Source organism: Stenella coeruleoalba (assembly GCF_951394435.1).
Source record: "Stenella coeruleoalba genome assembly, chromosome: 3".
In the NCBI taxonomy this organism is placed as follows: Eukaryota; Metazoa; Chordata; class Mammalia; order Artiodactyla; family Delphinidae; genus Stenella; species Stenella coeruleoalba.
Window position 1 is genome coordinate 71,898,210 of NC_137148.1, and position 1,153,433 is coordinate 73,051,642.

The 1,153,433-nt window shown below is 37.3% G+C and overlaps 6 protein-coding genes, 1 long non-coding RNA gene and 1 pseudogene across 22 annotated transcripts; 3 read left to right on the forward strand and 5 right to left on the reverse strand.

Moving 5' to 3' along the window:
* Positions 1–127,909: 127,909 nt before the first annotated feature.
* On the reverse strand, positions 127,910–143,898 carry CETN3 (centrin 3). The gene is made up of 5 exons (XM_079917980.1): positions 143,786–143,898; positions 141,823–141,958; positions 140,124–140,238; positions 133,785–133,976; positions 127,910–128,430 (listed from the first exon to the last, which is right to left on the reverse strand). Exons 1-5 carry the CDS (start codon positions 143,800–143,802, stop codon positions 128,387–128,389), a joined length of 504 nt encoding a protein of 167 aa, XP_079774106.1. The 5' UTR covers positions 143,803–143,898; the 3' UTR covers positions 127,910–128,386.
* Positions 143,899–179,289: 35,391 nt separating this feature from the next.
* On the reverse strand, positions 179,290–181,293 carry LOC307184855 (phosphatidylinositide phosphatase SAC2-like; annotated as a pseudogene). Its single transcript has 2 exons — positions 181,131–181,293; positions 179,290–180,816 (listed from the first exon to the last, which is right to left on the reverse strand). The product of its transcript is annotated as a phosphatidylinositide phosphatase SAC2-like (transcript).
* A 5,882-nt stretch (positions 181,294–187,175) lies between these two features.
* On the reverse strand, positions 187,176–198,051 carry MBLAC2 (metallo-beta-lactamase domain containing 2). Its single transcript, XM_079916308.1, has 2 exons — positions 197,068–198,051; positions 187,176–190,588 (listed from the first exon to the last, which is right to left on the reverse strand). Exons 1-2 carry the CDS (start codon positions 197,519–197,521, stop codon positions 190,203–190,205), a joined length of 840 nt encoding a protein of 279 aa, XP_079772434.1. The 5' UTR covers positions 197,522–198,051; the 3' UTR covers positions 187,176–190,202.
* A 90-nt stretch (positions 198,052–198,141) lies between these two features.
* On the forward strand, positions 198,142–239,250 carry POLR3G (RNA polymerase III subunit G). The gene is made up of 8 exons (XM_079917981.1): positions 198,142–198,248; positions 205,823–205,944; positions 208,189–208,318; positions 220,467–220,523; positions 223,116–223,166; positions 228,765–228,847; positions 232,763–232,909; positions 236,873–239,250. The coding sequence occupies exons 2-8, from the start codon at positions 205,828–205,830 to the stop codon at positions 236,957–236,959; spliced, it is 672 nt and encodes a 223-aa protein (XP_079774107.1). The 5' UTR covers positions 198,142–198,248; positions 205,823–205,827; the 3' UTR covers positions 236,960–239,250.
* Positions 239,251–239,499: 249 nt separating this feature from the next.
* Positions 239,500–253,249, reverse strand: LYSMD3 (LysM domain containing 3). The gene is made up of 3 exons (XM_079916794.1): positions 252,622–253,249; positions 248,342–248,607; positions 239,500–244,179 (listed from the first exon to the last, which is right to left on the reverse strand). Exons 2-3 carry the CDS (start codon positions 248,594–248,596, stop codon positions 243,514–243,516), a joined length of 921 nt encoding a protein of 306 aa, XP_079772920.1. The 5' UTR covers positions 248,597–248,607; positions 252,622–253,249; the 3' UTR covers positions 239,500–243,513.
* Positions 253,250–281,244: 27,995 nt separating this feature from the next.
* On the forward strand, positions 281,245–846,706 carry ADGRV1 (adhesion G protein-coupled receptor V1). 14 transcript variants are annotated; one of them, XM_079918356.1, is made up of 92 exons: positions 281,245–281,375; positions 321,489–321,673; positions 323,903–324,052; positions 325,140–325,235; positions 327,976–328,080; positions 329,501–329,614; positions 331,904–332,469; positions 332,842–333,112; positions 333,482–333,811; positions 340,244–340,420; positions 342,616–342,839; positions 345,684–345,716; positions 347,490–347,616; positions 348,595–348,780; positions 349,534–349,714; positions 350,432–350,595; positions 351,896–352,019; positions 353,050–353,316; positions 363,485–363,611; positions 364,261–364,478; positions 364,995–365,738; positions 368,178–368,551; positions 384,142–384,318; positions 387,853–388,033; positions 389,018–389,220; positions 396,808–396,937; positions 399,584–399,664; positions 401,074–401,213; positions 404,901–405,510; positions 408,865–409,080; positions 410,533–410,748; positions 411,455–411,699; positions 412,964–413,145; positions 413,969–414,780; positions 417,093–417,302; positions 425,401–425,531; positions 426,597–426,696; positions 427,337–427,516; positions 428,152–428,315; positions 431,843–431,936; positions 432,367–432,399; positions 435,055–435,133; positions 435,238–435,376; positions 436,022–436,163; positions 437,189–437,451; positions 439,565–439,740; positions 440,551–440,675; positions 443,350–443,507; positions 443,598–443,744; positions 444,079–444,186; positions 447,256–447,520; positions 448,268–448,390; positions 454,116–454,338; positions 454,671–454,875; positions 459,849–459,995; positions 462,221–462,476; positions 464,157–464,359; positions 465,428–465,604; positions 465,974–466,156; positions 468,286–468,465; positions 471,597–471,761; positions 474,775–474,892; positions 476,758–476,881; positions 484,230–484,368; positions 484,541–484,726; positions 484,994–485,226; positions 487,396–487,544; positions 489,364–489,565; positions 490,087–490,306; positions 492,363–492,602; positions 494,263–494,412; positions 500,652–501,125; positions 504,104–504,247; positions 506,707–506,881; positions 507,539–507,674; positions 509,120–510,156; positions 513,761–513,878; positions 514,734–514,905; positions 520,006–520,248; positions 524,205–524,612; positions 539,775–539,959; positions 544,987–545,236; positions 545,763–545,902; positions 547,429–547,589; positions 554,841–554,941; positions 674,725–674,841; positions 684,877–685,055; positions 759,921–760,078; positions 786,503–786,624; positions 833,951–834,142; positions 836,531–836,708; positions 846,247–846,706. In XM_079918356.1, the coding sequence occupies exons 1-92, from the start codon at positions 281,354–281,356 to the stop codon at positions 846,363–846,365; spliced, it is 18,924 nt and encodes a 6,307-aa protein (XP_079774482.1). In that variant the 5' UTR covers positions 281,245–281,353; the 3' UTR covers positions 846,366–846,706. The 14 variants fall into 14 exon arrangements, 12 of the variants coding, with proteins under 12 accessions (XP_079774482.1, XP_079774492.1, XP_079774490.1 ...); XM_079918366.1 differs by having other exon boundaries at positions 506,707–506,786; positions 507,543–507,674; XM_079918364.1 differs by having other exon boundaries at positions 444,079–444,111.
* Positions 846,707–864,661: 17,955 nt separating this feature from the next.
* LOC307184013 lies at positions 864,662–1,003,249 on the forward strand. The gene is made up of 6 exons (XR_013827649.1): positions 864,662–865,065; positions 869,612–869,684; positions 929,810–929,876; positions 984,854–984,933; positions 995,840–995,984; positions 1,002,245–1,003,249. It is a non-coding gene; the product is annotated as an uncharacterized lncRNA (long non-coding RNA).
* A 3,552-nt stretch (positions 1,003,250–1,006,801) lies between these two features.
* On the reverse strand, positions 1,006,802–1,021,225 carry ARRDC3 (arrestin domain containing 3). Of its 2 annotated transcripts, none has more exons than XR_013827846.1 (8): positions 1,020,696–1,021,225; positions 1,016,683–1,016,764; positions 1,014,383–1,014,530; positions 1,013,209–1,013,311; positions 1,012,603–1,012,859; positions 1,012,109–1,012,271; positions 1,011,684–1,011,876; positions 1,006,802–1,009,581 (listed from the first exon to the last, which is right to left on the reverse strand). XR_013827846.1 is itself a non-coding variant. In XM_079918782.1 (8 exons), exons 1-8 carry the CDS (start codon positions 1,020,973–1,020,975, stop codon positions 1,009,525–1,009,527), a joined length of 1,245 nt encoding a protein of 414 aa, XP_079774908.1. In that variant the 5' UTR covers positions 1,020,976–1,021,224; the 3' UTR covers positions 1,006,804–1,009,524. The 2 variants fall into 2 exon arrangements, 1 of the variants encoding a protein (XP_079774908.1); XM_079918782.1 differs by having other exon boundaries at positions 1,006,804–1,009,581; positions 1,011,684–1,011,838; positions 1,020,696–1,021,224.
* Positions 1,021,226–1,153,433: the final 132,208 nt, after the last annotated feature.

Below are 1,153,433 nucleotides of genomic sequence, written 5' to 3' on the forward strand. Positions count from 1 at the left end.
GTTTGGTGTTTAAAGGCAATAATTTTAAATATATTTAGTAAAACATTCTACTTCTCACTTAATTAGAAAATTTGCTGATTGTACAAATATAAACATACACTATAAAATTCTTGGGCCCCCCAGGAAACACAGAAGAATCTGGCCTATTTCCAAATGGAATTTGCTTCAATACCAGCAGCCAGTGAGGAGTCGGCAACAGTCTGTAAGCATACATTGTGCTGGTCCTTGTCATTCATTGGGCTTTTGTCCCAACTGAGGCATGGTAAGCCCTCCAATCTGAAGTTCACTCCAGGTTACATGAAGTGAACAACCGTCCACTGAGCTTTCTAGAAGCTTTGTTCTCTTGCAAAAATGACTCAGCATTTAGGCAGTTGTTCTGCACATGCCAAATTACTACAGACTTTAAAGCCCAGAGAAGGTAAGAAATCAGATTAAGGTCTTACCAGCATGAAAATTAATCAGAATTCAATTCTCCCCTCTAGCTCTCAAATCTGTGCTTTAATTAGACTGGCGAGGGAGAACCAGACAATAAACTGAAACCAGTCATGAACTTCATTTTATTAAGCCCCTGGCAAGCTTCCTTATTAATTGCCTACCCAACATCCCGTTCTTGACTGATAAGCTCATCCAGTTGTGCAAATGTCCAAAATAGAATTCTAATTGTATGGTTGAGGTCCCTACATCCCATACAGCACTCCATTCTGAGATTCTCAGAAAAGAGGCAGATGAGTCCCAAGTAGTTGGTTTCAGCATTTAAGATTGGGTGTGAGAAGGAAACATGAGCATTGCAAAAACAACAGGACTTAAATCACCAGGAGAGAGATAGTTTAAGGAGGTGCTGGATCCCATATTCCCACCATGGGCACTGGGAGAATCTTGGCTTTCAGATAAAGATGGGCTGAGGGAGAAGCATAGGCATGGGTTGTAACAATAATAGAGTGGCCAAGAAAGAGATATTGGGGGCCAGACAACAGTCATGGCTTTCAGTAACTGTTAGGAGGAGAAAGATGATTTTCCAAGTCTTTGGAAAGGAAATTCGGGGCTTAGGCAGTGGAACAAAGAAATATAAGGATTCAAAGCACAATGAATAAAAGATTATGTTCTTACACTCTTCCTCTTTCTTTTTCCCCTCAATGTCTCATTCCTTAATGAGATAAAATTGTATTTTTATCTCATTATATAAAATTGTATTTTTGTATGACTTGTATGACTTTGTATGACTTTGTATGACTTTGTATGACTTGTATGACTTTGTATGACTTTGTATGACTTGTATTTTTGTATGACTTATCTCATGATATAAAATTGTATTTTTGTATGACTTGTGAAACTATTTTCATTAGAAAATAGATTAAACTGCTTTGGTTTGGGGGTTTGGGAATTTCTTTTCTTGTTTTGGCTAATGATTATTGGCCCGCCATAGGAAAAAGATAACCTATCACTTTGAGCAGCTACTTTGCTAAAGCAGTAAATTGTATAGCAGAGTAACAAACTTTCTAAAAGTACATTCAATTTATCTGAAGAAGTGAATTACCAACTTGCATGGTTTGAAGAGATGAATTTGTGGTACACATATAATATCTGACTAATGGAATACATAATTAAAAGAAGATCACTCTTTCAGGCATACAAATTATACAAGAGCAACACTTTGGACAGTGAATCATTAAATGCCCCCCTACTTGGAGTAGGCCAATTAGCAAAAGGTGCCCCCCCAAAAAATTGTGCCTGACACAATTCCATGCCAGGTTGTACTTTCCAGTCCTCAGTCAGCCTCTAAGGAGAGCATAATCATACATTGGAGCCCTCAACACAAATAACATCTTATTTTATAATCTTTACAGGCAACAGAGCACATTCAATATTCCACATCCCCAGGGCCATTGCACTGTACAGCTTTAGGGGATACCAAGCACATGAAAACATCATGATGGTCTCCCTGGAGTTGTGCCACATGGCTATCCTGCATAGTACTTCTTCCCAAAGGATGGAATTAGCATGCAATTTTGAGTATAGGGTGGGAAATCTCTGACAAATGAGGCCTCCTCCCAAACCCTTCCCAACTACATATTGTTCAGCAGGCATCTGATCTATCAATTCTACCTATCCATTCAATATCTAGTCAATATCCATAACCTATCAATCAATTCTGTCTTGAGTCCATGTCCTTCTCTCCAACTCCACCTTCTTTTCTGAGGCACCATCCTCCCTCAGCTAGACCACTGTTCTCATGTTTCTGCTATGTTCCCTCATCCAGCACATTTTCCACAAATATTACCATAGTCATATTCTTTAAACAAAACTCTAATCATGTCAATGCTTCTTAAAACTTGTCAATCATTTTCTATTTCTCTTAAAATAAAATCCTAAATCCCATGGTCAGCAAAGTCTCTGCATGGTCTTCTCCTGTCTTCCTCTCTAGTCTCATCTCACATGTGCCTTCTTTCAGTTTCGTCAGAGTGCCAACCTCTTTCCTACCTCAGGACATTTGGATGCCCTGTTACCTTTGCCTAGAATTCTCATCCTCCCCATCTTTCATTAGGTCATTCCTGCTCACTCTTCAGGTTGCAACACAATTGCTTCTTCCTTAGAGGAACTTCAAAATCTAAATCAGTTTCCATCATGAGAGGTGGTAATCTCTCATCATCTTCTGTGCTTTACTGAATACTAATCACAGTTCATAATTAGATATTTATTTGTATCATTTATTGAATGCATCTCCCCAAGTTGTAAGCACTGCCAGGACAGGTGGATCCACTGCATCTAGCTCAGTGTCTGCTATACTTGATGAATAACAAGGTGAGTAATGGGCTTAGAGAGCTGGACTGTATACATAATTTTAGAAATTTCAGCATATATTAGACATAAAAGTGCTACAAAACATTCATAGTAAGAAGAGAAGATGACCAAAGACAGAAATCTGGGGATCTCAAACATCCCTATGTGTGGACAGCCTATTCCCAATCAAGTTAATTCCCAGCTACCCAGATGAGAAAGAAAAATTTATGTGAAGATGATGGTAGTATAGGTGGCAGTTGCAGTGAAGGTAGCATTTGTGTTGCCAACAACGATAAGAAATTTTTTTTTCCTACCCACCATTTTCTGCACAATTTCAGTAACTTATTTTGATGTCAAACTTTATCACAGTTGAGTTCTAACTTCTAAGCACATAAACTACAGAACATAAAATCCTCCTCTGTGAAAACCATAGACAGTTCTGACAATATATTTGAATTCATTAACCTCTTAACTCTGGTACAAGTCCATATTCACAAGTATGACAATGATTAAGTTAATGAGTTAATCATTCCCTTCTAGTTACAGTCTTTCTTAATTAGTTGATTTAAATTGGGGAGTGGGAGGAGGAAGGGGAAGAATATTCTGTGGATTCTATTTTCATAGTGCCAGATAAGATTTCTGAAGACTCTCTTTTTTTTTGAAAGATGCAGAAATGTAGACATCTTTTTAATAATGTTTATGATTTTTTAAGCTACCAAGTCCTACTAAGCCGATTATCATATTTTAGTGAAATAAATCACTTGGCAAGCACTTTCTACATGTGCTATGGTCCTGCCCTGCAGAGACCATACCCTTAAACTGGGCCCTAAGGGAACACAAAGAGGCCAAAGGATGTGACATGGGCCTGACAGGCTTGTGAATTTGAAGTTTTCTAGTCACCTAACCAAAAATTAAGGGCCATGGATCATATTTCCAAGGTCAGCTGCATCCCCTTATAGGGCCTTAGTTCACATGTAACACCCTGTTCTCTGGCTTTAAAAATAAGTGTCAAAATTTACTCTAATGTCCCCACATGAATTGGATGAGGCCCCACAAATACCCTATCGTTACATTATGCAGATATTATTCAAATAATATTCTTGGCATTTTAATTTCTCTTTCTCCTTTATGATTTAAAGAACTCTCTCAAGTGACCTTAAATGAATGCTAGATGACAGTCTCAAATTTCCTCTCTTCAATAATTTCTCTCTTATCAGTGCACTTGTAAGTTTTAAAATATCTTTGCCCCTCCCCCTATATAGTATAAACAATTGGGATGGTGCATACTCGTTCTGTACTTTTGGAGTTCAGGAGTATTTTTCCTTTTACCTCCCAGTGTCTATAGCAGAAAGGTGAGTGATTCAGTAAAAGCAAACCGAGCTAAAGAACTTAGAAGATGATACCAGAGATTCATTGAGGCACCTAAGAGAAGTGATTTACACACAACTTCCCTTTCCACTTCCATTCTCATCTGCTCCCTAAAACATTTCTCACTCTCTGCTTCTATGAGTTTGACTGTTTCACATACCGCATGTAAGTGGAATCATGCAGTACTTGTCCTTCTGTGACTGGTTTATTTCACTTAGCCTAATGTCCTCCAGGTTCATCCATGCTGTCACATATGGCAGGATTTACTTTTTTAAGGCTGAATCATAAAAGCAGAGAGTAGAATGGTGCTGGCTAGGGGCTGCGGGGAGGGGAAAATGGGGAGGCGTTGTTCAACTGGTATGTAGTTTCACTTACATGGGATGAATAATTTCTAGAGAAATTTCTAATTTCCAGGTTGTGCTGTACAACCTGGTATACTTAACATAAAATTACCAGGTTGAATTGATTCTCCTCTTTCCACTACTTTTTAGTCAAACTCAAAACATATTTTAATTTAAATACTTTTAGGTTTTGTTTTTTGTTTTGTTTTGTTTGTTTTACTATGCATTAGTCTCCAGGATCCTGAAGTAATCAAAATTGGAACTCTGTGACACTACCATTTGGAAGTATAGAGAAGAGATTTTTTTTCTTTATGTTTCTTAGGTATCATCTAATTGTTTACAATTTTTACAAATTTATCTTCACTTAACAAATGCGAATATTAAGGCCTCCCTGAGAGTGACTTGATATAATTCTCTTCAGTAAATTTAAGCCATTGTAAAAAAAGAAAGAAAGCTTGTAAGGGCAGGAATTTACTGAAAACTGAATCCTTGCTGAAGAAGGCCAATGATCCCAGGACTTCCACTTGGGTCTGTAGAGAGGTCTCATACTATGTTTTGTTTCTAATTAGCTCAAATATTGGCCATGGGAATGGGGATAGGGTCTCAGCTTAGCCCTGAGGTCCCTAATAGGATGAAGGAGAAGAAAAAGGAGGGAATGGGGGAAAGAAAAGCAAGTTAAGCACTGACCTGGGAAACCATTATGTCATTTTGTTTCTGATTTACATTTTTCCCATGTATTCTGAAAACCAAAGAATATGAAAATTAAATGTAAGAAATCAAAGTTGTTCTAAAAAGTAAATACAACCTAGCACTTTCACTTTAATACAAAAAATAATTTTATATTGTTTATACCTTTTATATATATTTATATTGTTTATATTTGTTTTCATACTATATTATAAGCTTCTTGAAGGCAGGGACCTTGAAGTAGGGCTTGTACATGCCACTCAGGAACCACAGTGCACCAAGTACATACATACTTGAATGCAGAGATGAAACAGAATCTATCGTCACTTAAATTTTTAGTGCCATAAGAAATTAAACGTTTCATGTTGAGTTATGAGGGATTAAATTTATCTGTATTTTAGTAAATAAATTAAAAATGTGTTTGAGAAAATTTTTATAACTTTACAGAAGTGTTTCTTGTTTACCTGTAATTTTAAAAATTAAAAACAACAGAATATAATTCCAGTCTTTGTGTATGTGTGCATATGTGAAGTTATGTGTATATATATTTTATATGCATGTGTGTGTGTGTGTGTGTGTGTGTGTGTATGAGGGAATGTGTATGTGTGTGTATGTGCATAATAAGAGAATGGAGGGAAAGAAGCATCTCTGAGCACCTGAGCAGCCTCTTGACTGAAGAGGACTACAACCAACATGGCGTCTTTTCCTTAAGACCATACACTTAGTCAGCAGCTGCCTTGACACTTGCAAGTCAGATCTCTACTGATTTGCAGCCTCACTGCCTCAGAATGTGCTGTTGGTGAGTAGAGTGTCTGGCAAGTGGGAGAATTCAGAATGCAAAACACTGGGGGAGAGGTTGGCTCCACTGGGAAAGAGGTCACAGTGCTTTCTTCTTCATGGTGCATTCAAGGGAGTACAATCTTTCAGAAAAGCAATAGCAGCAAAACAGAGAAGACTAGTATAATGCATCTAATATGATCAGACAAAGAAAAATAACCCCATGAATAATAATATGTAACTCATGAACCTGACTCTATATAGCACTGGATAAAGAAATAATTTAACTATTATAAGTCCATCAGATCAAAATCAGTAGTCAACATTTAGACTAAAATGGGTATTTTCACACTGGTTTATGCAGTTTGGCCAATTTCACTCTCTAAATCAATCTGTTTAAGCAGATTGATCAATTTCACATGGATGTAGTTTAAGACTGTTACAAGAATGTAAAAAAGTCATACACACAGTCATTTCATAGGTGATTGACCAAAAATGGAATTAACGAATACAATTATATGAATGGTGTTGGAAGTTGTATTTGCAGTTGAAAGACTGCTCTAAAACATACGATACCTTGTAAGTGTGTCCAGTTTTTTAAAGCTTCCCCCAGGCATCCTTGCTGTAGAAGGTTTAGGGGCAGGTTATCAGACACTCATGGAAGTATCTCTGGGCTAAGAAAGGGACTTTCAGGCCACAGCACTCTCATGAGTTCTAAGAAGTCATTCCCAGTGAGAGGGACCACATTCGAAGAGGATTGACAGTTTAGACTGAAAACAGCTTTCAAAGAGACTAATCTTATAAAGTATTGCAAATGAATAAGGGCAACAGGAGTAGGTGTTCACCTGCCAGTCTCCGCCGAGCAAGATGAGAGCCTGTCTGTACTCACACATGCGCTGACTTAAAAAAAAAAAAAAAAAAATCACACAAAAAACAACATCTTTGCTACGGAGACGTTTTTAACAAGTATTACAGAAAGAGCACCAGCTACCAAAAAGAGTTGCCAGGGCCAGAAGGAGCCATCAATCGAAACAGTTTACATTTCAAAGTTTTTCCAAGAAGAGTGAAACCATCTCCCCGCCTTGATAGAAAACGGAGGCACTGTAGTAAAGGTCCTACGTGCTGCCTTCTAAGACAAGTTCCTTTCTCTCCAGTGGTCCTTTAACCCTTAGGCTGGTGCCAACAGGTAGAGACAAACAGAAGTGTTTTCATCTCCTGGGGCTGGTGATCTGAGCAGCTTACTAGGCTGTGGAGTTAGGATAAAAAATCCTCTTCCTTTTATGAGTTTTGTAAGAAAAGATCTTTCTTGCTCCTGGGTACTATTTGAGATTAATAGGTCACTTTTACTTCTATACTCAGTACTTCTTCATATCGCTTAACAAATAATTACACATATCTGCCTTGGAATGTTTTTTTCCCCTGGAAATAATTCAAGAATTGACTCTTACTTAGCTTCTTTAACAATCTAAAAAATGAATGCTAACAGTGCTACATTTTACCAGGGTGTGTATTTATTTGTTGCTTTTAAGAAATGGGGTGTTTTTGTGTGTGTGTTTGTTTGAAAGAAAAAGTTTACATGTTTTTCTTTGGCCTCAGGAAAAAAAGAGCATTTCTTAAATTCAGTAACAATTTTCAAAAGGTCCATAACCTAATGTATACTTTTGGTTTTAGTTTTAATTTTCTGCTTAATTTTTTCATGACATTTCTAAACACCATATCTAATTTCCTGAATCTATTAGAATAAACTCTACATACTTTCATTCTTCATTCTAGAAGCCAGTCAAATAGAAACACTAGTCTAAAACAATCTTTAATTTCATAATTAAGACTTGGGGAAAGAAAATAACAGACACTGCGAACCTTTTTTCACTGACTTGGTCTGGTGAAAATAGTTACTTGTGTGCCTCCCTCCCACACGTTTGTCCCTATGTCAACAATCCCTCCACTAGATCCAATTGTGTCACCACATCTCTTTGACCCACTGGCAATTTGTACAACCATGATAAAGATTCAGGCACCCTGATAACCCAGCAGCATTGCCATAACCATTTTCTTAGATTGCAATAGCATAGATTGGATAGAAAAGGGAAAAACTGAAAGGACCATCCTCTCTTTTTGCACACACATACAAATGCTATTCATTATGATTATAAAAATTACACTTTCTTAGATTGATCTGTTGATATTAATTACACAGTATCACTGAAAAATATTACCAGTTTCCATGCCAACATTCTTTGTAAATACCATTGGTTCTCAATGAACTCATTCTGACCTTCTGGTCTGAGGCTGTCACTGTGTGATGTACATAATTCTCTCAACACTGATCCATTACTTCTGCTCAGTGTTGGGGGTCAGGCCAATAGTGTAAAGTCAAAGATAATTAGCAGCCCTATCAATAACCAGCTACACGATTGCTGCCTAAGTGACAGGCCAGAAAAGCTAAGAAAAGAGGTAGCAATATGAGGTAGAAGGGAAGTGCCGGTACATTCTGTGGTTCGAGCAGCTGCTACGGACTATCAGCATCACCAGGAGACCTCATTGCATTAGCATAAATTCAAATGACAAATGCACAGTGCTATTCAGAGACTCATTAATTTGCAATGGGTGCAGTGCTCATGACATATTAGTGCAAAATTCAAATGTCTTTGTAGCAATGTGAATTTAGTTGTGAGACCAAAGTTGCTAAAATGAAAATGTGTGGTTTTTTTAGCAGTTTATTAAATTATGAACTGTGATGACTATATCCGTGCATCTTTTTAAGCAGATGAGGTCCAGCGTGCTCCAGCGGCAAATCGCATGGTTTATGTTGATATTTTCCTGTCAGACAATTTCCAAGCAGCAGATAAGATACTAGACTGTCTGCTTTGCTCTGCGGCATGTGGACTGAGAGCTCCCCCTTCTGGACAAATGAAACTGCCACTCTAAAAGAGCGCCCGACCATTTATTGTCTTCTTTCTATATTTTTAACAACAGGTTCTGATGAAAAAATGTCGGTGTCCACCGAAAGCCAAAAGAAAGTAATTTGGTATCATTTATTGTAAATGAAAGTATATTATCACCTTCTACAAAATGCAGAAAAGCCACCCTCAATTGAAGTTTGTCTTGTATAATATTATATGAAGCTACTCCAAGACCTCATTTAAAAGTATCTTTTTAAAAAATAATTGCCTGATTTATATATACCAAGAAAGTAAGCAAAATACAAGATAATAATAAAAAATTGTCATATTCATATGCTTTCATGATGCCATAAACAAGCTTACAATTATTAGCATTCAATTGTATAAAGAAAAAAGCATGCATATATAGAGACAGAGCCTTTTAAACAAAGCAACCAAGTGTATATTGTATTCAACTTTGTTGAATGAGATTATGAACATACACAGACAAGAAAAGTCAGATTATACCTGTGCCAAATGTATCTGGTGGACTAAATTTTCTTTTAATATACGGAATCTTCTGCCAAATTATTTAAAAATTAGTCAAAGCAGATTTATCACTGGTGTGCCTTTTAAAAATAAGCATGCCATATATGTATATAAATAATGATTCAGATTAGTATAACAATGGGATAAAAGGGGTTAACTTTGTCTGCAGTACTGAAAAAAACCAAATGTACAAAATGTCAACCCCTGGACTTCTTACTATCCAGGGTTCACAGTCTCTTAGAGGAGACCCAGATCTCAGTTTATATAACTACTCATGTTCGTAACTAATACTTATAAAGACATACATTTAGCATTTTGCAGTAGAAGACATAGCTTTCCAAACCATGAAAACATACCTTTGAATAAACTGAAAAGGAGGTTACCATTTAAAAGTTGCTTTTAGGAGAATAGAAAATCCACAAGTAAAAGTTTATCCTTTGGCCACTTGAACTAACTAGTCTCCACCTGGCTACCAGAAGTGTGCTTTAGCAGAGCCTTATGTAAAACTATGTTTTTCACTTTCTAAACTTTGAATAAATTATATAATGTAAAAAGAGGGTTGTGTCACACTATTATTGCTTCTAAATTATGTACTTTCTGAGTACTCAGTTTATGATGAATTTGGGGAAAGCCATTCCACTAAAAGCTGTGTACTTTAAAATTACATTTTATAATATCATTGATGTTTTGTGTCATCTTCAACAATTAAAAGTAAGATCATTGTCATCTATTCTACCTACTTGCACCTGAATTGGTCTTACGTGACTTAGTAGGCTCATTTTATTTTATAGTCACTGCTACAAGAAAGATACAGAGGTAATGAGGATTGAGCAGGATAACTGTACATTAAACATGTGGAAGGAGCATGTAACTGAGCAATATCAGATTTATCTCTGTACCTGCAGAGATAAATGTATGTACAGGCAGTGCTTTTCCCTACCACATTCTTTTTCACCAAGTAATTAGAATACAAGGCTCACAATATGTTAGGGCTGGAAAGGCCGATGTTGATCATCATTTTACAAACACAAGAACCAGAGACTCAGAAAAGTCCATCAAATTAACCAAGATCTAATGGCTAGAAAGTGGTAGAACTGAAAAAAAGGAACCCTGATCTCTAGACATTCCTTCCCAACTTTATCACACAACAGAATCGCTTGGAGGGCTTGTTACAACAGATTGTTGGGCCCACACCCAGAGTTTCTGATTCCATATGGGGGGGGGGGTTGGAGCAGGAAGGGGGGAATTCTCATTTCTAGCAAGTTCCAGGTGATACTGCTTTTGCTAGTCTAGGGATCACACTTTGAGAACTACTGGTCTCTAAACCAGTTTTTGTAAACAGCTGTTCTCTTATTCCTAATAACTTTTCTCATGATAATGAGCAAAGCAAACTCAAGTTAATACCACATTACTTTGCTATAGTCTCTCTAATAGAGGGCTGGGGTAATACCTACAGTGTGAAAAGTCTGGAAGGGTACAAGAAAAAAAAATTAAAGCAAGATTAAGGACTGTAGGGGCACTAAACACTAAAAAGATTATGGCCACTGAGGTGAATCACTATCCCAACCCAACCCACCTAAATCTTAAGGTAAAAAGCAATATTAAGCCATATCCAGTGTAAAAGAGACAAACGACACCCTAAAATGTTCTCTCTCTCTCCATCCTCAGAAATCTCTATGTCACTTATATCCTAAGAATTTCCTACTGCATTATCAAGTCATACCAAAGGCAGCTCTACTTCTATCATTTCCAAGTTGCCCTTTTTCATTATCTCTTACCATTATCACGTGTCTATTTTGTGAGTGCAAAATAATCTCTGAGCTGCAGTTGTCTTAAATCATAACAGAATCTAGTCAGAAGCCAAACACAGAGAAGATGACCCTATCCTCTGCTGCCTTCCCCCACTAGCTAGCAATATTTACACCAACACAGACGTTTGCCTTCTTTTCAGTCTCTAAAACAGAATAGCAACCATAGACCTAATGAATCAAAGTGCAACTCATCATTGCCTATAAAGTATTAGCAAATTTATCTCAGAAGAACCAGAAAGAAAGAGCCCCTGCATAAGGAAACTTGAAATTGCCGTGCTTGAAGCAACAGCTCAGAGGAGCAGGAGTATATTCAAGAGCAATTTCACTCAGGCATTTGCCGGTTCCTTAGTCTCCTGTACAGAAGTCGACAAACCTGTTCAGCACCATGGTCTCACAGTTGTGATATCATTGCCTTTTCTCCTGGTTTGGAGAATGACTGTGATGAAGGTAATCACCAGAATACCACCAAAAATAAAACAGTTTGTAAAATAGTTTCAGTTTGGAAAGTGAAAGTGACTGATGGTGTAAAAATATTTTAATTATATATATAAACCTTGATATGTTTGTGCTCTCTCTCCCATTTTTATTGGGGTTTAACTACCTCATTTTTCATAAGATTTTTAATTAAATTACCTTCTATCAGTTTTGTTAAAAAATTGATTTCATGGAATAGGTTTGATTCCAATTCATACCATAAATAAGATAGCACTGTTCTGAACATTGATAATCCTCCCCCAAAAAATAACACCCCTATTTCTGGGGCTCTTTAGTAAGTTATTACATTAAAATCTGCTTTAGTATATTACTTAAATGTCTACAGAAAATAATTTTTCCATTTTAGAATAATTTTCAAATATAAATGGTTTATAAGCAGATTTCACTCTTTTTGCCTTATATTCACTTTCTACCACTGTCCCCATTTTTCAGATAAGCCAACCAATGCCAGAAAAATTAACATAGGTTTGCCATAATTACAGGTGCATCCAGGGTGTCTCTGGGCTTACTCCCTGCCTAAACCAACACTTTATGTTCACCATCATTTAACCTCGGCCTTCCTTTAATAGACTCTGAATCCCAAAATCTTTCCCACTCTAGGTGGTTCCTTTCTCATTTCGTCTTCAGGTTTAGATAAAAGAGACCTTCTGTCTACCACAATCCTTGAATGTTTTGAAATTTCTGAATTGTAGCAAAAACTTTATTTCCTTGTCTGAATTAAACTGAATTAGTGTTTCTATCATGAATAATAAATAATAATAATAAAAAAATCATGAGTGGCAAACATGGAATTTGTTCAGAACAAAAGACTATGAGAATATGATTCCTCTTTACAAGGCAATAAGATATGTACTGCTTTGAAAAAAAATTGTCTTTTTTTTAAAAAATGTATTCAGACCAAGTATTGTAACTCAGAGGTTATTTGGCAAAAAGTTTATTAATGTAAATGGCTAAAAGCTAGCCTCATGTGAATACTAAGGCAGAAAAATAGGACTCTATTAATTCAGGTTATCTGCTCTATAACTGCATTTTTATTTATACCTTTTCATTTCAAAATATATGTGCATATACTATTTTTAATCCCTCAGTAAAAATAAAACTAGATGTTTTCTGGTATATTAAGCAAGTCTGTTTTACCTATTTCTAAAATCTTCTCTCTGATATTTTTAAGACAGTTATCTTACACAGACTCTAGAAATGCAAAGGCAATAAAAATGAATATGTTTTGTCTCATAGGGGAATCTTTTTAAATGAATATATGAACATTCTCCATACAATTTAATAATCTGTATCCACCCATAAAATTCTACAAAGAAGTATATTTTTGTGTGTGAGCCAATCGGCAAATTTGATTTTAATATGAAATCAGTAAAATATGCATATTAAAAATTAAGAGAGTTCGGGTCCCTATCTGCCATTTATAGTAAAAGCTTATATTTCAGAGCTTAATAATGAACCTCCCTGGGGAAGATTTAATAAAGCAGGTGCTTTGGTATTGCAGGCAGTTTTGCTTTTCTGTCTCTCTTTTTCCTACCCCCAAAAGGAAAAAAAAATCTAATGACCCTGTTTATCCAGCATAAATCTAGTAAAGTATAGTCTGGACTATAAATCACCTAAGCTGATCCAGATCTCCGACCCAACCCACTGTTCGTTACTGAGTTTATAAAGCACAACATGCCCCATGAAATTATAGGCTGAATCATTCTCTCTCCATCCTTACCACAAGAAGTATAAAACCAGTTTAGAGCAACTGGCAATTGCACAGTGTTTCAAATTTAAAGAAATACATGTTATGAGGGGGTGGAGTAGGGGTAGGAGTCGTTCTTAACTGTTCTTTTCTCCAACAGAACACTGAACATCTAAAACATGTTCAATCCTGATAATGCTTGTCAAATATTTCACAGTTAAGCTTTGTTCATATTTTTTACTATGAAAAATCAATTTGATGGAATTCAGATTCTAGAGATAGAAGAGCTGGAAGAGACCTTAAATAACCTTGTTCTACCAGGTTCTATAGGTGAAAAACTGAGTCCCAAGAAATTAAGTGATCTGTCCAAGCTTTTGCAAAAAGTCCAGCATAAAACTCAAGTCTGCAGACATCCAGTCCAGCATCCTTCTGACTGCTCTTTTCATCTGTTTTTTTTCTTTAATAATTAAACAATTTCAAGGAGCTATACAATCTGATTTCACAATTAAGATAAAGCAGTCATTTTATAACCAGGACTGTGTAAAAATTCACTTGGTGTTTAGTCATTATAGTCAAATAGTATCATTATCTTTCAATTACAGAGATCAATTTTAGTTCATTAGCAAAATAAAATGCTTGCAGAAGGTCCACGCGAATTCTTCAAAGCTGCAATCTTCTAAATGCCAAAAGTGAAATACATTTCATAAAAAAACAAAATTTGACAAAAGCACTTGAGGTTAAACCACAGCTGTGCAAGCCTCACTGCACTGCTTTATCATAGATCTGCTATAAAAGCATGATTCAAAGGTCTGAAAAGGAAAATATGTGCCATGGCCAACTAATAATTGCCATTTCCCCCTATTTCTTAGTTTTAGCGGCTTTTCCAAGAGAGATTTGGGTCACGGGATAGTGTGACATGAATAGAGCATTATGCACACAGATTCAAGCTAAGATGATCTACAGGCTACATAAAAGGAAGACGAGAATAATCTTTAAGCTTTACAAAAGGATTACTGCCTATAGGTAAAAACAGTGGCCCAAACAATATAGCTATTAGGAATGGTGGCAACCTTATTAGACTTTCTGAACTGTGAGCCGTAATTGCTATCCAGGGAAATCCCAGCCAGCTAAGCAGAGCTAAAGCCAGAGGGGTAGCAATATTATCAAGTTTAAATTGATGCTAATATACTCTAAGTAATACTGTATTGGTATATTTTGGAAGAAATCATTTACAAAATATATATAAAGATGTTGCAGGACTTCCCCGGTGGCACAGTGGTTAAGAACCTGCCTGCCAATGCAGAGGGCACGGGTTCGAGCCCTGGTCCGGGAAGATCCCACATGCCGCGGAGCAACTAAGCCATGCGCCACAACTACTGAGCCTGTGTTCTACAGCCCGCAAGCCACAACTACTGAGCTCAAGCACCAGAACTACTGAAGCCCATGCGCCTAGAGCCCATGCTCTGCAACAAGAGAAGCCACCTCAATGAGAAGCCCGTGCACCTCAACGAGCCCCTGCTCGGCTCAACTAGAGAAAGCCTGTGCGCAGCAACAAAGACCCAATGCAGCCAAAAATAAATAAATAAATTTATTTTTTTTAAAAAAAAAGATGTTGCTCCTTAATATGTTCAACTATTGTGAGGTTACATGAAAGTTTCTAAGATGATATGGACATGTGAGTGTTAAATTGTTAGATTGTGTAAACTGAAAATATGGCCTTTGGTATTCCAACATATTTTTAATTGTATGTTTTTCAAAAAGAGGAGGTGGTAGTCCATTCATACTATGATGTGGCCACATTAATGTCACAACTAGTGATGCTCATGGTATTAAGTCAGGCTTCTTTTATACATAAACCCTTTTCAATATAAATCAACTCTTCATAAATTTCGTTATGAAATTTAAACAATACATGATCTCATTCTTCTTAGTGATTATTTGTTTCATGGGACACAATCACTGGAATTCTCAATTACCAGAAATTCAAGATGTTCATCTTGTTAAACAGTTAGTTAATATAATTAAAAGATCTTTTTGTGTCATACTGCACAAAGGGCCGTGGTAGTCAGGGAGCCTGACAGTAAGTTAAGGAGGTAAGCAGGTAAACTGGTTCAGGCCAATCAGGCATGTGGAGGTTTGAGCCAGTCCAAATTTAACCTAGCAGGGGAAAAACTATGTGACTGTCCTTGCATGAAGACTCTGGGAAATGGTTTATCCCAGTTATATAATATTGTGTTGTGTTGCTGTCCCTTCTATTCTAAAACTATCATTACTGGAAGTAACTGCTACATGTGCAGGTGAAAGTGAAAACCCCACTGCACAACTCTTGATCTATTCTGCATTTTTCACCTGCACCCCTAGTCTTTTGGATTATGATATTTACAACTAAATGCCTTATACATAAAATCTAGTATTGTTCCTACTCTTGCTCTTGTACTTTATTTCATAAATAAATCCATGTTCTTAGGGATCCTTCTTGTCAAATTGTCCTAAATGCTGCCATTAATTCTTAGAAATTTTCAGCACTGCCCTATTGTTTCATAATATGTTGCTGAGCATTTTTCACTTATATTTACCTTACAAAGAAAACAGAACTAAAAGAAATACTTTGGTATATTTATGTTCTCTTGATTTAGCTTAGAGATAAAGGAAAAAGTTTCAACCCTAGAGTTTAAAAAAACACTGGAATGATCAGCTCAGTGCTTTGTGACCACCTAGAGGGGTGGGATAGGGAGCGTGGGAGGGACATGCAAGAGGGAGGAGATATGGGGATATATGTATAGGTATAGCTGATTCACTTTGTTATAAAGCAGACACTAACACACCATTGTAAAGCAATTATACTCCAATAAAGATGTTTAAAAAAAACAAGACAAAACACTGGAGTGACTAGAAATGAAGCTCTCCATCAATAAAAATTTTTACATAAAAAGTAACATGCTATCTTAAATAGCTTAGATATTCTGTTTAAGGGCAAGCACCTAGAAAAGATAACTTCTCAAATTATTTCACTTTTTAGTTTCTTAAGTGACACATTTATGCATTTGCATTAAACTACAAACATTACAAGAACTCTGAAGTTCCACTTGATCATCACCCTAATCCAAATCAGCTTCCAAGAGGTAAGCACTGTGACCAGTTACAAGTGTCTTCTACTAAACTCTTTCCTATGCATTTATTTATGTATTTATTTATGTATTTATTTTTGTTTAAGGCCACACCGTGTAGCATGCAGGATCTTAGTTCCCTGACCAGGTGTCAAACCCATGCCCCCTGCATTGGGAGCACGGAGTCTTAACCATTGGACCACCAGGGAAGTCCCTCTTTCCTATGCATTTATAAAGATATATAGAATAAGTGCACAACTGCATATATATATATATATATATATATATATATATATACAGAGAGAGAGAGAGAGAGAGAGAGAGAGAGAATCCGGATATAGTATTTGCTTGGTTTTACATGAACACAGAGAAAATAACTTTTAATTCTTGGATTGCATAATTTGATTAATTGTTCTGGGCAAAATAAAACATTTCCTTAGAACCGTTGGCCTATGAGCTAGCATTGAATTTTGCTCCTGAAATAGCATATAAGCAGGAGAATCCCCTACCTAAGGAAGAAAAATCTGCTTTTGTAGCCCTATCATGTTCTTTGCAGCCCTCCGACAGACAACATGTATTTGGCTTCAGGCTCATCTATAAGCGAGCAATGTACCCATTATAAAAATTTGTACCTGATGAACCTCAAAGTTTCTGGATCACATACCCTTTTGGTCCAGCAACCGACTTTGCTCATCTTTTATTGTCTTGCTTGTTAAATTCGCAACACACACACACACACACACACACACACACGCACACACTCATAAACATAGCCATGGAAAGAATTAAACCCTACACTGTTATTCCCTTAGTGGGGAAAAGGAAAGAAAAACAGGAAAGTCAATATTCAGTATTTGCTGTGGTTATTTAAGTATACATATGTGTGTGTTTCCCCTTGGAGGCTGCTTGATAGAGGATGGGTTTACAGAAAGTTTAAATAAGTGGGTCAATCGCTCTAAGACATACAGAGACAACTCTTTTTCAACTGTATTACTGGGGAGCTGTTCGATTTGATGTTTGATTTGAAATCAAAAGGTTTAAATAAATGCTTGGAAAGTATACTGGATGGCAGTATTTAGCAATCTTGTTTTCTTTATATAATGTAACACACTAATGGACTACATTTTTCTTTGCTTTCTGCCATTAACTCTGAAAATAAGCAAGTTACTGTCCAAAACAGAGCCAAAAACACCACAGGGTTTCTGGCTGTGAAGGGACACTTCATGCATAAATGTGGGAAAGGAAAAAGTTGATAAACAGCCAGTTGGGAAGTGTGAAGAGATTATTTTTATTTCGTGGTGTTTTCAGTGTGTAGTAAGTATCTCAGATGTTCAAAAATATATTACTGTGCCTGAGAGTTTACAATCCCCATAGTAGTTATTATCCAATGTAGTTGATATGAAACACTTATAGCAGGGACATTCCCCCTTAGTCCCTCCCTCTTGCTCTCCCTCTCTCTATTTCTCTACTCCAAATCCAACAGGGTTAAAATGCAACTTAACAGAAATCAAGCATAGGTACCTTGGAATTTTAATGAATGGATCCATGAGATGCAGTTCCTAAAAAAATGAAACAGATGCTGCCCATTTGCTGCTGTGCTCTCTTCCTGGTTATTTTTCTTTCTTTCTCAGTCAAAAGAGTCTGGAACTTCAGGGTGATTTTTCTTTGCTAACCATCTTCTACCCAACATTGAATACCAAAGTATTATGTTCAGACCTCAAGGTTTACAATGATAGTGTTTGAACAAAACTGGGAAAAGAAAAAACTTGAACAAATTACAATCTGCATTCCATGGTTGATCCTGTAGAATTTTTTTTTTAGTTATATATAAATACACACACACACAACATGGCCAACCTGGATCTCTGAAATGTTGAAAATTAATTATCTGACCAGAGTGCCGACCTCCAACATCTTTGCAAGGTGTCCAGGGTATGATACACATTTTCGGTCTACATGAAACATTACCTGTGCTAGTCTTGCTCATTTGTTCATTCCTCTCGTTGTCATTGCCTCTGATCATTCTATTAATCATGATCTTGAATTTTTTATTATTATTTATAGATTGTGACAGTTTTATAACACAGGAAACATTTTAAATTTAATTTAAAAAATTGTAATTGTCTTATTTAATCAATAAAGGTGTGCTGCTTGGGAGTATAAATGGGAAGTTAATTTGTTTTGCAAAATAAATGCCACAATAGTGGAAAGACAAAAATATTCAAAATTCTCTTACTAAAAAGCAGCATGAAGAATATTTTCATTTGATATCTTGGAATAAAGGAGTATTAAAATATAATCAATTGACACATGTATAATCATGATTATAAATATTTCTTATATAGTCACCTCCCCAAAAAGGCTACTTTAAAAGCAAAGAAATTATCACATAAGAGGGCAAAAGGATTCATCTATAATAAATCTGCTGAGTGAACATTCAGAAAGGCAGAGAGTTAGAACTTTTGTGAAGCTAGAAAACAATTTATAAGTACCATCTAATCATAATAGGTAGTGATTGCATGGGTAATTCCTCTAGGTATTCCATCCCAGTTCATTAGATGAAAAACAAGAAACTCCAGAATAAAACTTGTTTCTTGGACCCTCCATCCAAAAGGAACCAAAGTAACTCACAGAATTTCCAATTTAATTTTGGAAGCTAGTCAACCCTCTGTTTAAACTTCTGAAATAATATTGGTAAAATAGAATCACAGACTCCTATCTGTTAGCTTTTCAAAGACATGTGGTTCCTCTGTTCCTATGCAAAGAAAAGTTTTATTTCTAGTAAACAAAACATTTCATGGGAAAAAAACAATAAAAATGATTTTATAAAGATAAAATAATACTTCTGAGGAGAGAAAAAATGGCAGTGTGCTTATATTCTCTATTTTAAGATAGTTTCTTTTTATATCAACAGTTTCTTATCAAAACAAGAAATAAACTGTTCTTAAGATATTGAAAGATCAGCCCCTGAAGGATATTGGTGTTTGACAAATAAAAAACATAGTGATTTTTCCTTTTGTAAAATTTGAAGATTGCTAAACTCAAAATAAACCTCAGAAATAAGAGGGTCTCAGTAGCACCAAGAGAAATGTAGTACACAGAGAAAATTCTTAACCAAAAACTGCCAAATGTCCTACTTAGTTTTATTGAATAAATAAATCCATTGGTAGAGTAAGGGGTTGGGTGTTAAGGCTTCCTTCTTGAGTCTCCCTACCTTAGAAATAACCAGACCAATGTACTCCCGCTAAGTGTTAGAAAGTGATGTACATCTTTGGGCCTCAATCTTTGGAGGAAATGTTCCCATACTTAGATGGCCACCCCCAACTCTCTCTCCTGAGTGACCACTTTGAGAATACTCTTACAGCTGTCCTGCCTATAAAACTAATTCCACAGTTCATCAAAAAGTTTAACATAGAATTACCATGTAATCCAGCAATTCTCCTCCTAGATATATACTCAAAAAAACTGAAAACAGCTGTTCAAACAAAAACTTGTGTATGAATATTCACAGCAGCACTATTCAAAATAACCCAAAGGTGGAAACAACCCAGATTTCCATCAACAGATGAATGGATAAATATCATATACCCATACAATGAAATATTACTCACCCATGAAAAGTAATTGATACGTGAAGTATCAATACATGCTACATGGTTGAACCTTGAAAACATTATGCTAAGTGAAAGAAGTCAGACACAGAATGCCATATGTTATATGATTTCATTTATATGAAAAAACACAGAAAGGCAAATGCATAGAGACAGAAAGTAATTTAGTGGTTGCCAGGCACCGAGGAGAGTGGGGAATGAGGACTGACTCATTAATGGGTATGAGGCTTCCTTTTGGGGTAACGAAAATGTTCTGCAACTACATAATGGTAATCATTGCACACACTGTGTAATAAAAGCCACTAAATTGTAAGTGGTTAAAATGGTGAATTTTAAATTTTATGAATTTTACCTCAATTTAAATAATAATAATTTCAGTGCACGTGACCTGGCCCAGAAAGCCTTCAGGTTTGGTGTGCCTGGCGCAACTGAGTAAGAGACACTGGCAGCCAAGACTCCTCACAGCAATACTGGAGGTGCACTGTTTTCACGTTGGATAAAGTTCCCACAACAACACCTCAGTGCCTAAGCTAACTCTCTTAAAATGTGGCAGTTGTGGTCCTAAAGATAAAACCCTTGGTCTGTTGACTTTTATTAGTCATTTTAACAGTATGCATTTTCAAGAGATCTGGATTTTAGAACATTCTTCTTTCCAAGTTAAGGACTTTCCGCCTTTTAGCTCTTTGGCCATTAGATAAAAGATATTTTGCATAGGAAGTGGTGAATTGGCTTCCTTATAGGGCAACCATACATTCAGTTTCCTGGAAAACTTCTAGTTCACATCTATTGACCTAGTGTAATTATTAGTAGTGTCCCTACCACTTTCAGAAGTGTCCCAGTCTGGATGATAAATTATATGGTCTCCCTACTTCAAGGGGACCACTGTTAAGCTTCCCTTCCTGATCTGTCCAACAGAAGTCTTTTTTGTGCCAGCTTTGATCCAGTTCTCTGGCAAGTTAGATATGATTTGTCTTAATATATGCGTTCTGTTTGCCAAGGCATACATAGCATGTTTGGACAATATGGTCTCATTTTATGATCTTTTGCTCTTATTTATTCTTCATATCCTATGGTAGAGCTAATCGTTTGTGAAAACCAAAATGTTAGGAATGATGCCAACAGCAGACTTTTCTGTAGGATATACTTTCAAAAGTAGGTTAATCCGAAAAGAAAATGTCTTAATATACTCAGTTTGGGTAGACCCTGGTGTTACTGAATAGTAGTGTTGAGCTAAATCTGGAAGAAATTTCATTTACACCTATTTGATGGGACCAAGTGCTACAGATAATTTCATGGTTGTCTTTCAAAGCTTACTAACATTCCTCTAGGTAAAAAGTTGTCATCCTTCCTTTTTCTTTTAATTTATTCATAGTCTTAGAACTTATCTTCATACAAGATTAGATCAGAGAAGTAAGCGGGCTGAAAAGTCTGAAATGGGCTGAGAGGTTTTCAAATTAGATTGCTAGTAAGCATATCAAATTTAATGCATTCCTTTAAATGTCTGCTTAACACATCTAGAAATTTCTTACTTCTAGGAATTTAGTGGAATAATGGTCACATACCTCAGTATTTGCTGTCAAGATTATCCTAAACAAAACTTAATCAGGCAATACTTTAGTTGGGCTCCTTTGACTACAACAGAAGCTCACATAGAACATCTTAAGAGAAGGGAAGTTTATTGTGAGATTATGCACAGTCTTGAAGAATCAGTTACTCTCTGCATCAACCTTCCCTGGGCTAGGTGGTCTTAACTACTGCCTTCCTTTGCTTATTCAAAATGTAAGTTCCCTAAAATCTTCACTTTCCTTATGGCCCACCATGGTGCCAACTTCACTCCATAGCATGCCTTGAGCTCCAGCTCCTAATTCTGTCCACTAATTTAGTTCAAATAACTAAAAGTGAGAATCTAATTGGGCCAACTCATCTTGTATTAGGCCATGCCATAGGTCATTGACTCCCCTATTAAATAGCTGCCCTCGTGTCAGATTCACCACCCACTCTCCTTCCCCCCAACCAAGATAAATTGTTTTGGTCAGAGAAGAAAGGCTGGGTCATGTAGCATAGTTAAAATGCACACCACCTCCCTGTTGGCAGGGATTTTAAGCAAGGGAATCTCCCTCAGAATGGGAGATTTGGTATACCTACCTGGGGCAGATTTTCTTTTGTATTTTCATCACTCTTTTCAGTCCATCTCCATGAAAAGCTAGCCCTGTGAACATGCTTTTTCTCCATCCCTGCTCCAACTACCCTGGACTCTATTCTCATTAACTCCTACTCTTAATTAGATATCAAATATTTCCAACATCAATTGTTAATGACAACTTGATGCTACTCCCAGGACATTATGTTTAAATTAGTGACTCCTCACAGCTAACGGAGACATATTGGGAGCCTATCTGTACTGTTAGAGGAATATTTAGAGACAAGAACTGCTGAGCACCTCCTAGCCCCCAATTATATCATACTTCTATTTACTTGACTAACTTGGGATTTTCTTGCTTTTCTATTTAATTCAAATCAATACCCAAACAAAACATGTTTTGCTTTACATTTCCATAACACTGTTTCAAAGTACAAAATTCATACAATAAAGTCTGATTTTTTAAAGTATTTTTTAGAATTGTAAGCATAAAGTGTATTTGAAAGTCCTTTCTGTGGAAATAAAGGCCAGAAAGCAGGTGATAAAGCATACTGTATTATCTGTGGTCTTTGCTGCACACTCTGCAAAGTGGTTTCTATGAAGTTTAAATAATTGAATAAGATTTACTAAATGCCTATCTAGCATAATATAGTACTGTAAAATAATCTACTTCTTTAATGAAAGCTATCTCCCTGCCCTCAAAGAACCTATATTCAGTTCATGAGTTCCTCCGTATTCCCACCTCGCTCAGTTTCTCAAGTTTTCAAATGAATAACTCATTCAGAGACTTGGGGAAAATAGCAAGTGAACAACCCTGGAAAGCTTCTCTGGGCAGAAAAAAAAAAAATCCCATGGAATTTAATGTGTTAAGAAAATATCTTTCTTATTTCTCTGGTCCCCCAAGCAAGCCTGTCGAATTCCCTTATTTGTCTGCATAGGAGACAATCAGGGACTGTACCAGCAGCCAAGGTTCAGGAGAGTGACGTGTCATAAGCAGAGGGTGGCATGGGAGCAAGCGCAGAAGATAAAGGTACACCTATCTTTAAGGGGTCGTGTGTTTTGACTATCTTTTGTTCTCTTCCTGTGTCCTCAGGAAACATCATTCTGGAAGGTGAGGGTATGAGAAACAGGAGACAAGATGAAAGATATCAGGCAAGAGAAAGGGAGGGGAAGTAGATACACGGCCTGGCATCTCAGAATGTGAGGATTTTCTCTTCTCTGGGAAGCAAAAAAAGAAATGTCTTCTCAAGGAAATTTAACACTTTCATGCATATAATTAATGTATTAACACTTAAAAAAACATAGTGATATCAACTGTAGCTAATTCTATACTGAAGATACTGTTTTCAGGCATAGACCATGCAAAGAGTCTGCAAGCATATAATGAATTACATTCCTGGAAGAGGAGCTATCAATGATATAATTGGGTCTAGATTTTTCAATAGAAGTAATGCCGTAAGGAGGATAGGGGGAGTATGTCCCCAACTAATGCTGATATTAAACATTTTATAGACTAGACAGCAAAAACCTATTTAATCCCCCCAATTAAAATGTTTGTTTTAAACTTGTACAGATTAAAACCTAAAATATGTTGAAATTCAACAGCCCCCAAGTATGAATCCCAGCTCTGTCACATTCTAGCTATACGACTTCAGGTAAGTTTCCCCATCTATAAAATTGAGATAATACCTATCTCATAGGGTGTGAAATTGTGATATAACAAGTGATACATATTTTGCTTTTCTTCCCTGACTCCTGGCCAGAGCTCTTAAAACCCTTGTAATTTCCTAAGTGATAAAGGTAAAAGCAGTGTCTTTTATTATAATGTTTGGCTTTTGTCCCTGGCTCCTGAAGTAGGTCAAGAGTGATAAAGGTGAAAGTAATGTCTTTTATCGTTAATAACAAGCCCCTTTAAACCACACCTGAGTTTATGTTAATGCGGGGACCTAGGCTAGCCCCTAGGGATGGGAGGGCTTGCTGCCAGGGGAACCAACAATGTGATCAGAGACTTGGAACTTTTAGGCCAGCCCCCAACCTCAAGGTGGAGGAAAGAGGATGGAAGTTGAGTTAACCACTATTGGGCGACGATTTAATCAGTCATGCCTACCTAATGAAGCTTCCATAAAAGCTCTACTAACCAAAGGGGTCTTGGAGGTGTTGGTGAACACAAGTTGCTTGGAGTGTGATGCATCCAGAGAAGGCATGGAAACACCCCCACTCCTTCCCACACATCTTGTTTTATGCATCTCTTCCATTTGGCTGCTCCTGAATTGTATTATTGGGCTGTACCCGGCAGGCCTGCAAGCCCTGGACTTGCCCAACTTCAGGACCAAAGAAAGAGCCTGGAGTCAGCAACAGAGCCATCAGTGATTTAATGGATGGGGGATCTACATGTCTGAAGCAAGGTTCTGGAGCAACACAGCATGGTGTGCAGCAGATGGCAGGGTGGACATGGTGGCAGTCTTCACTCCCAGGCAGAGGGGGAGGTTACCAGTTACAGGGAGATTTGATGTTGGATTGGCTCATCAATTACCAGGGAAACCAGCAGAGGGGCATGTCCCTCACCACTCTTTTGATAAACTATCATGGTGGAGATGTTCTAATCTAAAGATTAGGACAATCACTAGCTGAGGCCTGGGACAAGTAAGTGGGACGGTCAGTCAGGTGAGTAGGGAGTAGGTGATGCAGACCCTGGTCAGGCAGGGAATGTACAGAGCAAGAGAACAGCCATCTTGAGTGGCCGACCATTCATGGATCTTTTATAATAAACCAGTAAGTTTAAGTAAAGTGCTTTCCTGAGTTCCGTGAGCCATTCTCGCAAATGATCAAACCTGAAAAGAGGGCTTCAGAAACCCCTGATTTATAGTAGGTCTGTCCGAATTACAGGTGACAACCCGGGACTTTCGATTGGTGTCTGAGGTGGGGGGCACTCTTTTGGAACTGAGCTCTTAACCTGTGTGGTCTGCACTAACTCTAGTCAGTTAGTGTTGGAATTGGATTAATTGTAGGACACCCAGTTGGCATCCACCAAGAAATGGAGACTTGGTGGGAAAGCCCCACGGATTTGGTGTCAGAAGTGTTATGAGAGTAGAGGAAACGAGTTTTTCTGGTATAAGGTATTGAAAGAGTTAAATTAGGTAATCTATATACAGTACTCAGCAATGCCTATCAAACACTATGCACTCAATAAATGTTAGTTGTTATCATTATCACATGTATTGATTAATAAACAGGCTCCTGTCTTTCCACTCATCTTATAAATTGGCCTGGTTCATCAAAGCACTTTGCAACTCACATGACCTAGACAGAAACACCAGCCAAACCTGTAATGTAGAATCTTCCATGGTTATTTCTGGCGTGGTTTTGGTTCAGTCATTTCTCCTCCTGGCTTGAACCATACCTCTGGTTCCCAATATCCACACTGCGCCCTCTTTAGCTCCAGTCCTATTCTGGCCCCCAACACTTAGTTGGGACCTGCCCAAGCTAGCTATTTCCCCTGCACCAACCACTCCCCCAACTTCAGCTGAGTGAAAGGATTTGAATCACCATAATCATCATATATTTAATACAATCCAGTATAAAGATATAAAATATAATGCCCTCATAATTTTCCTTTAATTTAATTGAATCTTGATTCTTCCCTTACTCCTATCCCACTTAAAACTGCTCCTTCTCTTCTCAGTGAAAAGCCCTCCCCTACTTCTCCAAAATTCTAGGTGTTGATTCTTCTCTTTTTCTGCTTCCTAAAATCAACCCGTCAACAAGTTATATCACTCCAATTTTAAAATACATTCTGAATCTCTCCCCTTTTATTTGTATTGTTGACACCTTTGTCCACTGGAGAGTCAGCATCAGCCTCACCTGGGAACTTGCTGGACTGTTGCTCAGGCCCCATCCCAGATGTACTGAATCAGATACCTGACTGAAGGGAGAAGAAAAAGGGCCTCAACCTGTGGTTTAACAGGCCCTCCAGGTGATTCTGTTGAACATTTCAATCTGAGAACCACTGCTTCCATCAAAACCACAATCATCTCTCAGTGTCATTGTGTGGAAATATCTTAACAGCCTTCTGACTCATCTTTCTGCTTCTACACTTGCTCCCCTACCATCCATTTTCCACACGGCAGCCAGAATAATATTTTTTTGAGTTGAAATCCTCCAATGACTTCCTATGTCCATTAAACTAAAATCCATTTTCCTTACTCTGGTTTACAAATCCCTATATGATCTGGCTACATCCTACTTCTCCAACCACGTCTCTCTCCATCTTTCATGTTCTTGCAACACTGTTCTCTTTTCACGACTTGAACATACAATGCGGGTTTCTGCCACAGGGCCTTAGGAAAAACTTGTTCCTCAGCTGGAAGCATTCTTGTTATTTGGGTCTCAGCTTCAATGCTTCCTCCTCACAGTGGGCTTCACATTAATTTTATTTAATAAACAGCTTCTGGGATCCATTAACTAGTCACTATTAGATAACCAACATTTATTCTCTACATATCAATATGATCTCATAGATTTCTTATTTGCTATTTTGAGAGTTTATTATCTTTCTTCTACTATAATAGCCTAAGAGTAAGGACTTTGTCCATTGTGTTCACTTTTGTTCATCCAGAAACCAGAACAATCACGGGCATATAGTAAATGTTTAACAAATATTTATTGAAATAATTAGTTAATTGGAACAAAGCAGCAGAGGAAGAAATACTTTTACCAGTGTCAGGGAACTTGTAAAATCTTTGAGGAGATTGTGTCAAGTGACTTGAAAAGGAGATAGAGTAGGACAATGGATCAAAACTAAGCTTGGAGTTGGATCCAGCAAGGCTCAAATCCCAGCTCTACCTCTCACAGGGTAGAAGACTTGGAGCAAATTTCTATCTTTTTTTTGTAACCTCTTCAGCATCTTCCTCTCAGGGTTGTCATTGGGAACAACGAAAATGATATAACAGGGAACTCAGCACATAGAAAATACACAGTAATTATAACTTAGAACTACAGAAGATTTGGAGTTCCTTAAAAAATATGTTATATATTGCATATGACAATATGAAAGTAAATCAAAATTAAATAAAGGAAAACATTCACCTATAATCTTGTTACTTCAAAAAAAACAATTTCATCTTGTCATTTCCCTTTTATATACATGGAATATTTTTACATAATGAAAATCCTAAAGTAGATTCAATTTTGTAACTTCTTGACTTTTTGAAAACCCAATTCAGAGATGTCTCCTTTCCTTTCTCCTTTTTAAATTTCCCTCAAGAAGACAGAGAGAAGTGTTCAAGTTGCTGGTCTCTCCTGCCTTTGAAGCCAAAAGTTTTACTACCTTCTTGAACTGTAATCTCTACATTAGCAGTTTCATCTTGCACTCCGATATTATGAATGTCATGCCTTTAAAATGTATGAACCAACCCTTATTTGCACTAAAAATTCCCAACCTTTGATCATTTCTCATCCTTTTGTCTCAAAAATAACTATTCCAGGTTTTGACTCGAATAGTGGTCAACTCAAAGGCACACATTTCTGTGTTTGATCATGAATCTACAAAATTAAAAGATTTTGTTCTCACTGGAGGAATGCTAGTAACAGGGAGAGGAGTGAATCCTAGAGGCTGATGGAAGCTGACAGTCACAGTAACATGATGACTGTTATTGTTCAGGAAAAACCCTGAGTGCCATAAATTGTTGGAGTGCCCGTGGTCACTCTTAAGCACTGGGAAAGGATGACGTAGATGTAGTGAGAGAAGCACTGTAAACTGATGGACTCTCAAAAGTGAACAGGGGAAAGTGAAAGTCCCAAGTTCACAATCTATCCAAACAATATTAAACGAATGACTACTATACGCCATACAATGTGCTAAGTGCTGGGAAGATAATAATGATCAAAGATAAATAATGCATAAAACTGAAACCTAGCCATAGTTCCTATGGCCATAAATTTATAATCTAGTGTAAGAAATCACAATGAGCCAAATAAACACACAAATGCACATAAATGTATAACTGAGATTCTTGTTGGAAAGAAAGGTACATAGTGTTATAACATCATGAAATAATTGGATCTCACTGGATTTGGGGGTCAAGAAAGGCCTAAGAAGGGGGCATTGAAACTGAGATCTAAAAGTAAATGTTAACTAGGAAACTGCTTTTGAGTTGGGGGTAGAAGGGAATGGGTAACAGAACATTCTGGACAGTGAGAATAGCATACACAAAGGCCGAGTCAGGAGGAACAAGGCATGTTGATGGAACTGATGGAAAAGCAATATGATGATGACCAAAACTGCTCAGAAGGTGAGCTGGAGCACTCTGGAAGTCAAAGTCATATGTATCTGGATCAGTGATGGAGTTCTGACTCACAAAAATCTGTTGTGAGGATTAAAGAAATTAAATGAGGTAACTCTGGTAGAGCACATAGTACAATGTCTGGCACAAAATAAAGCAGCTTGTGCTTTCTATTATTATTAATGGGAAAAATTAAATAAAATGGAGTCACTTATGTCAAAGCGTTTTTAAATGGAGCCCGGAGCCATTAAGGAAGTGGACCTTATGCCTTCACTGGGTGAAACATGAACTTTAGAACTGGACCAGACTGCAAATATTCCAAGAACTCTGCAAGAACACCTGCAACTTGCTCCAGTAACAGACTTTAGCTTAGTGATAGCCTTAGCAACCAATCATGTTTAGCCAAGACTAACTTTCTGTTGCCAACACCAATGAAAATTCTTTATAAGCAATTTATGAAGACATTTCCTTTATTTTTTATTTTTTTATTTTTTGGCTTTTTTGGTTTTTAAAGCTCACGACTTGTCTCCCCAGGGAGACATTATTTGGGTTGCTACCCAGATCTGTGTAACACAAATTGCAATTCTTTGATCCCAAATAAATGCTTTTGCTTGATTACTGCCTCTTAACATTGTTGGGTTGGCATTAACATTATTTGGTATTACCATGTCTAATGCCTACTGTAGGTCATCCCAAAATATTCCTCAATGGCATATTAATTATTTTGAATTAAAGTTTCTCAGTGAACAGCCAACATAAGAGGGACACTCTGGCTCTCCTTTCTGCCTCCCTGAAAGTAGGAAATAATTCTATCATGTGAAAAGAGCACCTCCTACATCTGGAGGTAGAAGGACACTCAACACCAAAGACAGGGAATTTGGAGACAAGAAGCCTATGTAAACACACCTTGTTACTTCTTTAATTTACTACCCCAAGCCCAAACTCTGTTTAGATTCTTTACCAATTGGGCATGAGAGTTGAGAACGTTTACTTTGTTAATAATATTTATTCATTTTCTGGTCATTAAAAAGTATATTCAATACAGAAAATTTGAAAAAAAATTTAAAAACATGAAGAAGCAAATAGAAAATCAGCTGAAAACATACATAAACCCTTTATTAATATTTTGATGTATTTCCTTACAGTACACTTCTCTCTATGTGTTTATGTATGGGTATGTACACTTTTCTAACAGCTTTATTGAGATATAATTCATACTTCATACAATTCACCCATTTCAAATGTACAATTCATGTTTTTCAGTATGTTCACAGGGTAGTGCAACCATCACCACAATCTAACTTTATAACATTTTCGTCCTCCCCCAACTTCCACTCTCCCCTCCTCCCACCACCATCATTTAATTAGCAACCACTCCCTATTTTCTTCAGTGTCCCAGCCTCCAGCCCCAGGCAACCACTAATCTACTTTCTGTCTTTATGGATTTATGAAATGCCTATTCTGGGCATTTTGTATAAATGGAACCATAGTCTATGAATTTTTTGTGACTTGCTTCTCAGTATAACATTTTCAAAGCTCATCTATGTTGTAGATGTGTCAGTACTTCATTCCTTTTTTATAACTGAATAATATTTCATTGAATAGATATACTGTATTTTATCTATCTATTCATCAGTTGATGGATATTTGAGTTGTTTCCATTTTTTGGCTATTAGAAATAATGCTGCTATAAACATTCATGTACAAGTTTTGTGTAGATGTATGTTTCCATTTATCTTGGGTATATACAGAGGAGTAGAGCTGCTGAGTTAATGGTAACTCAACGTTTAACATTTTGAGCAACTGCTGGACTGTCTTCAAAGTGGCTATACCATTTTATATTCCCACCAGCAACGTATGAGGATTCCAATGTCTCCTATACTCCTTGAATTAAAATCTTAGTGTATTTAGTTTTGTGTAGTGCTTTACAAACTACATGAGTGCTTCTCTCTTTGAAAGAATTACTTTTAATGACTGCATTAGTCTGCTTAGGTGACATAACAAAATACCACAGACTAGGTAGCTTAAACAACAGAAATTTATTTTCTCACGGTTCTGGAAGCTGAAAAGTTCAGGACTAAGGCTCTGGCTGAGTTCAGTTTCTGATAGAAACTCTCTTCCTGGCTTGCAAATGGCCACCTTTTTACTTTATCCTCACATGGCCTTTCCTCAGAGCACATGCAAAGAGAGAGAAAGGTCTCGTTTCTCTCCCTCTTTATAAGTACATCAATCCTATCAGATTAGGGGCCCACACTTACGATCTCATATAGCCTTTATTACGTCCTTATAGGTCCTATCTCTAAATACAACATATGAATTTGGGGGTTAGGACTTCAACATATGAATTTGGGGGGAGTGGAGTAGAGAATTTAGTCCACAGCAAAGGCTAAACAGTAGTCTACTGAAAAATTCTATATGAAAATAATGCTCCAGGAGCAAGATACTAAAGTTAAGAAACTTTTTCCTTAAAATATATTATTTGCAAATTTCCTTTAAAATTCATTTTGTTGTGTTAGCTACATACCCTTCACGTCCAAGTGTGGATAAAAGTGTCTTTCTGAAATTTCTCACCTGCATCTACTTGCAATCTGGAAGAACAGACTTCACACTCTTTCAAAAGATATTTAAATTTTCTGTGTAGCTCAACTGTTGTTGTCTCTAACTCCATTTCTATGCTAGAGAAAATGATGCCTTTTACACTAGTGAGAGCCTGAATAATCTTGAAAGTTTTCATGTGAACTGATGAAAGAAAAGAGGCCATCCTAGACTTAGCCTTATTGGAAGCTTCTACTAAGCAAAAGAAAAACTTCAGAATTCCAAAGAAAACTAATTAGAACCCTGGAGCAGATGGGAAAAGCAGAAATTTCAGAACACCTCTGTGACCTCATTACAAGCATAATGAAGGAGGCAAGATGGAGTTAATTAGAAAAGAGGCGAGAAAAAAGATTAAATGAGAGTACAAAAACAACAAAATGTAACGCAGAGAAAGGGAGGCATTCAGCAAGAAATAGAATAGGCTGATCTCTGCAAAACTATTCAGAATGGAGGGAGATGGGAGCTAGAATCAAACAAAGGGAATATAAGCCAGGTGGCCACTGAGGATGAAAAGTCTGTAGAAAACACAAAGAACAGGCACCTGGGAAAGAACTACCATGTATCAAGCAGAAAATATAGGCCTGGTAGCCAAAGTAATTTAGCTGGTTACACAGGAGGAGTCATTCTTAGCTGAGTGGCACTGTGTGCCGTGTAGGTGATGGATAAAATTCAAGAGTTTTTCAATAGTCACAAATAGACACTAGTCCAAATTTGTCCTTTGCCATTTAAGACCACCTTAAATTTTTGACAGCTTTACCACTTTCTAACTTAAGGGATATTCCTCTATAAACTATGTGTAGAGACTGAATATGACCTCTAAAGATCAATGATTATTTTCACAAGCAATATTTATTCTTCAGATATAGCCTGCAGACAGTAAATTTTAAGACTTGTTCATAAAACAGCATTTAAGACATGCAGTTTGTTCATTTATCTATGGCTCACACTTGTTTTGACAACAATAAAAAGACAATATCATACCCCCAAATTTCACTGTAAAAGTTTGTGACAAAGTATATCATGCTTTCTAATCCAAATATAATTTTGCTACTGTGTAGACTGGTGGTTTAGATTATGAGAAATAAGTGAAAACAGGATCAGGAAATTACTCAGATGATACAAGTCAACTTCTAGCTAGTTCAGCCAAAAATCATGTTTCTGAATTGTATAGATGAGCTAGTTACAATGAGCACACAGATGAGAAATTTTCCACATATTTTCTTTATTTATATTTAAAATAATCCCTGTCTGTATCCTGTGGTTGAATTGAACATGAATGAAACCATAAAACATGACTTACTATGATTCATGTTTATACAAAAATGCTGGTAAATTTAGGGCTCCAGGTTCTCACTCATGTACTGCCCCAGGGATGTCACCAAGCAGGCATCAAATTGGACTGACCAATCATTTTTGCTGTATTCATACAACTCTCTGTGTATCAAGAATGTAAGATTTCTTCTAGCTCATGATTGTCACATGAATAATGTAGAGGATATGTTTCTCACATGTACCATATCTTTAAACCTCTCACAGAGCTACATTACATTATAAAGGTAAATGAAAAGTTAATGCTGCAAACTTCCTTTACAGTATAAAGGAAGAAATGAAAAGTTGAAATAAAACAGAGAGGAGGGTCAAATTACTTTGAATGTGATTTTTGGAGGGTAGATTCCAAATGACAGGAAGGTACTATCTTATTAGAACTTATTTAAGAATTTATACCATGACAGTCTATATCATTTACGCCCCTTGTGAGAATTATTTCCTAGCAATTAGTCTCTCCTAGAAAGTCAGAACCTCATTTTAACAACCATGGTCTTTCTAATCCACTAATCTCTTTAATCTCTCCACCTCAAACCCTTCCAATTGTCTGCCAGGACAATTCCAATTTCTGCCTGAAATTCCTGACTCTTCTCTTCTGCGTCTTCTGAGACTGTAGACCGTTTCTAAAAGAAGTCAGATAGCCATGTGGACTGGCTTCTACAAACTCTTACCACACGTTTTTTTCCCTAATTGTTTTTAACTTACAAGATTGCCATCAATGAATAAACAACAGCAGCTGTCCACTTGTCAGCACTGGAGTCATTCTTTTCCCATCTTTTTACATCCCCTCCCCCTGCCTTCTTCATGATAATCTGTGTTTGTTAATAACCTTGGTTCCTTATATCGATTCCTTCTCTTGCCTGGCCACTTGGATTTGAGCTGTGTTTTGAACTGTAGTTATTTGTACTTAGACTTGCTTTTTATTGATGATCATTCAGTGCAAAATACAACACTACTCTTTTTTTCTGTTAATATTTATTTACTTATTTAGCTGTGTTGGGTCTTAGTTGCAGCACACGGGATCTTTGTTGCTACGTGCAGGATCTTCATTGTGGCATGTGGAGTCTTTTAGTTGTGGTATGTGGGATCTAGTTCACTGACCAGGGTTCAAACCCTGGCCCCCTGCATTGGGAGCGCAGAGTTTTATCCACTGGACCACCAGGGAAGGACTTCAGCACTACTCTTTGAGGATAGGTCTTAATCACCTTTGATTCTCACACACAAAAATACAAGAGCAGCCACTGAAGTAACCTGTTCCCATCACCTACCCCAAAATTACTACCAAATCAGATGCTCCTTCTTCCTGGCTTCTTCCAGATAGGGGGTAAATTCTGAACATTTTTCAAACTTATTTAGGCCTCAACACTGTTTGATAATCTTTTTTTCCAGTTCCTGGTTTAATTTTTATCATATTTCCTTCTGTATTCTTCCCAGCTTCTACAAGTGTCCAGAAGGCTGCCCAACACTCCACCCCTTATTTGCAGTAGATATTTTACTCTATCCGTCACTCCAAAGTCATTCAACAATATTAAGGCCATTGACTTCTTAACATCCCAGGGGGCAAGTACCAGTTTCTCAAGAGCTGAGTTTGGAAATGCCTTTAGTTTGCAATGTCTTTCTGTAGCCTTAATACTTGAGGCCACTGGCAGAATCCTTGCAAATATGGCAGAAACGAGGTGGTCTCCAAACCCAAGCCCCCTATCTGAAGATCTGCTGGTTAAATTGGTTTTATTTGAAGTAGATGGAAAAACTTAATAAAGGAAAGGGTATAAATATCAAAGTCACAATGGAGAAAATGGGTTACTGATACCAAACTGAGCTCATGAGGATCCTGGAAAATGTTTTAAATACTCATCAAGGAAGATGTGAAAGCCAGCATCAGTCACTAGGAAAAGCATCAGAGTAAACAAGCTGCAGCAAGCAGAATGCATATACCAGGATGGCCCGGCAAATAGAGCAGGATGGGAGTGAAAGCACATCTCTCCTTAGATGGAGCTGAGCTGTGAGTGACAGCAGCACAGTATGATGACAAGGGTAGAATGGGGAACTGACCAGCTGAGAACCAAGTGCCAAGGCCTCTGCTCTCACAGAAGATGGGGAGAGAGGAGATAAGACCACATGAACAAATCATGCTCCTCTTTTAAAACAAGTTTAGAATTTAATTGTTATAGATTGACACACACTCTTACGCAATTTGCTCTTATCCTATTTTAAATCAGAACTACATGCAATGCATGGAGCAAGTATATTCTGTACTCTATAGGGAAGCCTTTCAGGGGAAAGGCTTAAGGGTATAATAATAATGCCACTATTATATCTATAGCATTTTATCATAATGCATTTTGACAAAATACTTAATTTTATAATAATGAATAGTATATAATGTATAGTATTTTCTTATTATTATGTAGTATAATAACAAAGATTACATAATATATAGTATAATATAACATAATATTCAATACTATAAAGTGGTATTTGTCTCCAAGCCTTCCACTAAAGCACCGACCTTCTTCTCTCCACTTCTGGCTAGCTCCTAAATTGCTCACACTCCTCCTTATCTGTGATTCGACTGTGAAAATATTTTTCCTTCCACTCAGTGAAGGTCTTGCTTTGTGGTTGCTCTTTGCACTGCCCAGAAAAGAAGCCAGTCCTGTAGCCACTGAGGCTACAGGCTACCTACTGCCTTTCCCTTCTCCAGCCCCATTGTTATCCAAGCATCAGTGTTCAGGGACATATTCTTCTCATTTATCTCATCTTCTCTCAAAGCTTTTCTAATAGAACTGAAGCTTCTATTTCAGAGTCCCCTGGACGTGACCAGGTAAACATCAGTTCACTTTTTCAAATCTCAAAAAGTATGCAAAGGCCAAGTAAACAGAGATCAGAGACCTGCCCACTCCAGCTCCCCCAGAGATCTATAGCAAAAAACACAGGCTGCATCCTAAGCCACTTCATTTAGTACCTAGTAGATAGATCATCACAGAGGGAAATATTGTGAAACAGTTGATGGCAAGCAAAGACCACACAATAGCCTAGTGGGGGTAGCTTACTAAGACCGAACTTTGTGGAAGACAGACAAGTATGAAGACGGAGGAGATGGTGCAGGATAGAAAGGGGCAAAGAGGAGGAGAAGGAAAAAGAAACAGTATTCTTATTCGAAACCACATAAGATACCACCACTTTTACAAGATAAGTATATTTGGAAAATGACCACTGCTCAGTTAGACCCTAGATAACCACTCATCCTGATGGCTTACTTCATTCCCACAGTTGTCACTTTCCTCTGAGCCATGGAGATCTAAGTTGTCAATTAATAGATAGTGTAAGTTTACCTAGATGTCATGTAAGCTTTTAGCCATGTAGAAATACTTACAATGTTGTACTTCTCTTTCAAGGCTATCATGCTTAATTAAACTCTGTTTTTCTGAGGAAAATCAGTGTTTAACAAATGTTCAAAGATTATAGAGTCAGTGACCCTTCGGGATGGGAAGTAATACAATTATTATTTTTTAAATGGCTCTCCACTCCTCTGAGACTACAGAATGTAATATCAGCTCTGAAAAATGTTTATAGTATATATGTATATATACATAGATTATATAAATTTTGAAATATAATTGCATGATATTTAAAATTTCCTAATACTAAGCACGGATTAATTTTAAACAGTTTTGTTTCAGTAAATGCTTTTTCTCTGTTTTTAAAACCTGAGTACCACATAATAAATGCAATTCAAACTGGAAAAGAACTAGATAATGGAATATGATATAATTAGAAAACACTTGTCTCCTAAAGATACAGCATCAATGTCTCTGAAAGAGTTAATATAACTGCCAAAAATACCAAACCAGGGACTATGAGAAAGCAGTGAGAAAACTGGTTCAATATAATATTGATTTTTCAAATTCTTGAGTCCAGAGCGTGAGTTCCCCACTTGGTCTATAGATCCAGTCTAGGTATTCCTGGAACGAATATCTATAGTTCAGGCAGAGAGCTCAAGAGAGATCTAGCAATATAAATAAAGTTTGACCAAATTAATTCTAACATGGTTTAGCTACAGGTCTACAAACAATCATGCCATTGTTCTCCTGTGAACCCTTGGACTTGCCCATATTATCCATCTTGCTGTGAAATGTCCAGATATACTCCAGCAGCCAGGTAAACAATGGATGGCATTTAATAAAAGCAAATCAAAGTTAACATTTTGAATCAATTTCTTTCCCTAATATAGCGGCAGAGATTTAAAGCAAATGCTTTAATTGTGCATTTCTTCTGGGCAATCTTATTCTAGCATTAAAACAGTGCCTCCTACAAATTCGTCACTCCCACCTGCCAGTACTAATGTTGTAGTTGTGTAGGCATAACCCATGTGCATATATTCTGGAAGTTAGTGTTCCTTTTCAGTGTACTTATCTATATACAAACAGGAAGAAGTTAAGTCTAGACAAAAATCTGTATCTCTTAGGACATTTTGTCTTAACCATTTTCCTCACGCTTTTTATTCTTCTCATAAAACTGCTTTGTCAGATAATACTGGTTAAATTCTTAAACAAAAATAGCAGAGAATTGTAAATAAAGAACAGTATAAACAGCTCCTTGCTCCAAATTAATACATTTCCTATTATATTTTGTCAGTGTAGTTACAGCTTAAAAGATATAAAAGGAAGGTCCAAAGCAGCTGTGTAAACAATAAATATTATCTAAAAATGAAACACCCTTTATTAGCTTTTTAGGACTTTCTATTTCTTTTGGCTAATAGAGTGAATAATTCAAATGAAACATTTGAAGCAAAATCATAAATCCATCAAAGAGCTTATTTTCCCTAAATCCCAACTTCCAAAACATATGGAAAATTGCCGTAAGGTAAAGAAAGTTGTTGCTTTTATCACACTGTGCATCTAAATTCCCAAGATGATTGATTTAACGAGGTTCGCACATTAGAAGCCTTTTCCATTGTTACAATAAGAGGAAATCACGAGACAGATTAATGCCCTCTGCATGGTGCCACTGTATTAAAATGTCTTTGAAATGTCTTCACTCCAGGAGCACTTCCTACCCATGCCAGTGCTTAGTAAAGTTGGTCTCTGTGTAAAGAATTTATTAGTTATGGCCGATGAAGCTGTTGTGCTGGAAATAAATACCTGTGACATGCTTACTTTCAAAGGGACATATAAGCCAGTCAGTTTGCAAACAAAATTTGATTTCATGGCTTGGTTACAAGGAAAGCACATCTCTGAGGTGCTTGCAAGTGAGGCCATTCACAGGTCTGCCACGGTATCTAGGATCTTGTCACAACAGGGCAGTGTTAGCAAACTGGAAGCAAAGCCATGCACCCTCCTATCACTTAGAAAACTTCTCACGCTTAGAGGGTTAAGCGTGAGAAGTTTTTCTCTAAAGTGACAGAATGTTTTCTTGCCCTCGCTTTCCCTCTTTTCCACATACACTGGAGAAAAAAAAACATTTCAACCCACTCTTGCAAATCACTGGGATGGTGATATCTACCTGAGTCTGTCCCTTCTTACACCACTCTGGTAATACAAAAGAGGTGACTTTAGAAGAATTTTTTTAAACCTGATTAAGCTCATACCACATGCAATCAACCATCCTACTAATAACATTAACTGGGCACCAATCATATGCCTGGTAATGTGCTGCATGCTGGGATATACACATGAACGATTTATGAACCCAAAATATTATTTATTATTTCATGACCATGAAGTAGATAATAAAGTCCAAAGTATGTAACCTATACAGTAATAAGACAAGTTAGAAATAATAAAAATCACATTGAAAAGCAAGAGAACTATGGCTGACAGATACCAAAATGTATACGGCATAGAAAGACAATTGTTGGCACACATTGAACATTGGACCAACAAGCCTGGAAACAGAAAGATTTCTATCTATCACGTCAGTCTTATTCCCTGGTATTATGCATTTCTGCTTCCTAGCCTTTACTTACGCTCCCCTGGACTGGAGTGTTGTGGCTCCTCTCCATGTATCCAAGGCATGCTCTTCAATAAAGACCCAACTGAAACCCCACTTGCCTCATGGCAACTCCAAACCCCAACAACCTCTCACTTCCATAAATTCTTACAGTTTTTTTAATTTCCACCTCATACTTCAGCAAATACTGTTCTATACTGCTTGCTATTTTTTCCCCTTGGTTAATTTTATAATCCTAGCTAGCTAGCTTACAAGCTTCCTGAGGGCAGGAAACAAGTCTTCCATAACGTCTGCCTCCCCACAATACTGACTATAGGAATGAGCCCATTGTTATTTGCGCTAAATAAATACCTGACAGTTTGCTCGAGGATGTGCTGTTACCAAAAGGGCTTCGTGTGGTTCTAAAAAAGTTGAGAAACGCAGAATACATTTATTTACCACTTTAAAGTAAAAAATGAAACAATTATCAAAATACATAGAAAACAAGAACACTGGGGTACAAATAGTAAAGTTGTAAATGTTTAATTAGGTCATTAGTTGAAAACAGTGAAGATTAGAATCATGAAAAAAATCCATAAGCAAACATAACAGGAACAAACAACGTAAGAAAATGCATAGTCTCTTTGCCTTACTCTGAAAAATTCTAGCATTGCTTCTTGAGCATCCCCCTCGATTTAAAGAGAGGATAGAGAGAAAAGCTGTTGAGGCAGCTACTGGTGAGAGAGGTAGGCATGAAAATACAGACCAGGGTTCCAGTTCTACTCAGATACTAACCAGCAGAAAGATTTGGGAAAGTTATTTAAACTCTTTAAATTACAGACTTCATATCTGTAAAATCAGACTGCTAAAACCTAGCACACTGGGTTGTTGGGAGGATTAAGTGAGTTCTTAGCCTATGTTTGACTCTCAGCAAAGGGAGTAAATGTAACCATGTTGTTATCCATAACAGGCTTTGAAATTTTTACTGATAATTACTTAGAAGAAAAAAAGTATCATTTGTTCCTACTTGAAAGCATGTTTCCTCTTAGAAATTAGCATATCTCTAGGCAAATTTTAAGAACTGGACCCTATAAGAGGAGATCCGTATAGCAGAGATTAAACAGCATGCTGGTAGTGCAGAGAGAAGCCAGGTGAGCATGCCAGAGAACTTTGCACATGTCCTTTCTCTCCATTTCTCACTTCACCTTTCCCATTCTTTTGGCTATTTCTTCAAGCATTCTTGACCTCTTCCTACCCAAATCCTACTTTCACCCTTTCTTCTTTTCCTATATTTTCATGAGTTCCCCTTCATCCATCCTGTTGCCTACACATATTGCTCCTGAGAATGCAGAAATTTTAAAAATGAAAACAAGAGGAAAAGTATTGATTCTCTTTCGTGTGTGTAATAAGTTGAACCACATGAAATTGTCATTTTATAGGTAAAATTTATAGACACAAAAATATACAGTATGTAACAGTATGTCTACCTACAAATATCTTTTAATGCTCTTACTGTTCTGAGTTTGTAAAAAGTGAAGGTAACTTCACTTTGGTAACATTGAAAAGTCATGTTCAAAGTGTGTTGAAATTTCAACTGGTTTTGAATAACCTTAAAACTTCCTTGCATTTGGCCAAGATGTGACTACAGCTTGTAAGTCAAATGCTTTTTCAAAAAATGAGCCATAAAACATGGATCAGTGTGTGTGGGTATGCAGTTAGGGTTCTCTGGTTGCAAGCAATAGAATCCCACTCTGTCTAACTTAAGCATGAAAAGTAACTTAATGAAAGATAAAAGATAATTCATAGAATTTTTAAAAATCTGAACAATCAGGTCTTGGGGAAAAAAGAAGATGGCCAACCATGAGCTCTCAAGAGCAGGAATTAATGTTCAGAATACTTAGGAAGCTCCCAAAGAATGATAAAACTCCATTTAAAAAAAAAAAAATAATAGACTTTATTTTTTAGGGAAGTTTTAAGTTCATGGCAAAATTGAGTGGAAGGTAAAGAGATTTTCCATATACCCCCTGTCCCTACGTATGCATAGCCTCCCCCATTATCACCCAAAGTGTATAGTTTAAATTACGGTTCACCCTTGGTGTTGTACATTCTATGGGTTTTGACAGATGTACGACATGTATCCACCATTATAGTATCATGCAGAGTAGTTTCACTGCCCTAAAACTCCTCTGTGCTCCACCTATTCATCCCTCCCTCCCCATAACCCCTAGCAACCACTGATTTTTTTTTTTACTATCTCCACAGTTTTGCCTTTTTCAGTCACATAGTTGAAATCTACAGTATTTGTCCTAAAACTTATCTGAAAAAAAAAAGTGGCAATAAAGTTCTTATAAGTTAATATATGTAGAGTGCTTAGAACATGGCTTGGGACATCATAATGCTCAATAAAAATTAGCTGGATATTATTCTCCCAACTCTCCTGACATAGGACTGTTATTAATTCTACCATTATAGTCACCCCTCACCCTTTAAGCTTGTATTTATACCTGTGTCTCTGGAATATGGTCTTGGCTTTCCCCCAGACTATATTTCTTTGCCTCATCTCTCAGAAAACCAACAGAGAACACTCCTTTTGGACTGACCTAATTTTTTCCCACCCACATATTGCCCCCATAATCAGTCTCTTAGTCTGATCTCTTATGACTCCAAATATGTCAGCAAACCAATGAAAAAGCTGACCCTAGGTATTCAAGACATCACCTCGGGGCTTCCCTGGTGGCGCAGTGGTTAAAAATCCACCTGCCAATGCAGGTGACGTGGGTTCGAGCCCTGGTTTGGGAAGATCCCACATGCCGCGGAGCAACTAAGCCCGTGTGCCACAGCCACTGAGCCAGCCCTCTAGAGCCTGCGAGCCACAACTACTGAGCCCGCATGCCACAACTACTGAAGCCCGCATGCCTAGAGTCTGTGCTCTGCAACAGAGTAGCCCCCGCTTGCCACAACTACAGAAATCCCGCGCCCACGCACAGCAGCGAAGACCCAGTGCAGCCAAAAATAAATAAATAAATATTTTAAAAAAAAAAGACATCACCCTCATGTTGTTTAGAAAAGATCACAGTAATTAGGAGAGCATCAATTTAGTAGTGAAACCACCATTGAAGTTAGGTAACTTGGGATAAAATCCTATACTCTGGAAATTTCACTCATCTATGCTAAAAATTATCTTTATTCTTCTATGCCTAAACTTCACATAAATGTTTCAAATACTAACAAGGTGGCTTGGACAGCAAGAGCTCAGTGGCACTCAGATTGGTCCCAGGGAAGGAGTCAGGCCATGGGATCATAAAGCAACGGCAAGCCATTGAAAGAGAGGGAAGGAAGTAGATCAGCCATTAAAAGTTGTAGTGGATTTTGTTAAGACGTATAAATAAAGGTTCAAGGAAACTAAAGAGTACTTAGAGTATACAGGTAAAGGATAAGGTTTATTTTAGTAAATTCAGTTAACTTGTTAGTGATCGAAAAATAAGGAGTGACAATGACATACATATAGAAAGTTATGTTCCACCAGGCATTGTAGTTGCCTACCCACTAGCAAGTTCTCTGCCTTTTCATTACTAACAGCACTCAGTTTTTTCAAATATAAAGCAGCATCTTCTCCTCAAAAAACTGGGCTTCTATTCAACCCCAAGAAGGTAAGCTTGTCTAATTCAATTCTATTGTGATAATTCTACTTCCCTTGCAAATGATCACTTCAGGAATAGACATGTGCTACCAAAGTGGCCAATAAGAAGTAAAGAGAAATTTCTGAAGATGGATGGATGTGCAAGTTTTATCACTCTTAAAAAAGGCCAGGAGAAAATTTTAAAAACGGAAAGGAAGTATCAAGCATTTATTCTCTCTTTCCTTTGAGTAACTAAATCGTTTATGAGGAAAAAATCTTCTTTATTCAAGAATTCCAACTAATAAATGCAACCTTCAAGAGAATAATGAATCTAGGCAACAAGTACCAATGCATGCCAAAATACTATGCAAAAGCTGATGTGGAACTTTATAAAGAATGGATCTTATTGACAACTTCTGAATCCACTGATGAACCATAATATCACTAACAGTAGAACAACCAGATATTAACTGTCTTCTGATTTGAACTTTTAGGAAGTACACAGTATCACTTATGAAATATTCCTGCAAAATAAAACAAAAGTGAATCTGAATCTGTTCAACTCTTTATATTTAAATACCTTAAATATGAGGAAGAGGATCAAGTTTAATGCATCACAAGGAAGCAATCAGCCAAACCCAGTATATGGATAGTCTACAGGATAAATGATCCAGTTTCTTCAACAAAATAAATGGAGAGAGACAATTATAGATAAAAATAGATTTAGAAAAATGTAACAACCAAATGCAGTGTGTGGACCTTATCTGGATTCTTTTTTTTTCTTTAGATAGTTGGGGAAAATTGAACATAGATTAGTATGTACATGTTTTTAAGGAATTACTATTACTTTTACATGTGATAAAAGTATATGATCTCATTAAAAGTTCATATTTACTAAATGCATGCTGAACAATTTATGGGTTAAATATATGATATTTGTTGTAATATAGTCAAGGTTAAAAAGTGGAGGAAAGGAATAAATGAAGCAGATCTGCAAAATGTTGATAATTGTCAAAGCTGGGAGGAGGGTATATGCTTGAAATTTTCCAAAATTGAAAGATTTTAGAGACATGGGAAAAATCTGACACAGAAGGATGCACCCTCTTCCTTTTTCCAGATTCTGAACGTTACAATGACCCTGATGGGGCAACTCTTCTTATGGCAGAGCAGAAAAAGGGAAAGAAATTCAGTCACTGATGATATCATTGAGCCACTGGATTAACCAGCTCTGACACCAACCTACTGTGTGATTTTATTAGGTCAAGTAATAAATGTTTTATTATTTCAACTAATTTTAAAATGGGTTTTCTATTACTTGCAGCCAGAATTATCCTAATTGGCACAATGTTATATGAAATTATTTTATTACTGTTTTTTAAACTGTTATTTTTAATTAAACAAGGTAATGCCTGCTCATTGAAAAAATAAACAAACAATAGAGAAGAAAACAGGGCACAAAGTTATTCCTCTTTATGCTCCCCCCACCCCATTTCCCACTCCTTATCAGATGCATCCACTATTAACACATTTTTAATTAACTGGAATATCTGCACCTATGTTTGCCCAGATGATACTGTTTGTGAGTATTCCTTTGTCAATCTGTGTGCCTATATATCTATGTGTATCCTCATATGGGACCTAATCCTTTTGGGACAAAGAACTTGTCTTTTCATTCAGCTATGATTGTCTCCTAAGTGGCTAATGTAGCACTAAAATTTCACCAGGCTCTCAGTAAACATTTGCTTGTAGGTGATCATGATGTTAAAAAGAATAGCTGGGCTCATAAGAATCATTTCCAAACTGCACACAAACTGAACTCCAAGTCTGCAAATGCAATATTGTACCTTCCCCACCCCCACAGAAAAATAACAATAGATCACAACTAAAGATACCAGCAGGTGTGCAACATGCAAATGGCAAGCATAGAAACTGAAGTGACTGACATTCTGAAGACATTTTCCAGCAAGATAAATTGTCAAAGCTGAGAACATTTGAACAGCAGGGCACAGCAAAGAGGCATTACATCTTCACATTTCAAGTCATTTGGCTGTGCACAGCAGAGTTACTTATAAAACTTAGTAAAGAGAAATCTACATTAACTGTTGAGCCATCCATAGGACTGCATTTGGTAAGGAGAGAGGGCATATGTGCCCATCTGTTCCGGATCTAGCTACCTTCCCAACCTTCCCTCTCTTGTCATTTTTAGAATGTAAACATTTTGAATGTAGGGAGGAACTGGGTTCTGTGGTATGTTCTGAACAGTTTCCAGCACTTTGAGCACTTAGAACATTTTTAAGGAATAACAACATTTTGCATTGGACTGGAGGGAATAGAACTTCCCCTTCATTTGCTAAAATGAGAATATCTTTTATTCACCAAAAGCTGTTCTTTGGCTGACCAATTTAGTAAAAGAATAAAGAACTCTTCCTCTCATGCTTAGAAGAGACCTGTTCTTAAACAATGAAATGGTAATTCAAGAAGACATGTAGCATCAGAGAGTTAGTTTGTAAAAGTAGTACTTCTGTGAACAAGAAAGATAGTTTCAGAATGTAAAAGCTCAGCTGAACCCAGCCAGTGGTTCTGCTTTGGCAGGCCCAGTCTCTAGAGCAGATATAGAAGACAAGTGTGCAACGTTAGTCTGGGCACTTATAAAAATGGACAGAAAACTTTTTAATTCCACATGTCCAAGTTGCAAAAGAGGGAAAGGGCTAGTGTCAATCTTGTAGAATCTTTAAGAAATAATAATAACCTGTTTCTTAAAAAGAATATCAAAAAATTTTAAATCCTATTTGGAATTTATCCTACAAATATCATTGCTCAAGTGTGAAGCGGGTGTAAAATTAAAGTGAGTCATTGTGCACCGTAATAGTGAAAGATGGGAAACAATGTGAGCACCCATCAATAGGGGACCATTTGAGTCACTTATAGCACATCAACACAATGGAATACTATGTAGCTATAAAAAAGAATGAAAAAGTGCTCTACATCGTTATGGAAAGATCTGAGTTTAAAAAATACAGAATAGTACGTATAATATAATGTCAGTTTTAGAATAAATGAAAGATAAATATCTATATTAGTAGCAAGTATATGCATAAACAAAACTCTGTAAGGGCACATTTAAAATTTTCACAGTAGCTACCTGGGGAAAGTGGGAACTGGTCATGTGTGAGAAAAGAATTGAAGGACTGCTTTACACTGTGTAGGTTTTCATAGTTTCTTATTTTGAATCACATGACTATTAAAAACATTTTAAATTAAGTTCCTTTTAAACTTTTATTAAAATTTAAAATTAATTAAACAGGTCAAATTTCTTTTTAGGACGATTTTTAAAAATACATTCTTCCAAATATTACAAAAGAAGGTCATGCTTCCTACCCCGATTGCCTCAAAAAATAAAAAAATTAATAAAAAATTGGAGCAGGTAAGAAGGATGTAAGTATACAACACACTATTTTTCCCTAGATAGCTGTTAACCAGAATATATAAATATTTGAAATGGTGAGTTGCTAATGTAAAATGAAAGATGTAACCTCAGGGGGAGAACTGAATGCACAAGGGAATGACTACAATTTAGAGAAAGAAAAATACACAGTCAGACTAATGCTAAAACCTCAATTTTGTCCACAGAGACTGTAAACAAGAAGTCTAGGTGAGTGACAAACATTATAAGATCTTCAACAATGAATGCTGCTTTATATTCTCCACTCCACTTACATCAATAACAGTTATATTTATGGAATATATAGCTGGCATCACCCAAAGGCCCTATTACCATAGAAAATAAAAGTGTGGATAAGGGCAACTCTGCCCATTGCCCCTGGTGAAAATAAATTGTTGAGGATACAATCTAGTCAAAAAATGAATGCCTAAAGGCCTCTGTTAAAAGTTTTAACTTAATTCCAAAAAACTTTTGTTGTATCTTTATTTTCTGTTATTTCTCAATTGTTTTGAAAATAAGCACTTATGGTAGTAGGGGAAATAAATGCTGTATTAGGTCCTCTGCCAAGGCAATATGGGTCCTTCTCCCTCAATAATAACACAAAACAAAACAAAACAAAAAATTCAAGTACTATTGTTGCCTTCATTTTACCCTCTTTTCTTATTAAAAAAAAAAGTTTAAAGAAAATGGCCACTGCTTTTTAATGTTGATTAAATGAGAAATAAGCCAATATTACACTAAAAAATGCAATGAACATAAGTGATAAACCAGCTAACATTATTATATTTGCTATTTAATTTAGAGATATTAATTATAATTATAAATCAATATAATGTAGGCATAATATTCTCTGATAGTGATAAATAATTTCACATTGTAATTCACACAAAAATCTTTCACTGGAAAATGAAGTCACTTTTTTAAATCGGTGAAAATACACTTGAGAAGATTGGAGCCTCTCCAAATAACTCATAGAAGCACAAACATGAGTTGATAATCTGAGTGTCATTTCACCACAGTGTTTGCGAAGTATCAGATGTATGAAAAACTATGGTGAAAAACAAGGGGAAAACATGTCTCAACAAATTATCATTATAAGTTATTTTATTTCTATACATGGTTTTTAGGTTTGTTTTAAATCAGTTATCTTTCCTACAATCCAGACCACAGTATATCATAGATGACATTGTTTCATTTGTCTAACCTCATTAAAATTTATACCCAAGTAGTTATCAGTAGTTGCAACTTAAAACATTTATAAAAGGCCCTGTTTAACAATTTGGGTATGCTATACTGTGACCCAAAATCAATCAATCAATCAAATCAATCCAAATGCAAAAGCAAAAGTGCAGTCGCTCATCTTGATAGTTTGCCTAAGTCACTAAGTATCCAAAAGTAGAAGTGAAAACTCTTAAGGACTGGAAGGCTCTAAGAGGCTTTTAGTAACAGAGGGGACTTCTTCCTCAACACCCCTTGACAGATGATCATTCACACTGGATAAGCACTATCAGAGATGAGGAATTAACAGCGAGCAAGCAGTTCCTTGTTGAATAGTTCTAATTCTTATTGAAAAGCTTTCCTTATTCCAACAACTAGCCTCCATACCTTATAGCAATTATTCCAAATCAAACAAAACAAAGTCTCTTTCCCCTACATGGCAGCGTTTCAATTATTCAAACACTGCTGCCATGTACTGAGGTTCTTTTAGGTTCCAAACCAAATATCCTGAAGCCATTCCAGTGTTTTCTTATAACATACTTTCCAGACTCTCTACCGTCTACCTTCCCCGATTCTCTTTGATACTCACATATGTCAGTGTCCCTCTTGGAGTGTGACACCTAGATCTGAGTGTAATACAAGTTTAGTCTAACCAGCAGACAGTGCCCCAGGAAAAGTCTCTTGATGTGAACAATGCCAAGCTTCAATGAATGCAGCCTGTAATTGTATGCCTTAACAGTCATACCACTTTTTTTGGTCTCATATTGCATTTAGGATTAACCATAATGCTAAGGTCTTTGTAATATTATACTTTCTGATTTCTTTTATATAATTTTAATAATCTTAGGACTTTATATTAATATTGGCAAAATTTTATCGGATTTCATCTTTCCAATGAGTATTGATTCTGTTATCTAGTATATTCACTATACCTCAAAGTTCATATTAGTTGTAATTTTTATAAGCTTGGATACTGTTTCCAAGGCATTAAAAAGAATGTTTAATAAGAAGACTAGCGCATTATGAAACTTCACTAAAGAAAGTCTTAAAAATTGACATCATTGCATTAATTAACCATATTTTTTTTTTGCATTTAGTTCACAGTCATACGCAATTCCAGTTAATTACATTATCACCAATTCTACATTTTATAACCTGTTCAAAAAGTACATGAAGAGGGGCTGTCAAATGACCAAACCACTCTGTACCATGGAATATTGCTGACGCATCAATTTCACAATCCAAAAAAAAAAAAAAAAGGAAATGGCATTACTTAAGAAGGACTTTTTGCTGGTGAATACATGCTGCCACCCAGAGATTACATTTCACATTTCAATATACCATGTACAAGTTTATTTTCTCATCAAAAAATTTTTCTTGTCCACCACAGATGACCTTAGAATTTGGAATTCAACTGTTATGGAGTGTGCAATTTTTAAAACACTAGTGAAATTACTAAGAGTGGTCAAGGGAAAAAAGTAGAAATATGGTATGATTACTCAGTTCCAGTTGAATCTGGATAGGTGAGTTCTATCCAGTTTTATCTCCAATGTGGTAATAACATAAAATAGTCTGGAGAAAAGTCTTCTTTTAAACTATTATCTTATTAATAGTACCCAAAGTTGCATGAGTGTTTGTTTTAAGTGGCTTCTCTTCTGTCAACATTTGTTACCTTCTTGGCAAATAGAGGAAGAGTCTAGGAACAAGATACTCCTCCTTGGTTATGATAGTATCTAGGATGAGCACGTGAATGAACTAATGAATAAAAAATAAGTAGAGAGAAGGAGAGACAGGGAAGGAGGAGTGAGAATTTTGTCTACTAACAAATTGACCTTGAAGCTCTCTTTGTTAGAGTATAAATGCTTTCCTTAAGTGACTTGTGGTGGGAAAGCAAATTCACCAAGGAAAGAAGCACAGAAGCAGTGGGAAAGAGGTACACTAATGACTTGAGACATACCACCCAAATCTTTCACACAAGTTCTTGGATATACTTGATTAACTTATTCTAAAAGATTTTTGATTTTTAGTAGGGAAAGATAAACCCCTCAAAATCCTGTCTGTGGACTAATACAGAAACATAAGCCAGTTGAGAGACCGTGGTCTGGCTACATGCAACATTTTGGAAGGCCTAATTAAAGTTGTAAGAATGATATAAATTATTTCTTCAATTATTTTAAAAATATTCCTTTTATAACAGATGAGTCTAATGCAAAACACTTTTTTCCCCAAGGGAACAAAATAAACTTGAGATGAATAGATTCCTAGAAAAAACTAATTGAGTTGACATAACCTTATAAGAAAACATTAATTATAATACAAGTAGACTATGTAGAGATTAACTGATCTAAAATACTATACATTGTGTAGGTGAAGATGAACTTGGTTTCACAAAGCAATTCTGGTCATTAAAATTTCAGGTTATAGGGCAATCTAAAAGTTTTAAAGAATATTCTCAATTTTTGAAAAGTAGTTTATTCTATAAGATTTCTCATTAATGTGCATTCTTTTCTTGGATCTTTTCCCTTGACATTAAGAAAATCACTTGATTTTTTTTTAACTTGCACTGTTCTGCCAACTACAAATTTGAAAGGCAATATTATTTGCTCTTCCTCCCCCTTATTAAAAATTATAAGCATTAAAAATTTTTATTCCTATTTATGTTTTGTGCCACTTTGCATAAAGTGTGTAGGATGTTAACTGTGTAACAGAGAAGGGTGATTCTTGTTGACTTAACTCTCCCCCAACATCTTCTTAGCATGATACTGTGTTGGTCCAGGGATGGCTAGGAAGAGGAGAGATGCATGGGTATATTGAGCCACACTGGCTCTAAGCTCTTTGGATCCTTGAAGCCGGAAAAACTACCTTTTCAATACTGTGAGCAACTTTATGTCCTCCAAGATGTGAAAACATATACCACTTTTTCCTTTGTCCTTAGAAAAATACCACAATGAGTCCTTTTGTTATATAGATATAAAACAGCGATGTTTGGGAAGCTGTGACTCCTAAGAGCTAAATTGTTCATTGAGATCATGGAAAAGGCTGAGTTCAACTTCCACAGACTCTTTCCTTTAAAGAAAAATTCCTTTTTCATATCTGTTTTCATTGCAGCATACTTCCAAACTGTTGCTTTCCTTGTGGGTGAGGATGTGTGATAAATCTAATTATTGCTCACAGAATAGCTAGAACTAAGATTTAGAGCTACTGCAAAGATATCTGATATTATACTAGTTTCAAGGATAGAAAAGTGAACTCGAGTCAGAATCTCTGGGGATGGAGCCTGCACATGTATATTTTAGAAAGCTCCATGTATGCTTCTGAAGCACAGTCAGGCTTGAAAAGCCTTCTACAATGGATTGTAGGTAACCCTCTCATGGTCTAATTTAAGGTTAAAAAACCGAGATTTTGAAAATAATCTGATGTTGGGCTATTATGTTCTGATGTGACTGGAGCAAAGACACACCAGGAATGTTCTAAGACTGAGGGTTTTCTAAAAAGAAGTGTAAGTGAGAAGATCCAGGGACAAGACTGAGACTGCACGTGTGAGACTGGGATGGTAAAAATTTCTCAGCTCACGTTGGGCCTTATAGTTCAGAGTATAGGACCTTGGAGCGTCAAGTATACTAGACGGTGCTCCTGGAATAAGCTGAACTTCACTCGTGGAAGCAGACCAAAAGCCAGACTAGAAAGCACATGGGAATGGCAAGTGCCAAGGGAATACAGGCAGGGCACTGACAGCTTCACCTACACTCAGGAGCTAGGTTGTACTTGTGCATGAATTATGCACAAGATTGTCGAGTTACCCATCTATTTCTCATTTTTTGTGTGTGTGTTAAAGTTATCTAAATTTGGTTCTGTGCTAAAGTACAAAGATCACTCCATTTAAGATATTACAAATCATCACTAGTTCAAAACATCCTCTGCCTCTGGGACAAACAAATAGAGAAGAAAAGTTTCATCTGGCATTCTTGGCATCCGACTTCTTCTCCATCAGCAGCTCAAGATGAAATCTAAACGCTAGCACATGCTCCAGGCCCTGACAGAGAGAAATATGTTGCAACAACAATTGTTGCTACCATGTTCAGATTCACATGCATAATAGATACGACTTTGCAGGTTGCCTAGCAGTGATGAGACTGTATTTCATGTAAGTGAAAAGTGTATGACGGTAATACCTGCATGTGGGCTCAGAAAACTAACATGTTGCAATGAAACGTGCAGGATTTACAATATTTAATGACTTTTGTGCCATATAATGCACAAGGGTCCTTGGATTCCTTTTTTTGGTAAAAGACTCATCGCTGAATGTGCTGATACTATGATGCAGTGGCTACAGAAAGATTCTAAAATTTCATACATATTTATACATAAGATTCCTATTGCTGGGTAAAAATGGAAAAGTCAACCTGTTATTTTGTTAAATATTGCAAAATTCCTTCCAGAGGAGTTGTACATTTTACACCCTCTTCCCCCAGAAATGTAAGAAAGTGCCTATTTCCACAAACTTACCAACAAGAGTATATTACCAAACTTTTGGGTGATGATAATCTGAGAGATGAGAAATACACCTTGGTGTCATTTTAACCTAACTTCACTTGTTATGAGTTTGGTTGACTATCTTCTCATGTGTCTAGGGATCACATGTACTTTTTTCTGTGTTGTGTATGTTTATGCCCTTTGCTCACTTTTCTATTGAGTTCTGGTCTTTTTCTTCTCAATTTCTAAGATTTGTAAGACTCTCCCTAAATTAGCTTATAGATTTAATATAAGTCCAAGAAAAAATGCCAACAGTTTTTTTTTTTCCTGAAATAAGAAGTGCTGGGTTTTTTTGGATGCTTCTTTCTTGTTTATTTTTCTCTAAAAACTTGAGAACAACTTGGGTTTGCTTTAAATATATAGAACAACTTATAAGATTTGCATATTTCTTGTTAACTTTTCTCTAGGTACCTATTTTATCTTTATGTTGCTATTGTAAATGGGGTCTTGTTTTCGACTATATTTTCTAACTAATTTTTGTGTCTATTAAAGCTATTTTTTGTATATTTTAATTTCATATCCTGTTACCCTTCTGACTTTGTTTGTAATTATTTTTTAACAGATTTTCTTGGAATTTCCCAGTTATCCATTCATAGATTGTCTTTTCCTTTCCTATTCTTAACATTTTAATTTTTTCTCTTATTTAATTGTGCTAGCTAACACTGCCAATACTATTTTAAATAGTAGTGCCAAAAACACGTGTCACTGTCTTATTCCTGACTTCACTGAGAATGTCTCTGATGCTTCCTTTATTATGTAAGATGTTGTTTGGGGGATGATGACACACAAATATGCACATATGTGTGTATATGTATTTCTCCATTTAGATAGATATATAGATATAGTTAATCTACCAATCACCATTTTAGTGTTTTTTTATTAAATCAGAAATGGAGACTGAATTTTGTCAAATACCTTTTCAGCATCTATAGACATAATCATATGATTTTTTTTCCCTAAATCTCCTAACGTTACTAATATCAAACCATCCTTACTTTTATGGGATAAACCCCACTTGGCTAAGAAGTATTATTTTTTACTATACTGATGAATACTGTTTGCTTATATTTTATTTAAAATAGTAATTGCCTCAATATTTAGAAGTGATACTGATTTGTAGGGTTTTTTTGTCTTGTGAAACTTTAGTTGTTTTGGTAACAGTATTATACTCCCTTCATAAATGAATTTGGACATATTCTTATGTTTTCTTTATTAAACTGGAACAGCTTAAATAGCATAGGAAACACCTAACTATTATGATATTTTTAAGGGATAACACTTTGATCAATTTTTCTTTTTTTTCTAAACCCATCTTCCTTTTCCTCCATCATCAAATTTTAGTCAATAATTATTTTTCAGAATACTTATTTTGGGAATCTACCACTTGATTTGTCACCTTAAAGTGATATTACTTTACTTCTGGTTATTACTAAGGAAGCACTATTGAACTTACATTACTTTCTACCATCTGACCTCCTCCTTCTCCCAAATTTTTCTGAGGTGCTCAATTCTTGCATTGTTAAGGCATATAACATTTATATACTATTATTTCACCCCTATCCTTTTGGACGTTTTTTAAAATTCTTGGTGCTATATTTATATCTATGTATTGCTTACTGCTAGTCCTTCTGTCACTGCATCCTGATGGGAAAAATGCATCTTCAAGTTCTTACTTGTTCTACACTTTTTATCTGAAACTTCAATTTCTTTCCTGAATGCTATCAATTCCCATTCTCATTTCATTCCTATTGTCATTTCATTCCTATTGTCTGGCCATCTTTTCTCTGAGTTCCTTTATTTCTATTTCATGATTTTTAAATAGCTGTATGATATATATATAATATATATATAATATATATTATATATATACATATACATATTATATATATTTTATATATATACATATATACACATTTTCCTTTCTAAGAACATCGTTTGCAATTTTCTTCTGATTGTGGTGCTGTTTTCTAGTGAGTTTTCTTCCATTGCCAAGCTCACTTGTAATTCCTTATGTATGTGGATGTAGCACTTTTACTATTTTTATTCATAATTGAATGAGTTTCTTTTTCTTGGCTTACCTATTATCAAGAGAACCTGTTGGATGCGAGAAGAGAAGTAAGGGTGCTTTCCCAGTTTCTTAGATCAAGGAATCTGCCTTCTGTTGTTACTGTGACAGGTATTTTCTTTGCTATCTTCCACTGCATCTTTCCACAATCGTTCTCACTGCTTCCCCAAGCCCTAATGCCTTGTCCTACTTGTTCTCAGTCCTGCCCTCAGCAGTTCTCACTCAGATAGGACCCTCCCTCTTTTGGAGGGTGAATATTTGCTGATTTTGTGTGTGTGTTCTGCTCCTGCTAGAAAAATCTTACTCCAAGTTCTTCCCCACAGCACCTGTCATCCTGCAGCACCTGCCATCCTGCAGCACCCTTTGGCATCCCAAGCTATTCTGGTTTCATATGTTCTTTCCTCAACTTATATTTTATTTAGAGTTGGTGGAGTAGGGTGTGGGGAGTTGTATGTTTTGTTGTGGCTTTTTGTTGTTTTTACTGGAACCCAGGATTCCTCTAGTACAAATTTCAAGTTATTATCTCTGTTGTTCTTACCTTGTGTTATCCAAGAAGCTTTAGTAAATTTTGATAAAACTAATAGCCATGTCTCTGGAAGATTGTGGAACACTCAGAAGCATCTGTGTTCACGTATAGCATCAAACAGAAGGAGTAGAAGAGCTTTTCCAGTCGAAAGATGGTCAGCCATCTAAGACTAGAGAAAGCATGCTGAGCAGAGGGAAGCTAAAAATCAGAGTATATCTGCAGTGTTGAAACAGCCAAAATAACACATGATGTGTTATTTATGAAGCTAGTAGGCACACTCAAGAACCCTCACAACTTCCTGTGGGGGAGAATAATAATAATAACAGCAATAACAGCTAACACAGAGTGCCTCCCATGTGCCAGGCACTGTTCTCAATGCTTTACATTTCTCTCTCACAACACTGTGAGATGGTTACTGCTCTTTTCCCTATTTTACAGGTAAGAAAACTGAGGCACAGAAAGTATGAGTAATTTGCCAAAGGTTACACAGCCAGTGAATAGTAGAGCTGAAATTCAAACCCATTCTGCTCCAAATGCCATGCTCTTGACTGGCATGTGATCTATACCTGTCAATCTTTTTCAAAAAAATTAGGCATCTTCAGAAAAGCTGATTTTTAAGGTGTCCTAAATATAGGACTCTACTTTCTTCAGTTTCTTAGGACATATGCCCAAAGCCGCCATAATTTGAGCAGTAATGTTAATGTGACTACATATGAGCCAATGAATAGATCAGGGAAATTTTGCTTTGCACATATATATTAAGAACAAATATCACTCTGGTACTTTAGAAACCAATGGGTAAAAATTCAAATCTGGAAGATAGTTATTTAAGTGAGAAAGTAAATGATTTACTTCAGATGGCAATGATTTGATGTGCTCCACATTGTAAATAGAAAATGTGATTACAGCAAGTCCCCTACATAGGAACGAGTTCCATTCCAAGATCACGTTCGTACGTCCAACAAAGTTAGCCTAGGTACCCAACTAACACAATCGGCTATACAGTACCAGCTACATCACCGCTGCTTTTAAACTTGCTTCCGACATCCTGGGCTTGAAATAAAGATACTGTACTACTGTACTCTGTACAGTACTGTACAATAAAGTACACAAAAGCACAACCACTTGTAGAGGATACACGCACGTGATGATGTACGCCAGACAAGTGAACTAACATGCAAATGCACATTCACATCTTTGAAAGTTTGCAACTTGAAGGTTCGTATGTAGGGGACTTACTGTAATTTTATTTCATTTTAAAATCAAACTAATATTAAAAAATAAATCCTCTTCAAATTAAAAACCATACTTGCTCTGTTTGCTAAAATGACATCTTTCATTTGTGTTCTATGTATGGCATGCAATCTTGCTTCCTTGAATATGGTCCCATGACTAAAAAAAGAGAACTCTTTTAACAACCACCAGAATGTACCAAACACCACGATGAGTTAGTGTCACAATTATTAGAGAATATAGACATCGCATAGACAATTTGTGTTCTTAATTCCAAACTAAAATCTGACTTTCCAAATTTTTTTTTAAAAAGGTATTTTCAGGAAAGCTGATTTCCCTGAAATATTTTACTCAGAGATGCCTAAAAATGATTACTCTGATTCATATAATAAACTGTCCAAAAAAGTTTTTGAGAAACATTCACAACCTTAAAATTTTAAATTTCTGCTCAAATGGTTTTCAAAAACATCATTAAGAAAATGAACAAGCAAACCAATGACTAGGAAAAAAATAGTTACAGTACATATATCTGAAAAGGACTTGGGGTATATAAAAACTCTTGTACATTAACAATAAAAAGAAAAATAACTTAATAAAAAATGTGCAAAAGATTTCAACACTTCACAGAGGAAGGTATGCAAAGGGTCACTAAAAAAGATTTTTTTAAGTGCACAACACTGTGAATTTTTAGGGAAAAAGAATGAAATCTTGCCATTTGGGACAAAATAGGTACACCTTGAGGGTATTAAGTAAAATGAGTTAGAGAAAGACAAATAACATATGATTTCACTCATATGTGGAATCTAAAGAAAGACAAAACAAACAAACAAAAGAAATGAAAACAAACCCATAGATACAGAGAACAGACTGGTGGTTACCAGAGGGGAAAGGGGTTGGCGGTGGACGAAATGGGTGAAGGGGTCATTTGTATGGTGACAGATGGTAACTAGACCTTTGGTGGTGATCACTTTGTAGTGTATACAGATATCAAATATAATGTTGTACACCTGAAACATATAATGTTACATATCAGTTTTACCTCAATTTTTTAAAAATGGCAATGCAAAATGCAGCAAAGATGTAGAACAACTGGAATGCTTATTCTCTGCCCATAGAGGTATAGATGGTATAACCACCTTGAGAAACGGGTTGATAGTTGCTTGTGAAGGTAAACATACATCTACACTGTCAACCAGTGATTTCACTCCAGCTATTTACTCAAGAGAAAGTAAAACGTATGTCCACAAAAAGACTTATACAGGAATACTCACAGCCCCCAAATTGGAAACAATCCAATATCCATCAACAGGAGAAAAAATAAATAAATTATGCTGTATTCATACAATGGAATACTAATATAGCAATAAAAAAGAATGATTTCTGAAACACACAGCATGGATAAATCTCAAAAACATGACATTGAACAAATGAAACAGAATACATAAGAATATCTGTTGTATGGTTTCTTTTATCTGAAGTCCAAGAATAGGTGATATGTGGTGACAGATATCAGAAAGTGATCCCCTCTTAAGCATTGGGAGAGTGACTGAAAAGGGACATAGGAAACTTTTGGAGATTATGGAAATGTTTTTTATGTTGATTGTGGTGGTGCTTATACACGTGAACCCAAATATCAAACTCATCAAACTGAACACTTAAAATATGTGTATTTTATTGTATGAGAATATCCCTCAATAAATAAAAAGGGAAAAATTAACAATGGTCATTTTCACTTATTTATTCAAAAACATTTCTTGAGTAAAGTTAGTATAATTATATAATTGATTTAAATTTGGACTTAAAGTGATAAATGTCATATATTTCCTGCCATCAGGATCTTAAATTTCATTATTTTTCCTTCTATAAGTAAAGGAAACACAATAGCATCTGAAATGATCCTTAAGTTCTTTGGCTGAAAAAGAACAGACCCTCATTCAAATTACCTCAAATAATAAGGATATTTTGTGAGCATGCACACTGACATAATCTTAAGAAAACCCAGAAACAGCCATGAGGTGGACTTCTGGAATTTGGAACAGGTCAAAAATTGAAGGACTTCATATACCACAATGTTCATTGCAGCTCTATTTACAATAGCCAGGACATGGAAGCAACCTAAGTGTCCATCCACAGATGAATGGATAAAGAATATGTGGCACATATATACAATGGAATATTACTCAGCCATAAAAAGAAATGAAATTGAGTTATTTGTAGTGAGGTGGATGGACCTAGAGTCCGTCATACAGAGTGAAGTAAGTCAGAAAGAGAAAAACAAATACCTTATGTTAACACATATATATGGAATCTAAAAAAAAAAAAAAGGTTCTGAAGAACCTAGGGGCAGGACAGGAATAAAGATGCAGATGTAGAGAATGGACTTGAGGACACAGGAAGGGAGAAGGGTAAGCTGGGACGAAGTGAGAGAGTGGCATGGACTTATATATACTACCACATGTAAAATAGATAGCTAGTGGGAAGCAGCCACATAGCACAGGGAGATCAGCTCAGTGCTTTGTGACCACCTAGGGGGGTGGGATAGGGAGGGTGGGAGGGAGACGCAAGAGGGAGGAGATATGGGGATATATGTATATGTATAGCTGATTCACTTTGTTATAAAGCAGAAACTAACACTCCATTGTAAAGCAATTATACTCCAATAAAGATGTTAAGAAAAAAAAATTGAAGGACTCGAAGCAGGTATGGGAGCTAATTAGCCTATCACCCCCTCAACAGAAGGACTTTGTCGATCTCCCTCTGTTACCAGCTCCTGTGCTTCTGCTCTAGCCACCATCAAGCCAACTATCTCACTCCGTGCTGTAGTATGTCTTTTGCCTTCTGCTTATGAATGATTTCTGCTTGCTCATAGCTTAGTCTCTAAGTAAAGACTGCTTACTCATCACTTCAGCTCACTCAGCCCTACTGCTGCTAATAAAATAACCATTGCTTTCTCCATATATCTTCAGTAAGATGTACCCAAACAGAACATCTAAGTTGGCCTAAATAAACATCCATACTTTGACAGAACTTACTTGCAAAATCACCTTGCAAAATGACCAGGCCATTCAGTAGACAGCTTAAAGACCAGCTGCACTGAGTTTATTGTCCTTCCTTGAGTCAACCACAGTGACATAAGACGGAATAGATGATGTCATCATAGCAAGATATGGGTAAGAAAATACATATGGTTTTACCCTCAACAGGGTGCTGCTTTAAGCAAAGCAATCTCCCTTAGATGGCGCAATAATTGGTAAGAACGTGATTGGCCTGTACTGCATGTTATCACTCCTAAATAATCCAAAAATAAACCTGAAGTCCATGGCGGATTTTTCTGATGGGAGAGGAGAGACTGACTATAGGGTACCAATCCCTAGAGATAATACTTAATTTGCATTGTGTCATAAAGCTCATGGAAGTGAAATGAAGCGTAATCAGTGTGCTCTTGGTGGATCCTTACAAAAAGAATAATAGAAACCAGGCCGGGAGTGAGGCATAAGTCATCCCATTTAAGTGAGGGGTCAGTTAGAGTAACATAATTATAATAACATAATAACAATTACATGGCACTCCCTACACACCAGGAGCTCTTCTCAGCACTTTATGTTATTAACTCTTAATTCTCATACATATTATGAGGTAGAGGAGACCAAGACACTTATGGAAAAAGTCATTTATTCAATGCCAAATATCTCAGAAATAGCAGAGGTGGGATTTGATCATAAACAGCTTAGCTCCAGAGTACATTTTAACCACTATATCATTTGGCTTCTTTGTGGCTATTCACCAATTTACCAAGATAGAATCTAGTTTGAAAATGGAGGACTGATGCCTGTTTTAAAGGAGAGAAAACCTGCTTCCAGTGGGTGACCTGCTTCTATAACTGACTTGATTAAACCGTGTAAGAAACCACTAGAGTAGCTCTCCAATGACGTCATGAGACTTCATTAATGAAGTGATGAGAGTCACTTAAGTGACTCTCTAGATCTAAGGGGAAAGTGCAGGCTCCATTCCTGGTACTATCTGGATATCATTGGTGAAAGGGAGAACCTTCACCCATGAGGTGGAAGATAAGTATGAATCAAGAGCCAAGCTCAGAACCATCCAGCAGTGGCTGCGCAATCACCTGCAACACATGCACCCAGGAGATCATCTCACCTCTCATCTTACCTCACCTTACATTGTTACACAGCATCTAATAATTTTCAAAGCATCTCCATTCCTATTTTGAGCTTACACCAACCCGGTAAGGTAGGTAGAACTTTATCATCCTCATTTCACAGATTATGAGGTTCAAGTTCCAAGATGGTAAGTGATCATGAAAGGCCACATGAAAAGTTAAGTGAAAAGGGGATGAGGACCCAGGGTTTCTGCACCCAGATTCGATGTTCTCCCCATAGCACTTTACCAACATGGACATGTGAGAGACAATCCAAATGCTTTCAAATAATAGAGCAATGAGACAACTTAGCCAGGCTTTCCACATTAGGTCTAAGATCAGCAGTCAGATACCCAAGAATGCCATCCTAAGTATATGGCAGCTCATGACTTCTGACTTCTTGTTCAGTAGAGAGGTTACAAATTCATTTAGTTTTCTGTATATTTGCCTTTGAAGTCATCCATCCAGTCAACAATAACTGGGTATTAAGAGAAGGACTGTCATGTATGTTAATCAAACATATGTCTAAGTTTTCACCGGGGCAAATGAGAAGCTTACATGGGTTAAAACTAGCTGAACTTCCAGGGCTTCCCTGGTGGCTCAGTGGTTGAGAATCTGCCTGCTAATGCAAGGGACACGGGTTCGAGCCCTCTGGGAAGATCCCACATGCCGTGGAGCAACTAGGCCCGTGAGCCACAACTACTGAGCCTGTGCGTCTGGAGCCTGTGCTCTGCAACAAGAGAGGCCACGACAGTGAGAGGCCCACGCACCGTGATGAAGAGTGGCCCCTGCTTGCCACAACTAGAGAAAGCCCTAGCACAGAAAAGAAGACCCAACACAGCCAAAAATAAAAATAAATCAATTAAAAGAAGGCTCAACATTAAAAAAAAAAAAAACTAGCTGAACTTCCATTACAAGTACATTCCAATAGATTAAGATCAGTTGACCTAAACCCACACAAATGATCCACCAACACGATATTTAAGTATACTACATTCTATTAATAGTCTATTTTTACAAAAATTTATTTTAAAAACTAAATAACTCTTTGATTTTAAATTATGAACAACAAAGTTTAAATTTCTCAAGAAATGTACCATTCGTTAGGAAATATTGCATTTGTTTTGAGAGTCAAATTACCTTTGACCAGAACTTTATAGATTCCAGTCAGAAAAGACAACAAAATATACTAATGTGGTAGCACTTGAAAGGTAGCAGAATACGCCACCCCAAAATATGATCGTAGGAGTTCGGGACAGGACACCCCACCCCAAACTATGCTGGTATGGTATATTGATTATTTTGAGCTGTAGGTACTTAAAAAACAGAAAATTCAGGGACAGGCTTTCTCTGAACTCCCCTTACCTGCCTAAAGGCAAATCCTCCAAAAGTAACTCAGTTGTCATAAACCTCCTCCCTCGGGAATTTCTTCAACCAGGAAAGATTGACTCATCATGTGAGATGAGAGTAGAAATGGCACCACATGGGAATGTAAATTGGTGCAGCCACTATGAAGAACAGTATGAAGGTTCCTCAAAAAACTAAAAATAAAGTTGCCATATAAAAAGAAAAAAAGAACTTTATGGATTCAATAATTTATTTCAGGAAATATATCCCCAACATATATGATTTCTTCATATATGATTAACACTTCCTAAAATTCTCATTAATTTATTTATTCATTCAAAAACAGTTACTAAGTACCTACTTTGAGCCATTCTGGACACAAGGGATGCAACAGTGAAAAAAAATAGCAAATTGAAAAAATCTTTGCCTTCACGGAGATAGCACTGGGGGAGGAAGAAAAGCAACCGATAAAAAACAAGTAGGTAAAATGTATAGTATAATAGATGGTGATAAATGCTAAGAGAAACAGTAAAGGAGGGAAGCCAGTTAGAAGGAGCTGTAGTTTAAATAGGGTGACAAAGGCATCTTAGTTTGCCTGGGACTGATCGGGTTTTAAAACTAAAGTCCTACGTCCTAGAAATCTTTAGTCCCAGGCAAAACAGGATACTTATCACTCTAAATCTAGACTGAGTGTCCAGAAAAGACATACCATGAAAATATTATTTGAGTAAAAAGAACATTCCAGATAGAGGAAACAGAAAGTGCAAAGACTGAGGCTGGAACATGCCTGGTTTATTTGAGCAAAAACCAAGGACCAGTGTGGTTGGAGCTGGTGTGAGCAAGGTGTGAGAGAAGTAAAAAATGAGATGGAAGTATGACCCAGTGTGGCGCTTCAGGGAAACGTTCAGTGTCCTCAGCAGGAGGAAGGAATATCGTCAGTACTTCTACTCCTTACTAGGAAGAAACCTGCCCTGGATGCTGGTTGTTCCCAATTCTGACTTCTGGTACTTCAGGGAGACCAAGAAGCAAAAGGGGACAAGAAAAGTAGTTGGGAAAGGGGGGAGAAAGAAATGAGCCCAGTCCTAAGGAAAGGATCTCTCCCATAAATTCATCTTCCTCAAGGAAGTTTGAGGTTAAATCCTCAGATGTGCCTGTGTATTTATCCCATCTCTCCATTTCTTCCTCTCTAATCCTGTTCAGCTAGGCTCCTTCTGTTTGTTGACAACTCAGGGTTTTAAAGTTAGTACTACCACCAGACATTCCTGCTAATGGAAGAAGTCCAAATTCTATTTGGCCACGAATACAATTACACCCACAGAAGTATATTTTTGCTCCCAGCTTCAGTCTTCTTTTTGCCAGGTAGATAATTTATACAGAGCTAGAAAAAGATTGCTTGGGGGCAAATGACACAATACACTTGCCACAGAAAGACACAGCCTCCATTTCTGAGACCGAGACATTGAGCAGTTCACTTCACTTTTCAACTCCCATTTCAGCACCCGTTTTAATTTAAATGGAGACGATATTTCTTTACCATCTACTAGCACCAGAAGGGTGTCATGAGGACACTTTTAAAATGCTTTCAACTACCCAAGATGAAAGATACTTTATGAGCATTATGCGATGCTGTCACTGAATCTTCATTCTCACTAGCCCTCTTTATGTATCTTTCTTTTTTATTTTCAACAAACATAATCATGCAGTACACCCATTGTCTGCATACTTGGCAAATTTGCTAACTAGGCATTCGTGTGCTCCTTCAGGTGTTTCATCCATATTTATTGATATTCATCAAATAAGCAGGAGTAGTGATGTAGCCTGTTTGCTTTCTTTATTTTCTGCTGCTTTATTTGAAGATGAATTAAATTATATTTCACACGTTATCAGCAGCTGTCAAAAAGCATACCTTACTCAAAGACTTATTTTGTATTCAGAAAGCACGGAATCATGCAACCCAGTCACCCCAGAAGCAAACTCAATAGTTATCTATAGCTGTTTACTGAGAGGCAACTATGTGTCAACCATCAAATTCTTAAGGCTGTATCTGGGAGCATTACCAGGAATGGGTAAACCACCATGTGACATATATGATTTCAAAGACTTCTAGCAATAGTCCTTCCCCTGAATGTATTTTCCTAAATAGATGCCTCTAAATAATACGAGAGGGTCCATTAATGGTCTCTAGGCCTTGAGTGGAGGTTTTACAAGTAATTTCAGCCACAAACACGCTGATAAGAGGGGTGAGTTTAGGTTTGGGAGAGCGGGAAGTAAGAGGATAAGAGCATAAGCATAAGAAAAACACTTGAAAGAGATTAAACTGGATATGTGAGACCCCTACCTGATAGAAAAATGAAGAGTAAAAACGAAAATATTGTACTTTAAAGGGTATTTTTATAAGTATTTGAAGTCATTCAATTTCTAGAAATTGACAATTGATACTGTGCTCATAATCTAGCAAAAATTTAGCCTTTAAAAATTATTATGTATATTTAACATAGCAGGGATGGGACTTCCCTGGTTGCGCAGTGGCTAAGAATCCACCTGCCAATGCAGGGGACACAGGTTCAAGCCCTGGTCTGGGAAGATCCCACACATCACTGAACAACTAAACCCGTGCACCACAACTACTGAGCCTGCACTCTAGAGCCCATGCACCACAACTACTGAAGCCCACACGCTAGAGCCTGTGCTCCGCAACAAGAAAAGCCACTGCAATGAGAAGCCCATGCACCACAACAAAGAGTAGTCCCCATTCGCCACAACTAGAGAAAGCCCATGCACAGCAACGAAGACCCAACACAGCCAAAAATTAATTAATTAATTAATTAATTAAAAAAAGATAATTGGAGAATATTAGAAGCAATTAAAAAAAACATAGCAGGAGTTTTTTTGTTCAACTCTTTTTTTTCTTTTGTTTTCCTTGTATTGTTTTGTTTTCTTTCTTGAAAAAAAAAAGAGGGAGGAGTAAAATATTTACTAGAAAATGTACACACACACACACACACACACAGAAAAGAAACAAAAAGTTTAAGTTCATGTACCTCATTCTTAAATCTGAGATTGTTGACAAATTCATTTAACCTTCATATATATTGATTACCTAATTTGCCAGATGCTTATAACATTACCACCCTTCTCTTAACCCAGGATTACTCCATTATGTGAGATAACATGTACAGAAACACTCTGAAAAATATATCACTATTCAAATATTAGATAGAAATCATTATTTTTTTACTTTCAACCTATTAATTTTATTCTCCCTTCTGTCCATCAAAGTTTACCCTGAACAAACTTGCAAAAAAACCCTTTTGTGGGACTTCCCCAGTGGTGCAGTGGTTAAGAATCTGCCTGCCAGTGCAGGGAACACGGGTTTGATCCCTGGTCCAGGAAGATCCCACATGCTGCAGAGCATCTAAGCCTGTGTGCCACAACTACTGAGCCTGCAGTCTAGAGCCTGGGCGCCACAACTACTGAAGCCCACGCGCTCTAGGGCCCTCATGCTGCAATATTGAGCCTGCGGGCTGCAACTACTGAGCCCGCGTGCTGCAACTACTGAAGTCCACACTCCTAGAGCCCATGCTCCACAACAAGAGAAGCCACCACAATGAGAAGCCCACATACCACAAGGATGAGTAGCCCCCACTCGCCGCAACTAGAGAAAGCCCACGCACAGCAACAAAGACTCAACACAGCCAAAACAAAATAAAACAAAAAAAGAAAACAAAAAAAAAAACCTTTGGCATTTTCTTATGCAATTGCACTCTGCCACTTCCATAGGAGACTATGTTTATCTTCGCCCAACCTCTAGCAAGCATATCACTCCACCCTGTTAGCCAAAGTGAAAGAATAGTCCTGAATAAAAAAATAAGTGTCAATCATTCAATAGACAAAAACTACTGTGTTTCAGTCATCTACTTGTCATGATGAGAAGCCACAAAATTATATTTGCATAGGAAGTACAAAAATAAATAAATAAAAAATAAAGGAGGGGGAAAAAAAGAAAAACCTGAGCAATCACCACATATTTTTCCTTTGAGGGAACATTCCTCAGTCTGTGTTTCAAGAAGGTATTTTTGTTAAGGATTTTTTTGTAGATTTCCCAATATGTAACCTTATAATGATGTAACCTGCATCTCTATAAATTATATAGCATGTGTCAGAATCAAATGCTCTTAAAATATTATAAAAGGTTGCTAAATATATTTTGCACATTCCTTCCTAACTCTATGTTATACAGTAATTGATACACAGCCCACAAAACATCTAAAAATACTTTTACAGCAAAATAAGTGTCTGCAATTTCTTTCTACTCTATAGTAAATGTGGACCACAAAAACCAATGTAGAAATTCAAAAGTACAATTCAGGAAGCGAAGGAAAGGAAAGATAAAATAGTGGTCTCCACAACTCAACATTTACTTCATCTCTGCCTAATTACCAATCCATGCATAGTTCAAAGAGTTAGAGTCCATTAGAATCATGCTCTTTTCCCAAACATATAGAAGTATTTTTTTCTCTGGTCAGGAGACTGAATTTAAATTAAGCAAATATGAAGAAGTAGCAAACAACTTGCTTGGACACACTGTTGTTCGTCTATCCCACATCCAGTCTCCCTTCATCCTTCCTAACAGAAAGATGGTTTTCTTTAGGTATCCATGTCTCCCCTCCATGACTCAGGAGAGGAGCTCCTGACTCCTCACCCTCTCTAAGCGTACCTCTCCACTGAGTAAATAGAAAATTGTGTAACTCTCAAAATTGCTTTTGGTCTAAGGTAGGATGTGTCCTAAGGTACACAGATTAGACTGAAGGGAACAACTTGATTCCATATGATTCCATACTTGAGGGCGGCGATCTCACTCTCTCCTGTTGGATGTGAACAAGAAATCACACAGCCCTGACAGTAACCACAAGGGAGAGAAACAGGAATCAGATGAAGCTGATGCTGTGTATGCTAGAGCACAGAGGTAGAAAAAAACCTGGATCCTCAATGACTTCACACCAGCCATTTGATAACAAGAAGCCTGCCTTACTTCTGACTTAACCAGTTATATAAAATAAATGTCATAATTGTTTAACCAATTTAGGTTGGATTTTTGTTGTTGTTGCTACTTGCAGCCAAACACATTGTAACTGTTAGCAGACATATTCCTTCCAAGTGTTCTTTTATTTTGTGCAGCTAATTAATGAGTAGACCTGTTAGGTAGGTACAAGCAAGCTCATACACGTACGTTTGCATTCATTGTATTGTATGCAAGTGATTAGTCCAGCTAGCTGCTGTTACTGGGCTGGAGAGGTGAGGGAACAGTAAAAATGCTTCATGCATCTCCATACAAAGGTATCAGTTTTAGCACTAACACAAAACAAGTAGTGACTCTTCCCTGCTAGGAGTTGTTAAAAACAACATTCTCATCACCACAGTGTACAAAAATTATTTATGAAGAGAAAACTTAGTTTAAAAGCCTGCATGCTATCTCATCTTCCTGAAGGAGTCTTTCCACTCTTCCCCTCTACCTGATCTGGCTGAGTCTTACTCAGTCTTCAGGGTTCAATATCATAGCCTCTTCTCCTGGGAAGCCCTTTTTGACCCATGAACCCCAGACTAGATGCTCTTCTTATTTGTTTCCATAGCATTCTCTTTTTACCCCAATCCCAGCTCTCTACTATATGGCAATTCCTTTTTGTTTGTTTGTACTCACCCCTAGCATGTAGGTTCCCCTGGGGCTGGGATGATGTCCAATTCACTATTGCATCCATAGTATCTAACCCAATGTTTGTTCATCATAGGTGTTCAATAACCATTAACAGAATGAACATAGGCCCAGAATGCTTTGAATAGAACAAGACCTAGAGTTGCAGCATAAAATAGCCATCCTTTTAGAAAATTGAATAGGAATTATTTTGGAAAAAGCAAAATTTCCAAAATAAGACTTTCTTTGAGGTGAATTCTGAGCATTTGTAATTGCATATTTCAAAAAATTTATTAAAGGCCCTGATGCAAAAAGAAAATATATCTTATGCTATAAGAGATAAATATATGTGTGTATATATACATATATATATACTTATATTTTTAAGCTATGTAAACTAGGGAAGAAAAAAAATTGGGGTTTATAGCAGAGACAGTACCCTTAGCTAGATTGTCTAGAGTAATCATCAGTTCCTTAATGAGAAATAATTGAACATGGAGATCAGAATTCTATGTCCTTTATCATTTATTGTTCTTAAGTACAGTTATATACTTCAGTCATTCTCAACAATTTTGTAGTATTCATAAAGGTCCAGATTAAAGGGTCCTTTCAAGTATTTTTGATGTAGGTAAATCCTAATTGACTGTTTTACCCTAAAGATTCTGTTGCCCAGAAATGATGATTTTTATTATGTATGAAGTTTTAATAATTATTAACTTTTTAAATTTTTAATTGGGATTACCCTGGTGGTACAGTGGGTAAGACTCCACAATCCCAATGCAGGGGGCCTGGGTTCGATCCCTGGTCAGGGAAGTAGACCCTGCATGCATGCCATAACTAAGAGTGCGCATGTCGCAACTAAGACCCAGCACAGCCTAAATAAATATTATTTTAAAAATTTCCCATCTCCACCTTTAAGTAAGTAAACAAATAAATAAAATTTTAATCACTGGTCATGTTATTCTGGGTGCATATAATTCTAGAGGTCAATTACTATTTAAAATGGAACAGAGACAACCAAAGTTATTACACCACAATTTTTGGTATCAAATAATTACAAAAACTCAAACTTCACTAGAAGGTGGAAATCTCAAGCACTTTTCTAATATAGGACTTTGTTAAAAATAGAACTTGTTTTATGCCATTAGAAAATGTCAAAATTTTAACAATATAAATTGTAACAGAAGGCTTTCATTTTCCTTAATTAGAGCAAAGAAATTTGTTTTTTTAAAGTAACATCTTTATTCATGAAAACCAACACCCCAAAGAGGTCATAAAGTGTGTAAAGAGCAGATTTTATGGGAGATAAAGCATAATAGTCACACTACATATCTAGAATACTTGCATTTGTTTTTTTATATATATATACAGCAGGTTCTTATACATGTATACATGTCAATACCAATCTCCCAATTCATCCCACCACCCCCACCCCCGCTTTCCCCCCTTGGTGTCCATAGGTTTGTTCTCTCCATCTGAGTCTCTATTTCTGCCTTGCAAACCAATTCATCTGTACCATTTTTCTAGATTCCACGTATATGCGTTAATATACAATATTTGTTTTTCTCTTTCTGACTTACTTCATTCTGTACAACAGTCTCTAGGTCCATCCACATCTCTACAAATGACCCAATTTCGTTCCTTTTCTTGGCTGAGCAATATTCCATTGTGTATATGTACCACATCTTCTTTATCCATTCATCTGTCGATGGGCATTTAGGTTGCTTCCATGACCTGGCTATTGTAAATAGTGCTGCAATGAACATTGGGGTTCATGTGTCTTTTTGAATTATGGTTTTCTCTGGGTATATGCCCAGTAGTGGGATTGCTGAGTCATATGGTAATTCTATTTTCAGTTTTTTAAGTAACCTCCATACTGCTCTCCACAGTGGCTGCATCAATTTACATTCCTACCAACAGTGCAATAGCGTTCGCTTTCATCCACAACCTCTCCAGCATTTGTTGTTTGTAGATTTTCTGATGATGCCCATTCTAACTGGTGTGAGGTGATACCTCACTGTAGTTTTGACTTTCATTTCTTTAATAATTAGTAATGTTGAGCAGCTTTTCATGTGCCTCTTGGCTATCTGTATGTCTTCTTTGAAGAAATGTCTATTTAGGTATTCTGCCCATTTTTGGATTGGGTTGTTTATTTTTTTAATACTGAGCTTCATGAGCTGTTTCTCTTTTGGAGATTAATCCTTTGTCCATTGATTCGTTTTGCAAATATTTTCTCCCATTCTGAGGGTTGTCTTTTCATCTTGTTTATAGTTTCCTTTGCTGTGCAAAAGTTTTTGTTTCATTAGGTCCCATTTGTTTATTTTGGTTTTTATTTCCATTACTCTACGAGATGGATCAAAAAAGATCTTGCTGTGATTTATGTTAAACAGTGTTCTTCCCATATTTTCCTCTAAGATTTTATAGTGTCTGGCCTTACATTTAGGTCTTTAATCCATTTTGAGTTTATTTTTGTGTATGGTATTAGGGAGTGTTCTATGTCATTCTTTTATGTGTAGCTGTCCAGTTTTCCCAGCACCACTTATTGAAGAAACTGTCTTTTCTCCATTATATATCTTTGCCTCCTTTGTTATAGAGTAGTTGACCATAGGTGTGTGGGTTTATCTCTGGGCTTTCTATCCGATACCATTGATCTATATTTCTGTTTTTTTGCCAGTACTATATTTTCTTGATTACTGTAACTTTGTAGTATAGTCTGAAGTCAGGGAGTCTGATTCCTCCAGCTCCATTTTTTTCTCTCAAGACTGCTTTGGCTATTCAGGGTCTTTTGTGTTGCCATTTTAAGATTGGACTTAAAGATTTAAAATTTAAGATTTAAATTTAAGATTTTAAGATTTAAAATGTTAAGATTTTTTGTTCTAGTTCTGTAAAAAATACCATTGGTAATTTGGTAGGGATTGCATTGAATCTGTAGATTGCTTTGGGTAATATAGTCATTTTCACAATATTGATTCTTCCGATCCAAGAACACGGTATATCTCTCCATCTGTTTGTGTCAGTTTTGATTTCTTTCATCAGTGTCTTATAGTTTTCTCAGTACAAGTCTTTTACCTCCTTAGGTAGGTTTCTTCCTAGGTATTTTATTCTTTTTGTTGCAATGGTGAATAAGATTGTTTCCTTAATTTCTCTTTCTGATCTTTCATTGTTGTAGTATACGAATGCAAGAGATTTCTGTGCATTAATTTTGTATCCTGCAACCTTACCAAACTCATTGATTAGCTCTAGTAATTTTCTGGTGGCATCGTTAGGATTATTTATGTGCAGTATCATGTCATCTGCAAACAGTGACAGTTTTACTTCTCTTTTCCAATTTGTATTGCTATTATTTCTTTTTCTTCTCTGATTGCTGAGGCTAGGACTTCCAAAACTATGTTGAATAATAGTGGCAAGAGTGGACATCCTTGTCTTGTTCCTAATCTTAGAGGAAATGCTTTCAGTTTTTCACCATTGAGAATGATATTTGCTGTGCGTTTGTTGTATATGGCCTGTATTATGTTGAGGTAGGTTCCTTCTATACCCACTTTCTGGAGAGTTTTTATCCTGAGTCGTGTTGAATTTTGTCAAGAGCCTTTTCTGCATCTATTGAGATGATCATATGGTTTTTATTCTTCTATTTGTTCATATGGTGTATCACATTGATTGATTTGCATATATTGAAGAATCCTTGCATCCCTCGGATAAATTCCACTTGATCATGGTGTATGATCCTTTTAATGTGTTGTTGGATTCTGTTTGCTAATATTTTGTTGATGGTTTTTGCATCTATATTCATCAGTGATATTGGTCTGTAATTTTCTTTTTTTGTAGTATCTTTGTCTGGTTTTGGTATCAGGGTGATGGTGGCCTCATAGATTGCTTTTGGGTGTGTTCTCTGCAATTTTTTGGAAGAGTTTGAGAAGGATGGGTGTTAGCTCTTCTCTAAATGTTTTATAGAATTCACCTGTGAAGCCATCTGGTCCTGGACATTTGTTTGTTGGAAGATTTTTATTCACAGTTTCAATGTCATTCTTGTGATTGGTCTGTTCACATTTTCTATTTCTTCCTGGTTCAGTTTTGGAAGGTTATACCTTTCTAAGAATTTGCTCATTTCTTCCAGGTTGTCCATTTTATTGGCATAGAGTTGCTTATAGTAGTCTCTTATGATGCTTTGTATTTCTGTGGTGTCTATTGTAACTTCTCGTTTTTCATTTCTAATATTATTGATTTGAGTTCTCTCCCTCTATTTTTTTTTTAGAATGCAAGTTTTATTTTTGAATCCCCATTAAAATAAATATGTTAATCTTTGAAAAATATTTGGTTATATGCCACTAAAATTATTCCTAGAGCCCCCAGTGATAGTCATGCCCCATTCTGGAAAGCAGTACCATAGGGAATTACTGGAGGTACCCTGGGGAAGTAGGATGAGGCCACTGTTTGTTGAGCAAGGGTCATCTGTGTCCCAAGTAAGCTGCTTGTTGCTGTTCAAAATTCTCTGAGTCCTAGACCTACCAGCATATTTGATCCTATCTTTCCTGGCTGGCAACAATTTGGTGGCTCCCTATTCTCTTCTAGAAAGAAGAGTAAATGCCTTAATATAACCTACAAGGTCCTTGGGGATCCTGGGATAGGCCTACCATGGCCCCAGCAGGCTGGTGAAGAGAGGAAGACAGGAGACAGGGAAGATCTCCTGGAGGAAGTGACATTTGAGCTGAAGTCTAACCGAGTTGTGGGAGAGAAGTAGGTGATGTTGGTGAAGGCTTTTTCAGTAGAATCTCCCTCTTTTTCTTGATGAGTCTGCTAAGGGTTTATCAGTTTTGTTTATCTTCTCGAAGAACCAGCTTTTAGTTTTATTGATCTTTGCTATTGTTTTCTTTGTTTCTATTTCATTTATTTCTGCTCTGATCTTTATGATTTATTTCCTTATACTAACTTTGGGTTTTGTTTGTTCTTCTTTCTCTAGTTCCTTTAGGTGTAAGGTTAGATTGTTTATTTGAGATGTTTCTTGTTTCTTCAGGTAGGATTGTATTGCTATAAACTTCCCTCTTAGAACTGCTTTTGCTGCATCCCATAGGTTTTGGGTCATCGTGTTTTTATTGTCATTTATCTCTAAGTATGGTTTGATTTGTTCAGTGATCTCTTGGTTATTTAGTAACGTATTGTTTAGCCTCCATGTGTTTGTGTTTTTTATGGTTTTTTTCCATGCAATTTATTTCTAATCTCATAGTGTTGTGGTTGGAACACATGCGTGATGTGATTTCAATTTTTTAAAATTTACTGAGGCTTGATTTGTGACCCAAGATGTGATCTATCCCGGAGACTGTTCCATGTGCACTTGAGGAGAAAGTGTAATCTGCTGCTTTCGGATGGAATGTCCTAGAAATATCAATTAAATCTATCTGGTCTATTTTGTCCTTTAAAGCTTCTGTTTCCTTATTTATATTCATTTTGGATGATCTGTCCATTAGTGTAAGTGAGGTGTTAAAGTCCTCCACTATTATTGTGTTATTGTCAATTTCCTCTTTTATAGCTATTAGCAGTTGCCGTATGTACTGAGGTGCTCCTATGTTGGGTGCATATATACTTATAATTGTTATATCTTCTTCTTGGATTGATCCCTTGATCATTATGTAGTGTCCTTCCTTGTCTCTTGTAACATTCTTTATTTTAAAGTCTATTTTATCTGATATGAGTATTGCTACTCCAGCTTTCTTTTGAATTCCATTTGCATGGAATATCTTTTACCATCCCCTCACTTTCAGTCTGTATGTGTCCCTAGGTCTGAAGTGGGTCTCTTGTAGACAGCATATATAAGAGTCTTGTTTTTGTAACCATTCAGCAAGCCTGTATCTTCTGGTTGGAGCATTTAATACATTCACATTTAAGGTAATTATCTATATGTATGTTCTTATGACCATTTTCTTAATTGTTTTGGGTTTGTTTTTGTAGGTCCTTTATTTCTCTTGTGTTTCCCACTTAGAGAAGTTCCTTTAGCATCTGTTGATGGTGCTGAATTCTCTTAGCTTTTGCTTGTCTGTAAAGCTTTTGATTTCTCTGTCGAATCTGAATTAGATCCTTGCTGGGTAGAGTAATCTTGGTTGTAGGTCCTTCCCTTTCATCACTTTAAATATATTGTGCCACTCCCATCTGGCTTGTAGAGTTTCTGCTGAGAAATCAGCTGTTAACCTTATGGGACTTCCTTTGTATGTTATTTGTTGTTTTTCCCTTGCTACTTTTAATAATTTTTCTTTGTCTTTAATTTTTGTCAATTTGATTACTATATGTCTCATCATGTTTTTCCTTGGGTTTATCGTGCCTGGGATTCTGTGCACTTCCTGGACTTGGGTGGTTATTTTGTTTCACATATTAGGGAAGTTTTCAGCTATAATCTCTTCAAATATTTTCTCTGGTCCTTTTTCTATCTCGTCTCCTTCTAGGACCCCTATAATGTGAATGTTGGTGCATTTAATGTTGTCCCAGAAGTCTCTTAGGCTGTCTTCATTTCTTTTCGTTCCTTTTTCTTTATTCTGTTCTGCAGCAATGGATTCCACCATTCTGTATTCCAGGTCACTTATCCATTCTTTTGCTTCAGTTATTCTGCTATTGATTCCTTCTAGTGTAGTTTTCATTTCAGTTATTGTACTGTTCATCTCTGTTTGTTTGTTCTTTAATTCTTCTAGGTCTTTGTTAAACATTTCTTGCATCTTCTCGATCTTTGGCTTCATTCTTTTTCTGAGGTTTTGGGTCATTTTCACTATCATTATTATGAATTCTTTTTCTGGAAGGTTTTCTATGTCCACTTCATTTAGTTGTTTTTCTGGGTTTTTATCTTGTTCCTTCATTTGGTACATAGTTCTCTGCCTTTTCATTTGGTCTATCTTTCTGTGATTGTGGTTTTCGTTCCACAGGCTGCAGGATTGTATTTCTTCTTGCTTCTGCTGTCTGCCCTCTGGTGGATGAGGCTATCTAAGAGGCTTGTGCAAGCTTCCTGACGGGATGGACTGATGGTGGGTAGAGCTGGGTGTTGCTCTGTTGGGCAGAACTTAGTAAAACTTTAATCTGCTTGTCTGCTGATGGGTGGAGCTGAGTTCCCTCCCTGTTGGTTGTTTGGCCTGAGGCGACCCAGCACTGGAGTCTACAGGCTCTTTGGTGGGGCTAACAGTGGACTCTGGGACACTCATGCTCAGGAGTACTTCCCAGAACTTCTGCTGCCAGTGTCCTTGTCCCCCGTTGAGTCAGAGCTGTCCCCTGCCTCTGCAGGAGATCCTCCAATGCTGGCAGGTAGGTCTGGTTCAGTCTCCTATGGAGTCACTGCTCTTTCCCTCTGGGTCCCAATGCTCACACTACTTTGTGTGTGCCCTCCAAGCGTAGAGTCTCTGTTTCCCCCAGTCCTGTCAAAGTCCTGCAATCAAATCCTGCTAGCCTTCAAAGTCTGATTATCTGGGAATTGCTCCTCCCATTGCTGGACCCCCAGGAAGCATGACGTGAGGCTCAGAACCTTCACTCCAGTGGGTGGACTTCTGTGGTATAAGTGTTCTCCAGTTTGTGAGTCACCCACACAGCAGTTATGGGATTTTATTTCATTGTGATTTTGCCCTTCCTACCACCTCACTGTGGCTTCTCGTCTGTCTTTGGATGAGGGGTATCCTTTTTGGTGAGTTCCTGTGTCCTCCTGTCAATGATTGTTCAGCAGTTAGTTGTGATTCCAGTGCTCTCGCAAGAGGGAGTGAGAGCACATCCTTCTATTCCACCATCTTCAACCAATCTCCTGCATTTGTTTTTAATTTGATGCCTATTTTCACTTATTTCTAGTTTGCTGGTGATAACAGGGTTTTCCAAGTTTATTTCTGTTGAAAAATAATTATTTTAGCTGCATATCTCAAGAGGACACCTATAGAAGCTTTTAAAAGCCAGCAAAGTTGTCCCTAATAAGAGTTCTCCAAATATAATTTATTAAAGCAAGCAACAAAAAAAAACAAACTAGGTTAACTGAATTTCTTTTGCAAGTTACAATTCCTATCTATAAATGTTTATTGAAAACCCATTGTGGTTATCACTCAGGCCTTTTATGGGTTAGGGGTAGGAGGTTGAAGAACTGTAGTTAAAGACTTTCATCTTGCATTCTAGCAACTGCATCCTTGGCATGTGTCAATAGAAAGAAAGAGCAAGAGATCTAAGGAAAGATGACAGAGTTGGCAACGAAGTTAGCTTAGTAAATTCTTTGAGCCTCTTATAACCACCATGAAGAGTCTTGGTCCACCTTTATTGAGTATCTACCTACTTAAATGCAAACATGTTAATTGGGACAGCTTATTCTGTTATTGCATGGTTGGTTGGTTGACTGGGTGTTTTTTGTTAACAAGGGAGAGAGTAGTTCCCTATACTACTATTGCCTAGACTAGTACATATACTACAGTTTGTTGCTTTACTAATATTTGCTCTTAAATAGTGACTGTCCTTATATGCCACCTTAATGCTCCCCCCAAGATATATTTGTGTCTCTGTCTCATGCTCTAGTTCTCTATCTCTCCTCTTTACCTCACTCCCACTCTCACATAGGTAAGTCTCTTTAGAAAAAACATTGCTAAGAGTATTAAATATGAAATGATGCACCCTATAATTATATGCATCTCATTTTAGAAGTCTAGAAAGGAGAGAAATTCAAAAGCAGCCAATAGATTTTACCTACATAACCTAGTAGGAAGAAGAGTTGTAAGATTATCAAGCTGACCAACTTGAGAGAGAGACAATGTAAGGCTCCAAGAATGATGGCATTTTGGCCCTAAATATTGTGAAACAACATCTCACAGTGCACCACACATACTAAAAACCTCATGTTAAGCAAAGAGAATGGAAAGCTTAGAAACCTGACATTTGAAAGGAGAAAGGTAAAAGTTGGTTACAATCCAGAGATGAACTGTGAAGAAGGTACCATTGAGAAGAGTGGAAAATAGAAAGAAATCAGAAATGCTGCAAATCCCAATCATATCTATGGAAGATGCATAAAGGAGAAGTGGATGGCAAAGTGGGACATTTAAAATAAAAGAACTTAGCTCAGAAAATAAAAATATCATCATCAAAAGTAGAAACAACAATAAAGGGAAAAGCTAAATAGATTGGGAGTAGAAATTATAAATGTAATTGCATGGAATTTTAAATATTTACATACACAGACATATATGAAATGTCTATCTAACAAACTGTAGAACAGTGGAGAAGAGGTTCACCTTGGAGCCCCTTTGTTGAGTGGAAGTGAGTCTTAGGACCACGCCTCCCTATGCTTGCTAAAACATTAATGTCAAAACCTAATATTGATATTAAATAAATCACTAAATCTTTGCTAAAGTATGTAATATGTAACTAGAAATAATTCTCTAAAGATGTGTGGATAAATGTGAATATTCATAATAGTGTGCTGTACTACTATAAGCACTTTTTCCTTTTTTGATATTTCAATATCCAGCAGTGTGTAATTATATAATGTCAACCTGTTATGTTTGAAAATAATACCCCCACAGGGGTTGGCTTATATCACAAGATCTTTGAATATGAATGTGCTTATAAAATTTTTCCTTTTGTTTATACCTATGTTGAGGTAGTTTGTTGCTATAAGTTGTGGTAATAATACTTCACATTTTATAGCCCTTTCATACAAGGATTTGGAGAGATGTTACTAAAAATAGGAGAGTTAAAATCCAATAACTAAAAAACCTAAAGTTGTGGTTCTTTCTCTATTTATTGTGGAGTACTTTAAAGGTAAGATTTTTTTTGGCTATTTCTCAAAATTTTCTGTGGTAATACAGAGGAAGATTATACTAATATAAATGTAGAGGCAATTACAAGAAACATACAATTGCATAATCAACTAGAGTATATGTAATTGAAGAAAAATTTGTATCTAGAGCAAAGAAAAGACAAGCAGTTAAAGATTGCTTTGAACTCCGATGAAAACATGCTATATTTAAAAATAAGATGACATTGGTAAGCTTCTTTTTGAATTGATTTCTTGGGAATATAACTGGACCCATATTTGCAAAACAGCAGACTATGTCTAGTATGCTAGGCTAATTCACCATTTGGAATGGAATCTACAACTAGTTCTTACATAAAAAATAAAAACTACAATGAGAAAAATATTAGTAAAATTGTATTAGATTTTGAAAATTTACAATTCATTATAGCAAAAGTCCCCAACCTTTTTGGCACCAGGGACTGGTTTTGTGGAAGACAATTTTTCCACGGACCAGCAGAGGGAGGGATAGTTTCAGAATGGTTCAAGCACATTACATTTATTGTACACTTTATTTCTATTATTATTACATTGTAATATATAATGAAATAATTATACAACTCACCATAATGCAGAATCAGTGGGAGCCCTGAACTGGTTTTCACTTGCTGATAGGGTTTTGATATGAGTCTGCAAGCAGTTGATTTATTATGGTCTCTGTGCAGTCAAACCTCTCTGCTAATGGTAATTTGTATTTGCAGCCGCTCCCCAGTGTTACCATCACTGCCTCAGCTCCACCTCGGATCATCAGGCATTAGATTCTCATAAGAAGTGTGCAATCAAGATCCCTTGCATGCGCAGTTCACAGAAATGCCGCCACTGAACTGACAGGAGGTGGAGCTCAGGCAGTAATGAGAGTGATGGGGAGAAGCTGTAAATACAGATGAAGCTTCGCTGACTTGCCTGCCACTCACCTCCTGCTGTGTGGCCAGGTTCCTAACAGGCCACAGACTGGTACTGGTCCGTGGCCTGGGGGTTGGGGACCCCTGCATTATAGTGTGATAAGAATATAAGAATTTACTGCTAAATAGAGAAGGTGAACATACGTTGCAAAAAATTCTTATTTCAGGTGAACATATGTTGCAAAAAATTCTTATTTCATGAATCACTTGATTTCGAAAAGGATTGGATTTCTTCATACTTGTGAGTAAAACCTGAATTTCAAAGTAAAAAAAGAAAAACTCATTCTAAAATAAGGGCTTCAGTGACAGACTAAGTTTTAATTCTAACTTTGTCATTTACTATGTTTCTTCAGCATTTTCTTTATATATATTAATACCTGCTGTGGAAATGTGTTATGATGTATATAAAGCACCTAAAACTTCCTGTTAAGTATGATGGATTAAACACACCTGTTCTCTGGTCCTTCCCCAAAGCCCTAGATTAAAAAAGAACAAGACAAGACAAAAAAAAACTTTTAAGTATGAATCCACAAGGACAACAAAAATAAGAGAGAAGAATGTAGGAGACACGATTTGACAAGATAATTTTAATAGTTGGAAAGCAAATGGGTGAAAAGTAAGTGTCTTAACATATCAGAGAAAGCTGAAACCTGTCTACAATCTACTTATGCCACAGAGCCTGGGTAGTCTCAAGAACTCACAGCACCAAGTATTTCTGAAGCTACATGTGGAGTAGGACTGAAAACAAAATTACAGACAAATCTCTCTCTTCCATCTGTGCTGAAGACTGAAGTTTACTATCTGGGGAGAATGAATGAGGGAAGTTCTGGAACTAGGGACAGAAGTTACAAGTGAAGGCATGAGTAAAGTACCAAGTTGAAAACAGGGGCACTGAGTGCAAGGTTACATTTAGAACAACCTTCCTCCTCAACCCCTACTTTGTTCACAGAACACCAGCAGCCATTCTTACCCCATAACCCAAGACAGAAGATTGAAGATTCCTCTCTGAATTAACTGGCCCAAGGGAAAGGACATAGAAATGAAAATAAGAGGGAAGGAAGTAAAGAACTGAGGGATGCATCCAGGAAGTTCAATATGAAAATATCAGGGTTTTCTGGGGGGGGGAAAACAAAAAAAAAGAAAAATGGAAGGACATAAGTTGTTATAGAACTAATACAAGAAAAAACTTCAAATCTTAAAGTCATAAGTTCCAAACTAAAAGCTGGATTAAAATAGATTTTTTTAAAGCACTGGTAACAGCTAAGGCAACCTGGACTTGAAGAGCCAAAATCACAGAGAAAGGGGAATCTCAATGAGGTAAGTGTCACATTCATTGGTGCCTTTTCCCCTCAGAGTATGTGTTGATTTTCATTGTGGGGCATTGAAGTTGAACAAAAAGTGTAGGCCTAGAGTGTGTGTCAGTTTCCATGGTTTGGGGAGACCCAAATTTAAGTTCAGGGATACCCAGGCTTCCAAAATTTGAGGATCCAATATCCTAAAGCAAAGGGGACCACAGGAAGAAGTAAACCTGACATTCCTTGGAACTTTCCCTCCTCAAGGCATTTGCAGATTCTTAAGATGTGCAAGAGTAGAAGCCAAGAAACCAAGCAGAAATCTGTAGTTAGAAGCTAAAAATGAAATAGAGTCTTCAATTGACCACAGCGTCAAAAAGACAAAAATTGGAGTTCAAAGCCTGCCAAGGATAAGAGGTCTTGGTAGACACCTCCAGACTTTTAGCTGAGATTTACAAATGGAAATACTGTAAGAGCAAGAACAGACTGGAAATAACTATCCACAAATATATGGAGGTTGATCCATCCATCTAATTGCCTACCAGAGGGGAAAAAAGAATTCTCTCTGGAAAAAGACAAAACCAGAACCTCTATAATTTTTAATTTACAATGTCTAGCATTAAGTCGAAAATTATGCATGCCAGGAAGACAAGAATGACTAAAAACAAAGAGAAAAAATGAAAACAGAAACACAGGTATTAGAGTTATCAATAAGAACTTCAAAATAACTATAAAAATATATTCAAGAAAATAAATGACAAGATGAAAAAATTCATCAAAACTGCACTCTATATTAAAAAGAATCCAATGAAAATTCTAAAACTGAAAAAGAAAATAACAGTTTAAGAAATCAATAGATGGGTGTAACAAAAGATTAGACAAGCAAAATAAAGGATTAATGAATTGGAAAATATTTCATTAGAAAAAAATCCAAAACAGAAATATAAGGAGACTAAAAGAATGGAAAAATCAGAAACAGCATTAGAGTCAAATGGGACACAGTAAAAAGGTGTAACAGACATATGAGTGGAACTCTCAGGATGACAGCTATGTGGCAGGCCTGAAGAACAACCAGTGCAGATCAGGGCAGGAGAACACAGGCCTCTAGAAGGGATACCTCTCACACATAGTGAACATGATGGTTACCCAAAGTGTTTGGATTTCAGCTCTGTTGCAGAATTGGGATGAATTAATGATAATTACATAGAAAAATAAGGAACAAAAAAAGAATTTTTTTAAATTTCAAAGAAAATATAACTTACATCTGAAAGGAAATGAAATAGAGTAAAATATATGGTTCACTATCTGTGTATAATATTTACATGATGATAACAATGTAAACAAACATTGACTTAAATAAAAAATGGTTATATAATTTTACTGAAAGAATGAGGAAGGGGAGATATGTCTGTCTTGAAGGGATGGGGATATAAGAGAGCTAAACTGCAATCTTCTAGAGCAGGAAGTTGATAAATAATATTTAAAACTGACAAATCAAGAAATAGCAATAAAAGCTATTTATATATATGGAAGCAAATATAAGAATAAATAGTTAAAAATAAAGTAGTTGTGACATTCACAGAAAGACAGACAAGATGAAAAGGCAGAGGGCTATGTACCAGAAGAAGGAACAAGATAAAACCCCAGAAAAACAACTAAATGAAGTGGAGATAGGCAACCCTCCAGAAAAAAAATTCAGAATAATGAGAGTGAAGATGATCCAGGACCTCGGAAAAAGAATGGAGGCAAAGATTGAGAAGACGCAAGAAATGTTTAACAAAGACTTAGAAGAAATAAAGAACAAACAAACAGAGATGAACAATACAATAACTGAAATGAAAACTACACTAGAAGGAATCAATAGCAGAATAACTGAGGCAGAAGAACAGATAAGTGACCTGGAAGACAGAATGGGGGAATCCACAGTTGTGGAACAGAATAAAGAAAAAAGAATGAAAAGAAATGAAGACAGCCTAAGAGACCTCTGGGACAACATTAAACACAACAACATTCGCATTATAGGGGTCCCAGAAGCAGAAGAGAGAAGGAATGGATCAGAGAAAATATTTCAAGATTATAGTCGAAAACTTCTCTAACATGGGAAAGGAAATAGCCACCCAAGTCCAGGAAGCACAGAGAGTCCCATACAGGATAAACCCAAGGAGAAACACGCTAAGACACATAGTAATCAAATTGGCAAAAATAAAAGGCAAAGAAAAATTATTGAAAGCAACAAGGGAAAAATGACAAATAACATACAAGGGAAGTCCCATAAGGTTAACAGCTGATTTCTCAGCAGAAACTCTACAAGCCAGAAGGGAGTGGCATGATATACTTAGAGTGATGAAAGGGAAGAACCTACAACCAAGATTACTCTACCGAGCAAGGATCTCATTCAGATTCGACAGAGAAATCAAAAGCTTTACAGACAAGCAAAAGCTAAGAGAATTCAGCACCACCAAACCAGCTCTATAACAAATGCTAAGGAACTTTGCTAACTGGGAAACAGAAGAGAAAAAAAGGACCTACAAAAACAAACCCAAAACAATTAAGAAAATGGTCATAGGAACATACATATAGATAATTACCTTACACGTGAATGGATTAAATGCTCCAACCAAAAGACACAGGCTTGCTGAATGGATACAAAAACAAGACCCATCTGTATGCTGTCTACAAGAGACCCACTTCAGACCTAGGGACACATACAGACTGAAAGTGAGGGAATGGTAAAAGATATTCCATGCAAATGGAAATCAAAAGAAAGCTGGCGTAGCAATACTCATATCAGATAAAATAGACTTTAAAATAAAGAATGTTACAAGAGAAAAGGAAGGACACTACATAATGATCAAGGGATCAATCCAGGAAGAAGATATACAATTATAAGTATATATGCACCCAACATAGGAGCACCTCAATACATACAGCAACTGCTAATAGCTATAAAAGAGGAAATTGACAGTAACACAATAATAATGGGGGATTTTAACACCTCACTTACACTAATGTACAGATCATCCAAAATGAATATAAATAAGGAAACAGAAGCTTTAAAGGACAAAATAGACCAGATAGATTTAATTGATATTTATAGGACATTCCATCCAAAACCAGCAGATTACACTTTCTTCTTAAGTGTGCACAGAACATTCTCCAGGATAGATCACGTCTTGGTCACAAATCAAGCCTCAGTAAATTTAAGAAAATTGAAATCATATCCAGCATCTTTTCTGACCACAACGCTATGAGATTCGAAAATAATTACAGGGAAAAAAACGTAAAAAACACAAACACATTGAGGCTAAACAATACATTACTAAATAAACAATAGATCACTGAAGAAATCAAAGAGGAAATCAGAAAATACCTAGAGAAAAATGACAATGAAAACATGACAATCCAAAACCTACGGGATGCAGCAAAAGCAGTTCTAAGAGGTAAGTTTATAGCTATACAAGCCTACCTCAAAAAACAAGAAAACTCTCAAATAAACAATCAAACCTTACACCTAAAGGAACTAGAGAAAGAAGAACAGACAAAACCCAAAGTTAGCAGAAGGAAAGAAGATCAGAGCAGAAATAAATGACACAGAAACAAAGAAAACAAAAGCAAAGATCAATAAAACTAAAAGCTGGTTCTTTGAGAAGATAAACAAAATTGATAAACCTTTAGCAGACCCATCAAGAAAAAGAGGGAAAGAACTCAAACCAATAAAATTAGAAATGAAAAAGGAGAAGTTACAACACACACTGCAGAAATACAGAGCATACTAAGAGACTACTATAAGCAGCTCTATGCCAATAAAATGGACAACCTGTAAGAAATGGACAAATTCTAAGAAAGATATAACCTTCCAAGGCTGACACAGGAAGAAATAGAAAATATGAACAGACCAATCACAAGAATGACATTGAAACTGTGAATAAAAATCTTCCAACAAACAAATGTCCAGGACCAGATGTCTTCACAGGTGAATACTATCAAACATTTAGAGGAGAGCTAACACCCATCCTTCTCAAACTCTTCCAAAAAATTGCAGAGAACACACCAAAACTCATTCTATGAGGCCACCATCACCCTGATACCAAAACCAGACAAAGATAATACAAAAAAAGAAAATTACAGACCAATATCACTGATGAATATAGATGCAAAAACCATCAACAAAATACTAGCAAACAGAATCCAACAACACATTAAAAGGATCATACACCATGGTCAAGTGGGATTTATCCCAGGGATGCAAGGATTCTTCAATATACGAAAATCAATCAATGCGATACACCATATTAACAAACTGAAGAATAAAAACCATATGATCATCTCAATAGATGCAGAAAAAGCTTTTGACAAAATTCAACACACATTTATGAAAAAAACCTTCCAAAATGTGGGTATATAGGGAACCTACCTCAACATAATAATGGCCATATACGACAAACCCACAGCAAACATCATTCTCAATGGTGAAAAGCTGAAAGCATTTCCTCTAAGATCAGGAACAAGACAAGTATGTCCACTCTCACCACTATTATTCAACATAGTTTTGGCAGTCCTAGCCACGGCAATCAGAGAAGAAAAAGAAATAAAAGGAATACAAATTGGAAAAGAAGAAGTAAAACTGTCACTGTTTGCAGATGACATGATACTATACATAGAGAATCCTAAAAATGCCACCAGAAAACTATTAGAGCTAATCAATGAATTTGGTAAAGTTGCAGGATACAAAATTAATGCACAGAAATCTGTTGTATTCCTATACACTAATGATGAAAAATCTGAAAGAGAAATTAAGGAAACACTCCCATTTACCATTGCAACAAAAAGAATAAAATACCTAGGAATAAACCTACCTAGGGAGACAAAAGACCTGTATACAGAAAACTATAAGACAATGATGAAAGAAATTAAAGATGATACCAACAGATGGAGAGATATACCATGTTCTTGGATTGGAGGGATCAATACTGTGAAAATAACTATACTACCCAAAGCAATCTACAGATTCAATGCAATCCCTATCAAATTACCAATGGCATTTTTTACGGTACTAGAGCAAAAAATCTTAAAATTTGTATGGAGACACAAAAGACCCCAAATAGCCAAAGCAGTCTTGAGGGAAAAAAACAGAGTGGGAGGAATCAGACTCCCTGACTTCAGGCTATACTACAAAGCTACAGTAATCAAGACAATATGGTACTGGCACAAAAACAGAAACATAGATCAATGGAACAAGATAGAAAGCTCAGAGATAAACCCACGCACCTATGGTCAACTACTCTGACAAAGGAGGCAAGGATACACAATGGAGAAAAGACAGTCTCTTCAATAAGTGGTGCTGGGAAAACTGGACAGCTACATGTAAAAGAATGAAATTAGAACACTCCCTAATACCATACACAAAAATAAACTCAAAATGAATTCAACACCTAAATTTAAAACAGGACACTATAAAACTCTTAGAGGAAAACATAGGAAGAACACTCTTTGACATAAATCACAGCAAGATCTTTTTTGATCCATCTCGTAGAGTAATGGAAATAAAAACAAAAATAAACAAATGGGACCTAATGAAACTTCAAAGCTTTTGCACAGCAAAGGAAACCATAAACAAGACGAAAAGACAACCCTCAGAATGGGAGAAAATATTTGCAAACGAATCAACAGACAAAGGATCAATCTCAAAAATATATAAACAGCTCATGCAGCTCAATATTAAAAGAACAAACAACCCAATCAAAAAGTGGGCAGAAGACCTAAATAGACATTTCTCCAAAGAAGATATACACGTTGAAAACAAACACATGAAAGAATGCTCAACATCACTAATTATTAGAGAAATGCATATCAAAACTACAATGAGGTATCACCTCACACCAGTTAAAATGGGCATCATCCAAAAATCTACAAACAACAAATGCTGGAGAGGGTGTGGTGAAAAGGAACCCTCTTGCACTGTTGGTGGGAATGTAAATTGATACAGCCACTATTGAGAACAGTATGGAGGCTCCTTAAAAAACTAAAAAATAGAATTACCATATGATCCAGCAATTCCACTACTGGGCATATACCCAGAGAAAACCATAATTCAAAAAGACACATGCACCCCAATGTTCATTGCAGCACTATTTACAATAGCCTGGTCATGGAAGCAACCTAAATGCCCATCGACAGATGAACAGATAAAGAAGTTGTGGTATATATATACAATTGAATATTACTCAGCCATATAAAGGGACAAAATTGGGTTATTTGTTGAGACGTGGATGGATCTAGAGACTGTCATACAGAGTGAAGTAAGTCAGAAAGAGAAAAACGAATATCGTATATTAACGCATGTATGTGGAACCTAGAAAAATGTTACAGATGAACCAGTTTGCAGGGCAGAAGTTAAGACACAGATGTAGAGAACAAACATATGGACACCAAGGTGGGGAAGCTTTGGGGGGGTGGGGGTGGGGGTGTGATGAATTGGGCAACTGGGATTGACATGTATACACTGATGTGTATAAAAATGATGACTGATAAGAACCTGCTGTATAAAAAAATAAATAAAATTCAAAGAGAAAAAAAAGATAGACTATCTACTGGACCCATGGAGAGAAAAAAATGGAGCTGGGTTGGAAAAAAAAAAGAAAAAAGAAAGTAGTTGCCTCTGGAGAGAGGGAATCAGAAGAGGAGAAAAATAAAACAGGGGCCAGCTATTTCTCATGAGTCTTGAAGTATTGCTTGGGCTTCCCTTGTGGCGCAGTGGTTAAGAATCTGCCTGCCAATGCAGGGCACACGGGTTCGAACCCTAGTCTGGGAAGATTCCCCCACGTGCCATGCAACAACTAAGCCCGTGCGCCACAACTACTGAGCCTGCGCTCTGGAGCCCTTGAGCCACAACTGCTGAGCCCACGTGCCACAACTACTGAAGCCCGTGTGCCTAGAGCCTGTGCTCCGCAACAAGTGAAGCCACCGAGCACCGCAATGAAGAGTAGCCCCCGCTCGCCACGACTAGAGAAAACCCGCATGCAGCAACAAAGACCAAATGCAGCCAAAAATAATGAATAAATAAATAAATTTATTTTTTTTTAAAAGTTGGAATAATTTATCACTATCCACCCCACACCACCCCAAAAACAAAAAACAAAAAAAATCATTTAACACTCACATTTCACCTCCAAGTAACAATCAGATCTGCTTAGGTGATTATATATTTGAGAAATGGTATTTATAGTGTGGCTATTTACAGCTTCAAATAGCATAGCAAACCTGATAAGTACCTGGAGAAACAAAGTAGTCCAGAGCAGAGGCTCAGTGTTTGTTATTAGGATGGACAGATAATTGGATGGATATAAGGATGAGTACTGACTAAGAGGACAAAACATGATCATAGCACACACCTAATCTTAGACATGCAGTCTGAAAATATGAGAGTGAGGCTGTACCTCATGTATTCCTTCTTTCACAATTTTGGGTTACCTTATACAGTCACAGTTCTCAGAACTGGAAAGGCTATTAGGAGATCATTTCATTCTCTTTATTCTAACAGATGAAGAAACAAAAGATTTAAGAATTCAAGGTAGGGAGAAACTCTGGGAAGACAGTGGTGGCAGTGGGGTAGTTTTGAAGCTCCCTAAATTCTGTCATAAAAACAGAAAACAGTTATAACAGCAAAACCAAAACCCACAGACCAAGACCTAAAACAAAGTAGTGATAAGGTACCCTGTTGAATCCCCAAATCAAGAAGATAGGGACAAAACATTAGCATCTACATGACCTGTGTGGAGTTGGCATTTTTGTATAAGGAGGTGGAGAGGTGTCTGACTGACCTAAGGATGGCAAAACCCCCAAATCACTGGAAAGTGTTTCAGGCTAAGAGTCAAGGCTTCTTCCTAATAAAAATAAAATTGCTGTTTTAGAGGTAAATGTTGATTTAATTGATATCACAAAAGATCGGTGAGCTATTCTTATGCTGTAGACTGCAGGTTGGGTCACAGAAAATTTGAATATTGGAAAGTTATCAGGTTATAACAGTCACATTAGTTGGCAGTTTTTAAAAATTCGTAGTTAAATAAATAGCAGTTTGAAAGACTATTCATGTATGTGTGTGTGACCTTATCTATAACAATCTATCAATATTTTTATATAATCTTTCCTTCAGACTATTAGTTTTGTACTCTTTTTTTGGTACTAAAACAAATATTCTAGAAAATCACTATATCTTGATTTTAAAATTGTTTCAAACTATGAAATTGACCTTTAAAAATACTAATGTTTTAGCTAAGGGCTGAAGTATCCTTTTAGCATCAGGAATACTTACTCTTATTTTGGGGATATCAAATCTGCTATTTTCCCTTAGAATGCATGAGAAGACCCTCCAGTATACATTGATATGGTGCCCTGAGGATGTCTCTATTTATAATGTGGGGTATCTCATGAACAATTCTGGTTCTAGGCAATAGTGCTCCAAGGCAGAAGAGCGTGGTCTGTCCCAGGTGAGTTTCTTAGGTGTCCCCCTACAATGCAAATTGGGCTGCCCTCAAGGCACCCTGTAAATTTATTATAAAAATCTAAAATAAAAAATACACAAAAACCCAAAAAAGTTTGCCTTAATAAAATGAAAACTCTTCCCCTGAACTAAATGTAACTTTAAAATAGAGCAGAGCAACAGCTGCCATAAGAAACAATGGAGGAGGCCTCCAGTACTTCAAAAAGCACTTGTATATAACTCTGAAAGAAGTTTTTAAAAATCCGATTTTAAGTTGCTGAGGTGATTATAGTGTCTTCCGTGCTTTGCAATCATTACATTGCTTTGTGGGTAGACAATGAGCATTGACAATTGTTACAGTTTATTATAACAAATCCAGGATTTGTTTTAATAACCTTCTCACTTTAATGTCTCCAGAAATGGATCCTAGCAAGAATTGCTGAATAAATAGTTAAATCCAAGTCTTAAACTACCTTTTAAACTTTAGTTATTTGCAACATCTGCTTCTGACTGTGATAGAGTAACAGGGAGCTTTCCACCTTAAACAGTTACAAAACTTGACCAAAATATAGGAGAGAGCTGTTTTCAGACATTGAATAATAGGTGGCATAGGAGTATGGTTCCTGAGGAGAGGGAGATGCTGAGCTCTGCAGCCCTCCAGCATTCTGCATGAAGACAGTTAACAGTCCTCAGGGAAGGGGAGGGAGCCCAAAGTGAACCCGGTGATCTTGCTGAGTTGAAGAGACAGAAGTTGAAATTCAGAAAGGCCAAGACAGGTAGACTTTTTGGGGCAAAGTACCAGAGAGGTGGGAGCTACAGAGAGATTTCCAGAGTTCTGTGGAGGGTGTCCCACAGATCTTTGGCTAAGCACTAATTTGTACATGCAAGAGAAGGTAGTACCTCTGACCAAACAAAGAAGCAGCAGAAAGCAGTAAGAGGATCAATTTTCACATCTCCTACATGGATGGAAATAGTCCCATGTTCCCATCAGGCAGAGTGGGAAGACATGTAATACACTAAGCTTGAGGAAGAATCTTCAGAGGGTACTGCCTTAGCCACAGGGCCAAATTAGCCCTAGACTAAAGGCTGTTCTGGATCTGCCTAACAAAGCTTAAAACTCAGCCTCACCCCCATTGTGAATGTGCAAAGTGAGAGAGTGGCATGGACCTATATACACAACCAAATGTAAAATAGATAGCTAGTAGGAAGCAGCCTCATAGCACAGGGAGATCAGCTCGGTGCTTTGTGACCGCCTAGAGGGGTGGGATAGGGAGGGCGGGAGGGAGATTCAAGAGGGAGGAGATTTGGGGATATATGTATACATATAGCTGATTCACTTTGTTATACAGCAGAAACTAACACAACATTGTAAAGCAATTATACTCCAATAAAGATGTTAAAAAAAAATTCACCTAAAAAAACAAAAGCACAATATCCATTATCCAATCAGTATTCACCACACAGGAAAAGAAGAGTACATGACAGAGATGATAGAATTGGCAAACATGAGGTGATGAGGTGAGAAATGGAAGATTTTTTTTTAATGGAACTTTTAGAGATGAAAATTTTGGGACCTGAAATTTTTAAAAAATATATCCTGATATAATTAACAGCAGATTAGACACTACAGGGGGGAAAAAAAGTGGATTTGAAGACATGCAATAGAAACTGCCTGAAATGAAGCATAGAGAGAAATGACTGGGGAAAGAAAGTATCACTGACCTCGGGGACAATGTAAAGTTGTGTAATATATGTGTAATCGAAATCCAGAGGAAAGCCAAGAGAGGGGAGGAGGGAAAAATATATGAATAAATAATAGTTTGAAATCTCCAAAATTTGGTAAATTCTAGTTATTTTTTAAATTCATACTATCTCTAAGAAAATTCCATTCTCCAGTGATTGACGAGCCTAATATTTAACTTGGGGAGATAAAAACGTCAAAAATTCAAAGCTAGTACTGAGAAATTCAACATAACATCTCAACTCTTTTATCAGAAAAAAAGGGACAGAGAGAGAGAAAGAAAAAGAAAATAAATAGTAGCCATAGGAAGTGAATTAAGGTTGAAATGCCATGTGGTATTTTACCCTTAATTCTGAATTTCCTTGTTCTCATCTATCTAAATGAGGCCCTAATGATATTTAAATGAAGCTACTTGTAATTCCCATAATAGGCAAAGAGAAGGGAGGTTAAAATAATTCTATTATTTCACAATGATGAAACAGATTGAATATTTCAATTATTCTACTTATTATAGTACACATAGAACAATGCTCTGTAATCTGCTTCGATATATATAGGTTCTTTACCCACACCACAGTGGGACTAATGCAGTCAATTTGGTTGAGCCTCACTCGCTGATTCAGTGTTGGAATAAAGTACTTCACAGATTAGCTTAGTCTGCAGCACTTAAAGGTCAGGATTTATTGTAATGTAAATCACAAAGCAATTTTATCTTGACAGAGATTACATACTGTTACAATATTTCTCGCTGAATCTAGCGATGCGTTTGCTTTTTCTTTGCAACTGCTGTGCAAATTGGACCGTAGCCCAGAAAAGAAAAAGAGATGGCAGGCTGCTTTGGCTTTTTAGAAACAACTTAATTCTCTTCATTTTTCAAAGTTCCACAAAGAAAAAAAAACTCTGAATATACACATAAAACCATACATAAATACTTGTAAACCTTTACAAATCCTGAGCTTGAGTGCACACAGATATCTTTGAATGACCATCTCGCAAATATTTTGATGTGTTTTAGGAAAGAGTATAATTGCTCATGGCTGACCTCTTATCATTCATACCAAAGTGTCTTGATATATTATCTAAATTGTCTCCATTTGAAACAAACAAACAAAAGCAATAACAAGCATTCATGCTTTCTATTGTCGGAAGTCACAAACAAAAAGAAAACTGAGTGCAAACAAAGGTGAGCATTAGGAAGTCCACTGCTGTCAGATCTTGGTAACATACTGAGAGACAGAATGGTAACACCTTCCTAATTTTTCTGTTTCTTTGGAGACTGCAATTAAAATAGAAGGGATTGAGACTAGATATCAGGAAGACCTTTTTGATTACCAGAGAATTATATGAATTACTCAAAGAGTTTGAAGAGTATTCATTCCTGAAATTCTCAAGACAAGATCAAATAAGTCTCCATCCTAAATCATGTATCTCAAAGAATAAACATGAATAAAATGTTCCCACAAAGTTTAAACCAGTGTATGTATTAAATTTTGCCAAGTTTTATCAATTCTTCATACATAGCTTCCATTAATAACATACAAAATTACTGGTGAGGCCCAGGACTTACCAGGAAATGTAACCAAGGCTTATCTTCAGGTGCAAATACTCCATTTCTATTCCTCTCACCTGAGCCACAATTGGGTAGTTGTCTTTTCTCCAACTCTTGCAAAGCACTTTTCCTGGAATGAAAGGTGATATATTATAATACTGTTTATTCAAACACTGAATAGTTTATTCTTTCATTCTCCTGGCTGTATCCTATCAAGCAGAGCTTCACACATATCAGTCATTCTGTAACCCATTTATAATGATTTATTTGTTTCCTTTAAATCAATTCTAAGTTTGGTCTAAATAAATTTATTTTAAAATTAAAAACTTTACTTCCAAAAATATAGATTTGACATGCTAGTTTAAAAAATTTAATGTTTGCTATATAACAATTGAAATGGTCTCAGGTAACACCTGTTGTCCATGTAGCAAACTTTGGGAAATATAAGCTATACAAGGAGTTGTGAAAATAAAATATAAGTGGTACAGGTTCATCTTGTATGTGGGCAATGAATGATATTCTTACTCATAAAATTCAGGCACCTGTTTCCACAATAATATGTACAATTAGGCATAGACACTTCCCATCTGAATGTTCCCTACGTATGGACTGATCAGACATCCTGGTTTGCTTGGGACAGTCCCAGTTTCTGTCTGTCATTGTCCTGGAGCTCCCTCTTTCACTCTCAGAAAATGTTCTGGTTTGGATGATAGCCAAAAGAGTGGAAAACTGGACACCCTCAGAAAACCGGACAGTCAGATGTTTCTGATTGGCCTTAATCTTATCTGCTGCACAGCTCTGCAGCTCTTCCATACACATTGTCTTATTCAGTCTTCACAACAAACCTGTGACTTAGGTAGTATGTATAAAACACAAATGGGGGGAAGGCTCAGGGAAGTTAAAAACCCAGGGTTCACACAGCTATTCCAGGACACAGCTAGAACTCACATCCAGTCTCTGCTCCATATTGAGAGAGCTTTTCTAGGGAATTGGGAGGTGTGGGGCTCTAGGAAGGAAAAAGGTGGGGTTTAGGAGGCAGAAGCATTCTGAGACACAGCCCATTCCCTTTCACAGTGGATTTGAAGAGATCAGAGCAAGAAATATCACAGCTCGTCTGCAATGTTGCCACATTCTCATGTCATAAGAAGAACTCATTTTCCATTAAAAGTGTAAGTACTGGTTAGATTACCAGGATTATAGTCAACAGGCCTTGTGAGTTAAATGGACTTTTGTGTTCTGCCCTGAAAATCTAAGCAGACTCTTAATCACAGTTAAATTTTATAACTCTGTTTTCATTTTTGATGCTGAAAAGAAAAGAACTAGATGGAGGAAAAGGAGGCACCCCTGTGTGGAGACATGGAGAAAAGGGGAGGACGTGTAACAACATAGTCAGCCTGCCTTTCCCCAAGACCCTCCTTTCCTCCTGTGCCACTGTGCACTGCCAAGCACATCTCCCCTCCCAGTCGCGTCAGAGAGGGCCAAAATCTTTGCGTTACACCAGTGGTTTACACCCTGAGAAACGTCGCGTGAGCTGCAAAATACACTTTGAAGCAACTTTCTAAAAGGCACATCTATATTTACCAATGTGTTCCACATGATTAAACTGTGAAATTTGTCTCCAGTTTGGCAATACCTTAGAGAGATGTTGTGAGGTTTAGAAAGAAAATGTCTGTGAAGTGCCTTAAGTTCCATGGAAAGAAAGTACTATATACATCCAAGGTGCTGTTACATGCCTTGATGCTATATTGGTGCAACAGCAAATAAAATAACGTAAGTTATGATGTCACAATGTTGTCACGCAACATCATCCACAGTGAGAGCAAGAAAAATCTGTTTTTAAAATGTCTCTTTTCCCCCTCCTCTTCAGCATGTTAAAGCATATGGTATCCAAAACTAGTTCGCAGTGAACTTCATTTCTGCCACTGCTGTAAATGAAGTTTCTTCTAAGGCAGATGTCAGTGCTAAAAGTTTGGTGCTCATAAATACCAAATTTACATAAAATCTATATAGCTTTTCTCAAAAGTCTTCCTTGGTTGATTTAGGCTGATTGGATAGAGCTCATAATTCACTTATTTATTCCTGAATCCCTAATACATTTCCAGATTACTAATTTGAAAAACAATAATTATGACTGAACCACAAGTGATATTCCCTGAAGCCTCTCTGACTGTAAATGTCATATATCAAAAGAAAGAGAAAAAACTGGAAAGGTAACGGATTTCTTGAACTGTTACTTTAGGCCTTATGGGTCTAAACTATGAGTCACCCGTTATACAAAAAGCATTTGTAGATGGAATAAGAAATAAATCTTGTATGTACTTTACTCCCTGAAAACACCATCAAAACAACCTCTTAATAAAGCAAACCTGAATTTATTGCTTACCACAGTACGAGAGGCCAATTCTCTTGACAAGAATCATGATGGTGTTTCAGAAGAGGAAAGGCAAAGACATGATACATATAAGATTTGGGGGATCTAGTTTAAGATGGATATACTGGATGGCTTGATTACAATTAGGCAAATTTATGATCTGATAGTTTAGGACTGGTAGACAGAGGGAGGGGAAAGTTTTTTTTTTAAAAAAAGGGTTTCAAAGCACATCTTGAAAAGTAAAAAACTGTTTAATGCTTCTTTAGTTTGAGTTGTCTAACATTGGTTTAAATGGATTCCCAGGAATTTTCTGAAGTGAACAATAAAGTTATTGTCAACTTTATCCTTTTGGGCAAGAATTTTCTGAAATAGTAAGTAAAGTCATGTCAGTGCAAACCATAGGCTGTTGTGGGTAGAGATCGTTTTGTTTCTCAACTGTTATTCAGCTGGAAAAGCCCAGCATACCAAGAGCAGCTCCTTTTCTGAGAAAAGGACTCACTTTAAGCCACAAAAACAGACAATGGTCTCCTCTCAGATGCCACCTCCCTTCAACCTTGTTGTCATTGCTTACCAAATTCAGATTGATCCATTATTTCTTAAAGAAGCTACTTCTTTAAGCTCACAGTTAGTTCTTGGGACCATTCCTTTCCTTTACGTGACTTAACATATCTCTATGTATACAACATAGTTCAACACTTTGAGGACAAACCTCAAGTTCTTTGGAAACATCTCATCATCATTTCCACAATAAAAATCCTGATCATATCTCTACTCTGCTTAAAACTTTTTAGTAAGTCTCCTTTGTCCTCTGGATGAAGACTAAACTTCTCAACATGCCTCTTAAACTGTATTTCCCTCTGCTCCTCTCTCACTTCTCTACATTTATGAGTTCATACATGAATTCTATATGCCAATCACATTAAACTACTTGCAATTCCAGGACACATTTGGCTCTCTCTTCCCTCACTGAAAGTTCTCTTCTGTGCAGAGCTGTGGCTTTCTGGAAAACTCACCAACACTCCTTTACTTCTCTTTCCACTGGTTAATTCTACTCATGTTAAAGATCCACTCAGCTGGATCTTTCTCCAGGAAGCCTCTTGCAAATATAAGGGAAATGCTCCCCTTTAGTGCTCCGTTAATACTTTGTACTTATTTGCATCAGCCAACTCCATCCCCAATAATAAGGTTCTTGTTACATTGTATTGTAATGATCCACTTACTTGCTTACCCCATCCTCCCTGTCAGTAAGCAACTTGAGGGCAAGTACCATGTCTTACCACATTGTCTGGGAAATAGAGGTCACTCAAGATATTTTTTGAATAGGCAGTGAGTGAGTGGATAGATAAAACCTTATGACTGTGACCAAAAAAATTATAAAACTTGACAGGATCTCAAAAAAAAATCATCTGATAGACCCTAAAAAATAAAAAGGAATTCTCAAAGTGTTAGTTCCAAATCAACAGTAAAATTTAAGAGAATTAAAATTAAACTTTACACAAACCAGATTAATAAAACTTTTAAAACATGGGAATGAACTCTGTTGGTGAGGCTGTGGGAAGGCAGGCACTTTTGTACCTTAGGGTACACCCTTTTGGAGGGGAATTTGACAGCAACTAACAAAACTACATACACATGTACATTTTAGCCCAACAATTCCACTTCTGGAATTTAGCCTGAAGATTCACTTACAATAGAAAAAGACATATACACCAAGTTGTTCATTGCAACATTGTTTACAGTTGAAAAATACTAGAAACAACCTAAATGCCCATAAATAGAATAATGATTAATAAATCATGCTACATCCACAAATGAAGAATTATGCAGCTAAAAAAAAGAATAAGGAATATCTCTATGAGCTGATATGGAGTGATTTCCAGGATACTTGGTTAAGAGAAAACAACAAAATGCAAAAGAGTATCTATGGTATTCTGCCATTTGTGTTAGAAAAAGAAAAGGGAAATAAAAGAAGATACACATATAAAGGATAAACCAAAAACTAATAAAATTGACTACCTACAAGAGGTGGGAACAGAATGGAAGGAAGGAAGAATAAGAACAGGATAGAATGGATAAGGGAAAATATCTCTAAGTACATCTTCTTGTATAATTCTGGTTTTTAGAAAAATGACATTGTTTCACATACAAAAGAATATAAATAAATGATTAAAATCAACCAGGACTTGGAGAAAACCCAAAATGGAATATAAATAGCAAAAAGTGAGCCTAACTGTGTTAGAAAGGAATAACATAACCCTATTTAAGAGGACAAAGAAGAAAAGAACTAACCTAAGTAACTTTGGAAAAAAAAATTTTAATATATATTTTAAGTCTAAAGACAATAAAAACTGTACATAAGTATTATACCCTAATTAATAAATTATTCTGAAACTAAATACATTCTAGAACTGAGCAAATAAATATATTATGGATAATAAAATCCAGGTATCTATTTCACTGTTGGAGAAAGGATTTACAAATAATGAAAGAGGGAAGGCTAGAATGAATCCTGTAGTGTAGGATTGGAATTAGAGATATCAGTATGAAATTGTGGTTTTTATCTATACAGAGAAAGAGAGAGAGAGAATGTTTCCTTGCTCTGTCCACTGAAAGGGTCTAGAAGCAATGACACCTCAGTAGTAATGAACACACTTAGCCCCCAGATCTTGATTTCTAAAGGTATCAATACAATGAACCAGGACTCCTTGGAGAAATGACTGATTCAAGGGCTGGAGTTGAGAAAGTTCAATATGAGCCTAGAACATCTCGTGGAACCAGAAAGTATGGAAGTGTTCAAATAGGTAATGTTGATATATAGTCCCTACGCACACACAAATATACAAATCTCACAAAACCTAAATGAAATAAAGAAGGTGGAAAATATATGAAGTTTTTTTTAAAAAAAAAACCCCACTGGTGGCAAAGGAGTGTAGAGAAAAACTATAGGGGCAATATTCAAAATAGGTACCTAAAACTAATTAATTAATTTAACTCTTGTTTAATTTTTTATTTTATTTTGTCTAGGTATCCAACTTTCCCAGCCACTTTTTGAAGAGTATTTAGAATGAAAGCATAAGCAATTATTTTATATCATGTGCTCTAATACCATAAATGGGAAAAAGAAAACATTCCACTTGCTTGATCATTTTAATCCATTTTCTCTTTACCTATTATGGTCATTACAAATAAAGATTAAATACTGCATACTTCAATGGTATTCTCAAGAATAATTTCCAACAGTAAGAATAAAGATCCACTTTTATGTCTCATGGCCCTACAATAGAAGTTGGTAAATAACTATAGACAGTATTTCTTTTACCTCCCTGGGTTACCCCGGAAACAGAAAAGGGAAAAATGTAATTCTGGTTGCCAATATCAACTTCAGATGAATACTTTTATTTCAAATGAAAGTTGACCATTCTTCAGAGAGTTGCATTAGCACATATTTATGCTAATGGTGAGTGTTCGGACAATTACTCAGGTACTACCTGGGTCATCTCTTCTAACGTTGCTTTGAATGTTATTTAAATCTTCTATTTTTATTTACTTTTCCACTTGTTTCTGATGTCTGTCCACTGGTGAATCAAAGATACCTGAGGGCACAGATTATATCTTACAATTCTCTTCTTTACACCCCCTACAGCATGTATCACAGCATTTGCTTAAAGAAGGAGAGGGAGTTTGAGTAAGAGAGTGCATATTACCTTGCAATTTTGATACACGCTTTCTTTACAAAGGAAGATAGATCAATATTACATACTATGAATAGAAAGGACAACCAATTAATAAGAAAAAAATAATTTTAATCATCTTCAAACTGTCTATTAGAAAAACGTAAATACAAATGAGAAGTTGAAAATGATAAATACCTTTAGTCAAGTTAAATTAATCTAAGCAATTTTTTAAATGGCCAAAAGTTATTTTAGAAAAAAAGTAAAGGAGGGACTACCCCGGTGGTGCAGTAGTTAAGAACCCACATGCCAACTCAGGGGACACGGGTTCGAGCCCTGGCCCGGGAAGATCCCACATGCTGCGGAGCAATTAAGCCCATGAACCACAACTACTGAGCCTGCACTCTAGACCCCACGAGCCACAACTACTGAGCCCATGCACTGCAACTACTGAAGCCCACATGCCTAGAGCCTGTGCTCCACAGCAAAAGAAGCTACCACAATGAGAAGCCCATGCACTGCAACGAAGAGTAGCCCCCGCTCACCACAACTAGAGAAAGCCCACACAGCAACGAAGACCCAAAGCAGCCAATAAATAAATAAATAAATAAACAAATAAATCTTATTTTTTTTTAATGGGGGTTTTTCCTGGCACATTCCATTCTTTTCTTTTTAACTTAATTTTATTTATTTTTTTATACAGCAGGTTCTAATTAGTCATCCATTTTTATACACATCAGTGTATACATGTCAATCCCAATCTCCCAATTCATCACACCACCACCCCCACCTGCCACTGCTTTCCCCCCTTGGTGTCCATACGTTTGTTCTCTAAATCTGTGTCTCAATTTCTGCCCTGCAAACCGGTTCATCTGTGACATTTTTCTAGGTTCCACATATATGTGTTACTATGTGATATTTGTTTTTCTCTTTCTGACTTACTTCACTCTGTATGACAGTCTCTAGATTCATCAACGTCTCTACAAATGACCCAATTTTGTTCCTTTTTATGGCTGGGTAATATTCCATTGTATATATGTACCACATATTCTTTATCCATTCATCTGTCAATGGGCATTTAGGTTGCTTCCATGACCTGGCTATTATAAATAGTGCTGCAGTGAACATTGGGGTGCATGTGTCTTCTTGAATTATGGTTTTCTCTGGGTATATGCCCAGTAGTAGGATTGCTGGGTTATATGTTAATTCTATTTTAAGTTTTTTAAGGAACCTCCATACTGTTCTCTATAGTGTATGCATCAATTTACATTCCCACCAACAGTGCAAGAGGGTTCCCTTTTCACCACACCCTCTCCAGCATTTGTTGTTTGTAGATTTTCTGATGATGCCCATTCTAACTGGTGTGAGGTGATACCTCATTGTAGTTTTGATTTGCAGTTCTCTAATAATTAGTGATGTTGAGCAGCTTTTCATGTGCTTCTTGGCCACCTGTATGTCCTCTTTGGAGAAATGTCTGTTTAGGTCTTCTGCCCATTTTTTGATTGGGTTGTTTGTTTTTTTAATATTGAGCTGCATGAATTGTTTATATATTTTTGAGCTTGATCCTTTGTCTGTTGAGTCGTTTGCAAGTATTTTCTCTCATTCTGAGGGTTGTCTTTTCGTCTTGTTTATAGTTTCCTTTGCTTTGAAAAACTTTTAAGTTTCATTAGGTCTCATTTGTTTATTTTTGTTTTTATTTCCATTACTCTAGGAGGTGGATCAAAAAAGATCTTGCTGTGATTTATGTCAAAGAGTGTTCTTCCTATGTTTTCCTCTAAGAGTTTTATAGTGCCTGGTCTTACATTTAGGTCTCTAATCCATTTTTAGTTTATTTTTGTGTATGGTGTTAGGGAGTGTTCTAATTTCATTCTTTTACATATAGCCGACCAGTTTTTCCAGCACCACTTATTGAATAGATTGCCTTTTCTCCATTGTATATCCTTGCCTCCTTTGTCATAGAGTAGTTGACCATAGGTCTGTGTGTTTATCTCTGGACTTTCTATCCTGCTCCATTGATATATATTTCTGTTTATGTGCCAGTACCATATTGTCTTGATTACTGTAGCTTTCTAGTATAGTCTGAAGTCAGGCAGTCTTATTCCTCCTGCTCCGTTTCTTCCCCTCAATACTGCCTTGGCTGTTCTGGGTCTTTTGTGTCTCCACACAAATTTTAAGATTTTTTGTTCTAGTTCCGTAAAAAAGGCCATTGGTAATTTGATAGGGATTGCATTGAATCTGTAGATTGCCTTGTGTAGTATAGTCATTTTCACAGTATTGATTCCTCCAATCCAAGAACATGGTATATCTCTCCATCTGTTGGTATCATCTTTAATTTCTTTCATCATTGTCTTATAGTTTTCTGCAACAGGCCTTTTGTCTCCCTAGGTAGGTTTATTCCTAGATATTTTATTCTTTTTGTTGCAATGGTAAATGGGAGTGTTTCCTTAATTTCTCTTTCAGATTTTTCATCATTAGTGTATAGGAATGCAAGAGATTTCTGTGCATTAATTTTGTATCCTGCAACTTTACCAAATTCATTGATTAGCTCTAGTAGCTGTCTGGTGGCATCTTTAGGATAATCTATGTATAGTATCATGTCATCTGCAAACAGTGACAGTTTTACTTCTTCTTTTCCAATTTGTATTCCTTTTATTTCTTTTTCTTTCTGATTGCCGAGGCTAGGACTTCCAAAACTATGTTGAATAACAGTGGCGAGGGTGGACATCCTTGTCTTGTTCCTGATCTTAGAGGAAATGCTTTCCATTTTTCACCATTGAGAATGATGTTCGCTGTCAGTTTGTCGTATCTGGCCTTTATTATGTTGAGGTAAATTCCCTCTATGCCCACTTCCTGGAGAGTTTTCATCATAAATGGGTGTTGAATTTTGTCAAAAGATTTTTCTGCATCTACTGAGATGATCATATGGTTTTTATTCTTCAGTTTGTTAATATGGGGTATCATTGATTTTCGTACATTGAAGAATCCTTGCATCCCTGGGATAAATCCCACTTGACCATGGTGTATGATCCTTTTAATATGTTTTTGGATTCTCTTTGCTACTATTTTGTTGATGATTTTTGCATCTATATTTATCAGTGATATGGGTCTGTAATATTCTTTTTTTGTAGTATCTTTGTCTGGTTTGGTATCAGGGTGATGGTGGCCTCATAGAATGAGTTGGGAGTGTTTCTTCCTCTGAATTTTTTGGAAGAGTTTGAGAAGGATGGGTGTTAGCTCTCCTCTAAATGTTTGATAGTATTCACCTGTGAAGCCATCTGGTCCTGGACTTTTGTTTGTTGGAAGATTTTTAATCACAGTTTCAATTTCAGTCTTGTGATTGGTCTGTTCATATTTTCTATTTCTTCCTGTTTCAGTCTTGGAAGTTTATACCTTTCTAAGAATTTGTCCATTTCTTCCAGGTTGTCCATTTTATTGGCATAGAGTTGCTTGTAGTAGTCTCTTTGGATGCTTTGTATTTCTGCGGTGTGTGTTGTAACTTCTCCTTTTTCATTTCTAATTTTATTGATTTTAGTCCTCTCTCTTTCTTGATGAGTCTGGCTAATGGTTTATCAATTTTGTTTATCTTCTCAAAGAACCAGCTTTTAGTTTTATTGATCTTTGCTTTTGTTTTCTTTGTTTCTATTTCATTTATTTCTGCTCTGATCTTTATGATTTCTTTCCTTCTGCTAACTTAGGGTTTTGTTTGTTCTTCTTTCTCTAGTTCCTTTAGGTGTAAGGTTAGATTGTTTATTTGAGACTTTTCTTGTTTTGAGGTAGGCCTGTATACCTATAAACTTACCTCTTAGAACTGCTTTTGCTGCATCCTATAGGTTTTGGATCATCGTGTTGTCATTGTCATTTGTCTCTAGGAATTTTTTGATTTCCTCTTTGATTTCTTCAGTGATCTCTTGGTTATTTGATAACGTATTGCCTGGCCTCCATGTGTTTGTGTTTTTTATGCTTTTTTCCCTGTAATTGATTTCAAATCTCAAAGCACTGTGGTCAGAAAAGATGCTTGATATGATTTCAATTTTCTTAGATTTACTGAGGCTTGATTTGTGTCCCAAGGTGTGATCTATCCTGGAGAATGTTCTGTGCACACTTGAGAAGAAAGTGTAATCTGCTAGTTTTGGATGGAATGTCCTATAAATTTCAATTAAATCTATCTGGTCTATTGTGTCATTTGAAGCTTGTATTTCCTTATTAGTTTTCTGTTTGGATGATCTGTCCATTGGTGTAAGCAAGATGTTAAAATCCCCCACTATTATTGTGTTACTGTCGACTTTTATTTTTGTGTTACTGTTACTGGTTTTTGTTCCTCAGGCTGCAGGATTGTTGTTCTTCTTGCTTCTGCTGTCTTTCCTCTGGTGGATGAGGCCATCTAAGAGGCTTGTGCAAGTTTCCTGATGGGAGGGACTGGTGGTGGGTAAAGTTGGCTGTTGCTTTGGTGGGCAAAGATCAGTAAAACTTTAATCCGCTTGCCTGCTGATGGGTGGGGCTGGGTTCCCTCCCTGTTGGTTGTTTGGCCTGAGGTGACCCAACACTGGAGCCTACCTGGGCTCTTTGGTGGGGCTAATTGTGGACTCTGGGAGGGCTCATGCCAAGGAGTACTTCCCAGAACTTCTGCTACCAGTGTCCCTGTCCTCACGGTGAGACACAGACACCCCCCGCCTCTGCAGGAAACCCTCCAACACTAGCAGGTAGGTCTGATTCAGTCTCCTATGTGGTCACTGCTCCTTCCCCTGGGTCCCAATGTGCTCACTACTTTGTGTGTGCCCTCCAAGAGTGGAGTCTCTCTTTCCACCAGTCCTGTCAAAGTCCTGTAATCAAATTCCACTAGCCTTCAAAGTCTGATTCTCTAGGAATTCCTCCTCCCATTGCCAGAACCCCACGTTGGGAAGCCTGACATGGGGCTCAGAACCTTCACTCCGGTGGGTGGTCTTCTGTGGTATAAGTGTTCTCCAGTTTGTGAGTCACCCACTCAGCAGTTATGGGGTTTGATTTTATTGTGATTGAGCCCCTCCTACCGTCTCATTGTGGCTTCTCCTTTGTTTTGGATGTGGGATATCTTTTTTTGATGAGTTCCAGTGTCTTCCTGTCAATGATTGTTCAGCAGTTAGTTGTGATTCTGGTGTTCTCGCAAGAGGGCGTGAGAGCACATCCTTTTACTCTGCCATCTTGAACCAATTCAACAAATAAATATTTTTTTTTAAAAAGTAAAGAAAATAGGATTGTAAGCATCTATTTGTTTCATCCTTACAATAACATTCCTAATACATTCCTACAACATTCTTAATATTGTAGGAATTTGTTTCATTCCTACAATAATAATGTAGGAATTATTATCCTCACTTAATAGATGAGGAAACTGAGGCTCAGAGAACTTATTACATTTGCTCACAGTCATTCAGCTAGTAATTGGCAGAACTAGAATTCACAACTCAATTTGATTTCAAAGCAAATAATCTTTCTACTATATCACAAAAAGAAACATCTCTAATAAAATCTGAAAAAGATAAAATCAAAATAGTCAAATGAAGTTTTAATTATATTAAAACTAATAACAGAGCATGAGAGGCAAAAACAACCTTAGAAATTAAAAGCAACTTAAATAGCACTGGACTAGAAGTAAGGAGACCTGGGTTCTAGATTATTTCTCACTTTACACCTCTTCACTCTTCTAATACCTAGTTCATCAAAACCAGTCATTAAATATTCATTGCCTCATCCACTGACTGCAAGGTACAAATAGAATTCTTAAAATCAATCAACAAACTGTATTATAGTAAAGTTTCAATTAGGAGATTGTTCATTTTAATATAATCCTTGGTTAATTAACCATAAATGAGAAAATCCTTTTTGTAGGTTCAAGGTTGCCATTGGAAATCTTTCCAACTCTATTTTACTAAGCAGAGCAAATTTTATTGTACAGAAGCAGCACCGGAGGACTTGCTACAATGCAGATTCCTAGGTCCCACCTCAAGAGAGTCTTATTTGGTATGTATGTCTGGAGAGATTCTTATTCAGATCTTAAGATGAAACTAAGAAGCATTAAGTAAAGGATACAAAACATAATAAAACCTTTTTTGATGGCAAGACTTGACAGTACCTCAGCCATCATCCTGACCACTAATCATTTTTTCCAAACCTCTGAAATTAGAGGTTGAGGGCACAGAATACTGGACAAGAATCTAAGAATCATTAACCCTGGCTTTTACCTTTGTCCTCTAAGGAAACTATATTTTAGAACTTCAAACTGAGGTTAGTTGCCTTCTAGTAAATTGAGGTTTTGAAATTTTTATTAGATTTATGTGACATGGAATACAAAGTGATATTTGGGATTATTAAAAACAATGTTCATGATACATCATACCTCAGGAATTACTAAGACTATGCCAGTGTGGCACAAATGGTGTACACCAGATCAACTATTTCACACCTTCCTATTTCAGTAGATCATAAGCTTAGTATATTCATGGTTACAACACAAAGTGCATGGTCAATAGCCATGGGTTGCTAATGGATATATTAGGAATTAGTGTATAAGTAGCAGAATTTAAATGATATGTTAAACAGCTGGTACCAATATTCTTCTTAAAGAGAGAAAGAACAGTCTTTGTTTAAGAAAATGTCCTGATGAGCCACTTGGATGGGAAAATATAGATCAGAAGAAAACAGAAGAACAAAGGGAAGATTAAATTGTTCTGGATGAAAAATGCAAGAAATTTGGGAAAGATCTTCCTTGAGAGTGGAGAAAGAATGGAGAAAGATAAAGGTAAGCAGTATGGCAGGAGGTTAGAGTACAAGCTATGAGAAATAGCTAAAATTTTTCATTTTCTTTAAGCACAGCAATGTTCAATACAATTTAAAATTTTCTGTTTTGGCTAAGATATAAACTTTTTCTCTCTCTCCAAACATTCACTGAAGTCCACTACTCTCTAAACTTATACTTTTCATTTTAATCCCTTCTGAATTGTTCTATTTTTAATGTATACATATATATTCATAAAAAGGAGATAATATTCAAGTACTACGCTCTTCAATATTTATTATTTCATTTAATCTTCAGACCAATTCTATAAAGAAGGTACTATTATCAAATCCATTTTACAGATGAGTAAGCTGAGTTTAGAGAGGTTAAATAACTTACTCAAGGTCAGAAAGCTACTAAATGATGTACTGGAATTCAAACCATTACTAGATCAAACTTATGTTCACAGCTAAATAGGTACATACAGACATATACACATATATACATACATACATACATAGAATAAAGAGACATCCTAGTATCTACATTTAAGCAAAATACATTTTTATAAAATAGGAATATTCAAGATATGAGTAATATTCAAAATACTAGCAACAATATTATATTATGATTCTTTTCAAAATCTTTCAAAATCACTAAAAGTGAAAGTATATTAATAATGAATTCTAGCTATTGAATTCTGGCTATTCTGCATTTCTACTTTATTCCTTTATCATATTATCATCTTTGAAGAGCTAATCACTAACTAATTAATTAATTGCTAATATTAGTAAATAACTAATAACTACTTAGTTAAATACTAATTATAGAGTATAATCTGTAAATTGATTTTAAAATATGCCCACGAATTTTTTTGACACTCCTCCCTTCAAAAGTGGATGCTAATTCCCCTTCCCTTAAGTTGGACTGGACTCAGTGACTCACTTTTAATGAATAGCATGTGGCAAAGTGATGGTGTATGACTAGGTCATAAAAGTCTGTAGCTTCCTCATTGCCCTCTATCTTGGATCACTTGCTCTGGGAGAAGCCTGCTGCCATGACATAATGACACTCAAGCAGACCTATGAAGAGATGTAGATAACAAGGAACTGAGTCCTCCTGCCAACAGCCAGTGAGGAATTGAGGCCTCCTGTCAACAGTCAAGTGAGTGGGCCACATAAGAAGTGGATCCTCCAGCCCCAGTCTAGCCTTCAGATGACTGCAGCCCTGGCTGACATTTTGACTGCAACCCTATGAGAGACCTCAAGCCAGAACCAGGTAAAGCACTCCCAGACCTGTGCCCACAGAAACTGTGTAAGATAATAAACATTTGTTTTAAGTCATCTAATTTTGGAATAATTTGTTATACTAGCAATAGTTAACCAATACACTCCCTGCGTCAATGATTCCCAAAATGCGGTCCCAAGACCAGCAGGATCAGCATCTCCTAGGTACTTGTTAGAAATGCACATTCTCACTCTCTACCCAAGACTTACTGAATCAGGAACTCTGGAGTTGCGGGGCAGCAATTTGTGTTTTAACAAGGTCCCTAGGTCATTCTAATGTACACTAAAGTTTGGGAACCACTATGCTAAGCCCTCAATAATTTGGCTAACAGTTAACAAACCTCAAACCTCCTTAATACCAGCCCTCACCTCCAGGGAAACCTGTATTTATTCTTGGAATATGGTATAATATTTCAGCATCAGATTGCGGACACGCTTCATTCTCATGACAAAACATCAGCTCGGAAAGGGCAGAGAATCTTCCTATCTCCACATTATGCCTGGCACATAGTCAATGTTAAATAAATATTACTTGGATAAATACATGAATAACTAAATACACAACCATTGTTTAGTGAAGATTAAAATGAAGTCTTATCTTTTTTCTTTTCCATTTATCATCACTTGAACTTGAACTCTTTTAAATTGACTTCAGCCAATATCATGTTTGTTATGATATCCATGGAAATGAGATGCTCCCAGTATATAAAAGTAGAGATTAAAATGACTAAGCCTGACTTCACACAGACACTCACTTTGGTGGCTTTTGGAGTTGTAGAACACAAAATGAAGTCCATCAATTATCAGTAATGTACAATATGTCCCCTGGTCCTTATTAGGGACCTTATTTGGTGTTTGAACACCAAAAAGAGAGCTTGAGGAACCTGACAAATGCTAACATTTGCCTGACACTTGTTCATATCATTCCTTTCTAAAATATGTATTATTAGAATATGATAACTCCAACTGACTACAAGAGTGTAGGAAAATTAACAGATAGTGATATGAAGCCGTCAAAATCAGCCAACTTGCTGAGCTCATAACACTAATTCTGTAGCATTTTTAATTAATTAAATGATAAAAATCTGTATTCAAACAATTGTGGGTTAAAAGGTAGAACAGCCTTTTTTCCTAATGAACATATCAGAGCCTTTGACATACACTAATGTGAAAATATGGAACCTTTTAAAGGAGCAGCTTGTAAAGCTAACACTTTAGTAAACAACAGTCTATTGTAAACCTTTAACAATTCCTTTACTTTGTTTCTTTTTTTTAATTGGAGTATAATTGCTTTACAATATTGTGTTAGTTTCTGCTGTACAAGGAAGTGAATCAGCTATATGTATACATATATCCCCTCCCTCTTGGACCTCCCTCCCACCCACCCTCATCCCACACATCTAGGTCATCACAGAGCATACAGTTGAGCTCCCTGTGCTATACAGCAGGTTCCCACTAGCTATTTTACACATGGGAATATATATGTCAATCCTAATCTCCCAGTTCATCCCATCCTCCCCTTCCCCTGCTTGTCCACACGTCCGTTCTCTACATCTGCGTCTCTATTCCTGCCCTGCAAATAGGTTCACCTGTGCCATTTTTATAGATTCCACATATACGTGTTATCATACGATATTTGTTTTTCCCTTTCTGACTTACTTCACTCTGTATGACAGACTCTAGGTCCATCCACATCTCTACAAATGACCCAATTTTGTTCCTTTTTATGATGAGTAATATTCCATTGTATATATGTACCACATCTTCTTTATCCATTCATCTGTCGATGGACATTTATTTTAGCTTGCTACCGTGTCCTGGCTATTGTAAATAGTACTGCAATGAACATTGGGGCACATGTGTCTTTTTGAATTGTTGTTTTCTCAGGGTATATGCCCAGTAGTGGGATTGCTGAGTCATACAGTAGCTCTATTTTTAGCTTTTTAAGGAACCTCCATACTGTTCTCAATAGTGGCTGTATCAACTTACATTCCTACCAACAGTGCAAGAGGGTTCTCTTTTCTCCACACCCTCTCCAGCATTTATTGTTTGTCGATTTTTTGATGATGGCCAATCTGACCAGTGTGAGGTGAAACCTCGTTGTAGTTTTGACTTGCATTTCTAAAATAGTTAGTGATGTTGAGCATCTTTTCATGTGCCTCTTGGCCGTCTCTATGTCTTCTTTGGAGAAATGTCTATTTAGGTCTTCTGCCCATTTTTTGATTACATTTTTGGCTTTTTGATATTGAGCTGCATGAGCTGTTTGTAAATTTGGAGATTGATCCTTTTTCAGTTGCTTCATTTGCAAATATTTTCTCCCATTCTGAAGGTTGTCTTTTGGTCTTGTTTATGATCTCCTTTACTGTGCAAAAGCTTTTAAGTTTCATTAGGTCCCGTTTGTTTGTTTTTATTCTCATTACTCTAGGAGGTGGGTCAAGAAAGATCTTGCTGTGATTTATGTCAAGGAGTGTTTTTCCTATGTTTTCCTCTAAGAGTTTTATAGTGTCTAGTCTTACATTTAGGTCTCTAATCCATTTTGAGTTTATTTTTGTGTATGGTGTTAGGGAGTTTTCTAATTTCATCCTTTTACATGTAGCTGTCCAGCTTTCCCAGCACCACTTATTGAAGAAACTGTCTTTTCTTCACTGTATATTCTTGCCTCCTTTGTCATAGATTAGGTGATCATAGGTGTGTGGGTTTATCTCTGGGCTTTCTATCCTGTACTACTGATCTATATTTCTGTTTTTGTTCCAGTACCATACTGTCTCGATTACTGTAGCTTTGTAGTATAGTCTGAAGTCCAGGAGCCTGATTCCTCCAGCTCCGTTTTTCTTTCTCAAGATTGCTTTGGCTATTCGGGGTCTTTTTTCTTTCCATAAAATTGTAAATTTTTTTGTTCTAATTCTGTGAAAAATGCCATTGGTAATTTGATAGGGATTGCATTGTATCTGTAGATTGCTTTGGGTAGTATAGTCATTTTCACAATATTGATTCTTCCAATCCAAGAATATGGTATATCTCTCCATCTGTTTGTGTCATGTTTGATTTCTTTCATCAGTGTTTTATAGTTTTCTGAGTACAGGTCTTTTGCCTCCTTAGGTAGGCTTATTCCTAGGTATTTTATTCTTTTTGTTGCAATGGTAAATGGGATTGTTTCCTTAATTTCTCTTTCTGATCTTTCGTTATTAGAAAGTGTGCATACAGGGAACCTACCTCAACATAATAAAGGCCAAATATGACAGACCCACAGCAAACATCATTCTCCATGGTGAAAACTGAAAGCATTTCCTCTAAGATCAGGAACAAGACAAGGATGTCCACTCTTGCCACTATTATGCAACATAGGTTTAGAAGTCCTAGCCATGGCAATCAGAGAGGAAAAAGAAATAAAAAATACAAATTGGAAAAGAAGAAGTAAAGTTGTCACTGTTTGCAGATGACATGATACTACACATAGAAAATCCTAAAGATGCCACCAGAAAACTACTAGAACTAATCAATGAATTTGGTAAAGTTGCAGGATACAAAATTAATGCACAGAAATCTCTTGCATTCTTATACAATTTCTTTACTTTGAATTTTTAATTTAAAATTTTAAGTAAATTTTTTGTTTTACAAGATATGTCTTCTAGTGATATTTAAATCATTATTTCATATACTTTCTATAAACTTAACTCCATACCCATTCCCAACTCCATAATTATTATATGTTCATTGATATTATTATTATATACAAAGTAATTCTTTTATTATAAAGTACAACTTAGTTTTTAAAATTACATGCCCAAAATCACATCAATATTTTCCCCTTGTGTTATTAATTTAAATAAAAACATATAGAAATATTTTAACAGCTCAAGGAAACAATTTTATAAACTGACTGTGATAGTCAAATCCTTTGAGAGTATACTAATAATCTATATAATTGTACTGATAATACTATAAAACAATGATTTCCAACTATATTGTTTTCCAACTGTTATCTGCAGCATACACATTCTAGGTTGTCAACCTCATTCTCTGAGAACAAATATTCCACCCCATTCAGAGGTGGGTCCTGATACCCATGTGTCCTGGTGCCATAGACCAGAATTAATTGGGCCAGATTTGGATACTCAACTAAAGCTTGTTCAATCAGATTCTCTTTCCAGGAAATTGTATTTAGGAATAAGAAATTCTAGTATGTCTCTGCTGCTGTTAAAAACTGAGTCCATATAAATTGGGGGACATGTGGGATGACTATTAAAATAGAAAAGAAAAATCAATCTGCAAGAAAACCAATAAAACATACACACCAAGGAAAGTGTGTATGACCTTAGAAAGGTGCTTCATAATTTTCTATTTGTAAAAGCATGGCATGTCTTTATAATGGATGCTTTACAGATTTAACAAAGGAAAGTCCCTTCAGTTTGTCACAACCTACATGAAATACACACAATAGAATGGTTATAAAGTAGTAGGTAAATTGCGGTCACAAAACCATACTTAGAAACTTCTACTTTAACATAAATTAAAAAATAAGGAAACAAATAAATAAAAACACTAAGCATTCTCTATTCTCCAAGGTCAAGCTGTCAAAGATCCTTTACCCACATCTAAAGCAGCAGCCCTATTTTTATAAATGGCTTCTGTAGCTGAGCCACAGAACTCAAAGGCTGCTCTCTGTTCTTCTATCAACAGATTTGATTCTAGGTAACGGGCCCTTGTAAGGAAAAACTTACTTCTGTGTGTTTCTCCTTTGCTTTCACACTACTACCACACTCACACTTCTGATACCAGATGTGTGGGGCTTTTTCTCACACCAAGCAATTTTTTTGTGACACCAGCTGGGTGTCCTACAATTCAATTCAATTATGACCAGAGTTAGTGAAGACCCCACAGGTTAAGGACTCAGTCCTACAACACTGTCCCCAAATTTAGATGTCAATTATAAGTAGTAGGACCTTATAAGGTCAATTATAAGTAGTCAATTATAAGATGTCAATTATAAGTAGTAGGACCTTTGGTTACCCACAACTGCTGTCCAACTTAGTATAAATTGGAGGTTCCCATGACCCCCCTCCTTGGATTCAATCATTTGCTGAAACAGCTCACAGAACTTAGGGAAACATTTACTTACATCTACCAGTTTATCATAAAGGATATGATAAAAGATACAGATGAACAGTCAGATGAAGAGATACATAGAGCAAGATCTGGGAGGATCTTAACACAGGAAATTCATTCACCATGGAGTTGAGAAGTATCACCTTCTAGGTACATGGATGTGTTTGCCAACCGAGAAACTCCCTAAACCCTGTACTATGGGGATTTTATTGGCACATGTAGGCAAAATGGAATATTAACTCTGTCTTTTCTCTGGAGAATGGAGATTAGGGCTGAAAGTTTCAAGCTTTTAATCTTGGCTTGGTCTTTCTCGTGATTGACCCCATCCAGAAGCCCACTTAGAGTCACCTCATTAGAACAAAACACATTTCTATCACCCAGGAATTTCAAGGAAGTCTCAAGGATCTCAGTGTCAGGCATTCTTTTCACTCAGGAAATTACAATGGTCTTAGGAGCTTTGTGTCAGGAACCACATAAAAAAAATTTCACAGCCTTGCTGGAACAACTTCCACCATCTTGTGAACTACCTGTGACTGTCATGACCTGCAGAGAAAGCTAAAGGTAAAACTTACAAACACTCCTTGCCCTACAAGGGGTGGATGAAAATACAAGCTATTCGGTGTCTGAGATTTCAACTCTTCCTGACTTACTAGTGTATGATAGCCATCTGGGTTAAAAAGAAAAAAAAACTATTCATTTGAAAAACCAACTATTCAGTGAATAATCTGTGGATGGAAATCTGTGTTGTTAAGATATCAAAAAATTATACTTTTGTTTACTTTTTTATCAATCCAACAAAACTGGATTATGATGTGATAATAAAACACCTCCAAAACATAGCAACTCAATACAACCAGTTTAATTCTTTCCATGCTAAATATTAAAGGTGGATCATAGGAGATTTCAGTCTTGTCACTAAGTCACTAAGAAACCCAGGCTATGGAAATTCCATCTTAACATATAGCTTCAGGATCGTCACAGCAAGGGAATGCCAGACTGCACATGGGTTCTTAATATTCCTACCACTGGTTGACACATATCATTTCTGCTCCAGTTTTATCATCCAAAACATATAATACAGCCCACCTAACTTCAGAGGTGGTGGGAAGTTCACTCCTTTCAAACTCCTAAAAGTAGAGTGTAATAATTGTGAATTCATTATGACATGTTTTGCATTGGAGCACCTGACAGTTCACATTTCTGTGTAAGAAGTAGAAAACACTCCTCCTCACCTCCATAGCCTCTTCTCACTTAAAGTTCAAGTCTGACCCAAACATTTCAATTCATACACAGCACCTCAAACACTTCTGAACTAGCTTCTTATGATATAGAAGAATTTGCTATGGGATTCTGGCACAGGCACTAGCAACCTTTCAGAAATAAGAGGAAGACGATTTGTGTAAGCAAAAGAAATAGTGAAGCCTTGCTTCTCACAAATATCTTCTACCCCCAAAATCTATCAGTTTTACCTCTTTAGGTTAAAAGGACCTAAAATTATTTTAAATTTAAAAAGCAATGTATGCTCAGAAATTTCAGAAAGGGTAGGAAAGAATCAAGACAATTAAACGTACTCCTTTTCACTACCTAGAGATATCTATTTCTTATTATAGAGAACTTCAATACATATTCAAAAGTATCTAAGCATTTGATACATGGCATTATATTGTTGGGCGTTTAAGGAGATTATATTTTTATGCATTACAAATAATGATGCAATAGGAATTTGTGTGCATCAATCTTTGTACAAATCTCTAAGTATCAGATTAGATTAATAAAAATATAATAACTAAATTAAAAAGTGAGGACCTTTTTTAAGTTCTTAATGCATATTGCTCACCTGTAAAATCCATAAGGTCGGGAACTTTGTCTTATTTGCCCCTGGGTCAGCAGAGCCAGAAAAGTGACTGGCACATAGTAGACCTTCACTAAGAATGTGCTAAATGAATGAATGAATATATTGCAAAGAGACTTTCCAAAATAAACTGTACTTTCAAATGTTATTTTTCCCACAGAAAGTTAAGTCTATCACTTGTTGCCATCTTGATCTGATTCGTTGTTTAGCTAAGTTCTTTCTTCCTGATACTCACAAAAGGAATAGGTACATTTAATGAGAGCCATTTCCTGGGAAGTAGTAAATGAGAGGATACAAATTTACTTTTCCCTCTAAGTCCTCCCCCAAATTTCCCTGAGACCTTAGGATTCAACAATTTATTTGACAATTTTTCAGCAAGAAAAAGAAATACACTCCATAGGAAAATATTTATATTTTCCTAAAGCCTGGGTAGGGGATAGATGCTTATAATTGAATGAATATAAATACTATAAATTACTGGTGTGTGTGTGTGTGTGGTGTGTGTGTGTGTGTGTGTACACCACTAATGGACACAATAACACCAATTACATTTTGCCTCAGATGCAAAAATATTTTAAAAAATTGTTCATGTTCTTCAAATTAATCCACGTCCAAAATGCATATATTGTTTTCCATTTCTAAACAGTACTATGATCTCAGCTAGATCAGATTTTAACAAATTCTTTAGCTTGCCTGGCTCATTTTTCTCTAATAATACAAACGAAGTATACATGTAGTAGTTTGATATGTTTCTATATCTCAATTCCTAAACTAAGACCTTTCACAGAGTTTTTAATAATACAGTCCCATGCTCCTGGAATTACAAAGTTAAAAATAATTCCTTCTTTGCCTTTCAACAAATTTCAGTTCTCTCCTCTGTGTGCATGTAAATTCTATTAATGTTAATGGAGGCAATGCATGTGCATACAGAGTGGAATATATCTCTAAACCACACTTTAATCTTTAGCTACATAACTCTGGCACCTGTTCAAATGATGCATGTGCCTCAGATACACACTGTATGTCTGTGGTTTCCGGTCTGGATATTAAAATTTATTCACGTATTTTTAGTAGCTATTACAACATTTTGGCCAACTAATTTTCCTATTATTATTATACATGTGTTGAGTTTTCACTGAGTGCTAAATGTGACTGTAAACATTCATGATTTATTACAATGTAATTAGAATGTAAATGCAATTCCTGACCAGGTTATATTTGTTTTAAAAAATGGAAAATTTCTGTTGTTTTCCACCTGGTTAAACATAGGTAGTAAAGAGAAAACATAATGCAAACAAAATAAATATAAGTAACCTGCTTGCTTGTTTCTGTACTGAATCATGGTTATCCTTACATTAAAAAAAAAAGTTAATGCATGTATTTAAAACCCAGTTAAATGATATCATATTAGGTTTACTAAAAATATTTTATTAACCATATTAACTTTTTGGAGAAAGTGGTTAGCTAAATAATTTTGCACTATTTTTACATAATCCTAATTGTTCTGTAAAACCATGTAGCAATTTCTTGAGAGCCCTACGCATCTCCATCTTTACATTTCTTCTTTCCTTTTCCACTTTTTACAATATTGCCCCAAAAGATTAAAAAAAGAAAAAAAAGAAGATAATACTGAAATATGTAAAACATTGCATGGCCAAAATTTATATACTTTGAGGTGAAGAAAAATGGTAGTTTTTCTCTATAACTTATCTCTTCTTATTCTGAAGCCCTATTCCAGTAGAAAAAAAATTCCCAATTAAATGTAATTCAGTCTATTTGCGTTTTGAAATGTGAATATTCAGTCAATGCAAAGTTCAAAATCTCTGTTAGATCTGTTTTTCCTCTTCCTTCCCCTTTCCCTTCCAGAAACAGTAGAGGGAGTGTGAAGCTTTCATATCCTCAGGCAGTGATGTAGGGAAGCTCTTCTGTGATCCTTGCAGTTTTGTCAGTTCTTTTGGTTGCAGCCCAGTTATTGGCCTCAACCAGTCTTCAGGCATAAAAATCCACCTTCTACAGGAACTTCAAATTATATGGCACTCACATACCCTCTCAGACACCTCTCACTAGCCCCATTCTTCAGTGATCTAATCTCTTACACAGTGGCATGTTGGATGTGGCTTTATTCCAATTTTAGGACTTCTCTAAAAGACTTGCAATGTCCTAAACCATGTTTTAAGAAGCCAAGACTAAAGGTCCCTTCACTAGGAACCTGTGTGTTTCCATCACCCTTAACCTCTGCCTGCAAGGCCCCTTCCCAAGTTTAAACCCTAAGGTGTGAAGTCAAGACATTCATCACTGACCTTTCACTGCCTTTCTCTCTCTCCTCTCAGTGAAAGAATTTTCCACTTTCCCTTCCTATCTCACCAGAAATATTGCTAAAATGTATATTTCTTCTTTTCTATTCCACGGCATTTGCCTTTCTCCTCCCTTATTCCTTGCTAGCATAATCCTGGCTATATTCAGGTATGAGTCAGAGATGTGTTTCAGGGGAGCCTGAGCCCCTTCCCAACTTCAGAGAGCATTATTTGGAGTAAGCCAACCTTGGTAATTCTATTACTCTAGTGACTAGCTTAGGAATGACACGTGATGCAATTATGATCGTTGAGATATGAGAAGAGACACCCTGGGGCTTCTGGCAAAATGTTCAAATGTGAATGTCTTCTTCTCCCATGCTGCCTTTGGATATTTATGAAGACATAAGGCCTGAACTGCTGCAGTCAGTTATTTTGTACCTATGACAAGAGTAGCCACCATGCTAAGAATGGCACACAAAATAAAAACAAAAAATCTGGTCCCTAATAATGTCATTGGGCCATTGAGCTAGACACCCTACCTAGAACCAGTCATCTCAAGATTTCTTTTTATGTGAGAGACTATTTCCTTACGGTTAAACACTACTAGTTGGCTATTATTTGCAGCCAAAAGCATACTGAGTGATTATATCTTCTCTGGGGTAAAAATGTCAGAACGGCCACACAGAGAGAAATCAGAGACCAGACAAGGAAAACTGTATGGAAATATAGTGTAAAAAAATTTATCCCCATAACAAATACGCTGTTGTCAAGTGAGGTGAGAGATATGTAGTATCATTTCACAATTCTCTCTGAGGGGGCTCAGCTATAAAAGAGTTATTGGTGGACTTCCCTGGTGGTGCAGTGGTTAAGAATCTGCCTGCCAATGCAGGGGACACGGGTTCGATCCCTGGTCCAAGAAGATCCCCCATGCCACAGAGCAACTAAGCCCGTGCGCCACAACTACTAAGCCTGCACTCTAGAGCCCGCAAGCCACAACTACTGAACCAGTGCCACAACTACTGAAGCTTGAGCACCCTAGAGCCGGTGCACTGCAACTACCGAGCCCACGTACCACAACTACTGAAGCCCGCGTGCTCTAGGGCCCGCACGCCGCAACTACTGAGCCTGCGTGCTGCAACTACTGAAGCCCGCGCGCCTAGAGCCATGCTCTGCAACAAGAGAAGCCACCGCAATGAGAACCCTGCTCACCGCAACTAGAGAAAGCCCACGCGCAGCAACGCAGACCCAATGCAGCCAAAAAAAAAAAAAAGTTATTGGTGAATTCAGGTTCCTACCCAGGAGTAATGAGTCCCAGTTGGCTACCTGGACATTATAGAGGCTAGATTTAATCTAGCCTGCATTAAAAAAGAGTGCCCAAAGTTATTAGTCCCTATTTAGTGGCATCTTTGATAGAGACCCAGATGTCTACAGTGCTTGAAAGAGAACTCCAAAGTGTTCTTAATGACTCAGATAAAAAAAGACAAGAGATAACTCTGATTTATCAGATGCTGCCTTCCATTTTTTTTTGTTTGTGCTTTTTTTCGGTTATAAATATACATAGTTTATAGAATCAACGAGTTCCACAAAGTTTTCATTAGGAAAAAAAAAAGCCACCTCTCTTCTGTACTGCTTCCCAGAGACAACCACTCTTAGCTCTTTAAGGTAAATCTTCTGGAACTTGATAATGTATTAGTTTGCTAGGGCTGCCATAACAAAATACCATAGATTGTGCCTTAAATAACAAAAATATATTTTCTCACAGTTCTGGAGGCTACAAGTCTAAGATCAAAGTGTCAGCAGGTTTGGTTTCTCCTGAGGCATCTCTCCTTAGCTTGCCTTCTCTGTGTGCCATCTGTGAGAAGGACACACTTCTCACATATCCTTTTCTCTGTGCCAATGCGTCCCTGGTGTCTCTCTGTGTAGGCCCTCATCTTTTCTTATAAGGACACCAGTCAGATTAGATTGAGGCCTACCCTAAAGGCTTCATGTTAACTTAATTACCTCTTTAGAGGCCCTAGCTCCAAATACAGTCTCATTCTAAGGTACTAGAAATTAGGGCTTCAACATATGAATTCGGTGGTGGGGGAGGGCACAGTTCAGTCCATAACAAATAATGTAAATTGAAAATATTTATATTGCAGTTACTACATAGCAGTACAGTGGTGATCTAAGCTCACTTACATATTATCCTCACAATAATTGTGTGTGATGTGCATCATCATATCTCCCTTTTATAGATGAGTATTGATATACAGAGAAGTCAAGTAACATGCCTAAGGTCACACTGCTGGAGAGCAGCAGAGCTATCTTTCAAACCTAGGCAGTCTGAACCCAAAATTCGTGTTCTTAATACTAAAGTATGCTCCATTCTTATATTGCTACTTCTCTCTATAGAAGATGAGCATTTAGTTCTCTAAGACAGCAAATACAGACATATGAACACATGCACATACGCATGTGCACACACACACCCATTCTTCCCTCATCTTCTCAATATTATTTCATTAATTTTGGTTAGATCAATATTCAACATTTACCTTTTATGATTATGTATGTTTTTACAGTTAGGCAGTAAAGACATTATTTCTTTCTCTTTCTTGCATAAGTTTTCATTTCCCTGGAGTTAATAGCAATCTTGTTTTTACATTTACTTAGTTTTATGTGTAGTTATCACCAACTTAACCCCAAACTCTCTGAAAATTATTAAATCTCTTCTCAATTTTTTATTCACGGTAGGTGTTCTAGTGATTTCATCTTGAATAATTTCTGCCAGAGCTTTCGGACTTACTCAAATCTGGATTGGTCATTCCCTAAAGCCTAGGGCACAATCAACATCTTGGTATTTGCTTAATCCACATCATAGAGATTTTGCTTTGCTTCTTCTTTCATGGACAATACATCTTATAGTTTCTTATACTATGTCCTCATTTTACGGGAGTATATCTTCCAGGAGCTTCCAAAGAAGACAAATGGGGAGGTAAATTTTTTGAGAACTTTCAGGTCTTCAAATGTCTATTCTATCTCACACTTAACAGTTTGCCTGGCTGTGGAATATTAGAAGTCATTTTTCTTCACCATTTTGAACCTATTGTTATATAGTCTTTAAGCTTCCAGTGTGCCAAGAAACCATTCTGATACTTAATACTCTGTATATGACCTATCTATTCTCTCTGGAAAGTTACAGAATCTTGTTTTTGCTCCCTAGTATTCTGAAATTTTGCCGTGAGGTGCCCTATATTCACAACTGGGCCAAGCACTCAACCTGGAAGCTCATATCCTTAAGTTCTTAGAAATGTTATTATTTTACTGATGATTGCTTTCCCCTTATTCTCCCCCATGACACCCATTTCCTCTACTGTCTCTTTCTGAAGCTTTTTTTATTCAGATGCCAGATATTTACTCACCTTCAGAACACCTTTCACTGTACTTTCTGAGATTTCCTAAACTTTAAACTTATCTATTGAGTTTTCTACATTTCTACCATCACATTTTTTTTTTTTTAATTTTCAGAAGCTCTTTTTTATTCTTTCAATTTTTCTTCTTACAGTGTCTTGCTTTTGTATCATGGATGTAATATCTTCTCGTATTTATTTGAGGTTATTAATCTTTTTCTTTCCATTTTTTTGGTTTGTTTTAGTTTCTGTAATAGATAGGGTTTCCTGAGGCTGAGATTTAGGGGCAGGTGGTTAATTGGGGAGTGCCTTCAGGAACAATACCTTTAAGTGAGTGAGGAAGGCAGGATTGGGCCGACCCGAGAAGCTGACCTCTGATGCAGTTGCAACAGCCAATCCCACAGGGAATTCTGAAGCCAGAATGGCCCTTTAGAGTTGTTCCCCATTTTTGTCCCCAACTGAGGCAAGGGAACCATGTCTTTGTGACCGCAACTCAATATCTTACCTCTCAACCAGATGTGGGCTGCTCTGAGGAGAGGATGTAACCCTAGGCAAAGTGACACTTTTCAGCCACTCAGCTGAAAGTGAGCCCTCAGTAGGGCTGGAGGAAAACTTGAAGGGCCAATCTGAACAGTGCAACACAGCATCTACTACAGTCTTTATCTTTCAGGTTAAAAACTTTCCTCAGTTAATTAGTGATCTTTGGTTTTTCATATTTAAGAGTGAGGTACTAAAACACTGAAAGCTCTAAGTTCATGTTAGCACTTGTCAACTGTGAGCTTTACTGTACTGTGTTTGGGCCGGTCATTCCATTGGATTCCCCAGATGTCTTTTCTCTTGACTGGTCAGATTTCATCAAGAAGCATCTTCAGCCTAGACTGGACTGTGAACACTCTGCGCACCAAGTGGGAAAAGAGAAATGAGAGAAAGGGTCTTGATATTCAGTATGCAAATGCTCAGTTAATCACTTTGCTTTCAGCAAGTTACTTACCCCTCCCCTACCTCTTCCTGGTACATCTTAATCCAAAGAGTTTTGTGGGATTTTTTCTTTTTTTAACCCAGTCCAGAAACTAAACCAGAAGATTGGGGAAGGGAATTTGCCTGGCTGTGAAACTGGGAACTTAACTGCTTAAACAGGCTTTCAACCATTCTTCCTATTTTTAGCCCCACCTTCAATCGCATTTCCAGAGGTAACTGGAGAAGCCAATTCCTGAACCTTTTGGATATTCTGCAATGTGAAAGCTTCTCAGCTTTTCCCACTGTCAGCGAAGAATTTGGCTTTCTGGGTCTGCTGAGTCAGTACCATTCATTCATCTGCTTTCCAGCTTTCAGAAATTCGCTATTTCTTCCTCTTCCAATCTCTCTGTCCTTGTTGGTGTATGCCTTTTCAAAAATACCTCTTGTCATTTTAGGAAGCAAAAGTATATGTGTCTGCTTAATCTCTGACTTACATATTCTCTTTTTCTTTCCTCTTTCTCACATACATACTTTTAAAATAGGTAGAACATTCTCCTGGTTCTAAAGAAAGTGTCTTTTTTACCCATCTCTCAGCTACCCAGTTGCCTCTTTTGCCTCTAATCCCAAGCAGGTAATCACTTGTATTAATCCTTTGTGTATCCTTCAAGAGTTTATGAATATAAAAGGAAATATGAATATGTATTCTTATTCTTTTCTTTTTAGACAAAACGTAGCTTAAGACTGTTCTGCATCTTGCAGTTTTCATTTAATATTGCTTAAAGCTCTTTGCATATCAGTGTAAAGCTTTCTCATTCTCTTTAACAGCTGTGTAGTATCCTATTTATCCAACCTCCTATCAAGGGACATTTATTTCCAACTTTTGCTATAATAAACCTATGAATAACCTTAAACATAAATAATTTTGCATGTGCACAAGTATATCCACAGGCTAAGTTCCAAGAAACATGTTGCTGGAACAAGTAGTGTCTATCATTTATAGGGCTGATAGATGTTATCCATTGGTGGTTGTACCAATTTTTAATCCCAGCAGTGGAAGAATGTCTAGTTTATTTATTTATTTATCACCCCCCAACACACACACCTTCTAGTGTTTAACAGAGTATATTACAAAAATAACTGAATAGGTGAAAACGGTATCTCACAGTACTTTAACTTGGCATGTCTTTTAGTATGAGTAAAACTTTTCATATGTCTGAAATACGTTTTCATCTCATTTTGCTTGAGTTGCATTCAATTCTTCATAACGTAGAGTTAAAACTTTTCTTTGGGGAGAAAAATGGTGTGTGTGTGTGTGTGTGTGTGTGTGTGTGTGTGTGTCTGTAAACAGAAATTCAAAGGCATCCTTAAAACACTGTTGAGTCAAACGTATTATTATGGTATGAACAAAAAATATCTCTTGCTACAACTAAAACACCATGTGCTGGTATTTTCTAGGGACAATGGAAATTATCCAAATACTTTATCTAGAGCAAGGCATTTCTCATAAAGAAAAACATATCTAGTCAGAAGGTACACTAACTCAAATTATGAGTTCACTAGTCTTGGTTGAGAAATATGCTTGGAAAGATGGTTAGTCCGTATCTGGAATACCTTAAAATCAACTGTGGTATTGTGGAGAAAATACTGGGCTTAGAATCAGAAGGCACAGTATATTACATTAGTCAGGTGATGTAATCATTCTCAGCCTCAGTTTCCTGATCTGAAAAATGGAGATAGTAATATCTGCCCCACAGAATTTGTAAACTGTTCACCACTGAGAACCATTAATGTAAATTACTTCTAATCAGTAAACTCAGGAAGGAGGTAGTAACATGAGTCAGGTAAAAAACACCTAGAATATAGAAACAGAATTACTTGAACCATTAAAAAAATTAAGGAATATTAAGAAATATTAGTATAAACAAATAGAATAGTACCTGATGCTAAGAATGTATGTATAATCTGAAGGCACAAAAGAGAATGTCTTCACTAGAAATGAGGCAAAAGGATTTACCAATTTTGTGATTACATAACTTACCCATTTTATGATTATAAATATTATAGTATAAATAAAAATGTTCCATAAAAACTATAAGCCTTTACATCACAGACAAAAGCCAGTAGAGTAGGGAATAAAATATACTGAATTGGCAAAATTTAGAAACGTGTTTTGTGAAAAAGATTTTTCTCTGTTTTATGTAGGTCATCCTATATATAATTTTAAATACAAATTATTCTCAAATAAAGACTGAATTTATATTTTCATTTTATAATTATTTACTGAAAAAAGTTTGTTAAATCAAGAAAACCTCATCTTATTTCCCTATTTTTATATTTTTACATATAATGTAAAAATAAAATTATGAGAAATATTCATATGGAATATAAAAGCATTTTTTCAAATGTGTGTATACCTCATAAAAAAAAAAAACTAATGTCATGTAACTGTCTGTGAAGTGCATGTTCTTCCTCAGATTCAATTTTTTAGTTGCAGTAATAGGTCCCCCTGGTGGAGGTTGAAAGTATATTTTGTCCTATTTTTCTCTCCGAATACTATTCTAATTTGAACAGATTAAGTACATTTACATTCTTCCTTGAAGAAATGCATAGAGAAAGGTTTAAGAGAAGAACTGGTTGATTAAAATAAGTTAGAAGGCCTGTGAATTAACTGTCAATTGCACCACATGTAAATTTGTTCTTAACACATTCATAATTACAAGAATCAAAATCCCTCCCCCTAAAAAGAACATCCTCAAAACATAAGATTTAGTTAATAGAGATTAACAAAGTTGAATATGTAACAAGATGAAGCTTTAAAAAATCAGACCCATAGATTAGAATCTAGCTAATGACTCCTCTTATTGGTCTACATCTATTAATGTATACAAGGCAAATGGTTCCCTAGAGACAAAAGTGCAATCACTGTTCACTGAAAACTCACAAGAATATTACCAAATTGAAGTACCAAGAGTTATTATACTTCTCACTTTTAGGTTACATGGGATGATACCCTAAGTGATACAAAATGGGAGAAATAAGTGTGCCAACTTCTTCTATGCATGAATGAAACAAGTTTTTGAAATGAAACCAGAACCAGGTGTTCCCATTCAATCCCATCAGTGGATTCCCACCCAGTCACCTTAGAACAGTACGGAACTAAGATTTCATTCTGTGCTCTTTTGAAAACTGAGGTCAAGCAAAGTCAGTCTCAGGACAAAACCAGAAATTTGGATGATATTATTTTCCACACCCTAGAGGTCCTGGAGATCCCAGAACATCCAAGATCAGATTGTAAATGCACAAGCCAATGACTACTGAGCAGTCCTTTGCCATCAGGGTCTCTCGGCCACCCATCCTTTTCCGACAACTCCTTCCAGCTTCTCCCACATCACTCCTAAATCTCTGGCTTCCTTGAGGCTTAGGAACCCCTGAGCAGCTATTGATATGGTTAGCAGCTATTGAATTGGGCATTCCTCAATGCCCAATTTATCAGAATCCTGAGCCATGTTTTAAGATACTGGGCCATACATTACAGCAATCCTAATTTCTTTTAATTTCATGTTTCTAGACTTTCTTTAGAAAGTAGTATATGGGATATGTCGCTGGGCAAACAAAGAGTCTGTGAATTACTCTGCACTTCGGAAACTTCTACATCAACACAGTTAAGTCAGAGTCTAAATCAAGCTTATATATTTTTTACCTCTTAGCCCTCACCTTTTACCTTGGTCTGGAATTCCTGGAACAAATGTCTTGATTATGTAGGAACAGGTTAACTACTCTGTAGATTAACAACACTAAGGTATAGCAGGAATCCAGTATTTTCCCTCCCCTATAGTCTAGGAGTTGGAGGCATGTAGTGGAGGCTGCTGTAGGTTCTCACCCCCACTTCAACCAGAGATGCTTCTCAGTTAACTCAGCACTTCTCCAATCCCAGGGAGACAAAAGGAAGAAGGAGAGGCTAAAAGGGGTAAAAAGCAGCTATTTGTGATGGGGAGATAAGCCTTGTCCCAGGTCTCTGCTAGCCAGTTAATTTGAAAACTCTTTCAAATTAACACTGAATAACTGAAGTTGACTCTGATTTGTCTCTTCCTTCCATCTGGTTTGTAATCTATTACTGTTCATTAAATAATCTTATTGTGGGCTTCCCTGGTGGCGCAGTGGTTAAGAACTCGCCTGCCAATGCAGCGGACATGGGTTTGAGCCCTGATCCAGGAAGATCCCACATGCTGCGGAACAACTAAGCCTGCAAGCCACAACTACTGAAGCCTGCGCGCCTAGAGCCCGTGCTCCACAACAAGAGAAGCCACCGCATTGAGAAGCCCGTGCACCACAACAAAGACCCAATGCAGCCAAAAATAAATAATAAATTAATTAATTTTAAAAAAAAATCTTATTGTATTTGTGCTGGAGACATTTGCTATAAATTTTTCTTTGGAAAAAGATGAGATATAAATTCTCAATAATAGAAACAAAGAACTCTTTAAGGAAAAAAATTTGCCTTTTCTCTTTTTCACATGAATTAGAAATGAAGAAATGAATACCCTTTAGAAATGAAGACCCTAATAGCTGCTAGGAATTAAGATTAGCTTTTTACAATAATTTTTTTAATATCTTTCGATCATAACTTAAGTAGAAATATAAACTGTTATGATTTTAAGCTTATTTCAACCAAATGGAAATAGTTAACATTATTATTGTTTTGACCAAATGTAAACAGTATATGATTTATATAATTCTCTACTTTGAGATACCCCAGGTTCCCTAAGAATATACTTCCTTCAAATGGACTGAACACTGTGCTTGCTCATATGCTTATGAACATTCCAAAGAAGAAACTAATGTGGGTTTAAAATTTTCCTCTAAGCAATCTCGTAGCTACCTGGGTCTGGGTACACCTGAGAGTCCCTTAGGGGCCTTGGAGATCCCAGAATTTCCAGGATCAGACTATAGAACTGTAAGTAACCTGGGCCCATAGATCAATAATTCCAACCAAAGTACATGCCTAATTGTATAAAATTTTGTATTTTAATAAAATTCGCAATTCACAAAACATTTTCACAAGTATAATCTGATTTAATTTTTCCCAAAACCAACTAAGTTAGTTACAACAGATATTACATTTTCTAGTTTTTAAAAATCTTTCCTAGCTATTTTTTTCTTTTAATCTTTGCTATGGCAGTGAAAATAGCCAATTAGATTTGAACACAGTTTTCTTTCGTAAAGAAAATCCTTAGAATCTATATCTTGCTGCTTTTTTTTTCTATGAGGGAGTTATTTTGTTTTTATTGCCAATGCTGAAAAGCATCACATCATCTCTTAGGACTTAGGTTAGCAATAATTCTCTCTCAGCAGGATTGGTATAGAAAAAGTCTCCTGGAAAGTTTAGTTTTGGCCAGCTATTTCACATTTAATTGAATATGTTTACCTTAATAGAAAAAGAAAAATGTAGATTTTGCTTAAAGTATGGTTAAGTTTACCAGCTTGGCAAGGACTTTAAATGCCTGAATTTTCAACACAAGCAAAATGCATGTTTTCTAAGGAAAGACTGCTCCTCAGTAAGCCAAACACAAATCATTAATCTGCTGCTAAATTTAAGGAGGTCATCCATGATACGAAATATGATTTGGAAATATTTTAACCATTTAGCATTTAGCCAATGTATGCTGAATGCTATTTACTCTAAAGAGACAACCATCAGGAGTAGGCTTGTATCAATGAGTCACCAGAATTTATGTTCTACAACAGTACATGTTTCCTAGCTGTCAGGCTTACACAGACCTTTTGGAAGACCTTGGGGATAGACAGTCTATGATGATGCCACACGGAGAAAATAATTGCTCTTTTCAGAGAACACAGTGGTATGTTGGACAAATGTTACAATCATATTAAAATTAGAAATACTGGACCCCAGAAGTCTATTAAGTATCCCTGATTTCTTTTATTATGGAATAAAGAAAACCCATTTAAAAATATTTTTAATTAAGTATAAAATGGAAGTAACCATGCTGATCTTTGATTCTATAAAATGTCAGTAATCTTCCCAAAATTATCATATAATGAAAAAATATTTTACGTATTCTCAGAACAGCACAAGACATACAGCTTTCCCAAGTTCTAAAGAAAAAGACAATATGGATTTTTGTAGACAATTAGATAATACTATTATAATTATACTCAATATTTACAGTACAACTCACAAAGGTAACTCTAACATAAATATATTATCTCAGAAAAAAACAAAGACTTGATTTCACTAGTTTTAGACTGTATTTGGCAATCTTTTGTAGAGTCTTAGATGAAGCTTTCAATGAATGCTGTAACTGTAGAATGACATATGACTTAACACAGAATCAGGATATGTAGGCAAATTACCTATTTCAATTGAATGGGTAAGCCTAGGCTGTTTAATCAAGATCTCCAAGACCCAACTAAGCTGCCATCCAGATGACTGCCTCATTTCATCCCAAGAATTTCTCTTTGCAACCCAAATCCTAAACAAGTCATCATTCTACCATTAAAATAACCTTTACTGACCCTCTTCTCTGACCACTGAGACCGACAAGAGATTTGCTTTAGACTATCAGGTCCATAAAACCTTCCTCCTCTCCAGCTAGGTGCCTCAAAGATCTTCCCACACACCCTTTTACCAAACATACTCCTAAGCCCCAGGTTCCTTCCATTTCCTACCAAGAATTTAAAGAGTTCTTTCTTCATTCAAACAGCCCCTAAAATAAAATCTTCTTCACAAAGGGTAAGTGGAAAAAATGTTTCCTCAAAATGAAAATATTTTATGACTACTCAATAATATGCACTTTATCAATAAGCATTTGCTTAATATTGTATTTTTTTCCCCAAACATCTACTTTTTCAATGTGTTGACTCCATGATTTTAAAAACATTCTATCTAAGCTTATTAGCTTCCAGAGGACTGGCACCAAATGTTAACTCACATGGAATAATACATAATACAACAAATGCCATGCTAGATTATGCATAAATGTTTACTGCTTTTGCTGCTGAGCCTCTGAATTCCAGATTCTATCTCTTAGTTTTGTAGTTTTAAAAGTCTGATCCTTTACACCTTGAGATAGTTTATAAAAGTCACTGTAAGGAGATAATACAATCTAGTGGCTATGAGTGGGCCATGGAGTCAGAAGACTTAGGATCATATTCCAATTCCAATTCCAATGCCTATTACCTTGAACAAGTTACTTAAGCCTAAGCTTTGGTTTTCTTGTGTGTAAAATAAAGAAAACCCAACAGTATCTACCTCAGGTTACTGAGATTAAAATATATAATGTATGTAAATACCTATGTGTGCCTGGAACACACCAGCACTTAAGTTACTAAATTTTTTTTTTTTTTGCGGTATGTGGGCCTCTCACTGTTGTGGCCTCTCCCATTGCGGAGCACAGGCTCCGGACACGCAGGCTCAGCGGCCATGGCTCACGGGCCCAGCCGCTCCGCGGCATGTGGGATCTTCCCGGACCGGGGCACGAACCCGTGTCCCCTGCATCGGCAGGCAGACTCTCAACCACTGCGCCACCAGGGAAGCCCAAGTTACTAAATTTTTAAAGACATTTCCTTTATAAAACTTAGCTGCAGAATGGATAGACTATTCATGTGGAAAAAACTACTTCTATAATTTCATGTAAATACAAAGGAAACAGGTTGAATGAATCTCTAAAATAACAATGGTTACTATTCCTAGAGATCAGGTGACAGTTATGTCCTAGTCTGCCCAGGCTAGTTCTGAATTACACCTGTTGTGCCAAGATTTATAATAGTCTCCCCTAAGCTCCTTCACTCTCAGGTAACCTGGTTTAGATCATAAAATATATGGTCAATTGTGTTGGTCATTAAACTTTTCCCCACAGCTCCAAACCACTATTCTGTATTCAAATGTGTAACAGTAGGGTTGGAACTGTGTAAACTACATTTCCCCTTTGCCAGCTGAATTTTTTTAAGCTCCACTAAAAAGAGGACTAGAAGAATAAAACAGGAAGGCAGGAGGGGAAAAGACTCTTTTGCTGTTTCCAGTTTGCCTGGAGTTCCCGTCAGCATCCCCAGGGCAACAGTTCTTCCTTCCAGGAGCAGCACTTGGTTCCATCCTCCAGCTTTTTCTCAAGATTCCCCAAACCAGCCTCATCATTCCCCATCAACATTAGCACCACCTACCAGTGCCCCCTTCCTCAACCACCTCCGAGTCTCTGCTCCATAGGACCTCTCCTCCCCGCTTCTAGTTTCCAGTAACTACAACTTTTACCCTCAGCTATCCCAGTGTTCCTTTCCTGATTTTTTCTTCTTTTTTTTGTTCTCCAGCACCAATTTAACTTATTCCTATATTACACTCTGTGAAAATATCCAGTTGTGCTCCTCTTGATGTCTGAGGTCTAACTGAAACTGATACTATTCAGAGGAATGGGAGTGGAGCTGGCAGTTTAAAAAAAAAGAATTTTCACTTTTACTTTATATATTACTTATGTAATTTGTTTAACTTCATATTTTAAGTGATTTTTTGAAACTCTTTTGCCTTCTTCACATTGGTCTTCAGAACATTAGAAATTATCTTTAGTGTAGAACACATCACTAGCAATTCCCAAGAGAATTTACATCCAGAGATTAGCATCAGACAGAATGGTTTAGGGAGTTGAGGAAATTAGCAACTCAACTGGATCATCTAACTCATCATGGTGTTTGCTAATGCAAGACCATCAACACTGGCGCATCAACTAAATTTGAAAGTCTTCCATTAGAAGTGCTGTATGAATTTCCTGCAATGAACGATTAAATGAGCCTAGTGCAGTACCCACACCACATATTAACTGCATAACAAATATGTTTTTGATTTCCTCCCCACCCCAACTACCTACCGCCAGACCCTAATCTAGGAGCTGTTAAGAGGCACATAACTTAAAGTAGGCTTTGATGGTTTACATATAAGAAAATATCTTAGCTGACAAATCCCAAACTATGAAAGCTTACCAGGATACCAGAACAGCAGATGCAGTAGGTAAGTTTAGCAAGAAAGTTATTTTCTTACATCATGAAATGCCATTGTATAATAAATATAACTATAATAGTAAATGACTAATACCCACCTCCACTTCCTTCTTGTTTAAAGCAAATTCACTCCTTTCTTCTTATTGCCACCTCTACTAGCCAATTTTATAAGCCTCTGACTCTACGGTTATTAACACTGGAAAAAACTTGAAAATAATTCATACCCTTCTGTAGGAGAAAGCTTTCACAAACATAAAGAACTGAAGTGAGCACTCTTCCCTCAACCCACAGTAAGAAGAAACAAAATGCTGGCATCCCAAGGAGTAACCATTTATATTAAGAATAAAGAAGTTATCTCTGTAAGTGACAAAAAAGTACCTTAGGTTACTTATTCCAATAAAGTGGTAGAAGACTAGCAAGCCTAGATACATGTTTGTGTTTTATTCTTCATTTTCTTTATTCTTCAATTTCCTGGAAATCAACATATTTTGTGATTGAGATATAGAAGGCAAATTCATCAGTAAACGTGATACAATTTTTTAAATTTCACAGTCTATTTGTTGCCCTGGATATTGGTATTACTGTGAACACTGATTTCATATTCAAAACTGAATTTTAATATGGTGAACAATTAACTTGCTTTCTAGATAACTATTTGAAATATCACCACTGTTACATTATTCTCTACTGATTTTTTTGTTAAATTTCTAGTGGATAACTCTTTCTGTAATATTCTAGGAGGCTCACAACATTTAAAGTGCCTCAAATTATTACTATGACCTATCTCCCCTAACCACGTGTTTCCCCCTAACATACACTTCTACAAGGAAGAAGAACCCACCAATATCTGGAAAATCTGTCTCCACTGTTACCTGGTGAATCACAGAACGTTCCTTTATACAGCTAAAACAGAGCCTTAAATGATTTCTGTGGCTTACAGTTTCCTATTTTCATCACTGTGACGTTTAATTGAGTGATAATTATCTTAACAGATCAAAATTCCAAAATTTAAATCTTTCACTTTGTCAAGAAGTTAGATGATTCAAACTATATTCAATTAGTTTAAGAAAGAAATATCCAGATTTAACTGTCATAACTTAAGACACCAAAAGTGTTACAGAACATAATATTGAATACATGAGGATAAATGAGTCTATATGCACAATACTGTTTCCCTCCAAACTGAAAGACATGACTCATGAAAAAGGAATTATGCCTATACGGAGTCATCATTTTGTACTGAAACATCAAATGTCAAACTTGTAATGGAAAAATGTACTCTTCTATTGCAATTTATATTTCAATTTTCGTTTCTGAAACCAACCGTGTATAGAGAAAAGATTTAAGAAAGATACTCTTGAGGGTTAGCAGACATTTGGAATCAAAATAAACAGAAAAGTTACCAAATTTTGAAATACTAAAAAATAAACATTTTATTAAGGAAAGTCTGAAAAACATGTGCACCAAAAGTGACTACTAATGCTAAATAAAAAACCTTCAAAAAATGTGTACCACATGATTCAATTTTTTAAACTTTATATATAAAAGCTATATTATAAATACAAAGCTAAACTATTAGAGTACTAACAATACTGTTCATATAAAGAAACTTAACAGTAGTAAAATATGAATACATAAGATGCTTATTTTTGGTCCTTTTGGAAAAAAGAACTAAGTTGTTTTTTGTTTTAAACACGGCTTCAGGCACAAAAATAGAATATAAGATGATAACTGCAACATTCTTAGTGTTTATCCTTGTAATTCTTTAAATGTCACCAGTCATAATAGCAATGAATTCCTCTTGATTTACTGTGGTAAGAAAGAAAATGTAAGTCAGAAATACAAATTTTTTTCAGAGAACACTATTTTACTAAGTAACTTTAAATTTTATATTATACAAAATTCTTAATAAACCAAAACATAGCTTTTTGCTTCTACTTCTTTGGTAGGAAGTTGAATACGTTAATTAAATTGAACTTCATGAATACAAAAATACATAAAATATAATAATATAAATTAATATGCTATAGTATTAGCTAGGAAAAAGATATAATAGTATATAAATTACAAAAAATCCATCATAATCATAATATTTATACACAAGAAAATAGTTTTAAAAACTTAAAATTTTTAATTTCTTAGATAGTTAAACTCTCTTGATAATCGTTATTGTACTAGTTCATTTAGCAAACCCTTTCTTAATAAATAAGCTTAAATATATCACACACGTAAGTTAGAATTCTGAAGGATAAAAATGTATTAGAATTAGAAAAAAAGTCAAATCATTGTTTTTTGGAACTTTTATATATTTAAAAGCCTATTTTAAAGAAAAACTAATTGAAACATAGTTAAAGAAAAAAATACTGCAAAAAATAAGCTATAAGGAGTTAAGAGGAATGAGCCGTCCAGGAGCTGATAAATAACCAAGAATTCATGCATTCAATATGAAACATCTACAAGACACTATGATAGACACAGAACAGAATACAAAACCTGTAATACAAAACTGAAAATACTTTCAGTGATTTTATAAATTGTAGTACTGATCTTTAACCTTTGCAGTTAAACGAATACATTTCAGTATCTTATGAAAGCTATGACCCCTCTCTCCCTAGTTAAAAAAAAGAAAATCAAAATATATAAAAATTTTAAACAATTTCATCAATATGTACCTTCATTTAAGAACCCCTGATTTAGAAAAATCTAGAGTGAGGCATCTAGACCAAAACAGGAAACAAGGGTATATTTTTAAGAAAAACAACATAAGGAAAGCAGCCTTGGAATGATCTGACTACACATTATTTTAATAGCATAATAAAGCCATGATTAAAATATTCAAAATCTGAAAAGTACTTATGTTTTGTTACTTAAAGATCTAAAACTTTTTTCCCTCAATTTGTAAACTCTCAATACTCAAATTCCAAATTAAGCTTCATATAGTTCTAAAACAAAGCAAATCAATATTTATGTTATTTATATGTAAACACTTTAAAGCACTGTAGCATTTCAAAAGTATTTTAAACTATTCCATAATTTCATACCTAAAAACAAAATACTTAAGTCCAAAAAAGTGAACCTAAAAGCTGAAGGGAAGAAAGTGGCTAAGGAATTTAAACTAGGTCCTTTATCGTCAGTGAGACTTTCACACAATTAGGAGAATCTGTGATGCTTTTATACATTTGGTTTTATAACCTTCTCTATCAATCATACTTATATGAAGTTCCTTGATGTAAGGAACACAATACCTACCTTAAAATAGGCATTTGATAAAATATATATTGAATAAAAAATATGACACTTCATTTTTTTCTACACTGCCTTTTTAAATATTTTCATAAATCAATCATTTCATAGGGTAAATCTTATTACATGCCATTAAAATAAAAAATTTTAGAGAAATTAAGTACCTTAGAGACCATCTGGCTTTGAGGGGAAAAAACAAATTTTAATATCTGAAGTGTCAGTTGAATATTTTACTAACACACTGTTTCCTATAATAGTATGCAATTTTAAAAACTCCATAAACATAGAAACCTAATTAATATTTTACTTTATAGCACAAGAGGCAATACAGTGTTATGGTTAAAAGCATATTGTCATTATGAAGGTATGAGTTTAAGTCTGGCTCTGCCATGTATTAGCTTTGTAATAACCTTGGACAGGTTATTAAACTCTCAGAGCTTTAGTTTCCTCATCTATATATATGCAGGTATCCTATGCATAAATGGGTATAACATTGTATTCACTTCACAAAAGCTATTATGTAAATTAAGCGACATAATCCACAATGTAACATGCTAAGCACAGAATCTAACATATATAAAGTACTAAACAAATGTTAACATTCATCATAATTATTTAGAAGATGGTCCACTTTGGTTTTTTAAATGTTGCTTCCACTTTTCCAAAATGATTTACTATATTTTATTTTATATATCTTGGGAGGGATTCTTTCTATATCATTACCACAGCTGTATTTATATTTTGTATTATGTCTTCTTTTCCTTTAATTCCTCATTCACCATGTTTATTATTCTATACATACAATAAAAAAAAAATTTTTCATTGCTCTCAAATACTGAAGTGTGAAAAACTCGTAAAAACAGAACAATTACTGAAGTCCAAAAAAGGTAGCAAAGTATTACGATCTTTATCAGTTTAACATATACAAAGAAAGCAGGTTAGTTATATCTAAGAAAAATTCTGCCTACAGTCCCCCCCAAAAAAAAAACAGATTAAGTGATCAGATTACTAAATTATTATAAAATCTAACTTGCCACTTTTTCAAAAATGGGCAGATTTTCAGATAGCTACAGAAACCCAATATAAATTAAGGCAGTAACCCAAAGCCACACTAAATAGATTAGGGTTGGAGTTCTCATTGTTTCTGAATATGAAAATGCCTTTCAATAATAATTTTCTGGACTTGCCACAATAACAGCTATCCTTAGTATATCTCGTTTGAGAAGTAGATAATGTCAAATAGCTATATAAACTCTGCAATCAATCACAATAGCATTTAAATATAACTGAAAAAAGCAGTATATGTATGCATGTGCAATGCTATTATTCGTATGGTCTACAGACAATATTTGATGCATACATGAACTCCCAGACCCTGCACAATACCTCAGAAGGCCTCCACCCCTAGATACCCACATCTCAGATTGGAAACTACTGGATTAGACTATTTTAATATGATAAGACCACCCTACTATCCCCCCAAAAAAAGACAAGTCTTAACAATAAAAGATGTGTCAGGTGTATTTTATTTGTAATCAATCACTTGGAAAAAAGAAAAAATAGTGTCATTTGCCTGTTATTTTATTTGTAATCAATCACTTGGAAAAAAGAAAAAAAAAACGCTATTTGCCTGTTAGTCATGTGAATAAATGACAGTAGGATGCCCAAGCAACAGTTGTACAGTGACTTAAAGTGGAATAATGCAAGCAGTGAGGACCAAAGAAATGTTTTAAGGATGTACTAAAATAAATCTCCCAGCAATGGAGCACAGGTGTGAACTCAAATTCAAAAGCAGCAGGTAGAGCAGTCTAGCAAGGTATGCAAGAAATGGACACATTTTCTAAGAAACGTTTCACATGAAGTTTGAATTTAAGAACAGGTTACTAACTGGTATTTTATTCTAATGTCAAATGAAGCTAATAACTAAAACCTAACTTGCATGAGCCTAGTACAGGAAAAAGAAACTGTTTATAACTCTGGTCATTTGACACATATTAAGTAGCTGGAGTATGAAAAAGACACACCAAGATCCTCTCTACCACTGAAGAGAGTACCTTTACATAAAGGAACTCATTTAAAGCTAATTTAGGGTAATAATCAACAGCTAGGGAAGACACAAACATTTTTTAACTGTGAAGACAGCGGATTATAAATCCAAATATTAGAATTACAGCTTAAGAAGTCCTTTAAGTTTTCTCAAGTTTTAATCATCTCTGTTTTAAAATATAACTATATCAATACCCTTCAAAGAGCTAGTACTAAAAATAGAAAAGTTGTATAATGCTTAAATAATAGTCACATAAATATAATAAGAAAGCACAATAATGCGCAATTCTAATGGACAATCTGAGCTGATAACTATTTGCTACTGTCTTATTTCCTTATTGAAGCATCCAGTATTTCCAAGGTTTTAGATATATATATATATATTTTTTTTATGTAAAAATGAATAGTTGGTACTACAGCAACATATATCTACTGTAACGCACACTCCTCGCTGCTTAAGTCAACAAACGTCAGAGTACTCATCATGTTCAAGAAAATGCAGGAGAATATAAAGATGAAGAAGAAAAAGGAAAACAAGCTTACATCTAATGCTAGGCACCTTCAATTATCTTCATTTAATACTCACAACCATCCGGAAAGGTATTACCATTCTGATTTTTATAAATAGGGAAACTGAGACTCAGACAATGTTAAAAACTTGCACAAAATTACAGAGCTACTAAGTAACTGGTAGAGATTCAATTCAAATCCAGGTCTGTATGATTTTAAAGCCTCAGGCCTTTCACACTATATGATTCCAAACTGCTCTTCAATGGCTCACAATATAACTGGAGAGACACACATGTATATAACTAACAGAAGGCAGTGTACAAAGGGTCAAAATAGTTTATTTCTCTAAATGTTATGGGCTCTTAATGGAAATCTCATAATTTATAAACAGAGACCACTGAGGGAGGCTTTTGAGAAAAAGATGGAGTTTAAAATGAACCTGAGAGAACGACTAACATTTTAGCAGACAGCAATTGGCAATTAGAGCATTCTAGGATTAAAGAATAGCATGAGATGAAAGGCACAGCATAAAAAGATAAGACAGAGTATATTTTGTCAAAGTGTGTATACTATATGGGAGGTGAGGGTTAAAGTAGAAAGCAGAAGAATACAGTGGGAAATAAAACTAGGTAGTTATGGTATGACAGATCATAGAAGACTTTGGACTTTACCCCATAGGCACTGAAGAATCATCGTAAGTGTTTGAACAGGAAAATGACATCACCAAACCTGCATTTTAGGAAAAGAATTCTGCTAGAACAAATTAGGAAGAGAAAAGAGGCTTACAGGCATAGAGGGCAATTAGGAAGCTACAAGAGACTGTAGAGTCAGTGAGAGCAGGGACAACATCAGCCTCTTTGATTGGGTAGCACCAGTCAGCACACAGAATACTGTACCCAGCAGGCATTCAAGGAAATAATGAACAAAGCTATGATAACATTCCTACAAAGAAATTAGGGCCTGAATTAGGACAGTAGCAGTAAACAAAGAAATAAAACAGATTAAAAATATTTGGAGGGTAGACTCAACAGAACTTAGACGTGCATGTAGGTTGAGGAAGAAGACATTAAAGGCTGAAACTTTACTGAGTGGCTGAAATTTTGGAGATATTTCACCTCAAAGAAAAGTAAAGCAGTTTCTTGAAGTGTGTGGAAGCTCATACTATAATCTGTACAGTTGGTTTTAAAGGTCTGCTTCATTCTAAACTATGTGAAATATTTATGCAAAAATCCCATTATAGGATGAAAAACATTTACACTAAATAGATAGTTTGCAAAGGGTCTTGAAAATCATTTGGTTTTAGTAAAAATTACTATATGTGTACAGTAGGCATATTTGGAATATATGTTTTACTTAAAACTTACTTTCTCCATCACCATCTTTATCAAATTCTTCTATCATAGCCCGAAGTTCTTCATCACTCATGTTTTCACCCAATTCTCTGGCAACACGTCGCAAATTCCTCAGGCTTATTTTACCTGAATCATCATCATCAAATAGTTTAAATGCCTTCAATATTTCTTCACGTGGATCTCTTTCCAATATCCAGTCTGTCACTATAGTTAAAAAAATATGAAAAGTAAACCTTTATAGTCTCAAAGCCATTCATTTGTGAAATCAACTAATTATTAGATGAGAATTAAAGCTATGAATCTGTCAACATTTAGTTTGACGATAAAAATGCCAAAGTCCAAGAGCCCAAAGAGATAAACAGAAAATTAGAAAAACCAAATCCATATTTTAGAATTTAACCTTTACATTATCAACAATTTATCCTATTATAACTATATCACACATAAGCAAAATTTTGAAAACTACATTTATACCATATTTATTTAAGGTTTACTATTATCAAGAATTGTACTAGGCTCCACTGACATCAAGCACACAAGTCTAGGAGTAACCTAGTTGTAGAGATGATATACCAACAAAACAATTAAAACCAACTAGATAAAAGTTGTTTGCTGGCTAAACTTAATAGTAATACTGATTGTTCTTCAAATTTAATACAACCACAATCTCAGACAGTAGATGAAAATTCCATTCATATCCTCATGATTTAAAAGAACCTCTTGGTTTCTCAAAAGTAGTTATTAAAAGGATTGAATCTGACTGTAGTAAGAAAAAAAAATGGTCTGAAAAGATCTCTCTAAAGTCAAATCCATTTTGTTCATCAAGATAATAACTATCAGACAGCTTAATTAAAATTAAATGTGAGTAAATTCAAGCCTCAATAGTAATAATTATTTTAAAATACTAAATGTAATAATATACAATAAGAGTCAACTTAATACTTTCAATATAACCACAGTCTTTAATCAATAGCCATAATAACAGAAATTTTTTAATCTGTGGTATAAAATTTTTTAAGTTACTAGATAAAATTCTGAAAATATCAAAGGAAATATCTCTGAAGTAATTCTACATGCTAGTCTACCACTACAACAGGACGTATTTATGACCTTCACTGTCCCATTAAAAATAACTCAGTCCTGGGCTTCCCTGGTGGCGCAGTGGTTGAGAGTCCGCCTGCCGATGCAGAGGACACAGGTTCGTGCCCCAGTCCGGGAAGATCCCACATGCCGCAGAGCGGCTGGGCCTGTGAGCCATGGCCACTGAGCCTGCGCATCCGGAGCCGCAACAGGGGAGGCCACAACAGTGAGAGGCCCGCGTACGGCAAAAAAATAAAAATAACTCAGTCCTGTTGACGTTTACAGAATCACTAAAAATTTGCAAATGCTTATAGATGGAAAATACTGGAATATTTAATATACCCAAAAGAAAAATACAATTCAAGACCCCCACAAACAGTTGTTTTGCTGTTTTCATCATATTTGGTTGAATAAGCTTTAGAATAAGCACCTATTCAAGCTAATGTTAAATCATCTGCACATATATTCAATAGTTTTCTTTTATCCATTAATTTTATACAAAAAGTCTTCCAAGTAACTAATTGAAGTATATTACTATAAGTATGCAAATCATCAAAGCTCATAAATATTCAGTTAAAAAGGAGTTGGCATATATACAGCCATAACACCAAAATAAAATACCACACTTAACTCTATGGCTCATACTCAACTTATTTTGAATTTAGTCCCAACAAAAAAGCAGGACAAGGAAAAAAAAAGTGTTAAGAAATTTTCTTCACCAATTAAATAATTTACATGACAGGTGAACCAAAAAAGCAGCTTGCTGAAAATATTAATGTATTTAAAGAAGCAACAGGGTGATCTGGGGAACAGATGGGGCTCCAAGATGTATAAATTCCTATCCCACTGGTGCTTTAATTGTGTTAGTTACTTCAGACTTATGTGTCTATATAATCTTTTATCAATACTTTGCCTTAGAATGCAACTTTTCTTTGGAACTATAAATACCCATCATTCTGGACAGCTAAAACATTGTAACTTTATGGTGACTATCTTCCATGCCTTAATCTTCTATTCTTATTCTACAAAGTAGAATTATAAGAAATACATTTATTTTTCAATGAAAATAAATCGACTGACATACAAGCAGTAAAGATGGGTTCAATCTATTTCACAAATTTCTGTCCATGTAACTCAATTTTCAAATGATTTAATTATACTCTCAAAAATGTACTTACTCAAAATAGTTAGCCCTTATACATTATAACAATCACTTAATAAAGCAAATTCAAAAACATCACATTAAAACTTTAAACCCAGTTACTTATATCCTAGAGTACTGAGGTTACCACCTTTTTTACTCTTGAATATACCCCTTTTCTTTTTATTCTCACCACCCTCAGCATAAAAAGTCTATTACAGTTATCCCTCAGTTTCCATGGTATCCATGGGGGATTGGTTCCAGGACTCCCCTCAGATACCAAAATCTGGGACGGATAGCATTTGCATATAATCTATGTACATCCTCCTGTATACTTTAAATCATCTCTAGATTACTTATAATACCTAATATAATGTAAATGCTATGTAAATAGTTGTAAATATGATGTAAATGCTATGTAAATAATTGCCAGGCACTCAGCAAATTCAAGTTTAGCTCCTTGGAACTTTCTGGATTTTTTTTTTTCCTAATATTTTCAATCCACAGAAGCAGAACCCAGGGATAGGGAGGGCCAACTGTATCTTCTGCCTGCAATCTCTTCCCTCCAACACATCTTTAATAATCTCAACAGTTACCTCTCTAAAACATATTATCTCCTCTTCTTTAAAAACTGACATAGATCCTCTGCTGACTAAAGTCCAAACTCTGTGTTATGCAAGGCTTTACCTAGCTGGCCCAGTCCTACCTTTCCAGTTATTTCCCTATCCTCTAGAGCAGGAGACTAACTGAAGTTTTCTGAACGTGCTACATGTCTGTTATTACTCCTTGTTGTTGCTGTTTTCTCTGCTTAGAATGCCTTTCTATACCCCTCCCACAATTTTCCCCTTGTGATGAAATCTTATTCCTGTTCCCAAAGCCTAAATTAAAAATCCCCTCTGCAAAGTCTTCAATTGCTCTAGATCAGGAATTGACAAACTTTCCTACCAAAGACCAGATAGTAAATAGTTTAGGCTTTTTTATTTTGGTGGGGGGGGGGGGGGGCGAGGGAGCATAAGGTCTCTGTCTCAACCACTCACTCTGTCATGGTACCACAAAAGCAGCATAACAGAATGGATGTGGCAGGGACTTCCCTGGTGGGGCAGTGGTTAAGAACCCACCTGCCAATGCAGGGGACACAGGTTCGAGCCCTGGTCTGGGAAATATCCCACATGCCATGGAGCAACTAAGTTCATGCACCACAACTACTGAAGCCCGCGTGCCTAGAGCCCATGTTCTGCAACAAGGGAAGCCACTGCAAAGAGTAGCTCCCGCTTGCCACACATAGAGAAAAACCGCACGCAGCAATGAAGACCCAACGCAGCCATAAATTAATTAATTAATTAATTAAATTTTTTTAAAAAAAGAATGGATGTGGCAGCATACAGGCAACAGCTGAATTTGGCCCAAGGGCTGCAGTATGCCACTACTGCCCTATACAAAATTATAAGTCACCACAGAGCATCATAGCTTGTTATCACCCGCATTTAAATTGTAAGCTCCTTGAAAGAACCTCTTAGTAACTTGTGATTAATTCCCCTCCCTCACCCCCGCACAGTACTGAATGCCAAAAAATTCAGCAAATGTTTGCTAAGCAAAACAAAAAACAATATAATACTCTATTCTAAATAGGCAATAAAATAATAAATAGTACATGCCAAAAATAGATGAGTACAAACAGCTGACTTATCTTGGTCTTACTTTAAAGCAGCAATTCCTAAAACACCTGTAACTCACAAGCCTCAGGCTGTCTAAATTCTAAACTTACATTAAGTATATTTTAATACTTTTTTCTAGCATTGGAAAGAATATGAAGTGCCAAACTTTATCTAGAAATACCTGTAAATATCTGTGGAACAATATCCTTAAACAGTAATAGATAGTAGATAAAAGTAAGATTCAAATATTCTGATTTAGAGTTATTTGTCCCAAACTATAAAACATATATTCATCTGTGGCCAGTTACTATTTTAAAATGATTTAAAAAATGGGGAAAGTAATAGTTTTTGATTATTTGATTCCCAAATAGTAATAAAATTTTATTTGACAGTTGATATTCTCAATAGGTAACCTTACGATAGTTAAAGTATGTACTAAGCCTGCCAAATGGTTGATCTTTGAAAGTCAGGCTGAAGTTTACTCATGACCATTTATTCTAGAAGGAACCCAGTATTTCTGTTCTGTTAATAACATAGAAGAGATGCAGGGTCAGGAAAGGTAGAGATTACATGGGACTCTGGCTTCAACTGCTAATAAAATCAAAAATTTAAAACTGTATTCACCTAAGATGAAATAATGTGTTTTGTAAAATTACTAGAGGCAAATAGTGCTTAAAATAACCTACAAGTACAGGAAAAAAGTAATGAGAAAAATATAAATACATGGAGCAGAATATTTTTATGTTCCAGTGATATATATATTTTCCGGCCATTGAAACAAAGACTAATTTTTGAAGTAATAATAACAACAAACACTTAATAGAACTTACTACATACTAGGCCCTTTTCTAAATACTTTACATAGTTTTAGCTTAGTTATTCCTCCTAAGAACCCTATGAGATAATACAACTATCCCCATTTTATAGCTGAAAATGAGGCACAGAGAAGTAAAATGACCAAGTTACACAGCTGGTAAGTGGCAAAACCAAGATCTAAACCCAGGCAACCTGGTTCCAAAATGTCCATGCTAAACCACTACACTGTACCAAATGTACCTGAATTATAGCTCTTTCCTAGTAGTATCATTTCTACTGTATCCTGATCCTTGTTTCTATAAACAATCTAAGTTGAAACTTGAACTAAGATCATAAACCCCAGAAAGCTTCAATACTGGGAAAATAAAGATGGCTCTCTACCTCTTCTCAAGTAAATAATTCTATGAACTAGAGAAAAAAAAAAAAGAATATCCTCTCCAAAGGGACAAGCTGCCTCTCTAAATAGTCATCTATTAGTTTATAAATTGGGGATCTTCTGTGCAGTGCTTTTTTTTGTCTTTTAGATTTATTTGTTCTTTAATTTCTTTTTTCCTTCCTTTTGGTTTGAATTTTCAGATTTAAAAGAACTTACTAATGATATGAATCTATTTTTCCACACATACTAACTGCCATTTCTTTTTGTCTCTCATATTACTGCTTATTGAATATTTATTTATTTATTTTTTTTTTTCTGTACGCGGGCCTCTCACTGTTGTGGCCTCTCACGTTGCGGAACACAGGCTCCAGACGCGCAGGCCCAGCGGCCATGGCTCACGGGCCCAGCCGCTCCACGGCATGCGGGATCCTCCCGGACCGGGGCACGAACCCATGTTCCCCGCATCGGCAGGCAGACTCTCAACCACTGCGCCACCAGGGAAGCCCCTTGTAGAATATTTAAAATAAAGGGTTTGTATGTCTGTGTGTAACTGAATTTTCCTAGATTTTTTAAATATCTAAAAATAACTAAATAATATGCTGATATTATAACCCAGTGGGTTGTTCTAAAATGTTTTCTCCTGCTCCCAGTCTGCCAACTGCCTCCCTTACTACAATCTTCTCCCCACCAGCAACTTTAAAGAGATGACTTTATTCATTGAGATCAAGGTCATCCAGAGTAGGTAGCCCCTCATAAGCTTTGTCAACCTGAAGGCATGCACTTCATATACAGCTAAAGATACCAACTGCTACCAATTTCCTCTCCTTCCACTTTGCCAACAAAAATCACATACTAGGATGGTGCTGGGACATATTTTCCAAACAAAAATATACCAAATTTTATCTTTTACTGTGAGAAATAATTTTTTGATCACTCTTTTAGTTTTATCACATAATATAGGTACATATTACATGGAAAGACATCTTCCCAGGAGAAGCTACACAATAGTTCCTTGGTTAAAATCTTCAGAACAAAAGACAAAAAGATAAATCCCATTTACAGTGAAGCTATAAATCTTATTTTTTTCTTTGAAAATTAGCAAAAAAAAAAGAGTACCAAAAAAACCCCAAAATAAGATCCACATTACACAGCAATGTTCAATAGCAAAATTCCATAACCCAGAGACTTCTAAAAATATTGATAGTAACCAGATAATTTCCTAACAAACTACTGATTACAAAGACTATTGTAAAATAGTCTTTACAATATTGTAAAATACACACCAACTTCATTAAAATCTTCAAAGGTGATTTTCCCTGTGGCTTCTCTGTCATAATCTTTAAGAATCTTCAGTACATCTGCTTTTTTTACATCAAACCCCAAGGCTCTCATTGCCACCTTTTGGATTAAAAGGGAAAAGCAAATTATAAACATTTTTTACAAAAGAAGTGAATTCCAATTCTTAAATAAGTTTTTACTACTTAAAAGACGACAACACATCAATAAAACACACACTCTTTTGCATGTTTTATGTCTCTAAAGTAACAGTGATAGTTCTTCTTCATTACTGAAATTAAATAGCAATTTTTTTCATTTATATATCCTTTTTTAATGACAAACTAATCAGTGAGTGTTTATAGAATACATTCTACAATGTACTGACTTCAGTGCACAGATAATTTTAATAAGTTATTTTTTCTCAAAGGATTAACAAATCCAAAAAAAGGCACACCATAAATATTAAAAAGTTATATCACAGAAGAGATTAAAAAAATTAAAATAAGAATTTTCATCAGACTCAACATGATTAGTTATCAAGTAGGTGGTCTAAGAACCTGACCTTAGAGAAAGAAGAGCTCTAGTTACTAGTAACAGGAAGGAGAGATGTTACTGGTTAAAGAAGTCTTATTTGGAGAGATTCGACTTGTTCCTTGAATCGTATATGGATGAAGTAGAGTAGAAGGGCATTTAGAAAAGAATGACTAGTATTAAAACACACACAGAAATAAAAAATAGTCTTAAATTCAATGAACAAAGCAGTTTACCTTACCTGAATGGGAAAAGATCAGGCGGAAGAAAGCAGCTAGCAAATGAGAAAAGTAGGTGGTAGTAAAAGTGTGGAGGGCATTCAATACAAATGAAAAAAATCTGAACTTTATCCAGTGTAAAATGAGGAGCCACTAAGGGTTTATGAGCAATGAATAATATGATGAAAGAATTTTAGAAAGACGAATCTAATGATAGTGTACAGGAAATGGAGAAACCATTTAGGAAGTTCCAGATATAAAATAAGATCCCAAACCAAGATAATAAGAATAGCAACAAATGGAAGAGACATTATAAAGGAAGAATGGATTGAAGCTGGGTAACTAAAAGAAACAGGGGAAAAGTGAGCTAAAGAGATACAAAAATACTATCTTTCGCATTGTGCTGAGTTTAAGACCCAAACTACCTTCAACACCAATTTCCCCTTGGTTCTTTATAAATAATTCTAAAACCTAAAATTGACATTTTTTCCCCATTAGCATTGTGTCAACATCAGACATCACTTATGTTGTTTGCACCAGAGAAAATAGGTTGAGACTGTTAATAACATGTTCAAATTAAAAAACAAATAACACTCCCTCAATCTGAAAAATCAAAACCAAAACAAAACAAAACACAGTGGGAAGAGGAATATAGTTAGAACTGTTTAAAACCTATAGTTTCAAATTTTTTAAGTATGTGAGTAGAAAATAAGTCCCTCCATAGGAATATATTTTTACAGTTAAAATATTATTCATTTTACCATGTGAAAAGGAGTTTCTAAAAAGATATGTTTTGAGTACTATTCAATTTTATTATAGCACTTAACGGTAAATGTTTAAAATGGTTTCATATTTCCAAAACCAGTTTCATTAAAACATTTAAAAATATATTTTTAATCAACTGTCAAAAATGCAAATCATTTTAACAGAAAAAGATATATTTTAAGTATATTACCTTTAATTCATGATAATCTATTGCTTCATCTTTGTCTGTGTCAAAAAGTTCAAAAGCATCTTTAATTTCTTGTTTCTGTTCTTCAGAGAGTTCTCTTCTTTTTTTCCTCTTTGTTTTGTCTACTACAAGCTCATTTCTATGAAATGATAAGAAAAAAGTCTATTTAGTCCACTTTAATCCTATTCTCCTAGGCTTCTAAATAATAAAATACCAAAAATGCAATAAAAATTAGCCAATGAATAATTTTCTAAATTTCGAAAAAGGAAGTATTTTGTAAAAATATAAAGAAATTTTCCCTACGTGAGTCAAAGCCCTACTCATTTTATAGTCTAGGCAGCTATAAATGTGTACTTCCTAAACTGAAAAGTGTTACAGGTTATTAAAAGAAATGAGGACCTAGCTTTCCCTCTTCCTAGCTTTGTATTTATTCCCACTAATATTACTGTGGAAGAAACAAGAACTGTGAATAAGAAACACTAGTTTTATGCCAGAAACCCCAACAAAAAACAAAGCAACCATATTCCCATCATTCTACAATATAGACTGTTAAAAAAAAAAAAAAGAATTCAATTCACAACTGATGATCACTATAGATTAGGTTTACTTTTATAGTGCTTATAATTATCAAAATCATTGTAAAAAACATCTAATTCATCAATTAACTTACTATTTTGGCATTGTGGGTTAAAAATGTTTTTAGATTACACATTTTTAACAGTTTGGCACTTCTTTGTAATTTCTCCCATTAATATTAACAAATCAGCCAAAATAATGAACCTAAGCATACCATGAATACTAAACACCAAAAAAAGTACATAATATTTGTGCTAATTCTATATAATAATGTGAAGAGTCAATAGTCTTGTAAATCTCACTTAACATATACATCTAGACTTAATTTCTCATAAACTCTGAAAAAACTTTAAGAAAGTAATTTACTGTAAAAGCCAGAAATGTGTTCCTTAAGAGGTGCCGATCTAAGTGTTCCAAATTTTCAAATGGGGCTACAAAACTTGTATAAGAACAAGTTTTGTAACGGAAGAATTCTATAAATTTAAAAAATGTAAAACCCAGTGGAGTTTATTTATTTGCATTTGAAGTTGTATTGTTCTCTGAAATCTACCCCCAAAAAGGCAAGAGACGACTAAAAATGACCAAAACAGGTATGATAAAGCTGAGGAAGTTCTTTCACAAGAGACCTGACTTCACACAAACTTGCAACTCCCGGGGGTCATTTTCTTCCCAAGATTCTGAAGGGACAAGTTCGCAACCCACCAACAGCTGACCCCATCCAAGGATACCACGATTATCCCTTATTAGAACTCGGTACCTTTTTAGTGTGACGTAACTACATAGACATTTTTAAGGTAAAACTTCTAGCTCGGGTTGGAGGCGGAGGCAACAAACAGTGCGTTAGAGGTTGGAACTGAAGGAAAGGTAAAGAAGCTGAAGACATTTAGGAAACTAAGAGATTACCAACTATAATCACTAAAATGTGTCTCCGATTATACCGTAAAGCAGGGCCACAGGAGAAGAGCGAGCAGCGGGTTTTGTGCTATTTCCAAAATTTATGGGTAAGTATGTTAACAGGAGGTCTGCGAGCTGGAAGCCGCTGACAAGGAACTGAAATAAGGGACGCTCCAAGGCCTGGTTTCCCGCAAACACCGCGCATAGAAACCTCGCGATATTTCACTGCCTCCTCGAGACTAAGACAGCCCAGCTTTTTGGCGGTCCCAAGCCCAACGCCTTGACAGAAATGACCACCTCAGCAGAAGTGTGCGGAGCTCACCAGAGCCTCCAGGATGAGGGGTCCGGGCCCGGGAAGGTTGGCCAAAGATCTCTCTTCTCGTACCAAACTGCATTCCCTTCCTCACCTCGGCCCCAAGCTGCCTCCCTTCCACACACAGCCGCCCTGGGGCCCGCGGCGGGGTGTGGAGAGCATTGCCGCCAGCTCATTACCGACCTCAGAGCTAAACTCATGTTCTCTTCGGACAGAGACGTTCCTCTCGAGAACGATTTTAACCCCTACCCAAAGCAGCACAACTTCCACAAGCCGTTCAACAGACACCAACGACCTCCGCGGCCTCAAGCACCTCCCACAAGGTAGACGTGTCTGAGCTGGATTGGTTGAAATCGCTAATGTCCTGCCCATTGAGGCGAAAGCGTCACTAGTCCTCTGCTCTCATTGGGGAAATTTCGCGTCAATCAAAGAGCTTTCCCTGCCGGCCTCCCCCGCTACGCCTCCGGCCCTTTAGATTGGCCTATTGCTTTTTCTCTCTAATCCTTTGCGAAGCGAGGATTTGAGTGTCTGTTTGGCTCTTCGGTCGGAAGGTGGCTGAGCTAGGCCTCAGGAGAGAAGGCCTGCGGCTTGTGGGCCAGTGTCCGGAGATGGGGCGGGAAGGGAAGAGAGACGCCGCAGGCTGTCCTCTGGCTAGAAGGAGGGAGAGGCTTACGAAAGAGGTCTGCGAAATTTGACTGCCTTGTGTTCTACATTTTTGGATGGTTTAAGTACATGGGGAGTTTGTTTAAAACGCAGATTTAAATATCCCTCATTTTGATTCTAGTAGGTGTGAATCTTAAGGTTTTCCTTACAAATGCCAAGTGATTCTGAGGCAGGTGCTATGGATTATACTGTGATAAGCACTGGGTTGAATTATTAGGCAATTTACGGTGGAGCTGTACCTAAAGGGCCGTTTGCTCCCCTCTTCCTCCTTTGAACGTTTTTGTCCTTATTTTCAAGATCTGTAAGCTACTTATACACATGATGTTACCTTCACTTACCTAACCAAGTCTCTTGAAGCTCACTTGGGTATTTAATATCTTTACCTGTTCATCTCTCCTACTAATCTTGAAGGCCAGGATTATATCTTTCATTTAACGCTATTCCTAGATGCTCAATAAATATTTGTTGCACTGAATGGAATCTTGCTGTGAAAACTCACAAAGTACTGAGCTAAACTGAAAATCTCATAAAGGAATGAAATTGCCTGAGGGTAGGTGTCGAGCCGGGGAAGGAGGAAGATATATAAACCCTGTGGTATAAATATAAAGGGATACATGTACAGATTTAGAGAAGGGAGAGAACACAGCAGGGTAGAAGAAAGACTTCTTGAAGGAGATGACATATATGTTAGGCCTAGAAGGATGAGCTAAATTTGGTTAAGAAAGATGGTATGATGGAATAAAGCTAAATAAAAATTAATATTTACAGGATAGCCCCCCGAAAAAACAAAAGTAGAAAACTTCAAAGTGTCTTTATAAATCACCTTTGAGTCTAAAAGGACAGTAAAATTGCAATTACATACTTGAACATAATGACAATGAAAAAACTATGTATTAAAATTGTAAGATAGAGACCAAGCTATAGAAGAAAATTATTATTAAATACGAATGAAAATAAACCAAACATTTATTTGAATATTTTAGAAATGAAGAACAAAATTAATTGAAATTAGGAAGAAGATATTACTAAAGATAAAATGACAACAAAAGAATTAGAAAACAGGTTTTAAAAAGAAAATTGTTAGGGCTTCCCCAGTGGCGCAGTGGTTGAGAGTCCGCCTGCTGATGCAGGGGACGCAGGTTCGTGTCCCGGTCTGGGAAGATCCCACATCCTGTGGAGCAGCTGGGCCTGTGAGCCATGGCCGCTGAGCCTGCGCATCCGGAGCCTGTGCTCTGCAATGGGAGAGGCCACAACAGTGAGAGACCCGCATACCACAAAAAAAAAAAAAAAAAAAGTTAAAATAGTAAATTGGTAAGATATTCTCATAATCCAATAATAAACTGTTTTTTGGCAATACCAATAAAACTGACAGAGAAGTGTTTTTGGCAATACCAATAAAATTGACAGAGAAGTGTAACAGGTAAGGGAATATTGTCACTAATAAAGTTGGTAGTTTAAAAGGGAGGTTTAAAAATTATTAAAATACTTTATACAACTTTATTCTGCCAATAAATATTAATACCAAAATGAAATAGTCACTTTTCAAGGAAAACAAAGATAAGGACTCAAAAAAGGTAGAAAACTGATTTAGGTTAATAGCTATAGACAGGACTTAAAAATGATGCCAAAGTTCTGTATCACAAAATAAAAAGGCATCCAGCCTACTCAGATGTATGGGTGAGTTTTAAAAATTCTTGAAGAGCTAATTCTTGTGCTTTAAATCCAAAGCATGATGGAGAGCTTCTTAGCTTAATTTTTGAAACTAGCACAACGCTTAGCATCTTAAAAAGCATTTAAAGTACTGAATGCATGCTCCATGATGAGAGTGTGTGCGTGTTGCTCACCATTGTATGTGTTGGCCTCATATTTGATATTCATTAGTGAACATATGTGCGAAAGTCCTAGACAGTGACAAAATGAATTTGGCATTGTCTTAAGGAACATTTCACTATAACCAAGTAGTGTTTATTTTAAAAATATATAGTTCAAAATGTAAGTCTGTAATAATTAATCATAACTAATTAATCATAATTCTAGGTTAAGGTGATCATCTCAAATGTCAAAAAAACACTGGAAAATACTCAATACCTATTCCTAACAAAATACATATTAATAAACCAAGTATAAAAGATACTTTTTTTTTAACATGACAAGTAATGTACCTAATAAAATGTTAGTGTTTTTCACACCTGGTTTCTGAAACACTAGAATTTTGTGAGATATTTATGGTCATTTCGTGGAGAATGGGTTTTGTGGGCAAATAATTTGGGAAAATAGAATATGGTAATCAGAATGGTAAGTCCAGAGCCGGAGCCAAAAGTAGATAAAACTCCTGATTTAAGAAGATAGTAGCATTAGTATTTGTTTAGTCTTCCTCCTGAAAGCTTAATGAAACAATAGTTGAGAAATTAATTTCTAATACTGAAGTGACCTGGAGAAAAACCATCAGCAGACAAGATATTTCGAAAAATATTTAAAAGATCTAAAGAGACATGGAAGCCTGTTAACAAATGACACAGATCATCAAAGTGGCATCTCAGAATTTGCAGGAGATGACTAAAGGTTCAGAGAGAGTTGATCTGACTGGCAGAGTCCCAGAGAGACCCTAGGATTAGAGTTATACAGTAGAGGGTAGAAATGAGAAGAGGGCTAAATACAAAATGTAAATTTAGAAGCTCTTTAGGAAACCACTGTACTTCAGTTTCTCCAGATTCCCCTCCCCATTATTCTTTCTCTTCACCTCTGTCTAGAACCTCACTCTTAAAAAAATTAATGAAAAATCAAAACCATCAGAGATAGGAAGAAAATCAATGGCATGAAAGATAAAAATACGGAAAACAAACAGCTATCTAGGAAGACTGAGCTTAGGAACCAAAAGAAATTCATAATAAATTAATAATATTAAGCTTTCTAAGAGGTGGTCAAGAAAATACTGTATTGGAGGATGGGATACTTTGAAAAAGGAACATCCTAACAGTAAGAAAAGACTTGAAAATAAATATGATTGCAGAAATTAAAATTTTAATACAATGGTGAGATGGTTTAATTGAGGAAATATTTCAGAACATATAGCATTCAGACAAAAACATGGAAAAATTGAAAAAATGTGGAGGATTAATTCAATAGGTCCATCATATGATTAATAGGAATTCCAGAAAGAGAGAGCAACAACTGGAGAAGAGGCAGAAAACTATCAAAGTAATAAATACTTGAAGAAAAATTTCAAGGTACTGAAGAGTAGCACAAGTCTCCAGATTGATAGATATTCCTAGCGCTGAACAAAATAAATGGTAAAGAAACCACACCTAGCCACATCAATAAGACATTTCATAAATCAAAAAGAAAAGAAAAAGGCCTAAAAGCTTTCAGAGACAAGAATCTGATCTCCTATAAAAGAATAATTATTGAATTAGCATTAGATTTCTTATCAGAAACATTAGATAGATGACAATACTGTCAAAATTGTAAGGGGAAATTATTTGAATTTAGGATTCTATTCCCTGTCAAGACAAAAATCAAATGTGAGAACATAATAAAGATTTCAGAAAATTCAGTCATCATTTACACTCTGAGAGGTATACTCCATAAAAATGAGTGAAATAAAAAAATAAGATAGACATAAAAGACAAGAATTATAACCTAGTATGGGAGGTAGAATGGCTCACCAAAAATGTCCATACCCTAATTCCTGAAATTTGTGAATATGTTATATTACATGGCAAAAGGAACTTTGCAGGTGTAATTAAGGTTACCAACCTTAAGATCGGGAGATTCTCCAGTAGGCTCAGTCTAATCTAATGAGCCCTAAAAAGCAGGGAACTTTCTCCATATTGAGGCAGAAGAGGTCAGAGAGATGTGCATAATGAGAAGGACTCAATCCACCATTGTTGGCTTTAAAAAGAAAAAATGATGTTATGAGTCAAGGAATGTGGGCAGCTTCTAGAAGTTGAGACAACCTCCAGCCAACAACCAGCAAGGAAACAGGGACCTCAGTCCTACAAAAGCATGAAACTGAATCCTGGCAGCAACCTGATTAAGCTTGGAAGCAGATTCATCCTCAGAGCCTTCAGAAAGGAGCACATCACTTCTGACACCTTGATTTAGGCCTTGTGAGACCCTAAGCAGATAACTGAGTTGAACCACACTGTACCTAGACTTCTGACCTATAAAACTGAGACATAGTGAGTGGGTGTTGTTTTAAGCCATTGAATTTGTAGTAATCTTTTATGGCAGCAAGAGAAAACTAATATGTTTCATAATTCAATGAAAAGAGAAAAGGTGAGATACAAAAGGCTTAGAAGGCAATTAGTCTAAAATAAATAGATGGACATCTAGAATGTTTTCAAGAAGAAAAATTGAATGGATTGCAAGCAATAGATAGAAAAAATATATGTGTAAAAGACAAGTATGATAATAAAACCAATAAAACCCCAAAAATACAAAGATTAAAAAATTGAAAGGCAAATAATGAAGTAGGAAAAATATTTGCAAAATACATGAAGGACAAGGAGGTGTTATTTTTTATAATTGAAAACTGTTTACTATGCAATCTGACCTTGACATGTTCCAAACAAGAAAGAAGTTTATTTTCTTGTTCTCCAATACTGCTTTCAAGTATATTTTACCCAATCTCTCCTTCCGGTTGCTTTCTGTCTAAGGCATATCTTATAGCTTTCTTTTCATGGTTGATTATAAGAATAAGTCCCATTTCTATAATTATGATTTCCTTTCTGGTATTAAAACATCCAATCTAGTCTATGGCAAAATCACATCTAGTCCATTGCTTTTCCCTAATAGTTAGATAAGTTGTATTGGAACTGAGCCTTGTGGAAGAAAGATAAAGATGGATTCATACCACAAACTTAACACCAGGATAAATTTCAAATGGTTGAATGATTTAATAATAAAAAATGAAGTCTAAAAAAGTACTACAAGAGAGTGTGAGGAAGTGCTTTTATAATATTAAGAGTGGTGAAGTCCTGCCTAAATGCGACACAAAAGTCAGATGCTATATAAGTGTGTTATAGGCTGAACTGTGTCTCCCCAAAAATGCATATATTGAAGCTCTAACCCCCAATGTAACTACATTTCGTGGTAGGTTCTTTAGAGAGGTAATTAAGGTTAAATGAGGTCACAAGGGTGGAGCCCTAATCCAACAGGACTGATGTCCTTATGAGAAGAGGTTGAGAAACCAGGGATATGTGCACACAGAGAAAAGATCATGTAAGGACACAGCAAGGAGGCAGCCATTTGCAAGCCAGGAGAGAGGCCTCCAGAGAAACCAACCCTGCTGGCACCTAGATCTTAAACATCCAGCCTCCAGAACTGTGAGAAAATAAATTCCTGTTGTTTAAGCCACCCAGTCTGTTGTACAGGGTTGACCAAAAACTTCAAGTTTCTTCGCTACATCTTATGGAAAAACCTGAACGAACTTTTTTGGCCAACCCAATATTTTGTTATGGCAGCCCTAAAAGATTAATACAACACGCAAAGATTGACAGATTCTACTATATGATAATGAAACATTTCTGTACAGCAAAAACTCCATTAAGCAAAGTAAACAAGCAGACAAAAGCATTGAATTCAAGATAAAATAACTGCATTAAAAAAATTGATTTGTGTTGGAGAATTGTATCTTTATATATTTCCAAAGCAATGCCACATAGGTGGCTTTCTGGTCCCAAGGGGGAAAATGTAATTTTACCACAGGGTGTCACCAGTCTAATCTAATGGTTTAAGTTAGCATCAGCAACTTGGAGTATTACCAGATATCAAATATCTGCTAATGTAATTAATATGAAGTACCCAACCCAACCTCTTACATCTTTTAGCCAAGAATGTTTAACTTCAATTTTATTAAATTGTAATGTTTAATCTTCCATTTTATAGGAAATATAGGAGATAAGGAAACCTCTTTTTTAAAAAAAAAAAAGCACCATGAGGTAACGATCAGACAAGTCCAGAAAGTAAAACATTCTACAGGACAAATGGCTATTCTCTTCAACAAGTCAGTGCATGGAAAAAAAGGGGCTGACCTAGATCAAAAGGGTCTTAGAAGAGAGTACAACCAGATAGAATGCCTTGTCCTGAATTAGATACTGGTTTGGACAAAGCAGCTATAAAAGGCATTATGTAGACAATTGAGAAAATTTGAATATGGACAGGGTGATAGATGGACAGGGTGACAGATGATACAAGCAAATTATTTTGTCAGGCATTCTAATAATATTTTGTCAATCTATGAAAATGTTCTCTTGTTTAGAGATACAAACTAAAATGTTTAGAGGTAAAATGTTCAAAATATTTGTAGTTTACTTTAAAATAGCATACCTAAAGCAGTTTAAAAATTTTTTAGTGCAATGATAAATCCTATGACAAAAATAAGACAGGAGAGTGAGATAAGGGGTGAGTTGAATACTCAGAGGTTGAGTACTACAAATTTGGGAAGGTCTCTGAGAAAGTGACATTCATACTGAGATATAAAATGATTGCCAGCTGTGTTACCTCAGGTCCTGTAAAGTCCAGAAGAAAAGATAGAATTGGGTGTGACAGAGACTAGGAAACATCTGTGAGAATAAGGTGTGGCAAGAAGAAGGCAAGAGAGTCTTCAAACAACAATCCAGTTGTGACACATGGGAAAGGAGAGCAGGAAGGAAGGAAAATTAGGTAGGAAGAGCTTCAGAGTGAAATGTAGTTGTGAGAAAATCTTAGGCCAATGAGGAACCCCAAAGCAAGAATTGCCCTTTCAAGGAGTCCTGTGTTAGGCAGAAATAGCCTAACACTAGCTCTGATATCCCTGCAGTACTCACTCATTGGCTAGATCTCAGGGTGAGTGTGGTCTCAGTGTAAGTGGATCTGAAGGTAGAGCAGCTCGAAGGTGTTAACTAATGATCCTCACAGCAGGTTCTTTTAAAGGGAGATCTGACCAGGATGCCTTCATTACTGTTGCACAAACCTTGCAAAGGTCTGGAGGGAGAGTGTATCAAAAAGAGGCAATAGCACAAAGGCCCTAAGATAGGAACGAGATTGGCATGTTCAAGGGAAAAAAAGAATTCAATAAGTTTGAAGCACAATGAGAGTGGCAGAGTGGTATAGAAAGGCAGATTGATAAACAGAGTCCTAATCACATAGAACCTAACAGATTATGATAAGGAGATGAATTTTATTTCAAGTGTAATGGAAACCCATCAGCATGTTTTAAGCAGTGAATTATTATGATCTGATTTAGGTTTTAGAGCCAAACTTCCTGAAACAATCTATACAGCATCCATTTCCTCATATCTCATTTTCTCCGAACCCACAGCAAATCTGGCTTACATCCTTACCTCTCTACTGGAAGAGCTTTTACTAGGTCACCAAAGACTTCTTAATTGCTAAGTTCAATTGCTTCTTTTCAATTTCCATCCTAGTTGTCCCCTGTGTTGCATCTGCACATTGACCACTTACTCCGTAAAATTGCTCTTATGGCTGCTTTTTACTACTCCTTCCTTGTTTCCTTTGATGGCTTTTCTTCACCTACTCCCTAAATGTTTATGTTTTACAGAATTATATCCTTAGTACTTCCATGCTATCTCTAGTCCCTCTCATCTCCTAAATTCCAATAATCACATAACATGCTAACAACTCCAAAATTTCTCAGATTTTTTCCTCTAGCCCTCTACTCTCAGTCTTTCCATTTGCATGTTATGCATGTCCATCTTAATGGAAAATAATATACCAAAACAAAAATATTTTCTCCTAAAAGACTTCTTATGTATTCTCTACATTGGATAATGGCATCGCTAGTCACCCCGTTCACGTAACTCATTGGAATAACATTTAACGCCTCAGTGTTGTCAAAGTATAATTTTCAAAATTTAAAGATATGACTATCGTACAAATGTAGAATGACTATGAATATGTTTCCAAGATCTATTTAACTCTTTAATCAGGAAACCAGCAAGATGATAAAGCTGGTTTATAGAAAAATTAGAGAAACTGAGTGTACGTAGGTCGTCACAAAAGATGCGCTGAAATAAATTTGCTAGGTTACAATGTCCTGCAGGTTAATGTTTTACAGGTCAAAATAAACTGTAGCCTTTGGTGTTACATTCTCTACCAGACAAAAATCATTTACAAAAATCTATAAGTTAACATTTTACTCAGTTTTAGCCCTAATCAATGGCAAATGTATCAGTGGAGTAGGCCTACTCATACAGTCAGTTGATTCACTACAAAGGCACTAATATCATTCAATGAGAAAAAGATCTTGCAATGAATGGTGCTGCAGCAACCAGATGTCACACAAAAGAGAAATGAACCTGATTCTTACAAAAATTGATTTGAGATGGATCATAGACTTATACATGAAAGAAAACATTATAAATCTTATAAAAGAAAATATAGGAGAATATCTCCATGACTTTAGGGCAGATAAGATTTCTCAAATAGGACTTAAAAAGCATTAATCATAAAATTAAAAATTGACAAATTAGATATCATCAAAATTTTACATTCCTCTCATCAAAGACACCATTAAAAAAGTGAAGAGGAAAGCCACAGACTGGGAGAAGACATTTACAGTACATATATCTGACAAAGCATTACAAATCAATTATAAAACTACAAAAACCAAATAAGAACATTGGATAAAATATTTGAATAGGCACTTTGCAAAAGTGGGTATCTAAGTGGCCAATAAACATATAAAGAGGTGTTCAACAGTATTAGTTCTTAGGAAAATACAAGTTAAAACCACAATGAATATTATCACACATGCACCAAAATGACTAACGTTTTAAAAAATGAAAGTTTTTTGAAAGACTAACAATATCACATGCTGGCAAGGATGTGGGCCAACTCTTAAACACTGCTGCTATGAGTGTAAAATAAAGCAGCCACTTTGTAAAATTGTCTGTCTCTACTAATGTCAAGCTCACTTACCTTATGACACAGCAATTTCATTCCTAGGTATATACCCAAGTGAAGTAGTATGTCTCCCTAGAAAGCTTCTTACAAGAATGTTTATTGCAGCTTTATTCATAATAACTCCAAACTGGAAACAACCCCAATTTCCATTAACAGGTTAAAGGACAAAGAAAGTGAGGTGTAGTCATACAATGGGATACTACCAGTGATAAAAATAATAAAGGACTATTCATAGAGTCAACAAAAAGATGGATATTCATGGATATTGTTTTAAGTGAAATAAGTCATATACAAAAGAGTACATGCAGATGAATTTGTAGCACATTATTCCATTTGTATAAAGTTCAACAACAGGCAGAACTAATCAATGTTTGTCTAAATCACAACAGTATTACCTTTGGGTAGGTAGTAGCCGATGGTATGTACTGAAAAGAAGCACAAAGGAACTTTATGGAGTGGTGGAAATCTTCTATATCTTGATTTACATGGTGGTTATAAGAGTGTATGCATATGTAAAAATCTTCTAACTGCACAGTTAAGATTACTGTACTTTATGCATTTTATTAGGTATGTTATCCATTAAAAAATATTAGTTTTTCACAGGGTCTTTGGATGAAAGTCTTGTAGAATTAGGGAATATAGATTGTAAAGGGTTAAAGAATGATGAAGCAGTGATTAACTTCACTTTGAAGAAATTCGGCTATCAAGAGGAGGAGAAGATTAAGGAATTAATAAAGATATCAACAAGTCAAAGGAAGTTTTAAAAATTCCTTTAGAATAGGGAATGCTTTATCAGGGGAGAAGCCAATTGAGAGGTACAGGTCAAAGATAGGCATGAGGTAGGAGAAGAGAAAGTTGATAACACTAGATGCCTTGGAGTCAAAAGTGGAGGATTATCTAAATAAAGAGAAAGAAGATAGAGTGAAAAAAGAGAGGTAGGGTGAAGATACTCAGAGACCGTGAGGTGGAAGATAATTTGAGGACTTTTACTGTACCTGTTCTCAAACTTCTTAGTAAAATAGGAAGTTAGGACATCTACTAAAAGTCAGGAGGTGGGATGAAATGATGACTGGAGGGTTTGATGAAGCCAGTTAGCTATTTCATTAGCTGTGAAGGACTAGTTATTTACTTTTTAAGTTTCCTCTTCCCTGTGATGGAGATTACATTTACTTCACAGAGTTGTTATGAAGATTAAATAAATTAATTAATCTAAAGTATCCATTAAGACAATCAATAAATGTTAGTTTCCCCTTAAAAAAAAAGAACCACAGTTTCAGAAAATCATTCTTCATGAGTAGTTTGAAAAACAAATTGAATAATCTGAAGTCAGGATAAAAGACCCAGTGGAGGACAAGGAACCTAGTCCCCAGCACTTCCTTAACATTTGTGAGGGCTGGTGCAAATGAGACTCCAAATACCTTACATACAAATATTTTAAAGTTATAAATCAGGCTGGCAAGCTGTTAAATAAAATATGTTCTATCCTCCTACTTTGACAAGTATAGCTTCATAATGACCTGAAGTCCAGGTTCAAAGTTAGAATTCTCATTCCTTAGTGTTTCATACTGAATCCTGGTAATGTGGGAAGATCCAGACCAACTCAGCCTTTCCTTCCTTCTTCCAACTCCACCCCACACTGTGAGGGGCCTGTAGTGTACTTGTGTGGATATGCCAGCCTGGAAGCCCAATCTTCATTCTCACCCTTGGCAAATAGCGGCCACTTGGCCACCCATGTGCTTAGGGTTATACACTCCAGTGGCAAGGTCCTTGTTGTGCAAAAACCCTAGAGGCAGGCTCAGAGCCGTTTGCACAGGGAATTCTGTGGTCCCAAGTATCTGGAACTTGGTCGTGAAGTGGGTATGTAGGCTTTGGGTGTGTAGGGGAGGAAAGTAATTTTCCCTCTACCCTTTTGAGTTCTTGCCTGAGATCCCTGTAATAAAACACAGATTAACAAGAGAAAAACAAACAGAAGTTTATTAACATGTTTACCCCTCTGGGCTAATAAGGGTCTGTCTCTAATAAAGGGAGGATTTGTATCCTTTGAAGGGCGTGGGTAGAGAGAGCTTTTCTGCATTTGCTGCTTCTTAATTGCCTTCGGCTCAAAATCCTTTTTTTTTGTCAGAGGCACATTTTAAGGTAGCGTATTCTGCTACTCTTCAGACAGGTATATCTTAGGTCCCTGAGACTCCTCACCTCGTATGAAGTACAGCTGAGGAAGAGCCAGAGTGGGTTCCAAAGTGTGGTGCCCTGAGTAGGGACTTCTTGTGCCCAGAGCTCAGGGCAATATAGCTAGTCACACTTAGGTCTAGGATTAGCCACACTTCCTGCTTCTAGCAGTGAATACACATAGACTTTAATACTATTAACTAGAAAGAACAAAAAACTTAAGATCAAAATATGCTGAAAAATATAGTGAAAGTGAAGTGGAACATATACATCCTTAAGAGGCTGCTTTCCACTTACAAAGTAAGCCATCTAGCCTTTTGAGTTATTGTGATGGATTGAAAGCTTCCCTATGAAGCACTGCATAAAATTGAAAATGACTTATTAATCTCAGATCTCTTCAGATCAGAATATTTAGTCACCAGCAGTGGTCTGGTAACCCGCTTTGGGGAGCCTTGGCTAAAGCAAAAAAAATGTCATGGCTTCTTTGTCTGGCTTTACATTTCTTAAAAACCAGGTAAGCTGTATTTAGGTACTCATGATTGTAGATTCATAGGCTGTCTTTGAACCCAAATTGTGTTCTTATCACAACACTTAGAAACATAGGATTTTGCATTTTTTGGATGAATTCTCTTTAGTAATGAGTCACTAAACATGCTACTAAATACAATATAGAGAAGATTAACAGAGTTATTTTTAGCTACCACCTACATACTATAGGCAGACAATATCAAGAGCAGGAGGGAAACAATGGTTCTTTTAGTTTAATAAATCATAATGCTCCTAAAAAAGTCTTCTCTTTCCTCCCAAACTTGGGGCATCCAGTTATATAAAGTGATTACTGTTGCAACAGCTAAGATATGAAGAGAAAGAAAAAGAGAGAGGGAAAAGAAGGGGAGGTGGGAGAGAGAGAGGGAGGATTGGGCTATTATACAAAAAAAATGATTAAAAGAAAAAAGTGTTTTGACTGAAGAGTAAAGTGTGGTAACTGGTAACTAAAATAGAAATGCAACACTGAAATAATTATGTTTAGGGCTTGAACAACTCAATATCTGAATATCAAAGTAAAGAAAAACTTTCTGAATGTAGATAAAAGAAACACAATAGTAGCTTGCATATGATAGGGTGGGAAATATATTTATATTTCCAAATAAACCCTCAAGTCAAATTCAATAGAATGTAAAATACCATATGAAATGAGATCAAATGTTATATAGTATATTATATGTTGCATGTTATATGTAACATGTTATATGTTATATATATTACATGTTATATAGTATATTATATATTGTTATATATAACATTTAATACGTTTTTATATTAGAACCTAAAATATATGGAAGACAGCTCACATAAAAAGACATATAAATAGCTTTTAAACATGTGACTTGCTCAGCTTTTCTAAAAATAAGTTAAGCGCTCAAATAAATTACACTGAGATATAAATCTTCACCTACTAGATTTGCAAATGTCTAAGTCTGGAATTATAAACTTACTATGGAAAATAGCAGGAAAAGCCTTCCTTATGCATTGTTGACAGGTAATTTGGGGCAACCTCTTTGGAGAGCCTTGGAGTTCATATGTATCAAAATTGTAAATGCGCATACCATTTGAACTAACATTTATACTTCCCTGAAATTATCCTGTAGATGTACTTGTGCAAAAAGTATGTGCAAAACTATTCATTGCCATTTAGAAAAAGATTGGAAAAACACTAAATGTCCATGAACAGAAGGCAGTTAAATATATTAATTTACATCCATAGCATGGAATTATTATGCACCTGTTTAAAAGAATAATTATTATGCACCTGTTTAAAAGAATACATACTAATACGAAATATGTTTGAAATATATCCTTAAGTGAAATAAAAGAAAGTACAAACCAGTGTATATAACATACTATTATTTGAGTTAAAATAATAATAACAACAATAATAAAGAGAGATTAAGCCCACTTCACAATGTCAATGCTCTTCAGCCAAAGACTAAGAGAAATAACTGTAGTTGAACAAGTGAGTTTATTTATTTATTTATTTTTGCTGCAAACACCATGAGGGAACTGTGAGGTGTCTCAGAAAAAAAGAGTGTAAGAAAGGACTTGTCTCTGGTTGAGTAATTTGAGAGGGTCCAAGGAAGCAGGGGGAGCTATAGGATTGGGTGTCTGAACAAATTTCATCTATAGAGAGGACAGCCTATAGGAGGATAAAGATATAATTGGATAAAGTCTCAGCTCCCCACTTGGCCTTTGCTGGCATAGGTGGGGATGGGGCCATAGCTTCTTCTGTGGTAAATTGGTTATTTTCTAACAGTTTTCTGTCTTGCTAGGCTGCCCTTTTCTGGTCATTTGGTTCAAGGGAGCAGGCTTTTGCTGGGCCTTTGTCAGCGCCCATTGTCATTTTCAGGTTGCCGGCTTCTCCGGTATTCGTTCTGGGATGATGTGCATAAAAAAAAAAAAAAAAAAAAAAAAATCCAGGCAACTCACCATGTTGTTTGTTCCTTAGATCCTGAAGTCCTTAGCTACTCTGCTTTCTCTTTACCTATCAGAATCTTCATATGTTTGTTTTATGTGTTATGCCCAGTATTTTTAATTGTAATTGGAAAAGTACAGCTATTCCGTCTTCCGGGAAGTGGAAATCTCCTGGATATATTTTTGCACTGCTTGAATTGTTTCATTCAAAGCGTGACTCATCCATTCATATAAATAAAAACCTACCTAGATACATGCCTTGCTTTTTTAGAACTGATCATTGCTAAATATCTATGAAGAAAATAAAGGAGAACAATAAGATAGAGAGTAAAGTATGTAAAGCTGCATGGATAGGGTGGTCAGGGAAAGCCTCTCTACAACACTTGAACTGGGGTCAGAAGCCAGTCTAGTGAAGAGCTGAAAAAGAGCAGAAGAAGGGTAAATGCAAAAGGAAGAAGCTTGGCATAATCCAGGAACAGAGAGAATTCTAATATTAGTGGCGTACAAGAGCTGGCTAGTGTTGTCTTACTTATCGACATAATGAAAAGAATTAATGAACATTTATATTGGAACTACATTTGTTTTATCAGTTGCAACCACAGTTTGAATACAGATACAAGGTTTTGACAAAAATCAATGAGAGAATTCTGCAATAATTGATATACTATATGGAATTTATAATAAAGAATATTTTCTATTTTTACTAATATTTACAGCTTTGTGCAACATATTCTTTATATCATTAAAATTTATTCTAAAATGTATGAACCTTTGTATAAACACGTGTGTGGGTGTATGATGCTTCAGAAAAAAGTGAAAGCTAGGAATAAATTTGAGTCATCAGTATTTAAATGGTAAAGCTATATAACTAGATAAAATCAACTAGAAAAAGTAGCGTGTGTTAAAAAAAAATAAAGTTCAAGATGAAATCCTGGGCATGTAAAATGGAATGGTCAATATAAGAAAGAAAGAAAACCAGGAGAAAATGTTGTGCTCAAAACCAAATAGGAGGAAGTGGTCAACTCAGTTGGACTTGGCAATATTGGTAACTTCAGCAAGAGCACATTTAGTGAAAGGTTGTTGTTGGAGGCCAGACTGGATTAATTTAAAATGGTCATAGCATTTCTATTGTTGATCAAGATTTATGCAAAATGTATTTTGAAATTTTCTCCTAAGAGAACTATAAGGTAGAAAGAAAACTACTTATATACATAGGTTTACCTGATAATTGGAGAAAGAATTTCTTCCTTTAACCTGACTCTATTATGAGACCATCCCTTCTTGCTTGCCCTTCCCCTCCCTATCATCACTAAGAATCTTCCCACAAGACCACTGTTTTTCATACATTCCTTAGGACACTGTATAAATTTTGAAGTATTTACAAATGAGATGATGTGATGTCTACAGTTGGCTTCAAAATAATCCAGTATGTGTGTAGGGTAGGAGAGTAGGGATTTGATGAGGGTGTGGATGAAACAAAATTGGCCACATGTTGAAAATTGTGAGGATAATCAACTCAGGGGTTGATTATAGTACTATGTTTCTACATTTGTATATGACTGAAATTTTCCAGAATAAAAAGATTTTTTAAGTGTGGGGGAAGAACAAGGATAGTCTTTACCATCAAAAAACTTACACACAACTTGAGAAGGACCTTATTCAAAAGAGTTAAAACTTGGCAGGTGAAGGGGGGAGATTGTGCACTGACAGAGATGGCTATACCGTGTTGATGGAGGAAGCCAGACTGCAGCATGATTCAAGCATAGTAGGAACAAACATTCATGGAATGCTTATTTCTGTGTGCTATGTCTTACAGGTGTTTTCTCATTTACTGCTCATACATCCTGTGAGGTCAGTGCCATACACACACACACAAAATTAATGCTAGGACATGTTAAGTTATTTTTCTTGGGTCACAAAGCTGGTAACTGGTAACTTCTGGGTGAGTAATCTCACTGGAAAAGCCAGAGTGAGGAAGTAATGGGCTAAGGAAGAGATGACCAGAGACCACCTACTAGCTTAATAAGACCTACAGAAGGTATGTTTAAAATGTTTGATTTTGCTACAAATATTTACAAACCAGGAACAAGGAACAAAAATTTGCAATTTCTAGCTTGTCTTAAAGAATTGAAGATTTAGCATTACAGATGCTGCCCCCGCTCACAGCCAAGGTACTGCTGCCCCGTTTCTGTGGGACTTGAGCTCTTTTATGCCGGAATTCCCTTCACTCGTTTTATTGCAAATGAACTGCTTCACTTTGTGCATTATGGCCTGTATAATTATTTGAGTTCATTTATATACTAATTATACTCAACTTGGAGTGTTATGACACACTAGTGTGGGTCTGATCAGTGAGAGAGAAAGGAATATAGTCATAGAAACAATGTGATTTGTCCACCACATGTTGAGAACTACAGTCCAAACCACTCGTCTAGCCATTAATCCTGTACTCTATGCCTATTGTAATGTCTCTTGCAGAGTTTTCTTGTGCTATAAATGTAAAGTGCCATATGAATGAGTGGTATAATAATAAATGCTTGATGATTCAGAGGAGGGCACAATAATTTCTACAATCATTAAGGCAAAGAATTTTAAAGTTGGGTTGAAATTTTATAAGAGAGTCAAAAGCATTTCAGATGGAAGGAAAATCAAAGGAAAAATGCATGAATTTAGGAAAGTACAAAACACGTGGAGGGACTAGGATGGCAGACTAGTATATTTAAAGCTGAGACTCCTTCATTCCAGTAACTCTAGTATTCCATCAGGATTGGATGGAATCACAGAAATGTTAATACTAGAAAGGAACTTACAGGTAATCTGTACTTGAAGGCCTTCTTTCCACAGATAACAACCAAGATTTTGAAAAGCTAGGTGATTTGCTTAATGTCACATTTGCTTAATTGGTGAAGGATCTGAAATTAGATCTTCCGATTTTTGATATTCTTCCTCCATACTTCCCTTCAACGTGAGTTATTTTCATTATAGGCAAGGAGAGGAAAATATGAGTTGAGTTCTGGATATATTATTTTTAATGACCTCAAGTAGCAGCTGCCTTTTCCTTTCATCATTCACTTCCACTTCAAATTTTTAACCAGGAATTAAACCATGAAAGTGCTAGGGGAATCTGAAAGAAGAACGAAGGGTTAAGAATAGTTGATGTATCATACCACTTTCTGCCATTACATTGTTATATTTACCTCATTCAAAAGGGATCGGCTCAGCTTCTAAATTCTACATGACTACCATTCTCAGTAAGAGGAAGAAACTACATAATGAATTTTCAACCTTCTAAAGTGGACATGAAAAGAGGAAACATATGCTGGCAGCCAAGTCTCAGGCTCAACCTTTATAATAATAAGGACCAGAATCTGAAAATAGTAATCAGTCTCAATATTGCTCAAAAGAGACTGACAGGCTGCCTCTGGCTTTCACTCCAAGTTAGTGATGCCTGGTTTACATCTTGGAATTTGAGACTGGCAGTATAGCATAGTATTAAGATCACAGGCTTTGGATTTGAATCCAGGCTCTAGCATTTACCAGCTAAGTGATAAGAACAATTTATTTAACTTCTCCAAGCATTAGATTGCACATATGTAAAACAGTGATAAGAATAATTTCTACCACTCTCATTGAGTTCGTTGAGAATTGAATACCTTGGTTTGGGTTTCCTCCAGAGCGATCTCTTAGACAAGGATTTGGGTTCGAGTAGTTTATTTGGGAGGTGATCCCAGGAAACATGGTGAGGGTGTGATAAAGTGAGACAAGGAAGGGAATCCTGCTGGGGAATCCTCCACTAATGGGCTAGGAAACTTGGAAGGATAGTTATCCATGACCTCTATTCCCCACTGATTGAGGGTTGCCCCTGGGGTATTAACTGTTATACACTTCTGGCTTACCCTGAGCACAGGTCAGGCACACTCCAGGGTCAGAGAAAGCCCTCACAGAGAAAGGTTCAGGGCTTGAAGTAAGAAGCTTTGGATTTTTCCAGGAACTGTCAGTGAAGACTACAGAACCTCTGGAGGGGGCTGAGAGGATATAGGAAGGGCATTGACAGCATCTTCTGTAGGGAGATAATGTGTTTGTCATGGTAGCATTTGGAACATAACCAGCCCTAGCAAATGACATTAGTTACTTAAAGTACAAAATACTAAGATTCCAAAGGGAAAGTCTTCCCAATTAAAAAGAAGAAGCACTCTTACCAAGGAGATGAGATGAATGGACTCAAAACAAAACCTAGAAGTCATCCTTCACTCTACCTTCCTCTCATTCCATCAATCTAATCACTTTAACATGTTCCGCTCCCAGCAACACTCCTTAAAGCAGGCATTTCACGTTTCTTGCTTGAATTATCAGGTAACCTTCTAACTGGCCTTCCTGCCAGGCTCCCTTTCTTTCTCCCACCACTACCCCACTCAACCCCTTCATTCAGGACTATGAGAATGCTTCTTCTAAAACCCAATTCAGAGGGAGTTACCTTCTACTTCAATGATTCACCACTTATTTGTGGGTGAAAGTAAAACTTTTCAGCTTAGGATACAAGACTCTTCATGATCTAGTCCTGCTTACTTCTCCAATCACATTTCCCCTGTGCCTCACTCTTAACTCCTAAATTCCAGATGTAAGAAACTTTCCTTGGTTCCTCATATATGCCACACTTTCTCATAATTCAATGCCATTTTTCATGCTCTTCACCACCTTTCTTCATCTAGAAAACTACTAGTTTTTATTCAGGAATTCAAGTTGGGATCTTTTTATAAAAGCCTATCCCTGACATTTACCCTTCCCTCTTGATCTAGATCAGTGATCCAATAACATTTTTGTATATCTCTTAAAACTTACCACGTGTGTTATAAATGTCTGTTTACTTTCTTACTTACTAATTAGACCAATGTGCTTCATAATCAGATACCGAGCATCTGTATTCTTAACAAGTACCCAGGGTGATTTTTATTCCTACTGAAGTCTAGGAGTCAATTTATTATACTAAGTGCTTCTTAAGGGAAAACATTTTTCTCTGTAATTCTAGTGCCTATTTATAGCACCTGGCATGTAGTTGGTACTCAATAAGCAACTCCTGGTTTAATAAATACTACTGTTTACATATTGAGAATTTCCATTCTTTCACAGAGATTTTATCAGGTTGCCCTCTATGGTAATATGACTCATTAAAAAATTATTCCCTGTACCAATGGTATTATAAAGTGGGAATCTCACTGGTGATCTGCCAGTCCTTCAGCTAAGTGGCTATTAAATTTGACCTGTTGTTCCACTTTTTCACCCTTGATTGCCTTTAAACCTTTTCCATGGAAAGTATTTAGTCTTATTGGTTTTGTTAATGGTGTCTAGAAGAATAGTTCTCAAACTAAGATGTATCATAAAGACCTGGAGAGCTTGTTAAAAATAGATATGGCCCCAATCTCATAGATTCTAACTCAGTAGTATTTGAGAGAGGAGGGGCAAGGCTCTATATTTTTAATAAGATCTTGAAGAAGAAACTATCCCCTATAACAAATAGATCTACATATTATATAGACAGAGAAAAGGCTGACATTTCTACAAACTGACAGACACATGTTTTATTTCTTCTAGACAAATAGTGTGACCTGTTTCAGCAGAGCCTGTCAACACACTTTACAAATAGCACTTGAAGTTTAGCAGTTCTATAATATTTTGCCGTGATTGACTTGCCTGGTAACTTAATGTACCTAAAGAAAATACATTGTCTAATTTTTTTCTTTTGCTTTTAGTAGATATAAATGTAGATTACATACTTAATCTACCAGGATCCTTTGCTTTTATTAAATAGCTCCATGACAGCAAAATTGGAAATGTAGTCAAGGATTAGGAATGTGGTCACCCAGCTTTGGCTTGTGTGTGCTCACATGGCTTCGTTCCTGCATGTAGCCTTCTTACTAGATGCCAGAATCAAATCTTTCTCCAAACCTTGAGTTTGTGCTTTTTTCCATTAGAACCACAACAGGATCTGTAGTTACCTGAACCCTGACAAAAATTGTGTGTGGGTCGGTTGGGGGCCTGCAGGATGAGAAGGAGTATACACAGTAATACTACTTCCTTCTCCTTCTTTTTGTTTGTTTGTTTTTACCATCTACTGTCAGTCATCTTTCTTTTATATATATTTTTTCCTTGAAGTATAGTTGATTTACAATGTTAATTTCTGCTGTACAGCAAAGTGATTCAGTATACATATATATACATTTATTTTTATATTCTTTTCCATTATGGTTTATCATAGGATATTGAATATAGTTCCCTGTGCTATACAGTAGGACCTTGTTGTTTATTCACTGTATATAATAAACTTCTCCTTACTTCTAAACACTACGCAAGGGTTATATGGCAATCTGTGCCCCTGAACCATTTTTGGAATAGAAGGTTTCATCATTTCACACAGGGATCATAAATGGATTCTATCTGTCCCTCTGTCTAGTTTCTGTGTCTCTCCTTTAGATTTTTATGTACCCTAGAAGATGCCATGAAAAGACATCTTTTCTCTTGTTTGTCCCAGGCTGGATGGATTCCATCATGATACTTTCCTGACCAAGGATGAAAAGGCTCTGCTAAGTTCAATGTAAACATTATTGTTCCCAGAGTACAAAGTTTGCTTTAAAAGTGGAATCAGAGTACTCAGAAATTTTTATTTAAAAATTCCCCTTTGAAGAAACCTGGGTACATGATGATCTGAAAATCCAAGGGGAACCTGGAAAAATCCGTATCATAGCCAGATGCAGTCAGAATATCTGCAGGAGCTATTGTCTCTCATGCTGCTATTAGAAATGAAATAGTTCTTGGGACTTCCCTGGTGTCACAGTGGTTAAGAATCAGCCTGCCAATGCAGGGGACACGGGTTCGAGCCCTGGTTAGGGAAGATCCCACATGCTGTGGAGCAACTACACCCATGCACCACAACTACTGAGCCTGCGCTCTAGAGCCTGCAAGCCACAACTACTGAAGCCTGTGCACCTAGAGCCCATGCTCCTCAGCAAGAGAAGCCACCGCAATGAGAAGCCCAAGCACTGCAACGAAAAGTAGCCCTGGCTCACTGCAACTAGAGAAAGCCCATGCACAGCAACGAAGACCCAACACAGCCAAATAAATAAATAAATATTTTTAAAAATTAAAAAATTAAAAAAAGAAATGAAATAGTTCTATAGTACAACAGAGTAATTCTGTTTTACACAGGAGTGTAAAAATTTATACCAATGCAGAAAATAAATGATAATATCTGTGAATTTTCTGTTTACCTCTAAATGAAATTTTGCTGGACTTTTAAGTATAATTTTTATGTTTAAATGTCAAAGTTTGGGGGTTGGAGAGTTTTTTATAGAAATACATTTCTTATAATCAAAATGAATGATAAAATAATATTTATTTAATGGAATACTCTTTTGTAGCCAATTTGCTGTAATGAAGCTATTTAATAAAAGCAAAGGCTCCTGTTATAAGAGCCTAGCTTTAGACCATACTTTAGAGACACGCTATTATAATTGTATGTAATGTACACCTATTTACTTTATATAGTTCCTTTTTAAAATTTGATTTGAGCTATTAATTTTATCATTAATTTGATTTTATGATTTGGTTTAACATTGGTTTGTGGTTTGTGTAACATCTGACAATTTATTCAGTGGAACATTGTCTTTTATTAATATTTTCTTCAAATTATGAAAACATCTTTGCCTGCTCTAATTCATATTCTACAGAGCTTAATAATTAGGGAATATAACATGAAAAAAAAGAGTGACAAAATCTGAAACAGTAATTTTTAAAAGTATATTAATAGTTGCTTTCTAAAAGCAAGTTTTTTGTTGTTGTTTTAACTTAGGGCCACATAAAGAAACTATTAATGTGAACCTTCATGAGAAAAATTTTTACTGAATTTTTTCAATTAAACCACTAGATGGCAATATCTTTGTTTCTTTATGAATCCACTAGACAAACGGCTCTTGAAGAAAACACTCAGTTATCATATTTTTTTAAAGCTCTGACCTCAGCTACCAAATTGCTATTGTTCAATTCTAAGGAAAGAAATATACAGAGGAGAAAACTCCAGTCCAGTTAAAGAGGACTCTATTGTATTTGGGTAGTAAATTAACGTCCTTCCTTAATAACCAGAGGTGTCCCTGGGTCACTGAGGTGAAAACTCACTTTGAAGTTTGGCTTCACTTTGGAGCACACAAACTTCCAAGATGTTAGGCCTGTAAGGATACTCTGTACAGAAAGACAGCTGAAACAGTGGTCTTGAATCTGTCTTCATTCTTACCACTAATTTTTTTGCTTTCTCATCTGATTTCACTATTTCTAAAATTTCTCTTTCCCCTTTATGGATTAAAAAATACAGCCAATTTCTCTTTCCCCTTTATGGATTAAAAAATACTCCTTTGTGGAGGAGATTCCTTTACCACAGAAAAGTTTACATACTGAGTGCCAAAACTATAGTCACTATACCTAAAATATTCTGTACCTAAAATTATCACTACAACTAATTTTTGTATAATTTAGGTTTACATATTTAGCAACCTGTCTGAGTTTCTTTTTCACTTGGAGCTATTGAAATACAATAATCAAAATATCAGGGTGTTTTGTTTTTTTGGGTTTTTTTTGCGGTGCGCAGGCCTCTCACTGTTGTGGCTTCTCCCGTTGCAGAGCACAGGCTCCGGACGCACAGGGTCAGCGGCCATGGCTCACGGGCCCACCCGCTCTGCGCCATGTGGGATCTTCCCGGACCGGGGCATGAACCTGTGCCGCCTGCATCGGCAGGCAGACTCCCAACCACTGCGCCACCAGGGAAGCCCAAAATAGCAGGTATTTAATTGCTAAAGTATTATGTTCAAAAAATATATATATATTTTTACTTTTATGTATATATAAAATGAACACATATGAAAGATTTTATTCAACTTAATAATGGGAGAATCAGTTTAAAATAAAATTTCAAAAACATACATGCATACACACTCAATCAGGAATGCTGAAAAGAACTTGCTAATAGATGCAAAACTGGTTAATTACCAATAAGGCAATAAAATTTAATGTTTGTGGTAATCTTTCCTATGAGGCAGAAATAAATTTTATATCTATGACACAAAATTAATTAATTTTCCTTGGTATGCACAAGCATTATTTGCTTTATGATTAGTTTTGTACAAGTTAATTTCTATGATATTGAGATGTAAAATAGCCTCCTCAGTAGAAAGTCAATCAAAGATGCAAAATGTTATATAATCAGATAATCCCCAGAAGGTCTGCTAAACTCAATTAACTCTTTTGCCTATCTCCAAGTAGTGGACAGTTTTTCCTAACATTACTACTTTTTAAAATAATTATGTTGTTGGGATGAGCAATACGGTTGCAGAAAGAGCCTTATTCCATGTGCTGCAATCTTAGGGCAAACCACAAGGAGGCACTTTTTGCACTAGATTCCCTGCACAGATGGTGACCAGGACCATTGATTAAATCAGGCATACTGTCATTACGTTTTGTAATAAATTAAGCAGACAATGGATTTCCTTAGCTCTGGAAGTAGATGTCAGAGGAGGTAAGCAAAGAATTGTCCCTAAATTAAAAGAATAGAAATTACTTGTCTCTGACTTGGCTTACAATTTTGAGTGTAATGTGGCACCACAAAACATTCTCAAATCTGGAGATGTGTCACAATTTCTCCAGAAGTTAGATTTGGAAAAAAATAAAAGAATACAGTAAATTTCGTGAACTAAGAAAGATCAAGATTTGCAAACACAAATGCCTACAAGGGCAGGGCATTTAAGTAAAATGAGTCAAGCAGGCTGCATATAATACAGGACACAGTAGGGGAACGATGACAAATTGGGAAGCTCATGCCCCATCTAAAGAGGGAGACTACTATGTGGGTCTAGCTGTATGAAAATACAGATCCCCAAAGGCCAGATTTTCAGATTTTTCAAGAGAAACAAGAAAACCATATTGTTATTTGAATTCTCCTGATTTTTTTTTTTTAATGATGCTGGCCACTTAACCAAAGTAAATAAATAAATAAACATCATGTGTCTTCCCCCATAATTTGCCTAAGGGAATTTTCTAGAATCCTTCTCTCACGTGAAGACTGTTGAAGGGGCAAGTTCTGAGAAGTGAGAGTATGATTGCAGTAGTGGCAAGAATTGAGCGTCACGAATGAGCAGGTCAACAATAAGTTTGTGTAGACTACACACCTATGAGCCCATTGGTAATTACCAGAAATGGAGGGTCCTTTAAGGGTTTAGACTTTTCATAACTTAGAAAAACCTAGGACGTCAAAGACCACTTTTATCACTTATTGTCCTCCTCACCTCTCCCACCCCAAGTTGTCCAGTGCTGAGCTCACTGAAGGGAATCAATAAATATTTCCTCATTGAGTTTTCATTCAAATAACAAGTCAAACAGAAGGATCAAAATAACAACCTTAATTTTTTGTCAGCTGTTTGATAATTTAGACTGTGTCTGTGTGTGTGTGTGTGTGTATTATCTTAATTTCTTAAACTCAGTGGGGAAGAAAAGCATGAATGAATTAATGGTAAGATTCCAAAATGGAGCTGGAAATATACTATCGCCATCGGCCTCTTTACCCCTTAAGGGTGTCACAAAACTGTAGATGATGTGTATTTTAACTGGTCACAGCCCCTGTAAGGCCATATACTAAGGCCTCCACACCCTGTTGCTCCACCTGGAGACACCTGACCTAAACTAAACAAATCGGATTCTTTTTCTCGGACTTTTGAATACAGATACTGAGCCAATGAGTCAGAAGATGCTAAATGCTTGAACTGAAAGGTCAGGGCAAAACATGAGAAAGGACAACAAATCAAAGCTAAGAACAAGATAATTTATGGGGGAGCAGAGATGCCACAAGTAAACAGAGACAAACAGAGTCCATAACACTCTGAGGGAGGTGAAAGGAAGTTGTTGGGTTTATAACAGTCTTTTTCCACTTTCCAGGTGACCCAACTGTATTTTATTCTTCAAATGTTTTTCAAATGGCCAGTTTTATCCCTTTGATAAATCCCCTCTTTACTGATGCTGATTTGAGTGTGTATTTGCTATACTTGCAACCACACAATTTTCTGTCTACTAGATGCAGCATTGCCAGATGCAAGGAACTCGTCTTTGGCAGAATGGAGAGACCTCATTAATGTGACCTGAGAACACGGTGTGGTCTCCATGGTGATTCTTACAGTTGATTCTCAAGTACTTTTTATAGTTTTGATTCTGAGGTTAAATTAAATGTTGCTGAAGAGACATGAAATAGAACCTCAGCGTCAAATTGAGTCTTCCTTGGCATTTCCTTTGTAATTCTCTCAACACAATACACTTCTGTTAAAAATATCATGATGACTGCTAGGCTTACATTTAAAGGTTGTAATTTTTGCAGTTTTTGCCATAAGAAATATCATTTAAATATTTAAAATTTAGTACATCTTATTGTCTATTTAATGGCCAGATATTTCTAAAAACTTGAAATAACCTAAATAGTTCAATGGAAACAAATCACCTAAAAACAAATGTATTTCTCCTTGATTCATTGATCAATGGTTCAATTACCTTTTTTCCCCTTTCCCATTGTCTCATTTTTCCCAATACCTTACCAGAATTTCTATGTAGCTTGATAATATAGAACACACTCCCAATATTCTCTATTTGTGTATTCATTTGTCTATTCCCATAGTACAACATATAGTTCAGTACTATGTACCTTGTAAGTGTTAAATAAGCAAGAATTGAAATGAATTATAGAAGATGCATAAAGCATAGTTTTTTAAAACATCTTTTTTCAAGTCTTTTACTGGCAAGTAGCTTTGTAATTATATCTAATTATACCAACTATGTGGACAGTTATGTTATGGATAATTAAATTTCATTATTATTATTTTGCTATGAACTTACAGTATAGCAATAAGAACAAATAGACTCCTCAGCTTCTTTACCTCTAGTAACAAGCTTCATTGTACATTAGTTTTTACCATCAGTAAATAAATATATAAATATTAAATGATACTGAGCTGGAGAGGATCTATTAAAACCAGTCTTTTAGGGAAATTATTCTAATGGTAGTACTCAGGATAAGAGAGAGAGAAATGATGGGAAGCACAGTAGGACGTTTCTGCAGTAAAATCCATGTGTTAGACGATAGAACCTTGAAATAGAGGGACGCAGAAGGGATGAAAAGCAAAAGGCCAGCTTGAGAGACATCACGAAGATGATGGCATTTTTGATAGGGAAGAATCAGGATAATTCTGATAGTTACTGACTACCTATCTGATAGTTACTGACTACCTATCTGATAATTCTGATAGGTAGTCAGTGTTTGAATCTGACTACCTGTTGAGAGAAATGGGGAAATCAAGAGAGTTGGTTTTGTGGCAAGACTGTCTAAGTCAGAGTGATGATACAACTATTCCTTTCATGATCAGTGATAGTTAGATAATAGATAAAATAGATAGATAAAATAGTTATTTTATCAATATTACACATAAGAATCCAATCATTTGGAATAATCAGGTCTACCTACATTGAATAATTCTAGCCTAGGGCAAAAATTGCTCTGAAATAGCCTTCTTTTTTTTTTTCCCTCAGTTATTCATTAGATAAATATATTACTGAGCACCTACCTTGAGCATGTTTGTCACATTCAAAGAACAACAAGGGGGCAGATGGGACAGGAATTATGTGAGCTGGGGTAGAATGGGAAGAGATCAGAGAAGTAAGGGGGTAGATTGGTAGCAACTTATAAAACTACATAAGCCATCATTAGGACTTAACTTTCATTTGAAATGAGAAAAAAAAAAAACTGTTAAAGGTTTGGGGCAGAGGAGTGATGTGATCCACCTTATGAATTTTAAAATGTCACTCTGGACACTTGTTGAGAAAACACCATGGGGAGCCAGGCAGGAGAAGGGAGACCAGTTAGAATTTGTTGTTGCAATAACTCAGGTGAGATTTGATGGGACAAGTGTAACAGTGGTGGAGATAGTGAGAAGTACTCAAACTCTGAATTTGAATTAGATTTTGAAGGCAGAACCAATAGGATTTGTTATAAGTGGAGTGTATCAGTTAGGAATTTAGAAACTGTATTCATCAATTAGGAACAGAACTCTACCTAGACTGTTTTTTTTTTTAATGTAAAATAATCCCAGAAGTAGGCCATTCAAAAAGGTGCAGTGGCTCTCTGTGTCTTCTATCCAGCTAAGTCGGACCTTTTAAACAACCTTTCCAGAAGTCCTACAAAATATTAACATTTTGACTTATAACTCCTTAGCTAGAGCTTAGTCACAAGGCTATGCTTAACTACCAGGAGTGTCTGGGAAATGAAGTCTCTCAAGTGAGAATATTATTGCTCCCTGCCAAAAAACCCTGAGGTTCTGATACTAAGGAAATAGGAAGAATAGATATTGGTGGTACCTAGCAGCTTCTGCTACATGGGTATGAGATAAACTGAGAGGTCAAGGATGACCAGAAGAAAAGGGCTTTTACCCTTCCTATGGCATGGACCCTTTTAGCCCTTGGTGAAGCTTATGAACCACCCTCTTAGAACAATGTTTTAAGTGTATGAAATGAAATGCATAAGATTACAAAGGAAGCCAATTATATTGAAATATTGTTATCAAAATATTAGAAAATATGTGATATATATGCTTCTTCATAATTGCTCCTATAATTCAAAGCAATGATAAGTATTAAAGATATTTTGAAATTTCTGCAACAACTGTATATGATATAAAAATATCTGTGATTTTTATTGGTGACAATGTCACAGATACTACTAACACTACTGTGGTTTATTGCCTGTGATCATAAATGAAGGAAATATTAAATTTTAGTTATAGGTTCATGGTATTATAGGTGTAAATTTTTCCAAGTTTATAGACTCCATCACCCCTTGAGCCTTCATGAACCCAAAGTTAAGGACCCCTTTCCAAAAGGATTTTAGCCTGTGCAACTGGAAGGATATAAGATGCCATTACTGAGGTTTGAGAGAAAAAAATCCAAAGTCCATTTTTGGACATATTAAATTTGTGATGTCTATTTTACTAGTTAGGTTTAGATTCAGTTAAAATAACAGAAAAATTCAAACTATCAGTGGCTTACATAACATTAACACATAAAGGTCTGAGATAGGCAGTCCAGAGTTGGCACGATGGCCCCACTATGTCAGTCACCCAGGATCCTTTCATCTTGTTGCTCCACCATGTTTTTTCATTCCTAAGTTTCCTCTATGGTCCAAGATGGGTTTTGGACCTGAATCATTATATCCATTCTAAATGCGTAGAACAGAATTCTGGCAAAAAGGTAAATATTTGTTGAATGAATACGATAGAGACACAAATATTGTAGTCATCTTCCCAGAAGTAACAGCTCAAGTTTTAAGAGGAGATGAAATTTTTAAGGAAGAGAAATAGTTATGAGTGTGTGTATACATACACACATATATGTATATATAAAAGCATATATATTTGAGATGTTTCCTTAAAAATCTAATTTTTATATAAAAGTTTTGTTTGTGTATATATACATTCACATGAAAAACACACACACACACACACGTGTAGAAGGGTCTGCATTTAGAAGGGTTCTACACTCAGCTTAATGCTCTGCCATTGCCATCTTGAAACTTTTCATGATTTCTGAACAAGGCGCCCCACATTTTCATTTTGCACTGAGTCCCACAAATTAAGTAGCTGGTCCTCTGAACAGACTTTTTGTTTTGGTGATCCAAAACCTTAGATCAGTCTTGAGACTGTACTTTGTCTGCTGGAGAAAACAAAACCATGATAAATCTTGAGCTAATAGTCCTGGAATACAAATGTGAATCACAAGTTTTAACTCCCACATAAAGTCTTAGTTCCCAGCAGATAATACCTATGCTAAGATACACATATAGAATTATTAAGTAGCCAAACACATACCTGAATAAGCACATATAGTGACTTGATGGAATCTAGATTAATACTGCTTTTCTGTAGTCACAATTTGCAATACAGGACAAAGAAATTCAACTTCCTTGCTTGTCAGAAAAGCCTCTTAAGTGGAATTCCAGGTTTTGAATTATTTAATCTTTAATGGATGACACCAAAACATAAAGTTAAAAATAAGTTGGCAGTGAAACAAAAACACTGGTGGCAGATAAGTTTAAAAAAAAAAAAATTCTTGACAGACTATATCACTAGAAATGCAGCTGGTTCTAATCTGCATTCACCAGCTACTTTTTCCTCATTCAAGCATAGGCTGCTCTTCATCCTCTAACCAGCCAAGGTGACTGTCACTGTCAGTCCCAAATATAAAGGAAGCCAGCTTGGAGAAATGTTTTGGGCGTTTTGCCTAGTCTAAGAAAAGAAAAGGAGACGACCAAATCGTCATTTGTCACAACTGGATTTTTTAAATTTAAAAATATGTTGATTACTTCAATCCAAAAGACCGTGGATATCTTGGAAATGGTGGAAAGAAAATATGAGTCAACAGATCTATTGCTTAAAGTTACCTAAACTGACATTCAAAATTTCAGTATAATAATATTTCTAGCAGAGGTTCTTAACCCATTCTCTGAGCGTCAGAATCACCTCTGGAAATTTTAAGCACTCAGATATCCAGGCTTTTAAAATTACAGCCCTTCAGTTATACTTTTTTAATTGGTTTGTGTGCATCCCAGACATTCATATTTTTAACACTCCTACATGATTTATATGTACAGTCAGGCTGAGAATTGTTATTTCTCTCACTTTTATATAAAGATATTAAAATATCTATTTTCCTATCACCCAAATACCTCTGGATTTTTTTTTTCTTTTTCTTTTTTAAATTGTAGGGCAGGTCTGGGATGGTCTGACTTAAACTTTAGAGTTAATAGTAGACTTGCAGTTCACTTTTGGTGAGTCCTGTGATTACCTGAGAAAGATAGGCAGCCATCTGCAAAACAGCTACAGAAATCAGTATGTTTTGAGCTGATTCACACAATTTTAAAGAAGGCTTATGCAGCACAGCATGCTCCAGGGTGAAGAACAGCAGGATTTTATTTAACAATAGTCAATGGACTTCCATGCAGTGCTGGGAAGGCCACTAACTGATGTGATAAAAGTTCAACTACTTGGACACCTTGGGAAATAAAGCATTTTGGGTGGCAATTTTCTGGATAGCTGTTTGTTTCTTCCTTTAAGCTTTAAAACCTACTTTAATCATTTGGGATACAAATAGTTCTCAACTGTGTTACAGACTTACTATTTTCCTAAGAATTTTGTTGAGTATAATTTAATCTTTTCTTTTTAATACAGATTCTTAATCATTATCAACTATTATGGAGTAATCAGTCAAGAAATTGTAAAGAAAGGTAGAAATGGTGAGGTGAGCCAGGGTTATCCAAGGTCAATAGGACCTGCTTTCTAACTTGAAGGCCCAGAGAATCATTCTTATCATAGGTGTTAAAAGATAAACTGAGGCATATTAAAAATGTTAAGAGTTTATTTGAGCAAAATTCAATTTGAATTAGGCCGCATCCAATCTAGCAGATAGAAAGGAGCTCCAGGGAGCTATACAAAATGAAAGACTTTTATAGCCTTAAGGGAGCAGGAACAAAGAAGTTATACTAGGTAAAAAAGCAGGTGGTTATTGCAAAGTTGCTTTTTTTTAGGGGATTACAGGGATCTATCAGGCAGATTACCTAACTAGTGGTGATCAGGCAATTCCTGATTGACTGATTTAAGATTCCATTTCTGGTAGTGCTGAAACTGTAATTAAATTGTCTTAGTTTGGTGACATGGGGCTTAGAATAAGCAACTCCATTTTGGGCCTGTTGTCTTGTTTTTACCATAGCCTAGAGCCATGATCATATAAGATTAAACTCATACTCACTGGGGGAGGGATAGTACAAGAATGCCAAGTTTGTAACTCTAACTCTCTCACACTGGAAATACTGATGTTAACCTAGCACGCTTTTGCTAATCTTCAAGTTCCAAGGGAAGCCAAATCAAAATTAGAAACTAATTTATAGATTCATCTTAAGAAATCTTAGAGGCTCAAGACAGTTTTCTCTATGTATAGGGAGTATAATGTAGTGGTGAAGAGTGTAGACTCTGGAATCAAGCTGCCTGGATTTTAATCCTATTTCATTCATCTGTGAACTTTTGGTCTCAGGTTCCCCATCTGCCACAAAAGAGTGGAGGATGGCAAGCTATCACCAATACTTACTTTATGTACTTTGTTGTGAGGAACAAATAATGTAAGCAAAACAAAACAGAGTTGGGCATATGATAAATTCTGTAAAAAAATAAAATAAATTTTGTATAAGCAGGCAAATATGGGAGTAAGTCATATTAAAAGATAATTTTCAAAAACAGTTAAAAACGGGAATTCCCTGGCGGTCCAGTGTTTAGGACTTCACGCTTCCATTGCAGGCGACATGGGTTCGATCCCTGGTCGGGGAATTAAGAGCCTGCAAGCCACTGGTGCACCCAAATAAATAAATACTTAAAAAAAAAACCAAAAAAAAAAAAAAATTAAAATCAAGCTCTGATATAGCTATAAAGTATACATGTATCAAAGATTCTACTTAACTTATTCCTAATGAGAGAACCAGGAAAATGTCATAACTGATTCAAAGGCAAAGTTAAAGAATGAAGTTTTTTTTTTTTTTTTTTAACATGTTAGTCAGAGTTTATTTTTTTCTGAGGAACAGAAACTCATTGCAGCTCGGCCCCTCCTTTCCCAATGGAAGAAAGCATGTTATTTAAAGCAGTGCTTCTTAAACCATCTGTGGTGAAAAATCAGGTGTTTGTTTTGTTTTGAAAAGCTTTTTTTAAAATTAATTTATTTTATTTTATTTATTTTGGCTGTGTTGGGTCTTCATTGCTGCATGCAGGCTTTCTCTAGTTGCGGCGAGCAGGGGCTACTCTTCATTGTGGTGCACGGGCTTCTCATTGAGGTGGCTTCTCTTGTTGTGGAGCACAGGCTCTAGGCGCGCCTGCTTCAGTAGTTGTGGCTCACGGGCTCTAGAGTGCAGGCTCAGTAGTTGTGGCACACGGGATGTGGGATCTTCCCAGACCCAGACTTGAACCTGTGTCCCCTGCATTGGTAGGTAGATCTTTAACCACTGCGCCACCAGGGAAACCCTTGTTTAGTTTTTAATTTTATTTATTTTTGGCTGTGCTGGGTCTTCATTGCTGCGTGTGGGCTTTCTCTAGTTGCAGCAAGCAGGGATGGAGATATTTATAAATCAGAAATACTGAAATGAATTTGCAGAGGGACTTAAAACTTGCTTTTTGGGGTGAGAGGGTCCCTATTGTCCTTCCACCAGAAAAAAATATATTTACACTTCTATAGACAAGGATTTTATACATTGCTATTTACTCTTCCAAGGCTAGGAAAACAAACCCAAGCAACTCTCTGACCAGGTTTCATAGACAGTACCTATAAATTTGGGGAAATCCCTCATTCTTGAGGTCTCCAAAATATAAGAGTATATCTGGACTGCCAGGAAGGAAAATTCCTTACCATTTGTCAGTCTGGAGCTGTCTTGGTCCCTTCAGCCTTCTATACCAAAAATACCAGAGACTAGGTGGTTTATAGACAACAGAAATTTATTGCTTACAGTTCTGGAGACTGGGAAGTCCAAGATCAAGGGAGATTCCATGTCTGGTGAAGGCCTGCTTCCTCATTCATAGATAGTCATTTTTTCATTGTGTCCTTACATGGCAGAGGGGCAAGGGAACTCTCTGGATACTCTTTTATATGGGCACAAATTCCATTCATGCAGGCCCTGCTCTCATGACCTAATCATCTCCCAAAGGCCCCATGTCCAAATACCAGCACATTCAGTTTCAACATATGAATCTGGGGGGGCAAAAACATTCAGTGTATATTACAGACCCCATAAGGCAGGAACACGCCAACTTTCCTGAAAGGACTCTGTAGGCACCAACTTACAATTTATTTAACTTTGAATTCTTTTGGTATTTATGCCTTTTTGAATGACACTAAATTTATAAATAGCTTAGGAAGTATAGATATCTTTATGATATGGAGTCTCCTTGTCAAAAACTATGATTGCTAATAGGTACAAAGTTTCTTTTTAAGATGATAAAAATGTTCTGGAATTAGATAGCGGTGTTGGTTGCACACTTTAGTGAATATACTTAAAAGTACTGAATTATACACTTTAACATGGTGATTGTTATGGTATGTAAATTATACCTCAATGATAAACATTTTTTAAAAAGTTAGTGTAGAAAAGCACATGCATAGCCTCCCCTGTCATTAACATCCCCCATCAGAGTGGTGCATTTGTTACAGTTGATAAATCTACATTGACACATCATAATCATGCAAAGTTCATAGTTTGCCTTAGGATTCTATCTTGGTGTTGTACATTCTATGGGTTTGAACAGAGGTGCAATGACTTGTATCCATCGTGATAATATTACAGAGAGTATTTTTACAACCCTAAAAATCCTTTCTGCTCCACCTATCCATACCTGCCCCGGACCCCAACCCCTGGCAACCACTGATCTTTTTACTTTATCCATAGTTTTGCCTTTTCCAGAATGTCATACGACTAGAACCATATAGTATGTAGCCTTTTCAGAATGGCTTCTTTCACTAAGTAATATCAGTTTGAGTTTTCTCCATATCTATTCATGGCTTGATAGCTCATTTCTTTTTCTTCTTCAGTTTTATTGAGATATCATTGATATGCAGCACTGTATAAGGTATACAGCATAATGATTTGACTTACATACATCATGAAATGATTATCACAATAAGTTTAGTGAAATCCATCATATCATATAGATACAGAATTAAAGAAATATAAAAAACTTTTTCTTGTGGTGAGAACCCTTAGGACTTACTTTCTTAACAACTTTGCTATATGACATACAGCAGTGTTAATTATATTTATCACGTTGTATATTATATCCCTAGTAATAATTTATCTTATAACTGGGAGTTTGTACCTTCTGACTGTCTTCATCTAATTCCCCCTCTCCCACTCCCTGACTCTGGTAACCACAAATCTGATCTCCTTTTCTATGAGTTAGTTAGTTTGCTTGTTTTTGATGTATAATTGACCAACAACACTACGTTAGTTCCTGTTACACAACAGAGTAATCCGATATTTCTATACATTTCAAAATGATTACCATGATAAGTATAGTTACAATATGTCACCACAAAGATATTACAAAGTTGCTGACTATATTCCCCACAGTGTACATTTCATACCCTTGACTCATTTGTTTTGCAACTGGAAGTTTATACCTATTAATCTTCCTCACCTATTTCTTTCCTCCCTTTCCTCCCCCCACCCCGAACCTCCTGTTTATTCTCTGTAACTATAACACAGTTTGTTTTCTTTTTTCATTTTTTTTCACTTAAATTATAATGATATTTATTTTAAATAGTCACAACATCTGACACTTCAAAAAAAGATACCACTAATAAATAACAAAAGTAGAAATATCAAAGTTACAGCAGACATAATGTTTAGCTGAGAATCACTTCAACAGAGTAAAGCTCTTAAGATATCAGACAGACCAATATTTGTTTGGAAGAAGGTGTGCAACTTTCTTACTGTATAGGCTTACAGACAAGGCCCTGATTCTATGTGGTAAAGGTTACAGTCATAAAACCTAAAATTTTAGCACAATTGTGCTTCAGACTAAATTTTCGATAGTTGTGCTCATCTACACAGGATGTTATGGAATGCATTACCAGTATCCAATATGTATACATTCTTAACATTTCTGAAAATAGAGCAAAATTAATAGGTGCTGCTGTTCACATCTCAGGTTTTATGACTGGCAAGTCTTAATGCTCCTAGACTTTGGGGTGTACAAGGTAGCAGTATTTTAAATTTGTTTAGGTAGAATGTAGGGAAGATCAGGATCAAATGGACCTTCATTTCTTGACTGTAGTGCCATTAGCCCTCAATTAACTCTTTATAGGGAATGGTTAAGCCATCAAAAACTAAACCGATAGTTTTTATATTAAAATGCTTCTCCATACTAGTAACACTTTGAAGTCACTAAAAACTAAGTATTTACCTTGTAGAGGAAACACACAGAAATTAACTGACAAACAGAAAAAAACAAATTATGAAAAATGCTAATCACCTAAATGGATCCATGTCCACCCTTTGTGTCTACTTCATACATTCTACCCACCCACCCCACTCCAAAAAAGGTTCAGGTTATTACGTCCCAAAGCAATGTATTCTTGAATTACTTTAAGAGAGACAAACTGCTCTGTAGTGTATAACCCATTTAGGTCTACACATTCTAGGGTGATGCACTTCCATTGTCCTAGCTCTCAAATTTGGAAATCTGCTCAGGTTCAGTCTCTTTTTAAAACCTTTCCAAATAAACATAATTAGAATTTGGGATCCGTAGATTCTAAGACAGTACAGGTTATATGACTCCTCCTTTTTTTTTGGATTAAATAAAAGCCACATGATTCTGTGTGGCTAAACACTAAATCTGAATCATTCGTGTCTGGCATTGAGTAAACATATTTTTAAGTTCATTCTGCGGGACTTCATTAACTACTTCGGGTTCTGCAGCGTTCTTCTGAACCTTTGCCACTGCAAAGTTTATCCCCTGGGTTAATCCAGCTTGGGTAATATTAGCAACCTGGACCATGCAACTTCGAATCTTTGCAAAGGGAGAGACTGCTCTTGCTGCTACAGCCCTCTGAAGGAGAAGGAGTTACGTGAAGCCTTCTCTCAAGTTCAGGTGTGCCAGATTCGGAGCTGGGGGTCTTTTGAGATACAATTGAATGCACTGGTTCGACTGACAAAAGATGTGGGCCTGCTGCAGAAAAAGACACATCTAATTGAGATGGTCGAGAAGGTATCTGTTCCGTTGATTCAAAGTGAGTTTCTTCGTTAGAAACTCGATTGGTCATTTGATTTCCTTCCTCACTAGCCTGCTAAGAAACAGACCTGGTTTCTGACAGCTGGGTCATCTTGTTTTATGCATCTTGAACAAATCTGTGGCAATAAATATCCACAGGCTAGGTAAAGCCAGTCAATGTGTGTATGTCGTCAGCAGAAGGACTTTTCTTCAAAGAAGACGCATAGCCTTTTCCAAGCCCACTTTCATGAGCAAGCGTAACCTCTGAAGGAACATGAACGCTAATATCAGTGCTGCTAATAGACTGGGATGGACCGCCTAATCGAGGTATTGAAGCAATAATACCACAACTAGGAAGAACATAGTCTACTGGCCCTACATTCTCTAAAGAGTTTGCTAGCTGCCTGTCTTCATCAGACTTGGAATTTGTAAGGAATTCATCAGAGTGGTATGAGTCATTATCTGAACACATTTCCCCGTCTGACTCAGCCTGGGCTTCATTATCCATCACACTAGTGTTTTCCATGGTTTCAAGACTACTATCTGATTTCCAAAGATTTACTTTTAAGTTTGGTTTCAGAAAGTTAACTTTCATTTCAGGTTTTGTAAAGTTTCCTAGCTTTCGTAGAATGACAATATTTACATTGGATTTGGTCTGTTTCACTTTTTGATTTAGAGATGAAAATTTGCTCATTAAAAAATTTTCCCCTGGGCCAAAGAGCCTTGGTTTTGAGATCTGGTGCCAATGATGTCTTCATGAGGTTTACTGCTCTTCCTCTCAAGCTTTTTCTCTATTATAGGTACATCTAATCCCATGGCTTCCTTGGTGATCTGCAGCATCTCTGCAATGCACTGAAGGGTATCTTTTCCATCCTTTTCTGCATTGAGCATTACAGCTCTCAGGGTTAGGGAATAGCCACTTGCTTCTTTATATCTGTAGTGCAGTCGCACGCAGCAGAACTCTGCCTTACCAAAAAGAGTGGGTTCAGGACCTATTTCAATTTTTTTCCAGGTCTTCTAGACTTAGTCGTTGATACTGGTTTACTTTGTCAACTTCATCATCATAATAGGCCACGTAGTAGGCAGAGTTGGAAAGCAGTAACAACACATCCACGTCTCTGCGAGCAGCATCAATGAGGGTGCACCCTTAAAACTGTCGCTCGAGCCAAGCCAGAAAAATTACATCACGACACGTATTTTAATATGAAATAAATTCTAAACCTACTAATTAGTGTTACTTTATCTTAGCTTCTATTCTGACACTAATATTTACATTAGTCAGACATGATCTCGGTCAAAAGCATTATGTCCAGAACGAAAAGCACTTGGCACCTTAACAGGCAGTGGAGAAAAATGTCAGCCCTCCCCGCGCCCGCATTTCTACCAGTGTAAGCTGCAGTAAATACTTAATTTCCCTCCCCTCTTAAACAGAAAAAAAAAAAAAAAAAAAAAAAACCCACACTTTTTCTTTTTAAACACGGACAAGAAAACCCCTTTCAGGACTTCCCGGCCCCCCACGCCTGCAGCTTTGGAAGCAAGGGCTGCGCTGCTCGTTTTTCTCTTCCCGCCATTCAGGCATCCCCTCCTTCCACACGATGAACACGAACCCCGCCAGCACCACATGCAGGCCCACCACCGCGACAATGGTCGCGCAAAAGCCACTGTCCTCAGGGGACATTAACAGGAGGCTTTGGAAAAGCAGTAATTTTCAGGAAGAATACAACCCCACGGGAACTTTAACCAGAAGTCCTGCAAAAAGGAGAAAAATCTTGAAAAGTCATCGCCAGGCGGCCGCCTTCGGGCTTGGGCTCTGCAGCGTTGCCGGCTGCATCGCCCAGGGCGGTCGCCTGCCGCTGGGCGGTCGGAGGAGGCCGGTGGGAGCGCGGCACCTCGTTAGTCCGTCGGTCCGTCCACGAGTGGAAGCTCAGTCAGAGCTGCCTGCACCAGAGCTAACACCTGCAGCGACTGCCTATTTTGTTTTTTAAGATTCCACATATGAGTGAAATAATACAGTATTTGCCTTTCTCTGTTTGACATTCTCTCTCTGATTTTGGTATCAGGGTGATGCTGACCTCGTGGATTGAGTGCAGAAGGGTACCTTCTTCTGCAATTTTTTGGAAAAGTTTGAGAAGGATAGGTGTTAACTTATCTCTAAATGTTTGGTAGAATTCACCTGTGAAGCCATCTGGTGTTGGCATTTGTTTGTTGGGATTTTTTTTTGTTACTAATTCAATTTCATTACTGGTCTGTTCGTATTTTCTATTTCTTCCTGGTTCAATATTGGGAGATTGTACATTTCTTCTAGGTTTTTCATTTTATTGCTGTGTAGCTGTTTGTAGTAATCTCTTATGATCCATTATGTTTCTGTAGTGTCAGTTGTAACTTCTCCTTTTTCATTTCTGATTTTATTGATTTGGGCCCTCTCTCTTTTCTTGTGGATGAGTCTGGCTGAAGATTTGTCAATTTTGTTTATCTCTTCAAGAACTAGATCTTTGTTTCTTTGATCTTTTCTATTTTTTTTTAGTCTCTATTTCATTTATTTCTGCTCTGTTCTTTATGATTTCTTTCTATCTAATAACTTTGGGTTTTGTTTATTCTCCTTCTTTTAGTTCCTTTAGATATAAGGTTAGGTTGTTTACTTGAGATATTTCCTATTTCCTAATGTAGGTTTGCATGGCTATAAACTTTCCTTTTAGAACTGCTTTTTCATTTGTCTCCAGGTATTTTTAAAATTTTTTTATTTTAAGTTTTGGCTGTGTTCGGTCTTCGTGGCTTCACACAGGCTTTCTCTAGTTGCGGCGAGCAGGGGCTACTCTTTGTTGCAGTGTGTGTGCTTCTCATTGCGGTGGCTTCTCTGGTTGTGGAGCACAGTCTCTAGGCACACAGGCTTCAGTAGTTGTGGCACACAGGCGCCATAGTTGTGGCTCGTGGGCTCTAGAGCGCAGGCTCAATAGTTTTGGCACACGGGCTTAGTTGCTCCACGGCACGTGGGAACTTCCTGGACCAGGGCTCAAACCTGTGTCCCCTGCAATGGCAGGTAGATTCTTAACCACGGCACCACCAAGGAAGTCCCTCCAGGTATTATTTGATTTCCTTTTTGATTTCATCACGTGATCCATTAGTTGTTTAGCAGCATATTATTTAGCCTCCACATGTTTGTATTTTTTGCAGTTTTTTTTTTCTTACAGTTGATTTCTAGTCTCACAGCATTGTGGTTGGAAAAAGTGCTTGATATTTCCGTTTTCTTATACTTACTGTGATTTGTTTTGTGGCCTGGCATGTGATCTACCCTGGAGCATGTCCCATGTGCACTTGAAAAGCAGCAGTAGGTGCTGCTGCTTTTGAATGGAATGTTCTATATACATCTATTAAGTTCATCTTGCCAACACATGTGTCCTCGTGGTAGAATGACTCCCCCAAATGGCTGCAGTCAGTGTCTGTCCCAATGGGATCTCCCATTGCCTCCTTTCTCTCCAGGAGGCTCTCCAAGATCAGCAGGGAGGTCTGGACCCAGGCTCCTTTCAAATACTGCTTCTGCCTTGGGTCCCAAAGCATGTGAGATTTTGTGTGTGCCCTTTAAGAGTGGAGTCTCTATTTCCCAAAAGGGTCTCCCAAAAGTAAACTCTGCTGGCCTTCAAAGCCAAATATTCTGAGGGCTTGTCTTCCTAGTGCAGAAGCCCTGGGCTGAGAAGCCCAATGCAGGGCTCAGATCCCTCACTCTTTGAAGAAAAACTCTGCAGTTGTAATTATTCTCCTATTTGTGAATCGCCCACTGGTGGGTACAGGTATTAATTATACGACATTTCTGCCCCTCCTACCTGTCTCACTGTGGTTCCTTCTTTACATTTTTAGTTGTATATTTTTTCTGCTAGTTTGCTGGTCCTTCTCATCAATAGTTGCTCTGTAGATAATCTAGTTGTAATTTTGGTGTGCCTATGGGAGGAGGTGAGCTCAGGATTTACCTACTCTGACATCTTGGCCACTCCCAAATAGCTGATTTCTTTTTTAGCACCAAATAATATGCTATTGTCTAGATGTACCACAGTTTATCCATTCATCTACTGAAGGACATCTTGTTTGATTCCAAGATTTGGCAATTATGAATAAAGCTGCTATAAACATCCATGTGCAGATTTTTGTGTGGCCATGCATCTTTACTTCATTTGGGTAAATACCAAGGAGCACAATCAGATCATTTGGTAAGAATATGTCTTGTAAGAATGTGCCAATATTCTTCCAAAGTGGCTGTATCATTTTGCATTCTCACCAGCAATGAATGAGTTCCTGTTGCTCCACATTCTCACCACAATTTGGTGTTGTCAGTGTCCTGGATTTTGGCCATCCCAGTAGGTCTGTAGTGATATCTCACTTTTATTTGCACTTCCCTGATGACATATGATATGGAGCATCTTTTCATATGCTTATTTGCCATCTGTATATCTTCTTTGGTGAAGACTGTATATTTTTTATGTGAATTTTATATCCTGCTACTTTGTTAAATTCTCTTACTACTTTAAGAGGGCTTTTTTTTCCACTTATTTCTTTTAGTTTTATTCTTTTAGTTTATTCTTTTAGTTTATTCTTTTAGTTTTCCATAAGATGCTGGCTCTTGGTGTATATATTTAAACTTAAGAGTAGAAGACTTTACAGTTCCATGTGTGAAGGTGCTAAGGAAAGGAGGCTCAGCAATTGTGCACTGCATTGTAGGGTAATCTCACAGGAACCTTTGTTTGGGGACTCTAGATTCAGTATCATTAGGTCTTTTCTTTGGGGAGTCAAATTTTTAAGAAACGGCTTTTAAAATCTACTGCCTAGAGGGTAAATCTTGGTTGCCAGCATTCTTTAAACTAGGTTAGAGGAGTCTGGGAATGTGAACTTTTAGTATACAAACTTCACTGTACATAAAGCTTTGCTAAATCCCTCTCTTTTTAGTATAGGACCCTGGCTTAACAATGTCTAGTTTCTTTTGAGTAGAGATCCTATTTTATCCTCCTCACATAATAATCCTCTAGTCAGCAGCAGATCCCAGTTTTGCAGTGTCTGAAACTCATGAAATTTGGGGGCTTTGAGACAGAGAATAAAAAATAACTTAGTTAAAAAAATTAAAACCAAAAAATGACCCATTTGAACACATTTCTTGGGCCCCTCCCAGGGCCTTGGAAGGGACCCATGACAGTGCTAGGCTCTGAACCTAAAGATTACTTAATTTCATGGTAAATCTAAACTAGCCTCCAATCTTCCTTGAGGTGGGGGGAGAGGAAATTGCTTAGTAGTATAGAATTAGGGGGGATTTGATTTAAATTGCAAACAAACTTTGAAGCAAAAAGACTTTCACTCCAAGTCCTAGAGGTACCTGCTACTATCAATTTCTAAGCCTTTTTAGGGGGAGTTGTGTTGGAAAGGATTGCTTCTTTGCTTTCCACATTCCTGTTTTCAGCCTTCTTGTGTTTGCCAAATTAGTTTTTGTTTCTCTATCAGCTTTCCAATGTCCAAAATGTTGATGCTGTTTGGTCCTTTACATTCTTGCTGTTCTTGTTTATGCCGCTTGAAAGAAAAAAAAAAAAGTCTTTCTTGTCATTTTACTGAGTTTCGGAAAGGGGCAAAAGTTAAGGTGTGCTATACCTGCCATTCTTAAACCCAAATCAGAATGTGCCATATCACACTCCAAAATTGCCCCCCAAAATGGCTGGAGGACTTTACACTCCTAGCAGCACAGCATGAAAATACCCACTTACCTTACCCTTGCCAACACTCCATATCCTCCACATTTCTGAATCTGATTAAACTATCTCATTGCTTACATTTGCATTTCCCTGATTACTAGTGAGGTTCAGGATAATTTTATGTTTATTGGCCTTTTGTATTTCCTCTTCTGTGAATAACCTGTTTATATAATTTACCCATTTTTCTAATAGGTAGTGAAGGGTATCAGAACATGCCATCCCAAAATATCACTGTGGCATGCTGGTTAAGCTGAAGGCAATTGAGAAAAAGCAAATACAGGAAAGGCTCTCTGACTTCCCCCTTACTACCCAAAGCAGGGCATAAAATTTCCCTTGAGAAAGATGCCCTCCCTATACGAGGACGAGGAGAACATTCTTATCACTGGAGATAGGGATCCAACATCAAGATTAATCTGTATAAAAAAATCCATTAAAATAACCCTGGGACTTCCCTGGTGGCACAGTGGTTAAGAATCTGCCTGCCAATGCAGGGGACACGGGTTTGATCCCTGGTCCAGGAAAATCCCACATGCTGTGGAGCAACTAAGCCCGTGCGCCACAACTACTGAGCCTGCGCTCTAGAGCCTGCGAGCCACAACTACTGAGCCCACATGCCAGAACTACTGAAGCCCGCACACCTAGAGCCCACGCTCTGCAATGAGAAGCCACCGCAAGGAGAAGCCCTAGCAGTGCAACGAAGAGTAGCCCCCGCTCGCCACAACTAGAGAAAGCCCGCGAGCAGCAAAGACCTGACACAGCCAAAAATTAAAAACAAAAAAAAGTTGTATTTCACTAGTTTCCACAATTTACCAACCCTAGCTCAAGCCCTTTTTCCTGTCTCTTCATTCTCCAGTTTGTCATTCTTTGCTAAAATGGTATACATGCGCTCAAGCCTATCCATTCCTTTGGGTTTATATTTCATATATATTAACCTCTGTGTACATGTAAAAATATTAACGTCAAAAAAAATTTGTATGCTTTGCTCCTGTTAATCTCTTTTGTAAGTTTAATTCTCAGGCCCAGCCTCAGAATCTAAGAGGGTAAAGGAAAGGTTTTTCCTCCCATACATTAGTTTACCTTTTTCTTGTTGATTTGTAGGCATGCTTTGTATTTGTTTTAAATTTTTTTTCTGTTACACAAGTTAGGAATATTTTTAAATTTCTCTCCCTCTTTAACTTTCATTATGACATCCGAGTTCTAAGACATTTTAAATTTTGATATAGTTTTGCTTTTTGTTTCTATATAGAAAAGATCTTCCTTACCCTAATGTCTTAAACATGATTAAAATTTTCTTTCAATACACATGTGATTCTGCTTTTTACATTTAGATGTTTAATCCATTTGGAATTTATTTTTATGATGGCAGGGGCCTTTTTTCCCACATCAACAATTGAAATATATATTAAATAGTCCCTCTTTTATCCATTTATTTGAAATGCTATATTTATTAACTACTTAAGGCTTATACAGGTATTATTCAGTTTCTGGGTTCTCTATCCTTGCCTAGGGATTTACAGCTTATTTATTACAAGCTTTTCAAAACTGCACTTCACATAGAAAATAACCTTGCAAGACATTAAATGGAAATTTGCTAACATTATAAAAAATACCAACTATAGATTGAAATAAAATGTCCACTTTAATAGTTATCACATAAATGTTTACTTACACTTATCTGAAAATTATAAGAGGACAATTTGTGCATGTCACATTCATATTACTATCCATATAAGAACAACGACACATATTCATTTATTCAACTATATCAGGATAACACACAAGGTTTTGTTTGTTTTAGACTTCTCAGTTAAAAGGAAACACCAAATAAGGGAACTGAATTTCCAAAAATTAAGTTATTAACAAAATGAATAATAAAAATTATTTCTAAATGTCTTAGGTTTTGACAACTTTGAATTATACTTACATAATATTATTTCCCCAAACCATAAATTACAACAAGGGTCACTGTCAGGGTGAAAATATGTATTTTCAAAGCTTCTTTAAAATATGCTATTATGCTTTAACATCACTTGATTTATTCTTGGCACATGTGGCATCTTGAGAAGTAAAAATACACTTTGCCAGTTTTATGTTATTGTGCAGGTATAAGAGAAAGAGCTCAGCTTGGGAGGCAGACAGACCTGTGTTCAGTTACCAGCTTTGTCCAAAGTCGTGTTAGGCTGGTCAATTACTTCTTGGCACTGGGGCCAGGATTAAATTAAATAATGCCTATTTTAAAATGCATAGCATGGGCACTAAATGAATGATACATCCTTTCCCTAATTTACCCACATTGAAGCCATAGCAAAATATCACAGTCTTATGTTTTGGTACAATTTGAAAAACCAGGAAAAAAAACTGGGAAATTTAAAAATAAAATCAATGTGCAATGTGCTTTGAAAAAATCGCACTTTTAAGAAATAAGGAAAGCCTTCATCAGGTTTAAATATTTTTCAATAAAACTTAGTGCCTACTATAACCTGATTTTTTTAAAAAGTCCTAAAATATCATAAAATGGTCAATGGTTAAGGACTTTTGGTTTTCTCTTGTGCTATTGATATAAAAATAATGGCTATATTTAAGGCTCATTAAGTGATATAGTTTGTAGTTGCCCTGAACCAAATCTATGTTCTTGATGTTACACTATCAATTAAAACAGACCTACTGCCTTGAATGACTGTCAGAGAGAAATTCCCATGATATTCTTCATTTCAACAACCATGGCTTCCTTGCTGATTTTCAGTAAGTTCATTTTGTGGCATGTGGCAGTACAGTTTGTCTGTCATAAGGATGATTCTTATATATACAATCACAGACCCATCTTTCTCATGCTAAATGCTTGGTGTTTAGAAGATCTAAGACACCGGAAAATTGAATTGACACAAGGAATAGCCTACTCTAGACAGCAATACTTCCATCCCTATTCTTAGCACTGAGGATGCAGAAATAACCCCATTCTTGTTTTCTACCCTCACCACCCAACAAATCATCCTTCCAAATCTGACTCAAAAACTCCTCCTCCAGGAACCTTTCCCTAACCAAACTTCACACCCCTCCATTTATGTCCCTGACACTCATGTGTAATTTGTATTAACTTCAACCTGCATATACTATTATTCAAGTTTTGTTTGTCTTCTACTTCCAGCTAGGATATAGTCTCTGACTTTTTAAGCTTCCACAGTGTTTAGCACAATGTATGCATGTATGTATGTGACTGTGTGTATGCATGTGGGGGGCGTGTGTGTGTGTTGAATGAATAAAAGACTAAAGAACCTGAGTGGGGTGTTGGGTAGGAAAAGTTTCATATTTTTTCAGAAATCAAAATTGCTGGACCTTCTTAATACTAAAAAATCTGATTTCCAAAGCTATCTGAGTTTGGTTTAGGCTATGTCAATAATAAAAAGGCAGTGAAAAAACTGTTTAAAAAACCCTCATGAAATATTCCAAAAGGCTTTTCAATAAATTATTAAGAGTACCAAACTAAAACATTTTACTAAATAGTGGGATAATCTTTCCTATATCTTTATAAATGTAGACTTCTTTTCATTCAAGACAAAGAATACTGAACAGGAATAGGTGTTGTGAATCAGGATAAAAAAGGCAATTCACTCTAAGTCAATATCTAATGCACATTTTGCAATTGATTTGAAAAGACTTCTGTGGCAAATATGTATGTTATGTTAAGTAAAAGAATGGTTTATATTAGGATGTTGTTTGGTACTATAAAATATGACACATATACTAAAGCTGCTATTTAAAAAGAAAAATTTTGTTTATTATAGCTGTTATTATTAAAATAGGATATAATTTTAAAATTACTCTTAATGTGTATATTTTCAAATTTCCCTGACAGTGTCCTTTTGAGAAATCTGACAATTTATAGTTAGATTACAGACATTTGAATTTCACTTTTACAATTGAAAGTATTACACTTACATAATAACAAACAACAATATATAGTAGTTTCTTTTTACTGAAGCACTCTACAATTTATATTTAAAGCTTCACAATAAAACAAAATTCATTGTACTTTTTGTACGTAAAATTACATAACACATAATGTACACTATAATTACATTAAGAATAAATAAAATGAAGCATAAAAATTCTGTACCATAGGGGCTTCCCTGGTGGCGCAGTGGTTGAGAGTCCGCCTGCCGATGCAGGGGACACAGGTTTGTGCCCCGGTCCAGGAGGATCCCACATGCCGCGGAGCGGCTGGGCCTGTAAGCTATGGCCGCTGAGCCTATGCGTCCGGAGCCTGTGCTCCGCAACGGGAGAGGCCACAACAGTGAGAGGCAAAAAAAAAAAAAAAATTCTGTACCGTAACAATGGATTGTTTTAGCTGTCATTCTAAATGTTAGTTTAAGTTTTGAGTTCTAATGTACTTTAAACCCAAAAACCTTTATCTTCAAATAATATATTAAAAATATCAAGTTCAGAGTATAAACATAAAACTCTTTATGCTCTTTTTTCTAGGTCATCTAGGAAATAAAATGAGAGAAATGAGACGCAAGGTAGTTCTTTTTCTTACTGCAAAATGCCTCCTTGCTTCCCCATATACCTCTATATCATTTCTAGAACAAATATTACAGAATGATGGCAAATTACAAGCTTTGGCAAATTATAATCTTATTTAAGTGGTTTCTTATTTGGAAAAAAGAAAAAAATTTAAGAAGTTCCATTTTTGGCTTATTCATTCTCAACCTTTTTTTCTCTAATACATAATAGTAGTAAAAAAGCATTTCTTAAAATGCTCACTATTTTAAACAACACAGAATTAATTGTATTAATTTATAGAATTAAATACTAGGGCGAGGTCCTAGAATTTGTTACACGTAGGGCTAAACTTGCAAGAGATCGCATGGCAAAAGTAGAAACTTTGTGACATATCCCAGCTTTTGAAATATAGTTAGAAGCCAATCGAAAAAGCCTTTCAGCACCAAAGGTATTGAAGTGCCCAGGAAGCACCTTCTCTACCAGACCTCTGTCCACTAATTCTATCAGACGTTCACAGGTTCCAACATAGTCACTTATCCTGCTGTATGGGAGCCAGTCAATCAGTGATCCATCATACACGACGTCTCCACTGAAGAGAATCTTTCGGTCTTTGTCATGTAAGCAAATACTGCCCCTAGAATGACCAGGCATGTGCATAACAGTGAGCTGTCTGTCACCAAGGTTGATCACATCCCCTAAAAATGGAAACAGAATTTACAGATAAACATGTTATATATTTGACTTCAATCGCTTAAAGAATAGAAGAACACAACAGTTTCAAAGATGTTGGGAAGGATGAACTTATTTTAGTTTTATTTTAAAAATACCTACTTCTTATTGATGATTTAAAATAAGTTGCCTATATTTCACTTCTGTTGTTTGCTAGACCAGTGTTTGCCAAAGTAAACAGTGAAACACAATTTCTGCTGGTTGTTATAACATATAAAAGAAAAGAAGAAAAGAAGATTCTGTGGTCAAATAATTTTGAAAATCCTTCAAAGAAAATTAAGCAGCTTTCTTTTCTGCAAGATATGCTAATGTACATTTAATACGCTAATGTACATTGTGGATATACACAAGGGAGATGTGGCTGTATAGTTTCTCAAATTTATTTGACCAAAAACCTCATTTTTCAGAATATCCATTGTACTAGTATCTGGTGACACAATTCATGAATGGTGCTCTAGTGAACAGTATTATATTTTTGCCCTTTGTTTTGTCACTCTGTGGAAATTAAGACCTGAGGAATCGGTACAAATGATGATGCTCTGGCTACTGGTATTGCTGTAATAAACTGTTCTTAGTCTCTGACCCAGGAACCTCATGTCTTCTGTCAGAATCCATGAAACTGGGGCAAGCTAACTTACTAACCTGCAAGTACGGTAAAATCTCACACTCTTCTCAGTTATTTGACAGTGGGGAGGAAACTGAGCTATATGAATACAAATTGCTGTTTTACTGGATTTAAATCAGTACTAACTTAGGTAAATCATAATAAGTTAAAATATTCATATTGTTATCTCTAGTGCAAACATATACAGAAAAAAATCAAAGAAATATAGCTAAAATTAATAGTGAAATTAAAATGGTGTAATAATCAGGAATTGTTAACATAAAAGAAGAAAATAAAGGAAAAACAAAGACATAAACAAGAAATGAGACATAGAAAACAGATAACAAAATGGCAGACCTAAATACAGCCATATCAATAATTATATTAAATATGAAAGGGATAAACACTCTAATCAAAGGCAGAGATTGTCAGTCTAGATTAAAAAGTGAGATATGTATGCAGTCTACAGGAGAGGAACTATAAAATCAAAGACAAAAATAGTTTGAAAAATTATACCATATAAATATTAACAATAAGGGCTTCTCTGGTGGTGCAGTGGTTAAGAATCCGCCTTAACTTAATGCAGGGGACACGGGTTTGAGCCCTGGTCCAGGAAGATCCCACATGCTATGGAGCAACTAAGCCCGTGTGCCACAACTACTGAGCCCACACGCCACAACTACTGAAGCCCGCGTGCCTAGAGCCCAAGCTCTGCAACAAGAGAAGACACCACAATGAAGAAGTGCACTGCAACTAAGAGTAGCCCCTGCTAGCCACAACTAGAGAAAACCCGCGTGCAGCAATGAAGACCCAACGCAGCCAAAAATAAATAAATTAATTTTAAAAAATATATTAACAATAAGAGAACTAGAGTGGCAATACTGTCAGACAAAATGGTTTTTTATATAAGAATATTACTAGAGGAAAGAGGTACATTTTATGAGGCTATACATTAGGTCAATACATGAAAAAAAATTCTAAATGCATATGTACCTAAAATAGAGACTAAAAATTCTTCAAATAAAAACTGACATAATTAAAATAAGAATAAACAGTTCAACAACTGTGCTTAGAGATTTGAATAGTCCTCTCTGAATAATTCATAATACAAGTAGATTGAAAATCAGTAAGGATACAGAAGACCTGAACAACACTATCAACCAGCTTGACCTAACTGACATATATAAAATAGTTTACACCAAAACAGTGAAGTACACATTCTTTTCAATTGCACATGAAAAAGGTGTTTTGTTATATTTGTACACTGAAAACTACAGAAACATTTTCAAGAGAAATTAAAGAGGATCTAAGCAAAAGGAGAAACGTGCCATATCCATTGATTGGAAGACTCAAAGCTGTTAGGATGGTAATTAAATCCAGTTTTTCTTATAACTGCACTGTCTAATAGTACGTTCTAGGATAATGGAACAACATTATCTGTATCAACACTGTCCAATATGGTAGCCACCAGCTATGTGTAGCTAATGGTTCTTGAAATAAAGCTAGTGCAACAAGGAACTAAATTTTTAATTTTAATCAATCTTAATTAATTTAAATTTGTATTAGATAGCTACATGTGGCTAGTGACTACTTTAATGGTCAGTGTAGATCTATAGATTCAAGAATCTCAATCAAAACCTTGACATGCTTTTTTACAGAAATTGAAAATCTGGCTCTGAAATTTATATGGAAATGCAAATGACCTAGAATAGCCAAAACAATTTTGAAATAGAGGTATAAAGTTGGAGGACTTTTCTAATTTCAAGAGTTATAACAAAGTTGCAATAATCAGGAGAGTGTGGTGCTGGCTAAATGATAGACATAATCATTGAAAGAGACTAGAGTCCAGAAGAAAACACTCACATATATGGTCAGTGTTTTTTTGCGGTGCGCGGGCCTCTCACTGTTGTGGCCTCTCCCATTGCAGAGCACAGGCTCCAGACACGCAGGCTCAGCGGCCATGGCTCACGGGCCCAGCCACTCCGCAGCATGTGGGATATTCCCAGACCAGGGCACGAACCCGTGTCCCCTGCATCGGCAGGCGGACTCTCAACCACTGCGCCACCAGGGAAGCCCATGGTCAGTGGATTTTTGACAAAAGTATCAACTAATATAATTCACTGGGTAAAAGGATAGTCTCCTCAACAAATTAGAGTGGAATACTTTGGATATATATATATATGCAAATAAACAATAGGCACCTCTCAACACTTACTTCACAATATTAACAAAAATTAACTCAAAATGGATCATAATCCTAAATGTGAGAGCTTCCAGCAAAAAAAAAAAACAGAAGAAAATCTTTGTGATCTTGGGCTAGTCATAGAGCTCTTAGATATGACACAAAAAGCATAAAACATAAGGAAAATAGACTAATTGGACTTCATCCAAGTTATAAACTTCCCTGCTTAAAAAGATACCATTAAGAAAATGAAAAGGCAGGCCACACACTGGGAGAAAATACTTGCAAAATGTATATCTGATAAAGGACTTGAATTCAGAATATATAAAGAACACTTACAACTCAATAAGAAAACAATTTTTCAATTTTTAAAAAAGAGAAAAGATTTTGATAGACCCTTAAACAAAGAAGATATTTGAATAGCAAATAAGTACCTGAAAAGATGCTCAATGTCATTAGTCATTAGGGAAATGCAAATTATATATACATACACATACACTTATCCCTATTTTCCATCTGAACTCCTGAGCTCATTAGTACTTGGCATCCCTCAATCAAGAAACCCCTTTGCTTGTGACTTCCCTGGTGGTCCAGTGGTTAAGACTCCTCACTTCAACTGCAGGATGGGTTCAATCCCTGGTGAGGGAACTAAGATCTCATATGCTGCATGGCGCAGGCAAAAAAAAAAAAAAAAAAGAAACCCCTTTACTTTATTCTTGCCAGAAAACAAACTAACTCCGGGGAGAGGAGCATTCACTTAGGGAGAAGAGTTCAGAGTTTTAACAGCTTCTTAAATGGCTTTCAACCAATTCTACTTATTTTAGTTTTCTTCCCTTTGCCCCAACTAAGGTACCAGCTACTGCTAATTCCTGAGCCTTTTAAGTCTCCTGCAGTGCAAACTGGATTGGCTCTCAATTTTCTATTGCTGGCATAGGATAAAACTGCTAACTCAGTCATCACATTTACTCTCCAGCATCCAAAACAGAACCTCAATGTGGATTTATACATAAAGCAAATAGACAAACCATGGTGCATCTGCTGTAATCTTAGTGGGATTTTGAGAGGGAGTCAAATTAGACGTGTTCGTTCAATCTGCTACCTTTCTGGAATCATTTTTTGTTTTTAACCTCCCCAAATGATTTTTAAGTTTACCTGAAACAACGGTTCTAATATCTTGATGACTCTAGGAAAATTGTTTAAACATGTACAGTAGGGGCCAAAATGCCTGCCTATTGTGAAAAACAGGCAGAATGATGTGTGCCCATTCAAGAAGAATGTGCTGTATCAGTTTAGGGTTTATTGCTATCTTCTTATAGGAAGATATGATTTCACTATTAGTAGGGTGAGTTGTTTTTCCATCAAAAATGATGCATGCACTGGATGATGACCTCTCCTTGTCTTCCTTGTCCCTTATACACAAGTAAGCTTTTGGGTTAGTGATACACTGCACAGATTTATGCTTCTCCACGACAGGTGGTCATCAATCCACTAAATGAAATGTAATAAGCTAACAAATTCAGCCTCCTTATTTTCTAACCAAAACAATGAAGACTTCATGCTGTTAGGTATGTACGGTTCGTGTGTACGTAACTGTGTATGAGTTTTTAATATAAATATTTTCTATTTCCTTCCAGGTACCTGGATTATGATAATATCAAGTTAGCAGGCCACACCATTCAGAAGAGACAGGAAATTAATATTCCTGAGAAAAGAGGATATTAGATACTACTTGAGAGAGTGAGACATCCAGTTCCTAATGAAAAACAATTTTTAATTTAACACAGTATTACCACCTTCAAAGTTTTTAGTAAATATTAACCTTTCATTTCACACTTTCAAAGGCTTAAAGCACCACAAAGGTAGCTTGCAGGTTCCTTGCAACTCCAAAATCCTGTAATTCCAGCATCAACTGGGATTTAGGAAACCTGGTTTCCAGTCCGAGCTCTTTCCCTAACTATGTGACTTCAGGTATGATATTCAAGCCCATGTGGATTCTTCATCTATAAAACAATAATTCCTATCGTTCTTTCATCATTTCCTATTTCTGGCACAGAAGCAAAAGTAAATAAGTCAAAAGTCATTTATTCATTTAGACAATTTAAATATATTTTAAATACTAATGTAAACTTTTTTGGGGGGGGCTGGGTGTTAATTTAGTCTGAATACCCATCAACTGCATGGAAATCCTATCTCTAAAAGTATCAATTCCATCAAGAAATACAGCAATTAAAAGTACCTTTAATGTAAATTTAGTTTTCTTTCATCTCAAATTGTCAGGTAATGTAAGACTCCCATCTAAACCATTGTTTTTTTTAATCTTTAGATTTAAAATTTTAATGAAAAGACTGTTTAAGTGGGGTGTGAGGTATAGAATCTTGCTTTCTATTTCTTATGCCTCAAGTGATCAAGATCTCATCTGTAAGATAAACTCATTTTTGTAAAGTACTTCATTATTTGTCATACTGGTTGGTCATAAAAGTGAGACTTATTGTACTGCAGCAACTGGATTTTTCTGCCTCGTAGGGGAATGGTTTAATAAACTAATTTGGCAAATAAAAGAGTTTCAAGATAGAAAGGAAAGAGGGTTTCACCTCCTTCTCAGGATTACCATAATATATTTATGGGGTAGGATTTATGTATGATCTGCATGCTTTGATCTATTGTGCCTGGGTTGCAATCCTAGCTTTTATCTGTATCTTGCTCTGTGGACTCTAGACAAGCCATTTAATTGGGGGTCAGTAGCCTCACTTCAAATGTGTTGTGAGGCTAAAATCAACAGAAGCATTCTAAAAACAAAAAAGAAATTAATATACAAATATCACTGCTGTGACCAACTGGCTTAATTATTTAAGTGACTGTGTGAGGTTGGAAGGGCTGGAACCCTACACTATTTTATTCCATTAGTTTCTTTCTGAACCCCATCCTGCTTTTCACAGAGCCAAAGAGGCCCAGGGTTATCTAAGCATTAGTCCACATACTTCACCATTACGGGAAATAGCCTCCTTATTAATCTTTCTCAGGCCTTGCTTTCAACCAGAATAGAGAGCTGTCATAAGACTCAGACACATTCTACTTTTTACGTTCACAATCAAGCTTTTTCTCTTGTGAGGCAACATCAAGAACTGAAAGATAAAGATTCATGAGCAGATTAGAACCACTGCTCTCTAACGGCTTTCTAAGCCTACAGGTGGGAATTGTTCGTACCCGGCCGATGAAGTCAGCAGTTCTCAAAAGCATAGAACATGACATGCACTCTCCATGAGGCACCATTCCTTAAGAGTCTTTTCGCTAGAAAAGTGCCTGGAAATGTCAGACTTGTGTTCGGGAAAAGAATGGGAATCCTAGTCTGAAGTCTCTATAGCGTTACTACATACCGTACGTTACACAGGAAACTGACTAGGGGGTGGGGCCGGCTTTCAGTCGAGTACTCAGCATTACTACAAGGTGCCGGAGCTTGTCCCTGGTAGGGAAGGCTGCAGTGGCCTTCCACAGACTCTATGGTCGAGTGGGCTTTTGACTCAGGGAAGGGAGAAACAGAAGTAGTGTTTCTGCGATATGACACCTTACAGCCAAGCAGGTGTGCAACAAGCACCCCTCGGACAGTTTCTCCCCAGTCCCTTCCCTTAATGAGAGAACGCGCGCCCGTGAGGGACCATTACCATCCTGCAGGATGAGGGTGGGCTGCACCGCTTGCACTCGGAACTGCCTGGCCCTCCAGCCCGGGCTCGGCGCCCGCACCACCTCACTGTCGGAGAGCCAGGTCACGGTCTCAAAGTTGTCCCCGCGAGCCAGCGCCTCGGCCTCGGCGTGGTGCACCGCCACCCGGTCGAACTGGTAGAGGCCGCCTGAGTGGTCGAAGTGCACGTGGGTAGCCACAGCCAACAGTGGCCGGCACGCCGCATCCTCTTTGGCCCTGCGGTCCTGCAAGAGGCCGGAGGAGTACAGGTACTCCGGGAGGCTGCGCAGCCCCAGGCCTGTGTCGATCACCACGTCCTGCTCGGAGCCGCGCACCAGCCAGATGTTGGCGCGGTTGCCAGACTCATAGAAGCGTTCCTGAATCCAGAAGACGCCGTCGCCCAGGGACTTGTGGGCGTACCACTCAAGCGCAGACATGCTGGGCAAGGATGCGGCCAGGAGGAGTGGGTGTGGGCGTGTGTGCCTCCCGCAGGCTGCCCAGACTCGGGCGCTGCAGCTGTATGGAGCGGTCTGCCCGCAGCCCGGGAGAAACCGCAGAGCAAGGAGGGGGCGGGGGATGCGGATGGGGTTGCGGGGAGAACCAGAAGAAGGAAAGACGCGCGGAGACTCTGCCTGCAGCGTCCGCCCGCACCCTCCTGCCAGGTCCGCAGAGAGCAGGAGCTGCTCTCCTCGTACCGGGGCGCTGGAACAATCGCAGCCTCACTGGCCGTAGCACAAGGGAGCGTTAACGCAGGGGCCAATGCAGTAGACGAGAGATCCAGAAAGTGATAACTCTTCCCACCTCTGGGGGTCTGACGGCAGACGCCGAGAGCTAAGCGTGGGAGGGAGCAGGGCAGCCCACCCACCGCGCGCTATGTTGCGCACTTCCAGCTGGCGCAGAAAGAGTCAGGCCAAGGGGGTTGGACGACTACGGCGCCCGCCAAGGGCTAAAAAGCTCTTTGCCAGGAGGGCGGGGCCTAGCTAGGGAGTGGGTGGGGCTAATTGGTTGGGTTTGAACGCGGCTCTGAGGCCGCGTGGAGGGCGGAGCGTGCTTCTCCAGAGGTGGAACCAGCACCGGAGCGTCGGAACGTTCTGTCCGCACCCCTTCCTTGCCGGCCGGCACTTCGGTTGCACAGTTTTCCAAGCCTCGAGACTTAGTGAGCAGGTAACAGAGGAGGCAATTGAGGGCTTGGGAGGAGTTGGAGAGGGTAAGTGGGGAGTTAAAGGGGCACATGGAGAAGGTGGGGGAAGTCAGGAGTGGAGATTAAAGAGCCTCTGGATTGAGGGGCATTGGGAGATAGCTTTACGTCCCCTTCTCCTAATCCCTTCACAATCGTTTAAAATTGTCGCTTCCAATTTTTACCTAGTCTCCACTTCCTAGGACTGTTTGCAGTGAGAATGGAATTTATACTCTTACTGATGGTAGATTTCCAATTCCTTTGGTATGATTGGTTCAAACACGAGTCATTGCCGCAGACTTGCAGCTAAGGACAGACTATTCAGTATGTTTTCTTAACTGTTAGCACTTTACCCTGTATCATGGGGGAGAGGTGTTGTTGATAAGATTTTTCCTGTCTTCTAAAAAATTAAATTATATATTCGTTCCCCTACCCTCCTTTGTTTTGCATTGTTTGTCCGCTCTTGGAAGAGAGCAAACAAAGTTGGGAAAAAGGCTCAAGTGAGGAAAGGTGGAGGCAGCCGCACCTTGAGAGGACGGGAAAAGTGGATAATGCCTGGGCGTGGCCCCAACAGCCACAGAAATCACCCCCACTATTAACACCAGGTTCCTGTCCCCATCCTGCATCTCCCCACTGTTGAAACATCCATTTAGGCTTCAGAAATTCCCTTGAGAACTTGACTAACCTCCTTGCTCAGCCAGGAAAAATTATAAAGAGACCCATGAGACAGCATTATAAAAGATAATTAGGAAAACACTTATTGTGGCAGCTGCTAATAAGCCTTCTTAGAAGGAGAGGTGTGTTCTCCTCCCCTACAATCCTTAAGTCTTCGATGAGGATGTAGCCTTTCTGAATATTTGCCTAACCTAGTTAGAATTTATCCAGACACTCTGTTCAGGGTTATTCTTATGTGCAAGTCCCAAGCTAAAAGATGTGTAAAAAAACAGAATTAAAAAAAAAAAGTCATGATCTGGGTTCCCAACAATTTGAAGGAAGATAATAACTGTACACAAATGTTTGCAATGTAAAGCAAATGAGATATGTACCCCAGAGGAAGTAAAAACTAGGTGCTGTGAGAATATGCATGGAAGGGATTGTTCAGTGGCATTTGAGCTGGCCTTAAAAGACCACTGTTGGTTAGGATGTTCTCAACAGGGAAGTACAGAATTCTCTGCAGTTTTATTTTTCCTCTAGGCAAAGAGAGGTGAATTGGAGTAATATCCTTACTAGGCCATGAACTCAGCAATAATTCTCCCAATTTTTATTGGACTTTTGCCAGGCTCTGGTTGGTAATGGGGCAGGAAAAGGTGAATAAGTCTTCAAATAAAGAGGCCTTCACACTTACAGATCCTTCTGCTTGTATTACACTTTCCCCTATATATCCTTTCCTAGTTCTCAGCCTGGCTTTTTCCTTCTCTTTGTCAGGTTTGTGCTCAAATATTACAAAATACAGGAGAACTTTATTCAACCATTCTTTCCATAATAGCACCCATGTTTCCTGCCTTTATTTTTTCTTGCACTAATCACTATCTGGCACTCTATAAAGTATATTTTTTTCCATTTCCCATAGTAGACTATGAGCACTACGAAACCAGGGATTTTGTTTTGTTCGCTATTATATTCTCATTATGTAGGTGGTCTGACCCAGAGGTTGCTTAACAAATACTAGAAGGATGGATAATTGAAGAAATTACTGGGGAGACAGGCAAGAACTGACAATTACAACATGATTTTTAAAAGGGTAATAAAAGCAGTGTAGTACTTGGGAAACAGAAAAGAGATAGGCCTACCTCCGTTTCGGATGGAGTAAATGGTCAGAAGTGGCATTTGCATAGTATCTTAAATGATGATGGGGGCTTGCTTACGTGGGTGTGGCCTTCCAAGCAGAAGGAACCGTGACATGCAGCAGCTGGTGTAGCAGAGTTGGGAATGGTTAGAGCTGGGGTGGGGAGAAGGGGAGGTGCAAGGTGCAAGAGGCGGAAAGTTAGTCTCCAAAGCTCTGTTAGTCAAGGAGAGTGATACATCAAGTTTTGTGTTCTAGAGAGATGACTGGAGAGTGGATTGAAAGGGGGAGTCTGGCCATGAGAAGTTTATTTGTTCTGTATTAGAGGTCCAGGCAAGAGATGGTAAAGGCCTGAACTAAAGCAGAAGTGAAGAAAGACAAACATATAAGAAGGGACACAGAGCTGATAGTCTTCTACTATTAGATGAGGAGATCAAGGGAGGTGGAGACAAGGTCAGCATGACTGTTAGTTTCTAATTAGGGCAATTTAGGTGCTATTCATCAGGAAAGAAACTATGACCTGGCTTTCAGTGCCTCTCCTAGCTTCCATGCCTGCTTATATCTGTTTGTATGTTTACTGACCAAGGTAATATGTGCAAGAGACTGTGTGAGATGTGGAGGACAATACAGTTAAGCCACAATTATAACTCATAAAATGTTAGAGCTAGGAGGAATTTCAGAGATGAGCTAAATCTCTGCCACAAAGTTGTTTCCACTGTTAATTAGAATAGGCTTTTGCATTTCAGCTCTTGGATACTTGAATTACACTCATCAAACTATCTCAGAACAATTCTGAATAGGAATTTTCAGGAGGCATCCCAAAATGGAAGGGTGGTGCATCTGATTTTACATTCCCTTTTTTTTTTTTTGCGGTACGCGGGCCTCTCACTGTTGTGGCCTCTACCGTTACGGAGCACAGGCTCTGGATGCGCAGCCTCAGCGGCGATGGCTCACGGGCCCAGCCTCTCCGCAGCATGTGGGATCTTCCCGGACCGGGGCACGCACCCGCATCCCCTGCATCAGCAGGCAGACTGTCAACCACTGCGCTACCAGGGAAGCCCTGGAGCAGTGGTTCTTAATGTAGGTTACATATTGGAATCTCCTGGAGTGCTCTCAAAAGTCCTAGTGCCTAAATCCTACCTCCAGAGATTCTGATTTTATTGTTCTGGGGTGATGCTTGAGGGTTTTTTGTTTTGTTTTGTTTTTTTAACTCTCCTGATGATTCCAGTGTACAGCCAGGTCGCAAACTTGTTCTAGAAGTTTAAAAAAAAAAATCCTTAATAGTAGGCTGACTGAATTGTATTTCTGTGGGTAAATTTGCTTATCAAATCATAGTAAGTAAATAAATAAGGAAAGCCTAACACTGATTACAGAGCTGTTGTATAGAGAGTATTCTACTGAACAGTGGGGGATATAAAATCTCTACTGTTAATATAGTTGAAGAAATAAACAAAAAAAATGGAAGTGAAACTCCTTCTCTTTGGAACAGGTCCATTTCCCAAAAGAGGCATTGTCTATATTTCTTTCAGAATTGAAGAATGCTGCTGCATTGTATGTATTACCTCAATCTTTAAAAATCCATTTATTTTAGCAAGAGGATCTTTCCAAGAGCAAGGTGGGATGAAATGACAGTTGTGGATGTTGAGGGACTTAAACTGGATCTTAAGGTAAAAAGGGATGCAGCCAGGCAAGGAGGAAGAGGGTTCCAGTGGAGAGAATGCTAGTCAAGACGTGATTATAGGCAAGTGAGTCAGGAGGATCAGTGCAGCCATCTTAAAAGGGCCCCCAGTACTTGTAATAGGGAGGTGTTTTTTTTTTAATTAATTAATTAATTATATTTAGTTTTGGCCGCGTTGGGTCTTCGTTGCTGTGTGGGCTTTCTCTAGTTGCGGTGAGCGGGGGCTACTCTTCATTGCAGTGTGCAGACTTCTCATTGCGGTGGCTTCTCTTGTTGCGGAGCACGGGCTCTACGCGCGTTGGCTTCAGTAGTTGTGCCACACAGGCTCAGTAGTTGTGGCTCATGGGCTCCGGAGCGCAGGCTTAGTAATTGTGGCTCACGGGCTTAGTTGCTCCATGGCATGTGGGATCTTCCTGGACCAGGGCTCGAACCCGTGTCCCCTGCATTGGCAGGCGGATTCTTAACCACTACGCCGCCAGGGAAGTCCCTGGGATTTTATTAAAACCTAGAGAAGAGACAGTTTCATAAGGATGGAGGCAATAATGAGTGGTATGCTTTGGAAGTTCAAGAGCGTGAACAAGGGAAAAAGGCCTGTGGATTTTGCCATTGAGGACCATTAGGGACCTTGGCATTTCAGCATCTGCCTGAGTATAGTTCCCATCACAAGTAAGATAAAAGCCAAACCCTTTACCATAGCTCACTCAGGGCTCCACAAGATCTGGTCTTAACCAGACTCTCCTTGTTCCTCACCAGCTGCATGAGCTTCATGTTCCTCAGATGCTCCCAGCTTGTGGCTTCCTCCTTTGCCTCTGTTCTTCCTTCTGTCCATAGCCATCTTCACCTCATTCCTTCATCTTGAAGCTCACAGCCCCTCTCCAGCACCCTGCTCTGATTTATCCTCCACAGAAAGACTTCCCTTGTGTGAAAAAGTCAGTACCATACCCCTTTGTTATTCTTTACCCCTTTACCATGATTTATTTTTCTTCAGAGCTGTACTGATTTCCTAGGGCTGCCATAACATATTTCCACAAATTGGGTGGCTTAAAACAACAGAAATTTATTCTCTCACAGTTTTAGAGGCCAGAAGTCTGAAATCAAGGTATTAGCAGAGTTTGTTCCTTCAGGAGGCTCTGAGGAAGAATCTGTTCAGTGCCTCTCTTCCAGCTTCTGTGGTTCCTGGCACTCCTTGGTGTTCCTGGGTTGCTGCTACAGCACTCAGGTCTGTGCCTGCATCTTCACATGATGTTTCCCCTGTGTGTGTCTCTCTCTGTCCAGATTTCCCCCTTATGAAGACACCAGTCATTAGGAGGGGGCTCACCCTTATCTCATATGACCTCATCTTAATTCGATTTCATCTTCAAAGAGTTTATTTCCAAATAAGGAAGGTGACATTCACAGGTCCCCGGGGGGTTAGGACTTCAACACATTTGGGGGTGGGGGGACATAATTCAACACTATAGGAGCACATAATATTATGCTACATACTTATGCTTGTTTGCGTTCTTTCATCCACTGGGATATAAGCCCTGAAGGCAGGGACTTGGTTTTGTTCAGTGCTCTCTGAGTCCTACCACAGTGCCTGGAATGCTCAATATTAGTTGGATGAAATTGGCCCACATGAAGTAGAGGATGATTTGGATAATGAGAAAATGGGAAAAGCTGGTTAAAAAGACTCTTCATTCAAGAAGTTTAGCAGGATGAAAAAGGACCACAGTAATGGTTAAATCAACTTTAAGGATTTCAAACAGTGAAGCTTAGGCCACACTTGTGAGCCACTTTTTCCATGAGATGGTTACCCGAGTCCAGGGATTACCTTTCAGCTCTGCAAGAGAAGAAAATTAATTTAGCAGCTTCCCCAGGTACAGGAGAACTGACTCATGATAACCAAACTAAAAAGAAATGGATTTGTAGGCCAGAATGCCATGTAACTATTAAGAGTGTCTCAATAGTTAGGATTGATTTTTCTGCCAAGGGCAGTACATTCACTAATGGTAATCAGTTTATACACCCGAAGGTTTCTTGATAAATATGAAAGTTTAGAGTCAGCAGAGTTGATATTTCTCAAGGGATATTCCATCAAGCAACGGCAGCTGATATACTCTCTTTTGTAGGGTGGGTTTTCCTTAGAGTGAGGGTGTGAGCTCTTCTGCTCAGCAATTTTTGTACTTGGGAGACCTGCTTTCTATAGGCTCAGCATATGTTTTAGTGACTCCGCAATTGAAGCAAGGCCATTTGGATATTTTCCCTCTCTTAGTGTGGACAAACGGAATGAGCTTGGTAATTAAAGTAAGTATCTTTTCTGTATGAATTGTGTTTCATAGTAACTAAATAGTAGATGAGGGGAATTGATTACTGGTGGGATTCTAGTTAGTAAAGAAAGAATGATAATATTTGTGTATCACCACATTACAATCCGTAATGGAACCGTGAATCTAGGCTATGATCATCAATGGCTGCAATTTTAAAATCATTAAGTGAAAACTGATAGGAACTTCATACTGGACGAAACAGACTGACAGCACCTAAACCCAATGACCAGAGAACATCACTGAGAAAGACTTCATGTGCGTCCTGTGATGCAGTAGGAAAAACAGAGCATCTCTTTTAAGTATTCTTGTACAAAATCAAACCCAAATTTGAGTAAGCCTCTATTCCATCTGTTTATAGAAAATACAGGGAGTAGAGGAATGTATTAAACCACATCTTGTGTAATCAATCATGCAAATCCAGAATATGGGAAATTGTACAGCCTTCCTACTCTCAAAGTGTGGTCTGCAAACCAGTAGCATTGATAGCTTCAGAGAGCTTGTTAGAAATGCAGATTCTCAGGCCTACCCTGGGCCAGCTGGTTCAGATTCTGCCTTTTAACAAGATTCCTAGGTAATTTGCACATGCCTTAAAGTTGGAGAAGCATTGCAAAGGACAATGACCTTGTTTTTTTCAACACATAAATGATTAGGGATAAAAGGGAGGGAACTGTTACAGTGGTATGGAGGGCATATTATTGCTTTCTTGGGCTTACAGAGTTGAATGATACTCAGTAGCATCATTGGGGGAAAGATTTAAAGAATGTGCATTATAATCTTCACTACAGTCCAATACAGAGTTGTAGTGAAAGAGCCCTAGTGTAGGAATCCTGTTTTCGCATTACAGTTGACTCTGAATGACACAAGTTTGAATTACATGGGTCCACTTATATATGGATTTTTTTTTCAATAAATACTAACACTACACAGTCTGAGGTTGGTTGAATTTGAGAATGCAGAACCACAGATTCAAAGGGCTGACTATAAAATTATACATGGATTTTTGACTGCATGGGGGGTCGGTGCCCCTAATCCCATGTTGTTCAAGCATCAACTGTATAGTGTAATCACATTTCAGACAATTCAGAAATTCAGTTCAGGACTTAAGAATGACATTGTCATTATCTCTAAAGTTAAAGAGTACAGGTTTATCTTACCTTTAACTTAACTATTTGAGATGTTTTTTCTCTGAACTTTAAAAATTTTTTTTGCTTGGACAGACCTCTTCAAAGTTTTACTGAGCCCATTCCCATTTCTAAAAGGAGGACATTGGAGGATCTCAAGGATTCTAACACTCAAATTTTAGGATAAAAAATTACTTAAAAATTTAAAGTATACATGACTGCTGATAGTCTTCAAGTTGATTAAAAAAACGAGGTGTCCCCTCTTCATCAGCACAACCTTTCCTTGGCCACATTTTGTAATATCTATCTGAGATCTTGTTGCCAGACCACAGAGAGGTGGAGAGAATTGCATCAGCTGGCTGCACAGCGCTTGGGGCAGCATCGCAAAGGAGCCCCAGGATCAGCCCTCCACCCAGGATCTGGGTGAGGTAGTTGAGCCCATCATCACTTTACTTGCCAAACATGACTAGATGTGACGGGTTCAGGAGTCAGTTTATCACATATTTATTTATTTACAGGTTTTGCTTTCCAGAAGTGTTTTAAATGGGCCATGCTATTTAAGGAGTGGAGTGTATTTTGTTTTAAAATGTTAGTTTCATTTATCATTTGATCCAGTGAATCTTAATCATTAACAGTGTCTTAATTTGCCCACTTTTTCTGATGTAACTAGTTCTGATGGCTGGGAATAAAGGAAGAGGACGTGCTGCTTACACCTTTAATATTGAGGCAGTTGGATTTAGCAGAGGTGAAAAGTTACCTGATGTGGTATTGAAGCCACCCCCACTATTTCCTGTAAGTACATTAACAACAAAATGCTCACAGGGTGTTTTTTCATGTTTCAGAGAAAATTTAAATTCTGTATAAGACTTGAATATATGATATCATTACGATATCCTAACTATAAGAAAGTAAAAGAGAGTGTGTCACTTACCTTTAATGTAAATATTTCCACTGTTCTTTTCTGAAACTTTTCTAATTTTCAAACTGCTTTCTTAAAATACAGAAAACTATATACACCTTTTCCTGAATGTATTCAGTACTTTTTGAACCAAGAAAGAATTTTTTTTCAATCCTTGCATCTTATAATGCTGTTATTGATATATTCCAATATTAAAATAATATTTTTAAAAGTAAAGTCAGGTTTTACAGTGGTCCTCACTTCCCATTGTGCCAGATCTTCACCTAATGATTTTCTTCTCATCTTGTATCTATAGAATTTAATTTTGCTCCCTAGTATACCACTTGACCTTTTACCCACTGAACTTTATTTTTGCTTATTTCCTTATTAAAGTCAATTTTAATTTTGTTACTCTTTCTCAGAATATAAGCGTTTCTACTACATTTAGTGTTGCTTTTAAATTTAATGAGTATGCTGCAGACTTAATTGGTGTAATTTTTAATCTAATGTTTTCGCTTTATATTAAGTTTAAAATGTAAGCTTACATTTCCAGATGCACATGTGCTGTAGTATAAAATATGAAAAAATCATAAATAACCAGATACTCCCTCCAGGAATCTTTTCCCTCTTTTAAAAGGAAACATCCTTTGTTGAAAGATTTATGTAAGTAGAGGACCCTGGATAAATGTATTGGGGATCTAGATGTCTCACATGGGGAGTGTCTACTTTTTGCTCTTGGTATTTTGCCTTTCTGATATTCATTATAGCCTAAAAACAAAGGTAAATATCTCAGGTATAGACATTATGTCACTTTACATTGATTTCTTTTAAAACAAGCTCTTCTTCATGTGTGAGTTTACTTCTAAAGCTTGGGAATATTAGTACATACTGTTTTTTTCTGCATGGAATAAAAATGAAATTCCTTATTACTGGCTGAAAGGCTCTGTCTGATCTGGCCTTACTGATGTCTCTCTGACCCTTTTCCTACCACTGTCCTCATTCCTTAGCCATGCTGATCTCCTTGTTCCCCTAGGCATTTTCCTCTGCTTGTTTCCCTGGCTGGAGCCATTGATTTCCCCATTTCTTTGCATGGATGGCTTCGTAATTTTATCCAGATCTCTGCTCAAAGATGACTTCCCCGAGAGATAATGTGTGCATAACCCTGTCTAGACCAGCCACTTCCAATCTCCACGTACTCCGTTAGTCACTCTTTCCTCTTCCTGGCTTCAGCCCTTCTATTTCACTTATCACTATCTGAAATTATATATTACCTCATTTGTTTACTTATTTTCTCCCCTAGAATGTAAATTCCATGTAGGTAGGAAGTTTGACTAGTTCATCTCCTGTTGTCTAACCCCTTGTGACTTATAGTAGGCACTCAATAAATAGTTGTAGAATGAATAAATTCAGAGTGAAATTTTTAAAATGTACCCTATACTTAGCCTGTGAAACCAGAAATATCTTTTTTATGTACCCTGAGGACCCACATTTTAATGAATATATATATTATAAATATATATACATATGTGGGTGTGCATGTAATTTTTAAAAATTGAAGATACAGATTCAAATTTCTGCTTTGCCACTTTTGTGCTATATGGCCATATAGATTGTTCATTTCTCAGTTTCCTCACTGTGAAAGGGGAGATATTGATACTTTAGATGAGTTCATGGATTTTGAATATTGAGTACATCTAGGTTGTAATATGTAGTAACCAGTTGTTAAATGGTAGCTGCTACTACTTTTTTTTTAATGCTGCTGCTCCCACCAATACCACCTCCACTGACTGAGGTTAATAGGAGACTACAGCAGCTGCTTTTATTTGGGTGCCTTGATTGTTAAAATATAGAATCACAATCAACAGACTATATAGCAAAATGATTATTGGTGTGATCAGTAGAAAAATTAAGGCAGGTAGGAAAACTAAGTATCTTTTCTACTTCTAAAAGAAGAGCAAAATAGGAGATGGGTGAAAGGTTTAATAGATTATAAAAGCTCAAAATCTTTTAAGTTGATGGTAAAACTGAATACCTGTAAAATGTAGTTTTTCAATAAAACTAACATTTTTCAGAATATAGACAAAAAGGATATTAAAATATTTAATTTATTTTTTAAAATTGCCTCTTAATTTAAACAGGATACAGATTATAAACCAGTGCCACTGAAAACAGGAGAGGGTGAAGATTATGTGCTGGCCCTGAAACAGGAGTTGAGAGAAACAGTGAAAAGAATGCCTTATTTTGTAGAAACATCTGAAGAAAAACAAGGTGCGTATTGGACTCTTTATGTGGTTCACTGTCTACAGATGAAATAGCATTTCAGCATAAGATATATGACCTTTAATGCTGATTGATTTGATTCAGTCAGAAATTTCAATCAACTACCTTGAAAAAGCATATTTATGTTGATTTAGCAGAAAATATATTTTAAACTTTTTGATATTTTATTTTTTAAATTATCTTTCAAAATAGAAGTTTTATATGTTCAGTGAAATTTATGAAAAACAGAAGTATTAAGAAAGTAAGAATCACCTGTATTCCTTATGTCTAGAGAACTACTATTAATATTTTATTATATATTCCAGATTTTTCTTCTGTGTGTATATTCCTTTTATAAAATTGGAGTCATATTACTTTGTATCTTCCTTTTTCACTCAATAGCATATTAGCATTGTCACATATTCTTTTTTAGTTAATTTTTATTGGAGTATAGTTGATTTACAATGTTGTGTTAGTTTCAGGTGTACAGCAAAGTGAATCAGTTATACATATACATATATCCCCTCTTTCTTAGATTCTATTCCCATATAGGTCATTACAGAGTATTGAGTAAAGTTCCCTGTGCTATACAGTGGGTTCTTATTAGTTATCTATTTTATCCACATATTCTTAGCATTCTTAGAAAATATGATATTTGATGACTATGTGGTGTTCCATTGTGTGGATATAACATTATTAATTGTAACTAGTTCCCTGCTGTAAGATTTAAGATTGTTTCTAGTTTTTTTTCCTCATATCTATAATACTATGAGTACTATCCTTATACGTAAATCTTTGATCAGGTCTCTGATTATTTAATATTTTGGTTAAAATTTTTGAAAGGCTTGACTGTATTTTGGCTTACCATTTATCAGATATAAAATATAAAATATATATTCACTGGTTATGCCAAGGACAGAGAGGAGAAATTACAGTTGGAGAAGGCTTGACAGTCTCAGACTGGAAGTGCAAAGTGGTTTTAGAGGAAGAGAACACATTCCTGAGTAGTTATTTAGCACAGTAGAACTATATTGATTTTCAGTTTCTGCCCCTGAATGTTGAAATTAGAGAGATCGATATCATCCTTGAGTTCTCAAAACAACATCATTAAAACATGAGAAATTCATATAGTATCATTTCATTCCATTAGTATTAAAAATGCACACCCTTTTCCCTTATTCTAAAAGATTTAGATTGGATAAGAATCAAAAAGGAAGGCTTATATAGTAATACTACACGTGCTTATAATTGTAAGAAACATTTCAGACAAGTTTATTTAATTTTTCAAAACATAGCTTCTTGAAGTTATGTAATAAATGGTTTGATATTTTTACCTCAAACATACTGAATTTTTTTACTTTCATGATTATGTTGCATGCTTTTCTCTATTTGAGTTTAAAAATGAAATTAAATCTCATTTTAAAGATTTAAATAAGTAAGATTAAATGAACTAATAAATATTCAATCTTAGTGAATAGTGTAGGATATACTTTAGGCTTTTTTAAATTAGTTAGGCTTTTTAAAATTAGTCTCTTCTCTAGATTATGGGATGTACTTACTTAAATGTGGTTGTTATTAAAGTACATGTCCAATTTAAAAGTATGTCATACCATGGAAACATTTATTTGAGTCTTTTAAACCAGGAACATAATTTTGTTCATGGTTTCGGAGAGCAGCTGGCTTATACCTGGATCAAGACGGTCTTTACCTTTTTTTTTTTTTTTTTTTTTTTTTTGTGGTACGTGGGCCTCTCACTGTTGTGGCCTCTCCTGTTGCGGAGCACAGGCTCCGGACACGTGGGCTCAGCGGCCATGGCTCACGGGCCCAGGCACTCCGCAGCATGTGGAAGCTTCCTGGACCAGGACACGAACCCGTGTCCCCTGCATCAGCAGGCAGACTCTCAACCACTGCGCCACCTGGGAATCCCGGATCTTTACCTTTGATAACTGCATAATAAAGTATTTAAATATATAAGGAATCTTTTGTTACTGTTCCAGAAGAAACCTCTTGCATAGAATTTTCTAAACTGATACAAGTATATTCTCTTTGAATATACTCATGTTTACCTCTCTTTCCTGATATAATGTGTTATTAAAAAAAACTATGGTTGAAAGTAAAGGCTTTTTGGGTTGGGGCATGACCTCGGCTGACCTGCACTCTGAGCCTCCATTTACCACGTGTAAAAGGCACACAAGGCCCAGGGCACCACCTAGAGGCACATGGAGGAAGAAGGGTTGGTGCAGAGCCGGAAGAGCATGCAGCCGGTGGGGGGGTGGGGGTGTCGCGGCTCCTACAAAGGCACAGAGCATGTCACTAAGCTGAGATTCTGTGGCTGAGACCGCTGTTAAGAGCCTTCTGGCACTACTAATATCAGAGCCCTGTGGCTGACACTGTCTTGGTGCTCTGGCTGGGTGTCAGGCCTGTGCCTCTGAGGTGGGAGAGCCAAGCTCAGGACATTTGTCCACCAGAGACCTCCCGGCTCCAGGTAATATCAAACAGTGAAAGCTCTCCCAGAGATCTCCATCTCAACACTAAGACCCAGCTCTACTCAATGAACAACAAGCTATGGTGCTGGACACCCTATGCCAAACAACTAGCAAAACAGGAACACAACCCCATCCATTAGCAGAGAGGCTGCCTAAAATCATAATAAGGTCACAGACACCCCAAAACACACCACCAGACGCGGTCCTGCCCACCAGAAAGACAAGATCCAGCCTTATCCACCAGAACACAGGCACCAGTCCCCTCACCGGGAAGCCTACACAACCCACTGAACCAACCTTCGCCACTGGGGGCAGACACCAAAAACAACGGGAACTACGAACCTGCAGCCTGTGAAAAGGAGATCCTAAACACAGTAAGTTAAACAAAATGAGAAGACAGAGAAACACACAACAGATGAAGGAGCAAGATAAAAACCCACCAGACCAAACAAATGAGGAAATAAGCAGTCTACCTGAAAAAGAATTCAGAATAATGATAGTAAAGATGATCCAAAATCTTGGAAAAAGAATGGAGAAAATACAAGAAACGTTTAACAAGGACCTAGAAGAACTAAAGAGCAAACAAACAATGATGAAGAACACAATAAATAAAATTAAAAATTCTCTAGAAGGAATCAATAGCACAATAACTGAGGCAGAAGAACAGATAAGAGACCTGGAAGATAGAATAGTGGAAATAACTACCACAGAGCAGAATAAAGAAAAAAGAATGAAAAGAATTGAGGACAGTCTCAGAGACCTCTGGGACAACATTAAACGCACTAACATTCAAATTATAAGGATTCCAGAAGAAGAAGAGAAAAAGAAAGGGACTGAGAAAATATTTGAAGAGATTACAGTTGAAAACTTCCCGAATATAGGAAAGGAAATAGTCAATTAAGTCCAGGAAGCACAGAGAGTCCCATACAAGATAAATCCAAGGAGAAACATGCCAAGACACATATTAATCAAACTATCAAAAATTAAATACAAAGAAAAAATGTTAAAAGCAACAAGGGAAAAGGAACAGATAATATACAAGGGAATCCCCATAAGGTTAACAGCTCATCCTTCAGCAGAAACTCTGAAAGCCAGAAGGGAGTGGCAGGACATATTTAAAGTGATGAAAGGGAAAAACTTACAACCAAGATTACTCTACCCAGCAAGGATCTTATTCAGATTCAACGGAGAAATTAAAAGCTTTACAGACAAGCAAAAGCTAAAAGAATTCAGCACCACCAAACCAGCTGTACAACAAACGCTAAAAGAACTTCTCTAGGCAGGAAACAAAAGAGAAGAAGACCTATAATAACAAACCCAAAACAATTTAGAAAATGGTAATAGGAACATACATATCAATAACTACCCTAAATGTAAATGAATTAAATGCTCCAACCAAAAGACATAGACTGACTGAATGGATACAAAAACAAGACCCATATATATGCTGTCTACAAGAGACCCACTTCACACCTAGGGACACATACAGACTGAAAGTGAGGGGATGGAAAGATATTCCATGCAAATGGAAACCAAAAGAAAGCTGGAGTAGCAATTCTCATATCAGACAAAATAGACTTCAAAATAAAGACTATTACAAGAGACAAAGAAGGACACTACATAATGATCCAGAGATCAACCCAAGAAGATATAACAATCGTAACTATTTACGCACCCAACGTAGGAGCACCTCAATACAAAGGCAAATGCTAACAGCCATAAAAGGGGAAATCGACAGTAACACAATCATAGTAGAGGACTTTAACACCCCACTTTCACCAATGGACAGATCATCCAAGATGAAAATAAATAAGGAAACACAAGCTTTAAATGACACATTAAACAAGATGGACTTAATTGATATTTATAGGACATTCCATCCAAAAACAACAGAATACACTTTCTTCTTAAGTGCTCATGGAACATTCTCCAGGATAGATCATATCTTAGGTCACAAATCAAGCCTTGGTAAGTTTAAGAAAATTGAAATTGTATCAAGTATCTTTTCCGACGACAACACTGTGAGACTAGATATCAGCTACAGGAAAAAATCTGTAAAAACTACAAACACATGGAGACTAAACAATACACTACTTAATAACCAAGAGATCAGTGAAGAAATCAAAGAGGAAGTCAAAAATACCTAGAAACAAATGACAATGAAAACACAATGACCCAAAACCTATGGGATGCAGCAAAAGCAGTTCTAAGAGGGAAGTTTATACCAATACAATCCTACCTCAAGAGACAAGAAAAATCCCAAATAAACAACCTAACCTTTTTCCAAAAGCCATTAAAGAAAGAACAAAAAACCCCAAAGTTAGCAGAAGGAAAGAAGTCATAAAGATCAGATCAGAAATAAATGAAAAAGAAATGACGAAAACAATAGCAAAGATCAATAAAACTAAAATCTGGTTCTTTGAAAAGATAAACAAAATTGATAAACCATTGGCCAGACTCATCAAGAAAAAAAAGGAGAAGACTCAAATCAATAGAATTAGAAATGAAAAGGAGGAGTAACAACTGACACTGCAGAAATACAAAGAATCATGAGATTACTACAAGCAACTATATGCCAATAAAATGGCCAACCTGGAAGAAATGGACAAATTCTTAGAAAAGCACAACCTTCTGAGACTGAAGCAGGACGAAATAGAAAATATAAACAGCAATCACAAGCACTGAAATTGAGACTGTGATTAAAATCTTCCAACAAACAAAAGCCCAGGACCAGATGGCTTCACAGGCGAATTGTATCAAACATTTAGAGAAGAGCTAACACCTATCCTTCTCAAACTCTTCCAAAATATAGCAGAGGGAGGAACAAACTCATTCTATGAGGCCATCATCACCCTGATACTAAAACCAGACAAAGATGTCACAGAGGACGAAAACTATAGGCCAGTATCACTGATGAACATAGATGCAAAAATCCTCAACAAAATACTAGCAAACAGAATCCAACAGCACATTGAAAGGATCATACACCATGGTCAAGTGGGGTTTATCCCAGGAATGCAAGGATTCTTCAATATATGCAAATCATACACCATACTAACCAACTGAAGGAGAAAAACCATATGATCATCTCAATAGATGCAGAAAAGGCTTTTGACAAAATTCAACACCCATTTATGATAAAAACCCTCCAGAAAGTAGGCATAGAGGGAACTTACCTCAACATAATAAAGGCCATATGTGACAAACCCACAGCCAACATCATTCTCAATGGTGAAAAACTGAAACCATTTCCTCTAAGATCAGGAACAAGACAAGGTTTGTCCACTCTCACCACTGCTATTCAACATAGTTTTGGAAGTTTTAGCCACAGCAATCAGAGATGGAAAAGAGATAAAAGGAATCCAAATTGGAAAAGAAGAAGTAAAACTGTCACTGTTAAAAAAAGAAACAAAAACAAAACTGTCACTGTTTGCAGATGACATGATAATATACATGGAGAATCCTAAAGATGCTACCAGAAAACTACAGCTAATCAATGAATTTGTTAAAGTAGCAGGATACAATTTAATGCACAGAAATCTCTTGCATTTGTATATACTAATGATGAAAAATCTGAAAGAGGAATTAAGGAAACACTCCCATTTACCACTGTAACAAAAAGAATAAAATACCTAGCAATAAACCTACCTAAGGAGACAAAAGACCTGTATGCAGAAAACTATAAGACACTGATGAAAGAAATTAAAGATGATACAAAGAGATCGAGAGATATACCATGTTCTTCGATTGAAGAATCAACATTGTGAAAATGACTATACTACCCAAAGCAATCTACAGATTCAATGCAATCCCTATCAAACTTCCAATGGCATTTTTCACAGAACTAGAACAAAAAATTTTACAATTTGTATGGAAACACAGGAGACCCCGGAATAGCCAAAACGATCTTGAGAAAGAAAAATGGAGCTGGAGGAATCAGACTCCCGGACTTCACACTATACTACAGAGCTATAGAAATCAAGACAGTATGGTACTGGCACAAAAACAGAAATATAGATCAGTGGAACAGGATAGAAAGCCCAGAGATTAACCCACACAACTATAGTCACCTTATTTTTGATAAAGGAGGCAAGAGTATACAATGGAGAAAAGACAGCCTCTTCAATAAGTGGTGCTGGGAAAACTAGAAAACTACATGTAAAAGAATGAAATTACAACACTCCCTGATACCATACACAAAAATAAACTCAAAATGGATTAACGACCTAAATGTAAGGCCAGACACTATAAAACTCTTAGAGGAAAACATAGGCAGAACACTGTATGACATAAATCACAGTAAGATCCTTTCTGACCCACCTGCTAGAGAAATGGAAATAAAAACAAAAATAAACAAATGGGACGTAATGAAACATAAAAGCTTTTTCACAGCAAAGGAAAACACAAACAAGACGAAAAGACAGCCCTCAGAATGGGAGAAAATATTTGCAAATGAAGCAACTGACAAAGGATTAATCTCCAGAATTTACAAGCAGCTCATGCAGTTCAATGTCAAAGAAACAAACAACCCAATCCAAAAATGGGTAGAAGATCTAAATAGACTTTTCTCCAAAGAAGATATGCATATTGAAAACAAACATATGAAAGAATGCTCAACATCACTAATCATTAGAGAAATGCAAATCAAAACTACAATGAGGTATCACCTCTCAACAGTCAGAATGGCCATCATCAAAAAATCTACAAGCAATAAATGCTGGAGAGGGTGTGGAGAAAAGGGAACCCTCTTGCACTGTTGGTGGGAATGTAAATTGCTACAGCCACTATTGAGAACAGTATGGAGGTTCCTTAAAAAAACTACAAATAGAACTACCATATGACCCAGCAATCCCACTACTGGGCATATACCCTGAGAAAACTATAATTCAAAAAGAATCATGTACCACAATGTTCATTGCAGCTCTATTTGCAATAGCCAGGACATGGAAGCAACCTAAGTGTCCATCGACAGATGAATGGATAAAGAAGATGTGGTACATATATACAATGGAATATTGCTCAGCCATAAAAAGAGATGAAATTGAGTTATTTGTAGTGAGGTGGATGGACCTAGAGTCTGTCATACAGAGTGAAGTAAGTCAGAAAGAGAAAAACAAATACCTTATGCTAACACGTATATATAGAATCTAAAAAAAAAAAAGTTCTGAAGAACATAGGGGCAGTACAGGAATAAAGATGCAGACATAGAGAATGGACTTGAGGATTGAGGACACGAGGAGGGGGAAGGGTAAGCTGGGACGAAGTGAGAGAGTGGCATGGACTTATATATACTACCAAATGTAAAATAGATAGCTAGTGGGAAGCAGCCCCATAGCACAGGGAGATCAGCTCGTTGCTTTGTGACCACCTAGAGGGATGTGATGGTAGGGTAGGAGGGAGATGCAAGAGGGAGGAGATATGGGGATATATGTATATGTATAGCTGATTCACTTTGTTATACAGCAGAAACTAACACACCATTGTAAAGCAGTTATACTTCAATAAGGATGTTAAAATAAAGAAATAAATTAATAAATGAAAAGAAAGTAAAGGCTTTTAAAAATACATAATATATATATGAGTACAGGTTTATATACACTGTATATATACGTTATATGTATATACACACACACATACACACACACATATAGTGTGCATATACACACCTTGAATGGAAAAGAATTGGCCAGACTGAATAGAAGTACACAACTGTCATAGGGAGCCATATTCTAGATAGTGTTCCATCTCTGTATGTTCACCAGCCTTCTCTCATCACTCACTACCTATGTGCTTTAGGAAAGAGAGATTTATGGACAAATGTAAAGAACTAAAGCTGTACAGACTTTGACAAATAAGGTAGGAGATCTCTTCCTGATCATCAAATGGCTGGTGGCTTAGGGCACTGAGATTTGTTCACAAAGAACGGAGGGCACAGAATAAACATATTTCCTGTTGTGATAGATTCAAGGTTTGTTTATAGTGTTCTGAGGTAGAATTATAGAAATGATTGGTAGTTTCTCTGCAATGAAATTTATTATTTTTTAATAAAGAGAAATGAATCAATGAATTTTATTATTTTAATGAGTTTTAGCTGCAAAGGTGCATAGAGAGCATCTGGTCCAGTGGTTCCCAGCTCAGGTTCCTGAACCACTGGGGTCCTCTGAGCTAGAAACAGGGGTGACAGTGGTGATGGTTCTGTAAGCCATTTTCAGAAGCTTAATGGAAATCATACATTTACCTGCATTATGACCACAAGGGCTGTTATTGAACAAATGGAGTTTGTTTGGTTTATTAACTCTCAATATACTGTCAGGGTCCATTTTAATGTTTTAGTTTCTTTTTGAGCAGTTCTTACTATTTTATGTAATGATTGATATTCATTACTTATTTTTTCGTAGACATCTTCCAAAGAACAAAGAGAATTTGCTTTAGAAAAGACAAAAAATTCATATTATCTTAGCATTACCATACTGGCCAATTGGACCCTTTCATAAATCTAAAATACATTTTGGAACCTTAGTGATCTTATTTTTCTTGCCTCTTGAAATATTTTACTGTTTCATCATCATAGATATTATTTCATCACTTTTCATTAACTGTTCTCTACTATGAACTCATGAATCAATGAGTAAACAGTATATCTCTAAGAATGAAAAGGACATATGGTATTTTCATACAGTTCATCTTTCGCATAATATTTTGTGATAGGAACCTTGAAAATTCTGTTTGCTAAAATGACGTGACCATATTTTTTTTCTTTTTTGATGGTATTTATATACCAAATTTTATTTCATATAGTTTGTAACAGACAACTGCTGAAGGCAAAGGCAAAGACAAAGATGATTGAAAGGAAATAGATTATGTAGAAATGAAACAATTTATTGGATTGATCACATTAATTGGTAATTATAAATTTAATAATGAAAATGTTTTACAATTATAGATCAAAGAAGATGGCTGGGCCATCCTCTCTTCAACAAAAGTGTGAGCCATAACAGTTTTTTAAAGTGTTACATTTTGATGATGCAAATACAAGAAGAATTGGAAGTAATGATAAGCTAAAAGCTATTAATAGAAATGTATTTGTAATCTAGAATCACTTGGGTGGTGCAGGTGTGAGAAAAAGCAGAAATAATCAGTTAGAATTTATTAAAGATGTATTTGAAATCTGGAATCAGGATATATGAAATGCTTATATTTAAGGCTTGTACATGACAAACTCATGATGCACAGTTGATGCACACTTAGCTGCATTCAAAGGATGTAGCCCATTTTGGGTGAATATACCTTCAAAACCAGGAAAATAGTGGAGTATAATGAGTTTACTATACTTTGTTATTAAAGTTCCCAGTAATTAATTTTTTTTTAAATAACAGCTTTATTGAGATAAAATTCACATATCTAAAATTTACTTTTTAAAATATTTCAGTGCCTTTGAGTGTACTCACAGAATTGTGCTACCAACAGTGCTATCTAATTTTTAGAACTTGTTCATCATCCTGAAGAGATACCCCCATACCCATTAGTATCACTCCCCATTGTCCCCTCCCCCCCTCAGCCCATGGCAACCAGTAATCTGCTTTGTCTCTAGTGATTTATCTGTTCTAGACATTTCATATAAATGGAATCATAATATGTGTTCTTTGGTGACTGATTACTTTCACTTAACATAATGTTTTCAGGGTTCATACACAGTAAACCATGTATCAGTGTTTCATTCCTTTTTATGGTTGAATTATATTCCATTATATGTGTATACCACATTTTGTTCATTCATCAGTTGATGGACATTTGGGTCAGTTCCACATTGGGGCTACCATGAATAATGCTGCTATGAACATTCATATACATGTTGTTGTGTGGACATATGTCACTTTTATTGTGTACATATCTAGGGTCATATGGTAACTCTTTATTTTACATTTTGAGGAATTGCCAAAATGTTTTCTGAAGTGGTTGCACCATTTTACATTACCAAAAATGTATAAGGGTTCCAATTTCTCCACATCCTTGTTAACACTTATTACTGTCTTTTTAGTTCTAGCCATCTAACTGGGTATAAAGTGGTAGCTCATTGTAGTTTTGGTTGGAATTTCCCTAATGACTAATGATGTTGAACATCTTAGCATGTGCTTTTTGTCCATGTATATCTTCTTTGGAGAAACGTCTATTTGTATCCTTTGCTTTTTTAAATTGAATTCCAGTAGTTGGTTTTCAACATCTCTTATTCTTCTGTAAATTATTTGAAAGTAACTTAAAAATATAAAAATGGTTCATTGGTAGTAACCATTATTATTAATAAATGGTAATAATTTTTTCTTGGTAAATTGAGGGTTAAATTTTTTCAAAATATAGAATCTGTTTTGGAGAAAAATTTAAAATGCAGATGCTGGGAATCTCTCATTTGCCTTTTCTTTACAGATGAAAAACTTGAGAGCAAGATTGAAGTCAAACAGTTAAATATCTAGAAAAACCTTGTCTCTTAGTTTCTGATCTACTCTTTATTTTAGTTATCTTTGTCTGACACCATGGTCTTAGTATTATTTGGTGTACAATATTATATGTTACAGGTGTACAATATAGTGATTCACAATTTTTAAAGGTTACACTTCATTTATAGTTATTATAAAATATTTACTATATTCCCTGTGTTGTACAATATATCCCTGTAGCTTATTTTATACCTAATAGTTTGTACCTCTTAATTCCCTACCGCTGTATTGCCCCTACCCACCTCCCTCTCCCCACTCATAACCACTAGTTTGTTCCCTGTATCTGTGAATCTGTGGAAGCATTTTTTTTAACATGGAAGAAAAATCAGTGTCTACTTGGGTCTTGATTTTTATATTTTCATCTTTTATATTACCGTCTGCTTTTCATGACTATCCTCCTAAACCAGTTTTTATGATGAACCATGGTTTCAAGCTATTGTATAATGGTGTCACTTGCTAACTTGTGCTGTTGGGAAAGGGTTTGAGCCCTCATCGAGGGAATTTCTTGTGGCAAAGTGGGCAAAGCAGAACAAGAGCCACAGCCGCAGTCCTGTTTTTGGTGAGCTCGTAAGGTCCCTGCAGAGTTCTCAGCAGTGACATGGAAGGCTTGCAGCTTGCTCATTCATGCCCCATCAAGTCCAGCCTTGCCTACTCCTACCCTTTTCCGCATTCTCTTCCCCAATGGATTGTGAAAAGTAGCTCACTGAGAAGCCTAAGTAAATGTGTGTATTAAGCATTTGCTTACCTTACTGGAGGTAAGCAAACGGCCCTCCATCCTCACTTAGATACTTAATACCTTCCAGTTATACAAGGTTTAGAGTTTGGGAGCTGGAGGCCAGTGTCACAAGAAGAAAATAGAAGATGCCAAGTAGACCCCCTGCCCTTATGTGTAAGTGGCTTCCTGACTTGCATTTGGGCTTTTGTGAATTTTCTTAGAGATGAGTCAGATTGTCTGATTCTAAGAACCATAATTAGGGTTTAGGTCTCTGCTCACCCCCAGTCATTCGTACCCAGGTGCTTCTTGCCACTTCCCTAAACATGTAATACTCATTGAACTGTTCAGTATGTGTCCAGGGACACATTGTGGAGAAATGTAAGAAACTCCCTGTATGTGAAATAAAAGATGTTACCTGGTGTTTTCAATTATTTTAAAATTTGTTTTTTCTATCTTTTTTCTAGATATTGAAAGATATAGTAAAAGATATATGAAGGTGTACAAAGAAGAGTGGATACCAGGTAATTGTAAAACTGAAAATGTTAAAATAATCTTTAAAGGCTATCTCCCTACTCCATATTTTTTAGGACAAATTTTGTATTTTCACCATAGGAAAATAGAGTCTGGCTCTTTTCCTATAATTAATTAGCAACATATATCTTTTGAAAACTAAGATGAAAAGATTTTTATATTGTAACACAGAAGGGTTGAAGTGTTTTTTTTGGAAATTCTTAGGATACTTGTTTTTTTTTTATAAACTGGGGCTCACCAGAACCATTGGGTTTTCCATTTCCTTTTGCCACAATCACAGTTTTAGTCTCTAATACCAGTAGTCCTCACTGCTGTGCACCTGCGTGATTTTATAGCTTCTGAGGAGAAATCAAGTCTATTTTTATGAATATTTTAAGCCAAGTTTGTGTATCTTCCTTTCTTTCCAGCAGGCATAGACTCTTTTTGATTGTTAAGATGCCTTTTTAACAGAACCATACCTAAGGGTTTTTTTTTTTCAACATTCACAAAATTGCCTTGGATAGAGACAAGGTGAAAGAGGGCTGCAGAGAACTCATCCAGTTCATTCATTTTATAGAAAATTAACAGTTGCCATAGAAATGAAGAGACCTGTCAGGACGACATGGACCATACTTCTAAAACCCAGGTCTCCTCATTTTAACTCACTTTCCTTTGACATCTCTGTCCTTGGTGTGTTATAGAAACTGCCCGTATGTAAATGCATAAGTTGCATTTACAGCATTATTGTTTTCCTGACTTACAGTGCTCTTTCTTTTCAGTGCCGATTATTGATAAGCTTGTGTCCCTCTGAAAACACTGTCTTAGGTCTCTCATTTCTTCTACTTCATAAACATTCATCTCTAAATGATTCTCTTTAAATACTTTCTTATGATCACCTGTGTATTGTTTATAAAAAGAAACATATTTAAAGCAAAATTTATTAGTTCGGCTAAAATAGCTTGAGATATAAATGTTTTCTGCAAAAGACACTGAGTTTTTCTTTTATTAGCAGGCAGCATTTTTTTTTTTTTTTTTTTTTTTGCAGTACGTGGGCCTCTCACTGCTGTGGCCTCTCCCGTTGTGGAGCACAGGCTCCAGACGCGCAGGCTCAGCAGCCATGGCTCACGGGCCCAGTTGCTCCGCTGCATGTGGTATCTTCCCGGACCGGGGCACGAACCCGTGTCCCCTGCATCAGCAGGCGGACTCTCAACCACTGCGCCACCAGGGAAGCCCTAGCAGGCAGCATTTTTATCTATTTTCATGTTGCATCATTTTTCTGATTAAGCTTAAAAATGAAAAGGAAGTGACAAATTAAAGGAATTGTTTAATTAATGCAGGCAAAATTATTAATTGGAGGGAATTTACTTTTCCATAGCTATTTGTATTTTTAATTTTAAAGTTTTCCTATAATTATTAGAATTGTTTATTTAGTTTTGCATGTATTAGGATTGTGATCACATATTTTAACTTTTGAAAAAAAATTTTATTACATAAGAAATACATATCAGGGCTTCCCTGGTGGCGCAGTGGTTGAGAATCCGCCTGCCGATGCAATGGACACGGGTTCGTGCCCCAGTCCGGGAGGATCCCACATGCCGCGGAGCGGCTGGGCCCATGAGCCATGGCCGCTGAGCCTGCACATCCGGAGCCTGTGCTCCGCAACGGGAGAGGCCACAACAGTGAGAGGCCTGCGTACCACAAAAAAAAAAAAAAAAAGAAAGAAATACATATCAACTACAGGGCTTCCCTGGTGGCGCAGTGGTTAAGAATCCGCCTGCCAATGCAGGGGACACGGGTTTGAGCCCTGGTGTGGGAGGAGCCCACATGCCGCGGAGCAACTAAGCCCGTGCGCCACAACTACTGAGCCCACAAGCCTAGAGCCCATGCTCCGAAACAAGAGAAGCCGCCACAATGAGAAACCTACACACGGCAACGAAGAGTAGCCCCCACTCACCACAACTAGAGAGAGCCAGCGCGCAGTAATGAAGACCCAATGCAGCCAAAAATAAATAAGTTAAATAAATAAATTTTTAAAAAAATACATATCAACTACAGAAAACTTACAAAATACAGAGTAGTTAAATAAATAACAGTTAAGAAAAACAGCTGTAATCCTAACACTTGCAAGGAATTTCTGTAATATTTTGTCCCCAACCTAGAGCTTTCTCTGCACAAATATATATAAAAATATTTATATGGTAGGTTTATTTTTTAAATGGAATTCTGTATGTATTGTTTTAGAAGTTTTTTAATTTACCAGTATATCATGAATAACTTTTCATGCCCATAAATATTTTTCTATATTTTTTGTTATGAAAATTTCTGTATCTGAAATTAATTATATAAATACTGTATAGCTGTTAAAAGAATGTTGTAGAAATTTTATAACACTGTTTCAAAGCTATTTTAATAAACTTTTTTTCTTCATAGGAGAAAATATATCACTGTTATAATTTGATCCCAGCTAAATATGTATAGTCAGATATTAAGAAACTTTATTTCCTTTGCATGAGCAACTATCATGTTCTTTAAATAGTTATAGCTAGTGCCAGTAATTCCTAGAGGAAACTGCCATTTTTATATTTCTCCTTTTGTACACACAGATTGGAGAAGACTCCCTAGAGAGTTGATGCCAAGAAAAAAATGCAAAAAAGGTACATTAACTAATATAATAATAATAATCCAGGTGGGAAAAGGTTATTGCTTAACTTCCATTTAATATGGAACTGTCAATCTAATGTTACACTCAATGTTCTGAATGCTTTTTCTTAAAATATTTTTGACATGATTATTTTGTTGGAGCCTTTTGCTGTTGATTTTTTGTTTTGTTTTCTTTGTTTTTTTAATTGTTTTTCCTTTAATTATGGAATTTTGATGTGCTAGGAAAGACTTTTCAATTATGTAGATATTCTCATTTGCATATTTGAAAGTTTTAAAATGATTATACTGGCTATATTTTAAGTTTTTAACTAAAACATTTGGAACTGGTAACGTTTGGGAACTGTCGAAACGAACTTTATGATGTACATAAAATATCACAGTGAAACCTTCTGTTGTGTTGTTCTTTCATAATTCCACCGAATACAAAGTTGTTGAGCATCTACTATTGCCAGACACTGTGCTAAGAGGGATAAAACAGTGAGCAAAGTAGGAGTAATCCTCGCCCTCACAGAGCTCACAGTCAGTTGGAGTAAAGACATTAAACGTAACACACTGTCTTCACTGGGAGGCCAGGGAAGGGTTCTTTGAGGAGGTACAATTGAACTCCAGATTGAAGGACGAGTGCTAGCTTGCTAAAATGAGGTTGTGGGAGAGACATTGGAGAAATTGGGTTTTTTAATGTGTTTTTATTGTTGAGTTTTAGTTCTTTGTATATTTTGGATGATAGTCTGTAGGAAAAACACTCTTGCTGGGTGTTTGTCCTTTCCTGTCACACCACTACCACATTCACAGCAATTCTGACACCAGATGTATGGAGTTTTTTCCTGCACATCAAGCCATTCTCTGTAACACCAGCTGTGTCTCCTACAATTTAATTCCGTTCTAACACTAACTGGAGTTAGCACAGACCCCACAGATTAAGGGCTCCGTCCCAGGAGACTACTCCCCACTACAGATGTCAATCACAAGTATAGTGTGTCTTCAGGTTACCCACGACTTTTGTCTGAGTTGGCTACAAATCAGAGGTTCCCATGCCCTCCACCCCCAACCTTGGATTTGATTTGCTAGAACAGCTCACAGAACTTAGGGAAACATTTACGTACGTTTACCAGTTTACTATATAATAAAGATTATGATAAAGGATACAGATGAACAGTCAGGTGAAAAGATACATAAGATAAAGTCTGGAAGGTCGCCAGTGCAGGAACTTCAGTCTCTGTGGAATTGGGATGTGCCACCTTCTAGTACATGGATATGTTCACCAAGCCAGAAACTCTTGGAACCACATACTTTGGGGATTTTTATGGAGGCTTCATCACATGGGCATGATCAATCATTAACTCAATCTCCAGCCCCTCTCCTCTTTTCCAAGGGATGGGAGATGAGGCTGAAAGTTCCAGGCTTCTAATCATGGCTTGATGTTTATGATAACCCACCCCATCCTGAAGCTGCCCAGCAGCCCACCAAGTGTCACCGCCTTAGAACAAAAGACACTCCTATCACCCAGTAAATTCCAAGGGATTTAGACACATATTAGAACAACAACAAAAAGACACACTATTGTCACTTTAGGAAGTTATAAGGGTTTTAGGAGTTCTGTGCCAGGAACCAGGGGCTGAGACCAATATATATTATTTTCTATTTCACACAGTCCTTTTTCGAATACGTCTTTTGAAAACATTTTCTCCCAGTCTGTAGCTTGTCTTCTTATTCCTTGACAGTGTCTTTCATACAGCAGTTTTTAATTTTAATGTAGTCCAGCTTATCAGTTCCTTTTTTCATGGATCCTGCCTTTGGTTTTGCCTCTCAGAAGTCATCGCCAAGCTCAAGGTCATCTAAATTTTCTCCTGTTATCTTTTAGGAGTTTTATAGTTTTGTGTTTTACATTTAAGTCTGTGATCCATTTTGAGTTAATTTTTGTGAAGGGTGTAAAGTCTGTGTAAATTCATTTTTTTGCATGTGGAAGTCCAGTTGCCTTTTTCTGTATTTATGTGGGTCTCTTTCTGGGCTCTCTATTTGGTTTCGTTGGCCTATGTATTTATTCTTTCACCTATACCACTGTCTTGATTACGATAGCTTTATAGTATGTTTTAAAGTCAGATAGTGCCAGTCCTCTAACTTCGTTATTTTTCTTCAGTGTTGTGTTGGCTATTCTGGGTCTTTTGCCTCTCCATACATACAGTAGAGTCAGTTTGTCGATTTCTGCAAAATAATTTACTAGGATTTTGATTGAGATTGCGTTGAATTTATAGATGAAGTTGGGAAGAAATGATACCTTGAAGATATTAGCTCTTCCTATCCATGAATATGGAATATCTCTCCATTTATTTAGTTCTCTGATTTCATTAATCAGAGTTTTGTGGTTTTCCTCATATAGATCATTTTGTTAGATTTTTACCGAAGTATTTCATTTTGGTGGGTACTAATGTAAATAGTACTATGTTTTTAATTTCAAATTCTACTTGTCAATTGTTCATATATAAGAAATCTATTGATTTTGCGTATTAACCTGTATCCTATAACCCTGCTATAATTGCTTATTAGTTCCAGGAGTTTTTTAGCCAGTTCATTCAGATTTTCTACATGTCGTCTGTGAACAAAGGAAGTTTTATTTTTTCCTTCCCAATCTACATACCTTTTGTATCCTTTTCTTATCTTATTGTATTAGCTAGGACTTCCAGTGAAATGTTGAAAAGCAGTGATGAGAGGGAACTTTCTTGCCTTCTTCCTGATCTTAGTGGCAGAATGTCAGATTTTTATTATTAATGATATCAAGTTTTTCACCACTAAGTATGATGTAACTATAGGGTGTTTTTGTAGATATTCTGTATCAAGTTGAAGAATTTCCCCTCTGTTCCTAACTTACTAAGAGTTTTTATCATGAATGGCTGTTTGATTTTGTCATATGCTTTTTCTGCATCTATTGATATGATCATGTGATTTTTCTTCTTTAGCTTGTTAATGTGATGGATTACATTAATTGATTTTGGACCAGCCTTATATCCCTGGGGTAAATCCCCCTTGACTGTGGTGTATAATTCCTTCTACACATTGTTGGATTGGATTTGAGAATATTTTGTTGAGGAGTTTTGTATCTTTATTCATGAGAGATAGAGATCTTTAGTTTGCTTTCTCATAATATGCGTCTGATTTTGACATTAGGGTAATTCTGACCTCATAGAATGAGTTAGGAAGTACTCCTTCGACTTCTGTCTTTTGAAAGAGATCCCCCTCCCCTTTTTAACAGCTTTATTGAGATATAGTTGACATATAATAAAATGCACATATTCGAAACATACAATTTGGTGAATTTTGACATATATATTTTAAATGGAAGTATTTTTATTTTGTTTTATTTCAAAGCTACAACAGATAAGAATATTTAGCTTGATTGAGAACAGAATTATTATATACTGAGATCTGATAGTTTACCTGCTGTCCTTTATACCCTTGGCTTTTCTTAGACAAATATATTATTTTCACAATAAAATAACATTTGCTTGAATGATACTGGTCATGTCCTAGTGGATCACAAATTTTTAGCAGACTTTAAAGAGCTGAAAAGAATATATCTGATTTGGAGGAATTAATGTTCAAATACATCCCACCAGCTGCTCATCCCTAGAATCACATATATACATTGATGATTTGTAAAAGCTTCCAGTGCATCAGGATTTTCATTTGTTGAAAACGAAAACAACAAAACTTTCTTTTTCCATTCTTCTTAATATTTTTATTTCATATTGTATAATTTTTGTGTTATGTTCCTGGTAAGCTTATACTCTCTCTTTTGTTAAAATGGCCTCCCCTGATTTACATGAAAGTAGCCAATACCAAAAGAGCCAAAGACTGAAAAAGTTTGTTTCTTGAAGAACCAGCTATTGGCAGGTGTTGAAAGAAACAAAAAAATTCAAATATATGCATGTATTTGGCCAAAGATGAAAAAAAAATTCATGTAAATGTTTTGGGGTTGAAACAGTCTTTTAACAACTTTTCATAATTTGACACTTCTTTCTCAATTATAAATAATACATAGCCAGAATTGCTGAGTAGACTTGAATATGCAACTGACTTTCTTGGCTAAGAGATTAATAATTTTTATAAGTTTATTTACCTGACCATGTTCTATAATATCCATTTAACAGATTTATGTGTATGAAATTTAAATAATTTGATAAAAACTCCTTAGAGAAAAAGACTTCTTGATGTAAGTTACATTCTTAGCTAGTGTTTTCTGGCATCAATATTATATATTGAGAGCTTGTTGATATATGATATTTTATGTGCTACAATTCAGATTAAACAGTCTTTGCTCTCAAGGGGAACAGAGATAGTTACCCGTCATTAAATCTAACTATTTTTTTTATAACTTTTGTTTGAGCAAAACCTCACTAATATGTATGTTTGGGAGGTCTGAACTCAGTGACTCCCCAAGGGGCAATTTGGTATCACATAATAAATTGTAAATTCCATCAGTTATGGGTCATGCACCACAATCTAAAAATTTCTTCTTCTATAGGTTAAATGTTAATCTTTAACAAAATTACATCTTTCTGAGCCATATTTTCCTCTGTTACCAAGTAATTTCTAGGTATTTAGTTTGATTTTGGGAAAGAATGGTAATACTTTTTGATCACCATGGGACAATTTTGTAACATATCATAGTGTTTTGGTAACTGACTAGCAGGATCTATATGTGAAACAATTCTTTATACCCTGCAGTTTCACATTAGCCTCAAAATGCAATATTTTTGATACAGCTTAAAAAATTTTGTATCCCAAAGCTATTAAAACATTTTATTTATATTGCTTTGAGTTTTCAGATTCATATGACGGGTGTGTTCCATTTAACTATTTTAATCTTCATTACAAAGATAATGCTATGCTGCCCTGAATATAACCTCTTTCTCATCTCTTTAACCACTGGCAAATACATATTTATTCTACACTTGTATGTTTTTTAATTGAAGTATAGTTGACTTACATATTATATTAATTTCAGATGTACAACATAGTGTTGTGATAACTTTTATACATCATGAAATGATCACCACTATGAGTCTAGTTACCACCGATCACCATATAAAGTTATTACAATATTATTGACCTATTCCCTGCACTGTACATTACATCCTCGTGATTATATATTTTATAACTGGAAGTTTGTTTTTTATTTTCCCAAACCTGGTACGATTGCCCTATTTAAAATTTCCTGATGAGTGAACAGGAAGCCAGTGCAGATGATACATTTGTGGGAGCCTTTCACTGGCCCTCTAGTGCTTCTACCTGAGGGAACATTGTCGCAGTTTTGGCCCTGAGGACAGTAAATGCCAATCCAAATTTTCAGTAGAGATATCTGGTTGCAGTCTTAGAAAATATCCTATTAAGTGATTATCGTTTACTCCTCACCATGGAAAATTGGTGATGTGTGCTGATTTATTTTGTTCATTCTTTAGGAAAATTAATTCATCCTGCAAATTATGTGTGCCTGGTATGGCATACCAGCATGCTAGATGGCATATTAAAAGACGAAGACATTTAATATACAATTGCTGTTATAGAAAAATGTGTTAACAGTGGTTTTACTTCAGCAGGCCCCAAATCCAAAAAGGCAAAAGATACAGGCAAAGGCACTTCACTCACTAATACTGCAGATGTATTGAAGAAAATTGAGGTAAGGTTTTCTTCTTATTAGAAGAACAAACTGAAAAAATGTCATACCTCTTTTTGTCTTCTTCCACCTTAACACCTTCTCTCTCTTTTAAATAACGTGTACACTTGGCAGAGCCAAGCCCAGCATACAGGGTAACTAGCAAGGTTTGAACATTGTTGGCTGGGAGATATGGGGGCTCCATTCTGTCCTCTCTACGACTCACCTGTCAGCTTGCCTCACCTTTTGTCACCTGACTCCTTTCCCACTCTATTCCTCTTTTCCCCTTGCATTTGGATTATGCATGGGAAAGAAACATGAATGTATATCTTTAAAGATCTCTCATTTTTTCCTCTTATTGGTATATGTGTATTTTTAATGCTTTTCTTCTGCTTTATGTTTAAGTGTAGAAGATTCTATTGAGGGAAAATCCTATCTTATGGCACTAATTTTTATATCTTTATTTTTTAATATTTCAAAAAAAAGATATAAAATTAAAAAGATGAATAAACTAAAAATATGCCCTCCCATCCCTGTCCCTAGCCATCCATTAAATTCCTCTATTTTAGATGGCCAGTGTTACCAGTTTCTTATATATCCTTCCAGAAACATTTTATGCATAGAAAATACAGATTTTTTTTCTTTTTAATGACAAAAAAGCAGCATATTGCACTGTTTTGCCTCTTCACCTTATCACTTAAAATATCTTGGCAATGTTTCCATGTCAGTCTGTGAAAGAGTTCCCTCATTCTTTTCTTTTTCTTCTTTTTTTTTTTTTGGCTACACTATAAGAATGAACCATAATTTATTTAATCAGTAATCTATTGATGGACATTATGTTTCATCTAGTGTTTCACCATTATAAACAATGCTGCAGTGAATCCATGTTAAGTATGTGATTTCACATGTTTAGGATAGATTTCTAGAAGTAGACTTGTTAGGTCAGCTGTTATGTGTACTGTATAATATGGAAAATATGGATAAATATTGGCAGATCATTCTCCAATGAGGTTATACCAGTTTATTCCCTTTATTCCCACTATCAATGCGTGAATTACCTTGCATTGATGGTGATGGTGATGGTAATGATGATGATGATGATAATGATAGCAGCTAGCGCTTTTTGAGAACTTTTTAAATAGCAGGCTCTTTGATGAACTATTTACATCCATTATGTGCTTAAGGCTTCATAACAACAAAGAGAGATGGGTATTATTATTCCTTACTTACCGATGAGGACGTCAAGCTTTAAAACTTTTACTTGCCTGGCCAAGTTGGCATAGCTATCTGGTAACAGAAACTCATCTTTTTAAATTTTACTTTTGACCAGTACTTGAGCTGAAGATAACAGGTCTGAAAATCAAGCCAGGAGGATTGTTGAAGGAATAGCAATAACTGTCAGGTTTTACTGTGGTGGAATGATGGATGGAGTTGCAGAACTAGCCATCTTGTATTGATTGAACACAGATTCTGACTGTTCTTAAAACTTCCTGGAAAGAAGTTGCTAAGATGACATGGGCTATAAGGAAGATAGATCTGGACCTCTGGATGTGGTTTCTCATCAGAACAAGTTGTATTTCCTTATTCCCTACATTTAAACACCTTTTTTCATTACACACTTTGTTAAAACTGGAATTTTAAATCTAGAAATCCCAATGAGTTAGCAGCTTTATTTAATAGAGCAAAGTTAGCTTCTAGATGACTCCATTATTGTTCATTTCTTCAGCAAAAGTAGTTGCAAGTTTTCTTTAATGAAACTTCTGTGATGGAGAGGGGATGACATCCAGTCAAATCTCATGGTTATTGTGTGAATAATCAGACAGCAGTAAACTAATATTTGAGCTTATTTCTGTATGACATACAGGTGGCTCTGTGAGTGGTCTATGGTATTTAAGCTAGAACTGTTAACTGTTCATAATTCAACTGTTTTCAAAGTGTTTTCACATTGTGTTATTCACATTGTTCTTTAAATAAATCCATAAAGTAGTAGGGGTAAATAGTTGTATCTCACAGAAGAGAAAATGGAGACTATTAAGTAGATGAATTAAAACTAATATCTTAACACAAAAGGAATAAAGTGATGAGACAGTGTGTATGATATCTTTTTTCTAAATTTCATAAATCTGATATTTGTTAGCTGATTTAGGTATTTTATTGGTTTGATTTAGGTCTATGTAGTAGAAATAAAGTTGAAGTTATTTATTTAAAGATAATTGAGGTGGCAGTAGTGGAAATCAAGACCTCCTAGTCCCTACATAGCACTGAATGAATTCTATATTTAAAAATATTTTTACATAACTGGTTTAAATAACTCTGTTGCTAATTATTAACTAATAGGTAATAGCATGATTTTTTCAGATGTAGCGTATACCTTGCACAGAGTTAAATAAGTATAGCACTACAGTTCCCTTTTAACTATACAATCTTGTGGGTTGTAGGCCTTTTTACTAGGGTTTGATTAAAATAGAAAAGAAAAAAATTTCATATCTTAATTAACATTAATATGTCATCATTATATGTATGTGTTTTTATAAACACTTAAAAAATCTGTAAATACTATTTTCTTTACATGCAGTTTTCCAAAGGGATTGCCAAGTGTTAAAAATTGCACACATTATATTGTAGGAATAACTCATATAAGGTAACATGGGTCAGTATGAAGATAAATCATCTTATGTCTATTACCTTGGTCTTATTTGTTCTACCTAAGTGGGGTAAGGTGACAGGAAGGGTAGAGTTTGAATTTTGATTAAAAATTGAGACTATCTGATGTAGTCTTTCATTGCCTTTGGTTTTCTTAAATTCAAATTTGAATGTAATTAAAGGAATTAAAAAAATATTTAAGAACCAAATGGAATAGTTAAGTTGTAGGTCACACCAAATACAAAATATGTTTTCTCTCTGTATGTAATCTACAGAGCAAATATCTTATAATAGGGTAGAGTATTTACAGATTTATGAATTAGTGTTCTGATTACTGATTAAGAATAATAGTGTTTTAGTTAAAGTGATCTTATGCATTAATTATGAGTATTAATATATGAAATTATTGCTGTCCCCCACCTCCTAGAAAACTGGTGAAATTCTGTCACTTGTGCAAATTAAGCCTAGAACAGTTTAGCAAATGGATAGTAATGGTAATAAAAACAGGTCACTTTTTATCAAATGGAAAAAATTATTGGTAGTCACAATAGAAATATAAAGATGTAATCTTAAAGTTAAATCTCTGTCTTATGAGAAGGTGGCAGTGGTTTTAACAAGGTGGATAAGTGGAGCCATCAGGTAATCAAAGTTTCTCTAACTCTGCATCTCTTCTTTGCCTGCATTCTTAGAGTTGCTAATAATTGCTAATATTTACTGAAATTTGAGTTTTAATCTCTCTTTTCTTAATGTACCTGCCAGATACATTAAGAAACAAAAATCCTTGGAAATGGGAAGTAAATAATGAGGGAGAATAGAGATAAGAACATGGATAATCTGCAAATAGGATGACTTGATATTATTTTAAACAGTTTCACTTAGAAACTAAAACATAGACATTTTGAAATGTTACCATTCCATTCTCTTTTCTCCTTTCATGTTTCAAGGAAAACAAAATAACATTCTGAAAGTGCTTCTCCATAAACAGAATCAACTCAATATTTTATAAGGAGGTAGGATAGGAATCATAAAAATAAAGCATTGGGCAGCAGAGCTGATATCACAGCATGACTCAAGACCCAGTTATGAAGTAGCAAACTCAGAGAAAATACCAGTGTAATGACAGGCCATTTAGTCCCATCTTTCTTGAGTTAACTCACGGTGTCCTAGGTGGTGGCCTGGAGGCGTCGGTAAGGGAGGGTTAGAATTAGGGTGATAGGTAGCTGTTCTCTTGAGGTTGAGCAGGCAAGTCAGAGTCTAGTGGTTTCCATTTAAATTAATGAAGTTCATTTATACCAGGAATTGGAAAAGAGAGGTGATGGTGAAAAATCAGATGAAGAAAATGAAGAGAAAGAAGGAAGCAAAGAGAAAAGTAAAGAAGGTGATGATGAGGAGGATGACAATGCTGCAGAACAAGAGGAATATGACGAAGAAGAGCAAGAAGAGGTAATGGTCTATTCTGGGAGAGTAACAAAGCTAACTAAGCTTAAGAATGAGCTAATATGGTATATAATTAAAGTAAACCAACAAACCAAAACCAAGTTGATGGGAACCAGGGGTATATTATTATCACTGGCATCAAGTTCTTGGTACCAGGAGAATTATTATAGCATTGAAATTATAGTGATACCAAATGGAATGTAGGAGGTAAAAGTAACTTGATAGGCAAATTTGAAAGTGGAAGTCCACAAGTTAAGGAAATTGATCAGATTAGTTTAAGATCTATATACATACAATTTTAAGTCAGCAATAAGGGAATTAAGGGTTTAGTCACATAGGTTTGAGGGGGTACTCTGCAGTACCATCAGGTTTTAAATCCCAACGTGCATGTGGACACTATCAGAGAACATTCATAATCCAACCTCAAGTATCTCAGTCAGAACTCAGTGTTTTAGATTTGGGATTTCCAACTTTCGGAAACATGGTGCATTTCAAAATAAGCTGGAGTCAGTCAAGCAGGGTAAGTTTGTTGGTCACGGCCTCTTTGGGACTTTGTAAACGTCTCATGCATTAACCCTAGGCTGAGAGTTTCTTCTGCATTGCAAGTGACCATTGTCTTCACTCCATTTCAGCTTCTCACACCACACTCTGAATCTTTTTTTTTCACCTGAATTGCTCCACCTGAGAAATCTTTATTATATGCTACAAGTACTTTACATTAAATTTTGGATTCCTATAAAATTTATATTGGTGTGCAGTGAGGGGGTACAGAAGCATTTTTATCTGTTTCCAAGTGGTTAGCCAGTTGCCTACCTCATGTACTAAATTTTCTTTCTGCATGGATTTGAAATTCTCTTTTATCAGCTATTAGATTCCTTCACCTACTTAGATGTATTTCTGGACTCTGTTCCATTGATCCATTTCTGAACTATCACTAAGATGTTCCAATTAATAGAAGCTTCTGATTATTTGTTAATATTTTTAGAGCATGTTACCCTTCTTTTTCAGAATTTTCCTGAATATTCTTTGGCTTTTGAAATGCTCTGTTTATAATGTCTACTTGAGTTGACCTGTGTTGAAATTTAGATCTGTCCTAACAAGAACAGCAAACATTAGGATTCTAGTAATTTCAGAATTCTGTATTGGGTCTTAACAGAGTCCAAAACACCACCAGTGGGTTTATATAACTATATTTCATTTAAAAAAAAACAACCAACTTTCTACTTTAATAAAGAAAGGATATATATTCTGAGTGTGAGGCTGGGTGAGTCTGGGTATAAGCAAGCTCAAAGCCTTTCCAGATTTAAAGTTACTCTTTGCTCTTTCTAGCAATTAACTGATTAATGAAAAATTACTGCTAATTGACTCACCTGATGTATATTGAGGATTTAAAGAGCATTTTGTTTTGAAGAGTAAAGTGGAGCGAATTATCTATGTAACACCTACATATAAAATTGAGAAAATATAGACTTTTTTCTTTCTGCAGTCTTTTGAGTGTTACAATTAAAGAAAAAAGCAGGGGCCCAAATGAAGCCAAGAACCATTTAAGCCATCAATTTCAACAAGTTCTCACTTTGTACCAATCTTTGTATCAAGATTACTAATCTCACAAAATTACCTAATGCGCATCATTGAACATACTTGGAGGTGCTCATGTCTAAACACAAGTGGCATATGCTCAATTTGAAATACAGTATCTCCTCCTTACTCATTTCCACTTGTATGTACAAATTGGCTAGCTTATATTTTCACACAAGTGTCCTTGCCAAGATCTCACTTACAAGATGGACTCACTTGAACTCTCAACCATGCCACTCGTCCCTGGTACATGGCCTCCGGATTCAGCCAGGTTTCCAGACTGTTGGATTTCTTGGCACCAGAGAAACCAGGCCAACTTCCTAGGGTCTTAGCTGGATACAGAAAATTAAAGTGTTTAGGGAGGACAAAGTAATGAAATACATATCTGAATAATACAAGTTACCTTTCTTATATTATTTATATAAATCTATATATAAAATCCCACCATGCAGATACTAAAAAAGGTGATATCCAGGAGACTTTCTTTTGAGAATAGTCCCTATTTCTTACTCTATCATAATTTCTGCTGTAGATAGTAGAGATGTGGAGATTAATTTGGGGAGGGGGTGAAGTAGAAGAGAATAGCTTTATTGCTTTGCTAGGCAAAGGAGGCCACAGTGGGCTAATGCCCTCAAAACTGTGTATCCTGGAAATTAATTTTTTTATGGCAAATTTCAATCATTTACAAAAACTAGTGACTAGTAATATAAACACCTACAGACTCATCACCTAGCTTTAACAATGATCAATTCATAGCCAGCCTTTCGGCCACTCTTTCATCCACCCAGTCTGCTCCTTTCCTCCCCACTTCAAGCCTGCAGCTGCCTTGGATTACTTTAAAGCAAATCCCAGGCATTATATCATTTCATCCATAAATATTTCAGTATGTACTCAAAAATAAGGGCTCGGGCTTCCTTGGTGGCACAGTGGTTGAGAGTCCGCCTGCCGATGCAGGGGACACGGGTTCATGCCCCGGTCCAGGAAGATCCCACATGCCGCAGAGCGGCTGGGCCCGTGAGCCATGGCCGCTGAGCCTGCGCGTCCGGAGCCTGTGCTCCGCAACGGGAGAGGCCACAACAGTGAGAGGCCCGCGTACCACAAAAATAAAAAAATAAAAAATAAGGGCTCTTTAACAACATCACAATATCATTATCATACCTAACACAATAAAATGTAACTCTTTAATATCATCAATTATTAAACCAGTGTTCAAATAGTTTTGATTGGAAAAAAAATTTTTGCTTATTCCAGTTGGAATCCAGCTGCAGTCCATACACTGCAGTTGGTTAATAACGCTCTTAAATTTCTTTTAATCTATATCCAAAGTAGATTTTTAAATTTTTGATAGAAAGCAGAAATATCTTGAGTCATTTACACAGATAGTAGTCTTACTCAGCCATAAGAATTGGAATGTTCCCAGGGGCTTAATCCCTCTTAATTTATAAAGGAACTGAGGGGCTTCCCTGGTGGCACAGTGGTTGAGAATCCGCCTGCCAAGGCAGGGGACACGGGTTCGAGTCCTGGTCCGGGAATATCCCACATGCTGCGGAGCAGCTAAGCCCGTGTGGCCACAACTACTGAGCCTGCGCTCTAGAGCCCGTGAGCCACAACTGCTGAGCCCGCGTGCTACAACTACTGAAGCCTACTCACCTAGAGCCCGTGCTTCTCAACAAGAGAAGCCACTACAATGAGAAGCCCGCGTACCGCAACAGAGTAGCCCCCGTTCACGGCAACTAGAGAAAGCCCGTGCGCAGCAACGAAGACCCAACACAGCCAAAAATAAATAAATAAAACAAATAAAAATTTAAAAAAAATAAACTGAGGGGCCCTAGATGTAATATAATATGGCATCTTCTGCATTTGATTTAGTATCTTGAGGTCTTTTCGTTTGTTTGTTTGTTTTTTGGTAGGAAGCAAAAATCACTCTGCTTATGCTCAGCTATGCATTGTAACCGGAAACCTCAGTTCTGGTGTAGTCGAATGAATGTTAGTATAAATTGGCCTCGTTTCTTGAGTGTTTGTACATTTGTTTGGAGTAAGTGTTTAGTGGTTTAACTAACTAAACCATGTATCATCCCACTAAGGTAAAATGAATGAGATGTATAATCCTATTAAGGTGTAATGGGCATCCGTTTATGTTCTCTCAGCTAGTTGGTGCCTGAGAATAGTAGGAGATGGTGGTCTTGAGGAAGAAAGCACAGTTAGATATGTGAAAGTTAATGTGTGTTTCAAGCATTGAAATAACAGAGACTTCTTTTAAGCGTGGCATATTTTCTAATTACCTAACTTTGATATTTATAAACTTATATTAAAGGGACAGCCTACATTATGTTCTTTAATGTTACTACTCATACTTTTAATGTTTACTGAGGAATATATCATTTCACTTAGGAAAATGACTACATTAATTCCTACTTTGAAGATGGAGATGATTTTGGTGCAGACAGTGATGACAACATGGATGAAGCAACCTATTAGCTATGAAATTTCTCAAAAAATATTTTTATGATACAGCTTCTGAACATTTGAACAGACTTGTTTTCTATTTTATTTCTGATAAGGAATGAGTATTTTATTTTTGTTCCTGTTTTGTTGGAAAGATACTTGTTACCAAAATATTCAGAACCACTTTGAGTTTACATACTAGTTACCTTACCAATTAGTCTCTGACATTCCTTCTCAACACCTCTGTCATCTCTCTAATGTATTCAAGTGGATTTTTTTTTTTTTGGTATTATTTGGATTACAATGTACCTAAAGAGTTTTTGCATCTTTTAATCTATGTATTCATACTTACACAATTTTTTCTTGTTTAACTGCTGATCTTTTCTAAAACTACTAGTCATCATAACGGATTTCTATAATCTGAAAGTTGGTTTAATACTGCACATGGAGCACTTTAAATACAAAGAAACTTGAAAATAATTTTATTTTTTACTTTTACATGTTATGTTCTGTGCTACTATATTATGACTACATAAACCTACCTGAGCTCTTACAAGTGCACATTTTATGAGATTAAAAATTTCGTGATTGGAAGCACATGCACAGGGAAAAATGCCAATCTGAGCTAAGTAAATTTCACAGCTTACATCTCAACCAATACAAAGGCCTGGGATGCATATTAAAAATACCTGAATTGGAGGCTAACTTCATACCATACAATATATGAATGAATCATCCCACTGTAACAAGTTTGATATCTCTGAGTCATTGGCTTATGAAAAATTAGACTGAGATTTAATTTTGTACTTTATAAAAATGTTGACTAAATTCTAGTCATATAAATCTCACTGCAGTATGCATGTATGTGTAATCTGTGAGGTGTAGTGGCCTCTGTTACGTTTCACAAGACTGACCTCTCCAATTGATTTATATAACAATGCAGAATGAAACTCAGGTCACTTTGAAATTTAGATTAATCTTTTTTGATTCATTTAAAAACTAGCTCCCCTGCCTTTTTGTACTGGGGTGGGGGAGAGGATATCTATAAACTTCAGCCTCCAATGACTCACATATGCCAAAGATTTTCAAGGAAATTCATTTTTAAAAATGATTTATGAACATTACCCACCAAAAGAAATAAATTTTTTCCCTCTTGGGAAGATACCACCCATTACCCTCTGAGAATCAAGAGCCCTAGATTCTATTTCTACCTTTACTATTAAACTCAACCTTGAAATTGAGCTTAAGTTTTCTGTGCCTTAGTTTCTTCACTTGTGAACAATTTTCTATAAAAATTGTTTAAACTCTAACCAAAGTTTACCATATGTATTCATTCTCTCACCTTGTAGAAATGATCATTCTTAATTTAAATTTAGTTCTCACCCTTTAAAAAATTGTAGATGATAAAGTGATTGAAAACAGTTTTGAGAAACAAACATGTTTTCCTCATAAAATATATTATAATCTGATTTTCCCATCTTATTTTCTGGTGGGAAAAATTGGAGGAAATGTGTATTGTCTTGTGCCATTTTGTAACATGGCTTTCTCAGGAAAAAGACCACTTTCAATTGTAATATTTCTCAGATAATTCAGTATGTGTGTGAGGGCCATTATTAGTTCAGTATTGTGCTGATCCTATGTGATTTCTTATTTAAAGGAGCTTATCAATAATTCTAAAGATTCTAAATGGAAAACATGAATAAAACACTCTAAAGTATTAGCAATCTACTAATTAGTAGATTAGTAATTGCTAGTATTAGCAATTCTACTTCGTAGAGTAGAATCCTCAGTTTTCAGTTGTAATGGGCAAGTAGTCATTTAGGATTGATAATTAACAGAAGTTTCTTAATCTCTCACCTCCTTAGTACTACAGCCAAATACCATTTAATTTATAGAAAGCTTATCTTTATGGTTCTGTTTACTTGTGTTATTATACATCTGAAGCTAACACTTAAATTGGGCAAATACACCAAAGATACAGGAATCTTTCCCTGGCTTTCAATTTGTTGCCACCATTTTAGTCCTGCAGATGGTAAAGCATCTCCTATGGGCAAGGATTTCCTGGGAAGGCCCCAGCCATCTCCGTTAAGTGCATCGGCTTCCTCCTTTGGAAGATCTTATGTTTAAAGTAGACTAATTGTGAGAACAGGCAGAAAGTATTTGCAGGTTGCTTTACCAGCATGAATCTTGTTTTTCTGGCTTAAAATCTCAGAGAATGCTAAATTATTCTATAAGAAGGCAAGCTTTAATACAGAGATTAACCTCCTACTTGTTGGTAAAGTATCTTTAAAATTTCTATATAAGATGCAAAACTGTTTTGTTGCGCTAATGCTTATTTTTCTGTATTGTTTACACATTAAATTCTTACAATAGTATCCTTTTGTTTTATATTGTTTTCTTTGACCCTGCTGAAATATATTCGATAGAGAAAACTAATTTGTTAATACTTATTTTACCTAGTAAAATAACTGTGTATTTATTGAGCAGGGATGCCAGTATCAAATGTTCTTGAACAAACCACCATCAACCAAACTCTAGGTGATTAAAGTTGTGATAACAAACTAATAGATTTGGATATTGAGAGAATGCTAAGAAACTCAGATGACCTTGTTAACCTTTCCTTCCCCACTACCTTCAGATGTACAGTATCAATGGCTTTCCTTAATTTGGTTAAATGCTCTTAAGTTAGTAAAAACTTCTTATAAGAAAAACTGTAAATACAATTTTAAGATCAAGATACTTTTAAAAATGGAGAAAACAAGGATTACACCACAAGTTCTCCATTAAATAAATAAAAACTCCAAATAACTGTCTCAATTCTTTTTGCTACTGGTATTTTAAAAAATTAATATTTTGAAATGGAAAGGTTGTTTCCGTGATAATAAAATTTACATATAAATAGAGCATATTGTCACACAACCAATCTGTAACTTGCCAAGAAGGTGTGGACCAGGTCTCATGAGGCCTTCTTCCATGAGATCAGAGATCCCCCCAACAAATAACATTCATCTGAAATTTTTTTCATTTCCTTTCACTTATGTACTATAAATAATCCAGTGTATTTTTTCAGTATAACAAGGGGGAATCTGAATTGGTAAATCTTTGGCAATTCAGTCTATCTTACATAGTATCTCTAATAGTTAGAGGAGGAGAAAAGGTTTGCTTTATTCAATTAAATTAACCAGATTCCATTTTCGATTGAATAATAAAATAGAAACTTTATTGCATTTTGCAGATCTTTTAAAATATGAAAAATGAGGGGCAAGAAGTTTTAAAAACCAGTTTTACAGATGTACATGCTAACATAACATTCTACAATTCCATGCTGCTTCTGTATAAAATACATTATACAAAAGACTTATATAATTTGCATACATAAAAAGAATTAAATAAAGCATCAGATTTCTATGATCTAACAGTGCAATATGCACATACTTGGAAGAAAATACTGATTTCCTGAGCAACTTTGTAATTCAAAATAAGAATGATTCCCATCATAATGTACCATTTAAATACAGACTCCTAAAAACTACACCTTTACTCTGTAACACTTTGACTGGATCTTTGTTTCACGATATTTCTAAAACTCTAATTGTATCCTTCATATTCCCAAGTAGGTAATTTTTGTAGTACTTTAAAAAGAACTAATGACTAAATAATGGTTCATTTAAAGAACTCTTCAGGCCACTGAACAAGTAAGTAGAGTCCAGAAAAAGATAAGCTTTAAAAAACAAAAGTCTTTGGAGAAATTAATTTAACATTACTGTCTTCTAATTCTTAACGTGGCCACCAGACTCTCTATAACTGATCTTAATATATCTTTTGGGGACATGAATCCTGTAATTTTCTAGAAATACGATGGCAAAAAATATTTAATTTAAATGGCATCCATTAGTTTGAAACAATCTTAACCATTTGTACCCAGACTTTAAGAATCTGCCCTTTTTAAAAATAGGTTTTTCTTCACTTGCAACTCCAACTTTTTAAGTGAACCAAATGCAGTGATTCACAGTTCCGTTACTTTTACATCTGCATGTATGTGTGTGTGTGTATATATCTTCTAATGTAAAGCCTCAAAGTAAATTCAAATAAGCGTTTCAACACAAAAGCCACAAAATCAAATAACTTTTCTTGTTTTATTAAGTTTTACAAAGTAATCTGCATTTGTTACAAATTTTGATGTATTAGTACTTTTTAAAAGCTAAAATTATTCTAAATCTATTAAATGCTTAAGAAATTTTTCTTTTACAAATGACACTTAAGGATTAGAATCTAGAATTCTATATATATAACAGAATTCTATATATGTTATACATATATATAGAATTATATATAATTCAAATTATATTCAATTAAGTAAAAAAATATATTGGGTTGGCCAAAAAGTTCCCTCTGTTTTTTCTGTAAAATGTTATGGAAAAATCCGAACAAACTTTTTGGCCAGCCCAATGTAATTCAAATATATGGACAAAGGAAACTGCCTGTGTCATAAGGATATGTTATACTGCCTTTAAGGAATAGGACACTCTGCAAGACAGAAAAGGTTTTTAATCAAGTACATGGTATACCTCATTACTTTTTAAAAAGTTACTTATTTTATAAATCAGACTTCTCTATCACAATTTCAAAGTACCGCTAGCAAAAAGGAATCCCTGACTCCGTAATTTCATCAATTTGATGTAAACAAAGTTCTTCAAAGGACATCTAGCCCATTCTACCCTAAAATAATCTGTATTTTCTTTCTTGAAACTTGATTTTCAGCAGGCTTAATAAATACAATGTAAACTGACCAAGTTAACACTGAGCATAAATTAGAAAGATCATACTTTTCTCAAGATGCCCAAAGCACATTAAAACAATTTTTTAAATCTTAAACTAATAGAGTTAACTCAAAAAATCAGTTTGCTACAAACCTCCATATTAACACTTTTTGGTAATTGTCTCAGGCCCTCTAATATATGCAAGGGCTTTAATGTTTGACACCTTTGTCCTGTCTTTCTATGATACACTGCTCCTAAAAGGACATTAAACCTCATTAAGCGTATATATTTATTCACCCCACTTTGTATCAAGACTGAAGTTTGAAATATAAAATGACTGGTCAAAAAGCTGAAACATTAAAAGTTAGGAAATAATGCCCAGAAAATTAGGTGGTATAATATATCTTAAGGTACATACTTTATTATACACAAACAGGCAAGCCAGACTCCACCAAATGAATCATTTTGATAGCATTTTAAAAACACATACTTTTAAAAACTAAATGATGGAATCAGTATGCAAATGCTTATTTAGCCAGACTCTGATCCATACAGATCTTAAAAGTGGCACTCTTTTCACCAATCCATATACACCTTTGGCCTCTCTTCCCCAATTTGATGCTCTAGTTCAGGGAAAAAAGACCTAAGCTGAACATTTTCTCTTTGAAAAACAGAGGTTAAGGGATCAATATACAAAACAATTTGTCTGTTTTTGCTAATGCAAAAGGTCTCTTTACCCTTGCTTTTCTGCAACAGACCTCAGAGACAGACAACAAAAATGTTACTATCCCATTAACTTGTGCCTGACAGTGAAGGTGGAGACAAATTTATACAGCCTATGTTATGAATCCTATCGGACCATCTGAAATAATGCTTAATTTTAATTCTAAAAATTATACTAGTTTACATAAAGTATTATAAGGCATTAAATGTAATTAAGGCATGTTATTACATGTAACACAGCAACAACTTATCACAGTATGTAAGGAAATATTTCCTAATTAATACTAATCTGTACATGTATAACACTTTTCATCAAAGAACAACAAAAGTGCTTTCAAACATCAGAGGCAAATATAATCACTTAAAACACAGAAGCAGAGGCAGCATTCTTTCAGAGACAAAGATAACTTTTAGGTCCTGACATAATCCAGTGTTCTAGTGACCAAATGGCAACTTCCCAACAGTTAACACATTAATTTGGGGGCTTAAAAATAATAATATATCTCAGCTTCTATTACAGACATTATACATTTCTTTCCCCTTTCTGTTCTACTTATGTTTTCATAGCGTATGTACTAAATGTGGGGTTTTTCTTAAGTTTCAAAATGAAATTTTAAGTCATATCAAATAATTTTATAATCAAACTTTTCTGCAACTAAATATTTTGATGGTTAGTAATAAATTTTCTTCAGTTGCAGACATCTGATGCTATCATTATTCTGCATAATGAATTTACTATTAATAATCTCAAACCAAAAACAATTGCTTAAAAAATAAAATTTGAACATAACCAGTCTTGAATAAGAAAAAAATGCATTTTCCAGGAACTTCCGAGACACATATTTAAATTCATTTCTGCTTTAAGCATTGATAAAAGAGATATACAGATGTACTGCTTTCAGAATCAACAACTAGCAACTGTAGGGATTTTATACTCAATCCATTTGTAAATGGCTCCAAAAAACAAACAAAAAAAAAAGGTGAAAAACAAAGCATCTTCAATCTCCCTAAATTCTGCCTTTGAAATGGTTATTTAATATAACTGATTCACCCACCAAATTCCAGATGCATATGTGATCGCTAACACTGTAACTGAACTAACTGCTATGTTTTGTGTCGAGCAGCAGGTAACTGAGAATATTGACTATAAAGCTTATGGTCATCTTGTGGGACAAAGGGTATTCCTTTAGTTGGAGCCATTTCATTTTCCATTTCTCTCTGCTGTGATGGGGGTGTGACTCCTGAATGCAAATGTGAAGAATCCACTGTTGAATGGTGACTAACATCCACTTTAGCTAAAATTTCATAATACAGCAAATAAAATACTGGCGTTATTATGCCTACTATCAACATTATCACTACAGCTGTCCACCACCCTATTCCCCAGTCTGCTCCATAATAAGGATCCTTACGTTGAATGTTTTTGTTATCAGGTTCAAAACGTACTTGTTGTGCTGTCAAGGCAGACACCACCTCATTAAGGTTCTCTCTTTTGGTGTCTGTACATTTTACTATTTGTTCTATGTCTCGGTCTACTTCTTTTAAAAAGCTACCAGCTGACTCACTGGAAGAAAGAAAATCATTAGCTGACAAAACTTCCTGTTGTTCTGAAAGGTACTGGACAGATGAAGGACGTGAAGTCTGTCTTCCTTTTGGAGGATAAAGTGTTTCAGTCAATGAACTAAACTTTTTTACTGGAATTTTGATAGACCTAAGGGCAAAAAAGTCTTGATCACTGATGAGATTGTTAACCCTCTTGATATCTGCTACCTGTAAAGAAAAAAAAAGCAAAATTCAACTAAATTCTAAATCAAAATAGAAGTAGTAATATTCATTCATCCCAGTTACTTTTGGAGGGAAAAAAAATTGAGCTTAATTATTAGAAGTAGTAAGTTATCACATCCAGAGAGGATTTTATATTATTTGTGGATAACAGTTCTATACCATTCTTGATCTACCAGTCTTAAGAAATCACCAATTACATTCTATAATCACCCACATATTATCAATATTAACACTAATCCTAGCTATTTAAGTAGATTCTAGGATCTTTTGGTATTTCTCTTTCTATATCATGCGCAAATATCATACTTCTGCCGCTTGTAAACAATTTGTGAAGGAAGGATTACAGATACTTACGTTCCTTCTTCTAATGTGGTGATTAGAGTATAGGCAAATGTCAACTTACCGAACTAAAAGTACCATATTTTATCAAAACCAAGATGCAATCCACTCTAAGATGTGCCATTATTTTATGTATCATTAAGGTAAAAAAAAAACCCCACCAAATATTGAAGACGCCACCATTCTAACTTCAAAGATGTTAAAATGTGTAAAAAAAATACACCTTAGAATTGATAAAATATGATAATTTGTCTCCTTCATTTGTCCCCTGAAGCCATTTTTCCCCAAACCTCTGGTGTAAATGCATTATTCAACTATCCCCCAGATCAGCCATTTTTATAAGCTTTCCTTATACATTTTATATAATCCTCAACCTGTCTACATGTTCTCTCCACCTGCCATTGTAAGGGGAGCAGGAGAGTGTTTCTCAAGTTACCAATTACTATGCCAGGCTCTCCAACTGCCTTTAAGTTATTAATCCACCATTTCCATCAATGCTGTAAACCAAGCACTGATCATTTATCACCTGATTGATATCAGAGAGGTAAAGTGAGTCTAGGATAAAACTTAGATTTCTGGCTTGGCCAACTCGATGGATGATGATGTCACTCACTGAGATTATGGAACACTGTAGAGGGATAAAAGAGAATGAACGCAGATTTCACACATGTTGACTTTGAGGTGCTTGAAATGTGCCAAGTGGAAGATGTCCAAAGGCAGTTATAAATGTATGCCTGAAATTCAGAAGAATGATCTCAGCTAGAGATATAGATTTGTGGATTACCAGCAAAAATGGTAATTGAAGTCACAAGAGTAGATTCACTAGAAAAAGTCTAGGAGAAAAAGGTAACATAGGAAAGATCCCTGAGGAATGCCAACATTTGAGGGGTATGCTGAGTTAAGAGAAATCCACAAAGGAGATTAAGAAACAGTGCCCAGGAAAGCACTATATGATGGTGGTTAAAAGCACAGACTATCTGGGTTTGAAGCATGGTCCTGACACTTTCTAGCTGTATGATTTGGGGCAAGTTGTTTAACCTGTCTGCAAATCAGTTTCACATATGTAAAATGACAGTAATAATACTACCTACCACATAGGATTACTGTGAAGATTAATGTATTAAAATGTCCAAAGAACATCTACAGTAGTGACACACAGTATGTTATGTAAATGTTAGCTGTTATTAAATTTTAATAGTAGGAAAGTCAGAAACCTGCAGAATCCAGGTTGTCAGACAGGGTTTTTAAGAGGTAGTAGTGACCTGGATTAACTGCATATTACTGATGAAGAATGAGAGTTCTTATTGGAAAAATCAATTCCTTTGAAGTGTATGTGTGGGAAGAAAAGGGAGAGAGGACTGAACAGTAACTTGGAGATGAGAGTGTAATGTTAAAGGGTGCTTTGTCATTTTACTACCTTGAGACTCTTTTAAGGCAAATGAAGATTCACTGACAAACCCCAAAGCCTGATCCTATTCTCTTTAAATGCTCTTTTGCCTGGTATTGTGTATTCTGACTAATAACTACTCAATAATCTTTCTGAACCAGGTTTCCAAGGTTTAGCATCTAACTAGGTTATCTCTCTAAATATCCCTATAATATTTTCTCTGTTATGCTAACTTCCTTGGTTACATTTAGGATTCCAAATGTAACCTTGAGCTTTTTGTTCCTCTTATCACTGTTTTATAACAGGCATGTTTTTAATAATTCCTAAGGCTGAATATTTACAAGTGGAATATAGCACTAATTACCATATTTTTAAATGATAAATCCTTTTGTAAGGTTAATCTTTTTTTTGCTAGTTGAGTTCTGTCAAAAGGGAGCACTGCTTAACTCCCTATCTCTGCTGTATCTATTTTCCCATTATTGTGGCCAATGCCATCTTTTCCCTAACGTTCAGCTGCCTTTCATCACTCTTCATTTTAATTAAGGAAACAGCGGATACACCCTGTGATTTCCCCCCCAATACATTTTCTATTGGCTTCTTCTCTTCTTTACTATAAATATTTTAGCCTAAGCCTGAATCATATTCATTGGATCATCTTCCAGTAACTTCTTTCTTGGATTCCCTCTAATTCACCAGCAGGTTCCCGCCCCCCACCACCCCGTTCTGCAGCACTCTTGTTAAAATCTTACAATGATGTTCTCTTACTATATATCAAACTTTCCCTCAGTTATATTAAATCACTTCATCCTAGTCTGTGTCACTCATTTCTGAAACAGCTATTAAACTTCCTCCGTTGTCCGCCTTATTTCCTCCTTGAAATCTCCACATCACTGTCATGCCTGAAATACTTTCTCCTTCTCACTTCATTGGAAATATGATCTATTTTTAATCATTCAGATGGCACTTCAAATTTCTCTTTTTCTAAGAAAATTTTCTAGGCTCATTAAAAGAAAACTAATGTCTTTCTCTAATAAAGCTGCTGGACCACACTCTTCTCTTGGATCTTCACCTTGATATTTTCAGTCTTGCCCCTAATTTTAAAGTCTTGATTACTTTCCATTATCATCCTTCTAAAGCACATTCTATAATTTATTTCTCAGTGGTCTTATTTCTCTACAGAACACATATTAACAATTTTATTTGCATTAAAGAATGAAATCAGATATTTTCTGATTTAACAATAAATAATGTTGCCATACATGAACAAGTCACAAAAAAAAAACCCAAACCCAGCTTTCTTACCTCATCAAGAAATGCATTTCAATAAAATATTTATTAAACATTTAAATTAAAATTTATAATGTTTGTTTTGATCAATTGTGAATAATTGCAATAATTATTCAGGAAAAATAATACATAGAACCTCATGGTCATCAGAGACTTTAAAATTAAATAATATATATATATAAATTTATCAATATATGTGTGTGTTTCTATTGGAGAGAACTATGACAGGTAATCAATAAAAGGTTTTCAAGATAAAAATATTTTATACTATGAAAGATTTTGGGGGGGATGAAAATATTAATCAAGGAGAAAAAAATTTTAAATATATAAAAAATTTTTAAATATAAAATTTCATGCTACTAAAAAAAGAGCTCATATATATATTTTAAATGAATAATTTTAGGTAGCAAATCCTGGTGGTATTTAGGATTCTATGCATATATTTAAAGAATATTCTAATAGTCTTATTTTTAAATATCAATATTGACAACATTCTGGAAATTAAATCCTTTATAACTACTTTAAGTCAGGATGTATTTAAGATGTTCACTTTAAAAGGTGCAAGGAGGTACACAGTATATACATTTCAAAATTCTTTTGGAAGCATGAGAATAAAAAGTTTGAAAATGAAAGATATCAACAGTTTCCATATCAATGTGTTTACATGAAAATAGATTCCATGCTATGGATACAAAATGGACATGACACAGACATTAAATGGATTTAAACAGAGTTTAATGCCTAGTAAAATAAAAAATATACCTTTCATCTATAAATCCCACTTTTGAGAATCTATTTCACAGAAATAAGGTACCAGTTGTGATGATATTCACTGCACAATGCAAAACATGGAGAAAATCCTATCAATGAGTAAGAGAACAACTTAATAAACACATTTGAGTGTTTTTCAATCTGAAAATAGAATCATGATTTAGAAATAAACAGAAATTCAAGTATTCACTTAAAAATTTAAAAAGTTAACATCCACCAACATGATACTGATTTCTGTGAAAAGACAAAAAAGTGGGTGGGGGGGGAATACAAGATAAAAGGGCACAGAATTTATTTCAATTTTGTGCTATGAACGAATAATTTATTTGGGGCTGCATTATGCAAAATCAAATTAAAACTTACCGTACAACAGTATTGAAGGGCTATTGCATTTAAAGTGTCTCCTTCCTGTATATCTTTTGTTAATACTATAATGTCATCAAGTCTATCTTTTGATGTACTTCTTCGGATTTTTTCTTTTCCTCTGGATCGAAGCTCATACACTTCAGCATCCTCCTCCAACATATCATTGTCTGTACAATTTCCAAATGCATGTACTTGACCACTTGAATGAACTCCTGGAAGAGGAAAACTACGATTCTGATGCCTCCCTGCCATAATGTCAAAATCTGGTAGGGAAAGAAGGCAGAGAAAACTTTGGAATGTAGCTGATCCATTTGACTAATTTACATGAATCTTATATTCAGGACACTTTATCTTTTGTTTTTTAAAGAATGGTTTTAGGTTCAAGTTTTATAGTTGTTGAAGTACAATGAACGTATTTGGCAATGGAGACAATGGGATGGGAGGAAGAAGTAATCCATTCTTATAGACCATATATCACAAAACATGGTGATGATTACATTTTAACAAGGGCAAATTGCTATATTTTTTTAGGTCAAAAAATTAAGTTTCCCCATTCTGAGGATGTGAAGAAAATTACAGAAATAATTTTGTATTATGTCTTAAAAACGTGTGATCATATATACAATTTACAGATCTGATAGAATCAAAGTATATGTTTTATATGTGCACACACAACACTTTTATGAACCCCAAACTTTCTGAGTTGTTCTGCATTTTAAGTTCCATGGGATTGAACTGTCTTTTGAACTCCCTACCTACTTCCCTGGATCACGCTGATTTCAGTATTTTTATTTAGTATAGTATGTACCTTCTATACAGGTCATAATTTTGCTCTCAACCAGGGATTTTTCTTCCCTGGCAGCTTTTCACCAAACTTTAACTTACCAAAGTCCTCATGAAACTCAATTTATGGTCTATAAAGATTGTGAACAGATTATAAGTTCTACATTCATTTCTACTTAAGAAAAGACATCTTAAGACTGACTGAGATGAGAGCTGACCTAAGTGTACTCACTCTCAACTCACCTTCATCAAGTTAATCTATCCTCATTAAAAAAGAACAATAAGCGGGAGAAGTTCTCCGATGGGAAGGGCACTGGGTGCTACCTGTTCCGAATGGATGACTTTGATGTGGGGATGCCACGATGCATGGTAATGCTGCCCGTGTCATCAACCACTCCTGTGAGCCCAACTGCTTCTCTCAAGTCACCCACGTGGAGGGCCAGAAGCCCATCATCATCTTCACCTACCCTGCACTGCACCCTGCATGGTGAGGAGCTCACCTATGACTACAAGTGCACCACTGACGATGCCAGCAACAAGCTGCCCTGCAACTGTGGTGCCAAGTGCTGCTGAAGCTATGGCTACCTGTCACAGCCCCTGCTGCCAGCTTGCCCCTAGCCTGGGGACTCCCTCATCCCTCCCAGAGCATCTCACCCCACCCTCATGTTCAGGGTGGATGTGGGCATGCAGGTGGTAAGGGCCCTGCCTCCACCCTTCCAGCCCGCCCACCCAGCAATCACCCCCTTCCTGCCCTGGGGGCCCAGAATAGATACTGTACAAAGGTTTCTAAATCCCTTCTTATCTATATTAAGAGGGTAGGATCCCAGGTGGAAACCAGATCCCCGCCCCCATAAAGTCTGTCAATGTTAAAAACAAAAAACAATACAAGAACATACAAAACTATTACCACATTCACAGTTTTAGCTTCATATTAATTGTTCACATAAGAAAGATAGTAGATTATCCTCAATTATTGTGAGAGATGGAGAGTAGAGAGGTCGTAAGAGGAATTTGGGGAGATAAAATACTTAAGGCTTAATGATGTGGCTCAGATATAAAGAGAAGAAGTTAGTTAAGGATCACACCAAGACTTGTGATTTGCATCCCTGAGTAAATGGTAGTGCCATTCTCTAAGATGTGGAACACTGGAAAAAGAGCTTGGTGGGGGCGGGGGGGCTTGGTGACGCTGACTGTAAATTCCTTTAAGACAACCAAAAAGAATGTCAGGTAGTCAAGTGGTCTATGTGGTCAAATTCAGAAAGGTCTGGGTGATATAATTTAATGACTCATCTGCACATAGGTGGAAACTGAAGCTGTGTAGATGAGATTACAGAGAGAGAGAGAGACAGAGACAGAGACAGAGAGAGACAGAGAGAGAGGGAGAGAGGGAGAGAGGGAGAGAGGGAGAGAGGGAGAGAGGGAGAGAGGGAGGGAGGAAGAGAGAGCGTGCACGCAGAATAAGAGGGTCCAAGACTGACCCTTGAAGAACTGCTACATTTAGTACCTAGACGAAGGAAAATCAGACTGCAAAGACGAAAAGAAGTGTTCAGAGGAGGAGGAAACCAAGAAAATGTTGTGCCATAGAAGCCAAGACTAAATGATGTATCAAAGCCAGTTGTGAATACTATGGACAAGTACCAGGTGAAAAAGAAAAAAATCGAAAAAGACCAACTCCAAAAGTCTGAGTTTGTAATATACATGACAATAGATTACATACTCTCTATGTCGGGACAGACTTTAAAATTTTGGGAACTATTTCATATCGTTGAATAGAACCCTTGAAAACCAGTTTCTGACTCTGTTCTGTGGCAACACTGTAATGCTTCAAAAACTCAAAGGTTTCTATTCAGATAACATAAATAACTAATAGCTATATATTAAGTCGATAATTTCACCTGTCCCCCCAAGAGCTACATTATTTATTGAACTGGAATTCCTAACTCAACAGCCACCAAACTAAAGAAAGCTACCACATTTTACATCTTAAAAGCAGTTTTAAAGTCACACCTGTTCCTTCAAGGAATTCTAACAAGTGACAACTCTAACAAGCTTAAAGATTAAACTTGTTTTAATACCATAATAAATTAAGGATGCTTTATTTTTATTCTGTTCTCAAAAAAGTTGAAAGAGTAGAGTATCTCACCTTCATCTAAAACAGATAATTTCCACTTATTTTACAGTCTTTCCTGTCTTTAATGTAGGGAATGTCTGTGAATCCTGTGGATTCCTAGGCAAAATTTTATACATATTTACATTTTTCTGAGGATAATATTTATTGTTTTCATATTCTCAAAAAGTTTAAAAAGTTATGAACCACTTAATATACAGCGATTTACCCATGGCTATACTGACTCAGTTATGCTGCCCTTTAGACGTTTTTCCCCTGATAATTTGGTCTTAGAACCCCAAACTGGCTTAGAACAGCTGAAATTCACTGAGCAATGCCCCAAAGCCATTTTAGATACTTATATCAACGTCTCTCCATGATATGTTGCTAAATAATATTTAAAGACTAGAATGTCATCTGTTTCACGATCTCTTCACTCCGCTTGGAATGAAACGCAGTCAGTAGAATACCACAAACTGTGTAGTCTGTTTCTGAATAATCAAGAATTGGTTGTGTCCCTAATTGACGCGAAAAGGTAGACTCTGGCCCAGGCATATAATTATCTGAGCCAAGTATATAGAGATAAGAAAGTACCCAGTATTCAAGTCATCTGGTTGAATTCTCTTCACCTGTCATAATTATCTTAAGGCAGGAAAAAAAAAGCACAAATACCCCCTTCAGAAAACTAAAACAAGCCTGCATGCTACGTAGATGACAAGAGTAACACAATGGATACCGTGTTGAAGCACTCATCAGCTCACTTTCTGACTGAAAATGATTTCCCAAACGCCTTCGTGCTGCATAAATGCTGCTGGGTGTTTCGCTTTGACATTCCTTAAGCAGAGAGCAATAAAAGGGCCACAGGTCACAATCCAGTTCAGCACTGAGACAGTATCACAGGGACTGTACCTGCCAGGGCCAATTCAGTTTCTAAAAACTTAACTTCCCTCCTCCTTTCCACACGTCTTGTTTTTTCTTTCCCTGTTACCCCTGCGAGAATTAAATCTCAGATCTCTATCTTACACCATCACACTTGGACGATGTGGACGAGATGCTGTCAACGAATATTCAACAGAGACACGAAGTTGTAGGAGAAATGTAGTGTGTCTAGGTGGGAAATGCGCTGCTCCGGGATTGGGGCAAGTAGGAGTCCTTCCTCTGAGCCTCAGTTTCCCCGACAGTGTAACAAGGGGCTTTGGTGGAGCTGGTCTCGAAGGTCTCCCCTGCCTCGGAGTCTCTTCAACGCGGGCTGGGGTCCAAGCCCCAACCAGGTGCCTCGCCACATCTGCGGCCGCGGGGTCCGCGCCGCCTCCAGCGAGGGTGCAGCTGGGGCCCAACCCCGCCGGCCGGGACCCGGCCACCCCCGACCTCTCACCGCGATCTTTACCTGTCCCGTTAGCAGGCGGGACTCAACGAGGAGACGGCTACCAAGTCCGCCGCCGCCGCTGGGGAGGCCGTCCCGGGCCAGTTCATGGCCGGGCCTCCGTTTTTGGCTGCCCCTGTAGACCGTCACCGCCGCCGCCAACGTCTCGGCCTTTTCGTGCAGTGCGCCGCCGCCACGTCCGCAAACCTGCCGTGCGTCATCGCGTCAAGTGGGCGGAGGTGGGAAGGGACCTGGAGGAGGCGGAGGCCGGGGCGCGGGGGCGAGCCTAGAACCTGGGGCTTCCCAACCACAGGCCTACGCGGGCGCGCAGACGCAGAGATTCCGCCGCAGCCCAGGAGTAGAGTCCGGTTCCAGCCCCGCCCCTGACTCCTCCCCTTGGGCCCCGCCCCGTCATCCCCAGTAAGTAATAGGTCCAGGGCCAAGGCTCGGGGCTAACCCGGCGGCCCGGGGCGACCTTCCGGCTGCGCCTTTGTCCTTCGTTCGCACAGTGCTGGCAAAGGCTGGCTAGAAAACACTGAGTGGGGCGGTGCTAGCAGGGGATTTGTCGGCGGCTGTTGTGCATTTCCTCTTGCTCTGCATCTGGAGGTTTCTGTGTGATGGGGAAGGACTCCCCAAAGCATAGTATCGACATCCATGTTTTAGATTGTTCTGTGCTTCTAACTCTTCCTGCTGAATCCTCTAGACTCCTGCAGAAAAGACAAAATGCTGGAGAAAAAACCCTTGGGCTGCGGGAGACAGTTGTTTCAGCCTTTGTGTTTTTAGGTGAGGAAAGTGAGCCACCTAGAGTTAGGCCCCGGGAAGTAATTGCCCTCGAGCCCTGGTTCCAGGCTTCCTATTCTCAATGAGACAAGGCTGTCTACAAGTTATAACTTATTTTGTTTTGAAAATTAACTGAAAGTCTACCAAGTCAGTTTTGGAGTCAATAAGATATTAGTTTGAAAAATGACAAATTCATGACCTCATATATGATTCTTCTCAGAAATTTACTGAATGAGTATGATAATGTGTTTGAATTTATGTAAATGAGTGTAAAGCGTTTTAACGATGTGCCTAACGTCTCCCAGTGTTGACGTTAGACTTTGCACTTTGACGACCGTGCTGTCTTATAACAATATACATTTTAGACCCAAACAGGCAGGGTGCAGGGTGTAGGGCACTTCTTTTCAGAATGTCTGAATATTTATGCATCATGAAACCTTTGAAGCTTTGTTTCAAATTATTCTCAAAGAGTGTGTTTTTTGTTTTCTGGGAGGTGCCTCAGTAAAGGTTAGGAATTCTGCATTGCGATATTTTTCTTTTATTTGAGGGGATAGGCACTGTGCTCCACAATCTGCAAAAAGAACTGGAGGAGAAGAAGACTTTAAAAAAAAAATGTTTTTTAAGTTTGTCGGAGCTGTTCTGTATGCTGTTGCCCTTGTGACACCCCTGTCTGTAACCATTTATCACTGAGACATTTTCTCATCGGTAAACAAAGGATATATTCCCTACTTGATGTGTAGGGCTCAAGCTGCTCAGCCTTCATGAATGTTAATGTGAATACAACCTTCTTTCTGCATATAGGTTACTTTTCTTATTTTAATGTCAATAGGCAGTGGAATCCATGTGAAAGCCCGAGAGATAGAATTTCAAGCACTTCTACAGGACTGCTACCTGTTTCCTTTGTATAAATACTTTCTCAATGACATGTGCATGCTCTTGAACCATTATTTATATTTGACAAAGGTGCAGTTATTGAGCTTTTTACAAAAAGACACTAATAGAATTATATCTTATTATTAGAATATACAAAGGAAGCAGTTAGCCATGAATTTTGGCCAAGTTCCAAAAAGCTGGCCAGAAGGAACAAGTACTTTGTCCTTGAGAAACAGGATGTCCCTAGTGCTGAGCAAGGCCACAAGGATTTTCAGTTTTTTTAGATCTCATCTGACACAGTTTTTATTAAAAGGCTGTAGATGAAAGAATATGTAGTTTCTATGAATGTGTATTTCTGACATTAAACATTTAGGTTTTGTGGTTTGCCCCAGAATAAAAATTGTATTTTAATAAGAGTGTAAAGTGATGCAACCAGTTAGGAGTGTTACTTGGAAATGTGAAAGTTAAAAATGCAATTGACTGAACTAGTACAATGCAAAGTAATTACCTTGGATTCACTTACAGATAAACGTGTAAGATTTAACAGATAGGTTCAGGAATGTTTACTACAGTAATAGCCAAAAATCTGAAAATATTCTAAATGTTCATCAATAACAGACTAGAAACTTCTGGTACATTTAAATAATGCAATATTATGCCTTTGCTCAAAACAATGAAGTTGTTTTTCTTATTTTCTAATTTATTCATTCATTTACCTAACACATTTTTTCTGGAGAAAAAGTATTTGTGAGACCTTTGTTCTAGGCATTGGGAGTACAATGCTTAAAAAGACAAAGTTTCCTTATTCATGGAGCTTCCATGACTAGATACATGGAAAGGTCTCCAAAACGTATTTTAAAGAGAAAAAAGTAAGCTGCCACATAGGAGGTATGTTATTCTTTTGTAATAAAATTTTAAATGCACAGCCCTCATCGCCCCCCCCACACACATTCATATATCTATATAGGAAAATGCATTTAATTTTTCTTTCTAGAAAATTACTAAAGGAATTTTTAACAGTGATTGAAAGGACTAGATGTGGCAGGAAACTTTGCCTTTTCTTTTTAGACCTCTCTACATAGACTGAATTTTTATTACCATGTGCTTTTATTATTATTTAAAAATATTAAGACTGAACACATATTATTGATGAATAACTGGACTTGTTTTATCCACAGTTAACCAATAGTCAACAATGCACTCCTTAATCATTCCTGAGTCTCTTTGTACCTTGTGTTCAAGTAGTGAATGTCTGTAAAAAAGAACGAGATCAAATCTGGTTCTTGGAAATCAAAAAAATGAAAGAGTAATGGAACATTTAATTATTTTTATATTTCGTCTTTATTTCCCTCTGCCAAGTTTCTTTCATCCTTGCTTCTTAAATCTTTGCTCCTTCTTGTATCTTTTTATCAGCTGTTCCTTCTCATTCTACTTTCTAGAAGTAAAAAACTGTAGTACACCAAGGAAATACTTAAATGAATTTAAAACTGGATTATGAGAGGAAACCTAAAAAACCCCTCATCTCTGATCTTCAAACTATATGTAGAAAAAATTATTGTGTCTCTTCTCCAAAAGTCTTGAAAAAAACCAACAAACCAGACTGCATGATTCAGATTATGTTCTGCTAGAGATAAACCAGATGAGCTCCCTAGTTGCTGTTCACCCTGTGATTTTAAAGCATAGCGATTATCATAATCACAGCTCTGCCATAACGTGGATAAAAGAAGAGTCAAGTATACTTCAGGAGTTCAGAGTTGCTTATAAATGCAATTATAAATGCATTTATATATGCAAATATAAATGCTTATAAATGCAAATAAATGTCAGGGATATTAACTGTGACTTGAATGACTTCAAAAGTCTCTATCAATACAGACGTTACTAGATGAAAACTAGACTCAAAATACTATTCTTAAATTCTTTAGCTAGGTAGTTGTTACACATAGAAAGCAATAGTTATATATGTTTACAATTAAGTAGACTATAGTTTTTTTTTTAATAAATTTATTTATTTTTGGCTGTGTTGGGTCTTCGTTGCTGCACATGGCCCTTCTCTAGTTGCGGTGAGCCGGGTCTACTCTTTGTTGTGGTGCGCAGGCTTCTCATTGTGGTGGCTTCTCTTGTTGAGGAGCACGGGCTCTAGGCACACGGGCTTCAGTAGTTGTGGCTCGTGGGCCCTAGAGTGCAGGCTCGGTAGTTGTGGCGCACGGGCTTAGTTGCTCCGTGGCATGTGGGATCTTCCTGGACCAGGGCTCGAACCCATATCCCCTGCATTGGCAGGCGGATTCTTAACCACTGCACCACCAGGGAAGTCCCAAGTAGACTATAATTTGAAATGCCTTGTTTCCTGTGAGCTCTACAATTACTGTGGCCACATAAGTAAATTGGGGCAGGTGAATGCCCTAGGATCTATAACCTGCTTATTGCTTTGCCTACTCCTCCAACGACCTATGATAGTCAGACAGAATTAATTGAGTCCACTTCACCAAAGGAAAACGTGATAGATGACCCAGTCAATGGAACTGGGTGAGGGCATCTGGAATTGGAGGGCAAGTCAAAATAAAGTCCAGAGAGTGGATATCCAGTTAGATTTCTTAGGTATTCAGTAATGTGTTCATGGAGTCAGGAAGATCAGGAGGTGGGGAAGCATAAAGAAAAAATGAAGACATACCTGGAAAGGTCTCCAAAATGAAGACACAAAAGTGTTTTCTTGTTCTAGTCTAGGTCTTTCTAGATAGTTAAGAGACCACTCCTGTGACAGTCCTTAGCTTAACCAACAGTATTTGAAAAGACAAGATAGAAATTCAAAGCAAAGCTTCCATGCCCATATAAAGAATCATAGAACAGCAAGGTGCATATACCTAATGAGAAGGTAGTGCTCATCTGACAAAATATAGACAGAAATTACATCTATTCATTTGACAAATATTAACTAAGCATCTACTGGATTTCAGGCTCTGTTTTAAGCACTGGGGATCTGTAGTAAACAATCAGGCCCAAATCCTTGTTTTCATGGAGCTGAGTTTCTTGTGGTGGAAGAGAGATAAAATAAATAAATGAAACATTAGTATGTTAGATAGTGATAATTTAATGGAGGAAAACTAAGTAGGGAAGGAGGTTGCCGTAGTTTGTTGTTTTTATTGAAGTTGATTTACAATGTTATGCCCATGTCTGCTGTACAGCAAAGTGACTCAGTTATATACATATAGACATTCTTTTTTGCAGTGTTTTGGGTGGGGGGGGGGGGCGTTGCTTTTGCAATTGGGTAGGTAAGGAAAGGCCTGATTGAAAAAGTGATAGACACAGGCCTGAAGAGAGTCAGTTTGTGAGCCATGTTGGCACATGGGAGGAGAGCTTGCCAGGCAGAAGGAACAGCCAAGTGCCAGGTCTAGAGGAATTGTGCAGTGTATTGGAGGGACAGCAAGAAGGCCGGTGTGGCTGGAGTGGATTGCACAAGGTCAGAGAGCAACAGGACATGAGGTTTAGAGGGAGACAAATCAGATAGGACTTTGTAAGCCATTCCCAGGACTTGGGCTTTTACTCCCAGCAAGATGGGAAACCATGGGAGGGTTTGGAGCAGAGGAGGACATTATCTACCTTTTAAATGGATCATTTAGGAGAGCCAGGATAGAAGCAGGTAGATCAGTTAGGAGGCTATTGCAGTAACTAGAGCAGGAAAGAGGTTGGAGTGAATCAGAGAGAACATAATATATCAGATTGATTTGGATTAAAAATACTTGGTTTAAAAATATTTTTTCAAAGCACCCAATTTCGTGAGGTTGCTCCATTTTGGTTTTTAAGATATTTTTCACTGGTTCCTTCTTGTATACCTTCATTAGTGAGTCTCTTTTCCCTGTTAATACTAAATAAGGCAGATTTACCACTGTAGCAATTGTTGCATCTAAGTTTCCCTTCTCCCTTCTCACCATGTTTTCTTTTATTTACAGTTAAGGTTGAGCTGATTTTTTTCCTCTTTTTTCCAAGCTTTAATCCTATCGGGCTTCTAAATCCTTTCAGAATTATTTGAAGCAAAGAATGCCTGCTGACTTCAAAGAGGGTTTCACACTTGGATTTACCCGCTGCGGCATATAACGAGAGTAGTGGAACCTTCCTTCCTTTCCACAGAATAGTGTGTTTGGCAATGGTATATGTTGACCAGTGAACAGTCTGTTAAGAAGAAACACACTGAAACTCATTTTTTTTGGATCTGTTATTTTGAAAAGGACTTATTTTCCTTTCTAATATTCTAAATCTAATCTGTTATTTTATAGGAGAATCGATTTGTATTAATAGAAACTTGATTTACTTCCCTTTTATTACCTTGCCTTTAAGGTTACACTATAGATTTGCTTATCTATAGCATAACATAATATAAATGAATAATTTGTTTATAAAGATTTCTAAATCTTATTGCTTCACTATAGCAGTCCTCAAAAGAAAATTCCTTGTGTATTACTCTTGGCTTTGTGAAAGACAATTTATATAGATTTTATAATTAATGCTGATGCAAAAGAAGGGATTAGCTTGAGAAAGAATAATTCTTTGTATAAAAATATTATGGTTGGGCTTCCCTGGTGGCAGAGTGGTTGAGAGTCCGCCTGCCGATGCAGGGGACGCGGGTTCGTACCCCGGTCCGGGAAGATCCCACATGCCGCGGAGCGGCTGGGCCCGTGAGCAATGGCCGCTGAGCCTGCACGTCCGGAGCCTGTGCTCCGCAACGGGAGAGGCCACAACAGTGAGAGGCCCGCGTACCGCCAAAAATAAAAATAAAAAATTATGGTTGCTCATAAGACAAAAGCCATTAAAACCATTACATAATCTAGTCTGGTAAAATAGATATGCTAGCTTTTCTGCTTTATTTGGTTTTAGCAACTGGATGGGATAGAGTTTGGTGGTGAATGTGATGTGAATACACGAAAGGGTTTATACTAAATCTTTTTTCTTCCTGCCTTGTCCTACCTTCCATGAGCCATATTCACCTTTCTCTAAATATCTGTCCTTTCCCCATTAAAATTCCAATTTCATAATAATTGAAAGTGGGGACTACTATTGCTGGTTGGGTGTGTGTAATGAGAGCACCTAAAGGCATTGCTAGTAGACTGGAAAACTTCAACAAGGAGATTATGATAAGAATGGTAACATCTACTTCTTTCAACATTTGTGAATTAAGGCAGTTTTATGCAAAACTGACATTTCAATAGCTATACCAGCTTTTGTCAAAGTGTGGTCTGCCAAACTTGTCTAAGTGTGGTCTTACCAATCCCCAAGACTCCTTCATAGAGTCCTCAAGGTCAAAACTATTTTTGCAATAATTCTAAGTTATTTGCCTTGCTCACTGTGGTATCATTTGTACTTGCGTGAATGAATCAAGGCCGTGGCATCAAACTATATTAGTAGTCATTATATTGCTCACTGCTACATACTCATTTTTTATTTTTAATTTTATTTATTTATTCATTTATTTGGCCGTGCCACACAGCTTGCAGGATCCTAGTTCCCCAACCAGGGATCGAACCTGGGCCTGCAACAGTGAAAGGGCCAAGTCCTAACCACGGGACTGCTAGGGAATTCTCCATACTCATTTTTTCTTTTAAAAAAAACCCTTTACTTGAGAATGTTCCTTAATTATTAAATTTCAACCCTTGACTACTTATTATTATTCTTTCTGATGAAATGTTAAAGCTGCATAAAGTTCTTCTACTACATATCAAAGTACAGTGGTTGTTTGGAAGAAAAGCCCTTGAGTTGAGTTGGAAGCTGAACAAGCCATTTTTATCATCGGACACAAATTTAATAGAAAGAATGACTGATAGAAAAACTATGGTCAATAAGACTTGGATATTTGGTGGATATTTTCTTGGAAATGGACAGAGTAAGCCAGTTACTTCAAGGAAAACAAGACAGCATTTGCTACCATTGATAAAATTCAAGCTTTATCTCAAACAAAATTTAGATTTTAGAAAACTTTTATTGCCTCTATAAGTTTGGCAGCTTCCCAAAACTGAAAGAATTTTGTGATGAAATTGGTGGTGATATTATAATAACATGGTTTTTCAAATATCATATTATGAAAAGTATCAACTCTTAAACAATGTTCATAACTCAGTATACCTAATATTTTCCAAATGTACAGTGTTACAAAATCATGCACAGATAAAAGATGCATTTAAAGTATAAGGCCAAGGGGGACTTCCCTGGTGTCTGAGACTCTGCGCTCCCAATGCAAGGGGCCCGGGTTCCATCCCTGATCAGGAAACTAGATCCTGCGTGCCACAGCTAAGACCTGGTACAGCCAAATAAATAAATAAATATTTTTTTAAAATGATGAAGTATAAGACCAAGGGATTTTAATGTGAGTAAATAAAAAATGCTTATTGATATGATTTCACATGCCACATTGCAGCTAACCTTTAAGAAACTATCACTTACTGAGACTTGATATAGTTATCAAAGACAAATATCTATAATTATCTGAAAAACTTGCTAAAATTCTTTTTTCCTATCTTAACTAAATAAATATGAGAAGCTGGATTTTCTTCATATACTTCCACCAAAACAATATATAACAACAGACTGAATGCAGAGCAAACAGAAGAATCCACCTGTCATTAGTTCTAATAAATACCTTTAGCAAAGTTGTGGGATGCAAGATCAATGCATAAAAATCACTAGTATTTCTATACACTGCAATGAACAATCTGAAAGAAAATTTAGAAAATAATTCCATTTATTATAGCACTGAAAAGAATAAACACTTAGGAATATATTTAACCAAGAAGGTGCAAGACTTGTGCACAAAAACTACAAAACAATGCCAAAAAAATTAAAACAACATCAATAAATGGAAAGGCATCCTGTATTCATGGACTGGAAGACTTATGATTGTTAAGATGGAAATACTCCCCAAAGTGATCTACAGTTTCAATGCAATCTCTATGAAAATCCCAATGGACTTAGAAGGAAAAGCTAATACTAAAATTCATAACGAATGGCAAGGGATTCCAAACAGTCAAAACACTCTTAACAACAAAAAAAGCAAAGTTGGAGGACTCATGTTTTCCAATTTCAAAACTTACCACAAAGCTAAACTAATCAATACAGTGTTGTACTGGCATAAGGATAGACATACAGAATATATTCAATGGAATAAAATTGAGTTCAGAAATAAACCTATACATCTATAGTCAATTGATTTTTTCTTTTTTTCTCTTTTATTGATTTTTTTAAATTATTTTTAACTTTTTTTTTTTTTTGCAGTACGCGGGCCTCTCACCGCTGCGGCCTCTCCCGTTGCGGAGCAAGGCTCCGGATGCGCAGGCTCAGTGGCCATGGCTCATGGGCCCAGCCGCTCTGTGGCATGTGGAATCTTCCCGGACCGGGGCACGAACCCGTGTCCCCTGCATCGGCAGGCGGACTCTCAACCACTGTGCCACCAGGGAAGCCCCTATTTTTAACTTTTTAAAAAAATTTTTTAATTGAGTTAGAGCTGATATACAATATTATATAAGTTACTGGTGTACAATATAGTCATTCATAGTTTTTAAAGGTTATAGTCCATTTATAGTTACTATAAAATATTGTCTATAGTCCCTGTGTTGTATAGTATATCCTTGTAGCTTATTTTATGCATAATAGTTTCTGCCTCTTAATCCCCTAGCTCTATATTGCCCCTCTCTCCTTCCCTCTCCCCACTGGTAACCATCAGGGATTTTTTTGTATATCTGTGAGTTGGTTTCTTTTTTGTTATATTCACTAGTTTGTTGTATTTTTTGGATTCCACATATAAGTGACATCATATGGTATTTGTCTATTTTTGTCTAACTTATTTTATGTAGCATAATACCCTCCAAGTCCATCCATGTTGTTACAAATGACAATTTCATTCTTTTTTATGGCTGAGTGGTATTCCATTGTATGTATTACCGATCTTCTTTAGTCATTCTTCTGTTGCTGGACAGAAGATCACTTCCATATCTTGGCAATTGTAAATAATGCTGCTCTGAACTTTGAAGTGTGTGTATCTTTTCGAATTAGTGTTTTTGTTTTTTATATATACCCAGGAGTGGAATTTCTGGGTCATGTGGTAATTCTATTTTTAATTTTTTGAGAAATCTCCATACTGTTTCTAATTGGCTGTACCAATTTACATTCCCAGCAAAAGTATATGAGAGTTGCCTTTTCTCCAGATCCTCTCCAACATTTGTTATTTGTGTTCATTTTGAAGATAGCCATTCTGATAAGTGTGAGGTGATATCTCATTGTGGGTTTGATTTGCATTTCCCTGATGATTAGTGATGGTGAGCATCTTTTCATCTGCCTGTTGGCCCTCTGCATTTCCTCTTTAGAAAAATGTTTATTCAGATCTTCTGCCCATTAAAAAATTTTTTTTGATGTTGAGTTGTATGAACTGTTTACATATGTTGGATATTAATCCCTTATCAATCATATCATTTGCAAATATTTTCTCCCATTCAGTAAGTTGTTTATTTGTTTTGTTGATGGTTTCCTTTGCTGTGCAAAAGGAATAAACTTACCTCAGGAGATAAAAGACATGTACTCAAAAAACTATAAGACACTGATGAAAGAAATTGAAGAAAACACAAAAAGATGGAAAGATATACTGTGTTCTTGAATTGGAAGAATTAGTATTGTTAAAATGACCATACTACCCAAAGAAATCTACAGATTCAATGCAATCCCTATCAAAATACCAATGACATTTTTCACTGAACTAGAACAAATATTATACTTAAAAATTTTGCAAGGAAACACAAAAGACTTTGAATAGCCAAGACAATCTTGAGAAAGAAGAACAGAGCTTCAGGAATCACACTCCCTAACTTCAGACTATACTGCAAAGCTACAGTCATCAAAACCATATGGTACTGGCACATAGATCAATGGAAAAGGATAGAGAGCCCAGAAACAAACCCACACACTTATGGTCAGTTAATCTATGACAAAGGAGGCAAGAATATACAATGGAGAAATGACAGTCTCTTCAATAAGTGGAGCTGGGAAAACTGGACAGCTGTATGTAAAAGAATGAAATTAGAACATTCTCTAACACCATACACAAAAATAAACTCAAAATGGATTAAAGAGTTAAATGTAAGACTGGCTACTATAAAACTCCTAGAGGAAAACGTAGGCAGAACATTCTTTGACATAAATCCAAATTTTTTTTGGATCTGTCTCCTAGAGTAATGGAAATACAAACAAAAATAAACAAATGGGACCTAATTAAACTTAGAAGCTTTTACACAGCAAAGGAAACCATAAACAAAATGAAAAGACAACCTATTGACTGGGGGAAAAATATTTGTAAATGATACTACTGACATGGGATTAATTTCCAAAATATACAAACAGCTCATACAGCTTAGTATATATAAAAAAAAGAAAACAATAAAAAATGTGCAGAAGACCTAAATAGACATCTCTCCAAAGAACACATACAGATGGCCAACAAGCACATGAAAAGATTCTCAACATCACTAATTATTAGAAAAATGTAAATCAAAACTGCAATGAGGTATCACCTCATACCAATCAGAATGGCCACATTAAAAAGTCTACAAATAATAAATGCTGGAGAGGGTGTGGAGAAAAAGGAACCCTCCTACACTGTTGGTGGGAATGTAAATTGGTTCAGCCACTATGGAGAACAGTATGAAGGTTCCTTTAAAAACTAAAAGTAGAGATACCATATGATCCAGGGATCCCACTCCTGGGCATATATCCAGAGAAAACTATAATTCAAAAAGATACCTGCACCCCAATGTTCCTTGCAGCACTATTCACAATAGCCAAGACATGGAAGCAACCTAAATGTACATCGACAGATGAATGGATAAAAGAAGATGTGGTATATATGTACAGTGGAATGTTAGGAAAGATGTTAGGAAATTCATAATTCAGTACAGTACTTCAAATGTACAAATGTACATATGACAAATGTATAATAATTTCAAATGTGATTTTTCCTGTTATCTGGGTAGCTATGCTAATAATACATAATTTACTGATTATTGATTATGTGCCAATTATTGTTCTAAGAGATTTGTTATGTGTATTGTACTATTATTTTTATTTTTAATATAATATTTTGAAGAATAATTTGAGAATAAGGTACAGACTTCATGACTCTTCATCCCTAAATACCTCAGCATATGTTATGTTTCCTGAGAAGGAGGACATTAACTCAAGAAATATAATATGATAAAATCTTATTCTCTAATATTCAGTTTACATGTAGACATCCAAGATTGTCCTGATTATGTCCTTTATCTGATTTTCTTTTTGTGTTTATTTAGTTATTTTAAAATAAGATCCAAGATTTAATCAAGTTTCATGCATTGCATTTAGTTTTCATGCCTCTTGAGTTTCTTTTAATTTAGAAGAGTCCCCCAGCTCTCCTCCCCCATCTCAGTTACTTTATCTTACACAACTTTGATATTTTTGAGAAATCTAGTCTGCAGTTGTTTTGTAGCTGTACCTCAATTTGGATTTGTTTGATTGTTTTCTCATGATTAGATTCTGGTTAAATTTTGGGGGACAAGAATCCTACATGGGTGATGTTGGGTACTTCTCAGTGCATCATATCAAAAGACACACAATGTGTAGATTTGCCTCCTTATTGAGGACCAGGCACTTTTCTAAGTACTTAACAAACTTAATTTTAAAACAATTTGTTGTAGGTATTTCTTTTATTTCTTATGGGTTCCAGTACTTTGTAAGGATGCTGAGAGATTGTGTCTTGTCTAACTAAGGTCAGCTATCTAGTAAATAGTATAGAGCAGAGTTCTGAGCTCAGTTGTTCTAGAATCTGCAAACTTAACCACTAACTAACATTGTAAAGAGACTGATAACTGATTTTGTGATTTTTATCTTTTACCTACAGGGTATATAAGTGGAATCCAGGAGATTGATCTTGAGGCTTGTCGTGAGAATTCCTTTGGAGAGAGCTGTCATCGTGCTGTGCATTCCACTTCTGCCACCCCCAGGCAAGAGTGGTAGAGAGTCAGAGAATCGTTTAGAGAACTTGACATGGAGTTTGAGGGACAGATAGACTGGTACCTGACTCATCCTAAAAAAGTCAAAAGGTGAGCTTGACGCTGCTCTGAGGTAGAGTGATGGCAAGGGAAAGGTGTGTTCTGAGGGTCAGTTGTGGACATGAGAGAGAGTCTAAATCTTTTAAAGATACCACACTCAAGAGGTATATCTGGAAGAATGAAGCGACCCCTACCCTCAGGATCTGTGACAGACTGTGAGAAAGCAGGGGCTGAAAGGTTAATTGTAAGTGGCCTGCCCAGGGAAACATAGCCCTTCCATGTCGGAGATCCCCATAGATGAGACTCTTCGAAGAACTCATTTAGGAAAGAACATTTCTTTACCTCTATATATCTCTTTCCCTTCTTTCCAACTCTGAAGGACCCATAAAAGAGCACAGTAAAATGGATAAGTTTAAGAGTTGGGAGGGGGCTTCCCTGGTGGCGCAGTGGTTGAGAGTCCGCCTGCCGATGCAGGGGACACGGGTTCGTGCCCCGGTCCGGGAAGATCCCACATGCCGCGGAGCGGCTGGGCCCATGAGCCATGGCCGCTGAGCCTGCGCGTCCGGAGCCTGTGCTCCGCAACGGGAGAGGCCACAACAGTGAGAAGGCCGCGTACCGCAAAAAAAAAAAAAAAAAGAGTTGGGAGGAATCGAGAAAAAGAATGATCATGCCCTCCTTCTCCATTGCAGGCTTTATCATCTGGATCAGACACAAGCAAGAACAGACTGACTCTCAAAGCGTAAATGGGAGGGAGGTTAAGCTTTGCTTATACTATCTGAGCATGAGATCATTTGTTAGTAATTGAAAAGTGAATGTGAAACATGGGATCCACCCAAGATTTCATCCTGGGACAGAGAAGAATGCAGCGTAGCTTTAATGAGTCAGTGGTGAGAAAGAACAAAACTGAGTTAATTTAATAAACTGGCTACTTTGGTGTGGAACCCCTTTCCAGTATTTCTCCTCAGGTAACTCTGGAAAACAGCGTCATCCTCCATCACTGCCAGACTGCCTCTGATCTTTGACTTTAATTTAGGAAGAGTTGTTTAATGGTTATTCTCCTTCTGGGAAATGTCCAGAGATGTGTGCTAAGCACAGTTTTGTGAACTGCAAACAGTGTGAACTGCAAACAGAACTTTTCCAGTTGTTGAATGGAGGAGATTATCACTGACAACATAATATTTTTCAGTAGTACCACCCAAATCCTGCCCCTACAATGGGAGCCAACCACAGTTGTCTGAGCATGGGCCAAGCATGTGTTAGGAAACCCATTCTGCTCTGGCCATTGAGCCTGGAACATGGACAGAGCTTGTCCACTTCCCCATCCAACTCCCAGTACTACATCTTTAAACTAGGTTGCGCAGGCAGCGCTCAGTGGCAGAGATCTTTGTCTCTTTCAACTCAGTCCCATTCTGCCCCTCTTCTTGCTTCCCATTCTTCTCTCCTTTCACACTGTTCCTAAGATGAGCCAGCTTCTCATCGTTGGCTTTACCTTCTGTTTTCCAGCGCTAGGCTTTCTCTCGAGACCCTAGAGGAGATGTGGTGTTTCTGATTGGAGGTAGGATGGTCATCCATAGTAGGATCTGCTTTTGCCCTCTAGTTCCATTTGGGTTAAATTCCACTCAGTCCCACTCCAGCAGCCCTACACCTCTCTCTCAGCTCCTCCAATCCCTCAACGTGCCCATACTACCTGCTTCTGGGCCCCTCAAAGTAGCAAAGGGAGGAAGCCTGGCACATTATTTAGTCCCCATTTTGTAGAATGGTTATAGGAGCAGAGTCGATCTGGAAAAGAGTTTTCTCCTCCTACCATCATCTCAAATAGAGAAGGGCCTCCACTGAAGTGCCTCATGACTGTCTGAGAGTACCCCTAACAGAAGGACGAGTGAAAAATTTTAAGTAAGTAACTGTAAGTATATCCAACTTATAAAATATTTATTAAACAAGGGGGAAAGGGCTTCCCTGGTGGTGCAGTGGTTAAGAATCCGCCTGCCAGTGCAGGGGACATGGGTTCAAGCCCTGGTCCAGGAAGATCCCACATGCCGTGGGGCAACTAAGCCCATGCACCGTAACTACCGAGCCTGTGCTCTAGAGCCCACGAGCCACAACTACTGAGCCCACATGCCACAACTACTGAAGTCTGCATGCCTAGATCCCATGCTCCACAACAAGAGAAGCCACCGTAATGAGAAGCCCATGTACCATAACAAAGAGTAGCCCTCGCTCTCCACAACTAGAGAAAAACCTGCGTGCAGCAACAAAGACCCAAGGCAGACAAAAAAATAAATCAAAAAAAATAAATCAAAGAAAAAAAACAAGGGGGAAAAAGGAACATTAATTCATTCATGTGTTTAGGGAAAGGGGCTGAAAATGTTAAATAATTTAAAATTAAATAAACTGCATAAAATTAAATAAATGTCTTTTATTCTATTGAATGATGATAAAGAACTGAATGGGCTGCCATTTTAAATTAGGAGGAAGATTGTGTATTAGATTAAATTATATAAAATTGCTACTATTCAACAATTTTGCCATTGTTTGACCATTTTAATGTAAGAAAATATCAGTTTCATGTGGTTCAGCCTAATATTGATGTTTTAAAGGCATTTCTGATAGTATTTCTCTGCTGTAAATAAATGATAATATATGTTAGTCTAAATTTTTTCTTTTATATTATTTTCAATTACTTCACACTGCCAGCAGAGTGTGTTGGGTGCCTGGTGATATCAAAGGAAATTTTTATAATAAAAATGTATGCTTAGACACATCTGGTTATGATTTGCTTTTCCTTTTCTCCAATTGCATAATTCAAGTTGATGCTGCATAATTCTTTCTTCTTTTATTCCATTCCATATGGTGGCAGAACAACTACCAAAAGATGAATACTTTCAGTACCTTTCATATCAAAGCTGCAGCTTTCACATTCTGTTCTATTGACACCGCATTTTGGCAGTGGATTAAGGGACACAGTTAAAATCTCTGCTCATAATTGGTTTTATTTGGGAAAGATTTTCTTTGAACTGGTGACCACCCGTGATTTTATAATTATCAAAAATTAACCAGCTCAGCATTTCTTGTAGGAAATATTCACAATTCACTTCTTTGCTTTTAGAAGAAAAAAGAAAAGGAAAAAGAGAAAAAAGAAAAACTAAGGAGTATGAGTGAACATTTTGTTTGGGAGTGTTCCATGTGGAATTACTCTAATGCAATGCTAAGGCTGTATTTGTCTGCATAGTACTCTTTCAAGCATAATCTTAAAAACCTTTTTTTCTTTTTCAGAACCCTACAAAGAGAAAAACTCAAAAGAATTTAGATTTTCTGAAAAGTGAGACAATTCCAGTGTAATTTTCTGATATGACCTGACTTACAATACAAGCTACAGACAAAGCAATGAAGCTTTCTGCAGAATACTCTTTAAACCATTTTCTTGAGATATAATTCATGTACCATACAATTCATCCATTTAAAATGTACAATTCAATGGTTTTGATATATAACGTTATTAATGTTGAAAGGTAATAGTAAAATAAATATAGCATAAAGTTTGCCATTTTAATCATTTTGAAGCATCAGTTCAGTGGCATTAATTACATTCACGATGTTATATATCATCATGATCCACTTCAAAAACTTTTTCATTACCTTAGCCAGAAACTGCAAAGAGTACTCATATGCATTTCAGTATGAGTTGAAATTCCTGTGGCTGTATGAAATTGTTTAAGTTAAGAAAGCTGACTGGATATTTGGAACGTAAAGCCCTCCAAACTTAAGTCTAAGGCTGCTGGCAACGATGTCTGTTTTAAGTAGACAAGCACCCACGCATACATATACTTTGCAAGGCCCTGCGTGATCTCCAAACATAGCATCAGTCAAACCTCTCTTCCCACTGGGCTTGATTTTCCCACCCATGTGGGGAATAGACAGCGGGAGCTCTGTTTGCAGTGGCTTTGTTTCCTTGCAGCCATTGGTAAAATAAACATTACCTCAGTTTGAAGAAGTTCTTAGTAGAACTTGGGGGTCCTGGGATAGCAGATCCTATGGCCCAACCCCGATGATGTCATAATTTTATCTGGTGTAGACTCGCCCCACTGAAGATAATTGCATCACAGCGTCCTGTGTGGATCCTCGTAGGACTGGCTTAGGTCAGAAGATGTTAAATGGGAGACTCCTTGGGTTTGGGAAGATGTATAAAGGAGGAATACTGAAGAGAACCTTGCCCTCTCTCACATTAGCCTGCCCTATATGTCAATGAAGCTTCAAAGACATTTCAGGGTCTCACCGGGCAGATCCATACTTGTGAAAATTTCTCATTTCATTGTTGGACAGTATTGATGAGCTCTACACTGAATTTAGCCCAGTGATAACTGAAAATACACACAGGGAGTATTTAGATTGAGAAATCAGACTCATTTTGTGACCCTATCCACTTGAAACTTATGTGATTATTAAAAAAAATCTGAAGAAATCTCAGTATTTGAAAATAGAAAAGATGAGTTTTACAATTTTATATTTGTTGAAGGGGGAAAGTGGACATTAATAAACAGAAAGATTTAGTAGTTAACATGCTTGTCCTGGTTCTTATTAATTATGCCTCTAGATGGGATATATAAAAATGGAATTTAAGGAATCGTATATTAAAGATTTAAAGGTTTTCTATCAAAAGAAAATCTCTCCTCCCTGCCCTCCTCCCCCATATCGCCCAGGAAATTAGATATTTGAATTCAGCATTTGACAAGCTTACCACAGTCCACAGAATGTTTTTAGAAACTTTAAATTCTTTTTCACTGTATTATCAGGCCAGTAAATGTAAGCTTATTACAAGATAATTATGCAAAGAGTGGAAACCTTATAGTCTATCCTCATAAATAAAGTGTCGACAGAAATCATAATCTTGACCCAAATAGAACTTGATATTAGGAACGAAGGATTTGTTTGCCTTGCTTGCTCCCAAACCTCAAGTAATAAATCTCAAAAGCTTCAATATTGATTCAACAAAATGAATGGCTGAGTCACACAGAACGACTCTGACAAGTGGACAAATGCTGCCATGGCGACATTTTGATATGCAGTGTGGTTACTGAGCTTTGCTGGTTTCTTCCCCTGCCATTAAAGCAAAATGACAAACCACGGGAAGTACCACACACAGCGTGCCTAAACCAGAGGCAACTAGGAAAAAAGATTTAATTAGCTGTTCTTAAAGGATTAAAAATTCCATACACATTTGTATCTAATTTATGGGCAAATTCCTTTTAAAATATGAGAAAAACTGTTCTGAGACATGCTTCTTGTTAAGAAATAGAAATTATTATTAATGTAAAAAAAGTCTCAGATAGCATTTTCTGTAAATGTTTTATAAACAGATTTCTTGAGGAAAAAACATTTTTAACTTGGCAAGATAAAGTTTTAAAATATTTTCTACAGCACATAAAATTGTACTTAATTCATTCTTTCCCAAATAATGGAATAGATATTGCATATGGCCATAATAAAAAACAGTATATATGGCCAAATACTACTACTGTGTATATTTAGATTTATAAGGAGGTGAGACTATTTGTTAGAAAGTGATATGTATGCTCGGCTATTACTTGATCTTAATGTTCATTTGATGGAGCTATTTAGCAATTACATATACATTCTATTCTTGATTGGTATAAAATATACACAGATATATTAAAGACAGATGCCATCATATCATAGCAATGAAAAGAAATTGTTTAAAAATTTTAATGGGAAAATGCTTTTAAATATATAATTATAAATTTGCAAAATTATTTATGTATAATTACCATAGTGCTTTCAATATTGGATTGGTTAACTCACAAGAGAAACTTTGTCAACTACATCTAAAATAGAGCTAGAGTAGGAAATCATTGTTTTTATTTCATTGCTTTTCTGTCAGTTATTGAAATCTCACTATGTACCAGACTTCACTCTCTCTTTCAATCCACACACAAGTCTGTACAGTAGGTATTATAAAAAACCTCCATTTTGCAGATAAGGAAAGTAAAAGTGTGAAAGACTAATAAATTTATGTTTGCTCGACCTAGTTATGTTACTTTACCCCTTGGCATCATCTGGACCTAACTATGAGAAATGCTTTTATTTTTGTTCTTCAATGCCTTTATTTTTATTTTTTTTTAAATAAATTTATTTGTTTATTTTTGGCTGCATTCGGTCTTCATTGCCATGCGTGGGCTTTCTCTAGTTGTGGCGAGCAAGGGGCTACTCTTCATTGCGGTGCACAGGCTTCTCATTGCGGTGGCTTCTCTTGTTACAGAGCACAGGCTCTAGGCACACGGGCTTCAGTAGTGGTGGCTCCCAGGCTCTAGAGCACAGGCTCAGTAGTTGTGGCACACAGGCTTAGTTGCTCCGCGGCATGTAGGATCTTCCTGGATCAGGGCTTGAACCTGAGTCCCCTGCATTTGCAGGCAGATTCTTAACCACTGCGCCACCAGGGAAGTCCCTGTTCTTCTGTGCCTTTAGAAATAGAAACAGTGCTACCGTTCTCACAAAGTCACAACTATCAGCTTTTGTAAATGGACTTCTTGAGGAAGAATATTTTTAACTTGGGAAGATAAAGATTTAAAACATTTGTAGTGGAACATAAAAATCACACTTAATTCATCCTTTACTTAATTTTAGAAAAATTAAATATTGAGAGTATGAGAAACTTGGAAAAGGGAGATAATACCAAGTACAGAAAAACTGAAATATTAATTTCACATGAAAAAAGCAAGAGAGAAAAAGTTTTAATGTTGTTATTTATTTATTTTTTTGCATCACATTTCTGATTCTAAAATGCCACCTCAACTTCTGTTGTGGTCTGGGTTGACTGCTACCTTGTCAAACAACTAGTCTTAAATTAAGGAGGAACTACTCTTTGTACACTTCATCTCTGTAGGAACCAAATCTTTTACAGAGAAGGTTCTGACAGGGCACATTAGAGATTTGAAAATAATTGTGATAAATCATGACAAATTAGTCACCTCTAGACAACCTGTAAATAGGTAAGAGCCAGGGTAACCAAAGGCTTTGGCAAGACAGGAAAATATGGGGACCATGGCTCCTGCTAGCTCTTCAGCCTCTTCCAGTTGGCCCTCCTCTGTTGGCTACTGAGCAGTAGCTTTTAGCAGCCCCATTGCCCAACTAGAACCAACCAGGGCTCGAGACTAAGCCTTTCCTCACGCCTAAGTCTTTTCTCCGGAAGGTGTGAAGCCATCTCTAGCTGAAGCTGTGTATGAACCCTTTCTGCCATACTCCTTTGTCCTGGCTCCTCCCTCATACGACTGTACAGATGTCAACTTTCCTGGGGCTTTGGTATCATTTTTGTTTTGTTTTTTGTCTTGTTGATCTAAACCAGATAGACTGCCAAATAGTTTTCCAGCAAAGATGGGTTTCTTTGGGATCAGCAGAGAATAGCAATTCAGGACCTGCAACCATGGTGAGCCACATGCAAGTACCCCCACAGCAAGGAAAGGAGAACACTTTCATAGAGAGGAAAAGGAAGTTGGAAGGACTACAGTAAACAAGTTATTCTTTGCCTGAGTCTTTGCCAGGAAAGGAGAGGAGTCTTTCTCCCTACTGGGCTCTGCTATTGCCACAAGGCACGAGAGCTCCCTCTTCTTGTCTCCCAGCCCCACTTAAAAAATATATATATATATATTTATTTGGTTGCACTGGGTCTTAGTTGTGGCTCGCAGGCTCCTTAGTTGTGGCATGTGAACTCTTATTTGTGCCATGCACGTGGGGTCTAGTTCCCTGACCAGGGATCGAACCTGGGCCCGCTGCACAGGGAGTGTGGAGTCTTAACCACTGTGCCACCAGGGAAGTCCCCTGACCCCCATTTAAAAAAAAATAAACTTAATTAATTTATTTATTTAATTTTGGCTGCATTGGGTCTTCATTGCTATGTGCGGGCTTCCTCTAGCTGCGGCGAGTGGGGGCTACACTTTGTTGTTTGTTGTGGTGCGTAGGCTTCTCATTGCGGTGGCTTCTCTTGTTGCAGAGCATGGGCTCTAGGTGCGCAGGCTTCAGTGGTTGCAGCTCGGGGGCTCAGTAGTTGTGGCTCGCAGGCTCTAGAGTTCAGGCTCAGCAGTTGTGGTGCACGGGCTTAGTTGCTCCGCGGCATGTGAGATCTCCCCAGACCAGGGCTCGAACCTGTGTCCCCTGCATTGGCAGGCAGATTCTTAACCACTGCGCCACCAGGGAAGCCCCACTGACCCCATTTTAACTGAGGTTTCTGTTTATTAATTTTTTACAGTCTGCAGAAGTTTGATCATGAAAGTCTTGCATAGGGTAGGAAAGACATGAAAAATGCCTCTCGGGAGCTATGGTATTGATAACCTTCCACTTATTCTAGGCTTCCAACTTTATTTCCTGACTTAAGCCTTACACTCCCCAGAAGGGCTTACTCCTCTCAGTTTTCCAAGACCTTTTTCGGCTTTTCAACCCCCTCATAAAGTTACATGTTTTCTCATGTGGTCCTCATTGGTGCGAACAACTCCAGGGGGCATCCCTCACATAGATTTCCATGTAAATGATACTGCCAAGAGTTGCACAGCTCCTGCAGTCCTGGAGGGAGTGACGCAGACAGGCAAGGAACCCAAACCCAAAAGAAACAGGTTTCTTTCCATTAATTGCCCAGTTGGCATTCATATGACTTTGAGTTTAGACTTATTAACCAGGCTTTGATATGTTTTTCGAACAGAATTTTCAAAGGTGTATTTTGAAGAATATTAATAAGAATCTCATAGAAAAAGAAAGTTTCTATGATCAAATAAATATATAAAACAGTGAGCTAAGCAAATTTAAACTGGTTTATTTACCATAGTATTCAGATGCTTTAACATTTTAAAGTGCTTAATGGTTTTTTAAGAATGTTTCCCACATTTATGGTTTGATTACAGAGCCTTTTGCCATTTGCAAATTTGGGAAACTGAAATCCACAGTGCATGCTTTCGGAAATGCTGATATAGCTGGTTTACTGAGGAGTTTTAATTCAGTGGGGTTCAAACATGAACTCCAAACATAAATATGATTTAATATTGTTGTCTACAGTCTCTTCCCTCTGTGTCCTATGTCAAATTATTCTTTCTCATTGGGTAGCAAATCTCTTGGGGAGATTCCATAATTTCAATATATGCCAAACTCAAATCGGATTCAAAGCTTTTTCCTCCTAGCTACAGGCCAGACCAATGGCTCCAGGGACCTGAAATGGAAAGGAGACATGATTAGGTGTTGAAGTATGTAGTGTGTGTGTGTATGGTGATTCTGGTTCTAGAATACCTGTCTTTTCTACCTGTTCCTTTTCAAGATCTAACTCTTCTGATGCTGAGAGCTGAGAGGGAGACTAGGAGAAGGACAAACATCTCTTTGACTGCTTGTCGGCATAGCCCCCTCCTTTAGGGCTGTGGCTGCTTCTCTGGATAATACAGACTAGCTATCCTCTGTGTGACTGGCGTGCTGATGTTCTCAAAGGCACATGGGTATGTCCTGGTGGGTTCTGCGAGCCCTTCCCATTGCATGTTTCCTTGAAGTCAGTTTTTTCTTAATCGCCTCCTTCAGCTACTTCCCAGAAGTACATAGTCTCTTGTTCCTGGGATCTTCCCACTTCATGGGCTGTTCTCTTGGGTCAGGTATTGACAAGATTTTACCAAAGAGCACCCTCCATGGTATCACAATCCATGAGAGATCTACACATTTTTGTACAAAGGTGACAGTGAGGCTGCTCCCTTACCCTCTTTCTCTCTGTTCTGCCTTCTTTCTTTCCCATTTCTCTTTCCTCTTAGTGGTAGGGTCAGGGCAGATCAACAAATTTATTGGCCTGAGCAGACAACGCTGGAATGAGTAGCCAATCCTGCCTCTCTACTATGATCTCCAATTTCTAACACAGTTCTGAAAGAGAGAGAAAAGCAAGAACCTCCCCCATAGGCTGACTACTCAGGGATGATTTTCTTCCCTCTGAGGTGAGGGTGGAGGTAGGTAATTGTCCTATATTTATCTTTCCACCTCTTAAAAAGCCCTGGAGGCACAGTCTGGTCTCAATGGTTGGCCCTTTCTTTAGAAGTCAGGTACTTGTCTCTTGTTCCTGGCTTAGGCCAAATCAACAGTTCTATGGGAGCAGAAAATGGCCCATTCAGTACATTGATTTTTTTTTTTTTTTTTTTTTTTGCGGTACGCGGGCCTCTCACTGTTGTGGCCTCTCCCGATGCGGAGCACAGGCTCCGGACGCGCAGGCTCGGCGGCCATGGCTCACGGGCCCAGCCGCTCCACGGCATGTGGGATCTTCCCGGACTGGGGCACGAACCCGCGTCCCCTGCATCGGCAGGCGGACTCTCAACCACTGCGCCACCAGGGAAGCCCCAGTACATTGATTTTTAATACTGTACAATGTACACAGCAGGTGGACAAGAAGCCCCAGTTGATGCATAAGTTGATAATAGTTGTTAGCTGCTTTTTTAAAGTTTCTTTTCTTTTCTTTTTTTTTTTTAAAGAGTGAGAATGTAGAACTCAAGGCAAGTTTGTTAAGGGTCAGAAGTTTAGATCAGAACAAGCAAGAACTTAGCCAGAATCTGCACATATAGTTGTTGTGAAGGTCAGATTAAAACATTGATTAGAAACTAGGTAGAGAAAAAAGAAACAGCAGATTATAAAAATGTGGATCTAGGACAGGGGATAGTCCAGACTTCTTGCAAAGACTCAGGGCTAGAATACATTATAAATGGAATATGTAGAGGGACCTCGTGGAACAGGACAGCAAATTCTGCTACAGAAATATTCTTAAGGACTGAGACCATATCCTTATTCATCTTTACATTTCTGAAACATCATAGATCCTTGGCACTCAATAAATGTTTGTTGAGTGAATTAATCAATTTAGTATAGCAGTATAAAAGAAAACCTGCTAACTAAAATAACTTTTGCTTCTGCATAGAGCAGGGATCAGCAAACTATGGCTCTTTGGCCATTTCTGGCCACCGCCTGCTTTTGTAAATAAGGTTTATTGGAACACAGCCATGCTCATCTGTTTACATATTGTCTTTGGGTGCTTTCACACTACAATGGCAGAGTTGAATAGTTGCAACAGAGACCGCATGGCCTGCAAGTCTAAAATATTTACTGTCTGGCCCTTTATAGAAAAAGTTTTCTGATCCCTGGCATACAGGTTTAAAATTGTTTTTCTATATGTTTCCTGTTGAGTGTGACTCAGTCACAGCATGGTTAACTCAGGTCCAGAGGTCACTGGGAGCAGCTGGCTGTTCTGTCAGACAGGACAACGCAAGCCCTGGGAACCAGAGCCGGGTGGATATGACAGATCTATCAGAGCCAAGAGGAAAGTCATCTTGATGCAGTCCTGTAATCTCATCTCTCCCTTCTCTGAACCATCTTTGTAATCTCTTTGATGGTCACATGGTACTTTTGATTATCATGATTTATGTCTTCTTTCGCCTATTCAATGTGGACTATAGGAGGGCAGAGGCCGCATTTTGTCCATGTTCATATTCTGAAGGTCTAGCGATGCTTCTGGTTAAGTAGGTGCTCGCTTAGAAGACGAATAGTAGCTAGCAGGATTATGGTGCTCTCTGAAGAAGAGGAAAAGCAAGGTCTGGCAGCTCAGAGGCAGATGGCTTTTAATTATCAGTAAGCAAGAGATTAATTAAATGAATTTGGAGTAGAGTGTTCAAGGAAGCAGTAACACCAAGGGATAGCTATATTTCAGGGACTCGCTCAGATTTTTATGTCCAAAATGTCCAAGAATATTTTTCTTTTTCTAAACTGGGAGAAGCACCTCAAGCTTAAAGTATCCTCAGTTATTAAATGGATTCGCTGGTCCCTTTGAGGCAGAGGATGGTTTCCTTTGGCTCACGAAATGAAATTCTGGGTCCGACAGTGGGGCCTCCTTCTGACGTATTTGTCCAGTCACATCACTCATTCAACAAATGTTTAATGAGCTACTACAGTGCGCCAGGCCCTTTGAGAGCTTGGATTTAAGCTCTGTTTGTTTTTCCATTATGAAGTGCTAAGATGATAAACACTAAAATTTATTGAGAACTTTATGACATATTGGGGGTGCAAGGGAGGAAATTTGATTGGCTAGTAGCCTAGGCAGGTCTGAACCTAGAGAAAGAGGAGTCCAGGAGTGTAGCAAGCTCCTGACAAATCTTAATTTTTTCCTGTCTGGGCCCAAACAAAAGAAGCCTCTGGCAGACAGATTTGGGTACTCCTGCAGTAACATCCTACTTCTAGTTTTTTTGGAAGGAAGGAGAAGTAGCTACTGCCTAAGCTTGGTTTTGTTCCTTTGATGAAATTCCCTTATGCATATCTAAACTTAGATATCTAAACTCAGAATGTCAAGTATGAGAAACACCTTTTTCAAGGAACTGAAGAGATCTTTGGAGAAGATTTACAAGGCTTATTAGTATGCAAGACTAACTAAATTGGAGAAGGAAGAAAAATTGTATGACATCAATACTTTCCTTACAGAGTTTAAGAAAACTAATTATTCTTTAATGTGTGAAATTTAGTGATTGATTTGATTTTATGAAGATTACAATAGTGAAAAAGACTTACACTCCATCAGTGCTGCATTTAGGCAGAATTGGGAATTAGGCCAACTTGCCTTCAGATCTTTCAACTTTCCTTTCAACACCCTTCTCTCTCAGTGGCCCCTCCACCTCCCACTTCCAGATGCCCAGTAATCCCCCTCCTTTCTGTTTTCCTTATCAAAGCATGACTTGAAGAACCAGGTCTCTAAGCTGTAAACGATGGAAGAAGTTTAAAATATCTCTGATTCCAGCATATTTGTACTTTAACATGGGATCAAGTCATGTTTTCTAAGGCTGGATTGTGAAGTACAAGAAAATAAGCTCTGGGAATCCTTTTGATATGATAGCCTCCAGGTTCTTCACACAATCTTATTATATAGGCCTTTCCTCTCTCCCTCCCTTTCTTCCATACATATTAACTTTCTGCTATATCCCAGAGCCTATTCTAGCTACTAGCTACAGAGCAGCCAATGAGAGAGACATGGAACCTACCCTCTTGGAGCTTTCATTCCTATGGGCAGACAAAAACACCTAAATAAACAAATAAGATCTTTATTAGGGATAAATAATATGAAGAAAATAAAACAAAGTAGTAGGTAAGAGTGCCCACAGAAGTAATCAGGGCAGACACCTCCAAGGAAAGGACACCCCTCAAATGAAAGCTATGATGGAAGGAGCCAGTCATATGAAGATCTCTGACAACAGCGTGCCAGGCAGAGAGGAAAGCTTGTGCAAAGGTTCTGAGGCAGGAATGATTTTGCTGTGTTTGAGCCAAAGAATGAAGTTCAGTGTGATGGGAATACAGTGAAAAGAGGGAGAATGGGACAAGTTGAAGCTGGAAAAGAAAAGACAGAATCATGTGGTTCTTGCAGTCCAGGTGAGGAGTTTGGATTTAAGTGCAATGGACAGACATGCATTGAATACTTTCAGCAGTTGGTAACATCTACATGATTTAGCTAAAAATATCAGCTATACTGTTTGCTGTGGTTTTATTTTCAGCTCTTGGGAGAAGCTTTCAGCATTCTATATAATCTCTTCCTCTCGAAGCATTGCTACTACTCTCTGGGATGCTCATTTTTTTGCTTGGCATATTCTGCTTTGTGGTTCATTAAACTCTTACCCAGAGAGAGAGTGCAACCTCAGTGAACTCAGGGTTGTGATTTAGAGATCTTGTTTTTCCCACAGTGCCTTCCAGTGTTCTCTGCTTCCTAAACACTCAGTAATAATTGTTAATGAATTACTTAATTCCCTGAGGTAGCTTTGAGAAAGACAGTGGGTGTTAAGTTTTCATTTTGACCCACACGGGGCCTAGGATGGTGTCACACAGAGTGAAAATGCATGCTAAGTCCAGTTGTGCAGAATGGCTTTAATCACAGAACTTGGTGAAACAATGATTAAGACAGAATAGTTCAAAAAAAAAAAAAAGACAGAATAGTTCATTGATAAACACTGACTTTGTTGGGGTCTCAGTAAAGTATCATTTAGCTGCAAATAAAGCCTTTAAGCATCCTAATAATACAATAAAACTGTGGGTGGACCTCCCTGGTGGCCCAGTGGTTAAGAATCCGCCTGCCAATGCAGGGGACACGGGTTTCGAGCCCTGGTCCGGGAAGATTCCACATGCTGTGGAGCAACTAAGCCCGTGCGCCACAACTACTGAGCCTGCCCTCTAGAGCCCACGAGCCACAACTAGTGAGCCCGCGTGCCAAACTACTGAAGCCCGAGTGCCTAGAGCCCGTGCTCTGCAACAAGAGAAGCCACCACAATGAGAAGCCCGGGCACCACAACGAAGAGTAGCCCCTGCTCACTGCAACTAGAGAAAGCCCGTGTGCAGCGAGGAAGACCCAATGCAGCTAAAAATAAATTAAAAACAAACAAAACCTGTGGGCTGAATATGTATTTTAGTAAGACATTTCAAATAATCTGGAAGCTATAAGAGGTTTTAAATAATTTAGAAGCTGTAAATTCATGGGGTGTATTAGCAGAGTAAACACATATTAACAATAACTAATGTAAGTAAGCGAATCTGTTAATAAGGCCTCATGGATTTACAGCTTCTAGACCCACCTTTGCAGCTGAGCCTCACAGGGAAATTGTTCAATCCCCTAGATCATTTAGGTCGCTCTTCTCACAAACTTCTCTTAAGCTTTGAAGTGCATCATTTGCAGTCCCACACCATTTCTGCATCAGAACCCTTTTGCCTGAGTAACTTTCGGCTTTGATGCCATTTGTTGACTGTTGCAGCTTTGAGATGATGCACTTAGCAACAGCTCATAATAATGCTAAATGAATACTCCTGGATAGCAGTTTGGAACTCAAAGTAACATTCTGGTTATTCCTGTTCCTACACCCTTCCTTAGGAAGGGAACCTTGAAAATAGGAAACCTAGGACCTAGTCCTAATTATGACTTTAAGCCACTCAATCAGCATTTATTTTAATTTTTTCGACCATAAAATCAGCGGTGAGGTGGTGCTGGACTGCTAATTGCTAATTTCAATCTCCCTCCTGGTTTCGAACGTCTATGATTCTGAGAATGCTGCATGTGCTTTAAAAATCTCTGATGCAGATGGTGATTTGCACGTTGCCGATGAGATGGTCTGACCTTGGGGGCTTTACTTTTAAGCCTTGGAAATAACTGCCAACATTTGTTGAGGATTTACCAGGTGTAAAGAGTTGCACCTCACACGATCTCATTCATCTAATCCTTCCAACAGCCTTCTTAGGTAAGAATTAATACTCGTATTTCATAAACGAGGAGACAGATAACTTACTCAGATGTTGACCTCAGTCTGTGCTTATAAGTGCACGTGAGAGTAGATTCCTCATTTCTAATATTTCACCAACTCACGCGCAAATTCTCAAGAGGTGAACATCTCAGGGCGTGCTTCAACCTTAAAACAAATGTCCTTTTAGGAACAGAACAAGACTCAGTAAATGTTTTTTCTCTCCGGAAAGAACACCAGCAATTGCTTACAGTGGTGTACGTAGGGCGGAGTACCCCGCTGTCTAGGCGTGTGTGGGGTTCTTGTGCCCAAGGGGTCAAACTAGCAAGTTTCGTCAAAGCTGTCTACCAGAAAGCGCAGTCCGCTCTCGAGGTCGAAGACGCGCTGCTGCTGCAGGACTCGCGTGTTCCTGCGCGCAGGCAGGTCAGCTCGGGGGCCTAGCTGCTGGAAGAGTCCATTAGGGACGGCCAAGACAGGGTGTTCCCGCTGCCGGAGCGCGGACCTAGCTGCCCGCTGCGCAAACGAGGGCGCGCTGCCTTGGGTGGCCACCCCCACTCCGCTGGTCAGGTGAGCGCAGCCCGGGGAGCCGCGAGTCCTATTGGAGCAGACGAGGATGGAGGGGTAGGAGGCGGGGGAAGGATGAGAGGGGGAGGATGGAGCCACCTTCCTGAGCCGACAGCGGGAGAAAGACTCGGCAGCCCCGGCGAAGCGTGGGGACGCGAGTGAGAGGCAGAGCGAGGCTGTGCGAAGGGAGGACCGACGGGGACCTCGGGGAGCGTGCGGATGTCGGTGTCCCCGGGGCCAGGTAGGCTGTGGCTGTGGGGTGGTGCGGCGGACATCCCGGTGGCCCACGGGAGCGCCGCCTCATCCTCGGCGGCACGGGGTCGTTCGCCAGCACCTGTTGCTGGAGGTGGGCGGCGAGCGTGCCGCGGGCTGCGGCTAACTCAGCCGCGCCGCCCGCGTCCGCCCTATCTACGGCCGCGGCGGTGCATTGAGCGTGGCGTTCCTGTCACCCGCCCTTTCCACAGCTGCCTCATCTCAAAGAAGGTGAGAAGAGAGTGAGCAAAGGGAAAAGTTTCTTTTATTCTCTTTCTGCCTGTTTGAAACTCGAATCCTAGCTTTAATTTTAAAAAGTCTGCCTGAAAAATAACCGATCAAGAAAGGCGCGCCTTAGGAAATCAATAACGGGAAGGTTGAGATAAATTTAAGGAGTCTTATGTTCCAGAATAACCGCTACGTCGAAGAACTTTCAGGGAATTGATTTAAGGGAATTAGAAATTAGCCTGGAGCTGTAGAATAATACACATTAAAAATTACACATTTATAATGTTTTAAACTATTTTAAAATTGATTTTTTTCTTAAAGCTAAAACTAAGAAATTATGGCAGTTTTCATCGGGGTGCAGCTGATTTTAAGGTGCAGTGTTTTTTAATTCTGTGTAACTACTGTTTTAAAGTAAAACAAAAATTTCACAAAACCCAAAACCTTTAAAAACTTGTGTAATGTGTTTATATGTTAGATGCACACTGTTTTAGAGATTACTAACATCGAATCTTGAAGGTGCATAATTACTGACAATTAGGATAAAGCTCAAAAAGTGTACTGTAACTGATGCATTCAGCATTATATACAAATTCTTGCAGAAGTTATTACCTTACATCACCAAAGTTCTTTTTCCTCCGCTGTGTGTCATTTATCAAAAGAGCCAGATGGAACCACACAAAAGAAAAAAGAAAAAAAGATGTTCTATGTTCTAGTCATGATACAAATGAACACCAGCAATTTATTTATTTTGGGGTAATTTCCTAGGATGCTGGGACGTGCCAAATACGTCTTGAACTGTGTTGCAATAAAACGTTTTAAATATATGCGTTTAGGTATAACATGCAGGCTTTGCCATTAACTTACCGTGACTTTGGACATTCACCCATCCTTCTGTGCCTTAGTTTCTTCATTTATAAAGTAAAGGGATTGGACTAGGTGCTTAGAAAGACTTATTATGTCTCAAGATTATAACTTTTTAAAAAGGAGCAACCAAACTGTATACGCTAAAAATAAGTATGACCGAAGCCTATCTCCATGATGAATGACAATAGCAGTCACCCAGTATTGAACGCTTGCTATGTAATGAATTCTGAGAAGGCCTTTATATGCGATATTTTATGTAACACTCACAAGACCATAAATTAAATAGTATTATCCCAATTTACAGATAATGGCACTGAGGCACGGAAAGTTTAAGCTCCTTGTCCAAAGTTAATAAGAGCTGGATCAAGGATTTTTCCCAAGTGCTTTAAGCATCTACACTATAATGAATGTGAAGATTAAAAGCTGAAACCACCCATAAACACCAGCTAAGAAATAATCTTAGACTAAAATGCAAGTTCATAATGGAGTGAAAGTAAATTATGAAACAACACTGAATCTTGATATCATCACATATAGAAATGATGTATCAGTCAACATTTATTATATTTTAATAACAACGATTATAGTTTATATTGTATATATATTTATCAAATATTGAGTGCTAATTGTATTCATTGTCCCAAAATGAAAACATGAGGTATATTTGGAACACAAATGCTTTTGTGGTAATAAAAAGTAACAATTAGAAATAATATGGGAAGTCAGAGGCTAGTGTTACACAAAAGTATTTCAGATTATCTTTCTACTTGGAGGTGCCCTTGCCTATGCTACACTCAAAGAAAAAGTGTTCATAGAAGAATCAGCTGTGAGTAAATCCTTTTGTACATATTCCCACAATGAATGATAATAGTATGCCACATATTTTGAAGGTCCGCTATATACCAGGAATTCTACTAAGCCCTTTAAATAGAGTAACTTTATATTTAGTTGTCAAATACTATTTCCTTGATTTGCAGATGAAGAAACTGAGGCAGAAAGATCTATGCTCTGGGAGAGTCCACAAAGAAAATACATTTTGACTTAGATTAGGTGTGTGACCCTTTATTGTTCAGAAATTCATAGGCGGTGAATATATCATTGAACTCCTCAAGTACTGGGAGGAGACCTGGAGCCAAACTAGACCAATTCCTTTATTTTATATTTGGGGAAACTAAACTTAGAAAAGTTAAGAGATTCACTTAAAGACATATATTCTATTTTCCCATTTATGACTTTAGTCATCTGTACATTCCTAGAAACTAATGAGTGAGAAGCATGTTACCATTAACTTGGTCATTAAATGTTGAATTTATTGCCACGCAACCAAATGCTGCCCCATGCCCTTTTTTATATTGCTGTCTTACTGTTATTGAAGATTTCAAAGTTGCCCCAATTAGGATATAAAATCTTTGAGGACAGTGACTGTATTATATATTTCTCTAGTATCTCTAGGGTTTAACAAAGTGGTTAATATATTGAACAAGTGGCTTTGTTAACTATTTACCTGTGACAAGGGATTATTTTATGTACTGGGTCCAAAATCTGCATAGTGGAAGCACTATGCCATCACCACTTTGACTTCATGTAGAGGGTAACTAGACAGTTTACACTTGCTTATAAAGCATATTAAGCTGCTTAGATCATGATTGTTTAATTTGACTATGAAATATAGTATGTTGGAGAGATGTGGTTGGGCATTTCTCTGATGTTGTGAGAAAAAAAGTCACACAGCTAAGTATTACACACAGTTGAGTGTACATTTCTCTCTCGCTGATTTGCATATAACTTTTTTTTTCCAATTGTAAAGATAATACAAAGTCATGTAGGAAATTCAAATAGTACAGAAAAAAAGAAAAATTACCAGGAACTCCACTGTCCAAAGATTTTGGTGAACATCCAGCCAGAGAGATGTCTTTCTTCCCTTAAATCCTGCCGAATCAGGGTGAGAACTGAATTATTTATTTAACCGTTTACGGTTTAAAGCTCTATTTAGTCTTAGTATTCTCTCACTCTCAGGCAGCTCAAACATTATATAAACAAAGATATCTGTTGAGAAATGAAGATAAACATACTGCTAATAAACCAGACTCTTCCCCTCTCATGCAGAATGAAGTAGTACAGAAAGTTGATTTTGCCACGTATGCAGGCCTGTTTTTTTTCCCTTCAGAAGGCAGGACTGGGGGGACAGGAGGCATCTTTGCAAGTTTGGAGGGTTCCCCAATATGCTAGGATCTCAGGCCACACAGGAAGCTGAGCTCTGTTGTCCTGATAGAGGTGTGACAGAGGAGGAGGAGGGTGGAGCTGGGACACAGGAGGCTGTGGTAATGCAAAGGCTGTGTTTTCTGATCGCACTGTGACACACTATACACTTTAAAACGTACCACACCAAGTCCCTCCCCCAGCTGTTGGGCAGGTGGTCATGGGGGCCCTTTCTGGTGCAGTCAGGCGTAAGTCTGCCTGTACCTCAGAATGAGGGCAAGATGCTGAAAGGACATTTCTCATTCATTTATTCAGGATTCTGAAAACCCAGAATGGACCTTCTTTCATATAAAGGGCTAAAACTGACTGTTGGAATAGATGCCCATAAATGAGTTTTGAACTAATACAAAATTATTAGTTAAAAAGGAGGGCCGGGGGCGGGGGTGGGTTCTCTTTGAGAGAGGCAATGCCAGCTCTCCATATGCATTTGAGTGTAATTACGTTGAAAATATTCATTTTAAAGGTTATATTATTTGACTATTTAAATTTAATAAATGTATTTGTTATTCAAAATTCTTTTTCCCTAGGCATGTTTTTTTGATTTGTACTATGTATTTGGGAGTAGAATTCTTTCATGCTTTACTTTATTAGGGGCTTAACATGGCTTAAATCCAACCATCTGTTCGCATCTTGGCACATCAGGTTGGAGGTGGTGGTACAGGCTGAATAAAATTCCCACAATTTAAAGGTTAGGGAAAGAGCTACTTTTATGAATAGATTTCCAGTGATTCTCAGCAAGACAATAGTGCAGAAGTGGAATAAAAATGCACTTCTTTCTCTGAAGCACAAGGTCCCCTGTCTGTCTTTAGTTTTGCTGAAAGGCAATTAGCATTTCAACTAGCCAATTTGGTTACATGCAACGAAGTACTTGGGTTTATAATTTGCTGCTCTCTGTCTGAGGCTGTTGAGCTCCAGCTCTTATGTAATCCTCTCCAAGTAGCCTTCTCTCCAGTATAGTTATTGTTGCTGGTCTTAAATAACTAATCAACAGAGAGTGTTCCTTGCCTTCAGCTGTAGGGTGCTATAGGGCAAGGAAAATGAAATGCCAAGCTACTAAGGGGATGATTGTAATTATTAAATAGTCATTATTGAAGTGTGGCACAGGTTGAAAGATACTGAATAGCTTCAAATCGAATGCAACTTCAAAAAGGCATTGTGTGATACTCTTAATAGTTTATTTCTGCATGTAGTATGTGCAATAAACAGAGGGTATATATATTGGAATTAATTAAGATGACTCAAAATTAACAAAGAAGAAGCAATTCTTAATTATTTATATTGACTTTGCTCCTTTCTGCAAGAAAGAATTCTGTGGGGAATATGTGTAAAATAGAAAATAATTTTTTTCTTAAGGGTTATAACAAATGAACAAGTGCTCTGAGGCATATTCTGGAAATAATTCAACAGTTTGTATTTGTGTGCTAATTGGAAATAAGATTTTGCTAGCTTCTTTAGTCATGAATTCTGATAATTATAGTACTGTTGATATATTTCATGTATATAGTCATATCCCTCTGAAGGAACCACTGTATGTTATGATAATCCTTTTGTTAGGATAAGTGGAATGATATCCTTTAATCCATGTCATGTGGCAATAATTCAATTTAGCTCATCTTTTAATGCAGTCCTGTTTTTGCAAAGTGCTTATGTAATTATTTGGAAAAATAATACATTTCTCATTTTTTTCAAATAATGTTTAACTGAAAGAAGGCATGTATTAGATACAAGCCTTGCACGTGATCATTATAATTGAGAACATATATGAAAAAATTGCCTGAGCTTCTATATTTCCAATCTGCGATATAAAGTGAAAGCCCTATCTGCAGCTACAGTTAGAGTCATTTGTATATTATTCAACTAAATTCAGCAGTGTTGATGATTAGGAATGAAACAAAGAAGGCTTGCCTGTCCTCTGGCAGACTAGTCAACTAAGGATGGAAAGTGTTCTGGAAAAAGTGGGACTTGATCTGGACTTTGCAGAGTGGTAAAGGAGAAGGAGTGGGGAGAGGTAGGAAGAAGGGCCTGGGGAGCATCTCAGATCAAAGGTGCAGAGATAAGAATGTTCCGGCTGTCTTGTCCCAGATACACATTATATCAACTTGACTGGAACTGTTGACAGAAGAGAAAAAGACGACTGAATGTACAGGGTGGGATGGATTTTTTTTTTTTAATTGAGATATAATTCACTTAACAAAACAAAACAAAAAAATCACCTTTCAAAGTAGATAATTCAGTAGTATTTAATGTATTTACAAAGTTGTGCAACTGTCACCACTGTCATTCCAGAACATTTTCATCACCTCAAAAAGAAATCCTGTTCCCGTTAGCTTTCACTCCCCATTCTCTCCTCACCGCCAAGTCCTCAGCAACCCATCTACTTTCTGTCCCTATAGATGTGCCTGTTCTGGACATGTCATGTTAATGGAATCATCCAGTACGTGGCCTTTTGTGTCTGCCTTCTGTCAGTTACTATGATATTTTCAGGGTTCATCATGTTGTAGCATGTATCACTACTTTGTTCTTTTTTATGGCTGAATAATATTCCATCGTATGAATATACTACTTTTTGTTTATCCATTCATCAATTGATAGACATTTAGGTTGTTTCTATGTTTTGACTAAATATTATGGACATTTGTGTACAAGTTTTTGAGTGAACGTATGCTTTCAGTTCTCTTGGTTAGGAGTGGAATTGCTGGGTCAATAGAGAGGTAAATAAAACAGCCAGGATGCATTTAGAAAAACTTTATCCCTTCTATACATTCTGTTAAGCTTAGGGTCGCATTATGAGGCAAATGCATCAAGTATGGCCTGAAGGTTTATCACTTAGAACTCTGCTTGCATAGATCTCTGCCAATTATAAGACATTTAATACAACCAAACTGTGATAAAACAAAAAAAAGGAACAATTTGCAGCTTCTCCCTCACCACTGGCTGTAGGTTTTCTTAGGAAGGGAAGTATGGTGATGGCTGGCATAATGCTTGACCTATCTAGGATATGCTGAAATCGGAAATACGATTGTATATTATCTGATGCAACTGAATTCAGTTTTCTGATGACTTCTTTCCTTTTGGTAGGCACTCATCTAAATGATATGGTTGAATTGACAAAATGAGATAATTTTTTTTTGCTACTAAGACAAATTACAGAAGCTTTAAAATGTTATTTTGTTAATGAGGGTAATTCATTAAATCGCTTGATTGAGAATTGGGCTTTAAGTAAAAGACATGTCCAATTCACTAATGTATAGTTTGCTAGATATCACTAATTCTGGTGTGTGTGTGTATGTGTGTGCATTCGTGTATTTGTTTATCTGAAACCTTAAGTAGTTTCCTGAAAGGGTCTGGTGTACTTTATAAAATAAATTGACATTTGAACAAATTTGTCTAATTTTGGTTGAGGCAAAATATTTTAAGCACTTTTGAAAAAAACCTAAAAAATATATTTGCTTAGTGCCTTATGATTTGGAACATATGTTCACATAAATTAATTCATGTCATCTTAATAACCACTTCATTGTAAGTTAACTGTTTTTACTTTATAGATGAAAGGAAGATTCATAAAGGTCAACAAAATTAATTAAAAACAACAACAAACCCAGATCTTCAACTTAATGTCCAAAAGTTGTCCACTCATTAATAATAATCACAGTAATGATCGTATTGTAATATTTTGTTATTTTTGGTGTCTCACAAAAACATTTTTCTATTAATTTTAAAATGAATTGACTTCCTATCTTAAATCTCCTAATATAAACAAATCTGTTTCGTTGGGTAGCATTACACTAAAAACCTCAGTGTAATAAAAGTATAAAGGAATAAAAAGTATAAGGAAAACCTCAGCCAAGACTTCACTTCTTTTGAACATTTGTTACCAAAATTATAAATAATTGGAGATAATCTTTGCATACCAGTGTAAAGCAATTTGATCATTGTGTAGCAGTTTTACATAGTATGTAAATACCTTTCTTAGAGAAAGTCGGCAAATTTTGGAAATTGTTCTTGTTTTTAGGTGACTAAAATGCCCTAGCTTTTATAAGTCAGTGCTGTACCTACTACTTGAGACCTTGGAATAATATGATTAATAGAATTTCCAAAAGCTGTTTTAGCTTGCAGGGAATTTTATTACTAATATTCATGAAAGATATTATATTGGCGGTTGGTCATTCATGCATTCATTGTTCCCTGAAGCACTCTACCATGGACTTGTGAGCTGGTAGTGTCTACTTTCATATTTTATTATATCTATTGACCTCAAAATTTATTTCGATTTTATAGTGATTTTTAATGATACAAAATTCCAGTGATTTCATAGCACTGCGTGTTTAGAAATCCTAATGCTACTCTTCTAGGCAGCCAACACCTTTCCCCTCCGCCCCCAGGCTCACTTCTTTCAGCACAGGAGATGAATGTAGCCATGGAAAGAATTAGGGCTGCTTATTTGCCTTCTTTCATTGCTTCTGCTCTTATTAAAGTATCATGTCAGCTACAAATAAAATCTATACTCACAACTAATTACCTTGCAAATGGCCAGTCACTCTGGGTGTGAAATTGTACATAATGTGACCAGTCTTACTACGTCATTAAGCATTGGGTATAGGGCTGTTCTCTTCACTAGACTACGAGAGTGAGTAGGTTGTGGCTGCCAGTAAGAGGATGAGTTTGACTATAGAGAGAAGAGAATAAAGATGTGCACTTTTCATTTCATGGCTTTTTTATATGGTAGGCTGTATGGAGTGGTGACTTTAAAAATTATCTTCCCTGGGGCTTCCCTGGTGGCGCAGTGGTTGAGAGTCCGCCTGCCGATGCAGGGGACGCGGGTTCGTGCCCCGGTCCGGGAGGATCCCACGTGCCGCGGAGCGGCTGGGCCCGTGGGCCGTGGCTGCTGGGCCTGCACATCCGGAGCCTGTGCTCCGCAACGGGAGAGGCCACAGCGGTGAGAGGCCCGCGTACCGGAAAAAAGAAAAAAAATTATCTTCCCTGTATGACTGTTAGCAAGATTTTATTGTTAATAGAGAATAGTAATCTAATATTTACTTAAGACCATAGGACCTGGACCTTGAGAGGCTGAGTTTGTAACCTGGCTTTGCATTTCCAGGGTACAGTCTTGAAAAATATATGTAATCTCTCTGTATCGCAGGTTCCTCGTCTGAAAATGAGTGTGATAATAGTACCCATCTTATATTTCAAATGGTTGCTATGAGGATCAAACGAGTTAACACATGTGAAGCAATTAGAACAACATCATTACCTAGCTTAGTAAAGTTAGCTGCTATTAGCTAATATTGTCACACATGAAATCCAAATTATTGATGATTAAGGTGCCTAGGGATATCTTCTTCCTTAGCTCCTTTTGCCTTCTCTAGATCCCTGAGGAGGATTTAAATTTACCTCGAAGATACTGGAGCTCAAGCTTCAGGCCCTAACGTTTTTTTCTTTTTTACTTTGTAGGCTTATTTTGGATCCTTAGAACATTAATCTTTAGCTTTTCTATTTTTTAATATAAGCACTTCCTTGAGAAAGTCTTCCACAAACCCTCAAATTAGGTTTTACATCATTCAGGGTCCTGTGTCTATAATGATTGCTGCTTTGACCCATGAGATTTTCTAGAACTTGTTTTTTTAAAAAAATTTACAAGTAATGCTGCTCTATTTTTGGTTTTTGGTATTATTAATTTATCGATGAATTTTATTGTATTCAGCATACAAGCTCAATATGATAACCAGTTTTTGGAACTTACTGTCAGTTTTTATAAACCTTTCCTGTGTGTTCAAAAGAACATTGTGTTCTCTGATTGTTGGGGATGTATTCTATATGCCCAGCGGATCATCACGTCAAGCTTATTAACTGTGTAGTTCAAATCCTCCAAATCCTTCCTAATTTTTGTGTACTTGATATAGCAACTACAGAGCGGGGGCGGGGAGCGGGGAGGGAGAGGTGGAGGGAGAGAGAGATAGAGGATATGAATTGAAATCCCACACTTCTTTTTGGGGTTCTAGCAATTTTTGCTTTATATATTTTGAAGCTATGTTTTAGCTTGTAGTATCTCCTGGTAAATTGATATTTTTGTTGCTGTATAATGACTGTCTTTATCTGTAGTAATGCTTTTTGCCTTGAAGTCTGTTTTGTCTGTTAGTAACAGACAACAGTAATATTTCAGTAGTATTTGCCTATTATCTCATGAACTTCAGAAAGAAGGGAATGATCCCAGAAGGGTCTAAGGTATAAGGAATGTTGACTAAAGTAGAGAGTAAACATTTGGATAAATGAAGAAAATAAGAATGATTAAATTCTATATTCTAATGTTAAATATTGAGAGTTAAGTAAAACAAGATATAGCTTATGTTGTGAACAAAATTAGTATGATAGTGGGGTTTGTGTGACAGATGGTTGGGTTTAAGTATTCTAAGATATTTTTATTGTTCAACAGTAAGGTGAAGATATTAACTTTATTATTATTTTTAAAAATTAATTTTTGGCTGCATTGCGTCTTCATTGCTGCGCGCGGGCTTTCTCTAGTTGCAGCGGTGCATGGGCTTCTCACTGTGGTGGCTTCTCTTGTTGCGGAGCACGGGCTCTAGGCGTGCAGGCTTCAGTAGTTGTGGCTTGCGGGCTCTAGAGCACAGGCTCAGTAGTTGTGGTGCACGGACTTAATTGCTCCACAGTGTGTGGGATCTTCCCAGACCAGGGATCGAACCCATGTCCCCTGCACTGGCAGTTGGATTCTTAACCACTGTGCCACTGAGGAAGTCCTGAAGATATTAACTTTATTTATTTTCCATTTTAAAATTTAATTTTTAATAAACATATAATTGACATATAACATTGTATTAATTTTAGATATACATAATGATCTTAAATTGAGGTAAGATTGACATACAACATTGTATTAGTTCAGGAGTGCAACATAATAATTTGATGTTTGCATATGGTGTGAAATTATCACCACAATAAGTCTAGTTATCATCCTTCACCTCACATAGTTACAATTTTGTGTGTGTATGAGATGAGAACTTTGTTTTTGAAAAAGCTTTATTTTTTATTATTATTTAATAAATAGGTTTTTTCTGTTTTTTTTATACAGCAGGTTCTTATTAGTCATCAATTTTATACACATCAGTGTATACATGTCAATCCCAATCGCCCAATTCATCACACCACCACCCCCATGCCCCGGCGGCTTACCCCCCTTGGTGTCCATACGGTTCATCTGTACCATTTTTCTGGGTTCCACATATATGCGTTAATATACGATATTTGTTTTTCTCTTTCTGACTTACTTCACTCTGTATGACAGTCTCTAGATCCATCCACATCTCAGCAAATGACTCAATTTCGTTCCTTTTTATGGCTGAGTAATATTCCATTGTATATATGTACCACATATTCTTTATCCATTCGTCTGTTGATGGGCATTTAGGTTGCTTCCATGACCTGGCTATTGTAAATAGTGCTGCAATGAACAGTGGGGTGCATGTGTATTTTTGAATTGTGGTTTTCTCTGGGTATATGCCCAGTAGTGGGATTGCTGGGTCATATGGTAGTTCTATTTTTAGTTTTTTAAGGAACCTCCATATTGTTCTCCATAGTGGCTGTACCAGTTTACATTCCCACAAACAGTGCAAGAGGGTTCCCTTTTCTCCACACCCTCTCCAGCATTTGTTGTTTGTAGATTTTCTGATGAAGCCCATTCTAACTGGTGTGAGGTGATACCTCATTTTAGTTTTGATTTGCATTTCTCTAATAGTGATGTTGAGCAGCTATTCATGTGCTTCTTGGCCATCTGTATGTCTTCTTTGGAGAAATGTCTATTTAGGTCTTCTGCCCATTTTTGGATTGGGTTGTTTATTCTTTTAATATCGAGCTGCATGAGCTGTTTATATATTTTTGAGATTAATCCTTTGTCCGTTGATTCATTTGCAAACATTTTCTCCCATTCTGAGGGTTGTCTTTTCGTCTTGTTTATAGTTTCCTTTGCTGTGCAAAAGCTTTGAAGTTTCATTAGCTCCCATATGTTTGTTTTTCTTTTTATTTCCATTACTCTAGGAGGTGTATCAAAAAAGATCTTGCTGTGATTTATGTCAAAGAGTGTTCTTCCTATGTTTTCCTCTAAGAGTTTTATAGTATCCGGTCTTACATTTAGGTCTCTAGTCCATTTTGAGTTTATTTTTGTGTATGGTGTTAGGGAGTGTTCTAATGTCATTCTTTTACATGTAGCTGTCCAGTTTTCCCAGCACCACTTATTGAAGAGACTGTCTTTTCTCCATTGTGTATCCTTGCCTCCTTTGTCATAGAGTAGTTGACCATAGGTGCGTGGGTTTATCTCTGGGCTTTCTATCTTGTTCCATTGATCTATGTTTCTGTGCCAGTACCATATTGTCTTGATTAATGTAGCTTTGTAGTATAGCCTGAAGTCAGGGAGTCTGATTCCTCCCACTCTGTTTTTTCCCCTCAAGACTGCTTTGGCTATTTGGGGTCTTTTGTGTCTCCACACAAATTTTAAGATTTTTTGCTCTAGTACCATAAAAAACACGATTGGTAATTTGATAGGGATTGCATTGAATTTGTAGATTGCTTTGGGTAGTATAGTCATTTTCACAGTATTGATTCTTCCAATCCAAGAATGTGGTATATCTCTGCATCTGCTGGTATCAGCTTTAATTTCTTTCATCAGTGTCTTTTCCTTTTTTTTAAAAAATTATTTTATTTATTTATTTTTGGCTGTGTTGGGTTTTCGTTGCTGAGCACGGGCTTTCTCTAGTTGCGGTGAGTGGGGGCTACTGTTCGTTGCGGTGCATGGGCTTCTCATTGCGGTGGCTTCTCTTGTTGTGGAGCATGGGCTCTAGGCGGGTGGGCTTCAGTAGTTGTGGCGCGTGGGCTTCAGTAGTTGTGGCTTGCGGGCTCTAAAGCGCAGGCTCAGTAGTTGTGGCGCATGGGCTTAGTTGCTCCCCGGCATGTGGGATCTTCTCGGACCAGGGCTTGAACCTGTGTCCCCTGCACTGGCAGGCAGATTCCTAAACACTACGCCACCAGGGAAGTCCTCATCAGTGTCTTATAGTTTTCTGCATACAGGTCTTTTTTCTCCCTAGGTAGGTTTATTCCTAGGTATTTTTTTCTCTTTGTTGCAATGATAAATGGGAGTGTTTCCTTAATTTCTCTTTCAGATTTTTCATCATTAGTGTATAGGAATGCAAGAGATATATGTGCATTAATTTTTTATCCTGCAACTTTACCAGATTCATTGATTAGCTCTAGTAGTTTTCTGGTGGCATCTTTAGGATTCTCTATGTACAGTATCATGTCATCTGCAAACAGTGACAGTTTTACTTCTTCTCTTCCAATTTGTATTCCTTTTATTTGTTTTTCTTCTCTGATTGCCGAGGCTAGGACTTCCAAACTGTGTTGAATAATTGTGGTGAGAGTGGACATCCTTGTCTTGTTCCTGATCTTAGAGGAAGTGCTTTCAGCTTTTCACCATTGAGAATGATGTTTGCTGTGGGTTTGTCGTATATGGCCTTTATTATGTTGAGGTAGGTTCCCTCTATGCCCACTTCCTGGAGAGTTTTTATCATAAATGGGTGTTGAATTCTGTCAAAAGCTTTTTCTGCATCTATTGAGATGATCAAATGGTTTTTATTCTTCAGTTTGTTGATATGGTGTATCACATTGATTTGCATGTATTGAAGAATCCTTGCATCCCTGGGATAAATCCCACTTGACCATGGTGTATGATCCTTTTAATGTGTTGTTGGATTCTGTTTGCTAGTATTTTGTTGAGGATTTTTGCATCTGTATTCATCAGTGATATTGGTCTGTAATTTTCTTTTTTTGAAGTATATTTGTCTGGCTTTGGTATCAGGGTGATGGTGGCTTCATAGAATTGAGTTTGGGAGTGTTCCTTCCTCCATAATTTTTTGGAAGAGTCTGAGAAGGATGGGTGTTAGCTCTTCTCTAAATGTTTGATAGAATTCACCTGTGAAGCTATCTTGTCCTGGACTTTTGTTTGTTGGAAGATTTTTAATCACAGTTTCAATTTCATTACTTGTGATTGGTCTGTTCATATTTTCTATTTCTTCCTGGTTCAGTCTTGGAAAGTTATACCTTTCTAAGAATTTGTCCATTTCCTCCAGGTTGTCCATTTTATTGGCATAGAGTTGCTTGTAGTAGTCTCTTCGGATGCTTTGTATTTCTGCGGTGTCTGTTGTAACTTCTCCTTTTTCATTTCTAATTTTATTGATTTGAGTTCTCTCCCTCGTTTTCTTGAGTCTGGCTAATGGTTTATCAATTTTGTTTATCTCCTCAAAGAACCAGCTTTTAGTTTTATTGGTCTTTGCTATTGTTTTCTTTGTTTCTATTTCATTTATTTCTGCTCTGATCTTATTGATTTCTTTCCTTCTGCTAACTTTGGGTTTTGTTTGTTCTTCTTTCTCTAGTTCCTTTAGATGTAAGGTTAGATTATTTATTTGAGATTTTTCTTGTTTCTTGAGGTAGGCTTGTATAGCTATAAACTTACCTCTTAGAACTGCTTTTGCTGCATCCTATAGGTTTTGGATTGTCGTGTTTTCATTGTCGTTTGTGTCTAGGTATTTTTTGATTTCCTCTTTGATTTCTTCAGTGATCTCTTGTTTATTTAGTAAGTAGTGTTTAGCCTCCACGTGTTTGTGTTTTTTACATTTTTCCCCTGTAATTCATTTCTAATCTCATAGCGTTGTGGTCAGAAAAGATGCTTTCTTAAATATACTGAGGCTTCATTTGTGACCCAAGGTGTGATCTATTCTGGAGAATATTCCGTGTGCACTTGAGAAGAAAGTGTAATCTGCTGGTTTTGGATGGAATGTCTGATAAATATCAAATCTATCTGGTCTGGTGTCATTTAGAGCTTCTGTTTCCTTATTTTCTTTTTGGATGATCTGTCCATTAGTGTAAGTGAGGTGTTAAAGTCCCCCCACTACTATTGTGTTACTGTCAATTTCCTCTTTTACAGCTGTTACCTGTTGCCTTATGTATTGAGGTGCTCCTATGTTGGGTGCATATATATTTATAATTGTTATATCTTCTTCTTGGTTTGATCCCTTGATCATTATGTAGTGTCCTTCCTTGTCTCTTGTAACATTGTTTATTTTAAAGTCTGTTTTATCTGATATGAATATTGCTACTCCAGCTTTCTTTTGATTTCCACTTGCATGGAATATCTTTTTCCATCTCCTCACGTTCAATCTGAATGTGTCCCTGAGTCTGAAGTGGGTCTCTTGTAGACAGCATACAGATGGGTCTTGTTTTTGTATCCATTCAGCAAGCCTGTGTCTTTTGGTTGGAGCATTTAATCCATTCATGTTTAGGGTAATTATCAATATGTATGTTCTTATGACCATTTTCTCAATTGTTTTGGGTTTGTTTTTGTAGGTCATTTTCTTCTCTTGTGTTTCCCACTTAGAGAAGTTCCTTTAGCATTTGTTGTAGAGCTGGTTTGGTGGTGCTGAATTCTCTTAACTTTTGCTTGTCTGTAAAGCTTTTGATTTCTCTATTGAATCTGAATGAGTTCCTTGCCGGTTAGAGTAATCTTGGTTGTAGGTTCTTCCCTTTCATCACTTTAAGTATATCATGCCACTCCCTTCTGGCTTGTAGAGTTTCTGCTGAGAAATCCGTTGTTAACCTTATGGGACTTCCTTTGTATGTTATTTGTTGTTTCTCTGTTGCTGCTTTCAATAATTTTTCTTTATTTTTAATTTTTGCCAATTTGATTACTATGTGTCTCGGAGTGTTTCTCCTTGGGTTTATCCTATATGGGACTCTCTGTGCTTCCTGGACTTGGGTGGCTATTTCCTTCCCCATGTTAGGGAAGTTTTGGACTATAATCTCTTCAGATATTTTCTCGGGTCCTTTCTCTCTCTCTTCTCCTTCTGGGACCCCTATAATGTGAATGTTGTTGCATTTAATGTTGTCCCAGAGGTCTCTTAGGCTGTCTTGATTTCTTTTCATTTTTTTTTGTTTATTCTGTTCTGCAGCAGTGAATTCCACCATTCTGTCTTCCAGGTCACTTATCCATTCTTCTGCCTCAGTTATTCTGCTATTGATTCCTTCTAGTGTAGTTTTCATTTCAGTTATTGTATTGTTCATCTATGTTTGTTTGTTCTTTAATTCTTCTAGGTCTTTGTTAAGCATTTCTTGCATCTTCTCGATCTTTGGCTTCATTCTTTTTCTGAGGTTTTGGGTCATTTTCACTATCATTATTATGAATTCTTTTTCTGGAAGGTTTTCTATCTCCACTTCATTTAGTTGTTTTTCTGGGGTTTTATCTTGTTCCTTCATCTGGTACATAGCCCTGTGTCTTTTCATCTTGTCTGTCTTTCTGTGAATGTGGTTTTTGTTCCACAGGCTGCAGGATTGTAGTTCTGCTTGCTTCCGCTGTCTGCCCTCTGGTCCGAAGATATTAACTTTAAACCTTTAAAAGTTTATAGGATGAAAATGAAATCTCTCAAAAAACAAACACATCTGCAAGCACAGCGAAGGGAAGAAAGAGAAGAAATAATAAAACTGTAAGAGCAGGGCAAAATAACCACAAAATAACATGACAGAAAAAAATCTAAATATAAGACTAATTGTAATAAATGAATATAAATTTAACTCTTCAATAAGAACACAGAGATTATCAGAAATGACCAAAAAATATAGAAATCAATTATATGTTGTTTACAAGAGACACACAATAAACGTAAGGACATAAAAAGGTGGAAAGCCAGAGAATGCAAAGAGAGATAACAACCCCTGACAATTTTGTATTTAATTTTGTACTCTTACTTGCAGAGGAGCCCTCGCTTATGTATGCTTCAGTTACAACCAACCACTCTAAAACTTAATGGCTTAAAATAAACACTTATTTTGCTCATGAATCTGCAACTTGGGTAGGGCTTGGTGGGCACAGCTTGTCCTGCTCCACACAGTGTTTTCTGGGACAGCTTACGTGGAGCTGGAGGGTCCTCTTCCAAGGAGTCTCCCTCCCAGTGGCTGGCAAGTTGATGCTGGCTGTCGGTTCCTCTCCACGTGGACTGCCCTATGAGGAGACTTGGACTTCCTCACAGCATGGTGTTAAGTTCCTTGAGCAAGCAGTATTTAAGAGACAGGAAGTGGAAACTGTCAGTGTTTTAAGGTTTGGGCCTGGAAGCTAGTACAGTATTCACTTCCACTGAATTCTGCGGGCAAGTGGCCACAGAGTTTAGATTTAAGAAGAGGGGGCATATAAGTCCATCTCTCAATGGAGAAGGGTCAAAAAGTTGTGGAGCCATATTTGAAAACTACCACACTGCTGTTGTTACTAAAAACATAATAAGAAAAGTAGCTCTCATGGAGTGCTTTGTTGAAGTGATGGCAGTTTGGCAGAGGGTATGTTTTGTGGGTTATTTAAAAGGGGAAAAAGCCACTTTGACTTCCCGATGGCAGTATATTCATGCATTTTTTTAGACTGGAATTTTCAACTGAGGCACCAAAAAATATGCATATTAAATGTCAAAGCAAATTGTGAGAAATTGCTGAGACTCAAAATTTCAAAGAAGATAACAAACTTATTGCATAATTAAAAAAATTCCTCGTATAAAGTGTATAAAAATTCAAAAGAGTGAAGTCTGAGAGAGGATTTTCTGAGGAGAGTGTATATTTTAAGAACCGTGGAAGTGCTGTGACTGTCCCCTTTCCTGGGTGTATCTGTGCCTTATCTTAAATGTGGTGAGGAGGACTTCAGCTCCCTTTGGAGAGTTTGATTTGTGGATGAGGACCATAGCAAAAAAGTTCCTGAATAGTTTCTGAGAGGGCTCAGCACGATGGAGGGACGTGTCCAGGCTGAATGCATCACCTCCCACAACAGGGCAAAGGGAAGTAAGCCTTAAGGGCCAGCCATGACACTTACAGTAGGGATGTTAGCCTGAGGTCATTTTAAAGAGATCTTGCCTAAGAGGACCGCTTGCAGGCAGCCCTAGTTGGGGTAAAAGAAAAGTTACTGTTAAATTAATTAGAGCTTTGAATTGTTATGTGGGTTTGCCAGTAAATATGTATTATTATGAAAGCTTTCAAACATACACATACATAAAGAGAATAGTAAAATGGACCCCTTTACAACCACTGCCCAGAATTGGCAGTTTTCAAGATTTTGCCATACTTGTTTCATGTATCTCAACATATCACAGAAGGAAGCTATAAAAAATGTGGTTATTTTCTTACATAACCACAATGCTATTATCTTACCTAACGAAGTTAACAATAATTCCATAGTCTCATTCAGTAATGAGTTCATATTCAGATTTCCTTGATTGTCTCAAAAATGTCTTTTAGAGTTTGATTCTTCTATTTATTATGTAAATAATTCTTAGATATTCTATCTGACAGCCTCTTAAAGTCCCCTTGAATCTCCCCTTTCCCCCATACCTTTGATGTGTTGAAGAAACTTGGTAATTTGTCCCCTAGAATGTCCATGTTCTGGATTTGATTGTTTCTTTCTTTTTGGAATACTTAATGTTTCTTTATTCCCTGTTTTATTTTCTTTCCTGGTAAACTTGGAGTTAGCTTTCAAGCCTCCATTGGATTCAGGTTCTGTACTTTGGGCAACATAAGTGGTGCTCTGAACTTTATATGATATTTGTATGGTCATGTCTGGTTCTCTCTCTTTAGCGATACTAGGAGTCAGCAGTGGGTTTGGGTGGTAAAAGCCCAATCCCTCCATTCACAAGTTTCCCATTAACCGCCCTCTGACCCCCGGCAGTTTTTATAATTGACATGTAACATTGTATTAGTTTAAGGTGTACAGGAAACTGATTTGATATATGTATATATTGCGAAATGATCACCACAGTAGTTGAGATAACATCCATCACCTCACATAGTTACAAATATTTTTTCTTATGATGAGAACTTTTAAGATCTACTCTCTTAGCAAGTTCTGAATATATTGTCAACTGTAGTCACCATGCTGTGTATTACATTCCCAGGACTTATTTTATAACTGGGAGTTTATACTTTTTGAACACCTTCACCCATTTCCACCCCTACCCCCCTCTGGCAACCACTGATGTGTTTTGTTTCTGAGTTTGTTTTTTAAGATTCCACATGTAAGTAAGACTGTGCAGTATTTATCTTTCTAGGTATGACTTGTTTCACTTAGCGTAAAGTCCTCATGGTCCATCCATGTTGTCAAAATGGAAGGATTTCCTTCTTTTTTATGGCTGAATAATATTCCACTATATATATATATATAAATTTTCTTTATCCATTCATTCATTGATGGACACTTAGGTTATTTCCATGCTTTGGCTATTGTAAATAATGCTGCAGTGAACATGGGGGTGCAGATATCTCTATGATGTAGTTAATTTTTTTCCTTCAGATATATACCCAGAGGTAGAATTGCTGGTTCATATGGTGGTTCTATTTTTAATCTTTTTGAGGAAACTTTTTAATGTTTTCTACAGTGCTGCACCAATTTACATTCCCTCCAACAGAGCACATCCTTCTCAACACATGTCTTGTCTTTTTTGATTATAGCCATTCTAGCAGTATGTGATATTTCATTGTGGTTTTGGTTTTCATTTCCCTGATGATTAATGATGTTGAGCATATTTTTATGTACCTGTTGGTCATTTTTATGTCTTCTTTGGGAAATGTCTATTTAGTTCCTTTGCCCATTTTTTTTAATTAGATTTTTTTTTTTTGGTATTGAGTCTTATGAGTTCTTTATATATTTTGGATATTAACTCCTTATCAGATATATGATTTGCAAATATTTTCTTCCATTCTGCAGGTTGCCTTTTCATTTTTTTTGATGGTTTCCTTTGCTAAGCAGAAGCTTTTTAGTTTAATATGGTCCTACTTGCTTATTTTTGCTTTTGTTGAATTTGCTTTTAATGTCAAATCCAAAAAATCATTGCCGAAACCGATGTCAAGGAGCTTACCCCCTATGTTTTCTTTTAGGAGTTTCATGGTTTCCGGTCTTATATTCGAGTCTTTAATTTATTTTTTGATTTTTATCTAATTGTTTCATCCATGAATGATCATTTCTTTAGTTATTTTTTTAGGAGTTGCAAAAAGGTGCTTTTCTAACTCTGTCATTCTTGCCACATTAGCTGGAATTCTTTAAGGAAAAACTTTTTCCTTAACTAGGCTATTTGGTTACTCTGTAAAGGAATTTACCCAGGATAGACAGGATAAATATTTAATTGTTCTTCTTAAATGTTAATTTCAGAGTAAGGAGTTGTTGCCCTAGTTGCTTTCAGTGGTGACCAATGAGACAGGCAGATAGATTGATTTTAGTATCCTTTTGAACATAAGGATTTATATATTCAATGTGTTTCAAACAATTGCAGTCATTACCCTTTTAGATGCACAAAATTTTAATCTTTGATCAGTGGGAATCCTTTCATGTTCCTCTTGTGTCCCATTGGCATGACCTCATTAATCTGCAGTAGCTTCCTTGCTGGTATGAGATGTTGAGGTTCATTTTGTGTATTTCCCTCCCCAGACATCAGTTATTCCTCTAAAGAGCCCTGGTTCCTTTTGCGGGGGGCGGGGGGGGAATGGTGTTTAGAGACAAAAATCTGGGCACTAGTGATGCTTATTGTTTTGGGTTTGTCATTACTTCTAAGCCTTTTTAATGCTCAATAGTCAGGAAATACCTATTTTTACAAAGAAAACTCATGAAGTGATACTGCTATTTCCAACTTAAGTTTAACCTTATATAGACTTGGCATAATTTCTTTGGTTTTATTGTCGTTTCTTTCTTTTCTTATGTAGTTACTTATTATTTGTTCTATTCTACAACATATATAGTTTCAAAATATATTCTACAATGTATAAAGTATGGTCCTGAAATGTATATTCTACAATATAAAAATTTAATTTAAACAAAATAATACTGATATTACCACTGACAATAAGAATACGGAATGAAGTATAAGCTTTCTTTGCAGGTGTATTTGTCCTTAGAATTTATTCTACTTAGGGCAGACAGTTGAAATACTATGTTCTAAACACACTAGAGATAATTATTTTGTCTGTGTGATTATATCACCACCTGATATACAGTTACCTTATTTTGTTTCAGTTTGTTTGTCTCTATATAGTTATGTTTGCCAAAGAAACATTAGCAACATAATTCCAGGGCTAGTAAAAATGGTTTCCTATAGGGAGAAGAAAGGAATAGGTGGACGGAGGTGAGAATTCTTTGAATATACCTTGTTATACTGTAGGTTTGAGCTTGTATTCATAGAAATGAGTTATATATTTTGAAAATTAAAATTAGATTAAAAGATTACCTACACCTTGAGGTGTCAAATAGTCTGATTGACATCTTCGCCCCAAATTTAGGGCGAAGTTTGGCTGGAGGTGTAAATTTGGAAGACTTATGTTTAAAGCAGTGAGGTGAATGAGATCACAGTGAGAGTGAGTGTAGATGGAGAAGAGGTCTGGGCCTGAGAACTGGAATATTCTGTCACGCAGACATCAGGAAAACAATAGGGATCCAGCAAAGGAGGCTGAAGGGTACCTAGTGAGTGAGAAGGAAAACCGGACGTGTGTGGCGTCAGGAAGCTGCATGAGAAGGTGACTCAAGAAGCAGGAAGTGTCCACCTGCTCTTTCAGTCACATTTTGTATTGCTAGCTTTCTAGTATATCCTAAACCACAAGAGCGTATTTAAAGAGTTATAGGAGGTTGCTGAACTTAGGGAAATGGGAGATATTTAGAGTGGGAGGGGTTGTGCTCTGATAACGGGAAAGCAAGTCCAAGTTAGAAGAGAAATTCAAGTAAGCCAATTTTTGTAAACCCTTCACTCCTCGTCTAACTACCTCCTCACAACCTCAACCTTCTCAGTGGATTTTGTAAGTGTAAATGGCACTCGGGATTTAAAATAGGATGAAGTTAAAATTTAAAGTTGAAAGAATAAGAATTAACAAAGAAAGTATTGTCTTTCATGAGTTGTAAAAAAAAATTCAGACAGAAAAATGATACATCTTTTTAAAAAAGCCAATTAATCTGATAAATTTTATGATGGAAGGAAGGGACAATTACCATGCTAGAAAGTGAGGGCCGAGTGGGTAGTATAACTTCAGAGTATTCTGTACCCTGGACACATCGATCAAAGGCAACATAAAAAAAGGAGCAAGTCTGAGGGAGTCATTGCATTATGAGAAAAAGACTCCCTGTATTTCAATTCGTGACACCAGATCTCCTAAGGCAAAGTCAAGAGATGAAAGATATTGTAGTTGATACACACAGTGAATTCTATTAAAGGCTTCCTTTCATTTGTGAATTTTCTTCAAAGGTAAGTTTTGGTATAAAGGATTTCATAGAAGGATGTGAAATACATGTGTGTGGGGGGAACTGTGTTCTCTTCTCAAGTCATGTAATGCAGCTGAAAGAAGAAAATGGAGAATGGAGCATAAGGAAGAAAACAGGAAAGGTACAAAGATGATGAGAGATTTGTTTGTATTCTTATTTTGATTAAATGATGTTTCTGCCTTTTTTGTTTTATAAACACACTTGGGTACTAAACATATCTAGAAGTTCTGTATTTTGATAATGGGTTGAGAATACATTCACAGAATTCTAAGGTTGTAATTCTTGGATTATAATTAAGCCCTGGGGATTTATATCCACAATTCAAGTGTTAGGATGGGGGTAATAAATGATCTTAGTTTTCGGGTTTAGTTTCAGAGATCTATATTTTGCTCTTCAAAAACAGGATCAGGGACTTCCCTGGTGGTGCAGTGTTAAGAATCTGCCTGCCAATGCACGGGACATGGGTTCGAGCCCTGGTCCAGGAAGATCCCACATGCCGCCGAGCAACTAATCCTGTGCGCCACAACCACTGACCTGCACTCTAGAGCCCACGAGCCACAACTACTGAGCTTGTGTGCCGTAGCTACCGAAGCCCGTGTGCCAAGAGCCCGTGCTCTGCAACAAGAGAAGCCACCGCAGTGAGAATCCTGCACACCACAGTGAATAGTAGCCCCCGATCGCCGCAACTAGAGAAAGCCCACACAGCAACGAAGACCCAATGCAGCCAAAAATAAATAAGTAAATAAGCAAATAAATAAATAAATAAATTTATTTTAAAAAAAGCCCAAAAAAACAAAAACAGGATCAGAAATGACCAAAGTAAAACATACTCAAATGCGGTAACTATGGGAAATGTAGAAAAGCACAAAGAAACAGCAAAATCACTTCAAATTTTTTTTACCTGAAGTTGACCACTGTTCTTTCAGTACTTTTCTATGTGGATACTCACTTGTATACATAAATGTGTGTGTATGTTTAGTATTTACTTTTTACATAAAGTATTATGTTTTAGGTTAACATACTGTAGCATAAAATTCAGTTAAAATAGACTATAGTATTTCATAATATGATGTTCTTCATTTTTTTTAAATAATTATGTAATAAGAACTAAAGTGACACATTATATTTGATTTGGGGAATTAATATATATTAAAATGGCAGGATCATGAACAGAGATATTCAAGTTGTCTATTGCTGCATAAATGAACCATCCCAAAATTTAGTGGCTGAAATTAATTTATGATTATCTCTCACAGCTCTGGGGTTTGAAGGGCTGAGGGGTCATCTTGCTTAGGATTCGTCACAGAATTAAAGCCAGATAGTGACTGAGGATGAGTCCTCTGACACTTAATTACTCACATAACTGGTCTGACTTATGAGGTCTGGACATGGCATGTGTGGACAACTAGAAGCTGTCTAGGTATCTCTCTTTCCTTGCAGCCTTTCCATGTGCCTAGCTTGGGTTTCCTCAAACCATGGCAGTCTCAAGGGAGGCACGTGTCCTAAATCGTGGTTGGCTTCTGCTGGGGCAAGCATTCCAAGAGGACTGGGCAGAAGCTTCAAAACTTTTTATGACCTAACCTCAGAAGATCCAGAATGTCACATTTATGCTACATTTTATTGGCAAGATTCAAGAAAAGAGGAATTAGATTCCACTGTCACAGGAGGAGCGGCAAAGAATTGGCAGCTATCTGTAACCTGCTGCAAGTGCCCTCATCCAATTTTAAAGTGGAATAATGCACTTCAGTTCCAACTTTCTATGATAGTAGACTCATACCAGCCATGGTATATATTCATCTAACTACTGTTTGTGAACACGGACATTTAAAAATAAAAATGCTCTCAGTGTAATATTGTATTCATCCTACTTTTTTTTTTTTTTTTTTTTTTGCGGTACGCGGGCCTCTCACTGTTGTGGCCTCTCCCGTTGCGGAGCACAGGCTCCGGACGCACAGGCTCAGCGGCCATGGCTCATGGGCGTAGCCGCTCCGCGGCATGTGGGATCCTCTCGGACCGGGGCACGAACCCGTGTCCCCTGCATCGGCAGGCAGACTCTCAACCACTGCGCCACCAGGGAAGCCCTCATCCTACTTTTTAACCTTGAACGTTTTCTCATGCCTATAAATATTTTTATAAAAAATGTTTAAGGACTTCTTATTGCTCTGATGCAGTACTTCTTAAAAAATAGGTCTTTGCACAAGGATTATGTACTGGTGTTACTGTATTAATGACAAAATAGTTTAAATTGTTTACTCTAAATTGCAGAGAGGTTAAGCAAACCAATATAAAGGGCTAAAGTAACTAGAGATCTGCTAAAGGAAAGGTATAACTGCTGATGGCTCATTACTTAACTAGCCACTAGGGAACTGTAAATGATTTAGGAAGTCAACTAATCAGAGACATTTAAAGTGAATTCCTGTCTTAGTTGCTAAAAATAATTTCAACCTGGTGGAATTACTACTTTTTGATACATCCTTATAGAAGCTATGGTTTTGTTAGTATTATTTGGGTGAATTAATAACAGTAATGCACAGTTACTGAGTAGTTACTCTAAGGTAGACAGTGTGCTAAGAGTAGCTAGATGGAAGTGTCTAGGTAGTTGAAAATATGAATCTAGTTCTTCATAGATACCAGTAGGGGTGAATTGTTCTGTGGTCATTATAGGCTTGGGAGATGATGGGTTAAATAAAGTTAAGTCTGCTGTGTTTAGGTCATCTTGGTGCTTGTTGTTTGCTTTAAGTATTTTGAATATTTAGGAAGGTATGTATAGTATCTATACAACTGTTTTTCCTAAACATAATTCACAACAGGTTTCTTTAGTCTGATCAAAATGTGGGCATAGCATTGCATAGCATATTGGGGAATATTGGTTGGAGCTTACATGAGAATTTAAGAGTTGGACTTGGGAGTCTTTTATAGGGGTTAGGAAAAGTTGAAATTGCTAAGAGGGAAAGTTTAAATTTGATATTGAAGGGAAGGATAGAGTTGAGGTAGAAGCTTGAAGAGGAAGCAAGGTTGAGGACTAGGTATTGTTTGACTGCGTCTGGGGCACAGGGAGGGCTGGAGAGAAGGAAGGAGAGGGAGAAGAGAAAAGGTAGAGAATAGGTAGAGAGACAAATAGGGGTAAAGTCTTAAGGAAGCATGAACGAATAGGGTCAGAAGCATAGGTGGTGGATTAGTCTTAGCAGTATGGGTGTTCCATTTTGGGAGACAGTCATTAGTGATGGAGGAAGAGAGGGAATTTTGAGGGAAGGGAAATAAAATCCCTAAAGTGTTTGAAATATAAAATTTTAAATGTGGGCAGTTAGTATTAATAGGCATTCTGATGCAGTAATGAAAGCAAAGAAGAATAAACCTTAGTTTAATTTTGAATTTACTAAGATGTACAATCCATTTTCCAGTTACTGTTTACACATCCATGTAGAGTGCGTAGTTGGGAGGCAAAAACTGATCTAAAGAGGATTTACCTTTCATTTACCTAGGAAGAAACTCAAGATGAAATTCTATTTTAATGTCTTGATTTTGGTCACGTTAACTGCTGTGTGCTCAGGCCTTAGACAATGCCTGGCACATAGTAGAGACTCAGTAAGTATTTTTTGAATGTTGTTGAGTGATGAATGAATGTTAGACACAGCCACAGTACAGCAATAGGGTCCACGTGCTGCACATGGGTTTCCTTTGCGCTCTTTCAAACTTGTGTGAATGAACGAAAAGACTAAGCTCTTGAGAGGACTTGACAGTAAACTCTGTTGCTGGAGGGAGCTGGTTAGGGACTCTGTGGGCTGAAGAAGTGGTACAGTCCGTGCAGTGGCCCTCCTCTGAAAGGTGGTGCTGACCTGTGCTGGGAGCTCGGAGCAGTGTGGCACGAGGGCCACAGCCTGAGGCAGCAGGTCCAGGCAGATGGAGGAGGACCGGGTTCAGACAGTGTACAGGGTTCTGAGGCTCAGTGGCAGCTGGAGCACTCGAGTCTGCGAGACACCAGACCTTTTTTTTTTTTTTTAAAGAAGATGTTGGGGGTAGGAGTTTAGTAATTTATTTATTTATTTTTGCTGTGTTGGGTCTTCATTTCTGTGCGAGGACTTTCTCTAGTTGTGGCAAGTGGGGGTCACTCTTCATCGCGGTGCGCGGGTCTCTGACTATCGCAGCCTCTCTTGTTGCGGAGCACAGGCTCCAGATGCACAGGCTCAGTAGTTGTAGCTCAGGGGCCTAGTTGCTCTGCAGCATGTGGGATCCTCCCAGACCAGGGCTCGAACCCGAGTCCCCTGCATTAGCAGGCAGATTCTCAACCACTGCGCCACCAGGGAAGCCCACCAGACCTTTTTTAGGAATGCATAATCCACTCGAATTCTTGGAGCATGCAAGTAAAGAGCCTCCAAGAGGTAAAACTGGCTTTCCTTTTAGCATGGTGCATGGAGCCTTGAGTAGGATTTAATTTAATTTGGAGAAATAATGGCATGGTGACATATTTGCACCATGGTTGTTTTGGACTAGTTCATACTTATTACATACTAAGGATTCCAAGGAATTAATAATTTTCATTATATCATAGCCGTAAGAAAATTTTAATCAAATCTAACTCTGTCATCCTCCCAACGCCCAGCATAGCGCTGAAATAGAGTTTGGGCTACATTTCAAACAACAAACACTATATCCTTTAAGAGGAAGAAAGAAGAGAAATATTTAATTTTGGAATACGTGTAGGCAGTGGATCATGGCCATGAAAGGCCCAAAAGAGTGGAAATTTAAGGTAAGAAAAGAAAAAAATTAGATGAGTTAGAAAAAATGCTTTGAGGGCTTCCCTGGAGGCGCAGTGGTTGAGAGTCCGCCTGCCGATGCAGGGGACATGGGTTCGTGCTCCGGTCTGGGAAGATCCCACATGCCGCGGAGCGGCTAGGCCCATGAGCCATGGCTGCTGAGCCTGCACGTCCGGAGCCTGTGCTCCGCAACGGGAGAGGCCACAACAGTGAGAGGCCCGCGTACCACAAAAAAAAAAAAAAAAAAAGAAAGAAAGAATGCTTTGAGGAAAGCACAGATATAGTTACCAAGCATGTTTATGAAAGCAAGAAAGAGTAAAGTCAATATAGTTATTAGGCATTTACTTTTCTGTAAAGATGAGTTTAAATCAAACCTAACAAATATGTTATTTATAATGAAAAATCAGAAGATCTTTCAAAATGTTTTATACAGCTCAGACCAATCTCAACGATCTATTAATGATAAACTCCTGGGCTTTCCCTGAACTGGAAAAATTTCAAACTTTGACATAGAATTTTGAAGTGATGCTTTGATGGATGTTATAACATTAATAACATCTATCAGAACATTAGTCAAAATCCAGCCTGAAATGAATTTACTCTGGAGTCAGTGGCACTTCCGGAGGGTGCTTAACAGTATATAATGAGTTCAGTGAAGAGTATTTTAGCATTTGGAAGTTTTGACCTGCTTGATAGGGATACTTTTGTAATCTACAAAGTGTTTGAGAGATTTATCAAAATGGATTTTTGGCTTTATCGTGCTGCTTTTTATTTGTAAACCATTCTGTGTAATTGGACAGTGTGAGAAGCTTAATCTCAGTGATTTCCCTTAGAGATACAAGTATATAGACAAAACATGGTAGCATACCGAGGTGACATTAAATCTATTTCTCACAAGTACAGTGTGTGTGAGACAGATGGAGAAATAAATTAATATTGAAAGATCATTGGCTTCAAACTTTTTGGGATGGAAATGTTTGTAATCCAGTCTTAAATTTTACAAGTTTCAAAGTTGCTGAGGACTATGGGCGTTGAAGGAAGAGTAGAAGGTGTTCAGACATTTTGGTTTCAGATTAATTTTGTTTTAACATTAAAATTTTGAACAGCTCTTGAGGCCCTATGGAAAATTGTTAATTGAAGGGGTTGGGTATCTAAATTTGTTTAAATTAGAAGAGGACTCCTGGCAGTTGTAACAGATTGCATGGCACGTAATACCTTACAAATGGAAAAGAGGAATTACTCATCTGGACCATAGGTGATTTTCTATCATTTTACCTAATTCATCTGAACATTACATATTTAGGCAGTGTAGTTACTTTAAAGAAGCTATTTACTTTACCTTAACAAAATTTTGGTGAGACCAAAGAACTAAAGGCTTTTTTTCCCCCTTTTTTCTTTTTTTTCCCCATATATTGTTTAGCTCACACAATTCAGTTTTGTTTCAAACTTAATAAGTGAAAGGGATTAACAGAAAACAGAATGTTATGAACAAAATTAAATAAAAGCCTACTTTTTATTAAAACAAAAGTAAAAATGATAATAAAATTTTAAAAAACCTCCCTTCTGCTTGGAAACAAGAGAAAACCCAGCTCTTCTAAGTAATCCTTGTTTTACCGAGGAACTAATATCTGCAGTAACAAAATTTTTACAATATCATAACAGCAAAAACTTAGCTTATCAAAACCTATGAGATGCAGCCACAGCTATTCCTGTAGCAAAACCATAGCTGTAGAGGCTAAGGAGTAATGAAAACTAAAATAATTTTTAATTTATGAATCTTAAAAAAAATACTATAATAAACCAGTCAGGAGAGAAATTGATAAAGATTAAAGAAAAAATAGGTGAATTCAAAAACAGAAAATTTGTGGACTTGGTAGATAAATGCAAGGTCAAATTAGCCAGATAAAGTCAGTAGACTTATTACTTCATTTTACAGATGAGGAAAGTAGACTCACAAGGGTAAGTGACTGCCTGAAGTGGCTCAAGAGTTTTATTAACAGAAGCAGGAATGAGCTTATGCACATATAACTTCAAAGAAATTGAGGAGCAAAATCTGAAATTGTTAATTAACCAACCATTTGGCTACATATCTCCATAATGACCCTATATTTTATTCTATTAGACTTCCATATGTATCCCTGAAAGATACCTATCTTCCAAGGATACATATGGAAGTATCTGCATCTTTCAATTAGATTCCATAGACAAGTTATTACAGATTTACAATACTATATCTAGAAAATGTTTTGATGCTTGATTTAGTTTTTTTTTTTTTTTGCGGTACGCGGAACTCTCACTGTTGTGGCCTCTCCCATTGCGGAGCACAGGCTCCGGACGCGCAGGCTCAGCGGCCATGGCTCATGGGCCCAGCCGCTCTGCGGCACGTGGGATCCTCCCGGACCAGGGCACAAACCCGCGTCCCCTGCATCGGCAGGCGGACTCTCAACCACTGCGCCACCAGGGAAGCCCTGATGCTTGATATAGTTTTTAATAAGTGGATGGATGGATGAAAGGAAGTTGAACTTGTTTGATTTAAAGGAAAGCAATAAGAAGCTTAAAAAATAAAAGGGTAGTTGGCTGCACATAGTGACATCCTTCCAAAGAGTATAGTATGGAAAGGGGCAGAGGCAGGGGCTAGTAACTATGCAGTGGAGAATCTGACAAATAGTACCTCAGTCAGGCGATCAAGGGTGGCAGCAGCAGTGATGTCATTTTGATAGAATGTACCTTGGACACCATGTGATGAGAGTGTCACTATGTCTGAAGTCTTCCCCATAACCCCAGTCTAATCATGAGAAAGTCATCAGAGGAATTTCAGTTGAAGAACATTCTACAAAATACCTGGCCAGTACTTTTCAAAACTGCCAAGGTCGTCAAAAATAAGAAAAGTCTGAGAAACTGTCACAGCCAAGAGGAGCCTAAGAAAACATGACCACTAAATGTAACATGGTACCCTGGATGAGATCCTGGAACAGAAAAAAGACATTCGGTAAAAATTAAAGAAAATCAGAATAAAGTGTTGACTTTAATTAGTTAAAATACGTGTTTTGTTTTTCTATTTCATTATGAAAATGATTAATATTTATTTAGAAACCATGATATAAAGTCATGGTGATGACCCAGCAGAAGCCAGGTGGTTAAAGGCGTGTAGTGTTTAAGCCTGAAGATATCACTGGGCTCTGGCATAAAGCGGCTGTGGCAGGGGTTTTGACCTCAAGACACCGTCAGGGCCTCTTGGTCTGTCTTCTGTTTTTCTACCCTTTTTTTTTTTCCTCAGGAGGAACCTCACTTTACTACAGATAGAATACAAACCAATTCTTCTAACTCTGAAAAGTACTCTCTTTCTGGGTTGATAGGTTGGACCAGGAGGGTGGGCATTTCCCACGTTCCCAGACCTCCCTTCTACCTATGCTTCCCATGCCAGGTACAGTGTTGTAGAGGTAAGTTGATACTGTGGTTCAAGTTTTGCAGGTCATCCAGGAACATCAGGAACCCCATTATTTTGTTCTTCAAATACTGTGTTGCAGTTCATTCCCCTTCTGACCTTGAAGTTAGAACCCATGATGGGTTTTCATTGTGCTTTTTGAACTTTCCTAGGTTCTCAACGTTTGCATTTACCACAGACATCCTCCTTTCATTCTGTTGTTGCTGCTGTGAGGGTGAGTGGGTGGGAGGATGGGCTTTGCACGGGCAGTCTAGGATACCCAATCTATTTCCTTTGGTCTCTTGACCATATGGACGTTGAAGGCCTAGAGCCTGGGATCTGGCACTTGGTGGCATGCTGGGATGATTTCCTTCCCCTGAACCTTACAACTACCCTAGTGCTGTAGCTGTTCTTTTTTCCTCCCTTTAACAGTTGAGGGAACTTGAGGCCCAGAGAAGGGAATTGATTTGTCCAAAGTCACCCAGCTGGGAAGATGGTTGAGACTAGAGTAGAGCCCATGTCTGACTCCAGAGCCAGTACTTACCTCCTGCTTTAGAGGCATCTAGGGGCTCATAACCCCCAGAGGCCTTGGCAGTGTCCAGCTACAGGCTTCATAGCATCTATAGCAGGATCTTCAGGTATAACAGGAATGCTTTCCCGTTGTCTTATAAAATCAAATTCCTGAAACTGCAGGGAGGCAGTCTGCAAAGTGTGTGAGTGTGTGTATCCATATGTATGTGTGGGCACACACTTGTGCTTGTTTTTCTACCTTTGATTGGCATAAATAGTCTGAGGAGACATTGGCAGGGTACTGGAGAGCAAATTGTCTGTCTAAATAACAGCTGCTGGACAGATCCAGCCAATTGATGTCATGTAAAAATGTGGACTCAGATTTGCCAGTTCTGTAATTTTTCAAAATAGTCTAGAAATCCATTTTTTAAAATGCAAAATCTTCACATTTGATCTTGGCAAAAATTCTTGCAGTATTATTTTGTAAACACAGTTTAGACTAAAAAACACACATCTCTAGGCTTCTTTGGGTTGAAACCTCTGGGTTTATATCATGAACCTCTCTCCCTTACCTGCCATGAGTGCAAATAATTCATTTAGAAAATACAAGCACCTACCTGCTCAGTAAAAACAGTTGATATTCATTAACTAGGTACAGAATAGAAAGAAACTCACACAAAGTGACTAAGAGAACCTTTCCCCACCTTTTTTCTTTAGGTTAATACTGAATCTAAGAGGAAAGATGAGAACTATTAGAGCTCTCATAGTGAGATCTTAATTTCAAGAAAATTACTCTTGTGACTTTTGTCTTTGAGTTCTATGAAGAATTAAAAATCGTATTTGTAGAGAGTTATGGGTGGCAAAAATCTATCTTTAAATTCTCATAACCTCTTTTCATAATTTGAGAAATGGTTTATAGATTGTTTTGGAAGATGGAGGGGTGCCATCTAATGGTGGTTCAAGAAACCTTCCTTTAGACACAGGATCCTTGTATTTCAAAGGAGCAAAAAGGCAAGTATGTCTTACTGCTCCTTGACAGCTGCCTTTCACACACTCAGATTTGGCGGCTGCGTGAACATATCTTGACTTAATTTATTGCTTCTGAGTTTGTCTCAAAGGGTTTAGTATAGTGAATCTTTCATTTTGCGTTTTGCCAAAGTGGCGTTGAGAGAGCACAGTTGAAATCCATAATCTTCTAGAGCTCCACATATGTGCTCTAGAACTGAAGCATCTCTACACTGTTCATCCTTTTTCCTTGATGGGCATTTGTAATCCAGATATGAGCAGCTTGAATGGTTTTTGTGATATGCTTATTTGGTGACTTATGAAAATGAGAGTACATGATCTCGTGGAAAATGAAGAAATTTTACATAGAAGATAGATTCCAGAGTAAATACCAAAGCAACTTGGAGGTAACAGAGACTATAAAGAGAATAGAAAATTTTAAAAAATAAGTACTTTCTGAAAGGTAAAAGAACGTTTAATGGGATAAAGGAAGAAGAACAGGATACCACTAAACTCTTAGAAATTGAAAACAGAGGGGCATAAATTAAAAAAAATTAGTAGAAGAATTGAAATTTAATGATGAATTAAATTCTCTGAAAGGGCAGAAATCAAAGGATTGGAAATTAGAATTAAAGATTAGAAAATCAGAGGGTTAGTCAGAGAATACCAATATCAAATAATAGGAGTTTTAGGATGAAAGAACAGTGAAAATGGAAGGAGGATAAATCATTGTGAAATAATATAAGAAAAATTTCCAGGTCTGAAGGATGTGTGTCAGATTGAAAGGAACTGACTGAGTGCTTAGCCAAATGGACAAAAATAAACCCATTCCAAGAAAAATCCTCTGCAATTTCATAACACTTTTGGACAAAGAGGAGAACATTCCAGAGAGGGGATGACACAAATATGCAAACACATATAATACTTCAGAATCAGAATGATTTTGGATTTCTTAACAGCAACACTGTTCCATTGAAAACAATGGAACAAGTCTTTCAAAATAATGAAAGGAAACTGTTTTTACCTAAAATTCTATACCCAGTGAAAGTATTAAGTGGAAGATTAATATTACGGTAATTTCTAATATGCAAGACCTAAAACATTTATCTCTACACACCCTTTCTTGGGAAGTTACTGGAGGATGTTCTCCATCAAAACAAGGGAATAAACCAAGTAAACCAAAAAAGAGGAAAACATGGAATCAGCAAACAGGACATCAAACACAGGGAAGAATCAAAGGGAATCCCAGGATGATGTTAAAGGGGATCTCAAGATGACTCTTGTGTTTCAGGTGTAGAGATCATGCTTAATGTAGGTCTTAATTAACGTAGGTTTTATAATGTGTGATCTAGGAAGGTGCAGGTTTCCAGATTTGTGTCTACCATTCCCTAGAGGGTGAATTGATAGGTATAGTAAAAGTCAGCAGAAACCATCATTTTATTGATGAGATCTACAATATTGACGGGGATGTAGTTGAGACGATAAATATGCTTCCATTATGAATGTCTACATCGAAGCCTAGTATTTACCTCTCTGTTAACCACTGTCTTGAAAAAATGTGTTGATTCCTGTAGTCTGTATGTAGAAGAAAACAGAATTCATTGCAGGCATTTTCTCCTATAGACGTACATTTTTTTTTTTACGTGGACCATTTTTTTTTTAAAGTCTTTATTGAATTTGTTACAATATATCTTCTGTTTTTATGTTTTTGGTGTTTTGGCCACGAGGAGGCATATGGGATCTTAGCTCCCCAACCAGGGACTGAACCTGCATCCCCTGCATTGGAAGGTGAGGTCTTAACCGCTGGACCGCCAGGGAAGTCCCTAGACATACATTTTAATACGTGTATAATAGATTCTCTCATGAGAGACAGACGACATTGATAACTGTAATGGACTGTGGGTAGAAGAGGCATTTGGCAGGTGGGGGCTGGTGTGAGGGAGACTGACTTTTTATTGTTTAATTTTTGTTCCTTTTTAATATTGTACCACCTCTACGTATGTTAAAGATGAATAAAAATATATTCCTTAAAATTGCGAAGTAAGTAAAAAATAAAGGTAAGAAACATCATTTATAGTCTGAATAACTATGAGACTATTCCCTTTATCATTTTTTTTTTAAGATTTATTTATTTATTTGGCTGCGTTGGGTCTTCTTTGCTGTGCGTGGGCTTTCTCTAGTTGCGGCCAGCAGGGGCTACTCTTCATTGCGGTGTGCGGGTTTCTCATTGTGGTGGCTTCTCTTGTGGCGGAGTACGGGCTCTAGGCGTGTGGGCTAGTTATGGCATGCAGGCTCAGTAGTTGTGGCTCACGGGCTCTAGAGCACACGCTCAGTAGTTGTGGCGCACGGGCTTAGTTGCTCCGCGGCATGTGGGTCTTCCCGGACCAGGGCTTGAATCCCTTTCCCCAGCATTGGCGGGCAGATTCTTAACCACTGCGCCACCAGGGAAGTCCCTCCCTTTATCATTTAAAAGTATTTAGCATTTCCTCAATTTGTAACATTAGATTATTTTGCTTTTGAAAGTTGCACATTTAAATTCTATTTTGGTATGGAAGAAGGAAATGGCTAATTTTTTGTAGTACTCGCCAAATACCAGTAACACAGATTAAGAATTCTTAGAGGCTGAATAATTGATGATATGAATGATGAAACTTCTCTTGTTCCACAGGAGTAATTCTATAGTTTTAGAATGCTCTTTAGTAAATGTAATAGAATTCAAGTAATTCTAAACTTGAAAACCTTGCTCCATTAGGATCATATTTTCAGTATGAATTACCTGGTGGTCACACCGTGGGAAGATGCTTGCTATGGCATTGACAAGGCAACAGCTGAAGCTGAAAGGTCAATGTATCTCTTCAATTCATCACTAGTAATGTTTGTCTTTTCACCTTCTCCTGTCATTCACAGAGGTTGTACAGTTTTTATTGTGAAACTTAAAAAGACCAAGTTAACTTTCACATTGATGAAGGGTTATGTATGAAAGTTGATCACTTCAAAATCATCAAAATCAGTTGAATTCTCCTGTTTTTCTTTACACTGTCGTCTATTGGGTTCTGATTCTCATTTATATATTTTATTCTATTTTGTTTATACAGACTTATCGAAACTTAAAGTAGAAGACTATTCCCATTTATTCAAAATATAGTATACTTGCTACCTTTCCTGAGGTACCTATTAATAAGAGGCAAGGTGGGAGGAAGGTAATATCCTAGATAAACAGAATTTAGAATTCAGTGATTATTATAACTTATTGTGGGGGCAGGTATTTTTTTATAAATGAAATTTAGTATGTTTCTGTGCTAAGTAATACAAGTGAGGAATGAAATTAGCAAATACCAGTAGATTTTTAGAAGGGAAGAAGAGCTAGGCATCAAGGGAAAAAAGCAAGAGAAAGGAATTAATGCCTGGCTAATTTGAAGAAGCATGATATTGGGGTTCCTTAGGACAATCAGAAGGGCATTAACTTTTTCAGAATGCTGAATCAGTGTGGTATACTCCTGTCCTGCTTTGTTCTATTGTGAAAGCATTTTTGGTTTGTCTGTGTGTCCTAAATTTCCTCACTAGTAATTGTCCATTTCAAGGTGGAGGAGATAATATTGTAGATGGTGGTAATAATTGCATGAGAACAGGAAAGATAGCTGGTGTGGTGTCCTTTCACAAATGTTTAGAAAAGACCGTGGCTGTTGAGTGTGAGAGGGGAAGAGGAGGGATCTTCCACTTGGTGTATCCTGACATGAGTTCACAATATTACAGGTTTGAATTTAATGGATAAATGTTGATGCTGGAAGTGACCGAATATCCAAACCAAGCTGACTATAGCAGAAAATGTAATTTATTGCCTCAGCAACTGAAAAGGCAAGGGTAAAACTGGATTCAGGAACCTGAGCTCGATTATCAAGACTTGGCTCTTCTCCACCTCTTAGATCTGTCTTTGGCTGTGTTGGCTTCATTTTCAGACTTCAGAGAAAACTGGCCCCAATCAACATGATCCTGAGTCCAGCAGTAGAGGGAATCTGCATCTTTATGCTTAAGCAAAAGTCTCAGAATTGTCTTTAAAAATTTTTTTTTAAATTTTATATTGGACTATAGTTGATTTACGAGGTTGTGTTAGTTTCAGGTGTACAGCAAAGTGATTCAGTTTATACATATACATATATCTATTCTTTTTCAAGTTCTTTTCCCATTTAGGTTATTACAAAATATTGAGCAGAGTTCCCTGTGCTATAAACTAGGTCCTTGTTGGTTATCTATGTTATATGTAGCAGTGTGTATATGTTAATCCCAAACTCCTAATTTATCCTGCCTCCCCCAGCCTTTCCCCTTTGGTAACCATAAGTTTGTTTTCTAAGTCTGTGAGTCTGTTTCTGTTTTGTAAATAAGTTCATTTGTATCATTGTTTGTGTTTTAGATTACACATATAAGCGATATCATATTATATTTGTCTTTCTCTGTCTGACTTACTTCACTTGTGTGATAATCTCCAGGCTCCATGTTGCTGCAAATGGCATTATTTCATCAGAATTGTGTCTTGTTGGCTTTGATGGCCGATCTAAATCCTTTGCCCACCCCTGTGAGTATCTTGGAACCAAGGGCCATCTCTTGTGGGTCTTTGTGTCCTCAGTGATTAGCACAGGTGTTATACAGTGTATAGTAGGCACTCAGTATACAGATGTTATACCAAACTGTAAGCTGCTCTTCTGAAAGCAACCAGTTTGCATTGTTAGAGCTGTTCTAATATATTCCTGATTTTAGTTTTGAAGTAATTTTTGTAGAATTAGGTGACTAGTTGGTTAGGCTGAATATGCAAGAACCTGAGACTTTGTGTCTGCATGCTATCAGGACTCTATGCAAACTTCATAGTGTAATCCAGGAAATAAGAAAGTAACCTAAATCTCATATTGTTTTAACACAATAAGAGATTTATTAAGAGATAAGAGATCTACTGGCAGGAACAATTTTCATTTTTTTTTTTTGAATCATGCTGATCAGGAGTGGGAGGTGTGAGGGTAACATGGGTGATAGCTGGAAATGAGAGGATTTGAATATTGGAATATCATGCCATTGCAGAGCAGAGGAATGATTCAGTGAAGCTAAAATTATTCTTTCACAATTGTGACAGAATATGAATTAAGCACATAATGATATTTAAACATATGTGGTTTGAAATTCATTTCATAGAGACGTTTAAAATAGGTGGTCTTGTGGGTCATGTAAAACATTCATTAAATCTAATAAGAGAAAAGTGACCTGAAATAGACGTAAGATTTATGTGTTGTGTCAGTTACTAATGCCTAGTTTTCTGAGTTTAATAAAGGGAATTCCAAAGACTAGATTTTTAGTATGATAGAGGAAAATGTACCTAGTTACCCTAAAAAAGAAACTATTCAGCATTTGTGTAATTATGCCTGTCTTCTAATGGGAACTTCACTTTCAAAGCTTTTTCTTCATCTTCTAACTTCTATTGAATGCCAACTTTGCCTCAACAACTTTTCTTACAAGTTGAAAAGATGAAAGCAGAGGAGATTCAATTATCAATGATGTCACAGAATTTGAGGCATTTCCAGTGATGCTTGTTTGTTCATTTTGCATAATCTCAAAACTCACTGATGTGAGTCAATTTAAAATGAGTTTACTGACTTAAACACAAGATCTAATTGCCTGGGAGACTGCAGGAATGCACCATTTGAGCTCATTGGTCCTGACATTAAAAGACGTTAAATATTTAAAGTAGTCAAGAGAACCGTAGTTTTAGTTAAATAAATTTCATGTTTATCAGAATAATAAGGTGCAGACCTTTAGGAGATGCATTAAGTATGCAGTTTTATGGTAGTTTTGGTTATTGTGCATGAGTTTAAAATAATAGAAAGCTTGGAAACATGTAGCATAAATTACCTACCATGTTATTAAAGACAGAGATGTGTGATTTGTAGGAATAATGTGTAAGAGGCAGTCTAGTGTGGTTATGGGTAGAGTGTCTGGAGGTAGACTCCTGGGTTCAAATCCTGCGTAGCCACTTACTTAGCTAAGTAACACTGCCTGTGTTAACTAATCTGTCTGTGACTTAGTTCCCTGAGCTATAGAATAGGGTTAATGATATCAGCACCTTCTTCACAGATGTGTTGTGAAGATTAATTGTGTTATTGTGTATAAAGTACATAGAACAACACTATATAAGCATCTGCTGTTATGATTTCGTTCTATAGGTCATGACATCTTTTCTTCAGGATATATGGAATCATAAAATGCTATATAGTAATATGTAGAAAAATATATGAGGACGTCTGCAGTAAGTTCAAGCGTATTGCATTGAAAAATTCAGTAATTAACTTAAAGCTACAAATGTGATCTATTTCATGTCTCCTCCAAGACACATCCCTCATAATTTCTCACACTCTTGGATAATGTATTTCAAAGGGTGTCTCAAGGATCAGTTGTATTAGAATCGATAGGGCTGTCCGTTAAATGCAGATTCCTGGGCCCCACCCTAAACTCACTGGATCAGAATTTCAGGGTTTGCAAATCAGCATTTTAACAAATGTTGGAGTTGATTGTTATGCATGACAGATTTTGAGAACTTATGTTCCCAGTCATACATGATTTGCCCTTCTCATGCTATAACTCAGTCTCACTTTTTCTTACTTAGAACTTCAGGTGTCATCTTATTTCTCTCAACTCATGGTTCTATTACATCTCATGTTCAAGGATTTGAGATTTTTCTTTCAAAATTGCAACAGACCAAAGTTGTCTTTTTCTTACACATCCAAGGCCTGGGTTGCTACCTCCTCACCCCTCCATTCTGTATTCTCTTTCTTGGCCCTAGTTTCTTTCTTTCCCACTATTTGTCATAAGTGAGATGTAAAATCATCCTGGCTTTAGAATTCCACAAAAGATCTGCAATTGTCTCTGGTTTAGCCCAGAGCTCCCAGTTTCCCACCTTACCTAGGCTTTCCTGTTTTCCTTCTCTTTCATCTTTTTTCTTTCCTTCTCTCTCAGTACACACTCTTGGCTTAGAAGTCGAGGAAGAGTTTGCAGTTGGTGAGGGTGAACTATTTTATTTCTTCTCCCAGGTCCCTTAGCCCCATGGCAGCTTTCTAAGAGAGAAGGCACAGGTGTAAAAAATGCCTCAGTGCTCCAGAATCTCTGTCCCTGTTGGTCTACGTCTGTTTCCTGGACTCTATCTGAACTCTGCATCCCTGTCTATGGATTTTGCAGCCATAAACATGTGAGACATCATTAGGCAATCCCAGACTGCACTGTTTGAATATACTCGACTGAGAAAATTGCATTTTAACCCTAAAATATATCAAGGGCTGGTTTATGTGGTAGTTCCTAAATAGAAAGCTATGTTTCGCCATGTGGAAATGCCAGATACATGAGAATTTTATTACTTCTTGACCAAGGTAAAGATTAATAGGAAGCATTTTGGCTCATAGAGTACATAATGCAACTCTTCTTTAAAACGCATGAACTTGTTATGTTCGTGTGACTGATCACATAATCCTTTGGAATCTTAATGATCCGTGAGATAAATTGTTCACATTTTTAGAGGTACATCTACATTACAAAATAGCAGCTCTTTCGAGAGGCCACTGCACTGTTAGGCTTTTGAAAACTTGAATTACACAGTGTTAAAAGTAGGAACAATATTGATGACTCATAAACACACACATTGTACTAAGAAAACTATAAGAGTTATGGAAAAGAAAAACACTTTGCCAAATTTCCTTAGTTTTAAAGCAACGTGGACATTTTCTAAGAAGTGATATTAGTATTTTAGCCAGGAAAATGGGAGAAATTTAAGTCCTGGAAATTTGTGTGTTCTTTGAAAGGATTAGCATTTCCTTGCAATAACTAAAAAATTAAAAAACATTCTCAAGACAAAACTATGGGAAAAGTAGATATAAACAAGATATAAACTTTTAGCTTCAGCTGCTTTATGTAACAGTTCCAAAAGTTTGCTCATATTTGTATAATCATCAAATAAATAATGTCCCATTAAGATTATCAATCCATTTGGTAATTTTTAGTTTTGACTTGTATTTTACGGTTTGATTTGGGAGAAGATGGGCTTTAACTCAACTTTCATGTTGTTGCTTAGGTTTTACTTAGAATAAATTGGAGGGACTTTTTTTTTAAGATTATTCTTTTTTAAATTAATTAATTTGTTTTTATTTTTGGCTGTGTTGGGTCTGTGTTGCTGCACGCGGGCTTTCTCTAGTTGCGGCGAGCGGGGCCACACTTTGTTGCGGTGTGCGGGCTTCTCATTGTCGTGGCTTCTCTTGTTGCAGAGTACGGGCTCTAGAGCGCAGGCTCAGTAGTTGTGGCACACGGGCTTAGTTGCTCCGTGGCATGTGGAATCTTCCCGGACCAAGGCTTGAACCCAGCTCCCCTGCGTTGGCAGGTGGATTCTTAACCACTGCGCCACCAGGGAAGCCCTGGAGGGACAAATTTTTTTAATAAACTAAATTTAATAGATAAGTTTAAGGCAAGTTATAACTATTATGTTAATATGTAAATTAAAGAACAAAAAGTACTTATGGATAGTAAACAGTACCGAAGAGGGTTGTGATTTTTGACTTATTTCTGTGATCACACATCTGCATTGGGTGGCTTAATATTTGATGGATTTTTATGTCTTAGTTGCTTACTAACTCTTCACTCTTATCTGTAGGTAATGCAACGTAATGAAAATATATTGGATATATTTTGTGAACGAAATCTTTTTTTGTTTTTTCCCTGTAGGGATGCCCTCTGCATCTTTATTAGTAAATCTTCTTTCAGCTTTATTCATCCCTTTTGTGTTTGGAGAAACAGAAGTAAGGTTTGCCGGACAAACAGAATTTGTAGTTAATGAAACAAGTACAACAGTTATTCGTCTTGTCATTGAAAGGATAGGAGACCCAGCAAATGTCACTGCAATTGTATCGGTAAGAAATGACAATAGTTCTGTTTTTACAGAAGTAGATAGGAAATGTTTTAGTTTCAGTGATAAGAATTTTTTAACTCTTTGAGTAGTTCCATTATGATAAACAATTTGCAGATAAACGATTTATTCCTTTTATATCTGTTAGAGGTTTATAGAGTGCTCTAAGGTAGCATGTGCATTTGACAGTAAAGATACAGTATTTTAAAGATATAGGCTGATTATTTTAAAATGTTCATATGTTTATTTTAAAACAAATAAACCCCCAAGATATGAAGAAGTATTTCTAAGTAAAAGAACATTTTATTTTGAATAACTTGAATTCTCATTATCTCTGCTTGGATTTATTACTTAGTATCAGGTGGCTTAGAGAAAATATATGAAATATTTAAATGTAGAGAAATGGCAAATTAAAAAAACCCTTATGTCAGAGAGCTCCTTTTTTGGGAGAAATTAAGTATATTAAGTAGAAGTTAGATGGAATTTGTTAAACTATTGCTCTATCTTGCACACAGTTTAGTTAGTAGATAGATTATATGTACATATATTTGTGTTTAACCAGAAAATCATGTCATATGACCACTAAGGACATTGATATATTTGAGACCCAAACTACTTGGAATTTTTATTTTAAAAAATAAGTTTTTTTTTTTTTTTTTCCGGTACGCGGGCCTCTCGCTGTTGTGGCCTCTCCCGTTGCGGAGCACAGGCTCCGGATGCGCAGGCTCAGCAGCCATGGCTCATGGGCCCAGCCGCTCCGCGGCATGTGGCATCCTCCTGGACCGGGGCATGAACCCGTGTACCCTGCATCGGCAGGCGGACTTTCAACCAATGCGCCACCAGGGGAGCCCCTCAAAATAAGTTTTTAAACAATAGGTTAAATCGTCACATTGGGACACACTGTAAAAAGACACAAAGAAGAAAAACTATCTATGAAAGAAACACAGTATTATAATTTGGTGCATTGCTTTTAGTTTTTAATTTATGACATGTATATATATTTATTGAATTTATTTTTAGTTTGAGTATATATTATATTTAATAACTTTTTACATATAATTTTGATTGTATCGTAATAATTTTTTCAGGTTGCTCTGTCGTATTCACAACTTTTCTTGATGGTGGGGTCATCATTTCCCAGTCATTTCTCAGCAGTTTTTCATAGAGGTTGCTTCCAATTTTTGCTGTTGTAAATATTGCTCTGATGAAACTGTTTACGTACATATCAATTTTTGTATATTTTGGATTGTTAAATGATTTTTTGGGTTGGATTACTGTGGTTTTACTCTTTATTTGTATCAGTGTCTCTTGATATTTAATACTTTCTAAAGAGACTGTGCCACTTTTTGTGTCACTTTTTATATTAAGGTGTGAGAACAAGTTTTCCAACACCCTTAACAACTTACTTGGATTTTTCAAGTATTTAAAACTAACTTTATTTTGTAAATGAGAACTAGAAATTGACTACAATATCCCTATAGACATCCTTCATTTTTAGTTTATACTAAATGGTTTTTTTTTTTCTAGTAGCTAAGTTACTCATTTTGGGTTCTTTGGCAGAAGAAATCTCATTTGGATTTGCACAAGAAGTTGCTCCATTATAATTTCGTAATTATTGCTCCCTTGAGAATCTTAGCAATGCTGATGTTACAGAATGAGGTCTTAAAAAGTTTTGAGGAAAAATTTATAATGACTAATAACTTGGTATGCTAAAAGAATTGGGTCCTTATTGGTGTTGTGGGAGAATATAAATAAAACTTCAGGTTTAAAGTTTTGGAAAGAGTAGTTTCTTTAAAACTGATAGGGAAATAATTGATTTTCCTGATGTATTTTGGCTACTTACACCTCTTCTTTGGGAGAGTTTTAACTACAATTTGTCTTCCCTGTTAGGTTTGCTGTAATCCACTTCACATCAATCAAGAGGCAGAGAAAAAAATTTCACATCATTACTTTCCTTTATAATTATTACTTTTCTGTGAGGAATCTAATGATTCCTTTACCTTCTAGAGTGTAAACAAATGTTTTTATATAGAATCATTTCTTCTTATAATGCTTTTTTTAAGGTGATTTTTTTTGGTTGTTAGATATTCGTTTTGTTTTTCCACATCCTGTTTATAAACATCAGTGTCATTTGATGATTCATGTTTGTTTTGCCTGTTAATTGCTCTAATTAGCATCAATTTTGCTTGTCCTGACACTGTGTTATGTAAGAACCGTGTTTTGCATTTGATAGCTGTATGGAGATGACACCGGTGACTTTTTTGACACATATGCTGCAGCTTTTATACCTGTTGGAGAAACAAATAGGACAGTGTACATAGCAGTATGTGATGATGATTTACCGGAGCCGGATGAAACTTTTATTTTTCACCTAATTTTACAGGTAAGTCCTTTTTACCCCAGTAAGCTTAAACTCAAAAATCTTACAATGCTTAAAAATCATTTTCTCTAGAGATGAGCCAATTTAAGTGCCTGGCGGTGGTTTTCATAGAAGCCAGAACTGACAGTCTCTTTGGCAATTCCATGGTCTGGTTATTCCTCAGACAATCTTGTTTAGAAGATTCTACAGCTAGTTTTTGGATTAATTCAGCTTATTTAGGAATTGCCATGACAGATGCTCAGGAAAACCTTGTCTTCCCTTTGGCCCTTTTCTCTTTTATCCCTCTTCTGCTACCAGATGCACAAAGAATGACCGTGACTTCTGAGTTCAAAGGAGAAGGGTACAAAAAGCAGGCTTGGCAGTGGGAGGTCCCTGTGCCTTAGAATAAATTTGGAGCGCCCCTGGGAAAAATGCTTGACTAGCCTAAGGTTTAATTGTCCTTTATGGCTGAGGCAGTGATGGCTAACACTGCTCTACTTAATTTTTCTGAAGTGAACTGAGAATTTTTTTGGAATGACTGGGTTGGTGTGATTAAAATTTTTGTGAAAATGGCACTTGAAGCAGTCATGTTTTACTTTTGTAAGACACTCTTTTTTCGTATTTCTTTATGCTGCTATTGAATGTTAATAGAAATGTAGCAAACTCTTCCCATATTTATTAGAAAAATTGCTTTAATATTTTAGCTTTAATTTGGTTCTATGATTTATGGAATAACTAATTCTTAAGTTTCAGTACCTTCTATAGTGTAAGAAAAAATCACATTATGAATAGAATTTCATACTGTTACTTAATTCTCTGTTATATTGGTAATGAAATTAGAATATATTACTAGCCAGTGATTATTTATATTTATAACAATTTATATTTTAATAGTGATTAATGGTTTTCAAAACTCTTTTGAAGAATTCTTGTTTAGAACTTAACCACGTTGACTTAGTTTTAATGTATTTTCTTAATCTGTGCATTAAAAATATACTTGTATTTTTATTCATATTCTGAATGATTACATAAAGACCAAAATCCTTTTAAAATAATCTCTTTTTTCCTCTTATGTTTAATTGCTTAATTTACTTTTGGGCTTTTATTTTAGAAACCTTCAGCAAATGTGAAGCTTGGATGGCCAAGGACTGTTACTGTGACAATATTGTCAAATGACAATGCATTTGGAATTATTTCATTTAATATGGTATGGTTATAATTTTTTTTTTTTTTTTCGGTATGCGGGCCTCTCACTGTCGTGGCCTCTCCTGTTGCGGAGCACAGGCTCCGGGCGCGCAGGCTCAGTGGCCATGGCTCACGGGCCCAGCTGCTCCGTGGCATGTGGGATCTTCCTGGACCGGGGCATGAACTCGTGTCCCCTGCATCGCCAGGCAGACTCAACCACTGTGCCACCAGGGAAGCCCTATGGTTATAATTTGATGAATCTTGTGGTTGCTTAGATAACCGTCTATTAAATTTTGTGATTACTTTCTATGCTACCTAGAATCATCCTGTCTTTTGATATATAAATAAAATTTGGTCTAACTCCATCTGTATTCCACATTCTGTAGACTGTCCTTTTGTTTTACCTAAGATTTCTGTGAAATGAGGGGACCCCTATGATCGTGGTCATCTCTTGCCCTAATCTCTTTCTGCTGATCATTTCACCTGACTCATTTGTTACCTCCTCTGGTGGTCTCTAACTCACATGTTGTCCTTGTCAGTTTGGTCTGCTATAACAAAATACCATAGACTGGGTGGCTTAAAAACAACAGAAATTTATTACAGTTATGGAGGCTGAGAAGTCCAAGATCGGGGCTTTAGCAGATTTGGTGTTTGGTGCAGGCTGACTTCCTGGTTCATAGACAGCTGTCTTTTTGCTGTGTTTTCATGTGGTGGAAGGGGCAAGAGAGGTCTCTGGGGTCTCTTTTATAAACATACTAATCCCATTCATGAGGGCTCTGCTCTCATGACCTACTCCCCTCCCAAAGGCCCCAAATCCTAATAACATCACTTTGGGGGTTAGGATTGGAACATGAATTTTGGGGGGACACAAACATTCAGTCTGTAGCAGATGTAACACAGTTCCTTGTGCTTGATGTCCCCAACTGGCACTTCAAAAAGCATTGTCTCTTAGCCTCCTCTGAAAGTTTAGAGTGATTCTAGACAAGAAAAATATATTGAAAGAACACTGAAAAAACCTATAGTAAACTTACAATTGAATAGCAGATGTTATAGCTGTTAAATATAGTTATTCTATATTTATTCCCTACCCTGAGATTTTCCTATTAATTACTATTTCTTGAAGGTTAAAACTCCATGTCATCTTCCTCAGTTTTGCTCAACAGTTCATTTTTTTCTCCTTTATCACCAAATTCCTGTGTCCCTGGCCAGTCCTGTGTTCAGAGGGTTTTGTTCTTTAGAAAAAAACACACAACACAGGTCCCCCCCACCTTTGAGAGAAATTGTTTTCAGCTCTGAAATAAAAGAAAATTTATCTCAAGTAAAATTGGATATTGCAAGTAAGTTTTAGTCTACAATAAACTTCCTGGTGTGGAGTCTTTTTGAATCATGTTATTAATTATCATTATTAAAAGGTAATGTGACACTCCCCAGCTTTTTTTTTATTTTCCAATTTAGATTGCTACTTCAGTTGGTGTATTGTATGTCATTTTCTTAGCACCTTGAATTATCTTTGAAACAAGGTGAGCTTTAGATAAATATGATCTTTATAGTTGCAGTATCTTTATTAAAATGGATATGTGAATAATGCCAAGGTAGTAGACGTTTTGTAACTTCCATTATATCAACATTTACAAAAATTAATTAATCAATCGCTTCTATTTGAATGATCTGGAATTTTTAGTTAATTATGAACTAGGCTCCCTTAATTGCTTAATTTTTCTCCCTACTTCTTTTCCTCTACACTCACTCCCAACTTTCATCCCGCACCTCATACTGACTTGTTTAAAGGTTTCTTTCCTTCTTTCTTTTGACATTAAATTAAATATCTTAGCCGCTGGGAGTGAGTCCTAGTCTCTAGCATTTGTCCTAGGTCCCTGAGTGTTGTGATCTCAGAGCTGCCAGGAAGCCTCTGACTAGGCACCTGCCCTGTGTGATTAAAATTAAGCTAAGTAACTGTTGAGCTCACAGTCGTTACTACATAGGCTGGCTTTGTTTTCCAGACTGCATGATGATTATATCGATGATGAAGGTAACGATGATGATGATAACAATTATAGCCAACATTTGCTGGGTCCTCACTGTGTGACATGTACTAGGATAAGCACTTAGACGTGCATTATTGACACCTCATCACAACTGTTTGAGACAGGCATTCCTATTCCTGTTGATGGATGGGGATACTGAGACTTAGTGTCACCTGCGGCCTTAGCTAGCGTGTACCTGCCCACTCATCTCTTCTACCCTGCCATGCCAACACTGTGCAACATTTGAAGTCCTGGCTTTTTCTTCCCCTCAGTGATCATGTCCTGAAAAAGTCATTAGCAGATGTCTGTTTTCAGTGGCTAACTGACCAATGAGGAGGGAACAGTGGTTGGGAGCAAGGCTGAACCGTAGTCCCAATGAGCTGCCCTGGCTTGGAGGCACAACTCATTTCTGTGACCTCCTGGGCCCCTGGGAGCATTTGAGTTCATCATCTTTCAATGAGATTATCTTTAAGATTCCTCAGCGGAACAGCTGCTTGTTGCTGGAAGCAGGAAAAGAACCTACGTCTTTTGCCTGACTAGTTTTATGTTCCCTTTATACTATTATTTTAACCTTTTAAGCGTTATTAGCTACAGTTAGTGAATGCTAGGAAACCCCACATTTTTAGAGCACAATGTAGATTGATTTGTCTGTGGAAAATTAGGATTTCTAAGGTAACAGTTTGCATGAGCTCCTGTCTCTGAGTGATCAGCACCTAATGGTCTTTGCTCTTCCAATAGCCTTTCTCAATCACAGTGAGTGAGCCCCCGGGCAGAAATGAAACTGTGCCTCTTACTCTCATCAGAGAAAAAGGAACCTATGGGATGGTCAGTGTGACTTTTGAGGTAAGTTTACTCTGAAATCATTTTAAATGGTAACGCTTCAGAGTTCATACCAGATGGCTGTACTTTTAAAATCAAGGTCCTTTGTATAATAAGCATGACTCTTAATGAAAATAAAATAAAAGTAAATACTTTGATCATCTGATAAATTTCATGTTTAATATAAAACTGTTTTCCTTGCTTCTTGGATATACTGTGCTTATGTGAAACACAACATATCATTTTAGATTACAGGATAATAATAAACCACAAATTGAACAATAATGTTAATTCTATAAAATTCATAGAACGTTTATGATAAATCTTTTCAAGGATATAAAATTTTAAAATGCTCATGGGTTCCTTAGGCTTATATAAAATTATTTAATATGTAGTCTTCCCCCATATACATTCCCCATTTTAAAAAATATACTTAATGGATGGTGTTAACAGCAGTTGTACTCCAGAATTTGGAAGAAAATTGGCTGTAGAAATGATGAGGCATCATAGTGTTTTCACTATGTTTTCACTATGTGTTTTCAACTCTCTATGGATGTCTGAAGTTATTTTATTAGCTCTTGAGCCTTCTGTTATGTTGAAATAATTACAGCTAACATTTGTGGAGCACTTAATATTGCCGTATACTGTTCTAAGTGCTTTACACTGATTATCGCTGCATGTAAACTGCAACTCTTCCCAGCACTCAATCTCCCTCATGCCCTTTAAAATTTTTTCTCCATAGTACTTACCATCATCGGACACACATTTATTTATCTTCCATTTGTTCCTTTTCATTAAATGTAAGGTCCTGGTGGGTAGAAAGTTTGCCTTGTTCACTGCTGTATCCTTAGTACCTAAAAAAGGGTTAGACACAGAGTACTTAATACTTTTCAAAAGGAATATGATTTTATTAAATATTCATATCTAGCCTGGAAAGTGGACATTATTACGCTCATGTTAAAGATGAGGAAAAAGCTGGACAGAGTTATTAAATACCTTGTCCAAGGTTACACCGCCAGTGGTGGAACTGGTATTTGATTCCGTTACTTAAGAGAGTACACTAATTGTGAATACATTCCGCTCCAGAAAAAGTACTTATAAGTTTTTTGTCAGGTTTAATAGTACGGTTGAGAAAAAAAGAGAAAGCTCTTAGAAACCATGTAGTTTAATGTAATTATAGTCAAGATCTGTAATTATATTACAGGCCTTGACTATCAGTTAGAAGGGCAGACTTAATATAGGTTAGTATCATTCTTCTTCTTATTCTTTTTTTTTTCTTTTTGGTGGAAGTACCAGGATATATTTGTTTATTAAAAATTTTTTTTAAAGTATCATTCCTCTTGCAAAACATTTTTAACTAAATATGTCAGCTGATATCACAATAATGCTTTCTTATTCTTCTGAAATATTTCATGTTTATTGATGGCACTGTGTTTCCTTGCAGGTAGAGGGTGGCCCAAACCCACCTGAAGAAGATTTAAGTCCAGTTAAAGGGAACATCACTGTTCCTCCTGGCAGTGGAACAGTAGTTTATAACTTGACAGTTCTCGATGACGAGGTAGGATGTGTTAAGTGCTTAAAAGGGACAAGGCCTCTCTCTGTGTTACAGACATGTTAGAGAATATTATGTCAAGTATTAAATTATGTTCAGGATTTAAAATTATTCAACATAGTCCTATGTGAAGTTAGTGTATTATGGCCAATTATGCCTTAGCTATAAATATCTCTTTTGAATATATCTTGTTAATATTTATCTTATTTAATTCACATGAAGTTGTGTATCTAAAAGGTGATGAACTTGCATGTAACTGACAACCACACTTAATACAAACATTTAAGCATTTTGTAAACCTTGATGATTGATTTTGCTTGTGATTTCAGTTTTGAGCAGGTACGGTACTGCTTACCCAGCATAAATATTTTACTATAAAAGCAAAGAAAATTTGGTTGCATATGATATTCATTTTTTTTAGATATTTTAAATGTTTACATTCATAGGAAGGCTTTTGTTATTTTTAATTTCACATTGAAGCTACCAAGGATTGAGATACATGACACAGCTTGTTTAACTGGTAAGGAAAGAATGAATTTGAACAATATGTACAAGGATGTCCCCCATGAGCTAACCAAAAGAAAACATGACTTTTAATAAAATAATCTTAGTATTATTATTAGTAGTATTACTTAGTAGTATTATCAGAAAAAAAGGGAATAGCTGGGAATTTATCCCCCTACCTTCCCACAAAAAAAATCATGAAACCAAATCACAAGAGAAGAAAAATGAATTAGAAGACATTATTAGAAAAAAGTATTTCTCTTGAAAAAATGAAATATTAGATAGCATTGATAACTCTTAATTCATCTGGTTGTGAAAGCTAACAAAAACCTTTTGTCTATAGATCCTGGAACATTTAACAGGTTATAATTTGGGGGCAATGATTAATTATACATTTTAATTATAAATTTAAAAGATCATCTTCTGAGGATCTACTATACAGCATGGTGACTATAGTTAATAGTATGGTATTGTATACTTAAAAGTTACTGAGAGTAGGATTTAGGTATTCTCTCCACACACACACACACACACACACACACACACACACACACACACACACACACAGAGTTAACTATGTAAGGTGATAGATGTGTTAATATCTTGATCTTTGTAATCACAATTTATATGTATATCAAATCATCATGTTGTACCCCTTAAATATATTAGTTATATTTGTTGATTATTCCTCAATAAAGTTGGGGGGAAAAGATCATCAATCAAATCATTACATTTTCTTTTTTGAGATAAATAGCTTTACTTTTTATATTTCTATTGATGGAGGTAAAACTATATATTTTTTCACTTTCAATCATTTATAATGAAGTAAAAACTCAAATAGCACAGTAGAGATAAGTCCTAGGATTTCTGTGTAGTTAAAAAAAAAAAGTTTTGGGACTTCCCTAGTGATGTAGTGGTTAAGAACCCGCCTGCCAATCCAGGCGTCACGGATTCGAGCCCTGGTCCAGGAAGATCCCACATGCCTCAGAGCAGCTATGCCCATGCGCCACAACTACTGAGCCTGTGCTCTAGAGCCTGTGAGCCACAACTACTGAAGCCCGTGCACGCCTGTAGCCCGTGAACTGCAACTAGAGAAGCCACTGCAATGAGAAGCTTATGCACCGCAATGAAGAGTAGCCCCCGCTCGCCGCAACTAGAGAAAGCCTGCGCACAGCAACAAGGACCCAACACAGCCATAAATGAATAAATTTATTTATTTATTTATTTATTTTTAAAAAGTTTCATTTTAACAGTGTCATCATTTTGCCTAATAGTGACTCTTGTAGCTTGTTCTCTATAGAGACATGATATGTATTTTGAAAATCATGTGATTGGTATCATATGTTTAAATCTTGAGATAGAAACTGTTTAGAGAGAAGCAAGAATAATTTGACATGATTGAAAACTAACAATTTGTATGTGATGTTAATGTAGTTTTCCAGATTCTTATCTATTATCAGACCTTGAATGCTGCTTCTGACCCTACCCACCTGATGAAACTAGTTTTTACTGTCAGATCTTTAGTTATCTAAAGATTGATCAAGGTTGAAAGCCATTATACTGATACTTGCTTACTTGTTCTTATCATTGCTTTATCTAAAATATGTTGTTTACCTTTGGAAAATATTTTAGTAAATAGACACTGAACAACCCTCTTTATCTACTCCCTTCAGGTAAAGATTTTTTTATTTCTATGTAATTGCATTGAAACAGAGGGACTTTTCACACTTTGGTTTTTTTGCAGGTGTTTTGGTTATTGATGTTTTACCACTGTTTATATTTCTCTGACAGGTACCAGAAAATGATGAAATATTTTTGATTCAGCTGAAAAGTGTAGAAGGAGGAGCTGAAATCAACACCTCCAGGAGCTCAGTTGAGATCATCATTAAGAAAAATGACAGTCCTGTGAGATTCGTTCAGAGTGTTTATTTGGTACCTGAGGAAGACCACATACTCACAATTCCAGTGGTTCGTGGAAAAGATGACAAGGGAAATATGATTGGATCTGACGAATATGAAATTTCGATCAATTATGTTGTTATAACTGGGAATTCAACAGCACACGCCCAGCAAAATTTAGACTTCATTGATCTTCAGCCAAACACAACTATTGTTTTTCCACCTTTTATTTATGAATCACACCTGAAATTTCAAATAATTGATGATGCCATACCAGAGATTGCTGAATCATTTCATGTTATGTTACTAAAAGATACCTTACAGGGAGATGCTGTGCTATTAGTCCCTTCTGTTGTACAAGTCACCATTAAGCCAAACGACAAACCTTATGGTGTCCTCTCATTCAGCAGTATCTTGTTTGAAAAGACAGTTATAATTGATGAAGATACAACATCAAGGTAGGGTTTATTTTAAATGTTGTATTGCTACAATTATTTTAATATGTTATTCCAAGATTTAATATTTGTGGTGTTGGACACAGTGCTGAACTGTTAAGTGTATGTGTCATTTCCTTGACCATGGTTTCACTGTTTTTTTTCTATTTTGGGAGTGATATTTAAATCACATATTTAAATATGCAAGTTAATTCACATTATGGTAGTTTCCTAGGGCACATCTACATATCTACTCCTTCATATTAAAAACAGTCATTCTTTATGATTTGGATTCTGCTTTTACCAGTGTCTGGTGGCCACCTTGACATTGAAAATGCCCATTTTAAGGGAAATAGAGTGTATTATATGACCATATATATATTTTTTTAATTCTAGATTTGAAGAAATTACAGTGGTTAGAAATGGTGGCACTCATGGGAATATTTCTGTGAACTGGGTATTGACACGGAATAACAGTGATCCTTCACCGGTAACAGCAGATATCAGACCAAGTTCTGGAGTTCTCCATTTTGCACAAGGGCAGATGTTGGCATCAATTCCTCTTACTGTGGTTGATGATGATCTTCCAGAAGAGGCAGAAGCTTACCTACTTAAGATTCTCCCTCATACAATACGAGGAGGTGCAGAAGTGAGCGAACCAGCAGAGGTAGATCTCTTATTATGCTTTACTTGTGGGAATATTTCTGTGTCATAGAACAGCTGAAGAACTTGACCACACAAAGCACATTTATGTTTAGTTTGATGTGACAGGAAGAGCACTGGTTTTAGAAATGGTGGTTACTTCCCTTGCTGAAGGTTGTCCCTCTGTAAATAAAAAGTTTGCTCTTAAAAAAATTCCACAAAGTTTTCAAATGTGTTTTTGATTCATCTGTTACTCTATTACCTATGAGAGTAATCATTTTTAGATGTGATACATAAGTAAATATTAAAATTCAAAATAGCCTAGAAAATAAACCGTTTGGTAATCTCAGATGTGAGAATTCTGCACTTTAATATTTTATTCCTTTATCTGCAGCTTTTGTTCTACATTCAGGATAGTGATGATGTTTATGGCCTAATAACATTTTTTCCTATGGAAAACCAGAAGATTGAAAGTAGCCCACGTGAACGATATTTATCCTTGAGTTTTAAAAGACTAGGAGGAACTAAAGGAGATGTGAATATGTTTTATTCTGCACTTTATATTCCTGCTGGAGATGTGGACCCTTTGCGAGCAAAAGATGGCATCTTAAATATATCCAGGAGAAGCAGCCTCATTTTTCCAGAACAAAAAACTCAAGTCACTGTAAAATTACCACTAAGAAATGATGCATTCCTTCAAAATGGGGCCCACTTCCTAGTACAGGTATTTGAATGATTAAAATAATCTCAACTTTGGTTAAACTACAAGTGTGCTTATCTGTGTGAGAGAGTTAACCAGTCATTATTTTGCCTTCATTTATATTTTGGATTCTGTTGCTTACTAGAAGTTATGTAGGGAGTCCAAAGAGAGCCTGTCTGCCCCAACACATATAAGGATGAATAAAACAAGGATTATACTAAAGTCTGTTTTAATCATGTGATAATAAAAGTAGATCAGACATGAAATGTAGGTCAGAATATAATGGATGATGTAATGGAGAAATTCATGAACTGTGAGTGGGGGAGGGCCAGGAGAGAGTGAGCCATTCTTTTGAGTTGATTTAGGAAAATTTGACGTAGGAATATAGTTTGTAGAATAAATATGTTTTTCATGATGGATGCTGCAGGGAAAGCATTCCAGAAATAAAAAAAGCAATATGAGAGAAATTGTGTATATAACTTTAAATAGTATACTAAAAAATCTATTAACTGTAGATAGAATCTATGGACTTCTATCTACTTAGTAAGAAGAAATAAGGGCCCTATATTTCTCCATCTTATCTCTTTTATTTCTTAACTTTTATTAACCAGAGCATATTTTTATTGCCAAAGTTTGAAACATCTGTACTTATTTATGCTACCATGGTTATGTTTTCCATATGGTTGGTATTGGTTGATTTTGAAAATTAGAAAGCAATAAAGGGTGCTTATCAAATTTTGGTTATGTAAATAAATTTAATGCAGAATCAGATAGTGTGAATAGATCAATAAAGAAAGAATGTATGATCTATGTCACCATACATTTTGCTAAGTGGAATATATATGAAATGAAATCTCATATTCCATTAATTTCTTTGAATAGTACTGCATTTAAATTTGTTTCATATTTTCGCCTAGGCTTTGTTTTATACTTTATTATTGCTTTCTCTGGAGTTTCTAATTGCCCCTTTTATTTATTTATTTATTTTTGGCTGCACTGGGTTTTCGTTGCTGCACGCGGGCTTTCTCTGGTTGCGGCGAGTGGGGGCTACTCTTCCTTGCAGTGTGCGGGCTTCTCATTGCGGTAGCTTCTCTTGTTGTGGAGCACGCTCTCTAGGCACACGGGCTTCAGTAGTAGTTGTGGCACGCGGGCTCAGTAGTTGTGGCTCGTGGGCTCTAGAGCGCAGGCTCGGTAGTTGTGGCACACGGGCTTAGTTGCTCTGCGGCATGTGGGATCTTCCCAGACGAGGGCTTGAACCCGTGTCCCCTGCATTGGCAGGCGGATTCGTAACCACTGCACCACCAGGGAAGCCTTGCTCTTTTTTATATGCCATTCTTACCAAATTAGGTCTTCCACCTGTCTTAGATGTGTTGAATGCTGAGTTTAGCTGTACCAACTGCTTTCTTCACTTGCTTCACGCCTGCTACTTGGGACTGTTTTTTTCTGAACTCCTCAGTTTTCTTGATTTCTTGCCTTTTACTTCTTGGATTGTGTTTTAGTTTTTTTTTTTTGCGGTACGCGGGCCTCTCACTGCTGTGGCCTCTCCCGTTGCGGAGCACAGGCCCCGGATGCGCAGGCCCAGCGGCCGTGGCTCACGGGCCCAGCCTCTCCGTGGCACGTGGGATCCTCCCGGGCCGGGGCACGAACCCGTGTCCCCTGCATCGGCAGGCGGACTCTCAACCACTGCGCCACCAGGGAAGCCCTGTGTTTTAGTTTTGTTGAAATATATCTATCCTCAAATACATGTGCAGAAAAAGTATGTGCAAGGTAAACTTTTTGAGTCTTTGAGCACTGAAAGTGAAATTTCATACATTGATAACTGGCTTCGTAGAATTTCTAGATTAAAGTAACTTCTTCTTCAGAACTTGAAACGTATTGCCTTTTAGCTTCCAGAGTTGCGATTAGAAATTTGAGGGGAAAGAAATCATTTACCTTTAGGTTAACTTGCTCTTTATCTCTGAAAGCTTTTTTTTAAATCTTGGCATTCTGAATTTCTCAGGGCTGTGTCGTACCTTGCTTAGCACTTGGTGGGGTGGGCCCTTTTATTTTGAAGACTTTTGTCTTTTTTTTTGGCTAAGTCACTGCTCACGCTTGTATGGTTTGTGCATTAATTGCGGACTCCTAGTGGAGGTGTCTAGTGAGTGGCCCGTTATGGGGATATATGATTTGTCGGTACGTAGGGATGCCTTTTTGCAATTGGCCTACATATAGGGAGACCTTTTGTCAGCATTCCAAAAGCTTTGTGGTGGGAGATCTGCTTTTCACCTTTATTATTATAACTATTATTATTATTCTATTGTGTCTCCTCGAAATGGGGAAATTATGATACGATGCATCCTTCTGTCTATGAGGGTAACCCACTTTTATGGAGGACCCTTGAATTCTCTTCTTGGGGTGATGGGTAAACAGAACATGGTGTCATTCACAGTTGTTTCCATTCCCCCTGCAGCTTGTGGAATGCTCTTATGAGGTGACTGGCCAAATGGTGGGGGATCTGGGTCTGTGAAGTGGAGTTGAGCAAGTGGTCAAGCCCATGGCCCTGACCCCATTGAGCAAGAAGTTAAGGCAATTAGAATGCTGCCATCAGAGCACATTTAGAGAGATATTTAGAAAATTTTAAAAAGCTTTAAGTTTGACCTTCTAAAAAACATGTCATAACTTACTTTTTAAAGTTGGTCCTTTTAATATATGGAAATACATACTAATTTCACCAGTTTGCAATTAGGGTAGCATTTCCCAAACTTAGGAATTCTCAGGTGCCTCTGGGAGATTTAAATAACTTGCTGAGAGGAGTGTCAGAGTTTATTGTGGGTTTTTGTGTTTTTTTTTTTTTTTTTTTTTTTGGCATCAGTGCTCTCCTTTGCCTTCTCTGTGGTTGGTGTCCTCTGTATTCAGAGCATTCTTATTAGTAGACATTGTCTTGGTCAGTTCGGGCTGCTATAAAGACTACCACAGACTGGGTGGCTTAAACAACGGACATTTACTTCTCACAGTTCTGGAATCTGGGAAGTCTGAGATCAGAATGCCGGCATGGTGGGGTTTTGGGGAGAGCCCTCTTCCTGGTTTTCAGACTGATGTCTTTGCTTTTTGTCCTCACATGGTGGAGAGAGAGAGAGAGGATGCAAGCTCTTTGGTGTCTCTCCTTATAAGGGCATTGATCTATCATGAGAGATCTACCCTCCTGACCTGATCACCTCTCAAAGGTCCCATCTCCAAATACCATCAAATTGGGCATTAGGGTTTCAACATATGAATTCTGGGTCTGGGGATACAAACATTCAATTCATAGCATATATGTTTAAGGCTTTTGTCCCTAGAACCTCAGTATTCAGTTCTCCCTCTGTCTCCTATCCTGCATAGGTCAAAACTCATATAAGAAACAAATTATTAAAACAAGTGAAATGAAGCAAAGGTTTCACACAGTTGCTTTTGCTTTCATGGAGGCCTGGGCATCCTGGAATTCCTGTAGTAGTTGCAGTGACATGACATGAGTTTGAGAACTGATGATGCAGAAGGATTGATTTTGAGTTGTAGAGAACTTTTCTGTTTTACATTTCTGATATCTTTTTTTACTCTGCCTCAAAACCAGTTTTTACTGTGGATAGAGACCCCGTATATCTATGCCAATATTAGTAACCTTTATATTAAGCTTTCAGTCTCTTGAAAATATCCAGTATCTCTATCCAAGTTGCTGCAGAGAATCCTTTTGTAAACAAAACTTTATTAAGAACCTTCAATCGGTCAGATATTATTCTAACTATTTTATTTCAGCATTCTATATGAATATGACAGAATTTATTTTAGACAACACTTGAAAAGAAAGGAAAAGCTTGAAGAAGCATGTAATATCTGAATTTTGGTGATCCCAGGTTAGAAATCTGTTTGCACCACTAATTCCAGACTCAATTTTTTATCTATCTCTGTATTGAGTTGAAAAACAAAGGTCTTACAGTGCAGACAGTCAATTTAATGCTTTAGGACAAAAGGTCATTATTAGTCACTGACACAATTCCTTAAAGTTCAAAACAGCTGTAGGTTCTGGAAGGCTAGTTGGAATTAGAAGGTTGTGTAGTTTGTATAGTACGTAATGGATGAGCAACTCAAGAATAGGAGGCATCAGACTCTGCATGGAAAGCTGAATGAGGCTGAAGAAAGGAGAATCTGAGACATGAGCTCCTCATTCTTCAGTAAGCCTCTCAGCTAAAATACGTTAGTCTGGGATACCGTTTTTGGCAGGCATGGGGTTACTAATGTGCTGTCTCAGTTGCAAACTGTCTGGAAGCAAAGAACGACTCTTTATGAATGGAGTAGTTTGATTTAGCAGATGCTTAAGGAACCCAGACAAAAAGGCTTAGAGACTAGGAAATAAGCCATGGGAGATTAGCATTTTTCTTTTGATCAGTTCATTCCGTAGCCTTCTATATCTTCTTTATCTATATTTTCCAAAAATACTATATTTAGAATTAATTCTGTAACTGTTTTGATAAATGTAAGTAGAATATGAATTTTCTTCCTTTCTTTTTGAAAAGTTTTGAAGTAAAAATAAATCATTATTTTACTTGATATATTCAACAGTATTATCAGTTTAACTCTTTGTGAATGCATGAGAATGAGAGTGTTCATTCACAAACACGTGCTAACTCACACAAGACCAGTGTATTTTAAAAAGTCTTCACCTCCATCCAATGCACACTTTATATTTATATGCCATTCAAATATATATTTTTAGTTTCTTGTGCTATTTTTAAAGATAACTACATATATATGGGTATGTATATTCTTTTTCTCTAGAAGGAATGACAGTTATACTTACGTGGTTTTAACTATGTATCTTTATGTTTCATTTATTTTATAAAGTAAATGCAGTATCCTAAAGAACCGCATGTTATATTTTACTTGACTTAGTCCACATACCAGTATTTAGCAAAATTGGTCAGTCTGATTTCTTTTTTTTTCTTTTACCTGAGTGACTATTTACCAGTCATGGAATTTTTGATATTCTTCTCCTGTATATTATTTTCAAAGCAAAGTGTGTTACATTTAAAAAGGCATTCACTTTTACCCTTAAAATATGTATTGTTCATCACAAAATGTGAGCGTATGTGCAGGATCAGTACAGTCCTTGTCCACAGGTGTCCACAATATCAACTTAAATCACCAGTCTCTACAGGTGGTTACTTAGTATCATTGTTTCCACATTACAAAGCCTAACAGAGGGCTCTGAAGAGTGGGCAATCCATAATGCCCTGTTAAGTTCACAGTTGCTTTTTAACTTAAAATCTCTATGCTTTTTGCAGTCCTGTAATGATTGTCTATGCCTATACTCATGTGAACACTGTGAGGATTGATAAGTTGGATTTTGAAAAGTTAGAATATTAAGATGTTGAAAGTTTTGATATATCAGGATTCTTATAGAGCTCATTTTGTCTTGTAGGGATAAATCAACAAGTCTATTGTGTAGCTGCTGTACTTAATGTCATGTTGCAGGAAAATACTGAGAAAGACACAGACACACAAGAGGTTTATAGTCCTGTTGGGAAGTAAAAGTCTAGAACACACAAAATGCTGATAAGCAAGCAATATGTGAAGTTTAATGTTAATTTCCACGTTTAGTGAGTGTAGCAGTAGAAGTTCAGGAAGAGGTAGAAGAAAGAGGGCTGGAGAATCCAAGGAAATCTTCATGGGAGAGAGGGATATTTAACTAGTCTTTAAGAGCGAGTACATTTTGACTTGTGAGATGATGGAAGGAGGCCATTCTACATGAGGAGAAACTGTGAAAGTTACTCTGAAGGTCATGTTCATTAATCACAGGGACATTATATGTTATACATGTGTCACATTTCTTTAAACATAAAGACATATTAAGTCACATTTGGAGTTCTGAATGGTCTTCTGATCGTGAATTTTCTCTGGCAGAGAAGGGGAGTGGGTGATTTGATTGGAGGTGTGGGTCAGTGGAAGAGAGGAGGGAAATGTGGGCAACTCGCCAATATTTGGCTTTACATCAAGGTAGTTGGGTATAGGCAACAAGGAGGAAAAGCGGATGGTGATATTGGTGAAAATAGTGGTTAGAGGACATGGAGCAGAGATAGTGATTTCTCTTTGGCACGTTCTATCTGCAAGGTGTCTCTGTGATGTTTATGTCATATTCAGTGGCAGTTGGTTATAAAGATTTGGAATTTGAAGGAGAGATCCAGAGGTTATTATGGAGAGGGTATGGAATTATAAGATAAAGGTCTTAGGAAGAACCCTGGGGAATAATAATAATTGAGGATCAGAAAGAGCTCAAGAAGCCAGTGTGGGAGGTTGAATCAGATGGTGAATGAAAAAGGAAGTTGCCAAGTTATTGGTGGCCTTACCCATGCTTATTTTGTTTTCCCATGCAATTAAGACTTTAACATTTTTCTTAAAAATGTCTTTTCTTTCCATTTTTATGGGTTTTTTTGTTTATTATAGTTGGAAGATCTGGAGTTGGTGAATATAGTTCCCCCAATCCCACCCATAAGTCCTAGATTTGGAAAAATCCGAAATATTTCTTTAGTGGTTACTCCAGACATTGCAAATGGAGAAATTGGCTTTATTAGCAATCTTCCAATCATTTTGCATGAACCAGAAGATTTTGCTGCTGAAGTGGTAAGTAGGCTTTTTCTTATTGATGGGGCCTAATGAGTTTGAGATAATGTAAAGACACTGTTTTTTTGAGGGGGAGGTCGGGTTAGTTTATAGAGTTAACAGATCTTGAAAAGCTTCACCATTTACAGCAAGCCTTCAATATGTAATTTGACATAAGTAACTGATGAATGTGTGATTTTCATCATCTTTTGCCATATTCGATAGAATAAAATTAGAATTAATTGCTCACAGCAAAAGTAGGATATTTTGATGACGCTGCATTCAGCTAGTGGTATGACATTTGGTAGAGTAATAGCCAAACACAATTTTTTTTTATTGGCCAAGTCATATGTACCACAGGAATCCTTGACCTTTTCTATTTCTGAGCACTCCTCATGCTTGCCTTGGGCAGGATTCAGGTGACGTCCTATACTTGGTGGTGGAGGTGATGGTGGTAAAGTAGTGGATGCCAAATCTTCGGAATTTTTTATATATATATATATGTGTGTATATATATATACATATATAAAATTTTATTTACATATATATGTAAATTTCTGGATACACACACACGGACACACACAAACATGCTCACATATACAGCACGTCTCCCTGCCTCCCCCCACCCTGGTTGAATTTTCCTGCCATCTATATAGGGACCATACTTGTTTTTGACCTTACCATTCCCTGAGCCACAGTCTGTCCCTAAAACCCTCTCCAAGTCTCTTACACTTAGATTTAGTTTAAACTGGGTTGCAGTTGAGATCAGGAATGTGGAGAGTTGTTTTTGTTATCAAAGCCTCATATCAAAATATGGTGACCACAACTTCCTTTGTTTGTATATTTGATTCTGTGAATTGGCAGAGAAGCTCTATTTTTCAAGATGGTTTTGACTTTTTATATTTTCATAATATTTTAATATTTTTCTTCTAAAAACTAAAAAGTATTCAGTTTTTTCTGAAAGAATGGGTTGTTTTTATTCATTTATCTTACAAAGCTGTACATTTACCATTTCATATTTTTCCCTAGAGGGAAATTAGTTTCTAGGGAAAGTTTTGGGCTCTGTGAAACCTGCATTCTTCCCATCCTGGGAAACAGCAGAAAGAGTGAGAATTTCCCTTTGTTCTCTTTGTCCCCATCTACAGCCTGGCCACGCCCACCCTCTTGGGGTGATTTAAGGGCCCAGTCCTTTCTTACTTTTTTTTGTCTTTTCTAAGAATCTTACTTTGCTTGCTAGTCTACAGACTTGACCGTTGCTAGCCAAATTAGAAGAATGGTTAGTGAGGAAATATCTTCCATGTTTTTCAAGACAGCCTATGTTCAAGGGCAAAGAGCAGAGGATACCTTTTTTAGCCACTTAAAAAGAATAGCATTATATACTATTAAATATTTGTTTACATTCTTTGTTTGAAAAAAACTTCATTATGATCTTCAATGATCCTTTTCTTATACATATTTAAAGTGTGCTGCACTTAAATAAAACTACCGAATACAATTTGTTTCAGAATTATTATAATAGTTTACATTTATTTAGCTCATGCTATGGAGAGACACTTTAATCTTCACCAGGAACTTGCAAAATAGGGAACCACTAGCTTCATTTCACATGTGGAAATTGAGGTCAGAGAGGTTAAGTAACTTGCCCAGGGTAACCCAGAGCCATGGTTTGAGCATCTGATTTTGTTTCTGCTGCATTTGTTGTGTTGGTTAGAAACATTTCTTATTTGTATTATTATTTTCTTATTTTGCCCCTTATCACGTTAGGATGCATTTGACATAACTGTGTACTTCCCAGATTTAGTCACAAAAGCTTATTTTTCAGTTTGTACTGTGATATTAAATTAATTCTTTTTTTCAGAGAACCTCTGATGGAAATTTATTCTTTAGCCATTGTTCTGTGTTTTTCATGGTTCTTTGGCTTTTAAAATGAAGTCTTTTTGTTAAGACAAATCCCAGGTTAGGCGGGTTTTTGGGTGGGGGAAATTTAATAGAGAAGTTTGATTAGCAAAAACTAATATAAAATAGTCAAATCTGAAATTATCATCATACTTAAAGAAAGCTTGTTCAGTTGTGCTTTTAATATCATTTTAATTGTTCACTTCTCTATGCACAATACCTAAACATATTCATATAACAAGTGTATGCACTAACTGAAAAGCTTATGTAATTTGTGAGCATGTATTTCAGAAGAACTTGTTCTGTTTTCTTTTTATAAGGTATGCATTCCCTTACATCGGGATGGAACTGATGGCCAGGCTACTGTCTATTGGAGTTTGAAGCCCTCTGGCTTTAATTCAAAAGCAGTGACCCTGGATGATATAGGACCCTTTAATGGCTCTGTTGTGTTTTTATCTGGGCAAAGTGACACAACAATCAACATTACTGTCAAAGCTGATGACATACCGGAAATGAATGAGACGGTAACACTTTCTCTAGACAGGTAATAACCCATTTAGGTAATGTTTAGTGACATTTATATGTTCACGTTCTCTGAAATAATTTTGTTTCTTGTTTTAATTCTTTTCTTCACATAAAGTAAAAAGAAAAAACTAACTAGATAATGTCATGCTGACCTTCTTCTGACTTTTCTGATGTTTGTTGATGGCTTTTGGTTAGACTGTTACAACATAGTGAACTCTTACCCTGCTATTTATCATGAAGAAACATTACATAGAGAATTTATAGAAGGTATTAGATACATCTTAATCATAGCTAATATGTTGCTATGTTCAAAAAATAGGCAGCAGCAAACCCAAAATGTTAGGTTAGGCAAACATCTCTGCTGGCTTCATTTTCATCAGGGAAGAGGATTAGAGCTTGTTTCAGTGAGTAAAAAGAAAGTGTTAATCTTCATATAATGAAATTTTCTTTTTTACATGGAATTTAACATTAAATAATACTAATTTTCCAGAGAATAAAAAATAATACAAATTTAAGGGGTATTTTTAAGTAATAATAAGGATTTAGTTAACATTTCTCAGTAAGTAATTTATATCAAGAAAATATCACAATCTCTCAAAGAGAAATTTTTTTCAGCGATTCAGAAAATTCCAAAAATAAAAAACTACTGTGCATAATTGATGTTAATTAAAAAAATTGAAACCAAGCTTATCTACTACAGGTCTCTATATTAAAGTTGATACATATTAGAGAAGGTTAATATGTGACTTGAGGGCTTTGCAAAATTTTTATTTTAGAAACAATAAAATTCATAGATGAATCAATACCTGTTATTTTATACTGTTTTAATGAGGACTGAAGTAGTAATAATTATTTTATGTAACCCCTGGTCCTCTCCAAATTTTACTCTCAGTCTGTTGTAGGTTTTTCTATGTTGGTGTATTGTGTAAACACATTTTATAAACCTTATGAGTAGTTGTTTTTATTTTTATGTGGAAGAAAAATTCAGAATATAGGGAACAAATCTGTTGAATGTCTGCTGTTCATTTTGTGTGCTTTCAGTACCACATTGTGTTTTCTTCCTTTCTCTTAACATAAAAATTAAAACAAAACAAAATAGGCAAACAAACCAAAAAAAGCAAAAACCAAATACAACACACACACACACACAAACACACATGCACAGTCTAAATGACTTATGGTTTTAATATATATTTTTCATTAAATCTTAAGGAAAGATATTTCATATGATGAAAAAATTGGTGAAATGTAAACTGAAAATTATTAGTTTTTCACTTGTGTGCTTTTTTTCCTTAAGTTAGATTTGAGTACTTATTAAATCAGTGGACAGTCTTAAAAACAAACTAAAGAAAAATGAACAGCAATTATAAACCAAAGAGGTAGCAATCTATAGGAACTTTGTTAGCTAAGCTGCAAGTTTCTGCTCTGAACTAAATGTCTAAAGAATGATTTAAATTATACCTCTGCAAGTTCATAAGTGACTATTCTTCATATTCTTTCAAAATAGTCATTTTCAACCTTATCATGTAAGTCTTCGAAATTAACTAAATATAATTTTAAAGTATTTTCTCTCTCTTTCCTCTGGGTTAAGGCAGTACACAAGAAAGTATAAACCATGGGGCAGAGAATTTCAGAAATTAATGGTTCCTCTCTTTTCAAGCAGAAGAAATTAGTTCAAATTTATACTAAAATGTTTTAATGCAATTAGTAACTAGTGCATACTTGTATTATCTCAGTTGTGCATGAACAAATTACAATTCAGTGTTCTAAGACATTTAATTAAATAAATGTGACAATCTCCTATTTTATCAAAATCGTCTCAATTTTGCAAATTTTTAACAAAACTAAAATGAAAGAATGAATGAATGCTACTGTGATTCCAGTAAGTTACAATAAAATATTGCAACAAAAAATAATTAACATTTTACTGTGATACCATTTACGATTTTCTTTTAATGTCAAATTCAAATGAAAATTCTCTATATTTCAATTAAATAGAGATAAAAGTTACCCTGGTACTGAGTGATTTATGATGCTTCTAATACCATACTAATTAAAAATATTTTGTTGTTTAGTTCTCACCAAATCAGAAACAATATTATTATGCCAATTTATTTCAGAAAAAATTGTAATATATGTAGTATACAACTCCTTATTTATAGTGTTATTTGACTTGAAAAATGAAGCACTAGGACTCTACATTCTGACATGTTTCTCAAGGCTGTTTAAAAATACAGCACATTGGGAATTTGGCAAAGTGTTTAGATTTCCTGATATGAAGTTATATTTAAGTAATATTTGTCATAATTAAAAGATACAGCGATATCTTTTGGCTTCTTGAGTATATTCCTGTGCAAATGATGAAAGATATGTTTTTCTCTGCTGATAGAGTTTTTATATTTTCAAAGAATAACTGGCGTTAGATCTGAGGATGTGGGATTTTATTTTTTTGAAACCTAATTAAAGCTACTAAGTAATTAAAAGTCGGGCTGAATGAAATTTGCTCAGCTGCCGTGGTTTTGTGAGCGTGCACAGTGCTTGGCAGCCTCCAGCGCCTTGGAGCAGGCCTGGAAAGGAATGTCTTCAATGGGTCTTGACGTGCTGGCTGGTCATGGGGTCATCTTGCCTAAGTGGGAACTGCCGAACCTTTTGCTAGCATTTGTGAATAGCAAAGAACCCAGTGTGCAGAGTTCCCTTAAAGTGAATATGACTAGCTTGTGCGGGGGGAGGGAAAAAAGAGAGCTTTCTTTAGCTTTATTTTTACCCTGCCATTCACATTTCTAACAGTATTGGTGAGATTTTGGCAAATAGTGTCTCTGTCTTACCCGCCCCCCCACGCCTCCCATTCTTTCTGTGTTGACAGGGTAGAAACCGAAAGGTTTGTCGTGTATTTTGGGTAAGTGTGCTAAAGAATGTCTTGTTTTTGGTGATTCAACATTTTGCTTTGCAAGTCAATGTTTCGGACAAGGCTGCTGTTCTGCATGACCACCAGTCTTGAGAGAGTTTGCTTGTCCACCTGCCTGTGCATGCTTTGTGTGTCCTTTCATCTTCTAATGATAAGCTTATATGAAGAGTTTTTTTTTTTTGTATTAAGAGTTTTAAATTATGAATGCATTTAAGATATCTGATAAAATTTTTGAGAATTTATGTAATTTCATGTTTTGAAGAACTTAAAAATTTTAACTTTCCTTATAGTGTACATATAAGCAAGAGAACAATTAGTGTCCTTTGCTTGTGAGATTCTTATTTAACATCTTTTATGAATCTTGTGGTTTAACAAAGAATTCAGAAGCAGGGCACTCATCTCTTCCATTGGTTTTTGAGTGCATCTAAGCCTCAAATTTCTTGCCTACATTCTCTCAGTTGTCGTATAAAGAACTTTTCAAAATTTTGCCTTTTTCCAAAAGGGTAGCACATTAAAAATAAATTCATTTGTTTAATGCTCAGAATGGATTTTTATATTTCACATTCTGATCGTGTTTTTTTTGTCTCTTAGCTTATATAGACATAGGAAATTTTAATTGATTAAAATATCAATGTAAATGAAATATGGACAAATTTGCAATGAAAATCATATGACTGCATTAATAATCCAAAAAGGATAACTATCTTATTATTTGGATTATATCTTCTGTGGCTACTAGTATGCTAGGTATTGGCTGTCAGATTTCCAAAAGCTGGGGAAAGATGTTAATTCAGATTCTCTATTACACAGGAAGTGTGCTGTCCTTTTTATATATTAATTGTGACTGCATTGTAATTTTGAGGTCTGATCAGCAGTACGTTTTGATTCAATAGAAAGTGACATTTGGAAAGGTTTAGAGCAGCTTGCAGGATTGAGAATTCTCAAAGAGTATGCTGGCTTTTAAACCCTCAGAGCGTTACAGTCCTAGTCCCTTTGATCATTCTAATTATAGGCTGAACATAAAAACCAGAAATAAAAAACATCTTGTTTTAATATGTTCTTCTGAGATTTGTATAGGAATTGCTATAGCATGTCACGTATCTCAGATCTATTCTATTCCATTTTTTTTCATGTATGTCACGCATTTTCTTTTGTAATAAAACAAAAGAAAATGCGTGAGGTTAAAATCAAGGTGAATAGAATCATATTAAAGGTCACAAAGTATCTCTAAAATCTAATCACAATTTTATTTTTGGTGTGTCTTGCTTTAGTCCAAGCAGTTAACCAACTTGTATTCAGTTAGTATAATCTTACGTAATGAGTTTTTTTTAAAGAAATTCATGTGTATGTAAAGTTAAAACAATTTTATTTAAATTATTTTTAAACTACATGTTACAAATTAACTTTTGCTAAAACTGGAAACAAATTTGTGAATTTCATACTACTTTATAAAATATATTTAAACCTTTGATTAATGTATTTTTAAGGTACACATGCAGTGTTTGGTTTCAGTCAAATATGAAAGAACCAATGAATTCAGAAATAGAAGTTCTCCCATAAATGTTATCAGTAAAACTGTTTTGATCTGAAGTGATTTTAATATACTTAAATTCAACTTAAATTTTACCTCCTAATAACCTTCATATTCATTATCTGAAGTGTTGTAAATATTTTAAATAAGACTTCAAAATTCAGAAGTAAGACTATAGGTAGTCTGTAAGACTTAGAAAGCCTGTAAAACTTTTTCCCCTCTGACTTCCCCAGGGTCAATGTGGAAAACCAAGTGCTGAAATCTGGATATACAAGCCGTGACCTAATTATTCTGGAAAATGATGATCCTGGGGGAATTTTTGAATTTTCTCCTGCTTCCAGAGGACCCTATATTATACAAGTAAGTATGAAAGAAACTTCAATCTATTCTGTACTCACAGCTTCAAAAGAACAATCTCGAAAGATTTAAGCTTTTGTGGACTTTTTTTTTCCTGTGCTATATATGGTACTTTACTGACAAGAACACAGTTATCATCACTATTATTGTTATAATCATATAGATAGCATATAATGAGGGCCTTCTATATTCTCTTCCCTGTTCTAAGCACTTTGTAGTCACAGCCCTTACTCTTCACAATGAGTTAAAGAGGTCTGTGCTCTATTTCACATTTTGCAAACGTGAAAAAGAGACACATTGGCATTTCTAGCTGAGCCTTAGACAGACTGCTTAAAGTTGTGATGCCAAACCTATTCAGTCCAAAATTCAGGGTGTGTGATTCTTTTGTTTTTTTTAAATACAGTTTTGAAAGGTTACTTTCCATTTACAGTTAGTACAAAATATTGGCTGTATTCCCCATGCTGTACTATATATCCTTGAGCCTGTCTTACACCCAATAGTTTGTACCTCCTCTCCCCCACCTCTCTGTTGCCCCCCCACCCACTGGTAACCATTAGTTTGTTCCTGTATCTGAATCTGCTTATTTTTTTGTTATATTCACTAGTTTGTTGTACTTTTTAGATTCCACGTATAAGTGATAACATACAGTGTTTGTCTTTCTCTGTCTGACTTATTTCATTCAGCATAATGCCCTCCAAGTCATCCATGTTGCTTCAAATGGCAAAATTTCGTTCTTTTTAATGGCTGAGTAGTATTCCATTGTGTGTGTGTGTGTGTATATGTGTGTGTATATATATGTGTGTGTGTATATGTGTGTGTGTGTATATATATATATATATATATATATATATATACATACCACATCTTTATCCATTCACCTGTTGATGAACACTTAGGTTGCTTTCATATCTTGGCAATTATAAATAATGCTGTGAACATTGGGGTGCATGTATCTTTTTGAATTTTGTGGATTTTTTTAAGGAAGGAGAATCTGTAGAGCTCCACATCATCCGTTCCAGGGGAGCTCTTGTTAAGCAGTTTCTACACTACCGAATAGAGCCAAGAGATAGCAATGAATTTTATGGGAACACAGGGGTACTGGAATTTAAACCTGGGGAAAGGGAGATCGTAATCACCTTGCTATCAAGATTGGATGGAATACCAGAGGTATGGGATTTTATTTTTTCCGTGTGCTTTTGTGGAAAGTTGATAGTATCTTGTATATTATGAATATAAATATTTTGAACACTGGCAAGGAGATACAGGAAAGGAAGTGGGCAAGAAAGGATTGAGAAGTGCTTATGTTTGGAAAATAAAAAAAAACAAGCTTAAGAAACAAAGTAAGACTTATTCCAATTTGAATTGTCCATGTTTGTTGTACGTAAAGCAGTACCAAACAATCTGAAACGTTCAGTGTGTAATCAGTTTTCATCTCCTTTTAGGTTTATATATGTTAAACCTTATTTTATGTAATCTGTATTGACTGAACTTTCAGTGATACAGTTTTGAACTGAAGAAATTTTTCTGTAAAATTACTCTTTTAAAGGAAATAAATTTTAGTTGTATATTAAGGGAATCAGATATTGTTCCATTATGTTTACATACCATTGCATATGTAGCTTTTACATTAATTTTATTTACTCTTATTATTTTAAATGACTAGATCATCAGTGATAAGGTTAAGTCTTCTTACAATTTTAATATAGTATCATGGTTTATCTTTTCCCTTTTTGAATAATGTATACTTATATCTGATGTCTCTCTTAATTGATGGAAGGATGTTAAAAATTAAAAAAAAATCAGCTTTGTTTTTTCAGTGAGTGGCATGTTTGTGAAAAGCTGATTCTTGAATATATATATTTTAATTTCCTCTGAAAATTTCAACTTTATATTTTTCCTAATTTAACATGTTCATTTTAGTTAGATGAACATTATTGGGTGGTCCTCAGCAGCCATGGTGAACGGAAAAGCAAGTTGGGAAGCGCTACAGTTGTCAACATAACGATTCTAAAAAATGATGATCCTCATGGGATTATAGAATTTGTTTCTGATGATCTAATTGTTACGATAAATGAAAGTAAAGGAGACGATACCTATAGTGGTAATTTATTCTACTTTTTATTTTCTATTACTGTTTACTAAAGAAGAAATTAGTCATGTGTTTAGTTTATTTTTTTAGTAAATAGTTATTTTTAGTTGTCCAACTGCTGAGAAATTACAGTACAGAAATTGGTGTTTTAGAAAATCATATTTAAGATTGCTAGTTTTATTTCTTACATAGTATTGTGATGATGACTTCAGTTATATTTTGATTTCAGTTAACCATATGTGGTAGAACTCAAACACTCAAAAGAATGAGTTGAGTCAAATAGGAAAAGCTTTAGGAGTTACTGCTAGGGAACTATTGCAGTGGCACAAAATGAGATGTATTGATAGGTTATTTTTAGAGCTGTGTCTCTCTGGGTAAGAAAATCACTTTTGAGTATGCAGCTTCCTCTAGCTGCCCTTAACAAATATCCTTATAGGACTTTGTGATAGGTGTACCTAATTAGTCACCATTCTGCTCCTTTTGCTGAATGACTTTTAAAATCGCAAACTGTGATAGAAAAGATCAAGTCCATTTATTGTATCAATTGTATACCTACAGAGGGAAGACTAGGTTAATTTATATATATACCTTGAGGCTGGGCTAAGGAAATAATTGGTTTTTATTAAAAAGAGGGCTTATTTTTACTTTTATTTGAACAATTTCTTCACTCATCATTTTAAAATTGTTTAATATATGCTCATATATGTTATACCCATTTGTATTTCACAGCTGTTTATGGTGTAATAAGAAATCGAGGCAACTTTGGTGACGTTAATGTATCATGGGTGGTTAGTCCAGACTTTACGCAAGATGTATTTCCTGTCCAAGGGACTATTTTCTTTGGAGATCAGGAATTTTCAAAAAATATCACCATTTACTCCCTTCCAGATGAGGTAAATGTTACACAAATAACTCTCTTTTTTTTGTTTAATAATTATTTTTTAAAATAATTAAACATCTGGTAATTTACTCTGTCATGAGAGTATGTGATAAAGCAGCAGTCCCCAACCTTTTTGGCACCAGGGACCGGTTTTGTGGAAGACAATTTTTCCCCTGATGGGGGTGGGGGTGGGCAGGGGGCGGGGGATGGTTCAGACGGTAATGTGAGCGATGGGGAGCGGCCGATGAAGCTTCACTTGCTCACCTGCCGCTCACCTCCTGCTGTGTGGCCCAGTTCCTAACAGGCTGCCGCGGCCCGGGGGTTGGGGACCCCTGTAAAGAACTCATGTGTGATAATGTTTGACTATAAGCCAAAATAGAAATATTATTTTTGGTTTCCCTGAAGGCATTTTTAACTCTTAGAACTGATAGTCGCTGGTGACACTGCGTACGTGCCAAATATCAGGGATTCATACTTGTGAGAGAGGTTAAGCACTTGGTTTGTACTTAGGCCCTTTGAGGATGAGGTCACCATCTACCAGGTATCCTATGATGCACTCTCAGAATCAGGACATTGGACCAGATGGATGGTGGATTCAGGATAATGCAGAGAAAGAAGTTAGTAACAATGGGGTGGACCTTTCTGAGGGACACTGTGCTTCGAATAGGTATGGAAACCTGTCTCCTTTCCTTCACACTTGTGCCTTGAGAGACAAAATTCCAACACTGTTCCATTTTAGGGTCTGGAGACCGGCTTACATGGATGAGAAAGAGAAACAGTGTCCATCTGGGGAGCCATATAGGCTCAGAGATGTGGGGAGTCTCATCTTGTTAGGACAGGAGAATGAGGTCTTTGTGATGTACTTCGGTGAAACTTAAGTAAGGTTTGTAAGGGGCCTTTGAGAGCTAGCTGAGCTTTTGTTATGATTATGAATTCTGTTCTAAGTGTGTCATAAAGTTATTTTTCTGTTCCATTGTTTTTCCTTAAAAACAATATATATCCTATTTTCTTATAGAAATAACTTAAGCTATGTAGTATTTCTGTTTTTAACTTACGTAAGGCATAATATCTCTATTTCCATTAAATTTTATAGTGAGTCAAAATAAAGTGTTTGGATGAATGTACATTAAAATTTTGGGGGGTTCTGAGGCCTACTTGAATAATTTAGAGTGGTTCTGCCTCAGAAGTAGAAACAAACATTAGTACCGTTATTAACGCTCTTTTTTAAAAAAGATAAAAATAATTTAGGAATATGTAGTGGAATTATTTATACAAATCACCTGACTAAAAGCATGTGTAACATTTTCCAAAAGATTCCAGAGGAAATGGAGGAATTTACCATTATCCTACTTAATGCCACTGGAGGAGCTAAAATAGGAAATAAAACTACTGCAACTCTGAGGATTAGAAGAAATGATGACCCCATTTATTTTGCAGGTGGTATTGCTTTCTTATTTGAGTGAGTTCACATCTTTCTTGAACAGTATAAAAATACTTTTTTTCAATAATTGTTTTAAGTGAACATTTTCAATAAAGCACAATTGTTGCTTGTTTAAATAGGATTTCATAATTTGTTTGGATGATCATTATTCAATTTCTTTGACATTTTAACAAATACTTTTAAGGATCTTCTGAAGGAAAAAGAAAATAAAATAACTACAATTTTATTACCTTTGTTCTCCTCCCACTTTTAAATTCCAAGGTATTTTCTTTCCATTGTGCAAAAATGAACACTCTTCCACATAACCTCTTCCAGTACACAGTGTAGCCAGTTCAGGGTCTGCATATTGTACTTGATGAATGGTTACTTACTATAATTACTATTACTTAAGGGACATATAAGTTAACATATAAATTAAGGTCTCCCCATTTTTGCCACTTTAATGCTTTCTTTAGAACTGTCTTTTCCACCTGAGATATCTTTTAGTTTTATTTGGTATCTAATCTATTGGTATCTAATTCTTTCTTAAATCATTTTTGCAAGATGTTCAATTTACAACTGTAGGACTCTTAAACCTCTTGAGTATTATTGATTTATATTTTAACCTTCAGTTAACATGTACTTAATGAGTTAGTCCTGTGTCCAGTCTTCTACTAACCCTGTAGAAGAAGTGGCAAAAATAAAACCTAAGATATCTGGGCCTATTGTCAAGGAACTTATGGTCTAAATTTGAAAATAAAGTGTATGAAACAGTAGTCAGAGGATTCCAGACAGTATGTAATTTACTGACAAATTGGGTGTTGAAGACAATGGATTCCATAGGAGTCAAGGCAAGAGGAAGGCCATTGACTAGAAGTAATCAGAGGAGACCTCATGTAGGCGTTGGGATCAGAGCTGAGTCTTTAAGTAAAGACACAGTGGAGTTCATTTCTTGTGGGGGGCAGGGAGAAACATATGTGATCTGAAAATATGGAGATGGAATCAGAAAAGCTCACACGTTTCTTCTTATCTTTATGAATATTTCAGAACCTCGTGTAGTGAGGGTTCGGGAAGGTGAGACTGCTGACTTTATAGTTCTCAGAAATGGATCTGTTGATGTTGCCTGCACCGTCCAATATGCTACCATGGATGGGAATGCTACCGCCAGAGAGGGGGACTTTGTTCCCATTGAAAAAGGAGAAATGCTTGTTTTTGCGGTTGGAAGTAGAGAGCAGAACATATCTGTATTCATTAATGAAGATGATATCCCAGAAACAGATGAGTTCTTTTATATAATCCTCTTTAATTCAACAGGTAAATAAATTACATTTATGGCATATCTGTTGTTTCAGTGCTTTTATGAGATGACATTAAGCATTTAACTGTCACCTGGGATTGTTCAAGAGCAAAATTGTTTATTTCATTGCTTTCTTGAGGGAAGGGCTGAGGAATATATGTGTTGAGACTTCATGTACCTGGTATACTCTGTGTCATTATTCTTAATCTTTTTTCACAATATAGCACACATAGAAAATTATGTTATTATTATATGAGGAATAGAAATCTTTTAGCTAAAGCTACCCTAAGTCTTTTCTAGTCATCCAAGGGCTTAGGGCATCTGTAGTCTCTTCCCTCCTAGCAGGGTGCTGGGCATGGTGGTTGGGAAGCTGCATTCTGTGGGTGACTTGAGCCCAATTGGCTCTACAGCCACAATGCATGACAATTTGCAGGAGGGGAAATTCCTTCTTCTCCATGCTATAAATGAAGCAGGATGTTTTGTCCCCATTATATGGGTCCTGAGAATGTTTTGACCCCATCTTTAGTAAATTAGAGGGATTATAGCTTCTTTTGGTATTTATTTTATTCTTTTAAGAGTACATAGAGTTATTTTTTTCCTTAATCTTCTAGATTAAGAAGACATGATACTCCATCACCCCTGAATACGCGAGTGTGTTTTTTCCTATATACTAGGACATTTTCCTACATAACCACAATATAGCCATTGAAATCAGGTTAACATTAATACAATTATTGCCTCAGACCCCATTCAGATTTCTCCAGTTTTCCCAAAAATGTCCTTTCTAGCAAAAATGATCCTTTCCTAAATCATGCATTGCATTTAATTGCTGTGTCTCTTAATCTCTTCAGTCTGGAATAGAGTCTTTCCTTGACTTACATGACCTTTATAATATAGAAGATTACAGGGCAGTTGTTTTGTTGAATGTCCTTCATTTTGGTTTGTTTGATGTTCCTCATGATTAGATTCAGGCTTTGCATCCTTGGCAGGAATTTCATAGTTGTAATTCTGTGTTCCTATTATATCTCTTCTGTTGGCACATGATTTTGTTTTGTCCCTTTACTGCCATGTTTACTTTGACCACAGTTTAGGTGGTGACTGCCAGGCTTCTCTACTGTACTTTCTGTTCCTTTGTAATTAATAAATATTTTGTGGGGGAGATAGTTTATGTAAATATCCTGTTACTCATCAAACTTCCAATTTTTTCATTGATTATATTTATTAGTATGGACTCATGATTTATGTTTAATGCAGTGGGTTATATTTCGCTATCATTTCTTTTTTAACATCTTTATTAGAGTATAATTGCTTTACAGTGTGTTAGTTTCCGCTTTATAACAAAGGGAATCAGCTATACATATACATGTATTCCCATATCTCCTCCCTCTTGCGTCTCCCACCCACCCTCCCTATCCCACCCATCTAGGTGGTCACAAAGCACCAAGCTGACCTCCCTGTGCTATGTGGCTGCTTACCATTAGCTATCTATTTCACATTTAGTAGTGTATATATGTCCATGCCACTCTCTCACTTAGTCCCAGCTTACCCTTCCCCCTCTCCGTGTCCTCAAGTCCATTCTCTACATCTGCGTCTTTATTCCTGTCTGCCCCTAGGTTCTTCAGAACCATTTTTTTTTTTTAGATTCCATATGTATGTGTTAGCATACGGTATTTGTTTTTCTCTTTCTGACTTACTTCACTCTGTATGACAGACTCTAGGTCCATCCACGTCACTATAAATAACTCAATTTCGTTACTTTTTATGGCTGAGTAATATTCCATTGTCTATATGTGCCACATCATCTTTATCCATACATCTGTCAATGGGCACTTAGGTTGCTTCCATGTCCTGGCTATTGTAAATAGAGGTGCAATGAACATTGTGGTACATGACTCTTTTTGAAGTATGGTTTTCTCAGGGTATATGCCCAGTAGTGGGATTGCTGGGTTGTATGATAGTTCTATTTTTAGTTTTTTAAGGAACCACCATACTGTTCTCCATAGTGGCTGTATCAGTTTATATCCCCACCAACAGTGCAAGAGGGTTCCCTTTTCTCCACACCCTCTCCAGCATTTATTGTTTGTAGATTTTTTGATGATGGCCATTCTGACTGGTATGAGGTGATACATCATTGTAGTGTTGATTTGCATTTCCGTAATGATTAGTGATGTTGAGCATCCTTTCATGTGTTTGTTGGCAATCTGTATATCTTCTTTGGAGAAATGTCTGTTTAGGTCTTCTACCCATTTTTGGATTGGGTTGTTTGTTTTTTTGATATTGAGCTGCATGAGCTGCTTGTATGTCTTGGAGATTAATCCTTTTTCAGTTGCTTCATTTGCAAATATTTTCTCCCATTCTGAGGGTTGTATTTTCGTCTTGTTTATGTTTTCCTTTGCTGTGTAAAAACTTTTAAGTTTCATTAGGTCCCATTTGTTTATTTTTGTTTTTATTTCCATTTGTCTAGGAGGTGGGTCAGAAAGGATCTTGTTGTGATTTAAGTCAGAGTGTTCTGCCTATGTTTTCCTCTAAGAGTTTGATAGTGTCTGGCTTTACACTTAGATCTTTCATCCATTTTGAGTTTATTTTTGTGTATGATGTTAGGGAGTGTTCTAATTTCATTCTTTTACATGTAGCTGTCCATTTTTCCCAGCACCACTTATTGAAGAGGCTGTCTTTTCTCCATTGTATATTCTTGCCTCCTTTATCAAAAATAAGGTGACCATAGGTGTGTGGGTTTATCTCTGGGCTTTCTATCCTGTTCCACTGATGTATATTTCTGTTTTTGTGCCAGTACCATACTGTCTTGATTACTGTAGCTTTGTAGTATAGTCCGAAGTCCAGGAGCCTGATTCCTCCAGCTCCGTTTTTCTTTCTCAAGATTGCTTTTGCTATTCGGGGTCTTTTGTGTTTCCATACAAATTGTAAAATTTTTTGTTCTAGTTCTGTGAAAAATGCCATTGGTAGTTTGATAGGGATTACCTTGAATCTGTAGATTGCTTTGGTAGTATATTCATTTTCACAATGTTGCTTCTTCCAATCCAAGAACATGGTATATCTCTCGATCTGTTTGTATCATCTTTAATTTCTTTTATCAGTGTCTTATAGTTTTCTGCATACAGGTCTTTTGTCTCCTTAGGTAGGTTTATTGCTAGGTATTTTATTCTTTTTGTTGCAGTAGTAAATGGGAGTGTTTCCTTAATTCCTCTTTCAGACTTTTCATCATCATTAGTGTATAGGAATGCAAGAGATTTCTGTGTATTAATTTTGTATCCTGCTACTTTACCAAATTCATTGATTAGCTCTAGTAGTTTTCTGGTAGCATCTTTAGGATTCTCTATGTATATTATCATGTCGTCTGCAAACAGTGACAGCTTTACTTCTTCTTTTCCGATGTGGATTCCTTTTATTTCTTTTTCTTCTCTGATTACTGTGGTTAAAACTTCCTAAACTGTGTTGAATAATAGTGGTGAGAGTGGACAACCTTGTTTTGTTCCTGATCTTAGAGGAAATGGTTTCAGTGTTTCACCATTGAGAACGATGTTGGCTGTGGGTTTGTCATATATGGCCTTTATTATGTTGAGGTAAGTTCCCTATGTGCCTACTTTCTGGAGGGTTTTTATCATAAATGGGTGTTGAATTTTGTCAAAAGCTTTTTCTGCATCTATTGAGATTATCATATGGTTTTTCTCCTTCAGTTGGTTAATATGGTGTATCACATTGATTGATTTGCATATATTGAAGAATCCTTGCACTCCTGGGATAAACCCCACTTGATCATGGTGTATGATCCTTTTAATGTGCTGTTGGACTCTGTTTGCTAGTATTTTGTTGAGGATTTTTGCATCTGTGTTCATCAGTGATATTGACCTGTAATTTTCTTTCTTTGTTATATCTTTGTCTGATTTTGGTATCAGGGTGATGGTGGCCTCATAGAATGAGTTTGGGACTGTTCCTCCCTCTGCTATATTTTGTAAGAGTTTGAGAAAGATAGGTGTTAGCTCTTCTCTAAATGTTTGATAGAATTTGCCTGTGAAACCATCAGGTCCTAAGCTTTTCTTTGCTGGAAGATTTTTAATCACAGTTTCAATTTCAGTGCTTGTGATTGGTCTCTTTATATTTTCTATTTCTTCCTGGTTCAGTTTCAGAAGATTGTGCTTTTCTAAGAATTTGTCCAGTTCTTCCAGGTTGTCCATTTTATTGGCATAGAGTTGCTTGTAATACTGTCTCATGATTCTTTGTATTTCTGCAGTGTCAGTTGTTACTTCTCCTTTTTCATTTCTAATTCTATTAATTTGAGTCTTCTCCCTTTTTTTCTTGATGAGTCTGGCTCGTGGTTTATTAATTTTGTTTATCTTCTCAAAGCATCAGCTTTTCGTTGTATTGATCTTTGCTATCATTTCCTTCATTTCTTTTTCATTTATTTCTGATCTGATCTTTATGATTTCTTTCCTTCTGCTAACTTTAGGGTTATTTTTTGTTCTTTTTTCTCTAATTGCTTTAGGTGTAAGGTTAGGTTGTTTTTTTGAGGTGTTTCTTGTTTCTTGAGGTAGGATTGTATTGGTATAAACTTCCCTATTAGAACTGCTTTTGCTGCATTCCAGAGGTTTGGGTCATCATGTTATAATTGTCATTTGTTTCTAGGTATTTTTTTGATTTCTTCAGTGATCTCTTGGTTATTTAATACTGTATTGTTTAGCCTCCATGTGTTTGTATTTTTTACAGATTTTTTCCTATAATTGGTATCTAGTCTCATAGCATTGTGGTTGGAAAAGATACTTGATACGATTTCAATTTTCTTAAATTTAGCAAGGCTTGATTTGTGACCCAATATATGATCTATCCTGGAGTTTGTTCCATGAGCACTTGAGAAGAAAGTGTATTCTGTTGTTTTTTGGATGGAATGTCCTATAAATATCAGTTAAGTCCATCTCATTTAAAGTATCATTTAAAGCTTGTGTTTCCTTATGTATTTTCAATTTGGATGATGTGTCCATTGGTGAAGGTGGGGTGTTGAAGTCCCCTACTATGATTGTGTTACTGTCAATTTCCCCTTTTATAGCTGTTAGCATTTGCCTTATGTATTGAGGTACTCCAGTGTTGGGTTCATAAATATTTACAACTGTTATATCTTCTTCTTGGATTGATCCCTTGATCATTATGCTGTGTCCTTCTTTGTCTCTTTTTGTAATAATCTTTAAGTCTGTTTTGTCTGATATGAGAATTGCTACTCAGCTTCCTTTTGATTTCCATTTGCATGGAATATCTTTTTCCATCCCCTCACTTTCAGTCTGTATGTGTCCCTAGGTCTGAAGTCGGTCTATTGTAGACAGCATATATACGGGTCTTGTTTTTGTATCCAATCAGCCAGTCTATGTCTTTTGGTTGGAGCATTTAATCCATTTACATTTAGGGTAGTTATCGATATGTGTGTTCCTATTTCCATTTTCTTATTTATTTTTGGTTTGTTATTGTAGGTGTTTTCCTTCTCTTGTGTTTCCTGCCTAGAGAAGTTCCTTTAGCATTTGTTGTAAAGCTGGTTTGGTGGTGCTGAATTCTCTTAGCTTTTGCTTGTTTGTCTGTAAAAGTTTTAATTTCTCCTTTGAATCTGAATGAGATCCTTGCTGGGAAGAGTAATCTTGGTTATAGGTTTTTCCCTTTGATCACTTTAAATATGTCCTGCCACTCCCTTCTGGCTTGCAGAGTTTCTGCTGAAAGATCAGCTGTTAACCTTATGGGGATTCCCTTGTATGTTATTTGTTGTTTTTCCCTTGGTGCTTTTAATATTTTTTCTTTGTATTTGATTTTTGATAGTTTGATTAGTATGTGTCCTAGCATGTTTCTCCTTGGATTTATCCGTATGGGACTCTCTGCACTTCCTGGAGTTGATTATTTCCTTTCCCATATTAGGAAAGTTTTCAACTATAATGTCTTCAAATATTTTCTCAGTCCCTTTCTTTTTCTCTTCTTCTTCTGAGACCCCTATAATTCGAATGTTTGTGTATTTAATGTTGTCCCAGAGGCTCTGAGACTGTCCTCAGTTCTTTTCATTCTTTTTTCTTTATTCTGCTCTGCAGTAGTTATTTCCACTATTTTATCTTCCAGGTCACTTATCCATTCTTCTGCCTCAGTTATTCTGCTATTGATCCCATCTAGAGAATTTTTAATTTCATTTATTGTGGTGTTCATCATTGTGTGTTTCATCTTTAGTTCTTCTAAGTCCTTGTTAAATGTTTCTTGCATTTTGTCTATTCTATTTACAAGATTTTGGATCGTCTTTACTATCATTATTCTGAATACTTTTTCAGGTAGACTGCCTATTTCCTCTTCATTTGTTAGGTCTGGTGGGTTTTTATCTTGCTCCTTCACATGCTGTGTGTTTCTCTGTCTTCTCATTTTGCTTAACTTACTGTGTTTTGGGTCTCCTTTTCATATGCTGCAGGTTTGTAGTTCCCGTTGTTTTTGGTGTCTGCCCCCAATGACTAAGGTTGGTTCTGTAGGTTGTGTAGGCTTCCTGGTGGAAGGGATTGGTGCCTGTTTTCTGGTAGATGAGGCTGGATCTTGTCTTTCTGGTGGGCAGGACTGCGTCCGGTGGTGTGTTTTGGGGTGTTTGTGACCTTATTATGATTTTAGGCAGCGTCTCTGCTAATGGGTGGGGTTGTGTTCCTGTCTTGTTAGTTGTTTGGCATAGGGTGTCCAGCACTGTAGCTTGCTGTTCGTAGAGTGGAGCTGGGTCTTAGCATTGAGATGGAGCTCTTTGGGAGAGCTTTTGCCGCTTGATATTACATGGAGCCGGGAGGTCGCTGGTGGACCAGGATCCTCAATTCGGCTCTCCCACCTCAGAGGCCCAGGTCTGACACCCAGCCGGAGCACCAAGACCCTGTCAGCCACATGTCTCAGAAGAAAAGGGAGAAAAAAAAGGAAGAAAGAAAAAATAAATAAAGTTATTAAAATAAAAAAATAAAAATAATAAATAAAAAAGTTATTAAAAATAAAAAAATTTAAAAAGTAATTTAAGAAAAAAAAAAGAAAGAAAGAAGAGAGCAGCCAAACCAAAAAACAAATCCACGAGTGATAACAAGCACTAAGAACTATACTAAGAAAAAAAAAAGGACAGATAGAACCCTAGGACAAATGGTAAAAGCAAAGCTACACAGACAAAATCACACAAAGAAGCATACACATACACACTCACAAAAAGAGAAAAAGGAAAAAAAAAGTACATATCTTTTGTGAAGTCTGAGGTCTTCTGCCAGCGTTCAGTAGGTGTTCTGTAGGAGTTGTTCCATATGTAGATGTATTTCTGATGTTTTTGTGGGGAAGAAGGTGATGTCCACATGATACTCCTCCACCATCTTGAAGGTGTCTCAGGAAATTTATTGCAGATGACCTCATCGTCTGAGGGGCCCACACGCCGCCAGGGTGACTACCTTCGCCTGCCGTCCAGTACCTTTCATGGTGACTGTGGCCGCCACCTCCAAGCAACTGACACTAACAACTAACTACTTGCCCTATTTCGCTATCATTATTTACTTTGATGGTCACATTGTCCCAGATTTGGCCAGTGGTAGCCTGTGCAAGATGACTTCTTTGTCTTTGTGACCTGTCGCTATTATTCTGTGAGCATTTTCTTACTTCCTGAAACAGCAAGCTATTCCAGACTCATCTTATACTTTTCCTGTCAAAACCCTGAAATCAGTCATTTTTTCAAGAAGCCCTGACTCCTCTTAGGGAGGAATGTTATTTATTTATTTTATTATTTTTATTTTTTGGCTGCGTTGGGTCTTTGTTGCTGCGTGGAGGCTTTCTCTAGTTGCGGTGAGCAGGGGCTACTCTTTGTTGCGGTGCAAGGGCTTCTCATTGCGGTGGCTTCTCTTGTCGCAGTGCATGGGCTCTAGGTGTGCAGGCCTTAGTAGTTGTGGCTCACGGGCTCTAGAGGAAAGGCTCAGTAGTTGTGGTGCACAGGCTCAGTAGTTGTGGCTCGCAGGGTCTAGAGCACAGGCTCAGTAGTTGTGGTGCACGGGCTTAGTTGCTCCACGGCATGTGGGATCTTCCCAGACCAGGGCTTGAACCCATGTACCCTGCATTGTTAGGTGGATTTTCAACCACTGCACCACCAGGGAAAGCCCAAGAATGTTATGTAGAAACCAGGACCTCTGCACTAGGTATGCTAATTATTATTGAGTTTATGGTCCTCCTAGGCCCTCTTACAGAGATAGAGAATATATGTATGTATGTATGAATTTATGTATATACACATGCACATTAACATCTGTAGTTCTGTACCCAACTGTATACATTGAAGACCATTAGTTCACCTAGGGTCTCCATTTCTATCCAATACCACAAGTTTCCTTCTCGTTTTCATATTTATCCCTTCCTCCCCTGGTAATGAGCAGTCCAACTCCGATTATCTTTAATATCAATATATTTACTTATTTGATTAATTCACCTTGTGTGTAACCACTTTCCCATTGCTTCGTCTACCTTCTTCCCACAATGAGTCTGCTTTTCTTACTGCAGTAGTATTCTAGCTTCCTGCTCTAGGCCAACCCCTTACCCTCATGTGGATGCCCTCCCACACCACTCAGACTCCAACATCGAACCCCAAGCTTTTCTCTGTTGGAGATGCCTTCCTTACCCTGCGTGAGCTCTAACCTTGTGTTGGGTCACTGTGGTATCGTATCCCTAACTCACAGCGTGCCTGCATTGTGCTCTACCTCTTAGACTGAAATAGTAAGAAAGAAGAAGAGGAAAAGAAAGAGATCACTTAATTTTTGTTTGTGCTGTGTTTATCATTCTCCCTATTCCTTTGTCTCTTTCTCTTTGTGTCTTTCTTCCTATTCCCCTTCCTCTCCATTATTTTCAATACCACCTATGACATGTTGCATAACAAATGCACATTATAGCAGAACCCTGCCAAAATTAGGCGTTCTTGTTTTTATTTGTTTTTGTTAGATTTTATGATATATTTTAAGTTATTTTATTACTCCATAATGTCAGGATTTTCTATACAGTGATTTACTGTCTGTTTTTATGTTCCTTTCCTCTTTCCATTTGCTAATCATCAAGTAAGGTTGAGTACAATTGTATATTTATATAAATTATTTTTAATGTGCTGGTTTGCCACGTATTTCTTTTTCTCTAATTTTAGTTTTAGGTGTTGTCCTCGTCTAATTTTCAAAGTTTTATTTGTATCAGTTCAGCGAACTTTGATAAATACCAATGACTGAGCATCTACCCTGCTAGGGGATGAAATTGATTGAGAAGCATTTGTAGAAGGACTTAACAGTAATATTGTGTGTGTGTGTGTGTGCCTGAGTGTGTGTACGTGTCAGTGTGTGTGTGTATTAATATAAGGTGATAATCACTATCCCAGATTGAAAGTGCTGTAGGAACACAGTGGAGGATGCACTTAACTTGGGAATTCAAGGAAGAATTCCCGGAAGAGTTGTTGCTTGAGCTGGGTCCTGAGGAGTGAAAAGAAGTGAATAAAGGTTGGGAAGACTTTTGCTCACAGAGGGAACAGCTCCAGTAAGAGGAAAAGCTATGGACCTCAGGGGAGTGATGAGAAGAGACCTAATTTATTGGCTGTAATGGTGCTAACATACTGTGGAAACAATTGGAGTAGAAAGGAATCAAGTTCAACATCATAAAGATTGCTTTGTTCTATGTATGACCAGATCAGACTCTGCTGCCTAAAGGCTGAGATCTAAAGGGAAATAATTGGGTTGCCCAAAAGGTTCGTTCAGGTTTTTCCATAAGATGTTTTGGAAAAACCGGAATGAACTTTTTGGTCGATCCAATATTTAAGCAAGTGATTCTAATTAATATATCTTATGGGGTAATACTTTAATTTTTATGAAATGAAAGAATCTACCTCAAAATGTTGAAATTTGATAAAGCTATGTTTTTAATTTCTAATTAAACTATTGAGGTGATATCCCTATTGCAAAGAAAAATATGTATGTTTTTCAGTAAAGTAGTTCTTCTGTAATTAAACATTTCTTCAGAGACAGGTCACATTAAACTTATTTAGCCATCTCTTTCATTTATTTATGACCTTCAATGAGGAAATTCTTCCTGGAATTTGAACCTTATTTTAAACTGTTTCTTAGTTTAAAAATACAAATTTAACAATAAGTCAAGTACTTTTTTGTTATTTTGACTTTTCCATTTTTAATTTAGGTGATACAGTAGTATATCAATTTGGAATAGCTACAGTGATAATTGAAGCTAATGATGACCCAAATGGTATTTTTTCCTTGGAGCCCATAGACAAAGCAGTAGAAGAAGGAAAGACTAATTCATTTTGGTAAGTATATTTGGACAAGGCAAATTCAAAATTGGTTAAAATAAAATAAAATCTTTATGTATGCAAAAATTTGAAACATTGTTAATCTTTCAAAATTAAAAAAATGGTTAAGAATGGAATAATTTCAAAGTTGGTAGTCTGAATGAATTGTAAACTTTGTTCATGTTGTTTCCACTTGTTAAAAAAAACCCTGACACTTTAGATGGAAAGCAGAAAATACTCTCCCCACCCTCCTTTACCCCACTTCTGTTCCTCGTCAAGACTGAGAGACTTCAATTATTCAAGGTCTTCTGGAATTCTTCTTTTAAATGATATGTGACTACCCTCACCCTAGGCTTTGCTTTTGAGGAACTCTTGCCAATTCTCATCTAAATATTTTTCGATTGGATTTATCTTAGACTTTATCTTTCAGTTTGGACTTCGAAGATTATGAATTTTAAGACTGCTTCTTTTTATTATTTGAAGTTCTACTTCGTTCTTCCTTTTCCATGAGATTCTTCTTGGTTGCTCAGTAAGAACTGGCTGGCTGGTTTATATTAAACATGATAAATAGACAAAGTGTATTTCTGAGATAATACAGAAAGTTCTCAGTAGAGTTACTACTTATACATTTTTCATAAGAAATAATTTTCTTTAATTTGTTATACAGGATTTTGAGGCACCGAGGACACTTTGGCAATGTTTCTGTGGCTTGGCAGCTCTTTCAGAATGATTCTGCTTTGCAACCTGGACAAGAGTTCTACGAAACTTCAGGCACTGTTAACTTTATGGATGGAGAAGGAGCCAAACCAATAATTCTCCATGCTTTTCCAGACAAAATTCCTGAATTCAATGAGTTTTATATTTTAAAGCTTGTGAACATTTCAGGTGCTGTGTTTTCTCATCTCTTTTATTTTACCACCAAAATTTACTATTTTATGCTGGAATAATTAGAGCTGTATAGAAAATGCAGTTAAATGAAGTTTTATGGATGGAGACATATCCATCCTCAAACTTGTAAATAGATTTTTTTTCCACACCAAATAGAGTATCTCAAACAAAACATTAATGGTAGTTAGGAAGTACAGATTCATGGTAGCTTAAAGTTGGTCTTCATACCATAATTTAAATAATCAATTTTCCCATCACTTTTGGTTTTAAGCATGGGAATTAAACCTTTCTAGTTAGTATCCTCTTTTCAGGCTCAACTGGTTGTTAATGAAATACTGAACCAGAATACCCTTGAAAATGTGGTGAAGGCCATATGGTGACACTATTGTTCATTGATAAACAAGTAAATTACTTAATGAGAAGTTTGCTAAACAAATTCTTTTTGTCTTCATCTTGTACTAGAAAGTACTCCCAATGCTGGTTTTTCATTCCTTATAAATTATCTTATTACAGGTGGGTCCCCAGGTCCTGGGGGCCAACTAGCAGGAACCAACCTCCAGGTGACAGTAATGATTCCATTCAATGATGATCCCTTTGGAGTTTTTATCTTTGATCCAGAGTGCCTAGAGAGAGAAGTGGCAGAAGATGTCCTCTCAGAAGATGATATGTCTTATATCACCAACTTTACTGTTCTGAGGCAGCAGGGTGTCTTCTGTGATGTACGAGTAGGCTGGGAAATACTGTCTAGTGAGTTCACTGCTGGTTTGCCTCCAATGATAGATTTTTTGCTGGCTGGAATTTTTCCCAGCACTGTGCATTCACAACCGCACATGAGGCGTCACCATAGTGGAACAGATGCTTTGTACTTCAGTGGACTAGAGGGTGCATTTGGAACTGTTAATCCAAAATACCATCCCTCAAGGAACAACTCAATTGCCAACTTTACATTTTCAGCTTGGGTAATGCCCAATGCCAATACGAATGGATTTGTTATAGCAAAGGATGATGGTAATGGAAGCATCTACTATGGGGTAAAAATTCAAACAGATGAATCCCATGTGACACTTTCCCTTCATTACAAAACTCTGGGTTCTGATGCTACATATATTGCCAAGACGACAGTCATGAAATACTTAGAAGAAAATGTTTGGCTGCATCTTCTAATTATCCTCGATGATGGTATAATTGAATTCTACCTTGATGGAAATGCAATGCCCAGAGGAATCAAGAGTCTAAAAGGAGAAGCCATTACTGATGGTGAGTGTTATCTTTACAATTAGGACCCTGAATTTTGAGTTTTTAAAAATTTTGACGTCTTAAAAAGGCTAGTGGGTATTTAAAAATCTGCTCATGTATTATTGGTTTATTTTTTTAAATAAAGCTACACGTCTACCAAGACCATAAGTTCTGTGCTGAGTGTTGCAGAAATGAATCAGGCAGAGTCTCTGCCCTTAAAGTACCTGAAATAGGCTCTGGGAGAGAGGTGTGCAAACAGATCACTTCAACACATTGTAGGAAGAAAGAAAAAATTAATAAGGAAGAAAGAAAAAAAATTCCTCTTGTGATAGTAGGAGGGATGGGTGTGATAATTCCAGGTAGAAAAGAGAACAAAGGTGTAGAAGTGTGAAGCAGAGTATTGTATCTGGAGAACTGCTGTCAGCTCAGTGTTCTGGAGGTAAAGGGTGGTGGAGATAAGGTTAAAGAGAAATTAAAAGAAAATCATATTGAACAATCCAGCAATTACAGGGGTTTATAGTATCAGGAGTTAAATTGATGAATTCTATGGTGTGCTTTAAAGAGAGAGAATCCTTATCTTTAAGCTGAATTATGTGCTGTTTCCTTGAGAAACACACTTGTGTGCATGTTTATGTCCAAATATCAGTTATTTCTGTTATAATGACCAGTTCCCTCCCAGCCCCTCTATCCTATAATTTGATTTTGTTTTTTTATTTAGTAGGAAAGTAGAGCAGAGCTTATATGGTTATATCTTAACAGAATATTTTCCTTCTGAACCTCCTGCATTAAATATCTGATTGTATTTTTTCTTTCCTAGTAGGAAAAAAGATGGGCAAAAGAATAACATACCCACACTACTGATTTCAGCCTGTAGAACCGTGCTTACAACAATCTGTGGCATTAAATTATTAATCTTTTTTTTTTTGCGGTACGCGGGCCTCTCACTGCCGTGGCCTCTCCCGTTGCGGAGCACAGGCTCAGGACATGCAGGCTCAGTGGCCATGGCTCACGGGCCTAGCTGCTCCACGGCATGTGGGATCTTCCCGGACCGGGGCACGAACCTGTGTCCCCTGCATCGGCAGGCAGACTCTCAACCACTGTGCCACCAGGGAAGCCCAAATTATTAATCTTTTGATTGTGTGAATATATACATATGTCTGTTAACATTGATGTTAACATCAATTTTTTTGACATGATGTTAACCACCATGATGACATGGTGGTAGAATGGGAAAGATTGGGGAAAATAAGAGCTGGTGTTTCTTTATGTAGCTTACTGCAAGGAACTTATATTGTCTATGTAATTTGTAACTTATAAATAAAATTGAAAAGATATATATTTATATTTAGGTTATTAATGAAATATAGGATATTTTATGTATATTATAAAATATACAAAAGTGTATATAGGTGTACAGGTAGATGAATTTTAAAAAATTTAAAATTCATCAGTTTCAGCACTCCATGTAACCAGCCCCCAGATCAAGAAACAGTGTTCCAGAAGCCCTCTTTGGCTCTTCTCTAGTCATTGACTCATCATCATGCCCAACTACGATTGCCATTTCTAAGAGCATAAGATTAGTTTTAAATGTTTTTAAAATTTATGTACATAGAATTGAGCAGTGCGTACGCTTGAGTGTCTGGGGTTTGTTCAGTATTGTGTGTGAAGTTCATCTGTATTTTTGTCTATTGTAGATATTTCACTCTCATTACTATATAGTCAGTCCAGAACCTCTGGAGAAGGCATGGAGGCAATCCCAAATCACTGCCAAACTCTCATCTTACATAAATATCTTAGTTGAGTTATTGGAGAGGGAATAAGTAAAGTAATAAGAATTGGTGAATTCCTAAAAAGGGTTATTATTGATGCATAGTAAAGAGTTGAGCTGCATATTGTTACTATCATGAAAAAGTCCTTAAAACTCATATAATGTTGTTCCTGGGAAGCAATATTTCTTTTTCTACATATATTGCATTAGTTGTTTGGATTAAAAGTTATTTTTGGTCCACAAAAACTCCTTTTGCTGAATTCTCACAGCTTCATTTAACTCAAGGTGAATTTCTAACAGATCAAGAATTGAAGTTCTCAAAGAATAGTAATACTAAAGTTTTAAAATTGTGACTGAATTGAATCATTCCATTCTTAGATGTGCAAGGAAATTTTTAGATTTCCCATAAGAAATGTCTATCCAAATATATACATATACATACGTATATACACATACCTACGCATGTACAACATATCCTTTGGTACAAAATATCTTAAATCCCAGCGATTACTTTACTGATTCATTTTTCATTATAATAGATAGCCTTTATTTAATTGTGTTCTAGTTATGTGAAAGCTTTACTTACCTAATAAGACTTTTTAATAAAATCGCTTCACTTTCTGAATCACACTTGTAATTTAGGACAGGATAATTGTGGTTATTGTAGCATTTAAACCCATTTCTAATTTCAGGTCCAGGAACACTGAGAATTGGGGCAGGAGTGAATGGCAACGACAGATTTACAGGTCTGATGCAGGATGTGAGGGCCTATGAGCAGAAATTGACCCTTGAAGAAATTTACGAACTTCATGCCATGCCAGCAAAGAGTGATTTACACCCTGTTTCTGGATATCTGGAATTCAGACAGGGAGAAACTAACAAATCATTCATTATTTCTGCAAGAGATGACAATGAAGAGGAAGGAGAAGAATTATTCATTCTTAAACTAGTCTCTGTATGTGGAGGAGCTCGCATTTCTGAAGAGAATACTACAGCAAGATTGATAATACAAAAAAGTGACAATGCCAATGGCTTGTTTGGTTTCACAGGAGCCTGTATACCAGAGGTAAGTAGTGAGTCTGGTGAATTTCAGAGTTAGTTCGTGGATTTGTTCGGGAGTGGGCTTTCTTTCATTTGGTAAGATTGCCTGAGTATTGACACTAGGCCCAGAAGTATGCTATAGCCAGCGGTGCAAATGTAAATTATAAGGTCTTTTCTCTTATAAGTTCACAGTTTGAATCAGAAGCTTAATAAGCTGAGAGAAGTAGTAATAAGTTAGCAAATGAAACTTTAGAGATTATCTTTAAAGTTAATGCATTTCACAGAATGCATAATTGTACTCCACATGTAATTTACGTTTTGGCTACTGTGTAAGTAAATGAAATAATATATATTGAAAGCTTCTATGAATAATTGTAATTGAGGCTTTATTAAAATATGATTTTTTGAGGGTTTTTTCCCCACATATGAAACGTTCTTGAGTAGTTACAGTGTTCTTCCATGTTGGATGTAAATGCCTTTCTTATCACCCATCTTGGCCAGCTTAATTCATTAGGCAGTTTTACTGCCCTTATCAGTCCTTTCCAAGCTTTCAAGGATTCGTAATCATCTTGGTTTCCTGTTCAGTAATGTGAGATCTTATGAAACCGCTTCACAGGTGTTCTGTGTGAAGCAACAGCTCAGTGTCCATGAAAGGATGCCAACGAACAAGAGAGGCTTTCCTTTTGCAAGTTGATTCTTGGAGGTTTAGAGGGGTGCATATGTAAATTGAAGCAATTAAGAAAAACATGAATGGGTAGAGCTTGAAAAAAATATCTAGGTCATAGGGCTCATTGTATCAATAGCTCAAATTGGGGTGCCTGGCTCTCTGGAGTGTTTTATTGCCCCTCTTATTCTTTGGTTTGGTGACAATCATAAGAGATCTTCAATAAGTGTTCTTTTTCTATACCAGAAATAGAATATCCTAGACAGGGAGGACAAATGTCATACAAATCTATGACTTAAAAGAGAAATATGTTTATCTATAATGATAATACTTTTAGATACTTAGATGTCAAAGAACTTTACATGTTAGTTTTTTATGCACCTTTCTGATAATTTATAATGTAGCTGCAACAAATATTAATTATTACCTTCTCCACTTCGAAGGGTTAGAAACGGCAGCTTAGAGACCTGAGAAAATAACTAACCCTAGTTGAATTAAATGAGATAGGATCAAATACCTGATGCAAAGTGTGGCAGTTGGGCTTCCCTGGTGGCGCAGTGGTTGAGAATACGCCTGCCTATGCAGGGGACACGGGTTCGTGCCCTGGTCCAGGAGGATCCCGCATGCCGCAGAGCGGCTGGGCCCGTGAGCCATGGCCGCTGAGCCTGCGCGTCCGGAGCCTGTGCTCCGCAACGGGAGAGGCCACGACGGTGAGAGGCCCGCGTACCGCCAAAACAGAAACAAAGTGTGGCAATTACTAGTATTTAATAAATACTAATTTTCTCCCCCTGCCTTCTTTTGTTTCTAAGATACAGTGGGAAGAACTGGAATTTGAACTTATGTCTTGTGAATTCTAACCTGTTGTCTTTCCCCCATGTATGTTTGATATCATCATCTCTATTTTTAAAAAGACGAAGTGACTTCCATCAGGTTGTGAGAACCATTCTGTGCCATCTAAAATCAGCTTCCCTTCATATCACTTCATGACCTGGCACCTGCCTATGGCTCTGACTTCTTGTGTAATTCTCCTCTTTGGTCAGTATGTTTCAGTCAGAGTTTCCTCGTTTCAGTTCCAATCTCAGGGCATCAGCACTTCCTAGCCTTTCAATCTGGAACACTCTTATTCCACATCCTCAGAATTAGTCATTCAAGTCTCAGCTCCAAAGACATCTACTCAGTAAAGACTTTTTAATTTAAAGTAATCCTCCCACTTCTCCTAACTGGTCACTCTCCATCCCTTCACCTAGTTTTACTTTTTTTTTGTAGCATTGATCACACGCTTCAATTCCGTATGTTATTAATAAGCCTGCTTATATACTGCCTATCCCTTTCTACCACAGAGGTGAAAGAGTTTTATTATTGTTCATTATTGTACCTCTAGGACCTAGCATGGCACATAGTAGGTACTCAATAAATCTTTGTTGAACTTGTGAATGTATTTTAATATCAAGACATGAAAAGGCTCATAGTTCAAATAACAAACACAACCAGATTCAGCTAAGCTGCATAAACAGCCAAACTGAAAAACAAAACAAAACAATACATAAGTTTTTAAAACCTGCCTAAAATGAGTAGTTTTTGAGTGTTTCTCTGACTTTCTGGGACATGATAGTAAGTCTTCAGTGCTGGCTTATCTCACAATTTCCATTGATAGATTGTGTTGGTGTTGGTTTAGTTCCACCTAGGTATTCCACCTTTGTTCCCAGATATTTCAGAATTTGAACAGGGCCAGTCAACCTTTGATTGCAGAAGAGAACTTCCTTATAGGAGCCACAGCATATATAGTTGTATAACCGCTGGAAAGAAAAAGAAAACTTGACTGGTTATTCTCCAAGCCCACCTGAGAGAGAAATAGAATACATCTATACTGGAAGGAGTAAAGTTTAGATGGTTAATATAGGGAAAGTGTTGTGTCTAAAAGATCAGATATTGGAATTTGATTGTCAGGAAGATTACAGAATTTTCATTCTTGAAAGTCTTAAGAATTGAAGTATAAAACTCGTACTTTCATCTTGGTGTGATATGAAGACAGGAGTGATATGAAATATTTTTGTCGTGATGACCGTCATCAATATTTATTGATTGCTTACTGAAGTCATTCTCAAAGTGTAGCGCAAGGACCCCTAGGGGTTCCTGAGATCTTTCAGGAGTTCTACAAAAGTCAAACCTAATTTTATAAAATGCTATGATCTCTTTTTCATTTTATTGACATTTGCACTGCAAAAGCCACAGTTGCCGAAACTGCTAGCTGCTAGTGCCTTTGTATGAATCAAGGCAGTGGCACAAAACTGTACCAGTTGTCATTGTTTTATTTATCACCACACACCTGTAGTTTAAAAGGTGAATATTTCACTTGAGTATCTTTGATGAAACAATACAAAACATTAATTTGATAAAATTTCTACCCTTGAATACCCACCTTTTTAACATTCCGTGTTGTGAAATGAGAAGCACAAATAAAGCACTTCTGCTACATTAACAAAACATGATAGTTGTGAAGAAAAGCGTTTGTGCAGATACTGAGTTGTGAGCTGAACTGGCTGCTCTTTTCGTGGAACACCATTTTTACTTGAAAAATGACCAACAAAGTTTGGTTATTCAGACTTGGGTATCTGGCAGGCATTTTCATGGAAATGAATGAAGTGAGTCAGTGACTACCTGGAAAACAACTGATAGTATTTGTTGCCAGTGATAAAAATTTGAGCTTTCAAACAAAAATTAGGGTTGTTGGGACATTTTACCTGCCAAAGTGAACTTGATGGTTTCCCAATACTTAAAGACTTTTCAGATAAGATTGGTAGTGATATTAGCAAGTGTGATTTACTTATTTTGTATAATGAAATACATCAACATTTGGAAGATCTGTATAACTCAGTGAACCAATATTCTCCAAATAATCCACGTGTATTGTTACAGAATCATGCATGGGTAAAGACTGATTTAAAGTGCAAGGTAGACCAATGGATTTTAATGTCTTAGAGTATGATTCCACATTGCAACTAAACTACCACTTGTCAAATTTTGGTATAATATTGAGGAAGAATACCCACAGCTGTCTGAAAACACTATTGTAATCCTCTTCCTTTTCCAGTTATATATCTATGTAACGCTGGATAGTCTTCATATACTTCAACCAAAATAACAAATAGCAACAGACAAATTGATTACAAATGGAGATATGAGAATCTAGCTGTCTTCTGTTAAGCTAGACTTTGAAGAGAATTGCAAAAATGTAAAAACAATGCCCCCATCATTATTTTTTTGTTTTAGAGAATATAGTTAGTTTTCATAAAATACGTTGCTTATGTTAACATGAGCTTATTATTGCTATTTAAAATGAGTTAGTATATCAATATTTAATTTTTTTTCAATTTTCATTCATAAAATGGTAAATATCAGCAGATTTCACCAACATAAGCAAGAAACTCTTTGGGGTTCTCAGTCATTTTTATGAGAGCTCAGGAGTCCTGAAACTAAAATATTTGAGAACTGGTGGTTTATACCTGGAATTATCTTGAGTTTAAATTTTATGGTTACTTGCTTCATTTTCAGAAATAAAAACCACTGTCACTTCCATAGATTCTTCTGCATTGTGATGTTTCAGTGACATTGAAAAGTTAACTTTTTTCTTATTCCTCCAAAAATGCTGAAGCCGATAGAGATCGTTTAAAGACTTCTCTCTGAATTATGTTATGCTTTTGCATTTTTCATAGATTCATATGACATAAAGTAATATTAAGGTTAAAATGAAAGCATAATAAGATCTTAAACAAATAATGAAAATATGTGGAATATGACATAGTCTACTTGATGGCATATTGAAAGAGATGAGATTATTTTGTGATTTGTTTCCTCCTAAACAGGTACACCGTGTCCTGTCAAATAGCAGGTGCTTAATAAATTTAATTGAAAGAATGAACAAATGTAGTTTAGAGCCCTGGTGGGGTATGCCAAATAATTCTTTGGATTCCTAGTGGGCTCTGTATTGAACAGATGGCTGATTTTTGTTGGACGTATTGCCTAGTAGTCACATTATCATATTGCCTTCCTGTGTTTTGTTATTCTTCGTACTTAACAATGTTATTTTCTCTCCACCTTCTTTTCGCACTGTTTTTTTTATGTCCTGCAGTCTTGTATACCACATAATTATAGAGTTGCTTTTCCTAATGATTCATAGAATTTGCTAGTCTTACTTTACTTTTACAACTACTATTTGGATTATGTTTTATATTTATAAACTCATGGCTTAAGAATAAATTTAGAGATATTTTGAGAGGATCTTTTTAAAAACGAGAGTATTATTTAACTTGGACTGTGTTTGTTTTTATGTGCCTGCCCTATGTTATGTGAATAGATTCCTTTAGATATAAGTGATATTGGTATAATCTGATATCCCAGATCATCAGCCAAGCATGAAACAAAATAAAAAATTAAGTGGATGTGTAATTGTTTAGCTTTAATCTTCTATCTCAATAGAGAAAGCCAAATTCATGTGGAATAATATATTATTTTTTCTAGGAAAATGTATTTCAAAAACTCTTCTCATTGTTAACCTTTATAATTACTTTTCTGATGGTCTGAAGATGTGTCAGGTTCCTGACTCGAAAGAGAAAACAGTAGCGGCTGCTACTGTTTCTTGTGAAAAACTGAGTGATGATGGTTCTCATGATTATTACTTGATGTTATGCCCCTTCATATATACTGGCCTGTACTTTTGCTTGATTTATGATTCTAAAGTCAATTAGATGGGGGCTTCCCTGGTGGCACAATGGTTAAGAATCTGCCTGCCAATACAGGGGACACGGGTTTGAGCCCTGGTCTGGGAAGATCCCACATGCCGCAGAGCAACGAAGCCCGTGCGCACAACCACTTAGCCTACACTCTAGAGCCCGCGAGCCACAACTACTGAAGCCCACGGGCCTAGAGCCCATGCTCCGCAAAAAGAGAAGCCACCGCAGTGAGAAGCCCGCACACCACAACAAAGAGTAGCCCCGGCTCGCCACAACTAGAGAAAGCCTGAGCACAGCAACGAAGACCCAACGCAGCCAAAAATAAATAAATAAATACATAAGTAAAGTCAATTAGGTGAATTTCCTTTAAATTTTTTTTTTTTTTTTTTTTTTTTTTTTTTGTGGTATACGGGCCTTTCACTGTTCTAGCCTCTCCCGTTGCGGAGCACAGGCTCCGGACGTGCAGGCTCAGCAGCCATGGCTCACGTGCCTAGCCACTCCGCGGCATGTGGGATCTTCCTGGACCGGGGCACGAACCCATGTCCCCTGCATTGGCAGGTGGATTCTCAACCACTGCGCCACCAGGGAAGCCCTCTTTTAAATTTTTTGATCAGTCTTTTTAAATATAGAGCAGTTAAACCGTTTCCATTTTTTTCTTTTCTTTTTTGACATTTTTAGTTTTCTTTTGAATTTTATTTTAGTTTTTTATACAGCAGGTTTTTGTTAGTCATCCATTTTATACACATCATTGTATACATGTCAATCCCAATCTCCCAGTTGATCACACCACCACCCCTACCGCCCACTGCTTTACCCCCTTGGTGTCCATACGTTTGTTCCCTACATCTGTGTCTCCATTTCTGCCCTGCAAACCGGTTCATCTATACCAGTTTTCTAGGTTCCACATATATGCATTAATATACAATATTTGTTTTTCTCATTCTGACTTACTTCACTCTGCATGACAGTCTCTAGATTCATCCACGTCTCTACAAATGACTCAATTTCGTTCCTTTTTATGGCTGAGTAATATTCCATTGTATATATTTACCACATCTTCTTTATCCATTCGTCTGTCGATGGGCATTTAGGTTGCTTCCATCACCTGGCTATTGTAAATAGTGCTGCAATGAGCATTGGAGTGCATGTGTCTTTTTTAATTATGGTTTTCTCTGGGTATATGCCCAGTAGTGAGATTGCTGGGTCATATGGTAATTCTATTTTTAGTTTTTTAAGGAATCTCCATACTGTTCTCCACAGTGGCTGTATCAATTTACATTCCCACCAACAGTGCAAGAGGGTTCCCTTTTCTCCACACCCTCTCCAGCATTTGTTGTTTATAGATTTTCTGATAATGCCCATTCTAACTGGTGTGAGGTGGTACCTTATTGTAGTTTTGATTTGCATTGCTCTAATAATTAGTGATGTTGAGCAACTTTTCATGTGCTTCTTGGCCATCTGTATGTCTTCTTTGGAGAGATGTCTATTTAGGTTTTCTGCCTATTTTTTGATTGGGTTGTTTGTTTCTTTAATATTGAGCTGCATGAGCTGTTTATATATTTTGGAGATTAATCCTTTGTCTGTTTATTGGTTTGCAAATATTTTCTCCCATTCTGAGGGTTGTCTTTTCGTCTTGTTTATGGTTTCCTTTGCTGTGCAAAAGCTTTTAAGTTACCTTAGGTCCCATTGATTATTTTTCTTTTTATTCCATTCTCTAGGAGGTGGATCAGAAAAGATCTTGCTGTGATTTATTTCAAAGAGTGTTCTTCCTATGTTTTCCTCTGAGTGTTTTATAGTGTCCAGTCTTACATTAAGGTCTCTAATCCATTTTGAGTTTATTTTTGTGTATGGTGTTAGGGAGTGTTCTAATTTCATACTTTTACATGTAGCTGTCCAGTTTTCCCAGCACCACTTATTGAAGAGACTGTCTTTTCTCCATTGTATATCCTTGCCTCCTTTGTCATAGATTAGTTGACCATAGGTGTGTGGGTTTATCTCTGGGCTTTCTATCTTGTTCTATTGATCCGTGTTTCTGTTTTTGTGTCAGTACCATATTGTCTTGATTACTGTAGCTTTGTAGTATAGTCTGAAGTCAGGGCATCTGATTCCTCCAGCTCTGCTTTTTTCCCTCAAGACTGCTTTGGCTATTCGGGGTCTTTTGTGTCTCCATACAACTTTTAAGATTTTTGGTTCTACTTGTGTAAAAAATGCCATTGGTAATTTGGTAAGAATTGCATTGAATCTGTAGATTGCTTTGGGTACTATAGTCATTTTCACAATATTGATCCTTCCAATCCAAGAACATGGTATAGCTCTCCATCTGTTGGTATCATCTTCAATTTCTTTCATCAGTGTCTTTTGTGCATACAGGTCTTTTGTCTCCCTAGGTAGGTTTATTCCTAGGTATTTTATTCTTTTTGTTGCAATGGTAAATGGGAGTGTTTCCTTAATTTCTCTTTCAGATTTTTCATCATTAGTGTATAGGAATGCAACAGATTTCTGTGCATTATTTTTGTATCCTGCTACTTTACCAAATTCATTGATTAGCTCTAGTAGTTTTCTGGTGGCATCTTTAGGATTCTCTATGTATAGTATCATGTCATCTGCACATAGTGACAGTTTTACTTCTTCTCTTCCAATTTGTATTCCTTTTATTTCTTTTTCTTCTCTGATTGCCGTGGCTAGGCCTTCCAACACTATGCTGAATAATAGTGGTGTGAGTGGACATCCTTGTCTTGTTCCTGATCTTAGAGGAAATGCTTTCAGGTTTTCACCATTGAGATGATGTTTGCTGTGGGTTTGTCATATATGGCCTTTATTATGTTGAGGTAGTTTCTCTCTATGCCCACTTTCTGGAGAGTTTTTATCATGAGTGGGTGTTGAATTTTGTCAAAAGCTTTTTCTGCATCTATTGAGATGATTTTATGATTTTTCTTCTTCAGTTTGGTAATATGGTGTATCACATTGATTGATTTGCATGTATTGAAGAATCCTTGCATGCCTGGGATAAATCCCACTTGACCATGGTGTATCATCCTTTTAATGTGTTGTTGGATTCTGTTTGCTAGTATTTTGTTGAGGATTTTTGCATCTGTATTCATCAGTGGTATTGGCCTGTAATTTTCTTTTCTTTTAGTATCTTTGTCTGGTTTTGGTATCAGGGTGATGGTGGCCTCAGAGAATGAGTTTGGGAGTGTTCCTTCCTCTGCAATTTTTTGGAAGAGTTTGAGAAAGATGGGTGTTAGCTCTTCTCTAAATTTTTGATAGAATTCACCTGTGAAGCCATCTGGTCCTGGACTTTTGTTTGTTGGAAGCTTTTTAATCACAGTTTCAATTTTATTACTTGTGACTGGTCTGTTCACATTTTCTATTTTTTCCTGGTTCAGTCTTGGAAGGTTATACCTTTCTAAGAATTTGTCCATTTCTTCCAGGTTGTCCATTTTATTGGCATAGAGTTGCTTGTAGTAGTCTCTTAGGATGCTTTGTATTTCTGCGGTGTCTGTTGTAACTTCTCCTTTTTCGTTTCTAATTTTATTGATTTGAGTCCTCTCCCTCTTTTTCTTGATGAGTCTGGCTAATGGTTTATCAATTTTGTTTATCTTCTCAAAGAACCAGCTTTTAGTTTTATTGGTCTTTGCTATTGTTGTCTTTGTTTCTATTTCATTTATTTCTGCTCTGATCTTATTGATTTCTTTCCTTCTGCTAACTTTGGGTTTTGTTTTTTCTTCTTTCTCTAGTTCCTTTAGGTGTAAGATTAGATTATTTATTTGAGATTTTTCTTGTTTCTTGAGGTAGGCTTATATAGCTATAAACTTACCTCTTAGATCTGCTTTTGCTGCATCCTATAGGTTTTGGATTGTTGTGTTTCATTGTCGTTTGTCTCTAGGTATTTTTTGATTTCCTCTTTGATTTCTTCAGTGATCTCTTGGTTATTTAGTAAGTAGTGCTTAGCCTCCACATGTTTGTGTTTTTTATATTTTTCCCCCTGTAATTCATTTTGAATCTCATAGTGTTGTGGTCAGAAAAGATGCTTGATATGATTTCAATTTTCTTAAATTTACTTAGGCTTGATTTGTGACCCAAGATGTGATCTATCCTGGAGAATGTTCCGTGCACACTTGAGAAGAAAGTGTAATCTGCTGGTTTTGGATGGAATGTCCTCTAAATATCAATTAAATCTATCTGGTCTGTTGTGTCATTTAAATCTTGTGTTTCCTTATTAATTTTCTGTTTGGATGATGTGCCCATTGGTGTAAGTGAGGTGGTAAAGTCCCCCACTGTTATTGTACTGTTGATTTCCCCACTATTATTGTATTACTTTTGATTTCTTTTTGAGTTGTTAGCAGTTGCCTTATGTATTGAGGTGCTCCTACTTGGGTGCATATATATTTATAATTGTTATATCTTCTTCTTGGATTGATCCCTTCATCATTATGTAGTGTCCTTCCTTGCCTCTTGTTACATTCTTTATTTAAAGTTTATTTTATCTGGTATGAGTATTGCTACTCCAGCTTTCTTTTGATTCCATTTGCATGGAATGTCTTTTTCCATCACCGCACTTTCAGTCTGTATGTGTCCCTAGGTTTGAAGTGGGTGTCTTATAGACCGCATATATATGGGTCTTGTTTTTGTATCCAATCAGTGAGCCTGTGTTTTTTGGTGGGAGCATTTAATCCATTCACGTTTAAGGTAATTATCGATATGTATGTTCCTATGACCATTTTGTTAATTGTTTTGGGTTCGTTTTTGTAGGTCCTTTTCTTCTCTTGTGTTTCGCACTTAGAGAAGTTTCTTTAGCATTTGTTGTAGAGCTGGTTTGGTGGTGCTGAATTTTCTTAGCTTTTGCTTGTCTGTTAAGCTTTTGATTTCTCCATCGAATCTGAATGAGATTCTTGCTGGGTAGAGTAATCTTGGTTGTAGCTGCCGCAGTGAGAAGCCCGCACACTGCAACAAAGAGTAGCCCCGGCTCACCTCAACTAAAGAAAGCCTGCGCGCAGCAATGAAGACCCAACGCAGCCAAAGATAGATAAATAAGTAAATAAATAAATAAAGTCAATTAGGTGAATATTTTAATAGTAGAAAAGATCTTTTAATTATTTATTCTCCATGTCTTAATCCCCTTCTTGTATTGCTAATTCCATCCTCTGGTCTGCTATTTCCCAAAGTGCTGTGTGTGGATGGCCTTGGTTGGAAATATCTAACGCATTTTCCTGGATACCATTCCTGAATCAAGATCCCATTTCTGAGTCAGAATCTCTATTGGGGGATGGGATGGGAGGCAAAAAGCTGAAATTTAAAAATCTTTTACAATGGAAAATATCATACGTACAGAATAATAGAAAAAGTAGAATAGTCACCCCCAGTGACCCATCACCTAGCTTAAACATTTATTAGCCTTTTGCCAGTCTTGTTTCTTATATTTTGGCTGAAATAATTTTTAAAGCAATGTCATGCATTATGTCATTTCTCTGTAAATTCATAAGTATGCAAGGTGGATTTTTACCAGGCATCCTATGTCATTTTTTTTTAATGGATGCTTGGCTCTTGAAGCTTCTTCCCTTGTTAAAACTTTACAGAGTTTACTTTATTGTGTAAATTATTAATTCATTAAAATTTCTATGCAGTTTTGATATATACCACACGTCTGCACTTATTTGTATTGAATATGGATAGTCTTTTTTTCTCTTCTTTTTCAAACTGAAAATAGTTAGTAGGTGATAGATTTTAATGAAGGCTTTACTAAATGAAAGTGTGGTTAGATAACTTTTCCCCGTGTGATTCCTGCAAGCAAAATGCTTAGTCCTGTACGCTGCATGGTATTGTCATTGACTTGGTAAAAAGCTATAAGAAAACATCACACTCCCTAGTGTGTCTTTGGATCTAATTAATCTATGTCTCTTGCTGAAAGGGAAAGGCTGAATACTCATATGTTGGGATTAATGATTTATTAATTTAACTCATTCAAAATAGTCATTCTGATTAAAATTTGGGGTGGGAAAAGGGAGCAAATATGTCCCCACTCTGATAGGAATCTAAATACATGGGAATTTGCTTTTTTTAAATATGCAAGCATTTAAGTTTCTTGATAAAATAAGGGAATGTTTTTATGTGGCATTTTTTGTTACTGTGTTTGTGTATCTGTATTTTAAGGGGAAGAAATATAAGATTTGTTTAGCACTTACTATTTACTAGGTACCATGTAAAGCACTTATTTAACCTCCACCAAAATCCATGAGACATTGTGATCTTCATTTTAAGAAGAGATCACTGAGACAGAGGACTTTTGGTAAGTGGTGGAGTGAAACAGTCAAACGGGACTGTTTGACCTTAAAGCCATGCTGTTTCCACCACACATATGTTTGTATACCATTCAGCTATGATGAAAATGCTGATGTAAATGTCTAAGTGGAAATTAAATTAGTTGCTGTATTGAGCACCTATGTCTTTGCTGCTTCCTCTTCTCTTCAGCCTCTTAGGGTTGGAGGGCCCCACCTTCAGAACAGTTAATTCTGCCGTAACATGATAGATGTGTTTCTAAAAATCACCACACTGTACCAAATTGCATAGTGAAAAACACAAGAACTTATGGGAAAGATGAGTTAGGCGAACGCTATCCAAAAATTTGGTCAGTGATATGTAAAAAGAAAGGTAGGGACCTAATAAAAAATAGGTTTACACAATAAGTGTTTAATTTTTAAGTATGATAATAAATATGGCATATACCTTGAAAAAACCTTAAGTTTGCTTGTGGAAGTGAGCATCAGAGGAATGTAGCTTGCGTGCTACTGTGAAGTGATGGAAGGAGGTTTATTCGAAATCAGAGGGAACATTGCCACATTCACTGCAGATAAATGTGGCTGGTGACACATGCGTTGAACTGAGGTAACTGATGTTTGGAGTGTGTGTGTGTGTGTGTGTGTGTGTGTGTGTATTCCCATGTGGCTTGTTTCAGGTGGTACAGTTTTCTGTGTTCACCATGTTTCTTGTGGATGAAATTAAACATAAACAAATGTGAAATATGTTCAAAGTGCTCCCTGATGTATCAGTTGCATTGGAACAGTTTCATTTCAAAACCAGTGTTACAGCAGAACTGATTGTACTTGGTCCTTTTCTATCTATACTTACTTCCCTCATTGTCTTATCCAGTCTTTAAATATAATTTATTGTAATGGCCTTAAAATATACCATTTGTATATGGCCTTAAAATACCAGACCATATGTTAAATACCATAACATTTTTACAATGTTATGCCAATCTCTGCTCTACAGCAAAGTGACTCAGTTATACACATGTATACATTCTTTTTTAATATTATTTTCTATTATGGTTTACCCCAGGAGATTGGATATAGTTCCCTGTGCTATACTGTAGGACCTTGTTGTTTATCCATTCTAAATGTAGTAGTTTGCATCTACTAACCCCAAACTCCCAGTCCATCCCTCTCCCTCCCCCTCTTCCCCTTGGCAACCACAAGTCTGATCTCTGTCTGTGAGTCTGTTTGTGTTTTGCAGATAGGTTCATTTGTGCTGTATTTTAGATCCCACACATAAGTGATATCATATGGTATTTGTCTTTCTCTTTCTGACTTACTTAATCCCTAGTTGCATCCACGTTGCTGCCGATGGCATTATTTTGTTCTTTTTATGACTGAGTAGTATTCTATTGTATATATGTACCACATCTTCCTTATCCATTCATCTCTCAATGGACACTTAGGTTGTTTCCATATCTTGGCTATTGTGAATAGTGCTGCAGTGAACATAGGGCTGCATGTATCTTTTTGAATTAGAGTTTTCTCTGGGTATATGCCCAGGAGTGGGATTGCTGGATCATATGGTAATTCTATTTTTAGTTTTCTGAGGAACCTCCATACTGTTTTCCATAGTGGCTGCACCAACCTAATTCCCACTAATAGTGTGGGGGGGTTCCCTTTTCTCAGCACCCTCTCCAGTACTTGTTATTTGTAGACTTTTTAATGATGGCCATTCTGACTGGTGTAAGATGGTATGTCATTGTAGTTTTGATTTTCATTTCTCTAATAATTAGCGATGTTGAGCATCTTTTCATGTGCCTACTGGCCATTTGTATGCCTTCTTTGGAGAAATGTCTGTAAAGGTCTTCTGCCCATTTTTTGATTGGGTTGTTTTTTTGTTGTTGAGTTACATGAGCTGTTTGGAAATACCAGTTTTTAAATTGAACTATAGTTGATTTAAAATGTTGTGTTAGTTTCACGTGTACAGCAAAGTGATTCAGTTATACACACACACACGCACATATATATGTGTATTCTTTTTCAGATTCTTTTCCATTACAGGTTATTACAAGATATTGAATATAGTTTCCTGTGCTATACAGTAAATCCTTGTTGTTTATTTTACATGTAGTGGTGTGTATCTGTTAAGCCCAAAGTCCTAATTTATCCTTCCCCCACTTTCCCCTTTGGTAACCATAAGTTTGTTTTCTATGTCTGTGAGTCTGTTTCTGTTTTGTAAGTAAGCTTATTTGTATTATTTTTTAAATTCCACATATAAGTGATAGCAAATATTTGTTTTTCTCTGTCTGCCTTCACTTAGTATGATAATCTCTAGGTCCATCCATATTGCTGCAAATGGCAATATTTCATTCTTCTTTATGGCTGAGTAATATTCCATTGTGTGTGTGTGTGTGTGTGTGTGTGTGTATTATATGACATCACCTGAAGCAGCTGGCCTAGTGCAGCAATGGGATTGCCTGTTAAAGACTCAGCCAAGGTGCCAGCTCAGGGACAACATCTTGAAGTGTTGGAGTTTTGTGCTCCAGGATCCAGCATGTGTGCCCAATGGCTGATATCTAATTCCTTGCCCCCAGTAATTAGATCACATGAGCTCAGGAAGCAAGAGGTAGAAGTGAGACTCTTAACTCCATCACCCCCAGTGACCCACTGTCAGAATTTGTGTTTCCTGTTCCCATGTTTTAAGTTCCACTGGATTAGAAGTTCTGGTTGGACCTGGAGATGGACCATTTCCATCAAGAGACAGACTGAAGGCTCTTTTGAACAACCGTAGGGTCATTTTGGGCTTCTTAGGCTGGCAGACGAGCGGACAAAGGAGATATTGCCCCAGGGGTCCTTGATCTTGTGTACTATGAGGCAGTAGAGTTTCTGCTGCATTTTGGAGTAGGAATGCTGATGCTCAGTGAAACTCGAAGGATTTACTGGAACAACTCCTGGTGCTTCCATGCTCATTGATAACTGTTTTGACTATTGCCTGTTTGCAGACAAATTTCAAATCTGTTCTTTCTAGCTCTGATGTTGGCACCAAAATAGCTCTATTTAATGCTGATCAGAGGTGCTTATGATTGATGTGAAAAGTAGAGAATGCCACTATATATATTAAGATTTGTATTTTGAGCTCTATTTATTCAGTTTTAGTTCTTTTTTCTATGAATTTTATGTTAGATACTATAAAAATAGAATTGAGAGATGGAGAATTTAAGAATAGGAAGACCTATTCTAAAAGATATTCCAATTTCCTGCTCCATGTAATTTCTAAACATTATCTTAAATTATGTAAAAAAAATACTTTTCACATGAAAAACGCACACATGTATGTATACATATGTATATGTATATATGTCAGAAATAGCAAAAAGATATTAAGCATGATATCAGTGCCCTCCTTTACCTGACTGTTGTCTCCCCACCAGGAATTTCTCCAGGCTGTCCCCACTGGATAGTTTATAATAACCACCCTCAAAATGATTTCACCAAATCCACTCGATTACTTCTTGTGCCTGTGCCTAGAAAGTTCTCCCTGATGTCATGTTCCACTCTTTACACCCTACTTTTTGTGCTGAACTCATCATAAAATCATGAGTTTGTTTTCCTCTTTAGACTTACCCAGATAAAGGATTGTGCTTTTTTAAAAAAAATCGTTTGTAACTGTAGCATCTAGCATAGTGGCTGACACACAAGAGGTTTCAATGAATGAATTACATTTGTAGTTAATTAATTATTATTGTTTCTGCTTTTATTTATCCCTTTAAAGGAATGAGTGGAAAAACCAATGATTGTAAATACTTTTTAGCAGTCAAAAATATATCCGGAGGAATGTAGAGGCCGCCTTAGAGAGGTAGAAAGTTATAGAATTAAGTTTATGGTAAAAGGATTTCAGGAAAGCCTTGTAATTTTATCACTGATTTGAATTGGTGTATACTTATAAAGAACTTATGTTCAATTTCAGATTGCAGAGGAGGGATCCACCATTTCATGTGTGGTGGAGCGAACCAGAGGAGCTCTGGATTACGTGCATGTTTTTTACACCATCTCACAGATCGAATCTGATGGTGTTAATTACCTTGTTGACGATTTTGCTAATGCCAGTGGAACTATCACATTCCTTCCTTGGCAGAGATCAGAGGTAAACTCTACCTTCTCTGTTTCTTTGAAAGCCTCCTGGAAAGCTTTTCCTGATCTGTTTGTTCTGTAATTTATTTGCAGCTTCCTGCTTTTTAAGCAATTTAGAATATTTAGACAATTAGTTATATATCATGGCATAAAATATTTTTGTATTTATTTCTGCAGTGAAAAATTAAGGATGTTAAGTAATGTCTGTTATATCTGTTCTTTAATCTCAATATAATAAAAATGGTATGGCTTGAAGATTTATCATTGTGGGTTTTTGGTTATTACTGATACAATGAGAAACTGCAGAATTCTTAATGGTACTCTTCCGGTCAGCCAAGAGGAATTCCTAAAACTGTAATATTTTATTTTTAAATTTGGAAAAAATAGGTAATTTTTCTTTGTTTTGAAAGTACAAGCGATCACCAGTTTTATCAGAAGCTTTCTGTGAATCGTCTGATTTCTGAATAGATGCTCCAGAAATAAGTGACACTTATTGTAAGTGAAATTGAGATGAGACCTTCTCCTATATAAATTTTTTTTACATTCTAATATAAAATGTCTGATATGTTAGAATATTCATATCAGTATAACTTTTCATTAGAAATGTAAATAGTTTATAGGTCATCAGGGATAAATAGTAAAATAACTTAAGACTTGCAAATATCTTTGAAGACATTTCTAAGGGACTTAGGAGTTGATTGGATGAAAAAGATAAAATTAGGAAAAATTTAAAATATTCTTAAGATTTAAAGAGTTCAAGCTAAAGAAAAGTGATCAAATCTCTATAATTTGGGGTAAGAAGGAAACAAATTAAATAACTTACAACAGAAGTTCCCAATAGCAGTCTGTAAATAAGAGCCATGATAAATGTTTTACTGGTCTTTGGTAAAATGAGGAAAATTAGGACAACGAGTAAGTTTTCGTAAGGCTGAAATTATTCCATTTAAAGGACTATAATTTATTCTGATCCTGTCTTTTTCACTTCTTTTTTGGATTTAAATTGCTATTTCTTTTATCAAGTAACAGTGATGATATGTGATAACTTTTTAATGTTCCCACTTGGAAAACAGAGTTGATCCTCAAAATATTCCCCTGGAAAATTTACCCTCTATGAAATAAAAATATAGCTGGGAACCACTGTTTTATAAAGAGTATTCATATATATTTTGGAAGAGCTAAGAGTTAATAAAAGTTTGGTCAGGAAAATAGTCGTATACGCTCCTGTCAAGATTTATTTAAAATATTTTCTTCTGTCATTTAAAAATTTCTTTAAAAACGAATTGACCTTTAAAGCAACAATAACACTGAATACTGGGGTTGGTTTGTAATGCTGTGCCTGCTGGATCTACACTAGCTTCTCAGTCTTACTAAGCCAGAGACTGGATACTGTGGTGTCTGCTGATGCTCCGTGACTATGCTTTCCAGCACAGATAGCAGTCAGGTGACCTCCACTTTGCTATTGCCTTCCAGATGTCTGGGGAGTACATTTAAATCACATCTAGAAACCTAGCAGCAAGACAGTCTGGGAAGGGTGTGTGTGTGTGTGTTTTGCTGCAATACAGGAATGTCTACTCGAAATGTGTTTTTCAGGTGTTTTTAAATGGCGCATTAGTTATGAAATCAATTTAGTGAGTTATGAGGAATATTTTCAAAAGAGAATAGAAAATAGCAGAGTGTATAACATATAGTAAAGGTAAATACTGTTTTGTGTACTGAGTCACCATGTGAGATACATTTATACCTTGATAGGGTCTTCAGTTTCAAACTCTTCATTTCACTAATTGAATTGAGCGAGTACTGTGGTATGCTTCAATACTTTAAAAATATTAATTGCTTCATTTTTAATGTACATCTTGATGTTTTGGTATTGCTTTTCATAGCAACATTTGTCAGCTTACTTTCTAGGGGCAAGATATTGTAAATCTTCAGACCGCTATTGTTCCCTTTAGTTCAAAAATAATGACAAGATTTGGATAGAAGTGTCATTTTTATACTTTGAGCACATTGGCCATGCCATGTATTACTTTATTAATTAAAATTTTGATTAAAATGAACATTGAAACCAAATTCAGATTCTGTCTTGGGCCTACGTTAAAAAAAGTTCTTCAAATGCTTTTAGGCCTAATGACTAGTGTTTTGGAGATTGCATTTGGAGTTACAGTTTGTTTTCAGACTGTTGTCACCCTCCTTTCTGGAAGAAACCAGGAAATCATACATCATTCCTTCTTGTCCCTCACTCCCTATGCTGAGTCTTTAAGGCCTCGGTCTTCTATTTCCAGAGCAAATTAAAATCCATCCATTTTTTCTCATCTCCATTGTCACTGAATTAGTTCAGTACCTCATTAATTCTGGTCAGTCGCCTCCTGACCCAGCACCTTGCGTCCTTTCTTGCTCTGTCCACTCTGTTTACATTCTGCCATGGTATTGATTCTAAAATGGAATTCTCATTTTGTCAGTCCCCTGCTTATGATTCTTCCATTTTCCTTTACTGTCTATGGAACGAAGTTCATTTTTTTAATGATAGCATGAACGGTCCCTATGACCTTGACTCCTGTTTATCTGTCCAGACTTCTCTCCCACTCCAGCCTTAGTGGTCTAATTGTAATTACCCAGATGTCTTATTCTTTCATGCTGTTGTTTCTTTTACTTGGAATGCCCTTCCTCATTATTACTCATAACTACAACTAATTCATTAAGACTTGCTTCAGACTTGTCTGTTGTAAAACCTTTACCAGATAGAGTTGATTGTTTTGTTCTCAGTTTACTTTGTACATAACTCTATTATGACATTTTTGCATTGCATTTTAAATGCTTTTCCACAGATCTCTCTCCTACAGAAGACAGTGAGTCTCTTAGCGACTGGGGCCATTTCTAGCCCTGGCATATTGTAGATGTCAAAACATGCTTGTTCAGTTAATAAAAGAAGGAGGAATGGTTTTTTTCACTTCAAATTTTGACTTATATATTGTAGAGCATGGCTGAGTTATTGCTACTTCCTTTCCTAATGTTTTTTGAGCAGTTTGTGTATGCCAGACTTATAGGGCTCATTGTGGATCTGTTTTCTAGCATTTATTGTGGATCTGTTTTCTAGCATGCAGATGCTAGGTATGTCAGGCTTTCCTTAGGCCAGAACTAGACATGGCTACATTGTCCTTTCCTATTGCCTTACCACATTCTGTCAGATAACGTGCAGTTCCTTAACCAGGAACTCTATACATGAGGTTGGTAATACCACTGTCTTTGGTACAAAGAATATATGATACTGTATTGATATATCAATGTATAATATATGGTATGATATTAATACATGACTAGGATATTTTTTACAGAAAGTATTACTCTTCAGCACCCATTATTGATTAAAGAATTAATTTCTCAGATCTCTCTCTCTCTTACTTTCTCTCTCGCTCTCTATTTTTATGTCTAAGTTTGTGTAGAAATCTGTCATGTTAAAAAGTAACTTTGGCTGCTTTATTTTCTTCTGATAAGTGGCAAATAATTTCTACATGCCTCATTGCTTAATGCCTTTGGATTTTTATATTTATAGGTCCTGAATCTTTATGTCCTTGATGATGATATTCCAGAGCTTAATGAGTATTTCCGTGTGACATTGGTTTCTGCGGTTCCTGGAGACGGGAAACTAGGTTCAACTCCCACCAGTGGTGCAAGCATAGACCCTGAAAAGCAAACAACAGATATCACCATCAAAGCTAGTGATCATCCATATGGTAACCAAGCCCTTTTGCAAGAATAATCCTCTCTTCTCTGGGTGTACTTGATCTCGCTAAGGGTTTGAGGGACTTCTGCACATGATTGAAGTAGAACTCCTTCGGATGCTCTAACTTCCAAGCTCTTGGAACTTCTAAGCTGCCATTTTGAGGGACAGTGCTTGTGAAAAACATATAAGGATCGATTTCTAAAGTTTAGTAATATATTTTGAAAAGTATTTTTAAATGCAGGATAATTTTAAATGAAAAAAGTATTTTTATTCATGGTAATCAAATTTTTTTTAATTTTGAAAATTGTCCTACTGTGATATGTTAACACCTAATTGGAATACTTTGTAATTTATATTTTATTTAACTTCAAGAAGTAGCGTTATCACTGTCTGTTTATATTAGTTTCTTTTTGTCTTATGCTAAAAAGTGATAATTTTCTTAATTGGGAAACTATCATAGATGTCTGTCATAATAAGTTGAGACTGTTTTCTGCATTGAAAAGTAATAGTTCTTTTGTAGGAATAAAGCAAGACCATCCAATAAAGGATCTGTGAAGGAAACCTGGGAAGTTCTTCAACTCTGATTTTCATACTTAAATTTTCAAAACAGCGTGTTGCAAATCCTTTAGGGTGCCATTAATTTTGTTCTATAAATTTAAGGATGACTTCTAGAGAGTCAAATATGAGTAAATATTTGATAATAATATTTTAAAACTCCATCACTATTCTTTTTATTGATGCTTCCATTAAAAATGCTTTCTTTGAGTAGAGACAAGGAAAATTAGCATTTTAATTTTTAACATCCTGAAAACTTACTAACATATTCTGTCAAAAGCATGTTAGTCAAATCTTCACTCAAGTCTTTTCTAAATGAGAGCCCTCTGAATTTTATCCTGGTGATCAAAATAATTGTGTAAGATTGTTTCAAGTGAATAAGAGATTCTTCCACAGATAATTGGGGCAAGAATGCCCTGCTTCTCTTTGTATCTGCCAGGCTTGCTACAGTTCTCCACTGGGCTGCCTCCCCAGCCTGAGGACACAATGACCCTGCCTGCAAGCAGTGTTCCACACATCACCGTGCAGGAGGAAGATGGAGAAGTTAGGTTGCTGGTCGTCCGTGCTCAAGGGCTCCTGGGGAGGGTTATGGCGGAATATAGAACAGTATCACTGACAGCATTCAGTCCTGAGGACTACCAGGTAAATCACTTAATCCTTTTGAAGCAGTATTTATGCTCATAAAACAGACACAGTCCTCTTGGGGGCTTTGAAGGGACTTGGCACTGTACCTGGAACTTACTAAACAAGGAAAAGAAGCATTGGTGGCTTTTTAGCCTTTAAATTTCTGTGAATTAAAGTATTTCAGTCCACTAAAGCCTGACACTTAAATAGCTGTCATATTGATTTCTCTTGTACCTTATATTTGTCGTAGGCTTCATTTGTATTATTTAAGTTATAGGTTTTAATCATATATATTTAAAATTATGTTTCTTACACATTTTAAATCCTTTTGTCTGTGTCCATTGAACACCAAAATTGTAAAAATATTATATGTCTATGTCATTTCAATTAAAATTTTTTTTTTCTCCAAATGAGAACCAGTGTGGTACTGGCAAAAAAAACCAAACCAAAACAAAACAAAAAACCTGGAATTTGAAACTGGGCAGAACTGGGTTTAAATTGACCTTCTAAATATGTGGCCTTGGGAGACTCAGTCTTTCCTGACCTCAGTTTCCTTATTTGTAAGGGAGAGATAATATCTGCTGGGCCAGGCCACTCTGAGGATTGATGGCAGCATTTTAAGTGTCACGTATAGTATGTGGAACATATATAGTAACCCTCAATAACTGTTGCCTAGTCGTATTATCACCAATACTCATATTAAGTGAATGCTCATAATTTCTTCTCAGCTATACTTCTCAGGAAGTATTTTATATCCTTCAACATTTGTTTTCCCAAAGAATCTTTTTCTTTAAATTTAATATTAGTTTTCTTGATTTTCCTCTTATTCCTAATAAGACTTGTACAAGGGTGTAGTCTTCAGTAATTTGTACATACTTTTTCTCCCAAACCCCAGAAAACTTGGCTAATTGAATTCAATTAATTTTGGCTGTATTGCAGTTAGCAGAGTTTTCTTTGCTAACTGCAAGAAGATGATTTCTTCTTTCTCAAACGCTTTTATTGGGCAAGTTACATTTCTCTTGCCCTGACACTTATTTCTTTAGTTTGGTATGTCATATACTTCATAGGGCATCTCAGCTCGGGTTAGTATTGTCTTCTCTGTGTTCTGTTAAAGAAATACTTTGGTCCTTATATTGATGGTCTTTTAAAATGTTTTTTTAGCTTTACTGAGGTATAATTGACAAATAAAAATTATATATATTTAAGATTTACAACTTAATATTTTGATACACATATACATTGTGAAATGATTACCACAATAAGCTAATTAACATATCCACCACCTCACATAGATATAATTTTCTTTCCCTCCCTTCCTTCTTTCTTTCCTTCCTTCCTTTCTTCCTTTCTCTCTTTCCTTCAAGATGCTTAAAATCTACTCTCTTAGCATATTTCAAGTGTACGATATAGTATTGCTCCAGAACTTACCTTGCATAACTGAAACTTTTTTGATAACTTCTTATTTTCCCCTTCTTCCAGTTCCTGTCAAGCACCCTTCTAGTCTAGTTTCTGCTTCTATGAGTTTGACTGTTTTAGGTTCCACGTATTAGTGAGATCATGAAGTATTTGTCCTTCTGTGTCTGGCTTATTTTACCTAGCATGGTGTTTTTCAGGTTCATCCCTGTTGTTGCATATGACAGGATTTCCTTATTTTTTTTTTTTAAGGCTGAATAATATTCTGTTCTATCTACTATCTAATTTTCTTCATTCATCTGCTGAAAGACATTTAGGTTGTTTTCATATCTTGGCTACTGTGAATACTGCTTCAATGAACGTGGGAATACAGATATCTCTTCAACATAGTGAATTCATTTCCTTTGGATATATATCCAGGAGTGGAATTACTAGATCATATGACGGTTCTATTTTTAAATTTTTGTGGACCCTCTGTGCCATTTTCTATAATTGCTATATGAATTTGCATTCCTACCAACAGTGTACAAGCATTTACTTTTCTCCACATCATTTCCAATACTTGTTATCTCTTGTCTTTTTAACAGTATCGATTCTAACAGGTGTGAGGTGATATCTCATTGTGCTTTAGATTTGCATTTCCATGATGATTAGTGATGATCTGCACCTTTTCATATAGCTGTAGCCCATTTTTACGTCGTCTTTTGAGAAATGTTTATTCAGGTCCTTTATTCATTAAAAAAAATTAGGGCTTCCCTGGTGGCGCAGTGGTTGAGAATATGCCTGCCGATGCAGGGGACGCGGGTTCGTGCCCCGGTCTGGGAAGATCCCACATGTCGCGGAGTGGCTAGGCCCGTGAGCCATGGCCGCTGAGCTTGCGCGTCTGGAGCCTGTGCTCCACAACGGGAGAGGCCACAACAGTGAGAGGCCCGCGTACCGCAAAAAAAAAAATTAAAAAATATTTTATACGATTTTTAAAGGTTATGTTCCATTTACAGTTATTATAAAATATTGGCTATATTCTACATGTTGTACAGTACATCCTTGAGCCTATCTTACACCCCATAGTACCTCCCACTCCCTCAACCCTATTTATTTATTTATTTATTTATTTATTTATTTGCGGTACGCGGGCCTTTCACTGCTGTGGCCTCTCCCGTTGCGGAGCACAGGCTCTGGACGTGCAGGCTCAGCAGCCATGGCTAACGGGCCCAGCTACTCCACGGCATGTGGGATCTTCCTGGACCGGGGCACGAACCCGTGTCCCCTGCATCGGCAGGCGGACTCTCAACCACTGCACCACCAGGAAAGCCCCCTTTTTCTTACATTCACTAGTTTGTTGTATTGTTTAGATTCCACACATAGGTAATATCATACAGTGTTTGTCCTTCTCTGTCTGACTTATTTCACTTAGCATAATGCCCTCTAAGTCCATCCGTGTTGCTACAGATGGCAAAATTTCATCCTTTTAATGGCTGAGTGATATTCCATTGTGTGTGTGTGTATATATATATATGCCATATCTTCTTTATCCATTCATCTGTTGATGGACACTTAGGTTGCTTTCATATCTTGGCAATTATAAATAATGCTGCTATGAATGTTGGGGTGCATGTATCTTTCAAATTAGTGTTTTGGGTTTATTTTGGATATATATACTCAAGAATGGAATTGCTGGGTCATATGGTAGTTATATTTTTAGTTTTTAGAGAAACCTCCATACTGTTTTCCACTGTGGCTGCACCTATTTACATTCCCACCAACAGTGTATGAGGATTCCCTTTTCTCCACATCCTTGCCAGCATTTGTTATTTGTGCTCTTTTTGATGATAGCCATTCTGCCAGGTGTGAGATGATATCTCATTGTGGTTTTGATTTGCATTTCCCTGATGATTAGCTGTGTTGAGCATTTTTTCATGTGTCTGTTGTCCATCTACATTTCCTCTTTGGAGAAATGTCTATTCAGTTCTTCTGCCCATTTTTTATTTGGTTTTTTTTTTTCATGTTGAGTTGTATGAACTGTTTACATATGTTGGATATTAATCCCTTGTTGGTCATATCATTTGCCAATATTTTCTCCCATTCAGTAGATTGTCTTTACATTCTGTCGATGGTTTCCTTTGCTGTGCAAAAGCTTTGAAGTTTAATTAGGTCCCATTTGTTTACTTTTTTTTTTTTTGCGGTACACGGACCTCTCACTGCTGTGGCCTCTCCCGTTGTGGAGCACAGGCTCCAGATGCGCAGGCTCAGCGGCCATGGCTCACGGGCCCAGCTGCCCCGCGGCATGTGGGATCTTCCTGGACCGGGGCACGTACCTGTGTACCCTGCATCGGCAGGTGGACTCTCAACCACTGCGCCACCAGGGAAGCCCCCATTTGTTTGCTTTTGCTTCCATTGGTCTAAGTGTCTGTTTTTGTGCCAGTACCATACTGTTTTGATTACTGTAGCTTTGTAGTGTACTATGAACTCAGGGAGTTTGATTCCTCCAGCTCTGTCCTCAAGATTGTTTTGACTATTCAGTCTTTTGTGTTTCATACAAATTTTAAAATTATTTGTTCTAGTTCTGTGAAAAATGACATTAAGGGACTTCCCTGGCAGTCCAGTGGTTAAAACTTCACCTTCCAATGCAGGGGGTGCAGGTTGGTCCCTGGTTGGGGAGCTAAGATCCCACATGCTTCGTGGCCGAAAAACCAAAACATAAAACAGAAGCAATATTGTAACAAATTCAATAAAGACTCTAAAAAAATGGTCCACATCAAAAAAATCTTTAAAAAAATGACATTAATATTTTGATAGGGATTGCATTGAATCTGTAGATTGCCTTGGGTAGTATGGTCATTTCAGCAATACTGATTCTTCCAATTTAAGAACACAGTATATCTTTCCATCTGTTTGTGGCGTCTTCAGTTTCTTTCATCATCATCGTATATTTTCGGAGTACAAGTCTTTTACTTCCTTAGGTGGGTTTAGTCCTAGGTATTTTATTCTTTTTGACACGATTGTAAATGTGACTGTTTCCTTAATTTCTCTGATACTTTGTTGTTAGTGTATAGAAATGCAACAGATTTCTGTATATTAATTTTGTATCCTGCAACTTTACCAGATTCATTGATGAGCTCTAGTAGTTTTCTGGTGGTCTCTAGGATTTTCTATGTATAGTATCATGTTGTCTGCAAACAGTGACAGTTTTGCTTCTTCCTTTCCAATTTGGATTCCTTTTATTTTTTTCTTGTCTGACTGCTGTGTCTAGGACTTCCAATACTATGTTGAATTAAAGTGGTGAGAGTGGGTATCCTTGTCTTGTTCCTGATCTTAGAAGAAATGCTTTCAGCTTTTCACCATTAAGTATGTTGTTAGCTGTGGGTTTGTCATATATGGCCATCCCCAATCTCCAGTTGGATTATCATTTTCTTTAATAACTAAAACAAAATGAAACAAACAAACAAAAATCTATGTATGTATCCTTCACGACTTTCAGAAAGCTAATACCCTTGGAGATGTTTCTGAGAATTTTCAGGCCATGGGTTGCAGAATGGATGTTGTGTTAGCAGGTATGAAAGCAACATGAATCTTATTGTACATCTCCATTAGAGCTCTTGTGACCAGGTGCATTGTCAATGAGCAGTAATATTTTGAAAGGAATATTTTTTTTCTGAGAAGTAGGTTTCCACAGTAGGCTTAAATAATTAGTAAACCATGTTGTCAACAGATGTGCTGTCATCTAGGCTTTGTTGTTCCACTTACAGAGTACAGGTATAGTAGATTTAGCATAATTCTTAAGGGCCCTAGGATTTCTGGAATGGTAAATGAGCATTGGCTTCAACTTACAGTCACCAGCTGCATTATTAGCCCCTGATAAGAAAGTTAGCCTGTCTTTTGAGGCTTTGAATCCTGCCATTGAATTCTCCTGTCTAGTTACGAAAGTCCTAGACGGCGTTTTCTTCCAATATAACACTGTTTTAACTACATTGAAAATCCCTTGTTTAGTGTAGCCGCCTTCATTCTTTATCTTAGCTAGATCTCCTGGATAACTTGCCGAAGCTTCTGCATCAGCACTTGCTGTTTCATCTTGTACTTATGTGTTATAGAGATGGCATCTTCCCATCAACCTTATGAACTAACCTCTGCTAGCTTCAGACTTTTCTTCTGCAGCTTCCTTACCTCTCTCAGCCTTTATGGAACTGAAGAGAGTTAGGGCCTTGCTGTGGATTAGGCTTTGGCTTAAGGGAATGTTGTGGCTGGTTTGATTTTCTATATAACGACTAAAACTTTCTCCATATCATCAGTAGGCTGTTTTGTTTTCTTATCATTCATGAGTTCACTGGAGTAGACTTTTAATTTCCTTCAAGAACTTTTCCATTGCATTTAAAACTTAGCTAACTGTTTGGCTCAAGAGGTGTAGGTTTTGGCCTGTCTTCGCTTTTGGACATGCCTTTCTCACGAAGCTTAATAATTATTTCTAGCTTTTGATTTAAAGTGAGAGACATGTGACTCTTCCTTTCACTTGAACACTTAGAGGTCATTGTAGGGTTACTGATCAGCCTAATTTCAATATTGTTGTATCTAAGGGAATAGGAGGCCCCAGAAGAGGGAGAGAGATGGGGAATGGCTAGTCAGTGGAGCAGTCAGAGAGCACACACAATTATTAAATTAGCTGTCTTATATGGGTGTAGTTCCCTGTGCCCCAAAACAATTACAATAGTAACATCAAAGATCACTGATCACAGATCACCGTTAACAAATATAACAATTAGGAAAAAGTTTGAAATATTGTGAGAATTACCAAAATGTGACACAGAGATAAGAAGTGAGGGAATGCTATTGGAAAACATGGAACCAATAAACTTGCTCTACGCAGGGTCGCTAAAACCTTTAATTTGTAAAAAAATACAACATCTGCAAGGTGAAATAAGGCGAAGTGCAATGAAATAAGTTTTGCCTGTTGAAATTTGGAAGTTGGGAACATATACATGACATTAAAAGCCTAGAATATGGTAACCTTGTCTAGAGATAGGGTCTAGAGGGAATCTGATGAAAAATAGTTTTTCCAGGTCCTAGGAGAATGTTAAAATTCAAAGAACACAAAGATGAGCTAAAAAGGTAGGAAAAATAAGAAATGTGGTATCACGGAATACCAGAGAGAGAGGGAGTGGCCAATTGTGTAAGATATTGCTAAGGTCAAATAATATGGTTTCCTAGGACAGTCAAATGTTGTTTCTGCTGTTAAGATTTGTAGAATTACTCCTTTGATGACTGCACTGTAGGCAAGGTTAATTACTTTTTTTTCTTGAGCTGCTGTATGTCTTTTATAGCAGTTGTTTTCTATCCTGTGCTTGATACTCCTTAGGGAATGTTTTCGTGGAGATACAGATATGATTTGGCTGTTTTTGAATCCCAAGCATCTAAAAGGGTGCAACGCACATGCTATGTGTTTGAAAATATTGAAAAAAATTAGTAAGTGAGTGATTAAGTGCATTGGTACTTGGGTTCCTCAGTTTAACTTTAGGATCATTAATTGCTCCGCAGGATGAAATATACTTGTCCACAAAAGCTAACCCTAGAAAAAATTTAAACATCTTTATTTATTCTCATGACTTGAGCGGAAAATGCTTATATTAGATAGTGGGAGAAAAAGGGCCTTAAGGCTTTAAAAAACTACTTTTCTAGTAGCTATGAACTTTTCTGATGGGAGATTTGTATCGCGAATTGCAATTGTGATATAATCAAGGAAAGATTAATGCCCAGTGGATTGATATTTATTACTGCTAGGGGAAATTTTTGGAATGAGAATACCATTATTATTATGCAGTGGGTATTTAAATTACTCAATGACATAAACCAAATAGTTCTCAATATACTTAATCAAAAGAATTCCATGCATCTCGTTGACTTAATTCTTTAGGAATTTGTGGATGTCACCTATTCAGATTTCTCATTTGCCTTAACAGGTTTTTTTTGATGAATAGGAAAATAAGAGAGATAAAAATCCATCTGCTTTATTTAGTTTGAGGATATTTGTTTAAAATTCATATTGAACACTATTCATATCCACTTCAATGTTTTCAATTTTATATTTTACTTCATCTGTTTCAGTATTTATAACAATTTGGGATATAGTAAACATTCTCATTTTACACATTCACATACAGAATAATTATAATCTAATGGATAAATCTTTTATTTATATTTCAGAGTGTTGCTGGTACCTTAGAATTTCAACCAGGAGAAAGATTTAAGTACATTTCTGTTAACATCACTGATAATTCTATTCCTGAATTGGAAAAATCCTTTAAAGTTGAGTTGTTAAACTTGGAGGGAGGAGGTAAGACTCAAAAATGTCAAATATTTACTTGTGCACTCACCATGGTGGTAGTAGATTCTATGAAGGAAATAGGTTCTTTTGAATTAACCTATTGTGCTGGTTTTCCCCCTTTCATTACCCATTGGTCTTTTCCTAAAGTCGGTGTGCTTTTACAATGAAATAATTTAATTATACTGAATCACCAAATTATAGCTATCATTCAGAGTAGGTGCCCCTAAAAATCACCTCTCTACCTTCTTCCTTATTTCAGTTTTCACAGTAGCTCCTTTAGAGCTACCTCCAGCTGTAGAACAGGTCAAAGTTAATCTCTTTAGATAATCCATTATGAGGTGACTATCAATAAAACAGGTTAATAATACCTTACTCTCAATTCTGTAATGCCCAAAACTCTGATTATCACAGATTTTTGGAGTCAGAAATCCATTTTGTGGCAAAACTCATCTGTATTGAAGAGAGGCTACTTTTAATCTTTATTTATCCCACTTAGATTAACTATATATGTTTCTTTGCAGAAGTATCACTGTGTTTCATTATCAGGTGCTACTGGGGGTGTTACAGTATACCTGAGATGTGTACCATATTACCTTTATAAATGTAAGAATTTGGGAGTTGGTATGGTATTCATCAGGTCAGTCTCTTCCATTACAAAAGCTGGTATTATTAGCTTATTATTAGTTTTACGTTTTGATGAAGAAAGTCATAGTACTGAATAAGCCATCCAAAGGGAGAAATTGGGTAAGACAGAAATACTAAGATTGTCTTTTAGTATGCAGTGAGACTTTGGGGTGAGTATGACAAAATTTTCCCATGTTTCCCTTCCTTGTTTTCCCAAAGCCCAGGTGGCAGCAAAGGAGGACAAGCCAGGGAAATGATTAAACAGCGCCACAGCTTGGTTGACTACATAAAACAGTGAAAGTATGCTGGACAACCTGCTGGGCTGGTGTCATGTAACAATACCAGCGTTGCTTGTCTTCTAGAGACAAGTCCTTTCATTTCCAAATCATTATTTTCATGAAACGACTTCATTAATCAGAGGTCACTATAAAGTATTTGAAGAGTTGTTCTTTGTATTACTTATAGCTAAAAATACTTGTGTAATAGAGAAACTGTTAGTGAGCATTACCTAATATTGACTAATAAGGAGCATCAAATATTCTTCAGAAATGATATTTGTGATCATAGTGATACTTCTGATTTTATATAGAAACTTCCTCCTATATCTCTAGAGTATGCATCGTTATGTATTAATTGGGCATGAGTACTCATTTGAAAACCAATCTTGCACCGTAAGTGGGCAATACTGGCAGAGAAGCTGATCCTCTCCTCCCCCTTTGAGTGTAGATTGGAGGTAGAGGAATCTAGACGCTGGCCTCCATTCCTCCATTCGTAGCTGGGACTGCCTAAGAGGTGAAATAGCTTGTAGAGCTAAATTCTTTTGAGGATCAAAGGAGAAACCCTTATTCCATACTGTTTTGCCTATAAGACTAATTCTACATATGATAGCCACCTGAGTAGATGTTTTATGCTAGCCAGGGTACATTGCTGTTAAATTTCACCCCTCTTCCTCACAACTTGTGGTTAATATGGAAGCCAAGCCATGCACTGGATAGTCCCTGAAATCCATTTTGCCTCCAATGTCTCTAAGATCATTTCAGGTTTTGGGCGCCATAAATTCTCATGTATATCCCAGTCCTTTGGAGGGGAAGCACAGAAGAGCAGGGCAGATCTTAGACTGGCATGTCAATCAAGGATACTGGTAGAAGCACATAGGTGTGGATGTGGTGTTGCTATTCTTACTCCTTTTCCACTGCTGCCATCGCTGCCCTTCCTGTCTTCTATGTTTGCAAATATTTGGCAAAATAATGGTTGGCTTGTGAGATGCAGTGGAAGTAAAGTTAGAATCATTTTCTCTTTATTATAATCTTTATATATTGCCAGGGTACTTCATTTTCTACAATATTATTTATTTGATCTTTACAGTAGTTCTGTAAAAGGCAGCAGGCACCTTTCATAGGTGAGAAAAGTGAGGTACCAAGAGGTTTAGTGACTTGCTGAAGGTTTGACAACTGCTGTCTCTCACAGCCAGGGCTGAAGCTGAAGTTTTTAGGCTGCTTGTCCAGGGTTCTTTGAGAAATGTCAGTGGCAAAAGGGTGATCAAGCCTGAGAATAGTACATACGGTGGGAATTTAAGCATGTGGTTGAAGGGAAATGTTAGATGCCTCTCCCTTATTTTGAATTGGTGGTTGTAAGTGGTAAGGTGACTGTCAAAGGTATATAGGACTCAGTGTAAGCTGATACGTGCACACAGATGTTTAAAACATATTTAAAATGTTAAAAACAATTTACACTGTTGTAAAGTGAAAATTTAAAAATAAAACTAGTTAAGTTGGCAGAAATGGGACATGCCAATTACAGCCTACATGGAATATTTCCTGAAGCTATGAATGAAAGTTTTATGTATTGGTAGGTTGACTAATATTATACTATTACCACCTAATATGTTGTTGTTGTTTTTTTTTTTTGAAGAATGCATGTCTAATATTACTGTATTTTCCTCTTTGCTGGATATGTTTTAAGAGCTCTCAATTTTCTCATTGTGTCAACCTGTGTTGCGTGGGTTGTGTCTCTGTGTTTCTCCTTGTGAAGTGACTGAACACTTTAGGGTTGATGGCAGTGGTAGTGGTGATGGGAACATGGAATTCTTCCTTCCAGCTATTCACAGACGTGGTAAGCAGCTGTTCCAAGGCCCCTTTACTATTCTACATTTTAACTTTTCTTTTTAGAGACAAGAAAATTAACCATTTATTGATACCTACTACATGCAGGTCCTTTATGTATTTCATCTCATTAACCAGCACAACTTTAAGAAGTATTCTTTGTTCCATGTTATTGTCAGCCAGCTAGAAAGTGATCAAGTCACAGTCAGGTCCTGTCTGCCTCCAAAGCCCAGACTCTCCTCCTCCCTGTGTGAACCTAATGCAGTTTCCTGATTCTAATTATAACAGAAATTTTGCTTGGTATCATTTACAAAAGTGATTATTGAAAAAGATTTTACATCGCTTTGAGTACCTGAAAGAGATAAATAGAACATTTATACTTTCATGTAAAATGTATCACACTGATTTTCTTTACAAAAACAAACGGGTCTTTATATGTAACTTTTAATCAGAACAAATGGGAAAGAGAAATTAAGAAGAAAACAAATGGGGAGAATAAGTTGCCAGTTAATGGGTGGGAATATTGAAAAGAGGATACCTTTTGAATCATATTCATATACAAACATGATTCAGCTTTTTACCTCAAATATTTTTCACATTAAGGGAGAATACATAGAATACTTGTTTTCTTTAGGGAGCACTCTTACTAACCCTCAAAAGGATTCCTGTTGAGGAATCCTCAAAACATTCCTTTTTCACCATGTCAGGTTTTATATTTTAGTTTCAGAACTCATGTTCCCACCCCTCTCATTCCTGACTTCCATCAACGCCTCATGTAACTTCTGTATTTAATTACTCTCCTAATTTTGGGATTGTTTATTTTCTCATTCGAATCCATTAATGGAACATAAAAGTTGAACATACTTCTTAGGAAAAAATTAAATACTTCTTTAGATCTCGGCATCTTTTTAGTTATAGGACTGGATGAGACCAGGAGAGGTAGATCTATAATATCATAATATGATGAAAATAGGCCTAGAATTAATGCACATTTGGAAACCAAGAATCTGTGCAGTCAGATTGACGAAAATAGTAGGGAAACTACTGTTTCCTAAGTGTAAGAATCATTTTGGCTCACGTTCTTCTGAGGTTAGCAAAGGTCATGGGAGAATTTCCTCATATGCTCTATGTGGAAGAATGTTCTCTTTCATAGAGAAGAAAAAGAAAAACAAGTTTTCCTTATTCATCTTCAAGTGCTTATGCAGCACTTGTATATCACGTTAGTGCCCAGACAGAGGAAGGTCATAAAAGCATGAATATGTGTGGCAGCCATTTGTGTGTGCCTTTCTTTCTAAAGCAAATTAGAACATGCTCAGTGAATGGTACATCTCTTTTCAAAAAGTTGTTCCTTGCTTTTCCCTTTGGTTTGTAAATTACTGATTGACATTTTCTTCTGTTTGTTGGAACTTATCCATGCAGCCAGTCTAGGAGTGGCTTCCCAAATTCTAGTGACAATTGCAGCCTCTGACCATGCTCACGGTGTATTTGAATTTAGCCCTGAGTCACTCTTTGTCAGTGGAACTGAACCAGAAGATGGATACAGCACTGTTATATTAACGGTGAGTACGTTTTCCTCCAGTCCTAGACATTGCTTTTAACACTGTTTTATTGTATTATTAAGGTGTACTTTCTGTTAATTTTTTTTCTATTTAAGTGGAGGGGAATGACCCTAGAGGCACAGACAATTCAAACTGATACTTAAACAGCGATTTGGCACTTGTCTTTGTCTTTCACTTTGCATACAAATTCATCTTATGACTCTGAGGATTCCTGACTCTTTAAGGAATACAGTGGCTCTGTCCTACATAGATTTTTATATTGATTCGCATAGGCTGTGGAAACAAACATCTCCAAATCTCATTGGCTTACTACAACAAAGATTTATTTTTCACTCATGGTTTATGTCCATCTGAAGTGGGCTGTCATCAGTGACTTAGGACTGAGGATTGTAGAGGCTACATCTCAACAGGTGCTTCTTTCTCCACGGAGTGGGGAAATGTGAATGTGAGGAACTGCACACTGGCTCTTCAGCTTCTTTCTGGAAGTGATTCACAGCATTTCCACTTAACTTCTTTGGTCAAAGCAAGTGCAAGTCACATGACAACGCTAATGTAACCAGGTAGAGAAGTGCATTCCTGGCTTGTATCTCTCCCAGAAGGAATGAAAATCTAAAACATTTGTGAACAGCAATAATAACAACTCTATATGTGTGTGTGTGTGTGTGTGTGCGCGCGCACGCACGTGTGTATGTCTGTGTGTGTCTACTCTGCATTCATCCAGTAGGAATTAAGTAGGATTCTATGGTTAAAGAATTTAGAGGAGCTAGAAACTTGCTCAGCTTTCTCAGATTTTATACAAGTGATATGAAGGATCACTCAAAATATATCCTTTCTGTATTCTCATGGCAGATCTTCAGTAAACTGTTGTGGAGTAAATTAAACAACTTCAGAAGGGATAACTAATTTATTTTATTATTATTTTTTTGGCTGCTTTGGGTCTTCGTTGCTGTGCACAGGCTTCTCATTGCGGTGGCTTCTTTTGTTGCGGAGCGCAAGCTCTAGGTGTGCAGGCTCAGTAGTTGCAGCATGTAGGCCCTAGAGTGCGTGGGCTTCAGTAGTTGTGGCGCATGGGCTCAGTAGTTGCGGTGCGCAGGCTCTAGGGTGCGTGGGCTTAAGTAGTTGTGGCGCTCAGGCTCAGTAGTTGTGGCTCATGAGCTTAGTTGCTCTGCAGCATGTGGGGTTGAGTGGGGGTTACTTTTTGTTGCGGTGCGCGGGCTTCTCATTGCAGTGGCTTCTCTTGTTGCAGAGCATGGGTTCTAGGCAAGCGGGCTCAGTAGCTGCAGCATGCGGGCCTTAGAGCACATGGGCTTCAGTAGTTGTGGCATGCAGGCACAGTAGTTGTGGCTCATGGGCTTAGTTGCTCCATGGCACACGGGATCTTCCTGGACCAGGGATTGAACCTGTGTCCCCTGCATTGGCAGGCAGATTCGTAACCACTGTGCTACCAGGGAAATTCCAGTAACTAATTATTGGATTGGCCAAAAAGTTCCTTCGGTTTTAAAGTAAAAATAAAAGACATATTTTTCATTTTCACCAAGAACTTTATTGAACAACATATTCACCCTTCTGTTCCACTACCTTCCGCCATTTTTCAGGCAACGTCATAATTCCATCTTCCCAAAACTTTATCTTTTTGAGCAAAGAACTATTCCAGGTGTCTTTTACAGTCTTCCAGGGAATTGAAATTTTTCCATTAAGAGAATTTTGTAAAGACTGAAATAAATGGAAATCCGAAGGTGCAGTGTTTGGTGAATATGGCGGATGAATCAGAACTTCCCAGCCAATCTGTAACAGTTTTTGCCTGGTCATCAAAGAAACATGCGGTCTTGCGTTATCCTAATGGAAGATTTTGTGTTCTCTGTTGACTAATTCTGGACGCTTTTCGTCGAATGCTGCTTTCAGTTGGTCTAGTTGGGAGCAGCACTTGTTGGAATTAATCGTCTGGTTTTCCGGAAGGAGCTCATAATAGAGGACTCCCTTCCAATCCCACCATCATATACACATCACCTTCTTTGGATGAATACCGGCCTTTGGTGTGGTTGGTGATGGTTCATTTCACTTGCCCCACGATCTCTTCTGTTCCACATTATTGTACAGTATCCACTTTTCATCGTCCATCACGATTTGTTTTAAAAGCAGAACATTTTCATTACGTTTCAGTAGAGAATCGCATGCGAAAATGCAGAAGGTTTTTTTTCCCTTGACTTATGCGGAACCCAAACATCAAAGCGATTAACATAACCAAGCTGCTGCAGATGATTTTCAGTGCTTGATTTGGACATTTTGAGTATGTCGGCTATCTCCTGTGTGGTATAACGTTGATTGTTCTCAAGTAATGTCTTTATTTGATCGCTGTCAATTTTAACTGGTCTACCCAACCGTGGAGCATCGTCCAGTGAGAAATCTCCAACATGAAACTTCACAAACCACTTTTGACATGTTCAATCAGTCACAGCACCTTCTCCATACACTGCACAAATCTTTTTTTGCATTTCAGTTGCGTTTTTACCTATCTTGAGATAATACAGCTATGTGCCAAAAATGTTGCTTTTTTCTTCCATCTTCAATATTAAAACGGCTACACAAAAATTCACCAATTTTGTTAAGTTTTTTTTTTTTTTTAGTGCATGCTGATATGATAGTCGTTACAATACAATCTAACAAAATTGTTTCTAATGAAGTTAAAGACAACTAAGCACTACTAGAGCCATCTTACGGAAAAAAAACAAATGAACTCTTTGGCCAACCCAATACTAAAGAAAGAAAAAAAAAGGATTAAGGGAAAGCATCAAGTTTTATAAATTCCTGTCTCTAACTTTATTTTGAGCCAGCATTCATATTTTAAGTATAAATAAAAATTACTTTTAGTTGGGACTTAACTTTAAGTGATTTTTTTAGGGTTTTCATTCTTTTTAATATACTGTTGACAAAATATTTCTTGCTTCTTAAATGTGTTTTATATAACCTTGGGTTATGTACTTTTTTGGTGAATTTTTTGTTTTGTTTTGTTTTTTTGCGGTATGCGGGCTTCTCACTGTTGTGGCCTCTCCCGTTGCGGAGCACAGGCTCCGGACGCGCAGGCTCAGCGGCCATGGCTCACGGGCCTAGCCGCTCCACGGCATGTGGGATCTTCCCGGACCGCGGCACCCGTATCCCCTGCATCGGCAGGCGGACTCTCAACCACTGCACCACCAGGGAAGCCCGAATTTTTGTTTTTTATATTATATTGAACATACAATTAAATATAATTTGCTTTTAAAAATGAGTTTTATGGCTAACTTTTCAGAAAAATTATCAGTCATCTATTCCTTACAGTAAAGTATATACCTTCTTTGAAGGAAATGTAAACATTTTCATGAATATACGTAAATATAATACACTGTTAATTGCATTTGCTTTATTACTAATGTATATTATAGTTGCAGAAGTGATAGAGCTATAGTTTAGTTAGAAGCTAAAAATGTTCAGTCTGTCATTTCATGCCACAATCACTTTTTAAGTGGGACTCCCTGAGGGTCTTCAAATATGGGTAGTACATTGCTTTCAAGAATTTTATATTCTTGAGAACAGCTTATATATAAAATAAAATAAAAAATTAATATCCCGTTATCATTCTGTATTTACAGACCTCTAAGTCAATGGTTTTAATTCCTCTTTTAATACATTTTAATATTAAATATTTTAAAGATTATGAGACGTCATGGGACTCTGTCTCGAGTGACTTTGCTTTGGAGCATAGACTCTGATCCTGATGGCGATCTGGCCTTCACCTCTGGCAACGTCACATTTGAGATTGGACAGAAGAGCGCCAACATCACAGTGGAAATATTGCCTGATGAAGATCCAGAATTGGATAAGGCATTCTCTGTGTGTATCCTCAGTGTCTCCAGTGGCTCTTTGGGAGTTCATACTAATGCCACATTAATAGTTTTGGCTAGTGATGATCCTTATGGGGTCTTCATCTTTTCTGAGAAAAATAGACCTATTGAAGTGGAGGAAGCTACCCAGAACATCACTTTGTCAATAATAAGGTTAAAAGGCCTCCTGGGAAAAGTCAAAGTCACATACGCAACACTGGATGATATGGAAAAACTGCCTTATTTTCCACCTAATTTAGCCAGAGCAACTCAAGGAAAAGACTATATTCCAACTTCTGGATTCGCTCTTTTCAGAGCCAATCAGAGCGAGGCAACAATAACTATTTCAATTTTGGATGATGATGAACCAGAAAGGTCGGAGTCTTTGTTTATTGAACTGCTCAACTCTACTTTAATAGAGAAAGTACAGAATCGCCCAAGTAAGTAACCATTAGTGTGTTGTTATTATTATTAGAGGTAAGAATCCTGAAACAATAAATTAAGAATTTGGTATAGTAGAAAATTCTATAAAAATAATAAGTTCTAACTTTGAAAACATCTTCTTACAAAAGTTTATCGATAAGGCAAATGGAAGTGGGACACTTGAAAACATGAAATCATGTTTTAAAAGCCTGTTATGTTCCCAGACTAAATTTTTAGAAGTGTCTGTGTAATCCAGTGTAACTGATCTCTAGTACTATTGTACTTGATATTGTAGCTTCCAAAACATTCTGGAATCAATCTGGGGATTCCAAGGACAGTCCTGGTAGCAAGATCCTGAGTCTCTTTTGCCTTGATCCACTTTGGAAGATTCCTTAACCAACAGAGTCTCTTTGTATTAGTGAGGAGCATGAGTGAGGATTTGGCAACTGCATGAGGGAAGTTGGGGGACAGGGCTATGTAGTAGTAAGAAATCCTGGAAATATTGTAGGTCACCATGAGAGCTGAGAAGAAGGCAGTGGTTGGGGATAAGAATGAGGAATGCAGAGTGACCCGTGTTGGGCAGAGGATCTGGTGCAGCGGCTTCTGTTGGAACATAGCAGCCTCTACCCCTGGGGTTGTGGCTCAGTAGCTTTGTAGAGAGGGGGGCTACTAGTTGAGGGCAGGGCCTGAGCTTGGGGAGCTAAAGGTAGTTATTGCACTATAGCTTGTTCATTAGTCACATCTCTCTGCGAAGATGTATAACTTTAGAAAGGGGGTTTGAAATAAAGAGAAGAATCTAGATTCCTGGAACAAGACAACAAGGAAAGGAAGAATGGTGATATTAATTTAATATCAGTTTTAGGATAATATTTGTAAATATATGTAAGTGTAATACAGTAAATAAATATTATATATCTAACAATATAATAAAACCTTCTTAAGGAAATTGGAATTAAATAGTCCAAAGAGTACAATTTAAGATCTGCATGTTGACTGTGTTCTGCCATATAGATTAAGGTTTCTTACAAGTAAACTTCTTCACCTTACTGATATACTGTGTAGTGAGCACCATTCTTGCCCACAGTGTAATTGTAGTCCAGGGTTATAGAAGGAAATTTACTTTCTAGGACAACTGCTAGCATTAAATTTTCAGGTTACAGTCAAGGTTAAAATTCTCACACAATAACCCATCCCTTTTTTTCTTAGCAAGATTTAGGATCAGTTATAATAGCAAATACATTGAAATAAAACCCAATAATTAGTCTTATTAAGTAAGAATTATAAAATATAGCCCTGTTTTCAAGGAACTCACAGTTTATTGAGTGAGCTGGAAATAAAACCGGGAGGGAGGATCACGTATAGCAGTGACTAGGAGCGATGGTTGCTGGTGCAGATAACTTAGGTTCAAGTGTATAGTAATAAATTGTTGCCCATAAACTTTTAAAGCCCCAGTTTCCTAATCTATAATACAGAATTATTATAGGGCTTAAATATCATAATATATGTGAAAATGAATACAGTGTCTGGCACGTGGTAAGCATTCAATAAATGTGAACGATTATTATTAATAAAATGGTATATGCAAAATATTAATGTACTGTGGAATGGGAGAAACAGTCAACATGTATTTATGCTTGATATGTTCCTGGAACCATGCAGCATACTTGGGGCGATTCAGAATAGGCATAAGCTATGATGTGAAATAATTAAAGAACAATTAAGTGCATTAGAAAGACAACAGTAAATGTCATTAAAAATGAAAAAAAAAAGAACAATTAAGTGCAAATCTATGTGATATTGTTTCAATTTTAATAGCAAAATCAGTGTAGGACCTGATAGGGTCTCTGTACTCTGCTCTGAGTGTAATCATCAACCTTCCGGAGAGCCGTGTGAGAAGACTGGTGATGAACAGGCGCAGGGCAGGATGAACAGTCATGAATAATTGAAGGTTTGATGAGGAATTGCATATAGGGAGCAAGAGATTAGACAAACCCTTACATGATGCCTCTTAATTGTGTCCAGCAGGTACTAGTCTAATGCCTTAGCTTACTTCCTCAACATCCTTGTGCCCTTGATTCCTCATCTGTAAAATGTGGACAGTGCTACCCACCACATAGAGATGGTATGGGAATTAAATTCCTAGATGCAAGAAAAGTGCTTAGAACAATGCCTTTTGAATAGGGCATACTCAGAAAATGTCATCTGCTTCTACAACTCTGTGTTACTGCCATTTTTTTCCAATGTAGTTAAATTTAATTGTTATATTGATTTATAGTTTTGTGTTTTTAACTATATAATTTAGTGCAGTCTGGGCCTGTATCATTGAAATTAAATTGTGTCATTACTTGTTTAGACAAGGGTGCCAGTTGGAATTGAATCTAGAAAGTAAGTCAGGGAGTTTGTGGAGGGTCTTACATGCCTTCAAAATAAGTTTTGCTCTCTCTAAAATCAGTGGCAAGTAAGAAGAGAGTCTTAAAAGTAGGCTTAAAAGCATAGCCTTAAAGTATAGCCTTGAAAGCCTGAGTGAGCACACTCTATTATAGCAGCATTGGGATAGCATGACTCCGCTTTCTGGATGAGGTAGTTGCATAACTATTAACTGAGATGGGGCAAGGAGAACAGGTTTGTGAGGAAGGACAGTGAAGCAGGGAGAGAGGCAGTAATTGAAATAGAGTGTGATGATTTTCAGCTCCTCTTTGAGGGCAAGTAACTAGATTACTTACCTACTCAATTTTGTAACTGTAGTGCCTTTAAAAAAATTTGTGGCATGCTGGTAACTAATTAAAAGAGCATAATTCTGTAGGTTTCATCATTTTCTGTTATATTTTGCAAAGTGATGATTAAATATACTCTATTCATTTTTTTGCCTTTTTACAAGTTTCCAATAGTTATTAAAATAATTCTTGTAGGGTAACTATTCCTTTGCTATAATAAAAATCTCCCTATAAGTTATAGGAGAGTTGGGACTTTCCGTTTAGTTTATTTTTGTATCCCCAACATCTAGATTAGTGCTGGTACATAGTAAACGATAAATATGTTTTTGCTAAAAATAGTAGAAAACACAAAATGATTATCCCATTTGGCTGATGGATCTTGCCAAGGCTTTTTTTTAATTTAATTTTTTTATTGAAGTATAGGTGATTTACAATGTTGTGTTAACTGTACAACAAAGTGACATGGTTATACATATATATACATTCTTTTTCATCTTCTTTTCCATTATGGTTTGTCACAGGATATTGAATACAGTTCCCTGTGTTATACAGTAAGACCTTGTTGTTTATCCATTCTGTATATTGGCTGAGGCTTCTTGATGACTTTTTGGCCAGTTCTTAGAATTTTGATATATTAGCTTTTCTTCTGTCTTTCAGTTGCAAACTCTCCACGCCTTGGGCCTAAGGTAGAAACTATTGCTCATCTAATTATCATTGCCAATGATGATGCGTTTGGAATTCTTCAGCTCTCAGCCCCAATCGTTCGAGTTGCAGAAGATCATGTTGGACCCATTATCAATGTGACTAGAACAGGAGGAGCATTTGCAGATGTTTCTGTGAAGTTTAAAGCTGTGCCAATAACTGCAATAGCCGGTGAGAAAAGACAGCTAAGGAGCAGTGAAGTGTTTTGGAGGGAAATTGTATCCTTGATTAACAAAGCCCCTTAAAGATGTAGTTAAAAAAAATCAACTAGAAAGCAATAATACCCTTGAATGTTTTTAAGGCACAGACCTAGAGTTTTTGTTATATATTTATCACATTGATTTTGTAGAATTTGTGAAAACTGTTGGCAAATTATATATGAATTTAAAAGCTTTGATGACCCAAATATGCACAAACCAATGAAAAGTAAACCCAGGAAAGCATTGTTAGGCTTTCTCTGTGTGTACTTTTAAGGTTTTTGGAAGGGATTCATGTGTAAATAATACTGAAGAATGCAGGATAAAATGTGCAGCCATATGATTGCAGTGCTTGGCAACAGTCTTGTCTCTCAACTCATCTTGCTTATTTATTTATTTATGAAGAACATGGTAGAGGCAATGATTAGCATTAACTATTTTATGTATTAGCAAAAGGATTTCATTGTCAAGTGCAAATATTAGGAGACAGCCTTCTTTGGTAGTGCAGTTACAGCATCTAGAGGGAGATTTGCCTAAGAGCTATTCAATCAGAACCTCTCTAGTGTGCACTCAAAGGACATGAGTGTGAATGGATGGGATAACATGATTGATTTTTTGAAATAAATCATCTGGATGTGATACTTGCTTGAAAAGACAATGAACCAGGCTCACCTAGTCCTTAAATGACATGTGTGTAAGGGGTGGGGTGAGGAGGGTAGCTCAGAGGAGTGCCTGTCTGTAGAGGGCTTTACACATTGACAGATGGTGAGGGTTGATCACTGTTCTAGAAAATTAGCACCCAAATTCCATAGGAAGCCTCTCTCTTTTCCTCATTCACTTTTTGACCAGAGACAAAGCCACCCCGAGTGGTATGCAGTAGCAGCTTTTAATCCAACTTTGTAGAAAATTTCATAGCTTCTAACCATAAGATTGATGACGCTGACATGCCCGTCTCTGTGCAGCACTGTAATTTATCTCCCCAGTGAGATCAGAATTCTAGTTTTGTTCTTTGTTTTAAGGTACCATACACATTTTTTTTTTACTGTTGTAGATAAGGGGCCATCTCTTGCGGTAATGAATGACTCTCTATGTTCATGTGCATATCCATGTCCCTATCTATATGTCTGTGTCTATATCTGTATCATCTATATGTGTATATGGCAAATAGAACACATTATGTATACATTGTTCTAAAAATGAACTTGAACAACCCAGATGTCTCTTTTGTTATTTTGTTGTATCAAACCCATTTTTTTCTTGCAAGAGAGGTGAATCTTGTTTAGAATAAATGTAGTCACTATCCTCGAAAAAGTCTTTCAAAGTATGTCCATGGAATGTGATATGTCATAGTATTTCCCTAGAGTATGGGATGTTTATTATCATATACTGGAATAAGTCTTAGCATTTTTCTTTTTTGTCTTTATAGGTGAAGATTATAGCATAGCTTCATCGGATGTAGTCTTGCTAGAAGGGGAAACAAGTAAAGCCGTGCCAATATATATCATTAATGACATCTACCCTGAGCTGGAAGAATCTTTTCTTGTGCAACTGCTGAATGAAACAACAGGAGGAGCCAAACTAGGGGCATTAACAGAGGCGATCATTATTATTGAGGCCTCTGATGACCCCTATGGATTATTTGGTAATGAGACTAGTTTGTGTCTCTCTTTTACTTGTCTGTATAGATTCATACCTTTCTTTATTTTTAGAGACTCAGAATTGATTTGATCTTGTTCCGTTTTAACCTGCTATTGCTGATATATAGGACACCTATGTGTGTTCACTAGCAGTGGTTAGTAAACCTAGCAGTGGTTAGAAATCAACCTCTCAGAATAAATCTGGAAATCATACACTTTTAGGCTTTTAGGTCAGATCTGGTTCCTAGATGTGTTTTGTGAAGTTTAGACGATTCTTTAAAAAACTAATTTAATTCACAGAAATTTGTACAAAAATCTGAATTTCTGGCCTATCTTTATAGTAGAAAAATATGGTGACCTCAAGCCCCTTTCCTTCACAGTATCAGTCTTAGGAGAAAAATCGCAACTGCCAGGTTTGTCCCATGCAGTTGGCCCCCGAACTCACTAGACCTACTTCACTTATGACTGGTATATTCCTGACCTCTGTGGACATCTGAGTTATGCTTTCTGCTTCTATCGTAATGAAAATAATTTGGAAAATTTGGCAGGCCTGACCAATTTGTATCACAGCATGTTTCTCTGATTTTGTAGGGTTTAGCTTCTTAGATTGCTTAGGGGAAAAAAAGAATCAACTGTAGGACGGCAATTGGTTTGTTCTACATTGACTTAGTTTCACTTTGTATTTGAAATTATCTCTGCTTTGCCCTTTAGGTTTTCAGATTACTAAACTTATTGTAGAGGAACCTGAGTTTAACTCAGTGAAGGTAAACCTGCCAATAATTCGAAATTCTGGGACACTCGGCAATGTTACTGTTCAGTGGGTTGCCACCATTAATGGACAGCTTGCTACTGGCGACCTGCGAGTTGTCTCAGGTAATGTGACCTTTGCCCCTGGGGAAACCATTCAAACCTTGTTGTTAGAGGTCCTGGCTGACGACGTTCCGGAGATTGAAGAGGTGAGAGGAATGGCTACTCTAGAATGACACTGTAAAACGTATCTTGTCTTATAGTGACTACAACAGATGGCTGTTATTGTGACATTTATAGAGGTGTCTGATAAATTATTTCTGCAAGAATGTTCAAAATATGTTAGTGTGAAAGTGATCCTTAGAGATAACAAAAAACAAGAATGTTCTAGAAATAGGTCTCATACACATACTAGTTTACTAGTATAAGATTTTTTTGGTACAGTTATGTAATATTTTTCTACGTTTTGGTTAAATGATTAAACATGTATAGTCTGTCATAAGTTTTGCTGTATTGTTTCATATAAACTCTTAATTTGTTTGTATTCAGACTTCCTTTTGACTTGAGTGTGAGCCAGTCAGTCTTAATTAAGTGTAGATTTTGATTTTCCACTCATTCGTTTATTCTTTAGGATTTACTATGTGACAAATACCATGCTAGATTTATCTGCCTGATGTTTATTTTTCATCATGAAGAGGCAAGGTGGCAAATAAAGATAGAGTCTCAGTGGGGAAATTGATTCATCACTAACATATATTGGCTGAAGATAATTTTATTTTATTAAATTCAAGTATTAAAAGCTGGAGCTCATAAAATTACATTTAATAGCATTTATTCTTTAATAGTGTCAAATTTTTGTAGAAGGGAAATCCATAAAATTTCTTTTTGGGTGCTAATTGTGTCATTACTCACTTCTTAAATATTAGATATTAGTTAATACATATACAACATTTCTCTTTCCTTTTCTCTGAATTTAGGTATGAAAACCTAAAAACTTATCATAAATTACTCTAAATTTATGATATGCTTTTAGTTTTACGTTTTATCAGAGAATTTTCATTTATGAGAATGTGGGAAATAAAGCATAATAAATGAACTATTCATAAAACACATATGCAGTATCCTCCCTAAGTAAAAAAAGGTATAGGGGTTAAAAGTATATTATTGAAGTGGTAAACATAAACAGGCCTCTTAAAATTGATTCACAAGATTGTATAACAGAATATTAAGGAACTTAAACAGCCTGTATTTCTTCTGTGCCATCATGCTCTATCGTTAAAAGTTGGTGATGGATTGTTCCGTTACGTGTTGGGATTGTAAATGTAATGGAGGAGTTTCTTTGAGTCCATTTATATTTTACTCCATTTTGTTCTTGTACTTGTATGGATAGTTTTGATTTTTTTTTTCCTGCATCATTTTTATTCTAATTTCAGAACCGGGATTCTGTTAAGGAAGTTTTCACTGTATTTTTAGGTTATCCAAGTGCAACTAACTGATGCCTCTGGTGGTGGTACTATTGGGTTAGATCGAGTGGCAAATATTACTATTCCTGCCAATGATAATCCTTATGGTACAGTAGCCTTTGTTCAGTCGGTTTATCGTGTTCAAGAGCCTCTGGAGAGAAGTTCCTGTGCTAACATAACTGTCAGGAGAAGGTATATGAGATGTGGCTGCTTGTATCCGGCGGGGGAGGGGGGCGGTGATGGAACTTGTGGGGTGGTGGGAAGGGATCTCTTACACAGTCAAATAAAGTTTGGTAGTTTTTGTAGAATGTAACTTATTTTATAGGTTGTTATAATTTGTTAATTGAATTATGCCTATTAATATAAAGAGCTCATTGTATCTATCATACCTTTTATTAGTGAAATGGATTATACATCATTGGGCTTTGTAGCCCCAGACACTTATTGCTTTAATTGGTGATGTGTTTGAATTAGAACTTGAATACAACTGGCTTCTAAATTAAAGAACATTCAGATGCCATATGAAGTGGTTGACTTTCAGGTTCCATTTTGTCTGGATTTCTCTTGTGAGACAGCATCCAGTTCACTGAGCTCCTTCAGAAATAGAAAATAGCTGGTCTTGCTTGTGACCTTGTGGCAAGTAGTTACATTTCCTTAAAATGTACTCAATGTTGGTATCATTGTTACTTTGTTTCAGTGAAAGCTAGTAATGAAGATTCATTTTCTAAGTCTTTGAAAATTCTGAAATGGATATGATTTGCATATGGTGCAAGATATTTTCATAGCTTGGTTAAAAATAAGTAGTATTTGATTGAAAATGAGCCAGATTTCCTTACATGAGAAAACATAATGTGAAAGACAAATGTTATTAAGAAACATGGTTGTGTTTGCGCTAGTACTTTATCCACTTGAAAAAAAAAGTGAAAACCACAATCAGCATTCTCTTCTCTATTATGTAATCCACAGATGGCTTTGAGTGCTTAACCTGTCTTTTAATTGTCACTCCACATTTTAGCGGAGGGCGCTTTGGTCGGCTGTTGTTGTTCTACAGTACTTCCGATATTGATGTAGTGGCTCTTGCAGTTGAGGAGGGTCAAGACTTACTGTCCTACTATGAATCGCCAATTCAAGGGGTGCCTGACCCACTTTGGAGAACTTGGGTGAATGTCTCTGCAATGGGGGAACCCCAGTACACCTGTGCCACTTTGTGCCTCAAAGAACACGCATGCTCAGCGTTTTCCTTTCTCGGTGCTTCTGAAGGCCCCCAGTGTTTTTGGATGACATCGTGGATCAGCCCAACCGTGAACAACTCAGACTTCTGGACCTACAAGAAAAACATGACCAGGGTAGCGTCTCTTTTTAGCAGTCAGGCTGTGGCTGGTAGTGACTACGAGCCTGTGACAAGGCAATGGGCCGTAATGCTGGAAGGTGATGAATTTGCAAATCTCACAGTTTCTATTCTTCCCGACGATTTCCCAGAGATGGATGAGAGTTTCCTAATTTCTCTCCTTGAAGTTCATCTTATGAACATCACAGCCAGTCTTAAAAACCAACCAACCATAGGACAGCCAAATACTTCTACAGTTGTCATAGCATTAAATGGTGATGCCTTTGGAGTGTTTGTGATCTACGGTATTAGTCCCAATACCTCAGAAGATGGCTTATATATTGAAGTTCAGGAGCGGCCCCAAACCACAGTGGAGATGATGATCCACAGGACAGGGGGCAGCTTAGGTCAGGTGACAGTCCAATGGCGTGTTGTTGGTGGAACAGCTACTGAAGGTTTAGATTTTATAGGTGCTGGAGACGTTCTGACTTTTGCTGAAGGTGAGTTATGGTTCTAAATGGATTTCAGTTCCCCCTGGTAAAGTCGTTATAGTCAGTTTTTATGACAAGGTTCATATGAATTCTTACTGTATACATTCTTGCTAATGTGTAAAAGTGAATGATGGTTTTGAAATAATAGTAGTTGGCTTGTTAATGGTTGACATGACATATGTAGGCCCATGGCATAGGGCCCTACATGTGTATCTTTTTTAGTTTATTAAAAAGATTTTCAGGGAATGTGAGAATTTTATCCCTTTTATGTGTGGTAGCAGAGCCTTCAAGGAAGTGTAGAGGCAGCTCTAAAGCAACTTTTAATTTTGTAAGGGAAGTTACAAGAATGAGCCGGGTAGCTACAACCAAATGTGGGTAAGAAGTATTGGTAGCTAGGAAAATGGGTACTAACTGGGAAGCTTTTTCATATGCACTAGACAAATCAGGATAAACCTCCAAAGAAAATAATTTGTAAGTATAAATAGCATAAACTTTGGTGACTTGATTCATATTAAATTAAGACTAGTGGTAGATCAACTTATAATACTGTTCTTAGCCTTGGATGGGACCACTATTTAAAATTTTCATGAACAATGAAATTACAGAGAACTTGGACGATAATTAGAATTAGGGTCAGATTCACTGATTCTTTTCCAGGGTTGGTTGAATCATTTATATTTGAAAATTTCAAAAGTTCATATATTTAAAATAGTTTTCTTTGGGTAGAAGAACGATATCTTTACTGAGATCATTATTTAAATCCTGATTTAGGCAATTATAAATTCCATATAGTTTTTTAACATAGTGTTTTTCTGATTGAAAAGTAATATTTATTCATGAAAACTTCAGGTTATACAACAAAATGAAGGAAGTAAATGTTACTCACAATTGCATATCTTAGAGCATTCATTCATTGCATCTTTTATCATTTAATTTTAATGCATATACTTTTTTGGAAACAGTAGTCAGGGGTCATGATACATATAGATTATATACTTTTTGAAACATCTAATAAGCATTATATTTTAGAGTAAATTTTTAAAATAGTATAAAACTTCTCAAAATGATTGTTTCCTAGTAAATGATTTTGGGAACGATAGAATAATGATATGCTTGATATATGGGTTTGTGTGTGTGCACAGGTTAGTAACTGGTAACATTTCTCCCTATTTCAAAGGAAATATTGAACTTTGAGGAGGGAGTGGAGATGAAAATTTAAAGTTAGGTTTTTTTAATGGCTTTGGTAACAATAAAGAAGCTATCATATAAAGTAGTGGCATTATACAAATTAGTATTACCTTGAATTGTAACTTTAGAATCACACGAAATGGACTATATTTTATAGTTAACCTAGATTCTCAGATAACATACACTCTCTTGAGGCAGTCTTGACACTGAATTGATAAAATATACCAGGGTCGCGCGAGAGAGAACATGCATTCACATCCATTTTCTCCTTTCTCCTGCCTTTTCTCACCCTTTCAACATCTTTCCAGAAAGTGGCAAAGAATTAGATGGGGAACACTGTAGGTGAACAGCAGAAGCAGTGTTGGGTTTGGGGGTTTTCAGTGATGCCCTATCTACTAGTGGGGTCCTAATTGCAAAGTAGATTGCTTGGCCCTTGTTGCTGTTATGTGTCCTAATTGCAAAGTAGATTGCTTGGCCCTTGTTGCTGTTATGTGTCCCTTTGAATTCCTTTTCTGCCTCCTTCCCTTATTGCCCGAATCCTGGAGACTAGTATTTGATGTTGTCATCTCATCTGGCTCCCTGAAGACTTATCCCATTTACGTGGGTTCTCTTGCTCAGAATTTACCGTCCTTTTCTGTTTACCATTTTGACCACTATTCCCTAAGTGTTCCTGGTCTTTCAGGGAAGTTTTGGCTTGATTACCTGAAAACCATTCATGGTAACGTCAAAATGAGAATGAGAGCCCACTTTCTAGAGGGATCAGTTTCTAAACAGTAGATGCTTCAGAACCTCTTCCCCTAGCTAGGTCATGGTTCTAGGCTAAAGACCAGGAAGTAAAACCATGATTCCTTGAAATAATTCTACCCTTTAACTTTGCATAATTCAAAATGTCCTTTTCCACAATCTGCCCATATTAATGAAATTTTTACAGTGTTTTATAGGTGAAAGGGTATACATACTTACATACAACATTTGCTTATAGTGGCACTAATATTACTCATGGTATTGAACTGTTATAATTCACTCATGTATTTTTACTTAACTTTTTTCTTTGAAAGAAGTTATCTTGGACCTTTGTGAATTCTCTATTGATGATTTTCTTACTTAGGTTTTATTCCATTAATTCTTTATAGGTGAAACCAAAAAGATAGCCATTTTAACCATTTTGGATGACTCTGAGCCAGAGGATGATGAAAGCATCATAGTCAGCTTGGTGTACACCGAAGGCGGAAGTAGGATTTTGCCCAGTTCCGACACCGTCAGAGTGAACATTTTGGCCAATGACAATGTGGCAGGAGTTGTTAGCTTTCAGACTGCTTCCAGATCTGTCATAGGTCATGAAGGTGGGTTCCTTTCTTTGTTGAGCACATTCATTCTCTTTTCCATGGATGTCATTTTTTGTCTAGTTTTTTAAAGTTTCCCATTTTAAAAATTCTTCCATTATTTTGTACAGCTGGGTGTGTTAATGTACAGGGAGCTTATTTGGGAGAGGGCTGTATAGGGAACTGTTTAACTAGATTTAGGAGCCTCGCAGATTGGTCTTGTGTTCTAGCTTGCCACTCCCCACTAGTGTGATTTTGATGAAATTGGTCAAACCTAGGATGCTCAGCTTTCTCATCTGTTAAATGAAGGGAAATACTACTTCCTTCGTAGGTTTCTGTGTGAGGATTAAGTGGATAAATGTAAAGTGCTTAGCATAGTTCTGGGCACATAGTGTATATGTGCTCAGTGGTAGCTGTTGATGTTAAATGGTGAAATATTGGCTCTCTGTTCAAAAAAAAAATAGCAGTTTCTGATCAGTGAATATTTTAGCTTGGATTTTATAGGTTTGTATATTTTATGAGCAAAGTGCCAAACTAGAAAAAAATTATACAATGTCCTCTTTTCCCGTAAAAAAACAGTAATTTCCATGAATCTTAATATTTTACATCATCTATAGGGTTTACATTTATAGGCTACTTTTTGTTTAAACCATTATAGCAGTGTTTTTGTCTTTGAATAAGTCTGTTTGAGATAAAATTGGTATTTATAGTCTGTTTCACTATAATTTGTGTTTAAAATTAAAAAATAATTGTACCTAAAAGAGTTAAGAAATGAAAAGGATATAGATCATGCATTTGGACTTCGACTTTATGGATGAGAAAACTGAGACAGAGAGATTAAGTGACTGGACAGAATCATATAGCTAGTTAGTGACTGTGCTGGAAACTGAATGCATTTTAGTGTGCATCACCTTTTACCTTACTGTACTCCCAACTTGCAAGTTTATTTAACTTAATGCAAATATCTGAGCCATTTTCCAATACTTTTTCCTTTTATTAACAGTTTAAAAATCTCATGTTGTCATAGCAATAGTGAGTAAAAGTGACTAACAAATTGCTATAAGTCAATCTACAGACAGATCATCAACTCTCGAAAAATTATTTGTAGTATAATACAAGTAAAAAGTCACTGGAAGATAAGTTAATCTCAATAATAATGACAACAACAATAACACTTATTGAGTGTTTTCTGCATGCCAGACATTTTACATCCATCGTTTCACTTAATTTTAACAAGGCTATGAAGTGGGTATGACGATATACACCAGTTTTTCACACAAGGGAACTGAATGTTAGAGAGATTACCCAGCACATAGTTATTCATGGTGGGGCTTAAACCTAGTGTTGTCTGAATCCAGAGCTTACGCTATAGGGCACCTTGTGAGAAGAAACTTGTTTTACTTGAACTTACATCTACTGCAGAACCTGACAATGCAGGAACGTCGGGTAAATATTTCAGGATTTGAGTTGGAAGAATAATGAATTTGAGTAACAGTGTCCATGTGAGAGGAGGAAATTTGGTGAGAGAATCTGACTCTATCTTAAGCTAGGGGTGGAAATTGGATTTTTAGAGATAATCGTTGAAATCAGGAAAATTAAAGATCTAAAATTAAGATCTTAGTTGGTAGAGGGAGAAAAGCAAGTTGTCAAGGATGGAGCTATGTGGGGCACCAGGGTAAGGTGCTGGGACAGGCAAACGGGAAAGGGGAAAGAAGGCTCTGCCAGAGAGGTGGGAAGAGACCAAAATAAGAATGTGTTTTCATTAGTTATCAGAAGAAAGAAACCAGCGTGTCTCGTACTACATGGGCAACAAGTGAGATTAGATTCCCAAATGGGCTAGAGGGAACAGTAGTAACTGCAGAGGAATTGTAAAGGAAAACTTGGCATGGAAAGCAAATAACTAAGGATAACAAAAGACAGGACTGTAGAAGCCTTGGGGGCAGTGCTCCTCAAAGTACGGTCCTCAAGCTAACATCTGCACACAAAGTGTTTGCTTTTTGTTTGTGACAAGATAAGTTTGAAAATTGAAAGAATCTTTTCTAGAGACTTTTATAACGATTTCATTTTGCTGTGATATCCAAAAGTGATATCTATGGGCTTACATTTTGTATGTGTGTTCTTTTTGCCATTTAACTTATCTAGTCATTTATTTTATTGTGTTTTACAAAAATGTCAGTTTATGATAGATCAAGGAAAACAAAACAAAACAAAAAACAGACAAAAACCCCTTGTCTGGGACTTCCCTGGTGGTCCAATGGTTAAGAATCCACCTGCCAATGCAGGGGACACAGGTTCGACCCCTGGTCTGGGAAGATCCACATGCTGCGGGGCAGCTAAGCCCGTGCGCTCTAGAGCCCGTACACTGCAACTACTGAGCTCACGTGCTACAACTACAGAAGCCCATGTGCCTAGAGCCAGTGCTCCGCAACAAGAGAAGCCACCGCAATGACACACACCGCAACAAAGAGTAGTCCCCGCTCACTGCAATTAGAGAAAGCCCGTGTGCAGCAACAAAGACCCAGTGCAGGCAAAAAAAAAAAAAAAAGTGCTCAAAGCAGAATAAAGGCAACCCAGAATTCTATACTAGTGAAAACATTTGTCAAGAATGAAAGTGAAATAAAGATATTGTCAGATAAAAGAAAATTTAAAAAAAGTATTAAAACAAAACCAAATCCCATCCTTCACTGCATTAGGGTGAGAAGCACTGCCTTAGGGGATATTCTGTTTGTTGGCTCTGTGAGCAAGGAAAGGAGAAAAATTGGTGAAACCAGATTAAAGCGTAGAGTATTTTGGACTTGCTTTGTTTTGTTGAAGAAATATAGAGAAGAAGGCAATGTAGAAGAGAAGAAAAGTGTTAGTGGCATGGGGGTGGGTATAAATAAGTTCAGGGACCAGAAAGGATTAGATTTAAGGGAGGACACAGAGCTGGACTAGGTATGTGATTTTCAGCAATATGATGGGATTTTTTTTTTTTTTTAAGAATACAAAAGTATTTGGATGTCCAGGATCACTTGAAGGGCATTTTAACCGTAAAGGAGCTAGTGTCATTTACATGCGTCCTATGGAAGTCTGGGTGGTGACAGTGGTGGTGGGTTGGAGGCTCTGAAGAAACCCAGGCTCTTGTGCTGAGCACCAAGTCATCTTGGGGAGACCGCAGGGTCTTGGCACCTGTGTTCTCTTTCACTGGAACGAACTTAACACCTGAAAACCAGATTGTGGTCTCTTTAGTCTCCAACAGCTAAATATCTGCAGGGGATGCAAAGAGAAAAAATGATTAGTCATTAAAACACGTGGTCCAAACGTGTTATTGGTTTATCATATCAAAAGCATATCCTATCTGCTTCATCATATCAATCTATGAGCATGAGTTTGGTACAGGAAATAGAACAATGAATTGCTTTCATTAATCAGTACTCCCTAGAATTTTTACATTTTCTAAATAAAAATTGGTAGGAATTTCTATTTTTTTAAATTTACTTTTCTTTCCCTTTTCTCCTAAACCTTTTCCTAGAGTCTAAATTAATTTTCTTTTTTCAAAAACATTATGTCTAACCTCAAGAATTCAGTATTTTGTGCATGTATTCTTTGTATTACTGCAAAATTGCATAGAGAAATGTATATCAAGCAGATGTTTACAAAAATGAAAACTTCATGGTGTTTCTTCAAAGATAACTGCTAAAGAAATGGGGTAAAGAAATCATGCCATGTAGGCTTTTGACAGTGTTAACATTGCTTTTGACTTAGTGTTGGAGTTTCATTTATGTGATTAGATTTAAAATGTGGACAATGCTGAATTTCTGGCTCTAGAATACATTTTCATTTCATGGGGAGGAATTGCCTTAGTGTTTAACAGTGTTTTGAATTCTGTAGACTCCTATTTCTACATTTTTGTCCTAAAGCAATTGGACAGATGCCCAGTGTTAAATATTACTTTCTTTCAAATGTAATGGGCAGACTTTAGAAATATAGGACAATAGATTTTTACTGTGGTTGCAAAGTATGTATAAACGTGCTCTTTATAAATCTGTGTTAAACGTTTCACTTCACACATCTCTGCAGCATCATAATCATTATGTCATGTCAATGGATTTAAAATTTCTCCTTTTCTCAGAGACAGCATGTATTTTTTCTAGGTAAAGATTTGAACAAGAGATGTGATTCTTTAAAAATATATATCGAACTGCTGTATTAGAAACACTCAACTATTTTTCTTATTGACAGTTTGTGTTTCATATTATCCCTGTAATTGTTTTAAGTCATTTTCTATTAATTGTAGAGCACAATCAGTTTGGATGGTTCCTGTATACCACATATACATGAATCTATTAAAATATATTTCCTGTATTTTAGTTTTCCATTATTTTTGTACACATTGTAGTTGACGTTTATCTTTGTAAAAACAATCCTGATTTGTTTTAGGAAGAAATACACGAAATACTCTGGGTTATTAAAATTAATTTTATATTCATATTATTTGTGTTAGGTTAGGTCTAGAACCCATATGATAGATCTTCCTCTTTTTTGGTCTTTTATGGCCACGCCACGTGGCATGTAGGATCTTAGTTCTCAGACCAGGGATCGAACCCATGCCCCCTGCAGTGGAAGTGTGAAGTCTTAACCACTGGACTGCCAGGGAAATCCTTTTTGTTTTTGGTCTTAGATCTTCTGCTTAAAGTTAAAATGTATCACCGATTTTTTGGTGGACTCTAGATTTCATATCAAGATGATCTTACAGGAATTAGACTCTTTAGTGGGGGAGGGCCCTCTCTAGGTCTTCATTCTGGGCAAAAACTAGAAGGCAGTGTGGTAAAATATTGGCTATCTGAAAATTTTACCTTCCTTCTTTAGGACCTATCTTCTGTCCTTCCCTCGTATTTAGAAGACTGAGCACTTGTTTCTAATTTTTTCCTTTTCCTATGTTCTTTGACTTCTCCTCTAGGTAGAAGGTAGCTTTCTGGTAATTCTTCCTAGAAGGCTTTTTTTTAAAAAAAAATAAATAAATACATTTATTTTTTTATTTATCTTTGGCTGTGTTGGGTCTTCGTTGCTGAGTGCAGGTTTTCTCTAGTTGCGGTGAGCGGGGGCTACTCTTTGTTATGGTGTGTGGGTTTCTCACTGCGGTGGCTTCTCTTGTTGCAGAGCACGGGCTCTAGGTGCGTGGGCTTCAGTAGTTGTGGCTCGCGGGCTCTAGAGCGCAGGCTCAGTAGTTGTGACACACGGGCTTAGTTGCTCCATGGCATGTGGGATCTTCCTGGACTAGGGGTCGAACCCTTGTCCCCTGCATTGGCAGGTGGATTCTTAACCACTGCACCACCAGGGAAGTCCCTAGAAGGCATTTTAAATGGACCTGATTCTTGGCAGTCTGCCTTAAAGAGGCAGTTAATACCTCTATTTTGATTCTTAGGAAAATCTTCACACTATTTATGCTGTGGACGTGATTTTTAATAGGCTCATGAAATTATGTGTTTAAGGAATACTTGGTTTACCTTTTATTTGTGTGTGTGTTGTGCTTCAAATTGTGTTTCTTGTAATATTTTCTTGCAAGTTAAATTCTTGCATGGTAACATTAAATTTTCAAAGGTGATATTAAGTGGTATTAGACTGAGCATTTTAAAATTTATTTATTTATTTATTTATTTATGGCTGTGTTGGGTCTTCGTTTCTGTGCGAGGGCTTTCTCTAGTTGTGGCAAGCAGGGACCACTCTTTGTTGTTGTTTTTTTTTTTGGCGGTACGCGGGCCTCTCACTGTTGTGGCCTCTCCCGTTGCGGAGCATAGGCTCCGGACGTGCAGGCTCAGCGGCCATGGGTCACGGGCCTAGTTGCTCCGCTGCATGTGGGATCTTCCCGGACTGGGGCACGAACCTGTGTCTCCTGCATCGGCAGGCGGACTCTCAACCACTGCGCCACCAGGGAAGCCCGGGGGGCCACTCTTCATCACGGTGTGGGGGCCTCTCACTATCGCAGTCTCTCTTGTTGTGGAGCGCAGGCTCCAGATGCGCAGGCTCAGTAGTTGTGGCTCACGGGCCCAGTTGCTCTGCGGCATGTGGGATCCTCCCAGACCAGGGCTCGAACCCGTGTCCCCTGCATTGGTAGGCAGACTCTCAACCACTGCGCCACCAGGGAAGCCCTAGACTGAGCGTTTTTACATGTAATAAGTTTGTAGGAGGATTTTACTTTTTTCTCTCCTTAGCATTTCATTTTTAGTTTTGCCTTTAATGGTGTATTTATTCCCAAATCTCTATGTACCATCTTACAACCATAATTATTTTTATTATGATATTTACAGGTTCCCCTTCAATATGGATTTTCATTGACCTACATTTTTTTTTTTTGCCACTTGTATTCCCACTGCATTTTTAGCACTTGTTCAAACTTCTATAATTTTCATTTTGAAATATTACTGGGTTTTGTGATTTAAAAAAAAATTGAAAACCATGACTCTATACCTTTTTATTTGGGTCACCAGACAACACTGTAGGCGAAAGAGCTTAATAACTCCAAGGTTCTCTCTCTGCCATTCAGTAATAAACCCTTGAGAAATTCTGCCTGGTATACAATAGAGAGACTCCAGCGTTTCATTGTAGTGCCTGTGTTTTATTCATATGAGTTATATAAGTATAAAAATTTTAAATGGCATGGCAATTATGGCTGATTGTACCCATTCTTTCAGTTATATCCTATCTTCGGACACTCTTATTTCTAATAACATTTCCTTTATGTTTCAATAAAAACATCCAAGTCATAGTCTGCTATTGTGATAGCAATTAAAAATTTTTTTTTGTACTGAAATATTTTAAAATGTATACATTAAACATTGAACTGTTTTAGGAAATTTTATTTAGAAGTCTGTTTTTGCTTTCTTATATTTTCTGCTGTCCCAAAATAATTTATGTAATAAATGTATTAAAGTTATGTATGCTTAAATTTAGTATGAAAATTTTATTTTGTTTTTTAGTAATTGAAATAAGATAATCTCTAAATTAATGAATTTATGATATTTTAAGAAACCTTTCTATTAGAAATAATTATTTAATTTTATTATTTAAAACATTTAAAAAACTGTGGTAGTTAAAACGTATTTGGAAAGGGTGTTTATATTTTACTGTGTTATTGCTACTCTCATTTAAAAGTGTCAGAAGTGTGTATTTATTTGGATAACTAAGTAAAAGTGATATTTTTAATGAACATGCATGGATTTCAACTATACGTCTATGCTATAAGGATGTGTTCTTTAAAGCCTTTTAAACATGAATTCATTTATCTTTTAACAATTATTAGTTTTTAGTAATATAGTTCATTAATGTACCTCCACTTCTGTTCATCATCATAAAATTTTTGAATTCAGCATATTTTCAGCAAGACACATGGCCATCACCAGTACTCCCTAGGAGTTACTTTTCAATTCCAGCAATTTAGAAGAAATGACTTTTATGATTTTCTTCAATTTTACAAAATATTACATGAGGATAAAAGCCAGGAATGGAAAGTATCTAAAATGCCTCTTTTATCCAGGAAGGATAGCTGTAACTTTGGTGAAGTTACAGAGGTTGATATACAGATTTGACACCTTTCCTTTGTATTTCTTTCTATAAAACAAAATCATTGATGGTATATGTAAGTTACAATTTCAAGAAATGTGATTTTCAGGTATTTGCAAGCATTTTTATGCATGCATTATGTAAAATCACATTGCATACCAGTGTAAGGAATTTTTGTCCTTTTGGGAAGTGAAGGAAGAATTTACTTGTGTTATTACTAGTTTTGACCACGAGGACTTAATTATTTTCTTTAATTTACAGAACATTTATGTTCTGGTGCATGTTTTGGAGTGAATAAAAGTTTGTGTTTTCCATTTTAGCATGTGCTTTTGTAACTTTTACATGTTAAACTTCCTGAAGTTCTACTAAATGGAAGTATTTAGAAGTGGAATAAACAATAATGTGTTGATAAACAATAAGCATGTATAAAGCTTCTAGAAAATTGCAAACAGAACAGCTTTGTAATATTCTTAGAAAAGGTACTGTAGTAGTTGCATGTTTGGGATTTGGGTTTTGTTGACTTCAAATGTTAAGCTCATTTTACACTAAACATTCATCAATCTGTACATTTCACCTGCAGGAGAAATTTTACAATTCCATGTGATGAGAACACCCCCTGGTCGAGGAAATGTTACTGTTAACTGGAAAATTATTGGGCAAAACCTAGAACTCAATTTTGCTAACTTTACTGGACAACTCTTCTTTCCTGAGGTAATACCACCAAGAAAAGCTTTACTGCAATATCTGGAGGTAACTGTGTTTTGTGAGGAAAATGGGAAAACTCTGATTATGTAATACAAAGATGAATAGAGATCCATGAGGGAGCTGCTTCCTTAGAAACCTAAAGGAAGAACATTACTCAAAGAATTTCTAAGACTTAAGGAGGGGGTTTGTTTTTCCATATGTACTAGGTAGATCTCCTTTAAGGAAACAGAAAAAGTTGACTTTGTATTTGAGACAAGCCCTCTTGTTGCTTTCTTGCCCTCCCACTGTTGGTGTCAACTGTGTCATTAAGAAGATGATTACTGCTTGTCCCTCTTCTCTTACCCCTCACTGTCTTGGAACTTTCAATGCACTTGGAACTTAAATGTTTCGCTGCTATGAAACAGCAAATATAGCCTGAGAAACAAATGTCTTTTTATCTTCTGTTCACACAGTATTTTTGAGGTTACATTTAAAAGCTCTTGCTGACAGTTTGAAAGAAGATGATTGGTGGAAAATAACTATAAGAAAGCAGTTCTTGGGTAGAAAGTTAGCACTACTTTATTGTTTCTCTTCGTCTTCTCTTCTCCACGCTCACTTGATATGAATTCCTGTTTGGTAAATTGTTTCATTCTTTTTCTCTTCATTTTCACTCCCTCAGTATTAAGCCTAACCCCTATAACCTTCTGCCTTGAGGACTACATTTGACTTCTAATAACTGGTTTCCCTACAACACTGGTCTTCTTTTCCATACTCCAGTTTTTCCCATTAACCACATAGAAATCTCTCCAACTTATTGCTTTGTCTGGAATTTTCAATAGGGCTACATTGCTCACTAGATAAGATCTATATTCATGAGCTCAGCACTCAAAATCTTCCACAGTTGTTCCCTACCTACTTTAAGCCTGTTTTCTTATGAGTCAGTGGTTTTTTATTTAATTTATTTTTTAAGCCACAGAACACTTTGTTTAAGTGAAAATATAGTTGGATGCACAATTTATAAGGCCAGTAAAAGCAGGAGTTAGTTTGTGCTCAGTGACAGTAGAGGGATGAATTTCTTTCTGTTTGACATAGGGGTCATTGAATAAAACAATATCTGTGCATCTGTTGGATGACAATATTCCTGAGGAGAAAGAAGTATACCAGGTCATTCTGTATGATGTCAGGACACAAGGTAATGCAGAATTTAATTAAATTATTTTTCCGGTGTATTATTCTTTTCAGAAAAAAATAATAGTTGCTGTCTCTATATTTAACAGTTAGATGCATAGCGATTTTAAAAATGTTATTTAAATATCGTCTGCCCCATAACATTTAGATCCAAAAGAATCAGCTCAGAATGAAAATACTTATCTTTATGGATTCAAGTTAAAACCTCTAAAAATTTTGCTGAATATTTCCTATGGAGTAAAATATATTTCCAAAGGTAGAATTTAATGAAATTAATTTTATGCTAAGCTGACCAATTTGGATTCTGGATCAGTTTTATGGATAAATTAGATTTACTAATTTGAGCAAGTTATCTGGGTATTTTCCTCAGTTTCTAATCAATTTCTGTAATTCAGATGACCAGTATAGCACATAATGACAATAATAGGTCAAGCCAAAAAAAAAAAAAAAAAATTTTCTATCTAAGAAGAAAAAAAAACTAAAAGGTAACTTCTGTTTTTCACACTGAAGATTTCTGTTAGAGGAGTGAAAGTAACCACTTTCTGGTTACTTTAATATGTTTCAAAAAGTGGGGTTATATTTTAAGTATTTAGAAGTTAAGGTCAAGTCACTGTTAGATTTCTTGTGGTCCCTGACTTTCTTAGGAGTTCCACCAGCAGGAACTGCTCTGCTTGACGCTCAAGGATATGCAGCTGTTCTGACCGTAGAAGCCAGTGATGAACCACATGGAGTGTTAAGTTTTGCTCTTTCATCAAGATTTGTTTTGCTACAGGAGGCTAACATGACAATTCAGCTTTTCATCAACAGAGAATTTGGATCTCTAGGTTTGTGTTACTCTAGAATGAATGGAGTTTCCAGGCAGGTGCTTTTTTAATATTCTACTAGGGTGGATGAAAGCCATTGCTAGAATAAATCAGGGACAGGAAAACAATTAATATTTCTTAATTCAGGACAGGATTTTATAGCTTCTTTATTTTTGAAAGATTAAACGAATTTATCTAGTGTCACAGAATGCTGTGCAACAAACAATCATAAACTCTCAGCAGCATATGGTAATGCACCAGCCGTGGGTCCACTGAGTCTGGGCTTGGCTAGGGTGGCTGTATTCCACGTGTCTCTCATTCTTCTCCTGGAACCAGTAGAGGCATAAGAAGGCAAGCAAAAACACGCCAGACCCCATGAGGTCTAGGCTCAGAACTAGCGCACCATCACTTTTACCTTGTAGCCCAAATAAGTCACACAGTCAAACTCAAAGTAGAGGTAGGCAGGGATGCCTTGCCCACAGTGCAACATCACTGAGCCATTACATGGTAAAGGCCAAGAACAGAGGAAGGGGTGAAGAATTGGGGCCAATAATACAGCTACTGACGTGCTTTTAGGAAAGTCAACAAGTTCATAATGAGATACTATTTTTTAATTTTAAATAATTTAAAAATCCCTTCCCATCCAATTCAATTAGGAGCCATTAATGTCACATATACCACAGTTCCTGGAATGTTGAGTCTAAAGAACCAAACAGAAGGAAACCTAGCTGAGCCAAATGTTGACTTTGTCCCAGTAATTGGCTTTCTGATTTTAGAAGAAGGGGCAACAGCAGCAGCCATCAACATTACTATACTTGAGGTAAAACGCTTATTTTACTATTACTGTATTAAACGCGAATAACCAGATAAAAAGTAGAAGTTGATTAAATGTTCTGGTGTCTTTAAATCAACTTATTTCTTTTTGTGACTTTTTTTTTTTTTTTAAATTACACAGGGGATTCTTTTCTTGTCTAGATAGGCTGGTCTGTTGTTGTGTATTTTATCACAGAAACAACTTGTGATAAAGAAAATTTCCTTAGGGCAGTCCTGTTTAAGATGTCATTGGCCTAAGAGATTCCAAAGGAGCATTTTGATTACTCCAAAGGATTCATTGGACCAGCAAAGCCATGTAGGTCAGCGACTTAGTTGTTAGGACCAGTTAAATTAGAGATAGTGAGAAACTCACTAGAGGCTGATGGTATAAAATGTGATTATGGTCAAACTTAAAGTAGTCATTTCTGACTGAAATTGTGTTTTAAATGATTTTTCATGTTGGGAAATCTTGTGTTGTTTTGGGACTTAGTGTTTCAACTACTTAAATTCATTTCCAAGAAGTTTATGAAAATAGTACATATGGAGAGGGTAGGACATGGTGTGTGGGGTGGAGGGGTAGGAGAAGGGAGAAAGAGAATGAATATTGCCTTAGAAAAATAATTTTCAGTTACTATGTATTTTGGGGTTCTATTTTTTCAAGTTTTAATTTTCTCAGAGGCCTTTTACTTTTACAAAATTATAAGTACTGTAAACCATCTACCATCTGAAATCAGTAATTCTTATTTTGTTGATTACTGTGGCACTGTGACCTAATATGGTAGTATGAGAACTCTAAAGCCGTAAGATGAAGGGTAATGTTATTTCAGTACGTGACATACAACACAAGTTTCCATAAAACTTTAAGGTAAGTCTTCTTCCAAATATATAATCTATTAATGTAATTGAATACAAATAAATGGATTATTCCTTAGATACGTTAGTTTTTTTTTGTTGTTGTTGTTGTTTTTTGCGGTACGTGGGCCTCTCACTGTGTGGCCTCTCCCGCTGCGGAGCACAGGCTCCGGACCCGCAGGCTCAGCAGCCATGGCTCATGGGCCCAGCTGCTCCGCGGCATGTGGGATCTTCCCGGACCGGGGCACGAACCCTTGTCCCCTGCATCGGCAGGCGGACTCTCAACCACTGCGCCACCAGTTTTTAAAGCAGAAAATATATAGCCACCTTCAGAGGTCTGGTTTACAGTCTTGTTTTATGAACACACGGTTTCAAAGTTTCCTTTTTTCTCCCCAGGTTTTTGCAGTCGTTTCTGTTCTCAGAGTAGCACAAGATTAAGAGACTGTAAGCCTGTATTTACAGAAATAAGCCAGCCTGGGGCATGATAGGGGAGAGTTGTTGCATGGAGGTGGGGAACAGTGCGGGTAGGCTGGGGACAGTCCCTTTTACATCGCTGATTCTGTAACTCACATTTGTCCCTGTTTTACAGAAGATAGAAACTGTGACCTTCATTTTCTTATTTTTTCACATGCCAACACATCTCCATTAAATACAATGAAGAGAGAGGTGTATGTACTAATATTATATATTCATATATATACATTGGGTTTCTATGTCACAATATTGTTGGCTGTCTGGTTACTACTGATGTGGGTTTTGCTCGTCCTCATGTTTTGAGCAGCTGCCTTATTAGTGATTAATAGTAATATTGTATTAAAATTAACCATCACAAATATCTGTCACTTTGTAGGGACTCTCTCTAGGCCAGGTACTCCATACACATTATTTTTAATCATTATTAAAATCCCCAAAGTAGCAGTTACTTCCCTCATTATAAAGATGCCAGAATTGAGGCCTTAAAATTTAAGTAACTCACCTAAAATTACAGAAATTTGGTACTAGTTCTCTTTGACTGCAAAGCCTATATTTTTTCCATAGTATTATTCTATTCCTCATTCTAATCATTGGATTAGAATCATTTTTTTAAGATAATTAAAAAGGTAATTAAAAATATTCAGCTCTTATTATATTTAAGGTATACTAAGTTTGTATATTTATATAATTGGTTTACATATTATATTAGTCCAGGTAAAAAATGGTATAATATTAGCAGTTTCATGTGGTTCAACCTAATAACCTATACAACCAGGTGTAAGTTTAATAATTTTATGTTTCTTTAAAAATTTCAGCTTTACTGAAGTATAATTAACCAGCACTGTATGGTAAACTTATGCAGAATCTAAAAAATATATAAAATTACAAGATATTTGAAGTGTATATTCTGTTGATTTGATATATGTTTACATTGTGAAAGAATTCCCCACATCTAGTTAATTAACACATCCGTCACCTCATGTATTTATCTTTTTTTGTGTGTGAGAACATTTAAGTTCTGTTGTCCCAGCAAATTTAAATTGTACAGTACAGTGTTGTCAACTATAGTCACCATGTTTTACCTTAGATCCTTAGGCCTTACTCATCTTATAGCTGAGTTTGTACTCTTTTACCAATCCCTCCCTATTCCCCCTGCAACCCCAGCCCAGCCACTGGCAACCAGTTTTCTGCGCTCTGTTTTTACGCATATGACTTATTTTAGATTCCACGCCATGCAGTATGTCTTCCTCTGTCTGGCTTATTTTGCTTAGCATGATGCCCTCAGGGTCCATCCGTGTTGTTAAAAATGGAAGGATTTCCTTCTTTCTTGTGGCTGAATAATATTCCATTTTATATATATACCACATCTTATCCATTCATCTGTTGATGGACACTTGGGTTGTTTCCATAACTTTGCTGCCGTGAATAATGCTGCAGTGAACATGGGAGTGCAGATACCGCTTCACTATTGTGTTTTCATTCCCTTTGGATAAATACCCAGGTGTGGGATTGCTGGTAGTTCTATTTTTAAGTTTCTGAGGAACCTTCATATTGTTTTGCACAGTGACTGCACCAATTTACATTCCCACCAACAGTGTGAAGGGTTCTTCTTTTTCCACATTCTCACCAACACTTACCTCTTGTCTTTTTGATAATAGCCATTCTAATAAACGTAAGGCGAGGTCTCATTGTGGTTTTGACTTGCATTTCTATGAGAATTAGTGATGTTGAGCACCTTTTAATGTACAGGTCGGCCGTTTGTATTTCCTCCTTGGAAAAATTTCTATTCTGTCCCTCTTCCATTTTAAATCAGATTATTTGTTGTTTTGCTATTGAGTTGTATGACTTTTTTAGATGAATTTTGGATATGTATGATTTGCAGATATTTTCTCGCATTCCGTAGGTCGCCTTTTCTTTTGTTGATGTTTTCTTTTGCTGTGCAGAAGCTTTTCAGTTTGATATAGTCCCACTTGTTTATTTTTGCTTTTATTGCTTTTGCTTTTAGTGTTAAATCCAAAAAAATCATTGCCAAGACATGTTTATTTTTTCTGATTTAAATCTTTTCTACTCTATGTTTGCATTTTATGTTTTCTGTATACTATTTAAATATATATATTTATATTTAAAAGATAATTTTTCAAAATAGCTTGTAAGGTAATTAATTTGAGAGCATAATTATAGATAATTTAATGGGTGTAATTTTTGCAGGACGATGTACCAGAACTAGAAGAATATTTCCTTGTGAATTTAACTTATGTGGAACTTATCATGGCTCCTTTAACTTCATTTCCTCCTAGACTAGGTATGATGGGCTTTTTTGTTTGTTTCTGTTTACTCACTGCAAACGAAGTAAAGTTTCTTCATTTTTTAATCAGAAGTGATCATTGTGAAGTTTGCTAATGTCAGCTATATGTGTAAATATGTGAGCTTTTAGATTTATTTAAATTTAAAGACCATCGTATATTGTAGCTTTGTACATTGGACAGCATAAAGAAATTTAAAAATTGTGTGATGCTTTTTAAACATTACAGTTATTTTATAACCAAATTTGTAATCTTCAAAATAGAATTAGTTCTTATGAAGGCATTTTCCTTTTAATATTTAATTTGCTATTTTCATTAGATCTCCAAACTCTCAGATGTTTTTATTTTCTCTTAGATTGAGTAGGGTGTTTGTTTGCTGTGTTCTCTGCTTCTTTTTTGACTTTTTATCTCTTTCTTTTCATGCTTTAGAAAAGACTCAGTTAATTCATTACAGACTGAAAGGTAAAACTTGAACCTTAGTACAACTTTATATAGATTACTTTAAAAAGATATATTCCTATTATTAAAACACAAACTCTTGCTTACGATTTGGACATTTGATATTGGAAATTTTGTCTGCAAGTTTTAGGTGTGACGGCCTAGTGGGGATTGGTGGTGAGTTGCCCTGAAATAGCCTGCTCCCCATCCCTTGGTTAGAACAGCGGTCCCTAACCTTTTTGGCAACAGATACCGGTTTTGTGGAAGATAATTTTTCCAAGGACCAGGGCGGGGGTGGGGATGGTTTTGGGATGATTCAAGCGTATTACGTTTATTGTGCACTTTATTTCTATTATTATTACATTGTAATATATAATGAAATAATTATAGAACTCACCATAATGCAGAATCAGTGGAAGCCCTGAGCTTGTTTCACTTGCCACTCACTGATACGGTTTTTTTTTTTTTTTTTACATCTTTATTGGAGTATAATTGCTTTACAATGGTGTGTTAGTTTCTGCTTTATAACACAGTGAATCAGCTATACATATACATACATCCCCATATCTCCTCCGTCTTGCATCTCCCTCCCACCCTCCCTATCCCACCCTTCTAGGTGGTCACAAAGCACCGAGCTGATCTCCCTGTGCTATGTGGCTGCTTCCCACTAGCTATCTATTTTACATTTGGTAGTATATATAAGTCCATGCCACTCTCTCATTTCGTCCCAGCTTACCCTTCCCCCTTCCCGTGTCCTCAGGTCCATTCTCTATATCTGCGTCTTTATTCCTGTCCTGCCGCTAGGTTCTTCAGAACCAATTTTTTTTTTTTTTTTTAAGATTCCATATATATGTTAGCATACGGTATTTGTTTTTCTCTTTCTGACTTACTTCACTCTGTATGACAGTCTCTAGGCCCATCCACCTCACTAAAAATAACTCAATTTTGTTTCTTTTTAAGGCTGAGTAATATTCCATTGTATGTATGTGCCACATCTTCTTTAACTGATAGGGTTTTGATATTAGTCTGCAAGCAATTGATTTATTATGATCTCTGTGTAGTCAAACCTCTCTGCTAATGATAATCTGTATTTGCAGCCACTCCCCAGCGCTAGTATCACTGCCTCAGCTCCGCCTCGGATCATCAGGCATTAGAGTCTCACAAGGAGCGCGCAACCTATATCCCTCGCATGCGCAGTTTATAGTAGGGCTTGCGCTCCTATGAGAATCTAATGCCGCTGCTGATCTGACAGGAGGCGGAGCTCAGGCGGTAATGCGAGCGATGGTGAGCGGCTGTAAATACAGATGAAGCTTCACTCGCTTACCTGCCTGCCGCTCACCTCCTGCTATGTGGCCTGGTTCCTAACAGGCCACGGACTGCTACTAGTCTGTGGCCTGGGGGTTGGGGACCCCTGGGTTAGAAGGTGCTCTGGGCAGAGGGAAAATTAGTCTGAGTTAAAGGGGCAGAAGCATGGCCCAGAGCAGGGGCCTGAGGAATGGGAGTTCCTCACTCACTTCTAAGGCTCAGTATGACAACTTTGAAAATAGCAAAAGGGAATAATCAGTTTTTAACATATTATTATATTATTACTTGGAAAGTTTCCATTTTTATGCAAAAGAAATATATGATTCCAACAACTAGGCTGTTTACATCATGCAATTATTACCAACTTAATTATTGTTCACACTAAGAAAACTGACAGAGTACATCGTATTTCCTTACACTCAGAGGTAATTTGAATAGTTTAACTTTTGATAAGTGCTTTCTAATGCTCCTGTTTCAAGTGCTTTGTATATTAGTACCATTATTCCTTATGTTTGCCCATTTTATAGATGGGGGAGCTGAGCTAAGTGCCATGCCGAGGTCAAACAGCTAGGAACTGGTGGGGCTGGGCTTGTGCTCTGTAGCTTCTAGCTTGATGGGCACAAATCCTGATTTTATATTCTTTCTTCAACATTGTTGATCCCTTCACTCAGAGAGAATTCCACTTTCCTTACCCATTCTTCACCCAGACAGCTGTCATACGTATCCGAGAGTAAGGTGGACCTTCTGAAATTTAAAAGATAAAGGATGAACATATTAAAGAACAGAATAAAACAGTAACAGGGTTAGTTACTATTTCAAGATTGAATAATGGATATTGGTAACATACTGAGCTTGGTGGACAGAATACAGAATAAAAAGGGATAAGAGAAATCTACTTTAAGCTTAGTCTTTATTCCACCTAACCTTCCCCCATCTTTCCTACCTTCTCAACTTCTGTTTGTATCCCTGTATCTCTCTGTCTCATTTTCACACCTGTATTTTTCTCTGCAGCACGTCCTGCCTTTCTCTTCCCATTTTTTCCCTCCTCTTTCTACTCCTTGCAACTATCCCCATTTTCCTTTCCTCTTGAAATGGATTAAAATAATAGAAATTAACCGTAACTTCAGTTGCTTATTTTATACTGTTCTCAGTTGATTAGATTTCTGTAAGTCAGTGGTTCTTGTTAGCAGAAGTTTCCTCATTCACATGTTATTAAGTATTTATGTCTTATTTTCTGAAACATCTTTTGAGTAATGTTGGCAATACCTCTATGTTAGGAATTATATAATACCAAAGGTCTTTAAATTCTATATCAACGAATTCTCTTTTTAACTACTTACATTTATTTAAAGGTATGTTTCTGTGCTTTTTCAGATTCAGAGGGCTTGACTGCACAAATTATTATTGATGCCAATGACGGTGCTCGAGGCATGATTGAGTGGCAACAGAGCAGGTAAACCGAAGCCTGCGTAAGAGCCCTTTTCTGAGTTGCAGATTCTCTACTATCTACTGAATAAAAGCTTATAAGGAAAAATGAATGTATTCTTTTTATTATAGATTTGAAGTAAACGAAACCCAAAGAAGTTTAACATTGGTAGCCCAGAGGAGCAAAGGGACTCTTGGCCACGTTTCCTTGTTTGTGTATGCCCAGAATTTGGAAGCACAGCTGGGGCTGGATTACGTCTTTACCGCAATGGTGAACTCATTGAGAATTATAGTGATTTAGGCCCTGTAAATAAGTTAATCTTGAAATAATAAACTACTGTATATTCCATAGTAAATTAGGGCAGAAGATTTCCACATGGTGGAATAGCTCTCTTCACTATTTTGGTAAATTCTATAAATTAAACTTTCAGTACTGTTTTAAAGATTCTTCTGTATTTTACTTCATTCATTATTTTATTGTAATATTTGATACCCACTTCTTATTAATTTACTACCTTATTGCAGTATTTGATACTGGAGAACACACATTATTGTGTTACACAATTTATATCATTAGATGACCTTTCCAGAGTGTTTCTTAACGCTTCTTGAAAATGTTAACTCTTCCATTTCTTTGTTTTGCTTTACCGAAACACCTTTAGTGTTTGAAAATGTTTATCTTGTCTCTTCGTGCCTTTTACTGCTTAGTCAAATGTTTCCTTTCTTCGTCCACAACTTCTACTTTTTAAACTTAATATTGTCAGTTTAAATAAAAAGAGATCATGAAAAAGTAAGGGAAAAATCCTGTAAATAGGTTAGTTCACATTCAAAAGTATATTGTATTTATTTCCAAACATTTAAAAAAAACTCAGAGTGTATTTAAATATAATACTGCTACTTTTACTTTTTTGACCAGATTCTTCATTTTGCTAATGGAGAAAGGTATAAACATGTTGACATCATGATTCTTGATGATGACATTCCGGAAGGAGATGAAGCATTTCAGCTGATTTTAACAAATCCTTCTCCTGGACTGGAGTTGGGGGAAAATATAATAGGTAGTTGATGATTTCTTATACACAGCTCCTTTTCACCCCTTCACTCCTGAGTGAGCCACAGGCTATGGGTGATGCACTGACACCATCCGCCGCAGTCACACATTAGCATTTTATAATTTTTTTCATGTAGGTCTTACTTTTTTACTTTGATTGCTAGGTATTGTTGCTATTATGAACGAGGTCCGTTTTTATTATATTTTTAAATGGTTATACCTGATATATAGAGGTATTACAATAATCTTTTTGAATGCATGCTCCAAAGCAGACTTCCTAGCTTTGAGTGCCAGTACTGCCACATCCTAACTTGTGAATTTCCACAGATTGCCTGTCTGTGCTTCAATCATCAGTTCTTAAAATGAGAATGATAATATAATCAACCCCATAGGGTTATTGTGAGAATTAAATGAGTTAATAATATAGGTTAAGCAACTTGTAAGCTCTCAGTAGTATTAGTTGTTGTTTCGGCTATTATTATTAACATTATTAGTAGTGGTGGTAGAAAATAGAAAGCTCTTGATTTCTGAATGTTACTCACCTTATATTTTAAACTCTTATAATAGTTCTAATAATGTTTTTCTCTAGTCTTTTCTAAGAAGACAATCATGATGTCTAGAAAATAGTGACAGTCTTGGAATTTCCTTTCCATTGCTTTTATACCTGTTACCGGCCTGTTAGCTCCAGGACGATGCTGAATAGTAGCAGTGATGACAGGTGTCATTGTCTTGTTCTGTTTTCAGTGGCAACCCTTCTAATGTTTCAACATTAAGTTTAATACTTTCTATTGGCTTCTGAGACATATCACTTCATCAGGTTGAGGAAGCTGTCTTTTATTTCAAGTTTACTGAGTGTTTTTATTTATATCATGAGTGAATGTGGAATTTCATTAGATGCCTTTTAAAATTTCTCTTGTTTTTAAGATGATCTAGAAAAGAGTTGGCCTGGTTTACAATGAAACATGCACATGCTTCTCACTACTTACAACCCATTCTATTTTCATTTATTGTTTTAATATTTTTATTTGACAGCCTTAATCACTGTCCTTGCTAATGATGATGGCCCTGGAGTTCTAGCATTTAACAACAGTGAGCACTTCTTCCTACGAGAACCGACAGCTCTCTACATCCAGGAGAGTGTGGCAGTGTTGTACATTGTTCGGGAACCTGGACAGGGACTGTTTGGAACTGTGACAGTTCAGTTCATTGTGACAGAAGTGAATTCTTCAACGGAGTCGAAAGATCTGACTCCTTCCAAAGGCTATATTGTTTTAGAAGAAGGTGTTCGTTTCAAGGTACAGGATGAACCTTTACTGAGAATGAATGATTAATAGTTACAAAATAATTTTCTCTTGGAGGAACACCCTAGATCTTAGAAAGAAAAAAAAAATCCGGGGGCTTCCCTGGTGGCGCAGTGGTTGAGGGTCCACCTGCTGATGCAGGGGACACAGGTTCGTGACCCGGTCCAGGAGGATCCCATGTGCCGCGGAGTGGCTGGGCCCGTGAGCCATGGCCGCTGAGCCTTTGCGTCCAGAGCCTGTGCTCCGCAACGGGAGAGGCCACAACAGTGAGAGACCTGAGTACCAGGAAAAAAAAAAAAAAAAAAAAAAAAAATCCAGCTTAGGTGATTGGTAAAAGCGTGATTAGATTACCACATGAAAGTGCTCTAGTACTGTATTGTCTACATAGAGTGCAACCGGAGAAATTTGTTCCATTAATAGAGTAGTGGAATGCGCAAATAATAAAGAAAATATGCATATTGCTGTTTTAAATGTTAAGTATATTTAAATGGCATACTTCACTATATATTGTCTATAAATCATAAACTAAAAGAAACTCCAAGCAATTCATTGCAGTCATTAAGCCATAGCCAGTCATTCTTTTGCCACATTTTCATTAAACAAAATACAACTGCTTCCTTCAGACTGCTTATTTGAGGAGCAAATATCCTATGTAAACAGAAATAGCTTATTGGGGGAAAAATGCTGGATTTGGGATTAATCATAAATGTGAACTATACTTGTAGAAGTTTACCTTCTGACACTTCAATTTCTGTATATTAGTAATTTTTTGTTCCTACTACTAAATTTTATTTTTAAGACACAGTTTAAGTTTAAAATAACTAATTGTATTAGCTTAAGATATTTTTTAAGCCAGCTATATGAAGTATAATTCTAAAATAATATACTTTAAACTATTTCATGTAAAAACAGTCCACCTAATTATTAATTTTATTTATGATCAGTTTGTATAAATTTCAATACATTTTTGAATTCATATTCATTTGCATGTCTACTTTTTTCATGTTTCTGGAAATTTAAAACCTTTAATTGATTTATTCAAGGATGCTTACATCTTGATATAGATAAAAAGAATTCAAATTTGAAGTATTTTATGAATTTGCTATTTTTTTACATTCACATGCCTTTTTTAAAAAGTTTTAAATTTTATTTCATTTAATTTTTTGTATATTTTAAATTTATTATATTTCTATTGCGTTTTATTCTTAAAAGACTCTTTTTCAAAGTGTGTTTAAAGACCTTTCAGTTCATTAGGCAAATTAAATTTTTAGAGCAAATTGGATTAAATCGATTTTTCTCTCACCCACATAATTATCTTTTTCTCCACATGTTTTTATTCTGAGGTATAAACAGTAAAATATAAAAATCTTAAGCGTATGGCTCAGTGACTTTAAAAATATGTATACACCAGTGTAACAACCACTTGAATTAGTATATTAAACATTAAACAAACCATCACACAGAAGTTTCCTTCTTGTCCCTTACCCTCCCCAGAGGAAAGTGCTTTCTGGTTTCTGTCACTGAAGACTCATTTGCTAATTCTTGAACTTCTTATAAATAGAACCATACAGTATGTATTCTTTTTATGTCTGACTTCTTTTGGTCAACATCATTTTTGGTTGCACACATGAGTAGTTGGTTCTTTTTTTATTGCTCAGTAGCATTTCATTGAATAGACCACTGTTTGTTTATCCATTCTTCTGTTGATAAATATGTGGGTTGTTTCTGATTTGTGCCTGCTGTGGCTATAACTGCTTTTTAAGAGTGAATTCTAGGCTAGAAAGAGACTTAATGCAGTTACATAGCCAGGGCAGGATAAAGAAGTAGCAAAAATGAAGATCTAAATTTAATTTTTTAATTCAGTGATGTTTTCAAATGCCATAGATTTTATTTTTAGACATTTCAGTTAGACTGTGTCACAGTGTTGATAATCTTGAAAGTTGTAACTTGAAACAGTTGTAACTATTACTTTATGAGGATCAGTATTAAAGTAAAAAAGAGGTACTGTTTTCCAAAAATACTATTTTGTTGTCATAAATGTTTAGCAAATTACTCTGTATGTGTGTTGCTGAATTCTAGTAACTTTATCTTTTGATTGTGTTTTCAGGCCCTACACATATCAGCCATATTGGACACGGAACCAGAGATGGATGAGCATTTTGTCTGTACCTTGTTTAATCCGACTGGAGGTGCTAGACTAGGGGCCCGTGTTCAAACCCTGATAACAGTTTTGCAAAACCAGGCCCCTTTGGGGCTATTCAGTATCTCTGCAGTTGCAAATAGGTATAATTTATTCGTAAGGAAATTGTCACTTCTGAAGCTAAGTAGGAAGTAACTTTTGAGGTAAAGAAAATGCAGAAGAAAACTGATCTCTGACTCTCGTAATGGGGACTTTTAAAATGAGCCCTAGCAGATAGATCGAGAGAGGCCATATGCCCTCTCATAACAGGGAGCATCAAAAACCTAATCGTGTGCTGTGCAATGGTGTCATTAGAATTCTTATTTTCTCAGAATCCACACTTTCAGGTAAAAGCACTATTTTGTGTTTTCAGTAATAATAAAAAGCAAGAAATAGTTTAACTTATATTTAGCTGCTCAAACCAAATGAATGACTCTTCAAACATATATTAACATGATTTTAGTTAAAAAATTCCCTCTGGAAATTGACAAATATTTGTTTTTTTTTATATCTTAGAAATATTCTAATAGATCTAGTTTTATTAATATGTCAAGAATTTCCTGATTCATTTTTTCTCTGTAAAATGTTTTTAGTTTATGTGAGAGGAAACTTAAGAATGACAAAGCTTTATTTATTTTAGAATATGTAGGGTGAAGTTACTGAAGTTACTGACCCTCAGTATTTTCTTACTATCATAAGTATCAGATAATAGTGCTTTTTAAATGTCTTCATAAATGAATATTTTTGAGCTCTAGAGTCTAGCCTTTCTCCTGTATAAAATTTGTGGATGGATGTCACCTTGACTTGCGTAAATTTAAAAGTGTGTTAAATATATACTAGCAATGTGATGTAGGTATTTAACGTGTAGAAATTACATGCTTTTTCTGCTTTCTGCAACTGTTTGTTTCTTTTAGAGCCACCTCTATAGACACTGAAGAAGCCAACAGGACTGTATATTTAAATGTGTCACGTACTAATGGCATTGATTTAGCTGTGAGTGTGGAGTGGGAGACAGTTTCTGAAACAGCCTTTGGCATGAGTACGTTTAGTTTCTTATAAAAACAAAATTCTATAACCAAGAAAGATTGCATGCATAAGATTTACATTTTCCCCCATGAATTGTATCTTACAGATAGATCTGTTGAAAATGGAGAACAGATATCTAATTCTTTTACTGCATTCACAGATATTTATTGAATGCCTGTCCTGTGACAGGCATGGTACTGAACTCATGGAACTTAGAATTTAGGGGGAGACAGAAATAAATAAGTAAAAATCAATGTGTAGTTTGAGTATAATAAATGTTTTAAAGGTGAAGTTCTAAGTGTTGTGAGAACATCAAGGAATGCCTCCGAGGGGAATCATTGTTTGAACTAAGACTTAATGATGAGTAGGGATTATGCAAAGACTTGAGTTGGAGGAACATAGAAGAGAAAGCGGGAAGCTATCAAGGCAGAAGTCTAGAGCGTATAAGTGAAGAACTGAAGAGTGGGCACTGGGTTTAGAAATAAGGGGGAGTGCTGACTTTGGAGAGCTAGATAAGACTAGATCATTCAAGAACTTGAAGAATATATCACGTACATTAGTCTTTATCTTAGGGTTATGGAAAGTCTCTGAGTGGTCTAGGCATGAGGGAGGGTTCCCATGTATAGATGTGGGGTGGTCTGATCACATTTGCACTTTGAAGGTATCATTCTTGGTGCCAGGTAAAGAATGGATTGGCACAGGAGAAATTAGAGGATGAAGGGAGACAAACAAAAGGGCAACAGATGATGGTAGCTTGGACTGGGTGATGGACTGGATGTGAAGAAGGTACTTGAGATGACTCTTATGTTTCTAGTTTCTGCAGTTGGATGGAGATTCATGCCGTTCAGTAAGAAAGGGAGTGCCTAATGGAAACAAGGTGTTACTTTGGTGAGGGAAGTAAAATATTTGAATTTGAGTTAACTTTTTAGAAGATATTTCTCTAGACTCAAAAGAAAATCTCTGCTGGAGAGATAAATTTGGGAGCCTTTAGCAGGCATATTGTTTTTAAAGTCATGGAAGTTGACGTAAAAACCTGGAAAGCGAGGATGAAGATAGAGAGGGAAGAGGACTCAGACTGAGTCAAATTGAATGACCAGGGAGAGGAGAAGGGGACTTCAGAGACCTGGTGAGAAACCCAGGGGAATGCAGGATTGCAGGCAGCAGTGAAAGAGCGTTTTAAAAAGAAAGGAGTGGTAAATCATGTCAATTGCTGGTGAGAAGTCCAGTAAGATGAGAACTGAAAAAATACTCATTGTCATCAGCAATGTAGAAGACATAAAATCACAAGAGCTATTTGTATAGAGGGATGTGGACCGAATAACATTTTGAGTGGAAGTGAGAGAATGCAGGCCTCAAATATGTACAACTAGTTCAAGAAGTTTGGCTGAGAAGGGTAGGATCTAGTAAGAGTAGTGATGGGGTGTAGAAGTCAGGGTTTTTGTTTATTTGTGTAATTTGAAGAGACCTAAGCATGTGTAAATGCTGATGGAAAAGGCCTGGTAAGTAGAGAAGGACTGAATATTTAGAAGAGAAGGGATAATTAATAGTGGGACAATGGCCTGGAAGCCAGGAAGAGATGGGATCTAAAAAAGAAAGATTATGTTTTCTAATTCAGAGTTATCTCATTATAGTTTGGGCTCTGCGTGTGTTTTGTGGACGTGCTTGTGGGAGTATGTGTTGGAGGTTCTTAAATGTCAGCAAGCATTGTTTATTCTTCATTCACCATCTTCTGGAATTACGGTAGGGCAGGATTTGACCATGTGGTCCACTTCAGTGCAAAACATTCAGACTCTTAATGCAAAAGCTGTAGTGTGCCTTTAAAAGGTGGCAAAGCAGGAATCTAAAATATTGGATTTCTAGGAAAGGATATTACCAATGGATAGTACATAAAAGACACTGACATTATGACTTCATCAACTGGTAATCTAAAAATGATCAATAATTTACAAGGAGCCTAGGTTTCAACTTGGACATTTGTTCTTGGTGCATCACGTTCACACCATTAACTAAAGTTTAAAAAGAACTAACTTTCTATGGGAAACTGTCATGATAATAGGACACACAAGGTGTTTTAAAGGTATTCTTCATTAAGCAGGAAGTTTTTGTTTCTGTCTTTGTTTAGTTGTAGCACAGAATTTTAGGACATGTACCTGTTATAGCAGGCTGATAAAACTTGATAGCTACTTGTAGTAGGTGAATCTGTTTTGGCATTCTTAAAATATACAACATGTAAAGTTAGAAATCATTGGATGGGGATAGCTTCAAATTAATAGTGTAAGTTTTAAAAACCTATCATTTAGCATGTTTCCATAAAAGGTGTTTATTATTTCTAAATTTCTCTGTTATATTTTCATCATCTTTATGAAAGCTGATAAAAATCATACTGAACATATTTCCTTTTAAAGTATAAATTCAGTATTTATTTATAAATATACCCTGGAAAAGTCTTTGTGGGTTTAGAGCACAGTGTTAACAATTTTTCTTGTCTTTGGGTATTGATATTTTTAGTTACTATCTATTTTGAAGTTCTCTAGTTTGTCTCTTCTCTTTCTCATACACATACACTTACCATGGAAGCATTTTCTCTTCTATTAACAAACTCACTAGTTTCACTATTTAAACAATAAACAGAATAGATAAAGTTTGAGAGGATTTTACAGAAGCAAATCACGATTTATGTTTTTCAGGGGGAATGGATGTTAAGTTTTCTATATTTCAAAGTTTTTTGGATGCATCGGCTTCTGGCTGGTGTTTCTTTACTTTGGAAGATTCAGTATATGGTATAATGTTAAGAAAATTGTCTTCTACTGTTTACCGATGGCAAGGGATTTTTGTTCCACTTGAGGTAAACATCACTTATTTTATGGTACACAAACTATAATGTACATATAGATTTTGGATGCCCTGTGAATTACTGTTATTCCTTGTTTCCTAGGATTTACATATAGAAAATCCTAAAACTTGTGAGGCCTTTAATATGGGTCTTTCCCCCTACATTGTGATTACTCATGAAGAAAGAAATGAAGAAAAGCCTTCTGTTAACAGTGTGTATACATTCACATCTGGATTCAAATTATTCCTGGTAAAAAAAACACTTCACTTTTTTTTGTAGATTACTTTATTTAAAAGAAAAATCAGATTCTTGAGATTGAGCTAAATAGAAGATAGTATATGTTCTATGTTAATGTGATAAGGGGTTTTTGGCAAATTGATACACATTTTAGCAAGGTGTCTTAATCCAGGGATATTTTGGTCTTTCTTGAAATGACATCTGGATATGCATACCTGGGGATCAGAATGATTTTTCAAGTTTTGAACTTCAAATATTTACTCAGACTATTAACTGTAATTCAGAGCTTTTCTTAGTTAAATTTTCCTTTAAATTTTTTATTCTCACTGTTCTGTCTTCCTTGCAGGTACAAACAATCACTATTTCAGAAAGTTCTCAAGTAAGATATTTTACTTCAGACAGTCAAGATTATGTAATTGTTGCAAGTCAAAGGGATTATTCTGAATTAACTCAGGTTTGATTCTTTTAAAATGAATTTTTTTAATGCCATAATTGAAACACATCAAAGATGTAGTCTGTAGGTTTAGTATAAAAGAAAACCATAATTTGATTATGGTAACATAGTAAAAAGAATATAGGTATTGATTAGTCATAGCTAATTTTTAAATGATAGAGTTTTGAATATTATATTGTCTTCAAGAACCAGAGCAAGTATAATAATAAGCATGAACATTTAATTAGATTTTAATTGCATTGGAAAATTTGGAGAAAAATCACACAACTGGATAGATGGTATCACTAAAAATTCATGATTAACATTGCCAGATGGACACACAACGTCACTCCAGAAATCCCGTATTTCTCTAGTAAACTATATCACCGTGTCTTAATAATATTTATTTGATAATTTTCGTCATTCCCCAGATTCCCATACCTGCTTCTCATCTCTTCACTTTCAGCTCATGACTTTGTTGAAATGAAAGCTACCAGAAAGATTACTCATCTTCCCAACAGCAAATTCAGAAACTGTCTTGAAAACCAGTCTTATTCCTGCCTCCTGTTACAATGGCAGAAGTGTTGCTTCTATAAAAGACAGGCGCCTAACATAGGCTCCCCTCTTGCCTTCATAAGGGTCAGTTATTCCCTCTAGTGCCACCGTAACTAGCATCTCTCTCTCTCTGTAGGATTATTACAGTCAGCATAAATGCAGGATTTCCAAGCTTAAAAAGTGATTTCTCTTCTGATCTTATCCCCCTTTTCTTCCTGCTTCATTTCTTTTATCCCCTCTATATTGAGACCTTGAAAGAATTTTCTGCTTGCTTTGCAAACTCTTCATGGTCACCAGTGACAGCTGGGTTGCAAATACAGTGGGTGTTTTTTTCTGTCATTATTTTGCATTGCTTCCCATCTGCACTTGACAGTCACCTCATCCTCAAATTTAAACCATCTCTTCTCTTGATTTTTGAACTACCACACAGATTTTCATTCTTTCTTTCTGTGTCTCCTTCTCAGTCTCCAATGCCACTTCCTTCTCCCTTTTCTGAACTTAGATCTCTTGAAGTTTTTCAGGTTCAGTTTTGGTTCACATTTCTTTTTTCTTTCTCTTCACTCACTCTGAGTACTTTTATCAGTCCTATGGCTTTAAATATCAACTATAGGCTGTCTTCCAAATTTATCAGTAGCCTTTCCTGTGTACTCTAGATTTTGTGTCTAACTGCCTGTTGGCATGTACACATAAATATGTTCTAGGTATCTAAGATTTAACATATCTCAAATTAAACTGTAGATTTTCTCTATGAAACTTGTTTCAAGTGTTTGCTTTCATCTCGGGAAATAGTAACCTCATAAATGCAGTTGCTTGAGATAGAGTGCTGGGTTGTATCTTTTTTAAAAAATATTTATTTTTTTATGTTTGGCTGCGTTGGGTCTTTGTTGCTGCGCGCGGGCTTTCTCTAGTTGAGGTGAGCCGGGGCTGCTCTTTGTTGCGGTACACGGGCTTCTCATTGCAGTGGCTTCTCTTGTTGCGGAGCACAGGCTATGGGCGTGCAGGCTTCAGTAGTTGCAGCACGCGCACTCAGTAGTTGTGGCTCGTGGGCTCTAGGGCACAGGCTCAGTAGTTGCGGCGCACGGGCTTAGTTGCTCCACGGCATGTGGGATCTTCCCGGACTAGGGATCGAACCCATGTCCCCTGTATTGGCAGGAGGATTCTTAACCACTGTGCCACCAGGGAAGTCCATAACTTTCTTGATTTCTGCTGATTATTCATTCCCATCTAATTTATTATTAAGTGTTTTTGATTATATCTCCTGATACTATTTTGAGTACAGATGTTTCTTTCCATCTCTGCTTCTTCTTCCCTAATCTAGGTCCCCATCACTTCTCACCGTGCTAGTAGAATAGTCTCCTAGCTGGTCTCCAAAATTCTCTGATCTCCTCAGATCCATGTTTCAAGTAGCTGGAGTAGTCTTTTAAAAATATTAATTCATGTTGCTCCTCATTTTGAAATTATTCAATGATTTCCAATTATGTTTGGAATAACTTCTAAATTATTTAATATGGACTGTAAATAAGGTAACCATATGTCCTTATTTGCTCAGCACAGTGCTGGGTTGTGCCTGTTGTCCTACAATGATTAAGACTGTCTCTTTCACTCTCTAAAGCATCCCTGTGTTAAATTATATGGGCACCTTAACAAAAGGTACCTCTCCAGTATTATCTTCATTCCCCCAGTGCTGTCAACTGCATTCTAGCTGCACCAGTCTTCATTCAGGTTATGACAAACTTTTTCTGCATTAGAAACTTTGTCATGTCATTCTTTCTAATTTTATTTCTTAGGACATTCATAATTCTCTATCATACCTTCCTAATTGTTGAGTACTTGTCTCAGTTTAGTAGTCATACATTTATTTAATGATTGATGTATTTATTGTTTGCCTTTCCCTAGTAGTTAATAAGATCCATAAAGGAAGAAGTGATTCTGTCCCTTACTTCTTGCATAATGCTTGGCTTATATAAGATTCCCAGTTTTTACTGAATAAATATAATTCTTTGTGAAATTGACTGGATGGCGTAAGAAATCAGGTAGATTCAGGGTTTTCTTTCAGTTTAAAATACATGAACACTCACCTGAAACCTTGTATGCAGTGCCACCTTCAGGACTAAAAAGTTTAGATGTTTTTCTTTATATTCTATTGCTTGAGCAGTGGGTAATGATAATACAGCATTAGAAAGTTTCTTATCTCACTCTGAATTTTTCATATTTAAATAAATTTTCTCCTATTTTTGGCTTCCCCTTCTCTTGCTGTCACCCACCCCTGCCCAGATGCATATTTGAAATTGATTTATTTTCAAATAACTTCTCTTTCATTCTCTGTGTGTGTACTCAGGCACACACACATACACACACAGATAAAAAGAGGGAGAGAGCAATGAGAGAGGATCAGTTTTGATATTTTCTCATTTATGAAAGTATCTTCCTAACTAAGTTAAGGGGTCTAGGAGAGTAAACATGTGATATTGGCTAAATTCTCACAAGTGCTGAATTCCTAGTCATGAGTGTTTTGTGTCTGAACATTCCCTGCAGGTCTTCAGATGGAACGGAGGAAGCTTTGTGTTGCATCAGACACTCCGTGTCCGAGGTGTGCTGAGCATGGCCTCATTCACCAGAGGAGGTGCTATGTTCTTAGCCATTTCCCAGGCTAATGTCAGGTCAAACTCCCTTTTACTCAGGTGGTCTGGAAATGAGTTTATTAACTTTCAAGAAGTTCCCATCAGTGGAACAACACAAGTTGAAGCCTTGACTTCAGGCGATGATATTTACTTAATTTTTGCCAAAACTGTTTTTCCAGGTAAGACGATTTAGTGTTTGCAATGCATACATAGCTGTTATCGAAATTATCTTCCATTCATTTTATGTTCATATGAAAATGCTCTTGTAATAATTTTTTAGCTAATCCATAGTGTGTTTCTTGATGGATCTAAGTATTGATTGTCAGCTAACAGACGGATTTTGGGAAAAAAGAAAAACATTTTAAGTGTTATGTCCATAACCTGTGGGTGTTCTAAACCACTACTTTAAAGATATTAAAATAAAATTGGGGATGGGTGGGTAAAGTAGAAAGAATTATGAAGATTTTACACTCAAGGTACAAACGGGTAACTTTTTATATGGCTGTACTTGGGATGCCATGGATAATCTGCAGTGGTAATAAATAGTGCCAAGCAACATTCAATAAGACCATTTAAAAATGTTCTCTGAATACAAATATGCTTTTTTCTGCTTAGTAGGACTTTCATAGGTAAAATTTCAACATTCCTGAAAAATAAAACATTTGTTACTATTCTTTTTTTGATATCAGATCATGATTAATGGTTAAACCATGTATCAATATATACTTCATGTGGTAAATGCAAGAAGACTTTTAAAGTGTTTCCAACTAAATTGTATTTTTGTTTAATTGAATGAATTCTGAGAAATGTCCTAAATTTGTTTCTTTAATTAAGTTTAATATTTTTATTATAGTTTTATTGTGTAATTTTGTCATTTTTTTCTATAACTTTTGCCTTCAGATTTGCCTTTTATTCTGTTATTGTAGGAGATCAGAATTCAATTGAAATTTTCATCTGGGAGGGAGGACAGTCTTCTTTCAGATATTTTCAATCCCTGGAATTTGCTACTGTTAATAAGATCCACTTCTTCACACCAGCCTCAGGAATAGGTAAGGGCATTTAAAAAAATTTTTTTATTTATTTATTTTTGGTTGCGTTGGGTCTTTGTTGCTGTGCACGGGCTTTCTCTAGTTGCGGTGAGTGGGGGCTACTCTTCGTTGCGATGTGCAGGCTTCTCATTGCGGTGGCTTCTCTTGTTGTGGGGCACGGGTTCTAGGCGTGCGGGCTTTAGTAGTTGTGGCTCGTGGGCTCTAGAGCGCAGGCTCGGTAGTTGTGGCGCACGGGCTTAGTGGCTCCACGGCATGTGGGATCTTCCCGGATCAGGGCTCGACCCCGTGTTCCCTGCATTGGCAGGCAGATTCTTAACCTCTGCACCACCAGGGAAGCCCTCATACGTTTTAATTTTAAAAACAAAACCTTTTGTAAGAAGAGTTTTCATTGCTTTTTTGTTTTTGCAGATCTCTTAATGTCTGGTTTAATAGTTCGATTCTCATGTTTGCATCTGTAATTCAGCCTTTTTCAATAATAGTCATCTGGCCTCTGGAAGATCCCACTGTGCACTCATGAGAGAAGGAGAGTGAAGTAGACAAACAGCATCTTAGTATTATTAGGGAAACAGTTTTGACCTCACAGAACCTCTTGGAGGGTCTCAAGGACTCTTAAAGGTCCTTGGACTCACTCTGAGCATTACTGAGGTAGAGAAATCCTTGAAGGCATTTCAAAGGCAGGTGATGATCCAAGGCGTGTTTTTCAACTCCACCTAGCTTCAGTGTGTAGAACTGGGTGCAGTTTGCAGTGTGTAGATGCTGGGTGCAGTTTGCAGCTGTCTGGGCAAGAACAATGGAGAAGGCTTTGTGTGTGGTTAGAGGTGAGGGACTGAAATCAGGAGGACATTAGTAAGAGGACATGTTGATGCATGGGGGTAGTTCAATTCACAAAAGTTAAAAATCTACAGAGGGAGTGCTGTTGAGAAGAGTAGAGGATTTCGCACAAATACAGGAATCTATTCTTGGGTTTTTCTCTTAGGTGCCGCACTGCTGCTTTCTCTATCAGGTGTTATATACTTTAGTCACCTTCAGTCATCTCAACTGCTGACCAGGACTCAGAGGTTATTTACCTCATTTTTCATAGTAGATTGTTTATCTCATTGTACTTTGCTTCCATGTGTCCTACTCCCCCCTCCTTAGCCCTGCGTCCTCCCAGATGTTCATGCCACGTGCTCCTCTCGCTCTGGACTCTTACATCATTTTCCAGCCTCCACCCCAGGTTTACTCTGCTGACAGTCCTGTGTCTGTCTCTGCTCTGCTCTGCTCATCCTCTTCTTAAATAACTTCCCTTTACATTGTCAGCCTCTGACAGGCCATATAAACCTGTGATGTTACCCTGTGATTTCCAACTCTGTGACTTTCTTATCATTCACTCAACAATTGATTTACTGGATAAATTATGATCCTTCATCATGTATTTGTTTAGCTTTTGTTTACTTGTCCTTTAATTTTTGTGCCTTTATCATTTTTGCTTTCCTTATACCTCAGGTTTTCAAGTGGACTAACTATATCTACTTGAGTCACTTATTATGATTCAAAATAGTTGCTTAATGAATGTTTTTAAGGATGAAGAGTGCTGCCTGAATGGGCCATTAATTGAAGTCATAGAATTCTCTTTAAAGGCTTAAAAAAATAGAATAGGCACTCTTTCTAAAAGAATTTGTGAAAAATTCTGCCAAAGGCTTGTTCCCTTTATTTCTTTTGTTTCTGTGACTTGAGGATGTAGAAATATGAAAAGATTGTAGGTAATTATTTAGAATGGCTTATTATAGATCCCCTGAAAGCTGAAATTATGCATTAAATAATATTCAAGGACTTTCTTATTTTGAATGTGTCAAATATTTTATTAAATGTATTAGATTAGAGCCATGACTGTGAGGCTTACATATTTATTCTGGTTAATGGCTTGACAGAGATTATTGGGTAGTGACTGAATTCTTTAAATGGCAGAGGAAGAATGAATATGACAGAGACTGCAAAGACATATAAACCTAGCTTCCCCTTCTCCCTTTTCTCCTTCATTATTTAATAGATATTTCTTAGTGCCAGTTATGTGCCCAGCACAGTGGTAGACCCCAAGGAAAAAAGGGTAAGCAAAATCAGGTATAGCCCTTGCCCTGAAGAAGTTTAACATCTAATAGGGAAGAAGGCCATTATATATAATCACACAAGTAAGTTTTTAGGTACAAACAGATAACTACTATGAAAGAATAAAGTACTTGCATAACACGAAATGGAGGGGAGATGAATGACCTGGTCTGAGGGATGCCCAGAAAGCTTTCTTAAGGAAGAAACATTTAATTGTGGACTATAGGATGAGTAGGAGTTAATGAGGCAAAGACTTGAGCATGAGGCAGCCTCTAGGCACAAGGAGCAGCAGGGGTAAAGAGGTGAGAGTGTGGCAAGGGACCAGGAAGAGGCCAGTGTGGCAGTGAGGGGAGAGTGGTCCAGGGTATAACTGAAGATGTAATCAGATAGGCCAGATAGGGACTTAAAGGGCTATGGTCTTTATCCTGTAAATATTAGGGTGCCTTTTATGAGAACATAATGAGGAGATGGAAAATAGAAGGGTTCAGAGAGAGAAAGAGAGAGGGAGACAGACACAGAGACAGATATTGTGTGTGAGAGTTTATATGTGTGTGTGTGTGTGTGTGTGTGTTTTAAAAATGGAATGTAGGGCTTCCCTGGTGGCACAGTGGTTGAGAGTCTGCCTGCCAATGCAGGGGACACGGGTTCGTGCCCCGGTCCGGGAAGATCCCACATGCCGCGGAGAGGCTGGGCCTGTGAACCATGGCCGCTGAGCCTGCGCGTCTGGAGCCTGTGCTCCGCAACGGGAGAGGACACAACAGTGAGAGGTCCGCGTACCGCAAAGAAAAAAAAAAAAAAAGGAATGTTGACTGCCAATAGGAGAAAAGCTTAGAGGCTGGTAAGAGAAAATGTCTGTAGTCAAGCTGGAGGCTCTTAGCACAATTCAGACTGAAGATCTCGCATGCTGGAGCTTGGAAAGTGGTCGGTGATACAGGTGCAAAATCAGAGAAGTAGATTAATCCAGAAGCTGTCTCTCAAGTAAAATCCTGGGAGTTGATGATAGATTGCATATGGGGGTAGGTAAGAGTGAATATCAAGGATGAGCCCTAATTTCTGCAACTAATGGATGAGTGGTAGTCCCTTAACTATTATGGTGATCATGGGGAGGAAACCAGGCTTTTGGGGGCAGAGATAATGAGTTTTGTTGGGGTAATTTGAAATGCCTTTGAGTCTTGATATTTAGATACCAATAAGTGTTACTGGTTGGAGCTTAGAAGAGAAGCCTAGACCACAGCTACACATTTTATACGTACAGAGGGTCATTTTACTACAGACAGAGGTGAAATTGTCTAGAAAGAGACTGTGTAGTATGTATGAGAGAAGGGGGCCTTGAACCAAGTTTTGCTGAATTCCACTTTTTAAAGAGAATATATGATAAAGGAGTCAGGAAAGATGGAAATCTATAGCTAACACATGCTGAATGTTTATTATGTCCAAGGTCCTATTCTAGTCCTTTACTTTATCTCATTTAGTCCTCAAAGCTCTGTATGCTGCTGGAAAAATTCACCCCTCCCTCCCTAGTCCCTGAGCACTCTCAGTTTCCTCAAAACGATTACCTTTGGAAATCATGGCCTTTGGAGATTATTTGTATTCATTCATCACTCTCTTCATCCCTGTTTGATCATCCTAAGAAGACCAGGCCCCCTGGGGATAAAGAGACTGTCTTCCCCATGTGGTCTATGCATGCTGTAGACCATATGAGCCCTAACTTCCAGACCAGATGCTCAACTCGCACCTCCCCCAACTCCCCTTCCGTGATGCCCTGTGTATTGTATCTCAAACGTTTGTCAGAATCTTCCCTTCATCTCAGTGCTCTGGAGCTCAGCACTCTCCTGAGGACACCGCTTCTCATGCAGCCCTCTCTGGCTGCTCTGTCTCTTACTGGTTCCTTTTATATTCCCAGATCTCTAAATGTTAGGAATGCTTGCTCTTGCATTTTAGTCATGGAACTTTTCTTTGTCTGCACTCACTTTTTAAATAATATTATCCAGTTTCCTTCCTTTGAGATATTGTTTCTTTTCTTTTCTTTTTTTTTTTTTTAAATAGTTGTGCTGTATGGAAGAGAATTCTGTAATCAGTACTAGTTAAAAATCCTGTTCCCCAGAGTAGATAGAGATTTAGGGAGGTTTTTTTTTTCCCCTTATAAATTCCCTGTCTCATATTATCTTGAACAAATATGAATGTCTGTTTTCTGAGAAAGTACTCTCTGCATACATATATGTAGATTTGAGCCCTTACAGGTCCTGCTCTGAATGTCTGATTATCTATTTGCTGCCTTGTCATTCCGATCAGATTGCGAGGAATTGAATAGGGTATATCTCTAAGGGTTAAGATAAATAATCAGTGATGTTCAGAACACTTTAGTTTATGATTTTGGTTAGACTATAGCATCACTTAAACTTGAGAGATGTGATTCGTCTGAGGAATTTGCTCTTTACTGAATGTATATAACTTTATAAAACTTGGTGAAAAATGTTTGATCAGTTTTAAAATGAAAGTTTATTAATAACAATCTTTTTTGATCTTTATTATGTAATATTTACTAAACTGAAATAGTACTTAAATTAATTACCATAAGTAAACATTATCAATAGTTTTTGATATTTAAGAGTAAGGATATGGGATTTTCCATTTCAGCCTATTGGCTAAAATTTTAGAAGAGTCTCATGGTTTCTGGTTCTACATGTTATTTTAATGCCCAGTAAAACTTATTTGATATCTTCAGATTCCAATGTGTGTTTCCAAGTACTGGAATTTGTACGTTTCTCCATGATTTCCTACTTTTCTTCCCAGTTTTAAGTCTGAAGATTGCTTAATGGTATACACAGAGTAGTAAGCCCCCTTCCCCTCCTAATTTCTGCAGATATAAATATATGCATATATAAATATATGCTTTCCTACTAACATTTCAGAAAGCATTGGCAGAATATACTCTAAGATCATAAATTTGTTAATATCCTTTGGACACCTTTAAGAATTTATCAGGTGGAAATAAATAAAATGATGAATGCTGTCTCTAATTAATATTCACAAGTTAAATAGAATACAACAATAAACGTCCAATGTAGGGGAATAATTAAATATATTTAAAAAATCAACTGTAGATTAGTATCTGTATATTAAAATTATAAATCTGAATGCTGTATAGCAAAATATAAAGCTATATATATGTATAAAATGTATACTATAAATATAGCATTAAGCTTTTTAATTAAGATTTTTTGTATTTAGACTGTGTCGATTATGAATTCATATGAATGGTGACTGGAAAGGAAAATATAAAAATGAAACATTTAGTGGTGGGATTATGAGTCTTTTTCACTTTAAAAATATCCTACCATGCTATCCAATAAATAAATATTAAGGTGAATACAAAAGAGTTCAAAATTCATTTCGGTTTTATCATCCAGTGATTTTTTTTTTTTTATCAAGTGGATTGTGGGTACACTGTCAGGCTGACTTGTACCTTCCACAGTATTTAAAAATTATTATTTATATCTAGTTATTTCAGAAATTGAATCATATTTATTTACTGCAGCAATCAAAATGGAACTTTGAGAGGTGGGAGGGTTTTGCTTTGGGGAGCTGGTGAGGTGACATTCACTTTTCATTCTCGCTGCCTTTTCTTTCCTTCCTCTAGTCCACATACTTCTTGTTGGCCAAGCTGTGTCTGCTCTTTACTGCTGGAATTCAGAGCTGAATCAATTCTCTTTTATTCTGGAAGCACCATCTGCTCATGATGCAGCCTCTGTTACAGTAAAGTCCCTTAATTCAAGCAAGCATTTAATTGCTCTTGCGGGACCCATCCACTCACACACATATGAACTGGCCTATGTCTCGAGCCAGTCTGACTTCATTCCTAGGTAGGTTCAACATTTTATGCTGAATGTCTTTGTCTCACCATAATTTTATATGGTACCTAACTTCTGAGTCTTTATCTAGTGATGGAAGCATATACAAAATACAAGAACTATTAATAAGCCAGAAGTTCAGTTATTATCCATATTTCTAATATCTATTCTACCAAGTTAATTAGTGATATATGAACATTTTGGATTAAAATTTTACTTACGAAATGTGATTTCTGCAAACTTTTAATAGTAATCAGTATTATGAGAATTTTATGATTAATCTACCATTTATATGTCTTTAATTTGTTGTAGTTGACTTATTTTATATATACTTCTTATGCTAGTTCAGGTGAATTGATATTTGAACCTGGAGATAAAGAAGCTATAATAGCGGTAAATATCCTTGATGATACAGTTCCAGAGGAAGATGAATACTTCAGAGTTCAGCTTAAAAATCCCAAAGGAGGAGCAGAGATTGGTATTAATGGTTATGTAAAAATAACTATTCTGTCTAATGATGATGCCTATGGAGTGGTTGGATTTGCTCAGGTAAAGATTCCACACTTTGACGTCAAATGATTTATTCATTGTATTTATTTATTAGCTGCTATCAACACTCAGTGAGTGTCTTAAGCCTCTCTTCTCTTCCTTTCCCTGCTTCATTCCGAACTCTGCATTATAAGGTGAATTCTACTGATGATTGAAATTTACAGACTTGCACAATGGACCCTTGAGTCAACTTGTCTTAAACTTTTTTTTGGTACTGATTCCTTTCCTAAGATTGAATTTATAATGTTACCAGCTGGCCTTGGTCCAGGAGTTTGGCTCTGCTCTTATCCTTGTTTCCAGAGGGTAATGGTGAAGCAGATTCCAAATACAGACTACACACTGTGTCTTGTCACGCACATCACCTACAAATATATTACTGTCCTTTTACGCCTTTGTTACTTCTGTGTATTAAGAGAAAGAGAGAAAGATGTTTGTAACTGTATGTGCATTGTACACATGGAGATGCTTTCTCCTGAGGAAAGAGAGCTATCCAGTTATTCCAGTTTGACTTCCATACCCAGACTTCATATTCCTTTACCAGTGAGCAAAAGGACAAACCTTCATATTGCATCATTTAGTCCTATTTGCAAAATGTATCACGATTTCTTAGTTAGAGTTACAGCTGCAGGTATCTTGTGTTTTTCTCTGAAATATTCTGCAGATAAGGAAAACTGAACTGAAACTGACTTAAAACACCTAGGGCGTGTCCACAGAGAAGGTGGGCTTGGGGTTGACTGGATACTCTGCTGTGTCACTATGGCTCAGATTCTTTGCATCTGTGTATTTTGCCAGCAAAAAGCTAACCTTTCGCTTTGTTGTTTGAAAGCTGATGCTATCATTAGGGCTACTGCTTTCTTGTTCATGTCCATTTGCAGAGAGAGAGATGCTTTATGTGGCTCTCTGTGTAAGGGAGAAGTTTCCCAAAAGCCTCTTCTTATGTCTCATTGGCCGGAACTGGGTAACAGGCCCACTTACTGAGTCATTTATTCATTCATGTAGCAGGTATTTAATAAATACCTTCCATGTACCAGATGCTGTTTCAGATACTAGAGATATGTTAGAAAATAAAACAGTAAAAATCTCCATCCTCCTGGTCCTTAAATTCTAGAGTGGACAAGGGGAGACAGACAATAAGCAAAGACAAAAGAAACATCTGTACCATACCTGATGTTAATAAGTGCCATGGAGAAACAGACAGGGAAGGCAGATGGTGAGTGAGGGAGGAGGTGGAGGTTGTGTGCTGGGAAATCAAAAAAATCAGGGAGGGCTGCGCTGAGCAAGTGACATAGGGCAAAGGCCTGGAGGAGATGAGGGAGGGAGTTTTGTGCATATCTCAGGGGAGAACATTCAAGGCAGGGGCACCCATCAGCAAGGACAGAGGCCCGGACGTGAAGCCTTGCTCCTCTGGTGCAGCGAGAAGGCCACTGTGGCTGAAGCCAGTTACTAGGGGAGATGAAGGGCCAGGGCCCTGTGTCGGGGTCCCCACCAGCACCCACAGTTGTGATGACTTGCTAGGAGGACTCACAGGATCAACATTTAGTCTTTCTCATGTCTCTGATTTATTGGAGTGAAAGGTTACAAAGCACAATCAGCCAAGGGAAAAGGCTCATGGGTGAACTCCAGAGGGAACCAGGTGCCCTCTCTCCCAGTGGAGTCACACAGGACACACTTAAATTCCCCCCAGTGTCAAGTTGACTTGTGATAACGCATGTGAGTGTTGCTGACCAAGGAAGCTTATTAGAGACTCAGCGCTCAAGGTTTTAACTGGGGGCTGATCACATAGGCACCCTGTACCTGGCATAGAACAAAATTCCAGAGTCCCAGAAGGAAACGGACTGTTTAGTATCAACCACATTGTGTGTACAAACAGTTCAGGCACAAGAAGCTGGTTATCAGTTCTGTGGGTGGTGAGAACCCTCCCGATATTCCAGGTTCCCAGACATCAGCCAAGAAGGAACCCCATAGGCCTTTTGAAGTATAGCGGTCAGGCCTGCTACCTTAACTCTTTCCTGCACGGGCCCCTTAGTGTTTTCATGAATTTGGCCTCTGAGGGAAACTGGGAGCTTTTGGAGGATTGGGGTAAAAGAGAAATTTGATCCAACTAGCACTTTTTTTTTTTTTTTTTTTTTTTTTGTGGTTCGCGGGCCTCTCACTGCTGTGGCCTCTCCCGTTGCGGAGCACAGGCTCTGGACGCGCAGGCTCAGCGGCCATGGCTCACGGGCCCAGCCGCTCCGTGGCATGTGGGATCTTCCTGGATCGGGGCACGAACCCGTGTCCCCTGCATCGACAGGCGGACTCTCAACCACTGCGCCACCAGGGAAGCCCCCAACTTGCACTTTTAAAGGACATTCTCTTCATAGAATTGAGACTAGATTGTAAGTGGGCAAGGACAGAAATAGACTAGGAGGCTATTGCAGTAATTCAGCAGCAAATGATAGAGCTATGGGGAACAGGAATGTGCCTTTCACCAAGACACAACCACTGTAAGAGGAGCAGTTTGCGGGGGATAAGATTGGACTTACTAATACCCTGAGTCAATTCCTTGCAAGGATCGTAGGGTCACCCTGTTACCCGCTCTGTCCCATCTCTGGAGCCAAAGGCAGGTCAGCTTCCTCTGAGGCACCTCTGCCCAATAGAAATATAATATGAGCCCCTGGGTAATTCTGAGTTTTCTAGAAGCCCTATTAAAAAAGTAAAAAGAAACAGATGAAGTCAGTTTTCATGTTATATTTCATTTAACCCAATCTATTTGAAATATTATTGTTTCAACATGTAATCAATGTAAAATTACTTATGAAATATTTCACATCCTTTTTTTCCCGTATTTTGTCTTCGAATCCAGTATGCATTTTTACAGTGAAAGACTAGTCACATTTCAAGTGCTCAGTAGCCACATGTGGCCAGGAGCTGCTGTGTAGGACAGAGTAGCTCTAAGATGTGAGCTGCGCGGGTAGGGTTAGAAAGAAAGCAGACAACTTCTTTCCCCACCAGGTATTCACATGACTTGTTTCCTCACTTTGTTTCCTCTCTGCTGAAATGCCATCTTACAGAAAGGCCTTTTCTTGCTGAACATTGTGACTCCCACCATCATTCTTTATTACACCTTAATCTTCCTTATTGGCACTTACAATGGCCTGATTGGTCTATTGCCAGTTTCTTTTTCTACTAGAATTAAAGACTATGAGAGCTGGCATACTGATTTCCTCGCAGCTTTCCCTGAACCAGACAAGTGCCTGGCACTCTGTAGGTGCTTCCTGTGAGCCTGTCATTATGCAGGGGAGGAAACAGAAGACTCACGGGGCCTTCTCAGGATCTCATACAACTATGGAGGGCAGAGCTGGGGCTCCTGGGGCAGAACCTAAATGCTCTGCAGCTCAGCTTCATCTTCTCACCAGAAGCTGTGCTGCAGATGGGGAGTACATTCTGTTCCTCAACTATTTAAGCATAGATCGTGCTTTATGAAGCCTGTTTCACAATTGTTCTAGAGACACGAAGTCACCGTGGCCTGATCCTTGCCAATAGATATAGTATCCTAGGTTTCTTCAATCCGTTCAGGAAAATTCCTCAATACAGGCCTCTCGTGTCTGGACAGCCTGGTTCCAAGATGGGACTTTAGATGTTGAGAATTTCTTGAATATCTTCTGGCTGTATTAATCCTCATTTTACTAATCCTTGTTAACAGATGGCATGAAGCCTGAGAGAGGCTTCTCTTTTTAAAAAGCATTTTCTTTCTTTCTTTTTTTAAAGGCATTGTCTTTTGCGAGCAAATTATATGCATATTTTAAAATCAAAGCATTTTCTGTAGGAATGTGTGATTGCCTTGAGCAAGATTTTACTACTATGTAACATCTGTAGCAATGTGTTAAAATGCTGTGTAAAACGCTATAGGATTGGATATCTACTCAAGTTAGCATTCTAACTGGAAACTTACATAAGCTTAAATGAAATTTCTTAATTTTATTTAAGAAATTAATAGGGGAGTCTTTTTTTTTAGATTAAGTAAAAGTAAGTAAAAAGACGAGAACAATATTACTGGAAATATTTTAAAAAATCTTTATACTCTGTGTTCTTGCTGTATTGCCTATGGAGAAACAAAAGTTATTGTAAGAAGAGAGTTTTTGGAGTATTAATTTTGAGGAAGCATTCATTAAATGGCTGGCAAGAGAAGTCTACAGGCCTTGGACAAAGAATGTTATAGTCACACAGAGGCAGAAATCAGTTTGGAACAAAGGAAAGAGGCTCAGAAGTATAGGTGAGAAGAAGAGAGTAAGGGTCTAACATGAGGGAAAAGGATCGTTCTGGCAGGAAAAACAGTTGTAAAGACCATGAGCTAAGAATGAAACATCATCCATGGAAACATCACAGCCTATAGAAATGTTTCAGAGGATATGAATTTAAGGATAAGAGACTTTTGTAAATGATCAGAAAGAGCTCACTGCTTCTCATGATGTCATTACATTTGGATGGGTCCTTGGGGACCACATAGACCAAACACTTATTTTACAAACAGGAAACAAAGACCTAGAGGGATTGCCAGAGCTTAACATAGGGGAGGAAGAAGATTTCTCTGTTCTCCTGACTCTCTCTGTGACACTTCTGTTGTATAAGCTATTTACATGCTATGTATACTCCTTTTAAAAATGTGTATGCTTTCTGAGTATAAAAATAATATGTTTATTGAAGAAAATTTGAAAAATATAGAACCTGGAAAAAAATCCTATAAAAATTAACCTTTTCATTTACTTTAACTTAGTCTTTTACTTATTCAGACACGCATGTTTTAAAGTAAAAATCATGGTCATCCTATATTACTGTTTTTTAAATATTGTTTTTAACATAATATGTCATGTTGCTTGGTACTGTGAAGTTTGCAAATGCGGTACTGTGAAGTTTGCAAATGCATAATAGCATGACCTAAAAGTCTGCCTAGATGATTTCAAATAACCCCTTATGACTTCCTGTGTATTTTTCAGAATTCATTATATAAACATGTGGAGGAAATGGAGCAAGATAGCCTAGTAACCTTGAACGTTGAACGCTTAAAAGGAACATATGGTCGTATAACTGTAGCGTGGGAAGCTGACAGAAGTATTAGTGATATATTTCCTACCTCAGGAGTGGTATGTAATTTACAAAATTATAGGAGAGTCACTTTTAAATTATGGTTACTTTTGATGCATGGGACCAAACCCTGTCTTGTGGGTGAAGTGTTTGAGTTTGACCATGTCAGCATTGGATTCCTCCTAATCACCATAGAGAGGGATACAAGTTAAGGTTAGTTTTATTGTTGTGATTCTTCTTTTTTCCCTATAATACCAAAATTATCTGTAAAAACATCATCCCTTTTGAGATTCAGTACACTGGTTGGCCAGATTATGGATGTATTACGCTGTCAGAAAGATAAAAGTAATCCAGCTGGGGCTGGAAATGTGGTTTTGAGATTTGGGTAGAATAGAAGCAGTAAATCGGGAACAAGTCCAGTGAAATAACAGGAAGTATGGAAGAGTAGACCAGAGTTGCTGAGTGATGTAGGTTGAGTTTCCTATAAATAGACTCTGAGATTGAGAGTTGTGGGCCAAAAGTTCATTGGGAAGAGCACGTATAAGGAAGTGAGGAAGGCAATCATGAACAGAGGGAGAAGTTGATCCACAGACAGTTGTCCCTGAGGTGGAGTTTATGAGGGAGTTTTGGAGCTGAGCTTGTCCTCTGGAGTTGTTTCCAGTTGGGGCGAGGGGATATAATGTTGCATCCTGTTTTAGCTGTCCTTGACCTCTGGTCACTTTTTGGTTGAGGCATAACCTGGGGTGAAGAATATTATGGCAAATTTTATTGCAGTGAATATTTACTTTATTCAAGCTACCAAAACTGCAAGTTGTATCTCTCAGGTTCTGTGTGTTCTGAATTATAATATGCTTCCCCAATTAATATTTCTTATATAAGCATGATTAAAATGATTTCTAATTTAAATACACAATAGTATCTTAGGTATGGACTGTATTTTTTTTTAATTTATGTATTTATTTTTGGCTGTGTTGGGTCTTTGTTGCTGTGCATGGGCTTTCTCTAGTTGTGGCGAGCAGGGGCTACTCTTCGTTGCAGTGTGCGGGCTTCTCATTGTGGTGGCTCCTCTTGTTGCGGAGCATGAGCTCTAGGTGCGTGGGCTTCAGTAGTTGTGGCACACAGGCTCAGTAGTTGTGGCTCACGGGCTCTAGAGCGCAGGCTCAGTAGTTGTGGCACACGGGCTTAGTTGCTCCGCGGCATGTGGGATCTTCCCAGACCAGGGCTCGAACCCGTTTTCCCTGCATTGGCAGGCAGATTCTTAACCACTGCGCCACCAGGGAAGCCCTGGAGTGTATTTTGGAAGAGAATTATTTTATCCAAAGGTCAGTAAGTTCTGTAAAGGGCCAGATAGTAAATATTTTAGACATTGAGGGCTATATGTTCTCTTTCCCAGCTATCAGCTTTGCCCTTGTAGCACAAGGGCAGCGATGTTATCAAATGACCTTTTCTGTTTTCCAATAAAGCTTAATTTATAAAAAATGGATTTGACCAAAGGGCAGTAGTTTTCTGACTCTTGATTTTATTAATAAAGCTCTTGAGTTTATATCCTGAAGTGCCTTCTTTAGGTAGAGAGATGAGTGTCAGCAGAATAGGCCTGTAATGCTAGTTTGAATTGTTGTAAATAGTATGTATCCCTATTACTAGAGAATAAAGTCTGAAATGGGGAAAAAAAGGGAAATGACATTCAAGAAGCAGACAGAAGCCCTATCAGAAAGAACTTCAGATGCTTTTTAGCAAATTTAGGCTTGACTCTTCAGACAGTGGAGACCCAGGAGGAGAGAGAGACTCTGATTTGTATCTCTGCCTATCTTTCTCTCTCTATTTCTATTTTGATTGATTCATTGTTAAATAATACATCTATTCAGAGTTTAGGTGAGGGAAGTGGAAGTAGCACTCCTAGCAAAAGTTTTGTAGAGAAAAATGTTTAAACTATATGCCACCTTCTTTTATGTTTTTAGATTTTTATATATGGTATCCAGGGCTTAAATTTCCAGAAAGAGTATGTACTCAATATTTTATTAAGAAGGTAGGTTTCAGGATAGGACAGTTTGGCTACATGTTTTATTAGCTAAGTTTTAGTAGTGGTTTACTTTTTCTTTTTCCTAACAATCTTCTACTTCTCATGTGAAAGGCATTTGATTGATTTGTAGGATCATATTATGTTGCTTAAATATCTCATTATTTAAGATATGGTCGATATTAAAAGATAATCTAACCTTTTGGTATTCTTACTGCACAGTGATAAGTAGAATATAAATAAAATCTTCTTTCTTTAAAATTTTAGATTTCATTTTCTGAAGGCCAGGCACTGTCTACAATTACTCTGACTGTTCTTGCTGATGACCTACCAGAGTTGTCAGAGATTGTGATTGTAACACTCATCCGTATTATCACAGAAGGGGTTGAGGACCCATCAAAAGGTGCTACTATTGATCAGAAAAGAAGCAAGTCTGTGATAACCACTCTGCCCAATGACTCGCCCTATGGCTCGGTGGGCTGGCATGCTGAGTCTCTCTTCGTCAGAGTAGCAGAGCCTAAAGGTAAATCTTGTTAAATATTTTTCAGGTTCTAGTAAGTTTTATTGGATGACTTAATTCTAATATTTACTAGGGATGTAATTTTCTTTTTTTACATGATATTTTTCAGTTTGACAGGTCATACTCAATCCTTTTTTACTTTTTGTTTGTTTCTATTAAATTTTCTGATCCTGTCGTTACACAGTGATATGGCTATATGAAATACTTTTACTTTTACTTTTTTTTCTTTTTTGCGGTACGCGGGCCTCTCACTGTTGTGGCCTCTCCCGTTGCGGAGCACAGGCTCTGGACGCGCAGGCTCAGCGGCCATGGCTCATGGGCCCAACCGCTCCGTGGCATGTGGGATCTTCCCGGACCAGGGCTCGAACCCGTGTCCCCTGCATTGGCAGGCGGACTCACAACCACTGCGCCACCAGGGAAGCCGTACTTTTACTTTTTGAGACATTACTGTCATAATAGAAATAATAATATTTTAGTAAATCATTATAGTAGAAGTGTTTGGGTTTTATTTTACTTTCTCTTTTTCATTTTTGATATATCTGTTCTCTTTCCTCACTCAGATTTCTCCGCTATAGATTTTCAATAGTTATAGAAAACAATGAGCAGCACAGAGAAATGCATGTGGTACTCGAGGTGTTAATTATTAAACCCAAAGCAGTAATTAGAATAATATTTTTTCTGTGAAGCATAAGTGATCAGTGCCTCTTTTCCTGTTTCCTTTGAGCTTAGTGTTGACATCTTTGTCTAAATGACTATTCTTATCAACTGTAGAATAAATAGATTTTTATAGATAAAGGTCATTTGACTTATTTGAATAAAAGGTTATATATAATATATATGTATTAAGAATATGTGAAGGCTCTAAAATTTTCAGATAGGAACATGGACATCTTTCAAGGACCTTTTATTTAAATAGTTGATGGAAAAAAATGACGTGTAATTATGCATCTAGGTCTTTATATATCTGTACATATTGGAATAGAAAGAGTAATCTTAAAATAAAATGGTCTGTTCATTTATCCATTCAACAGTCATTTTTGAAGCACCTAGTAAGTACCAGAAATTGTGCTATGTGTTCTGGAAACAAAGACACGGTATTTCGTCATTAGAAATTCACAGACTGGTAGGGAAATTGACAAGCATTTTTTTCATTTATATAGCAAACTAAATTTTAAAAATCTAAGATATGAAATAAAAAATATGTGCTGGGAAATACTTTGAGCTTTGTGATAGCCACCTTTACTGTAAGAACGAAATTGCTCTTCTTCTAATGATTAGTTATTAAATGATGACTCTGTGTGCTTAATTTTTCATTTTCAAAGAATCTTCCTGGCATTTGTAATTAGCCCCTCTGCTCAACCAGCAGGTATGCACTTTCCTAAGATTTTCAGCAGTTTCTGTTAAAGTGTATGACATGTGCAACATAGGAGAGTGAATTAGAGTACCAGAAGTGGGGGTTTAGAACTGGGATATAATGCTAACAGCGTGTGGTGATTCTCACCACAACTTTGGAGACAAGGGATAAAACACTAAATACTCCTTGGGAGTATACATTGTCTTTGTTTTACCTCTCTTTTTTACCTGTCTGAAAGGGGTAGTGCAGAACATTCTATCCTAAGTGCTTGGAATAGCATCAACAGCAAGTAGAAAAGCTTACTTACTTAAGGCATGTCTGTCTCACAGAGAACATCACCACTCTTCAGTTACAAATTGTTCGAAATAAAGGACTACTTGGAGACATAGCCATTCAGTTGGTAGCTAAACCCAATTTCTTACTGCACGTCAGTAATCAAGCCACTGAGAATGAAGATTATGTGCTACAAGAACCAATGATCATAATGAAAGAAAACATAAAAGAAACTTATGTCAAAGTTGCCATTTTGCCGGTGAGTCTAAGGCTGCAATGAATGTGATGTAAAATAAAGGAAAATACTCTTTAAGGTAAAATTTTTAAAAAGGGTGCCTTTTAAATATAAAGATACAAGTACTCTAATGCTCCCACCCACCCTAATATTTAATAATGAATGACTATTTAATAACTGAAAGATAAAATAACAAGTGTATTAATTGTTTATATTTATTTGTGAACTGGAATATTGTTTGAATGAACTTTGAAGCATTGAATCTGGATTGATTATGTGTCTGGTTGGATCCTCTATTCTGTTGCTTTGTTAGTTGTTTTCAACTAATGATTGAATGAATAAAATACCCAAGTCAATCTGGTTATTTTTATTATTGCTTTTACAGGACAGTGTTTTCATTCCATGATACAATCACTTGAATTAAGATTAGTCTTCAGATGGGGTTTAGATCTGGTGTTAGTGCTCTCACTCTCTTTCTCTCCTTCATCTAAAGAGAATGTGTATATACGTCTGTAGTGATGCCCAGGAAACTGAAATTTGTTAATAGTATTATCACTAATATATAATTAAATATTGTATTTATATATTATAGTCCTACATATATTAATTATTATCATTCTTTTGAAATTTTTTATTACCTATTGAAAAATAAGGTAACAATTTTTAAAAAGTTAATTAAAATATAGGATTATAATTAGATTTACAAGTCCAGAGCTTTCACTTTTTAAGATGTATGTAGCATTTACCAGTTTCTCCTAAATTGAGGGGATGTTATATATGTAAAACATATTCAGTAGGATGTGGTCAAAATTGTGGGATAGATACTTTTAAAGAATTATTTTACTTGCTCATGAGTATGTGGCTTCCATTGAAACATCACCAATAAGCTTGAATATCCCCTAAGATTCTGAAGTTGTCAGTGGGGATGTACTAAAATATAAAAAGGAATCTTTTTTTATATGTGTGGTAGAGCTGCCCGTGCCTGTGGACAGTCATTCTTTACTGAAAAATATTGTATTTCCAATGCAAATCAAATACATTAAAAAAAATAAAACACCATCTCTCTCCCCTCCCCCTGTTCCTTACCCCCAGGATGATGCCCCTGAGCTGGAGGAAGGGTTTATTGTCAACATCACTGAGGTGTACCTGGTGAACTCTGACTTCTCTGCAGGACAGCCAAGTGTGCGGAGGCCTGGGATGGAAATAGTTGAGATAATGATTGAAGAAAATGATGATCCCAGAGGAATTTTTAATTTTCATGTTACCAGAGTGAGAGGAACTTTCACACATTTATAGTAATAACAAAAGCTTGTATCTGCTGATTTGGCCAGTATCATATATTTTCTGAAAAATAATTGACTTTTCTTGTAGGTATTAATAAATACCCATCTTGAAGTTTTTCTTATAGACTAATTCTTAGTTCTCTTTGAGCTAGAACAAAGGATTAAGCAAGTTTATTTACATTACATTTAAATGTAAGAGTTCTGAAGACCGAATATGCATACTTATAGTCAACTATTGATTTCTACTTTGAAGAGTGAAGTATAAGAACTAATAGTAGAAATAATAAGTTTAGAAAGTGATGACTTACATGAGTTACTTTTGTCTTGCATTTTAACTTATATTCTTTATTTAAAGGATGTTGGTGGAGTTATTACTGCCTATGAGGTACCTCCACCCCTGAACATTCTTCAAGTTGCTGTAGTCCGGCTGGCTGGAAGCTTTGGGGCAGTAACTGTTTATTGGAAAGCAACACTGGACAGTGCTGGCCTGGAAGACTTTAAGCCATCTCACGGGATTCTTGAATTTGCAGATAGACAAGTATGCTAGTTACAGACATATTAACATTTTTTGGTTGTACTTGAAACATTTTATAGGCATCCACCAAATGAATGTGCAGTAGTGATTGCTGAATGTATTAAATTCTAAATTTCCATGTCAAGCCAACAGAGGTATCGTTAGTTAATGTATAATTTTTTAATGGACATGGGAAGAGAATATAAATAGGCAAGAATCTTACCCTCTCTGAAATTCCCCACCTTACTCTATTTTAAATAGAAGTTATAAAATGATAATAACTGGCTTGGAAGTGCCTAAGAATGTATAAAATACTGCCTGATGAACTAGACTATTCCTATGAACTTTAGGTTCTTATATTCTATTTGTTTCTTAATGATTATAAATATAATTTTTTTTTAGGATTTGCAGTAGAAGTGTATGCATTTATTACTAAAGACATTTATTATTATGTACATTTATTATTACCCAAAGATTTTTTTACAATTAAAAAACACTAAAATGATAGAAAAGGAACAAAGTAGTTAAAACTGGAAAAAATTGAAAAACAGTATTCTAGATTTGGGCCAACCAATCTTAAAAATTACAAAATATTCTTTAAGAATTGTAAGCTTGTGAACTGGGCATTTTGCAATATGTAAGAATTTTTGATAAATTTTTAAATCAGTAAGTGGAAAAAGCATGTGAACAACCATGAAAATGTTAGTAACTTCAAATAGCAGTATCTGTTTACATGCAGTCTGATTTTGCCTGCACAGATTTGCACAGTGTGCATCAACTTATTAGTTGCCGTTAGGGGGATAGTAAATACTGCTAAAAGATAAGCATACAGATCTAGATTTTCCTACACATAAAGGTCTATTGTTAATATTTGAAATCATGAGATTTTAACAAATTTAAGACTTTAAAACATTTCCTACTAAAAGGAGGGGAAATGCAGATTTTCATGTTAAAAGTAGAAACAAATAAATTGATTTTTCATTGAAGTAACCTTCCAACTTTATATTATCAGGACTTTATTCTTTTCATGAAGTTAAAGTCCCATCACTTAGCAGCACCCTTAGGATCATCATCATTCTTAAATTTAACATCCTGTAGGGAAAGTATTCTGTGTTCTACAGTACTGATTTGAGGTGCAGACATTTTGACAAGCTTATATTTTAGCATTTGATTTTGTTCAGGTTTCTCTTTCTCTGAATGTGACGTCCAGATTTCTCACTTTTCTCTGTTACTATATTAAAGATGGATTTAGATAGGAAAACTTTTTTTTTTGATAAATGTCTGTGTCATTTCCCTTTGGGATATAGAAAATATTTTAAATATGGACATACAGCTGGGATATTTTTATGACTAATAGTGAAATCACAAGCTGGACCAAAGTTTTACTCATTTATAAGTTATAAAAACTTGTAACATAGATCCAGACAGATGAATGAACTCCTGATCACAGAGTTCTAAAAACATGAAATTTGGGTTTTCTTCCTGCCTTTTTCCCTACATTATAAGAACAGTAATTTGAAACCGAAGGGATTTATTCTAGTTACAGAAGACAGTAATAATTTATATGGTACCATTTTATATCAGGTCGTATTAATGCTAAGTATACTAAAATTTATGTTTGTGCAATGGTAATTAGAGCCTGCATGACATTTTAAATATTTTTCTTCAAGAATAAGCCTTCATTGTTTTTTTGAATCTATAAATTATCCTATATTTTATTACATATATAATTTCCTCTATCTTGGAAACAATAGACTGAAAAGTTTTGACTTTGAAATACTATAAATATGTGACTTTTTTTTTTTTAATTTTTAAATTTTTATAGAAAAGTTTTGGCCACACTGCACGGCTTCTGGGATCTTGGTCCCCTGACCAAGGATTGAACCCAGGCCCTCAGCAGTGAGAGCACAGAGTCCTAACCACTGGTCTGCCAGGGAATTCCCTGACTTTTAAATAGTATTATGAACACCATAATAAAAAAGCAGGCAAAAATTCCTGCTTTTTTCTTTGGTACTATGTTTCTAAGTTTCAACTAAAAAGTTAAAATATATGCGATCAAAAACTGCTATTACATTTTACCCTCTCTGCCTCTCTCCCTCCCTTTTTCCTTCTCTCCCTCCCTCTTTTCCTTCTTTCCTTCTTTTCTTTTATAGGTTATCGCAGTGATAGAAATCACCATAATTGATGATGCTGAATTTGAACTCATGGAGATATTCAATATTTCCTTAATCAGGGTGGCTGGAGGTGGCAGACTTGGAGAAGATGTTGTGGTAACTGTTGTTATTCCACAGAATGATTCTCCATTTGGAGTGTTTGGATTTGAAGAAAAGACTGTAAGTGAAATATATCAGGAAGGGGGGGGTGCCTTCCCCTAAACTAATTTTTCATGTAATTTATAGTAGAAAGGTCTTTTTCTTTTTTAAAAAAAAAAAACAACTCTGCATTACTCTTTACTTACAGTTCTTTTCTCAAGGCTCTTTTGAGTTGGCTATTGAATTAGGGGCCAATCTGCTAACCTGTGCACACAGTTTTGTAATAGTGAGAGCTCTTAACATCAGGCAGTTACAAAGGGGTGTAATAGACTATGAGGTACTTTTTGTCTATACATTCTGTTCTGTACCGGCTCTGCTACCAGACTGCCATCCTGGTTACAAGGCAGGATTCTGTCATGCTCCAGTTTTACACCCCAGGAATGGATTTAGCTGAGGAGGGATTTATATTCCCCACCTTTCAGGCCCTCTATCTTGATTATACTGAACAAAACACTACAGTCGCCCCAGCTCCTGTGTTTCTATGTATTTCTTCTCTCTCTCCCCTCTTACTTCTCATGGGCTGCCTACTTCTAAGACCTGCAAGAGTGAGCCTAAATATTATTATTAATATTCTCTCCCCTGAGAGAGAAAAAAAAGCTTTGGCTAGTACAAAATTATCTCTCTACCTTAACTATACAATGAGGTGCTATAAACTATATCATAATTATTATGACATAATGATTATATCATCATCATTATGACTTTACCTTTCAAAGGAAATTTCAAGATGAAATAATCATACAAATATTTAGATAATTTCGATAGACACAGCAACTTTTCTGGCTTCTTTGTCACCATTCCCTTTATATAATCACTTATAGGTAATCAGTAATTCACCATAGATCATTTTAAATAATAGCAAATTGTATAATGCCTATTGTCTTTACTGTTCAGTGGATGCAAGGCTAGACCTGCAACTTGCATATCAGGGCTGGGCTTCCTAGATGCTCCAAAATTTAGATAAACCCTAATAATTGCCTAATTATTTGATCATTGAAATTTCAACTTCATAAGAAAATGGAAACTATAAAAGGAACAGAACCCTTCTACTGCTGTAGCCTATTTGAGACTCTTTTTCTTCCTTGAGAAAGGAATGAGCAGAAATAAATGTAAAGAGTGGTAGATTCACAAAAGAGTAGCTGTGAATGTTTTCTAGGCAACCTAAAAAGTCTGGAAAATACAAAATGTATAAAGAAAAGTGTAAAAGTACCCATAATATTATTGTTCTAAGATAGATATCGTTAGTATTTTGTCATATTTCCATCCAGGCCTTCTTTGCATATATGCAGAGAAATATTTTAATATATACGAGTATGCAATTTATTTTTATAAAATGTATTAAATGTACTAAAAATGTATTCTCTGTTACCTTCTGAGGTTACATAAAAGGTTCAGGGTTTAAGTAGTCCAACCTCCAACTGATGAAATGTTATAATAATGTTTTTGCTTTTAACTTTGTCACACTTTTGGACTTAGCCATTGGATGGTATATTTACAGGTTTCTCTCACCTTTTGAGAAAATGAAGGAGTTATGCTACTATCCATAAATAATTTCTGTTTATTCATTTTATCTTAACTGCTGTCGTAAACCTTACTGCAATAACTTTAGTGCATCCTTGATCTGGGAACTACTGTCTTATTGTAATAGCCTCAGATTTCCAACTTGTCTTATCGTCTAAAAGTAAGATTTAAGGTACCCAAACCCTTGTTGTGAGGAGTGAGTTGATACATGTAAAGCACATATAATTGGGCTTTACCCTCAATAGGTGTCAATTGCTGTTTTAATTGTTGATAGTATTAGTAGTAGCTTGTGGCTCAACCCTTTGTGGCTACTTTCCTTGTATCCTATCTTTCTTATAGCCGATAGCTCTTGATAACTTGGAGTTTATCTTTTAACCTGTATCTAAGATACACAATATTGTGCACATAGTGAACATTCTGGTAGCATTATTTGGTGAGACAGATTATATTCAGAACTGAAGAACACTGAGAAAGGATTATTGGTATTAATCTGTCAAAATTAATAAGCTTCTCACAGGGAAATGTGCTGAGTATACCAAATCACTGGGAATCGCAGAGACTCCTGGAAATATGCTTGTGAAACTGAAACTAGAATATTATTATCTATGGAAACGAAAAGGACTTATATACGCAGTTTGTTTATAATGGATTTTTTTTCTTTCTCACTTTGCTTTTTTCTTACTTGATATTTCTGGTGTCTGAGGAGTGCTTTGAACAGCACTGCGTGTGGAGTCAAACATCTGAACTAAATCGCAGGCTCCTTTTCTCCAAATACATGTATATTTGTGCTCCTCAGCTTTCTTAGAGTTTTTGTGAGGCTCAAATAAGATAAAGTATGTGCAAGAACTGACACATAATAGAAGCTCAACAAATATCGGTTGGCTCCAAATCCCTACTCTTGGCACCAATGCAAAAATCTCATGAAATAAAAACCCAACAAGAGTGAATTATACACTCGTTAAGTGTCTTTCTTGAAAATGGAAAGCATTGTGTTATATTTTTGTATTTACATAACAAGTGCATAGTATAGGCTCAGTTTGGACTTTGCTTCACAGAGTCAATATGTGTAATTCATATTAGGTCTGTATTATGTGGGGAGCCTGACTGCCGTAAAAGAACCCCCAAATCTCAGTTTCTTAATCTAATAAGAGTTTATTTCTTCTTTATGCAAAAGTCCTACATCACTGTTCCTAGTTGGGGTCTTATGGACACCTCTTCTCCAACTGGCATCTCAGGCACCAGAGTCTCTCCATCTGTGACGCTGTCCTCCTCTAGTCATCCAGCAAATGGAGAAAGAGGGAATGTGGAAGATTGTGTGAAGTTGATGGCCAGACAATGATTAGCATACTTCACTTCTGCCTGAATTATTTTGGCCAGAATTCAGTCACAAGCTCCACCTAATTGAAGAAGGGGCTAGGAAATGCCAAGTAGCTGAGTGTCTAGGGCAAAAAGGGAATGGGATTTGGTGAAACATTTTTTTTCTGCCACATGATTGTAACATGCTGTGATTAGAGTTCTAAATTCAAAAATTGCCGTCATTGAGAAGAGAAATGAGATTCTGTTTGTTCTTCCTGCTGCTTTTCACTCTTTTTTTTTTTTTTTTTAACCTTACTGGATTTTCTTTTTTTCAGGTAATGGTTGATGAATCCCTTTTGTCTGATGACCCTGATTCATATGTGACATTGACAGTTGTCCGGTCCCCAGGAGGAAAAGGAGCCATCCGACTTCAGTGGACCATAGATGAGATGGCTAAAGACGACCTCAGTCCTTTGAATGGGACACTTCATTTTGATGAGGTATGATCATCATCAGGACTCCTGTAGTTTTTCTCTAATTTGTCTTTGTTTGATTTTCTGAATTTTTTGAAATCATATGCACCGTGGAGAAAAATCACACACACACACACACACACACACACACACACACACACCCCACCCCAAGATGTCTGAAATTTATTTCAGGCACTACCTACATCCCACCCTTAAAACTGCTCTTTTCTTGACATATCCTCCCCTGATTGAGGGCAAAACCAGTCAACTGAGCCGGACATGTGGGTGTCATCCCCATCTCTACCCATTCTGTAACTCTTGCATATATTTGACAGCTGAGTTTAGTCACTTTTCCCTTTTAAATACCCTTTCTGTTCTCATACTCTGTCATGGCTGTGACAATCCGAGCCTCCACCATCTTTCCTTGGATGGTCTTTTAACTGATATTCCCACTCCATGTCTTTTCCCTTTTCTGTCCAGTATCCGTGCCACTGAGTAGGGTTATTTTTCTATAAGGAAGATCTCGTTATGCCACCCCCTACTTAAAATGATCCAGTGGCAGCGTCTTACCCACAGAACTTCAGGCTCTGAAATGTGGAACACAGAGCCTCTCGGAGGGAATACAGGCTGTACCTTCCTCCCAGTTAATCTGAGCACAGAGTTTCACTGTGAATGCAGTGTAACCAGAACCAAGGAGCATTTATCTATCAAACTCTGAACTCTTTTTTTCCTGGAAGGAGGGATGGAGAGGTGGAAGAGAATTGACAGGCTGATTCTTAAATCCATATGGAAATGCAAAAGACCAAGAATAGTTTCAGAAACTCACAAAGAAGAATGGAGGGTGCCCTTTCCTAACTAAACTTAAGATAATATGTAGCACAGGTAAATGTGACAGTATGATATTGGCTCTGGGATAGACAAATAGACCAAAGAGAAGAAACTGGAGAGTCCAGATTTATCAATCTTTTATGGTTTTTGCTTTCATGTTTTCATAAATCTTTCCTAAATTAGTAAAAATGAAAGCAAAAGGAAATTAGTTAAAAACCAGAAAACATGATGAATAAGTTTTTTTTAAAAGCAACAAAAAATAACTTCACAAAATAAGAACAAGCAAGAAAGAACCATTAAAAGAGAAAGTATAAAATTTTAAGAGATTACTTTGTACATATCTAGACAAATGAATGTAAATATCTATATGAAATTGACTCTAATAGGTAAATAGTAGATATAGAAAGTCTAAGCAGATGAATTTCTGTAAACGAAATAGAATTTAAAAAATTAAATAGGAGACTAGAAGGTCCCCAAGGTGGTTTTCTAAAAGAAATTTGGCCAAACATGTAAAGGTAAGATGATCCCAATGAAACATGGTCAATCTATTTTTTTTTGAGTCTATTGACCTTTTATCAGAGCTTTCAACACCAAACAACACAAAAGCAAGTACTTTTTTTGCATTCAGTTTTCTAATAGGTGATGAATAAATTAATCGGTGATGCCCTCTGGCAATCCATTTGCCACTTAGACATTCTGCCACCATTTTTGAGGTGTTGGTTACTCTAATAGAATTAAAGATCTCAAGCCAGATGGCACAGATATTTCATCCACTCATTTCTTAGGTTCTGATATGCAGTGCCTCAAGAAGCATTTCGGTTGCATGCCCTAAACCTCTATAAACTTCTCATTTGTCATGAGAAGAATTTAGAAATTACTTTGAAATTTCTGTAAAGATTTTCCATAGTAATAATGAGCAGTCATTTCCCAGTTACTAGATCTACTTCCCAGATGATTAGAAAGATTTTCTGATGTTGAGCAGGATATCTGTACCAAAATGGCAAATAGTCTGATCTTTTACCCCAGGGAATAAGGCCATCCTTGTTCAGAGTACTGTATCAGGAGGGGTGAGTTTATGGGTCACCCTGGACTTGACCCTCTCCGTCTTGTTCTTTGCTTACCAACCTGGTGCGTTCCATGTACCTCTGCATAATAGCTTTACTGTTCTTGTATACTCAGCTACTGACATACCTACGTCTCCATTCTAACAAATGGCTTTGTACCTAAGCATATAGTTCAGAGCCGCTAATTGACAATGTGCAGAGAGTAAAAGGGATGGGAGTAATTAATTGCATCCCAGGAATTATAGATTTTCCATGAGTGCATTTAATAAGGTCTGAGGCAGGAAGTATACATTTTCCTAGCAGCTCTTATAAAATTTTTAAGAAGTACAGTTACTGTAAAATATAAAAAAAGGACTCTTATGAAGAGAGGACAGCTTGAGTGAAGAGATTAGAATAATGCTTTTAATAATAAAAATCTCAAAGAAGAGATGCGATTGCGGAACTAAGATGTACATAAGAAGCAATAAACAGCAGAATTCAAACTATAGAAAATTAATCAGTGATGCATAGGACAAATTTGAGGGTTTTTTATCAGTATACGGAGGAGGCGGTGAAGATAAAAGTGATTTCTGTCACGGTTATGTCTCGAAGTATTAAGCTGGTTGTCTTCTATATATTTGCTTTTCCTTATTCTTTCTCTTCCAGCCTAGACTGAAAACTTAGCCCATGTTCCAAGAAATTACTGAGCTAAGTTTAAGCCAAGAGAGGGAAGGAATAATAGTGAAAATGCTTGAGATCAACACCTATGGAAGGAATGGGAAGGAAGCAGGAGTGGGTAGAGGGCAAGGAGTAAAAATGGGTAGTAGAAAGATAACCTTTATAAGTATTAAACCTATGACGTTCATCTATTTACGTCATGCTATGACCATTTAATTCTAAGTGATCGAACTTTGAATGGTTGAAAATTTTCAGGAAATTTAAAAGTTGTGTTAACATTTCCCCCCCCTTTTCCTATTACGAACCTTAATTGGATTTATGCTCAGAGCTAATTTTTACATAGTAATTCTCTCTAGCAGAAACTCATAATTCTAGGGCACAGAAAGGACACACTTTAAAAAATGCTTATGAACATAAATGTTATTCTGCTAATGAGAATTCAAAACTTCGGTCAATCTGGAAAATGTGTTATTCCTCCTCATTTGATGTAGACTGAGTTCCAGAAGACCATTGTGTTGCACACACTTCAAGACGCCATGTTGGAGGAGGACAGGAGTTTCACCATTCAGCTGGTACCAGTTGATGAGGTAGAAATATCTCCAATAAAAGGTAAGAGAAATCGACATTTTTGGAAAAAAAGTAGATTTTTAGAAAAATGTAACCAGATACTCAATAGTTACAAAGATAGGTAGTATTAGTTTTTATAATTCCTAAAACATTTTCTAAATCATAAAGATGTTATTTCCTACTTGTATAACAGCTAAAGACTTTTTAAAGCTAAAATTACCATACCCAATGTTGGTAAGGTCATACGCCAAAGACTTCATACTACTTAGCTGTGTGATTTTTTAAAAGAAAAAGATGTTTGTTTTAGCAGTGTTTATAAAGTAAAATATGAAAGCTTCTTAAATGATCCTACAGTAGGAGACTGGTTAAATGTAACGGAATACTATGCAACTATTCAAAAAATGTGGCAGAAAAAGCCTTACTTACATTAAAATTAAGAACACTTCATTACATGGATAATTGTTACATTAATAAAATAGACTTTGTAACAACATGTTCAGTGTAATCCCGTTTTTGTCACGTGCATGTCATAAACATGTTTGGAATTATTTATTTGAAATGTTGATAGTTGTTTTTGATTACCTATATTTTCTACACCTACTTACAATGATCACGTTACTTTTCTAATAAAATGTTATTTTAAAACTTAGCATCTTATTATGTCTCTTTCAGCCTATCTATTGCCTATTTTGATCAGAAAGTAATTACTTAGATTTTGACATTTCAGAAACAGGCATCATAATTCTCACTTGCCTGTGGTCCATGTGAAAATTTGTTTCTTCGGTCTGGAGAGAAAGGATTACTGGATCTAAAATGGTTTCATTATAGTACAAATAGTAATAACCATAAAAAATGGTCCAGCAACTTTGATATGAAAGCTTAGTTACTGTTGCATGTCCTTTTTTGCCATCAAGAACTTCATCCTATGCAAGGGTTCATGGTCAAAGAAGCAGAATTCCGTGGCTAAGGAAATTCGCAGAATTGTAGAGTATTGTGTACTGTCACCTATGAAATCACCTAGGGTAGTTATTCCTTTTGCATTTATATATAGAGTACTTCCAGCAAGCATTTGAGGGAATCATATCTTTGCATTATATTCTTCCATAAGTCTTAAGTCAGCTCAGTTGTCTACATCGTGTTAAATGTCAGGGTTGATATTATATAGACTAATTAGACGCAAGAACAAGAATATACCAGTGGATCAAGGTAAATCATTTGTTAATATAAAAGATTCATAATATATTTCTAACTGTGATATACTTGCACTTGACAAACCACTCTTGATCCCATTAATCCATTGCCAAAGAAAGTGATAGTATAGTAATCCAATCCTTTATGTGTGCTTCTGCAAACAATTTTATTTAAGTTACTGCTAAATTATGATATGAATTTTATTTAAGTTACTGCTAAATTATGATATGAATACTCAAATTACTTGATATGGTTTTTATTTCAATTTTAGTAGGAACACTTAGAAGCAAATGGCAGAGTCAGAAAATTAAAAATAAAAAAGGGCCCCCAAGAATTCTAGTTTTTGCTACATAGCTAATACATACAGCCACATAACCCATTTCAGTGAGCTACAAAATGGTAGAAGTGGATTAATGCACATGGTAGAAGAGTACTTACTTATCATGGGAGTGATAGTGGAAGTACTGCCCACTTTATCCCTTTCATTAAAACGTGATCTTGGGCAAGTCATTTGCCTTAGTGTCTTCAATGCCTCTATGTGCTTAAATGTCTGTGCTGGTAAAATGAGGGTAATATTAGTACCTAACTTATATGATTGTCATGAGGACTAACTCACAAGATTAGTATATGTAAAGCCCTTAGAACATTGCCAGGCATGTACTAAGTGAATCCATGTGTTTTCTACATAAGTGGTATATATATCATCTTCAACTCAGGTAGCGCATCAATAATCATTCGAGGAGATAAGGGAGTGTCAGGAGAAGTTGGGATAGCTCCATCATCTAGGCACGTCCTCATTGGGGAACCCACTGCAAAATATAATGGTACTGCTATCATCAGGTAAGGGTTTTCTAATTTTTGTTTGCCTAGGTGAGGGTTTTGAGTTTTATTTAAATAATTAGTATTATTAATTAAATACATTGTTCTGAATACAGACATATTCTTCAGGCATTGTCTTTTTATATATTTGTAAAATCCTGTGGAGAGTAGAACATATTTTTGATAAAAACTGAAGGTATGTTTTGAGTTATCTTGATGTTAGATCCTGAGAAGTTTTCTTTTCTTTTCTTTTTACACCTTTATTGGAGTATAATTGCTTTACAATGGTGTGTTAGTTTCTGCTGTATAACAAAGTGAATCAGCTATACATACGCATATATCCCCATATCTCCTCCCACTTATGTCTCCCTCCCACCCTCCCTATCCCACCCCTCTAGGTGGACACAAAGCACCGATCTGATCTCCCTGTGCTATGCGGCTGCTTCCTACTAGCTATCTATTTTACATTTGGTAGTGTTTATATGTCCATGCCACTCTCACACGTCATCCCAGCTTACCCTTACTACTCCCCGGGTCCTCAAGTCCGTTCTCTATATCTGCATCTTTATTCCTGTTCTACCCCTAGGTTCTTCAGAACCTTTTTTTTTTTTTTTAGATTCCATATATATATATATATATATATATATATATATATATATATATATATATGTGTTAGCATATGGTATTTGTTTTTCTCTTTCTGACTTACTTCACTCTGTATGACAGTCTCAAGGTCCATCCACCTCACTACAAATAACTCAATTTCGTTTCTTTTAATGGCTGAGTAATATTCCATTGTATATATGTACCACATCTTCTTTATCCATACATCTGTTGATGGACATTTAGGTTGCTTCCATGTCCTGGCTATTGTAAATAGAGCTGCAATGAACATTGTGGTGTATGACGCTTTTTGAAGTATGGTTTTCTCAGGGTATATGCTCAGTAGTGGGATTGCTGGGTTGTATGGTAGTTCTATTTTTAGTTTTTCGAGGAACTTCCATACTGTTCTCCATAGTGGCTTTATCAATTTACATTCCCACCAACAGTGCAAGAGGGTTCCTTTTTCTCCACATCCTCTCTAGCATTTATTGTTTGTAGATTTTTTGATGTTGGCCATTCTGACTGGTGTGAGTTGATACCTCATTGTAGTTTTGATTTGCATTTCTCTAATGATTAGTGATGTTGAGCATCCTTTCATGTGTTTGTTGGCAATCTGTATATCTTCTTTGGAGAAATGTCTGTTTAGGTCTTCTGTCCATTTTTGGATTCGGTTGATTGTTATTTTGATATAGAGCTGCATGAGCTACTTGTGTATTTTAGAGATTAATCCTTTGTCTGTTGCTTCATTTGCAAATATTTTCTCCCATTCTGAGGGTTGTTTTTTTGTCTTGTTTATGTTTTCCTTTGCTGTGCAAAAGCTTTTAAATTTCATTAGGTACCATTTGTTTATTTTTTTTTAATTTCCATTTCTCTAGGAGGTGGGTCAGAAAGGATCTTGCTGTGATTTATGTCATGCAGTGTTCTGCCTATGTTTTCTTCTAAGAGTTTTATAGTGTATGGCCTTACATTTAACTCTTTAATCCATTTTGAGTTTATTTTTGTGTATGGTGTTAGAGAGTGTTCTAATTTCATTCTTTACATGTAGCTGTCCAGTTTTCCCAGCACCACTTATTGAAGAGGCTTTCTTTTTTCCATTGTATATTCTTGCCTCCTTTATCAAAAATAAGGTGACCATATGTGCATGGGTTTATCTCTGGGCTTTCTATCCTGTTCCATTGATCTATATTTCTGTTTTTGTGGCATTACCATACTGTCTTGATTACTGAAGCTTTGTAGTATATTCTGAAGTCCAGAACCTGTTTCCTCCAGCTCCTTTATCTTTCACAAGATTGCTTTGGCCATTTAGGGTCTGTTGTGTCTCCATACAAATTCTAAGATTTTTTGTTCTACTTCTGTAAAAAATGCTATTGGTAATTTGATAGGGATTGCATTGAATCTGTAGACTGCTTTGTGTTGTATAGTCATTTTTGCAATTGTTGCTTCTTCCAATCCAAGAACATGGTATATCTCTCCATCTGTTTATATTATCTTTAATTTCTTTCATCAGTGTTTTATAGTTTTCTGCATACATGTCTTTTGTCTCCCTTGGTAGGTTTATTCCTAAGTATTTTATTCTTTTTGTTTTGTTTTTGTTTTTATTTTCTTTTTGAGGTACGCGGGCCTCTCACTGCTGTGGCCTCTCCCGTTGCGGAGCACAGGCTCCGGACGCACAGGCTCAGCGGCCACGGCTCACGGGCCCAGCCGCTCCACGGCACATGGGATCTTCCCGGACCGGGGCACGAACCCGTGTTCCCTGCATCGGCAGGCGGACTCCCAACCACTGCGCCACCAGGGAAGCCCGTATATTTTATTCTTTTTAAGGCAGTGGTAAATGGGAGTGTTTCCTTAATTTCTCTTTCAGATTTTTCATCATTAGTGTATAGGAATGCTAGAGAATTCTGTGCATTAATTTTGTATCCTGCTACTTTAACAAATCCATTGATTAGCTCTAGTAGTTTTCTGGCGGCATCTTTAGGATTCTCTACGTATACTATCATGTTGTCTGTAAACAGTGACAGTTTTACTTCTCCTTTTCTAATTTATATTCCTTTTATTTCTTTTTCTTCTCTGATTGCCATGGCTAGGACTTCCAAAACTATGTTGAATAATAGTGGTGAGAGTGGACATCCTTGTCTTGTTCTTGATCTTAGAGGAAATGCTTTCAGTTTTTCACCATTGAGAATGATGCTTGCTGTGGGTTTATAGTATATGGCCTTTATTATGTTGTGGTAGGTTCCCTCTATGCCCACTTTCTGGAGACTTTTTATCATAACTGGGTGTTGAATTTTGTCAAAAGCTTTTTCTGCGTCTATTGTGATGGTCATATGGTTTTTATTCTTCAGTTTGTTAACATGGTGTTTCACATTGATTGATTTGCATGTAGTGAAGAATCCTTGCATCCCTGGGATAAATCCCACTTGATCATGGTGTATGATCCTTTTAATGTGTTGTTGGATTCTGTTTGATGGTATTTCGTTGAGGATTTTTGCATCTATATTCATCAGTGATATTGGTCTGTAATTTTCTTTTTCTGTAGTATCTTTGTCTGGTTTTGGTATCAGGGTGATGGTGGCCTCATAGAATGAGTTTGGGAGTGTTCCTTCCTCCACAATTTTTTGGAAGAGTTTGAGAAGGATGGGTGTTAGCTTTTCTCTAAATGTTTGATAGAATTCACCTGTGAAGCTATCTTGTCCTGGACTTTTGTTTGTTGGAAGATTTTTAATCACAGTTTCAATTTCATTACTTGTGATTGGTCTGTTCATATTTTCTCTTTCTTCCTGGTTCAGTCTTGGAAAGTTATACCTTTCTAAGAATTTGTCCATTTCTTTCAGGTTGTTCATTTTATTGGCGTAGAGTTGCTTGTAGTAGTCTCTTAGGATGCTTTGTATTTCTTCAGTGTCTGTTGTAACTTCTCTTTTTTCAGTTCTAATTTTATTGATTTGAGTCCTCTCCCTTGTTTTCTTGATGACTCTGGCTAATGGTTTATCAATTTTGTTTATCTTCTCAAAGAACCAACTTTTAGTTTTATTGATCTTTGCTATTGTCTTCTTTGTTTCTGTTTCATTTATTTCTGCTCTGATCTGTATGATTTCTTTCCTTCTACTAACTTTGGGTTTTGTTTGTTCTTCTTTCTCTAATTTCTTTAGGTGTAAGGTTAGATTTTTTTATTTGAAATTTTCTTGTTTCATGTGGTAGGCTTGTAATGCTATAAACGTCCCTCTTAGAACTGTTTTTGCTGCATCCAACAGGTTTTGGATTGTCATGTTTTCATTGTCATTTCTGTCTAGGTATTTTTTGATTTCCTGTTTGATTTCTTCAGTATCTCTTGGCTATTTAGTAACACATTGATTAGCCTCCATGTGTTTGTGTTTCTCAGTTTTTTTCCCTGTAATTGATTTCTAATCTCATAGCGTTGTGGCCAGAAAAGATGCTTGATATGATTTCAGTTTTCTTAAATTTACTGTGGCTTGATTTGTGACCCAAGATGTGATCTATCCTGGAAAATGTTCCATGTGCACTTGAGAAGAAAGTGTAATCTGCTGGTTTTGGATGGAATGTCCTATAAATATCAATTAAGTCCATCTTGTTTAATGTATCATTAACAGCGTGTGTTTCCTTGTTTACTTTCATTTTGGATGTTCTCTCCATTGGTGAGAGTGGGGTGTTAAAGTCCCCTACTATGATTGTGTTACTGTCGATTCCACCTTTTATTGCTGTTAGTATTTGTCTTATGTATTGAGGTGCTTCTATGTTGGGTGCATGAATATTTACAATTGTTATATCTTCTTGGTTTGCTCCCTTGATCATTATGTAGTGTCCTTCTTCATCTCTTGTAATAGTCTTTGTTTTAAAGTCTATTTTGTCTGATATGAGAATTGGCGACTCCAGCTTTCTTTTGATTTCCATTTGCATGGAATATCTTTTTCCATCCCCTCACTTTCAGTCTGTATGTCTTCCTAGGTCTGAAGTGGATGTCTTGTGGACAGCATATGTATGGGTCTTGTTTTTGTATCCATTCAGCCAGTCTATGTCTTTTGGTTGGAGCATTTAATCCTTTTACTTTTAAGGTACTTATCAATATGTATGTTCCAATTACCATTTTCTTAATTGTTTTGGGTTTGTTATTGTAAGTCTTTTCCTTCTCTTGTGTTTCCTGCATAGAGAAGTTCCTTTGCATTTTTTGTAGAACTGGTTTGGTGGTGCTGAATTGTCTTAGCTTTTGCTTATCTGTAAAGATTTTAATTTCTCCATCGAATCTGAGTGAGATCCTTGCTCGGTAGAGTAATCTTGGTTGTAGGCTATTCCCTTTCATCACTTTAAATATGTCCTGCCACTCCCTTCTGTCATGCAGAGTTTCTGTTGAAAGATCTGCTGTTAACCTTATGGAGATTCCCTTGTGTGTGAATTGTTGCTTTTCCCTTGCTGCTTTTAATATGCTTTCTTTGTATTTAATTTTTGATAGTTTTATTAATATGTGTCTTGGCATGTTTCTCCTTGGATTTGTCTTGTATGGGACTCTGCGCTTACTGGACTTGATTGACTATTTCTTTCCCCATATTGGGGAAGTTTTCAACTATAATCTCTTCAAATATTTCTCAGTCCCTTATTTTTTCTCTTCTTCCTCTGGGACCCCTAGAATTTGAATGCTGGTGCATTTAATGTTGTCCCAGAGATCTCTGAGACTGTTCTCAATTCTTTTCAATCTTTTTCTTTATTCTGCTCTGCTGTAGTTATTTTCACTTTGTAGAATGTTCCTCTGCCTCAGTTATTCTGCTCTTGATTCTTTCTAGTGTATTTTTTGATTAACTATTTCCTTTCCCATATTAGGGAAGTTTTCAACTATTATCTCTTCAAATATTTTCTCACTCCCTTTCTTTTCCTCTTCTTCTACTGGGACCCCTATAATTTGAATGTTGGTGCATTTAATGTTGTCCCAGAGGTCTCTGAGACTGTCCTCAGTTCTTTTCATTCTTTTTTCTTATTCTGCCCTGCAGTAGTTATTTCCACTATTTTATGTACCAGGTCACTTATCCGTTCTTCTGCCTCAGTTATTCTGCTATTGATCCCTTCTAGAGAATTTTTAATTTCAATTATTGTGTTCTTCATCATTGTTTGTTTGCTCTTTAGTTCTTCTAGGTCCTTGTTAAACGTTTCTTGTATTTTCTCCATTCTATTTCCAAGATTTTGGATCATCTTTACTATCATTATTCTGAATTCTTTTTCAGGTAGCCTGCCTATTTCCTCTTCATTTATTAGGTCTGGTGGGTTTTTACCTTGCTCCATTCATATGCTATGTGTTTCTCTCTCTTCTTATTTTGCTTAACTTACTGTGTTTGGGGTCTCCTTTTCGCAGGCTGCAGGTTCGTAGTTCCCATTGTTTTTGGTGTCTGCCCCCAGTGGCTAAGGTTGGTTCAGTGGGTTGTGTAGGCTTCCTGGTGGAGGGGACTAGTGCCTGTGTTCTGGTGGATGAGGCTGGATCTTGTCTTTCTGGTGGGCAGGACCGTGTCTGATGGTTTGTTTTGGGGTGTCTGTGACCTTATTATAAGTTTAGGCAGCGTCTCTCCTAATGGATGGGGTTGTGTTCCTGTCTTGCTAGTTGTATGGCATAGGGTGTCCAGCACTGTAGCTTGCTGGTCGATGAGTGGAGCTGGTTCTTAGCATTGAAATGGATGGAGATCTCTGGGAGAGCTTTCGCCGTTTGATATTACATGAGGTCAGGAGGTCTCTGGTGGACCAGTGTCCTGAACTCGGCTCTCCCACCTCAGAGGCTCAGGCCTGACAGCTGGCTGGAGCACCAAGACCCTGTCAACCACACAGCTTTTCTAAAAAATGCTGCTTTAAGGTCCCTCTACCTCTTTCTTTGCAGAATGGGAGTGTGTACCTTCTGCCTTCTGCCTTGGACCTGTTAGTGTTGGAGGGTCTCCTGCAGAGGTGGAGGGGTGGCTGTGGCTCCCCGTGGGGACAAAGACACTTGCAGCAGCAATTCTGGGTAGTACTCCTTGGTGTGAGCTCTCCCAGAGTCCACCATTATCCCCACCGAAGAGCTGGGTAGGCCATGAGAAGGTTTCTGACTGTTCTTTAGATTATTTGCACAACCCCATGCCAAGGAGAGCACACTGAGTAACATCAAGAGATCTGTGCTTTCAGCCCTGTTCTGTCACTAACCATGTAAAATAGGAGTTACTTCATCTCTGTAAGCTTGTGTGCCTCAGCTCCAGAATCATCCCTTAAAAACTCATCTGGATCAAAGATTTGATGATTCTGATTGTTCTAAAATTAGGACCTATTATTTAACTAGGGTAGTATGATCATAGGCAGTTTTGTTTATCATAAATTTTCTCATGAGGAGTGAGATAGCAGTTATCAATAAAGTAGCTGAATTTGTGTCAAAACTTTATCTTTTTGGTAGTTTTTTCATTAGCACTGCATGTGTGAAGTGTTTACTGTTCTTTATTCATATTTTGTATCTTGTGTAGTAAGTGGAATGTCCATACGTACTTTTTTTTTATTCCTTTAAACCTTCTACTTTTAGTGTTCTGCTTTTCCTAGTATTCTTGTCAAGCAGATTTACACAAGCTCAGTATTTTGGGTGTTACTGTCTTGGAATTAAAAGACTTTTTTTGCTTTATAGTTGATAGATAGGGTTATTGAAATTCATAATATTCTTGAAATAATTGAAAATTGTTTATTTTTGAAGGATAGAGCAAATATTTAGGAAAAGCTCTTTTCAATAAAAAGTGAAATATACATTTGTGTGTTGTTATAGCCTCGTTCGCGGCCCAGCGATTTCTGGGGAGGTCACAGTGTACTGGAGGATATTCCCTCCTTCCATGGGGGAATTTGCTGAAACTTCAGGAAAACTAACAATGCGAGATGGACAGTCTGCGGCAATTGTAGTGTTACAGGTATCAGTATTACTGATTGCTGTTATGCCCTTTGCTGTGTGTGTGTGTGGTTGGGGGGTGGGGTGGTGGGAGGTGGTCAGTATTAGAGAGTTCATTGTTTTGCTTATATGATAGATATATTTTTTTAAATGTTCAGATTCTGCTGCTCATGGCTCTTTCTGTCCTTCTCTAGGCTTTGAATGATGACATTCCCGAGGAAAAGTGTTTCTATGAGTTTCAGCTCACTGGAGTCAGCGACGGGGGTGTATGGCGTGAAGCCAGCAGCACTGCCAACATCACAGTGGTGGCTAGTGACTTTCCCTATGGACGATTCGCCTTTTCACAAGAACAACTTCGGGTGTCAGAGGAAGTGCAAAAGGTGGAGCATGAAATGCTTAAAATGTTAAATATCATTTTTATTTTTTATATCGTGAGTGATCTTTAAAATGTGTTTCTCTGTTCATATTCCAAAGTGTTCACAAACTGATTAATGTGTTCCTGATATCATTTTAACATAGAATTTATATACTTTGATACATTTACGTGTAACTTCAACATAATCCTGGTAAATAGGATTAGAGACACTCAAAATTAAGTCTTGTCTGGTAGAGTACTCATCCAAAATAAAAAACTGCTTCTTGCATAGGTTAACCTCACAATCATCCGTTCGGGTGGCTCTTTTGGCCCCGTGAGGCTCTGGTTTGAGGCTGTGAGTGGGACAGCCGAGGCCGGCGTGGATTTCATCCCTCCACCAGGGCAGCTCCTCTTTGAAGCGAGGGAGACGGTGAAAAGTGTGCACATTGAAATCCTTGATGACAACCTTCCTGAAGGCCCTGAGGAATTTTCCCTAGTGATTACAAAGGTGGAACTCCTGGGAAGGTAAAGTAAAAGAGAAAAATAGGAAAAAGGAAACAAAACAGAGAGAAAGGATGAGTGAAAGCTAGGTTGCACAGGGATTAATACTGAACTGACTGTAAAACAGTCTTTCCCTGCTTTGTCTCACATTTATGTGACACTAGACCAGGACAGTGGTGGCAAAGACTGTTAATTATACAATGTTCTAAGTAAAATTTTTTCCTGAAAGTTGAAAGTATGTGTTTCTGTTGTGTGAAGGCACTCTGGGCAGCAGGGGAATTGAACATGGTGTGGACTTGTAGTAATTTGGTGAGGAAAGAGAGGAGCTGTTCTCTAGGTCAAAGGTCAGCTGGTGGGACAGATTTTGGTTCCTCCGTCTCTGTCTCTACACCAGGGAACAGGATGGACTGAGAGATTTCTTTCCCTGATGTCTCTGAAGGCTGTACAATATTGTCTTCTTTGTGATGAATGAGGTAGATGTTTGCCCAATGGCATTTTTAAAGCAGGGGAGAAAATTTTGAGTAAAAGATGGTTGGTAGTTAATGCACCATGTTTTCACTGAAAATCAAGAGTTAACCATATTGAGTCCCTCTCATTCTCTGATTTAGTGCAGTGACTTGATTAACAAGGGTGGGAAACACGTGTTGCATGATGAAATAGATGGAATACCTACAGGTTAAGTGGCTCAAGAAGCACCTCTGCACCTATGGCTTACATACAACCTTCAGCTGGAATAATGTTTGCACTTAGATATGTCCTAAAGGAAGTTTACTGGTGCATGCAATGAAAATGCTTTTGCATTTGTGATATTAATGCAATGCTTTAAAGCTTTTTTTAACTAAAATATTTCACTGAATGACTTAGGCAGAGTGTATATCATTCCCCTGGGAAAAATTATTGTGGGCTCACTAACACTTCAACTCTTAAATTTCCCAGGTATGATTCTGTGTCTGACGATGGGAATGAATTTGTACTTATATTAAATGTATTAAAACTTGAGATGGTCACTGACTGTTTTAATTGAGTGAAGTTTGGTAAATGTAGCTCATTATGTGTGAGATTATATCTGTGTTTTTGACTAAGTGGGGCTTGAGGCATTTGTCCTTGCTGCTGCCCTTTAAAAAGGGCAATTCCTACTTAAGCTTAATTCTGAGGAAACAAGTTTTTCTTCCAGATAAATTTCTAGGCTTCCTTTGATCTGAAAAGGAGAGTAGTATAAACCCAATTTGCCTAGTTGCTAGAAAGTTTACTGCCTTGATATTCAGTTACGGTAAGCAGCTAAACCATGATCCATCTCAGACTACTGATAACGGTTTCTCTTATCATTTAATGTTTTAACCCCCAGTTTTCTAATTTTGTCTTGTATATAATCTAATTAATGAGCGTTCAACCTTTCCAAACTAGGTAGGTTAAAAATACTAGGTAAATAGAATTTGGGAATTGAAGGAAGGACTAAAATGGTTTAGTGCCATCTTTTTTGGTAGCTTCAGGAATTAAAGCGATGTAAAGCCCAGGAAGTCAAAAACTTTTCTTTGATGGGAGTAATAGCAATCTTTAAAAGAGACTTTCTCAGCAGAAATACATTGCTAGACAAGTAAGCTACCATCTATGTGAAAGAATAGAGGCATTGATTTAATTGATATTCACAGAAACTGGAATATTTTCTTGAATCTTGATGGTTTAGCTTAAAATTTCTTTAGTGGCATGACACTCATTATATCCTTAAAGTAACTCTCTCTTCCATAAAAAAAATAAATAAATAAAGTAACCCTCTCACCTAACACTGTAGATCTCTAACCAAGCTGGTTTCCATCTTTGAGTGCACTACAATTTCATGTACATTCCCTTCCGCGACCCATTACTGTAGCATGTGTTCAGCAGTACATTCCTAGCCCCAGAGGTTCATTTTCCAACTTCTTCCCAATTTCCTAATAGTTTTACTATCTTTTCCTATTGCCTAAGTTTAATAACTTTATATTAGTTCTGGTTTTATGCAGGCGGTGATAATTGGGAACAGCACAGAAATATATTTCAAACATCATTTCAGAAAAGAAAAGTATTTTCGTGTTGGGATCTTTAAAAGGATGAAAAAGCTTAATAGGACTAAATTATAGGAGCTAATAGGACCCTTCTTCAATTCATGCTAAACAATTATACTCAATTTATTTTATTTATTTTTTATGACTCTGAAAGAGGGTATGATTTTACCATCCAAGAAAATGGACTTCAGGTGGATCAACCTCCTGAAATAGGAGACATCTCCATTGTCCGAATCATCATAATGAAAAATGATAACGCAGAGGGAATCATTGAATTTGACCCAAGTTATACTGCCTTTGAAGGTAGGTTCAGTAACGTTACTTATAAATTTACCACCAATTTCTGAATTAGAGTACCTCAGCACGACATTGTCAGTTTGAATTGCTGTATGCAAATTTTCCTGATTTGGGGTGTGTGCATGCGTGTGTGCGTGCGTGTGTGTGTGTACACATATATACACCTTTGTATGTATTTACATATGCCTTTATATATATTTACATATTTATTTTAAAAATATATTTTGAATTACCTTTGGGCAGTCTTGAATCTCACTTTTGTATGGCAAAGTGGAATGGTTGGGAATAAGGCATTTAGAGAAACTATGTTTAACTTTAAGATTGTTGAAATGTTTATATTTCGAACACTTATATTTCTAATTTATGTAATGCTTAATTTCCTTTGTGATTAGAAATCAGTGAATATTCACTTCCTAATGAATAATCACCTTTGAAACATTTTACTGGACCACAGGTGCAGGTAGTATCTGGACTCCTAATCGTGCTTTCTTGAAACAGTATCTAATAGCAGCTTGCCTTATCTTGCCAATTCTCCCCTCTTATAGAAGCAGAATGCAGAATATATGGTTATATTTCCTCCTGGTAGAAGGAGGTGGCTGCTTTTTCTGATTTTATTCGAAAGCAGAATATGAATATACCTTTCAAAATAAACATGGTATCTTGTTGCAATTAATTTATTGGCTTCATTGCCTCCGTGAAATTCTTTCATTATCTAGCCATTTTTTAAGTGCATCAGAAATCACTTTAGGAGTTGATTTGTATTGACTTCATGGGTAAAGTCCTGGAAAACATCACCATTTTGTGAACTTCAGTCTACAGCAAGTAAAAAAAGGCTGCATTTTTATACCAGCAGAAAAAAGGGACTTGGATCTTTTTTGTTCACTGATTTCTGTTTGATTCACTATCTTTGGGGATATTTGGGACAATGCATTTATAATTACAATGTAAGTTCAGTACTGTTTAGCCCTGGCTAGTGTGAACTCTATTAAATGATATTTTAATATACATATGTTAGCATAGCTGAAGAAGAAATAAAATATGAATAGAAATTTTAAGTTGAAATCAAGCACTGAGGAAACATTTTCAGATTTACAAGTAGATTTCATAGGAACTGAAAATGTAACAGAATCATCTTTATATCTGGAGTTTTCAAACACTCATATGATATAAATAACATACACCTTATTTTTTATATTACTGATGTTTCAGTTAAATATGCAGAAACAATCCAGAAAGGTTTCCTTTTTTTTTTTTGCGGTACGCGGGCCTTTCACTGTTGTGGCCTCTCCCTTTGCGGAGCACAGGCTCTGGACGCGCAGGCTCAGCGGCCATGGCTCACGGGCCCAGCCACTCCGTGGCATGTGGGATCTTCCCGGACCGGGGCACGAACCCGTGTCCCCTGCATCAGCAGGCGGACTCTCAACCACTGCGCCACCGGGGAAGCCCCCCAGAATGGTTTCCTTTGAGTACACATATTTTAAGTGTTTTTTGTGCTCATCTAGCATTGTCAAAAAAGCAAGGGTTATTTATTTATATGTGGCACACAGAGAAAGAATGGCTATGCTAATGATTAAATCAATTATTTAAATTCTAACTTACACTGCTCACTATAATTTTCAACTTGTGACATACTGTAGTTCTCCTAAAAAAAAAAATAAGTCATGACATTTTCACTAATTGTTTTTTAAAGCAATAAATGAACTGCGGAAAAATTGAGTGCTTGTGTTGTACTGTTATATTTAATTGTCATGTTTGATTTGACTGAATCTTATAAAAGTCACTTGCTTTTTCTGGCGTACCAATTAATTTCAAATTCCTGTTACAGTGGAGGAGGACGTAGGGATGATCATGATTCCAGTGGTGAGGCTTCATGGCACTTACGGCCGTGTGACAGCTGATGTCATCTCTCAGAGCTCTTCTGCAGTTCCTGGTGGTGTTGATTATATACTGCATGGTAGTTCAGTCACCTTTCAGCATGGGCAGAGCTTAAGTTTTATAAATGTTTCCATCATTGATGACAATGAAAGGTAAAACTACTTAGTGATATTGGAAATAACATGGGCATATGTAAAGCATGAGTATTGTGCTCCAGTCCTTACCTGTGTTTTGCACTGATAATAGAATTTTAGATTATACTTGTACCCATTGAAAAATGAGTGAGAAACTTTAGGAGGTGCTGAGATAGGGAAAAAGGGATTGGGAGTCCATTGTGATAGTGCCTCACTTTTTCTCAAACAGAAGAAGAAATAATAATTTTTATTCTTCTAGATTTGAAAAGTCTAATCAGAATGTGGAAACATCCTGCAGATCACTTCCTTAATGCATTAAGCAATTAAAAAGAGGGGAAGAAAGTCTAATAACTATCCCAGTTTATGTAATATTGAAGTGATCATTTGTGCTTTTAGCTAAGCACCCTCTTCTTACCACTTGGTGTGTGACTACTGTGCCTTGAATATGTATGACCAATTTTGAAAATGACTAGTTATTTGGATTTTAGAAGCATTTTAATATGTTTAGACTCACAGAATTGCTCCTTCTTGCTATGCAGTGAATTTGAGGAGCCCATTGAAATCCTGCTCATTGGAGCTACTGGTGGAGCGGTCCTTGGGCGCCACCTAGTGTGCAGAATCACGATTGCCAAGAGTGACTCTCCCTTTGGTGTAGTAAGATTTCTCAATCAAAGCAAAATTTCTATTCCTAATCCCAATTCTACAATGATTTTACCCTTGATGCTGGAGCGGACTGGAGGACTCTTGGGAGAGATTCAGGTAGAGTTATTCTTCCCATGATTTAAAAAATAATTTGGATTGATAGATATGGTGTTGGATTTTCTTATTCCTCAAATATAGTCATTTATTTATTCACAGTCAGTAATACTTATTAATTACCTAGTAGGTATAAAGCAGCTTCTAAAATCCTTTGAAGTACATAAAAATGCATAAGGCATATAGCTGTCCTCAGGACACTCTTGAGAGAAAGTTAAAAATTAAATGAAGGATTCTGGTAAAAGTCAACAAGTATTTGTAGAGGGCTTTCCATGTACCAGACCCTGTTATAGGCCCTGAGAACGCACTGGTGAACAAGACAGACTTCATCTCTGTTCTCATAAAGTTTTCAAACAATAAACAAAAAACTGAAGAGAAAATGATCTGATAACACTAAGTTTTTTGCAGGAATGTAAAATCAGGAGACACAATCATAAGTGACCTGCTGGCCACTGTTGATTGGATGGTAAGGGTGTGATATTAAAGCTGAAAGTTGATAAGAAAGAGGTGCTCAAGTAATTGTTAGAGGGATGAGCATTTGGGCAGAGGGATTAGCTAGTGCAGATCTACAAACTTGGCATGTTTGTGGTATGCAGAGGTCCATGTGGTGGATGGGCTTGGAAATGAAGGGATAACAGCACAAGATAGATCAGAGGGGCCAGTAGGTGTTTGGTCACAGAGAACTTTCTAAGCCAGGTTAAAGATGATGAGTCTAAGTGCAAATAGGATGCCATTAGAGAGTTTTAAGCAGGGGAACGATGTCAGTGTCACCAGGTTGTCAGTGCACTTATAACTGCTGTGAGGAAAATGGGTTGTCAAGAAGCCGGAGTAGAAGCAGGGAGAGCAGTTAGAAGGCTCTTGCCCTCTATAGCCCAGGGCAGAGCTGACGATGGCTCAGACAAGGGTGGAGATGGAGCTGGCCAGATGGGAATGGGCATTGAGTATGTTTTGGAGGAAAAATTCACTGGGCTTGTAGAGGGGAAGAGAGTAATCAAGGATAACTGCTAGAATTTTAGTTGAGCAACTGGTTAAATTGTAGTGCTGTTTACTGAGATGCCGAAGCTTGGGGGGAAAAGCAAGAGTTCTGTTTTGGCCTTGTTGATTTGAGATAGCTACTAGACACCCCAGTGGAGGGGCAGGTAGGCAGGGGGAAGTTCGAGTGTGGGTTGTGGGGAGGTCAGGACTGCACACAGATTCAAAAGATGTTGACACACCTGGAGGCATTTGAAACTCTGTGACCTAAGGAGTGTAGACAGGGATGTAAGGGGTATAGACCCAAGCGTGGGCTCCCAACATTTAGGGATCTGAGGAGGGAGAGCCAGCCAAAAAGATTGAGAAGTAAAGAAGGAAAACTAGGAAGGTATGTGTTATGTGAGTAACATGTAAGCCAAGGAAGACAGGACACAGTGTTTCAAGAAAAAGAAGCGGTCAGCTGTGTCCAATGCTGATGAAAGATGAAAGAAGCAAAGAGAAGTGCCCAGTTTTCTTTCTTTATGCATATGAAAAGTATACAATTTTAAATTATAGAAACTTTAAAAAATGCATTTGTTGCAATATAAAATTTTTGTTTCTTGTAACAATTTATGAAAATTTCTGTTTCTCTTACACTAGGAATTTAAGTATATTTATTGCTGCACGCCCAGCAGACCTTTCACATGGTTTTATAGTCTGATTCAAATAGGTTTTGATGGACAGAAGCTGTGCACTAGCAAGACAGTTTGTACTCATATTTTTAAAGTTCATATTACTCTAATATATATATTTAGAATATGTACCTTTATGTTTTTGTTATCCTGTGGTGATAACAAATGACTGGGTATTCAGATCTTTCTTTACTTGTTAGACATTGCTATTCATGAAAACAGATATTCTATATATACATAGCTTATATTTGCAAATATTGTTTTAAACAACATGAGTTGATAACATAGGAATTTGCTGGAGGTATTCTAGAATAATTTTCACATGTATTATATATATTTTAAATACTACATATCCTGCTAAGTAATTCTTTGTTTAAAGCTGATCGTTTCTATTAAAAAAAACAAACACCCTGCAGGTAAACTGGGAGATAGTCGGACCCAATTCTCAGGAAGCCTTACCATCACAGAACAGAGACATCGCTGACCCGGTGAGCGGGTCCTTCTCCTTTGGAGATGGGGAAGGTGGAGTGAGAAGCATCACTCTGATAGTCTATCCTCATGATGACATTGAAGTTGAAAAGACTTTCATTATTAAACTTAAACTTGTGAAAGGAGAAGCTAAATTAGACTCCAGAGCTAAAGATGTTACATTAACAGTAAGTCCGAATTTGTTTCGCCCACAAAATTTTGGATTTAACGATTTATTGGAAAATGCATTTACATTTGTTGAAACTCTATGGGCTTATGATGAATTTAAAGTTATAAGACCAAATGAAGTCATAGTAATTCCTGTGGGTCAGATGTTCTGGTTGTTATATTAATTTATTCCATAGCCTTATTATTGATATATATATATATATATATTTTTTTTTTTTTTTTTTTTTTTTTTTGCGGTACGTGGGCCTCTCACTGTTGTGGCCTCTCCCATTGTGGAGCACAGGCTCCGGACACACAGGCTCAGCAGCCATGGCTCACGGGCCCAGCCGCTCCGCGGCATGTGGGATCCTCCTGGACCGGGGCACGAACCCGTGTCCCCTGCATCGGCAGGCGGACTCTCAACCACTGCGCCACCAGGGAAGCCCCGACTGATAATTTTTAAAGGCTTTAAGATAATGAGAAATACTTATTTTACACTTTCTGAGAAAATCTGATGTTTTGGGGATATTTGGCACTTTTAGAGAGGAGGCATTTGTCATATCATACGCATTGGATATCTTTGCCATTAAAGTACATAAAAGTTCACAGATGTCACAAGTCAGATTGTTGGAAGGAAGAATGGTACTTGTACAATTAGGGCAATGATGGTGTGGATCAGATCCGAGTTCAGCATATTTTGCATGAATCACCCAGTCCATTGGGGAAGAAAGTACTGGGGACCAAGGTTACTGAAAAGAAGACTGAAAGATGCACCTTTTTTTTAAGTTTGTAAAACACTCATGTCTGGGGTCTGTATCAGTCAGATGTCTCCAGAGAACCAGAACTATTAGGAAATATATATGGAGAAGGAGTTTTTTTTGTTGTTTTTTTTTTTTTAAGGAATTGGCTCATGGGATTGTGGGGTCTGGCAAGTCCAAAATCCATAAAGCAAGCTGGCAGGCAGGAAGCCCAGGAAAGAACCGAAGTTGCAGTCTTGAGTTTGAATTTTGTGGGGCAGGCTGGAAACTCAAACAGGATTCCTAAATTACAGTCCTGAGGCACAATTCCTTCTTCTCCGGGAAGCTTCAGTGTTTGCTCTTTAAGGTTCAACTGACTGGATGAGGTCCGTTCACATTATTGAGAATAATTTTCTTGACTTCAAGTCAGCTGGTTGTAGATATTAATCATATCTGCAAAATGCCTTTACAGCAACATCTAGACTAGTGTTTGACCAAACAATTGGACACTGTAGCCTAGCCAGGATGACACATGAAATTAACCGTCACAGGGCCTTTGCTACTCTCCGTATTGTATTATATCATAATGAGTAGAAAGAGGTAAGCTAAACTTAATGAAGCAAATGAGAGGTGAATAAAGCTAAATTCAGTCATTGAAGTATTATCCTTTGGTGATTCTACAAATTGTAGTTTTCTGAACACTTATTCCCATTATCCTTGGGGGATAAGAATCTACCTGTTTTGGTAACAATCAACGTAACAAAGGTTTTTAAAAATCAGGTAGCTAGGTGGATTATATCCAAGTATCGTGATTGTGTTTCTTTCATTTCCTCAGCTTATCTTGTACATACACAATACACCAGTGTGTTGATATATTGGATACCGTAATTTCATCCATAGCTGTTATATACATTTTCACTCTGCTCTCTGTTTCTCTTTCTAGATACAAAAGTTTGGTGATCCAAATGGAGTGGTTCAGTTTGCTCCCGACTCTTTATCTGAGGAGACCTATTTGGAGCCGTTAGCTCTGGAAGGGCCCCTGATCATTACTTTCTTTGTCAAAAGAGTCAAGGGCACTCTGGGAGAGATTATGGTATCATTTTTCCTTTGATTTTTAAGTAGAGTAGTAATTTGCCTAACAACTGCGGTTGAGAGGAACAGAGAAACGGCGTGTGCTGGAGAGTTAAAGTTTTAGATATACTGAAGTGACATGAGTTTTCACGCACGCTGAGAAGGCTCATTGGAGCACGTTTGGACTCTAGCCGGCACCAACCTCTGGCTGTCTTTCTAAATTCAGTTACAATTAAGTTAAAAAGATCTTTCTCATATTTAATGATGAAGAAAATGGACTATTTTATAATTTTTTGTTTGCTATAATGTGAAGCTTTTCCTACTGAACAGGCGTATCCATGATTTTTATAAATTGTTTAATATAGTCTTAATATATCCTTTTTTTGGATATACCTCTTTAAATGTGTTTATTATTTTAGAAGTTTAGAACATTGTTTGAACTGAGTTAAATGTTTGTGGAATCCTTGAAACATTTCAAGAAAACATGGCTTGGAATCACTGCTCTAGATCTATTACTCTCTTAGATCAATATGCATATATTCTTTATTTTCAATATAATCGAGATGCTCTTGTAAATCATGAGTATATTCATTGAACTGATCAAGGTTATCTGTTTGCTAGCAAAACATATTTTGTGAACTCTCTCTATAAACTTACCTCTTTTCCTGTATTGGTGATTAATTGTTACTTCTTCAGTTGAAACTTTATGGTTTGGAGGTAAAAAAATTCTTAGAAGATAATTTTTTACAGATTTTGGGAGGGGGAAATTCTTAATTTCTGAAATCTTAGATATCCTCTTTTTTTTTAAAACATTCCATTTTCTCTCAAGGTTTTTGGTTTTTTTAAAAAGTCTTTATTGGAGTATAATTGCTTTACAATGGTGTGTTAGATTCTGCTTTATAACAAAGTGAATCAGCTATACATATACATATATCCCGATATCTCTTCCCTCTTGCGTCTCCCTCCCTCCCAGCCTCCCTACCCAACCCCTCTAGGTGGTGACAAAGCACCGAGCTGATCTCCCTGTGCTATGCGGCTGCTTCCCACTAGCTATCTATTTTACATTACGTAGTGTATATATGTCCATATCACTCTCTCACTTTGTCCCAGCTTACACTTCCCCCTCCCCGTGTCCTCAAGTCCATTCTCTTGTAGGTCTGTGTCTTTATTCCTGTCCTGCCCCTAGGTTCTTCATGACCATTTTTTTTTTTTAAGATTCCATATATATGTGTTAGCATATGGTATTTATTTTTCTCTTTCTGACTTCACTCTGTATGACAGACTCTGGTTCCATCCACCTCACTACAAATAACTCAATTTCATTTCTTTTTATCGGTGAGTAATATTCCATTGTCTATATGTGCCACATCTTCTTTATCCATTCATCCGATGATGGACACTTAGGTTGTTTCCATCTCCGGGCTATTGCAAATAGAGCTGCAATGAACATTGTGGTACATGACTCTTTTTGAATTATAGTTTTCTCAGGGTATATGCCCAGTAGTGGGATTGCTGAGTGGTATGGTAGTTCTATTTTTAGTTTTTTAAGGAACCTCCATACTGTTCTCCAAAGTGGCTGTATCAATTTACATTCCTGCCAACAGTGCAAGAGGGTTCCCTTTTCTCCACACCCTCTCCAGCCTTTATTGTTTGTAGATTTTTTGATGATGGCCATTCTGACTGGTGTGAGATGATATCTCATTGTAGTTTTAATTTGCATTTCTCTAATGATTAGTGATGTTGAGCATCCTTTCATGTGTTTGTTGGCAATCTGTATATCTTCTTTGGAGAAATGTCTGTTTAGGTCTTCTGCCCATTTTTGGATTGGGTCGTTTGTTTTTTTGATGTAGAGCTGCATGAGCTACTTGTAAATTTTGGAGATTAATCCTTTGTCAGCTGCTTAATTTGCAAATATTTTCTCCCATTCTGAGGGTTGTCTTTTCGTCTTGTTTATGGTTTCCTTTGCTGTGCAAAAGTTTTTAAACTTCATTAGGTCCCATTTGTTTATTTTGTTTTTGTTTCCATTTCTCTAGGAGATGGGTCAGAAAGGATCTTGCTGTGATTTATGTCATGCAGTGTTCTGCCTATGTTTTCCTCTAAGAGTTTGATAGTGTATGGCCTTACATTTAACTCTTTAATCCATTTTGAGTTTATTTTTGTGTATCGTGCTAGGGAGTGTTCTAAATGCATTCTTTTACATGTAGCTGTCCAGTTTTCCCAGCACCACTTATTGAAGAGGCTATCTTTTCTCCATTGTATATTCTTGTTTCCTTTATCAAAGATAAGGTGACCATATGTGCATGGGTTTATCTCTGGGCTTTCTATCCTGTTCCATTAATCTGTGTTTCTGTTTTTGTGCCAGTACCATACTGTCTTGATTACTGTAGCTTTGTAATATAATCTGAAGTCAGGGATCCTGATTCCTCCAGCTCCGTCTCTCTTTCTCAAGATTGCTTTGGCTATTTGGGGTCTTTTGTGTTTCCATACAAATTGTGAAATTTTTTGTTCTACTTCTGTGTAAAATGCCATTGGTAGTTTGATAGGGATTGCATTGAATCTGTAGTTTGCTTTGGGGAGTAGAGTCATTTTCACAATGTTGCTTCTTCCAATCCAAGAACATGGTATATCTCTCCGTCTATGTATCATCTTTAATTTCTTTCCTCAGTGTTTTATAGTTTTCTGCATACAGGTCTTTTGTCTCCTTAGCTAGGTTTATTCCTCGGTATTTTATTCTTTTTGTTGCATTGGTAAATGGGAGTGTTTCCTTAATTTCACTTTCAGATTTTTCATCATTAGTGTATAGGAATGCAAGACATTTCTGTTCATTAATTTTGTATCCTGCTACTTTAACAAATTCATTGATTAACTCTAGTTGTTTATGGTAGCATATTTAGGATGCTCTATGTATAGTATCACGTCATCTGCAAACAGTGACAGCTTTACTTCTTCTTTTCCAATTTGGATTCCTTTTATTTCTTTTTCTTCACTGATTGCCGTGGCAAAAACTTCCAAAACAATGTTGAATAATAGTGGTGAGAGTGGGCAACCTTGTCTTGTTCCTGATCAGAGTGGAAATGGTTACAGTTTTTCACCATTGAGACCGATGTTGGCTGTGGGTTTGTCATATATGGCCTTTATTATGTTGAGGTAAGTTCCCTCTGTGCCTACTTTCTGGAGGATTTTTATCATAAATAGGTGTAGAATTTTGTCGAAAGCTTTTTCTGCATCTATTGAGATGATCATATGGTTTTTATCCTTCATTTTATTAATATGGTGTATCACATTGATCGATTTGCATATATTGAAGAATCCTTGCATTCCTGGGATAAACCCCACTTGATCATGGTGTATGATCCTTTTAATGTGCTGTTGGATTCTGTTTGCTAGTATTTTGTTGAGGATTTTTACATCTATGTTTATCAGTGATATTTGCCTGTAGTATTCTTTCTTGGTGATGTCTTTGTCTGGTTTTCGTATCAGGGTGATGGTGGCCTTGTAGAATGAGTTAGGGAGTGTTCCTCCCTCTGCTATATTTTGGAAGAGTTTGAGAAGGATAGGTGTTAGCTCTTCTCTAAATGTTTGGTAGAATTCACCTGTGAAGCCATTTGGTCCTGTTCTTTTGTTTGTTGGAAGATTTTTAATCACAGTTTCAGTTTCAGTGCTTCTGATTGGTCTGTTTATATTTCTGTTTTTCCTGGTTCAGTCTCGGAAGGTTGTGCTTTTCAAAGAATTTGTCCATTTCTTCCAGGTTGGCCATTTTATGCTTGTAGTAATCTCTCATGATCCTTTGTATTTCTACAGTGTCAGTTGTTACTTCTCCTTTTTCATTTCTAATTCTGTTGATTTGAGTCTTCTCCCTTTTTTTCTTGATGAGTCTGGCTAATGGTTTATCAATTTTGTTTATCTTCTCAAAGAACCAGCTTTTAGTTTTATTGATGTTTGCTATCGTTTCCTTCATTTCTTTTTCATTTATTTCTGATCTGATCTTTATGATTTCTTTACTTCTGCTAACTTTGGGGTTTTTTTTTGTTCTTCTTTCTCTAATTGCTTTAGGTGTAAGGTTAGGTTGTTTATTTGAGATGTTTCTTGTTTCTTAAGATAGGATTGTATTGCTATAAACTTCCCTCTTAGAACTGCATAGGGTGTCCAGCACTTTAGTTTGCTGGTTGTTTAGTGGAGCTGGATCTTGGCGTTTAGATGGAGATGTCTGGGAGATTTTCACTGTTTGATATTACGTGGTGCTGGGATGTTTCTGGTGGACCAGTGTCCTGAACTTGGCTCTCCCACCTCAGAGGTACAGCCCCGAAACCTGGCCAGAGCACCAAGACCCTGTCATCCACATGGCTCAGAATAAAAGGGAGAAAAAAAGAAAGAAAAGAATAAAATAAAGTTATTAAAGTAAACAATAATTATTAAAAATAAAAAAATGTTTATCAAGTAATTTAAAAAAAAGGAAGGAAGGAAGAAAGAAAGAGCAACCAAACCAAAAGACAAATCCACCAATGATAACAAGCACTAACTGTACTAAAAAAAAAAAAAGAAAAAAAACGGACCGACAGAACCCTAGGACAAATGGTAAAAGCAAAGCTATACAGACAAAAATCACACACAGAAGCATACACATACACACTCTCAAAAAGAGAAAAAGGACTTTAGTTGCCCCCAAAGTCCACCTCCTCAATTTGGGATGATTCGTTGTCTATTCAGGTATTCTGCAGATGCAGGGTACATCAAGTTGACTGTGGAGATTTAATCCGCTGCTACTGAGGCTGCTGGGAGAAATTTCCCTTTCTCTTCCTTTGTTCACACAGCTCCTGGGGTTCAGTTTTGGATTTAGCCCTGCCTCTGTGTGTAGGTCGCCTGAGGGCGTCTGTTCTTCGCCCAGACGGGACGAGGTTAAAGGAGCAGCTGATTCGGGGGCTCTGGCTCACTCAGGCTGGGTGAGGGAGGGGTACGGGTACGGGGCGAGCCTGTGGCGGCAGAGGCCGGCGTGACGTTGCACCCGCCTGAGGTGCGCAGTGTGTTCTCCCGGGGAATTTGTCCCTGGATCACAGGAGTCTGGCAGTGGTGGGCTGCACAGGCTCCCGGCAGGGGAGGTGTGGATAGTGACCTGTGCTTGCACACAGGCTTCTTGGTGGCTGCAGCAGCAGCCTTAGCGTCTCATGCCCCTGTCTGGGGTCTACACTGATAGCCGTGGCTCGCACCTGTCCCTGGAGCTCATTTAGGTAGCGCTCTTAATCCCCTTTCCTCGTGCACCAGGAAACAAAGAGGCAAGGAAAAGTCCATTGCCTCTTAGGCAGGCCCAGGCTTTTTCCCGGACTCCCTCCCGGCTAGCTGTGGTGCACTAACCCCTTCAGGCTGTGTTCACGCAGCCAACCCCAGTCCTCTCCCTGGGATCTGACCTCTGAAGCCCAAGCCTCAGCTCCCGGACCTCGCCCGCCCTGGTGGGTGAGCAGACAAGCCTCTCAGGCTGGTGAGTGCTGGTCGGCACCGATCCTCTGTGCGGGAATCTCTCCGCTTTGCCCTCTGCACCCCTGTTGCTGTGCTCTCCTCCACGGCACCAAAGCTTCCCCCCTCCGCCTGCGAAGGGGCTTCCTAGTGTGTGGAAACCTTTCCTCCTTCACAGCTCCCTCCCACTGGTGCAGGTCCCGTCCCTATCCTTTTGTCTATGTTTATTCTTCTTTCTTTTGCCCTACCCAGGTATGTGGGGAGTTTCTTGCCTTTTGGGAGGTCTGAGGTCTTCTGCCAGCATTCAGCAGGTGTTCTGTAGGAGTTGTTCTACACGTAGATGTATTTCTGATGTATTTGTGGGGAGGAAGGTGATCTCCACGTCTTACTCTTCCGCCATCTGGAAGCTCCTCCTCGATATTCTCTTTTTATTAAAAACAAACAAAAACAAATTCCAATGTGAATGTCAGATTTTCTACTTACTTTTTACCTTCAAATATTGTCTGTGGTTCACTATTGAATGTATTTGTGGTACTGGTATTTTAAAGTTAACTTGTTTATCTTTTCAAATTATGTTATTTTAGAAGCAGGTGAAATGAAATTTTATAATCCTGTCTTGCAAATTGCATACAACAGCCTGAAAGAGTTAAGATACTTTCTAAATTACCTAACTACTTGGAAAGTTTCACTTGGAATATAATGAGGCACACTTAATTTTTTTTGTATATAGTAGAGGAAAACTAATTTAAAGGATTTTTGATTCAGTATACTGAATTGTATAACTTTGTTGGGGTTTTTTTCCTTTTATTTTAGGTTTACTGGGAATTAAGCAGTGAGTTTGATATTACTGGAGACTTTCTGTCTACAAAAGGATTTTTCACCATTGCTGATGGAGAAAGTGAGGCCAGCTTTGATGTTAACTTGCTACCAGATGATGTACCTGAGATAGAGGAAGTTTATGTGATTCAGCTTGTTTCTGTAAAGGGAGGAGCAGAACTTGATCCAGAAAAATGCATCACACGGTTCTCTGTTTCTGCAAATGATGACCCACATGGGGTATTTGCCCTGTATTCAGATCACCAGTCAATACTTATTAGGCAGAACCTTAGTAGATTCCTCCAAATTAATGTAACCCGGCTTGCTGGAACATTTGGAGACGTGACTGTTGGGTATCGAATATCATCTGATCCTAAGAAGCAGTCTGTTGTTACTGAAGATGCAGAGAGGCAGCTGGTGGTCAAAGATGGCACCAGATATAAAGTGGACACAGTGCCAGTCAAGAGTCAGGTTTGTAGCATTTCTTTAATTTCCTGATCATTCCAATAAAACTCCTTCAGGAAAGCCCTAGTTAATCTCATGATCAGTTTAAAGTCTTATTCTGATATTTAAATGGAACCATGAAAAATACCTTAGAAACTGCATGCTAATTATTGGATAATACATATACTGAAGTATTTTCAGATTATAAGTAAATAAATATATTCTTATTTGGAGATAAAATATTTTTGTCTAGATAGTAGCAGGTACTTATTTAGTACTTCAGAGTTCCAGAAATTGTTCCAAGTGCTACACACACACACACACACACACACACACACACACACACACACACACACTCTGGATGCTTGTTGAAGGGAAGATATTTGTAGACTTCCTAGGACAGCAGACTGTTCTGCCGACATATCAGGTGAGAGTGCTAGGAATACATGGATTTTCTGTGGGTCAAATAGATACCTAGCAGTCTTTCTCAGTGTGATCCACAGAAAGTGATTGGAGCAACTGTTTTCATCCTCCCAAGAAGATAACTAGTATCATTCCATATGCATGGCAGAGAAGTTAATTTATTTCATGCATGAGATGCATTATAGCTGTGAGGATTAATTATCTCATGGTTGAGAAAGTCAGTACCAGAGGACACTTTTAGATTATCTCCTGTGGTGGTACCTGGGACATTCTGAAGGATGGTAGTCCTCTTGTCATTTTACTTTGAAAACTTAATGGTATAGTTGATAAAGATACTTAGCTTTCTTAATACCTGTTTGAATTATCTATGGATTTCTTAATATCTGTTTTGAAGCTCTATTATTTTTATGATTTCTGTCTATTTTCAATAAAGAGTAACAAAAGTTTACTAGCTTACCCATATATGAAAGCTTCCTCTTATTTGCTTACTTTAACATCTTTCATTAGTGTATTTAAATTTGCATGGGTTCCTTCTGTCTCTTACATTCCACTATGTGTGGTGTAGACTGCACATAGATTATTATGTGAGTTAGACTTCCAAGGTGACTATTTAGGGCAACATGTGACATGCGCATAAACTGAGGGGAGGATTTTTTCCAGCGGTCCCTTTCTCCCCTCACACCCTGGGTGTAATGCATTGCTCTTTAAAGTTTGGGATGTTAGTTACAAGTTACATATAGATCTACCTGATCTACCGCCCTGATAAAAGTTAGGACTTCGGACAGGTCCGCCACAGAGAAGGACCTTCAAGTGGGTCTTGGGACAGAATGAGTTTCCATTAGGCTCTGAAAACTAGAAGACTCTTGATGTTGGTTTAACATGAGGACCAGGGAGTGAACAGTTACCTCACCTGGGTAACAACAGGCTTCTCAGATGAAGTACTCACTGATGGTAAGAATCATTGGCACGATAAAGAAACAAGTCTGCGTTTAAAAGAATTTAAGTTAGAATGCAAGATAAGATTATATTCACGGCTGTCATTTATTCAGATATTTATTGAGCACTTGCTGTGTGTCAGTCATTGTGAGAAGCACAGCAGCTACAGTGATCACAAAGACATAATCTCTGTTGTCAGGTTGCTCCCTGTCTAGTGCAGGAGAAGGCCCTTGAACAGCCAATTATAAAAGCAAGCAGATAAGCAGTGTTCAAGATGCACACAGGATATTATGGGGCTGTAAACTCCATTTGTGCCCAAAGCCATCAAGAATGATGGGAAATATGTAGAATAGTATTGGTGATGCAGTCCTGGATCAGGGACATGGAAGGGCAAAACAGAACACCCTCAACTCCTAAAAACCTTCAAGGTCGTTTTCAAATTAGTCTACCTGCTTTTCTTCTGTAGGCAAACCAGCGTTTCTCCAAATCCATCATTACTCCTGTTCAACTTTAATGTTTAATTACTGCACCTTGGGGACCTGCCACACTCCATAAGTCTGTGTGCTGCACGGGCCCATGAACAGAAGAGTTGGGTAGGAAGGCACAAATGCCTGGGAGCTTTGAGCTGACATCTGGCCGTTCATTCTTTAGGAAATAGGGACAAAAAAAATCCTTAGCTGCCCAGCCAGTGAACTGCATGGGGAAGGGGCACACCCTTCAAGGAGAGGAGGGAGGCACATGATTGAAGTCAGGACACCATGATTTATTTCTGTTTCCTCAGCACTTGATCTATGCTTCATGTTCAGTGAATGTGATTTTGAAAAGATGAAGGTTGATTGTATGAATAAAACATCTGTTCCCCTCATGTTGCACATTTGAAAGCACTATAGTACATATTTTACACATTTCAGAGTGTGTTTTGTGTTTTAAGTACATTACATTTAAAAGAAGAACAGACTTCATAGAAATAGTTATTTGTACATTCAGTAAAGATGTACAGAGTTAGTAATATTCCAGGTTACGGGGACTTATCCATTATCAGTAACAAGGTTTCTATGGAAAAATGTATTATATCAATAAGTGTTAAAAAAATCTTTTAAAGTAATACCAGGTTTTAAATTCAGGATTTCCCTATTTTGTTGGATTCTAAAACTTTGAAAATTGGTAGTCTAATAAATGGTGTTAGTAGTCTTTATTTGTCCAAAGTATTCAAATAATCAGTACACCTAAATCATTATCTGTTTTAAGTAACTGTCATTAGAGCTCTTAGTTTCTACACAATGAAAAGGGAGAAAGTGAGTTTTGCTGGTTTTAGGAGCTGACACTGTTCACCAGTGAGCTCTTTCCATTCCTGTGGCACGTGATTCTATCACTAATACTACTTCTGAGATTCTCATCATTCTTCAGGTCATTTGGGCACACAGAGAGTATTTGCAGATTTGTGTTTTTTTAATACTGTATGGCTCTCAGTGTTAGCGTCAAAGTCTTCCTGCTGGTGCTTTGTTTTGTAACATGGGGGAAAGGGCATATACTGATGAAACTGATACAAAAGGAGGAAATGCTAATGACTCATTTCAATTGTCAGTATTTTTCTTTGAAAATTATTTTTTACTATTAAAAAAGTCATTGATACTGTTTGTATATAGGTCTTCCTACCCCTGGGCTCTAATTTCACCTTGCAACTGGTGACTGTGATGCTTGTTGGTGGAAGTTTCTATGGCATGCCAAGAATTCTCCAGGAAGCAAAATCTGCTGTCCTTCCAGTCCCTGAGAAAGCTGCCAATTCTCAGGTAATTGGCCCTGGGTATGGTACTACCTCGGAACCACTAGAGGGCAGCTCTTATAGGAAGGACTAAGATTCTTAGAATTTCTTAAGATTCACTATTTCCTTAAATCTAAGTAATCCTATGAATATCAAAGTAGACACTGTGGATACACTATATGAAAATAATTTGTCAGTTTTCAACATTAGATAGAAAACTATATCTCCTTTCTGGAGTTTTAGAAAGTTTCTGTCTTGTAGAATGTAAGGTGTAGAATTTTTAAATTAATTAATTTTTGGCTGCATTGGGTCTTCATTGTTGCACGTGGGCTTTCTCTAGCTGCGGCGAGTGGGGGCTGCTCTTTGTTGCGATGTGCAGGCTCTAGGCGCTGGAGCTTCAGTAGTTGTGGCTTACGAGCTCTAGAGCGCAGACTCAGTAGTTGTGGCGCATGGGCTTAGTTGCTCCGCGGCATGTGGGATCTTCCCAGACCAGGGCTCGAACTCATGTCCCCTGCCGTGGCAGGCAGATTCTTAACCACTGCGCCATCAGGGAAGTCCTAGAGTTTTTAAAATAACAGTCACCTAGAGTCAAAACTTCAGGTTTTTTCTTGAAAATGAATATTTAACATTGAGATATTTTATGCTAAATAATTAAAATTAGAATGAAACCTCAGTTCATATTTCAGACTTTCTCATTTACTAAGATTGTAAATATTTAACTTGTGGGGCTCTTTTTACTGTGGCAAGTTTGTTCTGATATAGGTTAATGCTAGTGGTGCACCTAAGTATTTGAACCTTCTACCTGAATTCATTTTAGGGAAGATTGTTCCCTAATCACTTTATAAATTCACATGAGAACAAAGAATACCTTGAGGGCTTTGCTTCCTGTGTAGGCCAATTCTGTCAATATAGGAACAAGACAGGGCTCCTGTCTCTGGCTACGGTAATGTGTGTATTTTATAAACCATAATAAGGGATAAGCATGCATCCTACTCCTTCAGGTGGGAGTTCCTTCAGTTCCTTGACCAGGATGTGGAATCTGTACAGGAGGGGCAGGAGTGTGGGCAGATCTGGCCACCAGCTTGTGTAACAGGATCTCCGGCCATTAAGGGGATGCTCTCCAGTTACTCCCACCTGGGCTGCTTCTCCCCAGGGAATGAATTTGCTTTGCTCCCTAAAGTGGAATCCACCAGCATTAAAATTAACTGAGAGGAATTGTCTTCTTTCTGCACCTCCTCTTTTCAAGAAGGAAAGAGGGTATAGAATTTAATGCTTTGACATTTTCTTACCTTCTTTTTGTTCACAGGTTGTTATAACAAAGATCCCTTTCAACCTGAATCCTTCGTTTGGTGTAGTAAACTATTTTCTTCTCCTTCTCCATGCATGTTGTCACAACATTATGTCACATCAAAGGGCCAGATCAGGGCCAGTCATGGAGTATTCCTGTCCTTGGTGTATCCTCTGTACTCCTTACCAGTATTTGTATGTGGGGTGTGTGTGTGTGTGTGTGTGTGTGTGTGTGTGTGTGTGTGTGTGTGATGTGCCTAGGACACTTTCAAACAGCCTCTAGCCATTTGGCAAGCATGAGCTCAGATATGCCAAAGATTTTGGCAGTTGCTAACCAGAAGCCTCACTGTAATAAGGAATCTAGGCAGGTGTCAAATTGAAGTTGTTGTTTTTTCTTTTCTGTGGCTTCAGAAGCTGTCCTGTGGCCCCTCTCACACTTTCTGCTCCTCTCCATTCCAATTTAAAATGGGGAGAATGAGTCTTAATATAGAACTGTTGATTCTATGGTATTCCAAATGTATAGATATTGGGACCAAAGAGGTAAACTGAGTTGTCTAAATAACAATGTGAAGCCAGGAATCTGGTTTTATTCTTATTCTTTGACCAGAACTTATTTCATCTATGAATCCCAGGGTACCCTGGGAAGGTTGCCCTGAAAACCAGATCTTACTTGGTGTGGATGAAAAAGATTGTTATTTTAAAAAAATCTTTGAGGGTTTCTGATCCTCAAAAAAAAGATATTGTATTGAATCAAAGAGCTGAAAAGAACCTTAATAGAAAATCTAGTTCATGGTACTCACTTTATAAATAAAGAATTTATTATTATGCCTTAGAAAGAAGTCAGATTTCAGTTCTAGACAAATTAGGTTCTATAAAGACCCGTCAACAAATCATATTAAAATGCCATGTTTAATCTTTCCTTTCATTTAACCATAATTACCATTATATTTTTAGATATGGTTAATTCAGGGGTTTACATTTTGATAAAAAAAATAAAGCTGTAAACTATAATCAGCATTATAAAATAGAATAAATTTTCAAATTTCACATGTCATTTCTTAACTACTACTCTTTAATTGACTATATTTTAGAACAGGAAATATACTGTGTAAACAAAGAGAAAGTTGACTTTTAACCCACTCTTCAGAAAACAAGAACCTTTAGAGAGAAATAAAATGTTCTAAGCATGTTTTTCCTCAGGTTGGATTTGAGTCTACTGCTTTTCCACTCCTGGACATCACCGCTGGAACAAGCCAAGTTGTGATTTCTAGGAGAGGCACGTATGGCTCTCTCAAGGTTTCCTGGGCGGCTGGATATGTTCCTGGGTTAAAAATCCCTGAATTCGTTGTTGTTGGCAATATGACCCCCAAAGTGGGTGAGTTGTGGCTTTTCTAGGATTTTCCCTATAGAACATGGAAATGTGTAATTGGCCACTAATTTTCCTGAATCCTCTTTACTCTGGACAGTGAGCTATTTGCCTCCTAATACAGTCCTCTCAGATTTAAGTGATCAGAATTTCGCAGGCTGCTTGATGAGAATGAGAGGAACTTTATTCGTTCAAATGGAAAACTTCATACCTCACCTGGAAATAATGGTCACTAAGCAGACTACTCTGTTTATACCTGAGGAGTTAGTTCTAAAAACCTAATGTGGCCCATACGATAATCAAAAAAGACACACCTTTATATCCATTTACATGTTCATCTGAATATTTCTGACAGTTGAGCAGCTGTTATTTCATCTACTTTATTTTTAGTTATACCATAAGCTCTGTGAGGATCAGTGAGGTGCAAAAGTTAGGTGGTTTGACCTCTACCTTGTAAAGGAGGCATGATTAAAGGCAAGGTGTGTGTGGTCTACGGAGCTTCCTCTATTTACACTCCCTCCCCCACTGACTTTTTAAATGTTTTACCTTTTGTAGACTGTCATAGAATTTTGGAAAAGGAAAGATTTCACTCTATTTTTAAGAGTTGAATTCCAATTTAAGAACTCAGAAATGAAACCCAGCTTCCCTTTTCATGTTCCCTGTCAGGGAGTCTTTCATTTTCCCATGGAGAAGAAAGTAAAAGAGTCTTGCTGTGGACATTTCCTAGCCCTGGTCGGCCAGAGGCCTTTGTCATTCACCTCTCAGGAGTGCAGAGCAGTGCCCCTGGTGGGGCTCAGCTTCGGTAAGACCAACTTGATTTTCAGCCAAGAAAGTCTCTGAGGAATAAGCTGGAATTTACCTGTTGAAACAAAAAAAAGACACAAGGATCTCTCTCCTTGAAGCAGAGGTGAAAACAGTTTTAGTGTAGAGCAATATATGGCCTGCATTGCCAAAGATGCCACCACCCACTGCTTGCTTGAAGAGCGTTTCTCATGACCTCTCACTCAAGAATGTTGGCCTGAGGTGACATCTCCAAAAAGAACCATGATGGCAAAACCACCTTTTTTTTTTTTTTTTTGAAAATGCATTTATTCAGGGACACACATGGTTTAAAATACTCCTTCTACAGGGAGAATTCCAACCTGGGTCTGGCAGCTTTCCATGGTTTTGGTTGGGTGAACAGTGTTATTTCAAGAACAGTCCTATGAGCTGCTGAGTTGGGGTTCAAGTTGCTGAATTCAGGAGGAAAGGAAATTCTGATTCCCCTTCAATCCAGGAGCCAAGAGACTGAAAGCCACAGGAGTCTAACTTAAAATGACAAAGCCACTATTTTTAAAGGAAACTGTCTTCTGAAAGGTAGCCAAAAATACCTGATTTCTCCAAGAGATAAAGAATAAGAAATCACAGTAGGATAATAATGTGACTTGAACTAGTAGTTCTTTTGAGTTTAATTTATATCAGTATATTTGCAGATAAATATGTCCTGGTCGAAAGCAATTGACTTTTCTCATACGTGAGATGGATTTGATCAGAACAACAGAGGACCGATCTTAGAGCCAGACTCCTGGGTTTAATCCTGGCTGTGTCACTTACTTTCTGTGTGACATTGGGAAAGTTACTTGATCTTTCTGTTCTTTAGTTTACTTATTTGGAAACTGGGAAAAATGTGCGGGCAAAACCAGTGTGTGTTCAAGTGTGTTTGTATACATATTTATGTATAGGAGATATTGGTTGGAATCCAATATGGCTTTTGATTATACATATGCCATTCAAAAAGTGTTTGGACACAACGTATTTTAGCTTAAAAAATTCACATACCTTTAACAATAACAATAATAGCTAACAGGTTTTTTTAATTTCTTATTTTTAAATTTATTTTATTGAAGTATAGTTGATTTACAATGTTGTTCTAATTTCTACTGTACAGCAAAGTGATTCAGGCTAACAGTTTTATAGTGCTTACCCTAGGCCAGGCATTGCCCGCCTCCTCTCTCCATATATATATATATATATATATATATATATACCTTGTTAGGTCCTATCACCTGTGACTGCAGCTCCTGTTCTTATCTTTCTTGTGCTCTGGTATATTCATCAATAAGTAAATAGGGTTTTATGGAATTTGAAAGGGCATGTCATTTTTAAGATGTCCTCATGAGCAGTATCTTAAGTGTGTGAAAGTTGAATCTCTATAGTGGTATTCCTGTTTTTCATCAGTTCTCTCATGGTTTAATTTTTTTTTTCCAGATCAGGTCTCACCGTTGCTGAAATTGAACCAATGGGAGTCTTTCAATTTTCCCCTAGTTCAAGAAATATCATAGTGTCAGAGGATACACAGATGATCAGATTGCATGTACAAAGACTGTTTGGGTTCCACGGGGATCTTATTGAAGTTTCCTATCAGACAACTGCAGGAATGGCAAAGCCCCTGGAAGACTTTGAGCCTGTTCAGAATGGGGGGCTGCTTTTCCAAAAATTCCGTGCTGAGGTTGATTTTGAAATAACTATTATTGATGACGAGCTTCCTGAGATAGAAGAAATTTTTTACATTAATCTAACTTCAGTAGAAATTAAAGGATCACAAAAATTTGATGCTAATCAGAGACCTCGCCTGAATCTAGATTTCAGTGTGGCAGTGATCACAATATTGGATAATGATGACCTGGCAGGAATGGATGTTTCTTTCCCCAAGACAACTGTGGCTATAGCAACGGACACAGCTCTTCCTCTAAAAACTGACTCCTCTACCACACACCCTGACACAACCAAGATAACTGCCGAAGTGTTTGCGACTGGTACGTCTGCTATGTCTGAGAAGCCTGATGTGCTCACTGTAACTGCAGATGTTTCCCCTCATGGAACATTTAGTCTTGGGCCATCTGTTGTTTATGTCGAAGAAGAAATGAAGAATGGCACGTTTAACGCTGCAGAAGTTCTTGTCCGAAGAACTGGTGGGTCTACTGGCGATGTCAGTGTAACAGTTAAGACTTTTGGTGAAAGATCTGCTCAGAAGGAACCAAATGCATTGCCCTTTCCTGACATCGATGGGATTTCCAGCCTAAGATGGGCAACTGAAGAAGAAGATTTTGAAGAGCAAACTCTTATCCTTACATTTGTAGATGGAGAAAGAGAACGTAAAGTATTTGTTCAAATTTTGGATGATGATGAGCCTGAGGGGCAAGAATTCTTCTACGTGTTTCTCACAGACCCACAAGGGGGAGCACAGATTGTGAAGGGAAAGGATGACAGTGGGTTTGCAGCTTTTGCCATGATCATCATTACAGGTATATATTTGGAGTGATGGAGTTAAAAATGTACTTTTGTGATACAGAATTTGTAATAAGATCATTCTATCTTTAATTTAAGAAGGGGAATTACTTGACTCACCCATAGTGAATCATTAAAATTTTGTTTTCCTATGGCATGAACCCATAATATAAACTCATGATGTTGTTCGGAGGTGCCAGGCTAGAGTTTAATGGACTGTAAATGTCACTTAGCTCAGAGCCAGCTAAACAGTTACACAATTTATAAATCTGTACTTTCACAATAAAGGGAAAACCTTAAAAATACTTAAGTTCATATACTTCTTCTGAAATATATTTAATCACCCAAACATGATTGCCTGTCCTGTTTTGAAACCTCATTCTGAATTTCCCAACCACTTTCATTAATCTATCCCAGAGTCTAAGATTTCATTGTCAGAAAATTCTTTATATCTGTTGGGAAATATATTAAAACTGTTTCCTTTTGTTCTGCTTTTGAACCAGTGCAGTTTATATAAGTTTTGGACTATTGGGGAGGTGTGTGCATATATAGAGTTCCTCATGCATGTTATAAAATTTTTTGGTGATAATTTGCAGTTTTTCTCTGAAATCATACTATATTTCTTTAAGTGGCTTAGCTCAGCTTGTCAGTACCTTACTGTAATTAGAGTATTGACAAGGCTGTCTCATGATTCTTACCTACTCCACTCTTTCATACAAACAGTTATGAGTTTTACACAGTGTTTTAGAGTTTCAGATAACACTATGGTGAAACATAGTAAAAAGAAAATTAAAAGTTATGAAGCCTATATTTTGACCCAGCTCAACCATTAATTGAGGAATTAATAAATCATTTAGTGTTTATGCTTTGTTTTTTATAAAAGGAAATATTTAGAATAAACATGTTTATGATCCCCTTTTAGGATTTGGTGCTTCCTAGAATTTTATTTATTTTAGCCATTCAGTTATAATTCAGTCATAATTTTACAATCGTGTAACTTTTATACCCAGCATCATCTCATTTATGCTACCCTGCAAATTTACACCAATTAGAACTGTCATTTATTCCTATTCCTTCAGTTTATTGAATATTGTAAAGTCAAATTCTGTTCTCCAAATTACTTACTGATTTTGATTCACATTAGCTTAATGCCATCTATATATTTCTATTAAAATTGTTTTGGCACTCAACAGCCTCCTCCCCCATTCCATGAAATAGATATTTTATTACATTTATTTGAATAAGACCAGAGCTGACAAAGTATTTAGCAATTAGTTTGACAGAGGCACAGACCAATCACAATGGTTGCTGGAGGCTTTTTGCTGTCCCAAACATTACCCCATTAGTTACTGGATCACAGGGAGATCTCATACTGGTTAGGCTGGTGACAGAGGGTTCTCTGGGGGCTCAAGACAGCAGCTGTATTCCAACTGGAATGGAAGTGCTCCTCAGTTCAGTTTGGCATACCAACGCATACCAATATGGCGTGCTGATACTATATCAATATGGCGTACCAGTGCCTACCCATGCATCAGCTCTGAGCCTAACTCACCAGGCAAATTCCCATTTATCAGCTCTGAGCCTAACTTACCAGTCACTCAGTTGAGCCTCGATGAAGTTCTCTAATGAGAACTTCCCTACCTAACACATGGCATCATACATACTTGGCAAATGATTGGCTCCTCTTAGCGTCACATGATGTAATTCACCAGCACTTTTGCATGTCGTGTACCCTAAGTTCTCTTACTCTGTCTGTGAATGTTCCTATCATTTTCTCCTCACCTGGCTTTTTAAAAAAAATATTTTATTTTACTTTATTTTATTTTATTTTTTTGGCTGCATTGGGTCTTCGTTGCTGTGGGCTTTCTCTAGTTGTGGCGAGCAGGGGCTACTCTTCATGGCGGTGCATGGGCTTCTCATTGAGGTGACTTCTCTTGTTGCAGAGCACGGGCTCTAGGCGTGTGGGCTTCAGTAGTTGCGGTGTGTGGGTTCAGTAGTTGTGGCACACTGGCTTAGTTGCTCCACGGCATGTGGGATCTTCCCGGGCCAGGGATCGAGCCTGTGTCCCTTGCATTGGCAGGCGGACTCTTAACCACTGTGCCACCAGGGAAGTCCCTCCTCACCTGGCTTTTTATTTTAACATAGTATTTCTGTTTTAACTCTATCATTAATTTTGCTGATTCCTCTTATTTTTATTTGTCTTACCTTTAATCTTCATAATCTCACATTTAGATTTTAGAACAAACTTTCAAGATAAATCAGGGGAAAGTAGTTTATTTTGTTTTGTTTTTGATCATTGGCACATTAGAAGTTTTGATTCATCTTACTAGAAATTTGACATCAACCTCATTATTGTAGATGTGGCAAGGGAAGTATTATACTCATTAGAACCATGCTAGTTGCTATTGCATTGAAAAAGAAAACGAAGGTTCTGCCTGTGGGAAGCTTATAATCTATTATTAACTGAGAGACCAAATTCCCATTATAAGTGACAAGAAAACAGTTGCTGCTGAAGAAAAAAAAGTTGAGGTCTGGTTCTGACGCAGGGCTAAGAAGCGATTGTAGTGATTAATTGGTGAGGATGAGGATGGGCATCTGGCTGAGACAAAACACACATGAGGCACCAGGATAAAAGTCGTCCATCACCTCCACGTCCCTAAGCCATGGGCTCCACATTTGCTCACACTTCAGACCTGCAAAATATGGGCTGGTAACCACCAGCTTTCCCCTTTCGGGACAGTTCAGTGGTTTTCTGTTTCCTTACAGAAGTTCTGTCTACTTGGAATCTCAGGAGTCAGGTTTCAGGGTGAGGGGTACGAATGGTTTTTGAGGCTGATTGATTTGGATCATTGCTTTTAGGATCACTTTGCAAAACTGAGTCATTGAGAAATAGAAAGCAGCAGGAACTGTTTATTGGTATTTCTCTCGTCTGAGAAGCTAGTTTACCTTTTGGCAAGGATTTGGAGTGACTATTTCAGTGTAGTGTGGGCCCTAGGTTTGTTCCAGTTTAAACACAATTTTGTAGAATGATGCTGCCTGTAACCTCAAGAGTTGCTCAGAGGAGTTTCTTTTACTCAGAGGTTCTCAAGAGTTCCTTAATAGTTCTGTTTTTCTCTGGGGAAAATAACCAAATGTGAAACATAAGTGGTCTTTCGGGTCAACTCTCTTATAGAAAAGTAAACAGTCAGATGGAGTTCATGTATTCACTAAATATTTATTAAACACTGTTTTGGTACCAGGGATACAGCAGTAAATAAAACAGTTGCTTCTCAGAAGAACTTATATTCTGTCAGGATGCACTGATTTTAAACAGTAGTATCAAGGACTATGAAATAAAAAGTAGAGCCTCATCAGAGAGAGATGAGCATGTTGTCATTATGGGAAGCAGGATTTGATGTTTTTTTCCTTTTCATCTTCTGTTCTCAAAGTGTCAGCTACCTTGATGTGATCATTTTGATTCTAGTCTGTTTTTAGTAAAGATCATTAAATGTTGTAGCTCCCGCCCACCCCATTCACTTTTGAATGTCTCAGTTTTATACCATCTGAGCTGGAAAGATTAGTGAAGCATTGGAGATCGTTTAAAGTCTTAAGTATATTATAATCTTCTATTTTTCTTTTCAGGGAGTGATCTTCACAATGGCATCATAGGATTCAGTGAGGAGTCCCAGAGTGTACTGGAGTTGAGTGAAGGAGCTGAGATGAGCAGACTGCATCTTGTTGTCACAAGGCAGCCAAACAGGTATGTTTATATATATGTGGAAGAAGTAACATCCTGTGTATCTAATTTGAATTCATAAAATGGTAGAGGCAGGATGAAATGTTGGTAGAAGAAGGTAGGGTGGAATTTGGCATGTCAGTGTTCAGATGCTGTAGTTCCTAATCTGTGGTTTAACACACTTGGTTTATGAACATAACTTGGGGCTGCCTTAACATTTTGTACTTTATAAAGTACCATACAGATGTTAGATTATGTAAGTCATCACTTTATCGTATTTACTCTTCTCTGATCACTCTGAATACACAACCATTTACTGTTAGGGAGACTTGGATTACCTTCGTTTTGCTTGCAGCTTAGTACAGTATAGTGTACATGAGTGTTCATCATGTACATGCACTTGGTATGCACACATGTACATGTATTTGTATTACCTTTTCCATTTTGGGAATGAATATTCTCTGAAAATGTAAGTCATCTCTTGCCCTTTATTTTTATAGTAACAACCATTTTGGCAGTAGTGTTTTTCCTTTAGAAGGATTCTTGTTAAAAGACAAATGAGGAACACTTAGTTGAAGGCAAAAGTTCTCTATAATTTTTATTTTCATATTTCTGGTACATAGCATCAGGAATCATAGTTCAATAAATACTTAATTAGTACTGAATAAAATGTGGTTGAAGAAATGCCATGTAAACTCTGGCCTTAATTTCTTAACTGTAGTGGGGAGAATTGGTTATTTTTGACATTATCAGTGGGAGAGTAAGTGCTCTGCTTTGGATGTAGAGGTACACTCAGGCACAGTGATAACACATTCTGCATTAGCTACAGGAATAATGCACTCTGTGACTGCATTTGCATAGGTTTTGCTTTGTTCCTAGAGCCTTTGAAGATGTCAAGATCTTTTGGCGAATCACGTTTAACAAAACAGCTGCTGTGCTCCAAAAAGATGGTGTGAACCTGAGAGATGAATTTCTGTCTGTGTCAGGGACCACAATCTGTACAGCAGGTCAAACAAAGTGCTTTATCACCATTGAGCCCAAACCAGGGAAGGTAAGACACTATGAGACACAGTACTGGCAAATTCTGATTATATTTCTTTACAATTAATCATTCTAAAGCCACTTTGTTGAAACTTACACATTGCTTATGTGGAGATTCTTTGTGTCTCGCGTAGCCGTAATGTCTAAATCTCTTAGATGAGCAATAGATGTCACACTTAGAATTTATTACATTATGAATTTTTGTAAATAATCTTATCACTTGTGCACTTAAGACTTACACAATGTTGTAAGTCAGTAATAAAAAAAAGCTTGAATCTCAGTGCTAAAAAAAACAGCTCATCAGTTTTCTCTGTTCTGTTTCTTGTCATTTCCATGATTCTTCCTGGCCCACCTGCTCATTGTGTGAATGATCCCTTGAGTCATTTTCAGCCAGAGTAATATCTCTGATTACTCTGAATGTTTAGTGTTTTGCTTTTATCATATTGATAGATTTGGTCACATCGTGTTATATCCATAGATTTCATCCAGAATGAAAGTTCTCTCGTTCTCTAGAGAGTTCAGTTCTGACCCACTGAAGAAGCACCGAGGCCATGCTTGATGAGCCTTTGGATACACTTCTATTGGTTCATGTTACACATGGCACCCAGGAGCCAGGTGTTCCCCCCTCTTTCTAAAGGAACCTCCATTATTCAAATGGTATCGGTCACTGATGACCTAACAGAGCTTTAGTCATTTAGTAATCATGTGTGGCTTTTTTTAATGACTATTTCATGATACTTTAATGCCTAAGGAGCACTCAGTAGTATTTGTTCTTTGTCTACTACTTAATTTATTAAACTCAAGTATTTGTACAAAAACTAGCCATAATATTATGAATGTTCAAAAGTATCATGATTTCTTTGTACATGCCAAACACTTCAAACAGCAGAAAAAGCATTGCACAAATAAAGTTATTTCCAGATGTATAGCTATATTTAAACTCATTCTAAATAGCAGTCCTGTAGATTTAACTCTTTATTCATTTTTTCTCTACCTGTTTTTTCACTTTTTGAGAATTACTGAAACAGTTATATTGATCTTCTCTAAGATTACAATGATACATATTTTCATACCTTCCCAGAACTGTAGTAATTGTATTGGTTCCAGAAGAGAAAGAATAATCGTCCCAGATCACTTAAGGTTACATGCTCTTGGTTATCAAGAGCTCTTTGTTCTTTGCTAGGACCACAGGTCCTGGTGCTTCTCTGAAGCTGTTTCAAATGCGAATTGCTGGTCATCTGATTGGGGTTCATTTTATGACTTGACTTGTGAGATCAACATTTTTTTTTTAAGTTCATGCTTTACAAATTAATTTTTTCAACACCACGTGTTTTCCTCAGAATGATTTGTTCTTTAAATTTTGCAGTGCCAGCTTTAACTTAACCATTGCCCTGTCACTGTTGAACATGGAGCTGGTCTATTAGTGGTATTGGAAAGGTAGACCTGCCTTGTTAATATCTTGTTAATATTTAAGAAGGCAACCTAGAGGCTTTACCTCATAAGAAATGAGATAACAAATCTGTGATCTTAGTGCATCTCTGCAGTTCATCTGTTCTGTCGTATTCAGACAAACATACAATTGCATCATCTTTCAACTTCTGGGTGACCAACAGTACTCTTTAACTTCTTACTTGTTTTCATCTTCATTTGTATGTGTTTCACAGGTCCTAGTAATTTATTCCTATTTTTCGTGCAATTTTTACTTTTTCTAGGAATAATTGTTTTATTAACATCTTTTATTAACTCTTTACTAACATACAAAGAGAAGAATGTTTATCATTCCTTAATAAATGAATATATACTGAATAAAAGATATAACTGTCTTGATATGTTAACATTCTCCTACACATTAAACTTAATAAAATATTAGGTACACACTATTATACTCACATTTTTCATTTTAACCATTTTTTAATACATTACAATAACTTTTCTCCATTAAGTACCATTATAGATTCAAATTCAACTAATTTTAATTGCTTACTAAATGCTTTTCTTTTTGCTACTCAAATAGTCACGTCATGGACACTGAAAGATCTATTAAGCTAGTCTTTTGTCTTTTCATATTGCTTTAAAAATCTCTGGATGCTTATTTGCTTTATAGCAATAACCTGTGTTCTAGAGCCATCTTGATTTTTCCTGCTCTAAGACATCCAATCGACTGTTGTCTAAGAACTTGATTTCTTTCATCAAAAAGAGTTTCAGAGATCTGAGTGTATGTTCTGGAGATAGGCATGAGAGGTCATGGTTGACAAAGATGCTTCTGTGAGCCATCTTGGTAGTGACAGAGCTAGAAAATATGTTTTTTAAAATATTGAGTTCCCGCTGATTTTTTTTTAAACTTGGGAAATTCCAAGAATTTTCTTTTTAAAAGTTTTTAAGGGGCTTCCCTGGTGGCACAGTGGTTGAGAATCCACCTGCCAGTGCAGGGGATACGGGTTCAAGCCCTGGTCCAGGAAGATCCCACATGCCGCAGAGCAACTAAGCCCGTGCACCACAACTACTGAGCCTGAGCTCTAGAGCCCGTGCACCACAACTACGGAGCCCATGAGCCAAAACTACTGAAGCCAGTGCGCCTAGAGCCCATGCTCCGCAACAAGAGAAGCCACCGCAATGAGAAGCCCGCGCGCCGCAATGAATGGGTAACATTAGACAAGTTGCTTAGCCTTCCTGAGCTTCCCAGACTTGGTTGAGTTAATAATAGGGCTGTTAGATTAAATGAGATAATGACTAAGAGATTTTTTCACACGGTTCTTGGCAAGGAGTTGGCCCTTCACAAGGGAGGGTTACTATTATTCCGAATGGATGGGAACAGAGCCCGAGGTGATTCAGTGACTTGAGTAGTAGCCACATCAATCCTGGTGGCAGGGGAGTGACAACAAAACAACACAGCAAACACAATGCACACTTTCATCTGTAGAGTTACGCCAGTGATTGATGGTGCTTTCTCCTAAAGACGCTCAACTGAAAGTTTTTCTACTCTATCATATCTCTAATTATCGTCCCTATAGTTATTCAAAATTTTCATTTTCAAGTTATAAAGAATTTGAGTAACTTTCCCCAGGTCAATTACTTGGCAAAGATTAGAACTCATCTTTTGAATTCCAGTCCATTTACCCTTTCTCTGCTGGGTATCTTACTGTTCTGTGGTTCTGTCTTACGGTTCTGTATTAGCAAAATGTATAAAGGTCATAGTTAATTAACTTAGGATGCATTTCTTAGCCCACAAAATCTGTTTAAACCAAACAGATTGTCTAAACATTTGTTGCAAATATTTTTTAAAAGTATTTAATTAAAACAGACATTATTTCATTATTATTTTGTTTGCTTCTGAGCAGGTCTGGGCCCAGGAAAAATTATTTTATACTAGTTGGGCAAAACATCATCCTGGAATGCTGCTGCCCTAACTAGGAAAGGAACTTGAGTTCTTGTGAGGTCTCCAGTCATATTTAGGTCCAGAGAGGTTCAGATAATGATCTGTGAGTTTTGCTTTCCCAATACACTTCAGGCATATTGTTTGAAGAGAGTATTTTGTTGTAAGACTGGAAGATTCCTTTTGTCTCTTCTAATTATGTGTTGGCACCCATCTGCACACTGTTCAATTTGCGTGGTTCCTTACTTAGATTATAACATATTCTTTTGACTCAAAGTAGTTATAAGTAATGTTTTAATCATCATCACAATGAGAAGAAATATTATGCTGAAAAACAAAGACAGGAGTATGTTGGAATGTAATATTGAAATCCTTAGTTAAATGAAACTATTGTGAGTTCAAGCTCATTGGCCATTAGGGAATAATAGTTATTGAATATAGTTACCCATACTTTTCTAGTGCTTCAGTTTATTGTATTTGCCAAGTTTAGTTTCTCAAAAGCGGGAAGAGTGCATGTACCTTCATTTCAATATTTACTGAGAGTTGATCAGCAAAAGTAAAGCATAATATATACCACAGGAAAACTAAATATATTTCTTTAGACAATAAAAAGAGATTAAGTTCACTTATTGTGCTACTAAGAAGCAACTCATTTTGAATAATACTAAAGAATTTGTTGTATTGCTTCATGACATAATGATTCTCATTAAAATGATCACAAAACAAATGATGAATAAGGTCCTTGCTGATAAATAAAAATGATGCATTATACCAAATTAGACAATGATACATGCAGTTGAAAATGCTTCAGCTTAGCTCTTGGAGTTATGCTAGGAAGCTAAAAATGCTGCTAAGATTTTTAGATTATTGTGTAAGAGCAAGTAAGTAAAAACAGGTGATTGACAGTATGTTATAGAATTGAATTCAGGCTTTGAAACATTATTTGAGATTGTTGAGAAAGAACCAAGGTAAAACATGAGCAAACTGTAACCAACAGACTAAATTTAGATTTCTTGATACAGAATTTAGGGAAATTTTGAAAAATACATAAAATCACTAAATTAACTCATCAATATTTGGTCATATTTATGTAAAACCCTTTAAAAATAAAACCTTACAAAACTGAAGCTCCCTTTCACTCCTATCCCATGTTTTTTCAATTCCACACCCTGCCCTACCCGCATTGCCACCCGTCCACCTGAGATAACTACCATCATGGTGTCTTATTTTCCTTTTTACTCTTTAAATAAATATGTATCCATTAACAAAGTGTAGTAAGCTTTATGGAATTTAAAATTTTACATTTATTGTAGCATGCCATACATATCATTATGCAACTTGATTTGTTACTCATTATCATGATTTTGGACCCACCCATGTTGAAAAATATTGAAATAGTTCATTTTTTTTAACTACTAGGTAACATTTCATTGTACGACTATATCTTATGTATCCTTTTGTTTATTGAAGTATGCATAGATTGCTTCCTGACATTGATTTTCTAGTAAGAAGCTCACCCAGAGAGAGTAAAGGTATTAGAGAAAGACCAAAAATAATCTCATGGTAATCTAACATAAGAACTTAATTCTGTAATTATACAGAATGTATCTCTATATGTATACTTATTTCTGTAATAATGTATATGAATAATACTATTTCTTAATATCAGAATTATCTTAAAATAGAAATCTATTAGTAATCATCCTTTTTTTTTTTTTCCTTTTATCTCATTGTCAGATACGTCAAGTTGGAATGCAGTTTTTTGTGGAACTGTACGAAGTAACTGCTGGAGCAGCCATAAACAATAGTGCCAGATTTGCACAGATTAAATTACTACAGAGTGATAAACCTCTAAGTCTCGTGTATTTCTCTGTGGGTTCTCGGCTGCCGGTGGCTCATAAGAAGGCCACTCTAATCAGTCTGCAGGTGGCCAGAGACTCTGGGACAGGACTAATGATGTCTGTTAACTTCAGCACCCAGGTAAGCATGCAGTATGTATTATCACACAGTAAGGTTTTCTTCTTTAACTGTAGCATGTATAATGAAACAGAGAAGAATTGATGTATTATTTTCTGAATTACCATCATAATTCACATTATGTTTATTACATTAAGCTTTATCCTTGAAACAGTTCAATTTTTTTCACTTAGATCATGTTTTAAAATGATAGTCTTTTGTCTTTTTTTATCTTTTGGAAAAGTTGATTATACAGTGCAAAGCGTCTTACATAAATCTGTTCTATAAAATCTGTAGAGAGTTGAAATTTCTTCAGAATGAAACTGTATAAGACCAGAAACAAAAAGTATGGGTCTTTGTTCTGATTTTTACCTGAACTAGTTGAAAATCTTCTTCAGGACTTCAAACAGTAACTGATCTTTATGTTTCTTTAAATCCATGAGTTCATGAGGTCTCACAGCCACTTTTCACATCCATCATATTAGGTGACATCAAGTGAAAGAGAAGGAGCAGGTGGGTATCCAGGGATTCAGAAGAGTAATGCTACGAAACGCTAAGCAACTAGAGCCTGGGGCTGGTCCACACAACATGCTATACCTTCCGAACATTATGTTTTAAACTTTGTTTTAGGAGCAAAACTCTAACATATTAAAGCAAAAGTGTGCATCTACTTTTCTTCAAGCATGATTGTAGAGGTTGGAGCTTGCCCACCTTAGCCCTCTCTTATTTCCCCTTGACTCATATAACTCCCAAAACCCCACAATTTGGAAACTACCATTCCGGACAGTGCTACCATTTCCCCGGTTTCAAGATTTCAAAGCTGATGACACTTTAGGCCTCAAGGTATCAAAGTTGTTTTCTGTTTTTTTATACAAAGTGCTGTTTAGTATGTCTTTGGTTGTTGAGTGGCTCAAACACATAGAACATTCTGTGTATATAAAATACAACATTTGTGCAGCCAGTTTGCTGTAGCAATCATGTGAGTCAGGGATAGGAGGTTAAGACTGGAGCTGTGGGTAGTGAGCTGTCCTGGAAGCTTGCCAGGAAGAAAAGTTGTCTTTATGACAAAGTCTACAGCTTGGCAGGTGAGAAGACACTCTATATCATATGAGACTCTAGAAATCAACTCCATCCTAAATAACGTTGAAATAGTACGAACATGAAAAGAAGTACTTTGATTCATGGAGATTTTGGCTTTTTTTTTTCTTTTAAGCATTTAATATCGTAAGAGAAATGAGAAAAAAAATTGTGCTTCTTTCTTCTCCCATGAAATATATATCATCATATGCTCACTACTTTGTAGAGTGGAAGACGGGAAGAAGGGATAAAAAGATTTGAGGCATACTTTAGTTCACACACTCAGTTGAAAGGGGAGATGAAAATGCCAATATAAGAGTGTGAATGCCAATATCTCTTATCATATTTATTTATATTCTTTCTAGATTATCCACAAATGATTCCTTGCAAAATACATGCTGTCACTAGCATGTAACTCATAGCATTTTTATAACACTATAAAAATCAACATAGAGGATCTCTGGTGATGAAAATGTATCTTGACTCTATCAACGTCCATATCCTTGTTGTGATATATTATAATAATGCAAGATGTTACCAGCGAGGGATGTTGGGTAAAGGGCACAGGAGACCACTCTTTATTATTTCTTATAACTGCATGTGAATCTATAATTATCTCAAAATAAAAAGTTTCATTTAAAAAATTAGAAATAAAAGTTTTACCTCTCTGGTATGATTTTATTTTCCTGTTGCTTCATTGCCCCTGCATTTTCTCTCTCAATGCTAGGCACCTTGTTAGAAGAGAAAGTCATACAATTCTAGTTTCCAGTAGCTGACAAGGATGAGAAAATAATTATGGACCAACTTGCTATTCTGTTACAGTGATATTAATTTTGCTTTTACTTTAAACAGATTTTAATAATGTAGGTAAAACAATAGCTGTAGCATACCTACACTTCAGTAGGTCAGCATTCCTGGTACATAAATACTATGTGGTACATAAGTTCCCTTATATCTACATATTTGTGATCTAAAGTTAAGGGATATAAGGATTTGAGATAATGAAAATATCACTCATTCCAGTTATCTTTAAATTAAATAGGCCTATAGCTAAGCCAAATTTGAAAACCAATTCCAGATATTTCATTTGTATCTATGTGTACTAGACCAAAGCCCTACAAGTTCAAGAAAGAATATGCCTTTCCTTCTTATTCTCACATTGCTTATTCTATCAAAGGCTATTTCTGTATTGATTTTCGTTGTTGCTTTTCAATTGCATAGTGCTTCTTGTTTGTGTTTGTTATATGTATTTTATAAACACAAGAACATTTTGATTGTTCCATTTCCTTTAAATGTCTGAATTGTGAAATAACTTCTACCAGAAAATAGTGAACAGAATGTATATGTGCAGTTTATAGTAATAAAATCATCACCACCTACCTTAAGAAATCCAACTTAATCAGAATCTTAGCTGCCATGACCTCTTCTCTGATGCCATCCTGCTGTTTCCTTTGCAGAATAACCTCTCCCCATCTTGCAGATAACCTCTACCCTATATTACGTGATGAATTATTACCTTGTTTTTATTTATAGTTTTACCACATACCATATGCTGTTTAGGTTTACCTGTTTTGGAAATTATGCAGATGAGATTCTTCCAGTTGTATTGTCTTATGGTGCGCTTTTTTTGCTCAACAGTGTTTTTGAGAAATATGTGTGCTAATGTGTATAGTTCTTTCATTTTTCCTGTTATATGGTATTCCAGTGGATAGTTTCATTTCTCCATTCTGAGGCCAATAGACTTTTGTGTTTTTTCCTTCAGCAAGGCTTTTTTTCCCTATCATTATGCTGCAGAGGCTCTTGAAAACCCTTTTTCTTCATTGATTTTTCACTTTTTGTAACACTTGATCACTTCCTCCTTCTGGATGTGTGCTCTCCTTTGGGCCTCTGGAGCACCACACTTTCCTACTCTTAACCTTTTCTCTCTGGCAGCTCCTTCCTGTTGCCTGTGTTGGTTTTCCTGACCAATAAATATTGGGGTCCACCTAGACTTACTCTCTAGGCTAGACCATCCATACCTGTTTTCTTTAAACATCATCTATAAAATGAGAACTCCTGAATTTTTATCACTACCCTCCTCACTGCCCTGGATCCAGACTCATATATCTGATTGCTCTTACCTGACATCTTCATTTGAATTGTCTAAAAGGCATCTCAGGCTTAGTACATATAATACATAACTCTTGATTTCTCCCTTAGCACTATTTTCCCCCAGTTTACTGCCTTTCATTCAGGCACACAGCCAGGAGTTCTCCTTGCCTCTCCATCCAGCACTGAATTAATCAGAAAGTCCTGCTGACTCTACATTCAAAATATATTCCCAGTCTGAGTACTTCTTACTCTTTCTACTTAGACAACCTAAACTACCGTTTGTTTCGTTTTTTTTTTTTTTTTTTTTTGCAGGAACTAATGTAAAAACGTTCTATCTCTTCTTCCTGCTTCCATCCTCATCCCCTTCTACAGCCTAACTATCCACAAGAGCCAGAATACTCATGAAAATATGAAATAAAGTGTGTCTCTCTCCTGCTGGAATCCTCCAGTGTCTTCCTGCCATACTTTGTATGATGGACATACATGATCTGACCCCTGGGCATATATGCCTCTGAATATCTTCAAATTGTTAGTAAGCTCACAATTGGAGAAACTCTGTGAGGCAGTAGTGACATTTCTTTTCTAATTCTCTTTCTTGATCTATTCTAAGGCATCTGTCTTTCCTGATCTCATCACTGTATGATGTGTATTTATCTCTCTAATTTGTTTTAGGAAATTAGAAAAAGTATAAAACCTCCCGTTTTAATAGTAACATTGTTGTGGCCCATCAGATTGTTTAGGAGAAATAAAATTTGTTTAGGACTAGATCAGAGGTTTATAGTTTCACTTAAGTGGTGTTGTTTAATTTCTAGGAGTTAAGGAGTGCTGAGACAACTGGTCGTACTCTCATATCTCCAGCTATTTCTGGGAAAGACTTTGTGAGAACTGAAGGCATGTTGATCTTTGAACCTGGCCAGAGAAACACCATATTGGATGTCATCCTAACACCAGAGACAGGGTCTTTAAATCCATTTCCTAAACGCTTCCAGATTGTGCTTTTTGACCCAAAAGGTGGTGCCAGAATTGATAAAGTGTATGGGACTGCTAACATCACTCTTGTCTCTGACGCGGCTTCTCAGGCCTTTTGGGGGCTTGCGGATCAGCTGCAGCAGCCCCTGGATGATGACATTCTCAACAGGGTGCTCCACAGCATCAGTGTGAAAGTGGCAACGGAGAACACAGATGAACAGCTCAGCGCTGTGATGTATTTAATAGACAAGGTAAGAAGCCCTCGCAAATGTTAGCAGTTGCAACACTGCTTCATACATTTTTTTTCATAGAAATTTACTTTATGTGGGGAAGTTCTTTCTAAACATAAAACAAAACCCCAAAGTCATAAAGGAAATGATTGATAAACTTGACCACATAAAATGTAAACAAAATTTCTCTTTGCATATACCACAAGCAAAATCAAAAGACACCTAATGGTTATATATCAATTATATCTCAATAAAACTGGGGGGGGGGGAGTAAGAAAAAAAGCGCTAATAGGTGTGGGGAATATTTATGCAATTATATATATAATAAGAATGTTTATTTCAGCGTTACTTATAATAACAAAAATTGGGAAAAATAGCTATTAAGAGGGGCCTGGCATATCCATAAAATGTAAAACTTTTTCATGATTTAGACATATAGTAATTAGAATAAGACAATAATGAAACCGGCATTGAAAATGTAGATAATCACATGGTAGGGTTGAAATTTTAACAATAAAATACAAGATGCCCAATTAACTTTGAATTTCAAATAAACAATGAATATATTTTTTATTATAGGTATATCACAAATAAAAATATTTTTATTTACAGGCAGTATTTGGGACATACTTATATCAAGCAGTTATTGGTTGCTTATCTGAAATTCAAATAGAGTCACTTATACTTTATCTGGCAACCATTCTTATGTCCCATATGTACTTCATATGTGCTCTAAGATATCCTCGAATTCAGGAATACAGAACAGAACTTCCAAGTACTGATACAATGTCATTCTATAAGGTCTTGTATTTTATGTGAAATTGTTTCATATTTGTAAGTTTTATTATCCCTCAGATTCTAACTTCTTTGAAACAGAATCTGCTTTATGCTATATATTTCTTTATAGGAAGAGCTCAACAGATCTTAGTTATTGTTTAGTTAGTAGTAGAAGTGACTACTTATTTATGTTCAGTAGAAACAGCTACTGTGCTAAAAAGAGCAACAGCCTTAAATGACTCACTATAAAGATGTTCTGGATAAAACTCAGCTGTGGTTTGGGCAAATTTTTGTCATGACATAATAGTCTATCCCTTGATTTTCCTAGGTATGGTGCAATGAAAATTATTTAAAACACTGTCATTTGCTTTAATAATAGTATTTGTCTTTTAAGACTGCTGGATTTGATATGCAAATTTTTAATTTCATTGGGTTTTGGTTTCCAGGTCATTGAAGCTTGGTAAAACACAAGTCAGGAGGCATTGCCTCTAATTTTGTGTTGAAAAACCACAGGAATAATTTCTTCTTTGAGACTTTGATAGACCCTCCTTTTCCATAAACGTCCCCCACTTTTTTGTTTCTCTCCTGACAGTTTTTAAAGTTTTCCCCATGGTTGATTCAGGTTTTCCACTTTTTCGAAAGACAGTTTTGATAATTTGGGGAGTTCTTTTCATTGCTGTTTATGTAAAATGGCCACTTAGATCCAGCATATTTCTTTTTATCATATACTTTTTAATATTATATATCTTATATTTCAATAATTACTTTTTACATTTGATTTATTTTATAATCATACGAATGATGATACAGACTTGGCTCTGTATTTTCCTACCTGGTTTTGTGTTTCATGCTTGCAATAATTTTGACTGAACTGTCTGCAGACTGAGTCAGTCTGTGTTGTTATTTTAGGACGAGCAAATGGGGGGATGTTTTGAGTCAGGGAAGGGTGGCTGTCACAGGTGTCTCCTGGGATTGGCTGTTCATCATCTCTGTCTCCCTGGAAAAGCCAGGCATCCTCTTTCTGCCTCAGGTTCCTTATCTGGAAACAAAGCAAAATAACACTAGCATCTTCCTCACCGGAATGTTGTGAGAATTAGAGAAGTTAGTATAATGTGCTGAGAACAGCACCCTTGCAAACCAAGGGTTACATGAATAGCCTTTTTGGTTTTATTTATTTATTTATTATTATTTTTTAAACATCTTTATTCGAGTATAATTGCTTTACAATGGTGTGTTAGTTTCTGCTTTATAACAAAGTGAATCAGCTATACATATACATATATCCCCATATCTCCTCCCTCTTGCGTCTCCCTCCCACCCTCACTATCCCACCCCTCTAGGTGGTCACAAAGCAGTGAGCCGATCTCCCTGTGCTATGCAGCTGCTTCCCACTAGCTGTTGGTTTTACATTTGCCACTCTCTCACTTCGTCCCAGCTTACCCTTCACCCTCTCAATGTCCTCAAGTCCATTCTCTACATCCACGTCTTTATTCCTGTCCTGCCCCTAGGTTCTTCAGAACCATTATTCTTTTTTAGATTCCATATATGTGTGTAAGCATACGATATTTATTTTTCTCTTTCTGACTTACTTCACTCTGTATGAGAGTCTCTAGGTCCATCCACCTTACTACAAATAACTCAATTCTGTTTCTTTTTATGGCTGAGTAACATTCCATTGTATATATGTGCCACATCTTCTTTATCCATTCAACTGTTGATGGACACTTAGGTTGCTTCCATGTCCTGCCTATTGTGAATCTTGCTGCAATGAACATGGTGGTACATGACTCTTTTTGAATTATGGTTTTCTCAGGGTATATGCCCAGTATTGGGATTGCTGGGTCATATGGTAATTCTATTTTTAGTTTTTTAAGGAACCTTCATACTGTTCTCCATAGTGGCTGTATGAATTTACATTCCCGCTAACAGTGCAGAAGGGTTCCCTTTTCTCCACACCCTCTCCAGTATTAATTGTTTGTAGATTTTTTGATGATGACCATTCTCACTGGTGTGAGGAGATACCTCACTGTAGTTTTGATTTGCATTTCTCTAATGATTAGTGATGTTGAGCATCCTTTCATATGTTTGTTGGCAATCTGTATATCTGCTTTGGAGAAATGTCTATTTAGGTCTTCTGCCCATTTTTAGATTTGGTTGTTTGTTTTTTTTCATATTGAGCTGCATGAGATGCTTGTAAATTTTGGAGATTATTCCTTTGTCAGCTGCTTAATTTGCAAATATTTTCTGCCATTCTGAGGGTTGTGTTTTCATCTTGTTTATGGTTTCCTTTGCTGTGCAAAAGCTTTTAAGTTTTATTGGGTCCCATTTGTTTATTTTTGTTTTTATTTCCATTTCTCTAGGAGGTGGGTCAAAAAGGATCTTGCTGTGATTTATGTCATAGAGTGTTCTGCCTATGTTTTCCTCTAAGAGTTTGATAGTGTCTGACCTTACATTTAGGTCTTTAATCCATTTTTATTTTATTTTTGTGTATGGTGCTAGGGAGTGTTCTAATTTCATTCTTTTACATGTAGCTGTCCAGTTTTCCCAGCACCACTTTTTGAAGAGGCTGTCTTTTCTCCATTTTATATTCTTGCCTCCTTTATCAAAAATAAGGTGACCATATGTGTGTGGGTTAATCTCTGGGCTTTCTATACTGTACCATTGATCTATATTTCGGTTTTTGTGCCAGTACCATACTTTCTTGATCACTGTAGCTTTGTAATATAGTCTGAAGTCCGGGATCCTGATGCTTCCAGCTCTGTTTTTCTTTCTCAAGATTGCTTTGGCTATTCGGGGTCTTTTGTATTTCCATACAAACTGTGAAATTTTTTGTTCTAGTTCTGTGAAAAATGCCATTGGTAGTTTGATAGGGATTACATTGAATCTGTAGATTGCTTTGGTAGTTTATTCATTTTCACAATGTTGCTTCTTCCAATCCAAGAACATGGTATATCTCTCTATCTATTTGTATCATCTTTAATTTCTTTCATCACTGTCTTATAGTTTTCTGCATACAGGTCTTTGGTCTCCCTTGGTAGGTTTATTCCTAGGTATTTTATTCTTTTTGTTGCAATGGTAAATGGGAGTGTTTCTTTAATTTCACTTTCAGATTTTTCATCTTTAGTGTATAAGAATGCAAGGGATTTCTGTGCATTAACTTTGTATGCTGCAACTTTACCAAATTCATTGATTAGCTGTAGTAGTTTTCTGGTAGCATCTGTAGGATTCTCTATGTATAGTGTCATGTCATCTGCAAACAGTGACAGTTTTACTTCTTCTTTTCTGATTTAGATTCCTTTTAATTCTTTTTCTTCTCTGACTGCTGTGGCTAAAAATTCCAAAACTGTGTTGAATAATAGTGGTGAGAGTGGACAACTGTGTCTTGTTTCTGATCTAGAGGACATGGTTTCATTTTTTCACCATTGAGACCAGTGTTGGCTGTGGGTTTGTCATTTATGGCCTTAAATTTTGTTGAGGAAAGTTCCCTCTATGCCTACTTTCTGGAGAGTTTTTATCATAAATGGGTGTTGAATTTTGTCGAAAGCTTTTCCTCCATCTATTGAGATGATCATATGGTTTTTCTCCTTCATTTGGTGAATATGGTTTACTACATTGATTGATTTGTGTATATTGAAGAATCCTTGCATTCCTGGGATAAACCCCACTTGATCATGGTGTATGATCCTTTTAATGTGCTGTTGGATTCTGTTTGCTGGTGTTTTGTTGAGGATTTTTGCATCTGTGTTCATCAGTGACATTGGCCTGTTGTTTTCTTTCTTTGTGACATCTTTGGTTTTGGCATCAGGGTGATGGTGGGGCCTTGTAGAATGAGTTTGGAAATTTTCCTCCCTCTGCTATATTTTGGAAGAGTTTGAGAAGGATAGGTATTAGCTCTTCTCTAAATGTTTGATAGAATTTGCCTGTGAAGCCATCTGGTCCTGGGCTTTTGTTTGTTGGAAGATTTTTAATCACAGTATCAATTTCAGTGCTTGTGATTGGTCTGTTTATATTTTCTATTTTTTCCTGGTTCAGTCTCTGAGGGTTGTGCTTTTCTAAAAATTTGTCCGTTTCTTCCAGGTCATCCATTTTATTGGCATATATTTGCTTATAGTATCTCTCATGATCCTTTGAATTTCTGCAGTGTCAGTTGTTACTTCTTTTTCACTTCTAATTCTATTGATTTAAGTCTTCTCCCTTTTTTTCTTCATGAGTCTGGTAATGGTTTATCAATTTTGTTTATCTTCTCAGAGAACCAGCTTTTAGTTTTATTGCTCTTTGCTATCGTTTCCTTCATTTCTTTTTTTAAATTTTATTTCTTTTTAAATTTTGTTTCTTCAATTTTTGAATTTTATTTATTTTTGTATACAGCAGGTTCTTATTAGTTATCCATTTTATACATATTAGTATATATATGTCAATCCCAATCTCCTATTTCATCACACCACCACCACCACCCCCTACCGCCACTTTCCCCGCTTGGTGTCCATGCGTTTGTTCCCTACATCTGTGTCTCTATTTCTGCCCTGCATACTAGTTCATCTGTACCATTTTTCTAGGTTCCACATATATGCATTAATATATCATATTTGTTTTTCTCTTTCTAACTTACTTCACTCTGTATGACAGTCTCTGGATCCATCCATGTCTCTACAAATGACCCAGTTTCGTTCCTTTTTTTGGCTGAGTATTCTTCCATTGTATATGTGTACCACTGCTTTATCCATTCATCTGTCGATGGGCATTTAGGTTGCTTTCCCTGACGTGGCTATTGTAAATAGTGCTGCAGTGAACATTGGGGGGCATGTTTCTTTTTAAATTACGGTTTTCTCAGGGTATATGCCCAGTAGTGGGATTGCTGGGTAATATGATAACTCTATTTATAGTTTTTTAAGGAACCTCCATACTCTTCCCCATAGTGGCTGTATCAATTTACATTCCCACCAACAATGCAAGAGGGTACCCTTTTCTCTACACCCTCTCCAGCATTTGTTGTTTGTAGATTTTCTGATGATGCCCATTCTAACTGGTGTGAGGTGATACCTCATTGTAGTTTTGATTTGCATTTCTCTAATAATTAGTGATGATGAGCAGCTTTTCATGTGCTTCTTGGCAATCTGTATATCTGCTTTGGAGAAATGTCTATTTAGGTCTTCTGCCCATTTCTTGATTGGGTTGTTTGTTATTTTAATATTGAGCTTTATGAGCTGTTTATGTATTTTAGAGATTAATCCTTTGTCTGTTGATTCGTTTGCAGATATTTTCTCCCATTCTGAGCATTGTCTTTTCGTCTTGTTTGTAGTTTCCTTTGCTTTGCAAATGGTTTTAAATTTCATTAGGTTCCATTTGTTTATTTTTATTTCCATTACTCCAGGAGGAGGGTCGAAAAATATCTTGCTGTGATTTATGTCAGTGTTCTTCCTATGTTATCCTCTAAGAGTTTTATAGTGTCCAGCCTTACATTTAGGTCTCTAATCCATTTTGAGTTTATTTTTGTTTATGGTGTTAGGGAGTGTTCTAATTTCATTCTTTTACATGTAGCTGTCCAGTTTTCCCAGCACCACTTTTTGAAGAGACTGTCTTTTCTCCATTGTATATATCCTTGCCTCGTTTGTCATAGATTAGTTGACCATAGGTGTGTGGGTTTATCTCTGGGCTTTCTATCCTGTTCCGTGATCTGTATTTCTGTTTTTGTGCCAGTACCATATTGTCTTAATTACTGTAGCTTTGTAGTATACTCTGAAGTCAGGGAGTCTGAACCCTCCAGCTCCGGTTTTTTCCCTCAAGACTGCTTTGGCTATTCAGGGTCTCTTGTGTCTCCATACAAATTTTAAGATTTTTTGATCTCGTTCTGTAAAAAATGCCATTGGTAATTTGATAGAGATTGCATTGCATCTGTAGATTGCTTTTGGCAGTATAGTAATTTTCACAATGTTGCTTCTTCCAATCCAAGAACATGGTATATCTCTCTATCTGTTTGTATCATCTTTAATTTCTTTCATCAGTGTCTTATAGTTTTCTGCATACAGGTCTTTTGACTCCCTTAGTAGGTTTATTCCTAGGTTTTTTATTCTTTTTGATGCAATGGCAAATGGGTGTGTTTCCTTAATTTCTCTTTCAGATTTTTCATTATTAGTGTATAGGAATGCAAGAGATTTCTCTGCATTAATTTTGTATCCTGCAACTTTACCAAATTCATTGATTAGCTCTAGTAGTTTTCTTTTTTTTTCTTTTTTTTTTTTTGTGGTACACAGGCCTCTCACTGTTGTGGCCTCTCCCGTTGCAGAGCACAGGCTCTGGACGCACAGGCTCAGTGGCCATGGCTCACTGGCCCAGCCGCTCCGCGGCATGTGGGATCTTCCCAGAATGGGGCACGAACCCGTGTCCCCTGCATTGGCAGGCAGACTCTCAACCACTGCGCCACCAGGGAAGCCCTCTAGTAGTTTTCTGATGGCATCTTTAAGATTCTCTATGTATACGATCATGTCATCTGCAAACAGTGACAGTTTTACTTCTTTTGCAATTTGTATTCCTTTTATTTCTTTTTCTTCTGTGAATGCCGTGGCCAGGACTTCCAAAACTATGTTGAATAAAAGTGGCGAGAGTGGACGTCCTTGTGTTGTTCCTGATCTTAGAGGAAATGCTTTCAGTTTTTCACCATTGAGAATAATGTTTGCTGTGGGTTTGTTGTATATGGCCTTTATTTTGTTGTTGGTAAGTTACCACTATGCCCACTTTCTTGAGACACTTTATCATAACTGGGTGTTGAATATTGTCAAAAGCTTTTTCTGCATCTATTGTGATGGTCATATGGTTTTTATTCTTCAGTTTGTTAACATGGTGTTTCACATTGATTCATTTGCGTCTATTGAAGAATCCTTGCATCCCTGGGATAAATCCCACTTGATCATGGTGTATGATCCTTTTAATGTGTTGTTGGATTCTGTTCGCTAGTATTTCTTTTTTTTTTTTTTTTTTTTTTTTGCGGTACGCAGGCCTCTCACTGTTGTGGCCTCTCCTGTTGTGGAGCACAGGCTCCGGACGTGCAGACTCAGCAGCCATGGCTCACGGGCCCAGCCGCTCCGCAGCATGTGGGATCTTCCCGGACCAGGGCATGAACCCGTGTCCCCTGCATTGGCAGGCGGACTCTCAACCACTGCACCACCAGGGAAGCTCTTTTTGCTAGTATTTCATTGAGGATTTTTGCCTCTATATTCATCAGTGATATTGGTCTGTAATTTTCTTTTTTTGTAGTATCTTTGTCTGGTTTTGGTAACAGGGTGATGGTGGCCTGGTAGAATGAGTTTGGGAGTGTTCCTTCCTCTGCAATTTTTGGAAGTGTTTGAGAAGGATGGGTGTTACCTCTTCTCTAAACATTTGATAGAATTCATCTGTGAAACCATCTGGTCCTGGACTTTTGTTTGTTGGAAGATTTTTAATTACAGTTTCAATTTCATTACTTGTGATTGGTCTTTTCACATTTTCTGTTTCTTCCTGGTTCAGTCTTGGAAGGTTACACCTTTCTAAGAATTTGTCCATTTCTTCCAGGTTGTCCATTTTATTGACGTAGAGTTGCTTGTAGTAGTCTCTTAGGATGCTTTGTATTTCTGCGGTGTCTGTTGTAACTTCTCCTTTTTCATTTCTAATTTTACTGATTTGAGTCCTCTCCCTCGTTTTCTTGATGAGTCTGGCTAATGGTTTAAGAATTTTGTTTATCTTCTCAAAGAACCAGCTTTTAGTTTTATTGATCTTTGCTATTGTTTTCTGTTTCTATTTCATTTATTTCTTCTCTGATCTTACGATTTTTTTTCCTTCTACTAATCTTTGGGTTTTGTTTGTTCTGCTTTCTCTAATTCCTTTAGGTGTAAGGTTGGATTGTTTAGTTGAAATTTTCTTGTTTCTTGAGGTAGGCTTGTATTGCTATAAACTTCCCTCTTAGAACTGCTTTTGCTGCATCCCACAGGTTTTGGATCGTTGTGTTTTCATTGTCATTTGTTTCTAGGTATTTTTTGATTTCCTCTTTGATTTCTTCAGTGATCTCTTGGTTGTTTAGTAATGTATTGTTTAGCCTCCATGTGTTTGTGTTTCTCATGTGTTTTTCCTTGTAATTGATTTCTAATCTCATAGCGTTGTGGTCAAAAAAGATGCTAGATATGCTTTCAATTTTCTTAAATTTACTGGGGCTTGATTTGTGACCCAAGATGTGATCTCTCCTGGAGAATGTTCCATGTGCACTTGAGAAGAAAGTGTAATCTGCTATTTTTGGATGGAATGTCCTATAAATATCAATTAAATCTGTGTGGTCTATTGTGTCATTTAAAGCGTTTGTTTCTTTATTAATTTTCTGTTTGGATGATCTGTCCATTGGTGTAAGTGAGGTGTTAAAGTCCCCCACTATTATTGTGTTACTCTCGATTTCCTCTCTTAGAGCTGTTAGCAGTTGCCTTATGTATTGACGTGCTCCTATGTTGGGTGCATATACATTTATAATTGTTATATCTTCTTATTGGATTGATCCCTTGATCATTATATAGTGTCCTTCCTTGTCTCTTGTAACACTCTTTATTTTAAAGTCTATCTTATCTGATATGAGTATTGTTACTCCAGCTTTCTTTTGATTCCATTTGCATGGTATATCTTTTTCCATCCCCTCACTTTCAGTCTATATGTGTCCCTAGGTCTGAAGTGGGTTTCCAGTCACAGGAGAGGGGAATGACATTTTGATCAGTGATAACTAGACTAATTAAGTTCTGTCTTCCTGGACTCAGAATTTGGCACGTTATTACCTGAAAGAAAGGTGGATGGATAACCCAACACATTGTGGTTCTTGGAATGACTCTTCACACCAGCCAGTAAGAATCTGTTTATATGAAGATCTCTTTCCTGCTAGTGTTGGAGGGTTCCTGCGGAGGTTGGGGGTGGCTATGGCTCACCGTGAGGACCTCCTTCATTTCTTTTTCATTTATTTCTGATCTGCTCTTTATGATTTCTTTCCTTCTGCTAACTTAGTGTTTTTTTGTTCTTCTTTCTCTAATTGCTTTAGGTGTAAGGTTAGGTTGCTTATTTGAGATGTTTCTTGTTTCTTGTGGTAGCATTGTATTGCTATAAACTTCCCTCTTAGATCTGCTTTTGCTGCATCCCATAGGTTTTGGGTCATCGTATTTTCATTGTCATTTGTTTCTAGGTACTTTTTTATTCTTTCAGTGATCTCTTGGTTATTAAGTAGTGTATTTTTTAGCCTCCATGTGTTTGTATTTTTCTTTTTTTTTTTTTTTTTTTTTTTTTGCGGTACGTGGGCCTCTCACTGTTGTGGCCTCTCCCATTGCGGAGCACAGCTCCAGACGTGCAGGTTCAGCAGCCATGGCTCACGGGCCATTCCGCTCCACGGTATGTGGGATCGTCCTAGACCGGGGCACGAACTCTTATCCCCTGCATCAGCAGGCGGACTCTCAACCACTGCGCCACCAGGGAAGCCCGTGTTTGTATTTTTTACAGATTTTTTCCTATAATTGATATCTAGTCTCATAGCATTGTGGTCAGAAAAGATATTTGATATGATTTCTATTTTCTCTGATTTACCAAGGCTTGATTTGTGACCCACGATATGATCTATCCTGCAGAAAGTTCCATGAGCACTTGAGAAGAAAGTGTATTCTGTTGGTTTTGAATGGAATGTCCTATTAATATCAATTAATTCTATCTTGTTTAATGTGTCATTTAAAGCTTGTGTTTCCTTATTTATTTTCATTTTGGATGATCTGTTCATTGGTGAAAGTGGGGTGTTAAAGTCCCCTACTATGATTGTGTTATTGTCGATTTCCTCTTTTACAGCTGTTAGCATTTGCCTAATGTATTTAGGTTCTCCTATGTTGGGTTCATAAACATTTACAATTGTTTTATCTTCTTCTTTGATTGACCCCCGATCATTATGTAATTTCCTTCTTTGTCTCTTGTAATAGTCTCTATTTTAAAGTCTATTTTTTCTGATATGAAAATTGCTACTCCAGCTTTCTTTTCATTTTCATTTGAATGGAATATGTTTTTCCATCCCCTCACTTTCAGTCTGTATGTGACTAGTTCTGAAGTGGGTCTCTTGTAGACAGCATATATGCAGGTCTTGTTTTTGTACCCATTCAGCCAGTCTGTGTCTTGGTGGGAGCATTTAATCCATTTACATTTCAGGTAATTATCAATATGTATGTTCCTATTACCATTTTCTTAATTATTTTGGGTTTGTTATTGTAGGTCTTTTCCTTCTCTTGTGTTTCCTGCCTAGAGAAGTTCCTTTAGCATTTGTTGTAATGATGGTTTGGTGGTGCTGAATTCTCTTAGGTTTTGCTTGTCTGTAAAGGTTTTAATTTCTCTGTCGAGATCCTTGCTGGGTAGACTAGTCTACCCAGCAAGGATGACTAGTCATCCTTGAATGAGATCCTTGCTGGGTAGACTAGTCTTGGTTATAGGTTTTTCCCTTTTATCACTTTAAATATGTCTTGCCACTCCCTTCTGGCTTGCAGAGTGTCTGCTGAAAGATCAGCTGTTAACCTTATGGGGATTCCCTTGTATGTTATTTGTTGTTTTTCCCTTTTTGCTTTTAATATTTTTTCTTTGTATGTAATTTTTGATGGTTTGATTAACATATGTCTTGGGGCTTCCCTGGTGGCGCAGTGGTTGAGAGTCCACCTGCCAACGCAGGGGACATGGGTTCGTGCCCTGGTCCAGGAAGATCCCATATGCCATGGAGTGGCTAGGCCCGTGAGCCATGGCTGCTGAGCCTGCGCTCCACAACAGGAGAGGCCACAACAGTGAGAGGCCCACGTACCGCAAAAAAAATATATATATATATATGTCTGGCGTGTTTCTCCTTGGATTTATCCTGTATGGGACTCTCTGCACTTCCTGGAGTTGATTATTTCCTTTCCCATATTAGGGAAGTTTTCAACTATAATCTCTTCAAATATTTTCTCAGTCCCTTTCTTTTTCTCTTCTTCTTCTGGTACCCCTGTAATTCTAATGTTGGTGCGTTTAATGTTTTCCCAGAGGTCTCTAAGACTGTCCTCAGTTCTTTTCATTCTTTTTTCTTTTTTATGCTCTGCCGTAGTTATTTCTACTATTTTATCTTCCAGGTCAGTTGTCCATTCTTCTGCCTCAGTTATTTTGCTATTGACTCCTTGTAGAGAATTTTAAATTTCATTTATTGTGGTGTTCATCTCTGTTTGTTTGCTCTTTCGTTCTTCTAGGTCCTTGTTAAACGTTTCTTATATTTTCTCCATTCTATTTCCAAGATTTTGGATCATCTTTACTATCATTACTCTGAATTCTTTTTCAGGTAGACTGCCTATTTCCTCTTCATTTGTTTGGTGTGGTGGGTTTTTACTTTGCTGCTTCACCTGCTGTGTGTGTCTCTCTCTTCTCATTATGCTTAACTTACTGTGTTTGGGTCTCCTTTTCGCAGCCTGCAGTTTTGTAGTTCATGTTGTTTTTGGTGTCTGCCCCCAGTGGGTGAGGTTGGTCTGTGAGTTGTGTGGGCTTCCTGGTGGAGGGGACTGGTGCCTGTATTCTGGTGGATGAGGTTGGATCATGTCTTTCTGGTGGGCAGGACCGTGTCCTGTGGTGTGTTTTGGGGTGTCTGTGACCTTATTATGATATTAGGTAGCCTCTCTGCTAATGGGTGCGGTTGTGTCCCTCTCTTGCTAGTTGTTTGGCATAGGGTGTCCAGCACTGTAGTTTGCTGGTTGTTGAGTGGAGCTGGGTCTTAGCGTTGACATGGAGATCTCTGGGAGAGCTTTTGCCACTTGATATTACATGGAGCTGGGAGGTCTCTGGTGGACCAATGTCCTGAACTTGGCTCTCCCACGTCAGAGCCACAGGCCTGACACCCAGCCAGAGCACCAAGACCCTGTCAGCCACATGGCTCAGAAGAAAAGGGAGAAAAGAAGGAAGGAAGGAAGGAAGGAAGGAAGGAAGGAAGGAAGGAAGGAAGGAAGGAGGGAGAATTTTAAAAAAGGAAGTAAAGTTATTAAAATTAAAGAAGAAAATTATTAAAAATCAAATAATTGGAAAGTAATAAAAGAAAAGAAAAAAGAAAGAAAGAAAGAAGATAGCAACTGAACAAAAAAACCAATCCACCAGTGATGAGAAGCACTGAATACTGTATTAAAAAAAACAAACAAAAAACGGACAGACAGAACCCTAGGACAAATGCCAAAAGCAAAGCTATGTAGACGAAATGACACAAAAAGTATATACATACACACTCACAAAAAAAGAAAAAGGAAAAAGAAATCTATATATAAAAAAGAGAAAAAGGAATAGAGCAACCAATCAATAAACAAATCTATTAATGATAATAAACTCTAAATACTAAGCTAAGTTAAACATAAAACCAGAAACAAATTAGATGCAGAAAGCAAACCCCAAGTCTACAGTTGCTCCCAAAGTCCACCACCTCAATTTGGGATGATTCGTTGTCTATTCAGGTATTCCACAGATGCAGGTACATCAGGTTGATTGTGGAGATTTAATCCACTGCTCCTGAGGCTGCTGGGAGAGATTTCCCTTTCTCTTCTTTGTTCTCACCGCTCCTGGGGTTCAGCTTTGGATTTGGCCCCGTCTCTGCGTGTAGGTCGCCTGAGGGCATCTTTTGGGAAGTCTGAGGTCTTCTGCAAGCGTTCAGTCGGTTTCTTATAGGAGTTGTTCCACATGTAGATGTAGTTTTGATGTATTTGTGGGGAGAAAGGTGGTCTCCACATCTTACTCCTCTGCCATCTTGAAGGTCTCCCTCCTTGTTTTATTTTTTGTGTGCTTTGCTGAAAGAAACTTTCTCTTACCCTTGAATATGTATGAAAGTTTGAGTGGCTCTAGAATTCTTGGATCACAGCCTTAAAATCTTGAAACTGCTTATGTTGCTCTGTTGGCTTCTGTCATTTCATTAGCAAAAAAAGTCTGATGTCAGACTGAATTTTTATTTCTCTGTTAGTAATTTTTTTCCTGTCTGATTTCTGGTAAGATTTTTAAAAAACTCTTGAAATTATATTTAAAAATCACCCAAATACATCTGGTGTTGTTTCTTTTCCTAATTTTCTCTGGAAGAAAGCAAACTCTGCATTTTAGACGTATTTCTTTAGCTTATCAAGGATCTATGTTGCTTTTTTCTTTTACCTAATATTTTATATGCTTGTTGTATCTTACAGGTTTGTCCCATTTGTCTGTAATATTTTCTCTGAGTTCTGGGAGTGTTTCTTGAGCTTATTTTTCATTTAACATATTCAGTTTGATCGTTTTAGTAACCAGTGGGCTGTTCCCTATCTCCCCATTGTAGTTTTTACCTTGTTAAATTTCATTTTGTACCTTTTATCTTTACCCTGTGTATTATTCTCCATTATTCCTAATTGTCTTTAAGATGGTTACTCTTATAAACTTAAATCTTGAGTTCAGCCATCATCTCGGCACTCTATAGATTACAAAGTTATTAAAAAATATATAGAGAATATTGAGCCACTTTCTCAGTGAGCTCAACTAATAGCAGTAACAGAAAAATCATTTCAACATTGTCATAAGTCCATTAGTAAAAGTATGTGCAACTTACAGAGTGTAATCATGTATGCCAACAGCTGGGGCATAGGGTAGAAATCACAGAAAAAGTGATGACTAATTTGGATTTTGAAGAATTAATAGGGACTCCTCAGGTATCTAAGAGTGTAGTGGAATAACAAGTCAGTGGCTTCACACCCATGCTTACTCTGACAGTAAACATGTGTCCCCCATCATTCACGTGAGGGGTAAAAATTAAATCATGAAGGCTATTTTCCTCTTACTCTCCTTGTCCCTCAAACAACAAATAACCCAGTCCGTTCAGGTAGGAAGGCTCATACTTACCAACAAAGGCAAGAGTATCAGGAGCTCTTGACTACTCTTGGTTGGAAAAGGATTTTCTCCTTTGATGTTTGAGAAATTTAGTGATACGTGGTGGCTTCTGTCCAATAAAAAACAGATAAGAATAAATTTTGTTCTATTATAGACATATATTCTTGTGTCTATTTCCTTAGTTGTTGGTCGAAAGAAAACAGAATCTTGGGGTAGGTGTAAAAGTGAGATTAATTTGACTCGTGATGTTAATTATTGTAGTTAAAATTAAGTGACCAATGCAACTGTTTGGTGCTTTATCTAGATATTAAGTAGAAGATATTTTGGTGATTATGCCTTTTCTTTATAAAATGATTATTTATTGCTTTTTAAAGTACAGATGCATTTGAAATATGATTTTGATGCTGACTTCTCTTAAATTCTTCATAGGTTCATCTTCATTTTTGTTAATGTTAGTAACTGGTAATAAAGAACAAGTTATACCATATATATCATTTAAGCAGTTTATTTTTGAACATATATTTTCATACTTGGATTTTTTTCCAGATAACTGTTGAAGGAAAGAAGCAAGCATTAAGCATTGAAAGCCGAAATCTTTTCTATGAGATTCTTTGTGCTCTTGTTAACCCAAAACGCAAGGACACTAGGGGATTCAGTCACTTTACTGAAGTGACAGAGAATTTTGCCTTTTCTCTACTGACTGATGTTACTTGTGGCTCTCTTGGTGAAAAGTAAGTATCATTTAATATAATAGCAGTACCTTATATGTATTCCTTCACAGTTTACAAAGTAATATGCAGTGCAAATTGATGTTTAACTGATGTAACTCAGGATTATACAATCAATACATTGTACCTAATGGGCAAATTAAGTTAATTATTTGAAGAAAACATAGAAACTACATCAAGAGAAATTAACTTATACTGTCAGTTATATATTCCTCTTGTTTTGAAGGTTCTTTTAAAAATAAAAATGTGTTATTGCTTACTCATATTTATATAATGAGTAGAAGATACATTTCTGAATGGAAAAAAAAGTAAGATGATTCCAACTTTTAGACATATTTTAGGCCATATTTTTTATTGTGGTAAAATACACATAAGATGAAATTTACCATGTAAACTGTTTTTAGGTGTACAGATCAGTGGCATTTAGTATATTCACACTGTTGCCACCATCACCACTTGCATCTCCAGAACTGTCATCTTCTCAAATTGAAAATCTTTACCCATTAAGCAGTAACTCCTCTTTCCTCCCTTCCCCCAGCCCTGGTAACCTCTATTCTACTTTTCAGTCTCTATGAATTTGCCTATTCTAGGCACCTCATAAGTGGAATCATACAATATTTGTCCTTTGTGTCTGGTGTACTTTGCTTAGCGTGTCTTCAAGGTTCATCCATGTTGTAGCATGTGTCAGAATTTCACTCCTTTTTAAAAAAACTTTTTTTAAATTGACTTGTAGTTTATTTACAACGTTGTGTTAGCTTCTGCTGTATAGCAAAGTGATTTAGTTATAATATATATACATTCTTTTTTATATTCTTTTCCATTTTGATTTATCACAGGATATTGAATATAGTTCTCTGCTCTATACAGTCGGACCTTGTTGTTTATCCATTCTATATATAATAGTTTGCATCTGCTAACCCCAAACAATCCGTCCCCCTATCCTTGGCAACCTTTGTCTGTTCTCTATGTCTGTGAATCTGTTTCTGTTTTGTAGATAGGTTCATTTGTGTCATATTTTAGATTCCACATATAAGTGATATCGTATGTTATTTTTCTTTCTGACTTACTTCACTTAGTATGATAATTTCTAGGTCCATCCATGTTGCTGCAAATGGCATTATTTCATTCCTTTTGTTTCTATGTAGTATTCCATTGTATATATGTACCACATCTTCTTTATCCATTCCTCTGTTGAAGGACATTCAGGTTGTTTCCATCTCTTGGCTATTGTGAATGGTGCTACTATGAACATAAGGGTGCATATATCTTTTTGAATTATAGTTTTGTCTGGATATATGCCCAGGAGTGGGATTGCTGGATCATGTGGCAACTCTATTTTTAGCTTTTTGAGGAAGCTCCATTTTGTTTTCCATAGTGGCTGCACCAACTTACATTCCCGCCAAGAGTGTAGGAGGGTTCCCTTTTCTCCACACCCTCTCCAGCATTTGTTATTTGTAGGTTTTTTAAGATGGCTCTTCTGACTGGTGTGAGGTAGTACCTCATTGTAGTTTTGATTTGCATTTCTCTAATAATTAGCCATGTTGAGCATCTTTTCACGTGCCTGTTGGCCATCTGTATGTCTTCTTTGGAAAAGTGTCTATTTAGATCTTCTGCCCATTTTTTGATTGGGTTTTTGTTTTTTTGTTGTTGAGTTGTATGAGCTGTTTGTATATTTTGGAGATTAAGCCATTGTCAGCTACATTATTTGCAAATATTTTCTTCCAGTCTGTAGGTTATCTTTTCGTTTTGTTTATGGTTTCCTTTGTTGCACAGGAGCTTGTAAGTTTGATTAGGTACCATTTACGTATTTTTGCTTTTGTTTCTATTGCCTTGGGAGACTGACCTAAGAAAACATTGGTATGAGTTATGTCAGAGAATGTTTTTCCTATGCTTTTCTTCTAGGAGTTTTATGGTGTCATGTCTTATGTTTAAGTCTTTAAGCCATTGTGAGTTTTTGTGTATGGTGTGAAGGTGTGTTCTAACTTCACTGATTTACATGAAGTGTGTGTCCAACTTTCCCAACACCACTTGCTGAAGAGACTGTCTTTTTTCCATTGTATATTCTTGCCTCCTTTGTTTAAGATTAATTGACCATAGGTGTGTATGTTTATTTCTGGGCTCTCTATTCTGTTCTGTTGATCCATATCAACTTTTAGACATACTTTAATATACTGTTAATTGTGTTTCTCCCTGGAGTTTTGGTTCAATTTCATCCATTTGGAGGCAGTTCTCTGAATGTTGTTGAACTTCAGAGTCTTTTGTTTTAGAACATATTGCTGAACTTCAGAAATGTTGTTTCATGGCTGGAGTTTCAGGGCAGAGAGCAAGTAAGAGGAAAAGGAAAAAGTAAAATGTGGTTTGTGTATTAACTATATAGTTAATTTTGTAACTATATGTTAATATTCTCCAGTTCTGGTGTTTTATTGATAAATTACATTCATAAGGTAAATTGGATCATTGTAGTACAAAGACCTGAATCATGTTTTAATTCTGTTTGACTTAACGTAAAAATAGCTCATAATAGAACATGGTTGGAAGTTGATATTTCCCTCCAATTTTCACAGAGTACTATGTTATTTAAAAAGCAATTATTGTTATTTAGCGGGACATGTCTGATTAAAAGTGTTGTTCGGTGAAGTCAGATAGTTCATAGCTTTGTATAGTCTCAGTCCTTTCTCTTTGTTTTTCCATATTTATGCAAGATCACCAGGATGTTGAGATAGTGGTAGACGTGAACCATCTACCCTGCTGTGAATGTTGATTCCATCTTTGCTCTCAAAGGCCTGGTGAGAACTCAAAAGGGTATAAGATGCACAAAAGGAGTGGCTTTTTCTGTCTTGTTGCCTAATGTGTTCTCAGGGCCTAGAACAGTGTCTGGTACATGGTAGATTCTCAGTGGTTATGGTATAATGAGTGAATAGAATGAATAAAGGAATCAGTATGTTTTGGGCCATGTGCATCGTCCCTGCAGGCTTGCTGTTTCGCATGTATAATGGCAGTCAGGCAAGAGGAGCAAGCATGGCACATTTGGGGAAATCATCACTTGGGGAGATCATCAACCTTTAAATATTGAATATAGAATACGTTAGGTAGGGTGTGTGTATGTGTGTGTAGGAATCCGATTTAGGATTTTAGAGCGATCGTGCTGAGGACTATGTTAAAGATGAGTTTTTTTTAACTCAGGGAACTCTAAAGATGTTGACCATTCTAATATGCATTATTTATACATTGTCTTAAGCAGTATTCAGGGGCATCTACTGGGAGTGAAGGGTTTGGGAATAGAGCAGGGATATTGAGGAGAATGATGGTATCTAGAACAATCATTTGGAAGCCAAGTAAAAACAATGTCAAGTGGCATTGAGGGTCTGACTGAAGTCGGTCATTGTGGATTTGTAGTGGTGCCAATCTACATGTTAATGTGGGTTTTTCCCCCTCATTTAAACCTAGGTGTAAAGCAGATTTGGGGATTGATCAAAGTAAGTGCATTGGAAGGGCATGGATATAGGAGGTTAAAGTGTCAGGGAGAGTGTAGTTGTCGTCAGGCCCTCTTAAGGGGCCACGGATTTGACACACTTGTGTCAAGGTTGGGTAGAGTCACTGTACCTGTTGTGTTCGTCTGAGAATGCCAACGTAATGGGGTCCCTGATAGCACTGATGGGTTAAATATCAGAAGATTCCAGGGTGGGTGGGTAGGGCGTAGGTTCACTGGTCTCAGTCACATTGTACCTGGTCAGGGGTGGGGAGGTCGACAGTGGCAGCTTTTTAGCTCTGAGTCACCAGTGAAGATGTAGGAAGCTAGATGGGAAGATGAAGAGATGAGCTTTTTATAAGCTGTTGTGGAGGTGCAGATGGCCTATATGGATTGAACTGTTTTAATAGGAGTCTTGGACACAGGGGTCTAGAGCCTGGATGAATGGCTGGACTAAAGATAGATTTTAAAGGTACCAATTCAAATGTGGTAGTTAAAGATTTTTTTAAAAGAGAGTATATAGCTAGAGGAAAAAGTTAGCCCTTACCCTTTCTTTTCTTTTTCAAATCTTCTGTTTAAAATTCTCAACTCCATTTCCCAGGTTAGGGGCCTTGACGAGGTATTTGTATCCATGATACATTTATATATACTCAGCATCTCTTGTGGCCCATGTAACTTTTAAAACTTAATGCATGATTTTTATCCTAATATATTCTCTATTCTTTTTGAGGCAGGTTTCGGGTACGATTCACCTTTGTGTCTCTTCATTGTTTGCAAACATGATAGATCCACAGAAAAAATGTATCAGATTTTTTGGAGGACTGGTTAAAAAATACAGATTCGTAGAAACTCTAGCCTCCCCCAGGCAAGGTTTCTGATTTAGTAAGAGTGGGATGTGATCTAGAAATCTGTGTTTTAAAACAAGCTTCAAGGTGATTTCAACACACACTGAGGTTTGGAAGCAATTTCACTGAGCACAGGATCTCGTGCCTAGGGAATGTTGAAAACAGTTGTTAAATGGATAAAGATCCCTGCTCAGGGCTGTTTCTTTTATCAGATAATATGGTTAAATTGGAAATGCTCTGATGGCTTAGAAAGGGGTGAGGTAAACTTGATGAAAACATGGCTCTAGGTATATAAGTTTTATGATATTCTTGAATATAAAGCAGAGTTTCAGTTTAGTGGTGCATCCTTTCCTCAACCTATTCCACCAATGCTGATGTGACTAATACAGAAAAGTACATTTTATAACCACAGATCTGATATCTGTGAAACAGCTTGCAAAAGCCCATGTTTTAGGTTATAAGGGGGATCAGGCAAGAGGATGCAGAAAGTTCTGTGCAGAAAATCCTAACAATTCACCGTAAAAGAACTGAAAGCACATTCTCTTTACTGCTCCTGGGTAGGTAGTGTCATGGTTATACATAAAGGAAGGAGCTCCAAGGTGATGAATTTTAACAAATATGTTTTTAACAAATATGTTAAAAAAATTTAACAAATATTTGCAAATACATATGCAAATGCATGCCATTTTAGCAGAACCTTTGCTTTTCTGTCATAGAAGCAAAACCATCCTTGACAGTTGCCCGTATTTGTCCATACTGGCTCTTCACTGGTACCCTCAGCAAATCAATGGGCACAAGTTTGAAGGAAAAGAAGGTGATTATATTCGAATTCCAGAGAGGTTATTGGATGTTCCGGATGCAGAAATAATGGCCGGGGAAAGTATATGTGAATTAGTCCAGTTTACAGAGTATAGCAGCCAGCAGTGGTTTATAACTGGAACTAATCTTCATGCCCTGAAAAATAAGGTAATCTATCATTTAAAGAATTATGTGGTTAGAATCTGATTTTTCCTTAGCAAACATATTCCTCAGGATACATTCACTTGATCACATTTGTGGTAAATGCTAGACATGGTGAGCTAATTACGAAACATGTCCTATCTTTATGAGCTAGTTGTAGAATGTTTAGTCTCAAAAATAGTTGGAAATATTTCCTTCATGTTTTATTAAGTAAAAAATATATATATAAGTGGAGAAAGTGAAAAAAAAACCATAGCTTTCTCTAATGCTATATTGTATTGTATATCCCGCTTGTGATGAAGTCTGACAATAAAGTCTGTCAGCTGGAGACTGCTCAGCAGCTGGAGTAGAGGTAGAATGTTTGCAGTGGAAAACCAACCAGACAGCCTGCATTCATAAGCTATGAATAATAGTGACAGTAAGCAAGTAACTAAAATGACTGGAAAAATGAAGCGAAGTTCAGAATGGGAGATTCAGTCATGACATTAATTTGAAAAAATCATTACATTTTCTATTCTTTTTGGCATTGTAGGTATTATCTTTGAGTGTGAAAGGCCAGAGTTCACAACCCCTGACCAACAACAATGAGATTCTCTACAGGATTTATGCTGCTGAGCCTAGAATTGTTCCCCAGACATCTCTGTGTCTCCTTTGGAATCAGGCTGCTGCAAGGTACTTGTTAATAATGCTTTAAAATCAGAATTTGTTCCTTCCCCATTCCAGTATCATTAAGCCCAGTGTTTTTTTTTTGTACTGAACATAGAGGTCTCAGGTGAGATTTTAGACTGGAGAATAACCTCTACACTAAATGAGACAAAGCAGCATAGGAAATGGTCTAGCCTTGTGCAGGTGGCAAACGCAACCAAACAATTTAAATATGTGTTTAACACATTATGTACTCCTTTATTATTACTACTTTCACGGGACATAGTGTGAGTTCTACTCAATTCAGATAACCTCCCTGTGGTTATTGGTTAATTTATTGAGCAGGGAAGGAATTTCTTTTGACCCCTTCCATCTGGGCTTGTGGTTCTGGATCTGCTGCTCTATGTTTAGAGGGAGTAGTAGGGATTTATAATTCTAGTCCACATATGACTTGGAGTACATTTTGGGATTAAAGCCATGCACAAGAATGAGAAGAAGGGCATGATTCTTTCTTTAACTCTCCTTGGCCTAAGACATGTTTCTGAGCAGTTCTCTCTCTGGGAGCTCAACCAGGGCTGCAGGGTCAGGCATTGCTGGCTTAGAAGGTTTAGGGTTCAAATCAGTCACTAGGTTCTGTTTGTTACTGACTTACAGCCACACCAACTAAAATTCTAAAGAGGGTTCAACAGCTTAGTTGGGTAACCAACTGTCCTTCAAACACCAAAACTCTCCTTAGTCTCGTGAGAAAATAATTTTCCATTGAAATTCCTAATGTCCGAGGACACATCTTAAACCTAATACACTCTACAATCCTCAATATATAATTAATACTGAATGTTTCAAGCTTGAATCTGCAGTTGGGATTAAGAAGTTTTATGTCCTTAGAAAAGTAAAGGGATCAAGAGGCACTGGAAGGGAAGAGGCTCAGTCGGTAGTCACTGAGGGATGCTCGGAAGGCATGGAATGTGACACTGTATTTGCTATAATCATGACAGTTATTGTGGTAAAAGCCAAACCTTATAGAAGGAAACACCTGAGAGAACCCTGCAAAACATTTACATAATACAACTGGCTCAAAATCCAAAAAAGCTGAGCTAGGAAACTTAGAAAAGCATGTAAGTAATTTATGTGGCTCAAAATAAAGGAGTTGTGAAAAATGAGGAAGGGTGAACACTGCACATTTGATGGCTATGTTGACCTTTTGGTATTCTTGAATGCTAGGGAAGAGTACTTTCTGTTGAACACCTTGAGTGTGTTTGCTTTAGATTAGGTAGGGACTGATACTGCTCTTTTGAGAGGACCAGCTTCTTTGGTATTGGGAATGCTTCTGCAGGTTTAGTTAGTATTTAGGCTGCTTCTTAAAGTATCTGTGGGATCTTTGTGTCACGTCTTGGACAAGGTGTTCCCTCCAATGTTTCTTCTTGAAAATGTGGTCTGCTTACGTCTTGAGTAAAGAATACTTAGGTTCAGTAAGTTATTTTTTCTTTAAAAGCCATCTCAACGCCTAAAGTATTGATGAAAGAGGAGTAGTGACGATTGTGTTTTTGCCCTAGCTGGTTGTCTGACAGTCAGTTTTGCAAAGTGGTTGAGGACACTTCAAACTACGTGGAATGTGCCTGTTCATACATGTCCGTGTATGCAGTCTATGCCCAGACTGACAACTTGTCTTCATACAACGAAGCTTTTTTCTCTTCTGGATTTATATGTATCTCAGGTGAGTTACAGTATTTTTGAGTCAACAATTTAAAATATCGATGAGAATAAAACCCATTTTCCCGGAGTCTTTTTATATATGCAAGATGTGGGCATACTGTAATTCGTCAACACAAGGAGAAAATAAACTTTCCCATGGTCTTGTTCATTAATTCATACAGCAGTTGTTTATGGAGGACCAACTTTGTACTGAGGGAAAGGAAAGAACAAGACATAGTTCCAACTCATCTGTAATATAAAGTACAGTGTGGGATAGAAGCTAGATAATAAGAAAGGGTATAGTTGATAGTGCTGTGATTTAGAAGGCAGATTCTGCAGTGGAATATCAGGATTGTGTGAGATAATATAAACAAAGCATTTTGTATTTTCATTAGAAAATAAACCTATCCCTTGGGTTGATTTGTATTCTGCAGTCTAGAAGCTCTAAATATGGCTTAACCACTGTGTTAAAAAAGAAATTGTCTTTCACCTTCTACATCTAGGTCCCATTTCTGGCAGGAATAGGAACTTGAGTTGTGTTAATGTCTGTCAAACTATTTACCTATAACTTAGCTTTGAATAACTATAGAATTATTCTCATTTGCTGTTTTGATTTTGTGGTTGGGAGTCTGAGAATTCCTTACACTATATTTCTGTCCCCACCCTCATCCATTCTGTGCCCTGAGTCATCTTTTACAGACGTACAGCAGCTTCTGTGAGCAACATGCTACATAGAGGACTGGGTATAGGGTAACTCTGAAGCCAGATGGCCTGGGTTCAAATCCTGGTCCTGCCATTGGCTAGTTGTGAGACCTGGGCCTAATACCTCCATTTCCATACCCACAATATATGATTTTAAATTGTGTTAGGGCTTCCCTGGTGGCGCAGTGGTTGGGAGTCCGCCTGCCGATGCAGGGGACACGGTTTCATGCCCCGGTCCTGGAGGATCCCACATGCCGCGGAGCGGCTAGGCCCATGAGCCATGGCCGCTGAGCCTGCGCATCCGGAGCCTGTGCTCCGCAACGGGAGAGGCCGCAACATGTGAGAGGCCCGCGTACTGCAAAAAAAAAAAAAAAATGCTTAAATTGTGTTAACAGGGTGGTAGATATACTAAGTCAGACATTCTGCTTTCATGATATTTTGTGTGTAAATGTGATTATCATTGAATTTATGTCTTTTACTTGGTGTGCAAACAGTCCCCTAGCAATCTTTATCGATTAGGAAAATTTTGTGGAGGTAGAAGCATGTAGTTAATTATTCTTCTTTGTCCTGGTTGTTAAATCTTTCTACTATAATTTAATGTTCTGTGTCCTAGTTAAAATATTTTCATTATAATTTCATTTTATAAAGTTATACATTTTCCTTAATGTATCTTAATTCTAAACCTAACTTAGATTCAGTAGCAAAAGTTAATAATTTCTTATTCTTAATAGCATCTTCCATAAGAATGATGTTTCTTGCTTAATAGATTCTTCTAGGTACACAGAGTTCCAAAATCAGATGGAGACATCCTATTTTACTTTGATGCAATCTATTTACAGAAATTTCATAGACTGATGAAATAGAGCCAAAAGGTAAAATCCTGAAATAAAATCTATTTAGATATCATTTCATGTATTTCCATAGAGACATAAATCTAAGTGCTAATATAACCCACAAAATCCTTTGCTTGTTCTAAATACTAAACATCAAAGCAAAGAGTTTTAAAAACTAAAGAGAGAATGTTACCTTGGTTTTTTTTAGAAGACTAGCAGGACTGTAAGATATTTCCTGAGAGGATTGTTAATAAATATGCATTTTTGCAACTAACTCTTGAAAAGGCTGCATAGATTTACTCATGTATTTGAGAACCAACACCCAAATATTAATATCTACATTTATTACTTTTGACTTGGACTCATATTTGAAATTATTGGTTTTTTTCCCCTCTGTCCATGACATATTGTAACATGGATTGCACGTTCTGTGGATCAGGAGACATAAAGTCCTATCTTTGTGCTCAGTTTCAGCTTCTGGGGAGGATGACATTCTATCACTCTGAGGGCCCCCAGGAACGAGGCAAGAGACCTTTATATATCTTACATACACATTCTCTAATTTAGGTCAGGCCACACCAAATATCCCTCTGAATTTGGAAGCAATCTGACAAACTCTTTTCATGAAATGCGGTAACATACAAGTAGACAGAAATTAAACCCTTTCTAAAAACAATCAGGATAGATCACAGTGTATCTGTTCCAATTCTAGTTTACAGTTCTGGTTACTTTACTAGAGCAGAACAACTAAAATGACCCAAGTGTATGAAATGGGCATGTAGGCCAAGAAGTTAATAATCCTCCATTTAGAAAGGTGAAAGACTAGGCTATATACCTGTGACTTTTAAAATTGTAAACCAGTTTATCAGATTCCAAGAAATTAAAGTTATCCCTTGAAGCTAAAAAAAGATAGAAAGGACGAGTAAATAACTGCACAGCAGTGTAACGTTATGGGACTCGCCTCAAAGGTGATTTGGAAGAATCACAACTTACAATAACTTTAGATGATAATGCCATAATTTTATAGTTATTGAGGAACCTAAGCATGGTTTGAGGTACTATTAATATCAAAGAAACCTGCTCTGCTTCCCATAACTCTGTTGATGTTGATCTATCAGAGGTAGACATTGGGTTAAAATCATCCTAATTTTGACTCTGGAGTACAATCCATATGGCCTTATGAACTTAAGGAGACGCTGTAACGTTCCATAATCCACTTCGTTTTTAACATCAATACATGAACTAGGTCATGTTTGATGTACTTGTAGGTGGGTGAGTCGCCTGTTTTGAAGTGCTTTTAAGCTGAGACCTCACATTTGTTCTTTTTTGTTCTCTTATGATGGAGAAATGCTTTAATACATTAGTCAAACTAAAGCTTTCCCTTTTAAATGATGAATAGTTTTATTTACTCTATAGATTACTAAGTATGTAAGTGCCAACACAATGTCATTGTTTACAGTAAGTAACAGGAGATAATTGTCTATAAATTGCTAAATACTAAGACTTACAGGATAAGTAAATCAGCCCAATCCAGAATACTTTGAAGCATGCTTATTCTTTTGTTCAGGTTTATTAAACTGCAAGACTATTCTAAAAAAAAAAAAAGAATATTCTAGTTGTGCTTTTATATTTTACAAGCTGATAGTCTAATGGTTTTTCTAGCGGAAAAAAAAACTATCAGGTGCCACCCATTCATTTTTAATTATTTTTAAATATAAGAGATATTTACTCAATTTCTGTGTCAGATTCTTCTAAAGATACTAAGTTCATATTCACAGTAATCGTTGTCCTAAGATAGCCATTATAATTATCAAAACAGTTTCATTCTATCTAATGGGGAGTTATTGACAAGAAGAATCGAAAAAATGTCAGAACTTAAAAAAAAGCAGTTTTAAGGGGTTACTGCAGGTGATAGAAGTCAGAGAGCTTAGTCTAATTCTGACATGGCATAAAAATGTTGGATTTCTCTAGCTATGTATCGATAATAACATGTATTGTTTAGGATGGCCCTGATTGCAAGTGACAGAAAGCAAATCAAATATCTTAAATAAGCAGAATTTAGTTTCAGGGTTGATTAGTTCAGCACCCCAATGGCATCATCAGGGGCCCAGCCTCTTTACATTTGTCTGTTTTGCTCTCTCAAAGGTTTTATTTTATTTTCTCTGCCTTGCCCCTTCGTGGTCTTGAGCTGGCTGCAGCAGCTCTAAGCATCCCACAACTCTGCCTAGGCTTGCCAAGGGAAAAGCACTTATCTGGATTCAGTTTTAAGAGCAATGAAAACTTTCCTGAAAACCACCCAGAGCGTTTTCCTGCACATCTCTTTGACCAGAATTGTGTTCTGTGACCCTTCATAAACAGTCTTGGGACAGTTTAACACAGCATTTTTCAGTAGATCTTTCTTCGATGATGGAAATGTTCTGCCCTCTTCAGTGTGGTGGCTACTGGCTACATCTGGTTATTGAGTCCTTGAAATATGGCTGGTACAATTGGAGCCTGAATGTTTAATGCTATTTAATTTTAATTAATTAACATTTAAATAGCCACATGTGGCTAGTGGCTACTGTATTGAACTTCATAGGTCACCCAGAGGCTGGTCTCCTGGCAACCTCTTCCCTCTGGAGTAAACCCTTCCCTCTAATACACAGAACTTGTGTACTCTAAGGTGTTTCGTATTGACTTTTGTTCACCCTAGAAAACTTTTCAGGATTGACAACTTTGTTTTCCTGTCCTTAGCTTATTAGTAGCTGTAATCAAGAGGCATCACGCTGAAGGGAGAGTTGCAGGAATATGGGAATCAATAGAGATGAGCAACAAAAAGTAAAAAAGGTGACAGTTACAGCTATCATTAGGTGGGAGAAGAGAAAAAAACCTAAGCTAACAAGCGAATAACTGATTTAATAATCCAGTGATCATTTGGGTTTTAGATTGATCTGTAGAGAAGACAGAGATACATAAGTAAAGCAATACAAAATTTATAAATATTTTAAAGAGATTTTCCTGGGAAAAAGTGTTAATGTTTGGCTTGTGGAGGGATAAACTTCAGTGATTTGGACAGTATGTCCCGTTTGTAAGTGATGCCAAACAGTAGTTATTTACTGGATATCTATATTCCTATACAAACAGTACATATGTATATACACATACAAACATTCGAATATTGTATAGATAGATAAGATCTTTGGTCCACTTTGGTAATAGCAAAAGAATCCAGCGGTTCTTTAGAGTTTTTCTTATCTAAATCAAAGACTATCAATGTTATTATTTTGTTAAGGGTAATTTATCTTCCATCTTACTGTCTAATCATATAGAAAAGTTATTTGTGTTAGTAAACTGATTAATTGCCTTTTTCCAACGGATTCTGTAACCTACATAGTGCTAGGGGAAAAAGCAAATGAAAATTATTCAATCAGCAACTTGTTTTTCTACATAATTGCCAAGGAATCAGTTTTTACAAACCTGTTTAGAGTATACCTTTAGGTAATACCTGGAATTGTTACACTTTATTTAAAAAAATTTTTATTTATAATTATACCTTTTTGTACCCTGTGATTTACATATTAAGGGAATGTAAACCAAAAAAAAGTTACAATTTTTAAAAAACTGACTTGTAAATTTAAATTATGTTTGATGAATACAGCTCTTCAATATCAGATAAGAAAATAAAAGATAAATACTTAGCATATAATGTTTAGGAACTTGGTAATTGAAGTATTTATTTCTTTAAATCTATTCAGTATCTCTCCCAAGGCCAGTTGAGGCTAGGCTGCTTGAGGTTTTTTTAGCCGCATTCTTTTCTCCTAAATAAAAAATGCATCTAGATAATCATCATACATTACACTTACAGGCTAATAGAACCTAGCCCATTCTCCTGCCACTGGCTTTGAATCCTGGACTGCCACCAGGTGTCATGCTAGCATTTTAATTGAAGCTTAATAGACTTAATTAAATATTACTGATCTGGTCAAGTTTAACTGTACTAAATTTATATCCTGAAATGGGAGTATAGTGGAGAATTACCAAGTTAGGGGAAAAGGCTGTGAATAAGTTCTTCTTGTGAACTAGAAAGAAACAGCTGGCTCAGGAGTATTTCTCCTTTGCCCAGCCCTAATCCCCTTGCCTCATATTGTTACCATCCACCACAGTAAACTCACAGTAAAGCACATATTTGTGATCATGTGGCCGGCAATGAAATGAGACTTCCAAGGCCCTGCTTTTAAGTCAGTGTGGTAACACACACAGACCCCCTCCACACACACACTCATACACACACTGTCACACTCAACCTGAACCTTCAGTTGAAGGTGACCCTGACCATCACAGGAAGTTCAAAGTGTACATTTGTGAGTTTGGAGCAACAGCTTAAATCGTTTATAAGCTACCTAAGTAACAATGCAGTTTCTGGCTACACTCTGTACCTGTGTGGGAGGATTGGGCAGGCAGCCCCAGGACCTGCGCACCTGTCCCAGAACACCTCATGGCAGCCTTCTTAAAAGTGGATTACTCCTGATTTCTTGGCCAAATTTCTAGGCTGAAAGCCTTGGCTAATGCAAAGCCTCACTTCCTGTGTGGAACTTTGTCTACCTAACGCGAACCTAAACATATTGAAAGCTTTTCCCAGAAGGATTTCTGAGAGGCATTTCTGTGCTGACAATTAGTCACAAACCCCATGTGCGCATTTTGCAGATGCCCAGTCCACTTATGCCAACGTGTGGTGTACGTACTTGAGAAGTTTGTTCCATGGCTTCAGAAAAGATAATGAAGAAACAAAATGTTAAACAAATGCAGCGTCTCCTGCTTGCCACGGAGGCGTTGATGAATGAGCTAATGCATGCAGAGTACAGGGCAAAGCAGCATACACAAGCCAGTTGTTATGTTTCAACACTTCTTAGACAAAATAACCCTACTGAGGATGAGAGTGGAGTAAAAGGCTTAAATGATAAAGCAAATAGGTTACTTTGTGCAGCACATTTAAATTTTAAAAGGCAGGAAATATTTTTAAAATATATATACATTCTACATTTAAAACCTAACATTAAAAGAAATTTATACAAATTGCAAGATAAAAGATTTATGCGTTAGTCCTGAGATTCTGATCTTCCCCTTGAAGTAGTATAGGTAGGTGAATTCAAGTAGATTTAAAGAAAATAAGAATAATGTTCTTCACACTACTTGGAAATGTAGATGTTTAGGTTAAAAATCATCTCAGTGAGAAAGAACACATTTTGTTCCTGGTTTTGGCACCCAGGAGCATAAGGTTGCTTTAAAAATTCATAATCACCACTGTTGTAATTACATAATTATTTCTAGTAGACAAAAAGGGGTAATTACCAAACCTGAGTTTTGGTAGCACCATTCACAATTTTATGCCTGAAAAATCCTATTCACCTCCCTAAATATCTCTATTTAGCAAGCCACCTGATCATGGAAAATTAGATTGGAATTTGATTCTTTTCTTAAACAGTAAAACTTGTCTAAATTATTAATCTGCTTAATTTGTGCTTTCCTTTTAGTAGGGAAATAAGCAAGTAGATATTTGAAATTTAAAGTTACCCTTGGGCTTAATAAGTGTGAGGATTTTATATGTCTTGTCAAGTGGACTGGATTAAAATTGGAACATGAATGTTCCCTGAGATGTTGCGCTATGCGGCCTTATGTGCTTACCTTTTCCAGAGATTTTACCATGCTTCTGTTTATTCATGGATTGTAAAACCACACATGCGCTTTTTTTGTTTCTACAGGTCTCTGCCTGGCTGTTCTTTCCCATATCTTCTGTGCCAAGTATTCCATGTTTGCAGCTAAACTTCTGACTCACATGATGGCAGCCAGCTTAGGTACACAGGTAGGAGAGCGCTGGGATTTCCCACTTTCATGTGATGTTCATGTTTCTTCTTCTGTGATCCTTGAGTATAAGTAAAGTTTAATCTCAATTTAGTTGAAATAAGCTTGTTTAAATTGTAGTGGAGGAGGCTGGGGAAGGAGAGCAGTAAGAGGAAATGAGAGTATCAGGTCTAAAAAGTGTCTTTTGTGAACTTTCTACAGAGAAATACCTTAGTGTCGCCGCTTACAAGAAAATAACTGCTGCTTATCGTGAAGCATCATATTGTCAATTTATGTATTACTAATGTGTATATATGTTAAAATGAGCACATTTTAATTTAATCTGAATAAAATATGCTCTGTTACAGATCCTTTATATGGAGGGCATTAAAATGATATATATTATTTATTTATTTATTTATTTATATTTGGCTGCATTGGGTCTTTGTTGCTGCGCGCAGACTTTCTCTAGTTGCGATGAGCAGGGACTACTCTTCGTTGCCCTGTGCAGCTTCTCGTTGCGGTGGCTTCTCTTGTTGTGGAGCACGGGCTCTAGGTGTGCGGGCTTCAGTAGTTGTGGCACGGGGGCTCAGTAGTTCTGGCTTGCGGGCTCTAGAGCACAGGCTCAGTAGTTGTAGTGCATGAGTTTAGTTGCTCCGTGGCATGTGGGATCTTCCCGGACTAGGGCTTGAACCCGTGTCCCCTTCATTGGCAGGCGGATTCTTAACCACTGCGCCACCAGGGAAGCCCAAAATGATATATACTTTAAGACATCTGGATAATATATTTTGCTTCATTTAATATTATAGAATACAGTTTGGTAGAACATTCTTTTTTGAAAAACCGTTTCTATGGCAGAAGAAATAGTGTGAAAAGCATTGAGTCATTCATTAGCATGCATTTTAAAGCACACAGTTTAAAGCCCGGAAGGCAGATCAAAAAGATGAAATTAAATGCCTTTTCTGTCCATAAGATATTCACAGTCTGGAACAGTAGATGTACATACAAATAACTCTAATGCAGTGTAATTAGTGTGAACACAGACTATTTGTAAATATAGTTGAGGACTTAATATTTCTGCGAAGGTAAGGGAAGTCTTCACAGAGGAGGTGATATTTGGGGTGGGCTCAAATGAGAAATTCATGCAGTTTGTTGATTAGGAGTAAGATGGGCATAGACATCTATATAAGCAAACAGGAAAAAGCATAATCACTTCTACTTAAAGACTGTAATTACAGTTTCAACCGGAAGAATACACTATATAATGTTATTATTGAGAAAACTTTGTAATATTGTTTTATAAAATTTCCTCATTTCTGGGTAGGTGGGTGCACTTCTGAAGTGCAGAAAATGCTGGTGCCTGATTGTGTGCTGGTGTATGCATGTGTTCAGTTTACGTAAATTTATTGTGCTGTCCCTACACTTAGGAGTTGCACACATTTTAGAATGCTAATGGCATTCTATTGAACTCCAAACAGAACCTTTAAAAATAATACTAGAGGAGGAGCTGAAATATAAAATGGAAGATTATCTGGGACACTGGACTTCTCTTGCCTTTTTTGGTCCCAGGAGTGAAAATGACATGAGTAAATTTCATAACTCTATTTTTTAGGGAACAATGAAGTGCTGAATTCTAAGTAGAAGATCCCAGATTGTGCTTTTAAAGTACCTATGAACTATGAGAGGTAACAGCTGTTACCAAAGGGGGGCTTACATTGAGTTTGACAAGACTATTTATATTGCCTTGGTAGCTATCTTAGTTGTCTGATCTTGCCTTTGCTTCTTGTATTTAAGATCTTAGAAAACCCACCTTCCATAATTAGAGTTTACTTGGCTGTATTCACCACCCACTCTGGTGATTTTTTGGCAGCAGAATTTGTACAAGTCTTAATTATAGAACCATAGAATTACAGACAACTCTTCAGTGTCCTAGCAGACAAATTTGCTCATGTCTAGGGATGTAAAAAAAAGACAGGATTTATATCTTGGGACACTGCCTTCAGATTCACATTATACTTAACATTAATTTTGGAGAAAATAGTCAAATCCATGTTATTCAGTATATTTTTAGAATAGATAAAGCAACGTGGCATGAAAAATCCTACAATGTATGGCTTGTCATGTGACGTAACTAAAAAAGAACTTCCGTAGTTTATTTTTGGCAGGAAGAATTGTTGATAGGTTGTGGATAGAAAGTACTGTTTCCTCAAAATGTTTTACCTATCTACTTTGATTTTTAAAAATACTCTCTAAATTAAAGAGAATAATTTTCTCCTTTAAAACCTTTTAGCAAAGCCTTTGAAAAATTCTTAGACTCTCCAAAAAAAAGGAATGAAGCTGACTGCAGGAACTTGAGCCTATCCTTTCATTTATGAATTTTAAAATCACGTTTATATCTCCAGTTACAGAATCTTGCCAGTGGGAGGATTCCAGTTCCAGTCTTGGACCTCTCATTTGGGATCCTCCATCAACTATATGTTCACATTCTTACAGTTTAAGTTTCCTGTAGAGAAGTCTTAAAAAATACAGTTTGGCCTGTGGGTCTTTGGCTAAAAGAGTAAAATTTCTCTAGCTGACCTCAAGTGTTTGAGTTGTGAATACTCTGTAGACAGGTCTGCCAAGACCATTTGGTTTTAAATCTTTATTGCTGGCCTAGGACTAAGTCGAATGGCTTTTGTGGAAAGGGGAAGAATAAAAATGTAATGGCCTCTGACTTCCTTTTAGGGCAGTGTGTCAGTGAGGGAAGCAATCAGCATCAGGAAAATGTGATAGTCTGTGTTTCTCGAAACATATATTGTATCTAATGTTCTTCCTTTAAAAGACAAAAGATTCTGCTTTAATCTAGAATTTGTGTCGTTCAAGCATCTTTGAGAACCACTGACTATAAATTACCAGCAGGTGGCAGTAAAAGATTTTTTTTTTTTTTTTGCAAAACCGGTTTTTAGTCTCTAGCAAAGATGGAGTTCAGTAGAGAACTTAAGATGTTTTCACAGCACTTCTTGCACTGGGCTAGAGAGTATTCTGCAACTTAGCAAACGTGCATTTGTGATTTTCTACCTTTCTCTTTTTATCCCCTTTGTTCAGAATTGAACTAATGAGTCTGAAAGGCACGGTAAGAAAGCTTGTGCATCACTAGCTTGGACTATATCTTTCTGTCATTTATCATTTATAGTTAAATTCAGGGGTATAACATTATTTTCATTATATTTATGTTGTATAAGCTTTAAGAAGTGCGTTGTTGGAGAAAAGTATGTTTAAATGTCGCAGAAGTTTTAAGATAAGATCTGTGTTTTCAGTATTGTTTATTTTAAAAGTATGTATTTTTCGGGGCTTCCCTGGTGGCGCAGTGGTTGAGAGTCCGCCTGCCGATGCAGGGAGCACGGTTTCGTGCCCCGATCCGGGAGGATCCCACGTGCCGCGGAGCGGCTGGGCCCGTGAGCCATGGCCTCTGAGCCTGCGCGTCCGGAGCCTGTGCTCCGCAACGGGAGAGGCCACAACAGTGAGAGGCCCGCGTACCGCAAAAAAAAAAGTATGTATTTTTCTTCAGTGCCAAGTTAATGTTTCTCACTCATCTAAAAGAAAATGATTAAATGGCAAGAAATTGTGAGATCATTATCTTTAAATATGAAGGAGAAGAGAGCAAACAAATTTTCATGGCATTGGTGATATTTCTTGGAAAAACATCTAATTATATCTTAGGAATTTTTATCTTAGAATCACATTGCCAGCCCATGTGTGCTGATAAGGCTGGTAAACAACTAGGACAAAGGACAAGTTTGCAGTTCAGGGTTCTCAGTTCTGGGGGTTCTGTCAGTAAAAGCAATTCTCCAAATCTAAAAAAAGAACAGAAGTTTCCTCATAGAAAGATGATAAGATAGAACTGCATTTACTCTGATTAATAAACTTAACCAGAGGGAAATGTTTGTTTGTTTCTTTGTTTTTTCTGTTTTTTGTTTGCATGGCTTAAGCACCTTTTTCTGAAACTGAAGAGCAAATTAGTCTAGAAAAAAATGTATGTAAAAATACTCTCTGAATTCAGATGACACCGAATATCTGAGAATTTGAAATACTTAAATATGAATTTTGGGTAGCCTCTGGATGTATGGGAGTTTTAGCTTCCATAGGCCCTCTCCATAAGAAGGGACAAGGAAATCGCCTTAAAATTCAGAGGACAGTTCTCTGGAATTTAGCAAAAAGTTGGACTGTAAGTGACTTGTCCAGTTTCCTCATTCTGTAATGCTTTGGGATGTCGTCTTGCAATGTCATTTTGTTTCCCGGGTAGGATTCTGTGTAGATACTCCTGCCAATAGATTCTGCTTTAATCTTCAATTTATGTTATTATGTTATTTTAGCTTTGAGTATCTAGCACTTTTGAGATGCAGAATCATTGGCTGTACGTGAAGAAAGCCAGAAGCCAACTGTGACCTCTTCAGTACTGATTCCTTATGGCTACTCCAGGGTCTGGTTTCTCTCCTGGCAGCTTGTGTTGTGTTGAGTCTGTCAGCTCAGGAAAGTCATTGTGTGTGTAGGGTCTGAAAACATGTATCTTATAGGCATATCTTTTTGAATTGAAGCAGAGTCAGACAGAAATTGTAAAATGTTCATTACTCAGAACAGATTTTTCATTGGCTGGAAGTTTTAGTTAATTGCTTGTTAAGCAGGGTATCCTTTGTTATTTCTGCTTTTGTTATTTAAGAAAAAGGAATTTAAGAGTTTGAGTACAAGAATAAAAATTGGACCTTGTTTTGAGGATTGGGAAGCACGAAGGATCATTATTCAGTGAAACATTTATGATCATTTGTTCGTGTAGATGTAAATGGATTAGGAAAGTGTTTCCTAAAGTTGGATGTAGGCATCTTGTTAAAATTCAGATACTAAATCATTAAATTTGGGTGGGTTTCTGGATCCCACTAGTTGAGAGATGAGGTTAGCTCTGTTAGGACCCAGATACATTTCTGGTTGTTGTTGCTGCTGTTGCTGTTATTGTTTTTATTATTACTATTATTATTATTACTAAACCCATAGTACTAACCTATTTTCTTTACTCTAAAAATAATTTCTGTAAGAAATTCCATTAATTAAATTTTTACTTCATTTAAAGTGTCATTGTCTTGAAACCGCTTACAAACATGTATCTTTCCATCCTGAAGGGAAAACTTCGGCTACCGTTTCCTTCTGGCTTTCTTTTCTTCCTCCTGGGTTACTAAGAAAAGATCCTCAGACATGGGAACTAATGTAGGACTGAGAGTGCAGACCAGACTTTTATTTTGGTCTTTCTCATAGCATTTCACACTTGCAGAACTTCTCGGTATTGTACGTGGACGTAAACCACTAGAAAGAAGGTGTAACCAGCACCTCCACCACCATGTCTTTCCTATAAAGAGCTTGTAAGCTCCTCCACTTCAATAGTATTGAGTATGTAAGGCTTTTATTTTTTATACAAAAAATTGTTAGGTATTTAACTGTACCTTTCCTTCACATAGACATTAATTTGGTGAACATGAATAAAGAGCATTCTGCACACAGATATGAATATACATTTGAGTTGAACTTATTAAACTATTTGATTCTAGTTTAGGTATGCTTATTAATGTGGCCAAAATAGTATCACTATTCATGACTATGAATGCCCATTCAATGATCCAGCAGTGAAATTAAAGCAAAAAAAAAAATTGAACAAACCCTACTTATCCCCCATCAGGATCATCATTAATCTATGAACTCATCTGCTTCCACCTCATCTACCATATGCACAGTATTGAGATTGTGCAACGGGAAATACCAGGCAAGATATATACACATGAAGCATGTAGATAACAGTCTGAAAATGAACCTTATGGTGAGAACCAAGTTGTATGTAGAAGAAAGTCTCCTCTTCTCTAGGATACTAGGTAGTATTGCATAAGCTGTGGGTGAGGGCCTTAGCTTGAAAAGGCTCCACAGAGCAAGTGGAATCAGACTTGGTTGTTGAAAGATGGATAAGATTTGAAGAAATAGGATGTGACACATTCTAGGCAGGGGAAAAGAACAAGAATAAAGACCTGAAGGGTTTAGTGACCCTGGGAATTCCACTTAGGTAAGACCTGCCCCTGGCATAGGGAACTAGATAAGCCATCGAAGGTGAGGTCGTTGTATATTGTCTGAGAATTGGTGGGAGTCACCGATGGAGTAGTCCGAAAGGGCACAGTGTGAAAGGATTGTTCCAAAGGATTGATCTGGCAATTAGGGTTTAAATAAAAAATGGATTAAAATAGAAGAATGCCTGGAGATGGGTTTAGAGAGGCAGGGTGGGGAGCTTCTACCATCATCTGGTTACCTTGGGTCACGTAACCAGTGGCAGTGGACAGTGGTAGTGGCAATGAGAATTCAAAGGAAAGAAGAGGAACTAATAAAAAACACCCTGTTTTGTGCTATGAAAGTATTACTGTTTTAGTTTTCTATTTAAATCAATACAAAGGTCACACTGTAAATTTTATTTTATTTAATAAACGTGTTAATAAACATTAATATAATACCTACTAAGCATTATATGAGGTTGGCACTAGTACTCTTCCTATTTTACAACTGAGGAAACCGAGGCACAAAGAGTTTTAAGTTATTTGTCCTAGGTCACGTAGCGATACGTTACAGAACTGGAAATTGAGCGTAAGCACCCTTTAACCACTACGTATACTGCCTCATAAATCGTGAATTAATGAGATTTACCCTATCACCAAAGAGATAGATAGCCTTTTCTTATTTAAGTCATTTGACTTAAATAGAAAAGGCCAGAAGTTTTAATAGATGGAGAAGGATACATGCAATTTTGGGCATTAGGAATTTAGAGTTCTCATAGCACATTTAAGCTAGTGATTTCAATGTTAGCTACATAAACAAGTGTTGACACTATAAAATAGTTCTTTGGGACAGGTTGAGGAGAGAACCTGATTATAGAATACATGTAACTAATGTCACAAGGGCTTGCCTTTATGGCACTGAACTGTGCCGTAAAACATTTACATGTATTGCTTTATTCACTCCTTGTAACAACCAGATGAGGTGGGTACTTTTATCATCCCTATTTTACAAATGGAAAGAAGTTCAGTTACCTGCCCTAACCTTCAGAGCTAGAATGTGGCAGCTGGAAGGGTCTGAACTCAAGTCCATCTGCTTCCAAAATCTGTGTGTTTTAAGACACTGTGCTGTGTGGAATGAGAAGGATCGTTAGAAGCAGCTAACTAAAGCATAGTTAAAGTTTCTGAGGCCAAGGAAGGAAAAGATGTTTCAAATGGAAGGATTTAGCATCAGTGGGAGATTAGTCCTCCAGTTTGGCAAGAACAAAGTCACTGGAAACCTTGGTGAGAGATGATGAAAATAAGACACAAAAGGTTAGGGAGTTCAGTCGATCGGGAGGAAATGGAAGGGTTGTTTCAGACCACACCTGAGAGAAGCTTGGCGGTGAAAGAAGGGACCTGTTGGGGCTCAAGAAGCGGGAACAGCTCTGGCGCCTCTGATATAAAAAGCTCGCTGAAGGGAAGCTGGACCCTGGGGCTACCAGCTACCACCCACCAAAGGGGTAGGTCTCCTCTTCTCCCATCCCACTCCCCCTCCCACATTGGTATTTTTATTTTCTTGAAATAGAACTTTCTTTAGCAGTTTGATGAAAGGGTAATAGGAATTGGTAAATTTCTCTGTGATCCATGTTTTTATTTATACTTTTTGATTACTTTGACATTTTTTATGCCTAAGACAAGTAACTTCCTGCTCGTGTGCCTAACCTAATCATGTTATACCTAGGAGACAATTAAAGCTCTAGTTTGAGCTCGTTTTTTCCCTGCATTTCTTGAATCCAAATTTTCTTTGATGACCTTACATTTTTGGTATTATTATTATTGAATTTCACGTAAACTTGCAATCAGTCATGAAGTAAATCTGTAGCTAGTGTTTATCAAATAATGTTATAATCCATTCTACAACCAAAAATATTAATATTATGCTATTCACAAGTATGTGCTTTGAGGGATTAAGATGATATTGGTATTTAAATGGAGGAAAACTTGAAGAAATAATAAGTTTCATGTTTGCTTTCTTCTTAAGAACATATTTATATATCAAAATTTTTTATTCTTAAAATCTTTTAATAATAAAATCCAGCTCCTTTTTTCCAGCAAGCTTTCAAAATTCAGCTCAACCGTAGATTCACTAAATTGAAAATAAGTGGACGCTGAAGATACAAAAATAGTATCATGGTCACACTACTGGGAAATTCAAACTTTCCCAAGTGCTGAAGTAGCAAAGCAACAGAAAGAGTGAGTAATATTCTGAATGAGGCTACAGTGACATTATCATGTTTGCAACATGGCTTTTGTTACTAGGAAAAATTGTGAAGCAAATCCAGACTTTACCAGAAAATACCAGTTTGGAATCTTCTGTTACAGCCTCAAAAATATAAACTATCCTTGACTTTTAAAAGTCTTCTTTTGATCTCCCTAAGTAAGGAAAATCAGCATCTGAGAAAAAATGTTTTTATGAAAGTTTAATGATAGCTCTAAAGAACTTTAAGTAACAAATATGGAATGTAGGAGGAAGAGTCCCATTTTTGGAATTAGAGGACCAAATGGCGGAATATCTCTGAGCTGCAATCGGAAAATCATTGGAAAAATAATAAGAATGCCTGGGCTTCCCTGGTGGCGCAGTGGTTGGGGGTCCGCCTGCCGATGCAGGGGACATGGGTTCGTGCCCCGGTCCGGGAAGATCCCACATGCCGTGGAGCGGCTGGGCCCGTGAGGCATGGCCGCTGAGCCTGCGCGTCCGGAGCCTGTGCTCCGCAACGGGAGAGGCCACAGCAGTGAGAGGCCCGCGTACAGCAAAAAAAAAATAAAAAAAAATAATAAGAATGCCTGCCTTGCAGAGTTGTTAAGAGGATAATAGGTCATGTTCAAAAATCTTAAAACACAAGGCCTAGGGAACAAACGAGGGGCAAAGGCGGAGGGTAAGGATGATTCCTGCTGCCACACAACACTGCAGAGGCCCGTTGGGTTCTGCTCTGAGTCCAACGCTTCCTAATGCCCTCTGGAGAGCTGAGCCTGCTTTTCTCTTCCGGAGGTTTTCTTAAATCAACAGCAAGGGAGGTGAAAGTTTCTTCAGCCCCACTGTTTTTAAATAATTGGCTCTATCATGCCTATTATCACACCTCTCACTGTACTCTCCCAGAAGGGTTTTTATTGTTGGTCTGCATTATCTTTAGACACTATTAATTTTTGCTTTGTTTATATTTTTCAAATGTGATTTTTTCCTCCTAATCTTAAGTATCTTCTAAGTGTTGTGTCTTTATTGCTTGTGTTGCATTGTTAGAACCTTAAGAACGGTAGAGATATAGATATTTGAAAAAAAACTGCATGTGTGTCTGTGTGTATATGGTTTGACCTTGAGAATGTGGATGTGTGTACATTTGAAATTTGCAATAGGTATTTAAAAAAAAATTTATAGAAGTATAGTTGATTTGCAATGTTGTGTTAATTTCTGCTGTACAGCAGAGTGACTCAGTTATACATATATTCTTTTTCATATTCTTTTCCATTATGGTTTATCACAGGATATTTTTATTTTAACATCTTTATTGGAGTATAATTGCTTTTCAATGGTGTGTTAGTTTCTGCTTTATAACACAGTGAATCAGCTATACATATACATATATCCCCACATCTCCTCCCTCTTGCATCTCCCTCCCACCCTCCCTATCCCACCCCTCCAGGTGGTCACAAAGCACGGAGCTGATCTCCCTGTGCTATGCGGCTGCTTCCCACTAGCCACCTTTTTTACATTTGGTAGTATATATAAGTCCATGCCACTCTCTCACTTCGTCCCAGCTTACCCTTCCCCCTCCCCGTGTCCTCAAGTCCATTCTCTACGTCTGCATCTTTATTCCTGTCCTGCCCCTACGTTCTTCAGAACCATTTTTTTTTTTAGATTCCATATATATGTGTTAGCATACGGTATTTGTTTTTCTCTTTCTGACTTACTTCACTCTGTATGACAGTCTCTAGGTCCATCCACTTCACTATCAATAACTCCATTTCGTTTCTTTTTATGGCTGAATAATATTTATCACAGGATATTGAATATAGTTCCCTGTGCTATACAGTAGGACCTTCTTGTTTATCCATGCTATATATAGTAGTTTGCATCTGCTAATCCCAAACCCCCAATCCTTCCCTCCCCCGCCACCCCCTGACAGCCACACATCTGTCCTCTGTGTCTGTGAGGATGTAGATGTGTTAATTTGTGCCGTATTTTAGATCCCCCATATAGGTGATATCATATGGTATTTGTCTTTCTCCTTCTGACTTATTTTGCTTAGTATGGTAATCTCTAAGTTCATCCATGTTGCTGGAGGTGGCATTATTTCATTCTTTTCTATGGCTGAGTAATATTCCAGTGTGTGTGTGTGTGTGTGTGTGTGTGTGTGTGTGTGTGTGTATCTATCTAGATAGGTAGATAGATACACACACACACACACACCCCATATCTTCTTTATCCATTCATCTTTCAGTGGACATTTAGGTTGTTTCCTTGTTTTGTCTATTGTAAATAGTGCTGCTATGAACATAGGGGTGCATACATCTTTTCCAATTATAGTTTTGTCTGGGCATATGCCCAGGAGTGGGATTGCTGGATCATATGGCAACTCTGTTTTTAGTTTTTTTCGAGGAACCTCCATGCTGTTTTCCATAATGGCTGCATCAGTTTACGTTCCCACCAACTGTGTAAGAGGGTTCCCTTTTCTCCATACTGTCTCCAACATTTATTATTTTTAGACTTTTTAAATAATGGCCATTCTGACTGTTGTGAGGTGGTACCTCTTTGTAGTTTTGAATTGCATTTCTCTAATAATAGTGATGATGAGCATCTTTTCATGTGCCTATTGGCCATATGTATGTCTTCTTTGGAGAAATGTTTATTTAGATCTTCTGCCCATTTTTTGATTGGGTTTTTTTTTGTTGTTTTGTTTTTGAGTTATATAAGCCATTTGTATATTTTGGAAATTAAACCCTTGTTGGTCGCATCATTTGCAAATATTTTCTCCCAGTCCTTACGTTGTCTTTTCATTTTGTTTATGGTTTCCTTTGCTGTACAGAAGCTTGTAGGTTTGATTACGTCCCATTTACTTATTTTTGGTTTTATTCCTATTGGGAATAGGCATATTTTTAACAAAGGGACACTATTTAACGAAACAGTACAGCTAAGGACTACCGTAAGCCCTTGATCTGCGTAATTCCATGTAATCCTTACGACACCCTGTGAGACCGTCAGTATTATTATGATTGCCTCTGCATTGCACATGAAAAATCTGAGACCCCAAAAGGTTACATTACTTGCCCAGGCCCAAGCCCCATCTCTGTCTGAGAAAGACACCTCAGAACCCTTCAATGGTGCCTTTCCCCTCCACTTCCATGGAGCATAACACCATGGTCTCCTGCAGACAGCTTAAAAAAAAAAGAAAAAAAAGCCTTGTTGAGATTGAATTCACATGCCATACATTGCAGCCATTGAAAGTGTACAATTCAGTGGCTTTTAGTGTATTCACCGAGTTGTGTACCCATTTCCACAATCAGTTTTATTTTTGTAGCTTTATTGAAGTATAGTTAACATTTGCTACTAGAGTAATCATGTTAGTAGGCCTCTCTTTAATCTTTTTAGCTCCTCAACATCTTGCTTCCTTTTGTGGCTCTTTTCAATGACTGGCCCTCACAAAATTGGTTTTTATGTTTCCATATACATCTGTAAGTCCCAGGAAGCTGTGCCTGAGTTTTAGCTTCTTGCTTTACCTACAGTGTCTTACACTTAATTGCCTGTCTGCCTAACTGAACTCTAAGTTCCTGAGCAAAGCGACTATTCTTTTTTTACATCATATACTATGCCAAAAGGTGTATAAGAGGGCCAAAATAACAGCAGTTATACAAGTAAAGTAGCGTTTTCTATCGGCTTGTTAGTTGTGTGAGTCCAGAACCACCTTTCTGGCAGAGCCCCATTTGGATCCCATCTCCTGGGAACGTGTACTTTGTGTTCTGCCAGGGATGAGGAGGAACCTGGTTTCAGGCACTATGTTTTTGTTGTAAGCGTGAATGTTATTGCCAAGTTGAAAAAGTTACATGTCACATATCAACAACCAAGTGCATTTCCTGGCCAGGTTTCACGTGTAGAAGATGGCATGTGCAAATGATTTTATGGGCCTGGAAACGGAGAAATTCCACAGCAACCCCAGACCTCACCTCTAAGCCGCACCCCAACCCAATCTATGCCCTTGATCCTTCTGGAATACAGAAATCAAAGTTAAATGAAAGTCAGCTTCTGAATTGATATTCTCAATTTTTGCATGTTTTAAAACTATTTTAGTATGGATATCCCCTTTGAAAAATATGTATAGGATTAACCATATTTGGAAATTAAATGCATTTTATCTCTCTTCTTCCAGAGGATATCTCAATTGTATCCTTTTCTGTCAATCTTTACCTTTATCATACTCATCTCAGCCATCTCTCTTTTATAGTAGTGTCCAAATTATTACCCATGGTTTTGCTTTGGCCCCTTTCTTTATAATCTATTCTCTTCTCAGCAGCCACAGTAGTCCTTTGCAAGACTAAATCAGCTCAAGTCACTCTCCCACCTAAAATCCTTCAGTGACTTCCTACTGCACTAAAAGAGAAACTTCTGACCTGCATCCAACAGACCATGAGGATCACGCCTGCCTACATTGATCTCTCCTCCTCCCATCTCCACCCGTTCACCCAGCACCAGTGACAGTGGACTCTTTTCAGGGCCTTAAACATGCCACCTCCTTCTTGTCTTGGGTCTTGGGTTCCAGTTAGTCTCTAAGCCTGGAAAGTTCTATACTAGTGCTTTGCTCATTCATGTATTCATTCATGCATCCTTCATTCACACTCAGCAACCATAGTATCACTTCAGAACAGCCTCCCTGAGTAGCTCTCCCGCCCCACAATATCGCATCCTCATTATGTTTGCTTTATATCGTATATCGGTAAATGAATCCTCTTGTTCATTTGTTGTATTCATTCCCCTTCCTCGCTCCCTACTCCCCTTCTCCTAGAACGTAAACTCCATTAGATCAGGACTCCCCTGTCTTGCTCATTGCTGTGTTTCTAGCACTCATAAAAAACTTTTTGACACGTACTAGATTTCCAATAAAAACTAGTTAGAATAACAGAACAAACAGCGAGGTGAAAGAAATTGCAGGCTTGCTCCTAATGAACATCTTCAATTTAAAACTAACCTATCGGGCTTCCCTGGTGGTGCAGTGGTGGAGAGTCCGCCTGCCGATCAGGGGACACGGGTTCGTGCCCCGGTCCGGGAAGATCCCACATGCCGCAGAGCGGCTGGGCCCGTGAGCCATGGCCACTGAGCCTGCGCATCCGGAGCCTGTGCTCCGCAACGGGAGAGGCCACAACAGTGAGAGGCCCACATACGGCCAAAAAAAAAAAACCCAAAAAACTAATCTATCACCATTTTCTCATGAAAATAAACTTCCTGTATTCTCAATTCCTTAAAAAAAGTCAGAATTAAAAAAAAAAAGGTTATTCATATTCTTAAAGAATTGTAATGTTGTAGTGATCTACAACTTATAAATAAATTGTAGTATAAATTTTGGTTTATAATTTAAATGTGTTCAATTCACAATTAGCTTTTCCCCCAAAAGTAGTTATAAAGAGAAGTTAAGATCCCAAGCCAGCCACTAAAGCCCTTTAACTCTTAATCTAGCTATTGTGGGTTCTATTAGTCATTTTTCTTCATGTAAAACACATTTCGATGTCTGGTGGGGAACTTCAAGAAAATCCTCCCTCCTTCCACAGCCTCTGTTACCTGGGTCGCCTTCCTTCAGAATTCCATAGAAGCAGACATGACGGCTCAGAATGGGGCAGGGAGAGGGGAGAGGAAACTCGAGGGGAGAGGGAGACTTCTTGAAACCAGCTTCCTGAGTTTGGGTGGATGCTTGTGCAAGTGAGTTGGATAGCAAATGTGAAGGTTTTCTGGAGCTTGGGGACATTGTGTCAGGATAGAGAACTGGCTCATAAAGTAGCTTAATTAACTTCTTATTGAGAAGCAACGTTAGAGATGAGAGACCCGCCACTGGAGTACACAGAAGAAGTTTTTCAATATTCCACAGTAAAATTTCTGTATCCCATAGGAACAACGTTTTGTGCTAAGATTGAGTGTAGACACTCGAGATAGATAATAACTAATTATAATAGCTACTTCTGATAAATAGTTAACTAGTAAATGTCTGTAGTGCCAAAGTAATTAAAATGGGCCGTTAAAAATAAGGATACAAGTAACAAGGTTGTCATATTGGTAGTGTGTTGGAATTAGGGCTGGGATGACATACCCCAACATACTGTAATATGTCTACACATAATGAACAATCCTGCCTTGGTTAGCGTCATGATGAAACCAATGTTAGTTTCTGAGCTTATTGTATATATCTAATACAACATCCCCAAAGCCTTTGAACTTATGAGTAAAGCATTCATTACAATGCCTGGTATTACAAGTGAGTTAATGAGACAAAACAGTCACAAAACCCCATTCCTTCCCCCCAAAAAATATTGTAAAAAATTAGAGACTTTGCCTTTAAGGAGTATGGTTTTGTACCTTGGAAATCTTTAATTAAAAAAGTAAAAGTATTGGTTAAGTTTCTTTGCCTCTTTGAATCTGCCTAGAAAAGTGTTCAATAAATATTTGTTTTAGAAGGGCAATATAAGCATGTTAAATTATATAAATAGAGGCGTGTAGGTATTGCTTACACAGTTTCTTCACTCCACAGAGGTACAAAGGCCAGAGGAGTTTAAGAGATTAACCCCAGGAAGACAGAGTAGCTGGAGTGCTGGAGTTAGCTCAGGTCATGGTCATTACTATTGTTAACTCACTAGCTGCTTGTGAAACTCCATAAAAAATGGTCTTATATTGTATAAACAGTCCTTACTTGAGCAACTTTCAACTCTTAGGATTAGGGATTGCTCTTGAAAATGTTTGTCAGGGTAATTATTGAAGGCTCTTGTGTGAATGTAGACAAGTCAAATGAGGACAGGGAGGTCTGTCTATTACCTTGTGTTTGAGTCTAAATCAGAGCAGCAGAAAAATATATTTATTCTGTAGGTAACAAAAAGACCTTTTGTGAAGTTTTTGTGGAAACCCAATTTAAATTTATCTCCTTGTATATGCAACCACCATTCATTGTTCCCATTCTGCAAATATTATTGTCATATATAATGTATCAAGCTCTTTGGTAGTAACTGCAGACATAAAGATAAATAAAACATAGTTTAGACCCTGGTGCATTTATAGTCTACTGCAAAGGGGATAAACATGTAAATAAATGAATGCAATAGAGTGTGATAGGCAGTCTGTACAGCATACAGTGGGAACCAAAAATAGGGGAGTTTTTAATTCTATCCAGGATGAGGGGTGGCGTCAGGAAAATCTTTATAGCAGTGAGAGTGCTAAAGCTGTCTTGAAAGATGAGAAGTCTTTACCAGGTAGACTCTACATATAATTAAAATACAGACTTTAGTAAAGGCAGAGGAATGGGCAGTGTCTGGCAGGATTGCTCTGCATTGGATTATATTCTGTTTATTTCGCAGGGCTTTTGGGATGTTTCCGCTGGTTAAGGGTTGATGGTGACAGAAGGAGAATTACTTCTGCTGCAGACCTGGAAGAGCTGGAGAGTAGTCTCCAGACCTGAGCAGAACTGATATTTGGGGAAGAAACAGGAAATGAGAATTTCTTATAGGTTTTTCTAGGATAAAAATTTGGAGGCCACAGATACATTTTTGTGTCTCATGAGCATTTTTCTTAGAAGTGTGTTAACTGGTCTAACCTGAAAAGGCTAACATATCCAATTCTATACCACAGCTCATAAAAAAATCAGAAGTCTCTATTCTGTAAAGTGTCAGTAGAAGTTCAGATGGGTTTTTTTTGGTCGTTTATTAATGCATGAGGTAATATGTTTTAGAAATCGAAGCATTCATTATGCATGGAGATAAAAAGCTATTTCATATTTTAAAGAATAATTCCTCAGAACAATTCTAATGAACTCTTTGTTGTTAGCTTTGGTGAAGAAATAGGAAAAAGCTGATCGGGTATAAAGTATTTTTCAATGTTATTTCAAATATAATCTGCAATCATATGTTAAAGACCCATAAAGGCCTAAATCAATATAGTCATATATATTACAATATTTAAACTTATTTAAAAATATTAATACACCACTACATTTTATATGCCCTTTTAAGTAAGCCCTAGGGACAAAATTCCAGAAAAAAAGCTACAGTGAAATTGTGATAACTCCAACTGTATAACAGTAGGAAATATATCCTGTGTATATTTTCTGTGATACTACCCTTTGTGAATTTCCTATTGAATTCATATTCTTGAGGTAAAGATAGAATTCAGAGCATAGAGAAATGCAGTGAAAATACCACAGGAAAGTATTTGTGGTGTTGTTTAAAATTCAGCATGTGTAAAGTTATCAACAGGCTTGAGAACAACAATATAAGCAATTTTTTCCTAAATAGAAGCTAGTCTGAGAGAATAGACTTCCGTCAGAAGTGGCTGCTGTTAGGGAGAGGGGAAGCTGAATTCAAATTGTTTTGTGAGAAACTAGAAAAGAGGAAGCAATTCAGTTTCACAATCAATCCCTGACGTTTGACTTACTCTCTTCAGGGTTTACAAGTAGCTGACAAGTTACATATAACGCACCCTGCCTAATCCTGGACGGCCTCTCTTCCAGCTGATGTCTGCGTCAGTGGTGGCCATAAGAGAGGAAACAACTTGAAGAAAAGATTGTTTACCACTTCGGTGTAACATGAAATTTAGAAGGAAGTGGTTTAGAGCACCCTTGGAATACTGCTTTGTATAAATCTAAAAGATGTACTTAGCAGACAGTCCTAAACGATAATTAGGATCTCATTCTGAAGGGCACCTTCTTACTACTTCTTCGGGGGTAACTACAAAAAGTCAAAGACATACTTTTAATAAATACCTCTTATCTTTATAGTCATTTGTAAATTCTGCATGAGACTAAACAAATAATCAAACTGACTAGCAAACACCAAAGTAGTCACAGTCATGTCCTCAAGAAGATTGTAATCTAAGAAGTACTGGGCCCACTTATACAGATACGGAGTAAGAGAAAATAAGGAGAGCATGAAATCAGCTACATGAATGTGGTGTAGCTGTCACACATTCTTTGTTGCTGCACATTTATACTTCTTGCTACTTAGAGATGATAATTTACTTGAGGGTAAGGACTCTAACCACATTTGTTTGTTACATCTCTTTTGGTGGACAGACTGGAATAAATGGGAAAAGAAACCATTGACCAGTTGCATGTGAGTAATTCCCTGGAATAAGCCTACTTCAGCTTTCAAGGGGAGAATGACTTGGGGAAAGTGTTGTAGAAATAAGGTCACAGACTCAGACTTGTTTGAAAGGAGGCTTTTGCTGCTGTTCTCCCAGTCTGCAAGCAGGAGGAGGGGAAGGGAGCACCCACCAGCAAAAGCAGGGTGAGGACTCCGAATTCACTTCCACAGTTCACAACGCAGGAGTGGAACCCAAGATTCCCTGCCCCCACTATCTTTCCAGAAATCATTTTGAGAGCGACAGGAAAGATGGGTCTTACACTCACAAGTAGGCCCACTTCACATATGCATCTGAAGGGCGATACATGTGCACATTTTTTTTTTCCCCCGGTACGTGGGCCTCTCACCGCTGTGGCCTCTCCCATTGCGGAGCACAGGCTCCGGACGCGCAGGCTCAGCGGCCATGGCTCACGGGCCCAGCCTCTTCGCGGCATGTGGGATCCTCCCGGACCAGGGCACGAACCCGTGTCCCCTGCATCAGCAGGCGGACTCTCAACCACTGCGCCACCAGGGAAGCCCCCAGCATGGATCTTTTGATTGTGGAAGATCCGATTCCCCTCATCAAAGGAAGTGTGGCCTTTCCCCCAATTCCTTTCAAGGTTTAGCCTTGTTTCTTGAAGTTTCAATTTTATTTTTCATTGTGCTGCTTTGATTTGTTTGCTTTTTTCCCTTCATTTTCCTAAATGGTAAGTGACATATATTTAATTTTAAATTTAATTCTGTTAAAATAAATTCTTTTAAGAGTCTGTGTTTAGGTATTCCCTGGTGGCGCAGTGGTTGAGAGCCCACCTGCCGATGCAGGGGACACGGGTTCGTGCCCCGGTCCGGGAAGATCCCACATGCTGCAGAGCGGCTGGGCCCGTGAGCCATGGCCGCTGAGCCTGCGCGTCCGGAGCCTGTGCTCCGCAATGGGAGAGGCCACAGCAGTGAGAAGCCCGCGTACCACAAAAAAAAAAAAAGAGTCTGTGCTCAGGATTTTTTCCATTTCATTTATATAACTTTTAGGGAGGTAATGGCATTGTTAATAATATTCTTTTTGAGCTCCTGGTATAATCCAGAGACTTTTAAGTATGGCTACTTCATTCTGTTCTCAAAATAGTGCTCTCAGTAGGCATTATCATCTTCACTTTATAGCCGAGACTTAGTTGAAGGCTCACAAAATACAATTAAATTTGCCCAAGATACCACAACTATGAAGCAGGACTAAGATTTTAACCCATGTGTGTGTCTGATTCTCTTTTATCCACTAAACTACCCCAAAACCTGTATATGCACATATATGTCACAAGTACATGAATGTGTGTCATATAGAGCAGTACTTTTCCCTTTTCTTGGAAATTACTGAAGGCTTTAGCCAGATAGATGAAATTGGAATAGTCAGAGTTAGAAGGTGACTTTCAGTGGGAAGAAAGCATTTTGAGTAAAGGAAGCAGCATCAGTGACACCTTGGGTCTTTGAATGAGGGTGTCGAGGGAAAAGCTTGGAAAGGCAGATCCAGATTAGCTTATGGGAGACCTTGAAAGCTCGATTTTCCAGACATTGGAAGGTGTTGGTCAGAGAACTGACATGGTCAGAAGGTCCCGGAGCTGCCTCTCAGCTCAGCTTCTTTGGGCATATGGAGTTACTGACTTCACACCAACAGTTTCTTAGCTCTCAGCAGCGGCAGCCACCATCCCAATATGTCAGTTTTCTGGAGACTGTTGTTGCTGTGTTACGATATGGTAGTAATCTCAAATTTCCCATTGCTTTGTAGTCTCTTACCCTTATAAGTGAGCTTGCACTGAGCAGTAGACAGAGTTTAGCAAGGACCTTTTCTGATCAATGACTGCTCTATAAACCCCATGGCTCTGCTTGGCCACTTAAGAGTTCTGACATCCCCTGCTATCACTCTTTGGGGAAACTTAAACTCTATCTGCTTGGTGATGCATCCTTTTCTTCATAGCTGGATGATGTTTGGAGCTGCTTTTTAGCCAAATCAGACTCTGAGGGTGAATACCAATGTGAAGAATTTTGTTGTACATTTCATCCCTAGTTGATAATTGATGGAATATTTTGTATTTCTTGGATCCTACCTCAGTCCATTGCCAAGAAACTGCTGGATTCCACCTGTGCAATTTTTAAAAAGAAATTAAACGATGCGTTCCAGGAAGGGTTCACATTTGCTCATTATTTCTGGCTTAATCAAGTTAAGGAGAAAGAATAAAAAATAGTTAAGACCAGAGCACCCATAACTAGTGTTGCCGGAAATTATGACCCTGTTACTTTGACATTTTGTGTGTATGTGGCAAAGGGGTCTAATTATTGGGGTGTTAATAATATTATTTAGGTACTCATTAAATGTGCTACCATTTAATAGACTTGTCTCATCACAAACCTTCATTAAAAGTCTTAGAAAGTTTTTTTTTTTTTTAATCTTGTATTTTTCCAAAAAATTCATGTCATTGAACATGCTCAAGAGAGGTGGACCTTGGCCAGTGGGTCACAGTAAAGGACAAAGATTGGGTATTGTGTGTGAAGGATGCTCAAAATTTGTAGTATTTCACAGATGTCCCTGCGGTATTAATGCAAATTGTGGAAAACAAAATCTGGAAAATGATTAGTGATTGGAAAGAAGAGATAACAAGAATAAAATTTGGGGGGGATTTCATCTTTAACATTTGACTATAAGCTAACTTTTACTGAGAATTAAGTCAATGGAAAAACTTCTAAAATTCATCTTTGGGAGAAAATTGCAGATTTTCTCACAGGCGTAAAACAATTAGCTTTTCCATTAATATGTTTGCTTCCACACAGAAAGCTATTTCTGGATTTTAAAATTGAATTTGATTTAATGTAATTATTTTAAAAGAATATTCTTCTCATTTCTGGAAGCAGTTTTACAAAGCTCTTCAGTGCTTCTTTGTGTGTCTTTCTCATTCATTTTGGAGGTGAGGATAGGAAATAATATTGAATACTGTGTTGAGAAACAGGTATTTTATCTTTTTGAAATCCCCATTTTACAGGTGTGGAGACAGACTTACCCACAGTCACCTGCCTAAGTAACTGAGGAAGCTGTGAATATAACTTGTATCTGGCTCATTTCAAAGCCTATTTTTTTTTCTATTACACATATAACTGTATATATATTTTTCGCGACAGACTTTTAAAAACTTCTGTGTTATTTGTCATTTAAAGTTTTCAAGAAAGCTATTGTTCTGCTTGGGAAAACACCACCTGTGCCCAGACAGGCCTTTGGACACACTCACCACTTACCTTCCTGTTTAGACATGATCAACTGCTCACTGTGTTTGTATTTCACATCTAGAAAATAAATGCCTTTCCTTTTTCTAAAGAAACTTGTATATATGGATCAAGTTCATGGAAAATGAGAGACAACATCCAAAAATACACAGATGTTTTTAATCAATAAGTACCTAAATATATAACAAATAATTTTTACTGTGTACGAATAGTGATTTGAAAATTCTAAAGATTCTATCAATGTCCTTAAAATCATGTTGAATTAAAAAGTCTTACTTTAAAAAATGTCTGTGACCATATTATATATTATTCTATTTGTAATTAGAGATATGTAAATTAGATTTATTTTGGTAGTAATATTTCTATGAAAATAGCAGTGCAGTAAGAAAAAATTCCATCTCCACTTCGAAGGTTCAGAGAGCCTTCAGAGGTTAGTGGATATGTCCCTAACACTACTGTTTGCCTTAATTATCTCTGAATTCATTTTGTTTGTTCAACAATATGATTTTAAAGAATCATGATTCTTTCTAAAATATTTTCGGATGAACCCTAATAGATTTTTAGTAATAGAGATATTATACTAAAAATTACATATTCATCTTTGGGTACCAGAAAGAAGGCCATATCTTGCTTTGTCTTCTAGACTAGCTGCATGGTATTTCAGGCCTTGAAGAAAAGAGGCAGCAAATATGTGTTGATTCTTAAATAGCTATCTGGCTTTTTTCCCCTCTTTTTCATATTATTTCAATAAGTATAAAGTCCAATATTGAGTTATATAGAAAATGCTGGTCTGCAAATCCCTAGTTAGTACTTTGAACATTTCATTTTAATTAATGATTTCCTTACCAACTGGTCCTTTTTATGATACATAGTTCCCTTTCACAGCTTCCAGATATAACTGGGAGAAATACTTGTCCTTTGTCAACCTAGCAATCACACTCCTAGAATAAAAATACTTTTCATTCACTTTAATGTCACTGGTATTAACTAAGTGGTTTTTATAAAGGTTTTATGGACCTAAACTAAGATTTCCCAACCTCTGCACTATTGACATTTGGGCCAGAAAATTAGTTGTGAGGGACTATCCTGTGCATCGTAGAATGTTTAGCACCATCCCTGGCCCCTACCCACTAAATGCCAGTAGCACCCTGCCACCCAACTGTGATAACTAAAAAAGTCTTCAGGCATTATCAGATGTCTCCTGGAGACCAAAATTGCCTCTAGTTTGAGAGCCAGAACTCTAGACAACCAGTCTATTCCTTTTATCATTTTTATCTACATGCTTTATGAAATGTATCCTGTTGTTTTTATTTTATTTTTTCTTCCAGTTTTATTGAGACATAATTGACTTACAGCACTGTATAAATTGAAGGTGTATAGCAAAATGATTTGACTTCATGAAATGATTAGCACAGCAAGTTTAGTGAACATCCATCATTTCATATAGACACAAAAGATAGAAAAAAATTTTTCCTTGTGATGAGAACTCTCAGAATTTACTCACTTAATTACTTTCATATATAACATACAGCAATTTTAATTGTATTAATCATGTTGTACATTACATTTCTTGTACTTATTTATCTTATAACTGGAAGTTTGCACCTTTTTTTTTTTTTTTTAATTTTTTTGGCTGCATAGCAAGTGGGATCTTAGTTCCCTTACCAGGGATCAAACCTGCGCCCTCTGCATTGGAAGCGCAGAGTCTTAACCACTGGACCACCAGGGAGGTCCCAAGTTTGCACCTTTTGACTGCCTTCATCTTATTCCCCCTACTCCCACCTCTGGTAACCACAAATCGGATCTCTTTTCCTATGAGTTTTTTTGTTGGTTGGTTGGTTGGTTTTTGAAGAATAATTGACCTAGAACAGTATGGCAGTTCCTGGTGTACAATATAGTGATTTGATATTTCTATACATTTCAAAAAGATCACCACAGTAAGTCAAGTTACCATCTGTCACTATACAAAGATATTACATAATTATTGACTATATTCTCACTACACTACATACCTGTCACTCATTTATTTTGTAACTGGAAGTTTGTACCTCTTAATCTCCCTCACCTATTTCTTTCTTCCCCATCCCACCTACCCTTCCCTCTAACAACCTCCTGTTTGTTCTCTGTATCTATGACTCTGTTTATGTTTTGTTATGATTGTTCATTTGTTTTGTTTTTTATATTCCACATACAAGTGAAATCTTACAGTCTTTGTTTTTGTCTGACTTATTTCACTTATCGTAATACCCTCTAGATCCATCAGATTGTTGCCAAAGGCAAGATTTCATTCTTTTTTATGGCTAAGTAATATTCCATTGTATGTATATACCACATCTTCTTTATCCATTCATCTGTTGATGGACACTTAGGTTACATCCATATCTTGGCTATTGTAAATAATGCTGCAGTGAACATAGGGGTGCATATATCTTTTCTAATTAGTGTTTTCCTCTTCCTCAGATAAATGCCCAGGAGTGGAATTGCTAGATCATATGGTAGTTGTATTTTTAATCTTTTTTTGGAACTTCCATACTGTTTACCATAGTGCCTACACCAACTTGCATTCCCACCAACAGTAGGAATCCTCGCCAACATATGTTATCTGTGGTCTTTTTGATAATTGCCATTCTGACAGGTGCGACGTGATATCTAACAGTGGTATTGTTTGCACGTCCCTAATGATTAGTGATGCTGAGCATCTTTTCATGTGCCCATTGGACATCTGTATGTCTTCTTTAGAAAAATGTCTATTCAGGTCCTCTACCCATTTTTAAATGGGTTGTTTTTGTTGTTGTTGAGTTGTATGAGATCTTTGCATATTTGGACAGTAACCACTTATTGAATATATCATTTGCAAATATCTTCTACCATTCAGTAGTTAGCCTTTTCATTTTGTTGATAGTTTTCTTTTGCTGTGCAAAAGCTTTTCAGCTTGATACAGTCTATTTGTTTATTTTTGCTTTTGTTTTCCATGTCTGAGAAGGCAGATCCAAAAAAATGTTGCTAAGACTGATGTCAAAGAGCATACTGCCTGTTTTCTTACAGAAGTTTTGTAGATTTGGGTCCCACATTTAAGTCTTTAATCCATTGTGAGTTTATTTTTTAAACATCTTCATTGGAGTATAATTGCTTTACAATGGTGTGTTAGTTTCTGCTTTATACCAAAGTGAATCAGCTGTACATATACATATATCCCTATATCTCTTTCCTCTTGTGTCTCCCTCCCTCCCACCCTCCCTATCCCACCCCTTTAGGTGGTCACAGAGCACTGAGCTGATCTCCCTGTGCTATGCGGCTGCTTCCCACTAGCTATCAGTTTTACACTTGGTAGTGTATGTATGTCCATGCCACTCACTCACTTTGTCCCGGCTTACACTTCCCCCTCCCCATGTCCTCAAGCCCATTCTCTAGTAGGTCTGCGTCTTTATTCCTGTCCTGCCCCTATGTTCTTCATGACCTTTTTGTTTTTTTAGATTCCATATATATGTGTTAGCATACGGTATTTGTTTTTCTCTTTCTGACTTATTTCACTCTGTATGACAGACTCTAGGTCCATCCACCTCACTACAAATAACTCAATTTCATTTCTTTTTATGGCTGAGTAATATTCCATTGTATATATGTGCCATATCTTCTTTATCCATTCATCTGTCGATGGACACTTAGGTTGCTTCCATGTCCTGGTTATTGTAAATAGAGCTGCAGTGAACATTGTGGTACATGACTCTTTTTGAATTATAGTTTTCTCAGGGTATATGCCTAGTAGTGGGATTGCTGGGTCATATGGTATTTCTGTTTTTAGTTTTTTAAGGAGACTGCATACTGTTCTCCATAGTGGCTGTATCAGTTTACATTCCCACCAACAGTGCAAGAGGGTTCCCTTTTCTCCACACGCTCTCCAGCCTTTATTGTTTGTAGATTTTTTGATGATGGCCATTCTGACTGGTGTGAGATGATATCTCATTGTAGTTTTGATTTGCATTTCTCTAATGATTGAGTTTATTTTTTTATATCATGTGAGAGAGTAGTCTATTTGATTCTTTTGCAGGTAGTTGTCCAGCTTTATCAACACCATTTATGGAAGAGGCTGTCCTTTCCCCATTGTATATTCTTGCCTCCTTTGTCATTGATTAATTGTCCATGTAAGTGTGGATTCACTTTTGGTCTCTTTATTCTGTTCCATTAATCTGTGTTTCTGTTTTGTGCCAGTACTGTGCTGTTTTGATGACCATAGCTTTGTAGTATAGTTTGAAATCAGGGAGCATGATACCTCCAGCTTTGTTCTTCTTTCTCATGACTTTTTTGGCTATTTGGTTTTTTTTTTATTTCCAAACAAATTTCAGAATTATTTGTTCTAGTTCTGCAAAAAATGCCATTGGTATTTTGATAGGGATTTCACTGAATCTTTAGATTGCTTTGGGTAGTATGGTCATTTTAACAATATCAGTTTTTCCAAACCATGAGCATGGTATCTCTTTCCATATGTTTGTGTTATCTTTAATTTCTTTCATCTTTGTCTTATAGCGTTTTGAGTACAGGTCTTTTACCTCCTTAGATTTACTCCTATGTATTTCATTCTTTTTGATGCAGTTGTAAAAGGGATTGTTTTAATTTCTTATTCTGATAGTTTGTTTTTAGTGTATAGAAATGCAACAGATTTCTCTATATTAATTTTGTATCCTGCAACTTTACTGAATTCATTGATAAGTTCTAAAAGTTTTTTGGTGGTGTCTTTAGGATTTTCTCTGTATACTGTCATGTCATCTCAAATAGTGACAGGTTTACTTATTCCTTTCCAATTTGGATTCCTTTTATTTTTTTTGTTGTCTGACTGCTGTGGCCAGGACTTGCAATACTATGTTGAATTAAAATGGCAGGAGTGGGCATCCCTGTCTTGTTCCTAATCTCAGAGCTGAAAGTGCTTTCAGCTTTTCACCATTAAGTATGATATTAGCTGTGAACTTATCATATATGGCCTTTATTATGTTTAAGTATGTTACCTCTGTAACCACTTTGTGGAGAATTTTCATTGTGAATGAATGTTGAATTTTGTCAAAAGCTTTTTCTGCATCTACTGAGATGATCATATGATTTTTGTTCTTCAGTTTGTTAATGTGGTGTATCACATTGATTGACTTGTGGATATTGAACCATCCTTGCATCCCTGGGATAAATCCCACTTGATCATGGTGTATGATCTTTTAATATATCGTTGGATTTGGTTTGCTAAGGTTCTATTGGGGATTTTTGCATCTGTATTTATCAGTGATATTGGCCTGTAATTTTTTGTGTGTGGTAATTTTGTCTGGTTTTGGTATCAGAGTAATACTGGCTTCATGGAATGAGTTCAAAAGCATTTCTTCCTTTGCAGTTGTTTAGCATATTTTGAGAAGGATAGGTGTTTACTCTTTTTTAAATATTTGGTAGAATTCACCTCTGAAGTATCTGGTCCTGGTCTTTTGTTTGTCAAGAGTTGTTAAATTATTGATTCAATTTCATTCCTGTTTATTAGTCTGTTCATATTTTCTATTTCTTGCTGATTCAGTCTTGGGAGATTGTACATTTCTAGGAATTTGTCCATTTGCTCTAGGTTGTCCATTTTATTAGTGTATAACTGTTTGTAGTAATCTCTTTTGACTCTTTGTATTTCTGTGGTGTCAGTTGTACCTTCTTTTTCATTTCTTTTTTTTTTTTGCGGTATGCAGGCCTCTCACTGTTGTGGCCTCTCCCGTTGCAGAGCACAGGCTCCGGACGCGCAGGCTCAGCAGCCATGGCTCACGGGCCCAGCCGCTCCGTGGCATGTGGGATCTTCCCGGACCGGGGCACGAACCCATGTCCACTGCATCGGCAGGTGGACTCTCAACCACTGCGCCACCTGGGAAGCCCTTCATTTCTGATTTTACTTATATGGGCCCTCTCTCTTTTTTACTTGATGAGTTTGGCAAAAGGTTAATCAATTTTGCTTACATTTTTAAAAAGCACCTCTTAGTTTCACTGATCTTTTCTATTTTTTAAACTATATTTATTTCTGCTCTGCTTTATTATTAAATAAACTATTATTTCTTTCCTTCTACTAACTTTGGGTTTTATTTGTTCTTTTTCTAGTTCCTTTAGGTGTAAGGTTAGGTTGTTTATTTCAGAATAGGCTTGTATCGCTGTAAACTTCCTTCTTAGAACTGCTCTTACTATGTCCCATAGGTTTTGGATTGTTGTGCTTTTGTTTTCGTTTGTCTACAGGTGTTATATGATTTCTTAGTTGATTCCTTCAGTGACTTATCGGTTGTTCAGTAGCATATTGTTTAGCTTCCACATTTGTGTGTTTTTTGCAGCTATTTCTTGTAGTTGATTTCTAGTCTCATAGCATTGTGGTTGGAGAAGATGCTTGATATGATTTCATTTTCTTAAATTGACTGAGGCTTGTATTGTGGTCTAGCATGTGATCTATCCTGGATAGATGTGCACTTGAAAAGAATGTGTATTCTGCTACTTTTGGATGGAATGTTTTATATATATATATTAAATCCATCGAGTCTAATGTATCATTTAAGTCCAGTGTTTTCTTACTGATTTTCTTTCTGGAGGATCTGTCCATTGAGGTAAGTGGGGTGTTAAAGTCCCCTACTCTTCTTATATTACTGTCAAGTTCTCCCTTTCTGTTTGTTAATATTTGTTTTATGCATTTAGGTGCTCCTATGTTGTGTGCATATATATTTACAATTGTTATATCTTCTTGTTGGATCAGTCCCTTTATCATTATGTAATGTCCTTTGTTTCTTGTTACAATCTTTGTTTAAAGTCTGTTTTCTCTGATATAAGTACTGCTACCCTGGCTTTTTTTTCATTTCAATTTGTGTGGAACATATTTTTCCATCCCCTCACTTTGAGTTTGTGTGTGTTTTTAGACCTGAAGTGAGTCCTTTGTAGGAAGCATAACATATATACAGGTCTTGTTTTCATGCCGACTCAGCCACTCTCTGTCTTTTGATTGGATCATTTAGTCAATTTCCGTTTGAACTAACTATTGATAGGTATGTACTTATTGCCATTTGTTGATTGTTTTGAGGTTGTTTTTATACTTCTTTATTGTTCCTTCCTTCATCTTTTGCTCTCTTCCCTTGTTATTTGATGACTACTTTAGTGTTATGTTTGGATTCCTTTCTCTTTTTTGTTTGTGTATCTGTTATAGATTTTTGGTTTGTGGTTACCATGAGCTTTATATATAGCAATCTATATATGTATATGTGATTATTTGAAGTTTTTCATTTCTTACATTCAAATGCTGTTAAAGAACTCTGTATTTTTACCTGTCCTTCTGTTATATTTAATGTTTTTGACATAATACTTCACATTTTTTGTTTTGTGTATTCCTTAAATATTTATTGTGAATATAGATGATTTTACTAATTTTATCTTTTAGTCTTCTTACTAGCATTATAAGTGGTTGATTTACTTCACTCTATATTTTCCTTTACCAATGATAGTTTTCCTTTTGTAATTTTTGTGTTTCAAGTTGTGGCTTTGTCTTTTCTGCTTAGAGAAGTCTGTCTAACATTTCTTATAAAGCCTGTTTTGTAGTGTTGCACTCTTTTAGATTTTGCTTATCTATAAAACTTCTAATCTCTCCATCAAGTCTGAATGAAAGCCTTCCCAGGCAGAGTATTCTTGATTGTAGATTTTTCCATTTCATCACTTTAAATGTATTATGCCACTCCCTTCTGGCCTGCAGAGTTTCTTTTGAAAAGTCAGCTGATACCCTTTTAGGAGTTCCTTGTGCATAACTTATTGCCTTTCCCTTGCTTCTTTTGATATTCTCTCTTTATCTTTAATTTTTGCCATTTTAATTACAATGTGTCTTGGGGTGGACCTCTTAAGGTTGATCTTGTTTGAGACTCTGTGCTTTCTGGACCTGGATATCTGTGTTCTTTTCCAGGTTAGGGATGGTTTCAGCTATTATGTCTTCAGATATGTTCTCTGCCCCCTTTGTTTTCTCTCTTTTCCTTCTGGGACCCTATAATAAGAATATGAGTATGCTTGATGTTGTCTCAGAGGCTGCTTAAATGGTCCTCATTTTTTAAAATTTATTTTTATTTTTTTCAGTTCAGCTTGACTGATTTCTACTACTCTGTCTCCCAGTTGGCTAATTTGATCCTCTGTACCATCTAATCTACTACTTCTTCTAGTTCATTTTTCATTTCAGTTGTATTCATCTCTATTTGGTTCTTCTTCATATTTTCTAACTCTTTGTTAAACTTCTCACTGTGGTTCATCCATTCTTCTCCCAAGTTATTTGAGCATCTTCATGATCATTACCCTGAACTCCTTATCAGGTAGATTCCTTATCACCACTTCACTTAGTTCTTTTTCTGTGGCTTTATCTTGTTTCTTTGTTTGGAACACATTCCTCTGTCAGCTCATTTTGCCAAATTCCCTGTTCTTATTTCTATGTATTAGGTAGGTAGTTACAGTTCCTGATCTTGGAGAAGTGGCTTTATGTAGGAGATGTCCTTATGGGCTCCAGAAGCACACTCTGCTCTGGTCACCAGAGCTATGTGCTCTAGGGGTGCCCTCTATGTGAGCTGCATGGGCCCTTCTGCTGTGGTGGGGCTGACTACTGTGGGCATGCTGGTAGGTGTGACTGGCCCCCAGTCCAGTTGGTAGCCAGGCCCTACCTGGTGGGGAGGCTGCCAGCTCCTGCAGGGTGGGGCTGGAACCTGGCACCATTAGCTGCTTGGCCTGGGGAGTCCCAGTCCTGGTTCCATCCTGCTGGTGGGCATGGCTGGGTCACAGGATAGCTGTCTGTGGGGCTGGGGGTCCTGTGCTGCTGTTGGCCTGCTGGTGGGCAGGCCAGGTCCCTGCTCGGCAGGCTGCAGGGCCCAGGAGTTCCCAGGGCTAATGTTGGCCCACTGGCCAGTGGGACTGGGTCCTGGGTTCTCTGGTGGGGAGGGCCGGATCTCAGGCACCTGGGGTCTCTTGAGTTTCTCAAGAGCATTATTCATTCCTTCTTCTGCATCACCCACAGTATCTGATCTATCAGCAGGTTCCATTGATTCTGCCTCCAAATTATGCCATGACTTCATCTACTTTTTTACAGATCTATCCAGTACCTTCTGTGCAACCCACCACCCAAACTTATGTGACTACTGAAATTGGCTTCTAATTGGTCTGCCTACTTCACCTCTGGCTCCCTTCCAATTTGTTGTCTCTTGAGGAGCCAGTGTCATCTTTTAAAAATGTCATGTGTATCCTCTATTGAAAATCTTTAATGACTCCCTGCTGCTCTTCAGATCCAACTCAGACATCTTACTGTGGCTGGTAAGATAGTACACAGCCAGCTCAGTCTGCCTCATCAGTCAGCCCCCACCTCCATCACTCTGCCCCTTGTTCACTGGGCTCCAGCCACACTGGCCTTTCTTGGTTCCCTGTCTTGGAACCTCTGTGGGTATGGTGGCCTCTTCCTGAAATGCTCTTTTTCTTGATCCCTGGCTCTTCACATTGCAGATTCCTTCACTCACTTCAGGGATCAGGTTGAATGTTACCTTTTTAAGGAGGCCTTTCTCATCACTCTGCTTCACTCTGTTTAATTCTCCCTCATCCTCAGCACATGATATTCTCTCAGTTCATTTTTCCTTCCCTCTATAATGCTAAGCATGTTGTGGTTATTTATTCATTGCTCTTTCTCTCATGAGACTGTATACTCCATGAGGGCAAGAACTATGGCTGTGTTCATCACTACTGTACATTCAGTACCTGGAACAGTGCCTGGCTAATAATAAACATTCAGTGCACATTTATTAAATTAATTAATTAAGGTTTAGGCTTTATTTGTTTGTATTTAATGTAGGCCCAAGAAATGTTAGCTGGGGAATAGAATCTGGGTGAGATTTTTAAAAATTATTGATTTCATATTGAAAGTGGATACCTACAGACTAAAACCTAATGTGGAGTTGTAATAATTCAACTCTGTGTTATCTGTCATCTATCATGCTTTTATGTAGTTTAGGTGTAAATATTTAACAGGATTAACTAGCCAACACTTAACTTCCTTTATTTGTATAATTCACAGTAAGATTCTTGTGCTACTTTTTTTTCACATACAGCGTTCCAGACACAGTAACTCATTTTTTTCATTTATGTGGAAAAAGAACAAATACAGGCTTGACCTTAAATACAGGTAGAAAATGACCATCTGCCTGCATACTCCAACTTCAGGGAGGTTATAAAAGCAAAAATAACTGAAAAGTATTCTTTTACTCTTGATTTTTGTGCCTGAAATTTTACCATTTTGCATATTATCTTGTCCCTGGGGTTCTGTTAAAATTATATATACATGAGGGATTATTACACTATCCAAGTTCAGTATACGTGAGATCTATTGCATGACTTTTATTTTGACTAGTGGAACTGGATAGCATTAAAATCATTTTTTTTCCCTATAGAAGGAATAATGAACTTTAGGAGAAAACTGATCTCCACATATAGGCATACCTCAGAGATATTGCAGGTTTGGTTCCAGAGCACCCAAATAAAAGTGAATATCACAATAAAGCGAGTCACACAAATTTTTTGGCTTCTCAGTGCATATAAAAGCTATGTTTACACTACACTGTGGTCTATGAAGTATGTAATAGCATTATGTCTAAACAACCAACGTACATAGATTAATCAGAAATACTTTATTGCTAAAAATGCTAACCACCATCTGACAATGCAGGTTTGCCACAAACCTTCAATTTGTACAAAAAGAAAAAAAGAAAAGTACAGTATCTTCTTAGACATATCTCATTTTACTGTGCTTCACTTTATTTTTCTTTGCAGCTACTGCATTTTTTTAAAAATTGAAGGTTGTGGCAACCCTGCATCGAGCAAGGCTATTGGCAGTTTTTCTCAAACAGCATTTGCTCACTTCATGTCTCTGTGTCACATTTTGGTAATTCTTGCAGTATTTCAAACATTTTCATTGTTATATTTGTTATTGTGATCTGTGACCAGTCATTTTGATGTTACTATTGCAAAAAGATTATGACTTACTGAAGGTTCAGTTTTATGACTTACTGAAGGTTCAGTTTTTTTTAGACATAATGCTAAAAATTACATAATTGCACACTTAGTAGACTATAGTGTAGTGTAAACATAACTTTGATAGGTGCTGGAAAACCAAAAAAAAAGTCATGTGACTCTTATTGCAGTATTCTGGAACTGAACTTGCAATATCTCTGAGGTATGCCTGTATATATTAGCAACTTCTTGTAGCTGTTCAAATTATATACACAAAAAACTTGAGAACAATTGGACTGATATATTAAAACATGCACAAATATGCTTATGGACTTTGGAGGAAGAAATGACTCTAGTTGGCCTTTTTTCATAGATAATAAAGTATTTGATGTTGGATATCACGTGTCAGTTACTTGGTGTTTTTAATCATAGTAGTACAGATTAGCCTAGTCAACTCTTACATTAGTTTTCTTCTTTCTTATCTAGCCATTTTCACCTTCTATGCTTGGCTTATTTTTGTTAAGTGGTACAAACATTGAGTAACATTTATTGATGTTGGCACACTTTCACAACCGCCCCCCATTGTGGCCTTTCTCCTTATTACCTTATCTGACCTTAAGCTGTATTTTTACTATTCTTTTACAACTGATTCAGGTGAAACAGAGAAACCATAGTTTCTAATCCCATCTACTCTTTTTCTCACAACAGAAGCTGTGGCTACATCTGGGGTATCACCAGTGAGTTAAATGCTGAATATCACATCTTGGATTGTGGCCTCTTATGAGTCATTTGTCTTTTGAACAAGGTGTGTCCAATGTTGGAAAGAAATCATAGCAAGGTGTACACTGGAGTGCCAACAAGTTTTTCAAAAGAAGTTGCCACACCTAAACCTAAAACATTTTTTCAACGGCTAAGATTAAGAATAATTAACATTAAATATAGCCCCACTTATTTGTCCATTAAGTTTCCATGAAAACTAACATTTTAGCCATGTGTGTCACTGCTTACTTTAACTTCTTGATCTTTCAAAGATTTGTCTTTATTAGGTTGGTCTTTTCTCCGTAGAAACCTTTTTTTTTTTTTTTTTTTTTTTTAATATTACTGCTGTTCCATAGAGAGTATGGAACTGCTCTGTGGAGGCTGATGGTCTAGATGAACTGCCATCAACATTGTGATCTCTTGACAGGCCTTCCTTGTTCATTATGCAGAGAAGTCTCATTTGGGGAGTGAGGGAGAAGAGCTCCATGTTATGACCTTGTACAGATCATTGTTTTCAGAGCTAGAATCTCCCTTAAGTATATCTTCTTAAAGCAAATACTTTTTTGTTAAGAGTCTATTTCAGTAGGAGGGAAATTCCTTGATAGGCCTATCTTCTCAGACTATACAATATGAAAACTATTACATTTTATTTTGTCATCATTTGTTCATCTATTTTGGTCATGTAAAAGTAACCAGATTTCTTTTTTATTATATGGTTTTCTATGAATACTTTTTGTATGCAATTTGGTATGTAAAAACATTTCCATGTATTTGTGAAAACCATGTCTACTGTGTGTTAAAGCTTAGTGAAGTTGTTATACTGTTAAGGTTTTTGAGTTTTGTATGAAGATAATTGTCATAAATCAAGAATATAAGCCTTAAGATAATTATGTGCCCACGCATTTGATGAGAAGCCTATGGAGAGATGATAGAGAACATTTTCCTTCCTTGCACATAAGCAGATTTCTTTAATTACTTGAAAGACTTTACGTGCCTGCTCCAAACAGCTACAAAATCCTTCACCATGCCAGCTGCTCACTCCAAAACCCAATCTAGTTAGTCAATCTTGCAGTTCCCGGAACTGACACATTTTTTTTGAGGTGTTATCAGTCCTTAACCCAAGGGCAAGAAAAGGAGCCCTTTTTTTGCTCTTGATTCTGTATTTTTATTAATATGTATAGCCTAAGAGTGCTTTAGCTTCTTTAGCTATTGGTAATAAATCATAAACACGGTGTCGTGCAGTACAAATCATTTTGCACCTTGCCTTTTCCCTCCATGCCAGGCTGTTGGCATGTATGCAAGCTACTGTGTGCAGTCTGGCTTTTGCATCTTACTGGATGGTCTCTTCTGCTCCATGTGAATGTACTGCCAGGTGTTTGTTCCTTCCTCTCTGATGGGCTCTTGGATGATTTCAACCCTTTCACTCTTCCATGTGGTACTTCAGTGACCCATACATAGTGATTAACAGACTCCAGAACTAGATTGCTTGGGTTTGTGGTCCCACCACTACTAGTTATGCGACTTTGGCAAGTCATAAACCTCTGTGCCTCAGTGTACTCATCGGTAAAATGTGGTATATTTCCTCTGAGGAAGGCATGTTATGAGGGTAATAGAGTGAAAACATAGGAAGGACTTAGAACAGTGCCTGGCACATAAAAGGCTCTGTACAAGTCTTAGCTATAACATTTATTAACGTGGTTCTTTTACATGCCTTCTGAGGTCTAAGGTGACACTTTCTCATGAGTAAATGCCTAGAAGGGTAATTTCTGGGCCATAGCATAGGAATATTTTCAGTTTTGCTTGAAAATTATTAAGTTGTTCTCTAAAGACATTGTACCAACTGACACTTCTGCTTGCGGTGTGTAAGTTCCTGTTTTTCCTCATCTTCACCAACACTTTCAGTCTGATAGGTGACAGGATATTTCTCTGTTATTTTAATTTACATTTCTTGAGGAAGAGTGAAGTTGAAAATCTTTTCTAATTGGCCTTTCTGGGAATTGCCAAGTAATATTCTTTGTTCGTTCTTTGTTCAAAACAACATGTATAATGCTGGATACAAGCAGATGAAATTAAAATGTAAGGAAGATCACTTTTTACCTCTAGGAGGAAGGAGCAGGAATGGAATGAAAGAATAAGACTTAAATGTATCTGAACATTTTAAACAACAAAAATTTCAAGAAAATTTGGAAAAAATTTAAGTTATATCTGGGTGATGAGTAGCTGGTTATAGTTTACATTATTTGTCATTTTCAATATTTTATAATTTTTAAAAGAGAAATCAATTAGGTTTTATTGTCAAGCCAGGTCATGATGTGTTTGAGATTCAGACCCTCTTTTTGATTGGACATACTTTTGTACTTTTCTTACTTTTGGGTGGAAGGCATTGGTTTTCTTAGTATCTCAAAGAGTAGTTAGCAATAGGTGTGTGTACAGAGGTAGTCATGCACTGTCATGTAACACAAACTGAAAGATACTGTCTTAAAATAGCCTTTATATGAAATCACCTTCCCATAGATAACCAATAATTAAGTGATAGCAATATTCTAAATATCACTGATGAAGAAAATTTAGTATGTACATGTTACTACAAGATAACCAGTTACTTACAGTAAAATCTTAATTATAAAAGTATAAACAGTAAATTAAAATGATAACATTCACTTTATTAAAAAATATGGAAAATATATTTGGAACGTAATAGGATCAGAAAAGGGAAAATCTTCAGCTTCTTCACGATACAGGATGATTATGGCGTGATTAAATAATAAAATATCCTATAGAATATTCTATTTTAAATGTTTTATTGAATATAAGTTACAAGAATTAACTATCAGTTATTATACTTGGACATCTTATAAAAGTACTAGTCTTCTTCATTTTAGAATGACTTCTGTTTTAGATAACATCATTAAAATAGGTTAAATGTTATTGCCGATGTAAGGAAACAAATCACATAAACCCACTTGCTCCCATTGCTTGTCTGTTGAGCACATTTCAAGGCTCGTGTGTATTCAGCCCACAAAATCCACTTTAGCAGGGTCCATTTGCCTAATATTTATTGGCTGATTACATAACAGTCTTACAACGTCTTGAATAATAATTTTTAAAAGCACATATTTATTTAACAGTTTACTAATAGCCATTGAAAATAACAATGTTGCATTTCCTTTAAATATCCTCTCTATTTCAAGAACTTTTTAATCTGGTGTATTTTGTCCCTTTCTGTTGATTAAACCTGCAGCATGTTATGAAAGAATCTGATTCTATTATTTGTAGTTTTACTCAGAAGGATTAATATTAAATTAGAAACATTAGCTAATTCAATATTTATTTTTCCCAAACACTACTGTAGCAAAAAGTTGTTCATTTTGAGGACTGTTATTGTGTTGTTCACACTTTTCAATGTATCTCCTATATTTTAGGTGTAGATACATTTAAAATTCCTTCTTAGCGTTGCTTTGAAAACTGGTATAGGGAGAAATAAAGAGGAGGATTTGAGTGTAAAAATATGCCCCACTTAGAAATTCAGCATACTTTTAAAAGATCATCTAAAGTTAAATTATAGCTTACAGTTAAACTCTAATAAAGACTCAAAATATTAATAGACGTTCTCACATATTAACAGTAATAGAGTATGTGACTCAAAATAGGCCCCCAAATGCAAACAATGAAACTAAATGGAGCACAGCATCAAAAAATCTGGCAGTAAAATCATTTTGCCCCACCCTATAGCTCATGCTGCTCCCAAGGAAGAAGCAGCGAGTTCTAAGGCTTAAGTTTTGGCAAAGGTTTTCATCATTCTCAGACCTCCTTCAAACTCCTAGGTCTGTATTCAATTTCACCATTCTTTCCATACCCCTGTTCCATTTCCTTATCCTCCGCTCCTACTGACCACTTTATAAACATCAGGAATACCTGCACAACTTGATGTAATTTAACTGCACCCTAAAACAAAGCAGCATCTGAAATGAGTAGGTAAAATAGCTTGCCTTCGCTTAGTAACTTTTTTTTTTTTTTTTTTTTTTTTTTTTTGCGGTACGCGGGCCTCTCACTGTTGAGACCTCTCCCGCTGCGGAGCACAGGCTCCGGACGCGCAGGCTCAGCGGCCATGGCTCACGGGCCTAGCCGCTCCGCAGCATGTGGGATCTTCCCGGACCGGGGCGCAAACCCGTGTCCCCTGCATCGGCAGGCCGACTCTCAACCACTGCGCCACCAGGGAAGCCCATTTTGCTTGGTAACTTGAAGACTCACTTGTTGGGTGGTAAGGGTAGGAGGGAGACTGAATTTGTTGACTAACTGACAAAACTGAGTAGACTAATACGTCTTGACTATTCTATTCCCAGGGCAATTCTTTATTTCACTGATATTTTATTACTTTGTTCGGAGCTCAGCGGTCACAGACTCTGCAAGGCAGACTGGTTTCTCAGACTCCAGCAGGTTCCCTGAGTGTTGGCATAGATGCACCAAGCCCAGCACACGGCAGAGCTTAGGGCACTGAGTATCATTTCCAAGAATGAATGTGGAACCTGATTCATTCTTTACCTTGAATTTCTTCAAGGTAGATTTTGATTAAATGTCAGTATTAAGGAACAGTGTCTTATTTCCAAAATTTGGTCCTTAAAATGCTTTTATTAGATCAATTTTAATCACTCATTACTTATCAAGTTTCTAATAAGGGCCAGGCAAGGTTCATAGTGGTGAATTTTTCATTCACATGGGATATATATTTTATAATATTAGTTTCTAATAATATAATTTACTTTTAAAAAACTATCATAAATTAGTTTAAATGCAGTAGATCTGCAGTTTCTTTCTGAGATATTTCAAAGTCATTGGAAAGAAATTTATCTTGTTCTTTCCTGAAATTGTGAGTTTAGCCTGAAGTGATTAAATTTAAAAACAAATCTGATATTACAGTGAATTATTTGTATACTCATTATATAAACATCGGGGTTTATTCTTAAGAACTGAGTGGTTCTTAGTTTGTTCACTGTGGTGAACAAAAAAGGGCAAGGTCTCTACTTTTTGTGTGTAAGTATCATAACATTTGAGACAGACGTAAAGAGGTAAATAAACACACTTTACATACTGGTAAGTGTTAGGGTGAAAATCAGTTGGAGGGAGGTGGGGTCAGAGAAGACATTATCACTGTAGAGGTGACGCGTGAACTGAGAGGAAGCGCAGAGACTGGGGCAAGAGCATTCTTGGCAGAAAAAACAGCAAATGCAAAGAAAGGCCCAGAAACTAGAACAAGGTTGGCATACTTGAGCAGTAGAAATGGCAGTGTAGCACTTGGTTAGTGAACAAGATGGGAAGTCTTAGAAAATGTGGTCAGGAGGTTGGCGGGGCCTTGGTAGGACATATCTTTAAAGCTTAACATTTGTTTTCTTTTTTCTCAGTTCAGTAAATGCATAGGTTATCTGCCTCTTTTTCAGCAAATTTTAGGTTAGAGGGCTAGCTGATAATAATGTCATTATTTTGTCTATTTAGGGTTGAAATAATTTTTATTTTGCCGATATCTCCAGCTTGGGAGATGTACTATATAACATGGAGTGAGCGTATAGCCAAGATCATCCCAGACACTTGTAAGCAAGCAGTCAGGAGGGACATATCAAAAAGAAGGTAGTATCCACACTTTGCTTTAATTGAACATGCATTTTTCTATTAATTTTGTGCTGAAAGTTGTTTCATCTATAGATCTGTGACTCATTAGAATGAGATGTACTCTGATCTGTCTAGACTCAGGAGTGCCTGTGGAGTGACAAATAACTCCTTGAACCCCAGCCTCTGACACAGCTGACAATCAAATGGTCAAGCTAAGCGGACTTTACTGCAGTTGAAAATATAAATTGTTGGACCATATACTTTTTAAAAACTATCATAAATTAGTTTAAATGCAGTAGATCTGCAGTTTCTTTCTGAGATATTTCAAAGTCTATGGAAAGAAATTTATCTCTTTGTTTCTTGAGCTTGTGAGTTTAGCCTGAGGTGATTAAATTTGAAAACAAATAGGCTGTTACAGTGAAATTATTTGTTACTCATTTATATAAACATCAGGATTTATTAAGAATTCAGCAGAAAACAATTTGTATTGTTGTAGCTAATATATCCGGCAGCTGATACCTATTCAGTGTGTTTGGTCCCTGACTGCTGTGTTTTATTCTTATGGTTTCAATATACATGTATTAGAAGTGAAACTAATATTATAAAATATATATCCCATGTGAATGAAAAAGTAAGCACTATGATTTCTCAAGGAAGAAAACTATTAAAAAATAACCTTGTCATGAACTCCTTTTTACTGCACCAGCACAAAGCAGAATTAAATGCAGAAGAGGGAACTGCCAGGTCTACATGTAGCTTTCATTATGGTGTGATCTTGGTGAGCAAACCAACATAGGGTGTAGACAGTGAAGTGCCTAAGTGCTGAAGCTCCTTTGCAGACAAAGACAAAATAATGGATAACACTTTCTGTTCATAACCAGAACACAAGGGTCTCTTATGACTTTAATCAGTATGCTTGGGCCAAGAATTAGGGATCCAGCAATTCAGTCACTTTTTTGGGGTCTTCAGTGGTCATTTCATTGCCTTAAATGGTTGATATATTTTAATTTAGCTCTGCATTTCAAACTGGTCATAGAAATTAGTTTTTAAAGCTTCATAAACACACAAATTCCAAGGTTTGGTTTGCTTAGTCAGTCTTGAGTCATCAGTGTATTCTCACTTTCGTAGCAAAATGTCATCATTAGGGTTTGTTATACTGAAGTACCTTCCTTCTGAATAAAAATGTAGGTTAGCGTTTTCAATGTGTCTCACTTTCAGGCATGCTTGAATAAATTTAAATGCTGGTAACTGGTTGAAAGTAACTGAATCAAAGGAACTGGGGATGGTGTTACTGATTCTTGGAAGTCAGTTATGGTTAAAGATTAGAATGGACTCTGCTGCTGCCTTTCTCTCTTATGCAAACATAAAGTCCAAGGATCACATGATATAAAAAAAAATTACTAGCTTCTACAAAACTTTTTTTTAACTCTTTCTTTAAATAGTTTCCTGATAATATCCTGTTTGCAAAGCCAATGAAACAGTTGAACTAGCTGGCTCTTGGGTTTTAGCAGGAATATCTCATATGGCACACTCACTGGCCTCGTTCACCCACGGTGAAGGAAGATGCACTGCTCTGTCCTGGGTCTCCGCTCTGTCCAGACCTGTGGGACAGTATTTCTGGCCTCCAGTCTACTTGGGGAACAGATCACCCCACATACCTCTCTGTGGTTGTGTTCTCTCTTCTATCTTGACCCTTCATAGGTAAACATCCCTTACCTGGCCAAAAGCAACAAAGTTGGAAAAACTTGGCTGAATCGGAAACCTGTTATTAGTCTGCCTCTTCCTGTTTCCCAGGGTCCAACTTCAGGCCACTGTGCTTCCTCGCTGTCCTTGACCTCAGCACGCATCTAGTATATGAATTTGGACCTTCCTCTCTCTGCCTCATTTCACCCTCTTTCTTTGTACCCTGCCACAAATCTTTACACTCCAGATACCTTTGGTTTTTCTTCTTTCTTTGAATGGACTTTCAGGTTTCCCCAGGCCTGGTACGCCTGTCCACTACATCTTCTAGACTCTCACTCTTCCTTCTTCCCACTCCTCCCCCACTGTTTCCCCATCTATTCCACCTCACCTGAACAGTCTGGAATCAAGTGTGAGCTTCTTGCATCTCAGTCTGATAGAATTTGGGGCAGTTAACGTTCCCCCACCATCTAATGGACCTCACCAATTTGTCTTCTGTCCACCAAGGGTGACACCCTTTGCCACTGGTTCTTTAGGAGAGGGAGTTCTTACTGTGGATTTGTCCTGATTGATCCCTCTGGTTTCCTTTCTTTGACTTACCTTGTCCTTGCACTTTTTCTCACCCCAAATTTCATGTTGGATGCACAATATAAGAAACATACGTACTTCTTTCATTTACTATTTTAGTAAATTTTACCACCTGGCCCTCATTTTCGATCACTCCACTAATCTTGTTCAGTCTGTTAACATGTGATAGAAACTTAATGATAAGCAGAATGAAATCAATTTTACTAGCAGAAAGTAATACTTTAGAAATGTCTACTGTTAGATAGGGATGTCTCCATTTAGATAGGGATTTAATAGTTCTTTTAGTCTGCATATAGACTACTGTTGTTCTTTTCTTTGATTTAGAACTGTGCTTCTCAGACTTTAATGTGGATATGGATTTGTATACAAAGCAAGTAAACAAATATGTATCTCATACTTGAAGGGCAAAATCACCCTCGAAAATCACTTAAGTTTTTTGGCCCCTAAGAGAGCTATGTGTTTTGTTTTTTATAATTTAAATCATTTGCCAAGATTTAAAAACCAGGAAATTTCAACAAACATCCAGATTTCCAGTGTCAAAAAAATTTTTAATCTGGCAAATCCACTACCTGCATTTCTCTGCAGCAGCTGTGTCCTGGCACTGAGGAACAGCTGCCTCTTGACATGGGATTATGCTCACTGGTTTGACACAATTCCCATCTTGCAGGCCTCACTCCCTTATATTAGCTGCTGGGCCTTATAGGCATTTGAGTTCGTGATCCTTGTCTTAAAAGGAAAAGAAGCGTTGGAACCAAAGAGTTAAAGGCATAGATTTCCACCAGGCAGCACTTTTTTTTTTGAAGAATTAAAACGTACAAAAAAATTACAAAGAATAAAATGTCTTTTGTATTGCCACAACCCAGAATAAGTTACTGTTAAGTTCTGAGAAATTTGCGTTCAAGGTTTTTTTTTTTTCCCTTCTGTCCAGCACCATTTTATATCCTGTAGAATTTTATTATGCTGTACAGGGCTTAATTTCTCCCTCAACAAGTTCCCCCACAGTTCTTAAAGATTTTACTACCTTTTTCCTCAGGAGATTCAGTAATCTCAGGTTTGCAAAGTTCATTCACTTTGTAACTAGGGCATTAGACATTCTCCAAATCAGGAACTTGAATGGTTCCCAGTCAGGATTCTCTCTGGCCACTAGGCGCAAGTAGGAAATGTGGTTGTCACTTGGTTTCATGGTGAACAGCACAGCCCTGAGTCCTTTTAACAGGTTAATTGGTGAGTACTCATAAATGTGGAATATTTCAAGGCAGTTGGATTCATCTTAGTCCTGACCTCACCTGTTTAGGTGTGTTTTTCAAAGATTCTGGCCAGCTTTGGGCCAATGGAAGAAATGAATACAATCCAGTATTCATCTGGACCAAAACTGGGAGAGTCAGCTGCCATTCTTGTGTGATATGATACCCCCAGCCCCACCTCCATTGCCTTCAAACCTTTCAAACCTTTGCAAGCCCTCCCCTTGGGAATGAACGTGAACCCATTTGACTTTTGTTCAGACTACGTATACAGTTATCAACCTCTGATTTGTATTGAATAGTTGCTGTGCATTTTAGCAGTTTACCTTACTTATACGTAGGTGTTCAGGATGCAACTAATTTTTTAAAATTCGTATTTAGACTCCTTTGCTTGCTCCCAAAAAGATAATTTAAAACCATAATATGGCTGTGATATATAAATACATATATATTAAGGTTATAAAATCAATTTTTCAATGAGTTATTAAAGTGTAGAGCTCAAAACTTTAGTATTTAATTGGTGTTCAGTTGAGGTCAGTGTCTTCCTTATTAAAAATGTGCACTGTCCCAGCAGTATAATGGATTTAATAGGATTCTGTGGTCTGTTTGGGAAGCCTCGCCATCTCACAGCATGGTTTCTATGGAAAAGTGCATTCTGTACTAAGCATGTTAGAAAAGGATGCAAAGATGCTGGGATGCTTTCTTACTCGGCCACAACCCCTAGGCATGGTGGAAAAGTGTATGTAACAGTCACTGCCTGCTGACTCTGGAATCTTAGGGATTAAGACTAGAGCCCTATCTCCTCCCCTTATCCCAGCCCCACATAGTATGTACGGCACATTTTGGCACCTATGCTACACCTCTCTTCCTGTCTCTCTTTTCTTACTATCTCTCTCCTGTTTGCTCCCATGCATGCAGTATTGGTGAACATATCTCATGCTTACAAGGAACATATTCACCCATAGGCCATTTCTGTGTGTCTTTCTGCTTATTGTTCTTATCTTAAAGATAAATTTGAAAATGCCTGTACTGTACTGCTTTATTTGTTCTGTAATCAGGTAAGTCACCACTGCTGTTATTTCCAGATGTAGATTTGTACAATTCAATTCAATAGCAAATTCTCCTAGCTAAGAGAGGACACATGATTAAACAATTCTGTACATGGTCAGGTTTTAGTGCTGCATGAAACAGCAGTTAACTGGGATTTTGAATTGAGTACCAGCAGGAAGTCCAATATGTCTTGGCTGGTGAAAGCAGGGCAGAGAATGGAAGAGGGTGAATTTAAATGGAGAAGTAGGGTCCAGATAATGTAAGGTCCAGTCGCTTATGATAAACAGTGTGATGCAAAGTCACTATAAAGTTTTGGCTGCCGGGTGGGGTATAGACCGTGGTGAATAGTGGATGATGGGGAAGAGTGAAAACAAAGAGAACAGTTAGGCCTTTGCAAGAGTCCAGGTGAAAGATAGTGATGGCTTGAGCTAGGGGATCCATAGTAGGGAGAAGAGGTTTCGGGTTTGCACTATACTTTGAAGGTAAAACCAATAGGATTTACTATTGGTAAATAGTAAATTTACTGGATGAGATAGATGTGTGTAAGGGGAAACGAGGAGTTCAGGAAAACCCCTGGTTTGAGTCATTTAATCTAATTGATTCCTTTTCTTCATCACACCAGTTATCCAAGCTCCTCCTTCCTATGAGAAATCAACTTTGAGCCATACTCCATTACTCAGTTGCTTCTCATCACTTCTGTCACCACCCACCTCTGGAAGCTTGCTGATTGTACCTGTTCTGTGAACTTTCTAACAGATTTTGAAATCCTTGCTCTTTCATCAAGCTCTTCTGATTGACCAGAGACCAGACTATTTCCACATAGTTTATTCAGTTGGGAGGAAGAATTTCCATAGCTTTTCTGTCCTCGACCCAGTTACATATGTTGCCTCCTTGCTGCAGTGCGCACTACCTGTAACAGAGAAATACTAATGCCTCATTTTCTGTTCATATACTTGCTCTGCAAGTTTAAGTCTGTGTTTCAATATATGTGCATTTGTGTAAGTGTCTGTCTTTGGTTTGTAATACCTAGAGGGCACTTCCTGCCTTATACTTGTGTAATTTGGTTTTAAATAAATGTGTTTTAAGTGATGATAATATTTTGATTCCACTGTAGTGACAGTGTTTGGTAAGAATTTTAATCACACTTTTGCCAGTAGTCAGGCTCTTTCCCTCCCAACATATTAAGTGATGATACATGTGGGTTTTTCAGAAGGCAGCTCTGTGCTGTCAGGTTTCAAGGGCTGTTCTCTTCACCACACTGAGTTTACTATACTCTCCATTATGCCAACCTCATATCTTTGCTAATCTGCACATTCACCCTATATTTCCCAATACTGGAAAGCCACTTTTGTGTTAGAAACTGTTTGGAAAGGGATGGAAAAATCTCTTGTTTTATAAAAAAAAAAAAAGATGACACCTCATTTTAGTAATAAATCTAGATTTTTTTATTGAGTTCACTTTAATAATATGTTTTTATGAACCATGGTTAGCAAAGGGAATTAATTTCCTTTGAGACTCACCATGGACTTTTAGAAACCAAGAATGATTTATTTGCTTTGTGTCTAAGATTAACCAAGTTAAGAATGGAAAAATCCTATTAGATCATAAGAGACTGTTCCCTTCCCCACTGCAGGGTTATGCGCGAGAGTATATTTCCTAATCTTTGTTCTTTTTAATAACATTCTTCCTGTATTCATTTGAAAGTCATTACCCCAAAATATTTCCACGAAATTATAATATCGTGCATGATTTCAGGTGGAGATAAATTCCTTATGTTTATTTTATAAACATAAAGTTTATTTTATAATACACACCAAAGTTTATTTTTTAAAAATATTGAGTAATGTTTATCTCTTTGAAATGGGACAATTATGTTAGCTTTCTTTTAAACTAATTTTAATTTCTTTTAAACTCTTTTTCTTAAACTTTTAATATAAGTTTAAATAATAGCAGTACTTTCTTTTACTTGAGTAACTTTCACTGTTATTTTGGAATAGTGATATTTTGTTTGGAATATACTGTGGACTATGGATTATTGTCAGATATGCTTTACAAAGAAATTAGAATGTACCCTAAACTGAGAGGCAAGCAGATCAGGGTTTTTTGTTTTTTTTGGGGGGGGGGGTCTTTTTGGTTTCCATTTTTTAATATAAAAAGGGCAGAATTGGTAGACTAATGATCCATTGGGACATGAATAACTCAAATAATAAAATAGTAGTTTTGTAATACTCCATATATATAAATGGGTAAATAAATTATATATATTTATATATATATATAAATTACTTCATCCATATCTCCATGTGTGAAGATGCTCATGTAGCCCACCAGACCTTTCAGCAAGTGACTTCTGCTGTGGTTCATGATTCCCAGATGATAGTCCAGGTAGGACTTAATTTTTTCAAAGTTAAGATACGTCTAGAAAATGCAACTAGAAAATAGTCTAAATTAAATTAATTAGCAAATTATTAGGCATGTCATTATTAATACATTAAATGCTGTCACTGTGGACATTTCTCTTTCAACCTAAAAGTGTGTATGTTTTGAATTATTTTCAAAGATAGTTTGGAAATCAGCTGGCTTTTAAAAAAAAATAGCTAACTTGGAAACAAAAGAATAAGCCTGAACGTTATGTATCACTTCTGACTCTCATATTATCTTAGTAACAGTTTGAAATTAATCACTTAAATCAATAAATTTTAATTTTTGTTTACCAACCCAGATGAAATCTACTGGTTTACTACTTAAAATTAGCCATGGCTCATCAGGGCCTCCAAGATGAAACCTAAACTCCTTAACACAGTGCATGCTTCGACACCAAGCTATGCTTCAGTCTCACATTCCATCCCTTCTCTTTCTCACATACCCCTCGTGCCCCACACACATACTCTGGTGGTCTCATATCTTTGCCCCTGTGGATTGTGCTGCCACGTGCAGCTTCTCCCCTTTCTTTATCTAGTGAGTTACCACTCATTCTTCATGCCCAATATCAAATGGCTGGACAGCCTTTCTGGGCTTGATTAGGTGGACTTGAAATATTTCGTATTGTCTAGGTTTTTCTAAGGCTGAGACGATGCTTTATTCATCTCTGTACCCCTCTTTTCACCTAGCATCTATCCCAGTGTCTTCAAAGTATTCAATAGCAGGGATATTGTGGAGGTTTATGGAATATGTCAATAAATTAATAAGTGAATGTTATGGTAATCTTTCCCTGAATGGATAGTAATCAATGATTTAATGACTAGTGTCTAATATTTCCTATTCTAATCTTTCATATTTCACAGAAGTGAAGAAATCTATATCTATTGTATTTTGGTACAGAAGCCTTTTTTTTTTTAAATTTGCTAAATAACCTTTACTTTGAATTCAGTGGTAGAATTTTGTTATAATTATCTCAGGTAAACTAGGTAAATTACCTGATCTTGTATAATTATATATTAAATAGTGTGTGCATGCCCCTCTCTGCATTTATGTGAGTAAAGAGTGATATCACAGTATTCAAAGAACTCAGACATTTAAGAAGCACTGACTACTAAAAGTCAAAGTGTACCGTGAATTCATAGCTCACCACTTGTTTGCAATCTCTTTGGGAATGCTGACACATGGAACAAGAAAAAAGTGCAAGGCTTCACAGAGTAGTATCAAAATGCTCAGAGGATAAAATAATTGCTGTAGGAATTCATAGAGTGGTATGTTGAGATGGTTAAAGAAGGACTAAGAGAGCAGGTAAGATTTGTATGTGATTTTAAGGATGAATAGGAGAGGCAAATACTCCAGGAGGATGGGAGCATCATAGCAAAGGTACAGGCTATGGAGAATATTCCCTTGATCCCTCCTCCTTATTCCATCTTTTCCTCCATACACTCACATCTGCACAGGGTCACACTAGCCAAGTTCTGGGAAAGGATCCAGTAGGAAACATGTAAGAAACTTCCTGGCCATAACAGAATTGCTTCAGTATCAAATTGCTTTGTTGCTTGGGTCTTGCATCTGTTTCCTTGTCCTTTCACCAGCCCCTGTGCTAGTTAAAGTGGATCTCCTGATTCCTGACTCTTCGACCTTTTGACCATCCCCGAAGCTTTGCCATTGTGACTTGAGGTTCTCATCTGCCTGCTTGATTTCTTTTCTGCATTTGGTACCTGAGCTCCTCTGACGTGTGTGGTCTAATTTCTGACTGGCTGAGGTTTCTGACTTGCTGTTCTCACTCAGACCCTTGGCTTGTTAGTATAGTTAGCTTACTATCTATCTAGTTGCTGACATACTGCATAGACTACATTTCCAACCAGAGACTGTTGTAATCTCAGTTTTCTGTGTAGTTTCTTTTTCTATTGTAACAACCAGCTTGCTTGCCATGAAAGATTCATTTGTGGGAATACTGAAAAATATTTGTGGAAATACTGAAAGAAAAAAGGTTAAATTTGGGCTGTGAAGGAACTTTCAAGACAGGTTGAATTTTACATTTCTATGTCAGCGGTCTTCAAAGTGGGGTGTTGGCACCTGAAAAATATGCAGAATGATCCATTGGGGTGTGGAAAGATATTATTATAGTGATTACTTCAGTGTATTTTTATCTTTAAAATTTTTTAATGAGTATAATTAAAGTACAAGATAAATACAAAATTAAAATATTTAAAATAAAAATAAATCAAAAATACAAATATTTAAATTATAGAATGGCCCAAGTTACTCTGTATACTAGATAATCATGTATCAAGTGTGGTAACAGTTTTCTGGAGGGAGCAGTCTAAACTCAACAACCTAGAAGGGTTGACAGTGGGGACCTTATGTGTTTATTCACTTACAGCTTTTTTGGGGTATTGCAGTTTATATGTGCCTAGATATACAGATTGTGTTTCTAGCTTTAACCAAAATAGCACTCACAAAGTGATCAAGAGCCTTAAAAAGGTTCTTGCCTGAAGACTGAAGAGACATTTAAGAAGCACTGACTACTAAAGACTGAAGCTACTACTGCAGACTGAAGCTACTACTCATGATGCAGTCACATGTTGAAGCTGATACTTATACTCCTAATACTCCTAATACTCCTGATACTCATACTCCTAATACAGACCCTTCCTTAACTACACTTAGAGCAAAAAATCAATGGTATTTTAGTCAGGTGTCACAGAAACCCCACCAACGGAAATAGATAATTTCCAAGTAGACTATTACAAAAGTAGATATATACCAGTATCTTGGAAGAAGAACCTCATCCTAAGTGTATATTCTGTTTTGAGATAGTAAGCACTGTGAGTGTGATATTATCATTTAAAAATAGTGTTTACTTCATTTTTATACTCAACCTTTAAAATGTCCACTTTTCCCCACGTTTAGTAATGTATGTATTTAATTCTGAGAATAGATGCATATATATTATACGTAAATAATAGTCATGTTTTGAGTATATGACCAAACATTTTTTTAGTGATTGGGGTTATTTTGTGGTCAGCTGATTGAAAATGTTTGGAGACCCACAGGTTCTCCCAGAGAGGGGTGGTTTCAATATGGGAGTAACAAGATGAATTTAGACTTTCCTGAAGTTTATTCTGAAGAGGTTGAAAAGAGAATATACCATTTATTGAATCGTTAGGTTCTCATTTGAAATCATAACCCAAAAGAATTTAGTTCTCTTGGAAAATTAAATTGTGTATCATTTTCCTGAATACTCAGTATAGGCTTAATGTGAACTAATTAATTTTTGAGGAAGAGGATATATGTGGATGGATAGATAGATGATGATAATAGATAGATTGATCAGCTTTGACATGTGATCATGAGTCTTCAGGTTCTTGGAATCTTTTTAAAGACACATATGTATATAATTTCACAATTTTACTTTAATCTTTAATAGCAATAAACTGATTACTGACTAAAAATCTGGTTTTTTATGGGAATTAATTTTTTTTTTTTTTTTTTTGCGGTACGCGGGCCTCTCACTGCTGTGGCCTCTCCCGTTGCGGAGCACAGGCTCCGGATGCGCAGGCTCAGCAGCCATGGCTCACGGGCCCAGCCGCTCCGCAGCATGTGGGATCTTCCCGGACCGGGGCACGAACCCGTGTCCCCTGCATCGGCAGGGGGACTCTCAACCACTGCACCATCAGGGAAGCCCGGAATTAATTTTTTGACAGTGGTGATGGCAAGTTCTTTTGTCAGCATTTCTATTTCCTACTAAAATTTTGGTCAGATATTTGAACTTTGCAACTAACAAGAGAAAGAAGGATAATGTTAACCTAGTCTGAGATGGTCCTTATGTTAACTAAGTAGTGGCCAAATCTTATTTAAAATAGAAAAATAGAGTTCTAGTTAATGTGTTTTCTGTCTGTTCTACAAAGAAACATGGTGAAGAAGTCTTAATAGAGAACTATAGCATCTTAAACTTATTTGATAATGGTTTTACCAAGGAAAGTAATGATGGCTGTAAAATCAGTGTGGCTCTATTTTTAAGTGAAGTTCTTCAGGAAAAGGAGGTAGGCAGCATAATGAGAATTCTATTTTTAACTTAGGTCAGTTCTTTCATGTATTGACAATATGTGACTCTTTCAGACAGACAACTTGGCATTTACCTTTTGAACTCTTTTGTATTCTGTAAACATTAGGAAGGATCAGTTTGTCTCTTGATCCAGACATTCTCATCCAGACCTCATGTGCTGAATCTCTGATCAGTTAACCTTTGTTTATTCAAAATCTATTAAAAGGTGTGATTTGGATCTGTTCTCTCAATATTTCCATAGAAACTAAAAAATCGGTCTATAATATTATTTTACATACTGGCTTATCTAGAAGGAGAATAAAGTTTATTTTAGCTTTTGGTAATTTTTATTAATATAAAACATAAAATGAATCACACAAAAGTTGACCTTGAAACTTCTCATTTGTTATATTAGTGGTTTTAATATTATTACAGCTGAATTTCAAATAAGAAATATTAGATATATAATATTTCCTCCCTTTATTTATGTATTTATTTTGGCTTCTGCCTTCTGCCTTCTTAGCTTTCTGCATCTCCAAAAGAATACACAATTTTTGAATCAGAAATGGTATCATGGACTTTTTTCCCCTTGTCCTCTCAGGAAGTTAATTAAAATGGGAACTGTCTCAGGTCCCACAAAAAGTGTCTTCCTATAGCTCAGGTTGAGGATACACTATACATAGGAGAACAATTGCAAAGTCTCCTGTGGGAGCAGCCCCATAATGATTAGAACATTGAGTCTGCAGTGCAACTACCTGGGTTCACATCTTGGCTCTGCCAATTCTGAAATGCCTGCTGTGGGCAGCTGACTTAATGGGGCCAATCTCAGGGAGTTGTTAGGAGCATAAAATAAAAATTAAAAAAAAGAAAGCATATAAACACCCTCACAAGGTGCCTAATACATGGTAAGTACCTTATAAATAAAAGGTGTTGTTATTATCATCATGTTTGTGGAGAGGAGAGAACCTTGTTTAACAGAGGTGTTTAAGGAGATAATTAACTTCTCAAAAAGACCAGTGATGAAAAGCAGAAAGCTGATACCAGGTCTCCTTGTAATGAAGGAAGGGGGAAGGGAAAGGAAGAAGAGAAGCAGCTGAATGGGAGGACCTGAGTAGACTTGTAGCCCCAGTGGCCTTTATGATTTTAAATGACAGTACCAAACATTTCTCTTGACCGTCTGCCGGCATCAACTTTTGCTCAAAGTTATTTAAGTCCAGTTATTCAACCTATATTGTCCATGCTTACTGCTGTAGAGTAGAAATTTGGGACTTTGAAGTTTCAACGTGAAACATATTTTCATTCTCCGTAACACTCCTTTTCATACTGTATGAAAAGTAAGACTAGATAAACATAGTAGGTCTTGAAAAACTATTTTCTAGATTGAATTGAATAAGAAAAATTGTTCAGAAGCAAATCCTAAAATCAAAGGATGACCATTCCTACCTTTGAAGAAGAGAACTGGAATATTCACAATTGTATTATTAGAAACACATTTTAATGCTTTATTAGGCACTGTTCTAGTCCCTTTGTACATACATACATATATATATACATATATATATATATATATATATATCAACTTATGTAATCCTCACAATTATCCTAGGTACTTACTGCCATTTTACAGATGAAGATATTGAGGCACAAAGTATTTAACTTTCCTGAGGTTAAACATCCATTAAATGGCTTAGGATGTAGCTAGGCTCCAGAGCTCATGCCCAGACCTCTGCGTCCCATCACCTCTCTTAACCTTATTCTGTGTTAATAAAATACACATAGATTTCTGATCATTAAAAGGCTCACTGTAAAAATTATGTGCTGGACTTAACCAGGAGTTGGTGGTTTTGCCGGGCAATTTGCGCCCCAGGCAAACTGTGTGCAGAAATGAAGGTCAAGTGCCTTCTCAATGAGTTAATACTGAGGGCACGGTGGAAGCAGTGCTCTGCATTGATCTGGGTCCACCCTTGGAATGAAGTGCTATCTCACATGGTAGCAGCACTTACACTAGCCATCAGAGAATTAGCACTTTCGTGGATTTCACTCCTAACCTAAAGCATAAGCCTGAATTTGTAGACTTTTTACTGCAATTATCCTGTTATATCAATGTTTGCCATTTTCTTAATGAAATTTCTTATTTTTATGGTTTGGTAGAAGTTACCTAATTAGGTCTAATAGAAGTTTTACTTCTGAAAGTGGTAGCATTTAAAAATTAGTTTTGGGGGGACTTCCCTGGTGGCCCAGTGGTTAAGAATCTGCCTGCCAATGCAGGGGACACAGGTTTGAGCCCTGGCCCGGGAAGATCCCACATGCCGCAGAGCAACTAAGCCCGTGCGCCACAACTACTGAGCCTGCGCTCTAGAGCCCACGAGCCACAACTGCTGAGCCCACGCACTACAACTACTGAAGCCCGCACTCCCAGAGCCCGTACTCTGCAACAAGAGAAGCCACTGAAATGAGAAGCCCGCGCACCGCAATGAAGAGTAGCCGCCGCTCGCCGCAACTAGAGAAAGCCCACGCACAGCAACGAAGACCCAACGCAACCAAAAATAAATGAATTAATTAATTTAAAAAATAAGAAAATAAAAATAGTTTTGGATTTAATGACTGATATAGAATTGTAAAATAACTTTAGAAGAGTACTGATTATATTAAAATTTTAAGAAATGTCAAGTTTTTTTTCTCAATTGCAAGAAATGTAAATTTGATATGGAAACCTAGGTATCCTTCATTCAGAGTTTTTCAGCTGTGTGCCTTGTAAGCCCCATTGTCACAATTCATGCATATCTTCCCGTTGCAGAGTAGTTTTCTAAATATATCACAAAGGGTCAGCTTCCTTTCTGTAGAACCTCATTCTAAAATGAGTTCTATGTGAGTGTCCACAGGGAAAACCAAGCCAACCCAAAGTCACTGTCGTGTTCATTTTATTTGAAAATATTTAGAATTAGTTGTTCATAGATGTGTGATACTTTTGTCCTGCTTCAGCATCATAAATCTTTGCAGGTGAATTATCATGCTATACTGTTTTGTCACATGGCACAGATTTTAAAGTTTTGATAAGACCCTCTTATTAGCACAGTTACCCTGACAGTGAAAATCTAATCCTTTGTTAGGTATGTGTGGTAGTGGGTGGGACTAAGGTAGTGGATCCAGGCTTAGCTGAATAACAACATAACTTTATTGAGGGAGGCTTGACTCTGTGCCAGCCACTGTGCTAAAGCTTTCCTGGAGACCATATCATTCAATCACAACAAATCTTTCAGTGAGCTTCTCTTATTGTCCCTATTTAAAGAATGATAAACCTGAGGCTCAGAGAGTTTATTCAGCTTGTTTAAGGTCACACCACTATTAAGTGGTGATAAACTCTTTGGTCCTTAATTCCAGACTAACGAATTTGGATATTATACATAGTGAAGCATAATTGTACAAGTGTATTACTAAAAATTATATAAGAAAAAATTTTGTAAATATGATTATTTTATCTAATAATTAACCTTTAATAAAGGAGATATTTCCCCCATTTCTCATTGGTTTTCATTTACCAGAAGCTGCTAGATTCTGTTCATTAAGTTTATAGGTCAAGTGGTTAACAATCTTTACACAGAGCTTTAAATCTGCCAGATACGTTTGTTTATTAACAACAATAAAAACAAAAACAGCCTGTTTTCCAAGAAACCTTTTCTAATTTAACAGTAGTCATAGTATCATGATATTTTAATTACCTTCAAGATCTCGTAAAAGACAAATTCTCTAAGTAACTGTTGGAATATTTATGGACAAGGAGAGTTTATAGTCTCTGCCTGCATGCTCTCTTCAAAACTGGATGTTGTGATTCTTTTTCAGTTACATATTTTATGTATATATATGTTTGTATATATTGCTGTTTGCCACACTCACCATCCTGTGCTGGCTCCTGGAGTCCTTGTCTCTCTCCTTACTTCTCTGCCTTGGCTAACAAAACTGACACCAATCATAATTAATAAGTAGAGGCAATGTCCGTTGCTGATATCCTGAAGAATGCAAAATGATCTGATATTTCTCCTAACTATACAATAATGAGTTGGACCCCATAGGCCACTACTGTTTTGTGATTTATTCTTGTAAAAGCATTCAGTGTATATTATGCATAAAAATTCTCCAAAGGCTGTCATTTTGCAGTGGCAATGCAAAATAACTAAATAAAACCTTGGGAATTTTTTTAAAAAGCATATTATATGTATATATATATATATATTTATATATATATTCTTTTTTGGATTCTTTTCTCTTATAGGTTATTAAAAGATATTGAATACAGTTCCTTGTGCTATATAGTAAATTCTTATTGTTTATTTTATATATAATGGTGTGTATCTGTTAATCCCATACTCCTAATTTATCACCCCCCTCTTTGGTAACCATAAATTTGTTTTCTATGTCTGTGAGTCTATTTCTGTTTTGTACATAAATTCATTTGTATTATTTTTTAGATTCCACATATAAGTGATATCATCTGTTTGTCTTTCTCTGTCTGATTTAACTTCACTTAATATGGTAATCTCTAGGTCCAACCATGTTGCTGCAAATGGTGATTTTTTTTTTCTTTTTATGGCTGAGTAATATTCTGTTGTATACACATACCACATCTTCTTTATCCATTCATCTGATGGTGGATACTTAGGTTGCTTCCAGATAAGTTGTGATGTTTATAATTTTTTCTTTTGCTTTCTTTGTTTTTCTTTTAACTTTGAGAAATTTAAACATAGTTAAACTTTTTTTTAATATTCATTGTTATTAATTGGTGGGAATTATTACCTAGAAAAGACTAATTATCAAGACTGTAATCTTAAAGTAATCTTAGAAAATATAATGTCTTCAAATGTAGTGTAGGATAACTTTTAAAAAATTATTTGTTATAGGGTATTATCATTTTTAAACAAGAAATAAATAATTTAAAATAATCAATATTCTGGTTTAAACGGACATTGACGTTAAAATATTATTTTTAAATTTGTGTTGAGTGTGGAGTTTGGCTTAAGAATTCAGTGGTTGTTTAATTCTCTGACTTAATATTACTTATTAATCCCTGTGACCTTTGATCAGAAATCTGGGGAAGAGCCACATGAACTGAGCATGATAAAGTCCATGACCTTGTTTGTTTGTTTTTTTCATTGTGTCTGAAGGCTAAACTCTTCTAGGAATGCAAAAGCACTCTGCAAAAATGAATGCTGTGAGATTGGTAGAAAAGGGGTGGGAACAAAGTAAAAAATACACATCGAATTCTAAAATTAGCCACTATTAATCAATGCGCTGCCCACCAGGGGCTGTTGGCTGGCCTGTGGACCCTCCCCCTCCCACTGGGATGCTCTGGGGAGGAGGAGCCCAGCCTCGTAATCACTGGCTTTGCCCGTGTAAGTGTACTACGTGGGCATGCTTCATCCTTAGGCAGAAAAATTACCAAAATCACTTCAGAAGAGTAGATTGGTTGATTTTACTCGTAAATATACATGTAATTAACAGTTCAGCATTTCATAATTTATACGTGTAAACATTCAGACTCCAATAATAAGTCTTCTGGCCCTCCTTAACAGCATCATTTGTTCATACTTTCAAGCCCTTGAATGTTTCTGATGCTCCTATATTTGGAGTTGACAGGTTGTTGTTTAGGTGAGTGTGGGCCAGGAATCTCGACCTCCTTGCAGTGTTGCCAGGAGGTTTTCTCTGAATGTGGACTAACACCAGAGCTTGGAGAGATGTGGAGGGGATATTGGGATGTGGGATGCTTTTGGCTTCCCCACTAAGTATTCAGTGTAGCCACTTTGTAATATTTTTATGAGATTGCTTCTGGAATCCCATTCTAGTGAGTTCATTGAAAGTAAGGATTATATTTAATAAGGCAATGGCAATTTTTGAAAACATAGATTTAAGATAACAATTTTTATTTAATTTGAAGTGGCAACAATTAAGGTGATTTAATAACATTTAAATCAACTATGTGATTTAATAACATTTAAAAGTATGAAGGTATTTTGAAATTGATAACATCATTACACTAAATAAAATCTAAAAGAAATGTAGATTTTCAACAGTTCTACCATCAATAGATCAATTGATTAGGATCCTTTTGTGATAGAGCCTTGGCATTTAAATATTTAGGAATCTCTGTAGGTGGTCTCATGTGCAGCCCGGTAAAGAACCAATGTTTTACATAGTTTTCACTACAGTGTATATATTATTTTATATTTTATTTATATATATGCTATTTTACTTAATGTTATAGCAAATACTTTCAGTGCTTCTTCATAGTCTTCAAATGTTTCATTAAAATGTCCATATATGTATATATCATAATTTCTTAAAATCGTTCTTACAACGTCGAGTGTTTCACGTGTAAGCCAGTAGAAAACAATGGTGCAGTATCATTTGATTTCTGTTGGATCATTTCCAGACCAAATCAAAGAGAATGAACAAACCTTGCTTTTCATGGTTGCCACATTGCTTTCATAAGGGATGTAGCAATCACAATACTATCAGCAGTGAGTGCTTGTTTCACCACAAATTTCCTGGAATTGGGAATTATCATTTACTAAACACATGTTAAATCTTCATTATTTTGGGGACTCCAAAAATGAGAAGAGGGGAAAAATGCTGCAAATAGCTACATTTACAAATAGAGCCATGGGCAGTTCCCTACGAGTAGGGGGATGTACGTAATATGTGTCTGTAAAGATAGATACAGGTATGTTATTCTAATTTAAAAGTGACTTTCTAAATCATTACCAACAAAAAAACTTTTAAATGCAAATTACCTACAGCAACCAAGAATGGATGAAAATTAACTACCGTGACTTATGCTAGCCATGTGTTAGCAGTTGGAATACTCAAAATAAGCAAACAAGATTGTGGTAAATCAAAACAAAATGAACAGGTGAAATCGGCTTCACATTCTTAAGGTTTATATTAAGCTCTAAATCTGACACACTGCTGAAGAAGTAAGTTTCAAACCCAATAATCTCTTTAATTGAGAGACCAAACTTCTTTCCTTAAAAGAAAAACCACGTAGAGCGTCTCATCTTATGTTGTTTATTACCCCTTGACTATAGAAAGCATGCTTCCGAGTAGAAAGAAGGTTATTGGCTAACAAATACATAGAAAAGCAGATGTAAAGAGAATATCTCTGAACCTTTGAATTGGACTCCTCTTCTTCCCCCTCCTCGTCCTCTATCATTTTTATCATCATCATCATTTTTGTTAAAGGAGCATTTGTACAGTACTATACTGAGTACTTTCTCTGCCTTATTTTATTTCGTCTTTATCATAGCTGTTAGGGAGATGTATTTTACGGTTTCCTTTTTTAGATGAGGAAACAGCATGGAGAGAATAAACACCCAGTTCAAGGTTATACAACCAGTAAGAGCAGAAGCTGGAATTTGACTGAGGCCTATCAGATCCTAGAGTCTATCCTTCTAATCCCTGCAATCAAACATCTAAGTGGACTTTCTGAGACTGTTTGGCTCTCACAGATGCTGTGATTTGGGTGCTAGATCATTCCAGTCTGGTGGCTATAGAAGGTGCTAATTCCTATAGGAAGTAGTCCCAGAGTTTTGGACCAGCTCTGGCTCTAATCATCCTCCAGAAGCATTCCTTGACTTTCAGGAATCCTGCAGTGGTTTTATGACAAGCCACATCTGCTAGAGTAAATGAAGGCCCAGATCCAGAGAGAAATGATCTAAACTTCTATTTCCCAGACGCTAGTTCTCTTTTATTAACATTCACATCACTAAGTTTAAATCTTGAGGCTATTTTCAGTGATTTTATCTCTTGCATCTTCCATGTCTGTGAGTCACCAAGTTCAGTAGGAGAGGTAGGTACAAAGATTAGTGTGGAAAGACTAGATTTTGAATGTAGCTATTTCCGATTTTGAAATCCAGCCCCACTATTTACTGTTTTTGTAACTTTGGATAGCTAAGTTACTTAATGTCTCTGTGCCCTGGTTTTTTGTTCTTAAAAATGTATATAACAAGTGTTAAATGAGATATCTGTATATAAATTTTTTATACAGTTTCTGGTACATGTAGGCTCTTTATCCCTGGTATTTTTCACTCCACAATGATTATTTAAACCGTTCTTTTACATTTCCACTTCTAATATCACTACAGCCAAGGCTTCCCTCTCTTCACTTCTTAGTTAGTGGAACATATACATATACCAGCCACCAGGATCTTCTCAAATAATCCTTTAACTATGTCTTTCCTTAGTTTAGGAATTCGGTGTTCATCACTCAGAGACTTAATCAGTCTGCCCCCAGGTCCTACACTGGACCATCCTGCCTAATGTGCCTTTCTCTGATAGGGATTTAGGGATATATATTGTGTCTAAAAGTACTCATCCCAACCCATTTTGTCAGCCTTAGGAAACAAGGCACGTTTCCCAACATAGTCACTGCTCCTTATTGCTATACTCCATTAATTGCTATAGATCTGTTTTTTTCTATAACCACTTTTTTGTGCCGTAACACAAGCTTCTCTAAAAGTTTACCATCTTTGATCTTAAAAAAAAAAAAAAGTAGTATTGGGGACTTACCTGGCACTTCCACTGCGGGGGACTGGGTTCCATCCCTGGTTGGGGAACTAAGATCCCCACATGCTGCGCAGTGTGGCCAAAAAAAAAAAGTAGTGTTTATTTTAAAGTGAATCCTTTAGGCTTTACTGATGCCTTCTAGTTCCCAGTTTCTATTTGTGCTTATTCTTTCCATATTTGTGACTGTATAGTCGATTCTGTCTCCTCTCAGCCTTCTCCTCTTGAATCTTAAAGACTGACTTTGTCAGGTAGTCACTGCAGCACCTCTTCCATCCCCTTCAGCATTTTATTTGATTGATTCCAGATATTATTACACATTGACTTTTACAAGCATAAGAACTTTTTCTTTCTGGGTCGATTATAATGCATAAACCTTTGCTTGGGCGCTTTGTAGCAGCATAGGGCTTTGAGGAAGTAGCCTTCAAGGACCATAATATTTCATGTTTATCTTTTAAAGCTGGCAGAAAGCTCATTAATCAAACATGGAGTTTGGGCTAAGTTTCTCTAAAAGTTTTTTTTTGTTGTTTTAATTTGCCTACTAAAGATCATCCCTCGGTTTTCTGACTACACATAAAGCATTGTGAACTACCCACTACCCCAAATATCAAACCCAAACCTCTTTTTCTAGTTTTTAATATTTTCCAGCTACTAATAGCATCCTTCCTCTCACCTGTATTTAGAATGACGGAATCATAAAGGACCAAGGAACTCATCTGGTCCAATCATTTCCTTTTTGCCCAAGTCTACACTCTTGTTCCTATCTCATCTCTTATATACTTCTCTACAGTGTCTCTATATTCACAAATAGTAGTGAAATAGAAAATCTTGTCCAGTCATAACAGCAATTTATTCTAATGATTGTAGGGATGGTATTTAGATGGAATTAGAAATTTCAAAAAGAAGTCGATAAGAGAAAATAATGTTGGGAAATGTAGTTCGTATATATAAAATTCTTGTACTACAGATTCAAATTAGAAGTTCACTTTCTTTTATTTTACCAGAATCTTATAGTGATTGTAATTTTAAATAAGAAGAAAAACAACTGAAGTTTGAAAAATTAAAGTTCTTCCTTGAAAGTAATCTCTTACCTTGATAAAATATACTACAATTACTTAATGTACTTATCTGCGATTCAGGTGAGATTTAGTTTAAGCTTTGAGCTTAGTTCCATTAGAGGAAATACAGACAATAGCTTGAGATCATCACTGCTAGAATAAATAGGAAAAATGTTTTGAAAGAGGATTATTTTGCAGTACTCTTGAAAGTTATTTGTATAAAACAACTTGAATAAAAAAGATATTTTTTTTCCCTTCAGAGTCAGGTTTTACTTTCCATTATTCTAAATTCTGCTGCCTCCTAGAATTTATATAATTTTATCAGATATGGGATTTATTTTTAATATGCTAATGGAGAATGATTAACACTTTATTGTTTATTCCTATAATGAGCTAAGCTAATCAGAAATTTATGTTTTGTTAGATGAATTGAAGTTATAATCTTGTTAGTATTTTTTTCTCTAATTACTGAAGAAACAAAATTCATTTTTTTGTCATAAAATAATTATTTAATTTCCTTTAAACTGAAAAGCTCAACAGAAACAGTGCAGCTAATGTTTAAAATTTAAACATGGAATTCTACTCCATTAACTAAAAAAAAATCTAACTCAAGTTCTTCTGTACTTACTAAAATTTTTCTTATAAATGTCATTAACAAACTGCTGTCTGCCAAATTCAATTGTTTTTCCATTTCTCATCTTTGAAACTGTTTACAACATCCTACTTTGTGAAACTTTTTTTTCACCCTTTTAATTAGTTTCAAAATTTTATTATAAAGTAAAAATGTGAGCATTGGGCTTCCCTGGTGGCACAGTGGTTGAGAGTCCGCCTGCCAATGCAGGGGACACGGGTTCGTGCCCCAGTCCGGGAAGATCCCACATGCCGTGGAGTGGCTGGGCCCGTGAGCCATGGCCGCTGAGCCTGGTGCGTCCGGAGCCTGTGCTCCGCAACGGGAGAGGCCATAGCAGTGAGAGGCCCGCATACCGCACCAAAAAAAAAAAAAAAATGTGAGCATTCATGTGCCCCCTACCAGTTTGATAAATAAAATATTATCAACAGAGTTCAAAGTCCCTGTGTGTTCTTCCCTGATGGTAATTTCCTCCCTGCCCAGACAGAAGTGTAACCATTATACCAAAATTTGGTATGTATCATTCTCATACATTTTTTATACTTTTACTGAGTATGTGTGTACTCCTACCTCAGTATGTCATATGTCACATTTTTATGTTTTAACCTTTATGTAAATGATATGAAAGTGTGTGTGTGTTATTTAGCACCTATTTTTGTATTTTTTACTTGACATTGTTTTATGAGATTTGTCCTCTCTTTTGCTTTTTTAAACTTCTTTGACACTGTTTTCTATTTGCTCATTCACTCCCCCTACTCATCTCCTTTGGTTGGACCCTCCTCTTCCATTGGTTTTGTTCCTAGGACCCTATAACTGACAGTACCTGCATTTGTAACTAGTACCCATGTGATCTGATACTGCTGGTGCTCAGGCTTTAGAAATAGTATCTATATATTTGGTTCTTGATGCATTGACAGGAACTGTATCTTGTTCGATTTGGAGTCCTCAAAAACTTCTACAGAGCATCTGTTACATAGTGGCTGTCAGTACATTTATACTGAGTGACCAGGTTTGTATTTCATCTTGTCTTCTCTGGAAATATGTTGTCATAAGAAATTATGCTTGGAATTTGGGTGTTTTCAACACTAAACCAACCAAGTTGTTTATCTCCATGAGAAATAGAAGCATATTTTGCCCCACCCAGACCATGTCCTTTTAAACTTGTGAGCATTACATGTATGTGTCACATAAATTGGATAGAATAAATTGCAGGTTATGCTCATAATGTTTGCTATGCTTATAAGGGATCCATTAGCTAAAAGGATATTTTCATACACAAATGTTAGGGTAAGATTTAATATATTGTATATAAAAGATAATCACCTCTAATTTAATATGTACTATAAAATTCCATCACAAGTTACAGATTTCCTATGAATTCAATTTAAAAGGAATTGCTTTTTTTAAGAGTAAGGGAAGCATAATCTAGAATTTAAAAATATACTAGAATATATATATGTATATATATATGTATGTGTATACACACACACAACTTGGAAGTTGAAAGGTACTGTTAGTATTTTTCTTTTTTAATTTTGCTATTTATGATTAGGCAGATCTTCTCTAAATAGGTTTTGGTCATGAGTTGGTCCAATGTGGATTATACTGCTCTGAGTATATTTAAGTTGTTGACTAATATATAGACACATGAGTATTTTTTTTCTGTACAGAAACATTTTGTTAAGGAAAGTAGGGTGATAACTATGGGCTACAATCAAGGAAGATTTGTATTTATGTTTATATTTTAGCTTATTTGTTCATCCATGTTCTGCTTTAAAATAGAGGAATTTAAGGTGGCCAGTCTATATTTAAGTATGCATTAAATTCGGCCATGGGTTTTGGTTTTCCATTGAATGGACTGACCTGTTAAGATTTCTTTTGTTGTTTGTTTCTGTTTTCTTTAATATGATTTACCTAAAATTCTTTGGAAAAAAAACATGTTTCGTAACAGTACTGGTTTAAGGACAGATCATGGTGTGATTCTTGATTCGACAGCTTCCTGAGCTATAGGACGTGAGGTGCAACTTTCTCATTAGATACACTTGATGCCAATATTTACTTTCACTGTTGGTCTAACAAAATTTAACAAAGGTCCTTTTGGCAAACTGAAAAAAAAACAAATATAGTGAAGGAGTATGCCAACTTAAAAAATTGTTTTCATTATGGGCTTATTTGTCCAGGAACATTCGTACACAATCTTCTACACAATTCATAATAACCAAGTGGTAATGCCTTTTTATTGTCTGGTAGTTTTGTATGCAGATTTTTATAACTCAGTATTTAATGTATGAATTTGTCTAAATGCAATAATATTGTTTTATGCATGTGTGTTTAAGTTTCTTACCCCCAAAAAAGTGGCCAAATGTTGGTGTTAGCCAAATTTTTAAATGTTAGAGAATTATTTTTAGATTTACATGAGTCCACATTTCTGAGTGGGTAATATAATTCTCCTTTGCTCACGTGTTAATTTTTATTGTCCTCATCAGCTTGGTCTTGCACTCTTTTTTTAAAATTTTTATTTATTTATTTTTGGCTGCGTTGGGTCTTTGTTGCTGCGCGGGGTCTTTCTCTAGTTGTTGCAAGCGGGGGCTACCCTTTGTTGCGGTGCACGGGTTTCCCATTATGAGGGCTTCTCTTGTTGCGGAGCACGGGCCCTAGGCACGCGGGCTTCAGTAGTTGTGGCTCGCGGGCTCTAGAGGGCAGGCTTAGTAGTCATGGCCACACGGGCTTCGTTGCTCCATGGCACGTGGGATCTTCCCGGACCATGGCTCCAACCCGTGTCCCCTGCATTGGCAGGTGGATTCTTAACCACTGCGCCACCAGGGAAGTCCGGTCTTGCAGTTTTATAAATGACTCCATTTAATGGAAAAGAGGATATATTGTAGTTTCAAGTTTAATAACAATTTTCCTGGGTTTTGAAGAAGTTTCTCTCATGATGTGAGACCCTATATAATATGGATTATTCAACTCAATGAACACTTGCAGAGAACCCACTATGGGCAGTGCATGTTGCGGGGGGCTAGGGATAAACAAAACCTGACTTTGAGAAGGAGAACCCTAAACAGATTGGTTTACTACAGGGTATCAGTGCTAGAATATGACTTAAGAACAGGTGCCATGAGAGCTCAGAGAGACGGCTACTTCATTGATCCCAAGGTAACTTGGAATAGATGACATCCCAGCTGATCACTGAAAAATTAGCTTAGTAGACTTTTGATAGGTGAAGCAGAGGAGAGGGGAAGAGGAGCTACTGGCTGCAGTGTGTCCAGGTAGAGAGAGTAGCCTTGGTAAAAGCAGGCAGCTCTGACAGAATTTGTCATGTGTTGATGGAGAAAGAAGATCAAAGTTCAGTTTAAGATGACTGGAGTGAGTGTAAAGTAAAATTAGGCCAAAGTGGGAGATGAAACTAGACTGGTAAGCAAGAGCTAGTCGTGAAGGTCCGTGTATCCAAGAAGCTTGTATTTTACCGTCGATGGGGAGACAGTGCAGATTTAGAGTAGAGGGGTGATATGAAAGGAATCAATTATCCAAAAGTTCGTCATTTATCCAAGAATATAGCTAGCTAACTTAATGGAGCTTCTGTAAAACAAGTGTCTTTTTTTTTTAGTTCAGTTCTTATATTGCTGCCTAAATCGATGAATTTCATTAGGCAAAAATGTTTAATTTCCTAAGAGTAATACAGTTCTATTTAGAAATTAGTAAGTCTTTTAAAATCACAAATGCTAAGAATAACTTTTTGGTATTATCAGTGCTTTTGAGCAAAATTTTATACAATGATTAAATTGAAATATGGAAAGTAGAGACCATTCAACAACATGCAATTGATAACACAGTTTCTTAAGAGAAATATTTTAATAATTTGTCCATTCCTTCTTCTTTGATTAATTCATAATTAGGTATGTTTCCTACCTGGTGGGCAGACATGAAATAACTATTCCTGGGCAGGCATATGCTTGAAAACCTTTGCTATATATTGACTGAGAAAAATCACTGGCAATTTACTGCTGATCTAAATTTGAGCACCTGAAATCTTAACACTTAATTGAATATTTAGTGGTCATAAAATAAGTGGTCCATAGGAGCAGAGGTACCAAGTTAGAACAGCAAGAACCATAAAGAACTCTGGCTTTAGGTTTTCACTTTACTCACTTGGTTTTGTTTTCCTTCACCACACAAATTGTTATAAATTTTCCACTTGCTAGAAAGGATTTCTCAAGCATTGCTGGACAGTTTAGATTGTTTTCCTCGTAGATAAATCTGTATGTAATCATTTTAACAGGTGAGAGAATTCAAGGAAGTGGTGACTTGCTAGGAAATGAGTTTGCAAGGCTGTAAGTTGTTTTTTCTTTATTGGTATGATTTCCCAAATATCCCATTTCATTTTCACGTGAAAGGTACTTTTCCATCTTGTCACTTCTACATTGAACAAGTCTACCCGCTAGGAGGCGCTCTTTCCAAACTCTATTTTTCGAAGCACCCGGAAAACTTCCCCAATAAACCTTGTGGGTATTTATTCACCTTTTCTGTTTCTGTTTCTAAACGAAAGATGTTTGCACGCAGTCTCTATTTGCTAGTGGAGACAGGTCTTTTTATTGTTGTTAAAGCAACAATAACAAAGACTGCCAAATGTTTTGGTTGGTGCCTGTTTTTCTAGGTGCTAGTTTTTGGACAGAGATATTTAATTTTTTAGAAAAACACAATCTATTTGTTAGCACATGTTCACTAAAAGTTCTATTAATACCTTTAAAATAGTGATTCTCTCCCCAGTATTTTTTTCTCTTAGGTAAAAACATATAGATCTCTAAGTTTATCTCAGTTGTGAAGAGTTGAGGATACTAAGCCACAATAGCATGCAATGTTACAAAAACTAAACATTGATTTGCGTTAGAAAGAGCTTTCAGGTTCAAAAAATCGTCAGAGACTGTAAGATTGGTGTGTAGTATATATACACAAACATAAATACAGTTTAGAATGACCAGACCATAGAGAACATTTTCTTAGTGGCTTGTGAAGGTCAGTCTTATTACTGCTGGTCACAGACTGATATAGGCAGGCCCCTTGTGATAAGGATGCATATAAAATTAAACTAGAGTTATTAGTGATGTCCGAAAAAAAAATCACACTCTGAGTTTTAGAGATAGTAATTAATGCAGTTATTGAATTTTTAGATAGTTTCAGATTTCTATTATCAAAGATTGTAACTGAACATTTAAAATGCATTTCAAATTGAAATTGGTTGGTTTACTTAAAAAGCATGATTTTTCAAATTTGTTATATCAGAGTTAGAGGCCTGGCTCCAGGTATTCATTCATTTATTGAGTGCGGACTGTGTCAGGTCCTGTTCCTGACTTGGTTTAGAGCAGCAATCATAAGGACAAAATCCCTTTACCTGTGTTTGTATTTGGTAGTGGTGGTGACAAGGGACAAGGGTACATTCCAGGTTGCAACAAAAAAGGGTTAAGCACTTGTAAAAGGTTGAGAGTAGTAGAAGCTAAGCTACTTTATACAGAGAGGCCAGAAGGGTCTCACTGAAAAGGTATTATTTGAGAAGAGATCTGAAGGAAATGAGAAAGAAAGTCATGCATATAACATTCTGGATAAAAGGAAAAGCAAGCAGTCCTGTGGTTTATTTTAGGAAGAGTCAGAGAGCCTGGGCCTGGAGTGTGGAGGAGAGTGGTAGCAGAGGAAGTCAGAGAGATGTGAGAGGGCCTAGTAGACGGGATGTCACGGGTGGGATTTGTGCAGAAGAATGGGCTGATCTGACGTAACTTTTCAGAGGGTCACTCTGACTTCTGAGGTGAATCTCAGAAGGGGCTGGGATGAAAGTATGAAAACTAGTTTAAATCGTTTTGCAGTAGTCTAGGCAAGAGATAATGGTTCTCCGTGAACGTGAGGAAGTTCCTTAACTTTGTCGAGGCTGTTTCCTCCTGTTACTGGGAGATAACGAGACCTATGTATCAACTTGTTTTGAGGATTAAATGACAGAACATGCTGGGTTAATTTGGCCAAGACTTTGTGGGACTGATTCATGTAGAAGGTCATCTGTTGAGTTTTATATGCAGGTACACGTGCACACACACATATATATTGTATATATATTTCACCCAGTCAAAATCATATCTTTGATTATTGCAAGAATCAGTCAACTTAGTGTTCTCTCAGTCTCCTGTCTTCTCCATCAAATACATTTTACCATGAATTGTGTTTCTCAACACAGTTCTGAGAATGTGTTTCTTTGCCTGCATGCTCCCAATTCCCAAACCTGTGATGGTTCCCTGTAACTTAGCATAAAATCAGAACTTTTGAATCCAACGTTTGAAAGTCTTCGGTGTTCCGTTTCCTTTACCCACTGTTTAAGCAATGCCAAACTTATTACTATTTCCTGTAAATGCCCGGCTCTCCAATCCTTCTGTTTTATTTAGGGTCCTTCTGCCTGGTATGTCGAGGGTGTGAATCTCAGTTCACCCACACAGATATGTAAGGAATATGACTCTATTTGATCATAGCTGAATTGAGCCCCATTCTGCTTGGGGCGGAGGTGGAAACTTAATCTGGCAATTCTGATCTCCCTTGGCTTTTTTCCTGTGGCTGTACTTAGGTTCTTGGGGACTCTAATAATTGTAAGCCATCGGGGGAAGGAAGGCAGGGACATCAGTCTGGTCCTCTGCGGTGATCCATTGGCAATAACATGCTGGCTGGCATCCCCGAGATGTCTGCCACTCAGCTGCTCTAGAGTTGGAGACTAAGGTCTTCACTTCTGCTCCCTCAGAGTGTGTAGTTATAAGCACCACCCTTCAAGGGTGAGTAGTACTGGGATTTTGCATCTCCTTATAACACTCACTCCCAATTTCTGTAACCCCTGGGCCCTAACTGCTAGCAGTGGACTGAGGGGAGTAGCTGTAACTTATCTGGGCAAGTTTTGCTGTCTTATATAGAGAGGAGAGATTGATTATGCTCTTGAAACTTCTGGAAATTCATAGTCTGTATGTTCAACAGGAAAACATGGGCATGTGATTTTCTAATAGTTCTTTTGTTATTGTTTTTAGTTACTAATTCTGTAGGCACCACAGAATTTATACCTTTACCCCTATACACACACCTATGGTATGTGTTCACCACAGTTAGGAAGATATATTGAGCTTTTATAGATAGATGTCCAAATGTCTTATGTCTTAAAGCAGTGTTTCTCACAAGGTGGCTGGAGGGCCGACTCTATCAGGGTTACTAGGAATGGTTGTTTAAAATGCAGGTGTTACAGAATTTTTGATTTAGAATCTCCCATGATGAAGATTGATAGTTTGTAATAAATTTCCAAGGTGATTCTTTTGTACCCTAAACTTTCTGAATCATCGCTGTAAGTTGTAGAGAAAGACAGTGACCAGAAGACAGTGTTCTTCCAAACAACCCTTTTGATTTCTTCTGGGCCAGGATATTATGGATTGTGGATCACATTTGGTTAATTGTTACTGGATTATTAATTATTTTATTATCTGTTTATTTCCAGCTTAAATTGTAGTTTTCTAAATCTGTATTTACATCTATACCTTTCAAATTTGTTACTTTATGAATTTTTGTATCTCGGTATGATTTTTAAAGTGCTATCAATTTACCTATAAACATCTTCCCCTTTTCATACCCAGTATTGTTTATTTGTGCCTCTTTCTTGATAAGCCTTTCTCTAGGTTTATCTATTTTATTTATATTTTCAAAGAACAAGGTTATGGTTTTGGTTACTGTCTCTGCTTTTTTCCAGTAAGTTTTTTTATTATTTATTTTTCTACCTAATTTATTTACATTTAAATCTTTAGCTTTTGAATTAAATTATCCCTTTTTAGTTTTGTTTTGTAAATAAGTGCAATTAAGGCTATAAATTTAGCTTTCAGTGTCACTGTAGCAGCTTTACAATATAATTTGGTACCTTCATTTAGTTCTAAATATTTTGTGATTTTCATTTTAACTTCTTTAATTAGTTTGAGAGCACTTTTTTTTTTTTAATGTTTTTAGGACCCCTCCATGTGATCTTCAAAATCTCAACATTATTATGTGGTAAAAAAAACTATGAATTCTGTAGTAAAGAATCCATTACAAATCCAATGTTTGGATGATGGGATTTTCTGGTTGATACAATTTTCTGGTTAAAGAAAAGCTATCTTAAATCCTTAAAAGATTTTCACAAATCTTTTGAAGTTGTGTTTGTTCAAGTTACTACCCTACCTGCTCGATAAAGCCCTAAGGGCTTCCATCATCCCCTGAATAATCTGACTCCACTGCCCAGTTTACTCTCACACCCCTCTCTCTCCCTTTTTTTTTTTTTACACCTTTATTGGAGTATAATTGGTTTACAATGGTGTGTTAGTTTCTGCTTTATAACAAAGTGAATCAGTTATACATATACATATGTTCCCATATCTCTTCCCTCTTGCCTCTCCCTCCCTCCCACCCTCCCTATCCCACCCCTCTAGGTGGTCACAAAGCACCGAGCTGATTTCCCTGGGCTATGCGGCTGCTTCCTACTAGCTATCTATTTTACCTTTGGTAGTGTATATATGTCCATGCCATTCTCTCGCTTTGTCACAGCTTACCCTTCCCCCTCCCCATATCCTCAAGTCCATTCTCTAGTAAGTCTGTGTCTTTATTCCTGTCTTTACCCCTAGGATCTTCATGACATTTTTTTCCCTTAAATTCCATATATATGTGTTAGCATACGGTATTTGTCTCTCTCTTTCTGACTTACTTCACTCTGTATGACAGACTCTAGGTCCATCCACCTCATTACAGATAACTCAATTTCGTTTCTTTTTATGGCTGAGTAATATTCCATTGTATATATGTGCCGCATCTTCTTTATCCATTCATCGGATGATGGACACTTAGGTTGTTTCCATCTCCGGGCTATTGTAAATAGAGCTGCAATGAACATTTTGGTACAAGACTCTTTTTGAATTATGGTTTTCTCAGGGTATACGCCCAGTAGAGGGATTGCTGGGTCACATAGTAGTTGTATTTGTAGTTTTTTAAGGAACCTCCATACTATTCTCCATAGTGGCTGTACCAATTCACATTCCCACCAGCAGTGCAAGAGTGTTCCCTTTTCTCCACACCCTCTCCAGCATTTATTGTTTCTAGATTTTTTGACGATGGCCATTCTGACTGGTGTGAGATGATATCTCATTGTAGTTTTGATTTGCATTTCTCTAATGATTAATGAAGTTGAGCATTCTTTCATGTGTTTGTTGGCAGTCTGTATATCTTCTTTGGAGAAATGTCTATTTAGGTCTTATGCCCATTTTTGGATTGGGTTGTTTCTTTTTTTGTTATTGAGCTGCTTATAAATTTTGGAGATTAATCCTTTGTCAGTTGCTTCATTTGCAAATATTTTCTCGCATTCTGAGGGTTGTCTTTTGGTCTTGTTTATGGTTTCCTTTGCTGTGCAAAAGCTTTGAAGTTTCATTAGGTCCCATTTGTTTTTTTTTGTTTTTATTCCCATTTCTCTAGGAGGTGGGTCAAAAAGGATCTTGCTGTGATTTATGTCATAGAGTGTTCTGCCTATGTTTTCCTCTAAGACTTTGATAGTTTCTGACCTTACATTTAGGTCTTTGATCCATTTTGAGCTTATTTTTGTGTATGGTGTTAGGGAGTGATCTAATTTCATACTTTTACATGTACCTGTCCAGTTTTCCCAGCACCACTTATTGAAGAGGCTGTCCTTTCTCCACTGTACATTCCTGCCTCCTTTATCAAAGATAAGGTGACCATATGTGCATGGGTTTATCTCTGGGCTTTCTATCCTGTTCCATTGATCTATCTTTCTGTTTTTGTGCCAGTACCATACTGTCTTGATTACTGTAGCTTTGTAGTATAGTCCGAAGTCAAGGAGTCTATTCCTCCAGCTCCGTTTTTCGTTCTCAAGATTGCTTTGGCTATTCGAGGTCTTTCGTGTTTCCATACAAATTGTGAAATTTTTTGTTCTAGTTCTGTGAAAAATGCCAGTGGTAGTTTGATAGGGATTGCATTGAATCTGCAGATTGCTTTGGGTAGTATAGTCATTTTTGCAATATTGATTCTTCCAATCCAAGAACATAGTATATCTCTCCATCTATTTGTATCATCTTTAATTTCTTTCATCAGTGTCTTATAATTTTCTGCATACAGGTCTTTTGTCTCCTTAGGTAGGTTTATTCCTAGATATTTTATTCTTTTTGTTGCAGTGGTAAATGGGAGTGTTTTCTTGATTTCACTTTCAGATTTTTCATCATTAGTATTTAGGAATGCCAGAGATTTCTGTGCATTAATTTTGTATCCTGCTACTTTACCAAATTCATTGATTAGCTCTAGTAGTTTTCTGGTGGCATCTTTAGGATTCCCTATGTATACTATCATGTTGTCTGCAAACAGTGACAGCTTTACTTCTTCTTTCCCGATTTGGATTCCTTTTATTTCCTTTTCTTCTCTGATTGCTGTGGCTAAAACTTCCAAAACTGTGTTGAATAAGAGTGGTGAGAGTGGGCAACCTTGTCTTGTTCCTGATCTTAGTGGAAATGCTTTCAGTTTTTCACCATTGAGGACAATGTTGGCTGTGGGCTTGTCATATATGGCCTGTATTATGTTGAGGAAAGTTCCCTCTATGCCTACTTTCTGCAGGATTTTTATCATAAATGGGTGTTGAATTTTGTCAAAAGCTTTTTCTGCATCTATTGAGATGATCATATGGTTTTTCTCCTTCAATTTGTTAATATGGTGTATCACGTTGATTGATTTGCGTATATTAAAGAGTCCTTGCATTCCTGGAATAAACCCCACTTGATCATGGTGTATGATCCTTTTACTGTGCTGTTGGATTCTGTTTGCTAGTATTTTGTTGAGGATTTTTGCATCTATGTTCATCAGTGATTTTGGCCTGTAGTTTTCTTTCTTTGTGACATCCTTGTCTGGTTTTGGTATCAGGGTGATGGTGGCCTCGTAGAATGAGTTTGGGAGTGTTCCTCCCTCTGCTATATTTTGGAAGAGTTTGAGAAGGATAAGTGTTAGCTCTTCTCTAAATGTTTGATAGAATTCACCTGTGAAGCCATCTGGTCCTGGGCTTTTGTTTGTTGGAAGATATTTAATCACAGTTTCAATTTCAGTGCTTGTGATTGGTCTGTTCGTATTTTCTATTTCTTCCTGATTCAGTCTTGGCAGGTTGTCCATTTCTAAGAATTTGTCCATTTCTTCCAGGTTGTCCATTTTATTGGCCTAGAGTTGCTTGTAGTAATCTCTCATGATCTTTTGTAATTTCTGCAGTGTCAGTTGTTACTTCTCCTTTTTCATTTGTAATTCTATTGATTTGAGTCTTCTCCCTTTTTTTCTTGATGAGTCTGGCTAATGGTTTATCAATTTTGTTTATCTTCTCAAAGAACCAGCTTTTAGTTTTATTGATCTTTGCTATCGTTTCCCTCATTTCTTTTTCATTTATTTCTCATCTATCTTTATGATTTCTTTCCTTCTGCTAACTTTGGGGGTTTTTTGTTCTTCTTTCTCTAATTGCTTTAGGTGCAAGAGAGCACATTTTTAAAAAGGTTTTAAATATTTTATTTTTATTTTCCTGCTGAGCCCTAATTTAGTAATATTGGGTCAAAAGCATAGTGTGAATGACATCATTTTGAAAAACTTTTTTTGAGATTTTAGTGGGAATCTTGTACATAGTAGTTTTTATCAATATTTTCTGTTAACTTGTCAAACTTTTTGTTTGTTCACACCTTTTCTGTCCTTGCTATTATTTTATCTGCTTGATCTATCAGTATCTGATAAAAGTGTTTTGAATCTTTTATTTTGATTGGGTATTTCTCACTATCTCCTTTGAATTCTGTCAAGTTTTGCCAAATATGTTTTAAGATTACATTGATATTTTTCATGTATTTTGATAGTTTTTTCTATTACAAATATCCTTTTATCCTTTTAATGCTTTTTTTCTTTTAAATTATATTTTGTCCAATTTTCTTATTGCTAAGGTAGTGTCTTGTTCTTGTTTTAAGTGTATTTCATATTTTATTTTCAGCCTTTAGTGTATTTTGTTTTAGATTCTTGTAAACAATTAATAGCTTGATTTTTTTTTAATAAATTCAAGTATTCTCTCTCTTAATAAGTCAGTTTAGTCTATGTACATTTATTGTGATTACTGATACACTGGATGACGTCTACATTATTTTATGTTTTCTGTTGATCATCTTTTTTTTCTTTTCTTCTTAATTTTTCTCTTTCCCTATCTTCTGGTGAACTGATAGTGCCTTCTTCAGCCTCTTATTTTTTTTTGGTAATTTAGAAATTGTGGATTGTATTAATGTTTCCTCATAAATTTTAACATGTATATTTAATTGTGAAAATTTTAACAGTATCTATATTTATTATTTTTGTCCTCTTTCTAATTGAAACAAGTCATCAATGTTTTGTTTATAGATTTTTTCAACAAGAATTATTATCATTTGTTTAGTACATAGATAAAAATTTTGGCCCATTTTTGCTGTGGCCGAAACACTTGCTGTGTTTATCTTTGTTTCTTCTATATTATACCTTCCTGATGAGTTTAATTTTCTTGTTCCAGAAGAAAATACTTTAATAAGTCTTTTGGTAAGTATGTTGGTGCCAAGTATTTCAGTCTTTTTGTGTCTAAATTATATTTATTTTTCCCTCAGTTCTTGAATAACTGTTTGGGTCAGTATGAAATTTTAGGTTAAGAGTTGTATGTCCTTGGCACCTTGCAAATATTGCTTCATTGTTTCTTGACATCTGTTGCTGCCTATCTGTCATTCTAACGTAGATAATTTGTATTTTACTCCCTCGGGTAGTTTTTAATGTTCGCTGTTTTATTACAATATGTTTAGGTCTATATTTATCCTTATTTATTCTACTTATACTTGAAGTGCATATCAAGTAATGACATGTTTTTCATTCATTCTGAAAAATTCTAAGCAATTGCCTTATCACAAATTTCTTTTTCAATTCTCTTTTTCTGGAGGATATATTAGGATACTTTCCAGTATCTTACCTATTCTTTCATAATTTTTAACCTTGTCTTTCTGTGCTGCATTTTGGGTGAGTTTTTCAGTATTTACTACCCTTTCATTAATTCACTCTTTGATCCCAGCCTAAAATTATCCCATTTATTGCATCTTTTAATTTTAATAACTGTATTTTTAAATGTCAAGGTTTATATTTTTTCACATTTACCTATTCATATTTCATTTCTGTGTATATTTTGTAGACTCTTGTTATTTTTATTGATAATTTTGTCTGCACTAATTCTGGCCATTGTTAACCTACTCTCTTAAGATCTTTGTCAGATTGTTTCATGAAATTAATTTCATCTGGAGCACATTTATATTCAAATAGCTGATTTTATTGATTGTCTTTATTTTCATTAGATTTATTCATGTGTTTTGAAATACTGGTTGGCAGACTCATTTTGAGCAGCAGGTTTTTTGTTTTCTTTCTCCTCCTCTTTTTCCCTTCCTCTATCATCTCTTCACGTCTAATAGTACTGCAGTGGCTTCCACCCAAAATTTAGAGCCCCCATTCTGGAACTCAGACTTACAATAACAAAGTAGTACGGGGGATATGGTCAGTCTAATCTTGGAGCCAAATGATGACTTGGCTCAGTTTCTGGTCAGGAGGCTGTATTGGTGTTTTCACTTACCCAGTCTTACAGCTTCATAAAACACTAACACAGGCGACAGTTGACAGAAACTGTTTCAGTCTGTTTTCAGGAAGTTGAGCTAGAGAGGCGTCAACACATGCCACGTGCAGTCCCCCATCTCCTGTGAAACATTTTAGTTTCTCTTTATCCCACAGGAGCTGAAATTTCTGATGTCTCAGCATACTTCCAGACCCATAGCCCAACAAGATCACTACTTCAGCACCTGTCCAGTTCCTTGATTTTTGTTCCATTTCCAGTTCACTAAAATAGTCGATTATATTTGACCTTGGCTGTAATTTTTACTCTTCCCACCCTTTTTTAAAAAAAACTCCATTGTTGGTCTGTATTTAAAGTGGACTTTCCTCTGTGACGCTATTGTGCATCTTGAGTTGGAAGTCCCGAACAGCTTGTTGGAGCAAGAGGAAGAAATAAAGAAATAATTTTGAGTTGTCATTCAGTAATTTTTAATGTCAGTTAAGGCAAAAGTAACTTTTTTATTTACTGGTTTTCATTCTAGTTGTAGAATTCATTGCTCTGAAAAATTCACTTTCATTGCCTTGAAGTGTTTCTTATTTAGATTGACTCAATTTTAGAACTGCTTGGTTTTGACTTGTAATTTGTTGCCAAATTTAATACACTACCATAAGTATTGAAGAGTATGCTTTTTGGAGGGAAAGTATAACAGCAAGGCTCACAATGTTTCACTGTCAAAAGAGGTATTATTTTATTAAAGGCTTCCCTACTGAACACTTCTATTAAAGCTTTTTGTGATCTACTCTGGATAATATTACTCTGCTTCCTCAGCCAGAGCCTCTGCTTAATTCCCTAATATTTTTCACTCAACAAATATTTTATTGAGTGCCTATTATGTGCCAGGTACTGTTCTGTGCATAAAATATGGGCATATGACAGCAGACAAATCATATAAAGTCTCTAACTTCTTGGAGCTTACATTCTAGCTTATTGTTAATAATAGCTTTGATCAAGCAGCATTTTTATTAATCACTAAACACTGAGGAAAGTTATAATTCTGGGATTGGTTATTATGTACTGTATTGGTAAGAGAAGTGCAGTTGGTGCTTCTAGGTTTACTTTTATTATCTTTCTACGCAGGTGCTATATCTAGAGGAACTCAATTGACTCTTCTTGTCACATGCCTAGAACACTGACAAAAGAAATAACTACCCAAATCTGTACATGCTTGTGTCTTTCTATATATTTTCTATTGTAAATCTACAGTGGTAGAAGACTATCAGTTATTCCAATGCTATAGTTACGGAAGTTATGGACTTAAAGGTAATCCAGGAAAAGATAGATAATATATTTTGTTTGTCTAAAAATTAAACGTGCCCCTTTTAGAAAACCACATTGAAATCTTCTAGCTTGAAAAACAAAGTTAAACTAAGACGATGAAAGAAAAATGTACTGTCAGTTTAAGCCTTGGTATTATGTTTTAAAACATAGTAGTCAAAGAAGGGTCCCATTTTTAATGAGGTACAAGATGTGGATTAGAGTTTCTCTCATTAATTAGTTAGCTGTGTGGGGAATGACACTTAAAAGCAATTTTAGGGTATTTATTAGTTTTCATTGACTTACTCATCTTGTTCAGATTTGCTGCTGTGATTAACGAATTTTTGAGCAATGACGATTAGGTTAATTTGAGTTCATTATTCAAATACCAGGGCCTAACAGATGGAACACTAAACTGAAGGTCAGGAAATGTGGATTCCTGTCTAGGCTCACTGTTTACTTTCCCTGCAATTTGAATTTCTTCCTGCCTTATAGAGATATTGTGGATTAATGTTACTGTGAATGAAATGCTTTAAAGGACAAGGATATAAAGTAGTATGAAAGTACATGTGGAAAAAAATAATAATTCAGAGAGAAAAAATTTTCTTGTTCACCTGGGAATAATATTTGGAATTGATAAACAACTTTTCAGTGGAAATTTAGATACTGTGCTCTACAGTTAGAAGAATAGCTTTTCCTTTCTGTTTTTTTTGTTTGTTTGTTTAATAATCATAATACCTAATCTTTTGAATAGTGATTTCTAGATTTTTAAGTACTTTCTCATCCTAACTTCATATAATACTTACAAAAGCCCTGTAAATTAGACCATTTCTGTATAGCCTCAAAAAAAAAAAAAGACAATAATCTTTTCTTGGAGAGCTTAAGAGTGACTGGACACATTTATCTTATCCTTCAGCACTGATGTCATTTTAGAATTTCCCCATACAGCCAGGAGATCCTGTCATTCTTACCTCACCTCACCTCACCTCACCTCACTTCACCTCTTCATGGAGTTCAGAAATAACATATTTCCCAAGCATGCAACTTGATATTCTGATTCTCCTTAGGCCTTCAAAACACCATTGTTGACTTTGTTCTCTTAAGACCTGTTCCTGTAAATAGCTCCTAGCATTTATTGCAGACTAGCAGAACAGCAGAAGAACTGCAGTTATTTCAGACAAGGAATGTAAAATAGGCTAAAAATCTACCACCCTCCGCCGACGGTCCTTTGGACGTGGATATAAATCTGATCCTGTCTTATCCAAAATATGAGCTGCTCTTATTTTGTGACATACGGAAGCACACTGCATTCAAACAATTTCACAAAGGGAAAATACATTATTTGTATCAATTTTTAGTTTTCTCTAAGAATGCAAGGTAATTCAAAAAGCCAAGTTTAGTTTGGCATTTACTCTGAATTTATGAGTCATCCATGATTTCGATGATGTTACTTCTTATTCCAAGTTTGTCCATTGCTGGCAAAGGGACGCTACACAGGTGAACTGGCTAAGTTTCAGTACAAAGCTCTGTTGAATTGTAAACGTGTACACTGGGGACAGACAGTGTAGGATTATGTATATATGGTCGTGTCTGTTGTCACAGTGAATTTGCTTCTGAGATGAAATTCCTGAAATAGAGAGGAAAATATGTGTCAGGACCTTGGAGGCTGGCTTTAGAATGTGGTCAGTGGAGATGCTGGGGCATAGGACTCAGTTTCTGAAGTGAGGTCACAAAGTTTAAGGCCTTCAGGGGCCAGTTACATGAATGAAGACAAATATAAGGCAATGGGGAATGGTGACAGTGGGGACCCGAGGAGTACAGGCGCTGCCTAGGGGCATTCACATTCAGATTATTAAAAACACTGTACTGGCCAAACAAAACACACGTGCAGGCAAAAGTTCACTTTCCAGCGTGTGACGCCTGCTGTTAGGCCAAGTTCAGTTCCCTCAGCTGGTTAGTGTGGTAGATCCCATTAGATCTGTCAAGTGTATGTTAGCATCTGAGGGGCTCTGGAACCTTGCCTGAAAGTCACCGACCCTGTCACAGTGTCCTTACTGTTCCTCTGTGCCTCCTCATCTTCCCATAGTGCCCATGCACAGCCACAACAGGCCCAGAGATACAGGAGCCTGAGGCCAGAACTCCACTCACAACAGGCTGGCGTATGAATCCTCAGCACTAGAAGGGGAACTGCAGTTAATATGGGGCGGCAGATGTTTGGTGTTATAAATAATGCAAATTTTTATTTTATCAGAATAGACTATTTCTTTTTTTTTAATTATTCAAACAGAAAGTCACAAAAATTATAATCATCCTCATCAGTTCACTCAGTCCCATGTAATTTTTTTTCATCTTGATCTTTTGTTAGCACTTTTATGAATTCATCACTTTTCCATTAGAGTTCTGAAAATGCTTATTCATTCAGTTCAGCAGTGTAGTCAGTTACCAGAAACCTGTACTTGTCAGAGTCTTTTCCATGAATTCCTTGAAGATGAAACCGTTTTATAGGAACATTTTTGTGAAAGCATCAGAGTACACCCAGAACTGTCTGTAAATGACGAAAGACTTAAAAATGACCATGGTTAAAGATTTGATGAAGGTTCATAATAATGCAGTTGACAAGAAATTTAGTTATTTCTGAGATACACATTTTAAAGTAATAGCTAGAATTATGACTTATAACATTATACCAGAACATATAAGATTTTTAGAAATTTCATGTAATGTCTGAAACATTTATATTAACATATTTCCATACAAATAACCCAAAGAAAGTTTAGTATTAGTTGTTTTTTTGTTTGTTTGTTTTTTTATACTGCAGGTTCTTATTAGTCATCAATTTTATACACATCAGTGTATACATGTCAATCCTAATTGCCCAATTCAGCATACCACCATCCCCACCCCACCACAGTTTTCTCCCCTTGGTGTCCATACGTTTGTTCTCTGCATCTGTGTCTCAACTTCTGCCCTGCAAACCGGTTCATCTGTACCATTTTTCTAGGTTCCACATACATGCGTTAATATATGATATTTGTTTTTCTCTTTCTGACTTACTTCACTCTGTATGACAGTCTCTAGATCCATCCACGTCTCAACAAATGACTCAATTTCGTTCCTTTTTATGGCTGAGTAATATTCCATTGTATATATGTATCACAACTTCTTTATCCGTTTGTCTGTGGATGGGCATTTAGGTTGCTTCCATGACCTGGGTATTGTAAATAGTGCTGCAGTGAACATTGGGGTGCATGTGTCTTTTTGAATTATGGTTTTCTCTGGATATATGCCCAGTAGTGGGATTGCTGGGTCATATGGTAATTCTATTTTTAGTTTTTAAGGAACCACCATACTGTTCTCCATAGTGGCTGTATCAATTTACATTCCACACCAACAGTGCAAGAGGGTTCCCTTTTCTCCACACCCTCTCCAGCATTTGTTGTTTGTAGATTTTCTGATGGTGCCCATTCTAATTGGTGTGAGGTGATACCTCATTGTACTTTTGATTTACATTTCTCTAATAATTAGTGATATTGAGGAGCTTTTCATGTGCTTCTTGGCCATCTGTATGTCTTCTTTGGAGAAATGTCTATTTAGGTCTTCTGTCCATTTTTGGATTGGATTGTTTGTTTCTTTAATATTGAGCTGCATGAGCTGTTTATATATTTTGGAGATTAATCCTTTGTCCGCTGATTTGTTGGCATATATTTTCTCCCATTCTGAGGGTTGTCTTTTACTATTGTTTATAGTTTCCTTTGCTGTGCAAAAGCTTTGAAGTTTCATTAGGTCCTATTTGTTTATTTTTGTTTTTATTTCCATTACTCTAGGAGGTGTATCAAAAAAGATCTTGCTGTGATTTATGTCAAAGAGTATTCTTCCTATGTTTTCCTCTAAGAGTTTTATAGTGTCTGGTCTTACATTTAGGTCTCTAATCCATTTTGAGTTTATTTTTCTGTATGGTGTTAGGGAGTGTTCTGATGCCATTCTTTTACATGTAGCTGTCCAGTTTTCCCAGCACCACTTATTGAAGAGACTGTCTTTTCTCCATTGTATATCTTTGCCTCCTTGTCATAGATTAGTTGACCATAGGTGCGTGGGTTTATCTCTGGGCTTTCTATCTTGTTCCATTGATCTATGTTTCTGTTTTTGTGCCAGTACCATATTGTCTTGATTACTGTAGCTTGGTAGTATAGTCTGAAGTCAGGGAGTCTGATTCCTCCTGCTCGGTGTTTTTCCCTCAAAACTGCTTTGGCTATTCAGGGTCTTTTGTATCTCCGTACAAATTTTAAGATGATTTGTCCTAATTCCATAAAAAATGCCATTGGTAGTTTGATAGGGATTGCATTGAATCTGTAGATTGCTTTGGGTAGTATAGTCATTTTCACAATATTGATTCTTCCTGTCCAAGATCATGGTATATCTCTCCATCTGTTGGTATCATCTTTAATTTCTTTATAGTTTTCTGCATACAGGTCTTTTGTCTCCCTTGGTAGGTTTATTCTTAAGTATTTTATTCTTTTTGTTGCAGTGGTAAATGGGAGTGTTTCCGTAATTTCTCTTTCAGATTTTTCATCATTAGTGTATAGGAATGCAAGAGATTTCTGTGCATTAATTTTGTATCCTGCAACTTTACCAAATTCATTGATTAGCTCCAGTAGTTTTCTGGCAGCATCTTTAAGATTCTCTATGTATACTATCATGTTGTCTGTAAACAGTGACAGTTTTACTTCTTCTTTTCCAATTTGTATTCCTTTTATTTCTTCTTCTTCTCTGATTGCCGTGGCTAGGACTTCCAAAACTATGTTGAATAATAGTGGTGAGAGTGGAGATCCTTGTCTTGTTCCTGATCTTAGAGGAAATGCTTTCAGTTTTTCACCATTGAGAATGATGTTTGCTGTGGGTTTGTCATATATGGCCTTTATTATGTTGAGGTAGGTTCCCTCCATGCCCACTTTCTGGAGAGTTTTTATCATAAATGGGTGTTGAATTTTGTCAAAAGCTTTTCCTGCATCTATTGAAATGATCATATGGTTTTTCTTCTTCAGTTTGTTAATATGGTGTATCACATTGATTGATTTGTGTATATTGAAGAATCCTTGCATGCCTGGGATAAATCCCACTTGATCATGGTGTATGATACTTTTAATGTGTTGTTGGATTCTGTTTGCTAGTATTTTGTTGAGGATTTTTGCATCTAAATTCATCAGTGATATTGGTCTGTAATTTTCTTTTTTTGTAGTATGTTTGTCTCATTTGGGCATCAGGGTGATGATGGCCTCATAGAATGAGTTTGGGTGTGTTCGTTCCTCTGCAATTTTTTGGAAGAGTTTGAGAAGGATAGGTGTTAGTTCTTCTCTAAATGTTTGATAGAATTAACCTGTGAAGCCGTCTGGTCCTGGACTTTTGTTTGTTGGAAGATTTTTAATCACAGTTTCAATTTCATTAATTGTGATTGGTCTGTTCATATTTTCTGTTTCTTCCTGGTTCAGTCTTGGAAGGTTGTACCTTTCGAAGAATTTGTCCATTTCTTCCAGGTTGTCCATTTTATTGGCCTAGAGTTGCTTGTAGTAGTCTCTTAGGATGCTTTGTATTTCTGCGGTGTCTGTTGTAACTTCTCCTTTTTCGTTTCTAATTTTATTGATTTGAGTCCTCTCCCTCTTTTTCTTGATGAGTCAGGCTAATGGTTTATCAATTTTGTTTATCTTCTCAAAGAACCATCTTTTAGTTTTATTGATCTTTGCTATTGTTTTCTTTGTTTCTATTTCATTTATCTCTGCTCTCAGAGCAGACTGTTTCTATGCTTTAACTTGCTTTTATTTCCTTTGAATTTTGATAATGACATACAGGGAGAGGGAGGGGAAGCTGGGACAAAGTGAGAGAGTGGCGTGGACATATATACACTACCAAATGTAAAATAGATAGCTAGTGGGAAGCAGCCACATAGCACAGGGAGATCAGCTTTGTACTTTGGGACCACCTAGAGTGGTGGGATAGGGTGGGTGGGAGGGAGGTGCAAGTGGGAGGGGATATGGGGATATATGTATATGTATAGCTGATTCACTTTGTTATACAGCAGCAACTAACACACCATTGTAAAGCGATTATACTCCGATAAAGATGTTTAAAAAAAAAAAGAGACGTATTCTTATTCCAAAACCAGAAATTGCTTTGCCAGAGTTTGCTTCCCACAGGTATTGTTACAGAATGGACACATATTCTGTGCTTCAAATAATTGATTCTAAAACCAGTGCATTGCTTAAAATAATGCCACTGTATCAGTGACACTTTTCCGTTTTCCCTTTGTTGGATGATTCAGGACTGTTCTGTTTACTCTTCCTGTCTGTCCAGTGGAAAAACAGAAAAAGTTAGGATATTTGAATGAATTTTCCTTGGATTCTTTTCAAATTCTTTATATAAATATTTCTGTAGGACTTTATAAGCAACCAAACAATAATTATACTGAATGACTTATACAGAATCAGGAGAATAGAGGAAATACAAATATGTCTGATAATAAACAGTAAAGATGCAGTTATATTTGCTTTAGATTAATATTATCTTTTCAGCTAATTAAGACATTAATAGGTTATTTAATGAGGTGTTTCAGTTTGGTGGTTAATTGCACAGGCTACATGGAAGCAAAAAGCCATGCTCTGTTCTAACTCAAACAAAAGCCCAGAGAAAGAGAGGAAGGATGATGCAAAGACTGGAGCCATCCAGTTTGAACCGGCACTAGTTGGTAATGACAGGGAGAGCTGAGGTGGGACCCGCAGAGAGGAGGAAGGCGCAGAAGGGGAATTACATTCATTCAGCCTGGGCTCGTTTCAAGGTTCGCTGTGAAGGCCATTTAGAAGCTCTCATTTAAATGTGTGGTTACGGGCATCATGTTCTCACAAACTTCTTATTCTTCTGTGAAAGAAACACAGAAATAGCTGTTTGTGCTAGAGCAGAGCTGTCTATATTTCCCCCCCCAGGATTTGCCCTTGTCTCCCCATCCTGTTTAGAGCAGAATATGAATACTGATAAAAGGGAATCCTTAATTTTGAACATTTCCTGAGAAAAAAAAACAAAAGCAAAATATAAATAGAACCTGCTTCTAGAGAATTCCTAAGCAGGCTCTGCTAAGTAAAAGCACTTCTTTTAAATGTTGTAAAAGCAGACGTCACCATGCAAAGCAAATGAAACTTCACTTCAGACGATGTCTAATTGCAATGTTGTAGACTGTGCATCAGAGACGCCCATTTGCCGTCAATCAACAGACAGGAAATCACTTATAACCTTCCGTGAGGATTAAAGTCACAGAAGATTTTAAGGAAATGAAATTGGTTGATGGTAAATGATCAGTCTTGTGAAAATGTGTAATACACATAGCTATTTTTTAAAATGAGAATGACCTTTAGGAATGAGTTAAATTGAGTGGGCAAGAGTGTGGCTATGGGGCTTCTGGTATATTTCAAACTCATTATTCTCAAATCAGTTCTGTCTCATTAATTTTGGTTTTACTACTACTAGGCAACAATCCAAAACCATTTAAAACCTGCTAGACGGTTTCCACTCTAGGAGTCACTGCCAGCATGGTCCCCCAACTGAAAATACAAGAGACAGAACTCGGAGAACGGTCTAACCCCTATTCTCAGCCACGCACATATCTTAGGAATTTAAAGATGTGACTTCAGAGCAGACTCTCATGCAGCTCAAGGGTGGTCTAAATTCAGGTGCATATGAAATAAAACCCATAGCTAACTTGACATTGCATTTCGTAGAAGCCATCCAGGATGAGGTCATAGTGTTAAAACGATTTTGGAAGCTAAAATATGATGATGAAATTGATTTTTATTTTTCCATGGTAATTGTGATCACAAAAATCCTAGGTAATCTAATTATCTTATTTTATCCATCGATTTCAATCTTTCTCCTCATAAAGCCTTATGTTAGAGCAGTCACGAGAAAACCATACCCTTCTTTTTATTCTCCCCACTCTTTGATAGATGCCCATCAAATAAGGAATTGTCTAGAAGTAAGAGGGTGAAGCCAAAAGCCTAGCTAATCTAATCCAAAGTGTGAATAATTAGAATTATTAACTAGCCAAGTCACTAACACCATTCACTCATCAAGCAGTTTATGGAACTAACCACGAGTATTATAAGTGTTAAGTGCTAAGATGATAGCAAAGATATTCATGATGATCCTATATAATCTTTAGCTTAAATACATGTACTTGACAATTAACTAGCAATGCCAGTCAGCATTCAGTTAAGAAAACTCTAAGTAGCAGACACAATAAGGAGTTAGTTCTAGAAAAATAGTGGGCCAGGTATATTTGGAGAAGATGCCATAACTTACGTTGTTCCCTGGCAGAGGGTAGATTTGACTAAAAGAGAGATGAGGAGGAGAAATGAATATGAAGTATTTACAGAAGAGTTGAGGAATTTCTCAGAGTTAATAGTAGGTTCTGAGTTTGAGACTAGTGAGAAGTTTAAGTGTACAGATAAAGTTGGGTCAGGTTGGAGATTGTAAAGTTAATCTTTACGGAGCAAGGCTCACAAACCCAAGTGCCTGCAAGAGACCAGAAAAGCTATTTAAGTGAGTCTCTAGGGACTGTGGTAACCCATAACTGCATGCCCTAAGTGAAAGCCATTTTCCAACTCAGACCAATCATTCCCTATGGCAACGACTTCTGACTTTTTAAGAAAAATTGAGTATCTGAACTGTTGTGTGAAGTATCCGGATTTTTTTTTTTTTTTTTTTTTTTTTTTGCGGTACGCGGGCCTCTCACTGCTGTGGCCTCTCCCGTTGCGGAGCACAGGCTCCGGATGCGCAGGCTCAGCAGCCATGGCTCATGGGCCCAGCCACTCCACCGCATGTGGGGTCCTCCCGGACCGGGGCACGAACCCGTGTCCCCTGCACCGGCAGGCAGACTCTCAACCACTGCGCCACCAGGGAAGCCCCAAATATCCGGATTTTTAAAACAATAAGCAGATCAAACAAGACCTACCTGGAAGCTGATTTCAGCCTATGACACTACAGCTACAATTTGTGTAGGAAAAGGTGAGCCTTGCAGCTTTTTCATCAGGCCAGAGAACGTGATGAATATTTCAGGAAGGTTTCACAATGGTTGCCTCTAGGTGGTTTTGAATAGGAGAGAGCTACAGCCTCCAGGAAGCCTTTTCTGCCCCTCTCCAACCAGGAGCTACAAATAATCACCAAGACTTGGAGTCTGATTAAGCTAGTTTTCATGTGTGTTTCTTGAGGATGCCTTGGCCTGGAGGGAAAATTATAGAGTACCTCTTTAATACTAGCCTTTTCCTGTCCCTCATAAAAATGTCCTTTGTCAGCAATATCTGCACTGCCTGCCTCTAGCCATACTTCACTTTTAATTACCAATAACATTGAACAGCGAGGGGTGAATGGGTGGGTGAGTTGGCTGGTTGGTTGGTTGTTCTGAGGATGTTCTGAGATCTGGGATGTAGTAGGAAAGCTTTAAGCCCTGGTCTTTGAATTAGAAGTCTTGGAACCAAGTCTCAGTTCTTCTCTTCCTGGCTTTATGACCTTGGACAAATCATTCAGCTTACTGAACCTGACAGACTCTTCTCCATCCTGGGGCCAGACTCTTCTCCATCCTGGGGCCATGGCACATGCTGTGTTTCCTCGGCCTGCAAAGCGTCTCTTACCTTTACCTGACTGCCACTTTCTTGTCTTTAAGATGACAGCTAAAATGTCATTTCTTCAGAGAGGCCTCCCATGACCTTCCCATCTAAAGTGGAGCCTGTATTCGTTTCCTAGGGCTGCTGTAGCAAAGTACCACAACTTGGAGGCTAGAAATCTGAAATCACAGTGTCAGCAGGACCGTTTCCCCTCTAAAAGCTCTAGGGAAGAATCCTTCCTTGCCTCTTCATAGTTTTTGTTGATTTCCAGCGATCCTTGGCATTCCCTGGCTTATAGCTGCACTACTCCAGTTTCTGCCTGTATCATCACATGGACTTCTTCCCTATGTGTGTCTATTTGTCTTCATATGGTTTTTTTTTAATATTTTTTATTATTTTATTATTTATTTATTTAGGCTACGCCAGGTCTTAGTTGCAGCACGCGGACTTCTTCGTTGTGGCATGCAGACTCTTAGTTGCAGCATGCGGACTCTTAGTTGCAGCATGCATATGGGATCTAGTTCCCCGACCAGGGATCGAAACTGGGCCCCCTGCTTTGGGAGCATGGAGTCTTACCCAGTGAACCACCAGGGAAGTCCCTATATGGCCTTCTTATCAGGATACCAGTCATTGGATTTAGGGCCCACTCTAAGCTAGTATGACCTCATCTAAACTAAGACCCTGCTTCCAAATAAAGTCAATTTCTGAGGCTCCAGGTAGATCTGAATTTTGAGGTGACACTATTCAAACTAGCACAAGCTCCCCTTTTATTTTTAAAAATGCAATTCTAAAATTCCTAAGCAAAACGGTACTAGGCCTTACCTGGCCAACGAACTGAATTTCTTCCTATTCAAAGGACAGATTTTTCTTCTTTCTTTCTTTTTCTTTAGTATTCTAAGGAGGCCTAAAATATCAATATTTAATAGAGGTAGGAGGAAGAGAATGCAGGTTCTGAAACAGCATGGAGAAGGTCATGGTAGTCTATTCTTGTCACAGGTATATTTATCCCCCAGATAAGGAGGACAGTGTTGCAGGGTGAATGAGAACCCATATGTCTGTCCTATCTTCCTACATCATCAGTTATCAATGTTATTTTACAGCATAATAAAATTAATATGTAGCTAAAGTTAAATAAGCATGATGATATTAAGCAACATGTAAATTCACATAGTATTTAGGATTAAGTATGACACACACACAAAAGAAGTCTTTGTCAAGGATACAGCCCCAGACTTCCCAAGAAGAGTCAGACATGCATATTCTTCTCCAAAAGAGGTACATGAATAGAAAAGTTTGAGATATGCTAAATGTGTTATAACTTATTCTTCACAACAACCCCACAAGATAAATATAATTTTAAAGATGTAGATACTGAAGTTCGGAAAGTTGAATAACTTCCCTGACATCGCTGTTAGCTGATGATAATATTAAAATTTGAATCCAGGACTCTGATTCAGAAGAATGAAATCTTAATGTTATATAAGGAAGAAATTTAGGAGCAAGCAAGTGCAAAGGAGGGCATGCCAATAACATAAAATATCAAACAGATCAAGTTGGATGAGGACTGAAAAGTAGTTTTGGTGGCTACTTGGTGACTATGGAACCTAGATTAAAGAAGGTTGAAAATGAAAGTGAACCAGAACGATATACAACTGTTCATCAACCAGAATGACTAAAATTAAGAAAAAAACAAACATACAATTCCAGGTGTTGCCAGTGGGGATTTCTGCTAAACATATAAATCACATGCCTATCCTACAACCCATCAATTTTACTTTTAAATATATACCCAAGATAAATATGCCATAGAAGACAAGTCTGTAAGATATTAATTGTAGCTTTATTCATAGTATTCCCAAATTGTAAATAACCCAAATGTCCATAGGAAGTAGAATGGATATATTTTGGTATATTCACTCAGTGGTATACTACACAACAATTAAAAATGGAGTGTTGTATTACATACAACAACATGGATGAATCTCACAGACATTTGTTAAGAGAAATAAACCAGACATGAAATAGTACGTACTATAGTTCAAGAACAGGCAAAACTAACTGATGGTAATACAGGTGAATATGGTGATTTCCTTAAAGCTGCAGGGTACTGACAGGGAAGGGTCACAAGTGAATCTTATAAGATGTTAGAAGTGTTCTATATCTTGATCTTGGTGGTGGTTTGTGGGTATATATAGATGTAAAATTTTATCTAATTGCAATTAAAAATTCCTGAGATCAACTGTATGTAAGGTAGACTTTAATTTTAAAAATTTGAAATGAACATTTTTCTTACGGTATCCTCATGAGCTGGATGGGGAACAAGGAGGTAGTAAATAAAGGGAATATATTTTTTAAAGAAGAAAGAAAGAAGGAATCAGGCCAGAAGGTCCAATATCTGGATAATAGTAGATCTAGAAAGTATGAAAAGAGAAAATAGAGGGGAGGAAATTATCAAAGAAATAATAAAAAATTCCCAGAATTGAAGACTGTGATTCATAAAAGCCCTTCAAATGCTTAGCAAACAAAACCAGACAAGGCACATAATCATCATGACATTTTAGAACACTGTAATAAAAAAAAGCTGTAAAAGTTTCCAGAGAACCCCACGCCCAGTGTCGCACATCGGGGATCGGAATGGTGTCAGACTTCTTAACAGCAATGCTGGAGGACAAAAAATTAGTAACTTTAGAATTCTGACAGTAAATTGTTTCTGTATCACTGCTACTTTCCCAGCTAAATTAGTATTCAATTGACAGAAAAAGTAAAACATTTTCAGTCATACAAGACCTCAAAAAATGATCTCTGTGTACTCTCACATAGCTACTAGAGATGTGCTTCACTAAAAGAAGGAGGGAAACAGAGGGAAATATGGAATCCAGAATGCAAGGGAAATCTCAGGATGATAGCTGCACAGCAGGCCTTAGAGAGCAGCTGGTCTGTTATGAACCTTCTAAAACAATTTTTCTCTTAAAACCATGTACATGAATTTCTTTTAACCATGTACATGAATTTCTTTTAATGAATTTAAAAATTAATTGGGCTCAGATGGTAGAGGTAATAAATGGAAGAGCAGAGTCCCAGAATAGGTTACCAGAAGAGGGATTTGGTTATAAGCACAGGTGTAGAAAAGAGATGGGACATGCCTTTCCCTGTTACAGGGAAACTCTAGGGGTTCTTTGCATAATAAGATGCCCGTGCACATGATGGCTAGATTTGGTTTAGAGTCTGACCCAAGTATGCTGAGATGCTTTTATATAAGTCAGAAAATGAAGGGAAAAAATCGTGGTATTTTAGAGCAGTATGGTAAGGTATGTTCGCTTGCATCCAGCCCAACCCTCTTAATTTTAAAATGGATTGTGTTCCATTGACTGTTTGAAAGTGACTCAGTAAAGTACACGGTGCTCTGATGTGGAGTTTCTTTGACAAAGGAAGGATGACTTCACTCATGCTTGATTAACCATTTCCAGAATAATGCATTGTTAAACATGGACTTTGTACAATGGCTGGTCCATAATTCCTATCAGTATCTTAACAATCAGATGTTTCTGAATATAGGAGAGCTGGCAATCAATTCATAATTGTGGTAGTTATCTCAATGAAAAATATAGTAATGCATAGATTTAAAAGTTTCATGCTTCATTTTAAACTGTTTTTATCTCCTGGATCAAATTGAATATATTATATGGAGAGAAAGAGAGAGAGAGAGGTATAGAGTGTATATATTCCTGTACATTAAGGTAATTACACCACCCTGTTCACCATGGAGAGGAAGTAGTCCAGGTGAAAGATAATAATAGAAGGACGGGGAAGGATTGACATATTCCAGAGGTACTTGAAAAGTATAGCTGATAGAATTTGAGAATTAATTGCACAGGATGAAAAATAAAAGGAGTCAAGGTCTTGAGTAACTGGTTGAATGGTGGAGCCATTGACTAGGACACAGAACACTGGAGTAGTAGGAGTACTTTTGATGGAGAGGATCAAAATTTTAGTGTGGAGCATTGTAGGGAGAGGTTATACCTGAGTATATATCTTGCATTAATTCCATAATCATAAATAATCACTTTATAAATAATGTTCTCTTATCTGTATCTCTCTTTCTATAGATGAGAGGCTAATTGAATAAAACATTAATGCTATTTCATTTTACTGCCATCAACAGAAATAAGCCTCAGTCTTCTTTTATATCCTTATTCCTACTTTGCAGAACAAAGAATAAACCCTTTATAAAGTTTGTGGTTAAGACATAAAAACAGTAGGAGGGAGGGCATCTGGTGTGTGACCCAGCCTTGATATAAATCGGCTCATCTTAGCTTCTAGATGATCCACTGTTCCCAACTAAGTAACGTTTCTTCTGATCTTTAATCTCTTCCATAGAGCCCACCTCAATGCTAGTTATTCTCTGCCTGCTAGGTAAGAACTAGTTGGATTGGGTTGTAGAGAGGTAATGAGACTGCTAGTTTTTCAATGAGTCAGAAACAAGGCAGAATTATGGATTCTTTTTAAAGTGACACAAAATTTTGAAGATGCCTGTTCATCCTACTTTATTGAGGAAAGAATGAATAAAATTTCATCAGTTACTGTGGATCCTTGAAAATAGACTGTATGATTTTAAACATTTCCTTGAAATCTTAAGTTTTAAATTTAGTACCATTTATCATTACTTATCTCATAAGCCTACTAAATTCTATTTTATTTTAGTCACTGCTTACTCGTAAAAATTAGCATTTTACTTAAGTTAATGCAATTTCTGTTTTATTGGAAACAAGGACTGTGAGTAAATTGACACAGTTAATATTTAGAAAAAAAAAAACAAATAACTTTAAATGGTGCAAGCAATCAAATGAATAGGTCTCCAATTCAAATTTAATTTCTAAATCACAGATTTGTCAACATTTCCAAATGAGTTGATATCCTACATGAAATAAATTCAACAAATATTTTAAAATTAAATAATAAATATTTTATTTTATTATTAATTTTTATTAGGGTATGGTTGCTTTACAATGTTGTGTTAGCCTTCACTGCACAACAAAATGAATCAGCCATACACATACAGATATCCCCTCTCTTTTGGACTTCACTCCCTTTTAGGTCACCACAGTGCATTAGGTAGAGTTCCCTGTGCTATACAGTATGTTCCCATCAGTTGTCTATTTTATACATAGTATCAGTAATGTATATGTGTCAATCCCAGTCTCCCAATTTCTCCTTCCCCTTTCCGCCTTGGTATCCATAAGTTTGTTCTCTACATCTATGTCTCTATTTCTGCTTTGCAAATAAGATCATCTGTACCATTTTTCTAGATTCCACATATATGTGTTATTATATGATATTTGCTCTTCTCTTTCTGACTTCACTCTGTATGACACTCTCTAAATTATTGCTTTAAATAATAAATATTTCTTTAAATTAAATAATAAATATTCAACAAGTATTTATAAATTCTCACTAGATCTTAGCCAGTGTACTAAGTATTAGGGTTACCTCAATAAACAAGACATGAGCCCTGCTGCCCTCAAAGTGCTTAAATCTGAGCTGAGAATTTATTAAATACAATTACATGGAGTTGGAGCTATTTTTAAGGATATATATTATGCTGTATATAAAGATATATTAATTTTTCCACACAATGGATTATTTGCTGTAGTACTCTCATGCCAATCAATGGCAATATAGATAAAGCTCAATTGTCATTATTAAAGTAGAAATTTTCTCTAAAGATGAAAGGTGGAAATTTCTATGCAGGCTTAAAATTAATGAAAATTTTTTATGCACATCCAAAATTCCATTATACAAAAAAGTGATAGTTGCCCATAGTCTACACTGAATCTTTAAAAATTCTCTCTCTCTATTTTAGTGCTGACTTTGCTGCCAAGATAGTGCTCCACTTCTAACCTCTGTCCTGCTGCCACCCCTCCACCTCAGTGTTTTCTCTCTGGTTTTCTTTTGGTTTCTGCCACTTCTCCAGAGAATCCTCACTTTAGTTCCACACAGCTGACTGTTTATGGACATCATTAGGCAGTTGGCATGCTCTTTTCCTTGTGATCAATCATGGGCTACCATTTATTCTCTCTGAGCCCTTTTTATTTTTCTTACAACTTTCTGTCCAAGGGTGGTCATTGTGTTAAATCTCATTTGTGCCTCAGGGTGCGACCATGGGAAAGATTGGGATATGTGGGAAGGTGAACAACTTTGAAGTTTGAATCATCCTGGATACCTGAAGCTGCTATAAGGCTGATCTGTAGATACCCAACATGTATAATATGATCAAGTACAATTCATCTTCCCTAAGTCCTTGTCTTATTTCAAATAGTATTTTTTTAACCCTCTCAGGAGAATAAGATTTTCTTCTTTGGGGCACGAATTCTCTGTTTGGATAATAATAAGAGGATAATACCAAAATATCCCCTCAAATGCCTACCATTTAGATACAGGAGTAAACTTTTATGTAGATCTTGACCTGTTTATGTTGACTCGCCCTGTTTTCTTATACATAGCCCTCTTTTGTGTTATTTCCTTTATGCTGCTGAATGGTCTATAGAAGGAATTCTTCATTTTTAAAAATTGTAAAAGAGAGGCACTTGGATTTTATGTTGATAATTATGTCACCTAGTTTATCAGTTCAAGATATAAATTTTAGTATTAATATAAATTTAAAACAGTTTAATAAAATTTATTCATTGAAAAGAACAGGTTGAAGCACTTGTGAGAGTCATTAGCTTTGACCAAGTATATGAGAACACTGGTATTAACAGAAATATTCTTTAAAGCCATGCAGCAAATCTCAATTCTGTCTCCACATTCAAAGAACTAATGGCAGTCCTTGCCTGAATTTTAGCAGTTATCATTGAAACAGCATAAAAGCAGCAGAGAATGGCAAAAAGAGCATTGAGTTAGTGGTCAGATAAGTCCAATCCAAATTCTGTCATTGGTTAGCTGTAAAGCCTTTGAGTTTCTGTTTCCTTAGCTATCACACAAGGGTAATAACCTAATAGGACTGTTACGAAGATTAAAATGAAATAACCTCTCTACAGAAACCACAGAAAGCCCACCACACCTGAGAAACCCAATAAGTGTTGATTACTTTCCTCCCTGTTTGAGTCAAAACATTGCCCAGGGACTTCCCTGGTGGCGCAGTGGTTAAGGATATGCCTACCAATGCAGGGGACACAGGTTTGATCCCTGGCCGGGAAGATCCCACATGCCGCGGAGCAGCTAAGCCTGTGCACCACAACTACTGAAGCCTGTGCACCTAGAGCCCGTGTTCCACAACAAGAGAAGCCACAACAATGAGAAGCCCACGCACCGCAACGGAGAGTAGCCCCACTCGCCGCAACTAGAGAAAGCCCGCGCACAGCACTGAAGACCAACGCAGCCAAAAATAAAATTAAATTTAAAAAAAAAAACATTGCCCTGGGGCTTCCCTGGTGGCGCCGTGGTTGAGAATCTGCCTGCCAATGCAGCGGACACGGGTTCGAGCCCTGGTCTGGGAGGATCCCACATGCCGCGGAGCAACTGGGCCCGTGAGCCACAACTACTGAGCCTGCGCGTCTGGAGCCTGTGCTCCGCAACTAGAGAGGCCACGATAGTGAGAGGCCCGCGCACCGTGATGAATAGTGGCCCCCGCTTGCCGCAACTAGAGAAAGTCCTCGCACAGAAACGAAGACCCAACACAGCCAAAAATAAATAAATTAAGTAATTAAAAAAAATATTAAAAAAAAAAAAAAACATTGCCCAATGTCCCCATAATACTGAATAGTTTCAGACAGTTCTGAGGTTTATGTACTCACTTCTAGACCCAGGAATATTGGGTCTTCTTGGAGGAACTAGTTTATTTTTAGTGCAGGTTTTGGTTTTGGTTTTGCATTAACTGACCTACTCAAATAATGAAGACTCTCGACAATTGCTAAACATCCTGATGTTTCTACTTTAAGAACAATTATGCAAAATTAAAACACAATGCAAACTGAGAAAAATCTGAGAAACTCGTAGGAAATGTGACTTCATTTATACCATAGTATCCTCTATTTCTTTAAAATATGATTTTATTAACTAACATGTTATTTACCGATTGGAAATAACTGGAGTCTTTAGTTGCTAGCTGTTCATCAACGTTCCAATTTGAGACTCTCTTTAACTTCAATTTTTTGAAATTAATTTTAACTTGCCCTTTAATTTCAAATATTAAATGTCTTTAGCAGATTCTCATGACAACACAGATGAAATTTGCATTCGTGGCTTCACTTTTTTCCAAAGATTTTTATGAACTGGAAATACTAAAATAGGCCAGCCTAAATTCTACAATTCTGGCCCTTTCCTTCATCCCATCAGGCAATGAGCTTTGTTACTTGCAGTGTCCAGAGCACAACCTTGCTGGATTAATGGTACAGTGGAGAAATCTAGGTATACACACTTATTCTTCTGATTTGAATAAAATGTGTAATCTTAGTTTTTGTTTTCATCATAGATTTATGTTGTCTGATAAAAGAACATGGCTTGTTCATATAATACTCAACTTCTCAGTTTCCTTATGAGCAGATGATTAGATGCTTTAGTTCTTGTGGGCTGACTAATGCGATTACAAACTGCTATAATACCTCAGGAGCCCTCACTCTGTATCACAGGTATCCTGTTTCTTCCAGAGGGCCACATGTTCTACACGTAGAGCAGGCTTCATTTATTTGAGCTGTCTTTTTCTAAATAATACATATCCCTCACCAGAATTGATTCAGTCATGTCACTTTCCAGATATGCTGTTGTTGCTCTAGACCCTGCAGATGCATCTATTTTGCTACTAATGAATCTAATGACCTCTGTGAAATTACGGATAAGGTCAATGCAACTTGCCCTGCATTTGAAGAATAGCAATTCAAGTGAAAAGTTTAAAAAGTTGTGTATAGAAGTTTAGCTATTTGATTTGATTTGAAGTAAAAGTATGAATTGAAACTAATTAACCATGAAAATAATGTATGCCTTTCCTTTGTAATAATTGTTATAATTTTCTTGCATAATTCTAAAAGGGGAAATGGTGCAAAGAGTAACATAAGAACTTCAGTTAGCTGTACAGTAGAAACTAACACAACGTTGTAAAACAACTATACCCCAATTAAAAAAGAAAGAAAGAAAGAAAGAGTATGGTACTGGTTGTAGAAAATGTATTTGGTTGGCCAAAAAGTTTGTTTGGCTTTTTCTGTAAGATGTTACCCGAACAAACTTTTTGGCGAACCCATATTTTGTTTTTTTATTCCTTAAAAATCTAGATGAAAGATAAAAGCTTCTTTCTTTAAAGGTCTTTAAAAATGTGTTTAGTTTTCCTAATTGTGAATTAAATTTCTGCCATGCTTATTTAATTTTAACTATGCCAGTGGATTGATCAAATAATTATCAATAGTAAACAAAAAGTACTTCATATATTTAAACAAATATTGGGGTAACTGTTAATCTGACATTGATTTTTAAAGATAACAATATATTAGATACCCACAAACTATGTAAAATCCTAAAAAGTTTTTTAAAACTTTTATAAAACCTCAGTGTTCTCCTCTATAAAATGGAAGCAATGATCTCTAAGTTGCCTGGATTATTTAGGAATAGGATGAAATAATATCTTGTAGGACATTTAGCATAGTACCTGGCACATAATAGCCATTCATTAAATGGAAATTATTATTATTACCATTAAAAATAAGTTTTTACTTCTTTGGCTATGTGCCAGATAAAAAAGACTGGTCTTGGTGTTAATGAATGACTCCTAAAGATATGTTTCTCAGAGAGATTACTCTTTAAAGAAAAACAAAGAAGTAAAAACACAATAAAATAACTCAAAAAATCAGAAATGGGGACTAAGAGAGTGTTAGATTTTTTGGAAATTCTGGTGTCTTTTACAAGATGGCCTTTTAAAATGTCTTTTTCTCTCGGTGGCATATGTCCCAAGCAATCTACTTTACCAAAGATGAGCTAGGAACAAAATTAAGATGTTTATAGACAAGCCATAAGGTTTTTATTTTTTAATGATAATTAACAACATTTTATAGACCAACTTTTTTTAAGTCATATACCTAAACAGATAATCTGACTGTGTCTACAGTTTGAGTGAACACTCCCAATCTCCATCTGCTTCTGACTAAGAGCTACTGATTTACTTGTGTTCTGACAGTACCATGCAGCATGAGTAGGAGATCTGTGTTATTTACAGCAGTTAGGAACAAGGATACACTGAAGACAGGACATGTACAGAATGTGCCATGTGAAAACTATAAATATGTTGATTCATTTTTTTATTGTATTTTCACTATGACAGCTATAAAAAAGTAATAATTATAAAAACCTGTTGAGACCAGTTTGTGACATTCAGTAGTTGCCAGAAACTTGCATAAAACACCTTCCTGACACACCTAGGCATTCACAGCCATATTTACTTTATCATTCAAGGGTCTTTGATTCCATGCATTTTATATAATAGTCAAAGTAAGTATAAAGTACAGGGAGTTGGGATTTGTTTGAGACGGAAGGAAGAGAGGGAGGGAGGGAGGGAGGGAGGAGGTTGGGAGGAGGGAAGAAAGGAAGGGAGAAAGTCGTGAAAGGGAACATAATAGATTTTGTATTCCTTGACATGAAGACCATAAGAAAGCTATTCAAGAATGTTTAAAGTCTTCTAGCCAATGTACGACAATAATAGCTGTGTGAAATCGGTGAAAATAATTAGAATGTTAAGTCAGATATTTTTAATAATAGTGAAAATTAAGATTTGGTATTGACAGAACATTCCTGACACTTAAACACTCTCTTAAGGGTTAGGGTAGAAATACAAGTGAAAAATACGCTAGCCCAGAAAAAAAAATAGTCGCAAACATACTGTGTGATCACAAGGTAATGAAGAAAAGATATAAGAAATTAAGACATTATTCCAAGTGCTGTGTTCTTAGGAAGATCCTCCTGGCAACCTCTTTTGGGCACAGTCAAGCAGGAAAAAAAAAATTGATAACCTTTCCTCAGAGTTACTTTTCCACTTCTGGCTTCTATACTACTGCATAAGGAATTAAGGATTATCACTAAGTTCTCTTGATATTTTATGTTTAATACTGTGTTAAAGTTCTTCAGACAATTTTAAATGTTTTTTCAAATAGTTTTTAAAATTGCACAGGTAATGCTGATAAAAAGTTAAACAAAAGGGAGTCTGTTACCACAGAATGCATTAGTGTCATGGAAATGTCATTACACTTGTGATGACACACTTGGCATTGCCACTGTGGCCAGTGCATCAGCAGCATGCAGAGGTCTCTTTGTCTCTAGCATCAGATTAAAGTTATACACAATTCTCCATGAATAAGTATTTTGCAGACATAAATGATTTACAAGTAACCGAGATAATTCAGAGCTCAGCATTTTGTGATTTTTTTTTAAACTTAAAATATCTTGTTTTTTGTCATTGAAACTAATGTGTAAAATAGCTTACTTACCAGCTAACTTTGAAAGAAGAGAGTGTAAAACTTTTTGTGGTCAAGAGAAGCTGAGTATGTTAGAAAAAGTGAGCTATAAAAATTCACAAAAGAGATTATATTGATAATCTAGATTTCAGTGCTTTTTAGTTGAGCTTAAGACAGAGCACCATAACAACAGAAAAATTTTAATTAAAAAAAAAGTGTACTAATAACAAGATCCAATACCTTGAATACCTACTGGATTCTGCCTCAAGCTAAGATGAAATGACAGGGATCAGATTTACCCTCGAATCTGAAACAAATAAAAAATATTTTAATATTTTAAATTAAAAAACTGAAGTAACAATTTTCAAGAGACTGGAGATCAAGCAGTGAAGTATAGTGATTCCTGAGGTGTGGGAAAGAAAGTGAGCTTAACAATTGTCCTGAAATACTGCCTTATGAGAGTTTCCAGCCTGTGGCAGAAGGAGGAGGAACCCAGGTGGAGTCCAGCAGACTCACAGAACTTTTTTAGCATATAGTTTGATGAAGTTTTATATATATATATATATATATATATATATATATATATATATATATATATATACACACACACACACACACACACACGTATATATGTACATATACACACACATTTGTGTAATCAGCAGCTAGATTCACAAAAGATATTTCCAGCACCTCAGTCAACATAGAGATAAATAAATATAAGATATATGATATATGATATAATATAATGTAATATATGAGGTAAACCCTTGCCTTTTTTTGTGGTAAGCACTCTTCAGATTTAGTCTTTTAACAATTTTCACACATAACATAAAGCACTGTTAATTATATTTACCATGTTGTACATTGCATCCCTAGTACTTATCCTATAATTGGAAGTTGGTACCTTTTGACTGCCTTCATCCAGTTCCTCATCTGCCCACCACATGCTTCTGATAACTACAAATCTGATCTCTTTTTCTATAAGTTTGCTTGTTTTTGAAATATAATTGACCTACAACGCTATGTTAGTTCCTGTTACAAAACACAGTGATTCAGTATTTCTGTGCATTTCAAAAATGGTCACCATGAGAAATCTAGTTCTGATGTCACCATAAAATATATTACATTTTTATTGACTATATTCCCCACACTGTACATTTCATACATGTAACTTATTTATTTTGCAACCTCTTAATCTCCATAACCTACTTCTTTCCTCCACCCACTCCCCTCCAGCAACCTCCTGTTTGTTCTCTGTATCTATAGTTCTGTTTATGTTTGTTCATTTGTTTTTTTTTTACATTCCACACACAAGTGAAATAATACAATATTTGTCTTCCTCTGACTTATTTCACTCAGCGTAACATCCTCTAGGTCTATTCATGTTGTTGCAAATGGCAAGATTTCATTCTTTCTTATGGCTGAGTAATATTCCAATATATATCACATCTTTATCCATCCATCTATTGATGGGCACTTAGGTTGCTTCCATATCTTAGCTATTGTAAATAATACTGCAGTGAACAGAGGGCTGCATATATCTTTTCAAATTAGTGTTTTTGTTTTCTTTGGATAAATACCCAGGAGTGGAATTGCTGGATCATTTGGTGATTCTATTTTTAATTTTTTGAGGAGCTTCCATACTTGCATTCCCACTAACAGTGCCCAGGGGTTCCTTTTTCTCCACATACTTGCCAACATTTGTTATTTGTGGTCTTTCTGATAGCCATTCTGACAGGTGTGAGGTGATATCTCATTGTGGTTTTGATTTGCATGTCCCTGATGATTAATGATGTTTAACATCTTTTCATGTGCCTGTTGGCTATCTATATGTCTTCTTTGGCAAAATGTCTTTTCAGATCCTCTACCTATTTTTCAGTCAGGTTGTTTGTTTTTTTTTGATGTTGAGTTGTATGAGTTCTTTGTATATTTTGGTTATTAACACCTTATTGGATGTATAATTTGCGGATATTTTCTCCCATTTAGTAGGTGGCCTTTTCATTTTGTTCATAGTTTCCTTCACTGTGCAAAAGCTTTTTAGTTTGATGTAGTCCCATTTGTTTATTTTTGCTTTTGTTTCCCTTACAAATGAGGAGACACATCCAAAAATATATGACTGAGACCAGTGTCAAAGAGCTTGCCTATGTTCTTCTCTAGAAGTTTTATGGTTTCAGGTCTGATATTTATGTCTTTAATCCTTTTGAATTTATTTTTGTGCATAGTGTGAGAGAGTAGTCCAGTTTGATTCTTTTGTACATAGCTGTCAAGTTTTCCCAATGCCATTTATTGAAGAGGCTGTATTTTCCCCATGTATATTCTTGCCTCCTCTGTCATAGATTCATTGTCTGTGTAAGTGTGGGTTCATTTCTGGGCTCTCTATTCTGGGCCATCCATTTTTGTGTCTGTTTTTGTGCTAGTACTGTGCTGTTTTTGATGATTGTAGCTTTGTAGTGTAGTTTGAAATCAAGGCATGTGATGCCTCCAACTTTGTTCTTGTTTGTCAAGATTGTTTTGGCTGTTCGGGTCTTTTATGATTCCATACAAATTTTAGAATTATTTGTTCTAGTTTTGTGGAAAATGCTATGGGTATTTTGATAGGGATTGCATTTGAATCTGTAGATTGCCTTGAATAGTATGGTCATTTTAACAATAATAATTCTTCCAATCCATGAACATGGTATATCTTTCCATCTGTTTGTGTCATTTTCAATTTCAGGTCTTTTACCTCCTTATTTATATTTGTTCCTAGGCATTTTATTCTTTTTGATGCAATTGTAAAAGGGACTGTTTTCTTAATTTCTCTTTCTGATAGTTAGTTGCTATGTATAGAAATGCAATAGATTTCTGTATTTTAATTTTGTGTCCTGCAACTTTACTGAATTCATTGTTGAATTCTATTTTATGGTGGCATCTTTAGGATTTTCTATGTATAGCATCATGTCATCTGTAAACAGTGACAGTTTTACATCTTCCTTTCCAATTTGGATTCCTTTCATTTCTTTTTCTTGTCTGACTGTTGTATCTAGGACATCCAATACTGTGTTGAATAAAAGTGGTAAGAGTGGGCATACTCGTCTTGTTCCTGATCTTGGAGGAAATGCTTTCAGCTTTTCACCCTTGAGTATGATGTTAGCTGTGGGCTTGTCATGTATAGCCTTTATTATGTTAAGGTGTATTCCCTCGAAACCAATTTGTTGAGAGGTTTTTTATCATACATAGATGTTGAATTTTATCAAAAGCTTTTCCTGCATCTATTGAGATGATCATATGTTTTCTGTTCTTCAGTTTGTTAATATGATATATCACATTGATTTATTTGCAAATATTGATTCATCCTTGCATCCTTGGGATAAATTCCACTTGATCATGGTGTGTAATCCTTTTAATATATTGTATTTTGTTGAGGATATTTGCGTCTATATTCATCAATGATACTGACCTGTAATTTTCTCTTTTTTTGTGTGATATCTTTGTCTGGTTTTGGTATCAGAGTAATGCATTCCAGTAAGTTGAGAAGCATTCCTTTCTCTGAAGTTTTTTGGAATAGTTTTAGAAAGATAGGTATTAACTCTTCTCTAAATGTTTGCTAGAATTCACCTATGAAGCCATCTGTTCCTAAACTTTTGTTTGTTGGGAGTATTATCACTAATTGAGTTTTGTTATTGGTAAGTGGTATGTTCATATTTTCATTTTCTTCCTAGTTCACTCTTGAGAGATTGAACATTTCTAGGAATTTGTCCATTTCTTGTAGGCTATTTTATTGGTGTATAGTTGTTTATAGTAATCTCTTATTTTCCTTTGTATTTCTGTGCTGTCAGTTGTAACTTCTCCTTTTTTCTGATTTTATTGATTTGGGCCCTCTGTTTTTCTTGATGAGTCTGGCTATAGGTTTATTAATTTTGTTTATCTTTTCAAAGAATGAGTTCTTAGTTTCATTGATCTTTTCTTTTGTTTTTGTAGTCTCTATTTATTTCTGCCCTGATGTTTATGATTTCTTTCCTTCTACTAACTTTGGGTCTTGTTTGTTCTTCTTTTTCTAGTTCCTTTAGGTTTAAGGTTGTTTATTTGAGATTTTTTTCTTGTTTCCTAAGATAGGCTTGTATCACCATAAACTTCCCTCTTAGAACTGCTTTTGCTGCATCCCTTAGATTTTGGATTGTTGTGGATTTTTTTCATTTATCTCTGGTAATTTTTTATTTCTCTAGTGATCCTTGGTTGTTTAGTAGCATACTGTGTAGCCTCCATGTGTTCGTGGTTTTTGCAGCGTTTTTTTTCTTGTAGTTGATTTCTAGTCTCAAAGCATTGTGGTTGGAAAAGACGCTTGATATAATTTCAGTATTCTTAAATTCACTGACTCTTGCTTTGTGGTCTAGCATGTGATCTGTCCTGGAGAATGTTGCATGTGCACTTGAAAAGAATCTGTATTCTGCTGCTTTTTGATGGAATGTTCTATGTATATATCTACTAAGTTCATTTGGTCTAATGTGTTATTTAAGTCTAGTGTTTCCTTATTGATTTTCTGACTGGATGGTCTTTCCATTGATGTAAGTGAGGTGTTAAAGTCCCCTACTATTATTGTGTTACTGTCAATTTCTCCCTTTATGTCTGTTAATATTTGCTTTATGTATTTAGGTGATCCTATGTTGAGTACATATATATTTATAATAGTTATATCTTCTTGGATTGATCCCTTGATCATTATGTAATGTCCTTTTTCTCTTGTTACAGTCTTTGTTTTAAAGTCTATTTTGTCTGATATAAGTATTGCTACCTTGGCTTTATTTGCATTTCCATTTGCATTAATACCTTTTTGCATCTCCTCACTTTCAGTCTGTGGTGTCTTTAGATCTGAAGTGAGTCTCTTGTAGACAGCATATAGATGGGTCTTATTTTCATATCTGTTCACCCACGCTGTGCTTTTTGAGTGGAACATTTAGTCCATTTACACTTAAATTAATTATTGATAGGTACTTACCACCATTTTATTAATTGTCAGGGGTTCTTTTTTGTTCCTTTCTTCTTCTTTTGATCTCTTCCCTTGTGATTTGATGATTACTTTAGTGTTACGATTAGATAAAAGTGAGTATATAGTATATATAGTATACTATATATATTTGATTAAGTTGCTGATCTCGTAAGTTCAAATGCATTTTAACAACCCTACATTTTTACTCCCCCTACCCATTTTTACTGTTTTTGACATCATATTTATCATCTTTTTGTTTTTTGTATTTATTAACTACTTACTATGGATACACATGAGTTTACAGTTTTGTCTTTATCCTTCCTACTATCCTTATACATGGTTGATTTACTACCTATACTGTATATATGTTTTTAATGAAGAAACTTTCTCTTTTGTTATTTTCATGTTTCTAGTAGTGGCCTTGTCTTTTCCTCATAGAGAAGTTTCTTTAACCTCTCTTGTAAAGCTGGTTTGCTGGTACTGAATTCTTTTAGCTTTTGCTTGTCTGTAAAACTTCTGATCTTTCCATCAAATCTGAATGAAAGCCTTGCCAGGTACAATATTCTTGGTTGTAGACTTTTCCCTTTCACCTTTTTAAATATATCATGGCACTCACTTTTGACCTTCAGAGTTTCTGCTGAGGAGTCAGCTTATAGCATTATGGGAGTTCAGCTGTTTGTAACTTGTTGCTTTTCCCTTGCTGCTTCTGAAATCCTCTCTTTATCTTTAATTTTTACCATTTTAATTACAAGGTGTCTTGGTGGGTTGCTTTTATCTTGATCCTGTTTGAGTCTCTTTGTGCTTCCTGGACGTGGATGTCCTTCCTAGGTTAGGGAAGTTTTCAACTGTTATGTCTTCAAATATATTCTCTGCCTCTTTCTCGTTCTCCTCCTTCTGGGACCCCTGTAATCCTAATGTTAGTACACTTGATGTCCCAAACTGTCCTTATTTTTTTAATTCCTTTTTTCTGTTCAGCTTCAGTGATTTCCACTACTCTGTCTTCCAACTCATTGACCCATTCCTCTGTATCGTCTAACGTTTTGATTCCTTCTAGTGTATTTTTTATACCTATTATTGAATTCTTCATCTCTGTTTGGTTCTATTTTATTTACGTTTTCTAACTTTTTAAAAGAACTAATAACCACTCTGTTCCTCCAATCTTCTTGCTCGTTCTTTAAGCATCTTTATGATGATTGTCTTCAACTCATTATCGGGTGGATTGCTTATCTCCATTCTACTTAGTTTTTCTTCTGGAGTTTTATCTTGTTTCTTCATTTGGAACATGTTTCTATGTCACCCTATATTGTGTGACTTGCCGTTTTTATTTCTGTGTATTTGGTAGGATTGTTTCGTTTCCTGATCTCAGAGAAGTGGCCTTTTGTAGGAGATGTCCTATGTGTCCTAGAAACACATTCACCTCTGGTCACCAGAGATGTATGCATTAATGGTGCCCCCTGTTTGGGATATGTGGGTTCTTCTGTTATGGTGGGCTGCCTACTGTGGGTAGCCTGGTCAGTGTGGCTGGCCCTGTCCATTTCGTTGCCAGGCCCTGCCTTGTGAGGAGGCTTCCAGCCACTGGTGGGTGGGACCGGGTCATGAAGAGACTGCAGAGCCCCATGGGGTCCTGGGGCTCGTGCCATCTGGCTGATGGGCAAAGCCAGGTACCAGAGTCTCTGGCTACAGAGCCCTGGGGGTCCCAGAGCTGGTGTCTGCCTGATGGTGGGTGGGGCCAGATATCAGGGCAGCTAGCTGAGGAGCCCAAGATATCCCAGAGCTGATGTTGGCCTGCTGGTGTGTGGGCCATGTCCTAGGTTCTCTGGCTGCAAGGCCAGGGAGTCTTGCAGCTACTTTTGTGTTGCTGGTAGGTTGGGCTGTGGCCTAGGGGGTCTCAGGGCTAGTGTCAGCTCACTGGTTGGTGGAGCTGAATTCCAGGCTCTCTGGCTTCAGAGCCTGAAGGGTCCCAGAGTTTCTGTCAGCCCACTGGTGTGCAGGGCTGGTTCCTGGGCCCTCTGGTGGACAGAGCCAGGTCCTGGTTTGGCGGGGCTGGGTCCCTGTGCTAATAAGCTGGAGTGAGGTTTGCAAAATGATGCTTGCCAGAACCAGTGTTCACATGGTAGAACAAACTCCCAGAAGGAGCTGCCACAAGTGTCTATGTCTCCAGGGTGAATTTCAGTTGCTCCTGCTTCTCTGGGAGGCTCTTCAAGATCAGCAGGTGTGTCTGACTCAGGATCCTTTCAAATTATTCCTTCTACCCTGTCTCCCAGGGCATGTGAGATTTTGTGTGCACCCTTTAGTAGTGAAGTCTCTATTTACTACGGCCCTCTGGGACTCTTAAAATTAAGCACTGCTGGCCTTCAGAACCAAACATTCTGAGGTCTTTCTTCCCAGTGCAGGACCCCCTGGGCTGAGGAGCCCTGTGTGGGGCTTAGACCCCTTGCTCCTTGGGGAGAACCTCTGCAATTGTAATTATTCTCTTCCATGTGTGTTGCCCACCTGAGAGTATGCAGCTCCGCCCCTCCTTCCCATCTCGATGTTGTTCCTTCTTCCTATCTTTAGTTGTAGATCTTTTCTGCTAGTCTTCTAGCCTTTCTCATCAATAGTAACTGTGTAGATTGTTGTAATTTTGGTGTGCCCATGGGATGAGGTGAGCTCAGGGTCTTCCTACTCCATCATCTTGGTCACTCCTCCCAGACCCACAGAGTTAAGAAGACAAGATGAGAGTCTTGGGAAACCAAGGCAGCTAGAGTTTGCAGGACAGAGTACTGGAGAAGAAAAAACTATAAAAAAGAACTCCGGAGATATGCAGAGGACTTGGGGAAAAGCATTTGAAAAAATAATGATTTAGGGCTTCCCTGGTGGTGCAGTGGTTGAGAGTCTGCCTGCCGATGCAGGGGACACGGGTTCATGCCCTGTTCCGGGAAGATCCCACATGCCGTGGAGCGGCTAGGCCTGTGAGCCATGGCCGCTTAGCCTGCGCGTCCGGAGACTGTGCTCCGCAACAAGAGAGGCCGCAACAGTGAGAGGCCCGTGTACCACAAAAAAAAAAAAAAAAAAAAAAAAGAAAGAAAAAGAAAAAATAATGATTTACAAATTTTCAAATTTGTTGAAAGTGTAAACCTACAGATTCAAGAAGTTGAAAGAACTGCAATGAATCACAAACAGAAGAAACATAAAGAAACTGTACCAAGGCACATCATGATCAAATTGCTTAAAACCAGTGATAAAGAGAAAATATTAAAAGCAACAAAAATTACAAAAAAGAAATAATTTCATACAGCAGATTTCTTGTCAGAAATCATGTAAGTGAGGAGATAGTAGAAACCATGCTTAAGTACTGAAGGAGAAAAAAACCTGTTAACCAAAATATCTTTCAAAGTAAAGATGTTTTCACATATATTAAAGCTAAAATTATCACCAGATAATTTTCACAGATGTGACAACTAAAAATCAAATAACGAGATGATAGATTTTAACTTTAGCCCACAAAATCACATTAAATGCAAGTGGTCTTAAATATGCTGTTTAAATGGAGATTTTTCAAAATGAATAAAAAGCAGGGCACAGCTATATGTTGCCTGCAAGAAGCATCCTTCAAATGTAAAGCCACATATATTTAGGTTAAAAGTAAAAAGATGGAAAAAAATTGGATTGACTGTATTAACATCAAAGTAGATATCAGAGCAAAGAATAATATAAGAGAGAAAGAAGTTTATTCCATAATAATAAAAGGGTCAGTTTGTTGAGAGGATATAGTAATTCTAAATATTCACATACTTAATAACAAAGCTTCCAAATATACCATGTAAAACTGATAGAATTACAAGGAAAAAATGACAAATTCACAATTACAGTTGGTAATTTAAAGACCTCTCTTTAATAACTGAAAGAAAAAGACCCAGAAAATCAGTAAGAATATAGAATATCTTTAAAATGTTATCATCCAACTTGACCTAATTGTGATTTAAAGAACAGTTCGCCCAGCAACAGTAGAATATACATTTTTATCAAGTGCACATGGAATATAGGCTAGTAAATTTAAAATGATTAAAGTCATACAGAACATGTCCTGTGACTACAATGGAATTAAATTAGAAATCAACAACAGAAAGATTGATGGAACATCCTCAAATATTTGGAAACTAAATAGCTTACTTTAAAATAATTCATAGGTCAGAAAAGAAATCAGTATGAAAATTTCAGAGTATTTTGAACTGAATGAAAATGAAAACATGATATAAAAAAATTTGAAAGATTCTGTTAAAGCAGTATTAAGAGGAAATTTAAAGAACTAAATGCCTATATTAAGAAATATATGATTGCATAAAACGAAAAACAATTTTTAAACTCAAAATAAATAATAAATGATAAAGAGAATTACTGAAATAGAAAGAAGGAAAACAATATAGAAAATCAGTGAAACCAAGATCCAGTTCTTTAAGAAGATCAATAAAAGTATCAACCTTTAGCCAGAATGATCGGGGAATAAAAGAAAGTAGATCCAAATTACCAATATGAGGAAAGAGAGAAATGACATCACTACAGGAAAGATCTTAAAAGGATAATAAGGAAATATCATACATGACTTTACATCAATAGATTTGCCAGTTGTGGTGAAACAGACAATTTTTTTAAAAGACACAAATTACCAAAATTCATTCAAGAAGAAATAGATTGCCTGAATATCTCTATGTCTATTAAAGAAGTTGAATTTATATTTAAAAATCTTCCCACAAAGAAAATTATAGTCCAAAGGTGGTTTTACTGGTAAATTTTCTCAAAAATTTAAGGAAGAAAAAATACCAATTCTACACAAATTCTTTAAGAAAATTTAAAAGGAGGAAATGATTCCCAGCTTACTCTCTGAAGCCAATGTTATCCTGATAACAAAATGAAACAAAGATATTACAAGAAAAGAAAACTATCAACCAATGTTCCTTATGAACATTGATACAGACATTCTTAATACAATTTTAGCAAATCAAAAGGATAATACATCACAGTAAAGTGATAACTATCCGAGTAATGCAAGGTTGGTCTAATATTCAAGTCTCAATCAATGTAATTTATCATTAACAAACAAAAATAGAGTGATATTTTTCAATATCTCAATAGAGAAATAGCTTTGTCAAAATTCAACATCTATTCCTGATAAAAACTCCCAACAAAGGAGGAATAGAAGGGGGAACTTTCTCAACCTGATAAGGGCATCTACAGAAAAAAAAACATAGCTAACTAACCTCATACTTGTTTTAATTTATTGGGGCTTCCATTACAAAATCACAGACCAGATGGTTTAAATAGCAGAAATTTATTCTCTCACAGTTCTAGAGTCTGAAGTCTGAGATCAAGGTATTGGCAAGGTTGATTTCATTTTGACCCCTCTTTTCTTGCTTTTTAGATGTTCATCTTTCTCCTTTGTCTTCATATGATTTTTTTCCTCTGTATGTCTGGATTGCTGTATCCAAAATTTTCACTTCTTATAAGGACACCATTCATATTGGGTTAGGTCCCACCCTCAAGACCTCATTTTAATTTAATTACCTCTTTAATGACATCATATTTGAATATAATTACATTCTGAGATACTGGACTTTGGTACTTGGACATATGCATTTTGGGAGGACACAGTTCAGCTCATAAAAATACTTATGGTGAAAAACCAAATGTTTAGCCTTAAGATGAGAAGTAAAACAAGGATGTTCATTTTCACCACCTTTGTGTGTATATATACACTGTATCTGTATTTGTATCTATCTACCTGTCTATCTATCTATTCATCTGTCTATATCCAGTGAGTATAGTAAGGCAAGAAAAAGAACTTAAAGCCATTCTGATTTTAAAAAATAAGTAAAATTTCCTTTATTCAGAGATCCTTTATGTAGAAAATATAATGTTTTCTACAGAAGAACTATTCAAACTAGTTAAGTGTGTTCTATAAGTTTGCAGAATATATATACAGAATCAATATGCAATCAATACTTACAATCAATACAATATATAAAATTAATATACAAAATTAATTCATATGTATAGTCAATATACTAGCAATGAACAATCAGAAATTAAAGCTTAATGAAATACCATTTATAATAACAGCAAAATATAAAATACTGAGGGATGAATATTTTTTAAAATATATGAAGGACGTGTGCATAGAAAATTACGGAACACTCCTGAGAGAAATTAGAAAAGACCTAAATAAATGGAAGGATAAAATGTTCATGAGCCTCAAGAGTCAATATTGTTAACATGTCAATTCTCCCCAGGTTGAGATTCAACACAGTCCCAATCAGAACCCCAGCAGGACTTTTTTGTAGCAATTGAATACCTGGTTCTAAAATTCATATGGAGGGGCTTCCCTGGTGGCACAGTGGTTGAGAGTCCGCCTGCCGATGCAGGGGACGCGGGTTCCTGCCCCAGTCCGGGAGGATCCCACATGCCGTGGAGCGGCTGGGCCCGTGAGCCATGGCCACTGAGCCTGCGTGTCCGGAGCCTGTGCTCCGCAGCGGGAGAAGCCACGGCAGTGAGAGGCCCGCGTACCGCAAAAAAATAAAATAAAATAAAAAAATAAAATTCGTATGGAATGCAAATGACTTGTAATAACCCAAACAACTTAGACAAAGAAGAAACTAGAGTCTAGTACTACCTGTTTTCAAGAACTACAGCTACAGTAATCAAGATGACGTAGTATTGTGTAAACGTAGACAAACTGATGAATGGAAAAGATTAGAGAGTTTAGAAATGGATCCCCATGTATATAGGAAAATATGCAAAGATAATTCAGTAGAGAAAGGGTAGTGTTTCAAAAAAATTACACTGAAAAAAGTGGTTATCCACCTGCAGAACAAAAAGCTTTGGACCATACTTTGTGTTGTATTCAGAATAGCTCAAAATTAATCAAAGACCTAATTTTAAAACCAAAAACTGTAAAACTTCTAGGAAACATATGAGAAAACCTTTGTGAATTTGAATTCGGCAAATTTTCCTTAGATATGATAACAAAAGTATAATCTATAAAAGGTCAAAAATGTATGACACAATTCGTAATTGGGTTTCATCCATGTTAAAAAGTTGTTTTTCAAAAGACAGTGTTTAGAGAATGAGAACACAAGTCACAGACTTGGAGAAAATATTTTCAAACAAGTATCTGATGAAAGACTTTTATCATAAATATAGAAAGTACTCATAAAACTCAATCACAGAAAAACAAACCAACTTTAAAAGTGGGCAAAAGAGTTAAGTGGGAATTTCTTCAAAGAAGAGATATGGATTGCAAATAAACACATGAAAAAATGATCAACATCATTGCTGATTAGGAAAATGCAAATTAAAACCACACTGAGGAACTTCTGTGTACCTATTAGAAAGGCTAAAAATTTAAAAGCTAACCATTACAAGTTTTAGTGAGAATGTGGAATAACTGGATACATACATTTCTCATGGGAATGTAAAATATTACAGCCACTTTGGGAAAATAATTGATCAGTTTCTTAAAATATTAAATACACACTTACCATATGATCCAGCCATTCCTCTCCTAGGTATTTACTCAAGATAAATGAAAGCATATGTCCATACAAAGACTTGTACGTTCATAGCAGCTTTCTTTGTAAAAGCCCAAAACTGGAAACAACCCAAATACACATCAGCAGGTGAAAGGATATGTAATTAGAACACTATTCAACAATAAAAAGAGAATGAACCATTGATACATTATTTTGGATGAATTTCAAAATAATTATACTAAACGAAATAAACTAGAGAAAAAAGTACCTATGATTCCATTTGCATGCAATTCTAGTAAATGAAACTAATGTGTAGTGACAGAAAACAGGTTGTCTGGGGAAGTGAGGAGTGGTGGTGGTGTGGGGAGGGTGTGCTGCAAAGGTCATGATGAAGATTTGGGGATGAGGTATACATTAATTATCTTCCTTGTGAGGATGGTTTCACGGGAGTATCTATGTGTCAAAATCATACACTTCAAATATGTGCCATTATGTATTGTCTGTCAATCATACTTCAATAAAACTTTTTAAAATAGCACTTACTATGCTCAAAATCATGATAGGGTCTGTATGGGATACTGAATACTTGCTATGTTTTCCTTCTTAAAAAAATGTATTTCAAAATAATAATACTAGAGAATATGATTGAATTGTTGCCTTTAAGGAGTTGACAGTTTTCCAAGAGATTAAGGCTGATTTTTGTATAAGAGTTGGGAGAACTGGGTAGGAAAATCAATCCTTATGTTAATAAAATCCTGTTTTAAAAATTCAGAGGAAGGAAGAGTTATTTATGGTTGAAAGCAATAGCCGTATATTCATGACAGAGTTGACATTTCAACCACACCTTGAAAAATGGACTTTCAACAGAGAAAGATGAGAAACAATTCTAGCAACACAGAAGACAAAGAACAAAGGCAAAGCATTGAGAGATGATGGAACGTGTTTTAGGGAATGGCAGTCAATGCAGTTAGAGTAGCAGGTTTGGAGTATGCAGGGTCCTGTGGAAGGTAAGCTTAGGAAGAGAAGGTGGGGCAGATGGGACTTGAGACAAAGCCACTGCAATTCTGTTTCTTTGAATATTTCTTTGACTTCCACAAGCAGAACTACTCAGTCTTGACTTTGCATTCCCCTGATATTTTACCCCATATTCTATTACAACACCTGTTACATTTTATTGCATCATGTGTGTCTGGCTTCACCCATACGCACTCTCCTATTAGAAAGGACAACATTTGGCCCATTATAAATACTCGACAACACGTGCTGTTAACACTCTAAAAAATAGGGAAGTCTAGGAGTCTGTCATGATCAGAGTAGGCAGGCGGAATTTGAACTGCTCCTGTAAAAACTGAGTAGGTTTTGGGTAAGATGGAGAGTAGAGAGAAGAGCATTTCATAGAGAGAGGAGTGAGAATGTCCATAGTAAAATGTGGAGGAGGGGTGGGGAGTGTATATTAAGAAGTACTGAGAATTGAGGTTTATAGGAAAACCAGTTTTTATTATTTGTTATTATTTAGCCCAAGTAAGAAAAGACATGTGCTATATTTTTTTATGTTTTTTTATCTTTATTACAGTTTTGTCCAGCAGTAAATAGTATATAATGTTGTCTCTTGTGTATAAAATTTTTTAATAGATCTTTATTGGAGCATAACTGCTTCACAATACTGTGTTAGCTTCTGTTGTACACCAAAGTGAATCAGCCATATGCATACATATGTCCCCATATCCCCTCCCTCTTGAGGCTCCCTCCCATCCTCCCTATCCCACCCCTCTACGTCATCGCAAAGCACGGAGCTGATCTCCCTGTGCTATGCCGCTGCTTCCCACTAGCTAACTATTTTATGTTCGGTAGTGTACATGTGTTGATGCTACTCTCACTTCGCCCCATATTCCCCCTCCCATCCCGTGTCCTCAGGTCCATTCTCTATGTCTACATCTTTATTCCTGCCCTGCAACTAGGTTCATCAGTACCGTTTTTTTTTTTTTTTATTCCATATGTATGCGTTAGCATACAGTATTTGTTTTTCTCTTTCTGACTTACTTCACTCTGTATGACAGACTCTAGGTCCATCCACCTCACTACAAATAACTCAGTTTTGTTTCTTTTTATGGCTGAGTAATATTGCATTGTATATATGTGCCACGTCTTCTTTATCCATTCATCTGCCGATGGACATTTAGGTTGGTTCCATGTTCTGGCTATTGTAAATAGTGCTGCAGTGAATATTGTGCTACATGTCTCTTTTTGAATTATGGTTTTCTCAAGATATATGCCCAGTAATGAGATTGCTGGGTCATACAGTAGTTCTATTTTCAGTTTTTTAAGGAACCTACATACTGTTTTCCATTGTGGCTGTATCAATTTACATTCCCACCAACAGTGCAGGAGGGTTCCCTTTTCACCACACGTTTCCAGTATTTATTGTTTCTAGCTTTTTTGATAATGGCCATTCTGACCAGCATGAGGTGATACCTCATTGTAGTTTTGATTTGCATTTCTCTAATAATTAGTGATGTTGAGCATCTTTTCATGTGCCTCTTGGCCATCTGTGTGTCTTCCTTGGTGAAATGTCTATTTAGATCTTCTGCCCATTTTTTAATTGGATTGTTTGTCTTTTTGATATTGAGTTCCATGAGCTGTTTGTATATTTTGGAGATTAATCCTTTGTTGTTTCATTTGCAAATATTTTATCCCATTCTGAGGCTTGTCTTTTTTTCTTGTTTATGGTTTCCTTTGCTGTGCAAAAGCTTTTAAGTTTAATTAAGTTCCATTTGTTTATTTTGTTTTTATTTCCATTTTTCTAGGAGGTGGGTCAAAAAAGATCTTGCTGTGGTTTATGTCAAACAGTGTTTTTCCTATGTTTTCCTCTAAGAGTTTTACAGTGTCTGGTCTTACATTTAGGTCTTTAATCCATTTGGAGTTTATTTTTGTGTATGGTGTTTGGTAGTGTTCTAATTTCATTCTTTTACATGTAGCTGTCCAGTTTTCCCACCACCACTTATTGAACAGGCTGTCTTTTCTCCATTGTATGTCCTTGCCTCCTTTGTCGTAAATTAGGTGACCATAGGTGTGTGGGTTTATCTCTGGGCATTCTGCCCTGTACCATTGATCTATATTTCTGTTTTTGTGCCAGACCATACTGTTTTGATTACTGTAGCTTCGTGGTATAGTTTGATATCAGGGAGCCTGATTCCTCCAACTCCATTTTTCTTTCTCAAGATTTTGTTGGCTATTTGTGGTCTTTTGTGTTTCAATACGAATTGTAAAATTTTTTGTTCTAATTCTGTGGAGAATACCATTGGTAGTTTGATAGGGATTGCATTGAATCTGTAGATTACTTTGGGTAGTATCGTCATTTTTACAATATTAATTCTTCCCATCCAAGAACATGGTATATTTCTCCATCTGTTTATGTCATCTTTGATTTCTTTCATCAGTGTTTTATAGTTTTCTTAGTACAAGTCTTTCACCTCCTTAGGCAGGTTTATTCCTAGGTATTTTATTCTTTTTGTTGCAATGGTAAATGGGATTGTTTCCTTAATTTCTCTTTCTGAGCTTTTGTTGTTGGTGTATGGGAATGCCAGAGATTTCTGTGCATTAATTTTGTATCCTGCAACCTTACCAAATTCATTGATTAGTTCTTGTAGTTTTCTGGTGTCATCTTTAGGATTTTTTATGTATAGTATCATGTCATCAGCAAACAGTGACAGTTTTACTTCTTCTTTTCCAACTTGTATCCCTTTTATTTCTTTTTCTTCTCTGATTGCCGTGGCTAGGACTTCCAAAACTATGTTGAATAGGAGTGGTGAGATTGGACATCCTTGTCTTGTTCCTGATCTTAGTGGAAGTGCTTTCAGTTTTTCACCATTGAGTATGATGCTTGCTCTGGGTTTGTCATATATGGTCTTTATTATGTTGAGGTAGGTTCCCTCTCTGTTCATTTTCTGGAGAGTTTTTATCATAAATGGTGTTGAATTTTGTCAAAAGCTTTTCCTGCATCTGTTGAGATGATCATATGTGTTTTTTTTCCTTAATTTGTTAATGTGGTGTATCACATTGATTGATTTGTGTATATTGAAGAAACCTTGCATCCCTGGGATAAATCCCACTTGATCATGGTGTGTGATCCTTTTAATGTGTTGTTGGATTCTGTTTGCTAGTGTTTTTTTCAGGAGTTTTGCATCTATGTTCATCAGTGATATTGGTCTATAATTTTCTTTTTTTGTGACATCATTTTCTGGTTTTGGTATCAGGGTGATGGTGGCTTCCTAGAATGAATTTGGGAGTGTTTTTCCCTCTGCAATTGTTTGGAAGAATTTGAGAAGGATCGGTGTTAGCTGTTCTCTAAATGTTTGATAGAATTCGCCTGTGAAGCCATCTGGTTCTGGACCTTTGTTTGTTGGAAGATTTTTAAATAAGATTTCAATTTCATTACTTGTGATAGGTCTGTTAATATTTTCTAAGTCTTCCTGGTTCAGTCTTGGAAAATTGTACCTTTCCAAGAATTTGTCCATTTCTTCATGGTTGTCCATTTTATTGGCATATAGTTGTTTCTAATAGTCTCTTATAATCCTTTGTATTTCTGTGGTGTCAGTTGTGATTTCTCCACTTTAATTTCTAATTTTATTGATTTGAGCCTTCTCCCTATTTTTCTTGATGAGTCTGGCTAAAGCTTTATCAATTTTGTTTATGTTCTCAAAGAACCAGCTTTTAGTTTTATTGATCTTTGCTATTGTTGTCTTTGTTTCTATTTCATTTATTTCTGCTCTGATCTTTCTGATTTCTTTCCTTCTCCTGACTTTGGGTTTTCTTTGTTCTTCTTTCTCTACTTGTTTTAAGTGTAGGGTTGCATTGTTTATTTGAGATTTTTCTTGTTTCTTGTTGTGAGATTGAATTGCTATAAACTTCCCTCAGAACTGCTTTTGCTGCATCTTATAGGTTTTGGGTCATCCTGTTTTCGTTGTCATTTGTTTCTATATATTTTTTATTCTTTGATTTCTTCAGTGATCTCTTGGTTATTTAGTAGTGCACTGTTTAGCCTCCATGTATTTGTGTTTTTTACAGTTATTTTCCTGCAGTTAATTTCCAATCTCATAGTGTTGTGGTCAAAAAAGGTATTTGATACAATATCAGTTTTCTTAAATTTTCCAAGGCTTGATTTGTGATCCAAGATGTGATCTATCCTGAAAAATGTTCCATGTGCACTTGAGAAGAAAGTGTATTCTGCCACTTTCGGGTAGAATGTCCTGTAAATGTCAATTAAGTCTATCTGGTCTATTGTGTCATTTAAAGCTTGTGTTTCCTTATTTATTTTCATTTTGGATGATCTGTCCATTGATGAAAGTGGGGTGTTAAAGTCCCCTACTATTACTGTGTTACTGTCGAGTTCTCCTTTCGTGGTTGTTAGCATTTGCCTTATGTATTGAGGTGCTCCTATGTTGGGTGCATAAACATTTATAATTGTTATATCTTCTTGGATTGATCCCTTGATCATTATGTAGTGTCCTTCCTTGTCTCTTGTAACATTCTTTATTTTAAAGTCTATTTTTATCTAATATAAGTATTGCTACTCCAGCTTTTTTTGATTTCCATTTGCATGGAAAATATCGTTTTCCATTCCCTCACTTTCAGTCTGTATATGTCCCTAGGTCTGAAGTGGGTCTCTTGTAGACAGCATATATATGGGTGTTGTTTTTGTATCCATTCAGCCAGTCTGTGTCTTTTGGTTGGGGCATTTAATCTATTTACATTCAAGGTTATTGTCAATATGTATGTTCCTATTACCATTTTCTTAATTTTGGGGGGTTAGTTTTTGTGGGTCTTTTTCTTCTCTTGTGTTTCCCGCCTAGAGAGTTTTCTTTAGCATTTGTTGTAAAGCTCGTTTGGTGGTGCGGAATTCTCTTAGCTTTTGCTTGTCTGAAAATCTTTCGATTTCTCCATCGAATCTGAATGAGATCCTTGCTGGGTAGAGTAATCTTGGATGTAGGTTTTTCTCTTCATCACTTGAAGTATATCCTGCCTCTCGCTTCTGGCCTGCAGAGTTTCTGCTGAAAAATCAGCTGATAACCTTATGGGGATTCCTTGGTATATTATTTTTTGTTTTTCCCTTGCTGCTTTTAATATTTTTTCTTTGAATTTAATTTTTGTTGGTTTGATTAATATGTGTCGTGGTGTGTTTTTCCTAGGGTTTATCCTGTATGGGACTCTCTGTGCTTCTTGGACTTGAGTGACTATTTCCTTTCCCATGTTAGGGATGTTTTCGACTATAATCTCTTCAAATATTTTCTCAGACCCCTTCTTTTTCTCTTCTTCTTCTGGGACCCCTGTAATTTGAATGTTGGTGCGTTTAGTGTTGTCCCAGAGGTCTCTGAGATTGTCTTCAATTCTTTTCATTCTTTTTTCTTTATTCTGCTCCTTAGCAGTTACTTCCAGCATTTTGTCTTCCAGCTCACTTATTCGTTCTTTTGCCTGAGTTATTCTGCTATTGATTCCTTCTAATGTATTTTTCATTTCAGTTATTGTGTTGTTCATCTCTGTTTGTTTGTTCTTTAGTTCTTCTAGATCATTGTTAAACATTTCTTGTATTTTCTCAATTCGTGCCTCCATCTATTTCTGAGATTCTGGATCATCTTTACTGCCATTACTCTGAATTCTTTTTCAGGTAGACTGCCTATTTCATCTTCAGTTATTTGTTCTTGTAGGTTTTTAACTTGCTCCTTCTCCTTCATCTGTGACATAATTTTTTGTCGTGTCTTTTTTTTTTTTTTTTTATGAGTGTGATTGTGTTCCTGTCTTACTGGTTGTTTGGCCTGAGGCTTCCAACACTGGAGTTTGTAGCCTGTTGGGTAGAGCTGGGTCTTCATGCTGAGATGAGGACCTCCATGAGACCTCCCTCCAATGAATATTCCGTGGGGTCTGAGGTTCTCTGTTAGTCTAGTGGTTCAAACTTGGAGCTACCACCCCGCCTGACCCCTGGCTCATGAACCAAGATCCTGTAAGCCACATGGGGTGGAAAAAGAAAAAAAGAACAATAACAAAGTTAAAAAAATATATTAGACTAGGAAACTAACAGGTATGTTAGAAAGAATATAAAAGTAAAACTATAGATGAATCAACAACTGGAAGGTATAACAGTATCACAATAGTAAAAAAAGAGGAGGAGGGAAAAGAAAAAAAATTGGGGGGGGGGGGGCCCTTGGCTGTGGAGGGTGGGGCCTAAGCAAGGGTGAGGTTTGGGCCTGGGCAGGGCCTATGCTTCGGACCCACAGGGCTGGAAGAGGCCCTGGGGGCTGTGAGGGGTGGGGCTTAGGCTCAATGGAACAGAAGGAGCCCAGGCTTGCCCCTCACCCCTGGTCTCAGAGGGTGGGAGACTTCACCTGGGAGCCCAGCAGGCTTCCTGGGCTCAACTGGGTGGGGCAAATGCCCTCCTCTCTGTTCCTGACCCTCCAGTCCAGAGGGCCTCTTCCACCTGCCTCTCCTGTTCTCCCCTTGGCCTCCTTCCCATGCCCCCAGGACCAATGCGGCTGGGCGCAGTGGGGGGTCTTGGAGGGCAGGGGACTGGCCTGGGAGCTCAACAGGCTCTCTGGGCCCAAGTGGATGGGGGAAACGCCTTCTGCTCCTCTTCCGCTCCTCTGGGTGGGCCCCTCCCGCCTGCCTCTCCTGATCTCTCTTGGTCTCCCTCTTATGCCCCCAAGACCCACATGGCCTGCACAGGACTTTGGAGGGGGTGTACCAGCCTGGGAATTCAGCAGGCTCCCTGGGCCCGAGTGGGCGGGGCGATTGCCCTCCACTCCTCTCCCTCTTCTGGATGGCTCCACATACCTGCCTCTCCTGATCTCCCCGGCCTCAGGGATGCTGATCCTGTCTGGCTTCCACTTCTTCTCCCCACCTCAGTCCCCCCACATCCTATTGGTTCACTTGGGGGTTCCTCCCATCTCCTTGGGTGTCAGGGTACCCCACCAGCGGCCGGCTCGCACCCTAGTTGTGGAGAGACGCTAACTCTGCCCCATATACATATATATATATATATATGTATATATATATATACATTTTTTTTTTTTTTTCGGTGCGTGGGCTTCTCACTGTTTTGGCTTCTCCCATTGCGGAGCACAGGCTCCAGACGCGCAGGTTCAGCGGCCATGGCTCACAGGCCTAGCCACTCCGCAGCATGTGAGATCTTCCCAGACCGGGGCACGAACCCATGTCCCCTGCATTGGCAGGTGGACTCTCAACCACTGAGCCACCAGGGAAGCCCTGCCCCGTATATATTTTAAATGAAAAAAAATTAGGTATTTCCTCCCTTGGTTATTATAGTAGAGCTCTAATCAACCAGAAGAAGAAAGAATTTTACAAGTTGTTATCAAAATATATCAGATACTCTCTTCTGGAAATATATATATATATATTTTTTTGGTTAAGACGTACATATATTATATCAATGTAGAATTAAGAGTAGTATTATATTTGCCACGGGCATTATGTTCTATTGCCATTGTGAACCTGTGGTGGCCCATGGGTTAAAAAAGATTGAGAAACAATGAACCAGAATTTCGGCACTTTGAGACAGGGCTCACGCTGGATGTAGCTTGGTGGGCAGCAGTGTGATGTTCTAGAAAGAACGCTGGCCTCTCAAATCAGAACACCAGGATTTGAATCCCACTTTAAAATTTGTTCAGTGACCCTTGAACAAGTTAGTTCCCCTATCAGACCTTCTTTCATCTTTAATTAAATTGGGATAAAACAATAATGACTTCACATCATTAATATGTGGCGCGTCTGCACGCACACACATGGACAACAAAAAAAACCAAGAAAACATGTAGCACCATGCTGGTACATGGTACACAATTTTCCACCATAACATTCTTCATCTTGCATAGGTGGCATAATGCTCTGTAGATAGTAGGTATGCCAACACTTGCTTACTGAATGAATCAACACATGAATGACTGAGAACCATTGAAAAATTCCTTGCTTTCTGTTATGGTGTTCAACTTAGTGTATCCAGAGAACTGACTGAAAATAACCTTTTTCCTGATCATCTCTAGGTGTTTGAGTAAAAAAGCAACGGTAAAACTTCCTCTCTTCCTTGGTTATGTACCTTAAGAATATGTGAACTAAATATGCTAGGAGATCTTATTTTATTTTACTTTAACCATTTAATTTATATTTTAATTCAGTTTAATTTTAGATAGGCCCCATGACACATAATCTCTGGTTCTCCAAGTATTCTTAGCTCATCCCTGTTGTAGTAATGTGTATTGAGAGCTCAGCCTTGTCTTGCTTACCAGCCTTCTCCCATACAGAGAGAAGCATTTCTCATATTTTAGAGAACATTCTGGAAGAATGTTCATAGTTTACAAAAGTAGGTATGTAACTGGTCTTATGATTTAGAAAAAGAGATTAAAACGTAATAAAATATGAAGAAGCCATATCTTAAAAATGGAATTTTGGATGTTAAAACTGTATTCTGGAAATAAATACCGTTTTAAGCAATAACTTGTACTAATTTGCTTCAAAGAAAAAATATTGAAAAGAATAAGAGTTATTTAAATTAGCATACCATTTATAAATAGTTTCATAGTTAAAACTAAACACATTCAATTACAGTTTGGATTACACTATTGTTTTACCTAGCAAACCATTCAGGTTGATTCGTACAAAACTAGGAAATAAATTCAACACAATCCATATTATAGAATCTGAATTAGAGAGGCTCAAATTTATTATAAGTACACATATAAAGACTTTATGAAAAGATGCCACTTTGTGCAAATAAAAAGCATAAAATGTTAAAATTATTCTTTTTGTTTTTTGGATTTTTTTGTTTGGCTGAATCTCACAGTTCTGTGTTTCTAAGGTCTTTTAAGGCATAGTTTTCAGTTGTTTAGTGTTCATTGTTAGTGTTTTGGTGAAGGTGTTCAATGAATTTTTGTGAAATTTAGGAAGTTTAAATGTATGACCTATAATATATTACAATTCAGAAGTTTGAAGCTAAAATCTAGGGAAATCTAGGCGTGTTTTTAAAATAAGCTCTAATAATTCAAAAGCTATTTGTGATACATTCTGGAAAGGCAAATTTGTTGGCTTTATTTTTTCCAGGGAGCTAATTTGTACCAGATTGTTAGGATATAACCAGACATACATTTCTAGTGTCTGCTTTTTTTTTTTTAAATTGTGTGTTACAAATACTCCAAAACTAGAGTTAAAATAAACAAAAAGTTGAGTCAGGAATAGTTCTCATTTAAAAAATAATCCTGGAATTTTGGAGTAGAAAGAGACTTTAGAGTTTATTTTTTCCAACTTCCTCCTCCTACTAATGAGGGAATTAGTCCCAGAAGGGTAAACTGACTTGTTTAGAGTCCATAGCTTGAAAAAGAAAAAAAAAAGGGAAAAGGTTTCCTTTTCTTCTATACTTGGTACAGGAAGTACTCAATAAATAATTACCAAGAGGGAAGTCAGCATGGCATGAGATATGTATTATTGTGAATTTATTAATTAGCATTTTGGTTCTTCTGTAATTGACTAAGGAGACTGGTTAAGGTAAGTTTTTCCCCATGAAATAGAGATGCTGGGAGCATGCAAGTTCTTATCCCAGATCCTGACATTCGCCACAATGATGCCATCCTGGGAACACTCCTGGGCAGAAATTTTCAAGACGATTTAACGTACACACCTTTGAAATAAAAGGTTTGGGGAGGGGTATATTTCATTTGAAAATAAAAACAATATTCTGATTTGATTTTGAGCACAGTATTCATTTTTTAAAATCCAAGAAACATTAATGACATTTGCATTTCCTTTTTAGAAGTTGAGAGATTTTGAGGCCTAAGTCAGCTACTTTTCTCCTTACAGCACCCCTCTGTTGTTTTGGAATCAATCATTCTTTCTTTCAACAATTATTTATTGAACATTTCAGGCATATTCCAGGCATAGTGGTAGTTTATTAAAACATTAAGTTAAAAAGACTTGGTCTGTGTCTGAAAGAGGAAGGGAATTTATTCCTTGAGAGGTTACAGTCCACTATTATTGCTCCAAATTTTCCCTTGCCATCTATACTTTCCATTATAAAATTTGACATAGTAGTCATATAGTAGAGAAAATGATAGATAGAAATCACAGGAGTGTTTCACTGCATTTATTTATCCATTTATTCAACAAGTATTTATTGAGTACCTCCAATAGAGACTTTGAGAGTACCTACTGTGTTCCAGACACTGGGCTGTGTGAGTGTGGGGTATACCAGTGAGTAAAACATTAAGTGATCCTGCCTTCATAGGGATTACATTCTAGTGGGTGACACTAACAATGACCAAGAAACATAAGAAATAAACAAATGACAGAGCATGTTAGAAAATGACAAGCACTGTTTAAAAAAGAAACAGAAAGGTAGAGTAGGGAGATCACATATGTGGGAAGGAGAGAAGAAAAGAGGGTGTAATTTTAAATAGTGTGGTCAAGAAAGGTCCCATTGTGAAGGTTACTTTTGAAGAAAGACTTGAGGGTAGTCGAAATAAAAATCCAAGAATTAGGGTAACCATAGGGTTTGAAATTTTACATTTATTTTAAGTCTATTTTGTTATATGTGTACTTCCTGACCAGAGGATGCAGATGATGGTAGCCTCAGAGCTTTTTTTCTTCTCTTTCTTTTCTCTCCTATTAGCTTTGACTTACACAAGGAATGGTATTTCCACTCTATTTTCTCTTTTGTACTTAACTAAAATAAATGTATTTCATATGATTTTTGTCCATCTGTAAGAACAGAGTTTACTTTGAGAATTTCCTCTTGACAGTCCGATGCAGTGTGTAGCATAATTTCATATAATTCATTGTTTCTTATAAACATAAAAATCCATGTATTGCCATTTTTAGAGTGACTTAGTCATCTCATTTTGGGCAACAAATCAAATTCTTTTCCCTTTGAGTCATTGAATCGTCGAGTCAGATAAGAAAATGTTTTATTTTCTTAATATTCTTGAATGACTTTAACATGATTTTAAAATAAAAGTATTTGTTTCTTACAGATTGTATTTCTGGCATCTGCATATGCAAGTCCCCAACTCACGGAGGAGAGCTGTTCAGCCGTGGCTGCTGTCATACATTACCTGTATCTTTGCCAGTTTAGCTGGATGCTCATCCAGGTTGGTACCTCCTTTCCTCCCTCTGCCCCCTTCAGCTTTCCAATGTGTCTGGATGGAGTGGCCTTTATATCTGATATTCTTTATACTGAAATGGAAGTAATTCCATATATCCGTCACTGCATTCCCAGGAGATCAATGCAAGAGAAACCTTATAAGCTGTACAACATTAGAAAGTGTAGTGAATTTGAGGAAATGAAAAGAAATCTAATAGAGTTGGAAATAAGAGAATGGTAGGAGATGAGGCCCTATAAGGCACAGTAAGAAATTTTAACTTTTTTTCTATGAGAAGTCATAGAATTATTTTTAAGCAAGAGAGTGACATGATGAGATTTGGATTTTAGAAGGAACTCCCTGTTTGTAGTGAATTGAGTTCAGCAAAGAGTTGACGTGGGAGCCAATTAAGTAGCTTTAGCTGTATTCAGGGGAAAGAACGTGGTGGTGTGAACCAAAGGGAGCAGAAGAGACAAAGGGAAGTGAACAGCTTCTAAGAATTGTTTTTTTAAACTAGAACTATAGGATGTAGAGATTGGTTATAAAGAACGCAGAAGGTGGAACCGAGGATGTCACCCAAGTTTCTGGCATGAATGAATGGGTAGATAGTGGTGCCTTGAACTAAAATAATGATCCCTGGAGACTGGGAGAAGATGATGGGTTATTTTTAAGGACATGCTGAGTGTGAAGTTCTTGTGAGATCTCCAATGGAGACTCAGGGAGAAGTGGAATATGCAGAGCTAAATCCCAGAACAGAGGTCCATGCTAGAGAAATACATTAGACAATTACTGACTTAGAGTTGGAAAATGGAGCCATTGCTTTGGAAGAGATCACTTTGGGAGAGAGTACAGAGTGAAACCCAAAGAGATCTAGCATACTCTCCTGAGGAAATAGTAAGGGCTGGGGAGAGATTTGAACTCTCCTTTTCTGACTAAAGTCCCAAATTCTCTCTATTGTCTAATGCTGATTTGCTTGATAAAGAAGGTGATGTGAGAGTTGGATCCACTTAAGCACTATTAATTTCACTAATTCAATAGCTCAACTAAGATGCTGCCTTCGAAAGTGATTTCTGCATGGTGGTATTGTTCCATCTTTCACGTGATAGAAATAGTTTCATATGTGTTTCTGAGTACGCAGGTGAAGTATACTATGTAAACAGATGCACTCAGGCTCTTGCATATTCTTTTCTCTTGTTGAATAAGAAGGATGTGGGATGTCTACCATCTGGCAATATTGGAGGAAGGTGAGGTGATACTATTAGTAGAGAATACCATACAGATTCAAGGAAGGGATCTTTTCCCAAGTATCATATTATAGTTGTCTCTGAAGCAGAAGAAAACTGAACTGTTTAGTTAATAGAACTACTTGGAACAATTGGAGGCCTGCATCTGGGTTTGAATTCTGGCTCTGTTATTATCTTTGTAACCTTAATCAAGTTATTGACTCTCTCCAAGGTTTGTTTCTAAATCTGCATATGGAGATAATAATTCCTACCTCATAGAATTATTGTCTTATGGCTCTTTGAGCAGCTCTAATTATGGAAAATTTATGGTGTTCTCCAGTCCCCCACCAAACAATTAAAAAATAAATCTAAACCATACAACATAAAATAAATACTTGCTGAAATTACAATAGCATTTGCAAGATTCTCTGACTCCCTTTAGTAGTTTATCTAAGTTGAACTTTTTATGTGTGCCCTGTGTATGTTGTCATTTATCTTCCTGAACTGAGGTCCATAGTGGTTTGCTGAAGGTCTTTGTCCATGTCCCTGACCTATTCAGTTCTTGATGAATGATCTGGATGAAAACACAGGGAGCTGTCTTATCAGGTATGCAATGATACAGAGCTGAAACAAGCTAAAACAGCAAGCTGCCTGTGTTAAGAGTACAGGTAGAACAAATATAGAAAACCTGTACTGCGACAGCTTGAAAATGAGAGTGCAAGAGGCATAATCTGATGGGGGTTAATGTAAACAACTTGAAATTTTAATTTAACCCAAACTCAGTAGCAATCAAATGTGTGACCAGATTACTTAAACCATAGCAACTACGGTAACTACAAAAACAACACAGACCTGGGTTACATTAATAACAGTATGAAGGCAGCTGGGGGAGCCATGTTTAAATTATAATCTACAATAGTCAGACAACCCTGGCTCCCTGTAACCACTTTCAGCAGGAATATTAACCAGCCAATGAGAAGTTGGAAGACAGTCCTATAAGAAACTTGGAGGCAGCTGGAGACAACTAACCTGGAAAGAACTTAGTGAGATGTGATGGCTGTCTACGGATACTGGGAGGGCTGCTACAGGAAAGAAAGAATGGACTATATAGCTTCATCTGGAAGAACCAGAACAAATGGGTCAAAAATTAGGGAAGCAAATTTTGAATCACGTTAAGAACTTTTATAGTCAGTAAGAATTTCAAAGTTGAAAAAGCTATGTCTAAAAGTAGAGAACGTCCAATCACTGAAATATGTTCAAAATGGGGGAAATGACCAACTTTCAAATATGTTGTAGACAGATTTCCTGCTTTAGGGGATGGCATATAAAATTTCATCCAGCTTAATAGAGATTGCTGTATTCTGTATGTCTTCTTCCAGTTTTGAGTAAATATGATTGTGGCTGATGCACATTTAGTAAACTAATTAGATTTCTGTATGGCTGATGGTTTAGGAAAACTATTTAAAGTACCAGTGAAGTTTAATGTGTTTCAGATGGTACACCACACACTTTCATGGTTTGTGGTGTGACCACAAGGGAAAAATTCAATAACTTCTGATTCTAGGTAGGTTACTTCTAATGAGTTACTTTGTGGTCAGAGGTTGTCGCCTTTACTAACCTGTGTTTTCCTGTTTATAAAATACTGTCTGCTAAAATCTTTTTTTTTTAATGAGAATTCGTTTTTAAAACATTATTTAAAAGATAAGACTACTGTTAATCCAATCTTGTTAGTCAAACAGTTGAAAAAATTGAAAGAATATTAACATTTCAATAATTCTACTTTGTATTTCTAGCAATGTAGGAGAGAAATTGATATATGTATGTGTGCATAGCTTATGATGAAAAGTTAATCACTAACTTTTAATCATTGAGCTAAGCATGCAAGAATTATTTATTTTGATCTGTATTATATCTTCAATCTTAGAATAAATACATTTAAATGAATTTATCTTGAAAAGTTATTTTACTTTTACATCATACTTTTAATACATTGTAGTAAAAAGGGATTCTATTTTAGAGTAGGTAAAGAGCAATTTTGTTGGTAAACATGTTACATAACTTCTCTGAGCCTAGATTTTCTTATTGAATGATTAGATTTGTAATAACAATACCTCTCTTTGAGGATTGTAAAAAGACAAAATGAATGAATACATGGAAAGAGCTTGGAATGATTCCTGGTACAGACTGCACACTCCATACGAATTTACCCATATTATCGGCTAAGCAAATATGTAGACTAATAATTCTTAGATTTTGAAACATGTTGAAATACTCTGTTTTTCCAGTATAATTTACACTTTTTTTTTTTTTTTTTGGCAAAAGAGAATTAGCTTGATATAGGAGAACGAGAGGGCTGACAGTGTGAGGCAGACATGAGCTGAAAAGCCTTAGCAAGCTGATAACCTCTAACCTCTTTACTGAAGTGCACGTGTGGCTCATAGCAGGCTCCAGACCAGAGCTGGTGGCCTTTACTGTTTCTTTAGACGTCCCCTTTCCTGAGTGTTTCTTTAGGCTTCCCCTTTCTTTGACAGGGAAGTCACACTGTGCATGATGGGAATAGAGTAACAAATTATTTTGCATATTTTTTTAGAAGTATACAACTCACAAATTCCTTTTTGCCCATGGAAATTGAGTTAGCCTTCTGTTTGCTCTTCATGTAAGATCACTCAGAAATTACTGAAACAGCAGGGTTATGTCTACTCTAAGAAAAATTGACAGTGAGAATTTAAGCTCTCATGGTACTTTTGCTCTATTTTCCTAGTTATTGTTCTAACTTTTGTTTCTTTTTTCTGTTTTGATTGGCTTTCATTTTAGAAATAGCATATACTAATTGTACAAAACATAATCAAACACTATAGAGAAATATTAAATGAAAAGTACATCTATTTCTCCCTCTTTCATATGCTCTCCACTCTCTGCTCTACCCTCAACCCTACTCCCAAAGTTAAACACTGTTAATGGTTTCCTGTGTATGCCTCCAGATATATTCCACAAGTATATAAATATTTATAAATATATAAAGAAGCACATGTGTGTGTTTGTGTGTATATAGTGTATATATGTTTATAGTGTGTGTATATATATATATATATAAAAATATATATATATAAGTTTACCCCATACTGATATACTTTTTTTTCTCTTCTATAATATGGTTATTCCATAATTTTTTTTCTGATTCCTATTAATGAAATGCTGGTTATTTCCAGTTATTTTTGCTATTATAAACAATGTTTCTTCAAACATCCTTACACTCTGAATATTTGTCTATTTACAGAATATCCATAGAATAAATCCCTAGAACTAATGTCTTTGTTCTTAACATCTACGTGAAACATGCTACCAGATGGATTGCCAGACCATGTGTGAATTCATGCAGGAAATAAATCACAAGTAAATTATTTGAGATATTAGTATTTAATATAGGTAAATAGAAACTTAATTTTGCCTGTATATTCATTTGGCCCAGTTTTATGATTGTTTCCTGTCACCAAGTTAAATTATATAATAATCTGCTTCAGTTATGATCAGTATCCAAGCCTGGATTGTCCTTGCAGTCTGTTCATTTCATGCCAAGGGACACAGCTTACTCAAAACTATAACATTTTATTTTGAAACTAAAGCTTACTTGAAGAACATATTTCTTAAATGGTAGAATAAAGTTAGAAATCATTTCACAGTTGTACTTGAGCATTCATAAGGAAAACAGACTGGTAATTATCAAGATAAAAATGATATATCCAGGAAATACTGAATTCTCCAATCCTCACAAAGCCTTGTAAAAATTGTTAAAAGGGAGGATAACTGGAACAAGGACACATGGTAACATTTCTTAGACTCTCCTCTGAAATGAATGACTAAGAACGTATGGTGATGACAGAATTAATAGCATCCGTGATCTCTGACTGAACTTGATGCTATATATCAGTGCATGGTTTCTGGTGACACAATTAATAACCAAATATTAAACAACAGGCTAGATTCCAATCTTATTCCACACATCATGAAAATGTATGGGATTCAAGCAGCCTATTTTAACTTAAAAAAAGAAAAGGCATTTCTCCTTTATATTTTATAAATATAATATGTATTATATTAGCATATATTATATGAGCAAACTAATGAATCTGTGTTTATGGAGCATAGGAAAGCATTTATGACTTATTACCATCAAACAGTTAACGCAGTATAGCTTCAATTTTCCTGTGCAGACGCTTGGAAGATAGTAGCGGTAATCACTGAAAATGTTACTCTAAAAATAAATAGACATGTACGTATACGAACGTAAGTAAATATGCTTATAGACACACCATCTTTTAGTTTATTCCTATCTATATTTGAACTAAATTGTATCTGGGTAATTCATTTGGTTGGTTTGCATCTTAATCAGAATCAGTTTAAATTCTAACAGCCTCAATTCCCAATTCTGAGAAATACGCTTCTCCTGTCTTCAGTTTCCTCCTGTATTAATAATAATAATAATAAAACTTAGGAGAGCAGTTGTCTTTGTTAAATGAGATATAGCTTAATGTGGGGTCTACATTTATTAACCAATTAGTAAATACTGATTCCATTCTTATTCTCTTAAACTGTTGTATTTAACATTTGCAAGTTTCCACCAGTTTAACATTGACCCCCTTCATTAGGAGTTCAATCAAATCAATTCTACAATTCTTTCTGAGAAGGTAGTATATAAATAAATAAACTCAACAACTAAACCAAATTATGAAATTGTTATTAAATTCAATGAAAACTTAAATATTGAAATTGTGTACATCTTCGTTTATTTGATACTTCTCAATAAAGATTGTATGCAGAGCATTTTACTAGGTACTACAAGGTATACAAACATTAATCTACCATAGCTCACAGATATGTTTCAGCCATTTCTATTCTGATTAAGCCCTTTATAAGTTCTCATTTAGTGCTGGCAAAAAGTGGAGAGGGAGAGAGAATGGGTTATCTCCATACTTGAAAATACAGGAAAATACATCTCCACTGGCACATACAATGAGTGCGGGAAAATGAGGACAAAAAAATAAGCTCTCATGGAAACAATAATATTGTCAGCATTTGTGTGACTTTCTATAGAAATAAATCTTAACCTTAGTCTTCACAAGATGCTTTGTTCTATAACTAACCCAAATATGAAAAAGCTATGTTTTTCTCTCACTGCCTCAGCTTCCTTATCTCTAAATAAGATGTCTTGAGATGGTCCATAAGAGGGTTCTAACAAAGTGTTTAAAGCCTAGAGATAGAAATGTAACTGGAGACCTAGGTACTGAAATTTCGATTCACATTTAGTCTTTAGCGATAAATATGTAAGTGTGGTAAGCTGTGCTCAGTCAGTATGAAGCATGTTGGTGAGAGTGACACCTTTAACTTATACTGAATTTTCATAATTCTTTTAGTTCTAACATTGGATAAACACAGATACTGAGGCACATATGCTATATATCTGGCAACATAAAAATATTAAGCAAAGATAATGGTCTCTTGATACTCTAACCTTCGATTACAAAGGAGGAACCACGATTACAGGGAAAGGAATGTATCTCAAATGTTCCACTCCCACCTTATTGTGGAGAATGCAGTACTGGAGCTTTTAACCCAAGTGCTTCAGAGGAGCAATATATGCCTCAATGTTTTTAGAACAATGAAGAAAAACTAAGTTAATCCAAGCAAACTTTCAAATCATAAAAGGAATAATAAGCATATAGGCTAACCCATTGAACCCAAGTTCTGTAAGTACAGTTGGACCTCAAGGAGCTGTGAGCAGGAATGGAAGGCTTTGTCCCTTCTTCTTCTCTACAAACACACTTTCTCTCTTCACTGTGCCTTTGGCTACTCCTACCACTAAAGTTCATATGTTTTCTTTTCTCAGCTGACCAGCTTAACTATCACAAAATTTCAGGGAACTCAATGAGAGATGATTGGTTCAGCCTGGGTCAGGCTTTGTCGCCAGATCCACAGCTGTGGGCAGAGGAACAGGGTCATGAGCCCACCCTGCATATGTTGGCAGGGGGTGGGGGAAGGTAAGGAGGGAGACAGGGTTCAGAGAAGAGTGCTGATGGCCTAGGCATACATCCCAAAATATACCTACCATACATACTATATTAAAATATTTTAAATTTCAAGTAAAACTTGAAGTGAGTTAGTCAACACAAGTCTTAGGTTTAGGCCATATGGTATTTCCAGAATAGTTAGATGTTGTTTCATTACATAGTGTTTCCATTCTTTAGCAAAAAAAAAAAAAAAGTCATATAGTGGTAAATACTGTCCCTAGAGTATACCTCAATGATTGGATTCTTTTGAGAAGGAAAGAGATTTTTTTTTTTTTAATTAACAAAAGCTTATGACATTTGGAGCTTGATTTGCTTAACTGAGTATTCAAGAATCAGTGACCCTGTACCTTGAGCTCTTTAGAGCAGAAGCATTGTGTGTGTACATCTAACAAGCAGTTACATTTGTCTCAGTCTTATCTGAGGCTGTGGTAAAGGTCAGACGGTTGCTGAAACGTTCAGTGATTCTAGAAAGTGTAAAAGTGGACATTTTGGAAATGCCCCAATCTTTATCATGATGAATCAACTTACAAGTCATTTACCAATCTGTGCGCTCCTTCCTGATTCTTCCACCGACTGCACCACTGAGTTACCATGTTATAAGGATACATACAACATCGATTTAAAATAAATAATCCGTACTTTTATTTTGGAAATGGGTTAATCATCCTTACTTTGCATGAATTTTCATTCTCTTAACAGGCAGTATTGACCACTCCAGCATCAGACACTTGATACAGTCCCACCTATTTGAGTCATGTCCCTACACTAATAATAGAAAGGAGGAAAAAAGCCTCTTGGACCTAATAATTTTTAAAAAGAAGTTAGAACAAATTTACATAAGCAGCAACTCAAAACATCCTCCATAATTTCAGATAGATGCAGATGTACATAAAGATATGGAGTGCTGACAGGAAATAAAATTCAGAGACAAAAATCTTCAAGTAACCAAACATTTTTATCCTTTCCTGGTTTAGGCCAATCAATACTAATCCTTCAAGGCTACTTTGGTTCAGATAGAATCTTACCTGGAAGCCTCAGTAAACTATCTGAAAGCCTTCCTAGGAACATTAGGCATGTTGTTTTTCACATAGAAGAGTTTCCATTGTATCACTGCTTACTTTTGGTCTCTATTTATCTTTTGTTTTTCACACTGTCCGACATCCTAATAGGAGATTTAAGTGAGGTGGTCACATTTTTTAGTGCTGACTATGTGCTTAGCACTTTATATGTAGTGTCTTATGTAATCTTTGTAATAGCTTTGTTGTACACATGAAGAAACTGAGATTGTTGTCACTTGCTCTGGGATTGTTGTCACTAATGTATAAAAATATACATATATGATTAATCTGTACTCACACTTCACAATATGAAATTGAGAAGGGGGTTTATCTAGTGGATAAGCATCATGTGTGAAATATATATGATATGCCTTTCAATGTTGTTTCTGTAATAAAAGATAATTAAACATAAGTGATCTCATGGGAAAAGAACACTAGAAGGCAGAATATATAAGTTCTAGATTTGGCTTATATACACGCTAGGTATGATTTGGGGCCAACAGTAACATTTCCAGGCCTCGGATTCCTTCTTCTATTTATCTAATATATCCCTTCATCCCCCTCACTCTTTATATACACTTGTCCCTTTTATATATATATATATATATATATATATATATATATATATATATATTTTTTTTTTTTTTTTTTTTTTTTTTTTTTTTTTTTGCGTTACGCGGGCCTCTCACTGTTGTGGCCTCTCCCGTTGCGGAGCACAGGCTCCGGACGCGCAGGCTCAGCGGCCATGGCTCACGGGCCCAGCCGCTCCGCGGCATGTGGGATCTTCCAGGACCGGGGCACAAACCCGTGTCCCCTGCATCGGCAGGCGGACTCTCAACCACTGCGCCACCAGGGAAGCCCCCTTTTATATTTTTATCTTAAGAAGATAAGAAATAACATATAAAGTATGATATAAATTTAAATGTTTTCCTTAATGATTTCTTCCCATTTGTTTGGAAAGTAAGATTCAAGAAGGTAAATACCCCTACCACCTCTGTTACTGTTATAGCCCCAGTGCCTAGACGGGCCTTTGAAATGCAGTAAGCACTCAATAAGCATTTATCAAGCGAATGAATGAAAAAGAGAGAGTGTAAATTGAGAAAGGAGAATGGCCGCAAAGCCTACCCCATCACAGTACATTTTTCTCTGTGCAAACATTTTCTGTTTACTTGTCTGTCTCCCACTTGGGACTGAGACTGGGGCTGTTGTCACAACTATATCCCCATTCCCTGGAACAAGTGTCTGACTCTACCACGTGATAAACCCTCAATAAGTAAACATTGTTTAAAAGTCTGGGACATAGGGCTATTTACTTCATTATCATCATGAAGCTGTTCATATAGAAAGTAAGTTTGAGTATCTGTGTGTTTCTTCAAAGACATTGACAGAACAATCACAGACGATTATGACTGAGTCAAATCGTCATAATCAAAACAAATTAAGCAAAATATAAAGTACAGTAAATAAACTAAGTATTTACTAATGTTTTCGGACTTTTGAGATACCCTGAATTTCTCGGGTATATGAAAAAAATGAATGTGTGAACTGACTTAAAAAATCAAATCAAAACTATAGTTATTGAGTAGAGCCTGGCCCTTTGTTGATCTGTTGTCACTCTTTATGCCTAAGCCAGGTGAGTGTGTTTCCTGTGCCACTAGACCAGAGCCTGTTCATCTTATGTTCTGCTTCTTTCCGTAGTCTGTGAATTTCTGGTACGTGCTGGTGATGAATGATGAACACACAGAAAGGCGGTATCTGCTGTTTTTTCTTCTGAGTTGGGGACTTCCAGCTTTTGTGGTGATTCTCCTCATAGTTATTTTGAGAGGAGTCTATCATCAGAGCATGTCGCAGATCTATGGACTCATCCACGGTGACCTGTAAGTACATCCAGGCAGAGCACACTGCCTCCTCAGCCTTTCTGTATCCAGGCAGCTTTACTGGTAGAAGGTGGGAGCAGTTGACTAAGGGGTCTGACTGAAAGAGCACCATGAAGACCTTTGCCTTCCTGCCACACCTTCTAAATCTCTAATTATCTCTATAAGTAAGAAACTATTGCCTCTCCAGTCCCTTTGATAGGTGCAGTTTTCTCAGGTGAATTGGTGTATCAAACAGTTCACAGCAATTTATACTTTACCATAATTTAGTTTGTTAGATTGGGGCAAACAGAAATACCTAGTGAAATCAGAGAACTATGAAAATTTTGGTGAAGAATAGAATCAGTGACAAATTTTGAGTGTGGCATGTTATCTAAGGAGTCTGATATTTGGGGCAGGTGGATGGGGAGCACGGCAGGCACCATCATTCATAAAATCCCTAAATACCAAATCAGAGTGAATGGAGAGTGTCTGCAAAAGTACATGGGAAGGAGGCAAGGTCAGCTGGGTCCTTCTGATAGATTCTTATTAAAGTACACTGTAGTCTTGAAATCTAACGGATCTTTATACACACATATATATGCACGCCTTAATCCTGAATCTGGTATCTTACAGCTTTGAGGACCACTCAGCCCCTTTTATTGACTCCACATTAAAAAAAAAAGACAACTTTGGGTAATAAAGCTTAATCAACTCCCTTGGTGTAATGAGGATTTAGAGGAAAAAGTAACATTTCTAAATAAGAAAGAATAGCCTAGTCACAATCTTATGAAGACAGTATTACCTAATTATCTCACAGGTTATTGTGAAGATAAAAATTAGTTAATAGATGTAAAGAATCTTTTAAAGTAAAAGTACTATATAAGCAGAAGTCATTTTCATATTATTATTGCCTCTGATCAATTATGATCATCCATTATATACTTAATCAACACTTGTTATTGATGTATGCAGATACACTTCACACGTGGGCAGTTGCAGACTAATACCCCATACCACATTAAACCAAAGGAGATGAGCTATGTAATACACACACACCCATTGAGATACCATATATAATAATTTAGTCTTTTTATTGCAATTCAGTAAGATTCCCTCATACTGATTAATTTATAGCATTACAACAATAGTATTGAAATATAGTATTCTATTTTGTTGATATAAAATTCTAAAAGCCTGATCTTCTAGAAGGGAATGGTTGTGTCTTTTCACAGTTATATTATGACATATTACTACTCCTGGCATTAATTTAAACCTTGGGCTGCCAGGATTAATTTCAGAAAGTTCTGCATCTTTCTTTGTCAAGTACAAAGTAACCATGAGACAAGTCCTGGTGGCCAGTAGCCATCTCTTTCATGAGCTCCCTGGCAAGATCGGGGTTATTTGGCAGCAGTTTTAGCATCACATGTATACACACCCAGTCTGGATAAATGGGTGTGTATCACCCGATGAAAGTGATGTTAGCTAGAAGAAACTCCCTCTTGATGCTTCTAAAAGGATTTTTAAGAGAGAAATAAACTGTTATACAAGAATGTCCAAATCAACTGACTCTTAAAATATTTGCCTTCTGAGGCTTTTGCAGAAAGTTCTTTATTACCAGCTCAACTATAATAAATGCAATGTAAAATACATTAACCTTTACCCAATCTTAAAATTATAGCCTTATTCAACCAAAAGTGACTAACCTTTGTAAGTAGTATAGGTTACTTTTCTTCTTCATTCACATAGAATGTTCATGTGAATTTATTCCAGTTTTTAAGAAATTCTGTATTTTTAATATTACTTCAATCTCAATGTAAGAATAAATTACTGTGTTATTTTTGTAAAATATTGTATACTTATATCATCATTCAAAAACATGCCTTTTCTCTGGAGATAGTAGGATTTGTGGTTGTAAAATAACTGGACATCTGTTGTGCAGTGGTTGTTTTCAGTAATAAAACTTCCTTTTTAGTGAGGAATTTTCTTTAAGTAGATCTCTAATGTATTAATATGCTCAAGTTGTTATATTTACAATGTTTTTGCCAACTTTTGGACCAAAATTATGATAATTTCGTAAAACCAGGAAGTTATTGCTCTTTTCCTATTAGCTGAAAAAGTTTGCAAGTTTAGTGATATTTCTTCTTTATTATTTTGGAAGAAGTCACACATGAAGCCAACTAGGCCTCAGGTTTTCCTTGTAGGAAGACTTTTAATTACAGATTCATTTTCTTGTAAACATATAGAACTATTCATATTTTCCATATGCAGTTCTTTCTGTGTCAATTTGATAAATTGTCTTTTTTTCTAGGAATGTTTCCATTCCATCTAACTATTCAAATTTTTTAGTGTTTGTAAGAGATCTGTAGTAATGAACCTTTTTTCGTTCTTGATATTGACAATTAGTGTCTTCTTTCACTATTTTTTCCTCTCCTCATCAGTCTTGCTGGGGTGTTTATGAATAGTACTGTTTTTTCCCAAATTCAGCTTTTGACTTCTTGATATACTCTATTGTGCATTTATTTTAAATTTCATTTCAATTTCATCAATTTCTAGACTTATCTTCTTGATTTACTTTTGGATTTTATCTGACTTTTCTCTTTCTTTATTCTATTTATCTTATTTATTTTATTTGCTTTGCTTACTATGTGCCATGTACTATGTATTTATTTTGTTTATTTTAAAAATTTTCCCCAGCTTTATTGAGATATGACTCACATATATAATTTTGTAAGTTTAAGGTGTGATGCTTTGATACCCACATCTATTGTGAACTAATTACCACAATAAGGTTAGTTAACACCTCCATCACCTCACATAATTACCTTGTGTGTGTGTGTGTGTGTGTGTGTGTGTGTGTGTGGTTAAGAACATTTAAGATTTCTTCTCTTAGCAACTTGCAAGTATGTAATATATTATTGTTATAGTCACCATGCTGTACGTTGGATCCCCAGAACTTATTTGTCTTATGCTAGAAATTTGTGCCTTTTGACCAATATCTCCCCACTTTCCCCATCCTCAGGTCATGGCAACCACCATTCTAATCTCTGTTTCTATGAGTGCAGCTTTTTTAAGATTCCTCATATAAGTGAGATTATATAATATCTATCTTTCTCTGTCTAAAGTACTTCACTTAGCATAATGCCCACAAGGTCTATCCATGTTGTTGCACATGGCAGGCTTTCCTTCTTTCTTGTGGCTGAATAATATTGTAGTGTATTGTATATATTGCAATATATATCTCACATCTTTATGCATTCATTCATAGACAGACACTTAGGTTGTTTCTATGTCTTGGCTATTGTGAATAATGCTGGTGTGAACATGGGGGTGCAAATATCTCTTCAAGATCCTGATTTCATTTCCTGGATATGATAGTTCTATTTTTAACTTTTTGAGGAACCTCCATACTGTTTTCTGTAGTGGTTGTAACAATTTACGTTCCCACCGAAAGTATATAATCTTTATTATTTCCTTCCTTCTGCTAACTTTGGGCTTAGTTTTTTCTTTTCCTAGTTCCTTGAGGTGTAGAGTTAGGTTGTTTGAGATCTTTCTTTTTTCGTCATGTAGGCTTTTATCACTACAGACTTCATCTTAGAACTGCTTTTGCTGCATCCCATAAGTTTTGGTATATTGTGTTCCATTTTTGTTTGTTTCAAGATTTTTTTTATTTCCCTTTTGATTCCTTCTTTGACCCATTGGTTGTTTAGGAGTGTATTGTTTAATTTCCACATATTCGTGAATTTTCCAGTTTTCTTCCTGTAATTGATTTCTAGTTTCATACTATTGTGGTTGGAAAAGATACTTGATATGATTTCAGTCTTTTAAGATTTGTTAAAACTTTTTTGTGGCCTAATATATGATCTCTCCTAGAGAATGTTCTGTGTGCACTTGAGAGGAATGTATATTCTGTTGCTGTTGGATGGCATGTTCTCTATGTCTTTTAGGTCCATTTGGTCTAAAGAATAGCTCAAGTCCAACATTTTCTTATTGACTGTTTGACTGGGTGATATATCCATTGTTAAAAGTGGGATGTTGAAGTCCCCTACTATTATTGTATTCTCGTCTACTTCTCCCTTCAGATTGGTTAGTATTTGCTTAGTATATTTGGGTTCTCTGATGTTGGGTACATATATATTTATGATTATTATATCCTCTTGATAAGTTGACCCTTTATCATTATATAATGGCCTTCTTCATCTCTTGCTACACCATTTGAGTTAAAGTCTATTTGTATGATGTAAGTATAGCTACCCCTGCTCGCTTTCAGTTCCACTTGATGGAATATCTTTTCTCATCCCTTCTTTTTGAGCCCATATGTGTCCATAAAGCTGAAGTAAATCTCTTATAGGCAGCATATATTGGACCCTTTTTTAAAAAAAATCTACCCAGCCATTCTATGCCTTTATATTGAAGAATTTAATATATTTACATTTAGAGTAATTATCGATAAGGACTTACTAATACATCTTATTAATTGTTTTTTTGCCTATTTTATTGTTCCTTTCTTCCTTTTTCCTCTCTTGCTATTTTCCTTTTTGAATCGGTGCTTTTCCATGGTGATATGCTTTGATTCCCTTCTATCTTTTGTGTGTCTACTGAAAGTTTTTTGCTTTGTGGTTACCATGAGGCTTACATAAAATATCTTATTGATGTAACAATCTATTTTATTGGTCAACTTAACTTCATCTGCATACAAAAACTGCTCTTTTACTCCTCCCCTTTTCTTTTTTGGGTCACAATTTACCTCTTTTTATATTGTGTATTTATTAACAAATTAATGTAGCTATAGTTATTTTTAATACTTCTGTCCTTCAACTTTTTTAGTAGAGTTAACTGGTGAACACACTACCTAACTACTGTATCAGAATTTTCTGAATTTGACTACATGCTTACCTTTACATGTATTGTATATTTTTATATGTTTTCATGTGACTAGTATCCTTTCATTTCAGCTTGAGGAACTCCTTTCAGTTTTTCTTGTAAGGTGGGGCTAGTGGTAATGAATTCCTTCAGTCTTTATTTCTCCTTAATTTCTTAAGGACAGCTTTGCCAAGTCGGGTATTGTTGGTTGGTAGGTTTTTCTTTCAGTGCTTTGAATATATCATCCCACTCTCTTCTGGGATACCTCTAAGGTCTCTGATGAGAAATCCACTGATGGCATTATGAAGGTTTCCTTGTAAGTTACAAGTTTTTTCTCTTACTGCTTTTAAGATGCTTTCTTTGTCTTTGATTTTTGACAGTTTTATTATAATGTGTTTTTCAGAGAAGATCTCTGTAAGTTGAGTTTGTTTAGGGACTTCTATTATTTATTCAGAAGTCCAATAAACATCTTTACCAGAATGACATGCAGCTATCTTATATTTAACAGGTTTAAAATTAATCTCTTAGGGCTTCCCTGGTGGCGCAGTGGTTGAGAGTCCGCCTGCCGATGCAGAGGACACGGGTTTGTGCCCCGGTCTGGGAAGATCCCACATGCCGTGGAGCGGCTAGGCCCGTGAGCCATGGCCGCTGAGCCTGCGTGTCCGGAGCACAGTGAGAGGCCCGCGTACCGCAAAAATAAATAAATAAATAATAATCTCTTAAATGTGTGCTTTGACCTACATTCCCTAGGAAAAGTCCACCATCTACCTAGGTACCCATGTTGTGAACTTGAGAGTTTTTCTACTATTTTCCCCTTACATTTCACATCCTATTAATCACAAATTGTTTCCTAGTCTAACTCCTAAATGTCTTCCTACTACTTTCTCATTTTCATCTCTTATTTCATCACCATCTCTTCAGTTCATTTGTGTCATCTTTGTCTTGTCTGTTGGGTTGCCTCTTAACTTGTGTTCTTATCTCTAATTTCTTCCTTTTACAGTCCATTCACTAAATTTTGAAAAATGGAAATAACCATATCACTCTGATGCTTAAAACCCAGGAGGTGCTCTTCATTACCATCAAGGTCATGGATTGTTAGGTTGTCCACGGTTTGACTCTAAACTATTGAACCAGCTTTTTTTAGCATCCTTCCCACCCATCCTTTCCAGTTATCCTTTGTAACTGAATCACTTGATATTTCCCATGGTCTCCTATGCATATACCTTTAACTATATCTTCTATGTCTCAAATACTTTTCTTTCTTTATATCTGCCAAAAAAATACCTATTTTTCCTCTAAACATCAACTTAAATATCAACTCTTTAAAGTGTCTATTTTCAGATTAAAACACTACCTCTTATATATAACCTTGGTAGACTCAGAACCCGTCATAAATCCTATGATTGTGCCAATCATACTATATTATGAATACTTGAGTAAGTTAGCTATGTAAATTGAAATTCATCCTGGAGGTCAGTGATTAATTACAGAATATATGGTAAAAATAATAAATTTATGAAGAATGTGGGGCTTAATTTACCCCTTGATGGAAATATCTGAACTGGAAAAAAGAAAAGCCTTAACAACCAAGGCAAGTTTACACAAATGTGGGTTTAGAGAAAACTTTCATGATTTCTCTATAATATATACCTAATAAAATCTTACACAGTAATATGGTTAGCGAATTATATCTAAAATACCTGGAAGTCACCAAATGATACTAATGTCTCAACATTTTAAATACTGCATGAGGCATGTCATATCTTATGAGAAAAAAATCTTCTTATACATATATAATAGATAAAATTCTAATTTACCAAGAGTAATGGATTTTTGAATCTAGATTTAAATCACACAACATGATTTAGAGAAAGGTTTTAAAGAGCCTATAAAATTTTAAATTTACTTTTGTCTATGAAGTAGAACACCCAATATAGACTTGTTACCGCTTCTTTGTCACTGAGCCGGTTAATGCTATGAAACTATGAAAAACTGTACTATACTCAAAGTTAACAAAAGAAGGCTTCCTATACCTTTAAAAAATTTTAAAGACATTTTCATCACTTTTTGAAAATTGTGCTAGAAATTCTTCTAGCTTTCTTTTTTATCGTATAATTGAACAGTGTTTAACTAAAGTAAAGCCAAAGTAAATGAAGTCTGTCCTTAATTGATTTCCATTGGTTACCAGAAGTAACTCTGTTGAGAGTACCTAGAGGTAGTCTCTATTGCGTGGTGTATATTTAGTGTCTTTGGAAGTAGCCACCGATTTTTCTTGGGTTGGCTTCTCAACTGCTCTAGGAAAAGGAACAATCTGAAGAAAAATCCCTAGCTTTATCATGCCAAATGCAGAGGAAAGAGAATACAGAAGGGTCAAGAGCCAGGGTAGAAGCCAAGGGAATATGGCCCTGAGACATTGTCCCTAAATAGATAATATGCTGTTAATCTGGGGTCACAGTTACGTGACTATGGAAGGATAGAGTAATTGAGAATGAGTGGCAGAGTCATGTCATACAGAGGGGAGGAGAGTGAAGACTTACTTATCTCCATATTCCTACCTCTGAGCTGTAAGACCCTGACATATTAATAAATGTCAGTAACAGTAAAAATGACATAACAAAAATGATAGGTTATTTTGTACTTCCAAAACAGTTGCTTTTTTCTCTTTCTTGCTAGGTCATATGAATTCAACTTTAAAGAAAAAATCAGCAAATTGCTTACTGAATAACTATTATGTGCTAAGGCCTAAGTGAATTCTCTTCTATTTAAGCTAAGAATTTGTTTGCTCATGATGAAAAAATGCATAACTTAATTTAAAAATTTATTACAGTTTTTTAGTTTTTCAGTATTTTAGTTTCTTAATATTTTGGCATCATGTTTTATTTTAGATACTCTTAACAAATCTTAATTATAACCTATTCTGATTTTCCTGCTCCTGAACTGAATTACTTGTTTTATAAATAACTCAATCCTCTGAAAACAATCTAATTTTGCTAACTATATTAGGAGAAATGTTGTTAACGTAGAGGACAAATCTGTGTATTCTGAATTAGAACTAAGTAGGAGATACAGCTCTGTATGGGAAGTATGATATCATATGAGAGTCTTTATTTTCATTGAATTACTTAAAAAGAGAATCATGAAAAATATTTATAAATACAGGGAGCCTATTTACCTATCGTCTGAGGATTAGAGAAAATTGCAGTAAATCTATGGAAGAGAGATGTTGTCAGGATCTCTTCAAGGATTTTCTCAGGTGGGTGGTATGTTATTGCACACGGGTGTGTACACACACACACACACGCACAAATACATGAATAGAAATAGCAGCTTTCGACTCGCATTTTCCATTTATTCAGAACTCCAAATAAAAAAATATTGAGAGTATGCTTCTCCACAAAGTCTTAGAATCATAGAATCAAAGGGTTGGAAAACTTCCAGGCATGTCCTCAAAGGCATATCATGATTCAAAACCCTGTTCAAAGACTTGTTAGCTTCTTGAACTTCTTACTGTAAACATACTCAGTTTATATGACCTTTTATAGCTACTGATTATACAACTCATTCTACTACCCTTACCTCATTCTCTTAGCTTATGTTAGCTTTAGCTCTCCTAGCACCAGCCTCAGCTTTTCTGACTACTGCTGTATCTCTCCGAGAAAAATTCCAACTGATGCTTTGACTTACACCCCTCATGACTTCTCTTAAGTCCCTGGATCCTCTTCTTCACATGCAAGATGGAATCTAGGTGAAAAAGAACTTTATAAAGCATTGGATCCAGTCTCCTTTACAATCCTTGGGTAATCTTTACAGCAATCCCTGACAAATGTTCATTCACTTTATATTTGAACTCCTCTATGAGAAAGCATGTATTTCCTCCCAGGACTTTCCACATAGAGTAGAAATCTTTTAGATTCTGGCTCAAAATCTAATTGCTGGATTCACACCAGAAAAAACCCTAAACATTTCAATTAAATAATCCTTCAGTTTGTCACTGTTATTTTGTTTCCAGGCTAAACATTTCTTATTTGTTCAAATATTTCCACATATAGCATGGTTTTGCATCTTTTCACTATCTTAGTAGCTCTCCTCTAAACTTGTTCTGTCTATCCATCTATATCCATCTTCTTCTCTTACATTTTATTTTGGAAAGAATTTTAAACACAGAAAAGTTGAAAAAATTGCCAGAGTTCACATATATCCTTCACTCAAGGACATATATATACATACTTATATAACCATAGTACAGTGATCAAAACCAGGAAATTAACTATGATAAAACACTATTAACTAAATGGCAAACCTTCTTCACATTTCACCAATTTTCTCCATCTTTGGAGACAAGCATATGATTTTATTAATGTACCTCAATATATTAATGTGATGTATGATATTATTAGATAGAGCATACCTACCATTCCTAGAAGAAATCCCTCTTGGTCATTGTATTATTTCTTTTTTTTTTTTAACATCTTTATTGGGGTATAATTGCTTTACAATGGTGTGTTAGTTTCTACTTTATAACAAAGTGAATCAGTTATACATATACATATGTTCCCATATCTCTTCCCTCTTGCGTCTCCCTCCCTCCCACCCTCCCTATCCCACCCCTCCAGGCGGTCACAAAGCACCGAGCCGATGTATTATTTCTTAATATGGAGTTGGATTCTCTTTATTTATATTTCACTTAGTATTATTGTATCACTATTAATGAATGATGTTGGTTTATAGTTTTTTTTCCCCTTTGGACTGCCTTTATTTGGTTTAGGTAACAGTGTTTTACTTGCTTTATAAAAGGACTTAGGAAGTTTTTCTTCCTTTTAACAGTGCATGAGACAGTCTGGTCTCAAAAGGTTTGGTAGAATTCCCCTGTGAAATCATCTGGGCCTGTTTCTTTTTGTGGAGTTGTCCCTCAATAACTTTTTCTAGTTCTCTGTAGAAATTGGTCTGTTTAAGCTTTCTAAATCAAATGGGAACAATTTTGATAGTCTGTATTAAACTAGGATTTTATCCATTGTGTGTAGGTTTTCAAATTCATCTGCATGGAGGACTGAAAATCCTCATCACTTCTTTATGATATACCCACAAACATAAAATTCTGTTCTCCACAAATGGTGTCACCATAGTGACCTAGTTTGGCTAATATCAGACAGCATGACAGAGTTCTTTATTAATTGCTTGTATCTGTGGATAATGAAGAGAAGGCATATAATAGCCTTAAAATGTGTCTAGCATACCTTTGCCATTATTCAGTTTAATTTGAATAATAATTACAAGGGTTTTTGTATTCTGTACCTGTGTCCCCATGATGTGGTGTATTACTTAAGATACACAAGCAAAATAAGTTTTCTTAGTCAAGTAAGAGAAGTTGCCGTTAGAAGACAAAAGATGAGAATTATCTGTGATCAATTTAATATTCTAAGTTAAATGACCTGAGTCATTTTAATTACTGTACAAATTCATAGATAGATTACCTCCTTACTCCTTCTTTCCATAAGCATTCATTGAATACTATATAGGATAACCAAAAAACCAACTCTACCATGTCCTATATTTGAGTAAAAATTACACATTTTTTAATACTCATTTAAAATCCACCTGTAATATCCTTCTATGTAAAGGAGATAGCATCACCAAATAGCATTATCAGTAAAAAGAATATGTATTTAGTCACTCTAGCTGGTTGACACTTACAAATAAGCACCCATGGCCAGATGCAACTCTGACTCTTATTTCTAGTACACAGGCATCCAACTCTTAAGTAAGTGTCCTTAATATTTGGCACACCCAGGTACTGAAATGTAGGGACCTAAAAAAAGTGTACTTTAGCCAGTTCACTGTACTCACTCTGTGTAGGGAGGTGGCTGTAAAATTTTTCTTGATCGGAACACAGTGGAAAGAGCAGAGGCTTTGGAGGTAGATAGACAAGACGTCAACTGCTGGCTCTCCTATGTTCTAGCTCTGTGACCCTGAGCCGGTTACTCTCTGAGAGTTTGCTGTTCCCCATCTGTGGAATAGGTATAATAAAACCTGTGTGTCATAGGATTGTGATGTGGATTGAGTGAGATAATGCATGTAGAGAAAATGCATGTGCAGTACCTGGCACGGGGGTGGGGGGGGGGGTCAGTTCAAGACAGCCTTGTGATGGGTCTGTGAATGTGTGTCACACGTGAAGTAATAATTACATGTAATCTGTCAGACAAGCCTGGCTAAACATTATTGACCCTATGAATTCCTGAAGGGCAGCTTATCATTTTACTACCTCCAGTTATTCTGAAACTATTATTTAAATTATTTCTATCATTTTCTTTTGCATCTTTGACATTAGGATTACAAATAATACACTCTTTAATATTTCTGAAACTCAGAAGCTTTTATCAACCAAAGTCAGGACTTTGGTTTATTTTGCTTTCTTTTGTGTTTGTCATAAATGAGAATAAAATGCCTCTAAAGTTTGCAATCTTCTATGATACTATCTCATTTGGTTTAGGTTGATATAACAGAATACCATTGACTGCTGGGTGACTTAAACAACAAACATTTATTTCTCACAGTTCTGGAGGCTGGAAATCCAGATCAGAGTGACAGCAAGGTCAGGTTCTTGGTGAGGGCCCTCTAGCTGGTCTTGTCCTCACATGGCCTTCCTTGGTGCATGCAGAGAGAGATCCTGTGCTTCCTCTTATCTCAGAGCATTAGTCTCATCACAAGGCTCCACCCTATGACCTAATCTAACAGAAATTATTTCCCAAAGCTGCCATCTCCAAATATATCACATTGGGGGTTAGAGTTTCAACATATGAATTTGGGGAGAGGAGGAACACAAACATTCCGTCCATAGCTGGTATTTTTATAGTTTATCTGAATGTAAATACAATCTGAAGTGAAAGATTAAGTATCCATTTAGTTCCAGGGAGTCCTTTTTGGTAAGGCCACAAGTTGTAAAAAATAAGAAAACATAAGCTTCATTTATGTTGAAAGATGAGGAACTGAATCCTTCCATATCCAGAAACAACTAGATTTATTCTAATATTATTTTCGGACAGTAGTGTCATATAAATATTTTTATTTGTGATTACTTCAGTAGTATTAGTAATAGCTTTTTCCAAGTCTCAATACTTATAACAATATTATAATAATATGTAACTTCAACTATAACTTCATATTAAAGGTATTTGGTATGTATTTTTCTACCTTTTCTTTGTATATTCTAATATATATATATGCACACGCTCATACCTACATAAATACGCACTCACAATGAAAACAGGATATATTCTGTTTTGCAATCTACTTTTTATTTATGGGACAATTTTCTATATCCGTATATATCAATCACATTTTGTACTGTAATGTTCTATTATATTTATTTCACCAAACTTCTATTGGTAGACTTTTGGACTATTTCCAGTTTTTCTTTAGAACATTGTAATGAATATCCCTATATACTTGTATACTTGTGTTATTGTTTGCCATAGGATGAATTTTGAGCAGTGGAATGGCTCATTCAAAGAAGACATATATAATTATTTACTTTAAAAGATATTACCAAAGCGTTTTCTAAAATGGACATATCTATTTACACTCAAATCACAAAATATGACAGAACCTGTTGCTCCATGTTCTTGACAACTCTGGGCATTGTAAGTTTTTTTTTCAGTGTTTGCCAACGTGAGGTAGGTAGGTAGGTAGGTAGATATATAGATAGATAGATATACACATACACACATAGACATATATGTTTATATATATATACATATATAGATAGGTATGTTTTATATGTATATACAGATATATGTTTTTATATATATGTTTTAATAACATCATTTATTATGTATCAGACATCATCCTAAGTACACGTCTCATTTATATATCATTGCATACACTTATTTACCATTTTTATCTATTTTGTGACTTGCTTGTTCATCTTCCTCCATTAATTTTTCTGATTGTTCATGTTTTCCAATAATTTGAAGAGTAGTGTTTCCTTGTTTTCTTTTTCACTTTTTTTGGAGGTGAGGTGCACTGTATTAGGGCTATTAGCTTTTGTCTCCCTTGAATTTTTATTTCTCTATTAACACATCTTTCTCCTATCCATTTGTAAGGAAAATTTACATTTTAATGTATGAGATAAGCTTTTGTGTGATATCAGATTATTTCAGAGAATTAGTTTAAATGTTTTATGTGCTAATTAAATTTTCCAAGTACAATAATGGTACAGTTAACACATTGAGAACATTTAAAGTGATTTACTCAGGGTCAAAATGGTGAAAACGTGTTGCCACAAGAATCTCAGTCTGTGTTCATCCTAATTTATTAACTAGAGGCAGAATCAGGAAGAATAATGATTATGTTTTAATGCAGAATGCTAAGAACTTAGGCATTTGAAATATCAAGCTGAATAAAGCATTAGGAAAGAGGTAATTGTAAAACTGCAGGAGGTGGAGTTGTAATGAGAGATGCTTGTGAATTGCATTTCATCTTGCTTATTTTCTTTAAAAATTTTACAGATGAAATGAAAAAATTGATCAGCTTTCATTTTCAGATGCTCTGCATTACAAGGTATTTTGCAATATATCAAAAACTCTCATTTGGAAATCTAAGAAACCTCGTACAACCACAAATGGTCAATTATGTATTAGTTCAGGAAATAAATCAGTTATTTATAGGGGAAGTTTTGTTGAAGTCTCTAATGGAAAAGGAAATGCCCACAAATATAAACAGTTTGTCCAACAGGATATTTAGTGACTTAAGAAAACCATTCCTGGCTCAAAAAGATTTTCTGACAGTTGATTTGGGGGTTATATTTTCTACTTTGTGGCTTTTCAGGAGCAAGGAATCTGCTTGCTTTTTTTTTTTCTTAAAATAATATTTTTTTAATTATAAAATTAATCATTGTTTTAGAAATTATGGAAAACTTAGAAAATATAATTTAAAAAATAAAAGTCAGATATATTCCCATCATTCAAATATTAGTACTTCTGTTTATATCTAGATTTATAGATTTTTATTATGTAAAATTGAGGTCACACAGTTTTATCTCCTCCTTATTTCACTTAATGTCATATCATTAGAATTTCCCAAGCCATTGGGTATACCTCCACATTTTTTTAATGACATCACAATATCTGTCTCAAGATGGACTTTATCATAGTGTGTTTACCATTCCCCAGCATTGGACATTTAAGTTCTTCCCTTTCCTCATTTTTAATATAAAAGGTCTGCAGTGTGTGTGCTGTGTCACATTTCTACGTCACAGATTTCCTGAAATGAAATTACTGGATTAAAACTATGAAATTTTTAGAAATATTGCCAAACTGTCATCCAGAAAGGTTCAAAATTTAGTCTTAATGATGTTTCTGGAGAGTACCGGTCTCCCAACAGCAGTGCTAGGCTTGATTGTGAGCTTTATGGTTTTGACAGGTAAATGCAGTGTGTTAGGGTTGTCCAGAGAAATGGATCCAATAGGATGTAGGTAGGTAGGTAAGGAGATAGATAGATAGATAGATAGATAGATAGATAGATAGATAGATAGATAGACAGACACAAATTTATTGTAAGGAGTTGGTTCATGAGATTACGGAGGCTAGCAATTACCAAAATCTGCAGGGAAAGTCAGCAAGTTGGAGACCTGCGAGAAACAATCGTGTAATTCCAGTCCAGAGGCTGGCAGGCTTGGGGCCTTAGAAGAGGCAATGTTTCAGTTGGAGTCTGAAGGCAGGAAAAAAGCCAATGTCCCAGTTCAAAGACCATGAAGTAGGAACAATTCCCATTAGGAAGAGCAATCTACTTTATTCAGTTTATCTACCAATTTAAATGTTAATCTCATCCAAAAACACCCTCACAAACACAGGCAGAATAATGTTTGACCAAATATCTGAGCATCCCATGGTCCAGTCAGGTTGACAAATAAAATTAACCATCACATGCAGTGATTTATTATTGTTTCTATTGCTATTTCTTTCATGAGACCAGGGAGTTTGAATACAATCATATATTTATTCGGCCATTTGTACTTCTCTTATAAATTGTTCATGTTGTTTTTCTATTTTTTTTTATAGATTTGCGAGAGCTTTGTCCCTATTAAAGACATTATCCTTTGTAGTATTTGGTGAAATATTTGTCACAATTTGTGATCCACGTTTTTAAATTGTAGTAAAACCTATCTACCTTTTCCTGCATTGTTCTTGGCTTATTATTTGTATGCTTAGAAAAGTTTTGTGTTCTTTCAGCATGAAGATTTATTTCTTCCTTAATTTCAGAAAATTTTTCTTCAATTACACCTTTAATGCCTTTCTATTCCCTTCCATTTAGGGAGGTTCTTTATTTCCTGAATGCCAGTTAATTTATTGGATCTTTGTATCTCCCATATCTGCATTATATTCTCCCTAATTTCTTTTCCCTTTGTGTTTTGTTTCTCTCAAACATTTTCTACTTTTTGCTAATTCAGTTGCATACTGTATTTTTTATTTCTTACGCTCTTAAATAATTTATTATTTTTGCTGGATATTATTTTTCACATCAGAACTCAGGAAATAATATATTATTATTGTCTGGCATTTCGTGTTACAGAGATTAGCCTGATACTGTTTTTCCATTCAGGTTAATTTATTCTTTACCTTCTTGGATGCTTGTAGATCTTTAACATTTTATTTCTATAATGTAAAAATTGGGACTGAATGTATATAGTTATAGCTATTTTTTCCTTTAAATGTGTCTGGTACTTGGGCTCTTAACTCCACAGACATAGCGTGTTCTGCTTCATTGAGTTTTTCAATCATATACATTTTCTTTGCTATTTTCCCATTGTTCTAGAATCAGAGATAACAAAGTATTATGAGTACTTATCACTATACCTTGTCTTCTGTGATCATAATAATCACACTTAATCGTTTTCAGCTCTTTGACTTTTTCCCATGCATCCTGCCACAGCTTCTCAAGTTTGTCTGCTCTGTTAGTCAGCTGAGTTTCTGCATTGCTATTCTGCTTACCCCTGCTTCCAATGCAGATTTCAGTTGTTACACATTTTTTTCCCATTTCTTTTGCTTCTTTGACAGTTCCTTCGGACCACATTTGTCTGGGCCTTATTTTGCTGCTTTTCCTTAGGCTTTGCCTTCTTATATTCTATTTAAGTTCTAAGCAGTTAGAAAAAATTTTTTCTGGCACCTTAATAATTTTCAAAATCAGTATCTTTTTACTATTTTATTTTGGGGGTTTCACTGTTTCTTCTCATGTATCCCATGTTGATTTTTCACAAATTATTTACTCATCCCAGAATGAGATTTCCATGGAGCCGTCTGTTGTCCAATACATGAAGCTGTGATGGTTAGCTCTGTTCGCTTTGTTCTTAGTTAGAATCTTCTTTTTAAATATCAAGGTTGATTTAACGTCTATGTACATAATAATAGCCCAATTAACAATAATGTATAGCATACCTCTGCTGCAGGTCTATAGGATAGAAGTGGCATTTTCATCTGCCTGCATAGCCTAGTTGTCTGACACTTCAAACCGATAAAATACGTGAAAAATGTTAGACCCCAACAGACGTTGCTGCCAGGGTTTTTCCTGTCTCTGTACCTGTGAAATACATCTTTCCTAGGAACCATACCTCTCAGAGTACCATGCCCAACACAGTCCCCTTACTCCTACTGCTCCTATGGATTTGGTGAACTGCAGGCTTGGAAACAGTGGCTAAAGGTCATTAGTATCAATTGGATGAGTAGACTGCTGGCAGGAGGAAAAGAACTCTGGCTACCTCACAAGGAAATTTCTGTGAGCTGCCTAGCTTTCTAGTGATAGAGATCCTGGCTGTTATTAGCTAAATGAATGCCATGGGAATTTTTAGGTAACTTGTTTCTTCATGAGAAATTAAGGTGCAAAGAGGTGGAAAGTCAGAAAAATTATGGGTAGCACAGCCGGGATTAAACCCAGTGGGTTTGATTATCCATAGGTCCATAGCTGCTCTCTCACATGCACACTGGAAATCCTATTCTGCTTAAAACAGAGTAACTAATGATATTTTATTTGAATATCTGACAATTTCTCAGAAGGTAGAGGAAGCAGTGAGGCAAACTTGACATAATTCGTTCAATTCGAGAAATAGAAACAATAAGATCCAGCAGCTATCAACCTTTGCCAAATGGAGCCCTTGATAAACAGAGGGAAAGCTTGAACATAATTAGATATGTGTTCACACTAAAATTTAGGAAGTTCAATTTTAAAACACTCAGATAAAAATTAGACAATATTAATATTTCACGACCAGAGACTGTAAAAGGAAACAGAACTAGAGGAGAAAGTTTAAAAATTAAATTCAAATGAAATGGTTGAAATAATTTTAAAGACAAAAAAGGGAAAGATAGTCATAGAATCAATAGGGTATATGTATTCTTTCTGGTGGGCTCAAATGAAACAAGGACAGGCATAGTGAAAGAAAATAGGAATATATCATTAATAGAAAAAGAATGGCTAATATAAGAAAAAGGGAAGCTTAAACCTCAAGTGACGTGAGGCTTGCTAAAAAAAATGATAAAATGACAACTGAAGGGAAGGAGGGGCCATTTAAAGTTATTGTTCAGATTAAAGATACACTAAAGAGTGAGGAAAATGTCTACTATAGGAAGGCATTTAATATTAGAAAAAGAAAACATGATTAGGGTAGATTTTGCTTTACCTTTCTCTGTTAAGTAGAAAGAGTCTCTAGAGGGAAGGAAAAAGAAGGCTGCTGGTAAAAGACTTGAAATCTCAAAGAGGTGAACTGTTTATGAGAGCACCTAAGTGTTCTAAATAACTTCACATTTCTCTTCCTGCATTAATGATAATATTCAAATATGAGAGAATTTGCTGAACTGACACTGAGGAATGCAGGACAGTTAGGGAACAAATGGAGAATAAGCAAATATTGTCCCCAGTTTCATACATTGGATTCTCAATCTTCCTGGTCCTGAAAAAAGTTCCCAAAATATCTTCTTAAATTGATTCCTTAGGAGCACTTAGAAAAAAGAAAGTGGTGATAAACTAAAAGATAACATATACTCTTAGACCAATTTCCTTTATAAGGGGTATATCAGTATATCAAGAGAATCCTATAAATATTGTAATCTGTGACATATTTTCCTATGATATTTTTTTAAGGATAAGATGGTAAAATATGGATTGGATATGATAGAGTTGTCTTATGCTTGATTAAATAAATGTATCTAACGGGTATTGATTTAATTACTTGTTTTGAATTCTGAAGGTAGAGAGACATGCAAAAAACAATAGGCTGTCAGGAGGAGAATGGCCATGATGGTTAGGAGGATGTCAAATGACATTATGTAGGGGTTTATGAATAGAAGCGGGGCCTTGTTATAAAGGAAAAGTCTTAGGGGACACAATACAGCTTTCTTTAAATGTGTGAAGGACTGACATAACAAAAAGGGAGACCGGGAGAGTCAAGCTTTGATTGAAAGCTAATTAAATGACCATTAAAGTTCTTCTACACTCAATGGTTTATAATTTGATTCTCTTTTATAAACCTGAAATGCTGATCTGTATTTTTTAATTGCTTTTAAACGTAACATACTACATTTAATCCTCCACTAAAAGAGCATACTGTGTATGCTTTTTCAGAATTCATTTTAAACTTTATAGCTTATCTGTTCTGGTTTTAGAGTAAATGCTCAATAAATACTCAATAAATATATTTGGTTAACTTGATTTGCTTTAAGATTCTATTTGTTGCTAAAATATCAACAAGGATATAACTGATAACCCCAAAATTGACTTCTCCTAAGGGGAGAAGACAGCCCAAGATAATCATAAAGGAGAAATTTGACAGTATTTTAACCAATCTATTTGAAAAGTGTACAAAACTTTTTAAGGCAACAATTCTAATTTGTTTGCCATTATTACGTATGTTGTGAAAATCTGCTTATGCTGCATTCTCCAACTTATTATCAGCCGTATTATTCCTCTAGGTACTCAAGCAAGAAAATTGAGTCATCTTTGGCAGCTTCCTCTCACCTACTTTCCACATCCTGTTAGTCACAGAGCTGTTGATCCTTTTGATAGCACTTGAAACCTGTTCCCTCCTGTCCTGTTCTCTTTCATAGGTCTAATTCGGGTCCTCATAGTCTTGAACAAAGTCTATTGCAATAGCTTCAAAGTCAGTTATTTTATTATTTACTCCCCATTTTAATTCTTTCCTTGTACTATCACCAGAGTTATTCTAAAACAAGTTCTGCTTAAAATGCTTCGGCAACTCTCTGGAAAAAAAAATTCAAACTCCTATAAACAGCAAGCAGCACCATTAACGCCTATGCTTTTCTCAGCCGTTCATATCCACTTGTGTATGCTAAGCCCTGATTCTATACTTTTCAAACTAGAGTACTTGTAGAATGCCCCAGAGTCATAGACAGAGCCTCAGAATAGACGTGGCTTACCTTCCTGAAGTTTCTAAATATCTAGTGTAAACATAAAATAGTTTAGTTGGTACATAAATTAAAATATTATTTTTATACTAGACATAATATTATGCTCTCTGACATTTGAGTGGGAATACAGGCACAGGGCCTTACAGGGGCTGATCCAGATTCCAGGCAAACTGTGGAGAGACTGAAAAGATCAGTGATTGCCAGGGGTTATTCTGTATTATATTATAATGATGGAAACATCATTATACATTTGTCCAAACCCATAGAATGTACAACACCAAGAGTGAGCTGTAATGTAAACTATCGACTTTGGGTGATTATGATGTGTCAGTGTAGGTTCATCAGTTATAACCCATGTACCACAACTATGGGGAATGGTGATAATGAAGCTATGAGTGTGTAAGGGTAGGAGATAAATGGGGACTCTTAGTACCTTCCCCTCAATTTTGCTGTGAACCTAAAACCGTTTTTAAAAAATCAAGTCTTAGTAAAAAAAAAAAAAAAGTATATAGAGTATTTATCATTTTATTCATTAGATATATTCTGACAGAAGAGAAAAGGGGTCTAATCATAATTGGAGGCATTTTCTACAGGCCAACTTCTGAGTATATACATTCTAAACCTTGTTCCTCCATCATGCTCTTCTAAGGCTGCACTCATTTGCACATTTTCATATTTCTGTATAACCTCTGACCCTGCATGTCCCCACCACTGATGCCCAGCGAAGTGGTACCATGGATGATGTCTAACAGTAACTTCATAAATGGAAGTGACTCTATGCCGCATGAATATATCCCACACATTCCAGCGAAATTTACTCCCATCTGAACTTCCCCTTAGCCACATCCCAAATTATCAATCATTCCAGTATCACCTAATGCAAGAGGTAATGTGACAGAAGGAGAGTTGGGATTGAAAAGACAGCAGGCTTAACTGACTGCAATTAAAATATCTTAGTTTCATAAATTTTACAAAAACTCATAACCAGGTGAACATACTGCTAGGGCCATTCCCAGGCCCTTGAAAAGGGTTTATGCAAGTGAGTAGTCCTAGAGTTTAAGCTTAAGCTTCGTTAGCTTCCTGGTACATCCAACGGTGGTTCGTTATAAGAAGGAAAGTCTGCTGATACCTGATCATATACATATTTGGAGTCTAGGGGACAGTTCGAAAACATATCTTTACAGTGTAGCTTTCAGTGCTTAGAATCATTCCAAGAAGCTTTCCCTCCTTGATCTCTCTACTTCCTTTTCTATCTCATTGGCCCTGCTCCATCTTGCTACTGCATCTTTGCCCATTTTTCTCTCCATCCTGGGAGATTATTAATGGGTGCTTACACCCTCAGAGCATAGCATATACAAGAAATACGAATATTTCCCTTCATAATATTGATTTTCCCTCATGCCTTTAAATACTTGATGTGTTGAAAGACCTTTTTCCTCCTAGTGGAGAGGTCAAGGTGGAAAAAAAGATGAAGAAGGCAAACCCTATCCCAAGTGTAAATATCAATACATAGGGATGATGGAAATTTTTGATGAATTTTAAAGGCAAAATAGATGAAATTAAAGAAATATCTCTTAGTAGTGAGCCTTTTCAAGCTGCAGCTTCAGATCACCCGAATAACCCATTCATTCTTTGCCATTAATGGTTCTGAGTGGGAAAATCTCACTGCCCTCAACATATTCAATTATTAGCCCTTTCCAAAACATGCCAGGGCATTTCATCCTTTACCCTTTGTTCTTTTTTTGGAAGAGCATTTCCCTTCTTCTCTGCTAGTGAATTTTTACTCAATGTTTAAGGTCTAGTCAAAGGTTGTTTACTCTATGCGACCTTCTAAGAACACCTCAAGCAAAATTAATTACATCTCTTTCTTTTCCTGTAACACCTTTAACCCCTATTTTGTCACTTACAAGACAATCTTATAGTTAGATATTTACCTGTCTCCCAATTAGGTCATAATTTCTATGAAGGCAGGGTCTTATTCTTCTTTGTAATCCTGGAACCCACCCTGCCAGTATTGTGCTGGTAAATGTTTAACAAGTGGCTCATGGGAGCAGGGCACAACTGATTGTAGCATTAGTTAGCTTCCATGTTGTAAATGCTCCCACTATGGCTGGGTTCAAGCTATCAGTGTGCCATCCTTGAAAACAGAGGTGGAAAGGGATGCATAATAGCACACCATTATATGACATTTCCACCACACGAATATAATAGATGCATGGGTAATAATCAAATGAAGTAAAATAATTAGAAAATGGTGAGTTTTGAGTATTTATTACCTTTGCTTTTAATATAATTAGCTGTAAGTCTGTATAATTTCATTTTTAATAATGGATCTGTTTAACAACTGGTTCACAAAATTCTTGAAAATTTAACAATCACTTCTCATGAGCTTGTACAAGCCAACCTTAGCACAACACTGTTTGTAGTTCCTTAGAAGCAAATGTTGACAAATCATAACAATCATTTTCAGAGGATTCTATTAAAAAATCATGTTGGTAGTGGAGTAGGGACGCTAATACCTCCCCCAAGTTGATAACTGATGTTAGCCTCATAATCTGTTGCATTTGTATGTGACTTGCTATCTCTTCAATTCATAAAAGTCTTCAAAATATGTAGTCCATAGCGGTGAATCACAGACTAAGGAAAAGACTATTGACTATTTCCTAAGGTTCCTCCAAGTGTGACTTTCCCCTTCATGTAGATATGAGGTGAAAGGAAGCAACTATGACCTTCTACTTTTAGGATCTCTGCAAAATGATCTTTCATCAAGGAAATGATGGAGAGAATAGATGTGGTATCCAGAGCTGTCAGTATTTCCTCTGATAAGGTTTTACTAGCCCAGCATCATAATCAGGCCACATGTCCTCAGATTGTACCTCCTGGTTCTGTTGGACAGAAGTGAAACAAGACGAGGAGAACCATACAGTCCTGGCAAGTCCCCAGAATGACTTACTGCTGATTTCCCTTGACATGAAATAATATACTCCTGGGAGATTTCAGAATGCTTTTTTTTATTCCAAGTGTTCATACCTGTGATGTTTGCTTTGTCATAAATGTCTGTCTGTGACAGATAATTAGAGCCAAATAATGAAAAATAATTACAAATTTTCTTTTGTTAAAGCTGTAACTTTTGAGTATGATTTTAATAAAACGAATTCCATTTAAGTTTTTTTTTTTTCCATTTTGTAATGGCAAAAGAGTGGCAAGTCAGTCATGTCATGAACTAAAGTTATATAATATGTGTTTATTAAGTTGTGGTATAATGCCTATGTCACTAAATTGGGTGGATTTGACAACACTCTATCATAGCCCTTCAGGTATTTGGAGTCAAGGAGGAAGAGAGACTAAAAGCATCAGAAAATTAAGGCCATATATTTAAATATGTATCAGTAATTTAAGGGTAGTTATGTGAATTATAATTATGCATTTCATGTGTCTCTAAAACACTGAAAGTTGCTTTTATTTCTGAGTTCCATTAAGGTGTTACAGAAACAAAGGGACACTGACTGGATCAGGGTCACCCTAGTAATACTGCCATTGTCTTAGCATCTCATTCACAAAAATTTGTCTATGGTAGGTCACAAACAAAATAGTCTTTTAATGTGAGTTACTGAAAGCTGGATGGGGTAGGAAGTAGATGTTAGTAGGGGAACAAAATGAATGGGAATGTATAAAAGCTAAATGCAGCATGACACATGGGCTTTCTAAGTAATGAATAATGATCTCATTCAGAGTTTCCGAGAAGCGGTAGTTACATACGCAGTTCCTAGGGTGGATCAAAGAACCACCTAAATATGAGCATACATCTGTCCATCTTCTAAAAGAAGGGGCAATGCTTGACTGAACACAAAGCCTGAGTTAAAACACCAGTCTTGTTCTCAGAGATCAGATGATCTCTGAGGCACTTTTCATTGACTCTTGTTTGCCCTTGTACAGGCATAGTTATGAATAGTAAGTGAAGTTTTGTTTTCCTCCGAGCCCTAAAATATTTGGAAATAGAGAAATCAGTGTTCACAGTTGTTCAATGGATTTTTGATGGGGCAAAAGTAAAATGACAGTTTTTAGGTCAAAGATATTTTCAGTAATTAAAACCACTGGAGAATAAACACCTTAAGTGATAGTCACTCTGTAATATAAAGAAACTTTGCCTGACTTATCTGAAAATGCCTGGCTAACTCTTGTACTATTTGCATTAGAAACTTTCTGAAAATCTAGATTTGCATCCTAGAAATCACCTTTCACTCAAATATGTTAATTTTAATTTCTAAACATTTTCTGAAATTTTTGAAATATTCAATATGCATTAGACAAAGTAATGATTCTCATACTACTAAGTTCTGTATTATAATAATTAACTTCTCTCTCTTTCCTGATAGTAAATTCCCTGAAAATAAAATCCAGACACTTTTTGACTTTAGATTCTCAGCATAGTGCAGAATTACTATTTGATAAATGAATGATTTCTTGGAAAGAGATAGCAACATATATTATTGAATTCAATTTATATTACAAATGTTAGTATGCATAGAACAAATCTGTAACAGTGTACAGGAAACCACTAACAGTTGTTTTCTCTAGGGAAGGAGATGGGGAAAGGGGTCAGGAGGCCTTTACTTTCTGCCTTGGAGTCTTCTGATTGTGTTTATCACAGACTTGCTCTATTACTTTCATAATAATAATGTTTAAGGCTAAAAACTTATGGCACCTTAAAGCTTCATAGAACGGAAAACTTGGCAACTAACTCTCTCTTACATTCATATTGGAGGCTTCACAAAGTTTTGTTACTATTTATTTTGTTTCCAGAGGAAGAAAATTTTAATTTGAACATTTTTATAATTATGAATGTGTCATTTCTAGTTCTTTTCTGATTTCTCAGATTCAGCTTCTTTACATAGTTCTGTATCCATTTCCCTTTCTTCCAGTTTCCTCATTTAGTCATATCGCCTTACTAAGTGGCAAAAAACACTGTATCCTAGAAGATTTCACTCCACATTTTTCCTCATTCATTTAGAACACTATTAACTTCAAAATATTTACTTTCATGGACCCTTTATATGTATTAGTATATTAGCATGTTGTGTACATATACAGCATTTCTCATCTATAAAACTAGAAAGTGACGAATTTTAAATTTCTGTATTCTTCCTGTTACTATCCCTGTATCATTGTCAATTTATCTGTTAATAATATGGTTTATGCTTTCCTTTCACAAAGGCTTTTACTGTGCAGATTTAGTAAGGTAAGAAAAAAAAGTGGTGCTAAGAAGACATGGTTTCCCATGTAATAGAGCTACTTTATTACCTTCAGACGGCATTCCTTTGAAAATAGTAGCAATTAGCTGATCTATCCATTTAAACTGAAACACTTTCCTGCCTGGGAAATGAGCCATGATCTCCTTCAATTCTGAGAATTCTCCCAGGTATCTGAACTTACCTTGACTCCATTCCCCTCCTCCATTCTTCACGTCAAATACAATCTCCCCTTCTTTTTGATCTTCCTTCGCAGCACATCTCACATTCGACCTTTCTTTCCATTCCCGCTACTACCACTTAAATCCATGACCTGAAATATTGAAATAAAATCAACCTCAATAGCTTGCTGGTCGCCTTCAGTCTCTCTTTACACTGGGGCTGGGTTGGTCTGCCTTCTGTTGCCATTCTTCTAGTGACTGGTTTCCTACTAAGGCCTAAATAAAATTTGATTTCCCTTTGCCTGACTTTCAGTATCCTTGGACACCTTTTCAGCTTGGTCTGTAACTGTTAGACATTCCATTTGTTCCAGTCTAGTTGGGATACTTTTTTATTCTCCTTCGAACAACTTACTCTTTCCTTTCTCCACCCATTTGCTTATACCATTTGTTTTAATAAATCTCCTTCAGTTTTCCTTTCCTACTTGTCTGTTAAAATCTTATATATACTTTGGGGTTAAATTCCATGACTTTCTAGAAGGCTTGCTTCATTTTCATTATAGGCAGTCTCTTCTGTGAATACCTTTCTATTTATTTAAACACTCTTATGGCACTTATCACATGTTTTCTTGTATAATTTATGTAGCTTTTTCTCTCCTTATTAACTTACTCATCTACTGTGTGTCAAGTAGTGTGCTGATGGGGATGTTTTCCACGGCAAACAAGAAATAATTTCTCCCTGTCTGACAAAGGATTAGTGATAAAGTATATTCGCAGATGATTAAAATATGCTTAAAATTGGGACGCTCAAATATACATGTTTGTAGTTTTTTTTTTTTTTTTTTTGCGGTACGTGGGCCTCTCACTATTGTGGCCTCTCCCGTTGCGGAGCACAGGCTCCGGACACGCAGGCTCAGCGGCCATGGCTCAGGGGCCCAGGCGCTCCGCGGCATGTGGGATCCTCCCGGACCTGGGCATGAACCCACGTCCCCTGCATCGGCAGGCGGACTCTCAACCACTGCGCCACCAGGGAAGCCTTGTTTGTAATTTTTAATCAACCTTTAATTGACTGATTTGGGCCATACTTTGCCTTCTATTCATTCAGCAAAGATTTACGGATTATCTGTTTGGACCCAGGCACTGTGTGGTGGGGAGTTCTTCAGAAATTACCAGAATCTAGAGGGTTCTTTCTCTCATGGAGTCTAGTCACTGCCTCAGCTCCCAGCCCCTGCAAGTTTCACACACAAATGCAGAGACAAATTCCCACCTCCACGGATCCAGACTTAGGACCCTGGTCTCTTTCTTGGCCTCTTTTTCTATCTGAATTTCCTTAAGCTGACTCCTAATTAAAGAAAAGAAACCCTTGGGACTTTGGAGGGAGGGGAAATGCTGGCCGGTATTCCATAAAAACCTCTCTATCCTTCGGGATCATCCATTGAGAACGCAGACATCAATCCCATAAGCTTGCCAAGGGCAAGGTTGATGGATTTTAGGTGTCCTGTGGCAAATGGTAAGAATGAGAGATTACTCTCACCCACTCCACCTTGAGTACAGAGACTGAGTAAAGTTAAGATGGAATAAAAGATAATGTGACCAAAGGGGGAAAAAGCCATTTAATTCATTTATTCATTCACTTGTTCCTTCATTCAAGGAGTATTTATTAATCATTTTTATGTGCCATGCACTCTCATAGATATTGGAGGTATGGTATTGAAAGTAGTCTCTGACATTATTCCCAGTGATAGTAAAAAGAGAGAGAGGGTATGGGGATGAAAAGGGGAGGATAAAGAGAAAAGAGAGCAGAGAAGAAGACTCTGTTGTCACTCAAGACTGTCACATGATTGTAAAACCTAGAGATGTTTAGGCTATAATTTGAGGAGTTCCAATGGAAGAACCATTTATGAAACTATTGTCCCATTGCATTCAGTGGTACCTAACAGCCTATAAGAATTAATACGTATTTCAAACATGCCTTACTTTAGGTGTGGCTTTCAAAACGTATATATGTGGCTCATGAAGAGCCTTGTTCTATATGCTCTTGCTAAATTTTCAATTTTACATACATATTTTTCCTCATTAAGAGATGTTCTCTCTTGCAGTGGTGATTGATGAGCTACCAAACCATGTAAACTGCATTTAGACCACAACTGGCAGAACGTGTTCTAATGTAAAGTGTAAAACACCAGGCACTTTCCTATAATTCTGTGTTTAAAATGAGAGGAAAAAATAAGCGCCCCTCAAAATGTTAACTTTTCAAATTAAAATGTATCAGTGGATCCATGGGAGTCTATGAAATGTCTTGCTTTGTCACCTGAAGGAGAACTGAAGCTGTTTGTTTATATTGCGCTGCCACTTCAGCCGTGAGTCAGGAACACTTTATCCTCCCATGGCATGAATACTGGGGGTGATAGCAGACAAAATAAGTAGTCAGAGCAATATTCTACTCAAATTATTAACTCTGTAGCTCTTGATAAATAAGATTTTATGCTAAAAGCATCAAGTTGAAGATATGGCACCAGCGATGTAAATTGCTGTTGCATTTACAAAGTAGGAATGAATGCAAAGGACAAATGACTGTGTGCCCTTGGATGTGAATTTCCCCCCAGGATAATGTTTCTCAGTGTGTGGTTCTCAGGTGATTTGCATCACCTGAAAATTCAGATTTCTAGGCTCTGCCTACAGTGATTCAGATTCCACAGGTCTGGGATAGGCCCTGGGAGTCTGTACTTTGAACAAGTCCTTGAAGGATTCTAATGCAAATTGAAGTTTGAAAGCTAGGGACCTAGAAGCAAAAGAATCTTTTCCTGTCAGTCAATGTAACTAACTGGTTAATAGAAATAAAATTATAATAATTACATGTTCAAAAGTAGAGAATATATGTCATACACTGAAAGACAATGTAAAACAAATTTATCTTATTGAAACTGTTCATAATCAGCCCCACCCAGTTTTTGCCAAGTACATGCTGGGTTTCCCATATTTGTTTAGAGAAAGAAAGCAACCTCCAGAGACCCAATAAAGAATCTGGTCCCGAAAGGGAAAGGAAAACCTTTTCTGCAAGCCTCTGAGCCATCTCCTGCCCCTTCTGACCGTGTCTGTTTTAAGAGCTGGTGTCCTGCAGGAAGTCCCAGGTGGGCTTTCTGGAATGCAATTTCATACTCTGCCAGCTCTCCCTGCCCTTAACTACTTGGAGTTAATTGAAGCTCCAGGCAGCTCTGGCAGCCAGCTGCGTTTCTCGAGCAGTTCCGTCTGCTGTCCCAGGACCTGGATGTAGATTCCATGAGAGATGCCGTAAGTAAACTTGATATGGGAGATTTACTAGCTTGTAGGACAGAGGTTTTGGCAGAGCCTCTTCAGAGAGGTGTTGATAGAAAAGTTGAGATTTATGTTACTCAACATCTTGACCTCAAACAGTGTTTGTTTTGGGTTCTTAGGTGTGAAAGGCAACTTTTGCCCTTCTAAAAAGTAACAGACACTGTAAGTCTTGCATCTTATGTTTGCTTTAAATCAGCTAATAGAAAAAATGTACTGTATATTCATGCAAATAAATTAAGAAGTGAGTCTGAAATCCTTTTTTGCAATAGTCCAATTGATACTCCTTTCAAAAGCAGTTTTCTAAAGTACATTGATACCGATTCAATAAAAATCCCCACATTTTATGAAGCAAGATTATATTACTCAGAATTCATGCTAATACAAAAAAGTTTGCAGAAACCCAGTGCAAACTGGCAGGGCATAAGCCTTAAAGATTATGTATGTTAATTGATGTGCTGTGAATGAGTGGCTTCAGGCATTGCTGAATCCAGGGGTTCAAGATGTCATAGCACTGTGACTTTCACCATCCGGGGGTGGAGCTCATGTCGTAGCGATCAGTCTTTCAGTCATTTATCACTGCGAGATGCTTCCCTTATGGTGGCAACATGATAGCTGGTGGCTTCAGACTCTCATCCTACCAATATAGATGAAAGAGATTTTTCTTTTCAAGAGTTCTAGGGCTTCCCTGGTGGCACAGTGGTTAAGAATCTGCCTGCCAATGCAGAGGACATGGGTTCAAGCCCTGGTCTGGGAAGATCTCACATGCCGCAGAGCAACTAAGCGCATGCACCACAGCTACTGAGCCTGTGCTCTAGAGCCCGTGAGCCACAACTACTGAGCCTGCATGCCACAACTAAGTGAAGCCCGCGTGCCTAGAGCCTGTGCTCCACAACAAGTAGAAGCCACAGCAATGAGAAGCCCACTCACCGCAGCAGAGTAGCCCCTGCTCGCCACAAGTAGAGAAAGCCCGCGCGCAGCAACGAAGACCTAACCCAGCCAAAAATAAGTAAATAAATTAATTTAAAAAATAAAAACAGTTCTAGCAGAAGTCCTAAATATGAGTCTCATTGGCTTCATAGAGTCAGTGTCCAGCTCTGAGCTTGTCCCTGTGGACAGGGGAGTAGGTGACATCAATTGGCCAGGTCATAGGTCCATTCTTAGAGCAAGGAAGAGTGAGGTAAGCCATGACCAAATCACACGGATCTCAAAGGAAATTCTGAAGTGCTATGACCAGAAGAAGGAGGAATAAATGCTGGGCAGGCAACTAGCAACTGTGTCTATTACATAGGTACATCATAAGTAATAATATGTAAAAATCTACAGGAAATTAATCCTAGGGTTAGGAAATATAAGGGAAATAGCAGTGGACTTTTTGATCCCCACTCTTCTGATGAGATTGCGGTCTAATTTGATCTAGTATAGATGACCATTCTTAGATAGAATACTTTTAATAATCTCTTCTTCCCTTAAACTGTTGAATAAGCAAGCATGTTACAGTTTAGTGTAAAATGAAACCAATTTAAGATTGCCCTTTAGTACACTTGTCTAATGGTAATAGATGTGGTAGCTTGACCATTGCTGTGTCATTAATTCACTTAGTTTTTTTCTCATTCTCTGGGGAAAAATTTGAAATGATGGCATTAGATCTTCACTTTTTTCATAGGAGTCTAATGATTAGGAAACTGCTTTGTTATTTATTTTTAATTATAAAACACCCAGGATTCTTTGTGGTAGATGTCATCCAAATAAAATGGCTGTTGGTGAAAATACCATCATACAAGCACATTTTTTTAATGAATATTTTTAGTTCTTCACATATTAACTCTTTAGATTTGCATAACTATTTAAATATGTATGGAGAGAGGTCCAGTTCTTCTTTCTCAGAGAATTTCCTTATTCATTTGTCTAACTATTTCCTACTCTCTGCATCTCTCCCACTCCCAGGTCTCCAATACTTCCTCGTTGTATAATTATCATTTGAGCAGCTGGAACTTTAAAATTCTCATCAAATAAGTTGGGCTTAGCTAGGCCTTGGTGATCAAAAACGATCATGTTTAAGAAAAATTTAAAGAAAATACGATGATGTTTTTAAATGTGATTTCTTCGTGGCTTATAGTTATGGCACAATGACTGGTTTCTTCCCCATAGATTGCATATGATGCTACATCTGTGTAATATTTGCTGGTTTACGTTATTTCTGGGCAGGTCCCAGTAGTCATTCTTATCGGGCTGCCATGGGTATATGCTTTTGGAAGCTGGCCTTGATCCTAAGGAGTGAGACTAGGAATCCAACATGTGTCCAGTTCCATTCTCAGCCCTCTAAACTATGTGACTTTCTTAGTGCTGACATAGGCACTGGCCTGCATTACCTAATCAGTGGATCACAGAAAAAAGAACTTTCCAGACAGCTTCCATTTGTATGTGACTTTCTGTTTTAGAAACTATTTTCATGTACATTATCCCACTTGAGTCTCATAATAGATGAGGTATCGTTTTCCTAAATTTTCGGGTAGACTGGAGCTTGAGGACCTTTCGTAAATTGTGCCAAGTTATGTAAGTAGGAAATGACAGTGTCAGGACTTTGACTCTGGACTGAGTGTGTATTCTTTCCATCATGCTGTTGCCTGAAATCCATTCTGGCATTGTAGACTGTGAGACAAAGCAAAGCATGTGTGGAAGACCCTCTGCCATTGTTCATGTGGAAGGCTGCAAGGCTGAGGAATTTCAGTTGGCAAGCATAAGGGCTTGAGAGAAATTGAGACACTGGGAAGAGAATGAACCAGTAGGAGACATCTTAAAGGACATTAAACCTACTGAATGCCATTGCCTTGCCATCTAAATTTCTGAAATATTATTTAAAAGGTACTGACTGCGTATAAGTTCTTGCGCTGCTTGTATCACAATTCAAATAAAATATTTTCATTGAATGTCATGTATTTTGAAATATGTAATGTTTAACTTTGAATTCTTTCAAACTTATCCCGTTTACTAGTATGCAAAAAGAAAAAGCATGCATTTTCTCTTTTAAGTCCTTTTTATATTTTTTCAAATTTTAATGTAAATTTAGAGCATATATTTCCATATCAGAAAGAGACACAAATCAATGATTTGGATCCCTAAGGGCAATTATTTTCTGTCAGTTACTTTATTGTTGGGACTTAGAATTGCAAGAAGAAAATATTTTATTTTATCTAACCTGATTTTTATCTTGTTTTAAGAATGTCAATTACCACTGTCACAACTGATTTTGGGGGGCTATAATGCTGAATGGCATAAGTTTGTCAGTTTCATTCATCAGTAAGTAAGATATGACTTGATTTCTAACCAAGGGCTACTGTCTTTCCCTTGGTGGTATTATTTTTCTCTCGATTTCCTCACAACGTTGTAATTACACAGTTAAGCACATAAAATCCAATTTGAGTGGCTGGAAGTAGATCAAATGGTTTAATAAACTCAACTTTATTTATATTAGGTGAGGAAATCAAAGCTGAGACTGATAATTTCTGTGCCCATGAAAGAATCAGAGACCTAATTAAGCCCACACAGAGAACCAGGTTAGAGACTGCTTATCTTCCACATTTCCTGTATGAAATAATCCTGTGCCATCTCATCAGCTTTTATGTGAATCTCTACCAAGGAAGTACTAAACCAAGGTAAGTGTAAATCACACTGGCTCTTGACAAAGGCTGGCAGCAGGTAGATATAGTGTGGTTCTACCACCAAATCATTACATCTGTGTGGCACAGGCCCATGGTGACCCTTGCCCTGGTTTTTCAGAAAATCCTGCAGCAGTTCTGAATTTTATTTTAAAAGAAGGGTAGTGTCTAGGTAGAGAGCATAATAGTATCTGCACCTGGAGCAACTGCAACACTCGGAATTCAGATTTAGGTGCTTCATATGAGCCAGGGTATCGTACATCCAGGGAGGGAGCCAGTGAGGATCATTTTTTTAATGATTGCCTACCCGTGAGAATAGGGCAGCATGATTATTAGTGTCCTCTTCAGTTAGCACGATGGCAATTGAGGATGGGAATACAGTGACAGATTGTAAAGTTGTGCAAGCAGTTGTATAGCACGCAATGCAAAACACTTTGAAATTAAAAAAAAAAATGGTGGAATGGTTCATAAGGTAATCACCACCTTCAAAACAATTCCATTTTGAACTAGTTAAAATAGCATAATCATTGTCTGTCTTGTAGCCTTATGTGTCCAATTCAACAATCCACTGTGTGTATCAATGCAGTCTCAGTTCTGTGATAACAGATCTTTATGAGTAGAATTTATAGCCAAGTAAACATTTCTGCTAAAGCTAGACTTAAGCTTAGTTACATCCAACTGCTTATAGAATGTCCATGGAGCTCAGGCGTGAAGAACCACTAAGATTACCATCAGAGAGAGTTGAATAGTTGAGCTATAAAAATTTTCTATGACTTCTAAGAATTTCTTTTTTTTTCCTGCCATGAAAATAGGCAGCAGGAAAAAGAAATCTGACTGAAAGATTTGATTCAGATGCTCAACATAGAGTACCCCCTGTGCTTTAAGATTTATGGAAAGGAAAGCCTCTAAGCAATTTTCTAAGTTCTGAATACATTTGGGTTCTTATGGGTTCTGAATACATTTGTGTAATGCCTGTAATCGAGGCTAAATAAAGACAGCTAAGAGTTTAGCTTGGCCTCTGTTTTCTTGAAATGGCTAACATCCATTTATAGGCTCATAAATCCTTCAAGTGTCTCCAACTGCGGGGTTTGCGGAACCCCACCCCCATTTATGAGCAGCTAGAATTGGGTCACAGATAAGCTTGATTACTGGTAGAGATACAATTTTGGGGAGATGAATACAGCAAGTTAGTTTCCCTTAATGTGAGGACTAAATTTGTTCCAGTAGGTTTACAAGTTACACTTTTAGCCTACAGCTTTCTGTATTGCTGTTTTAAGATGTTACATTTAAAGAAGACAAAAGAGCTAACAATTCCTAAATTTAGGTGTGAAATCCTGGGACCTTTGAAAGGAAATTTGAGATCCTATGATTATTTCTGTCATTTTTAAGCTCCCTGTTGTCTCAGGTCTTACTTCCTTTCTGTGCAGTTAAATTAGAAGTGATTTCTTTTTCCCTATTGAAGATTCTGCAGGTGAATTTAAGATCTCATAATTTTAAAAGGGGATCGATGCTTAAACAGAAACGCTTACTTATAAGCAAACTTACATATTACAGTTTTACAGTTAATAAGGCCAGTGTTTAAATGTTAAAAACAGTCTTATGACTAAAACACTGTAACATGTAGTTAAACTATGACTTTAATACAAGCACTACATACTCAGAGCATTAAGATTAATCTGCAGATGTTCACAGGCTGAATTAAGGGTGGGATATCAGAGCCCAGGGGAAAAGTGTGATAGTCTAAAGAAGTGGTAAAGGTGAGATGATAAAGACCTTACTTAGAGATGCAGTGGGAATGGAATGGAAAACAAGGACCTGACACCAGAAATAACAATTGTTGCTATATTTTCAAATTAAAAGGTGTATGTTTCCTCTCCCTTTCTTTTGTTTGGTTTTTGAGTTAGAGAATTGTTAATTTTCCTGAACTGTTGCAGGTTTAGTTGCCCAAGAATAGTGGGTGAAAGATATTTGGAAATGCTTTCTGGTATCAGGTTCAAAAATAAATCATATCCACACCTATGTTTTCTATCATAATCTCAAAAGGATCCTAGGCCACCCCCAAGATGCAGGGGTAGCTTAGGGGACAGGGAACCCAGAGTCCTAGCAAAGCTTCCCCCTGGAGCCCTGAGCAAGGCTGTTAGAGCTACATTTCCTTTTTTGAAAATGCAAGTGTTTATACTGACAGAGATGGGATGAAAAACACAGAGTGTTACTTAAATGCTTTTAAAATATTATTTTTGTTTATTTTTAGAAAGTAAATGTAATAATTAATATATAGCAACTAGTAACTACCCATACTAGAACTTCACACATTAAAGTTTATCCCTTCATGGTTTTCATACTATAGACCAGTGGTTTTCAACCTTGACTATACATTAGAATCACTTTTTGAAACTAGTACTAAACCAGTTTCTGCACCTAAGGCCTAGGGCCCAGATGTGAGTAGGTTCTAAAAACTCCCCTGCTGATTTAAATATGCAGCCAGAGTTGAATTCCTCATCTCTGGATGCCCAACCACGTAGCATTGCTTTGTCTCAGCTGTTTGTTCTCTTGGTGATCTTAGCCATTTCCTCCATGGTATTCCTAGCCTTATTTACTGTGTGATGATTTTGAGACAGAAGAATGGCAATGAAATTGAAGGTTTGAGCATTTTCACTCAAGATGAAGAAAGGAAATTCATGTTCGTAATATCCTGTTTTAGAAAGGGAAGCAATCTCTCTATTGCCTGAATTATTTTTGTAGATTAATAAACCCGAAGGTAATGCTCTATGAAGTGCTCTTTTTACTCTGCCAACATTTAGGGTTTGAAAACATTAAACCTTTGTTTGCATCCTCTATAAATCAGCAGCGATTTGTTTCTCTCCTGGGATTTAACTAAGAGCAGTGCTCAGTTACACACACATATTAACAGACTGAACAACTATACAAAATGATTAAAAGATGTAAAATTAAATTCCTAATCCCTAGAATATGCCTCTGAATATGTGCATATTTCATAATGAGGGCAACTAGTTTCCACTAAAACTTTTACTTTTTGGTTAAAAAAAAAATCAGTTTGTTCTCATAGACACAAACTAAAGCATGAGCATTCCTGTAGGGTTTAGAATGCTGCTTATTGCATAATGGGCTAAAGAGGTGAAATCTTTCATTTAAGGAGAAAGCATGCCCTTTAAATTCCACGCCAGGCTAAGTGACAGAGACAGTTTGCATCCACTGAGATTTCAGTAACTTGATGCAATAGCCTTGGCAACAAAATTCTGCCAAATGAAAAGCGTCAAATTGCACAGAATGGTGTTGGTAGCCAGTGGGTCTCCACATCGACTTCCCTGGGAATTGTGCCAAGATAAAAGGCTTTAAAGTTTCCATTGCTACTTCTGAGTTATAAACTGCAGCTTTTTGAGCTCTCATTAGACTAGGAAAGTTGAATGCCTATAACAACGTTCTCTGACCAACCCCAGTGACCTCGAGAACATTCCCAATCCATGCAAGTAGGAGACCTACTACACACTGAGTAACATATCGCTATTCTGCATAATTCTCCCTCCCTTCTCTCTAGCATCCCCTTGGTTCTCTGTTCTGTTTTTCCATTTACTCTTTCTCCCATTCACAGTCCCCCACCTCCTCCCCCATGCAGAACTTAGCGAACTTACATAAAAATCCCACAATTCGTCAGGGACAAAATCAGGAGCTAGCGTTATTGTAAAACAATAAAGTTGCCCAAGGGCAGAAGGAAGATTTTGAGGCGTGTCTTACCTAAGCCTGATGATTAAGCATTTTAATACCAATTATCTAAATGGATGCACAAATACCTTTAAGAGAACTTGGGATTAATTTAGGATAAAATGATTGACCTTTGTGGACAGAGTTGGAACAATGGATATAATTACTTTTGAAAATGTAGGATCTTTTCGGTTGTGAGAGACCTTGAGGAAAGGCAAGCTCTGAGATAAATAAGGTTTATTTCTGCTGATCTCTCAATGGACTGCCACAGGCAAAAGACAGAGCCAGTGGTGTACTCTTCCCCTCCCTTCTGCCACAACATTCAGCCTGTAAACCACAGCCATCACCAGTCAGAAGCAGTGAAAAGACACCACACAAACTCTTAATTTTTGTTTCCATGAACGGCCACTGCATTTATGCCAGTACCTCCACTGATAGCCCAAACAGGGAATGGAAAGAACACTGTTTTAGTGCTCTTATCCCACTGTGGTTGGCCCAGGAACTCTGGATATACTGGTAAAAAATAAGGCATAGTACGTAGAAAAGCTCAGCAGTTGAGCTTCAACACATGAAAGCACCTCAGTTCTCAATAAGGCAGAGATGACAAATTTGAAGAATCAGGCACATTATATTGATGAGATGATAACCCAAAAAATGCCATCTAACAATAATAATAAATACCGATTGAATGCTTACTACAAAGTGCTGCTATGAAGTACATACTATTATTATCATGTCCATTTTAGAAATGAGAATACTGAGGCACAAAGTAATGACGTAAAACTTGTACAAGTCACTCAGCTAACAAGTAGCTTAGCTGGGATGTGAACCTGCTGCCAGGTCAGTGCTTTAAACCCCTAGCCTACCATTCTGCTAACTTTTAGGAAACTTCTGTGACTTACAGACAAGATTAAATATTTGCAAATGCTTTAAAGCAGAATCAGTATGATGCCAACAAATGAAATGTAAAGTATTTCATTGGAGCAGGGCATACAACAATGCCTTTTACTTTCTTTTATTGGAGTATAATTGCTTTATAATGTTGTGTTAGTTTCTGCTGTACAATGAAGTGAAACAGCTATATGTATACCTGTATCCCCTCCCTCTTGGACCTCCCTCCCACCCCACCCCTCATCCCACCCATCTAGGTCATCACAGAGTACCTAGCTGAGCTTCTGTGCTTTATAGCATGTTCCCACTAGCTATCTGTTTTACACATGGTAGTGTATGTATGTCGATCCTGATCTACCAATTCATCCCACCCTCCCCTTCCCCCTCTGTGTCCACATGTCCCCGTCTGTATTCCTGCCCTGCAAATAGGTTCATCTGTACCATTTTTCTAGATTCCACATATATGCGTTAATATACAACATTTGTTTTTCTCTTTCTGGCTTACTTCACTCTGTATGACAGACTCTAGGTCCATCCACATCTCTACAAATGACCCAATTTTGTTCCTTTCTATGGCTGAGTAATATTCCATCGTATATATGTACCACATCTTCTTTATCCATTTAAATGTCCAAATGTCATTGGACATTTAGGTTGTTTCCATGTCCTGGCTATTGTAAATAGTGCTGCAGTAAACATTGGGGTACATGTGTCCTTTTGAATTATGGTTTTCTCAGGGTATATGCCCATTAGTGGGATTGCTGGGTCATATGGTAGTTCTGTATTTAGTTTTCTAAGGAACCTTCATATTGTTCTCCACAGTGGCTGTATCAATTTACATTCCCACCAACAGTGCAAGAGGGTTCCCTTTTCTCCACACCCTCTCCAGCATTTATTGTTAGTAGATTTTTTGATGATTGCCATTCTGACCAGTGTGAGGTCATACCTCATTGTAATTTTGATTTGCATTTCTCTAATAATTAGTGATGTTGAGCATCTTTTCATGTGCCTCTTGGCCATCTGTATGTCTTCTTTGGTGAAATGTCTATTTAGTTCTTACACCTATTTTTTTAATTGGACTCTTTGGTTTTTTTTTTGATATTGAGTTCCATGAGCTGTTTGTATATTTTGGAGATTAATCCTTTGTCTGTTGCTTAGTTTGCAAATATTTTCTCCCATTCCGAGGGTTGTCTTTTCGTCTTGTTTATGGTTTCCTTTGCTTAAAAGCAAAAGCTTTTAAGTTTAACTAGGTCCCATTTGTTTATTCTTGTTTTTATTTTCATTACTCTAGGAGGTGGGTCAAAAAAGATCTTGCTGTGGTTTATGTCAAAGAGTGTCTTTCCTTTGTTTTCCTCTGAGAGTTTTATAGTGTCCGGTCTTACATTTAGGTCTTGAATCCATTTTGAGTTTATTTTTGTGTGTGGTGTTAGAGAGTATTCTAATTTCATTCTTTTACATGTAGCTAGCTGTCCAGTTTCCCCACCACCATTTATTGAAGAGGCTGTCTTTTCTCCATTTTATGTTCTTGCCTTCTTTGTCATAAATTAGGTGACCATATGTGTGTGGGTTTATCTCTGGGCTTTCCATCCTGTACCATTGATCTATATTTCTGTTTTTGTGCCAGTACCATACTGTCTTGATTACTGTAGCTTTGTAATATAGTTGGAAGTCAGAGAGCCTGATTCCTCCAGCTCCATTTTTCTTTCTCAAGATTGCTTTGGCTATTCAGGGTCTTTTGTGTTTCCATACGAATTGTAAACTTTTTTGTTCTAATTCTGTGAAGAAAGCCATTGGTAATTTGATAGGGACTGCATTGAATCTGTAGATTGCTTTGGGTAGTATAGTCATTTTCACAATATTGATTCTTCCAATCCAAGAACATGGTATATTTCTCCACCTATTTATGTCATCTTTGATTTCTTTCATCAGTGTTTTATAGTTTTCTGAGTACAGGTCTTTTGTCTCCTTAGGTAGGTTTATTCCTAGATATTTTATTCTTTTTGTTGCAGTGGTAAATGGGATTGTTTCCTTAATTTCTCTTTCTGATCTTTTGTTGTTAGTGTATAGGAATGCAAGAGATTTCTGTGCATTAATTTAAGCTTAATTAAAATAATTAAAAATAAAGCAGTCAAAGAGTATTTGACCACTGTGTTGCTTTGGAAACATTAACCAAACTACTATTTTAAAAGCCTGCAATTTAATTATTACATTATATATATTTTTCTATCTTGGTGCGATTCCCTTTCCCTATGTTGGAACACAAGTCTTGAAAAATGGAAAATGTCAAGATTAAATCTCTGAGCTCGATACTGAGAAGTAGTAGGAAAATAAGTATATGCTATTAACTAGGGATGACTTTGGATTGGTGCCTCCTTGGATTTCAGTTAATAGAAGGAATGTGTTCAATGTTGAAGCTCTTAGGGAGGTTTAATAGCACTTTGAACATGAACATTCCTGAACTCATAGGTGACACAGCCATCTGTGCTGCGACTGGATTTTAGAGGCATGCCAAAGAGACCTGGCAGGTGGGAGATGGGAACACAGAAAGCCTTAGTCAAATACCTCGTCTATCAGTAAGAATGAATGTTTTCATGAAGACAAGTTAACCTCAGCTCTTATAGTGTGATGAGGATAGGACCAAAAGTCCACAGGACTAGAAATCAGTCCTCCCTGCCATTAACGAGCTGCCTGACTGGAGGAAAGGAACAATCTCTCAGTTATTCATTTTCCAATCCATAAAATAATTAATGGACTAAGTAATGGTTGCTAACCTCTTTGATAATCTAATGAAAGCTCAGAACTCTCTCTTTTGAGAAACGTGCAGGCATAAATTCAGTGGTGTTCTTGGCTCCTAAACCTCATCATAGAACCTAGGTTAAAAACATATAGGTTAAATCTCTCACGTTCTTTACAGTGCCTACTTTGATGTAATGCTGAGAAGTTGAGATACAGTGTGTGTGTTTCCTTGTTTGGGATCAAGGCAAGGCCACCCCAGAATATGGAAAGATATAGGAACGGCATGAGAAAGGGCATCAGAAGGTTATTGGGTTAATTGGGACAGGCAGTCAGTGACAAGACGGAGGTCATTGAAATGAGAAGGCTCAGCTCTTTGCCGAGGATAAACTGGAGTGACTTGACAGTTGTGCTTGCAGGGCAGGGGGTGACAAAGATTTTAATTTTGCTCTACTGCTTTGGTGTACTGTGCTTTATACCTTCGTCCAGACTGTCTAATCGGGATCTCATTAAGGAAAAGCTTAGCATTGTTTGAGTTCTCTTTCCCACAGCAGAGCGAAAAGTAAACAGCAGCCAAAGATAAACAAGGAACATTGCTCTTTTCCTGCGTTGTACAATAGTAAGTCTAACTTATTGACACTATTGTTGGTGGTGTAAATACTGAATCTTACAATGAACTTTTTTTAAGAGCCTGCTGGTTTCTACGCTTTACCAGGCCAGTAGACTTTCTTTTGTTGTTAATGGTATTTGTTTTCTAAATCGGGATTTCTTAAATAACGGGCTTTGTGTACTAGAAGACACTAGAGACCATTTGCTATTCAGGTCCAGTGGTTTGTTTTGTTTTGAATTCTTTAAACCAATGAATGGCTGAATTTCAGCTTTTCTCTGTTTTTGTTTCTTGTAAAAAGAGTAGAAAGACAGATTTATGAGTAAAGAAGAGTTATACATCCCTGCTCTTGAATCTGTTCTGAGGCTGTCTGGATCATGGTGTAGGGAAGGATTCCTACCAAAATCCATTCCTACCAAAATTCCTCTTCACCCTCGTACCCAGTTATCTACATAAACCTAGATAGAGGGCCTGACCCCATAGAACCTAGAGTTTCAAACAGAGCCACGGCTGGCCTGGGTTACAGGCCGGGTTTGTGCCAGAAAATTAATTTACCGAGGTCTGCTTCACCATTCCATCTTGACTGCTTGCTTATTTACTTGTGGCTGTATTTTCAAAAGAATTTAAGCTGTCTTTGATATTCTTAAGGTTGGTTTTGGTATCCTTTTATTTTGCGCTTTGTCTGTCTGACCCAACTGACATCCTGCTCCTAAGCCGATTCTCCCAGCAATAAGGCCCATTTAAACATGGCCGGAATCTAACACACTAGAGACATCCTAATCATCTGGTGATGCCTTGCCCTGCCCCAGTGTTAAGACATCTCTACCATCCAGGACAAGACTCTTTAAATACAGCCTGTCCCAGACTTACCAGACTCATTGAACATGACTGAACCAAAGTCCAACAAGTGAAAATGTTAGACTTTTTTTCTTAGTTTTCTTTTTTAAAGGCATACTACATAGGTACAGTTCAACTTCCCTTTCTATCCTCTATAGTATGACGGTTACTGTATATCTTTTCTACCAATGTTTGTTTGTTTTTTTTATAAATTTGTTTATTTTTTGCCTGCGTTGGGTCTTTGTTGCTGCGTGCAGGCTTTCTCTAGTTGCAGCGAGCGGGGACTACTCTTCGTTGCGGTGCGCAGGCTTCTCATTGCGGTAGCTTCTCTTGTTGCGGAGCACGGGCTCTAGGCGCGCAGGCTTCAGAAGTTGTGGCACGCGGGCTCTACAGTGCAGGCTCAGTAGTTGTAGCACACGGGCTTAGTTGCTCCTTGGAATGTGGGATCTTCCTGGACCAGGGCTGAAACCCGTGTGCCCTCCATTGGCAGGTGGATTCTTAACCACTGCGCCACCAGGGAAGTCCTCTACCCATGTTTTGTTTTGTTTTGCTTTTTTATTTTTGGCTGTGTTGGGTCCTCATTGCTGCATGTGAGCTTTCTCTAGTTGCGGTGAGCAGGGGCTACTCTCCGTGGCGGTGCACAAGCTTCTCATTGCAGTGGCTTCTCTTGTTGTGGAGCACGGGCTCTAGGTGCACAGGCTTCAGTAGTTGTGGCATGCAGGTTCTAGAGCGCAGGCTCAGTAGTTGTGGCACATGGACTTAGTTGCTCCGCGGCATGTGGGATCTTCCCAGACCAGGACTCGAACCCGTGTCCCCTGAATTGACAGACGGATTCTTAACCACTGCACGACCAGGGAAGCCCTATCCATGTTTTTATACTGTTCATGAGCTACATAGAGTATTGATTTATTTAAATCTACCTATCCTTCTGCCATTTGGTTGTTTAATCAATGCAATGTTTTAGAGGTTATTCCAACGTGGTACATATATCTTTAGTTTACCTATTTAAACTATTCTCCTATATGCCAAGGTATAAATAGACTATGATTTATTTCTCCAATTTGTTAACTATCAATAGATAGACATGTAGATTTTCCCTAATTTTTTGTTGTTATAAATAATGGTTCAGTGAACACATTTGCATATGCAAAAATGTGCATATGCAGAAAATAAACAAAAATTTCTCAGGGACTGAGAAATGAATGGAGGCACATCTCAAACACTAGCGGAAATTGACAAATTGCTCTTGAAGATGGTTGCAGCCATTTATACCCCACCAGACGTATATGAGCATATCCCCATAGCTCTGCCGACACTTGGTAACTGGTCCTTTCAAATAATTGCCCATTTTTCCAATAGATAGTTTATCCTTTTCTAATTGATTTTTAGGAGTTTGAATAACTTTTTTTCATGATAATAATTTGTCTTAAATATCTGCTTCCAGTCTGTCCCTTGTCTTTTTAATTCTGTGTATCTAGTGAATATTCAAGTTGATGTAGTCACATTAAACAATATTTTCCTTTAACATGTACTTTGCTTAAGAAAAAAATCTAGCCTGATACCATTAATAATCTTTTATGTTGTCTTCTAAGATATTTGAAGTCTTACTTTTTACATTTAGATATTTTATTTATCTGGAATGTATTTTTGTGAGTGGTGTCAAGTAGGGATTTATTTTTTTAAAAATAGCCACCAATTGTCTCAATACCATTTATTGAGTAATTTATTCTTCCCCGATTTATTTGTCTTATACTAAAATTCCCCTTCACATGTGGGTAGACTCTTTCTTCTGTTCCTTTTGCTTATCCCTGTACCAAGATCATACTCTTTTAATTGCTGCATGATATTCTATAATCTGTGCATGATAAATTATATTTATAGATATCCTTATGTTAAGCTATCTTTGAAATCCTTGGATAAACCCTACTTTGTTTTGGTCCACTCTTGGATTCAAATTACTAATATTTAATTTAGATTTTTTGCATGCATCTTCATAAGCAAGATTGGTTTATTATGATCCTTCTCATATATTTCTGGCCCTTTGATACCCAGGTTATGGTAGCATCAAAAAATGAGGTGGAGAACTTTCTATTTTGTAATATTATTTGTATAAGATGGAGTTATCAATTTCATAAAAGTTTATTTAACACTCACCTGTAAAACCTTAATGACCTGAAAATATGGGGTGAGTTTTTAGTTTCTAATTTCTTTAATAATTTTTAGTCTATTCATGTTTTCTATTTTTATTGAGTCACTTTAGAACTTTTTTTCTAGAAAACAGTTTATTTCACCTAAGTATTCAAATTTTTTGACATAAAGTACTTGATATTATTTTCTAATACCTAAAGTTATATCCCCCTTTTCATTTTTAACGTGTTTTTTGGCTTTCTTTCTTTTTAATGACCAGAAATGCCAATGATTGTTCGTGTCTTTTCAAAGAAGTAGCTTTTTAAACAATTATGCTTCATTAAGGTGACTAGTAAACTCCACTGAATAACTACTGTATGCCAGACTCGGTTCTAAGTGATTAGGTTGGGGATAAAAAGAGAGCAGTGGAAAATAAACAGATCGTGCATCCCTGCTCCTGTGGAGTTTATGAGGCAGAGATGAAAAACAAATGTAAAATATAATTAATTATATGAAATATCTTTAAAAAAGCTATGGAAAAAAGTGGAGCAGGGTAAGCAGGATCAGAAGTGCTATAGGGTATGAGGGGGCATGTGGGTTGCAATTTTAAAGAAGGTGGATAAGGGAGGTGTCACTGAGAAGACAAGAATGAACAGATTTAAAGGGGGTGGGGAAGTTAGCCATGTGTGTACCTGGGAAGAAATTCCTGGTAGAGGGAACAGCCAGTGCAAAGGCCCTAAGGCAGGAGCATTCTTGGTATGACTGGAGATTGAAAAGAGACCAGTGTGGCCCAAGTAGAGTGACTGAGAGAAAGAGGAAAGGAGAAGTTAGGGAAATAGGTAAGTGTAATCACTCTGGGTCTGAGTGATTACACTGAGACAGCTCTGGTGGGAATGACAGGATCTGATTTCAAATGTAAAGGAAGCAGGGTGAAGTTAAGAGGCTATTGCAATGATAGAGACAAGAGATAATGACCACTTAGCCCAAGGTGGAAGCAGTGGGACTGCAGAGGTAAACTTGGAATCATCTCTCTCTGCTGTTTTTGTTTATTCATTTCTATTTTAGCAGTGTTGGCTGATATCTTTATTATTGTCTTCCTTCTACTTTCTTTAGTTGAATAATTAACCACCCTTTCTTCTTAACTATTTTGTTCTACTAATTATAATTAAACATTGTATTTAGCCAAATCCCTAATTATATAGTTTATTCTTCCATTGTTTTTCTAACTTTTTTGTTTTTGTCAACTGGATCTATCAGTTTCTGAAAAGAATGAAATTTCCCAATTAGATTGTAGATTTGTTGATTTTACCTTATATCAGTGTTTGCATTATGTATTTCAAGACTATCTTGTTAGGTGCATATAGGTTTCAAATTGTTATATCTTCCAGGGAGGAATTGTTCTTTTTATCATTAAATAATATATCTTTGTATCTCTATCAATGCTTATAAGCTTTCTCCTCTGTTTGGTTTTGTATTAGTATTACTATCGCAGTTTTCTATTTTACTGTGGCATTTCCTGACCTTTTACTTTAAACTTTATGGGTATGATTTTTAGGTAAATCTCATGTGGCATGTATCTGTATTTGCTTAAATCAAATCTAAGCTTTATTAGCTAGTGGGTTTAATACATTTACATTTACTGTGATTGTTGGTAAACTTTGAGTTATTTCTACTAATTCATTTTGTGTTTTTTGTGAATCTGAGCTTTCTGTTAGCTTTTCTTTTTGCTGTTCTTTCATTGGTTTAATTAAGCAATTCAATTTTTACTTACAGGTTTGTGTAGTTTTTGAATATATATACTTAGCAAAATTTTTAAAGTTAATAATGTCTTTAACATTTTATTGAATGATACAAGGACCTTTATTTCCTTGTGTGGTGTATGATTTTTTTTAGTTTAAGTTTAGCTAGACAAGGGTTGCTTTCTACAGGAATTCTCTGTGCACTTTAATGGGTCCTATACAATTAACATGTTCCAAACCAATTTTATCTTAATTTCTCAGCTTGATATTCCTGATTATATGAGTATGTGAATTTGGATGCCACATCTAAATACATAAGGTAGGGGTTGGAGTTCAAATTTCTGGCTGGTAACTGTTTTCCACTTCTTCAGGGCAGTGAGCAAAGATTTTTTTCTGGTTCCCCTTTCATGATCTTGGCAGCCATTCACGGGTCCTAGATTTCTGCATGTAACTCAGTTCTACAGCTTGCAGGCAAAGCCCTGCCACCTCCGCACAGGCATTAAACCCAGACCTCCCTGGTTCTGATTGCTCTGTGTCACAGGACTTGCAACCCCCATTGACCAATGTGTGGCTTTAATTTTGGCATGTAAGGATTTGTTGTGTTATATGTTCAGTTAGACTATATGTTTACATTTTTAGTATTCTTATTTATTTACTTATTTTATCTTGTTTATTTTTAAGGTAATTTATTTGGAGTAGAGGGGAGTTCAGTATAGTCAACCATATTGACTTAAAGTCCACTTCAACATTTTTACTTTAAATTGATATTCAGAATATTAGTGATATTGTTTCATATTTCTAATACATTGTTCACTGTTCAAATACATTGTTCATTTAAAGTTTTTTTTTTCTTCTTTTGGGTCACCAAATATTTTAATTCCTTTATATAAGGAAAATAAAATTCAGTATGTAGAAATTCTCAACCAGCTGCTGTTTTGTGATAACTTGTTTTTATATATGAATACCAAAATTTAAAAATTTTTTAACTTTTAATGTTTGGTTGAGTGCTTCTAAGAACATGGGAACAGTGATTGCTTTCTCTAAATCTTCCAAACTGCAGCTGGAAGACCGAGGCCAGGGTAGGCTAGGAGGTTACCCACACATTTTTCTGAGACTTGTAAAAACCAGTCAAGGTCAGTCTAAATACAAACACATAACATTTCAATCCAATAAGACCTGGATGCAAACTTTAAGCAGGTTAAAATCTGACTACCACGAAACTCATAGAAGAATTAACACAAAAATTCATAGATTACTGCACTGAAGCAAGGTTTACTGAACATCTGAAGAGAGATTCAAGAAGGGTGACATTATTAACATCAATTAATCTGTTTTGTTTTTAAAAAAGGATCCTTTTAGAACTTTTACTTATCAAGTATTCCATCCTCCCGCGGTCACCCTTCCATTTAATGGTTTTGAGAACTTGACCTGATTCCCCATCACAGGAGAGGTGAGGAGTGCAGTGTCCTCACCTGTATCTCCATGAACACTTGTGCTTGGATTCCTGCATTTCTTGTATTCCCTCTCTACTCTGCATCTAGCTTCTTTCATGAATTTTCTTCTCTCTTTCTCTTATCGATAAAGACAGAAAACATAGACTTCTTTTACTTTTTTGTGCCCTGCCAAATTCTACAAGCATAAGTCAGGGTAAAGAGGAGACAAAACAGTATAATGGACATCTTGCTTGAGATCCCTACTTTTAATTATTCTCCTGTCTTCTGCAACATAGAGACTTTCTCTGTGGCTCTATCTTCCAGCCTGGTCCTTCTTCCATCATCCAGCTTTCATATCTTCTCTATCCTCCACCCTCTTTTATGTCCTAAGCTTCCACTACCTCCCACTTGGCTGCCCCTGGAAAGGAACCAATTTTTTCTCACCTTCTTTGAAGAGCAAATCAATCTTCCCTTGGTCTCACCTTTTCTTTCTCTTGAGGCCCATGCATTTACCTCCCAATGGCCTATTAAGAAGTGTTGCTAACTAAATTAGATCCATAAGAAGAATTCTGTTTATCACATTTTGAAATCAGATTTTTTTCTTCCTCAACATATGTTTTAGAATCATTTTTGCTTAATCTCAATTTTCTGAAATGCTTCAGCCAACTTTGATTTTGTCAAATAATAAAAATTATAAGAATGTAATTTTCAAGAATGTGATTGGTTAGCTCTTATTTCATAGTTATATTATTAACTAGCCCAACTTAGTTAAATCAAATCAAGTAGCACACATAGGCCAATATGTAACAGCAAAAGGAATCCAAAAGATCTTGAATTTTTAATCAAATTGAAAATCTAATATAGCTTATGTGTGAAGGTCATATATAAATTCATGTATCTCCCTGTCTAGTTTCAAGTCTTCCGTCACTTACTAGCTGTGTGACTTTGGACAAGTGATTTAACCTCTTTGCTCTTCAATTTTCTCATCTGTAACATCCAATAATAATAGTACCTACCTTATATGGATGCTGTAAGTAATAAATGAGTTAATACACGTAAAGCTCTTAGAACAATGCCAGGCACCACATAAGCTAAGATTCACATATTCACACCACACACATTATTTCAAGTACTTAAGAACAAAAATATGATATAAAGAAGGTTGACCAATTGGGATTTTTAGATTAAGTATCACAGATATCTGACATTTAAAACATACTTAATGAAAACATTGCTGTTTTTCAACCTATTCTAGTATATCATAAATAAATATAAAATATTCATAAGGAGATAAGGCATACACCCTTAAATTGTTCTTAACATTTTTTCTGGCCTTTTGGAAAATATAATAAAAAGCAGTTTACTCTTTTCAAGAACTCTGTTAAAACAGTAGTGCTTATATATTGGATTCTTTATTCCCATGAAGCCCATCCTGGTACCTCAGCTTAAGTATTCATGGCTTAAATATTTTCTTAGATCAGTCTCCTAAGGCAAAAGAAATAAAAGCAAAAATAAACAAATGGGATCTAATTAAACTTAAAAGCTTTTGTACAGCAAAGAAAACAGTCGACAAAATGAAAAGACAACCTATAAAATGGAAGAAAATATTTGCAAATGATGCAACTGACAAGGGCTTAATTTCCGAACTATACAAACAGTTCATACAACTCAACACAATAAAACAGACAAACCAATCAAAAAATGGGCAGAAGATCTAAATAGACATTTCTCCAAAGAAGACATGCAGATGGCTAACAAGCACATGAAAAGATGTTCAATATTGCTAATTATTAGAGAAATGCAAATCAAAACCACAGTGAGGTATCACCTCACACCTGTCAGAATGGCTGTCATCAAAAAGTCTACAAATAGCAAACGTTGGGGAGGATGTGGAGAAAAGGGAACGCTCATACACTGTTGGTGAAAATGTAAATTGGTGCAGCCACTATGGAAAACAGTATGGCAGCACCTTAAAAAACTAAAAATAGAACTACCATATGACCCAGCAATTTCACTGCTGGGTATATATCTGGAAAAAACAAAAGCACTAATTCGAAAAGATACATGCACCCCAATGTTCATAGCAGCCCTGTTTACAATAGCCAAGACATGGAAGCAACCCAAGTGACCATCAACAGACTATTGGATTTAGAAGATGTGATATACATTTACAATGGAATGTTACTCAGGCATAAAGAAGAATGAAATACTGCCGTTTGCAGCAACATGGATGGACGTAGAAAATATTATGCTCAGTGAAATAAGTCAGAGAAAGATAAATACTACATGATATCACTTATATGTGGAATCTAAAAAATAATACAGATGAATCTATATGCAGAACAGAAACAGACTCACGGATATAGAAAACAAACTTGTGGTTACAGAGGGAAGGGGGGAGGGACAAATTAGGGGTATGGGCTTAACAAACTACTATACATAAAATAGAAAAGCAAAAAGGATAGGGTATAGTGTATATAGCACAGGGAATTATACCCATTATCTTGTAATAACCTATAATGGAGTATAATCTGAAAAAATACTGAATCACTGTGCTGTACACCTAAAACCAACATGATATTGTAAATCTACTGTACTTCAATAAAAGAAAATCATGGCTTAAGAGTTTCTAGTAGTGGGGATATATGTATACATATAGCTGATTTACTTTGTTGTACAGCAGAAACTAACACAACATTGTAAAGCAATTATACTCCAATAAAGATATAAAAAATAAATAAATAAGAGTTTCTAGTAGGAAATCAGATGCCAAAAGAAGTTTTAGCATTGTTTTTTGTTTGTTTGTTTGTTTGTTTTTGCGATATGTGGGCCTCTCACTGTTGTGGCCTCTCCCGTTGCGGAGCACAGGCTCCGGATGCGCAGGCTCAACGGCAATGGCTCACGGGCCCAGCCGCTCCACGGCATGTGGGATCCTCCCCGACCGGGGTTCGAACCCACGTCCCCTGCATCGGCAGGCAAACTCTCAACCACCGCACCACCAGGGAAGCCCAGCATTGTTTTTAATGTTAAGGATTACAAAGAATAGATGATCTCAGGATCTACAAGTTTACCTTCCTTCCTAGCCTGCCACAGCTCCTGGATACTGGCAGATATGAGAATTCTGGGTCAGAGACAAAACAACTTTAATACTCCTGACACAGCCAGCAGTTCAGCTCCTTATAGCAATTCCCCTTCCCCTGCCCACTGCCCCCTGCCCCAAGATGCACAGGGGCAATGCAGGGCAACCTAGGTGGATGCTGTGCACAGAATGGATTTGCATCCCAGCTGAAGACCCTCAAGTTTAGGAAACCTCAATCTTTTATAATGGGCTGCAAGCAAACCTATCTGATCTTTGCACAGGAAGGACAAATATTTATTATACCAGACAGTAACTAAATCCGCCTTCTGCTCCACAAGGAAGCAGTACCTCTACCTTCCAAAGCTGTCCGTACATTCTTCAAAAGATAGTCCAGAACAAAAGCTGTCAGTGCCTCTGTTTGCAAGCCATCCAGAAAGAGAGAGACCCATGGAGAACTGTCTCCCAGCATTTATCCCATCAAGTCAGGGGAGAAAGGTATTGTCATATGTTCTTTGGGGGAGGGGGATTAAAGTTAGTTATATGGATAGATAAACAATGATCTCTTCATTATAATAGGAGGAATATGAAAGGAACAAGATACACATAGTGTTTGCCTTCAGGAAGCTTACAGGTTTTAAACAGATAGGCCTTAAAATGATTAATTGCTATTTGGATAAATTCTACCAGAGAAAATTAAATGATGAAATTATATATTGGGGGGCCTTGATCTAGTTCATGATGTCAAAGAAGGTGTCACTGAGGAAGTGACAGTTGAAAACAAGGCCTAACAGAGTAGTAGGAATCATCAGGTTAAGAGTAGGGCGTACAGTGTTCTAGGTAGAAGGAAGATCCTATTCCTACTGGATGAAGGAAGCCTAGGTTATTGGAGGAACTACAAGAAGCCCAGGTTTATTAGATCAGAATAAAATAAACAGGGGCTAGATTGGATTTTGGACTTGATCCAGATGACAGTGCAAAGTCACTGAAGGGTTAAGAGAGAGAGTGCCATTATTAAGTTTGTGGGTTTTTTGGGGGTTTTTTGTTGTTGTTTTTTTTTGCGGTACGCGGGCCTCTCACTGTTGTGGCCTCTCCCGTTGCGGAGCACAGGCTCCGGACACGCAGCCCAGCGGGCCATGGCTCACGGGCCCAGCCGCTCCGCGGCATGTGGAATCCTCCCGGACCGGGGCACGAACCCGTGTCCCCTGCATCGACAAGCAGACTCTCAACCACTGCGCCACCAGGGAAGCCCTATGTTTGCGTTTTTAAAAGCTTCCCTCTCACAACCATTGTTGTATAAGAAACAGGTTGTAGGGGAATAGTGAATGCAGACAGTGGAATTGAAAGTTTATTTCCATAAGCCAAGCAGGAGGTGATAGTGATCTGGTCTATAGACAGTGGCAATGTAGATGAAAAGAAATGAATGGATTCAAGAAATATTTATAAAGTACAGTATAGTTGTCAGGCCTGGGTGATTGATTTGATTTAGAGAGAGAAAAATAAAGTCATGGATGATTCTCAGATTTCTGGCATGGGCAACTGCACAGGCAGAGTGCCTAGAAAGAATTAACTAGCCTCTTGAGGATTTATCTCATAAATTCATTTCTATTTCAGTGACAGCAAGCATTTTAGATATATACACATAAGGAACCTGATTCTCTCCAGGGCTCTAAGAACTAACTTTGGTGCGGATGAAAGATGAGCTGTAGGGAATTGAGATATTGCATATACCTCTTAACCTCAAAATATAGTGCTTTTTTGCTTAAGTTCATTGAAGAAAGAAGACCCTTATGCTATCAGTTGGTAAAAAATAATGCCTCAAATTTTCCTACCAGTATGATCCCTTCCAAACTCCTACAATTAAAATTAGGGTATAATGCCATCATTAATGCTCCCTAAATTCCCAGCATGTTAATTCTGAGGTTTATGTCCTTTTCTCATATTGTCTTACTGCTCAGATATACTGAATATATAGTAGATAAGCAACTATATCAAATATGTATTGAGCCTGATGTTCACAATGTGTAAATTATTTCTTAGCATTTAGGAACTCCTAGAAGCGTATTCTTGGAGTATTTAAAATGTAATTGACAAAAATTCAATTCAAAGTAGCATAAGAAAACATATAGCACATGTATGTAAAATCCTTCAGAGCAGAGTAGGATTCAGCAGTTATGAATACAGAAGAAGTCATCAGGGTTCTGTCTCACTCCATGACTCACCTCTGGATTCCTTTGTTACTTTCATTATTGGCAGGCTTTCTCCATGAGGCAGGAAAAGAGGCCACTGGCAGCTCCTAGCCTATGTGGTCCTTCTGGTTTCCCAATGGAAAACTGTATTGTTTACCCACCATGAAAACAGGGAAGACCATTTGAGTCATGTACCTATCTCTGAACCAATCAGTGTGGCCAAAGGATGAAGCACTTACTGTCCAACTGAAGTCACCTGTTTGCCTTGATCAGCTTAACCAGTGTTATATGTGATCTCCTCTCCACAAGAATGGGGGATGTGATCCCAGAACATGAGGAAGACGTGATGGATGGGCATGCAAACTAACGAACAATAGATGTCATTTCAGGTAGGAAAATAGGAAAAGTGCTGAAACATCACTGAATGATTTCAATAAGGCCAAAAGCAGAATTACAGACCTGAAAGGTTAAAACAAAGTATATAAATGTAAGATGAAGAGGAGGTAATTATGCGATAATATAAATAAAAAGATGAAAAGACTATATATTGTGTTGCATGTGAATCAGTAGGTGCCAAAGTTTTAAAGTCAAGAAAGTACAAGGATGAATACAAACTATGTATAGGACTTCCCCGATGGTGCAGTGGTTAAGCATCCGCCTGCCAATGCAGGGGACGTGGGTTCAATCCCTGGCCCGGGATCGATCCCACATGTCACGGAGCAGCTAAGCCCAAGCGCCACAACTACTGAGCCTGCGCTCCAGAGCCCACGACGCACAGCTACTGAAGCCCGCACACCTAGAGCCCGTGCTCCGCAACAAGAGAAAGCCTGCGTGCAGCAACGAAGACCCAACGCAGCCAAAAATAAATAAATAAATTTATTTAAAAAAAAAAAACTATGTATAGAATATGGGAATGATGATTTAGTTTTACTATTTTACTACCCTTAAATGAGATGCTTGTATCTAAGCTGGTACTCTTCAACTAAAAAAATAGACTGAAAACAAATTGGAAAAGATTCAGAAGAGTTTTACGAAGATGTGTAGTGGGTAGAAAATGAAATTTAAAAATCAATAATATGAATGTAGTGCTTTGTCTATGCAAAACAAAGCCTTTTGAGATAAATAAATATGTAAAAGTATTGCACCAGTAAAAGAGAAATTGAATACTTTTATATATATATAGTTTTAATTCAGAAAATAATGCATCTGTACTCAAGATTTAAAAAAAACAATACAAGAAGTTTGAGAAGAAGCATGGGGCTTCCCTGGTGGCGCAGTGGTTGAGAGTCTGCCTGCTAATGCATGGGACATGGGTTCGAGCCCTGGTCTGGGAGGATCCCACATGCCACGGAGTAGCTGAGCCCGTGAGCCACACTGATGAGCCTGTGCATCTGGAGCCTGTGCTCCGCAACGGGAGAGGCCACGATAGTGAGAGGCCCATGCACCGCGATGAAGAGTGGCCCCCGCTTGCCACAACTGGAGAAAGCCCTCACACAGAAACAAAGACCCAACACAGCAAAAATAAATTAATTAATTAATAAACTCCTACCTCCAGCATCTTCTTTAAAAAAAAAAAAAAGCATGAAACATTTGGATTTGAGATAGAAAAATTTTTAGCTAAGAGTTAATAAAGCATTGGAATGAATCAGAAGCCTTTCTGAAATGTTTTAAAACAGCTGTTCCTTCTTATATGTTTGATTGGTGAGGACCCTGTGCTGTTCAGAGTCAGAGTGAAGAGTTAGATGAATATAGGCTTCATGAGGGCAGGAATCATGTGTTTTGCAAATTTGCATCTCAGGGGCTGGAGCATAATAGACCCTAAAATATTTGCTGAGTAAATGTGTGTCGATGCTAATTTGTATAATATACTCAATTCTTAATTATCTGTGTATGGAATCTGTTTTGTGGATCTGCCAAATAAATATTATATTTATGCTGGTGTTGTCATCATGCACAACAGATGCCTAGACTGCCAATTTTCTAGCTGCTGTGTTTTCAGTGAATAGAAGCACGATATGCTGTTAATCCAAGTGAAAGATTAATGGCAATGTGAAACGATATAATTTCTAATTATTTGCAATTTTGGATCCTCTGGTCCATAGTCTCCCTCTATTATTGTCATCAACTAAGAGTTCATTTTAACAATAATTATGAAAGATGGCACTTATTAATATCATAAATTATACTAAATAAAAAGCACATGTTCATAGCACCTTTATAAATAGATTTAATATTGAATCCAGGTTAAAATGGAATTGAGTGATAGAATTTGGGTTACAGAAAGAAACTGAAGGCCCATCTTCTACCTAACCTCTCCTTCTATAATCATCTCATTATTTACGTGATAATGAGATTGAGGCCTAACTATGTTAAATGATTGCCCAATGTGAAATAACCTCTTTACGACAGAACCTGGACTAGAACCTGCTTAAAATCTGAAAATTTCCTGAAGTCAGAGGAAAGTTTTCACAGGCTCTTTCTTCATCGAAAGATTCATTCCAATTGGTTAATATAATCCGTACCTTAATACCATCTTGAGATTGATTTGTAATTTTCTTTTTCGCAATGCTCTGAAAACAAATTCCACACATGCAGATAAATACAGGCTTAATATGTTTTCCTTTCTCTTAGAAACATCTTAGATTTGAGAATTGTGGTTCTTTTTTTTCTTTTTTTGGGGGGGGGGTTGGTGCACACCAAGCAGCAGGTGGGATCTTAGTTCCCGGACCAGGGATTGAACCCACGCCTCTTGCAGTAGAAGCACAGAGTCTTAACCACTGGACCACCAAGGAAGTCCTGAGAATTGTGTATTTAAAATTAGGTCTCCGTTAGAAGGTGGTTTTAAGGATAAAGAAATAAGGAAGTTGGGCTTCCCTGGTGGCGCAGTGGTTGGGAGTCCGCCTGCCGATGCAGGGGGCACGGGTTCGTGCCCCAGTCCAGGAGGTGGGCCCGTGGGCTGTGGCTGCTGAGCCTGCATGTCCAGAGCCTGTGCTCCGCAGCAGGAGAGGCCACAGCAGTGAGGGGCCCGCGTACCGCAAAAAAACAAAAACAAAGAAATGAGGAAGTTATTTAACTGCATTTAAACTTGAGGTTCTTAGTCAATTTTACCGATTTACCTTCAATCTGATTACACCACTGGCCCAGGAAAACATGCTCATTCAGTTCAAAGATCTCCCCAAGCTCTGCCTAAACTTTTCTGAAATCAGTTCAGTAGTTAACGCATTATGAAAAGATTGTGCTTTGCTACAGACAATAGCTTTTATTTTGAATAATAAAGTAATTCAGTAATCGTGCTGTTGGGAGCCACCTAAGTGACAATGGGTTATATTAAGCATCACAGTACAGTTGGTATATTGAAAAATAACACCTTTCTTACAGCCACAAAGAAAACTGTTTTATTTCATTCACAGCTGGGCCAGAGCTGTCCATTTGGACTTCACAAGACACGTCTACCACCTTGGACATTAAAGCAAATGTTACGCTGCTTCGGCATGATGCATTTTGGTTTTTAGCCAATCATAGTGCAGAGAGCTATCTATTAAATCAGGATAATTTAATCTGAATAAAATGTCAGCATTAGAAAATACAGCAGACTTTAAAAAATAATACCCTACACATTAGCAAACAATCCCTTTCCTGTTTCCTTTATGCATTTCTAACGTTATGTATGTCAGAGCTTTAATAAACTTTTGCTTGTACATCCATAAATGGGAGGCACCCTAGAAGGCAGCCTGATTTTTTTTTTTTTTTTAACATGGGATTCCTAGTGCTGAAAGCATTCACTGTTTCATTCCAACTCTTTATTGAGATCCTTAAAACTTGATTTCTGGCTTTTTTTTTTTCCTTCCCAAGAGAACAAACAAGCTATAGTTTGAGCCAATAGTAACCCCCAAGCATTTTTATTAATGTGTGCTCAGCAACAGGCTGAGCTTTCTATGGTTGTTTTATCCACAGTCCAATGTTTATCTGCAATTTCCTGTTCACCATCTGGGAAAACCAGATGTAACTCTTTTGAGAGGAAGCACCGAAGTTTCATCTCTGCTTCATTATTTCAGATGTAATCAAAGAAGTAAGCCTATGGAGTGTTTTTGACTCTAATACAGTAGAGTTGTCCCTAGCCTGGACAAAATTCCATCTGTGTTCATTATTCTTTTAGAGGAATTTCTATTCCAGATATAGTTATATTAAGTATTATGTTGGTTCAAGCTGATAAATCTTAAGTTTTTAAATTAAAGCCAGTATCTTACATCTTGATAGCAATACTCTTTGAAGCTCTGGAAGTTCTTGCTACAACTTTTTAAGGAGACTTCACTCAGTGCCCAACCCCCAGAGCCCCCTTGTTGAGACAGGGAATGTGGTGCAGTGGTTAGAGAAGGGACTCTGGAGGTAGACCAACTGCTTGGGTTCAGACTCTGGAGGTAGACTAACTGCTTGGGTTCAGACTCTGATTCTGCCTCCTCTTAGAGTTAACCTGAAACAAGTTATTTAACCTCTCTGTGCCTTGATTCCCCCATTTGTAGAATGGAGATGATAATACTAGTACTACCTCTTAAGGATTAAGTGTTATTCCACTCATTCTGCCCTTCTACTACTGAGAAGAGTGCCTAGCATTTAGTAAATAACACTTATGCGTTACATATTTTTACAGCTATTCCTGTCTCAAAACCTTTGCACTTGATGTTCCTTCTGTCTGGAATGTTCTTCGTTCAGATACTCCCATGGCATGCTCTTTTTTTTTTTAACTTTTTTTTTTTAATGTATTATTTATTTTTGGCTGCATTGGGTTTTCATTGCCGCACGTGGGCTTTCTTTAGTTGCAGCGAGCAGGGGCTACTCTTCGTTGCCGTGCGTGGGCTTCTCATTGCGGTGGCTTCTCTTATTGCAGCACATGGGCTCTAGGAGCGCGGGCTTCAGTAGTTGTGTCTCACGGGCTCTAGAGCGCAGGCTCAGTAGTAGTGGCGCACGGGCTTGCTTGCTCCGCAGCATGTGGGATCTTCCCAGACCAGGGATCGAACCCGTGTCCCCTGCATTGATAGGCAGATTCTTAACCACTGCACCACCAGGGAAGCCTCCTATGGCATGCTCTTTCACTTCAACTATCACGCCTCAGGGAAGCCTTTCCTGACCATCTTTTTCACTCTCTATCTCTATTCGCTACTTTAGTTTATTATAGCTTTGATCACCACCCGATATTATATATTATATTTATCTCGTCTTTCTAACTCTTTGTTTCTTCAAAAAGAATGTAATCTCAGTAAGGATTTTTGTGTAATGTTATATTCCTTGAGTCTACAGTGGTGTCTGGTGTATATATATATATATATATATATATATATATATATATATATATATATAGTAGGTGCTCAACAAATATTTGATGACAGAATAAATGAAGACTTTGTGTTCAAAGGATATTTACATTAGAGTACATTTCTATAGATACATGGATCTTTCTAGCAGAATTCTCTAAAGCACAAAATAATCACAATTACTCCAAAATGAACTAAATTAAATAACTAGGTAAATACATGCATACTACATCAAATGGCCACATATGGACACTCGTTGCCCTATGTCTTAATGCAGACTTGTAACAAATACTATTATTCAAAGTATTTACTGGATAGCTTGTGCTCAGGCAAATACTGGGATTTATGGGATGACTATAATCAAATGAATTGGATTCTAATAAGATAGAAAAAAATGTCACCCTCAGGCAAATTTAAGGCTCAAATCACCAGTGTCTTCTGATCATTTTTGAAGGGAGAATGCTTCAGGCAAAAGATATAAACTGACGGTAAGTGAGAAAAACAATACAGTGTATGAGGTCTCGAAATGCCTCATATAAATCTGTAGACTTATCAGGTAGTCAGTGCAACTATTTTACTGACATGGGTCACGTGCTGGCCTGTCAGGGAGAATTCCAGATGTCCTCCTCCAGATCCTCCTGATAAGAATTAGAAAAATAATTAACCATACCCATTTGGGTACATATGGTGACAATGAGGATCTTTATGTTTTAGAAATAAAGTGATAGGATTTTTTTCCAGTAGAGTAAGGTGTTCATTGGGTGATATTCTGCCTTTTCAAGACTTAGCATTAATTTGTTCAGGACAACAACATGTTGGTAATAATACTGGAATATTACTATCTTTTCCTGTTGTTTGAAAGAGACATTCAGTTCACTGATTTGTTTATAGAAAAATCTCATATCTCAGTTGAGATATATCTCTCTGACTCTTTCATGTAGTATTAGTAATTCCCAGAACTTCCTAGTGACCTTTTCCTATTTTATTTTCCGTCATGGCATTATCACCATCGGATGTAGTATCTATTTATTTATTTGAATGAGTTTTTTTCATATTTTCTTTCTCTCAGGTATCCATGTCAGATTCCAGTTGTGGTCTAAGAGGAAGTTTTTACTTTTTAATTTCTTTCTAATAACTTAGCTCAGGACAAGGTTGATTACAAAGAAAAAGCAGTATCCACTAGAAAGTAAGCTCCAGAAGGGCAAGGACTTTTTGTTGTGGTTATTCACTGCTCTAGTCCTGGAGCCTTGAATAGTCTCTGGAATTTAATAGGTGCTCAGTAAGTACTCACTAAATGAAAAAAATGGAGAAAACACTGCTAGTCTTACGGATTTGTCCTGAGGATTAAACTAAAGGTTGTGTGCAAAAGTACCTAATACAGGAGGAGATGGAATCCAAAAACCCTGAAAGGACTGATGTGGCACCCAGAAATGCCAGACCTGACTTTAAGTGTATGAACGTCAGCCCTTAAATATTGATACTGATTAAATGCATGTTTCAAATAAATTTGACTTCTGAAAATTATATTCAGCGTCCTCATTTTTATAGTGAATGACTTTTTTATAATGATGAGAAGCTCATTATGATTTTCATTAGCAATTTGCTTTATGTTTGGTTTATACAAGCTTCCCTCTTATAAAAGACGAAATAGTATCCTAAACATTTTACCAAACCATAGACAGAACTACTCATGATCTTTATTTGACTGGTGTCTTGGCACTGTTCATTTGATAAAGATGACACTTAAACTACTGAACGAATTTGTTGGCTTTGCTTTTCTTTTTTTTAAGTTAATATCAAGGAAGGCCAGAGACAGTGCTCCACTTAGAACTCTAAGCAAATGCAAATATTAACATCAGGACCTCTGCAGTGAGATTTTACAAGGATTAAAGAAAGGGAGTTACAAAGCATTAGACATCTGATATTAGTGTGTGTGATAGGCTGATAGCCTCTTTATTTTCTTGATCCTTTCTCCTCAAAAAGATGCATCTTAGAATCTAACTTTTCAAAATTGCATAGTAATTGCATTTATTAGGTGGACTGTAGTGTTTTATACTCTGTTCTTGTTGAAAGCATTGACATACAGGAGAAGCTCTGCCGTATTTCTTTACAAGATAGATGCTTTACATGCTGATGGTGACACTTCTTTCAGGCTATCAGGAGAGTCTAGCTTTTAGACCTAGCATTTTAAATATCTTGTGACTTGTTAAAGATGTCTATGTCAGATTCCAGTTATAGCTTAGGAAAAATTTTTATTTAGCAATCAAGGACAAATTTACCTTGAAAAGATATGGAGGGGGGGAAAGCAGTATCAAAGGCCTCTTCTCCCTCCAGAAATATTGCTTCTTCAGTGTTCTTCAGTTTGCTACTTTTTATCCAATATTAGTACATTCTTCAGTTGTTAAGTTTGGATTCGTTTTCAGCTAACAAAAGTGGAATGTTTCAAGGGGTGGTGAATTATGCCTCTACTCCACTTCCCAAGCCCCCTCCGCTCAGCTTTGATCTTATGGATAACATCTGGTCATGTCCATTGGGTTGAAGGGTCCTAAGAAGAGAGCATTGGTTCAGTAACTGCTTCCTTCCTGAGGCTGCTGTGATTTCTGGATTGTCTGGGCTTCTTCTGAAATTCTTATATGGCAGTTCTCTTGAACTTTCTTCCATAATTATCCTTCACACAAACTGTATTGGAGGGGTTGTGAAATGACATGTCTCTCTTTTACTCTGGGCCTTTTTTCTAAAATTAGTAAAATACACAGTCCTTGTATCTTTGGACCAATCAAGCCTCTGTTTTAATTCTATGTAGTTATTAATTTTGGTCCCTGCATATGCCCCAAATCAGGGTCTATACACAAATCCTTGTCCTTGAAAGTTTTATAGCCCCAGAGGAACAAAGATTAATCATAATTATGTTATCTTCCTGAAAATCTCAGACCATGCTTCCTTTTTAAGAGCACAGATGATTCCTGAAGCAACAGGAAACAAAGCTGAGAAGTTTCTGAGCATTGCCTTTTCTTTGCCATTGTCCGGGAAAGGGAGTATGGCTCTCCCAAGACTGTCCAAATCATTTTCCTATCAGGTGACTTAAGTAACAAATGTCCTTCTCGATTCTCATCTCTTTTCTTTCTTGGCAAATATGATTTCACCATTCAACTCCCCTTGCACACAATAACTCACGCCTTCCTTTGAGCTCCCGCCACCCTCCAGGTGGCTGTGCTGTCACATTTAACGCGTTGCAGTAAAATTTGGCACTCTCCTCCACTGTAGACTCTAATCTTCTCCAGGTCAAGAGGCATGTATTATTCATCACTGATGAATAGCTTGGCAAATAGAATGCACATAGTTTTTGCTTAGTAGGTGTATGTTGAATGAATGAATAGCAGTCATGTAACATGAACATTGTAACATGTAGCAAGAACATTGACCATTGTATGACACAGTAACCATGTTGCTCTCATATTGGAAAGAGTTGTACTTCTCTTGAACTGCTGTGTGTGTGTGTGTGCGTGTGTGCGTGTGCACACACGTGCGCATGTCTCTGAAACATCTGCTGGAAAAAGCACACTGGAATGAATGTATAGCTGATTTTTAGCCAATAGTATTTTGATACCCCACTCCTGATGCAGTCTTAGTTTATTTTTTATTTGCCTCGTTTCTCTCATTTTTATTTTATATTATCTAGATTATATGTCTTTATAAACTACTTAAAACAATTTTAAGAACATTAGTTAAACTTTCGTATTTTATAGGAATAATAAGGAAGCATAAAGAGGGTCCAGTACCTCTTTGCTGAGGAGGAAAGTAGGGGAAAAAACACCCTGAAAATGCTATTTACTATTACCCAGGTATTGAAATAACATGATAGGCAGCTTATTTACAAAGTTGCCTCAGCTGCCAAAGAAAATGTCTTCCAAGGACAGTAACATAGCTGTGAAAATAACAGCTTAGTCATAACAAAGGAGACCACTGTGATGGCATGTGTTCCTTTACCCTTCAAAACAGCAACCATAGGGACACACATCCCTAAGCAGTTAGGCAATCTATATCCCAACATGAAGACTTCACCACACCTGACCTTTCTGTGGTTTTAAACCTAGGATTTAGTGCAAACAATTTTCGGTTACCTCAGCAGTACCAATTGAAGATTTAAACATACATTTTTTAAAGATTTCACGTCTGTCTTAGCTTTCAAATGACTAAATATTGACCCAGAGCTTTAACATTTTTTTAAATTAATTTAAAAAGTTTAATTTTTTTATAATTGACTCACACTATATATTAGTTTCAGGAATACTGCATAGTAATTCAATATTTTTATACATTACAAAATGATCACAATAACTGTAATAGCCATCTGCTACCATACAAAGTTATTACAATACTATTGCCTATATTTCCTATGCTGTACATTGCATCCTTGTGACTTGTTTATTGATATTTTATAACCGAAGTTTGTCCCATTTAATCCCCTTCCCCTACTTCACCCAGCCACTCCCCCTTCCTGGCATCTACCAGCTTGTTCTTTGTTTCTATGAGTCTGTTTCTGTTTTACTATGTTTGTTCGTTTGTTTTGTTTTTTAGATTCCCTATATAAGTAAAATCATATGGTATTTGTCTTTCTCTGTCTTATTTCTTTTAACATAATACCCTCTGGGTCCATTCATGTTGTCATAAATGGCAAGATTTCTTCTTTATAGCTGAGTAATATTCCATTGTGTGTGTGTGTGTGTGTGTGTGTGTGTGTATACACCACATCTTCTTTATCCGTTCATCTGTTGATGGATACTTAGGTTGCTTCCATATCTTAGCTATTGTAAATAATGCTTCAGTGAACTTTGGGGTGAATATATCTTTTTGAATTACTGTTTTCATTTTCTTGGGATAAATACCCAGAAGTGGAATTCTTGCTGGGTTATATGGTAGCACTATTTTTAATTTTTTGATTCAAGTCACTGCTATGGGTGTTAAAGGAAATGCTTGCTCTTCTGAGAAATGGTGTTGGACCTTGGGTTAGAGGTGATGATGACTTTGTGGATAAGCTTGCTATAACAAAAAAGTCAGTGATATTAACCAAATACATGAAACAATCTGAGTATAGTTAAATGCCACATATAATTTCTATTCACAAGTTCACATTACAGTGTTTCAGCAAAGTAATGTAACCAATTCACATGCTAAAGTGAATGGTAACGGCTGTCCTTTATGGAGTCTTTACCACATGCTAGGCATTGTGCTAAGCACTTTAATCAAGTTAATCTAATTTCATTCTCACAGCACATTTATGAAAAAAATAGATTTTATTCATATTTTATAAACAAGGATACTGAAGCTCAGAGAGGTAACTTCACTTGCCCATAGTCACACAGCTATTAAGTAGCAGCCGAGGTTCAAAGCCAGGCCCATCTGATTCAGAGTCCACATCTGTAAGCACTTCACTTTCTCACTCCCTGTTTTGTGAAATCATCATATTCTTCCTGTCTTCCATTTAGAATGTCCCAGACAGTAGTGGGTTTTGATGCATTTTCACCCATGATCAAAGCCAGTTAGATTAGTCTCTGTTTTTAGTGATAACAGGCAGCAGAATCTTCAAGCAAGTGTTTGATTTAGAGGAGATGATATCTCCTGACTCCTCTCTCCACACACCTGAGTAATAGGCCTTGACATTTGGTCAAGAACAGTCTTGACATTTGGTAAGATTTTATCATAAAAATACATGATACCCTCCCAGACAGCATGTATATCACACTCTTGCATTTTCAGCATGTTTTTTAAATTATTTCCATTTTGTGGCACATGGAACTTTCATTTGAAGAAAGAGAGAATAAGAAATAAAGAAGAGAATACACTAGTATACCATCATGAAGGCAAGTTTTTCAAGACTTTAGCTGGCCCAGCTCTACATTTAAGAAGTTTGGCTACAATGAAAAAGTTAAGAATTTTAGCCAAAACAAAAAATCTTTACTGCATGTCAGATCATGATATTTTTTAATTAAAAGAAATTCAGAAAATTCATGAAGGAGATAGGCTTTTTAAAGACAGGTTTTAGACTACTTGGGTTTTCCTCATACATTCATGATTATGCTCAGAAATTAATATTACTCTGCTGTTCCCATTTCATTTCACTGCCCTGAAATCCTGTTGTTGAAACTACAGGACTTGAAAATAACAGGAACATCCTGTTGTCAAAAATAAATTCCTTAGGATAAAGTATTAATTCAACTGAAGCCAATTTTTTTTTGGAGGGTGGGAAGTTCCTCAGTGGGAGGGGAGCTTATGAATGACAGAGTGCCATTCACTGCCCTTTCTTCATATCTTTGGATTCACTGGCCTTTTTTCATATCTTTGCTATATCTCTAACTAAATGAAATTTAGTCTTTTATATGAATTTATATGTTGCAAAAACTTAATATGTGGTGTCATTAAAAACTTTCATGAGAGGGATAAGTAAGGTCTAAGCTGCTTGGGTCACTACTATTGAGTATTATATTCAGAAATATGCATGTTTATTGTTTCATTCTATGATTTATTTAGTAGTCCCCTAGCCCCTGGGAATTCATATGCAAGGCAAAATAAAACACTGGGGACACTTCCTAAAAAAGGAATTTTTAGATTATTTGCAGAATATGGCCCCTGAAAACATTGGGGTTATTTTTCTTGAGTCTGACTTATGCTTTGGACCCTCATTTGGAACACTGACTTAGGAGTTTAGACAGTCAGGTTCTGGGCAGGCCTCAGAAGTCCTTGGTTCTTGGGTTCTTCACCCATACAGCTAGAGGGAGGGTGGAATGACCTTTATTATTTCTTCTAGTTTTAAGATTCCATGAAGAAAAAATGCCTTCGTGAAAGGAGGAGGTACAGTTATCTTTCTGGTGGACGGGTCAGGTTGATGGGACGTTCACAATGCCTTGCTTTCTGATAGTCAACATTGGGCGTCCTTCAGCAGTCACCCAATCCAGACTGTGGGCTTCCCAGTGGCTTGAAACTCTCCCTCTTCTAGAACCATCAGCTAATTGGCCTTTTCCCTCCAGAACTGTTTGCCTTCTCCTTAGAGGACAGCAGGTAAGAAACCATCTGTTCAAATGCCTAGAGAAGCCCCTGAACCCAGCTCTGTCTCCTGCTGCTGACACTTCTGGACCAGGCCGGTTTGTCAGCCTGTGGCAGTGCAATAATGTTATGTTGGACTTCCTTGAGGGTTACCTACCTCTTTTTGAATGACCGACCCATAATTACCTTGACTTTTCAAGTTGGAACCAAGTTTCAACAACTAGTTTTGCAGAAACACAGATGAGTCATGTGGAAAAGCTGCAAAGGGAAAGTTTTCCTCTTTCCCCTCTTGCAGAGCCTCTGTGGACAAAGGCAGATCATCTTATTTGCATGACTAAATCACACGAAGTATCTGCTGATTGGCAAGGAATTCCAGAGGGAAAAAGCTGATTATCAAATCCCACGTCTTCCATGAAGTCTTCCCTGACTACCCCAGTTTAAAGACTTTTCTATCATTAAACTCGTACCATTCAGCACTTTTCCCTAACAGATAAAAAAGGTGCTAGGTGTTCACACTTCCCTCTGTACTATTTGGTATCTTCTTTTTATTCAAATACAGCCAAGTCTTGTATAGACATAAGAGGATTTGGGGCTTAGTAATAGATGATATATATATAATCATTGTAAATATCTTTATTGAGCACCTACAGTGTTCTAGGCTCCCATCCAAGAGCTTTACATTCAGTTCTCACTCTGCTCTTATGAGGCAGATGCTGTTGTTCACTCCATTTTATTTTTTAGGAAACTGAGGTATAGAGAAGCTCAATACTGGCTCAGGTCACAGAGTCAGTAAAAGGTATACCTAGGATTGACTCAAGACAGTCTGCTTCCAGAGCCTTCATTCTTAACAGTACACTCTTTTTTTTGTAGGCAGTATTATCCTGATCCAGTAAGAAACTTTTTCCTACTCTGTCCTTCTTCCCGCACATAAATTGTCAATAGCAACATCATTTTCTTTTGAGAAAATTCTTTACATAAATCATAAAGGAAATCATTTTATATCTATGTATCTGGTATCTAGTGTAAGACTTTCCAACTTCGGACTTTCACATATTGCTTCTACATCTGTATGATCTAATCCTTAAGATTTCAAAACTTCAAGGAAAGTGAAATGTGTCATTTCCCATCAAAGCTGGGGATTCCCCATAGAGTGGACAGAATTTTGGCCTCCATTTGCTTCCAGTTTTACTTTCCTTTTCTGAAATTAATCCATAAACTCTATCTCCTTTCCCCCAGATATTTTGGCCTGTATTTCTTAACCATTTAAGCATTTATTAGATATCCCTCACATGTTGGCAGTGTATTATGGGATTTTACAATGTTCTCTCATTGTTATATTGTACGTCTCTTGCCCCAAGACCCTTCAGGGAAGAAGTTATGCCTTTCACATTTGCTAAGTTTCCAGCTGTAACTGTAACAGTGCAGGAGGTATAAAAATACTCAATAAATATCCATTAATTGTAGTATCATAGGCCAGCTGTAACAACCACCCAGTATGAACATATTAAGGGTGTTTAGCTATCTTAAAACACATCTTTGATGTGCTAACCCATTACTCTGAAGACCAACATCCTAAAATATTTGTTCAATAAAAAATTTAGCACATCAGATTGAATTGAACTCAGCAACAGAGTGAGTATTGGAGTTGAGACATAACTATGTTTTCTACAACTTGACATAATGACCTTGAAATAATTGACGTTATCACCTCGTCTACTTAACATTATCCTGTTCTCTCAATAGTTAAAAGTTAACACTGTTGTTTCCAGGATTAAAATTTTACAGAAAGCACAAGGAAGTGTATAGTGTATTTTAAACAGGGTATGACTAACTTCAATTAACAATTTCTTAGTGATTTTAAGTCAATATTTAGGAACATTACTTATTGCAATGTGTTATAAACGTTAATGTGAGTATAAATGATACAAGATGTGGGTATGACTGAGCATTCACTCCTACAGGGAATGCTCTAGGCATTTTTTCTTGGAGTATCTGCAACTTTCACATAAAGCCAGAGAAATCTGTGGGCCTAATCTTCAGGACAGTGTAATGTGGCTACTGTTCAGTAGTATATAGTCGATTAAAAGTTAGATTATCCTTCTACCAAGTGATTTTGCCCTTTTGAAAAATGAGTACCATTGCTCTCAGGATTTTTTGCCACTTGAAACACCTATATCATTAATAGAGTGGCCACAGTGACATAGACATGCACAGACATGCACTTCTACCTTTCTCATAATTTCCATGGGCTCTAAATGAAACACTACAAGTGTGTTCTAAGACTGTTTGTGGAGGGAGCAGTACTCCAAAGTCTACAGAGTCTTAATCAGGAAAAGGAGAGAATATTTATGCTCTCATGAAACATAGCCCCTAACTTCTTCTAAACTATCCCTAAATGTTTTGAGTTTATTGAAATCACAGATTCAAAGCACAAAAAATAAAAAATTGTATCTCCAACATCAATCTAAGATCAGAAAGTATGGATACTTCATCATGCCTGTGTGATGAGGGATTACCTCACCTGAATCTGCTTTCCTGCTTTCCTCACTCTGTTGCTGAGTCCAGTTCAATCTGATGTGAATTTTTTATTGAACAAATATTTAAGGATGTTGGTCTTCAGAGTAATGGGTTAGCACATCAAAGATCTGTTTTAAGGTATCTAAACACCCTTAATATGTTCATACTGGGTGGTTGTTAGAGCTGGTCTATGATACTACAGTTAATGAGTATTTTCTGAGTATCGTTGTCCATAAGTACAATTGTGAATGAAGATAGGGGGTGCAAAAAGATAAATATTTCTTGGACTTTAATCTTGTATTCCCATGGTCACCTCTATCACCTTTTCAGATACAAGAAGGTGATAGGATTAGTCAGAAAAACACTTTTTAGCCATCCATTCAGAGGCTTGGTAAGCAAGAGGTTAAGGAGGACACCTTTGAATGCTCTAGGACAATGACATTTTCCAGTACCTATCAATTTTGTTTTATGAGAACATAGAGCATTAGTACATGCAAAAAGTAACGAGTCAGACCTTATTCTGATTAAATTCTGAAGGGGCTTGATTCACTGGAACCTACCTGGAGCGCAGTTGACAATCACTGTCCACTGGACCAATTTCAACAGTATCATCAAGTTGTTAAGGGGACAGACTGCTCAGACTTGAAAAACAAAAGAACAAAAAGAAAAGGTCATTTGGGGGTATCATGATTTTCAGACTGTTTTTTATCAATTCTTTCTACGCTGTTAATACTTTAAGTTTTTAATGAGCTAATTATGAACAATACAAGGCTGCATTTTAGTGTATGTAGTATATCTGACTACTTCAAAATTGTAGGCAGTTTAATATTCAGTGAATCAAAATATCTGCTTTTGAAGCAGATGAAACAGTATTGCTTGGATATGTCCACATTTTTCTTAGCTCAATCTTTTCAAGTAATATAAGCATGTGGATACATTGTACATACTAAAAGGTGAGACTGATTCTTATTCTTTGATCACTTGTCAGTGCATAGAAGTAGATAGCAATGATAACCATGGAGTAGATTTGAGCTCTAAAACTGGTAGACATGGCAGTGATATTGGCAGGAAATGAGGTGTAGTTGGACCTCAGAGGACCTGGAATTACAATGCTGAAGACCAGACCACACTCTTCATCTCTTAGGGACCACAGAGCCTCACTTCTTGTTGTGGTGAACATCTCAATGCCCCTCCCAACCCTTGCCTCCCCCTGCCATTTTTCTATCCATTTATACTCGATATTCGTTGTGTGTTTACTCCAAGATGGCTGTTTGCCCTGAACTTAGAATGGTTCTAGTGCCCACTACTAATTGGCAATTATCCATGTGAAATTCTCAAGACCAAAAAACTCATTGGCTCAGCTCAACGTTTAGAGCAGAGTCACCAAGTTATAAATCAGAGGCAAGCCAGAAGAATGTCTGTCTTTGGGTCAGGTATCCATCTCAGAGCTAGTCACCTGTATTTGGGTGATCTGTGGGTGGGATGTGAGGATAGAGGTATATGGAACACAGGCTCTTCCAGAACCCTTGAGCAGTGTCAGCAGTTATGGAACATGTCTATTGTGCCCACAACTATCAGAATCCTTATTCCTTCAAGGGTTGTTTAGATGCAGCTGATTATTTACCTGCCATCCACACCTGTCACAGCCCAAGACTCCCCTTCTTGTTTTGTTCCACCGGTCTGCAGATCGCTTGTGTCCTCTCTCACTTTATTTGCTTTCTCTCTCTCCTTTTCTGTAACGAGCATGTTCAGGTTGCGAATCACAGGCTTCTAAATGTGACAGGAGCTAATTGCCAGACTTCTAAATATGACACATCTCTGCTTCTCTAGCCCTTTTGCTTCCTGCTGCTTTTCCCTCTCTGGTTCTTCAGGCTGCTGTGACCACCATGTGCTGCAAAATCTCTGGGCCTAATTCTCCTTTTGGGGTTACACTTGGCTTCACTGCCAAATAGATGTAAAGATTAGTTAATTTTGTTAATTAGTTTAAGCTACTTTATGCCTCATGAGTGCGCTAGAAGAGTGCTTCTCCAACTTTTCAATGTGCACATGAAAAACGTGGGGATCTTGTTAAAATGTAGTTTCAGGAACTCTGTCATGGAGTGTGAGATTCTGCATGTATAGCAAACTCCCAGGTAGTGTTGATGTTGCTGATGAATTAACAATGCTTTGAATAGAAGATTAGATTGACTTACTGTAACTATGATCTTCTTGATGGGAAGGACCGTGCCTTAGGCATCTTCATCTGCCCTTCCATGGCCAGCACCGTACCTGATACGTGGTAGATATTCAAACATTGCTTGGATTTTGATTAAACTAAGCACACAGGAAATACAAGATTTTCTATGCCTACTTTTTAAAAAAGTGAGTGGTTTCAAAGACTGCTAAAAATCAGTGAAATAAATAAACATTTCTTAAGGGTCTGATTATGCAAAGGACTAGGAGAAATACTAAAAAAAATTACAGTCCAAGTCCTCAAGGAAACACTGTCCTACTAACTCTAATATGTCTTTGCTAGAATGGTGAAATAATTTTAGAACTGTAAAACTGCTCAACTTTAAAACTGCTCAACTGCAGAATGAGCCTATTTATGCTATAGCATTTGACCTCATATACTTTGTGTCATTTTTCCATATGTACGATGAGGCTAAGGGGACTGTTGTGATATTTATGTGTGATAATACATGTAGGGATTGAGTTTCATGCCTGGCACACAGTAAATGATCACTGCTAATACTGTTAGTAGTGGTAGAAGAAGTAGAAGCAGTAGTAGTAATATTTAAGGTTGTTTTCATTACTAGCTAAATCAGTTTAAGAAAATACTTTGCTCTTTCTCTTCTTCTCTAAGTCCATACATTATCCTAATATGAGATTTCACTTTGTAGGGCTTATCTGCAATTTAGTCTTAATATTGTTCTTGTTTAGAGTTTAAAGGAAGATGAATTTTAGAATTCAGTTGTGTGCAGTACAACAGAAGGACTTCTAGAAGAATTTGTTTTCCTAACTTGCAGCTCGTTAAACAGTTATTTTCTCTTCACTCCAATGTCTTCATAAATTTATTCCTGAGAAAAAAATGAATGTGCTTAAAGGGCTCTCTCGAAACCTCTCCAGTCATTTTGAATGGGACAGGAAATGCACACATATACACAGAAATACATGCATACATACATACATACATAAATTCACAGGTGAACTAAAAGTGTGTGTAAATAATAACATCGTCTTTGGAAAGAAAGTAAATTGAGCGGGCAAGGAAAGGAATATTGAACTCATAAGTATTGGCTTAGATATTATTTATAAGCATCTACATAATGAATAACATCTGTATTCTTCAACTAATAGGGCCAGTACATCGATGTATTGTACTTTCTACACAAAGTAGAACTCAGTTTGCAATAAGTGGACAATTCTTGATCCATCATACATTTTAAAATTTCTGGAATAAAACTGACAGACCATCTCTTTTTTTCCCATATAAAGTAGGGCATCACTATGAGCTTCCATGTGGAAAAGAAAAAGCTGGTTGCAGCGGCAAATGTAACTGTGACATAGGTGCCATCATTAAAGAAATCTCCCCTCCTGGGGGAGGTTGGCATATGAACCTATGAGTCATAACTATCATCATTGTCTTGTTGAGGAGAAGTACTTATAAAGACCTTAGAAACAAACATCTGTTATTCTTTCATTACCTAGTTCCTTTTTCATTACCTATGTAACCCAGATGTAACGCACATGTCTGCTGCCTGGATTGCTTCATGTCCTCCAGTGCGCCAGGGTCAACTTGTTCTCTAAAATATAATTTAAATGGACTCAAATTACAGTTTCACGTACAGGGAGTTCCCAGCATCTCTTCCAATATTTTTAGCAGTTGTAAGTGAAGCTTTTGTCTCTCCTGGACTCTTTGCTTCTGAGCCCCGCCTTATGCTGATTTCATACAAGAATTAAAAAAATTGAAATACCGTATACCACCCACATAATTTTTTTTAATCAAGTTGGGTAATACAAGTAGAAACACTTCAATAAGTATAAAGAACTACCTGGGAGTGGTGGGGTGAGGGGGTAATAATAATCTTACTAAATGAGAAAGTGAGGGGCTTCCCTGGTGGCACAGTGGTTAAGAATCTGCCTGCCAATGCACGGGACACGGGTTCGAGCCCTGGTCCAGGAAGATCCCACATGCCATGGGGCAACTAAGCCCGTGCACCACAGCTACTGAGCCTGTGTGCCACAGCTACTGAAGCCTGCGTGGCTAGAGCCCATATTCCACTACAAGAGGAGCCACTGCCATGAGAAGCCCACGCACCACAGCGAAGAGTAGCCCCTGCTTGCCACAACTAGAGAAAGCACACGCACAGCAATGAAGGCCCAATACAGCCAAAATAAATAAATAAATATATATTTTAAAATAAATAAATAAATGAGAAAGTGACATAAGGCGTTGTGAATGCTCCAGGGTAGACTTGAAGAGGAAAAACTGAAGATAGTGAAACAACATCTACTTATTTCATCTGGCTTAAAATAGAGAAAAAGATGAAGTCCTGGCAAGATTTTGAAATAAAGTAGGATTGTCTGAGGTTATAATAAGAAAGGAAATTTACCCATGAAACTTTAAAAGGGAACAGCAAAAGTTAGTCATGTGATTACAAGAACCCAAAAGAATATTTAACACCAAAAGAGAGAAGGGTCGCCAGAATGCTTTGAAGCTGGTTGAGCTAGTAATTACAAGGAACAACTTTCCTCGCCGTTTTTAAGACAGCAAATCCACATGGCCTTTGTCTCATTTTCTGGTAACTGCCACAGCTGTCCTTGAAGCAATAGTTGCCAGCAGGTTAATCAGCTGCTTCCACAGCCCTGTGTATGCATAGTATTCAGTCTGCTTGTTTCTTACATTACATTGTTTTTCCAAGAATTTGTTCCCAGCCTTACTTCAAAAACTGTTTTGAACATGATATTCAGTTTCCTAACTCCCCACATCACTTTCATGTGATCTAATCTTCAGACTACCTGGATGTACTGTACATCTTAGTCAGTTGGACTAAAGAAAATTCTGGTTAGTGAGGCTTTTTTTTCCTTTGAGGGTAGGGTACAGTTCATTTATCTTGGGAACTTTTAAATGTATGTCGCAAGTTTTATTCTACATCAGTAGAAATTCCATTCAGAAAAGATTGATCAGAAACTTAGAATACGTATTAGCTTTAAAGGAAAAGTTCAATGAGAATTTAAAACAAGGAAGTGTTAGTATATAAGATAGAATGTAGAATGACATAGCCAGCTCCACCTGCATTCCATGGCCCAGGTCACATGAGTAGGGGCCCTGACTGCGGCCTGCGCTTGTGGGTTTACCCTTTCAGCCCTGTCTCATTTGCAATTGTTAGTGTTTGTTGCAGGAGAGTTGCCTGACCCCCTAACCCCTAAGAGGGGTGGTACACAAGGCAGAGAGTTTGTTGGAGGGAGACTGGGATGGAGTTACAGCTGGACAGGAGTGGGCGAGGGAAGCCCCTGCCGGACTGTAGTACCTGCGCAGGAGAGGAAGGCAGAAGGGGCTGTAGACAAGGCAGGCGCGCTGGGGGCCCAAGCCCTCCTCATTCATGATCTGGCCCCACGCTGACCAGGACAAACTTAGGGCACTCTCACCAGCCTGATGCTAATGAGAGGCCACGATTTGTAGGGCTCTGAAGAAACAGAGGGGAAAAGGGTTGCTTCAGGATTAGATAATTTTCCTGCCCCTTTCTCTGAAAGAATGGCCCAACATGGCCAAGTCACTGTACAAACAGGGAGAATTGCAAATGAGATTGTGAAGAGCTGTGACACTTTGGGAATTCTCCCCCTCTTCCCAAAGCCACTGCACACATGCCTGGTTACTTCTGACCTCCCAGAGGTCCACTTTGCCCAATTTATTTTTTGACCAGGATCGCACGGCATTCATTGAAGTCCTCCTTTCAAATGTTTTCCTCTATAATAAAGGAAAGTTTTCAGGAAAGCACTTCAGATAGAGATGAGAACCAAACATGGCCAGCCACCGGCAAGTGTAGATGTTGGAGAGCCAAAGCTATACGCCATAGCACTGTGTACAAAATGTTTATTATCCTAAAACAGCTCACAATAGATTCGGTAATTATCCCCATTTTACAGCCTGAAATTGACTTGTGATGACATTTTTCAAGATAAAAAATAAAACACTGAAGCCCATGTGACTTCCTTTGTCAGTGTCTGTGTTTGTCTAACCTGCTTTAAGCCAGCCTGTGGCAGTGAATCCACAATTCAGGTGAAAACAAATCAGCTCAATAACAAAAAAACAAACAACCCAATCCAAAAATGGGCAGAAGACCTAAACAGACATTTCTCCAAAGAAGATATACAGATTGCCAACAAACACATGAAAGAATGCTCAACATCACTAATCATTAGAGGAATGCAAATCAAAACTACAATGAGATATCATCTCACACCAGTCAGAATGGCCATCATCAAAAAATCTAGAAACAATAAATGCTGGAGAGGGTGTGGAGAAAAGGGAACACTCCTGCACTGCTGGTGGGAATGTGAATTGGTACAGCCACTATGGAGAATAGTATGGAGGTTCCTTAAAAAACTATAAATAGAACTACCATATGCCCCAGCAATCCCACTACTGGTCATATACCCTGAGAAAACCATAATTCAAAGAGAGTCATGTACCAAAATGTTCATTGCAGCTCTATTTACAATAGCCTGGAGATGGAAACAACCTAAGTGCCCATCATCAGATGAATGGATAAAGAAGATGTGGCACATATATACAATGGAATATTACTCAGCCATAAAAAGAAACGAAATTGAGCTATTTGTAATGAGGTGGATAGACCTAGAGTCTGTCATACAGAGTGAAGTAAGTCAGAAAGAGAAAGACAAATACCGTATGCTAACACATATATATGGAATTTAAGAAAAAAAAGTGTCATGAAGAACTTAGGGGTAAGACAGGAATAAAGACACAAACTTACTAGAGAATGGACTTGAGGATATGGGGAGGGGGAAGGGTGAGCTGTGACAAAGCGAGAGAGAGGCATGGACATATATACACTACCAAACGTAAGGTAGATAGCTAGTGGGAAGCAGCCGCATAGCACAGGGAGATCAGCTCAGTGCTTTGTGACCGCCTGGAGGGGTGGGATAGGGAGGGTGGGAGGGAGGGAGACGCAAGAGGGAAGAGATATGGGAACATATGTATATGTATAACTGATTCACTTTGTTATAAAGCAGAAACTAACACACCACTGTAAAGCAATTATACCCCAATAAAGATGTTAAAAAAATTAAATTAAATTAAATTTTAAAAAAAAGAAATCATTTAAAGCCAATGTACGTAAAAACAAGTAGCCAACATGACCCCTATTTTTAGTGCAGAAATATATTCAAGATCAAAGCCATTAGTGTTTGCCTGTTTTATTTAATCACATACCTTTTACCTGGAAGATGTGGGTCTTACGGCATACAAATGAGTGTACAGGAAAGGATTCAGGCTTTATGCTGTCCAAATTAAATTCTAAAAGCCAGAAAATTCATCATTCTGACATCTCTTTGCAGATGCAGAATGTGTGTTGAAATATCTCTTGAAATGTGTCTTGTTTACTTGAGGAATACATTTAGCAGATCATATTAATTAGAAATAATATCTGAGTAAAGTCTTTAATAACGTATCTCTTTTTAAACATAAATCAAAGGGACTGATTTCCCAAGTTGCAAGAATGGGTGTTTCCCCTGATTACCTATAGTTTGGATTTTGAGGTTTTCTTCTTAATAAGTTATATTTTTTTCCTTGCGTTATCAGCATCCATTATTTTTGGCTATATTGCAATCTAGGTTTGCAGATATTATGTATTAAAAAATGGCGAAGTTGGGGAAAATATTTCACAAGAGACATTCTCTACTATTAAGATTTCTTGTAAAGTATTATTGCCATTATAAGTTGTAGGAGGTGTGTCCTCTATAAGAATACCTCAGAAGCACAATTTTAGATACTGAGAACCTATTTAACAGTCCTCCATTTGGAGATTTTTTTGTGAAAGATTTTATGTGAACAAGATGATTTTTATAACCCGTGAGTAAAATCTTCCAATTACATCTCTAAAACCTTTTTCCGTGGAATTTCAGTATTACCAAAATATATAAATGATGTTAAGTTTACCTTAAACCTCATTGATCTAAATAAACTCCAGTAATAATGGATACAGTTATGCAGTATAGCTTCTAAATGGAAAATTGTCATCATTTTCAAGAGAATGAATGGCTCTAGGGAAATGTACAGCTTAGGAATGACAAAACTGTCATCCAAGCAGAGAACAAAATTGTGGAAATTACAGAGTTGAGCCCTGGGAATCCTCAAATTTGCCTTTAAACAATACCTTCTTCAAACTAGTGGTTACCAGTGGGGAGAGGGAAAGGGGAAAGGCAACATAGGGGTAGAACTATTAGGTATAAAAGAGGTAGGAACTAAGAGGTTACACTATTAGGTATAACGTAAGCTACAAGAGAATATTGTACAACACAGGGAATATAGCCAATATTTTATAACAACTATAATTGGAGTATAATCTTTAAAAATTGTGAATCACTGTATCGTACATCTGTAACTTACATAATATTGTATAACAACTATACTTCAATAAAAAAATTTAAAAGATAAAAGAAAACAATTACCTTCCCTCATGTGGTCCCTAGTGAAACCGTGGTCTCATTAGACGAAGAAGACAGAGCTGGAAAAGCAAATATGCATCTCTGAAATTTGTTTGGCCGTAACCTTTTTTGAAGTTTTCTGAGCACCTCAGGATATGCATGTTCCATGGAACCTACTTTGTGAAGCAGTGGGTTAGATTTAGTCATGTAGCCTCTACTCAAACAGAGCTCCAATTTGGCAAGCCAGAAAGCTGCTTTTGCCAACATTTAGATACAAAGAGCTAGTATAAAGCGGTGATGTAATGCATGGTGCATTTAGAAATGTTTGTGTTGAAGCTGAGTAATCTCTTCTCTTGTCTCTTCCAGGTGTTTCATCCCAAACATCTATGCAGCTCTGTTCAGTGCAGCTCTTGTTCCATTAATGTGCCTCGTGGTAGTATTTGTGGTGTTCATCCATGCCTACCAGGTGAAGCCACAGTGGAAAGCATATGATGATGTCTTCAGAGGAAGAACAAATGCTGCAGGTTTGAAAGAAACTGTATTTGTATTTTAAGATGGGGACTTTTAATAGAGGGAAAAGGTCACTGAATATTCTTTATCAAGAAAAGGAGTGAGGGCTTCCCTGGTGGCGCAGTGGTTGAGAGTCCGCCTGCCAATGCAGGGGACACGGGTTCGTGCCCCGGTCCGGGAAGATCCCACATGCCTCGGAGAGGCTGGGCCCGTGAGCCATGGCCGCTGAGCCTGTGCGTCCGGAGCCTGTGCTCCGCAATGGGAGAGGCCACAGCAGTGAGAGGCCCGTGTACCGCAAAAAAAAAAAAAAAAGAAAGAAAGAAAAGGAGTGAGGTTTGACTTAGCTTTCAGCTCTGAAGCCATAAGTTAAATTATAGTTCTCCAATTTCTCCCACTCCTTGGGACTTCCTGACATCTCTCTTTCTTCAGGGCTCTGTAGGTTTTATTCTGATGCCAGTTTTGTCCCTGAGATATTAATATTCAAGTAAGTGACTCACAGCCTTTGGGAGCTGCTTCCCCAAGTGTTCTTCAACTCAAGCAGTAACAACCTGTGTTCAACTTGTGAAATCTGTTCATTTCTTTCAGATTCTGAGACTTCTTCACAAACCTCCATAATGCTTGGGAGTGCTGTATTTTGCATGTGGAGTTCTGACTGTGCTGACAAATGTTTAAAAACATATGTGACCAGACAGCTTCATAAGTGGCTACACATGTCTGGTTACTTAAGAGTACAGTCTTTCCAGCTCAAATTGGCTTTCACTACAGCTCATTTTTTCCCTTTGAATCATACTTAACACAGGTTTTTATGATGTGTTTCTTTTTCTGTTGTTAGATTAGCGTCTCTTAGGAATTTTTTTAAGGAACAATAACCAAACACCTTCATACAGAAAAGTCACTCTAAAATGGTTTGAGTGATATTAGGGAGAATCTAATGAGCTGGGGGTGGGGGAATCCCACTTGGGCCAAGAGGAAGACTAGTCTTTTCTAAGCTTTTGAAAGCCAAATGAATGGAGAAGTTCTTCACTTTTTAAGTGCTTTTCAGAGTTTAAGCAAGATACCATATATGAAGTCCCTAGAATACATAATATAATAATGTCTAATACATTATTAGAGACTCAATAGATATTGTCATTTATAGGCTAATAAAAGGATTCATTCTAATATAAGAAAAGCCTGTAGTTCCTAAACTGTGTAAGGGAAGATGCAAAACGATTTTCCTTGTTGTGTAAAAAGAAGGGACTCTTGGGCTTCCCTGGTGGCACAGTGGTTGAGAGTCCGCCTGCCGATTCAGGGGACACGGGTTCGTGCCCCGGTCCGGGAAGATCCCACATGCCGCGGAGCGGCTGGGCGCGTGAGCCATGGCCGCTGAGCCTGCACGTCCAGAGCCTGTGCTCCGCAACGGGAGAGGCCCCAGCAGTGAGAGGCCCACGTACTGCAAAAACAAAACAAAACAAAACAAAAAACAAAACAAAAAGAAGGGACTCTTTTATATTAGTCTGTGGGGTAGTTTGTAGGTAGTTGTATCTAGCCAACTCTTCCCTCTTCTGTCTCATTTAGCATGCAATTATTATGTGGGCAGAAATATTATTTAAGGTTATGATTAATCTTAGATTCTTCAGTTAAAAAAGCAACATTCAATGTAGAAATCCACCTTTTTCACGGGATATAGAATTTATCTAGAAGCTCTGCTTTTATTCAACTTAAGATTCATTTTATTAAAATGCATATTCTCTTTCGAAGGAAAAGTTTGTTTCTTTCCCCAAATAACCAGATTTATTTTGTTCTGTATATTATGTAAAAGTGCCAATGTTTGCATGTTTTCAATAATGATAACATCATAAGGGCCTAACCTAACGAGTTAGTCCTTTCATGCCTGAATCACCCCTGTGCCTTTTTGGATATGATCCATCATGGATACAGTAGATAAACAATGCTCTGATTATCTGAATAACAGCCCTCAAGCATTGAACATAATGCTAAAAGCCCTAGCACACTTCTATCTCAACTAGCGAGACCTCTCTTGCAATGAAATATTAATAGAAGCATTGCTCTTATTGTAGCTTTTCAAATAAAAACAATTATGGCAGTTCTGATTCCCCTATTCCCACTCAATCTAATAGTCATTATCTCACTTGGACTCTTACAGTGTTTTCCTGATAGGTCACTAGTTCTAGTTCTTCTCCAGTATCATTTTCTCAGATGTCTATATTTCAACAAAGTGGCTCCCCTCACTCTCTAGCTTTACAGTCATTCGAAGTCTCTCTCATTGCCCAGAAGAAAGTTCAGTCTTTTTATAACACAAGAGTCTCTATAAGTCCACCCCTGGGCCATCTTTTCGTCCCCAAGTTAGTTACCATTCAGCCTGCATTCTGACCATGCCATCAATTTACTCCTCTTACTCGTTCTTTTTTTTTAATAAATTTTATTTATTTATTTATTTATTTTTGGCTGTGTTGGGTCTTCATTACTGTGTACAGGCTTCCTCTAGTTGCAACGAGTGGGTGCTACTCTTCGTTGCAGTGCACGGGCTTCTCTTGTTGTGGAGCATGGGCTCTAGGCATGCGGGCTCAGTAGTTGCAGCACGCGGGCTCACTAGTTGTGGCTCGTGGGCTCTAGATTGCAGGCTCCCTAGTTGTGGCGCACGGGCTTAGTTGCTCCACGGCATGTGGGATCTTCCCAGACCAGGGCTTGAACCCATGTCTCCTGCACTGGCAGGTGGGTTCTCAACCACTGTGCCACCAGGGAAGCCCCTACTCTTACTCATCCTTAAAATTGCCTGATACTGTCATCTTTGCTCATGTAAGGCGCCCTCTATGAACTCCTCATCATCAGTTGATAAAACTCATGTGTTTAGTAAGTAATGTGAGAAAATGTGGATGAAAGAGAGGTGGAAGGTGCTTATTACCCTTCCATAATCTTCATTATCTCCCCAAAGCTGTCCTAAAGAAACCCATAATCTAAGTAAAAGAAGTGTGCTGAACAAACACAAGTTAATCCCTAGGAAGCCCTTCCAGCAAGATACTGCTCACTCTTTTATAGAAATCTTGGAAGCTCCCAACATGCTACCTCTTCTGTGACGCCTTTGGAATTCCCTCTTTACAGAGCCACACCAAATAAGCATTACTCATTCCTTCTTCTATGCTTTTAAAGCACTTTGTTCCTACAGCCATTACAGCACTTAGCATTTATTTCAGAATTAAATGGTGACTTGTTTTGGTGCGTGTGGCTGATTTCCTTAATAAATTATGAATTCCTTGAGGGTAAGGACCATTTATTATTCATCTCTGTATCACCAGAGCCTGGTAGAGTGCTCAGTAGATAGCAGGAGCATAATTAATATTTGTTGACTAAATGAATAAATTAATAATCATCAATGCACCATAAAATCTTATGATTATGGGAATGGATCCCAAAGCTAAATATAGCTTTAAGAAGAAAAGGAATCTGTCATATCATCAGAAGTAGAAATTATAGAATTTATCTCATTGATCTGTTTGTAGGTATCCCTTTAAAAGTTATTATTAGGACTATCATTTTTGCCTTGACTTCTCTGATTCCCAAAACTATGTGTTCAGCTTTGACCTCTAAGCTGATATCTTACATTTTATTTGAAACCTCCTTTAACTCTCTTCCATCTGAACATACGCCACATACCTCGAATTCAAATGTTCAAGAAAAAAAAAATGTCAATCTACTCTACCAAGGAGCATTTGATACTCTCTTTGAATCTGTCTACTAGAATTCCATTTCATTGACCTGAAAAATATCCAGTCCAGAAGGACTGTAAATTCGTGTTTTGCCCATTTCCCTGCTCCATATACATAGCAGTTAATGACAAGATATAACAAGAGAAAATTAAAAAGAAGATGAATTGTGGATCAGAAAGAGCAGAAGCACAAAGTATAAGCTGGGCTACTGTCAAGGACCTGATGTTTTCTGGGTCCACAAGCCTGTGAATGCAGGAGTATCTCAACTGCTGTGGTGGTAAGTTGGGAATTAAAGGTCTCACCCAAGGCCGGTAGACTGGAGCAGTAGCACCTGTAGGAAAGGAACCTGAAAAAGAGCTGCCATAGTACCTTGGGCTTTGGCTGAGGGATCTGGGAGCCCAAAGAGAAAGCAGAGGAAGCATCTCACCAAGTTCCTGGGCCAAAATCTCTAGAGTTCACAGAGTTTATCTGCCATATTCATATGTATATGTCATTATGGGGACAGAAGACCCATGACACCAAACTAGTCCTTTTTGGACAGAAGGGTTAAGTGGAGGCCACCACAAAACCATTAGACAGAAAAAGGTAGCCAGAGAGAAAGACAGAGAGTGAGTGAGAGAGAGAGAGAGAGAGAGAGAGAGAGAGAGAGAGAGAACAAGCAAGGAAGCAAATGCTTTCTACTCAAGATTAGCTGCAATATAAAAGTCCCAAACATTGGAGGAAAACTAACAAAGATAGCCCTTAAAATCAGCAAAGAGATGAATTTAACATAGAAAAAAATATAAAAATAGAATAAACTATAAATAACTTTCTCAAGTTATTTAGGTTCCTCAAAAATATAAAGTAGGAATCATCAAACTATGGCCCTGCCAGCCACTTACCTGTTTCCTCATTTTATCTATTTATTTTTTTAACAGCTTCATTGAGATATAGTTTACATCCCATAAAGTTCATCTGTTTAAATTGTACAGTTCATTGGTCTTTATTATATTTATATAGTTGTGTAACTATCGCCATAATCTAATTTTAGAATACTTGCATCATCCCCAAAAAGAAACCCCATACCTGTTAGCAGTCACTCCCCATTCTCCACTTCCCTGAAGCCTAGGTAACTGCTAATCAATTTTCTGTCTCTATAGATTTGTCTATTCTGGACATTTCATATAATGGAACTATAGAATAGGTGGTCTTTTATTAAGTCTGGCTTCTTTCACTTAACATAGTGGTTTCAGAGTTCATCCATATTTTATATCATGTATCAGTACATAGTTCTTTTTATTGCCAAATAATATTGCATTGTGTGAACATACTACATTTTGCTTTCCTATTCATCAGTTGATGGACATTTGGGTTGTTTTCACCTTTTGGCTATTATGAAAAACATTCCTATGGTCATTTATATATAAGTTTTTGTATTAACATGTGTTTTCGTTTCTCTCGGGTATATGCCTAGAATTGGAATTTCTGCGTCATACAGTAGCTCGATGTTTAACATTTTGAGGAACTGCCAAACTGTTTTCCAAAGTAGCTGCAGTGACCTGTTTTTGTAAGTAAAGGTTTTTCTTGACACCCAGCCACACCCATTTGTTTACATATATTCTATGGCTGCTTGCAACAAAAACCATGTGGCCTGAAAAACCTAACATTTAATATCTGGCCCTGTACAGAAAATGGTTGACCATTGACCCCTGACATAAAGGAAGATGTATCCATTCAAAGCACTTAAACATTAAAAAAAAAAAAAAAAAAAGATATAAGCAAATAAAATTAAAAGAGACCAATATGAAAATGAAAAAATTTCAATAATCTTGACAGTGAAAAATAACACTAGTCGAAAGTTTTAAATATCTTTATATTTGAGATAAAATATAGATGAGACACAGAGAAGAGAGAATTAATTAATTAGAATCCGAAGCTAGGATTAAGGAATTCATGTGAAAGATACAAAAAAAGAGAAAATATGAAAACAGAGCTAAGAAGTATGAGAATACATTGCCAGGAGAAAAGAATACAGGGAATGGAGAGTAATCAATATTTGAAGAGGTAATGTTGAGAATTTTCTAGAATTAAAGAAATTAACATAACTACCCATAAATATCTACCTTGTTTAAAAATTGGGGGAGAGGGGTAGGGGAATGCTGAAAAGTCTACTATATTAGTAAAGTTCCCACATCTGTATTTTTGAAAACTGGATAGTAAGTACCCTTTCTTTGCTTCTAATATTCTTTATTGTTAGAATAATTGGCACAAACCCCACTCAGGAGTTTGAGTCCACAGTGCAAGCAGTTGCCACTATGTTCTCTAAAAGCCAAAGCTTCAGATGCAACACAGACTGGTACCAGGCCTCTTCTCTTCTTTCCTCTGAGATTCCTGCACTTTTTATACCCCGTGTGTACGTGGTATCTGAGAAGGAGGGCAGTTCCAATTACAGTTGGCCCTCTGTATCACCAGGTTCTGCATTTGCAAATTCAACCAGCCATGGGTCGGAAAATATTTGGGGAAAAAAAATTCCAGAAAGTTCCAAAAAGCAAATCTTGAATTTGCCACACACCAGCAACTATTTACATAGCATTTACATTGTGTTTACAACTATTTACGTTGTATTAGGTATTATTTTAAGTATTCCAGGGGATGTGCATAGGTTATATGCAAATAGTATGCCATTTTATATAAGGGACTTTGAGCATCCTTGGATTTTGGTATCTTGCAGGGTCCTGGAACTAATCCCCAATGGATACAGAGGGAAGACTGTAGTCTCAAGCAGATCTGGCTTAGTTCTCTACAATTCCAAACATGCAAAATAGCCCTTTTTCCTGTGGCAGCTGAGATGGTTTATAGTTTAGTTTTATTTTGCCCTGCATTTTTTAAAATTTATTTTAATTTATTTTAAATTAATTTATTTATTTTTGGCTGTGTTGGGTCTTCGTTGCTGCGCGCAGGCTTTCTCTAGTTGCGGTGGGCGGGGGCTACTCTTCGTTGCAGTGCACAGCCTTCTCATTGTGGTGGCTTCTTTTGTTGTGGAGCACAGGCTCTAGGCACATGGGCTTCAGTAGTTGTGGCACGCGGGCTCATTAGTTGTGGTTCTCGGGCTCTAGAGCACAGGCTCAGTAGTTATGGCAGATGGGCTTAGTTGCTCCACGGCATGTGGGATCTTCCCAGACCAGGGATCGAACCCGTGTCCCCTGCATTGGCAGGCAGATTCGTAACCACTGTGCCACCAGGGAAGTCCCCTGCATTTTTTTAATTGGATGAGTATTTTCAGATATTACAGTTGACCGTTGAACAGCACTGATTTGAACTATGCACTTATATGCAGATTTTTTCAATAGATACGTACTACAGTACTATACCATCCACCGTTGGTTGAATCCCCAGATGCAGAAAATATATATATATTAGTATATATATAACTGTAAAGTTATATGTGGATTTTTGATTGTGAGGAGGTTTGGCACCCCTAACCTTTGCATTGTTCAAGGCTTAACTGTATTAGATAGTAGCATGAGAAATATATTCTCAAATAATAAATCAAGAGTTGAAAGTAAATCCCCTTTTATTACAGAAGCACAGTTTCCTAATTTTCCAAATTATGTTAAATTTTGAGTATTTTTGGTCAAACCTTGTGAAGAGTTTTTTGTTTATTTATAAATTACCTTTAACAATGAGTACGATGCATTATGAGAAGGAAAGGTCAATTTATAGTTTCCTTATAGCCAAGCTGTTTTCTGTTTTTAGTAGCTAGGATGATTATGGTTATTTATTTACCTTAGAGTTTTAGGTTTGGTAAACAGATGTGATTAGTTAACACCAGCATCAGCCCTGTTTGAATAACTGAAGAGCTTATATCAGTCATTTTGTTTGGGCTGGAATCTTCCATATTTCTATAGAACTGTTCTCTAGACTGTTCACTCTGGTGCAGATTAGATGTGCCTGACAACAGGAGCAATTTTACATCAACACTTGTGTGTTGGTTATGTCTGCTCAGTATCAACCCCTTTATACTCTATATTTTGAGTGACTTCTTCACTCCTGACATCCGTTAATTTCAGACTCAAATTTCCACTGAAATCCAAAGGAAAGGGGGAACAGAGGAAGAGCTGCTAGTAAATCAAATACACTTTGTGCTGTAGTCTCCAAAGACAGCCACTGTCAGTCCCTCCCTTTCTGAGCGTGGCTGGGACAGCGATGTCAGCTTTGCTTCCTTCTGTGCCCTTTTTGCTGCTCGACTGCTATGAACCACATTTTCGAAGGTCGGTGGCTCCTAGTGAAATTTACTGGCCTCCTCCTCCTTCAGTGAAGTGAGTGTGCAGTGAGAATGAGTCAGGATAAAGGTATGTTCCCTGAACTAAACTTCAGTGTCTCAAAGAGCATTTTAAACAAAGCCTGTAATTTTAGGGTTTGGTTTTGATCTCTGGCAATGATAAGCTTGTCTCTCCTTTTAGGCTCATTAGAATTTACTGACTTTTCTGATTCTTCAGCCAGTTCTTATGTGAGGAGTGATTCATGGATCAGGGAAGGAAAATTAATTTGAATAAAAAGAGGAAGCAGATTACAAATCCCTTTCTTATAAAAATCCCATGCATATGTTTCAATATGATATATAAAAAATGTAAAGGTGGCTTGATCCAGCTAGCCATGCATAACATGAATCTGAGGTATTTGGAATCTCCCCGTACAATAATGGCCACTTCTGTGCTTGGTAATATATTTGAGGATGAATGCTTCCACTTCTTCTGAGTCTCCATGTCTTCATATTTACAGAACAACAATACTAATGTAAATCAAGATTCCATCGCTATTATGAAAATCATTGGAAACTTGCTCTAATGAATATTATGAAGTATCATCCCTTTCATCTTAAGGTTGAGTAACTTTTCTTCTCCTGACATCTTAGAAATTTCAAAAAGAGTTCAGAGAAACTCATATAAGCCAAAGGAAAAAGAAGAAAAGGAAATAGCTCCTAGTAAATGCAGTACACTCTGTGTTGTGTTCTCCAAAGAGGGCCGCCATCAATTATTTCCCTCCCTTTACATGTGTGCTTCTCCTCACATACAACAGTGGAGTCTATTTCCCCTCCCCTTAACTCTTTGGACTTGCGAAGTGATACTGCCCCATAATGGGTCTAACCTTTAAGAGGACTAGCAGTTTCAGCTTCCTTTCTCTTGGAAGCCAGTCACAGTGTAAGAAGTCCAGTTACTCTGAGACCACCATGATGTTAGAAACTCCAGGCTAGTCATATGGAGTGGCCATGTGAATAGGCATATTTGACCAGCCTCCAGTTGTTTCAGGCGTCTGATTCCAGACATGGGAGTAAAAAGCCTTCCTGTAGGTTCCAGCCCGAGTAGACACCACACAGAGCAGAAAACCGCCCAGCACAGATTGTAAATTATTTTAAGCCACCAAGTTTTGTGGTGGTTTATTATGTAGCAATCAATAGCTGAAACACTCTGGTTCTAGTATCCTTATTATTCTCATATCAAAATTCTAAGTATGTCATTGTCATTTTTAATTTTATTTTCATTCTGATTTTATTGTGCTGTTTTATTTTAGTTTTTATTGCTTGTCATTTCAAATACATATTACAGAATTCTAAGTGTGTCATTATCATTTTAAATTTTACATGGTTTATAAATATAAATGGAAAAACACAATATGATTTTTTTTCCCTAAACCAAAATTAAGGCTTCCACTAAAGCAAAGTAAAAGTAATCTTACCTAACAACAGTATGTACTTGAATCAGATCCAGAATGACCAATATAACAGGTTTCACATGTCCTTGGCAGTAAGCTGCTTGTTTGCAGTCTACTCCCAGTTCCATTGCTGAAAAGAAAATAAAAAACAATGCCTAGGGACCTAAGGAAAACCCCAGAGCTCCCCACTACACAATGAACAATCTCTTCCACTTGAGCTTAAAAAAATCTTTGTGAGCACAGTTTAGTCTTCCCACATTTTGTCAATAGTGCTGGGGAAAATCCAGAATATTTTTAAAAACATTATGCATGCTCATCCTCTGCTTAGAATTATATCTATGACCTCAGTCTTCAAAGATTCAAATCAGAAATCTTTGAGCCTGAAAGATGATGTGTAGTCATTCAGTGTGTGTTGGTTTTTTTCATTATTGTTTTTGAAAACATTGGGGATTTGATATTGCTCATTAAAAACTCCTAGAACAATAGCATCAGGAATTAGTTTCCTAAGGCTTGGAACCTCAAGATAAAAAGTAAAAAATAAAATCAGAGAGTTGAGAGAAAGCTTGAATTTCTGTTTGAACTCCTGATTTACACATGTAACCAATGAAGAAAATGGACTAGTAATTTGTGGCAGAGCTGGGTCTTTCTAAAACTCAAGTTTCCTGAATGTCTATACCTCAGTGACTGCCTTTTACCTAGTCTGTTAAAACTGATGAGACAAGGATGGTTCTCTCTTCAGACTATTTCAGTACTAAACTGTTAAATTCAATTTACATTTGTTTTCTAGGTGGGCAGCGGGCATAGAGCGTGGATGTGGTAGGTTTGGGAGAGAGAGTAGAAGACATGTAAGTGGCAGCTGTGAAAGGACTTGGGCCCTGGTGGCAATCATCATTATCCTCATCACCTCTGCCAATCACCGTATGCCAGACACCGGGCTAAGCATTTCATATATATTATCTCAATTTTTACAAGAATCTTGTGAAATAGGCATTTCTATTCCTATAGTGAGACAAGAAAATGAAGGAAATGAAAGGCTTAGGAAGGTGTCCAGATTTGCAAAGCCGTTAAATTGTGCAGTTGGATTAGAACCACAGGTGACTCTGGCCAACACCAATGCTTCACAGTTTACCATTTTTTTATCAAAACTTTCATTGAGAAAAATAACATGTAAACATTAAATTAAACCTAGAGAGCTCTAATTCCATAAAAGGAATTGTTCGATTTTATTCCTGAGAAAGAATTTGAAGTGATCCAGGCTAGCAAATTATTTCTTCATCTTATTTCCAAGAAAGACTGCCCCCTCTCTTTATGGTACTGAAACATGCCTAGTTTTCCTCACTATTCTCATATGTAGTGCAGGCATAATAATAATATATAACTTTATAGCACTGTTTGAAGGATTAAAGTATTAAATGTCAATTCATATAAAGTCTTTAGCCCACTCTCTGAAACACAGTAAGCAGTCAGTAGGCTTTGGTATTTTTGTTAGCATAACAACTCTTTCAATATGTAATTGGTGCAGAATATACTCAGACTTTGTCCTGTATACTTACTAAATGTCTCTCAGATATGCCTCTCTCTTCCTTTCTTCATGATTATGCCTGATGTATTAATCAGCTCGAGCTGCCATAACAAAATGCCATAGACTGGGTGGTTTAAACAATTAAAATATATACCTCACAGTTCTGGAGGCTGAGAAGTCCCATAATCTGGGTGCTGGCCAATTCAGTTCCCGATGAGAGCCCTCTTCCTGGCTTGCAGACAATCATCTTCTTGCTATGTTCTTACATGGGGGAGAGAGGGAGAGAAAGAGAATGAGGAAGAGAAAGGGAGAAAGAGAAATGTCTCATGTCTCTCCTTACAAGGACACTAATCCCATCACGAGGGCTCTACCCTCATGACTTAACTCCTTAAGTCCCTATTTCCAAATACCATCACATTGAGGGGTGGGGCTTCAACATATGAATTTGGTGGCGGGGGGTTGGGGGGGGGGGCTCAATTCAGTTCATAGCACCTGGGTTATATCCTCCATCATCTCACAACTCTCTTAAACTGATATTCCTTGATTCTTGTCTGTCCCCATTCCACATTGAACATCTAAAAGGTGAAATTGATCACATCATTAATTCATCCAGTAGCGATCCTTAGGGACTTCTCTGGCCCTCCAGTGGTTAGAACTCTGTGCTTCCAGTGCAGGGGACACATGTTCAATCCCTGGTCGGTCAGGGAAAGAGGATCCCACATGCTGTGAGGCGTGGCAGAAAAACAAACAAAGACAATAGCAATCCTTAAACTGTAGGATAAAAGGAAAATTCCAATACTTCCCTGCATAAACTCTCCATATGCACAGCCATACTGAACTAGTGCTGTTGCCTAAAAGTGACATGATGTCTGATAAGTCTGGACTTAAACAACATAACTGAATTCACTCTCACTTGCTGAGTTCATCATTTATGGTGGTTGGGGAGGAGAAGGAATGGAATTGAAATTAATTTCTTGATACCCATCATGAACAGGCTTCAGTAGAATGTTAGTGGAAGATGTGGTCAGTATGATATACATTTAAAGCCAGTGTCTAAGAGCATCACAGTGGCATTGCTGCTCAGATTCACTGCAAACTCTTTGCCCTTCATCTCTTATTGACATAGGCTTACCATTGCCATGCGAATACCATTGCCATGCCTCAGCTTGACCCAGAGGGTCAGTGAAACTTTCCCCATTGTTTATAATTTTTATGCGTAGGCTGAGTTTCCCAAATATTTCCTTGGCAGTTTTTTCCCAAGTTAATTAAAAGTTTACATTTTAACTTTCCTGGCATACTCCACTCTTTCAAAGGACTTTTCCCCCCTTAAATCCTTTTTTTAGTTATCTTGAAAAAATTACAGTGAGGCATTACTTTCTACTCTTTTGAAAATTAGGTGAAACAGTTATTCATATTTAGTACTTTCATCTAAGAGCACATTCAGTTTTTTAACGGGTGACTGAAGTCTTCCATTCATCTCTTAGCTAATGAAAATACAATTTCTGATTTTTTTAACATGTCTCTCAAATTTGTATTTAGACCATTGCCAAAGAATGTATTATAAAACTCTACTGAAGAGTAGAAAAATGAGTTTTTCAAGCCTGTTTTATCTTGGAATATTTATGGCATTGAAAACACTATATTCCCACTCAACCTGGTCTGTGAGCCACCTCAGTTGGTGTCAACATTGTGATCTTGTGATACTCCATGGTTCTCTGTAATCAGGCAAATCCCAAGTTCTAAGGTGTAAATTCCATTTGTGATTTGCAACTTTTTTCATGTATTATTTATTACCATTCTCATTATTTAGAGACACTTTCAATTATTCAGTGCCTATACAATTCTTTAAAGAATACATAGCCACAAAATAATAGTTTGTTTGATCACACTTTAATAAATCAACTGGTACAGAATTAAAGGGAAGATCCAGAAATAAAGGAAAATAGCGTTGATAGGTCTAGGGAAATAGGCAGTGGGGACAAGTAATCTGGGGAATCAGCAATTGCATCATAAATTTCTTTAAAAATGTATAGTTGGCACATCTGTGATCACAATGGTATACTTAATAGTTTATGCATTATAAAACTGAGAAAGTTGAATAGTGAAAAAGGACATCTTTATAATAAGTTGTTTCCTTTTGGAAGAAAAGGACATCCATATCAAAGGTGAAGTTTGAATTTCGTTGGGCCAGAAAGGCAGTAACAAACTTGATCTGATCCTTTTATAAAAGGACTCAGTTGCCTTCTCATAACCAAAATGGTGGCCTCGTAAACCAATCGCTTTCCCTACAACCAGTTGTAAGAGGCTACTCCTTCCAACTAACAGGATGTCAAAATATTTTTGTTCCATCTTGCACTTGCTTCAAGGTCATGATGTCCCTGCTTAATAACTTTCCCTATTTTTAAATTTTTGCATTTTGCTTACACCACCCTTTCCCTATTCATATTACCGTGATTACCATTTCTCATGATATCCTCCCTTCCTGGGTCAACGTTTCCCTCTTCATATCTCTCCCTGCCCTCTTCTCCCAGTTCCTCACTCCTACTGGTCTTCATCTTCACGTGACCGCCCTCTTTTTGACCTTGTGATTGAACATCCAAGGATATTTTCATTAGCTCCCTTGATTTCCTCACCAACTTGGCTCTCTCCTTAAGCAATTTTGCCAATCACCATTCCAGTCTATGTCACGTACTTCTCTTCTTTTTACCAGCCAATTAATGCTACTGTGTAATAGATACAAATTTAGTCTAAGTAATCTTAGCTGAGCCATCTCTGCTTCTCAGTAATCCTTTGGATTATTTTTAATTGATTCTTTGGTAATCTTTGAAACAGATTGCCCGTAAGTCTTATGCTTAATACCTTCTATTCTCACTCTCTATATAAGATGTGAAAACAACCTGATGATCACTCACTCAACTTTCCTTATATTATCTGATCAATTCTTTTTTTTTTTTTTTCTCCCTTCTGTGCCATTTTTCCTTCCATTTTAGGAAGGGAGTAAATAACTCATTCTCACCAAAGCCAACCCTCCCAATTGTGCTCTCCATCTCTTTTTCCTTTTTTGGAACTTGTTTCATTAAATTTTCCACAATTGCCTTACATCTTAAACATCTCTCTATTCTGGGTCTTTCCTCTCCATCTAAAAACATGCGTCACTTTTCAGTGCCTGAAAGAACTTACTCATAATGCTGCTGCTTTATCAAGTTACCTCCTTGCCTGTCTCCTTCACCAACAAACTTCTTGTAGAGTAGTCGTTATGAGCTATCTATACTCATCACCTTATGTTCACTGCTAAGCCTTGAGAGTATCTTGCTTATTCTCTTCCATTCAACACCTATAACCTTGGACACCAAATCTACTGACCACTTTTCTGTCCTTATCCTTAAACTTGTCTGCGTAAATCGATAACTTCCTTTCCTTGAATAGTCTATCTCCCTTGGTTTTCATGATGCTCTCTTCTTTTTTATTTTCCTGTTAAATCCCAGGCCATGACTCACTCTTTTTGTGACTTATAACTCTGGAGTGTATGTGTTTTCCAGGGATTGCCTTTGCCTTTTTCACATCACAGTAGTTATTTTCAAACCTGTCAACTTGAGCTCAACTTGTCTTCCCATCTTCTTTTCTGTCCTCTTCCTGGGAATAATATCTTGTCCTCAGAATGTACAAAACTTGTCAACAACTTGCCTACCCCAATTGCTCTGATCTCTGTGTTACTCTTTCTCCCTCTTCCTTCTCTTCTTCCTCTTAATCCTTTTCTCATTTTCCTAATTTTGATGCCAGTGTAATTTCTTTTACTCCACACTCCTAGACTTTCAGGTCAGTAGTTGTCAAAACTGATCATCAAGATCACACTTTCACAAATGATTGTTTGATGAGTCTCTCTAAAGGCTCAGTGAATTGGAACCTCCAGAGATGAAGTCCCAATATCTGTATAATTTTTAAAGTTTCTCACTGTTTTCTGATTTGGGGGTACTTCACCTTTAGATTCTCTATAATATTTTTGTGTCCATCCCCTTCTTTCCATTGTGGGAGTCCCTCCTCCGCCACTGCCCCAGGCCTTCAGTATGTCTCACGTTGAGCACTGCAACAGTTACCTAACTGGAATCCCTGCCACCAGCACTCTCTCCACCAATCTGTTTACTTTCCTGGGAGATTAAGGAAATTTCTGTTTTGATTGGGCCACACATCTTCTCAGAAATTTTAAATGTCTCTCCATTTCCTGTAAAATAATTCTGTACTGCTTAACCTGGTCCTCAAGATCCCTTCATGACCTCATGCTACAAATATTCTTCTCACTATTTACCTTCATGGACCTTTCACGCCAATCAAAAGGGATATTTTACACTAATTTATGCATTTGCCTTTTTGCCTCTCTTTCCACTACCTTGAGTTCAAAGTCCACATGTTCAAATATGGCTCATCTTTAAGTCCCAGTTGAAATGCCAGTGGCCTCTCTGATACCATCAATGGTAAGTAACTGCTGCTTTCCCTGAATTTTTGTATAACTTTATCCCTCTTTTCTAATATTGATCTTCTACCTTTTATGATAGTGGATATATATTTTTTATATATATATAATATTTAAAAGAAGACCCATACGTAATTCATCCTTTTACCTGTCACATTTTATCAAATACATTTTTGAATCTTAAATAAATATATATTTCTTGAATAATAAGCAATAGCCAAAGTTTATATAAAACTGTTCTAAGTGTTCTGCATTTTAACCATTAAATCCTAACTGAATTCAGTATTCTGTATTTAGGAGGTACTAGTGTTATTCTCATTGTACAGTTGAGGAAATTGTGCATCAGAGCAGTCAAGTAACTCACCAAGGTCACACAGCTAGTAAATGGCCCTTAAGTAATCTGGCTCCAGAGTCCATGCTCATAACCACTATAGTATTCTGCCTTTTGATGAATAAATCCCACTCAGTCAACCTCAGCGCATGCTTTTTATTTTTCATTTATTTATTTATGTATTTATTTATTTTGCACGCGTTGGGTCCTTGTTGCTGCACGCAGGCTTTCGAGTTGCAGCGAGCGGGGGCTACTCTTCGCTGTGGTACACAGGCTTCTCATTGAGGTGGCTTCTCTTTGTTGCAGAGCAGGGGCCCTAGGCGCACAGGCTTCAGTAGTTGTGGCACATGGGCTTAGTTGCTCTGCAGCATGTGGGATCTTCTGAGACCAGGGCTGGGACCCGTGTCCCCTGCATTGGCAGGCAGATTCTTAACCACTGGGCCACCAGTGAAGTCCCAGTGCGTGCTTTTTAAAAAAGTTTATTTGACTGACTGCCCATATTCAAAACAGATCTTTTTCTTTTAATTGAATTTAACAGAAGGAAATTAGAAAACTTAGTATAAATAACCTTCAGGAAAGCAAATGATGTGATTTATAATTAGGATACATCAACTTCAAGAAAGAAGTAGAAATTGGGTCATAGGAAACACTAAAAGTATTGAAGAGCAATTTGAAGCTCTATTGTGCAGTTTTATAAAGACAGTATAAATCCATGTGGTTGTAAATTAACAAGTAATTGAAATGAACAATAGTTGATACTTACACTCATTTAATTTTATGGTTTCCAAGAAGTATGGTGATCTCCCTCTCTCTATCATTTTCCCACTAATGCCAGAGTCTTTGCAAATAAACACTTAATCTATGGTTATAGTAAAGCTGCTTTGCCACCGTGAAAAAAAATTGTTTTTTACAAATGTGGCTCACAAACTTTGTAACAGAATAAACTTCACCTGGTTTAAAAAAAAAAACAGGACAGAAACAAATAAATGAAAAATATAGCAGGATCTGTCTAACCTATTAAAGATGGAATTGAATAGTAAAAATAACTCTATGTTGGGGTCTTGGGAAGCAAGGAAGGGAGGGAGGGAGGAAGAGGGGAAGGAAGGAAGGAAGGAAGGGAGGAAGGAAGAAGGGAAGGAAGAAGGAAGGAGTGGAAACATAATTTTGAGCCTGAGGCAAAAATAAGCTCTAGTATCTACCTTATATTTGCTACTAACATCTAACACTTGTGAAACAGTGTAACCATTAACAATTTTAATTCCACATGAAAGAGGAGAAAGAGTTGGAATTAAAATCTTACAGATTTTAAGGTCTACACATGACATTGACAAACAAATACAGAAAGAAAATTTTAAAGTTTATCATTGGGTCCAAATCACTTCGATAAAATTACTTTGATCATTAATATAGAAATATTGTCAATGTAGATGTTTTTTTGGACAGCTTCCTTCTCCCTAGATCATACACATGCCATTCAATCTGGGGATTACCTTTCTTTCTTAGCACAATGGTTTCTTTCTTTTCTCTGTAAGGGCTTGATCCAAGGTTGTTCGTAAGAATGAGCAATAAAATATTAGTTCATTCCCATATGCATAGACCTTCCTGGCACAACTGTTTCTGTGCCATTATTTAATGGTTAACAATAAGCTTTTATATAACACAGGTATTATACCACTTTATGGTCTGTTCTTGTATATTCCCGAAAACAGCTCTCTATATGGGTTTGATACTAGTTTTCTGTATTTGCAGATGTAGTTATTTAACAACAGAGGGTAAGTAATATCCCCAAAGCTTTTGAGAAATACATAACATTATTTTTATGACAAGACAATGCCCTGATAATCTGATACCAGAATATCTTTTGGGAGAAGAGATGCAATTAATCACATTGACAGAGAGGAACCGAAAGATTTCATTCAATTAGACTTTTTAGGATAGTGACATGGCAAAGGAAATTAAAATAAACTAAAATTTTAAATTGGTGTTACAGTTTTGTAATGTGAGGGCTACAGAGCCCAATTAAAGAAAGGAAATAACGCGTTGAGGTCAGCTGGCATTTATCCAGATTGAGGGTCTCTACCAGGAAACAGTTCTGGGAACTGACATACTTAACACACTGTAAAAATATTTTCTTGAACATATAGAGTTATTTTTAGTGTTAATTTTTCTGAGACATTGTGTCAGAATTGATTCAAGACTTCAGTGTTGAATTTGAGCCTACTAAATGGTAATGACTGCTCTGTGATGTACTATCAAACTATCTTTAAAACATAACTGGCTAGTCATGGCCAAATACATAGCAACCTGATTCCCCAAATTATGGGACCATCTAGTAAGACTTAAAATATAGATACAGCAGGTTGAAAGATGCATTGTGTGTTTTCATTGTGTTACGAAAGCAGAGTGTGTTGGGAATTGCTGTTAGGTGCCTGAGCATGCCTGGAGATGACTGTTCTGAACTCCTTAATGGCTAATTAACTGGAAATGTAGTTAGGAAGCTAAGTTAAGCCAGTCTTCGATTGTTGGTTGGCTGACTTCATGGTTGTTTTAGAACTCTGATCTTCTAAAAACGTTTGTCATAATGTGATTGTATGAAACATTTCTGAAGTGTGTAGAAAATTACTATGTTGGCTATGAAACCAAATGGTAATTCTCCTTCCCATAGTTTCAAGACATTTTCCCTCACAAGAAGAAAACAGATCATTTAACCTTTTCCTTAAGAATCACAGAACTATCTGATCCCCGTCAGTAGGATATTCTCTGGCAACTTTGAAGTACACGGTTCAAATGGTATTACTCTAATAACAGTGCGTGCAAGGTCCATGTGGGTAGGTCTCATCTAAGTTGATTATTCTCCTTGGATTCAAAATTATAGCCTGCAAATTGAAAATTATACATAGTTTTTGCAAGGCGAGACCATAATTCTAGGCTTTTGCCATTTTGTTTCAATCCCAATAAATCACCCTCAAAGTAGGCCTGACACTGAACTGTCTTTAGCATCCAGGAGAGCCTCAAGTCAGCCATTGACAAAGTACCGCTATTTAGGGTCCCAGCGGTCTTGAGACTCCTCTGAGAATTTGCTCACATTCCTCCTCTTTACCCCTGGAAAATATACTCTAGGCCAGTATTGACTCTCTGTTCTGCCTGCAGATCTAATGTGTCACCTGTACAGATCCCTCCAAATTAGGCTTGCCTCCTTCGTATAGCCGGAAGGGTCAGGGTAAATCCATGTCCGAACATGGTGGCTGTAGGCCTCCCACGATAGTTACATTTACTCTATCTACCTTGTGTCTGAGATATCCTACTAGCTACTTAAATGACCTTTTAGAGCAGAGTTTTACACATTGTGGGTCACAATACATTGGTGGGTCTCATTGCCAGCATTTTAAAGTGGAGTGGGATGAAACGGGATGGGATGGGAGGGGATGGGAGGGGATTGGAGAGAATAAAGTAGAATAGAATAGAGTAGAGTAGAATAAAAATAGAATAGAATAGAAAGTATCAAAGAGAGACAGAGGGGAATAGAGGATACGGAGAGGTCCATGTTAAATAGGTTGGTCAGGAAGTTTTCAGTGACAGTTTGGATGTGATGGAACTTAAGAGTCTGCACATTGAAAGCAACCCTCCTCTCTATGTGATCATCATATTACATCAGGATAAACATAAGTGTTCTAACACCAAATAAGTTTGGGAAATCCAGGTACAAAAAAGTTAAACGTGTTTATTACATGATTTTTTGGCCTTTTAAAGATGCAAGAGAAGGCTATCTATAGCCATATGCTGTTTCTCTAACTTGACTAAAGTCATGGTGGTGATGAGGGTGAGGATGATGGGATGAGGGTGAAGATGACAGGAGGTAAGGCTCTTTAAGCACGTGCTTTGTGCCAGGCTCTGTGCTGACTGCTTTCTGTGCGTGGTTCTCTCCCCCTCCCCCCCATTTGGTGCAGTGTATGAGGAAAAATGAGTCATGGGGTAAATGCATTTGGAGGGTGGTACCTGTACTCAGAAGGAAGAGACAGTTTGAGAGGAAGGATAGCAAATTTAGCTTTGAATGAACTGAATTTGAGATGCTTTGAGGATCTCCAGACCTGGAGGTCTAGAACTCAGGAGAGATGGAGATGCATATTTGGATATTATTGGCCTAAAATGCTCATTGAAAGCAGGTGACACTAGAGATTATGAGTTTGATAAGGATGGCTAAATAAAGTGAAGAGCCTGGCACATCATCCAGGTGACATACACACAGTCTAGCCTGCTGCAACAAACGTTTGCAGCTGTGTCTGGACACCAGCGCCACAGGACTCAGAGTGGGTTCCCTGTTGCCCAGATGGTTCTCAAGAGCTCTTTTGGGAACGTGTTGAAGTACTGAGGCAAGAAGGAAACTCTTAAAACTAGAACCAGGTATAGGACTAGTGACCAAAGGTTAGGAATGCAAACTACCCAGATGAAGTATGGAGTGTTTCTTTGAACAATTTACAAATCCAGTCCATAAGTTTGTTGTTATCTGTTCCAGCCACAGTATCCTAATACTGATTTGGCAGTTCTGTGAAATATGTGCCTTGTTCTCTTCTACAACATTAGGTTTATTTGCTGAGAATACAGGTGGGTGACTATACATTGTGTATTAACCCTTGTTAAGAAAGCTCAAGAGCACATTTAATATTTTCTCACCAGGAAATGGATCAGATCAATGAAACTTCTTGACCTTCAAGTATCTGCTCATTTCAGAATAAAGGCCCATATTTTAGAAATAAGACCTTTTGATGCCTTTTTTTGATTACCTTTTTTTTCTAATTTAAAAATAATGCATGATTATTGTTGGAAATAGACCCATAAATATCTTAGATCCACATTATTTCACAGTTGTGTTCCTTGTTTTACGTTGATGAGTTTGTTTTAGTAGCACATCCAAATTGTTAGAATCAGAAGATCAGTGAGGTAAAATTAAAACAAGTACTTTAGAAGATTGTAAACACAGAATAAATTTCAGCTTCATGTAAATGAGGTGTGATTTCCATAATAAAGCCATTATTGTTGTCACTGGTGCATAGCAATAAAGCCAAGACTGCAATTACAAAGAAAAGACATAATCTAGAACCACACTTCCTTTACAAATGGCAATTCATTGAAATCATATTTTCCACTAAAAAGTAAAGAGATCTTATGGAATCTACTGACTCCCATAAGTAGACTTTACTAATGATAGTAGTACTAAATAACAAATCCACTTGTCGGGCTTTTTTTTTTTTTTTGTTACTTTCCACAAGTAATTTCTTTCACTAAAACCTTTTCAGATTACTTTGTTTATCACATGAGTGACTCTTGCTAATGTAAGTATTTTAAGTACTTTGAGGATTGTTTTCTCCCTCATTGTGGAACTTCATCTTGACACAAGCCTGTCTTTTTTAGCATGTAGTAAAATATGCATAACACAAAATTTACCATTTTAACTATTTTTAAGTGTACAATTCAGTGGCAGTAAATGCATTCACAGTGTTGTGCAACCATCGCCACCATCTATTTTCAGAACTTTTTCATCATCCCAAACATAAACTCTGTACCCATTAAGCAATAACTCCCTCTTTTCCCCCTCCCAGCTCCTGGTAACCTCTATTCTACTTTCTGCCTCTGAATTTGCCTATTCTAGGCACCTCATGTAAGTGGAATCATACAATATTCGTCCTTTTGTGTCTGGCTTATTTTACTTAACATAATGTTTTCAAGGTTTATCCACGTTGTAGCATATGTCAGAATTTCATTCCTTTTTAAGGCTGAGCAATATTCCATTGTATGTGTACATTGTATTTTGTTTATCCTTTCATCTGTTGAGGGACATTTTGGGTTGTTTCCACCTTTGGGATACTGTGAATGATGCTGCCATGAACATTGATGTACAAGTCTCTGAGTCCCTGGTTTTAATTATTTTGAGCATATACCTAGAAGTGAAATTTCTAGATTATGTGGTAATTCTGTGTTTAACTTTTTGAGGTACCACCAAACCATTTTCCACAGGAGCCGCACCATTTTACATTCTTACCAGCAAGGCACAAGGGTTCCAATTTCTCCACATCTTTGCCAACATTTGTAACTTTCTCGTTTTTTGACAATAGCTATCCTAGTGGGTACAAATAATATCTCATTGTGGGTTTGATTTGCATTTCCCTAGTGACTAGTGATGTTGGTCATCTTTGCCTGTGCTCAATGGCCATTTGTATATCTTCTTGGGTCCAATACTGTGTTTTTAGGGTTCCCTTTTATCGGGAACATCGAAATGATTCTGTTTTCTATTAACTAATTCACTCCTAAACATATATTTCTAACATTACCTATCATAAATGCCTGCTTCAGTAAGCAGTGACTTATATAGGCAACAGAAAAGTTACTAGTATTTCACCAAACGTGAAGTATCAGCTTAGGAAATATATAACTAAATGATTTTCATTAAAAGAACATTAATTTTCAATTTGCCAAGTGGAATTCATAGTAGCTTTTAAACAACAACATGTTCCTCCCCACTTTCATCACCATCACCCACTCTCACACCCCTTCTCCCTTTGGTCATTGTTACTCTAGGCCCCAGAGGTGAAAGGTACCTCCTTTAGGTTCACCATAAAGCTGATGAGGCATACGTTTTAGGGCCTGTTACTTGCATGGACCTCTTCCAAGATCTTCTACCTAATTATGCTTTTGAAATTCTTATTTTTTAAAGAAGGCTTTCCAAATTTTATAAAAGTTCAGGCCCACAAAATCCGGATGTACCTCTGGATATGTTTCTTCCATCTGAAATCATGTCTTCGTTAGTGTTGCACTGCTGGAAAACCAGCCTGGGGTCTGTTGTGCAGTATACTGAGTTATTTATGACTGGCTTTCTTTCCTTGCAGTTTCTGATCTGGGTTGCCAAACTACCACACTTTTCTGCAGAGTTCCAGAAAAGCATGAGCCCTGGGTGTTCCTAGTCAGCCCCGGTATGCTCTTCTGGCTTCCGCAGGGAGCTTTTCAGCAACACAGCACTTGTCTGGCTCTAGGCACTCGCAGGAACATGCGGGCCAAATTTTGAAAATTTGGTTCCTAGCTGTTCATGCAAAATATGCATGTCCTTTTACACTGTACACAGAGACATAAATAGAATTTTGTCCTTGCACAGTGAGAGCAAAGGATGCAATTGCCAGACTAATACCTAATCTCTGAAAACTTTCACGAGCATAGCTTAGGCAATTTCCTAAGTATTAAGGTATCTTGTCAGAAGTAAAATAAGAGCCTTCTGGCCCTTTATCAAATTGTATGATTTCATTAAACAAAAATGATGTTTTTTAAAAAAATTAAATAAATCTTAATATATTTGCTCCTGTCCTGTGGTAAGGCATCGATGACACAGGAACTATTCATCTGCAGAAACTGTGTCTTATATTATTCTTATTTTCTCTGTGCAGTTGTAATAACTTAGACAATTGACATTTTTCTAAAAAGGGGATATCTGACAAGATATCAGTATGGTGTCCTTCGAAAGCCTTTTTTCTTCTCAAAAAAAAAAAAAATGCTCAGGTTCCCTCTTCCTTTCTTTCTTTCCTTTCTTTTCCCTTCCAGAACAATTCCATCTTAAAGCCATTAGTTTGACAGAGCCAGGTATGCATCCAGTGGAAGGTGTCAAGCATGGAGTGTCACAAGCCAATCATTGTGAGGGGGCATCCGTGTGAAGGGTGGAGTGTACTCACGGGGCTCCTAAGAACCTGAGTGGATTTGGGAGGCCATCTGTGCAAGGCAGGGACAACAGCAGTGGGAGACTGGTTACAATCAATAGAGTTGATCAAATAGGTAAATATTTTAAGAATAATGAGAAATACATTTCTTGCCAACAGAGAAGGAAGTTACAAATACAGAAAAAGATACAATTCCAATTAACCTTGTGGCATTGGATTGGAATTGGAAATATTGGTATACTATGATTTTCATTGTACAGAGATAGATATAGAAATCTAGATGGAAATGAGTGTGTGTGCAGATGTGTGCAGACAGGTATTCCCCAGCTCTGTCTACTGAGAGGACGTAGGAGCAGCAGCGCCCCAATAGCAATGACCATACCCAGCCCCAGATCTTGGTTTCTGAACGCCATTCTACCCTAAAGGAAGCCAGGACTGGGGCAGGGAAAGTACAAGATGAGCTTGAAACATCTTGTTGGGCCAAAGCAGAATGATGAGGACATAACAGAAGTCACAGAAACCATCTTCAAGGGGTTCCCACTAATCAGACTTAGGACAATTTGAGCATCAAAATAAATGGTAGTAATAGATGATAACCCATTACGTTGAGAATATATGAGTCCATATTATAAAAATAAGTAAATGCATAAATCAGATATTTGATAAGTGAAAGGATAGTTACCTAGTTTCAAAGTAATGTCATGCAAGATACATACTAATTACAAAAGGAAAAAGACTAACTTTACGATGGAGAATTCATGCAGCCACTACCTTAATCAAATGACCAAAATGAGCCTCCTAGATAATGGGACAAATAGAAATCTTGTGCCATCCAATAGAATGTTATGAAAAGAACCCAGGATCACTTCTGTGATTTCTGGCAAAGCTTATAATCTAAATCATAGGAAAATATCAAACTCAAATTTAAGGGCACTCTACAAGACAAACTGGCTGGTAATCTTCAAACATGCCAGAGTCACAAAAGCCAACGACACTCAAAGGAGCCATTTTATTTTTATTTATTTATTTTTTAAACATTTTTATTGGAGTATAATTGCTTTACAAAGGTGTGTTAGTTTCTGCTATATAACAAAGTGAATCAGTTATACATGTACATATATCCCCATATCTCTTCCCTCTTGTATCTCCCTCCCTCCCACCCTCCCTATCCCACCCTTGGGTCACAAAGCACCAAGCTGATCTCCCTGTGCTATGCGACTGCTTCCCACTACCTATTTTACATTTGGTAGTGTATATATGTCCATATATACACTACCACTCTCTCACTTTGTCCCAGCTTACCCTTCCCCCTCCCCATGTCCTTGAGGACATTCTCTGGTAGGTCTGCATCTTTATTCCTGTCTTGCCCCTAGTTGCCCCAAGGTTCTTCATGACCTTTTTTTTTACATTCCATATATATGTGTTAGCATACGGTATTTGTTTTTCTCTTTCTGACTTACTTCACTCTGTATGACAGACTCTAGGTCCATCCACCTCACTACAAATAACTCAATTTCGTTTCTTTTTATGGCTGAGTAATAGTCCATTGTATATATGTGCCACATCTTCTTTATCCATTCATCTGCCAATGGACACTTAGGTTGCTTCCAAGTCCTGGCTGTTGTAAATAGAGCTGCAGTGAACATTGTGGTACATGACTCCTTTTGAATTGTGGTTTTCTCAGGGTATATGCCCAGTAGTGGGATTGCTGGGTTGTATGGTAGTTCTATTTTTAGTTTTTTAAGGAACCTCCATACTGTTAAAGGAGCCATTTCAGATTAAAGAAGACTACAGAAAAGTCAAATGGATTCTTCTGCTACAAAGGAAATTACTGGAATAATCGACTGATCTTGAGTGGGATCTGAGGATAGTTGTAACATATCAGTGTTAATTTTCTCATTTGATGGTTGTATTGTGTTAATGTAGGAGAATGTCTTTGTAGAAAATATACATTACAATGTTCAGAAGGTGATGGGGGATCAGGTTGGCAACTTTCAAATGGTTCAGGGAAAAACAAAACTTTCTTGTCATACTGTACTTGCAACCCTTCTATAAGTTTGAGATTGTTTCAAAATAAAATAAGATTTTTAATTTGCTAAAATTGTAAATAACTGTTCAGATTTCTACAATGTATGTAGATTTTAGGCATTAATTGATGTTGAATATATATGGACTTTGAGGTCTGTCATGAGAGTTGTCAGTGATGTGTGGTCCTTCCTGATGTCTTTCAGTAGCTTGAAAATGTGTTTATGTGCAGCTGCTAAGATCTGATTCAGTTTCCAAATATTCTATAGCTTGCCATTTAAATATTAATAACCCTTCTTTAAGATTGTTATTCTAAATCCCAAATATCAAAAATAAGTAGAAAGGGTAATGAAGTCCTTTGGCCCTGAAGAAATCTGTTCTGGAAACTATTAAAACAAATTGCACAATAAAATGATGGGTAGAATAAGCTTAGTGTTGTCAGTAGTGAATCCTTCACTTCATCTTTGCTCTTAACCATAGCTGTGACGTTTGGTGTCCACTCAGAAAAAGAGATAAATATGTATTTTTCCATTACATACAAACAAGTTATATCACTTAAGTTTTAAAATGTCAGACTGGACTACAGTAATTTTGAGAGCACACTGCTGCCTACCATTTTCTGGTAGAGAGCTCTTTTAAGGAGATTTATATACCCGGTCTTCCCTGGGATTGAAATGTGATTGCATCTCCCCAGCTGTTGGTGGCAGTTCCTGAACAGTCCAGCAGGTGGTAGTCTAGGAGAGGAACAGTTCTCATCCTTCTTCAGTCCCCTGCCTACCAGCAAAACAGAAGGAAGGTGGACTCAGCAACGTTACCGTTGCCTTCTCTTCTCTGTTGTAAGAATGGTATTTCCAAGGTTGTTCTTTCAAAATGAGTGCTTAGACACAGAGAGTATCTCCAGAAAGTAGCTAAAAATAATTTTGTGTATATGTATGATTATGCAGTATTCTGAAGTTCAAAAATTCTTTTTCTTTTCTTTTTATTTTATGGTGTCTAGAAATTCCACTGGTTTTGTATCTCTTTGCCCTGATTTCAATGACATGGCTTTGGGGAGGCCTGCACATGGCTTACAGACACTTCTGGATGCTGGTCCTCTTTGTCATTTTCAACAGTCTGCAGGTAAGCCTTACAGTTTGGTTACAGCACACATAAACACGAGGCAGGGAGTTTCAACGTAAAGAAATCAAGTGTCCACATGTAGGTGAATTCGTATGCACAAAAACATCACGCAGAGTTTTAGAATAAAATGACAAAGATTATGTTAAAATTTTTTAACACCTGAAATATGGCTGGACCCTCTAACTGCTGGTTATACAAATAGGGAAGACATAAAATATTTACCCTCCTTCATTTTGACAACACCTAAGTAGCTACAAAAACTTGTTTCTTTTTCAATAGGATTGATGTTTATAAACTTCACAGATGGCAGCCATCTAGGGCATATGCACATATTTGGGGTGGGTCTGTGTCTAGAAATTAGATCAACTGAGAGTAAAATAACAGTGATGGTCAAGCAATTCCCTCTTGAGTCTGGTGCTTAGTGTTTTGGTTCACTGAAAACTGATTGACATCCTCCAAGTCTGGCAATGCCTAGCTTAAATTAGCTTTGTGAGAATGTTTGGATAGCGTAACCAGGAACTATATAACTGTAACAAAAGTTAAAGCTGACTTTTTTAGTGCTTTTGTTAAATGGAAAAAAAGTTGTACCCTGAAATTAGCAAACTGAACAAATGAACACATTTTTTCTTATTTTTCAAAGTGAAAAGATGTGTCCTAGACTAAAACAATTTATTGAATTTGCCAAGGATATCTGTAAACAGCCCTTGTTTGGACCACCATCTTACAAGAAACCTCTGTAGGAAAAATATTAGGATTATAGCATAAAACTGAAACATGACTCAAAACATATTTAGGTTTGCTTTGTAGGAGACAGATTCATTAGTGAGATCATATCTAACAGCATGGTGCCTAATCAAAACATAATATCGATTTAGGGAGGGAAAAATACAAAGTGGCTTAAACATTTGGAATGAAGTTGATACAAGTTGATACATAGACACCTCCCAATAGAGTTATAATTGAGTACCAGCTACTAGCACAGTGTGCCAGTGCTACCATTACTAGGGTGAAGATGACAGCACTGCTTCTCTAGGATCTGATGATTCAGGGAGTAAGCAAACAATTAGCTGTAAGGGTATACTCTGGCAGGTGCCATGTAAACAAAGTGTTATGAGAGCAGAGTAGAGGACTTGTTTACTCCTGCCTGTGCTAGTGTTTGAGCTGGACACCAAAGGTGAGCCACTCAGGTCAGAGGCCCTGTCTTGGTCACCTTTGAATACCTAGGCCTAGCAGAACTAACACCAAAGTCCACACTGACAGCCTGTAGATGTGTTTTATTTGGTGGACACACAATGGTACACAGAGCAGGGTTTTAGATTTTTTTAATATACAGAGTGAAGTAAGTCCAAAAGAGAAAAACAAATACCGTATGCTAACGCATATATATGGAATTTTAAAAAGTGGTACTGCTGAACCTAGTGGCAGGGCAGGCATAAAGACGCAGACGTGTGGAGAACAGACATGAGAGCACCGGGGATGGGGGGAAGGGGGAGCTGGGATGAAGTGAGAGAGTAGCACTGACATATATACACTACCAAATGTGAAATAGATAGCCAGTGGGAAGCTGCTGCATAGCACAGGGAGATCAGCTTGGTGCTTTGTGACCACCTAGAGGGGTGGTCAAGGGAGAGGAGATATGGGGACATATATATATGTATAGCTGATTCACTTTGTTATACAGCAGAAACTAACACACCATTGTAAAGCATTTATATTCCAATAAAGATGTGAAAAATAAATAAATATTTGCTCAATTTTTAAATTGAGAAATTTCACATGAAAACCTGAATGTCTGGCTTTTCTCTAATGGCAGTATTTGCATGGCAGCAATTTTCAAGTCTTGAGTAGATGCTGCCCTCTTTAGATGGGGCACGTTACCTCATTATACTCGATACATTCAATTTGTTCATTTTACCTGCCCCTGAGTTTGTGTCATATTTAATGTTTATTAAATAAGTGATGAGTAGATAGTTAGAGATGGGTATTCCAGGCAGAGAATACAGTGTTAGCCTAGGCTGCAAAAAAGAAACGTGATTAATCTTGCCTACATATACCAAAGGTTTGGGGGAGGAAGAAAGGTTTTGCAGTTAGTGGTGGGAGAGGAGACAGAAGGCTAGGTTGGCTTAATCACCATGTTACCATGCTCAGAATAGGATGTTAAACTTCAGCCTTTAGGTAAAGGGAAGCCATAAAAGTTGGGTGTTTTGTTTGTTTTATTCTGATTAGTTTTTTAAATTTTGTTAGGGTTTTTTTTTTTAATTTTTAAATTTTGAATGGGAATGACATGCTTATACCTGCTTTTTAGAAGGATAACTGGAAATGTTTAGGATGGTATTGAAAAGAAGAGCAGCTCCAGGCAGGAAGGCTGTTATCATATTCCAGCCTATAATGTTTGGGAGTGCACCTGGGGATAGAGATAGGTGACAGGTTTGAGAATATTCTAGAGATAAATATTGACGAAATTTGGTTAGCCAATTAAATGTAGGAATGTAGGGGTCAAGAGAGCAACGTCACCTAGAGATGCTGGCTGTGGTGAATGGCTGGGCACTGACTCCTTTGGTCAACATGGAGATTACAACAAGAGAAGGTCCTAGGGAACATGCAGCAAAGTTGGTGAGTTGGTGAGATTTGGGAGACATTGGTAAAGCTAACCAATGTTTTAGCAGGAAGGCTAGTGAAAGAGATTGTTAGTGAAAGAGAATCAAGATATAGTAGTTTGGAGTTTCTGGTAGAAAAGAAGGCTTCAAAAGAAAACACCTAGCTCTGTCAAGTGTAGCAGAGAAGTTAAATAGAATGAGAACAGAAGGGCTTTGTGGTCTAGTGCACTGGTCCCCGCACTGTAGTGTCATCAGAATCTCGTGAAGGGCTTGCTAAAACACAGATTGTAGGTCCCACACCCAGAGCTTCTGATACAGTAGATCAGGGTGGGACCTGAGAATTTGCATTTCTAACAAGTTCCAGGAGATGCTGATACAGCTGCTCTAGAGACCACAGCTTGAGAACCATTGGTTAAAGTAAGTGTGATCGTAACTCCACCAGCCTACTATCTGGTTGACTTCAGCTGAGTCACAGATGTTTACCCAGTTCTACTTTCTTCATCTGTGAAACGGGAATAAATACCATTTAGGATTACAGTGTGATTTAATTAAATGGCATAATGAACATAAAACAATTGTACAGTAACTCACAGTTAAAGAGCAGTTTTTTTTGTTTGTTTTATTCAAGAAGTTTAATGGAGAAAGCAATAATAGCTTAGGAAGGAAGGTTGGTTGGTTCAAAGGAAACTTGGGGGTTTGGTTTTCTTTCCTTGTGAAAAGAACCAACAGAGAAGAAGAAACTGACAACTGGAGGAAAGGCTCATTGCCTTGGCAAGATCATGGACAGGGCAGGAAAACAGAAGAGACAGACGGCCTGTCTGAGGGAGGAATTAGACATGTTTCTTTCACTGAGGCTCAGGAAAGAAGGAAGGATAGGTGTACACGAAAAACTCTTCTGGAGCTGAAAGTCTGGAAAGTTGGGGTTTGTATGTAATGCTCTCTCTTATCTCTGAAAGGCACAAAGCAAGGACATTTGTTGAGAGGAATGGATTAAAAGCTTGTGGTAAAAATAGTAAAAGGTAAGGAGCAGTTTCTAAGCAGAAAGTAAATAATAAATTACAGTGGGTTGGAAGATGGTAAAGAAATGACTGCTTAGAGAGAAATTGGTGGGATTCGGGTTGGACACCTGAAATCTGTAATTGTAATTCAGCAGTAATTAAATAAATTAAGCCTTACGATTGAAATGGTAGCCATTGTAACCTATCAAACCACACACAAGAGAAAGGTTTATTGAGCTCTTATGGAGGTTAGAGGTTTGGTAATAAAGGAGGATTGTTGAGGATTAAACTATGTTTCACAGGAAGATAAAAAAGGAATTGTTATGATCTCTTTCTTTGAGGAACTGAAAACAAGCTAAGTATAAGTAAAAACTAAAAATATTTCAAACTCATGTTTAATGAGCTTAATTCCATCTGTGCGGCACCATTGAAGCAATGACTTTTTGTATCACTGTTGCCTGGTATCTGGTGCACTGGCATATTCCTAGCACCAGTGCTCAGTGAGTCAGTCCTAAAAGGAATGCCTGTTAAGAAACACTTGGAAAATATGGTTTCTCTAGGGTTTATTAAAGTTCATTTAATTTATAAACTACTTCACGTCTTCAACTTGGGCATTTCCATGATTCCATGCTTTTTTAAAATTAATTAATTTATTTATTTAGGCTGCTCTGGGTCTTAGTTGCGGCATGCGGGATCTTTAGTTGCAGCATGTGGGATCTTTTAGTTGCGGCATGAGGACTCTTAGTTGTGGCATGTGGACTCTTAGTTGCGGCATGCAAACTCTTAGTTGCCGCATGCATGCAGGATCTAGTTCCCCAACCAGAGATCGAACCCAGGCCCCCTGCATTAGGAACACAGAGTCTTACTCACTGGACCACCAGGGGAGTCCCTGACTTTTGTATTTTCTTATTGGCTTTTGTCAACACCTGTGACTGGAAAAGTGTACTATATATCTTACGCTTGGCTTTTATATTTTGCTCAGAGGTGATTACTGCCTCACTTTTTAATTCAGATTATTATTATGCCATAGGTGCTCTGAAACTGACAGATGAAAGTTATATTTTTATAATATTCTGATATTTGATATTTATTATTGGGTACAATTTAAAAAAGAAAATCTTGATCATTTGAAATATTATCAGAAATTTCTTGATCACTTTCTGAAGATTCAGGGTTGAGCTACCAAACTTTTAATATGTTTGAGCATTTTAAGAAAATGTATATGAAATACTTTCTAAAGCATGATGGATGCAAATGCAAAAGTGATGTCAAAAAAGTTATCATTCTAAATATGTCTACTGTTATTTTTATTGCTTCTTCCTTGAACTCTAAGACATTTTTTCCTCAAGAACTGAACTTTAATTCAATTTTTTATTGATTTAGGCATGTTATTTACATCTTCTTGACTGTTTAAAAAAATTTAAACTGTTGAGTATCGAGTAAGCAGAACATAGAGAATAAAGGGGGAAATGTCCTCTGAGTTTATTTCCTGGGTTGTTTTTTTTTTTAATTCTAGGAGTTGCTTGCTAGCATGTCAGCATGTTTATGGTATCTGCTGTTTTTCCACTTCCCCATGATGCACTTGATGTGTGGATGTGAGGTGAACAAATCCTGATTTCCATTGCGCTTTCTTTTGTATCAAAAGAGGGACTCTAAAATTTCCAAAAAGAAAAAAGTAATTCTGTACATACTTGCTTAGCAATCCCAAATCCCAAAGGCCTCGGGGCTCTATCTTGTTTTTTGCTAAATGGGCTTTCTGAGTGCGCTGAGCATGGTAGCCACCACCAGTCTTAATTCCTACCGGCTTTCCAGCCCCAGCAGGGAAAATCCTGTGAAGGACTTAAATTACCCTCACTTTGAATCACCCATTATCCAGAAACCAGTCACAGGGTGGCAGGTACTCTGGCCAGGCCTGGGTCATGAGCAGACGCTAACAGTGGAAAGATGAGTTGATCTCACAAAAACCACATGGAATGGAATTCCCACCAGAAGAAAAGAATCTCTTACCAATAGAATGGTAACAATGCTAGGCAGACCAAAGTAACAGGTGTCCATTATATATATTTTCTAAATTTTCTTGTTCATCGATATGTTTGGACAAGGCCCAGGGCAGCTATTGTCAGACTACTAGGAAACTTAATCAATGTGACATAGGTTTATTATGAATATCCTTGGGATCCATCATATAACCAAATGTCTCTGTATTGTCCACAGAAAAGTCATAAGGGACTACATTATTTTTCTTAATTTTCTCATCCATTAACTCAATAACCACTATTTTTTTAAAAAAAAAAAGTTGAGTTTGTCATGTCTAAGTAGATTTATGCTAAAACTTACAGATGACAACTTTCTTAAAATGTTTAGTCCAAGTTATATCCACATTTGTGTAACAATTAAAGAAAATAATCACTAAGTTTGATACTCAGCTGGTAGTCACTAGTAGAACCCTATCAGTCATCATAATATTGAAATAGGTACTGTCTAAACCCCCTGCAAGTGTCCCAGACTTCTAGCTATTTAAGCTAGAAGCACCACAGACCTCTAGCAGCTAAAAGGCTAATGTTGGCTAGACAGGGAGCGCCAGGACCCTGCTCCAGCACTAGACCTGCAGTCTGATGGGTCAGTGCCTATGCCACACTCTAAACGTTTTGTGCATCGCTCCTAGCTTAACTATGTTCTAAAATACATTTCTATTTTTAACCTAACCACTCAGCTTCAGACTTACATACAGCATTTATTTCAGGTTTCTCTAGGGCTCGCACATTGACTACGTCAAAATTTCACTAACTGACAATCTTCTTACATGTAGGGAATCCCAGGTAAGATAATGAGGGTAGCCGGCAGTAAAGAGGCATGAGCTTCTTGGAGATGCTGAAAAATAAGTTCTGGAGAAGATTCATATACAGAGAAGAACCTTTCCAAAAGCTGAAATGCATTCTTCTTGGAATGCATAAGTTGGCAAGGGAGCGGAACTTTACATAGTATGGGGATATGACATTTCTCAGTATGTGAGTTATGAGACCACATTCTTCAGAATCTTATTTGACTGTCTCCCTGTAACTGACTTGTACTTGTTCGTTTATGTGAGCATCTGGTCTCGAGATGTTCCCTGGCAGTTTTTGAATCATTCCCTATTTCAGAGAAGGGAGTTACAACATGGAATTTGTAGCTAAAAATATATAGCCTGTATTCAAATTTAAGGTCAGCTAGTTAAAATCATTTTCATTCCTAGCCCCGCATCTTTAACAGCTAAATCGCTAGGGAAATAAGTGACTTAAAGGTGGGAACAGTTTCTCCTACATTTTAAAAAATTATTGTTTTTTAGTGGCCACTAGAGTGCCTTGAACACATAAAGCATTTTTCTTCTACTAAAAAATAGTGTTTCTTTTCTTTATCCTCCTTCTTTCTTTCTCTCCCTTCTTCCTTCCTTCCCTCTCTTTCTACCTTCTTTCCTCTCTTCCTTCCTTGCTTTCCATGTCTCTCTTGTTGTTCTATGTTGAATTTCAGCTTTAAAACGAAATCCATCTTTCATGAAGAGATTTTCCCAATAAAAATAGTCCTTGAGGTATCATGAGAAATGGAATATGTTTCCTTGCTCACGGAAAGGTACAGGGTTCATTGCAAATGGAATAGAAAAGAAAATAATCCTCCATTAATTTTCTTCTGTGAGAATCCCCGTTTTGCATCCAGAGGGCTTCAGTGCAGGTGTCTACATAGATACAGTACCTATTTAGTCTTGGCTGCTTCCTTTTGAGGATAAACAGCTCTTGGGAAATATGCATTGTTAAATAATCAGTTACAGAGGACTAATTGTTTCAAGGCACTCCCTTTGCCATTGCTTTCCAAGGGCCAGCAGTAATAAGAAATGTCACTTTGTTTCCATTGGAGACTAGCACATGAAGAGTGGAAAACCAGTGTTCCCAGAAAACCCTGGAATAAACATGTAGAAGCCAGAGGAGGTTGGGATTCTATCATTGATTTGTCCCAGAACCATGTCAAGTTCAGTGGAAAAAAATTACTACACTTGTTTTGTAGAGTGAAATTCAGAAACTAATGAATGCCTCGTGTGCTCTTCAGAACGTCCCAGAACATTTCTGTAACTTTACAGATAAATATACAGAAGCTAGCTCTTCAGAACGTCCCAGAATATTTCTGTAACTTTACAAATAAATATACAGAAGCTAAGACAAGTAGCTGTATTTAAATTGTCTTGATTAGGTCATGCAACTCTGTTCAGTGTTCAGTAGCATCTGGGCTGATGAAATATCTTTGAGTTTTCATGCAATAAACTTCTTACTCCATTTGACAATGAATGATAGCGTTACCTTCTCATTAACCTGTTGATTGGCCAAGCAGGGCTCTTAAGACAGACTGCAGGGTTTTTACTTTTGTTTGTGCTGGGTTCTCTAAATACAAATGTCGGGATCTGATCTGCCAGTGAATGTCTTCTACAAATACAGGTTTAGAAGTGATGGGATTGAATAGACTACGTTTTGACACCTGGCTGCATCCTTGCAAAACAGGTACCCCATTTCTCCTGCCCTAATCCTATGTTAGTTTCTTACTCAGTGGTTTTTCCATTTCAAAGTTTTTTCCTGTGCCCTCTATGACTGCATGTTTTGCATTTTAACCGTGTAACACGGCTTCTTGGGCTTTGTGAGCCTTTACTTTACCTGTGAAAGGATTTAGCACGCTCTGATTCTGAATTATCAAACCTACAAGAATTAGAGTAAGCGAGACACATACCTCCCCTTGTTAAAACAGTTTTGGGAGAAGAAAGCAGTTAACGTTTGAGCCAGTTTTTACTCAGTCATTCAGATTCTTTGTCTTGGTGTTAATTTATAATTTTTCCAGGGTCTAAAATTTTGTTTTTATCTCATGTATTACTCAGACATTGGGGTGGGGAGAATACATTTTTTTGGTAAATACATTTATATGCATCTTTTATGATAACATTCTTTAATATTGAGCTGTTTAGGTATAGTAGAAGAAGCATACAATTAAGTGTCGTGCAACCTCTATTCTACCAAATGACTTGGCATCTCTGAGCTTTAGTTACCTACTTTCCAGAGAGAGATGCTAATTCTTGCTCTCAGTTTTGTCCTAAGTATTATATAAAAATATATGTATAAAATATAATTGGTAAACTACATGTTTTACAAATACAAAGTTCTATAAATGAATAAATGGACAAAAGAAATGTTTGTCAGAAGCTACATGAAGGCAAATGAGAAGCCAAAGAGAGGAAGTTTGTAAGCTCAGTCTTTTTTTTTTTTTTTTTTTTTTTGCGGTACGCGGGCCTCTCACTGTTGTGGCCTCTCCCGTTGCGGAGCACAGGCTCCGGACGCGCAGGCTCAGTGGCCATGGCTCACGGGCCCAGCTGCTCCACGGCATGTGGGATCCTTCCGGACCAGGTTATGAACCCGTGTCCCCTGCATCAGCAGGCGGACTCCCAACCACTGCGCCACCAGGGAAGCCCCTCAGTCTTTTTTTTTTATTGAAGCATAGTTGATTTACAGTATTGTGTTAATTTCTGCTGTATAGCAAAGTGATTCAGTTATACATATATACATTCTTTTTTAAAAAATATTCTTTTCCATTGTGGTTTATCATAGGATATTGAATATAGCTCCCTGTGCTACACCATAGGACCTTGTTGTTTATCCATTCAATATATACTAGTTTGCATCCGCTAACCCCAAACTCCCACTCCATCCCTCCCTCAGTCCCCCTCCCCCTTAACAGCCACAAGCCTGTTCTCCATGTCTGTCGGAGCTCAGTCTTTAAATCCTCTCTTCAGCCACTGGTTCTCCCCCTGAATGGTCTCATCCCCTCTTGGGTATTCGCCTCATGCAGTCCCTTGCGATTACACTCACAGTGCTTGGCTTACAACATAGGTTGTTGTCATCACTCATCTGCTTTTAAATGTGTAGCACATGCCTTCAGTTTCAGGTAAGTAACTTGTGGGGGCAAAATAGGTTTATTGTGAGACTGCAGGGATTGGTGGGGACTGTAGAAGAACCAGACAGTAGAGCCTCCTCCCCAAAGCATGCAGATGAGAAAAGCAAACATTGTGTGGGCCAAACAAAAGCTTTGGCAGGTAAATTCTCATAGGTGGCAGTCAGTGTGCAACTCCCATATAAAAAGTTCAAATTTCTTTCTCTGAAGAGGATTTAATTTTCTTTTGGAAGCCAAAAGAGAATACGGGCTGATCACCTCTTCGGTCCAGCAGAAACTGGGTTTCAGGCATTGCGATGGTTACTCTAGTTATGTTCTGCCCCCTCTCTTGGGGCAAACTAAAAGTTTGTTCAGGGGACCCAGGTGACTCAGCTGACAGCCTGTCGTGTTTCCTGGAACTCCTCTTCCTCTCAGTCTCTGGACTCCGTTGTTTCATTCCCTGGTACTGTGAGCCGACTGAATTCTCTGCTTAGCTTTTGAGCCTCTGAGCAGCTGCTTTCTGCTTAGTTTCTTAGCCTTTCAGCCCCATGCAGCTTGAGAAGTGGCAAATGCCTTTACCATTCCCTTTCTCTTTGGAGCCTTGGCCCCTCAAGTCCTGGTTGCTTTAGTAGATTTGAACTCTATTTTTTGTCTCCCCAACTTAGTCAGATTGCTGCAAGTCCCAGCTACAACTTTCTGTTCAGCCTCTGGGCATCTCACTTTGAATTGGAAAACTCCCTGAAGAAAAAAAAAAAGCAGTGAATATAGGGCTCCCCACGCAATGGGTTTTGCTTCTCTCTAGGGTCTTGGTCCCTCAGATACTAGCTGTTTGGATGCCTTCCCTCTGCTGTTTTGTTACTGTATTTGTTGTTTTGTTATTGTCTATGTGTATCTGAAAGTGTATTCTCCAGCTTGTAGAATTGTAATCAATTAGAGTTAATCTGATATAAACTCTATCAGAGCCAGAAACCAAAGTCTCAAATTTATTTCAACAAGTATCTAATAAATGTTTAATATAAACAGAATGCACATTAATAAATGAAGATATTTAGAGTCACTGCAGTTCATCAGATATCCAGTGGATACCTCTTAAAACATATGCACTGGGCTGGTGGTGCTCCTGGGAACACTGATGAGGAAGCCTATACATGCAGCTTCTTAAGGTCAACTGATGAGGTGTACTTTATGTCTTCTATATCACCAAAACATATATATAGTATATATATATAATATATATATATTATATATATTATATATATAGTATTTTGAAAAATAAAAACTGAGTAAGGTCTTAGAATTTATAATCCATCAGTTGAAGACTGAGATTCAAAAAGGATTTTCTGGCTATAGAATAACCTCATACCTATTTCACAAAACTAAAATACACCAATAAGACAAACAGACAAACAATGCAGAGGAGCAGCTAAAGGTGCGTATTTTGAAAGGTTACTGCTCTAGGAAACAGGTCGGCCTTCTCAGAATATGGATTTTAAAAAATGCCAACTAAACTCCTACTGAAAAAAGTTTTAATGGCATGAATTCAAATATAAACTGAAATTTTTAAAGAAATCATTTTAGCTAGATGGATCCAGGAAGTTCTCTCTTCATCCTGCAGAATAAATCAATTCCATGTTACTGTTTTCCCCTGCAAATATTTAAATAACATTCTCGTTAGCTTGAGAAATACCATGAAATAGTGAGGTAAACGTATTTTGGAATACAGATACTGTCCTACAGATTTTCAGCTTTGTGGTCTTAGGCAAATTATTTAATTTTTCCAAAATGGGAATACTACAATTTACTTTGTAAGGCATCTGTGGACATCAAGCAAAAAATATTTTTAGATTTCTAGCATGTAATAGGTGTGTAGTAACATTAACTGCCTTTCTTCTTTCCCTCACGTGACACCATAATTGCCTACGCATTTAAGATTATTTCCACACAAATGAAACCTCTGAGCTTCAGATCTTCAGAGCGTACCACTGAAATCAGTTAGCAGTGTTTCTCTAATTGCTGATTATTCGGTCTTTTCAGAACCCTGCTGATGTCACAGGCCACATTCACTAGGCTGTCATCTCAATGATCTTATTTAGCTACGACCCCAGTATATAGATACTATATAAATGTGATGTAAATATGACATCTGTTAGTTATAGGGTGTCCTTTGTTCCAAAATGTTAGTTATGAGTATAACTATAAACACTTCAGATTCTCTGTCAGCCTTGGAAACTCTCACTATAAAGTGGTAATATGGTAAATTACATGTATTTTACCTTATGGTTTGAGCCAATATCATAACACTGGAAATTTTATATTCATCCATTCAAAAACATTAATCTAGAATGTGTTTGTATATGTATATGTTAGACCACACATCTCCATGCCTCTCTGCTCAATATATATTTATAATAAAAATCACAACAATAGTAACTAATATTTATTAAGTGCTTATTATGTGGAATTGTATTTATTTCATTTAATCCTTGCAACAACCCTGCAAGGTAGAGACTATTATATTTGCCATTTTAAATACAGAGAAACAGGGTTTCCCTGGTGGTGCAGTGGTTGAGAGTCCGCCTGCCAATGCAGGGGACACGGGTTCGTGCCCAGGTCCGGCAAGATCCCACATGCCGCAGAGCAGCTGGGCCCGTGAGCCATGGCCGCTGAGCCTGCGCGTCCGGAGCCCGTGCTCCGCAATGGGAGAGGCCACAACAGTGAGAGGCCCGCGTACCGCAAAAAAAAAAAAAAAAAATACAGAGAAACAGAGTCTTAGAGAAGTTAAGTAATTTAGGTTCGGTCACACACCCAGTTACTTATGAGCTGGCATTCTATAAACTATGATCAGTTCCCCCACTAGGCTCTGCAATGCTGCAAGACTGTAGAACCTCTTATTATTTCCTTATTCCACAGTACCTTAGCAGGAGGCTGTGCTTATAGTAGCTTTCAACAAATACTTGTTGAATTAAAAATTTTGCTAAATTAAAATGCATAAAGAGACAAGATGAATTAAAATGAATCAATAAGCATAGTTAACATATGAATTATTGTTTTGTTATCTTTCACTTATAAAAATTAATGCATTTCAACAAATGTTTGTCTATTTTAACGTTGATGTTCACTATAAAGTCACATTCTCCCAAAGAACAGTGTCTTTTTGGCTTAGTTGAAGATCTTCATTGAGGGATCTGTGGGGCAGCAGTATCGTACACAGCAGATTCCAGATTAGACAGAAGTTCCACAGTGAATATTGCTGCCCACAAGTTATCTGCCATCCTTCATTTCCCTAGTTCTGTAATTTAGGCAGTCTTAATAGAAGTGACCTTGAGCATCAAGTTAAGTTAGCAAGTCAGGTTCCTGTGACTTACTTAGGACACTTGTAAACACTGAGAAAGCTGAAACAGACATTAAAAAAAAAAAAAAAAAAGGGGGCTTCCCTGGTGGCAAAGTGGTTGAGAGTCCTCCTGCCGATGCAGGGGACACGGGTTCGTGCCCCGGTCTGGGAGGATCCCACATGCCGCAGAGCAGCTGCGCCCGTGGGCCATGGCCCCTGAGCCTGCGCATCCGGAGCCTATTGCTCCGCAGCGGGAGGGGCCACGGCAGTGAGAGGCCTGCGTACCAGGGGGAAAAAAAAAAAAAAAAAATGATCCCTACCTTCAGAGGCAGGAAGAGCTCTAAAAACACATGTGATGTTGGTGGTATGTCTATGGCTTCCTTAACAGATCCCTTGCTTTCTCTTCCCATCTCTCATTGTCTCTGCCACTCTCAAAGCCCAAGCTCTTAACTGCTGCTGCAGCTGAACTGCCTTCCATCTGGACCAATTGCCTAGTCTGTCTTTTTAAATATCATATAGACCTTACTGGGTAGGAAAAAACTTACATATGGGACACAATTAGAGACTAAGACAGGGCTAGAAGAAATCAAGTGTTGGATTACATGACCCAGGCTCCAAGCATCTAGGAGGATGATCCTTAAAGGAGATCCAAAAACCATATGCCTTGAGCTGAATAGGCCAGATGGAGTGGTTTCCCAAACCTCTGGTAAGACTCTTATCTGTGAACTCCACTGTTTTCTGAAATCCCTAACACATTACTTTTCAATGAATATCAACTAAGTTTAAACATGGCAGCAAAAGCACAGTACAGTTAACATTCTTCTAGGAAAACATGATAAGTCTCTGGCTTTATTTTTCTCCACTTACTTGATATTTACAGTGAAGACAAAGACATAGTAAACTTAGCACTAACTAGGGCTAGACAAGCCATCTGAAATGATGGAATTGCAAAAAAAGGAATGGAAACTTTAGATTCACTGGCTGTATTCAATCCAAGGAGCGATTGTCCCAGATGTGCTTGGGTCTCTTAAAATGAAGTCAGGGAATTGATGCTTGAGAAGCCATTGTCTCCCTTTGGCTTCTCTGCTTTCTCTCCTCTTTGAGGGTTTAGGCAGTCTCTTGTCTGCTGATGTGGTCGCAGCACTTTGCACTGAAGATTTCTTGTTTCATCACTGAGTGCCCACCTCCATCCCCAGCACTAGCAAGAGTTGGAGAATCTTAAGTGAAAGAGTGCAGGAAAAAAGATTACTAGAACTGTATAACCTGATTACTAGAGCTGTATTAGTGACCTGATCACTTGCTAAAAGGAAGTTTTTCAAAGGAATTTTTTTTCTTTTTTCAATGAAGAGTGATAGGCAAATTAAAATTGAATAAATTTATCCATGATTGTTTTTTTAATCAGAAAACCCTCGAATACTTTTCCCCTTTAAAGTCTAACAGTTCATGGGGTAACCAGAGCTATTACAATGAGTTGGACAGGGTATAGTCTTACTAAATGAATTTTGCAATAGTTGTAAATGTTACCGAATTACAGATGATATGCTTTTAAGTTATCCACTTTTCATGAAGAATCGCTATAAAAATAAAGGGGAGGGCTTCCCTGATGGCGCAGTGGTTGAGGGTCCGCCTGCCGATGCAGGGGACACAGGTTCGTGCCCCGGTCTGGGAGGATCCCACATGCCGCAGAGCAGCTGGGCCCGTGAGCCATGGCCGCTGAGCCTGCGCGTCCAGAGCCTACGCTCCGCAGCGGGAGAGGCCACAGCAGTGAGAGGCCCACGTACCGCAAAAAAATGAATAAATAAATAAAGGGGAGACTGTACAGGGATGCCTCCCTTTTCACTTCTCATCCCAAGTGTGAAAACTTAGTTAGGTGTTTCTGAGTCTGTGAGGAATCTGCTCCTTTTTAATTTTCTCATAATAATATTGTATTAGTAATAGATTTATTTATAATAATTTTCCTATTAATAACGCATTTATATTTCTCTGGGTCTTTTAAAAATGTACATGCTTGAAACAAATTTCAGAAAAGTTGTCATCCCCATGGACGCTTTTCAACATCACATTCCTATGAGATACTTTTGAGAAATTTAACTTTCTGCGATAGCCTTTTGCTTTTCTTTTATTCAGATTATCTCATTCATCATATTTTAAAGGTTTGCTTTCTTCCAAAGAAGGCAATTAAGTAGCCATTATAGAAAAAAAATCTGCAAAAGTTTTTCACATCTACTTGAATTTTGTCCATTTGCAAATTTGGTTACTTCTAGACTAGTCTCAATATTTTAAAGAAACATCCAAGAAAATATTTTTTATTTCTAAATGCATACTGGCCTCAGGTAAAGTGTTTGGATGTCTCTCATCAGTGCCAGTGTGACTTTATGTGTGTACAGTCTTCAGTAAAATGAAATAATATACTACAGGTAAAGAGAGAGTGACAAGTTCCTGTTGACTACACTAGTTGAATACAGGTTCTATACGAGAACCTCTGCTCTGTTCTTCACTCATGAGCTCCACTTCAAAATTAAATTACCTGAAAAACATTAACCTAGAATAATATAGATGTGTACTGCCAGTGCAAGAGTTATCTTGAAGAATGGGTACCTTCAAATCATTGCTGCAAATTTTGTGGACTTGCTGTGTTTATCACCCCAATTGTTGTAGGTTTTATTACGATGTGCTTGTAAAATTCTTATTTCGTCCTCTTCGTCCATGCTTCAGTATGTTACTTACGTATAAATGATAAAATCCACAGTGTTTTGTAACTGGTATGTTCTCTTAGTACACTATAATTTAGTACTTTCGTCTTTGGACAGAGTCCACAGTGTTTTTCTATGCCTCTAAACCATATAAATCAAACATTTTATTCGGAAAAGTAGAGTCAGAGAAACAGAAAGGTCATCTCTACCAAAACAAAACCACATTTCGCTAGTCCTTGATACTTAATTTCATCATGTGCTCTTCTCTCTCAAGCATGGAATGCACATTTTTAATGCAAAAGTGAATTGAAACCATATATAAAATCTGTTTGAAATCTGGCTTTGTTTGAATCACCAGATGGGTTCATTAATTGGTGTGAATTAACAAAATCCTATACACCCCTGACCTTGACGCTCACTACTCTGTTCCTTTCTCCTGCCTCCCTTTACTGACTTGAGGGAAAGAGACTTGTTCTGTCGTGCTATAGTTATAGCTGTGCTCCCCCTCTACCTGCCACTGTGAATTTTCTGAGAATCCTGTCTGGTTGCCACTATTACCCCACACACCTGTAGGATTCATTCCAGCTTGTTCTTTCTTTTACACATTACTCTTCTTCTGCAGACCTCTCCTTCTCATTGTATACAACCATAATTCTGAGAGATTCTGCCCTTTTCTCCATTGGTATCCATACTGTTTATAATTCCCTTCTTCTGCTTAAAACAGTCACCTGCCCCTGCCTAACCTTCTTTGTTTTCTGCTCCTCTGGATTATTATCTCCTATTACATATATTGCATTTTTTGCTCCTTTCACTATGACAACTTGGGTAATTCTTGGGCACCAAAAGTAGTTTTATCATTCTATCAGATTCTCACTGACTTAGTAATCTTATTTATTTATTTATGTATTTATTTATTTATTTTAGGCTGCATTGGATCTTCATTGCTGTGCACGGGCTTTCTCTAGTTACGGTGAGCAGGGGCTACTCTTCGTTGCGGTGTGCGGGCTTCTCATTGCGGTGGCTTCTCTTGTTGCAGAGCACAGGCTCTAGGCACGCGGGATTCAGTAGTTGTGGCACATGGGCTCAGTAGTTGTGGCTCGCGGGCTGTAGAGCACAGGCTCAGCAGTTGTGGCACACGGGCTTAGTTGCTCTGTGGCATGTGGGATATTCCCGGACCAGGGCTCGAACCTGTGGCCCCTTCATTGGCAGGCGGATTCTTAACCACTGTGCTACCAGGGAAGTCCCCTGATTTAGTAATCTTGCATCAACTACTTTACCTTATGGATGAAGAAGCCAAGGCTGGAGAGGTTGACTTGCTAAGTCACTAAGTTTTCTTTCTAAAATTTCTCCTTTTCCTCTTTATTTTCATTTGGGGCCAAAATAGTCTTTGAAGAACACCATCATAAAAAGAAATCAATTACAAATGTATTACTATATCGCCCAAGTACAAAAAGACATGTATAGACTTGCATATACAATAGGTTGTACTTATGGGCTGTGATAACCCATGAAGAAAGCTTTGAACTAAGAATTAGGAAGCACAGATATGTCACTAGCTAATTGTGTGGCACTGACCAAGTCATGAGAGCAGAATTTCTTCATCTATGAAACAAATAGAATCAAATAATATCTTGCCTAGCTCTGGAACTTAAAGATTCTTTTCCAAAACTTTATAAAAATGACTGATGCTCTGTGTGAGGAATCAGAAAAGTTTTAGAGACATTGCTTTTTCCATTCGTTCTTTTTATAACTTGTGCAAGTACATGTTTTCAGCTATTCTTTTGTTTCAGTTGGAAAACCGAGACCTCAGAGAGTAAGATGAGCTCTAGGGTAACTGACCAATGAGGGGTTGGTCTGGGAACTGAACCCGGGTTTCCAGCAAACAACCACTGGTCCCAGATGACATCCCAGTGTTCTTCTGTGCTGTCACTGCCCTTTCTTCACTCATAGGTGCTTTCCACGCTTCTCTTTGCTCAATCTCAGATATCTCCTAAGTCTCCCAGAACCCTGAAGAGCAATCACAAGATTAACAGAAGAGTACCTTTTGTATTTGAAACCCCAGTTTTGTTTCATACTAAAACCCCTTTCCCAAACAGTGCATTTAAAATAGTTTAATGGGGCTTCCCTGGTGGTGCAGTGGTTAAGAATCCGCCTGCCAATGCAGGGGACATGAGTTCGAGCCCTGGTCTGGGAAGATCCCACATGCCTCGGAGCAACTAAGCCTTTACAACACAACTACTGAGCCTGCGCTCTAGAGCCCACGAGCCACAACTACTGAAGCCCACGTGTCTAGAGCCCATGCTCCACAAGAAGAAAAGCCACCGCAATGAGAAGCCCGCACACCGCAACGAAGAGTAGCCCCTGCTCACCGCAACTAGAGAAAGCCCACACATAGCGACGAAGACCCAACGCGGCCAAAAATTAAATAAATAACTTTATTTTAAAGAATAAATAAAATAAAATAGTTTAATGACAGTAACAAATAGCAGCTCAAGAGACACAAATATTCATAGTTAAATGCTAAATTGATGATACTGACAAGAATGCTCTATCACTTACTAGGTGTCACTGGGAAATGTACTTCACTTCTCTAAGCCTCAGTTTCTCTCTTCTGAAAAATGGGGATGATAATAGTACCTACCTGAAGATTGAATAATATGAAAACATAATATATGTGAACCATGGTCAAGTTTGTGGAGTTGAAAGACTGCTCAGAAATATTAGTTACTCTTACTGTGATGGTTGTGATCTAGTCTTATTCGTAATTATTCTTAGCAACAATAATAATAATTAGAGAAGTTCGCTGAAAGGTCTAGAAAAGGCAGAGATGACTTCATGAAAGATGTGGTCCTAGAGCTGGGCTGCAAAGGATTCCAAATTTGGATGAGTTTGGAGGAGAGGAAAGTCTCTTCAGGGTCTTCAGATAGAAGAAATGGATCAGTCAAAGGCACAAGATGGGAAAGAACATGGTCATCTTCATCTAACTGGAATGACGCTTATGTAGGAGAATAAAAAGAAATAGCATTGAGGGCTTCCCTGGTGGCTCAGTGGTTGAGAGTCCGCCTGTCGATGCAGGGGACACGGGTTCGTGTCCCGGTCCGGGAAGATCCCACATGCCGCGGAGCGGATAAGCCCGTGAGCCGTGGCCGCTGAGCCTGTGTGTCCGGAGCCTGTGCTCCGCAAGGCCACAACAGTGAGAGGCCCGCGTACCGCAAAAAAAAAAAAAAAAAAAAAAGAGCATTGAAAAGGCCCTGGAGTGGGAGTGGGGAGGTGGCATGAGCAAAGTCTTTTCGCCACATTGTTATCTATTAGAACAGTTTCAAGAACTTTTTTTAAAACTTCTTTAAAAAAATCATTCTTTTGTAAATACCTTAACCACTGTAAATATTTAATTCAGTTCTTTTGCATTCCATCTATAAAGGCAAGTTCAAAGACAGCCACCAGGGTGTTTATTTTGCTGGAACACAGAACCATAACCACGGATGCCCTTGCTCCTTCCACTGTCACTGCCTCAGCATGAGCTCCAAGCAGCATGGAAGAAATTTATTATAAATAAATAAAACGTAAATGCATAAAATAAAATTGTGATCCAGAGTGTAATCTTGAGATCAGGGGCCATGATTTGTAAATCTTCCATGCATCTCACAATCCCAGCCCTCCCGATAGTGCTGAGAACCTGCTGAATTGAATCCAGAAAGCACTTACAGTTTTGGACAGTGCACCAAGGGGCACTGCTGTGAAAGAACCTCATCCCAACCTTAAGGCACGGAGAATGGCACCTGAACTTCGCACTGTTGGTATCCATCTAAAACCACTGGCCGTTCTCTTTTTTCTCTTCTTATCTCAGTCTCTATTCCATCAGCTGGACTTTGTTATCATTTTTCTTTCCCTTTCAACATCTGTTTTTGATTGCATCTGTTCTCCTTGTTTTTTAATCTGTCTTGATCATTCTCACACATTCGGGGTTCCGTTAGTAATCCTCAAGATAATTATGTGTGTTATCGTCTGAGACAGCAAGGCTTCCGCACATAAGGACCCATCTCTGCCCTGAAAACACAAAGCCAAGAAATCCACCTAATAGTGTTCTGCAAGGCATTGTTTGTTTGTTTGTTTTAGGAGACATGCTGAATTTCCCAGTTCAGGAAGGGTGAAAAGACGGAATAAAACATCCAGATGTGCGCGATTTCAGAAAGCCAGTGCACATTCCTAGTAGCAGTTAATGATGGCCGGTGCTGTGAGGAATCATAGGCAGGCAACTGGATTCCCCAAGTCAGCCCAGAGTTGATTGCTTGTGTTTTCAGAGCTGTGTGAAAGAAAGAACTGTAGCTGCCTCACTGCTGTGCAGTCAACGGGCGTCTTACAGCTGCAGGCCCTGAAGCACTTTGAAAATCACCCCAATTGTCTTTTGCCTCTGTGTTACCAACTTATCACCTAGCCCTGCAGCAGGTTTCACGCTGCGTTTCACCAGAAGCTAGCCTCTGCTGTTTTCTAAGGAGAGAACTGGCAGCTGTCCTGAATACGGAGTCTAAACGTAATCTCCACAGTTTCAGGTTGAAGCAAAGAAACTATTTGAGTGCCCTTATCTTGACTTCGGACATCAGGCCTTACGTTTATCAACTTTGCATTCCAATTTGGGGCCCGCATTAAGAAATAAAATAAAATCACACACACACACACACACACACACACACACACACACATTTCCCCTTTAGCCCTTAGCACTCTCTCCCTTAGCATGATGTTACATCTTTTTATCGACAAATAGTTGGCTCAGTTATACGAGTTATCTGTCTTCCTCACTAATAAGTCTTTTCCTGCCAAAGCAATTCGATTCACAGACACAAGGCCATCAGAGAGGGGAGGAATTTGGGCCTTTCTTGAACTTCTGACCCTTTGGCAGAGGAATATGGTTCTTACTAGTAAATGCCCGCATGCAGCTTCAGGGCAGCTCCGAGGCAGGTAGAAAGGGGAAGGAAGAGGTTAGAGAAAGTACCAGGCAAATTGCCAAATATCTGCTGACAACAGCCTAGCGCTTCCACCAGGTCCTCTCTTAGGAACTTCGGCTGCTTTCTCGAGCAGCTGCACACACTCCCACGCTCCAAGGCCTGAGAGCAGACAGGCCGGGCCTGCGGTCAAGAGGCAGCGTGCATTGTCTAAAGGGGCAGCAGCTACTTGGCTCCAGCTAAGCGTTTACTAGACAGGAAGCAGTGCTGCTGTCAGCCCAATCGTATGATTTTTCTAGAGAAGCCAGAAACCAGATTTTGATGTGCAAGCTCCTAACTCGTTAATGTTGGCAACTAATGTAAAGGCAACCTTGAAATAGTGTACAGGCCAATCACAGCGTGTTAGCAGGCGATGCTCAGCTGCCAGGGTGTGGCCTCTGGCTTTACCTAGGAGACACTCATGGAAGGGCTTCTTCCCTCGTGGTCCATGTGGATCAGGGACAAGAAACTCTTTCCCGGCTTCGCTGTCATTTACACATTTTTTTTTATACCAGACATTTTTTAAAAAATCAGAGTTGTTTTAAGAATTCTTGGACCCCTTTTCTGAACATAGTCTGGAACGAGCCCCAACTCCCAGGGTGGCCACAGGATGGTCCATCCCCTCAAGTGACCTCCAGTCCGTGGCTGATCCGAGAGGGGAAGGGGAAGAGGCTGGCCCTTCTGGATGACTGCGAGACACGTGGTTCAACCTTGCTCAGATCTACAGCCCGAGAGCAGGCGCAAATCCAGTTATCCTTGATAGATGGGGAAAAGCACACGCCTGGCAAGTCGGGCCAGGACCTCCTCAGCTGTGCTTGGCAACCTGCAGTTATGTCCGAGCATAGGGGAATGAGATGCTGTGGGAGACGGAGGAGATAAAGGGGCGATGGAATGGGGAGTGTCAGGGAATGGTACTCATTCCTATTCCTCAACTGGAGCTAAAAACAGGCCATGAAAATCAAAAGTAAAGGAGCTCAGTAACCATGCTCTGTGCTGCTTCCTTACGTGTTCCTTGAATGTGCCCCTCCATCCACCAGGCTATTGGAAATTTTCACCAAAAATAGAGGCAGTGCCAGTGGTCCAGTGGCTGGGATGGAGACAACAGACGATTTTTGTTCCAAGTGGAGGACTGGGGCATGTGAGCAGATGAGACGTGGGACAAGGCAAAAGAAATGTCAGTCCCTGGGCTCATGGGTGTATTTCTTCTTTACGCTTCTTTATGGTGTGTGAGAGTTGGGCCAGAAGTCTAATTAAGTGAGTCAGGACCTGCAGTTTTGGCTTTATCCAGCCGCACTTCAAAAATGCAGCTCAGCATTTGAGACGGTGTCATCTGTGTCTTGTATTTGTTCCTTTGTTTCTTTTTAATTGATTTTTTTTTCCCAGAGAGGCGAGGCTGACATCAGTCAAGTATGTGAAGCAAGCTTATCTAATTAAAATTTTGTTTATTTACTTGTGATTTTAAGAAGAATATGAAGCATGTTTGTGAGACGTTTGTGTCTGGAAAGTGTTGAGCAACTCTAAAGCTCTGTAGCATGTGGCTATTGGCTAAAAATTGCTAAATTATGTTTCTTTATTTTCCACAAAATGTCAGATGTTGTTCTTGTGCTTCTATAAAGGTCAGTATGACTTAAAGAGAGGGGAAAAAATGAAACTTGGACCATTCACTTGTTATTGAACTTCAGAAGTGTTTTATTTACCAGTAAAATTAAATCTAAAAATGTTTTCCTGGCTCTGAAACAAGAGGAACTAGATTGCAATAAAGTTAATGACTTTGTATTACTTTCCTCTTCTTTCTGGGCCTTTCACTGAAAAAGCAAGGAGAAAACTAGTTTGACAGGAAAAGTTGTTTATGATTACTCTGTGTGTACATATATGTGGAATATATATTATCATGTGGTGTGGGTGCGTTTTGTCATAATTTTTCCCTTACGCTTTTCTACCCTTTGTTGTTCTTCAACAGAATATAGTTGTGGAAATAAAGTCTATTACTGAATACATTGCATAGGCAGTTACCAAATGCTAACCAGGGACTTGCTTCTCAAGCAGAGAGGTCGTCTCCTGTTTATAATTGATGATGAACAACCGAGCACACACACACACACACACACACACACACACACACACACACAGGGCTAGAAAAAGAGAAAATACTATCTGTTCTAGGTTATTTCCAAATAACCATTTTTATTTATTAGCAATGTTTGATCTGATCATGGTGCACTGCCACCTCATAACCTCTTTTGGGGGGAAAAAAAAGTGAAGATAATAAAATAGCATTATTTAACAGTGAGAAGCCATAAATTTCTATTGAATTGCCTCTTCTGATCCTGTAACAATGGCTGAAAGTAGTCTGGCAAAATACAGGTCAGGAAACTATCATTGCGATCAGTGACAGAACACATACTAGTAACATTTTCAAGGCAGAGTATGCAAAAGTTTATCTTTAGTATCTCCCCACTCAGCTTCCCATGTCGTTTTCCTTCTCCTGCCCCGTCTACCCCCTACCCCCTAATTGTGCTTTTTTGTTGAGTGTGGTTCAGTGTTACTTAAACCCCGATGACAGTTTCAAGGTGCCAGTCTCAGGTGTGCCTCTTGCCAGAATATTGGCATCTTAGAAAGGGACCCCCCCGCCCAGCCCTCCTCCCATTTCTCCTATTGCCAGAGAGAAACAACCTCCTAAAACCCATGTACCTCAGTTGTCCACCTTCCAGCGTGTGCAGATAGCAGGCACAAGCTCTCCACCACACTTCCTGGGTTCAAATCCCAGCTCACCATTTGCTAGTCCTGTGATTTAAGATGAGTTACTTAACATCCCTGTGCCTTGGTCTCCTCATCTGTAGAGTGAGCATGATAAATGGTACCGATCTCACAGTGCTGCTGTGAGGATTACATGAGAGGATATATGTAAAGCATTTCAGAGTGGTAGTACCTAGTAAGCATTCAATAAATGTTCATCTTTTTTGTTTTTACTGTTATTCTCAATGTTACCTCCTGTTTTACAAATCTCATTTGCTGAATTGACTTGTAATAATTGCTTCTCTGTTCCTGGACTATGAATTTTCTGTAGTTAGCACTAGAAGATGGTTAATTTTAATTAATTGATTGACTAATTAATTAATTTACTCTGTTTCAAGAACTGTTATATGTACTTAGGATAAATCAATTAACAAAACAGACAAAAATGCCTACCCTTGAAAAACTTGCACTTGGGGGTGGGGAGTTGGGGTGGGGGATGGATAGATAATACAAATAAACTTAATAAGGAAATTAGGTAGCGTGTTAGAAGGTGATAAATGCCAAGTTCAGGAGAGTGAGGGTCAGGCAAGTGGGCTGCAGTTTTAAATTAATGGTCGGGGATGCTCATTGAGAAGGCAAGTGATGACCACATCTAAAAGGAAACAAGGGAAGATCTCAGAGTCCAGCTTCAGTTGCTTTTACTTCCTTGTCTATTTATTTTTAAAATTTTTTCCTGACTAGAAGTTTTTGTTTGTATTATTTCTAATTTATTTATTCATTTATTTATTTATTTTGGGGCTGAGTTGGGTCTTCGTTGCTGTGCGCGGGCTTTTTCTAGTTGCAGCGAGTGGGAGCTACTCTTCGTCGCGGTGCGCAGGCTTCTCATCGCGGTAGCTTCTCTTGTTGCGGAGCACGGGCTCTAGGCATGAGGGCTTCAGTAGTTGTGGCTCGCGGGTTCTAGAGCGCAGGCTCAGTAGTTGCGGCACACGGGCTTAGTTGCTCAGCGGCATGTGGGATCTTCGCGGACCAGGGCTCGAACCCATGTCCCCCGTGTTGGCAGGCAGATTCTTAACTACTGCACCACCAGGGAAGTCCCTGTTTGTATTATTTCTGAGTAGCCATTAGTGAGTTCCATTACATTATTAGTATCACAAAGTGTCTCTTAGACTAGCTCTTTTCATCTATTTTTTTTGGCCTTTATCCTAAAATTTCCCATTGCATTAATTCTGGTGTATTTTGAGTTCATCCATCCAAAGGCACCACAAAATTAATTTTTAAAAATGTTTGTCTTGTTTTTCTCTCCCAAGTAAGTAGGGTAAATGTTAGGTTCATTATGTAAAGTTTCAATTTCACCTTAGGCCAATCTAGTATTGCTGCATCAAAAGGAAGTTAAAACTTATTTGCTTCACATCACTTATCAAGATAGGTGCAATGTGAGGCAAAGTAGGACTAAAATACTAGATCTGGAGATTGAAGAGTGCCAGTGGTGACTTTACCACAGCTGTGGAGAAAACGTTCTCTCTCTAGTACAGACACCTGAAGTTAACTTAATGAAGGACAGAAAAGGTAACAGATGGGACAAAAGCAAACTTTCTGTAAAATGGAGTTTTCCTCAAAAATATCTCTTCATAACAGACTTCGGCATTCCCGAAAAACAGGAAGAAAAATTTTAGATTGGTTTAGTTCAGGGAAATTGCATAAAAATATATGACTCTAAAGTTTTCCATAATACTCTCTTATATTTGAATTTGTATGAGTTTTTATAATGAACATCAAAAGAAATATTTTAATTATTTAATATTAAAATTAAGTTTCACTTCAGATGTGAAGTTGAAAAGTCTCTGGGACTGAGATGGTCCCTCAGAGACAGGGTTTCAGCAGTTTTGCTGCGGGCAGTGCAGACCTCAGAGTGACCAAGATAAAATCAACAGAGTAGAAGAAGGGGAGTCACGCACTGCTTTTCTCTCTACTTCCTGTTGAGGTATTGTCAGCTCTCAAGACTTGCTTCCCCTGAATCTATGCAGGGAGAGAAGAGCGACCATTGCCGCTCCCTGAGTGTGTTGCTTCCCAGGCATTTTAAACTGTGGGCTGCTGACGTGATCCGTGAACACTGGTCATTAAAAGTACATATCTTTCACCCTGGGTGGGTCATGTTATGTAATACCATTTGCCCCAAAAGTAGGCTTTCCTTTGCTTCTTTGCATGGATCAGGAGTGTAGTTAGAAGATACAGTGAAAGCTGTAATCTGGAGCAGCACAGCACAGCATTAGTAGGGTGAAAAACCTGAATGCATTGAAAATCCCTAAGGTCCAGAGAGAATCCGGGCAACACTAGCCTTGATAGATTACAACAAAGAGTTAGGGATTTGGAATCAGACCCAAGTTTGAATTCCAGGTACAGTGCCATCCCTAAGTCCCAGTAAATGAAATAATACACATAAAGTGCTTAGCCCAGCACTTGGCACATAAGTAAACACTCAGTAAAGGTAGTTTTACTATTGGGGAAAAAAAAAAGGAAAAAAAAAGAGAGGAAGAGACGAGTTGCACGGCCTTAAATAATTCTCCAGATTTATTTTGAGTAAATACATTTTGTGCTAGAGCTTTTCATGGTAACCAGGTCACCGAAGCATGAAAAGCACTGTTGCTAGGGCATACTGGCTGGAATGAGCAAATACAGCAGTTATGGTCGTTTACGATACAGAGGGGTTTTATTTCATTCCCATCTCCTTGCCTTCAACCACGCTGTTACGTTCATGTGTAATTGTGTTCCCCTTTAAAATTTTTTCCCAAATCTTACCTTCCTTAAGGATCCAGCTTTAAACGTCCATTTCCCTGAAATCTTCTGTTCCTCCCTAGTTTACCATAATCTCCTGATCGCTCCACATCGTATTCTGTATTTTCACTCACTTGGTACATCCTACACCCCCTGGAGGTGTTCCCCAACCAGTTCCCTGAAGACCCACTCTCCCACTTCTTTTGTACTGCCCAGAATGCCTAATTAGAGGGCTGGCAGAAGGTCCTCAGTAAATTCTTGTCGAACTAAATCTCTTATTTGAAATTTCCAGTGTCTCCACTTCCCTCCCACAAATCTCCTCAATTTAGGGAAGTCTCTTGAAATGACTCACAAGTTTTAGCACCTCATCCCAAGCTGACCTTTTCGAATTATTTACATGCTTCATAGTTTTCCAACATGTACCACCAAAATATTTATATTAAAATAACATATTTAATTATCAAACATTGGCCTTAAGAGCTGTGTGATAGCTGGAACAGCAGCATTGTTCCAGTTAAGAGCTATTTTAATAGCTAAAGGTTACATGCTTTGCCTCAAATCATAGACTTAGTGGTGGGGTTAGGAGTAAGAGTAAGAGTAGCCTCCCAGGGCAGTCGGGTGGCCTTAACCAACCAGGAAGGTGAAGTCGGTGCCTCAGCTAACTCACTAAGTTTACTGGAAGTGCATATTTTCCACGTGCCAAATTCATTAAGTCATGGAGCAAATGTTGATTTTGCTATGCTTTGAAAAGTTGCTTTGCTTCTTGTACGTTTTCACAGTGGAAGAATTACAAGATGTGACTTACTCTATGTTTGCAGCATTCAACTGGAAACAGGATTTGTTATGTGACTTGGCTCTGTCGTTTATGGGCCACTTCTGCAGGGAAGGTGTGTGGAAGCAACAGGAGAAATGCCTGTTTGAACAGTTGTCTCTCTCACAGAGGCAATAAGCAATATACCCATATTACCAAGTTTGTTTTTTTTTTCTTTTTTTCATAAAACCAAGTTTTTGATTTTCCAAGATCTGAAGGCAGGCATGCAACCTTAAAGAAGAGTCATGTGTCCATCTTGTGGATTACTGTCACTTATTTCCAGAATTACAGTAACCAGGTTATACATGGGGTCATCTCATTGGACTTCCCAATAACCTGGACAGAGTACACTTTTGCACTTTGCTGTAGCTATTATGGTTTGACGGTTTTTATAAACTGCCTCAGGCCAGAGGTGAGCCAGCCATCACAGTAGGGAAGCCCATCCCGTCAGGGCTGTTATTATCCCTTGAACTTACTCTGCAGGCATCCTATAAAGCATTGAGACTTAGCTTGTTAACTAATAATAATCTTCTTAGAGATTTGATTTATTACAAAAGGGACTACTAAACAGTTTATGTCTCAGAAAAATCTCTCCTCAGCTGGATAAATAGTCCATGTAGTCACACAGTAGACAAAGCCAAAGCAAGACTTTCTGACAGCTTGAATCCTGGGTAAGAAATTAGGAAGCTAACTTCATAGGTGACACCAGCACTTGGCCTGCACCATTTCAAGTTTTTTCTATTTTCATAATACAAATTTGGGCTGTTTTCAAAATCAACAGACTGTCTTGCCGTTGATTCACCAGCTAAACAACTTTGTTAAGCCTTTCCTAAAGTCACTCTGATTCTTGCACTCACTGGAAGTGTAGTAGCTTTACAAGTCTTCAGAATTCCTCAGGCCCCCCGCAAAGCAACACTCCACAATATAGTTTAAAATCTAATCAGACTTCTTGATACTATAATTTTGAACAATCAACAGGATTCATTTGGGGTTTGCAGTGTACTCACTGGGACAATAATGCCCCTTTAGTAACCATCTGTGATTCCCTTTAGTTGTACACTGAAAGTAATATGCTACATGAAGATGTGGTTCAGTCTGATATCTGAAGCTTCACTGCTCTTCTCCACTGCTTGCTTGAGCATGAACATGTTGTCTGGTCCTCTTGGGTACCTTCTTCTACTGCCCCTTCCTCCTTCCTCCTGCCTGCTGCCTGGCTTCCTAATTGTTTTTTTAAAAAAACTCACTTAGGAGTCAAGTCTTACAAGGGGTCTTCTCTGCTTGCCCCCAACCACTTTTTGTTGTATTTCCTCTGAGTTCCTACAATATGATTATCTTTCCTGATTCATATGCTATAACATCATTACTTTTGTTTTTCTCTCACTCACCTGCTGGCCACTTGAAGACAAGTGTTATGTGTTTTATCTCTTGGTTCCAAGCTCTAACAATGCCTATGCCCAGTAAATATTAAATGAATGAATGGATCCATGAATTAATGAATACTTGAATGAATGCTAAGAATAATGAAAGGTTTACTGTACCTTTCCAACATGTTGACTTATACTGGTGTGTCCTAAATTTAAATGGCTCTCTACCACCCCCCAACCCACCATCCACACACACACACACACACACACACACACACACACACACACACACAGGGGAAAAACTAGTAAAGACAGGAAGGCCCATTCTGCTGTTCTTGCAGTGAACTGATAAGGACCACACTGATTCCAGAATGGTCTATCCTGTATTCCCAGTACTTAGTACTCAAATCATCAACATTGGTCAGTCCTAGGCAAATCTGAGAGGATTTACTGGGAAATAAAACTTCTGTTTAAGTTCCTAGAGGATTATTATAAAAACAATGAGGCAAGGATTCTTTAATGTTAAAAAAATAAAGCAAGACTTCTGTAATGAAAACCAGAAGTTATAGTATAGATGAAGAAAAACAGTAATCAGCCTGAAATAGGAAAAGCCTGAGTTTAAAGTATTTAATTTTCTCTGGACTAAGAAATTGATGCAGACTACTGTCGGTGTTTTAAGATCAAAATTATTTAGACAGATATATGCAGAATGTTTTGCTATTTTATTTATGGGTTAGAACTAACTCTGAAATTCATTTCCTTTCTTTATAAACAAATATGGTTGACATTTACTAGAGATGCTCTTTCTTCTCTGACACATAAAATGCGGATCTACGTAACAAGAAGAGCAAAAATCACTATTAAAGATCTGGTTCTTAATCTTCCCCTATTACCACTCTCAGTCATGCAGGCCATGAGCCAGGCTAAATGAGAAAGCACTTTGGAAAGAAGGTAGACTTCTTCCCTTCCTATGAATTCTATCATGACTTGCTGTGATTGGATTCACTAGTATTTTTATGATATGTAGGATGAGGAATTACTTGCTTTTTCTCAAGTATCAATATATTGTAGAAACTGCCTTTATCTTTCAGGACACCATAGATCAGAGTTTGATCCTTAACTTTGCAGGCTCAAAAACTCACACTTAACAAGGCTCCAGAAAGCTGATTCACTACTCAAGTATTCATGATGTATTAATTTACAATGAGATTTGTGTATGGCTGGGAAATAGACCAGTTGTCTACAGAAAGTAAATTCGTAGATTCAAACCTTCTTTGTGATAAGCCCTAAGAGAAGACAGAATATCTGCAACTATGTTATGTTCTGCAATGATAGAAAAAAAAAAATCAAACTTTTCATTCTAGAAAGATTCATATAAAATCCGGTCTACAGAACACTTTGGTTTTGCACATAAGAAACTGGGACCCTAGGTTTTCGGCACTATTTGTTGACAGAGCTGAGACGAGAATCCAGGTCTCCTGGTTAGAGATCTGTGTACTTTTCACGGCCCCTGCTGTCTCCCTGATTTTAGAGTGAAATGAGTAGTCAGAAGTTGGACCAAGAGATGGTTGAAATTCTTTAGTGACTATAAAATTAAACAGGACGGGCTTCCCTGGTGGCGCAGTGGTTGAGAGTCTGCCTGCCGATGCAGGGGACACGGGTTCGTGTCCCGGTCCGGGAAGATCCCACATGCTGCGGAGCGGCTGGGCCCGTGCGCCATGGCTGCTGAGCCTGCGTGTCCGGAGCCTGTGCTCCGCAACGGGAGAGGCCACAACAGTGAGAGGCCTGCATACCGCAAAAAAAAAAAAAAAATTAAACAGGAAAAAAAACCCAAAAATAATACTTCCATTAAGCTAAAGTCGTCTGCTAAAGCACCTTGTCTCCACTTTGGGTTGGGGGGACTGGTAAATTTCTAAATTTAAAAATGGAAAGGACATCAAGAAATAAAGGGTCTGGGTCACTGGTTAGTGATGGAGAATTTCTGGCAGATTCTCGCCTCTCACTGGCTACCTAAGTGATCACCTGTCATTGATTTCCTAAAAGTTTTGTCTTTATAGAACAAACCGTTAAACTTATTTTAACTGTCTACACTTTCGATTAACGTGTCTTTAATTATAAGGTCCTCTGGAGTTTCTGATAAATTTGAGTTTTATTACCTTCATCAGTAACACATTTCCAAATCATATTTTAGGTTGTAACTGAAAAGAGTTCAACAGGTAGCTTCCCTCATCATTTATTCATTCAAAGGTATTTATTAAGTTGGCCACTACATCTGGTTCTGAGGGCAAACAAATGGTCTTAAAAAGAATGCATAAAACCACAGAGGCTGCTTCTCCTGTAGGAGGCATATTTTGATAAGATAATCACACAGACATTGTTAAAAATCGTGATAAGTTCTACAAGAGAACAGTGCAGGGTGCTATTAAGGAAAGTGTAAACAGAAAGAAAGCAAAAACAGAAGAAAGTCGTCTTATCTGGGGGATTCCTAAGGAAGTGAGGTCAGAGGTTTGAGTAAAGTGGCACCAGGCCCAGGAGGGACTATGTGTTTTAGAAGAGTTTTCCAGAGGGAGCAGCACTTAGAGCTGTGCCTGGCCGTTCTACCTGTGTAATACACACTCATGGAATGATTGAAAAAAGGACTATGCAAAGGCCCTGAGGTGGGGCATTTGAAATCAGACTAGTGTAGCTGGATGTGATGAATGCAGGCTGGGTGGTGACGATGAGCTTGGAAAAGTGGATAGAATCCAGGTCATGCAGAGGCTTATAAAACATGGTGGGACTGGGGCCTTTATCTTAAAAATAGTGGTAAGCCTTAAAGGGTTATAAGGAGTCAAGTGACATTTTCTTTTACGGAGAATTAATTATTGTAGGAGAGGAAGGGAAGTGAGTAGGGGCAGGTTGATACAGAGATTCTTGCCATGAGGAAGGTGTGAGATTCTGGTTACTTTGACCAGCATATGAGCAGTGGATTTGGAAAGAAGTCCAAGGTTCAAGGAATGTTTTGGAGGTAAAATTGACTGGACTTGCTGATGAATTGGATTAGGAGTGGGGAGGATGTGAGAGAAAGTGTCCTCCCAGGTGTCCCAGGCCTTCCTGGGGACCTCAGTATGCGTAGGTGATCCACCCTACACAGCTCTTGGTGCGCTCCGGCCCCACTCATGCAACCTGATGCCACCGGGACTTTGCCATCACCTCCAATTACTTCACTGCTCCAATATAAGGGAAGCACAAACTCCTGTGCTTCCAGCCGCTTCACACCTCGGTTTCCGAGCCTGCTAAGGAGAACTGTGTACTTGAGGAAGTTACTGAATCCCTCTGAAGGAAGGCTTCATAGCATTGTTAAAAGGTTTGAATGACAATGTTTGCAAAGCCCCTAATACAGTGCGTGGCACACACAGAATGCGATAAGATAGAGATTACCTTTCCTCTTTTTTGTGCTGATTCTTGTATCTTATGCTTCTGAGAATCCCCACTAACCTTGTCTGATTTGCTACTACAGTAAACAAGTATGTTTTTACTACAGCACTTCTTTGATCAGGTTCTTGTACAGAGGTCAGCTCCACCACACAGCTAATTAAAGATACATACTTGCTATCAATTAGGCAGTAATAGGTGTTCTGAGGCCAGATTCCAATGTGTTTGGGAGAGTGTTTTCCCCACACCACCAACTAGCAATTCTCAGGACACCAGTTGGATGTCCTACCATTCAACTCAATTCTGACACTATCTACCTGGAGATAGCATGAGATTCCACAGGTTAAGGGTTCAGTATTATAAGACTGCCCATCTCGGCACCTCCCCCCAACTTCAGATGTAGTTGCAAGCCCAGATTTTTACCTGTACTTCTTTTTTTTTTTTTTTTTTCGTGGTACACGGGCCTCTCACTGCTGTGGCCTCTCCCACTGCGGAGCACAGGCTCTGGACGCGCAGGCTCAGCGGCCATGGCTCACGGACCCAGCCGCTCCGCGGCATGTGGGATCTTCCCGGACCGGGGCACGAACCCGTTTCCCCTGCATCTCAACTACTGTGCCACCAGGGAAGCCCTACCTGTACTTTTGACTGTCTATAAACCAGATTCCCAAGGCCCCCGCCTCAGGTTCAATTAATTTGCTAGAGCAAAACTCAAAGAAACATTTACTTACTAGATTATTGGTTTATCGTTAAAGGATGTACCTCGGCGACAGCCAGATGGAAGAGATACAAGGGCACGGTGTAGGGAAAGGGTGAGGAGCTTCTGTTCCTTCTCCAGGTGCACCATTCTCCCTGAATCTCAGTGTGTTTGCCAACCCAGAAACTCTCCCAACCAGGTCCTTTGGGGTTTTTATGGAGACTTCATTACATAGGCATGATTGTTTAAATCACTGGGCGTTAGCAACTGATTCAACCACCAGCTCCTCTCCCCTCCTTGGAGGTCAGGGGGTGGGACTGAAATGGCACCATTGGCATCCAGCCCCCGTCTTAGGTGCTTTCCAAAAGTCACTTCATTAACCTAACCAAAGACACCTTTATCACTCTCCTCGCTACAAAAATGTCCAAGGGTTTTAAGAACTCTGTGCCAGAAATGAGGGTGAAGACCAAACATATATTTCTTATCACAATATCACAGGCAGTAACTCTGTTTATAGCACCAAGAGGGTGCTTGCTCCTTTCTTTAAAATGTAGCTACAATTTTTTAAAAAAACAAAAGGTAAATGCTCAGGATGCCACTGACTTCAGCTTTCTATATTAAAGATTGAATAAAATGGAAAAGACCCAACTACCAATATCTCAAGCCTGTTAACTTCAAATCGATGCATAAAATATGTAGGAACGAGGAAACAATATGTAACCTGCAGAGATACGTGTCCAAAATTCCCGAGGGAAAGAAAAATAGGCAAGCCTACAGCAATCTGTTTTACCCCATGTAACGTATTGTCAAGGCATGGCCTGATGCTTCTCTGTGTCCAGATTTTGTTATTATTGACAAATAATATAAAGGACCTCAGTCATCCTTTTGCCATGTGGTAGAATACATAGATTCATTATTTTTCACCGATAACACGTAAATAAATATTTTTAGATTGTTTTTATTGACTGTACAAACATTTCCTTATACAAACTTAGAATGCTTTCTTATAATTTTTAGATTATTTTTTCAGAGAATATGGGATTTCATTTCTTTGTCTTGTAAGTCCCACATTTTCATTTGTTTATAAGACTTTTTTTCTTTTGGCCACGCCGCACGGCTTGCGGGATCTTGGTTCCCCAACCAGGGATTGAACCCTGGTTTCACAGCAGTGAAATCTCTGAGTCCTAATCACTGGATTGCAAGGGAATTCCCCACATTTTCATTTGTTCTAAAGATTACAACCTAGGTTAGAATAATGTTGCAAAATACGCATTCTTTTATAAGGGTGGTAAAATTTAAAGTCAAGGTACAAACCCCTTTCTGCATTGAAAGATTTGCAGAAGTACATAAAGTACAAAGTTTGGTGTTTGGAGTTTAGTTCCTTAATTTTAGCAAAGCTTCATTTTAGACACAGCTATTGCTTCATATACTTAAATTAAAAGTATTTTTAAACCAACAAAATAGTAAAATGTATCATGCTTTCACATATACTCCCAAGGGCTTTAAACACACACACACACACACACACACACACACACACACACACACACGCACGGGGTTCAGCTTTTATTGCCTTTCCCATAACATGCCTTTCATCCTCTCCCACTATAGGTGGTTTTTGTTCCAACTTAATAGCCTATAAAAATTTGTGATTACATACCCTCATACCCCCTACTCACTTGGGATCTGAGTTAAGAGAGCGGCTGCCAAAGAGAGCACCCCAGTTTGTCTTCTAGAATTTCTGGGAAGGTGTAGTAAAGAAATGGCATAGATGGTACAGCTATACCCATTTCTTAGTTAAGAGTAAGCCCTTAAGGCATCAATGCTGTTCGTAGTGGGATCCTGGTTTTTCTTGCCCTTATTTTTCAAGGACCCAGATAATACAGATTTGGCGGGGGACTTCATATATTCACTCACCCACTCAACAAAGATTTATGAAGAACTTGGTCTTCACAGGGTGCTGTGCTGTGCTTATGGCAGTGATGCCCAGGGTGTGGGACAGAGTGTTGGGTTACCTAACCCAGAATGGAGTGGTGGGGTGGCCAAAGAAGCATCTCAGTGTCCTGGAGGAAGCTGATACTTACTTAAAGCCTTAGCCAGGCTAGAGGAGGAGGAGGGAGCAGAGAGAACAGCAAGTCCACAGGGCAAAGCTGAGAAAAAGTGCAGCACATTTGGAGGAATTGAAAGTTCCTGGTGGTTCATTTTGCCCGGAGTGTGGAGTCTGAGGCAGGGAATGGTGACAGACAGGACCAAACCGCGGAAGTCTTTATTAGCCAAGTTACAAATTGTATACTCTGAAGGTACTGGGAACCACTGAAGCATTAACACCTCACCACTACCTTCGCATTTTTGTGAAATGACTCAATAAAGAATAAACCGTATCAGTGAAGAAACTGATGCCCACGGTATTTGTATTCTCTACCAGTTCTGGGAAAGAAGTGGTTCTTAGCCATGTAAAATGTTCAACCACCAAGAGCCTGCTTGGCTTTATAGTGTGACATTATCTCTCGGAACACGACCTTGTGGCGGGCCACCTCAACTGGTAGGAATGTGCTACACAAAGGAATAAACCAACCAGGTTAAGGATGAGACTAACTTTGTGCAAATCCTTTTAGCATAAAAACAATATCACCTTATATTTATAAAGCAGATTTACAGTTTACAAATATACCTTGCATTTCTTTTATTTGAGCCTTATAATAATCCATGGAAGTAAAAGTTATTGATTCCCATTTTATAGATGAAGAAACTGAGGTTCATATAAAATATAACTCAATATAACAGTATTTAGCAAATAGCAAAGCAACATATACTAATTATACTAATTGGTATATAATTATACTTATTTACTAATACTACCTATTACACATTAAATTCTAAGATATATGACTTTAAATCCCATTCTCAACAAGAGAATGATTATAACCAGTCAAGAAAATTAAGTTTAGGGCTAGAATAAAATCCTTATTTCAAGTTTTTGTTAAATTATCAATCGTAAGAATTAAACACTCTACTTCCTAAAAGAGTGGAAGATAATACATAGTGTTCTTGGACTCCAAATATAAAACAATATAATACACACTTTGCTGATTGGTATACTTGTTTTGGTCTAAGGAAGAGAAATGCTCTGTTTAAAGTGTTCTTTTTTTTTTTTAACATCTTTATTGGGGTATAATTGCTTTACAATGGTGTGTTAGTTTCTGCTTTATAACAAAGTGAATCGGTTATACATATACATATGTCCCCATATCTCTTCCCTCTTGCGTCTCCCTCCCTCCCACCCTCCCTATCCCACCCCTCCAGGCGGTCACAAAGCACCGAGCTGATCTCCCTGTGCTATGCAGCTGCTTCCCACTATCTACCTACCTTACATTTGGTAGTGTATATATGTCCATGTAAAGTGTTCTTTTTTTAAAAAAAAAGAAAAGTTAATTGATTGACTTAAGGTCATGGTCATTAAAAGAGGCACTAACTAAAAAATTTTTCTTTTACTACCAGTATAACATATATATAAATTGTGTTCTGAAATATTGGCTATGGAATCAATACATGAAACGAAATCTTTTTTTCCTTTGACATTCATCACAAGAGATAATACATGCCCACATTTTAAACTTACCGACTATCACAAAGTTGAAAATTTCTGTTGTGAAAGAAGTTTGGGAGTGTGGACCTGCATCATAGGAAGCATTTTAGGCCACAGGACTTAATTAATTTATATGCCTCATATTTTTAACTCTAGTGTAAACTCTTTGAAACAGATACCACATCTTTTATATTATTTTACGAATCACAGAATTTTCCTATACTAGACCCTCAAAAACTTTTCAAAGAATAGTATACAACATTATTTTGAGTAAGAAAGATAAAATATTTGGAAGAGTATCCCCAAATTTAGGTAAGGCCAGTCACTGGACCCATCTTCCACTTCACTTATTTCCCCCTCAGGCAGCCATCTGAGATTTAGGAAGCAGAGGAGCTCCTGGTGGAGCTCCAAGCATTGAACCATGAGACTGGGCATGAAATACTCGAGAAAGCACTGAGCCTGTCTGTCCACTGCCTGTGTGGAACCTAAGTGCACTTCTTGGTGGACACTCAGCTATTATGTATTAATGAATGAATTGAAGATCGTTAGGAGAGAATTTAAATTGCAGACCATCCTTACGTAAAGAGGGCTGGTTAGAATCTGGATTTTTATTAGGATATACTCAATAGCTCTGTTGTTTCAAATAGGATTTCTTCCACAATGCAGGATCCTTCTTGAGCCCTATCTAGCCCTACTAAATTGCCATATAATTCACTGTCATTGACACTTGAGTGAAAGGGGGTGATGTTAATAAAAATGCTGAGACAGCAGGCTAAACCAGGAATCCCAAGCAAACCGGGACTATTCCAGGCAAACCGAGATCTGAGGTTTCTTCAGCTATCGCCCAATTGTAAATCCAACCTTCAGCTCTCTTTCCCCAAAAAATGCTTACATATAAAAATGTGTCCTTACATAATTAACAGCGTGGGGAAAATAAACCCTCTCTAGAAATTGTAGTTTTAAGAAAGGTCATAGACAAGATAGAGTGGTATTTCTGAGTGTTAAGATCTGGTATAAATTTGGGGTGCAGGGGGGTTGACTTCTCTGTATTTTCTTTTCTTTCTTCTTCCCCCTTCTGCAATAAATGTTAACAATTGAACTTGGGCTGCTTTAAATTTTTGCTCTTTAAAATTAAAATATCCATACATTTTTAGAGCTTTGTTAGTAAATTAATTATTCCGTAGAGCATTCCTAGAGCTATCTTAGTGTCCTTGTTTCACTGACTAGAAAATTGCAATAAAAAGATACTAAATGATTTCTCCCTATTAAGTAGCTCATTAATCATCAGAAAAGAGTATTTGAAAATAATAACAAATAATATTTTGATAATATGTAATCTGGTTCTTAATATCTAGAATTATTATTGATATCCGTTTACATGCTATATTATCTCAAATCTATAAAGGCAAAGATTCCCAGAAGTGTGGTAACTCAGAGTTTCTGTCTGCTGGTGAGATGTCTCAGAATTTGCCAGTTTTGCCAGTTATAAGAAACCTCTTTCTCCTCAGTGCATGATTTATAACCTGTGAGTTTCAGTACAGCAAATCATAGGATGTTGAGTTCCACATTTCTATAAAAGTCTCTATGGACTGTATCCTTATTTTGGAATTGACTCATCAAGAATGTTTCTAAAACAAGGCCATTTAGATCACCTTTGATATTTGATTAACCATGTTATAATGAAATGAATAATTTCTTAGAAGCTTACTAGATTTTTTTCCTTTCAAAAGTGATATAAAAGATGTAGAAGCCCAGTAGTTACATGTCATTGGCTGACTGTCCGCCTTCAGCAACCTGTGGGACAGGAATAAGTCAAAAGTACAAAAATTGGGCATTTCCCAAAGGGGCCTTGGTATCAGAGTTGACTTAATATTGGCAGGCAGGCACACCCATCGTAGAAAATGTGAAATATTCAATGTTCATTGAGTATCTTCAGATGGAATGCCTGAAGTTTGTAGTTTAAAGGAATTAAACTCTGTGCTATATAGTCTTTTGCTCTAAGAATAATAATGAATGAAGTAGATGAGGAGGAAGGAGGAAAACCCCCCATCCAGTGTCAGCATGTAGTTATCAAACTGGCTGATCTCATGTCGTGTGTCAGATCATTCCGTAGCCTAAGGGTACCTTTTTCTCGACAACTCTGTGTATTATGTATTTCAGTCTCTTCTCATTGCTCTCTGGATGGGGGTGACAGTAGACTGCAATATATAATGTATAGTGCTATCAAGGAAAAGCTACCCTTAGGTTAAGGAATGATCTGGTTGTGTTTTTCCCAAAGATATCAGTTACATCTGCAGTGAAGAAATGCCTCCTTTCGCTTCTTCTTAATGTCTGTTTGTGCTGATGTGGACCACCTCGCTCTCCTGGAACAGTTCTCTTGGGGTCCCTGATATAGTGAGCTGTGGCTGTTCTCTCATCTGACCTGCCTGACCAGTCGGTCGTTCCTTGTTTACTTCACTTGTTCCTCTTCCTGTTCGTGTTCTCCAGCTGTGCCGAATCCTGAGCACTCAGCATTTTCCTCTACATAGTGTCTTCCTTAAAAAAATTATATACCATATGGCTTCAGCTTTTACCACTGCACAGCTGTTTGCACACTTATGTCTCTAACCTTGCCTTCTCTCCTGATCTCCTGTCTAGTACTTACAATAATCTTATTTTCACTTCAGCATGGATGGTATGTAATTTAGTTTCCACAGCAAAATGATCGCTTCTCCTCTCTTATTTTTTTGTCACTGGGTCATTTAATTTTCCCTTTTCATCATCATCAACATTATTCTTTGGTCTCCTGTCAGTGCACAAACAAGATTAATCCATGGAGTTGTTAACAGATACCTGAATGCTAAATTTTTAAGGCCTTTAGAAAAAGCAATTTAAGGATGCTGACCAAAACTATGTTAAAAAGTCCTTATAGGGTTAAGAATGGTTTTTTCATTTTTAAATGCTGGAAAAAATAGAGAGGAGAATGATATTTTGTGACATGTGAAAATTGTATGAAATTCAAATTTCAGTGTAGTTTCGACAGAGACCATATGCCCTGCTAAGTCTAAAATATTTACTATGTGACTCCCTTCAAGAAAAACGTCTGCTGACCCTTAGTTTAAAAGATTAGTGTTCACTTTATTAAAACAACAAATTCAAAACTCTAGTTTGTTCTTCAGCTTTTAAAAAAAAACAGGTGGTTACACACTTATGAAACCACAGTCAAGATACAGGACATTTCCATCACCCCCAAAAGATTCCCCAGGCCCCCTTGCAGAACATCCCTCCCTTTGCTTCCATAGCCAGGCAAATACTGATCTGCTTTCTGTCACTGTATATTAATTTGTAGTTTCTAGAACTTTGTATAAATAGAATCATACAGTGGGTACTCCTTTATGTCTGGCTTTTTTTTTTTTTTTTTTTTTTTTTTTTTTGCCGTACGCGGGCCTCTCCCTGTTGTGGCCTCTTCCGTTGCAGAGTACAGGCTCCGGACGCGCAGGCCCAGCGGCCATGGCTTACGGGCCCAGCCGCTCCGCGGCATGTGGGATCTTCCCAGACCGGGGCACAAACCCGTGTCCCTTGCATCGGCAGGCGGACTCTCAACCACTGTGCCACCAGGGAAGCCCTATGTTTGGCTTTTTTTTACCCAGCATACTGACTTTGAGATTCATTCATATTGTTATGTGTATCAGTAGTTTGTCCTTTTTATTATTATGGGTTTTTTTTTTTCAGCTTTATTGAGGTATAATTGACAAATGAAATTGTAAGATATTTAAAGTGTACATCTTGGTGATTTGCTATAAATGTACAAATTGGCAGTGGGCCGATTTGACCCATCACCATAGTTGGTTGGACATGCTGCAGACTTTTTACTGTTAGACAAAACAAATAGTAAACTTTTGAATAATCTCTTCTGCATAGGAAAACCACCCCAGAGGACCAGGAAACGGCTCACTTTATTTTATTATTGTCGTTGTTATTATTATTATTAATATTATTCTGCAGACTCTAGGTATTTCCAGTGCCTGTGGCAGAGATTTCTCAGAGTAAACCAAAAATGGTTCAAATTATTTTTTAAGTACTTATAAATATAACAATATTTAAATAAATAGTCATGGTACAATTTAGCATTTTTGTCATTTAAGTTAAAAACATTTTTCACATTCAAAGCTTAATCCAACTTGAATCCCTTCTCCACTTTTTATTAAAACCTTTAAAAAAAATTATCCTCAGATTCCAAACCTCTTCTCCATTATTTAGTTCCATCCCAGTACTGTCATGACCACTTCCAGCCTTCTCTGCCCCTCAATCCTACCACCAACTCAATTTGTACTTCTGAAAATTTTCTTATCTAGGAACTCTCAAAGCAGGGTGTTGGTGGGATCAGGGGTTTGTGTTGTTGTAACTTAAAAAAAAAAAAAACCTTAATTTTCAGTTCCTTCTATCTTGTCAAAAATAGTCTGGCTCCTGATAAGTAGTATCATGATTGATTAGCACTCCATGCTTTGAAACTTAACAGAAGCATAAAGAACATTGAGAGTCTCTGTGATGAAGTCCTGTAGAACAAGTTTCAAGAAGAAAAGCTGAAGGAAAAGGGACCATACCATCTGGAGATGAAATTGCTTAGGCATAACCTAATAATTGTCTTTTGATTCATGAGTATTAATCTCAAAAAAGACTGACCAAATGTTTCTCCTGTCCATAAGTGACACACACAGAAATATGTTCTTAAATTGCAGATAGAAACTTCAGTTGTATAAAAGAAAAAATATCTTGTCTATGCTCTGGATATTGATGATAAAAAGAACACATAGAATTGTTGCTCCTAGGACTTAACAATATTTAGAATAGACGTCTTTCGAAGCCCCAACCTTGAAAGTGAAGCCCTGCTACCCAGATATTTCAGTCACAGACATGTCTGAAGCCAGCAGACTAAGTTAACTGAACTTCTGTTGACTCTCCTTGTTCTGAATAAATCGTGTCCCTTAAGTTAATAAGAAATTTTAGAAGAACTTGACATAACCCATGGTGAACACTAGGTAATTACTGATCCCATCCAAGTATTTTTAAGAGCAGTTGGGTGATAATTGTTCCCAGAGAGTTCTAAATGTTACAATTGCACTGATAACCAATGGCCATCAAGATGACTCACTTGTTTCCTTTCTCTGTATATTTAATGCACATGTTAGATTGAAGATTCTTACTGTAAATAAGAACATTAACAAAAGCAACTTAAACTGTGAAAAATAAGAGCAGTTCAAAAAATATGAAGCGATGAGAAATGAAATTCCTCCTTTTCTCACACCTAAAAAAATGTACAAATGCATATACTGCATTTGTCTTTTCAATTCTGTCATTGGCATGACATCCAGTCTTTGCTGCTTAGTCACTGGTGATGCAAAACAGCAGTAGGTCAGCAGCCCAAGAGCTGTGTGAAGCCAAAAACAAGAAATCACAGAGACTTCACAGGGGTGTCTACCAAGGGAGAACAAAAGCAGAAGCTGTGAAGCCCTGTAAGGAGAAGTAGTCACAAGAAAAAGCAGCAGCATTATGCAAACCCAGTCCCAGCAGAGAAGGCAGAGACAGCCAGGAAGTCACCTGGGGATTCAGCACCAAACAAGCCTACCACCAGAGGGTCACAGACCCAGAAGAGCAGAGACCCAGCCAAGAGTGGATGCTTCACTCTCCCATAAGAGAGTCTTGGCACATGTAATGTATAAAACACAAAGACTGAGCCAAAACAAAATTTTATTGAGCAACTACCAAATTACCTAACTATAGTGAGAAAATTAGAGGACTAAAACGAACACTTGCCTGTCCCCACTCCATCGTACTCTCTCCCACTGATGAAACTTAAACACCAGAATTTCTTATTTAACAGATATTTCTTAAGCTCCTCCTGTGTGCCAGGGACCATGCTATAAACTAAAAAATACAACTGTGAGCTAACTGGACATAATCTCTTGCTTTCTAGGAGGTTACAATTTAATGAAAGATATTCTTTTTGTAATCCCAAATTTGTAATTTTTGAGTTGAAAAAAAAAAAGCCTAATTTTAATGAAGATTTCATTCCTCTAAGTCCTTTCTCCTACATTGTTTTGTGCTCTTTCTTAGGCTATCCAAAAGATAGGTGGTTTTGATTAGGCCATTTGTAGGATTACACTGCCTATTTCTTAACTATTTTTCATAACAGAATTAACATATACCTGGAGATTTTGAAATTATACATTTTCCCTGGGTCTCCAAAAACAATATTCCTATTATTTTAATATCTTTGTGCTACAAAGTTTTAAAAACATAGAAAAGAAAAGCAGCATTAATAAATGGTCCCTGTGTCCATGTTCCCTTTATTACTAATATACTGACAAATTTGCTTAGACTTTTTTTTAATCATTATTATTTTTGGGAAAATGATAAATATTTATTATAAAGAATTGAAACAAATAATAAAAAGATTAAAAACTTTTAAAGTCACTTCAAACTTCATCCATAAGTAATCCTCATAACTATTAGGTGACTATAATGATGGCCAGGAATTTTCCAAATTTGTTAGTACAAACCACAGATCCAAACAGCTTAGAGAATCCCAAGCAAAGAAAAATATGCCTAGGCATATCATAGTCAAACTCTTGAAAATCTGAGTAGGAAATCATGAGGGCAGCTTGGGGATGTGAAGGGAACATTGTATTCAAGAAAATAATGATAAAAATTAATACCATTCTCATCAGAAACTCTGGAAACCAGAAGACAATGGAATGACGTCTTTAAAGTCCTATAACAAATGAGAAAACAAAACCTGTTAACCTAGAAATCTATGTCCGGTGAAAATATCCCTCTAACAGGAAGGTGCAGTAAAGACATTTTCAGGCAAAAGCTGAAAGAATTATTTTCAAAACATCTGAGCTTTAAGAAATCCTAAAGAGAACTTATGCAGGTTGAAGGGAAAGGGAAATGATATAAGAGAAATCCAATTATATGGAAATTAGTGGAGAACACCAGAAAGAGTAGGTCATTAAATATACAAGATCATTTAACAAATCATTCCTACTTTATACATATGTATGTCATTTTGTCTCAAAGACTATTGACTATTTTAAAGTAAAAATAACAACATTAAGTGAACATCATTTCAGGCATCTTTCTAGACATACTAAATATGATTGGATGCCTAATTATAAATAAAATTTAAATAATGTGACCATATTATAGTTGCTATAATATATTGGGTGGGCCAAAAAGTGCCTTTGGTTTTTTTAAGTAAAAATAGAAGACACATTTTTCATTTTCACCAAGAACTTTATTGAACAATGTATGCACTCTTTTGTTCTACTACCTTCTGCCATTTTTCAGGCAACTTCATAATTCCATCCTCCCAAAACTTTTTATCTTTTTGAGCAAAGAACTGTTCCAGGTGCCTTTTACAGTCTTCCAGGGAATGGAAATTTTTTCCTTTAAGAGAATTTTGTAAAGACCGAAATAAATGGAAATCCGAAGGTGCAATGTCTGGTGAATACGGCAAATGAATCAGAACTTCCCAGCCAAGCTGTAACAGTTTTTGCCTGGTCATCAAAGAAACATGCGGTCTTGCGTTATCCTGTTGGAAGATTATGCGTTTTCTGTTAACTAATTCTGGACGCTTTTCGTCAGGTGCCGCTTTCAGTTGGTCTAATTGGGAGTGGTACTTTTTGGAATTAATCATTTGGTCTTCCCGGAAGGAGCTCATAATAGAGAACTCCCTTCCAATCCCACCATATACACAACATCACCTTCTTTGGATGAAGAACAGCCTTTGGTGTGGTTGGTGGTGGTTCACTTCCCTTGCCCCACAGTCTCTTCCGTTCCACATTGCCGTACAGTATCCACTTTTCATCGCCCATCACAATTTGTTTTAAAAACGGAATGTTTTCATTACGTTTCAGTACAGAATCACATGTGGAAATATGGTCAAGAAGGTTTTTTTCGTTTAACTTGTGTGGAATCCAAACATCAAAGAGATTCACATAACCAAGCTGGTGCAAATGGTTTTCAGCGCTTTTTATCGGTTATATTTTAATATCTAGACTGATTCAATTCTTTGTGTTTTAATGGCTAGTGAGACACTATCACCAGCATATTTTTATCACATATAATAACTCTTTGCCAGAATCTAAAATAAATACTAGAAATAGAGGCCATGTGGAGTCAATATGTCAGGTTGCTGAACACATCAGGTCAGGATTGCTGAGAGCTCTTGCTGTGTGGGTGTGTCCATGCTCACTGTTCTGTCACACTAGCTCCAACTGGCTGTGCATGCAGGCCAGCATTCAGAATGCAGACAAAATAATGAACTAATATTTCACTTTATTTAGAGACATAAAAGTAAAGGAATGAGCCTGGGCAGCTGTTAAATGGGTTCATTTAGTGCATTTGATAGTTTAACCACTTTTCTGTAACCTGAAGAAATTATGGGATGGGAGAGGCAGAGACAAAAAAGACTGCTGCCTAAGACTGTGCCTTTAGTTACAGTTTGATACCTGGTTTAACCCTCCTCTGAGATCTTTTTACAAGTCCTGAGAAGCTTAACTATTCTTACTTAAGGGCTGTATCTTAGTCCTCAGAGGGGATAGTCAGATCAGTATGAAGCCCTGAGACTTCACTTCCTTCAGAGATAGGCAGCTTAATCAGCTTCCCATTTTACCCACTTCTCCTCTGCCATCACTTCTCGGGTAAATTTGGCAAATGGCAATGTTGATTCTTTCGCACCTCATATGGAACCAACATAAATTTTTGAGATAGGCAGCCAAAATCTTCTGTACTTATTGGCTCCTTCAGATGTTAAGAGTATTTATTAACTCCTTTAGATCATTTTGGTCTCGTTTGTGTCTCTGCTAATAGGTTTAAATTCCTGAATCAAAAGGAATCCAAGGTTGGCCAATCCAGATACAATCTAACTAAAGACTTTTGAAAGCATTTTTCATCATTGTAAGTAGGAGACCCAACAAAATAATCAAAACAGCAATGCACAGAAAGAACTTCCTTCTCTGTAATCTTTCACTAAATAAGGAAAAGGAAGGACAGATGAATTATATACGTCCTGCTTCTGGAACAGTTAACCTATTATTTTGTAGGATATTGTCGTTGTGAGCAACTTGGGAGTAGCAGGCAATGTTCTATCCTTGCATCTCATTATCTGGCAGTGCACATAGGGGTGGTCTGCAGATTGGATTGAATAATTGAGATTCTAGATTCTCTCTTAAAATTCTTTCACGGAACATCATACAAAGGAGAGCCTGAGATTTAATATACAGCGTTTGGAGTAGGGACTTGTTTTTACTGTGAGGTCAGAAACCTCCACAGCTGAGTACTTTGGATAATGAAGGTCCTTTTTCTATATTCGCCCAGCCTGGGCTGGGCACAGGCAAATGTCATACAATCTGCGTTTAAACATTCTTTTCTTTCCATTTTAACAGTGTTTATGTTTCCTGGCACACATCTAAAAGATTCAGAATATTTACTATATATGTAAATATGCTTTTAAGGAAAAAAAAAACATGCAGTTTTCACATGCAAGTTGTTTTCAGCAGACAGTTCCTTCTCTGAAACACAAAAGACTAGATATAAAAACAAACAAGAGAGAAGTGCTGTTTTAACAAATGGATCCTTGGAGATGGATTTTTAGGACTTTTTTTTTTTCCTGATCCAGCTTTTACCCTATCACTTAGTAACGCTAAGAGAAATCCTGAAATAAATCGGTGACATTCTCACAGTTTTTAAGGCTGACAGTTTAATTTTTTTCCTGTTTTGTCTGTAGCCAATATAATTAGGTCATACCCATGTGAAAAATTACTTGTACAAGAAAAATTTTGGATGTGTATGTTTTCAGGAAGATTTGTTTCTGCTAATGTACATGACATCATTTGCATGTGAAAGTAATTCACTTACCCTACATAATTTAGAATATTAATGTTGTTTCCAAAAAACCAAAACGAGCCCAATTCAAAAGGAAATGAATGTTTCTGTTACTAATTTTATATCATGGTTACATTTTAAATGTAAATGGTTACATTTTAAAATATTTTTAGCAGGTAAACCACTGATTTTAAAACATATTTGTTAATTACATAGACTGGAAGCCAACTCAGGAAGGGGTCATTCCAGTAGAAAGAGGAGAAAGGCCTAATTTATAACAGTATTCCAGAAATGGCAACAGAGATCAAATGCTAGCATTCCTACCTTGCAGACTGTCCTCTAATTTCATTTTACATTAAAAGTTAGTTGTAATTCTTGTGCCTTGAGGATTTTCTAATAGACTTTTTACTATTTATACCAGCAGATACAAGTTTTAAGCCCACAATATTGTTTGCTTTACTGCTTCTACACTGCCAGAAATATTAGGAGATACGGGAGAATGCAAACTTAAAAAAAAATGACCATACTTATTTGTGTTTTATGAAGATCTTGACATTAACTCCTTTTTTTTCTTTAACAAGCTGAGTGTCTTGCTTTCATTTTTGTGGATTAATTTAAAAATTTTAGTAATTAAGGAGATTCTTATTTGCTTCCAAAACTTAAACACCAGGATTAACAGACACAAAAGTCACAATTTAACATATTTTATTGGCTGAGTGTAAAGGTCAAAATTACCAAGCTTTGTAGAAGCACCATTAGAAGTATACAGTAGATCCCTTGTAGAAATCATGAAGGAAAGCCAGTGTAGGCAGTGTCTGGAACACAACTATAAAATGTGAGTTGCTCTCTGTGACGGAAGCAGAGCAATTGTCAAGAGTTTGACTAGATTGCAAAAGAATTTAAAGGGCCTGCAGATGTTTAAGAATGCACAAGATAGCTTTGTCATTCTCATGTAACGTTTACTGAGAAGCAAGGCATGCTAAATATTAAGCAATCCATATTGAGTCCCTACCCAGCGATTTTATTTCCAACTGAGATAAGTAGGTGAGATATTTAAACAGAATTAGAAGGCTTAATTAGTGCTGCCCTTCCCTGAGTCGCCAAGGTGGCTGGAGCATTACTCCCCATTTTGCTAAGGAAAAAAAATGAGATTAAGTGAGATAGGTGGGAAAAGATAGTAATTTTTCAGAAGGCAAGAGGTTTGCCCTCTAAAACAAAATGTACACAGCTAATCAGATATACTTCTGCAATTCTGTTTTCATGTATTCGTAGAGCTGGATTCAGTTACTGATGTTCTAACCAAGAAAAAAAAAAAAGACTTCTAAGTGAGAGAGCAGTTTTCTCAAATGACACTGAAGAACTTTTGTGACATTCAGAAATTTACAGGGGCCTGTTGGTAGACTTCGAACATGTTCTGTCATTCCCAGCTTTGGGTAGCATTTGGAGAACACTTGTAGAAAATCAGCTATGCTTACAATCATGTTTATTCTTTAGCTATGGTAGCAGGACTTCCTTTAATATGCTAGTGTTCTCTTCTTTTGCAGGGACTGTACGTTTTTGTGGTTTATTTCATTCTGCACAACCAGACGTGTTGCCCTATGAAGGCCAGTTACACAGTGGAAATGAATGGGCACCCGGGACCCAGCACAGCCTTCTTCACACCCGGGAGTGGAATGCCTCCTGTTGGAGGGGAGATCAGCAAGTCTACCCAGAATCTGATCAGCGCTATGGAGGAGGTGCCTGCCCTTGCCCTTTCTCCTTCTCTGTTTCTCTCTCTCACTCTTTGATATACAACCTTTCCATTTTATGGAGTACAAGTTAAATGGTGCCATGTAACTTTTAAATCCTTTTCCTACTGACATTCTCTGATCTCTGGTATTTGCTGTGCTCACCATGGTATCATGTCTGTTATCTAATTCTTTTTCCTCCTTGCTTTGTGAGCTCTATTAACCAGCAGTTTGTACTGGGAAATCAGAGCTCTTTCTTCAAAAGCTTCCTAATTGGTTACGGCAGTGACTGAATCTGCTTCAGAAATGGTTTTTCAAATACTGTTTCTTCCTGAAAATATTTTCACAGCTCTCTTCCTTTACTCATGCCAATCCACTACTTCAATCCCAACAAAAAAATAAACCTCCCAATGTTCTCCCTCCACGTCATTTTGGCTTCTTGTGTCTAAATCACATTGCCACCAACCTCTCAGTAGTGCCACCGATAGCATTGGTACCACTGCTTGTATTTTGAAACATACCTGAAGACATTTGTCCAGGAAGAGATGGTAAACAGGTCCCTGACAATTTCTGCAGTGCCTGAGTTGTGCTTGCCTACCATTCCTTACACAGCCCATGTTAGTGTCTCTGTATGAAGGAGCCAAGGCGAACAGTATTTGTGTTTGCATCCTGAAAAATGGCAGGAAATCAAAGTGCATATGTCTGAAAAGAAAACAGTTTATACATAGTTAAGTAGGTAAATAGATAATCTACCTGCTCAGTGATATTTTTTTTGTCTTCCGTGTTAATTTAGAAAGTAACTTTATTCATGTCAGGCGAAAATTAAGGTAAGTGATCACAAATAAAATACCATATTTAAAAATCTTGATATGTGTTTAGTACCCTAAAGGGTTCAGCAATCTAGCACCATTTCTATATCCCATAAGCTCTTAAAACTGAATTATTTTCACATCCCAGGTGATAACAATAGAAACAGATATTTTTAACATCAGCAGTGTGGGAGTAAATCTTTAAAATAATGGTTTTTGTCTCTTTACTTGGCTACCCAGTTTAGCATTTGTCTAGATCGAGACTATACATTAGCCATTAGCCATGTATGTCTGTTTAAATTTAAACTAGCCACAATTAAATAACAATAAAAATTCACTTCATCAGGGCTTCCCTGGTGGCGCAGTGGTTGAGAGTCCGCCTGCCGATGCAGGGGACACGGGTTCGTGCCCCGGTCCGGGAAGATCCCACATGCCGCGGAGCGGCTGGGCCCGTGAGCCACATGGCTGCTGAGCCTGCGCGTCCGGAGCCTGTGCTCCGCAGCGGGAGAGGCCACAGCAGTGAGAGGCCCATGTACCGCAAAAAAAAAAAAAATTCACTTCATCAGTCACCCTGGCCACATTCTAGTGTTCCATAGCCACATATATCTGGTAGCTACCATAATGGAGAACAAATGTCTAAAACATTTGTGGCATCACAGTGCTATACTGAACTGTATTGAACCATCACTGTGTTGAACAGTGGTAGTCCAGATGTTCCACTTCTTCGTAAAATCCTTTAATGTTTCATGTTCTCTCAGATTTATTTCTCCAGCACTCAAATCATTTTTCTCAGTGCGAGGCATCCCCGCAGTGTCTCAGAGAACCTTATATTGGGAGGCAGCAGCTGTGACAGTTCAGTTCCTGGCCTGAGCCACTACTTAAATGTTCACTGGGGGTGGAGCGCAGTGGCATACCCTAAAGTGTGCTCTGCATTCCTCAGCGGCTTAGAATTGGCCTTGATCCAGCTGTCAATGAGGCACTGGCAGAGACATTCCAGAAAGCCACGCAGAGAAGGGAAAGCATTAGGAAAGGAAAGATTAAGGGGTGTTTACCAGTAACCACAAGGGAAGCAAATACATTTACTCATTTCAAGATAGAATTATCTTTTTAATCATTTAATTTTTAAAAAGGAGGACTTTAGCATTCTATCAAAGAGCTTTTCTTTTCAATTCAGTATATCCTCATAGATAGCTACTATACTAAAATTATATGTTGTATCTTAAAGATTTAGGAGGGTTCTCCAGTTCTTATATTTTTAACAGCTTTGTTTGCACATATTCTATGAAAAAATTTAACGTACTGATTGGGTTAAAAAATAATTCTCTTCTTCCACGCATGACAGCTTAGAAATCTACAAGTAATCCTCGTAGAGAAATTGTTTAGCATCACCAGATTAGACTGTCTCATGGAGAGACATACTTTTCTAAGGAACAAAGGTAAAATGAAAGGTCAATTCTAAACAGTTCAGCGGCCCTTTCACTTAGTCTTTGTAATGAGATGCAGAGATAAATAACTCATACAGATTTCAGGGTAAGTATGTATGTATTCATATTATGGTTTCCTTTTCTCCCAACCCCCACCCAAAAAGGTGCCACCTGACTGGGAGAGAGCATCCTTCCGACAAGCCAGCCAGGCCAGCCCTGACTTAAAGCCAAGCCCACAGAATGGCGCCACGTTCCCTTCCTCTGGAGGATATGGCCAGGGGTCACTAATAGCCGATGAGGAGTCGCAGGAGTTTGATGACTTGATATTTGCATTAAAAACTGGTATGTGAACCCACAGACCCCCTTGGAAGTAGGCGCTCTCGCTATGCTACAATTTGTATCTTCTTCCCATGAAGTTGCAAAAGTACAATCAGTCACCCGTACCACATCCCAATTCTCATGACCCATTCCTAATCCCAGCCGAATTCTAGGATATTTTGTTCTTGGCACCAAATATGAGACAACCTAAAAATAATTGACAATTTGCTTTTAAGAAAAAGGAATACTCTAACCAGATGTAACTCTCTCTGCACTGGAATCTTGCTAGAACACCAAGATACTGCTGAGTCATAAGAATCTGGTAGTGATCTCCCTGAGAGAGTGTTGCCTCTGACCTACCAAAGAGAATTTCTTATGGAGTATCTTTGGAGCAGAAACTTTCAAAGGCAACATAATGGGCCTCATATAGTTCTACAGTTTTCAAAGTGCCATCATATATATAGTATTTCATTGGCTCTTCCTATACGTTCAACTCCACTCAACCTGTGACCCCAATGGAGAGTTGTTTTCAAATCAAATATGCAACTTTTTTCTTTTCTTTTTTCCCTCAGAAAAATGTTGAACTGTCACTGTTAGAAAAAGTTCAGTGAACTTTTTCATTTCTAGATGTACAAACATGCAAGAAGATGTGTCTGTGCTCAGATGAACCTATTGAAATAGTTATTCAAAAGTGCATGCTACTATATATATATTCCCATGTCAGATCAGTGCTTGGCAGTTGGTAAACCTTTTGTAGATGTTGTTGGAGAATGAATGAATGAATTCATTTCATGAATGAGTGAAAGAAAAATGAAACTTAGAGTTTGCTTGGAGGAGTAGACATTAGATAAACATGACATAAAGAAGAGTAAAATAAGTAGTGGAAAGAGTTATTAATTATTGAGAATTCAAGGAAATGTTTTTAAAAACCTGCTCAGCTGATTCTTGAAGATATATAGAGCTTAAGTAAGTAAAGAGTGGAAGAAAAGCATTGCAGACTGAGGGAATAGAATTAGCCAAAGCCCAGGGCTGCAGGTGCATGACCTGCTTGGGGAGAAGAAGCATGCAGTGTGGCTGGGAGGGAGGGTGAGTAAAGCCAGGCAGCAGGAGAAAAGCCCAGAAAGTAGTTTACCTACATTGTTAATAAGTTACTGTAGTTCCTCCACTGGGTTTCAGCAAGCACCCTCCTTGGGATATTCCTAGACATCCTTGGTGAAAGGATCCCCTGACCAAGTATATTTGGGAAACTGCAGAGATTCACAACTCACTTGAGCATTTTAGCAGCTCTAAAAAGTCCTAGAGTAAAGAAAACCACTTCACTTAATTTAACTTGGGGCTTCCAGAATACATTTAGTGATAGATTCATTTGGGGGAGCAGAAGACTTCCTGATACCCTGCATAATATTAAAATGCTCTTCAGATGCCATGCTAAGGGATGGGATTTTTATAGAACTCAGTGAGCCATCGAGGTTTTTGAGGAGAGGCACAACATGTTCCCACTGGTTTTGAGGCAAAATAACTCTTAGGGAAGTCTGAAGAATAAATTTAGAAGCAAAATCAGAAAGGCTGAGAGGTGTTTACCATGGTCCCAGGGAATAAGGTTTAGACCTCAAATCTGGTGAGTGGAAAGAAAAAGGACAAGAAGAATGCTGAGGAAACACTGAGAGGACAGTCACCAAAGGCTCCTGCTTCTCACCTAGGTGACTGAGGGATCATACATAGAGCATTTGCTTGTTTATTTGTTTTCAAGGGGAAACTGATGAGTTCAGACTTGGATAATTTGATCATTCTGCCTGGTGGCTCTTCAGGAGTCAAGTTGGGATCTTTGGCGAGGGATCGGGGTTGGAAGTAATGGTCTGAAAGGCATCATGCAGAGATTACATTTGAAGCTATGGGGATGAATAAATTTAGTCTGGAAGAGTGGAAGCTAAGAGATGAGAAGAAAAGTGAGGGAGGGAGAGGGAAGAAGGGAAAACACGAGAAAGGAAAAGGAACAAGAAGAACATCTGAGATGATACCTACGTTTAAGCGTAAATAGAAGAGGGTCCCACAGAGGACACTGTAGCATGGTCAGCATGAAAACTGGAGAGAAGAGTTTCACGAAGGAGGAAGGAACAACTGTATAGAATGCCCATTCGAGCTAGGACTGAAAGGGGGCTTTCAGATTACAAATAGTTCCCAGGGTAGATTATGTCCCCAGCACTGCAATGCAGTGAGTTGATGTTACAGCACTGGAAGCATAAAATGAATTCTTGCGACGTAATTAAATTAGATCTGGGTCCTATATATATATAACAAGTACTAAATGCATTCCATTCCGGAATGTATGGAATGACTTACTTACTTATAGACTGAGTTTAGCATTCCTTAGAGTTCACTAAACTCTTTAGGAAGTAAATACTTTAAAAGACCACAATAGCAGTCTCTAACACTGGCCCCCTCTATTTTTAGAAAAGGTACGATAATAATCAAGTTCCACCCCCTAGATGCTTTCCATCATACAATATGGTCAAATCAAAGGAGCAGTCCACCTGCCACTCCATCCACAGTGGAATTCACAATTGATACATAGGCCAGATGTGGACCAACAGGGAGTTTTATTTGACCTTCATTGCACTTTAACAATTTTTTGTGGCAAAATTTTAAAATTCAGAGATATCCTGTAAAAATCCAGAATATGTTTTTTAAAAAAAATCTACCAATAGAGTGCTTAAAATCTAACACAACACTGCTTGATTGGAGCTGAGTAATGGCTGCCCCTTTAGACAGGACATGAGCTCTTTAGTTTGTCCAGTGCCCACCAGACGACCTGTGTCAATGATTTACGTGAGCCTCCCTGGCACCTGTGATGTTTGAGTTTGCAAACCTTGACCTATCTCAGGTCCACCTTAACTGCGGGCCACTCCAAGTCAACTACTGGGAACAGTGGGACTTCCAAGTCTTTTTCATCTGAACCCCTAAACAACTTTGAAAAGTTATATTACCCTTTGCATATATCTAAATAAACATCCAAAGGTTTTCATAAGTTTAAATAGAATCAAACAATGTCATTTCTATTATAAATTTTAGGTTAAGGGCCTAAGTACCAGAGCAATTTGATACCCACTGCTATTCATTTTATTTTAAATATGTACAAGAAAGCTTTTCTTTTACATTTGGGGATTTTACACTATGCTCTTTTCTCTTTGAACTTGTATTACCATTCTACTCCCAACACAGAATTTTATCCTAATGTAATATATTTTATGTTTGAAATTCATTTAATTGGTATAAAATAGAAGCCCTTGTCCCAAAGCCACTCATGGACTTGTTTTTCCATTTGAATTTTAGCCATATTGAATTCCTTAAAGCAAAAAAAAAGGACACAAAGGAAAACACTTGACCTTTTTTCATTTTTAAAATAAATTATCTTTCTATGAGAAATTCACATTTCACTCTAAAAAGAGGACATCATATCTTTCAATTAGTTGTTCTTGAAATGCATCAGCCTCTCCACAGGCAAATGAGACACTCAGTTCTAGACTAGTGATGCCATGGTTATTATTAGTTATTTTAATAGAACTTTCCAATGTATCATCAGTGTCCCCAACCAGGACTGTGGGAGAATGAGAACAGTCACCCTGGGACAGCCTCCATTTAGGAAAGAGGAGAAGGTAGAGAGCTAACTAGAACAGATTCAGCCTACACAGAGTGTGAGTCCAGGATGGAGGGGCATGTATTCTATTTACATCCCTAACAAGAAGTGTTTTTTTTATTTTAATGTAATAAAAATGATTTTTTATTTTAAATGTATTCATTTTTAAATCATGGCATTTTTATGTTGATCCAAAGCTGACAAGACTCTAGAAAATGTCAAACTGGGAGCCTGTTGGGCTTAGAAACAGGGTGTTTTTCCACAGGGGCTTCTCCCAGAGGAACTAATCTGATTCTCCATCATCCTTAGTCCCTTAACTTCCTTATTTTACCTCAGACCAATGACACTAAAGTCATGGTAAACGTTTCCCTACTGGAAACGTTTTGTTTGTTTTTTTGTTTTGTTTTTTTTATTTTTGGCTGCGTTGGGTCTTCATTGCTGTGCACGGGCTTTCTGTAGTTGTAGCGAGTGGGGACTACTCTTCGTTGCAGTACACAGGCTTCTCACTGCAGTGGCTTCTCTTGTTGTGGCACGTGGGCTCAGTAGTTGTAGCTCGTGGGCTCTAGAGCGCAGGCTCAGCAGCTGTGGTGCACGGGCTTAGTTGCTCTGTGGCATGTGAGATCCTCCTGGACCAGCACTCGAACCTGTGCCCCCTGCATTGGCAAACGGATTCCTAACCACTGTGCCACCAGGGAAGCCCAAATTTGGAAAGATTTTGATTTTTTTTTTTCCTCAGAAGAAGATTGAAGGAGTATGACCTTTGTATCACGTCCGCATTTTAAAAGGCCATAGAAAATAAGAATGGGCTCAAAGAGGGTTCAGAGAGCTCTGTGTTGGAATCCTAGCTCTGCAGTCAACTACCTGTGTGACTTTCAGTAAGGAACTCAACCTTTCAGTTTCCTCATTTATCAAATGTTCTTTTTTAAAAATTTTATTTATTTTATTTATTTATTTTTGGCTGCATTGGGTCTTTGTTGCTGCACGCAGGCTTTCTCTAGTTGGGGCGAGCGGGGTCTACTATTCCTTGCAGTGTGTGGGCTTCTCATTGCAGTGTCTTCTCTTGTTTGCGGAGCACAGGCTCGAGGAGCGCAGGCTTCAGTAGTTGTGGCATGCAGGCTCAGTAGTTGTGGTGCATGGGCTTAGTTGCTCTGCAGCATGTGGGACCTTCCCGGACCAGGGCTCGAACCCGTGTCCCCTGCATTGGCAGGTGGATTCCTAACCACTGTGCCACCAGGGAAGCCCATCAAATAAGTGTTCTTATTGTAAGTTTTCATGAAGTTTGGAGATTGTCTATGTGAAAATTCTACCACAGTGTCTGGCAGAATTTAAATTCAGTATGTGGTATAAATTATTTGTTGGGTTCGATTTGTTGTTATGTTTAAAAACAGTTTTAACTATTCGTAATGTGTTGTGTAACACCTGGGTGTTCACTGCACCATAACTATTGAGTGAGGGAGGTTCGTGCTTGAATGTGTGCCAAGGAGTTTGAAATTTATTCTATAGACAAATATGAACACGTGAAACCTGTGGGACAAAGAAGTCACACGAATAGAGCTGCCCCCATAAGAGGCTGTAGGATGTAAAAGACAACACCCTACATCTGGGGTCAGAAGTCCAGTTGGGGGACTTCCCTGGTGGTCCAGTGGTAAAGAATCTGCCTTCCAATGCAGGGGACACGGGTTCGATCCCTGGTCAGGGAACTAAGATCCCACATGCCGCGGGGCAATTAAGCCCACGTGTCACAACTACTGAGCTCGCGCTTCAACTAGAGCCCACATGCCACAGACTACAGAGCCCACACGCCCTGGAGCTCACACCACAACTACAGAGAGAAAACCCACACACCACAACTACAAAGAGAAAACCCACATGCCACAACTACAGAGAGAAAACCCACACACCACAACTACAGAGGAGCCCACGCACCATAAGGAAGAGCCCACACAACAAAAGATCCCACACGCCTCAGCGAAGACCCCGCATGCCTCAACTAGGACCCGACACAGGCAAACAAAGAAAATTTTTTTAAAAAAATTTAAAAAGAAAAGAAGTCCGGTTGGATATCTTCATTCTGTGACTTCCCTGCTGTGTGACGTGGGCAACTCAGTGAACACCTGTGATCCCCATTCAGTCCCTATGTCTGTAAAACAGGACTAATAATCATGCTTTCCTAATTAAAGCATGTTTGAAATGTTGAGGAAAGGAGAGACTCTAGATGAATGTGAATTATTACTTGTAGTTCCTTTGACATTGCCCGTTCAGTCTACCAAGGGGGAGAGTTAACTGTTATCACAGTTGCTGGATTTTTCGTGAATTTTTGGCTTAAAATTTAAGCATGAAAATACCTTGCAGAAAATCAGGATACTTACTGCCAAATACCTTCCTAGACCATTGAATGAATTACAAAGAGACAAGAAACCTGGGCTGTGTTCCCAGTTCTGCCGTGTTATACTTGTATGTAGAATGTGTCCTTTCTGAGTCTCAGCAAGGGATTAGGATTTGGGTATTGTGCATTTATGTCAACTGGGAGGAAATTGAAAAGGAGGACGAGGTGGATCATACAGATGTGGTGACTCAGGGGAGGCTGTATCTAGAACTTGCTGACATCTTCCAGGGCTCTGGGCTACTGAACAAGCTGGTGACACCCAGTCGCTTGTAAAGCTGCACCCCACATTGAACCTTCCAGCCCAGTGTGCTTCGTCCCTCACAGTCTGCTCAGCAGGCTCTTAGTTCAGAACTTCTAGTGTGCTTTGTCTCCATGCTGGGCAGGTGCTTATGCATTCCTAGTGGCATTTAGAGCAGGCCAACCTTGAAATCAGAGGAAGTCGGTGCTCATTTGTTCATTAAACCCCACTCTTCCCTGGTGCTAATGCTGGGGTCCTCTCTGTTTCTCTGTAGTTGACCCCATATTGGGCAACTCTGTTACTCACCGAGATCTAAGCTGCTATAGGCCTCAGGGCCTCAGTCACCTTCTCTTTATAAAATGGCAATGTGTCACTGGTCCACTTGGAGGTTCTTCTAAGTCAGACAGTTCCTCTGCTTCCCTGGCAGAGAAACATGGGCCCTTTGTCCTTCAAAGGCAGTGTGGCAAACTCAAATGTTACTCACATGTAGGGTCAAACACCATAACTGATTCAAGAGAGCTGATAAAAAACAGCGGCATACCAAAAGGTAGTACCTGGTCCATGTTTTGGTGGTTGTTGTTTTATATAATCCAGAAATACAGGCCCAGTGTTGCCTTGTCTTCTGCTTTTTAAAGAGAAACCCCAAATCTGATTTTTTATTTTAAATGTATTCATTTTTAAATCATGGCAACTAACTAAATTTTTGAATATACATTGTCATTGGTAATATGCTAGTTCTTAATTGAGGAAAGAGTTCACAGGTGTTTGCCATGTTTTGCTTCATGACTTACATGTACATTATATATAGAGGTACCCTACAATTTATCATCCATACCAGGACAATTCAAGAGAGTAAAAGGGATGGGATTAATAATTTTTTCAGGTATAAACTAGGACATTTCTTTTCAAATATTGCATCCTCCAGCTGCCTGCTTGAAGGAATAGTGAAAGAAGTATTTGTGAAAGGGTGTGGAAATGGGCCTTGACGGATAGGTAGGAAGACGCTCAGGCTGGATTTACATGGCACTGCAGGACCAGTCAAGAGAAATCACTTTGAGAAAGCTCTCCAATGGGCAAAAGTTGGAATATGTCTATCTGGTGAGGTCCAGCCAGGTTAGGAGTATCCTGAAAGGCAAGGCAGAGGGTTCCAGGCTGACACAGTTGACAATAGGAACTAATGTTTGTTCTTGAGAAGGCAGTGGAATGCAGAATGGATCAGAGGAACAGAACAGGCAATACAAATGGAAGAGGAATTTTCAAGAACTAGGATGCAGAGCATAATTTATTAATACACTGAGCAAACATTTACTGAACACTCACAGTGTGCTGGGCACTGTCCTATTAGCTAAGAGACATAATCCAATGGGAGAATCTGAAATTTTAAAAGAGAATCATCATGTTTCCAAGGGTAGCAGAGGGGATACTACCTGAGTTGATAATTTATAGGAAGAGTGGAAGCAGCCAAGCTAAAGCATTGAGGGGGCAGGGAAAGAGCATCCTAGGCAGAAATGCTTGAATAATAACACGGTGGGGAAAGGGAGTGACCAGCAGCTCTAGTGAGACATTAGGCTAGAGAGCAGGCAAGAATCAGATGGATCGTGCCTTGAAGCTGGGCTGAAGACAAGCCCTCCAGAGGTCAGACCGCAGGAGGAGATGCAAAAGAAAGCAGAATAGCTTTGGAAAGGGTCAACAGAGGACTTCCCTGGTGGCGCAGTGGTTAAGAACCCACCTGCCAATGTAGGGGACACGGGTTCGAGCCCTGGTCCATGAAGATCCCACATGCCGCGGAGCAGCTAAACCCATGTGCCACAACTACTGAGCCTGCACTCTAGAGCCCACGAGCCACAACTACTGAGCCTGCACTCTAGAGCCCGTGAGCCACAACTACTGAGCCCACGTGCCACAACTACTGAAGCCCACACACCTAGAGCCTGTGGTCCACAACAAGAGAAGCCACTGCAATGCGAAGCCCGAGCACCACAAGGAAGAGTAGCCCCCGCTTGCCACAACTAGAGGAAGCCTGTGCGCAGCAACGAAGACCCAACGCAACCAAAAATAAATAAATAAATTTATTTAAAAAAGGAAAGAAATAAAGAGTCAACAGGTCAATGGATGAGTGGATGAGATGGGCCAGTGCAGTGTCAGAGAAACAAAGCCAGGAAATGGGGTTTCAGCAGCAGCCTTTAACAGAGAGAGGGTGGGAAGGACAGAGACCCAAAAGAGGGAGGGTTTGGCTAGAAAGAGGTCATTAGTGGGCTCGTGCTTCCATCTCCGAACAGGTTAAGAAGAAGCTAATCCACTATCTTCCCATAGCTACTAACTGCAGAATTGCCTTTCCTACATGTCAGACAGATAGGGAAGTCTCAGCTGCCCAGGCAACTGGTTTTTCACTTCCCTTCTTGTTTGCAGTCTTGTGCCCAGCAGAGGGGGTGGGGCTGGGAACTGTAATCTCTGGTGATTCAGCCAACAGCACACCCTGTGACCACATACCTAGTCCGTGTGTGTTTGTGTGTGTGTGTGTGTGTGTGCATGAGAGAGAGAGTGTGTGTGTGTGTGTTTATGTGTTCCTCTGCACATTACAGAAGAAAACAACAAGGTGTTAGTCTAACATAGTGTCAAGTTTTCTGAATTATTCTGAGTTGTGAAAAAAGTAGTAAACAGTGGAGCGTCCTCAAAACAGAGATTCCAGGCGCTATCTTCAGTTAACAGCTAGCTTTGTGGGATTCTTGTGCGGATCTGTTTTGGCACTGTGTTACATAATTATTTTTATCTTAGGAGCAGATCTGAGTCATTGAGAGCCAGTGTCTTCTGGGCACTGATATGATACCAGGTGTTGTCAGTGCACAGTTTTCTTCTCGGATGCCTGCCACACTGAGTCTCAGCTGAAGGACTTACTAGGTTTGGTACATGTAGGGTTGGAGGTTATATGTTTTCTAACAGCAAATCCTACCCCCCTGCTGAAAAATTCTAACAACTTGCCTGATCTTTTTTATTTTAGTAATCCCCCCATTAAGAAATGCTATTCTTTGGAGTAAGTTATACCTGTCAGCCATGTAGAAACAGAAAAAAAGATTGAGAAGCCAAATTCATGTCTTTAGAAATTAATTTGTACTTATAAAAACTACCAAAAGGAATTTAAAATACAGTTTTATAATTGCTAGGTATTAATAATATTTATTCTAAATGTATAGCTCACTTTTTACTAATATAATAGAAGTAAACGTGTGTTGACTTACTGTAACTTGACCGTTAATTTGCTGGACTAATAGTTGGGCGTTTTGTGTTTATTCTTTTTCTATTGCAGGAGCTGGTATCAGTGTCAGTGATAATGAATCTGGTCAAGGCAGCCAGGAGGGAGGCACCTTGACTGACTCCCAGATCGTAGAACTCAGAAGGATCCCCATCGCCGACACCCACCTCTAGCACCTCAGTAACCATTAGAATGAGGGTACTTCCCTGTTTGTATTGGCTCTGTGCTAAAACTTTCTAAGTACATGCAGCCGTATAATAGGACTCTGTGAATTGTACTGGATGACTAACCCAGAGGTGATTGTTGTGTTTGGAATATAAATTACTTATCTTTGTGCAATCTGAAAATTAACTGCTATAATGAAAGACTGGATTGATTTGTATCAGTTAATAGGATTGGCATGTCAGTTAATAGAATGTACATATTCCAAGAGTATTAGTTGTTTTTTAATGATGCTACATGGCTAACATTGTTTAATAAAAGTAATAACAATCAATAAAAACCATAGAATCCATTTGGCATGACCCAGGCTCATTATTTATGAGGAAATACTGTGCCTGAGCAAAGAAACAAACTCTATCTAGATGATGTCCAGCACCCCATTTCTTCCCGCATTGATACAGGTGATCCAGATTTAAGACTTCACCTTCATTCCTAAAAACTGTAAAATGTATTGTCTGTTGATTTTGTACCTGAGTGTCGACGGAGTACTGTAGTTTACATAGTCTTTCATCAAAAGTATGTATTTCTGCTCATTATAAAATTAGGGATCTGGGGCTTCCCTGGTGGCGCAGTGGTTGAGAGTCCGCCTGCCGATGCAGGGGACACGGGTTCGTGCCCTGGTCCGGGAAGATCCCACATGCCGCGGAGCGGCTGGGCCCGTGAGCCATGGCCGCTGAGCCTGCATGTCCGGATCCTGTGCTCCGCAACGGGAGAGGCCACAGCAGTGAGAGGCCCACGTACCACAAAAAACAAAAAAAATTAAAAAAGAAATTAGGGATCTGAACATTTTCCAGAATGAATGTTCTGTTCCCGGTTAAAAATAACTCCATCAAGCATTTTAGTACAGCTAAGAAGAGGATCATCCAAACAGTGCAGAGTTTGTTTGGGAGAAATATTTCTTGGTTTGGATTTTTCAGTCTTTGTCTTGGAATGAGAAATCAGCAAGTCTGTCCTAGAACAAACCCTATTATGTTCAAGATGATTTCATTGACTATGGTTCCAGAGGAATCATTAAGAACAGAACAAGTTTGTTCTAAGAAAGCCTTTTTGACCTTTTATTTTTGAATTCCTAAGTATTTGGGGGAAAATCAGTAGTCATTTCAAGAAAAAATTTGAAAATCTGCCTAAGGGAAAATTTTGTTCTGTTAATCATTTCACTTAAAACCATAATTAAAACACCCAAGTGTTCTATCATCACTGTGAAGCATGGCTTTATTTTTTATAAAATAAGGTGGCATTACTGATCTTGATGAATTATAAAATGACTCTCCTTTCTTCTTCCTGTTGGTCCTCCCCTACTTCCATCTCCTCGTATATTAAGCTTTGATCAGTGACTTTTTAGGTAGGAAACAGAAGCTGCACAACAAAATCAAACAGCCTAAAAGACAAAGGCAGCATCATTGGCAGAGTTATAATCCTTTTTAGGAAGTTTAGAAATGGTGCTAATAAGATTGAATTTACGTTACATGACAAATAAGTTAGTGTCTCTCTCAACCTACAGCATTGTACTGTAGTCTCTTCCAAAATAAGAAGCAATTGATGGAATTGATTGTAAAATAAAAATTTAACATGAAAATTTTGAAATTGGTAATAAGCATTTTAAAATTGTTAATAGGTTTTAATGAATTTGAGGCTAAGATAATGATTACAGAAATGTGAGATTTCATGGTGTGGAATCCATGAGTCATAATTACTATAACTTTTTTTTGCAGATTCCTCGATTCCTATTTGTCACTTAAGGTAAAGTTATTATCAGCATTTTTGAAGTGCCTAAATGGATTATAACTACACCATAATGAATTCTCTAACAAAGACAATTGTCAGTAGCTATTTTCATTTCTACGTGTTGTCAGAATTTGGGAAAATCTGGCCAAAAACATGACCAATCACAGACACCTTTCTTACTTCAGCTTACTGAATTTCTATTGTTATCCCAAACGCCATCTTGATAAAGAATCAAAAGAAACTCCTGCCACTGATCAGCATGATTCTTTAAACATTAGAAGGAAAGGGCAAGATTTCTAGAAGCCGCAGTGCTAAAACAAATAAGCTTCATATTCCAACAGCAGCAATATTTTGCCATCCGGTTTCCTCTCAATGTAGAGTGAGATGGGACATCAGCCAGGGAAGGATAGTACCAGGTAGGAGGAAGCAGATCAAATCAAAGTCTTAAAAATGAAAACTCGAAGACTAGAACTAAAACACCTTGTGATCTTTCTTTTTCAGGAGGTTTTATGCTCCCTTTCTCCATGACTTTTTTTTTTTTTTTTTTTTCCGGTACGCGGGCCTCTCACTGTTGTGGCCTCTCCCGTTGCAGAGCACAGGCTCCGGACGCGCAGGCTCAGCGGCCATGGCTCACGGGCCCAGCCGTCCCGGGGCATGTGGGATCTTCCCAGACCGGGGCACAAGCCCGTTTCTCCAGCATCGGCAGGCGGACTCTCAACCACTGCGCCACCAGGGAAGCCCCTCTCCATGACATTTTTAAAATAGCTTTATTAAGATAGAATTCACATGCAATACAACTCACCCATTTAAAATGTGCAATTTAGTGGTATTTGATTATATTTCATTATTGGGGGGTTTTACAATTAATTTTTATTGGAGTATAGTTGCTTTACAATGTTGTGTTAGTTTCTGCTGTACAGCAAAGTGAATGAGTTATACGTATACATATATCCCCTCTTTTTTAAAATTTCCTTCCCATTTAGGTCACCACAGAGGATTAAGTAGAGTTCCCTGTGCTATACAGTAGGTTCTCATATTGGGTTTTTTTAATTGTTGTAAAATATGTGTAACACCAAATTTGCCATTTTAGCCATCTTTAAATGTAGTTTTTAAATTCAGTGATATTAATTATACTCACAATGTTGTATAATCATTACCTCTATTTCCAAAACATTTTTATCACCCTCAGACAGAAACTGTGTATTCATCCCATCTCTTTGACATTTCCTTCCCTCTGTCAGTAGACACCTAATATTTCTTTGGGAAATGTCTCTGCTTCTGCACTTTTGTAACTATTTAAAATTTGTTTTTCTTGTTGCTTTAGTTTTTTTCTCAACTTTTTTTTTTTTTTTTTTTTTTTTTTTAAATGTTAAGGCAAAAAAGAAGGATTTTCCTAATTTGGATGCAAGTGCAGACAGGTATGCATTTGAGGTATGGAGCAGCAGTAGAGCCCACAGAATTCCAACCAAGACGGGAGCCTAGGCAAATGAAAATCATAGTAAGCAAAACACAGAACGAATTCCACCCTGGAACTGTATCTTTGTGTTGGCTTTCAATCTCTTGAGGTGTTTTGGGGTTTAATTAATACTTTCCATGGTTCCTAAATCTGACCAGAGAAGTTTAAATACGCAGTGGGGGTATGGCTGGAAAAAGAAAATGCCATTCAGGAATATAGCTCCCAAACAACTTAGCCTTGTGTTTACCAGCACTTAAGATCCACCTTGAGTTTAGCCTTAAGTACTCTGGGTAGATCGTTTGAGGGTAGGTCTCAATCAGATCGGTAGGTAATGTTGAGTTTTCAAAGCAGCTGGGTGGCAGAGTGGATCTCCTCTAGACAGCCTGACCTTGATAGGAACAGAGAAAGCAACATGGGAAATTCTGTGTTTCATGTGGTTTTTAATTGTTAATGGCATGGACTCAGTTCCCCAGTACTGCTCTAGCAGGATGTAAGTCAAAGGACCACATTGCCTATAAGTAACATATTTAAAGAATGGACCAAGTGACTGAGGCTTGGAACTCTTCCATTATCTTGAATCTCTTTTAGTCTAATTGACTAGTGAAATAAAGGTGAATGATATTCTTATTGGTAAGATTTAGTTGGTACATTGATGTTGTTATTCAATACATCTCACGTACCTAAACTTTTCACTCATAAAAATAATTTCAACATCATAATAGAAAACCAAACTCACCTTTGCAAAAATCTAGAAAGCCCCAGATGCTTTATTAAACTATAACACATACTAGCACATACAATGAATACATGCACAGTATTTTTAAGAAATAATAGCCCTGAGGGGGAAGAAACTTTACTTCTGTTGTGGTCTGTAACTATTCAAATCACCCTGACAAGTTTGGCAACCCTCTTAATTAAAAATTACTACACTGGAGATAAAAGAGTTTAACAATTATGGTTAATAAACATCTTTTACTTAAGTAACTTACATGGTTTCAGGAAAAGAAGCAAATGGAGAATAACTTTGTTTCCCATCATCTATGACAATGGGATGCAGTTATCAAACACTGTTGCCATGGTCCTTGGGAGCACTATGGGATGCTTCAGTTCAGTGCCCAGCCTGCCCCTGCCAGGGACTCAGCAATGGGGCCCAATAGCTTAGGCAGTGCTGTGAGCACCAGGGTTAGTGCTGAAGTCCCTAGAAAGACTCAGCTCAAGGAAGCTGTTAGCATTTGCAGGGCATGAAATGGTATGTTAGTCCTGTGAGAAAAGATAAGTACTCACTGTTTTCTAACAGATAAAAGGATTCCAACTTAAGCAGAGTAAACTATGTTCTTCCCTGTGATTAGCCTTTAGGAGTCTGAGCAAAATCACAGATTTGATATTTTTTTTAAATTTAAGAATGTATTGATACCATTTGTTTTATAATAAGAATGAAGGGAAGAGGCAATGCAAATCATTTCAGTATCACTTATTTGATTATATTTATTTCAAAAGTAAGGGTGTATGCTCATGAGAGAGAGAAACAGAAAAGAAAAAGGAAGGAAGGGAGGGAGGGAAAGGAGGAAAAGAAAGAGAGATTGAAAAACGAATAAAAGAATTCTGGGAGGGCTTCCCTGGTCGTGCAGTGGTTGGGAGTCTGCCTGCCGATGCAGGGGACATGGGTTTGTGCCTCGGTCCGGTAGGATCCCACATGCCGCAGAGCGGCTGGGCCCGTGAGCCATGGCCGCTGAGCCTGCGCGTCCGAAGCCTGTGCTCCGCAACGGGAGAGGCCACAACAGTGAGAGGCCCGCGTACTGCCAAAAAAAAATAAAATAAAATACTGCACGATTCCACTTATAAGGTATCTAAAATAGTCAAATTCACAGAATCAGAGTGTGGAATGGTTGTTGCCTGGGGCTGAGGGCAGGGAGAAATGGGGAGTTACTGGTAAACAGACATAAAGTAAACAGACATAAAGCTTTAGGCAAGATGAATAAGCTCTAGAGATCTGTTCTTCAATATTGTACCTATAGGCAACAACACTGTATTGTACATTTAAAGTTTTGTAAGAAGGGTAGACCTCACGTTCAGTGTTCTTACCACAATAAAATAAACAATTTTTCAAATTGTTAGCAGGACTGCTTGCTCACTGTTCTTCACTGCAAGTGCTAGCATTGCATGGAGAAGGAAGTTCAAACAATTTTTTTAAATGTTTTCCAGTCTCTTCTGGAACTCCTAGTTAACCTGTCACAGAACCCCTAATGACATCTGCAGAGCCCCAAAAGAGAAACGCACATTTGCCTGTAAGCTCCTGAAGAGCAGGAACTACGTCTTACTCGTTTTGGTATCCTGAGCACCTAGCACAATGCCTGGAACAAAATTGATGACCAGTAAGAACTTGTTCAACTGAAAAATAATTACCCTATTCGGATAGCTAATTAGAGAATAATTTTTCTTGATCTTTTATAGTTTTAGTTACAGATGTTTTGCCTTTAAGAATCCAAATGAATGGCAGTTATTGCACAAATCAGATGCCGTATCATCTTCACGTTACCAACAGCTTTCATTTCCAAAGCTATAATTTGTTGAATTATATATATGTAATTCATGCTGCTTCCTAGTCATCCAAGGAGTCTTGAAAACCACTGAAGACTATGAAAAACTTGTCATTTTCATTTTGGCAGTAGTCTATATAACAAGTTTCAAACTAGGATAGTTTTTTTAAGGCTTACTAGGCAAGGAGGAGGCCAAACCAAAAGTAAACAGACAACAAGAGGTGATGTTTACTCTTCATATCTCATTGTTATTCCATGACCTGTTAGTCATAAGGGCTTTGTGTGGGAAATTACATATGCATGAATATTTTGTAACCAAAGGGTTATAATCTACAATCTTTCTCATACTTAATTGGTTCCACAGTAGGAAGTCAAAGAAGTATATATGTGTCATTTCATGGTTGATTCATTATGCCCGTACTAAATATATTTGAAATAACGGTCTGCATTGTAACACTCAAACCTAGATAACATATAATTTCTAATCTTAGTGAGCCAAGGGAATAAGACTAATTGTACTCTGAAGCTAAGAAGTCAGTGTCTACCAGATTAATTGTTAGTGTCCAAGGTTCAGAAGAACACACTATCATCTTCATAACTGAGCATGCCTTTACCCCATGCTGTTAAGAACTAATTATGAATAAGAGTCAAGACCTTCCCATATTCAACCACTTCGTGATTTCTCAAGACAACCCAAAAGATTATGAGTCAAAAGTCATTGTTTCTTGTCATTATCCAAGATAAAGACTGATCTGTGGAAAGTAGACTTTCTTTCTGGCAAAGGACAAAAATATGTTTGAAGAAAACAAGTAATTTTTTAAATAAACATTTTAAAGTCAGCCAAAAATAGTTGATAAATTGCTCAAAAATCACAGTTTGCCTGTGTAGATGCTATAGACCATATAACAGAATTGCCAGATTGGAAGGATGAACAGAAAGATGAACAGATTTTATTTGAATTTATCTTTGGTCCAAGTATTTTAAAACTCTGTAAATTAGAACTGTATAAAATATTTTGAAAGAGAGAAAAAACATTTGTTTAATTCTACAAAATCTCCCTTTTTGTCTTAGCTTGTAAGACTGCTCACATAGTAAAGAAGGTTTTGGATCTTTACCCTTTGTCTTCCTATTTACCGTTTCCCCTTTTCCTCATACTGGCACACTTATTTTATATGAGAAACAATTTCTTAAAATTTATATTAAAATCATGTATTTTGGACTTCCCTGGTGGCGCAGTGGTTAAGAATCCGCCTGCCAATGCAGGGGACACGGGTTCGAGCCCTGGTCTGGGAAGATCCCACATGCCATGGAGCAACAAAGCCCGTGCGCCACAACTACTGAAGCCTGCGCACCTAGAGCCCGTGCTCCGCAACAAGAGAAGCCACCACAATGAGAAGCCCACGCACCGCAACGAAGACCCAATGCGGGCAAAAATAAATAAATTATTTTAAAAAACCCAAACATTAAAATAAATAAATAAAATCATGCATTTAAATAAAGTATATCACATTTTTCACTCCATATGAGAAAGTTTGATTATAAATAAGGATTCTGATGGATAAACAACAAGGTTCTAATGTATAGCAAGGGAACTATAGTCAATGGAAAAGAATATGAAAAAAGAATGTCTCCATGTGTATAACTGAGTCGCTTTGCTTTACAGCAGACATTGGCACAGCATTGGAAATCAACTAGACTTCAATTTTTTTTAAAAGGAAAAAAAAATAAGGATTCTGATAAAAGTTTAACTTATATTAAGATGAAGTGCACCTGCTTGCTCATCAAAAAGAAAAGAGAAAAAAGACAAAAAATGGAGATGGGTGATGTTCAGCCAGTTCTCCTGAGAGCCTAAGTCACCACCTGATCATGATTCATCTGCTGGAGATGAGCTGTAGGCTCAAGTACAAAAGCATGCATTAGAGGCTAGACAGCCAGACAGGGAGAGCAGAGCAATAGAAAATGTTTCTATTTGTGTTTTTATCTTATCGTTAGGGTTTGTTTAAGGCTGATAGCAGCTCTAAAATATTGCAGTTTACTCCTTAACACAGAGATGTTGACCCTTAGATTGGATTAGCTACTGCATTAGAGGCACTGTTACAGTATTCAATCACACTAACTTCTTCACAGCAAGGAAGGTCTTCTGTCCCCAGAGAACAGATTGACGTTGGAGACCTGCAGCCCAGAACGAGAATCTCTCCCCTCCCAACCTCAGCTGCCCCGATGCAGGCACCTGCATTTGTGCCTCAGGTGCTTGGGGATATTTGAGAGCCAGAAAGGCCCACTTTTGTGTGCTGATCGTGCTCAGAACAAGTAAAGGACCAAAACGGTCAGCATGTTCTTCTCACCTCACATCACTTCCACTTTGTAGCTGGAAATACCAGGTAATTTTTTTCCTTTCACCGTTCCCACCTATATCCTCCCCACTGAGTGTTGAAATATGGGGTATGTAATCCACACTGGATTTTTAGAAACTCGTTTCATAAATACCTCCACTCCATTACTGCCTTTAGGGAAGTGAAAAGCAGTTGGTGTTTTCTACCTTCTAGGATTTTCACCAACAAACTATGTTTTCAGCGTAGATGAGGCAGAAAGACACTTAACTGTAAGTGTTCTCAATGCAAGTTGTGTTTTTGGTAAAGACAGGCAAGATTTTTCTGTATGTGGGTGAATTATTTTGATATAAGATAGAGACAAGAGGCGAGATGGGATGAACCTCTTTGCTCTCTCCTCAGCTCAGGAGGTTTTGGGATACTCTCCTCCCCTCCCCTCCCCTCTCCTCCCCTCCTTTCTTCCTCCTCCTCCCTTTAGGTTCTCTGAGGTAGTTGTTAGGGGTTAACAAATTAGCAAGTCCAAACAATTATTCATAGTAAGTTTAATAATGATTTATTTTATTTAAACAGTGATCAGTTTCCTTATGACATTCAGACTAGTAGACTATGCTTGTTAATAGCTAGGAAACCCTATAAGGAAATTACTTTCTTGGACTTGAAAGGAACTTATACAAATAAATATGACCAATTGTATACTCTACAACTAAAGAAAAATGTATAGAACATATACTGGATTTTCATAATAGAGCAAACAATAAAAGGAATGAATCCCAACAGGTGGAGAAATTTATTTTTTGAAGGGTCACAAGTAGATGCAGTTATTAGAAATAAAGTAGGAATTGAACATGCTTTAAAGACAAGGTAGGGCTTCCCTGGTGGCACAGTGGTTGAGAATTTGCCTGCTAATGCAGGGGACACGGGTTCAAGCCCTGGTCTGGGAGGATCCCACATGCCGCGGAGCAACTAGGCCCGTGAGCCACAACTACTGAGCCTGCGCGTGTGGAGCCTGCGCTCCACAACGAAAGAGGCCGCGATAGTGAGAGGCCCGCGCACCGCGATGAAGAGTGGCCCCCACTTGCCACAACTAGAGAAAGCCCTCGCACAGAAACGAAGACCCGACACAGCAAAAATTAATTAATTAATTAATAAACTCCTACCCCCAACATCATCTTAAAGACAAGGTAAATTGGATTTATTTTGCAATACAATTATTGAAGTCAAGGAGTAAAAGACAAAAGCACTATAAAATATCTGACAAATTTGGAACACAAAAGATTTGTGTTGGAAAATGGCAGATTAATGTCTGCCTATTTTACTTAAAGGTGAGCTTAGAAACAGAATTATTCACTAAGTGATTACTCTGAAAAGCTCTCTTTGCAAACGCCCAAAATTTTCTAAAATTCTATTGGATTTAGCCTGCTGCTTCATTTCTACAAGAGAGTAGCTTATATTTTCTATTAAAACACATACAACTGCTTACTTTTCTTGGCTTCATGGTACCGTACTTGAGATTATATACTCCTATCTCATCCAATCAACAGATGTTTATAGGCAAAGTTCAGTGGATTTTGTATTTTGCTCAAATATTATCTCTAGAATACAGGGTTGTCCATTTGGAATTAAAAGATTCCTTCACTTTCCAGCACTTTAGCTATTTGTTTTGCTGTCCTTGGAGAACAGCCATTCTTTGCAGGACTTAGATCGCAATAAATAACACTGAGACCACAAGCTAGAAACTCTCTAAAGATGACAAGCCTTTTAATTTCAGTGATTTGTACTTCTCTTTGCATCCACACCTCCAAAGCATAGTTGCTGAAGACTTAGACCTTCAGAGTGGAAAAATGCCAATCGGATATATAATAAATTTCATGCATTTCATCAACTCGATTCCAGTTGTCATATGGTACAATCTTAGAAACCAAGGCCCTGTATGGCTTTTGGAATACACAATAGTTGGTTACTGTTTTAGGACTAAACTGTGTAATGTGAAGCAGAGTGGGGAATTGCTCACACTCTGCCTGCTTCAAGGCAAAGTAAAAATTAAGCTCAGCATGTCATCACATATTTACAAGTGACTTATGTGAGCATTCTTTATAAATAGATTTTGACAGTGCCAAGGTTTCCAATAAAATAGGAAACCATTAAAATGGTTTATCGTTTATCATTTTTATTATGGGAAAAACAGGGAGAACCCTGATTCACCTCAGGCAGTAATTGGCCCTTCAGGAACTGTAAAAGAATCATAGACAATGGTGCAAACTATTAAATTCATTCCCAAATGAATTTCCCAAATAGGTAGGCTTTTTAAAATATGGCTTCTACAATGACCACCTTGGCAGTACGTATGTTCATGGCATGCGAAGAAGTACACATAATAAAAGATTTTATAAGCTTTCTTTCGATGACATTGATGAGCTGTAGTTCAGTTTTCTCTAATAACTCTAAAGCTTCATTTCAAAGAAGAGACCATCATTTGTTTTAAAGAAAAATGTAACAGGGGTAAGATTAGAAATTTACACATGATACATGCCCTTCTACGGTACAAATTTTATGGACAGTGAAATAAATGTAGGAAGAAAGCTCTTGTGAAGTCACTTGAGAGAGAATATTTTTAGAGTGTCTTAAAAATATGAATGAATAGGACTTCCCTGGTGGCACAGTGGTTAAGAATCTGCCTGCCAATGCAGGGGACACGGGTTTGATCCCTGGTCCAGGAAGATGCCGCAGAGCAACTAGGCCTGTGCGCCACAACTGCTGACCCTGCATTCTAGAGCCCATGAGCCACAACTATGGAGCCAATGTGCCACAACTAATGAAGCCCATGTGCCTAGAGCCCTTGCTCTGCCACAAGAAAAGCCACTGCAATGAGAAGCCCGCGCACCGCAACAAAGAGTAGCCCCCGCTCACCACAACTAGAGAAGCCCGCCACGCAGCAACGAAGACCAAACACAGCCAAAATAAATAAATAAATTTATTTATTTATTTAAAAAATATGAATGAATAAGACAACTTTTATAATACAACCAAAGTTTATAGCTAACAAAGTTATATACAGTAAAATTCTACATATTTACATATATGCAAATATAAAAATATATTTCCATATTATATGTATATAAATATATAATATATACATTTATATATTACACTTACAATGTAAGTATATATTTACACACATCTTCACAGACACACAGCATACATATATATATAAAACAAGTTAACAGTGTTCAGAGATTTTCCATTTTTTCTTAGGTTTTCGTGTATTTTTCAAGTTTTCTACAAAGAACACGTATTATCTTTGAAATCAGAGAAAGTATATAGCTTTTTCGAAATTATTTTAGCCCTGAATTTAGCACAGGTGGTATTTAAGACACCTCTTTTTTTTTGCTCAATTTCTAGTGAAACAATTATAGCTAGTGAGATCCTTTTAAAAGCAGTTTTAGGTTTACAATAAAATTGAGAGGAAGGGACAGAGATTCCCCATATACCTCCTGCCCTGATACTTGCATAGTCTCCCCTATTATCAACATCACTCCCCAGAATGGTACTTTGTTAGGACTGAGGAACCTACGCTGACACATCATAATCATCCAATATCCAAAGTTTGCCTTACAGTTCACTCTTGATGTTGTAATTCTCTGGGTTTGGATAAATATATAATGATGTAATCCATCATTATTAACTCATACATAGCATTTTCACTGCCTTAAAAATCTTCTGTGCTCTACCTATTTCTCTCTCCACCACCCACCCCTACCCCTGGCTGGTGAGATTTTTAGACTGAGGTGAGGACCTTGAACACCCTGTTCCTGGAGGAAATTACCTGCTTTTATAATCTGCTCCGTAGATGATATTAGGAGACCTCAGTGATTGACTCACAGTGACCACCATGAGCCTCGGGACCACTGGAGCCATGGGCGCTAGAGTCTTGGGGAGCTCTACTCATAAGCTCTTAGACTTCCCTCTCAGCCTAAGGAAATCTTGAATTTGTGTGTGGAAAGCAAGGGGGAAAAGAAAAGGGAAGCTCCAACCCACAGGAAAGGTCTGTCACTGGCAGTTTACAGACGGAACAAAGGAGTGCTTTTATCCCAATCAGTGCGTGCCACAATGTTAGCATACTTTAAAGATAATGACATATATTTGGTGGTTATTCACCGAAGAGTGAACATTTGGGGTATTATTTTAGATGTTTGGATTTTTTATATGTTTCAGGAAAAAAAAAAAAACTTCTATATTTTAAAGAAACTGTTAGCTCTAATTTTTTACCCTTCAGATGTTTGGAAATTTCAAATAACTGCTCCAAATCTGATCACTAAATATTTCTTTTGTTGCACAGAAACTGACTTTTAAGTCACTGTATTTAAGTACTAAAAAGCAAAGGGAAAAACGGGTCCTCTTCTGCCACTTTCTCTGGACTCCCAGGCCCAGCATGCTTCATATCTAACTGCATGCAATCCACACCTTCTCCTCATACAGTTCCCATCCTCACAGCACCCTCTACTCAGCAAGCTCACAGCTTCCAGCCTCTCCTATTTTGAAATACATGTAGCATAACTCAGTATTGTTTTAAAAAATCTTTTTCTATATTTAAGAACTTTATAGTTCTTTGATTTTTTCCTATCTTATATTTTTAAATAAACTTAATAGATTGTGCTTCATTTACAGTTGTATGAAATAGATATTCTTTTAATTATAGTTGTCAAAAATAAGTCAGTCTACTTTTATACAAATTGAGGTCCATTGAGAGGTGTCCTGCTCAGTTCTAAAATTAGATCAGTACATCCACAAAGTGTTTTCTATCTAGGGAGGCCCTCCATGCCCGATGCCATCTGTTTTCGCCTGCTCTTCAACCCACCCCCCTCCCCTTGAATATTCTCTCTCTGAGTAATATTTTTCGGCTTCTTTATTCTTTCTTTTATTCTCTTACTGTGACAATATCAAAGACAATATCATAACCAAAGAGATACTATGTTAATCAGGATAATTAATGTTAGCTATTGTAAGAAACAAATAGCAACTTTCAGTGGCTTAAGTTTATTTCTTGTTTTGCAAAATTCAATATTCCTCCCCTCCAAACAATGACTTAGGAGACCAGGCTCCTTCTATCTTGTGGTAGCATCATCTTTCAGACCCTCAGAATCCTTCATTTTTAGCAGAGTGGCCTGGGAAAGAGAGAGAGAGTAGAAATCTTCATGGGATATGTTGTGATCAGAACTACAAGTTCATTGGCCAGAGCTCAGTCACATGACTGAGTACAAGAGGGGCCAGGAAATATGTTGAACTGTGCACCATGAAGGAGTGTATCTAGGTAAACACCAAGAGCCTATACCACTCAATTCTTTCCATAATCACACCATCTCAGGTGACCAACCCTTATCTGGGACATGTTTTATGCACACCCTCCTCTTACCATCCAAGCCACCCTGTTGCCTTCTCTGTCTTACCTCTCTGGCACTATCATTTTAACTCACCCATAGCTATTCGTCCCACAATCCCAGTAAATTCCTTCCTGCCAACCCTCACCACTGTACTTCAATTTCCAGGTAAGAATCAAACACTTCCAAAGCTAATATCCTTGCCTCAGTTTGTGTTTATCCTTTCAGTGTTTGTAAAGAACAAAAAAATGATGGAGAAATAAGCCAGTAGAATCATCACCAGCCACCATAGGAAACTATTAATACTAAGAATAAGAAACAATAAAAATGGCTATGATGAAAATTCTAGAGAAGAGAGAAGCTGAAGTAAGAACTTAGAGTTTTTCATAAAAGATTAACACAATATTACTTGATACTCTGATACAGGTCTACAATCCTTCAAAATTCCCTGAGATGAAAAGGTAAATCCTCAGTGCCAGAATAGAATGCCTGGGGGTAGAAACTAGAGTTATGAAAGAGAAGTGCTCCAAAGAACAAGCTACATGAGGAAACATCTTGCAATTTTCAGACCTGAGGTCAATGACCCAAAGATGAGTTGAAATATTCTGAAATACAATCTCTTACACCAGACGTCACTACTAAACCAGATATTTTTCTTCCCCGGAAACAAAAAAAAAAAAACCATGATGAAAAGACCTCACAGCTCTTCTGGAATTCAAAATCATACAAACACTGCTGGAAAAATAAATAGAGGGAGGTACTAAGGGATTTCCTAGCCTTTGCTTGTATCCATTAAATTAATCATATACAATAAAATTAAAATGTTCCTATTTGACTTTATAATAAGTCAAATTTGACTTTTCTTTATAAGGCATTTTATAGTTTTTCAAACTTTGTTTAGGTTTATCTTATTAACTTCTTTATCTGTATCTCTTGAATAACTTAAGGGAGTATAACAGTCCTTCTGATTTAGATTGACTTGTTGCTATTGAAACTTTTTTTTGATCAAAATTATTCTAAAGCTTTACACCAGGTCAGATTTTTCTTGGCTGATTGGGGCAATAGTAGGTATTATAATTAAAAGTGAAGAAACAACTTAGATCAGAATAAAAAATTTTCCCTGGCTCTTTTACGTACAGGAAATCATAGATTATTCTTTTCCAAAGGGTAAAAAAACAAGCTTGTGTGAGTAATAAGACAAATTTTTACACAAATAACCAATAACATGAGCTAGGCAGATGTTTATAAATTCTTTCATTTGTGCCATTTCTCTGGGAAGTTATTCAATTTGGGAAAAAGAAAATCATTTAAAGCGCAAGAGAATAGATGCTTTGCTCTTGGGACCTTATTATAATATGCCAGAGACAAAGTTCGAGTCATTCTTATTGTTAATAAGTCTGAACTGTAAAATCATGAATAGTGTGATAGATTCTTTTGGTTGCAGAAAGATCCACATATAACCAGCTTCTGTGATAACAGGAAATTGACAATTTATTATAAAATTACTGGTCATGGTATGGAACTCTTTTCTCTACCCCTCTGTCTCCCTTCAGACTAGATTTCTGTGCTTCCTGGGTAGCTATGAGAGAAAATGTGGCTGACAAAATATACCAACCTATCCTCCGTTTAGGAAAGTACCTCGGGCTTCCCTGGTGGCGCAGTGGTTAAGAATCCGCCTGCCAATGCAGGGGACACGGGTTCGAGCCCTGGTCTGGGAGGATCCCACATGCCGCGGAGCAACTAGGCCCGTGAGCCACAACTACTGAGCCTGCGCGTCTGGAGCCTGTGCTCCGAAACGAGAGGCCGCGATAGTGAGAGGCCCGCGAACTGCGATGAAGAGTGGCCCCCGCTCGCCGCAACTAGAGAAAGCCCTCTCACAGAAACGAAGACCCAACACAGCCAAAAATAAATAATAAATAAATTAAAAAAAAGAAAGTATCTCAATCAAGTCCCAATTCTTAATTCCTGCAAATGAATCTCAGGTTGTTGCAGTTTGAATCAGGGTTTCAACCTCTGATTCAATCAAATTTGGGGCTGGGTCATTTCATACAAATGGGGGTTAAAGGTGCACTGCTGGTACAGTTCAAGAAAAAACACAATATACAGTAATAAACAAGGGCAAGAACAATGTTAGCATTAAAGGCTGGAAAAGTAAGCTTGCACAATGATGAATCAACCACCTTAACTAAAATTATTTATTAATCTGGCTGATTAGCTGTCAGCTTTAGTAGCACATTACACACAATCTCAATGAGCTACTTAAAGAGCCAGGTTAATGTACTAGTTGCATCATTGGCCTCCTCAGACAACTCACAACCACGACGAAGATTCCCAAGGAATGGCTCATCCATCTACCTATCCATCTGTCTGTCTCTGTCTTCTGTCTCTGTCTCTATCTGATCCACTATTTTGTGTTGCCACACAGGCTCTGAATTGTTTAGCTTTAGGGCACTCAATGCACAAAGACTGTGATGTGTATATCATCTTCTGGTTCTACTGTACAGCAGTCCTCTTCATATGACACAACAATTAAAGGCTTGTTTTTGTATCCATTCAGCCAATCTGTGTCTTTTGGTGGGAGCATTTAGTCCATTTACATTTAAGGTAATTATCGATATGTATGTTCCTATTCCCATTTTCTTAATTGTTTTGGGTTTGTTATTGTAGGTCTTTTCCTTCTCCTTGTGTTTCTTGCCTAGAGAAGATCCTTTAGCATTTGTTGTAAAGCTGGTTTGGTGGTGCTGAACTCTCTCAGCTTTTGCTTGTCTGTAAAGGTTTTAATTTCTCCATCAAATCTGAATGAGATCCTTGCTGTGTAGAGTAATCTTGGTTGTAGGTTTTTCTCCTTCATCACTTTAAATATGTCCTGCCACTCCCTTCTGGCTTGCAGAGTTTCTGCTGAAAGATCAGCTGTTAACCTTATGGGGATTCCCTTGTGTGTTATTTGTCGTTTTTCCCTTGCTGCTTTTAATATGTTTTCTTTGTGTTTAATTTTTGACAGTTTGATTAATATGTGTCTTGGCGTATTTCTCCTTGGATTTATCCTGTATGGGACTCTCTGTGCTTCCTGGACTTGTTTAACTATTTCCTTTCCCATATCAGGGAAGTTTTCAACTATAATCTCTTCAAATATTTTCTCAGTCCCTTTCTTTTTATCTTCTTCTTCTGGAACCCCTATAATTCAAATGTTGGTGCATTTAATGTTGTCCCAGAGGTCTCTGAGACTGTCCTCAGTTCTTTTCATTCTTTTTTCTTTATTCTGCTCTGCAGTAGTTATTTCCACTATTTTATCTTCCAGGTCACTTACCTGTTCTTCTGCCTCAGTTATTCTGCTATTGATCCCATCTAGAGTATTTTTAATTTCATTTATTGTGTTGTTCATCGTTGTTTGTTTCATCTTTAGTTCTTCTAGGTCCTTGTTAAATATTTCTTGCATTTAGTCCATTCTATTTCCAAGATTTTGGGTCATCTTTACTATCATTATTCTGAATTCTTTTTCAGGTAGACTGCCTATTTCCTCTCATTTGTTAGGTCTGGTGGGTTTTTATCTTGCTCCTTCATCTGCTGTGTGTTTTTCTGTCTTCTCATTTTGCTTATCTTACTGTGTTTGGGGTCTCCTTTTTGCAGGCTGCAGGTTCGTAGTTCCCGTTGTGTTTGGTGTCTGTCCCCAGTGGCTAAGGTTGGTTCAGTGGGTTGTGTAGGCTTCCTAGTGGAGGGGACTAGTGCCTGTGTTCTGGTGGATGAGGCTGGATCTTGTCTTTCTAGTGGGCAGGTCCACGTCTGGTGGTGTGTTTTGGGGTGTCTGTGGACTTATTATGATTTTAGGCAGCCTCTCTGCTAATGGGTGGGGTTGTGTTCCTGTCTTGCTAGTTGTTTGGCATAGGATGTCCAGCACTGTAGCTTGCTGGTCGTTGAGTGAAGCTGGGTGCTGGTGTTGAGATGGAGATCTCTGGGAGATTTTCGCCATTTGATATTATGTGGAGCTGGGAGGTCTCTTGTGGACAAGTGTCCTGAAGTTGGTTCTCCCACCTCAGAGGCACAGCACTGACTCCTGGCTGCAGCACCAAGAGCCTTTCATCCACAGGGCTCAGAATAAAAGGGAGAAAAAGTAGAAAGAAAGAATTAGTACAAGCAGAAAGAAAGAAAGGAGGGAGGGAGGGAGGGAGGGAGGGAGGAAGGAAGGAAGGAAGGAGGGAAGGAAGGAAAAAAGAAAGAAAGAAGATAAGTAAAATAAAATAAACTAAGATAAAATATAATAAAGTTATTAAAATAAAAAAATAATTATTAAGAAAAAAAACGGACGGATAGAACCCTAGGACAAATGGTGGAAGCAAAGCTATACAGACAAAATCTCACACAGAAGCATACACATACACACTCACAAAAAGAGAAAAAGGGGAGAAAATCATAAATCTTGCTCTCAAAGTCCACCTCCTCAATTTGGGATGACTCGTTTTCTATTCATGTATTCCACAGATGCAGGGTACATCAAGTTGATTGTGGAGCTTTAATCCGCTGCTTCTGAGGCTGCTGGGAGAGATTTTCCTTTCTCTTCTTTTTTCTCACAGCTCCCAGGGGTTCAGCTTTGGATTTGGCCCCGCCTCTGCGTGTAGGTCCCCGGAGGGTGTCTGTTCTTCGCTCAGACAGGACGGGGTTAAAGGAGCCGCTGACTCGGGGGCTCTGGCTCACTCAGGCCTGGGGGAGGGAGGGGCACGGAGTGCGGGGCGGGCCTGCGGTGGCGTAGGCCAGCGTGACGTTGCACCAGCCTGAGGCGCACTGTGCGTTTTCTCGGGGGAGTTGTCCCTGGATCCCGGGACCCTGGCAGTGGCGGGCTGCACAGGCTCCCCAGAAGCGGGGTGTGGATAGTGACCTGTGCTCGCACACAGGCTTCTTGGTGGCGGCAGCAGCAGCCTTAGCGTCTCATGCCCGTCTCTGGGGTGCGCGCTTTTAGCCGCGGCTCGCGGCCGTCTCTGGAGCTCCTTTATACAGCGCTCTTAATCCCCTCTCCTCGCGCACCAGGAAACAAAGAGGGAAGAAAAAGTCTCTTGCCTCTTCGGCAGGTCCAGAATTTTCCCGGACTCCTTCCCGGCTAGCCGCGGTGCACTAGACCCCTGCAGGCTGTGTTCACGCCGCCAACCCCAGTCCTCTCCCGGCGCTCCAACCGAAGCCGAGCCTCAACTACCAGCCCCACCCGCCCCGGCGGGTGAGCAGACAAGCCTCTCGGGCAGGTGAGTGCCGGTCGGCCCTGATTCTCTGTGCGGGAATCTCTCTGCTTTGCCCTCCACACCCTGTTGCTGTGCTCTCCTCCGCGGCTCCGAAGCTTTCCCCTTCTGCCACCCACAGTCTCCGCTCGCGAAGGTGCTTCCTAGTGTGTGAAAACCTTTTCTCCTTCACAGCTCCCTCCCACTGGTGCAGGTACTGTCCCTACCCTTTTGTCTATGTTTATTCTTTTTTCTTTTGCCCTACCCAGGTACGTGGGGGGTTTCTTGCCTTTTGGGAGGTCTGAGGTCTCTGCCAGCGTTCAGTAGGTGTTCTGTAGGAGTTGTTCCACGTGTAGATGTATTTCTGGTGTATCTGTGGGGAGGAAGGTGATCTCCGCGTCTTACTCTTCCGCCATCTTTCCGGAAGCCGTCTGATTTTTTTTTTTATAAATTTATTTATTTTATTTTTGGCTGGCTGCGTTGGGTATTCGTTGCTGCACATGGGTTTTCTCTAGTTGCGGCGAGCGGAGACTGCGCTTTGTTGCGGTGCACGGGCTTCTCACTGCGGTGGCTTCTCTTGTTGCGGAGCACGGGCTATAGGCTTGTGGGCTTCAGTAGTTGTGGTGCCCTGGCTTCAGTAGTTGTGGCACACAGGCTCAGTAGTTGTGGCATGCAGGCTTAGTAGCTGCACGGCATGTGGGATCTTCCCGGACCTGGGCTCAAATCCGTGTACCCTGCACTGGCAGGTGGATTCTTAACCACTGCGCCACGAGGGAAGCCCCTCCACTGATTTTCTACATAGCTCATGAACAGGAGAGATCTTAAAGTTACAAAGACTTGGAAAGACTTATTTTTATGGAAAATTGAGAAACTGGATTTTGAGAATGAACCTAAGGGTTTAATTAATCTTTACAGTCAGCTTGTGACCTTTCAATATATTGATGTCTCTAGGATCTGTGAAGGGCACTGGCATGAGATTAATACACTCCCCTTAATCCCTACCTCAAGGGGACTTTTGTTTAGCTACCTGTTCCCAGCAGCCCTGCACTCCTGCCAGCAGTCCCAGGCCTTCCCAGAGGTCTTTTAGAGGTGCTTTATCAATGGAAAGAACCAAATGGTAATTCCTACCAGGCTCTGGAATTTCCAGATGCTCACAGAATTTTTATCATTATATATAATACAAACTTGGGAAGCCCTCACAGCTCCTAGAAGCAACACCCATTTAGAAAGGTAAACTGATTTGTTTCCAACTCAAGCAGGTAGTTTCAGTTAGAGCTCTGCTAATCGGGCAAATAAGCATTTTAATCAGTCAACATATAAAATGTATAATAATAAAAGTAATATATATAAAACATATTTACTTTTATAGAGTGAATATAAAATTTATCATTTAAAGCAAGATACTTAAGATCAAGAGAGACCACTAATAACAATCACACCAGGACAACAGATATAAACCTGGACTGCCCCAGGCAAAATAGGACATGTGGTCAACCCACCCATCAGTGAATATTTAAAACAGTTTTTCTCTGTTTCTAATAATATTTTTATTACAGTAGAGTGTGGCAAGGATCTTCACTTTCTTTTTTATACTGAGAAGTGGATGTGTTCTAATTTCTTGAAAAATAATCCTACATTCTAAGTCTCCACTAATCTGTTCATCGTATAATTTACTTCTGTGAAACTGAGCTGTAGGTTTCCCACATACATAAGTTTCTATGAACCCTTCAGAAGATTATTTTAAAATACTTGAAGTCCTTCCCCTGATTTCAACATTTATTCAAAGATTTTAGTTTTATTTTGAACAAATTCAAAGTTTATTTTGGAAGTAAAGTGTCAGGTTTTCCCTAAAATGCTCCAGTATTTAGTAGAGCAATGGACTTACCTTTGGGAGGAACTTTGAGTACCTGAGTATATCAGCAATTTACTGGTCATCAAATGTTATAAACTAATTCTCCAGCCCCCGCCCCATGGGTCACTTGCCTGCCTAGTTTATATATAGATGTAGATGTAGAAATATAGAGACAGATACGCAGGTAAATTGGTAGACAGATACATACATTCTATTGGGCCTAGGTCAGACAAACATATAGGGAAAATCAGTTTGAACATCCTAGATTTTAAGAGGGCTTATTTGGCTACATTTCCAATTTAATTTTATTTAACAGTGTGCTATGTATTTTTTCTCCTGCTGTACATATTTTTGTAAGCTTTCTCAAATTCTTTGGAACTAGGTAGAGCACAAAAAAACAATCACAGGGTTGTGACAGAGGGTGTGAAAGCAGGGGGGCTTAGAACTGGTAAATTCAGAGGTTTAAGCAATGGCTAGTTAGGGGCAAAAATGACATGGTACCTGCAAGAAATGGAGAGAATTCCTAGCACATGGGTCCTCCAGGTTGCATTATGAGGTGTTTTTAATTTACCGATTTTTCTCCCCTGTATTAGCATCCAAATATTAGTTTCCATTTTTGCATTAGTTGACACAGTTGCTTAAGGTAAGGGCACTACTCTAAGGGATTTCTGGAATACCTGTTTTACAATAAAATTATCAGTTATTTATGAACATTCTAGAATCTAACTTGTTGGTATTGGGAAGCTATTCTGGATTTTTTTTGTGTGTGTGTGGTACGCCTCTCACTGTTGTGGCCTCTCCCGTTGCGGAGCACAGGCTCCGGACGCGCAGGCTCAGCGGCCATGGCTCATGGACCTAGCCGCTCCGTGGCCTGTGGGATCTTCCCAGAACGTGGCACGAACCCGTGTCCCCTGCATCGGCAGGCGGACTCCCAACCACTGCGCCACCAGGGAAACCCTATTTGGATTTTTTTGAGCAAGCGATGACGTGATAAAATATGCTTTAGAAAGATTGTGCAGTGAATAAAATAACATTTACATAGTGCTTGCTCTGAACTGAGCACAGTAAGTATTTTATATTGATTATATCACTGAATTTTCAAAACAATATATGTAAAGTAGATACTTTTATAATACCCATTTTCCAGGTGAAAAAATAGGATCTATTTTTATTGAAATAACTTGTCCAAGTTCATGTAACTATAAAAAGGTGGAGGTGAGTCAAACCTCTGCAAGTAGTGCTGAAGGTTGTTTGATCATCCACTATACTATCAAGACTAGATTGACTAGAAAAAGATACTGAAAGCAGGAAAATGATGTAACTGACTATTGCAATAGTCCAGACACAAGAGGATGAGGCAAATGGAAGGGGTTGGCAGTAAGGAAAATGTTACAAAGGGAGAAATAGTAGGATTGTGATGTTCCATGGATTTGTCAGGTTGTAAAGAGGGCACTAGATATGATTAGCTTGATTAATAGTAATTAATCGACACTGATAAACTGGTAAACATTGATAAAAGAGTAGAGGTTTTTTGTTTGTTTGTTTTCTGGTAAATTTCCTTTCAATCTTTATTCCATGCATAGACTATTTTTTTCAAAAATTTTGAGTCATATCACATACAATGTTTCATTTCTTAGCCTTTTTTTAAAGATATAATTTACCTTAGCATAAAATTTGTAACATAACATTTACCCTTTTAAAATGTACAATTCACAGAGTTGTTCAGCTATGATCGTAATCAATTTTAAAACATTTTCATCACTCCAAAAATAAACTCTTGTACCTATTAGCAGTCACTCCCCCAGACCTTGGAAGCCACTAATCTACTTTGTGTCTCTTTGCTTATTCTGGACATTTCATATAAATGGAATCATACAATATGTGGACTTTTGTGACTGACTTTTTCACTCAGCATAATGTGTTCAAGGTTTATCCATGAGTAGCATGTATCAGTACTTCATTCCTTTTTTGGCTGAATAAAATTTCGTTGTATGGATATACCACTTTTTACTTATCCATCCAGTAGTTATCAGACATTTGGATTGTTTCTACCTTTTGGCTATTGGGAATAATGCTGCTGTGAATGCGTGTACCAGTTTTTTGTGACTATGTCTTCAATTCCCTTGGGTATATACCTAGGAGCAGAAATGCTTGGTCATATAATAACTCTATGTTTAAAATTTTTAGATATCTCCAAACTATTTTCCAAAATGACTGCACCATTTTCATACTGTTTTACAGGCTGCTTTTTTTTTTGAGAGAGAGAGAGAAAAAGACGGAAATGATAAATGTATTTCCCACATCAAAGTTTAGTTACTAAACCATTTAGGTTCTTACTGAAGAGTAGAGGTTTTGCTGGGTGGGGGAATAACTCCTCTTTGGATGTTTTGAATTTAAAGGATATCTAGAATAAACCAAGATACTTGATATATTGATATTGTTTGCAAAGCAAAACTAAATACCCAAATGAATGTTTGCTGGACTTCTGTACAATATTTTACTTCATTATGAGGAAATCCTGTTGGTAGGACTTATGGGATGTCTAACAAGAACCATATAAAAGAACTATGATAATTTTGTTGCAGAAATAACAGGCCCTTGAGAACTTAAATAACTTGTTCAATATCACACAACTTGTAAATAACCAAACCTTTTGTGTTTCTTTGGTTGTCAATAAGAAGTCAGAATACTTACCACCAATGATGATTCTCAATCCCTTAGGCAAGGAGAGCTCAAAGTGTGAAGAGGACAAGGGAAGGAATGAACAAATGACAGACTGATGAATGAATGCATGGTATGTAAATTACTGGAAGAAAGAAATTCTCACCACTTGGAATTTACTTTTCCTGCTTTCCACTAAAACCTGTAGGTTGTTTTTTTTAAAAACATTACTCAAAATTTAACCTTGGTTTCTTAAATCTTTCTAAATGGAAAATCATTTGCCTCTTATCCCTTTGTTGTTGTTTAGCAACCCTTCATACACAGAGTGTAATCTCAAGATATTTCTACTTAGAGCCTATGTCGATGTTGGACTTGGTCTCCTTTAGGAAATACTGCTGTCCCAAAGGATTGGGCAGGAACTTTCTGTCTTCACTTTGTTCAGAAATTCATGCTAGGCCATATTTTATGGTTCACTGGACGAACATATCTTGGACACTGCCTGTGTCTTTGTATTTGTATGCAGATTCGCTTATCTTTTGGCTTCTAAAGCACTAGTTGTGGGAACAGGTTTCCTTCTGCTAACTAAATCTTGACTGGTGAACTCCTCCTTGTTTGGAGGTATTTTAATCCTTTCCAAATAGATGTTAATTTACCTAGTTGATTGACTGGAGTTAAAATTCAACTGCAAAGTGAGAGCAGCTTGTTCTCTTCCTTCTGACAGATTCATGCCCATCAGAGTACATAATCTTCAACGAAAGATGACCAACCCAGGAGGTGACTCTGAGGGTTAACAAGGTTTGGCAATGTTTATACAACTTTAAGCTCTTATTGGAAAAGTGCTTTGGTGACCATAAAAAGTTGATCTTAATCTATCTATGCTTAGAATAAGAATGGCTTTCACAAATTCAACTTTTTTCCAAAAGTAGTTTGCGTTAGCAAGTTGCTCTTTTCCAAAAAGGTCAACCTGTGTTTGAGACCAGTTTAAATTATAGCTGGTGTGAATTCAGTTGTTCCCCGGAACAGAGGTCCTCAAATTTTAGCATGCCTGCAATCACCTGGAGGGCTGGACCTGGGCCCCAGAGCTTCAGATTCAGCAGGTCTAGGAAGACGCCCAAAATGGTGCATTTCTATCAAGTTTCCAGGTGAAGTGGATTCTCCTGGCACCAATACTTTGAGAACCACTGCCCTGGGAATTGCACACTCCCACCAGTGGGACTGAGGGCAAAAACATCCAAGGGAAGTTGTATAAACTTCTCCAGAGAGGTTCATATGTGGTCATTTTAAATTAGATCTGGTTTTTGTTTGTTTTCTTATCGTTTGTATATTATTTGTCTTGGAAGGGAGCTATGAAGGAAAAAGAGATAGATTCTAATACTCGTATCTAGTTCTTTTGTTACTTGATCGAATTTCTATCAATGCCTGCTTCTAAATCCAGTATCTCCACTCACATCTTCTCCCTCCACTCAAAACAGAACAAAACAAAGCAAAAACCTAAACTGAATGTTGTCTCTTGCCAGAACTTAAAAAGTTACCAACAGCACCAAACAGAATCGCTCAGGTTAGTGGAGGGTAAAACCAGCATTTGGAAATGCTATGAGAACACAAATAGTTTAAACTGTAGAAGAGGCCTGAGGAAATTACAGCAGGAAAACTTGCCGTCCAAGGTTCCATTTGCCAAGGAGATTGTGTAGGTTGCTGGAGACCTCACCCCTCCATGGCTCCGCTGTGACTCCCTGTGTCCCTGGGAAGCCTCATATTCAGCAACCAGAGAGAACTCAGAAACTCTGCCTTTGATCTCACTGGGATGCACCAGAGAGCTTGGTTTCTAAAACATGGATGTTTCTGATCAAATAGATGGTAGGGCTTCCCTGGTGGCGCAGTGGTTGAGAGGCCGCCTGCCGATGCAGGGAACACGGGTTTGTGCCCCGGTCCAGGAAGATCCCACATGCCACGGAGCGGCTAGGCCCGTGAGCCATGGCCGCTGGGCCTGTGCGTCCGGAGCCTGTGCTCCACAACGGGAGAGGCCGCAACAGTGAGAGGCCCGCGTACCGGGGAAAAAAAAAAAAAAAAAAAGATGGTAGCAGAGCCAATACTCCAATTCCTAGAAATCAGTCTGATTCTGGCCCAGGTGCAGAGGTTGAGATTAGAGAAAGCTGTGTCATGGGTCCCACTGCAGTAGCAGGAGAGAGGCAGGCAGGGTTAGAACACACTTGGATCCAGTTTAGATGTCTGGCTGGGTTTGGTACATCAAAGTCACTCTTGTTATGTTCTTGGAATCCAGCTCCCAGACTCCCCTGTTTTAGACTTGGATGGCCTCCTGCGGGTAGAAACTCCCACCCCTGAAACAGTTCTTCTTTCTGGATACATCTTATTCTTTGCCATTTCACATTTGCCCTTGCTGGTTCAAATCAAATACTAACCAGAGGCAAATATGTTAATTGTCTTTTCCACAGCAACGAGGAGAGTATAACCTAATGCTGCAGTGCTTAGTCAAACATTTTCTGGGTTTACGTGAGTGCTTCTGACACTTCAGTGTGCGTGTAAATTATCTGAGGATCCTGTAACGTAGATTCAGTAGGTCTGGGTTGGGGTCTGAGACTCTGCATTTCTAACAAACTCCCAAGTGCTGATGCTGCTGTTCTGAAGGCCAGGCTTTTTTTGTTTTTTTTTTTTTAACATCTTTATTGGAGTATAATTGCTTTACAATGGTGTGTTAGTTTCTGCTTCATAACAAAGTGAATCAGTTATACATATACATATGTTCCCATAACTCTTCCCTCTTGCCTCTCCCTCCCTCCCACCCTCCCTATCCCACCCCTCCAGGCGGTCACAAAGCACCGAGCTGATCTCCCTGTGCTATGCGGCTGCTTCCCACTAGCTATCTATTTTACCTTTGGTAGTGTATATATGTCCATGCCTCTCTCTCGCTTTGTCACAGCTTACCCTTCCTCCTCCCCATATCCTCAAGTCCATTCTCTAGTAGGTCTGTGTCTTTATTCCTGTCTTACCCCTAGGTTCTTCATGACATTTTTTTCCTTAAATTCCATATATATGTGTTAGCATACAGTATTTGTCTTTCTCTTTCTGACTTACTTCACTCTGTATGACAGACTCTAGGTCTATCCACCTCATTACAAATAGCTCAATTTCGTTTCTTTTTATGGCTGAGTAATATTCCATTGTATATATGTGCCACATCTTCTTTATCCATTCATCCAATGATGGACACTTAGGTTGTTTCCATCTCCGGGCTATTGTAAATAGAGCTGCAATGAACATTTTGGTACATGACTCTTTTTGAATTATGGTTTTCTCAGGGTATATGCCCAGTAGTGGGATTGCTGGGGCATACGGTAATTCTATTTGTAGTTTTTTAAGGAACCTCCATACTGTTCTCCATAGTGGCTGTACCAATTCACATTCCCACCAGCAGTGCAAGAGTGTTCCCTTTTCTCCACACCCTCTCCAGCATTTATTGTTATTAGATTTTTTGATGATGGCCATTCTGACTGGTGTGAGATGATATCTCATTGAAGTTTTGATTTGCATTCCTCTAATGATTAGTGATGTTGAGCATTCTTTCATGTGTTTGTTGGCAGTCTGTATATCTTCTTTGGAGAAATGTCTTTAGGTGGCCAGGCTTTGAGTAGCAAAGGGATTAGTTCTCAACTTGGGCTCCTCAATAAGATCACCCTGAGAGGGCTGTTTGTTTGCTCTTTTTTGAGACTAATACCCAGGTACCCAGAGATTTTGATTCGACTGCTCTGGAGTGGAGCCTAGTAGCTCTCAAAGAACTTCCTAAGTGATTTATTATGCAACCAGGATTGATAAAACAGATAAATTAATGTCTCTCAAACTATGAGTAGCAATCATTAGTGGGTCAGAATCAGAAATAACATTAGAAATACTGTTTAAGTGAAATATAATGTGTTCTACTGTGTGCTGCTCAATTCTTAGTGTAAAGGTTGTTTTGTGAAACTTTTCAGCTGTGTGTCTGTGTCAATATATAGCTCTCAGTGTAAAATATATTACTGAGGCGGCTTCCCTAGTGGCGCCGTGGTTAAGAATCCCCCTGCCAATGCAGGGGACGCGGGTTCAAGCCCTGGTCCGGGAAGATCCCACATGCCACGGAGCAACTAAGCCCGTGCACCACAGCTCTTGAGCCTGCGCTCCAGAGCCCGCGAGCCACAACTACTGAGCCTGCGCTCTAGAGCCCGCGAGCCACAACTACTGAGCCTGCGCTCTAGAGCCTGCGAGCCACTGAAGCCCGCACACCTAGAGCCCGTGCTCCACAACAAGAGAAGCCACTGCAATGAGAAGCCTATGCACCGCAACGAAGAGTAGCCCCCACTCGCTGCAACTAGAGAAAGCCTGCGCACAGCAACGACGACCCAATGCAGCCCAAAATAAATAAATAAAATATATTACTGAGGATTACAGTCCTCAAATTTCAAAAATTTGAAAGTTTCTGTTGCAGCTACTTAACCCTGCCATTATAATGTGAAAGAAGACATTGACAAGAAATGAATGGGCATCGGTGTTTGAAATTTGTATTTCATACTAATTTTTACATATCACAAAATATTTTCTTTTGTGCTTTTCAGCCATTTGAGTATATAAAATCATTATTAGCCCATGAGCCCTGTGTAGATTGCCTACCCAGATTAAGATACCTTCTTGGTTTTGACTTTCAACCTGATGCAATCAGTTATAACCAATTGCCTGAGACTTGGTCCCAGAATAGCCTTCTATTATGGTTGGCTACTTTATCTTTTTATTTTGATTAAAAACACCTGGATTTAGACACGCGGCCTTTTGTGGTGGTAGTAATAATAATTGTTGTTGTTAAAACAAGATAGTATTTTGGGCTTTAAAAATCTATGTCAAAGCCCTATGTTAAATATGGCAAAGTAGTTTTGGCAAAGAAGAACTGAATCACTGGATAGAACATGTTTGCTCACACTTTGTGTAGCAGCATTTCACTTTGATAATGAAATCCCAACACCTCCCTTAATAAACCGGCAGTTTATCATAAGGAATAGATCTAAAAGGGTGTGCTTTGCAAATGCACAATTGATGACAAATAATTACTAAATGCAGGTAAGTTCCTTACCAGAAAACATGATTCTTTCACACTATTTACAGGAAAGTTTTCTTGAACCAAAAACGAAACAATTTCAATGAAAGCCATGGTTGAAACACCCTTCCCTTTTCTCAGTTACTTGGCGTATTGTACATTTTGTAGTAACCTGTTATTGGATTTTACTTTAAGCCATTCAAGGGACCAGAGATAAAAGCCCGAAGGGTACTTTTTGGGGTGAGGGAGAGGGTTCCATTTATTTTGGCTACAATAATAAATACTTAATGATTGCCCACTGTGTGCCTGGTACTCAACTCAGCCCTTGAAGATATGGAGATATGTTAAAAAGTAATAGACCATAGAGTTTACAATTCATAGAGTTTACAATCTCACGGCAGATGCAGCTCTTGGGCAGTTACAGATAAATCTGTAATTACCAACCATGATAAAATTAAATGTAAGTGCTGTAAAGAGAATGCATTAGGGAGACTCAGTTTTTTTGTTTGTTTGTTTTGTTTGTTTGTTTGTTTGCGGTACGCGGGCCTCTCACTGCTGTGGCCTCTCCCGTTGTGGAGCACAGGCTCCGGACGCACAGGCTCAGCGGCCATGGCTCAGGGGCCTAGCCGCTCCGCGGCATGTGGGATCTTCCCGAACCAGGGCACGACCCCGTGTCCTGAGCATCGGCAGGCGGACTCTCAACCACTGCGCCATCAGGGAAGCCCAGGGAGACTCATCAGTTTTGATGAGGTGTTTCACGGGAGGCATCTTTGAAGAGTGATATTTTAGTCAAGGCCTAAAAGAAGCGGCAGTTACTCAGGACAAGAGTGAATTTTCCCCAGACTGGGAGGATCCTATATGAAAACTCTGAAGGGAGAGGCAGGTGGAAGTTTCAAAGGGCTGTGAGGCTATTGCAGTCAGAACGCAGAGAGGTTGAAGGAGAGCTCTACAAGCTGAAACTGTAGAAGTAGCCAGACCACACAGGGCCTGGTGGCCAGGTAAGAATATTGTCCTTTATTCTAAGGGCAATGAGAACTAATCTTTAAGGACTTTTATAGAGTAGTTACATGAACAGATTTGCATTTTTAATCTCCAGGGGAGCCCAAACCCATGTTGAGTTTATTCATCTTCAAGTGCCAATAGAGTAACACATAGTGGAATCCAATACCCGTTCACTACTGTGATGAAATACCCAGCATCACTCTGGCTACTGCTTAGAAAATAGTTGGAAAGGTGTGCCAAGACTAAAAGTGGGAAGATCTGTTGTTAAGAAGCTGTGCTCCAGGCCAGAGATGATGGCATTAAGGACAGCAGTGGTAGAAATGGACCAAAGAGGACAGAGTCATGATGTGTTTCGGAGATAGAATAAGAAGATTGCTTATTGACTGGATGTAGGGAGGCAAGGAAGAAGGGGAAATGAAAGGTGACTCCCAGATTTTGTTTGAAACACTATATGAAGGGGAGCATGGGAGAAGACATACATTTCACGGGATAGATTAATCAATTTGGAAACTTTCACTTTGAGATGTCTATGAAAGAGTCAAGGGGGACAACGTACGTGTAAGACATTGGCATGTGCATTGTATTTCAGTTTTGGTAATAAATGCTAACTTAGTACCTACTATATGCCAGGCACTGTTCTAGTCACTGAGGATATAAAGAGAAACAAAACAAAAGCAAAATTTCATATATGAAGTCCTTTGAAGGCACAGTGCTTATAGTAACCAGAATATACAGTTAGAGAGAACTAGAGACAGAGGAGTGCCTCAAGGTGACAATTAAGAAGGTAAAGATGAAGATGGAAAACAAGCCATTCAAAGATGTGGAAAAGTGTGCTCCAGAGCAAGGAGCCAGCAATCGCAGAGTCCCTGAAGGAGAAGTGAGTAGGTGTGTCTGAGGAGTGGCAAGAGACTTGGTGTGGCCGGAGTGAGGTGAACAACAAGAAACTGGACGAAGGAAGAGGGTCTGAATCATATGGAAATTTGTAATCCACCGAACAATGGTTTCTAAGTGTGATTGGAAGTCATTGGAGGATTTTGAACAGGGGAGTGATGTTATCCGATCTATATTTTTCAAAAATCTGTCTCTGAGAATAGATTATAGGGTCTAGTGAGGAAGAGGAAGATCCATCAGGAAAACTAGTAGAATACTCCTATTCATGTATTATGTTAGTGGTTTGCGCTGAGTTGTGTCCTGCCCCGAATTAGCATGTTGAAGCCCTAACCCCCAATGTGATAGTATTTGGAGATTGGCCTTTGGGAGGTAATTAGATTTGGATGAGGTCATGAGAGTAGGGCCCTTAGGAGAACTAAGAATAGGAATTAGATACCTTATAAGAATAGACACTGGAGAGCTTGCTTTGTGTCTCTCCCTCTGCCTTGTGAAGACACAGCTGGAAGGCAGCCATCCGCAAGCCAGGACAAGGGCCCTCACCAGGAACCCTGGTCATGCTGACACCCTGATCGTAGACTTCAGCCTCCAGAACTGTGAGAAAATAAACTCCTGTTGTTTAAGCCAACCAGTCTATGGTATTTGTTATGGCAGTCTGAGCAGACTGACAGAACCAAGCAGAAAGTGAAAAATGACCTGTGGGGTGTGGTAGGGTCCAGAAATATTCCCTTACTGAGTTAGCTAATCTAGGTACTGTGCAGAGTTCTAATTTCCAGTGTGAACAAACAAAAGTTGTGAGTGTGCTTGGCATGGGAAGGAAGTTACTATGGTTTGGAATAAGATTCAGCTCCTGAACAGTACAGACAAAAGAACGGCTTCTGGGCTTTCCTTGTGGCGCAGTGGTTGAGAGTCCGCCTGCCGATGCAGGCGACACGGGTTCGTGCCCCGGTCCGGGAAGATCCCACATGCTGCGGAGCAGCTGGGCCCGTGAGCCATGGCCGCTGAGCCTGCGTGTCCAGAGCCTGTGCTCCGCAACGGGAGAGGCCACAACAGTGAGAGGCCCACGTACCACAGAAGAAAAAAAAAAAAAGAACAGCTTCTACACTCTGGCAGCTAGTTTTCCTTCTGTCAGTTTCCCTGTCATATTCATTTTCGGTCTCTGAGAAAGACCAAGACTTAAATGTAAAGAGAGCAGTTCCACAGGTTGTAGGATCAGTCAGTTCTCCGAGGAGACTCAAAACGCCATCTGCTGCAATTTATTAGATCACTGTGAACCACACGAATCTACGGATGAATGGTAGCCAATGATACCCCATTACAACAATGGAGATAATGTAATAGCCATGTCATAAAACGATTACCATCATTATGGTTATGTTTCAATTGTTTCTCAATGCACTGAGCATATTAAAGGGCTGTATTTCTACCTGCTAAACAGAATTCTGGTGCTGGAGCTCCTTGGAGACACCTGCTGTGAGCGAGAGGTAATATTGTGATGATTATTTCTGCCTGAAGAGCGATTGCACAGACCTGTGCCAGCTGCCTGTCCCTGTGCTGGACTATGTAACAGTGGGTTTAAATCCAACTGAAAATCAAATCAGTTAACTTTAAATTATTTAAATTTCCCAACGAAGCAAAATTGCAGATAGGCTGACTTATCCTGTCCAATTTTGTGGCCATACTTTGGGCAACAGGCTGTAATGAGGCTGTAGTGAGGCACAGATATATTACTATTATATATCTATTACTATTATATATTACTATTCTACACTATTCCTAATATTACTAATTCTAGACTATTTCTAGGATACCAGTTTCACAGTTCATTCAGTATTTATTTTTCCTTCTGAGGAGCACAGAGGCCTGCAAAAAAAAAAAAAAAAACAAAAAACCTCATTTTTTGTCAGATGTTTGAATCTGTCCAGTCTTATTTCTCAGTTCAGATTAATGAAGAAAAGCATCCTACCCTTGCAATATTAAGTGAATGACAACTGATTTCTAATCAGTTTCCCAGGGCTGCATCAAAGCGACCCTCTGAGCTCAAGAATGAGAGGTTTTCAAACATGCAGCCTAGATTCATGGGCTAACTGATCGTAGGTCTGGGATAGCTGAGAAGCCTACAAGTAGCCCCAAACCTAGGATTCTACCCCAGCCTTTGCTCTGCTAGTGCAATCTCTGAAAAGCCTGAAGGAGCCCTAAAACACAGAGCCCTAGATGAGATCTACATAGTCATCACCCAGGAATGTATCCCCACCCCACTGTGTCTCTGTTATCTCCTGCAACTTTTTTTTTTAATTTGAGTGTTTTTTTTTAATTGAAGTACGGTTGATTTAGAGTGTTGTGTGAGTTTCAAGTGCACAGCAACAATGATTCACATATATCTATATATAGATATATATAGGTATATATATTCTTTTTCAGATTCTTTTCCCTTATAGGTTATTACAAAAATACTGAGTATAGTTCTCTGTGCTATACAGTTCCTTGTTGGTTATTTTATACGTAGTAGTATGTAAATGTTAATCCCAAACTTCTAATTTATCTCTCCCCTCCCTTTCCCCTTTGGTAACCATAAGTTTGTTTTCTATGTCTGTGGGTCTATTTCTGTTTTGTAAATAAGTTCATTTTTATCTTTTTTTTAATTTTTTTTTTTTAAGATTCCACATATAAGCAGTATTATATGATATTTGTCTTCGGCTTACTTCACTTAGTATGATAATCTCTAAGTCCATCCATGTTGCTACAAGTGGCATTATTTCATTCTTTTACATAGTTGAGTAATATTCTATTGTGTGTGTGTGTGTATATATATATATATATATATATATATATATATATATATATATATATATATGCCACATCTTCTTTACCCATTCATTTGTTGATAGACATTTAGGTTGCCTACACTGTTGTGAATGTAAATTGGTACAGCCACTATGCAGAACAGTATGGAGGTTCCTTAAAAAAAGGGCTAACATATGATCCAGCAATCCCACTCCTGGGCCTATATCTGGAGAAAACCATAATTCAAAAAGACACATGCACCCCAGTGTTCATTGCAGCACTACTTACAATAGCCAAGACATGGAAGCAATCTCCCATAGCTTTTGCTCAGGAAACCTATGGAGATGGAAGTGACCTTTCCTTTTTTTTTGAATTTTATTTGTTATTTTATACAGCAGGTTCTTATTAGTTATCCATTTTATACATATTACTGTATATATGTCAATCCCAGTCTCCCAATTCATCGCCCCCCACCACTTTCCCCCCTTGGTGTCCATACGTTTGTTCTCTACATCTGTGTCTCAATTTCTGCCCTGCAAACCGGTTCATCTGTACCATTTTTCCAGGTTCCACATATATGCGTTAATATACGATATTTGTTTTTCTCTTTCTGACGTACTTCACTCTGTATGACAGTCTCTAGATCCATCCAGGTCACTACAAATGACTCAAGTTCATTCCTTTTTATGGCTGAGTAATATTCCAATGTATATATGTACCACATCTTCTTTATCCATTCCTCTGTCAATGGGCATTTAGGTTGTTTCCATGACCTGGCTATTGTAAATAGTGCTGCAATGAAAAATGGGGTGCATTCGTCTTTTTGAATTATGGTTTTCTCTGGATCTATGCCAAGTAGTGGGATTTCTGGGTGATATGGTAATTCTATTTTTAGTTTTTTAAGGAACCTCCATACTGTTCTCCATAGTGACTGTATCAATTTACATTCCCATCAACAGTACAAGAGGGTTCCCTTCTCTCCACACCCTCTCCAGCATTTATTGTTCATACATTTTTGGTGATGGCCATTCTGACCAGTATGAGGTGATACCTCATTGTAGTTTTGATTTGCATTTCTCTAATAATTAGTGATGTTGAGCAGCTTTTCATGTGCTTCTTGGCCATCTGTATGTTTTCTTTAGAGAAATGTCTCTTCAGGTCTTCTGCCCATTTTTGGATTGGGTTGTTTGTTTTTTTAATATTGAGTTGCATGAGCTGTTTATATATTTTAGAGATTAATCCTTTGTCCGTTGATTTGTTTGCAAATATTTTCTCCCATTCTGAGGGTTGTCTTTTCCTCCTGTTTGTAGTTTCCTTTGCTGTGCAAAAGCTTTGAAGTTTCATTAGGTCCCATTTGTTTATTTTTGTTTTTATTTCCATTAATCTAGGAGGTGGATCAAAAAAGATCTTGCTGTGATTTATGTCAAAGAGTGTTCTTCCTATGTTTTCCTCGAAGAGTTTTATAGTGTCTGGTCTTACATTTAGGTCTCTAATCCACTTTGAGTTTATTTTTGTGTATGGTGTTAGGGAGTGTTCTAATTTCATTCTTTTACATGTAGCTGTCCAGTTTTCCCAGCACCACTTATTGAAGAGACTGTCTTTTCTCCATTGTGTATCCTTGCCTCCTTTGTCATAGATTAGTTGGCCATAGGTGGGTGGTTTTATCTCTGGTCTTTCTATCCTGTTCCATTGATCTATATTTCTGTTTTTGTGCCAGTACAATATTGTCTTGATTACTGTAGCTTTGTAGTATAGTCTGAAGTCAGGGAGTCTGATTCCTCCTGCTCGGTCTTTTTCCCTCAAGACTGCTTTGGCTATTCAGGGTCTTTTATGTCTCCATACAAATTTTAAGATTTTTGGTTCTAGTTATGTAAAAAATGCCATTGGTAATTTGATAATGATTGCATTGAATCTGCAGATTGCTTTGGGTAGTATAGTCATTTTCACAATATTGATTCTTCCAATCCAAGAACATAGTATATCTCTCCATCTGTTGGTATCATCTTTAATTTCTTTCATCACTGTCTTATAGTTTTCTGCATACAGGTCTTTTGTCTCCCTAGGTAGGTTTACTCCTAGGTATTTTATTCTTTTTGTTGCAATGGTAAATGGGAGTGTTTCCTTAATTTCTCTTTCAAATTCTTCATCTTTAGTGTATAGGAATGCAAGAGATTTCTGTGCATTAATTTTGTATCCCGCAACTTTACCAAATTCATTGATTAGCTCTAGTAGTTGTCTGGTGGCATCTTCAGGATTCTCTATGTATAGTATCATGTCATCTGGAAACAGTGACAGTTTTACTTCTTCTTTTCCAATTTGTATTTCTTTTTCTTCTCTGATTGCCATGGCTAGGACTTCCAAAACTATGTTGAATAATAGTGGTGAGAGTGGACATCCTTGTCTTGTTCCTGATCTTAGAGGAAATGCTTTCAGTTTTTCACCATTGAGAATGATGTTTCTTGTGGGTTTGTCATATATGGCCTTTATTATGTTGAGGTAGGTTCTCCCTATGCCCTCTTTCTGGAGAGTTTTTATCATAAATGGGTGTTGAATTTTGTCAAAAGCTTTTTCGGCATCTATTGAGATGATCACATGGTTTTTCTCCTTCAGTTTGTTAATATGGTGTATCACATTGATTGATTTGTGTATACTGAAGAATCCTTGCATCCCTGGGATAAATCCCACTTGATCATGGTGTATGATCCTTTTAATGTGTTGTTGGATTCTGTTTGCTAGTATTTTGTTGAGGATTTTTGCATCTATATTCATCAGTGATATTGGTCTGTATTTTTCTTTTTTTTATAGTATCTTTGTCTGGTTTTGGTATCAGAATGATGGTGGCCTCATAGAATGAGTTTGGGAGTGTTCCTTCCTCTGCAATTTTGGGATGAGTTTGAGAAGGATGGGTTTTAGCTCTTCTCTAAATGTTTGTTAGCATTCACCTGTGAAGCCATCTGGTCCTGGACTTTTGTTTGTTGGAAGATTTTTAATCACAGTTTCAATTTCATTACTTGTGATTTGTCTGTTCATATTTTCTATTTCTTCCTGGTTCAGTCTTGGAAGGTTATACCTTTCTAAGAATTTGTCCATTTCTTCCGGGTTGTCCATTTTATTGGCATAGAGTTGCTTGTAGTCTCTTAGATGCTTTGTATTTCTGTGGTGTCTGTTGTAACTTCTTTTTCATTTCTAATTTTATTGATTTGAATCCTCTCCCTCTTTTTCTTGATGAGTCTGGCTAATGGTTTATCAATTTTGTTTATCTTCTCAAAGAACCAGGTTTTCGTTTTATTGATCTTTGCCATTGTCCTCTTTGTTTCTATTTCATTTATTTCTGCTCTGAATTTTATGATTTCTTTCCTTCTGCTAACTTTGGGTTTTGTTTGTTCTTCTTTCTCTAGTTCCTTTAGGTGCAAGGTTAGGTTGTTTATTTGAGACGTTTGTTGTTTCTTGAGGTAGGATTGTATCACTATAAACTTCCCTCTTAGAACTGCTTTAGCTGCATCCCATAGGTTTTGGATCGTCGTGTTTTCATTGTCATTTTTCTCTAGGTATTTTTTTTTAATTAATGTGTTTTTTTTGGCTGCGTTGGCTCTTCGTTGCTGTACGCGGGCTTTCTCTGGTTGCGGTGTGCAGGCTTCTCATTGCGGTGGCTTCTCTTGTTGCAGAACACGGGCTCTAGGTGTGCAGGCTTCAGTAGTTGTGGCTTGTGGGCTCTAGAGTGCAGGCTCAGTAGTCGTGGCACACGGGCTTAGTTACTCCGCAACATTTGGCATCTTCCCGGACCAGGGCTCAAACCCCTGTCCCCTGCATTGGCAGGAGGATTCTTAACTACCCCACCACCAGGGAAGCCCTGTCTCTAGGTACTTTTTGATTTCCTCTTTGATTTCTTCAGTGATCTCTTGGTTATTTAGTAATGTATTGTTTGGCCTCCATGTGTTTGTGTTTTTTACGTTTTTTCCCCTATAATTCATTTCTAATCTCATAGTGTTGTGGTCAGAAAAGATGCTTGATATGATTTCAATTTTCTTAAATTTACTGAGGCTTGATATGTGACCCAAGATGTGATCTATCTTGGAGAATGTTCTGTGTGCACTTGAGAAGAAAGTGTAATCTGCTGCTTTTGGATGGAATGTCCTATAAATATCAATTAAATCTATCTGGTCTATTGTGTCATTTAAAGCTTGTGTTTCCTTATTAATTTTCTGTTTGGATGATCTGTCCATTGGTGTAAGTGAGGTGTTAAAGTTCCCCACTATTATTGTGTGACTGTTGATTTCCTCTTTTAGAGCTGTTAGCAATTGCCTTATGTATTGAGGTGCTCCTGTGTTGGGTGCTTATATATTTATAATTGTTATATCTTCTTCTTGGATTGAGCCCTTGATCATTATGTAGTGTCCTTCCTTGTCTCTTGTAACATTCTTTATTTAAAGTCTGTTTTATCTGATATAAGTATTGCTACTCCAGCTTCCTTTTGACTTCCATTTGCATGGAATATCTTTTTCCATCCCCTCACTTTCAGTCTGTTTGTGTCCCTAGGTTTGAAGTGGGTCTCTTGTAGACAGCATATATATTGGTCTTATTTTTTTACCCATTCAGTGAGCCTGTGTCTTTTGGTTGGAGCATTTAATCCATTCACGTTTAAGGTATTGATATGTATGTTCCTGTTACCATTTTCTTAATTGTTTTGGGTTTGTTTTTGTAGGTCCTTTTCTTCTCTTGTTTTTCCTACTTAGAGAAGTTCCTTTAGCATTTGTTGTAGAGCTGGTGTGTTGGTGCTGAATTCTTTTAGCTTTTGCTTGTCTGTAAAGCTTTTGATCTCTCTGTCAAATGTGAATGAGATCCTTGCCGGGTAGAGTAATCTTGGTTGTAGGTTCTTCCCTTTCATCACTTTAAATATGTCATGCCACTCCCTTCTGGCTTGTAGAGTTTCTGCTGAGAAATCAGCTGTTGACCTTATGGGAGTCCCCTTGTATGTTATTTGTCATTTTTCCCTTGCTGCTTTCAATAATTTTTCTTTGTCTTTAATTTTTGCCAGTTTGATTACCATGTGTCTCAGTGTATTTCTCGTGTTTATCCTGCCTGGGACTCCCTGTGCTTCCTGGACTTGGGTGGCTATTTCCTTTCCCATGTTAGGGAAGTTTTCGACTATAATCTCTTCAAATATTTTCTTGGGTCCTTTCTCTCTCTCTTCTCCTTCTGGGACCCCTATAATGCAAATGTTGTGTTGAATGTTGTCCCAGAGGTCTCTTAGGCTGTCTTCATTTCTTTTCATTCTTTATTCTGTTCTGCAGCAGTGAATTCCACCATTCTGTCTTCCAGGTCACAGAATGTGACCTTTCCTAATGTTCCTGAGTCTTAAAGGAGCTGCAGTGGCAAAGTTGCCAAGGTTTTTCTCAGTTTTAGTTTAAAAAAAAAGAAAATCACAGTTTGGCCTAGCGATTATAGTACTCAACAAATATCCATGTGCTTTCCACATTTCCCAGGCTCCCTGACAGTAGATCTGGGCCATGTGGCTAGCTCTACACATAGGATAAGGGCAGAGGAACACAGTCACTTCCAGGCCTGGCTCCTTAATATCCCCATCCCTCCAGCTCTTCCCTGCCTTCCCCTTTGGAGGCACTGGTACAATTGTGAGACTACAATGGTGGAAGCCACCAGATCTGTATCAGACCAGAAAGTGAGGGAGAAATTCTTTGTTATATTAAACCACTGAGATTTTAGGAGTCGGTGTTAAACCTGCCAGCATTGGTAATCCTGACTGAAATAGTCTTCTGGCTGCCTCATTGAATTAGTATCCAGGCTCTGTACCTTGCAGTTTGGCCATTCTGATCAAGTAGTAGTAATCTTAAGGCTTGCACTAGTGGGCAGGAAAACAGGTAAATGCTTACGGTTAAGCACATTATGTATTGCTGACTATATGTACAAAGCAGTGAGGTGAAAGTTGTGGGAAACACCCCCAAAAAAAAAAAGAAAAAAGAAAAAGCTATATTCAGTGAGATTATGTGAGAGACAAGGATAAAACAATTAACAGATAAAACAGATAACAATGGTTCTTAGGAAAAATTTCAAAGTATGGGAAGGCCAATGTGGGTTGGACTTATCTGAGGAATCTTCAGGTATAATCTAAGGTACAGTCCCAAATAAAACAAAAAACGAAACAAGTTCAGGAAAGCCCAATATTGAGAGTGTGTGTCAGTATGAGCTCACTTTAGTTCAAGAAAAGATTGTCCCTAAACATATAAACCTGGAGAGATGCCCTATGTACTATTCTTATTTTTTATTATAATAATCAGAATCATTATTTAACTGAGTCAAATGTGAACATTTCTAACAGAGCAAATAAAACCAATCAAAAAATGTTCATTAAGACTCTATAATAGATATCAGGTTGCTTACAGCACAGATGTTGCATTGCCTTCTGAGAAAATAAAAACACAGTATTCCAGGCAGCAAAAGAAGAAACATAATAAGTAGATAAAAAATAGGTGAGAGGAAGCATATACACTGTTTAAAGATCAAAGTTTAAATGAGCTCTAGGGCAGCTGGTGTAATCGAGTCAAGTGTTAAATTTATATGAAAAAAGAAGAAATAAAGGCAAACTGAAAGTTAAATTTTTGTTTACGTAAAATATATCCACATAAAGATATAAAATGCCAAGCCACAAAGACACTTAATTTTGGGTCAGTGTGTCCATTTTCTATCTTTGGGCTTTAAATTCTCAACTGCGTCAATATTTCACTGAAGGATAGAGACTATTTGTCCAAATCTTACTTTCCTTACATTTGCCCAGATAGCAGCAATCCCTGTGGCAAACTTCAAAGGACATTTTCTTAAAGCTCACTTCTCTTTGCTGGGTGATTTTTGCTGTTTACCTAATGAAATAGATATTATCTGTAGAAATGATGTTATTTCCTATTTAATAAGGATACTATCCCACTAGTTTCTTAGAAGTCTATATTTGTATGGACCTTCTTCACACATGTCTCACAATCGTCCAAAAAGGACATGTATTTATCCTTCCTATGGTACAGATAGGGAAGCTATGCACATTTAGTGTAAGGTAGAGCTGGGACTCAAACTTGACTTCTTTGACTCTAGATTTGTCACCTCTGTTCTATGTAGCATTCAAAACTAGAATAAAACTATCTTATTAACTGTCTAGCACAGCAGATAAGTAGCAGTAACTTATTATAAGCGTTAGAGAAGTAGAAACAAAAGAGAAAAGGGTTTTTTTATTGACTTGACTAAAATGACACAAAATTAGTGGCATTGAAATACAAAATATTTTATTTTCTTTAAATTATGAATTATAATAAAAAATTCTTAGAGAACCAGTTGAAAAGTAGGAATGAAGCAACATGGATCCACAGATAGTCTAAAAAAGAATTGTTTTTCCCATGAGAAATGGCTTCTATTCTCTGCCATTAATTCACAAGATAAAAAAGCAAATAAAATGCACTTGGTTTGTACTTCAGATACACGTCTTTTGGGATTTTAGAGAATTAAAGAAAACCAAAACAACAAAACAGCAACAACAAAAAAACACTGTGCTATAGCCTCTAAAACAATCCTTTCAACATTAATTTTGCCTCACTAAGCTAATTTAACTGCAAACTTTTGATATTATGCTTCTTTTCAGATGAGTCAGGTATATCCAATAAATCAACATTTAATGCATATGTTGAGTTTACAGCTCTGTCTATGGTGACGTCTCCCCCCTTTCAGTTTTATGCCAGAGGTCCCACTGGCTCTGAAGAGCACAGAATGGTTAGTACAGAAGGGACTTTCTCTGTAGAACCTTCACGAGAAATGGTTTCATTTCAGAGCCAAAGTACTGGAAGCTGCCAGAATGATTCTGAGTAATGGAAAGAGGCCTCACATGTACCTCATGGCTCATTTAAGAGTTTGCCCTTATCCCCAGGCTTTTTCATCTTTATCATAGATTGCTTTCAATCTCCAGCCATTTTGCAAAATTTCTAGAAAGAATAGTGATATTGGATGCTTCCATATCTATACTTCCCTCTCAGTCACCATAATTGGCTTTCCTCCATTCTAAGAAATTTTTTCCCCAAAAGGTCTCCAAGGGCTTTGTATTAGTAAGCATGGAAGCCTCTGGTCCTTCCTGTTGTGGCATTTCAAGCGCCTGACGGCTTGCCATGACAGCCTTGCTCTGAACTCGAAGGCTTGCTTCACAGCTGCTTTCCTCCTTCTCCTTTAGTCTCTCCTTTTACTTAGTTGGATGCTGAAATGTAAGTGGCTCCTAAGCCTCCATATTTGGCTCTCCTTTCTTTCTGCTCACCGTGGACAATCTCTCTTGCTTTCATGCAGGCTTCTACAGGGACTTCTATATACTGATGACCCTCTGCAATTTATCCCCCACTTCCCTGATCTTTGCAAGCCTGAGCCTGTATTTCTTTCCAAATAAAAGCTCAACATTTCCCCTTGGATACCTCAGGATCAGTTTTCCAAAAATCAAATGTTCTGTCCCCCCAATTTTTCTTTTCCTATGTCTTGGGCCCTTCTTGGGTGAATAGCATTGCCATCTCCCTGTTCATTCAAAATCGAGAACTTCAGTCATCTTCGATACTTGCTTCCACCTAAGGTCCCTCCTTAAGTTGTTTAATCTGCATCTCGAGTTCTTCTCCTCTTCTCTCTTTCCTTTGACTCCACCTGAGCTCAGACTCTCACCACCAGAGTTCTGAACAATACTGGTAGCCTCCTAAATTGTCCCCTCACTTCCACTCTTTCCTAATCCAGTGCATGATGATCCCCATGGTGATCCACGAGCACCAAAACTATTATTTCTTATCAAATGATAAGGTAAAATTCAATGGGAAAGCTCATCTCAATAACATTTTTGATAGGGGAAAAAAAAAAACAAAACACCGCCTTATTGAAAGTCTTCCTGAACACCAGTGTTTTCCACATGACTCCCTGCCAGAGGAATATTTGTAAGGTGAACATAAGTTCCATTACTTCCCTGCTGAAAACTCCTTAGATGGTCTTATCTTCCACTCTCGTCTCAATTTCTTACCGACCTTATTTTCCACTCCTACCTCACTCCGTCTCTGCTAATTTGTGTTTAAATCTCTAGAGATCACTATGCTGTTTAATAACTCTGGGCTTTGTACTTTCTGTTTTCTCTGCCCAGAATGTTGTCTTCCCACCTGTTCTTTGCCTGTCAGATGTCTATTCCTCTCTCATTAGCTAGCTCCACTTTACCCTTCTAGGCTCCTGTCTCACCATTCTCCTTAAAGTAAGTCAGCATTTAACCCATCCCAAATGTCTTTTAGTCCTTTGACATTACTCTTTCTTGCCTGGGGGACTTTGTACATACAAGTCTGTCTTGAACACTTCATCCATACTTAGCTTGCCTGACATTTACTCAGCCTTCAAAATTCAGTTCAGATGTTATCTCCTCTGCCCCTGACTCCCCAGGCCATCCTCTGTTCTTGGATCAGAGCATGTTTTACCACTATCAGAGCACTGTACTATATAGTGGGGTTTTTTTAATCTATCATCCTGTTTGGTTTGGGGTGCAGTGTATTAATTAGGGCACGGCTAGTTATTGTAGGAGATAAACTCTTACATCTAAGAAGTTTAATGCAATAGACGTTTATTTCTTGCCCATAAGAAGTCCAAAACAGATGTTGCTAATTGTCAGGTGGCTCTTCTCCAAGCAGGAGTCAGGGTCTTAAGTTCTATCTTGTGGCTCATCCAGTTTCGATACATATTTACTTTGAGAAAGGGGAAGGAAGTGCTACGGATCAGGCCTGCTAGCATCACACTTGACTAGCGCCCACAAGCCACTGGGCTTGGGCGCACGGCCACACCTAATTAGAGGGGCTGGGAAAAGTGGTCTAGCTGTGCACACTGGAAGAAGAGCAAATGACTTGAGTAACAGTCATCCAGTCTCTGCTGGAGTTAGACACTACTTTTTATCTCTATCACCAGTGTCTGGCATAAGCCTGACAGTAGAAGTTGAATGGGTGAGTGATTGGAAGGTAATAGAGCTTCCAGTTCTCAGCCCTGAGCAAACAAGTACAATAATCCATAAATAGAAGCCCATGGAGAATCTGGAAAGATTCAGAGAAGAACAAGAAGAGATTACTAAGCAATTGGAAAATAGGTATCTGTGGAACAACGAAAAGTTCTGGATTGTTACTCATGGAATAAAATAGCCCGAGAAAAAAATTCATTGTGTTCCTACAAGTTATCAGTCTAATAAAAGTACTTCAAATATTATACTTAATCATTCCACCACCAAGCTTTGTTTCTTGGTTGTTGAAGAGTTTGGGAGGTATAACTAGGATTTCTAACAAGAGATAATACCTTTGGTAATTTTTAAAATGTGCAGGTGATATGAGATTTGCTGAAAGAAGGTCATGATATATAAATCTCAAGTAACATCTGATCTGTGGATCTTTGGAAATGCCAGGTAGGGACATATTTATCTTTTTTTTAATTGTAGAAAAAGAAGTAAGTTTTCAGATTAAAAATAAAATCTGGAATAGGAATTCACTCTGTTGGTGCTGTATAATGATTCTTTCTTCTGCTTGCTTCTACCGTGTGCAATAAGAGCAGAAAAGTTAGGCATAATGAACTAGGGTAGAATTTCTGTGTGATTTTCTTCTCACTAGCAGTTTTGTCTCTTGCATGAGAGAGAGGAGGAAAAAATGAAGAGAGTGCTGATACTTCGGTTGGTCTAAAGTTCTGAGGTTGAGATCTTAGTCGCAGAAGATGTCTTTTTTCAAGATCATGGTCAGGGTTTTAGACAGGAGCACTTTTAAAAATCAGCTTCCTGGGCTTCCCTGGTGGTGCAGTGGTTGAGAGTCCGCCTGCCGATGCAGGGGACATGAGTTTGTGCCCCGGTCCGGGAAGATCCCACATGCCGTGGAATGGCTGGGCACATGAGCCATGGCCGCTGAGCCTGCGCGTCTGGAGCCTGTGCTCTGCAGCGGGAGAGGCCACAACAGTGAGAGGCCCGCGTACCGCAAAAAAAAAAAAAAAAATCTGCCTCCTGTTAACCATGTGAATGACAATTAAATATATAAGACAAAGACATCAAACTTTAACTCAGGAATTCTTTTTGGTATATATAATCTCTTTAGGCATAGAGCCCAGTAATATTGCTCTAGTTTATGTCTCAACTAAAATGTACATGGATAAGCTGTATAATTGGAAGAAGCGTAATCTAATGGGAAAATAATTGGTATGGAAATCAGGACACCTGAGTTCTTCTCCCAGTTCTGGCATAAACAATGTAATCCTAATAAGTATAAAATTGAATTCATCTGAAAGTGTCATGGTTGTAAGTCCTATGTATCTGAATACTAGGCAATATAGAGCTTTTCATGTAAAAGCACTAAAGCGTAGTGGTTTAAAGATGGGGCTTTGGAATCAAATAAACTGAGTTTACTTCCTGAACCTAACATATACTAAATGTGTGACATTGGGGAAGTTACTTAATCTCTCCAAGCTTCAGGAAATGAGGATAATGAGGGTATAATAAAATGACCCACTGCCTTGCAAATAGTTTGTGTGAAAGTAAGATGAGATGATGGATATAAAGCTTTAAATTCAGGGCCTGGCCCTTTGTTGACTATCTTATACACTTAAGCTCATATGTATTAAAAACAATTCTGCACTCATCTGGCTGCTGATGCTAATTTGTGGGCAAATAATTTAGCATAAAAGAGTGTCCAAGAGGACTTACCTGGTGGTCCAGTGGTTAAGACTCTGCACTCCCAGTGCAGGGGGCCCGGGTTCAATCCCGGGTCAGGGAACTAGATCCCACATGCATGCCACAACCAAGAGTTTGCATGCCACAACTAAGGAGCCCATGAGCCTCGACTAAGACCCGGTGCAACCAAATAAATTTTTTTTTTAAAGTCTCCAAGAACGCTGAATTGCAAACAACCTCACAAGACAGAGGTTACTTGATTCTCACTTTCACAAAGAAAAAACTATAACATTGAGAAAATGGGTTATTTAAATGCCGAAGAATGTCTTTTTCATTAATTGTAATTGTTAAACACGAGAATGGCTTATTTAATTCCAGAGCATTTTACAGCCATTCAGATTCAGTTTCTATAGGATTCTTTTTTCCAATATCTCCAGTTTTAAAGATCTCAAGTCTTATATCTGAATTGATAAAATAAGAGGACTATAGGCAAAGGAAATCCTTAGTAAATTAGGCTTTGCTACATTGGGAAGCTGGTCACACACATACACACACACACACACACAATCTGCTTATAATGCAAAAATTAATATTTCAGTTACAACCACACTTGCTTCAGGTAAAGGTAAAATCAATTATATCAGCCACAACCACTAGCCAGAGAAAAACCTAAATAATTAAATTTACTTCTATATTTCAACTGATATTCACTCATAATAAGAGCTTAAAATAATAGGTCCCTGGCCACAATTAGGAGTATGTGAAGTATATCGCCCTGGATATTTCTTTCAAATTGCAGAAGAGTGATGAAATTTTGTCAGGGAGTGTGGAGTAAAACTTCTTTATGTAGGCATTATAAGAAAGGCTAAAAGAAAAGCTGTAACAGGCTAATGTTACTCTTAAAATGTTTAGTGGGTGGAATATAAGGAGTGAGGTGGAGAGAAATTAATATCAATTCTACGCTTGGGTACATATAGGTCATTCACTCAACATACTTTTAATCACCTATGGAAGATACCATGCTTGGTACAGGTTAATATTATACAGAACAAGATAGAAACAGTCCCTCCCTTCATGGAGCTTAAATTTTGGAAGGAGAGACGTATATGAAACAATGAAATCCTTAATTATTTGTTTAATTGGAATTGTGACATGCTAGGAAGAAGTACAGAAAATTGATAGAATATAATCATGGAGACTCTCTTGGTTTGGGAGGATCAGAGAAAGCCTTTAAATGAAGTGTCATTGAGCAGAGCTCTGAAGGATGAGCTGGAATTAATTAAGAAAGGTGGGGCAGGAGAGAGCAAAGTGGGGTATGTTTCAAGCAGAGGAACCTCTTTGCTTGGAGATGCAGAGATAACCAGTATAACTGGAATCTGGCTATGCTAAAGGGGTTGGCAGGGGACATGAGAAGATTTTTGTCTTTATCCTAATAGCTGTGGCAGATCATAGAAAGGATTTAAACGAGGAAGTTAATTGATTGTGTTTGTATTTTGAAAATTAAATTTTAAAAATTTACCTCATTCTGGCTGCAACTAGGAGAGTGGTTTGGAGGAAGCAAGAGTCATTAGGGGAGTTAGGACCTTTTACAGTGGTCCAGAGTGAAAGATGGTGGTGGCTTGAAAGAGGCATGCAGGGGAAATAGAGAACAGTGAATGGATTCACAAGTTCTTTTTGAATCCTGGAAATTTCTCTTATTTCCCTAAGAAGTCAATTGTGCATTTTAAAGGATATTTATTATATTTTAACTCAGTACCTCTAATGGTTTTTTAAGAACACTTAGACCACAAGTCCACTTAAAAGTCTTCTTCTATCCAATTACCTAAAAAAGAAAACCAAAACAAAATATTTTTTTAAAGGAAAATGTAAAATAAACAATACTGGTGATGTGTACTATAGCAAAAGTCATGAAAATGTTACTGAAATGACATTTAAGAAATCCCCTCTGGGGCTCCCCCGGTGGCACAGTGGTTGAGAATCTGCCTGCCAATGCAGGGGACACAAGTTCGATCCCGGGCCCGGGAAGATCCCGCATGCCGCGGAGCAACTAAGCTCATGTGCCACAACTACTGAGCCTGTGCTCTAGAGCCCGTGAGCCACAACTACTGAGCCCACGTGCCGCAACTACTGACGCCCGCGTGCCTAGAGCCCATGCTCCACAACGAGAGAAGCCACTGCAATGAGAAGCCCGCACACTGCAACGAAGAGTAGCCCCTGCTCGCCGCAACTAGAGAAAGCCTGCGTGCAGCAACGAAGACCCAACACAGCCAAAAATAAATAAACAAATAAATAAAATTTAAAAAAAAAGAAATCCTCTCTAGAAAATTAACAGTAATCGTAGTTGTATTCATTTGCTGGCACTGCCATAACAAAGTGAGTGGCTTAAAGAAAGCAAACAAAAAATTGTCTCACAGTTCTGGAGGTTAGAAGTGTGAGATTAAGATGTTGGCAGTATTGGTTCTGTTACCAAATTGGTCAACTGGACCCACGCTGGGGTCCTAGCCTGGGCCAAGACCCCCTTTATAGGCCAGGGAGGTTCTTTTTCCAATTGGATTCACACAGCCAGTAATGATGCTGAGACTAGAACAGCATGAGCTTTATTCAACAGCTAAAGAATGAAGAAGTGGAAGCTTGTTCGCTGCAAATCAACTTCCCAACCCAATTCAGGTAGAGGCGCCAAATACATAGGAGGGACCAGGTAAAAGAGAGAGAATTGGAAACAGTGGGAGGAATATTCATGAGAACAGGGGTGTGGTTTGGACCTGGAACTCATGGCAACTCTCCTTTTCAATCCTTGTATGGGCTTTTCTGGTTGTTGTAATGGCAACAGTCAATTGTCATGGTGCTGGTGGGTGTGTCTTTCAGCATGCTAATGTATTACAATGAGCGTACAATGAGGCTCAAGGTCTACTGGAAGTCAAATCTTCCTCCATCTTGGACCTAGCTGGTTCTAACCAGTCCTTGTTTTTTTCTCTTTGCAGCCTCCTTCTGAAACTTAGATAAGAGTGATTGGTTTCTATTCGAGGGAGGGGCAGGAGTATGATTCTGGGGCTACAGCCTTGGTAACACTTCCTTCTGAGGGCTGTGAGGGAGAATCTGTTCCATGCCTCTTCTCTAGCTCTGGTGATTTGCTGGCATTCTTTGGCCTCTGCTATATCACCCTGATCTCTGCCTTCATCTTAGCATGCCATTCTCCCTGCATGCCTTTGTCCAGATTTCCTCTTTTAATCAGGACCCACCCTACTCCAATATAACCTCATCTTAACTAATCACATCTGCAGCCAATGACCCTATCTCCAAATAAGGTCACACTCTGAGGTACTGGGTGTTAGGACTTCATCCTGTGAATTTTTGAAGGACATAGTTCAACTGATAACAGTAATATTTGTGAAGTTCAGATGTGTTAGCCTCCCAATTTATCCTTACCTTGACATAACACTTAAAAAGAATCTCCCCATCTGGATTAGACTCTTTTCTGTTAAAGAGCAAACTGTGATTCCAAAGGACCTTACTAGCTGAAGAGGGACGATGAGATGGAAGGCAACCCTGACACCAAGTGCACAAGCCCCACTTGCAACAACAATACTAAGAATTAACCTTCCCAGATTACTTTCTTCCTTTGAAACAGAACTAATTAAACCTCTAAATGCCCATTGTAAGTCTGGTACAAATTTCAAATTGGTCAGAGAGGCATAAAACATACTGAAGACCTGATATAAAGCACTCTTTTTTTTATGTAGTACAATGAATCATTTCTGATGATGGATCTGTAGCTTGGATTAATTCAAGCATTTAAGAAGAAAAGGGCTAGTCAGTACAAGAAAATGTGAGTTTAGCCCTTATTCAAATTTTATAATTTTGAATTATCAGAGAAAATTTGTATTATTTTAATGCTTATGGATCTTAAGACTACAAATAAAATAATTCTATGACCAAAAAAAAAAAAAAAAAACTACCTTCCCAACAACTGATACTGAGCTCTTAGAAGAGACATATTTGGAAACCAAGGTAGAGTACTTTGCTTTGACTGGAAAGTCAATATCAACTGTTCTTTATGAGTACATTTTATTCCCCTGAAGTTCCATCTAAATGAAAATACATGAGGAATCTTCTCTTTTCAACAAACACATATACTAACTGATATCTAGCAATTAAAGTAACAGCTTCAATAAAAACCTGATTTCCCACATCATCTGGTCCTTTAAATCATAAATATCACAGTCATCAAAGAGCCTTGACAAACACTAACTGGAACAAAAGACATATTTTCTCTTCTTCTGTAGGGTTTTCATTAAAGACCTCATAGAATTGTAGAATTAATGAGCTTGAAGCAATTGTGGAGGTTATCTGGTCTGGGGAATTTCCAGGTGTGCTCAGCAGAACTGTCAGAGTCCATGGGAGTCCCAAGGACTGGAGGTAGATGGGGGGGGTGGGGCATGGGTAGAGTAGTGGGGCATTGGGAAGGGAGCCAGGGGAAGAGGGTCCTGGCCTTGTCAGCCCAACCCACCCCGACTGGACCTGGGGCAGTCTATCTTCATCATATCCACAAAGTACCTATTTGTGGCTTTGTTTGAAGAAAGGATTTCACACTTTATAAAATGAGAAAATTGAGACCCAGGGGAATTGTGACTGGGGCATTTTTAGCTCAGCCCTCCCTCACAGCATAGTGAGGATTTTCATGATCTAAAGTCATAAATCTTATAGATGACCTATTATATTTCAAGTTAATAACAAATCTAGACCTTTATTCCTCATCTGCAATTCTTTTTCTCTCAGTTCAATGAAGAGCATCTAATTTTTAAAGACCAGTTAGTGCCACTGAAGCTGATTGAGCCAGAGAAGTGTTTCATCAAGTCAAACATTACAAAAGGTTAAATTTCAAAGATAGTAACAAGCATTTTCAGTTGCTACATATAAAGACTGTCAAGCCAGCCTGAAGCTGCTTCTTAAATTCAGTGTACTTAACAAATGGGCTATTTTAAATAAATATACTCCACGTATTATATTTTAGTATAAGCAGTCACTTTCTCATTTGTGCCCGAGTGGTCCTAGGAATGTCCCTCTGCTCTTTTCCTCTCCATCCTGGCCATTTATTTCTATTTAGGGCAGAAAGAGTCAATACTTGTAGAAGAACAGAGGTGGGAAAAGGAAAAAAGGTCCTCTTGCTCTTTGAAAGGGAGAACAGAAGAATGTTAATAGTAGGAAAGGAAGAGCATCAAAAGAATCAAGGAGCTGGAGAAAGAGGAAAGGGAGAAAGAAAAGTGAGATGGAGGAGGCAGCAGAGAGAATAAGATACAATTTTGTCTTCTCTTCTCCCAAAACCTTGTTGTCCTGTCATCAGGAGCACATTTAAATTAGCTTAAGTGAAAAAGAGGAATTAACTGGAAGGACACAAAAGATATTTCACAGAAAACCCAGACCACAGGAGGGACTGGCATCTACAGCAACAAATTGACAGGTTTCAAGGAAAACTCTCTCCCTCTATTTTTTTTATTTGTTTGTTTTCGCTCTTTCTCTCTCCCTTGTCTACTTTTTCTCCCTCTCCTTCCCCACCCACAACGCATGGTTCCTCATCTCTTCTCTCTCTCTGTGTCTCTCATTCTTTTTCCATGGATGCTGGCCCCCTGCTGGTCCATTCCAGTGAAATGACTGGCCCCCTTGTAGCCCCTGGAAATCTCTTCATTTCAGATAACGAGCGGGGTTAACTGGTGTATCTGTCCCCATTTGCAAACTCTTAAGTTAAAGTATCTGGTTGACTTACCTTAGGTCATGTGTCCACCCATGGTTCCATCAGTTTTCGCCTAATTGCCAAAGTAACTACTCTTGTTGGATATCGTAGTAGGGAAGGCAGTCGACTTAATATATTTCTACACCCCCTGGTAACCCTGTCTTGGGCTCTCAGCCAATGTCCTCAGTCTCCTGCCCTTATCACAAGGGTCTTCACCCTTTTATAACAGTGTTTCTCACAGTATTGTTCAGATCACTTGCATCAAAGTGTGTTTACAAAAAAAAAAAAAAAAAAAAATACAGATACTCAGGCCCTTACCCCTCATCTATTCCAGATATCCTACGTGCTGAATACTTTGGGGACTGGCGTGAAAAACTCACTGTTAATAAGATTTTTTGTATTGGAAAGCATGCTCTGAGTTTCAAAAAACCTATAGACAAATTAACTTCTGGAACAAATGTATTCCAGATAATAAATATAAAACACTAGTGACAAAAACTATATAGCACTTTGAAGATTAAAAAGATATGTACTTTAATATTTCAGATGCTATCATGCAAAAATTAACATGCAGGATTTTCTCCTTTATTTATTTGCCATGCCATTGACTTCGTACAGCTGCAATTGCCGTAGGTCTATAAGGAATCTAGGAAATGTGCACTGGTTTAATCACATTTCTGCCTCTTCCCCATCCATCTTTATGACTCTGTATTTTGACTTTATTGTCTCTTCAACTCCAGTGCTATCTAGATACTCTTAACATCCCTGTCTCCTACAACTATGTACTAGATCTTATCATCAAAAGCCACTGTTCCCCTGTGAATGTCATCCACAGCAGAGGGCTAATCCTCCTTACCAACAGATTAATCATTAATACCCATTCTTCCCTGACTAGATCCTCTCCCTCACTATTCTTCTAAGTTTGTGCTTCTCAAATTTGAATACATATAATCCTGGGGATACACAATTTTAGATCATAGGAGCCACAGGTTAATAGTGATGTTTCTTACTGGAACATTTATTTAACTGAAGATTTAATAACTTACCTGAAAGCAACCTACACGTTATTTTTGTCTTAAACACGGATAGGTTAAAGAGAAAGATACAACTTTCACATTAAACTTTTAAAAAAAAGGTAAGCCTTCAAAAAATTTGAGCTATGTTTTCCAGGTTCCCAATCTCAGGCACATTATTAGTTTGATAATGTGTTATGGATTTAGCTGATCTTCATGAAACACATGCATTCAACAGTTATGAGAATACCAGCTTAAACAATGAGAAAGTTGAAAAAAGCACATCAAGTCCAGCTGTCATCTCCCCTCTCTATCTAATTCTAATTGAGCCCCAAGGTTCTCTGGTTTTCAAGGGGCTGGGTGGGAGCCAAAAGAAAGCAATTTCATTTTCAGGCAAGTGTATCTTTCAGTAGATCTTCAACGAAGTAAATATCCTCTGGAGCTGGTTTCATAATAGGTTCCTCTTACGAAGACTGGCTCTAACCGGTTCTTGGGAAATGTGCTTGCAGACGGGGATTGCCCAACTGATTTCAGTAGACAAGAAAGTACATAGGGCAACAGAGGTCATGCCAGTGAATGTACACCCTATACACATCTTTATGGACAAACTAATCCACCAAACAATGCCACATACTTACCTATTATTAGTATTTAGATAATACCCTCTAAAAGAGGTATTCTTCATAAAAATTAGAAGTAAACAAAGTTGTTCAATCTTTTCCTGCTTAGCAGATTAAAAATTACCTCTGTGAGGGTTGGCCGTATAGATAGCTGGAGTGCACAGCTGCCCGCACAGTTTAATTTGATTTCTCAGAACATAGCCTTCTTCATATGCCTGGCCTCTAGTCCCACCATTAATCACCAATAAATTAGACTCTAAGTTGAAGTGTTATCTCCATGAGGTCACTGTGGAAACATATACTTAAGTGATCTGGGAGGGGTGTTTTTTTTTTCCCATTTATACAATAAAATACATTACTCATTGACATGGGTTAATTTACCTGGATTAATTGTCAGCTTGGAAAACAAATCTAAGATTCCGATGACATATGACATAAAGTGGTAAGTTTTTAATGAGTGTTGAGCCATGGGTTTCATGGGCTATTGCCCAGAATTAGAACTCCTGGTTGGAGCCCAGCAGAGGGCACCCTAGGAAACCAACACAAGGAGACTAGATATATAGTAGTGGAGACATTTACTAAACCTAACCTTTTTCTCCTTTGTAATTTTTGCTAAGCCAGGCCTGATCACCACAAAGCAAACTGGACAACTTCAAGGTTAAATGGTCATGAGTAGAGTGGTCAGGAGGCAGCCAATCACTTCTGAATTCTGTAAAATACTAAGATAACAACAGTCATCATCATCATCATCACCATCACTCCTGTGAGCCATATATAACTTCTCAATTGCCTCTAGTAGAATCAGTCATTTTCATTCCTCTGGTATGTGATATAAAGTTGCTGGCAGCCACAGAAAATATAAAGAAAGATAATTAAGAAGGCACAGAGGGGAGTCAGGACTGATAAGCACAGTCAAGGGAAAATAGTCAAAGGGTAGCTTAGATAACATTCTCGCTGATTGCTCCATAATGTCTATTGCTGGAAAAGCCATCAAATTCCTTTTCTCTTTTAGACCTGTTTGCACACATACCTGTAAGTTCTTTATAGAAACTGACAAATGAAGCCAGATTGGTTTTTAGAGAGCCAAAGGATACCTTATCTGCACGCATACTAAATTATTTCTAAGGAGAAGTATGGAGTTTGCTTTACATTCACGAAGATGATCGCAGAATTAGAATTGAGTGTGTGCTTGCACTATGTCAAGGAGTAGGAAATGAACTTTGAAAATGTATCAAAACAAAATTAATCCTTGGACTTCCCCCTGGTGGACCAGTGATTAAGATGGTGTGATCGCACTGCAGGGGGCGCAGGTCCGATCCCTGGTCAGGGAAGTTCTGCATGCTGCGTGGTGCGGCCAGGAAAAAAAAAAAAAAAAAAAAAAATCTAAATCATCCCGATCGTGTAGAGCAAAACATGAGAATCCAACATAACTTAATATAGCCAATAACCATTTTCCTTGCCATTCTCCCCCCACAAGAATTTAAAATAATTTTTTAAACAACGATCCTATTTTGTGACATAAACAAATGTAAAAGTGTTAAGCTTTGATGAGAAAAGAGGATATAGGGATGATCAAGGCCTACAACTGTCCCTGCCCCTGTACTTATTACACCTTCTGTTGTCCATCTTCCCCCACGATTCTGTAAATTGTGAGTGCAGAGCCAAAGTGATTTGATTTGGCAAATGCTCGACAAATACTGATTTAATGAATAAATCCAATATATTCCCTAAGATCGAGGCAGTATTTGTGGTGATACCCAATCAGAGGTACTAAGAAGAAGTCTAGTTGGGCGGTGGAACTTGGTGCCAAATACGTGTACTTAGAGGCAACAGGTATCAGTGATATCCAGAAAGTAGTTCTGGAATGTGCCAGTGGTTGAGTGGCACGAGCCCAGAAACAAGAAATCTAGAAGGGGCAGCACACAAATGTATATGTGCATGGAAAAATAAGATCAGGATAATCTGTCAGCAGGCAGCAAAATCCGAACCTCAAGCTGGTGTCAAGGAGAGATAGTCATTGAGAAAGCATCCATACAAAGAAGGCAGAGGCTAAGTCCTAGAATATCAGATGATCAAGACAGGACTCTAGATATTTTAGGAATAGAAGCTTCCAAAGCTAGGTTAAACAGGAGAAGAGGTTTGGTTTCATTAACAAGGCAAGCAATTGTAGCAGATCAGCAACAGGTGTTATTGGTCCTTTTACAGATGGGGAAGCTGAGGCTCAGTGAGAATAAGTAACATGTCCAAAGCCTTACAGCTAATTTAAGTCTCTGATCCCAGGTTTAAAAATAAAGCCTACTACAGTCTAAAGCTAATTATCCCTCTTTTTCTTACTTCCACTTGCAAATCTAGGAAATCAGTTACTGGAACTAGTAAGTCAAACTAGCTTTGTAACTTGGGTTTGACTTCTCCAGACTCCTCAGAGCACTGTGCTAGCACTCCTCAAATCACCCCTTAAATGATTCCAGAGCTAGGGATGGAGCTGGGTCTGCAGTAGTGTTTCTCAACTTTGCCTGCACACTGGAATTATCTGTAGTGTTAAAAATACTGGTGCCGCGGTTCTGCTACCAGAGCTGATCATTTCATTGGCCTGAGGTGTGGCCTGTGCCTCAGTATTTCTAAGAAGCCCTCCAGGTAATTCTAATGTGTAGCCAAGCTGGAAACCACCGGCTACCAGCAAAAGTCAAGAGCCCTCTACTGCTTGTGGAGGAGAGATATGAGGGCCAAGCTTGTATAATTCAATGAGCTAGGAAAAATACTACAAGACTCATAGGCTTATTTTTTTTCTTGGACAAGTGGACCATAACTTACTCTTTGCTTTTACAGTTTAACCTCTTAGAAAATATGCCAAAAGTAAACAGGTGTACGATTAACCTTGCAAATCAAAAGGTTCCATGTTTTTAGATTCTAAGTGCTAGTTGTGTGACCAAAGGCAAGGTTTTAGAACTGGATCTCCCAAATTGCTCATTACTATTCTATGCTTGGTTAAAACTCTTACATCATTCCACAATGGAATGTGACCCAAGTTAAGAACAAAATTAAAACATTTGCATCGCTTTCATGATTAGTAATGATATTGGAGAGGGGTTGAGGTGTCTCAAAAGAACTTGTAATTTTCCCAACCTATTTGAGAGATGATTCATGTTATTTACTAACTTTGATGCTCCCAAATGATATAGCAAATGTATAATTTCTGGATATGTAACTCTAGATGTGTAATTTGCTTGGACTAAATCCAAATCCAGAAACTCATTTATTATTTAAGATATATTCTTTTTTTAAAATTAATTAATTATTTTATTTATTATTTACTTTTGGCTGCATTGGGTCTTTGTTGCTATGCGCGGGCTTTCTCTAGTTGCGGTGAGCAGGGGCTGCTCTTTGTTGTGGAGCACGGGTTTCTCATTGCAGTGGCTTCTCTTGTTGCGGAGCATGGGCTCTACGTGCACGGGCTTCAGTAGTTGCAGCACGCAGGCTCAGTAGTTGTGGCTCGCGGGCTCTAGAGCACAGGCTCAGTAGTTGTGGCGCACAGGCTTAGTTGCTCCACGGCATGTGGGATCTTCCCGGACCAGGGCTCGAACCGGTGTCCTCTGCACTGGCAGGCGGATTCTTTACCACTGTGCCACCGGGGAAGCCCTAAGGTATATTCTTAATACAGCAAATACAACAAAGCCCCTACTCGCAACTTCCATTTTCAGAATTCTTGTCCACAGCTCCCTAATAAAAAGCAATTAACTATGAAACAAGTACACATTTGTCTATGGTGACAATACATCCTGGTTTACCTAGGGCAGTCCTGGTTTATGCCTATTGTTCAAGCATAATTATTGATAGCACCCTCTCTCATTCTCAAAAATGTTTCCATTTGGGTGATAAATTATCTGGTCACCCTACATATAGCTCACTCAATCTGCATTCCCTCTACAAGTATTATAGGGAAACCTCATGATTGGAGTGTGGCCCCTTTATATTTAGAATGCTCCTGTAGCTATACACGAAAGTAAGATCATTGAAATATCAATCAGCTGATCAATATTCCTTCTTTAAATACAAAATAATAGAGATTTCTAAAATATTTTCCTGTTTAACTCCATTAACACAGAAGATCCCATTAAACGAAAGTAAAAACCCTGTACTTTTCCAGCTTGAAACCTGCTTTCTTTATCTATTTCTGCTAGAAACTAACCACGTGGCCTTGAACAAGAAGTCTATTCTTTGTGATCAAGTTTTCTCCTTTGCAAAAAGAGTAGATTAAACTAGGTGGTCTCTATCATTCTTTGAGTGACAATTCTGACAGTCTACATTGCTACTTTCTCTAAGCATTTTATTTTAACCAATGTTTTGCCAGTTCTGTACTTCTGCACTGTTTTAAACTGAGCTCATATATATCTAAAACCAAATCTATTGAATTCACTTTTTCAGTCTTTACTTTACCATCATAATCTATATATGTGATAGTTAAATATTTTTGAAGTTAGTCTTGATTCCAGCAATATTTATTTAATATTTACTATCTGTGAAACTCTGTCCTGGGCACATGGATACTCTAGTAGTTAAGTTTTTACTAATTAAATTTCATTTATTTGGCCATTGTTCACTCTCTATGGCATTATCTATGAAATATTTAGGCTATTTGAAAAATATGTAGCGAACTATTTTTAAGCACTTAAACATATCAAAACATATCACTTGTTTTAAAGCATGCATCTGCCAGTTATATGTGTATTTTTAAGGGCAAGTGCAAAGTTTTGTGTTTAAGCTAAAAACAATATGATTAGATTTATCCACCCCCTTATTCAATAAGCATGTATTTAAATATCTACTATATCCTGGAACTGAGCTAAGCTCTAGGAATACAAGGTCAAATATAACATAGTCCCTCAAGTAGCTCACAGCCTAGTGCACCTGTGCCTGTGGAATAACCTGTCACATCAGTAATAGGTAGTGGTTCAAGACTAGGGTGACCAACATGAGATTCTGAAAGTGAAAAGGGCACCAATCATAATTACACTACCCCAGAAGGCATAACTGGGGCTGTCCTAGGCAATGCAGACTATGGTCACTCTAGTCAAGACAAAATATAAAGTGGCCTATTGCAGCCACTTTATGTCTAAGTCCAAGGATTGGTATCCTAACCCAACTGGACTGCTTGTAGAAAGATGGGCCCCATTTAACAAAATGACAGTCTGTATTTCATGGTGTAATCTTGTTTTCTTGTTGTTTCATTTATCCTTTCCCAAAGCATTCTTTTATAGGAGCATATTTTTGATACCCTAGTAAAAGGAACATAGAGAAATAAGAAAATGTCTTGAGGAAAAGTGTCCAAGACAATGAAGGTAGTAGAAAATGTGTCATTTGAGAAATGGCTGAGGAAACAATACTGGGTGGGAAGCATGATTTGCATCGTATCTGACCTCTTACACTTGAAAGAACATCATTTTTTTTTAGATGTTGGGGGTAGGAGTTTATTAATTATTTTATTTATTTTTGCTGTGTTGGGTCTTCATTTCTGTGCGAGGGCTTTCTCTAGTTGTGGCAAGTGGGGGCCACTCTTCATCACCGTGCGCGGGCCTCTCACTATCGCGGCCTCTCTTGGTGCGGAGCACAGGCTCCAGACGCACAGGCTCAGTAGTTGTGGCTCATGGGCCTAGTTGCTCCGCGGCATGTGGGATCCTCCCAGACCAGGGCTCGAACCTGTGTCCCCTGCATTAGCAGGCAGATTCTCAACCACTGCGCCACCAGGGAAGCCCAAGAACGTCATTTTAAAGTAGGAAGGGGCAAATGCTATACTCCAGAGAGCAGAGCGTAGATAGATTGATGGTTTCAAAGTCCAAGGAAGCAAATTTTAATTCGTTATAAGGAAGAACTTTATCACTTATTGGCAACAGAATGGATTGCCAAATGAGAAAAAAGGTGTATCAACACAAGGAGTGTACAAGTGGAAGCTGAGTAACAGTCAGTGGTGTTAGAGAGGAGCCTGATGCTCCAGGTGGTTCTTAGAATCCAAGGTCCTCTAGTGAAATGGCTGTTATTTCTGCCTGGTCAGCATCCCATTCCTTCTTCTTCTGGTAGTAGCATCCCAATATTCTTTGCTGAACAACTTCTCCACTTCTACGAGGTTTGAGGTTTGATAGAGCTGAAGTCATCCTAGGGTTCTAGCAATGGGAATGTGATCCCAATACAGGCATTCAGTGTCCTCCATATTCTTGGCCAAAAATGGCACGTGGATCATGTTGGGTAAATCTGTGTCAGACCTAGGACTTTTTAAAAAACTATTGGGGAAAAGAAATTTTTTTTGAAAAGATTGCTGGAAGAAAACGATGTAGGCCCAGAACTTCTGGCAGCCAACTTGCGAGCAGTAGGGGAGGGCTTGCCCAGGAATGAAACCAATACAGAGGAAAGTATAGCCCAACAATGGGGAGAGTAGACTTGAGTTCTAGTGATGTTTAGCCCCTATATCCAGCGATGCCTGAAGCCAGACTAACTGGATTTTTCAGTTCTGTATGCCAAACACGTTCCCTTTTAAAATTTAAGCCAGTTGAATTGAGTTTCTATTATTTGAAACAGAAAGAATACTGAAAAATACAGGTCCCGCTCAACAAAACTTGATTGTATGGTCATGTATTCTATAAATCTAGCTTGGCAGATTTCTAGTAATTTCTAGTAGATTTCTATCATCTCTAGTAATGCTTTGATGGTATTTAGATATAGTTACTTATTGTAAATACTTGGAAATTATAAAAGTTCATTACTTTAAAAATTGGTATTTTTACATTGACATGGAAAGTCCTTCCTCCTGTTTAATTTGAACTAATGAGGCTTTGTTGCATAGTGTGTACATTATCTCAACCTGGTGATCCTCAATCTAAAAGTAGTGATGAAGGCATATATCTTATTTTTAGGATTTTTAAACTGATGAATGGTGTAATTTCATCTGAGCTAAAGTTGCACAGACTTAATAAATACATTTTGCTTAATATTAAAATACTTAAAAATATGAGGTCTGTGACTGACTTTTTAAAACAGATTTTTTTAAAAGGGATTGTTTTGAAGGTATTTTTAAAAAGTGATTCATAAGGTTGACAAAATGTTGGAAAGTACCTCAACAGATGATATATTAGTTGGGACTCTTGATTTCTAACAATTCCAGCTAGAGTTAAGTAGAAAAGGAATTTATTAAAAGGACATTGACTAGTTTACAGACACACTGGGAGGGCTAGGGAGCCCAATTTCAGGCTAAGAATCCAAAGGAAAACCTCCAAACTAAATCTCAGTCTTGTTTTTCGTAAGGAAATTATTGCTGTCATTGACACGGTCACAAACACACAGAAAAAAGCCTCCTATTCTTGGTTTCTTGCATTACTAACTACTTGGTCAAAGTCCAGCTATGAATTTAAGTCTCACAGTAGTGTTCTATCTTTAAGGGAAATTGCTAAGTATCTAACATTCTCAGCTTCTATAGCAATAGACTCTTTGCCCCACTCTAATACTCCTAAGTGGAGAATTCCCCAAATATAGAAAGGGGCTTGGTTGCTATATAGCCACATGAATCACAAATGTCCTCTATAAGTCAAACCTTTTGCAGCCCAATATCAATTTACGCCTTCTCTTGCACTTAGCCTAAAGTAACTACTTTTCCCCATATAAAGGGAACGAGCTGAAGTCTTATCCAAATTGAAATACAGGCTTTCTGGAAGATGTCCAATTCTTCTGGAGTTATGCCATGGTCTTGTCTCAATATTCTATAAAATATCTACTAATATTTAAGCTAACCACCAGTAAAATACACTACATAAATCTCAGGAGAAATGGAGAGAAAATGTAGGAAAACCTGATAAGATATATAAATACACACCTGAAAGAATATATGCATAGATGCAATCCTTATTTCTGCAACTCATCGTTGGTGCTGTATTTATGTTGTTGGCTTGCCTCCTCTATCATCAATTTCATGTTTCTTTTGCCCTTACCCATACCTTATGGGTATGGGTTTTACCCAAGAGTTTACCTATACCTTAATCCCTGAGAAAAGGGGCCCCTGGACCATCTTTCCCCTATTGGGTTGTTGTGGATTTCCTTTAACTTTTTTTTTTTCTTTACATCTTTATTGGAGTATAATTGCTGTACAATGGTGTGTTAGTTTCTGCTTTATAACAAAGTGAATCAGCCATATGTACACATATATCCCCATATCTCCTCCCTCTTGCGTTTCCCTCCCACCCTCCCCATATCCCACCCCTCTAGGTGGACACAAAGCCCTGAGCTGATCTCCCTGTGCTATGTGGCTGCTTCCCACTAGCTATCTATTTTACATTTACATGTCCATACCACTCTCTCACTTCGTCCCAGCTTACCCTTCCCCCTCCCCTTTAACTTTTAACACTGGAAATGGCAGTATTAGAAGGCACCTCAGAAGATCACTGGGTTTCCATTAACACCTTTGTGATCCCATTTTGTAATAGCAGCACTGTTTCCCCATTATAGCTAGGATCAATCATTCCTGTCATACCGTAATCCTCTTTTTGACTATTCATCCTGTGGTTTCAGAATCAGAAATAGAAAAGTGGCAATCTCAGCTTCCAATTCAGTTAAACCAGTCTTTACTTGATTCATGGCAGCAGCCTCCCCGAGCCTACTAAGACCCCTAAACCCATGGAGCCTAAAGGGACTGGAATAGGATGCAAAATTTTTGTGAATGAGCCATTAGGTGAATTTGTGGGAGGTGTCACTTCCACTTTTGCCCCTTGCTTACCTGATTCATGTATTCTGGCTGTGGAAGCATCAGTGCCATAAATGTTTCCTGGTTCAGAGCACATACCATATGTATACTATGGTATATAGTATACCATATATACTAGCACCCCAACTTCCAAGCTAACATAAGAACTGAGTATTTCCTGTGCTGTTCCAAAATTCTGTAAGGTCAACTGCTGCTGGATAACGGGAATACATGGTAAAGCCAGTAGTACTGTAAACACTAGTCCATTTTCTTACTTCTTTCACCGTAAGTTTCTTGATTGGAAGTTATGTTGTATGGTGTTTCATGATGGAGAATACATACACTAAATCTATGAATGGTGATTCTGGCAGAATGGGCAGGAAAAGCAAATACAAACATAAAATAATCATCTAATCATTTATTCCCAAATAATTGTGCTCTTCATTATGGAAGGAGTCCAATATATTCAACAGGCCACCAGGAGGCTGGCTGGTCTCCAGACAGTATGGAAACTGAAATGTTGGTAGTTCAAGCCCAGCTGGGGGCAATATCATCCTAAAATGTACTTAGCAGTTTTCTTCCCAGGGCCAGTTCTGGTTTTGGGTGTTTGGGGGAGATTTTCTTGATTAATTATGCCAAATTCTGGTTCTTCAGCCCTCCCAATAATGCCGTGAGGTACCCAATATGCTACCATAACTGCTTAATTCAACAACAGTTAATTTCAAGTGCTTATAACTAAGTCATAAGTAACCTTCCTGAAATAGATGCTTTTATGAAAGTTGGTTATGAATCAACATTCCACAAATTGAATATTCATCTAACTGCTTATTCCAAGTCACCAAATGACTGTCTAATATGCACCTCAATCTTAACATGTTTAAAATGTAACTCTTGATTTTTCTGCCTTTCCTCCCCTAGTCCTGTTTATCTTAGGTTATGATACCACCATGCTCCCTCATGCTCAGGCCCCAAACCATGATCTTTTTCTTCCTTGCTTCTTCTCATTGTTTTATCCACCCACATCTAGCAAGTTTCTACAGCTCTGCTTTCAAAATATAATCTGAATCTACATATCATCCCAATTTCCACCACTGTCATACTGTTCAGAGCCTTTATCATCTCTTACCTGGACCATTGTCTTAGACTTATAACTAGTCTTTCTGTTTTCACTCTTTGCCCCATGTGGTCTATTCAGCACACAGGAGCCAATGTGATATTTTTAAAAGTTAAGTCAGATCATATTATTCCTGTTATGGCCTGAATGTTTGTGTCCCCACCTCCAAATTCATATGCTAAAGCCTTACACAGTGTGGCCATACCATAGATGGGGCCTCTAAAAGGTAATTAAATTTAAATGAAGTCAGAAGGATGGAGGCCCTGCTCCAATGTGATTAGTGTCTTTATAAAAAGAGATATCACTAACAATAAAATATCTGAAAATGAAATAAAACAATCCCATTTACAATAGCATTTACAAAAAAAATTAGGAATAAGTTTAACCAAGGAGGTAAAAGATCTGTACACTAAAAACTGTAAGACTTTGATGAAAGAAATTGAAGAACGCACAAATGGAAAGATATCCCATATTCATGGATTAATATTAATATTAATTAATTCAAGAATTAATATTGTTAAAATGTTTACTCAAAGCCATCTAGAGATTCAATGCAATCCCTGTCAAAATTTCAATGTCATTTTTCACAGAAATAGGAAAAATAATTCTAAAACCTATATGGAACCACAAAAGATCCCAAATAGCCAAAGCCATCCTAGGAAAGAACAAAGCTGGAGGCATCACACTTCCTGATCCCAACTATATTGTAATGCTATAGAAATCAAAACAGTGTGATACTGGCATTAAAATAGACACAGAGATCAATAGAATAGAATCAAGAACCCAGAAGTAAACCCATGCATGTACCGTCAACTAATATTTGACAAGAGTGCCAAGAATACTCATTGGGCAAAAGATAGTCTTTTCAACAAATGGTGTTGGGAAAACTGGATAATCAAATGCAAAAGAATAAAATTGGACTCCATCTTACACTACTCACAAATATTAACTCAAAATGTATTAAAGACTTAAATGTAAGACCAGAAATTGTAAAACCTGAAGAAGAAAATGGGAAAAGAAAGCTCCTTTACATTCATCTTGATTTTTTGGATATGACACCAAAATCACAGGCAACAAAAGCAAAAATAAATAAATGGATCTACATCAGACCAAAAGCTCTGTACAGCAAAAGAAATAATCAACAGAATGAAAAAGCAACCTACAGAATGGGAGAAAATATTTGCAAATTATCTATTTGATAAGGGGTTAGTATCCAAAATATATACGGAACTCATATAATGTAGTAACAAAAAAAACAAACAATCCAATTAAAAAATGGGCAAAAGATCTGAATAGATATTTTTCCAAAGAAGGTACATAAATGGCCAATAGGTACATGAAGAGGTGCTGAATATCACAAATCGTCAGGGAAATGCAAATCAAAACCCCAATGAGATATCACCTCACATCTATTAGAATGGCCATTATCAAAAAGACAAGAAATCACAAGTATTGGTGAGGATGTAAAGAAAAGGGAACACTTGTGCACTGTTGGTGGGAATGTAAATTTGTACAGCCACTATGGAAAACAGTGTGGAGGTTCCTCAGAAAATTGAAAATAGAGCTATCAACAATGATCCAGCAATTCCACTTCTGGGTATTTATCCAAAAGAAATGAAAATATGATCTCGAAGAGACATCTGCACCCCCATGTTCACTGCAACATTATTCACAATAGCCACGGTCTGGAAACAACTTATATGTTCATCAACAGATGGACAAAGAAGATTATATATATATATATATATATATACACACACACACACACACACACACACACACACACAATGAAATATTATTCAGCTATGAGAAAGAAGGAAATCCTGCTATTTTCAACAACATGGATAGAACTTGAAGGCATTATGCTAAGTGAAATAAGCCAGAAAAAGAAAGGCAAATACTAGATGATCGCACTTATATCTGGAATCTGAAAAAGCCAAGCTCACCTAAACAGAGAGTAGAATGGTGGTTGCCAGGGGCTGGGGGGGTGGGGAAAACGGGGTGATGTTAGTCAAATGTTACTACCTTCCCATTAGAAAATGAATAAATTCTAGGAATCTAATGTATAACACAATGACTCTAATTAACAATACTGTATTATACACTTGAAAATTGCTAAGAGAGATCTTAAATGTTCTCACCACAAAAAAAAGGTAATTATGTGATGTGATGGAGGTGTTAACTAATCCAATTGTGGTATTATTTTGCAATGTATAAGTGCATCAAATCATCATGTTGTACACCTTGAACCCACAAAATGTTTTATGTCAATTATATCTCAATAAAGCTGGAAAACTAAGAAAGATACCAGAGCTCGCTCACATGCTCACTCTCCCTCCCCCATGCAAGCACATATGGAGGAAAGGCCATGTGAGGACACGGTGAGAAGGGGGCTGTCTGCAAGCCAGGAAGAGAGTCCTCACCAGAAAGCAACCATGCTGGCACCCTGAACTCAAACTTCCAGCTTCCAGATCTGTCAGAAACTAAATCTCTGTTGTTTAAGCCATCCAGTTTGTAGTATGTTGTTATGGCAGCCCCAGCTCACTAATACGACTCCCCACTTTTACATGAAGAACAAAATCCAGAATTCTCAGTGTTACTAAAGGAGGCCAACATTATCCTAACTTGTCTGTGACCAGCTTCTCCTGCATTGACTTAGCACCAGGCACACTGGCCCTCTTGATGTTCCTTAAACACACCATGCCCAGTTCAGTCCCATCTCATGGGCTGTGCACTTGCTTCCCCTCTGCTTGAGTCAGCTTCCTCAGGCCCTCCAATGTCTCAGTTCCTCACTTGGTCTCCGTGTAAAATCTTCTCTTCACAAAGATCTTCTCTGACCACCTCATCTAAAACAGCAACTCCCATTTTCACTCATGCTCCATCATTTTATCCTCTCACTCTGTTCTATTCTTCTTTGTAATGCTAATCCCCACCTAAAATTGTTTATTTATCATTTTACTTATTTTCCTAAAGTATCTCCCCCACTGGAAGATAAACTCCATCGGGGCAAGAATGTAGCCTGTCTTGTATACTACTGTATTATAGGAATGTACATATTCCTATTGAAAATTCTAGCCTTCCAGATATTGGTTTTAAAAAGCCATGCATGGTCCAAAAAAAAAAAAAAAACTTTTGCACATGAAACAACAGGCAAAGTTTTAAAAACTACATGTTAAACAGAGTAATGAAAACTTTCTAGGAAAAATCAATAACATTTTAAGTCAAGCATTGTGCTAAAAATGTAACACTGCAGAGTAATGCATAGCATGACTTCATCAGAAATCCATAGAAGGGAAAAGCCCTTGGTGTACTATTTATGATAGAAACACCTAAAAAATTATGTTTAAGGGACTATTAAAAATAGGTGTAAAATGAATGAACTTACCTATGAAACAGACAGACATAGAAAACAGACTTGTGGTTGCTAAAGGGGAGGGGAGGTAGAGGAGGGAATTGGGTGTTTGGGGTTAGCAGACGCAAACTATTATATATAGAATGGATAAGCAACAAGGTCCTACTGTAGAGCACAGGGAACTATATTCAATATCCTGTAATAAACCATAATGGAAAAGACTATATATATGTATATATATATGTGTGTGTGTGTGTGTGTGTGTGTGTGTGTGTATAACTGAATCACTTTGCTGTACAGCAGAAATTAACACATTGTAAATCAACTATACTTCAATAAAACAAATTTTAAAAAAGAAAAATAGGTGTTCAAATATAGTTGCCTTGAACAATTTCTTAACCTGTGGTTATAGCTTTAACCCACTCATCTCATCCCCAAAATTTTTGTTTTTGATAATGAAGCTATAGTAAAAAAAAAAAAAAAAAAAAAAAGGAAAAAAACCCAAATAGCATGTATCTGTGATACTTTCAGGTTGAGAGTGTAATTAAGATTAGCAGCTGGAGACAAAAAAAAACCCAGCTAGAGATTTCTGTACTTTAGTAAATTCTCCTAACAGCAGTAGCACTGCCACTATGAGCAATGCTGCAAGATAGTTTGCTCACACACCCTGCTTAGCCAGGAATGGGTGGCTTGAAGCAACCAGGAAGCCAGGTTTAAATTGGCAACATCATTTTCCTGCTTTGACCCTGTGACCGAAGCATCCTCACAGAACTTGGGTCAGTGAATCAGCAGGTATTTATCCGGTGCTTACTTGGTGTCCAGAGGCTATTAACTCAGCAGGATAACACAGGCAAGGCAAAAAGTTAGAGGCAAGAAAACAAAAAGGCAAAGGAACAAAAACTGAGAATAGAAAATCATATTTCACTGAAGAAAATTTTAGTACCACTAAAAAGTAGGAGATAATTATATTCACAAATACATGAAGTAAAGAATCGGGGCTTCCCTGGTGGTGCAGTGGTTGGGAGTCCGCCTGCCGATGCAGGGGACACGGGTTCATGCCCCGGTCCAGGGGGATCCCACATGCCGCGGAGCGGCTGGTCCCGTGAGCCATGGCTGCTGGGCCTGTGCGTCCAGACCCTGTGCTCTGCAACGGGAGAGGCCACAAAAAAAGAATCATCCACAGCTATAATCTAAACGTACCTATCAAACATATGCTAAAAACATTGAATGAATATATATATATATATTTTTTAAGTGTTTTGCTTGTTATTTCTATTGAGAACAATAGGAACTGCCTAGCTATTTATTTTGATGATAGAAAATTCCATACATCACCCCTCCCCCCAAACTTCTCATTCCTCTCAAAATTAAGCAGTTGTTTAAAAACATTTAAAAGTTCAAATTTGAGTACAGTCAAGCATTATCAGACAATGCCTCAAATTGTAGTGATTCCTAAATGCACTCTAATGGCAAAAAGAAGGTGGTGTCAAGGCCTACACCAAAAAAGAATCAGTCTCTATGACAGTCTGATGTGCACATTCAGAGGGGATCTCACCTTCTGTTCCAGCTACTTTCACATCCTTGATCTTGGAACCTCCTCCTCTGGCCTTGCATCCCTATTTCTGGTCCAAGAGAGACATGTCTGCAGCAATGTCACAGCCTTGAATATTTTATTTTTATGTGTGGGTCAAGTCCTCATAACCATTTATATATAATACCATTATGGCTTAGCACCATGAGATATATCTGTAAAGTTACTGAGATCAAGTTGCTACTTTCACATCCTCTGGCCTCTTAGCAGTGACCACATCTCCTACCCCACTGAGGAGAATTGCAGCTAACAGATGTGTAAGGAGCCCATGACTCATTTCACCTTTTTTTCCCATCTCAAGAGTTTGTTCCTGCACTAAAAGGTAATTCTTCTTGATTCAAAAGTAGATCCCCGGGCTTCCCTGGTGGCGCAGTGGTTGAGAGTCCGCCTGATGATGCAGGGGACGCGGTTTCGTGCCCCGGTCCGGGAAGATCCCACATGCCACGGAGCAGCTAGGCCCGTGAGCCATGGTCGCTGAGCCTGCGCGTCCGGAGCCTGTGCTCTGCAACAGGAGAGGCCACAACAGTGAGAGGCCCGTGTACTGCAAAAAAAAAAAAAGTAGATCCCCTACTCTCTCTTGCAATATTTTGTTTCATAAATTATTTCCTCAAAAACTGTATTTTAGTATCACACTTCTTTCCCCTGTAAAACAGATTTAGTCTCACTACTATAAAAAATATAATTAAAACACTCTTCCTCAACTTTGTACCCACTTCATAGCTGGCCGCCCTGTTCCTCTACCCTTCACAGCCCAGCTCCACAAAAGAATGGTCTTCAATCTCTGTCTACATTTCTTTTTTTTTTTTAATTGAAGTATAGTTGATTTATAATGCTGTGTTAGTTTAAGGTGTATAGCAAAGTGACTCAGATATATATATATATATATATATATATATATATATATATTCTTTTTCAGATTCTTTTCCATTATAGGTTTTTACAAGATATTGAATATAGTAGCTCCCAGTGCTATACAGTAGGTCTTTGTTGTTTATTTATTTTATATATAGTAGTGTATATCTGTTAACCCCAAACTCCTAATTTATCCCTCCACCCACCCCTTTCCTCTCTTGTAACCATAAATTGTTTTCTACATCTGAATCTGTTTTGGCTCCACTTCTGTATATCCCAGTTCCTCCTCAATCTCCAGCTACTTTCCGTGTGGCTCAGTTTCTCATATTTTCCTGGTAAAACTCATCAAAGACTTTCCTATTTCTAAATCCCTGTGTCCTTTTAGTCTTCACCTTAATTAAATTATCTTCTGTGTTTCTGCGGTAAGAAGTGGACCAATTCCTTTTTGAAACCCTCATCTCCCTTGTCTCCAGAGACAGTTTCTCTGACCACTTCTTTATCTTCTTTACTGGTGCCTGATATTTAAATGTTGGCATTTCTTTTTTATTACTCTGCAAATTTTCCTAGGAAATTGTATGTGCTGATAACTCCTAGATCTCTATATCCTTCCCTGCCTTTTATGTATCCATCCCATAATCTTCCCCACATACCCAGTTGCCTATCTCTATCAACCTCTATCCTGCAGTCTCAGATAAATCAAACTCAACATGTCCAAAGCAGAGATCATTCTATCTCTCAAAACTTAATCCTCAGTCTATTTTTCTTATTTTAACAAATGTCAGTGATATTTCTATGTCAGAAGGTTTCTTGCCATCTGTATTTTATCTATTCTGTTCCCTCTGCTGAAATTACACTTTTGTCCCACATGTCTGACTAGGAAAGCTTATTCATCTTCAAGTTTGAGAATCACTCTGTCATGAAGCATTACCAGCCTGGCCCAGTAAAACTAACCACTGCCTCCTGACCCTTAAAGAGATGTCTAGAATAGTACATGCAGCACTAAATTGTGAATGAGAAGCATATTCCAGGGAGAGGGAAAAGCACAGGGGAAAGCCTTAAGATAAGGAAGAACCACAAGAGCTCCAAGTGCCTGGAGTCAAAGGGACAGTGGCTGGAGAAACAATTGAAGAAGGAGGGTCCTAATCAAGCAGGGTCTTATAGGTTATGGCAAAATTTTTGCATTCTATCTTAACTGCAATGGGAGGCAAAACTTTTCAGTCTCTTGTTTAGATCCAAATTAGGTTTTAAAATGATCTCTAAGACTAAAGTGTGAATAGACTTCAGGGAAGCAAGATTATTAAAGAGGCAACCAGTTAGTAAGTCATTACAATAATTCAGCTGAAAAACAATGGTTACTTAGTCTGGCATGGTGGTAGGAATGATAAAGAACAGAGTCAAGATCTCTGACAAATTCTCTCTTACAAGCAAACAAATGAGACTATGTTGCTTGACTAAACTAATAATGTTTCAGGATGTTCCATGGTCATTACTGGCTGCATCCTGTGACCATCTGGAGATCAGAATGACCAGCCAAGCCCTGTGTCTTCACACACACCAAAAAACAACTTTTACAAAATTCATTGGCATGTTCCTCAAAGTTTGCTGTGTTCTTTGAACTCTCCTGACCTTGGGAAAATGCTTTGCCCACAGAAAACTTTTCAGCCAATAGAGCTTGGACTCTTCTTAAAGGTCACATGGACTCCTGTATTAAAAATGCTATTTTGTACATTTCTATTTCCTTTTTGGCTCCAGATTCTACATTTCTCTTATAGGGCAAGCAAAGCATAAAGTGAGATGCATGAAGAAAATGGGTTGTAGGGACCAAAGTACCGGGTCCAGCTCTGAATTCAAAGTTATAGGCCTAGTTGCAATGATATTTCATTATTAAATCAGTTATGCAACGTTCATTCCATAAATATTTATTGAGAACTGATTATGGTCTCAGATCCATGCTAGGTGTTAAGGATGACAAAGCCGTTGCCCTCCAAGGAACTCACAGACTATCAGATGGAGACTTTTTGTTAACCATTCAGCAATTTAAGCCCTACAGACACACAGATAACTCAATTTTTTAAGTATCATATAAGAAAGAGATAGAAGTATGGCTTTTTTTTTTTTTCTACTAGCTTTATATAATCAAAGCCAAGCGAAAAAAATAGGCTATTTTCTAATGGATTTACATATCTTGTAAATCTGGATAATCTGAATTCATATGGGTTGGCTATCTTCCCACTATCCAACCCATGTCTGCTAGTTAGTTATCAATTTTAATCTGTTTCTACAGTGGATCTAAAATGATTTTTCACATTTCCTTTATAATATAATAATGGTAAGAATAAGTAAATAGGGAAAGTTGTTGAAAATGACAGCATGTCTACATGGGAATAAATTTCCCTAAGACCACCTTTAAATATTTTTTAAAAAAACTCTCAATGAGAATATGGATCTCCAACATAAGGAAGGAAAATCATCTTATTTCATTTCATTGTTGAAAAGTGTCTGATCTCTGGGACTTTTAGGGATGACTGAGTTTGTTCTTTAAAACAAGGTTAATTAGGACTTCCCTGGTGGTCCAGTGGTTAAGAATCCTCCTGTCAATGCAGGGGACACGGGTTCTATCCCTGGTCCAGGAAGATACCACATGATGTGAGGCAACTAAGTCGGTGCGCCACAACTACCGAGCCCACATTCTAGAGTCCACGAGCTGCAACTACTGAGCCCATGCACCACAACTACTGAAGCCCATGCGCTCTGGGGCCCGCGTGCTGCAACTACTGAGACTGTGTGCCACAACTACTGAAGCCTGCGTGCCTAGAGCCCGTGTTCTGCAACAAGAGAAGCCACCTCAATGAGAAGCCCACGCACTGCAACAAAGAGTAGCCCGTTTGCTGCAACTAGAGAAAGCCTGACGCGCAGCGACAAAGACCCAGTTTAGTTATTTGTACTAAGTTGAGATGTGACATCTGAAACATACTTTCAGTGTTTAGTAAGCTAGGTGCAAGTGAGCAACATTTTTATGCTGGGTTTATTTGTGTATCTTTTCTATTTCTGATTTTAATGGTTGCTGTGGAATCTCAAATAGAGTAGAATCCTGAAAGTTTTTAATCATTGAAATTTCTTCATCAATCTCTGTGTTAATTATTTCATCTACTTATTCAGCAAATATTCATTATCTATCATGTGCCAGTTGGTAAAAGAACATAGCAGTGGCAATAAAGTAATGAGCAAACAGAAAAGGCCCTTGCCTGCATAAGCCTGCACATTCTAGTGGATGGAAATACATAGTAAGAACAGTCAGAAAACTATGTAGTGTGATAAATGCATGGAGAAAAAATAATCCAGGAAAGGAGATACAGCATGGTGATTAATAATAGAACAGTAATTACAAGAATAGGCCTAATTATCTGGAAATCACGGTGGCTTCACATACTTGAATATACATCTGTTTATTACTTATAAATATTTTTGATAGCTGGGTTCATATTATATTCAAAATAACTGGTTCTATATTTTATATATAATCAATCAAATTACATATTGAAATTGAGCTATGATAACTATAAGAATGAGTCTTTCTTCATGAATTTCCACTGTGAAACTCAACCGGAGTTAAATTATAACATCTTAGAACTTTGTCTGTTTTCATTGCTCTGAAGTGAAAGCTGACTTCTGTTGGCTCTACAAAGTGAAGAATATAATTACCTGGCCCCTGCCAATGAGTATGCATTTACTTTCCAGTGTACACCAACCTACACCCTACATTTGAAGGACTTCTGGTCCTCCACATCAGGTTTGGCTGAGGTTCTAGGGAAGACTAGTTTTGTTTCAAATCAGGATAACCTGCAGCAGACCAGAACCAAGGTGCTTGATAAGATACTCATTTAATTACATTGCACATCCCTTTTACAAACATACTAGATTCCTCAGAACTTCCCATAACTTAAAATTCCGAGTAGCTGCTTCCAAATTTTCCAAAACTAATTGATCTCACAGTGCTGAAAATATTCTTCAAGTACATGACATTTTGAATATACTCCAATTCTAAATCTGACTAGTCATTCTAAACTCCAGTTCCAAATTCCATTGCCTTCTTACAACTAAAACCACATCCATGTTTTCTTTTCTTTTTTCCCCCTAAATAGTGATATGCAGGTCAGTGTTTAACAGCTGATACTCCAGGGTAAGAAGACCGGATTTATAGTGTTTTCCCATTCTGTGGTATAACTCCTCTTGCCAGGGCTGATTCGAACTATCAGTATGATGTCACTGAATGTGGGGTTAGAAAACACCCACATTGGTTCTCAAGAGTCAGTTTGCACCAGCTCTAACACACCATGGACATAACACACCTCTTTATATCGCACTGGAAGGTACACAGAATTTGACCTGTGAAAATTTTTGTTTAACTGTTTCAGGCAGCTTTGGGGGTTGTAGTTGAGAAGGTTGGGCATAAGATATTCGGATCTGGTATCTAGTTTATAAACCAGACAACTGCCCAAGATACAGTCTTTTTTAGTATCAATAATAATGATTATTAATGATAATTTTACATCTCAAAAGAAAGTACTAAAGATTTATTTGAATTACAAATTCCTGATCTTCAAATACCCCCAAATACATTCTTGATAAAAAAAAAAAAAAACTATTATTTTTCATTGAGAGGTAAAGGCCTTATGAAATTTTGTTCTTGGCATCCTCACACAGAAATACTAGCCAGTTCACCATCAGCTGGCCAGCTCATGATTAACATAAAAAGTATTATAAACATAATATTTAATTACAATGATGTTGGGTTACTTTCATTGTTGAAGGAGAAAAGTGTGTTTTTCTTGAAGATAACTCAAAAGGAGCTATTTTGAAATTTTATGCAGTCTCCAATAACAAGTATTTTGACAATTCCAGCAAACTGAATTTAGAAATAGCAACACTTTAAACTTTTGAAATATTACACAATACATTAAGTTCTACCTCATGCTTATAAATTACACATGAAATCACACAAACACACAATTTTTTGTCACTGCACAGATATGCATGACCTTCCATTTGCAGTCTGTCTACATGCCTGGGAGAGAGTATATAGTTGACAGTGGCCTTTGCACAAGTATCACTGATAGTAACATGCAAACACAAGCAACACATACATGCAGAATGTTGCTTGTGCTGAGCTGGAAGTGAAGAAACTGTTCAGAAAATATTTGTTAATCAGTATCACACTTAGTAGAAATATATGAGATATTTTTATTTCAACTACTAATTACTTGAACTATGAATTGGAAGTAGACGAAAACACAGTATTTTTGTTTTCCATTACATTTTTAGACAGACATTAATTCATTTGATAATTTCCATCTATACATGTCCTACAAAATTATCTGAAAATGGAAAATTTTTTCATTTAATTTTATTGGCCTATCACCCCTCCAAAATTTAAGTGTTTTTCTCACAAACTAGCTAAAATTTCCTGTCAAAATCACTAGCTTAAAACTCTTATTGGTCTTATCTCAAAGGAGACTGAGCTTAATACTAATACTTTTCACTTTAGAAATGTTTGCTCCAGTGATTCTAGAATTTTTATTCCCATTTACACACGTACACACTCGTGATGTGTGATGAGTTAGAACTGAAGTGCAGATTGTTTTTAACTACAAATTCAAAGCATTTTATAACACTTGTTGGAAACAGCATTTATTTCAGAACCTATTACTAGAGCCTTCCTCCAGATTTTATGGATATATTATGAAATCTCCTTTGAATGCTTTTCTCCTTTTACCTTCTTAAATGTTGATGTTTTGAGGGTTCCCCCTTCTTACATTATATTTTTTCTTGTATGATGTCGAGTAGAATTCTTCTTACCTTGTTTGCCATATGTGTCTTACTTACACTTGGCCTTTTGTATTTTCATGGAAATTACAGACTCAGCTTATTAAGTCATATGCACACACTAGAATTGGAATGGAAGATGGAAAAGTGTACTGGGAAGGAGAATGGGAAGAGAGATTGGGAGGTTTTGTGGGGCATGTAAAGTACAGTGGTCGAGAGATCCACACCTACAAACTTGGGCTACTCTGCTAACTTGTGTCAGGCAAAAGGAAGAAAAACAAAAAATAAATGCCCTTTTTTCCCTCTAATAATCCAACTCCTCTATAGATAAAATTGTTTCCCTACAAGTAGCTAACTCCACCACTATGCCTCCAAAGATTGTGATGCTCTTCCCCACCATTTGAGGTCATTGAGAAAGAGATTAACATTAGAGTTAATGGAAAAGTCCATGCTTAGCACCATAAAATCTCAAGGCTGTGTGATAGAAGAATGCAGTTGAATAACATCGGCTGGAAAAAAGGACCAATATGCTTTGCTTTTTAATTCTTTCTGATAAGACATTAGACTCATAAATGACCAGATTTCCAGAGATTTTCATTTTAGGGACTGTCAATCAGGAACAGAATTGAGGATCTAAACGTGTGCATGTCTGGACTCCAAGACTGCTAAAAATGTTCCAGCTGCCAGAGGGAGTGAATATTTTGTCAGCATGCAGCTGAGGGGTAAATGAAGACAGCCAGGCTGGGTACACTGTCACAGTTGCCTCTGTATGTTCAGCTCACGTCATAGATTTCCTTCCCCCACCAGTCGCCTCCGTCTTTCCCTCCTTTATGCTTAATAATACTCGTATACTTAAATTTAAATATGTTCTTTGTATATTTGTGTATGCACTTAGATGTGTTTTTTATCTCTTTTTGAGATAAATCTGGTTAAGGTTAGAGATCATCTTTCTTCCCTTATAACTCATGTGATCTGATTCACAGTAATATGAACCATGGAACAGAGCTGTGATATAGACCAGGAAGTTTGTTAATTTCCTCAGCTCTTGGGTGGGGCGGGGCAGTGCATGGCAGACTGTGATCTACTAATTCTAAAGAGTCTAGAACTTCAGATTTAATGGTTTAGTACAAGAGATAGGATCCATTCAATATAGAAATTCTTTTATGAGACACTCCTCCGACAATTAAAATTTGTTCCCCTCAATAAGACAACTAAGAAAAAAGAAAATAATAAAGAAACTTGCCTCTCTTAACCTGCTGTATAAAATAAATAAATAAATAAATAAAAATAAATTAAAAAAAATTTTTTAAAGCACACTTATTACAAAAATAAATATTAATGGGACAAATGAAAGATAGCAATGATTACCAATGTTATCTTTATGTGGTAAGTCTATGGATAAATTTTTTATTCTAGTTTTTCTAGGCTGTCCAAATTTCTATAATTAGCACTCATTACTATTACCTAAGTAAAAAGTCATTATTAAAACACTCCACAAGGAAAAAAAAGAAAGAAAGAAACTTGACTCTCTTGATCTTAACTCTGGATGAGGGTGGGAATTCTTCCTTGACAATATTTAACCTCAAGCTAGCCCTCAACCTGAGTTTAGGTCAAACTTTATACTCAGTGTCACTCAAAATGCCCAACCTAAAAATTTACATCAAAGTGGTCCTAGGCTGACAATGTTCCCAGGTAGCACTGATAGAAGGAAATGTAGGGGGTTCAAATCCAGGTCTCAAAGAGTACTTACAGATACATTTCCAAGGAACAGGAGTACAAAATGAGAAATCTCAAAACATATAACACAAGAGGCCACTCTGAACAGGAGAAACAAGAAGAAGAAAACAAAATGGCATCACCACAGCAGAATCAAAACTGCAAAGGCTGAAGATGCTGATATTATAGGCTATAGAATATGAGATAATAAGCATGTTTAATGTATTTAAAGTAATTATTTTTAGAAGAACTAAATAGATTCTAGAAATTATATAATAATTAAAATAGAAGCTCCACATTCAGTTTAAAGCCGTTTATAGACAGAGCTGAAGGGTGAATTAGTGGGCTAGCTTGTTACTTTAAAGAAATTGCCCAGAATTGTGCACAGCTTTGTGTACATTAAAACTGTTAGTAGAAGATAATTTTTAAAGATGTAAATGAGAATATGCTAGGATTGAGAAAAGATACAAATCTTCACATTCAGGAACATAAGGAACCCCAAGCAAGACAAATGAAATCTACACCTAAACTTGTATTTAAATTACAGAACACCAAGAACAAAAAAAAAAAAAGGGGGGGGGAGTCTAAATAGGACTCAGAAAACTAGATGAATTTAGCAGAACTCAAGAAGCTTCCTACTCTAAAATGACAGTAGAGAAAGTAAAAAGAGCAATCCAGTATATACCCCAAACTCACTGATATCTCAGCATTGCTAGTATCTGATCATTTTGGAAGTGGGAGTAAAGTTAGGCCTAAAAAAGGAGGACCTAGCTACCCAGAGCCTTGCAGCTCTTTGTAGCCAGGGGGTTGTTGTTTTCCTACCCCAGCAGAACACTGGAGGTTTATCCCCTGAAAGGATAGAACAGAGTGTTTCTAGACTGGAGGGCTCAGGGCACAGCTGAGGACAGAACTGGCTACCACCCTGAAAACAGAGGGATTAAATGAAATGTTTACAAACTGGCTATTGAGATACCACCATCCCCCACCATCCTCCTGACTCTGAAACGTTAGCAGTCAGGTTTTACAGGCAAGGGAGGAGAAAGGAAGAATCTCTTCTGGGGAATCTTCCAGCTCTCATAAAAACACTGATAGGCAAGATGTCAGAGATTCCCCAATAAAATTGTTTAGCCAAAACATCTTAAAATAAGCTCACAGTCAATAAGTCCAAGACATGAATATGGAACTCTGAACACATTTTTAATGCCCCATTCTTAGGACAAGGATCACTATAAGATACTGAAGAATGTGAGAAAGAGTCACCAAAACAAAGAAACAGAAAACATTTCCAAGAAAATAGAGACCACACAAAGAGGAGAAAAATATTTTTCAAGTTATTTATATATTCAGAGAAATAAATAAGATAGTGTAGCCATAAAAGCATCTGAGACTTTAGTGAAAGAACAGATGAGGAAAAGGCACTGTATAAGAAAAATCACCCCATTTTTCCCTTCTGTGTCTCTCCTTTACTACTCACATAGAACACTTCACTTCTGACATTCTGGTCACCAAATGCATGGAGGTTTTTCCCCACATCAAGCAATTCTCCATGACTTCAACTGGGTGTCCTACTTTTTAAATTAATTCTACCTGGAGATAGTGTCAGATGCCACATGTTAAAGGCTCAGTCCCACAAGACTGCTCCCACCCCACTTCAGATGCCAATCACAAGTAGTAGGTTCCCAGGTTACCCACAACTTCTGTCCAGTTTGTCTACAAATTGAAGGTTCCCATGACCCCCTCTTCAGGCTTGATCATTTCACTAGAGCAGCTCACTGAACTCAGGGGAACACTAACTTATGTTTACCAGTTTATGAAAGGATATGATAAAGGATACAGATGAACAGCCATACGAAGAGATACACAGGGTGAGGTCTGGGAGCGTCCAAGAGCAGGAGCTTCTGTTCCCATGGAGTTTGGGGTGTACATTACCCTCCTGGTGTGAATGTGTTCACCAACGTAGAAGTTCTCTGAACCCCTTACTACTGGGATTTTTATGGAGGCTTCTTTACGTAGGCATGATCAATTATTAACTCCATTTTCAGCCTCTTTGCCCTCTCTAGGGAAGTGGGGGACAGGGCTGAAAACTCTAAAGCTTCTAATCATGGCTTTGTCTTTCCTAGAGTCACCTCATTAGAACAAGAGATGCTCCTAGTGCTCTTATCACGTAGGAAATTACAAGGGTTTTAGGAGCTCTGTGCCAGGAACCAGGGGCAGAGACCAATACATATATTTTTCTATTATCTCATAGGAGCCATTGGAAATTATAAACATGATAGAAAGAAATTAGAAGGGCTTAAAGATAGAATTAAGAAAATGTCCCAGAAAGTACAGCAAAAAGGCAAGAGATAAAAAAAAAAAATGAGAGAAAATGTTTAAAAAGTTAGGACACCAGCCCGTCGCATCCAAAATTTAAATTAAGAGCAGGGAACATAGGTAATCGTCAAAAAAGTAATCTAATAACATTTCATGGAGCAGAAGTTCATGAATTTCCAGAGTGGAAGGGTTCAAAGACTGCTCAGCACATGGATAAAAATAAAGCCACACTGAGACATTGTTGTGAAATTTCAAAACACTGCAGACAAAGAGCTTCCACAGAGAGCAAAAAGCAGGTTACATACAAAGGATAAAGAATCAGAATGGCATCAGGTGTCTGAACAGCAACACTGGAAGCCAGAAGGCAATGGAACAGTGCCTTCAAAATCCTGAGGTAAAATTCTTTCCAACCTAGAATTCTATACTCTGTCAAACTATCAGCATTGGAGAGGGAAACACAGGGGTTTCTAAGATAGGAGTAATGTTTTATCTTTTAAACTTGCTGGAGAGTACATGAGTAGTCATTTTATTACTCTTTAAGTCAGTTTAAATATACTATTTAAACTGTCTAATCTAGCACATAGTTTAAAAGAATAATTTTTAAAAATGAACAAGTAATGTTAATGTTAAAACAAAATGTTAGGCAAAATTTAAGAACTTGATGGAGTTGAATGATGGGTATGTATATGTGTGTTATGGTATTCTCTGTACTTTTTGTATACTTAATAGATATTATGATAAAATATTAAAAAAATTTTTTTCAAAGAATAAAGGTTTCGAGGGGAGATGGTGTGGAGAAAGAGTGAGAGAATGAGTGACAGCACACCAAAAGAACGTTCTCTCTGTCCCGAATTTTAAAAAGACTCTTCTTCATGGTGGGCTCTGATCCTTACTACCTTATCTTTACCATTTTTATAGGTGTAATCCTAAGCAGTGGACTCAATGAGTAGTCTATTCCACTTACAAAGCACAACATGACCTCTTCTATCAACTTATTGACTCTTGGCTTTTTGCATATGCCATTCAAAATTCATGTTGGAGTCTTTCTTCTTCCCGTATTCTACACTAGAAATAGGCAGGCTGTCATGATCCATGCAATGCTGTCATTATGTTCGTACAGTTTTTACCTTGTGTAGACTAGCTGGGTTCTAACCACTTAGTCATAAATTTCTTAGTAAGTGTCTATCCTCTTTTTCAGTATCCTCATCAGTATACTGGGAATAATAACAGTGTCTGACTTGTAGGGGTTTTGTGAGGATTAATGTTAGCTATTGTTATTATCACTATTTGCAAATGGCAGAGTTGTATTGTCATAAACTAAAAGTGGTCATCATAGTTCTCTAACATTGTTAAATAAATGCATAATGAGTATTTTGACTTGTAAGCTTAGATGTAAACATAGTCATATTGCAGAGAGACAATAAAATAATACTAAGACAAATATAAATATGACAACACTAAAGATTGGTATACATCAGTACTAAAAGGGTCTCTCTGAACTACGGCACTGTTCATTACTTTTGAAATAATTTTGTTAGCATGGAATTTTGGGGGTTTTCCCCAATCAATACTCTTTACTTGTTACAGTGCAAGGTAGTTGAAGGACAGCTAAGGACTTTTGGTTTGCTAAAAAAATATATTACCAAAAAAGAGGGAATAAATGAAGATGGCCTTACCTCCTTGGAAACCAAAATTGCAATTATTTCTACCAAACAGGAATTGTTTGGCTGAAGTCTTACAGAGCAGTAGGATAGCCGAAATACTAAATTTCCTATAGCCAACGGTTGCCTCATAACAGGTTGTGTAGGTCACAATACTCATCAAAAATAATATTAAATACAACATTTAAAAGATCAAGCAGGGGCTTCCCTGGTGGCACAGTGGTTGAGAGTCCACCTGCCGATGAAGGGGACACGGGTTCGTGCCCCGGTCTGGGAAGATCCCACGTGCCGCAGAGCGGCTGGGCCCGTGAGCCATGGCCACTGAGCCTGCGCGTCCGGAGCCTGTGCTCTGCAACAAGAGAGGCCACAACAGTGAAAGGCTCGTGTACCGCAAAAAAAATAAAAAAAGAAAAAATAAAAAAAAAAAAAGATCAAGTAAACTGCATATAAACATGTTGGTAGTACTAAAATTTGTCATAAATTCATATTGTCTTAATTTTAAATTATATAGCAATTTCTGCTCTTTGACTATTAGTACAATATTCCTGAATAAACTCTAAAATTATAATGCTGTTTAAACTCAAAAACTTATATAATACTTCCTTAACCTGAAGGCATCAATTATAGAGAGCTTAACATTAGTGAATTTTGGTGGTAAATCTGGAATAATTTGGTTATGATCCTGATTACATCAGAGGAAAATATTAAATGAACTCTTGTCCTTTCTGGCCTGTGCAATCCTAAGACTTTTTTGAGTTTGAGTTATACTATAGTTATAGATGCAAATACAAAATGCATTAAAAATTTTCCAAGCCTATTATCTTTTTTTTGTCTGACCAGACTCTGCTCATTCTCAATCCATGAGGCTCAGATAAAACTGACATCACCACTGGCTAAAGTGTTGACTCAAGAAAACAAAAAGAATAGCACATCCTCTTGGGCAAGAGATTGCTTCCCTCACTGGAGCTACTGAGAAAAAAACCTCCCTTTATCTGCTGAGGTTTCTAAACCATTAGCATATAAGTCTGGAGCTGCTTAGAGTATGTTTGCTGGGATTGCCTGCCTGAGAACGAAGGTAACTCAGAAGAAAACAGAGCAGATCAAAGGAGTGACATCGTTTCTTAATGACAATGTCTGAATCTCTGTATCTGAAGTAGGTCAAACCACAAACTTCCCAATTTCACAAATGAAGAAACAAGACAAAGACCGACTCTAAGGAAAACAAAAAATTATGCAGGAAAGAAGAAAAGAAATTATAAAATGCTACAGGGATCAGCTGTGAATAGCTTGTACGTAGTCATAATAATGTAAATATTGAATATTGATTTAACCAGAATTGCAATATAATTATATTAGGTGGATTTGAGGGTGAGAAGAGAGAGACAGATGAAGGGGGTAACGGTGAAACAACACTAAATCTACATCTATCACGTTAGGGAGTCAATAGATAATACCTAAAGCTGCAAAATCAAGAAGCAGCAATATAAGCACATTATACTGGAATATGGCAAAAAATTACCCCCCATCCCCCCCCAGAAAAACCACTGGAAGATTTAGTAATCTTTGTTGTGTGTACTTGGTAATCCCTTTTAATGGGGGAATTCAAATCTTTCATTTCTGCAAAATGTTCTTGATTTACTTATTTGATTATTTTCTTCTAGCCATTTTCTCTTACTTCTGTTTCTTAAATTTCTGTTACTCAGATATTGGACCTCCTGGATGGTCTGTAGTCCTCTGATTTCAAAATCATTTCTTCCTTCTTATCCTCTCATTGTCTTTTTCCTCCACTTTCAGAGAGATGTCCTCAACTTATCTCTTTATATTTCAACCCTTTTATTATTTTTGTTTTAAATTTCTACTCTCATAATTTGAATTTTTAGGAGCTCTTTATTTGTTCTCCTTAGAGATGAGATAGATGATAGATAGATAGGAAGGTAGATAAATAGTTAGATAGATGATAGATAGCTAGTCAGTCACCCTGTTCTAATTTATGGCTACCATACTACCTCTTGTCGATCTGGGATACGAAAGACAGTATTTTCGTTTTCTTCCCTTGCCTATGTTCATCTCTTCAATGCTGCTTTTATCTGATTGTTTCCATCTTTGTCTTTCACACAGAGGCTCCCCTCAAATATTGAGTGACCTCTGGTTTTCTAAGAGTGGGGGGACTAGAAAGCTGATGGGAAGCTCTGAGCACTTCTGGATGCAGTATGCTGAGGGGGACTTTGCTTTTGGTGGGTGATTTGGGTGACTCATGTCATTGAAGGAACCCTGATGTCAGGATCCTAGGGCTGATCAGATTCCCCAGAGGTGACTTTTCCATTCCTAGGCCTAGGAAGTAGTGGGTGGAAGCGAGCACTTTAGGAACCAAGTGTGAGAAGACAAGATGGGTGTTCTTAGAATTCCATATGTTAAAGTTCACTTAATTCTACTTTTTAGCAAGGTACCAGTAACTACGATTTTGCCTAGTGTCCTTCTTTTCAAAACTCCTCTTTAGAATAAACCTGTGATCTTCTGTACTAATTAGGAATGCTCAAGTGGTCCATTTTACAGATAGGGAGAGAGCTCTGTGGGGGGAAGTGTCCAACTGCATCCCACTGACATTCAACCCATTCTCCTGTTTGTAGCCTCACATTTAACACAGTTCAAAATCACCTAGTGCCAATAATTTTGAGCCCTCAGAAAATCTGAAATGTAAATTAATTTGCTTCTTGACTTTCCCCACAGTTGCTTTCTAAAGTTTTAATAGGCAGTTACCACTTCTGAGTCTGCTTCTCAGTTTCTAGAATTTTCTTGTATTGACTCCTCTTCCATCCTCTTTGTCTTCATGGGTTTGTTCTTTTTAAATCACTCTCTATCATTTTGATGATATTATAGAAAGGAAGCAAACACAAGTACCTATATTTGGTCCATTATCTAGAAGTCTAATCTCAATTTTTCATCATTTTAGCTCTTATAGCAAGCACCCTAAAACTATAGATATTAGGTTTATATAAAATATCTGAAGATAGATATCTTTTAAATGGTTTAGATTGAGCAGATTTAGGCAAATCATGGAAACTCCTATTTGGCCACCAAAATTTTATTATTATTAGCTTTTATAGCAGTTTATGAATTTCTTAAATTGACTCAGAAAAAGTTCCCCTCTCATTTTCTAGGTCCTAAAACTGATTTATTCTTTTTTTTAAATTAATTAATTTATTTTATGGCTGTGTTGGGTCTTTGTTTCTGTGTGAGGGCTTTCTCTAGTTGTGGCAAGCGGGGGCCACTCTTCATCGCGATGTGCGGGCCTCTCACTATCGTGGCCTCTCTTGTTGCGGAGCACAGGCTCCAGACGCACAGGCTCAGTAATTGTGGCTCACGGGCCCAGTTGCTCCGTGGCATGTGGGATCTTCCCAGACCAGGGCTCGAACCTGTGTCCCCTGCATTGGCAGGCAGATTCTCAACCACTGTGCCACCAGGGAAGCCCTAAAACTGATTTATTCTATACATAATTTCCTCCATATTTTGAATTCAATAGGAGATTGTTTCACTAACATAAGAGAATATTTTCAAATCTGTTTTCACCAAAATATCTGTGTGTGTGTATATATATATATATATATATATATATATATACTTAAACATATATATAATTTTTTTATGGCATATAAACAATGAGCAAGCTCTAAAAACTGTTTTCCCTTCAGTCCTCATTCAATTTTTAATGATAAAAGTAATATTAGTCTATTTAGTTTGACAATAACATATTCAAAAGTGCAGTTTTCAGGTACATCTTAGTATAAATTCAACTTTATAGAATTTATGGGATTATCTCTGCTAGATGGTAAGCATCTGGACATCAAATATAGGTTAATGTTTGTGTTTCTTTCCATGTCTAGCACAGTGAATTGTACCTCGAACTTGGACAATAAATGATTATTGAAGTGCAATTGATATTCAGCATAATGATCATGAGTCAGGATTACATATAAGAAATCTAACAGATTAAACCTTTACCAGTCTCTAGGTAATTTTTACCAAAAGTTTGGAACCAAAAAATGATTATTTTTTTTCCTTCTAAAGAACAAGAGGAAGCATTTCGGACTATGTAGGGATTAGGAGAGATGATTGAGCAGAATGTCCAATAAGATTGTATAGTTAGTCAAATTTTATTTTTAAGCTGTTTTCCTAAAACTTAAAAGCTTTCCTCTTTGATGTTTTGGGAATCTCTTTGTTAGTGACATTGGAGTCCTTGGTGTACAATTGCACATTGTCTCATGTGTTCCTGGCCAGCACCAGGTAGCAGAACCAATATTACTCAATGTTTTTTTCTTTCTAAGGGTGAAGAAGTTCACGTAAGCCACCTGGCTGGTCTAGGCTTCTTCCACACTGAGATATTTCAAACAGGTATGTGGAATCTTTACTCACTGAATAAAATAAGAACCTTGTTTGAAGCAAATGTTTTCAATATTGTTTATTTATTCCATGGTATTGTCTGAAGGAGTCCTGTGATTCTGACAAAATTTGGTTCTCTAAAGAAGGGTATCAAGAAGCACCTAAAGCTTTTATCTACCAATCTGAAGCAAAACCGTCACTAAGAACTAACTAGATTATAAATCCTTTGAGGGCAAAAACAATTTCATTTTATCTCTCATATTTCTTCATCACTCTAAACCACTGATGGACATAAAATAGATGTTCAATGCCCTTGTTGGCTGAATAAGCAGTTTCCAAAAGGGCTTATCTTTTCCAATTTTAAATGGATTTTATTGAAATTTACTACCTGGGCAATGTTAATTTGTTACTTCATTGAGGAAGAGCTATAATTCACATTTCTACTGGTTAGTAAGTTTTCCAAAGTTGTTTAGCAAAATGAATTTGATGTTAAATCAGCACAAAGGTTAGAAAAGTCACTAAGAAACTTTGCTTATTATTTTATTTATTCTGCCTATTCTGGTATTCCAGAATTACATGAATCCCAATTTTGCTTGTTCTTAGAAGCCTGCATTTTATTTGGAAAAGGAGATCCTTCCCACTAACAATTTATTCCACTCTCAATATACACCAGTATAGAATGTGCATTTGTAATCTCTCCATCAGCAGATTCAGCAAACATCTTTGCCAAAAGAACAGCCCAGAAACAGAGATATTTGGGGCTCACTGATCTGTAAATCTAAAATTAGTGAATCATGTTCTGGTACTCATTCTACTGTTTGTGTGATTTTTAGCTTGTTGTACCACATTTAAATAATTATACCTCTGTCTGTAAAATAGAAATACTACCTCCTGAATAGTTTCAAGGAATAACCAAGAAGATCCATTTTAATACTAAAATATATGTGTGTGTATTGATGTAATGAGTCATGATTGATTACAGAAAAAAATGATCAAGTATCAAATTGTATGTGGCACATTATTAGGTAATATAAAGAAGGTTAAAATTTCAGCCTTAGGGACTTCCCTGGCGGTCCATTGGTTAAGACTGTGCTCCCACTGCAGGATGCGCAGTTTCAATCCCTGCTTGGGGAACTAAGATCCCTCATGCTGTGTGGCGTGGCCAAGAAAAAAAAAAAATTCAGCCTTGGAAAGAAATGTTCTCCTTTAATTTTCCCCAAAATTAGGTAAAAAGCTTTCTTTATAAAATTTTAAACTATGTAGTCTTCACTATTTAATAAAATATGTTTATATCATATCAAGTAAACAATAAGAGTCTTGCTAGCCATCTTTGCTTTGATAAACAAGGCTCTGAGAATTACTTAACCTAGTTATCCTTAATCTTTCCAAATATACACAGCTCTTGTGTTTAAAAGTGACAAGTTACAATTATGGACTAATTACTGGTGCTTGCTCTAAACATATGCAAAATATTTACAGTGGAATAAAAGAATCCACACATCCCAATTGCTTTGGTACAGATAAATTCTACAGCCCTCTCTTTTTTAATTTTTAATTTTTAATTTTAGGGGAAATGCATGCTCAGCATCAAAGAAGTAAAAATTACAGTTCTCAACCCTGCTTTGTTTAAATGTGTTTGCAAATGTTCTTTCTGTGTGGATTTCTAAACATCCCCCTCACTCCACTACCAGCAACACACACATATTTGGACATATTTTGCCATTGCAAAATAAATCTACACAATTGTAGTAGCATTAGATGTTTTAAAATACTTAGAGTTACTGATACAGATCATAGTTTTCCTAGAAATTGGTTTGTCCAAGTTCTTTGTACTTCACTGAGCTGTCATTTTGTGGATCTTACTAAATGAGCTAACATGTAGAATCTTCTCATAGTCATCTATTGAGGTTTCAGGACATATGTCATGGGTATTAAAGATATTGATATTTGATATCCTTCATTAAAATTGGCAGAAATGATAGGCAGCCCTGAGCAGCAGTCAGCAATTGATCAAAGAGTATAACTGAGCTAGAATTCGAATCAGTAGACTCTGATCCTAGTCTCTGACTCATTAGATTTGGCCATATATTTATCTCGTTTTTAAATTTATAACCTATAGAATAGTAGGACTAATAGTTGTTCTTCTCATATTTTGTAGGATTGCTATGATTCTCATTTTACTCTATTATTAGTTATTTTCCAAACTTTAAGTAAAGTATTTTTATATGCTCAGAACTCTAAAGCATTCACAAATCAACATACAACCTGTATATTACATTTTTTCATAACATTGAATTTACTTTAGGCAGACACCATGAGCCATTTAGATTGAAAATATTTGGGGTGATTAAAATGGTTTGGATTCACCAGTGACCATGAGTTTCAACTTAGTTTCTTACAGTTTTTAAGCATACCAACTGTGTGGGTTTTTTCTCCCTTTTTCTTCTTTAAACAGATTTTTTTCCTATACTTAGAGAAAGTATAGGTTTGGAATTAAATTGATCTGAGTTTGGCTCCTCTTTACAGAATAGTTCCAATCCATTGGGTATATTGTCAGCTCTGCCTTCAGAATATGTCCAGAACCCCACTACTTCTCTTCAGCTTCACTGCTACCATACTGGTCCAGTCTTTCATCTGGGCAATTGTAATAACCTCCTAACTGGTCTACCTACATCAACCCTTGCCTCCTATAATTTATTTCCCATATCAGAGTGATCCTTCTAAAATACAAGACACATTGTATCTTTTTAATGTTCAAAATCCTAAAATGACTTCCTATTTCATTCATTCCAAAGTTCATTCTCCTAAAAGCCCTTTATGAGCTGGGCTTCCTACCTTTCTGACCTCATTTCCTGTGCTCCTCTCTCACTCCACTGCAGCCCCCTTGGCCTCCCTGATATTCCTCAAACACACCAAGCTCTTTTGTACATGCTGTTTTCTTTGCCATCTGAATGCTGTTCCCCGAGATATTTTCATGGTATTCTCCTTCACTTCCTCCAGGTCTTCACTCAAATGTCTAGAAAGCATTTTTTTTTACCATCTTCTGCAAATAACAATGTATCATCTAGGCCTTTTTTACATCTCTCTATAGCACTTATTCTCAATGAATATATTATATATTTATTTATTAGTTTATAATCTGATTTTCTCCATTAGAATGTAAGTTCCATAGGCCAAGGACCATGTGATAACTTCAGTAGATGCCAAAAAGGCATTTGACAAAATTCAATATCCACTTATAGTAAAACTCTCAGCAAATAGAAAAGAAAGGAGTATCCTCAGTCTAATGAAGGGCAACTATAAAAAACCTACAGGTAACATCATACTTCATATTGAAATACTGAGTATTTCCCCACAAAGACTAGGAAAAATGCAAGGATGTCTGCTTTCACCACATATATTCAACCTTGACTAGAGGGCCTAGCCTTTGCAATAAGGCAAGGAAAAGAAGTAAAAGACAAAATTGGGAAGGAAGAAGTAATGCTGTACTTACAAATAACATGATTATAGAAATAGAAAATTAAAAGGAATCCACAAATAAACTACTGTGACAAGTGAATTTAGCAAAGTTATAGAATACAAGGTTAATATAAAAAAGCAATTGCATTTCTACATGCTAGTCATTATCCTCTGGAAGTGAAATTAAAGAAAAATTATATTCACAACAGCACAGAAAAACATGAAATACTTAGGGATAAAATTAACAAAATATGTGTAATACCTGTACATTAAAAATTTCAAGATACTAATGAAAGAAGTTTTAAAAGACTTAGGTAAATAGAAAGATATACTGGATTCATAGATTAGTAGACTCAGTATTGTTAAGATGGAAATTCTCCTCAAATTAATTAATGCAATCTTAATCAATAGCTCAGCAGGCTTTTTGTAGAAATTTAAAGTCAATTATTTTTAAGTTTACATGAGGTTGCAAACAACCTAGAAAACACTTTTGTTAAAGAAGCATAACATTTCAAGACTTCTATTGACTGATCTCAACATTTACTATAAAGCTAGAGTAGTTAAGCAGTCTGTTACTGGAATCAGTATATATGATTCCATGATTCCATTCTATACACATATATTTCAATATAATCAACAGTAAATTTTAAAAAATTGGCTCAAACGATATTGTTAATTGATTTTCAACAAAGTTTATCTTTTAATCAAATACTACTTGAAATGAACCTCAACACGTACTTTATACCGTAAACAAAAATATAACTGGAGGGCTTCCCTGGTGGTGCAGTGGTTGAAGGTCCGCCTGCCGATGCGGGGGACACGGGTTCATGCCCCGGTCCGGGAAGATCCCACATGGCGCGGAGCGGCTAGACCAGTGAGCCATGGCCTCTGGGCCTGCACGTCCGGAGCCTGTGCTCTGCAACGGGAGAGGCCACAACAGTGAGAGGCCCGCATACCGCAAAAAAATATATATATAAAAATATATATATATATATATATATATAACTGGATATTGATCAGAGACTTAAATATAAGAGCTAAAATCATAAAACTTCTTGAGTAAAACATAAATGTTCATGGCAAACTTGGGATAGGCAATGCTTTCTTAGGGCATAAAGCATACAAGTCATAAAAGAATGAAATTGATAAATTGGACTTTCTCAAAATTAAAAACTTTTGCTCCTTGAAAGACACCATTAAAAAAATGAAATGACAAGCCAAAAGGTAGGAAAAATATCTGTAATACATATATCTGATAAAGGGCTGGTTTTCCGAATATATGAAGAACTTTCACAACTCAGTAAGAAAATAACAATCCAAAACAATATCGGCAAAAGATTTGAACAGACATTTTATTAAAGAAGCTATCCAAAGGGCCAATAAGCACATGAAAAAATTGTTTGATGTCCTTGGTCTTCAGAAAACTGCAAATTAAAATCACAATGAGACAACTCTATAAACCCACTAGAATGGCTAAAATTTTAAAAAGTTGACAAAGCCAAGTGGCGCTGAGGATACGAAGCTACTTGAATTCTCATATATTACTTGTGGGAATGTAAAATGATGCAATCACTCTAGAAAACAGGTTGTAGTTTCTTAAAAGCTTAAATGGGTACTAATCATACAACTCAGCCATTTGCTCTTAGAACTTTGCCCAGGAAAAAGGAATATATTACACAGAGAATTATACACAAAGGTCCATAGTGGCTCTACTCATAACAGCCCCCAAATGGATACAACCCAAATGTCCCTCAACAAGCAAATGGATAAACAAATGGTATATCCATAAAATGGAATACTTCTCAGAGGGGAAAAGAAAGAACAAGTTACAGATACATGCAACAACACTGACAAATCTCCATAAATTTATGCTAAGTAAATAAGCCAGACCCAAAAGAATACATGCTGTTTGTAGGAAATTCTGGAAAAAGTAAAACTAATCTATCATGTTAGAATGCAGATCAATTGCCTGAGATTGGGAGTGGAGGTAGGATTGACTGAAAAGTGTATTAGGAAGGCTTTGAGGGGGGAGATGCTCTTATTTGTAGTGATGGTTTACTCAAGTATATACATTTGTCAAGATGGTACACGCAGTATGGGTGCATTTTATTGTATGTAAACTCTAACTCAATATAGGGTTTATTTTTTAAAGGAGGCTTCATGAGAAGAAAAAGAATATAATCCATGGCTGAAAACAGTATTTTTAACTATATATGTTAGAAAAAGGGGGGATCTGAGGGTACATCATTGAAAATGTTTATTCTTTTTTTCAAATACAATTTCACTGTGCATTACAACTTAAGATGGCTGGTAAAAGCATCCTAGTTGGCGTGATAAGAAAAGTGAAGAAGTCACCCTGAAATCAAAGCTGTGATTCCTGTTAAGCTTCTGAGCTAGTACAGAAGCTCTGGTCCTTGTGAACATACAAAGCAGTGTCCTGGAGATGCAGTGTCACAAAGAATAAAACCCAAAAGGTTGGGGAGGTGGCGAAAGGGGGATAGTGCTAATACCAACCTGGCTCCTTTGCTGGGAATTCTTGTTATCTTGTTCTGTACTTATCTAGTGCCGTATTTAGAAAAGATTAAATCAAAACTGTGAAATTAAAACATGATGAGTGACAGTTGTGAGAGACAATAGCTGTGGCATTAGATTTTCATCATGTCAGGCCTGAGATCTGTATTTCAGATTACTTTTTTCCACTGGCACCAATCCTGAACTATATGTAGAAAAAAACAGATCACTCACTGCTGAAGGTTGGGGGAAGGTAGGACTTGACTTTAAATGAGTTGGAGGAGACTTTGAGGAATAATGAAATTGTTCTGTATTTTGACTGTGATGGTGGCTGTGTGTCTGTATGCATTCGTCAGATCTCACAGAACTGTGCACTAAAAAGGGTAAAAATTACTGCATGTAAATTATACCTGAATTTTTAAAAAGAAAAAAAATCAGTATTTTCCTAGAACTATTTCCCCAAAAATGTGTTTTAATGCGAAGGAGCTATTAATGGTCATCATAGGTATTACATATCTAAACATCCTCATTAGACTGTCAGTGTACAAAATGAGTCATCAGGCTGTTCTATTAATAGAAATTGAAATGTGTGAATAGCAATATTTTAGTAAGGATATAAGACATAAATAGCTGTAGATACTGTTGTGGGTTTTGGTTGATTTTTTTTCTTTGCATTTGTGTTCAAATGTAGTAAGTATAAGAGTTATTGTATATTTGAATGTTGCTCTTTTACATTTGCAAAATTAAGACACTTGATTGAAAGGAAAGCAGGAACTTCCCACCAGTAGATTACTCACGTTTAGTTTTAGAATGCTCTATATATGCTTTTTAATTACCTTTGTAAGTTGTTTAAAGTGAATAGATTGTTTTGTTTGTGCATATAAATACTAGTTCTCCAGCCTGAAAATGTATTTACACATCTATTTATTCATCATTCTATTGTATCTAACATCATTCTTATTAGTAATCTTTCTACAAAAAGAGCACTTTAGTAATATTTTGTGGGAGTGGCACTTAGTACAATATCTGGATGTAAAAATCAGGAAGAAAGTAAAACCTACCCCTCTGATCACTTTCCTTTTTATGCTAATGGCACTATCACTCTGGGAGTCAACTCAGGCTTAAAACCTAGTAGACAGTTTTGATTCCTTCCTCTTTGTTCTTTCTGTACCCAGTCATTTGCCCAGTCCTGAGCCTCCTACATCTGCTTTATCTTATATAGTTACCTCCTCCTCAGGAAACTAGTAACTTCTTGGTAGTGCCGGAAACTGAATGTGTGCATGAGCCAGGGAAGGTATTAAAAAAAATACAGATATCTAGACCCATCCCAGATGTGCTGAATCAGGATCGCTAGGTCGAGCCCAGGAATCTGTACTTTTTGAGAGTTTCTAGGAAAATGCAGAAGGCTGCCTATTTGTACCACCCAAACAGTCTCTCTTCTTAGAGACTGAGAGATGTAAGAAAGGATAACAGTGAAAAGTGGGACAAAAACATCGAGAGAAAGTGAAAGTCCTGTGGAGAACAGTGAATGAACAATGTTCCCCATTTCCCTACTTCCAGCCATCTAGCTCAAAACATGTAACCATCAGGCATTTGTGCTAATCCAAAACAAAAAGCAAAAACTGAAGATTTTCATCAGGGGCATTGAAAACAAACATTGCCTGGGAGAACTATGACAGCTAGTAGCAAACTTGATTCTCGATGCCCTAAAATAAGATCATTTTGGAATTTGAGGACCTAGGGGCTTATGTATCCTAAATTGATGTATTTCTGGTGCTTTTCATAATACAAAAACACAATCAACGATTCCTAGACATTAGAAGAAAACCTGCAAAATGAAAGAAATGCATCAATAGAAAACCCAGCATAAGTAAACATAAATAATTCAGGGAACAAAGAACTCTTAAAAAAAAAAAACTCTAATAAGTTTATCAGAGAAATTCGAGCAGATAGGATGTTATAATAAAAGAACAATCAGACACTAAGTAAAAGTTCTCAGAAACTGAAAGTATATTTGCCAAAGTGAAAACATAATTGGAAGGATTAAAAGATAAAATTAAGTAAATGCATGAAAATAGAAAAAAATCAAGAAAACATAAGATAGAAGAAAGTTATAACAAAAATAGAGAGTTCATCCAGATCCAAGATCTAAATAATAACAGTTTCATAAAGAAACATCAGAGAAAATAGAAACAGGAATTATTTAAAGAACTGAAGGGAGCCATGAGTCCTCAGACTAAAAGTTTTTACTAAATGATAAATAGAATAAATGAGAAAATGCCTACAAACTCCATGAACTTACAGAAAGTTAAGAATAAAAAGAGATTCAAAGGTTGGAGAAGAGAAAAAAAGGATTGAGATTCTGGCTTTCATATGATTTCTCATCTGCAATATTATTACAAGAAAATAAAGTAGTGCTCTCAAGCTTTTTGAAGAAAAGTTATCTTCAACCAAGAATTCTATAGCCAGCTTAAATATCAATTAGATGTAAAGGCAGAATAGAAACATTTTCAAATATGCAAGAATTAGTACATGTATCTCCCAAGCATTCTCTCTTTAAAAGATATTTGAGAGTGAAGGGAGTAAGTTAAGGAACAAAGATATGAGATCCAGCAAACAGTGGCTGTAACCTACTGCTACAATGCACAGGAGTCTCAGAGGGATAGCTGTGCACCAGGCCTAGAGAGCAATCAGTTCAGAGGCTGAAGGGGGACCGGAGGCTGGAAATGTCCTAGAAAAAGAGGTTTCCACAGACCAGGTAGTATGTTTGACAATTTTTAAAAAAAATTATGGGAGATAATGGAAGAAAAAAATAAAAGGGCAAGACAATAAGAAACTTTAGGAAAAACAAGAGACTGTAGAAAAGGATATGTAATCATACTACACTATTTTCTCTGCTGTAACTAGTCATATAGTCATAATATAATGAAAATGCTGTTTAAGAATTTTTTTTAGTTGTGTCCAATCTATAGACAAACCTCAGAACAAGTATATAAATGTTATCAATCTCAATAAGATAAAAGGAAATATACAGATGACAGAATTTAACAGAAAGAAGAGAAAGGTAAAGAATGGGGAGCATATACCCTCTTTTAACAAAGTAAATATTCATATTGTCTGTCATTGATAAAAAAAAATTTTTTGAGTCTTAAATATTTTACATAAAGTCATAGGTGGTGTAAGAGCGCGAAATCCACCTATCATAAGCAGGAAATCAATGGATAATGTAGTTCCAGGCATATAATATGTACTCAGTAAATGTCACTATCTTGATCAAAACCCATTAAAGAATTATGTTTACGTACCTCTCCATGATATTCATGATTCACTATAATTTCAAAACAGCTACCTTGGTGGCTTATTCTCCCTATAAACTCCCTACTCCAGCCAAATGAAACCATATCCACCATGCAACTATTGATACAAGCATGTGGTGGGAGAGATTAGTAAGAGTAAAGACTTAAGGATTCTGGGAAGCTGATGTACCTTGATGAAATAAAATTTCATCTGTAGAACTCAAAAGACACACATTTATTTAGTATTGGCCAATATGAAGCTTGCAAAGAAAAGATCACATTTAATCTGGCATAACAGGGACTCTGTTTCTATTTTGCCAGTTAGCCCCTAGTAAAGAGCTCTAATTAGAAACTTTGGAGTACTCTTCTTTAATCTCCTTAATACTGCAAATATCATGAAAACCACAGTGAGGAGCTGGAGGCAACATAAAGAAGATTATTGGTGTCCACAAGTAGCATAACAAGAGTGATTCTCCCTTTTGCACCCATTGGCAATTTGGATGGTCCAGAGGGAAGAATGATTCAGCTTGAAACACAGGACAATAATGATAGCTGAAAAAATCAACTGAAATAAGCTGAAAAGAGCTTCATTACATTTCAAGAGTGCATATTTTGTTCATCATGAATGCAGACGACTATTTCAGGTTGTCTTAGTATGGCGGCTGTAGGCAATATGTGTTCTCCGCATCAATATATTCATGGTAGTTATGTTCCTTTGGTTGTAAGCAATAGAAACCAGCTGGAGCTAACTCTTGGCCCCATTAAAAAATAGTTGGTAATAAATTGTAATGAAATAATAGAAAATAATGAACTGAAAAGAGTAAGTTAAAAATAAACATTGAAATTTTACATTTTTAAATAAATTAATATTTGGAAAGATACTGAGTAGCTCTCAGAATAAAAGGAAGAGTTAAACAATTGGGACTTGGGAAGACTGTGACTAGGGTTACTCTGGTATTCTCCATGCTGAAACGAACAAACAAACAAAAAGACCTGGTTGGTGTCTTTGAGCACTACCACTGAAATGACTCAGCTTCAACCACTTCTACAGTTTTGAAACTCACCCAGATTCAGATTCAGAAAGTAAACAGTCATGTGTTTTAGCCTTGGGAGGAAGGGGGAAGGGAAACCCTGCGGTTGACAGTCCGGCACAAAAATGTTGGAGTGGATGACGAGAGCTTTCTCAAAGGAAAGAGGGAAAATGCATGATGAGCAAACAAAATCAGGTGCCCGCTACAAACTGTCAAGGGCTCTTAAAAGACGTCATTCTCTTGCAGCTGCCTCTCTGGTCCTATTCTTATCCTTTCCTGCGGTTATAAGGATTCCCTTCATTTTCTTGCCCTGGTCGTAAGGTATTTTCAGTTTGCCCATCAATGTGGTTACAGTTTTAGCTGTAAGTATTTTTTTTCCTTTATTTTAGGGCTTAATTTTTATGGTCAAACTAATCTTTGTGGTAGAATTTTCTCTTACCCTGTACCATTAATAGATTAAAACATGTGAGATTTTGTATATTTGTCCAATAGTATCTCATAGCTTGATTATCATCATTAATAACTACTAAGTTCTTACTATGAACTCAGCATCATGTAGAAAGGGTGGCAAAGAAAGTTGGTTTTGGAAAGAGTTCATTATCCAGCTGAGAGAATACAAGATAAAAGTGTGAAATAACAGCCAATGGGAGAGAATAGTTTATAATTATTTTATAAAATGTGATCAGGTTATTTTAAAACAATAATTATTTTTAATGTTATTTTTCACATAATGCATTTTACTTATTGAAAATGGAATTTCCACGTCTTCCTGTCGTGGGTTGAATTGTGTCCCCCAAAGAGATATGGTGAAGCCCTAACCCCTGATACCTGTGTATGACCTTATTTGGAAATAGAGTCTTTGGAGATGTAATCAACTTAGCATGAGTTCATTAGGATGGGCCATCATCCAATATGACTGATATCCTTATAAGAAGACAGAGAGAGACACACAGGAAGAATGCCATGTTATGACAGGGGCAAAGATAGGAATGATGCAGCTATAAGCCAAGGAATACCAAGGATCCACCATGACTATCACTAGAAGCTAAGAAGGATTCTACTCAGTCTCAGGGAAAGCATGGCCCTGATGATACCTTGATTTTGACTTCTGGCCTCCAGAACTGTGGAAGAATAAATATCTATTGTTATAAACCACTTAGTTTATGGTACTTTGTTACAGCAGCCCTAGGAAACAAATATACCCCACTTCTGTCTCTTCTCTTTTCTTCCACCAGCCCCAGATTATAACTCTTACCATTACTGTAAGACAGCACCTCCCAAATTTTAATATGCATACAAATTGCTTGAGGATCTTACTAAAGTGTTGATTCTAAGTCAGTAGTTCTAGGTGGGACCTGAGAGTCTGCATTTCTTATAAGTTCCCGGGTAATGTACATGCTGCTGGTCCAGAAACCTCACTTGGAGAAGCAAGGCTATATAAGAAAGTCAGCATGGAGATGCCTCTGTCAGGTGTGTGTCAGATCTAAGCTTTTTGACACAATGCTAACAATGATGAAGTGAAAAATATATCCAGTGAGACAAAAAGAAAATGAGTAAATAGAATATCCAAAGAAAAAGAATAAGAAAAATTTCAAAATCAACTCTCAGATTATTCTCCAATCATCCACCATTCTCCCCACCCGCTCCCCTCCAAAGATTTAGAATACAAATATTTCAAACTTGCTTTCTGAAGAAGTGAATTTACCAATATAAAAATAAGTTGATATTTTATGTGGTCACTTTTAACTTTATTTTTAAAATGGTGATTTCAAAAGCAAACAGTGCAGGGGACTTCCCTGGTGGCACAGGAGATAAGACTCCGCACTCCCTATGCAGGGGGCCCAGGTTTGATCCCTGGTCAGGGAACTAGATCCCACATGCATGCTGCAACTAAGAGTTCGCATGCCACAACTAAGGAGGCTGCCTGCCACAACTGAGGAGCCCACGTGCCCCAACTAAGGAGCCCGCCTGCCGCAACTAAGACCCAGTGCAACCAAATAAATAAATAATAATTAAAAAAAAAAGCAAACAGTGCAGACTGAGAGATGAGTGAACACCATAGAACAACACAGGCCAACCACCCTGCAGTTAATGACATTTCTATTGTATTTGGGAATAGTCGCCTTTTGCAAAGGAACAGAGACTAACTTTCAGAGCTTTTCAAACTGCCTGTTCTTGGACTTCACCTTCAGATAGTGGTTCTTTAGGCCTAGAGTCTGGCCCAGGGATTAGAATGTTTTAAGGCTCTGTGGGTAATTCTGTTGCAAAGTCAGGTTTGGGAAATACTGGTCCGAAATAAGAAAATTTACTCAATAGGTACTTCATTTTATTCTATACCTGAATTTCTAATTAAAAAGAAAAAAAATCTGCCTATATTAATACACAGTTAAAGCAAACACAGTATTATATATAAAACTAATTTTAGAAATATGATTACCTGGCATCAGAACTTCAATATCAATTTTAGAACAGAGTGTTCTTGATTATAAAGATTTCTCCTAGTCTTCACAGAATAATATCTCATACCCTCATCCTCTGCCTAGTAGTTTACAAACCTAAGTGTACATTGGAATTCCATATGGGCTGATTTCCAGGCCCCAGCCCAGGACATTCTGAGTCGGCACTTCGAAGTGGGGTCTAAGAACATGCCTTTTGGCCATGTACCGCTGGCACTCTCCATACAGGTGGCCGGTGGGCTACAGCTGGAGAAATACTGCCTTGTTATTGCCCTCTGTGCTGAACCCTGCAGAGGAAGAAATGAACATGACTGCTCAAGAATCTGGCTGTTAACAATCTAAATCTATCCCAGGACCTTGCAAAGGGTAGTGACAGACTGAAAATGAGCATGGCATCTAATCAACAAGCGAGATGGCAGATAAGGACGTCTTTATGAAGTGTTCCCTGGTTTTTACAGTAAGCCACTCAAGGCCCACACATAATGCCAAGTTCCAACCTGATTTGCGTCACCACAGTTGTGGGTTTGAGCCAAGGCTAGTTATCAGACGTATTGAAAAGATAACCTCCCCAAATGTGGGACAAAATAAGACGCGAGCTCGGTGCGCCTGAAGCAAAAATCTGAGTGGAGGTCATCTCTAAGTCACTGTGGAAGGACGACGTTAGGGATTTGTTCCAACAAGCCTTTGAAAGAATTTCATCAGTGGACTATGGAGCTCTTAAAGTCAAAGACAACAAAGCCAGTTAATTCCCTGCTTGGTCGGGATTCAAAAGCTATAAAAATCTGTCCCGCTCTGTTGAAAGCGCCAGGACTGGTCCGCGTGCAGGAAAGGACGGGGGAGCAGGCGTCTTCGAGAAGTGGCTGAGCGCGCGGACCGGGAAATCCACCGGCAGCGGGTGCGGTGAGTCAGCGCTGAGTCACGCCGGGCGCTACGTGCCGGCCAAGGCGCCCCAGCCCGACGCGCAGCCGCTCGCGCAGCCGAGCTCCGGGCTTCCTGGAAAACCCTCCCCGAGCCGTTTGCCCCCAGGTCCCCATCCCGGACCCCCGCCGTCACACACTCACTCGCCTGCACGCACGCCTTCTCGTCCCAGCCTGGTGACATCTAGACTTCAGCACCGAAGAGTCACAGATGACAGTCGGTGACAGAGCTCCGGCGGATGCTTCAATCCCATGTGTTTCCTCAAGACGGAGATTCCAGTTGCTCTGGCTTTTTTCGTGTTTAGTTTTTTTTCATTTCTTTTCTTTTTTTTTTTTTTTTTTTTTTCCTGGCAGGGGAGTAACACACTGATCTTTTTATAGTTTCCAGTATTTTAAATGAAGCTCAGGAAGAATGGATTAATAAAACATGTGTTGAAAATTATGCATCAAATGGTCACACTGCTTTGGGGTCTAAAATTATTACAATGTGACTACAGTTAGAGCTTTGAATGCTGGGTAACTGGAGAAAAAGACTAACTCTGTTCTGATTTGCTTTTTGTTAGTGAAAAAAAATCTTTGCTGGTTTGTCCAATCACCTTTCTAATAACTAAATTATTTTGAAGACTGGAGACGTGTTTGGTAGCGATTTGATGTGAGGTTACCAAAGAACGGGGAGCCGTGTCTTTGTGTATCCTATTATATCCCACTGTCCTGAGGTACAGATGATACTTTGTTGGTCTTACAAAATATGGCAGTGATTGCATTTGTGCTGAAAGTTGATAGCAGGTATTATGTCATTGAGTGGCTAGTCAATGAGATAGTCCTGATGCAGATGGGGTAATTATTATTTAAGGGCAGTTTGAGGCTGATTTTCAAGACAGAGTCAGACTGGATCTTTAGAAGTTGTTGTACCGGCTGTTGCCAGTTGTTTTGCTTCTTTGGGAGAATTATATCCCTCCTTATCCCTGTGTGCGTGCAAGATGATGCAAAACATTGGAGTGTTTTTGTATTTTGACAGCCTTTCCTGCAGGGAAGGAGACTGAAGTAATTAGAGGTTGAACTGACTCACCAAGGTTACAGAGAAGCATGACTATCCAATTTTTTAAAAGGAGGGAAAAGCCACCAAACTGAAAAAATAATAAGGAAACATGAAGATATGAGAGCCCAGAAAAGCAAAATGAGTAGTTTCAACCAGAAGTAGAATCTATTATACTTGAACTGTTCATAACCAGAGATATACTTGTGTGCAAGGCTTTTAAAAAAGCATGTTATTCTCGTATAAAATATCTAAAATTTTAACTAAGCATATACAGATCTTCCTCAACTTACAATGCGCTTATATCCCAAAAAACCCATTGTAAGTTGAAAATAACATAAATCAAAAATGCATTTACGATACCTAACCTACTGAACATCATAGTTCAGCCCAGCCTACTTTAAACATGCTCAGAACACTTACATTAGCCTACAGTTGGGCAAAATCTATTTTATAATAAAGTGGTGAATATCTCATGTAATGTATTGAATACTGAAGGCAAAGAACAGAATGGTCGTAAGTGTGTTGGTTGTTCACCCTCGTGATCGTGTGGCTCACTGGGGGTTACTACTCACTGCCTCTGCCATTGTCATGGGGAGTCTACACCTCATAGCTCATGAGCTCGGGAAAAGATCAAAATTCCAAGTACCATTTCTACTGAATGTGTATCACTTTCTCACCATTGTAAAGTCAAAAAATCATAATTTGAACCATTGTAGGTAGGGGATCCTCTGTACATCATTTGTTTAAAAAACTGTGCATGGTTCTGATTCTTTCTTACTACCTTATCAATATTGATACTATCTTGGCACTTTATGGAGTCATACAGACTTCAGTTTGAAACCCAAGTTCACGTTATAACAGTGCGAACTTGGGCTACTTACTTGGCTTCACTAAACCTGTTTCCTTCTCTGTGAAATGGAGATTAAAATCACTATTTCATGGGCTTGTTAGACAGGATTAAAAGAGATGATGCCTGTAAAAGATTTAGCACAATGCTAGGCACATTAAAAACAAACAAATTCCTTCAGTAAATGAATGCTTGCATCCTGCTGTCATTGTTATTGAACTTGATTAAACTATAGATTAGGTCACAAAGAGGTAGTATTTTGTCCAGATCACAGAACTAATAAAGGCTTTGGGAATATACATCACAAACTGACCTTAGGCAAGATATTTCGGTAAGATTGTAAAACAGCTGGGTGAGTGTTTGATGTTCTTTGATTATGAAAGGAGAGCTGAAAGAGAATGCCTACAGTCATCAGTTGGCCAGAAAGGTGATGCAGAATAGCCAAGCAAGAGCCCTTTTCTTCTGTCCTCAGAGAGAACAAGTTGGCAGTGTAGAATGGCAGTCACTAGGCAAAGAGAATATAACATTTGCCCTTTAAATTATAGATCAACTCCCTTGACATGCGATTCTTCATTATTTTGCAGAGACAGAAATTTAGTTCTTCCCACGTATAAAGTAATGAGCTTAGCTATTAATGGAGATTAGCGGCCAATATCCAAGCAGCTCTGAGCCCCCCACCTATAAGACGTAATAGTCATTCTCTTGAAATAATAAAATAAATATTTCTTTTATAATTACCTCCCTCCCAAATAAAGCAACTGTTTTGTACATGATTGTAGTCTCACATTTACAGAATCAAGAGGTGAACATGGTCACGAAAGCAACTGCCTTTTATGATAGTTACTCTCTATAATAGTTTTCCATTTATTTCCTTTTGCTAATCCATTGAGTATTCTCTGCAATCTTCAGTATAGATCCTGGAGACTGAAAAATGAACAAGACAGACAAGACCTAATCGTCGAGGTTATGTTCTGGTAGGGAGAACAAACATTTTAAAAGTTAAGAAACTAACAAATTCAGTAAGTATCCAGAATTCTCAAAAAATTGATAAGTGCTAAAAAGGAAAATTCATAGGCTGCCATGTAGAATCCCAGAAGGAAATTATTTATATAGTTAGATCAAAGAAGAACTCTCAGAGGAGGTGACATTTAAGCTGAAGCTTGAAGGGTAAGAAGGGTTGCATAAAGCAGGGGGAATAACAGCTCAGGCAGAGGGCACAGGGATCACAAAGACAAAGACCTTGAGCCTGAAAGCACTTTGTTCAAAGAACTGCAAGTGAGGGGATGAGTAACATGACGTTAGGTTTGAGAGGCCAGATTCTGCAGAGCCTTGAAGGCCATAGTAAACATTCTGGATTATATGCTCAGTAAAATTGGCAGCTGGTTGAAAGGTTTTAGCAGAGGGTTCCATGACGTGATTTACATCGTCAGAAGACTGCCCTGTGGAAAATGCATCGCAGGGAGCAGGAATGGAATGGGGTTCCTTTAGCATTGGTACAACAATGGCTAGCGAAGGCTGATATTGGGGCAGTGGAAATAGAGAGAAGTGGAGGAATCTGAGATATATGCTGGAGGGAGGAGAGCCAGAATGAGCTGATAGATTAGAGTGAGAGCCAGGAGCATGAGGAATCAAAGATGACCTCTGCTTTTCTGGGTACTGAGCACTTGGGGAGTCACCAAGTTCTTGGTGTTGTTTCCCCGCCAGTATTTAAAGTTGAGAGTTCTGAAATGTGTGCTCATACGTACACACACATACACACTTGTGAAAACTCCCACTGCCTCTAGAGAACTAAGTTCCACATAAGGAATGACCAAGTGAACGCTTAAGTGAATGCCCCACACTTAATGGTGTTTGTCTCTACCTGTGTACTTTTGTCCAGGCACATAAAGTTGCAAGGCACATAATACCTTCCCCTCTCCTCTCCTCTCCCCTTTGAATCTGTGTATTCAAATCCAGCTCAATATTCATGCACAGGTAAAGTCCTATTTTCTCTATGAAGCCATCACTAACAGCCAGGTCAAATGGATCTTGCTGTCCATGTCCAATCCGCTTGACACTTGAACTTTGGCCTTGTCATATGGCTATACCAAAGGTTTACATGTCTCATAAATGTCTATATAAATGTCTCTCCAACTGAACTTTAAACCCTCTTAAGACCAGAGACAGATTCTCATACACCCATTATAGCACCCACAGTAACAGCAGCATGTTTTGAACATAGGAGGGGCTCAGTAGCAATGCAATCACTGGCATTTTTACATGGATGGAAACTTGGTGATCACCCAGGCTAAGAGTCCATATATTTGGTAAATAGATTAGGTCACAAAGAGATAGTAGTCTGTTCAGATCATAGAACTCATAGAATGTTTGGGAATATACATCACAAACATGTGGGCTCAGTCACCTTAAGTGGGATCCTTTACTTCTGGGCCTCCATTTCTCATTTTAAACAAGAAGGAGTTTACACCTTGTGACCCCAAAAGTTCTTTTAGGATTTCTTTTTTTTAAACCATAGTTTACTGTCTATTGTTATGAGCCAGATACTGAAGTAAGCACTTTAGACATGCTTTTACTTGATTCTTGTAAAAGCAACTTTGTGAGGTGAGACGGTACTATTCTCATTTTCACAGACTGGGAAACTAAGAAATAGGAAGTTTAAGTAGGTTGCCCAAGAGTACTCAGGTAATAAGCAGCAGAATATATTTGAATTGGAATCCTGGCCTGTCCAACTGCAAAGGCTGAGATCTTCATCATAATGCTATGCTGCCTCATTTCTACACTCTTCATTTTTATAGAGACTGAGAAAAGTTAGATATTTTACTCAGAACTTCACATCCAAGAACTGGTAGAGGTAGGCCTGGATTCCAACACCAGCTCTCTTTCCTTTATAACATGCTTCAGGTATCAATTTTATCAATGAGTATTCAGAATGGGGGGTAGTTTTAACCTATTTCAATGAATATACTGGTATTGAATATAATTCAACAACGAACATAGTCGATTGTGTTTGTTGAATAAATAAATGAGTTTATCTTCTAGTTTACAAAATACCTCTATGCTTCACCAGTTCTATGTCAAAGTCAATGAAAAGGCAAGTAACTGATAGATTCCAGTAAGTAACTGTGGGAACACCCTGGAGTGTGAGGGGTGGCAGTCATCACTATAGTATAGGAGACAGCCTCTGCGGGCAGTTTGCTGAGAAGAGTAGAGTATAAATTATATTCCCTCTTAATCATGTCGACAAGGAATGACCTAGTTTATGTCATCTCTATCTCCAAGGAAGAATAAACGTGGTTCCCTGCCCTAAGTTCAAACTATGATGTGGATCACCCCAAAACCCACTTTTCCTCAGGGAAGGAGAATCTCTCAGGGTGTAGCCCATGAAATACATAAAAGAAAAGCATGGACACCCCCCCCGCCCCCCCCCCCCCCCCCCCCCCCGCCACCTGCAGGAATTTGTAATCTACTTTAGGAAACAAAGTAAGAGAGGAATTCTAGGGCCTAACAGGTCTGTCCTTGATCACGTTCTGTCCTTTGAATAAGTCCCCTGAAATGACCTTGCTGGGTGCTCTGTGAAGCCAAGCAAGCCTGGGCCCCACTCAGCATCTCAGGCCTTCTGGTTTCTCAGGTCTGAAGTCAATGAGGGCAGCATTAAGGTGACAAAGACCTTCTGGAGAGCCCTCTGTGAGAAAGAAACAATTTTGAAGGGAGAGATCAACACTAGAAGGATGATGACAGTGATGATCTAATCACGTGTCCCAAGCAAGTTATTCCTAGAGCTACCCTGGGATTTTCCACAGCCAGACCAAAGCATAAAGCTGGCATTCATCCCAGTAGACCAGGGCTTGTTTTGAGTCTCCTCAGCAATTCGACAGACCCTGAGGAAACTTAAGTAATAGTGAAAAAACAGACTCTCCCATGGCTTCAAACGTCAGAGCATTGCCCTTAGAGTTAAAAATGATCATTTGCAACTTTGTGTGTGTTTTTGCTACAAATGTACATAACGTGTATTTATAAGTATGACTGGAGAATGATTCACCAACATTTCCAGATGAGTTCTAAAGACGAACTTCTGGGTAGCTTGAATAACATATGTATATGGCAAGGAACGTTTATTCTTATTAATAATTGTCAGCACAGTTCCGCTTATTAAAGCACTTCCCAAATGTTAGTCTATATACATATTTTCTTTTCAACAATATAATCAGATGAAATGAAAGATCTGTGTGTGAGGGCAGGCCCTAATTCAGCTGACATCTGGCCACTTGCATTTGTCCTCTTTCATATGGCCAAGACTTTGCCTCTAAACTTCAGACTTTGTGGGACAGAACCTCCTTTCTAATGGAAAAGGTTGGTTTTGTTTTGTTTCAGAATCTAGGAGAAAGACTCAGAGGCCCAAATGAGTTCTATGTCTATCTTGAATAAAATCTAGAGACCCACATTGAAAATGCTGTTATCCACACTTTACATTAATATAGGGAATGGCTGTAGTAAACAGTAAACGAATTCACCATTAACCAGTGCTGGTTAATGATAATCACAGCATTTGCATAGTGCTTTGTCCTGCGACAGTGCAATCTTTAGTTTTACATAATACCCTTTTGAGGCAAACTGGCATGATATCATTATCCTCCCTTTGTAGATAAATTAACTAAGTCAAGAGATTGGAAGCTTTGAGGCCACCCAGAGATCAAGCAAAGCCAAATACAGACTACTGGCCCCTGCGGCTGTTGTTTTATTACCTGAGGACATGGCAATTCCTGCAGACTTTGTACTTTGATAGCCTTAGGGGGTGAAACTAGGATTGCCCACCCACTCTTGAATAAGAGGTGTAGGGTGTTTAGGCCAGAGGTGTGGTGAGGCATCTTGAATGCTTTGTCGGGTGAAGTTTCTCAAATCAGAAGGAAGCCCAGAGGCATGGATATTGCTGCCACATCAAAAATGTTGAAGTATAGTAAATACCTGGTTACTATATAAGGGCAATACATTAATAAAACCACAATATGACTGAATGTCCTAAAGGAGCCTTCAGGATGCCAGGAACAAAGCAGTGCTCTTAAGTGTGTGCTGGGGTGAAATTCAAGGGCACTGTGCCTCTGATGAGTTTGGCAAAGAGGAAACCAAATGTGAACCTTTGGACCACCCACCGTACTTCCACCTAAGTGATGGGGGGGGGGATGGGAAGGGGGTGGAGCTGGAAACAGACTTTCCTTGTTTAAAATTTAGATTTTTATCTTGGCTCAAAAGGAATTTTACCTCAAACGTCCCCAAATCTAGAGGCACATATCCCTCCTTCAGAACAAACTCACGGAATTAAACAATAAACCAACATGTAAAAGGGGGTGCACATTACATACTGTCACTAAAGACGCGTGCATGAACGTCCCTTCACCTCTAAGCATTTACAATCTTGGTAGCTGGATGTGCAATGCTATGTGTACAACAGGTAATTAAATCCTACCAATCAAAAGTTCATACTCAGTCAAAATGAGCAAATGTACAATGATAATTATTGTCATGATCACGACAAATAACATTTACTCTGGGCTTACCATATGCCAGATCTTAGGGTAACATCTATATCTCATTTAATCCTCACAATAAGCCTAGAAGACGCTATTATTCCTAGTTTTACAGAAGCAGAATCTTGGATCAAAAAATTTGCCCAATGTTATCCAGCTATTTGTTTGCCACTAGGGTCTATGATATTATGACTGGGCATATATATTTCACTGGGCATGAAATTCCAAACACAGACTCAGGTATAGCATTGTTACTGAATTGGTCGTATAGACGCCCCCCTTGGGCCCTAGCCTGACAGAAGCCCCCTGCCTCAGCTGGGAAGGTTCTTTCTCTGTTCAGATTCACACAGCCAATAAGGAAACCGTTGCTGAGACTGAAACAGTACAAGCTTTATTCAATGGCCAGAGAATGGAGAAGGAGGACTTAGTTTGCAAATCAACTTCTCAACCCCACTTGGGCTGAGACACCATATACATAGGAGGGTCCAGGTAATAGGGAGGGAACTGAGTAAAGAGAGAAATATTCATGACTTAACAGTCCTTGTAGGGCTCTTCTGGCTGTTGCCATGGCAATTAACTATCATGGCACTGGTGGATGTGTTGTATGGCATGCTAATATATTACAGTGAATCTATTATGAGGTCAAGGTCAACTGGAGGTCAGGTCTTCTGCCATCTTGGGCCTACTTGGTTCAACCAGTTCTGGTGGACTCTTGTTTTCTTTTCTGGTGGTTTCCTGTAAGACAAGGATAATGCTTCTCCACAGCCTACATTTTTCCCTGGAGGAAGAGGGAGGGTTAGAGCTGAAGGCTAACAGCCATGGTAACAGCATGTAGTTTTATTTCTCTATCATTAATCTTAGCCTAGCCCTACTTCCACTGCCAGTGGAAAACTGCATTTTGCTAATTCAAAACTCATTTTCTATTGAGTAATTCTCACTGAACTCAAGATTACTCTTTCTCTATCTTTCCTATCCCCTTTTCTGGGGATGAGATATTGAAGAGAGGAGAGTAAAGCATATACATCATCCTGACATCTGACGGGAATGGGGCCCTTGGTCTTCCATCATTCTCTGTTCCTGCTGGCCTTGGTTGATGGCGAACCCAATCTGCTTGGCCCCGCTGGCCTCTGCTGCTGATGCTTACAGTCCATATACTGCAGATGTCATGTCCAGCATTCTGTATCCTCCTCATCCCACCCCAGGCTCCTTTGGGTCCCCTGGCTATTCTCAGCCACCCCAGTGCTCTTGAGAACTGGGGGATCTGGTGGGTCCTTTCCTGCCCCATGTAGGGTGAGACTCGCCTCAGTTCTGACCACCCAGACCCTCCCTCATCCACTCTGTTGCCTTGCTGGATGTGACAGTTCTCTGAAATGTCTGGAGTCTCCTCTGGGCATACTCTACAAATAGAGGCAAGATTTCCCACATTCTCCATCTCCAGTCTTCCTAAGTCTGTATGTGGCTTCTACTGCCCCCTCTCAGGGACCTAGGCACTAACTAGGTCTCCCTTTGAATTTCTCACCCCTTCAAGCTGGAGGAACATATATCTCCTATCTTTTTTTTTTTTTCTTGCGGTACACGAGACTCTCACTGTTGTGGCCTCTCCTGTTGCGGAGCACAGGCTCCGGACGCGCAGGCTCAGTGGCCATGGCTCACGGGCCTAGGCGCTCCGCGGCGTGTGGGATCTTCCTGGACCGGGACATGAACCCATGTCCCCTGCATCAGCAGGCGGACTCTCAAACACTGCGCCACCAGGGAAGCCCTATCTCCTATCTTAATGATAAGGACACTAGCCATTTTACCCACTTTATGTCTTACATAGAAACTCTGTGGGGCTCTGGCTCCTTCAGGCTCTAAGCCTTATGGAACTTAAAACACCCTTTATTCTTTTGTAAATGTTGGCTTTCAAGATAATTCTATCTATCTGAAAATTCATAAAAGCTACTGAGTACTTTAATTTACTTTTTTACTCTAGTCTGTATCTTCCTGCTTTATGAGGCAATATTTTCCCCTAACTTACAGGTCGATGTGGGCAAACAAGAGAAATGCAAAAACTAAAAACCTTAAACTTTATCTCTAAATAGTAACTCATAAAATTTCTGTACAGAGATATGTATTTTGTGAGTGTGAACAATACTTTATAATTGTCTTCTATGACATCAGTGTCTTAACCTCAACTTTCCCTATAAACGTGTGTCTTTTAGTCATTTTTCAACAGTATTCAGGATATGTTACCTGTTAATTAAATGAATGATGCCACACTTTTATGATCTGCGGTTTCACTTTCCTTAGCAGAAAAGCAGTTAAGATGTGTGATAAGCACTATATTTGTGTGTGTGAGAACTAGTCAGGCTACCATTTTGCACATACATCATAATTGCCTTTTGTGCTAAGAGCCATGCAAAAGTCAGCCATAAAATTTTAGCCACTGGGAAGTTTCATTCCAATTTCACTGCATTCAAATCATTGACATTTTCAGCTGAATCACATATCACGGATTCATTCGCATGTTCCCTCCTGGCTGGTTAAAGTCGGTCTGATGCTGGCCTGTGTCGGGCCCTGAAACACAAGTACCTGACACTTGGCTGCATGACTTGTATTTGAAAACCAGATGTTCTTTGTGCCATTGGACATACCTCTGCTGCACGGCCAGATCCTGGATGCTACACCAGAGAGCTCTCCTTTGTCATGAGGTCACCCAGAACCAGCTCATGGGGCAAGCCTGAGAGGGAGGGGAGGAAGGCAAATTGCACCTGAGTCTCTTCCGCTTGTTGTCCACACACATTTTAGCAGATAAAGTGAACATTGAGAGCCCATTTTTGTAAAAATAAGCCCCCAAAATCACAAACTCATAGAATCACCTACATATATATATATATATATATATATATATATATACACATACATATACACACACACATATGTATATATTTGCATGTATTTAGAGAAAAGTCTAGGAAAACACCAAGACACTGGAGGGTACAGAAGGGCAGAAAGGTGGACTTCTACCTTCAATTTATATACTCTGGGCTATTCTGACTTTTTTCCCCATAAGTACAGTCTAGTAATCTTTTTTATAATGCAATGGACACCACTATACCCATTAACGCAATTCAATAACTGTCTTTTTTAATTAATTAATTAATTTATTATTATTATTATTTTTGGCTGCATTGGGTCTTTGTTGCTACGCGTGGGCTTTCTCTAGTTGCGGCGAGAGGGGACTACTCTTTGTTGCGGTGCACGGGCTTCTCGTTGCGGTGGCTTCTCTTGGCATGCAGGCTTCAGTAGTTGTGGCACGTGGGCTCAGTAGTTGTGGCTTGTAGGCTCTAGAGCGCAGGCTCAGTAGTTGTGGCTCATGGGCTTAGTTGCTCCATGGCACGTGGGATCTTCCCAGACCAGGGATCAAACCTGTGTCCCTGCATTGGCAGGCAGATTCTTAACCATTGTGCCACCAGGAAGTCCCCTAGTAATGGTTTAATATGTATATTTTACGAAAGAGAACATCAGTGCCAGCATTATAAGGGAATAGGTCATGCCAGAGGGGGAGGTTAGAAGATGTTTCCTTCCTTCAAATGCAGAGTCAGCTCTGGGAACTGGTGTTGTAGAAGCATTTGGTTATACAAAAGAAGCAAGGGAGAAACATGAACACTTTACTCTTAAGAATGATGAAACAAAAGGGTCCAGGAGAAACTTTCAGGTACATGATGTAGACAGGTGGGCTGAAATCTACAGGCTACAGCCTGACTCTTCTCCAAAACATGCCTCCCAAGGCTGAGATAATAGACTCAGCACATAAGTCACATCTTGACTCTGTCTCAACAGCATCTCTGCCCAGTCGCCCAGAAATTCAGTATATTAATGAAGTGAAGGATGTGTGGCATGCCCAGCTCTGCAGTTGGGACACAGCCCTGGCACACCTCCTGCTGACATGTGCCACTCCTGGAATGTTGGGCCACTCCACCCTCAAACTAACTTCTGGCTGAACTGGGGGTGTCCTGGCTCCAGCAGAGAAGAAGCTTCAGTCCTGGTTTTCACACTTGAACTTTCCAGTTCAGGAGTGAGAGCCAAAAAATGCAACCTACCCTGAGCAACAGCCAGGATGTTGATGCTGCCAGGCAATTCCTGGCTCATTGGACCACCGCCTCCCACTTTCTGGACCAAGAGGATACACTAGAGACCAACCTCCTTTGATTCAGGTCTTGCTGACAAATCACTGATCCAGCCAGATTGCTTCCTTTGCTTGAGTTACTACCTGCTAATGAGTTACGCACTTTGTAAAGTGTATTAATACTCTTACACTAGCAAGATGTGGAAGAAATTCATATGGCATTTATTTTAAAATGACGGCCTTAGGGACTAGAAGAGTTTTAGGGGAGGTGGAATTTTATTTTTACTACCATATCTGCTCTAACAAGTTTAAAACTTCATATAAGTTGCTACTGATATGATTCATCATATCATCATTGCAATTCTAGTGTAGTGGTGTTTTTGTTTTTGTTTTTTTACATGGAAGTGTTAAAAATGCATGGGACTTAAAATGCTCTGATCAGGCCACAGCTGTATGGGAGGATAATTCTTAATCTCTTTGGAAAAGTTGACTGTGACTCAACTAAACTAAATAAACATGGTTGTGGTACCCATTAATACAATGTGGTATAGTAAAGATGAGAAAAATCTAAGAATATTGAAAGAATATGCAGTGAAGGATTCTGCAATTATAATAATGAAGATTTCTTAAAGCCTTGTTTCTGGTTCTGGCAATAATACACTTAATTTGCATTTTATTTCCATATAATCTATTTGTGCCACTTTAATTGGCAACTTTATTTTTAAAAATTAATTCATATCTTCATGTTCTTTTTGCTTTATTTTGAAAATCGAGTCACGAAACTTTGACTAAAGTTTACCAAATAAATGCTCAATAAAGACAAATTCCAACCGTCTCCTGACTCCAAAACAAATATGATGCATTTTATTTGACCAACCTGCCTCCAAGGCTCTGATTCCCAGGCAATTATGTTTTATTGCTGCTATTCTTAATGCCATTTCGAAACTTTATTTTTTTTTCTTTCCTCCTCACTTACCTGTTATCACTGAGCCATCTCTACTATACAAGAAATGCTCAACAGAGGTTGGAAAAACACATAGAACCTTGGAAAGCATGAGTAGGTTAACAGCTTACGTACCAGCAAAAATTCTCATAGGTGCTTGGAGTAGTAGAACATGAGAAAACAAGAATGTGTTTGCTTGTTTACAGTTACATTGGCTTTGTCACAACGATGAGAGCAGAGAATTCAAACTTTAAATATGGAAATGGAAGAAGTTAATAACCATTTTTTACATATTTCCAATTTCATCACTGTATATATTAGCTCTGGAAATTTGTTGTATCTTTGTACTAACTATAAGAGGTTTGCATTCTTTATGAGAATACTGACTACAAGAATGATGAAGAATGTCAAGTAAGGAAAACTGAATTCCCTCTACTTGTTCCAATTTTGACCTTGGAGAAGACAGAAAGTTTTCTTGTTAGGCATTGTTTATGGTTCATGTGTTCAGATGAAGCAAGCTAGTAAATTTGTCAGAGAAAAATTAATGTTTCTCAGGAGACTGAACATTAATGCAAGCCAGCATCCCATTAAAGAACATGATTATATATATTCATATAATTAAAACTCTGGGGCTTTGTTTATAGCATTTTAAGCTTCAATTCACGAGCTTGTTGACGTATGAGAATCTTCCTTTTTGGAAGTCCAAACAGATGGAAAAACAAATTGTGAAATTACATGACACTCAGAAATATTGCATCACTTTATTCCCACTTTCTGTCTCAAAAGATTTCCTAACATCTGAAAGCATCATCAGTGTGAGTAAACTGACATTTAAAAAGATGAAGAGATTTTTAAAGCCCCCAAAGCATTTACTCTTAAAAACCATATATAGAATGAATTTACCATTGAAAGTTAATCTCAAAGGATTTCCCCGGTGGCAGTGGTTAGGAATCTGCCTGCCAATGCAGGGGACACAGGTTCGAGCCTTGGTCCGGAAAGATCCCACATGCCGCAGGCAACAAAGCCCGTGTGCCGCAACTACTGAGCCTGCGCTCTAGAGCCCGCGAGCCACAACTACTGAAGGCCATGGGCCTAGAGCCCATGCTCCGCAACAAGAGAAGCCACTGCAATGAGAAGCCCGCGCACCGCAACGAAGAGTAGCCCCCTCTCGCCGCAACTAGAGAAAGCTCGTGTGCAGAAATGAAGACCCAGTGTGGCAGAAAATTAATTAATTAATTAATTAAAAAAAAGTTAATCTCAAATATGCATGTGCTTTATTCTATCTCAAGCACAGTTGAAAGGACACAGGTGTTTTGTGCTAAAACAATGTTAAGATGGCTTTTATTTTATATATCTCTTCCAGTATTTGAGTAAGTAGGAAACAAAGAAGTAAAGTTAGAAGAGCTGGTTCTAGTAATTTTAAAAAATCACAGTAAAAAAAGTCACAATACTCAGTTCCAGTTGCCTCTCCAAGGACAGTGAGCGTAAGTCCGTTCTCATTGGTAGACGCATCACCAGCAAGAGGCAGGCCCAACAACAGCTGCTTCTGATAGAGGGCCCTAAACCTGGAGAATTTCAAAGTAGATTAGCTGTCTTATAGTCAACGGATGCAGCCCCCAAAAGAATGTTAGTTCACACTGAGTTCTGACATTTTATTCAGCAAACTATTATTATTATTTATTGATATATTATTAGTACTTGCTCATTAGCTGTTATTATTATCATCTGCTTTTGATCATTGTTACATTTCCAATACAGAGATTAGTACTTGGCACGTAAAAGGCAATCAATAAGTATTTGTTGAATGAATAAATGAATGACTCAATTAATCAAGAGTTAAGAATTACTACTTAAAGAGTAATTTTGCCCTTGTTTTACTGTGTAAAAATAGCACTTAATAATCAGCTATATTTATTTTCTTTCAGACCTTTCTTTGCTAAAACTTTACATTTCTTCTGTCTCTTTTGCTGAGTCAGTGAGAGTAGACACTCAGCTTTAACTTGATTTTCCTCCTATTTGTGGATGTCATTCATATATATGCCTTTTCAGCCAGTGTAATCTTTCCAGAAGTTCTTGTTGACGGCAAGAGCTTAACAGCTCTTTATTGTTGAAGGGATGAGAAGACTGATATCCATTGTGTTTCATTTGGTGCATGAAATGTGTGACACATGACAAGGCCTTTATCCTCTGTTTATCCATCTGGAAAATGAGAACAACAATACTCACTAGTCTGGTATGGAAGTGATTGCCAAGGACTTTGCGATCCACGCAGGGAAGGTGACATTTTAGTTGGTACCTAATACCGATGTTTCCCTTTGATTAATTGGGTATTCAGGTACTAAAGCACTTTCAGAGATGTTAAGCAAACTACAGGAACAACAAAAAGCAGAGTCTGGCTTATAGATTTTTAATGGCATTTACATGCTTCTACCTTAACGTATTAACTTTATATTCAATAATTCTTTAATACACAGCCATGGATTAGAGACCATTGAGTCTAGCGCTTCTTAACCAGGCTGTGTCCACACTCCCCTGTGGAATCTTTAAGTCTACACATGCCCTGTCCGCACCTTATTTTCTCCTAGGTAAGAACCGAGGATCCAACCTCTTTCCTTCTTTATGAAATAGCACATTAAGGGCCAGCTGCTAAGTGTAACATCAGGACTAAAATCCTCATCTTCTGACTTCTGATGGGTTGTTATTCCCCTACTATGATTGATAGTTTGCATTGTTATAGAGTTGACCCTCGAACAACACAGATTTGAACTGTGAGGGATCACTTATGCGTGGATTTTTTCAATAATAAACACCACAGTACTACACAATCCTGGACTGGTTGAATCTGAGGATGCGGGACTAAGTTTCTAGAGAGCCAGATGTAAGTTATACCTGGATCTTTGCACAGGGGGTCAGCGCCCCTCACTCTCGCATTGTTCAGGGGTCAACTGTATTTTAAATTAACTGTCTAGATAGAACTTTGCTGTAACTACTAGAAGTTTAACTATCTCTGCTGCTTTTAGTTCATAGCTATTTTCCCCTTTTCCATTTCTAATCTATTCTATAAAGCCTTCTGAGATTCATCTTGTTAGAAATAAATTCAACCCCTTAAGAGCTTTCAAAGCAAATTAATATACAATGGAATATTACTCAGCCATAAAAAGAAACGAAATTGAGCTATTTGTAATGAGGTGGATAGACCTAGAGTCTGTCATACAGAGTGAAGTAAGTCAGAAAGAGAAAGACAAATACCATATGCTAACACATATATATGGAATTTAAGAAAAAAAAATGTCATGAAGAACCTAGGGGTAAGACAGGAATAAAGACACAGACCTGCTAGAGAATGGACTTGAGGATATGGGGAGGGGGAAGGGTAAGCTGTGACAAAGCGAGAGAGAGGCATGGACATATATATACTACCAAACGTAAAATAGATAGCTAGTGGGAAGCAGCTGCATAGCACAGGGAGATCAGCTCGGTGCTTTGTGACGACCTGGAGGGGTGGGATAGGGAGGGTGGGAGGGAGGGAGACGCAAGAGGGAAGAGATATGGGAACATATGTATATGTATAACTGATTCACTTTGTTATAAAGCAGAAACTAACACACCATTGTAAAGCAATTATACTCCAATAAAGATGTAAAAAATAAAATAAATTTTTAAAAAAAGCAAATTAAACCTGTATTAGAACATTTGTCAAACAGTATGGTCCTGATTAAAGAACTTAATAAAGAACTCTGTCTTTCCCTAGATTGTGAACTCTTGGAGATAGAAGTCAATATACTCATTGTCTTTGGAACAATAACGAGAAATAAAAGCTTAGGCACCAGGCAATGTGTTAGACCAGCAGTTCTCAAATTTTAGCAACCATCAGAATCACCTGCAGAGCTTGTTAAAGTTTTTTTTGCTGGACTCCACCCCCAGAGCTTCTGATTAAGTGGGTCTCGGGTAGGGCAGAGAATTTACATTTCAAACAAATTCCCAAGTAATGCCACTCTTCTGCATTGTTTCTATTTGAATATTTGCTACTATTTCAGTAAGTAGGCTTTATAATCCTCATTTTCAAAGAAGTTACACAGCTAGTAATGGGGTGGGGGGGAGGAGGGCAAGTTTGTAATCTCATCTCTTGATGCCTAGTGCTGTGGTCTTTCCCTTAATTCTTCCTGTACGTCATAAGCTTTCAAGAAATGCACACGGAAGATAATTTAATGGTTAGAATGGAGATAGACTTTTAAGATTAAATTATGATCTTGGGCAAATTACTTAACCTTCCTCCTCTATGCCTCAATTTTCTCATCTGTAAATTGGGAATTAGCAGTATTTACTTGTAATGCACATTGTAGTTGGCTCCCCCAAATCTGCTCTATTCCTCTTCCATTGTGTACTAGGCAATGTGGTTCAGAGAATCTCCCCACCTCCAGGAATAAATTCTAAATCATCCAAATCAATCAGGATAATTGGATTCAGGAAGATGAGTTAATTATACGATAATATTCCTCCTTCCCCTGACTTCCATCCACAATAGCTACTGTTTCAGAGCTAAGCAGCTGACTAGTTAGGCAGATCGTGAGGAGGAGAAAGCAATTTTTTCATTGTTTGCGCGGGCACTACCTCACGTTTGCTAGATATAAATAAGGAAGCAGATTTCCTGTTTTGTTTTGTTTTGTTTGTTTTCCATACCTCCCGGCATGTGGGATCTTAGTTCCCTGACCAGGGATCGAACCAGTGCCCCCTGCCTTGGAAGCATAGAGTCTTAATCACTGGACCACCAGGGAAGTCCCCAGGTTTCCTGTTGATGGCCATCCTACAGAGGGGAATTGGTGCTAGGAGGAATCCAACACTGGATGTCAGGGCAGAGAGAGAACCTGGGGAGCTGGTGACAATGTGAAGCTACTGGATCCATAAACCATTCCCGAAGCTGCCCTCTCTTTAGACTACCAGTCATGTGAGCCAACAAATGCCCTTACTGTTTAAGTCAGTTGGAGGTTGTTGTTTTTTATTTCCTGTCACTTATAGTCAAACACCCTGATACCCTATCTCAAAGGATTACTATAAGAATTAAATGAGGTGATGCATTAAAAACAAAAACAAAACCTTGGCCTTAATAAGGACATAACAAATATGAGCTAAATATCATTATCAGGGAAGTTACTAGGTCCAGATTTTTAAAAGTGTATATTATTGGTGGTTGGACCCTGGTTTCCTTTCGAATTCTCTTTCTCTGCCAAGAGCACAAGTGCCCTTAAATGCCATGGTCAACTGCTGACCAAAAGCTCCCTTGGAGGTGTTCTCACCAGCAGGATTAGAGAAACCAAAATAACCAGGTGAATATCTCTGTCAATGATAGAGAATGTGGCTGGAACAGGAAAAGATTATTCTGAGAATTGACAGCTCATGAAACAACAGACACAGTTAACTTTACTTTAGTAAGGAAAGCTATACAATGAATCAAGTATATCAATACTTTAGTCATAGCTGAAGAAACTAAGGCTCATATTAAGTGAACTGTCCCGAGTCTCATAGCAGAGATGGTTCTCATCCAAACCTGGCACTCATATTACTTATAGGGGACGTCTGTTCCTTTGGCTGTCGGGCATGCCACTCTTTCCTTTAGGGCCCTGCCCCTCCTCTACATCACATGTTTAATAACATGTGATTCTTCTGGGGCTGCCAAAAAATTTTAGTTCCTTTTTTATTGGGCTAAAACAAAATTGTTTCTTCAATAATTACATTTATATTCATTGATTCACTCCCAAGCATGTTAAAATCCAAGTTTTAAAAGGAAGCAAGAAAGGATAAGTAGAGGACACACTACCTTTAGTCAATAGATGATTCCATTATGATATCTTTTAGGGTCTGGAATACCCTGACCAGGGTATTAGACAAAAAATTTCATAAGAATGGGCTAGAGAGAGAGAGAATAGATCCATTTGAAATTAAAGTGTATGATTTTGAGAGTAAATTTCAGAGGGGAGAAGCTTGCAAGTCACCAGAACATGCCCTGGACTCTGTGTCTGTGTCTGCCTTGGTAGTGATGTTGTCTCATTGCCTCATTCTTGGCCCTCGGTCTGTACTCAAGAAAACCAGATTGAAAATTTGGAATCTGTGCTTTAGTGGATTGAAACTGACCTCCAGTCACTAAGGAAAAATCAAAACAAAACACACAGGAGTTTAGAGAGGACATTTTTCTGCCAAAAAATAATTTTTCCTTGATGTTATTTCTTAGCTGGGCCAATATTCCAATGGAAACAATAGATAGATTGGTCAAGAGTTCAGTATAATTTTCTGTAACATTTGACCTAAAGTGACATAATAAAAAATTAATGACAGAAAATTGTATGCTTTCGTATGGATGCATGTGTGACAACTTGTCTCACACACATTAAGAGAAAAAAATAGAAAAGGTGAACTAATGATATTTTGTTTTACTTCAAATGTTAACTCTCAAACTAATTTATTTATTCAATACGTATTTATGCCAGGTGTTCTTATAGGCACTTAGGATACACCTGTGAACAGAACAAAACCAGTAGCAAAACTGTACGTGGGAATGAGGGTTTAAATTATTGTTGGGCTTCTGAGACTCTTTTGTGAACTAATTTATTTGATTGCTATGATTGCTGTAATAATTGTTGTCTACTATAATGTCTTGATTTTGGGAAAACTTCACTTGGGATCTAACTTCCTGTCCTTTGTGAGCCAAATGACATGACAGGGAGGCTGAGAGGAGGTTAAACTGATCTTTGTGAAAACAGAGGGGCAAACTGGGATAATTTGGAGGAAACAGGGGAAGAAAATTGTCATCCAGGTAAGGAAGAACCTATATGAAGGGAGATGTTGGGATTTCTTTTTTTTTTTTTTAACATCTTTATTGTAGTATAATTGCTTTACAATGGTGTGTTAGTTTCTGCTTTATAACAAAGTGAATCAGCTATACATATACATATATCCCCATATCTCCTCTCTCTTGTGTCTCCCTCCCACCCTCCCTATCCCACCCCTCTAGGTGGTCACAAAGCACCGAGCTGATCTCCCTGTGCTATGGGGCTGCTTCCCACTGGCTATCTGTTTTACATTTGGTAGTGTATATATGTCCATGCCACTCTCTCACTTTGTTCAGGCTTACCCTATTTTACATTTGGTAGTATATATAAGTCCATGCCACTCTCTCACTTCGTTCCAGCTTACCCTGCTACCTCCCCGTGTCCTCAAGGGATTTCTATAGAAAGAGAAATTCTGAGAAAAACTGTTCAAGGTTTCAACAAGGTATTCATTATCTTTGTGGTGTGAGGTACAGTACAAATGCCTCAGCAATACTTAAGAAAACTCCAATAAAACCTCCCTTTCTCTTCAGTATTTTTGCTGGGGATGTTTTTTTCCCCCTTTGTATCTTTTCTTACTTCTCCTCCTCTTCTTTTTCTTCTTTTTTTCCCCTTCCTCTTCTTTTAGGTCAAATGTGCAGAGAATAGACCTTAGGGCAGGGGCAAAACAAACTACCTTAATTAAATTAGGAGGTTGTTAGTCTGAGGTGGTTCTAATGCTTTAGCAGCCTAGTAAACAAACCAAAACATAAGCCTGTAAATGGCTCAAGGTTAAGAAATCAAAACCTAAGGACACCCAGTCACAAACAGCAAACCAGGCTTTTCCAAATTAGGCAACCACTTAATCTATAGCCAATAATTTCCTTGCTTTCTTCCACCTCTTTTCTATAAAACTCTTTCCCCTGGCTCCTGTTGGTGGAGAGCTCCTAACCATTTCTGGTTTGGCACTGCCCCATTTAGTTCAATCTTTGCTCAAATAAATTCTTTAAATCTTTTTAATATGCCTCTGTTTATCTTTTAACGCTACTATATTTGAGTTACATGTAATTTAGAAAAATTCAATATTATAATTTTATGTTTGAGAAAAAATATTGCTCTCATAAATTGAACATTGTAAGTAACCCAGACAATATCTTCTTGACTGGGATTTTCAACTGGAGGTCAATTTTGAGTTTTTATGATTGTTCAGAGAAGAATATGGATTTAGAAAGGATGAGAGAGGTAACTCCCTGGCCATCCAGTGATTAGGACTCCGTGATTTCACTGCAGCGGGCACGGGTTCGATCCCTGGTGCAGTGAAGCCAAAAAAGAGAAAGAAAGGATGAGACACACTGAACCATAGAATTCTATCATTAAACATAAGACCACTGGTCATACCCTAGAAAAACTGCTGGCTTTATACGGGCAACCTAAGTAATAGTAGTAGAAGTAGGGATCATAATGATAATAAGAGAAGTTGCAGTTGTGATGGCGTCTGTGTACAAGGAGCCTATTGTGTGCCAGGCACCATTCTAAACATTGTTTCATTGAATTCTCACAACTCTTTTATGAGGTGGGTAAATTATTTCTTAATGTTACACAGATTTGCAGCCATTCTTTGACACATCTGTTGGGCATGGACCATCAGAGAAATGATAGATTTTCTACCATTAGGGATTCTGACCCATTCTGAGGAGAGGAACAAAGAGCCTTTTACTCTCAGAGGGGATTCTCAGGACTTTAAGTGTTGACCTAATCTCAGAATGGGCCTCCTCGATTCCAGAAGGCCCCTGGTTAAGAGGCTGCGAGTGTCCTGAGGCACTATAGACTCTCCAGATCCACCTAAGAGCAGAAACCTGTAGTCTATTTGAAATTCTCATTACAGAAGAAAAAAAAAAATTAACTGATGCTTTCATCTTCCAAATACAGCAAAAAATAATAGTGAGATGATTTTTTTTCCCTCCTCCCTCTCTTCCTTCCTTATTTCTTTTCTTCTTTCTTTCTCCTTTCATATATTTATTCCACAAACAAGTATTGAAGAGGCTCCTTCATGTAAGGCCCAGTGCTAGATGCTGAGACTGCGTGATTGTGATATAACAAGAAATATGTATTTTGGTCTTCATCCCTGGTTTCTGGCACAGAGCTCCTAAAACTCTTGGAATTTCCTGAGTGATCGTGGTGATAGGAACATCTTTTGCTATTCATGGTAAGCTCCTTTCAACCATACTTGATTTTATGATAATAAGGTAACGCTTGGAAAATGGGGGCTGGCTGCCAGTGGATCCAAGCATGTGATTAGAGGGTTGGAACTTTCAGCCCCACTCCCTGACCTCCAGGGCAGGGAGAGGGCTGGAGATGGATTTAATCAATCATGCCTACATAATGGAGTCTCCATAAATATCCTAAACTAGGCGTTTGGAGAGGTACTAGGTTGGTGAACAAGTCAAGGTACTAACAGGGTGATGTGTCCAGAGAGGACACGCAAGCTCCACTGCTCACCCCTCCACCCCGCTCCAACCTTGTCCCGTGTAACTCTCCCATCTGGCTGTTCCTGAGTTGTATCCTTTATAATAAACTGGTGAACATATGTGTTTTTTTCTGAGTTCTGTGAGCCATTCTGGCAACTTATCAAACCTGAGGAGGGGATCGTGGGAATGCTTGCTAGAGCCACTTAGTCATAAGTACAGGTGATAACTGGGACTTGCTGTTTGAAGTTGAGGCTAGTCTTATGGGACTGAGCCCTTAACCTGAAGGGTCTGTGCTAACTCCAGGCATTTAGTGTCAGAATTGAGTTAAAGAGTAGGATACTCAGTATTTGCCAAGAATTGGAGAATTTCTTGGTGTGGAAAAACCCACACATCTTGCTGTCAGAAATGTTCTGTGGGTAGAGAGGAAACAACAGTTTTCCTTTAGTTGATGTTCCTTTTAATGGTATACAAAGCACAGCCCCTGCCTCTAGAGGGGAGAGTATAAATTCCGTAGAGCATAGAGTATCAGCACCATGAGGTCAGGAGCTGGACTGTTTGCCACTGTATCCTCTACACCTGCCCAGGACAATACCTGGCAATGAGCACGTGCTCAAAAATACATTGAATGAATACAAGTCTAGTGTTGCTTCATTGCAAGGCAATCTTGCCACTTCATCTGGGTAAAGACACCCTACAGACTGTTCAAGTTGCCCTCAGGAAAAACAGAACTAGTGTACATTCAGATCTTGAGAGTGGTCATCCAGAATACATACCCTATGAAGTGGTAAGGATATGCAGGTTGAGTAATGACACACTTGGTTTGCAAATAACACATGTTCGTTTTTATGTTGCTGAAGACTCCTTGCTAGGAAATGAAACACTTGTAATTTAATATGCAGTGTTCTCAGAGTCTGAGGCCAAACCACCTCAAGCTGTAAACGCCTGGGCTCTGTAGAGCCAGTCAGGGTCAGGGCAGGGCAGTACTTGGCCTGATGCCCCTCCAGAATAAACCAAACAGCTACAGGAAGTGGTTTCCGTGATTCAGTAGGTGGCACACTTCCTTTTGAGTCAGAACTGAATCACAGCTGTGAGAGGCGAGAAAGACCTATTTCTTTATCCCATATTTTTTTCCCTATTCCCAGTAGTCAATTTATCACAGTCTGTCATATGATATATCCCGTTTAGTTTAATGTGTTTAACTGAAAAGAAAAAACCAAAAAAAACAACAACAAAAAAGTCAACTACAAGGAGGCAGGAAGGGAGTGGGAAACCTCACAGATTATAATGAATCGAAGCATTATTATTTCATCAGAGGGCCATAGTCTCTAAGGAGATGGAAAGAAAAGCCATAATCTGATTTCACTGGGGTCATTAAGGCTCCTGGTTCTCTTGACTCAAATATGACCCATTTCCAGTGGAAGCAATTAGATCACACTTACATAAACCGTGTTGCTTTAAATGGCCCTGCTCTCCACTTCACTCACTGACCCTGGATTACTCCCTGGCATGTCTGCTGGAAGGCTGTTCTCAGTGCTGTCCCAAGCATGGCCCTAGTTCAGCTGTGGGTGAAATGATCCTGTTCTGAATGTACTGAATGCTGTTGGCAATGTTGTAAATTGTTTTGAGGCTTAAGGAAAAACCCCATAGATATCAACAAGTCATAAAAACAGACAGATTTTCCCCTCATCTTTTTCCCAGTGGGTCTTTCATTCTTCAATATTAAAAGTTCTGCGAACGTAAACATATTTATCCATATTTTCATCTGATGAATTAGATTTTACTCTATGTTCTTTGCTTCCTTCTACTCCAATTTATTCCAATTGTTTTCATGTTTCAGAGCAAAGATTCAGAAACTTGCGCTATACATCCTGTATTTATATCACTCTGAGAAGACTGATAATCAGACTGGAATCAGAAATTTTATTGCCATATTAATATTCCACAGCTCTTTCTGTGAACTCTTCCAGTAGTTTAAAGAATACAAGAGTCAAAGTCACATAGTCCTGTGTTCAGATTCAAGCTCAACAAAAAACTGTAAAACTGTGTGACCTTGGGTAAGCCTCTTGACCTCTCTGAGCCACAGTTTCTCAATCTATAAAATGGGATTCTGACATACAGACACTATTGCTGTGAGAACTAAATAAGTCTTTTACATAGTGCCTAGGACAGCTCCTAGTTCATATTTGGTGTTTAAAATAAGGTAGTGCCCTTTCCCTTTATTTACAGTACCTTTCTGTTGGGAGGTAAGGACAGCATTTGGACGCAACAACTGCATGGGCACGCAGTCCCGTCCTTCCCAAAGACGTCAGTCATATCCAGCAACTTTAGCACTTTCATCAACAGCACCTGTAGCACATGTGATACCAAACAGTATCCTTAATGTAGTGGTGCAGAAGCCCAGCCAGGAAGCAGGCTTGAAAGCCAAAGCTTTCTGGACAGTCATGGCTGATAGATGAGAGCCAAATGTGAAGAGAGTCCTCATCTGACACACTAAAGGGAGCACCTAGAGGATGGGCAAGGAAAAGAATCAACAGTACTCACAGCCAGACAGAGCAGCCGTGAGGGCCCAGGTCAAACACGGTGATGGCTGGCAGACAGGTGGAAATGCAAATACACTCAGATTTGAAAAGCCCTTCTAAAACGTCCATCCTCCCACATCGCTTTGGTGTCTCCCACATCCCTTCAATTCCTCCCAGAGAGCCACACACAGAGGGTGATAGGTTTTAAAGAAGAGTAGTGGTACCTTCCTCTTTCCCCAAAATATCATCTTGTACTTACCTATCTTGGAGCCATCACTCCATAAATTGTTGTTGCCTGGTTACCTGTCTCTTCCACTTTAGCCTCTAAAGGCAAGGAATATGTCTCGTTTATCCTTTGACCAGCCCTTACCTGTAGGTCAGTGCCCGACCCATAACAAGTGCTCAACCAATGTCTGCTGACTTGACAGAAATATTAGAAAGACTATGAAAAAACTTGAAACAGGAATTGGTGGCCTCTGGGGCCAAGGTCCCATTGGAGGATCGGCTGGATAGGCTCATTTTGAGGAAAGGAGCCAGAAGTCAGAACGCCCTAGCGTGACAATACTGGGAAAAGAGGATGGAAACTGTTTTTGGAAATTGTCCTTGTCGTGGGCAATCCAGGGTGGACACGGTTTCTGGAGGTCTGGGCATTGTCTGCGTGGAGTGTTGATTGTATGTCTGCTGGAGGCTTCCATTTAAATAGCTACCAGAGTAGGATGACTCAGCAGCCGCGATGGGACACTCTCAGGCTTCCTCCTCCTGTAATTGACAAATCACATTGCCCCGGGTGTCTGTGGCGGTCTCTGATATAGCTCCTTTCTCGCCAGCCCATCCGCCTGGATGCCAAGTCACCCATTACTAATCTGGAGACTGACAGAAACTATTTGACAGGCCTGATCTCATGCACCAAGTGTATCCCTATTTCAAATGAACTCTTATCAACGGATTCCGAAATTTTTTTTTTATTCTATCTCCTTATCAAGGACCTCTGATTATCTTCAGGGTAAAGACAAAATCCCATCTCCTGGCAATTGAGATCCTGCAGAAACTGATCTGCCCCTGCTTCCCAGCACCATAGACCCTCACAGTGTTTGGTTTGTTGTTTTCCTTTAACACTGGCTTGCTACTTTTTGTTTCTTTGTTTTTGTCGCTGGCAGATAAACAGGAGCAAGACAAAGCTTTAAGAAAGAGGCCTGGGAGGAAATCCTACCTAGTAGTTATTTCCTGAGAATTGTGGAAGTTAGCATTATTCATATTGGTCAGAGAGAACTGTGTTCTCTGGATTTTTTGTTTGACAGATGCTAGTCACTTTTCAAGTAGGGATCCAAGAATAGCTCAGATACAAGGATCAAAAACTATACCTAAAAACCAAACCAAACCAAACAAAAAACTATACCTATAGGAGCACATAAATTAAACTTTAGAATTGGACTAGCTGCAAAGTGCTATGCCTGAAAAGAACTAAATAAGATTTCAAGCCTTTATTTTTAAGCGCTCTAAGTGTTTAAAATACCTGCAGGACTGAGTCAACTTTCAAATCACATTTTTGCAACCCTTGGCTCAGATTAAGGAAGTAACACACACCATCCACAACTCCACTCTTCATCTCTAGCACCATCCTTGCCACATACTCAAAACAGCCTTCCTGATGAGAAGGTTCTCGGCTGCACGAGAATAGTCACTGGTCAGCAAGCACTTTGCAACACACGTTCTGTGTTTCTTAGGGCTTAGTTCTGTGGGTCCAGCATAGGCAGGGTGCTTACTACCATTTATTTGATTTGAATTTGACAGAGGACGTCTTCACTAACCTCCGCAGATTCCACTCAAGGATAATGGTGAATTGTGGGTTTTGTATTTACCCCCCAGGGTTTTCAATGTCAGCCTAATTATTGTTTGTAATAATAATTTCTGTTGGCAGATGGTGGTAATTCTACAAATCCCTTTTGGAGACCAGAGAGAAATGTGTTCCACTTGAGATAAATATTGGATAACAGAAATAGAGAGAGAAAATATTCAGACATTTTTGTGATTCCAACTCACTTGAAAATTTCATTTTTCCACTTTGAGATATGCTGTAGTTACGAGTCCTTAGGAAATCCGTTCTGGATTGCTTATAATAATTTTTAACACTATTGAAAAATGAAATAAAATGAAGCAATACTTTGTTTCAATAGTTTATTGTAGACATTTAAAAATGTGTAGATAAGCACACAAAAGAAACTCTGAAATGTCTATACTCTCACAACCCAGAGATAACCGCAGTTAATATTCTGGAATTCCCAAAGTTTTTCCATGTGTAAGGAATTGGACTGAGCATGCTACTTTGTTACCTACTTTTAAAATTTAATAATATATAATATACCTCTTTCTACAGCAATTTAATTGCTATAATGATTTAATATTTTATGGCTTCTTCATAATATATCTAACCAAGCCTCCTTATTTTTTTTTTGAATCAAATATAGGGTATTTTATTTTATTATTATTTAACATCTTTATTGGAGTATAATTGCTTTACAATGGTGTGTTAGCTTCTGCTTTATAACAAAGTGAATCAGCTATACATATATATATATATCCTCATATCTCCTCCCTCTTGAGTCTCCCTCCCACCCTCCCTATCCCACCCCTTAGGTCTCCCTGTGCTATGCAAGCCTCCTTATTTTCCATTGCTATTACAGAGATGCTGCAAAGACACTTTTGTAAATAAATATATGAATCTTCTATTAAGCCCTACAAGTGGAGTTTCTGAATCAAAAGTCATGATTTTTCTTGTTTATTTTTTAATATATGGTAAAATTTCTCCTTAGAAATTTTGAGTCAATTTCTATTTCTACACATGGTGTAGATTTTTTAAAATCACCATGACAATCTTTGCCATCACATACCTTTGAAATAAAAGTGTGTGTGTGTGTGAATTAATAGAATTTTTTGAGCCTCTTCCTCATGGCCAGCTTTGGTTCTAGGCACCGGAAGAATAAACAAGTCAGGCAAGGACTTGTCTCAGAGAGCTTAAATTTTATTGATGGGATTGAACAATAAGCAAATAATATAAGTTCAGGCTTATATATGATATATATAATATATGATATATATATGATATATCTGTGATATATGCTGTAAAGAAGGGTAAAGTGTTTTGCGTAGGCATTCGTGTGAAAGTAGGGCAGGAGGGAGGGATCACTATTTTAGATAGATGGCCGAGTAAGCCCAGTCTAAGGGTGCGATATCAAAATAGAAACTGTTTCTAAAACTAATACCTGATTAACTCAGAAATCTTTGAATGTGGACAAGTATAAGCAGAAAATTAAAAATTACCCATAATCTTAGCAATTTGGTTTTTATCTTTTCAATTTTTGCTTCATCATACACACGCACGCAGCTGTATGTTATTGAGGTATTATTGAATATACCATGCATATTTGCTCAGCATATGTAGACAGTAGTAGTCAGAAGATTGTATGGCCAGTGTTTCTAAGTGAGAAGATTCAGTGCTCAGAAATTTAGGTTTTGCAATTGCAACATCCCTTGGTAATTTGGCTTAAAATATTCCTTTTCCTCCTTTTTCCAGAAAGGCTGTGTGACATGTGTGCAGGTTTGCTTTTTTAATTAAAATGGGTTAAAATTCATTCCCTTGGGTGGAAATATCTGCAACAGTCTAGAGATGATTGGAGAAACTGCAGAAGGCCCCAGGACAGATTCTAGGAATTCCAATTTTGAGATGAACACTACCAATAGGAAAACTCTTGCTAAAGCAATCTTGAAAATTCTTGGAGTGTATCTTCCCACCTCTGAAAAAAACCACAGTCAATTCCCTTTCTGTCAGGCCTCTAAATAGCACCATTTTGTTCCACAGATTTATAAAATGAGGAGTCTTTTCTGGCACTTTTTTCTTAGTGCCCGTAATTAATGCATCAGCAAGTCCTGTTGGTTCTATTTACATTCAATGAATTCCGGACTCTGACCGTTTCCCACTACATCTGTTGTTACTACTGTGGTGCCCAGCACCAACCTCTCTCACCTGGATTGTCGCCATCGACTTCTAACTGATCTGCTTTTATAGCCTCCTCCAGCACCCTTCCCCCCCAGCCAAGTAATCTTTTCCCTACAAAACAGCCAGGGCGACTATATCTCAATGATATCAGGGTCTTAGTAGGAAACAGATGACACTCAACAAACTAATTTGAAAAGTTTAATAAAGGAACAATTTACAAAGGTAAGGACAGGTTTGAGGGAAATCAGAAAGGAATGATGTGGTATCTCAGAGCACAGGAAGCGGTTACCAGAATCCAGAAAGGGGAATACTCAGACCTCGCCCAGCCTGAGCTCTTTGATGCCCCCCTTACCACCCAGCCAGAGGAGGAGAGTGAAGAGTGGATCTGGAGGGGCAAATAGAAGGAATCCTCAAAAATGTAAATCAGAAAGTGTCCTTCCCTGTTCCAGATCCTCGAATGTGTGTTTATCTCAGTCATTTGAGGATCTACTTTTTCTCCTCTCCTGGTTTCCATAAGGAGGAAGTATTACTAAGCACACTCCTGGCTTCCGTCTCTAGACACTCTGCTCCTGGGAAGACGGACTGACTTATCTGATAAGTCCGGGCTGATAAACCAGTCCTGGTACTTCATCCCCTTAGGCTCTCTCCTCTGCTCTGGCATCACATAACTCTTCCTCAGGCTGCTTCTGAAACAGGAGGGAAGGGGGCAGGGCACATTCTTTAAAAGAATGACAGCCCGAGGTCACGACATAAACTGATTAGAACCTAATAGGTCCAAGAAGGAGGACAAGTCCACTTCCACTAGACCTTAAGCCTCAGTATACACTCATTGTAACACATCAGCAAGCTAAATGACATACCCACAGGCACCATGACAGTATTCCAAGGCCAATCATAAAGGTCAAAAAGTGGGTGGTGGCCCAGTTTCTGGAAATCCCCACCCCTTTCCCAAAATAGCTGGAATACTCCTCCCACTCATTAGCCTATGAAATTACCCACTGCTATAAAAACTGACAGCCCCATACCCTGGTGTCACTCTCACCTTCTGAGATGGCCCACACTCTGTCTGTGGAGTGTGTTTCTCTCTAAATAAATCCACTTCTTACCTATCACTTTGTCTCTCACTGAATTCTTTCTGTGAGGAGACATCAAGAACCTGAGCTTCATTAAGTCCTGAGATCAGGTGTGTTACCTCAGTTAAAAGACTGTGGGTTCAAGTCCCAATCTGAGTGGCATGGTTTCACTTCTGCCCCTTTCAGTCGATGCACTGATCATTGGTTCTTTCTGCCCAATACTGGGATTCAATATTAGTAAGTCCACTTGGCTAACTAACCCAAAGCAGCATCTAACAGCTGCACCTCTATCAGTAATAAAGCTGACGTGTTGGTTTCCATCTTTACTTAAAAACAGAGTTTCTTCTTTCATTCACTCATCAAATATTTGTTGAGATCCTACTCTATGCCAGATACTGTTCTGCTGCTTGTGACACATTAGAGAGGGGGAAAAAAAGGAGAATCAGATAAAAATCCCTTGCTTTATTTCACCAATTATTTAAAAACTGGGTGGGGAAGGGGGAGGCAGCTTACTGGGGATCTCTTCCTGAGGCCTTTCGCTTTATTCAGAATAAAGTTCTAATTAAAATAGAAAGTTCTCATCATAGCCTACAAGTCTCTTCCTGATCACGGTCCTTGCTTCCTTCTGTCCTCATCTCCCACCATACTCCCTTTCTTGGTTGTGTTGGCTTCCTTTCTGTTCTCCGAACATATAGCGCACACCTCCTCCTCTGTCCTTTGCTGTTCCCTCCACCCAGACCCTTCCTCCCCTAGATGGCCATGTGATCTGGGCTCTCACTTCTGTCAGGTATCTGTTCAAATGTCCTCGTCACAGTGAGGCTTTTCTCAACCAACCACTTGTATAACATGAACAACCCCCCCCCCCCCATATCTGTTTCTAGTCTTTCTCTCTTTTCCATACCCAGTTTTATTTTATAACTATTGACTCATTAATATCATACCATATCACTTCATATCAGCCTTCTAAGGTAGGAACTGTTATTCTCTGCACTTTACAGATAAAGCAGTTTAGGCACAGAGAGATTACATAATCTGCTCAAGGTCACAGAGTTTGTAAGAGGTGAAGCAGAGATTTAAACACAGAGTTGTACTCCTGATGAGAGTTATAAACTGTAGCAGAGCAGGGACTTTGTTTTGTTCATGTTCTACCCCCAGGGCAAAAAATAGTGCCAGGCACTTAGTATATGTGTATTAATAAATGAAGGGATGATATTATATGCTTCTAATATTCATACACATAAAGTGTTTAAATCAGTGCCTGGTACATAGTTAAGCACTCAATAAAGATTAAACAAAAAAAAAGGAAGCTGCCCATAGATGCCTTCTAGTTAACCTTGGCCTATATTAATACCTTGTCTCTACCTTCTGAGCAGCAATTAGATGTAATGCAGTCTCAATTTAAAATTAGAGGAACAGTTCTCAAGCTATGCGCAAATCTGTTATTGCTGGACTAATGTCTTCAGTGCTAAAATCAAAAAATGGAATTTTCCCAACTCAGAAAAATCTCAAAATAGATAGAATCTTAGAAATTTTAGATTTTTCTCTCATAAATTTTTCTTAAAACATCAGCTATTCCATCTTATTTGCTGGGTACAAAAGTGAGTGAACAAGTAACAAACAGGAACTAACAGGAAAAGATGGAAGCAGCCCTAATTGGAAACCAAGAAACAGCCTTGTTGTATTTATAAATATAAGATCAAGAGAATGCTATTTACAACACCAACACTGAATAATCTTGAAAAACAAAATAAATGCATAACTTTTTATATATCTCTGTAGAGATCTGTCTCTAGAGAGAGATACATAGTTCAGTCTTTTTGTACTAAATCAGAATAAATATATCTGTATTTCGTCACGTGGCACGAAGAGCACCTTGACTTCTAGGGTGTTCTGCTTTAGAAACAAATTAGAAAACCGTTGAACTGGGAAAGAAAGAATAAAGAAAAAGTGAAAACCTGGCAAACTCAGTGTCAGAGATTTCCCACTGGCTCACTCGTCACTTAAATGAGGAAACCCACAGGACTTTAGCAGAACTGTATTTTCAGTGTAATTTTTGGTCTGAAATTTCTTCTCCACCCACGTGGAACTCATTTAAGTGTTCACAGTGCCAAGAAATGCAGTTTTACAATGCTACTCAGACACTATAAAGATAACTCATAGATCATTTAAAAATATATATAACTAATCAAGAAAATCATGACTTTTTTCCATTGGTAAATCTTATCAAAGAATAGCCAAAATTGGGACTTCCCTGGTGGTCCAGTGGTTAAGAATCCGCCTTCCAATGCAGGGGATGTGGGTTTGATCCCTGGTTGGGAAACTAAGATCCCACATGGCATGGGGCAACTAAGCCATTGTGCCACAACTAGAGAGAAGCCTGCATGCGATGTAGAGCCCGTGCACCACAACAAAGACCTGATGCAGCCATAATAAATAAATTAAAAAAAAAAAAAAAGCCAAAATACATTTTTTAGAAGTTATCCTGTAGCCTAGTATTATTTTGCTTAATTGTTTTTGCAAAGGAGTAATCTCAATGCAGGCAGAGGATGGCAAGAAAAAGTTTGCAGCTTAGGAGTAAAAATGTGAAAATAACATGTCATTTGAAGGGCCTAATTATGCTTTTGGAAAGAGCACTGAACTGTAGCTATTTTCATTAGTAAGCATTGACTGTGCAAATTCCCACTTCAGTCGGGTCTTACCATTGCCCCCAAACCATGCCCTTTGTGTAAATATTAGTGCAATTTCCACCACAGGCATAAATCATGGTGATACTAACCAGATCTCCTTGAACAGTTCCACTGAGTTCCTTCTGGCTGTAATGAATCTCACCCAGCAGTCAGCTGAAACATGTTTATTTTAAAATATTTAAACATTTACTTGGTGCAAAATAAGGGAGTAGCAGCAGCGTGTTTAACGGCAATTTTCTTAGCAGAAAGAGGAGAAATAGACATATGTATTTACAGTAACTCCTCCTTACCTCATGGAAAGACACATTCCAAATCTAAAAAAGAGGAAGATATAAAATCCGCCCCCCGATGCCAAAAGTTACAAAATCATTTCTCAAAAACACCAAACCAAACCAAAACAAAACCAAACCCTCAAAACCTGGAATATCCCCTTTCCCTAATGTTCCTCTCCTCATCGATGTTGGCACTCCATTTCTCTCTCCACTGTATCTTTCATCTTGGTAAATCGCCTTACATCCTCACTATTTTAAATTAAAAAAAAAAATTTCTTTTCTCCCATGGGCAGTGTTATTGAAAGCAGTCTAGTCTCCTCCGTACAGGCTAGGCAACCCCGGGAGTTGTCTGTCCCTCCAGCCGAATGAGTCCTGCTCACTCACAGAACCAGCCTGTCTCTCACAAGCAAAGGGCAAGACAGGTTCACAGGTCTCTGGATCAGATTGGGGCCCGCTCAAGCTTCCTGGGACCATTTCCACACCTAAGAAAGTAGTGTATAATGTGATTCAGGAAAATGTATGTAGATAGAACTGGCACTGAGAATCCCCTTTTAAAATATGGAAAAAGAGATAAAATATTGCAAGCAGCCTCTTATTGTGAGCCTTGTCTTCTGACCACAGCATACAGCTCCTTCTCACTGGTGCTCAGCCTCATGGAAGATGTGGCTCAGCTTCTGTTGTATTTTAAACACATCTGGTCATGTTACACAACAAAATCAACAGGTAGTTCCATATCTCTACTGCAGTCTAGTCTCGTATATTGGTGGCTTACACAGCAAACAACCCATTCTGTTGCACGTCAACTTTGTTTGGAACATAACACACATGTAAACCTCAATATATCTGAAGAGCTAATGCTTAAATTTCATTTTTCCCTACATCTCCATTCATTAAGATGTGAATGTTTTTAAAAATGTTATAAAAATAACTTCTGTGTTTCTATAGAGAAAGTAAAAGGATAGAATGCTGGAGTTAGCATTTCTATAAAAAGGTTAGGCACGTTGCTCTTGCAGTGTAATTACAAAGCCACCGATGATTATTGTGAGTTAAGAATCTGCATTTGTAGCGTGTGATTGGCATTGACAACAAATGCAGAGGTTTATAAAATTCAATTGTTGTACTAATACTTGGACCACATCAGGCAGTCATAAACTAACTTCTAGAAAACTTTCAATACAAGTTCACATTCTGCGGTTGTGCACCCTGAATTATAAGATACATTCTAAAATCCAAACTCAAAAATAATCTCTATTTTTTAAAAGATGACTATTGGCTTGACCAGGACTAGTAAGTCTATTTTGTTTTCAAATTAAAAATTGGTCTCATGTTTCAATAATAATAATAATAATTCCTTTAAAAAATTGGTCTCATCTGCGTTATTTCATACAGTTCATAAAATTTTGCAGTGAAGAACATAGTACAGCATATATCCTGGCATCTTCACGTTTATAGATGGAAATAAGGATGGGAAGAAAAACGAGTATCCAGCACTATTTACCGGGGAAGGATTTCTCTATTTTCCACTTCCTCACATCCAATCTACCACAAAGTCCTTTCTATTCTAAATAAAGATCTACCTTTCATCTCCTTTGTTCCTTTCCCACAGGCCTAGTTACCATCCTCTGTCACTAGTGCAGAGCCTCCTGACTGTCTTCCCACCTTTATACTCTCCCCCAACCCCCACCTAAATCTATTCAGCACCCAATAGCCAAAGAGATATTTTACAAATTTAAGTCAGATTACCTGACTCTTCTTAAAACCAAAGGCATCCCATTGCATTTAAAGTAAAAATCCATACCCCTTGCTTGGCCTTCCTGTGCTACATCCTCTAACTCCTCATGTCCTATCATGTTGCTTCTCATTCACCGTGTCCCAGCCATGCCCTGGGCTCTTCCCTGTTCCTTTACTATGCCAACCACTTGCTGCTCCCTTTGCCTGGAACAATTGTTCTTCTGGTTTTTTTAAGCCACACTAAGTACTAAACACTGATTACATTTGCAAACAGGTAAGTTATCATTTAGCCATTCCCTTTTCTTTGAGCCACTGGGTAGATACTACGGGTTCACCATGATCCTCTTCCCCTCCTTCTTGGGCTCATAGGAGACTCTACTTCCCAGCTCACTTGTAGTCAGTTGAGGCCATGTGACCAGTGCTAGCCCAGTGAAATATGAGCAGAAGGAAGATGTGTTTCTTCTGGGCTGAGTTTGTACAATTCTCCATTATCATTCTGGTCTTGATTCAAATGTCACCCACTCAGGGAGTCTCCTCACGTCTAGTGCAGTCACTCCACCCACAAGATCCCATTTTTTTTTTTTTAATTTTTCTGTCTCTATTACATTATTTGCTATTTGAAGTAATTTGCATGTTTATGTAAATGAAGTCATTTAGTGTCCTCCTGTCCACTAAAAATACTAAAATATTAAGTTTTATTAAGACAGGGACCTTTTAAATCTTTTGTACTGAGTTACACCTATGCCTAGTACAGTGGCCAGCACATAGCAGTGCTCAAGAAATGTGTTAAATGTGTGAACAAAATGAAAACAAAAAACATTCGACCCAGTCTCACTCTTCAAGACCTCAAATATGGTAATATGCAAACCTCACGGTCAGTCATTCATCCATTCATCCATCCTTCCATTCTGAAACTCACTCAATAACTTTCACTGAGCAGTACTATGAGTTAAGCACTGTTCTAGAAAATGCAAAAGTGAGGAAAATTGGGTCCTAGCCATTGAGGATTTCATATTGTAATAAGACAGTCAGATATGTGAGCATATAATTATGATTCCATGTAATATGTGGTAAAATTAAGATCAGTGCAAAGTGCTGTGGGAGTGACATGGAGATTCCTCATGTCTATTAGATCTGAAACAATTAATGAAAGATTTCATTAACAATACTCTGGAGTCAAGTGGATTAAAGTTTTACTGAGCTCTGCCCACCAGAGCAACAGCCAGCTCTACCCACCACCAGTCCTTCCCATCAGGAAACTTGCACAAGCCTCTTAGATAGCCTAATCCACCAGAGGGCAGACAGCAGAAGCAGGAAGAACTACAATCCTGCCTGTGGAACAAAAACCACATTCACAGAAAGATAGACAAGATGAAAAGACACAGGGCTATGTACCAGATGAAGGACCAAGATAAAACCCCCAAAAAACAAATAAATGAAGTGGAGATAGACAACATTCCAGAAAAAGAATTCAGAATAATGATAGTGAAGATGATCCAGGACCTCGGAAAAAGAATGGAGGCAAAGATCGAAAGGATGCAAGAAATGTTTAACAAAGACCTAGAAGAATTAAAGAAAAAACAAACAGAGAAGAACAATACAATAACTGAAATGAAAACTACACTAGAAGGAATGAATCGCAGAATAACTGAGGCAGAAGTACGGATAGGTGACCTGGAAGACAGAATGGTGGAATTCACTGCTGTGGAAAAGAATAAAGAAAAAAGAATGAAAAGAAATGAAGACAGCCTAAGAGACCTCTGGGACAACATTAAACGCAACAACATTCGCATTATAGGGGTCCCAGAAGGAGAAGAGAGAGAGAAAGGACCCGAGAAAATATTTGAAGAGATTATAGTCGAAAACTTCCCTAACAGGGGAAAGAATATAGCCACCCAAGTCCAGTAAACACAGAGAGTCCCATACAGCATAAAACCAAGGAGAAACACACTGAGACACATAGTAATCAAATTGGCAAAAATTAAAGACAAAGAAAAATTATTGAAAGCAGCAAGGGAAAAACAACAAATAATATACAAGGGAACTCCCATAAGGTTAACAGCTGATTTCTCAACAGAAACGCTACAAGCCAGAAGGGAGTGGCATGATATACTTAAAGTGATGAAAGTGAAGAACCTACAACCAAGATTACTCGACCCTGCAAGGATCTCATTCAGATTCGATGGACAAATCAAAAGCTTTACAGACAAGCAAAAGCTAAGAGAATTCAGCACCACCAAACCAGCTATACGACAAATGCTAAAGGAACTTCTCTAAGTGGGAAACACAAGAGAAGAAAAGGACCTACAAAAACAAACCCCCCAAAATTCAGAAAATGGTAATAGGAACATACATATCGATAATTACCTTAAATGTGAATGGATTAAATGCTCCAACCAAAAGACACAGGCTCGCTGAATGGGTACAAAAACAAGACCCATATAAATGCTGTCTACAAGAGACCTATTTCAGACCTAGGGACACATACAGACTGAAGGTGAGGGGATGGAAAAAGCTATTCCATGCAAATGGAATCAAAAGAAAGCTGGAGTAGCAATACTCATATCAGATAAAATAGACTTTAAAATAAAGAATGTTGCAAGAGACAAGGAAGGACACTACATAGTGATCAAGGGATCAATCCAAGAAGAAGATATAACAATTATAAATATATATGCGCCCAACATAGGAGCACGTCAATACATAAGGCAACTGCTAACAGCTCTAAAAGAGGAAATTGACAGTAACACAATAATAGTGGGGGACTTTAACACCTCACTTACACCAATGGACAGATCATCCAAACAGAAAATTAATAAGGAAACAGAAGCTTTAAATGACACAATAGACCAGATAGATTTAATTGATATTTATAGGACATTTCATCCAAAAACAGAAGATTACACTTTCTTCTCAAATGCACACGGAACATTCTTCAGGATAGATCACATTTTGGGTCACAAATCAAGCCTCTGTAAATTTAAGAAAATTGAAATCATATCAAGCATCTTTTCTGACCACAACGCTATGAGATTAGAAATGAATTACAGGGAAAAAAAACATAACACAAACACATGTAGGCTAAACAATACGTTACTAGATAACCAACAGATCACTGAAGAAATCAAAGAGGAAACAAAAAATACCTAGAGACATATGACAATGAAAACACAACGATCCAAAACCTATGGGATGCAGCTAAAGCAGTTCTAAGACTGAAGTCTATAGCTATACAAGTCTACCTCAAGCAGCAAGAAAAATCTCCAATAAACAATCTAACCTTACACCTAAAGGAATTAGAGAAAGAAGAACAAACAAAATCCAAAGTTAGCAGAAGGAAAGAAATCATAAAGATCAGTGCAGAAATAAATGAAATAGAAACAAAGGAAACAATAGCAAAGATCAATAAAACTAAAAGATGGTTCTTTGAGAAGATAAACAAAATTGATAAACCATTAGCCAGACTCATCAAGAAAAAGAGGGAGAGGACTCAAATCAAAAAAATTAGAAATGAAAAAGGAGAAGTTACAACAGACACCACAGAAATACAAAGCATCCTAAGAGACTACTACAAGCAACTCTATGCCAATAAAATGGACAATCTGGAAGAAATGGACAAATTCTTAGAAAGGTATAACCTTCCAAGACTGAACCAGGAAGGAACAGAAAATATGAACAGACCAATCACAAGTAATGAAATTGAAACTGTGATTAAAACTCTTCCAACAAACAAAAATCCAGGACCAGATGGCTTCACAGGTGAATTGTGTCAAACATTTAGAGAACATCTGTCACCCATCCTTCTCAAACTCTTCCAAAAAATTGCAGAGGAAGGAACACTCCCAAACTCATTCTATGAGGCCACCATCACCCTGATACCAAAACCAGACAAAGGTACTACAAAAAAAGAAAATTACAGACCAATATCACTGATGAATTTGGATGCAAAAATCCTCAACAAAATACTAACAAGCAGAATCCAACAACACATTAAAAGGATCATACACCATGATCAAGTGGGATTTATCCCAGGGATGCAAGGATTCTTCACTATATGCAAATCAATCAATGTGATACACCATATTAACAAATTGAAGAAGAAAACCATATGATCATCTCAATAGATGCCGAAAAAGCTTTTGACAAAATTCAACACCCATTTATGATAAAAACTCTCCAGAAGGTGGGCATAGGGAGAACCTACCTCAACATAATAAAGGCCATATATGACAAACCCACAGCAAACATCATTCTCAGTGATGAAAAACTGAAAGCATTTCCTCTAAGATCAGGAAAAAGACAAGAATGTCCACTCTCACCACTATTATTCAACATAGTTTTGGAAGTCCTAGCCATGGCAATCAGAGAAGAAAAAGAAATAAAAGGAATACAAATTGGGAAAGAAGAAGTAAAACTGTCACTGTTTGCAGATGGCATGATACTATACATAAAAAATCCTAAAGATGCCACCAGAAAACTACTAGAGCTAATCAATGAATTTGGTAAAGTTGCAGGATACAAAATTAATGCACAGAAATTTCTTGCATTCCTATACACTAATGATGAAGAATCTGAAAGAGAAATTAAGGAAACACTCCCATTTACCATTACAACAAAAAGAATAATATACCTAGGAATAAACCTACCTAGGGAGACAAAAGACCTGTGTGCAGAAAACTATATGACATTGATGAAAGAAATTAAAGATGATACAAACAGATCGAGAGATATACCATGTTCTTGGATTGGAAGACTCAATATTGTGAAAATGACTATACTACCCAAAGCAATCTACAGATTCAATGCAATCCCTATCAAATTACCAATGGCATTTTTTATGGAACTAGAACAAAAAATCTTAAAATTTGTATGGAGACACAAAAGACCCCAAATAGCCAAAGCAGTTTTGAGGGAAAAAAACGGAGCTGGAGGAATCTGACTCCCTGACTTCAGGCTACACTACAAAGCTACAGTAATCAAGACAATATGGTACTGGCACAAAAACAGAAACATAGATCAATGGAACAAGATAGAAAGCCCAGAGATAAACCCACACACCTATGGTCAACTCATCTATGACAAAGGAGGCAAGGATACACAATGGAGAAAAGACAGTCTCTTCAATAAGTGGTGCTGTGAAAACTGGACAGTTCATGTAAAAGAATGACATTAGAACGCTCCCTAACAGCATACACAAAAATAAACTCAAGGGCTTCCCTGGTGGCACAGTGTTTGAAAGTCCACGTGCCCATGCAGGGGACACAGGTCCGGGAAGATCCCACATGCCGCGGAGCGTCTAGGCCCGTGACCCATGGCTGCTGAGCCTGCGCGTCCAGAGCCTGTGCTCGACAATGGGAAAGGCCACAACAGTGAGAGGCCCGCGTACCGCAAAAAAAAAAAAAAAAAAAACTCAAAATGGATTAGAGACCTAAATGTAAGACTGGACACTATAAAACTCTCAGAGGAAAACATAGGAAGAACACTCTTTGACATAAATCACAGCAAGATCTTTTTTGATCCACCTCCTAGAGTAAGGGAAATAATAATAAAAACAAACAAATGGTACTAAAGAAACTTGAAAGCTTTTGCCCAGCAAAGGAAACCATAAACAAGACGAAAGGACAACCCTCAGAATGGGAGAAAATATTTGTGAACGAATCAATGGACAAAAGATTAATCTCCAAAATATATAAACAGCTCATGCAGCTCAATATTAAAAACACAAACAACCCAATCCAAAAATGGGCAGAAGACCTAAACAGACATTTCTCCAAAGAAGACATACACATGGCCAAAAAGCACATGAGAAGCTGCCCAACATCACTAATTATTAGAGAAATGCAAATCAAAACTTCAATGAGGTATCACCTCACACAAGTTAGAATGGGCATCATCAGAAAATCTACAAACAACAAATGCTGGAGAGGGTGTGGAGAAAAGGGAACCCTCTTGCACTGTTGGTGGGAATGTAAATTGATACAGCCACTATGGAGAACAGTATGGAGGTTCCTTAAAAAACTAAATATAGAATTACCTTATGATCCAGCAATCCGACTACTGGGCATATACCCAGAGAAAACCATAATGCAAAAGGATACATGCACCCCAATGATCACTGAGGCACTATTTACAATATCCAGGTCATGGGAGCAACCTAAATGCCCATCAACAGATGAATGGATAAAGAAGTGGTACATATATACAATGGAATATTACTCAGCCATAAAAAGGAACGAAATTGGGTTATTTGTTGAGACGTGGATGGATCTAGAGACTGTCATACAGAGTGAAGTAAGTCAGAAAGAGAAAAACAAGTATCGTATATTAATGCATATATGTGGAATCTAGAAAAATGGTAGAGATGAACCGTGTTGCAGGACAGAAATTGAGGCACAGATGTAGAGAACAAATGTATGGACACCAAGGGGGGAAAGCTGTCCAGGGGGGTGGTGTGATGAATTGGGCGATTGGGATTGACATATATACACTGATATGTATAAAATTGATGACTAATAAAAACCTGCTGTATAAAACAAACAAACAAAAACCAATACTCGCTTATCCAGTAGTTTTATATAGTAAAAGTGCTACCTTGTGAAGCTTATGTTCTGCTGTGATTACAATGATCCTTCAGATATCCTCTGAAGGAAAAGCATTACCCAGTCTCATTTAATAAGATGTTAGGAATAGGAATAGTTTGGCAAATGCACATTTAAATGGCATGCCACTTATTTTAGTAGAACTGCTATCCTGTTTGTATCCACAGAGTATGATTGTCATTATGACTGGGCTGTGCCATTGGATGTTGAAACTGCTGTTCTTAAAAATTGAATTTGTGAGACTGGTTAGTAACTTAATGTCTTTGTGCTTTGGTTTTCCCATTGATATAAAGTAATGTCTATTAAAGTCTATTAACTTCAAACTAATGATGTTTGAATTAAGGTTTTAAATGTAAAAAAAAAAAAGAAATCAAATAAACCCCTTGTATGTTTTGAAAGAATATTTAAGTTGTCTGAAATAAATTTTGAATTCTTGAATCTCACTTTGATATTTAGAGTGCTATGATCTTGAGAAAATTAATAATCTTTCTAAAGCCCAAATTCTTCAGGTATATACTTGGGTTAAGAATTAAGTGATTTAATGACTGTGCTTGGTAAAATGCAAGCCCTCAATAAGTGGTAACTATATTATCATTATTAGTGTTTTATTTTGAAAATATGCTCAATCCTTATTATTCTTGGAGTCTATATTTACGAATTTGTCTACTTGCTACAATTTATTTGTAACCCTAAAATCAATACTTGTGGTATCTACAGTTGTTTGCAGATATGTGCATGGAGAGAGCAGTGAACAAATTGTTACCTGAAATGCATGTTCCCAGCTGAAGTCAAACAAGGTGACCTTATGTCTTCTTATTTATTTATTTATTTATTTGTCTATTTATTTATTTATTTATTTTTGTTGTGTTGGGTCTTTGTTTCTATGCGAGGGCTTTCTCTAGCTGTGGCAAGCGGGGGCCACTCTTCATCGCGGTGCCCGGGCCTCTCACTATCGCGGCCTCTCTTGGTGCGGAGCACAGGCTCCAGACGCGCAGGCTCAGTAGTTGTGGCTCACAGGCCTAGTTGCTCCGCGGCATGTGGGATCCTCTCAGACCAGGGCTCGAACCCGTGTCCTCTGCATTAGCAGGCAGATTCTCAACCACTGCGCCACCAGGGAAGCCCCCCTTATGTCTTCTTGTTTCAGCTCTCACAGTGTAAACAAATGTCCTTTATGTGATCTGTTTAGCCATGTTTTCCCATTTTTGTGCTTTTTGTTGACGATATCAGTGTTTATGCTGGCCACCAAGCATTGTGCAGTAGTGCTATTCCTAAGAGCAAGAAGGCTGTGATGTATCTTACAGACAAAATACATGTGTTAGATAAGCTTCAATCAGGCATGAATTATAGTGCTGATGACCATGACATTATTATTAAGTTGTATTTAAGCAGAAAAACATGTAAACATAGTTATATATTGATCAATTGATAAAAATATTGTGACCAAAGTCTTGTAGAACCTAACCCTGTGTCTCCCCTAAGAGCAATGTTTCAATGTTCACTAATTCAGTGTTTGTGGTGACTTTATAGAACGTAACTACCAAGAATAATGAGAATCAACTATATCTCTATTCGAGTCTGGCTTTAAAAAGCACCTGCTATTTAGTGGACTTCTACACAAACAAGAGTACTGGAATTCTCAGAATAACTTTATTCTTATAAATACCAGAAGTACCTACCTATATCAATATTTGATATAACCCAGCAAATATTAAGGATCAAGGCCAAATTTAATTTATGTCACTCTAACTAGGGTTTCCCTGGTTTTGTCTTGTCAACCTGGTAGCTGGAAAAATAAAGCATAAACATAGTGTACAAGAAAATAGTTTTTATTTCCAAATATATGACTTAAATGAAAAGACATTTTGGAAAGAAGAAAGATTATTTCTTACAGAGAGAAGCATCCTTCCCCTCAGTCAAACCTGCACCAGGGCAGAACATTAGAGAGAAAGAAATGCCTTGAATAAGAGAGCTGTTGTCATAAATTCTCTCCCCTTCTGAGCCTGCGAGTTTACACAGTCGTGGCATTGGTTACTAGTTTGCATCAAAGTATTGAATGCAATTATGGAAAGGAAATCTTGGGAACTAGCACACTAAAACATTATCCATAATTATTGCCTCAACATCTCTCAGAAGATTAGTTTTGACAGAGAATTGGGCACAAGGAAGTGAGAAGAGGGAAGGGCAAATTTGTACCTGGGAGAAAGGTCAGGAAAAGTCTAGGCCAAGATGGTGGTTCTTAAACATCAGTGGGATTTAAGTATCACACTAGACCAAACTAAAACACAAATGCCCAGCCCCACCTCTTGGATTCTAAATTAGTAGGAGTAGTTGGAGCACCGGGAACCCAGATGAGATTGTCCTGGACCACACTGGGTGCTGATGGGATGGGCATCCAGCTTGGAGGAGCTGTGACGCCTGCTGATAGAGCCCTCACCACTCACCTGAATATGTTCCTATGCATTATCTCGAGGATATAACGCACAAATGGAGTGATTCTCTGGGAGAGGAAAACTTACAAGGATATGCTGAACAGACTGAGAGGATGAAGGGTTCTGAAAAACAGTGCTCATGTATAATTTTTTTTTTTATAACTGTTCCCATTCCTTTTGGGGGCCTATAAGGTGAATAGGAAGAGGGTATTTGGATTTTTTGCTGGAACGTGGAATTTCATGATTAAAGCTGTAACATTCATTGCTTCTAAATTTATATTTTAATGTTGCTGATTCATGGGGAAAAAATTTAAGTCCTAAAATTCCAAACACTTATGTCTGCATGCCAAAAACGGATGCACTCAATAGTAATATATTTCACATACTTCCATAGACAAATTATTGACTTTAAAAACCAGCTGTACTCATTCTTTAGGGCCACTAACTATGACCACTTACTCTTTCCTTCATTCATTCAACAAATCTGTATGACATTTAAGATACATTAATGTTGACAAGCTTAAATTCTGGTAGCGAAGACAAACAATAAGTAAGTAGTAAATTAGATATTATATTAGAAAGTGGTAAGAGCCATGGGAAAACAGAGAGTGAAAGAGAGAGTTGGGGTTCAGCAGGTCCAGGGAGAGTAGTAGTTTATAATTTTAATTAGGGTTTTCAGTGTAGGCTTATCATTTGAATAAAGACTTGTAGGGGGCTTCCCTGGTGGCGCAGTGGTTGAGAGTCCGCCTGCCGATGCAGGAGACACGGGTTCGTGCCCCGGTCCGGGAGGATCCCACATACCGTGGAGCCGCTGATCCTGCGTGTCCGGAGCCTGTGCTCCGCAACGGGAGAGGCCACAACAGTGAGAGGCCCACGTACCGCAAAAAAAAAAAAAAAAAGACTTGTAGGAAGTGAGAAAAATGACCATGCAGAATTTTGGGTAGAGGGACTGGCCAGTGCTAAAGCCCTAAGACAGAGAGCCTGTGTGGGATATTCGAGGACAGGAGGAACAAGTAGTCCGGTGTGGCAGGGTGGCTGTGTACGTGGGAGGGGACGAGGTCCCTCCAAAGAGGGAGGAAGAGCAGAGCAGAGCGTATGTGGCCTTGTAGGCCATTGTAACAAGCTTGGCTTTCACTCTGAATGGATTAGGAAGCCACCGAATGGTTATGAGCCGAGAAGTGACTTGATCTGACTTTTGGTTTTAAAGGATCACTCTTGACTACCGTGTTGAAAGCAGCCTGTTAGAGGGCAAGCCTAGAAAATATTTGGGAGGTTAGAGCAGTAATCCAGTGGGGAGAAGGCAGTGATTTAGACCAGGATGGTGGTAGTGAAGATGGTGAGAAGCAGTTGGAATCTGGGTATATTTTGAAGTTTTCTGACAAATTGAAGTGGGATGTAAGAGAAAGACAGAATTCAAGGATGTTTCTCTGGATTAAGCAAAAGAAGGACAGAGGTGGCATTAACTGAGATGTCATCCTGTGTTTTGCCTAGCAATGTACCGTATTCAAAAGCCTACATTGGTTAAATGTGTAACCTCTGGAGGCTGACTGCCTAGGTTCTAATCTTGGCTCACCACTTACTAGCTATGTAACCTGGAGCAAGTTACTTAACATTTCTGTGCCTCAAATATTTTTTCTGTGAAATGGGGATAATGACAGTACCTACCTCACAGAGTTGATGCAATTCAATGAATTGATATATGAAAGCACTTAAAAACAGAACAATTTAAATACTAGCTGTGAAGAAGTTGCATCTCTTATTCCCACACTTCATTGGAGTTGGTTTTTCCCATTTCTTTCCATAATGAGTCATTGGTGACTTTTAGTTAGGAAGTTGTAAACCTTTCTGGGAACTTCAGAATAAAGGGTAAGTATGATTTCCATTTGCCAATTTGTGAGATGAGAATTCAAGGAACAAAAGAAATAATACTTGGACATGCCAGAGAAAATGTATACACATTCAAATGTTAAAACCAAAAGCAATTATTCTCAGATTCATGCTTCAGCCTTTAATGTTAGAAAGAATAAAGAGGGGAAATGTTTGAAAAAGAGACCTTAGATATCATCTAGCTTCACCCTTCCTTTATTCATTCCACATTGTTATGTAGCACAGATGCCAGTGCCCAGGTGTCACCTGCTTGGGAGCAACTAGACCTCTAATATTAAAGTAAGATTGACTCAAGCCCTTTATATAAATATGGGGAAAACCCAGCATCTATCTCAATATCTTCAGTAGCCCTCGAGGGGCGTACCTTTCTCATCAGTCTACTCCAATTTTCTGTTATCTGCTGAGATCTCAGGCTACTCCCCTCTCTGATGTCTTTTTTACATCCTGTTCCCAACATTGGACACAGCCTGGATTATACTCCCATTTCACAGCGCACCACTAATACGAGGTTGAGAGTGCAAAGTGTTTACTGGAATTCATGTTAATAATTAAATATTACAGAGCTGTACGGTATAGGAAACAACTTCAAAATCATTACCAGAACTCTCCAAAAGTCTGGCAGTTAGTCCCTGTCACAGAGAATTTCAGTGTCTCCTGAACATACTTTTGTGCCCCCAGGTCTCTCCTCTCTCAAGTCACCTCCCCCACCTCCAAATCTTCTAATTCTTATTTCATCACACAAAGCAGTTTAATACTTTCTTCCCATCTAAACTATCACTGCAAGCCAATACATAGTAGTATGCTGATAAAGACATTTATTCCAATCACCATCAGTTACATTAACTCTTAGAAGGCAAAACCTGGGATTCGTTCATTCAGTTGTATAACTGAGCTACTATATCAGGTACCATGCTGGACCTTGGAGAGGAAACCATGGGCAAAGTGACTCTGCAGTCACAGACTTACGGTCAACTAGCAGAGCTGGTTTACACGAGTGTATAATGCAGTTAGGTAGAGTATTAAGGAAAAAGTACAGGGGGCTATGAGAGTTTATAGCAGATTGACTTTATCTAGTGAAGATGGATTAAGGAAGGCTTCCTCGAATTGAGATTAGATCTGAAAGGTAAGAAGGAATTAAGAGGGGTGTGTGCAAAACTGGAAGGCTCTGAGGTGCAAGGGATCAAGGTGATGGGAGCAACTAGCAGGCCCGTGTGTGTTGAGGAGAGAGGGGGCAGGAGGGAGCTCCTGCAGGGTCTCATAGGACATTGACCTCAGTAGGGTCTACAGCAAGGGAACCCCCCATCATTTAAGCCATTCTGGCTGCTCTGGGGAAGACTGGAATAGGGGGGAGCAGAAGTAGAAACAGGGAGGCCAGTGGGAAGGCTACGGGAGTAGTCCGTGCAAGAACGTATGGTGGAATGGTCTAAGGTACAGGCAGTGCACATGGCGGAAAGGGTGTGTGTTAAATTGTTTTCGCTCCTTGTGCGCTAAATTCTGTCCCATGGGCCCTGTGGCACATCACAAAGTTCAAATAAAGAGAAACAAAGATGTGTCATGTCAAGGTTAGTCAACCTCAGTACTCTCTACATTTGGGGTGGGCCAATTCTGTTAAGGGGCTGTGCTGTGCATTGTAGGATGTTTAGCAGCTTCCCTGACCTCTGCCTACTAGATGCCAGTAGCACCTCCTCCTCTCCCCCAGTTTTTTTTTTTTTTTGCGGTACGCGGGCCTCTCACTGTTGTGGCCTCTCCCGTTGCGGAGCACATGCTCCGGACGCACAGGCTCAGCGGCCATGGCTCACAGGCCTAGCCGCTCCGCGGCATGTGGGATCCTCCTGGACCGGGGCATGAACCCGTGTCCCCTGCATCAACAGGCGGACTGTCAACCACTGCACCACCAGGGAAGCCCCTCTCCCCCAGTTTTGACAGCCAAAAATGAATCTAGACTTTGCCAAATTTCCCCTAGGGTATGGTAAGGGTTGGGGTGGGAGGAGGCACAATTGTCCCTGTTGCAAACCGCTGGTCTATATGAACGTAACTATTTTTTTATTTGGAATTATCTCAGAAATGTTACGAATTTTCAAACTGGCTTCTCTGAAAATAATTGAGATGAAAGTCACAGCAGACCTGAATGTGTTTGGAAGTATTCTACAATAACATTTCAGTTTGCGCAAATAATAAGGAAAAAAGGAAAGTGATTTGGAAAAGGGGTTTTGTCTATTATCATATTTTATGTTTGGTTTTTCAAACTAAATTTTCTATATGCCTTCTATTACTGTAGGAGAAAAATTACCAAAAAACTTGTTTTGCCTAACTTTTATAAGAATTTAGTGCTCAAGGTTTTCTTCTTTCACCTCCGACATAATGTCCAAGAATGACTGAGATGTGCTCCTGATTATTTACGTAACACTTCCTTAAGAGGAAGTGGGTACTTTGTAAACACAGATACAGACAGTAACTTAGAAGAATTTTTGCTGCTGCTGATTATTTCCCCTTCTTGAACATAGGGCCTGGATGTTTTAGATTCACACTAAAAATAGTTCAGGCTGAAGGGCATTGGAGATTACACCTAACACTTTCTAATTGAGGACTGGCAAAAAATTGTGTTGAATACATTACTTACTATCTGAAAATCTCTACATTTGACTAGCTGTTGAGATTGCATTGAGAGAAAACATCTAGCCCCAAAATAGTTTTTTAAATAGTTCATAATTTGCTTTAACAATAGTAACATTCGATCAGTGTAAGGATTTTAATATCTTTGGTCTGACTCAGAGTGGACCTGTTAGGATTTTTATGGTGCATAAGGTTTTCCTTTCTCCCTGCCTCCTACCTCGCCCTCTCCCGAAGTAGCACAGCCAAAAAACTGTCCACTTGGCAGACGGCTCTCACAGGCCTCACGGCAGGAAAAATTCTCTTGGATTTTGTCCTTTCCCTTCCACAGATCTGCTCAACGGAATGATCTGTGCTTCAGTTTCCAAATCATTACTGGCGGATAACTGAAGTTTAGAAAGATTTATTGTTTTCAATTTAAAGCACTGCATTCTGAACGTAGATTACAAAGTATAATCCTTGATAGACCTCTTTCTTAAACCCCGAGCACTTCGGCACCATCACGCGGTCCAGGAGCTCCTTTATGGTTTCCAGCTTCTCTCCCAGGATGTATTTTTCTTTCAAAGAAAATGTTTACTTGTGGTCCAGCAGGAGCTTATAAGAATCTGAGCTTACAAACACTGTGGGATCAAACTAGAATTCCCTTTAGGCACTTTCAGATTTTAAATTTGGGAAGATTTTGATCACTCCTTCACATCCTTGATCCCTGAAGCTAAACTCTGAAACATAATCTAGAGATCCTCAGAACATTTTGCACTATGTGTTTTGCACGTCAGCCTAGCAAAAGCTTGTCATTTTCTCCAGGGGCTGACATGCTCTTGCTGGGGTAACATACATGTGATAGCAGCAGAGCATGTGTGTACAATGTGGCTTTCCCCTTAACATATACAGTCTATGTCTCACATGACTGCAGTCCCTGCCTACAATCTGGACAATCAAGTTCTTCCTTCACAGTGATGTACATTAAAAGAAAGCATCATCCTTGCTATGTCATTTTACATTTCACCGGCACTGGGTCTTAGACAAAAAATACACATAACATTCCACACGTGGCAAGTACTGTCTCCAAACTGAATCCTTGGATTAGAGGAAACCTTAAGGAATCTGCTTCATGCTCAGCGTCTCACCAAAGGAGAGGCAAAATATTGCAGTGTAGAGGAAAGACCCGTCTTCTAGTCCTGCGGAAACTGTGTGCATGTGTGTGCATGTATGTATGTGTGTGTAAATCATTTAGCTTTTCTGATTCTGTTTGTTCTTCTATGAATAATATCATATTCAAAGACTTCAAGATGTCATTGATGTGAAGATGCATCATAATTTTAGGTTTCATTAAGAAAGGAAAAAAATGATGCCAATTAAACTGAAATCTTTTTATCACTTAGAATTATTATTTTTGTAGTTTAAAGAGTTCTTTTAGACTTAGATATAGATTTTTGTCATATTTTACTCTTGTAAACAGAAAAAGGAAAATAGAAGCCAGATAATTAGTTAAGGTATTCCTAAAGTTTTTTGGAGTCAGCCTTTCAGATTCATTTTTTTAAAAAAATTTATTTTTGGCTGCATTGGGTCTTCGTTGCTGTGCATGGGCTTTCTCTAGTTATGGCGAGCGGGGACTACTCTCTGGTGCGGTGCGTGGGCTTCTCATTGCGGTGGCTTCTCTTGTTGCGGATCATGGGCTCTAGACACGCAGGCTTCAGTAGTTGTGGCACGTGGGCTCAGTATTTGTGGCTTATGGGCTCTAGAGAGCAGTCTCAGAAGTTGTAGTGCATGGGCTTAGTTGCTCCACAGCACGTGGGATCTTCCCAGACCAGGGCTCAAACCTTTGTCCCCAGCATTGGCAGGCAGATTCTTAGCCACTGCGCCACCAGGGAAGTCCCTTCAGATTCACTTTTGAATCAGATTTATCAATGCCTGTGGACGTTGATGCAGCATTTTCAAAAAGACTGCTTTACTGTTGTCATTATACATCTTCCCCCCAAGCTTCTGACACCTGTTTACAAGTTTTTATGCTGTAGCTTTTTTCATCTTACCAAAAGATATCAACAGAAAGTTTTTAGACAATAAGCACAACTCAAGTGGGCCTAAAATGACATGAGTTTAGAACTTTTCCAGTCTTGCCATCAGAAATAACTAAAAGTCTGTGCACAGTCAATGGCAACTGCATCACAGTTCCTGCTTGGCCAACAAAAATTGCAAGATACTATCCAATTTCAAAGACTCTAAAATGTGAAATAAAAGTGTGTTTCTTTTTTTCTTTATTTTTTTTTATTTTTTAATTTTTTTTTGAGGTACGCGGGCCTCTCACTGTTGTGGCCTCTCCCGTTGCGGAGCACAGGCTTCGGACGCGCAGACTCAGCGGCCATGGCTCACGGGCCCAGCCACTCCGTGGCATATGGGATCTTCCCGGACCGGGGCACGAACCCGTGTCCCCTGCATCAGCAGGCGGACTCTCAACCACTGCGCCACCAGGGAAGCCCCTAATGTTTTAAAAATAAATTTATTTATTTTATTATTTTATTTATTTATTGTTTCTGGCTGCGTTGAGTCTTTGTTGCTGCACGGGCTTTCTTTAGTTGCGGCGAACGGGGGCTACTCTTCATTGCGGTGCGTGGGCTTCTCATTGCAGTGGCTTCTCTTGTTGTGGAGCACAGGCCCTAGAGCTCGCGGGCTTCAGTAGTTGTGGCACACGGGCTCAGTAGTTGTGGCTCGCGGGCTCTAGAGTACAGGCTCAGTAGTTGTGGCGCACGGGCTTAGTTGCTCCGTGGCATGTGGGATCTTCCAGGACCAGGGCTCAAACCCATGTCCCCTGCATTTGCAGGCAGATTCTCAACCACTGCGCCACCAGGGAAGCCCAACAGTGTGTTTCTTAAAATCAAAATATTGATTTAAAAACCTAAATGAAGTTGTTGTGAGTCTGTAAAATGACTTAGTAAATGTTAAACATCCTGTCTCTGTAATGCTTTTTTATTTAGGTATGCCTGTGTTCACTGAAGTAATAAGAGAGTTTGCCATGAAGAATATTATGCCTGCTAGGTTTTGGAAGAGAAATGTAGGACTCAGAGTCCAAGGCAGCTCCTTGAGGGGTGCTAATTTTAGGGATCAAAGTGGTCACCTTGCCTGCTAAGTATCTCTTATATCCCTGATAGAGTCTCTGAAATTGCAGAGTATTTAAATTCTTTTAGGGAAGATGCATGTTAAGAACATAAACAGTCTGAAAATAGGGATATGTTAATCTATTATTAGTCAATAACACCTTGGATTAAGATTGTTTATCAGAATAATTATGAAATCGACAGCCCAGTTAGAGAAAAACTAATCCATAGACGTGTAATAAGAAGAGAATAATTGCAAAGTAATAAACATGTACCAAGTGGCAGAGTGTGGCACAAAGTAAATATGTACATGCTGTGCGTATTAACAAGATCACAACCTACCTACTCCCAACAAATGATCATCTTAACCCACCTTAATGGTCTTGAGATGGACAACTGATTCTGGAAATGTTTTCCAAATGTATCAGTTCATAACTTCAGGGTGTTTAAAGAAAATTATTATGTATTTTTTAAAGATGAGGCTATGGTAGCATAGTGAATAAAGAATAGGTGGCTTCCTTAGTGTGACTTTTGGAAATTTCCTATACTTGCTTGATCCCACACCTTCCCCTTTCACAGTGGAGAGGGTAACCGTACCTACCTGCGTCCACGTGCATGCCTTTCACTTTGTTCTCTTTGGCTTCCCTCATGGTTGCCAAATGAATGCTGCAGTTTCTGGCATCACATCTAGACATAACAACCACACAGTGCAAGAAGATAGGATGTTTCTTTCTTCTGTTTTACTTTAAGGGAGAGGAAACATTTCCCAGATGCCTCTTGGTTCACTGGTCAGAGATGAATCACATGCTCTTCTTTAACCCATCACTGGCAAGGGAGGAGGGTTTATTGTGATCACCTTACCAACTAGAATTCACTCCTGAATCACTTGTAAGGAATGGATGCCCCGAGTAGATTGGAATTCTGTCAACAAAGAAGTAGGTGGGAACAGGTGTAAACTGGACCACCTGACAGTTCTGCTATACTATCCCATGGGATTATTAGAAAGCTAAGTGATACGACTCCTACGAAGTACTTAGTAATAATAATGACAATGACAAACACTTCTATGACACGTGTTGTGTGCAATACGTTGTCCTACACATATTCAGATTTATATATACAGCAATCCTCACAAGAGCCCCATGAGGCATTTGCATTACTGTTATATCTGTTTTACAGATGTGGAAACAGAGAAGTTAAGTAACTTGCCCAAGTTTCACAGCTTTTAAGTGGCTTTGCTGGGATTAGAATCCTGCAGTCTTGTCCGACAGCACATGTGCTTGACCATACTCCTAAAAAATAGAAATGCTCAACCCCTGTTAGCTATTACTATCATCTCTGCTGATCTACATTCCTCCAGCAACATTTACGGGTTTTTTTGGTCTTCTTGTTTTGTTCTTTGAAGAGATGGAAAGATACATTTGAAAAAGTGTAATATAAGGGGTTTGAATACAAATTTAGTGGAAGTATTTTTCAAGCTTTGTATCATCACTTATTAGTGGGTCAAAAAAACTCTTTAATGAGTAATGATCAAAATTAAAAAAATACAATAGGCTAAATAAAATAGTGGAACTGGATAAAAATATAAAGGTACACTCCATAAAATAACTTTTGTCTCTGTTTCAATTATATGTCTGTTTTGTATATGTTCTAGGTTGCCAAGTAAAATTTATTTCTTATTTTAGACTGTGGTCAAAAAAGTTGGAAAAACCTACTCTAAAGTGTGAACCAGCAGTTTTGCAACATCTGGGAACTCCTTAGAAATGCGACTCTCAGTCTCCGCCCTAGACCAGGCTCAAGTCAGAATCTACATTTTAACAGGATCCCCAGGTGACTCTCATTTGCACTTTGGAGGTCAAGAGGCCTTGTTCTGGGGCTGGCCATTTTCTGCCTAATGATACCTGGAGGGCTACTCTCAGGTGTGGGGGAGAGGAGATGTGAGAATAGTTTGAAAATCATGCTCAGATGATCTGCCCCTCAGGCTCCTTGAAGATGACCTCTCTAAAGGATAACTTAGAGAAATGGCTCACTGACTTTCTTTTTTCCCCTCTTTCTTTCCCCCCCCCCCCTTTCCTTTCTTTGGAATGAACACTGATTTTCTTTTTCTGATTAGTTACTTTTACAGACACACACGCACACACTCCATATACACACATTTTCAGCTTCTCTTGAAAAAAATGGAAAATCTGACAACACAAGGGTAACATTTCTATAGGGCAACAAAGTTCTAGAGCTAAGTAGCCCCTGTGCACTTTGAACAGAGCACTAATCCTCAGCCCTCTGCACTCCCCGCTGCTCACAGTTCACTCATGTGCAATACCTGCCTGGTCACTGGTGGCATTTGATTTTTGTGATCTCTGAGCTACATTATTCCAGTTTTAAACTTTCCTTCGTAGATCTTAATCTGCAGTTGTTAGGTCCTCTTTGGACTTTATTTTTTTAAATTATTATTATTTTTTTAAAAATTAGGCGTCTGACCCATGAATCAGCAACAGAGTTTAGTTAGAGTGTATTATTGCAACCATGACAAAAATATATGGCTCTGGACCTCTTGTGTTTGCAATTGGCTTCCACAGTTTTTACACTGCTGACTCCCATTCTTCTGCTAAGAAAGCGGGACCCAGACTTTTCTCAGTGGTTTTACAATTATTTCTCAATTCTTCTTCATGGAGTTTCGGTTCTTCTAATATATGCCCCTGCTTTGCTTCTTCAATTGTTCATTCCGTTGTTCTGTTTATTTTATCAGAGACTTTAGTTTGTTCTGAGAGGACAAATTTATGTAATTTCTATCTAGTGTACTCAGTAAAGTGCCTCAGGCTCTGGGATGGGCCAGCACTCACAGAGATACAGTATTGGAGGGTTAGGACAAATGTCCTTACAAAGCATTTGGGGGATGAATTGGGTCAGATTGAGATACAAAGTGAGGTCTGAATTTTCTCCTGTGAATAATAATTTCCCAATTGTAATGGGTTTAGCTCTCCTTTCTATAAGAAAGATATTTCTGGTTGCAAGTATTTGAAGGCCAAGCTCACACTGACAATGAAGGAAATTTATTAGCTCACAGAACTAAAAAGTACAGGGGGAGGTCAAGATTCAGGTGTCATCTGATCAAGGCTCCAGCTCTACTTCTCTTCTCTCTCTCAGCTCTGCCCCTCTCTCTGGGTCTGCTTCATTTTTAGCCTACCTTCCCACACAGTAAATAAACAGTCAAAGTAATTCCACACACAACAACTTAATGTGAAGAAAGAATAGCTGTTCTGACAATTCTTTGTTGAGAGCAAGGAATTTTCCCAAAAATTCTCACAAAATTCTTGTTATATACCTCTAGTTGGTATTGGATCATTTACTTATCCTTGAAGGATTCACTGTGGTCAATGTAACAAGACTAAGCTGACCAAGGCTTACTTTTTATTAGTTTATTCATACCGTGTGGCTAAAAGGTGTTGGGTAGCAAAATAAGATAGCCTGGGTGACTTAAACAACAGAAATTTTTTTCTCACAGTTCTGGATGTTGGGAAGTCTAAGATCAGGGTGCCAGCATGGCTGGGTTTTGGTGAGAGCTTTCTTCCGGGTTTGCAGAAGACTGCCTTTTTGCTGTGTCCTCACATGGTACAGAGAGAGAGAGAAAGGGGGCAGGAGGGAAAGAGAGAGAGAGAGAGAGAAGGAGAGAGAGAAAGGGAGAGACACAGGGAGAGATCTCTCATCTTTAAAAGACCAGAGACCCATCAGAACAGAGTTCTGAAGACCGTATCTTCAGATAATGACATTGGGTGTTAGAGCTTCAACATATGAATTGGAGAGGGCGGGGCACATTCAGTCCATAGCAGTGCCCAGACATTAACCATTGCCTTGTATTTTTTGAGCATCTGTCCTGGACCAGGCTGGAATAGGCATTGAGAAAGCTGGTAATGGGGTGGGGTGATATACTCATTGGGGAGGTAAGAGCAGTAAATCACAAACTAGAATAAATGCTGAGGGAACTCCAGAGGAGCAGAGATCAATGAGTGTTTGGAACAGTCCAGAAAACTTTATGAAGGAGTTGAAGCATAAGCTGGGATTTTAAAACGGGTAGAAGGAAGAAAGAAGTGTGTGACACGATGAAAACCTAGACCAGGAGGGTAGCAATGTGAGTGGAGGGACAGGGACAGGGACCTTACCGACGTCTCACCATGAAGACCTTCTTGGTCTTACCGAGAAGACCGAGAAAACTTCATAACTGACTGGCCTGCAGAAAACCTCAGTAATTGAAGCATGGAGTAAATGAGTGAGGAGAGTAGTTCTTTTAAGAGAGATCAGAAATTCCAGAAAAAGGGAGGGTAGGGGAGTGGTGGTGGTTAGCTACCTGGGGAAAGATGACTTCATTTTAGAAATATCAGGGTTTTTTGGTTTGTTTTCTTTTAATTTTTTTCATTTTATTTATTTTTTTATACAGCAGGTTCTTATTAGTCATCAATTTTATACACATCAGTGAGAAATATCAGTTTTTAGGAACTGAAGAATTTACTAAGTAAAATATCTTTAATGTCTTTGAGATTAAGAGCAAAGAGATAAGAAAAAGTAGATAATGGAGACCACAGATAATGGTTATTTGAATCATTATCATAGAGTTGATAATTGAAGCTAGGGAAATGAAAGGTTTCTTTGAGAAAATATGTAGAGAGATGTATGGAAAGCAAAGAGCTATTAGCCATCATCATTACCCTGAAAAATCTAGCAATAGCAAATGACGTAGTGGTGTAAAACTATAGAAAATTCAATGGACTTAGTTCTGATTTTTCTCAGGACCTACACAGCACTTAGTGCTACACAAAATGAATATTTGTTGGTTGGCTTGATGATTGAATGAGTGAATGTTAGAAGTTTAAAATCCAAAATGCCTAGTGGGCATCAGGGATGTTTCGAAGTCAAGCAGCTTTCCCACCTCCATTGAACTGAGTGTTCTGAGCACTATTTATTATTTATTACTCCTGCACTGAAGAAATGATTAGCTGAATGAAATGAAATTCATTTTCGAAATTAGCTGAAGAAATGATGAGTTCTGCCATCACATGAAGGGATTAATTAGCTCAGTTTTCAAAGGAGTCATCTGACTGTCAGACTAGTCCAGGTACATTCACTGAGGCACTCCCAGCGGGCAGGGAGCCTGGGACAGTGCGGCACTGCACTGTGACGTAGTTTTCCCCTTGGAATCAGGTCCTGTCTCCTGGGCCTACTGTGGTCTCTCCCCCTGGCAGTTCCGCTCTCACTGACTTTTCTCCTGTACTAGTAGCTGCTGCCGACAGTCAGGCTCTGGTTCCCTCCGTGAAGACAGTGTGTAGTAGTCTGCCCTTAAACTTCCTATTCCTCCCCTAGGAGCTCAGGACTGCCTACACCTGCACCCAGCATTTAGATCCTCCAACCACTTCTGCCTTCCTACATGCAACATTCACCCTTCTAGTGTCTAGTTCTTCAGGGCTCCTGGTGAGGATAAATTCTAACTGGGAGCTTTCTGAAGACAAAGGCTTGGTTCAGATAAGGGGTTAATTAATTATATACGTAGTGTTATAGCAAAATGCCAGGGCTTTAAATCCAGACAATCCTGGATGTGAATCACTGGTCTTTAACGTGACAGGTGTGTGGATTGAGACAGTTGCTCAAACTTTCTTTAAAATGGTTTCCCCAACTAAAAAATACTACATGTAATAATTATCTTTGAAAGTGGCTGGAAGGATGATTAAGAAAATATACATAAAGAGACCTTGAACAGTACCTGACACATTGTAGGAGCTTCGTAGGATGGTATTTACAAGACAGGCCAAAGAAAAACACACATGTGCCGTTTCTACACTTCACAAATCATTCTACACAGGCTTAGGAAAAAGAAGATTAAGGCAGACAGACATACAATCTTTCCCCTAATTTAGGAATATGTACTCCAGGCTCTACCTGGTCAGAGATTTTTGATTTCTATGATGTTCTTTTGTAAGCTAGTGCTTCGGCATACAGAAGAATAGTACCTTAGAGAATGAAAGGAGTTAATAGATTTTCCTTGAATTGGAGCAATTTTCTTCTCCTTTATTGAATCAAGAAAGCTAACTGTCAAAGAGACATAGAACGGTGTAGATAATGCTCTAAGGTAACAAAACTCTATTATGCTGTATTCCATTAGCACCGAGCCAAGGGTATTTTGGAAGGAAATTTCGCTGTGTAATAAGGGGGCGTTGTAGCTCAAATTTTATACTGCATTTTTCCAGGTTTTTCTACTTTGTACCATAGTAACATTGTCCCAAATGGAAATGTCCCAGGTTAATTTTTCCTCTTGAAAGAATCTCCTGTTAACACTAAATTGGAGATTATCTTTGAAGTAATCTACATTAAGGTGAACAGAGAAATATTCAGTTTCCCTTAGAAGGAATGTTTCGACTTATCATCTTCCTCCCTCCTTTTAGGGAAGCCAGGGTCACCAGTGTCTTCACCGTAAATAAGCAGGCAGGTGGCCTTGAAGCTTCTCCTGAGTACTAGCCAAATCTTCTCGGGGAGTTTTACTCTCTTCTGACTCTTATACCAACGAAGACTCAATGGCTCTTTCTATGAATTAATGTTTGCTGTCATAAATCTTATAAAACCAAATATATTTCTTATTTAATAGTCATATCCTAAAATTTAAAGAATGATATCCCTATCTTAGCATTAGGAATACGTATTAAAATTGCTCAATGCAAAAAAAAAAATTGCTCAATGCTAGGTAAAAACACACATCGTTGTGCTGGAATTGGGAAGATTCTAGTTACCTAGAATCTAGGTAACTAGTAAGAAAGAGACTTTTGCCTTAATAATCGAACCCATCCCAAATCACACAGTTTGATTATGTGGTACTCTGAAAGCAGGGTCTCACCTGCGTTTCATACCCACTGAATAAGAAAGAGGTATGTCTAGAAGAAATTGCAGAAGTCATGGAAAAGTTTCACTTTTACTGTTGGAGAATGAAGAAACTGAGGTCATGAGAGTTTACTGATGTGTGTACTATGATCAGCTAGCTAGTTAGAGGACTAGGATCTAGGATTCTCAATTCCTGACGCAGTCTGCTTTCTAAAACACAGTGGCTATTCGATGATATCCTGGGCTAGCTTTAAACGAAAATGGTGAGTTTTACTGTTTTGAAGTAAAGTATTGGCCTACATACTACTACAAATTATTTTTGAGAGTGAAATTCAATTGTATAAGTTTTAAGCTACAGTATTGGTTTAAGTATATGGAAATTATAAATTTTGTAATAATTATAAAATCTTGAACACCAGAGCCTGAACGCAAGGCTAGGTATTTTCACTCCATTATATCAGGTAACCCAAGTAGAAAGGTATTGTTGGAAGGGCCCCAAAAGACTTTTGTTTCTTAAATGAGGAAACAGGAAATGGGGGCCCCAGAAAATTCAAATGACTTGTTCAAGTTCATTCAGCTACTTTGTGTCTCTGGACCAGAACTTAGGTTTCTTATCTCCCAGATGAGTGGTTGCCTACCACAGTATCTAATCAGGAAAAAAAAAAAAAAAAGTGGTAGCTTTTCCTTATAAATACTGCATTGTTATTATGGTTTCATTTTTGAATGGAAGGAAGATGGTATGAGTTGAATTGCATCTCCCAAAAAGATATGTTGAAGCTCTGATCCCCAACATCTCAGAATGTGATCTTATTTGGAAAACCGTTCTTGTAGATGTAATAGTTAGTATAATAAGGTCATACTGGAGCAGGGTGGGTCCTTAATCCAATATGACTGTGTCCTAATGAGAAGAGAGAGTCAGAGAGAATGCTACATGAAGAGACGGAGATACACAGAGAGAAGATGGTCATTAGATTACAGTGGCAGAGATTCCAGTGATGCACCTACAAGCCAAGGGAGGCCAAAGACTGACACCCGCTACCAGGCAAGGAAAGATTTTCCTCTCCAGGCTTCAGATGGAACTTGGCCCTGCTGTGATTTTGTACTTCTAGCCTCCAGAACTGTGAGCAAATAAATTTCGGTTAAGTCTCCTGGTTTGTGGTACTTTGTTAAAGCAGCTGCAGGAAACGAATACACACGGCAATGTAACGAGGCAATTTATTTGGCTTTTTCAGATCAGTCTGCTCAAGGCACTCAAAAAAACTCACCAGCCTGAGGCATTTGTCTACTGCTTCCCTATACAGCATGTACTCCTATGGCTGTTTCTTCGCAAGGGTTTTGTAGAATTGGCTTTCCAAATGGGAGGAGGAATAGTGAAGGGGAAGGAACATTTTCTCCTCTGCTTTTGTAATTTTCCTATTATTTTCCTAATATTCTAAACATCTTGAGTACTACTTTTTGGGTTTCAGACCTGTCAAGATGTCTAGATTATCAAAGTGGGCCTTGTACTAGAAGATGGAAATATTGATTTTTTTTTTTTTTTAAAAAGGCAGAAACTGACTGCTTATTCTAACATTTTTTTGCATTTCTATCATTGTTTAAGCTACTAATTCATGTGACAAAATTGACCTAATAAATCCAAATTCCTATACTCAGTAAGAATCAGATAGCTTTTGCTTTAGACAAAAATTCTTATCACCTAAAGTAATAACAGTGTAATACTTTGATTTTCACTAGTTGTATCATCACTGTTAGACCTACAAGTTGCCTACAAGGCAAAAGTAACATCATCTTATAAGGTTAAAAATTAGGGCAGTATATTTTAATTTTTCGCAACCTTCTGTTCACTGTTAAGACTGTTCTGTGTAACTGGTAAACAGACCTCTAAATTATACAAAGTGATGTTCTAACTCATTATTTTAACTTTATTAGTGTTCCCAGAGACTTACTAGTGCCAGAGGTAATAATTATTTTGTTTAGATTGGAAATTAATGTTGAAAGCATATGTAAGTCTTGAATTTAGAACTAGCAAAAATCCATTTCCAGTTAGAATTAGCTATGATGTATCAGAAGTTCTTAATATAGGTGTCATACATATTTGTTTTCTTGAATCACATTAGACTATACACTTTTTTTTAAAGGGATGATTTTTTAAAACTAATTTTTTATAAATTTATTTATTTATTTTATTTATTTTTGGCTGCATTGGGTCTTCGTTGCTGCGCGCAGGCTTTGTCTAGTTGTGGCGAGACGGGCTACTCTTCGTTATGGTGTGCGGGCTTCCCATTGTGGTGGCTTCTCTTGCTGTGGAGCACGGGCTCTGGAGCACAGGCCCTAGAGCACGCAGGCTTCAGTAGTTGTGGCTCATGGGCTCTAGAGTGCAGGCTCAGTAGCTGTGGCGCGCGGGCTTAGCTGCTTTGTGGCATGTGGGATCTTCCCGGACCAGGGATTGAACCTGTGTGCCCTGCATTGGCAGGCGGATTCTTAACCACTGCGCCACCAGGGAAGTCCCTCTTTTTTTTTTTTTATAAATTTATTTATTTAAAAACTAATTTTAAAAAATATATTTATTTTTATTTATTTATAAATATTTATTTATTTTCCTTGCGGTACGCGGGCCTCTCACTGCTGTGGCCTCTCCCGCTGTGGAGCACAGGCTCCGGACGCGCAGGCTCAGCGGCCATGGCTCACGGGCCCAGCCGCTCCGCAGCATGCGGGATCCTCCCGGACCGGGGCATGAACCCGCGTCCCCTGCATCGGCAGGCGGACTCCCAACCACTGCGCCACCAGGGAAGCCCTATTAATATTTATTTAGGCTGTGTCGGGTGTTAGTGGTGGCACGCAGTATCTTTGTTGTGGTATGTGAACTTCTTAGTTGCGGCATGCGGATTTCTTAGTTGCGGCATGTGGACTCTTAGCTGTGGCATGCATGTGGGATCTAGTTTCCCGACCAGGGATTGAACACCAGCCCCCGGCATTGGGAGCGCAGTCTTACCCACTGGACCACCAGGGAAGTCCCTAGACTATACACTTTTAACATATAAATGCTATAAACTATTGCTTTTTGGCTCTATATATTACCTTGACATTATTTGTCTAAGTTGGTTATTTGTGAAGCTAGTTTGAAAAAAAAAATCTTCTCCTTTTATGTTTACCTTTGTGCTGTTCAACAGTCAAAGACAGTGATACTGGTTCCATTTCCAGTTGGGCATGTGCTTTGGATTTTTAAACTACTAGTTGTCTTAGATTTGAGGTGATCTTTCCACATTCATGTGTTTACCACATCTCTGGGTTATTTCCCTAAAATTTTTTCTTCAGAATATTGCAGACTTACATTCCTCAAAAGTCAAAAAAAAAAAAGTAAAAATAAAATTTCTTATATCAATAATTCTTTTCTCATGAATTGAAAAATGTATTTCCCCTCTGTCTTGATTTGATATCAAGAAATGAAAAGGCAAATTTCGTTATTCAGTCATGGAAGTTTTGAGAAATGCCGATTGTTGACATGGGAGTTCCAAAGGTATAATAATTGCCACCAGGGACTTCCCTAGTGGTGCAGTGGTTAAGAATCTGCCTGCCAATGCAGGGGACATGGGTTCGATCCCTGGTCCAGGAAGATCCCACATGCCACGGAGCAACTAAGCCCGTGAGCCACAACTACTGAGCCTGCGGTCTAGAGCCCGCGAGCCACAACTATTGAGCCTGTGTGCCACAACTACTGAAGCCCGCACACCACAACGAAGAGTAGCCCCCTGCTCGCTGCAACTAGAGAAAGCCCGCGCACAGCAGTGAAGACCCAATGCAGCCAAAAATAAATAAATTTTAAAAAATAAAGAAAAAAAATTGCCACCATCTCAGTAGTTACAAAGTTCTATCTCAAAAATATCAAGCCGTAAATATGCCTTGGGATTTAAAATGGCATGGTTATTTTTCACATATTAAGTGGCCCAAATCCTCAGCTCTGTTAAACCTTGGGATTCATGAAAACAGCTGCCTATTGTTTTCGTCTCATAACGTTTGTTTGGTGTGCTGCAGTTTCTCAAACATTGCTGTACTTATTGTACAAATCACCTGGGAATCATGTAAACAGGTGTTTTGGGTCAATATTCTGTGATAGATCTTGATATTTTCCTCTTCTAATGAGCTCTCAGGTGATGCCATTGCTGCTGGTTTGGACAGCACTTGAATAGTAAGAATATAGTGATCTCTTTTCTTCCTTCTTCTGGAAACAGAACTCTGTCTATTGGGAAATCCATTCTAGGTAGCATGAAACATGACTCAGGTATTGGCCAACCAGGATTTTCCCTAACAAGTGATTTGGGGACTTGAGATAGTATTTCTTCTGTGAGCTATAAACGCTGAGGTCATCTTTTCTGACCCATCAAACATGAAAGAATAGGCTGATAGGAAAAAATAATGCTAATATGAAAAAGGGTAAGTGAATGGAGATGAGAGATGAGGGTGTCCCCAGAGGATTATTTGGATTTCTGGATCCAAATGTGCTTAATATATTTCATCCCTGGAATTACTATTTAATACATTTTACTTAAGCTAGTCTGAGTTTCTCCCTCTGTTTACAATCAAAAGTCCTGATAAATATACCAATGTTGGCCATTCAATAAATTATAATTAATGACAAAGGGAGTTTGATGAGTATAGGTGATATAAGGCAAAAATTAGACCCAGATAACTGTCTTTTATATAATGAGACATGTACTGAACTGTCTAAAAGTATTCAAATGCAAATTTAGAAGCAGCATGGTTAATTTCCAATGTTTTAATAATTGACAGAGCATTATTTCTTTACCTAAATATGTATTATAACCTCATATCTGCAGTCACGAAAAGGACTTTGGATAGCTACTTTTCCACTTTGCAGATGAAGAAATCAAAATTCACATATCTTGTTCAAGGCTACATCTAAAGCCATAGAACCCAGAACCTAGGTCTCCCCTTCTCATGCTATGATTCCTCTTCTTCTACGCATTTTTATTTTCTTATCGTATTAAGATATTATGTAGATTGCTGTTAACAAGGATGATAGTATAGTATTTCTATAAAATACAATATTAATGTCTGTCTCTAAATGTCTCTTTGTAACACAGTTTTTTCCATGTGTGTATACATTTGAGAAGAGTGGAGAATCATATACTAAGGCACATATACAACTTGATAGTTCATCCGTGAATGTATAAACACTGAAAGAAGATAACTTCTAAATGTGATTCCAAACGTACTTCTTAATGTTACAAATCACTATAAAATTCAGACATTCTTTGAGAAAAAGGACATTTTAAAATTTAGAAAAATTGTTTTAAGATTAGATTAATACAACTTTTAAATTTATGTGCTCTTAAAATATTAGAAACTTGGACACATCACAGAGAGAAGGAATTAGTACCTGAAACTATACCTGGTTAAGTTTGGTTCATATATAAGATGGAAATTTATATATCTTTTTTCTAACTTTTAAATTTTATTAAAAAAATCCATAGCTTAATGAATCATTAAGGAAAATGATAATTTGTACTAAAAATTCCTGTAAGCCTTCAGTAATTTTCTTTAGCAGAGAGCTAGAAACAATTCTTACCCAGAATGGCTTAAGAGTTTAATTGTAGTCTTCATTTTATTTTTTTAAAATTTTTGGTCATGCTGTGTGGCTTGTGGGATCTCAGTTCCCTGACCAGGAATTGAACCCAGGCCATGGCAGTGAAAGCACTGAATCCTAACCACTAGACTACCAGGGAACTCCCTAATTGTAGTCTTAATTGTGTTTGCACGTATGATGAGTTACTGATATGATCAGATTCAAATAAATCTCCAAACAAGTTTACAAAAAGGAAAAAAACCGAAAACACTTTTATTTTCCACAAGGAAGAGCAATAGGAAAAATTAAATCATTTCCCACATATTGTTTTCTTAAAACAGCCTACAAGGACATATTCAGCACCAAATAAAAAAGAAAAAAAGAGAGAAATTACAAACAGCCACAGAATATAATCTATAAAGCAAACATTTAATATTGCACTTCGTTTTGCTAACGTTTTGGATTTTACTTTTCCTAATTGAAAAATCAGGAATCTATCTTGAATACTGGAATACACCTGTGAACCTCACATCTTATATCAAGAATTGACCAATATTTAGAAAGAGTAATGCCTCTAAGTAAGAAAGTAAGGGAATACTTTAATGGGGAAAATAAAACTTTATTTGATAAAGTTTTATATATTTGAAACTTTATCACATTTTGTAACCCAGTGCCAATTATCAGAATATTGGTCATTCTTTCCTCATGTGTTATTTAAAAGAGTACATGGTGATAAGTATTCCAATGCTATGCATATCAATAATTGTTCCCTAGTCAGTTAGACATAAGAAGAGAAAAGGGATTTTCTGACAATCCCCCCACCCCCCGCCCCAACAAAAATAAAACCACCAAATGCCCTTTATGCCAAATATTCCATTAGCTTCTTTTGAGGGGGACATTCACAAAATGATTTAACAACAATAAAAAAATATTTCACCCCCATTTCCTTATTATCTAGTATTAGTTTGCTATGGGAGCCCAAACCCTTTAACCGAATCACTTAAAACGCGATTCATTTTTACATGGGCTTTCTTCACCCTGTCAGCATTTTTCAAACATGAATTGTCTTCCATGTTTTCTTAAAGGCCACTTATGGAAAAGCCTATTTGTTTTGTATGAAGCTTTAAGACAGTATTTAACCAGGTCAAGCACCAAGCCAGAGTTACTATTATTTTCAGCCACTTTATTAACTGTGGGATTAAATGGCAGGATAGATGTTAAGACCCATTTCACGCATATGTTGCAACACCAGAGATGCTGATTTTCATTAAGATACATCAGAGCTGAATTCCTTCTAGAATAAGACGATCAGTACAACTTGGTACCTTGGAAAATGCAGTTATAAGTGTCTTCATGAATGCTGGTATATTTATGAGCCAACTGTAAATTATCTTTAATATAAGCTATAATTTACTGATGTGATCGTTCTTCATAACTATATATACTCAAAGTGTATGATTTCTCATGCTTAGCAAAATCTTCTTTAGGTAATGGAAGAAAATACTTTCATTAAAAGAACCACAAAAATATAAAAGTTATTATTCCAGCACATATTCTAGTATTTGTAATTTTGAAGTTATACACTTTTAGAATAAACTTGGGTTTTCAAGCTCTGTCAAGCTTGAGCAGGATAGGAAATGTATAAATTGAGCTCTCTAATCATAATCTGAACATATATATTCCTGCTCATGAAAATACTCTGCACCAGCAAAAACGATTTCCAACATATGTGTTTTGGAGGTAATTATGTAACTCTGTATAAAAATAAATGCACTTTCTCCTCCTTTCCAGTGACTGGAAAACTTCCATACTTTTAAAATAATAATAAAAAATAACAATAATTTTAAAGAGCAACAGCCCTTAACTCTTTGCTGGTGCCTGCCATACTGCCTCTCTTTACTCCATTCTTAGCTCTGCTAGTTTCTTCTCATATGTAATGATAAAAAGGCAATGCGGGTGGGTTATCACTTTTGTGTATGTCCCTTTTCCAAATTTCCCTCTTCAAAAAGCCAACCAAACAAACAAACAAAAAAACTCAACAGTGCAACAAAACACAAATAGCATTCCAACAGTTTGGCAAGTGATGCGTTCACCTGAGATTAAGTGATTTTAGGCAGTCAGTAACAAAATGCTGCTTTGCTGTAATAGTAGAAAGGCAACAAATTCTTAAAAGAAACCAAGAAGGTATACAATCTTGACAGTCTCTTATTAGCTTCCTCCTCTTATCTCTTTTCCCACATATCTGTTGCGTATCTACTACAGTAGGCTGCAAAACATACAGCAAGAAGGATTGGCTTGAAGGCATTTGATGTTTGTAAATAAATCCACAATAGGATCCAAGCTGAAGAGGTGATACATGGTCAGCCTAGTAGGACAATTCTGAGCATGTGCATACGCAGGTAAAGTCCAGGCTATATTAAATTAAAAAAAAAAAATGTCAGTGCGTTTTTTTCATGTTAAAGTTTTTTTCAAAGCTTTCTTTTGTTCCTTGTTGTGCTCACTGCAAACAAGTTTTAAAAGAGTATCAAGAGTCTGGCATAAATGGAAAAAAAAAGCTGTAGTGACATGGAACCGCACAATGTAAGCATTGAGCATGTGCAAATTTTCAAATCAAAAGAAGGAAATCATCCCTCTTTACAACATGGTGTCTTGACACGTATGACCATAGGCTAAGAAGACTGCTCTTAGTATGTGCCAGTTTTAAAGGAAAAAAGCTTAGATCTTCAAGCATGTTGGAGCAGTCCCAGGACGTTGCTGTAGGCTTCTAAAGCATGATCACTGGTTGTTTCATGTATTCGCCATTTTTCTGGGCAAAAGCAATTCCACTTCCTCTGAAAACGTGTCTCCAAGATACTTCTCTGTCCTCAGCCGGGAAGGGAAGAGATACAGTTCGGAACCCACATCAACTTGATTTAATCAAGTATTCCTTCAACGAGACGGGCAGGATGGTCTATCATCTGCTGACTGATCAGGATTTGGATCAATCTAGAAAGAAAAGAGAAAAAAAACCCAAACCAAAGTTAATTGATAAGGTTTAGTAAGAATGCAGCAAATACACTAATATTCTGAGTACTGGTTGAGAAATGTAATCAGAAAGTACAGAGTTTGTATGGGGAAGAAAGGGTATTAGTATCATCTATAAAGTACTTGCTATTCAATCACTAGATTAACAATTAAATTTAGAAAGGTATGCTGGAATAGTTTTATTTGACAAAAGCTAAAGGTAACATTCTATCAGAGAATGGAGTTTTACTCAGCACTTAGTCATACTTAAGACTCAAATACACAATTGGCCAACATTTTCATAGCGGTAATTTTCTTCTGTAAAGTATCCATTTCATCCTGTTACAAAAAAGTCAACTCATCTTTTCCCGAGCTTTGGGAAGAATGTAGTTGTGTAAACAAAGTTCTTGGTGCTTACGTGAGGTAATAACTCATGGGTGTAAAGCCCTAGGGAGGGCCTAGGAATACAGTGTATATCAAGAAATAGGAATGGTGAACCCAAAATGCTCTAGAGGCTTCCCACCTTGCCTCTTTCTGTAGAGACTTTCATATGCACATACACTTAATAGAAGTGAACATATTTTAGTTGCTTCTCAGGTACAAAGAGAATGGGCACAGGAAGGCAAACTGTTGGGTTTAATACATTTCTTTTACTGAAAAATCTTTTGGACAAGACCCATTTACAATACTTTGCCCCCTCTATGTGGCTAGATGTAAAATAATTAAATCACACCGTGAACCAATATAGGGTTTTAAAAGTTTTGAATTCTCTTAATTATCTTTAGTTCATTTTAAAAGAAGGAGGTAGATTTTATGACAAATTGCTTAAAAGTGGATACTTAGATTGCCATTCTTTTAAAATGCCTGTCAGATCAAATCACAAATGAGGGACTTAATAAGCAAGACAGAAACGTCAGAATAAAAATGTAGTGACAATGTTTCTAAAAAGTGGGAGGACATTTTTAGCATCTAATAATTTTATGAATTGAAATAGTGGGATAGAAAAATTATGTCCAATCAAGAATCTGCAGAGAACAGAACAGATTCTGAACATCCTATAATAAATGAATAAAGTGGATTTCATATTAATCATATCCAAAGGAAAATTAACTCTTCTAGTCATGGTATTAAGGGGAAAAAAAATAAAAGCAATTCGTTGAAGAGTGAAACAATCCTTTTATGTCTTTCTTGGGAGTAATATTTCACTGTAAAATAGCTATCTAAACTACAGCAACCAAAAAGAAAAAGCTGATGCTAGTGATTTACAAAATCATTTGGTATTAACATTGGTATCAAGGCCAACTCTAAAGTCCCTACAATGTGTTATTATGTATATATATATTCTTTAGTATCCCGACATTGCTGGATTGCTCCCTACCTCCTTTCCTTTGCACATATTTTTCTTCCTGCCTGGAACATTCTACATTTTGAGAATACTTACTCTTCAAGAATCAGTTTAACAATCACCTTCTTAGGGAAGCCCCTCCTGATTCTCAAGACCCAGCAAGCTGCTCCTCAAATGAACTGTGCATTACTATTACATTGTTAGGTAATATTTTGCTTCTAAGTTTGTTTTTCTCACCAGTCTGTACGCTTCTCCCAAGGGCCATGTTTTATTCATGTAAGTGCTTAGTTACTTGAGATGAATAAAAATAATCTAAGAGTACAGGAATGCTGTTTAAGATGTTATTACATATGTTATTTTCCCTTATGACTGAGAATATTAAAATATGAATATTAAATTGGAAAAGGATGATAAGATAAATTCTAGCTATTTAATCAATGACTGTAAAATGCCAGTTCTATAGATGCTTTAAAAGATGATTTATTCCTTTAACTGGCATTTTGGAAGTATGAGGTCAGATCATTATCTTTATTTCCCCAATAATATAAGAGACCAGTCCTACCTCTGGGTCAAACTTAGTAAATAGTGACAACTTTATGATCTAACTTTTAATCTGTTGTTCAAAATTATTTGTTTTTCTCTTATGATAATCAAAACCTAGCTGTGTTTTTAAAAAGTCTGCAATACTGTTTACTAAGAGAGTCACAGCCCATTTTGTACTTGAGGGTTTGATGCTTACCTCTGAATAAAGAGGTGGAGGCAAGAAACGAAACTCCTGAATATATGCAAACAGTGGTCCCTGAAGCGCTCTCTCAAAGTCATCACAAGCACTCACTGGTGCAAGATTATTCCGCCTTTGTTCCTCTGTTACCACTTCTGCATAGCTGGGTGGTGCTGAAGGAAAAAGATACACGCAATTCGAACAGCACGTTCTTATGCATGTCAAAATACACAGAATAGAAGGTATTAAAAAGGACTGTCAAGGTAACATAATAATAATCTGTCTTGTGATCACAACTAGGGGGATATACATTTTAAACCTAACATTAGGGGCACATCTTCTCTCTTCAAGTATAGACAAACTTTAATCATAAAATATCAGAAGCAAAATTATGTTCTTGAAAATAATAGATTAAGCTTAGATATGCATTATCAAATTATTACCTTCAGGTCTTTCAGGTAGGGATAAACCAAGCCAGTTCATATTCATGCTACACTGACTGCTTACACTTGAGGTTCTGCTACCAAATGGATGTAGAGGAATGGTACCAATGACAAGTGGCAAATTAAGAAATAAATCCATAGCTCCAGGAATATCCACGTATACCTAAACAATGAAAGGAGATGTTAGGTTTAGAATGCCAAGTACTATTTCCTCTAAAAAAATGAATAACCCAATCTAATGTTATTTGAGGCTCTCATTTCCTTCATTTTTTAATTTATATACATATGATATACTTGAAAAGTTTCTCCATCGTGTACATTTTACCTCAGGTAAAATTAGTAATTATATTCCAAACTATATAAAGAATTACATATAATTATATATATCACACATGGAATAAAAAAAAAATCAAATCCTGGATAAGACAAAATGATACCCTTACGACTTTAAAACCTAAAAAAACCCCACCCCAAACCCTTAAATCTATACATACCATTAGTGAATATTCCACACGGATTATACTACAGTCGAGGATAGAGGGAGAAACTGGTGGAATTTTCAGCAACTTGCCATTCCACGTCTCTGTCTTTCCAGATGATAAGGATTCCCCACGCAAGTTAGCCACGAGCTGTTTGACTTCCTTCATTTTCCCTTTGGCATAGAAGGCCTGTGTTTGGTAAATGGCTGCCTTTGGCACCACCATTCGGGAGGAGCAGTTCTCAATCTCAGCAAATATCTGAATTGATTCACCTACAGGAAAAAAAAAATATATCTACTGTTAAAAACCAACCAACCAACCAACCCCAAAACAAATGTAGACTCTCAGGCTAAAGTCTGAAAGTTCAATGAACTACATGGATAAAAAGCTATCCTAAGAGTGGCAAATAACTTATAGTTATAAAAATAAACACATTTACAGTAGCAATTTAAAAAAGAAGACTACATTCCAATTTATAAAAGGAAACTGGATAAGCACAATTTATGATATTTTACCAAAGAATACTGTATCATGTCTTCATTTAGTAGAAATAATGTAAATTTATACACAAGAGCTAAGTGAAGAAAGATCATTTTTTGTGGGAATCCACCTCATACATACCTGGCGTATAGCCCTTCCTTTCAATTTTGGCACTTAAGGATATTGGGCCTGAGGTACAGAACCAGCAACAGAGAGTCTTTTCTTTTGTGCCTGCTTGGGGTGACTGTAAGAAATAAATTTATAGAAAATGATCAATGTATGAATTGAGACAGTAATAGAATGTTTTAAAATACAATCTTAAATTCTTGAAGAATTTAACATTAAAAGTAGTGTTGTTTTCTTTTCAGTATCCAAATATACTTTTCCACTAACCAATGGGCTTCTGATTTATATTAGTACTTTTATCTTTATATATATATTAGTATTTTTGTCTTTATACAAGTTTCCATTCAATTAAAGAAAAAAGGGTACAGGGTTTAACACCATATTTCATAAACATAGTTTTAGCCCAGGCTATTTACATACACAATAATTAAAAAACAACCAAAAAAACAGAAAAAAAAAAAAAAACCCTTTCCACATTCCATTTAAACTGCCTTTAAAAAAAAAAAAAAAAAAAAAGCAGTTTGGAAAGCAACTTGGTTATAATCCCAAATGATAACATCTTTCTCTGAGACTGTAAAACTCAATACATAAAAAAAGAAAACTGCTCATTTTTAAGATTAATTTTACTTGCTTAAAGATGTTATTATTTGTTTAAACCAAGTAAAGTTTTTGAAATCAAATTTGAATCTTGTGAAAAAATACAATTAAAAAAGATTTCCTTTAAAATAGAATTTAAGTTTTTTCATGAAAATAATTATCTCCCCATCATTTGACAACTATCCCTATATTGGAATAATGCAATAAATAATACAAATTTTAGATTATGATATTTTCAAGTTAAGTGATATTGTTATAATAATAATTGATACTACTCTTCTTTTTCCACTAAAATTATTTAGGGAACAGATCTATTCTTTTGTTATTGCTGTTACCTTCTGAGGAAGATATTTCATACCAAATACTGGTCTTACTTTAAAAATTTACTTAAAGTTATTACAGTATCAGAAAATGTGAGCATATCCTGCATTAATTTCTGTGCTCTTAACTATTTTTTTGAAAGTGGTATTTATTTAATTCAAAAATGAAGTTACTATTTAAAAATTATAAAGAATGTGTATGTAGTTTAGGTGATTATTCTTTAATATTTATATGCCAAAAACAAAAAATGAAGAATTCAGTTAGTTCTTACCAGTAATGAAGGAGTGTTGATATCTATATGCTCAAAGACTGTAAATTCCTTCTTTAATTTTACTGGTAGAAGCCAAGGCCTGTGCAATTCGGCTTTCACCCAATAGCGCACACTGCCATGTCGGCCTTCGAATGAGGTAGCAAGTGGTCTGTGCAGAATATAAAGGTCAATATATTAATCTTACACCTCTTTTTAATATTTATACAGTAGCTCATCATAGAAGTGTTAATATATTGTAAGTTTATACATCAATGAGTTATCAAAGGCATAATTTACATTTCCAAAGGGATAAGTCACTGGGGAAAAAACCTTCTGTTTCCAAATAATAACACAAAGTTGTTAAATATTACAGAAATTTGGTTAAAAAAGCCAGAAGAATACAATCTCTTTAAACTAAGAAGAGGCTACTTTTAATGCTGGTGGCAAAATTACGAAAGTCTGGAAATGAACAATTCTTGAAAAGGTCAAGACTTTAGTTTAAAAATAAAGTTAAGAATGGTTTAACTATTTCTATTGAGATATTCTGGACACTGGTTAAACACTCAGACCAAACGACTCCCTATGGCGTTCCATTTTTCATTAACTAAGAATTATTATTATCTCTTATTATAGTAACTAACTAAGATTTAGAAAAGGCCTGGAATAGTCGTTATAGTTTCAAAAGTTTTTCACATTTCATTAAATCCACTGAAGCTCTAAAAAAATGCTTTTACATTTCCCAGTTTACTTATGTTCTAACTCTTTTTGGCCATGCTTTCTAACTATACTATAGACTTAAAAAGAAAAAGAATTTTTTCTGTTGACCTGTATCAAGAGAATCATAATTCTTTTTCAACTCTCCCAGATTTTATTACTTGTGGAAGATTTTATTTTAGTGAATTTAGTCTCTTTTTCATAATTTCATTAGAAAAATGCACAAGGTTCATTTATTTACAAGGTAGAGTGCTTTTTATGAGGAATAGTGGTGTTTTTGTTTTGTATTTTAGACTTCTGCATTAACTTGTATAGCAGAGAAATAAAACGCAGGATCTATGCTAGTCTTCTAGAGTTTACTTTAAATGACTGGTTTATAGATAGAATTTTTAAAGAATATATTAAATTACTTCCATGCTTTGAAAATATTCAGGCCCAAATGTATTAGTCCTATTGTATTCAGACTTAAAATATTTCTCTCAGAAAGTAATTAGGGCATTATATTAAAAATCATGTTCTTAAGCAATATGATACATAGGATACTCTGAAAAATACCCTTTATGAACTCTATCCATATATAACAAGTACTAGAATTTAAAAAAATACAGAATTATGTACATTTGGCACTTGACGTTCTTATGTAATGCAAGTTTACCTTTCAGAGCAAACAGTACAAGTGCCACTTTGCATGTTTTAATATCTGTTAAGGCATTTTTTTCAAAAATTACTCTTTGTATAATTTCCTCTAATGATTTATTATTACATTAACAATATACACAGGCTTCCCTGGTGGCGCAGTGGTTGAGAGTCCGCCTGCCGATGCAGGGGACACGGGTTCGTGCCCCGGTCCGGGAGGATCCCACATGCCGTGGAGCGGCTGGGCCCGTGAGCCATGGCCACTGAGCCTGCACGTCCAGAGCCTGTGCTCCGCAACGGGAGAGGCCACAACAGTGAGAGGCCCGCGTACCGCAAAAAAGAAAAAAAAAAAGAACATACTACTTTCCTTCTTCCTTTCATACTAGATTCCAAGCGTTATATTAAGGTATCTCTGACGGATGTTTCCTTTTAAGTACAGGTCATAATATCTCGAGTGACCTTCTCAATAGCTCTTTGCACAGAAGCTAATGAATTCATAACAGAAAAAACACATCACTTCTAAAGTGAGGATATTCTTAATTATTTTGACTTTCTTAGCTTACTGCTGTTGGGTACCATCAGTAGAGAAAATGATCACTGAAGTTTTATAAACTACTAAATGAGAGACTTGTTATGTTCTACCTTTTCTGCTAATGCTGATGATAAACTAAGTATTAAATGCTTACTATTTTACTGGCACCTTCCAATTCACTCACTTTAAATGAAATACTATTCAAGTTTTAAAAACCATATAAAACTTGAGACAGCATACTAAGAATTGAGCTTTGCTTTCTATAATATTGCCACTCTAGATTAAAAAAATAGCTTCTTTTCTGAGTATATGTTTTCCTCTAGCAAGTTTCAGTAATGAAAAGGGTTTTTTTTTTTTTAAACTAAAAATATTTAAATTTAGAATGTTTCATTTGAAAAGAATGGATGTTTATGAAAAATGCCTGTTACAAAATACTTACGTCTGTGGAAGCTCGAAGCTGAACGCATATTCATGCCTTCCTGAATGAATAGTGTTGAAGCCTTCTTCGGAATTATCATCATCTAAAACAAACAGAAAAAGAAAACAAAAAACTTGTTAAACCTTTACACTCTCTTCCTGGTGGCAGAACTTTAAAGATGCTCACATAGTAATTAAGGCCACAAACTTTAGAGTGTGAGAGATCTGAGTTCTAATTCCAACTTCATCACTTCCTCTGGGTAAAATAAAAGTCCTGTCTTCAGTTGCTTCATCTGTAGAATGGGGATAATTAATACTTATACCCCATAGTTGGTTTTTCAATGGAAAACAACCTAAACTGTAAAGCATCTATGTGTGACAATACAGGCTCAACAAAAGATCCAGATTTCAAATCTCATACTAAGATGTTACCTTTCTCTTCATCCACTTACTTAAATAGACTATATATAAAATGAAAACTGTTCATGTAAGCCTTTTAAAATATGTCAGTTTTGATGCAGAAGATGTGAATGTTAAAGCTCTAAAACCATTAGAAAACTCTGTCAAATAGATGTTGGAATTAAAAAAAAAAGGAACAGTGATTTTAATGTCAGTTTCATAGCTAAAAATAAAAATTCTTATTGAACCTAAAATTATGACAATCTCAGTCTGTCCTAGCAACAGCTAAAATTTCGCATATATGTAAAATATACCTTAGATTTAAAAGGTGCCTGCTTAATGGGAAACAACTGTCACACATCCTTGAAAAATGAAGACTAGGTTTGTTTCCCATTGCTAGAAAAAAAGGGATGACTTTATTTTACAACCAATTTCTTTTGCTCAAATTGGTTTATCTCCAAAACAAATATAACGAAATGTGGGAGGGTGTTCTGGATTCTTAAAATGATTTTCTAAAGCGTTCCGACCGGGTAATTTAATTACATAAACGTCTACTAGCGCAGTTTTCTCGGTGTAGAAACCTTTATCATTAACCAGGAGACTAAGAGAAACGGGTATTATCATTTAACTTTCCCTCACCAAAGTAATGAATTCACACAAAAACCGTGATGCTTCCCTTCCACCACAGGAGAAAAGGAAAAAAGCGCCTATATGTGGAAACTTGTATTCAAAAAAAATCACCAAGACTCCCTTCTATCTCAGTAGTATTTTCTTCTCCCTCCGTGCAAATCCTCTCTACGGTATTTCAGCACGGAAATCCCGCTGACGAGCTGGGGGCCATTTAAAATCGCTCCCCCCGACAGCGCCCAAAGTTTGTCTCCCTCTCCCTTTCTTCCCGTCTCGCTCCCTTTTTTGTGCCAGCTCAGCAGTCTCATCGAGGCGAGCGGCGGCGGCCGCGCCGTGGTAAACAAGTGCCGGGCTGTCAATCAAGAACTAGACCGGAGCAGGAGAGGACCGGCCTAAACCGGCGCGAGCAGATCCCAGCCGGCCCGCCTGCGCGCCGCCGCCGCCGCCGCCGCCGCCCGCGCGCCCCGCTATACATACGGCATATGTCGCACGGCGCTCGCGCTCGCGGCCGCGCAGCCTAGCCTGCTGACGTGGGGCGGGGCGAGCACGCTGCGGCGCTTCCGCTTTACACGCCCCGGCCGGTGACCGGTTCGATCTGGCTCGGGCCACCCCGACACCTTTACAGTTGCGGTGACGGCGGCGGGGAATGGTGCGCGGGGTGCAAGAGCCCCAAAGAAACAATGACAAGTGGGCAAGGAATACTCGCCGAAGCCCCCACCTCACCCCGCTTTCAATGTTAGTGTCACTTTTCCTTCCCCGTCCCGGCCAGTCTTGGCGCTCTCTCCCCACTCGGGTCACATCAAGGTAGCCAGTCTACTGACTGCATAGAAAGGGAAACACGCTGTTTCAGCTAAGAAGACAAGCGCTTACAGAAGCTGCCTGACAACTTCCACCCGAAAACGTGGAAAATGGGGTCCTGCTAACGCTGCCCACCCAATTTCTCCGTGAATAGAACTGGCAGCTAAAAAGTTGCGCCCAGGGCCATCCGGCACCTGTAAGGCCGGCGGAAGCTTCTCCTCTCCACTCTGTTGAAACCTATAGACGCTCCTTTCGGTGCTGCAAGCGGGCCCAGGTGAGGGGCAACAGAACGGTATGTGATATGAGCCCCGCGCGCCTCTAGAAGCCCGGGCAGGGATGCGAGTAGGGGCGGGGGCCGCAGCTCAGGAGGAACCTTTACCGGCGCACGCCGGTTCCAAGCCTCGCCCCAGCCGGCGAGCCCACTCTCCCCACCCGCTCGCGCCCAATCCAATCAGAGCCTGGCATCGCCTTAGCAACAGGCTAACAAACCCGGCTCCGCCTATCGCCGGCCGCCCGGGGCGGGGTCTCAGTTACCAGGCTAGTTTGAGAGGTCCCAGTTTTAAGTCATTGAAACTATTCCAAGCGAAGCTCGTTCTAGCTTGCAGGGGTTGAGGGGTGTCTCGTGGGGGTGCGGGGCACGTAGTGTTCTTTACTATGAAATCGTGGCGCAATTAATGAAATTGTCCCCATAAGTCGTTATTGTACTTTTACCCCACTGCAAACCTCAACTCCTTAAAAACCTTTGTTTCTTCTCACTCATCTTATAAAAAGCTGCCAGTCCAGGAAGGATCAAATACAAACTTGTGTGTCCTGTTCAACAAATACCAGGACTGTCATTAGGCAGTTGCATTTCTTATCACTGTCACTGCTTAGAGAGGTTAACTAAAAATTATTTCAGGATGCAAATTACCTATGTGTAACTGAAAATCCAATTAAAGATTGATTTCATCTTAATATTTTAAAAATAATGCATTCATGCTGTAACTCAAAGCACCCTACGTTTCTACATTTGCCTTAGTTCAATTAGCACTTCCTCGTGGATGTGTAGTTTTTAATTAAAAATGGAGGTAAAAATGTGCTCTACTCTGAAAAGTCATCAACATTCGAGTTAAATACTGCATTAAAAAGGAGAAGGACAAAATTACATAACCAGTTTTAACACTATATTCTTCTTGGGCTAGGAATTAAGTCATCGCCACCACCTGACGCGTGTAACCAATCTGCTGAGAGCAGAACAAGCGCCCCTCCTCACCACCCCCCAGAACTGGTCCGAAACAGGATTGAACCGCTTCTAACAAAGGGTGGAAACTTAGAAAAACAAGCTTAGAGTCTGCTATATTTCCACAATGTAACCATTTAAACAATAGATTTGAAATCTCAGGACCCCTTCTCCCTTTGACAACCCTTCATCTCCAGTTTCTAACCAAAAATCATATCCAACGAGCCGAATACTTTTCAATTCCATTTGACTGGCACGGGTTTCATTGAATGCACGTTCCAAAGTTAGGCATGATGCTTGGAAAAGAAAATTTCTGGCCCTAAATGGCTTCTAAAACTGACTTTAAACATATCATAATGATAGGTGCTGTCCTTTAAAATAGAGAATGCTTGATGTAAATTTCTAAAGGAACTGGAAAGAATAGGAAAAAACACGTGGGGTGTTGATACCATATGTCAAAATAAACCACAGAAACCCATTATCAAAGAACAACGATCAATTCTCTTAAGTCTTTTGCGTGTCAATATTAAAAATGAAATACACCTATTAACCCACTTAAAAATGTTACTCCATTTCTTCACTGAAGCTTAGTTTTTAAGATCTAAGGTTGCAGAGTACAAGGGAAAAACCTAATATTGGATTGCAGCTTTTAGCAATTCATTTGAAAACATATTAGTAAAATTACTGAATTGCACATAAGCAGAATTTATACGTAAGGTGGAAATGGATTGCAAGTGTGTATGGCACAGACCAAGCCGGGTATAGAGGTAGTGGAATAAGTGCAGTTTGCAGTCACTTTGCAGATGCCTGCATGCATTACGGCTTAACACACGATGAATGTCAAGGAGAATTCAAATCTTCCACCTTTCCAACCTTTATCAAACAGCTATACGTTATGGTAGGAGTAGGATTATATTAATTCAGGAAAATTGAAAAGGTACTTTGCCAAAGAAAACAGGTCTAATAATTTCTGAATAATGTAAAAAACTTACCTCTTTCGTGTCCAATTAAGATGTCTTTATGGTTGAAATATTCTACTTCTTCAGTGTAATTCTGTGTATAGGCAGTATTGGAGCCGGCGTTTCTCGATTCGGTCCAGCGTACTTTCGCATGTCCTCTTGCATGAATTTTAAGAGATTTTACTCTGATTTCCCCAGTAACTTCTAAATTCACCCTTCCTGAGACTGTATCCCCACTAGAATACACAGGGACATTGCTGTCATTAAGACAGTCAAAGCTTATTGTCAAACTCTTTACCTTTCCCAGCACCATGTTTATAACAAAATCTATAAAAAATATAATGTAAGACAAAAAAGTCAAGATCACATATAAAATGTGATCTTCACTTAACACTGATCGATGTCTTTGCCGTGCAAAGAGCTTGCAGGCAGGATCAGTGATTCTTTACAAATAGTTCATTGAGATTTCTTAAAAACTCAGGGCAGCACACAGGCTGCTGCTCCGCGATCCTGCTAGTCTCAGTGGTCTCCTTACAAAGACGGGCGGCTGGAAGCTGCCAGCTCACTTTAAGAGCAGCTTTGTGAAAAACAACCCCAGTGCGCATGCGCACGCCGCGGCTGCTGTCCGCCCTCCCTGCGCGCCCCCTCCCGCCCCGCGCCCGGCTCGCTCGCGGGTACAGTAGGTGTACAGCCAGGGGAAGAAGACACTGGGGCTGCCGGGAGGCTGAACCTGACTTCTCTTCATTGTAGGCTCCTATTGGTAGGCAGGCTACCGTAAACCCTCGACGTGCAAGCTGGAGTCCCTTACTGAGCACAGTCTAGTAGAAAGATAATGGCCGAGGGAGGGAACTGGGGGACAAGGTTGGGTGGGGAGCTGTTTGCAAAGACAAGTGAGAATAAACTGCTGAGTGACCGGCCCGAAACGTGCGTTCCCAGCACTGCAGTGTTTTGCCCACTGCCCTGATGGGAGGAGGAAAAAGTGATGTGTGTAGAGAGATGGGGGAAGGGGAGAAACCGGTTGGGCAAGGGCTGGTTGTTGAACATAATCTAACGAATTTCAAAAGAAAATGTAATAAAAACCAGAGAAGAGATAATGTTCATAGACAAGAGCATTCTTGGCTTGGAATTTTTTCTTTTTAAAACCAGTGCTTTGTAGGCAGGGTGGAAATGAGCCCAGTCGAGGTCAGGTCGAGACCTTAAAAGAGAATACTATAAGGAGCAAGGAAGAGAAGCAAGTATAGTTTAATCAGTATATTTTGCTTTCTCCTGAACTGCTTTCTCTTCCATCTCTTAATTCGATAGCAACGAAAAACAATCAAGTTGCGAGGGAAAAACAAGGTTTGACCACTTCCTAGAAGGAAGAAAACGTCCTTTTTTGAGACACCACCTACCGCTAGATTTGCAGGGTATGACATGATTACAACTCCTGTGTCCAGAGGATTAAGAATAGGATTCGGCCTAAAAAAGTATCACCTTATAAAAGGCAGCATGACATAGTGTTTTAGCTGACATAATGTTTACAACAGCGTTGAAAAATCTTTGTTAGAAGTTAGTGAAGTGCAGAATGTTTTTTTAAAAAGCATGGTTTGTTATATAAATAGGGCTTAATTCTGTAAAGCTTTAATTTTAATTTTCAGCTTTGGACTGTTCATAATTCTCATTATACATCTTTCTTAAGGACAGGTACATTTGTCTCTTTACTGTGAACGTTTTGGTAACAAATTTCAGTGCTTTTGTAAAATCACACCGGGATTCAAGGCATAACAGCATAATTATCTAGATTTTTTTGCAATCAATGAAATTGCTTATAGGAGAGAAATATAGGGAAAAAGAATATGAATCTGGAAGTATATATACATAACCAAATACACTTTGGAAGATTCTTGGCTGTCTGTGTCTAAGCCGTTTTAGGTTCTTTTGTGCAGTGTATTTGGATAGGTTGAAACTATGAGTCACAATACATTGAGCTCGTTCATTGGTCTTGCTGGTTTTTTTGTTGTTTTTTTTAAAGAAATTAAATTTTACTTAGTTGGGTTTTAGTTGAAAGGCAGTATCTTGGAGTCAAGAGCATTGTATAAATTATATAGCGTATAAATATGCAAACTATTTAGACAGTTAATGGACAGGGTATTTACCTCTGATAGAGCTTAGATGGTTGTGCTTAAAACTGAATTTTTGTATTTGAGTGGGGAGAATAGTCTTTTTTTTTTTTTTTTTTCCCTCTCTTGGATGACACCTGGTGGCTATTTTAGTTGTTCAAGTACTTGGGATCTTGTACTAGCTTTGTTAACAGATACTATTTGGGTTTTTTCGCCACCTAGTGGTAAATTTGTTAAAGTGTTAGCGTTAAGGTCAAATATACTAACCATTCAAACAACTTTGGGTGTGGATTTAAAAGCACAGTTCACAATGATGCCTTTATTACCAAAGCTGTTTTAAATTATTAAGGGCTAGTGAACAATTGCTGAATTCTTCAGAATTTTTAGTAAAATCTCTCCAGTCGGAATATAACTTATTTTTGAAAAAATAAGAATCAGCTGTTTAAATCAAACTAGAATTCCATTTAACCAAAAACTTGAGATTTACTCGTAGTTTGGAAAATTGTTTAAGCACATTAAATGATTCAACCCTGTCACTCTATTACATTATTCCTTCTGTTTGAACCCTTTAGGATATTATAAATCATTATCATTATTTATTTTTCTACTTCTCTTTATTTTTTTTTTTTTACAATGTCTTCCTAAACACTTTAGTAACTGACAAGTTGCCAAGAAATTCTTATCCCCTATAATTTTTACTTAAGATCCTTCTCACTTACCCTAATTATCACCTTTCTTCTCTTTGGATTCAGTCATGTGACTATTTCTTAAACACCTAAACTTGAGTTTACTTGCTTCATTTTGTTTTCCTCCTCCTATTTATTCAAACTATGAAAACATCAGAAACAACCAACCAACTCTGGCACCTCTAAATCCCTGCTTGTGTTTTCATTTCCATGAAAACACTTGGACTAAGTTTTGAATGTTTTCTCTCATGACTTTTATAACCTCCCCTTTTCAAGACTCCTTATCTAAATATCTACCCTGTAAACAGCTTGAAGTGCTGTACTGTAGCCATTATTTGCGGCTTCTGGACTTGCTTTACTGGGCCTTTATTGTATTTTGCGTGAAATTGAAGCTGTTCATCTTTACCACCAAGGCTCTTTCCTACCACACCCCAGCCTACGTCTCATATGCCATCTCCTCCTACTCATCTGCTAACCCTCTCTACTGTCAAGTACATCTTCTGTCCCCTTTGTTAGCCTGTCTCCCCCTTGCCAACATGCAGTTACAAGCTGCTTTCCGTGCCCAGAACAGTATCCCACGGCTGTGTTGTCTCCCTCCTTCTGGCACAACTGAATAAAACTCTGACTAGGCAGAGTAACCAGCTCCCTCCCCTTTTTATAGCTGCTTCAGAACTTATATGGGAAGCTCTTCTTATGGTATTTGTTTCTTGGATTTTAAACTCCATGGCTGTTCCACCTTACTGTATAAAGGTTTAAACTCAATCTCAAGAACTCTGTCAAAAACAGACAAATGATAATTGCTATCACGGTATATAATACTGAGGCAACGTGTCAAAATTACTGCCAAGTCTGGAGTTTTTCACATTATATCAAAATGCTCAGTATCATTAAAAAAAACCCAACAATCCATCTCAACTGAAAGTTTTGCTTTGTGGTTGTAAGAAAAACTGTATCAGCAGTCGAAACCTATTTCTTAAGGAAAAATATGAAATCTATGCTTACTCCTTATTTTAACTAACACCTGACAGGCTTGAGTGCTGTAGAACTAAGGGAGGTTTTGTTTGTTTGTTTTTTAAGTCTTAACTCTGCCTTTCAAGATTTTGCAACTCTGGCTCAACTCTAACATCTTCAAGATGCAGCAAATTTGACTTTGATGTGGAGATTAGAGGTAAGATTTGCTATACATAGTATTAGCAAAGTGAGTAAGATTTGTTTTTTATGTTAATTTTATATATGTTTGTTACATTCTTTGTACTTAATACATGTTTTAATGTCTTGTGGATTTTGTGATAAAATTCAGTACCAAATTTGGTTTCTGTTTTCCATCGTTAAATAGTGTGGTATGTGTTATGTGAATGCCATTTAATCTTCTTATTTTTGATTTTCGATTTAATATAAAATCATTTGTACTTCTACTATTCACCCGGAGATGCCACTGTCAACATTTTGGTACATTTCCATCTAGATGTACAACTAAGAAAGAAAAGCATTACCAGTTAAGCAATGATAGTGCTTCTTATCAAGTACACTTTTTAAACTTTAAAAAAATTACATAAGCTTTAGGTATATAGCATTATAATTTGACACCTGTACACACGACAAAGTGATCACTACCACAAGTCTAATTGCCATTCACCACCATCCCCTTCCCCATTTTCACCCACCCTCCAAACCCCCTTTCCCTCTGGTAACCACTAAGCTGATCTCTGTATCTATGAGTTTATTTTTATTTTATTTTGTTTGTTCACTTGTTTTGTCTTTTTAGATTCCACATATGAGTGAAATCATAAGGTATTTGTCTTTCTCCATTTGACTTATTTCACTTAGCATAATGCTGTCCGGGTCCATTCATGTCGTTGCGGATGGCAGGATTTCCTTCTCTTTTTATAACCAAGTAATAATCCGCTTTGTATATATAACGCACCTTTATCCATTCATCCATCTATGGACACTTAAGTTGTATCCATATTTTGGCAATTATAAACAATTCTGCAGTGAATATGAGGGTGCACGTATCTTTTCAAATTAGTGGTTCCGTGTGCTTCGAGTAAATACACAGACATGGAATAGCTGGGTCATATGGTAGTTCTTAATTTTTTGAGGAATCTCCCTACTGGTTTCCACTGTGGCTGCACCAATTTACAGTTCCACCAACAATGTATGAGGGTTCCTTTTTCTTTGCATTCTCTCCAACATTTGTCATTTCTTGTCTCTTTGATAGTAGCCATGCTAACAGGCGTGAGGTGAGATCTCATTGTGGTTTTTGTTTGCGTTTCCTGATAATTAGGCAATTATCTGCCTGTTGGCCATCTGTATGTCTTCTTCGGAAAAATGTCTATTCAGACCCTCTGCCCATTTTTTAATCGGGTTGTTTGTTTTCTCGTTGTTGAGTCCAGTAGGCTATTTTGACAACAGATTTGATTAGTAGCTCCAAAGGTATAGTCTCTTTAATTAATTTGTAACACTTAGGCCCTGCTAAGTTAGATGAGTTGAAAAACTTTATTCATCCAGGCTCAAAGTGGCATCAGGCCTACAAGAAGGATCAGAAATGCTAAATTTCTTTTCTGAACTCTTTTATGATTTTTGACCAGGCACAGCATTATGTAATGAGGGTAAAAGAATTCTAATTATAATAACTCATATTTTCTGATGGATATTGGGTTTTAGTGGCAAAGTATAATTGAAAGGAACGAGTTCTCAGTTTTTTACATAAAACTCATATTTGGCTAACTGGAATTTCATGTTCAATATCTTACTTGGAGAATTTTACCCTTCCAGTCATCTACATTTTTTCTTTTGATGTTGAGGATCATTATGAATGATTTAAAAAACCCAAAACTTGTTACTCACTGCCACTACCTTTTCAATACTGTTTAATGGAAGCATTTTACAAAGGTCTGCCATCTAAGGTTAGTTTTATTTATTGTGGTTAATTATTATTAATATCGTAATTTAAAAATTGTAAGAGAGAATTCTTGCTCCTCACCCATCTGTAATCAGCTCAGTTTTCATGTTACTTTCATTTCTGTTGTTGGGGAATTTTACTTGCTACCACACTGAAGAAGTAGCTATGATGAAGGAAGTGTTTCATGTGAAAAGCTGTAAGGAGGAGGGGCAATTTAAGTTTAAAAGTTTTCTGAGGACTCACTGTCTCCAGAATTTTACGAATTTCAAATGACCTTGTTTCAGGATTATGGAACAGGTTAGGTGATAGCTAAACCTTAAAATCACAGTTTCAGTCTATGACATAGTAAATTCATATGTGGATCATTAGCAATTAGCTTTATATTTGTCGTTTTTGTAACATAAACATCTTTGTAGTTCTTGTATAAACTTCTTAATACATTTCAGTGGAAACATGAGGCAACTAAAATTTTCTTCCTCAACTTACTATAACATTTTGTGGTCATGTAAGAGTTTCAAATTATTTTGCTGCAGAGAATCTGATTGAAAGAAATTTAATGCTTTAATATTTTGGACTTTGAAACATATATGAAGGATTTTGTTGGCAGGGAGGTACACATGCTGTCGTGAAGATGTATAAAGCAAAGTATCCAAAGTGAAGAACAGAATTAAATCATGAATAATTTACAAATTAAAATAATACAGTGTGTCTTGGTTTTTAGAAAGTGGGAGTAGTGCTTAGATAAAGCCAAAACAATTTTGTAAGGTATGTGTTAAAAACAGAATTTGGAAGCTAGAGTAGATGCCCTTTTACCCAATACTTATAATGTCCAAATCATATCTTTTGCACTCTTAGAAATAAGGAACACTTAGTTCTACCAGTGAGCCACTTGAATAGGGAAACATCTTTTAACTTTAATTTGTCATTTATTATTATTATTATTTATTGCTATCATTTGAATCTGTTTTGGTGAAACTTGGTAAAAGCCCTCAGAAAGGTGAATGTGTAAGAAGAAATTGAGTTGAGCCCCGCCCCTCCCATAGGTCTTTCTGCAAATGAATAGGAGGGAGAAAACCTTTCAGAAAGGGTCACTTGATAGAAAACTAGCCAGTGGGAGATTATTGCAGGCAAACACTGGATTGTAAAATAGAGTCATGATCCTAAAGAGGATAAAGTAGGAAAGAACAAAAGACCCAAATGTTATTCTTTTTCTAGCACTAGCTTTTCTCAACCTCACAAAGCTTGATGATTTTGTTCTAATCATATATATATATATATATATATATATATATATATATTTTTTTTTTTTTTTTTTCTGTCTCTGCAATGATGGTAACTCCAAATGAAATGAAATGTTGGCCACTGGCTTGGAGACAGTGGTGGCCAATAGTTAGAGGGCAAAGCTGATTAAGTGAAATGCATAAAAATCACCAAAACGCTGGTAAGAAAGACCCATCAGAGACTAGTGTGGGGCTGAAAGCCAAGAGATCTGTCTCCTGGCGGATATGGGGGACAGTGAAGGATGAGAGGAGAGTGGTGGTGGACAGGTAGTCCAGAGATGCCTCTGTGGTCAGACTCACGTTCAACGAATGGGCATGGCGCAGGCATATCTGGTAATGACAGCAAGTCAAGCAGACTTTTCAGGGGACTGGGAAGCCTGGATGATAACAGAAGATGGGGGTGAGGATGGAGCAGTTTTTTCTTTTATAGCTGTGTGGCACATGCATACAGTGGCCAAGAAGTCCAGAAACTACCAGGTTCACTGAGTGGGGTGTGTATGTGAGAAAGAGATCATCATTATAACAATCAGAATACTAGCATATCTTACAGCAGCCATTGTGCTTTCTACTCTTATTTGGTGTTTCTACTCTTATCTTATTTAGTCCTCTTAACAGCCCAATGAAGTGAATACTATTATATCCATTTTGTAAACAAGGAAACAAGCTTGGGATGATGAAGTAAGTTGTCCAAACGTATACAGTTGGTAAAAGGTGGTGCTAGGATTTGAACCTGTGCTCTTAAATCATTAGGCCATACTGCAAGCAAGTCAGTAGGCTTATTTGTTAATAACTCCTCCAAGAAGGCTCCTGTAACCATCCTTTCCTCCCCTAGTTTGGATTATATATTTCTCTTCTTTGTACACAGCACCTTTTAAGACCCTGTTCCTTAACAATCTTTTATATAGTTTGTACATTAATTGCCTCTTGCATAATACTCCAAGCCTCTCAAGGGCAGTCTCCATATCTTATCTAGTGCTCAAGCGTTAATCATTTTTATATTTCCAGCACTTAGCGTAGTGCCTGGCAAATAATACACGCTCAATAAGTATTTACTGATATGTGATATATTGATAATGGAGTGTTACCTTTAAGCAATTTTCCATTGTAAGATTGTAGAATCTTTTTTTTTTAACATACACATAGTAAAGTGCACAAATTGTAAATTTACAGCTTGATTTTTACTTATTTATTTAAATTTATTTATTATATTTATTTATTTTTGGCTGTGTTGGGTCTTCGCCGCTGCGCACGGGCTTTTCTCCAGTTGCGGTGAGCGGGGGCCACTCCTCGTTGAGGTGCGCGGGCCTCTCATTGCCGTGGCTTCTCCCGTTGTGGAGCGCAGGCTCTGAGTGCGCGGGCCTCAAGTAGTCGTGGCACTCAGGCTCAGCAGTTATGGCTCACGGGCTTATTTGCTCCACGGCATGTGGGATCTTCCCAGACCAGGGCTCGAACCCGTGTCCCCTGCACTGGCAGGCGGACTCTCAACCACTGCGCCACCAGGGAAGCCCCTGTAAGATTGTAGAATCTTATGGGAAGTTTTCCCAGAGGACCACATGAGACTGAAGAATTAAAAATAAGATTTAAGTTTCAAACCATCATTTTATAAAAGTATGCCGATTGCCACAAGGTCACCATCATGATGTATTATCCAATACTAGTTAAAGCAAATAAGGATTACTATTTGCTAAAGTTTTATGGTTATAAAGTAATAATCATATTAAAATTCATATATCCTCTTTGGGCATTTTTCTACTTATATTACATTTGGTATATTGTTTACAACTGATGAACAAAGAGTCTTCCAGCCTGCTTTTGATTGCTTAGGAAAAATCCAGTTGTGTGCCACAGCAGAGAGGAAAATACAAGACTGTAAGAATTTGGGAAGTTAAATGAAACTTGTAATATTGTTTATCTGTATTTTAACAGTGTTTCACAGCTGACATTTAATAAAGTATTCTGAACAGATTTGCAAGTAGGTAATAGGTTTATTTCAAAGATTTCAATTATGTAATATTTTATTTGCTACATATATTTAGATTATGTATCGGTGATATCTCTCTTAGAAATAAAATCACTAAAAACATTTATGAAGACAAACACTTCTTCATTCATACGTTTGGTAAATTCATCAGTCTGGTATGTGAAACCCTGGTCATTAAAAATATATATTATTTTAAAATGACTACATACATTGTTGACTCTTGACCAACTTGAGGGTTATAGGCACCAACCTTCCCCCTCCCCTGTGCATATAATCCGTGTATAACTTTATAGTCAGCCCTCCATTTCCCAGGTTCCTCCGAATCCAAGGTCCTGCAACCTCTGATTCAACCAACCCTAGGCAACCTTGGATAGCCTAGTACTCTAGTATGTATTTAGTGGAAAAAAATCCCCATATCCATGCAGTTCAAACCCATGTTGCTCAAGGGTCACCTATATTTTTAAGTATGTTTTTATTTTTAAAAATAATGAAACAATTAGGTGGAAAATAGTGCAATTTTTGCTGTGGAGAAGCAGATTTTTATGCATTTATGACTTGAGATGTAACATTCTAGATGCTTGCAAGATATCACAAAGCATGAGCAATGGTTAGTACTGTGGATTAAATTTGTTTGTATAAATTTAACTCTGAAAATATGAATTACTTTTTCTTTAATAATGAAAAGAAAAGCTTTAGGGATGTGGTTAGTGTATTTATATGCTTTACTAAGCAAAGGGGATCTATGATTAAATCATATAATTAACAAAGATAAAACAATGATAGTTAAATTTAGAGAAAGTGTAGTCAGTGAGTAGAAATATACAATCATGTAATTCTGAATTTTCACTTCTGGAAGACGAAACACAATATAAGGTAGAGAGCTTCAAAATACCCACATATTTTTCTTCACAATTATGAGACTCCAAAGAGCTTTAAATATATTATATTCAATGTCCAGTCTGTCAATGTAGGACTCATTAATTGTTACTGTTGAATTGTTATTCTTTTTTACAAGAGGACTTTCTTTCCCAAAACAATGTTTAGTTATTAATAAACAACTCTTTAAGTGATTGAAAACATTGTTTTCCACAAATTTATATATTTGGCACTCACTGTTTTGTAATATGTTAAAAGTGTATTTTCTTATATATATATTTATATATTTGTGTATATATATATATATATATATACACACACACACACACACACACACACACACACTATATTTGCTATACTATATATATGTAGAATTTGCCGTGGGGACTTACATGTGTTTATTCACTAGAAAGGAAGGAAAGAAATATCCCATTGCCTGAGCAGAGCTAATAGTTTCTGGTATTATTTCCCAGAAGATAACTTTCTGTAAGAACATGTGTTTTCTTTAAAAAAGTAAATAAAATTAAAAAGAACTCTAGCCTGCATGCAGCAAAGAAGACCCAACGCAGCCAAAATTAAAAAAAAAAAAAAAAAAAACTCTATCATAGAGACTTGTGATATTTGTGTTAAGAAGAAACAATCTTTACTTGCTTGATAAATAGGGTACATAAAAAGATTAGGTATGAAAAGAAGACAGCTAAGGAGCTCTAGAGAGAAAAAATACGTTTGACTATTTACATAATTCTTAAAACATAAAATGATGAAGGTGGTGGGCTAAGCTCTTCATGCGCTTTATATCATTTGATCTTAACAACAATACAGTTATCCTTGTTTTACAGATGAGGAAATTGAGGCTTAGAAAGGTTGAGTAACTTGTTCAAGGTCACACCCTGAGTGGCAGAGTTATCTGTACAGAAATGCAGTTTAAGAGGGAATATAAAGAAATAGTTACAATAGAGATATGTATGCAATAGACAGAGTTACTAGTAGGATTAGTATAGCATTAGGGAGCATCTAGCAAATATAGTGAAGCCTGATCCAGTGTTCAGGCAGAGCTTTCCCAAAAGAGTTGAGATTCACTAGCGAGGAGAGGGAAATTGGGGGAGTGCTTAATGATCAAGCTAGAGAAGTAAACAGAGGCCAGATTTTCAGAACCTTACAGTGAGAACATTTATATTATGATTGTCCTGGTTGGGACACTTGAGAGTGAAAAGGAGACCAATAATGTCTGTGTTGGTACAACAGAAATGAACAAAACCTGTTTGGGCAAACCAGGAATTCACTGAGATGAGGAACATGAGAAGGAGTGAGGATGATAGTGAATTTGTATTTGTTCAGTTTCATATTTGTTCATTTAAAATTTTTTTGATTTTTATAATTCTGAAACAATTAAAAATTGATAGAAAATTTCCAGGCATAAAAAAGTACAAAGACTTTTTTCCCTGAACCATTTGGAAGTAATTTGCCAGTATGCTGCTCCACTACCCCTGAATACTTTACTGTGTATTCCTATAAATAAGGACATTTGCCTACATAAACATAACACAACCGTGGAAATCAGGTCATTGACATTATACATGACTACCATCTACTCCACAAATCCCAATCAAGTTTGTTGTCTTAATACTATCCTTTAGAGCAAAAGGATACAGTTCAGAATCACCTGCTGCATATAGTTATCATGCCTCTTTAGTCTCCTTCAGTTGGGAGCAGCAAAACAATCTTTCCTGGTTTTTAATGACCTTGACAGTTTGAAGATTACAGATCGGTTGTTTTATGGACTATACCTCTGGGCCTTTTCCAGCCTGGGTTCTGGAAGGGAATGAAACCCTAACATCCTAAAGCATCTATTGTATGAAAAAATTAACTTCTCTCAGTACACCTAAAACAGTATTAGTTATGAAGCATTCTTGAGAGAGTTGAGGAAATAGTCACTGTGTTCTCTGGCTCAGCTGAAGAAAGCTAAATTATTAGATTTTGACAGGAATACCTCGAAAGTGATGATGTTTTCTTCTCATTGAACCCTATTAGATGACATACAATTTTGATTTGTCCCATTACTAATGGTCACTTGATTAAGGATGTGTCTGTCAAGATTCTTAACAATGAAGTTTTTTTTTTTTTTTGGTAACTAGTAAGTATTTTGCAGGGAAGTTCTTTGAGACTGCAAGTATATCATTCCTAATCAAACTTTCAGTATACTCATTTATTTATTTGTAGTACTATTGGGCCTTAATTTATTGCTATCATTATTTATCTTGATGTTCAAATTGTGCCCAATTTAGCTACAGGAAACCCCTTCCAGGTAGCTTGTGTGTCTCTTGACATGTTTCCATCACTTTTTGACTACTTTCTTTCTTTCTGGTACAAGATATTAACAAGTTTATCTTGTACTTTCCCTACCCTAGCCCTGGAATCAGCCATTTTAGACCTGAGTCTTTTTAGTGGCGAATAATATTTAGAAGACAGGATCTGGGCACTAGGTGTGCTCTTTGCTTTTGGAGTATGGTGCTTGAAGGCTCAGTGAAGAGAGCTAGGACATATATGCATGTATATATGAATGTATGTATACACCTTTGCATTATATCTATCTATCTGGCCATGAATGTACACTGATACCATTAGTTCTAATCTAGTACCTCAGAGTTTCTTCTAATTTTCTTCCTTTACATATATGTTACCCCCCCTTTTTTTTTTTTTTGCGGTACGCGGGCCTCTCACTGTTGTGGCCCCTCCTGTTGCGGAGCACAGGCTCCAGACGCGCAGGCTCAGTGGCCATGGCTCATGGGCCCAGCCGATCTGCGGCATGTGGGATCTTCCAGGACCGGGGCACGAACTCGTGTCCCCTGCATCAGCAGGTGGACTCTCAACCACTGCGCCCCCAGGGAAGCCCTACCCCCTTTTTTGATGCTGAGAAACCTGGCTCCCTTTGGCCTTATTAGATTTACTTGTTTAGCCAATCTCCCTGTATGTAATCAATCTCTCCTTTCCACTGCCATCCCTTCTCCCATATAGATGCACTTTTCTCCTGTGTGGGCTCTGTTATCCACATCAGACTGACCCTCTACATGGATGTATCCTCACCCTACTCAGGCTGGGCCTCTCCACACTGGACTGACCTTTCTGTGATGCTGTCTTCACCCTGTACCAGGTGGGCTCTGACTCGCATGCTGCCATTGTTTCTTCTTCCTGGGCCCTTCCTTCCACAAGCAGGGCAGATATACAACTACTTTAATTTAGTTGTGAATGAGAAGAGAAAGGGCAGTAGCTAAAAGGTGACTCATTCAGGAAAGAATTGTTTTTTTATAAGATGCCCATCTGGAGGGTAAGTTTAAAGATATATCAATAGAAGAGACAGAGATAATTGATAAAGCTGCTTCTCTCAGAAGGTAGAAAAGAATGGGATCTAAGAGCATAATCCTAAGGATTAGTTTTAAGTATGAGAAAAGACCATGTTCCCACTCCAGCAGAGACCAGGAGGGAAGAATGGGTTTAATACAGGTTTGTTTGAGAGTTTCCTGCCCGGGAGAGGAGTAAATTTCCATCCTATGGCTTTTACTTTCTCTGTATGGACATTCTTGAGAAGGAGTCATTTACTTGGAGATTTGAGGAGAGTGGAGAAGGTTCTAAAATCACTGTGGAAAATGAGAAGTGAAATGAGCAAAAACACAGGAAGATTTCTGTGTGGCATGGAAAATCTAACTGAAAATAGAAACTGAAAATGAGTGAAGACACTAACCCAAACGGTTGCAGTATTTTCTCCAGCAGTCCCAGCACTAGGAGTGGAGAAGGCAGTTTTTATCAGGCAAACAGTTAAATAGAAAGACATGGTGCAAGTAAGTTGAGGATATTGGCTAGAGAGAGGTTGACATGAAGGAAATGAATATTGAATGTTGAATAGTTCTTTTGTAAAGAAAAATTTATTGAAGTGTAGTTGATTTACAATGCTGTGTTAGTTTCAGGTGTACAGCAAAGTGATTCAATTATATATATAATTATGTATATTTAGATTCTTTTCCATTATATGTGATTACAAGATACTGAGTATAGTTCCCTGTGCAACAAGTATGTCCTTGTTGGTTATCTATTTTATATACAATAGTGTGTATATTTTAATCCAAAGCTCTTTTAATTTATCCCTCCCTCTCTTTTCCCTTTGGTAACCATAAGTGTATTTTCTGTGTCTGTGAGTCTATTTCTGTTTTGTAAATAAGTTCATTTGTATCATCATTTTAGATTCCACATACAAGCGATATCATATGATATTTGTCTTTCTCTGTTTGACTTACTTCACTTGGTATGATAATCTCTAGGCCCATCCATGTTGCTGCAAATGGCATTATTTCATTCTTTTTTATGGCTGAGTAATAGTCCATTGTATATATATTACCACATCTTCTTTATCCTGAAATGAATAGTTCTTTAAACTGTTAGAAAAGTAAGGAAAGAAAGGAGGGTTCTGGAATAGGGACAGTAGATGGGTCATGCCTATCCCAAGGTCCTTGTGTGATTTGGTCCCAAACAGTAAGAAACCAACTCTGTCTAACTTAAAGGTATGTGTGTAGAGGTGGGAAGGGAAAGGATTTATTATATGTATATTGAGTAACTCACAGAATTTAAAATCAGGCTGAACAATCATGCCTCAAAGATACAGGAAGCATGCAGCTTTGGTGTTAGAGGTTTTAGGAAGCCTCTTCAGATGATCACTATGGGGATGAATCTGCTCTATCATCATTTATTCTTATGTTACTGCTCAGGATTCAAATACTGAGGGAAAGGTTAAAGTTTCATGGCTTTGCTTGGGTCAGCTAGGTGGTTGAGGGTTCTACCAAGACTGCCTGAAATGGGATAGGGGTAGTTCCTCAAAAGAAAACAAAGGTGCTGTTAAGAGAAGGAGGAGAATGGATGCTATGCCGGCAAAAACAAAAGATGTTCAGCACTAGTAGATTGCATGTGTGGTATTGAATTTACGCAGGATAAAGCATGATTTGATACAGAAGGGAAGATGATGAGTAAAATACTAATCCTTGTTTTTTTTACTTTTATTTTTCTTAATCACAAAAATAATAAATGTACATAGTAAAAATAATTAAAGATATCTCCTTTTCCCCAAGTCTTTTGTGACTGTGTAACAATGACCAAGATATGACAGCAAAGGGGAGAACTGGGTAGAAGGTGATAGATTGATTTGAAAGTCATGGCTTGAACATTTTCTGTGGTTCAGGTCTGTCAGGTGTACTGTGGATAGGAAAGTGCATAATGAGAGTTTGGTCTCTTGCTCATAAGTTAAAGTACAAAGCAGTGCATTGAAAACTTTAAAGTCAATACAAATCCAAAGTTGGTTTTACTAAAAATGTCTCCTTTTGGAAAAGACATAAGTAAGTATGTGTCTTCAACTTATATGATAAAATAAATTTATATGATTTTTTATTCTTTTAAACTCTCCTTCCATAAACCCTACATTTAAGAATTGACTTTAAAAAAAAAAAGAATTGACTTCTTTTTTATCTTTGTTCTTTTTATTCATTATTTTTGAGACAATGCGTAACCTCCTTTCCCCCCTAAAACAACCCCTCCCAGCTTGCTTTCAGAAGTCAACATTTTCATGCAAACAGTTTATTGAGTAGACTCTACATTGTGCATATTAACACAGTAATGTTTTTATTTTTCCCCAATCACAATTCCCGATAGTGCTATATAGAATCTCCCAAGACAATTTCTTGGGTACATTCCACAACTTTCTCATCACTTTCAGTTATTAAAAAAACAAAGCAGAACCAGACTAATTTCACTCCAGTGTAAAAATCCAATCTCAAATCTGATTCAAATGTAATCCTCTCAATTCCCTCTACTAGCATCTAACTCCTTTGTTGGGGAGGAGGAATATGAGAGATGGCAGGGGTTGCTTACTGGAGATGAAGAGTGCCCCTCCCCACAAGACTACATGATTCTGTTGCTGCTGGTATTCTTTGAGGATGTGGTGGTCTCCTCATAACTTTGTGCAATTTTTAGAGTTGTTTAGCTTCACCTTGGGTCACCTGCAGAGGGGGCACCCATGTCTTCCTGTAGTCTTGCCTTTGGTCCACATCCCAACCATTTCTCCTCTCTTCTTTATATTCCTTCATATGGTGTCAAATATGGTAGTTCTCGTCTGTACCCTCTGAAAGACGAGGAGACCTGGAATGGGTTGGAGGTTTTCTCACCTTCTTCTTAAGTTCCCTATAACATGGTCTCTTTTTGTTCCACTTTCCTGGGCTCAGACAGTAAGTCCTCTTCCTTCAAAATCTCCAGAAAAGAAGCAGGCACAATTCTTGGTGTTCACATATGTTCCCAAATTCCAAAGGACACAAGTCAAATTCTCCCCCAGACTCTCCCACGGGGCTCACTGCACTTTGAAGGCAGGCATCAGGTTGGTCTCTAGGTACCTGACTCTGCAAGTCTTCAGCCAGGTAGCAGGCTGTCAACCTTCCCTCTTTGCCAGTACTCACTTTCTGTTTTCCATTGAAACTCCATGCTCCCTTGGCTTCTGGAGGGTTGACGGGAAATACCTTTCGGCTGACCTAGGACTGAGATGTTGGTTGGGAGGAGCAGAGGTGGTTCTGAGTTAGTCCTTCAGGAGGTTTTTGGCCCCAGTGGTTGGAGAAGTCTTTTTTTTCTACTTTCAAATTTTATTTATTTCTACAGCAGACTCTTATTAGTTATCTATTTTATACATATTAGTGTCAATTATATGATATATGTCAATCCCAATTCATCCCACCCCCCCAGTCCCCCCCTGCTTTCCCCACTCGGTGTCCATACATTTGTTCTCTACATCTGTGTCTCTATTTCTGCCTTGCAAAACGGTTCATCTATACCATTTTTCCAGATTCCACATATATCCCCTAATAAAAGATATGTGTTTTTCAGTTTCTGACTTACTTCACTCTGTATGACAGTCTCTGGGTCCATCCACATCTCCACAAATGACCCAATTTCGTGCCTTTTTATGGCTGAGTAATATTCCATTGTATATATGTACCACATCTTCTTTATCCATTCATCTGTCGATGGGCTTTAGGTTGCTTCCATGACCTGGCTATTGTAAATAGTGCTGCAGTGAACATTGCGGTGCATGTGTTTATTGAATTATGGTTTTCTCTGGGTATATAGTGGGATTGCTGGGTCATATGGTAATTATATTTTTAGTTTTTTAAGGACCCTCCATACTGTTCTTCATAGTGGCTGTATCAATTTACATTCCCACCAACAGTGCAAGAGGGTTCCCTTTTCTCCACATCTCCCCAGCAATTGTTGTTTGTAGATTTTCTGATGATACCCATTCTAACCAGTGTGAGGTGATTACCTCATTGTAGTTTTGATTTGCATTTCTCTAATAATTAGTGATGTTGAGGAGCTTTTCATGTGCCTCTTGGCCATCTGTAGGTCTTCTTTGGAGAGATGTCTATTTAGGTCTTCTGCCCATTTTGGGATTGGGTTGTTTGTTTTTTGACTATTGAGCTGCACGAGCTTTCTATCCTGTTCCATTGATCTATATGTCTGTTTTTGTGCCAGCACCGTACTGTCTTGATTACTGTAGCTTTCTGGTATAGTCTGAAGTCAGGGAGTCTGATTCCCCCAGCTCCGTTTTTTTTTTTTCCCCTCAAGATTACTTTGGATATGTGGGTTATTTTGTGTCTCCATACAAATTTTAAGATGTTTTGTTCTAGTTCTGTAAAAAATGCCATTGGTAATTTGCTAGGGATTGCATTGAATCTGTAGATTGCTTTGGGTAGTATAGTCATTTTCACAATACTGAGTCTTCCAATCCAAGAACGTATCTCTCCAGGTATCTCTCCATCTGTTTGTGTCACCTTTGATTTCTTTCATCAGTGTCTTATAGTTTTCTGAGTACAGGTCTTTTACCTTCTTAAGTAGGTTTATTCCTAGGTATTTTATTCTTTTTGTTGCAGTGGTGAATGGGATTGTTTCCTTAATTTCACTTTCTGATCTTTCGTTGTTAGTGTATAGGAATGCAAGATATATCTGTGCATTAATTTTGTATCCTGCAAATTTACCAGATTCACTGATTAGCTCTAGTAGTTTTCTGGTGGCATCTTTAGGTTTTTCTAGGTAGTGTATCATGTCACCTGCAAACAGTGACAGTTTTACTTCTTCTTTTCCAATTTGTATTCTTTTCCTTTTTTTTCCTTCTCTGATTGCCATGGCTAGGACTTCCAAAACTATGTTGAATAATAGTGGCAAAAGTGGACATCCTTGTCTTGTTCCTGATTTTAGAGGAAATGCTTTCCATTTTTCACCATTGAGAATGATGTTTGCTGTGGGTTTGCCGTATATGGCCTTTATTATGTTGAGGTAGGTTCCTTGTATGCCCACTTTCTGGAGAGTTTTTATCATAAATGGGTGTTGAATTTTGTCAAAAGCTTTTTCTGCATCTATTGAGATGATCATATGGCTTTTATTCTTCAACTTGTTAATATGGTGTATTGCATTGATTGATTTGTGTATACTGAAGAATCCTTGCATCCCTGGGATAACTCCCACTTGATCACAGTATATGATCCTTTTAATGTGTTGTTGGATTCTGTTTGCTAGTATATTGTTGAGGATTTTTGCATCTATATTCATCAGTGATATTGGTCTGTAATTTTCTTTTTTTGTAGTATCTTTGTCTGGTTTTCGTATCAGGGTGATGGTGGCCTCGTAGAATGAGTTTGGGAGTGTTTCTTCCTCTGCAATTTTATGCAAGAGTTTGAGAAGGATGGGTGTTAGCTCTTCTCTAAATGTTTGATAGAATTCACCTGTGAAACCATCTGGTCCTGGACTTCTGTTTGCTGGAAGGTTTGTTTTTTGGGGGGGGGTACGTGGGCCTCTCACTGTTGCGGCCTCTCCCATTGTGGAGCACAGGCTCCGGACACACAGGCTCAGCGGCCATGGCTCACGGGCCCAGCCGCTCCGCGGCATGTGGGATCTTCCCGGACCGGGGCACGAACCCGTGTCCCCTGCATCAGCAGGCGGACTCTCAACCACTGCACCACCAGTGAAGCCCCTGCTGGAAGGTTTTTAATCACAGTTTCAATTTCATTACTTGTGATTGGTCTGTTCATACTTTCTGTTTCTTCCTGGTTCAGTTTGGAAGGTTATACTTTTCTAAGAATTGGTACATTTCTTCCAGGTTGTCCATTTTATTGGCATAGAGTTGCTTGTAGTAGTCTCTTAGGATGATTTGTATTTCTGTGTTGTCTGTTGTAACTTCTCCTTTTTCACTTCTAATTTTTTTGATTTGAGTCCTCTCCCTCTTTTTCTTGATGAGTCTGGCTAAAGGTTTATCAATTTTATCTTCTCAAAGAAACAGCTTTTAGTTTTATTGATATTTTCTATTGTTTTCTTTGTTTCTATTTCATTTATTTCTGCACTGATCTTTATGATTTCTTTCCATCTACTAACTTTGGGTTTTGTTTGTTCTTCTTTCTCTAGTTCCTTTAGGTGTACGTTTAGATTGTTTATTTGAGATTTTTATTATCTTGTGAAGTAGGGTTGTATTGCTATAAACTTCCCTCTTAGAACTGCTTCTGCTGCATCTCATAGGTTTTGGATCATCGTGTTTTTGTTGTCATTTGTCTTTAAGTATTTTTTGATTTCCTATTTGAATTTTTCAGTGATCTCTTGGTTATTTAGTAACGTATTATTTAGCCTCCATGTGTTTGTGTTTTTTCTTTTTTTTCCCCTGTAATTTATTTCTAATCTCATAGCATTGTGATCAGAAAAGATGCTTGATATGATTTCAATTTCATTAAATCTTTTTTTTTTTTTTGGTGGTACGTGGGCTCTCACTGTTGTGGCCTCTCCCATTGCATAGCACAGGATCTGGACGCGCAGGATCAGCGGCCATGGCTCATGGGCCCAGCCGCTCCGTGGCATGTGGGATGTTCCCGGACTGGGGCACGAACCCGTGTCCCCTGCATTGGCAGGTGGACTCTCAACCACTGCGCCACCAGGGAATTCCCAGTTTTCTTAAATTTACCAAGGCTTGATTTGTGACCCAAGATGTGTTCTATCCTGGAGAATGTTCCATGTGCACTTGAGAAGAAAGTGTAATCTGCTGTTTTCGGATGGGATGTCCTGTAAATATCAGTTAAATCTATCTGGTCTTTTGTGTCATTTAAAGCTTCTGTTTCCTTATTAATTTTCTGTCTGGATAATCTGTCCATTGGTGTAAGTGAGGTGTTAAAGTCCCCCACTATTATTGTGTTACTGTTGATTTCCTCTTTTATAGCTGTTAGCATTTGCCTTATGTGTTGAGGTACTCCTGTGTTTGGTGCATATATATTTATAATTGTTATATCTTCTTCTTGGATTGATCCCTTGATCATTATATAGTGTTCTTCCTTGTCTCTTGTAACATTCTTTATTTTAATATGTATTTTATCTGATTTGAGTATTGCTACTCCAGCTTTCTTTTGATTTCCATTTGCATGGAATAGCTTTTTCCGTCCCCTCACTTTCAGTCTGTATGTGTCCCTAGGTCTGAAGTGGGTCTCTTGTAGACAGCATATATATGGGTCTTGTTTTTGTGTCCATTCAACAAGCCTGTATCTTTTGGTTGGAGCATTTAATCCATTCACATTTAAGGTAATTTTTGATATGTATGTTCTTATTACCATTTTCTGAATTGTTTGGGGTTTGTTTTTGTAGGTCCTTTTCTTCTCTTGTGTTTTCCACTTAGAGACGTTCCTTTAGCATTTGTTGTAGAAGTGATTTGGTGGTGCTGAATTCTCTTAGCTTTTGCTTGTCTGTAAAGCTTTTGATTTCTCTGTCGAATCTGAATGAAATCCCTGCCGGGTAGAGTAATCTTGGTTGTAGGTTCTTCCTTTCATCACTTTACATGTATTGTGCCACTCCCCTCTGGCTTGTAGAGTTTCTGCTGAGAAATCAGCTGTTAACCTTATGGGTGTTCCCTTGTATGTTATTTGTCATTTTTCCCTTGTTGCTTTTAATAATTTTTCTTTGTCTTTAATTTTTGTCAATTTGATTACTATGTGCCTTGGTGTGTTTCTCCTTGGGTTTATCCTGCCTGGGACTCTCTGTGCTCCTTGGACTTGGGTGGCTATTTCCTTTCCCACGTTAGGGAAGTTTTCGACTATAATCTTTTAAAATATTTTCTTGGGTCCTTTCTCTCTCTCTTCTCCTTCTGAGACCCCTATACTGTGAATGTTGGTACATTAAATGTTGATCCGGAGGTCCCCTGGGTTTTTTTCTTTTCCTTTCATTCTTTTTTCTTTATTCTCTTCCATGGCAGTGAATTCCACCATTCTGTCTTCCAGGTCACTTATCCGTTCTTCTGCCTCAGTTATTCTGCTATTGATTCCTTCTAGTGTATTTTTCATTTCAGTTATTGTACTGTTCATCTCTGTTTGTTTGTTCTTTAATTCTTCTAGGTCTTTGTTAAACATTTCTTGCATCTTCTCTGTCTTTGTTTTGCCTCCATTCTTTTTCCGAGGTCCTGGATCATCTTCACTATCATTATTCTGAATTCTTTTTCTGAAGGTTGCCTATCTCCACTTCACTTAGTTGTTTTTCTGGGGTTTTATCTTGTTCCTTCATCTGGTACATAGTCCTCTGCCTTTTCATTTTGTCTGTCTATCTGTGAATGTGGTTTTTGTTCTACAGGCTGCAGAATTGTAGTTCTTCTTGCTTCTACTGTCAACCCTCTGGTGGATGAGGCTATCTGAGAGGCTTGTGCAAGCTTCCTGATGGGAGGGACTGGTGGGGGTAGAGCTGGCTGTTGCTCTGGTGGGCAGAGCTCAGTAAAACTTTAATCCACTTGTCTGCTGATTGGTGGGGCTGGGTTCCCTCCCTGTTGGTTGTTTGGCCTGCGGCGACCCATTACTGGAGCCTACAGGCTCTTTGGTGGGGCTAATCGTGGACTATGGGAGGATCACACCAAGGAGTACTTCCCAGAACTTATGATGCCAGTGTCCTTGTCCCCAAGGTGAGCCACAGCCAACCACTGCCTCTGCAGGAGACCCTCCAACACTAGCAGGTTGGTCTGGTTCAATCTGTGGGGTCACTGCTCCTTCCTCCTGGGTCCTGATGCACACGCTACTTTGTGTGTGCCCTCCAAGAGTGGAGTCTTGTTTCCCCCAGTCCTGTCAAAGTCCTGCAATCAAATTCTGAAAGTCTGATTCTCTGGGAATTCCTCCTCCTGTTGCCGGACCCCCAGGTTGAGAAGCCTGACATGGGGCTCAGAACCTTCACTCCACTGGGTGGACTTCTGTGGTATAATTGTTCTCCAGTTTGTGAGTCACCCACCCAGAGGTTTTGGGATTTGATTTTATTGTGATTGTGCCCCTCCTACCATCTCATTGTGGCTTCTCCTTTGTCTTTGGATGTGGGGTATCTTTTTCAGTGAATTCCAGTGTCTTCCTGTCAATTATTGTTCAGCAGTTAGTTATGATTCTGGTGCTCTCACAAGAGGGAGTCTGGAGAGGCCTTTAAAAGCATGAAATCCTTGTGCCTTTTTGTCATCATTTTTCAGCCAGAATAACTAATTTCAAGACAACAGAAAAAGTTCCATTCAACATTCTATTATTATAAAACTAAAGTAAATGATAGCCTTTATTCTTATTTGATTCTGCAGTTTACAATGAAAAGAAAAAAAAACACACAAACTCTAGCCCATAGGATATGGCAAACCAGATCTTTTCAGTGCCTAAGATTTTTAGTTAGGCATGTTTAAAGTACCATTGATTTTCCACAGTCATCAGAAATATTATTAATGAATAATATTATAGTTGTTTTGTCTGACTTCCTATTGGAATATGGCAGGTATAAGAGGGGTCAATGAGGGAGAGAAGTTAGGCCTATTATTAATCACTGGTCAGTTAAGAATATAGATCAGAACAATGTTTAACTATTTTTATTAGAAGGGCTTTGAATATAATAAGTAGAATTGGCGTCAGTTAAAAAAAATAAATAGATCTTCGCTTAGACCTTTGAAAGACACTTTTTTATTTAAGTAGATGTTAAAATGTACTTGTTAATCTTACACCTCATAGTCCCCTTAAGAGAGGTTTGAATAAAGAAGTATTTTAGGTTCTGGCTTAAATATGAAGATGATTTTTAGTGTTCCCAGTGGCCAACAAATATAATGATTATCATTCCCAGAATGGTACTGTCTTCAGACTGTCTCAGCTGAATTCTTTCTGAGTGACATTTCTGTTATCCATATCGTTCTTGTTAAGGATTCAATAATGACTAGGTTAATTAGAGATAGGTAATCTTATCTTATATTAATCATCCTTTTGTCAGAATAAATTAACCTTTTTAGCTTCTATTTTGTGGAATTCCCAGCCTCTGCAGACTCTCTTCTTGAGGCATTAGTCTCATAAAATTTTAAACTCATTTGAATTTAGAAATACCCATTACTGATAGAGTTATTACACTTGATAATCAGAGCTTTACTCTGAGATCACTGAAGGTAAGCCTAGTTCATGCACCTCACAGCCTTGTTCCTTCCTAGATGTGTGATCTGGGGAAATTCAGTGATCATCTCTGAGTCTTCATTTCCTGACTCAGAGAATAGGGATAATTATAGCCACCTCAAGTTGTGGAGATCAAATGGGATAACACCTACAGTAGATTCTTAATGCCCTGCTGAAATGTTTGAGATTATTTTGAAATGTGATCAAGTCAGAGGACTTTACTTTTTCCAGTGTTGGTGTTAACTGACCCCTGATATCATGGAGTCTTTTTCACTGGATCCCCTGTATCATTGGCAGGGAGAAAAATCATGGTAAAATGTTGTGTGAGAGAGTATTCTGACCACTTGTGGCTCCCACAATTCTTTGGTATGTGTGTGATCCAGGGAGCAAATGTGTCAGTCCATCAAAGATTAGAGCTTGGGCCATCTGTGGTAGAGGTCCATGGCACCCCGTGACAAACACACTGAAAACTAGCATGCATTGAAATAAATCTATTAACAATGTACATATAAGTTCATCTGCTTTTAAAAGACAGAATTTGCAGTGAATTTCATCAGAGGTAGTTTGGGATATATTGAAATATTTGGCTTTAATTAGAAAGCAGGAAAATATATCAGAACTAGATTCCGTTTGGAGAGGATTTGTTTATCCTTCTCATCTTGAGTTTGAGCCCCAAATCCTAAGTTTTGACTAGTTCTTAAATGTTTCTCCCAATTTGGGTAGAGCCTTTGGCCTATTTAGATGTAGATGAAACTTAGTTCATGTTAGACAAGAGGGATGGTGGCCCATGCATATCAGGACCCACCAAAATGAAGAGCAGGGGCAAATAATGCTGTGTGTGTAGACAGAGGGTCACCACTAGTGGGTAAATGAGTACTTCATGAGGTGGAGGAAATCCCATTCGTTGGAGTTTCTCTTGGGCAAAGAATGTATGTATTTAGAAAAAAATGCTTTGATAAACTACTTGGGAGTAGTTGTCAGAACCCGCCTTCCTCCCCCTACCATTAAGGGAGCATCATTGCCTTCCACATAGGGCCCTTTGTTTTGGTCACTTCCCTAAAGAGTTGGTAAGTAGGTTTGGAGGTAGAATTTAGGAGAGGGCTGAGTTCTGGGGTATATTTGAGGTGAATGGAATATGAGTTTCTGAGGAATACTGGGAGGAGTGAAGAGCCAGCTTACCGGACCCTTTAGAGAAGGAGTAAAGGGAAGTAACCACTAGGTTAAAAGAAAGACTTTGAAAAACAAAAATGTTTAATGAGGGATTTTTAAAATTAATTTTTTAAATAGAAGATAGAAACACATGTTTCAGCAGAAGTATAGAAACACGGACCATAAAGTTTCCTTAATATCCTGGTACCTCAGTGCTCACCCCTCTCTCCACCAGCTAACCACTGTTATTGTTTTTTTATGTAAGCTTTAAAATTTCTTTACACACATAAAAGCAAATATGAATATTGCTTTTTATTTTCCTTCTGTGCTTTTTTTAAACACCGAATTTAGCTTACTACATACATTGTTCTGTACCTTAATTTTTTCTCATTATACTGTATATTTTGGACATCTTTCCTATCATCACATAGAGAGCTTTTTAGTTCTTTTTATTGTCTCACTGTATTCCATTTTATTGATATATCATAATTAATTGAACCTATTTGTGGACATTGGGTTATTTCCAATGGTTTGAATTTACAATATTGAGTACACTTATATAGAGCTTATTTTGCATTAGCACATGCATACCCACAGAATAAATTTCCAGTGTTGGTATTGTTGGACAACATATATGATATATGCAGTTGGAATTTTGATTGACATTGCTACATTTCCCTCTTAAGGAGTTGTACCAATTTATACTCCCGACAGAAATAAATGAAAGTTCCTGTTTTCCCAAATCTTTGCCAGCACAATATATTGTCAGACTTTTACATTTCCACAAATCTGGTAGGTAACAAATGGCATCTGGTGTCTAGGTTCAATTCTCAAGTTCAATTTTTCAAAAATTTCAAGCTATCTCAAACTTATAGAAAAGTTGCAAGTACAAAAAACTTTTTTTCCCTATTTAAGAGTAAGTTGCCAACATGATATCCCTGCACTCTGGAAAACTTTAGGGTATATATTTTACAAACAAATACATTCTTTTTGTAACCAAAATAAAGCCATCAATCTCAGGGCATTAGCTTTGATACATTACTACCATCTAACCCTCAGACTCCATTTATGTTTTGCTCATTATCTGTAATACGTTCTTTATGGCAAAAATATCCAGTGAGAATCATGTGTTGTGCTTAGCTGCTGGGAGTCTTTAACCTCTTTCAATCTGAAATGGTTCCTTCTGTTTTCTTTACCGTGATACTTTTAAAATTATAGGGTAGATATTTTGTAAAATTTCTCTTAATTTGGGTTTGCCTGATGTTTCCTTTTGACTCAATTCAGATTATACATCTTTGGCAGGGATATCACAGAAATGATGCTGTGTTCTCATTGTAACCTATCAGATGGTGTATAATTTTTTTTTTAAATTAATTAATTAATTTTTGGCTGTGTTGGGTCTTCGTTTCTGTGCGAGGGCTTTCTCTAGTTGTGGCAAGTGGGGGCCACTCTTCATCGCGGTGCGCGGGCCTCTCACTATCGCAGCCTCTCTTGGTGCGGAGCACAGGCTCCAAACGCGCAGGCTCAGTAGTTGTGGTTCACGGGCCTAGTTGCTCCACGGCATGTGGGATCCTCCCAGACCAGGGCTCGAACCCGTGTCCCCTGTATTAGCAGGCAGATTCTCAAACACTGCGCCACCAGGGAAGCCCAGATGGTGCATAATTTTGAATTATTGTATTAATGATGATGTTCATTCTGGCCATCTGATTGAAGTCATGGCTGCTAGGATTCTCCACTGTAAATTTAGTCTTTTCTTTTTGTAATAGGTAATGTTTTGTGGTAGGGTACTTTGAAATTATGTAACTATCTCTTTCAGTATTAAAATTTTGATTTATTAATTTGTTTCTTTTAGTTATATCACTATGGACTTATTAGTTTCTATTATGTTCAATGAATTATAATCTTTTATTATCATTATTTATTTTGTTGGTCAAATTATCCTAGATTTGGTCAGTGGGAGCTCTTTAAAGCTGGCTCCTCTGTCCTTTTGACTTATTTCCATCATTCTGTGAGCATTTCCTTATATTCTGATTCAGAGAGATGTCCCAGGGTCATCTTGTACTTTTTCTGACCCGGACTTGGAATTATTTTTTTTTTTTTTCTTTTTTTTTTCAGACTTGGAATTATTAATTTCTTCAAGGAAGCTTTTAGTGGAGAATGGTGTTTGGAAGTCAAGATCTGGCGTTAGGTGTGCTCCTTCCTATTGGGGTGTCTCTGTTCCCAGGCCCTCTTAATAAACAGACACATATTTACATCTATATTTGTTTATTTACTTCTATATTAAAATTATGAGTCTATACCATACCTTCATATACCTATACCACACCACATGATTGATTTTAGTTTTCTCCCTTTCCATATTTTTAATTCCCTTCTCTGACAGTGAGAAAGCTAGCTCACGTTATCCTTACATATTTACTTACTTGATCGTTCCCCTGTGTGTAACGCATCTCACATCACTGCCTCTCTCCCACATAAAGACTTCCTACACTCCACGTGGGCTTTTTGTTTCCCCTTCCATATTCCCTCCCCCCATCTCCTGAGGAAGTTCTCTTCACTCCTCATTGGCTCCTCAAGCTTCTTGGTGTAGTTTTTTTTTTTTTGTTCTATAAATTTATTTATTTATTTATTTATGGCTGCGTTGGGTCTTTGTTGCTACACGTGGGCTTTCTTTAGTTGTGGTGAGTGGGGGCTACTCTTCGTTGCGGGGCGCAGGCTTCTCATTGCAGTGGCTTCTCTTGTTGCGGAGCATGGGCTCTAGGTGTGTGGGCTTCAGTAGTTGTGGTGCATGGGCTCAGTAGTTGTGGCTTGCAGGCTCTAGAGTTCAGGCTTTGTAGTTGTGGTGTACGGGCTTAGTTGCTCCGTGGCATGTGGGATCTTCCTGGACCAGGGCTTGAACCCATGTCCCCTGCATTGGCAGGCAGATTCTTAGCCACTGTGCCACCAGGGAAGTCCCTTGGTGCAGTTTTAATTTATATTCTTTTTGTTGTAGTTAGGCTGAGCAATTTTTAATGAAGAGTACCAATATAAACCCTATCTTCATTTCCCATACAAAATGTTCAGTAAAATCAACATTGCCCAATAGTATTTTTGTATGAGTGAATTATTTAGTAGTTCTTGAATCAGAGCTGAGTTTTATGTTCAGCTGCACAGAGTGAGTACAATTATTTAAATCATTTATTCATTTAACAAATTATCTGTTGAAATCACTGTACATTCCAGCCACTCTTCTAGACACTGAGGATCAAATGGTAAAAATGAGAGACAAATTGCCTTCCCTCATGGAATTTATATTTTTAATGGTGGAGTCAAATAATGAACAAGTTAACCTATCAGCTTAGAATGCAATTTCAAGTAGTAAAAAAGCTACAGAGAGAATAAAGCATAGTGACAGCATTTACAGTTACAGGTGCCAGAGCATCAGGGAAGCCTCAATGGGTACCCAGTGACAGAATGGAAAGAAATGTTTTGTGCATACATCCCCAAGGATCAGCATCTGGTGAATCACATCTACCTGGAAAGAATAAGCCAATTTCTGGGTTTCAGAGCCTGGGTCAGAGATCCAAACCACATAGGAGGAAAACTACTCAGTAGTCTGTGGACCTCTTGCTAATTAACCCTGGAGTCACTTCCCAGACCCAGGCCTGTGCAACACTGCCTGCTCAGCTTTAATTCTAATAAAAACATCAGAAACAGCAACTTCATAAGAAACCAAAAAAACTTTGTCTTAAAAACTTTTTAAACCTATTTCTCATCTTTAGGACATCATCCTTGCAAGTTAGAAGATATTACTTCCTTCTTACATATGAGGAAACTGAGACTTTTAAAGATTAATAACTTGCTCAGTATCATGCAGCTGGTAAGACACTGAGCAGTGATTAATTCCAAAGCCCAGCTCTTTCAACTGTTGACAAGGGTCACACCCTTTCCTGTTCTTTTAGGGAAGTGCCTTGCAGAGGCAGCTCCACTATAAGGTAAACTAGGGCCTTAAAGGAGCCAGGATTCTCTAGACTATGGGCCTCTTGCTAAAACTTAGTTAACATCCTCCTGTCATGTAGATCTGTTTCCATTTCAGTTACAATAGAATGTGAACAAATTTTTATTCACCTTTTTAGGCTGAACATTATCCTCTAGTGTCCAGAATCCAGGGTATATTAGATGGTTCGTTATATACTTGCAATAAACTAAAAGCATACCTCCTTGTAAGATATAAAAATGCATAATATTATTTCACAGCAAGTGCAACTACCCCATCTGATACTCTTGTAAATGTGCATCTCTGAGCTGTATTACACCAATGAGATCGTAGATAAATTCAACCAATCAACTCAGCAAAGCCCTGATCACAGATCAGTTACTTAAATAGATTTATTTAGATTAGATATGAGAACTCAGTAATTAAACTGTAATGGTGGTTAATATTACACTTGAAAGCGTCAGATAATTGAAAAAAAGCAAATTGTTCATAATTGGGGACTGAATAAAATAATAATATTATACCCATCAAAAATCAAGTTCAAAAAAACACCACCAGGAGAGGTAATAAGAATCACTTTGTGTATAATGAGAAAGACATGTCACTGTGGAAGAATGGAATTTGCCTCATCTGTGCTTTAGGTGAAACCTGGGAGAGTGTAATCTTCCTAGTCATTGGCAATCACTTGGGAGTGCCTGCCTAGAATGCTGTATTGAGAGACTGTGAATCCTAATCAGGTCTCAGCAGCATAGAGTGCAGGGATTGAATACCTGATGTCTACCTTGGGAAGGTGAATAAGGAGTGGTGGCTTTCCTTTTGCCTGGGGCTACACAGGCCCTGAAGCCACCGCCAAGCCTCTTTCTGGAGCTAACTCTGCAGCTCTTTCCTTGTGGTAACTGCAGAACACAATGAAAATAAGCATGAGACCTAGAAATGCTGGCCACCCAAATTTACTTTAACTTATAGTCAAATAGCTTAGTCTAGCACCCACCACCCTATGAGAAGAGTTTGTCAGTATACTTGTCCTGTTAAAGGGAAAGAGCTGGAGGAGTCTCCGGTGCTGGGGAAAAGGAAATCAAGACTGTGTGAGGAAATGGCCTGAGAGATGGAAGTATTGCTAGGGTCTTCAACAGCTGTGCCCTCTACAGGCCAGTACCAGTGCACCGGTTACAGCCCCGCAAGAGAGGCATGTGGAATTGGAAAGGAATTCTGCTTAGGAAAACAAAATCACGCCAGAAATAGTAGCAGTTGGTGAAATGAAAAGAATCACTTGGCAGTATCTTTTTCAACACAGAAGCATAATGATTAAATCAAGTACATTTCTGAAGCATAAAACTGAAAATTAAGATAGGCTATTGCAATATTTCAAATCTTTTCTGAATTCTGACTCTCCTGTCTGTGAAACCTCGAACCCCAGTTCCTTATCAGTAAAGTGGAGATAATAATTACCCTTGTGGGTGATCAGGGAAACCCACTGAATGATTTCATAGAAATGGAACACTACACAGCCATTGAAAAAAAGGAATGATCTCCAAGATATGTTGCTGCTTGGAAAAAAGCAAGGTGCAGGACAGTATTACTGTATGCTTGCATTTTTAAAAAGGATGTATAAGCACATGTATACTTGTATACTTTGGCTTCCAGTGTGGTAAGAGAGAACTCTGTTATCAGTCTGAGATTTTCCTCCTTGTAGAACCTGCTCTTTCTGCCTGAAGTCATGTACCATTTTCTATTAATGATTGGAGTTCAGAGATTTTATCATGATATACTAAGTGTTTTCCCTCATCGCTCCAGCCTAGAACCTGGTGAGATATGTACATTTTTTGGAGTGATACTCAAGAAACTGTTAGTACTTGGTGAGGGGCAAAATGAGTGGTCCATAAGCCTCATTTTCACTATGTACCTTTTTCTTTCTTTTTTTTTTTTTTTGCGGTACACGGGCCTCTCACTGTTGTGGCTTCTCCTGTTGCGGAGCCCAGGCTCCGTACGTGCAGGCTCAGCAGCCATGTGGCTCACGGGCCCAGCCGTTCCGCGGCATATGGGATCTTCCCGGACCAGGGCACGAACCTGTGTCCCCTGCTTCGGCAGGCGGACTCTCAACCACTACGCCACTAGGGAAGCCCTCACTATGTACCTTTTTGTACTGTTTGAAATTTTAAATCATGCATGTGTACTTTTTAATTGCAAAGAAAAAGTTCAAAATTAAGAATATATAGAGGTAAATATTCACTCAGGGCAGACATTTTTCCAAAATATTGTTTCACCTATTGAAATAGAAAATTTTCATTGGTAAATTATGAAAGTGAGCTACTGCTAACAGAATGATCCTTAGGAATTCCAATAGATATGCTTGAATACTGAAATCTATATAAAATTATCTGTAGTCAATCATGATCTATAACAATTTATGGTATGTTATGGTGAAATATTTGTTGGATCTCATTTTAATCCTCATCTTTAATTCAGTAATTTGGATTAGAAGTGTATTCTAATTAATTGAAACTAAATCTTAATAGTAACTTATTTATCATTTATAAAGCCTGTGACACATTTCAGCCAATAATAAGCATAGACTTTTAAAATAGCATACGAGCAGCCAACAGCTGGCTTTAAAATGAATAACAACATGTAACTTTCTTGTTTATTAAAATCATGTGTATTCATTTTAGAATATTTGGAAATTGTAGAAATAACAAACATGTCCCCACCCATAAAATTTCTATGTGGTACACCTACTTCTGTGAGTGTATTTTCTTCCAGCCTTTTTCCTCTTAGTTTTTATAAATTGCATAAGAAGTTGCTGGGAAGGTAGTATATGGGAAAGTTTTTGCTTCATTTTCACTCCCAGTTCCACTCTTTGTGCTTCTCCTGGATGTAACTGAGAAAGCTGAGTGCAGGTAGGGTGTGAGGCCAGTGGCTGAGTGGGCAGAGGAGAGCCAGAAAGCAGTGGTTTCAGGGGAGGCTTCGGACCCTGGGGTACAGGGTCAGTCCAGGCTTAGCATGAGTAAACCCAGTCTCCTTGGTTTCTAAAGTCAAGAAGGAGTTGGGGCTCAGAAGCCAGAGGGAAAATCAGGCAGAATATTCAGTGAAATAGAGCTTTTGGATGGAGAAAAAGGAAATCCTGAATTCAAAAACAAGAAGAGCACCCAAGGAAATAAACATGCAGCACAAAAGAGGCTTTCTGGAGCCAAAAACAAAACAAAACAAGCAAACCAACCAAATAAATAATTTATTAGAAGAACTTGGGGAGAGGGTGCTCATTGTTGAAATCTGAAATTGTCTGAAAATCGCACCAAGACATTTCTCCAAGTGCAGAGTAAACAAAGAGCTGGGAATCTGAGAAAAGCAATTAGATACCTAGAAAATGTGTCCAAAAGGTCTAACAAGTGAATAATGGTAGTTCCAGAAGAGGAAAAAGGAAGTCAGACAGTAATTAAACAAACAAAGTCAGTTTCCATAAAATGAAAGAAATGAGTGTGCAGATTATAATATCTCACCAGGTTCTAGGCTGGAGCAATGAGGGAAAACACTTAGTATATCATGATGAAATCTCTGAACTCCAATCATTAATGGAAAATGGTACATGACTTCAGGCAGAAAGAGCAGGTTCTACAAGGAGGAAAATCTCAGAGTGATAAGAGAGTTCTTTCTTACCACACTGGAAGCCAAAACACAGTGGAATAGCATCTATTGGCACTTGTACTTCTTAAATGCCTTAGAAATATTACTTATGCTAATTCATTTATTCTTCACAACAGCCCTGTGAGGTAGGTATCATTTTAATCTACATTTCACCAGTGAGGAAACTGGGGCACAGAGAGGTTAAGTAATAGGACCAAGGTCTTACAGCTAGAAAGTGACAGGCAGGACTCAACAAAAGCGGTCTGGCTCCAGTGGCGCCTTGCTTTTTCATCACAAGTTGGGTCTCAAATGGGATATCAGATTTAAGGAAGATGCATGGGAAAGAGTCTAAGCAAACAGCCGATGAACTAGAAGAGAAAAGAAAGCAGTGAGCCATGGTGTGTGTGTGTGTGTGTGTGTATATGTATGTGCGTGCACCTGCACTTCTCCCCTAACCCCGGCTTCTCTCTCATTCTCTTTCTCAGCAAATTCTCCCTTTGTGGACAATGGTTCATCTCACTGCCACCGCAGGTGGAAGGGAAAAAGGGAAAACTTGGAATTGATTGTTCTGACTTGAAATGATCATAAGAATGTGAAGTATTTCTCAGGGAATCAGGGTTTTGTGTTAAAATTTATGCTGCTAAGTGATAAAGTATACACCTATTTTATTAAGTTCATTCCTCAGTCTTTTTGAAGATGTAGTTGTAAATGTTCTTGTAATTTACACTTCACCTATAGAAAAAAAATTCAGATAATGAGTGATAAAAGTTAGATAAGGCTTTGTTCTTTGAAAATTTCCTAATGCTGGGAAAGAATACAAGCTCAGAATCAGATCCTCACACATATAGAAAATTGATAAATGACAGAGATATTATAAAAATCAAGGAGAAAAGGATGCACTGTTTCATAAATGATGCCACAACAATTCTTGGCCCATATGGAAAAAAAATTAGATTTTTATCTAACATCATACTCAAAAATATATTTTTGGTCCATTAAAGTCTTCAATGTGAATGAAAAACTTAAAAAATTTTAGAATAAAATATAAAGAGGTATCTTTATGCCCTCAGAATAGTGATTATTATTTTAAACAAGACACAAGGTATAAAAAGTACAAACCATAAAACAAAGAGATGAAGCTGCCTGGTAGGTATTCCTCCTCATATTACTTTATGTGCATTAAAAAAGCATTAAAAAGGAAGAAAATGAAAATGAGCCACAGATGGAAAGATATTTGCAGTGCTTATTACTGACTTTCAAAGGAATGATATTCCAGATGTACAAAGAATCCTACAGAATCAATAATAAAGACATCAGCAACTTGATAGAGAAATAGGTGAAGATATGAAGAGGCATTTCACAGAAGAGAAAAACTTAATGGGCATTAACACAAGAAAAGATGCTTAACCTCACTTGTAATCATGAAAAAGGAAATTCAAACCTCATTGCAACACTATTTCACTCTCATCAAACTGGCATAAAATTTAAAAATTTCATTTAAAAAAAGTTTTGGTGAGGAGGAGAAACAGAAAGAATTCACACTGCTAATGAGAGGCTGTGTCAGGTCAGCGATGTACCTTGAAATGTGGAATTCAGACAAAGTCTTGCATATGTGTATGAGAAGACTGGGGCAAGAAGGCTGATTACAGCATTGTTCGTAAAATAAGTATGGAAAAATATCAAATTCCAACAATAGAAGAGTGGGTAAGTAAATAGTATGTGGTAGAAAATCTGAATGACCTATAGTGTCATATGTGTCAATTTGTAGCTAAATACCAACATTATATTGGATGAAAAAGCAAAATGGGGAAGCATCTGTACATTAGAATACTATGTGTATAAAGTTTAATAATATGCCAAATAATATTGTACATTGTTTGTAGGTGCTTATATAAGTAGTAAAGATATAGCAACATGCAGGATCATAATGATAAACATCAAATTAAGATAGAGTTTATCTCTGGGATGGGATTAGGGTGTGTGTGGAGGTACACAGGAAATTTAATTTTCTGTTTCATGTTTTAAACTCGGGTGGGGGTGCTTAGCTATTTCTGCTGTTACTGTCTGTATGTTTTGATAGGCCTGACAATTTTTACGTTTAAAATACTCTTGGTATTTTTTAAAAACATATGGCAGCAGGCATTTTCCAAAATGATGCATAACATTATAATGAACTTGATTGGATGTTGGATTTTTATTCATCTTTTAAAAATTAAGGCATCTGTCAATTTATTTGCAGTGGAGAAGAATGCCCTGTATAAAGAAATATGATTTTAAAGTTAATGCAACAAAGCTTTTATTTTTTTAGAAAAATAAAGCATTATTTTACCTCAAAGGAAAACACTGTGATTTAGAGTTAGGTTAAAACTACTTGAAGATAAAAAATATACTCATGGTTTCAATAACTCCTGATAAATACTTGTAGTCTAATCTAAGTAATGCCTTCTTTCTCCAGAGTTACACATGTATAAATAACTAACCATTTAGTGCTTAAGTAGTATTGTTTTCATAGACGTTGTGGTTGAATGGGTCACAATGAAAGTAAAAACACAAGTGAGATTAGCATTATGTAAACATGATTAGTTTGCTGCATTCCCCTGGGGTCAAGTCTACTAGATGAAGGTTTAAGTGATAGCCCCAGAACAGTGGAGGATGTTGAAATACTTTCTAATTGCCTAGTTATAACTTTGTTTATATAGCATTTTTTTCAAGATCTATGGAACATTTTGATGTGTCAGACATTTAAGAACTCTGTTTTTTTCTGTTTTTTTTTTTTGTGGCACGTGGGCCTCTCACTGTTGTGGCCTCTCCCGTTGCGGAGCACAGGCTCTGGACGCGCAGGCTCAGTGGCCATGGCTCACGGGCCTAGCCGCTCCGCGGCATGTGGGATCTTCCCAGACCGGGGCATGAACCCACGTCCCCTGCATCGACAGGCGGACTCTCAACCACTGCGCCACCAGGGAAGCCCAAGAACTCTTTATTTTACAAACCATTAGAAGAAAACCTTCCTGGATAGGAGGTATCAACGGGGGGAGAATAGGTTTATTTATTTATTTTAAATTAAAAAAATATTTTTTATTGGAGTATAGTTGCTTTACAATGTTGTGTTAGTTTCTACTGTACAGCAAAGTGAGTCAGCTATACATATACATATATCCCCTCTTTTTTGGATTTCCTTCCCATTTAGATCACCTCAGAGCATTGAGTAAAGTTCCCTGTGCTATACAGTAGAGGTGTATTTTTATTTATTTAAACAAATAAATTTATTTATTTATTTTTGACTGCGTTGGGTCTTTGTTGCTGCACGCGGGCTATCTCTAGTTGCATCGAGCGGAGGCTACTCTTCGTGTGGTACGCGGATTTCTTATTGCACTGGCTTCTCTTGTTGCAGAGCACAGGCTCTAGGCGCGTGGGCTTCAGTAGTTGTGGCACGTGGACTCAGTAGTTGTGGCTCACGGGCTCTAGAGCACAGGCTCCGTAGTCATGGCACACAGGCTTAGTTGCTCTGCAGCACGTGGGATCTTCCCGGACCAGGGCTCAAACCTGTGTCCCCTGCATTGGCAGGTGGGTTCTTAACCACTGCGCCACCAGGGAAGCCCAACAGTAGAGATTTATTTTTAAGGTTCTCTTTTTGGTTTCTTTCCACCATGCCTCTCCTTTTCCTCTGTCTGCATCCTAATCCAGGCCCCCGTATCTTTCTGAGTTACTGCAGGTCATTCTGGATGTTCTTTCTTCTAGGCTCCCCTTCCACCTCCACACCCCAATTCTAGTTGGCCCTCTACTCAAAGATGTACAGTAGTTACTGGTTGCCAACCAGGTGAAATTACTCAGCTTTGTTTTGAAGATGTGCTCACTTTCTCATTCATCTCAATTTGGACTCTCTGTATTCAGGTCAGTTACTCACAGAAGCTGGCTTGTGACAAAGTTTTCACTGGCCCATAGTAAAATGATAAAAATATGGAAAATGTGGTTAGAGTAGTATACTCAAAAAATTTGAGATTCTTTGTCCTGCTTTTTGTGATAAAATGTTCATTTTTCATAAAATGCTGGTAGTTGATGGCAGAATTTTAAAAAACATCTTCCTTGGGAAAAGTACAAGTTGGCAACTTTGATGGTTGCCTTCTTCCCACCTCCCTACTCCTCTACTTCTCCCCACCATAAAAACACAACACAGATACACACACACACACACACACACACACACTCTCTCTCTCTCATTCTCACTCACACACAACATACTTATTCTGTTAAATTTTTTTTGTTTTTGCAAGTCAGGGAAACAATGATCTTAGTCGTTTTACATAATTCATAGTCAACAGTTGTTTATTCCCACTTCTGTGTCCTTTCTCATGGTCATTCCCATTGTCTCAAATGTCCTCCTGGTACATCAATACAAATTCTACACTTCCTGTAATGCTCAGATAAATCTCCTCTCCTTCAGCTAGTTTTCTTTATCACTTTGTGACAGTTTTATTTTATCACTTTATTTATTGACATGGATATTGGTTGTCATAAGAATTTTGTTTTTTAAATATGTCTTTTCTATCCAACCAGTTTTAATGCCTGTGAAAGAAAGACCTTTTGCATTTCTTTAACACTAGGAAGATTTGGTAAGGCCATAAAAATTCATATAAGATGTTTTATATTATAGAGTGATGTAATAGTTATGATTTGCATATAGTGTCTCTTCACCATGTATTTCCAGCTTTCGGCTTTATAGGTCTCCTGGTGTTAGTTGTATCCATGTGACTGGTTTTGGCCAATGAGATGTGAATGAAAGTAGAGTGTTACTTCCGGATGGAAGCTTTTGAGCAACTGTAGGAATATGCCAATTGGCAATTGATCCCTAGCTTGGGTCCTAGAACGAGTTTGATGCGAAAGAGAGCCCCAAACAGCCTGCAATGGGCTTGTAGTGTGAGCAAGAAATAAACCTTTGTTTCTTAATGCACTGAGATTTTGGAGGTTGTAGGTAATAGCACAACTTAAGCTATCAATACCGATACAAACTTTAGTTAAAAAAAAAGATAAAATTTCTAATTTTCTTTACTAATAATTTAAAAATTCATTTATAATGTTAAATATCTACAGTTTCAATATATTCTATTTCTTATATTTAAAAATAAAGAAGAGAATATTGAAACCTGAATTATGGTAATGAGATCAATACCAAAGTCTCAAAATCTCATAGTCTCATCCAGAAACATGTAGATTGGATTTTAAAATATACAATGGAACATTGAAAGTGTCAAGTTGAAAACTAAGATACATATGAGGAAGAAGATTCATCTGTAGATTAAAATATTAACAGCAAAGCGAGAATCTGGTAAGATTGCATAAAGGAGTCTTGACCCTTAGGAAATAATTTCCCCTGACTCTTCAAGGTGGTGGTGTATGTAACCACAAAAGTCAGTAAGCACAACAGCCCAGAGATGGAAACAACCTAAGTGTCCATCATCAGATGAATGTATAAAGAAGAAGTGGCACATATATACAATGGAATATTACTCAGCCATAAAAAGAAACAAAATTGAGCTATTTGTAATGAGGTGGGTAGACCTAGAGTCTGTCATACAGAGTGAAGTAAGTCAGAAAGAGAAAGACAAATACCATATGCTAACACATATATATGGAATTTAAGAAAAAAAAATGTCATGAAGAACCTAGGGGGTAAGACAGGAATAAAGACACAGACCTACTAGAGAATGGACTTGAGGATATGGGGAGGGGGAAGGGTAAGCTGTGACAAAGCGAGAGAGAGGCATGGACATATATACACTGCCAAACATAAGGTAGCTAGCTAGTGGGAAGCAGCCGCATAGCACAGGGAGATCAGCTCAGTGCTTTGTGACCGCCTGGAGGGGTGGGATAGGGAGGGTGGGAGGGAGGGAGACGCAAGAGGGAAGAGATATGGGAACATATGTATATGTATAACTGATTCACTTTGTTATGAAGCAGAAACTAACACACCATTGTAAAGCAATTATACTCCAATAAAGATGTTAAAAAAAAAAAAAAATAGAACTCAGGCCCACCGGACCTACTGAATCAGAATCTGCACTTTTACAATCTCCCCAGTGTACCCATGAATAATTGAAAGGTACATTCCTACCTCGACGTGTCTTTTCTGTCTGAGAAATACACACATTTTATCCAATTTGATATAAATAGAACACTCAAAAATGCAAAAAAAAAAAAAGTCAGTAAGCAAATGGCTCACCTTCTAGACCTAAATTAACTTTTGAATGCTGTTTTGTTTGCCTGCTACAAAGATTTTTGGGACCTTGGCGCCATCTTCTGGTCAAATACCAACTTTTTGGACTTCCTTTTGTGACTTTTCAAGAACTACTGTGATTATACTTTCTAATAAGTACCATTAAGTAAATAAGTAAAAGTCTTTCAAATATAAATTTCAAGAACTTATGCACATAAAACAAAGACATATTTCTGTACGATATAAGCTACCTATATTTATATGACCGAGTTTCAATCATGAGTGAGTTTTTTAATATTTGTATTTGATTTATTTTTCAGAACCTTACACAGAAAACTGCCACCTTTTTCTTAATATAAAGAAGACTCTTTTCCAAAAAGAATTCAAATTTGTCTGTGTTCGATAAGATTTAAGTTTATTTTATGACATTTCTGTAAAAGCTTGAGCTAGGGGTGGTGTGTGTGTGTGTGTGTGTTTTATTTCAGAAATTATTTTTAAAATACAAGAAAGAGAAGGGGCGGGGGCTGCAAATAACTTTGTTAATTGTCTGCATTGTATTCAGCCTTGTGCTAGATGCTTTCAGGAGATGGTCTCATTTACTTCCCACCCTTACCCCTCAGGTTAGGCAGTGTTGCCTCAGTTTTATTGCTCAAGAAGTAAGTCTAAAAGGTTAAGGACATAAATGCTAATGTTTTGGGAGAAAGCAACTTTATTTTAATAGAATGATTACAATTGCTCATTTATTAAGCTGTGCCAGAAAAACTGAATTGACAGATTTTTTTGGTCTTTTTTCTTTTGTAGGGACTGATTTTTGTCATTGTTAATTAGATTAGGTAGATATTTGATTTAATTCTATTTTCAGGATAATGAAAGGCACAGGGTTGTTTGTGTTCTTCCCTATTACACTTTTGTTCACTGCTGTCTCCAGTATCTAAAGGGAGTGGCAACATTAAGTGTAAAGTAGGCATTCAATTTCTATTTCAAAAGAAAGAGAAAAAGAATGTGAGACATATATATAATAATATTATTATTTTATATATTGCTATCAATATTTTATATATATATATCAATAGAAAGAGAGAGAGAAAGAGAAAGGAAAAGAAGGGAAGGCAGGAAGAGAGAGGAGATAATCCTCTACTTGGCATATAAAAGGCTTCAGTAAAAAAATAAAAAAAGATACAGTAAGAAGTTTCACCCATGGCATTGGGGTGTTGTGGACTTGGGGTGGTGGAAGATTAGCACTTATTGGAATTTGCTATATGCCATGCACTGTTAAGCACATTATACCCATAATTTCATTAGTCCTAAAACCAACCAAGTGAGCTATTTATTATTATTTCCATTTTTACAAATGAGAAAATTGTACTTAGTGTGGTTAAGTAATTTACCCAAGGTCACACAGCTCACAAGTGGCACAGTCAAGATGTAAATCTATATCTGTCTGACTTATAGACATATTTTTTAATGGGCTGTTTACCTATTCATTTAGCAAACATTTACTGAATCTATATCACTATATCTATATTACTATATCACTCTTGTCAGATAATCTCATTTCTTCTCATACCTTGCAATATCACATGTAAGGTAAATACTCCCGAAGTATTTCTTCATATACCCAGATGCCTTTTTGACATTCCTTACTCTGCCATCTGTACATACTTTCACCTAATATGTAAGATCAAATTCTAAATTTTAGCCCCCAATTTGTCTTTTTCTGGGTCTCCATTTCCTCTGCAGATTATACAACTATCGATATAGTTAATAAAATCATAAAATTGGGAGTCATCCTTAACTCTTTTCTTTTTTAAAAACTCTCAAATCCTAATCTCATGTTTTACAAGACTTTATAAGGCCTGTCCACTACCCCCATCTCTACCTTCATTTCTCTCCTGCTTCTTATCTGCTAGTCACGTGGGCATTCTGGAAGTTTTGAGAACAAATCAAGCTCTTTCTTTTTTTTTATTACATTAAAATTTTTTTTAAATTTTATTTATTTATTTTTTGGCTGTGTTGGGTCTTTGTTGCTGTGCATGGACTTTCTCTAGTTGCGTCGAGCGGGGGCTACTCTTCATTGTGGTGCGCGAGCTTCTCATTGCAGTGGCTTCTCTTGTTGCAGAGCATGGGCTTTAGGCTCACGGGCTTCAGTAGTTGTGGCACGCGGGCTCAGTCGTTGTGGTGCACGGGCTTAGTTGCTCCACAGCATGTGGGATCCTCCCAGACCAGGGATCGAACCTGTGTCCCCTGAGTTGGTGGGCAGATTCTTAACCACTGTACCACCAGGCAAGTCCCAAGCTCTTTCTTACAAAAGGATTCTGCATTTGCTATCATCTTCCTGGAATGCTTCCTTCATCTTTTCTCTCAGGTCTCAGCTTAAATGAAACCTCCTCAGAGAAATTTGGTCCTGACAAACCATAATTAAAAAAAAAAAAAATTTCTAACTAGGTCCTTGGTTATTCTATCATAGCACTCTACTCATTTTCTTCCTAGTACTTGGAATGGTGTAGAATTAATTTACTTTGTTTACTTGTTAAATGTGTCTCCACAATAGACTGTAAACTCTTTGATACATTAAATCTGGTTCTTTGCTGCAAACCTGTGACCTAGCACTGGGCTTGGTACCTAGAAGGTATTGGATGAATATTCGCTTAGTCAACAAATAAATAATTTTTGGTAGAACTTCTTGAATCCTGTCTGTGCATTCAGAATGTTTCTTTAAGACCCATAATGATATCCATTTTATGAACAGGAACACTTTTGTGTCTACCAGGATTTTGTCTTCAGCCTCTTCTATTTTCTCTCACAGCTCTCCATGGATTAGAGTCTCCTAACCTAACCCATTATCCCAGACATTTCTTTTAATTTTAGGCTGCTATTACTGTGAGTCTTCTGAATACAATACAGGTAACTTAAACATACTTTTTTCAAAGCCAAACTGTTATTTTCTCCCCAAACTTTGTTCTTTCTGTATACCAAGATCAGAGTCCACACAATTCACCCAGTCCACCAAGCTAGCAATGTGAGTCCTCTGGACTACTGCTCTACTTCATCCCACATCTGATCAAGGAAGTCCAGCCCACTTTAGCTCAGATATGTCTCTCAGTCTGATTGCTTATTTCACCTTTGCTGCCTGTGCTTTAGCACATGTCACACTCCATCTCAGAGACCTTTTATCTCTTTATTGTCTGCAGGATAAATTCTAAACGTCTTCCCATAGCGTGCCATGCCATGCTTACCCTTTAAGAATTAGCTCACATATTATCTGTGTGAAGCTCCTTAGTGAATTTCCCTTCTGATATCCTATACTGCATTGTGCACACATTTAATTGAGCACTTATCATGTTGAATTGTTGTGATCTGTCCATTAAATTTTGGACTTTTAAAAGACAGTGTCTGATCATCTCCAGCATCTAGCAAGGTGCTTTTTGCATAGTTTCAGTTGGTGTTTAATGTCTGTTTTCAAAATGAATGATGATCAGTGAGGTCAGATGGGTTCCCCAAGGTAACATGCCTCTCTGTGGAAGATTGAGTTTAGGTTCTCTGATGCTTTTGCCTGCTGTAGTGTTGGCATAAGAGGCACTTTGAGGAGAAGACTTTACACCCTTCTGTAATCTACAGCCTTTCTTCCATATTTATCAATCCCACATAAATTTACAGTGTAAAGGAAAATAACATGGTTATCTTGCAAACATAGACCAAAACTAGCCCCACCTTCCAACCAGTTCACCTAAGTCCCCTTCTATAAAAATCACATTCCATACTTGCTTATTTAGATTGCATTACGTAGACTTCATAGCTGATTTAAATATGCAGATTAGCACAATGCACTTATGACTGATGAAAAACTGTCTGTGATTTACTAATTCATGTATTTTTTTAGTAGTCATCAGACATGAGATTACTCTGACAAAAGAACAGGTTAATGACAAGTCTGAGGTCAATTTGTATCACTTGGATTTTCATGTACATGTTCACTACATTTAATAACTCATTAGTAACTCCAGCATAGATCAGTAGACTAAAATGGAAATACACTGTTTTTCAAAACACTAGGGCAGTTTTTGTGTTAGATTGGTTATTAAATACTATCACATGAAATTCTTGCAAATTGAATGTTATCTCCCATGGGATTTTATAAATGTTTGTTAAATAACTTCATAGTCTGAAACAGGGGCTGGCAAACTGGCCACTGGGCCAAATACAACCCACCTCCTGTTTTTGTATGATTGCACACTAAGAATAGTTTTTGCATTTTTTGTGGCCTCTGTTGTGGCCTCTCCCGTTGCGGAGCACAGGCTCCAGACGTGCAGGCTCAGCGGCCATGGTTCACGGGCCCAGCCGCTCTGCGGCATGTGGGATCCTCCCGGACCGGGGCATGAACCCATGTCCCCTGCATTGGCAGGCGGGCTCTCAACCACTGTGCCACCAGGAAAGCCCAGTTTTTGCATTTTTAAGTGGTTGAAAAAAATTGCAAGAAGAATGATATTTTTTAACACTTGAAAATTACATGAAATTCACATTTCAGTGTTCCTAAAGTTTTATTGAGACTCAGCCATGCTCATTTGTCTATGTATTGTCTATGGCTACTTTTGTGCTACAACTGCCCAGTTGAGCAGCTACAACAGGGATTGTAATGGCCCACAAAGCCTAGAAGTTTACTCTTTGGACCTTTACAGAAAACCTTTGCCTACCCTTGGTCTGAAATATAGCAGAGACTGTCCAAATCCCATCAGGTCCCACCCACCCCTGTAGTACAAAGTCCTTGTCACTGTTTGAGGGCTTTCTCTGGGCCTGAGCCCCCTTGCCTGGGTTCTCAGCAGGTTGGAAACAGCCACAAATCAACACCTTTGGGGAGTAGCTTTGCATCAGTGACTATTAATGGATAGATACCCAGGCTCCCTTGTCCCTCGACTGGGCATGTTCAATACTGACTGTCAGAGTCCTCTTTGGTTGCCCACAGTGTTAACTGCCTCAGTAAAACACCCTTCACTGACTTCTGCTCCACCACACTGTTTCCTGTGTTCTCCTTCCAGATCAACTAGTTGTACTAGAATCCTTGTTGTAGAGTGTGCTTCTGGGGGGAATCCAAACTAAGACAAATGTGAATTATTTGTGTATATATATTATTTAGGGTGTCACTTTGATATGTAAGCTACTCAGGTGTGATGAAAAATTTCTAACCAAACATTTGGGCCATTTTTTTTTCTTACTACTAAAGGAACTGCAGGTTTTATTAATTGATAGTTTTATTCTGTATGACATATATCGGCCAAATTTATCCTGAAAGATGCAGTTTGATAATTTTCTCATATTTTTGAACATAATGCCTGTTCCAGGAGAGTGATTCTTGAAGTATTGAATTAATCTTTCATATTACAAAATCTTCCTTTTATCTTTTGTAAAATTTATATTTTCTCCTTTTATACTAATAAAACTTTTCTGCTTCCTCTTCAGAGAACTTCAGTCCAATTTTATTTTGCATCAATAATAGATGGAAGCAAACTCAGTATAAGAGGTGGCCAAGATAATTTTTTTCCATATGATAATTAGCTATAGGTTCAGAATGTTTAAAAAGAAATATTTCATAACTCTATGGAAGATGTCCATATTTTGTTCTTTGTATACACCTCATATTTTTTTCCCTAGTGGTTAGTTAAAATTAATTAAATGTGTCAGACCTAAACCCCTGCCATTTATCCTTTAAGATTCTGTGGGTGTCTATTGCTTGAATAAAACTTTACCACTTAAGTTACATTGCCTGTTTTTATTTTCATTTGCTTAATGAACATAATATTTGATGCTCCTAAACTGTTTCAAGGAATAGAACACATGTTTAAGAGACTTAATGAAAAAACTCTGGGACTTTCCTGGTGGCACAGTGGTTAAGAACAGGGGTTCAAGCCCTGGTCGGGGAAGATCCTACATGCCGTGGAGCAGCTAAGCCTGTGCACCACAACTACTGAGCCTGTGCTCTAGAGCCCACAAGCCACAACTACTGAGCCTGCGTACCACAACTACTGAAGCCCACACACCTAGAACCCGTGCTCCGCAACAAGAGAAGCCAGGGCAATGAGAAGCCCGTGCACCCCAACGAGGAGTAGCCCCCGCTCGGCACAACTAGAGAAAGCCCATGCACAGCAATGAAGACCCAACACAGCCCAAAATAACAAAAAAAAAACAAACAAACAAACCCTGAGGAATAAAGTATTCTGTTTGTTTTCACCACATTAATGTTTTATTGTTTAAACAATTATACTGCCTCAAATTACTTTGATATTTTCCAGTTTTTACCTCTTTTTTAGTGTATATGTTAATGTAGTATATTGTTTAACAATTTTAGAGACATGGTTATATGAAAAAAAAGTTGAATTACGTTTAAAATACATTTTAAAGTTGCATTTAAAATACTACTATTTGTGTAAAAAAAGATACATATATTTGTATATGCGGAGGATATATTTAGAACAATACAGGGGAAACTAGTGGCCACATTTTTCTTTGAGGATGGGAACGGGAGACCAGAATCAGAGGTGAAAGGGAGACATACTTTTCACTGTACACTTTTTACATTATTTGTGGGGTTTTTTTTTGACTGTTTATATGAATAACTTTAAAAAGGAAGTTAAAAAGAAATAAAAGAAAGAAGGAAGAAGGCAAACAAGGAGACTCTGGTGTTAGAGGGATCCAGGTTTGAATACCAGTTAAGCCACTTACTGACCACATGATTTTATTCACATCACTTAATCTCTCTGCTCTTATTTATAAAGTGCAGATAATACAATTATAATACATTCATAAAAGCACTTTGCACACTGCCTGGTACCTAGTAAGTCTCCAATAAATGGTATGTGACCATATGCATTATTAATATTTAAAGTAATCTTCTGCCCTGACTTCTACACAGAGTAGGTTTTTGTTTATCCACTCACTCAGCACATGTTTTCTGAGCATTGTCTTATTGACAGGTACAATAAGTAGCCTGGGAAGTCACACTGCATCACTTCTGCTCTACTCTGTTGGTCAAAGGAGTCATAAGATTTGAGGGGAGAGGCTGTAGACCACGTTTCAATGGGGGGAGTATAAAGAATTTGCTGTCATCTTCAGTCTACCTCAGTCTGCTTTTTGGTTGCAGATTATTTATATCCCTCTCACTTGCAAAATATACGTACCCCTTCCAAGGTTTTCTAAAATGTCATTCTACTACAGCATCAGCTCATAATCCAGGAGCTCTTTATCTAAATCAGATCCAGATGTGGCTGAGGTTCCTCACGTTTGGTAACTTGGGTACAGTTCCTTGAGTTCAGATCCAGTTGCTCTGAAGACCTGTTCATTAAAGAGACTGATTATCTGTCCTCTTCCACACTGTTAACCCTCCCCACCCCCGAGCATACCTTGGTGAGACAGAGAGAGGATCACTGCAGAAGATGTTCCATTAAAAAGGGGGAGAACAAGGGCTTCCCTGGTAGTGCAGTGGTTGAGAATCCACCTGCCAATGCAGGGGATGTGGGTTCGAGCCCTGGTCCGGGAAGGTCTCACATGCCACGGAGCAACCAAGCCCGTGTGCCACAACTACTGAGCCTGTGCTCTAGAACCCGTGAGCCACAACTACTGAAGCCTGTGCACCTAGAGGCCATGCCCCACAACAAGAGAAGCCACCACAGTGAAAAACCCACACACTGCAACAAAGAGGAGCCCTTGCTCACTGCAACTAGAGAAAAAGCCCACGTGCAGCAACAAAGACCCAATGCATCCAAAAATAAATTAAAAAAAAAAAAGTTAAAAAAAAAGGTGGGGGGAGAACAGAAGGCTTATACCCCTTAGTGATTATGGTAAGCAGAAAAAGGGCCCCCAAAGGTGTCTATGTCCTAATCTCCAGAATCTGTGAATATGTTACTTTACATGGCAAAAGGGACTTTGCAGGTGTGATTAAGGTTAAAGGACCTGAAATGGGAAGATTATTCTGGATTTTCCAGGTCACTTGAGCCACCTGAGTCCTTAGAAGTGGAAGAGGAAGAAGAGTGAGTCAGAGAAAGGCTGCTGCTGGCTATGAAGGTGGAGAATGGAGGCTATGAGCTAAGGAATGTGATGACCTCCAGAAATGGAAGGAAATGGCCATCCTTTTACAGTTGGAAATGGCCATCCTTTTACAGCTGGCAAGAAAATAGGAAACTCATTCCTATAATCTCAAGCTATTGAATTTTGCCAAACACCAGAATGAGCAGGAAACAGATTCTGTCTTAGAGCCTCCAGAGAGCCCTGCCAACATTTGGTTTTAGTCTGGTGAAAATTGCACCTGATTTCTGATCTAGAGAACTATAAGATCATAAATTTGTGTTGTTTCAGTTCAGTAAATTTGTGGTAATTTGTTATGGCAGCAGTGGAAAATGAGTCCCCTGATCAATAGCAATTCTGAAATCCAACTGGGCACAGGCTGCCAGTTCCTTGATCAGGCCCTGGCTCTGCCCTGGTTATACGTCTCTGTGCTCTTGGCTCCACACTCTAAGATCTTTGGTTCTGCCCTCTGTATCATCCTTCCTTTTCCATGGCCCATGTGGTAGCTGGGCAGACTAAACCTGCTTTCCACCCTCTGTAGAACATTGGTGGCACTATGGCTCTTCTTCCTTGTCCCCTTTAGTCTAAGTCAATGGTGCTCCTGTTAGTACAATTTTCTTAAAAGTTTTGTGGGTTTTCTATGAATCTTGTTGGTGTTTACTGCATTAGATAAATTCATTCCCTCTGAATTAAATCACAGCAAATATTCTTGTCTGCTCTTGCCTGCCAGCTCATTACAAATACAGTGTAATGCAGTTGTTCTTACTTTTTAATGCACATCAGAATCACGTGGGACTGATGCCTGGGCCTTATATGCAGAAATCCTAATTAATTTGTCTGGGGTGTGGTCTGGACAGTAGGAGTTTTAAAAGTTCCCCAGGTGATTCTAACAAGGATCCAAGATTGAGAACAGCTGCCTTTAAACAACATTTTACTATTGCTTGTAGTCAGAGTTTCAAAACATTTATTTTGTCTTGAACTCCTAAACTTCTTTTTTCTATAGGAATTTCCTAAAGGATTAAATGAGTGATAAAGCAGTATTTTTAGGTCTCCACGTTGTAGTAAACTGTTAAATTCAGAGTAACAAAAGCTATAGTTAGCTTTTCAATTTTATAAAATGATTTTGACACAAACCAGAAATTTTACAGCCATCCTAAGAATAGTGTGAATAGATGCTTTCAATTAACTCTATGGAATTATTGTTTCTATTTCATGGTTTTTAAATCTAGCTTCTATATTAGGCACTTTGGAAATGATGATCAATTCTTCAGTACTGTTTAGGATAGAACATTACATTTTACATTTTAATAAGATTTATAAGTTACATTTTATAACTTTACATTTTATAAGAACGAAATACAGTGAATAGGAAGACTTCCCCCTACTGCCTGCAAATTAATGTATCCAGAGTTGCCCACGTTGCTATGTGTGGCTTTAAATATAGGATATTCTGGTTCATTACATGCACTCTTTGTGAGCAATGTCTTTTTAAAACTGATTTTGGTTTGCGTTAGAAGGAATGCTTTTCTTGTTTGGCAGCTGGGTATGAATTTAATTATTGAAAATAAATATGATCTAATGTTACATTGAGCTTTCTGAATAACAGGATAATTTGGTCAGCACTGCTATCTAAAAAGGCCTGGAAGAAAGCCAAATCACAAGAAGCAACTGCTCTGGTGAGGAGGAAATTATTGGCAAATTCATGTGATTTACTCCATTTAACATACATTTTAAAAGCAGGTGTAGACATATATATGGAGTCTAAAAAAAAAATGGTTATGAAGAACCTAGGGGCAGGACAGGAATAAAGATGCAGACATAGAGAATGGACTTGAGGACATGGGAAGGGGGAAGGGTAAGCTGGGACGAAGTGAGAGAGTGGCATGGACTTATATATACTACCAAATGTAAAATAGATAGCTAGTGGGAAGCAGCCGCATAGCACAGGGAGATCAGGTCTGTGCTTTGTGACCACCTAGAGGGGTGGGATAGGGAGGGTGGGAGGGAGGGAGATGCAAGAGGGAGGAGATATGGGGATATTTGTATATGTATAGCTGATTCACTTTGTTATACAGCAGAAACTAACACACCATTGTAAAGCAGTTATACTCCAATAAAGATGTTAAAAAAAAAGCGGGTGTAGATTTGCTTGATACTCTAATGCTTCTGTATCTTGTGACTTGGTTACAGAGAAATGTTATAGAAAGGAAATGGCTGCTGATGTGTGTTCTCCATTTAACACGTGGTTTCACAACCAAAGCTATTGTCCCTGTGTAGAACTGCTGTCTACAGTGGCAGCTGGATTTGAAGGTGCAAGACCAGGAGCATTTGCAATGTGAACGTGTTCTTGGCACTGAAACTACATAGGCAGAGGAGAGAAACAAGGTTTGAAATGCGTAGAACCAGAAACCAGTCATATATGAAAGAAACTTAATGAGAAGAGTTGTCAAATTTGAAGAAAAAAAAAAACTAAAAATTTACTCAACATTCTGTATTAGGTGTTGTAAAAGAAACGTTTAGAATCTATTTGTAATAAAAAGCAAAAATCTGCCAACCATGCTAGAAGAAAGATTGAATTACTTTTCTATTCTCTCTGTAGAAAATATGAGCTAATTGTTGTCATTTAAAGACATGGTCAATGAGTGTACAGATTAAAATATGTAGTAAACAGTCTTAAAAATCTGTCAGATATGTCAGCTTTAAAAAAATGAGTAATTCATTGTTATTTATTTTCTCATTCTAAATAAATATTCACTTTTGTGCCAATTTAAAAAAATTGAAAAAAAATTGTAAGTCTGTGTATTAAGCAACCGTGGGTCTGCCCCTGCCTTTTTTTTTTTTTTTTTGCGGTACGCGGGCTTCTCCCTGTTGTGGCCTCTCCCGTTGCGGAGCACAGGCTCCGGACGCGCAGGCTCAGCGGCCGTGGCTCACGGGCCCAGCCGCTCCGCGGCACGTGGGATCCTCCCAGACCGGGGCACGAACCCTCGTCCCCTGCATCGGCAGGCGGACTGTCAACCACTGCGCCACCAGGGAAGCCCATGCCCCTGCCATTTTGATTGAAGAAATTCACCTTAACAGACTTTTCCTTATCTCCTTCTGGATCATGACTTACTTCTTATACTTTCCTATGCCTTCACTCCTGCCTTTAAATCTGTGCTTTTACTGATGACTGGATCACTTCAGGGCTAAATGTCTGAGTCTATAGTATTTACTGCTTGTGTTTTTCATCCCAATAGCACAAGACCCCCTTCCTTGGTAATGGCTATTCATACACTAATTTACCAAGGGTACCTGTAGGTATTTTAACAGAGTTGATCCAGAGAGACCAGGCCTTAAACTTCTGTGGCTATTGGTGTGGGAATGTGAGGGCAATGTGAACAGTTACAGAAAGGGAAAAGCACCGTGGAGGTTTTTAGCAACTCGTTAAGTCATAACATTTTCTCTTCCTGTGTTTGTCTCTGTCTGGGAGCTAGTTTGTTGAACAGGGATTGATTGATCCAGAACATTGAGATGGAAACCTTCAGAAACTGGGAGGGAGAGAGGGAGGAAGAAGGGGAGGGGGTGGGGGGAAAGGAGGGCAAGGTAGGAAGTAAGGGAGGGAGAGGAAAGGAGAGATTTTGATTTGTAGATTTGTAGTTGGGCAAAATAAATATTAGCTCTGGGGCTGGTGATGGGGACACCTGCAAACTTCCTTGGGCATAGTACACGATAATAAGGCTTTTCTGCTGATCCTGTTGGTTAACCTACCTTAGTAGGTGACTTACTTCACTGGAATATAAAAGGCCATTCCTAATACTTACTAACTGAGGTTAACAAGCTGGCAGGGTGAATGATGCGCAGTTACATAAATGATGAAATCAGTTTAGATTGTGGCTTATAAAGCTTTTGAAAACTGATGTACCAGTTCCTTGATGGATAAAGAAAAGCAGAAACTGCAAGTAAAAAATCTCCCAGGTGTTAGAAAAAAGTTAAAGAAATTTAATTTCTAATATAGAAGGAGGATGGAAAAGTAAATGAAAGCTGTATTGATGTTTTAAAATTTAAGCTGAAAAAAGTTATGTTAATTCTGAGATCTAATTGTATTACCTGGCTCTAGGCAATTTTGAAATTGTGACTGATGGGGATTGGGAGAATATATTTTTTATAAACTTTATGCCAACAAAGTACAAGTGATACAAATAATAAATGCAGAATAAGTAATTTTTATTGTGGGAAATTACTGTTTTGGCAAATAGACAGAACTTTGCATATTTCTTGTGTAGTGATATCAGTAAACAGTGCTATTGAAAGTGATTTTAAAATTCTTTTACCAAGTCATGTTATTAAGTCACGTTGGTAATGATGTAGATTGTCTCTGTGGAAACCATCTGGTCTGGGGGTTGAGAGTTCAGTAGGGTAAAGTTATTGTTGCAAAACTCCTGTGCTTACTTGCTGTCCAGCTCCTTGTTAGCCATGTGCCATAGTGCACTGCAGGTACAAACTCTGACCTAGTTATGGAGCAAACTCTATACTTCTGTAATTCGAATTTGCCATGCACTGTTTTCTCTTGCCCCTAATTTTCTTATTAAGTTCTGTTGGTATGTTGCAAAAGTCTGTTTTTATGTTAGCCTCTGTTCTTTGACCTTTTTCATCTGTGAAATGGCATTGTCACCTACTGACATTGGATAGGTGTTATGGAGAGTTTTATTTTGCAAGGCATTTTCAGACTTTTTTTTTGTGAAGGAGCCCAAGAATATACAATTAACTCATTTATTAAGAGACTATCATGGGAAGGACTTGATTGTACAAAATAATATGTGTATCACTGAGGTGTTTTTGGCTTCAAGGAGAGAAGACTGTCCCTTACTGAGCTTAGGCCAAAAAAGGGAAAGAACTGGTTCAGAAGAAGAGGAAGAGTTGAAAATTCAGGGCCTTGGGAAGGTCAACAAGCAGAGTGGCTCCAGGGATCTCTATGGTAAGAACTCATGGAGAATCTCTTTAGGGCACTAGACTTGAAATGCCTCAGCTCCAAATTCCTTCTGTCCTGTGTGACTGCTCAGATTTCAGATCCTAAGAGAGCGAGGCTGATTGAATGCTTGGTCCGGAAGTCTCGCCTGGGTCAACTGCAGTGGGAAGGATCTTAGGATGCCATAGTCTTGATCACGTGCTCACCCTTTGCTTAGCAGACCCACAAGGACTCCATGGAATAGAAACCCTTAGAGAAAACGGGGTACTGTTGTCAAAACAGATATCCATTACAAGTCCATTGGGCTACACTGTCCAGACTTGAGTAAATCTCAAAAGAATCAGGTAGTAGGGTAAAATAATTTACTATGTTAGTTTGCTCAAGCTGCCATAACAAGTACCACAGACTGGCTTAAACCACAGATATTAATTTTGCTTACAGTCCTGGAGGCTGGAAGTCCAAGTAAGGCCTTTTCTTGGCTTGTAGATGGCTGTTATCCTCCAGTGCTTCACATGGTGTTGCTTCTGTGTGTGTTTGGGTCCTAATCTCTTCTTATAAGGACACCAGTCATATTGGATCAGGACCCACCTGCATGACCTCATTTTTTTCTTAATGACCACTTTAAAGACCCTATCTCCAAATAGAATCATATTCTGAAGTACTGGGGGTTAGGACTTCAATGTATGAATTTTGGGGGAACATAATTCAAGCCATAATACCTGCCTAGTAAGTTGTAGGTTAAATGACAGTGTATTTAAGTGCCCAGCATAGTCTTCAATCAATGGTAGCTAAAATATTGTTACACAGCTCAGAATATTTGTGTTGACCATAACGTGCCAGGTTATTCACTGGGTACTCTGATACAAAGATGGCTAAATTATGGCTCTTGCTTTTGGGAAGCTCTGTTATACATATTTTGTGTGAATTATGTTAATAGACATATGTATGTGTGTGTGCTATATGTCTAGGTGCATATGTATAATATATAGCACTTGGTAATCATACCACCTGACTTCAGAAGACAATCCGTTCCTGCTCTGGCAAACTACATCCTCTCTTCTGTACTCAGAGAATTCAAAATCCTTCATCCATCCCTCAGAATACCTATTGTTTAATTGTCTAGTTCTAGGAAAGGCCCAGAGGTGACAAGCAAGTTAAGCAAACCAAGAGTTAAATTTAAAATAGGAATTATTTTGTATTATATCTTTTATTATCTTTTTAAAAGTGATTTTCCCCACAAATTCTCATGGTTCTTGTAGTTTTTTTTGAGGGGAGAGGAGGTTATGTTTTAAATAAGGCCATACGTTTTCTTAAGCAAATCTTTTGTGTATGAGATTTGTTGTTCCTTAGATTTCTTACATTCAGCAAGTTATTTTTGTATGTATTTATCATAAGCAGAAAACCTTGAAACACTCACACATAATATATGAATATATGCTCATTGTAAAAATCCAAACAATATACAGAACTACACAGGGAAAAAGTCAACATCTCTCTTTACATTTTCTCCCTCTAACTCCCTCCAACCCATTCTCCTCTTGAACAGCAGCCATGATAAGAATTTAGTTTCCATCCTTTCTTACCTTTTCAAAAAGTATTTTCATAATTGCATAAGAACATACACAGAATTTGGGGACATTTTTATTTTGACAGAAACAGAATTATAATATAGATATTGTTCTAAGGCTTTTCTTTCTTCTAAAAGATTTTTGCTGGAATTTTTGATGGAATTTTAATACTAAATCCTACCACTGGCCCATCTTCTCTCCAGGACTCTTGACTAGTAAACAACCGCCCAGAGGCAGGGAGGAGGGGTCAAAGTACAAGTAATGACTTCTAAGATAGACTAGCTGGGTAAGTGCCCATATCTTTGGAAGGAAGAAGGTTTCCCTGTGAAGTGGCAGTGGTTCAAGAGGAAGAGGCCAAGCCATCTAAGCAGGTATTCTTGCCCCTTGCTTCCTAAGTCCAGCTACCTAGCCAGCCTATGGCTGGGTGTGCTGGCTTGCCTCTGAGGCTAGGCTCTGCTCTGTGAACCAAAAGCATAGGAACAGGTAGCAGTAGAAAATCAGTGGAACGTATTCTTACTTTTTTTTTTTTAGGTACGCCGGCCTCTCACTGTTGTGGCCTCTCCCGTTGCAGAGCACAGGCTCCGGACGCGCAGGCCCAGCGGCCATGGCTCACGGGCCCAGCCGCTCCGCGGCATGTGGGATCTTCCGGGATCGGGGCACGAACCCGTGTCCCCTGCATCGGCAGGCAGACTCCCAACCACTGCGCCACCAGGGAAGCCCGGTAATCTTACTTTTAAGCAATAGTAGCCCTGCTACTAGTCAAATTTGATCCAAGCATCAGGCTAATAACATTAACAATTCCTCTTCTCACAGGAGGCAGAAGAGTAGCTGGGAAGTGGGTGGAGAGATGGCCTGGGAGCATAGGTGGGAGTATGCCCTCTCCCATGGGCTGACATGGAGATGTGAAGCAGAAGGAAAACATCTTCGCCAGCAAATATATCTTGGAGACCTTACCATTTCAGCACATGGAGATTTAAATCATTTTAAATGGGTGGTATTATTTTATAACTTACATTTATATAGGGTTTTAGAGTTTTTTTTTTGTATTTTTCTCCTAATTTCACTCTCATAACAGTTCTGTGTAGGGCTTATTTGATAGATAAAGGAGTAAAGCCTTAAGGGGGGGTCCAGGCATTTGTCAGTGAATTCAAGATCTATGGTCGTCTGATTCAGTTCCCTTTCCACCATAACATACTGCTTCTTGTTAAATTCTAGTTTATACTAAATTGGACAGGCAGCCATTAAAGTTATTTGTTAATAAGAACTCCTCTTCTGGAAGGCCTAATTTCGGCTCTCTGTTGTAAATCTGATCCAACAAGTATTTACTGAAAACTATCACTGACATCTTTATTTTGTATTAGTTTTTATGTTTTGATGCCCAGCATCTGAACCCATGCCTACATTCAGGATAATTTTCTACCTTATTCATGTTGTTGGGGTAGCATTTGTCCATAATTATAAAGCAGAAACATTGGTGTATCCAGCCTCCCTTGCAGCTAAAATATGTGTTCATAATCTAGATTTAGCTAATTTTTGCACCCACATTAGACATTGAATTGGTAGCTACTGGCCTGAGAAGTCAGGACAGCGAATCCTCTCATCTGGCAGGTGGTTGCTGTGAAGTGTTCATATCCAGTTTCCAGGGGCTGTAGGGATAGCAAGGGTAGTGAATCCTGATGGAGCTTTGCATGTTCCATGCCCCAGATGATGGCGGTGCTGTGGTCTCTGGCATCCAGTCTCCAGAAATAGTGGTTCCTTGTCCACACAGAACTGATTTGGGCTGTGGTCCTCAATATTGACTGGCCTTTTAAAATTTCTGCTCAGTTCTAGATCTAGTTCTCCAAAAATATAGTGATTATATGAGCTTTCAAGTAACCTTTCATTTTTTAAATTTACATGCAATGAATTCATTCTTCGTGGTAGACAGTTCTATGGATTTTGATAATATATAATATATAGTATATATAAAGTATAAGTAAAGTATATATAAAGTATATATATATATAAAGTATATATATATATATAAAGTATATATATATATAAAGTATATATATATATAAAGTATATAAAGTTATGTACCCACCATTGTCGTCACCCCTCAGCCACTCCCAAACCCTAATCTGTTTTCTATTCCTATAGTTTTCCCTTTTCTAGAAACATCAAGTATTACCCAATAACCTTTTAGTAACTTTTCATTATTACATAAATAACCTTTAAAATTGGTATTAATACATTTATTTTCTGCTTAAATAAGAATAGTCAAAATTTATTGGATGTTTAACATTTGCTTTGTTCTGTTCTTACTAAGTGCTTTAGATGAATAAACTCATTTAATCCTCACTACAGTTCTAATAGGTAGATCCTCTTATAATCTCCATTTTACATATGAGAAAGCTAAGGCACATGGAAAATAAGGACGCTGTCCAAGGCCACAGAGGTAATAGATGGCAGAGTCAGTATTCAAATCCAGGCAGCTTGGTGCCTGATGTAGGTTTTAACCCTTATGTCTCCTGTGTTGTAAATCAGTCATAATTGGTGTCTGTTGCTTGCACCCATGAATTTGAGTGATAGAACTGGTGAGCAAAAGGTTCAAAGTACACACTGTAATGGATGTTACCACTGAGTTGCGGACACAGACATTATTGAAATAATCCCATCATGAATGCATAATTGCAAATGTAGATAATTGAAGGAAAGGATCATAATCCTTTAGAGTTCATAAACAAACTTGACCTAGACTGGGGGGTTATGGAAAGTTTCCCTGAGGAAATGATACTTTAACAGAGATTGGAATGACTTACTTGGTCAAGACTGTGTGTGGGGGCCCATGGAGCGTGAGACTGGAGCCTTCCAGAGGGAGCTGCAGGTGCCGGGGCCCTGGGGCAAGAGGCGAAGTGGCTGGTCCACCTGGAGCAGCGAGGGCTGGGGGAGTCCCACTGTTTGCCAAGGCAGGGGGAGTTAGAGGTAGGCAGGTGGCCAAATCATGCTGGACCTTGTAGATCATATCAAATACCTGTGAGGCTTCGCCTCCTTCTGGTTCGAAATGACATGAGAGTCTTTAATCACCCACACAAAGTAAGAAAACCAGACAGAGGGCAATGTACCTAAAGGACTATGCTTTCTTTTTTTCTTTTTCTTTTTAACATCTTTATTGGAGTATAATTGCTTTATAATTAGTTTCTGCCGTATAACAAAGTGAATCAACTATATGTACACATATATCCCCATATCCCCTCCCTCTTGCGTCTCCCTCCCACCCTCCCTATCCCACCCTTCTAGGTGGTCACAAAGCACTGAGCTGATCTTCCTGTGCTATGCAGCTACTTCCCACTAGCTATCTGTTTTACATTTGGTAGTGTGTATATGTCAATGCTTCTCTCTCACTTCGTCCCAGCTTACCCTTCCCCCTCCCTGTGTCCTCAAGTTCATTCTCTACATCTGTGTCTTTATTCATTTCCTGCCCCTAGGTTCATCAGAACCATTTTTTTTTTTTTTAGATTCCATATATATGTGTTAGCATACAGTATTTGTTTTTCTCTTTCTGACTTACTTCACTCTGTATGACAGACTCTAGGTCCATCCACCTCACTACAAATAACTCAATTTCGTTTCTTTTTATGGCTGAGTAATATTCCATTGTATATATGTGCCACATCTTCTTCATCTATTCATCTGTCCATGGACACTTAGGTTGTTTCCATGTCCTGGCTATTGTGAATCTTGCTGCAATGAACATTGTGGTACATGACTCTTTCTGAGTTATGGTTTGCTCAGGGTATATGCCCAGTAGTGGGATTGCTGGGTCATATGGTAGTTCTATTTTTAGTTTTTTAAGGAACCTCCATACTGTTCTCCATAGTGGCTGTATCAATTTACATTCCCACCAACAGTGCAAGAGGGTTCCCTTTTTTCCACACCCTCTCCAGCATTTATTGTTTGTAGATTTTTTGATGATGGCCATTCTGACAGGTGTGAGGTGATATATCAGTGTAGTTCTGATTTGCATTTCTCTAATGACTATGCTTTCTCATGGAACAAGACTCTTGTGATGGGAAGGTAGTGGGCGCAGGATCTCTTGCATATTTCCTGGAAGGTATTCTTGGACCACCTGCCTTACCTCAGGAGGTTTCTGGGAATATATTGGGACCCGCTGATGTGCACCGGAGCACTATAAGGATGACTTCTGTTCATTGTTAGGCCTGAAATTGTTACAGAATTTCTCCAAACCTCACTGCAGAGTGTGTATTTTGTGTCCCTTAGTGACTGGTAGGTCTCTCAATCAGTACAACAAAATCAGCAAACAGACACAGGCTCTTCACTCTGGGCGCTTCATAGACCCAGACTTCAGTGAACCATAGCCATGTTAGAATGAAGCATTATTTTGCAAATAAGGACAGGTTAACCCAACACAAAAAGACAGGTTAAGTTGGCCAGGGTTACAAAAACAGTGAATGAAAGATCACAACTAATTCTCATGCTTTTTGACTTCCAGCCTACTTGACATGTACTTTGACACACATATTTCTAAAACAGTTCAACAACAATCATTGTTTAAATGGCTTAATTTGATAACACTGGCCAATGCATTTGTATTTGATAGAAAGTAGATCTAGGTGCTCAAGAAACACACAGTTGAATTTTTCCTAGATACTGCAAGTGATTTTCAGAAAACTAATTTAAAAATCAGCAACAGAAGGCCTATGGTAATTTTTAAAAACTTTTTTTCATAATTTTACGTTTGACTAATCTTTTATAACATCCAAATGTATGGGCATGAGTTCATGCTGAGAGGAAAACTTTCACAAATCTAGGAACTGAGGAAGACCGTAAGGCATTCAGAAAATAAGTTAATGTTCTGAGGTGCATTAATTAATACTTTTGACTACCCTGACCAGTCAAGATCCTCAGAGACATAAACCCCAATTTCAAATCCAATTAAAATGATATCCATTATGAAATTAACCCATGTACATTCAAATCTTGAAATAAAATGGCATAGTCTCAAGACACCAATTAATCAAACATGCAAAAATATGTCAAGAAAATTATTAATCCATCTATTCTGATTTTATATCTCAAAGGTCTTCAAGCTTCTTATGTATTAGAAGTATTATATACTACATCAGTTCTTCTTCACTTCATTTAAAAGATAACCCTGAAAAAATATTTCACCATATGCTTGTTTTAGATGCAGTGAAAAAATGTTCTTTTCAAAGCATGTGGTGATATAATTAGGTGTCTCTGAATCCAGCAATGTTGGAAAGAGAACTGTATGAACTAAACTGAAACAATTTGCTCCTCTGGTGTTCCCCCCACCCCCATCATCACAGTATCTTCTCTGGGTTATCGTCGTTTTAATAAAGAAATACTATCCTAAGCACTCGAAGATGAGAAAATCTGCTGTCACCTGCCATGGCTATGGCGAATAGAATCCCAGCCTGCTCCCTCTGCCCTTTCCCTGTGTAAACCTGTGTGACTCATGTTTGCTAGTTGAGGAGTTCTGGCATCACTCCAGCATCATTGACATTGGTGTAAAGTTCTGTGGCCAGGAGCCTGCTTTTATCTATGGCTTAGCTACCTTTCTTCATCCACCTCTTGGGATTATCTTCTAAATACTAATGGTGAAAGGCCTTGCATTTCTTTTACTTCAATAAAAGGGTTTGTTTTAACATACTTCTTCCTGTTTTGCTGTACTCAATCTCTAAAGAAAAGAAAAAGTTTGAAAATAGATTCTATATGATATAATGATAAGGACATTGGTTATTTGTTAGGAGAAATGTAAAGTTAAAGATTCAGGTTTTGAAATCTGGGAAACAAAGCATCATGGCTTCAGATGGATTTGGGTGTGATCTTGTATACTGTTTTTTCTTCATTTTTCCAACTCATTAGCATATACGTTTACCAATGCATTAAGGGTAGTAGGATTTGTCACATTTTAAACAAATTCATGAGTATATTTGAATAATGAACCTTTCATTTTAGGACATCAGTGTTTAATATTCCACTGATTATCAGAGTCTGGATTCTTAAAAAAATTTTTTTCTTTAAAGTATCTGACTGGAATGAATAATATGTGTTTATCTTAGGCATATGTTGTTTTCAGCCAAATTCATTGCAAACTGATACGGTAAGTTTCACTAATTTTAAGTCCTATTTTTACATCATTTATAGTGAGTATTCTTGGTTTTGGTTAACAAGTGAAACTGTCAGAAAACAAATGTGGATTGTACAGCAATATACATAGAAGATAGATGCTACCGAGAGCGGTGAATCATGATCACTCAATGGATTATTTGCCTTGTTTCTTTTGTGATATTTTGGTAGGTATTGAAGAAATGAATCATTTTCTCTAGCTTTCCCAGTACAGTGACTTTCTAATCAACTTGTTGTTACCTGTATCAGGGGACAAGTACCTCCTGAGGTGAAATGCTGGCACGACGAAATCCTATTCCCTAGCACAGTGGTTTGCAAACTTGTGCATATATCAGAGTCACCTGGAGGTTTATTAAAATACAGATTACTGGGCCTCAGTCCCAGAGGCTTTGGTTCAATAGGTCAGCAATGGGGCTGCAGTGTTTGCTTATCAAATAAGTTCCCAGGTGAAAATGACATACTGGCCTGGGAACCACATTTTGAGAATTGCTCCTATAGTACAGCTCCAAGTACCTGTCCTCTGGTCAGTCATCTCTGTGTCCCAGGGGAGATGGTGAAGTGTCCTACTGCTTATTGATCTTACATATACCATGTAAAGAGTGTGAACCTTAGTTTCCTCACCTGTAAAGTGGAATAATAATACTTAACTCATATAAGTATTTACATGAGACAACATGAGGCACTTAGCATAAAGCCTTAGAAATATGAGTTTTCAATGGTTGGCAGCTATTATTGTTAGTAATAATAATATTATCAATAAAAATACAAAGTGCCCAAATGTTAGGGATACTAAATGACTTTCTTCTAAATGGACCCCTGGTAAAATGACAGAATCTTGGATTTGGATGAGATCCCTCAGAAGAACCTTCTCTCTATCATTGCTTCATCTGTTATTTATTGAGCATTTACTAAGTGCCGGCCACTGTTCACTCTCTGATATATAGTCTTTGATATAGCAATTATTGATCCTCTGAATAAACACCTACAGGAGCAGGCTACTCAGTACTTTAGACCAGTCCCCATTCCATGTTCAGATTACTTTAATGGTTAGAAATTTGTTCCATAATGTAGTAAAATCTGCATCTCTATTAACTTCCACTCACCGAACATTGTATATTAATCTAAAAGCAACACAAAGCTCTTGTTGTCAGTATGTGGCAGTTATTATGTGGTAACTTCCTTTAAGAAGTTTGAAATAAAATTTATTCTTTGAGTGTTAAATTTAAAGAACAATACAAAAGAGGACATATAGATACATACGTAGCCACCTTACAAATGTGAGTGATTCCAGCCTACAAAAAATGGACTCTAGGTTGCAAACTCAGAAGCTCCAGAGAACAGTTAAAAACAAACAAACAAATAGTTCAGGGCCTATGAAGTGGGTAAATATTTTAGCACCATCAATCGGGAATATTATTTTGCTGAGTGTTAGGTGAAAATCCTATTGATAACAGGAATATACTCTCTTGAGGTAAACTAGATTATATTGTCCGTGGAGGAAAATAAAGACTTAATATTGTTATGGGTTGAATTGTGTCCCTACAAAGATGTTCAAATCCTTACGCTTGTTGGTATCTGTGAATGTGACATTATTTGGAAGTAGGTTCTTTGCAGATATAATCGAGTTAAATGAGGTCATACTGGTTTAGGGTGGGCCCTGATCAAATGACTGGTGTTCTTATAAGAAGAGGGAAATTAGGACACAGACACAGACACAAGAGAATGTCATGTGACTATGGAAGCAGAAGTTGGAATGATTCATCTATAAATCAAGGAATGCCAGTAGTCCAGACAGAGTTTTATGTAATTTACTACAAGACATACACCTTCCTCAGAACGTGACTTCCACCTGGTTGGATGAATGTCATAATAATATACAAATATATGAAATCCATATGAATGTTGATGATGTTGGTTGTGGTCATTGTACACTGTGTAATCCATATAATCCGCATAACTGTCCCTTGCCTGGCAAATTTGCTTTGCAAGAATAGCCAGAAAACAATGCATCAATCAGAAAGGTTGGTCAGCTTACCCAGGAAACAGAAGAGAGTCTCTGGGGAAATATTAACATTGCTCATCCAGTCTTTGTTCTGGGGAGTCAGATTTGCAGGTCTGTTCCTACTGTGCAATGGTAACGCAGGCTCAGTTACTCTGGTGCTGTTCAGCATCCGAATCATACTGTCACTCCTTTACATGGGTTGTATGCTCATGTGCTAATTGTCGTTTGACCTCCATGACTTGAGCTGGGCAGGCAGATTGAGTGGTTGGTTCCCTGTGATTGTTCTTTCACTAAAGGCCTTAAGTTTGCCTTCTGGTATCAATGTTGTTGTTGCTCTCTTGCACGGATGGAACCACTCTCTGTGTTCTGACATATCAGATTTCGTAGCTGTTGGCAGCATTCACTTCCTTGCTGGCTGTTGGACAGAGACTGCCCTCACTTCCTTGTTATATGGCCCTCTCTATACAGTAGCTCACAACATGGAAGCTTGCTTCTTCGAAGCCAGCAAGGGAGAGTCTCCTAGCATCATGGACATTCCCATATTAATGTGGGAATATTCCCACATTCTTCATATGTAATCACATGCATCCCATTACTGTTACCATATTTTATTGGTTAGAAACAGGTTCTGCCCACCGTCAAGCAGAGGGGATTATACAAGTGTGTGAATAACCAGGAAAAATGGATCATAGGGCCATCTTAGAGTCTGTGTGCCAAAACTGAATATATATCTGCTCAGCTAGAGTCTATGTTTCCTAGCCTTCCTTGTAGCTAGGGATGGCTCTAAGTTTTGGCCAATGGGAAGATAGCAGAATTAGTGGGTGGAAGTTTTGGAATCTATTTAAAAAAGGATGTTTCTTGCCTTTCACTGCTCTTTGCCCCTTCCTATAAGTGACAATGTGAATACAGTACTAGTGAGTAGTGTTGACCATGCAGGTGAAGATAACCCTAGGAGATGATAGAGGAAGAGCATGAAACGACTGCATCCTTGGATAACCTTGTACAGCAGAGTCACTTTGCCAGCCCTGGAATGTGCACTTCTGAACTGTTACATGAGAGCAAAATAATTCTTTGTTTCCCTAACTGTGTTTTGGAGCCTCTTTGTTATAGCAACCTAACTTTTACCTATTCATAGCAGTTCATTCTCAAGATAGACTATCTCAGCATGGTGGGTCAGCTGCTTGGCACTCCCTGAATCATGGGAACCACTCACAAACCTACCTGAACTGGAGGATAGGGTACAAGACAAAGAGCAACACGTATTCACTACAACAGACTTCATAAACTTTTATTTTATGTGAGAAAGACATCACCTTAAAAGCAAACTTTTAAGTTTGTACAAGAAAGACATTACCTTAAAAACATGCTTATAGGGAACAAAAAACAAGTTTCTAATATTAACTTAATCTTCCTGACATTAAAAAATGATTTTAATAGGTAACTTCTAGTTTTCTATTGCTGTGTATTAAATTGTTCCAAAATTTAGTGGCTTAAAAGAACAGGAATAATTTTAGTTTTCTCTCTCATGATTCTGGGGTAGTTGGGCTCAGCTAGGCGGTTCTTACTTGGGATGTCCATTTAGTAGTGGTCAGATAGTGACTGGGGCTAGGTCATCTCCAAACTCACTCCCTCATGTGTCTGGAGGTTGATGCTGGCTCTTGGCTGTCACCTCAGCTGGGGCTGTTGACCAGAACACCTTCATGTGGTTCTCAGTGAGGTCTTTCCTCTTCCTCCTGCTGTGGTGACTGATTCCAAGAGGGAGTATCCCAAGGGGCCCAGGTGGAAACAGTATCACCTTTTATAGCCTGTGCTCTGAAATCGAATCACTTCTGCCATAATCATAGACCTTGCCAGATTTAAGGAGAAGGGAACATGTACCCTCTCAGTGGGAGAAGTGAGCTCTCAAGGTCACATTGTAAGAGAATCGGTAATGGGAGGTCTCATGGTGGTCATGCTGGAGAGTACTATCAGTTGCAGTCAACCCTTTGGCCATAATAATTTAAATTCCTCCCTTGTGCAAAATACACTTATTCTGTCCCCTTCCACTGAGTCTCACTCTCTGATGGCATTTGCTCGAAGTCCAGCATCTTGTCATGGAAGTGAGGCTCAGGTACACGTGCAGCTTCTTGAATGTGTTTCCTCGGGTACATCTCCTTGAGTCCCATTCCTCTCAGTTTGTAGACCTATGAACTAAAGGGACAGACTTCCTTCCTCCCGCACCCCAACATACAGCTATGGGATAGTGCCCCAAGGCTAAAACAAGAGGGACAGCCACTGATTTACAGCTTGTTTCCTGAGTCAGTACACCTGCTTGGCTCCTGGCTCCATCCACCTTCTGTGCTCTTGGTTCTGCCCTGAGTCATCCTTTAAAAAAAATTTTTTTAATAAGAAAACTTGAGTTTGCAATTGAGAAGCCTTCTCAGCCTGCTTCCTGCCTATAAAATAGTAGGGATTCAAAGTCCTCTTTTTATTTAATATTAATCTGTTCTTTTTGTTCTAAGATGGCAGTGGTTCCACCAGAATAATTCTCTTAAAAACACTGTGAGTTTGTGTGTCTTTAAACGTAATAATCCTATTTCTTGAAGCGAAACTCTTCTTTACCAGAGCTCGTGTGACACTGGTGTAGGACGACATCCTTAAGATTCTGATAGGCCCAATTATTCAACTGAGAGGATCTTCAAGGCACACTCTCAAGAGCCTTGAAAAGCTTTGGGTCTGATTGAAGGGGTCTATGAGGTACTATTTTAGATATTTCTAAAATCCTAACAAAGCATTTTAGTCGTGCCCTCGGTTTCATTTTTAGACCGTGTTTTCCTGATAGTGCACTGGATTTCATCTTTGCCCAGAAGCTACTTTTAATTTTAGAATCATTTGCTGTCTAGAGAGGCTGGAGTAAGAAATCGTTTTATTTTCAAACCCAGCAAGTCTTGGCACCTCTATATTAACAGTTCATTCTTTAGCTCTTTCCTTTTGCATTTTATCACTGGCAGGGAGAAGGAACCAGGTGGCAATTTCAGTATCCTGCCTGAAAATCTCCTTAGCTAGACCTTCTAGTTCATTAGGTACATTTTGCATTTTCCACTTTACCATAGGCAACAGTGTTGCCAAACTTTGCGCCTCTTCATGACAAGTGCACCGTTTCCTCTTGCTTCCGGTGACATTGGCCTTACTTTGCTTGAGCCCTTGCTGGCAGCCTCCTTAAGGCCCTCAGGTGCCACTAACGCGTTCATGGAGGTTCTTTAGTTTTCCACCAACAGTCTCCTCAGTGTTCTTCCATTTTCTGCTCACAACCTGGTCCCATAGACAATGCTGCATGTCTTAGGATTTTGTTAACGACAGCATCCCAGTTCCGGGAGCCAGAATCCTTCTTAACTATCTACTGTTAGGAAACAAATCACTCCAAGGCATAATGGCTTAAAACAACAACAGTCTGTTCATTATTACCTCCTGTGGTGGTGGGGTAGACTGGGCTCAGTTAGGCATTTCTCACTTGAGATCAATCTTGCGATGGCAGTCAGATGGTGGCTAGGGCTGGGACTTCAGCTCAGGCTATTTTTGTTGCCATGTTGAAAAATACAATCTGACACACTAGCTGTATCAGAAGAGTTTAAAATGTAAATCCTGTAGAGAAACCCTCACTGATTAATTAAAACAGGAAAGAAAACAGAAAAGAACTCACTGAGAGTATATTGTATAAATTATAGTACTGATGGACTGGCAGGAAAACCAGCCTCAGAAAATTCGAACCAAAAAGCCAGTAGAAGGTAATGACAAGGTTGCACTGGATGAAGGATGGAAGAGGAGAAGGACATAATCATTTGAGGAGCAGAATCTACCTGGTCTCTTACCCTGAAATATGGAGGTGATAGGAGGGTGCTCCTACTTTGGACAAGGTTTGATGTGTGTTAGTAGCGTCATGATTTCCTTGTATTTACATTTTGATTTTGTTCTCCTTTCATTGTAATAACCACCCTATAATCTCCCAATGTTAAAATCTACTCATCCTTAAAAAGTCAGCTCCAATGCCAATATTCCCTAATGCTTTGCTGGGTTTGCCAAGCAGAATTGATTTCTTTCTCTTCTAACTCATAGTGCACTTTCCCCTTCTCTTATGAAACTTATTGCAAGATGTCTAGTATTAAAGTATGTGTTAAACTGCCTTATCAACCTAACCATATGTAAGTACCTTGAAGGCAAAGGCCTTGGCTTAGTTTTTTTTATGTCCTAGCGTATCTTAAAGCAACAGGTGCTCAGACATATTTGAGCATAATGAGGCTGGGTACCAAGGTAGAGATTTTGTAAATAGCTTAGCAATAAGTTCTGCATGAATATTTCCTGTTTATTGATTAAAAAGCCCATAAAGATCATTCTGTTCCCTTAATGTGTCATTAATTAAAAGCTTTCAGAAGATCAGACATATGCAGAAACTTTTTTTTTAAATTTAAATATACTTTGAGATTAATGATTGATATTGCCTCGGAATATTGAATAAGATAAAGCAGCAAAATCTCTCCAAGTAATTAGTTTCCTTATCTATAATTTTAACCAATGACTCAAAGTGATTTTTGTTTTTGTTATTAGGTACGTGCTTTCAGTGGATTACAAATAGCTTTGCTTTAGATCAGATACATTTTTTTCATCAGTTAAATGTGGATATGCTTGTAATTTTTAGATTGATTAAATTATTATGGTTGAGAACCTCTATTTTTACCTTTATGCCATTTTAGTGCTCAGCCAAAGCAGAAAAGTGAACATGTGCAAAATCAGATTTCAACCAAATAAAAGTGTATGTACAATGGAAGCTTAAAAATTTGAGTGTGGTAACCATCCTTCAAGATGGCCCTCAAATATCCTCACCTCTGGTATTGAAGCCCTTGTGTAGTCCCCTCCCATATTAAGCTGGGTTTGGTTTGTGTGACTGTTAGCATATGGCAGAAGTGATGGCGTGTGACTCCCAAAGGTAGGTTGTAAAAAACTGTGCCTCTTCTGCCTTGTGCTCTTGGATCAGGCATTGGGGAATCCAGCTCTCATGTCATGAGGACATTCAAGGAGCTTTCTAGAGTTTCACATCAAAGGGACTGATACCTCTTGTCATAAGGGTTAGCACCAACTTGCCAGTCACCTGAGTGAATCATCTTGGAAGCAGATCCTCCCGCCGCAGTCAAATCATAAGATGCTAACAGTGCTGGCACCTAAACTGCAACCTCATGAGAGATCTTGAGCTGTAACTGCCCAGCCAAGCCACTTCTGATTTCCTGACCCACTGGAACCTTGAGATAGGAAGTTATTATTGTGTTTTAAGCCATTACGTTTTGGGAGTAACTTGTTACACAGCGTATAACTAATACAAAGACATGTTTGTTCAACATACAATATGCAAATATAAAGCAAATAAATACCTGTAGAGACTGAGGACATTGTAAAGATTTCTTTAATTAGATAACCATACAGCTCACAGTGCAGATATTTTTACAGTAAGTAGTATAGTTGTCAAGAACTAAGTAGAGAATGTGTTGGACACAGATTTGGCAAGGAAATTATTGTTTTTTGCTGTATGATGACTTGAAGATGGGTACCATACCGTACATATGTTCAACTGTGACAGCTAAAGTTATTTCTCCATTAGACTTTTGCAACAGGTTCTACCAATATGTATTAAGCATATAGCTCTATTGGTAAGAAACATATGTTCATTTATAGATAAAAATATTTTCAGAAAGTATCATCTTATTATTTTTGAAAGTTCAGCATCATAGCAAATAATGCATGGGTTTTGTGACATTGCTGGATGCCCCTCATATGGGGAGCTGAGCCTGCACACACGTGGTAATGCACGCATCACCACATATTCACTAATGAAGCAAGGTAAAGAAACAGAGAAACTTTCATTCCCTCAACATGCAGCTGGTGTGTGACGCCAGATGTAAAATCATTGATGCTCTTGCCAAGTTCTCAGGAATATGTCATGATTTATTTAAACTCAGTCAAGAATACATTGATTTAAAAAAAATAGTCAAATTCAAGGAGACTGATTAGTAGGTGAATAGAAATATATCTTTTAAAATAAAATATTGGCTGTCTATTAAATATGAAATTCTTATTTACATCTTTCATTCTTTCTTTGTGGGTTATTGTGGTTTTTCTCTGAAGAAAGAGTTAATGACTTTACTTTCTAATCCCTCAACTCCTACAGAATTACTTTATAATGAGGCATATAAACTCACTAGAGCTGTAATTGAAAAAAAAATCGTTATTTTGAAACAAATGTTACAGATGCCTATCCAAAATGGATAGTAAATGGCATATCTTCTTTTAATAGTCTCAAGCATTTCCTTTGATACTTTGTAATTTGTGATTAGAATTGATTATAATAGAGACCAAGCTGTAGGGTTTCTTCCAGAGCTGCTGTCTCTGCCATCTGCAGTATCAGGACATGAAGCACTACAAGAGTTAGAGATTTTTTTGCCCCAGAGGAAACTTTTTATCTGGCAATAGGAACTGCAGGCATTCTGGGTGACTTGTCACAATCAGGGGCAGCTATGATCTAGCACTATTGGAAAAGGGAACTAACTTTATCGAGCTTCTGCCCTGTGCCAGGCACTCTGGTATCTCACTCCATTCTCAAAACAATCTTATGTTTCAGTAGCACAACTTCCCTTTCTTCTTACCATGGCAAAAAAGTGGTAAAAATATGGACATTTAAAAAAAATTGTGGCAAAATCTACGTAACATGAAATATACAATTTTAATCATTTTTAAGGGTGCAGTTCACTCAGTTTGGCAGCATTAAGTGCGTTCACACTGTTGTGCAACCATCAACACCATCCATCTCCAGAATCAAGGAGCCCTTCTCCTCTTAAGGAAAAATTACCCAGGAAAGGAACAGTGTTAAAAAAGCAACTCTATGCCAATAAAATGGAAAACCTGGAAGAAATGGACCAAGTCTTAGAAAGCTATAACCTTCCAAGACTGAACCAGGAAGAAATGGAAAATATGAACAGGCCAAACACAAGTAATGAAACTGTGATTAAAAATCTTCCAGCAAACAAAAGTCCAGGACCAGATGGCTTCACAGGTGAATTCTATCAAACATTTAGAGAAGAGCTAACACTGATCCTTCTTAAACTCTTCCAAAATATTGCAGAGGAAGGAACACTCCCAAACTCATTCTACGAGACCACTTGATACCAAAACCAGACAAAAATACTACAAAAAAAGAAAATTACAGACCAATATCACTGATGAATATAGATGCAAAAATCCTCAACAATGTACAAGCAAACATAACCCAACAGCACATTAAAAGGATCATGCACCATGATCAAGTGGGATTTATCCCAGGGATGCAAGGATTCTTCAGTATACACAAATCAATCAATGTGATACACCATATTAACAAATTGAAGAATAAAAACCATATGATCATCTCAATAGATGCAGAAAAAGCTTTTGACAAAATTCAACACCGATTTATGATAAAAACTCTCCAGAAAGTGGGCATAGAGGGAACCTACCTCAACATAATAAAGGCCGTATATGACAAACCCACAGCAAACATCATTCTCAATGGTGAGAAATGGAAAGCATTTCCTCTAAGATCAGGAACAAGACAAAGATGTCCACTCTCACCACTATTATTCAACATAGTTTTGGAAGTACTAGCCACGGCAATCAGAGAAGAAGAAGAAATAAATAGAATCCAAATTGGAAAAGAAGGAGTAAAACTGTCGCTGTTTGCAGATGACATGATACTCTACATAGAGAATCCTAAAGATGCCACCAGAAAACTACTAGAGCTAATCAATGAATCTGGTAAATTTGCAGGATACAAAATTAATGCACAGAAATCTCTTGCGTTCCTATACACTAACAACAAAAGATCAGAAAGTGAAATTAAGGAAACAATCCCATTCACCACTGCAACAAAAAGAATAAAATACCTAGGAATAAGCCTACTTAAGAAGGTAAAAGACCTGTATGCAGAAAACTATAAGACACTGATGAAGGAAGTCAAAGATGACACAAACAGATGGAGAGATATACCATGTTCTTGGATTGGAAGGCTCAATATTGTGAAAATGACTATACTACCCAGAGCAATCTACAGATTCAATGCAATCTCTATCAAATTACCAATGGCATTTTTTACAGAACTGGAACAAAACATCTTAAAATTTGTATGGAGACACAAAAGACCCTGCATAGCCAAAGCAGTCTTGAGGGGAAAAAAAATAAAAAATGGAGCTGGAGGAATCAGACTCCCTGACTTCACACTATAGTACAAAGCTACAGTAATCAAGACAATATTGTACTGGCACAAAAACAGAAATATAGATCAATGGAACAGGATAGAAAGCCCAGAGATAAACCCATGCAGCTATGGTTGACTAATCTATGACAAAGGAGGCCAGGATATACCATGGAGAAAAGACAGTCTCTTTAGTAAGTTGTGCTGGGAAAACTGGACAGCTACATGTAAAAGAATGAAATTAGAATGCTCCTTAACACCGTACACAAAAATAAACTCAAAATGTATTAAAGACGTAAATGTAAGACTATACACTATAAAACTCTTAGAGGAAAACATAGGGAGAGCACTCTTTGACATTCACAGCAAGATCTTTTTCGACCCACCTCCCACAGTAGTGGAAATAAAACCAAAAATAAACAAATGGGACCTAATGAAACTTAAAAGCTTTTGCAAAGCAAAGGAAACTACAAACAAGATGAAAAGACAACCCTCAGAATGGGAGAAAATATTTGCAAACAAATCAACGGACAAAGGATTAATCTCCAAAATATATAAATAGCTCATGCAGCTCAATATCAAAAAAACAAACAACCCAATCAAAAAATGGGCAGAAGACCTAAATAGATGTTTCTCCAAAGAAGACATACTGATGGCTAAGAGACACATGAAAAGCTGCTCAACATCACTAATTATTAGAGAAATGCAAAGCAAAACTACAATGAGGTATCACCTCACACCAGTTATAATGGACATCATCAGAAGATCTACAAACAACAAATGTTGGAGAGGTTGTGGAGCAAAGGGAACCCTCTTGCACTGTTGGTGGGAATGTAAATTGATAGAGCTACTATGGAGAACAGTATGGAGGGTCCTTAAAAAACTAAAAATAGAATTACCGTATGACCCAGCAATCCCACTACTGGGCATATATCCAGAGAAAACCATAATTCAAAAAGACATATGCACCCCAATGTTCATTGCAGCACTATTTACAATAGCCAGGTCATGGCAGCACCTAAATGCCCATTACAGATGAATGGATAAAGATGTGGTACATATATACAATGGAATATTACTCAGCCATAAAAAGGAATGAAATTGGGTCATTTGTAGAGACATGGGTGGACCTAGAGACTGTCATACAGAGTGAAGTAAGTTAGAAAGAGAAAAACAGATATCGTCTATTAACGCATATATGTGGAATCTAGGAAAATGGTACAGATGAACTGGTTTGCAAGGCAGAAATAGACACAGATGTAGAGAACAGAACAGGGGGGAAAGCAGGGGTTGGTGGTGGTGGGATGAATTGGGAGATTGAGATTGACATATATACACTAATATGTATAAAATAGCTAACTAATAAAAAAATATCATGGAGGGGCTTCCCTGGTGGCGCAGTGGTTGAGAGTCTGCCTGCCGATGCAGGGGACATGGGTTCGTGCCTCGGTCTGGGAAGATCCCACATGCCGTGGAGCGGCTGGGCCCGTGAGCTGAGCCTGCACATCCGGAGCCTGTGCTCCGCAACGGGAGAGGTCACAACAGTGAGAGGCCCGCGTACTGAAAAAAAAAAAACAAAACAAACAAACAAAAAAACTATATATACATATATATATATATATATATATATATATATATATATATATCATGGAGAAAAATCCCCCCCCCCACCAAAAAAGCTATATTAATGTATCTTAGGTTTATTTAACCTTATAGCAGCCCAGTCAATATTTTGGTACCTACAAGAAACAAGATATCATACTAAGCTGTTTAGAGGATATACAGGCTAACGAGGTGAAAGCCCCACTCTCCAGTGTAGATTGGAATTCTGTAGTCTGGCCTTGATTCCTTTAGGAACTTCATTCATTTGACAAGTCTAGAATATTTTCTCCATGCCAGGAGCTCTGCTTGGCATTGATATGTAGTGGAGCATAGTTGCAGCTGCCTTGGAACTACATTCAAATCATTGTCAGTGTGGCCCTCATCTGTTCCTCCTCAGCTTTTGCGAAGGGAGTTGGAGGGGTAATCCCGAAACTATGCAGAAGTAGTAACAGCAGCCTTTTGTTATATATTTATTTATACAAAGCACTTTATAAATAGCTATAGTCTTTTTGAATTCCTACAACAACCCTAAAAAGTAAGTACATTTATCATTTTTATTTTAGAGATGAGGAATTCTAAGCACACATATGTTAAATAAGGCCTATAGTCACACAGTGGTAGGACTGGGGTATAAGCTCAGGTCATCTTATTCTAGAAGCTAGATGTTTAACCCTACCCCAGACTGCCTCTGTTATGTGACCTTCATGGAGCTCCTAAATTAATTGTTCAAAACAAATCACTCTTCAAGGGAGGAGTCTGGAGGGAGGGGCAAACAGAGGCTAGGAGAATTACTCTAGGGGATCTCCCTCCAAGTGGAAGGATTTCCTACCACAAAACAACAAGGCTAGCCCAAAGCTCCTCTGTGGAAATCAGAAATAGGTAAACCTTCCTCCCAGAAGATTTCAGTTATAAAATTTCCTGTAGGAAAATTTTCCATTAAAAAATACACAAATTTGTGATAACTGTGATGTGGGTAACACATTTTGCTGTTGTATAATGCATAACTGACACAACCATATGTGGTAGCCTTGCCCCCTAACACCCTGTTGTGGGCTGAATTTTGTCCCCCCCACCCAATTTTTATGTTGAAATCTCATCTCTCAGTACCTCAGAATATAACTGTATTTGAAAATAAGGTTTTTTAAAAGAGGTGATTACCTTAAAATGAGGCCTTTAGGGTGTGGTCCTAATCCAACTTGGTGTCCTCATAAGAAAAGGTAATGCCAGGGGCGACATGCACAGAGGAAAAACCATGCTAAGAGATTGCAGGAGGGTGGCCATCTGCAAGCCAAGGAGGGAGGCCTCAGAGGAAACCAATCCTGCCCAAACCTTGAACTTGGACTTCCAGCCTCTGAAACTGTGGGAAAAAGAAATTCTCTTGTTTAAGACACCAGTCTGAGGTGTTCTGTTATGGCAGCCCCCGAAAACTACTATGCATCTGTAACATTTTCAACTGACTAATTTAAAGCGTGGGTATGGATATGCCATGATGGGCATTGAAAGAGAGAGAGAGAGAGAGAGAGAGAGAGAGAGAGAGAGAGAGAGAAAGAAGAGGGGAAGGGAATGAAAGAAATATCTATACTGGGGTAGAGAACCCTCAGCATCTTAAAAATTTGATGTTTCTAATTCTTCACCTGGTAGTGTATTACCTTGCTTTTGTAGCATCAATGACAATTATTTATTTGTGTACTTATTTGAATAATTTTCCCCCACTATGCTTTATGCTTCATAAGAGACCTTCCTTGTGTCCTCAGCATCTACATAGTGAATGGCATATACTAAGTGATCAATTAATATTTGTTGGGTTAAAGAATGAAGGAAGCAATGAGTGTATCTCTGAACTTGTGAATGTTTTCAATCAGATTATTACCTGATTAATGGTGATACATACATCCAAGAAAAATGAAAATATAATAATTATACAGAATAATAATACATTTTTTTCCCAGTTAAAATAACTAAAGTATACCCAGAAGTAAAATATGGCTTCATTAGAGTACTTTTGCTTAAAAGATTTATTTTTATTTGATGACATACAAACCTGAGGTCTGGACCATTTTCTGTCTTTAGAAGTCCCATGACTTTTCTTAATGCACTAGGTTCAATATGCCAGCCAAATTCTAGTAATTATGTGTTTCCTTTGCAGAATTCCCAAAGAGTATGGATTTGGAAGATAATTCTTTTCTTTCCCCTGTTGACCATTATGGCAATTTATTGAAACCACCAATGTGTAATGCAGCTGGTAGAAAATATCAACTTGAGCCACAGCCATAGTTATGTTCGTTGGTTCAACAACCCCCCACAAGTTACTGAAACAATTATCTGATTTATGAGAGTTTGAACTCAAGGGTAGACTGGCTTGATGGTTAAAATGATGAAGAATAAAAAAAGAGGTAAAAACTTGAAATTCCTATAGAACCTCTTTAGCTGGTCTTTTCAAACTCCTATTTATTCATGTACCAGTGATAAGAATTTTACACTTATTATATCATTTATTTTAATTATTACTTCACCTTGTACAGTTGGTACAATTATTGGCCCACTTTTTTAGATGAAGTAACTAACTGTAGTTGGGTGAGTTAAGCGACTTGCTCAAGGTGACCCAGCTATCACTAGAATCCAGACTTTTCTTTTCTTTTCTTTTTTGACTGGTAAAAAAATATTACATTTATTATAGGTGATGTATAAAATATATAAGGTATTAAGAACAAAATAAAAAAATCAACAATAACCCCCAAAGCCAGAAATAACCGTGATTGACATTTTGGTGAATGTCTTTCCAGTGTTTATCTTCCATGATTATGTGTGTCTTGTAAAATGTTATAATATTATATACAGTATTTTTTAACCTGCTTCTCAAAATTTTTTATATTATTTCACTGAATACATTTATACAGCATCACTTTTAGTGATTATATACTATTCTAATTTATTAATGAATTATATTTTACTTTACCAATCTTTTACTTTTAGACATTTAGTCTATAGTTACTTTGCTATTAAAAATATTGTGATTAGGGAATTCCCTGGCGGTCCAATGGTTAGGACTTGGTGCTTCCACTGAAGGCGGCATGGGTTCCGTCCCTGGTCCGGGAATTAAGATCCCACATGCCCACAGTGCTACCAAAAAAAAAAAAAAATTGTTACTAAATCTTTGAACACAAAGTTAGTTGTATTAACATTAAATTGCTAAAATAAAAAAAAATTTAGCATCTTTATTGGAGTATAATTGCTTTACAGTGGTGTGTTAGTTTCTGCTATATAACAAAGTGAATTAGCTGTAAGTATACATATATCCCCATATCCCCTCCCTCTTGCATCTCCCTCCCACTCTCCCTATCCCACCCCTCTAGGTGGTCACAAAGCACTGGGCTGATCTCCCTGTGCAATGCAGCTGCTTCCCACTAGCTATCTATTTTACATTTGGTAGTGTATATATGTCCATGCCACTCTCTCACTTCGTCCCAGCTTACCCTTCATCCTCCCTGTATTAAAATTTGAAATTTTATGTAATTCACATTGTCCATCTCTAAATTCTATAGAAAAAATAGTTTTCTCTGAATTCATGGACTTCTTATGGAAGGAAAAGTTCAATTTTTCTCTGTTTACTTAATCTCCTTGCACTAACAGTGTCTTCCCTAAGAACTAGTGAGCAGGGAAGTCTTTCCTAAAGAAGACTGACTCTGTGGCAAGGGTTCCAAAGTGCAGGTGAACTTGACATAGATGGGAAATTGTCGCAGAAAAGCAAGATGAGGCCAGAGTGCAAATAGGCAAAGTCAAGTTTCTGTTCTATTATAAATTAGGGGAAATCATTTTTCTTTTTACTATCTACTATTGTACAATTTTAAAGTACAAGTTTTTTCTTTTTAATTTTTTTTTTTAATTTTGGGGAGCCACAAAAATTTATGTTGCAAACAAAAGCCTTTCTGTAAAGGAATAGATTGTTATTTTTGTGCACTTTTTGGTAGTGCATTATAGTAAATATTCAAGAACTATTTTTTGCTTGGAATGCAAACTATTTTCAGTAGAAACTACCAACTGAAATTTTATCCTACTTGATTTACTTGACCTAATAAATGATCCTTAAAATATAAAATTTAGGGGCTTCCCTGGTGGCACAGTGGTTGAGAGTCCACCTGCCGATGCAGGGGACACGGGTTCGTGCCCCGGTCCGGGAAGATCCCACATGCTGCGGAGCGGCTGGGCCTGTGAGCCATGGGCGCTGAGCCTGCGCGTCCAGAGCCTGTGCTCCGCAACGGGAGAGGCCACAACAGTGAGAGGCCCGCGTACCGCAAAAAAAAAAAATTAAAAAAAAAATATATAAAATTTAACTCCAAATAATATCTGTGTTTAATATGTTATTATTAAACATCAGCTTATCATTTTATTACTATTATTATAAATTTATTTATTTATCTATTTATTTTTGGTTGCATTGGTTCTTCGTTGCTGTGCGCCAGCTTTCTCTAGTTGCGGCAAGCGGGGGCTATGCTTCATTGAGGTGCCCAGGCTTCTTCTTGTGGTGGCTTCTGTGGTTGTGGAGCACGGACTTCAGTAATTGTGGCACATGGGCTCCATAGTTGTAGCTCATTGTCTCTAGAGTGCAGGCTCAGTAGTTGTAGCGCACGGGCTTAGTTGCTCCACAGCATGTGGGATCTTCCTGGACCAGGGCTCGAACCTGTGTCCCCTGCATTGGCAGGTGGATTCTTAACCACTGCGCCACCAGGGAAGCCCTGTTATTACTATTATTGAACATCAATTGTTTTGCTAGGTTGAGGTGTGCAGTTTTTTTTTTTTTTTTCTTTTTTTAAAGAATGATAGCTTAATGTGGAATCTATCTCAGCTCTCAGACTATGAACTACATACACAACACCTTTTTCCATGGAAGCTAATGGAGTTATTTATTTATTTATTTTAAACATTTTACCCCTTTATTTTAAAAATTTTTTTCAGTTACACACACACACACACACACACACACACATATATATATATATATATATATATATATATATATATATATATACACACACATCCATTCTTTTTCAGATTCCTTTCCCATATTGGTTATTACAGAATACTGAGTAGAGTTCCCTGTGCTATACAGTAGGTCCTTGTTGATTATCTATTTTATGTGTAGTAGTATGTATATGTTAATCCCAAACTCCTAATTTATCCCTCCCCCACCACCTTTCCCCTTTGGTAACCATAAGTTTGTTTTTAAAGTCTGTGAGTCTGTTTCTGCTTTGTAAATAAGTTCATTTGTATCATCGTTTTAGTTTCGCATATAAGTGATAGCATATGATACTTGTCTTTCTCTGTCTGACTTACTTCACTTAGTTTGATAATCTCTAGGTCCATCCATGTTGCTGCAAATGGCATTATTTCATTCTTTTTTTATGGCTGAGTAACATTCCATTGTATATATGTACCACATCTTTATCCATTCATCTGTCGATGGGCATTTAGGTTGCTTCCATGTCCTGGCTATTGTAAGTAGTGCTGCAATGAACATTGGGGTGCATGTGTCTTTTTGAATTATGGTTTTCTCTGGATATATGCCCAGGAGTGGGATTGCTGGATCATATGGTAGTTCTATATTTAGTTTTTTAAGGAACCTCCATACTGTTCTCCATAGTGGCTGTATCAATTTACATTCCCACCAACAGTGTAGGAGGGTTCCCTTTTCTCCACACCTTCTCCAGCATTTATTGTTTGTAGAATTTTTGATGATGGCCATTCTGACCAGTGTGAGGTGATACCTCATTGTAGTTTTGATTTGCATTTCTCTAATAATTAGTGATGTTGAGCATCTTTTCATGTGCTTTTTGGCCATCTGTATGCCTTCTTTGGAGAAATGTCTATTTAGATCTTTTGCCCATTTTTTTGATTAACCTGTTTCTTTTTTTGATATTGAGCTGCATGAGATGTTTGTATATCTTGGAGATTAATCCCTTGCTGGTCGGTTCACTTGCAAATATTTTCTCCCATTCTGTGGGTTGTCTTTTCGTCTTGTTTATAGTTTCCTTTGCTGTGCAAAAGCTTTTAAGTTTAATTAGGTTCCATTTGTTTATTTTTGTTTTTATTTTCATTACTCTAAGAGGTGAGAGTTTTAGTTTGAAAACATTTAAAATATATGTTCTTGGGTCTCAGATCATATATTTTTTTAAAAGTTGAAGTATAGTTGCTGTACAGTAATATGTAAGTTATAGGTGTACACTATAGTGATTCACAGATTTTAAAGTTTATAATCCATTTATAGTTATAAAATATTGGCTATATTCCCTGTGTTGTACAGTATATCCTTGGAGTTTATTTTATACCTTATAGTTTGAACCTCTTAGTCCCCTACCTCTATATTGTCCCTCCCCACTTCCCTCTCCCTGCTGGTAACCACTAGTTTGTTCTCTATAACAGACCATATCTTTTGAATCAGAATATCTGAGCAAGCATCACAGGTAATTCTGTGTCATTCTAAAGCTTGAAAACCTCTGTTTTTAGAAACAATATATCTGGAGTAGTCATTTTTTTCTGCATTTATTCACATAAAATAGTTTCTGAACACTCAGTATATGAGGGTATGAGGGGAACTATTTGAGGCACTGAGGGGATAAGAAGACAAATTAGACATACTCCTTCCTTGCAAGAGCAGAGACCTTAGCAGGGAAAGAAGATCCTTGAATAAAAACAACAATTACAATACAAAGCAATATGTTTTCCTATCAAATTACAGCAAATAAAGGCTCTAAGAGAGAACAGGAAAAACTTCTGATGGGGGATCTGTGGAAATGTGATGTGAGACTTAAGGTGTGGAGGACATCTGAGCTGATGCCAAAACGTGTGTGTGTGTGTGTGTGTGTGTGTGTGTGTGTGTGCGCGCGCGCGCGCGTAGGGGTGGTTGGAATGTGCTGGGGCTGGGGAGATTGTAGTACAGGAAAAGGAAGTGGCAGGAGTTAAGGCAGTAGCGTGTGGTACCAGGAGGAGGATTATAGTCAGCATGACTGGTACCCAGAAAAATAGGAGGTAAAACTAAAAGGCAGTTTAGGATGCATTTGGAAGTAGCTTGGAATATCTTTGTATAGCAGACAGGGGAAAATCACAAAATACTTCTGATAAAAATAGTGACCCAATCAAGGCAGAGCCCAAACTCAAAGCTGAAGCTACCTGCCAGATGGATTGTTTGGAAGAGTCAAGGGGCTATAGTCAGGGAGCCAAGTGTGAGGTCAAAACCAAATTAGAGATGAAGCAGTGGGAAAAGAAAGCAGCAGAGAGCTGCAAAAAAGTGCTGAACAAAAAACCGTTCCGACTTGGTGTTTAATTAGATATGATGAGGGTGGGTGAGGAATGAGGCAAGATGACTCATGTTTGGAGCTTGAGAGAACAAGTGTACCCTTAACAAACAAGGAAGTCAGCAGAAGCTGGTACTTGGGGAAGTTTAATTTTAGAAATTTAAAGTTTGAGGTGCTTCCTGGGTATCCAGATTTAAACCTTTTATTGCCAAAGCTAACAGGCAATTCTATTCCATTACCAGAGAGTCCTGCTGTTAACCAATCACCTATCTTACTTTTTCCATTGGGTTCCCTACCTTCTCCCCCAGGGTTCTTTAAATCCTTCTTGCACCGGCAATGTCAGGTCTTTTCTGTACATTCTTGGACTAAGACACTGGAGAATCTGCAAGACATATAAACATTTTTTTCTTGTTAATATTGATTAGTTCCCATACTAAAATGTCAAGGGGTCACTATGGCAGCCCATGATGGTTCTTTTCTCTAGGTCTTACTAAAGATGCCTTCTATACTAGCAGGAAAGCCATGAAGAAAGGACAGAGTGAATCATGGGGAAAGAATATTCCATCTCACCACCCAGTACAATTATATAGTTATATGAGTGGAATCGGAACTCTTGGAGAGGTCAGGGTTAGAAAGAGAGATTGATTAATTTGGGAGTTTTTTGAATGAAATTGAGTAGGAAAGCAGAGAAGCAGTAGATTTTCTGAGTGTATGCTTTAGCAAGTTCTGTTTTACAATTCACATTTTGTTGGTGACTGGCTCTCTTCTAAAATAGATCACACTGTCCTCGGGCACAGTGAGTCATTTCACGTTATTGTCTTCCTCAGTTCTACTCTGCATTTGTCCCTTATCAGCTTGCTCTCATCTCTAACCCTTTGCCAGTGTTTCTGTCTAAGCATTTCTCCTATCTCCACTAAGGTCAGAGAAAAGGGAAATACACTGAAATCACCATCCCATCAACAGGGTCTATGGAGTAACTTGGTTGCGCTTCGCATCATTCTGGGTCTTTCAGTCATATCATATGAGTGAATGAAGTTAGTTTAAAAAGGCTTACCTTTATATGACAATTGTTAAAAGTTGAAACGAGTTATCTAGAGAGGTCGTATAGTCTAAACATGGAAGAAATGGTTAGAGTGGGTACTGCCCGGTAATTGATAGTGGAACACAATGTCATATATATTCTTGGGATAATATAAATATATTTTCAATTATATTTCTTGCTGACATGTGGGTCGATTGTTTTCCACTTCTTTCCACACTTGGGTAAGCAGAACCCTTATCATTGAGCTTGCATCAAGTTTTATATATGATTACTTTATATCTGCCACATCTTCCATATTGGCTCATGTGTTGCCCAATGCAATAGGAAATTCTGTTCTTTCACTTAAAGCTTCTTTTTTCAGTCATTGTGGAATAAACTAATCAGTGCTGAATCATGTTCTTTAAATGAGACTGATAAATATTTTTTTTCCTATACACAGTGGATATTAAGCAAATGACAACCTTTTTACTTGCATTAAGAGAGAAAGAAGAAGCAGTGTCCTACTTCAGCAGGAGGTACTTTTGTTTTGTGTAACTAAGGCATTTCCAATTTAGGGAATAGCAGTAGGTCAAGGTCCAGGGAGGAGGTCAGTGAAAGACTAATAAAATGTATTTTCTCTTTTTCTGTACGTTTCTCTGACTAGAACAGAAACTGACCTTTACGGGATGTTTGGGTGAAGGTAAGGCTAATTTGAGGTAAATCTACTTTTTAAGTACCACAGTCTCACCTCCCTCTAGCTGGAGCCCCAGCCCCTGAGGGCAGAGTTCTTGCCAGCTTCTTCTCTTGGACTGTCCCCTCCGATAGCTCCTATCCTAACCCTGGCCCCTGCTGTTTTCCTTGGTGCCTCTGATGGAAGTAGCAAAAGCACCTGGTACATGCTGGACATGGGGGATGTATTTGGGGGCAGTATTTTTCCTCTTTAGCATCTCTATTCTAACTACTCTCTTTGGGTGTAGCTTCACTCTAATTATAGTGAACACTAAACAAAGTGAACTTCAGTCCAGGGACTTTTCAGTTCCTCAATTTGAGAGAGAGAAAAGTTTTGCAAATAATTTCTTCACTTACTGCTTTTCATTCTGCTTTGTGGGATACATCTAGTTAATTGATTAATCATCTAATTACTGTTGTCAGGATAGCAGACAAGTAAAATCTCTAAGCTTATTTACTATCTAAAAGTGGGCATAGACACACTTTAATTTTAGGTTTGTTCTGAGGATTAAATAAGATCATGCATAATACCTAGAACATATATTTGATAAAAGAATCGATTCAGTTCAATTTACCACCAGTATTGTGATGTGCTAAATCCACTGTTAATTCTGATTCAGAGTTTTGAGAATGGCTCAAATAATTTTATGTTGACTTACTATAATAGCAACCACTTATTTGAGTGCTTACTATGTGTGAGGCTCTGTGTTAAACACCAATATTAACCTGTTAAATTTTCACTACAACACCAGGAGGTAAGTCCCATTATCTCTGTTTTATGAAGCTTGGGTAGAAGTAGCTTGCCTAGTGGCAGCTTCTTAAAGTCTGTTTGACACCTAGGTCTGTACCCCTAGCTATAATATACTGCCTCCCTGTGACCATCTTCTAAATACTGGTGTCATATTTTGAAAGTACAATACTCAAACTTGAGCAGCTGTTCTTCTGTAATGATTGTGAAGTTGACTCAGGTAGGAAAGTGTTGCAATTAAAGTGAAAAAAGACTATGGACTTGGAACTCTATGATGGTGTATGCCGTGGATCAGGTCAGCTGGGGTCAGCATCTCTTTCCTTCTAGAACATTGGCTAAGAACCGGGCTCTAGAATCATATTTCCTGGGTTGTATCCCAGCTCTGCCACTTAGTAGCTTTGTGACCTAGGGCAAGCTCAGCTTTCTGAGCCTCAGTTTTCTCATCCATAAAATGGGGATAAAATTACTCACCTCACAGAGTTGTTGTGAAAATTAAATCAGTTAATACATATAGTTTCCTTAAAATAGTGGCTGACACTTGGTGAGCACTACTAGGTATTATTAATGTTTCTATGTCCTTCACTTTATATCTCCCTTCTGGCTGCCTTTCTGTGTGCATACTTGCACTCTTGCTAAGAAAGGCATAGATTTACTTAAAAATGTTGTGATGCCTGTTCCTATGATCATAATCTGCTTTTGTAGTTTTTAGTAAATTATATAAAGAGAAAAGTTGATTGTTACTCTTAATAGTAGCAATTATTGCTTAAGAATTAATGAGATTAATAATCTTTTATGTGTTTAATTCTGACTTCAAATTTATGAAATTGGAACCTGTTTAAAATCAATATTAACAAAAGCCAAAAATATTAAGTGACCCAATTGGCCTTATCTTTAGTCATCATTTCAGATTAGAAGCAAAAGTGAATTTAAAATATGTGGCTATATAGAATCTTTCCTATTTTTGTACATGCTTTGTGAGTGAGGTGCATGGTTAGATATCTTAGCCTTTTTGCCCAGCTCAAGGAAGAGTTAATGAAGTAAAGTTATGTAAAGTGCATCGAACTCCTCAGGAGAGAAGTCTTATATTAATACCTGCCTCACAGTGATGTTCTCAGACTTAATGACAGAAAGTTTGTAAATTGCCTTGGTACTCCCAGTAACATCTTGATGAAGCATCATTTTGTTTTATTGCAAGGAGCTCTAAGTTACACAGAATGCAAGTTAAGGGGGAAATAATATCCCAGTCTTTATTTTACAATCAGAAGTACGTAAAATAAAAAGGAAACATTTTGTTTTAGTTGTGAGTGGTAGAGTCGATCATTTTTATATTAGCTCTTTCCATTACTTTTGGGAGGGGGAGGAATTTATAATACACAGTTTAATCAGGCACTCATCATTAAAGTATACAATGGCAGAAATAGCGATCATGATAGAGACCTTTAAGACACTAGTGTTCAAATATTTAAAAATCAAATTCCAGTTTTAAAAGAGTAAAACTCTTTTTTATATGATTACTATTAAGTTTGGCATTTTTGAGACATGTCTTCAATCGATACCTGTAATACTTACAAACATCAGTAGGGAGAATAGTATTGTAAACACATATTCTTGCTGTAGGGTACTTTTTAAATGTCTAAACACTAATCAATATAGAGAAATTAAGTATTGACTAAAATAGCTTTATAATAAGTAATTATTGGTTTGCTCTTTTAGAAATTAGACATTTTCACTTTGGGAATAAAGAGTAAATTTACTGTCATGAAATTAAAGTGTTTTTGACCTTTTTGCACAACTTTCCTCTCTCTATGAAATGATTAGGTTTAAATATGATTGCACAGCTGTATTATGTTGCAAGCATCAATTTTTAATTATTATAAGGTCAATGTTAGAACAAATGTGATTAGTATAGTACCTCAGTGCCCTTATTTGCTTTCCACTCAAAAACCACCTGGTGTTTACCAAAACCAACCTGAACCTCTCTCTGTTGATATGACTAATTAGATATATGCCAAATCCTTTATTGTTTTTCCTCAGTGTTCATCCTATATATGTTATTTTGTTGATTCTTTCAGGTTTAAAAAACACACATTGCTTGATTTATCTCTTCCCTATGTGTAGGGTCTCTACCCTATGTAGGTTCTCTGTGTGTATAATCATAGCTGTTAATAACTTCACAATTCTCCTGCCTTTGTATGACATGTTGTCCTGGTCAGCTCAGGCTACCATAACAGAATACAGTAAAGTGGGTGGCTTAACAACAGACATTTATTTCTCACAATTCTGGAAGCTGGGAAATCCAAGATCAAGGTGCCAGCAGATTCAGTGCTGGTGAGAACCCTCCTCCTGATTTACAAGTGGCCATCCTCTGGTTATGACCTCATATGGGCTTTCCTTCGTATGTGTCCATGGAGAGACAGAGAAAGAGAGAGAGTACTTACTTTTCTTTTAAAAGCATTAATTCTATCATGAGGGCACCACCCTCATGACCCCATCCTCATCATGACCTAATTACCTCCCAAAGGCCCCACCTCCAAATATCAGGACTGATTTGTATGAAGTCCATTTAAAAATTAAAGGAGTTTCATTTCCAGACATGGGTTTATTTGATTACATGTTTGTACAGATTTGACATTCGCTCTTATTTTTCCTACTGCTCTATGAGACTTTGAATTTAGCTCTAAAAATGAAATGGTATTACATATAAAACCTACAGAATAATACATGACCTACACACTAGCCATTAAAATTCCCCAAATGTTTAGCATGAATAGTGATTCAGGTTTTAATGCAAAAGTAGTTTTCTAATTCTTAAAGAGTTTTTTAGATTTCATTTTCTGTTGATTTATTATTTACATTTAAAAAATAACAACACTAGACAAAGAACATTTGTTGTATTTAGTAAATGAAGTAGCATATGGTTTCCTATAAACTCGAAACGTGCAGGCCAGATATTCCATCTCTGTGGCTTGGGGAATGAATGTTCAGAAGCTGGTTGGGCTCCAGTGGGAATCTTAAGATGTTGTAGTGGAGAACAGACCTCACCAGGCTGTGACAGGGGCCAAGTGGCTGGTGGGGAAATGACTCATTAGTATTGATCAGGGTGGGCTCTGAAGAAGATAAGTCTTGCCTTTGTTTCCTCCATACTTCTTCAGTCAATTGAGTAGAGGCATAAAGGCCACTTATAAGAATTACAAGAACTTACTCCAATGTTAGATGACGCAGCTTCCCCCTCCCCCATTCCCTTCTCATCTACTGTGTTATTTTTGAGTCACATATTCTGAAAATAGTTGCTTTTAAAAAAGAAATATGTAGGGCCTAAATTTCTCTTGTTGAGAAATTTTAGGGCCTAATAATTAGGGTCTAATGATCAAATTCTAGGCATTGAAACAAAGGAGTTAGGAGATATTTTGGGATTGTATGGTTCTCTTCTGAACTTCTTAAATTATGTTACCCAAGAGTAAGCTTATTCGAAATGGTTTTGCGAGCCACTTTTTCTCCTACTCCACTACCTACTGCCTCTACTCTCACTACCTACATAGCAGAATATTTGTGAATAATGTACCACAAACATTGCTAGAAAAATTCTTTTTATTTTAAACAGGACATTGTGAAAGTAAGGAAAGAATTTGTTATACACTAAACTTGTAGAAAGATCATGAATGTATGATTTGCTAGAATGTAAAAGCCACAGAAATATTGATGATCAAGGTTAAAATCATGCTTTATTCCTCCCAGCCATGGAATTTGGGCAAAAACTTTTTGAACTAGGAAAATGTCACTGATTCAAGAGATCACACATCTGATGAAGGAATTACATGGAGTCTTTCTCAGTTACCTTCACTGAGCCCAGCCCTTTTCCCAAGATATAATTAAACATCTTAAGATGAGATGGCCAGCTATGGCACTTCATTTTCAGTCTCTAACTGCTTCTAGATTTGCTTTACCTTTCAAGACTATGCTAATTGTTTTCCAGCTTTTAGATGTGTAATTGCATGGATTGTACATTTAGAGAAGATTTTGCTCTGTTCAGTTTGGTGGTCAGGGGAGTCTAGTGAAGGGAGTATAAATAGGGCCCACAAAATGGAGGTGTAAGCAGTATCATACTGATATGTTTCTAGGTCAAATAAAGTCCATGTATTCATTATCCACCTCAGTTCGGCTAGTTAATCAATATTAGTCATAGTTTGTTGCTCTCTTCTTTTTTTGTATGGAATAGGATGCTCAGGTGTTCTATCCAACCTGAAAACACGAGGGAAGTGCTTTCGGGTACCATTTAACTTGTTTTTGCCATTGTGATAGATGCTTTTGGTACAAACTTTGATGGCCAATTTGGAGGTGCAGGGCTCCCATTCTAAGCAAAGAAAGGAGAGGGAATCTTTCTCAAGTGATGGTCTTTAAAAGACTATTGGAAAATGAAATTTTTGAATAGCCTGGAGACATTTTACCTACCCTGCTTGTATCAGCCCTTCTCTGGCATAGTGATTTTTTTCCGTGAAGCCACATGAATAGTCAGTTATCCTATGAAACATGATCAATCACATTAGGAAAATGAAAATTAATATTAGAATGAGATATCATTTTACACTCCTAGATAGCAAAAATTAAAAATGAGGACTGTAACAAGTGATGGTAAGGACAGGGAGAGATGAAACACATAAGCTGCTGGTGGGAGAATAAACAGGTGCAATAACAGGCCATAGTCACAATGTTTAACCACTGGGTCAGGCATTGACCCTTTAGTTACTGAACTGTGGGAAGGTCTCTGACATCTAGGAGGCTGGCCAGGTAGTGTGACCAACTTGTCCCCATTTGCTGGGAACTTTTTTGGTTTAAAACTGAACATCCTGTGTTCTCCAGACCCTCTCAGTCCCAGGAAAACCAGAATAGTTTAGTCACCCTATGGCCGTATTAACTGCAAGGGGACCCTCAACGGACCCAGGGTAGCAGCTGTTTCTTAAGTGTGGAATTATTTCAGTATTTAAAAAACTGGTGAAGCCATACTGGTGAGCACCTGCTGAACACTAGTACTGGATACACACACGTTGGAAGACAATGTGATGTTATCCTATGAAACTCAATATACACGTATGCTATGACCCCCAAATTCCTCGCTATCACAAATGTATTAGGGCATCTTTTGCACATGTATACTAGGAGATATGTACAAGAATTTGTAGCACTGTTGTCTGTAATAACAAAAAAAAATTGGAAACAACTCGAACATCCTGCCATAAAATACTGGATGACTATATATTTAGCTTTTCACACAATGGAACACTATGAAGAAGTGAAAATGAAAGGACCATGACTAAAAGCAACATGTGAGTTCATCTCTCAGATATTATTGTGCCAAAGAAACAAGTTGAAAAATATACAGCATATGGTTCATTTATATAAAGTTAAAAGTAAGCAAAAGTCAACAATATTTCTAAAGGGATACAAACATGCAAATTATAAAGAAAAGCAAGTGGATGGAAAATACAAAAATTCATGATAGTGATTCCCTGTGGGGAAGGGGCTCACAAAGGGCTTTGAAATTACTTGAAATGTTCCATTTCTTAAGCTAAGTAGTGATAAGTGTTCTTTTTATTCTTTTCACCTAACATATATGATTTACAGTTTATTTATACACACACAGTATTTAATAAAAAATATGAAAATCCAAAAAAGTTAGAAAGAAACTTTGGGGAGTTCCTAAAAAATACATTTGCGTCTTTCATGTCCTTCAAAGGGATATGGGAAGCTAACCATTTAACAAATAGTTATTGATTCCCTACTGGGTTTTAGTTATTTAAGGTTGAAAACACCCAAATCCTGCCTTCATAGGACATAAATTCTAGTGGGAGAGAAGAATGATAAGCATGAATAAATATATAAGTAGATAGATACAATACATATGTTATAACATTTCAGGTTAAGATTAGCATTAGAGAGTAATAAAAAGCAAATAAGGGGAAAGAAGGTGATGGTGGGGTGTCGGAGGTGGATATTTCCAAGTGGTTAGACAAGGCCTCTGGAAGCTCGTGGCATGTGATAGAGGCCTGGAAGAAGTGTGGAACCAGTCATATGAATATTTGGGGGAAGAGCATTTTAGGTAGAGTGAAGAGCCCACTAACTCACTGTGCAAGGACCACTCTAAAACCTTCCTCCTCATCCAGGGCATTGTGTGCAAAAAGCAGAGGTGGCCTCTGCTCACATATCCAGATACCTTCCATTTTTCCAGGCTCGGGGAAGTTATCCTTTTGTCCTCAATAAGGCCACTTTCCATCCTCTCCAGACTCTATGGCCTCTTATAAGTAGAAGATTTTCAGAATGGAGCCCTATTAACTTTCCCCTTTAACAAGAGAGTTCCCAGCCCTCGAGGAGTCCTGGGTTCATTTGCTCTCTGGTAGGGGGAAGAGGACAACATCTCTCAGACTTTTGAGTCTTGAAAGAAGCAAGAAGAAAACATGGATGATTATTGCAATAGACTATCTTGCCACGTTATGCACGATACAATGTTTTGAAGTCTGGTTGATTACGATGTCTGCTAAAGCCCAAGAACCAAGCTTCAAAAAGTCGGGTAGAGGTCTTCCCTGGTGGCGCAGTGGTTGAGAATCCACGTGCCAATACAGGGGACACCAGTTTGAGCCCTGGTCCGGGAAGATCCCACGTGCTGCGGAGCAACTAAGTCCGTGTGCCACAACTACTGAGCCTGCGCTGTAGAGCCTGCGAACCACAACTACTGAAGCCCGCGCGCCTAGACCCCGTGCTCTGCAACAAGAGAAGCCACCGCGATGAGAAGCCCGAGCACCGAAACCAAGAGTAGCGTCTGCTCGCATCAACTAGAGAAAGCCTGTGCGCAGCAACGAAGACCCAATGCAGCCAGAAAAATAAATAAATAAATAAATAAATAAATAAATAAATAAATAAATAAATAAATCTAGAGTAGGTTTTCTATAGTCTTTATCTTTAGGTTAGGAAGTTTATGCTTAGCTGTGGGTGATAGATGCAGTGAAAAGATGCATAATATTGTCAAGCCACCTCTATTTTACTGAGCCTCAGTCTCTCTTCTTCTCCTACCCGAAATGGTTATTGTGCAGATTAAATAAACTAATGAGTGTGAAGCTGCTTTGTAGTTGATATTATCTCTCCAGTAAAGGTAAGAATAACCATTTGGAATGAGAGACAAATTTAATTTTGAATCCTGATTCTACTTACTAGTTGTGGTTAAGTTTCTCTTCTGAGTTTTGACTTCTTCATCCATAAGCTAAAAATTCATTCAAAAAATATTTTGGTAGCTTACATAACCAGACACTGTATGAGGCATTAGAAAATAATAATAATGGTAATAATACTCATTATTAACTCAAAAGTTTGTCTTGAGGAATAAATAACTTACCTACAGCATCCAGTACATTGTTTGGTGAGTAGTGGTAGAAGTACCTGTTATTAACATATTACATGAGTAATGCTTATATCTTCAGTTCTGATATTTTTCTTGCACTCTAGACTTGTATATCCCATTGCTGTCTTGGTATCTCTGCTTGGAGATATTATAGATCTTTCAAATTTCACATGTCCAAAAAACAAACCCTCAATTCTTTGCTTAATGTTTTCTTGCCATCTTTCTTATCTCAGTAAATAGCAAAATCATCCTTTATTTTGCTTAGGCCTCAAATCTCTTAATTATCCTTGACCCCATGTGTTCTATCACATGCTATATCCAATTTAGCTGACACATTCATTATGATTTTGTAACTAAATAAATGATGGCTTAGAGAGTTTAAGTAATGTGGGCATGATCCCACAGCTAGTAAAATAAATGGGGGCATCAGGATTTCAGCTCAAGTCTTCTGATTTGTAGTCCAGGGCTCTTTCCATTTTACTATTATTCTAATTATTCTATTATTTTGAGGTGTCAGGGCATGAGTAGGGATTCCTCTTTATCATCTTGGTTAATTAAATGAACGAGTGCATGTTGACTTAATACTCATAATAATTATCACCTCTAGCAAATACCAGAGGATATAAATGCAGCCAGAAAATTATGAAGTACCATTCAAAGAAAACTATTTGTTTCTGAAAATCCAATTTCACTAGAAGGACAAAAGCAAATTTATATTATCAAATAAATAGGGCACTGATGGAAAGCAAATTTTGTATGAGCTTACACTATGAGATACTGTCATATAAAACCAATGACATCTTTCAGAATCGGTTAAAAGCCACAACATAAGCAATAGAGGGAACTGGAAATCTCTGTTTAGTCATGAGGAAATCTCCAGGACAGTAGGAATGGCAACTATATTTTCCAAGCAAAATAAACACTCTTCTCTGTTGCCAAATGTTAGTAAGAAACATAGCAGGCAGAGAGTAAGGTGAAGCGAGAAAAGCACGAGAGAATTTATTTATGCTGATTTAAAGAATGCTGAGTGTCATACTTATTAACTGCAACAAAGAGGCACTAATTAGACTTACATTTGATGTTGAAAGCAGCAACTTTCTCTTTGATTTCTCAAACTAATTTTTAAATAAAAATATAGGAACCCAAGAAAGTAATTTGATTAAAACTCTTTACTTTTGACATTGGTAATTAACACAATATTTTTTTATTGCATTCTCTTTGAATACCATGATCTATTTAACTTTATGATGGCTTTCACTGACATACTAACTGCTAGAAGTTGATATGGTAGTACAGTTATCATTAGTACTTACTGATGTGTGAATTAAACATTGGTATAAAAGATGCTTCTCACGGTCACGGAAATGTTAATTAAATTGGTAAGAATAAAGACACTTCTCTGGAGGAATTTTTAATTTTAGCAGTCAGAATAAATGCATTACACATTGGGAGAGTCTGATTCATGTATTTTGGGGTAGAGGAAAAGTGACTTTGGCAGGTTCCCTCTTAAAGTCATCAAATAGGCGTCTGTTTTTCTAATTAAGTATTTTGACATAAACTTTGAATGTAATAAGGTAATATTAAAAGATGACTTATAGAAAGATAACTCATAAGGCAATAGGATGATGAGGCTGCCAAAAAAAGCTAGTACAGTTTTTAACTGTTTTAAAGCTATGGTATAAGGAAGGAGAGGTGGTGCTGTTGCTGTACTTCCTGTTGGTGGGATGGATATGGGCTGTTGTCTTCATCGGTGAGGGCTGTGGCTTTGGGAGAGGAGGACAACGACCAGTGTTGGGAGAGGACTGGAAACCATGACAATGAAGCCAGTTCTGAAAGTCATGGGAATATTTAGTCTAGAGAGAGAAAGACATAGATGACTCTTTCTTTCCTTTTTTTTCTTTCTCTTTCTCTCTTTTTTTCTCTTTCTCACTCTCTTTTTCTTTGTCTCTCTCTCCTTTTTGTTCTTTCTTTCTTTCTGAGAAAGAAGCATTGGTTAACTGGTGTCCTTGTTATAGTGGCTAGTAAATATTAATACTTTCCTCAAGTGTGTCAGAAAGCCCATTAAAATGAGTGAAAAAAATTTTTTTAACCACTGGACAGTCTTTTTCTTTTCTTTTTTATTGAGATATAATTGAAAAATAACATTATATTAGTTTCAGCTGTACAACATAACAATTCAGTATGCAAAATGATCACTACAATAAGTCTAGTTAACATCCATCGCCATACATAATTACAAAAATTCTTTTCTTGTAACAAGAACTTTTAAGATCTACTCTCTTAGCTGCTTTCAAATATGCAATACAGTATTATTAACTATAGTCATCATGCTGTACATTACATCCCCATGACTTATTCATTTTATAAATAGAAGTTTTTACTTTTTGATCTTCTTCACCCATTTTGCTGACCTCCCACGCCCCACCTTTGGCAACCACCAAACTATGAGATTTTTTTTTTTTTTTAACAGAGCTACTGAAAGATTCTTCACTTGAAAGGATCTATTCTCCATAAAAGGCAGTAGGGATTATTAACAATGTGTATATATATATATATATATATATATATGTATTTTTTTTTTTTTTTTTTTTTCTGGAGATACGTATATTCAAAACCAGGAACTAAATGAGGACAGGACTCACTTATATGGAGTCATATATTAAACCTCAATTGACTGGCGCCATGTTCTCAGTTTATTTAGGGGATTTTTGGTGACTGTTATGGTCTGGCACTCTGGCAGCTGTCTAGCTTACCAACATCTTAATTCAACTTTGATTGGATGACATGATTATTGGAAAGATACATAATAAAATTAAGTGGAGCTTAAATGCCTGGGATACAGGACTCTTAAGTGCATCCCAGCCCTAAAATACTGTAGTAGAAAATTACAAGATAATTTGGTACTCAGAGATACACAGAAGCATCTTGACTGAAACCATTCAGCTAACCAGTTGATCTGTCTTCTTATGTTTCTTGAAATTAGGACAAAATGGTTAGAACTACAGACTAATTACCAGAAAGAAGAGTCAGTAAAATTCACGCACTGTTCTTCTTCCTTTTGTGCTGTCTCTCAAAAGATTTGTGTTAGTTTTTGATTATAGAATCTTCCAAATGAAAATGATTGCATTTATAACTTTTCCGAATAAAATTTTAAAAAAAATTTGAAGTTGATATCCAGAGTGGAGAATAAGCACTTTGTTTCATTACTAATGTAACTTGTGACTTCTAATTAAGACAGAGGCAGTTTGCTGAAGAGACAACTTGGGTGAAGTGTAAACAGAGGGTGGTTTGTAACTTGCAGATGGGGTTTTCCTGTTTTTGCCTCTAGTCAGCTTTTTATTTTAAATCATTTAACCATGAAAACAATGTGTGTGTGTGTGTATTTTAAGTTACTTCTTATAACATATTCCAATCAAACATTTATCAGGGGATAAATAGAATGCTTTTTTTGGTCTATTAGTGACCAGGGATCCGCTGTGGTTCACTCCTACTTTTTGCCGGCTGGGTGTTATAACTGGTCTACAACTGGGATTGCCCTATGATCTTCACTTTGGTAATGCAGGAATATCATTAGCTCAGCTCCCTAGTATAATTCTGATTGAGAACTTGGTCATGGCCCATGCTAATTATCCAGGAGCCAGAAAACAAATTTGCAACTTAGTTGGGCTTATTTGCTCTTCACTACCACATTAAGTAGGAAAACTATGAAATAGTAGAGATAAACTTATAAAGAAGGAAACTATACCTATATGAAGAAAACTGTAACATCTGTTGAAGTCCATTAACCAATCTGAAAGACACTGTGCTCTTGAATGGGAAGACTCAATAACATAAACTGTCAATAATACCAAATTAATACATATATTTAATGCAACTTCAACTAGAATCTTAATATTTTAAGAATACATTGGATAAAATGATACTAAGTATTTGAATGTAAAAGAATGAACCACAAAAGGTAGCCAAAAATGTTAAGATGAACAGTGAGAATAAATTTGTCTTAATACATATTAAGACATTAATCCATTAGTAACAAATAATATGGGTTGGTATAGTATCAGAATTTATATATATATATATATATATATATATATATATATAAATAGCTCAAGGCAGTATACAAGGGATTTAATATATGGCAGTTTTCTGGGAACACATGTTGCATTTAATAAATAGCATTAATACAGCTGGTTATTTATTTTGAAGAAAGTAAAAGTGGTCTCTTCATTCCTTTTATCATATACAAGATATAAATTCCAACAGGAATAAGGAATAAGTTATTAACTTTCTACCCTCTACCAGCTGAGTTGGAGAGATTTTCAAAAAGTAGAGATAAACCATGCCAGTCCCCACCCACTCCACCACACACACACAGTGAAAGCCACAGAAAACTATCTTCCAGGTTTCTAACACTGGTTATCTTGATGAAAATGTGATGACTCATAGCAAGGTAGAGGGAAGACAAGGAAAACAAACACATAAGCAAATAAGTAAAGAAATAAAGTTGTTCACAATAAAAAAATACCTTGGGTGATATAAAAGTGTGTGTGTGTACAGATGCATAGAGACCCATGAGGCAATGATCACTAAAGTATTAATGGTGGTTGTTGCAGTGTTAAGGAATTTCTGATGATTTTTGCCTTCTTCATTATGCTCTTCTGTATTGATTAAATTTTATTCATAAACAACATTTACAATTATATAAGCAGAAAAACAACTGACGAAGTTGTTCTGACTGGAGGGCAGTCAGACCTGAGGGATAACAGGAGGAAAAGTGCAGGGTTTTACATTCGCATAAGAAGATACTAAGTCACTATGTAATTCAGCCACTGTTAATAGTTTTGCCTATCTAAAAATAGACATGCTAAGAAAAAAAATCACAATTTGTTATAGAATATGAATCTTTTACTTGTTTTCTCTAAGCATTTTTGCAGTGTTTGTGGAGAAAGAGGGATAAGCTTATAACAAAGGGAGGAACATAATTTTTGCTGCCTCTATAGCTGTGATAATTTTGTACTGTGTCAGTTAAGCTTGGTCTATATTTCCCATTGTTCTTTTTCCTGTTTGGTTCTGGGTTAGAGTTGCCACAAGAGAAATATGAATGAGATTTGGGAGGCAAAAGTGAAGCAGCAGCCATTACACCGTGATATATGTGCCTAATGAACTTATGAATATTGCTCAATAGATTTAGACATTACCAAATAGTTTTTTAGTATTTGTAGTAAAGCGAAATGAGGAGAGAGAAATGAACTCAAGAAGGAACCTTTTTGAATATAATTTAGAGAAATTTAAGGAACAGTTTTAAAGCAAAATTAGAGGAAATATAAAGAAGTCAGGACTTTCTGTGTTAGAAAAATAAAATTGTTTCTCATCTTCAATGTCTCATCTTCAAAAATTCTCAAAGTCAGTGATGACATCAGAAAAAGATCAAATCCAGGATGGTACAAATAAAGATCTCAAGAATATGTCTGTAAGATTCTTTGTTATGACCATAGAAAAATGTAAGGGTGTTTTTTCTTTTTAGTTTGACATTAAGTTCTACTTGTTGAGAGGCTATTTTTTAAATGACAGAAAGTCTAATCTACATCCAAGATAATCTTTTTTAAAAAGAATTTTATTTTATATTGGAGTATAGTTGAGTAGCAATGTTGTGTTAGTTTCAGGTGTACAGCAAAGTGATTCAGTCATACCTATACATGTATCTATTCTTTTTCAAGTTCTTTTCCCATTTTTGTTACAGAATATTGAGCAAAGTTCCTTGTGCTATACAGTAGGTTAAGGGTGTGCTTAAAAGAACTTCTAAGAATATTCTGGTATATCTTTTCTGCTAGAAAGTAGAGCCTGTGAGGAACCTTAAGAGTTTGACTCAGATATTTTCAACTAGACAGACTCTAAGTATGCTAAGGTCACTGTCCCATGGGATCTTGGTGCATAGGCCAAGTCTTTTTTGGAAAGAAATTGGGGTGTGACTTTTGTTGAATGGAGTGGATTATAATTTGACACACAGGAAGCCCCTAAAGCTTTGAAAGAATTGTATAAACTTGGAATGAAAGGGGTGAGGTAATACAAATGAAAAGTTTTTGTTTTCTTAACCTGCAGGAGGCAGGCTGAAAAAATTAGTTATAAGGATGGTTATTCTCATGGGGAAAGAAGGATGACTCAGAGGGCCAGAACCAAGATCCCAGAAGGAGCAACCAAAAGCTCCAGTGAATCATTCTCAGGAAATAGGACTGTGCCATGATCAAGGAACTGGTGACCCATGCCCAAATGGATTTCAGAACTATTGTGGACCTGCTGTGTCCTTCCCATCTAGTCTCTTTGTGACAGGGAGTATCTATTTCAGTTATCCTATGCCTTCTCACCATTGTGTGGGGTGTGCATGTGGCAGATAATTTGTCTTTTAATTAACAAGTCTTCAGATTGATAAGAACTATACTGGAAGAACTAAACCTGAGGAAACAACACATCTGATTTAAATGACAAGATTTTTGGCCCTCAAGTCTGAGCCTTAGGTCACAGTGGGATGAGAATGCTGGGAGTCTTAAGAGAGTGAGTGGGAGGAGCATGGATTTTGGTGGCCAAAGGGTAGATTGTGATAGATAGTAAAATATTACCCTTGTGAATTCTATTCCTCTTTACATATACATGCTCCTACTCATGTCAAGGGGTTGAGTTTAATTTCTTTCCCCTTGAATCTGCGCTGACCTCAGTAACTTGCTTGACCAATAGAATGTGGTGGAAATGATGTTATGGGACTTCTGAGGCTGGATGATAAGAAGCTTTACAGCATCTGCCTTGGTCTATGGTGATGCTTGCTTATGAGACATCTCCTCTTAGAAACTCGCTGCTGCTGTGAGAAGCCCAAGAGACACAGGGAGGCCACTTGCAGGCACTCCAGTTGAACACTCCCTCTGAGCTCCCTCCATGAGCCAGCATCACTGCCAACTTGGATGAGCAGCCTGGCTGAGCTTAGCCACTGTTTTACTCCAGTTGCATGAGAGACCCCAAGTAAGTGCCACCCAGCAGAGCTCAGTCAATCAATAGAACCATGAAAGACTGTAATAAAATGCTTAAGCCACTAGATTTTATGTTGCTTTATTACATAGCAATAGCAAAACAGTAACCATTTTCCACACCTTGCACACCTTTCACACATTTTCCCATGTGGAGTACCTTGCTGTGACACTTTTCTAGCATTCCACAAACAAACCTTTAATCTGGATTCTACTTCAAAACTCTAAATAAAGTTTACTCTCTCCTTTACTGAGTAATTCACTTGTTTCTGACTGTCTCCTCTGTACTTGAGATATAATTTGTCTCATTTTAATTTGCACTTAGTTACATTTTGTTTTCAAAAGTCCTTGATTAATTCTCAGGTGGTGTATCCTCTGCTTTTTCTATTTAGTTGTAGATTTCGTAAGACAGACTCAATCTCCTATTTTCCTCCTCACAGCCTCCTCTTCACAGTCCCCAAGTTTACACTGATCACTCAATAATTTTAACTGCCTAAATTTCTTCTAAATTGCTTTTTAGAACTGGATGGACAACACTCTCTGTTGTCCTAGCAGCCCTGCTGAACTGGCTTACTATCAACTGTTAATCACCCCATGAAATTTTCTGTTCTATACCACATTAATGGTGTGGTATTCTGGTGACTACTGACTTATCTTGAGCTGCTATTAATCTGTTTCCTTATTTTTCCCTGATCCTGTCTTGACCTGCTCCATCTACCCGTCTTCCTCATTTCTTACCTGTGGCCCTGGTAGTTTTTCCTGTCTTAGGACAAGCTTTTTCCTATCTTAAGACCTTTGTCTTTGGGGTTCCTTCAACCCTGACTTCAATCCTTCAATCTTTGCATTTCTTCTCTTCCTTGGCTTCTTTATACCCTTCTGCTCTCAGATCAAATGTCATATCCTCAGAGAACTTTTCTGACCACCCACCCCAAAGTAGCTCCAAACTCCACTCCTGTCTCTATCCTTTTATTTGGCTTTTCTTCATTGTGTTAATCATTACATGAGATTATCCTCCTCGTTTGTTTGTTTAATCTATGGCTTGTCTTACTCTCGTTTGCCCTCCTCTCTCACTAGTATGTGAGGGCCAAGAGAGAAGAATTTTTCTTTTTTTTGGTTGTTTATTTCAGTTATATGTAGCTACATGTTCAGAGTATGGCAGATTGCCCGGTGCATAGCAGATATTCAATAAATATTTGTTGAGTGAATAAATAAACTCATATTCTTCTCCCCCATCAGCACTGGGTGAGCCTTGGGGAACCAGCTCTATCCAGGAGTTCTTGATTCTGCCTACTGGGAACTGCAGTGACAGCACCTGGGCTGACTGGTGGGAGGGGTAACAATGGGGAAGGAAACTACTGTAACAAGTTTAAAGAAGTTCAACTCATTCTGCTAAGGTTAAATTAAAAATATTGGAGTCTTATATTTCTTATTAATATTTTTGTGCTTAAAATCTGTGTTTATGGTTCAGTGAGCCAGAATTGGGATGACTGAGTGTCAAAATGAAAAATTTTATTTTAAATTATGTTTATTACTTTGCCAATTGGAGCAAGTTTAAAAAATTTTAAAGATAAGTATTTTTATTAACTTAAACTATAGGCAGAATATTTGCTTTCCTCTTATATATATTTATGTGGCAGCTTAAATAATGGAATCAGTTGTTAATCTTAACTTATCTGGTGTCATATAGGTAATTTTCTTTCTGAGTGTATAACATTATAGATTCCAGAGGAAGTACATGTTTTTCAAGATTCTACAAGGAGAGTTGCCTGTAATAAACTTGGAAATCTTTATTCTTTAAAAACATGTAAGTCTGTCACTTCTTAAGCTCACCCATATCCTATGTTCTTCTTCCAGGCACATAGGTGGCTTATGTTTTCTCCCAACCTTGCAGTTAGGAAAAGCCATGTAACTAGTTCTGGCCAATGGGCTATGAGCACAAGAGACTTATAATTTAGTCATGTAATCACTGTCTCAGGACCTGCAGCTCTTTCTTCTACAGTGTCTTGGGAGGCTTTATACTCCAGATGATGCAGCTATGAGATGGTAGGGCCTCCACAAACCAGGCTCCCTCAGTGACTCTCTGGTGACCTATGTGGAGTATGTAGAACGGGTCCTGAGCCACTGAGTCCCTAAATGACTGTCTGTGGACCTGTTTGGGGTACATAGAATGAACCAAAAAGTATTGTGTTTGGCCACTGAGACTTTGTGGTTGGTTATTACTGCATTGTAGCCAATTCTAAATGCAAAATATAGTTGAGAAATGGAACTGAGGTTGATTTTTATTAGCTTATCTCTAGTAGAAAAGATTTATAAATGTTTAAGGAATCACTTTAAACTATTTTGCAAAGTTTTTTAAAGAACAAAGAAATTTGTATGATGTATGTCTGAATTTAATAACGGGGAATACTTTGTATGTTCCCAGTTTTTCTTGATAGTATTGAAGAAAAAACTGTGTACTTAAGTACCTGGTTATAGCATTACAGATGCTTGATCATATGTGGATACAGAGGAAGAAGCTCTGGGTCTTCTGTGGCTTTAATTCACAAAAGCGTCTTTTAATTCCACTTAAAACTGGCTGTATCTACTGTCACTTAAGATATTTTTTCAGCTTTCATTGTGCGATGGAAATTAACATTTTTATTAGCACAAATTATTCTTGTTTACTAATTCCAGAAATGTCCAAAAGCAAGAACAGCCTTCTGGGCTGTTCAACTTTGGAAGAGAATAGAATAGTAAATCAACGGGTGGATAGGACCATATATCATATTAAACACAGGGAATTCACCACAAAATCATTACACTAAAAAGCGACAATTTTGATTGATTAAAATGGTATGGGCTGGATAATGTTAAATCACTCTGAGTGATATGACATTATAATTTTATATAGCATATTTCTGCCAAGACAATGAAGGTAAAAGGCATTGTCATCAGATGATAATAGACAATAAGAAGAATCCTGATGTTAGATTTATTACCTGGTTTAGATTTAGAAAGAAGTAATTCTTGTCCTGTTCCACTTATCAAGTGACTGTAAATTCAGTGATGATGTAAAATTCTAAGGCAGAGCCACTTACAGGTTTGACAAAGTGCCAGCTATAAAGTATTTATTGTTCTCAGTGTTTCTGTCTTACACACTTAAATAGTTATCATAAACATAAGTCCCTCTGATAAATGTTTCTGATCTTTGTGGCTAGATTATTTTTTTTAACATCTAGATTTTTCATCAGAAAGTACATCTACATTTTTATTATGTTAATAACTTTGAGCTGATCATTTGAAAAGGTAACAGGTGAGTTTTAAAATTTTGTTCCTTTTAGCTTCTGTTTTTTAAAAAAATATTTATTTATTTATTTGGTTGCACTGGGTCTTAGTTGTGGCAGGCGGGCTCCTTAGTTGTGGCTCACCAGCTCCTTTAGTTGTGGCATGCGGACTGTTGGCTGTGGCACGCATGTGGGATCTAGTTCCCTGACCAGGGATCTAACCTGGGACCCCTACATTGGGAGCGTGGAGTCTTAACCGCTGCGCCACCAGGGAAGTCCCTTAACTTCTGTTTTTAAGTGTGAAAGTTTTGAGGTGGTATTCTTAGTATAGAAATGAGGACTTCCTTATTTTGCCTTTGCTATAAAGGCAGTCTAGCCAAATATTCTAAATTTTATCCTTATGTTTATACCAAATGAGATACAGGTTGATGATGGTCTAGGTATAGTCTGAGAAAATGTATGGTGTCCAAGTACATTAGGTATTTATTTTAATGCCACTTAACTCCATATCCTGTTTCTGAAGAACACAGGCACAGGGCAATCCTTACCCTGGGCCCGGGGGGAATCTTGCTTGGGAGCATAGCTAACTGGTTCAAGGATTAGCATCCGAGTCAAAGGAAGGCAGCACTATACTGGCCAGTGATCTGTGGGGAGGCATGTCATTCGCATGAGAACCCTAGGAAACAGGATGCCCTCTGCAGGAGACAGGAGACTGGTCCTGGTTAGATCTTCTGAGGGCATTCAAAGAGAGACATGCAAATGGTAAAGCAACTCGGAAGCACAGAGACTCACAGAAAGAAAGCGATTAGTAGACTCCAGAAGGTTGCCAAGGCCACCACATACAAAAGCCAGAGGGTGAAGAAAGAAAAGCAGAGTCACTGAGTGAGTAACAAGAGAAGCAGATGTTGTGTGAGCTGAAGTAGAAAGTAGTGGGACCATAAAGAAATTGAAACTTGTGATTAAGGACTGAAAGTAGTCTAGGGTGCTAGAAGAAAGCTGTTCTTCAATTCCCTGGGTATCCGTACAGGAAAGTAACTTTAACCATATTAAACTGGGATTCTCACTCTTCTTCCAACTTCAAAAAGTCTAACACATCTAAGAAAGTATAATGAAGTCATACGATCACAGAATTTTAGCTCTCTACAAGAGAACTTGGAGATGTCTTGCCAAAATGCTCTCCTATTTATTTATTATTACTTTTAATAAATTTATTTATTTTATTTTAAATTTATTTTTGGCTGCATTGCCACTTCGTTGCTGCGCACAGGCTTTCTCTAGTTGCGGCGAGTGGGGGCTGCTCTTCGTTGCGGTGCACAGGCTTCTCATTGCGGTGGCTTCTCTTGTTGCAGAGCACGGGCTCTAGGCTTCAGTAGTCGTGGCATGCAGGCTCAGTAGTTGTGGTGCACGGGCTTAGTTGCTCCACGGCATGTGGGATCTTCCCGGACCAGGGATTGAGCCCGTGTCCCCTGCATTGACAGGCGGATTCTTAACCACTGCACCACCAGTGAAGTCCCCCCAATTATTTTTATTATGAAGAATTCCATAATAAAAATAAAGTCCCTCTTTTTGCTCTACCAGCTGATCCTATACTGCGATCATGAGCTTCTTAAGGCTTGCAGAGCTGGTTAATTATAAATAGTTAAAAGAGGGGGTATAGTAAAAAATGAAGTGAAAAAACTAACCCTCCCTAATCTATTTTATTAACACTTTCTCCTTGGTGTACCACACATACACACACTCATACATACACTCAGATAAAGGAGTTCTTAGCCTTGTCAGCTGATTAAGGAGGTTTTATATCCATCAAAATTGGTCCTGGAAAATTCATTGCACAAGGCTAGCATTTGGGGTTCAAAATTGCATGGGCAATGGGGCACTGACAGCATCCAACTAATTTATAGTTAGGTCCCCACAGTTGCTTAAATTCATGGATTAAAAGTGAGAAAGCTTTTACATTTGGAACATTTTCTGACTCAAGGATAAGGAAGGTTAGTATGGAGCTAAGTTCTCTGACCCTGTAATAATTTATGTGGAACATTCAGTATCAGTGTCATTTTCTTGAATATCAAAGGCTAAAGATTATTTTGAATAAATCTAAACTTAAAAGAAGGCTCTGGGAAATATGACATGTCCGTTGAGCAGGCTGTTTCATAGAAGGAGAACAATTAGTTGAATTCAGGGACATTTCTTCAATTTTAGCCATCTCTGTGAAAGAACAACAGGGAGGGCTGGCTGTCAAAGTTACATCTGTCACTCAATTTTGTTTTAACTTTCAGTTTTATATTCCCTCGAGATAAATCCTTCAAGGCCATAATAAATAATTCTCCAAAATAGCATATAGCAAAGGAAGAATGCTATTTCTGATCTTTATCTGGGTTTTATCTTAGGAGTTATAAAGACAGATCCTTAGTTTTGGACTAATTTTGAATTGTTGTCTGTATTGGAGAGTTGGGTTCCCTTTGCTAAGAAAGTGTTTAAATTTCCTAGTTTAAATTTACTTCAAAAGGACTTCTGAGGGCTTCCCTGGTGGCGCAGTGGTTGAGAGTCCGCCTGCCGATGCAGGGGACACGGGTTCATGCCCCGGTCTGGGAAGATCCCACGTGCCGCGGAGCGGCTGGGCCTGTGAGCCATGGCCGCTGAGCCTGCGCGTCCGGAGCCTGTGCTCCGCAATGGGAGAGGCCACAATAGTGAGAGGCCCGCATAGCGGGGAAGAAAAAAAAAAGTACTTCTGAGAATTGTGATGGTTTATCAGACATTATTAAGGGATTGGGCTTAGGAAAGAGAGGAACCCAGCAATTTCTATACTGTGCTATGTTGGAGGAGTGGAAGTATTTCAGGGCAAGGGCACACACAAGGACAAATTCTGACCACTCACAAATTACTTTACTCATTGTGCTAGTTGGGGTGTTTGGACTGTGTATGACACAGTAGTTTTTGTCTAAATTCTGGAACAAAATAAAACAAAGGCAAAGTCAAGAAAGTTTGGAGTCCTTATTTGTGTGAAAAGAAAGAAAGAATAAAAGTGATGAAGATCCTGTAAATAGGTAAACTTTATATCATGTGTTGAGAACAAAAAAAGCATTTCAAACGTTGAAATGTGTCTGCTGAAGGAAAACTTAAAATTGTCCTCCCCATGGCTCAGGACTGTTAGCATTTGTGAGGGAAATCCGAACCCCTACTGAGGAGACAAGATCACTTTCATAATTCTTTATGAGCCAGACCTCTGTTTTAAGAATTAGTTCGAAGGGGCCCAGGGAGTTGGGCTATCCTAACTTCATAGAACTTCAGAGTTTGAAAATGTTTCTTTCTAGTTGGATAAATTCTTATTCTGTATTAGCTGAGTGGATTTTCACCCTTCTTTACCTAGGGCTGTTCTTGAGTCTTGGGAGACTGACTTAGAGCGAATAAAATGTCATATAAAGCTCCCCTGAGTGCTGTTGGTGTCCACAACAAGATGTGGGCTATGATTATAGACCTGCCACAGGACCGTTGGGCAGCAGCACAAGAGCAAATAGGATTGGTGAATATTGAAATTCTAACTAAAAATTGGTCCTTTAATTAGCTACTTAATTGTGAATGTTTGATATCCTTAAATTGTTGCTTTTTATTTATTATTATTAATTAATTAATTTGTTTATGTATTTATGGCTGCGTTGGGTCTTCGTTGCTGCGCGCGGGCTTTCTCTAGTTGTGGCGTGTGGGCTTCTCATTGTGGTGGCATCTCTTGTTGTGGAGCACAGGCCCTAGAGCGCGTGGGCTTCAGTAGTTGTGGTGCATGGGCTCAGTAGTTGTGGCACGCGGGCTCTAGGGCGAGCAGGTTCAGTAGTTGTGGCCCATGGGCTCTAGAGCACAGGCTCAGTAGCTGTGGCACGCGGACTTAGTTGCTCTGCAGCCTGTGGGATCCTACTGGATACACATCGAACCGTGGATCAAACGGTGTCCCCTGCATTGGCAGGTGGCTTATTAACCACCACGCCACCAGGAAAGCCCCTAATTGTTGCTTTTTAAAACTGAGATTGTTTTGAAGCTTAATTTTTGCTGTTTGTGTTATCACATATCTATTCTATCTTTCTATCCATCAATCCATCCTATATTTTTTGACATATTTCAGAAATAAGTTGCAGATACCAATCAGTAGTCTTTCTCCCTAAGCACTTCAACACAATGAACATTAGAATTCAGTATCTGTGTTTTTTTTGAGGTAAGATTTGTATACAGTGAAATTCTCAAGTCTTAAGTGTACAATCTTGGCAAATGAATACTCCTGTGTAACCCAAACCACTTCCTGTCACCCAGAAAGTGTGTCCTTGCACCCCTTCCCAGTCAATCCCTAATCCCATCCTACTGTTGTGATTTTTTTCAGGGCAGATTAGTTTTGCTGTTCTAGAACTTCATATAAATGGAATCATTCATGTCCACACTGTTTGTAAGATATTCACTGAGCAGCTTTTTAAAATTCAGCTGTATCATTATGAGTATCATAGTTCATTTCTTTTTATTGTCAAGTGGTATTACCTTAAATGTAGTGACTGTAATTTCTTTATCCATTCATCTGTTGATGGACGCCTGTTTCAAGTTTTTGACCATTGTGAGTAGAGCCACTACAAGTCTTTATGTGGCCAAATGTTTTCATTTCTCTTGGGTACATACTTTAGGGTAGAACTTCTGGCTGTAGAATAGGTGCGTGTTTAGTTTTGTAAGTGTTTCCCTAGGCTGCTAAAGCCTTTTTTCCTCAAGTCCCATCTTTAATGATTTTAATCTTTTAGTTCCTCTAGGCCATATTGTACTTCTCTGAAGTCAGGGCCTGAGATAAGTACAGGAATATTGCTTTTGTGATAATGCAACAAGCCTGGGCTGGGCTGGGAGAAGGAGGAGGAAGCACTGCTCTGAATTATTTCAGAGCCTTCAGTGCATTACTGTGGTCTCTTCATGATAGGTAGAGGATATGCTACATTATAATACTGTGACCCAGTTGACAGACGAAGCTCCACCCACAAAATGTGGTACAAGAGGCTAAATATGATGTAGTGTAATGGTGTCTGTGTTTGCCCTAAATCTATAAGCCTATTGAAGACATTAGTGGCTATAAGTATAGAAAAATATGCATACAGTTCTATAAGTTAAGTTCATTTCTACTACTCAGATTCAGCATATATATATTTTGTACTTCATCGAATACATGCTTATCCTTCTCTATAAGCAGTATAAACAAGACCCTGGTTTATAAATTTGTCAACTTTTCCTAACCATAAAAATTGGCTAATGTATGGCAAGACCATAGACATTGCAAATCTAAACTCTTTTTTATTAACACAGGATAAAACCTTTCTAAAACTGGTGCATGCCTGTGAAGTTTCCACAAAGTAGAAAATACATATGCTTTTCTAATTTCTTTTTATAAATAAATGTCATGATTGTTGGGATTTTCTAGATGTAAGTTTTTTCACAGGCTCCGGACGCGCAGGCTCAGCGGCCATGGCTCACGGGCCCAGCCGCTCTGCGGCACGTGGGATCCTCCCAGACCGGGGCACGAACCCGTGTCCCCTGCATTGGCAGGCAGGCTCTCAACCACTGAGCCACCAGGGAAGCCCCTAGATATAAGTTTTTAATGACTTTACCTATTCTTGCCTAACTTATTTCCTTTTTTCTCCCTTGACTGTTTAACTATAGGATCCTTTTTTTACCAGCGCTGTTCTAAAGGACTCGTGATTACATTGACTCACCTGGATAATTCAGGAGACTCCCTATTTTAAGGTCAGCTGATTAACAAACTTACTTCCACCTGCAACTTTAATGCCCCTTTGCCATGTAACTTGCCTTATTTACAGGTTCTGGGAATTGGGATGTGTGTGAGAGGGTATTATTCTGTCTACCACACATGACTTACTTATGAGCTTCATTTAATTATCAGAAATCAATTCATTTTGTGATCAAAGTTATTTGCTACTCTTTGCTATCTCATTCCCAACTGGAATCCTGAGTGGTTCTCACTTGGACAGAAAGCTCCATGGCTCTACCCGTCTTGCTTTTGTTGTACTGTTGAGAGCAGAAACTTTAGACCCTGGGTCTGGCATTTGCTAGGATGTCCTCTAGTGTATCCTGCTTCTTCCCAGACAAATTGCTAAAGGGACCTCCCCCCCACCGACCCCCACCACGAGGTGGGGCAATTAGCAAGGTGCCAGGATGCACAGATTGGTTAGAAATTAAAGGACAGATTACAGCACCATCTCAGCAGGGTACATCCTATACACAGCAGCCCTCCTTCTTCACTTATAATTTCTCTAGACTGAGTCCCATGCTTCGAGCCTCTGCCTTAAATTGGCTTCACACTTTGAACCACCAAAGGGCGACCTGTGTCTTACGAGGCTCCCTAGGGCTTAGCTTAGCGCTGAGCACAGAGTAAACCCTCTGGACCCTGTTCTGCCGGCATCTGTGGGTGGAAACACAAGACCATACCCTCTCTTCAGACAAAGTTTAAGCATCTTAAATTAAAAGTTTACAAATCTCTAGCTACTTAAGATGATTAAGAGTCATTAGAAGCAATATTATTTTATAGTAAGTAAAAAAATATATATGGGGCTTCATCTTGTGTGATGAAGACAAGGCTGAGTGCTCTGTCATCAGTGTAGGCCCAAGGAATCAGCTACTCAGAGATCCCAAATATGGCCAGGGACCTTTAGAGGAAGAGTTTCTGTAACCTCATGAATTCTGAGTTCCAGGTTCCCTGGAGAAAGTAGAGTGAGTGTCTGACATTTTATGAAGACAAATTTTCTCAATAGGGTTCACTCAAAGTAGAATTTCGCTGCTATTAGCTTTATTAAGCTTCCCGGACATTTGGGGGAAGAATTCTAGATGGCATGCAGTCATTTTCTTATTCCACAGCCTCTCCTAAAATCAGACATGTTAAGGAACAGTTGGTGACTTGGACCACAAGAAATATGTTGTGTTATTAAACATTCTATTTGTCATAAGACAATGCTTAGCTTTCTATGTGGGAGGATTTGCCATCCTGGAATTGAAGGTTCTAAGGCACAGACCAGCCAAAAGAATTCAGGAAAAAATAATAATTGACCTCAAAAACCTTTAATGATGAAATCCTGAAATTGCTCAAGATTCTTTTGGACACATGTGAAAAAATCCAGTTCAAATTACCTTGAGCAGAAAGGAAATGTGATGGTTTTTGTAGCGGGAATAGCTCACATGCCTGAAGGAACTGCTAGAGGAACCAGGACCTCAGATCCTAGAAGGGGTCTCAGTACCACTGTGCTCACGGTCTCTCTCTATCCTGCTTTTATCTCTGCTGGCCTCTGATTGGCTTTGTTCTGCACACAAGCCCTTTCAAATGATGGAGAAGATGCCTGCTGAGCCCCAGTCCTGCCTCCCAGACTTAGCTCAGCAGCCTCAGCAGAGTGAGAGAACTCTTTTCTGCCAGTCCAGTTCTATGGAAGGACTCTGGTCTTCCTTACATCCTGTGGCAAATACTCGCCAACAAACCTCTCTCGCCAGATAGATGGGGCACCATGATTTGACCGTCCTGGCCCATGTTTCCTTGAGCCTTTCGCTTACCTATTGGTAGGAAGCACCCTGAGAAGAAGGTTATAAGTCAGAGGGGCCAGGACTAGGGTGAGGAGAGTGAGGCACTCATTTCAGATGCAAGATATAAAATGACATCTAACAATTCAGAAATCAAGAGAAATAATGTTTTAATGCAATGTTTAAAAAAAGTCAAATCAGCCACCTATGCCTTAAGGATTGCCTGCCTGTTTTGGTTCATAAAGTTTTATTGGAATCAGGGCTGAGATGGGGGTGGACCAGTGAGGTAGGGTCATGTGAGTGCAGGGTCAGAGTCCATCTTTGTTTAAAACTGATATTTTGTTCAAAAGTCTTTGCAGAAAAACATAAAATGATGTAAGAGTCACAGAAGCAGCTTGTTAGGGTTTTAAAAGGCTAATTTGATACTCTTTTCCTCTGCCTGAGTTTAGATGAGAGATCCACATATACCTATCATGTTAGGGAGATAACTTTTTTTTTTTTTAGATTTTATTTATTTTCCTCCTGTCCTACAGGATAATCTTTTTTTTTTTTTTTTTTTTTTTTTTGCTGCACTGCACAGCTTGCAAGATCTCAGTTCCCTGATCAAGGATTGAACCCGGGCCATGGTAGTAAAAGCCCAGAACCCTAACCACTACACCATCAGGGAACCCCCAACATTTTAAAACATTACCTTTTTTTTTTTCCTGATAAAGCTTTTGGAGAAAGTGGTTTCATAACGATCCACTGACCTCCTCCTTACCCATTGGCTATAACGCTGGGGACGGCACACCTGAGGCGAGGGAAGGTCAGGTGTTTAGAGGAGTTCCTTCCATTTGCCTGACTGCCTGGTTTACACTGGTTCAGGGCAGCAGGAAAGAAAATCCCTGCTCTTCATTCCTTTTAGATTTTAGTAAATAAGCACCACCTGCCAATCAAGGCAATCTCTGGTAATTCACAGAAGGAAAATGGGGCAAGAGGTGAGGGGTGCTACCACAGGGTCTCTGCCTGGAAACAAGGAGTCAGAAAGAAAAGTTGCCACTAATAATGACTTGAAAGCACCTATTCTGTATTTACTTTCAAATATTTGAAAACCCTGTTTTCCTCAAATAAAATAGATCTGTGGGTTGTCTTTGGAGTAAAGGCTGCCATTTATACTTCTGCTTAAGGCTAGACAGCATACATCTGAACATCTCCACTTCCCAGCTACTGTCAGGGTTGTAAACTGCTGGTGATTACTGAGTACCTCCTCGAGGAAACTGCTCAGTGCTGTACTCTGGTTATGGAGTCGTGCCCTAAAGGAGCTTACATCCAGTCGAGACGGGGGTGGATATTAGTGACCAAGGTGTGAGTCAGGAACCCAGTGACTGCTCCGAACCAGAGAAAGGAGAAATTGGGAGGAAAGCAGTGTTAAGAAAGTTGTCATGATGGAGGATGGACTTAGTCAAGCCTTGAAGGAAGGGTGCTCCAAACAAAGGGAACAGTGTGAGTAAAGTTACAGGACTTAGAATATACGTGGGGTATTTGGGAACTGGTAGGATATTTCACTGGTTGTGAATCTAGTGGAAGAAAGTTACCACAGCAAAAAAAAAAAGTTACCAAACACATTAAACACTTTCTACAGACCAAACTCTATGGTGCTTTTCATGTAGCATTTAATTTAATCCCCTAAAACCCCTATGAGGTAGGGACTAGCTCATTTTATCAATGAAGAAGCTGAAACTTCCAGCGGTTAAATAATGTTTCCTGGCTACATAGATAATATTTAAGACATAGGAATAAAATCCAGGTCTGTTTGACTTCAGTTTTCTTGTTCTTAACTTCTTCAATATGGTGAAGCTGAGGATAAGAAGGCAGGGAAGAGACAGGCTGGAGAGTCTGCCCCTAGGTTTGCTCAGTTGCGCATGAAGAGCGAGAAGGCAAAATGAGATCGCTACTGGGCAGGTTTTGTGCTTGTGTGTGTTTTTAAAAAGTTTGTTCACTTACTGAATACTTGTTTTAATCATCCACGTTGTACATTCATAACATAGGTATGAGTAAAGAACCTGAGTAGAGCAAACACAGCCTTGATCTTGTTTTTTTGTCTCATGCAGGCAAGAGAGCCAAGCCAGTAATCGGGAGCTAAAGGCAGTATAAAATTAAGTCTCCTAAAGAACACACAAAGTGGTAAGGTCTTTGTGTGCTTCCAGAGAAATGGGAGATACTCACTGAAATAACCTTTCGTTTTCAATGTAGCAATTTCTACTTGTATAAGTAAATTGGAATAGATTAGCAAGTCTTACCACTTATCACCACTAGATGGCACCATGAGACTAAAGTTAAATGACTTTTAACTCCACGCTCCCCCGCGGCACCCCACCCATTTGTTTTTCACTGAAAAAGTGGATTAAGAAGTAATAAGGCATACACTTTAACGCGAGAGGGCTTAAAAAAAGAATGCTTTTATCCTAAATATTATTTTTTATTCTACTGCATTACCTCTTGGAGAACATTATATCACTTGTGGAAAAATGAAGTAATTCACAATAGGTATCTGTTTAGAGTTAATATTTTAAATTAGTTTTGGTTTGAAAATATACTCATTCACTCAAAACTAGGTAGAGCTTTAGACCTAGACTTTGGGTTGTCAGTGTGTGATGGTATTTTAAATTGTGGTTTTAATAAAAAAAAAAGCAGACATAAGACAGTGTTCTGTGACTATTGCTAACCACATTTATGAAAACAGTATATCTTCAGAATGATATGGTGTTGGGGAGATGTTCTTTTGACTCTAAAGCCTCAGTGAGTTTAATAGAAGGTAGCTCAGCACCTTTTATGAATGCCATTTGACTCAAAGATATCTAGCTTGGTTAAAATTCACAGAATTTTATTGCCTAAATTATGTGATGAAGATTTTTCAAAAGGAGGAAGATTTTATTTTTTCCCTCTGCTGTTGTAGTCCTTGCCTTAATAAGCAGATTTTATTTTGGATAAAATATTTAGGATTTTGGACTTCTGATTTCACTTTTTAAAATTTAGAATGTTAATATTGTTTTATGATCATTTCCTTTATTCTAATGGTTTTATTATATTTCATCTCAGCTCTGACACATGAATCTCTTCTTCCTCCCTTCCTTTGCCTGAGATTCTTTCTCTGTTCTTCCTCTTCGGCTCCCTAGCAGAGCAAGTCCATCACAAGGGCCTCTCTACTGCATTCATGGTGCGTGAGTGCTTCCTTTTCCTTATTTTATTTACTCTTATGAATTTACTTTTTTATGTAGTCTTATCCTTTTCTTACCAGCTTTCTTTCTTAGCATCTTTCATTAACCTTAGATAACAGTAAAGAAGATGAAAATAGCAATAGTTTATTTCCCCCAATTTACCTTTCTCATCATTGTTGTGACTACATGACACCAAAGCAACTAGTTGAGAAACCAATTTAGAGGACCAGCGGCTAGTTTTTACAACTTCCAATCAAACACTTACTTGGATTGATATTTATTCCCAGTGAAAAGACTGGATATTTGGATTCATATGGAATTAGCCTTTGTTTCTTTCCATTTCCCACAGTTCCTCAATTTTTCACTGTTACTACCCAATTTCATCCAACTATTTCCTACTGCCTTTAATTGAGTTTCTTCCTTACAGTTCTGAATCTTTGGAATTACACAGGACATGAGAACAGCGCTTACGTTTCTCAAGGCCCACTATTAAATAGTTTTTTTCTATCATGCAAGCAAGCATAGGACGAAACCAGTACCTCAGAGAGCTAGGTACAGGTTAACTCCTCCCTTTCATTAAAACTTCACTTTCTTTAGAACCTGCTATTTGCCACATAGGGATACACTGTTCTTCCCAATCCTGGAGACCTCATCTCACCTTGAACCCAGCTTTTCTTAGGTGTGGCCAGTGCTGGCTTGTTGCAGCCAGCCTGAAACTGTTTTCTTCCTTCTACATTAGGAGGAGATAGGTTTGAATGTTTCATCAGTAATTAGATAACCAATATGCAGGATATACAGGGCATAAGGGAACCAATAACCAAATAACAATTATCAAATTGTTCCTGTGGAATGCAGTTAGGAAACATGGAGAATATGACCAATATTACACAAAAGAGAAACAACTGAGATGTCACAAAGTTAAGCCCAATGTTAAGTCTACTTTAAACATCTGAGAGCAGCACAGACCACTTACAACTTTTGTTTGAATGAATCCATCTGGTAGGAACTTCTGTTGATATGCAGGGGAATCTAGGTCATTGCTACTCAGTGTGGTCCACGGACCAGCACCATCAGCATCCACGAGGATCTTTTTAGAAGTATGGACTCTCAGGCCCCATTTCTGACATACTGAATCAGAAGTTGCATTTTGGCAAGATCTACAGGTGACTGGCATGAACGTTATAGTGTGACAAATACTGATTCGGTCATGATTAGAATGAAGACTGCTTTGTGTGTTTCAGTTCAGCTGCTTCAGACTTTGAGTGCCCCCCTCCCCTCCCCTCCCCCCTCCCCCCTTGTCATCTCTCCTCTCTCCCACTCTTCCTCCTCCTTTTTCTTCATTTTCATAAACCATTTGGGAGAATATTGTTAAAGAAAGAAGTTTCAAAATTTTTTGAGACATCAGAAAAAAGAAGAGCACCGCTTTAACTTTTTCCAACTCCTAACTGAGATTCTGTGCAAGAGGAAATGTAAAACAGCTCCAGTGGTTTGAGGAGCTATATGACTTCAACTTTGCTCTGTCATCCTCTGTGCCCAAATAAAGCGATTTTACACAAAGCCCCACTACGTTTATATTAATTTTCGATTGTCTCCCCTGCCCCTTTCAGCTGTGAAATGACTTTCTTTCTTTTCTCCAGTTTCTTTCTCCCAGGCTTCACCTCTGCTCACCGCCCCCCCCCTTCCAGCTGGTAACAGTTTATGAAGCACCTTGCGGTGTTAATACCCTGTTAAGGTGGTTTCAGCTGTTGGGTCTTGGCGATGTCAATGTCAGGACTGTTTCACCGTGAACTCTTGACGTGTAGGGTAAATCTGGGGCCGTGCTGAACTTCTCCCTTCTCACACTGCAGGAAGCCGTACAACTATAGGCATCTCTTCCCATGATGTGGTGCTGCTGGCTGGGTAAGCAATTAGAACTATTTCTGCTTCTAGTCAAATAATTAGGACAATTTTAAAACTTACTTAAAATTATTAGTGGACTAGACATGGCATTATTGGGATCCCCTGCTTCAGTGCAGTCAGGTATTGGAGTTAAGGATGGGATGCATCTTACAATCTTTATTTCTAACAGGTGACATGTAACATTATAGAATTTATAACAAAGAAAAAAAGAAAATAATTTTTTTCTCCAATTTTTTCATACTGGCATGTTGTTTAGAATTGTCTTCAACTTCATTAGGTTGTTTTAGTTTGGCGGTTGATATTTTAGATTTTAACAATAATATTTTAAGTATTTAAAAACTTTTTTTCAATGTAGCGTAGTTTCCTGAAAGCAACTTCTTTTCTTTTTCTTTTTTTTGTTCAAGAAATATACATTATCCAGCTCTCCAACTGTGAGAAGAAAGAGGGATAAAAACACTTTGGTGGTTCAAATCTAATATAAGCCAGTTTCACCTAAAATGCAGCATACCTAGTCTTTTTTTTTCCCCCTCCACAAAAGAAAATGTAATGTGCAACATGTAATTTTTTTTCACACTCTTTTTTTTGGTTAATTTAAACATGCAATTTAGTCAGTTTTTACTCTTGCTTGCAAGGTTAACTATAGGCCAGCACTGTTTGTTTCTTTAATATTGACTTAACTTTGACTGCTGTTGACATTTTTTAAGGTCTATTTCTTTTAATACTGCATAATTTAAGGAGAAAAATCAAGACTAATTAGTTGTTAATGAGAAACGTGTATAATGAGAAACAAATGTAACATTAATGTCATGTACAATATATGTCTGTGTGGTTTAAAAGGTAGGAACACAACCATTATTCAAAATTACGGAATAAAATCATCGTAATAATCACTAGCAGATGTGTTGTAACTTGTGTTGCAAGTCAAAATTTCTTAGTCAGGACAATGTGTTGCAGTGTTTGGTAGCATGGCTTTGATAGCATTTTTGAAGGGTTTATATGTTTTTCACCCAAATCTGTTTTTAATCCAACTGCCTGGCATCTTTAGCAGATTGGAAAAGACTTAAGCAAATGTTTTCTCTTCCTCACAACTTTATTGCCCTCTCATAAGCACAGAGATACTTGTTGCCACATGCTGTTGTCAGATTGGGTTGTGGCAGCCCATCACTCTGCCAGGTATCTGTTCACTCATGGTTTGAGTATCTTGTGTGTCCCAACTTCAAGTTTAAAAATCACCCGGTTACTACAAGAGACTGTTAAATTCCACACAATGGCTGGAATGTAATGATCAGATGACCTGACATATTCCTGACAAACCTGAGGCTGGTCACACTAATTCTCAGCCTCGCTTCCCAGATCCTGCACTGCTGAGCAATCAGTCGGGTTCAAGCAATAGTCTTGCCACTTAGGGAACTCTAGATGGAGGCAACTCTGAAATACCATCCTTTCAGAATTACAAACCAGAAGGACTATATGTTTTGGCTGGGGGTGGTGAAAATGTGAGGGTGAGGGTAAGGAGGGCAAAGAAGGTAAGAAAGATGGTAAAACCATCTAAAATATCAACAGGTGTAAAGTTTTAACTGTTGAGCTTTTGAGTGGTGTAAACCTGAATAGGTGATAGTGATAACAACAGTTTTCATAGTCCTGCTCATCCCTCCATCCATCCATCCAACAAATATTTCTCAAGTGTCCTCTGTGTGTTGGAGCAAAAATTACAGCAATGAATAAAACACAGAAAGTCTCCGGTCTCATGAGACTTATGGTCTAGTGAAGAATAGCTAATAGTATTGAAGCTTACTGTATTCTAAGCACCCTTCTAATTACTGTACATATTATACCTCATTTAATCCTTACAACAATCCTCATAGATTGTTCTAACTGAAAAGGTAATACGACTTTAAAATATGACATCACTGATACTAAAAATTAAAATAACACATCCTCATAGAAATACATACTTGTTAGAAAAATATTTTTGATTATTGCAACCAAATATACATTCAAGCTCCTGGAAGAATTATGTAAATATCAGTATAAGTGTAAGAAAACATACATATATATATTGTATAAAGGGAGAAAAGAATTTTGTAGTACAATAAAATTAACTCTGATGAGAGAAATTTAAAGGGAAAGGCAAGCATTGGAGTATGCGTGGGGAGGGTGTTTTGCATTTATGTTGGAGCCGGTTACTACCAGGCTCCTAATAATGGACACGTACGTACCTTTTCCCCCAAAGGAAGGCACATAGACCACTTGCATCAGAGCCACCTGGGATGTTTGCTAAAACTGCCAGCAGGGGGTAGTTTCTTAGACATAGAGTATACGAATAGCTGGAGGTAGAGCTCAAGAATCTGCGTTTTCCACCAAATCCCTATGTGATTCTTATTCACATTAAAGTTTGAGAAGCACTGATACAGAAGGTCATTTTCACAGTCTAGTATCTCACATGGTCTCTCTCTATTTGAAATTCTCAAAGAGTTATATTGTCAGCTGGTGAACATCTGTCTGGAATTCTAATGCAGGCAATAATAGTGCTTAATAACATACAATATCCATTAATGTTGAACAAGGGTGTCTGTTCTCTGGCACTACGAAACCTACAATATTGCTTTTCTTTCTGTGTGTGTTATGAACCAGTGGCATAAATCTTAATTTTTGTCTAACTTTATTTTTGATGGCTACTATTTCGTTTATCATACCCAATGCTTTAGTTTTTTTGTTTCCTGTTATTTTATTATGTCCCTAATCTTCTCGCCAAACCAATTTCTTTAAAGTTATTCTGGAAATTGTTTTTGTAAGGGTGAAGACAACTAATTGCTAATCAATCTGTGATCAGGATCCTTAAATTATTAAATATATATTTTTTCTTTTTATTGGTCAGGGTAAGAGAGGCTGAGTTGTAGTAACAAATAATTTCAAAATCTCAGTGACTTACCGCACATGAAATTTATTTCTCCCTTAGGCTTCTAGTCTAGCATGAGCGTGTGGGGTTCTGCTCTTCAAAGTCACAAAGGAATGTGAGCTCAAGAAGGCTCTGTGTTTTGTGGCTGTGCTGTCTGAGACTCGTACCTCTTGGACAAGGTTTGAGAGTTGAAGGGTCCCACTTGGACTTGTAAATGCTTTGGTCTAGAAGAGACATGTACCATTTTCTCCCATAGACCATGGGCCATAACTAGTCACCTGGCTTTACCTAATAACAAGGGGGCAGGAAAAGGTGGGGGAGTGCTCGTGTCTTTGGTGGGCAGTAACACTCTTGCCATACTTCCGGTACCTTTAAATTTCCGGTTCGGTTCCATGCTGCTTGTCATGATGTGGGTTAGTGTATTTCATTTAACCAGGAAGGAGGCAGAAAGAAAAAGCCTTTGCTAAAAGACATTGTTACTTGTATCTGTGCATCTGTGAACACAATTTTTCTTAAACCCCTATGAAAAATACAAATAATGTATACGATATAGGAGAAAAATCATGATATGAAAGAGAAACAGAATACTTGACACAATGAAACCCAAGTGATAGTTTTTAATTCAACAAAACGTTTTTAAAAGCATGACAGTGCTAACAAAAAGGCATATTGGTAAGGCACTACAAGAAACTGCATAGAAATTATTTTTTGGTTTGTATTTTTTAGTAAGTAAGTTATATGAAATTACAATATTGTTCAAGTAGAAGTTACGGCAGTGAATAAAACAAATGAAGTGTGTTACATTAAACAAGAACATAATAATGGCTAACATGTATTCAGGCTCACTATTAGTCCTCTTGTTACTACTTTATGTGCATTACTTCTTTTAATCCTTTATAACAATCTCATGAGGTGGTTGGAGTTGACGAGGGAATAGTAAGATAAACTTTGAGGAGATTGGCACCCTCTTTAAATTTTGTTTTGTTTTGCTTCTTAATTCCTGTGAATCAGCCATGGACTTAGAAACGTTAGGTTGGACCATATGAAATGATCATTTTTATAGGTAAAAAAAGATCAAATATTGGCAGTTTCATGAATTTAACCTAACAGTCAAAATTTCTAAAAATTATTATCCGAACAAAAATATTCATCTTCATGTTAACAACATTTATTGAATACTTCCATGTCTCAAGCGTTATACTAACACTTTTCATCTATTTTCTCATTTAATTCTAGATTAGTTTCCTATGGTTTCTGCAAACAAATTACCACAAACTTAGTGGCTTAAAAAACCCCACAAATTTATTATCTTACAATTCTGGAAGTCAGAAATCTAACTAGGTTTCACTGGGCTCAGATTAAGTTATTGGCAGGATTATGTTCCTTCTGGAGACTCCAGGGGAGAATCTGTTCCCTTGCATTTTTCAAAATCTAGAGTCTGTCTGCATTCCCTGGCTTGTGGCCTCTCCCTCCATCTTTAAAGCCAGTGATCACATCGCCTGACTCTGATGTCATGGTCACAGCTCTTCTTCTGACTCTAAAGGACATTGTGAATCCATTGGATTCACCAGGATGCAAAATAATGCAAAATAATCTTCCCATCTCAAGGTCCTTAACTTAGTTGCATTTGCAAAGTCCCTTTGTCATATAAGGTAATAAATATACCCACAAGTGTCCTTTTGTGGAGTTAGACAAGTTCATAGCAAAGTTCATACTGAAAATAACATGCAAGAATAAGTAGGATAACACTGAGAAGGAAAAGCTATGAGGCGGAGTAGCTCTACCATATTTTAAAATACCCCACAAAAGCCTCTGTAGTTAAAATGGTGTGGGTCTGGTGCATGGATAGGTAGACAGATCAGTGGAACAGACTGAAACATCTAGAAATAGTCCCAACTATATGTGGAATTTTAGTATATGAAAAAGTGTCAAATCATTGGAGAAAGGATTGACTATTTAATAAATGATGTTGAGACAACAGGATAATTATTTGGAAAAAGATAAAATTATATCCTTTTCTTATACCAATAAACAAAAATAAAATTAAAATGGATTGTTATCTCAAAGTAAAAAGTGAATCCAGGGACTTCCCTGGTGACGCAGTGGTTTCTTTATCTGCCTGCCAATGCAGGGGACATGGGTTCGAGCCCTGGTCCTGGAAGATCCCACGTGCTGCAGAGCAACTAAGCCCATGCACCACAACTACTGAGTCTGCCACTCTAGAGCCAGCAAGCCACAACTACTGAGCTCACATGCCACAACTACTGAAGCCCACGCGCCTAGAGCCTGTGCCCCACAGCAAGAGAAGCCACCGCAACGAGAAGACTGTGCACTGCAAGGAAGAGTAGCCCCTGCTCACCGCAACTAGAGAAAGCCCGCGTGCAGCAACAAAGACCCAACACAGCCAAAAATAAATAAATTTATTTAAAAAAAAAAGTGAATCCATATAAGCCCTAGAAGAAAACAAGTGAATGCTGCTGAAATCTGGGTTTAAGGAAAGATTTCCTAAATATGATTTCAAATCCAGATGAATTAAAGAAAAAAATTTGATAAATTTGACTATATAAAAATTTATTTTTGTGTCAAAAATAGTACCGTAAGCAAAGTCAAAAGTCTAAAATCCCTAAAACATAAAGAACCTTCAAAAATTGAGAGAAAAAAGACAAAAATCCTATAGGAAAATGGGCAAAAATACATGAAGAGGCACCTTTTAAAAAAGTGTGAGGACCTTCAATATGTGGAGAAATATTAAACTTCATTCATACTGAGAATAATCCAAATTAAAACTACAATGATATGCCATTTTTCTCACACACAAGATTGGCAAAAATGCAAAAGCTTGCTAATATCACTCTGTTGACAAGGCTCTCGGGGAGAAGGCTGGAAGAAGTGCTAAGCTATCAAGCTCCATGTGGACTCCCTGTGCATTTACTGCTTGGGCCAATGGCAAAATTTTCTGTCTGCTTTCTTTGGACATCTCAGCATTTAACAATGTTGATACTCTCTCTCCCCCCATCCCAACCTTTAAAAACATATTCTCTGCTTCCATGATTTTCCAAGTCCATTCTCTTGTAGAATTTATACATATCGGATACCATCTTCTTTATTACCTCTTTAGCCTTATCTTTTTCTTTGGAAATATTAACACATAAGGGATTTCTAGTGGAATGGTCTTTAGTTACCTATCACTGTAATGTTTGATGTTCTACCTGTTTAAATTTTGGTCTTTCCTTTCGTCATCATCCTTGTGCTCTTCCTGGATAATCCCATTTACTTCTACAGCTTTAACCATCCCTTGCATGCTGATGGTGTCAGTTTATTTCCTAACACCTTAATATGTTCAAGTTAAATTTCTCTTCTCATATATACCCCTTCCAAACGTGCTCTCTATCCCTTGCTCTCTATTTTAATTACTATAATCCCTACTTACTCCATAACCTAGTAACTTTGAGATCATTGCTGTTTTTTTTTTTTTCCTTTCTCATTACCCACATTAAAGGATTACGTAGCATGCAAGGTATCCTTTGAACTGGTTTCTTTTATTTCTGGTATTATGTTAGTTTAGATCATCATCTTTTCTTACCTGAGTTAATGATGAGTTTTTAACATTGAAAAAAATATTATCTAAATTCATATAAGGTCATCTCTGTGCTATATTGAAAGTAATTATATGTAATAGTTTTTCCTTTAACTTAAAAAAAATTCCAAAATAATGTCTTATTGGTACCAGATACAACAATCTAAGGATGTAAAGGAAAAGTGAATGATTTTCTCATCTTTCTACTTTCACTTTCCTGAATTCAGCCACATGAATAGCAGAGCGCATGACATTTTCCACCTGTCTTCATGTCTGTAAAAAGATATCAAACATAAGCAGGTTTTTAAATAAGAAAATATTAATGTACATGTTATTCCACACTTTGCTTTTTAAAAATAGACTTCCAGATTTATAGAAAACATTCTTTTTACTGGCTGGTGTATATTGCATAGAATGAAAATACTATATAGTATGTTTCATTGTCTTCCTGTGTGTAATAGTCAAGTTGATTTCAGTTTTCCTTTGACACATAAAAATCCTTGTGCATATATACCAATATTCTAATGCTTTTATTACTGTCAAATATTTCTGCTCTTAAGATTTCTGCTCTTAAGAATATTTGGCATCTTATGTTTGTTTGAATTTTCATTTTCCTGAATATTAGTGAAATTGTACGTTATTTCATTTGTTTGTTCTCAGTTTGGATATGTGCTTCCTAAGTTTGCCCACTTTTATGTTGGCTGTTTTGTCTTTTATCAGTCTGTAGGAGTGCTTTCCACTCTCCTGGGCTAGTAATGGATGAGTTGGCCAACTCTCAGTCCTCTATGATTTATTGGGAAGAATAGTCTCTGCTCTGAGATTTTTAAGGTGCAAGGGGACAGTCCTCTCATTACAGAAACTGGCAGTGATTTAGTTTTCTCATGTGGCTAGCTCTCTTGTAGGACAGCTGGGCCCGGTGGGATTGTGCTGCTGGCTCAAGGATTCCATGTAGAAAGTACCCTGGAGAAACTTTCTCTTGTTGTTTGATGGGTCAGTGGGTTCTGATGACTTGCTAGCTGTACTCCTTTTGAAAGCCAAGAAATTTGAGGTCTCTGCCTTGGGCTTTAAAGAGAAGCTACTGATATTTTTGTGTGTGATGTTTTCCTTGGCTCTCATCTGCCTCTGGGTTGAAGAAGCTCTGGTGATGGTCCTTGGAGATCCAAGTAGAACTTGGGACTATAGGGATATCCCCTAGTCTCTGCCAGCATGCTCGCAGTGGTTGTTGAGTTACTCCAGTGGGACCATGGAAGGCAGATGTGTCAGAGGTATTTGCTAAGACTGCTCAGATTCCCTGTGCTCAGGTTTTAAATTATAGATTTGCATGACTAATCAGACATTTTTTGACTTGTGGTTTTGAAATTGTTTTCCCAATGAAATGCTTCTCAGTTTGGGGTTGTCTAACCCTTAGGGTTGGTTAGTGAGCATAGCATAGCAGTTAAGAACCAGAAATTTTGGAAAGAGATGCATTTAAGGTCCTAGTTGCTTTACTTGTCAACAGGGCTTCCATTTATTTATTTATAGAATAAGCATAATTATTATTACATTGTAGGATTGTTTTAAAAAAATGGGAGTTAAGTGAAAAAGAAAGTTACTTAAAGTGCTTAGTAGAGTGTTTAACATGTTGTAAAGAGCTAGTAAGTAAAAGCCTTACAGGAATATTTAAGATTAAACCTATCAGTGTGTATTCACATCCTTAAATTAATCTCTGGTTCTGGCAAGTCTAATTACTGTGAATTCCTTTTACTGATCAGTTTTCACCCTTGCTGTTCTAGCAAGCATCTCTCCATGTCATTCCTTTATATGTATCAAAAGTTTGCCAAGCAGTTTAGTCCTTTCCCAACTCTATAAGTGGCCAGGTTTCCTCCACAGTTTCAGAATTTTCACTTAAAATGCATTAAAAGTAAAAGGCGCATTGCTGTGGGCTCTGTGAAAATCAGTATTTTACTTGTGTGCTGCTTTTTGGGGAGAGAATCTTAACCACCACTTTTGAAACTATTTATTTTTAATGGATTAAAATCGGTTTAATATTAATAATGGCAGTGGCAGACAGCTCACAGAATGGAATACTAATAAATCTTTTCCCTTTCTTTAGTAAAGGTTTCAGGTAAAACTTGAGTTTAAAGTAAAGTCTTCAGCAGCCTCAGGCTCTGCAAATAACAGCTCCAGCAACAAATCAAAGAATGATGTTTATGTTCTTCTTATAGAAAGATCATTACCAATTGATCTTTTTCAGCAAAACCTACTCACATGAATAGCTGTAGAATAATTGAAGTAGAATCGGTATACTCTTTGAAAGTGACCAACAATGTAATGTGATATGATTAACCCTTTGAAAGCATTCTCTCTGGAGCACATGAAAATGCTGAACTTTATTTTGATTATGTGTTGTTAAAAATTCCTGTTGGTTTTTTTGTCTTGGAAATTCTGTTATTTTTCATTGTGTATTTCATCATGAAATGTGCCTGTAGTGGCCATCAGTGATTCCGGTAAAAGGCAGTTGACCTTAGAGAGTTTAGAGGAAAAAGACTTGGACATCCATTCATTCAATGAGTACCAATTAACTGCTAGCTCAGTTCTGAGGCTGCAATGAAGGAAGACAGAAATGGACATGGTGTTCATGGAGTCACAGCCTAGTGGAGGAGAGTAATTAATTACAGTTGTGAGAAATGCCATGAAGGAACATTATAGTTAAAAGGAAAGCAGGGTGACAGAGCATGGTTGCCTTAACACTCAGATCTTGCACAATAAAATTCATACCAATCCTCTCTGAGAGATGATATCTGGGAGTTTTAGATGTGATACTTATACCTGGACAAGGGAACAGGAGAGGATTTATTGAGCCTTTACTGTGTGTCATGTACTTTAAATGCATTATTTAATTTTAAGAACACCTTTAAGATAAATAATTATTCCTATTTGCACACGAGGAAACTGAGATACAGGGATCAGGTTACTTCTCCATGCTCTCCCAGTGACTATGCAGGACGGAGCTCAGCCCCTGCTGATCCCAACATGCTACTTCTAGATACTTTAGCTCTTCCAGTAGATTCTTCTCATTAACCAATAGCCTTCTTTTGCATTAGGCCAATGTGCTTCATGGATATTTTCTGTAAAATGTTATAGAATTCTATCACACAAGTTCCCTCTCTTCACTAGAGGCTCTCAAAGCAAATAGAAAATGAGACATGATTTATGTGTCCTAAGTCAGTAGAAAAAAATTTAACACTCTCATGATCATTTGAAATAGTTTCACTTGAAAAAAGTCTACAGATGGTCAGGAAAACTTGTAAAAACAGAGATAATTCAGGAAGTACTGTTTCTTTGGTATTTACCAGGGAAAATGGTCAATTTCATGAATACTCTTTTAATTATGTGCTTTAGTACAATGCAGGACCTTTAAATTAGATTTTATAAAGTCTGGCTCTTAAGAAATTATTCAGTTAAATGAAGGCATAATGCCAGGCATATGGGGGTGAACTATTTTACATGTACACAAACTTTTGATTCATGTAATATACTCTATGAATGAAAAGATGATTCACAAAATAGAAAAGACTGACACAAATACAGGAAAGAAGAAAACTGCTTTCAGGTGCAGAGTATTCAATGCATAATTCAACAGTTAAAAAGAATAAATTTATGGCCAGCTGATCAGTTAACATTATTTATGGCTTCCTGTGGTTAAATGATACAGCTAATTCCATTCTCTTTCATGAGCCACAAACAAACATTCGTTTGCCAATATGAGAATTAAACTGACACAGTCAGTAAATGGGTCTAAAAACCAACTAATAAAAGTGGAAATTTGTGAATATTGGCCTATCAGTGTCAGTTTCAGGCTTCATGCAAAACACCAAGCCTGCTTTCTAGAAATCTCTTTCCATTGGTATTTATTTGGTATTGAACATTAGTTATTTACTTATAAAGTATGTGTTCATTACAAAGGTCTGTGAGTGCAGTTGCATTAATTATTCATCCTAAGATTCTGAAACATGTTGGAGGTTCCGAAAGGTAATTTCAACTACTGATGGGAAATGTTCCACATGAGAGTCCATGAGCAAGGTTTCAGGAAGTGGGTCATGGATTTGGAAGGTTGCAACCAATCAGGCACTTTTATCTTCTCCCTTAAAGTTCTCTACCATTTAGAAAGATAGAAGAAATAATTAGGAAATTAGATACACTTTTTTTTCCCTGAAAAATCGATACATTAAAATATGTTGAAAATGCATAGATTTGTATCTTATTTACCTCCTTCTCCTCCCCCACCACAGTCCCTTGAGTGAATATAGACTAAGAATTATAATATCATGAGATTGTAGAAATCAGGTTTGCTTTGCTATATTTACTGTTGTAATGGAATCAGTGTGAACCACATGTTAAGTAGTCTATACCAATGTAGAAAGCTAGGCATGAAGACAGATAAACTAGAAGATTGTTAATTCATTTTAAGAAATGTTTTATTTTCTTAAATTCCATATATATGTGTTAGCATATGGTATTTGTCTCTCTCTTTCTGACTTACTTCACTCTGTATGACAGACTCTAGGTCTATCCACCTCATTACAAATAGCTCAATTTCGTCTCTTTTTATGGCTGAGTAATATTCCATTGTATATATGTGCCACATCTTCTTTATCCATTCATTTTATTTTTTCAATGTTTAATAGTTTCCATTGTATTTGTCTAAAAACTAAGCTCTCAATGCCTTAAAATGATTTCTTTTATTTCTTTTTTTTGGAAATTTTAATTACTCTAAAACACTCTAAAAATATTACTCATTAATTTCACACACACACAAACATGTTACACAAAGTATAAATATATCTCATTGTTTAAAAAATCAAATTATACAGACCTATAGTCAGAAAAATGTGGAAATCTCCCTTTCTTATTCTCCCACCTCCATTCTCCTCCTGAGAGATAGCACTGTCAATTATTTTATGAGCTTCTTTTCTATCCTCCTCCTATTCATTTGCTAATACTAATACACACATGTACACATACATATATATCTCTTTGGCTTGAAAAAATGGGATAAAGTATTTTAAAAATTAAATTTATTAGAAATATTAGGATAAACAATCTCTTACATGCGGATGAATCTAGAAAGTATTATGCTTAATGAAGTAAGACAGAGAAAAATGTTATCACTCATATGTGGAATCTAAAAGACAAAACAAACGAATGTATACAACAAAACAGGAACAGACTCACAGATAAAGAGAAAAAACTAGTGGTTACCAGTGGGAAGAGGGGAGGGGAGAGATAGGGGTATGGTATTAAGATACAAACTACTATGTATAAAATAAATAAGCAAGAAGGATATATTGTATAGCACAGGGAAATATATCCATTATTTTGTAATAACTAACTGGAGTATAATCTATAAAAATATTGAATCACTATGTTGTACACCTGAAACTAATATAATACTGTAAACCAACTATACTTCAATTAAAAAAAATAAGAGTTTAATACTTGTAACACACACACAAAATGATTAAAAATAAAAAGTATACATTTGATTCTTTTTCTTGGAAGTTGTATACTTTAAATTTGTTAGTTTATAACCTAGAAAAAAAGCCTCTCATATAAAGTGATGACTATTTTTATAATCATTATTAACTCATTCTGTTTTCTTTTGGGTTAATTACCTAGTGTAAATTTGTAGAGGTCCTTCATTAATGGTAATTCTTTTGTTCCATGTAAATGCAAAGTGCTTGGAATATATTACTGTTTAAAATTGTTTCCTTTGTAATTTTTTCCTTTTCCTTTGTAATTAACAATGAAGATATATTTGCATTGTCTGATTAGATAATCTGTGGAGGCATAGTCTAAAATAGAAGCAAGTATGTAAATATATAGTATGTGATCTTGCAAAGAGAAGAAAGATATGTAATAAGAAATCTCTAACTTCCTTGAGAGACTTAGTGAACTGAAAATGAACCCTAGTATTTCAGGAGAGTTAGAGCCCTTTTGTTAAAGATACTGTATGTGTAAGGGGAAAATGAGGAGAGAGAAGAAGCAATTTTTAAAAAATTTAATATATATATATGTTTATTTCCAGAGGATATTAAAATATTTTATCTTATTGTAAACTTTCTTTTAATTTTAAAAGGGATTTATGCACATGGATAAAACAATTCAAGCAGTACAGAATGGTACCAAATATAACGTAAAATCCTCTGACCTTGACCCTATGTCTATTATCAATAACACTCTAAGAGGTGTGTTTTAAAGTGTTTCTTTACCCCCTCAACCCCAACTCAAGAAGCAAAAATTTTTTAAAATTTTACTGACGCTGAATTTGATGGAACCAAGAGAAAGAGAAACTTTATTCTATAATAATAGAGCTCTCTGGTATCAAGACACATGAACCCTTAGCCATAGGTTAGAATTTTTCCATTGTTAAAATGGTTCTGGGGTTCTGACTGTCATAGCTGTGGATGTGCCCATGGTAATGGATGCAGATAACAAAGGGTTACCCACATTTATCTGTTCATATGTTTTTGTGGCACATCTGTGAGTAAGAAGTATGTGGATGAAATGTTCATTCAATAAACCTTTATTGAATACCTATTATATGAAGCTATATGAAGGCATGTTCTAGGTTTTGGGGATACAAATATGAATTAAACAAACTATGTGTCCTCATAGAGCTTACATCTTAATAGGTCATTCTGTCAATAAACAAGAACAAATTTGTAGTATAATGTGAGATAGTAATAAATTCTATAAAAATATAATACACAGTAGGGTATATTTAGATAGAATGTCAGGGAAGGACTTTATGAGAAAGATATATGTCAACAGAAATTAGAATGAAACTAGGAAGTGATCCATCAGGAGGAAGAGCATTCCAGGTGAAGGGAATGTCAGTGCAGAGTTCCACGGCAGGAACATAGTGCTTTTGGGGAATGTGCAAAAGGCCAGTATCTTGGAGTGGAGTGAGTAGAGGGGGGAATAGAAGGATTTCATCTAAGAGAACAGAAATGTGACCAGGGGACAAACCAAGCAGGGTTTAGAGGCCATGGAAAGAACTTTTGATTTATTTGATATGATGGGAAGCCATTGGAGGGTTTTGAGCAAGAGATTGGCATCATCTATCAGTATTTTACATTTAAAAGAATTGGTCTGGCTGCTTTGTGTCTATGTGCTGTGCTTGGAAGTCTTGGTATAGAAAGCATTCCGTAGAGGGTAAATGCAGACTTTGGAAATGTGGGCAATATCAGGTTCATCCTGGAGCTATTATATGTGAAGCTCTCCTTTGTAAGTTTCTTTAGGCACAGGATGCTTTTTTCAGCTATTAAAACTGGTCGAGAAACAAACAAAAAACAAAAAACAAAAACTGGTCGAGGAGCAGGAGGAGTGGAAGCTAAAGGCAGGCTGGGAGAGCAGCAAAAGCACATCCCAGAAGCAAACATGCTCCTAACATGTGCAGGGCCTGAGGTAAGCATTTACTATGAAGGACCACACATCATTTCTAAAGATTTAAAAGTTATTAATCAAGCTAAAAGTGTATTCTATTCTCATTCTTTGATGAGTACACCTTCAAAATTACCTGCAAGACAAAGTTTAAGATTCCTTGACTTCTTGGAGTTGCTATATTCAACTGTGTTACAAATAAGATTACTCTCTCATCAAAAGACATTATAGAGTCAAAAGATAAACTACAGAAGATAAAATACACATGTATTTGAAACATATTTAGCTGACAAATTTGTTTTCAGGTATATGAGAAGAAAAAAAAAAGGAACCTAATATCAAAGTGGTCAAAACACATGAATAGGTATTTCACAGGGGAAAAAGAGAAACCATGAAATTATAAAATATTTTATAATCTAATTAAGATCAAGGAAATACAAAATAAAACTAGAATGAGATATGACCTTTTAACCACTTGATAGGAAAAAATTAAAATTGGAAAATACAAGTTTTGAAGATGATGTAGAGCACTAAATACTTTTTAAAAATGTTCAGGTGTAGTTGATGTACAATATTATGTAAGTTTCTGGTGTACAGCATAGTGATTCACAATTTTAAAAGGTTATATTCCATTTATAGTTATTATAAAATGTACATAGTATAAAATAAATAAGCTACAAGGATATATTGTACAACACCTGGAATATAGTTCATACCTCTTTACTCCCACCCCTATATACCCCTCCCCGCCTTCCCTTTCCCCATTGGTAACCAGTAGTTTGTTCTCTATATCTGAGTCTGTTTTTGTTATTTTCTCTAGTTTGTTTTATTTTTCAGATTCCACATATGTGATATCATACAGTATTTATCTTTATTTCTCTGACTTATTTCACTAAGCGTAATACCCTCCAAGGTCATCCATGTTGTTGCAAATTGAAAATTTTCATTCTTTTTTATGAACTTAACATGCAGCCTCTTTGAAGAAACTACTTAAAAGATTGGCAAACACTGCAAGATACTGATCCACTTTATCCATTCATCTGTTGATGGGCACTTAGGTTGCTTCCATATCCTGCAGTTGTAAACAATGCTGCTTTGAACATTTTGACTCCTTGCATATCTGAAAAAGTCTTCAGTCTATTTTCATAGTGCTTTGATTAATTTTTGTGAAGGATTTTAGGTTCAAAACATTTTTTTCGGAATTGCATAATTTTTTTTTTTCACATTTAGTCTAGCATTTAGAACCCAAAAGTAATACAGTGTAACTGCAATATTGGTCTCGCTATAGGTAATATTTTTTATCAGTTCTCATTTCATCAGTTGTATTTTTTCTTTTTTCAAAATACAAATCAATTATATTTTTAAATTTACAAGGATTCTTGTTCTGTGATTGCGTCTTTTGCCCATAGCAGCTTATTCTTGCTCTGTGGATACAATAGCCACCTCAAATCCTCTGATAAGACCCATTATAATTTTTGTTGTGTATTCTCTTTTCCAGATTTATCTCTGTCTACCATGGGTCATTTTTCCCATTTGTTCAACTTGATCCTTCTCCTTTTTACTATTGGTTTTATTTGTATTTCAGAGCAAAAGATTAGGTAAATTAATATAAAATCAGATGTAATATGAAAGAAGGGTGAACATACTAAGTTACGCTTAATTTTTTTTAATTTAAATAACTAGGAAATTACGGGTGTTTTGCTCCATTAAGCATACGTCTGTTTGTAAAACATCATATGTACTTGTTTCTACCTGTAATCAAGAAAGAGAATCAAAACTGGTGAGTGAGCCATACACTTCTGGGGGAAAAATGTGACTGTAACAGAATTGTGACAAAGAATTTAGGAGAGATTAGAATAGGGTAGACAAGGAGCCAAGTTTATTAACTACAGATGTCAAATACACATTAATCAATTCGAAAGAGGGTCCAACATTGTGTTCCAAAAATGATAAAATAGCTAAATTTCCTTTTCTTTTATTGAGGTATAGTTGATTTACAATATTATATGATCTTCTGGTGTATAACATAGTGATACACAATTTTTAAAGGTTATACTCCAATTATAGTTATTATAAAATATTGGCTATGTTCCCTCTGCTAAAACAGCCAAATTTTCTTGAAATGCTAGTAACTGTATCTCATCAAATCTAGGATGCCTTTGAACATAAGACGTATCATTTATTTTATACCACCAGGAAAAAGAAAATCACTGCCAATTACACCGTAGCAAAATCATTCTTTTCATTTAGAATATTTAGACTTGGTTAGATGTAATTTTAATCCTTGAGAATACACAAAAAGAGAAATCTAAGTAATATAAATTAAGGTATAACTAGAACCTTTTCACATTCTGAGTCTTCTAAGCCACTTCTTGACTCAAAGTCATCAGTGTCTGAGTTTTTCTACACAGTTTCACCCTTTGACTCTTCAGAGTATCGAGGCAGCGTCTTTTAGATGTGTGCTCCACTCATTATCTCTGGGAGTTTCTTCCAAGCCATTGGCATCCCTTCAGTAAGTTTTGATGCTGATGTTTTCCTGTTCTTGACAGCAGGTATCAATGGAAAGTTTTCAGTCAACAACCGAGGCTCGTAACACTTCCTTAAATATTTTGTTCTCTGAAATGTTGAGGGCTTGCTGTTGTCCAGTCATGCCTCTAGGGATAACAACCAAGTAAGTGCATGACAAAGCAATGGCCACACTGTGTCACATCTACACCGGATGGAGCCACACTACATGATGCCCTTTTTTATAAGATGCACCTGGATTTCAAAGGTGTTAATGTGGGAGAAAAAAAAGAGTGTCTTAGGAATGATGAAATAAACAGAATTTATTCTTTACCTCTGAAGACAAAACTTCTAATTTCTGTAACCCCTACAAATTTTATTTATTTTTCTTTCCTTCTTTCTTTCTTTCTTTCTTTCTTTCTTTCTTTCTTTCTTTCTTTCTTTCTTTCTTTCTTTCTTTCTTTCTTTCTTTCTTTCTCTCTCTCTCTCTCTCTTTCTTTCTTTCTTTCTTTCTTTCTTTATTTTTGGCTGTGCTGGGTCTTCATTGCTGCATGAGGGCTTTCTCTAGTTGTGGTGAGTGGGGGCTACTCGTCCTTGCGGTACGCAGGCTTCTCATTGGGGTGGCTTCTCTTGTGGAGCACAGGCTCCAGGCGCACAGGCCTCAGTAGTTGTGGCGCGTGGGCTTAGTTGCTCTGTGGCATGTGGGATCTTCCTGGACCAGGGCTCAAACCCATGTCCCCTGCATTGGCAGGCGGATTCTTAACCACTGTGCCACCAGGGAAGTCCCACCCCTATGAATTTTAGTAAAATACTGATAAGAAATACAGGTATTTTTAATAATACCAAAAGCCAAGTCAGTAGATGATAATTATAGGAAAATTGGTCAGATAGAGTTGGTTTTTTCACTCTTAAAGAACATATTTCTGAGAAAGGCAAAATGTCTTAAAGAGTGAAATTTTATCAATAATTGGACTTCTCTTCATATGCGCTCCTTCTCTCCACATGTAGCTGTGTAGAGTCCGGATTTACTTCCATCTCCACTCTACCTCTGTCTCAGGAGTTTTAGCCTGCCCCAGAAGATCCTTCACTTTCTCTAGAATGCATTCTTATGGTTTTATCTTGAGGCAGTGCTGCTTTCTGGTCCCTTGTGAGAAGCAAGAGAAAGGCTTGAGGGAAGAGCTCACTGACTGGTCCGTGCAAAGTCCTTTCATTTATCTCCTTGAGTACAGCTCCACAGCATGCTGTTGTTCCCTGTTCTTGTTCACTCCAAACTTGGCACCCCTCTGGGACTCTGCCATTAAAATAGTTTCCACACCTGCTGCCGTCTTCTGCAGCTTTGCATCCTGTACTATCTTTTCTTTTTTAATTAATTAATTTATTTTGGGCTGTGTTGGGTCTTCATTGCTGCGTCTGGGCTTTCTGTAGTTGTGGTCAGTGGGGGCTACTGTTTGTTGTGGTGCACGGGCTTCTCATTGCGGTGGCTTCTCTTGTTGCAGAGCACGGTCTCTAGGCGCCCGGGCTTCTGCAGGTGTGGCACGTGGGCTCAGTAGTTGTGGCTCATGGGCTTAGTTGCTCCACGGCATGTGGGATCTTCCTAGACCAGGGATTGAACCCATGTCCCCTGCATTGGCAGGCAGATTCTTAACCACTGTGCCACCAGGGAAGTCCGATCCTGTACTGTCTTATATGCCTCTATTTATCCTCTAAGTTGAGAAAATTTTCTGGTCTGCTGATTGCTCCTATTCTCATCTCAGTACTACTCAACATCTAGTTCCTTCTGTTCATATTTCTGTTATTTTAATGTGATTTTAGGAAAGAGGAAAAGTGAATGTTTATAGTCTGCCATTTTGATCTGGAAACCCCTAGGATTTTAAAAGATGGCAAGAATCAAATTGTACATTCCAAGAAATGAAGATTTTTTTTTGTGGTTTAGATGCACGTTAAATTTTAAGATATAAATAGTTTGAGTCTTTAGCTAGGTATGATGTTCAGGTTATGTTCTCATGTTGTACAGATATTGTAGGTGCATGCATCAGTTTTGCACAAATGTTTGGATTTACTCTTTAAGTAATTCCAGTTTAGTTTGGGATATCCCAGTTGAACATCTCAAATTTAGAAAAATTTTAAGTTCTTAAGGAACAGATTATGTTTTAATTATTGCATTTCAGAGTCACAAAATACTCAGTCATTTTTACCACTAGAATATGTTCCATGAGGAAATAAAATCTAAAGTGAAGTACCATTCCTTCTGTTGCTGAGAGAAAAATGTTCTTAAAAGGCTTACCTCATAGAGTTGGATTTACAGACTACTTTCTAAGCAGCTCACCTCACAGCCATCGTTGACTTCCATAACTTAGTATAAAGAAAATCTGTTTCTTCATAGATTATGGTTGTAAGATTTATTGGTGACTGAAGCATATAATTCCCATAAATAAGCCAGTTGTGTGTTAGATTCTCCAAGGCCAAAAGGCTCACGTGACATTTTTCATTTGGGTACAGAATGGCCATTTGGGCTTATAGGATCATTGAGCCTACATTTCTAGTAGTTGACACTGATCCATTAAAAGTCTATAAAATACAGCAGATGCCTCAGATGCCTTTAAAGTTTTAAGATAAATAATTCAGACACCTTATAATTTTTTGCCTCTAGGCTCTCTGAAACTAAGTGAAGGCAAACTTGGTCAGTACTTAAATGGGAGATAGTCAAATAAAGAATAAAACAAGGAGTGGCTAAAGTATCAGTAATGTTTCCCCCTGTATTTTTACAATCTTCATGGAGCAATTTCTGGTATAGTATTAATATTGTTTTGCTGTGAGTAGTGGTTTTTAGATGGGGCTTTTTAGTTCTTAGATGAAAGCAATACTACAAAATAAAGCTGCTTGGACACAAACTATTTAATCTCTATAGTTTGACTAAAATAACCTGCTAGGAATTAATGGAAGCATCTCTAAATGTTAGTAGAATGGTTTTTCTTTTTTCAGAAATTGCATTTCAGTATTTTTTCCATTTTTCTTTTATCCTGTTCACAAGTCTCAGATGAGTGAAGAAGTAGATTAATGCATCTTCTAAACACTTTTAATAGAAAAGTGTAGTAAATTCTGTACTATTTACATGTATATTTGTATATAGGTGCAGGTATAGTTCTTCAACAGTTGGGTAAAATTTTTATATTTTGCAGGATATAGCATTTGGGATGCCTCAAATTCCTTTTGCAAAGTGGTGGGATATAAAAGAATAAATATGATCACAGCATCTGAACTTTTTATTTAGTAGGTACTCATAGTGGAGAAAATCAGCTGTGTACATATGTGCTACATGATTGTAGAATAGAATAAAGCAACACTAGTTATTTCCTGTCTGCCCTTTACATTTCCTGCATCTGACCAAAGATGATAGAGAAATAATAGTGTTAGATGTTCCTTGCTGTTATTTTTCAATAACACATATCCAGTCATATTTTCAATATTTCTTAATCTTATATATAATGTTACAGGAATAATATAATCAAATAAATATTTGGATTAGGTCTGGTGGTGGTTTAAAGGGAGTTCTCCACTCATTCTTATGACTTGAATCATAAATTGACAGTCCTCAATCCTATCTCCAAAATTGCGTTTCTCCTGAGCTCCAACAACTGCTCCATACTCAACTGCTCTTGTTTTAGGATCCCTCTAATTGCAAAGGAGTTTGGGAAATGTAGTCCACTGGGATGTCTGGGCAGAAGGGGAGCATGGATTTGGTGAACTGTTACCAGTCTTGGACACAGTGCTTCCCCTTCCTAACTTTAAGTTTAGTTAGTGGTTTCACTTTTTTCAAAGTTAGAAGTCTTGGATATACTATGAATTGTTTCCACTCTTTCCACAATTATTTGAAATTGGTCACCAAATGCCACCAATTCTATATTTTTAATCCAGTTTCTCTCCATTCCACTGCTATCTCACTATTTCTTGTGTGGCCAATTGCCTCCTACCTATTTCCCATTCACCTTGGTCCTCCTTCCACACTGGTGGAGCAGTTATATTACTCAAAAATTAAATGAGAATTAAAGAGATCATCTTACCTCACTTCTTTTAAGACAAGACCTCATGACTCACTGAAGTGTAAAATTTAAGCAGAATTAGTTTGGTGTATACATTGCTCCTTGCAATCTGACCTTTATCAGTGTCTGCAACTCACCTATCACTTCATGCTCCAGTAACATTGAACTCTGTATATTTACCAAATATATTATTCCCGCTGTGTCCTTATGAATGTTGTTTCTCCTGCTAGCAATGCACTTCTCTTACCTCTCCAAGTGGATGAATACCTACTCATCCTTTTACCTAGTTCAGATGTTGGCAAGGATTCTCCTATGTTCCTCCATAGCCATGATCACATTTTTCATGCATTTGTGAGTAACACTGATAACATTCTTTGACAATTTGAGTATATGTGTATTATGTTAACATTTAGCACAGTACCTGGAATATTATAGATGCTCAGTAAATGTTTACAAAATAAATAAATACCTTAAATTGATATTGCTAAGAACTCATCACTGTTATTGTATAGCTGTCCCAAGGCTTTTAGATAACTAGATGATGAAATTATTTAACTTCTGATGTATGAATCAATAATATTTAGTGCTAAAGAATTGAACTGTGACTCATTCTGAAATCACATGGTCCCCTAGAGAAGGTGATTGTTGAGAAGATCGACATTTGAGTCAATAGGGGATCTACTAGTAACCTGGCCATGCCACATTCCCTGTGATTGAGGGCAGTATCAATCAGTGTGCCCTCCAGCCATATCTTTCCATGTGTCAGAAATAAAAATGTGTTAAAAGATTTTTCTGGGCTTCCCTGGTGGCGCAGTGGTTGAGAGTCCGCCTGCCGATGCAGGGGACACGGGTTCGTGCCCAGGTCCGGGAAGATCCCACATGCCGCTGAGTGGCTAGGCCAGTGAGCCACGGCCGCTGAGCCTGTGCGTCCGGACCCTGTGCTCTGCAACGGGAGAGGCCACGACAGTGAGAGGCCCGCGTACCACAAAAAAAAAAAAAAAAAAAAAAGATTTTTCTTTAATTTGAGGCAATAATCTCATAATCGTTCATGATTAGGATTGACTTGTTTAGGTCACCTGGTCTCATCTATTTAAAACTTTCAAAGCCCGAACCTCTTCCTTTTCTTCAAATAGGATTAAAAAAAAAGCACATTGGGAACCCGGTTGATACCTTTGAACGGAAATATACTTCCAGTTGATGAGACCTTGTCTTTATATACTCAACATTCAGCAGAAATTTTAAAAGACTGCAAAGAACATCATTTTCCTTAGAACCACAGTTTCCTGTTTTCTATAGTTGTCCTTATTAAACCTCTGAATTCCCAGATTCTGGATCCTGTCTTTATAATCCCACCTTCCGACTTTGTTGGCTTCCTGAAACTTTTTTATTCATGTTATCTATCTAGTTT

What these genes read in the sequence shown, in the direction of transcription:
- CETN3 (XM_079917980.1), bottom strand. An exon ending in TAGATTATCATGAATTAAAG is followed by an intron (nt 140,239 to 141,822) that starts GTAATATACTTA and finishes TTAATCCAAAAG; the next exon opens with GTGGCAATGAGAGCCTTGGG. An exon ending in TAAAGATGGTGATGGAGAAA is followed by an intron (nt 128,431 to 133,784) that starts GTAAGTTTTAAG and finishes TTCTTACCACAG; the next exon opens with TAAATCAAGAGGAATTCATT.
- MBLAC2 (XM_079916308.1), bottom strand. Translation starts at nt 197,521, where the DNA reads ATGTCTGCGCTTGAGTGGTACGCCCACAAGTCCCTGGGCGACGGCGTC. An exon ending in CACCCTCATCCTGCAGGATG is followed by an intron (nt 190,589 to 197,067) that starts GTAATGGTCCCT and finishes TTCCATTTTTAG; the next exon opens with GGGATGTGATCAACCTTGGT.
- POLR3G (XM_079917981.1), top strand. Translation starts at nt 205,828, where the DNA reads ATGGCTGGGAATAAAGGAAGAGGACGTGCTGCTTACACCTTTAATATT. An exon ending in CAAAGAAGAGTGGATACCAG is followed by an intron (nt 220,524 to 223,115) that starts GTAATTGTAAAA and finishes TTGTACACACAG; the next exon opens with ATTGGAGAAGACTCCCTAGA. An exon ending in ACGAAGAAGAGCAAGAAGAG is followed by an intron (nt 232,910 to 236,872) that starts GTAATGGTCTAT and finishes CATTTCACTTAG; the next exon opens with GAAAATGACTACATTAATTC.
- LYSMD3 (XM_079916794.1), bottom strand. Translation starts at nt 248,596, where the DNA reads ATGGCAGGGAGGCATCAGAATCGTAGTTTTCCTCTTCCAGGAGTTCAT. An exon ending in CCCTTCAATACTGTTGTACG is followed by an intron (nt 244,180 to 248,341) that starts GTAAGTTTTAAT and finishes TTTTCTTTACAG; the next exon opens with GTAGCAGATATCAAGAGGGT.
- ADGRV1 (XM_079918356.1), top strand. Translation starts at nt 281,354, where the DNA reads ATGTCGGTGTCCCCGGGGCCAG. An exon ending in TGACAGTTCTCGATGACGAG is followed by an intron (nt 329,615 to 331,903) that starts GTAGGATGTGTT and finishes TTTCTCTGACAG; the next exon opens with GTACCAGAAAATGATGAAAT. An exon ending in TTCATGCCCTGAAAAATAAG is followed by an intron (nt 545,237 to 545,762) that starts GTAATCTATCAT and finishes TTGGCATTGTAG; the next exon opens with GTATTATCTTTGAGTGTGAA.
- ARRDC3 (XM_079918782.1), bottom strand. Translation starts at nt 1,020,975, where the DNA reads ATGGTGCTGGGAAAGGTAAAGAGTTTGACAATAAGCTTTGACTGTCTT. An exon ending in CCTACCTGAAAGACCTGAAG is followed by an intron (nt 1,011,839 to 1,012,108) that starts GTAATAATTTGA and finishes TTTTTCCTTCAG; the next exon opens with CACCACCCAGCTATGCAGAA. An exon ending in CTCCACCTCTTTATTCAGAG is followed by an intron (nt 1,009,582 to 1,011,683) that starts GTAAGCATCAAA and finishes TTTTCTTTCTAG; the next exon opens with ATTGATCCAAATCCTGATCA.